Source organism: Schistocerca piceifrons, chromosome 1 (assembly GCF_021461385.2).
Source record: "Schistocerca piceifrons isolate TAMUIC-IGC-003096 chromosome 1, iqSchPice1.1, whole genome shotgun sequence".
Lineage (NCBI taxonomy): Eukaryota > Metazoa > Arthropoda > Insecta > Orthoptera > Acrididae > Schistocerca > Schistocerca piceifrons.
Window position 1 is genome coordinate 64308218 of NC_060138.1, and position 1153433 is coordinate 65461650.

Genomic DNA, 1153433 nt, shown 5'->3' on the forward strand with positions numbered 1-1153433 from the left:
GAACAGAATACAGAAAGCAGGCTTAGATAGGACTTTTTGGGAATAATGATGAACAAAGGGAGATCTCCATGCAAAATACTGCAGTAAAACAAACCCTGTCCTTTCCCTTTTGTGTTATCCCACTATATGTTTGTGTACCCTTGTGTATTTGTTTTCTTCCTGTCTCTGTGTACTGTTTCATAGAACTTTTTTCTCTTCTAATACTAAGTTACATTCACTATGATGAGGAATACTGTTATCCTCAAATACAATTGGCATTAATAATGTGTTATTTACTTTGTAAAGATGTTTAGACATTATTTATTCTGTTTTGTGTTAATGCTCATGTGTGAAGTTGATGTTTCGAAAGTTATTCTGATCCTTTATGTATTTACTTATGTCATAATTCCTGTAACACGGATGTATATGTTAGTTCGATTCTTTAGTAAAGCCTGTACCACGAATGTTATCTGTATTGTTATGTTCTTTAATGATGTATTTTGTACCTTTGTAACTGTATTCTTATGTTATAAAATTGTAATTGACACCAGTTCATCAAATTAAGTAACTTGTAAGTTACATTTCACTGCACACGTTTCTGTTGGTCATAGTATATGGACAATATGTGAGAAGTAGGGACTGTTAGTGTTTGCACGTGTGTTAATAATTCAGCAAGGGACTGGATAACAGCATTGCTGGTTCTAAGGACAATTTCAAAAACTTTGTGAGTGCACAAGTGGTGGTTTATGGACTTGCTATATTATCCGCAAGACTCTTCAATGGTGATTGTGCACCTGCACAGTCACAACAGATGGCTGCTGGCTATCTCTACAAGGACTACAGTGGGTCTGCATCTTTGATGACCCACCAGTACCATTATCTCTACAAGGACTACAGTGGGTCTACATCTTTGATGATCCATGAATATCATTATTTCTACAAGGACTGCAGTGGGTCTGCACCTCTGGTGGCCCACCAATACCGTAATCTCTACCAGGACTACAGTGGGTCTGCTCTGTGATGACCTACCTACCAATACTCTTCAAAATTTCGACTGACTCTGCTGTGGGTTTGCTCTGTTGTGGCCCATTACCTGTATGCATGTCAAGAGTCAGCACTGTCTTTCCGTTGGAAGGACAACACTACTTCTTCAAGACTGCATGGAAAGCCGCCAGCAGTGGTGGATGTGGGGAGAGAGATGGCGAAGTTTTGAAATTTGTCATGAACTGCTATATTTATATATGATGATATCAAGGTAAATACATTGTTTGTTCTCTATTAATATCTTTCATTTGGTAACTATCCCTATCAGTACTTAGTGCCTTCCATAGTTTGAATCTTTTATTTAGCTGGCAGTAGTGGCGCTCGCTGTATTGCAGTAGCTTGAGCAGCGAAGATTTTTGTGAGGTAAGTGTTTTGTGAAAGGTATAGTTTAATGTTAGTCAGGGCCATTCTTTTGTACGGAATTTTGAAAGTCAGATTGCGTTGCGCTAACAAAATATTGTGTGTCAGGTTAAGCACAGTCATGTATAATTGTTCAAAGGGGACGTTTCAGATTCAATGCCCAAGCGTATCAAGGCCGTTATTACAGCCAGAGGCAGTTGTTCTGGGTACTGATTTCTCAGGACCTATGCACCCAAATTGCTTGAAAATGTAATGACATGTCAGTTCTAGTATAATATATTTGTCCAATGAATACCCATATATCATACGCATTTCTTCTTGGTGAAGCAATTTTAATGGCCAGTAGTGTACACTGCAGAGCTTTGTGAGTGAAAGTCTGTAAACGCCTCAATCAAAGCGCTAGAGGTGACACAAAGACTGAATGTTATATGAAAATTTTGCCTACAACGACCTGTGAGCTCGTGTGTCACATGATGAGTATGTGAACTGTCATACACGGTGACCCATTTAAATCTTTCAGTGCAAATACCTCTGCTACAACAATAGATTATGAAAAACGAATTTCAAGGGTATCAATATAAGGCAGCGGCTCATGATCGTAAATTCTAAAATGTAAGCAAATATTCATTTTAACACAGACTCATTTTTTTTTAAATGGACACATATTACTTCTCACGGAGCCAATAACATGAAAAATCACCAAAAGAGTGGCGTTGGCTGCATCGCAATACGTCAATTACATCCAGACAAATTGCAAAGCATAGTTGTTGCTTGAAACAAAGCGTATGCACTGCCATTGCACATCCCGAGATGCAAAAATGGACCGCATGTCGCTCGTAATCTCAATGCGATTGACGTACGTAATCTTACTTTCACAGTTATCACGAGGGCCGATATTAATAGGTTTCCTGCCACGAGCACTGATATGTACATGACGGTTTTCTCTTTCGTGGTTTGTTTATCTGTGTACACACTACGGATCAGTACCAGTCAGTGTACACCGACCCGTTACACAACCTAGTACAGGACCTCTCCTCTGCAGTTGTGTAGGGAACGGACTAGATTCGGCACTGTGTGCGGGAACAGCTCACTACGAAGCAGGTTGATCTGTGTAGAGTTACATACAGGTAAATGGCACTGGCGTACTATACACTGTAAATGGTACCATTGTTGTAAAAGTGATATTAATTTACCTTTCCATCCGTTCTAGGCACTCCACGTGGTTTTCACAAATGAAGAAACGATTGACACGTTATAACTTTAAGGAGAATCTCACCAAAATGGCACATGAGTGGCACTGCTGTATGCCCAGCATTGCCCTAATAGACACTATCTGATCTGCCCTAACTTCACGAATATTGTTAGAAGGCTTAACGTGAAAGAACGCATGTCTCCACGAGCGCGGATCCAGAGAAAAAGAGAAATACATTAAGCAGTAGAACTAGCTGTTCTGGCGGGCGCTTCAATAAACCCTCATGCCAATTCTGGTGAAATGGAGAGACTTGTGGGCATCCCTCGATCAAGCGTGCTGCACACTCGTCACAGGCATGACTACCACCTGTACCATATGTCGCTACATCAAGGCCGTCATGGCAATGACTTTCAAATTCGCCTGAAATACTATCATTGGATTCTGCGACATGGCTATGACTTTATGAGTAAGGTACTGTTTAAAGACAAAGCCACTCTTACAAACCATGGGAACGCCAGCTTACACGATATGCACTACTCGTCGCCAGAAAACCCACATTGCCTTAGTCAGGTAGAACAACGACGTCAGTGAAGTGTCAGTGTATGGTGTGGAATTGTAGAGAAACATAATCATTGGCCCATATTCCATTGACGGCATTCTTAATGGGCTACGGTACGGGCTGTTCTTCAGATGTACCTTTCCTGGACTGGTGGAAGACGTACCTCTTCATTTGCGTGAAATAATGTCGATCAGCATGATGGATGCCCTGAGCATAATGCCATGATGGCAAGAAATGCACCAATCGAGAAATTCCCAAATCGATGGACAGGATTGGCCAGTCTTGTTCAGAGATTTCCAGCGTGGTCGCCGGATCTCGTCCCCATCTTTTTCTGGGGACACGTAAAAAATTTGGTGTATCAACATGTTCTAACAACAATTATCGCTGCATGTACTGCACTAACGCCAGAAACACTTACAGCAGTGAGTGTATCAGTGTAGGAGGGTGCCATGGAAATGGCGATCTCCTATGACAGGTGTGACCGCATACTGGCGTAGATTTTGTGTGTTTCTGAGAAAACATATGTGTGTTTTGTAGGGATTGTTGTACGTTATTGAGATACCCTGCTATACCCGCAGGACAGGACAGGCAGTTTAAGTTGTGGAAAGGGGCCAAAATAAGTGGCTGTCAGTTACACTCGAACATACAACCTTTTATTTGATCAAACATTACAAGAGCCAAGAAATTAAAAAAAAAAAGAAAACATGGCTTTAGTTTTGGAACTTAATTAGCGGTTGAATGCACCGTACAATCTCATGCCGTGAGGGCAAGAGAACTTTAATTTAAAAACGGCTGAAAGCCAATAACTTAAAGCTCAGCCAAAATCAAAAATTTTAAAGGCAAAGCCTTATCTTAAAACAATTCCTTAATTAGGCTGAAGGCCCCAAGAATCTGACACTTCAAAAGCAAAACAACTTAAATTCAAAATCGGCTGAAGGCCCAACACCTAAGACTCAATAACATTAATTTTAAAAATGCCAAAGGCTTGAGAGGCACCCACATGCCTTGCTCATACTGTGGCATCAAGCAGTCAGGCCTGCAAGATGAGTGGTCTGCCAAGCAAGTGGATTCATTCTTATTTATCGAGTAATATGAACTCTCGTACTCACAATAAAGTTACAAATTATCCTCCTGTATGAATAATACGCAACGGAAACGCACATCTGACTATCAGTAATTTACAGAACTCTGACTGTTCACTACGCACCGGCAATTCCACATTTTCTTTTTCTTTTTTTTTTTTTTTATTTAACGGCTTTTATCAACACGTGGCCATTGCACTGAATATGAGTGGTGCACGCATTATAAATTATGGATATCATGACAACATAGAATTCGAAGGAAAAGGCCACCAATCTTTTTCTTTTCACTATCTTATTTATTCCGATAAATTCTATAACCTAAACACACAAATTCTATAACCTACAACAATAACACATGAGAAATTCCGCCCAGTGGGCATGGATTTACATTGGTGATTCTCTATCCTCACCAAACTGGATGTAGGGATTTATTTTGTGGGAGTGCACATGTGATCAATTAAATAAATAAATTGTCATTCTTTCCCACACTGGTGTCCGACTTCGCTGTATTAATTGAAATTGAGTTATTATTAGAAAAAATATGTTGTTCAGACAAGAATAATGAAGTATGTTGTACCTATTTTCAATGTCGGGCGGTACTGTACCCTTTCAGGCTTTACATAAAACAGTTCTTAAATTAGGCTGAAGGCCCCAAACCATCTGACGCCTTAAGGGCAAAACAACCTTATCTAAAAATCGGCTATAAGCCATACAAGTACAAACAAGAAAAGGGCGCTCAGAAGTTCCGAGGGTCGGTGAGACAGGCAGTCGGCTCAACCACTGTCGATTCGACGACAACCTAACTGACAGTCAATGGACCCACCGACAAGATAACCTCCACCCATCCAGCACACAACAGGCAGTCCAATGGAACAACGTAGAAGGTATTGGCGCCCACAACCAATTATACATTGAGCTGTCAAACTACACACTGTGCTGGACAGTGACAACACGATGAGGAAAATACACTGTCTGAATTTACGTCAACGGCCAGGGCAGGTAACCGGAATGTTAACGGCCACAAGGCAGAAGGTTCCGGTGGTGCACTTCAATTCAAATAACCAAGTACAGTTAAACTCCACTGGAGGATGGCTAAAATTTGCCAACTTGAAAACACACGTTGTTGCTCGCGGGAATATCCCAACAGCTGCCAACGAACTCAAAACGACACAATGTGAACAGTCATGAGTTGCTGGTAGATTAAGTCAAAACTCAACTTTCATGTCCAGGATCGGTGAGCCACGAACCTCGTAGCAATGGAAACACCACCACACACCCAAACACCGCATAGAGACCACCAGCGGGCCCAGCCAAACCACGCACTGTAGAGATTTCCTTGCTGCTCCACGCCAAACGACCAACTTCCCAAGCCTGGAAATGGTGAAAGGACCTAATATGCGTCGGACGATGAGACGACCAACCAGCGGCTGTCGGCGCCTCACCAGCGCTCCGTCGCCGACTCCACTGCTGCTGCGTCCCGGCTGCACTGCTGGTCCAATTGACTGCCAGACACACGACGACCCGAAAATACTCCAGAGATGGTACGACAGTGCAGCTATCGATACGCGCTACTGCTGCCGCTCAGCCGGCCGAAGTGGCCGTGCAGTTCTAGGCGCTGCAGTCTTGAACCGCGAGACCGCTACGGTCGCAGGTTCGAATACTGCCTGGGGCATGGATGTGTGTGATGTCCTTAGGTTAGTTAGGTTTAACTAGTTCTAAGTTCTAGGGGACTAATGACCTCAGCAGTTGAGTCCCATTGTGCTCAGAGCCATTTGAACCATTTTTTTGCTGCCGCTCACAGGCAAGTGAGGCAGGAAGTTAGTGGCGCAAGTAAATGGAATAAGAAAAGCAGGTGGCAGTACCGTAATAGAAGATGACAAACAATAAATGGGATGAACACGAGCCGTGCACAGCTCAGTTATGTAACAGTTTCACCACGTGCCGAAGTTCAGTTGTAATGTCATTAAAAATGTTGAGTGACATGTCTTTTATCTGTCATATTCCCTTATGTAATTGATGTACAGTTACGTACAGCTAACTTCACCCCTCTGTTAGATTCTTGCTCAGCTATTAATTACTTTTACCCTGGCCAGCGATGCTCTGTGTTTCGCTAATGTTATGTCCATTCTAATACTGCAGTAAAATCAATAAAGTACGAAAGAGTAAATCCTTTCTATATTTTTCATTATGGGTGACTGGACATCTGTATTGTTTCCAGTTCACTTAACAGTGTAAATAATAACGAGAACAGCGTTTGTTGCGCCGTAGTACGTCAATTACATTGTGATTACGGATGACACGGGGTTCACGTTTGCGTCTCAGGATGTGCAATAGCGGCGCGTGTCGGTTATTTCAAGTGTCAACTTCGCTTTGCAATTTCTCTGAATGTAAAGGATGTATTGTTGCGACGCAACCAACGTAATTCTTTTTGTGATTTTTCATGTTACTTATGTAAGAAATAATACGAGGTGTCCGTTTAAGAAAACATAAGTTTGTGTTGAAACTAATATTTCTACCCTGCCTTACATTCATACCCGTGAAAGTCATTTTTCAACCTCTATTGCTGTTCCAGAGGTATTTGCATTGAAACGTTTAAGTGCACCATCCTGTGTAGGCATTAAACACACACTGACAAGCTACTTGGCAAATATTAGGGAGTTAACTTTACACTGATCGGTCGCGAACACACAGCAACATTCAAGGTTGTCAACGTCTGGAAAATTCAGAGCCCATATTGGAGCCCACGTCGGAGGTCCATAGAAAGAGCATAGGCTGTAGTTTAGACGACTGCAAACACTATCAGACTGCTGGTCTGGTCTGGTTTATTATTATTATCTAGCAGCTATCTGCATTCCCACTGCTTGGCGCATGTTGGCAATCAGCAGCCATTTTATTATTTGGAATTTATAGATTAATATAAATATTTTAAGAAGATAAAAATACGTGATGATGTTTATGGCAAGCTGATGGTGATATGATGTACATTCTCAGAATTATGGGGGTGATATGCTGGAGACTATTAGTGGGATGTGAGAATAACTGGCGAGAATGGTACATGGAAAAGGATATGTGACGGGAAAATGTTACTTGGGGTGTGGGTATCAGGAGATACCTTCCGGGCTAGGAAATGATGGTATGGAGCCTTCATCAGGGATGGAATGGAAGAATGCAGTGAACAGACACGACATCAACATGCGATCGTTTCATCAAACGATTAAGATACCAGTACTCTTTCTTATTACCAGCAACGATGAAATCTTAGGTGCTGTCAGATGTTGGATGCAAAAGTTATCTATTCATCTGGCACCTTCATTTCTGTACGTTATATTTTTCTGTTAGTAGATCTTTTCAGTGCCTTACGCCTTATCACCCATTCTCAAGTTCCTTTAATCGATATAAGCGAGGCGACTTCGCATCGTCAGTTTGTTTTTCGACCAATGGGCAGCCTTCGGGGGTTGGAAACCACGAGGCTGCCCTTGTTTGAAACGGCATTTGTTGCTTACGCGTAACATAGTGACGCATTGCATGGCCGCCATCTTCGCGGTCTATGAATGTTCTGGCTTATCAGAAACCACATACTGAGTTGCAGTCACAAAACATTAGTCATAAGTAGCTTTTCTGCGCACGTTATCAGATCGCAGGTGCAGATAAAGTAGATCGACAAGTGCTGTTTGGACGTTGCAAAATATGTACGGTGCGGAGTCACCTCGCACATTACTGTGTTCTTGTGTGGAATTGACACCCTCAAATTATGTATTGATTCTGGTGGCTCAATTATTCTTTTTTCCCGGCGGTGTCAGGGATTTTCACCTGCCTCGAGATGACTGGGTGTTTGTGTTGTCCTCATCATTTCATCATCATTCATGTTAAGTGGCGAGATTGGACTGAGAAAAGGTTCGAAATTCGCTCGGGCGCTGATAACCGCGCAGTTGAGCGAACATCGTCATCATCATCATCAATTACTCTTTGTATAAAGTCAAACTGTGGGAACATCCTCAAGTCACATATGGTCGATACAGGGTGTTAAAAAAAAGTGTCGAATACTTTAAGAGGTGGTAGAACTCATCGAAACAAGCAAAATACGTCCAATAAACATGGATCGTGAAACACATTTTTTTTTTTTTGGAATAAACACATGTTTATAGGAAGAGCCGCACGACGCTTGGTTGTAGACAGTAGCACAGTGTCTGCATTGACGCTCCGTCAAATCTGTCGCCAGTGTTATGGTGTCTTACTCACAGCACTCTACCTATTATTACACTATTGGCCATTAAAATTGTTACACCACGAAGATGACGTGTTACAGACGCGAAATTTAACAGACAGGAAGAAGATGCTGTGATATGCAAGTGATTAGCTTATCAGAGCATTCACACGAAGCTGGCGCCGATAGCGACACCTACAACGTGCTGACATAAGGAAAGTTCCCAACCGATTTCTTATACACAAACAGCAGTTGACCTGCGTTGCCTGGTGAAACGTTGTTGTGATGGCTCGTGTAAGGAGGAGAAATACGTACCATCACGTTTCCGACTATGATAAAGGTCGGATTGTAACCTATCGCGATTGCGGTTTATCGTATCGCGACATTGCTGCTCGCGTTGGTCGAGATCCAATGACTGTTAGCAGAATATCGAATCGGTGGGTTCAGGAGGGTAATACGGAACGCCGTGCTGGATCCCAACGGCCTCGTATCACTAGCAATCGAGATGACAGGCATCTTATCCGAATGGCTGTAACGGATCGTGCAGCCACGTCTCGATCCCTGAGTCAACAGACGGGGACGTTTGCAAGACAACAACCATCAGCACGAACAGTTCGACGACGTTTCCAGCAGCATGGACATCAGCTCGGAGACCATGGTTTCGGTTACCCTTGACGCTGCATCACAGACAGGAGCGCCTGCGATAGTGTACTCAACGACGAACCTGGGTGCACTAATGGCAAAACGTCATTTCTTCGGATGAATCGCCGGCAGGTGTGGCCAAGTCGTTCTAGGCGCTTCAGTTTGGAACCGCGCTACCGCTACGGTGGCAGGTTCGAATTCTGCCTCGCTCATGGATGTGTGTGATGTCCTTAGGTTAGTTAGGTTTAAGTAGTTCTAAGTTCTGGGGGACTGATGACCTCAGAAGTTAAATCCCATAGTGCTCAGAGCCATTTGAACCAATCTGTAATCCCATGTCAGTTCTATCATAATATATTTGTCCAATGAATACCCGTTTATAATCTGCATTTTTTCTTGGTGTGGCAATTTTAATGGCCAGAAGTGTAGGTAGTCTGCAGTCAGTTGTGTGGTTCGAGTCGTGTTGTGGGCTACGTTAGTTTTCGTCGTGATTGCGTGCCATACTGTACAGTACTGTCAAACATGGATACGTATCGTGATGTTTTACCTTCTTCTATCGCGGATTCACTTATGTGTTACGTTGCGCTGCTTGTATGTGCAAACGGTGTAGTATGTTAAAATTTTTTCCTTTCCACCAGTTGTTAGCAATAGAATCTTGCTATTCGACAAGTTAAATGGTGGATATGATACTCTGCTATGGTTTAGCAAATGGACGTAGCCTGCGAACCCGTGCCCTCTACACTAAAATATCCACAGAGTAGAGTGCCCTCTGATAAGCTGTACGGCATACTTCTCCAGCGTCTGAGGAAAAAAAGACAACCTTGCAGCTCGGAAGAATTAACAGTGGATGCCCCACACAGTCCGGACGCCTGTCATGGAGGAGCTTGTGCTACACTCTGTGGAAGAAACCCTTCAGACCAATATGCGATTATTAACAGCAGCAGAAGGTCTGTTCCACTCTCTTATCTGGGGAGTACTTCATGAACAACTGCAGTACTCGTGTCATCTGCTGCGCGTTCAGGCCCTAAGGCCACAGGATCGTCATGGCAGACGGTGATTCTGGCAATGGTTGTTGCAGAAGTGTGCCGCTAATTCACTGTTCACATGCAAGGTTTTATCTAGCGATGAGGCAGGGTTCACAAGAGATGGTGTTGTGAATTTCCGTAACCAGCATGTATGGGCAGATGTAAATTCAGGAAAGATGTCACTAACTCCGATTCTCAATCAACGTATGGGCAGGCGTATTTGGCGATAATTAATGGAGCCACAAGTGCTACCACAAGGCTTAATTGGGACGCATTATCTGGACTTCCTCACTGATGTATTGTCTACCTTGCTGGAGGGTGCGCCATTGCAGCAACGAATACAAGTGTGGTTCATGCATGATGGCGCACCAGCACGCTTTCGTCACAGTGTGCGCGAACATCTGATGCAGACATTTCAGTGCCGCTGTGTTGGTCGGGAGGGGAGGGGGGGGGGGACGCTTTTGGTTTTTGGGGACACTTGAAGTAATTGGTATACGTCACGCAACGTAACCCAAGATGTAAAGGAGAGGACAGGGACTTAAATATCTCTCTGCCCCCGTGGTGCTCTGCTCCCAGTATGCTCGCATCGACCGCTGTCAATTAATTATCTGTAACACAACACACATCAACGGCAGACAATATTCTGGGACATAAACTACACAATCTTATCTAGATAACAGGTGATCAATACAACTATTTCCCTAAATCACTCCAGGCAAATGCCGGGATGGTTCCTTTCAAAGGGCACGGCCGATTTCCTTCCCCGTTCTTCCCTAATCCGATGAGACCGATGACCTCGCTGTCTGGTCTCCTTCCCCGAAACAACCAACCAATACAACTGAATTGAAACAAATTAGCCTCCGTGAGTTACTTGGCCAGTGTCAGCCCTTAAACTTCGATTAATAAGTTCGCTAAAAATCATGCCCTAAAGTTAAGATGACGAGAATTATCTCGGCGTGTCTTGAAACGCCAGTGGCCGGCCGAAGTGGCCGTGCGGTTAAAGGCGCTGCAGTCTGGAACCGCAAGACCGCTACGGTCGCAGGTTCGAATCCTGCCTCGGGCGTGGATGTTTGTGATGTCCTTAGGTTAGTTATGTTTAACTAGTTCTAAGTTCTGGGGGACTAATGACCTCAGCAGTTGAGTCCCATAGTGCTCAGAGCCATTTTGAAACGCCAGTGCCGGACTTACTCACTACTCGTTGCACTTCTAGCTGTGTCTTTAACCACACTTCAAGTCGGTTGGCTGGGCGTAGGCACACTTCCTCGACTGCCGTCAGGATAGTCACGACACCGAGGTAGGTGATCAACAACTAAAACAATTCCAAAGGATTTTTAGTACATTGGCATATTCAATTAAGCTGCACGCAACCCACCGAGGCAACTCGGCGACTCCAATTCAATCGGCCGGCGAAGCTTACAACAGACTCGAAGGAGCTTATCCTTCCGACCTCTAGGAAAGCCAAATCACCATGGGCGGTGGATCTGCCCTCGCGACTCAACACGCCGTAGCCGCTGGCCCCGGTCCTTCGTTGTCCGACTCGTCCTCTTGTCGTCCTGTCTACGTACACAGTCCCACATGACTCTCGTTCACCGCCGATCCCGACGCACCTCCCCAGCAGAGCGCACGCGCTGCCGTTAAATCCGCGCCGCCAAAGGTGAGCAGAAGACAAATAAGCATCGAAGTCGTCTCAAAGATCAAAATGACGATCGGTGGAAACTGGCGCCAGAAAAAGCATCAGCTCACACAGCTTTAGTATCACTAGTTAAGGGAGTGGTTCATTTATTTTTTAACATGCAGACGCAGCAGAGCAGAACTGGACGACGTCCACCGCCAGCTGCAGCCGTTTCCCCCCTCATGGGACAGACGCCAGGGGTGGACGCCACGATGCAGGCAGGTGCCTCCATATCTTCCGCAGAGATGCAGGAGGGTATGCAGGAGGCCGTAAGAAGATTAGACGCCTGCTCCTGCTGCCCCTCTACAGAGGGGACAGCGGCCACGGAGGAGGCCGTTCCCGACGCCGTCTCCCTCTTCCACTGGGGAGAAGCGTAATGGCACCAAAGATCTCTTCATCCGTCTGGGTCGGCACCTATCCTCATTTCCACAATACCCAACATTTCACCCCTCCTGACAAACCCACACCCCATCTCCCTTACAAACCCATTTTCTTCACTCAGCACCTACTAGCAATGCTGAGAATGCCCACGTCGAATGAAGGTCTCAAGACGATCGAATCCCTTTTTCACCCCCGAAGACTGGTATAGCATGATCAAGTCATAGAATATCAACCAGGACAAGCACAGGAAGCGTGGAATAACATCTCGCTAGGCCCCCCTTCCCCAGCACAACTGCGCTAACTCACTAGTTGCAGACTAAGAATTCAGGACCACATCGCCTCAGGACAATTCGTCTGAGATTGGTTTCTTATTTCTCATCCCTCCACGAACAGCATTCTTCTGCTTACGCTGCACAACCGCCATTTCAGCGTCAGCGTCAGACAGTGAGTGACCACTGTGGAGAACACAGAGATGCCACATTTCGTATGAGACAGCCTCATCAGCACCTGACTGAGTTTGCAAGGGGCCTTATTGGGGGTCTCCATTTGGACAGCTCGTTGAAGTGTGCAGTGTTCAGGTTCGTAGGGAATTCGGGTGACAGTGGCCCAATACAGCGCAGGCATACTCGTCATCAAGCTTCTGGCTGGTCGACCAGGTCTGACTACCGCAAGGGAAGATCACTGTTTTGTGCGCCAAGCACATAGTCATTCCTCTAAATCTGCATCTGCGATCCAAGAATATGTAATGGGCTGCCTGCAACACCCTGTGTCTTCCTCACAACTGGTTAGAGACTAGCAACAGTCGGGCTAGAGAATTTCCGTCCTATCGTTAACACTACAACACAAACGGCTTGGTTTGGAGTGGTGGCGTGACCGGGAAGCATGAACTGCTGATGTACGGCACACTGTGTTCAGGAAGAATCGCAGTTCCGCACTGAACCAGATGATCACCATCGACAAGTATGGCAGCGATGGCGATCTGGCGAGAGGTCCCACCATGCCAGTTTTTTGGAAGAGGGACAACGGTGTTACTCCTGGCATCATGGTGTGGGGAGCTCAAAAAAAGGTTCAAATGTGTGTGAAATCTTATGGGACTTAACAGCTAAGGTCATCAGTCCCTAAGCTTACACACTACTTAACCTGAATTATCCTAAGGACAAACACACACACCCATGCCCCGAGGGAGGACTCGAATCTTCGCCGGGACCATCCGCACAGTCCATGACTGCAGCGCCTCAGACCGCGCGGCGAATCCCTGCTAATTCCGCGCGGCTGTGTGGGGAGCAGTCTGATATGATTTCAGGTTACGGGTGGCAGTGACTGAGAGAGCTCTGACGGCACAATGCTACGTTATTAACATGTTGCGTCCTCATGTACAGGGTGACCCAAAGTCCGTTAATATTTGAAAATACACTAATTCACGGATTACTGTAGGCAGAGAGGTTAAACTTTACACACACCCCTAAAATGACACGGGACTTTACTGAAAGCAAAAACGAGTGCAAAAACCGGCCGACAGATGGCGCTGGACGGCAACACGTCAGTTACGCTGCACGGAAACATCCACAACTGCAGAATTTGGGCTACCGAAAATCCTAGACCTGTCGTGGAAATCCCATTGCATGACGAGAAAGTCACCGTGTGGTGTCCGATTACCATATCAGTCGTGATCAGACCCTTCTTCTTCGAGGAAGTGTTGAGTGCTGTTTTTTAAACTGTCAGTGCAACCGATGCGATACACGCCGATATGTTGCAGAATCACATCATCGCTAGCCTGGCTGATAAACACCTGCTGGAAGCTACAACTTTTATGCGGGATGTCACTTCAACCCAATATTGATACACAAAGATCTCTTGTGCACTTCGTTAGGTGAACATCCGGTGCTGAGCTGGCCATGTTTGGTCTGCCAAGTCTCCAGACCTCAATTCGTGTGATTATTGGTTGTGCTGTTACCTGAAATCACAAGTACACCGCGATCGTCCGATCTCATTAGCAATGTTAAAAGACAATAGCCGACAGCAATTTTTCATCATACTTACTGATATTACTGATATGCTGTACAGTGCTAAGCCCAACATTATCTCTCCGACACGTTGAGAATTTTTTAAAATTTAACAATGAAATTCGCCGTGCAATTTAAAAGTTATTTTATTTTTCTTTCGCTACCAGTTTCGGCAATTCATTATGCCATCTTCTGGCCTCATATGCACCATTCAAAAACAATCGATGTTGGCATACTAGTGCGATATGTTTCTTGACGTCGTGAACTCTCAAGTCTTCGAAAGAAGCACTTGAGAATTCACGACCTTCAGAAACATATGGCCCCAGTATGGCAATATCGATGCTTTTTTAGAAGTGCGTATTCGACCTGCTGATGGCTTAATGAATTGCGGAAACTGGTTGCGAAAATAAAATAACTTAACAATTGCACGGCTGTTTGGTGAATTTCATTGTTCAATATGTGGCTACCCGTTGTCCCATCACCACAATGGATCAGCATGGACTGAATGTTCAGCATTTGTTATAAAGATTACCATCTTTTACAAAAATCAATTCTTATTCTAATTACTGATTTTGTATCATGTGAAGCGCCATTGTTGCTCATTTTTCGTCTTTTTCTTCAGTAAAACCCCATATCATTTCAAGTATGTGTGTCAACTTGAACCTCCCTATCTACGTTATTCTCTGAAATGCGAGTACCGAATAATAAAATACACTACTGGCCATTAAAATTGCTACACCACGCTACAGACGCGAAATTTAACCGACAGGAAGAAGATGCTGTGATATGCAAATGATTAGCTTTTCAGAGCATTCACACAAGGTTGGCGCCGGTGGCGACACCTACAACGTGCTGACATGAGGAATGTTTCCAACCGATTTCTCATACACAAACAGCAGTTGACCGGCGTTGCCTGGTGAAACGTTGTTGTGATGCCTCGTGAAAGGAAGAGAAATGCGTACCATCACGTTTCCGACTTCCATTTAAAGGTCGGATTGCAGCCTATCGCGATTGCGGTTTGTTGTATCACGACATTGCTGCCCGCATTGGTCGAGATCCAATGACTGTTAGCAGAATATGAAATCGGTGGGTTCAGGAGGGTAATACGGACCGCCACGCTGGATCCCAATGGCCTCGTATCACTAGCAGTCGAGATGATCGTGCAGCCAAGTCTCGATCCCTTAGTCAACAGATGGGGACGTTTGCAAGACAACAACCAACTGCATGAACAGTTCGACGACGTTTCCAGCAGCATGGACTATCAGCTCGGAGACCATGGTTGCGGTTACCCTTGACGCTGCATCACAGACAGGAGCGCCTGCGATGGTGTACTCAAGGACGAACCTGGATGCACGAATGGCAAAACGTCATTTTTTAGGATGAATCCAGGTTCTGTTTACAGCATCATGATGGTCGTATCCGTGTTTGGCGACATCGCGGTGAACGCACATTGGAAGCATGTATTCGTCATCGCCATACTGGCGTATCACCCGACGTGATGGTATGGGGTGTCATTGGTTACACGTCTCGGTCACCTCTTGTTCGCATTGACGGCACTTTGAACAGTGGACGTTACATTTCAAATGTGTTACGACCTGTAGCTCTACCCTTCATTCGATCCCTGGGAAACCCTACATTTCAGCAGGATAATGCAGGACCGCATGTTACAGGTCCTGTACAGGCCTTTCTGGATAAAGAAAACGTTCAACTGCTGCCCTGGCCAGCATATTCTCCAGATATCTCACCAGTTGAAAACGTCTGGTCAATGGTGACCGAGCAACTGGCTCGTCACAATACGCCAGTCACTACCCTTGATGAACTGTGGTATCGTGTTGAAGCTGCATCGGCAGCTGTACCTGTACTCACCACCCAAGTTCTGTTTGACTCAATGCCCAGGTGTATCAAGGCCGTTATTACGGCCAGAGGTGGTTGTTCTGGGTACTGATTTCTCAGGATCTATGCACCCACATTGCGTGAAAATGGAATCACATGTCAGTTCTAGTATAATATATTTGTAGAATGGATACTCGTTTATCATCTGCATTTCTTTTTGGTGTAGCAATTTTAATGGCCAGTAGGACTGATGACTTCAGAAGTTAAGTCCCATAGTGCTCAGAGCCATATTTAATGGGCAGTAGTGTATAACGGACCTCTCCTCTCACGTGATAGTATCTTGGAGCTATTTTTCAACCGGATAATGCTCGTCCACACATAGCACGTGTCTCTATGAACTGGTCGCTCGATGTTGAGGTACTTCCGTGGCCAGCAAGATCCCGAGATCTGTCACTCATGGGACATGAGTGACGCCAGTTCGAATGTCAACTTCATCCCAGGCCCAGTATCCATCATATCAAGGACCAGTTACAACAGTTGTAGCGGATGCAACGGCTCCATGACATCTTTCCCAACCGAAACAATGCATGCATTCGAACCAGAGGAGGTGCAGCGTCGTACTGATAAGTGGGCTCACACTGCCAAGTTCGCTGCAAATCCGTCTCATTTTGTGATCGCTTAAATTACATCACATAACCTCTCAACCAGTCAAGTATCATTTCGTGTCCTCCTATCGAGGTACTTCACTCTTTTTGCCAGGCAGAAATGACAGACAACATTGTCTCAGAATTTATAAAATCAGTGGTGGCAAATATAAACCAAATGACAATTCAAGCTGGTGTGTTGAATCAGTGATACTGGTGACATACCACGAGACTTCCGGAAAAATGTCTTACACAGAATCACGAATATTTCAAAAAGCGCCAGCTGCTGTGGCCGAGCGGTTCTAGGCGCTTCAGTCCGGAACTGCGCGACTGCTACAGTCGCAGGTTCGAATCCTGCTTCGGGCATGGATGTGTGTGATGTCGTTAGGTTGGTTAGGTTTAAGTAGTTATAAGTCTGGGGGACTGATAACCTCAGATGTTAAGTCCCATAGTGGTTAGAGCCATTTGAACCATTTCAAAAACGCGAATAAGCGTAAGAACTATTGTACTGTTCTTATCTTAACAGCTCATGGATCCATATCGCTGACCAGAGCATATATGCGGTGGAATGTAAGAAAGATGATCGAATATCAGTTCGATGACGATCAGTTTGGCTTCAGTAAAGTAAGGTCACAAGAGAGGCAGATCTGACATTGCGCTTGATAGTAAACTCACGTTCAGAAAAAAACTGAACACCTTGAACGACTAGAGATGGGGCACTAATATTCACAGGTAATGTACATTACTATGTTCTGCAGAAATTATTAGCATTTAAGTCAAAAAAATGGTTCAAATGGCTCTGAGCACTATGGGACTCAACTGCTGAGGTCATTAGTCCCCTAGAACTTAGAACTAGTTAAACCTAACTAACCTAAGGACATCACAAACATCCATGCCCGAGGCAGGATTCGAACCTGCGACCGTAGCGGTCTCGCGGTTCCAGACTGCAGCGCCTTTAACCGCACGGCCACTTCGGCCGGCAGCGTTTGAGTCACCTTGGTTCAGCATGTGTCCTGTTGCCTAGTAGGCACCGGGTCCGCCTTGGGCCCTGATAACTTGTCCCATCCGTGATGGCATCGATGTGTGTAAGGCGCGAATGGTGTGTTGTGGTGTAGCCATACATGCTGCATTCTTCTTGTTGCAGAGTTTGTCTGTGTTGGTTGGCATTGGGTCACAATGCTGCAACCAGCGATTCACTGTATCCGACACATTTTCTATTGGCGGCAAGTCTGGTGATCTGGCGGGCTGTGGCAAAAGGCTGCGACACGAAAAAGGCACGTGTTCGTGAAGCAACATGTGGTCGTGCATTGTCTTGCTGAAAAGTGGCATCTGGGGTGTTGTGCAGAAAGTATGGCTACGAGTCGCAGGGTGTCATTCACAGGGTCATGCTGGTCACAGTGCCCTTGACACGCATCAGCTGTGATTTGTGGTTGTACCCGGCACCACGCGCCATAACGCCTTGAGTTGGCAGTCACTGTGATTCTGCTCCCCCTGTCTGCGGCGAGCCAAAATACTGCCGTCATTTTCAAACAACCTGGATTCGTTCTAGAACACTATCTGATGCCGTCGTTCCATACGTCATTGCCGTCTAGTGTGTTTCTGGACATTCGACAAAGGTAGGCGGAGAAGTGGACGACGCGCAGGTAACCCATGCCGTAACAAACGGTGACGGACTGTCACCCCCGATGTGTTCCACTGTTGCTCCAGAACTGAGGATGACACAGTGGCGGGGTGGTGGGGGGGGGGGGGGAGAGGTCGGGGTGCGACCTGACCCATCTCGTCGCGTTCTACGGCCTTCCGTGAACCATTCTGCACACACCCGTTGCCCCGCCGACAGACTTCGACCCACAAGAGAAGCAATGTTCCGGATGGACGAATCACATTCTCTCATGCCAACAATGCGCCCTCTTTCAAAGTCGCTGATTTGACGGTACAGTTGGCGCATACGTGTGCGACGAATCCTGCATATCTACTCAAGTCACACCGATCCATTACCTTCGGTTTATAGCGACAACGAGAGCCGCAGGCACATTTTACCGGCAGGTGGTGTTCCGCTGTGATATCGATGTAGACCTTGAACTCGTGGGCCGACGTGATTCAAATGCTAATCATTTCTGCAGAACATACTAATTTACGTGACCTGTGAACATGAACGTAATATCTCTAGTCGTCCAAGGTGTTCTGTTTTTTTCTGAACATGAGCGTCGAAGCAAGAGTTAAGAAAACTCAAGACGGCGACATAAGAATTGTCAACGCAGGAAAAAGTTCGATAACGTAAAATGGTAGGTGACTGAAATTCTTAGAAAAATAAATATAAGCTGTGGATAAAGAGGGGTAATACCAGAAGTGTACATGAATAAGAACGAAAGATGAAGAATGGAGTGCTCGTATTAGAAAGTATGTGAGGTTTTCCTCCTCCTCTACTATTCGTACTATGTATCGAAGAAACAATGAGGAAAAATAAAAGAAAGGTCCAGGAGTGGGATTAAAATTTGGGTGAAAGAAAGTCAATAACAAGATTCGCTGGTGACACTGCGGTAGTTGCCTTTGAGATCTTCAGTCCGAAGACGGTTTGATGCAGCTCTCCACCCAGTCTATCCTTTGCAAGTCTCTTCATTTCTGCTTGAGTACTGCAACCTACATCCACTTGAACCTGCCTGTTTTGGTAAGCCTTGGTCTCCCTCTACAACTTTTATGCTCCACACTTCTTTTCATTACTAAACTGATGACCCCTTGATGCTTCAAGGTGTGACCTGTCAACGGATCCCTTCTTTCGGTCAAGTGGTGGCACAATTTTCTTTTTCACCCAGTTCGATTCCGTATCACTTGATTAGTTATTCGAGCTGTCCATTTAATCTTCAACATTCTTTTGTGGAACTGAATTTTGAAAGTTTCTGTTCTCTTCCCGTGTGAACTGTTTATCTCCATGTTTCACTTCCGTATAATGCGACAGTTTATATAAATACCTTCAGAAATCACTTCAAAAAAATGGTTCAAATGGCTCTGAGCACTATGGGACTTAACATCTATGATCATCAGTCCCCTAGAACTTAGAATTACTTAAATCTAACTAACCTAAGGACATCACACAACACCCAGCCATCGCGAGGCAGAGAAAATCCCTGACCCCGCCGGGAATCGAACCCGGGAACCCGGGCGTGGGAAGCGAGAACGCTACCACACGACCACGAGCTGCGGACAAATGACTTCCAAACACTTAAATTTATACTCGATGTTAGCAGATTTACCCATATCAAATATTCTTATCTTGCTATTGCCATTCTGCATCTTTTATCCACCCTACTGCTGTCATAATCAGTTAATTTGCTTCCCAAAAAAGCAAAACTCGTCTACTACTTTCAGTGTCTCGGCTCCTAATCTAATTCCCTCACCATCGCTTAATTTAACTCGACAACATTCCATTACATTTGCTTTTATTCATGTTCATTTTATAATCTCTTTTCAAGAGATTATTCACTCTGTCTCACTGTTCTCCTAAGTTTTGCACCGTCTCTGACAGAACTGAAATGTCATCGGCAAAAGTTTTTATTTCTTTCACACGAATTTCTCCTTTGTTTCCTTTACTCCTTAGACTCTTATTACCGCAATCTGGTTCCTGTAAAATCTGTAGATAAATTTCCGTTCACTGTTATTCCCAGTCAACGCGAGGAAGAATTACAGGACATCTTGTGTGAAATGAACGCACGAATGGGCATTCAATAGGGATTGAGGGCAAATTAAAGATGAGCCTAACGTCGAAATTGAGGCCACTAAGTAGACGAAATGGAGGAATTCTGCTACGTTGGAGGCTAAATCACACAAATGAAGGGAAGCAAGGAGGACACACAAAGCGGACTGACAAAGATATAGAGGGCACTCCTAGATAAAAGAAGACTACTGTTATCAAACATAGGCCTTAATTTGAGGAAGAAATTTCTGAGGATATACGCTTGGATTACAGCACGGTATGAATACAATTCATTGACGGTGGGGAAACCGGAAAAGGAGAGAAACAAAGAGTGTAAGATGCGCTGTAACAAAAAGCTGCTGAAAATTCCTAGCCCCGATTGACGACGCGAATCTTTTTCGTCTTTTCCCTCGGCGTTTTGGGTAGCTCCCGGATACCTAAACTTCTGAATTCTTTTATTTTTCTTAATTCCATTACCAAATCATCTCCATGTAACCACCACCAAATATTTTATTTTTTGGATTTTTATTTCCAGAACCTCTCTTGTATATTCTATACGTTTTCCCACCATACAACTTCTTCAGTGAGGACAACCAATTATTTGTATATCTCTCATCAATTTGATTATCGATGGAACAACAGTTTCTAGGGCAGAATTTCTGATTTTTTATCTATCTATTTATTTATTTGCACACTTTATGACATACTCTTTAGTCTGGAATTAATGAAAGAGAGGAACAAATTGAATAAAAGTTAAATACAGAATCAGAAATGCGGTGGAATTCTAAATTTTTTTACAAGCAGCAGGTTTGCGGCAAAATCAGTCACATTGAAACCTCCGAGGAGAGAGTCAGGAACAGTCACATAACCTGTTAACGACAACACTCTTCATCAGGAGTTGTGCAATAAATCGTCCTCTGATTTTAACTCTCTGTCTCTGTCTCTCTCTCTCGTTGTGCTACAGGTCAGTTCAGTGTTTTATATGTCTGCTTCGATTATAATTTTCGTTCTATCCTTCATTACATAAGAACGTCGGTCTTGGCAATATCTGAATTTCATTATGCATTATGCCGGCCTGCTGATTCCTTTAAATCAGCATATTAAGCCCTGCCACTTCTTGTTTCTCATAGAAGCTATACAGGCGATGATAAACTGCATTTTGTAGTTCTTAGGCCTATACAGATCAAACGATCGCCCTTATGGTCTTCAGTAACAAGCCAGCGTTGTCAGGGACTTCTGCACGTGAGAGCAACTTCTTAGACGTTAGCTGTTGTCGAGGAAAGGCTGGCGGTGTTGACCAATGCCCCCATCACGTTAGGAGAGGCTTGAACCACTCGTGCCGCACAAACAAAACACTTTCATATGAGTATGAGAGCATTGTGGCCGCCCTGAAGAGACTATGTGGAGATAATTGTCTACAGATAACGACCTCGAAGAAGCGTAATCCAAGCCGAGTAACAGAGACATCAAAAGAAAGAAAAAAATATATGCTCGTGGGACTCATATAACGGGTATTTTATTTTAGTGGCCTGTGGGCCACTTCAAACTTGCAGGGTTGCCTTTCGACAAATTTCTAAGTAACCGAAAACACAACACAAATTTCAGTGATTTTTGCGATATAACTTAAATAAGTACAGTGGAAACTCTTAACATTAAGTCCACGACGAATTATAGTTTAATAAACTAAAGAGTTTAGATCGCATTATTATGTAACTGCCGGGAGCGGTGTCGACCGAAATAGGGCATCTTCAGATTTAAAACTCGTGCTACCACCGACGTACAACACCTAGCGCTAAATAATTAGGATGTAAGACGTTGTTATCGAATGTTTTGGACATAGTGCGTTGAAGAAATTCTCCTCTAGGCCTTGGAAGTAAATTCCGTGTATGTAGTAATCAAATTTTGGCCTCATTTGAACTTAGTCGCTTATGCTGAAAGTGAAACGTCCCCTTACAAAAATTAAGAATGACAGTGTTGGTAGTCCCCTTACGTCATTTGATTTTCAAACAGCTGAGCAAAACTGAACGTACTCAGACATTACTCTCTTTACTTATTCTGATCAACAGTAAACTGACACACAATATTTTTAGCGCAAAGCAATCTGACTTTCAATAATCCCTACAAAAGAATGGCCCTGACTAACAATAACCTATACCTTTCATGAATCACTTACCTCACAAAAATTTTCGTTACTCGAACTACTGCAATACAGCGAGCGCCACTACTGCCAGTTAAATAAAAGATTCTAACTACTGAACGCACTCACTACTGATAGGCATAGTTAGCAAACGGAAGATTTTGATGGAGAACAAACAATGTATTTACCTTAATATTGTTCAAAAGTCATAATATATAATCAGTTCATGACATTCGGTCTTACAAATTTCGTTTTTCTGGCGGGCACACGGCCACATCGTCCACTCTCAAAACTCTGCCATCTCTCTCCCCACATCCATCACTGCTGGCGGCTCACCTCCAACTGCGCAACGCTACGCGCTGTTCACATCCAACTACCCAATGCTACAATAGCAAATATTCCAACAATGCAAATCAGCCACAGACTGCACACAGCACAGTCAGTGGTTTTCACACAGAGCGACCAATTGTGACCCAGTGATATGGCGCATTTTCATCCGTAAAAATCCCGTCGTTTTTTGGGAACATGAAGTCCATTAATGGCTCCCAATGGCCTCCAAGTAGCCGAACATAACCATTTACAGCAAGTGATTGATTCAATTGGACCAGAGTACCCATCCCACTCCATCTAAACACAGCCCAAACCATTATGGAATCACCACCAGTTTGCACAGTGCTTTGTTGACAACTTGGGACATTGCTTCACACTCGAACCCTACCGTGATCTGTTACCAACTGAAATCGGGACTCGTTTGACCATGTCACGGTTTTCCAGTCGTCTACAGTCCAACTGATACGATCGCGAACCCAGGCGAGGCGCTGCAGGCACTGCCGTGCTGTGAGCAAAGGCACTCTGCTGCCACAGCCGATTAACGCCAAACTTCGCCGCACTGTCCTAACGGACATGTTCGTTGTAAGTCCCACATTGATTTCTGCGTTTATTTCGCAGAGTTGCTTGTCTGTTGGCACTGACAACTCTACACAAACGCTGCTGCTCTCTGTCGTTAAGAGAAGGCTGTCGGCCGCTGCGCTGTCCGCGATGAAAGGTAATGCTTGAAATACGATCTTCTCGGCACACTCTTGACACTGCAGATCTCGCAATATTGAATTTCCAAACGATTTCCGAAGTGAAATCTCCCATACTTCTAGCTCAAACTACCATTTTGGGTTCAGTGTCTGCTGATTCACTTCGGAAACCTTTTCTCACGGATCACCTGAGAACAAATGCCAGACCGGCCGATGCACTGCCCTTTTACACCTTCCGTACGCGGTACTACCGGCATCTGTATACGTGCATATCGCTGCCTCATGACTTTTTTTCACTTTGGTTATATCATCGTGATACGTACAATTTGCTGTAATCCTATCCGTAATGAATTCAGGTGACATGTGACCCGTACTATGCATAATTATTTTGCCACGTTAGGTGTTCCATTCCTGTAAGTGCCCACCAACTTTTTCAGCAGCATCCTTATTTTCGTCGATCCACTGGTTTTCATTGTAAGGTGGCTATAATTTCGCATCTTACAAGCACCCAGCCACACAGTTTGCCGTGATCTACAAACACAACTAAACTCCATTCACCGAAACAAGAGACGTACTGTAAACACGGCAAGGCGCGTGACCACAGCGCTGACGTCGAGGGGTGTACAAGGCAGGGGCGCCAGAAATTAAAAAAATGAAAGTCGTGTTTTTTATAATTTAGGACCTGAACATGATAAAGTGATCCGAGAACTATGTCCCGACACCTTTTTTTTTTCGTTACATTAAAATTTATTGTCACTGAAAAAGAGAAATATTTAAGCTTCCAGGAAAAGTTGTTTTTTCGCGTTACTCTATATTTATCACGACATATCTCCTAAACTGCGTCTCGCACAGCAAAATAATTTTATAATTGCCTTCAGTACTATATGTTGATGACGTCTGCAAATTTTCTGCCCAATAGAGTCGGTAATAGTGAAGTAATAAATTAAAATCTCACGTCTGATGCAGAACTTTTACCAAATCATCATCCGAAATGTAGTAAGCTACAGACTCTTCCCCTTTAAATTTTTTTGTGGGGGTGTAAGCGAGAAAAGTTTCAGAAAGGTTTGAATTTAATTTTGTAGTTTGTTCGAATGCGATGGGTGCAACCGTTTGTCCATTACGTGCATTGCGCGGTTCGCAGGCGCGGCGCTCAGTCAGTGTGGCTGTCTCAGTTGCAGGTGTGAGCTCGTTAGTGGGTGTTGTACGGCTGCGATTTCATCTGTAAAGACGCTTGAAAGACTAGTTGTTGATTATTAGAGTAAGTATATGTGTTTGTAGTCACGCTGAGCATTCCCTGTTTATGTGCGCATCCAATAGCATCGCATGGTTTCTTATTTTATACATTCACTTATTTCATTGGCACCACATACGGCTGTTCTCATTATGTCATCCACGGATTCAGCGAGCGAGGTCGACGTGTCAGTTCTGAGTCCACCAAAGAAGCGAGCAAAAAAGAAATCATTAAGTTCTTCTGAGAAGCACATGGTGCTTACTGTGTATAAAACGGAACTTTTGCATCCAGAGCAGTCGATGAGTGACATTGTTTCGAAAACAGCTGCAGCTACAGGTGTTGGACGTTCTTCAGTGTATCGTGTGATAAGTGAGTACAAGGCCACACACTCTTTGAAGTCTCCCAAGAAAGAAAAATTACGGCAGAAACTTTCTGAAAGCGTTGATGACTTCGATAGAAATGCGATGCGAAGGAAAGTACACGAATTTTTTTTTTTTTTTTTCGTAACGGACAATTGAAAAAGAGCTTAGTCGTGAACGAAGATGCAGATCCGGGCCATTTTCGGAGAACTACATTTCATGAGCTATTGAGAGAAATGAATTTCAAATATGTCCGGCGTGGGCACGATAGCATACTAATAGACAGGGATGACATCATTGTATGGAGGCGGAGTTATCTTCGAACCATTAAACGGTTGAGAGATGAAGGCAGACCCATTTACTATTTGGACGAGACGTGGGTGAACGCAGGACATACCCGAAGTTACGTCTGGGTAGATGACACTATAAATTCTTCAAAACAAGCGTTTCTGTCCGGATTATCCACAGCAAGGGCCCATCAGGTAAAGGGAAACGTCTGACTATCGCACACATTGGCAGCAAAGCAGGGATCGTTGAAGGATGTTTGTGGACTTCGAATCCAAGAAAAGTGGAGATTATCATGAGGAGATGTGCGCCGAAACCTTCGAGAAGTGGTTTCAAGATGTTCTTCCTCGGCTTCAGGTAAATGCAGTGTTCTTGATAACGCGCCGTACCATTCTCGGAGAAAAGAAGAAGTTCCCAATGCAAATTCCAATAAGCACGAAATATCAGAGTGGCTAAAATCTAAAAACATCGATTTCGAAGATGGTATGTTGTAGAAAGAACTTTTAGATATAGTTAAAAATCACAGAACAGCGCACAACGAATACGCAATAGATGAAATGGCGAAGAGTGCAGGGAAAACTGTTCTCAGAATTCCTCCGTACCACTGTGAATTAAACGCCATCGAGTTAGTGTGGGCCAGAATCAAAGGCTGTGTTGCAGTGAAAAACAAAACATACAAAATGCCGGAAGTTAAAGTACTGCTAGAAGAAGCAGTAAGAACAGTGACTGCAGAGGATTGGAACAAGTGCGTCCTCCATGTCGTAGAAAAAGTACAAACTCAAATGTGGAAATTAGACTGCATTATAGAGGACAGAAAGGAGCGGTGTGTTATAAACCTCAATGAAAACAGTTCCAAGTTCGACAGAGTGAACCTTTTTTCGTCCTTTATCATTATTATTACTGGTATTGTTATTAAAATTAACAATTAATTGTGTTTGCGTGGAGCGTTTTGTTAGCAACAGGAGGAAAGAAAATAAATCTTCTTCGACAGAATGAACTCAGTTTAACATTATTTTAACATTATTGTTAAATTTATTTCGTACATTGTTGCCCAGGTTTCTCACGGTCCGCTGTGACAGCTCGGCAGCCAGCCGAACGCCGCCAGCTGCAAAGCGTGCGCCAAGGATTTTCCACGCCCCTACATATCACGTGAACACCGAATGCTTTCTCTGGGAACGAGCGTAGTCGCTCCCGCGACACTGTTAATGTTTCGTCCCAGCTCTCGGTGAATAGACTATAGGTATCATGTGATAGGTTGTACGTCGTATATATGGATATATAAAGGAGACTGACATTGTCACGTACGCCTTGTAAATAATTGTTAATGCTCTTTGCATGAAAGGTGACGGAGTGTCTTTATTATAAAAATGGCGTAATGAATGATTGCCTATAGTAGTAGAGGTTGGAACGCCAGTGGAAATGAAACGGCAGGCGGTACTCAAGCTCTCGGTGGAAGGCCCACATAGGTGTGTTAGTCCTGCTTAAACACAGGAAGTAGCAAGGCGGACGTTGGGACACCTGAGCGCTGGGGCACAATAGAGTCGCGACTGGCCGCTATTGTAGTAGGGACGGAAGGGTAACTGGATAATACTTCCGAACTTTGCAAATCTTGTACACAAGTGAGAGGAACGAAGAAGCGGCACCTCCCAAAACCAAGCAGGCTGGGGTATTTCCAAGGATTTTTACAGGAGCGTACCATTGTACGAGTATAGTTTTTCTTCGAAAAGCCGGCCGAAGTGGCCGTGCGGTTCTAGGCGCTGCAGTCTGGAACCGCGAGACCGCTATGGTCACAGGTTCGAATCCTGCCTCGGGCATGGGGACTAATGACCTCAGAAGTTGAGTCCCATAGTGCTCAGAGCCATTTGAACCATTTTGATCTTCGCAAACTTTCCGCGCTGGACGACAAAAGACCACAATATAGTTGGTTGGCGTTCGGAAGAATCTGTAGAGAGGGAGAATATTTCGTGGTTTCGGGAATATGATTCGCTTTCGGAATTACGAGGGTGGGGAGATGAACCTTGCTGGGAGGCCAGCAGTGGAGAGACGAGGTCTTCCATTGTCAGCTTTGTTGGTACAGACGGACTTGCTGCCTTTGCTCTCAGGAGAGTTTATAGTTAGAACAGTTAGGCACTGTACTGTTAAGAACGTATACGATTCTGGACTTCACTTCCGGGTTGGAAGTCGTCGTTCGCAACGTTCAGTAATCGAGGACACTCCTTCTGCCCATACGTTGAGACGTTATCTGAACTCCGTCCTGGTGGTTGGAAGTTCACGTTTCTCTTCTGTAGAACACAGAGAGGAGAAGACAATATCAGAGTATATTAGTCAGAGGCCCACCTTCTCCCGTCCTAGTGTTTGAAAGATTTTATTTTGTGACTGGAGTTCTTCCATCGACGCAGGCGTGCACGATAACTAGGACGCTGACGCACCAGACGCAGTACATACGGTGATATCGCAAATTGCTTCGGCTCAGAGGTATAAAAGCTAAACAGCTGTGATCACGTAGTTTATTTCCACTGAGCTTCCACACCACCGTGATCATCTTTGAAAGTAGTGTCTTCTAGTGTTTGGTACGTAGATGATGTCAGTCATTTTGCATTATTGATGTTAGACCGAGCAGTCGTAATAAGGGGCAGTGCTAGGCAACTGATCAGTAATTTTACTTAGGAAATGTAAACTTTGTAATATAAAGGTTTTTTTAATCTACAACAAATATATAAGCAGGAACAACGTTTATCATTTAATAGGGTTAGTTGCCTTCATCATTCATTTATGTTGAGATTGTAATTTATAGAACTAAGAGATCCTAAGATTTGCTTCAGGGGGTAGTCAGACAGGGCCAAATCTTCATTTTAGCCTTTATTATTTTCCGTTGCGAACATTCATTTTACATCCGCCTGGAGTAGCATCTTAGATCATAACTATGTTGTTTTATTCATTCCATGTAGGCTTTCACGGCCGGCGTCTTTATCAGTAAACTCTTCCGGGCTAAGTTGCCGTGGTCGATCTGTAGAACTTCTTCTCCCTGACGTTTCGTTCTCAACTACGGAGAACATCTTCCGAGGTGAGTCGACGACTGGCTGCTGGGGCCGCCGCTTATATAGAGATCGTAGGGGGCGCCACCACACGTCACATGGCGTCAGGGGTATATAAAATTCCCTGTAGTTGCAGCAGGGTTTACATAGGAACTACCAAAAGAAGCATCAATACACGGTTGACGGAGCACAAAAGAAACTGTCGCTTGGGACATATCGACAAATCGGCAGTAGCGGAACATGTTTTTAAGGATGGAGATCACGACATAAAATTTGGTGAAACAAGCGTGCTAGCGAGGACGTCGCACTATTATACACGTATGTATAGAGAGGCAATTGAAATCCACAAACATCAATACAATTTTAATCGTAAAGAAGAAGGATTAAAATTGGATAAGATATGGCGGTCGACGTTGCATCAATCACGTGACAATCGATTGCCTGCAATCGAGAGAACAGACGATAGCCGGAGATAGCTGCACATCGACGCCATGTGACGTGTGGTGGCTCCCCCTACGATCTCTATATAAGCGGCGGCCCCAGCAGCCTGTCGTCGACTCACCTCGGAAGATGTTCTCCGTAGTTGAGAACGAAACGTCAGGGAGAAGAAGTTCTACAGATCGACCACGGCAACTTAGCCCGGAAGAGTTTACTGATATGTTGTTTTAGCTATCCTATTCTCTACAAGTGCTGCGAACAGTAAGCTGCTCCTGAATTTAATTATTTGATCAGAAATACACTGAACTCCCTGCTTTTCTCGTATGTCGTCATTCGTTTGGTGGTCTAACGCCTTTATCATTGGAACCTAATTTCGGTCACCTATATTTATTTCACGTGTGTAGACGTTACAGTCTAATTGTAACTAGCATACGGTAGTAGTGGAACCGTAGCTTAAGGTTGTAATGTCTAAACCTGGAAAGTTTGATGTAGGTGTTCTGTGAGTCGTTATGTATGTTAGGCAGTTATGATTAGTTAATTTTATTCATAGTAACTAGTCCTGTCGACCTTCAGTCACAAATGTAGGCACCCACTGGCCCCATTAAGTAAATATAATTTTCATCTACATCTTCATCTACATTTATACTCCGCAACCCACCCAACGGTGTGTGGCGGAGGGCACTTTACGTGCCATTGTCATTACCTCCCTTTTTTGTTCCAGTCGCGTATGGTTCGCGGGAAGAACGACTGTCTGAAAGCCTCCGTGCGCGCTCGAATCTCTCTAATTTTACATTCGTGATCTTCACCGGAGGTATAAGTAGGGGGAAGCAATATATTCAATACCTCATCCAGAAACGCACCCTCTCGAAACCGGGCGAGCAAGCTACACCGCGATGCAGAGCGCCTCTCTTGCAGAGTCTTTGACAATGAAATAGAAGCGGCTAAAAAAAAAAAAAAAAAAAAAAAAAAAAAACCTTATTTGTCCTGCCATAACTTGTGCAGACTTGCAGCAAAAGTAATTTGCGTTGCACAAACACAGATTTAAACATTGTGTTGGATTTCCTTCACTTGAAATGCTGGTGTGTATTACAAAAATGTAAACATTTCAACACTGTTTTCGTAAAAAACGCGGCTATAGTTAAACATACAGCCGCAAGTGTTACAGAATCATTGGAATTAGGATATATTGTCCTCGTAGTGAGTACTGTGACAGACATGTTGATTTGGATGACCGTGGTTTTTCCAAATTGTTTCAGCTGACTGTTGGGATGGGTATTATGTCGCGCAAAATACCGGCATTTCAATATGATCTTCAATATGATCGTGTGACCAAAAGCCATGGACTCTTAAATAAATTGAAGCGTGTTGCTTTGGTTAGTGAATAACTTAATAATTAATAGATGCATAAAATTTGCATAACGATTTTCTGTGTTTTCTCGAGACGTGAGGCAGAAGCGGATATCAGATAACGTTATTTCTTTAGCAAGAGAGTGTTTATGGATCATTGTAAGAGTGACGAGACATCTTTAAAATTTATCTTTAATAACAATATATTTAACAACAGTATAACAGTATTGGTAAAATCTATCTTTAATAACAGCTTTTGCTGTATTACATTGTTAACACACCTGATGATTACGTACAGAACAGAAAAAGTTCAAATCAGTTGAATTTGTTACGAACTCTTAAAAATCTACGAATATTTTGTAAGTTTTCATGTTTTATGATGTGGAAAAACTCTCGCAAATGTCAGCGACCATTACGTACCTTCTTTCATAAAGAGGTCCACAAGAACGCAAGGATATATCTGCTGGGAGACAGATCAGTAAAGTTCCCTCAGAATTCGTTTCTGAAAGTAATCTTGTGTTTGTAGACACATCCATTTAGCGCACCAATAGAAAATACAGGGTGTCCACATGAAACATCCCTGATTGTCAAATGCAATTAAAAACTATGATACATAGATACATGCGATTTGCAGCGTAATGTAAAGCAACCTAAAAAGTTTTGACTAGATTTTTTCTGTGCTCTGTTTCAGGTGCTAAATAAATACCAGAAATGTCGAAACTTCAAGAGAGAACTCAATGCGCAGTGTGGTATACGGAAACGAAATCGCCCATTGGTACCCAAAGAAAGTTCCGATGTCAATTTCACACAAAGCCACCAGCCGTTACGACTATTAAAGCGTGGAATGACAAGTTCCTAGTCACTGAGAGTGTGAATAGATAAGTCAGATCAAGATAGAAAATGCACATCTGATGAAATGTGAGGAGAGTTCAGAGAGACCTTCCAAAGAAGTTCATAAAAACACAGCACCACTAGAGCTGAACATCCCTCGTTCAGCAGTTCACAAGGTGCTCCATTAAACCCTTTATCTGCACACTTATTGTGATGCCACAAGAGAAAATAGTCACTGGAAGCCGCATCGACAAATGAGCGACACCAGCTTAGTAACGTCCCGAAACGTTTCGATATCCCGCAGCAATGAATCTTTAGCCCAGGGGTCCAAAAGGTAGAGTAATTCGGATTTTCAGGTATGTTATATGCATTAACCTCCTCGTGAAAAATCCAAGTTTTAAACCTTCTTCCCCTTGTGCGTTATTTGTCATCTTGAAAACCCCACTAAGAAATGGCACATTTTCCAGTTTTTCCTGAGTAACTCGCTTTCAGTGCATTTTAGGCAAATACATGCCGTTATCTGTTTTAAAGAACGTTAAATTTCTGCAATTTTTATAGACAACATCTTGGAAAATTCGGAGCAGCCACTGAGGTACGGGGGTGTGAAAATCTGCAAAAATGTCAAGAAATCAAAAAAATTAGGTATGTCAATGGTTTGACTTAATAACTTCTTTTTAGTGCAGTTTTGTGTACAGTGCATAGCAACCGTTGTTGCAGAGGATTTAATTTCCTTCCAGATTCATACAAAGTGCTTAATTGCTCCCTGTACATGCTGAGAAATGTTCCATTAATAATTTTAGCGAAAGTAGACTCAAAACTGACAATACCATCCTCATTCAAAAACAGTATTCCTCAATGTAATATTCTCTTTAAGACGTTAGGTATGTAATATAGCCAAGTACTTCATGAAATTCATGTAAATTCTACAGAAGCCATTTGCAAAAGGACAAAGTCCGCATTTTACTCTTACTACACGCCTGTAGCATGTGACATAGAAACGAGGAAGAGCAAAACTGATGTAGTATGTGGTGACTACTTGCTACACAAAGTTCACTGGAATCGGAGCGAATGTTTTTCTGCTATTTTTAAAAGATTTGCGACTTACGTACAGCGACATCATAGTCCAAATGCTCCTGTAGTCTTCGACGGGTAACCACAGAAGAGACGGAAGAATGAAATGCACCGAAAGAGTTTGTCGTTCCAGGTTACAATCAAGTACAGAAATTCTCTTTGATAGTATTATGTTTCTGCAAATGCTAGAGGTTAAACTGTTACTGAATGATAAAAACAAATCTCGCTTCATCTCGTTGCTTCGGGAGGAATTTCACCGAGCACAAATGCTCACCAAACAGGCAACAGAAGATGAGTTGATTGTGAAAACTGCAATTTCGTTGTATTTCGAAAACGAGATGTGTTAATTGTCAAAACACGATTCTATTGTTCTTGCAGAAGACATTAATGTCTTTTTTTTTTTTTTTGTGGCGGCTATAATGTCAGACAATGTGTTCTTTTGCAAATATGGAAGAATTACCAAAAAAAAAAAATGCGCTGTTTTCCTAAATGTCTTTCGGATATAAAGATATAGTGGTTTCTATTTTCAAAGATGCAGTTGCAGAAAAAGAGACTATCGTGGAAACAAGTGAAAATTTCATTGTGGCACTTTATGGAAGTGTCTCGAACACTTCTATAGATGAGTTGCGGTATCTTCGCTTTCCTAAAGCTACTACAAAAAAATTTGAGTTGGCTCACCTGCTTCCAACGAGAGATGCAATTCAGTATCGTGCATTTTGAGTTTTTTCTGCAAGTTCAAACGTGGGTGGCTGTAAGAAGGATATTGCTGGTCTAACTCCACTGCCAACGAATAAAGAACCAGCTCCACAGACATTGCTGCACAGGATTTCATGCCAATACAAAAACACTTGTATGTGTTCATTGTGGATTCGAATCCTGGGTTAGTTCACGAGAGATTGCATTGAACATGAAAGCAGAGTTAGATGATCCACTGCCTATTGGTTCAAGTGACGAATTGTACATATCTATCACACCTGAGGCAAAACAACAGAAACTGATGAATTTTTAAATTATAATTCGCATATATAGCATTAAAATAAAATTCAATACATGTTCTTAAACTGTATTTTGCTGAAATATAAATATATGTAAAAGAGTTGGAAATTTGCGTTTTTCTTTTTCAGGAAAACTTATGCGCCAGAAATTAAATGAATCTCGTGAAGTACATGTAATACTGCGTACATAATGGCTTAAAGATGACGTTACATTCTGGAACACTCTCTTTTACTGGGGGTGATATTTTCGGTCTCGAGTCTAATTTCACTAAAATTGTTGATGCAACATTTCTGGGCGTGTGTAGGTTGTAATTACAACTGTTTTGTATGAATCTTGAAAGAAATTAAATCCTCTACAAAACTGACTATTAGTCAGTGTGAACAAAACTGCACTAAAAAAGTTATTAAGACGATGCCGCTGACATATCTAATATTTTGCCGTTTCTTGACATTGTTTCAGACTTTCACTGCCTCGTATCTAAGTAGTTCCGAATTTTCCATGTTTTACATGGAACTTGCAGGTAACGTAACGCTGTTCAAAACCGATAACGGCATAGTTTTCCCTAAGATACACTGGAAGCGAGTTACTGAGGAGAAACTGAAAAAGTGCCATTTGTTAGTGGTTTTTTTCAAGATGGTGGATAACGCACAAGAAGGAGAAGATACATAATTGAGATTTTTCAACATACTTGAAAATCAAAATTATTCCACCTTTTTCAATCCAAAATGCTTCTCTACTTGAGTACTTCTACTTACGGTCGATCACAGTACTGCTCAGCAAAGTCCGCGATCATCGATTTAGACGACAGCATGATCTTCTAGTACGCGAGCTGTGCGATTGGTGTACGAGGGGCGTTTGAAAAGTCCGTGCAAAGTCCGAGAGATGGTACCACCGGCGTGTAGCGAGGTCATATTTATTGGTAGCATTTCTGGAAAGAGCGCTCACCACGTTTCAGTCATATTGGTCTATTTCTTTGTGTTTGGCATTCGTGTGAATCAAGGAAGTCGAGTGATTGTCAAAAAATGTACGAAAAAGAGTTTCGTGTGGTGATTAAACATTATTTTATGAAAGGCAAAACGCCAGAGGAGACTAAAGAGAAGCTTGAGAAAAATTACGGCGAATCTGCACCTTCGATTACAACAGTTTATAAGTGGTATCAAAATCTTCGGAGTGGCCATATGGGCACAAGTGATGCTGAACGTTCTGGACGCCCCGTGGAGGTTACGACTCCAGAAATCATTGATAAAATCCATGATATGGTGATGGATGACAGAAGAGTTAAGGTGCGTGAGATTGCTAGTGCTGTGGGCATCTCGAATGAACGGGTACATAATATTTTGCATAAACATTTGGACATGAGAAAGCTATCCGCAAGATGGGTTCCGCGATTGCTCACCCTTGACCCAAAAAAGGAAACGTGTGAAGTGTTGCAAGGATGGTTTGCAGCTGTTCAGGAAGAATCCGATGGACTCTAAGCGTCGTTTCGTCACTGTAGATGAAACATGGATACATTACTATACTCCTGAGAGCAAACAAAAATCTAAGCAATGGGTTACCAAGAGAGAATATGCACCAAAAAAGGCGAAGACCATTCCCCCAGCCGAAAGGTTATGGCGACTGTCTTTTGGGATTCACAAGGGATAATGCTCATCGACTATCTGGAAAAGGGTAAAACTATTACAGCTGAATATTATTCATCGTTACTGGACCGTTTGAAATCCGAGCTGCAAGAAAAACGCCGGCGATTGGACGCCAAAACAGTCCTTTTCCATCACGACAATGCACCAGCAGTTATGGTCGCAAAATAAATGGAATAGGATTTCAACTCGTTTCACATCCCATTTTCTCCAGACTTGGCTCCATCGGCCTACTATTTGTTCCCCAATTTGAAGAATTGGCTGGCGGGACAAAGATTTTATTCAAACAAGTAGATGATTGCAGCAAACCAATAGCTATTTTGCAGATTTGGACAATTCCTATTATTCGGAAGGGATCAACAAATTAGAACAGCGTTGGATGAAGTGTATAAGTCTAAAAGGAGACTACGTCGAAAAATAAAAAAAAAGGTTTCCCCAAACAAGTAAGTAGTTTTTATTTTTGCACAGACTTTTCAAACGCCCCTCGTATAAGGCAGAATACTACGTGAAATTCATCGTCAAACGTACTCTGAGTGAGAGACTTGCAATTTGTCTGCATCATGTGATACGTTAGTGTTCAGAGACAGCTGTAAACTCTCATAAGATTCCTCTGGAAATGTATCGTAATACTTAAGTATCTCCTCTTACCTGTGTTATAATAAAAAGAACTAATATTATATGCGTTAGAATATCCACTCGGTCTCCTTCCAGAGCAAACAAAGGTGTTCGACAAAATATTGCCACGATCAGCCTCGTAAAACGCAAGCAGTTCCACACAGATGGTCGTTTGTTGCTCTTTGTGGTCTTCTGCTTGGCGGCGAGGAAGCAAGTGGGCACACACTTTTGAGTACCACAACTGATTGGCGAGTGTATCAGCACTAGAGACATCCAGTTGTGCAGCGATGTGCTTGATTGTGATCCGTAGATCGCCTTGAATGAGAGTGTCTGCACGTTCCAACGTTGTAGGAGATACAGCTGTGTGCGACGGGCTGGCGTGTGGGAGATCGAACAACTTTGCGCGACCTTGTTGTGAGTTGCGATGATCACAGACGCCTCGCCCATGACTCACCGTGCTTTTTATTCACCGCCACATCTCCGTGGACATTGTGCAAGCGTCTATGAATATCTGCAATGCTCCAGTTTCCCTCGAAAAGAAACTCAGTGGCAGCTCTCTGCGAGGAATGCACCTCGGTTATAGACGCCATTTTGAAAGCAATGTATAGTGAGGCCACCTATCGGAACTTCATGAAACTATAGGGACTGAAGTGGGAACATTTCACGATGTCACGCAACAAGTTCTGCATTTTTCTCACCTGAGACTGTCCGAGAAAAAATGTGTTGCATTACTTATTGAACGCCTCTTCTGTAGACTTGCCTCGCCGGCTTGCAAAAGGTTCATGTGTGCTCTTGCAAGTCCCTTAGCCGCCTGGGGTTTGTCTTGTCTCTGATTTTGTTTTTCTGTGTTTTATATCAAGTGTTTAGTTATGTCTGAGCCACCACAGACATAGCAGATTGAATGTCAGGTGCTCAGTGTTCAACCATAGCTGCAACACTGTTTAGGATAGGGAAAGTTACTTTTGTGCGATATTCCGAGAGAAAGTCACAGCCAGGTGCGGGCCAGATTGCCATAAGTTACGCTGACCAGCGGTTGCGAAGTGGAATGGAGGGCGCAGATTCGGATGCCGGATTGCAGTCGCTTGCGGTTGCCACGATCTTAGCTACGCCAGCGAGGAAGGAAGAAGCGGGCCGCTCGGCGGCTCCCAGCAAAGGAGCACTGAGTCAACGGGGAAGAAGACCACGGCGCCAGCTGCAGGCACAGCCCTGACGACGCAGTCGTACAAGGCCGACACACACAGTGCATTGCACTGGGTCGCTGGGCGGTGGCCTCAGCCTTGAGGGCTGACTGGCTCTGAGCACTATGGGACTTAACTGCTGTGGTCATCAGTCCCCTAGGACTTAGAACTACTTAGACCTCACTAACCTAAGGACATCACACACATCCATGCCCGAGGCAGGATTCGAACCTGCGACCGTAGCGGTCACGCGGTTCCAGACTGAAGCGCCTTTAACCGCACGGCCACACCGGCCGGCTCAGCATTGAGGGTCCCTGTGTCGTGGACCAAGGTGAACGGGGTGCTGCCGTTGAAACAAATAAATCATTTGGAAAGTACTCACTGAGTTTTAATACGGCACCTCCTGGAACCCATCCACTACATTTGGTGTCTTCCCGCTACATTTGGTCATCTTGATACATTCGGTGGCAGATGTCATTATTACACCAACAAATGACCACCCTCCTCCCCCATCAAGCTACATGGCCACCAGTGATATCATCTACCTTTTGCCCATTCAGTAGTATGGACGAGGAATGGTCAGAATATTGGTCGTCGCAGTTGGAGGTCCACTTCGCCGCAATTACAGGTATGCCGCCCAAAGCTTTTTGTTCCGTTCAATGGTGGGGGCTGGTGTGTTCCGTATATGTTTAAAGCTTTCTCCCGACTCTCGTCCCGAGACTATCTGTTACGTCGAAGTTGTTTAGGTTCCGAGCAAACATTATGACAGTCAGTTGCTTGTTGCAGCAGCAAGGTTTAAAGTTTGGTTCAAATAGCTCTAAGCACTATGGGACTTAACATCTGAGTCATCAGTTCCCTAGACTTAGAACTACTTAAATCTAACTAACCGAAGGACACCACACACGTCCACGCTGGAGGCAGGATTCGGACCTGCGACTGTAGCAGCAGCGCGGTTCTGGACTGGAGCGCCTAGAACCGCTCGGCCACAGAGGCCGGAATTTAAAGTTTATCTACTCCACAAACTCTCAGTGGGTTGTCGACATCGGAAGGCTAACAAGACTTTGTAGGTTTAAGTGTTCTTGTGGAATCAGTTATAGCGATATTATGCCACGTGATGCACTCAAGCACAAAGAGTCACATTTGCGCAGACCCCCATTCGCGGTGCTATCCTCAAACTGCTGGATCATGATTCGGAAACACTTCTGTCTATTGTGGAATCTCAAACTATTGTGGGCACAACTGGAGTTGTTTTTGAGGTTCCGTGTATTTCTGTTGTTCAAAGTGCGCATGACACTCACAAGGGGAGACCACGACATTGGCATCACAGATTTGCTTCAAACATTCTCCTTTTAGTAGGACATTAAAATAACATAAAGTGCAGTTAGTGAGATGCACTACTCTGGCAATTCCGAGAAAATCTCAAGAGAAGTTTTATGCGTCTATTATGTAACTGATGTATCTGTGCATAAGTGCTGGACGATAGAGTTCATCATGGTGGTGGTGGTGGTCAGTCACCGGCACAGTAGCTCAGTGTGTTCGGTGAGAGGGTTAGCTCTGCTCTGTAATAATAATAATAAAAATAATAATAATACGGACTGAATGGGTCAACGATGAACCTGTATGGTTCTCATGGAACATCTGTCCCGCACAAATGCAACGGACAAAAATGAGATCAACAAAAAAAATAAAGTGGTTGGGTTCGAGTTACATAAGACGAACGTGTATGAGGCACTGTTCGACTTTTGCACAAATTTAATTGTTAATCTATATTTTTTCCCACCATTGGTCATATTATTTAATTTATGACATTTGACAGGTAATATAATTAAAAAACACGTTTATTTGCATGAAGTTATAGTGAATTACATGTTATTTGACTACTTCCTATTTTTAATTAAATTTAATTATTGGGACAAGCTTATTTATAACTATCGACATGCAAACGAAAAAAAGCAAAGAGCTTTTCAGAAAATGTATGCCTGTCGTGATTTACGAAATCTCTTATACATGCAATCTGGTAAAGTACCTGTAACTACTTTGCACTTTCACGCTTCGAGCTGCAGACACAGGAGCAGGTCTCATTTGGCAGTTAACGTGCGTAGCGGTGAGACGTTGATAATGTAGCAAGAACGAACAGTGTAGGTGCATATTTTTTGTCTCACAGAATTTACACTTGTACTACAAAAATGAAGATTTGAGCGGGAGTCGAACCGTAGCCTCATACGAATTAGTCTTACATAGCTCGAACGCTAACAACTGTTTTTTCATTTCTTTATTTTGGCTTTGGGTTACCATACATCTAACAACGGTTATAAAGTGCCAAAGTATCGCAAAAAAGTAGAATAGAAAAAAGTGATGAAGTTGGCATATAAACACCCTCTTAAAGTAAAACAAAAGAGCAATTACGAAAACACCAGACTGTCGGTGGCAGTAATGACAGTGACACTGGGGCAGAGTTACAAACAGCACTATACAGCAACATTATGAAAAACGTGCAGTTGCACTTATAGTACAAAACATGAAAGGGCCAACACCGTACATCATACAATAAGTACAACCCTAGCTGAATAATAAAATTGCAAATAACATCATATAACAATGTGAGAAGTGTAGCATACAGACAGACGAACTTAAAACAAAAACCCAAAACGACAATCAAATTACAACCAACGGTTATGTACAATAATCCCAGTAGAACAGTTACATAAAATGCACAAGAGAGTGAGCCGTGCGTGGCTCGTGTTCCCGCCATCATGTATTTTACGCCCTGTTTTTAACGTACTTCCACCTCACTACGTTAATTTAAATTACTACTGTCACTGAGTTGCTGCGTTGCCTGACTGTGGCCGGCGCTAGCAGCGGGTATCGATATATCCCCTGTCGAAGTATCTTTGCTCGACTGCTATTACTTCCCGCTCGTTGTCTGTTGTAAGTTAGTTGGTGGAAGTTCGTCGCGAATTGGGGTCGCGAGTTCGGGCTGCCAGTTAGTTGGAACGCGTCTGGAGCGCAGTCCGGACCTGCCAGTCGGGAGTTGCAACGCGGCGCTAGTGCAGTCGGGTTGGAGCAGCAGCGAGGTCTGCGTCGACATGGCTCGCCCGACCATTGCCGCCACGCATCACTTGAGCCGGGCCACTGTCTTGGTGGATCGTCAGTCAGTCGTCCTACCGGACGACGCGTTTTGGCTCGCTGATCGTTCGTGAGTCGGCTGTATGTGTGTGTGTGTGTGTGTGTGTGTGTGTGTGTGTGTGTGCGCATTTGTCTTCGTGTGTGCTTAGTTACTGTTGGGTATCGAGCAGGTCTTCGTGCAAGTGTTTGTCAGGTTGTGTGTGTAGTCGGCGTTATTTCCTTTCACAAGTTATTTTAAATGTTGTCGGCGTACTGCCTCTGAGAGGTCGGTTGTCTCACCGGACGACGTGTAACTGGTTCTCAGAGCGCTGCTGGGCCCCTTCAATTACCATCTTGTGAAACTTGGGTCGGTCCTTTCCTGGTGCACGGATGTCGTTTAGGCCAGTGGGCGTGTTTCCTCTACATGGTTGGGTCCGAGCCAGTATTTCCGCCCTTGTGTGTCTGGAAGTGAGTGGGAGACGCACCAGCAGTGCAGTCGCGACGGAGCAGCAGTCGCGGACGGACCAGCAGGCAGTCGGTCGGTTGCTGCGGACCAGGGAAGATGTGTCCGCGCGGTGCAGTCGCTGGTTCCGTTGCCGGTCTCTGCGCAGTGTCGGAACGTGTGTGGAGCTGTCCAATCGCTACGAGCTTCGTGGTTCACCGACCCAGGACGTCAGAGTTGAGTAGTAGTTTCAACTACCCAAGCCACGTCCATTCATGTTGTGTGCTTCGTAACTTTTGTGTGTTTGAGTTCTCATGTACCGATTGGTGGCAAGCAAGTCGTTGTGTCGGTCGGTCCATGGCTGTCTCCTGGTTGAGTCCCGACAGATCAAGTGTAGTTTGGCTTACCACTTACCTCACCTAAGTGAACGAGGGCAGACCGACCTCCCTGGAGGCTTCTGAGTGCCACCGGTGTTTAATTATCTCTTTTTAGCAGCTGAAAATTTAAGACTTATGGTTTTTTTTCTTAACAATTTTGCAAAATTAATTCTTAAATTTATCTTGCAAACTCAAACATTGCGGCCTTCTGCCTTTAAAAGATAATGGTAATAAATTTTAAAATTTTGAAATCTGATTTTGGCCTTCAGCCATTTATATTCCACCTTGCATATGTTGGTTCTATCTACTTTGCTGTGATGTTTTTTAATTACTTTATTGCTATCTTAATTGGATTTTTATCTTGTTGATGTGTTAAGATTTCTAGCTTGGAGGCCTTCAGCCGTGAAAGAGTTGCATTCGGTAAAGGTCCGGCTATGTGCCGCTTTGGTTGTAAAGGTTATTACATTACAATAAATGACAATTAGAAGGAGAAACTGACCTCAACCTTTGGCCCTTTCCACAATCCTATTACCCAATTGCCCAGCGGGATTAGCGGGCGTATCAGAGAGCAATAACGAAAATTCAATGTATAGACGGAGGCCTGCAAGCAATTTAAAACACAAAATTACACATCCGATTACGAACCAGGCTGATGCCATGTGAAAATGTAGATGTCGGCTACGCATGAATGAAATTTGGATGTCGATAGCTTTCATATAGTGTATGAGCAAGTTGTATTTATGTTTACGGTGGAGTAAAACAGAGACACTGGTGGGGAGGGTGTAACCTCTCGCAACCAATTTCTTACACAAATCTGATTTTGCAGTGATTTACTTGGAACATGCCAATACGATGTGATTCAGATCCGCTACAGCCGCTGTATCCTTATCGTAGTGTCCAGACGTGATAATCTTGAACCAATATAGGTGCGCGGGGTAACACCTGTGTTACAGCCTCATAAGCTGCACCGAGGTGAACCTTGGTCGAGAACAGATGTTGAGTTGTATGGCCGCCAGGTGGCCGCCCTTAGAGTGTTGCGAGACATGCCATTCACAGTTCCAAGCGTGATGAGCAGCTTTCCATATCTTCGCTGTGAGATCCGTTTGAAGGTTTGGCGTTCGGAGTAACCGGCCCTCTGTAATACTCCTGTTGTCAAGGCGGTCAGTAGTTTCATTATCAAGAATGCCATGATGTCCTTTAATCCAAAGTAGTTGATGGGTGATGCCCGCAGTCCGCGAGTCTCCTATGGCCGCCAACACGCCCAGAACATACCCATTGGTCTGTTTATCAAACGCGGGATGTTGCAATTTCTGCAGCGCACTTTGACAGTCCGTATCAGGATGAACTTGAACGTCCGGGTACCATAATCAGTAGCTTCCCTGATGGCCAGTAGCTCTGCCGTGTAGGTAGAAGATTCAGGTTGAAGCGCGGACATTTGGTAGGCCCCACTAGAAGGGCAAAAGTAGGCGTAACCCACACCCGCCTCAGATTTAGAACGTTCTTATGGATGCGAGCGCATTGCGGTCATTGTATGCTGCGAAAATTCTGCAGGTCGCGAGTGATGTTGGTCTCCGTTCGGAAATGGGACGACAGGAATGCCACTGGGGCTGGAGTGAAGAATAAGCTGAACGATAACGAAAGCAGGGGAGTTTTTTGTCCTATAAAACTAGTGGAAAGAAATGGCGTCATTTCAAGTAGCTGCGAACTAGTAAAGGAGTTCTGCTCACTCGTCGTCCATGAGGTGCCTGTTTTAAGTCTCCAGAATCGAGCCCCCCCCCCCCCCCCCCTCCAAGAGAGGCACAATCAGATATCGAAGATCGACTGAGGAGAAAAATATCAGACAACATCTCCCGTCTTATAAACAACGGCATGACGGATGCTTACACTTACAGGGTGTTGTTGAGCTGTTGATTTCATGACTCCGAGGACAAGACGAATCACTCTATAATGGATGACATCGAGCTCGCGAAAAGTTGATTGCGTCGCAGTGCCGTAGACAATGCTACCATAATCTAAGACAGAGTCACGAGCATAATCGGTTCCGCTCCCTGCCATACTCAGTCAAGCATTCGCGAGATATTTACAGTGTTATCCACCTTAGCGACGACGTACACAGCATGCTGCGTCAGGTTGAGTTGCCTGTCCAAGTAGACGCCAAGGAACTCAGCACATACCCGAACAGGAAATGTGTACGGGCCAAGATAAAGTTCGAACGAGAAGTAATTACGCCGTTTCCTTATGAATATCACAACAACTAAGATATTTTGTTAATTTGCAACATTTAGAATACTTTATAATTATGTGTAATAACACCAGATTGCCAATTAATCTTTCCAGCATCGCTAAAACAGTCTTAACAGTCAGGATGTATAGCCTTTGATAAGTCGATTTCTTTTACCGAAAGATTTTACACCGCTGATCGGATCTTTGTGCCAAACACCTTGGCATAAAGTACCAAATATGTGAATCGTTTTCAGTATCCGTAAAGTCTGTGGTGTCACCGCCAGACACCACACTTGCTAGGTGGTAGCCTTTAAATCGGCCGCGGTCCGTTAGTATACGTCGGACCCGCGTGTCGCCACTGTCAGTGATTGCAGACCGAGCGCCACCACACGGCAGAGCTAGAGAGACTTCCTAGCACTCGCCCCAGTTGTACAGCAGACTTTGCTAGCGATGCTACACTGACAAATACGCTCTCATTTGCCGAGACGATAGTTAGCATAGCCTTCAGCTACGTCATTTGCTACGACCTAGCAAGGCGCCGTATTCATTTGATATTTATATTAATGCCTGTACAGTCAAGAGAGATGTTATACAATTATGGATTAAAGTTAAGTATTACAGCAACTGCGTCCGTTTTTCTAAGTTCTCATTTCCTTGTAATGTTCCAGACCTCACGCCAATCTGCGTGAGCTTGAAAGCGTGCATTTCGGCCTCCTCTAGCAACACAGTGTTGGCTCTTCTGCCAACACTTCAAAGTCTCACTGACCATAGTCGTGCAAACAATTATGAAGGACCAGTCATAATAACTGTTTTCACAGTTACCATTTTAGGCATTATAAATCCAGATGCCGATTTCATATTTGGTTGCCAAAATACCGTATTTATTTTTTGATTAATCTGATTTCCCCGACAAAAACGATAATTAAAAATAGTTTCATACGAGGTTCGTGCATCCCTTAATATGCCTGAGAATGGTCACATGATATCTGAAGTCAGCGGAAACGCCTCCACTGCACAAAAAACGTATGACAGCATTACGACACATTTGCAACTGATGACTTCTGCACAGTTTGAGAACTGCCAGTGCATTCAACAGTCGTGGATAAAACGTAACCAGTCATTGGTTGTTGTTTCATCAAGGAATACATGTCTTATGGAAAACGCATATAAATGGCAGAGGAGCCATAACAGTAATTAAACTTCATCATTTACAGACAGTCCCCATAAGACAACTGCATTCAAGTTCTAACTTTTCCCTAACATAAAGCTGTTTGCAGAGACTAATAGTGATGCATACACAAATACATCACAAACATACGTGCTAGACGCTATATTAAACAGATATTCTGGGAATAAATACGCAACTGACCTACCTAATAAAAAGTGATGTTATTTGCTGTCGGGCTGCATTAACAAGAAGTACAATTCGTCTGTGTGTCGATATAGTGCTCCACAGCAGTCTATCCTGTGTAGGCCTCTTTATGTCTGTGCAACTACTGCACCCTACATGCATTCCAAGCTGCTTACCATTGGCAAGCCTTGGTCTCACACTTCCATTTAGCCTCCTTTACCAAACTGACGATTCTTTGATGCCTCATAATATGTCCTGTCAACTAAGCCCTCGTGTGGTCAAGTTGTGCCATAATTTCCTCTTCCTCCTCTATTTAATCCAGTACTTCTTCTTTAGTTATACGATCCTCGTATCTAATCTTCAGCATTCTTATTTATCACCACGTTTTGAAAGCGTCCATTGTCTTATTGACATAACTGTTCATCGTCCACGTTTCACTTACATACAAAGTTGCACTCCACACAAATACCTTTGTAAAATAGTACCCAACCATTAAAATTTATATTCGATATGAACAAATTTTCTTTTTCAGAAACGCTTTTCTTGCTCTTGACAGTCTTCATTTTATATCCTCTCTACTTCTGCCTTCTCAGTTATTGCTTCCTTTTCAAGTCATTGAAGTCTTAGAAATGCAATTTGGTTTCTGTACAAGTTGTAGATAATCTTGTGTGCCTGTGTTTTATAGATGATACCTCCAGAGCTTCAAAGAATGTTTTTCAATTAAGATTGTTAAAAGTTTTCTCTAAACATGCAAATGCTATAAACACAGTTTTGCCGTTCTTCAGTCTGTTTACTTAGCTAAGTGGTACGATCAGTATTGCCTTGCGTGTTCAGACAATTCACAGGAATCTAAGCCTGCTGGAGTGGCCGAGCGGTTCTAGGCGCTACAGTCTGGAACCGCGCGACCGTTACGGTCGCAGGTTCGAATCCTGCCTCGGGCATGGATGTGTGTGCTGTCCTCAGGTTAGTTAGGTTTAAGTAGTTCTAAGTTCTAGGGGACTGATGACCACAGCAGTTAAGGCCCATAGTGCTCAGAGCCATTTTGAACCAGGTATCTAAAATTGTGCTCATGTTAGTTTGTATAACACCTACCCCTCTCCTCTCTACGTATTCCTTCCATTTTCTAGCCTTCTCTTATTTGCTTAGTTCTGGCTTGCCAAATGAGTCCTTGACAGTTGCTTCTCCTTTGAGCAAAGTTTTCTTTCTTTTTTCTCATTTTCATTCTCCTGTGGTTTCCAAGTGCAAAATCGCGTTGCGATTTTGGACTCATTGTCAACGTCATTTTTAGACATTTTTATTCCCCATGACCTGCTTTATTTGCTGCATTTTTATATTTTCCCCTGTTGTCATTTAAATTCATTACATAACGTTTTATCCAACGATTTCTACTTTATCTTTTTCCCATTCACATCCTCTGCTGCATTCACTATTTCTTCACTTAAAGATATCCATTTGTATTGTAGTGGATTCCTTCCTCTGTTTCAGTCAGTCGTTGCGTTACGGTACTTCTAAGATTATCGAAAAACTGTGGGTCTTGATTTATTCAAGTTCTCCTTAATTTGCTGCCGTTTACTGTATCTTTAGTTGTAAACTGCAGCTCGTGACCAATAAATTATTGTCGGTATTGAGTCTGCGCTGAGAGTTGTCTTAAAGCTTAAAATCTGGTTTCGAAAACTCTGTTCCAAAAATGTGTTATTCCTTCGTGATTCTTAAGCAAGGTGTCGGCGGTGATTACATTACGCTCTATGCTCCCCCCTTCATCCCTTCCCCCAAGCCTTTGTGTTCTTACTGTTGTCTCTTCCTGTACCTGCTACCGTATCACATTTTAAATTTTTGTCTCGCTTAACTATTTGAATAATCTCTTTTGTCGTACATTGTTTCAATGTGTTATGAGATAGTGAACAATCATGAACGGTAGTCATGAAATCTGTTTATGGTGAAATGAGAAAACATTAATAATGAAATATGTGAAAGAGTACATTGTACAGAAAATGAAAAATTGGTATGTCTTCACCCAACTTCGTCTTTCCTTCATGTAGGTGCACGATATAGTTAATCAAACGCACCGGACGTTTCGGTGGTTCCCACCCCGTACCTCAGTGGCGGTCCGTCATTGGCTACCGCTAGCGTCTGCCGCTTCCAGATGGGAACGCCAATTCCGCGAGCCGCCGCTTCACCGCGGAAAACGCTTGCCGCTGCCGTAGCCGCGCTGTAGCGGTGTCGGCTGTAGTGGGAACCGGCCAGACACGACAGTGTGCTTGCTGCTTTCTTGCGTACGAGCTCTCAGCAGCCAACAAACAACGCCCAGGGCGTGCAATTAATTTACAAGCAGTGCTCGGAGCCATGTAGATGAGAGTTTTGCTCGTGAGAGCTCACGTGCTTAGACGAGTAGTGTGGGCCTCTAATATAGTTCTTAATGTTCACCACTCTCGATGCGTTAAGTTACCCCTGTGATCTACGCAAGCGGAAGATGAACAGTCTACAGTTAACACGTCGAAATGTTGCCGCCTACAGTACAGGTTATGTATCGGCGTCATGTTGGACTGTCGCTTCTCACTGCTCGCATCTCTCTGTCCTCGCCCGACTTATCCCTGCACTGCCTTTCCAAATGTAGGAAGACACGAATTTCTCAGACTTTTTTGTTTGAATTGGTGTTATTGTTACGTAGTGAAACCTGATGGTCAGCATTCGTGCAATCTTTCCCACCCGTTTCTGTGAAGAACATTAGTTTGTTTATTGATTCGCAATGTATTTGAATTATCGAGGCAAATTAGGGCTCGTACCGATGTTGTTGAATGGCCCTTCCTATTCACCCACAGCCTCCTGCTGAACATTTATTAATCAGTTGAGTTCGTAATTCAGACCTGTAAGCATGATCATGTACTACGCTTCAGAAGCTACACTCATACTCTGTCTTTCTTTTGTTTAACAGTACGGCCACACATTATTCCTAACAATTGTCATTCCTCTGCTTATTATTAGTAATTTGATAATTACTTCTTTAACTAATATGTACAGGGTGATACAAAAAGAATACCACAACTTTAAAAATGTGTATTTAATGAAAGAAACATAATATAACCTTCTGTTATACATCATTACAAAGAGTATTTAAAAAGGTTTTTTTTCACTCAAAAACAAGTTCAGAGATGTTCAATACGGCCCCCTCCAGACACTCGAGCAATATCAACCCGATACTCCAACTCGTTCCACACTCTCTGTAGCATATCAGGCGTAACAGTTTGGATAGCTGCTGTTATTTCTCGTTTCAAATCATCAATGGTGGCTGGGAGAGGTGGCCGAAACACCATATCCTTAACATACCCCCATAAGAAAAAATCGCAGGGGGTAAGATCAGGGCTTCTTGGAGGCCAGTGATGAAGTGCTCTGTCACGGGCTGCCTGGCGGCCGATCCATCGCCTCGGGTAGTTGACGTTCAGGTTTCATAACTAACCCTTTTCGTAGGACTCTCCCTACACTTGATTGTGGAATTTGCAGCTCTCTGCTAGCTCTGCGAGTCGATTTTCCTGGGCTGCGAACAAATGCTTGCTGGATGCGTGCTACATTTTCATCACTCGTTCTCGGCCGTCCAGAACTTTTCCCTTTGCACAAACACCCATTCTCTGTAAACTGTTTATACCAACGTTTAATACACCACCTATGAGGAGGTTTAACACCATACTTCGTTCGAAATGCACGCTGAACAACTGTCGTCGATTCACTTCTGCCGTACTCAATAACACAAAAAGCTTTCTGTTGAGCGGTCGCCATCTTAGCATCAACTGACGCTGACGCCTAGGCAACAGCGCCTCAAGCGAACAAACGTACAAGTAAATGACACTTTATAGCTCCCTTAATTCGCCAACAGATAGTGCTTAGCTCTGCCTTTTGTCGTTGCAGAGTTTTAAATTCCTAAAGTTGTGGTATTCTTTTTGAATCACCCTGTATTTTAATTCTATTTATTTCGCTGTCAATAACTTTATGTGTAGCCAAGTTCCATTATTTTGAGACAAGGCACTCTGACATTAACGAGTTAAACATTAAAAAAAAGCGTGTTGTTGGCGGAAGAAAATAGGTAGTCTGACCTTTCTGCCTCAACAAATAAAAGCTCCAGTCAAACTTACAATTAAGCTTTCTGCTAGTAGCACGAAACAGGTAGACAACACTGGAAAAAAACCAAATCCATGTAACGTCAACACAAAGGCTCAAACCACTCATTTATGAGCACGTTACGCCATCAGACCTACTAAACTTTACCATGAAAAGGAAAGTTACGCTGGAAATTGTTACAATATTTCCTTAACGAAATTTTAAGCATTACTATTCCATTTAGTATGCGTCAGAATTGTTCATAATATGACACCAATTTCTATGTTCTTCATTCTACGTTTTAGCTGTCTCTTTTTTTTACTGCGAACGTTGGAGTATTTTGTTCCCTTGTGAGGTGCCGGGGCTAGCAGTGTATTTAACACTAAATTCTTCTAGAATCTACATATGTAAATGATGCTCTAAGCCCCCCCTATACTAACTCCGACTTTTGCTGTTGCACATGGATTAAAAAAATACGCGAACTGACTGTAATCAACCCTGCAAGTGGAGTAGAAAAGAGTTTGGCACCTGCAATAATTTAATTTGATAAATAAGTTAAATAAAGGAAGGTTTCATTAACGTAGTGAGAAATGATAGGGTTGCTCTACCGATTAACAAAATGAAAGTTCTGTCCAAAATAATAATATGATTTATTAAGACTAAACACCAAATAACAAACAAAAACACATGAAACATTTACAATACATCAAATTGGCTCAAATTGGATACTCAAACAAACGCCGTGAAGGTGAAGTTGTCCCTAAACTAGATTGTGAGGATTATGACGAAGTGGTATGTGGAGCCAATTCCTTGCACTCAAATCTTAAGAGAGACATACAGCTAACCCAACATTAATTGCTGCTACATTAGTGAGAACTCAGACGATGTACACCCAAGACAGAACAAAGTTAGAGAAAGACAAACAGGCGCGCTCTGCTTAGCTTTGATTATCACCTAGGAAAATCCCTATCTGCCGATGCTGCAGACATACATTATCAAACTGTCTTCTTAACTGCAAGAACACGATCTGGCGTACCGGAGGCGATGGCTGGTTGCTTCGACGTCCCGTCGTGGTGATGATAATGTCGCGAGTATAGCCCGAAACTAATTATCCTGGTCTGGTTGTTCCAAACTAAAGACTTCCTAGCAATACAAATGCGCCTCTGAGGGAGACGAAGAAGGCTCGCCCCACAATCACTGATGGTACAGTGATTGATTTTATCAAGCAAAGTCACACTGTAACTCTGATACAGTCAACTTTAGCCAAAACTACTCAAGACAGACAACACAGGCCACTTGTACGCAGAACGCTCAATTGTCAACTGTACTCGGAAAGTTACGTTGAAGTCGAAACTTCAGCAACTTCGTCAAACAGTTACAATTAAATAAAAGTATATTAGACAGCCAACGGAAGGCCGGCTGTCCAGAGCGGCGAGGGCTCAGTCTTGTAACATACTCCGACCGAAAGGCGAGAGCCGACTACTCACAAGAGCACCCGTACAAACCGAACACAGAACATTCCCGCCCCCACGACAGTGGCCGTGGTTAACCGTTCCAATCAGCAACTCGAAAACCGGCGGAAAATTCCACTCTATTGCCGGAGCACTACCATTCCACCAATGGAGATTCTTGGCGCCAATTTCTGCACCGATTTTGCTACGTCACGGAGCTATGCCCTGAGCAAGCCAATCGCAGTTACTATACGGCAGAAAACGCGGGAATTTGCGCGCCAAGGCTGCTTGGGAACACAAGTCATTCCCACGCCTCGCTGGTAGCCCGCCAGAAAGGGTTTCCGCTAAGTTTCTGCGAAGTAACGGAACCTGTAGCCCAGCCACTACTTCAGGCCCCTCCGGGCGTGTCTTTTGACAATGTCGGCGTCTGGAAAGCATTCACTCGACTCCCTCACACCCGTCGGCTTACCCTTTCAATATCAGCAGACCCCGCCTGTCATCGGACCACCTGGGTGACGAGAGACACTGCGTGGGAAGTCCGCATGTGAAGGAATAGCAATTTTTCACCGCATGCAATTAGAGAGGAAAATCGTAAGATAGAAATATGAGAGGGGGCTCATGCCACCTCTCACCCTATACAGGGCAATCAGAAACAAATGGCTCAAATGGCTCTGAGCACTATGGGACTTAACTTCTGAGGTCTTCAGTCCCCTAGAACTTAGAACTAATTAAACATAACTAACATAAGGACATCACACAGATCCATGCCCGAGGCAGGATTCGAACCTGCGACCGTAGCGGTCGCGCGGTTCCAGACTATAGTGCCTAGAACCGCTCGGCCACCCCGATCGGCGATCAGAAACAAGTTGGAAAGCTTGTAAGAGTGTTGCAGGGTAGGGTGCGCTGAGAAATCGATTTATTGTACTGATTCCGAGTTATGTAGCATTTAAGTTAGCCAATCAGGTCTTTGAGCTAACAAATGCAACCATTCCATGCACTACACCCCTGTGGTAATTCACATACCTCTGTCCGTGAGTTACCACTCGTTCAAATGCTCATTACCGGTTAAAATGTGCCTTTTTCGGAAGTGAAAAATTTAAGGGAGATGAGCAAAAGCTACGTTTTTTCGGTTGTTGGAAACAAAACGAAGAACACATTTTTCCAAACTCTCACTGGCAGACTGCTTGAATTCCCGAGCGCGACGACCTAATATAACTTCAGCGCTTAACAACCCACAACGGCGTAACGTATGGTATTTTTTCTTAACTGTTACGAGAGTGGTTTAGTAAGTCTGGTAGATTTCCATGAAGGAATGGAACGTCTTTGTTGCGCCTTCCTCGTTGGAAACCTTGATTATTTGAAGGATTGCATAAAGAATTTCAACAATGTACAGCGTACAGTTCATAGTTGACAGCCGTGTGAATTAGTGTGTCGACTGCGGTTGGAAATGGAGAAAACCGAGCTTCGTGCTCTAATTAAACATTTTTTATTTGAAGCGTTAGACTGCCGCACAAATAAAAACAGAATTAAGTCCACGCGGACTCTGCACCATCATTGAAGACCATTTACTTCTGGGTCAATAAATTTGAACGTGGGCGGACAAGAACCGAAGACGAAGGGCGCTTCAGTCGTAGAATTTAAGTCGCCACAAAGGCAACCACTGAAGAAGTCCGTGATGTCATAATGCAAGACCACCGATTAAAAATTAGTTGTTGTTGTTGTTGTCATTACCGGTTAAAATGTTATGTTTCCTGAGACTGGTTTGATGCAGCTCTCCATGCTACTCTATCCTGTGCCAGGTGCTTCATCTCCCAGTACATACTGCAGCCTACATCCTTCTGTACATCATTAGTGTATTCATCTCTTGGTCACCCTCTACTTAGTTAGACTGCTGAAAATTGATGAAACCGAACGACGAACACGTTTTCTCAGTCTCTAGCACGCTGCTTGAGTTAGCTCGCGCTATGAATAAGCTATATGCGAGGTGAACGCCTCAATTGCTCACAATCGACCAAAAGCGCATCCGGAACGTTCAACACAATGTCTGGCGATGTCTAATCACAATCCGCAAGACTTTTTGGGCCGATTTGTGACTGTTGATGAAACCTGGCACTATCATTACATGCAAGAGTGAAAACGGCAGTCAAATCAATGGTCAAAGGCTGTTGAAAGTGCACCGAAGAAAGCAAAGACAGTTTTGTCAGCTGGTAAGGTGATGGCCAATGTATTTTTATGATTACCGAGGAATAATGCACATACATTACTTTAAAAAGGCAGAAACATAATTGGACCCTATTATGTTTCATTGTTGGATCGTTTGATACTTGCGTTGGCTGAAAGAAGGCCAATGTTGACACTTCAAGTGCTATTTGACCAGGATAATGCACCATCCCACACATCAGTGGTAACAATGGCGAAAGTGCGTGAAATGGGCTTTGAGTTGGTTCCTCAATCACCCTATTCGTCAGACTTACGCCGAACTGACTTCTTCCTGTTCGCTACCTTGAAACTTTGGCTTGCTAAAAAGATATTTTCATCAAGTGAGGAGGGTTGGGTTGTTTAATTCAAATGGCTCTGAGCACTATGGGACTTAACATCTGTGGTCATTAGTCCCCTAGAACTTAGAACTACTTAAACCTAACTAACCTAAGGACGTCACACAAGACCCAGTCATCACGAGGCAGAGAAAATCCCTGACCCCGCCGGGAATCGAGCCCGGGAAGGGTTGTTTGGGGGAAGAGACCAAACTGCGGGGTCATCGGTCTCATCGGATTAGGGAAGGAAGTCGGCCGTGCCCTTTCAGAGGAACCAACCCAGCATTTGCCGGGAGCGATTTAGGGAAATCACGGAAAACCTAAATCAGGATGGCTGGACGCGGGATTGAACCGTCGTCCTCCCGAATGCGAGTCCAGTGTGCTACCACTGCGCCACCTCGCTCGGTTCAAGTGAGGAAGTGAACAGTTTGACAGAACCTATCTTTCCGATAGGACGATAAAGCTGGAGGATAGCTAGACCCTCAAAGGAGACTATGTCGAGAAGTAAGGTTAGTTGTTAACGAAAGAAATATTTTGTTCTTGATTTTTTACCAGACTTATAAAACCACCCTCGTAGTTCTCAGCTCAACCTCCGCTGCAACACCCTTACAAGCTTTTAAGATTGTTTCTGACCACCCTGTATACACAATACAATGTTGCATTGAAGCAACGAATTTCTAACTAGATTTCTATATTTGTCTTCAGTCAACAAATGATCTCTTAGAAACAAAACTGTTTTTCCCCATCATTGTTTTTTTTGTGATATTGTCTTAAAAAGACAGTTGCATTTTATAAGTGTCGACTCGTCAAATTAGATTTATGATCAGCTAAGACCAACGTTACGTACAGAACTCTGCTTCATTGCTAAGTGGTACTTAGCGTTATCGGACGGAAATTTTCTATCTAGACGATGTAATTCACACAGAACTGTTCGTATGTCATAACCAAGAGGTGTCATTGCAACACCCAACACAGCGCGCACGCAAAACATAAAGAAAATGTAATTAGGTAGACAAAAATTGAATTATGTAAAACACCTCATATCGTGCTAGAGCTCTAACAAACAGATGGTGATACTTGGCGCCCACAGCATTGCTCTAAAGACATTTTATATTGCGTTTGGTTCATTATCGAAGTGTGAACGAGATTGTGGAGTATGTACTATATCTGCCCTTTTCTTCGTCCATCGTTACAAGAAATTATTTTGGTAATATTTAATAATTACAGCAAAATGAGAATTTACTTAAAGATTTAACAAAACATAGGTTGTATATAGTTTATATCTCTACATATGTCCTCAGTTGTCTTCTTCTTCTTTAGGAGAAGGAGGGAACGAACACGACATTCACTTCTCGACAGCCATTAACATCGATTACACAAAAAACTACATTGCAGGTGCTATGTAACACTGACAGGATTCATATGATTATGAGAGAACGCATATAAAATATTTTATTACATTATTGTGCGGTGTCTGTTCTTTCGGAAATGACAGGCACCACGTGCAATACACAGCTTTTACACACACATCAAGAAACGTTTTGCATCAACCCAGTTCCCAGAACTTTTAAGGACAGACGTTGACTGTGGATGTTGTATCACAGACGCAGTCCCTTTGACACTAAACCCGCCCAAAGATGTAAACAACCACGCATGAGCAGCGCCTACTAGACGGAGGGGATCCGACGGCCTATCAGTTCCAGTCATTCCACCAGGAAGGAGGTACACGGCTCGTGTTGTCTGTAGTTCAGCCATGCACAGACGGTCAATACCGCGGTTCGATCGCGTCCGCATTGTTACTTTGTCCAGGATGGAATCTCAGCAAGGGAAGTGTCCAGGCGTCTCTGAGTGAACCAAAGCGCTGTTGTTCGTACGTGGAGGAGATACAGAGTGACAGAAACTCCCGATGACATGGCTCTCTCAGGCCGTCCAAGGGCTACTACTGCAGTGGTTGACCGCTACCTACGGATTATGGCTCGGAGGAACCCTGACAGCAACGCCACCATGTTGAGTAATGCTTTTCGTGCAGCCACAGGACGTCGTGTTACGACTCAAACTGTGTGCAATAGACTGCATGATTCGCAACTTTAGTCCCGACGTCCTTGGCGAGATCCATCTTTGCAACCACGACATCGTACAGCGCGGTAGAGATGGGCCTAACAACATGCCGAATGGACCGCTCTTCACCGATTAGTATCGCATATGCCTTCAACCAATCGTCGGAGACGTGTTCGGAGGCAACCCGGTCAGGCTGAACGCCTTAGACACACTGACCAGCGAGTGGAGAAAGATGAACGTTCCATGCTGTATTTGGGTGGCGTTATGTGGGGCCGACGTACGCCGCTGGCGGCTGTACCATCCTCCGACCTATAGTGCAACAATATCGGCAGCGTACTGGCGAGGCATTCGTCTTCAAGGACGACAATTCGCCCACCATCGTGTACATCCTATGAAAGATTTCCTTCAGGATAACGACATCGCTCGACCAGAGTGGCCAGAATGTTCTCCAGACATGAACCCTATCGAACGCCTGGGATAGATTGAAAAGGGCTGTTTATGGACGACGCTACCCACCAACTACTCTGAGGGATCTACGCCGAATCGCTCTTGAGGAGTGGGACAATTTGCACCAACAGTGCCTTGATGAACTTGTGGACAGTATGCCACGACGAATATAGGCATGCATCAATGCAAGAGAAGGTGCTACTGGGTATTAGAGGTACCTTTGTAATCTGGACCACCACCTCTGAAGGTCTCGCTGTATGGTGGTGTGACACGCAATGTGTGGTTTTCATGAGCAATAAAAAGGGCGGAAATGATGTTTATGTTGATCTCTATTCCAATTTTCTGTACAGGTTCCGGAACTCTCGGAACCGAGGTGATGCAAAACTTCGTTTGATGTGTGTACATTATATGTAAACTGAAGGTGGAGAGGGGAAGAAAGTAAAGGAAAGGGAGGGAACCACTGCTGTCAGCTACGTCGGGATATTACAAGGAATCAGCGGTGACGAATGAAAATATATACCTGCTTACTTAGCAAGTGCATTAGCCACTGTGCCATTCGGCACACTGCGTTACCCCCACTGCGCTGACTGTCTCGGTACACCTCACGACCCGATTCTCATATAATTTGATTGGCCTATATAATTTTACTAGTATTTTTAAAAAAATAATGTAACATTATATTTATGGCTTTTGCTGGTGGCAAGGCTTCTGAAATGGTAAAATGCTGCATAGAAAATTTTTTACTTGTGGATAATGAAATTATATTTATTCCGCCAACCAGCATCAGATTTCCAACAGACCGACGAGAACGTTGACCGACGGCATTGTTTAGGAGGCCAGTCACCGATCCCAAAATTACGCAGTTTGCGTAATTACATTGCCCGGATACTGATAGAAACAACCGGTAAAAAAGATCTCAGGGGCGCTGAAATAAAAGTTTGATAATGTAATAGCCGATTGAACACTAGTAGCCTTCGGCTGTGACCACCAAACAATTCATCGACAACTCTCCTTCGCTGCAGCATGAAAAAGTTCTAAAATGCAGCATAATACTTTGATATGTGGAATTAATTAAATAGGAAAGTAGATTGTTAATTTAAACACGGCAATTGTAATTAAATTAGCGTAACTAATCAAAAGTTATAGAAACGAGAGCGAGTCTTACATTTTGTGAAACAACCGTCGAAAACAAACGAGAGAAAGAGCTCATAGCTCCTGGTCTTATACATTCCAAAACAAATTACGGTGACTGCCTTCAACCTGCTTTAGAGTTTCGATACATAAACATTTCTCTCGAAGATTATTTAGCGGAACAGCAAAAAAATAAATTCCATACATTAAACCGTGACCTTTCTTTCAAACTTTACAGATTTATTTACACAGAGAAAATTTATTCTTAATGTATTTTAGCCGTAATTAAACGATTGGGGCATATTCTATTTATTATTCAGAACAACAACATTTCAGCCGGTTGGAGTGGGCGTGCGGTTCTAGGCGCTACAGTCTGGAACCGAGCGATCGCTACGGTCGCAGGTTCGAACCACGCCTCGGGCATGGATGTGTGTCATGTCCTTAGGTTAGTTAGGTTTAATTGGTTCTAAGTTCTAGGCGACTGATGACCTCAGAAGTTAAGTCGCATACTGCTCAGAGCCAATTGAACCAATTTGAACAACATTTCACCTAGCTAGGCAATGTATCCACCTTCTTCAGAGTGAGTGCAAAAATACGTCCTACCTCATGTGGGAATATCTGAGAGTGAACATGGAGGAAATGGACAGACTCTGCCGATAGGTGCTGCTTGATGGGATAGTCCACACAGGTACGCTAATGCTGTGTCCCAGACGCCGCAGTGGGTAACGCACCTGGCTCCCAAGCAGGAAGTCCTGGTTCGAATCCTAGTCTGCTCACTTTTTCATTCGTCGCCAATGATTTCGTGTAATGTCCCTTGTAACTGACAACAGTGATCTCTTCCCTTTTCTTTCGTTTCTTTCTTCCTCTCTCCTCCTTCAGTTTGCGTATAATATAAGCATATGAAGTAACTGACACAAAGATAATACAAGATAGCCATGAAAAATAATATCTGGTGTAACGCAAAATTATTTAACTCATTTTCAAGTTCGTTTGCGCAGATGATCTCATCAGATTCTGTCTTGGCACTGAAATTCTACAATGCTCACTCTCACTTAGTATTAAAGAAAAAACGTATAAAGAAGGATAAAGTAACAAATAACGTACTGAGAAAGAGGGCTAAGGAACATTATAAACTGGCGGCAATACAAGGAATGTGAACTTCGAATTGTTGGTAAGTATTGTAGGTTCAGTTAGTGATTAGGTAACTTCAATTATTTGAAATTTCTACAAAGTCATATTTTTATTTCTTACATGGAATTGTTGATCGAGAACAAATCCGTATAAGGGTAAAATCCAGATGGCTATAAGAAAGAATCCAACCACATCCACTGCTGGATCTAAAGCGACAGCCCATAATTTTTTTTCGGGCTTCGCAGTAATAAATTCTGGATTTAACTCTAGCGATACAAACTTCCGCTTTGCAAGTTATTAGCAATTGTACAAAAAAATGTGCAGAATTTATTTAATTATAGTAACAGTTGTTGCTAGAAAGAATTTACGTAATAGCAGATCACATGGCATTGATCTTCCATTGTTGAACATAGTGCTCCGAGATAATTTCGTGCAGCATGATCGGCCATTCTTGAAAGTGACTAATAACAGGAGTTTTACAAAGCGCTTTTTTAATCATCAGTCTTCTGACGGGTTTAATGTGGCCCGTCGCGCATTCCTCTTCATCTTTGAGGAGCACTTGCAACCTACGTTTTCAATTTGGTGGACGTGTTCCAATCTCTGTCTTCCCCTACAGTTTTTACCCTCCACAGTTCCCTGTATACTATGGAAGTTATTCCATGATGTCTTAACGGAGGTCATTAATGGGGCGAAGTTCGTTTCAGCACAGTCTGCACTGTTGCTAATTTTATTCAAGATGGTAGCTGTGCTGGAGGAGGAGTCCACCAATCTCTCCCAGGGTGTCGACGTGGCAAAGTTGCATGACGTCGCCACCTCCTTGAAAATTATCACAGTATTCGTTTTAAAAGCGTAAGAATACACCATTTTTGAGGTCTGTCAGCACACTATTCGTTGTACGAACCATAAGAATCACACCTTGTTAATACAGGATGGTAACATGTCATACAGTAAATGCGTGACGGTGTTTATTCAGTCACTTTAATAAATAAATGAGCTGACATTACAGCCACTGAGCTGGTACGATGGCACCTCTTTGTGCATTCAGTGTGTTACTTCACAAGGAGCAAGTGAGCTGTGTAAAATTCCTCCACTGTCTACTCCTCCACCATCTATACAGCATGAGTCCCGTACTTACACATATATAAGAGCATGCACACAGACACACAGTACAGTGGAGCATCTGAAATATCTACCTTCGAACAGTTTATCTGAAGAAGTAGAATAAAAGAGAGTGATGACAGGTTTTAACCAGATGCAGTGGCGGAAGCTAGCGAGTGCAAGAACTGTTCTCCACGTGGTGGGGCAGATCAGTTCACAGTGAGACAACTAGTATAAAGATCCACGTGTATTTCTTTTACACAGGACGTATTATGTAATTGCTTTTTTGTACATGAGGCTGATTTTAATTTGCCAAGAACCACACTCAGACAATGGCAGCTCATCCAGAACCTTTGAAAGCACACTTGTTGCCATTCAGTTCTTCATCCATGATGGGTAGTCAGGTATTTCACTATTGTTCCAAGGACGCGAGGGGCAGTCTTTCTGAGAAATGCGTTTAACTGCTTGCAGGAAGTGCCCTGTTCTTCAGTCTTTTGTCCATCCGTGACTGATTTCTGCAGTGGTGAAAACAGTATATTGCTGCCATCAGATGTGTCGGCTTGTGTACTATCAGTAACAAGCTAGAACAGGCCTGGAAAACTGGTATCCCTATCTATGGGTGGACGAGGGGAAGGGAGAAGGGGAGGTAGGAAGGAAGGTAAGACTGGTTCTAAGCTGGTTAGTCTGTATCTGCACATCAAGGGGAACACACGTACAGCTGCCGCCACTCTATCCCCGTGAGATCTTTTGGGTCGGTTTCTGCAGTAGTTGTACTATTATAATGATTGTTCTCAATTCCCAGTGCAAGTGTTACATTATAATCCATTGTTTATGAGTCGTTTTTTTCACAATAATTTCGATGTGTAATTAGAACAGTGAAACATTTTTCATCAATTGTGGAGGCGTGCATTGGCCTTCCTACACTTCAAACAAATTTCCGAGCATCTGTTTCACTTGTAGATCGGTAAGTGGCAACTCTTCCTGCACTTCAGTGATAGTTTGCTGTCCTGTCCCTTCTTACCATGCAAGTGTCTGTGTGTGTGTGTGTGTGTGTGTGTGTGTGTGTGTGTGTGTACTAGTTCCTCAGCAGCTACACTACTGGCCATTAAAATTGCTACACCACGAAGATGACGTTCAACAGACGCGAAATTTAACCGACAGAGCATTCACACAAGTTTGGTGCCGGTGGCGACACCTACAACGTGCTGACATGAGGAAAGTTTCCAACCGATTTCTCATACACAAATAGCAGTTGACCGGCGTTGCCTGGTGAAACGTTGTTGTAATGCCTCGTGTAAGGAGGAGAAATGCGTACCATCACGTTTCCGACTTTGATAAAGGTCGGTTGCAGCCTATCGCAATTGCGGTTTATTGTATCGCGACAGTGCTGGTCGCGTTGGCCGAGATCCAATGACTGTTAGCAGAATATGGAATCGGTGGGTTCAGGAGGGTAATACGGAACGCCGTGCTGGATCCCAACGGACTCGTATCAGTAGCAGTCGAGATGACAGGCATCTTATCCGCATGGCTGTAGCGGATCGTGCAGCCACGTCTCGATCCCTGAGTCAACAGATGGGGACGTTTGCAAGACAACAATCATCTGCACGAACAGTTCGACGACGTTTGCAGTAGCATGGACTATCAGCTCGTAGACCATGGCTGCGGTTACCCTTGACGCTGCATCACAGACAGGAGAGCTGGCGATGGTGTACTCAACGACAAACCTGGGTGCACGAATGGCAAAACGTAATTTTTTCGGATGAATCCAGGTTCTGTTCACAGCATCATGATGGTCGCATCCGTGTTTGGCGACATCGCGGTGAACGCACACTGGAAGCGTGTATTCGTCATCGCCATACTGGCATATCACCCCGCGTGATGGTATGGGGTGCCATTGGTTACACGTCTCGGTCACCTCTTGTTCACATTGACGGCACTTTGAACAGACGTTACATTTCAGATGTGTTACGACCCGTGGCTCTACCCTTCATTCGATCCCAGCGAAACCCTACATTTCAGCAGGATAATCCACGACCGCATGTCGCAGGTCCTGTACGGGCCATTCCGGATACAGAAAATGTTCGACTGCTGCCCTGGCCAGCACATTCTCCAGATCCCTCAGCATTTGAAAACGTCTGATCTATGGTGGTCGAGCAACTGGCTCGTCACAATTCGCCAGTCACTACTCTTGATGAACTGTGGTATCGTGTTGAAGCTGCATGGGCAGCTGTGCCTGTATACACCATCCAAGCTCTATTTGACAATGCCCAGGCGTATCAAGGCTGTTATTACGGCCAGAGGTGGTTGTTCTGGGTAGTGATTTCTCAGGATCTATGCACCCAAACTGCGTGAAAATGAAATCACATGTCAGTTCTAGTATAACTTATTTGTCTAATGAATACCCGTTTATCATCTGCATTTCTTCTTGATGTAGCAATTTTAATGGCCAGTAGTATATTTCACTCATAGATCCGTAGGAGGCTACTCTTCCTACACTTCAGTGATAGTTTACTGTCCTATACCCTCTTACCATGTATCCAAGTTCCTCAGCAGTTATACACGTGTAGATTGGTAGGAGTCAATTCTTCTTGCAGATGCTGTAGGACTATTCCCCAGCAATTTTGGGTGGTAGTATGGACTAGAGCACACATTAAGATGAACATACACAAATGTGATCAGAAGGGGAGAAAAACTCGTTTCATGCGTCCTCTATTGAGCCCCATAGACCAAGGCTAGCACCTCTGGTTCACTCAGTTTATGGCACTGGAATAGGGAACAGTTGTCTCCTGCAGTGTTGATTGACTGGCCACTTCAAAGAACACAGACAACTCCACCACAGTCAGTAGTCTCTGAGTTGCGAAATGCATCCTCAGTCCATCCCACTACATCACCATTATTTGCTGAAAAGTGTTCCAGCTACACTCATCCATTATCACCTCCTCCATTCCTTGTGCAGAAGACCATGGATGCAGTTCTTTGCTGTACGATTACAGGCAACACACTCATAAAACTCCTCTCCGTCCACTACCAACAACTCATCTGTAACGGTCTTCTATTAGGGAATAGGGAAACAATAGGAAAGACTGGACCCCTTTTGTCATCACTCGTTTTATTTAACAATCATATCAACAAATTCCTTTAAAACAACAATATCTAAATCCTTATTACTTTAGGTAATAAGAATAGTATGTAACAAGAATTTAGTGAATCTATCTCACATACAAGAAAATTTTAAAACCACTGACAATTATGCGCCTGACGGCTTAAATTAAGACACACAATATTTCTGACTAGTCTTCCGATACTGTGAACTGATGTTCTCAAAAACATTTACCAAAATAACAGCCTGCCAAAGATGCATCCAATAAATAGCAGAATGAAGTTAATACAAAGGCATTTGTTTCACACTCAAGAGTCAATCAATATCACTAAGGCTTACTAAGGTTTCAAACTTCGGCCCCAAGGACCAGTAACACAATTAGTCAGGGCAAAGTCTTACTAAGAGTAGTACAACAACAACCTTTCACAATTGTATGTTGCTCTTGAGACAAGGTTTAATAAAAATAATAAATATAATAAATACCCAAGTAAATATAATTAGCGCCAGAATTAATTAGCGAGGAGTGACGCCCAGGTCGCTCGAAGGCAGAACGAAAACTTAACTTGGAGAAGCCAAGGCGGAAGGCGGCAGTTCGTACAAGACACACTTCTCGAGCTTCGACCCTGAGTCACCTCCCGCTACCCAGGATTTCATATCCCCGGTGCCCGTAGGTGGAAAGGTAGCGCTTACTCCAAAACTCCAGCCAGCCAGCTACATTTAAGAAGCGCACAGAACAGGTCCGCAGGGACAATGTAAACAACGACCAAAAGATATTAAATAACATGTTAAATTATTCACTAATAAAACGGCACACTGCTTTTGACCCACTACGAATGAACTACACAGGCGAGGTACGATCAAGAGCGCAAATCTTATCAATAACCTTAAGGAGAATTGCCTGCTATTAAGATATAAAAAAACAATTACTAGCAAGGCCAGTGGGCACTCCAATCTTAGTCACAATTAAATTACGTGAACTCTTATGCCCCATTGCTCAGTGAAGACATAACGAGCACAATACTGAAAATTTCATTATAAGCTTTACTGGGGCTCGCTGCGCTAAGGCCACCAAACACTCGAACGCAATATATTTGATAAACAGATTACGGCCTTGCAGCTGGTTACGTATGACACCAAATAATTTCCCACGAGCTTGGAAGAGGCACGCTGGTACATTATATTAATATTTAACACCTGTTTTAAACACCATGAAGTTTTCATAGACACACCTTTACTTCCATGGAAACACCCATGCGCTTACGGTTACCAGAAGTGAGGTAGTAGCCCTCAGCACCTTCACACACATGCCCTAAGTACAATCTCACTTAACTTTTCGCTGGACGTCCGATATGGCTTGCGTCAGGTACAGCAGGCGGCAATAAGCCAGCACGCAGCCCAGGGCAGCAGGCGACAGGAAAGGCTCTCCACCAAGTTGCCCCATACACGTGGTCGGTTCCCGCTCCACTGCAAGCGTGGTCCGGCCTCAGGTAACATCGAACGCCCACTGTCCCGTCCTTGGCGAGAGATTCCAGTTAACTCCTCCGGCAAGGATATCATCATCATCATCATCATCATCATCATCATGTTATCTGCTATATTAGCAGGTCCTTTGCCTCTCCATTTTCTGCGATCCATTGCTTCCTTCTTAAGGCTGCTGTATGTTGTACCGCCCATCATGTCATCCACTATTTGGAATCTCTTCCTCCCTCGCTTCCTTTTCCCTTCTACATAACCTTCTAAAACTGTTTTTATCAGTCCATCATTCTTTCTTAATATAGGCCCAATCCAATTTCTTTTTCTTCTCTTTATTACATCTAGTAACTGTCTTTTCTCTCCCACTCTTCTCAGTACCTCTTCACTTTTTACTCTGTCCAACCAACTTTCCATCCTCCGCCATGTCCAGATCTCAAAAACCTCCAGCTTTTCTCTGTCTTTCTTCCTCCTAGTCCATGTTTCAGCGCCATATAGAAGAACACTCCATACAAGACATTTTATGAGTCTCTTCCTGAGTTCTCTGTCCAGACCGCTGCAGAAAATTCTCCTTTTCTTATAAAACGCCTCTTTCGCCGTTGCTATCCTTGTATTCCCCCCCCCCCCCCCATGAACCATGGACCTTGCCTTTGGTGGGGAGGCTTGCGTGCCTCAGCGATACAGATGGCCGTACCGTAGGTGCAACCACAACGGAGGGGTATCTGTTGAGAGTCCAGACAAACATGTGGTTCCTGAAGAGGGGCAGCAGCCTTTTCAGTAGTTGCAGGGGCAACAGTCTGGATGATTGACTGATCTGACCTTGTAACATTAACCAAAACGGCCTTGCTGTGCTGGTACTGCGAACGGCTGAAAGCAAGGGGAAACTACAGCCGTAATTTTTCCCGAGGACATGCAGCTTTACTGTATGATTAAATGATGATGGCGTCCTCCTGGGTAAAATATTCCGGAGGTAAAATAGTACCCCATTGGGATCTCCGGGCGGGGACTACTCAAGAGGACGTCGTTATCAGGAGAAAGAAAACTGGCATTCTACGGATCGGAGCGTGGAATGTCAGATCCCTATATCGGGCAGGTAGGTTAGAAAATTTAAAAAGGGAAATGGATAGGTTAAAGTTAGATATAGTGGGAATTAGTGAAGTTCGGTGGCAGGAGGAACAAGACTTTTGGTCAGGTGATTACAGGGTTATAAATACAAAATCAAATAGGGGTAATGCAGGAGTAGGTTTAATAATGAATAAAAAAATAGGAGTGCGGGTTAGCTACTACAAACAGCATAATGAACGCATTATTGTGGCCAAGATAGACACAAAGCCCATGCCTACTACAGTAGTCCAAGTTGATATGCCAACTAGCTCTGCAGATGATGAAGAAATTGATGAAATGTATGACGAGATAAAAGAAATTATTCAGGTAGTGAAGGGAGACGAAAATTTAATAGTCATGGGTGACTGGAATTCGTCAGTAGGAAAAGGGAGAGAAGGAAACATAGTAGGTGAATATGGATTGGGGGGAAGAAATGAAAGAGGAAGCCGCCTTGTAGAATTTTGCACAGAGCATAACTTAATCATAGCTAACACTTGGTTCAAGAAACATGAAAGAAGGTTGTATACCTGGAAGAATCCTGGAGATACTAAAAGATATCAGATAGATTACATAACGGTAAGACAGAGATTTAGGAACCAGGTTTTAAATTTTAAGACATTTCCAGGGGCAGATGTGGATTCTGACCACAATCTATTGGTTACGAACTGCAGATTGAAACTGAAGAAACTGCAAAAAGGCGGGAATTTAAGGAGATGGGACCTGGATAAACTGAAAGAACCAGAGGTTGTACAGAGTTTCAGGGAGAGCATAAGGGAACAATTGACAGGAATGGGGGAAAGAAATACAGTAGAAGAAGAATGGGTAGCGCTGAGGGATGAAGTAGTGAAGGCAGCAGAGGATCAAGTAGGTAAAAAGACGAGGGCTAATAGAAATCCTTGGGTAACAGAAGAAATATTGAATTTAATTGATGAAAGGAGAAAATATAAAAATGCAGTAAATGAAGCAGGCAAAAAGGAATACAAACGTATCAAAAATGAGATCGACAGGAAGTGCAAAATGGCTAAGCAGGGATGGCTAGAGGACAAATGTAAGGATGTAGAGGCTTGTCTCACTAGGGGTAAGATAGATACTGCCTACAGGAAAATTAAAGAGACCTTTGGATAGAAGGGAACCACTTGTATGAATATCAAGAGCTCAGATGGCAACCCAGTTCTAAGCAAAGAAGGGAAGGCAGAAAGGCGGAAGGAGTATATAGAGGGTTTATACAAGGGCGATGTACGTGAAGACAATATTATGGAAATGGAAGAGGATGTAGATGAAGATGAAATGGGAGATAAGATACTGCGTGAAGAGTTTGACAGAGCACTGAAAGACCTGAGTCGAAACAATGAGCCCCGGGAGTAGACAACATTCCATTAGAACTACTGATGGCCTTGGGAGAGCCAGTCATGACAAAACTCTACTATCTGGTGAGCAAGATGTATGAGACAGGCGAAATACCCACAGACTTCAAGTAGAATATAATAATTCCAATCCCAAAGAAAGCCGTTGTTGACAGATGTGAAAATTACCGAACTATCAGTTTAATAAGTCACAGCTGCAAAATACTAACGCGAATTCTTTACAGACGAATGGAAAAACTGGTAGAAGCGGACCTATGGGAAGATCAGTTTGGATTCCGTAGAAATGTTGGAACACGTGAGGCAATACTAACCTTACGACTTATCTTAGAAGAAAGATTAAGAAAAGGCAAACCTACGTTTCTAGCATTTGTAGACTTAGAGAAAGCTTTTGACAACATTAACTGGAATACTCTCTTTCAAATTCTGAAGGTGGCAGGGGTAAAATACAGGGAGCGAAAGGCTATTTACAATTTGTACAGAAACCAGATGGCAGTTATAAGAGTCGAGGGGCATGAAAGGGAAGCAGTGGTTGGGAAAGGAGTGAGACAGGGTTGTAGCCTCTCCCCGATGTTATTCAATCTGTATATTGAGCAAGCAGTAAAGGAAACAAAAGAAAAATTTGGAGTAGGTATTAAAATCCATGGAGGAGAAATAAAAACTTTGAGGTTCGCCGATGACATTGTAATTCTGTCAGAGACAGCAAAGGACTTGGAAGAGCAGTTGAACGGAATGGACAGTGTCTTGAAAGGAGGATATAAGATGAACATCAACAAAAGCAAAACGAGGATAATGGAATGTAGTCAAATTAAATCGGGTGATGCTGAGGGGATTAGATTAGGAAATGAGACACTTAAAGTAGTAAAGGAGTTTTGCTATTTAGGGAGTAAAATAACTGATGATGGTCGAAGCAGAGAGGATATAAAATGTAGACTGGAAATGGCAAGGAAATCGTTTCTGAAGAAGAGAAATATGTTAACATCGAGTATAGATTTAAGTGTCAGGAAGTCGTTTCTGAAAGTATTTGTATGGAGTGTAGCCATGTATGGAAGTGAAACATGGACGATAAATAGTTTGGGCAAGAAGAGAATAGAAGCTTTCGAAATGTGGTGCTACAGAAGAATGCTGAAGATAAGGTGGGTAGATCACGTAACTAATGAGGAGGTATTGAATAGGATGGGGGAGAAGTTTGTGGCACAACTTGACTAGAAGAAGGGATCGGTTGGTAGGACATGTTTTGAGGCATCGAGGGATCTCAAATTTAGCATTGGAGGGCAGCGTGGAGGGTAAAAATCGTAGAGGTAGACCAAGAGATCAATACACTAAGCAGATTCAGAAGGATGTAGGTTGCAGTAGGTACTGGGAGATGAAGAAGCTTGCACAGGATAGAGTAGCATGGAGAGCAGCATCAAACCATTCTCAGGACTGAAGACCACAACAACAACATCCTTGTATTAATTTCTGTGGTACACTTCCAGTCGCTGTCTATCCTGCTTCCAAGATACTTAAAATTTTGCACCTGTTCTAGCATTTCTCCATTGAGCATAATGTTTATTTCTGTATTTCCTCCTAGTGCCAATACTTTTGTTTTATTTGTGTTAATTTTCATTCCATATTTTTTTCCGTTAGTTTCAATGGTGTCCACAAAATCCTGTAATTCTCTTTCCCCTGTGGGTAGAAGGACCCTGTCATCAGCAAACCTCACCCTACTCTACTTTCTCCAGTTTCTACTCCTTTGTCATCTAATGAGAATCGGTCAATCATATTTTCCAAGTAGATGTCGATAAGAGTAAGGGATAGACAGCATCCTTGTCTTACTCCTTTTCCTAGTCTAATCCAGTTTGTACTTTTTCCTCTCTCTTTAATTGAGGCTTTTGATTAAGATATAATGAGTTTACAAGTCTCCTGGTTCTCCAGTCCACACTCTCTTTCCCCTCATTACAGCTTGTCCCAAACCACATTGTCAAATGCCTTTCTAGATCGATGAAGCACATATAAAGGGTGTTACAAAAAGGTACGGCCAAACTTTCAGGAAACATTCTTCACACACAAAGAAAGAAAATATGTTATGTGGACATATGTCCGGAAACGCTTACTTTCCATGTTAGAGCTCATTCTATTACTTTTCTTCAAATCACATTAATCATGGAATGGAAACACACAGCAACAGAACGTACCAGCGTGACTTCAAACACTTTGTTACAGGAAATGTTCAAAATGTCCTCCGTTAGCGAGGATACATTGATCCACCCTCCGTCTCATGGAATCACTGATGCGCTGATGCAGCCCTGGAGAATGGCGTATTGTATCACAGCCGTCCACAATACGAACACGAAGAGTCTCTACATTTGGTACCGTGGTTATGTAGACAAGAGCTTTCAAATGTCCCCGTAAATGAAAGTCAAGAAGGTTGAGGTCAGGAGAGCGTGGAGGCCATGGAATTGGTCCGCCTCTACCAATCCATCGGTCACCGAATCTGTTGTTGAGAAGCGTACGAACACTTCGACTGAAATGTGCAGGAGCTCCATCGTGCATGAACCACATGTTGTGTCGTACTTGTAAAGACACATGTTCTAGCAGCACAGGTAAAGTATCCCGTATGAAATCATGGCGGTGAATCGAGGAAGTACAGTACATACTGACGAAACTAAAATGAGCTCTAACATGGAAATTAAGCGTTTCCGGACACATGTCCACATAACATCTTTTCTTTATTTGTGTGTGAGGAGCGTTTCCTGAAAGTTTGGCCGTACCTTTTTGTAACACCCTGTATAGGTCTCTTCCTTTTTTAATAAACCTTTCTCCCAAGATTCGTAGGAGCCCTATTGCATCTCTGGTGCCCGTATTCCGTCTAAAGCCAAACTGCTCCTCGCCCATATTCTCCTCCATTACTTTTTCAAGTCTTTTATTAATTATTCTTAACTTCACTTTGGCTGCATGTGAAATGAGGCTGATTGTCCTGTGCTGGCTGCATTCCTTGGTTCCTTGTTTTTTCGGTAATGGAATCATTACTGTTATCGGAAAGTCCTCAGGCCATTCACCACTGTCATATATTTTATTACATAACACCAATATTTCTCTTATTCCATCTTGGTTCAAGCATTTTAATATTTCCCCCAATATCGTATCTGTACTACCGCTTTGCCAATTTTCGTTGCAGCTATGGCAGATGTGGTGTCACCGCCAGACACCACACTTGCTAGGTGGTAGCCTTTAAATCGGCCGCGGTCCGTTAGTATACGTCGGACCCGCGTGTCGCCACTATCAGTGATTGCAGACCGAGCGCCGCCACACGGCAGGTCTAGAGAGACTTCCGAGCACTCGCCCCAGTTGTACAGCCGACTTTGCTAGCGATGGTTCACTGACAAAATACGCTCTCATTTGCCGAGACGATAGTTAGCATTGCCTTCAGCTACGTCATTTGCTACGACCTAGCAAGGCGTCATTACCAGTTACTATTGATGCTGTAAAACATGTACCGTCAAGAGCGATGTTCACCAATTTTGGATTAAAGTTAAGTATTCCAGCAGCTACGTACGTTTTTTGTTAGTCTCATTTCATTGTCCTGTTCCAGACCTCACGCCAGCCTGCGTGAGCTAAAACGCGTGCCTTTCGGCTTCCTCTCATAGTGGGTTGGCTCTCTTGCCAATCCACAACAGCAGACTTTACTTCTTCCATTATGATGGTTGGTCCTTTCTCATCATCAGTTACACTGTTGTGTGATTCAAGTTCCAGAGTTTCTGGTTTGCTATTTGTGTCATATAGCTCTTTTAGATATTCTTCCCATCTCTGGAGGACATCGTTACGATCTTTGTACACTACCTCTTCGTCTTTACTCAAAATTTCCATATTAGCACTTCCTGCTCTGTTTTGTTTCCATGTCATAGTCTTTACTCAGTTGTATAGTGAGTCGCATCTTCCCTTCCTGTCCAGTTCTTCATCACATTCCTCTTTTAGCCATTTTTTCCTAGCCTGCTCTGTTTCTCTCCGCAGTTCATTATTTAACTTTCGGTATATCTTTCTTGCATCTTCAGTGTTCTTGTTTTTCAATTTTCTTCTTTCCTCCATCTTGGAAATCATTTCTTGTGTTACCCATGGTTTTTTTGCCCTTTTCTCTTTTACATATCCTATATTTTGCTGTCCTGCTTTAATGATTCCTTCTTTCAGCATATTCCAGTACTCGTTGGCATTATCAGGTGGTTCTTTGTCTCGTAATGCGTTTAGAAACTCCCGAGACAGCATTTCTGTAATTTGTTCTTTGTTGGACCTTATCTTCTCTAGATCCCCCTTCTTCACCATGGTCGCCTTCTTCAGTTTTTTCATCATTATTTTTATTTCTGCTAAAAGTAAGTTGTGGTCGCTGTTAATATCTGCACCTGGTATTGTGTGCACCTTCTTGATTCATTTCCTGTATATTTCTTCTACCAGTATAAAATCGATTTGGTTTCTGTATTTATCCCATGGTGATTTCCAAGTGTAGAGCCTCCTCTTGTGATTCTTGAACCATGTGTTTGCCGCTATTAGCTGCCTTTCCCTGCAGAAGTCAATTAGCCATTCACCTCTATCAATTCTGTTTCCAAAACCGTGACTGCCTACTATGTTTCCCTATTTTCCTTTTCCCACAATGGCGTTCCAGTCTCCCATTACTATTTTGCAACATTTTTTTTATTTTCGTCCATTATTCTCTCTATTACATTGTACGTTTCCTCTACAATTCGGTCATCATGTTCTGAAGTTGGCATATACAGCTGGACAATCAGTAAATCTTTTTGTGCTTCTTTCAGCCTTACACCAATAAACCAGTCATTTGCATAGTCTACATATTCCACACATTTAGCCAATTACTTTGTCATAATCATTCCTACTCCATTCATTCCTTTTACTTCTCCTCCTGAGTAGTACAATACATATTCATCTGACTGCAACACCACGTCCATTTCATCTTACCTCAGCAACTCCTATGAGGTCCATGTGGCATCCTTTCAAGTTGTCCCCCCCCCCCCCGCACCGGAGTTCCGAATGGGGGACTATTTTACCTTCGGACACTGATTTAACATGATAGGAAGCCATTTTTGTGCATAAAATGGAGACTGCATTATGCAGGGAAGATAATCTGCGGTGGTATTCCGTTGCCTTCCGCAGTTCTGGAGGCCGCCCCTAACATGGGATACAGACGCCTTTCGCAGCTGCCCGCTCCAGGTCAGACACTGCATGTGAAGTATAGGTTGGAAAATGAAAGACCCCTAGCCCTCGAAACCAAATAGCGTCAGGGTCGGAAAAGAACAAGAGCTGGCCGAGGGTGGCCAGATAGGAAAGATAATAGTGAGGAGCCTGGCATAAGTAAGTGGAAGCAATGCCAGGACTCAGCTCGGGGCCCCGTGGTCGCCAGCCACGTAATCACTAGGTGCGAGTCCCTGAGGACCCGGCAAGGATAAGGCAACCAAAACTCAGTTCGTGACACAAGCAACGATAAGAGCGCGAAGGCGAGGTACTTGCAAATACGCTGGCGCGCCAGCAACGCCACGGCTCACCATCAATTGAACAAATTTCCTGCCAAATATAAAGTTCCACCCCAGCCTTTTTACCGCCAGTTTACAAGTGGGGATGGGGGGCAGCGGAAAATGAGGGCGGTTGGTGTTGGCCGTAGGACAGTTTTGAGCACCATCTGGTCGTGGCGTTGTGGATAGAGCAGTGCACCTTCGAACTTCAAGCCTAATGTACACATATGTGATCAGAAAACATGTGGGTGGAGGGCGATGGGAATTGGGGGCAGAGAGCGGCGCAGTGTAGAGGCAGCTGCAGGACAACCCAGCAGCAGAATAACGCCATCAAAAATAAACAAAGTAAAGAAATAAAGCCACTACCTTACGCCCATCCTCTCTAGAATCTCAGCAAAGACTGAGTCTTTTCCCGCCAATTTCCAAGTGGGGGAGAGCAGAGGAAGTGGCTGAGAGTAGAGTGGGAAGAGGGAGTAGGAAGAGGAAGTGGGGGAAGGAGGGAGGAGTGGGGCTGGTGACATCGTATGGTGATGTCGCATCCACCCTCCTGGGAAAGGAAGTGTGGGGTCCCCCTGGCAGAGCTGCCATCTTCAATATATTTGTCAACAATGCAGACTGCACTGAAACGAATTTCGCCCCACTAATAAGGTCCTACCATCCTGTCTCTTTTTCTTGTCAATGTTTTCCATACATTCCTTCTCTCTGCAGAGAATCACCTCATTCCTAACCTTACCACTCCACCTAATTTTCATCATTCTTCTGCAGCATCACATCTCACATACGAGTACTTCGATTCTCTTCTATTCCGGTTTTCTCACAGACCTTGTTTCACTACCACAGAATGCTGTCCTCCAAATGTACATTCTCAGGAATTTCTTCCTCAAATTAAGGCCTGTGTTTGATACTAGTAGACTTCTCTTGACCAGGAATATTCTTTTTGCTAGTGCTAGTCTGCTTTTGATGTCCTCCTTGTTCCATCTGCCATGAGTCATTTTGCTGCCTAGGTTGCGGAATTTCTTAACTCCGTCTACTTCGCGATCATCAATCCTTATGTTAAGTTTCTAGCTGTTCTTATTTCTACTACGTCCCATTACTTTCGTCTTTCTTCGATCCACTCTCAATCCATATTCTGTACTGATTAGACTGTTCATGCCAGTCAGCAGATCCTGTAATTATTCTTCACTCCCACTGAGGATAGCAATGTCACCAGCGAATTTCAATTCCAGTCTTGAACCTTTCTTTTATTTCCGTCATTGATTCTTCGATGCAGAGATTCAAGAGTAAGGGCGGAAGACCACATGTCTGTCTTAGACCCTTTTTAATCCAATCACTTCGTTCTTGGTATTCCTATCTTACTGTTCCCTCTAGAATCTTGTACTTATTGTACGAGTATATTGACCGTCTTTCCCTATAGCTGACCCCTATTTTACTCAGAATTGAGAACATATTGCGCCATTTGACATTGTCGAATTCTTTTTCCAGGTCAACAAATAGTATGGACGTGTCTTGGTTTTTCTTTAGTCTTCCTTCCATTTTCAGTCGCAACGTCAGAACTGCCTCAGTGGTACGTTTACCCTTCCTATAGCAAAACTGATCGTCATGAAACACATCCTCGGTTTCTTTTCTATTCTTCTTTATATTATTCTGGTCAGCAACTTGGATGCATGAGGTGTTAAGCTGATTGTGCGATAATTCTCGCACTCAACCAGTCTTCCGTCTTCGGAATTGTGCGGATGATGTTTTCCCGAAAGTTGGATGGTATAACGCCATACATTCTACACACGAACGTGAATAGTCGTTTAGTTGTCACTTTCCACAATGATTTTAGAAATTTTGTTTGATGTTATCTATCCCTTCTGCCTTATTTTATCGTAAGCCTTCCAAAGTTCTTTTAAATTCTGGTTCTAATACTGGATTCCCTATCTGTTCTATACTGACTCCTCTTCTTCTATCACATCATCGGTCACGTCTTCCCTCTCATAGAATTCTTTAGTGTACCATTTCCATATATCTGACCTCTCCTCTGCGTGAAATTCCCATTGCACCCTTAATTTTACCACTCTTGCTTTTAATTTCACCGAAGGTTGTTTTTACTTTGTTATAAGGCTGAATCAGTCCTTCCGACAGTCATTTGTTTTCCTATTACTTCACATTTTTCATACAGCCACTTCGCCTTAGCTTTCCTCTACTTCCTTATTATTTCGTTTCTAAGTGGTTTGTATTTCCGTATTCCTGAATTTCCTGCACACTTTCGTACTTTGTTTTTTTCGTCGATCACCTGAAGTATTTCGTCTGTTACCCATTGTTCCTTCGCAGTTATCTTTTTCTTGAACTTCTGTGATTTCCATTTTTTGATATGTCCACTCTTGTTCAACTTAACTGCTTACTGAGTTATTCCTTATCACAGTATCTACAGCCTCAGAGAACTTGCAAGCGTATCTTTCTGTTAAGTACATTTCTTTGTACATTGATTCTTACTGAGTAGTCTCGTAAGCTTCATCCTGCTCTGCAGCATTACTAAACTGTGACCTGAGTCTATATCTGCTCCTGGGTACGCCTTACAATCCACTAGCTGATTTCTAAATCTCTGCCTGATCATGATGTAATCTAACAAATCTTCCTATATCTCCCGGCCTTTTCTAGGTATACCTCCTCCTCTTCTGATTCACGATCAGTGTATTTCCTATTACTAAGTGATAGTTATTGCAGAACACAATTATTCTTTCTCCTCTCTCATTCCTAGTACCATGCCAATATTCTCCTGTAAGCCTTTCTTCTACTCATTCCCTACAACCACATGCCAGTTCCCTATGACTGTTAGATTTACATCTCCATTTACGTACTGTATTACCCGTTCAATATCCACATATACTTTCTCTGTCTCATAATCCTCAGCTTGCGACGTCGGCATGTATATCTGAACTATCTTTATATTGATGTTGGTTTGCTTCTGATGAGAAAAACGCTATCACTGAATTGGCTCAAAGCACTATGGGCCTTAACATCTGAAGTCATCAGTCCCCTAGAACTTAGAAGTTCTTAAACCTAACTAACCTAAGGACATCACACACATCTATGCCTGAGGCAGGATTGGAACCTGCGACCGTAGCGGTCGCGCGGTTCCAGACTGAACCGCCTAGAACCGCTCGGCCACACCGGCCGCTATCACTGAATTGTTAACAGCAACACACTCTGTCCTACCTTCCAATTCATAACCAATCATACTACCGTTATACCATTTTTGTTGCTGTTGATATTAGCCTATACTCATCTGACCACGCCGGCCGAAGTGGCCGTGCGGTTAAAGGCGCTGCAGTCTGGAACCGCAAGACCGCTACGGTCGCAGGTTCGAATCCTGCCTCGGGCATGGATGTTTGTGACGTCCTTAGGTTAGTTAGGTTTAACTAGTTCTAAGTTCTAGGGGACTAATGACCTCAGCAGTTGAGTCCCATAGTGCTCAGAGCCATTTGAACCATTTTCATCTGACCACGAATCTTGTTTTCTTTCCATTTCATTTCGCTGACCCTCATTATATTAGACTGAACATTAGCATTTACCTTTTCAGATTTTCTAGCTTCCATATCACGTTCAAACTCTTGAAGTTCTGTCCCCCAACTCGTAGAACATTACCCTTTCGTTGGTTATTCAGTCTTTGTCTCAAGTCATTTCCCCCTTGGCAGTCCCCTCCCAGAGATCCGAATGGTGGGCTGTTCCGGAATCTTTTGCCAAAGGAGAGATAATCACGACACTTTTTCAATTACACATTATTTGTCTTCAATGCATTGGTTTCCATTGCCTTCTGCATCATGATGCCGTTGTTCATACCTGTTTCTTCCGATTTTACGGAAAGTTTTCAGCCTTCAGCCTGAACCTATGTCCGCTCCTACGCTCTTTGACAACGCCTTTGGCCGAACGAGGGTGACTTCTTATGCCGGCAGTCTTTGGCCGCCGATGCTGATTATTTTTATTCAAAATTTAACAGTGATAGGGTTCGAACCTTGAACCGAATGCTTTGCTTACTAATCAAAGACACCCTCTCTTTTTTTCACTTACGCGTTATTATTAAAAAAATCGTATGTTGCAGAATGTTGCCTTTATTGTTATTATTCTGCAACCTATGACTATTTTTAAATAGTAACAGAAGGTTGCTGTACCACCACGCCGGATGAAGTGGAATAATTTTTGTTCGTTGCATTTGGTTGGGACGGACATTCAAGATCATCATTGATCCATTCACTTAGTTTTTTTTACTATGAGGGCAGTCGGCCATCTGACCGAACGCACTGAGTTACAGCTAGACTATGGGCTAACTACAAGTTAATATAAGGGGTAGTCAAATGAAACCCAAACACCTACCATAACGGGACCATAGAATGGTTCCTTTCAAAAGTATTCACCACATGCGTCACGACATTTATACCACTGGGAGACTAGACGATCAGATCCTGTTGCGTAGAACGCATTCGGCTGCTGACAGATGCACAACTACACCCACTCTTGCACTTCCTGGTCCCATTGAAACCGACGTCGACGAATGTTTTTCTTCAGGTCAGCAAAGATGTGAAAACTGCACGGTGAAAGATCTCGGCTGTATGGAGGATGCTGTTGTGTTTCCTAAGCATATCGCCGAAGTGTAGGCTTCATGCAATTGGCAGTGTGAGGGCGAGTGTCATCGTGCAACAGAATGCTTCTTCTGCTCGCCGGGTTCCTCGAGTGTGGATCCACAATCGATGAGTAGCACTGTTAAGACACTTTGCAGAAACTGCAACGCCTCATGCAGTCGAAACGCCCAGGAATGCTGTCGGACGAAATAATCCCGTTATACGATAACTCCCGCCCCGAAACTGCCAATCACGTGTCTTGTCTCCCAATGGGATTAACGTGTGTAGTAATTACTTTTGAATGGAACCATTACATGGTCACGCTGTAGGGGGTGTTCAGTTTTCATTTGACTGCTCCTCATACTTATTAGTGTTATGTAGTATTCTGCCTAGTGGCAGGTCTGTGTCTTCGTACAGAGAATTTCTGATTCCAATGTTCCCTGTCTTCAGCTTCTTCCTTCAGTCAGCTGTATCTCTTTCCGTCCTTCATGTCATACAAAAGTTGAATTCTTCTTCTTTCTCGTCTTACCGTTCTTTTAATTTTCCCTTCTATGACTTCGTGTATGACCCTTTCGTGTCTGTGTCCGATTCAGTTGGCCTTCCTCTGAAGAACTGTACTCAGAATGTCTCTTCTAGCATTCTCTTCTCAGTACGTCGATATTCGTCACCCGATCGGCCCTCTTTATCTTATTCATTCTCCTCCAGCACCACATTTCAAAACTTTCAAGGTATTTTTTTTTCTTTTTTCTCGTAGTCCACGTCTCTGCTCCGTACACTGCAGTGCTCCTGATGTTGGCTTTACCAGTTTCTTCCTTAATTTCAAGCTTAACTTGCTGGACAGCAGATTCCTCCTCTTACTGAATGCAGTTTTGGCCATTGCGATTCTCGCTCGAACTTCACTGGTGCATTGGGCATCCTTTGTCACCAAATTTCCCAAGCACTTGGCCTATTTCACATCCTCCAGTTCTCGATTGTTGATGGTTATCCTCAAAGGTTTCTCTCTTTTTGACATCCACATCACTTTTGATTTTTCGACGTTGATTTCCGTGCCGTATTTCCTTCCAGTTTCCACCAACTGATTCGTCATGTATTGCACTTCTCACTGATTTTTAGCAAGCACTACTAGGTCGTCTGCATACTTGATGGTATTGATACTTAGGATAACAGAAATCATTTCCCTTCTAAACTTCTTTTTAAACTTGAATATGTCGGAGAGAGTTAATACTATCTTACGCAGAAAAACCTAGTTTCAGTGCAAAGCTGCTGGTACGTCATCTCCTGAAGTCGAAATCATGTATGAAAGTGCTGCTGCAAAGATTCCGTGAGATAAAATTACCGACTTGCTATCCAAGTTGGAATGTATAGTAGGCCTTAGAATTGTAGTTGGTTAAAAAATTAAAACCAGAGTCAATTCCGGTGGAACAGAACGAAGAAACACTTAGGAAACGAACAAGCGCAAATATTTGTATATCAAACCTTAGCTGGTATCTTACATAGTCTGGTTCACATCACCAGTGAGTTAGAAAAATTCATTGAAGAAAAGCTTACCAGACAAGTTTCTCGTCTAAAAAAGAAATGTCCAGTGGGATGGCACAGAAATTATCATGAAGTCACGGAAGCAATACCGATAGATTCTCAATATAAATATAGAAAACTTTAACCGGTCAAATTTTGGAAATAGTTATTTGATCCATGAACCGGTTTCCGAACTTTTCAGGTTCATCTTCAGATGATGGACAGCAGATTACATAGCTATTTCAAAGCGTAATACTGGAGGCTGCCTCTGTGACAAGAAGATGGAACATTCTGTAATTCATCGCCATGAGTATTGTTTATATGCTGATTTGGATGCAAAACTGAATTTTGTACTTATGCGACAGGTCACATGAAACCCGCCAGAAGACATATGATTAAAAAAAATAGCTTTGTGAAAACTCCTATTATTAGTCACTTTCAAGAATGGCCGATCATGTTGCACGAAATTATCTCGGAGCACTATGTTCAACAATGGAAGATCAATGCCATGTGATCTCCTATTACGTAAATTCTTTCTAGCGACAACTGTTACTACAATTAAATAAATTATGCGCGTTTTTATTGTAAAATTGCTAATCACTTGCAAAGCAGAAGTTTGTATCACTAGAGCTCAATCCAGAATTTACTGCTGCGGAGACCGAAAAAAATTTATAGACTTGCGTTTTCGATCCAATAGTGGATGTGGTTGGATTCTTTCTTATATCCATCTGGATTTTACTCTTACATGGATTTGTTATCGATCAACAATCCCATGCAACAAATAAAAATATGACTTTATAGTAATTTCAAATACACTCCTGGAAATTGAAATAAGAACACCGTGAATTCATTGCCCCAGGAAGGGGAAACTTTATTGACACATTCCTGGGGTCAGATACATCACATGATCACACTGACAGAACCACAGGCACATAGACACAGGCAACAGAGCATGCACAATGTCGGCACTAGTACAGTGTATATCCACCTTTCGCAGCAATGCAGGCTGCTATTCTCCCATGGAGACGATCGTAAAGATGCTGGATGTAGTCCTGTGGAACGGCTTGCCATGCCATTTCCACCTGGCGCCTCAGTTGGACCAGCGTTCGTGCTGGACGTGCAGACCGCGTGAGACGACGTTTCATCCAGTCCCAAACATGCTCAATGGGGGACAGATCCGGAGATCTTGCTGGCCAGGGTAGTTGACTTACACCTTCTAGAGCACGTTGGGTGGCACGGGATACATGCGGACGTGCATTGTCCTGTTGGAACAGCAAGTTCCCTTGCCGGTCTAGGAATGGTAGAACGATGGGTTCGATGACGGTTTGGATGTACCGTGCACTATTCAGTGTCCCCTCGACGATCACCAGTGGTGTACGGCCAGTGTAGGAGATCGCTCCCCACACCATGATGCCGGGTGTTGGCCCTGTGTGCCTCGGTCGTATGCAGTCCTGATTGTGGCGCTCACCTGCACGGCGCCAAACACGCATACGACCATCATTGGCACCAAGGCAGAAGCGACTCTCATCGCTGAAGACGACACGTCTCCATTCGTCCCTCCATTCACGCCTGTCGCGACACCACTGGAGACGGGCTGCACGATGTTGGGGCGTGAGCGGAAGACGGTCTAACGGTGTGCGGGACCGTAGCCCAGCTTCATGGAGACGGTTGCGAATGGTCCTCGCCGATACCCCAGGAGCAACAGTGTCCCTAATTTGCTGGGAAGTGGCGGTGCGGTCCCCTACGGCACTGCGTAGGATCCTACGGTCTTGGCGCGCATCCGTGCGTCGCTGCGGTCCGGTCCCAGGTCGACGGGCACGTGCACCTTCCGCCGACCACTGGCGACAACATCGATGTACTGTGGAGACCTCACGCCCCACGTGTTGAGCAATTCGGCGGTACGTCCACCCGGCCTCCCGCATGCCCACTATACGCCCTCGCTCAAAGTCCGTCAACTGCACATACGGTCCACGTCCACGCTGTCGCGGCATGCTACCAGTGTTAAAGACTGCGATGGAGCTCCGTATGCCACGGCAAACTGGCTGACACTGACGGCGGCGGTGCACAAATGCTGCGCAGCTAGCGCCATTCGACGGCCAACACCGCGGTTCCTGGTGTGTCCGCTGTGCCGTGCGTGTCATCATTGCTTGTACAGCCCTCTCGCAGTGTCCGGAGCAAGTATGGTGGGTCTGACACACCGGTGTCAATGTGTTCTTTTTTCCATTTCCAGGAGTGTAATTAAATTTACCAATCACTAGCTGAACCTACAATACTTACCAACAATTCGAAGTGCACATCCCTTGTATTGCCGCTAGTTTGTAATGTTCCTTAGCCCTCTTTCTTAGTACAGTATGCACAGCTTTGTTCTTAATATCCATCTGTCTGCTTCCGTTACGGTGGACAGTTGGTAACAACACAGCCGCCCACACCCGTATAATAGGTATAAAATTTAATTTTGGATCCAAGTCGGTATATAAACAATACTCATGGCGATGCATTAAAGCATGTTCCATCTTTTTGTCACAGAGCAAACGCGCGATATTACGCTTCGAAATAACTATTAATTTCCTTTGTACAATCTGAAGAGGACCCTGAAGAGGTTTGGAAACCGGTCTATGGAATAAATAAGTATTTAAAAAAACGACTGGTTACAGTTTTCTGTATTTAAATTGAATAAACAATCATGGGTCCTAAAACATGCCTAATGGATAAGCTTAATCTGATAAATTCTCGGCTTGGGAAAGTTCAGAAAACGAAGAGATTTCTGAATGGTATCATGATCAACGCCAGAAAATATGGACAGAAGTGGGAACCATACTCGGAAATTATTTAAAGGACGCTGACGGTTGTGTTAAAGAAGTCGTGACAAGGCGAATAAACGCATTTCAGATCAATCACGACGACCATGTCGATGGCCTTCAAAAAGGAATGGAAACCATAAGAAACATGGGAAATAAAGAAATGAAAGCGGTACACCACGAAATTTCAGAGTTGGAAAATATTTTGGAACTGGTAGATATTGCCTGTTCCAACGTAAACAGTTACAATAATCAAAATAGCAATAGTCATCTAAGCGCCACTAACTACCAAAGTTATGTCGTGACACGTGAAGTTCACGTCCGCCCCGATAGCTGAGACGTCACGTGACGGATTGCCGTCCTACGGGCTCGGTTTCGATTCCCGGCTGGGTCGGAGATTTTCTCCTCTCAGAGACTGGGTGTTGTGTTGTCTTCATCATCATTTCATTCCCATCCGGCGCGCAGATCACTCAATGTGGCGTCGAATGTAGTAAGACCTGCACTAAGGAGGCCGGACCTGCCCTGCAAGGGGCCTCCCAGCCAATGACGCCAAACGCTCATTTCCATTTACCTGAAGTTCACAACACCAAGAGCGCGACATTATGTTTTCCAACGCATGTAATGGAAGGAAACGAATTCCAACAGTAGCAGTTTACTACTTTTGTACCTGGATGGCACAAGTAGTGGGGGAAAGCTGAAGCAAGGACAGCCTGTATTGGTGCCAAATTTATTCAAGCTGGCGGCTGTCCCCTCACCTGCTACCCTGAAGTGGCAATGTTGCATTGTTGACATCACCACCTCCACTCCTCCTCCCTCCCTCCCCTTTCTCACTTCTACTCTCCTCCATCATTTACATTCCCCACCCCTACTTGTGAAAGGCTTAGTCTGTGCTGAGCTGCTGAAGAGGAAGGATGTAAGGTAATGTCTTTATTTATTTACTTTACTTATTTCTGGGGGTGTTATCATGCTGTCTCCATACCCTGCCATGAGCCCCCCCTACCCAACTTTCTGCCGCCCCTGGCTCCTCCTTTTCCAATAGTGCCTGTGTGAGTGGTCACCTCGAAGTTTGAAGACTCAGTGACCTAGTTGACAATACTGTCACCAGAGGGCGCTAGAAATAAGTTTGTGCCCCTAGGGACCAATACGAACACAGAGTTCTCACTCCCCTACTTGGGGGAAAAGCAGCTCAGTCTGTGCTGAGATGCTGAAGAGGAAGTATCTAAGTGATGTGTTCAATCAAAGAGATACTGGACAGGGAGGACTTTAATAAATGTGCTACCAGTAAGCATTCAGCTGAGGCCTGTGTCCAAGGTTCTTGCCTTGGAATGTAAGGAATGTAGGGGAGAGATAATGGGTGAGCATCAGGGAAATACACTCCAACAAATAATGGTGCTGCGTTGGAATAGTTTGTCAACCCACAGAAACTTTTGCCTATGTTCGAGCTGTTCATGTTTTTTTTTTTTTTTTTTTTTTTTCAAATGGTCAATCAATCCACATTGCAGCAGACATCCTTGTTCTATTCCAGTGCCCAAGATGGAGTGACTGATCACCTTGGTGTAAGGTATATTTGTATGGTGTAGTTCACAAAATGGCCACTGGGAGTGTTTTGCTCCTCCCATTCCCCCCTGGGAGCCAATAGGAATGCAACATTCCCCTCCTTCCCCCTTGCTGAAGGGATATAGGGCAGACAAGGTAGCCCCACTGCTCTCAGTCATAGTCTGCCCTTCAATGGAAAAAAAAGAAGCACGAAGCACCAACAGCAAGCGAGGTCATTGTTGTAAGCACCCTGAAGAAGCTGAGAGGTAAGTACATACTACATGTCTTTTTTCAACCCTGAGTCTATGTTCAGCTCTGTGTGTGTCTATGGATGCTTATTGTCTCTTTTCCTTTGTTCAGCGACCTCTTGTGTGTCGGAACTTGCAGCAGTGGCATCCGCCTCTGGCGTGTCAGGTTCTACAGCAGTGGCATTGGCCCACACAGTGCCGGGACCCACAAAATTGGCAATGAGCTCCAGTGTGTCACAACCTGCAGCAGCGGTGGTGACCAGCAGTGACCTCAACCTCTTTTGGTGTGTGGAATCCAGCAGTACATCTGGTCACCATGTTGGAGGTGAACAATGAGTTAGTGATGTCAATACCACTCTACCATTTGTGTGATGAGGATACCCTGCATGTCCCACAGTGGCATCAGAACACCAGGGCCTCAAACAGCATGGTGCAGATTAGTACTGGGCTCCAACATATGTGCTATCCCAGAACACTCTGGTGATACTGCAAGGATAGAGTGTAGATGTTGTGGATATAAAGGTGCCAGCAGCTCCTTGTGCACTACTGCTTTCCACTTCAACATACAGTTTAACTGTCAGGGCCTCAAAGCGTCTAAACGCTGGTATAGAAGCAGCAGCAGCGGACAGGGGCTGGTGTGTTGTGATGTAGAATATGTGGTGAAGAGTGTTAAAGTGCAAGTTGGGATTGGGAGAACTGTGTCATGCTGTACCTTAGATCAATGCACAGATGACTATCAAGTATTATCCTTCTCGTTCTCCCCTGGACATCTGCTGCACTTGTGTGACGCTGTCCATCACAAAAATGGTCGATGACGCCATGCTCTGAGTGAAGTCATAAAACATGTCCATTTATCTACAGCATCCCACCATTGTGATGTTATTTGGACTAAGAATAGAGTCATCTCTTGTCCTGGAGAGGCTGGACCACTGGCTGCTGTGCATTCAAGCTCTGTACAATGACATTGTCAACTATGTTCATGTGCATAGTGTGCATATGGACCACTTAGAATAGTGCTTCAGTTCATGTCTCAGTGCAGTGCCAAAGTCGACCCCAGGAGACACACAAGGCATCAATGCAAAACATGTGGGTAGAATACTTGAGTTTTATGATGCACCCATCAGTCTGAGGAAAATATGTGCTGAATTTTGTGCATAAAAGAAACCGTTATTTGCTAACTACTGTACTAGTGTGAAGATAAAGAATAAACCAGTGAATTTTTTTGAGGATGATGTACTGCATTCTACATAGGATTGTTGAAGTGTGTAAATAAAGAATATTACCATAAATCTTTTGTTTTTCTTACTTCATAACCCTGTCATAGTTTAGCCATTATAACTCAGTCAGTAAGGTAATGATTGCGCTGTAGTGGCTACATACAATATTTGTTTTCTGTAAAAGCCCATTGCACATCAATACCTGAGGCAGTCAATATCATGTCAGGATGCGTGAAGCATCCTTGTCTCAAGGACTTTGTTGTAAACAACTGATGCAGTGATGATGCTGAAGAAACCCAGAAGAAGTAGAATGGAATACTTCTTTCTGATAATACATAAGCTGTAACTGTAGGATCAGCCAGCTGTGGCAAGACAAATATCCTCTTGACACTGTTAATACATGCAGACTGAGTCCGCTTTGAACACGTATGCATATTTTCAAAAACGCTGTTTCAACCCAAATATCAGCTACTGCCGAAGAAACTTCAAAGTGAAGATTGTGTAACATACATGACATTCAGTCAAAGCAGTCAAATCCCTCCACCTTAAAATGTAGAGTCAAACACCATGTTCATCTTTGACAATATGTCTGTGGAATACCAATATCAAACTCTATGATATTTCTGTTTTGATTGTCATCTGGGTGTTGACGTATTTTATTGAAGTCAAACATATTCCAGAATACTGAAACAGTTGATGTGCGATAATGCGAATCTCATTGTAGCTTTCAAACAAGATAATGTAAATGTAAAACACATGTACCACTATAAAACCTATTTATCAGGTGCATGTAGAAACTGAATGTCATTCATTTGCTGGAATCACACAAAGCACAAGTTCCTTGTTATTGATGCAAATCAAGAAGACTTAATGACAGTGGGTATAGATGGAACTTCCAGGAGTTTCTTTATATACAGCTACGAAAAAAGTGATAAGTACGTTAGTTTACATGACAACAAAGACAAGTTTGCATGTATGTCAGGCACTCAGCCTGAGAGGATAAATATGCAGAGACAGAAGATGCCCCTACATAGATGAAAAATTAACCTCTCAAACGTAAGGTTAAGGAACTAGAAGCCTGTAAATTTAAGAACCTAGAAATATATGCTCACACCCTTCTGAGAATGCTCAATGACTTAGATGCTTGGATTAAGGGACCAGAGATGTACACCCGGATCATTCTGAGGAAGAAAGTAGACGACCTAGCTGTAAAGGTTGACAGAATTGAAATAAATGTACACAACTTAAGTGTAAAGGATGATAGAACTGGACAGAGCATAATCAATTTACAGTCTGTGAAGGTGTCCACTTAGTGTATAGCAAGATGTCGACAAAGCATAAGGTCATCTAGAAATGGAAGTCCGTCTGGGAGAAATAGTGGCTGCTAAGTTGAGGACATTTGGATCGAGAGCAGACAGTCAGGGGAACCTTTAAACCAGTTACTGAATCTCTTGGGGAACTCTCGGTGTAACTAAACAATGATGACGAGATTGTTAGTTTCATTAACCGTCACAGCGATACTAGGATAGGTAAAACAGCCTATTCGGTGTCAGTAGTGTAGAACCATACACGCTGGGCGTACCGCTTATCAGTTTTAAAGAAAAAACAATAATGTTAGGTGTTAGACAATTTCAAAAAACACCTGGTCTGATGAACCACATTTTCCTAAAACCGGAAATAAGTGTAAATTATTCACCCAAAAACCTTGAGACGTGTGGTGAAATACAGCAATGGACCAGAGCACACAGTGCAAAATACAGAACCACTATAAAACCACTATTAGATGCTTGATATAGCAGTTGTAATGGTAGACACATTCAGCATAAAAGAGTGAGCAATCGACTACCACAGTATATATATTACAAACATTTCAATGAGCTAATAGAATGACTACAACTGCTCATGGCAACAGCTGCTGCCACGGTGTGTTTATGCAGGACACATTATCAAAGACTATGTGGAAATCCAGAGACTGTGGAGTTGTGAATTTAGATGTCGATGGAGGACCTGGCACCCTCTGGGTGGCATATGTTAAGAAAAATAAAAATAGCGTTTATTATTTCGACTCATTTGGAGATCTGCAATCACCAGAAGAGTTACAACAATACTCCACAGACAGAAGGCATGTGTTCCACAGTTTTCATCGCTACCAGGACTTTAATACTTATGTGGATATCTGTGCATCGTGTTCCTCCTAACGCTTGTGAAGAACGATATGTAAGGAGCTGCATTAAGCATCCATTCCAACAATTGAGGCTCACATTCACTGTCATATACTCTGACTTGAAAAGAACCATCGTCGGTATTACGTGAAAATTTCTTCGTACCGATTGATTTAAGCGATGGATAATAGAGTATTGTGTTGATTGGACTGGAGACATACAACAGCATTCCACATATCATGGAGGCTAACAGTCAGCTTCATCCTGAAATAAACGACAGAGAAGGAATTGTGGAATAGAACCTGGACATACAATATTGATGATTTAAACGAAGTTTTAAAATGAGGTGGAAAAGGGATTGTGCTATGTGCAAACATCAGGACACTTAAATCCTAAATAAAGACAAGTACAATGTATGACTAACCAGGAAGGCTGAATAGCATGACTACTGGGTTTCACAAAAGAACATGTTTTGAAGAAGGATCCGACCAGTCAATGGACATAGTTTCTGTCATGATCCATCTCGAGTATAACATTGCAAGAAACTATTATCACAACAACAGATTGATTCATACAATTTACACTTCTTCAAAACAGTTGGAATGGGCTGTAAGATCGTTAACCCATTTACCAACGCTATTTACCTTCCAGTCACAGTTCAGACATTGAGCTATCTGGAGCTGTGTATTGTGGAAGAGAATAACCAGCTTATCAACCTTTGTGGCGAGGAAATCATTGTACGACTACATCTAAGGCAGAACCACCAGTGACCACGAACATTCAGAAATCTGCCAGGGCTGGAAGTGGCAGCGACCATCGATTGGCCAGGATCTCCAGTAGACCCACCCCAACCTCTCAGCGAGAACGAAGACCCCATCTTGCTGGGAGACCAGAACCACCAGTGGCGACCTTCAACGGGCCAGAACTCGTGGGTGCACCAGCGGTTACGTATTACAGACCAGAGAGAAAATCAGTGATGGGTGATTTATATACAAACAACATGCACAACACACAGCACGGCACTTCACAACAGAGCTGTAATGTCATAACACGTGGTGAACTATGAGTTTCTTAAATCAATAGGTCTGGAACCTCAGAATTGAACCGTGGATTTAATTTCAAAGAATATTCTTAAAAATCTGTTTTATTTACTAGCGATTCATCAAGAACATTAACGCATTTAATCACACTACATAAGCATGGAACTAGTTGCCAGGTAGTAGCTGATGAAATCAAAATCAAATTGCTTTTAACAAACGGGAATTTTGTTCCTAAAAGCCTTTTTTTAAAAAAAAAAAAGAAACAGATTTAAAATCATAAGCAGAAAGCACTCTCTAAATATCAAGTTATAATTTATTCAGAGGCAGAAAGAAATTTTTGAGTGTATGAGCTTTCGGGCTAAGAACCTTGCTGCTCCCTTTTGACATGGCTGTAGTCACGACCGCTCACAAGAACCTCTGAAAGACTACACAGGTGCAAATCTGCAATACACCAGATTACCTTAAAGTAAAAGTTTTAACAATTCACACAAGCACACAAACTACGCACCCCGTAGGAGGAATGGACATGGTACAAACACTAAAATTAAAAGATTAACTTACCACCGAAGGTACAACTTAATTTTAACATCTAATAAAAGTTTTACGGTGGAAGGGTGGCAACTTTATATACTAAAATGATTATTTAAATAAAATCCCACAAAACGCAATCTTATATAAAATACTACAAGGTTGGCCAAACCAATTAAGATGCTCTGCAGTACACAGATACCGCCTCTCGAGGTGATAGGCAAGATCAAAACATATTTCAGGAATTAGGCCGTTACACTCCAAGCAATAAATTCGTTGACACATCAAATCCGACAAACATGACAGAGGCAGCTCTGAACGACAGACAGACACTAACTGCCTAACAAATGCGGATGAGAGATAGACGGGCAGACTGGGGACGAGAGACTGACCAAGAAAACAAGTAGAATTGAACAAGAGTAAATCACACAACATCTTACCAATCACTTAACTTCTAATAAACTGCGATTTCTCGAGAAGACCTGGCACAGCATCTCCAAATTGCTCTCCCGAATCGTCCGCTGCCAGCCACTTCAATGGACACAGGAAGGCGCGCCGATCTCCCATCTTTCCTGGTCCACACCAACCGGTCGACTGCCCGCTGCTCCATCCGTGACTGCTGCTATGTCGCGACTGCACTGCTGGTGCGTCTCCCACTCACTTCCAGACACATGATGGCGGAAATACTGGCTTGGACCCCAACATGCAGAGGAAACACGCCCACTGGCAAAATGACATCCCTACACCAGGAAAGGACTGAGCCAAACTCCACAAGATGGAAACTGAAGGGGCCCAGAAGCACACTGAGAACTAGTTACACCACGGCATCGCAGCTCGCACCAGCCAGACTGATGTGGGTTGACTCCTGTTGCTCTCATGTCGACCATGAAGCCACTCTCGTCGCTATACAGCGAAGCTGACTGGACTCTGGTGGCGACCTCACAAGAGCCGACCCTAAAGACCGACAAGTCATCTTTTGTCTCAGTGCGTGACCACGGCATCGCAGCTCGCACCAGCCAGACTGATGTGGGTTGACTCCTGTTGCTCTCATGTCGACCACGAAGCCACTCTCATCGCTATACAGCGAGGCCGACTGGACTCTGGTGGCGTCCTCACAAGAGCCGACCCTAAAGACTGACAAGTCATCTTTTGTCTCAGTGCGTGACCAACCAACTGAACGATCCAACCGCCAATCACCATTTGCCTGAGCAAACTCGAGCATGCTGGTGGCCTAATGCACAGACAAAGATATAGGAACTAAGCCCCGACCAGGTGACCACTCGCTGAGTTCTGCTACTGGCGGATCTGAACGACAGACATACTAGCACTCCGGACGACAGACCGACACTAAATTCCTCACAAAATCGGACGAGGGACTGACTAGCAAGCTGGGGACGAGGCACTGACCTGCTGGCGAGTTTTTTTTTTCCTTTATTGGTTTTCAATTACCCCCCGAAGGGTGTGGGCTGGCAGCAGCTTAGTATGCTGCTCTACAGCCTACAAACTTTTTTTTAAAAAATGGAAGAAGAAAAGAAACAAGAAAAACAGGCTAGAAAACGGTGTGAAATGGCGGCAAAAGGTGGAAAGTTAAAACAGAAAGCAAAGGGGTTGGCAATGTTAATAAAATATACAGGAATCAGGCAAGTAACATAGTAGACACACAATTAAAAAAATCATGGCGACAGTCTAGTTTCTGTTCGCAAGAGATAAAAAATCACACCTAGAGACAGTATGATGGCCGTTCACAACACTTCCCCAAAGACACACAACACGGAACACTCACTGTAAAACACTGCACGAAAATGGCGGCACAAAGATGACTCTCCCGAGCCAAGGGCAGATGGGGGGGGGGGGGGGGAAATAAGGAAGGAGGAGAGGAAAAAACCAAAAGGGGGGGCCGCCGGCGAGCTCATAGCGTCCCTTAAATGCACGTGAACAGGCAACCTTTCCCCTTACCCACCAGAGGGAGACACCAAAGCTGCGATTGCCACAGTGGCGCCACCGCCAGAAACGGAGGGCGACTGCTTCACACTACCCACTGCGGCACGCTCTTGAAAACATCATTTTTTACCATGGATCAAGAATGATGTCATTCGATATATCTAGCCCAGTGGAATATTATGAACGTGTTACACGGCAGTAACACTTCTGGCTTAAACCTAATCCTTCAACCATATTTAACAAGAACAAAGGAATAAGGACTGTTATCCAGCACCAGGATGCTTTAAGCTCCCTTGCAGGTGTTTGACATGTTTGGATGGAACATTTATGGAAAGGGATGGCACTGTTAAAGGGGGATCAAAGTTTACACATATGCTTTTGCATTCCTGTTTCATGAGATACGGTATGAACTTAATGGGGTCGAGAGTGACTGTGCACATAATGTGGGTGTAACATCGACTCTTGAAACATATATCTCTGCTTCTTCCTTAGATCTGAACAATTTAGAAAATGCAGCATGTTTTGTACACAGTCGAGAGAGTAGAGTTGTTGAAGAGCACAGGAGATTTACTGCCTGAACCCCTCTAAAACTGCTTGTGGTGTACTTTGAAGATATACATCGAATTTTTATGGACGCTAAAAGGGAACTTATCCGCTAAAAGGGAACTTATCCTCATACACCCCCCCCCCCCCCCCCCCATGAACCATGGACCTTGCCATTGGTGGGGAGGCTTGCTTGCCTCAGCGATACAGATAGCCGTACCGTAGGTGCAACCACAACGGAGGGGTATCTGTTGAGAGGCCAGACAAACGTGTGGTTCCTGAAGAGGGGCAGCAGCGTTTTCAGTAGTTGCAAGGGCAACAGTCTGGATGATTGACTGATCTGGCCTTGTAACAATAACCAAAACGGCCTTGCTGTGCTGGTACTGCGAACGGCTGAAAGCAAGGGGAAACTACAGCCGTAATTTTTCCCGAGGGCATGCAGCTTTACTGTATGATTACATGATGATGGCGTCCTCTTGGGTAAAATATTCCGGAGGTAAAATAGTCCCCCATTCGGATCTCCGGGCGGGGACTACTCAAGAGGATGTCGTTATCAGGAGAAAGAAAACTGGCGTTCTACGGATCGGAGCGTGGAATGTCAGATCCCTTAATCGGGCAGGTAGGTTAGAAAATTTAAAAAGGGAAATGGATAGGTTGAAGTTAGATATAGTGGGAATTAGTGGAGTTCGGTGGCAGGAGGAACAAGACTTCTGGTCAGGTGACTACAGGGTTATAAACACAAAATCAAATAGGGGGAATGCAGGAGTAGGTTTAATAATGAATAGGAAAATAGGAATGCGGGTAAGCTACTACAAACAGCATAGTGAACGCATTATTGTGGCCAAGATAGATACGAAGCCCACACATACTACAGTAGTACAAGTTTATATGCCAACTAGCTTTGCAGATGACGAAGAAATTGAAGAAATGTATGATGAAATAAAAGAAATTATTCAGATTGTGAAGGGAGACGAAAATTTAATAGTCATGGGTGACTGGAATTCGAGTGTAGGAAAAGGGAGAGAAGGAAACACAGTAGGTGAATATGGATTGGGGGACAGAAATGAAAGAGGAAGCCGCCTGGTAGAATTTTGCACAGAGCACAACATAATCATAACTAACACTTGGTTTAAGAATCATGAAAGAAGGTTTTATACATGGAAGAACCCTGGAGATACTAAAAGGTATCAGATAGATTATATAATGGTAAGACAGAGATTTAGGAACCAGGTTTTAAATTGTAAGACATTTCCAGGGGCAGATGTGGACTCTGACCACAATCTATTGGTTATGACCTGTAGATTAAAACTGAAGAAACTGCAAAAAGGTGGGAATTTAAGGAGATGGGACCTGGATAAACTAAAAGAACCAGAGGTTGTACAGAGATTCAGGGAGAGCATAAGGGAGCAATTGACAGGAATGGGGGAAATAAATACAGTAGAAGAAGAATGGGTAGCTTTGAGGGATGAAGTAGTGAAGGCAGCAGAGGATCAAGTAGGTAAAAAGACGAGGGCTAGTAGAAATCCTTGGGTAACAGAAGAAATATTGAATTTAATTGATGAAAGGAGAAAATATAAAAATGCAGTAAGTGAAACAGGCAAAAAGTAATACAAACGTCTCAAAAATGAGATCGACAGGAAGTGCAAAATGGCTAAGCATGGATGGCTAGAGGACAAATGTAAGGATGTAGAGGCCTATCTCACTAGGGGTAAGATAGATACCGCCTACAGGAAAATTAAAGAGACCTTTGGAGAAAAGAGAAACACTTGTATGAATATCAAGAGCTCTGATGGAAACCCAGTTCTAAGCAAAGAAGGGAAAGCAGAAAGGTGGAAGGAGTATATCGAGGGTCTATACAAGGGCGATGTACTTGAGGACAATATTATGGAAATGGAAGAGGATGTAGATGAAGATGAAATGGGAGATACGATACTGCGTGAAGAGTTTGACAGAGCACTGAAAGACCTGAGTCGAAACAAGGCCCCCGGAGTAGACAATATTCCATTGGAACTACTGACGGCCGTGGGAGAGCCAGTTCTGACAAAACTCTACCATCTGGTGAGCAAGATGTATGAAACAGGCGAAATACCCTCAGACTTCAAGAAGAATATAATAATTCCAATCCCAAAGAAAGCAGGTGATGACAGATGTGAAAATTACCGAACTATCAGCTTAATAAGTCACAGCTGCAAAATACTAACACGAATTCTTTACAGACGAATGGAAAAACTAGTAGAAGCCAACCTCGGGGAAGATCAGTTTGGATTCCGTAGAAACACTGGAACACGTGAGGCAATACTGACCTTACGACTTATCTTAGAAGAAAGATTAAGGAAAGGCAAACCTACGTTTCTAGCATTTGTAGACTTAGAGAAAGCTTTTGACAATGTTGACTGGAATACTCTCTTTCAAATTCTAAAGGTGGCAGGGGTAAAATACAGGGAGCGAAAGGCTATTTACAATTTGTACAGAAACCAGATGGCAGTTATAAGAGTCGAGGGACATGAAAGGGAAGCAGTGGTTGGGAAGGGAGTAAGACAGGGTTGTAGCCTCTCCCCGATGTTGTTCAATCTGTATATTGAGCAAGCAGTAAAGGAAACAAAAGAAAAATTCGGAGTAAGTATTAAAATTCATGGAGAAGAAATAAAAACTTTGAGGTTCGCCGATGACATTGTAATTCTGTCAGAGACAGCAAAGGACTTGGAAGAGCAGTTGAATGGAATGGACAGTGTCTTGAAAGGAGGATATAAGATGAACATCAACAAAAGCAAAACAAGGATAATGGAATGTAGTCTAATTAAGTCGGGTGATGCTGAGGGAATTAGATTAGGAAATGAGGCACTTAAAGTAGTAAAGGAGTTTTGCTATTTGGGGAGCAAAATAACTGATGATAGTCGAAGTAGAGAGGATATAAAATGTAGACTGGCAACGGCAAGGAAAGCGTTTCTGAAGAAGAGAAATTTGTTAACATCCAGTATTGATTTAAGTGTCAGGAAGTCATTTCTGAAAGTATTCGTATGGAGTGTAGCCATGTATGGAAGTGAAACATGGACGATAAATAGTTTGGACAAGAAGAGAATAGAAGCTTTCGAAATGTGGTGCTACAGAAGAATGCTGAAGATTAGATGGGTAGATCACGTAACTAATGAGGAAGTATTGAATAGGATTGGGGAGAAGAGAAGTTTGTGGCACAACTTGACCAGAAGAAGGGATCGGTTGGTAGGACATGTTCTGAGGCATCAAGGGATCACCAATTTAGTATTGGAGGGCAGCATGGAGGGTAAAAATCGTAGAGGGAGACCAAGAGATGAATACACTAAGCAGGTTCAGAAGGATGTAGGTTGCAGTAGGTACTGGGAGATGAAAAAGCTTGCACAGGATAGAGAAGCATGGAGAGCTGCATCAAACCAGTCTCAGGACTGAAGACCACAACAACAACAACATCCTCATACAGAGTGCAATGGATAACAACACTCATGTTCAAGGAACTAAAGAGGAGAACAAGATAATCGTCAATAAAATAACATGGAAAAGGCCTCACATCACTCTAACGGATGAGGTGTGTTTGACGCTTTTAAAATTTCTGAATGCCAGTGTATATATACCACTAATATTCTGTTTATGCGACCATTTTCAACGCCCAGAAAGCAGAGAACATGGGCTATTAAAACGGCTGTTCAATGGGAGACACCAACGTTCATCATATTTGCGCTTCATACCAAGAGAAGAGGGAACTTAGCAAATGATTCCATAACATTTGATGACTGCAAGCTAACTAATGCCAGAGTCTACCTGAACGCGCAATTCTATCCCTATGACAACATACAGCTACAGAGGGATGAAAATGTGTGCTGTTTAGCATTCTACATGAATGCGACATTTTGCGCTTCTTACTATCTTACTGCCCACGGGAATTCAAGGAACAGGCATCGTAATAGACTGCTTAAAACAGAACGATATAATGAAGTCTGGACCTATGCATGTACGATTTGTATTTGAATCTTCAGTAAATTTCCCAACCCACACTGCAGCTTATGATCTCGTCCTACTCGACCGTTTGATTAACTACTGCCCACTCACTGGTGTTGCACAGCCAGCAATATAAATGATCTAGTGCTGTGCCATACCAAGAGCCTTTCACAATGGCATTTCAAGAACTGAACATCATTGCAGACTTCCTGGGATTCTATGATGATGAGTGTAGACAATTCATATTTCAAGATGTTGCATTCATAGAATACACAGCACATGCCAGTATAATAAAGACATTCTCAGCAAACATTGCATCGCCAAAGCAGAGGAGTGCAAAGTGGTTAATATGTTTCTATCACAGGAATTCACTGGGATGATCCTGATATACCTTATAAAGATATAGTGACATCGTTTCAATTGTTCCACACCGATACCATCATCTGTCAGAGACAAGGAGAAAATCCTGTGAATGCATCGAATCTTCAAGTCTGCAGCTATTCAAGACCTGGAATTCTACAGGTGTCGTGCTCTCTGTCAGCCCAAGAACAAAACGTTGTGTGAAAACAGTGTTGTGTCTGCTTATGAAAATGCAAAACTAACTAAGATAGATGAAAAACAAATACATTTTTACATCACAAATTTTCTACTTATATTTCATAATTCAACTTCCTCCAGATACTATGTCTGTGGTTCTACTCACGCACGGAAAATATAGTTTTAGACATGATTGCTTTATGTCCATTGAATCAAACAAGATCACATGCCACCTATCCCCATAATGAAATATATGCTGCTTGATAGGCATATTCCCATGCAACCATAACATGCATTTTGTTATTCTTCATCTTAAACTTAACAGCAGCGTTCATGCTCAAAACTAATGTCATATGCGTCCTCTACATCTTTCATATACAGGATGGTCCATTGATAGTGACTGGGCCAAATATCTCACGAAATAAGCATCAAACGAAAAAACCACAAAGAACGAAACTCATCTAGCTTGAAGGAGAAAACCACACGCTGTAACAGCATGCGTTCTCAGAAATGGTAAGTTCACAAAGGTAAATGATCACATTGGAACAACCGAAATAAAATGTTCAAACGTACCTACGTTCTGTATTTTAATTCAAAAACCCCACCTGTTACCAACTGTTCATCTAAAATTGTGAGCCATATGTTTGTGACCACTACGGCGCCATCTATCACAAAGGCTAAACAAGTGGTCCAACTAAAGCATTCATATTTCTTTACGTTCTATATTAATATGTAATAAAAATGGGGGTTCCTATTTAAAAAAGCGCAGTTGATATTCGGTTGACCTATGGCAGCGCCATCTAGCGGGCCAACCATAGCGCCATCTGGTTTTCCCTTCAAGCTAGACAAGTTTCGTTCTTTGTAGTTTTTTCGTTTCGCGCTTATTTCATGAGATATTTGGCCCGATCACAATCAGTGGACCACCCTGTATAGTTTTGTCGTATGCTATGATCAGATAATTTACAAAGGATTTTCCTTCGAAGTTTTACGATGTCTAGGCCAATTTATGATTTTGTTTCAGTTATCTTTTTACAACAATTTCCGTAGCGTGTGTTGTTTGAGCGCCATTGGTTTTTCACAATTGGTGAGTGCTTTAGGATAATTGACAGTTCCATGTCTTCGCTTAGAACTTATGAAATTCTTCAGCAGGACAACACACAAATAAAAAATAAACGCTTTTCCCAACAGTACGTAGTAAATCTCTGTATTTTTGATCAATGTGTTTATTTCAAGAAATGTTGTGATTACTTGCATGCGTCATTAATTGTGCTGAGGTGGGAGGGGGGGGGGGGAGTGGGAGGAGGTTGGTGGAGTGTGGATACAGCAAGATAGCAACACCCTCAAAAGCAAATAAAGTAAATAAATAAGGGCACTACCTTACATGCTCCCTGTCCTGCAGTTCAGCACAAACTGTGCATTTTCCCCACCAATTCACAAGTGGAGGAGGGGAGAGGAATTGAGGGAGGGGCAGGGAAGTGGGGGAGTAGAGGGAGGAAGAAGAGTGGGGATGGTGACATCAACAATGCAACATTGCCACATCAGCCCCCAGTGTGAAGGGAGGAGGCCCACTCCATAGTACCTGTTTATCGTCATTTCGTGGTGTAAAAGCAAACAGATGGTTTGACATACAAAAAATAATGTTTTTGGCAGGTTTATGAAAGTTGATTCAGCATTGTGGGCAACAGAGGCGCCATAAAAAATCAAACAGATGAAGAATCTGAAAATTTTAGTCTAAAGGGCACCAAGAGAGATTACGGACAGAAATGTAATAGCGAACAATGCCTACATCAAAAAGTATCTACGTAAGACGAAATAGAACCAGGATATGTTGCCAACACACGCTTCTAAAATCTTGGCTCGTAAACCACCGGAATACACCAGGGAAAAATTAATTACCCTGATCGCGACATGGAGGAATTTTTGTCAGTGACCGATACTTTTGACCTCGTGTAATAAGATAGGTGAACTGGCGGAATACTTGCGCATTTCATGACAATGCGCACCAACGCAATAGTAAGCAAAAGTGTCAGAATTCACCTGAAAATTCACGGGACAGGCAAGCACCACCGCCGCATGATAACACACACACTGATTGAAATAGTTCTGTTTGCAAGTCAAAGAAATCTCAAAATAATGGTCGATACCACCCAGGTTAAAAAAATTCAGCTGCAGTCAAAATCGTGGGCAACGTGAGCCATCACGATCGAGTAGAAAACTAGTTTCGACCAGAGAAAATAGTCCCAATGGACTGGTCGAAATGGATGAAAGGGGCCTCAGATTTTGACAAGCATTTGGCGTAGACATTTTAGGTGAATTACAACATAATCGCGACGATTCTCCACAGTTAGAATGAAGTAAGAAGCGTAATTCATAACGAAGGTAGAAACCGTGGCTGTTATTGATTCTGGGGCAAAGATGACACTGTAGTGACACTGAAGTCGACGTCGCTGTTCAGAAAAGTTTCTGAATGTGAAAACGTTTTAACATTCGCAAGAATCTCTGTGCCGTTGATACGAAAATCGAAGCTGTCACGCCGCAGGTACGACTAAATGTAAGGTTTAAGGAACAGGTATTGGTTACACCTCCCTTTTTGTGAACAGCCTAATTACCGAGTACATATTGCGTATGCAGAAAAGACCCAATCAATTTTTCCGTCAGAAAATTTATTTACTTATAGGAGAATATACCGTAGAGGTAGATATGTTGTCTATAGCTGAAGGACACAGCAGATTCTGTACACAGGCACGAGTAAGAACGGTGGGGACAAAAACAAAATCCACTCGTGTGAACGCCTCTGGCACGAACAGTATTCATCATTTAATGATAGCCTAGGCAGTAAAGTGTCTGAATAGAATCATATTATTGATCAACGTAACACCGATTTGTGACAAGCTCTAACCGACTATACAGATGTTCTCAAAGGATTCCTGGAATAATAGTATTTGTGGATGTAAACTTGGGGTTGGATCAATTGAAACGTATAACTTGCCACTTTATTCCAGAGACTGGGCAAAACGACCAGCTATTTTTAAAGAAATAAACCAGGTGTTGCATTGGTGTATAATGGCGCCATCAAAACATCCTACATGCAGTGACAAAGCCAGGTGAAAAAATACGATTAGTGCTCGATGCCAGAGGGATCAACAAAATTTTGGTATTTGTAAGGCGCAGACCTCATAAAATAAAAGAGGATTTGCTTGGCAGGAAATTGAGAAACATGGCAAGTTATGGTGATATAATGAAGATTGCTGGAAACCTTTTTTTGATTGTGTGAAATTTTGCTGGTTGAATGGTACTGGGTAACTCGATGGAGTGTATCATTCGCAAATCCAGTTCTGTGTGTCGTAAGAACAGTACTGGTTTCTTAACGCGTTCACGTTACATATGGATTAAACGGGTTAACAGCTTTGTTCTGGGCGAAAAATGAAGCTACAGTCTGCCGTTGTACGTGGAAAATTGGTTTCGAGTAGAAAGTAATTTTAAAGAAAAGATGAAGGAGAAGCACTCGAGCGATCTACGAGAGAGGATGTCGAGTTCATTGAGCTGGGATATTTGGGGCTCATTGCAACATGTACTTATAAGATGAGTGTCACATTATCTAAGTGAAATCGACGGTTTTTCCCACTGCTGTTTGAGTAACACTGTATGACGTCATGATGTCAAGTTTCGCAGCTCAGTTGCATGAGACCTCTTTTCAGACGCTGTTACAAACTGACGAAGATTCGTTATTTGTAGTTCAACACGTTTTGTAATAAATTATAGAGTAAGCAATCATGCAGCGATGTCTGATACACTATTATCGGATTTTCTACAGAGTAACAGATATTACAAGACAAAACATTGTGGAATGTTTCTTGCATTCTACCTCAAGTATGTCGTAACAGCCAGAATGCGCACGTTTCTGGCGAGTGACAACTTGTGCGACGTACTGCACCATTGACTAACAACGAAATGCTTATCGTCCCAAGCAGTCACTTACCGGCACTGTTACAATTTTGAAACATTCTAAACCCCATGAACAACATACCGTGGCGAGGTGGCGTGACCCGCGCGCACAAACGATAAAGATATCTCTACTGTAGGTGCAACCACAATGGAGAGACATCTGTGGAAAGGCCACACTGATTTATGGTTTCTGTAGAGGGGCACAGCCTTTTCAGTAGTAGCAGTGGCTACTACTGATCTGGCCTTGTAACGTTAGCCGACATGGCCTTGCAGTACTATTACTGTGGGCGGTTGAAAGCTAGGAGAAATTAAGCTCGTTATTTTTCCTGAAGGCATGAAGCTCCACTCTATAATGACGTTCACTTAGATAAAACCTTCCAGAGATAAAATAGTCCCCCATTCGTATTTCCTCCGTCGTCAGCAGGGAAAACAAAACTTCAGGGTAGGTTGGTAGAGAATATAAAAAGGGCAATAGATAGGTTGATCGTGGATTCAATGCGAATTAGTGAAGTGCAGTAGCATGAAGAAGAGGTCATTTAGTCACCTGAACACAGGAGTATAAATACAAAATTAAATAGGGGTAATGCAGGATTAGGTATAATAATGAATAAGAAAATAGTGCTGTGGGTAAGCTTCTGTAAAAAGCACAGTGAATACACCGTCGTAGCCAAGACAGACAGGAAACCAAAACACGCCGCAATAGTATAAGTTTATATGCCAACTATCTCTGCAGATGATGAAGAGGCTAATAGAACGCATGACGGGAAAAAATAAAATATTTAGATAGTCAAGAGAGACGCAAATGTAACTGTGATGGGGGACTTGAATTCGACTGTAGGAAAAGCGAGTGCAAAGAATTAAAGGTGAATTCGTCCGCTACAAATCTGCGCAGAGCATAATCTGATCATCGCTAGTTCATGGTTTATAAGACATGTAATGTGAAATTGCACTACTGGCCATTAAAATTGCTACACCACGAAGATGACCTGCTACAGACGCGAAATTTAACCGACAGGAAGAAGATTCTGACATGAGGAAAGATTCCAACCGATTTGTCATACACAAACAGCAGTTGACCGGCGTTGCCTGGTGAAACGTTGTAATGATCCCTCGTGTAAGGAGGAGAAATGCGTACCATCACGTTTCCGACTTCGATAAAGGTCGGATTGTAGCATATCGCCATTGCGGTTTATCGTATCGCAACATTGCTGCTCGCGTTAGTCGAGATCCAATGACTGTTAGCAGAATATGGAATCGGTGGGTTCAGGAGGGTAATAACGGAACGCCGTGCTGGATCCCAACGGCCTCGTATCACTAGCAGTCGAGATGACAGGCATCTTGTCCGCATGGCTATAACGGATCGTGCTGCCACGTCTCGATCCCTGAGTCAACAGATGGGGACGTTTGCAAGACAACAACCATCTGCACGAACAGTTCGACGACGTTTGCAGGAGCATGGACTATCAGCTCGGAGAACATGGCTGCGGTTACCCTTGACGCTGCATCACAGACAGGAGCGCCTGCGATGGTGTACTCAACGACGAACCTGGGTGCACGAACGGCAAAACGTCATTTTTTCGGATGAATCCAGGTTCTGTTTACAGCATCATGATGGTCGCATCCGTGTTTGGCGACATCGCGGTGAACGCACTTTGGAAGCGTGTATTCATCATCGCCCGTCGTGAAGGTATGGGGTGCCATTGGTTACACGTCTCTGTCACCTCTTGTTCGCATTGACGGCACTTTGAACAGTGGACGTTACATTTCAGAAGTGTTACGACCCGTGGCTCTACCCTTCATTCGATCCCTGCGAAACCCTAAATTTCAGCAGGATAATGCACGACCGTATGTTGCAGTTCCTGTACGGGCCTTTCTGGAAACAGGAAATGTTAGACTGCTGCCCTGGCCAGCACATTCTCCAGATCTCTCACCAACTGAAAACGTCTGGTCAATGGTGGCCAAGCAACTAGCTCGTCACAATGCGCCAGTCACTACTCTTGATGAACTGTGGTATAGTGTTGAAGTTTCATGGGCAGCTGTACCAGTACACGCCATCCAAGTACTGTTTGACTCAACGCCCAGGCGTATCAAGGCCGTTATTACGGCCAGATGTGGTTGTTCTGGGTACTGATTTCTTAGGATCTATGCACACAAATTGCGTGAAAATGTAATCACATGTCAGTTCTAGTATAATGTATTTGTCCAATGAATACCCGTTTATCATCTGCATTTCTTCTTGGTGTAGCAATTTTAATGGCCAGTAGAGTATAAGGTAAAAAGACGTGGAGACGTAGGTTGCGACTAGATTACATAATGGTAAGACAGATTTCGGGACAATATTTTAATCTGCAAAACATTTCCACTCATATATGTGCACTCTGATCGTAATTTATTTATTTTGAACTGCTGTTTAAAACTGAAGAAATTCGAGAGAGGTACCAAACTGAGGAAACTGGATCAGCATAAATTGAAAGAAACAGAGGTTGTTGATAGTTTCAATGGGGACAATAAACAAGAATTGAATGAAACAGGGGTGTCGAGCAACAGAAGAAGAACGGGCAGTCTTGATGGAAGAAATAGTGGAGGCAGTAGAGAATCGAATAAGCAAAAAGACAAAGTGCACTATGTATCCTTAGGCAACAGACGAAGTATTCCCAGAATGAGATTTTCACTCTGCAGCGGAGTGTGCGCTGATCTGAAACTTCCTGACAGATTAAAACTGTGTGCCGGACCGAGACTCGAACTCGGGACCTTTGCCTTTCGCGGGCAAGTGCCCTTCCATCTGAGCTACCCAAGCACGACTCACGCCCCGTCCTCACAGCCTCACTTCTGCCAGTACCTCGTCTCCTACCTTCCAAACTTTACAGAAGCTCTCCTGCGAAGAGCACTTGCCGCGAAAGGCAAAGGTCCCGGTTCGAGTCTCTGTCCGGCACACAGTTTTAATTTGCCAGGAAGTTTCATATCAGCGCACACTCCGCTGCAGAGTGAAAATCTCATTCGATTACCCCAGAGTTATTGTGCTTCTTGGCACAGACAACCACGAAAAAACTGCTCCACCTAGTGTGCAAGATATATGACCCACTCAAAATGCCCTCAGACTTCGAGTCACTTTCTTGTGAATGGCGTCATTTTGTTAAGAACAAACCAAAGCTCTTCACGAGTGGTCCTTCCGGAACCCCCCGGTCAGATATCTTCCGTCTCCTGCACCGTGGACTCTGTGGTGTATCTTGTACCAAGATGCTATCCAGATGCTATGTCTACTGGCTCAGCACTGTCAGCAAGTAAAGGACATCATCTGGAATTTTCATAATGTGAAATACAGCAGTCCTCCTCTTCCAGGCCAGCACCCTCATAGCCCTGGGAGAGTATTCATCTCGACTGTGCTGTCCCCTTTCTGAACACTACCTGATTGATAATCATTGACGCTTATTTCAGATCTGCCTGCTCTGTTAATTGCCATTGCACCAGCTTGGAGGCCACCATTAAGATGCTCACCAGAATTTTCGCCATAGAAGGCTTTCCACACATGCTTGTGTCAGATAATGGGACTCAATTTCAGAGGCAGATTTTTAAATGTTTTCTGCTGGGAGAATGGCATTCAGTACAACATGTCGCCACCTTCCCACCCCCTTATTCAATGGGGAAGCTGAGACACTTGACCGCACTTTTGTGAAGAAATGTGTAGATGACCTCACCTACAGGCGATGTGTCAACCATATTTCTGAGTTTGTATAGGGCTACAACAACTGAAGAGCAAAATCCAGCGCAGTTACTCCGTGATCATCTGCTACTTACGCTCCTGCCATCTCCTGTTCCCGAATCCAGTTGCGCCACCTGCTCCACCATCTCCAAATTTCGTGCTGGGCACCTGAATGTAGGTGTGGGGTTTTGGGTGCCAGACAAATGGATCCCAGCAGTCGTCCAACAACAACAGAGTTGCCGAATGTTCACCTTGGATGCAGGTGACAGGATGGTGACCCGTCACTGTTAGGTCAATGTTGCCATACATCTTCAAACGAGATCATGGGATTGTAGTATAATGCTTTGGAATATTTTGTGTACTATACTTAGATGTTAGATGCTATTTTGATATTTGCCATACTACATCTCTCCACCCCCCCCCCCCCCCCCCTCGTCATCGAAGCTGTCCACTTCTCCATAACTTACAAATGTGTCCTACTGTACTGTTCTATCGTTGCAGTCTTGAGTTGTCACTTAACCAATTTTATACTTGATGCAACATTGCATTTCTTGCCACTTAGCTAATCGGTGTAAGTCCGTTATTGTTTGACTTTAACTAGTCAATTATTTTGACCAGTTTTTAGGTACCGTGACATTTTGACCCATGCAGATAGTTTCCGACTCATTAAGGTCATTAGACAGAATATGATGACACTGGATGATGAACTTAAGATCCAGATAGTCATCTCAGACGCTACTATACCCGGCCTTAATGCAACCTGAGAATGGTTTGACATGGTTATACGTGATACCCTTAGCCTTAGGAATGGTATACATTTCATTTTGAGATTTGTGTTCAGACATATAGGTGGCCTCCTAAATTTCTCTTTTTCATCCTTTAATTTTTATTCAATCGATTCCACTTGGTATAATTCTGCATATTTGTATAGGACTTATACGTAGGGAGATAGACATTTTTGGATATACAGAGATTGAGAAGCTTCTTTGTAACCATGACTATATGAGGCAGCTACTGGCGTTACATTAATCCACTCAGCACAATGTGGGGTTGTTCTACATAAGGGTCCTAATGAAGTGTCTATGATGACCAGATGTCTGATGATTTTATAGTACGATTGCATTAGTTTACTTCGCGAATGCACTTGGGTTTGAAGACAAACTCTTTTATGCTTTTTATCGTTAACATTGCGGCAGCTGTTTGTCGTACCACACATAATACGACCTAGACCACTCATAAGTAACTATGTATTCTGACATGGTTGTCACATTTTCTTGTATCTTAATTTATTTTATTGTTATTTATATTACTTAATTATTATTAAAAAATTCTTCCACTGTTCCACTGGACATACGAATGTATGCAGTACATCCGATATGTTGCATGGCCCGTTGCAACTGTGTTACGGTATTATGAATAATAGCGTATACATATGTTCATATATCATGCTTTATTCGAGTAAAACAGTGAAAACTATTAACAACAGCATAACATAGGCAGAAACATATGTGCCCTAATGTTACATATAGTTTTAATGATATACAATATATATCTTTGAGCCACTTACATAGTTAACGTGATTCCTGTCAATTGTTAACGTATGTTCTATATTTTTTATAATTTTTATAGTAGTACATTTGTTCTACTTATTATACAGGGGCCTGAAGATGGCATCAATGTAATGCCGAAACTGGTAGCACATAGAAGTTCATAAAATAAAATAAATTTCTACAATACGTACAGCTGTGGGTAAATTATTGCATCAAGAAGTTTGTGCCAGCCGTCGTCCCATGATCCATAATGGATCATCAAAGATAACCTGGCCTTTTTCCCCCCCTCCGCAGAGCCTCCTTTATCCTTCCCCTCCTTCTCCCAGAGTCCCTGCACCCCCTCCTTGGCTGTTTTCCTCACCTGTCCCTTCCCTCCCCTCCTTCAGCATGCCTCCCACATCATTTCCCTTTCACTGCCCTCCTCGTCGCCTCCTTTTCCACTATTCCCTTTTCCCTTGTCCCTCCCCCCCCCCCTGGCCGATCCTACCAGGTTTTTATTCGTTATCAGTGTGATGCGTTAGTGTTGTGTTTCGGTGACGTTATACAGTACCCTCTAGTGATGTGGTTTTAATTGTGTGCTCGACCTGTTTCTTTGTCCATGACTATTCCATGCTACACTGTCCATCATGTGGCTTTTTTCATCGTTCTATGGCTTTTACGCTCCGGCCGTAATTTGCCTGGTACCTTTAAATCTAGTGTGTGTTTTTTGTGTAATATACTTACTTTTTCTTTTAGATTTTCATCTCCAATTCACAGTCGCCGCTTTGTAAGCTTACTTTTCTTCTATTCTGCCTTTTTTGTTTCTATATTCCGCCATGTTTTCTTCTTTATATTGTTTCACATGTCTTCCTGTCTATTTATGTCTCTCGGCTTAAGAGCAGCACTTATGCTACTGGCAGCCCGCCAGAAATTACAATCAACGAAAAAAAAATTGTCACAGAATCCATCAGCACCTTAATCAGCACCACCTCTTCCCCCTTACCCAGTGTGGCTTCCGACCCTCCTTCTCTGCCGAAGACCAACTCCTTAACCTCGTTCACCTTCTCTCCCTCCAGCTTAACTCCCATCGCTCCACCATTTTTGTTACCCTCTACCTCCAAAATGCCTATGACCACGTCTGGCATCCTGGTCTCCTCTTTAAACACCAAACCTACGCCCTGCCTATCAATTTTATCCATCTGGTGTTCCTTCCTCTCACGCCATCCTTCCTATGTCACCCTCCACCAACTCCCATATCTTTTATCCCACTGCTGGCGTCCCCCAGGGCTCCGTCATCTCCTCTGTTCTCTATCTCCTGTACACTGCCGATATGCCCAAGCCATCCCCACCTGTCCACCTTCTCCAATATGCTGATGACACCACCTTCCTGGCTCTCTATCCTACCCTTCAACAGTCCTAATGCACCCTCCCACCCCACCTCAACCAGTTCACCACTTGGTGTAACAGTGGTTCCTTCGTCTCGCCCCTCCAAAACCCAGGCAATCATCATAGGCTGCACACCCACTCCTTCTGTCTCCACGATTTCTATCTCACCATTTATGATCGCCCCATCCAGCTCAATCCCACCCTGAGATAACTCACCCTCGACCATCACCTCACCTGAACCCTTCACCTCCTGGCTCCCCAGCAGAAAGCCCATTCCTGCCTCCACGTCCTGAAACTTCTATCTGGCCGGACATGGTGATTGCATCCTTCCACCATCCTCCACACCAACAAATCCCTCATCTGTCTTGTGCTCTGTTATGCCAGCCCCCCCCCCCCCCACCCCTACATTACAGGGCTTTCCAAATCCTCAAGCGCCATGCACTATGCCTTGCCTTCTGTATCTGCCTTCCTTCCCTAACACGATTCCTGTATGACCTCATCCACTTCCCCGACCTCCTCCTTTTCCTCCAACCTCTGAATCCTTTACACTGTCTGCAGGCTTGTTCCCCCCAACCCCTGGTGTCCTCCTTCCTCTCCACCCCCCACCTGTTGCTAAGCCTCTATCCCTGTATTCCTCCCTCTCTCCACCTCCACATCCTCAATCACCTTCATCAAGGCGACTTCCAGCACCTTCCCCTCCCAGATGTTTAACTTCGTTGTGATATCTAACCTTCCTTCGAACTGTAACCTGGCCTTGTTCCCTCCCCTCCCCAGGGCCCTCCTTTTCCTCTCCCCTCCTTCTCCCATAGCGGATTTTCCTCCTTCCCCCCTGAGTCCCTGCACCCCTTCCTCAGCTGTGTCCCTCCCACATCCTTCCCTCCCCAGCCCTCTCGACGCGCCACAACCCGTCTCCCCCCTCTCCATCCTTCCCTCCCTTCTTCCCTTCTCCCTCATCCACATGCCCATGGCAGATGCTGTGTCTGCTCATCGTCATCAGTGTGCTATGTCAGTGTTGTGTTCGGTGCTCTTATCCTGTGCATCCAGAGCTGTGATTTTAATTGTGTGCTTGACTTGTACATAGTGTTACTGTCAGTGATCGTTATGAGCTACGCCGTCCATCGCTACTTTTATGCTCCAGCCATACTTTGCCTTGCATTCTTTCAATTGTCCCAGTGTGAGGTTTTCTGTGCGCAATATTTCTTTTATCTCCATTTTACAGTCGCCCCCTTTATGTATGTTCTCATCCATTATGTTCTCCCTTTTTATATTTATGTGCGCCATATTTTCACCTTTGTAATTTTAAATGTCTTCCTTTGTGTAATTAATGTCTTTCAGCTGAAGAGCAGTGCATATGCTACTGCCAGCCCGCCCCAGATGGGGAACTGAAATACAGTAAAGGAAAAAAATTGTCACTGGATTTAGTTCACTTTCACATCAGAAATAACTACGGATGTAACACACGTCAAAAGTACAAACATAAAAAAATTTTCCTCTCTGTCAAACGACAGTCTTCTTTCAGTTTGATACATGAATTTTTATGCTATTCAACATCAATTGCCATAGCAAAATCAATTTGTAGACGGTTCACACGGGAATAATACCCATCAATTACGTATTCTCTCCATTAATGAACTTAATAATTTATTTAATTCCATCACAAATTTTTACAATTTCTACGACATTTAGATAGCTATAGTAGATCTCAGTACCTGTGCTGAAGGGGTGGGTTATGATTTTGCATCTACCTTGGCTGTGATGATTCATTCATTATGTTAGAAATACAGAAAGTCCTTTGTGTGGTGTCACCGCCAGACACCACACTTGCTAGGTGGTAGCCTTTAAATCGGCCGCGGTCCGTTAGTATACGTCGGACCCGCGTGTCGCCACTATCAGTGATTGCAGACCGAGCGCCGCCACACGGCAGGTCTAGAGAGACTTCCTAGCACTCGCCCCAGTTGTACAGCCGACTTTGCTAGCGATGGTTCACTGACAAATTACGCTCTCATTTGCGGAGACGATAGTTAGCATAGCCTTCAGCTACGTCATTTGCTACGACCTAGCAAGGCGCCTTTGTCAATTGCTATTTATCTTGTGATGCATGTACCGTCAGACCGATGTTCACCAGTTATGGATTAAAGTTAAGTATTCCAGCAGCTATGTACCTTTTTTGCTAGTCTCAATTCCTTGTCATTTTCCAGACCTCACGCCAGCCTGCGTGAGCTTAAACGCGTGCCTTTCGGCTTCCTCTCATAGTGGCTTGGCTGTCTTGCCAAGTCACAACACTTTGGACCCGCCTTTCTTTCACTTTATTTATTCAGTCGAGCAGAGAGCTTCAATTAGAGTACTTTCAATAGTTTAGGAAAGCTATATGGTCAATGAGAGTGTTAAAGAGGGTTGATGGTCATTGAAATCGTGAATCCAGTGACAGTTAGGTGCATGAAGTCATTGTAAGTGGTGGAGCCGGGCACTTGCTTTTGCGAAACAGCCACGCCTATGGCAAGGGAGGTGTCTTAGTGTCAGCTCGGAGAACACAGCGGGTCGCGAGAGCAGGTATCGGCTAGAGGAAGGGAGTCCCCGGCCGGTGCTTTCGCACAGTGGACGCCGCCACAGAGGGTGCAGTCTAAGCCAAAGGGGCTCCTCTGGTCACAGAAAGCCGCGAGCCCAGAGTGGGCCACAGCACTTTGTCCCAGAGGCAAAACTTTCGCTTTCGCCGAGTTGTGACGAACTGAGCCACTGACAATTGTTGTTTCCTGCAAACCTTTCTGTATGATCGGTATTAGCTAGGACTGTGAAAACATTACTTTGAAGTGGCCAAAATAGGGCAGCACTGCAGGACCCCCGAAGCTGTGTCACCGACAGAGCTGTTGTGTTTTCTCTAGGCCACATAGGCACAAAAGCCGCGCTGTTTCCCATGTGTGCAATTTAACTATGTGTTGATTGGGACGCCGACCGTAAAATCAGAAAATGTAACAGTGGACACCTGTTCAATGGAGGAACCGTTTTTTCCCATCTTATGGAAGGAGGGTGTATGGTACATGTGATGATATGTGATTGGCGCAAGAGAGCAATACCATTCTTGGTTGGTAGTTTTTAGCTTTTAGGTACGTATTCCACGTGGAGTGTTTTGCACACTTGCATGAAGCGTGAGGAAGCAAACTCGGTCTTGTGGTGTGACAGAGAGTAGTAGAATTTGTTCGGGTTCCATGGAGCAGAGAAGCTGATTCGATATTGTGCCATGGTGGAGGGATGGCTATTTAAGCCTGGGGCTTTGCAGTCTGGACTCGAAGGTGGATCTGAGTGAGAGGAAGACATGCATTTTCACCATTCAGTCCTGATACAGAAGTGTGCTGACCACTGCTGTCAAATATTTTGCAGCACTAGCACCAGAAACCTTTCGAGAGAATTTCAATCACTGCATCATGTGCTCACAGCAGCAACTGTGCGTTATGGCAGTTTGTTACTGTCTACAGTTCACAAATCTTGTCAATAGTATTAGTTACAGTAAGATCGCGTTATCTATGCATAAAAAATTAGAGCTGGGACCGATGACCTCAGCAATTTGGTCCCATAGTCCTTACCATGTTATGTTATAATCAGAGCCAGTTTGCCACCTTTATTTAGGTTTGTCAACTGTACATTAGTACACTTGTGTTATACTGAGCTATGTTCCAAGTCATTCACATCTTTTGGAAATAAATCTGTCATGATACTGAATTCTGTTTGTTGTTCAGGTAGACAAGATTTCTTGATCACCTTCAGTCTTGGAATAAAATACGTTATGTCATCTTCAGTTTCACTACACAAGGCCAAATATCTTCTCATTCGCATTTAATTTCCATCACACATAAATCTTACAGCAGTGTAACTAAAGGGTGATTCTGTGTCTTAAGAGTTAGATGCAGGAAGTTCCTCAGAGGTACCCAAACAGCAGCTCACCAAACAGGACATTTTGTATGATGACTTTCTTTCTTCTTTTTCCTGGCCTTATCATGTATCTCATCAGGGTCAGTATGTTATTCTGAATTTGGCAATGTTGGTGGTTGAGAGTGGCCACATACCCTTTCTGTAGCCATCCTTAACTGAGGTGAGATGTGTTTACCAGCCCAGTGTTCCCCTATTCAGGTTTGGTAAACCACCTAAAAATCACATCTAGGCTGGCAGGCACACCGGCCCTCATTGCTAATCCACCACGCACGTTCGATTTGGCGCCAGCGCCCCTCTCCAAATCCCAGAAGTGGCGTGCTAATAGGTGCATCTGTCTGCACAGATCTATTCACTATGTTAATCACAGTAATTATGTACTTTCTTTTCTTCCTGCTCGTTATTTGGGCAGTTTCTGCATTACTCCTACTTAATTTTTTTGTTGCTACGCCCGTTGTACCAACTTGACCAGTACTTCTTACTGCAGAGCACTTCAACAATTTCCACTGTGTATAACTTCAACCTATCTAGTCCTCTTTTCTAATGTTCTAACTACTTAAATGGTTAAGAGATCTAACATTCCATACTATGGTCTGTAAAGTGCTAAATTTGTAAAATTCTGACAACAGCAACTTCCTCAGTAAGTTCTACCCAGAGATCCTAATGACGTACTACGTAGCCTCCAGAATACTTTACTGACGAGTATGCCATTAAATGATAAAGAAGAGTTATATGTCCTCAGGAAATATAATGATTGTAGCTGGTAGTCTCTTGCTTTTGGCCATTCACAGACCCAACATTGCAAGGTCTTATTGGCTAACATTACAAGATTAGATCAGTTAAGCTTGAGGTTTACTATCTTTGGCCCGAAAAAAGCATGTTCTTTGAGAATTTTTTTCTCGGGATGTGTTATAGATATCAATGTCAAATTTGGTCAAAATGTTTACTGATATTTCCTCTACAAACTGGAATTTTTTCGACCGGAAATGTTTAAGAGCAAAGGCGGAAGCGCCGTCGGAACGAAACAAAATTTCGATGTACACCTCCACGCGCGGTATCTCACAGGTCAGCCGGCTCGTCTGAAATCAAAATTCTTTGGGAGTTGTACCTCGATTAAGTTATTTGGACCATAGAAAACAAAATGGCGGCCATTTGAAGAAAATAGGGTTTTTTCATCAATTTCGTCGGCCAAGTAAAAATATTTATAGTTGATGGATCGGAATGAAAGTGGTACAACTCCTAGACAATTTAGTTAGCTTTGTCGGAAACAAAGAATCATGCCAATCGGTTCAGTAGATTTAAAGTTACCATACCGCGCGATAAAAAAACGTCATTTCGAGAAAAATGCAACATTATGCAACGTACGTTCAATCTGCTATTTTGGGTCCATAAACTAGTCCTTCCTCTTTCTCATAGAGGGCGTTCTGCTCGATGTGGGCCATCCTGCACTGCTCCAGAGCCAGTCGTACGGCCGGTGACAAGCGGTTTTTGGCCGCTTGAATCCGGTGGTCGTCCGAATGCTGCGCCGAATAGAGTCCCAGGGTGACGTCCATCGTCGTCATGGTCTTCAGAATTGTTGAGTACCCTTCGTTGAAGCTGCTCACTGCCAGAAAAGTCGCAATCTCCACAGTCTTCGCACCAGAATACAAATGCTTGGGGGATAACTACCAAACACACGCGTTCAAACTTCCATTTGAATTTTGTGTGTTTCCTCCCAAGCACCGGTACAATAACTCATCGTCCGAAAGAAAAAAACTGGTGCGTGAAAACGGCCGATTTCAGGCAGGTGCATTTTTTTGTTCAACCGCGAATAACAAACATTTCCGTTCCGTATTCGGAAAACCCGTTTCAGAGGTGGATTCTGAACACTTTTATGGGTCCAAAAATGCAATTTTAGAAAAATCGATTTTTTGAACCAAAAGATAGTAAACCTCCCGTTAACTACGGAAGAGGCTTCTACCCCTCTTCAGAAAACATATGTTAGTCTGGTCTCTACACAGGTGCCTCTCCAATCTGGTTACATCTGTAGTAAGGCTATCTGTATACTGAGACATGCATGCCACCCCATCATGGCTACTCCACAAATGAGTGGGGGCAGAGAGTTGGAAATACATGGCCCAGTCACATTAATGTTAGATGTCAACGTGCCATATCCACTCACAGACGCTAGGTGGCAGCACTAGCAGTGGAAGATATGTAAAGGATGTCAGGGGATGCAGAAAACAATGCAGTTGTCGTAATGAGGAAATGGTGCAATTTATCTGACATCTGAAAAGGTCATGGTTATTGGCTTTCAGGCCAAGGGTGGAAGCATTTCCGAAAACGCTAAGTTTTTAATCTGTTTGCATGTCACCATGATTAACGCATGCCACACATAGCTTTAGGAAACCAGCACTGAGGCAACTGTGGTACACCAGAAGTCATAGATGACAGGAGATGTGTATGCCAAATAGATGTGCAACTATATTGTAACAAATAAGCCCTTGGTCACAAATATTAAGTCAAATTGACCTGGTTTCGACGCTACTATGAGCGTCGTCTTCAGAATTAGACTAACTGTACTGGTTGGTTGGTTTGGGGGATTAAAGGGACCAGACTGCCATGGTCATCGGTCCCTAACTGTACTAAAACATTAGGTATATAGTGCATTAATAAAATTAAAGTTTGTACTGACTCGAAAAGATGCAGTACTTACAAGTCACATATTAAAAAAGATCTCGTCCGGAAAGGCGACGTCATGAACACTTGTCAGATGGCGAGCCGCTAAGGGCTGCTCGTACTGTGGACAGGGGTTTCACTTAATATTTGTGACCGAGGACTTATTTGTTACAATATAATTCTGACACGGTCACTGAACCTTAGCAGCTATGTTCAAAGATATGCAACTGTTGAGCAATTGAAAACCCAGAGAACCAAGGGGCTACTAACAATGTCTCCTCAAGCATCATTCAGTGAACAGTGTTGCATATGGACCTCCACAGCTGGTGCCTGGTTCATGCACCAATGCTGAATGCTGTTCATGGACGATGAAGGCTGGAATTTACACGCCAATACCGCAACTGGACGTCCACTGAGTGGCAGGGACAGTTGGCCTTTTCAGATGAATCACGTTTTATGCTCCATCAGCCAGATGGTCATTGGCATGTACTGTGTGAGATGTCTGGAAGCAAACACCTTGCAACCAGAAAGGACTATTGTGGTCTGGGGAATGTCTCTGTGGCATTCGCTAGGTGACTTCGCCAAACTGGAAGGCACAATGGATCAACAAAAGTATGCATCTATCCTTGAGGACGAGTCCATCCCTAGGTGCAGTTTGTTTTTCCTCGGCATCATGACAACTACCAACAGGACAGACAATGTGTCACAGAGCTCACCGTGAACGTGTATGGTTTAAAGATTGGCAGAATGAGTTTACCACTCTCCACTGCCAACCGTATGTCCTGGACTTAAATCCAATCAAGAATCTGTGGTACCATATTGATCGAGCTGTTTTTACCATGGGCCCTCAACTCACAAACCTAGTGCAGTTGGCCATGGCGCTGGGATTTGCATGGCTCCACATTCATGTCGGTGCCTTCCAGAACACCATTGACCCTCCTCCTGTATGTCTCATGCTGTGAAAGGTGGTTATTCAGGCTTCTGAAAGATGGTCACATCTAGCTGTGGTCCATGCAATGTGGTGTAGCATTTAGTGTGGCTGTCTGGCATGCTGCAGGTCGCAAGTTCTAACCTCACTAATAGTAATAAATGATTACTTACTATTTATCATTTCTGGAGGTTTCTCAAACCCTCTTATATTTGTAGTTGCATGCTGCAGGTCGCAAGTTCTAATCTCGCTAATAGTAATAAATGATTACTTACTATTTATCATGTCTAGAGGTTTCTCAAACCCTCTTACACTTGTAGTCGCATATTCTGGAATATTTGATGTTTGTATAAACAGGAGCACTCTCTGTCCACGAGTTTGTACAGTTGTGGCTATACATTGGTGTTTGTAATAAATGTGTTCCGAGTGCTACGTGTCGTACTTCACTGATGACTCTGCTTTTGGATTTGGACTCGAATCCACTTAGAATATGACATTGTTAAGTGCAGATGCTGGGTACATCAAGACATGTATTTGGCAGATCTACATCACCACGGCTCCAATTAGGCATTGTAAAAGCTATTGCCTACATCGACATGAACTGAAATACAAGCAGCACGGCATGCACATGGTCTGCATATTCAGGAAACCAATGGATTCTCAAACAGCAACGAGATACCTGTGTAGGAGTACCCATCAGTGTTTCCAGAGATGTTGCTCAGGATCCGATGAAATGACTGATTGGATTCGGCCAAGTTGCCAAATACAATACCTAGATGTGATGCGTTTGGCAAATGTGTATTTCTACGTGGATGGCAAAGTTCAGCAACAGTTAGAAAGCAACAAAGAGAAGCTTCATAGTTGGTACAATTTCCAGGCTGAACTGAAGAAAACATTTGCTGCCAAGCAGCAGCAAGTGTACTTAGCGGAAGAAAAATTGAAAAACAGGGCCCAATATCATGAGGAAATGACAGACTTACATACAGAATGTTTTGGCCCTATGCCACACTGTGAACCCTAATATGACAGCAGCCGAGAAATTCTTAGAGTTGATGAAAGGAGAAGCCGAAGACACGTACCAAACTCATATTATAAAGGATGTTACAACAATGGGAGATATATCAATTGGTGCCAGTGCAATGAAGAAATGCACCAGAAAAGAATTGGGTGAAAGAAGTACCGCATGGTTATAATTAAAGTTCAGCTACTCGTAGAGGTCCAGTGTGAACTGTAATTATCAGATGGCAGCGAAACATGGTAGATATTCCAATGCATTAATGTGGAACCAATTTATGCCGGAAAAAATTAGTTCCGATTTTGGCCACAGGATGATAATCTGGCACTGTGAAAACAACAAAGATGTACATAAACTTTTCAATATGTAATCAATTAGGAATGGGATGTGGACAGAAAAGGTCAAACAAGTGAGAAAGGCGTAATTTTGATTTTTTTATAAACCGCTAATTACACAATTTGTTCACTATGAGCACTGGAGACATTGATACGATGCTGAATCCATAAAACGACTTGAGCAACAGTTTCTCACAGCAGTTCCGGTGGAATCCTGTATACTGGCCTTCAGATCAGGCAGGGAATGTGTGCCTGGAAATGCATTCTTCTATGTATCCCCAGAGCCAAAAGTCATATGGATTCAGATCTGGTGATTTTGTAGGCCATGCATCTGTAAAACCGGGCCATGCATCTGTAAAACGTGTGAAGATAACATGGTCATGGGAGGTTGCATTAAGTAGATCTGTCACTGGGTGAGAAACATGAGTGTTGTCCCATCGTGGCAGTGGTTTCCACACAGTTGTGCTCTTCCAAAGCATGAATAACATGTGCTATCGTCACAGTACCCCTGACAGGCCCTCTGGGTATATTCTCTCCAAAGAAGAAAGTACAGAGAATAAAGGTGGCGGTGTACACACACCACATGGCCACATACAACAAGTGGAATGTATCTTTGTGCACAACTCTTGATTTAACAGTATCCCAAATTCGGCTGTCCTTTGTATTCACCCTGTAGTACAAAATGTGCCTTGTCACTCCATGGAATATTCTTGGCCACATGTCATCTACTTCAATGCATGCGAGTAACTGAAGAATAAATTCGGAACATTGCTGCGGATCATGAGGTTTCAGTTGCTACACCATCTGAATCTTGTATGGGTACCAGACTAACATAGATCGCAAACTTCTCGTACTGTCGATCATGGACATATTTTGTGACAATGCACGAGCATTGGCACTACCTAGGGCACATTCTGCATGGTCAGTTACAGCAACAGCAGACTCATCAGCAACTTCCACTTCCACCCTCCTCTTCCAAGTACTACGCCAAGTTCACTTGTGGTTTTGAATTCCATTATCATCTTCTTTAAATCATTTAATGACATCAGGCGTCTGCTCATACCTTCAGTTGGCGATACTCTCTCAACGCAGCACTTTAACTGCTGGAATTAAGATAAAACGGTTTCACTAACAAAGCATTTCCTCTCTTCTCGACAGTCGTACTGTCCACTCACGTTATAGCTTGTCAAATGACAGTGGGAATGCCATACTGTAAACAGTGTACAGCGCCAGATTTATACCTGGTGGTCAGAATTGGAACTAATATTTTTCCTACACAAATTGGTTCTACATTAACACATCAGCATATCTATCATATTTCGCTTCCACGAGATAATTACAGCCCACATTGGACCTCTGTGAGTAGCTGCACTTTAATTATGACCAGCCTGTGTGATCAACTCCCGAATGTACTCCCTGTGGCAGTTGTGGAAAATCATCATGACGTCACCTATCTTATACACCAGGTAGTAGGAGAAGAGTTACAGCAAGGAATACCAGAGCAAGGCAGTAAGAGATAGCAGCTATGAATGTCGACCCCATACATCCGGAGGTATTACAGAATGTTGGAGAAGAAATGTATCGATCTTTAGTACCAATTTCCACCAGCAGTCGAATGTGCCCAGAAGAATGGATTCGGCCAATTCAGACTTAATGCCGCAGCTGTGTAACAGCCCAGCACCTGTCCAACGCAGGTACAACCAACTTCTTCACCTGCCGTTCTGGAAGAACAATGACGCAACTGCAAAATTCGGCAAATGGACTTTATTGCTTCAGTCATCTCAGAAATAGATAGCGTAAACAGTAAAACATCGTCAGAGATGCTGTTATACGTAGTGCTGTTAGAAGGTAGTTCTAGGCGCTTCAGTCTGGAACCGCACTGCTGCTATGGTCGCAGGTTCGAATCCTGCCTCGGGCACGGATGTGTGTGAAGTCCTTAGCTTAGTTAGGTTTAAGTAGTTCTAAGTGTAGGGGACTGATGACCTCAGATGTTAAGTCCCAAAGTGTTTAGAGCCTTTTGAACCATTTTTAGAAGGTAGTTGCTTCTTTGTGGTGATAACGAATGTTGTGACGTAGGCCCATTTCACACTGGGACACTGATGGCGGTCAGCGGCGACGGTCACGGACAGAGATAAATTCGTTTGAACGAGAGCGTTCACACCGGGACACTACACTGCTTCACCGAGCCACTGTGACCCAGCACTGACTCACCCTCGCCACATGTGACGGACAAGGTCACTGTGTTCACAGCAGTTACCGCCGGACATCGATTAGTTTGAATTGGAGTGTTCACACTGGAACACTGATCACAGACACATCGCTGCAGATTTGCCAACCGACAGGCAGTAATTTCTGAGCCAGTGACGCGAAATATTCATTGTACAATAAACTGTACAAACTTATCCATGAGTTTAGATTTGATTAACACGGAAGCTTTTGTAAGTGAAGTAGAAAGCCGTCCTGCTGTTTGGGAGATGGAAAGCAATGACTATAGCAAGATAGTGATGAAAACGAATGCGCGGTAAGAAATTATAACGAAGTATGTGCCTGATTTCAATGAGAAGAGCATGGATAAGAAAAACAAAATTGGGTCTTCTTTCAAATTTAATGCCTTATTTTTCGGACCATAAAAGGCTAGCGAAATTTAGTTGCTACTCCTGCAGGAGTCCATTTCACTAACTAATCAGTTGGCAATACCTGCTGTGTTCACCACAGTCACCGGTGACCATCACTGGTGACCGTCACCAGTGTCCCAGTGTGAAACGGGCCTTAGGTTGGGAAGAATATCGTCATAACTGTCTGTTGTATTTTTCAGTTTGATGAGTACCCAGAGAAACTGTAGTGTTGGCAGAAGAGCCAACACTGTTTTTCTAGAGGAGGCCGAAATGCACGCGTTTAATTACACGCTGACTGGCGTGGGGTCTGGAACAGGACAATATCTTGAGAATTGCAAATAAAGTAAGTAGTTGATATAATACTTAACTTTAATCCACAATTGTAGAACATCGCTCTTGATGATACATGCTTCACATCATAAATATCAATTGAATACGGCGCCTTGCTAGGTCGTAGCAAATGTAGCTGAAGGCTATGCTAACTATCGTCTCGGCAAATGAGAGCGTATTTGTCAGTGAACCATTGCTATGAACGTCGGCTCCACAACTGGGGCCAGTGCCAGGACGTCTCTCTAGACCTGCCGTGTGGTGGCGCTCGGTCTGGAATGACTGACAGTGGCGACACGCGGGTCCGACATGTACTAATGGAACGCGGCCGATTTAAAGGCTACCACCTAGCAAGTGTGGTGTCTGGCGGTGACACCACAGAAACAACGACGGAAGTGTTGAATATTGCGATCTGAGAATCATTTCAACTGAAATCCTAGGTGCGATAAGACGTAACAGGATGTATCAAAAAGAATCATGCAAGTTGGCAAGTCTACATTTCTGAAACTAATAAACACGGTTTTTCATGAACAGGAAAATCAGAAAGTTTTTTTATACATTTTCGTGCGTCTTCAATATGCCCCTCTGGAGATGCATGGCAAATGTCAATGCGGTATTCAAATTGTTCCCACACTGCAGCGAACATGACTTGCGTTACAGCTTCCACAGTTGCTGTTATGCGACGTCTCAGTTCATTCATTGTTGTTGGTAACGAGTGCACATAAACAGATTCTTTTATAAAAACCCCCACAAGAAATAATCACATACAGTCAGGTCCGGTGACCTTGAAGGCCAGTAATGTAAGACTGAATCATTTGGTCCAGTGAGACTGTTCCATCGTTTAGTAATCCTTTGATTTAAAAATTCCCACATTCCCAGATGCCAGTGTGGCGGTGCCCCATCCTGTTAGTAAAACTCTTTCCAACAGTATGTTGTTTACGCACATATCTCAAATAACATAATAGTTACGATTTTTTTAAATCGGTGGATTCTTTTTGATACACCCTGTATCTTGTGCCGCTGTTTTTCCGACGTTGGAGTTCTGCTTCATAATCGTTCTTAGCGGCACTGTTTTCTCGATGTTTAAATAACATTTGTGTCGTAGCAGTTCTTAGTTTCATTGCTGATGTGTGCAAAATGTCTTTGATAGATCTAAGTCAATTTCGTATCTGTGTTATAGGGGCAAAATGAGCGACCGAGCAAAGATTATACAGCTTGTTGTTTAAGTATTATGTAAAAATCAACACCTATTTCTTTCAGACACTGTTTATAATGCGTATGTTTTACAGAGTTTTCGTTGATATCAGGTAATGCAGTACACTTTCTAAACATATTAGAAGTATTTTCAATATTTTTGAACCATCTTAGGGTTATTAAAAAATTTATAAAGAAATTGATGCAATTTTTCTCCAAAATGCTTCCTCAAATTGAGATACCATTTAATCCAATGTTATACATTTGAAGTAGACCAAATTTTTACCAAGTATTCATGATATCATGGCTAAGGTACAAGCCCTATTTAATTCCACCTATTAGGTATATTACAAGGATAAAAAATATCACATCTTACATTTTAATTTTTATAATTTTTTCCTAGTAAAAATGTTATTTTTCTATAATTTAGCTGATATTGCAATAAAGCTTAGGTCTAATACATAAGTATGGACTATTGAAAGTTGCAGAAAAAGATTATAGCAATGCTTTATAAACTTTAGGAAATATTTGTACCTGAATTCTGAAAAATACAACTTGCAGGAGATAGCGAATGAAGATATGAGTCCAATTAAACTGTGCCTCAGAACATTCCTGACACATAGTCTCCATCCTGCAGCATTTCTTCATCTTCAAGCTTCCTCTTGGCGTTTCTTTTAGCACTTCTTGCTTCTCTGGTAACTTGAAGAGCGAATCTTTCAGGTTCATGCACCTGTTGTCTGTCACGCGCAAGAAACTGATCTTCCACATTAGAGCCACATTTTATGCCTAAATTTCACAGGACTTCCAACCTTACTATCACTCCACCATTGAAACATATTACTGCATCTAGTACACCAACTTTTAATGTATTTAGTACTACAAAAACGTTCTTGGGTAAGCTTTCCCATATGCAATAGTTGAAACTTTCATTTCTATTCTGAGTGACCCCATAAAGACATTTACTAAGCAAAACAGGGCCACTCAGGACTCTAAAAATTGGTTTTATTTCATTCATAACAGGCTCAGGAAGAGAATGCTTATGATGGTATATTTGTCCATTTCTTTTGCTTTTTGGTAGGGCAAAGTCCGTGAACAGGGTGGTCATCTGTGGACAACTTACGAAAGTAGGTGGCCCATACAGCTTTTCTCATTGCTGTAACATCATTCAGAGGTGAAGTTCGTCTAATGGCTAGTCCATAATAACTTTGAAGAAAGTCTATTTCAGTTTCTGTCACTCTGCCTCGGCCAGACAGAAAATTTCCATCAGTTAGCAACTTTCCTTTCATTTCTCTTCATAGCTTCCTCAATCTGGCACCCATTCTCTTTTGCACATGCCCAAAACACTTCAGTTTTGTTACCAAGGTATCACCATAAACAATGAACTCATTAATTTTATTGAAAGCTTGGCGGCATACAAAACTACAACTTTAAAATTTGGTATATATGGGTCATTTTTCATTTGAAACCCTATAATGTATATATCAGTGTAATCAGGAAAGACTATAGAATTTAATAAAGTTATAAAAAATTTCGATTTTTCCACCAGTTATAAGTTCCTTGTATCCTTAAGGGCTAATAGAGGATAACAAAATGACAAAGGATGTAAACTGTTCCACGATAAGTGAAATACGAAGACGGGTCAGAGGAACAGCCATCAGTCCCAAACTGTGAAATACTGGAAAAGAAATGAGTAAGGTGGAGCCACAGGCATCACAATCAAAACAAATGACGAGAGCTTTAAATGCGCATGCGGTTGAAAGGACAAGCGCAACAAAACCATTTTTCAAAAGAGTGACAGTAATATCTACTTTGCCGACCGGCAGTTCCGGAAGCATTTCATATTTGTCATCTGGTTCAGGTAACAACTATCAACCACCAAACAGCGATGAATTGTCGAATTCAAGTGAAAGATCACTCACCCATAAAGAAAAATGTCCCGTTAAAAACCTACAGAAAGAACGAGGAATGTTAACAACTGGCGCAGAGTAAAAGTTAAAACGTTGAAAAACAGTGGGAAATCTATTGAATCAAGAACAGGTAAAACTGTCAGGATTCGAAAAATGGGTGCTGCGTCTACTGATAAATGCATCCTCTCTTGTACAAAGAAACTACTAGAAGACTACAGACGTCGGCAGTTCATGAATTACTGGGCACTGGGATTACAAAGACAACGGGATTTTCTGAATTCGTGACTGAAACGCTTGTTCTCAAATATCGTCGCCTTACTGCCTGAGAATTTAGAGAGCCAAATAGCGCTTTCTACTTGATGAAAAAAGCTTTGGGAATAACCAAAAGGCATATACATACTGTTATCCAAGCAAAAGCGATTGGGAGTGAGATGGCACCTGTGGATAGAAGTGGGTATCATGGAAAACTGGTCCAGAAATCTTGGAGTCCTTAGTAACCACATAAATCCAGTTCCCAGTATTGAGAGTCACCATTTAAGGAGTGAGACAACAAGATAATTCATCCACGGTGATTTATCCATCGCAGAAATGCACAGAAATTACTCTTCAGGACGATCTTCCGTTAACCTGCCAGCTGCGAGTTATTACGCCTACACGCGAATATCCAATACAGAACTAAATACGGGATTTTTTGTGTCAAAGAAAGATCAGTGCAACCATTGTGAAGCTCACAAAAAAAGCTACAGATGAAGAGAAGACAAAGCTCCAAGATGCATTTCAAGAACATCTCGAAAAAAAAAAAAGAATTGAGTCGCATAGAGAAAAACATGGACAAGGAGTCGGCTCAAAAATAAAGTTAGCGGCTGACGATTTACAAGCTGTCATATCAGTGCCAACGGGACAAACATCTGCCTTTTTCTACCAGTCGAGGCTCAACTCTAACAATTTCGTACAAAGTGTACATACATACATTGTTTTTACAATTTGTTGTTACTGTTGGAGGACTGCTTTACGTGTTCTTGTTGTTTGTTGCTGGTGACCAAGATTGGAAATGGCAAAAGTTTCAGCTTTTTTTTTGCTTGCGGGAACTGGAAACAGAGGTGTGGTAGAAACAGCAGCTTGTGTCCTAAAATATCTTGAAGAAATATGTAAGAACCTTCCTGGAACAAATGTCGTGTTACTGCTACTATTATGGAGCGCAACAGAACAAATAAGTACCAAAACCCTAGATTGTAATTTGCAGAAAGTATGTGACACAATATTTCTGTTGTAAAAACCACATGGAAGAAAATTTTCATTTTATGTTACAGGTTTATGACTGCAATGTATTTGTATTCGGTACAAAGGCTGGATATTCGGCCCATTATGCACAAGTATTTCATTCGTGGTCACACCCAAAAGAGGGAGATGCAGTTCACAGCATCACTGAGAGACAATTAAAAGTGCTAAGAGGTGAGGGCCAATTTAAGTTCCTAATCAATACATATCAGTTATCCGAAATGCAAAAAAGAGATATCTTGTGCATCTCAGAGAAACGGATTTTTCGGGTTTCAAGGACATAAAAGCTTAGCATGACGAGATGGCTTACAGGGCCAAGGACGTTGACGCGAATGTCTTCAAAGGATCTGAAATTATTTCCACGTGTGCTTCAATATAAAAACAGCTACGAACAGTCCACAAGGAGACAAGTTCAATTTAAAGGTAGAAAGAGGCGTTTAACAGTTAATGTAGATGAAACTAATTTGGATTTGAAAGCTGCGTATACAACGATATAACACTAAGAAAACAAATTCGAGATATGAATTATTTGGTTAACAGCAACATCATTCCTAAATGTTGCAAGGCTCTAGGACTCTCTTTCCACACAAATGCAGTTTTTATAATGTTTGGAAGTTCTTTCTTTCGCTCAATATATTATTTTATGTAAGGTGCAAATAATAATGATAATAGAGGACAACGAAACTCTGAAGGACTGACACAAAATAATGATTTAGAGATACATTGAAGTTTTTCCCACACACCTCTTTTGGCCGTATTTGTCAAAAGCGTTGCAAGGGGATGAATGGGGTGCAATTTAGCAGAACATTTGTAGGGAACACTTGTGTCAAAATTAGGCCGACTCTCAGTTCCATAGATAATTTTACTGTTGTTTAATAAAGTTTCTAAACAATATCGTTTGGTTTTTTGTGTCTCCCGTAAACTTTTCATTCTGACATGTCATTGTTCCTTCGGAACGGCGAATTATCTAACACCCTGCAGAAGAACAGACATTTGGAGGAAGGAGGACAACACACTGAGGCGTTTCCACTGTGTACACCTGGGACACGTGTTATGCTACTATAGAGCTTCAGAGAAAGAACATGAGTTTTCAATTATTACAAAGCCGCCAGAAAGCAATCATCACAACAGCTCTATTCACGCCGGTCAGCTGCAGACGATTATACACTCCTGGAAATGGAAATAAGAACACATTGACACCGGTGCGTCAGACCCACCATACTTGCTCCGGACACTGCGAGAGGGCTGTACAAGCAATGATCACACGCACGGCACAGCGGACACACCAGGAACCGCGGTGTTGGCCGTCGAATGGCGCTAGCTGCGCAGCATTTGTGCACCGCCGCTGTCAGTGTCAGCCAGTTTGCCGTGGCATACGGAGCTCCATCGCAGTCTTTAACACTGGTAGCATGCCGCGACAGCGTGGACGTGAACCGTATGTGCAGTTGACGGACTTTGAGCGAGGGCGTATAGTGGGCATGCGGGAGGCCGGGTGGACGTACCGCCGAATTGCTCAACACGTGGGGCGTGAGGTCTCCACAGTACATCGATGTTGTCGCCAGTGGTCGGCGGAAGGTGCACGTGCCCGTCGACCTAGGACCGGACCGCAGCGACGCACGGATGCACGCCAAGACCGTAGGATCCTACGCAGTGCCGTAGGGGACCGCACCGCCACTTCCCAGCAAATTAGGGACACTGTTGCTCCTGGGGTATCGGCGAGGACCATTCGCAACCGTCTCCATGAAGCTGGGCTACGGTCCCGCACACCGTTGGGCCGTCTTCCGCTCACGCCCCAACATCGTGCAGCCCGCCTCCAGTGGTGTCGCGACAGGCGTGAATGGAGGGACGAATGGAGACGTGTCGTCTTCAGCGATGAGAGTCGCTTCTGCCTTGGTGCCAATGATGGTCGTATGCGTGTTTCGCGCCGTGCAGGTGAGCGCCACAATCAGGACTGCATACGACCGAGGCACACAGGGCCAACACCCGGCATCATGGTGTGGGGAGCGACCTCCTACACTGGCCGTACACCACTGGTGATCGTCGAGGTGACACTGAATAGTGCACGGTACATCTAAACCGTCATCGAACCCATCGTTCTACCATTCCTAGACCGGCAAGGGAACTTGCTGTTCCAACAGGACAATGCACGTCCGCATGTATCCCGTGCCACCCAACGTGCTCTAGAAGGTGTAAGTCAACTACCCTGGCCAGCAAGATCTCCGGATCCGTCCCCCATTGAGCATGTTTGGGACTGGATGAAGCGTCGTCTCACGCGGTCTGCACGTCCAGCACGAACGCTGGTCCAACTGAGGCGCCAGGTGGAAATGGCATGGCAAGCCGTTCCACAGGACTACATCCAGCATCTCTACGATCGTCTCCATGGGAGAATAGCAACCTGCATTGCTGCGAAAGGTGGATATACACTGTACTAGTGCCGACATTGTGCATGCTCTGTTGCCTGTGTCTATGTGCCTGTGGTTCTGTCAGTGTGATCATGTGATGTATCTGACACCAGGAATGTGTCAATAAAGTTTCCCCTTCCTGGGACAATGAATTCACGGTGTTCTTATTTCAATTTCCAGGAGTGTAGTCGACATACGGGACGAAGCCCATTACCGTACCTGGACGAGGTGGCTACCTAGCATGCTGTAGCCTTTCCCAGTCGTAATACAGAGATATCAGTTGCTCGTCTAGCCACTCTAGGAAAGCTAATCAAGGTACCATATATGAAAGTGAGACCTGTACCGATGCAAATCGTGCACCCACAGTAGTCACCAAGATGCTCTCACTGAATTATCACTGACAGCCAAACACTTTGGGTGCTAGTCGGTTCAGGTACTTCTTCTTCTGTAATGTTAGATGCTTATCATCGTCAGCTAAAGAAGACAATGTTCTGCAATACGAAAGCAGTTGTGCTGAAAGGTTCAAATGGAAAATACACACATCAAAAGAAGTTTTGCATCACCCCTATTCCCAGAACTCCTGAAGATACACGTTGACTGTGGATATTGCATCACAGACACACTCCCTTTGACTGTTCAGAGATGTCACTAAACCCGACCAAAATGTAAACAACCATGCATGAGTAGCGCCTATTGGCCGGAGGGGGTCCGACAGCCAATCGATTCCAGTCATTCCACCAGGAGGTACACAGCTCGTGTTGTATGTAGTTCAACCATGCCTAGACGGTCAATACCGCGGTTCGAACGCGTCCGCATTGTTACTTTGTGCTAGGAAGGGCTCTCAACAAGGGAAGTGTCCAGGTGTCTCCGAGTGAACCAAAACGATGTTGTTCGGACATCGAGGAGATACAGAGAGACAGGAACTGTCTATGACATGCCTCGCTCAGGCCGTCCAAGGGCTACTACTGCAGAAGATGTTCGCTGCCAACGGATTATGGCTCGAAGGAACCCTGAAAGCAACGTCACCATGTCGATTAAAGCTTTTCGTGCAGCCACATGACATCGTGTTATGAGTCAAACTGTGCGCAATAGGCTGCATGATACACAGCTTCACTCCCAACGTCCATGGTGAGGATCATCTTTGCAACCACGACACCATGCAGCACGGTACAGATGGACGCAACAACATGCACCATGGACCACTCAGGATTGGCATCACGTTCTCTTCTCCAATGAGTGTCACATATGCCTTCAACCAGACAATCGTCGGAGACGTGTTTGGAGGCCACCCGGTCAGGCTAAACGCCTTAGACACACCGTCCAGCGAGTGCAGCAAGATGCAGGTTCCCTGCTGTTTTGCGGTGGCATTATGTTGGGCCACCACACGCAGCTGGTGGTCATGGAAGGCGCCATAACGGCTGTACGATGCGTCAATGCAATCCTCCGACCGACATTGCTACCATATCGGCATCATACTGGTGAGGCATTCGTCTTCATGGACTACAATTCGCGCCTACATCGTGCACATCTTGTGAATTACTTCCTTCAGGATAACGACATCGCACATGACATGAGACAGGCGAAATACCCACAGACTTCAAGAAGAATATAATAATTCCAATCCCAAAGAAAGCAGGTGTTGACAGATGTGAAAATTACCGAACTATCAGTTTAATAAGTCACAGCTGCAAAATACTAACGCGAATTCTTTACAGACGAATGGAAAAACTGGTAGAAGCGGACCTCGGGGAAGATCAGTTTGGATTCCGTAGAAATGTTGGAACACGTGAGGCAATACTAACCCTACGACTTATCTTAGAAGAAAGATTAAGAAAAGGCAAACCTACGTTTCTAGTATCTGTAGACTTAGAGAAAGCTTTTGACAACGTTAACTGGAATACTCTCTTTCAAATTCTGAAGGTGGCAGGGAGCGAAAGGCTATTTACAATTTGTACAGAAACCAGATGGCTTATAAGAGTCGAGGGGCATGAAAGGGACGCAGTGGTTGGGAAAGGAGTGAGACAGGGTTGTAGCCTCTCCCCGATGTTATTCAATCTGTATATTGTGCAAGCAGTAAAGGAAACAAAAGAAAAATTCGGAGTAGGTATTAAAATTCATGGAGAAGAAGTAAAAACTTTGAGGTTCGCCGATGACATTGTAATTCTGTCAGAGACAGCAATGGACTTGGAAGAGCAGTTGAACGGAATGGACAGTGTCTTGAAGGGAGGATATAAGATGAACATCAACAAAAGCAAAACGAGGATAATGGAATGTAGTCAAATTAAATCGGGTGATGCTGAGGGGATTAGATTAGGAAATGAGACACTTAAAGTAGCAAAGGAGTTTTGCTATTTAGGGAGTAAAATAACTGATGATGGTCGAAGTAGAGAGAATATAAAATGTAGACTGGCAATGACAAGGAAAGAGTTTCTGAAGAAGAGAAATTTGTTAACATCGAGTATAGATTTAAGTGTCAGGAAGTCGTTTCTGAAAGTATTTGTATGGAGTGTAGCCATGTATGGAAGTGAATCATGGACGATAACCAGTTTGGACAAGAAGAGAATAGAAGCTTTCGAAATGTGGTACTACAGAAGAATGCTGAAGATAAGGTGGGTAGATCACGTAACTAATGAGGAGGTATTGAATAGGATTGGGGAGAAGAGAAGTTTGTGGCACAACTTGACTAGAAGAAGGGATCGGTTGGTAGGACATGTTTTGAGGCATCAAGGGATCACAAATTTAGCATTGGAGGGCAGGGTGGAGGGTAAAAATCGTAGAGGGAGACAAAGAGATCAATACACTAAGCAGATTCAGAAGGATGTAGGTTGCAGTAGGTACTGGGAGATGAAGAAGCTTGCACAGGATAGAGTAGCATGGAGAGCTGCATCAAACCAGTCTCAGGACTGAAGACCACAACAACAACAACAACGACATCGCTCACCTAGAGTATCCAGCACGTTCTCCAGACATGAACCCTATCGAACATGTCTGGGATAGATTAAAAAGGGCTGTTTATGAACGACTTGACCCACCAACCACTCTGAGGGATCTATGCCGAATCGCCGTTAAGGAGTCAGACAATCTGGACGGACAGTGCCTTGATGAACTTGTGGATAGTATGCCATGACGAATACAGGCATACATCAATGCAAGAGTACGTGCTACTGGATATTAGAGGTACCAGTGTGTACAGAAATCTGGACTACCACCTTTGAAGGTCTTGCCGTATGGTGGTACAACGTGCAATGTGTGGTTTTCATGAGCAATAGAAAGGGTGGAAATGATGTTTATGTTGATCTCTATTCCAATTTTTTGTACAGGTTCCGGAAGTCTCGGAACCGAGGTGATGCAATTTTTTTTTAAATGTGTGTATATCCAGCCAACAGGAACATGTATTACAAGAATAACTATCAATGACAGAATACAGCCCTTCGAATTTGTCAATTTCACAGACTGTAGTCACAATGTTATTTTCAGTTGGGATTTCTTGCAGGAATCACAAGCAGTCGTATAGAGTATGGAAGATCAGAGTTCCAAATAGACAAAGCTATCCAAAAAGCACACATAATGATTACTTTGCATCACTAATTGTGACGAGTAGCCACAGCGACAGCTGAATCAGTTCAGGAAAGCCAGCTTAGTACCATTGATGCAGAACTGAGTTCCACTGTAACTAGAGGCGACACAGGGAACTGCCAATAGGATCTGGCCTGACTGAGGGACAACCTTGGCCATTGTAAGCCATACTGTACGAATTTTCGGATGCTTTTCAGAGTGGAGAAAACATAGACCAAGTGACACAAGGCAAAACTCCGTATCAACAATGGGCATCATTCATTAATTAGTTAGCGCTTATATAGGATGTCGACAGATAATCTGGGGGAGGGGAGGGGGTGCAGAAGATGCTGCAAGATGACATCATTGAAGCTTCAGAGAGTCCCTGGTCTTCTCCTGCGGCCCATGAGAAGAAGAAAGAATGCACATGGTGTTTCTGCTGGTACTACCAGTGACTGAACAGAATCACGAATTAAGATTTCTACCAATACCGCATGCTGATGACACCCTAGACTGCTTTAAAGGAACCAAATATTTCTCAAATATGGATTTGGAGATGGGCTGTTGGAAAATCAAGGTTGACGAGGCTGATTGAGATAACACTGCCTTTATAACACCTTATGGCCTCTGTAACTTCAAAATTATGTTTTTTGGATTGTGTAACATTTCAGGCATCCTGGAATGTATGTTGGACAACCAGCCCAGATTTACAATATTTCCGAACGTGGGCAAAAAAAAAAAAAAAAAAAAAAAAAAACTAACTTGATAGTGCCGGTCCCTCCCCCCCCCCCTCCCCGCCCCCCCCCCCCCCATGAGTGTTTGAGATATGACATCAAAAACTTTTAAAAAATCTAATTTTCAAAAATATGTTCATTTTGTAGCGCATATCTTTCTGAAATGCTTGATATATAAAATATATATGTTTGAGGGATTGTAAGACACGTTGTTTGATCTTACGTGTGCCAAAGTACAGTGGCACACCTCTTCACGCAGCGTTCTTCTATTGCAAGTCACTGTATTCGCTCTGTGGAATTCAAATGTTTATATATTTTTAATAGGAGCCATCAAACCTACATTCGGGACAGTGGAAATTAAAATGTCCTAAGGTGCCTCTCCTGCTCCCAGTCGGCCGGTTTGAGATCCTACCCCCTTAAAAAGAACTCACAATTAATACTGGGTTGGATTATTTTTAACAGGGGGAATAAGAGCAATTCAGAAAATTTGTCACTCTTTATGGCCTATTAGTTAATAACTTTCTCATTTGTGTGACATAAAATTAAATATAGGAAACATAAAACCTGTAAAGACAAGAGACAGGCAAGACAGTACACATTATTTGAATCCTTATGTCCCACGGTCTTTTTCTCTATAATAATGCTACAGCTTTACGCGGCGTGCTTTCCTTTCTGCGAAAGAATCTATTACCTCATCAAAATTCGTCAAACATTTTGCTACACGAAAACGCTGTTAGTATGAATAGTATCCAAACTGGTGTGGTTTCTCGATCTGAATACGTCTATTTTGTCACTATCTGCTAGGCCTTTCTAATATTGCAGCAGTTACAACACATGCCAAATAAGTGAGACTTTTTTGGCACAAATGGTCATTTTTATCCATCTCATTTGCATAGAAAACACGACAGAATAAACTTCACGAAGTACCAATATCAAATGCCTATTGGGCCTACTACAATCAAAAAGTTTTATGTTAGGAAATAGTTCCATATTTCACTGTAATGCTCCAGTTTCTCATGCGTGAGACAGACAAGTAGAAGTAGTAGTGCGAAATTTTTATATAAATCTGGAATTGTCGTATTCTTCCATTTGATTTGTGTGGTCTCTGTTTCTTCTTGTTCCTCGTTCTAAAACACAATCTTGTCATCACTAATTCTGTAACTGCAAATGTCAAAATTGATTCTCCGGTTAACTTCACTAACTCTACCAGAATCACTGGTTTAATTTTCTCGCGTTTATTCTCCGGTTAGGCGTTATTACGTGATCTTACAATGCCTTTTCTATGCTATTCCGAGAACAGAACTTGCTTACCGGGGACTGGCCCTTAGCGGTGTAACGTTCTGCCAAAAATTTTCCGTCAAAATTTCATTTTCTTGGTTACGCTTTCTTACCTGTTAGTTGCTTATTTCCACTCTGGTAGTCTGAATCTATGGATTTCACTGATAATTATAATAACGCTTATCATTCGTACACTCAAGTAAAGAACATAAACAAACAGCGATTGACATTCATTCGTTCGGGTTTATTCCGTCCCCTTTTGTCTGCGGGAGAGTTTTTCAATTTGTAGATGCGATGGGTATTCCTCTGGCCCGCATTCATAAATGAACATTCAAAAACCGTTGAGAAATCGACTTACAATGTAGTCAAAAACGTTCAAAACCCAACAGGGATGCGTTTCAAAATCACGTGAATAACAGATACACCAACGTGAGCTGCATGCTAGGCGCTTTGTGAAACAGTTTTTTTTCTTCTAGAATATGAATAGTTTTTCAACATTGCGGCGTACAAAGACATGGCTGAGGTCGACAATGGAGGAGGATCGACTTAATAGTTTAGCTCTGTTGAACATTCACCTTGACATTGGTTGTCCTATTGACGATGTAATTAACCAATTTGCCAGGAAGAATAGGCGCATAGAAATCATCATTTAAGGAAGAGAACCACAATTGTAACTTTTTTATATCAGAAGATGGCATTGTCCTGTATATGTGTATAATCAGTTTAAATAAAACTTTCTTAAACTTTGCATGTCATTCATCTATGCATTTTTTATTACGGTACAAGTAAAGGTCCCCTCTTTGAGGTATTTCTGTGTCCGTCACTGCCCTCCCCCTCGCCAAAGATCCGGGCCTGCTGGTCAACCTGCCTTGGCACCTTAAATGGATGACATGTCTCTGCGAGTAGGACTTGTGCACTGAGGGTTCATTAATAACTTAATTATGTATATGGACAGTTCATCTATTTCGAAAATCGAGAATCTCGACCATTTTTCCCTGTTATCGACGTTGATACTGGCAAGACATTGGTCCTAGGGATTCCATGATAGTCGAGAATGTTTTAATTTCAGTAATATAAATCTTTCAAAGTCATGCAGGAGGCAGGCCATCATTACTATAATAATCAGTTGATCTCTATTCTGGCTGACTGGGTCGCTATGGTAAAAATCAGACATCAGGCAAGGAATGACTTTATTGCTCATGTCACACATTTAAGAACTTATCCATCATGAGATGTCCAAGAATGATTTCTGCACATAGATATGACGTCTCAAGTTGAATGTGGAACAAGAATGTTTGTTTCACACACAACTTGAATCACCACATCTACATACAATAATCGCTCATGGATATCTGATGATGGATAAATTCAAACTAGACTGCGAATGTTTGTCTCACACACGCGGATAGCCGATAATGGATAAATTCTGAAACACGTCATACGAGTGGTAAAGTCATTCCTTGGCCAATGTGACCCAATCAGCCTGAATGCAGAGCCACGGAATGTTATAATTTCAAGTTTGACATCAGATAACAAATTACAAAAGAAATACTTTTCTCGTGCAACATAATTACAAATTTACAGTTTTTCGGTTTTCCCTTTGGTTATACTGTGAAACCCTGCTTCTTGCCAGATTTCAAGATTCTAGCCCAATGGGAAGCTTCAATCGGATATGCCACCAAGGAATCAAAGGCCTTAGAATGTGACATAAATTTCAGCTTGATGTGCCGATTCATTCCTAAGAAAAAGGCGTCTTAACAGACGGATGAACGGACGGAGAGTTGGATAAGAAATGACAATTTTTTTTCATTAAAATTGCTACACCACGAAGATGATGTGCTACAGACGCGAAATTTAACCGACAGGAAGAAGATGTTGTGATATGCAAATGATTAGCTTTTCAGAGCATTCACACAAGGTTGGCGCTAGTGGCGACACCTACAACGTGCTTGACAAGTTTCCAACCCATTTCTCATACACAAACAGCAGTTGACCGGCGTTGTCTGGTGAAACGTTGTTGTGATGCCTCGTGTAAGGAGGAGAAATGAGTACCATCACGTTTCCGACTTTGATAAAGGTCGGATTGTAGCCTATCGCGATTGCGATTTATCGTATCGCGATATTGCTGCTCGCGTTGGTCGAAATCCAATGACTGTTAGCAGAATACGGAATCGGTGGGTTCAGGAGGGTAATACGGAACGCCGTGCTGGATCCCAACGGCCTCGAATCACTAGCAGTCGAGATGACAGGCATCTTACCCGCATGGCTGTAACGGATCGTGCAGCCACGTCGCGATCCCAGAGTCAACAGATGGAGACGTTTGCAAGACAACAACCATCTGCACAAACAGTTCGATGACGTTTGCATCAGCATGAACTATCAGCTCGGAGGCCATGGCTGTGGTTAGCCTTGCTGTTGCATCACAGACAGGAGTGCCTACGATGATGTACTCAAAGACGAACCTGGGTGCACGAATGGCAAAACGTCATTTTTTTGGATGAATCCAGGTTCTGTTTACAGCATCATGATGGTCGCACCCGTGTTTGGTGACATTGCGGTGAACGCACAGTGGAAGCGTGTATTTGTCATCGCCATACTGGCATATCACCTGGCGTGATGGTATGGGGTGCCACTGGTCACACGTTTTGGTAACCTCTTGTTCGCATTGACAGCACTTTGAACAGTGGACGTTACATGTCAGATGCGTTACGACCTGTGGCTCTACCCTTCATTCGATCCCTGCGAAACCCTACATTTCACCAGGATAATACAAGACCACGTGTTGCAGGTTCTGTACGGGCCTTTCTGGATACAGAAAATGTTAGACTGCTGCCCTGGCCAGCACATTCTCCAGATCTCTCACCAACTGAAAACGTCTGGTCAATGGTGGCCGAGCAACTGGGTCGTCACAATACACCAGTCACTTTTTTCTTGATGAAATGTGGTATCGTGCTGAAGCTGCATGGGCAGCTGTACCTGTACGCCATCCGAGCTCTGTTTGACTCAATGCCCAGGTGTATCAAGGCCATTATTGCGGCCAGAGGTGGTTGTTCTGGGTACTGATTCCTCAGGATCTATGCACCCAAATTTTGTGAAATGTAATCACATGTCAGTTCTAGTATAATATATTTGTCCATTGAATACCCATTTATCATCTGCATTTCTTCTTGGGGTAGCAATTTTAATGGCCAGTAGTGTAATTACAAATTGACAAATTTCAGATTTTTCGTTTGGTTGCACTGTGAAACTTTTCTTTTTCCAAATTTCATGATTCTAGGCCAATGAGAAGTACCCTATAGGTTTTGATGAGTGAGTATGCAAGTACTAAAATATGTGACCTAAATGGCCACATTGATTTGGAAGCCTGTAGCTAGATCACCATGAACCTATAGACCTCAGTATCTGACATAAATTTCAACTTGATACGTCTACCCATTCAAGAGGGAAAGGGTTTTTAACGCTTGGATAGACAGGCAGATGAACAAAAAAGTGATTATAAGGATTCCATTTTTACTGATTCCTAGAAAGTGCCTGTTCACCACCCAAGAAATAAAATTTTTGGGCATCTAGTGAATGGTGTTGGAATACGCATGATCCAGAGAAAATAAGAGCAGTTACAGATTTTTTGATTCCCTGGCACATTTGTAAAATGAAAAATTTTCTCAGAATGTGCTCGTGCTACCAGAGATTCATAAAGGACTTCCTTACCAAGCCATGTCCTTTGCAACATTTAGTGCAGGGAGACATTAAATTGTTCAGGAATAGGATGAGAAAAATATCTCTCCCTGTCCTTAAGGAGCTGCTAAGATTTTCTGCAGTTATAGCACTTTGTGATGAGAACGCTGAGACAGAACTTCACACTGATGCTAGGTTAGCGGATAGGTGCAATCATACTGTAAATTCAAGAAGATGCTGAAAAGCTGGTAACTTATGCTACCAGCATACTCTCCAAGTCAGAGATGAACTACTCTACATCTGAGAAGGAGTCTCTGGCAGTTATTTGGGCCACCAAGAAGTTCTGACCACATTAATTTTGCTAACTATTCACTGTTGTGATAGACCACCATTCTAGATGCACATTAACATCTACATATATACTTTTCAAACCACTGTGAAGTGCTTGGCAGAGTGTACATCTCATTGTACCAATAATTATGGTTTTCTCCCATTCCATTCACATACAGATTGTGGGAAAAATGATTGCTTTAATGCCACTGTGCATACTGTAATTAGCCTAATCTTTTCTTCTCAATCCCTGTGGGAGTGATACATAGGGGATTGTAATATATTCATAGATTCATCACTTAAGGTTGGTGCTAGAAACTTTCTAAGTAGATTTTCATGGGACAGGTTGCATCTATCTGTAAGCATTTGCTACTTCAGTTCCTTCTTTATGCCAGCTGACTAGCCAGAAGGATGTGTCAGGTCAGCTGGCAATATGGGCACTGAGACTTCAGTAGTACGACATCACAGTGGTATACAAAAGTGGATATAAACACAAGGATGCTGATTGCCTTTCAAGGAATCCTTTGGCAGACCACAGCACTTTGGATGAAATCTCAGTCTTGCTGCATTAAATGACATTGCTGGTGAACAGAGGGAAGATCCAGCACTTCAGAAAACCACAGAAACTTTGAAGAAGCAGGAACTGACCAAAAGAAGAATTCCAATTACTAAATGGAGCATTATGGATGCAGTTGCATGTCAACCCAGCTGATCTATCGCCAGCTGTTCTGAAATATTTCCATGAAGCTCTAACATCTGTTCACATGGGATTAATGACAGAGTCAGATACAGGTATCATTTGGCAGGTCCCTACAGATCCAATAGGCACTGTGGAAGCCACTGTAGGAAATGCCAGCAATGGAAGCATGTACCACAGTTACGAAACCCACTTGTGGCAGCACCATTTCACAGACCTAAAAATGACCTCTTGGAAAAGTTCCTGAAGTTGACAAATGGTGATCAATGGATAATAGTCTGTACTGATTACCTTAGTCGCTATGCTGTCACCGAAGCTGAGCTAACTGCCAAACCTCCATAAATTGCAAATTTCCATTTAGAGGATGTAATTTTTAAGCAAAGGGCACCCTGTGTGATGATCTCTGACAGTGGAAAAGTTTTCCAGTTGAGACTAATATCAGAGTAATTTTACATTGGGACATTGGCCACACAATAACAACTACTCCCTACAATCCGCAGTCAAATGGCCTCATTGAACACTTTAATAAGACACCGACATATATGCTCTTGATGTTCACTAATTTGGAACAGAGATACTGGGGTACATTCCTGCCCAACACAGCACAGCAAGACACTACAGGCTTAACACAGTCCTTTCTGCTCCAAGGCCATGAGAGTGAAACAACAGTGGATACACTGCTCCAGTTTCATCCAGATGATACTCAGGACGACCATGTAAATGAGAAAGGAAGACAGCTGATTTGCATGTGGAACCTGGACACCCAGGAGAAAGACTGAGAGCACTGTAATGCTGGGCAGTGGCCAGTGAGATACAGCTTGTGAGACTTGGCATAGATTTTTATGCCTGTGCAGAAAATTGTACTAGTGGAGAAGTTACTAAAGCACTGTTTTGGACTATATAGTATTCTTTCATTTTGTTGGGAATCACATACAAAATCGAGAGTTATGACCCTTCATCAAGAGGATAGAAGTGCTGAGATGTTGTCTCTGTCTTCTGAATGAAGCTCCACTACAGTCCTGAGGTACAGGTCAACGGTTAGAGCATCTCATTCAAGGAAACTGAAGACTTTATCAGTGGAAAGAAGCTTCAACTACCTTTGATACTCACCATAGTGAAGAGGAAGTAATAATTTGACAAGAATGTGAGGAACAGTCCACAATGCCTTACAGAGGACTAGTGAAAAGATCTGGATCCAGGATGCTGTAGTTGGCTCCAAAGAGAACTTCTGAAATTGTACCACAGTTTCTTCAGGACAGGGAGAAATGCTGTGGTGTGTGGTGTATGCACTGTGATGTTGCAGTTAGCTTTGCTGGCTGGCGTGCAGAAGATCACCAGTTCAGATCCAGCCATCAGCAGTAATTTTTTATTTATCACTTCTGGAAGGTTTCCAAAATTTCTAATGTTTGTATGTTCTGGAATATTCGATTTTTTTTATAAACAGCAGCACTCTTCTTCCAGGAGTTCAGGTCTCTTCTGGCTGTATCTTGGTGTTTGTAATAAGCATGCTTTCAATGCAAAGTCTTATACATTGTAGATGAGCCTGCTTTCAGTTTTGGACTTGAGTATGGTTATGACATGACAGTATGCTGTTGCATAACGCACACATTTTCAACAATGCATACATACAGTCTTCTTGGAACAGTAAGTACCATATTTTTTTTTATATCTACATACCTTATTGCATTTTTCCTGAATCCCTGCCCTAGCTCCCAAAGAATTTCCACAGACATGTCACCAAGTGTCAGTCACAATTTGATTCAAATACATTGCTTAACATAATTCAGTTCATTTATATGATTCTCACTGAGTACTGATGATTGTTAGACATGTAGGGGAAGCATGTATTTCAATGGGTGTTGAGTCACACAAAGATAACATCACTAGTGTTTGGGCAGCTGTGATCCTGGTTAGAGAATAAGTCATCAGTTAAGAGCCAAACAACTTCCTGACTTCAAAGTGTTTCCTTCAAAAAGTGTAAAGTCTGGAATTCCAAACTCTTGAATAAACCTATTATGAAAAATTAAATTAGTGTATTTAATGTACATTCACTCCTTGATCCTGTCGTGTAATATTCTTCTAACCACTGAAAATGGAAGGATGTTAATTAGGAAATATTGTGTGTTATGGATGTGCAGTATAGCAGGAAGAATCCACATTTGGGGGCATACAGAGTGCACAAATTAGTACACAGAGTTGACATCTCTGGCAGCAATAATGGGCATAAAATACAACTGAGCTTTGTTGCCAGATGTGAGTTCATCATCACATCCTGCTTCATCTCTAAGCCAACATTCATCAGTTATAGTGGTTGGTTAGCGTTGACATGGCAGTCACTTGATAACACATGACCATATGTTTTCAATGGTAGTGAGATCTGAAGAACATGAAGGCCAGGACAAGGTCCAAGCACCCATTGTATAAAGGAAGATCAGGACAGCACTAGTAACATGTGGTCTTGCATTATCTTGCTGGAGGACATCATCATGGGACCTTGAAAGCAGGGCACAGCAATCAGCATTGACATGTCAGAAATGTAATGGCTGCCATCCAAATGACCAGTTTTATAAACGAGAGATGTATGTGTCATGTACCTAGTGATAATCCATATGATCATGTTTGAAACTGGGGCCCCAAATCACTTACAAATTTAAATGTGGATTCTCCCTGCTATACTGCACATCCATAACACACAATATTTCTTAATTAACATCCTTCCTCATATTCCATTTTCTGTGGCTAGAAGAATATTACCTCACAGGATCAAGGAAAGAATGTATGTGAAATACACTAATTTAATTGTTAATAAGAGTTTGGGATTCCAGACTTTACACTTTTTGAAGGAAACGCTTTGGTGTTGGGAAGTTGTTTGGCTCTTAACTGATGATTTATTCTGTAACCAGGATCACAGCTGCCCAAACACTGGTGACGTTATCTTTGTGTGGCTCAACAACCATTGAAATACATGCTTCCTCTACATGTCTAGCAATCTTTGGTACTCAGTGAGAATCATATAAATGAACTGAATTATGTTAAGCAATGTATTTGAATCAAATTGTGGGTGACATGCCCTTGGAAATTCTTTGGAGCGAAGGAAGGGATTCATGAAAAATGGAATAAGGTATGTAGATATAAAAAAAGTGGTAATTACTGTTCCAAAAGAAGACTGTTCTAAAAAATGCGGATTGTGCAAGAGAGGTTGTGTAGGAAAACCATGTGAATATTTTCTGATGTGAATATCAACACTTGCCAAAAATTTGTTTTCACAATTTGGCAAAAGATAAACATGTAAAATTAGTTTCATGGCTTCTAATTGCAGATGAAAAGGACTTTCAGAATGTGCACTGCATCAACTTAATTGAAATAGCCATAAATGGCATAGAATTCCTCAAAAATGTCATTGCAATAAACAGAACATTAAATTTCAATAGCATTGAAATGGGCATACAGTCCTGTCCTAGGAAAACACATGCTTTCTGAGGTTGAAAAAGTACGGGAGTGTCATTACAAAATTAAGGTTATGCTGATTAGTGTTCTTTAACAACTAGGATGTTGCTCAAAATACAAAGAGCCAAACAGTAAATAAGGATGTGGATTAGGAGATGCATAAGAAAAAGATCTTATCTGTATGGTATGTAGATAGGCTCTTTCGCATGAACAATATACTAGCTTGGAAGGTTCAATACTTTTATGGAATTTTTTTGACAAAATATTACCCACTTTTGTAGTCCATATATTTCAATTAAGTGACATTTGGCTGTTTCTCAGATTGTACAGAATACTTAAAAGGAAGTGATATTTTGCTGTGCAAGTAATTACATTTATAAATATTTCCAGAGAAGTGTGAGGAAGGGACTACTTTGAACTGTGAAGTACATTTACATACAAGTTTTACGCACGCGTGCGCGCGCGCACACACACACACACACACACACACACACACACACACACACACACACGCACGCACAAGTGGTTATCAACGATGTGACACCTCAAATATAAAGTGAGGAATTACCTTTACTAATTCTTTTATTTACATTCCACCCAGGTCTTTCCAGTCATATTCATATGTGATTATTTGTTGTTGTTCTGGGCTTCAGTCCGGAGACTGGTTTAATGCAGCTCTCCATGGCAGCCTATCCTGCACAAGCATTCTCATCTAGGCATAACTACTGCAATCTACATCCATTTGGGCCTCGTTACCATATTCAAGCATTCGTCTCCCTCTACAATTTTTACCCCTCGAACTTCCTTCCATTACCAAACTGACAATTCCTTGATACCTCAGGATGTGTTATGTCAACTTATCCTCACTTTTAGTGAAGCTGTGCCACTAATTGATTTTTTCCCCACTTCAATTCACTGCCTCCTCATCTGTTATTTGATCTGCCCCTCTAGTCTTCAACATTATTATATAACAGCTCATTACAGAAGCTTCTGTCCTCTTCCTGTCTGAAATACTTATTGTCTGCTTTACACTTCCATGTAAAGCAGCACTGCAGGCAGAAATCTCCAGAAAAGACATCCTACCACTTAAACTGGTATTGTATGTTAACATATTCCTCATTTCCATAAATTCTTTTCTTGCTGTTGCCTGTTTGCATTTTATGTCTTCTCCAATTATTTTGCTTCCCAAATAATGAAGCTCATTTACTATGGTACCATACTTCCAGTGGCTCATTTCCTAATCTAATTCTCTCAGCATTACCTAATTTAATTTAACCACATTCCATTACCATTGTTTAATTTTTGTTGATGTTTGTCTTATAGTTTCTTTTCAAGTTACTGTCCATTTTGTTCAACTGCTCTTCCAAGTCTTTTGCCATCTCTGACAGAATTACAAAGTCACTGGCAAATCCTAATGTTTTTATTTCTTCTCCCTGACACCAATTCCCTTCCCAAATTTCTCCTTAGTATCTTTCACAGCTTGCTTAATCAATATATTGATATTTGGGGATAGGCTCACTGCATTCACAACTACAGCTTCACTTTTATGTCCTTCGATTCCTACAATTCCAGTCTAGCTTTTGTACTAGTTGTAAATAACTGTACAAGTTGTAAATAACCTGTCAAAATTTCAAAGAGTGTAGTGCAGTTAACACTGTCAAAAGCTTTCTCTAAATTTACAAATGCTAGAAATATAGGTTTTCTATTCTTCACAGTGTCTTCTAGGATTAGCTGTAGGGCCAATATTGCTTCATGTGTTCCTTCATTTCACCAGAACACAAACTCATCTTCCCAAGTATTGACTTCACTCACTTTCGCTTCTGCAATACATAATTTGTGTCAATATTTTGTAACAATGATTTTCTGAACTGATGTTTTGATAGTAATCATGCCTGTAAGCTCCTGCCCTCTTTGGAACTGGATTTAATACAATCTTCCTGTAGTCTGAGGCTATTTGACCTGTCACAGACTTCTTGCACATCTGGTGGAATAATTTTGTTATACCTGGCTCTCCCAAGGATGTCAATGATTGTATGTGACATGTTAGAACTATGTTACAGACATGGATTTCAGTTTGAATCCCAGTACTGCATGCAGTTTTAAGTTGTCTTGTATATAAATTAACTATGTGCTTGTGATCTTCAGTGGAAGTTAAAGAAGGGTCTATGCAAGTCATTTCTTTTTTACATGATATGGCTATTGGCATTACTGGCTGGTGTATTGTAAATAGACAGCAAGAAAAGGAGTATGTACTACTGTAATGTCTCATAAGAAGTGCGAGTGCATTCACTGAAACCTTGTAAGTTCAGTGCTCTATATCTCCATCTATTTGTGCCTGTACCGGACTGTGTGGAAGAAGCTTCAGTAGAAGCTGTTGAATATGAATTGGAAAAAAATAAAAAAGTTATTGGATTTTTGCTGGAATTAGTACAGCCATTACAACTGCTTATTGATGTTAGTGAGGATAGTTACATCTTATGTATAAAGCTATTTTATACATACAGGGTGTCCCATTTATCTTGACCACCCTAAATAACTGTTTGTCCAGATGCAAATTAAAAAATATTTCAAGCAAATCTTCTTTAGCCATCAGGGGGACATCAATCAGCATGATTGCCTTCATTGTAGCTTTGTTCTTGTTACAAAGATACGAACAGCAGTATGACTTTTTTTAAATGGCACCCTGTATTTTTCATTCAGTAATTCATTTCCTTTCCTGAAGACCTATTCAAAACTGTATCACAGTGTATCATTCACTGAAAAACAACATCATTAATTACATAACACAACAATGACTTTGGCCCAGGATCACAAACTCGGCCATATGCTGGAGTTGTCAGAAAACAGATGAAAACCAAGTAAAAACATAACACAAAATTGACTTTGACTGTCGAATACCATTGTCCAGGAGTAGAATGTTCAAAGGTGCTCAAAGTGGTGACCCCAGACACTGATACGCTGGTGCACTCGTTGAATGAAAGAATTATTTACTGCTTCCAGTGTTGCCTGCTGAAGAGAATTACAAGCAAGCAGGATACATTCCTGCATTTCCTCTGGAGTTATTGGAATATCTTTAATGCATTCCCAAAGAAAAAAGTCCAGAGGATTTAAATCAGGAAACCTAGCAGGCCCAGTAACTGTTCCTCCTTGACCAATCCATCTGGCAGGATACCTTTGGTTCAGAACACGCAAGGCATTATGTGCTGGACATCCATCGTGTTGATACCACATAAGCATTCTGGTTCTTAGCGGCACCTCATCCAGAAGAGGAGGAAGAATTTGTCTGAGGAAGCTGGGATACACTGTGCTGTTTAGACTGCGATTGATGAAATAAGGATCAATAATTGTAGTATCATGCATCCCACACCAGACATTAACTCTCCATTGATGCTGATGTTCCACTTGTCTAAGCCATCATGGGTTGTTGCTGGACCAATAATGCATGTTCCTTGTATTTACCCGTCCTTTGTCTGAGAAGGAACATTCATCGGTAAATTGAACATTGGAGAAGAAGTTCAGGTTGGCAAGGACTTGCTGTTGTGCCCACTTACAGAACTGTACACGATTCTGGAAACCATTCCCATGCAATTCTTGATGTAGGTGCACATGGTAAGAATGGAACCAGTGATGTGTAAGAATACGATGTACACTGGGTTTAGGAATGCCAATCTCATCTTCAAACTGTTGTGTGTTCACATGTGGACTCATAGCGATGGAAGCGAGAACAGTAACTTCGGCAGCTTCATCTGTGCGAGTGCTACGATGATTGCATTGTCATGGGTTGAAACTTAACATTTCCTGAAGCGTCACAACATGATGAGAAAACATACATCAGGATGGTGGGTTCTTGTCAAGATATCACTCTCTGTACAGTCTCACTGTCTGCGTAGCATTCCGCCTGCCTTCAACAACAACAATAAAAGAAACATTATGTTGATGCAGTTAGTAGGAAGGACAGCCTTTACTGCATGCCTACTCTACACAACAGTATTTAAAAGGACTAAACTACTGTACTAAATGTACCTGTACATAAGAAAACAGTATTGTAATTACTGTTCTGCTAAATTACATTCCCTATAGATGAGTAGCATTTCTACCTTCTCTTCGTTGGTGTACATTCTACTCACACAACTCTTCAACTGACAATGGTTGATGGAATGACGGGTGTGCATTCTAATTATGTTTACATTTGTCATCTGTCAATGTCAGCATGTGGATGTGTTCCATTACCCCGAGTACCTGCACTAAGCGCTGGGAGAGTCAACGTCAATGTTGTGTTATGTAATTAATAACAATATGTTTCAGTGAATAGTACACTGTGATACATTTTTGAATAGGTCCTTTGGAGAGGAAATTAATTACCAAATAAAAAATACAGGGTGCCATTTAAAAAAAGTCATACCACTGTTCATATCTTTGTAAAAAAACAAAGCTACGATGAAGGCAATCATCAAACAGTTATTTGGGATGATCAAGATAAATGGGACACCGTGTATGTAAATTTATAAATTTCTATATGTAAAATATCAAGATGTTTGCTTTTTGAAGGTAGTGTGCTATAAAACTGTTAATATTGTGGATTTTTGACCTAATGGTATTTTAATATTAGTTGAAAAGGGAATCCACAGTTTTACCAGGTACTCCTACAGCTTATTTTGGTGTGGAGCACATTTAGAACATCTCAATATGATGTGGCATAGATCTCCATTTGGTGTTTGCTGCTACAGGGGGATTAAAAAATGTGGCATGTGGAACTGAAAATGTAGCTTACATGATATGTGAGATATAAGGACCAGTGGGACCCCTATCAGAATCTATACACAATTTTCAGCTGCGTTAGCTCTCATGTTAAGATACCACAGATTCTTTTAACAAAAAACAGTGCTCAGTAATTGGAAAAAAGGACAGATCACATCCATCTGTAAGAAGGGTAACAGATATGATACACAAAACTACTACTCCATCTCCTTCACATCCATCTGTTATAGAATCATAGAACATAGTCTGAGATCAAACATAAGGTATCTCGAATAGAATGACCTCCTCTACGCCAACCAGTATCGAGTCCAAAAATACCAATAATATGATGCCCAACTTGCACTTTTCTCACATAACATCCTAAAAGCATGGATCAAGGAAATCAAATAGATCCAGAATCCCTTGACTTCCAAATACCGTTTGACTTGGCACCAAATCAACGTTTATTAAAACATTATGATTTCATTGGGTATGAAACAAAATTCTGTGACTGGATGAGGATTTCTTGAGAGGCAGCACTCAGCTTGATATTTTGGATGGAGAGTCCTCTACAGAAGTAGAATCAACTTTAGGCATGTCCCAGAAAGTATGCTGGAATCCTTGTTGTTCATGTTGTACGTTAATGATCTTGCTGGCAATATTAATAGCAACCTTGGACATTTGCAGATGGTACAGTCATTCGTAATGGAGTACTGTCTGAAAAAAGCTGCAGAAATATTCAGACAGATTATGACAAGATTTCAGAGTGATGTAAATATGAAAGTCGCTGAAGATGTGCAGGAATGTAAAATTATGCATTTCTCAAAATAAAAAAAGAGTAGTATCCTATTCCCAATTAGAATCAGTCAATCTAAGCACATACCTGGGAATAACAATTTGTAAGGATATGTCATTGGATGATGACACACACTAGGTCATAGTTCAGCCAAGTGACAAGAGTTTGATTCATTGGCAGCATACTGGGAAAATGCAGTCAGTCTACATATCAGACTGGTCACATATCATTTATGTGGCCTGTCTGAGATTATTGGTCAATACAGCTCAGGTTAGACCTGTTTCTAGTAAGCCATGTGTCCTAATATAATCAACTGAACAAATAATTTATGCAAATCACAGTATATTTTGGGTATGTTTACCATATTTATTACAGAAAATATAGACAAAATTACAAATGTGGCACTAATAAACTTAAAATCAGGGGTATAGTAATATATATGTATACACTTTTTTCACAGGATATGTATATTTAAATACTCAGGGCACTAAATTATATTAAAATATTCACATAAATTGATTCAGAAATATTGCAATTTTACATATGGCTTTAATAAGATGGAACTGCCTGGATAACATCACATATGTAACTGTGCCAAGATGATTCACATCGAAATGAAAAATATGTTATTGGTAGTCTGGTTACCAAGTTAACTTTACTGTGAGCACGGGTGTCTTTACAGTATAAACAATTTATTTGCAATGCAATAACAATTTTTGTATAATTACGTCCATTTACATATAACGTACATCAGAAATAAGACATGATTTTTATATATTGTTGTGTATTGTAGAGAAAAACTGTTAAATAGTGTAACTTTTTTAGCTTTTCAATGAAAAATAACTTTTCAATCAGTTCAGTGCAATTCCACTGCCAGGCAAATTGATATCATGTGCCTTATTCATACTGTGTGTCATTTATAAATCACATTATGAATTTGGTTAGAAATCAACAAAAATTGTTTAAGTTACATACTGATACGTGCAAAATTATTTGTAGAATCCAAATTTATGTTTTTCTTTGAGAAATAAGGCACACACTGCACGGAACCTGACAGTGATACTCAAATATTCTCCTATTTTCCAGTCTAAATAATTCAACAACTTTTACATATTTATATAAACTAGGCATTGTATCAATGTCAGCAACAACAGGGCTGTAACTATGATTTATAAAATTATTTAAAAATAAGTTCAGCAGCTCTAGTCTGTGTTAAAGCACAGTGGAACACAATACTAGTTATTGTTTGCATTCAAGACTGCATGCACTCACACTACTGGGCTGTTAGCACCAGACCTAGTTATCCTAAAGCTTCGCATGTGCATACTTGTCTCATACCATCTGGGCTGAAATTGTTCTTGTCATGCATGCAAAATACTAGTGCTCTAAGTCAGTCATCACAGCATTTTAGACGTATTCTGTTATGCTTTATTTTACAACTTCTTGTTGGAGGATCTTCCAGATGACTCAGTTGAAGAGTATAGGCCCAGTTTTATTCCAAGCTCTTTTGGCTGCCATGAACCTGCTCTTGTTGGAAATGGGCTGAACTTTGCTGATTTTGTAGGACTGTCAGCCTGGTGTACGGACTTAATTGGAGGGAAAGAAACACCTGTCTCCTTAAGTTTTGATGGAGAGAATACTGGAGAAGTGGCTTTTGGGGACTTACTTTTAGTAGATGAAAAAGAAATAGACAGATCTGTTGACGTTCGTCTTCTCAAGGGGTCTTTTTTCCTATGCCTTGGTGCACTGTCATATTGTGTGTGCTGTATTTCACCTGCTTCATTTACAGAAAGCATACTGAAAGATTTGTACAAAGGTGAAGTTTTGTATCTCATTTTACCATCTTCAGAAGAATCAAAAGATGAACTTCCCTTAGAGAAATGTAAAGACACTGGACGCTCAAGACTTGAAGTTTTCCTAACAGGCGATGTGTACCTGCGGAAAGGGGATGGAGGTGGTGAAACAAAATCTTTCTTAAGTTTGGATCGACTACCTTGTAGTGACCCTGATGACGATGATCGATTTAGCATCTCTGTAACAGTAGGAGACAATGGTCGACTTTCTTTCCCACTTCTGTGTGAAGTTTCATCTTCCCTGGTTTCTGACAGCGAATGTGTTAATACTGGCTGAAATTCTAACTCCGACTCTATGGAAGCAAGTTTTCTTTGGGTTGATTCAAGAGGTTGCTGATGTTTCTCAGTGATGCAGCTGGACATGCTTCTACTTTCTTGCTGTGACAAGAAACTGGAGTGCATGTCTGATACTTGAACAGGATGCTTCAGATCTAGAACTGAACTTTTAGGACTAAATGAGGCTGTTACAGGGGTTTCTTTCACAGCAAAACTTCGTGTATATGAAAACTGTTCAAAGTGTTTTCTCGGTAAAGCTTCAGATGTTGTCACCTGTGTAGGCTCTTCAACAGGGCAGTCTACTGCTGATATTGTCGGAACATATTTCCTCCCTATATTGCTGTAATGGGGATCTTGGGAATCACCCTCTGACAAAGGCCGAGGCAGCTTTTCATCACGAAATCCTGTTTTATCGAGAGATGAAGAATGAACAATTATAGGCCTAAAACTACGTTCTGAACTTGAATGATCATCTTTAAGCATGTGTGAAGCACACGATTTAATTAGTTTTTGGCTGTCAATGGAACTCTCATCACTTGTAGAGGAAATGTTCCACAGCCCCCAAAAACTGGAATGATCTTCACTCTCCACAGTGGATGACTTTACTTTGAAATCTGTTGAACTGTCACTTGCTTTTGAAGTTGTGTCAGGAAAACTCATAGACATGGTACTGTTCTCCTCACCAGTGTAGAATGGTTTATCTTCTTTTTGAGATGTGGGTACTTCATCAGAGGCAAGTATAGAAGAAGGGAAAGAAAATGAAAAACTTTTTTCTCTCCCTGTTTCCTTGTCAAATGTTGTTGCCTCAGTATTTTGTGGGAAAATCTTGGAATTTATGTCATCAAGAGCAGTTGGATTAACTGTGCTGTCAGAACTGTAAGAGGCACTAATCGGGACAGACGAGATGAAATGCATTGAGCTTTGTTTGGTTTGTTTATCATTGTGGAAACTAGTCATTACATCTACAGGTTGAGATTCAGTTTTAGACACTGCAGAAACAATTACAGGAATTGGAACTTTGTGCTCATCTGTTAACGTATGATGTTCCTGAAATGAGTCATTCACAATAGTTTTTGACAGTATACTTTCACTCAGCTTTTTACACTCGGCACTTAGAAAAAATGGTACATTTTCAGTACTTGTTGATGATGGCACTGATGGCGCCTTCACAGAATCTGAGTCATCTTCTGACACACCATTTGTACCATTTGAACCTTCTTCTGAAAACTTACTGGCACGTCTCATTTGACACTGCAGTATTCTCTGAAGAATTTCAGAGTTTTCTTGTATGATTTTTAATGCTCGTTCACTGTTACGACGCCCTGAGTGCATCTTGTGGTCTATCTCCAGAAGTTCAGACATTTGCAGGTAATCACTATCACCTTCAGTCCCTGGAGCTTTGCTTAATGCTTTGTCATGCAGCCCGTGAAGTCTCTGATTGAACTCCAGAATGACTGACATGTCTTCATAATCAACACTTCTTTCTTTTTCACTAGGTTCAAGAATATATTTAGAATCACTTGCTGAGGTATCTTTTGAAGAAATAATGTCTTTATCTATGGATTGCATAACAATAGAAGGAACTGTACTAGTTTCTGGAAAGATTTGTTCCATGTCTGTACTTAAATTTTCAGTCTTTTTTGATTCCAATATCACAGATGAAAAAATATTGTCGCCTGTGGCTGTCGTTACATACCGCTCGGACTCCTTAATACTATGCATCCTTGAAGATGAAATATCCAGTTCTTGGTTTTCAGATGCCTCGTGTGAAATCTGAATGATACTTGGAAGGATTTCAACATTAGAGGTATCTTGGAAGTTTTCCTTGATGTCTTGTGAAATTATTGTTTTATCACCTTCTGACTCAGGTACTTTTAATATGTCTGAATTTATTAAGTTCCTTTCTAAAAATGTAACAGTCTCTAAACTGTGAAAATACTTGTTGCTTCCATTTATGGTGACTGATTTTTCACTTTTAACACTATCTTGCACCGTTACCTTTACCATTAAGTCATCTCCATCAGCAGCAACTGGAAGTACACTCTGCAGGTGTCCAGCTTCTGTTGATACTGTCAGCTGACTCTCAGTTTTTGTGTGTATCACACCACCATTCTCCAACTCTTGCTGTTCTGCTTGGATTTTCAGTTCCTCCATTGGAAAGACACTTACAACCTCTTCTGGAATTTCTGGCACAACTTCTTCTTCCACAGGAGATATGAGGTTTTTCTGTGTGCTGATAGGGGATGGGGCTTTCTCACTCAGTGGTGACTGCATACTCTTGGGGCTCCTCGTTGATCCATCTTTTTTGCATGGAAGTGGCACAGAAAGAGAATGACCAGACACATAGGATGACGCTTCACTGAGACTGGTTGCTTCCTCTGAATCAAAGTCACTCAGCCTATCAGGTTCATCACATAGTTCTGTAGATGAACTGCTGTCGCTTTCTTTGTCATCTTCCAGATCTCTCGACACCTGAGGAATGTCAGCTTCTGCCTCAGTGTCACGGCTCTTTTCATCTGCAATAAATGTGAGCACATTAAAATCAATGCAATACCCACCAGTAGGAATTTAAAAGGCTTTTACAGGAAAAAGCAGCAACATATATAACTATGCATCAAGATATCAGTATTGTGATAGCCTAGACAAAAATTGTTAATTGATGTACTAGAGCTATGTGGAATTATTGATTTATTTCAGTTCCTACAGGATATATAGGAAAAACATTAACCTTTAGTTATGAAATATTTTTCGCCACATTTTTAAGTGTTGAAGTTTTGTAAGATATGCTTTTAATAAGTGTGGCTGAAGGCATATGTTTTTCCTTTATATTTTATGAGTGTAAACCAGTCATAGCCACTGTAGAAATGTCACCTACAGAAACAGCTACTTCCGTTCTTACAAAGTAGTTGTAAGTGAACTAAACTGTAAAGGCATATTATGGATATTTTTGGTAACCTGATATAGCTTTATGACAGTACAAACAATAACACATCAGTGCAAAAATTTTCATGTTTTGGCATTAAGAATACATATCTTCCTTGGGCAGATTATTTATTGGGTAAAAAGGAACAGATGATTGTGATAGAGAAAAAAATGTGCAATTTTACAAGGTGTAAAACTTTGCTTCCACCGTTTTTTCCCCAACATTTGAGGCTTTAATGAAACAAATTGGTTACACGTGTATCATTCAAAGTATTTTCCATCGCCGGATGCTACTTTCTCCCATCTTTTGGGCAGTGTATGAATTCCATCTCAAAAAAATTGTTCATCTTTTGAAGCGATCCACGAATCGATCCAATTTGTGGCTTCTACATGAGATCAGAAGTGTTGGTCAGCCAGGCCATGCGCCATTGATCTAAACAGATGATAGTCAGATGGAGCAATGCCTGTAGAATACGGTGGGTGGGGTAGGACTTCCCATTTTAATGTTTCCACGTACGTTTTGACCTCTTTTGCAATGTACGGTCGAGCACTGTCATGCTGCAAAATCACTTTATTGTGTCTCTCACTGTATTTCAGCTGTTTGTCTTTCAGTGCTCTGCTGAAACACATTAATTGCATTCAATAACAACTACCTGTGATTGTTTCACTTGGTTTCAACACCTCATAGTACACGATACCGAGCTGGTCCCACCAAACGCAGAGTGTGATCTTGGAGCCATGAATATTCGGTTTGGCTGTCAATGTGGAAGCATGGCCCGGATATCCCCATGATTTTTTGCATTTAGTGTTATCATAATGAACCCATTTTTTGTCCCTGATCACAATGCGACACAGAAATCCCTTCTGTTTTTGCAACTGTTCACAAACACACAAATGCCGTTCAATGTCTCTTGGTTTCAGTTCAAACAGGAGCCAAGTTCCTTCTTTCTGAACCATGCCCATAGCCTTCAGACTTTCTGAAATGGCTTGCTGTGTCACTCCCACTGATTGTGCCAATTCTTCTTGAGTTTGACGCAAGTCTTCACTCAGCAGTGTCTCCAATTCTGCATCTTTGAAAACATTCTCTCTTCCACCACTATGCCAATCTACGACATTAAAAGCACCATTCTTGAAGTGTTGAAACCACTCCCAACACGTTCTTTCACTAATAGTGTCCTTACCATATGTACTTGAGAGCATTCAATGAGACTCAGCTGCTGTTTTCTTCATATTGAAACAAAACAATAACACCCCCCGCAAATGACAAGAATTAGGCTCGTAAACTGACACTTTCAATCAAGAACAACTTTATGATGCAGACACAAATCAACTAATGTTTGAATGAGGTTATGTTAACCGAGGTCCAAGCTAACTGCCTGATATCTGCGGTCTGTTTCCTTTGACCGCTACTTACCGTTGTTGCCACCTATCGGCAAACAGCGGAAGCAAAGTTGTACACCTTGTAACACTAAATTTGTAGTGGGGAAACATTAAAATTTATCATAGTCTTGTTCTGGAAATTCACAGAATTTACCTCCAACACTATATGATGAGCAGAAATGGCACTGTGTGTGTGTGTGTGTGTGTGTGTGTGTGTATTACAGAAGCTGGCAAAGCTTTCATGTTTATTGGTTATCCTATTTCATATTCATTGTTTGTCTTTTTCATGTGTGGTACTTCTGTACAATATTTTTTAAGTTCCTCTCACAACTGATACTATTCATTGCCATTAAATGTGGGCAGAAAGGGAATATCTAACAAACATTTAAATATCTAAAAATAAAGATGCTGTAACTTACCAAACGAAAGCGTTGGTATGTTGATAGGAGACAATAAAAACACGCACAAACACACACACAAATTTCAAGCTTTCACTACACTCGCACACACACACACACACACACACACACACACACACACACACACACACACACACACACACACAGATATATATATCCATCCGCACATATACAGACACAAGCAGACATTGTAAGGGCAAAGAGTTTGGGCAGAGATGTCAGTCGAGGCGCAAGTACAGAGGCAAAGATGTTGTTGAGTGACAAGTGATGTACGAGGGGCGGCAACTTGAAATTAGCGGAGGTTGAGGCCAGGTGGATAACGGGAAGAGAGGATATACTGAAGGGCAAGTTCCCATCTCCGGAGTTCTGATAGGTTGGTATCAGTGGGAAGTATCCAGATAACCCGGACAGTGTAACACTGTGCCAAGATGTGCTGGCCGTGCACCAAGGCATGTTTAGCCACAGGGTGATCCTCATTACCAACAAACACTGTCTGCCTGTGTCCATTCATGTGAATGGACAGTTTGTTGCTGGTCATTCCCACATAGAACGCTTCAGAGTGTAGGCATGTCAGTTGGTAGATCACGTGGGTGCTTTCACATGTGGCTCTGCCTTTGATCGTGTACAACTTCCGGGTTACAGGACTGGAGCAGGTGATGGTGGGAGGGTGCATGGGACAGGTCTTACACCGGGGGTGGTTACAAGGGTAGGAGCCAGAGGGTAGGGAAGGTGGTTTGGGGATTTCATAGGGATGAACCAAGAGGTTACGGAGGTTAGGTGGACGGCGGAAAGACACTCTTGGTGGAGCGGAGAGGATTTAAGGAAGTCGTATCCCTGCTGGAGAGCCACATTCAGAGTCTGATCCAGTCCCGGAAAGTATCCTGTCACAAGTGGGGCACTTTTGGGGTTCTTCTGTGGGAGGTTCTGGGTTTGAGGGGGTGAGGAAGTGGCTCTAGCTATTTGTTTCTGTACCAGGTCGGGAGGGTAGTTGCGAGATGCAAAAGCTGTTTTCAGGTTATTGGTGTAATGGTTCAGGGATTTAGGACTGGAGCAGATTCGTTTGCCATGAAGACCTAAGCTGTAGGGAAGTGACTGTTTGATATGGAATGGTTAGCAGCTGCCAAAATGGAGGTACTGTTGCTTGTTGGTGGGTTTGATGTGGACGGATGTGTGAAGCTGGCCATTGGACAGATGGAGGTCAATGTCAAGGAAAGTGGCATGGGATCTGGAGTAGGACCAGGTGAATCTGACAGAACCAAAGGAGTTGAGGTTGGAGAGGAAATTCTGGAGTTCTTCGCTGTGAGTCCAGATCATGAAGATGTCATCAATAAATCTGTACCAAACTTTGGATTGGCAGGCTTGGGTAACCAAGAAGGCTTCCTCTAAGCAACCCATAAATAGGTTGGCGTACGAGGGGGCCATCCTGGTACCCATGGCTGTTCCCTTCAATTGTTAGTATGTCTGGCCTTCAAAAGTGAACAAGTTGTGGGTTAGGATGAAGCTGGCTAAGGTAATGAGGAAAGGGCTTTTAGGTAGGGTAGCAGGTGATCGTCGTGAAAGGAAGTGCTCCATTGCAGCGAGGCCCTGGACGTGCAGGATATTTGTGTATAAGGAAGTGGCATCAATGGTTACAAGGATGGTTTCCAGGGGTAACAGATTGGGTAAGGATTCCAGGCATTCGAGAAAGTGGTTGGTGTCTTTGATGAAGAATGGGAGACTGCATGTAATGGGTTGAAGGTGTTGATCTACGTAGGCAGAGATACGTTCTGTGGGGGCTTGGTAACCAGCTACAATGGGGCGGCCAGGATGATTGGGTTTGTGAATTTTAGGAAGTAGGTAGAAGGTAGGGGTGTGGGGTGTCAGTGGGGTCAGGAGGTTGATGGAGTCAGGTGAAAGGTTTTGTAGGGGGCCTAAGGTTCTGAGGATTCCTTTAAGCTCTGCCTGGACATCAGGAATGGGATTACCTTGGCAAAGTTTGTACGTAGTGTTGTCTGGAAGCTGACGCAATCCCTCTGCCACATACTCCCGACGATCAAGTACCACGGTCGTGGACCCCTTGTCAGCCGGAAGAATAACGATAGATCGGTCAGCCTTCAGATCACGGATAGCCTGGGCTTCAACTGTGGTGATGCTGGGAGTAGGATTAAGGTTTTTCAAGAAGGATTGAGAGGCAAGGCTGGAAGTGAGAAATTCCTGGAAGGTTTGGAGAGAATGATTTTGAGGAAGAGGAGGTGGGTCCCACTGTGATGGAGGACGGAACTGTTCCAGGCAGGGTTCAGTTTGGATAGTGTCTTGGGGAGCTGGATCATTAGGAGTAGGATTAGGATTATTTTTATTTGTGGCAAAGTGATATTTCCAGCAGAGAGTACGAGTGTAGGACAGTAAATCTTTGACGAGGGCTGTTTGGTTGAATCTGGGATTAGGGCTGAAGGTGAGGCCTTTGGATAGGACAGAGGTTTCAGATTGGGAGAGAGGTTTGGAGGAAAGGTTAACTACTGAATTGGGGTGTTGTGGTTCCAGATTGCATTGATTAGAATTTTGAGGTTTTGGGGGGAGTGGAGCTGGAAGTGGGAGATTGAGTAGATGGGAGCGACTGGGTCTGTGTGCAATGAGAGGAGGTTGAGGTTTGTTGGAAAGGGTGTGGAGGGTGAGTGAGTTGCCTTTCCAGAGGAGGGAAACCAGGAGACTGGATAGTTTTTTGAGGTGGAGGGTGGCATGCTGTCCTAATTTGCAGTTTGCCTGTAGGAGGATGCTCTGAACAGCTGGTGTGGATGTGGGAGAGGAAAGATTGAGGACTTTTACTAGGTATAGGAGTTGACGGGTGTGTTCATTGGCTTAGTTGAAGTGTAGGTGAAGGATTAGGTGGGTGAGGGCTATGGATTGTTCAGTTTGGAACTGGTATAGGGACTGATGGAAAGAAGGGTTACAGCCAGAGATGGGAACTTTAAGTGTGAGGCCTTTGGGGGTATGACAAATGTCAGACAAGCCTGAGTAAATAAAATATGGGAGCGTAATCTGGCTAGGGCGAAGGCATGTTTGCGGAGGGAATGTAAATAAAACTTAATGGGGTCATTGTGGGGATGTTGTGAGGATGACATGGTATTAGAAGGCTGAAAGTGTAACATGAGGCTGAAATGAAAATAAAAATAAAAATATATGGGGAGAGATAAAGGTGAACTAGAAAGCAACTGGAGATCTAGTGTGAAAAAAGTCGAAAAAGTGCTGGTTAAAGCTAAGCTATGTTGATCCTGTAGTGAACTTAGGTTGGTAAACAACGATGTGCACAAAGGTTAGGTGGTTGTGCTGCCTCCAAAACACGTTAAAGGGTGCAGAAATTCGGGAAAATTTCGAAAAAACTGCGTGAAGTTTTATTTTTTTGCACAAATTGATAGCTGGAGTGTAACTCTAAGCACTGTGGAGAAAGGTCTCACATATACCCACTGGAACATGATTTTGCTGGCTGCTGATTATCTTGAAAGATGCAGAATGGGTACATCTAGCACAGTTGTTTCCTTTCTGCAAAGTGAAGATGTCCTTTCTGCATCTTGTAGTTCAACTGCATAGCAGCCTCTCCATTCATAATGTCACAGTGCTGAGAAGAGTATGTGGACAATTCAGATGATATTCTAGCTTTCAAGAAATGATGGCCCAGTCACTATAAAATGTTGTGTCTATTAGATGAGAAAGCAGGAAGAGGTATTTCTAAGGAAAATAAAATTACTTTACAGTTTTCTAAGCTGAAGTGTATCAAATATAAATCAGATATAAAAGAGACGATTGTTGCTTTTACGTATAATGATGAACTAGCCAAGCACACATTTTCTCTTAAGTGCTACAATATGTCTCTGAGTCTACCTCATGAGGAAGCATTAATCACTTGTAGTGTTCCGAAAATGATAAAAAAAGTGAAGCAGCTGCAAAAACATGCACAACATATTCCTTCAGGATACAGAAAGTTTTATGAGACCCTTTTCAAATATCCACACCATATGCAGGAAACTAGGACAATGAATGAGAAGAAAAACTGCCGGTAACTACTCTAGTCATATGTTTCTCTGAAGATTATTATTAATTTTGTTCGATTCCTAATACAGTCATGTGAAATACTATTATAAAAGCTTTTTCTGACAGTTTATTGTTTATGTCATTAATTTTTTAAACTTTCTATAATTGTAAAACTCACACTTTGCAAAAAAGGCATATGTATAATACATACAATGCACAATAATGGGATGGTACATCACATGTCAGAGTAATGTTCCTGTCAGTATTGTGACAAAACATGACTGCAAATCTGCAGAAAAGTTTCATGTGCAAGCTTTGTGTTTCAAACTATCTACAAAGTACTTGTGTCTACTGAAAACTTTCAGTATTGTTAAAAATATCCTTTCTGCAACTTGTAGTTCATGTATAAACTAGACCTTGAACCAGAGCACATTTCAAAGTAAAGCACCTGGTGAGGAAGCCTGTTATCATTCATGTGGCAAACATATCCCAATCATCTCAGCTGATTTCTGACAACAGTGGCACCAATACTGTCAACATGCACTCTTTGTAGCAGCTGGATGCTGGTGAGGTTAATACTTTTGCATGATTTTCAAAAGAAACCTAAGTTTCTGCTCACTGTAAATATTTGAGCCCCAAGCTTGTGATGTCTCAGTTTTATAGTTGTTAATAATGTCTTACACACCATGTTTTATGGTGCACAGTCCATCTCTCCTACTAAAGATGTTAAATGGAAGTATTTTAAAGGCTGCATCAACTGCACAAATCCTTTTCTCCACATCTGGTTCATAGGTCCCATGCTTACAAATGATACAACCTAGGTATGAAAACTAACCTATGCACTCATATGCTATATTTCAGATGCATATGATGCAGTCAGGTAGGAAAATAAGTGTCAGTGCTGGAAAGCTTATCTCTGGTGTAGGTAGTTAATAGTGGACTCATATCATTACATTGCGTCAGTCATAGTCCATGGAAACCATAAAGAATTGTCTCTGGGATGTTGAAGGACATCAAAGATTCACCTTTAATTTAATTTATTTTAAATGTGTTACAATATAATGTTTATAATGAATTAACATTAGAGAATATTGTTGTGTTACAGTGATAATGCGAATTATAAAATAATCTAAAACATTAACATTCAAGGGTTACTTTGAAGATATTCTTCAATGGAACAGAAGGAGCTGCCCAACAGAAATGTCTTTAGTTCACTCTTGAATTTCACCACATCGTCTATATGAAATTTAATATACTGTGACAGGTTGTTGAAAACATCAGCTTATGCATTTCTGTAGTGGTTTACTGTCTCTTGCATCACTGCTGTTTTGGGGGGCTTGGAAAATATTCAGAGACATTATGTGAATACAACAGCATCCAGTCATGTCCATCACAAATAACTTAAACTAAGGCATATAAAGAATCTTAATTCAGTGCTGCCCACAGAGCAGGTTTTGAGACTGAACCAAATTATTTTCCAGGTTAAAGAAGGCTTAAGAGAGAGATTGATGCAAATGTCTGCATATTTCTTGGAGTTGTTCTACAGAGAATGTCATTTGCATTGCTGCATACCATACAATAGCCTCCAATACAATGGTCTCATGTTACCAACTGTAAATTAGCAGGGCGTCCATGGTATTTTGGGAAGCACATTATCTCCTCCTACTTCCTGACAAAATCACATTTTGTTTTAATTCTTATAATGAGCAAATTTTCTTCACCAGAAGATGGAAGGTAAAATACATCTGCCATAAACAGATTGTAATACAGTCACATGCAATTTTCATTCTTATGCTGAGCAATTTTCTTCACTAGAAGATGGAAGGCAAAATTTATCCATCCTAGACAGCTTATAATATTTTACTTGATTAAAATCTTTTTTCTGAATATGAAATTCAACTAAAGATCACAAATGTGTAGTATGGAGATTAGATTTGCAAAACACTGTGATGTAAGCAAATTTAGATGGGATTGTTAAAATAGTTGTCACATCAATACTGTCAAAATATTGTTATTTTATAACAAAAGTAATTAGAACTGAATATTTAACAAAGAAAGGACGATGCACATTGTTTATTGTGGCTGCAATTGCATGTCTTATTATTATTATTTCAGGCCTTGGCACAATAGTTTGGTTTAGTTTCTCACTTCATTGAAACTTGTTGACTGAAAATATGACACAAACAATGTATGTGAAGAAAACATGACTGGTATAATAATATTAAAACCTGAAGACTTTTCAACATCGTCTGGTACTGAAACTAAACAATTTATGTAATAATAAGATGCTCACTTCCAACATTGCATATGGTGAAAACAACTTTTTGCAACTGCAGCAAAATAAAAATAAAATAAAATGGAAAGCTTTTTTACTCAATATATTATGTAATTTGATGATAACGGTAAAAATTTTAGGGAGCAGCATTTCAAAATAAAGACTATGTTATCTGAAATGTTGCAGACATCATGTGAATTGGACACAAGCTCTACATCTACATCCATACTCTGCAAACCACTCTGAAATGTATGGCAGAGGGTACTCCTCATTATACTACACATCAGGGTTTCCCCTTGTTCCATTTAAGGACGAGGTGTGGGAGGAATGACCACTTAAATGACCCTCCATAATAAGTTTCATCTCATGTTTGTGTTTGCCAGAGGAACAATATATAATATATTGGTGTCTGTAATATATTACAAGAGTCATCACTTAATGTTGCTTCTTGAAACTTTGCAGGTTTTTGGCAGGATAGCTGACGTCTGTCTTTAAGTGTCTGAGAGTTCATCACTTCTGAGATGCTTCCCCATGAGTCAAGCAAACCTACGAACGCTCGTTCTGCCTTTTGTTGTATATATTCACTGTTGTCATGACTGTGGTTCTCAGTCTTATGACTTATTTGATGCACTCTCATGGTCCCGTTCAAGGCTTCTATAATAATTTATTATGTCACAGTTACTTGGATATATAAAAATATTCACAGAACTAGTTTCAGCAAGTAGTTTCCATCTTAAGATGTGCTCAACCTACTAAAAAGCTTCATACAGATATACGAGGGTTGAATTAAAAGTAATGTCTCCATCATCATTAATTGCGTTTGGATGGGAATATTTTAATAAATCAAACACAGAAATAATCCTCAGATATGATCTTTAATTACCAATATTCACTTTTCCACATAATCACCAGTCAATTAGATACATTTCTGACAATGATCAACAAGTTTTCTGAAGCCATCACAGAAGAAGTCAATGCTGTTTCTGCAACCAGTCTCACAGTTCTCTCAACATCTTCATCAGAAGAATAATGATGTCCCCACAGATCATCTTTCATTATCTGGAACAAATGGAAGTCAGACGGTGCTAAATGTGGACTGTATGGAGGATGCGATAAGGTGGTGAGATTCAGTCTCTGAAGTTCTGCTGCAGTGGCACATGTAGTGTGTGGTTTGGCATTCTAATGCTGCAGGAAAACATTTCCCTTTTCCTTTTGGACCCTTGTTAGCTGTCATTTCAGAGTTCGCAGCGATGTGATGTAATGCTCTGAATTTATTGTTGTTCCACGATCAAGGAAATAAACATGGATAACACCATCTGTGTCCCAGAACACTGTGGCCATCAATTTTCCAGCTGAGGGCTGCATCTTGAATTTCTTTTTCTGGGGCAGTCTTTGTTTCAATATTCCGTAGACTGACATTTCATCTCCGGGTTGTAATGGTGTACCCACGTTTTGTCTCCTGTCACAGTTGAATGGAGAAAGGCATCACCTTCACTCTCGTAATGTGAGAGGAGTTCCTGGCAAATTTCAAGTCTGTGTGCTTTCATTCCAGGAGTCAGCATACGGGGTACCCATCATGCACAGATCTTCCAATAGCCAAGCAAAGCAATAATGTGACCCACATGTTCTTGTGAAATACTGATTGTGCTTGCAATTTCTCTCTGAGTGATATGACGATCATCCTGAATCAAAAATGTCAACATTTAGCATTTGAAGCTCGGTGGTTGCTGTCACAAGACATCCAAGTCCTAGTCTGTCACACGGGTCAGATGTTCCCGCCTCAACATCTTTAAACTTACTCACCCAATGACACGCTTTACTCACATCAACACAATCACCATAAACTGCTTTCATTCTCTGACAAATCTCCTTTGGGGTGACACCTTTTGCTGTCAAGAATTCAAGGACTGCACCTTGCTTAAATCGATTGACCAACCGTCTGCGCAGAGTTCCATACTTTACACTGTAACAACACAACTGTTCAATGCTAAGGCTTCCCACCAACTGGAGCTGTAGAGAAGAGGCTATAAAGCAAGCCAGTACCTGCCACATACCAATGCTGCCAACTGTTGAAGATTTAAAAAGTTGGTGGCATTACTTTTCAGTCAACCCTCGTACAAACAAATGTAGTTAGGCACTTTTAATGTCATGATGTTGTTTAATATATTGCAATGAATGTACATAATATCATCACATAATAAAAAGACTGAAACTAGAATAACACCATGTACTTTTATATAGGGATATGGGAAGGAGGAGCTGCAGGAAAATAGGGGGAAGGGGTAAGAGGGGGAGGGGAAAGAACATAAGTGAAGTGGGCAGATGGCAGTGTACATAGCATTTGACTGTTTCCTGTGGCCAATCATGTAAAACTGGTAATTTATTATACAGACATTGACAGAGGTCACATGCTTTCACTTAACAATTCGTCAATTAGAAAAAAAATTCAAGGTCTTGACTCTTCACTCCATTACCAAACATGATTCCTTGGTGCCTCAGTCCTGTCAACTAATCCCTTCTTTCAGTCCAGTTAAATCATAAATTTTTTTCTCCAAAATTTGATTCAGTACCTCCTCATCAGTTATGCAATCTGCCTATCTAATCGTCAGCATTCAGCTGTAGTGCCAAATTTCAATAGCTTCTATTCTCACTTTGTCTGAATTTATCGTTCATATCTCACTTCTGTACAAGGCTACATTGCAGAACAATGCATAAATGTATAAAATTTGTATTTGATGTTAGCAAATTTTTCTTGTTCAGAAATGATTTTCTTCTATTGCCAGTCTATGTTGTACATCCACTCTACTGTTGCCATCTTCACTTATTTTGCTGCTCACATAACAGGACTCATTTACTACTTTTAGTGTCATTTCTGAATATAATTCCTTCAGCATTACATGATTTAATTCAACTACGTTCCATTAGCCTTATTATACTTTTGCTGATGTTCATCTTAACAACCTCTGTTCAAGATACTACCGTACATTCTATTGAACTGGTGTCCTAGGTCCTTTGCTTTATGTGACAGAATTACAATGTCATTGGCAGACTGGATTTTGAATTGTGGTTTATTTATCTCATAATGTACATAATCTAAATCATTTTATTCAGGTGCAGGACACACATCAAATAGTGGTAAAATTTCACCATAAATAAAGAACAGTTGATGTTAACAAACAGTATCATAGTAATAACATGATTTTGTGATATATATACAAAATAAAATCTAACACTTAATTACCTCTTGTTCACATTATCATTTCATCCTCTATGAATTCTTCTACTAAAAAGTAGCATTTCTCTCACAGGGTCTGCTGTATCCTCATTTTTAAAATTTCTGGCTTTATATTAAACATGCTTTTGCTCATTAACCTGTACATTGTCATTTCCTTGTACTGTGGAGTCCATACATATAATTTCAACTGCGGTGTGGGTAGTATAAAATTATTTTTATTTTTTGTGCAATATGCATGGTTAAATGATTCTTCTCAAATAATTTTTGTCTCCTGTGTCAGAAGATTATAATTTCATAAATGTATATGGAGGGAAAGTAAGGATTTGTAGTTTCCAAAATAACGGGCGACGAGACTCTGCTTGCTGTGCAGGACACAGGTACCAGACAATTTTCTTTTTTAGTTTCAGTATTCGAGATACACTACTTGAACTACCTCAAAAAATTATCCCATATCTAATGAAAGATTCAAAATAACTATGATAATCAATTTTGCACGTACTCAAGTCACTGGAATTTGCTGCAAAACTGCTGAGATTATTGGATAGTAAGTCAATATGTGTATTCCAGCTTAAGCTCTTGTCCACATTTAGTCCCACGAATTTGATCTTGTCAACTTCTTTCATAAGTTGATTGTCATGTTGTATTTTAAGTTGCACACATTTTGAATGTTTGGTTTTGAAATGTACCATATGCATTTTTGCAATGTCCAGTTTCAACCCATTTGACTGGAACCAGTTTTCTAGGGTATCCAGTGTGCTTACGATGGAGCTCGGAATTTTTTCTGCATCATCATCTTAAGTTAAAACAGAAGCATCACCTGCAAACAGAGCTGATGACTAATTCATATTTACGGGTAAGTCATTTACACAAAATAGGAACAGGATTGGCCCCAAAATGGAGCCTTAAGGTACACCTTGTGATATTGTACTCCATTTATAAAAATAATTCACTGTATCTGAGTCGATAGTTACCCTTTGTTTTATGTTGTGTAAGTATAATGTTAGCCAATTTAAAGCATTGTGCTTAATCCCATATCTGTCTAATTTGTAGATAAGCAAGTCATGGTTCATGGAGTCAAATGCTTTTGTGAGATCACAGAAGAAACGTGCAACTTTACTCCTCTGATACAATGATTTGCCTATCTTTTCAATAAAGTTATTCACTGCATCCAGAGTGTTTTTCCTGGTTAAAATTCAAATGGATTACTTATAATTATATCAATTTTTACAATAAAGTTTTTGATCTGGTTTGCAGCTACTTTCTCTAATACTTTTGGCACAACTGGAGAAACAGAAATAGGCCAATAGTTTTTTCCCATGTCTTCCATTGACCCTTTCTTGATCAGAGGTCTGACTTCGGAATACTTTGAAACATCGGGAAAGCATCCCTGTTCAATTGACTGGTTGAATATTTTAGTTAGGGGAGGTGCTATTATGCCATACACTGTTTTAATAACTTTAGTGGGTACCCCACTCCACCCAGCACAGTTTTTATTTTTTTAATGATAAAATAAGATTTTCCACATCCTTTACTATGAAGAATTCATTTAAACACTCTGATACCTGAGCTGGGTTTACAATAAAGCTATCATCTACTTTAATCATAGATAATTCATTATTACTAACCCTAACACCTAACTCTGATTTGATTTGCCAACAGACCACACTGCTTTTGTTTTACTTTTATGTTGTACAATGAACTTCTTGTTTGCCATTTGTTTGGGTGCTTTCACAATATTTAAAAAAAATATAGGTTTATAATGATCCACATACTCAGTAAACTGCCTGTTTTTATTATATTTCAGTTCATTGTGGAGTTTCCTCTTTCCGGTACTAGAAATTTTTATACCCTCGATTATCCATTTAGGTTTATTAGTTATCTTGTTGCATGTGTTGATAAGTAGAAAAGTTTCATTAAATACTTCAAAAAAGCTACATAAAAATTGTTAAAGTTACTATTACTCAAAATACAGCTGCTGTAAGACCATTCTACATCTCTTATCTTATTTCTAAATGTAACTGATTTTTTTTTCATTGAACTTCTTTTTCATATGAAATTTCATTCTTAATGCCTCGGGCATGGATGTGTGTGATGTCCTTAGGTTAGTTACGTTTAAGTAGTTCTAAGTTCTAGGGGACTGATGACCTCAGATGTTAAGTCCCATAGTGCTCAGAGCCATTTTTTTCATTCTTAATTTTTGGTAGGTAGTTCAATGAATAATGCAGAGTGGTTAGAGATTCTTAAATCCATGCAAAATTTATAAACATCTTGTTAGAACATTATCAATACAGGTAGGTGACTGTGCATTTATTCCAGTGGGTTGCATGAAGTTTTATTTTGAAGCCAAAGTTTTTTTATTAAGTCAGTGAATTTGGACATGTCATTGCTTTCAATTATGATATTAATATTGAAGACAGCAGCTATTACTATCTTTTTTCCTTTTTTCTTTACTGAGTTTTTCAAGCAAGTAACTAAATTTCACCAGGAAAGCTTCAATTGTAGCTTTCTCTGGGATTTTATAAATAGAAACTACTATGACATTTAGATCCCTTAACTCGATATAGCAGCTTTCAAATATACACTGTTCATTCAAATTATTAAAATCATTTCTTATTTCATATTTTATATCAGAATGAGTAAGTATGCAAGAGCCTACATGTGATTTCTCTCGCCTACAAAAGCTGTTGGCTAATTTGAAATTTTTAGTTTTATTAAGAACTTTAATATTATCAGATGCAAGACGATGTTCATTAAGGCAAATAACTTTCATATTTCCACATTCAGATAGATTAATTTGTATTTCATCCACTTTATGACTTTTGTCTGAAAGTCAGCACTTAGACCATTTATATTCTAGTGCATTATGTAGGGACATTTTTTTTCTATTTATAGTCTAAAGCATACTTTTTCTTGGGTACCATTTTGGTCTTGCTATGTTCGTTACCAAACTCTGTTTCTCATCCTCATCATTTCTTACAAGTTTACCCTATTTTGCAGAATTTTACATGTATCAGTGAACATTTCACTAAAAATTTTGGATACTAACCTCTTTAAATGCAGATGGTCTCTACCCAAACATTTATTGCCCAAGAATTTATTCAGATTTATGAACAGAACAACTGGATCATTATAGTTTTCATTTAAATCAAAACCTCAATGTTTTTATTTCTTCTCTGTGAAAATTAACTCCTTTTCCAAAGTTTGCCTTGGTTTCCTTTACTGCTTGCACAATATGTAGATTGCATAACATGGGGAGAAATGACAACATGTCTTACTCACTTCTCAAATACTACTTCCCTTTCAAGCCCTTTGACTCATGTAACTACTGTCTGTTTTCTATACAAGTTGTGAATCACCTTTCAATCCCTGTGTTTTATCCCCACTATATGTTCACAATTTCAAAGCACTGACTTCAGTCAGTGTTGCCTAAAGATTCTTCTAAATTCACAAATGTTATAACACAGGTTTGACCATCTTCAGTCTAATCTTTTAAAATGAGCTGTAGGGTTAGAATTGTCTTGTATCTTCTTGATTTCTCCAGAAGCCAAACTAATGCTCCCAAAGGTAGGGTTCCGCAGTTTGTCTATTCTTCAGTAAAAAATTCATGCCTGTATTTTGCAAGCATGACTTGTTAAAGTCATGGTTCTTTAATATTCACACTTATCAGCATCTCCTTCCTTTGTAAATGAAATTATTACATTCTTCTTTATGGCTAAGGATATTTTGCCTGTGTCATACATCATGTATACTAGGGGAAGAGTTTTGTCATGATTTTGTCTCCCAAGTGTCTCAATAATTCTGAGGGAGTGTCATCTAGTCCAGGTACCTTTGTTTCAGCTAAGACCTTTCAGTGTTCTGTCAAATTCTTCTCACAGTACGATTTTCTTGGTAGATTGTCTTAAGTTTTCCAGTAACCTATTAATCAGCTGAAGTCTGTCACCTGCTTTACCTACTGTTTATCCAATGTGATCTTTTCATTTCATATCATTAAAGCTTGCTACACCAAGTATTTGAATGAATTGATTGATTCCATCTGTGACCCCTGATATTGTTATCATAGGCTACTACATTTGTATGTTTTGTGAACTGCATAACTTATTTCAGACAGTACATCATTATAGATACTGTAACTGCATAAGCACTGATAGATCTGAGATTACTATTAGCCTTGTCTGCCAGGACATTAATATACAACATCAATGCCAATACACTTCTCTGGGGCATGCCTGAAGTTACTTCTAAATTCGTTGATGTCCCCCACCCATGATAACATGCTGTATTCTCTCTACAAAGAAGTCGTCAATCCAGTCACAACTACCAACTGAGTGACCTAAGCATGGTTAGGTTAGGTTAGTGTTTAACGTCCCGTCGACAACGAGGTCATTAGAGACGGAGCGCAAGCTCAGGTTAGGGAAGGATTGGGAAGGAAATCGGCCGTGCCCTTTCAAAGGAACCATCCCGGCATTTGCCTGAAACGATTTAGGGAAATCACGGAAAACCTAAATCAGGATGGCTGGAGATGGGATTGAACCGTCGTCCTCCCGAATGCGAGTCCAGTGTGCTACCACTGCGCCACCTCGCTCGGTCACCTAAGCATGACTCATGCCCAATCCTCACAGCTTTACTTCTCCCAGTATCTTGTCTCCTAACTTCCAAACTTTACAGAAGCTCTCCTGTGAGCACTTGCCCATGAAAGGCAAATGTCCCGAGTTTGAGTCTCGGTCCGGCACACAGTTTTAATCTGCCAGGAAGTTTCACACTGATACTGTCTCCAGGCACTAAGGCCTGACTTCAGTCATGTGCGTGCAAGTCTTTGTGTGATGTGGGACAGTTCTATTTCTGAGGAAGGCCTTTGTCCGAAAGCTTAAATATTTCTTTCTAGTATTCTTTTCTATTGTGCCTGTCTGCAGCTTAGTGTATCCTCTATGTGGTGAATAGCAATCTATCTTTTCCATATTGCAGTCACAAATTTGATACCACTAATATTTGTTAATAAGCTTTTATGTGATCTGAGCCAAATGATTTTTGGAAACCAAGAAATACTACATCTACCTGACTGCCTTGAACTATGGCTTTCAGAGTGTCATGTGAAGAAAGTAAAGTTACATTTTGCATAACTTCCAAATCAGTGTTAGCTGGCACAGAGAAGGTCATCCTGTTCAAGATACAGCATTATGTTTTACATCAGAATATGTTCTATCTTTTATGGATCACTTCTGCTCCCCTCCTTGTTGATAGGTGTGAGCTGTGGTTTCTTTCAATATCTGGCCAAAGTTTTTTGTTTGAGTAATCTGCCATATGTTAAGATTAACAGGTGGGCAAAGTCAGCCTAAAATCTGTGTAAAATCTGACATGTATTCCATTAGATCCTGGAGCTCTGTTCAGTTGTAGCAATTCAGATGTTTTTCAATGCCAATGACACTGCTATCTATATCACTCACATCTGCAGTGGTGCAAAAATTAAACTGGGGCAGTACTCATAGACTTTCCTACATAAATGAACATCTGAAAACTAAGTTCAGCATTTATGTTTTTACTTTGTTACCCTCAATTTCATTTCTTATGTCATCCATGAGCATCTTGACACTAGATTTCACGCCAGTGACAGCTTTTCTATATGACCAGAATTTCTCTGGGTTTTGTGAGAGATAGTTCAACAAGATACTGCTAGAGTAATGACTGAAGGCTTCACACATTCCACTTTTGAGAGCAAAACATATTTCATTTAGCATCTTTCTATCAATAGCCCTATGCTTTGCTTTACACCTACTGTGTAGTAATTCTTTACAGACACTATATACCCTGTAGAGTCCCTTCCAGCATCAATTACTCTACAAATTACATATCTGTCCACTTTGTCAACTAACTGTCTGAAAGTGAGCCACTATTCCTCTACATGTGCTTGTCGTGAACTAAATGTTTCTATTTATTCCTTATGACATGACACTACTGCCTCTTTCTCTCTGTCCATTTTTCTGAACATATAAAGCTTTCAACTAATTTTAGTTGTCCTTTGTAATATACTAATTTCATGAAAAATGGCATCTTTATAACTACCCATTGTCTTCAGCAGTGGCAGTCGAAGACTTCTAGCACAGGAAGTTGCCCTCATTCTGCCAAAGGACTTGTCAAAGGGGGCAGAGGAGTGGATAGAGGTTCAGGGCACTCTCTGGCCCTTAAGGCGGGAAGCTGCCCCAAAAAGGCGGAAGAACGAGCAATGATCAGTGGCATGAGGATGTAGAAGGCAATGAGAATCATTCCATTAAAGTCACATAATGTGTATCCACAGGACATGTGACCTGTAATTGGAAAAATGTCATCATGATCTCTCCATTGGCATAACGATTTTGGACTAGTGTCCCATTCATACCTCCAGAAAGGGGCTGCCTGGGGGAGGGTGACCATGAGAAAAAGACTGAACATCCAATTAAAGGATAACATTCAACAAATCAGGGTGTGGAGTGTCAGAAGTTTGAACACAGTAGGGAAGCTAGAAAATCTGAAAAGGAAAATTCTAAGGCTCAATTTAGGTAAAGTGTGAGTCAATGAAGTGAAGTGGAAAGAAGACAATGATTCCTGGTCAGATGAGTAAATATGACATGAGGAATATCAACAGCAACAGAAAATGGTATAACAGGAGTAGCATTTATTAGGAATAGGAAGATAAGCCGGCTGCGGTAGCCGAGCGGTTCTTGGCACTTCAGTCTGGAACTACGCAGCTGCTACGGTCAAAGGTTCGAATCCTGCCTCGGGCATGGATGTGTGTGATATCCTTAGGTAGTTCTAAGTCTAGGGGACTGATGACCTCAGATGTTAAATCCCATAGTGCTTAGAGTGATTTGAACCATTTGAATAGGAAGATAGGGCAGAGAGTGAGTTATCATGAACAGTTCAATAACAGGGTGGTTCTCATCAGAATCAACAACAAAATAGCACCAAAAACAATAGCTTGCAACACTGCAAGCATAAAATGAAGAGACAGACGAAGTATATGAGGTTGTTGAATGAGTAATTCAGTACATAAAGGGAGATGAAAATCTAACAGTCGTGGGAGATTGGAATGCGGTTGAAGGGGAAGGAGTAGAAGAAGCGTTACAGGAGAATATGGTAGTGGGAATGAAAGATAAGAAAGGCTAACTGAGTTCTACAATAAATATCAGTTAGTAATAGCAAATACTCTGTTCAAAAATCACAAGAGTAGGAGGTTTTCCTTGGAAAGGTCGGGAGATACAACATGATTCCAATTAGATTACATCATGGTCAGACAGAGATTCCAGAAATCGGATATTGGATTGTAAGGCATACCCAGCAGCAGGTGTAGACTCAGATAATAATTTAGTAATGATGAAGAGTAGGTTGGAGTTTAAGAACCTGGTCAGGAAGAATCAGTACACAAAGAAGTGGGATGGAAAAGCAGTAAGGAGTGAAGAGAAATGCTTGACATTCTCTTCAGCTACAGACACTGCAATAGTGAATAGCTCAGTAGGCAGTTTAGTTGAAAAGGATGGTTATTACTAAAAAGGGCTATCACAGAAGTTGTAAAGAAAACCAAAGGTACAAGGTGAAGAAACGATGAGTAACAGAAGAAAAATTTTAATTAATAGACAAAAGTAGGAAGTACAAACATGTTCAGTGAAATTCAGGAACACAGAAACACAAGTCACTTAGGAATGAAACAAATAGGAAGTGCAGGGAAGCTAAGATGAAATGGCTACATGGAAAATGTGAAGGCATTGGGAAAGGAATGATTGTCGGAAGGACTGACTCAGCATACAGAAAAGTCAAAACTACCTTCAATGAAATTAAAATCAAGGATGGTAACATTAAGAGTGCAGTGGGAACTCCAATGTTAAATGTAGAGGAGAGAGCAGATGTGTGGAAAGAGTGTACTGAAGGCCTCTATGAGAGGCTGGACTTGTCTGATGACATGAGAGAAGAAGAAAGAATCAAGAGGAAAGAGATCGAGGATGTATTAGAGTCAGAATTTAAAAGAGCTTTGGTCAATTTAAGATCAAATAAGGCAGAAGGGATACATAACATTCCATCAGAATTTTTAAAATCATTGGGGGAAGTGACAGCAAAATAACTATTCAAGTTGGTGTGTAGAATGTACAAGACTTTCAGAAAAGCATCAGACTTTCAGAAAAGCATCATCCATACAATTCCAAAGATAGCTAGAGCCAACAAATGGGAGAATTATCACACTATCAGCTTAACAGACATGATAAATATACATAATTAATATACAGAAGAATGGAAAAGAAAATTGAAGATCTGTTAGATGTTGATCAGTTTGGCTTTAGGAAATATAAAGGCACCAGAGATGCAAATCTGACATTGTGACTGGTAATGAAAGCAAGACTGAAGAACAATCAAGCATATTCATATGATTTGGCAACCAAGAAAGCATTTGACAGTGTCAAATGGTGCAAGATTTTGAAATTCTCAGAAAAACAGGGGTAAGCTATAGGAAAAGATGGGTAATACACACTATTTACAAGCTCCAGGAGGGAACAATAACAGTGGAAGACTAACAAAAAAGTGCTTGCATTCAAAAGGGTGTAAGACAAGGATGTAGTCTTTTACCCCTACTGTTGAACCTACACAATCAAGAAGCAATGGGGGCATTGAAAGGTTCAAGTGTGGGATTAAAATTCAAGGTGAAATGATATAAATTATAAGATTCCCTTATGACATTGCAATCCTTAGCAAAAGGGAAGAAGAATTACAGGATATGTTGCATCGAATGAACGACCTAATGAGCTCACAATATGAAATGAGGGTAAATCAATGAAAGACCACAGTAAGTATCAGAAATGAGAACAGCGAGAAATTTAACATCAGAAGTAGAGGAAGTTAAGGAATTCTGCCACTTAGGCAGCAAAATAACTCATGATAGATGGAGCAAGGAGGACATAAAAAGCTCTAGCACTGGCAAAAAGGGGCATTCCTGGCCATAAGAAGTATCACACTTAAGCATAAATTTGAGTACAAAATTCTGGGAATGTAGATGAGATTTCAATTTACCAGATATAGACTGGAACACTCAGATGTTTAGGACGGGTGGTAGGGACAGAGCATTGAGTGACATTATACTGAGTGCACTATCCGAAAATTACCTCGAGCAATTAAACAGAGAACTGACTCGTGGAGATAACATCTTGGACCTACTGATAACAAACAGATCCGAACTTTTCGACTCTGTAAGTGCAGAACAGGGAATCAGTGATCATAAAGCCGCTGCAGCATCCCTGAATATGGAAGTTAATAGGAAAATAAAAAAAGGGAGGAAGGTTTATCTGTTTAGCAAGAGTAATAGAAGGCAGATTTCGGACTACCTAACACATCAAAACGAAAATTTCTGTTCTGACACTGACAATGTTGAGTGTTTATGGAAAAAGTTCAAGGCAATTGTAAAATGCGTTTTAGACAGGTACGTGCTGAGTAAAACTGTGAGGGATGGGAAAAACCCACCGTGGTTCAACAACAAAGTTAGAAAACTACTGCAAAAGCAAAGAGAGCTTCACTCCAAGTTTAAACACAGCTAAAACCCCTCAGACAAACAGAAGCTAAATGATGTCAAAGTTAGTGTAAGGAGGGCTATGTGTGAAGCGTTCAGTGAATTCAAAAGTAAAATTCTATGTACCAACTTGACAGAAAATCCTAGGAAGTTCTGGTCTTACGTTAAATCAGTAAGTGCCTCGAAACAGCATATCCAGACACTCTGGGCTGATGATGGCATTGAAACAGAGGATGACACATGTAAAGCTGAAATACTAAACACCTTTTTCCAAAGCTGTTTCACAGAGGAAGACCGCACTGCAGTTCCTTCTCTAAATCCTCGCACAAACGAAAAAATTGCTGACATTGAAATAAGTATCCAAGGAATAGAAAAGCAACTGGAATCACTCAACAGAGGAAAGTCCACTGGACCTGGCCGGATACCAATTCGATTCTACACAGAGTACGCGAAAGAACTTGCCCCCTTTCTAACAGCCGTGTACCGCAAGTCTCTAGAGGAACAGAAGGTTCCAAATGATTGGAAAATAGCACAGATAGTCCCAGTCTTCAAGAAGGGTCGTCGAGCAGATGCGCAAAAGTATAGACCTATATCTCTGACGTCGATCTGTTATAGAATTTTAGAACATGTTTTTGCTCGTGTATCATGTCGTTTTTGGAAACCCAGAATCTACTCTGTAGGAATCAACATGGATTCCGGAAACAGCGATCATGTGAGACCCAACTCGTTTTATTTGTTCATGAGACCCAGAAAATATTAGATACAGGCTCCCAGGTAGATGCTATTTTCCTTGACTTCTGGAAGGCGTTCGATACAGTTCCGCACTGTCGCCTGATAAACAAAGTAAGAGCCTACGGAATATCAGACCAGCTGTGTGGCTGGATTTAAGAGTTTTTAGCAAACAGAACACAGCATGTTGTTATCAATGGAGAGACATCTACAGACATTAAGGTAACCTCTGGTGTGCCACAGGGGAGTGTTATGGGACCATTGCTTTTCACAATATATATAAATGACCTAGTAGATAGTGTCGGAAGTTCCATGCGGCTTTTCACGGTGATGCTGTAGTATACAGACAAGGTGCAGCATTAGAAAATTGTAGCGAAATGCAGGAAGATCTGCAGCAGATAGGCACTTGGTGCAGGGAGTGGCAACTGACCCTTAACATAGATAAATGTCATGTACTGCGAATACATAGAAAGAAGGATCCTTTATTGTATGACTATATGATAGCGGAACAAACACTGGTAGCAGTTACTTCTGTAAAATATCTGGGAGTATGCGTATGGAACGATTTGAAGTGGAATGATCACATAAAATTAATTGTTGGTAAGGCGGGTACCAGGTTGAGATTCATTGGGAGAGTCCTCAGAAAATGTAGTCCATCAACAAAGGAGGTGGCTTACAAAACACTCGTTTGACCTATACTTGAGTATTGCTCATCAGTGTGGGATCTGTACCAGATCGGGTTGACGGAGGAGATAGAGAAGATCCAAAGAAGAGCGGCGCGTTTCGTCACAGGGTTATTTGGTAACTGCGATAGCGTTATGGAGATGTTTAGCAAACTCAAGTGGCAGACTCTGCAAGAGAGGCGCTCTGCATCGTGGTGTAGCTTGCTCACCAGGTTTCGAGAGGGTGCATTTCTGGATGAGCTATCGAATATATTGCTTCCCCCTACTTATACCTCCCAAGGAGATCATGAATGTAAAATTAGAGAGATTCGAGTGCGCACGGAGGCTTTCAGACAGTCGTTCTTCCCGCGAACCATACGCAACTGGAACAGAAAAGGGAGGTAATGACAGTGGCACGTAAAGTGCCCTCCGCCACACACCATTGGGTGGCTTGCGGAGTATAAATGTAGATGTAGATGTAGATTTCACGTGCAGTGTTGTATGGTAGTGAAACAGACTGTGGGAAAACCAGAACAGATGAGAATCAAAGCATTTCAGATGTGGTTGCACAAAAAAATGTTGAAAATTAGGTAAGGAACAATTAGGTTCTATGCAGAATTGTTGAGGAAAAGAATTTATGGGAAACACTGCCATGAGAAATGGTCAGGATGATAAGACATCTGCTAAAACATCAGGGATAACTCCCATGGTACCAAAGGGAGCTGTAGAGGGAAAAACTGAAGAGGAAGACAAAAGTTTTAGGGAAGCAGGTCACAAGTGCTAGTTTGAAATGAAAAAGTTGGCACAGGAGAGGAGTTTGTGGTGCTGTGGTGGATCTCATCACCAATCAGAAGACTGATGACTCAAAAAGAAAGTTATATGTAATTTTATAATTTTATATGTAACTTATCAATCAGAATTAGCATCCAAACATTAGGCCTACACTTTCTAAGAAATTTAATACATTAATTGAGTTCTCTAGGAAGTTATTGTTGTTTCATTTAGACTAAACCTAAAATTTCAGGAATGCAGGAAAAGATAGATTGCTACTTACCATAAAGAAGACACGATAAGTTGCAGACAAGCACAATTAAAAGACACTTACACAAAGGGTTTGGCTATGGCCTTTATCAACAAAAGAGGAACAGAGAAACAAACACCATTCATACACACAAGCAAGCACATCTCATGTACACATGATCACCAACTCTTGCACCTCGGGCTATGCAGGTGCCCATGGCACCCTCCTATGCCAAAAGGATTATAGGCCATCTAGAGGAGACCTTCCCAGCCACCCAAAATGTCAAAACCCTAGTCTGGTTCAGGTTCATTGATGATATCTTCATGATCTGGACTCAGTGCCAAGATGCCCTATCTTGATTCCTTCACAACCTCAACACTTTCTCTCCCATCTGTTTCACCGGGTCCTGGTCAACCCAGCATGTACCTTCCTAGGCATTGACCTCCTCCTCTCTGATGGCTTCATCCACGCCTCTTCCCACATTAAACCTACCAACGGTACCTGCACTTCGACAGATGTCATCACTTTCACACAGAAGAATCCCTCCCATATAGCCTGGCCACCTGGGGATGGCCCATCTGCAATGACAGAAAATTACCTTCCTCAGCATGCTGATGGTCTCACCAAGGCCTTCACAGACAGCTAGTACCCCCAGACCTAGCCCATAAACAGCTCTCTCGGGCCATTTACAGTCACATTCCAAATCTTCCACCACCCCCAAGAACTGGACACAAAGGAGTGTCATTATCTAGTACCACCACGGACTGGAACAACTGTATCACATCCTTCACCAGGGCTTTGATTGCCTACCATCATGCCCCAAAATGAGGGACATCCTACCTGAGATATTTCCCACCCTTCCTAAAGTGGTGTTCCATTGATTACCCAACATCCACAACATACTAGTCTGTCCCTATGTCACTCCCAATCCCAATCCCTTGCCATAAGTATCATATTCCTATGGAAGATCTAGGTGTAAGACCTGCCCAATCTACCCAATCAGCACTTCTTATTCCAGTCCTATCACAGGTTTATACTACCCCATCAGGGGCATGGCCACCTGTGAAAGCAGCCTTGTCATTTACCTGCTCTGCTGCAATCGTTGCACAGCTTTTTATATTCATATGACTACCAACCAGCTGTCCACCAGGATGAACAGCCACCTCCAAATTGTGGCCAAGAGCAAAGTATACCACCCTGTTGCACAACATGCTGCTGAACATGACATGTTTGATTTCAATGGCTGCTTAACTACCTAAGCCAACTGGATCCTCCTCTCCACCACCAGCCTTTCTGAACTGTGCACATTGGAGTTATCTGTACAACACATTCTCTGCTTCCATAATTATCCTGGCCTCAACCTACGGTAACATGCTTTCTGCACACCCTCCACCCAGCTGTTTCTATCCCTTCTGTCCTATCATCTCCTCCCAATTCTCATCTCTCACCTTCTTAGCTTGCCACCCTTTGCCAACATACCTGCTGATCTTACTCTGCTCCTCTCCATTTTCACTCCTTTTTCCCCCTCCTCCCTGCCCCGCAACCTTCTGGTGCTGCACCTGTTGGCATTCTCGTTCTTGCACACTTTGCCAGGCAGCATTCCTCTTCCCCCCTCCCATGCACTACTATCCCTTCCCCCTGCAAACTTCTGCTTCCATCCCTCATTATAGGTGCATTCTACATCTACATCTAAACTCTGCAAACCACCGTGAGGTGCATGGCAGAGGGTACATCGCACTGTACCAGTTATTAGGGTTTCTTTCTGTTCCATTCATGTATGGAGTGCAGGAAGAATGATTGTTTGAACGCCTATGTCCACATAGTAATTATTCTAATCTTATCTTCATGATCCTATGTGAGCAATATGTAGGGGCGGTAGTCTATTCGTAGAGTAATCATTTAAAGCCGACTCTTGAAACTTTGTTAAGAGACTTTCTCAGGGTAGTTTATGTCTATCTTCAAGAGCCTTCCAGTTCAGTTCCTTCAGCATTTCTATGACACTCTCCCAGGGATTAAACAAACCTGTGACCATTCGGGCTGCCCTTCTCTGTATATTTTCAATATCCCCTGTTAGTCCTATCTGGTATGGGTCCCACACACTTGAGCAATATTCTAGAATCAATCGTATGAGTGATTTAAAGCAAACTCTTTTGGAGATTGATTGTATTTCCCCAGTATTCTACCAATAAATTGAAGTCTACCACCTGCTTTACCCATGACTGAACCTATGTGATCATTCTATTTCATATCCCTAAAAAGTGTTATGCCCAGGTATTTGTATGAGTTGGCTAATTCAAACAGTGACTCACTTATATTGTAGTCAAAGGAAGCTACTTTTTTTCTGAAGTATAAAATTTTACATTTCTGAACATTTAAAGCAAGTTGCCAATTTGAAATCTTATCAAGATCTGAATGAATATTTAAGCAGCTTCTTTCAGATCGTACTTCATTATAGGTAACTGAATTGTCTACAAAAAGCCTGATTTTACTAATAATACTGCCTTGAAGGCCATTAATATACAATATGAACAGCAAGGTTCAAATGGTTCAAATGGCTCTGAGCACTATGGGACTTAACAGCTATGGTCATCAGTCCCCTAGAACTTAGAACTACTTAAACCTAACTAACCTAAGGACAGCACACAACACCCAGCCATCACGAGGCAGAGAAAATCCCTGACCCCGCCGGGAATCGAACCCGGGAACCCGGGCGTGGGAAGCGAGAACGCTACCGCACGACCACGAGATGCGGGCGAACAGCAAGGGTCCCAGCACACTTCCATGTGGCACACCCGTAGTAACTTCTACACCTGACGATAAGTCTCCATCCAAGATAACATGTTGCATCCTCTCTACGTAAAAGTCCTCAGCCCAATCACAAATTTCACAATACTCCATATGATTGTACTTTTCACAATAAGCGTAGGTATGGTACTGAGTCAAATGCTTTTCAGAAATTAAGAAATACAGCATCTACCTGATAGCCTCGATCCAAACCATTCAGTATGTTACGTCAGAAAATTGTAAGTTAGGTTTCATGTGATCAGTGTTCTCAGAATACATGCTGGTTGGTATTGACATGGTAACTCTGTTCGAGATACCTCATATGTTTGAACTCAGAATATGTTCTAAGATTCTACAACAAATCAATGTCAAGGATATTGGATGCTAGTTTTGTGGCTCACTTCTGCTACCCATCTTGTAGATGGGTGTGATGCCTTTTTACAAGAACTGGGCACAGTTTTTTGTTCAAGGGATCTACAATAGATTATAGCTAGAAGAGGGGCTAACTCAGCCACAAATTCAGTACAGAATCTGATAGGGTGTCCATTGGGCCCTGGACATCCCACTGACACTAATACTTAATTCATTAATTTTTTTCAATGGTATGAGGATTAAGTTGGGCATTTTTCCTGGGTTTTCCTTTATAAAGGGAATTTGAAAATGGAGTTAAGCATTTCAGCTTTTACTTTGCTACCCTCAATTTCAGTACCTGTCTCATTCACTAGGGACTGGACCCTTTGGCCTTTACATATGACCAGAATTTCTTTGGGTTCTGTGAAAGACCACCTGACAATATTCTGCTGTGGTAGTCACTGAAGGCATCTCTTAACAGCCAAATGTGTTTCATTCTGCACCTATCTATCTATAGCCCTAAGCTTTGTTTTACACCTATTATGCAGTAGTTTCTCCAGAAGTTTCTTTACAGTGACTTTATACATTGGAGGTTCCCTCCCATTATGAACTGTTCTACTGGGTACATATCTTCCAGTGCATGGTCAACCATTTTTTAAAACTTGGATCAGAATTCCTCTACATGCTCCTGCCCTGTGCTGAAAGTGTCAGGTTCCTCATTCTGGACCAAACTGTCGGAATTGGTGGTCATGTGTGCATGAGCCATGCTTGCTTGTGTGCATGAATCATGTGCGTTTCTCTGTTTCTCTTTTGCTCTTGAGGGTTGTGGCAAAAAGCTTTGTGTAAGTAATTGTGTGTGTGTCTGCAACTTAATGTGTCTTCTTTATGTTAAGTAGCAATCTATCTTTTCTTACATTGTTGATATTAGTAAGTGGAGTTTCAGTTGTTTGATAAGGCTAAAATTTGTTTGCCATGACAGAGAAGTGTGTGACTTGCCCTAAGATTGTTAGTTCCCAGGTGTGGTGTGATGGTTGTTGAATTGTCTTTCATGTGGGTGACTGCAGTGGCATGCGAATTGGGGAAATAAACAACACTCAGTGCTTTGGTAGGACTTGCTGTAGAGATAAGAAGATAGTAGAACATGAAGAGAAAATTGCTGCCCTTCAGGCAGACTAGATAAGTAAAACAAGATCTGGAAAGATTAAGTGGGGAGAAGCGAAAAGGGTGGTGCAAAGTGACAACAGGTTATAGAAGAAATATGAAGAGGCCTTTCTCAGATAGTTTTGTTGTTAATCTGGAAAACAGGTTTGATCTGTTGTCACAGTTGGAAACTGATGAGCCACAAGTAGATGTAGGAGTAAACAGGACACAACAAACTTTCAAAATGTGTCTGATAAGTAAGAGGTCAGAAAAAGTTGTGAAGAAAGAGAAAGTTTTTTTTAGGCAGGTCACATGGTAGAGGTGTTGGTCAGCTGTTGCAAGATGAGCTAGGGTCAAGTTACCAGATCACAATTATTTTAAACCAAATGCAGGTCTAGGTCAGGTGATAGATGATATGGGTTCACTCTGCAAATGACTTCACAAAGGAAGACACTGTGGTAATAGTGGATGGTGCAGGCAACAGCGCAAACAGGGACCCTAATTACTGAACTGAGGGTTACCTGGTAAAGATAGTTTCAGCAATGAGACATACTGGAGTTGAGCTTGTGTCTGTTCTTAGGTGGCACAACCAGCCTCATTTAAACTCTTCTGTTAGAAGAATTAATTTAGAGTTGGGACAGCTGCTTGGATCAGGTATGGGATCTTGTATTGATGAGGTTCCTTTTGACTCTGTCATTAGGGGGGACTATACTAGGCATGATCTTCACCTCAACAGGAATGGAAACGGAAAACCAACCAGGCTAGCAGAAAATATCTGAAGGAGGGAGCAGTATCACACGTGGTAAAGGACCACTTGTTACAAGTGACAGAACAGCAATATTTTTTTAGGGTATGGAGGGCAGAAACAAAAGCTGTTCCAAGGCAGATTGAAAATGAAATTCACATTGATAAAAGAGGTGGCCAGAAAATCAATTATAGCATACACAATTCATGCACACAGTCCATAGATGAAACTGGAGATGTTCAGAAATTGATAGAAAAATTAGGTTCACCCATCTGTAATTTAGCCAGTGCACAAAATCAGTTGACCTTCTTGCATCAAAATATATGACTGAGGAGTAAGATTACTGAGTTGCTTATTTGTGTTGAAGGATTGCAGTTGAGCAAACCAGTTGATATAATCTGCTTCTCTGAATATCATGTGACCACTAGTAGAGATACGTTAAATGTTATAGGCTTTAAGTCAGTCTCTTACTTCTGCAGAGAAAATGTGTAGAAAAAAGGAGTTGCCATACTTGTCAAAAATATTGGTATCAATAATTATAATTATTTTGCTCAGAGCCACATTTAGAAGATTGTGCAACAGTAGTAGTATTTCATAATAAGTCCTTTATAACAGTAAGTGTATACAGAGCACCTTTAGAACACTTTAACTTCTTCATAAAAAATTTGGAAGCTCTATTGTCCCATCTCACAGTAAAAAACAAGGAAATAATGGTTGCTGGTGATTTAAATGTGGATTTATTGAAAAGCTATGTCAGTGAACAATTATTGCAACCAGTAACACTATCATTCAATTTAATTCCTCCTGTGAACTTTGCAACAATGATATGCAAATACTCTGAGACTGCTATTGATAATATCTTTATAGACAATCCAGGGGAAAAAGTCATATAAAAAAATCAATAGTAAATGGGCTACCTGATCATGAGATGCAGCATCTCATGTTAAATGCTGAAACTAGTCAGGGTACAAAAGCTATTAAATCTGAGTACTTGAGGATAATAAATCCATCAAAAATTGAGAATTTTGGGAGACAGCTCAAAGACATGAACTGGATAGACAATTACAATACTTCTGACTCAAATGGAGAATACAAAACATTCATTAATAAAGTCTAAACATAAACTGTGGATTACACAAGGAATAAAGGTATCATGTGGGACAAAAAGGAAACTATATCTATTATCAAGGAACAACTCTGATGTTAAAATTATAATGCATTACAAAGACTACAGCAAAATACTGAAGCAAATAATCCAGAAATCTAAGTGGTTTTATTAAGAGAGAAAGATAATTACATCAGGAAACACAATAAAAACTGTATGGGATATAGTGAAGATGGAGGCAGATGATACCAGAAAGGATAGCTCTAAAAATAAATCAGACATTTGTAACAAGTGCATGTACTGTTGCAAACCTCTTAGAGAAGTACTTTGATTCTGTTACAGGCTGCTTAGGATTATCAGATTCAGTAAACAGTGCAATGGAATATCTGAGACCATTCTCTACAAATAACTTCAATAAAATGGAAATGATGCTCGCTTTTCCAAGGAAGTGGCATACATCATAAAATCAAAGTGTTCTAGTGATTATGACAACATATCACCAAAGTTAATCAGAGTGATCATGTGAGTTGTGTTCTACCTTTAGTTGTTTGCGTAATCAGTCTCTTATTAGCAGAACATTTCCAGACTGGCTAAAATATGCTGAAGTTAAACCTCTTTACATGAAGGGGGATAAAGAGATACCATAAAATTGTGGACCAATTTCACTTTTGCCGGCTTTATCAAAAATATTTGAAAAGATTGTGTTCAAGCATCTTCTTAAGCACCTGACTGCAAAGAATATACTGACCAAGTACACACTTTTGGTTTACTAAGGGTTCTGATATAGAGAAGGCTATTTAAACAGAGTGAGAATATATTTAATTCATTAGATAACAAATTAGAGGCTACTGGCAGTTTCTGTGATCAATCAAAGGCCTATGACTGTTTAAATCACAGCATTCTCTTAAGTAAATTAGAGAATTATGGTATCACTGCAATCAGCCTTCATCTGATTGGGAATTAATTACATGTGGCATTCCTCAAGGTTCCATTTTGGGTCTGCTACTTTTCCTTGTGTACATTAATGACCTCTCATCTGTTACATTGCCAGATGTTAAAGTTGTTTTGCTTGTAGATGATAAAAATATTGCAATAAATAGCAAGTCAAGTACCAATTCAGAAATGGCTGCTAATAAAATTTTCACTGACATTAATAAATGGTTTAAAGCTAATTAACTGCCATTGAACTTTGAAAAAACCCAGTATATGCCGTTCAGAACCTGTAAGAGATTTCCTTCCAGCATATGTGCAAAATATGAAGACACACACCTACAAGAGGTTGACAGTGTTAAATTTCTGGAATTACAACTTGATAAAAAATTCAGTTGCAAAGGATATACTACAATATTGCTGAAGGATCTAAACAAGTCTCTATTTACAATGTGAATGATGTCAGATGTAGGAGATATAAATATAAAACTAAAATAACTTACTTTGGTCCAAAAAGGGGACCAATATTCATGAACTCATGTTTTCAAAAAATTGCCAGCAACTATTAAAAACTTGGTTTCAGATAAAGCACAGTTTAAACAAAGTTTGAGAGACATATTGGGAGGAAATTCTTCCTTCTCTAGAGATGAATATTTTAATAAGGACTGTTAGACCAGGTTAAATAAAAATGCCTCTTAGATTTCGATTCTGATAGCACTTGGTCACAAGATTAGGTACTTTGTGAGCAATAAATTTATTAAAAGTGTATAACTATCTTTAATTCTGAGAGTGCATTAATTCTGTAAATATTAGCAGTTCTAGTTTACTGTGACATATTCGCATATCTTGATAATCTCCCAACAAATGATCAGAGAAATGAGTATTATATTCAAATGTTCTATGTTTTTTATGTTATATTTTCTGACATGTTCTGCACTCAAGAAAATTATCCCATTTTTGGAGCTATGGAATGAAAACCAAATCTCCTCTAATCTACTCTAATAAAATACTATACATAGAACAGTCTTGAGAGTATAACAACACTTGTATTCATGAGGGGTGACTAGTTTCAACCTAATGTGGGTCATTTTTGGACCATACTCCCATCAAGAGCAGTTGACATCTGGGGGTGTTGTGACAGTGCCACGAGATTTAAAAGTGCCGCTACGTCAGTACGCGAACACGGCGATAGAGGCGCTCCACAGCTCGGCCGAGTGCGGGAGCGCCACCTGGCTATGAACGGCGCCGGCCGCATGTCACGGCACAGGAGTCAAATGACAGATACCGAGTTAGTAGCATGTGACCCGCTAGTGTTTCTACTTTTGTGTATCCACGCAATTTATTAGTGATTAAAGGTTATAACACTTTTTGGCGACGAGGTCGGATATTTTTTTCCTGCGTTGTGGACTTGTGTGTTCGTGTCGGGGCAGACATGGAACAGCTTATGCAAGCGCTCATTGAACAACAAACGCAGCTGACGGCTGCTATTCAGGCGTTGTCGACGTCACTTACTCATCGTCTGTCTTCCTCTTCTCCGCCTCCGTTCCCTCCTTACGACGAGGCCGCTGAAGACTGGGAGGATTATGAGAAGCGTTTGCGGCAACACTTCTTGGCTTTTGGCATTGTCGACGCTCCTATGTGTAAGTTGTTATTTCTATCTTGGATTTCCCCACGGATCTATCAGCTGCTATCTCAGTTAGCCCCTCTGCGGGAACCTGCCTCTCTGTCCTTCCAAGAAATGTGTGATTTATTGTCTAACTATTACCGAAAACACACCCACGTCATTGCCGCCTGCGTGGCGTTCTACCGGTGTCGTAAACAGCCCCATCAATCCTACCGGGCTTGGGCGGCGGAACTACACGGTCTGAGTCGGAAATGTCAGTTTGTCACGGACACTCATAATGAGTTTTATGCTGATTCAATGGTTAGGGACGCTATTCTACGGCTTGCTCCTGATAAAGAAGTTCGGCAACGTGCCTTACAATTGCCAAACCCATCGTTGTCGGAAGTTCTCAGCATCGCTCAATCTTTTGAAGTGTCTCACGCTGCTGGTGTGCAAATAGACGCGTGGTGTGATGTAGGCGCTGTACACACCACTTTCGACTCGGACAGTTTGCCTGTTTCACAGGGAAACGACGATGTGGCGGCGGTGCACTCGCGTCAACAACGTCGCGTTGGGCCGCCACGCTCGCAGCGAAAACGGCAACCACAGAAGCAGGTTCGTTCCGCACTTCCTTCCTGTCCACGTTGCTTCGTACAGCATGACAGGGCCGCGTGTCCAAAACGTTGGGCCACGTGTAATTCATGTAGGAAAAAAGGCCACATTGCTTCTGTGTGTCAGTCCCCTAAAGTTCCTGTTGACAAGGACGAGGCATCGGACATGGATGTTAACTGTGTGCTTTCTCAAACAAATAAGTTGTTTGTTACTGTTCGTGTTCTGGATAAAGACATTCGCATGCAAGTGGACACTGGCTCTGCAGTAACTCTCATTAATTCTCGCACGTATTTGGAGTTGGGCTCCCCTCCCTTGTCTCCAGTTACACGAAATCTATGAACTTATAATAAGCAGAAAATTCCTATCGTTGGCCAGTTTGATGCTTCCACTGCCTACAAGTCTGTTGTTAGGCCCCTCACGTTTTATCTGGTGGATCATGCGGGCACTGAAAACCTGTTCGGTTATGATGCTTTCCAGTTGTTCGGGTTCTCCACTGATGATGTGCACCTCATATCTGAGGATATTCCGTATCAGCAGCTGGATGGCTTGTGTTCTGAATTCTTGTCTGTGTTCTCTGCTGGCCTGGGTTGTGCCAAGGATTTTGAAGCCCACATTACTTTTAAACCTACAGCTCGCCCTAAGTTTTTCCGGGCTCGCCCTATTCCGATGGTGTTGCGTGCACCTGTCAAAGCTGAGATAGACAGGTTAACAGCTTCGGAGACTCTCCTTCCTGTTACATCCAGTGAATGGGCATCGCCCATCGTGGTGGTTTCTAAACCAAACGGGAGTCTGCAATTGTGTGGTGATTTTAAAGCCACTGTCAACGCTCAGAGCCTCATTGACACTTATCCTCTTCCCCGTCCTGAGGAGTTATTTACCAAGCTCGCTGGGGGCCAGTTCTTTTCCAAACTTGACTTGTCGGAGGCGTACCATCAGTTGCCGTTGGATGCTTCTTCCAAGGAATTTCTCGTCATCAACACTCCTCGTGGGTTGTATCAGTACCAGCGGTTACCCTTTGGCGTCGCTAGCGCGCCGGCCATTTTTCAGCGGTTTTTGGAACAGCTCACGGCTTCCGTTCCCGACTGCATCAACTACCTGGATGACATTGTTGTCATGGGGGCCTCCACTGAGGAGCACCTTCGCAATTTGCGTTCACTGTTTCGGGTTCTGCATTCAGCTGGGTTGAAGTGCAATCTGGCCAAGTCACAGTTCTTCCAACCCTCCATTGTGTATCTTGGTTTCCACTTGTCCCGTGAGGGTATACGTCCTCTACGACAGCACGTTGCGGCCATTACCGCTCTACCCTGGCCGTCTACGGTCAAAGAACTTCAGGCGTTTCTAGGCAAGGTTGCTTATTATCACAAATTCATTCCATCCGCAGCGGCGGTGGCTCATCCTCTGCATCAGCTGTTACGCAAAAACGTTCCTTTCTGTTGGTCCGACGAGTGTGAGCAGGCTTTTGTCCACCTGAAGGCTCATTTGCAGTCGGCGCCTTGTCTTGCCACATTCCGTCCGGGTCAGCACTTGGTTCTGGCGACTGACGCGTCGCAGTATGGCCTAGGGGCTGTTCTCGCCTATCGGTATGAGGATGGGTTGGAACGACCCATCGCCTACGCTTCCAAGACCCTCAACGATGCCCAACGGTGTTACTCTCAAATCGAAAAGGAGGCGCTCGCTATCATTTATGCTCTAAAAAAGTTCAGCGTTTTTTTGTATGGTTCTAAGTTTCACCTCATCACCGACCACAAGCCGCTGGTCTCTCTGTTCAGCCCCTCGGCGTCGCTTCCGGATAAGGCAGCTCACCGTCTGCAACGTTGGGCCTTATACTAGTCTCGTTTTCACTATTAGATTCACTATCACCCCACGGCTCAGCACGCCAACGCTGACGCGTTGTCGCGTTTGCTGATGGGCCCTGACCCGGTTTTCGATCGAGATGAACTACTCTGTTTCCACGTTGATGAGGAAGAACGTCGTGCGGTCGAGGGTTTTCCACTTACAGGTTCGCAGGTCGCGTCGGCTACTGCGCGGGACCCGGTCCTGCGTCAGGTGATCGGTTTTGTTCAACGGGGTTGGCCGGACAGGACCAAGGGCCGGGCATCGGATCCCCTTCGCAACTACCATGCCTTGCGCCTTCGTCTGTCTGTTCATGAGGGTGTTGTTCTTCTGGCCACGGATGGCACATCTCCACAGGTGGTGGTGCCAGCCTCTCTTCGCAAAGCTGTTCTCAAACTATTGCATGAAGGCCATTGGGGGATTTCTCGGACTAAGTCCCTGGCCCGCAGGCACGTTTATTGGCCTGGTATTGATTCGGACATCGCCCACATGGTCGCTGTGTGTGGTCAGTGTGCTCAACAACTGGCTGCACCCCGTACAATGCCCTCTCCGTGGCCTGATCCGGCGCAGCCGTGGGAACGAGTGCATGCTGACTTTGCCGGCCCCTTCCTCGGCACTTATTGGCTACTGTAGATTGACGCCTTCTCGAAGTTTCCGTTTGTTGTTCGATGTCCGTCGCCCACCACTGCGGTGACGACACTGGCTTTGTCCAAAATCTTTGCGTTAGAAGGTCTTCCATCCACGATTGTCACGGACAATGGCCCTCAGTTCTCTTCGCAGGGCTTCCGTGACTTTTGTACTGGACAAGGGATTCATCATGTTACAGCGCCGCCCTTCCATCCGCAATCGAATGGGGAGGTCGAGTGCCTTGTCCGCACTTTCAAAAGCCAGATGAAAAAATTCCTTAGTGATTTTTCCACGGATGACGTGCTGTTGCAATTTCTGAGTTCTTATCGCTTCACGCCTCTTGGTGATCGCAGCCCGGCTGAACTCTTGCATGGCCGCCAACCGCGCACTCTACTGCACCTGCTTCACCCTGTCAGGCCTTGTACTGTGTCCCCTAGTGCGGGAAAATACTCGGTGGGCGCCGACGTGTGGGCACGAGGGTATGGATCTCGCCCTAAATGGATTCCAGGGGTGGTCCAGGCTCTTCGTGGCCGCCGGCTTTGTGAAATACGTACGGACGACGGCATGGTTGTTCGCCATTACGACCAGATGCGCCCCCATGTGGTGGCCACGCCGGTGCCACCGCCCCTTCTTTCGCCTCCACCAGCCCGAGAAGCCAGTCCTGTCGCTGCTGCTGATTTTCCGTGCGTGTTGCTGCAGCCGACACTGCTACCGCTTCCGAGTACGCCGGAACCGGCCCCAGTTGCGACGCAGCCTTCTCCGGGACCCATCTCGCTGGAGCACACCCCCAGGTCCTCAACACCTATGGATGCTGCTCCGGAGTTTTCACCCATCATCTCGTCCAGGAGGCACGTTCCACGCGCATGCTTCCGTCCTGGACACTTTCGACCATACTCTTGTGTTTCTCCGCGGGATCTTCTCGGTGCCTCCCAAGAGGCCATGGATGTCTCCGCACTGTCCGTGTCTCCAAGGAAGTGAGTGTTTTTTTTTTTCACAGGGGAGAAAAGTGTTGTGACCGTGCCATGAGATTTAAAAGTGCCGCTACGTAAGTATGCGAACACGGCGATAGAGGCGCTCCGCAGCTCGGCCGAGCACGGGAGCGCCACCTGGCTATGAACGGCGCCGGCCGCATGTCATGGCACGGGAGTCGAATGACAGATACCGAGTTAGTAGCATGTAACCCGCTAGTGTTTCTACTTTTGTGTATCCACGCAATTTATTAGTGATTAAAGGTTATAACAGGGGATTCCTGCTCCATGTCATTCTCCACATGTCATCACTGGAGTATGGTTTGAAGATGATCCACATCATGTTGAAACCAGTCACACTTATGAATAAAAGTGTTTTTATGTCAACAACACTGTTATATGTAATATTTTATTACTGTTCACTGTGATTGCTGCTATGCCCAATATGTTTGCAAAGATTATCAAATGGTTCATTTATCTTCTTTTCTGTTTTCCCACAGTCCATGATTTACTGCCATACAATGTTGTGCTTCAAATATACATTCTCAGATATTTCTTCCTCAATGTAAGATCTATGTTTCATACAAGCAGACTTCTTTTGGTCAAGGATTCTAGGACTGTTGATATTTTTAAAAATATTGGGAATCTGATAAATCAACATTTTAAAAAATATCATTGTCAGATTTTTTTCATTGTCATTATCAGCCCCCCATGAACCTTGGAACTTGCCGTTGGTGGGGAGGCTTGCGTGCCTCAGCGATACATATAGCAGTACATTAGGGGCAACAAAAACAGAGGGGTATCTGTTGAGAGGCCAGACGAATGTGTGGTTCCTGAAGAGGAGCAGCAGCCTTTTCAGTAGTTGCAGGGGCAACAGTCTGGATGACTGACTGATCTGTTCTTGTAATATCAACCAAAACTGCCTTGCTGTGCTGGTAGTGTGAATGGCTGAAAGTAAGGGAAACTATAGTTGTAATTTTTCGCAAGGGCATGCAGCTTTACTATATGGTTAAATAATGACAGCGTCCTTTTGGGTAAAGTATTCCAGAGGTAAAACAGCCCCCATTTGGATATCTGGGTGGGAACGACTCAGGAGGACTTCATTAACAGGAGAAACAAAGCTGGCGTTCTATGGATTGGATGTGGAATGTCAGCTCTCTCAGTCGGGAAAATAGGTTAGAAAATTTAAAAAGGGAAATGGATAGGTTAAAGTTAGATATAGTGGGAATTAGTGAAGTTTGGCAGGAGGAGGAGCAAGACTTCTGCTCAGGCAAATGCAGGCTTATAAATACGAAATCAAATAATGGTAAAGCAAGAGTATGAATAAAAAAATAAGAATGCGGGTAAGCTACTATGGACAGCATAGTGAATACATTATTGTAGCCAAGATAGACATGAAACCCATGCCTACCATGGTAGTACAAGTTTATATGAGAAATAGCTCTGCAGATAATGAAGAGACTGAAGAAATGTCCGATGTGATTAAAGAAATTATTCAAATAGTTAAGGGGGATGAAAATTTAATAGTCATGGGAGACTGGAATTCGATTGCAGAAAAAGGAACAGAAGGAAATGCAGTAGCTGAATCTGGACTGTGGGTAAGGAATGAAAGAGGAAGCTGCCTGGTAGAATTTTGGACAGAGCATAACTTATCATAGCTAACACTTAGTTTAAGATTCATGAAAGAAGGTTGTATATGTGGAAGAGGCCTGGAGACACTGGAAAGTTTCAGATAGATTATATAATGATAAGGCAGAGATTTAGAAACCAGGTTTTAAATTGTAAGACATTTACAGGGGCAGATGTGAACTCTGACCACAATTTATTGGTTGTGATCTGTAGATTAAAAGTGAAGAAACTGCAAAAAGGTAGGAATTTAAGGAGAAGGGACCTGGATAAACGGAAAGAATTAGAGGTTGTAGAGAGTTTCACAGAGAGCATTAGGGAATGACTGACAAGAACAGGGGAAAGAAATACAGTAGAAGAAGAATGGGTAGCTTTGAGAGAAGAAATAGTGAAGGCAGCAGAGGATCAAGTAGGTAAAAAAATGAGGGCTAGTAGAAATCCTTGGGTAACAGAAAAGATATTGAATTTAATTGATGAAAGAAGAAAATACAAAAATGCAGTAAATGAAGCAGGTAAAAAGGAATACAAATGCCTGAAGTGCAAAATGGCAAAGCAGGGATGGATAGAGGACAAATGTAAATATGTAGAAGCATATATCACTAGGGGTAAGATAGATACTGCCTACAGGAAAAATAAAGAGACCTTTGGAGAAAAGATGTATGAATATTAAGAGCTCAGACAGAAAACCAGTCCTAAGGAAAGAAGGGAAAGCAGAAAGGTAGAAGGAGTATATAGAGGGTCTATACAAGGGTGATATACTTGAGAGCAATATTATGGAAATGGAAGAGATTGAAGATGAAGATGAAATGGGAAATATGATACTGCATGAAGAATTTGACAGAGCGCTGAAAGACCTACGTCAAAATAAGGTCCCAGGAGGAGATAACATTCCCTTGGAACTACTGATAACCTTGGAAGAGCCAGCCATGGTAAAACTCTTCCATCTGGTGAGCAAAATGTATGCGACAGCAAAATACCTTCAGACTTCAAGAAGAATATAATAATTTCAATCCCAAAGAAAGCAGATGTTGACATGAATAAAGATTACTGAACTGTCAGATAATATGGCATGGTTGCAAAATACTAACATGAATTCTTTACAAACAAAAGGAAAAACTGGTAGAAGCCAACCTCATGGAATATCAGCTTAGATTCCATAGAAATGTTGGAACATGCAAGGCAATACTGACCCCACGACTTATCTTAGAAGATGGGTTAAGGAAAGGCAAACCTACATTTCTAGCATTTGTAGACTTAGAAAAAGCTTTTGATGATGTTGACTGGAATACTCTCTTTCAAATTCTGAAAGTGGCAGGTGTAAAATACAGGGAGCAAAAGGCTATTAACAAATTTTACAAAAATCAGATTGCAGTTATAAAAGTTGAGGGGGACAAAAGGGAAGCAGTGGTTCAAAAGGGAGTAAGACAGGGTTGTAGCTTATCCCCGATATTATTTAATCTGTATATTGAGCAAACAGTAAAGGAAACAAAAGAAAAATTTGGAGTAGGAATTAAAATCCATGGAGAAGAAGTAATAACTTTGAGGTTTGCCGATGACATTGTAATTCTGTCAGAGACAGCAAAGGACCTGGAAGAGCAGCTGAACGGAATGGACAGTGTCTTGAAAAGAGGATGTAAGATGAACATCCACAAAAGCAAAACAAGGATAATGGAATGTAGTTGAATTAAATCAGGTGATGCTGAGGGAATTAGATTAGGAAATGAGGCACTTAAAATAGTGAATGAGTTTTGGTTTTTGGGGACAAAATAACTAATGATGGTCGAAGTAGAGAGGATACAAAATGTAGACTGGCTATGGCAAGGAAAGTGTTTCTGAAGAAGAGAAATTTGTTAACATCGAGTATAGATTTAAGTGCCAGGAAGTCTTTTCTGAAAATATTTGTGTGGAGTTTAGCCATGTATGGAAGTGAAACATGGATGATAAATAGTGTACACAAGAAGTGAGTAGGAGCTTTCAAAATTTGATGCTACAGAAGAATGCTGAAGATTAGATGGGTAGATCACTTAACTAATGAGGAGGCACTGAACAGAATTAGGGAGAAGAGGAATTTGTGGCACAACTTGACTAGAAGAAGGGATCAGTTGGTAGGACACGTTCTGAGGCATCAAGGGATCACCAATTTAGTACTGGGCATGAGTGTGTAGGGCAAAAATCGAAGAGGGAGACCACAAGATATATACACTAAGCAGTTTCAGAAGGATGTAGGTTGCAGTACTTATTTGGAGATGATGAAGCTTGCATAGGATAGAGTAGCATGGAGAGCTGTATCAAACCAGTCTCTTGACTGAAGGCCAACAATGACAACAACAACAACAACAACAACAACACTATTGGCTCTCGGTATATAGGGAAAAAGTATCGATATATTGATCGAAAAAAATATCAACGTGCCTGCCTATAAACATATTGGCTGCACATTGTAAATATTCTGCATGTCTTAGAGTTGTGTATGTACATTCACACTTGGTGATAACTACTTTGCTAACAGCGATAGCTGCATCTAAGTGGCACAATAAAAGATGTCCAATGGGTTTGTCGTTTCGTTTTATTACAAATTGGATTTGTCTGGAACACAATATGTCAACTTCCCTGTTTTTTCCATTTCTGCCAACGCCAGTGAACTAGCAGTTGTAGTGTCAAAACTGCATGATGAAGCTACACACTGAAGTTTCTGTTGGTAGTGTCAAATACCAATTACGACAGCATTTGCCCTCACACATCTCCATCCACTGTAAAGACCAGCCTTGTCATTTAGATTTTAGTTCATCACCTTCAGCAACTGTTTTTGAAGAATGCTGATGTGAAGAATTAGCACACTAGTTGCACTGAAATTGTTTTTTAACACAACTGGTGCGCTATTTCTTTACACTGGAAATCTTGTTATTCCTTTCACACCATCATCCCCAGTGCAATCGGACTTCTTCTTTTGTGCCACATGTAATTGCTTCACACAGTCAAAGAGAAAGACTGGATGTAATGGAAGTTCAAAAAGTATTAAGACTTCTTCACACAGTGAATGTAAAGTTATGTTCTACTACAATTGCAAATGAATAACTACAAATATTTACTAAAATCTGTGAAAAAATATAATATAAAATACAAATATTGGCACTCAATATTTGCTTTTTGATATTGATCTATTGGGGGAAAAATACTGTCAATATATATTGATATGTTTTGGAAAATATCAATGTATCGATATTTTATCAACAGCCCTCTTTGCCCATGCTAGACTGCTTTCTTTGTCCTCCATGCTTTGTCTGTTATGTGTTACTTTGTTTCAAAAGCAAGAGAATTTCTTAACTTCATCTGCTTTGTGGTCACCAGTTTTTATGTTAAGTTCATCGCTATTATTGTTTCTACTACTTTTTATAACTTTTGTCTTTCTTCAGCTGACTCACAGTTCATATTCTGCATTCATTGGACTGTTCAGTCCACCCAAAAGTTCATGTAACTCTTCATCACTTTCATTGAGGATAGCAGTCTCATCAGCATTGCCACACTGATACATAATGAAAGCATTGCCAATGCACAAACTGATGGTAAAGACAAGCATCACAAAGCAATTCAAACTGCTTACCCATAGAACTGGATGTAATATTAACAGCTTTTGGTTTCTTGTAGCTTGCAGCATCTTTCCAGTGCAGTGTTTCCCCTTCATCCTTTGCAAGTTGTGACTGAGGTGACAGGAGATCACTGGATGGTTTTGTTGGCTTCTCTGTAATATAAAGCAATGCCATTGAAAAAATCCATGACAAAAGTTCTCATAACATATGCTATTCTAAAATGTAGGGCTTGTTTTTGATGTTACAAAGCATAAAAGTGTAATTCTAAGACAAGTGAGTAGACATCAGCTATAATTTGGAAATGCATTTAGTCTGAAATCTGAAATTAGATGATGGAATTGCTGTGGATTAATTCTCATTCTAGTAGTATTCATAATGAAGAAGTTGACTTGCCTCTAAAGAAGCCACAAAAACTGCTTTTCCAATTTAAGGTAGGCTATAACTCTTCGAATTGTGTCTTTTGGTTACCATTTATACCTCCCAGAGCTGACAAGAGGACTGGAAAATGTAAAGGGCACCCTTCTCTAGCCTAATTTTTCCTCAACAGAAGTAGTCAATTAAACAACTAATTTTTGAATTTTGAACAGGTCTCAGCTGCTTTTCTAAAAAAATTCATATGAGGTTTTGTACGTGATGTGTTATATTTCAAGCTAAAATCTATAAAAAGAAATTACTTTATTCTCTTTGTTACAATCGATATATACTAGCTCTGAATGTACAGTTAAAATTATCCTTTTTTTAGAAACATTGGAAATTATAAAATATTTGGCTCATTTAAAATTTCTATTATTAATTATGCAATATGATACTGTTTATTATGTTTATTTCTGGATACATTTATAAAATAATAATATAAACTACTAGAAATTCATTTGTCAAGAAAGATTGTAAGATCTTTGGAATCCTGTTATTACCGCAGAGTGAAGTAGTAGTGGGAATGCCTCTGATTTGATCAGACATTTTTTTGGAAGAACAATGTAATTTTGGCTTTATTAATGTGAAAATTCAAAAGACAGCATGATATCATAAAATGTGTGGCAATAAATTACCATGAAAACAAAGGATTTGCACGTAGGCATTCTTTGAAGTTAATTATGTCAATTGGAACCACGAGAACCCAAAAGATGAAAATTTCAGCTTCGAGAATCAAACCCCTAGACATGAAGAACTGGAGCCAACTATCAGAAAAGAAGATAAGTAAAACGTTTATTGCAAATCTCACAGAGACTTCACCATTGACAATAGTAGTGAGATCAACAAATTATGGGAGGGGGAGATTACAAGTGGTGGCATCATCCAGGATCTGTTGCAGAAGGAAGGGTGATTTGTGTAATTTGTCGTTTATGTATGAATGGATTTCCGATCGCATGAAGAAAGAAGACTGAGGGCTGCCCAACAAAGTAAATCATATCAACAGTGATGATGTACTACCAATAATGAAGTACCAGATCGAATGAAGGAGGACTTTACAATGACAATCAGTGACATCAAAAAAGGAAGATAAGTGCAAACTATTTGTAAACAAAATGAATAGGGATGAGGGTAGGAATGAAGTAGAAGCAAAATCCAGGACATGTCTGATTTGAGTGAAATTGTAGTCAGTAAAGAAACAGTAAAAACTGATATTTTGCAATTAATTTTGGAATAACTAGAGGAAATGAAGACAGATAACAATAGCAAATTAGTGCAGTTAATGACCAGTTGACTGAAATAAGAACTGAAAACAATAGTGAAATAGACAAAGTACAAGATCAGATTGGTCAACTTAGTAACCAAGTTTCAGAGTTAAAAAATGAGTTGTCAGAGGGGTTAAAAAGTATCAATGAAAAATTTGATGTTTTAGAAAATAAATGTATTGTTTTGGAAAATGAGTTGATAGTTGAGCCTGCAAGACTATCAAGGAATATTGATGATGTCAGAGTTGAACACAAGGCCATAGTAGAAAAATGGAACAAAACATCGTCAGTTTAAACCAAAAAATTTTAAATGCTGCAAACAATATGCAAACTGTTTTAGATCAAAGAATTTCAGCAGTTCAGGAAACATATGTGAACCAAAGTCTATGTGCAAACAACGGTATTGCGTGGCCCAACACTCCTATCAAAAGTTTTCAATCAGTCTACTTACATCCAGTGGATTTTCTGCACCACTGAACAGATAGTTTTGTGTCAGGCATGAATGACAATCAAAAAATTAAATTTGTTGGAAGATGTCTTGAAGACAATGCTCTATCATGGGTAAATTTAAATTTAAGTTAGTGGGAAACATATCAAAGTTTTGAGAAAAGTTTTTAAAATAAATTTTGGTCAGAAGCTGAACACGGGAGAATTAAAAGTGAATTTTTGAATGGTCCTGATTATAGGAATAGGGACAGTACTTTGAAAGTGTTTTGTAAGAACTAACTTAAAAAATTAACACACCTTGACAAATTATTTGACAAAATGACCTTTTCTAATGCACTTAAAAGGAGATTACGAAAAAGATTGCAGTGGGATCAAGTAACCGGACCTGATGATGGTCTTGAATAATTTTTACAATATGTTGACAGGCTGGATAGGCAGTGAAATAAGTATGTACCATAATAATCATAGTGACAAAAATCACAATGGGAGTAATTACAGATACAGAGATAATGGTAACTTCTATCAGGATCAAAGTGTCAATAGAGAGAACATCAGCAGGATAGAAATAATGGGGATAACTACGGGCATTTTAATAGAAGAAAAATACTCAGGAATAAAGGTCCACAGTTTTGGGGTAAGTTACACTTGCAATTAGACAATAATAACAGTGTTAATGATATGGCACATGTACCTGGAATTGAACAGAAGGAATATCAGATTTCTCATTTGTGTTTTTATCAAAAGGTTTGGGATACTATTTTTAATTATGGTGAAGTAGGTGCTAATCACAAACCAGAATGTGAGAGTAGTGAGAATTTTGATGTAGAATGTACTAATGATTTCTTCTCTTAGTCGGATTTACTGATGTATGTAAATCCGGTGATGACTGTATTGGATCTGAACTAGATGGTATTTTTGATGTAGATGTGAATGAGAGCTATGAAATAACTGATATTGTTAAGTCTGAGACTGGTGGCTTATTGCAAATGAATGTAGGTGAGATAAGCAACTTTTATGGAGATGAGACTTGTATTGTTAATAATGATGTTGATGAAGTACCATTGGAGGATGATGACGAGTATCAGGTATTTGAGGAGTTTAAAAATAATGAAGTTTCAAAGTTATTTGTAACTGATGTTGACAATACAGGTAACATAAGTCATGTATGTGAAGTTGTAAGTGAGAGTAATGCAATACCAGTCCAGTCAAAACAGTTTTTCATTAATGGCATGCAGAGTAAGGGTCCAAACAGTAGGTGAGTTATCTGTGAGCCTAGAGAATAAAACTGAAAACTTTTTGAAGTTTGTTTGGGACCAGATTGATGATAACATATATAAATGTGCATTCTGAAATAAGTTAGCTGTGATTAGTCAGAATTTGTATCCCAAATGGTGAATGAAGTGAAAGAAGATCTAAGCAGGAAGTGTAATTTTGACAGCAATGTGTTTTTTGTTCCTTCTGTAACAAATGAAGTTAGTTGTGCTATGGAATCCATTCATTGTGCTCAATCCTTACCTGACAACATGAGTAACCAAAGTAATGTTATGATATCACTAAAGTTGATAAAACCCTGTAAGACAGCGTGGATGTAGCATTTGATGAAATTGAAAGTGATCTTTTGCATGAAGTGTCTGACAACAGAGATGATTCAGATTCTGGGTGTCCTTACATTAAAATTGAGATTGATCATTGGGAAGGTAACTGCTTGATTGATAGAGGTAGCCTGATTTGTAGTATATCTGAATAGCTTAGAGACAAGGTCAAATATAGTAAGAATCTTGTGGAAATGTACATTGTATGCGTAAAGACAGTCAAGATGGTATACTCAGTGATAAAACAAAGCAGTAGGCTTTTACCATAAATATTGACCCTTGGACAATGTGTCTAATAGTGTATTTTAAATACGACTATATGCCATCTTGGCACTGTATAACATTAAAACACTTGATAATGGCATTGTAAAGCTGAAAACACGATCGTGTAAAATGTAACACTGCAAATAAAAAACAGTCTAATGGTGGGTACTGACTGTAAAGTGATACATATATGTTATGATACTAAATAAGTAGATCCTTTCACAACTTTGAAATGGAACAGTGCCATTAAATATCTAGTAATAAATTTTCATATCTTGTACTGTACAGATTTGGAGTAGTATCTTAGTATATCTGTGTGTATCATCTTACTAGATCATTTTTTTTTCATTGCATTTAGGTCTGTTTATTAAAGTTTCATACACGAACATGTTTAATCCATTTGACGTAAAGCCTGTGTACTTGTTTTTTCAATATAAATAGGCAGAGCATATGCTGTGTGATGTGAGGGCGATACTGAACAGCATACTTAGTACTCAGGATTTGATGTGAGTGATAGACAGGAAGTAACATATCCATTGGAGTGTGTGATGAGAAATCTAGGGAGGAAACTGAAAGATGTGGGTGACTCCATTCCCACACTGCTGTATGGCTGTACCCTCCAGTCGAGTTACAAGAGACCATACGTGCTGGAAATGTACTCAAGCATTTGTCAGCTAGATCAGTGCTGTGACTGAGTTTTGTAAATTGGTATCCAAGAAATTACCTTATATGAAGAATTCATGGAACTATTTGTTTAGAAAAATCGTCACTGGCCTGGGCAGTGTTATTCCACATAAATGTATGTGTTTTCAAGTAGGGGATTAACCTCCTAACACATTAAGTAGTTTTAAATCAGTATATATCTTTTTTAATCAATTGCACATTCTAGGCATCTATGTAGTAGGTTAGTTTGAATGAACAATTACCAAATAGTGTGAAAGACGTTTATGAGTATAGACAGTGTAAAAAAATGTATACTTTTCTGATTTCACACACTGATTTTGGTTCTGAAGCTATTCGATTATGTCATCATTCAAAGCTATTTATGACTCTGATTAGCTGTATTTATCCTGAGTACTGCAATATTGTATCTCACCGGAACTTGAATTTTGGGCAAACTCACGCTTAACTCTGTTTTGGGTACCCCTGATCATCGCGACTGTGCGTGTGTACTCAAGGAGAGCATGCAACTATTGATTGAGGCTAGATGCTTCCTGTAATTACTCTTTATGCACGATTGAACTTATTGATATATGATTGTGAGCTTTATTCATTTTGTTGTGTCAAAACATTTTTGCTGGTGTGTACCCAGTGTGGTTTGGATTCGTGGGTCAGCCCCACATCATAAGCTTAGGCAATAATATTTTTTCATTATTTTGTCCTTTCATGAGTCAACATATCATGGCATACTTTGTACTATGTGGCTGACTGATTTTGTGTTACATTCCTACTGATGACTGGATATATCCTTTTTATAGATGTAAACTTGCAATTTGTAATCCTAGTAATTTACTTTGTCTCTGCACTTATTTCTATAGTTTAAGTGTTGTAATGTAATAGTTTTGACTTTGTATCATTTGTCTTGTGACAGAACGTTCCACAGAGCTGAAAATCTGAATGCTATGTCCTGATATGTGTATAAAATATGACTTCTATTTTAGGTACTCTTCTTATGTTTTCTGTAATATGTTATGTATCAGATACTTCTACACATCTGTATTTTATCTTTTGGCATCATTTTGTACACCGTTTGGCAAACCTTATAGTAGGTCACAAAATATTGTAAACACATTGTTTCCAAATTTTTTGAGGTGGATATTGTAAAGGGACACCCTCCTCTAGCATTACTTTTCTTCAACAGAAGTAGTCAATTACAGAACTAATTTTTGAATTTTCAACAGGTCTCAGCTACTAAAAAAATTTCATATGAGGTTTTGTACATGATGTGTTATATTTCAAGCTAAAATCTATAAAAAGAATTTACCTTATTTTCTTTAATACAATCAATATGTACTAGCTCTGAATTTACAGTTAAAATTATCTTTTTTAAAAAAAACATTTGAAATTATGCAATATTTGGCACATTTAGAAGCCAGACCAAGAATGAAGGAGGTTGTGAGATCACACAACACTGTAACATAAGATGAGTGCAGTGGATGTTTCTGCACAACATGTGGTTGCGTGTGACCCCGTATGTGACAGTTCTGTGCATTCATGGCACCATGTACAGTAAAATCTGTCTTGTCCATCCCATGAATATTCCCCAGCCATGTGTCATCCATTTCCATGTGTGCCAAAACACAAAGGGCAAAGGCACAGCATTGCAGGCTGTGTTGGGGGCTTCACCTGGTGCACATTCTGGATCTTGTAGGGATACCAGTGTAAAACGCACAGCAAAATCTTTTGAACTGTTGACTAGGGAAGAGAGAATTCCTGTGACACAGCTCGAGCAGTGGCTGTAGAATCTGAGGCATTTGCTGCAAGGTCGGCTTTACCTACAGCAACTTCATCAACTACTGCAATTAAAATAGTGTGTGTCACTCTCCTTGCCACACCACCAAATTCACCAGTTTCTTCAAATTTCTTGATCATATTCTTTAGCCCATTTATCAATATGAGGTCTTTCCACAGCTGTTTCTATTGGTGATGTTTCCACAATGATGCAATGCTATTGCTGCTAGGGCCATCAACAATCCCGTATTCCCCAGAAATCCCGTATTTTGAATCTTTTTTTGTCAGATCCTGTGCCCCGCATTATTTCGAATTTATCCCGTATTTTCGTATCCTTTGCTATAGCAGTTCAAACAATCTATTTTGCCTGACACGCTCATAGTTGGTACTAACTGTACGCAGTAAAGGTTGCTGCAGCTTGCACCAAAGCAGTACCAAAGCAAATAGTTATCTATATTGGCGGCATGATTTGCCGTACAAATGTGTGTGAAAGAAATGCTCATGTGGCCATGGCCGAGGGGACTCACACTGCGTGGGAGAGGGGCCCATGTGGCCAGCACTGGCAGAACCGCACATGTAATAAATGCTTGTCGGGCTGTACATGTATGCAAAACTATAACTTGACACATGGGCTCCTTAGCTTCTGATCGGTGGCTGTCTGTAGCTGTCGGGGGATTTCGTGTCGTAGCGATTTACAGATGTTTGTTGCCAACTATGCAGTGTACTATTAGTCGGTGTTGACTGCATTGTCATCAACTTTCCTACTTATATCTACTTCTAATTTTGCATTTATTTTGAAAACCGATACGTACTTTTCGAAAGCTTTTTTCCTTATTTGATCCATCAGTACTAATAGTGATATCAATTTCAATGCCACCAATGCACCAAGTATTTAACTGGTTACTTCAGTTGTGCACATAGCTGCTTTTGTGAAAGCTGAAAACACTTTAATAGAGGACGTGACATTGATGTGATTAGATTTGGAGTTTGTGATTTCTTGATTTAAGATGAGTTGTCACGAAGATAGGGTGAAATCACCCATAAGGAAGAGAACTAAAAATGTGTGTTTACCATTCATGTTGGGAAGAAACATATTCCTAGATTCATCCTGTGAACGCTAATTGTTTCAAAGCCTTCTCTGTATCTGCATACAGGAATTTAGTGTAGCACATAGAGGCAATGATAACTGTTCCCAACATGCAAAAACTACAGGTAAGCTACAAGCAATTTTGTAGTGGAATTGTATAACTTTGTTTGGTGCAATTTAAAATTACATAAGTATGAATTTAATGTAGTTAGAAATATCTTTAATATCATTAGGCCATACAAACAAGGAGAAAGACATGAAGGAGTCTTCAGAGATCCCCAGTTTCTTTTCTGCTAGTGGTAGCACCACCACAAGTGGATTACACAGAGCTGTTGCAGCAGAACTGACATTTGTGTATCACACAGTGAAACATAATCTCAGTTGTAATAGCTGGGACTGCAATGTTAAGTATTGTGGTTGCACTAAAGCTAAAGCAATAGTGAAAGAAGTTATAGCTCCAAAAAGTGTTTCAGATTTTGTTAAATTTTAAATGATCCCAGTAAGTCGAGTAAATTTTTCTCTATAGCAACTGATGCTTCAAACCATAGAAATAGGAAGACATTTCCAATTGTTTTGGGACATTGTGATCCCGAAATTGGAATTCAAAATAAACTTCTGGATTTTATAGAAGAGAGCAGTGAAACAGAAATGTCTATTCACAATTTGTTACAACATTCCCACAAACTCAATATAAACAACTGTAGTGCTTTCTGTGCTGATAATCCCAATGTTGATTTTGGAAAGCACAATTCAGTATTAAAACTGTTAAATGATGATAATAAACAAATATTCTAGGCAAACTGTTCAAATCATATTTTGCACAATGCTATGAAACGTGCCTGTGATACCCTAGATGTTGATCTCAAAAATTTAGTCCTAAAATATTATACGGTCACATCTCCCTTTCTGCAAAGCAAAGGGAAGTTCTAAAACCCTTTCTTGAATTTGTAGCTGTAGAATGGAATGAAATTCTCCAACATGTACCTTCTAGATAGATTTCTTTCACACAAGCAGTTGATAGAATCATTACAAATTGGGAACCCATTAAAAGTTATATGAAAAGTACTGATGATTGTCCCAAAGCTCTGACGACATTGAAAAAGAGTTAACTTTGGAGATTTATTTAACTTTTTTCCCATGTTGGTGCAGTCATTTTAGATTGTTCTAAGTTTTCAGAATGCTCTGATGTTACTATAACGGAAAATTTTGAGGAAGTCAAGACTTTGGTCAGTAAAATTGAACAATGAGTGACAAATATTTTGGTAGTGGCACACATAAAGTTTTAAATAAGTTAGCTTCTTCCATAACCAGGAAATGCATTGAAGATAATCTTATGGAATTTTGTGTGTCACTGAGAACATATTTGGTCAAGAATTTCAAATTTTTAGGTCAACTGCCAAGTCAATTGAGTCTTGGATACCTCCTCGTCTAAGTTCTGAGCTAAAATTTAAGCATCTTCAAGGAATAATGGAGTCAGTGCAGACAGATGATGTGGATGAAGATTGTTTGTATGAGGAATTTTGTACTGTAAAGAATATCTTGAAGCAAAGTGTATCTATGGAAGGCAATGCAAACAGCAGGTGGGTTAAAGATTTTTGTACCTAGAGAGCCAAAAATGTTCAGGTTTGCAATTTGCTGAAAGTGGTTGGGTTTGTATTAAGCATTTCTGTTTCAAACTCTGAGGCAAAAAGATTTTTTTTCCCTAATGAATCACAAATGGACAGAGGTGCACAATAAATGTACCACTGAGCTTATAAAAGCAGAAAAGAATTTTAATTGTAGAGAATTCTTTACATATGTAAAATTAAATAAATCTTTGCAAAAAGAAGCAAAGTCTGTAAATAAATATAAGCAACAATGTAAAATAAAACATGTATCCACATTTTAAATATATGTTTTTGTAGGAAACACTACTTGAATAGTTTATTTTGTAGGCTTCCTCCCCGATCTCTTAATTTCTCTATACAAAGTTGGCAACACTAATTGCTAGTGTTCTGATAAAACTAATTTCTTCTCAATAGCTATGGTGTTTTGTACAGTAAATTTCAATCTTCTTATCTCTTGACATCAAAAGTCACTTCCAACAAAAAAATCAACATGCATCACCATGCGACATACAGCGTATTGATATCGAAACAGGAAACATTTCACATTACGATTGCTTACAGTGCCATATTTTCACCTGGTGGCAGAAAGTGTAACTACTATTTTTTCAGCATACTCCATGAGTGCATCGATTATTGAACATACCTATAATGCTTCAGTGTTCTGTAAATTATATAGCCCACACAGCAGAACTTGTTTAGTTATAACCAACAGGTAATTGCAAAAATATGTGGGGGAACAGAGGAGGCTGGGTTGTGGGGGCATAGCAGGGTAGAAGTGGGGGAAGACATAGTGCTGTTTGTAGGAGCACACACGGACATGGTTTGGACAGGATGGGGTTGTTAGGTGCAGTCCGAAAGTTTTAGGGAGGAGGGAGCCAGGGGAGTGGCAAAGAAGAGAAGTAGAGAAGGGAAAAAAACTGATGGGTGCACTGGCAGAAAAGAAGGATGTGTAGTGCTGGAGTGAAAGTAGGGAAGGGTGTAAATAGGTGGATGACAGGGACTAGCAAAGGTTGAGGCCAGGGGGCTTGTGGGAGCATAGGATACACTGCAGGGAGAGTTCCCACCTGCACAGTTCAGAAAAGCAGGCATTGGTAGGAAGCATCCAGGTGGTGTAGGCTGTGAAGCAATCACCGAAGTGAAGCATGCTGTGTCAGACAGCATGTTCATCAACTGGATAGTCCAGCTGTCTCTTGGCCACAGTTTGTCAGTGGCCATTCATGTGATGGTAGCTTGTTGATTGTCAGCTCATGTAGTAGCACAGCAGTTGCAGCTTACTTTGTATATCACCTTACGGCTTTCACTTGTAGCCCTGCCTATGATCAGATTGAAGTAGATGGTGTTGGGAAGATGTACGGGACAGGTCTTGCATCTAGATCTATTGTGGGGATGTGAGCCATGAGATAAGAGGATGGGAGGAGGAGAGGAGTAGCTACGGCTAAGGATATTGTGTAGGTTTAGTTGGCAGCAGAATACCACTGCGAGGAGAGGGAGGAGGATAGTGGGTAGGATAGGGTAGGATAGCTCTCCCCCCCCCTCCCCCCCTCCACCACCCTTCCTCTTAAAACCTCCTGACCACACCTAGCTGACCTGTCCCCATAACATCCCTGCATGCTCCCACCTGCTATCCCTCCCCTCCCAACCCTGTCTCCTCCTTACCTCCCACCATCCAAGTCACATTGTTCCTCTCATAGATGCACAGTTGGAGTCTACATCCAGCCTCAACAGCCAGAGACAGTGATAATTTGTGTGTGTGTTGTGTTTATGTGAATGTGTACCTGTTTTATAATTAAGAAAAAGCCTTTTTGGTTGAAAGCTTAAATGCATAGCAGTCTTTTCATTGTCTGCAAGTCAAAGTCTTTTCTATACTGAGAGTAGCAATCTATCCATTTCATAATATTGTCATTAGTCCCTCTTGGATTTCCCATCATTTGATAAAAAGATTTGTGACAAAGCACATACCTTTTATCTGCCTAAATAGCAGATTTTTGCCAGAGGCCAAATGAGTAATAATAAATACAGAACTAGAGCGAAGCGTATGTACAGCAGAAGACAATTTTTATTCAGTAAGATTTCCTGTGAAACAAGATTCAAATAAATTGTGTTACCATTGGTGGAGTGCTGACATTGGACCAAACGGTAAGAATTTTGCTTACATACCTTTGACAGGTGGTTTGGTGCCAGGTCGTGTGGCTTTCAGGTTGACAGGAGGTGGAACAGCCCCCGGTGGTGGCCCAACCCGTCGGCCCTTCATGCTCATCAGTGCACTCTTTCCCAGCAGCAAATGATTCATTGCAACTGGAGTTGATGAGGTGGGACCCAGTGGTTGTCTTGTGCAGGCCGCTGTTAGTAAAGTAAGTTAGTACTAACAATCTTGACAAACTGTCCCAGTCATTACAATTACACAGATTCATGTTAAAATGTTTCCTATAGCACTTCACAGTACCACAAGGGGGTACAGGAAACGACAGAGTCCATGCCTCATCTTCACTTCTCAACAACTATATTTCTCAGTTGTTTGTGTACATAACACCGAGAATTTCAACTTTAACAGTTTCAGACAATGCTAAACTCAGTGATCTTAAGTGTGGTGCAATACATCTTATCACTGTGGACAAATTTTTGGTATACTGAATACACGGATACCACCCATCTGACCAACTGTCAGAAACCCGCATAACCACCTTTCACAGTGTGGACCAGTGTGAGACATGCAGGAAGACCATCGGTGAGGTTCTGAAAGATACCGATAGAGATGCAGAGCCGTGCTGACTCCAGTGCCATGGCCAGCAGTGCTAGGTTTCTCCGTTGAGGATCCATGGCATGAACAGCCTGTTTGAGGTGGAGCCACAGATTGTCAATTGGGTCTAAATCCATGGAGTTTGGTAGCCGGGGGATACGGTAAACTCATAATGGTGCTACTTGGATGACGCATGTACACTGTGAGCTGTATGACACATTGCATTTACCTGTTGGTAGGTGTCTTCATGCTGAGGAAAAACAAACTGTATGTAGAAGTGGATGTTGTCCCAATAGCAGATACATACTGGTTGGTTATAATTAAAGTGCAGCTACTCATGGAGGTACAGGGTGGGCTGTAATTATCATATGGCAGTGAAACTTGATAGATATGCTAATGGGTTAATAATGTGGAACTGACTGAAGCTGGAAAAGATTAGTTACAATTTTGGTCACCAGGTACAAATCTGGTGCTGTACGGCATCTAGCCCTGGTGCTCTTACCAGACAAACTGTGTAAGTGGCAGTTAAGAATAAAATCAACATTACACCTCTCTCACTTGTCTGACATTTTCTGCCCACCTCCCACTCTTAATCCATTACATGTGGGGACATTTCTATACATCTTTCTTGCATTTACAATGCCAGATTTCCACCTGGTGGACAGAATTGGATCTATTTTTTTTTCAGTATAAATTGGTTCTGAATTAATACATTAGAATATCTACCAAGTGATTTAAGTATCAGGAAGTCGTTTCTGAAAGTATTTATAAGGAGTGTAGCCATGTATGGAAGTGAAACATGGATGATAAATAGTTTGGACAAGAAGAGAATAGAAGCTTCTGAAATGTGGTGCTACAGAAGAATGCTGAAGATTAGATGGGTAGATCACATAACTAATGAGGAGGTATTGAATAGAACTGGAGAGAAGAGAAATTTGTGGCACAACTTGACTAGAAGAAGGGATCAGTTGGTAGGGCATATTCTGAGGCATCAAGGGATCACCAATTTAGTATTGGAGGGCAGTGTGGAGGGTACAGATCGCAGAGGGAGACCAAGAGATGAATACACTTAACAGATTCAGAAGGATGTAGGTGGCAGTAGGTGCTGGGAGATGATGAACCTTGCACAGGATAGAGTAGCATGGAGAGCTGCAGCAAACCAGTCTCTGGACTGAAGACCACGACAATCTACCAAGTTTCATTGCTATATGACAATTACAGCTCACACTTGTCCTCCATGAGTAGCTGCAATTTAACAAAGTGCCAAACCTGTAAGATTTACGGGGCTGGAGTCATGCAAAAATCACAAGGCCTGTAAATTTTACAGCTGCTACATTTAATTTAGTACAAAACAATGCAATGTTGCTTTAATGGGTTTGGTCAGTGTTACAGATTTTACACATGTTCAGTAACAAAATGAATCTGTTGATGGCATGGCATTATTGTTTACAGCATCATAATTCATGTTAGAACCTATTTCTCCAATCTCAGTGCTCCTTATTTCCATATTTCATTTGTAATCATGTATTGTCAAGGTGTATCAGACACAAAAATTGTGGACTTGATCAACAATAGCAACATCCTAGATAATGTACAGAGTGGTTCAGATGATTTTGAATACAGTGGTGTGTCTTAAGGTTTTTATTCACTGATTTCCAACAGTATATCACTGCTTGTAATTGTACAGTACACACATCTCTGTTGACTAGGTTTGTTCTGTAAGCAGACATGTAGTTTCATATAATGTGATATTCTTTTTAATAAACAAGGTCAATGACAGCTTGTCTTCAGATGCAACAAGAATGATGGTTGAAGGTGTTGAAGTTGAACCCAATGGCTGTGCCATATCTGAAAGATGGAGACTGGACACTGAATTTGATGCTTAACAACTGCCTTTGAACACAACACCCTAGGAGATATTAGTAAAAATTGATCACTCAAGTTCTGTAACGGATTGCATTGAAGTCTTCCTTACTGACAATGACATAAAGGAACTTACAATGCAGCCAAATATGTATGTGACACACATACAATACAGAAGAAAAGAAAGGGAAATAAACTGAAGCCTCATTCAGTTTTGAGTTCCTGGAATCCAATGACTACAGGCGAGACAATGCATTTCTTGTGTGTTTGATGAAAGCCAAAACTTGTGGCTAATTGGAGGACTAATGCTGTTCTTAGTTGTAACTTCTGTCCCCAAGTTACGAGCCATTTTTATTTTACTCAGATACTGTCGTTCTTGCATCTTGTTGATAATTCTAAACAGAAAATACCAGGAAAAGATGGATTTCATCCACTTTACAAAGTTTTACTATATTATAGTAATTGGAAGGAGTGTTACATACATGTATATTATCCCTCAGAAAAACTGACAATTGATGAAGGGATATGCCATTTCAAGTTCATGTGAGCCTCTGTGTTTACATGCAGATTAAGTGACGTAATTATGGATTGAAGATGTTTGCTGTTATAAATTTTGATGTTTATGCTGATAAGCATATTGTTGAATATTCTTTGACGGTAGTTATAATGCGATTGTTGTCTGACAGCTATTTGCAAAAGAACAGGCATAATGTGTATTTAGACCAATTTTACTCCAGTCCAGAGCTATTCCAACAGCTGACTGAGAAAGGCATTGGGGCTGTTGGAACAGTGAACAAGTTTAGGATAGGTATACCTGAAGATTTAGTAACTAATAAGCTAAAAATGGGTGATATGTCTTTTAGGTGTAAAGATAATGAATTGGCAGTGAAGTGGAAGAATAAAAGAGATATGTAAAAATTATCTACAAGGCATCAGGGCACAATGGGTACACACACTAAGAAGAATGTGAAAATTGTATTTCCATCTGCTGCTGATGGAGGCATCAAATGCATCTTGTTTGCACAATGCACTGCACAGTGAGAAACTCACAAAATAGAATTTATAACAACGCTTCAAGCTCAGGTTGTTGTGGCTAATACACTTGAAGCCATACAAAGGAAATGAAAGAATTGTAGGGTGGCTAACAGAGATACTTTTTGTAGCATATACCTCCCATTACTAAGAAATGTGTCTTGTGTTCAGTTCCTGAAGCAACAAACGAATTTGCAAGGCTTCTTGCAAATAGACATGCTACCAGTGTGAACAATGTCGTGTTGCAATATGTCTGGAATCTTGTTTTAAAATTTTCCACACCAAAAAACAATATGATTCTATGTGAAATTTATGTGCAATGATTGTAGATAGATAGTAAGACATAATGTAATAACATAAAATTAGTTAAAAATAAATCAAAATTTGAGTTTTCTTTTTTGTATGACTTTCCTATATTCTTAAACACACCTACCGTAAGTGATTTCTGTTATGGTAACTCAAAACTGTGCATTCCAATGAAGTTTTTTTCACATAGTATTAAATCAGAAAAGTGCAGCATTAAAATGGTACTAAATTTCCCACAATCCTATCAGCAGATCTGATGCAGAGATTTTTTAAATATTGGTAAAATTGCCTGGTTTCTATGGACAGGTAAATAAATAGGCCTGGTACTGAGAGTGTTAGTTGTAACCATCTGGTACTTGTGTTCCCTCCAACCTGGACCCTTCTGACGATTGTTGCAGGGTGTTTACTTATAGATGTTTCACTCTGTACATAATAACAGCTGCCTGTCTGATGGATGATAAAACATGATTCATCTAAAGAGGCCATCTGTCACCATTTAGTGGATGTCCAGTTGCACAACTGGTGTGTGAATTCCAGCACTCATCGCCAGAGAACAGTAGTCAGCACGGGTGCGTGAACCAAGTACCAGCTGTGGAGATCCAAATGCAGCAATGTTCACTGAGCAGTCATTGAGGAGACACTGTTGGTAGCCCCCTGGTTCATCTGGGTGGTCAGTTGCTCAACAGTTGCACATTTTTTCTCTCATACACATCTCCACAGCCATTTTTCACTTTTGTCACCTAGGGCCTATGTTGCACCACAGATGCCTTGGCACCTGTTTTGAACAGTGCCATTTTGCCATGTATGGTACACTTTAACCACTGATGGCACACCAACAGTTTACATACTTAGCCATTTCAGAAATGCTTCAATTCTTGCCCCAAAAGCTAATAATAATGCCTTTGTGGATGTCAGTAAATTGCTCCATTTCTGCCTTATGACAGCTGCATTGTTTTCTGCATACACCAAATACACTTCATATATCCTCCAATGTTAGTGCTACCACCTGCCGTCTGTGAGTGGTTACTGCATGTTTACACTGAACATAGGTAGTGAAAACATTGATGTGACTGGATTGTGCATAAAGAGTTGCACTATTAATGTTATGCAAACAACAGTAAATATTTAGCAGGTACCATGACATTGTTTGGCTGTGATAACAGGTTAGGTAGGGGAAATGTCATAATTGAAACAGGTATCTAGATGATGGTAACAACTGCAAAAGGCTGTCAGTCAAAAATTGTAAGCCCTAATTCTAAAGGCAGTCTTTCAAACAAATGTATAAGTTTAATGACACTCTGCAAGCAATAATAAAGTACGGAAATAATGTTACTTTACAAAATTTATAAAACAGAGTTACAGCAAATTAAAACATGTAACAAGAATTACTTACCATATACTCGATATCAAAATAACTGATGGTGTCAGAAATAAAGAGGGTACTAAATACAGACTGGCAATAGTGAGAGAAGCTTGTCTGAAAATTAGAAATTTGTAAACATTATACAAATTTGAAGGCTACAAAATTTTGTCTAATGTGCAGCATACTCTCTCAAAGTACTGGAGTGGTCCTGGACTCAAGGAAGGGAAAATTCTAATTCAACTCCCAATGAAAATGTTTTTAAATCCCTACCATTTGCCACCCACCATGAAAGGTGGAACACACACTAGTCATCTGCTTATCACTGTGAAAGTGTATCTGTGACCTTAAAGGTGTTGTTTTTTAACCTCCAGTATATGACTTCATAGACTTATTGATAGCAATTTATAGTGTCTACACAGTTGTTACATCTATGGCACAGTTGCATCCTATATACAATGAACAGAAATATGACAAGTTTAAAGGGTGTGGCAGACTAGGACTTTACCTAGATTCCAACTTTTTGCAGGCAGTACATTACCAATTGAGCTACGCAGATATGCTCTATGCAATGGCTGAAACCTTCAACTTGTATACTTCTTTTTTCCAAATTATGGAGTTATCATGGATAGAATACAGGGAGTGAAAGTTATGTACAACTTGTACAGAAACCAGACAGCAGTTGGAAGACCCAAAGGACATGAAAATAAAGCAGGAGGTGGGAAAGGAGTGAGACAGCAGTGTAGTCTGTCCTCAATGTGATTCAGCCTGTACGTTGAATAAACAGGGAAGGATATGAAGGTAAAATTTTGAAAATGAATTACAGTTCAGGTTTGTCAATGACAGCAAAGAACTGGGAAGATTACTTCAATGAAATGGATAGCGTCTTGAAAAAAAGGTTGTAAGATGTACAACAACAAATGTAAAACAAGCATAATACGGTTTTACAAAGTAAATCAGGTGATGCTGAGGGAATGACATCACAAAATGAGACACTAAAACTAGTATATCAGTTTGTGCTATTTGTACAGTGAAATAACTGATGGTGGCAGAAATAAAGAGGGTACTAAATACAGACTGGCAATAGTGAGAGAAGCTTGTCTGAAAATTAGAAATTTGTAAACATTATACAAATTTGAAGGCTACAAAATTTTGTCTTAAGTGCAGCATACTCTCTCAAAGTACTGAAGTGATCCTGGACTCAAGGAAGGGAAAATTCTAATTCAACTCCCCATGATAGTATGGAAGCAACATTTCTGCAAATGGCGAATGGCACATGGACAAGTATCTCATATGGTAAGGAGACCCCATCTATACATGTGCCAAAGGAATCTTTGAAGATGGATGAATGTGAGGAAATTAAAGATTTTAGTGGTAGCCCTCATCCCACCAGATGAATCTCAAGTGTGGTAGGTACTGAGATGAAGAGTTCTGGAATAATACAGCAATACTTCCATTGCTGGAAATCTAATGAGAGCATTGTTGTGTTTTAGTCAATAATAAGCAGGGATTTAAATCAGAGAATGTAAGAACAATGGACGAAGGGAGTTAACTGGAGAACATGATAAAGGAAATGAAAAAGTAAAACACTACTATTTTAAGACTAAATGAAGTATGGTGGGTAGGGGAGAAGAACTTTATTTGGACACTATATAATAATATTCAGAGGAGGAGAGGAAAACACAAATAACACTGGACTCATAAAGAAGAAAAATCTGGATACAAACATAAAAAATGCTATACTATTGAAGGAAAGAGTGCTAGCAATGAAGGTGCTGAGAATCTAAGTCTGCATGCAAATATCTGATACAGGACATGGGAGTAGATAAAAAATATGAACATGTAACAGAACTATGTGAAAAAAATGATGGATGACTAGAATATCATAGTAGGGATAAGTAAACAGAATAGTATAGATGGAGAATACAAACCGGGGAAGACATGAAAGTGATGAAAAACTAATAGCATTCTGTGATTGCTTTGAGTTCTGGATTAAAAACACTTTGTTTAAGACCCATTGGTGAAGGCTACATACATAGAAAACTTGTAATGACAGGAAAAGATAACAGATAGATTTTATTATAAGCCATGAGAGATTCCAAAACGGTATCAAATTGGCTGAAACCTTCCTTGGAAGAGATCCTGATACAGATCATACCTTGCTGGCAGCAGACGTATGTACAAAGGTGAAGCATATTAAAAGAAGACAGCTGATAAGAAAATAGGATGTGATTTAGTTGAACACTGAATGATCGAATGCCTACTCTCAAACCGCTGAAGCAAACCAGGAAGATTCTGCAGAAAGTATCACTGTACCAGACAGATGGAATATTACTGAAAATAAAATTATGAAAGTCTTAGATGAAGATATTGGAGAAGTAAAGGACCATATTAGATAAAATTGATAGACACTTTAAATGGAAGAATAGCCATTCTGTAGAAGAAAAAAGGACAGTATAGTGAATAATGAACTAAAAAAATTAACTAATCAGGAGGAAAAGTTAGTTGATATCCCAAGATGGAACAAATCAAGATCCAAGAAAAGTCAGTAATAAAAACGGAAAGATGAAAGCATGCAGAGAAGAGAAGAAACAAGTATGGAAGAAGTATAATGAAGAAGTATACAAAGCACAGGCAGGTCATACGTGAATTGCAATGTGACAAAATGGACTGTGGAGCAAAGATATAGAGATGTGAAATTAGAAGGCATTCAGAATCTCAGAAAGAGAATATCTATAGGCTGCGATAAAACGCCAGCTGAAACTCTAAAGGCCTTGAGAAACAGAGCAATATGTAGACTGACCAACCTTATCAACACGATACATGATAAGTGCGTATGGCCTGAAGATTTAGTTAAAACTATTACAGTTTCTTTTGCATAGAAATGAAGCATCAAAGAATCCAAACATTATAGGATAATTAATTCTGCATGACATTTAACAAATTGCATATGTAGCCTTTTGCTCAGAATGCTAGGAAGAATAAATTAGGAAAACATGTGAGAGGTTCTGTTTGGATGCGAAAAGGAAAAGGAGCACTAGATGTGCCACAGACTGGATGTTCGCCTAAAGGGATCGGCCCCCTCAGACACTGGAGCACCATGATGTTGCATATGCACATGGTGTTGCCTCCCCAGACTGTGTCGAACACAAGGGGACAGACAGTAGGGCAAGTGTCACCAGAGGTCCTCCGTGTCAGGTGTGTATTTCCTCCACCATGTCACATGTGCTGAACTGGATCAGCATGAATTTTTCTGCACCCTGGCTATATAGCACGGATCCAGCCAACACATCAGCAGTTCACTCCACTGAAGCTCTGTGCCAATTCATGCGCTGGCTCTTAGAGGCATCAGTCAGAGCCTAGTCGGGAGCCACTGCTGCGGGACCTATGACTTTCCAGTGATAAGATGTACCTGTTGGCCAACTATGCCGAACGCTAAACCTATGTCATTAGGGATTATCAGTGGCATAGTCCTCAGGGCCCACTACATTTCTTCACTGTGTGTTACTGGTATATGCCTGCTAGTGTCTGAGGTGTATTTTTTTGTGTGTGTTGCTGGCATTTGCCTACTAGTGTCTAAGGTGTATTATTTTTTATTGAGAAGAGTTTTTCCTTCATTATTAAATCTCTCTACTGTGGCCATAATAAACCCTTGTTTTTGTTTACCTGTGTTTTATTATTGCTTATAAAGCTTCTCTCTGTGTGAGATATAGCAAGATACTACTGAATGTTTGAGGATGATAGGACAATGAAACCCAAAAATTAACAGGGATGTATGTGCAGGCAATTATTGAACTATATGAAATAAAACTGTCGTAAGTTCTGAATGGTTTGCATTAGAACATTCGAACTGCACGGTTGGCTGAGAAGCATGATGGGAGTTAGTATGCACATGCACACATGCCTTGTTGTTGTTGGCATTTGCACATGAAAATGTCACGGTACAGCATGCCTGAGTGTATAGCGCTTGTGAAGGCCTACTATGCGAGCAGTAACAGCCCAACTGTGGCTCAAAGGAAGTTTGTGAGCAAGTTCAGGCTGAAAACAACTGGTCCAACTGTGCTAACAATCCAGAATTTGATTTGCAACTTTGAAAGAATGGGTGGTGTTCATGATGACAGTGTTGGCAATGGCAGTCATCCAAAAAGGGTGAAAACACTGAGAAGACACATACTATGTTCCAAACCAGTCCCAGAAAATTGATCAGACGAGCTGCACAACAGGTGGGAATCAACCAGAGACACCGTGGCAAATTGTTGTTGAAGCCCTGCATATCTTCCTGCACAAAATTCAAACTCATCAGCCACTAAGCCACAGGGGCATGGAACAGCAATTGTGTTTTGTCAACACTATTGTCCACAGAATCGATGAACAGGGCTCTGATGTGAATGTGGTTTGCTTAGTGATGAAGCCCACTTTAATATGAATGGGTTCATCAATAAGCAAAACTGGCACATTTGTGGGACTGAGAACCTACATTTTGCGATTGAGAAGTCTCTTGTCATAGTAATACTTGGCAAATTTACTGACACAGTTAGGAATATGGCAAAAGGTGCATTGGACATTGTGCAAGACTGGTACATTAAGCAGGATCTAAGGGTTAATCATAAGAAGACTGTTGTGATGCCATTCATGAAGAAACATATCCAACACTCAAGTTGGAATCCAAAGCTCTTTGATGAAACTACCTGTGAAGGGGATAGTGAAGTATCTAGGGGTAACCTTAAATGAGAAACGAACATGGACCCCTCACATTAAGAGCATCTGCTCCAAGGCAAAAGGTACTCTAGTGAGTACCAGAAGGGACTGTGGTAAAAACTGGGGCCTAAGCCCCAGAGGTATGCACTGGATATACACCACGCTGATTAGACCTAGGGTTTCCTACAGGGCCGTAGTGTGGTGGAAGAAGGTAGGACAGCGAGTTGCAGCAAAGGAGCTTGCTAAGGTGCAGAGACTGGCCTGCTCAGCCATAACAGGTGGAATTAGCAGCACATCAACCATTGGGTTGGAAGCAATGCTGAACATGCCTCCACTATAACTTTGTGTCAAGATGGAGGCAGCAGCTGGGCATATAGACTTAAGACTGGTAAAAACTGGATCTCATTGGGATATCCAGAATCACACACTCAAATAGTGAGTGAGGTAAATATAGGAATGGCTGGGGAAATGCCAGCTGACTATATAATAACTCCCAAATGCTTCAACAAGCCTTACAATATTACAATAGGAAGCAGGGAGCAGTGGGAAAAAAACAGTTAGACACTGTACAGGGGACATTGTCTGGTTCACTGATGGGTCAAAATCAGACCAAGGCACTGGGGCCCAGGTGTACAGGGTAAAGCCAAGATTGGAGGGCATCATCGGTATTCCAAACTGAAATTACTGCAATAAGGGTGTGTGTGGAGGAGAATATGCATAGGTGCTACAAGGACCAAGCATCTACATCTATTCAGACAGCCAGGCAGCCCTGAAATCATTGGCAGCTCCTGCAAACAAGATCTAAGATTGTTTTAGAATGTCATAGGGCTCTGGTGGAGCTAGCAGCAAGCAATAGGGTAAAGCTAGTGTGGGTTCCTGACCACGCAGGGAGCAGTGGCAATAAACAAGCTGACAGATTGCCCAGGATGGGGGAAAGACTCCATTCATTGGACTGGAACATGTCCTGACAAAGGCTATGATCAAACTAGAACTACAGAACTGGCTTAGTAAACGGCATGTAGAATACTGGACCAAGGTCTATAAACAAAAACATAGTACGGTAATGATGCCTAAGCTGTGATTTAAAAGAAGCTCTGCAATCCTGGGATTGAACAGGAAATAGATTAAACAATTCATGACTGGACTGATGACCGGCCTTGGGAATTTCAAGATACATCTACATACAATGGGTATAATGGAGAAGATCCTAAATATAGGATCTGTAATGCGAGTGAAGAAACTGAATCACATCAAATCTTTGAATGCATGGCATTGGAGAGCAAGAGATACAGAATTTTTGGGACTAGACCTAAAGAAAATGTGTCTAGCAAAAAAAAACTGGTAAAGGGACTCCTTGCACTATTCAAGGGCATTAGTTGGCTTTACTAGGTATACAGGGAGCGATAAACTCGGTTTCGGTGCAGGCAGTGGCGCGTTAGACCAAAGCTGTTTTAGCTTCCCTGCCAAAATCAATCACTCAATCATCCTCAATGATGACTGTGTGGTGTGCAGTGTCCAGTCACAGAATAATCAGGGTGATAGTCCTTGATGGCACGGTGACTACCACACAGTACATGAAGGTTTTGGAAAATCGATTTCATCACATTATTGAAAGTGCCCCTGATTTCGACAATATGTGTTTCACGCAAGCTGGAGCTCAACCCCATCGAAATAGGAGAGTGTTTTACGTTCTGGAGGCGCCCTTTGGGGACCGTATTCTGACTCTGGGGTGTTCAGAGACCAGTGGCATGAGCGTAGACTGGCCACAATATTCTCTGGATCTAACACATGCGACTCCTTCTTGTGGGGCTATATTTAAAGACATGGTGTACAGCAATAATCCCAAAAGCATTGCCAAGATGAAAACAGCCATTCAAGACGTCATCGACACTATCAATGTTCCAACACTTGAGTGGGTCATGCACAATTTCGCTATTCATCTGCGCCACATCATTGCCAATGATGACAGGCATATCAAACATGTCATAACCCAAATATGAATACCTGTAGTGACATTTGCATGTGGAACAAAGTGTATGCATGCTGTAGTTTGTAACTAATTTAGTTCAATAATTGTTCAATAATTGTCATCCTGTTTGTACATCTGTTATGCTGACTGGAAAAAGCATTTGACAGAGAGGTCAGAATAAACGAGACAAAACGCGATGGTAAGGATGGGCAATGAAGAAACAGATGACACAAGATTTGGAAGAAGTGCTAGACTTGAGTATCTATAAACGTTTTTCACTATTTACACTGAAAAACTAACAACAAAGCATTAGAAAAAGCAAGAGGTACAATACTAGGAGTATAATGGACAAAGAAAACAAAGCACTCATATCATCAAGCAGTGAGATCTGTATCAGTGGCAGAATTACATTTTATGAGGAAAAGGACAGCAAAAGCTGGAAAAGTGTATGGAATGTACAGAAATGTAAGAAAGACAAAAAGTGATGAGAAACATTAAATATGAAGGTTCCATCAAAATGGGAAGGAAATATGATGGAACAAGTAAAATCTCTTAGGTAGTGTACCTATAAAACTGGGTGACACAAAATGGAAGCTATGTGCTGGAAAATAAGAAAAGTAAAAATATGACTCAAATAGCTTTTGAAATGGTGAAAGATTTTTTGGGAGCAGAATGAATTCCGATAGAACTTGGAAAAAAGGTTCACCAAGCGCTTTGTCAATCAATGACAGTCAAAACGGAGGAAAATACATAGATATTTATGAGTGGACTGACAGAATGAAGAAGAACTTCTAAGAATCAGAGAGGAAAGAAAACTAGATAAAATAATTAAAATGTGGAAAACATCTTTGCTGGGACACATATTTTCTAGAAATTGCCTGCTCTGGAGAGACATTGGGAAATGATTGCAGGGAAGAGGGAGAGGTGGGAGCAGAAGGCTTGGAATGTTAAATAACATTAAAAATGGTTGAAGTTAGCAGCAGATTACAGAAGAGGCAGAGGACAGAGAGAAGTAGAGAGCGGCCAATAGGTACCTGCCACAAGGCAGATATATCAAAGAAAAGGAAGGAGAACAAACACAAACATACACACAAAATTCAAGCTTTTGCAACAAACTGTTGCCTCATCAGGAAAGAGGGAAGGAGAGGGGAAGACGAAAGGAAGTGGGTTTTAAGGGAGAGGGTAAGGAGTCATTCCAATCCCGGGAGCGGAAAGACTTACCTTAGGGGGAAAAAAGGACAGGTATACACTAGCACACACGCACATATCCATCCACACGTACAGACACAAGCAGACATATTTAAAGACCTATTTAAAGACCTCTTTAAATATGTCTGCTTGTGTCTGTACGTGTGGATGGATATGTGCGTGTGTGCTAGTGTATACCTGTCCTTTTTTCCCCCTAAGGTAAGTCTTTCCGCTCCCGGGATTGGAATGACTCCTTACCCTCTCCCTTAAAACCCACTTCCTTTCGTCTTCCCCTCTCCTTCCCTCTTTCCTGATGAGGCAACAGTTTGTTGCGAAAGCTTGAATTTTGTGTGTATGTTTGTGTTTGTTTGTGTATCTATCGACCTGCCAGCGCTTTTGTTCGGTAAGTCACCTCATCTTTGTTTTTATATATAATTTTTCCCACGTGGAATGTTTCCTTCCATTATATTAAAAGGAAGAAGAAGCATTATATGGAGGAGATTTGTGGTCTATATATGCTACATAAAAGAAAAAAGTGAAGTTTTTGAAATGTGTTGCTTCAGAAGAATGCTGAAGATACAATCTGTAGAAGCATTAACTAATGAGAAGGTAGTGACTTTGGGGAGAAAAGATCTTTTTGACATAATGTGGCTGAAAGAAGAAATAGGCTGATAGGGTGCATCCGAAGGCATCAAGAAATAGTTAATTTGACACTCCAGGACTATCTCTCTCTCTCTCTCTCTCTCTCTCTCTCTCTCTCCCTCTCTCTCTCTCTCTCTCTCTCTCTCTCTCTCTCTCTCTGTGTGTGTGTGTGTGTGTGTGTGTGTGTGTGTGTGTGTGTGTGTGTGTAGTGGAGGGGGTTGGAGATACAACAAGCAGGTTCAAACAGAAGTAGGTTGTAGCTATGTAGCTATGCTGAGAGGAACAGAATTACACAGGGTAGACTAGCGTGGACAGCTGCATCCAACTAGTTTTCAGGGTAGCAACCGAGCTGACTATTCAATTTTATGCACAATATTATGATGACTATCCTAAGTGCATCCTTCAGTGGCTCTGAGTAATGAAGTTATATGTGCGTGTGGCTGGACTTCAATCAAACTGGATGCAAAATGGAATCATCAGCTAGTAACCAACAAAGTACTATCAAAGTAAACATAAGACATCACCTACCTGTAAGTATTATGTGTGCCTGCCTCTGTCGTTCACGTAACTTGGCGTATTGCTGCTTCAGTGCTGAGATATCTAATGCAAGTCTTTCTCTGTCAGGCACTGTCCCTGAATAGTTCAGAGCTGATAAACTTGAAGATGTCTGTTCACGTTGGGTGCCATCTAGTTAACAATTTGACAGGAATTCATAAGACAAAAAATAATTGTGAGGCATAATTCAGCTCTTAACACTATTTTTTGTGGGTAACTTACACTTTTTTTACAAATTAATAAAAATAATGATGGCAAATAGTTAATAAAGTATTGTTCTGCTTAATAACGTAACTTCTACTGAATAACTGAATTTATCCAACAATTTAATCATTACATATAATGCACTATTTTTGGATAAGATATTTTGTGTGTCATAGAATCTCACAATCACTGTACTTCCAATTATTAATTACACGAAGCAGTAAAACAAATGTCTACTGAATTATTTTGATTCATATCTGTGACTGTTTTTATATTTTAAGAATAACTTTTTGTTAAATAAAATAGTCAGTATATATGTGGTGTGTGTACTTTTGGACATGCCTGAAAGAAGAGACACCATTTTAATTTTGCAGCCACTATGATTCGAGACACAAAGTATTAATGACATTTACTGCCAGTGCACATTGATGTAAATCAATAGGGAAAGTTGAACATTTGTGCTGGACTTGGACTGAAACCCAGGTCTCCTGCTTACTAAGCAGATGCGCTGACTACTGTGCCATCCGGACACAGTGGTCATTGCAACTGCACAGACTGTCCTAGAACACCTAACATCAGATCCAAATTCTGAACCTCTCTACATACTACGAACATCATGCCCCTTGCCCATTATCTTCACTACTTGCAGCATTTCGTCAATTCCCATAAGAGTTCAAGCCTGGTGTGCATCAGCACTGAAGAGATCTTTGCCTTCCTCACCTTCATTATATATACGTGTTGTCTATCCTTACAGGGCAAGGAGGCACTAAATTCACATTATGTGGATAGTTTCAGAATTTGGGTCTGATGGGAGGCGTGCTAGGGCAGTTCGTGCAGCTCTGATGACCACTGTGTCCAGATGGTGCAGTGGTCAGTGCATCGGCCTAGCAAGCAGGAGATTCACGTCTGAACCCAATCCGACACAAATTTTCAACCTTCCCCACTGATTTAAATGACTCTGCTCTTGCAGCTAATACCTGTTATTCCTTTGTTTCTTCAAACAAGTCATTGTTTATTATTGTGATTACAACAGAATGTAAATTTAAGCTACATACTTTATTCTGCTTACCAGAAATATAACAAAAGAGCTATTGAAACGAATTTTGTCAGACAGAAAAGCTTTGAGTCTTTATTATTGAAAATTATTGAAAAATATAATCGTATACAGGGTGATTATAATTAAAGTTAACCTTTCAAAATGCTGTAGAAATAACACCACTGGTCAGAAAGATGTCAAATTGCAATGAAATATTCTTGGAGAAGGGGTAAAATGTATGGTAGAAGAAAAAAAATGGTGTGGAAATTGATCAATAAATGGCACTGTATATGTCACAATACATAAATGAAAGCACCTGTCATGCGCACGACCCATTGAAATTGGTATAAACATGCCGTGGACACGGCTTTTCCTCCTTTCACATCTGCGATGTTCGCCATGACTGTCTCAATGCAGGATCGTGCTCTGCTTGTAAAGCTGTATTACAAGAATGATGGCAGTGCACATGTCACTCTGCAGACATTCCAGATGCTGAAAGGTTTGAAAAAAGGGACTGGTTCGATGACTGCCGTGGGTCTGGAGAAAATGATTTGGAAATTCAAAAAGACAGATTCTTTTGTTGTGCAACCTGGTAGAGGGAGGAAACGAACTGATTCAATGTCAGTGGAAACTGTGGCCACAGCAATGCAGGAGGATACAAGTGGTGGTGTGCAAACATGTAGTGCGTGGAGAACTGCCCGAACATTGAACATACCCATGGACACGGTGCATAAAATCCTACGAAACATCCTTCTTTACTACCCATTCAAAATTACCCATGTGCACAAGTTGCTTCCTGTTGACCTGCCAGCAAGAGAGACCTTTCCTTTAGAATTTCTTGCTCACATGGAAGTGGACAACGATTGTCTGTGGAAGATTATGTGGGCAGACAAAGCCCACTTCCATCTGACAGGATATGTCAATACAAAGAATTGTCGAATATAGGCAATGGAAAATCCACATGCAAATCAACCAGTATCACTTCATCCTGGAAAGGTCACTGTGTCATGCAGGTTTACTGCATCATTTATCATAGGGCCATTTTTTTCAAAGAGACCGGTGGTTCCGCGGTCCTGTTACCTGTACCATCACTACTAAACGCTATGAGTGTGTTTTGCACAACCATGTCACTACAGCTCTCTGACAGTGTGGATGGGGTCATTTTTACTCAAGATGGCACACCTCCGCACATTGCAAATCCAGTTAAGCAGCTGCTGAAGCACAATTTCAGAAATGCTAGAATTATCAGTCACCATTTCCCTACAGCCTGGCCATCCCGATCACCTGATCTTAATCCATATGACGTCTGGCTATGGAGCTATCTGAAAGATGAAGTGTTCAGTGTTCTGAATGCAAACAGCTGCATTGAAGGCACGCATTGCGCAACACATTCTGCACGTGACTCCGGAAGCACTTCTATCAGTTGTGGAACATGCGATTTCAACTTGTTACAGAAAATGGTGGACAGCGTAGTCAACATGTTTTGCACCAGTCACATGGAAATTAATAATATTATTTGATTATGATTGATCCTTTTTATGTGGTGTTTTGCCTCAGGACAATTAAAAACCAATTTTTCCCATCCAATGTGATATGACCCTTGCCATGATGGGTGAGCTTACATAACGAACAGTATCACACCTGTATACCCATGCATACTGAGTAGTACAGTTTGTTTAAAGTCAAACGTACACCTTAGGCATTATTGTATGATTCATTTGTCATTTGTAGTTGACCACTATTAAAATGCTTACAGTGCCATCTATTGCTACATTTTGTAACTATTTATTTTTCTTCTGCCATACGTTTTCCCCCTTCTCCGATAATATTCCATTGAAATTTGATGTCATTTGGACCAGTGGTGTTATTTCTATCGTGGTTTGAAAGTGTAACTTTAATTATAATCACCCTGTATATAAAGATGTGCTGCATGGCAGAACATTGTTTTAAATTCACAAAAAGTAAGACAGATGCATCTAAGTTGATATAAATTAGTATCACATTACTGCCAGGATAATATTAGAAAAAGGGGAGGGGCTATAAAGACAAAAGTGGGATTAAGTTCTAGACCTCTGTGAATATTGTATTGCGCAGCTCTTTGACTGCCGTACTTCAGTAATGATATGAATATTAGGAGACTTTGTTATTCAATGTAGAAGAAGCACTAGATTGATAGCTATTAGCTGGGTCGGGTTGTTTTTGGGGAAGGAGACCAGACAGCGAGGTCATTGGTCTCATTGGATTAGGGAAGGACGGGGATGGAAATCGGCCGTGCCCTTTCAAAGGAACCATCCCGGCATTTGGCTGGAGCGATTTAGGGAAATCACGGAAAACCTAAATCAGGATGGCCGGACGCGGGATTGAACCGTCGTCCTCCCGAATGTGAGTCCACTGTCGAACCACTGCGCCACCTCGCTCGGTGCAGCTATTAGCTGTTAGACATTATTCAATGTAGAAGCAGCACTAGATTGATAGCTTTTAGCTGTTAGACAAAGTCCTTCATTAGATGGAGAAACACACACACACACACACACACACACACACACACACACACACACACACACACACACACACACACACAGACACACACGCGCATGCATGGCCAACTCACACACAGATGATGACTCATCTGTGCAGGCACTGTTACCCCTCTGGGACGAGCAGTGATCTTAGCTAGTGTGTACAAATGGAGGTACAGGAGAGAAATGGAGCAGGGAGGGGAAGGGGTAGCAGGGTAGGGGTGGGGAGAGATGTAGTGCTGCCTGTTGAGCAAAGGGCAGCAGACTGCTGGGTGCAGCACTGAGAGAGCTGTGTGTGTGTGTGTGTGTGTGTGTGTGTGTGTGTGTGTGTGTGTGTGTGGGTGGGTAGGAGGGTGTTGTGGGGAACTGGTAGGGGAGGGGGTTAAAGGAAAAGAGGAAGGAAAGAAGCAGAGATAGGGAAAGGACTAAGCAGTTGACCCCGAAGGCATGTGTGAGTCTCGAAAAGGAGCAGGGAAGAGCGTAAAGGTAGGGACAGGAGGGGGACTCATTGTGAAAATGGCATGAGATCAAAACCAATATAAGAAATAAAAAACTAAGGGAGGTAATTGTACAAGTATGCAGGTCAGTGGGTAGATATGAGTGGAGAGAATGGGTAGCAGGTATAAAAAGAGTGAGCAAGGTCAGTATGGTATGTACATGAATGTGGGGTAGGAGAGGGGAGAGGTTTTGAAGGGACGAGGTGTGAGAAATACATGTGCCATGCAGGCATGACCACAACAACATGCAAAAATATTCATATCTGAGGGACTAGGAATAGTTATACAAGTGAGAACATGAGATGCAAGGCATTCCAGCACCTATGATCCATGTTCGCACATTGCTGTGTATTACACAAGTACATGGGTGGGATAATTGCCACATGGTGGCATGGAGTCAGTGCATCACAGGATGCATGGTAAGCAGGTGAGAAGGGAGTGCTTTCTGAGAGGAGAAAAGTAAAGAAAAATAAAATGATAGATGGCCTCTTCTCCCCTTGCTGCACCTAGCAGATGATGCTCTATTCCCACCACATCCGTGCACACGCCCACATTCAGCACTACCATATCCTCCCCCAACCCCTGCCTGCTACCCCTCCCTGTTCCCACGCTATGCTTCTTCTGTATTCCCACTACCCATCCCAGCCAATATCACTACTCAATGCAGTCAGGTTTCAGCACCCAGGGATAACAGAGCCATGTGTGTGTCATTTGTGCATGTGCAAGGACATGTCTGAAAGAACACACACCATATCCATATAAGTATACAGTTCTGGCAATACCGGCCATGTCCTTCCTCTTCTGTGTGGATGCACACATTATTACCTGAACTCTCACAGGACTTGGTAAGGATGTCTTCCACAAGTAATGAGTGTGTTGGTTAGGGACACTAAGAATGTAGTGTGTGGACATATAAGGTGAGCATGTGGGTCTCGTGGGAGGCGTCCAGGAGATAGTCCCTGCAGTCGCACTATGCTCTGTGCCCTTGGTGACTCAGATGGATAGAGTGTCTGCCATGTAAGTAGGAGATCCCAGGTTCGAGTCCCGGTCGGGGCACACATTTTCACGTGCCCCGTTGATACATATCAACGCCCGTCAGCAGCTGAAGGTATTAATATATAATTCTAATTTCATTCTAGATGGCTGCAGGTCTTCAATGGTGTCTGTTCTTTCAGACATGTCTGAAGGAACAGACACCATATCCATATAAGTATATAGTTCTGGCAATACTGGCCACGACCTTCCTCTTCTGTGCGAATGCACACATATTTACCTGAACTCTTACGGGACTTGGTAAGAATGTCTTCCATGAGTAATGAGTGTGTTGGGTAGGGACACTATGAATGTAGTGTGTGGGCATATAAGGTGAGAATGTGGGTCTTGCGGGAGGCATGCACGAGATAGTCCCTGCACTCGCACTATCATCTGTGCCCTCAGTGGCACAGATGCACAGAGCATCTGCCATGTAAGCAGGAGATCCTGGGTTCGAGTCCCAGTCGAGAGACACATTTTCACCTGTCCCTGTTGATATGTATCAACTCGTGTCAGCAGCTGAAGGTATTAATACATAATTCTAATTTCGTTCTAGACAGCTGTAGGTCATCAATGGTGTCTGTTCTTTTGGACATGTCTGAAAGAACAGACAACATATTCATATAAGTATATAGATCTTAACTTTGTCAGTATATGGACAGCTGATAGTGCTCTATGTGAAGTTACACAAATGCTCGGTGTTATTATTCAACACTGAGCAAACATCAATTGAGTAGTATACGAAAAGAAACAGCTGTTTTCTTTTCTTTTTTCAAAGCAACTGATTTTTCCCCCTAATATGCAAACATAAATAACCTAGAAGTATTACCATAATTATGAGTGCAAGTATATTAGAACTACTCATAATATGCTGTGAGTCTACTCTACTGGAGTAGCCCAAGTAGTGGTTGCTTTGTATCTGTTAATACATGAGTTGACTGGTTCCACATCCCCAATGGGTCTCCTTCACGGTGGCTTTTATGAAATATGATGTGTGAATGAATCAATTAATAACATTAACTATTTTTACTCTTTGGAGGCTTATAATGTGTAAGATGGAAACAGACCAATGCAACTATCTTGGGTGTTGGCTGTCAAATACACTCAAAAGGTAGTGCAAGTTTTTGTCAATACACAGTAGTACACAACACCAGCACAAGCAGAAGAAAGTAACTGGCCATTCGGCAGACATAAAATTACAATTTATTAACAGTTCTCAGACTGCTATCATTTCCTAGTGCACTTCTCACCTTTTCTCCTTGGTGACCTGAAAACGGTTGAAATACCATACGCAGCAGCTACTGCAATCTTCTCATCATCCTCATCTGTTTCATCATCATCATCACTATAAAATATCTTTAGACCTCTTTTAGCTGCAGTGGAAACACTCTGTGTCCAAGGTGTTATGTTGTACAGGTACTTGTCCCGCAATTCATTCAGCTCCGGGAATGGAAATGGTGCAAGATTCACTACAGTCTGTTGGAAGTAAGAAAGCTTATGAGACAATATCAGAACATTAATAAATGTTTTCACATTAAAATTAAAGATTGTGTGAAACATTACATTTAGAATTCTGCTGAATATTATCTTTTGTTTAGAAGTCAATAAACATGGCATGGTATTAATGTTTTATGTTAACAGAGCAGACACACAACTACCAAATTTTCTTTACATTTTTAATGGAGACCTCAAAGTTATTAACATAACTTTCCTATAAATGTGTTTTCAAACAAGTCTAGACTTTAATAAAAAGAGTTTTTATGGGTGATTAACTTCATGTAGACTTTTTCCAATTGAAATGACTTAATTTTTATCTAAATAAGCCTTGAGTGGTTCCTCCACTACTGATGTTGTGGTCATCAGTGCAAAGACTGGTCTGATACAACTCTCCATGGTAGTATATCTTGAAACTTTACCTCTCACATTTCCCTCAATTACCAAATTGACTATTTATTGATACTGCAGGATGTATTCTATCAAAATATCCCTTCTTTTAAGCAAGTTACATCAGAAATTTATATTCTCCTCAATTCACTTCAGTACCTCTTCATTAATTACAGTGTCTACCTATTTCATTTTTATCATTCTTCTGTATCATCAGATTTCACGAGATGTTTCCAGTTTGTGGAAAAAAATTCCAGATAAACTTTTGGCGATAGTACATTGCTGTTCCTTCTCTTTCACTATTTTAATTGGGTTTTGGAAAGGAAACCATCTGAAGATAGGCTTCAACTAAAGAATAAGAAAATAATTTACCAGGGATCAGTTTAGGGAGCAGTTCATTAAATATTACCACTAAAAGAGTGGTATATGGCCCGAAGACAAAGTTTGGTTATAGCAGAATCCCCTGAATTTTATGGATCATGTTAGCATTGTCTAAAAGACACCAGGGAATTTTTTGTACGTTCTTCCTTTTGACTGGAGGTCTAAGGGACCACAGCCGTTTACTATTGTAACAAAATGAAATGCGTGGCTACCAGTTTCAGCACTTCAATGCGTTATCTTCAGTGTGTAGTTGATGGTTGGAGTGCTGACATCAAAGTTTATAGATAGTCTGCATAACCAGTTATATTGGCCGCTGATGCAGTATATATAGGGATCGTGTCAATCCCTTCAGCATCAACTACAGCCTGAAGATGGCACGTTAGGGTGCCGAAAATTGTAGCCACAAAATAAATAAGATCATAAGGATGGCTGTAGGCCTGTGTGCGCAGCAGTGAAACTAAATGCTTACCCAGCAACTTGCATATTTGTTTTATGGGGTAGTCTATAGACTGTCATCAACACGTAAGAAGCCACAAGATCTTGTTTTGTTTTCTTATTTTCATTCTCTGTTGTTCATATTTTTAGTAGTATAGCTTTGCATCACCCGAAGTGCTACAATCACGTAGTGTGACCTCTTATTATAGCGTTCTCATTATAGTCTTCTGTTCTCTTCCAACAGTCTGGATTAGTACCTTCTTTCATGTTATTATATAACTGTACGTGGTGAATGGTGAATCGGAACTATGTTTACTGTGTTTATTATTGTGAGGAATCTGTAATGTCAATAATCTCTTTCCCCATTTTATATATGCGTATTAATAATGCCAAGATGCAATACAACAGTTTACCATAAAGTGTAATTGGAATCCATCTCATTAACAAGTTTGTAGCTTCCAAATTTATTTGCTCATGCTTCCTGGAGCAGTGATTTGATCATGCTTCCTGAAGCAGTGGAGTTTCGAAAGGAATAGGAGGACATAATAAGAAAATAATTAATGTACAGACACACAACAGTGTGATTCCCCACATATTGTGTTATTAGCAATAAAGTACAGGCACTGTTATTCCCACACAAAAAACAGCATACTTTTGTGTGAGTGAATGATGAGAAACAAATAAATATAAAAGAAAGAATAGTCACACACTAATTTAATTGTCAGGGCACAAATATTGCCAGTATCTAAAAGGGGGGTTGTCCCTACCTGAGGGGGGAGGAGAAGCATGGAGGTCACAAAGAAAACTTAACTAGCAACATGGTTCACAGACCATAAGTACAGCCTCACTTCATTATGCAGATTGATAATGGCACAGAGCATGTGGGCCACATTGCATGCAGATACATAATGTGTCAAATGTTATCCTCGAATTAACCACTGTACATCGTGGGTATGACAGCAGATGACCAACCCTTTTAACCAGCCAGTAACTCATATGAGCAGAAGAATGAACACCAGTAAAATGAGAATGAGCTCTGCTCTCTCAGACCTTGTATAGCCTGTAAGACGATAGTCCTCTGAGTTATGCATGAAATGACATGTGTGAGTTTGGTTCATGCCACTGAAAGGAAGACATGGCAAAACAGGCAAGTCCTTGACAGGGAGTCACAATGCATAGCAGATTGAGAAATTTGCTGGAACAAAATACTCCAGATAAACAAACTGGTCACTTGTCTGTCCAAACTGATGAACAGAACACACGCTGATGTAAGCACAGGTCAGGAGGTGGCCTATTGTGTCCAAAAATGACTGCAGCCATTGTCGAATGTGGACCATGTGCCCAGGCCTGGGGAGAGGTCCCATAAGGGTTGCGGAAGTACAACTCACACAATGACTGTACATGAACCAATATAGTAATGTAACAATGTGATATACTAACAGAGATGTCTCAGAGACACAAAGAGAATAAGACTAGGCAGTTAGTAATAGCATTATTTCTTCAGGAGTTACAGAACATACTTATAACCTTAGAAAATTAATAACTTCATAAATATACAGTACAGACGTGAACAATGGGTCATTTTAAAGGCAGTGTAGCAGAATGGATAGAGCAAGTCACAGAATTGCAGTAAATTTTGTGTTTCAGGGTATGTAATGAATTCCTTGCATTTCTTGTATTTGTTTAAAGAATAGTAGCATGGATAAAATTAACACAGAAAATCACAAAGCAGCATATGAAACTGCAGCAAGCAACAAATTAAAACCCAATCCAGTTTTATGCACCAATAAAAGTTGATGATCTTTCTTTTCACTTGATCTAATAATATTCTAGTATCACATAGAGAATAAGGTCACTTTCTTTGCAGATAGTTTGTTGTTGTTGTGGTCTTCAGTCCAGAGACTGGTTTGATGCAGCTCTCCATGCTACTCTGTCCTGTGCAAGGTTCTTCATCTCCCAGTACCTACATCCTTCTGAATCTGTTTAGTGTATTCATCTCTTGGTCTCCCTCTGCGATTTTTACCCTCCATGCTGCCCTCCAACACTAAATTGGTGATCCCTTGATGCCTCAGAATATGCCCTACCAACCGAAGCCTTCTTCTAGTCAAATAGTGCCACAAATTTCTCTTCTCTCCAATTCTATTCAATACCTCCTCATTAGTTATGTGATCTACCCATCTAATCTTCAGCATTCTTCTGTAGCACCACTTCTCAAAAGCTTCTATTCTCTTCTTGTCTAAACTATTTATCATCCATGTTTCACTTCCATACATGGCTACACTCCATACAAATACTTTCAGAAACGACTTCCTGACACTTAAATCTATACTCGATGTTAAAAAATTTCTCTTCTTCAGAAACGCTTTCCTTACCATTCATTGCCAGTATACATTTTATTTCCTCCCTACTTCGACCATCATCAGTTGTTTTGCTCCCCAAATAGCAAAACTCCTTTACTATTTTAAGTGTGTCACTTCCTAATCTAATTCCCACAGCATGACCCAATTTAATTGGACTACATTCCATTATCCTCGTTTTGCTTTTGTTGATGTTCATCTTGTATACTCCTTTCAAGACCATGTCCAATCCGGTCAGCTGCTCTTCCAGGTCCTTTGCTGTCTCTGACAGAATTACAATGACATCGGCAAACCTCAAAGTTTTTATTTCTTCTCCATGGATTTTAATTCCTACTCCAAATTTTTCTTTTGTTTCCTTCACTGCTTGCTCAATATACAGATTGAATAACATCGGGGGAGAGGCTACAACCCTGTCTCACTTCCTCCCCAACCACGCTTCCGTTTCATGCCGCTCGACTCTTATAATTGCCACCTGGTTTCTGTACAAATTGTAAATAGCCTTTCGCTCCCAGTTTTTTACCCCTGCCACCTTCAGAATTTGAAAGAGAGTATTCCAGTCAACATTGTCAAAAGCTTTCTCTAAGTCCACAAATATTAGAAACGTAGGTTTGCCTTTCCTTAATCTATTTTCTAAGTTAAGTCATAGGGTCAGTATTGCCTAACGTGTTCCAAGAATTCTACGGAACCCAAACTGATCTTCCCCGAGGTCGACTTCTACATTTTTCCATTCATCTGTAAGGAATTCGTGTTAGCATTTTGCAGCAGTGGCTTATTAAACTGACAGTTTGGTAATTTTCTCCTCTGTCAACACCTACTTTCTTTGGGATTGGAATTATTATATTCTTTTTGAAGTCTGAGGGCATTTCGCCTGTCTCATACATCTTGCTCGCCAGATGGTAGAGTTTTGTTAGGCCTGGCTCTCCCAAGGCTGTCAGTAGTTCTAATGGAATGTTGTCTACTCCTGGGGCCTTGTTTCGACTTAGGTCTGTCAGTGCTCTGTCAAACTCTTCACGCAGTATCATATCTCCCATTTCATCATCATCTACATTCTCTTCCATTTCTATAATATTCTCCTCAAGAACATCGCCCTTGTATAGACCCTCTATATACTCCTTCCACCTTTCTGCTTTCCCTTCTTTGCTTAGAACTGGGTTTGCATCTGAGCTCTTGATATTCATGCAAATGCTTCTCTTTTCCCCAAAGGTCTCTTTAATTTTCCTGTACGCAGCATCTATCTTACCCCTAGTGAGATAAGCCTCTACATCCTTACATTTGTCCTCTAGCCATCCCTGCTTAGCCATTTTGCACTTCCCGTCGATCTCATTTTTGAGGCGCTTGTATTCCTTTTTGCCTGCTACTCCTTTCATCAATTAAATTCAATATATCTTTTGTTACTCAAGGATTTCTATTACCCCTCGTCTTTTTACCTACTCGATCCTCTGCTACCTTCACTATTTCGTCTCTCAAGGCTACCCATTCTTCCTCTACTGTATTTCTTTCCCCCATTCTTGTCATCGTTCCCTAGTGCTCTCCCTGAAGCTCTCTACAACCTCTGGTTCTTTCAGTTTATCCAGGTCCCATCTCCTCAAATTCCCACCTTTTTGCAGTTTTGTCAGTTTTAATCTACAGTTCATAACCAATAGATTGTGGTCAACTTAGTTCCTAAATCTCTGTCTTACCATTATACAATCTATCTGAAACCTGTCAGTATCTTCAGGCTTCTTCCATGTATACAACCTTCTTTTATGATTCTTGAACCAAGTGTTAGCTATAATTAAGTTATGCTCTATGCAAAATTCTATCAGTCGGCTTCCTCTTTCATTTTTTCCCCCCAATCCATATTCACCTACTATGTTTCCTTCTCTCCCTTTTCCTACGATCAAGTTCCAGTCACCCATGACTATTAAATTTTTGTCTCCCTTCACTACCTGAATAATATCCTTTATCTCATCATAAATTTCATCAATCTCTTCGTCATCTGCGGAGCTAGTTGGCATATAAACTTCTACTACTGTGGTAGGTGTAGGCTTTGCATCGATCTTGGCCACAATAATGCGTTCACTATGCTGTTTGTAGTAGCTTACCTGCATTCCTATTTTCCTATTCATTATAAAACCTACTCCTGTATTACCCCTATTTGATTTTGTATTTATAACTCCGTATTCACCTGACCAGAAGTCTTGTTCCTCCTGCTACCGAACTTCACTAAGTCCCACTATATCTAACTTTAACCTATCATTTCTCTTTTTAAATTTTCTAACCTACCTGCCCAATTAAGGGATCTGACATTCCACACTCTGATCCGTAGAACGTCAGTTTTATTTCTCCTGATAACAACGTCCTCCTGAGTAGTCCCCACCCAGAGATCCGAATGGGGGACTATTTTACCTCCGGAATATTTTACCCAAGAGGACACCATCATGATTTAACCATACAGTAAAGCTGCATGCCCTCGGGAAAAATTACGGCTGTAGTTTCCCCTTGCTTTCAGCTGTTCGCAGTACCAGCACAGTAAGGCCATTTTGGTTAGTGTTACAAGGCCAGGTCAGAATCATCCAGACTGTTGCCTCTGCAACTACTGAAAAGGCTGCTGCCCCTCTTCAGGAACCACACGTTTGTCTGGCCTCTCAACAGATACCCCTCCGTTATGGTTGCACCTACGGTACGGCTATCTGTATTGACGAGGCACGCAAGCCTCCCCACCAGTGGCAAGGTCCATGGTCCATGGGGGTGGGGCATATAGTTTAGTAAGCAGAAATTCACACTAATCCTTTAAAGAATATTCAAATGCTGTTAATAATATCAAAATTCTGGATGTGTGACCAGGTGCATGGCAAGAACATCCCTCAATTGATATGTAACATGACCATGTGAAATATGACATATTCCAATGAGTGACAAAATCTGACTTTGATGGCTGTTAGTAATGGTATTTGCACCAGTGTCTGCAGTGTATAAGATCTGAGGAATGTGAGTACTAGCAAGATGTGAGAAGCTGAATTGCCAATAAGCAAGCAATAACAGCCACACAGTTCAGCCTTTAATGCATTTTCATATGGTTTAGGACTCTAAATGTTTTGAGGACATTTTGGACTTAGATTATTTTGTTTACAATCTGAACCCAGGTTTGAAACATTCAGTTTTGGCTTAGTTAATTTATGTTGACAGGCTAGACTTTGTTAATTTGCAGACAATATTGGATTCTGTTACTCATGGATAGTGTGAATAAGTAACAATCAGTTGCCATCAAGACCACATGAATGACAGGCAGCTGTATTTGCTTTGACATCATAGACAGTTGCGTTTGTTAAAAAATAAGTAGGCCTAAGCACTTATTGCCAATTTTCACTCGAAAAAATTTCCCAGCCACTTATATGTTGGCTGCTTAGCTGTTCTCAGTTCATCATATCTTCAGTTAAGTCTGAGGACAATATAAAGTTTCAAGAATTAAAGTTTAAAGATGTCAATGCAAGCACCTCCAGTCAAGGCTGTCTTGTGCCATTCGTAATGTGCCATTCATGTCCATTATAGTGAGAGGTACATACATATGCCCATCATAATCATAATTTGTGTGTGTGTGTGTGTGTGTGTGTGTGTGTGTGTGTGTGTGTGTGTAAGGGGGGGGGGGGGAGAGAGAGAGAGAGAGAGAGAGAGAGAGAGAGAGAGAGAGAGAGAGAGAGAGAGAGAGAGAGAGAGAGAGAGAAGAGAGAGAGAGAGAGGGAGGGAAGGGGGAAGGCTTTATTCTCTCAAATAAGCTCACAAGCCACTGTGGTCAGTCAGTCACCCTGTGGTGGCGCCCTGGTCATTTACCTCAATGTTTATTGACCCAGTCACCAGACTTCAGTTGCAGCATCCAGACATTTTCAAAATGTGTATGCACATGCCCACCTCTGTATTATGTCTGTCATGTGCAATTACTTATCATTGCTATAGCCAATGCTCACATCAATCTGATAATTTTTTAGGCATAGCCTGGATCTCCTGTACCTTATCTAATAAGGTTCTTCTCTTTTAATGAGATAGAACATTCTTAAAATTTGATATAATGTTGAAAGTGTCACAAATCAGTTATGTTATATTAATTATTATTGCACTATTAATGTCAGTATTAACTGTATTCAAATTCTGGATGTCACTTGGTGATGACGAAATTCTAATGGTGAACAACTAAAAACTGCCTGATGTCAGGAAACAGAAGCTATTGTTAACAGGCTTCAAGCTGTGACTCTGGATTGTAGCGGTGTTGACGCACTGGGCAAAGAGTGTGGTGCCTCTGGCAGTGCCTGAGATCCTTGTTGTTGCTGCCCCTTCTGATGTACATGACCAGAGGGTGAGTGATATACTATGGCAATTTCACAATAATTTGGGCAGAAGGTAACTGAGGATATTGTATTATATGGAACCGGGACCTAGAAATGATGGAGAGGCTTCATCCCCGCCATAGCCCTCAGTGGTACACAACCCCACAACAGGCTACATCAGTCCACGCACCCCACCACTGCCCCACACTGAAGCTAGGGTTATTGTGCGGTTCAGTCTCCAGTGGTCCGCCCCCCCCCCCCCCCCCTCCGCCCACAGGAACGTCTTACACCACTGGAGAAAACGTTTGCGCAGCAATCGCTGACATAGTGTAACTGAGGCGGAATAAGTGGAACCAGCCCTCATTCGCTGAGGCAGATGGAAAACTGGCTTAAAAACCATTCACAGACTGGCCGGCACACCAGACCATGATACTAATCCACCAGGTGGATTCGTGCTAGGGACCAGCATGCTTTCCCACCCAGAAAGCAGTCCGTTAGACTGCACGGTTAATCGGGCACGCTAACAGTGGTTATTGGTTGCATAATTGTCTCATAATGTCTCAGCAGTTGCCCGTCAATTGCTGAGATGAACCAGAACAGGATACTGCATGTGTTGAGGTTGTAACCGATCTTTCTGGAGGGTCCAGAAAGGCACAGAATTTCGGTAGCTGGTCACTGGGAGCTCAAACATCAGGTAGGTCATGGAGCAAACAGAAAGTAAGACCATAGTTACTCCGTACATTTGTCCCCAACATCAGTTGGGTTATGGAGCAAAACAGGAAAACAGCTGGTAGATCAGCAAGTAAGGCCATAGTTAGTTAATAAATGTGGAGGTGGCTCTTGTTGTGCCAACTGTATGCACTGGGTCCAGTCAGCTACAAATCTAAATCTCAGCTCATGTCAGCATGAATAATGTCTCCTACTTGGAGTAATTTGCTATCCTTAGTTCCTATACACTACTGAGTTGAAGTGACAAAGACAACTAGTGGTGTGGAAGTGCAGCTATTATCTGCATCATCATATCCAGAAAGCATCTGCAGTTCTGTTGTTTGGAGCTGGTGGAGAGTTAAATTGGAGAGATCAGACAGTTCAGCAACAATCTCAGATGTTGATTTCTTAGATTACTAGATGGATAATTGTAGTAAAGTTCTAAACAGGAGAGGTCATATCATGTCATTGCCCCAACATGACAAGGCAAGTTAGTGTATTGAGGAGCTCAGTTACAGCTTGTAGTTAACAGCTCTGAGGTGCTGCTGCTGCAAAAGACATATTTAAATATATGTCTCAGTAATGTATTACATGATTTAAATTATCAGGGCATGTTTAGAATATTTCCCATATGGATTTAAACAACGAGAGTTAATGCGCTTGGAACTGTTGATATCAAGTAATGTTATTGAAACAGGTACCAGCTAACCTTAAAGTTGTCCCTTGAAATCCCAGTTAGCTCCATGCAGTAGAGCACGGGGACATGGGTTCTGCAGAGTAGTGGTAGTGCAATGCCTGTGAAAGGCTAGCATTGGAGTTTGAGTCTCAGTCAAGCAGAGAATTTTAACTCAACATAAATGTTCATTGCAATGTACACATTGCTAAAGAATAGCAATGTGTCATCTTATTTGTTATTTAATAAAAGTATGTTTTTGCTTGCTTTTGATAGAACTGCTAATCTGAGGGAATCTCTCTTTACAGCAGTGTCATGACACTTCTGACTTATAAAAAGCTTACTCAAAAATCGGGGATTCAGTATATTATACCTGGGATTTGGAATACAGAAATATGTTAACAACATATATTTATAGAGCACAATGAAAATTCCTCCTTTAATGATTTCAGAGATAAAAACCCCTAGTTGCTGGTCTTTATAATAAAAAACTAAAATTATTTAAGTGAATAACAAGTAAAATTTTTGAAAATATTGGTTTATGAAGAGGCATATTACATTTACACATACCTTAACAAGATTGTTGGTATCCATCAGTCCAAATTCCAACATCTCTCGTGTGAGAACACCCATGATACTGTAGAACTCATCAGCACTGTTGACTGCCAATATGCGGCTGTGCAATAAAATTATATTTGATTATTAATTACTTGTATTTCTAGCCAGCTGTTGTACTAGAAATTTCATTGCAGTACATGAGATGTTGAACTTAGATGGTAATTAAAGACAGGAAAAATATAATTTGTTGACCATTACACTCACTGGAATGTTTAGTGATTGTGTTTTCTTTTTCTTCAAGCTTAGTCTCTTCTACCAGAATCCATGCAGTGCTTGTATTAAAGTGTAGTAATATTATGCTCCAGATGTGGTATGGCAGCAAGCAGTAGTTTGTATGTAGTAGCAGCTATCTTGCTAATTACCATTCCATTTTCATTAAAGTTCATACCAAACAAAATATAGGGGTTTGTCAACAGTAAACTTTTAAAAATAAAAATATAATATCGTGCACATGTTGCATGAAGCTTAATCACTTTTTGACATGATTTCTCCCATATTCAATATGAGTTTGCCCTCACTTACAACAGAGAACATTTCCTATGGAAGTCTGCATAATCACTTGTGCGTTATGTGACCTATTTCCTCATCAAAAAACAACTACTTCCTGTCTGGTGCATCACTGAGTGGCCCAAAGATACAGAAATTAATCAGCAAAAACCTTGATAGCAGTCTCTTGTATCATGATTATGCCTTTTTCATCACAAAACATGGTCAGCATAACCTTCTCTGCTGATGGCTGAGCTCACATCAGCTTTTGTTTGATTGATGAGGAATGATGCAATTGCTTTCTCTCTTTGCTTCTGCCACACAGTTGTGGTTACAGGTACTGCCATCAGTGGGAATTCTTTTGAGGAAGGCTTACCGAAAGGAAGGGGAGACAGGATAGTAGTACGAAAAGTACCCTTTTCCACACACTGTAATGTGGCTTGTGGGTCATAGTGGTATATGTAAATCATTAAGGATGTGTTTTTGGGGCCCAAAAGTCTAAGATATATTTTCTGCTCCTGGTCTGGGTATGAAGTATTATTATCTTGGAGAATTCTGCAGTGCATAACATATAATGTGTTACATTAACAGTAACTAAAAAATATTAGGTATTTTGGCTTTACTAAAATTTAAGAACATATAATTCTACTCAAGAAACATATCGTGACAGAAGCAGACCTGTTGCACAGATAAACATAATTTTTCTCAACATTTACTTTACTTTAGTTTTTAGGGTTTTCTGCTGCAGTGAATGATACTAAGATCACTGTGTTTTCACTTTCCTGAAGTCTGACATGTGTATCTCACAACTCAAAAGAAATTGGTGACACCCAAGGAGATATAACACCCCTTCCATTTCACGGATGGTTCAAAATAATAAAACTAGGTTTTTGGCATATGACAGTATGCATACAAGGGAAACTCCCCATCACACCCTCTCAGATTTAGTGGTAAGATGCCCCAGTGGGTGGCCCATCACAAACTGAACACAGACAAAGCATGAAAACTGGAAGAAGATGTACTGAACTGTGAAAAAAATGCAAAATAAAAACAGGGAATGGTTCAAGGACAAGAAGTGCTATAAGAGGAACCTGACATAGCATTGGCATATTGGGTACATGGCCTTGGTGTCGAACTGCCAAGTGGGCGAGCCATGTTCAAAACTGCTTCGTGCCATTTATTTCTTTATCTTTTCTACAACATTATGAACTGTCCATCAAGTCACTGAAATGTTTGTTCAAAACTGCTTTGTGCCATTTATTTATTTATTTATTTATTCACAACATTATCAACTGTCCATCCGGTCACTGAAATGTTTGTTCTCTTTCTTGGCAGTTGTCATACTATACACTGACTATAGAATACAAGTCATGCAGTAAGAATACATTACTGTCAGAAGTAAATGCGATTAATAGTGAGAGTGTGCAAGATACCACATAGATGGCTCACAGAAATCAAAATAAAAAATAAATTGATGTGAACTATGCTACAACAAAGGAATTCAAGAGTTAAGACTTCCAAAATGGAACACAACTTCAAGAACATTAAAAACGTATGTTTTGACAGAGCACAGAGAAACTGTGTGATTATGAAACTGTTGCTTCATCTGGTGCAACTAATGTGACAAACTATTACGTTTTCATCATTTCCTTGGGAATGATCACATTCACATTGATACAGACACCTATACCAGGCAAGGAGGCATGTCTCACTCACTTGCCAATCATACAAATTAGGTGTGTTAATAAGAGATTCCTATCATATGACACACGTACTGTCACTAATGCCATGTATGACACACCACACGTGTTTTCCAGTGGAGGATTCAGTTGATCTATTGCCTTGTCATCAAATGTTTGCAGTTCCCATTCAAAAGCCACTTCCTTTCCTCTGCTAACAGAGTAGTTGTGCAAAATCAACTGTCATTATAGGTTCCTACCTTACACCTTGCTGTTGCAAACAGATGTTGCACCACAAAACAAACACAAATTTCAATAAAGCGAACAGTGGAAAAACACGATTTGCCCACTTGGCAGCCTAACATCATAATCACTTGCCCATGACACTGTTGCTGTTCCAGGCTGCTCTTTATTGCACTTCTTGTTCCTGGACCATTCACTGTTTCTATTTTGCTTTTTCTTTCACAGTCCAGTACACCTTCTTCCTGTTTTCATGCTCATTCTGTGCTCAGTTTTTGACAGGCTGTCCACTGGGCCCTTTTACCACTAAGTCTGAGGGGGTGTGATGGCGAGTTTTCCTTGTTAGGGTCATGTCAGTTTACATTATGGTTAACACTGTTAATTCCAACATCAACCATAATAGTAAAGCAACTGACAGAGCACATGTAATGAAAATGCAATTGTTTCCACAAAAACTGTATACTTGGATAATGCGAACTCCAACTGGCACTTCTCTCACATGAAATCCTGAAAGCCATGGACCGAGGCAGTCAGGTAGATACCACTGCTTCACTGTGGTTTGCAGAGGGTAGATACCTGCCAACACTAAACATTTGTATCAGTACCACCTCAACACAATTAACAAAGGTAGGGTCATAATGAGAGGTAAAACTAAATGTATGAGGGGACTCAGGATTTCTTGGTAGGGATGATGATGTTTCGTTTGTGGGGTACTCAACTGCATGGTCATCAGTGCCTGTACAAACTCCCAATTTTTACACAGTTCAATTTTTTACAAAATCCAATCCACCCACTGTCTCAAATGGTGATGATGATGAAATGATGAGGATAATACAAACACCCAGTCATCGGGCAGAGAAAATCTCCAACCCGGCTGGGAATCGAACCCAGGACCCTGTGATCCAGAGGCAGCAGTGCTACCCACTAGACCACGAGCTGTGGACAGTTGGGATGATGCAGTGTGTTATGCTGGAGGGAGGGTCACCATGGCAGTAAAAGTAACTTCAATCCTGCTCCAGGGAAGTGTTTTGGGACTACTGCAGTTCATGATGCATATTAATGACATGGTATACAATGTTAATAGTACCGGTAACTTCAGACTTTTCACAGACGATGCAATCATTTACAATGAATTACTGTGTGAAAAAAGTTGCACAAATATTGTGTCCTTTCAAAGTGGAGTTATAATGGTCAACAGCCTTAGTTCCTATATTGACTGAGGTTATGAAGGAAAAGTTTTAAATGGAATGGTTTGCTTTCTTTAGCAGGGGGAGAAGCTTGTGCTTTGAGTTGGCACACACCTTGAGCCAGTATTACATCTCTGGTCATTACTCTCTGACGTCATTCTTTTTTGCACCAAAGATTGCCTACACTGATATGAGCATAATCAGAAGTTGTTACAGGAGCAAGGAACAACAGTTTCAATTTCCTACGAAAATCGTCATTTTGTCACCTAAAAGTAAGTTTTTCTCTCCTTAATTCAGTGTTAGTACAGCTACATATATAGCAATAAATGGAAACCGGAATGGTTACTATTTTTGATAAACATATATTGTAGTAACCATACTATGATATTCCTGCCAAGTTGTTAATGTACATTACATAAACCATTTATTAAAGTGGGTGGAAAATTGTATCTTGTGCCAGTCGACTGTACTGTACCTTGAGCATGGCCCAAGGAACAAAGCATTGTTAGGTAACAGAATGTATTGCAATAACTGCAGTATCAATTTTGACAGATGCCAAGGAGCAAGATGGGTAACACAAGATGACAATTGTCTCTGTAAGCTCTGTAAGATTTTCATGTTTCAAGAGCCACTCTACAGAGATATTTACAAAAGCCTAAATATGCATCTTACAGAAATTGTGCCATCCAAAGGTATTCAATTCTGCAGAAGAAAATGTGTTTGTTGATTACCTCATAACTGGCTCTAAAATGCACTATGAATTGTCCCGAATTGAGTTATGAAAACTGGCATTCCAGTTTGGTATATCACAGAATAAAAACATGCCTCCATTTTGGGACAAATATAGAGAAGCTGGTAAACAAAGGTACACTGACTTCATGAAAAACCATGAATGACTAAGCATAAGAAAGCCTGAAACAATGAGCCCAGCTCATTCATCAAGTTTTAATAAGCACACTGTTGCAGCATTCTTGGGAAATTTGCAATCAATAGTGAACAAACTAACAATAACATCAGAAAGAATATTTGATGTTGATGGGGGTGGTAACTTGAATGTGCATGGGCCAGGAAAAATATCAGCTGCTAAAGGATGCAAGCAGGTTGGATCTATGACATCAGCTGAGTGTGGCAGTAATGTTACAATGATTGCATGCATTAATGCATTAGGCAACAGTGTGTCACCCGTGTTCATATTTCCAAGAGTCAACTTTAAGGAACATATGTTGAAGGGTACACCACCTGGATCTATAGATTGTACACTTTTAAGTGGCTGGTCCAATGGCAGTACTTCTTGGAAATACTTGTGGATGGATATGTGTGTGTGTGTGTGTGTGTGTGTGTGTGTGTGTGTGTGTGTGTGTGTGTGTGTGTGTGTGTGTGTGTGTGTAAAAGCTAGAATTTTGTTACACTAGCAAAGGACAATGGTGTAATCTTCCTTACATTAACACCACATAGTAGCCACAAGCTGCACCCTCCACAACACTGCATGTGCAGAATGGCTGCAGTCACATCCTGGAAAGCCTATAACCATTTTAAATGTCGCTGAAATTGCAGGTCGTCGAGCTTATCCATCAGCATTCTGAAAATTCAATCTGGACCTCGAGCAACTGGGATATGACTTATAAATGGGAGCATATTCCACGATGATGAATTCCTCGTGCTACATGTGACGAATAGACAACAACATAGGCTGCATCTAGGAATGATGAACTGGCAGCAGGACAAACTGGTATTTCTACTCAGCCACTACAGTCATCCCCTATTGAGGTGCTATGACCATTACTGAAAGCTCTTCCACAAAGCAATGGGTGTACAGAAGGGAAAAGAAAGTGTGGCGCATCAAGAGTGTTGACTGACACATCTCAAAAGTAGGCAACAGAAACACAGCATACTGCATGAGAAGGAAAAAGAAGGGGTCATCAGCTAGCAAAAGGAACAACTGAAGTCAAATGCAGAAGGAAGGCTAATTAAGAAGAAAATTATAGATGACTCTACGTCAGACAGTGACTCCAGCTCAAGTGATTTGTGAGAGGACAGAGACAGTGACATAAGTTTGAAAGATTTCTTGTTGCAAAGGCAGTCAGACAAAAATGAAGCAGATGATATTTCATTTGATGTAGACACAGACTTACAGCAACCACTACATTCTGGACAACAAGAAAACATTTTGTGGGAAGGATTGTTTCGGTAAAATATGGAGACTTGACTGAAATTTCTACGAAAGGGAAGAATAAATGGAACATTTGTATGGTCTTTACTAAATGATTTTGGTGAAATTTTGCAAGAACATGTTGTCAGATTACTTCCAGAACCAGCATCGGGAAAGCACGGGGAACTGAGATTCCCTCTTCATCATCATGGTTACAACATAAATTAATCAGAAATGGATTAAACTTTCTAATAGACATTAACAATATGCAAATGGAGATTAGCAATGTGTTAAGAGCTACATAGGTTTCATACAGTAAAAGTAACTTTTGTTTTTTAACTGTTAATTAGCATTCATTTTGATGCCTAATTGTATGCAATAGTTGTACCGTAGAACTAATGACTGTTTATTTGGACATAGCGTTTAGCAGCCCTGTGTTTACGTTGAATAAATTTATAATAAATGGCTTGTTGTTTTATTTTCAACTGTGGCTTATGGCACATGATCACATTGTACCTCGAGTCTAATAAAACATGTTTTAAAAATGTCTCAATAAGGCAGCCGTTAAAAAAAAAAAAAATAAAAAAAAAAGGAAAAAAAAAAGATTGAGTGTTGTGATTCATTTGATAAGAAATAGGGCAAGTAATGCAATAAGACAATGTGCAACAAGCACATCGAAAACCTTATTACTGCGTCTGCTAAGACGATCCAAAAAATGCGGGCAGTGATACAACACTCGTTGATGTTTGCTTATCTGACAAATGTAGTAAATCTGAGACACAAGCGGGTGGTTCTCAGGGGAGTATCTGTCATTATACGCAGCAATATGACATGACGAAGCCAGTACAAAAATATCTATTTTTTCTTGACCTCGCATTATATGACATAGAGTGTTGTAAACAGAACTTTATGCCAACTATTAATGTATCACATACCGATAATTTCACATGTATGGTTGGTAAGGTAAACAGCTTCTTGCGGAAGCAACTGCATTTTAGTTATATGTGCTCTGTCAGTATTTTGGAATCTATGGCAGTTGACATGGTGCTCACTTGGTTCGAGAAACCTTATCACGTAAACGCTCAGAAGAACGCTCCATAGATGTTCCTATTATGCGAATATCGGAGTTATAAATACTTCATCAAAAGTCCCTGTATCGATAATGTGGGCGAAAATAATGCCCTTTCGTTCCTAGTTTCACGAGAATGAGAATGTGTTAGTATTTATGTAGTATGCGGATGCGACAGTTGAAACTACATTACCTCGTGCAATTTATAATGACTATATCGGAAGCAGCGCTTAATTTATGAAATTTTAGGTGTCCGAACGCACCTCTTCAGCCATGCAAACACCCGCCCCCTTGAGTTAAAACTTACAGTGAGAAGCCATTCTTTTACAAAATAATGTTCTGGAATGCAGGTTTTTAAAACATAATTTCTTATAATCAAAACACTAAAAACTGCACGATTTAACATAAACAATTTGTGCTACCCCTGAAGTCGTAACAGTCGCACTATGCTCACTGGTCACTATAGTTCAATTCTTTTATCTTGGTGGTTCGCGCATGCCCGCCCAGACGCGGGAGATTGCTGCGTTGCCAGTTGCACACGACGCACGCGCCAAGAGAAGCAGCGCCGTAGTATAGCATAGTTCACAAGCTTACGTTTAGGGGGGAGCGCGCAGTTCCAGAAGTCAAGCCACCACGGCCGCATTAACCCTTTCGCTGCTACAGAGACGTGCTCCCCGCATTCCGCGCAGTGCGTGATTTTGTCACTGCACTGCTCGCCTGTGCTGACACGTGGTGTTCCGACTGCTTTGACACTCTTATCATTAGATTCCACAAAAACTATTTGGCCCAAAAATTAGATTTTTACACATTTTCTTGACTGATACCTTCCCCCCATAAATGACTTAATTTTGTTTCGATGTTCAACTCAGTTATTATGCAGCATTAAATGTAGTAAACCATTGCACGAAATTTTGAAGAGTTTGCAGAGATAAAAGTCCATAGAGTATACTTTCCGTATGGTCGATTTTAGTTGCCACAATGTTGAGAATGAAATGTGGACAAGATACCTAAATTTCATATAAAATTTACTGTATAACAATATCTCATTTAATTTAAGTACCACATAGGTGTCGTGGAAATACGGAAGCGTCCGATCCCACCCGTCTGCTTTGACCCATGACGTCACAAATATGGCGGAAACAACAAACACACACACTTTCCACAAGATGCCTAATGACACTAACGGGACAAGCGCGGGAAATGGGGTGTTTTGGGTGGGGGGCAAACTAAATATAAACAAATTTAGACGCCTTGCGTAGCTACAACGTGTAAGTGAAGACAGCCATGCATGAATACCCACCCACCTCCCCAGGGGTTGTAACCTCTGCAACCCATAGAAGATAAAGATGCTTCAGTAGCTGATTAGTGTTTTTTGTCCTTTTTTAAAAAAATCTCACGGGATAGAACGAACAGATCAGAAAGATAAATATAATAAACTAAAACAGAAATTCGAGGAAACAGATAATTAAAATAAGTAATAAGTGTTTTTAAATTTAAAAAAAATCTTACGAGATAGAACGAACAGATCAGAAAAGTAAATAAAATAAGATAAAACAGAACTGGAGACAGCCACACTCAAACCAAACTCTGCGCCGTCATGACGTCACACACGACAACACCCTTACGTCACCGGTCAAAGCCGACGCGTGGGATCGGACGCTTCTGTCGACCCAGGTGTCGTATGTAATATTGAAAAATATCCAGTCTTTCGCGACTGTAACAAAAGTTTTATTTACACCGGACACGTTTGGTTTATTTCAAAGCACTTCAATCAATCAAAAGGAAGTAGACAAAATACATTAAACAAAACTGTGGACTTACAACAACATTAAGACTTGAATATACCGTCTATCAGTGAAGTACTCTGAGCTATGTCAAATATAATTTTTATGTGTGGCACACACAAATAGTGTTTATTTGCTAAAACACTGATCAGCCGACACAAACGTTGAATATTGTGTTACCGCAGCACAAAACTACGAAAGGTGACTTGGCAATGGAGGAGACAATACTGTACACTGAAGATGCTTCAAAAGAGAGAAATGCGTCTGGTCTAAATAAGTCACTTATTACAGTTGCAGAAGAGGAATATATTTCAATACCATTGGTAAAACTGCGACTGTGGAACAAAAACAATAAAGAGAACGTGAGTACCATTGTGTATGTGCCATACCTTTCATTGATCGAAGTGCTTTAGAATAAAGCCAAACGTGCCCGGTGTAAATAAAACTTTTATTACAGTCGCGAAAGCTTGAATATTTCTCAATATTACATACGATACCTATGTGATACTTAAATTAAATGAGATATTGTTATGCAGTAAATTTTATATGAAATTTAGGTATCTTGTCCACATTTCATTCTCAACATTGTGGCAACTAAAATCGACCATACGGAAAGTATACGCTATGGACTTTTACCTCTGCAAACTCTTCAAAATTTCGTGCAATGGTTTACTATATTTAATGCTGCACAATAACTGAGTTGAACATCGAAACAAAATTACGTCATTTATGGGGGGAAGGTATCAGTCAAGAAGATGTGTAAAAATCTAATTTTTGGGCCAAACAGTTTTTGTGAAATCGAATGATAAATGTGTCAAAGCAGTGGGAACACCATGTGTCAGCACAGGCGAGCAGTGCAGTGATGACAAAATCGCGCACAGCGCGGAATGCGGGGAGCACGTCTCTGTAGCAGCGAAAGGGTTAATGAAGAGACAAAGCACTAGAAATTTCAAAAAATTGCCTTCAAACGAATAAAATCCGTGAAATAAGACACTTCGATATTATTTTTAAATAAAAGAAAATACTAAGCACCACAAGAGGTTTGAACTTTTCACCTTTCACTTATTAACCCAACACCTTAATCGTTATGCTAACGCAGCTCTTCAAGATAGGTGAGTCCATGAGGACTCTAACAGGTCACGCAAAATACTGACAAACACTGTTGATATGACTATGAATTACTCACACTTCATCGAAGTACAATGGGAAATAAACAATTACCGCTGTTCTTTATTGCGAAAAAGCGGTTCGTGAGAGTGATACAAACACCTTTCCTTACTATCGCCTGAATTAGAAGTCTTATTGCATGTTTGGTTTAATTAATTAATAGAATATGAAGCAATTGGTATAAAGAATGCTTTTTCCAAACTTTCTATAAAAGAATGTCTGCTATCAAGACATTGCTTTTGTTCTATTACTTTATTTATGACTGAACATTTCTAAAACTGAAGACACTCGTCCGTGCTCTGCTCTGCAGTCGAGATCTGGCAACGTCGTTCTCTGCTCATTGGCTTACTGTGTTTTGTGATGTCAGATGCGCAGAACGAACCTAAACTCGGCCGCCAACATAAATGACGTGCACTTTAGTCCTGCTCATTATATATCGGCACAAGTCGGCAGTTTTCGTGACTATGACGTCATGTTTTCAGCTGCTACCAACCGCAACGTTGAAACACAAGACAAAACAGTTGCATCGTAGCTGCTTGGTGAAGCGGAGGGTTTTGGTGTACAGATGTATTCCCATCTTTTAGAAAAGCTAACCATGATTCTTCTGGAAACACGAATTTTCTGACTGAAATATTTCATTAACTAATATGTTATTCTAGTTACACAACGCCTCGCCCCACGCCGCACGTTATATGTACGTTGCGATTTAATGAACATGTACTATTCTAATAATTCTTCCAGTGAGTTCAAATTAAAAAAAAGTCCCTGGGAGTTGGAGGAAGGCCGTTTCGGCCGAAATTAAGACCTTTTGGAAGTCAGAAACATATGCCAATAATACTAAATTCGGTATGTAGCCTACCCACTGCCGTATGTATAGTGACAGAGACATTAGAGAGAGTGATGGCCAAGACGACATAAAATTTTTGCTAGGTAATTTCAGTGCACATATCGGCAGAGAACAAAGTCCCAGGTAACTGTGGGAAACATTCCCGCTCACAAATATACAGTCAAAAATGGCATGACACTCATCGAACTATTCCAGCAGAAGAAGCTGAAGATTATGATAACATCCCTCAGATTTTAAAACATTGGTAATGTCACATCTCAATAACACCATCTATCAGCGAAACCTGGAATATACGTAAATGCGTTAAGGCGGAAGCGATTTACGCTAGAAAAGATTAGTTCCAATTTTGGCCACCAGATGCAAATCTGGCGCTGTTCAGCAGACATATCCGGTCCTCGTATTGAACAAACTGTTTAAGCGGCATTAAATAATAAAGTGAACATCATGCCTTCCTCACTTGTTTGGCATTTTCTGTCCACGTCCTGTTCCTAATAAATTACGCATAGAAATATTTCTTCTGTGCATCTTTCTTGCATTCAAGCGCCAGATTTGCACCTGGTGGCCAAAATTGGAACTAATTTTTTTTCCAAAGTAAATCGGTTGCGCATTAATGCATTAGAATGTTTACCGAGTTTCGCTGCCATACGATAATTACAGTCCACACTGGACCTCTGTGAGTAGCTGCACTTTGATTATAACCACTCTGTACTTTGTGCGGGTTTGTAAGAACTTGAGAGTAAAAGGTGACGTACTTAGGTGATAATGTGTGTGTGTGTGTGTGTGAGTGTGTGTGTCTTACTCGGCGAGTCCGTCCCAGATGGCGAGCGCCGTCCGCAGGAGCACCTCGTTACCCTCGAGGAAGATGAGGTCCCAGACGCGCAGCACGGCCGGCTGCGGCAGGCAGTTGGAGAAGAGCGTCAGGAACCACTGCATCGTGAACACGTTCGTCAGCGGCGGCTCGTAGCTCGTACCTGCAACACCGGACACCTACCTAGTGACATGCGCGTCAGCAAGAGGGGCCGAGTCCCGCTTAAATGATATGCAGAATCTTAACCCTGCAACACTAAAGGGGGGGATAACGTCAAGTTGCTGCTAGAGTTGCGCTCTACCGACGCTGTGGTTCGGTAATTTTGGTGCACTATAGTCTGGGAGACGAGTCTTTGGTATTGTCAGCTCGGTAGCGTCTTCCCGTTGCCTAGCGACCGCAGGCAGGCAGCCAATGACGGCCTGACTTTGAGCGGGTAGCAAGGGCCACGTTGCCGCTCTGAAACCCGGTCGCGCGCTTATGAAACTTACCAGTGTCTCGCGTGCAGGCGGTGCGGTCGTTCGTCGTTTGTCTGAAGTTGAATTCGCAGTTTATTTCGTTTTTGTTGCTTTTAGTGTTTCTTTGTTTATGTTTCGTTGTAAACAATGTCTAGTGCGGCGGGTAGTACCAGCCCAACACAAGAAGTGAATTCGTGTGCTCTGTGAGGGATTACTTTGAGAAAGAAAAGGACAAAGGTGGGCCCTTAATTCCTGTTGTTCAGGTTGTGAAGAGAACTGCAGCAGCATTGAAAATAAGTAAGAACACTGTTGTAAAGATAGGGAAAGAATAGTATAGTGTAGATTGTGACGAGACTAGCACAACAAAGCTGCACACACCAGGAAAGAAGCGACCGAGAAATAAGCCGGTGACAGCTTTGGACGATTTTCAGAAAGACGCTATTCGTCGTAATATATACAGCTATTATAAGAGAAGGGAACATCCCACTCTATCTAAATTACAGGTGTCGCTTCAGAAAGACGATCTTTTTAAAGGGAGCAAATTTTCATTGCGTACAGTGTTGAAAGACATAGGCTTCAGCTATTCACTGTTTAACGGACGCAAAATATTAATGGAAAGGACAGATGTAGTTGCATGGCGGTGCAGATTTCTGCGCAGGATCGTGGGTGTGGAATTCGAAAGTATAGTGTGGTTAGATGAAACTTGGGTCAATGCCAGCCATTCTTTACGTAGAGGCTGGAATGATGGAACGCCCGAGGGGACAATGGCAGTGCCTGTTGGCAAAGGAGGGCGTATTATTGTCTTACATGCAGGAACATCGAAAGGTTTTGTGCCAAACTGCTTGAAAATGTTTCGGTCAAAAAAGACGGGAGATTACCATGAAGAAATGAACAGTGTAGTATTTCAAGAATGGTTCGAGACATCGCTTATGACGAATCTGACAAGTCCATCAGTGAGTGTTATGGACAATGCGCCTTATCATTCCGTTGTTCACGATAAGGCACCAACCTTGGCAACAAAAAAAGACGATATCATTCAGTGGTTGAAACGGCGAAAAGTAGATTTCAGAGAAGATTTAAGGAAGGCGGAACTGCTCGAAATTGTGGCACAAAAGAAACCCCAATTTCCAACATATGTAATTGACTAGATTGCTAAAAGGCGCCGGCCGCGGTGGTCTCGCGGTTCTAGGCGCGCAGTCCGGAACCGTGCGACTGCTACGGTCGCAGGTTCGAATCCTGCCTCGGGCATGGATGTGTGTGATGTCCTTAGGTTAGTTAGATTTAAGTAGTTCTAAGTTCTAGGGGACTTATGACCACAGCAGTTGAGTCCCATAGTGCTCAGAGCCATTTGAACCATTTTTTTTTGCTAAAAGGCACGGCATGAAATCGTTCGGCTTCCTCCATACCACTGTCACTTCAATGTAATTGAAGGAGTGTGGGCGCAGATAAAAAATTACATTGCTGCAAACAATAAAAAATTCACGATCTCTGAAGTGGAAACTCTCCTTCCAGCAGCTATCAATAAAGTGACAAGCGAGACGTGGGCTAAAATTGTAAACAGCACTGCAAGTGCCATCAGAGAGGCGGCCAAAACCGAAGGGGTTGTGGAAGAATGCATCGAAAATTTAATTATACATCTGGGAGAGAGCAGTGACAGTTCGAGTAGTGCTGAGGAAGACAATGTCAAATCAGTTTCTGACAGTGATGTGAGTGGTGTTTTTCCATTACAGTAACTACAACGTATTCAGGAATGTAAGGAGGGAGTTTGCCATCGATCTACAACCAGATCATCATATTGTGAGTACTGTCTTCAGATTATAACTCTTAATACACTGACCAATTATTCTGTAGCTTGTAGTAGAACAAATTAATAATGCTAATACTTAACAAAGGAAACCAAAACTGCTAATGTTCAACAACTTGCGAAAATAGTTTTCATTTCAGTTGTGAAGTTTAACAAATAACTTTAGTATGTTTTAGCATCTTAGATACTTGTACTAAATAGCTCTTACCAGTTTTCGAGTTAATATATTTCAAGCATCAACTTTAAATAAATTCACGCGTACCTATACGACTTGTATTTTGTCTCGCTTTTATTTCTGCTGCTAGAGAATGCGTGTAGCAGACAGGGCGCCGCGTGCTGTGAGCCACGTTCGGCAACAGCGCCGTCTGCCCGACGGAATAGTCAGTACCAATCACTCGTCTCACGGACTATACATACATAACGTAGTAAATGGCGGGACTGCCGATAGTATTGGTAGCATTGGTAGGGAAAGAATCGTAAATGAATGTGTGAGAGAGGAACTGGGAGCCGACGACTTCTCCTTATTTGTTTGTTTGTTCGGTTGGTTGCTCTGCACATAATTAGAATCACACATCTTTCATTGCTAGTTCACTGTGCATTTTACATCCTTACAGAGTATAAACTGCATTTTATAACTAATGAAAAAATTGGTTTATCGCGTAACTTCTGCTCTTCTATGTAGCGAAAGCAGTTTCTTTTGATGCAAGTGCAGTTTACACGCACAAACATAAAAAATATATGTACACTACTGGCCATTAAAATTACTACACCAACAAGAAATGCAGATGATAAACGAGTATTCATTGGACAAATATGTTATACTAGAACTGACATGTGATTACATTTTCACGCAATTTGGGTGCATAGATCCTGAGAAATCAGTACCCAGAACAACCACCTCTGTCCGTAATAAAGGACTTGATACGCCTGGGCATTGAGTCAAACAGAGCTATGATGGCGTGTACAGGTACAGCCGCCCATAGAGATTCAACACGATACCACAGTTCATCAAGAGTAGTGACTGGCGTATTGTGACGAGCCAGTTGCTCGGCCACCATTGACCAGACGTTTTCAATTGATGAGAGATCTGGAGAATGTGCTGGCCAGGGCAGCAGTCGAACATTTTCTGTATCCAGAAAGTCCTGTACAGGACCTGCAACATGCGGTCGTTCATTATCCCGATGAAATGTAGGATTTCGCAGGGATAGAATGAAGGGTAGAGCCACGGGTCGTAACACATCTGAAATGTAACGTCCACTGTTCAAATTGCCGTCAATGCGAACAAGAGGTGACCGAGACGTGTAACCAATGGCACCCTATACCATCACCCCGGGTGATACGCCAGTATGGCGATGACGAATACACGCTTCCAGTGTGTGTTCACCACTATGTCGCCAAACACGGACGCGACCATCATGATACTGTAAACAGAACCTGGATTCATCCGAAAAAATGACGTTTTGCCATTCGTGCACCCAGGTTCGGCGTTGAGTACACCATCGCAGGCGCTCCTGTCTGTGATGAAGCGTCAAGGGTAACCGCAGCTATGGTCTCCGAGCTGATAGTCCATACTGCTGCAAACGTCGTCGAACTGTTGGTGCAGATGGTTGTTGTCTTGCAAACGTCCCCATCTGTTGACTCAGGGATCGAGACGTGGCTGCACGATCCGTTACAGCCATGCGGATAAGATGCCTGTCATTTCGACTGCTAGTGATACGAGGCCGTTGGGATCCAGCACGGCGTTCCGTATTACCCTCCTGAACCCACCGATTCCATATTCTGCTAACAGTCACTGGATCTCGATCAGCCCGAGCAGCAATGTCGCGATACGATAAACCGCAATCGCGATAGGCTACAATCCGACCTTTATCAAAGTCGGAAACGTGATGGTACGCATTTTTCCTCCTTACACGAGGCATAACAACAACGTTTCACCAGGCAACGCCGGTCAACTGGTCATGTCAGCACGTTGTAGGTGTCACCACCGGCGCCAACCTTGTGTGAATGCTCTGTAAAGCTAATCATTTGCATAGCACAGCATCTTCTTCCTGTCGGTTAAATTTCGCGTCTGTAGCACGTCATCTGCGTGGTGTAGCAATTTTAATGGCCAGTAGTATAAGATTGTTGATCTTATTTTCTACTCAACAGAACGTTTTTCATCGCGATCAAAGCCAAGAGTTTCCTCTTATTATTGATCACATGTCATACAAGTTTCAATGAGTACTGATAAAAAAGTCACTTTTTCTTTTCGGGAAGTTGCTTTTTCTAACACTACTGGGTGAATCACCTAACGCATGCACCGCAAATATTACGGGAATGGATAGTGCGATTGATCTGCTGTTTCCACGGAACGGATTGGTTGTTAGGATCTCGTATTGTTAGCCAATAAACAGATTGTAATAGCATTTAACAAGTGTAATTCTTGTGCAAATTTTAAATGGAAAATGCCTATTGACATTAACAGAATAAAAGTAGGGTAAATTAGAATATCAGGGTTGTTTCTTGCAGGATCCTAGTGCGAGTCGTTCACGTGATATGTGTGTTCCCAAAACATTCCACACCGACAACTGTTATGTGCCATTCTGCCAACGTAGCTGCTAGCTGTGATGTTGTTATATTTGCTTACAAAAAATTCAAATGGTTCTGAGCAATATGGGACTTAACTGCTGTGGTCATCAGTCCCCTAGAACTTAGAACTACTTAAACCTAACTAACCTAAGGACATCACACACATCCATGCCCGAGGCAGGATTCGAATCTGCGACCGTAGCGGCCACGCGGTTCCAGACTGTAGCGCCTAGAACCGCACGGCCACTCCGGCCGGCTATTTGCTTACAGTGTGCTTGTGTGTTCCTTGAGTGCACTGTGACTTGCTTGTCAGTATGTGACAGTCCAGAAGTCGGTTGTGAGTGGACGAGGAGGCTTTAACAATGCAGAAAAAGCCGACATGTTCTTGGTGTGTGGAGAATGTAGAAAGAATGTAGTTCGTTTTGTACCGTGTATGGGGCAAGATATCCCAACAGATGTCAACCATCTCGGCAATTATTTATCAATCTCTTCAACCAGTTGCATGAAAGTGGTAGTGTAACACCTAGACAACGTAACAGAATGAAAGAAGTAATGACGGAAGAGGGGGAAGTTCATGTTGTTGCTGCTGTTGCAGTAGATCTCTATCTTAACTCCCGCGCAATCGTACAATAAAGTGGCATGAGTGAGTGAAGTGTCTCACTCATTCTCCGTCGACATAGGTTCCATCCCTATCACATTTCTCTCCATCAAGAGCTGCATGGAAATGATTATGAAATTAGTGTTAATTTTTGTACATGGACATTAAGACGAGATACTCCAAATGTATCATGTATTTTGTTCATTGAGGAAACCATATTTACCAATCATGGCCAGATAAACCATCGTTGGCTTCATCATGGGGAATGTCAGCGTCCATGGAGTGTGAACGTGTGGTGTGTAATAGTGAACCAGGAGCCCTTAGGCCCGTTTTCCATAGACGGAACACTGAATGCGCCTAAGTATCGCAGCCTCCAAACAGACCATCTTCCACGGAAGCTAGAAGACGTTCCTCTGCAGACTAGGAGGAACCACTGGTACCAACATAATGGCTGTTCAGGCTATAGTCCACGAAGTACAACATCATGTCTTCACGAATTGTTTCCAAATTGTTGGATTGGACGCAGAGGACCTGTATCCTGGTTGGCTTGTTCCACGAATCTGACGCCTGTAGACTTTTCTCTGCGGGGAATGCTGAAAGACGCTGCCTACAAGGACATATGAGCTACACTCGATGATATGCAACGACGAATTGCTGCAACCTGCTCGGACATATCCACTGAAATGCTAGCACGTGTGCAGCAATTGTTCCATACCAGACTGGAAGCGTGTATCGCCGCTGCCGGTAGCCCTTGTGAACGCGACCTGTGATGGTCAGTTGTCTCGTTGTTGGTCAGAATGCAAATGACTGATGTATGCACTTTATCATGTGTTACCACAGGTACTGTACAAGTGTCGGTGTGGCAATTGCTTAGAATATGATATGTTGTAAACAAGTCGCACTATAATGCTGTGTCCGAGCGAGGTGGCGCAGTGGTTAGCACACTGGACTCGCATTCGGAAGGACGACGGTTCAATCCCGTCTCCAGCCATCCTGATTTAAGTTTTCCGTGACTTCCGTAAATCGTTTCAGGCAAATGCCGGGATGGTTCCTTTGAAAGGGCACGGCCGATTTCCTTCCCCATCCTTCCCTAACCCGAGCTTGCGCTCCGTCTCTAATGACCTCGTTGTCGACGGGACGTTAAACACTAACCTCCTTCCTCCTTCCTATAATGCTGTGACCAATACCACTGACATTCCAATGTACCTTACTTTTATTTTTTTTTAATTTCAAGAGGCATTGTACCATTTAAAAGTGTACGTTTGCACAAACAATATACTTTCTAAATATTATTATCTGTTTATTGGCTAACAATACGAGCCACTGACTACCAATCCATTCCGTGAAAACCACACATAAGTAGCACTTTCCATTTCCGCAATATTTGTGGTGCGACTTTTAGGTGATTCACTATGTATATAATAAATATGTCTAGTTTTCTTTATTTTTACTACAACATCCCTCTGTTTCACACAACAAATAAACAATTTTCGAATAAAACTTGAATGGAACATAGACAATTTCAGTTTTGCAATAAATACTGTTTATTCTTAAGTACCAGACAGGAGGATAAGTATGCAGAACAAAAATGCTCCGTATTTTACCTAGCCAATTATATGTCCTGACTCAGTTTCTAGACGGTTCACCGCTTCCGATTTTTGGGGACCCTAGTAAGACACTGATTGCATACGTAAGGAACGTGATCGTCATGAGGTAACGCCCGATAGGTATGCAACACATCCAATGTACAGGTTATGCGTGTATAACCGTAACTGACCAAAGCCACTAGGAAAACTACAGTAGTATACGCTCGCTTATGGTAGCTAACGGTGTCCTATGATAGTTCTACAACTCTAATTGCTACTAAACCATGGTAAATTTAACTACCCTAATTTTATTCAAAGGAGGTCATAATTTATAGATTACACATTAGTTGTTGCAATTATTAGATGTCCAGTAGTATGTTACACACCAAACTGAATACAAAACGTTCTGTTTTATACCATACTGCAATCGTAAATTTTAAGAGGTTTAATAATCTAAAGTTGACAGGTGCTGTGCCTCGAGAACTAAATTTGATATGGAGTACACTAAACTTACCGTATTTTTATCAATTGAGCTGGTTAGAAGCAAAGGGCTTGACGAAACTAAATATTTGGAGGTAAGTGCACCACATCGTAATAGAAGAACCAGTCTATTTGATGGCAAGGGCATATAGCGGAGGTCAGTCTGGTCGTGGCCCCAGCTGGCCACCCAGGTCACCTGATCTGTCAGTGCGCGATTACTTTGTGTGGGGAGCCCTCAAGTTTAAGGTGTATCGCAGCAACCCTTATAATCTTCCAGAACATTTAGGAGAGACTGCAACAATTCCAGCAGTCTACCTTCGATCCACTTTCAGCAACTTTCTGATCAAGTCCCAAAAGTGTCAAGTCTCTTTAATCATATGCTATAATCAAGTTACCACTGTATTTCCTTTTCTCTACTGTGTTTCTTTGCACTCTTGAACTCTGTCCTCCCAGCCACTTTTATTTGCCATCCGTGTATGTGTATGCGCTAAGAGCCTGCTTGCCGTTTGCCTTATCCACCCATCCAAAATCCAAGTGGTACTGGTTGCTCATTCTAGGCTCAATAGCCCGAAATATAGCGAATCCGGCCGGCCGCGGTGGTCGTGCGGTTCTAGGCGCTCCAGTCCGGAGCCGCGCTGCTGCTACGGTCGCAGGTTCGAATCCTGCCTCGGGCATGGATGTGTGTGATGTCCTTAGGTTAGTTAGGTTTAATTAGTTCCAAGTTCTAGGGGACTGATGAGCACAGCAGTTGAGTCCCATAGTGCTCAGAGCCATTTGAACCATTTTATAGCGAATCCATAATATGGGACGAAGATTAACTTCCCTCGTTCAGCAAAGAGTCCAGGAAGCTATACATAATAGGCGAAAGTCTTAATTGGTCTGAGCACGTAACTTATGTGCAAGAAGGCATCAGCGTCTCTCCATACCTGCAGAAGACATTTGTACAGACACTTGTACTTGCAGTTATCGATTACAGTGAAGTTATCCTGCAAGGTCTTTTTCAGGAAAGCTCACGGCCCTTGGGACTGGTTATGAATGCCTGAGTTCGTTATATCTGTAATGTTCAACTCTTTCATGACATTTTAACATCGTAATTGTGGCGACGATGGTTACAATGCCACAACGTAGGTGCACGCTCTCGTAAGTTTGTGTTTGGAACTGTCCCTGTCTGTAGCTCATTATACGCTGCACGCGGACACGATAGGGAAACGATGTAGACACTACTTTGGTAACGTTCTGCCAAATGCTTGCATACCTTGTACCTTGACTGCAGAAAAGCACCGAAACGAAACTGGCCGTAAAAAAGATGCGGACACCTATGGCTGCCCTGTTATGAGAACATCAGAGCTGCAGAAACCATTCTGAGAAACAGTACTACACTGAGGTGAGAAATGCACATCTACAGATGGCGGTAGAATCGCGGTTTTTTTTTTTTTTTTTTTTTTTTTTTTTTCCAGTGTACTGCCTGGTTTGGTGCGGCCCGCCACGAATTCCTTTCCTGTGCTAACCTCTTCATCTCAGAGTAGCACTTGCAACCTACGTCCTCAATTATTTGCTTGACGTATTCCAATCTCTGTCTTCCTCTACAGTGTTTGCCCTCTACAGCTCCCTCTAGTACCATGGAAGTCATTCCCTCATGTCTTAGCAGATGTCCTATCATCCTGTCCCTTCTGCTTATCAGTGTTTTCCACATATTCCTTTCCTCTCCGATTCTGCGTAGAACCTCCTCATTCCTTACCTTACCAGTCCACCTAATTTTCAACATTCGTCTATAGCACCCCATCTCAAATGCTTCGATTCTCTTCTCTTCCGGTTTTCCCACAGTCCATGTTTCACTACCATACAATGTTGTACTCCAGACGTACATCCTCAGAAATTTCTTCCTCAAATTAAGGCCGGTATTTCATATTAGTAGACTTCTCTTGGCCAGAAATGCCTTTTTTGCCATAGCGAGTCTGCTTTTGATGTCCTCCTTGCTCCGTCCGTCATTGGTTATTTTACTGCCTAGGTAGCAGAATTCCTTAACTTCATTGATTTCGTGACCATCAATCCTGATGTTAAGTTTCTCGCTGTTCTCATTTCTACTACTTCTCATTACCTTCGTCTTTCTCCGATTTACTCTCAAACCATACTGTGTACTGATTAGACTGTTCATTCCGTTCAGCAGATCATTTAATTCTTCTTCACTTTCACTCAGGATAGCAATGTCATCAGCGAATCGTATCATTGATATCCTTTCGCCTTGTATTTTAATTCCACTCCTGAACCTTTCTTTTATTTCCATCATTGCTTCCTCGATGTACAGATTGAAGAGTAGGGGCGAAAGGCTACAGCCTTGTCTTACACCCTTCTTAATACGAGCACTTCGTTTTTGATTGTCCACTCTTATTATTCCCTCTTGGTTGTTGTACATATTGTACATGACCCGTCTCTCCCTATAGCTTACCCCTACTTTTTTCAGGATCTCGAACAGCTTGCACCATTTTATATTGTCGAACGCTTTTTCCAGGTCGACAAATCCTATGAAAGTGTCTTGATTTTTCTTTAGCCTTGCTTCCATTATTAGCCGTAACGTCAGAATTGCGTCTCTCGTCCCTTTACTTTTCCTAAAGCCAAACTGATCGTCACCTAGCGCATTCTCAATTTTCTTTTCCATTCTTCTGTATATTATTCTTGTAAGCAGCTTCGAAGAATGAGCTGTTAAGCTGATGGTGCGATAATTCTCGCACTTGTCAGCTCTTGCCGTCTTCGGAATTGTGTGGATGTATCGCGTACACAAGGTATAAATGGGCAGTGCATCGTCGGAGCTGGCATTTGTTCTCAAGTGACTCATGTGAAAAGGTTTCCGATGTGATTGTGGCCGTACGACAGGAATTAACAGACTTTGAACGCGGAATGGTAGCTGGAAGTAGACGCATTGGACATTACATTTCGGAAATCGTTAGGGAATTCAATGTTCCGAGATCCACAGCGTCAGGAGTGTATCCAGAATACAAAATTTCAGGCATTACCTCTCACCCAACAATGCAGTAGCCGACGGCTTTCACTTACCAACCGAGCGAGGTGGCGCAGTGGTTAGCACACTGGACTCGCATTCGGGAGGACGACGGTTCAATCCCGTCTCCGGCCATCCTGATTTAGGTTTTCCGTGATTTCCCTAAATCGTTTCAGGCAAATGCCGGGATGGTTCCTTTGAAAGGGCACGGCCGATTTCCTTCCCAATCCTTCCCTAACCCGAGCTTGCGCTCCGTCTCTAGTGACCTCGTTGTCGACGGGACGTTAAACACTAACCACCAACCAACCTTTCACTTACCGATAGAGAGTAGCAGAGTTTGCGTCGAGTTGTCAGTGCTAACAGACAAGCAACGGTCCGTGGAATAACCGTAGAAAGCAATTTGGACGTACGACGAACGTATCCGTTAGGACAGCGCGGTGAAATCTGGTGTAATGTGCTATGGGAACAGACGACCGGTCAGAGTAACTTTGCTAACAGCGCGACATCGCCCGCACCACTTCTCGTGGGCTCGTGACCATATCGACCGGACCCTAGTCGGCTGCAAAACCGTGGCCCGAGAAGATGAGTCCCGATTTCAGTTAGTAACAGCTGATGGCAGGGTTAGACTGTGGCGCAGACCCTACCAGGCGAATGAACCAAGTTGTCAACAAGGCACTGTGCGAGCTGGTGGTGGTTCCATAATGGTGTGGGCTGAGTTTATATGGAATGGGCTGTGTCCTCTGGTCCAACTGAATCGATAATTGACTGGAAATGTTCGGCTACTTGGAGGCCATTTGCAGCCTTTCATGAATTTCATGTTCCTAAACAACGATGGAATTTTTGTGGGTGACAACGCGACCATGTCACCAGGCCGCAGTTGTTCACGATTGATTTGAAGGATATTCTGGACAATTCGAGTGAATGATTTGGCCTTACAATCGCCCGCATCAACCCCATCGGACATTTGTGGAACGTAATCGAGAGGTCAGTTCATGCACAAACTCCAGCACTGGCAACGCTTTCGCCATTATGGATGGCTATAGAGGCGGCGCAGCTCAATATTTCTCCAGGGGACATTCAACGACTAGTTCAGTCCATGCCACTTCTACTTTCTGCACTACGCCGGGCAAAAGAGAGTACGACACGATATTAGGACGTATCCCATGACTTTTGTCACTTCAGTGACAAATGTCAGCTTACCACGCCACCAGAAACGATATATTCCTTCGAAGTTTCTGATTTGTACGGTGTGATCAATTTCACGGTCAGGAGAGTGGAGTAAAGGAAGATTATATTCTTATGATGGAGGTTAAATGGCAGGCTGTGAATTAATAAGATCTGAGTTTTTTCGTGGATTCCAGAACTTAAGAAAATGTTTAGACGAAGAACTAAAGCATGCGGAAAATATAACAGGGAAACATAATTCACTCTAATTTAGTTACGAAAACATATTTGGTTTAAAATCCGAAGTTTGCAAATTTTCTTCGCTGATTGCCGGTTTCGGCTCTTTACCCAGCCATGTTCAGATTAGTCTAAAATATTGTTCAGTAAGTGACAGTCATTACACGTCGTCCTAGTTAAATAAAATACTAAAGCTAATGTTTTATTTGATTATATAAACTGACAAAGATTTTCGCTTTAGGGTTTTATTTAACTAGAACGACTTAGCTCTACAAAAATACGACAATGCCACGCACAATTCCAAATACGAGTGCCACACACTGAACAGCATTTTAGATTCAGCTGAAGATGGCTCAGTAAGGAGCGATCTTGAAGTAGGTTTTCTATCCGTATACGTTTTAAATCAATTGATCACATATCTTCCACCATTGACAGTGTCAAAGAATAACATTAATTACGTAAGCTTCCAACAATATTATCTTTAGCATTGAACCCGTTATACAGTTAATAAAAGTTTGAACAGAACTGTAAAGAAAAATGGTCAAAGTTCCACAGACGTTTGTCTTTATTAACTGTTGACTAGTTTCGGATCTTTTCAGTCCATTTTCAAATCATCCACATACGTCATACAACAAAATCCATTGCGCGTGAACGCCGGTCACGTGGCGTGTGAGTGTGGCTGGGAGCAACATATTATTTACAATACGACCGTGTTGTCCTGCACGCTGCGAACTTATTTGACCTCAGTATTGTTACACTGGGGAGTGATGTCGCTTCGATTGACTTACCATAGCCGGCCGGAGTGGCCGCGCGGTTCTAGGCGCTACAGTCTGGAACCGAGTGACCGCTACGGTCGCAGGTTCGAATCCTGCTTCGGGCATGGATGTGTGTGATGTCATTAGGTTAGTTAGGTTTAATTAGTTCTAAGTTCTAGGCGACAGATGACCTCAGAAGTTAAGTCGCATAGTGCTCAGAGCCATTCATCAGTCCCTAAGCTTACACACCACTTAACCTAAATTATCCTAAGGACAAACACACGCACCCATGCCCGAGGGAGGATTCTAACCTCCGCCGGGACCAGCCGCACAGTCCGTGACTGCAGCGCCTCAGACCGCTCGGCTAATCCCGCGCGGCGTAGGAAACAAGAAGGCAGCTTAAGCGTCTGCTATTCCTGTCTCTGTGAATTATTGAATTATGTATAAGATGTACAGACATAATGTGTGATCGACATAGTATTAATAAGGTTCAGACTAAAATTTCACGTATCAAATCGCAAAAGCTGGATGATCTGTAAGAAGGAGCCAAAGAAGTCAACGGTGTCGAGCAAGAAAACAAAAATCCTTGTACAATCTTCCAAGGCATAACAAAATGAGAAATCAACAGACAGTATACGAAATACAGACCGAGGCAATGTGATGCGAGATCAGAGAGGCATTCTACAAGAAGTTCGTAAGTACTTTCAAAACCTCTACGGAGAGGATGTTACTGATGATAAAGAAGCTCATAATCTTTTGAGACATGTAACAATGATTGCTCGATGTGGAAGATATTCTGTCGCTATGCAGCCCATTCACGGGAGAAATTCTTGACTCAATAAGACAAGCAGCAAAAGAGGAGCCACCAGGCTCGGACGGAATACCCAGTGAGTTTTATACAAAATTTTGGGAGACGATAAAATAGCATATCACTGACACCATGAACTGTATTTAGATACACGAAGATATTCCGTGAGATTTTAAAGCAGTAGTGCTCATTCGAAAAGAGACGAACGAGAGACATTTATCTAAGATGTTATACGTAAGATGTTAAATACAGCATTGGAGATTAGATTGAAACAGGCGATGAAGAAAATATCAGGCTACCATCAGGCTCTGTTCCAGGCAAATCTACACTGATAAGCCGAAACATTATGACGACTGACGACCGCAACGTGGCACTGCGAGCACGTGATGCGCCAATGGAAAAGTATGCAAGCGGAACAGACACGGACGGGGATCACGCTAGCGAAGATATGGACTGCAAATGGGGAAACTGAAATAAGCGACTTTGATGAGATTCCATGAGAGTGAGAGAGAAATTCCCGCCAGGAACAAATTTAGAAGACTGTTGAACAACTACCAAGGTTTTAAAATGGCATCAACGTCCAAAAGACGGAGAGGACCATTGTGTGAAGAGCGTAAACAGGTACTTCTTGGTGGGCTCAGAAGATACTGGCAGGAAGTCAAAGCTGGAACAAGAACAAGCTCTTGACAATATAGTGAAGTTGGTTGTTATCACGCAGCCCATAGAGGCTTATCTCTACAATAATAATTAAAAAAGGCGACTTTGACAAAGGGAAAATTATTATTACGCAGAACTTGTGAAGCTGGTCGAATGTTCGTGTGCTACTGTCTTCAGCGTTTGCAAAACGACGTAGGAGTACAGTGAAACTAGCACTAGGCGCTAAATGGTCAGACGTCCACGACGTGGTGTTCGGAGGCTTGACTGATCTGTAAAGTAGGACAGGCATCTCTGCCGAAAGAGCACAATGCTGGCGCACTCATAAGCGTTTCGGAGCACACCATTCATCGTACATCCTCGTCAGACCACCCCTACTCGTTGACACGTTGGCGCAAAGACATCGTCAATTACGACTGCAGTGGGCACAGGACCATCGGGATTCGACCGTCGATCAATGGAAAGGTGCTGGCTCTTCCGGCGAATCCATTTTTGCTACACTAGGTCGATGGTCGTCTCCGCAAACGCCGTCAACGAGGTGAACAACGGCTCGCCACGGTCACAGGCTGGTGGGAGCAGTATTATGCAATGGGAGGTATTCTCCTGGGCTTACATCGGATCTGTTGTAGTAATCAAAGACACGCTGACAGCAGCGAACTACCCTCATCCCTTAATACTTGATGCCTTCCCCAGCAGCGATGTCGTGTTTCATCTGGATAACCGTCCGTGTCTCGGAGCCAGAACCGTGCTACAGTGGTTTGAGGAGCATTACAGTGAATTCACTTTGATGTCTCTGCGACCAAATACTCCTGACGTAAATCCTATGGAACCCATCCGGGGTCGCTATTGGGCGCCATCTCCGTGTGCACAAAGCAGAGGCCCGCATTTACGCGAATTACATGACCTGTGCGTAGACATCTAATGCCACATACCTCCACAAGCCTACCAACAAACTATCGGATCCCTGATACGTCGAATCAGTAATGTACCGAGTGATCAAAATGTCAGTATAAATTTGAAAACTTAATAAACCACGGAATAATGTAGATAGAGAGGTAAAAATTGACACACATGCTTGGAATGACATGGGGTTTTATTAGAACAAAGAAAAAAAAACAAAAAAACAAAGTTCACAAAATGTCCGACAGATGACGCAAAACGTCATTGACTGCGCATGATAATCGTGTATAAAAGGAGCTGTAATGAGAGAGAGAATCAGATGGCCAGCAGTCGCAGCATGTTGACGTTACCTGAAAAAGCTAGTGCTAGTTCAGCGTTACGATCCTATCGCCATAGGAAGGGGATTCGAACGGGTAAAGGTCCGTTGACAAATGCAGCTGTGGCGAGAATGATTTCGACGTTCGAAGCCACGGGTTGTTTAGACGATAGACCCCGTAGTGGCCGACCGAGCACAAGGCGTAATGCTGCTGAGACAGTTCAGGAAGAAATGGAGACTGTAGCTGGTTCGTCTATGCACGGGGAAGTCAGCGCTCGTGCAGTCGCATGTCGCACCGGCATTCCATACACTACCGTTTGGTTGGCACTGAGGCGTACCCTCCGATGCTATCCGTACAAAATCCATCTCCATCATGAACTGTTACCTGGTGATTTAGTGAAGCTGAGGGCATTTTGCGGTGTGGGCGTTTCAAAAGATGGCGGAAGATGACGATTGGTTGAGTAACGTGTTGTTGACCGACGAAGCTCATTTCACACTCCGAGGGTCTGTCAACGCCCACAATTGCAGGATTTGGGCTACCGAAAATCTTAGAACTGTCGTGGAAACTCCATTGCAGGACGAGAAAGTCACGGTATGGGTTGGATTTACCACATCTACCGTTATCGAGCCTTTTTTCATCGAGGAAATGCGTGATTTTGGTGTTGTAACTGCTACCGTGACGGGTTGAGAGGTACGCCGATATGTTACAGAATCGCATCATCCCCAGCCTGGCTGATAAACACCTGCTGGAACGTACAATGTTTATACAGGGTGGCGCCCCCCCCCCCCCCCCCCGATATTGTTAGACTCGTGATAGATCTCTTGCGCGCGTCGTTTGGTGATGATCGTGTGCTTAGCCACCACTTTCGTCATGCTTGGCCTCCCAGGTCCCCAGACCTCAGTCCGTGCGATTATTGGCTTTGGGGTTACGTGAAGTCACAAGTGTATCGTGGTCGACCGACATCTCTAGGGATGCTGAAAGACAACATCCGACGCCCGTGCCTCACCATAATTCCGGACATGCTTTACAGTGCTGTTCACAACATTATTCCTCGACTACAGCTATTGTTGGAATGTTGGTGGACATATTTAGCATTTCCTGTAAAGAACATCATCTTTGCTTTGTCTTACTTTGTTATGCTAATTATTGCTATTCTGACCAGATGAAGTTCCATATGTCGGGCATTTTTTGAACTTTTGTATTTTTTTTTGGTTCTAATAAAACCCCATGTCATTCCAAGCATGTGTGTCAATTTGTACCTCTCTAGCTACATTATTCCGTGATTTATTCAGTTTTCAAATTTATACCGACTTTTTGATCTTTCCGTTCCAAAGACGGAAAAAGCAGTTATGAAGCAGGTAATTATAATGTTTTGGCTCATAAGTGCATAGTAGCCAGGTTGTACTGATTACAAAAACTTGATAGGAGTGTCACATAATATGCTTGGCGGGAGCATGGCTCTCGTTGCTCATATATCTGGAAGTGAGCTTTCTTCGCTTTGCTCTCTTTATGTGCGCTTTAATTTTAAAATAAACAAATTAATTTGCCCCTGATGCTATTAGCGAACAAGACAAATATAACTAGGTTGAATCTGTGAGCAAGAGACGTAAAATAACTATCAGCCACGCAATAATAAATGTTCACTAAATAAAGTTTATTGTCTTCAACATTTTCTTTAATTCGAAGGCTGGTGAAACCAGCGTCTCTGTTAAGTGGTGACTTGAGAACCAACTATAGCTGCTAGTTAACTCACTATATAAAAATTAAATAAATTAAAACTGCTGAATAAATCGCAGACTGTGTCCTCAGCTAAACGTTAATTGAAAATAATAGGCTTACCAACTCACACCTAAACAGAGTCTGAATGAAATAATCTGTCTAACTCAGGCAAACTGAGTCAAAATTCAGTCTCAGGGTTCAGAATTAGAAACCCAAACCGACATCACACGAAAATCACAATTTCAGCGAAGCTGCTAGGAGAAAAACATTCGGAGACACTACTGTGTGCGCCAGCAGCAGATCTGACGTCACGTCCGCCCGTTTTCAAACTTTGACAGTTCCGCGTGTCACGCCAGCCAGCGGTCGGCCAAGCCGGACTGCCAAAGAGGCTGTAGGGCCGTCACGATACACTTGTCACTTCACGTAACCCCAAAGCCAATAATCGCACGGACTGAGGTCTGGGGACCTGGGAGGCCAAGCATGACGAAAGTGGTGGCTAAGCACTGGTGCGAAACTATTCAAGTCCTTCTAAAGAAGACTCGAAAAACTCCTATATTTCTACACGAACGCGGCTGGAATACCGCACAGAATTATACCACTGATCAGCATAGTTCCTGCCTTGACCAAGTCATACTGAACACTGTCCTGAAACAAGGTGACCGTCGCCTCAGTTCATCCGTCCACTGAAAATTCCACATAACGTCACTTAAAATGAGTTTCGCAGTCTCAGCAGCCTAGTTTATATCTTTTGATACTTACATAATATTATGGTTGTGAATACGCCATTAGATGCGCGCTAAAATTCTAGTCCAAATCGAGGCATTATATTTAATTCTATGCGCAATTGTCGCCCAATATTTAAGTTTAAATAGTTTCAAAACTCCGCTGCAGTGCCTGCAAAGAGTTCATACTCTTCGTACCGTTCAATGTTACAATAATTACTGATGTGGCGCTACTCTCTGACTGGGTTTTCAGTCCTCTTTCCAATGCACTTTTCATAATTAAAATATCTAAGATAGTTCACGACTTACGAGTGAAACTACAAAAATTTATAAACAAATAAAAAAAAACATAATAAAAAATATAAATCTGAAGAGCTAAAGGTTGAATATTGTGGGCAACGCCCTCCGCCAACACATATCGCCTTCCTGGATGTATACTTGACTTGGTTTCATAATTTATATTAATTTTCGTTTGAAATCCGATTAAACTGCGCCTCACAGCTTAATTAATCGTACTACAAATCGTGTGAATATATCAGTCCAAAGGCCTCGCCGGATGTTACAGTTTGAGTACTTGATTACCATTGTACATTAAATAATAAACAAGTTATTAAACATTTGCTGATTAGCAGTTACAAAAGCTTTTAGGTGCTGTGTTTTTTGACATGTTTGACTTACAATTAGTATCTGCCCATTGGCAGAATCGTGGTGCTTCCCTCTGTAATACGACGTACCTCCCCTCAGGTTATCATTCACGGTTTACGCTGATGAGTGCAAACATGAACAATATGTGAGACACTACTGTGTGCGCCAGCAGCAGATCTGACGTCACGTCCGCCCGTTTTCAAACTTTGATAGGTCCGCGTGTCACGCCAGCCAGCGGTCGGCCAGGCCGGACTGCCAAGAGGCTGTAAGGCCGCCATATCTCAGTACACGGAGCTTCATGAATTCACCGTGAACCCTCTTGCCTCGCCGCACTGCACTGAAGCAGAGGCACTCATGTTTAACTCATACGCAGGTACGAATGTAGTTGAGATATTCCATGTTTCAATGAATTGTTATTGTTGTTATTGCTATTAAGCTGTGTATTAGTTAGGCTATTTCTCTCTATGGTCGGTGAAATGCTAGTGTAAAGCCTCTGAATGACATCAACCTCTCTCGTCATCTTGGAGGGCTCTACTTTTGCTTCTGGGGAGAAGAGCCACACACAGGCGTACACCACATAGACCTGTAGGACAGAGAGACCCCATATAATGCCATTTTAAACTTGTTAACTTTATTAACAGGATTCTTTTTTTCTATTCTGGGAAGTTCTGTTGCAACTTTTTTCAGTTTTCTCCTTGCTGATGGCTTTCATTCTGATGAAAGTACGTATCCTTACGATACACATTACAACAAGGTTCTGACAAAAGATAACGCTTTTTAAGACCGCAAACGCAAAGTCGCAGCGTTTGCAATATCTTCAGATGACCAGTTAGCACACATTGCTTTCGTAACCGATTCTTGTTGACAGTCAGAAAAATAGCCTTCAATCACTTTTTGAACATGTTTTAATTTCAGTAACTCAGAGCTACATCGATAGAGACGATCCTGTAAATCTGTATTTATTTACATAAGTTCTTTTATTTCTGTTTCCTTAATTTCTAATTGTTGGCATAAGCACACATTGTCGCTCACAGCAGCGTTTGTTTTCACGTTTAACGTTTTGTCTAGTAGCAATTTCTTCATTAGTTGGTAATATATTTACGTGTAAAATATCTTCTCCTTCTTTACGGAGCTTCGTTTCTGCGCCCGAATGTTTCTTTCATTATTAGACTCATTACTACGCTATATATCAGCTCTGGGGGCGATAGATTTAGAGTTGGAATAGCAACAGTCTTCAGCTTGCGTTTCAAAGGAATATTCAACAGTTCACTTCAAATCCCTTTCATAATCCGAAACAGTAAAATGTATTGAGTACACACGAGCACTTTCAACTGAAAACGAATCTACAAGTTTACAAGAATTTATCCATTTTCATTTCGTCTCATTGTTTTTAGGAAATGTGTGAAACTTAATTCGTAACTTACATACTTGTCTGCTATGGTTCGAACAACAGGCGATCGCGCAGTAGACCATTATTTTTCACTTATAAACTTACTCTAAAAAAAAAACCCTCAATACAGTACACTGATTAATTATGGCGTAACTCTGTACTCAGTCGCAAGTCACTGCTACGGCGTAAAATCAGGCGCCAGTCGGGAACGAGAGAGCAGAGAAAGCTCTGAAGAAGACTTCAGCCAATTGCACGCTGACCGAGCTCTCTCCAGGACGAGAACGCGACGGCAGCTGCCTCTATGCGAGGAGAACACAAGCGCCGCTCCCGATTGGCCGCGGCCCAGTTGAGCAGAAACCTCAAGACTAGCGACCTGAATAGAAGTGTCAACTGTATTACTTCACTTAGGAATTGTTTATACTGAAGAGATTTCTACTCCACCTGCAACGGCAGGGGAAGTAGGTTTCTTTCTGCTGGGTGCCGGGGCACGTGGGTATTAGGGGAAACGAACTGGCGGATGTGGCTGCCAAAGATGCATGTTCCCTCCCTCACGTTGTTGAATGTGCCGTCCCCCTCCATGCTGTTACCTCCCTTTTGCGTTTTCGTGTTATGCGTCAATGGGAAGAGGAGTGGCTGGCAGTCGGTGAAAATAAGCTGCGTTTGGTCAAGGCCACCACGCGGCCATGGCGTACGTCCTACCAGTCATGCAGGCGGGATGAGGTTCTCCTCACTCGCCTCCGCATCGGGCACAGTCGCTTAACGCACTGTTTTTTTACTCCGGCGGGAGGACCCCCCAATCTGCAGTGCTTGTGGCGTCCAGATAACTGTCCGCCACATTTTACTTGACTGTCCTTTATGCTCTGACCAGAGGGCGGTGGTTTCCTTGCCACCGGATTTGCCCTCTATTTTGCAAGACGACGCAACGACTGTGGTTAAGGTCTTGCGGTTTTGTGTCCTGTCCAATTTGTTGCCTCGGATTTTAGGGAGAGGATTTTAATGTGCTGCTGGGTGACTGGCTCACCCAGGCTTTAGGTAATAGGTCCGCCAGTCACGATTACCTACTTGTTTCACTTCGATTGCTGTTCTCTTTTCCTTGTGTTTCCTTTCCTTTTTTAGTGCGTTTCTTCTCCTCTTGTTTTGCCTCTGTATGTGAGGATTTGTAGCTGCGCCAGGTCTGTGTCTTTTAGCTGTTCTCCTTGTTCGCTGTCCGTCTTCGTCCCTTCACTGCATGTGTTCCTGTTTCTATGCGTTTGGACGCTGATGACCACGCTGCTTAGCGCCCGAAAACCTCAAACCACACACAAACACATACTATTTTGCATGTCGCCCTTTGCTTGCAACACATCTATGTACTTCTCAGACTTAAGTATCGTCATTTATCTTATTGTAATAAAAACCCATTAATACGATTTGTTTGAATATTGTCTAGCGATCCGAGAAAGCAGGTTTCGCAGACTCCCCATAGTTGACGACTAGGCAGGATTCAACAGTCACGAACGAAAATTCACACTGCCGTAAATAACCATATTCCCGCTTGTAAACGTAATTACAACACAGTATGTTATGGCAATATTGCGGGCTACTGAGTGCTGGTTGGGTTCACTATGACGTCAGCAGCGCGGCTTCCTACTGTGCATACACCCCATCATGCCTCCCATGTATTCTACAGAGTGAGGCAAAAGTCTGAGTACATCCCTGTAAAGGTCGAGGTGTGTGAGGAATGATAATGGCATCTGGTATGGGCTGTCTGTAGGTGGGGGGCAACTTCCAGGAGCTATGGCGGCAGCGGCTGCCATCTTAAAATCCGCCATCTTGGATTTGGTTTACGTGCTTCAAATGGGAAGGGGTTCATGGATCGTCGTGTTGCAGGGGTAACGTCGACAACTAAGATGAAAGCAGCCATATTATCAGTTGACTTCTTGAAAGCGTTAGCCAGGATAAGTCACAAGTACCTATATAGCGCAATGACTGCAAAAGGAAGTAGCCAAGTTTTATTAAACGCCATTAAATGACTGTACAGTTTGTCAAGCTCGGAAATCGTGGTAAATTGTCAAATGACGGATTTCATAAATATAAATTGATCTGTAAAGCAAGGATAACCCTTATCGATGATGATGTTAACGATAGTGCTGCATCTCCTTTTGTTGGCAGTAGAACACCACGTTTCACCATTAAATGCGTTTAGTGCAGGATTCACATGTAAAGTTTATGCTGACGATGTCAGAATGGCAGCAAGGAACCAAGAAGATCTGACGAAAGTTATGAAGATACTCGAAAATTACAGTGGAGGTCAGGTGCTAGTAAAGTTAACCTCCACGAGACCAAGATTATTTTGTGTAGAGAGGGTATTCGATTAGCCACAGTCATGGAGTTCAAGAGACAGTACCTTAAAATACAACGTATAGACATGTAGACCAACCCGAAATAAGTGGCTGCAGGTAAGTGGAGAAAGATGCTGCGAGTTGTTAGAGGGAAACTGAAAGAAAATGTCGACAGAGATCTTTCATAACTCCAAAAAAAGAAGATTGTTGATAATCATATTTTGGCTGAAATTAAGTATATGGTAGAGACAGCGCCAATATCGAAATTAATCGCAAATTGGGTGAAGTCAAGAATAAACTGGCTTATTTGGTAGTCTAAGGTCAACTTTAGCATTACCGCAGAGTGGAGGAGGATCAGGACTGCGGGGTATTAAAAGGTGATGCAATGCGATAATTTTGTATAGATCGCTGAAGGAAGCAAAAGCGCTACCAAATGGTTTAACAGGTGGAATTTCGAAACAGATGCGACCAGAAAGCCTGAGCCCACCGGTGAATATATCACATATCACTCGCGTCTTGGACTGTGTAAGCTATGTTACAGAGAACACAGTTACATATTGGACAAGATAAGACATAAAACTTCCTTAAAAGCTGCGGAGGTGTATGAAGAGATGCTAATTCAATCCGAAGTGAATAGGATGGAAAGAAAATGTACGGACAGAAACTGGATAGCAGTATGAGCAAACGTATCCAACAAATACAGACTTTTGTAGTCAACCTGACGTTGGGTTGTCAGTGAAAAAATAGCAAGAAATGAAAAACTTAACTCACTTAAACTAAATCTAACTATCAACTTTCCTTACTGAGAAGAAAAAGACAACTTGGAGCACAGATTTCTCTGCATCAAATACTAGAAGATGCGCCTGTGGACAAAATTTAAGCTTGCTTCAATGAGTAGCACAGACCAAAGGCATACACTGAGGTGACAAAAGTCATAGAATGGCAATCTCCACACATGCAGATGGCGTTAGTATCGCATATACAAGGTACAAAAGGGCAGTGCATTGGCGGAACTGTCTTTCGTACCCAACTGGTTCATGTGAAAAGATTTCCGACGTGTTTATGGTTTATGGCCATACGATGGGAATTAACAGACGTCGACGGCGGATTGGCAGTTAGAGTTCCACACATGCGAGATTCTATTTCGGATATCCTTAGGGCATCCAATATTTCGAGATCCACAATATGAAGAGTGTGCCGAGATTACCAAATTTCAGAGATTACCTCTCACCACATTCAACGCAGTGGCCGACAGCCTTCACTTAACAATCGAGAGCAACGGCGTCTGCGTAGAGTTGTCAGTGCTAACAGACAAGCAACATTGCGTGAAATAACTGCAGAAGTCAATGTGGGCATACGATGAACGTATCCGTTGGGACAGTGGGGTGAAATATGGTGTTAATTGGCTATGGCAGCAGACGACCGACTTAAGCACTTTTGCTAACAGCACGACGTCCTCGCCAGCACCTCCTCTGGGTTCGTTGACATGTCGATTGGACCCTAGAGGACAGGAAAACCATGGCCCGGGCAGATGGAGCCCGATTTCAATTGATAAGAGCTGAAATATTGTTCATGTAACGCAGAGCGATGCTGGAAGCTGCTGCCATCAGGTACGGCGGGAACGCGAGATGTTCTGTTCTCAGCTGATTTTAAATGACCAATGACTGAACTACGGCGGACAACCCATTTTGTATCTCTGAATTTACACTCGTGTCCTAAGCTAACCTCAACTTCTTCAGGCGCAATGTATCCGAGAAAGCGGCGGTCAGCAACCTGCAGCAGAACTACACACATCAAAAAAAGTTTTGCATCACCCCAGTTCCCAGAAGTTCTGAAGATAGACGTTGACTATGGATATTGTATCACAGACACAGTCCCTTTGACTGTTTAGCTATGTCACTAAACCCAAACCCGCTCAAAGATGTAAACACCCATGCATGAGAAGCGCTTATTAGGCGGAGGGGGTCCGACAGCCGATCAGTTCCAGTCATTCCACCAGGTACGAGGTACACGGTTCGTGTTGTCTGTAGTTCAACGATGCCTAGACCGTCAATATCGCTCGTCGATCGTGTCCGCATTGTTACTTTGTGCCAGGAAGAGATCTCAACAAGGGAAGTGTCCAGGCGTCTCGGAGTGAACCAAAGCGATGTTGTTCGGACATGGAGGAGATACAGAGAGACAGGAACTGTCGATGACATGCCTCGCTCAGGCCGCCCAAGGGCTACTACTGCAGCGGATGACCGCTACCTGTGGATTATGGCTCGGAGGCACCATGACAGCAATGCGACCACGTTGAACAATGTTTTTCGTGCAGTCACAGGACATCGTGTTACGACTCAAACTGTGCGCAATAGGTTGCATGATGCGCAACTTCACTACCGACGTCCATGGCGAGGTCCATCTTTGCAACCACGACACCATGCAACGCGGTACAGATGGGCCTAACAACATGCCGAATGGACCGCTCAGGATTGGCATCATGTTCTCCACCGATGAGTGTTGCTTATGCCTTCAACCAATCGTCGGAGACGTGTTTGGATGCAACACAGTCAGGCTGGACGCCTTAGACACACTGTTCAGCGAGTGCAACAAGGTGGGGGTTCCCTGCTGTTTTGGGGTGGCATTATGTGGGGTCGACGTACGCCGCTGGTGGTCATGGAAGGCGCCGTACCGGCTGTACGATACGTGAATGCCATCGTCCGACCTATAGTGCAACCATATCGGCAGCATACTGGCGAGGCATTCGTCTTCATGGACTACAATTCTCTCTCCCATCGTGCACATCTTATGAATGACTTCCTTCAGGATAACGACATCGCTCGAGTGGCCAGCATGTTCTCCAGACATGAACCATATCGAACATGTCTGGGATAGGTGTTTATGGACGACGTGATCCACCAACCATTCTGAGGGATCTACGCCGTTGAGAAGTGGGACAATCTGGACCAACAGTGCCTTGATGAACTTGTGGATAGTATGCCACGACGAATACAGCCATGCATTAATGCAAGAGGACGTGTTACTGGGTATTAGAGTTACCGGTGAGTACAGCAATCTGGACCACCACCTCTGAAAGTCACTCCGTATGGTGGTACAACATTCAATGTGTGGTTTTCATGAGCAATAAAAAGGGCGGAAATGATGTTTATGTTGATCTCTGTTCCAATTTTCTGTACAGGTTCGGTAAATCTCGGAACCGAGGTGATGCAAAACTTTTTTTGATGTGTGTATTAATCACGCTTGCTTTGATCACGACGGGTGAAGATGACATGTGCGAGGAAACTCAAGAGACAAAATATTCAGTTTCTGCGCCAAAAGTGAACTATAACATCTCGCTTTTTCTACGCGAGCTGACGCATACTGACCGACGAGCACTCCTGGTTGGAACTCACATGTTACAGATGGCACAGGCAGACTGGAAACGAAAAATAATGATAGGAAGAAAGATAAGAGGAAATATAAAAGTGAATACGATGATGAAAATGATGCGACAAAAGATTAAAAAAATTATATTTAAAGCAATTAATTGATAGTAATAATAAGAGTTATTTTGATAAAGATTTAAAAATAAAAGAAACATTGTCATGTGAGAGGATTCGAACGCAGGACATTCAGTCCGTTGAACAGTCATCTTACCAATGTGCTATGGAAAACCTTCACTATGTTTGCTTATATTTATGTCTATTGCACCATTTGCAACGATCATTTACGGTCTTCACGAAGTTCGGATTCACGTCGTGTCATAAATGAAGTTTATGTACTGTAGGTCGGTCCCTATGATGATAGTAACTGAGTATGTAAAGCCAAATCGCTTGTTGTGCGGAAGTATCCAGTAGTCTTTGACTAGTGTCGTTCCCATCGTTTTGTGCGTATTGTTTCGGGTGTGTTTAAATGTGTAATGAAATGCGAAATAAAAGGATCGGACGTGAGAGTTGAGATCCAAACAAAACAAGAAAAAAGCCAGACAAGGAATCGGAAGTGAACTGACCGTTCGTTTGTTGTGGCTGTTTGGCAACGACGAACACTTCGGGCGTAAAGTTGAGCTCCTTGGTTGGAGGAACCCACATCCAACACATGAAGTGTCAACTGTCATGTAATTTTAATCACAGTATAGTTTTAAAGTTGATTTTATTGTGAGGTGTAACAGTTTGAAGTCAGCTTGTGGAAACTGCAAAATATGGAATAAAGTAAGACTGAAGTGAAAATACGTTCTCACTTTTGACGTAACTGAATTGATGTGTGGATAAACAGAACCTGGACACCTTTTTGCAGATTTAACGTTAAAGAATTATTAACCAACGAGGACTGTGCCAAGATAAAAAAGAAATTACCATTAACGAATAGAAATAATGCAAAACGTTTTTTACTGATTCTCTCACTCTCTGATTCATACTTTTATTAATGACATCTCTTGTGCGGCAGGGGCGTCCACTTTGATGAAAACCTAGTTGCCAGTGAAAAAGTCTAATAAAGGTGTCTTTGTAGGTTGGATGAGTGGGTTCTGGGGCAGCACACTCACAATGAAAGTAACTCAGAATAGTGAATAGTAAAATAACTTTGACAACGCTCTGTAGAGCAGCTGCACAATAGAGATTCAGCCTATCTGTGCTGCGTTGACTACAGTCCAATGAACGCAAACTAAATAATGTTCTCTGAACTTAAGTGGGAAGAAAACTGATCTTCTCTGTCTCTGTCCATAATTGTATTCACTGTTCTGTTTCTACTGAATACTAACCACTGTCCAGCTATCGGCCACTGTTTCTATCTCACTCGACGGGCTGAAGACGAAGTCACGACAAACTTTCTGCAGGAACTCCCTAGCAAGACATGGACTGACATAACTTGCGACAGACAGCTGCTACTCGCGCACGGTTACTTAAGCGCGAGCCTCTTTCGCTGATGGCGCTGCGGCTCCACAGGGTGTGATTCTCGCGGACAGCAGGACTGATTTAAGAGCAGTGATGTTCCTGCTGCGGACGGAGTCCACGATACTTCTGGTAACAACTGTCGCAAATTCTTCTCCTGTGTTCTCAGTACACCACATGATTTCCAATACACACACGGTAATTGCGCAACACTGGATTATTTAATATCGTTTCTGATGTGTTTTCAGAAGAGCCAACACCGTGTAGCTAGAGGGGGCCGAAATGCACGCGTTTAAGCTCACGCAAACTGGAGTGAGGTCTGGAACAGGACAATGTAATTAATATAGCCAATAAAGTACGTTGCTGCTGGAATACTTAACTTTAATCCATAATTCAAAAATGGTTCAAATGGCTCTGAGCACTATGGGACTTAACTGCTGAGGTCATTAGTCCCCTAGAACTTAGAACTAGTTAAACCTAACCAACCTAAGGACATCACAAACATCCATGCCCGAGGCAGGATTCGAACCTGCGACCGTAGCGGTCTTGCGGTTCCAGACTGCAGCGCCTTTAACCGCACGGCCACTTCGGCCGGCTAATCCATAATTGGTGTACATCGCTCTTGACGGTACATGTTTTACAATCTCAATATTAACTGGTAATGGCGCCTTGCTAGGTCGTAGCAAATGACGTAGCTGAAGGCTATGCTAACTATCGTCTCGGCAAATGAGAGCGTATTTGTCAGTGAACCATTCCTAGCAACGTCGGCTGTACAACTGGGGCGAGTGCTAGGAAGTCTCTCTAGACCTGCCGTGTGTTGGCGCTCGGTCTGCAATCACTGACAGTGGCGACACGCGGGTCCGACGTATACTAACGGACCGCGGCCGATTTAAAGGCTACCACCTAGCAAGTGTGGTGTCTGGCAGTGACACCACAGTTTCAGTTAGATTTTGGTACTTTTTATGGCTCAAGAAGAGAGTAGAGACGTCAGAGTTCTCAACAGCATAGCGGAAGAAACTACGCCGAATTGACGGCAGTGTTGCACGGAATCAGCGTGGTCTCTCCTAAGGTTGACTTCTTTGGATTTTTGTTCGGTATGTTTATTTAGTAACTCGGAGGACGAGCCTTTCCTTCCAATATTACTTGATTAAGCGGCTACAAGGATATCAGATAGATTCTAATTCGTTGTTGGATCATTGTGTGACTAACATCGTCAAGTACACTTAGTTTAATTCATATTGTTTGCGTATGTTGGGTGTTTGGGTAGAAGCATACTGTACTCAAAAAATGGTTTAAATGCCTCTAAGCACTAAGGGACTTAACATCTGAGGTCATCAGTCTCCTAGACTTAGAACTACTTAAACCTAACTAACCTAAGGACATCACACACATCCATGCCCGAGGCAGGATTCGAACCTGCGACCGAAGCAGCAGCGCGGTTCCGGACTGAAGCGCCTAGAACCGCTCGGCCACAGCGGCCGGCCCATACTGTACTAGCTCAGTGTAAGAAAGAACGGGAATGTGTGCTTATCCCAAACCATTTTCCTTCCGGGAAGCTGTTGGGAAGCTCTTGAGACGTAGCCATGGGAACGAGTAGCGGTCTGCCGCGACCATTTCTGTAGAGTTTGGCGGCGAAGCAGCTTAAGAGTCGCAAACCCTGGGACGCGGTGGCGTTCGGCGCCTGGCCGTCTCGGCCGTAGACAGTACAGCAGATTCCTCACGGCTTGAGACCCGCCACCACGGCGCCTCTAGCCATTAAAATGTTGAGCGCGTAGGCAAGGCGCGTTCCCGCGGACACTGTAACCGACTTGACTTGGATTGGCAGGTTCACATTTTGTCGATAAAATAGGGAGATATGCCAGAAGCTTTGACGCAAAAGAAGACGCGGAAGAAAGCGACTTCTAGAAATATGATTCACCAGCCACATTGAAAGAGGAGGGGAAACCGATACTTGCTATAGGAAACGCAGTAGAGAAACGTGGTTTATCTGCGTCTTCCGTTTTAGAGCTGGTTCACATCTGACGTGCTCTGCGCGGACAATGGGCGAACTTGCTGCCCTGTGCTCTTTTGCAGTAGATAGCTCAAATCAAATGGCTCTGAGCGCTATGGGACTTAACTTCTGAGGTCATCAGTCCCCTAGAACTTAGAACTACTTAAACCTAACTAACCTAAGGACAGTGCCCGCAGATGGCCACGGAGTCACAGGAGAGCCCGTAAAGCCTGGTGTCAAGAACACCGTACATGGTCATTGGAACAGAGGTCCCAGGTTTTGTTCACGGACGAGTCCAGGTACAGTCTGAACAGTGATTCTCGTTGGGTTTTCATCCGGCGTGAACCAGGAACCAGATACCAACCCCTCAATGTCCTTGAAAGGGACCTATGTGGAGGTCGTGGTTTGATGGTGTCGGGTGCGATTATGATTGGTGCAGGTACACCCCTGCATGTCTTTGACAGAGGAACTGTAACAGGTCAGGTGTATCGGGACGTCATTTTGTACCAGTATGTCCGCCTTTTCAGGGGTGCAGTGGGTCCCACCTTCCTCCTGGTCGATGATAACGCACGGCTCCACCGAGCTGCCATCGTGGAGGAGTACCTTGAAACAGAAGATATCAGTGGAAATGGAGTGGCCTGCCTGTTCTCCAGACCTAAACCCCATAGACCACGTCTGGAATGCTCTCGGTCGACGTATCGCTGCACGTCTTCAAACCCCTACGAAACTTCAGGAGCTTGGACGGGCACTGGTGCAAGAATGGGAGGCTCGAGCAGCTGCTCGACCACCTGATCCAGAGTATGCCAACCCGCTGTGCGGCCTGTGTACACGTGCATTGTGATCATATCCTATAATGCTATGCGCTGGAAACAGTGGCGTTTTGTAGTACATGTGTTTTGGGACGGTTTTCTCAACATCACCAATACCGTGGACTCACAGATCTGTGTCGCGTGGATTCGCTATGTGCCTATGCTATTAGCGCCAGTTTTGTGTAGTGCCACGTTGTGTGGCACCCATTCTGCAATTATACGTAATTTATAAGCATTAGTGTAAATCGCTTGTAAGCACATATGCCCAGTCCCTGCCATCACTAGCCGGAAGAGTGGACGTCACAACTGAGGATGGCAGGCGCGCGCCCATTGTGTTGCACCAGTGTGTGGAGAAGCGCGAATGTTTGCCGTGAGCGCATCGCAGCGGCTGACCTGAGGAGGCGTCGTTGGCGGCGACCTGCAGGCGGTCGAGGTGGCGGGAGAGGGCGGGCAGGCGGCGGCTCAGCAGGTCGCGGAAGACGGCCATGTCCACCGACAGGCCGCGCAGGTTGTTGGCGAAGTAGCTCTCCGGCAGCACGCCCTCCACTAGGAAGATCATCACCTGCGCACGCCAAAGGGCCGCCGATCACACTCTCTGCAGCTAACTACAGTACCTAGTCTAACGTACGCAGTCGCTACTCTCACTTGTTACCATCTGATGACAGATGAAGCGACACTAGCGCTCATAGCGGCGAGAAAGCAAGCTCTCTATTACAGTCATATGTGCCGTACGAATTATATTTAGTTTTTATGATTTTCTTACGTAATTTGCGCAGTACTTACAAGGGGAGGCCACGACCTTGGGATCACAGATGTGCTTCAAAATAGCAAAGTGCAAGTAGTAAGGTGCACTTCGGAGAAAATCACAAGAGAAGTTTTACGCGTCTATTATGTGACTTATATATCTGTGCGTAGGTGCTGAACATAAAAAAGAAAAAAATAAGGCTGAATGAAAGGATCTACGATGAACGTGAACTGGTGCCTTGTGACTTCCACCCCAACCAAATGCAACAAACAATTATGAGCAAAAAAAAAAAAAAATAATAATAATAATTAAAATGGTTAGCGTTCGAGCTTCCTAAAACGAACGAACATATGTGAGGAGACGGCGCGGCTCCCGCTCAAATGTGATTTTTAATCTATATTTTTTCATCACTGGTCATATTGTTTAATTTGAGAGCTAATGCAATTTGAAAAAAACCACATGCATATGCAAGAAGTTTTATTAGTCTCTTTCATGTTATTTGACTACTTACTATTTTCAATTAAATCTAATAATTAGAACAAGAATGTTTATAACTATTGATAACCAAACGAAGCAAATATAGCGTTTCACTTAAAATGTATACCTCTCGTGATTTGCGAAATCCCTTATACACGCTATCTGGTACCCGGAACTACTTTCCACCTCGACACTTCGAGCTGCCGACACAGGCGGGCCCCATTTGGCAGTTAACCTGCATCGGTGAGACGTTGCTTATGTAGTAAGAACGAACAGTGTACCCGCATTTTATTTGAATATCACTGATTTTACACTTTCACCACAACAACGAAGGTGACTCCGTGTTCTTCGACTAGTGCAGATAAAGATTGTCATGACGATTCGAACCGTTGCCTCGTCCACGATCTTCTTGCGAAGCGCGAACGCTAACCACACTTTTTTTTGTTGATCCCATTTTTGTTCGTTATTGGTCGTTGTATTTGTTCGGGGCGGACGTCCCACGACGCTTGTTCAAGTTCATCGTTGACCCATTAATTCAGGGTTTCTTTCTTTCTTTCTTTTTTTTTCTTTTTTTAAAAGAGAGAGGGCAGCTAACCCTCTGACCAAACACTCTTGAGGTACCGTGCCGACATCATTTTACCACACTGACTTTTTAAGGCCCGCACAAATACATGTTACACAATGGAAACGTAGCACTTTTGTTGCGATTTTCTCGGAATTGCCCAAGTAGTGCACCTTACTACTTGCACATTATGTCGTGTTAATGGACTGCTAAAGGTGTACAAAATTTGAAATAAATCTGTGATCCCAGCGTCGTGACCTCCCCTTGTTAGCATATTTTTGCGTCCCAAGCTGTAGTAAAATATCAAGAGACACGACCGAATGTTAAAAAAAAAAAAAAAAATGTAAACAGAGCAAAACTATTCGAGTTTATGCAGCAAGTGACAGCAATAAACGGAACCGCTTACTGCGCTACCCTGACTAATCTTCGAAGTGTAATACAGAATAAGCGACGTGGTCTTCTGACGTCTGGAATTTGGGTGCTGTCTGAAAATGCCAGGCCCTATTCTGCCATTCACACCCAACTAGCAGTTAAGCTTATGTTTCTCAACAGATTTTACAGTATAAGCAGACGCTAGAAAGTAATTTTTTCTGTGACATAGAAAGAGCAAGTTGGAAATATTGAAATACAGCACTGAACTTTAGGACTGAACAATACAAATTTTTCGAAGAACGTAATATTTATAAACACTATAATTCAATCAGGCAACATTTTAAAAGGACTAAATTTCCCACTAGCAACCATATCTTAACTTTTCCAACCACATGACCTTTCAGAAAAACTTGATCTAGTTGAAAAACAACTAAATTCGTTACACTGACCTTTCCTCTCTATGCACCTAGATTAGTATGCTCAAGCCTTGTATGTTGCATTCCATTCCTACAGGCAGATTTTTTTCCGCCGAGTACAAAATACTTAAGATTGATCGATGAGAGGATACGGAACAAAAAAGGTCTAATGAATTTATCTCCAGAAACGCATTTTTCCATCCTAGAAACCATTTATTGAGTCATATATTGTTACAGAGATTGCGGTCTAATACGTGCTGTTTTTGTTGAAAATGGTTTCCACGTGTCTCAACGCATGCCTCACACGTTCACATCGACCAGGCTGGATCCGAACAGTGTCAAAGGCAGCATGAATACGCTGCTCCAGTGTCTCCACATCTGGAATGGGCTCTGCACAAACGATACTTTTGACATGGGGCCCATAACCAGAAATCGCACGGGTTGAGATCCGGTGAACGAGCAGCCATGCAACTGGACCCCCTCGTCCGATCCATCGATCGGGGGAGACACGATTGAGATGCGTCCGGACATTAACGGCTAAGTAAGCTGGAACACCATCGTGTAGTAGCCACATAACCCTTCGAATCGTCAATGATACTTCTTTCAGCAGGGGAGGCAAAATTACCCGCAAGAAAAGCCGACAGATCCGGTTTGTTAGGCGACGTGGAAGGTCGCCAGTTATCCCGGTTGCACTGATGCCGATGATTCACTGTCACCATACCATGGGGGTTCTGCATGCTGTCCCACAGATGACTGTTATGAAAGCTGAAGATACCACTCAGCGTCAAGGTGGCCTCTGCTGCAAATAGGATGGATGACACAAATCCCGAAATCGTGCTTGCCTGGTGAAGAAACCAGTGGCAAAATTGCCTCCGATGTGGAAAGTCTGTCGCTACTAAGGCCTGCACACGCTGTAAGTGATAACGGTAGTAACAATTGTCATGGAGAATGTTCAACTATAGTGGAGGGCCAGTTGCCTGGTACTGACACAGCGGTCGTCTTCCACAGTGTTAATCACATTTTCCTCCAAGTCTGATGCCCGAACATTGTCGGCAGAGACAGGTCTCCTGATACAACCTTGCTGCCCACCACCTGTTGCCATCTGCCTTTCTGTAAGTAAACACCGTGTTGGCAAGCTCTCGATTCGAATGCGGAACCATTGTGTACAACGCTGAATCACATCCACTACAAGGTGAGTCAGCAAGTGCAGTGAATCGGACACAACATTACCTACTACTATGTCAGGAGAGGGCGCTAGGGCATGACTTATGAGGAACAGTACCACCTTATAGGACGGGGCTATGCATGCTGTAACTGTGGCCGCTTGGTACAGCGCGTATTAGACTTCAGTCTCTGTAACAAATTATGACTGAATAAATGGTCTCTAGCATGGAACCAATGCATTTCCGGACATAAGTTCATTAGACTTTTTTGTTTCGTATCCTTTCGTCGATCAATCCCTCGAGTTTGTAAGCGATGGAAAAAAATCACCCTTTATAATTCGAAGCAGTACAAAGAATATTTTTCACAACAACAATATACAAAAATAAAGTCTGTCGGTAAAAGATATGACGTTCGTTTGTTTACTTAATTTATGCAAATTCATTCACTGAAAAATGCGCAAAAGCTTGTATACAAAGCCTTAAGTTAGCTGCTCAGATTTTATCACTAACAGTTAACGAGCAGAAAGCACACTCGGAGTACCCCCCTTTTGCGCATACGCGTGCTATTCCGTCTAGTGCGCATGCGCGGATTCACGACAGTTTAAAACCGCGAACTATTGCCGCGCTGATAATGTTTTTCGTTCGCGGCGGACCGTCTTGTTACACCCCTTTTACATGGCGGCTACTGACGACGGCACCTCGGGCCTATAAACAAAAATAGCAGGCCTCCGCATCGTTACGGAGGAACGGAGAGGCAGTTATTAAGCGGCCCCTGAGAAGAACCGGTAGCAGCCATTAAATTGCTCGCCTCGGCAGTAACAAGGAAACCTAAACAAGTCCGATTTGCCGCGCGGAGTGGCCGCGCGGTTAGAGGCACCATGTCACTGACTGCACGGTCCCTCCCGTCGGCCGAGTGACCGCTACGGTCGCAGGTTCGAATCCTGCCTCGGGCATGGTTGTGTGTGATGTCCTTAGGTTAGTTAGGTTTAAGTAGTTCTAATAAGTTCTAGGGGACTGATGACCTCAGATGTTAAGTCCCATAGTGCTCAGAGGCAACCACCACAGATGTTAAGTTCCATAGTGCTCAGAGCCATTTGAACCATTTGAACCTCCCGTCGGAGGTTCCAGTCCTCCCTCGGGCATGGATGTGCGTGTTGTTCTTAACATAAGTTAGTTTAAGTAGTGTTTAAGTCTATGGACCGATGACCTAAGCAGTTTGATTCCTTAGAAATTTACACACAGTTGAACAAATCCGATTTCTGCAAGGAAGTCTCTCAGCGGAGCCGGTGTTCGGGAGACACGACGAGACGTCTCCTATTCCCGTAGGGTTAACGGTATGCTGGAAAACGTCCCATCACTCCCGGGTTTTGTATCGGAAGTACATTTGCGTCAACAAGTGTTTCGTGTGTCCTCAAAGAAAGCGACGATGAGCCACTTCTTTATACATAGTGGCCGACGGCATTCGGAAGTTTTTGAAACAGCTATTATGTTTGCGGCGTCTAGGTAGATACGGTGGGACAACTAGCCATTATTGGTATACCATTAGAGTCTTGCAAACAACCAAGGATAGAACAAGCGCTGACTGAGCATAAACTGATCTGCAGGTATACACGTACATAAATTAAGGCTAAGTCGTGAATCACTAGGCACGATTTTGCGAAAATATTTAAAATTCCATTCATATAAGACACGTGTTGTTCAACAGCTTAAGACATCAGCTTATGAGCAACGATAGGACGATAGGACTGAAATGCAAGGGAACTGCTCAAAGAAAATGAACGCAGCAGTCGTCACAAGACGCATTTTTATTTGGATGGGAAGGTCAATAAATAGAATTTCCGGTAATGAGTTAATTAGAGACCTCATAAAATTCGATTACATACCTTTTCATTCAGAGTAAGCAACATAGTGTTATGCGATTACGATTTTCGCCGCCATTGGCCTGTATTGGTTCAAGGTGAAAATGGTGCAATTGCCACCACTGAACGAAGTTCTTATGCTCAGCACTTTTGTACAACCACAGTTAAGAAGCTGACGTTTACTCAGCGGTCAAAATGTTTATTTTCAACAGGATGCTGCTGTACGATTGTCAATCGATGTAGCGCCTCGCATGTTTCCACGAATGGTCATTTCACATTTTGCAATTTTTTGTTGTGGCAGTGTTTTAAATAAAAGCCGCGCGGGATTAGCCGAGCGGTCTCAGGCGCTGCAGTCATGGACTGTGCGGCTGGTCCCGGCGGAGGTTCCAGTCCTCCCTCGGGCATGAGTGTGTGTGTTTGTCCTTAGGATAATTTAGGTTAAGTAGTGTGTAAGCTTAGGGACTGATGACCTTAGCAGTTAAGTCCCATAAGATTTCACACACATTTGAACATTTTTAAATAAAATGTTTCCAGTCACAAAGTCTACACATTAGCCGAAATGAAGGTTGCAATCAGACAGGGAGAGGAAACACTTATTGTGAAATACTGGAACGCGCATATGAGGACTTTCAACAGAGGTCTGAAAACTATGTTCAATAAAAGGGACATCGCCTGCATTAAGTTTTAATACACATTAAAAATGGGATATAACTACAAAATTTTTCATGTGCGTAATTGATTCTTCATTAAAAACCTAGTGTGAAGTGTTCATTTCGAAAAAGTTTGCGGATCATTACTCTTGATTTGACAGTATTTGATTGTTAGCTGTTAAAATAATGATAATTAATACTGCTGTTATTGTTCATTGTTTGTTCCATTATTTGGAATAACCGGCAGTGATGGATGCTTCCGCTCGTCACAAAGATTTCCGCAAGCTTCTTAATTGGGGTCACCCGCCACTGCTGTGTTCCCGCAGTGGGGCGAAAAGTTAATGTTTCAAAGCAACTCTCAGGTATTTTGGGATGAGTTGGTTGAGCAGTTGAATTAGCAGTATGGGGACAGTGGAAACGATGGAGAGCGATCCTGTCCATAACTAGCCGCTCCCAACTTACACAGAAAGGTCAAAAGGCGAAGCCTGGACTTCAATATCCCCAATGTACTCACAAAGAGTGAGAACTTGTATCATCGACAGCTGGGGAAGTACTGCAACTTGTGAGGAATACGTACGTCTGTTTGTTTTCTTTTTAATCAGATAAATCTCCGTCTATTCAGGATGAACGTAGCTGTACATAGTTCCAAAATACTCGTATTAAGAGGCCGAAAAATGCTTCATAAATAGGAGAATTATAAGTAGTTAGTTATCAGTCATAGAAAAATTCGTACAAAAATGCGCTTCTCAAAAGCAACGGGGCGCACATTATATTCGCAACAGAACATTGCCTAGATGACAAAACTGAGAGTAATGGGATGTATGAGAGAAAATTTTATGGGAATTCTTGGCGAATTAAAGCCGATTAGGCGTGATGGCGGGTGGTGTCTCATGGTTAGACAGCTGAGTTTAGTAGAGCACTAGTCCACGGGTGGCCCGAGAGAAAGCCAGTGGACACGACCCCTCGGCGGGCGGCAGCCTTTGTACAGGGAGGAGGTGGGGTGGCGTCCTAGTCCTGTACCGCAAAACTTAAAGCCGGGATTTCTCCACTACGTGAAAAAAACTGGCCCAGACTCAGTTTTTTTGCGCTGTGTTAACACAAAATACGGGCCTGGCGCCGTTACGGGCAGTCTTGACGAGGTGCGCACTTTTATAAGCCCCTCACACGCCCGCTCTTGGCGTGCGACTCTGAAGAAACATTCCGATGGTTCCGGTAGCGACGCAGAAGCCTCGAGAACGTTTCAACTTAAAATGCCTCCCAGATGTCACCCATTGGCTGAAATTATGTGTCATGGGGCTGATTCCCGTGCACACAGTGTCTGGGGGGAAGACAGGCGATTGGCGGAAATTTTGTTCCAAGAAGATGATTGGGCAGCCGCTGGTGCTGAGTAGGAGAAACTGAGGCTACGCTCGATCTCAGAAACAACGATTCTTGTTATGACCGCTTTAGCGAGCAGTCGAATTACTCTGTATTGTCCATTACGGAGAATGGAGATGGTAGTCTTATCTGTGCGGACTGCCGCGATCGCGCATCGTCACAGTTGCAGCTGCGTGGGTCGTCTACATAACAACACATCGAGCAAGGCAGCAGTCGACGACAACACCACGTACTGCTGCAATTATTGTTATAATAAATATACGCAGCACCGGCGTGCTGTGATCAGCCTTGTGTTTTCTGGTTAGCGCCTTGTGTTTTCTGGTTAGCGCCTTGCTCCATCTTGACAGAACGATAGACCTCATGACATTTGATTACCAGTTCGCACCATTCGTAATCGCCACTTCACACTTTTTTTTCTTTCGACAGACTTGTGATAAGATACACACAGAGTTTTGTGCTATACATCTGGATGGGAGAGTGACAGCCGACACAGAAGCTATTTCAAAGTTTACAGTGTATATTTTAACTGTTCCCTTCTTACTACTTGGGGAAAACTTTTAATAACAATGTAATTAATTAGCCCGCCCTGTTAGCTGAGCGGTCTAACTCACGGCTTTCCAGAACGGGAAGCAGCGCCTGGTCCCCGGTACGAATCCGCCCAGGAGACTTGTGTCGAGGTTCGGTGAGCCGACCAGTCTGTGGATGGTTTTTAGGCGGTTTTCCATCTGCCTCGACGAAGGCGGGCTGGTTCCCCTTATTCCGCCTCAGCTACACTATGTCGGCGATTGCTGCGCAAACAAGTTCTCCACGTACGCGTACACCACCATTGCTCTACCACGCAAACGTAGGGGTTACACTCGTCTGGTGTGAGACGTTCCCTGGGGGGGGGGGGGGGGGGGGTGTTCACCGGGGGCCAAACCGCACAATAACCCTGGGTTCGGTGTGGGGCGGCGGAGGGGTGAAGTGAAGTGGACTGCGATAGTCGTCGTGGGGTTGTGGACCACTGTGGGTTGCGGCGGGGTCGTTTCTAGGTCGCTGGTTAACATACAACATGTAATTAATTTGTCTCTGCTGAACTGAATAAATCTAATAATTACTCACAACACTATCTTTTCAGAATATCCGATCCTTGGTCCCTAACAGTCAGTTCTGAAGGACTATTAAAAAAAGATAAAGATTTACATAATCTTATATAAGGAAAGTGGTCACACTCAAGTTAGTTGCATAGCAAGGTGAACATATCAATGTCAGATAGCGTGTTGTGCACTTTAATATGCTCCTCTCTTGGGTTCATTCTTCGAATTTCCAGTCTCAATTGCAATCGTTTACATAGTAAATTGTAACTTTCTTTGTGACGACTCGGTGGCCAGTTCGCAATGTCTACTGTCATCCGTTCATTGGCGTATTGTACTCGGCCGGCAGTTGGCCGAGGCGAAGTAGGTGTTTTCATCCTCAGCAGTCCTCTTAACGGTAGTGGAACTCGCGCAAGTGACGAGTCTCTATGGCAGTGACACCAACTTGCATCTTTCCGACTGTAGTGCTTTTACCCTGGCTGTGTCTTGTTCGGACGACACAGCACGTCCTAAGCGCGGAAAAGCCCTCCATGGCTCCCTCCCTTGCTCTTCACCATTGACACTACATGTGGTGGCAAGTAACGTTCTCCATCCATTCGCCAAACCTAAACCTCCCCATCATTTTTCCACAAGGTATGGCATGAATTATTACTCCAAATCACTCGTTCCCAGTAATTCTGTGGTGTCACCGCCAGACACCACACTTGCTAGGTGGTAGCCTTTAAATCGGCCGCGGTCCGTTAGTATACGACGGACCCGCGTGTCGTCACTATCAGTGATTGCAGACCGAGCGCCGCCACACGGCAGGACTAGAGAGATTTCCTAGCATTCGCCCCAGTTGTACAGCCGACTTTGCTAGCGATGGTTCACTGACAAAATACGCTCTCATTTGCCGAGACGATAGTTAGCATAGCCTTCAGCTACGTCATTTGCTACGACCTAGCAAAGCGCCATTACCAGTTACTATTGATGCTGTAAAACATGTACCGTCAAGATCGATGTTCACCATTTACGGATTAAAGTTAAGTATTCCAACAGCTACGTCCTTTTTTGCTAAAGTCTAACTTCCTTGTCCTGTTCCAGACCTCACGCCAGCCTGCGTGAGCTAAAACGCGTGCCTTTCGGCTTCCTCTCATAGTGGGTTGGCTCTCTTGCCAATCCACAACAAATTCATTCTCCAAAGGCGGCGCCACTTGCCTCATCTCAACCGTCCACAACTGCCTGCAGACGTGTGTGGCTTATGACAAGCTGCTTGACCACGTTACCCCAATCTTTTTAACTCCCAACGCACAGTCATTGTACTAGCTAGATTGCTGGCAGCAGTTTAGCACTCACAAGTGATTGCTTCCGCTGATTTCATGCAATTTTTACATTCACCCTCCGTAATGTCACTGTCTGGAAGCACGAGGGATTGCTGAAAAGTAATGCTACCGAATTTTTAATGTGAAAATTCGTCAAGCTTTTTAACTAAAATAAACTGTATTGACCTTCTACATCTTTGTTCTTCATCTCTACATGTTTTTTTTCTCAAAATAGTCACACCGGTAACAAACACATTTCTCCTAACGAGAGATCGCTTTGTTTATACCTCCAGTGTAGAACATTTGACATTTTTGACGGAGCCACAGCCTCACTTCTGCTGGCACCGCTGCATCACTACCAAAGTAAAGTCGTCGAAAGTGTTCTTTTGTTTTGGAAACAGATGAAAATCGTTTGGAAGGTGCTACCACCATTGGACTGAAATAATTTTTATTTTGCTTGGCCTTGGGCCATTTTCAAGTACGAAAATACGTTTTTTATAATAGTAAAATAAAAATTATAGCTGCAGCATCATCCAAACAATTTACCACGACTGTGGCTGCAGCCAAAATACAGATTATGAGACGAAAATCGGATGGGGCCAAGGTAGGGCTGTATGGAGTATGAACGATGACAGTGAACTCAAGGCGTCGGACTTCTGCAGACGTCTCAGCGATCATGCGTGGTCCGGCATTGACATGCTGAACGAGACAGTGCTCCATGTGTGGAAAAACTCTTCGAATTCGAAATTCCATTACAACACACTGTTTCTCACTCAGCGACATACTGTAAGGTGGCATGGTCTCCTGGCCTTCATTTCTTACATATTCCGACCTCACCATCGTATTCTGCGTACCAAGACGTTTCATTCGAGCCCAAACTCGATAGGGTAGAGTCAATTTTACGTATTTCCATTTAATCGATATGCAGATCTAATAAATAAATCACAAGTGTGCACCCAGATTAAAAAGTCGAGGCTGGTGTACACAAACATTCAAGACACGACGACCACAGGAGTTTTTGCTCGGCGGAGGCAACCAGCCCGCTGGAAAGTCTGTAGGACTGCAGCAGCGCCGGCCGGCCGACCGTCCATGGACCAAAGCAGTTTTTGCCAGAGAAAAGGGATAATGGCCTGCGTGTTCACCTTAAAAGCAAAACCCGCTGTATTGTTTGGGAGAGCCCCAGCATTTTTTTGACGGATATAGTGTGCAGCTTCAGAGTCCTCACAAGTGGACAGTAAAAGCCTAACGCAGGTGCTATATATTTATGGATTGGTCGGCTTAGCCATTCTCCCATTTGTAAGAGTAACGCTGATTAGTGGAGTATTTCTGACGCAATGAGCCAGAGGAATGAGGGAAAGACAGCGGATGATGTACCCTTTCGCTTTTTGCGTGGAGGGAATTGGTTTCGGTGATGCTCTTGTAGCAGGAACACGTAGCAGGAGCGAGTGCACTCGTGCGTGTACGCAGAGAGCGAGGGACAAAGTCTCTACTCAGTACTGCACTGAGAGAGCAGTTCTGTTGCTAACGAATTGTAGTGATACTCTATATTGAGTCGCTCGTGATTAAGCATTTGTTTACTGTGTTGGCCGCGACACTTAATGTGCGGTGTGAACACAGACAGAGTATTAGTTAGCGGCTGTGAGCGAACATTGAGTGGCATCGCAGTGGACTGGTTATCTGACTGGTGTACCAGGCCAATAGTTAGACTAGGGACGGATAGGAGTCCTTGGCTGCATCAAGGCATAGTGAGAGTTCGATTGGCGAAGGTCAATCCAGATAGAAAGAGATAGTTTTGTTATTTTTCAGCTACAAACGACGCAGGCAGCAGTCGTCGCAGCTCATGGTATTGTGCACTACAGTATAGGTGGGCCCCATCTTTCCTCCATTACATTTCTCACGTGACAGCCTCGACCGTACTTAGAAAAATTCAATCGGATAATTATTCAAGTTGAGTAGGCACGGCTCTCAGCCATTCTGCTAAGTAAATAATATTCTTAAAGAAAAGGGATAAAAGAGCTTTCCCATACTTTGTCATTAACAGGTTTCCTATCCATAAGAGGTAACCTCCTATTCTGAAAAGAGCCTGTAAATTTGTGTAACAGTTTATAATTTTTTTTTATTATTTTGAGCTTTTCCTCATTACAGAGCCTTATCTCCAACATAATAATTTACTCGGAAATTACAATACAAAGAATAAACGTTCTTAAACTATATTTTGCAAATATTCCTCCAGGTGTTTAGATCTTGTGTGTCCTCTTAATCTGCGCCCGTTCTCCTCATTGTGTGCTGTACATTTTGGAGCCAGACGGTTATAGGTCGTCCTCTTCTTCTTCTTCCCTCCGGTTCCCACTCCAGTATCAATTTCAGTGTTCTGGTTTTCTCCATTCGTCGTACATGCCCGTACCACTGTAATTTCTTCCTATCCATTACGTCATATATTCTTTCTTTTATTTCCATTCTCCTTATTACTTCGGTGTTCCTTATCTTTTCTTTCCTGGAGATTCTTGCCAATCTTCTCCAGAAGTCCATCGCTAGAGCTTGTAATTTTTTAATGTGCTTGAGGTTAATTGTCCAGATCTCCGTTCCATACAGAACCACACACCCTAATATGGATTTTTAGTTCTGCTCATTACATTCCTGCTCCATAAGACTGAGTTAAGCATCCCAATGACTTTCCGTCTCCTACTAATTCTTTTATTGATTTCTGACTCCGATTTTCCCTCGATTTCTAAAGTGGATCCCAAATAACAGAAAGTGTTTATCTTTTTGATTTTCTTTCCTTTACTGTATAGCCAATCCGAATCATTAGTCAAGTATTCTGTTTTTTGGTAATTAATCTTCAAACCCCAACTTTTGTATGCTACTGCTAGTTGATGGCACTTGTAGTTAGTATCCTCCCCATCTTGTGCTACAACTACTTGATCACCAGCAAACAATAAATGATGCAGGTAAACTCCATCTCTTATTTCTAGTGCCATACTATTACATTTACGAGACCATGTTCTAAGGCTAATATCTATATAGGTTTTAAATAATGATGGTGACGTGGGACAGCCCTGTAAAAGGCCTTTGCTTGTTCTAAATTTCTCTGAAAGTTTATTACCAACTTTCACTTGGCAAATGTTATCTTTATACATCTGTTGTATTATTTTAATCAAGGAAGGGTTTATGTTTGCCATATGTAGTGCTCTCCGAAGTAATTTTCTTGAAACAGGATCATACGCGTTTTCTAGATCTATGAAAATTAATCCTATATTTTTTGATTTTTCCCTACGGTTCTCCATATGATCTACACATGATCTCCCAGCCGTGAATCCACATTGTTCTTCTTGGGTTCTAAATTTTTTTTCAGTTTGTTTTTAACTACTTTCACAAAAATTCTCATTAATGTGTTTGTAACACAAATTCCTCGATAGTCTGTGTTATATCCTAGCCAGTAATGCCACCCGAGCCCGCTGCCAAAAGGTTGGCAGCATCAAAGTCCGGACGCCGTCCGCATAAGCAGCGCCAGCGAGACAGAAAATCGCCGCAAGTCTGCGCGCGCCACCGCTGGCTTCTGGTTCTTAAGCGCTGGAGTCGCGAGCGCTAGGACAGTTCTGTATTCGCCGCTCAGTTGTATACTCGCCACCGAATTGTGTACTTGCTAGTCAGTTGTGTGTTCATCGCAGCAGAGTTGTTGTTTGTCGTTAGCCGACGCTGACCTAGCCGCTCCGACTCGAACTAGACAGATTTCTGTAGACACGGAGTTCACTACTGTGTTTCTGTATCTTCGTTAATAAAGATAAGTACCGACTTTTATTTAATCAGAGTGTTTGGGTTTCATCTTTCTGTTCACTGTTCCAGCGGACCGGTCGGCCCGCTATTAAAAGTGTGGCGGTGACTTCGTAAGCCGTTTCTACCGCGAATTGTTTGTCGCTACGAACGCCGCCACAAAACTGGCGACGAGGACTTCCGAACTCGTGTGCAGGGCTGGTTCAACTTGTTTCTGGTTACTCTAATTATAGCGATAAAATTTTGGGCGCTGGTTTAATTTGTGTTCACTATGTCTGCCGAATTACAACAGTTGATCTTGTTACAGAGTCAGCAAATACAAAGTTTGGTGGACGCAATCGCCAAACAAGCGGCTAATCCTCCAACACAAAAGGAACAAGCACAGGCAGCACCACCTTTCCGTGCTTTTGATGAATCAAGAGAAGAATGGCGAGAATATTTCGCGCAGTTGCAGGCGCACATGACAGTCTACAAAATCGCGGGTACTGAGCGGCAGCTTTATTTAATTTCCACTGCAGGCGTGGAAGTCTATCGACTACTTTGTAAGTTGTTCCCGGAATCCAAGCCAGAAGCTTTAGACTATGTCGTTGTTGTTAACAAGCTTGCTGAGTATTTCGAGTCGCGAGTTCATGTGGCAGCAGCCAGATTCAAGTTCTTCAGATTAAAGAAACTGCCACATCAATCTAATAAACAGTGGTTAACAGATTTACGGGGCCTCACCCGTCAGTGCCGATTTAATTGTGTGTGTGGAGCTTCCTACAGTGATGTCATGCTACGAGACGCTATTACTCAAAACATTGCAGATTCTCGTATTCGTGCTGCTATCTTAAAGTTGCCTGACCCGTCATTAGAGACTGTGATGAACATCATTGAAGCCCAAGATACTTTTGACTATGCTGAGTGTGAGTTAGATCAGCCATGTATTTCTCAAATTGCCTGTGCTAAGCAAGTTATGTCACGCCCGCGGCCCCACCGGCAGAGTCAGGCTGTAAACACTAGCCGACCGCGTCATGTTAAACACATTCGTCAGCCGCGTGTGCAAAATGATAGAGTTAAGTCTTGCCCTAAGTGTGTTCTTGCTCATCCTCGTGAACGTTGCCCGTTGAGAAACGCGGTTTGTCACTTTTGTCAAAGGAAAGGACACATCCAGACTGTTTGTTTGCGTAAACGCAAGAACAATTCTAGTGCTGCCCAGCCCATGGATATTCATGTTCTTCAAAGCCAGCCCGCCCAGAAGGTCGCGTTTAAAGACTCTTCCACGGTTCGTGTGGGTAATAAACTTGTTCGCAATAAGCCACCCACCCAGCCCTCTGCTATGCGACCCAAGCGTAATTCAAACGCTGTAAAAAGTAATGTACAGACTGCAAGTGAAGCGGGAGTTGTTGTTCCACCCGCCCAACCCACGAGTTGTCGTAAGCAGCGAACACGCGCTAAACGCGCTGATTTTGTGTCTTCCGCCTCCACTGCACCGATCCAGAGACAGTGTAATAAACTATTTGTGAAGCTACGCATCCAGGATAAGACCTTCAATTTTCAATTAGACACTGGTGCGTCTGTGACTCTCATAAATAGTGCTACGTATGCGGCTATCGGCCGCCCTAAACTTTCAGCGGCAAAACATTCTTTGGCTACTTATAGTGGAGAACAAATTCCTGTGTTAGGTGTATGTAGCGTGCCAGCCACATTCCGTGGCACTACAAAAACAGTTTCATTCACAGTGCTCCGCGCTACAGACAGTGTAAACATTTTCGGATTAGACTGTTTTGACTTGTTTGGCCTGTCTATCCAAGACAATGTGTTGCAAATTAATTCTGTTGTTCCTCAAGACAGCATAACCGATTTGTGTAAACAATACAGTGACATATTTAAAGACGAACTAGGTTGTGCTGCGAACTTTGCCGCTCATATTACGTTAAAAGATAATGCTCAGCCTCGATTTTGTCGTGCTCGTCCAGTGCCTCACGCCCTCCGGGCACCTGTAGAAGATGAACTTCGTCGTTGGCAAAACAACGGTGTTATTCAACCCGTTTCAGCGAGCCAGTGGGCTTCTCCCTTAGTTATTATAAAGAAACCGTCTGGCAAGTTACGTTTGTGTGCTGATTTTAAGTCGACAGTTAATCCTCAGACTGTCATTGATTCTTTTCCTTTGCCTAGACCGGACGAGCTGATGGATAAGTTAGGGGAAGCTCGTTTCTTTTCCAAAATTGATCTCCGTGAAGCATATTTGCAATTGCCCCTCGACGAGCAATCACAACAGTATTTTGTCATAAACACGTCGTTGGGGTTGTTCCGTTTTCTGCGTTTGCCTTTTGGTTGTGCGTCAGCTCCAGCTGTTTTTCAGCGTTTTTGTCACAACTTCTGGCTAATGTGCCATCGTGTTGCAACTATTTAGACGATATTGTTGTGTCCGGTCGGACGCCTGCGGAACATTTCCGTAATTTGGAGTGTTTGTTTAAAGTGTTGTCTCAGGCAGGCCTACGTTGCAACATCGATAAATGTTCATTTTTCCTTACGGAGATGGAGTATCTGGGACATGTTATTAATGCTCAAGGCATTCATCCCTCCCAGTCACATTTAGCAGCTATTCGTGATTTGCCCGCCCCTCGCAATCTGCATGAATTGCAAGCAGTTCTTGGTAAATTGACGTATTATATTAGGTTTATACCTAATGCATCACAGATTGCTGCACCGTTGCATCGTCTCCGCCGTAAGAATGTTCCGTTTGTGTGGTCAGCTGATTGCCAATCAGCCTTTCAGCAGCTTAAAGAGGCTTTATTGAATGATCGTTGTCTGGTCCATTACGACCCTAACAAGCCTCTGGTGTTAGCTTGTGATGCCTCTTCTTTCGGCCTCGGTGCTGTGTTGTCTCACCGAGTCGGTAACACCGAACGTCCTATTGCGTTCGCATCTAAATTGCTAAACAAAGCTCAGTGTAATTATAGCCAATTGGACAAGGAAGCGTTGGCTATTGTGTTCGGTGTCACAAAATTCCATCACTACCTCTATGGTAGACCATTCTATTTAGTAACAGATCACAACTCCCTGACGTCACTGTTTCATCCGTCTAAACCAGTTCCTCAGCGGACAGCTCAGAGACTACAACGTTGGGCTCTTTTGTTATCACAATACCAGTATGAGATACTGTATTGCCCTACAGCTCAGCATGCAAACGCTGACGCGCTTTCTAGATTGCCGATTGCTGCGGATGATGTCTTCGATTCCTCTGACGACTCTTGCCATCAGATTGACGCCGATGAGCATCAAACCCTCCGGGATTTTCCGATTGATTATCGTCAGGTGGCACGTGAGACAGCTACGGATCCTCATCTGAGTTTACTATTACGTTTTGTTCAACGTGGTTGGCCGTCCAAGGCAAAGGACATATCGGATCCTGTGGTTCGTCGCTATTATCCGCAACGTCATCTGTTGTCTGTTTCGCACGGAGTTTTGCTGTTACGCACCGAGAATGACCAGCTTCGTGTAGTGGTTCCCCAAGTGCTCCAATCCAAGGTCCTCGACTTGTTGCATCAAGGTCGTTGGGGAGTGGTCCGCACCAAGCAGCTTGCCCGCCGTCATTGTACATGGATCGGCATTGATAAGCAGATTACGCAGATGTCTACAGATTGTTCGACGTGTGCCGAACACCAAGCTGCTCCGCCTCAACGCTATTTTGAGTGGGCACGCCCTGCCGGTCCCTGGCAGCGAGTACATATTGATTTCGCTGGTCCATATTGGAATTCTCGTTGGCTCATCGTTATAGATGCATTTAGTAATTTTCCGTTTGTTGTGCCCATGCAGTCTCCAACGTCTGCGCAAACTATACAGGCGTTGACTTCAATTTTTTGTATTGTGGGTCTTCCAGAAGTTTTAGTGTCTGACAATGGTCCACAATTTACCTCTGCTGAATTTGAAAGTTTTTGTTCTGCCAATGGCATTCGCCATGTTCTTACTCCGCCGTTCCACCCTCAATCGAATGGTACAGCGGAACGTTTTGTACGCACATTCAAGGATCATATGGACCGCCTTCGTGCTACGCACTCTCGTCAGCAGGCCTTCATCACGTTCCTGTCGTCGTACCGGACCACGCCACGCGACGGCCCTTCGCCTGCGGAGCTTCTCCACGGCCGTCGTCATCGCACCCTACTACGGTTGTTGCACCCCCCGGATCGACCCGCCGCTTCTGAGCATCGCACGCGTTTTCAGCGCAACGACGCCGTTTTTTTCAGAGTTTATCACGGTCACCGTCGTTGGGAACGTGGTACCGTGACACGTGTCCAGGGTCGCGGTTTTTATACTGTTCAAGGTGCTACTGGGGTGCACAGGAGGCATCAGAACCAGTTGCGCCGCGCTGGCCGCCCGGATTCTGCCGCTCGTTCTTTGTCCACAGATTTGGTCCGCGGCGGGTTCCAGCCGCGCCTTCCGACTTCGCTGCCGCCCCCAGGGCAGCAGCAGCAGCCGTCGCCGCTACCACGCCGACAGCCCGTCCCGTTGATGCCTCCCGCGCAGCTTCATCCGGGAGCGCCCCAGGTGGTCGCTCCGGCGCCTGCGGTCCCTCTTCAGTCGCCACCGCCTTCGGAGCTGATGGACGTCGACCCCTCAGCCGGGCCGCCTGTCCTGCAGCCGCTTTCCTGGGGCACCCCCAAGGAGTCTGACACCGCAGCGCCTTGTCCGGCGCCCACTCAGCAGCCGTCGACGCAGCGTCAGGAGACGCTGCCTCTCTTCGTGGGTCCCGACGCCCCGTCGCGTCCAGTACCAGAAGCTGCGCCCGTGGTCACAGGCGTGCACCCTGACCTCAGTTTTCAGTCGGTGTTTCCCGAGGCCCCGCGCAGCCAATGCTGGGGTGCGGACCGGGGACTGCCACCGACAACAGTCTCCGCCCCGGTCTCTTCTGCTACGCCTGCGGCCAGACCCCTCCCCCGCCGTCGACGCTCGCCACGTCATTATTCAACGACGGTGCGGCGATTTGGGGGGGGGGGGGGAGGAGTGTTATATCCTAGCCAGTAATGCCACCCGAGCCCGCTGTCAAAAGGTTGGCAGCATCAAAGTCCGGACGCCGTCCGCATAAGCAGCGCCAGCGAGACAGGAAATCGCCGCAAGTCTGCGCACGCCACCGCTGGCTTCTGGTTCTTAAGCGCTGGAGTCGCGAGCGCTAGGACAGTTCTGTATTCGCCGCTCAGTTGTATACTCGCCACCGAATTGTGTACTTGCTAGTCAGTTGTGTGTTCATCGCAGCAGAGTTGTTGTTTGTCGTCAGCCGACGCTGACCTAGCCGCTCCGACTCGAACTAGACAGATTTCTGTAGACACGGAGTTCACTACTGTGTTTCTGTATCTTCGTTAATAAAGATAAGTACCGACTTATATTTAATCAGAGTGTTTGGGTTTCATCTTTCTGTTCACTGTTCCAGCGGACCGGTCGGCCCGCTATTAAAAGTGTGGCGGTGACTTCGTAAGCCGTTTCTACCGCGAATTGTTTGTCGCTACGAACGCCGCCACAAAAGTTTGAACAAATTTTGCGATCCCCTTTCTCAAATATGGTATTGATGTAACCTAGTTTCATCTCGTTTAAATCTCCATGTATCATTTTGTAGAAGAGCTGTGTTATCAGTTTCACAATTCTGTCACCACCATATTTCAGACACTCCAGATTGATATTGCCTGGTTCCGGTGATTTACCATTCTTTCCTGTTCTCAGCGCCTGAAGTACTTCACTTTCTAAAATCTGGATCGCATCATCTTAATGTCCTTTTTCTTCCACTGTTCCTTCTTCTATATATTCTTCTTTGTCCTCATTTAATAATTTTTGGAAATATTCATCTCATTCCTTTTGTGTTGCCAGTTGGAGATTGGTTTTGCTTTTTGTATTCTGTCGAAGCCCTTTTAATACTGACCATGCTTCTTTTGCTCTCCCAAATCCTAATTTGCTATTCACCTTGGTACATGTTCTTTCCCATGCTTAATTTTTTGCCATACTTATTTTTTTCATCACTTCATTCTTCTTTTCCTTGTATATTGATTTTGTTTCTTCTGATTTATCATTCAACCACTGATGGAACGCATTTCGCTTTTCTCTAACGAGGACCTGTATTTCTTCTGACCACCACTCTGCTCCACGGTTTTGGTTGCTATCTTTTTTACCCAACACCTCTGTTGCTATGGTTTTCACATTAGTTTTTATATAGTCATAATTTCCTATGTACTTCCTTCAAATGATTCAACCAGTTTCCTTTCCATCCTGGCCGCAAAGAGTAATCTGATACTTTCGTCTTCTAGGCTGTCAATATTAAAAGGTAAATTTTCATCTTTCTCAGTTTGACTCGTTTTATTTATGTTACTTGTATCATTCCTTGCATTCTTCTATGACCACAAAGATTTTACTAGATAGTGGTCTAATCCATACTGGGCTCCTCTATAAGATCTGACGTCTACTGCCTTGAAACTACTTGTTTGCCTAATGATAATACATTATAGAACGAAGTTCTTTAGTGTTCTGTTGTCAAGTATATTTATGGATGTCCTTATGTTTGAGGAATGTGTTGGTAATTTTTAGATCAAATTGTTCACAAATTGCAATCAATCGTTCCCCATTGTCATTATATTCGTCCTCTCCATGTTTTCCTACTATTCTACAGGATTATCTAATTCCTACCCTCCATTCATGTCTCCCATGATGATCAGTTCCTTTTTTCTTGGGATTTTTTCAATAGTATCCCTGAGGATGGCCCGGAATGTATCTTTCTCCTTATCTTTTGTCTCGTTCGTGGGTGCATATACGCCAATAATCACAACTTCCCTGGGAAATAATTTCATTTCAACAGTTATAATACGTTGATTGATGAAAGTCCAAATTGTGATTCTTTTTTACCATGATTTCTTTATCATAATGGAGACTCCTGCTTTTGATAATCCACTCCAGATATGTACATAATTATCCAGTTATTTTTCTCCTTGGCTTTTCTTCTTTGTTTCAGAAGGTACGACAACATCAATGTTGAACATGTCAGGTTATGTAGGTAGTAAATTTATTTTAGTGGAAATACGTTGCACATTCCAGCATCCAAACATCATTTTCTGTTTCTCATCGCCAGTTCGTCGTCCAAAGTTCCAATTTTTCCGAGGCATATTATTAGGTGTTTTTGCATTTTTATATTTTCATGTGAGCGAGGAGCTGGCCCACTGCACAACCCCCAACCCGGAGGACCAGGTAATTTTTACTCAAGGTTTTCTTCCTTTAGCCTTTGATTTATAAATAAAAGTTTCATTTGATTTTTCTTAAATTTTGCAATTAATAATATTTTCCGTTCGTTTCATGTTTTTCTTACACTAACTAGCAATACTCCAGTACCCAAGTATTCCACTAGTTACGTAAGAAAATAGAATATTTTTGTGTCTTTTCCTTACAACGGACGACTCCAGAAGATATTTATTGCTGAAAGTTTTCAGGCATTTCTTTTTGGTACTTTAGGAGCGTCTGTCCGACTTCTATATTAGTGTGGGGTGGAAATTGCTTCTTTCAGGAGCCAAAGGGTACTTGTCAGATCACACACTGACAATAGTTACTTTACCAATATGGTGCACGCTGCTATGCGGAGCCCTCTAGCTGCAGATGGCTGTCACACATATATTGAGATAAAGAATAAAAGTACAGAACGTTAACAACGTTTGTTTCGTTTGAAAAATAAACTTAAAAAAGTTCGGAGGTATTACTTTCCAACATGCTCTCCTGCATGAGGTTTGTTCGGGCTTGAGTTAGCTGTTTTTGTTCCCTCATATCTGCAGTTACTGGGGGCATGTTTGTTCCAGACGCGAGAAGAAGAAGGTGAAGAAGTACCCTGCACTTCACAATCGCGTCAACAGCCGATCTGGACAGCCTCAGAAGCACTGAAATATTCCTGATGGATCTACTGCAGAGGCAACTTCCAATGACTAATCCACGTTCGAGGTCATTCTGCTGTCCTTCCCGCGTCATTTAGTGGTCAGATCCGCATTGCATGGAAGTGTCTGGATACTTTCGTTCATATGGTGTATATAAATGTCAGTCACGTTGTCTACGGGAAAGTAAACTGCAAAGATATTGTGAAGGATTTCAATCTTCTGTGACCGTTCACTGTGAGCGTGAGGTAAGGACATTGAAGTTGAAATAGACGTCTGATAGCGGTATTTGTGAGTAGACGAAGTAATTGCTGATAAATGAGATAAAAGAAAGAGTCATTGTTGGCAGGCAGATTCCAAGGGGTAGGTTCAGCCGCCTAATGGAAAGGGTTTTCGTCCATCGCGCACAATGGTCCCTTTCCTCAAGATTTGAGAGTATACTTTCTTGGGTGTATCTCTTCAGTGTAGGTGACTTTAATTGATACCTGTATAGCGTGGAGCCGTGTTTGTGTTGCGTGAGGATAATGATGACGGAAGGGAGAGGGTGAAACCTGGTCTTCTGTCGAAGAGCACCAAAGGGTCCGCCGAGCTTTACGTCAGCACCCGACGGACGGATCAGCATCAGCAGTGTCACGTGACCTGACTTCGTGAGATAGGATACTGCGGAGAGGTTTGGAGTTTAATCCATGACCTTGGCAGAAACTGTGGCACTCAGGAACTTTACGCCTGGCGGGCCAAATAATTGAGATGAAAATTTCTTTCTTCCCAGGATTCGAGTCTGTTACTTCTTAGTCGAGTACAGAAGGGTGCTTTAGAGATCACGGCTTCGGAAACGTGTGATTCAACCTGTGTCAGTATACTGAAAAATGTAGCACACCAGTTGTATAGGTTGAATTAGAAATTACGGAAAGGTTGGAAATTTAGATTTGAAACTGAAGTAAGACAAAATTCTTTACTACCAATACTAGTCCCATGAAAGCTATAATTAGTTATTATGCTGGGTAAGCGAAGAATGAATAGGTGCAGATGAAACATACCTGAAGCACTTTCGTCAGCACTTTCGTTTTGCTAACGAAACTCTTCTGTTGTCTCAGATAAAGTTAAAAAGCTAATGGAACAATTTAATAGAGCAACTTTTAAAGTGGACATAAAACAAACTATAATAATCCGAAAATAACGTACAATAGGCATTTTGAAAATAAAACGTTATAACTTAACAGCGAAGACGCACAACCAATTCGTGAGTTTTTACGTGGGGGGCACATGAGGCCAACAACCTGATGGTCAGCATAAGAAAGAAATAGAAGAATAAAAAAAGTCTAGCTGTGCTTGTTACAAACTAAACATACTCTTCATAATAAAGATTCGAATACGCCTGAAACAAATTTTTCTGTCTGTGTGTATTCCAAGATTTTCTTTATCACAATGGGACATGCAATGGGATTGAGCTTGTCAGTATTATATTCATGTGAATAGGTGATAGGTGGACCAAGGAAGCATGTTGCTGGAATCAAAGGGATACGAAGAAACGATGAACGATCTAATGGAATGTTAGCGGTTGCCGTTAGAAAACATACAGAAGCGGCATGTATGTGCAAAGCTGAGGTCTGAAATGAAGTGAAAAGTCTAGAGGAAGCAGTTATCCAACTGTGAATGTGAAATGAGTGATGATGATAACAATGATGGTGCATGGTATCAAAAGCACAGACATACGAACGAGAAAAAGTTCCAGTTTCATGATGTCGTACCACAGCATAACAGTTCTTGCCCTTTGTTAATGTCTTAATGGACTTGGTTTTCCTTTGCCTCTGAATCATATTTAATTTAATAATGTGGAGGAGTGCAAAGAATTCTTATTAAGTGAAGTGTTGCGCCTGTGTCGTTCTGTGTGATCCGAGATTGAAGACTACAGGATCAAAATCGATGAAGGCCCGTCTTTCACCATAAGGACGTGAAGCAGCTATCCGCTCCACAGTGGTATAGCGCTGCTGTAGATATTAACAAGTACGAATAATGATCTCCTCTTCCTCTTTCTCTCAGCCTCCCCCCCCCCCCTCTCCCTGTCTCTCTCTTCTGCTCTCCTGTGCTCTGCTCTCGAGTACGTATTGTGCGGATGGATTCTCTCCTCACGCCTACCACTCCATACCCGGCGTTCTCGTCTTTTGTTTCCTTTGGCAGTGGTTCCACACCATCGATTGTGTGTCGGAAGACCGCTGTAACTTTTCAGTCGCTGTCAGACGCATCGCGCTTGGGATCCAGAGGTCCGAGGAACCAGCACGACATAAACGATGGATAGACAAAATTAAAAGAAAGAAAGTTAACTCGGCTCGCGGCAAATAATTTCAAGCGACATTTTTAAACCCAAGAACCGCCCTAAAATTATATAGCCATATGAAAGTGTAGAAGGCTGAAATGTGTACGGCAGTCTCACAAATTTTGTATTCCACGATGCCCGAAACATATAGAAACCGGAAATTCTGTAACCGACCACAGTTTCTTTCCACGAGACTAAATACAATAATAGGGGTGCTGTATTTTTGGGAGGAGTGGGTGACGGAAGTATGCCCACTTGTTTGCCTTCAACTGTCTCAAAACACCATGTCAACCGGCACAAGATCTTAAGTTTTCCATATTTCTACGTTTCCATAATGCCGTTGACACCTTTCCCCACAAGTAGATTCAAATCAGATTCAGTCCCAAGTAATTCTGGATGTGTGATTTCCTGTCAGAAAGGTCATAATTCATAGAAATTGGCGGGAAATCATCTAGTGCTACCGTAGTGATATCTGGCGTTTCGCAAGATGTTATTGCAGTACGTCTGCCGTTCTTAATCTATACAAACGATTTAGCAGACATTCTGAGTAGCCCTATTATCTCGTCCGCAGATGATTTGACATCTATTAAATTCATCACAAGGCGAAAATGAACTACAAAATTATTTAGATAAGATATCTAGCTGTTGGGAAAAGTGGAAATTGACCCTAAACAATAATAAATGGGAAAATGAACCAAAGACTGCGTTTTATTGGCAGAGCACTTAGAAGATGCAACAAATCTACTTAAGAGATTGCCCACACTGCGCCTGTTGTTCTCTCCTGGAGTATTCCTGCGCAGTATGGGATGAAGAGAATTTTAAAGAGTGGAAACGAGATATATAAATTCAAACAAATGAACACTGGATACTTCATATTCAACCACATACACTATGTGATCAAAAGTATCCGGACACCTGGCTGAAAATGATTTATACATGCTCGGCGCCCTCCATCGGTAATGCTCGAATTCAATATGATGCTGGTCCACCCTTTGCCTTGATGACAGCTTCCACTCTCGCAGGAATGCGTTCAATTAGGTGCTGGAAGGTTTCTTGGGGAATGGCAGCCCATTCTTCACGGAGTGCTGCACTGAAGAGAGGTATCGATGTCGATCGGTGAGGCCTGGCACGAAGTCGCCGTTCCAAAACATCTCAGAGGTGTTCTACAGGATTCAGGTCAGGACTCTGTGCAGACCAGTCAGTTACAGGGACGCTATTTTTGTGTAACCACTTCACCACAGATCGTGCATTACGAACAGGTGCTCGATCGTATTGCAAGATGCAATCGTAATCCCAGAACTGAACAGTGGGAAGCAAGAAGGTGCTTAAAACATCATTGTAGGCTTGTGCTGTGATAGTGCCACGCAGAACAACAAGGGGTGCAAGCTCCCTCCATGAAAAACACTACCACACCATAACACCACCGCCTCCGAATTTATTGTTGATATTACACACGGTGGCAGATCACGTTCATGGGGCATTCGCCATCACCCTGCCATCAGATCACCACATTGTGTACCGTGATTCGTCACTCAACACAACGTTTTTCCACATGTTCAATCGTCCAATGTTTAGGCTCCTTACACCAAGCGATGAGTCGTTTGGCATTTACCGGTGTGATTTGCGGCTTATGAGCAGCCGCTCGAACATGAAATCCAAGTTTTCTCACCTCCCGCCTATCTGTCGTAGTACTTGCAGTGGAACCTGTTACGGTTTGGAATTCCTGTGTGATGGTCTGGATAGATGTCTGCTTGTTACACTTTACGACCATCTTCAACTGTCGGCGGTCTCTGTCAGTCAACAGATGAAGTCAGCCTGTACGCTTTTGTGCTGTACGTGTTCCTTCACGTTACCACTTCACTACGACATCGTTAACAGCGGACCTATGGATTTTTAGGAGTGTGGAAATCTCGCGTACAGACGTACGACGCAAGTGACACCCAATCACCTGACCACGTTCGAAGTCCGTGAGTTCCGCGGAGCGCCACATTCTGCGCTCTCACGATGTCTAATGACTACTGAGGAAGCTAATATGGAGTACCTGGCAGTAGGCGGCAACACAATGCACCTAATATGAAAAACGTATGTTTTTGGGATGTCCGGATACTGTCGATGACATAGTGTATAAGGGTTCCTTCTCGTTCCTTTTCTTCGGGCAAGTACCACAGTCCAATAAAATTTTTGAAATGATAACATTTGCGATTTTAGACTGCAACTATTTTTTATTTTCCGCTATATTCGCGTAGGGAACGCGTGAAGGATGACTGGTGAAGTAATTAACCTAACCTTATTTGCTCTTAACGGAGACAATACGTAGAAGACTATGGTATATTCCTGCACTCCTCACTTAGTACTGAGCACTGTAGTGAATTGCTAGATTACTTCCAGCCGTGTCAAGAGTTTAAAATGCCAAAAGCTTTCGACCTAGCACTCCCTGGCCACTCTCAACTGAAATGATGCTAGTGCTCTGCTGGTACGCCCTTACATACTGTTGCTGCCAGCTATGACGTCACTGGTGCACGTGTTACCGCCGCAGGTACGTTCAGTCCGCGTTCGAAGCACTGCTTCACCCTCTCGGTCGCCGGATCCCACGTCACCGTGGGCTGTAGGACACCGTCACTATTGAGAGTGTTGTCAGTGATTTTTATTTCAATGGATCCTGTAATTGCACTGTCCCTGAAGCCGTTAGTGAAAGCCACGACAGAGGTGTCAATAAATTCGATCCGGTGACCGTTTTGTAGAGCATGCCCAGTTAAAGCAGAGATTCCGGGTAAAAAGGCGATGAAAACTCGCATGCTCCTTCCTACGTTAGTGCACACTATTTATCCGACGTGAGAGTGGCCACACTGGCATGGTATTTTGTAAACTCTGCGTGTACTAAGACCTGCCGTATCTTTAAGTGGTCTCAGTAGTTGTTGGATTTTCGATCGAAGCCTGAAGATGGATAAAAATACAAAATCCTTTTTGTGATCTTCATCGGTGGTCCTACTGCGTAGGTTACCTGCGTCTGATATCGTTTTTGCACGATGTACCAACGTTTGCATCACAATACGCTCTTGTGTTGGGCAAAAATGGCTGATGGCGTGCAATTACAGATCGCTGTGTGCAAGTTGTTTGTGTATACTGTGGCTAAAGCATCTATTTTGTTTTCATCGATCGAAGACATTGAGAAAGAGCACGCATCTACATTTTCTACTTCCACAGTGAACTGTATGTTACTAAGAATGTTGTTGGGATGTTTCAAGAATTCGGCAACGTTTCACAGGCGGGCAAATTACGTACGTATTGTTCCGTTACTGTTCCATAAAATTTCGGGTGTGCAGCCGCATAAATTTGACTTCTTCTCTGATATTTCGGCTGTATATTGTCCAGCCATCTTCAGGGTGAGGCAGGTGAGTGACGCTACAGCTCTTGCTCCGTTCTTTTAAACCCGCCGACCGCGGCTATAGATACACAAGGCGCCAGAGACGGTGATCGGCGGCAGAGAGGTATGACATATGCATGGAATTAGATCAATGGCTGCGCGGCCGATTCACACGGTGACATCGATGTATCACTGCGAGCTTCATTACAGGAAGTGCCGACTACTGAGACCTAGAAAGATGAAGTCGAGGCTAAAATGAGTGCCCAGTGTCAATACAGCGCTCTGCCACCGCTCGTGTATTAAGTTGTAAGAGCCGGGTGTACCTGCGGTGCTCTGTGGTTCTCTCCTGCACTCTACATGTCGTCTGTCCGATGTATGGACGGGCCACACTTGCAGGGGATATTGTAAACCCAAGGCATCCGAAGCACCAAATCATCTTTAACAGAATCCAGGAGTGCTGCTGTCTTTGGTGGAGGGCGAAAAATCACTTTCACTCTGCGTTTGCTAAGGGTCCGTTCTATTTTTGACGATAGTCTTCCCACGCATGGCTGAAAAGCCATGGATTTAAAACTTTCCATTTCTTCTTGTGCATTCCTTATGCCCACTGCTGGCTTCATTTGTAGTGCCTTATGTATCTGCTGTGGACGATACCTGTTGGCTTCAAAAACTTTTCCCTGATGTAGACGCTCGTCAGCAGTGACGTGTGCTCTGTAAACCATAGATCTGAGAACATTAATTGTCTACGAAGGATGGTGGCATCTGTTTGCACGTAAATATAAATCCGTATGCGTCGGTTTCCGATATACTGCATGTTCCAAAGTGTCATCATCTTTGCATCGTACCAAAATCCGAGAAGCCAAATTTGTGCGGCTGTACGCCAGTAATTTTATGGAACAATAATTGCACCGCGAAAATATGAAGATGTACGTACGTATTTTTGATGTACCGACAGGAGAAACTAGGCTTTAATGGGACTCTAAGGCAATATCCTCGAAATCATACTTTCGAGTACCGGTATTATAAAAGAGGAGCCATGTAAGTTACAAATCTCTTCCTAAACCACTGGACTGACTTCAATAAACTTGGTACACATGTCACGTTCGGTCTGGAAAAAGTCGATGTGGAGTAGGAACCACGTACCTCGCAAAGGGATGGGGTTGTGGGAGGGGGGGGGGGGGTAGAGGGGGTATGGGAAGGGGAGGGGGGTTAGGAGGTGAAGACGAAGCGCAGCTCACAATGCGCAAGTAGCCAGCCTGTTTCCAACTAGTATTTGAAAATGAGAGCACTTTGTGACATGTAACAAACTTCACGCACAATTTCGAACATTTAAAGATTTTTTTTCCTGCTGTCATCTACCACAAAATGATGCAATAAAATAAGTTTGTCGCTGTTTCGCTGTTTATGCAATAAACCTGTCGCATGGAGCATGACGTTTTAATTTATTACTTCATTCCTACTAACTGTATTCACAACACATTTTGCCGAAAATATTCACATATAGAAATGAATGTATTCCCAAAATTATATTATTGTAGAACACAGTGTTGAGGGGCTATGACATAGTTAACATTCAGCTACATGAAAACGAAACTGCAGAGTGAAATTCGATAGCGATACAGGTGAAATATGTGTACAAATATGTGTAAAATATATATGAAGCATATTAAATATATGTAAAACATACGTGACATGTGCGCATGCAGGCAAATCCACGAGTGAAAAACTTGTCCTACACCCTGCATCTACACTCCTGGAAATGGAAAAAAGAACACATTGACACCGGTGTGCCCACCATACTTGCTCCGGACACTGCGAGAGGGCTGTACAAGCAATGATCACACGCACGGCACAGCGGACACACCAGGAACCGCGGTGTTGGCCGTCGAATGGCGCTAGCTGCGCAGCATTTGTGCACCGCCGCCGTCAGTGTCAGCCAGTTTGCCGTGGCATACGGAGCTCCATCGCAGTCTTTAACACTGGTAACATGCCGCGACAGCGTGGACGTGAACCGTATGTGCAGTTGACGGACTTTGAGCGAGGGCGTATAGTGGGCATGCGGGAGGCCGGGTGGACGTACCGCCGAATTGCTCAACACGTGGGGCGTGCGTCTCCACAGTACATCGATGTTGTCGCCAGTGGTCGGCGGAAGGTGCACGTGCCCGTCGACCTGGGACCGGACCGCAGCGACGCACGGATGCACGCCAAGACCGTAGGATCCTACGCAGTGCCGTAGGGCACCGCACCGCCACTTCCCAGCAAATTAGGGACTCTGTTGCTCCTGGGGTATCGGCGAGGACCATTCGCAACCGTCTCCGTGAAGCTGGGCTACGGTCCCGCACACCGTTAGGCCGTCTTCCGCTCACGCCCCAACATCGTGCAGCCCGCCTCCAGTGGTGTCGCGACAGGCGTGAATGGAGGGACGAATGGAGGCGTGTCGTCTTCAGCGATGAGAGTCGCTTCTGCTTTGGTGCCAATGATGGTCGTATGCGTGTTTGGCGCCGTGCAGGTGAGCGCCACAATCAGGACTGCATACGACCGAGGCACACAGGGCCAACACCCGGCATCATGGTGTGGGGAGCGATCTCCTACACTGGCCGTACACCACTGGTGATCGTCGAGGGGACACTGAATAGTGCACGGGACATCCAAACCGTCATCGAACCCATCGTTCTACCATTCCTAGACCGGCAAGGGAACTTGCTGTTCCAACAGGACAATGCACGTCCGCATGTATCCCGTGCCACCCAACGTGCTCTAGAAGGTGTAAGTCAACTACCCTGGCCAGCACGATCTCCGGATCTGTCCCCCATTGAGCATGTTTGGGACTGGATGAAGCGTCGTCTCACGCGGTCTGCACGTCCAGCACGAACGCTGGTCCAACTGAGGCGCCAGGTGGAAATGGCATGGCAAGCCGTTCCACAGGACTACATCCAGCATCTCTACGATCGTCTCCATGGGAGAATAGCAGCCTGCATTGCTGCGAAAGGTGGATATACACTGTACTAGTGCCGACATTGTGCATGCTCTGTTGCCTGTGTCTATGTGCCTGTGGTTCTGTCAGTGTGATCATGTGATGTATCTGACCCCAGGAATGTGTCAATAAAGTTTCCCCTTCCTGGGACAATGAATTCACAGTGTTCTTATTTCAATTTCCAGGAGTGTATTTCAACCAAACTTTCTACATATATTACTTACTATTTTGGAAAGAAATACTGTGCGGCAAGAACCAGAAGCCTTCTGTTAGAGGGAGGGATGATAACTCACAGAGAAAAAGGGGGGGGGGAGGAGGTGGATAGACAGAGTGGGGGAAGAAGGAGATAAACACACATAAAGGTGATAAGGAGATGGACAGATGAGGGCAGGGCCGAAGCAGATGGACAGAGGAAGGCAGGACAGAGAAAGCAAAGAGGAGGAGACGTCAGAGACGAGGGGGAGGAATAGCTGGACAGCGAGAGAGAGGGAGAGGGAGAGGGGAGATGAACAGAGAGAGAGGAAGGAGGAAATGGACAGAGAAAGCAAACAGGAGGAGATGGACATATAGTGGAGTGTGGGAGATTGGACTAATAGACCGTTGGAATAAAGACATAGCGAGGCAATGCCGTGTACACAGCTAGTTTTCTGTGGTTTGCAACTGCTGGAACTAACGAGCTTCCCATCACAATGTCGTCAGTTTAATTGTAATACTGGCAGTCGTACAAAAAATAAGATGACTTAAAAGTGTGCCTAAATAGACCGACCACGGCATTTTCAGAGTACTGGGGTAGTGGGTTCAAAGGGTTTCCGACAGGCACATTCGTAAACAGCGTCACCAAATCAAAACATGTAACCCTCACGAAGTAGAGGACAGATAATTCGACTGATAAAATCGTCTGAATTCTTAAAATGATGCGCACAGTGAGCCATATGTGGAGCGAGGACGTTGGCCAAGTACTTCGCCAGCTCCCTATGGTCCGCAGCTCGTGGTCGTGCGGTAGCGTCCTCGCTTCCCGCGCCCGGGTTCCCGGGTTCGATTCCCGGCGGGGTCAGGGATTTTCTCTGCCTCGTGATGACTGGGTGTTGTGTGCTGTCCTTAGGTTAGTTAGGTTTAAGTAGTTCTAAGTTCTAGGGGACTGCTGACCATAGATGTTAAGTCCCATAGTGCTCAGAGCCATTTGAACCATTTCAAGTTCCCTATGTTGGTGAGCCAATGGTGTGTACAGTGAGGCGGAAGGACATCCACTCCTTGTGGATCTCAGACAGCATGTATGGTAGATGATCATGGAGCCTTAAGGAGAATATTCTTGACCACAGTTTCTTTCAGCTATGAGTGCTTAATAATCTGTGGGTTGTTTCGAGCTCCCGGTAGGTGTTTTCGCCCAGCAAAGAGCACATATGGATATCATAGTTCGCATAATCCGTAATTATGGTTGCATTCCACTGCTTTCATCATTGTGCAGTGGGTACAGACCATTGCGGTCAGTGTTAATCATGTTCGTCGCTAGTGGCTTAGCTTTCTGCGGATACCGTTCGTTTCACTGGTAATACATTTACACTGCCTGACAAAAAGAGTGGAGCGCCCAAAAGGGCAGGAGGAAACGAAATGCCACTTTAAGGTTCGAGATGGTATGTGATATTTCAATGATTACAAGATCGCATCAGATTTACAATGAACTTGACAGCATCGACCAATTTATCAACAAGACGTTGCATCGCCTTTGGCGCGAATGTATGTACCGATTCAGTCGAGAAGCATGCCTTAAAGGTGTTGTAACCACTCGTGAGGCAAGCTGGCCTGCGACTATTGGTAACTGGTCCTTGACATCCTGCATACTGCCGCTGGAACAGAACTGACGTCCGAGCTGACCCCACACTTGTTCTGTCGAGGACGTCTCTGGGAATCTTGTTAGCCACGTGAGAATCACATCACCAACACAGCTTATAGTTCTTTGCGTTTTTGGGGGATCTTTCGAAAAGATTTTGCCACCGTAGACACTGAAGGCTTTTGGGAGCCATAGGTGTTCCACTCGGCGTCTCTCTGTCTGCATTCTAAGCCTAAGCCTACAATTAGGAAAATTATAATATCGGAAGGATATGAAAATATTTTACAAAATTGTGTATTGTGCACAGTAGAGGAACTGTTGGAAAATGATGATTGTTTGAATCAGCCTGTCATAAAGTAGCATCAGTGAGGCGATGGTTTGCGAACATTAACATTCTAGAAATGGACAGGCTGCCCCCCAGTCTTTACCTGAACCCAATAGGACACTTTGAGATGTGTTAGGACGTGGACTTCACTACAAACCCAGCCTCTAACATCACTAGCTTCTCTGCCCTCAAAATGGTTCAAATGGCTCCAAGGACTATGGGACTTAACATTGTTTAGCTCGCGACAGAGCGTTATGGAGATGCTAAACAACCTCAACTGACAGACGTTACAAGAGAGTCGTTGTGCATCACGGAGAGAGCTACTATTGAAATTTCGGGTCATCGATTTCTAGGAGGAGTCAGACAACATGTTACTTCCTCCCACATACATCTCGCGTATTGACGACGAGTGGAAAATTCGAGAAATTAGAGCCAATACAGAGGCTTACCGACAATCATTCTTCCCTCGCAGTATTCACGAGTGGAACAGGGTTGGAAGGATCAGATAGTGGTACCGAAAGTACCCTCCGCCATACACCATTAGGTGGCTTGCGGCGTATCATGTAGATGTAGATGTAAATTATCTTCTTAAGCTGGTTTCTCCGGAACCACGTTTCCTATCTCAGATTGTTCAGTGGAGCATCTTCTATATCCGGTTAAATTTTAGCACACTCTTACGGAAACAGTCTGTATAGGGAATACTGAGAAGTAACTACAAAATTTAAGGGACCGTTTAGAGTACCTTGAGGAACAAAGTGAGCACTTCATATGGTGCATCACGTGGCCTTTCTCTGCTATTCTGAAAGTATTTTGGGACGTCGCCCTTTCTAAACTGTTCGCTATATTTCTGTTAAATTTTATAGTTTCGAATTCAATGGAGAGTGTATCGGATGTTTTTAATTCTACACATTATTCGTTTTTTTAGCAGATGACCAAGAAAAAATAAAAAAAGATGAGGTGGTGACGCACAATTAATTGGTGTAAATTATTCCTGGAGCGGGCGGTTATGTAAACATTCGAGCGCTGTTGCAGGAGGACGACCACGCATTCACGAACGAACGTTCCAGTCGTCGATTCGCCGCCTGCATGCGGAAGCTGTGGCCATTTGACGTGCGTGTCACGCCGCGAGGTTCCGCCGGACGGCCCTGGAATTGATAATTGCTCTGGAGCGGCGGCGCGCCCGCTGCATTTTTGTTCGGCGGCTGTCGCCCGCGCTGGGGGGCTATCAATGTTGCAGTCCTGCACATCATGTATATTCATGCAGTTATCTCCATATTGTTGTCACACACTAGTCTTCCAGAGCCAAATTACGAATATTCGTTTCTGCATTTCCAAAGTCCTCGTCCACCCCCCCCCCCTTCCTCCCGTTTAAATTACTAATTCATCGACACGCTGAATCAGATGTCAGCATAAGAATGTGTTTGGGGAAGCTTTCCACTTGCTACACATGGAACTCCAGGTTTTTCCGAAAACGCAGATTATTATAAAAATGGTTCAAATGGCTCTGAGCACTATGGGACTTATCATCTAAGGTCATCAGTCCCCTAGAACTTAGAACTACTTAAACCTAACTAACCTAAGGACATCACACATATCCATGCCCGAGGCAAGATTCGAACCTGTGACCGTAGCGGTCGCGCGGTTCCAGACTGTAGCGCCTAGAACCGCTCGGCCATCCCGGCCGGCAATGGAGAAGGAAAATTAAATAATAAGTATGCACCTCACCACTGATGGAGAAGGGAAAGATGCAACTACTGGGATGAATTCCGCAATCTGTGTTCACAAACCAGAGCAGTTTCTCCGTTGGCGTCAGCCATCATCCTTTTCCACCTACTACTACCACCACTGCCACCACCACTACTGTTGCATAACTGAGCCGTGCATGGTTCGCACTCGTGCCATCTCTTATTTTACATCCTGTTTTTACTTTTTTTTTCGCGTTGCCACCTCGTTAAGTTAGTTTCAATTTCTGTTGTCACTGAACGGCAGCAGTGGCGCCTATCCATATAGCCCTCATGTGTTATCTTCGCTGCACTGCTATTACTGCCCGGTTGTCGTCTGTCGTGGAGTCAGTTGGAAGCTGCCAGGAGGGCAGTTCGGACCTGCCAGTCGTGGAGTTGGAGCATGGCACTAGTTCAGTCGGGTTGGGGCAGCAGTGAGGCCTGGATGTCCATGGCTCGCCTGACCGTTGTCGACGCATCACTTGAGCCGGGGACGGTCTTCGTGGATCGTCGGTCGGTGGTCCTACTGGACGACGTGAATTTCCGGAAGTTCGCAACTTTACACTGAGGTGACAAAAGTCACGACGCTTCCTGCTACTGTGTCGGCCCTCCTTTTTCCTAGCGTGCTGCAGCAACTGGAAGTGGCGTGGTCTCAACAAGTCATTGGAAATCCCCTGCAGAAATATCGAGCCACGCTGCCTCAATAGCCGCCCGTAATCGCGAAAGGTTCAGGATGTCGTGCACGAACTGACCTCTCTCGTATGTGTCATAACAGTTCGACAGCATTCATGTCGGGCTAGTTGTGTGGCGGAATCATTTTCTCGAACGGTCCAGAATGTTCTTCAGATCAGTCGCCAACAAGTGTGGTCCAGTGACATGCTCCATTGTCATCTATAAAAATTCCATCATTGTTTGGGAACATGATGCCCATGAATGGCAAAAAATTGTCTCCAAGTATCCGAACATAATCATGTTCAGTCAAAGATCCATGTAAACATAGCGTCCACCATTACGGAGCCATCACAAGCTCCACAGTGCCTTGTTGACAATTTGGGTCCATGGCTTCGTAGGGTCTACACCACACTCGAACCCCACCATTAGCTCTTACCAACTCAGATTGGGAATTGTCAGCCAGGCTACGGTTTTCCAGTCGTCTAGGGTCCAACCAAAATGACCACGAGCCCAGTAGAGGCACTGCAGGCGATGTCGTGCTGTTAGCAAAGCCTCTCGCGTCGATCGTCTGCCGCCGTAGCCCATCAACGCCATATTTCGCAGCACTGTCCTAACGGATATGTCCCACATTGATTCCTGCGGTTATTTCACGCAGTGCTGCTTGTCTGTTAATGCTCACAACTCTGTGCAAGCGCCACTGCTCTCGGTTGTTAAGTGAAGGCCGTCGGCCACTGCATTGTTAGCCGGCGGTAGTGGCCGAGCGGTTCTAGGCGCTTCAGTCTGGAACCACGCGACCGCTACACTCGCAGGTTCGAATCCTGCCTCGGGCATGGATGTGTGTGATGTCCTTAGGTTAGTTAGGTTTAAGTAGTTCTAAGTTCTAGGGGATTGATGACCTCAGATGTTAAATCCCGTAGTGCTCAGAGCCATTTGAACCATTTGAATTGCACAATACATGAAATTTGGTACTCTCGGCACATTGACGAGAGATTAAATTGGATGAAACACATTGATGATCTGCTGAAACGTTTGAGTTCAGCTACTTATGCAGTAAGGGTCATTGCAAATTTTGGTGATAAACATCTTAGTAAATTAGCTTACTACGCCTATTTTCACTCATTGCTTTCATATGGTATCATATTTTGGGGTAATTCATCACTGAGGGATAAGGTATTTATTGCACAAAAGCGTGTAATCAGAATAATAGCTGGAGTCCACCCAAGATCATCCTCCAGACATTTATTTAAGGATCTTGCGATATTCACAGTAGCTTCTCAGTATATATACTCTCTTATGAAATTTGTTATTAACAACCAAACCCAATTCAAAAGTAATAGCAGTGTGCATAACTACAATACTAGGAGAAAGGATGATCTTCACTATTCAAGATTAAATCTAACTTTGGCACAGAAAGGGGTGAATTATACTGCCACTAAAGTCTTTGGTCACTTACCAAATAGTATCAAAAGTCTGGCAGATAACCAACAAGTATTTAAGAAGAAATTAAAAGAATTTCTGAATGACAACTCCTTCTACTCCATAGAGGAATTTTTAGATATAAATTGAGAAAAAAATTATAAAAAATTTTAAAAAACCACAAAAAAATAAAAAAAGTTTACAGAATGAGATTTTCAGTCTGTAGCGGAGTGTGCGCTGATATGAAACTTCCTGGCAGATTAAAACTGTGTGCCCGACCGAGACTCGAACTCTGGACCTTTGCCTTTCGCGGGCAAGTGCTCTTTTTTTTTAAAAAAAGTTGTTATATTAACTTAAGTATGTTGTTAAATTAACTTAATTATTTCATGTATTGGAAAATTTGACTCGTTCCACATCATTACGAAATATCGTATTCATGATCCATGGAACTAGTATTAATCTAGTCTAATCTAATCTAATCTTTTGAAAGTGTGGGCCCCAGAATATTGATATCCCTAACGCTCCGTCTAACTCCAAGTAGCATTCCGCGATCAAAATCTGTTAATTCCCGTCGTGCTGCCGCAACAACGTTGGAAAGCTTTCCACATGTAACGCCTGAGTATTACTGCCTCCTCCGCCAGTCACTGCCCTTTCATGCCTGGTGCACGCGATGCTGTCACTATATGGATATGTGCACATCGCTGTCCCATGATTTTATTTTCATCTGATTGTGCATTTATATGCATGAAGACGCACCTGTGGACACTCTTTGTCAGGTTCGTGTTTTGGCGTGGTCTATCTGGACATCACGGCATTTTTTAACTTATAGATTACCGTAGTAAGTGTGCAATACCCGAAAAACCGGAGACTGAAAACTAATACTACCAACTAAGTCGTTAATGCACAACATGAGCTGCAACAGCTCTGTACGAAATAGTATCATCGGACACACCTGATATTTCTGAAATACCTCTCCACCAAGACAATGTGCTGCTTACGACCTGTTTGGAAATTTTCGATCGACCTTGTGCACAAACCTGGTTAGGGATACAATAGCATCGTATATTGTTCAGAAGGCGTCGATGTGGTATCGAATTAAATCATTTCGAAAGTTCAGTATTAATAGATCCTGAACTTTTCACAAACTGCAGAACATGTGACTCCCAGTTTCTGCACGGATGTCCTGGATGAAGGCAGGCAAAATGGAGTATGATTCACTATCTGGCAGCGGACTGCAATCTCCATCCCTGGTCACCTCTTCTCTCCCCCCCCCCCCCCCCCACCCCTCCGCACTCTCTCTCTCTCTCTCTCTCTCTCTCTCTCACACACACACACACACACACACACACACACACACACACACACACACGTCTGTACTCCGTTTGATGTCAATGCCAGCAGCTAATGTCTTTCATTCGCGTCGCAAGTTGAATGTTGTTCTCAAGCGCGCTAAACTTTGCTCTTTCACCGGAAAGTCCATTCAGTTGGTTTCCTCTTACTGGCGGGTAGAGCAGGTATAGCCAAGACTTTCATTCGAAGCCTTCCCCTTTTTTTCAATCTATGGGTACCTCTTTCTTTAACACAAACTGAGTATTAACTCTCCATTTCTTTAGTCCTCATTTTTCCATTGTCTCATTATGTCGTTAAAGTTTTTATCTGCCTCAAAGGTATAACTTAGCAAAGACAGTAAATTAAATTTTGTACTTCTCATGCTGGATGCATTCTTAAACAAGACACACTTTGCAATTTTCGATTTTGTTTTTTAATTGGCTTCTGGCCTGTGATCCGTATAGTATCTGTTAGTATTTTAGGAAGTTTACGTAGTAAGGTTGCACTTATTTCAAAATTTTATTATAGGTTATAAAGCCAACGGTGTCGCCAAAGTGGCAACACACGTTGCTGTCAGATCACCAAAGTTAAGCGCTGTCGTGCTTGGTTAGCACTTGGATGGCTCACTGTTCGGGTCTGCCGAGTGTTATTGGTAACCGAGGTGCACTCAGCCCTTGTGAGGCCAATTGAATAGATATACTTGATTGAGAAGCAGCGACACCGGTCATGAAAACTGACAACGTCTGGGAAGTGGTGTGCTGACCACAGGCCCTACGTGTCCGCGTCTGTTAACGCCTAAGGGTTGGGGTTGGGTTGTTTGGGGGAAGCGAGGTCATCGGTCATCAGATTAGGGAAGGACGCGGAAGGAAGTCGGCCGTGACCTTTCAAAGGAACCATCCCGGCATTTGCCTGGAGCGATTTACGGAAATCACGGAAAACCTAAATCAGGAAGGTCGGACGCGGGATTGAACCGTCGTCCTCCCGAATGTGAGTACAGTGTGCTAACCACTGCTCCACCTCGCTCGGTGTAACGCCGTAGGGCTGAGGATGATACGGCGGCCGGTCGGTACATTGGGCCTTCAAGGTCTGTTAAATGGCTCTGAGCACTATGCGACTTAACTGCTGAGATCATCAGTCGCCTAGAACTTAGAACTAATTAAACCTAACTAGCCTAAGGACATCACAAACATCCATGCCCGAGGCAGGATTCGAACCTGCGACCGTAGCGGTCACGCGGTTCCAGACTGAAGCGCCTTTAACCGCACGGCCACACCGGCCGGCCAAGGTCTGTTCGGTCAGTGTTTATTTGTATTATTGTTTTTAAGATCAGTATGTCATTTTGATGAAGGATAATTCCCATATTTATGGGTAATTACTGAACATATGTGACTAATCTCTGTGTTAGTTCCGCTTACTACTGGCTTACAACCTACATGCGAAAAAAATATACGTCAAAACTCCTATTGTCACTTCGTCATGCTAATAGGGCAGATTATATCGTACATATGTTTGGTGGAGACGATTGGGGTGTGAACCAGACTAAATATCATGTCGATTGCAGTACTTCATGCACATGAGGAAGCCTTTAGGCTTGATGGCAGTTTATTATTTTTAAGTGTGCTCTTTCGAGTTACAGTCTTCGCCAAGTCATCGACTGTTTCATCATATTTAATGTTAACGTGTTCTTGAGACATAGTTATTTTACCTGCTTCCGAAAATTTATATTCTCTATGATGGGTTTTTGTAGCCGATTACCAGTAGATTATGTTTCTTGATAAGGGCTGGGGTCCACAGATCCTGGAGCAAGCCTCCGCAATCCATTTTAATTAAAAATTTTTGTTGTTGTGTGGTTCTGGATATACTGTAAATCTGCAAGTGCAGCTATGGCTTCTGCCCCTCCCTGAGAAGCGAACTCAGTTGTTTTTAACAAGAGCTAGGACACAGGAAGGCGCATAGCACCATGGCCTTACCTTTGGCTCTGGAAACATTTTTGAACCTGGGAAATTATCAGCAATGCGGTTTTTTCACTAACTACTGCACTCCGACGAATGCTGTTGATAAATAGGAAACGGAGGCGCTACTGCTGTTATTTCGTTTTATTTGTTGTATTTGTTGGTAATCCGAATTACAATGAGACGTAGGTAATAAATATCACTTCCTTTAGATATGTGAAGCTGATACATAATTATGGTTTTTGAGCGCTTTAGATTCTTCATCTTATCGCAAGAAACCATTTCGACTTTATATGTTATTGAGTGGTCAGTTTTGTAGAACGTCTTCTCAGGAGTAACATTAATTTCTATCGAATGGCACTGACCAGCTCTGCAGATTCGATCAGTGCGTCGTGTGCTTCAAATACACTCATCAGCAAACAATAAAGGATATTTCCATTGAGCTGAAAGCCAACTGTAATTACATGTTTGTGTGAATAAAAACATGACACTGATCCGTATAACAGAATCATAAATTAAATTACGCTGCCAATGCTGCTGTACAAATTATCAGTATGATGCGAGCCCTTTGTCAGCTGAATTATGGCTTCAGGGGATATTCGGAAAAATTTACGTCAGTGTGATCACTATCTTATTACTAATGATTCTGTGCAAGTGATTAGGCAACGATATAACGGGAACTATCTGCCCGAAAGAGAAATACCGTCTTATAATTCAGTTCTGGCTTGAGTGAATTACACCATGGCGTTATATACTGCACAACAATTGCTGCACAAACAGCTCTGTCCACGACCATGGCACAAGATGTAGACTGAAAGTACATTTAACAAGAAACAACAAACATAAAATTCGAAATAGCATTTTATACCACGAGATAAAATTGTTCACTAAATCACTCAGTGAGATTAAAGAGATTATCAAAACTAACTTGCTTACAAAGGCAGTTACAAATACAAAGTAGCTGTTAAGTAATACATTTTATGTGGTGAAGGATTGCTTAAAAGTAAAAATGTAACACAAATAAATAATGACGGCAGTAAAACATATATACCTCCACGTAAAACTTCCACACTGTGCTTTTTTCTTTTTATGTTCTTTTCTGGAAACTTTATTCCCAGAGGTATGCAGTGTGTAATATTAACACCTTATTCTCTTCCTGAGCTCAAGATCGCATTCATCATAGAGGGACGCTGACTCAATTTTTCGGGCAAGCAAATGGGAAGCTGCGGTACACGAAATAGAAACCAAGTATCGTCGCTATGGTCGGACTTTAGCTGACAGTATGAGTAGTGTTAGGTCTACGTTACGAAATAATACGTGTAATAGTGCATAGTGTGTGCAGCGACTGGGAGTGAGAAATCAATGAACAATATAGCACTAGTCGTTTACAATATTAAATAACGCCTTTGCACAACTACTGTGTACTAGTGACAAATCGAACGAGGTAGATTTTTCTCGTTTTCAGAGTACTGAGGGGCGATCTGTTTCAATTGTTAAAAACCATTCAAAAGCCAAGATCGCATAAAAAAATTATTTGAGACGACCAGTCTCAACAGTAATTGCTATCATCTTCAGCTCTTCAACGTCTTTTTGTTGTAAAACGTGTTCATTTTACGCTGCACCTCTCGCACAAGATGTGAGGGGAACAAAACTCAGTACATCATATACGTTTGTCAACGCAGTGCAAGTGGATTCGCACTGCGATGACAAACATTTATATTGTGCTGTTTTACAATGTGCTAGATTTTATCCACTTGACATTTTGTGCGTGAGATGCAGCGTAAAGTGAACATATTTTACAACAAACAGACGTTGAAGATCTGACGATGAGAGCAATGACTCTTTAGAATGGTCGTCTTAAATAAAGAAATTTTTATGTGATCTTGGTTTTTGAATGGTTTTTAACGAATGATGTAGCACTGTTATAACAAGAGTGGCCTTTTGTCAGGAAGGATGGGGGCTCCAATCTTCATCCAGCCATTCTGATTTATGTTATCCATGGTTTCCCTCCCCCCATGAACCATGGACCTTGCCGTTGGTGGGGAGGCTTGCGTGCCTCAGCGATACAGATAGCCGTACCGTAGGTGCAACCACAACGGAGGGGTATCTGTTGAGAGGCCAGACAAACGTGTGGTTCCTGAAGAGGGGCAGCAGCCTTTTCAGTAGTTGCAAGGGCAACAGTCTGGATGATTGACTGATCTGGCCTTGTAACAATAACCAAAACGGCCTTGCTGTGCTGGTACTGCGAACGGCTGAAAGCAAGGGGAAACTACAGCCGTAATTCTTTCCCGAGGGCATGCAGCTTTACTGTATGGCATGGAGAGCTGCATCAAACCAGTCTCAGGACTGAAGACCACAACAACAACAACATGGTTTCCCTAAATTACTTCAAACAAATGGCAGGACTGTTCGTATTTTAAGGCCGTGACCGACTACTTGCCTCATTGTTATGAAACTGTACCCGTCAGTATGTATTTACCAACGTGTACAAATTAGGTTACCTTTTGTTGATTTTAAATTGTAATATCACAACATGTCCAATATCGTAAAAGTGATCTATATATGAATAGAACTACTACTGCTAGTGCCACCACTATTACTAGAATGAGTTAGTCACAGTCGGAATCAGGATCCGGCAGTAACACTTTGCATGCATGTGAAATGGAATGATCACATAGGCTCCCAGTCTTGGGTAAAACAGGTGGCAAAGTTAAGGTTCATTGGTAGACTATTGGGCAAATGTAGTTAGTCTACAAAGGAGACTGCTTTCAAAACATTCTTGCTACACATCCTAGAATATTACTTAAACGTGTGAGAGCGATTTCAAATAGGATTAAGAGGGAATATTGAACGCATACGAGAAAAGGTATGGATTCACGGGAGAGCTAACCCGTGAAAACCTACTTACATAATTTAAGTGAAGAATAATAAAATTGTGAGTAAAAAAATCAGAAATAAGGAAATAAATACAGTAAAATGAAGTGTTTCCCGGCGCTACTGTTGGATGATGTCAAAACGGAAATACCGCCGATTTGTGATGTCTACTCGCTCAATATTTCGGCAGCATAACTTATCGTCATCAATAGATTCTGCCTGACAATACGTCAGGGAGCACCTGATGTTGGCGACAAGTTATGCTGTCGAAATATTGTGTCACGGAGACAGCCGGAATTCCCGGGAGAAACTGAATAGGATATAATTCGTGCCTGATATTCAATTGTCTCGACAGCAAAATAATCCATCTGTTGTGTACGTGACCAATAAAACAACTAAGTCCTTGCATCTTCATTTTCTCGCAACGAATAACAAGCCACAGCTTACAGATTTTCAGAAAAAGAATTGTCACTGACATTACAGTTCCTCTTCCCACCCTATATCTCAAAAAATGCATTCTACAGAGCCCCACTCCACTGGCTGCAACAGTAGCCTCAATGAGGAGAACATATCAGAGACGAAGACGAGGTACAGCACATAGAAGTGGAATTAATCGGAGGCAGCTGACAGGAGTTTCTAACATTCTGCGTGGTGTCTGTTGGTTCTATATCGTGTCTCCCTACCACTTTCGCGCAACAACGCTCTGAGCGTGTTTTTTAGGGAATTGACTAGTTTGAACCTGGGGCCTGATGCTGGTAAGGAGACGCCAGATCACACATGACATGTAGAGTTCAGAAGAGTTCAGTGAGACTAGCGATGATATAACCAAATACTTAATGATTTAAGCGTCAGCTCCACTGCACTCCCTGTAAAAGAATCTTAATACTAACTAAATTTAGTGGAAGGGGTTCAAGGCTTTCCTATTTTTAGTTAGCTGGTAAAATAACGTCGAAACAGCAGTTAAGTTTACCATTGGAAATTTTATTCTACTCACAAAACATTGCTTATAAATTGCACTATTGATAAAAGGAAATGTTTTAATACAGGATGGTAAAAACCAACTGCGTTGAACAAAAATGTGAACGAATATTCCCTGAATGGGTTTCCAAGTTCTACAATGGATCGAAGGATGACCTACGCCATATCACATCTATAATCTAGGTTTAAATTAAGTTTCACAAAAGAGAAAACTATCAAAATGGTCTACAGTGACCCTCAATTATCTTTAATTACTTATCTAACTTGTTGTATATTACAGTGGCTGATGTGGCTTCTCAATAACTATCTAACAGAAAAATCATCGCGTTTCAGATTTTTACTTCAAGTGGCAAATGTGAACACCATGAGCTTTAATTGACGATCGACACTAGTATTACGCAAAAAGGGGATGTAACAGATGAGACTTCTGCAGTTCTGAGTGAAGCTTTATGCGCTGTTATGCGGCGGCATCTCGTTCGTTCATTACCTTGTCGGTGTTCGTCAGGGGGCGGTGGACAGCACAGCTCCGCTCACCTCGCCGTCTCCGAAGCAACTCTCTCCTAACTTCTCCTTACTACAAATTACCGAAGTTGGTTTAAAAAATAAACTATCTGGCTGTGTTTTCATCTGACCAATCAGGGTCTCAATGTTAACCTTAAGCTCCGCCTACAAAAATTCTGTCTATCCAATGAGAAACATTTTACTTTTCGTGGTGGGGCAATGTTTTTAAAGTTTGCAACGCAACAGAGACGCGAAAAAGTCTCACGCTAAAACTTGCAGCTTGTGCGGCCCTTTTTGTGTTACCGTAAGATCTATACTGTTCTTCTGGAGGGCTCTAGCTTTTAACATGAGCTGGCGGGTGGTCATAACGGTTAGCTGGCAACGTGGGTGTCCATCCCTTATCGTAGGGCCTTCTAAGTTAACACGGTTCTGCTCTCGGCTTCTGTTCTCGTTTCTCCCTTCGGAACTGTGTCTGTCTCACGATGGGAAGGTATGACATGCATTTAGCCATTCATGTGTTAGTCTGTGGTATTCCATTTGCCCACTCGTTACTCGTATTACTTTGGTTAATTTAATGTCACGATTTATTCGGAGCTATGTGACAGACTACTCGATTTGCTTATCATGTCAGGGTTTTCATGGAAGGTGTTGGATTTGCTTGACACTTTACAAGTTACAAAAATGTTAAATGTAACACTAAAGAACAGGGCAATGACCTTCTCCGACAACAATATGATAAAGATATTTCACCTCTGACAAACACAATTTCTTGCATTTCACTTTGTGCCACATCGGTCTCGGTGCTAAACAATATTATGCTAAACAATATTATGAATGTGCAACCTTAGTTTCTTCCGGAGTATACGATGCTCAAGTAACTTACGGGGATGCAGCCGGGTGATGTCGTCGACAACCACCGATATTTCGACATGAGCGCACCTTGCCATTTTGATGACGGCCTTGAAAATGGCAGGTGTGCTCCTGTCGAAATATCGGCGAGTGTCGAAGACATCGCCCGGCTGCATTCCCGTGATTATGAACGTGGCTCACTTTATTTCAATATAAAGAGCAGTATAAGGAGAACAAATATACTCAGATGAGGAGAAGAAGACGTACATAGAAAGTGGAGGGAGATAGTGAACAGATAGAAGGGGAGCGAGAGGAGACAGGAGGATATGGAGAAAGAGGAGGGAGGAGGTGATGAACAGAGAGAGGGGGAAGAAGGAGGAGATAGAAAAAGAGTGGGAGGAGGACAGGGAACAGCTTGTATGTAATAAAAAATCGACCAGATTCAAGTAAAGAGAGCGGCAATTTTAAAATATTAGTTGTCAACCGTCAGAGCAGAAGCAAAGAAGCACCATAATTCAAATCTCTCCTAGAAACGAGTCGGCAATACATCATGATGAGGACTGAAAATTGGCTGAAAATTGAGTTACAGAGAAGGAGTATTCCTGACGGCACTTTGTTGCTGCTTTAGCGGTTTTTGTCGAAATGGTATATTTCTGCACTCGTTGCAAAAGAAATTAGGCATAAGTACGTAAAGCACGCAAAGTGATATCGAAGACTTTGTCTGCAGAAGATGAAACTAGTAGAGCTTGTGAACAGCAGCTTTTAGTCTTGGTAGGTGCTTTCTGCACACAGCTGAAAGCCGGCTTCTGGACGGTAGCTACTAGTACCACGGCGGCAGGAGGCCGCCCTGCGCTCCGGCTCAAGTCGCAGTCGTCCAGTGGCCTGTGACGTCATCACCGTCGCGGGCTGACACGGCTCATTGGATTCCGCAAGTGGGGGTGGCCTTTAAGGGGTGACCCTGGCGCCGGGCGCGCCATTTCTGAGCTGACCCGACCTTTCCTCGACCTCCGCACGGCGTGTGCAACAGGTGATGTTCCAGCTGTGCGCCGTCCTCTCCGCTTCCACTTCAGCAGCTGTGGCGCGGGTCGAGGCGAGCGCGGTGTACCGACAGGTTTGTGCACTCGCGTGTATCACGGCATGACCTCCCCGGGCTTTTATTAGACTAAGACATTCAGTACCTGAATGGGACTTGAATTCCGAGGCGGCCGAATTCAGTAGTCTGAGCGAGGGTCTGTTCCTAAAGACTGCAAAGTAACACAGGTCACACCAATATTCAAGGAAGGAAATAGGAGTAACCCATTCAATTACAGATCCATATCACTGGCCTCAATTTGCAGTAGGATTTTGCAGCATTTACTGTACTCGGACATTATGAATCACCTTGAAGAAACTGACTTACTGATACATAACCAACACGGATTCAGAAAACATCGTTCTTGTGCAACACAGATAGCTCTTTATTCCCATGAACTAATGAGTGCTGTCGACAAGGGATCTCAGATCGATTCCATACTCCTAGATTTCCAGAAGGCTTTTGATACCGTTCCTCACAAGCGACTGTTAATGAAATTGCGTGCACATGGAGTATTGTCTCAGTTGTGTGACTGGATTCGTGATTTCCTCTCAGAGAGGTCACATTTCGTAATGATAGATGGTAAATCATCGAGTAGAACAGAAGTTATATCTGGCGTTCCGCAAGGTACTGTCATAGGCCCTCTGCTGTTCCTGATTTACGTAAATGACCTAGGTGAAAATCTGAGCAGCCCCCTTAGATTGTTTGCAGATGATGCTGTAATTTACCGTCTAGTAAAATCATCAGAGAATTAATTCCAATTACAAAATGAGCTAGAGAGAATTTCTGTATGGTGCGAAAAGTGGCACTAAACAAAGAAAAGTGCGAAGTCATCCACATGGGTACTAAAAAAAAATCCGATAAATTTTGGGTATACGATAAGTCGCATAACTCTAAGGGCTGTCAATTCGACTAAATACCTAGGTATTACAATTACGAACACCTTAAATTGGAATGACCACATAGATAATATTATGGGGAAGGCGAAACAAAGACTGCGCTTTGTTGGCAGAACACTTAGAAGATGCGACAAACCCACTAAAGAGACAGTCTATATTACACTTTCCGTCCTCTGCTGGAATACTGCTGCGCGGTGTGGGATCCTTACCACGTAGGATTGACGGAGGACATCGAAAAAGCGCAAAGAAGGGCAGCTCGTTTCGTGTTATCGCGCAATAGGGCTGAGAGTGTCACTGATATGATGGGGTGGCAGTCACTGAAACAAAGGCGGTTTTCTTCGCGGCGAGATCTATTTGCGAAATTTCAATCACCACCTTTCTCTTCCGAGTGCTAAAATATTTTGTTGACACCCACCTACGTAGGGAGAAATGATCATCATAATAAAATAAGAGCAATCAGAGCTCGAACGGATTTAGGTGTTCCTTTTTCCCGAGCGCTATTCGAGAGTGAAATGGTAGAGAAGTAGTATGAAAATGGTTCGATGAACCCTCTGCCAGGCACTTAAGTGTGAATGGCAGAGTAATGATGTAGATGTAGATCACCTATTCTGAAAATTTGCCTCATACACTCCGACACAGACTCAAGGACGCGCTGTAAAGATTCTCCAGAGCAGTGGGAGGGCAAGATGAGGAGCTGAAATCGACCTAGCAGTCAGCAAGCAGGCAAGAATTAACGAGAGTGAGGCGGAATTACAATTAATACCGGTGTAACGGTAACCGCTATTTAAGGTCGGGATAAGCTGACCGGCGAATTGAAATGCGAAATTGATCATTTTAGCGGTACGAAAACAGATTGTGTGTTAAAGAGCCTGAAGGACAGCTACACTGTGAATACTTGGCATTTCTTGTGCGTGTGCTATCCTTGGGGACGAATGTTCCAAAGAGGGAAGCGACATGGCGCAGACTACGACGCGACGATTTATTCTAATGCACAGGCTTACTGGAACATTCAGTACCGTTTAGAATTTTTGTGAATTAGTTATTCGATAACATGGTAATTTTAATCTGCGAATTTATGTGTGTTCCCACCCTTTGACAGGTCAAGGGGAGCTACTGACGCAATCACTGAAGTAACTAGGTATCGAGTTACAGATCGATAGGCGTCATCGTTTATTAAAGAGTAACCGGCTGTCTCATTAAAAATGGACTTCTCGTCCTTCTTTTCGGTGACGGATTGCATGACTGAGAGACGTTTTGGCACTTACAGTGGTAAAAGTCAGCCAACAGAAGACTCCAGCCGTGGAGGACGTTTGATGTTTCTCTCCCAGCGGGAGGCCAACGAAACACAGCGCTTCATCCACGTCGAGGACGTCTCCTGTCTTTTTAAACGTCGGACCTCGGTGCCCCCAGACTCACTTCTGTGCGATCCTTAACAGGAACAATACACAACTCTGTGTTACTAGCTAGAGACGACCGCGGCACATGTCAAGACGACCAAATGACACGAGACACCGTCAAGATGCTGCCAGATGCACTGTAGCCAAACGTGTCTTAGCCAACAAGACGGAGAACAACAAGCTACATATAGGACTGCACATTTCTCTCCCTTGCGTCAATTTGCCACTCGCGTGTCCTCTCGGGATATCACATGGTTCCCAATGGAAAAAAAAAATCTATTTCTCATCGCAGTGTGTTCATTTTTGGCACATTAACTTTATTGTAATTTTAATGAGTTTTCTTACTACTATTGTTTGCAAGTTATAAGATAACGCGAGGTGTTTCACAATTCCTGTCACAGGCCTGTCGGAGTTGTGGAGGGTATTACCTGAGACTGTTAATATTTTTAAAAATGTCAGGAATCCAATACGTCGATATTTAAAAGAAAAGTTGTCGGCCCTCGATATATCGGATGTGGTATCGATATATCGACGGGGAAAATCTCGTCATACCTGCCTACAAAAATATCGGTTGCACATTGTAAATACAATGCAGGCTTTAGAGCTGTATATTTAAGTATTGATTTATTATTAAATATTCTGTACATCAAAAAGCTAGCAGCTTGCATATCCCTTTTAGAGTAGGAATTGAAAGGAAATGGATGCATGTTCACGCTTGGAGATAAACACTTTGCTACAAAGGCAACTACATCTAAGAGCCACAATAAAAGGTGTCTCCGGTGGGTCCGTCTTTCGGTTAAGTCACATATCCGAATCGTCCGGAACACTTTACGTCCATTTCCCTGGTTTTTTTTTTTTTTTTTTTTTTTTTTTTTTTTTTTTTTTTTTTTTTAGCGACCTAGAAGCTGCGCGGTGAAGTTAAGCGTTGCAGTTTCTGTTAGTAGCGCCGATCGCGGATTACGTCAGCATTTCCTCTCACACGTCTCCGCCCAGTGAAAAGACCAAGCTTGGATTTAGATTCTTGTTCATCATTTCAAGCGACTGTTTCTGAAGAATATCGATGCGAAAAATAGCACAATAGTTGCGTTAAAAACTGTTTTTTATGGCAACTGCGGTGATATTTCTTCAAGCAACTGGTGTGTTATTTCTTCTCATCGGAAATCTTGTTATTCCACCGTAATCGCCACCTTCCAGTGCAATCTGACTTCTTTGTGCGACTTGTACTTGCTTCACATACTCACAGACGAAGACTGAACGTGATGAAAGCTCAAAAAGTAGTAAGATTCCTTTACATAGTAAAAGTAAAATTATGTTCTACTATAATTTTAAAGGCACAATTTCAAATATTTACGGAGAATTGCGAAGAAAATATAAAATATCGACAGATCGAGAAATGAAATATCGCCATGATATATCGGCATATTCTGAGAAATACTTCGATATATCGATATTTTATCAGAAGCACTAGTACTGGCTATACGCAATTTTCATAAGGAACTCTTGTCCGGAAATGTACCGTTTGGTTATAAAACAGATTTGATGAGCGGATCACTTTCAAATCATCCGCTACTACTGAGGTCGAAGTAGAGTGTGATTGTGAGGTGATCTGGACACATTTAACAGGGCTAGGGGAAATAAAGTTAATTGTGGGGTGTTATTACCCGCCATCAGGTTCCACCGTGACAGTTCTAGAATCATTCAAAGGGAGTCTATATTCTGTATCGCAGAAGTACCCGGATCATGCTATATTGGTCGGAGGCGACTTCAACCTACCTAGTATAGACTGGGATATCTATGGATTCATTACAGGTGGTACAGACAAGCCGTCGTGTGAATTACTTTTGAACACATTATCCGAAAACTGTCTTGGGCAGTTAAATCGACAGCCAACGCATAATGGAAATATTTTAGATCTGGTAGCCACGAACAGACCAGACCTCATCGAGGGTGTCAGTGTTGAGACAGGGATTAGTGATCATGATGTCATTACGACTACGGTTACGAAAGTTAAAAAGTCAGTCAAGAAGGCTAGGAGAGTATTCTTACTAGAAAGAGCAGATAAGCAGTTGTTAGCATTCCACTTAGTAAATGGATCGACTTCATTTACTTCCGGTACGATGGACGTGGAAGAATTATGGGAAAATTTTAAACACATTGCAGATCACGCATTGGACAAGTATGTGCAGAAAAAGTTGGATACGGACGGAAAAGACCCACCGTGGTTTAACAGCGCAATTCGGAGAATGCTCAGGAAGCAAAGGCAGTTGCACTCGCGGTACAAGAAGGATCGGGAGAATGAAGACAGGCAAAAGTTAGTAGAGATTCGTGCTGCTGTAAAAAGAGCGATGCGCGAAGCATTCAACCACCACCACCGTCATATCTTAGCAAAAGATCTTGCTGAAAACCCAAGGAAATTCTGGTCTTACGTAAAATCGGTAAGCGGGACGAAGGCTTCCATCCAGTCACTCACTGATCAGTCTGGCCTGGCAACGGAAGAGAGCAAAACGAAAGCTAAAATTTTAAATTTAGCGTTTGAGAAATCTTTCACGCAGGAGGATCGTACAAACATACCGTCGTTTGAGTCTCGTACAGATTCACGTATGGAGGACATAGTGATAGACATCCCTGGGGTTGTGAAGCAGCTGAATGGGTTGAAAATAAATAAATCGCCAGGTCCTGATGGGATTCCAATTCGGTTTTACAGAGAGTACTCTACTGCATTGGCTCCTTACTTAGCTTGCATTTATCGCGAATCTCTTGCCCGACGTAAAGTCCCGAGCGACTGGAAAAGAGCGCAGGTGACGCCTGTATATAAGAAGGGTAGAAGGACGGATCCTCAAAGTTACAGACCAATATCTTAAACATCGGTTTGTTGCAGGATTCTCGAACATATGAATTTCCTTGAGACAGAGAAGTTGCTGTCCATGCATCAGCACGGCTTTAGAAAGCATCGCTCCTGCGAAACGCAGTTCGCCCTTTTTTCACATGATATCTTGCGAACCATAGATGAAGGGTATCAGACGGATGCCATATTCCTTGACTTCCGGAAAGCGTTTAACTCGGTGCCTCACTGCAGACTCCTAACTAAGGTACAAGCTTATGGGATTGGTTCCCAAGTATGTGAGTGGCTCGAAGACTTATTAAGTAATAGAACCCAGTACGTTGTCCTCGATTGTGAGTGTTCATCGAAGGTGAGGGTATCATATGGAGTGCCCCAGGGAAATGTGGTAGGTCCACTGTTGTTTGCCATCTACATAAATGATCTTTTGGATAGGGTGGACAGCAATGTGCGGTTGTTTGCTGATGATGCTGTGGTGTACGGGAAGGTGTCGTCGTTGAGTGACTGTAGCAGGATACAAGATGACTTGGACAGGATTTGTGATTGGTGTAAAGAATGGCAACTAACTCTAAATATAGATAAATGTAAATTAATGCAGATGAATAGGAAAAAGAATCCTGTAATGTTTGAATAATCCATTAGTAGTGTAGCGCTTGACACAGTCAGGTCGATTAAATATTTGGGCGTAACACTGCAGAGCGATATGAAGTGGGACAAGCATGTAATGGCAGTTGTGGGGAAGGCGGATAGTCGTCTTCGTTTCATTGGTAGAATTTTGGGAAGATGTGGTTCATCTGTGAAAAGGCCGGTTATAAAACACTAATACGACCTATTCTTGAGTACTGCTGGAGCGTTTGGGACCCCTATCAGGTCGGATTGAGGGAGGACATAGAAGCAATTCAGAGGCGGGCTGCTAGATTTGTTACTGGTAGGTTTGATCGTCACGCGGGTGTTACGGAAATGCTTCAGGAACTCGGGTGGGAGTCTCTAGAGGAAAGGAGGCGTTCTTTTCGTGAATCGTTACTGAGGAAATTTAGAGAACCAGCATTTGAGGCTGACTGCAGTACAATTTTACTGCCGCCAACTCACATTTCGCGGAAAGACCACAAGGATAAGATAAGAGAGATTAGGGCTCTTACAGAGGCATATAGGCAGCCATTTTTCCCTCGTTCTGTTTGGGAGTGGAACAGGGAGAGAAGATGCTAGTTATGGTACGAGGTGCCCTCCGCCACGCACCGTATGGTGGATTGCGGAGTATGTATGTAGATGTAGGTGTAGATATAGATCCGCTTCACGGTACGCATACAAAGTGAAAAGAGGGGACCGTCGCCACTGCCTGTTGTAATTATGACCTGACGTACCATTTTCGTCAGACTTCAACAGCGGCAATGAGTGCTAGGTTAGCAATTAGGAGAGTTGACTCCGGTGCACCATGGACATAAAGCAATCTATACTTTGGAGAGGACATCTTCCGTCACGTGGAAGAGAATCGTACGACAAGTACTAGAAGCACTGTGCACTCCATGGGGTCCTATTTTACACATGGGTGTGTGTGAAATCTTAAGGGACTTAACTGCTAAGGTCATCAGGCCCTAAGCTTACACACTACTTAACCTAAATTATCCTAAGGACAAACACACACACCGTGCCCGAGGGAGGACTCGAACCTCCGCCGGGACCAGCCGCACAGTCCGTGACTGCAGTGCCTAAGACCGCTCGGCTAATCCCGCGCGGCTGTACACATGGGTCAGAGCTTGTTGTCTCCGCTGTGTGTGTGAACTGTGGGGCGGGAGATTTGAAAGCGATTCGATCTTCAAAGTCATTTCACATCCAAACGCTAAGTTGCGGACATGGGTTCCTTATCAAAGTTTTACCTGCTAAGTCCCCTCAGCAACCTCTAGAAGGCTGTAATGGGAGTTGTCCTGACAAAAAAAAAGACACTATAACTTGGTACATGTACAATATCTGATCAAAAGTATCCGAACACCTCCGAAAACATTCGTTTTTCCTATTAGGTGCATTGTGTTGACACCTCCTGCCAGGTACTCGATATCAGCGATCTAAGTTGTCATTAGACATCGTGACAGAGTAGAATGGGGGCGCTCTGCGGAACTTCCAACGTAGTCAGATGATTGGGTGTAACTTCTGTTATACGTCTTTACGCAAGATTTACACACTCCTAAAGATCCCTACGTCCACTGTTTCCGATATGATAGTGAAGTGGAAACGTGAAGGAGCACGTAGAGCACGAAAGCATACTGGCCGACCTCGACTGTTGACTGGCAGAGAGGCCGGGCACTGTGGCCCAGAGGTTCTAGGCGCTTCAGTCCGGAACTGCGCTGCTCCTACGGTCGTAGGTTCGAATCCTGCCTTGGGCATGGATGTCTGTGATGTCTTTAGGTTAGTTAGGTTTACCTAGTTCAATGTCTAGGGGACTGATGACCTCAGACGTTAAGCCCCATAGTGCTTAGAGCCATCTGAACCATTTGAACTCACAGAGACCGCCGACAGTTGAAGACGGTCGTAATGTCTAATAGGCAGACATTCATCCAGACAATCACACAGGATCGGTAGCTCAGTTGGTAGAGCACTTGCCCGCGAAAGGCAAAGGTCCCGAGTTCGAGTCTCGGTCGGGCACACAGTTTTAATCTGCCAGGAAGTTTCAATCACACAGGAATTTCGAACTGCATCAGGATCCACTGCAAGTACTATGACACTTAGGTGGGAGGCGAGAAAACGTGGATTTCATGGTCGAGAGGCTGCTCATAAGCCACACATCACGACGGTAAATGCCAAACGACGTCTCGCTTGGTATAAGGAGCGTAAATATCGGACGATTGAACAGTGGAAAAACTTTGTATGGAGTGACGAATCGCGGTACACAATGTGGCGATCCGATGGCAGGGTGTGGGTGGGTATGGCGAATGCCCGGTGAACGTCATCTGCCAGCGTATGTAGTCTCAACAGTAAAATTCGGAGGCGGTGGTGTTATGGTGTGGTCGTGCTTTTCATGGAGGAAGCTTGCACTCCTTGATGTTTTGCGTGGCACTATCACAGCACAGGGGTACATTGATGTTTTAACCACCTTCTTGCTTCCCACTGTGCAAGACCAATTTCGGGACGGCGGTTGCATCTTTCAACATGATCAACATGATCAAGCACCTGTCCATAATGCACGGCCTGTGGCGGAGTGGTTACACGATAAAAACATCCCTGTAATGGACTGGCCTGCACAATGTCCTAACCGGAATCCTATAGAACACCTGTGGGATGTTTTGGAACGTCGACTTCGTACCTGGCCTCACCGACCGACATCAATAACTCTCCTCAGTGCAGAACTCCGTGACGAATTGGCTGCCATTCCCCAAGAAACCTTCCAGTACCTGACTGGACGTATGCCTGCGAGAGTGGAAGCTGTCATCAAGCCTAAGGGTGGACTAACACTATACTGATTTTGAGCATTACCGATGGAGGGCGCCACGAAGTTGTAAGTTATTTTCAGCCAGGTGTCCGGATACTATTGATCAAATAGTGTATACACTGCCGTTCGGTATGTAAAATTAATATAGCTGCACTTCTGGTGAACGGCCACCAAAGTGTTTATGTTCTTACCATGTCTGATGGTGTGTATGACGAGTCTCACTGTGAAGGACAAGGAGACGCCGGGTACTTGTGTAACACAGCATTATTTCTGCACCTGTCTGTGTTTGAAACAGACCCCATACTGGGACTTCATTTGGTCGACTTATCAAAGCGTGCCATTTCCAGATTTGTGGGGTATCCGGATATGACAGTCACCCGAACCTGGACAGCATTGTAACGTGAGGCTGGGCATATTCGTCGCCGAGGATCCGGTCGACCACATGTATCCACTACAAGGGAGTATTGCCATGTTGCGCAGCAAGCACATAGGAATCCTTTCACAGCTGGGCCTGCCATTAGAGAACAGGTAATAATCGTTCTGAAACATTGTGGGTCATCCCGTACCTTTCCTTATTCGGGGACTAACAGCAGGCGGACTAACGAATTACCACCCCACGCATAGGCTGCTGTTAACGTCACAACGCAAACAGCTGCATTTGGAGAGGTCCTTGGAACAGGAAGCATGGTTTGCTGATGAATGGCATCGCATTGTGATCAGCGACGAATCGCGGTTCTGCGTTACCCCTTATGACCGTCTACGAGCATGGCGGTGACCTAGGAAGAGGTCCCTTTCTTCATGTGTTCTGCAGAGGCACAACGGTGTTAGTGCTGGCGTCATGGAGTGGGGAGCCATTGACTTTGACTTCAGCTGGTAGCGGTTGAGGGATCTCCGACGTCACAACGGTACGACACAAATACCCTGCTTCCTGATGTATTAACTCTCAAGCGACAGAATCGTGATGTAATTTTTCAACAGGACAATGCTCGTTCACACGTGGCACATGTCTCTGTGAACTTTCTGCGTGATGTTGAGGCACTCCCGTGACTAATATGTATTGGACCAGCTCGGATGTCAAATCCTTAGCAGCGCCTCTATTCAGGATATCAAGGACCTGTTGCAACAGTCTCTGTTGATCCGTTGTGAACATGGGACAGCAGCTAGTCAAGTATTTAACATTGAAATTCAATAACAGCAGTGCAGTTGAGGCTTTTTTTCGTTTTTGAATATTTTATTTCTTTTACTACAAGTTTCGGCATTCCATTATGCCATCTTCAGGCCCCATATGCATCTCTCAAAAATGAACGATACTGACATACTGGGCCGTATGTTCCTGGATGTCGTGAATTCTAAACCGTATCGCAAGTGCTTGCTGTTGTGCCTTACAGTCACAAAGCGCGGTCGCCGCACGTAAGACGCGGTCACCGCCTTCTCGAGCAGCGTGTGCCAACGCTCCAGTGGCAGCAGCGCGGCGCACGTCAAAGGGCTCACAGTGGGGGCGCCACAAATGATGCAACAGTCATACCGCTGGAGTCGACGGAGCCAGTCAGAATGCAGCCCCACGTGATTAAGTCGCGTCGTCCCGGCCCGGAAGCGGAGTCGTCTGTTGGTCATCCTGGAGAACGAGGAGGTCTCCGCTCAGTCGCGATGCTGTTGCTGTGGTAGTGTTTACAGGAGATGAACTTTGGCTACGGACCTGCACACGAGTGATTATGCTGAGTTATGTTTCACCTTGTTTTCAGAATCAATCTTCTAAGTTGTATTTTATTCCGGCTTTGCATTTGGCAGTTTGTACCTGGGACACAACGCTTCCTCCAAAGTTCTGATTGCAATCAAGTCTTCGAAGGAAACACTTGGGATACGACAACCAGGAACATATGGCCCAATATGCCAATATCGTTTGTTTTTGAGAGATACGTATGGATCCTGAAGATGACATACGGAATGCCGAAACTGATAGAAAAAAAAAAATTCAACTACACGGCTGTTCGCGAATTTCATTGTTAACAGTTAAAGGTACAACAGCTGTGGACCAGCTTTCACCAGGAGAGGGCAGAACAGCTTTACGAAACCCTTCCTAACCGGATCAGAGGCACACTGATAAGAGAGCTCATACTATCAAATTATCTGTAAATTTGATTCGACACTGTAATCACTGAAATAACATCACGTACCCACTAAACCCATGAAGATTCATTTCGTGTCCTCCTGCCCTTTTTTGTCAGGCATTGTAGGAACATATCTACCTCAGGCGATAATTAGAAAAGGAAAAAAAAGTGTACCGTGCCAGCAATACGTAAGGCAGAGGCGGCAGACAGTGTGACGTCATGGTAAGCAGTGAGACAAAATAAAACTCCCGGTAATTGCGGCGCCACGCACAGGGGTCACTCCCAGCTTATTTAATGTTACGCAATACTGCCCGGCACAGGGTGTCGACAGCAGAACCGGTAAGCTATTATGGGCGACCAGGCCAGCAGCTGATATGAACTGCCGAGCGGGGTGGCTGCCTGGTTAGAGGCGCCGTGTCACGGATTGTGAGGCCGGAGGTTCGAGTCCTCCCTCGGGCATGGGTGTGTGTGTTGTTGCTAGCATAAGTTAGTTTAAGTGTGTGTAAGTCTAGGGACCGATAACCTCAGCAGTTTGGTCCCTTAGCAATTCACATACATTTGAACATTCTGGTATGAACTGGCCTTGTGAATGTGAAGTACTTTTTGTACGTGCACTTTAAGACCAACAGAGGGTATTTTCATCGTTTTATTATATATTAATAAATAAAAAATTAAAGGAAGAAATACGCTGCGCGGAAAGTGTACAACATCATTGTCTATCACGCAAGAGGTTGAAATAGATGAAGAACAGCATTATGAAGCATATAACGAGCTGGATGGAAGAAAGCGGAAACTTGCAAAGACAGATTGAAGAATGAATTAAATTAGCAAAGCGGTAATGCATGAAAAAAGACGTAGAAGTATTGAGATGTCGATGAAAACCGTGCATGAAACCAGGGAACAGAAGAAAGTCCAAGGATCGAATGAAAATTTCTCTGACGTTTTAGGACTTACTGATGACACGAAATTGCTTAGGTAGAAAAACATTTTAACTGGAGCTGTAATTCAGGGAAGTACCTAAAAAGAGGCTATTGCCTACTTTCATTTCTTCGCCGGAAACATCGACTTGTAACGAGTATAACACTGGTCACCAACGTGTGAAGAGTGTTCTTTGCTAAGTTGTGGGTGCTGAATTTGAAAATGAAATCAAGTTTTGGATGTTGGGCTGAGTTTTCTTGCTACAGTCTATCTACAGAAATCCTTGAAATCGCTGCATATTGGTTATTCTTCTGTGGTTTAGCTTGAATATTTTGCAGATTTATATGTTGAAAAATAATCGAAATTTGTTCAACAAATTTACACGCACGACTTTCAGTCCAGAAATCTACCTCCAGGAAATGATAATAGTTTGGCAGCACTGTGTATGAGACATACGTGAAAACGTAGAATTCCCTATTAGGTTAACTCAGCTTGCATAAAACAGAAGCAATTTTCCAGCCGTGCGTAAGAACCGTAGTGCTTCACAGGAAAGTAAGCTCTCTCCTCTTTTGCAGCTCAAACAGCAGACTTATGCGGATCTCCCAAAACTGCTCCGCACTGCTGCAGTCGGGGTATCTTTTTTCTCTTTTCCCTGAAACATGTGGTGCGAGTGGAGAGTTGTGTATCCTTAAGTCGGCTCGAAGTTCCCTCTGTGTCGCCGTAACGCTTTCTGCCTCCGCGTAAAGAAGCACAGTTCTTACGCGCCAGAGACACGGGTAATATTACAATGACGAAAATTCAAGCGTCCAGAATTACGAGGGTATTTAAAAAAAATTAGAAGTACACGCCCAGTATGGCAGAAAGCGGACTTTCCAGATATTTCAAACTCGCACCAGAGAAAGAGGAAGCCGTGACCTGCGTTAGCGAATGGTATCGCCGGCGTAAAGATTACGGCACTTGAAACGAGATAGTCGTACCTCTGACAGTGTTCAGAATAAAAACATGGCAAACGGTTAGAGCATTTCCACTGCTAGCGGTATGCAATCTAGGGACATTCACGGGAAGATATTGGAAAGATAAGGCGGTAGCTGCATTGGCGAAATCGTAACCTTGAAGACGCGTTCTGGAGATCGCCAAAGGAGTGTTCTCAGGCCCTTACAGTTCACTGTACTCGTATGCAGAGTTAGTCATAAATAAAGGAAAATATGTAATCTCTAGTGTCAAACATTAAGCTGCAAACACAAAATTATTTTTCCATGTTCCTATGCCAATAAGTACCGATTCAAATGCAAAAACTAAGAAATGTGACGGGGACTTTTGATTTCCTTTGCTTCTAAGGCGACTGCTCATACTGTGCGATCTCCGCAATGAGGCGATTTTTTTTCTCCTGCGTCTGCCCAGCACCGGCTGACGCTGATCAGATCTTTGGTGTATCACGTGTAGAGATTGTGCGGTACATACACAGGGTGTCCCTCCTAAGAGGCGTCAGGCGCATGTTCTCTGGCGTTTAGGGAGAAATTTCCAGTTTCGTTTTCGGAGTGTGTTACTGAATTCAGCCCAAAGAAACACCGCCTATCGTGCCTTTCATACGACGCCCAGCGTCTAGGGCAAGATTTGGTTTGGTTTCCGTTATAAGCAAAATGATTTTCTAAGCGGAATTTTGTGCACCCCTTCGACAGAGCGTTCGCAGATTAGTCTAGCGCGTTATTTGTTATATCGATACATATTAACAGCGACATTAGTATTATTATTATTCTCGTGTCAGAAACATACATATAACACAGTGTACACAATTGTTGTCAGGTCAACACAGTTTATATAACCCCTGGACCAAAATTTGGCCACTTCCGGTACATTTTCCGTTGCCTGGCGAAGGTTGTCTTTTGTGCAGGCGGCTAGACACGGGCGACACTCAAGCATATGTTGAACAGTCTGTTGTTCCCCGCAGTTACACTGGGCTTTGTCTTCTTCAGGGTATCCCCATTTTGCCAGGTTAACCCGTGATCTGCCCATTCCTGACCTCAACCTGTTCAAGGACTTCTATTGGCCAGTTCACATCACGACCAGGGGGTAAAGATTCTGAAAATATTTTCCAGCCAGGAGGGTGGGACGTCTCAGCCCTCCATAGTTGCAGCCTAGCTTCTTAATCAGTGGTTGTTAGTTTCTCCGATGTTCTGAGGAAACTTTTCCTTGACCTTAATCGTTTGGGTAGGGTTGTTGCCCGTGCATGGGATGCGTTTTTTTCCTATTCCAGTTTCGTTCTTTCCCTGTTTGCTGCTATTTCTCTCCGAATAGGAGGTGGTGCAATTCCTGAAAGGTGGTAGAGCCATTCGACTCGAGCTGACTTCAAGCAGCGTGGTATAACTTTACATATGTCGTTTAGGGCAGTATCCACCTGTTTGGTATTTGTTGGCTTACATCAAAGAGAACAAGCATCCTCTGCAGGGGAGTAGCATAATGCAAATGCAGAAATTCTGATGGTTTCGGCTTGACTGTCCCACTGTGATTCGGCCACTTTTCTGTGTAAATTGTTCCTGGTGGAGACTTTTGATTTGAAATTCATGCAGTGTTTTTTGAACGTTAGAGATCTGTATTTTGGAGTGTCACAGTGTTCCCGTTTAACACATGATCATTCCATCTTTAACTTGCGGGTGATTTACCAATTTCTCAGCTGGAAATCACACATTTGTGTCTATGGTTTAAGCTAGATTATTCTATAGTATTTTGACAGATCTTCAAGATCACTCTTCAGGGTGATTTTTATTAGATCGCAGTTTGTGCTTTGGGTTGACACAGCGAGATAATCTGCATACAAGAAACTCATGCAGTTGGCGACTGTGGATTAGTTGTTAGTAAATATATGAACACAACTCGAGCCAACACGCTTCCTTGGTAAAGGTCATTTTTCTGTAGCCTCCACCGGCTACCCTGTCCTCCAGAACAATAAAGCTTGAGGAATAACCAGTAGTACAGGAGCGAAAGCACCGGCCTGCCCCGCGCTGATTACTGCCACTTTGTAGCAGTGCTGCTCAGTCGCTGCTGGAGTACTGGTTAGTGTTCGTGTTTTGCTGTTCCCGTTTAATACATATCGATAAAAGAAATATCGTACAAGACTAATTCTAGGAACGCTCTGTCGAATGAGGACCTAAAATTCCGTTTTAAAAATCTTTCTTCGTACAGCCATATTTAAACTGGATGAAGGTGAGACACAGCTGGTATAAATTTTATTAAAAATGAAATTCCTCCAGCTGTACTTACTGCCCGCCATCTATGTAGAGCACGTGTTGATCGCACTGCGGACTTCTAGATTGAGCCACACACAAATGATTTCAGCAAAGTGTAGGGGCCTGAAGATGGCGTTGACGCAATGCCGAAACTAGTAGCGAAGTAAATAAAAAAATCTTAAATACAGCTGGAGGAATTTAATTTTTAATAAAAATTAAAAATCTTTTGCTTTGTAAATAGGAAACGCAGCAACGGTTTCTGTCCACACTTGGTCTCGCATGTAGGACTTGACGAGCGCTATTTGTCTGGGCTGACTCCAGCTACACGTTGCAAAATCTAAATGGCAAATATCTGCCGAGACAGTAGAGAAAATGCTTGTAGAAACTTTTTATAGTCAAGATCACGTTAATTAATATTCACTACTGAGAACCTGTTTCAACATCTGAAACTGTCATACTCTTATCTTCAAAAAAATTTGGTTATATATAATGTACCATTATCAGTTTATCATTGTGCCATGTCGTGGTAAATTCATAATGGAACACGATTTATAACCAAAAACTTTTTGGAGACGAGAAGATGACAGGTTTCACCTGTCGAAACCGTTCACCAATAATAGACACTAATTAATGCGATCTTGGCTGTAAGAACTTATGAAGCTAAATATAGATCACCCTTTCCATTTTCTCAATAAGAGCAATTTCAATCAAACACGACTCTTAGGAGGAACAAACAGCCGGTATATACAGGGTGTACAGAAACAGTTTGAAAAACTTGTGAAAGTGTTGCAGGTGAGGTTGTACTGAGAACTAACTGCTGAGAAAAAAATTCGATACGCTGCGCCTTTTCCGAGTTGTTTAGCACTGAGGTTAGCCAATTACGTTGTTGTGCGCGAAAATTCAAGGACTTGCACCCGCTAAAAGGCGGCAATACACAGACGCCTGTGGGTCTGTTAGTTACCACTTCTTAAAATCCTCAAAGTCAGTTAAAATGTGGCTTTTTCAGAAGTGATAAATTTGAGCTAGGAAAGCAAAGGCTACGTGGGGCCTGGCAGATGACACTGAACCTAAATAAGTGCAAAGTACTACGCACAAACTTGGAACGCGTCTACTACTCTTAGATTACACCATTGGCGCTAAACCACTGGAAACGCTAAGAAATGTGCAGTATCTAGCGTTAATCATCCGGAACGACATAAAGCGGAAAACATGCAAAATTGCACTGAATCGCCAAAGAATCCGTTTAGGTAGGCGTATTCAAATACACAGATACGTAAGCACGCAGAATACGGCGCTGCTGTCTCGCAACGCCTATAGAAGACTAGTGTCTGGTGTAGTTGTTACATAGGTTTTCCTGCTACAATGGCAGGCTATCAACATTTAAGTAGTTTGAAAGTGGTGTTACAGTCTGTGCACTATCAATGGGACACAGCTGTCTCCAAGATAGCGATGAAATGGAGATTTTCCCGCACGATCACTTCACGAGTGTACCACGAATATCAGGAATCCGATGAAACATCAGGTCTCTGACATCACTGCGACGGAAAAAGATCCCGCAAGAACGGGACCAACGACGACCGAAGAGAATTGTTCAGCGTGACAGGAGTACAATCCTTCCGCAAATTGCTGCAGATTTCAATGCTGGGCCACCAACAAGTGTCAGCGTGCGAACCGTTAAAACAAACGTCATCGATATGGGCTTTCGGAGCCGAAGGCCCACTCGTGTACCCTTTATGACTGCTCGACACAAAGCTTTACGCCTCAGCTGGGTCCGTCAACACCGACATTGGGCTGTTGATGAGTGGAAATATGTTGCCTTGTCGGACTAGTCTCGTTCCAAATTGTATCGAGCGGATAGACGTGTAGGGGTATGGAGACAGCCTCATGAATCCATGGATCCCGCATATCAGCAAGGAATTGTGAAGCTGGTGGAGGCTCTGTAATGGTGTGGGGCGTGTGCAGCTGGAGTGATATGCGACCCCTGATACGTCTAGATACGACTCTGACAGGTGCCATGTACGTAAGCATCCTGTCTGATCACTTGCATCCATTCACGTGCACTTTTCTTTTCGACCGACTTGGGCAATTCCAGCAAGCCAATGCGACACCCCACACGTCCAGACTTGCTGCAGAGTGGCTCCAGGAACACGCTTCTGAGTTTAAACACTTCCGCTGGCCACCAAACTCCAGAGACATGAACATTATTGAGCATATCTGGGATGTCTTGTAACGTGCTGTTCAGATGAGATCTTCACCCCCTCGTACTCTTACGAATTTATGGAGAGCCCTGCAGGATTCATGGTGTCTGTTCCCTCCAGCATTAGTTCAGACATTAGCTGAGTCCACGCCACGTCGCGTTCCGGCACTTCTGCGTGCTCGCAGGGACCCTTACACGGTATTAGGCAGGTGTACCAGTTTCTTTGGCTCCTCAGTGTGGTTGTGAGAAAAAGAGATTCGAGGCTGAGATTCACTCGAAGAACCCCAAGGAAATCTCATGCATTTGCCCAAGAAGTGGCTTACAAAACACTCGTTTAGCCGAATCTTGAGTACTGCTCGCCATCATAGCGTTCTTATCATGTAGGATTAATGGAGAAGACAGAATAGACGTGAAGAAGAGCAGAACGTTTCCTCACGGGCTCGTTCTTTACATTAATGCTCATGAGACTTCACTGACAGACGTTATTTGGGGGACGTTGAGTATAACATCTGCCGAGATGAGCATGATGCTTCTTCCCGTGCACAACTGGTGAATTAAACAGGTCGAGGGGGAAATATGGATGTTACCAGAAGTGTTCTAGGCCACAATCGTAAGGTCACTCACCGAGTATAGATGTAGACATACACGCGATGTAACTATGAAATAGACGAGTTAGTGGTAAGAATTGTTATGGATGTAATACATGCTTTTCAGAAATGTGGCTCATGTTCTCTCGGGCCAAGAAGGTATTTAAGTCTCTGTGGTCCACCTGTGAAGGCTTTTCTCTCTCTTACGGAATACGAATGAACAGACCCTGCAGAACTCTCAAGAGTGCACAGTAACAGTGAACAGTGTCTAGTACATGGCTTGTCCTAGACGCTAAAAAGAAGTCATCTGGAAGCGTCCTTCTCATTCAGCATAATATTGGACTCTACACTCTATCTGAAACTCCTACCATGATTCGGAAACTGAAGTCTCAAATTGGAAATTTGTGGTAAGCCTTATGGGACCAAACTGCTGAGGTCATCGGTCCCTAAGCTTACGCGCTATTTAATCTAACTTAAACTAACTTACGCGCGGCCTGATTTCTCAGATTTTTCAACATACGCCTCAACAGACATCTTCCGGCTCCGGGTTGCACCATTCTCGAAAGATGCTTTGTGAGACGGCGATGACGACACCACTGAGAGTTATGACTTTAAAAGTGGGTAATGTACCGAAAATAAGGACGATCACATCGAGAAGTGGTGTATTTCTTATGGATTAGATGAGAAACACATACAAGGTCTGTTCAAAAAATTCCGGAACATTCGTAATTTCGTGCCAATGGAGTGTTGGAGTGAAATTACGTTAGCATCCCTGCACAGGCCCGTGTTTGATGTGTAAATGTCGGAAGTTTCACCGTTGTGTAACTGTTAGTTGTTGTCCAGTGCTGTATTGAGTAGAACGTTGTGACGCACAGTTTGCGAATTTCGAGATGGGAGAGTTAGAGGAGCCATGCTGGTAGTTTTCATTGACTTTGAAGGATTAGTTCATCATGAATTCGTGCCACAGAGACAAACTGCAAATCTATGGTACTATCGGGTCGTGCTGCGGCGCCTGTGAGGAAATATGAGAAGGAAACGGCCTGAAATGTGACGAAACAGTTTGTGGCTCTTTCATCACGATAACGCACAGGCAAATTCATCCCTGTTGGTGCGTGACTGTTGCACAAAATATGAGATCACTGTGCTGCCCCACCCTCTGTACTCTGCAGATTTGGCCCCTGCGGACTTTTTTTATTTCCAAAGTTGAAAACCCTGTTGAAAGGACGAAGATTTGAAACGGTAGACGGGATAAAAGAAAATTCGCAGATGGCGCTTCGCGCGATCCAGCAAGAGCCGCGCCAAGACCGCTTTCGGAAGTGAAAACGGCGTTGGGAGCGGTTTATCACTTGTGGAGGAGAGTATTTCAAAAGAGACCATGCACAACAATTAAAAGGCAAGCGTTGAAATATTTTGTGGACAAAGTTCTGGAATTTTTTGAACAGACCTCGTATTTGAGAAAAATCAAGTTTGGTGCAAGGTGTGGTACCCTGGCAGTTCATATTTTGTGTAAGCCGAATGATGAGGAGGTAAGATACTGTTCATAAAACGAAGTACTCCAGCACGAATAATTAACACACAGTCAAGTGCGACACGTTTCAGGCTCACATTAATTTTCAAGCAACAACCGTGTCTGCAAAAAGCAATAAGTAGAGCTTAACATGACTAAATAAAAGAAAGACAAAAAGATACGGATGTCAGTACGCAGTGAGTCAAATATTCACCCGTTAACGAACCCCACCAAATGCAAAAATAGATTAGTACGACAACGATTCATAAATTAACCACCGACTGGCTGCTGGAAATAAAACATGTGCTTGTAACGTCCTGATGTTGCCTGGTTGAACAAGAAGAGTTTGAGGTTCACGTTGCGTCAGTCAGTTCCCTGTTGCATTTGTCAGTGTGTAAGCAGCAAGAGACTGAAATGGATGCTATAATTGCGTCTTGCCGCCTGTTGCAAGATACGTTCTGTCATTCACTACACGCCATGGGAATCGCTCCTGTACTGCACTCCAAATGTGGACCAACTTGCCATTAGACAGGTAGTGGTAATCAAAGTATATTATGACCGAATATTATACACTCTACAGTGTTAGGTCCTGAAATATTATTTAAGAAAATATTTTCTTACTGTATTATTTAAGACACTGTAAGCCATAATTTACACGTATTAAGATAATCATGTTTTTTTTTCATTTATTGCAATTTCATTTCCTTGTTGATTGTGTATGTGAAAATAGGAATAATGAAGTGGCACAGTTTTACTGTCAGCCGCTGTGTAGAGCACTAGCGACGCTTGTGTTGATCTTTGTCGGTGTTGGGTTCACAGTTCAAATGCAGCTGATGGTTCAAATGGCTCTGAGCACTATCGGACTTAACATCTGAGGTCATCAGTCCCCTAGAACTGAGAACTACTTAAACCTAACTAACCTAAGGACATCACACACATCCATGTCCGAGGCAGGATTCGAACCTGCGACCGTAGCGGTCGCGCAGTTCCAGACTGCAGCGCCTAGAACCGCTCGGCCACCCCGGCCGGCCAATGCAGCTGACATAGAATCGCTATTGTCAACACTGGTTGACGATTTAAAAAGGGGCAGGTTGTGTTTGTTGGAGAGAGTGGACACCGCCACGGGGCGACGGGCATTCGCGCCCTGGCTTCCGTGGCCTCACGGGAAATTGTCTGCTTCGCCCGCGTCCTCAATGACGTCACAGCCGGCAGGTGGACGGAGGGCAGCATGTACTGCCCGCTGACCTGTGCCGTATCACGCCCGGAGGTCCGCGCAACGGCCCAGAGACGTTTCGCTTTGTTGTCGGGCGGTGACGCCAGTCTCTGCATCGGAAAATGGACACGCTGCCGCGCCTACCCACCGCGCAGGAGAAAAACCTCAACAACTACGCACGTCGTTTATTTTTATCTTTATGTCTAAACATATTTCCATTTTACAAAAGGACGAGCTCCCATCAGCACATTCACAAATCCTCAAGTCCGCTGGATATGCACTATCTCATCCGTAGCATCAAGACTCGGACTATTGATGTTTTTAAAAGTAGCGGGAATTTGATAACTCAATATTTAAAAGAAAAGACAATGTCGGCTCTCGACCTATCTAAAAAGGTATCGATGTATCGAAGGAAGAAACAGCGACCTACTGCCCTATAACAATATCGGCTGCACATTGTAAATATAGTGCGCCGGCCGCTGTGGCCGAGCGTTCAAGCCGCTTCAGTCCGGAACCGCGCTGCTGCTACGGTCGCAGGTTCGAATCCGGCCTTGGGCATGGGTGTCTGTGATGTCCTTAGGTTAGATCGGTTTAAGTAGTTCTAAGTCTAGAGGACTGATGACCTCAGATGTTAAGTCCCATACTGCTTAGAGCCATTTGAAATATACTGCCGGTTTCAGAGCTGTATATTTAAGTAATGTTTTATTATTAAATATGCTGTATATTAACAAGCTAGCAGCCTGCCTACTGCCTTAGAGCGAGAACTGAAAGGAAAACGATGCACGTTCTAGTTTGGTGATAACTACCTTGCTAGCAATGGTAACTGCATGTAAACGGCACAACAAAAGGAGTCCGGTGGGTCCGTCGTTCGGTTTGTTCGCAACACTTGATGCCAACGTCAGTGAACTAGCAGCTGTAATGTCAAAATAGCGTGGCGAAGTTAAACGTTGCAGTTTGTGTTAGTAGCGCCGAGAGCCGATTACGTCAGCATTTCCTTTCATATGTCTCCGCGCCCACCGCAAAGATCATTTAGATTTTTTTTTTGTTATGTTCAGCAACTGACTTTGAAATATGTCGATGTGAAGAAATAGCACACCAGTTGCGTTAAATTTTTTTAATGCGACTAGGGTGGTATTTATCTTGTCATTCCATTCACACTGCCCCACATCTCTCCCCGCCCCGCTCCTACCCCGCCCCAGTGCTACTGGACTTCTTCTTTGTGGCACCTATACTTGTTTCACATAGTCAAAAAGAAAGACTGCACGTGATGAAAGCTTAAAAAGTAGTAACACACCTCCACAAAGTGAAAGTAAAATTATGTTCAAACGAACAATTTCTAAAATTTACTGAAAATTGAGAAAAAAATATAGTACAAAATAAAAATATCGGCGCTCGATATTGCCGATTCTATGATCAAAATGATCCGTAGACATGTTGGAACACGTGAAGCAATACTGACCGTACGACTTTTCTTAGAAGATAGATTAGAGAAAGTCAAACCTACGTTTCTAGCATTTGTAGATATAAAGAAAGCTTTTGACAATGTTGAATGGAATACTCTCTTTCAAATTCTGAATGTAGCAGGGGTCAAATACAGGGAGCGAAAGGCTACTTACAGTCTGTACAGAAACCAGATGGCATTTATAAGAGTCGCGAGGGGCATGGAAAGGAAGCAGTGGTTGGGAATGGAGTGAGATAGGGTTGTAGCCCATCCCCGATGTTATTCAATCTGTATATTGAGCAAGCAGTAAAGAAAACAAAAGAAAAATTTGGAGTAGGAATTAAAATCCACGGAGAAGAAATAAAAAATTTGAGGTTCGCCGATGACATTGTAATTCTGTCAGAGACGGCAAAGCCGGCCGAAGTGGCCTTGCGGTTAAAGGCGCTGCAGTCTGGAACCGCAAGACCGCTACGGTCGCAGGTTCGAATCCTGCCTCGGGCATGGATGTTTGTGATGTCCTTAGTTTAGTTAGGTTTAACTAGTTCTAAGCTCTAGGGGACTAATGACCTCAGCAGTTGAGTTCCACAGTGCTCAGAGCCATTTGAACCAGAGACAGCAAAGGACCTGGAGGAGTAGTTGAACGGAATGGACGAGGTCTTGAAGGGAAGACATAAGATAAACACCAAGAAAAGCAAAACGAGGATAATGGAATGTAGTCGAATTAAATCAAGTGATGCTGAGGGAATTAGATTAGGAAGTGAGACACTTAAAGTCGTAGATGAGTTTTACTATTTGGGGAGCAAAATAACTGATGATGGTTGAAGTAGGGAAGATATAAAATGTAGACTGGCAATGGCAAGAAAAGTGTTTCTGAAGAGAAATTTGTTAACATCGAGTACAGATTTAAGTGTCAGGAAGTCTTTTCTGAAAGTATTTATATGGAGCGTGGCCATGTATGGAAGTTAAACATGGACGATAAATAGTTTGGACAAGAAGAGAATAGAAGCTTTCGAAATGTGGTGCTACAGAAGAATGCTGAAGATTAGATGGGTAGATCACGTAACTAATGAGGAGATGCTGAATAGAATTGGGGAGAAGAGGAACTTGTGGCACGTCTTGTCTAGAAGAAGGGATCAGTTGGTGGGACATGTTCTGAGGCATCAATGGATCACCAATTTAGTATAGGAGGGCAGCGTGGAGGGTAAAACTCGTAGAGGGAGACAAAGAGACGAATACACTAAGCAGATTGAGAAGGATGTAGGGTGCAATAGTTACTTGATAGGAACCGTGCGACTGCTACGGTCGCAGGTTCGAATCCTGCCTCGGGCATGGATGTGTGTGATGTCCTTAGGTTAGTTAGGTTTAAGTAGTTCTAAGTTCTAGGGGACTGATGACCTCAGATGTTAATCCCATAGTGCTCAGAGCCATTTGAGTTACTCGGTAAAAAAGAAGCTTGCAAAGGATAGAGTAGCATGGAGAGCTGCATCAAACAAGTCTCGGGACTGAAGGCCACAATACCAACATGATCGAAATGTCGGTTGTAAAATACTGACGGTATATATTTTTTCTGAAAGAAGTCTACATATCGAAGCTTATCAACAGCACTAATCAGGACATCCAACGTAATGTGGAACTGACCACTAAATGTCACTAGAGGCGGAACCGCTGGTATAAGAAGGACTGGAGACGCAGTAGCAGCAGAACGGGTCAGTCACGAAAGCTCGATGAGTTAGAAAGTTGGCCAGACATTGGATGTAACGTATCAGTCAGGGACATTTCGATCTTTCTAACGCTGCCCAAGTCGATGTTGGTGATGTGGTTGCGAAGTGGAAACGCGAAGAAACGACAACTAAACGATGATGTGGCACATCTCATGTCCTGACCGAGAGGGACAGTCGAGCACAGCGGAGGGTGTTTGTAACACATCGTCTGATATCACCGAGAGAATCCACCTGTAAGATTCCAGAGTGCTACCACCAGTCCAGAGCTAGCACAGTGACTGTACGTACAGAGTTGAAAACAATGGCGTACAAAGGCCAAGCTACTCCTCACAAACCACACATTTCCGTAGTCAGTTGTAAGCGATACTTGAGGTGCCGCTACTGGACTGTGGATGACTGGAAACGGGTGATTTGAAGTGGAATGATGGCTCACGCTATATACCCTGTGACTGTTCGGTGGAAGAAAGCGGGCTTGACGAATGTCTGGACAACATTGCCTGCCAGCATGTGTAGTGCCGACAATTAAGTACGAAAAAGGTACTGTTGCTCTATTGTGCTGAAGAACACGTTATGGAGAAGCATACGAACGCACTTAAGATAGTATCTGTTACTTTCAAAATGTGTTGCTTTGACAGAAACTGATTCCAGTTCCTCGCTCCATAAATCAAACCCTATCGTGTATGTAACTCCAATATTTCGCTAAATTTTTATTTTGATAATTTTATTGCTAATTTTTTCAATATTTCTTAGAACTTTTCCTCATGTTGTGTTGTAAACATGATCCGCATACATACAGAGCCACCGTACTATGAGTGATTTCCATTTGTATTACGATGGAATACAATTAACAAAACTTCAGTTGACTTTTAATTCATGTCATGGTGTAGGGTTCGTCTGACTTTCGCACAATGTCACGACGAGCCACAGAATTCAAGGAAACCGCCTTAATTTAAGGAAACGAGAGCGTGGTCTGTGGGGTGGTAGGAAAACCACATGCCTTTGTCTGACAACAGTGCGTTCGTGTGAGTCATATCTGACAATGACGACACTGATCCACACATATTTCATTGCACAAAAGACAAAGAAAAATTTCGAGGTGACGTCTGCGGAACTGGTGAATTTGTGTATCTGCATTCTTACATCCACGTAGTTTCCAAATAAACGGTAGGTACATCGCAAGTGCTCGTTTTTCAAACTATATGCGCAGCCCTATAGCCAGTGTAAGCAGTTATACGTCCATTACGATAATTATCGAACTTTAATGACAGTTGTATGATACATTTGGGCATTAAGATAACTGCTTCACCCAAATGAGATCTGAAGCTGCCTGCATTTAGTTTCGCTTTGAATGCGCTCATTAAAACCAAATAGTACAGTTAACTTAATTTTCGTTGCTAAGCTATTGCCGCTGACGAACACAACTACGATTCCGAAGCGTGGTTAGCACAAACATGTGAAGCTGTTACAGCAGGGATCCCACGAAAATTGCCATCGTAATAATAATTTAGGCAGACCAGACGAAGGAAGTGTAGCTTGATTTGTGAGCTGATAACTGATCTAAACCGACAAGTTCCTAATTTTATTTTCTGACACAATTAGTTGTCAGTTATGTACATGATGGCATAACGATAATAGTTTGATTAAGAAATAAAAGAGTTAGTTCTTCATACGCCTGTATTGTAATACCAGCACTGCAAAGGGAGCTTTTATTTACATATATGGAAGAGATACATTTGTGGTATTTTCAACAAATTCTTCTCTGTGGCAATCAGTTGCCAACAGAGGGCAAAATAAGTCGTAGTGATGTAATATTTCACCCTCATTTTCCGAGATTGCCGACGCACTATTTCGCGAATGTCTACAGCAAGTTGGGAATGGCTGGGCGATATAGTGTGTTAAATTACAGGACTCTAGCGCGATAATGTACGCAAAGGGACGGTTGCTCATGATCAATCTTTCACCATATATGGCAACATTACCGGAAACGCCAACGGGTCCTTTTCATCTCATACACAGGTACATTTTCTTGGAAAGTGTAGGTGTGAAACTTTCACGTAAACTGTGTTCCGATCAAACAGTTACGCATGAATGGAACAGCGTACTTCATGCAGCCTTAAATATGTTGCAAGGGAAGGAAACATTACCAGCTTCCGCGCTTCAAATGGAAAGATGGTGCAAAATTAATACTGTTGCGTAAAGCTTACAAAATGGAGTACTTTATTGTCTGGTTCGTTTCGCCTATTTGATACTGTTATCAGAACAATCTCCTCGTCGGCAGAAGTGTCAGAGATCCAGTACACGAGTTCGCACACACCCTCTCAGGAAGTAGGAGGACATCAAGTTGTAGTTTCTTTTCTTGAAACTGTTCAGAAAACTACGCTATTCAGAGGGTCATATAATAGTTTTTGTATGGCGCCTGTGTTAACCAACACTATACCACAAACGCGAATATTTAATTAAAATAAAAAAAATTCGGAGGCATTACTTTTCAGCACGCCTCATATAAACAGGGGAGAGGAATAGGACGAAGATGAGATGGGAAGTACGACACTGCGAGAGGAATTTGACAGAGCATTGAAAGACCTAGCTCGAATCAAGGCATCTGTGATGTACGACATTCCTCAGAATAGTTGAGATCCTTTGGAGAACATACATTATGTGGTATACACGGTATGTTGAGACAGACTTAAAGAATAGTGTAATACTTTCAGTTCCAAAGAAGGCACATCCTGACGTAAGTGAATATTACCGAACTATTAGTTTAAAAGTCTTACTTCAAAGTACTTCCACGACCTTGGGGAAGATCGGTTTGGATCCAGAGAAATGGAGGAATACGAGTTAGCTAAGACGATAGACAGATGAAAGCATTTGTAATTTCAGAGAAGGCTTTTGACGATGTGGACTGGGCTACATTCTTTTACATTCTGAAAGTAGCAGGAATAAAACAGAGGGAATGAGAATTTATTTGTACATAAAACAGACTGCATTTATAAAAGTTGTAGGATATGAAGGGGAAATAGTAGATGAGAAAGGAATGAGATAAGCTTATGGCCTGTACACTGTTTTATTTACTCTGTGATTTAAGCAAGAGGTATAGGAAACCAAAGGGAAATTTGGAAAGGGTATTATAGAACAGCGAGAAGATTTCAAGGTTTTCTGATGACATTCTTATTCTGCGAGAGATGGCAATGGATTTGGAAGAGTGGTTGAAAGGAATGAAGTCTTCGAAAGAAGTCATAAAATGAATATCAATAATGGTAAAAAGAGAGTAATGGCATGTTGTCAACCTAAATCGAGTGGTGGTGAAAAATTTGATTAGCAAATGAGACACTAAAAATAGAAAATTATTTTAGTTATTTAGGCAGAAAAATAACTGACGATGGGCGAAGCTGGGACGGTATGAAATAAATAAGAATAAAAATTTAAGCGTTGCGAAGTCTTTTTTGCAGGTATTTGACTGCAGTATAGCCTCATACGGAAGTGAAATCTGGATGATAGACGATTGACACTAGAAGAGAATACATAGAAGCTTTTGGAAAGTGGCAGTAGAAAAGAACGCCGGAGATTAGACGGGTAGATCGGATGATTAATGAAGAGGAGTTGAGTCGAAATGGAGAGGAAGTAAATCTATGGAACAATTTGGATAAAAGCAAGATTGTATTGGTAGGATCAATCCTGAGGCATCAAGAAACTTGAAACTTCATAAGGGAGAGTAGCGTCGTAGGTGAAAATTGTAGACAGAGACCAAAGCTTGACTACAATAAGTAGGTTCAAAAAGATGTGGGCTGCACTAGTTATGCAGATGCGAAGAGGCTTGCACAGGATAGATCAGCGTGGAGAGCTGCATCAAACCAGTCTTAAAATTGAAAATCACAACAAAATAGTGAATGTTTGTTGTATATTCTGTTACATACGTACTTGTGGCGCACTGTGAGTTGCGGCGTTGTGGTTCTCAGTTGGGACTCAGGAATTGTAGAGCATACCAGAAAAGCCAAGGCACTAAACGTAAAGAGCACCGCGTGGAGCACACAAAGTATGAAAGTCTTTTTGGAGAAGGAAGGAATGAATATCGAACCTCAATAAACCTTGATTCGTTTTTTATCGTTAGAAGAAAACGATAAACGGAACAGCGATGCTCTTTTCACGAGGTAGTTTCTTATGTGACTTGATATTTTGCCTGAGAAGATGACAGAGAGATTTAACGCAGCATCCGTTCCAATACTCGAAATCTGGAGCAGGACAGAGCTGAATTCCAAGTTTCATTTGAACGAGAAAGCTGGTTTCAACTGAGACTGACGAACGTTTCCCTTATCACATTCCAGCGACACAGTCAGATGGCATTTCGATATTTCGTTGTTGACAGATATTTTGGACTTAGTAAGATCGTCGTATTTTTTAAATAGTGACCACCCCGTTGTTTGGAAATTGTTACGTTTCAGACAACTCTCAAAGGTGGGGAGATTGCGGCCATGGTACACGCAGGGTAGTTTCATTCATCGAGGCGACGGCTGCGCAGTGTTATCGACACGTTTACGACGTCCAGCTCAATTGGGCATCAGTGTGGAGGTTCCTCATAAGACGGTGCTCGAGAAGCTAATAATGTCTAGTGACACATTTTAGCAAATAGTCGGTAATTTTGTTGAAAAACAGTGAAGCCTCTTGCCATGAGTTGAAGATATTGTCGCCCCAACTTTCCACTGTAGCGCCGAAGCGAATGAACAGGCGCAGACCTGCACTTTCTCCCTTCAGGGTTTTCCCCGTAATTACCCAATGTGTGACATCGAGCAAATGAACCTCGAAGAAAAATGACTAGAATGTTTTTATTATGCAGTACATACCACCGCACTTGCTGAAACACAATCCTGTAAACAACAAGGAAAAATAAGTACAGAAACTCTTGGCTACTCATGAATTCAAGCTGCTTACCAGATTAACATACAGATTTGAAAAGAAAATTGAGGATATATTAAATGACGATTAGTTAGAGAGTAGGAGAGGTTCAGAGTTTAAGTTTGATAAACGCTACTGGCAAAGAATGGTAATTTACAATACGTGATGGAACCAGGTTGGGGGGGGGGGGGGGGGGGGACAATAAGAACGCAAGACAGAGAGAGTCTCTGATTACAATGGACTTGCAGCAGGAATGAACTCTTGACTCCTGTGTGTTTGTGGGTTAGGGGCGCTCAACGAAGAGGTTAGCAGTGCACTCTCACTCCTCTAATGTTCAATTTGTATACACAAAACGCAATGAATAGAAGTGAAAGAAAGTTTCAGGAATGGGGTTAAAAATTAAAAGTACTGAATATCTGTGATGAGTTTCGCTGATGACACTGCTATCCTCAGCGAAACCAAGGAAGAATTGCAGTACCTCTTGAATGGACTACACAACTGAGAGTTAAAAATATTAAAAAACGAAAATATCAAGGAAAGCAGGACTGAGAGTATCAGCCAGTTTCACATCAACACTGGGGACCACATAGTAGAAAAATGTGAAGGAATTCTCTTACCTTCCGAGCATAATAATGCATGACGTACGGAGCAAAGGAGACGTAAGCAAACTAGCACATAAAAGGAGAGCATTCCTCGCAAAAGGAAGTCAGCTGGTATCAAACACTGGCCATAATTCCAGAAATAAATTCCTAAGAATCCACATCTGGAGTACAGAATCGAAATTGCCTATGGGGAAACCGGAAAAGAAAAGAATCGAAGGTTTCATGGTGTTGTGTTGCAGAAATTGGCTGCAAGTTAAGTGGTATGATAAAACAGGAAACGAGGGATTGGTAAGGAAGCATATGTGGAAAACACTAACTAGATGAAACGACAGAGTGAGGGGACGTGTTATAGCAGAATTATTTCCATGGCTCTTTAGGGAATTATAAGGGGCAAAAACTCTAGGAGAAGACAGAGATGGAAATAAGAAAACGAAGATTTGAGAGTAAATGCTGTTCTAAGATTCGCATAGGAGAAAAAGTCGTGACGAGCCACATGAAACAAGTCTGATAACTGACGATTCAAAAAGAAGCAAAATCCAAAATGGGCTGGCAAAATTCTCTACATGTATATTCAGTTGGTGTTGAGCCGCGTTAAAGCTATTTTTTTCATTTCGTCAATTTTATTTCATATAGTCCACCTCTACCTTGCACTTTTGCCTCTAAACTCCTGAAGTTACGATTTTTTTGCTTTCTCATAAATTTATTCAGCTTTTACAATGATGTGTTTTGTACCTTGGGGGTGTATTACGCTACCCAACAGGATCCCACGGCTCTTCTCCTGCCTCCGAGTGCGTCGCCTCCGCCATCTTGTTGAGGAGGTATCAAGATATAGGGATGTATTTGAATGTTTGACACAGGAATTAAGCGCATTAGGCGAAAATACGCAGCGCAACGGAGTTGAAGGGCGACTTCTTCGAAATGCCCTACTTGTCTCCGATTGCGACGTACTGTAGAAGTTTGAAATTTGGCTCAAAGGTGCTACAACTTTCCTCTGTAATGGCGCAGAAGCTTCTAGCCTCATGAATCGCTCTCGGGCTAGACGGCACTTCATACAGGGATGTATTGACACATGCAAAAAAAAAAAAAAAAAAAAAAAAAAAAACACGGCTACAGCTCAGAGCTTTATGTGAGGTGAATAATGTTACAATGACACTAAATGTCACCAGAATTGTGGCCATCGCCATCGAGGGCATGTCGTACAATAGGAAAGTGGTCACGTCCCCTGATGCCCACTTTTGTTCCCTTCTTTTGACACCTCTGTGATGGAGGTCAGAACCCAAACATCTAGAGTTGAATGCACACATTTTTCTTGTGGGTAGTCATGGAAAAAAATTTCAGATACATCTTCGCTCAGAATAGGCACAAAAACGTATTATGAGGTGGCACAAAGGGAGTCAATGAAACCATGCCTTTCCTTCGGGCGTTGATTTCTACACATTTCTGTGTCGAGAGAGACAGTTCACAGTGCGATGAGCAACAGAACGAAGACTTTCACAAACTTTGCTGGCACCCTCACAGAAAATACTAACATTCTGTAAGGACATCGTGATCAGCAACTCCACTGAACGTGACCTGACCTCTTCAGAGTGCAGTGCGACCGCAGTTTTTGCTCTGGGTTATGGTATGTGCTCACTAGGGACCGTTAAAAATCTTTCGACGAAATTTGAATGCGATCTGAAGCGGCAAAAGATGCTTATGTTGTTTTGGCCCCACTGTGATGCGATTAAGGAGGGGTGTGACATTTACAAATGTGTGGATAAAACGACAAAGGGTAGTTCTAACATCCCGCCCCCTTTCCCTCCCAGTTGGACAACACTCTTGCTGTGTAGTCCTAAGGCATCGACTGCACACCGACCAGAGCAGCGCCGCGAAACGGCATCAAGAAGATGGTGAGCCGCACGCCAGTGGAAAGAGCGGGCAGCGTCACATCTCCAGGAAGATGGAGTTCAGCACCCTCTGTCAACTAGCTATTGGCTGACTCCCACAGTAGCCGACAACACTTGGTACCACCGAGTTGCCATTATTGAGTAATTTGAAAACCTATAAAAACTATGATGAGAGCTTTAGGCACTAGCAGGCACGCTACAGTGCTGCTCCTACACCTGCAAGTACCCATGTAGAATCGGAGGGCTTTCAAGGGGTTGCCTACTTGCAGGTGCCTAGCACTCTCGTCACAGTTTCTCTCCTTGTCTGGTACAGATACATTTCTAAAGCGCCCAACAAAAGCTAGTGGGTGACACCGAAGGTGTTGCCAAACTGTTGGGTGGTCTTGGAGGGATCCTATGCCGTTTTATTCACGCATGTGTCAGTGGTGCAGCCCTCAATGATCACGCTAGATGAGAGCGCAAAAGCCGGCCGGGGTGGCCGAGCGGTTCTAGGCGCTACAGCCTGGAACCGCGTGACCGCTCCGGTCGCAAGTTCGAATCCTGCCTCGGGCATGGATGTGTGTGATGTCCTTAGGTTAGTTAGGTTTAAGTAGTTCTAAGTTCTAGGGGACTGATGACCTCAGATTTTAAGTCCCATAGTGTTCAGAGCCTTTTGAAACATTTGAGAGCGCAAAGTGAGCGCAAAGTGAGGACCCATAAGCCCTCTCTGCTGCTTCGGGCCGAGTTCAGACTTCGTCGAATGATTTTGAACGGTCCCTCGTGTGCCCACCTTGTACACCAACGCAAAAAATGTTGTCACACTGCACTCTAAAGTGGTCGTATTACGTTTGGTGGGGTTGCCAGGCTACCATAGGCTTAGAGAAGTGTTGAATCGTCTGGTGGGTGTGAGCAGTGTGAAAAGTAGTCACGAACGTTGTCTTGTTGCTCATGGCGTTCATTTACGCCCGTGAAATGTGTGGGAACCTAAGACCCATGGAAAGGGGTGGTTTAATTGACGACCTCTGTGCCACCCCTACGCCCTTTTAGTGTTGATTCCGTGCTGCAGTGTGTCTGAAATGTTTTCCTCGGTCACACACAAGAAAAATGCTTGATTTCAAATCTGCGCTTCGTGGTCCTAATCAACATCAAAAAGATGTCAAAATCTAGGTATAAGGGGGTGTGACGACCTTCCCATCTCGGGACACGTCCTCGGTCTGCATTGGGCAGAACTGCAGTGAAATTTAGTGCCAATGTGACATCATTCGCATGTGACGACATATTTCTGTTTGAAGCATCTCCGAGCCGAGTGTGACGTCGGAGCGCGCCAAGTTTATGTACCGTTGCAGAGAAAGGTTGCAGGCGCCTTTGAGCTAAATTTCACACTTCTACGCGAACGTCGGTGTTTCGAGAAACTGAGCCTTTAATTGTGCAGTGTTCCATCTGTCTCCCCAACAGCTTTTATGTCTAAGACGCTAAAACGCGTAGCGAGAAACAAGAAACATAACAGAATAATATTTTCTCTGCTGCAGAGTAGAAGTTCGAGGGGACTTCAGAAAGTAAGCTACACACTATCATGCTTGGCAAAGAAACTTTTATTAAACGCTCCACTACAATTCAAGACGGTAGAGATACAAGACACTATTTTTCAACTTAGTCATCGAGGCACTGCAAACAATGGTCAGAACGTACTCTCAGTCGTTCGGTCACTCGACAATAGAAATCCGCTCCTTGGTCACAGAGCCATTCGAGAACTACTGCGTGATCGTTCTTTTCGGTGGAAAATCTCTTTCCCCCAGATGTTTCTACAGCTTGCGGACAAGATGGAAAACGCTTGGCGCAGCATCTGGACTGCACGGCGCAGCAGCATTACCCACGTCTGTGCAGCCTTGGTCAAACTGTTGGCACCTATTCACTGTACCTGAACACGACACTGCATTTGGTCCAAATACCGGCAGAATTTCATGGCGAATATGTTTGAAATTGAGATGTTTTGCCCACAAGAATTGTATTGTCCCAAGTACTTTAACTCTGGAGTACGATTTCAGTTGGCGGGTCATTTCATTCGCACACTGAGAGGCGCCTGCTACCCGTGCCGCAGTAGAATTTTGTTTGCAGATCACCCGGAAAATATACTCTCTTCTGACAATGCATCAATCTTGTTGAGCTATTGTCTTAGTGGGTGCTACATATACTTTCATAAGTCCATATGTACCAATGATAATCTCGATATTATTCTATTATGTTATTCATGGCTGTAATTTTCAGCAACTGTATTGTTATTTTCTCAGAATAAAATTTCAGTCATCAGTTACAAATAAATATTACCATGCTTTACCGAGTGGATTAGGAAAACGGTATGGGCCAGGATTTTGCATTAAGTGATTTTTGGAAATCACGAAAACATAACAGAACCGACGGAAGATTCTGTTAATAACATAAATCTGTGTGGTTGAACTGGAATTCCAGCATGCGTCGTCACAAATGCGAGCTATGGACCTTTCCACTGCCTTGTGTAGAGGGTCTATGTGAGAAAAACCATCTATATAAGGAAAACAAACTTGAAGGCAATGTTATAGAAAGAGGAGAGAAAGTAGGAGAAGATGAGATAGGAGATATGACTCTGCATTAAGAACTTGAGAAAGAAGTGAAAGATCTATGTAGAAGGAAGACCCCAGGAATAGACTACATCCGCTCAGAGTTATTGATATCATGAGAAGAGTCAGCAATGACAGGTGTGAATATTAGAGAAGCATCAGCAAATTGTTGCAGTGCTGACATGAGTTATTTACAGAAAATAGGAAAAATAGGTAGAAGCCGACCTAGGGAAAGACGAGTTTGGATTTCGCAAAAATGTAGGGAGACTCGAGGCAATACTGGCACCAAGACTTATCCTAGAAGGTATGATAAAGAAATGCAAACCTACGTTTATAGCATTTATGGGTTTGCAGAAAACTTTTGGCAATGTTGACTGGAATACACTCTTTCAAATTTCGGAGGTAGCAGGGATAAAATACAGGCAGCGAAAGCTTATTTACAAGTTATATCCAACCACATCGCAATTATAAGAGTCGAAGGATATGAAATGGAAGCAAGGCTGTAGCTCTTCCCCGATATAGAATGAGAAAGCAGCAAAGGACACCAATGAGAAATTATGAAAAGGAATGCAGTTCTGTCAGAGTCGCAAAGGAATTGGAAGAACAGTTGAATGCAATGAATAGTGCCTTGAAAAGAGGTTTGTAAGACAGTCAGCAAAAGTAAAGCAAGTAATCGAAATAGCCAGGGAATCCTGAGGTAATTAGATTAGAAAATGAGAAACTAAGTGCAGTAGGTGAGTTTTGCTATTTGAGCAGCAAAGTAACTGTGATTCTTCAACTTCTCCCGGCGTATTTCTCGCTCGAACAGTCCACGGGTGTACTGCCGGTACATAGGGTCCAAAGGGCACTATGGACACTACGGACCGGCAGCACACCCGTGGACTGTTCGAGCAGCAACCCAAGTAGCCGAAGTAGGGAGGATATGAAATGACAACAGAAAGACAAATATTTTTGAAGAAGATGAATTTGTTACATCTAATATCAATTTAAGTGATAGGGAGTCTTTCCTCCAGGTATTTGTCTGGAGGGTAGCCTTGTACAGGAGTGAGACGTAGACGATAAAACGTTCAGACAAGAAGAGAACAGAACCTACTGCAGCATGGCGCTGTATAATAAAGCGTAAATTATGTGGGTAGATCGGATAAAAATGAGGAGGAACTGAATCGAACTGAAGAAAAAAAGAGATTCATGGCACAACCTGACGAGAAGAAGAGATCAAATAATAGTAAACATACTGAAAGTCTCGTCGTACCATGTGTTCAAAAATGGAGTAATATCCCCGTAACGCAGAGGAGACTGCGGGAAACTTTTCTCGTTGGCTCAAATTCTGGTGGCCAGAAAATGCCTTTCGCCAATTATTTTCCTGTTCCTGGCAGAGTTACAGAAACGGGAATTTCTACCATGGCCTGGATCCGAAGCGGCTACATGAATGTCAGCTTACAAAACAGAGATTTCATGATATGGCTCAAAACGGCGAAAGCGTTATTCAGAGTTTGGTTTGTACACCTAACGATATAGTTGGACAATGAGTTGGTGGAATATGAAGCAGTTTCCAGAAAAACGAGATCTTGTGTTGAAAAAATACAGAACCTCAAGACAGCAAGAAATGTGACAGATGATGGGTAGCTTCTTTCGTAGACTTCCAAAACGCGTGCGATGCGTGGATAGAACCACTCTCTTTGGAATACTAACACAACTAGGTCTCAACGAAATGCTCAATGGGTTGGTGGAGGCGCCCTTGTACAACACCAAATCCGAAGCAAATTTTTATAAGACAGCTCTCAAAGAGTTCCGTATAAATATGGGGGTCAGGGAACGAGACACTATTTCATACAAAATGTTCAACTATCTCCTGGAACAAATCGTCAGGGAATGCACCAGATCTCTAACAGCGGACATCGGAGTAAGGATGGGTATCACAGTAGACAACTTAGGGATCCCAAGCTTGGCTCTTGCTGATGAATTGACCTTACAAAAAGTGCATGTGTGTGTGAATTCCTAAGGGACCGAACTACTGAGGTCATCGATCCCTAGACTTACATACTACTTAAAGTAACTTATGCTAAGGACAACACACACACCCATGCCCGAGGGAGGACTCGAACCTCCTGCGGGAGGATCCGCGTAATCCGTGACATGGCGCCTCAAACCGAACGGCCACTCCGTACAGCGACTTGACCTTACTGGCAAATGACATGCAAGTGGCCTCTGTGCAACTACAAGCACTGCTGTTAATAGGAGAGACAACAGATCTGTTGATCAACATTGGAAAGAACGAATTCATTACCGATTTTGAAGACGCCCCTAGATCGAGTGACAGATGGCAACAACACATCAAAGATACAAACACCGTGGTTGACAGGTGCCCCAAATGAGTTAAGAAAGATTAACAATACATTTTCCAGTGTAACTCACATTATTGTTTCTCATAATATTCACCGTTGATATTGATATTCTTTTGCATGCGTCCTAGTTGTGTACCATTATTTGCATTCTGATGCTACTGCGAAAGCATAGCTTTGGAAGTATTTAACACCTTCTTGAGGTGGTAAAATCGCTGTTCACGAAAAATGAGGAAGAAGAAGTATTCGTTAAACGACAAATAAGATGAACACCAGCGGAGAACCGTTAGTTCTGTTCATTTCTCATCTATCTGACGTACCCTGTGACAGCTAGCATTGCAGTAATTGGTAATTGTTGTGTGCCGTTTAGTACTGAATGCTCTTCGATCCTCTAAAGGAGTGGTCGTCAAAATGCGGGCCGCGGTACTCAGCCATATTTTATACTGAAATGCATCTAGCAACTAACAGCCGAATCCAAAAACGTCAACTAACGGAAAGAGTCATATGTTGTGAATACTCTTAAAAGTGTAGTTTTCACGCTAAAAAATTAATAGACTGCAGTATTTTATGATGCGTTTGATTTTAATTGACGCTGGAGAATCCGTCCTTGAACTCAGTAAAGTTGGCCGTTTACCTGAGAAACAAGGGGATAACTAGCGCGGCCTCTGAGGACTTACAGGATGTGAGAGGTGAAATGTTTTATTGTTTGTCTTCCAATGCTGACAACTCGCAGCTGATATGGCATGAATTACGCCACATAAGTGACGTAGACTCGTGAATGCGCACGTAATAGTCTGTCACATTCAAATGCAGTACACATTTTTAGCAACGGATATGAAATTAAATTAAGGCTCTTATAATACAAGAGGAAGAGTAGAACAGAAATGGTATTCGAAACATTCTATAAATACTAATGATCATGTCTCATATTGCATAATGCACTGAAATATAAGTACAGTTACTGTTATTAATCAACTGTTCATCATCTGACACAAACACCACAACAACAACTCGTCAGCGAGTTACAGTGTCACCACTTCGAGGCCGCTGAAGGTGGCAGCAATCTGAAACGGAGAACAGTCGTCTCGAAATGTACCGAATGGTGCTGTCTTTTAACGATCAGTAGCTGAGGGCGTCGGCCAACTTCTCGCAATCGTCCTGTAAAATGTATACTGTTGGCTCCTGACATAATACTTTATGTAGGTTACCAATTCCAGAATGAGATTATCACTCTGCAGCGGAGTGTGCGCTGATATGAAACTTCCTGTCAGATTAAAACTGTGTACCGGACCGAGACTCGAACTCGGGACCTTTGCATTTCGCGGGAAAGTGTTCTAGCATCTGAACTACCCAAGCACGACTCACGCCCCGTCGTCACAGCTTTACTTCTGCCAGTATCTCGTCTCCTACCTTCCAAATTTTACAGAAGCTCTCCTGCGAACCTTGCAGAACTAGCACTCCTGAAAGAAAGGAGATACCGGCAGAAGTAAAGGTGTGAGGAAGGGGCGTGAGTCATGCTTGGGTAGCTCAGATGGTAGAGCACTTGCCCGCGAAAGGCAAAGGTCTCTAGTTCGAGTCTCGGTCTGGCACACAGTTTTAATCAACCGGTATGTTTCATATAAGGGCACACTCTGCTGCAGAGTGAAAATCTCATTCTGGAAACATTACCCAGGCTGTGGCTAAGCCATGTCTCCGCAATATCCTTTCTTTGAGGAGTGCTGGTTCGGCAAGTTTCGCAGGAGAGCTTGTGTAAAGTTTCGAAGGTAGGAGACGAGATACTGGCAGAAGTAAAACTGTAAGGACGGTGCCTGACTCTTGCTTGGGTAGCTCAGATGGTAGAGCACTTTCCCGCGAAAGACAAAAATCCTGAGTTCGAGTCTCGGTCTGGCACAGTTTTTATATGCCAGGAAGTTTCATGTTGCCGATTAATAACAAGATCAGTACATATGGGGGCCGAGATGCCGTCCCCCTGATATTAGTATTGGCTCCTGAGCAAAAAAGTTTGATGACCGCTGCCCTAAAGCAATGGACGTAAGCAAAGAAAAAAGCGATCATGTGCTTGGAAGTGTTTCCTGAACGAACAACATCGGTTGGGCTCATTTCACGTTAGAATAGCTAATACATCCAAGTTACGCGTTCTGTCACGAAACTGGATAAGTATTTTGAATTTCCTCAGTCGAATGTTTCAAGCCTTTCCTTACATCAAATGACACGGGGCAGGGTTAGAGGTTCGAATAAAATATGTGCATTGCAATTTCTGCATCTTAACGACAGCTACAAATTTTAAAACAACGATGTCACATTTCAATAGCACCCTGTAGTGGCTGTTTGCAACCGCCTCTAACGTGACGACTTCGGATTTCTTTCCTCATTCAGGCAAACCTTTAATTCTGATGCCCTTTTCGATCAACATGACAAGTACAGTCAGAACAAATGCCCATGAGTCTTGCAGAAACTGGACTTCTGTTCCTCCTGTAATGCTCCGCTGGACAGCGCTCGACTCTTTTTGAAGCAATAAAAATGAAACTGGAACGCGTTAGGGCTTCCAGACTCCTGGTCGCGCCTGACGTGCCCAACTCGGAAAGTAGCAACTTCCTTCCTCCCTCCCTCCCTCCCTCCCTTCCTCCCTTCCGGCCAGACCACCACGTCAAGGGGGACAAGGACTTCGCAAGCGAGGCCGCGGAGCTCTCCATTTGCATAACCTAATTTCGGCAGAATTCTCTGATACTCAACGTCGATCCAGACGTAAATTCGTGCCGATGGGCTAAAGAACTGCAGCGCTTTGGATAACTCCCGAGAAAAACACAAAATTTGTACCGCACTTGACTAATAGTGAGATCAACCCAAGAGCAGCGTTTCACACTAGCGCAACTGCACGGCCATCGCGTCGGACGTGGGTCCCCAGTATCGGCCTCGAACTTTTTAAACTTCAGATCGCATTACATGGTACAAAATACGTGGAGGTCTCTAAGGGTACATACAATGACTGGCCAATATAACAAGTTCTGACCAGCTGGATGTAATGTCATTACATTATTTCGTATATTTTTATAAAGACTGGACGCTCTCCACTTTCGTCGCTCCTGATCCCGTTTCTTAATGTGACGATTACTTCATTCATTTTGAAAGTCATCCAGCATTCCAAATCTTGTTCTTCCGCTCCCTTTCTTTTTTTGTAATGTCCGCTTCGGCGATTCTTCGTGGCGGACTCTTTCTACGAACATGCACTGAAGAGCCGAAAAATGACAACGACTTGTTTGAGTGCTGGCCCACCTTTGAGACGCGATAAGGCAGACGTTCTGCTTCGTACGGGTTTGACAAGTCCTGTACCAGATGGAATTCACTAATTTATGGGAAATACGTGACGTCTGCGTACGCACACGGTGGCACATACCTCCGGTAACATACCTAGGACTTGCAAAATCCATGCCAGGCAGACTCGCTGACGTACTGCGTTGCAAAGATGGACCATCATGCTACTAAACCGATTATCATAATGTTTTGGCCCATCAGTATATTTTGGTAGTACAGAGTTTTGTTCAAAGACAGAGTTCCGTGTATCTTTTGCAACTGGTGGGGACATTATTGCATAGCGTAGGTAACGGTGGTTCTAAAGCTGATATTCTTCCAGTTATCTAAGGGAAGCACGTGGACTTATCAGGGTGGAGAAGTTGATGGCGGAACAAAGGAGAGCTCCGAGCGCCTCAAGCCACCGCTGTCAAATGCAGACGCAACCGTTTGGTTATTTGATCATATCTCAATGACTGCCTCAGACTTTGATTGTCACTGATATTTCCATCTATGATTTGCGAACTCGATTATCAGAGGTTCTTCTATGAGATATTTGAGAATAGCTCCGTGGTATAAGAGACTCCTGGCCTGGCCCTAATAGACATCTGTCATTTCTGATAGATATTTCAATAGTATACTGCATGTCTGTTCGAACTAACGAAAATATTTACTATTATTTCATGTGAGGTTGCATGTTGAAATCCTTTATGACCCACTGGCAGCTTTAGTGATGAGTAATTAAAGGTTACTTAAAAGATCAGGAGAACAGAATGGACAGTATTGAAAACAAATAGTAAGACGGATATGAACAAAAGGAGAAGAAGGTTAATGGAATGTAGTTCAGTTACATCATGCTCAGGGAAGTGGATTAGGAAAAGAGATCCTAAGAGGTGAATTTTGTTATTAGAGCAGAAAAATAACTATCGCTGGGTGAAGAGAGAACAGAAAATGGGGGCTGGCTATAGCAAGAAAAGCGATTCTGAAAAAGGCAAATCTGTTATCATCGAATATAAATGTAAATGTTAGGAAGTCTTTTCTGGAGATATTTGTCTGGATCATATCCTTATAAGGAAGTGAAACCTGTATGATAAAGAGTGCGGGGAAGAAGAGGATATTTTGAAATGTGATACTAAAGAAGAATTATGAAGATGAAATGGGTAGATCGAGTAAGTGATGAGGAGTTACTAAATGGAACTGGTAAAAAAAGAAAGTTGTGGCACCCCTTAATTAAATGAATCGACGGGCTGACAAAACATCCTAAAGGCATCAAGGAATTATCAGTTAGATGATGGATGGATGTATGGGGGGGGGGGAGGGGGGGGATAAAAGTTTTAGAACGAGACCAAGGCTTGACTTCAGTAAGCAGGTTCGAATGGATGTTTTGCAAAGATGAAGAGACTTGCGCAGAATAGATTAGCGTCAAGAGCTGCATCAGATCAGTCATTCCTACTGAAGAACACAAAGGACTGTGGACAATGCTATTCTCCACAAGTTGTCATGGTTTAATTGTGACGAATTTTGTTAGTGAATATACATACTGTCACGGAGTGGTTGAAATTCTTAACTCCTTGAAGAGGTCATTATGAGATGATTGTCAGCATTTCGCGGTCTTGCGGTCATGTGCCTAGTGTTGCTGACTTTCGATCACAGGACCTTGGGTTCGATTACTGGCCAGTCAGGGATTTTCTCTGCTCGGGACTGGGTGTGTGTGTTATCATCATCATCGACACGAAAGCCGCCGAAGTGTCATCAATTAGAAAGATCTGCACTATGTGGCCGAGCACCGCAGATGGAGTCTCCCGGCCAATAATGCCATATGCAAATTTTATAAAACGATTGTGGGTGAACACATATTACACAGGGTGGAGGAATAAACATGATAGTAGGGTCAGAGCAGGGTAAGGGACTTTGAACAACTTTCTCAATAACCACAGGCCGGAAACGCACCGTTGTGTAACCCAGGTGACAGAACAGTAGCCAAACAGTGACAGGCATGCAGAAGTGTGTGCATTTCAACTAACTTGCCCCACCCACTACCTGTCATTCTAAATTTCCTGAAGCGTGTTGTTTACAGATGAACACTAAAAGTGATGTAAACTTTAAATTCCTATTATTGGCTGGTTACTTTAGAATTTGCTATGATATTTAGTGACTATTCAGTCAGCTAAGCTAGAAGTAACGGAATGCTATTAATCTGTTAAGATAATAAACCATAGTACAGAAACAGCACTGATTAAAGACTGTCCACATGTGGCATTGTAAGCATTCCATCCTCTCCAACCACTAGAGGGCGCGCAACATAACTTGTTCGGTACATGAGCAATAGACATGGCGGTAGTGGTGGGGGTTATGGGCAGGAGCTGTAGGGGAAATACTGAGCGCTGGAGGGGATGTGCCGTTCTAAACTGAAGCCTGTCACAACATTTTTTGTACCTGTAGTGAAGCCCCACCAAGCCCACATTTTCATGGCGACCATTGAAAAAGATCTGTCACCTCTGCTTTGGTTAGTATGCAAAAGTACTTCCGCCGAAAATGGAACAAAAGCAGCGATTTACATCCTCCTGACATGTTGAGAGTTTGTGCCTTTCGGAGAAGCGCCAGGAGTGGCGAATTTTGAGTAAAATCGACACATTTCCCTTGCCGCCATGCTACAATTAGCTTCTTTTTCCAAAATGCAGCATAGTTAACCGATATTATGTCACTGACATGTGCAGACGCAATTGCGAGAGAATTCTGAAACAGTGGTTTATTGAGGTTGTTGAGAAAAATAACGTAAATAGCTAATGAAAAAGCACAACTTCAGTACATAAATGTGTAATGTCTTATGTTGTTTTAAAACCCATAACAACAGCAATCAATGGCCCTTAAAATTTACATTCTCTCATATTTTATCCAAAAAGTCTATAGTTAGTGAAATAACAGGGTAGATAATGAAGTTTTGCGTAATAAACAGTGCTATCATTTTCCAAAATCTCATTTCAACATCTCGAAGGGTTTATGAAATACAAGGAATTGTGTGGACATCACACACCGTCTTTATTGCTGGCATGCGTGATCGCAAATGAGTGTACTACATCAGATCAGTTATCTTCAGATTGGTGACCTCCTACCAAGTCTAAAGAAAAATTCAATTTGCTAGCTAAATTTCGTATGCTGCAACATGTTATGTAATATGCATCAGACACAAAATCATAGCGACCCCTTTTTTCATTGCAAACTATTTCTAATTTAGCGTATTGTTTTACTTACATACAAATATCACAATAACTGTGGCCAGCAACGAAATGATAGGCACATCATCACAAAGCTGACAAGTAAAGCTGTAACTATCGCAATAATGAATTTTTTTTTACCAAATAGTTTCTGTAAAATCGTTTGAGGAGGGTTGCAGGGTATGCGCTACGATTTTGGCATCGCCGACCGGTCGAAAGGGGGCAGACACTGTCGTCCTGCCCTTCTGAAGAGATGAATGAATGAACTCGCCCAGCGCGACTGACGAAAAGTGGTCGCAGTGCTGGCTTGAGATTCAATGCTCGCCTCGTGTGCCAGCCAGGTGCTAGAGATGGGAAGAACCGAATGAAAATAACTGATTCCGTCGGTAGCTGGAAAACATTGATTCAGTTATTTGCAGTTTTACGTATCGGGTGGACTATTATCATTCTTTCTTTCAAGAGAAATCTGTCTGTAGGAGCAACAGAATAAAGTCTATCGACACAGTGGACTTAAGATTTGGATAGTGACTGAATTGTTCACTCTTTCTTTTCAAGAGAAATCACAGAATTTTTTCTTTCGGTTGAACAACGTACTTGTTCTTTCTAATGAAACCACCCGTTAATGTATTAGTTGACTGTGCTACCCATTCGTTCTTCTCAGTCAAACTGTTCTGTAGTAATTTGTTTGGTCGTATTACAGCAGTAATGTACAATAGTGGTGTGCATAATCCAAGGGGGAACTCACACTCACAGTTGTATACGAAGACTTCTCAGGGGATAGGCTGAAGTTAAAGTAAGCATTATATATGTTAATTACGTATTCAATTGTCCAATTCTTCATTTCGTAATTTGAAACTTATTAATATGTTGCTGTGGATTACGTTAGTTGAGACACAATTATACTGTAACTAATTAAGCTGATATATCGTTAGGGGTGAAAAGTCGAGTGTTCATATAAGGTGTACGTTATGAAGAAATCAACACTGCCAAATTTTAGCACAATTTACATTCCGTTTCATTAAAAAGGCGAGATAATATAGGTGAATTAAAAACCATTTGACTGTAGCTCTTAAACACTTATTCAGTCATTCATAGTTTGGGAGGTAAATGTTGTGTACCGAAAATTACATCACCTGCTATGCCCTTACAAATCATATACAATCCACACAAACTTGTTTTCAGTTCACAGCCTGTGAAAAGTAGCGGTATATTATTTCACAGATGTAAGTGAGTACTATTCACAGTCATACACTGGTACGTCAACTTCACAGTTGAACGCGTGTCTCTATCTATCACTGTAATATGTAAAGAGTCTTTAAGGAAATTCGGACCCTTATAGAACGGTGGGAGTGAGAACTGGACACGCCTGACTTCCGGCGCTTTCAGTCCTGAGCGTAAACAATCGATCATTTTCGTGTTGTTAAATTATTATTATTACCGACTGTACTCTGTTACTGCGTGTCGTAGCTGTTACTGTCGTTACGGTATTTACATTTCATTTTGTTGCAATAAGTAGCTATTAGTTCAGTTTATCATCCATGTTCATAAACAGTGGGCGGCCGATGTGGCCGAGCGGTTCTAGGTGCTTCAGTCTGGAACCGCTACTGTCGCAGGTTCGAATCCTGCCTCGGGCATGGATGTGTGTGCTGTCCTTAGGTTAGTTAGGTTTAAGTAGTTCTAAGTTCCAGGGGACTGATGACCTCAGATGTTAAGTCCCACAGTGCTCAGAGCCATTTGATCCATTTTTTTCATGAACAGTGCGTTTACTAAGCAGTGAACTTCAAATCTGGATCAAACTGCCGAAACACTCAGTAGTCTAGAAATCGGAGAAATCGTTTGATTGCATGAAAAGGATTATCCTCAAGATAATTTCTATAAATGGAATACACTGCATCTGCAAGGAAGATTCATATTCTTACCTAATTTTAATTAGAGAGACTCAAAGAAAATTAACGAATGATGACTAATACTTTTTGCGAAGAAATACTTCCGATAAGTGACTGTTTACGCCCAAAAATCAAGTGATTATCACCAAACAATCAAAAAAATCTTATACGCTTACTCTTCACATCACCTCAGCATTTACCGAAAGGAAATTATCGGCGTTCGGTGCCAGAAAAGTGAAGAGAGAGAGAGAGAGAGAGAGAGAGAGAGAGAGAGAGTGCTTCAAAACATTGAAACTAAAAAAGTAATTTTACATTTATTTTAAGATAAATTTAGAATAAAACTTTTAAAAGCAACCAAAAACTGATATTTATGCCAAGAGTACCAAAAATACTTATTTAAGTAAATAAATACATAAATTATGGAAATAGCTCATATCTAGAAATGTACACTACTGGCCATTAAAATTGCTACACCACGAAGATGGCGTGCTACAGACGCGAAACTTAACCGACAGGAAGAAGATGCTGTGATATGCAAATAATTAGCTTTTCAGAGCATTCTCATAAGGTTGGCACCGGTGGCGACACCAACAACGTGCTGATATGAGGAAAATTTCCAACCGATTTCTCATACACAAACAGCAGTTGACCAACTTGTCTGGTGAAACGTTGTTGTGATGCCTCGTGTAAGGAGGAGAAATGCGTACCATCACGTTTTCGACTTTGATAAAGGTCGGATTGTAGCCTATTGCAATTGCAGTTTATCGTATCGCGACATTGCTGCTCGCGCTGGTCGGATCGGTGGGTTCACGAGGGTAATACGGAACGCCGTGCTGGATCCCAACGGCCTCGTATCACTAGCAGTCGAGATGACAGGCATCTTATCTGCATGGCTGTAACAGACCGTGCAGCCACGTCTCGATCCCTGAGTCAACAGATGGGGACGTTTGCAAGACAACAATCATCTGCACGAACAGTTCAACGACGTTTGCAGCAGCATGGACTATCAGCTCGGAGACCATGGCTGCGGTTACCCTTGACGCTGCGTTACAGACAGGAGCGCCTGCGATGGTGTACTCAACGACGAACCTGGGTGCACGAATGGCAAAACGTCATTTTTTCGGATGAATCCAAGTTCTGTTTACAGCATCATGATGGTTGCATCCGTGTTTGCCGACATCGCGGTGAACGCACGTTGGAAGCGTGTATTCGTCATCGCCATACTGGCGTATCACTCGGCGTGATGGTATGGGGTGTCATTGGTTACACGTCTCGGTCACCTATTGTTCGCACTGACGACACTTTGAACAGTGGATGTTACATTTCAGCTCTGTTACGACCCGTGGCTCTACCCTTCATTCGATCCCTGCGAAACCCTACATTTCAGTAGGATAATGCACGACCGCATGTTGCAGGTCCTGTACGGCCACTTCTGGATACAGAAAATGTTCGACTGCTGCCCTGGCCAGCACATTCTCCAGACCTCTCACCAATTGAAAACGTCTGGTCAATGGTGGCCGAGCAACTGTCTCGTCACAATACGCCCGTCACTATCTTGATGAACTGTGGTATCGCGTTGAAGCTGAATGGGCAGCCTTACCTGTATACGCCATCCATACTCTGATTGACTCAATGCACAGGCGGATCAAGGCCTTTCTTAGGGCCAGAGGTGGTTGTTCTGGGTACTGATTTCTCAGGATGTATGCACCCAAATTGCGTGAAAATTTAATCATATGTCAGTGCTAGTATAATATATTTGTCCAATGAATACCCGTTTATCATCGGCATTTCTTCTTGGTGTAGCAATTTTAATGGCCAGTAGTGTACTTTTTATTCTCCTCTGCTTGAGATAAGGTACGTCATTTGTCTGTATAAAAGTTAGTAACCCTAATTGTATTTCATGTATAATCGAAGAGACTGGACTAATAAATAAAACTCAGCGTGGAGAGCGTGACATAAGATACGCCATTTGTCCCTCCAAAATTTAGTAATCCTAGTTATGCTTCATGTATAATCGAAGAGACTGGACTAATACGTAAAACTCAAACGTGGAGACCGTGGTGGAACCATTCGTGTAACTGATATAAACGTCAGAGTCTTGGTTCCGTCAGATCTCACGTATCAAGTGGAACCAGAGGGTGAGTGAAAAACATTCACATAGCTGACGTGTCCGTAGAGACTAGTGTTGTTGAGTTGTTTCATTAGACTGAAAAATAAAACAACTGAACTAGAATACAATCGAGTGTTCGGTCGTCTGCTGAACGCAGTCGGTTGCCTCACCACTACCAACTGCGGTGCAGTGAGCTATGGGTTCAGATCTCCAGCCGCCTCCCCGCCGTCGATAACCGGCTCGCCTTTCCGCCAGCGTGACGTCACTGGGATTTAAGACCGAGCCTTCTTTATTGCGGGCCCGCGCCGTTGGGTACCGCACCCAGCACCCCTGCTGACTGCGCTCGCCCTGCGGGGGCGTGCACTCCAGTCCGTGCTGGCAAATGGCGTCGCGGCCAGCGAGCGATCAAGCCGCAGAATGACTGCAGCCTGGGGCTGTGTGATAAAGGCTTCCTAGGAGGGAAGTCGGAGGCTGGTGGAACTCACTGCGGGAGGAAACTCGGTCAAGGGGGAACAGAGAAGTTGGTTTCTGATCTACCGACCGAAAGATTTTCCTCCGTGGAAGATGAATACTGAAAAAGGTTCAGTTGATCAAGTGTGGAGTCTCTTTCAAATATGAGTCTTTGGGCATGCACTTGATTGCAGAACGAAACCAGAGCAAGATCGGCTTCTCATACTCGATAGCTCATTGGACAAAATATCAGTTACCCACTTAAAGGCGGTAGTGATCGCTTTGTATCGCTGAAGATGGCGAAGATCGTGTATGGGCTGCCAGGTGATTCTACAGCACAGTAAGGCGCGTCAAGCTGTAGACTTAACAGAATGGCAGGAAGGAGTTATCGTCTTTGGACGTGTACCTGCCCACGCCGCGAATGAATCTGGCGAGCTTATTATTGTGCAGGACCGGTTTAAGAACCTAGCGGCACAAGTGCCTGGTTTAGAGGGGCGCCAGAGACGTCCCAACTGCAGAATATGTAAACAAGGTGGAAGTTGAAACTTCCTGGCAGATTTAAACTGTGTGCCAGACCGAGACTCGAACTCGGGAGTCGTGCTTGGGTAGCTCAGACGGTAGAGCACTTACCTGCGAAAGGCAAAGCTCCCGAGTTCGAGTCTCGGTCTGGAACACAGTTTTAATCTGCCAGGAAGTTTCATATCAGCGCACACTCCGCTGCAAAGTCGAAATCTCATTCAAGGTGAAAGTTTACGATAATATTAGCAAGAAAGTTTCAGTAAACACGGGTCCGCAAACAAGCAGTTGGTCGACGTGACCCGAATAGGAAACGCTATCCTAGTCAGTACAAATACACACGGAAGCGTCAAAGAAAGTGGTATAGGCATGCGTATTCAAATACAGAGATATGTACGTATACAGGCCAAATACGGCGCCGCGGTCGGCAACGCCTATATAAGACAACAAGTGTCTGGCGCAGTTGTTAGATCGTTTACTGCTACTACAATGGCAGGTTATAAAGATTTAAGTGAGTTTCAAGGTGGTGTTACAGTCGGCTCACGAGCGACGCGACACAGCACCCCCGAGACAGCGATGAAGTTGGGATTTTCGCGTAGGACAATTTCACGAGTGTACCGTAAATATCAAATCTCCGACGTCGCTGCGGCCAGAAGAAGATCCTGCAAGAACGGGACCAACGGCGACTGAAGACAATCATTCAACGAGACAGAAGTGCGATACATCCGCAAATTGCTGCAGATTTCAAAACTGGACCATCAACAAGTGTCAGCGCGCGAACCATTCAACGAAACATCATCGATATGGATGATCGGAGCCGAAAGCTCACTCGTGTACCTTTGATGGCTTCACTACAGCCGGCCGGGTGGACGAGCGGTTCTAGGCGCTACAGTCTGGAACCGCGCGACCGCTACGGTCGCAGGCTCGAATCCTGCCTCGGGCATGGATGTGTGTGATGTCCTTAGGTTAGTTAGGTTTAAGTAGTTTTAAGTTCTAGGGGACTGATGACCTCAGAAGTTGAGTACCATATTGCTCAGAGCCATTTTTGAACTTCACTACACAAAGCTTTACGTCTCGCCAGGTGGTCGAGCAGCTGCTTGGGTATAGCCTTCCGTATTTGACCCGTGCCTGTCGGAGCTCCTGAAGTGTCGTAGGGGCTTGCAGACGTGCAGCGATATTTGGACCGAGAGCATCCCAGACGTGCTCGATGGGGTTTAGGTCTGGAGAACACGGTGCGTTATCATCCATCAGGAGGAAGGTGGGACCCACTGCACCCCTGAAAAGGCGGACATACTGGTGCAAAATGACGTCCCGATACATCTGTCCTGTTACGGTTTCTCTGTCAAACACATGCAGGGGTGTACGTGTACCAATCATAATCCCACCCCACACCATCAAACCACCACCTCCTTACAGGTACCTGTCAAGGACGTTAAGGCGTTGGTATCTGCTTCCTGGCTTACGTCAGATGAAAATCCGGCGAGAATCACTGTTCAGACTATACCTGGCCTCGTCCGTGAACACAACTTGGGACCACTGTTCCAATGACCATATACTGTGTTCTTGACACCAGGCTTACGGGCTCACCTGTGATCAAAGGTCAGTGGAATACACCTTGCAGGTCTCCGGGCGAATAAGCCGTGTCTGTTCAGTCGTCTGGAGACAACTTTTCCAGTGGCTGCGGTAAGGTCCCGAGCAAGGATACCTGCAGTACTGCGTGGCCGTCTGCGGGCACTGATGGTGAGATATCGGTCTTCTTGTGGTGTTGTACACTGTGGACGTCCCGTACTGTAGTACCTGGACAAGTTTCCTGTGTGCTGGAATCGTTCCATAATCTTCACATCACACTTTGTGACACACGGAGGGCCGTGCTACGACCTGCTGTGTTTGGCCAGTGTCCAATCGCCCTAATATTCTGCCCCTCATAACGTCATCAATATGTGTTCTTTGAGCCATTTTAAACATACAGTCACCATCAGCACGTCTGAAAACGTCTGCACACTTACTCGCTGCACCGAACTCTGACATGCACCAACACACCTCTGCGTATGTGGACTGCTGCCAGCGCCACCGTTCGACGACCGCAGGTCAAATGCACCGCATGGTCATACCCCGAGGTGATTTATACCCGAAAACCGCCCACCAGAGCGTTGTTTCACCATGTATCAGCATTATCCTTAATTTATGAGCATGAGTGTAGATAATTACTTGCAGTTATTCGAGTTTCTGACTGACATCATTTACTCTCATCTGGTCACACTGGAGGTCGCGCTATAACTTCGTTCATGAAAGATAAACACATTTTCACATTACGAAGTTTTTTCTTCATACTTTTCATGTTCTTTGCACTAACTGCTGTGGAGCATCATTATTCTTCTGTCACTAACTGCAGCTATTTTATAGAAAACTGTGGTTGAGAGTCTTAATTACTTTGTGTTCACTTTATGTCTGTTCCTATTTGGTTTGTTTATGTACATGTTGCCAACCTAACGGAGTACACACTGAAAACTAACGTCTGTTCATTTCTGTTCTCTTTAACTGTCTCTCTCTCTGTATGTGTGTTTCTTTTGAGTGTGTGTGTGTGTGTGTGTGTGTGTGTGTGTGTGTGTGTGTGTGTGTGTGTGTGTGAGAGAGAGAGAGAGAGAGAGAGAGAGTGAGAGAGAGAGAGAGAGACCACAAAAACGTACTTGTTAATTAGCGAATGTTTGATGAATTTCATATGTAAATGAACGTAAGTATTACGTGTGAAGGGAAAAGACGAGAAAATCATGACTGGAATCTTCGATTACCACTCTCCAGCACTACCGATGCTTTTTTTCCCCATCTTTAGGTATTTTTCACTTAATGGAAATGCTCTTAGGACACGCACCATTGTTAAAAAATTGCCCTCAGTTGGTAATTGAACCTCATCCACCCATATTGTAAGCATTCTACCACAGACTCACGTGGCCCATCAACAAAACAGTCCACAAATTACTGAATTAAAGACCATCCTAAATTTCAGAGTCGATTTTGTGGTGCATCGAATTGCTTATGCTTTGGCTGACTGATATTTGAGTTCTGGACATCACGAACAATAATTATTAAAAAATTACAGAAAACAGATTGCCGTGCCGTCTTCTTGTGAATTTAGCCTATAACGGACCATCGTCATTGCTAACGCGCCTCCAAAATAAATTCTGCCGAGAAGGGACACGCTTAATTTGACCTCTAGCTAGGCCCACGATTCTTCTTTCAGAGAGAGTCGAACTGATTACGGCCGATGTTAGTTAACTGAGTGTTAACGAGAACATTACGTGATGGCAGACAATGAAATATGGAAGAACTCCCCTAAAATGTGTGCGAATTAATTAAGAAACATTTCAAAAAACACTTCGGCACAATTTAAAAATTTACCGCGGCATGCCGATGCACCTACCTTTGACTGTACGTAGCTGGCGTCTGTCGCAAGCGATCATGGAAGTTAAGATGTCGAAGTAGCAACTGTTTTGCTGTTACTAAGGACGTAACGAGGAAACTATAGTCTTTCGATTTCGGAGATAAAACTAAGTTAAGTCCGATGGGGATCAAAAGACGTGGAGGTAAACATTGTTAATCACAATGATTCAAAATTGTGTGCTAGAAGTACATTTACTGCTTGCAATTATATAAACTTGTCGTATCGTACGCTAAACGTAATTTTTGTAGGAAAAATATGCGACACATTCCGAAAGAAATGCCACTAGCAGGTGACAGTCGTGATTATAAATGAACTCGTGCTGTTAGATTCCTGTCTAAACACAGTTCGAAAATAACGACGTATTCTGGGAACAAGCGCCGAAAGTAGGAAATAGTCATGATTGTGAATGTCACCGCGGAAGGATCGCCCACGCTTTTGCTGCGTTTACACACAACAGAACTTCCGGCAGGCAGAAAACCAATTTTCGGAAACCATTTTCCCCTGTCATGTTTATCTGTTATGTCTGAACTGATTACGCTAGCACTATCAAATATCGGTTTCCTGAGCGTCGGCTGTTTTACACGAATGGTGTCCGTAAATCGTCTGCGCCATGAACCGAGGTTATCAGTACAAGAGTAATATTTTTAACATAGAGAGTGCACAGTTTCTTTGTAGACGTTATTGGAGTCATATGGAGGAGGAGGAGTAGGAGAATGAACGTGAAATTACACAAGAATCCTTCAGAAATAGTTTCAACGCAGATTAATGCCATAGAAAACGTTACATTAAACCACTGAAATTACGTGTGTTGTAGAAAAAATGCGAAATGGTTAACGGTGAAAAAATTTTTCTACTTCTACTTTCGGATGTTTGAAATGTCTTGAAAAGTTCCGAACGAGTAAAGTTACTTTTGCATTCCTCCACACAGAATTAGGGAATGATTTGTCACAAGCCTTTGTTTGTGTACGAAAGCCACTGTCACTAAAAAAGAGTGTGGGTACAGCAGATGACGAATTAGCCAGCTACGCAAAATACAGGGTAGTTGACAATGAGATCGATTTTTCTAACGCAGCCAGTGTGTAGTAATTTCTTTACCGCTTTTCAATTAATAAAGAACAAAAAATGTGCTTCTCAGAAACTGCATAAGGAAAATGAATAACTTCCTGCCTAGTCGAATACTCCTTTTTTTCCATATATACCAGATTGTGAATAATTAATGAAACGATAATAAATGGTTATTAGCAACCGCAGACATTTGCCTTAATGTTTCTCATTTCAACAGTTGCTATATATCAGGTATTTATTAATATCTGCAGTAAGTTATGTGAAGCATTTCGAGGATTTTATTAAACTGCCTACAAGAGCTAATCTCAACAAAATATCATTAATGAAATGTGAATTGCACACAGTAACAAAATTTTTGCGACATCCAGTTCTTTCAAAATTCGTGGCACAGAAAACAAAAAATTGGCTGTGACGCATGCGCAAATATTCATTTGCAGTGTGTCCAGTTCATCAAATCAAAAATATAAACATATCTTGCCGCGCGGGATTAGCCGAGCGGTCTTAGGCGCTGCAGTCATGGACTGTGTTGCTGGTCCCGGCGGAGATACGAGTCCTCCCTCGGGCATGGATGTGTGTGTTTGTCCTTAGGATAATTTAGGTTAAGTAGTGTGTAAGCTTAGGGACTGATGACCTTAGCAGTTACGTCCCATAAGATTTCACACACATTTTTGAAGCATTTGTTTAACGACAAAATAGTCTATTTCCCATTTTTCTGTTGCCACTTGAGCATCGTCAGTACGTTGTTAACCGTGGTCTTGAGCGGATGCAGACTTCAGTCCATCGTGGAGTACCGTCGATAAGTTCGTCAAACTCAAGCTGCAAATTGTCCAACTCTTCAATGGCGAGTCAGCCTAAGTGGCACAGAGTACGCGATCGTTGTCCGAAAACAGCTACTTTCAGTTCCACACATGTTTGGCTGCATTCATGTCAGGGGAACAGGCAGGCCCCATTGTGGTGATCGTAGCTTTCTGAAGGAACGTGATTACGAGAACAGCACAATGAGCACATGATTTACCATCCACCGAGATGCGATTTCCTTCTAAATGTTGGCGATATGGCCCAACTGTTGGTTGCAGAATCTCATCCCCGTACCGTAGGGTAGTGAGACTGGCCTCAACAACCAAGAGAGATGCACGGTGGACCCATGTAACCTCAGAACATCACTCCAATATGTTCAAATGTGTGTGAATTCCTAAGGGATCAAACTGCTGAGGTCATCGGTCCCTAGACTTACACTATCCTGTACTAACTTATGTTAAGAACAGCACACACACCCATGCTCGAGGAAGGACTCGACCCAATGATGAAGGATGCAGGACGTTAGCTACGAAGTCGACCAGCAGCGTGGTACGAGGCAGGCATACAGACCCACCCCGTAAGGTGGTGTAAGGCAGTTGCACTCGACGGAGATTACGTTGAAGAATGAATTTTGTAGCCAAACGAGTGTGTTGGAATCCTGAATAAAACCGACCTGCTTTCAGAAGAAAAAAAGATGTTGCTTTGCTGATTCAACGTCCCTCGCATATTCTTCTATCAGGAACGTAAAATTCCCTTTCAATCACTCCATCGCTGACACTATTCATATCGACAGCAGGAAAAGTAGACTAGATAGCAGACGAAAGCTTCCTTTTCTGCTAACGCCGAAGCAGAGAGCGAGCCGACAACTACCAAACCCATTTGCTCATTCGGGCATACCGTTTACACTAAAGAGAATTCTCGTTCCCTGATTCTTGTTTGCCTGTTTTCGCTCCTGTCTAAAACATGCTTACGAGAATTGAGTAACAGCGCAGTCAGGCCACTTAACGACGACTGGATAATGATGGCAACATGAGAGTGCCATACAGAGTGCCGGAGTGCAGTGAGCGGCGGGCCTGCCTACCTTGACGGAGTCAGCCTCGGAGCGGTCCATGACCTGCAGTATGAGCGCGGCCAGCATGTTGAAGCCCTGGCAGTAGCCGACCGCCTTGTTCCAGCGCGCGTAGGCCAGCAGCACCCGCTTCAGCAGCGCCTGGTTCTGTTCCGCCTCTGCGCCGCAGAACAGCGAACAGCCGGTGCGGTGCAGATCCTAAAACAACCATACAAACACCTAACTGTGATGTCCCAAAAATAAATAAAAAATAATTTTTTCATAATGCGGGGCTACAGTCATTATATATTTCTTTAAAGTCAGTACCCCCATTATACTGTTGTTTATTTACAGTGTCACGTTTACACTTACACAATCATGATTTCGGCCTAAGATCGCATACTGTCGTATTAAAATACACTATTAGACACATTGTCTAAGAGTCGATATTTCTGGCAGAGCCTACTGCTTTGTTTAATTACTGACTAGAGCATCTTCATAGTAAAGCTGGCGTACTCAGTAATGAAACAAAGCAGTAGGCTCTGCCAGAAATGTCGACTCTTAGACAATGTGTCTAATAGTGTATTTTAATACGACAGTAGGCGATCTTAGGCCGAAATCATGATTGTGTAAGCGTAAACGTGACACTGTAAATAAACAACAGTATAATGGGGGTACTGAGTTTAAAGAAATAAATAACAAATGACAGTGAATTTAAATAAAAGAATGACATAAATAAAAGAATAACGTTATAGTCAGTTCAGTTCGCATCATCGGTAGGGAACAACGAGGGCTGCAGTTCGAGTAATCCGTACATGTACGAGGGCCGTTCCATAAATAATGCCTCCAATTTTTATTCATGGAAACTACAGGAGATACATAAATCACAACAGGACAGCTAAATAGAGCAATATTTAAGATACATGCTGTCATTTTTCCACAGTCACCACCATCCGTTAGGCACTTTTGCCAACGATGGACCAGAGTCTGCACATCACGCTTGTAAAAATCGGAACCAATCGAGACTGACCACTTCCTTACACCTTTGACAACAGTATCTCTGTCTTGAAAATGTTCGCCACGTAGTCTATCTTTCAGAGGCCTTAAGAGATGGAAGTCTGAAGGCGCTAAATCTGGACCGTACGGTGGATGTCGTAAGTTAGTCAAGCTGAATTTTGCCAAGGGATGAGTTGTCGCAAAACTAGAGTGGAGCCCGGCGTTATCATGTTGCAGGTGAAAGTTGGTCTTCTTCTCTGGCCTCATCCTATAAATTCGGGCTTTCTGGTTAGTCAGTGTCGTCTTGTAGCGTGTTGGACTGACAGTTTCTCCAGGCTCCAGGACATCCAAAAAAACCACATCCTCGGTATCCCAGGAGACTGTGCACATCATTTTGCATGCAGACGGTTGTGTCTTGATTTCTTATTTGACGGAGAATTTGCTTGGCACCATTCCATGGACTGTCTTTTGGACTCCGGTTTCTGGTGGCAACAGCACGTCTCATGTCCGGTGACGATGCTATTCAGAACATTGTCACCTTCAGCTTCATATTGGCGAGCAGGTCCCGACAAATTTCCATTCAATGAGTTTTTTGTTGCTCTGTAAGCATCCGCAGAACCCATCTCGCATAGACTTTGCGATAACCAAGATGTTCAAGCATTGTTTCCAATTCACTACAGCCGACGTTCAGATTTACGCAAAATTCTCTGGCCGTTATCCGCCGCTCAGCGCGGATGAGATGATCAAGACGCTCTTTATTGCGAGGGATGACATCTGTGCAGGATCGACCCGGCCGTGTCACCACCTTGAAAATGCCGAAATCATCGCCTCACGTTGCTGACGACTATTGTTCGTCTCCACACACCTTTAGCAAGCGTCGGTGGATTTGAATGGGTGCAGTTTCTTCAGCTGCGAGGAATTCAATCACACGTCACTGTTTTATACGCGCGTCCATGTGAGACTCCATTTTAGAACACTCCTGGCGCCAACTACCGCAGAACAACGGAACTACCTGCAAATGAAACAGGAAGGTTCAAGCATTAGTACTACACCAACGACGTTTGGCGCGGACGTCGAAAGTCGCCACAAAAGAATAGGAGGCATTACTTTCCGAACGACCCTCGTATAATACCAGAAGTCAAAAAGTCTAACACAAGTCCAAAAGCAATCAACAGATCAAAAGATGTAGTCATACATACATACACTGATGATGCAAAACATTATGACTACCTTTTTAAAAGCGTGTTGGTGTGCTTTATAAGTAATATAGCAGCGATTCTATGTGGCTTTTGGTCGACAAATATTTCGTAGCTTTCCGAACGTACGTGATATGTGATACCAGATGTCAAAGCACAGGCCACGAAATTCCGTAAATTGGCGACCGGTGGTTCGTGGGCGTGGAGATGGCACATGGTGGTATCCGAGGCGAATCTGATAGCCAGAACATGAACGCGCTATTACTTTCATGCTCCTCAAACCACTGTAGAAAGTTTCTGACCTTCTGACGGACACTTATCCTGCTGGTACACTCCTTCGCCGTTGTGGAATATGTAAAGCGTGGAGAGATGCACGTGGTTCGTAACTGCGTTCACGTAGTCCACAGCAGCCGTGGTGCCTTCACGTACGGCCGTAGGTCCCGTGGGAGGCCCCATAGCAAATACTGCCACCAGACTCAGACTGCACGTTGTGGTTTATGTCTCGTCTGGCCGACAGCGTTTCCGGACACGACCATCGACCTGATGTGGCAAACGACTTGATTCATCCGACCACGCGACACGTTCCCGTCAATCCACCGTTACATCTTGACGATGCCGTGCCCACTACAATCGTAACTGACGACGTTGTCGGGTCAACGTTGGAACTTGTAGCAGTCTTCTGCTGTAGAGCTGCATTTTCAGCAACGTGTACTGAACAGTGGGTTCCTGCACCAGTATCATACTCTGTATTCAGATCTGCTGAACATCCACATCTCTTCTGTTTTATGAAGCGGGAAATCCATCTGGCTTCTACGTTCTGTGGTGAGGCGTGGACGTGTAACACCCTCTCGCCTGCTCGTAAGCTCACCGTCCTTCAACCATTTTACACAGATGGTGAAGACAACAGCACGAGCAGATCCTAGTTTCGCAGCTTGGGAGGTGCTAGTTCCCAGATGATAGACCGTAACAGTATGTACTTTGTCAATGTTTCTTATATCAATGGATTCCCCATTTGCAGGTCATATCGTCGCTAGAATGATTCTTCGCTTGTACACTTTCCTTACCTAGTCACGTGCCCGAAAAGCCAACGGACGGCATTCAATCAACGGCGTGCAGTTGTCAGAATGTTTTCGCTCATCAGTATATACAGGATGTTTCCGTAAGAACGTGCATAAATGTAACAGGACATAGAGAATGCTCCACTGAACAATTTAATGTAGGGAACCTGGAGTCGGAGAAGCCAGATTAAGGAGATGTGGAAGTCTTGTCTACTGTTTTCCAGTTTATTTACAACTAACATGTGTACAAGTTTACACGGAATGTGCTTTTTTTACGCCTTTATTTCCTGCAAGGAAAGGAGGAGGACGAGCCCGATTACAAGGAAGTCATGATGCAGGTTTTGTTTTCTTTACATATCCATGAGGTGACACTCTTGTATCGTGTTTACATTGTCCCGTGATAGAACGTGCTATGAATCAACGACAGACCCAATTATTACTCAGTGCTACTCAGAGACGTACAGTAGAACACAATACGATGGAGCAGTACCGGTACAGTTTCGCATAACTCACTGCCATGCACCTTCTGTATGGGAAGTGCGTTACAATGCTCTCGCTTCTGAAAGGCTGCACAGGGAACGATTTCCTAACTGGCATCAGATGTCGCGACGAGTGTTTATTTCTCTCTATCGACAGATGTGAAGACTAGTTCACCGGAAAGAATTGGTTGCCATAATTGTATCTGTCTGCTACGTGATTCGAAACACACCATGGATATTTGTTAGAGTGCGTCAGAATCTTGTTCGTCGACGTCATGCTTGCACTGCGGTCGATGGCCGTCAGTTTCAGCATATTTCGTAAGATTACAAATGATAAGTTCATTGCCTCAGTGATAACATTTGCAGTTAACTGTATCTAATGTAAATAAAAAAATACACAGTAATGTGATTTTATTCCTATTATTTGCTTAAGGTGGCTTCTCCGACCATAGGTTGCCTGCTTCAAATTGTTCATTGGGGCATTCTCTATGTCCTATTACATTTTTGCATGATCTTATGGAAACACTCTGTATATGACGCGGAACGCTATACAGTAATTTTAACTAATGCTTTAGATCATAAAAGGTGCCATAACATATGCCAGAAATGAGTTTCTAGCAAAGTATGCAAAATCCGAGATGACAATTTGTAAACGGTGACGTTGAGTGATAACAAAAGGAACCGATGAAAGAACTGAGTTCGACAAACGTCATCCTGACGCCACCTGTATGAACCTAACGAAATCAAAGCAGATTTGTTATAGAAATCTTTCTACGATATGCAACGGCGTAATGAAACAATTTCGTAGAAAATGACAAGGAGCAGAATGTGGAGTTCCATTGTCGCTGTACTACCAAATCTCTGCCACCGTGAAGGAAATCAAAACGTATTCTCAAAGAAGCACTAAAAGCACATAACCATGACAATTATAAACTAACCTCCGCCCAGGAAATCGCTGAGTATTCCAAATAAAACCGTACGACATACACCATTTGACAACGTCTCTCTTTTATTATTATTTCATTCTCTCAATGGGGCTGAGCTGGTAGAGGCAATGTCCTAGCGCGTCAGCAGTGCAGATTTACGATTATACATTCAAAACTGGTAAAAACAGATGCTGACATTAAAAACTGATGGTTTTGGTGCATTGATGACGACGTCGATAATGACTGATGTGCCGTTGTTGTGCTGTTGACGAAGAATATGTTGGTGCTATTGATTGTCCTGTGATAGGCTCTGAAGGACTGATGATCAGCTCCAGATAAAGCAGGAGTATGGGAACAGCTGTGAGCAGGAACTTGAAACTAATATTAATAAGGAGATGGGCGAGGGTCTACTTTGGAGAAGGAAGTATTTATCACTCTAGATGTGAAGGATGCGTTAAAAGATAAGCTTGTCATGGTTGGAGATGACTGGCTAGAGTTGTCTGGGATGCGGTACGCAGGAGCAAACAGGGACTTTTTGACAGTAATAGCTAGCTCTGGGAACGGTTTAGGAAAAATTTAGTAGTGGTATTGAGATGCAAGATGGAATTGGCAGCCAGCTGGATTTGTTGGAGTACGTGCGCACGGACAAAGGTATGGATAATTTGTAGGAATGTGATGACAAAGTGGTTGTCGTGTGGGTGGGAGATGTATGGAGTTGTCAGGGGGAAGCGGCATGTCAGATGTGCAGACAGCGACAGTAGATCAAGGTTTGGTGGTGGGGCATTTAGCCTTAGGAATAGGTTGGATGGGACAGATCACAGATACTGAAATACGATTGTGTTTGTAGCTTGGAATATTGTTTGAAATGGTGGTGCGAGTTGAAGATAATGTTTCCAGTGATTTGCTTTTTTATTTGAAAAATTTTCCATGAAATCCCGTCCAGTTCACACATTTTCCAAAAGAGCTACCCCATCTGCAACGGCTCGGAACTTGTTCGTGAAGTGTGTGGGAGGGGCCCTCCCAGACCCCTTGGTTTTCGTTGCCAACTTTCCATACGGACAGCCACCGAAATACTCAAGTTGTGGCGTCATAATGTAGTGCATATGCACAATTTTCGAACTACAGCGGAGCAACAAACACGAGAAAAACTCACAAGTGCAAGAAAACTGTCGTGCACAGAGCACAATAGGTAACAGGGAATACTGGAAGAAGAGTTGAAGCATCTGACCACTCTGGAAGAAACTGTTACACAATGTGATCTGTTTTCAGGTTTATTTGACTATGCTGTTTATGGTACCATACGATGGGAAGAGTATTAACCTAGAGGACTGTGTACCCAGGAACACACGCTGTTTTTCGGGCGCTACTTCAGTCTAGTGAAAAATTTTAGAATCACGTCGAAGAATGCTCACCAGACAGCTATAAGCAGATTCCGCAATTTTCTACAGTTTCTATTTTTGTCAGACGTAAAGTTGTGTTTTGTACAGCATTTGTAAATATTTAGGGTCTACATTAAAGTGCTGTGCAATATATTAGAGCTGTTTGAAATATATTTCTAATTCTTCGGAAACAGAATTTTTTGGTGAGTAAAATTCTATATATTTTTAGAACTTTTTGTATAACATATGAGAAGTTGAGCATCGTTCGTGCACCATCTTGCACCTTGAAACAGAAGAAGGTGTTTTACCACATGTGATACTTGCAAAAGCACTGAGTTTCTTTAATGTCCTAATAGTTCTACCTCTTTTGAAAATTCGAATTTGAGTTAGTTACTTGCACATCCTATTTAAAAATGTATTTACCTTGTAAATGGTTTTTGATAATACCTATGCTTAATCTGATTTCACTTATTGGGGATTGATTGGTCTCTAGTTGAGTAGAAACCTAACACATATACAACTAAATACAGTACTAACAAGATTATCTCGAATACGACGCTTTTAAATTCCATTAGAATATTTGTTTCTAGATACACGACCATGCTGTTTCTTGGAACGTGTTTTCAAGTTTGAAGAACCCTTAAGTTGTTGGAGTAATATTTTGGAATTTCGTAAAAGACTGCAAAAGAGAATACAATCGTTTAAAATGTATTATAAAAATATAATAAGTACCTATTACGCGACTGGCTAGTGGCGGATGTGTGAAAAGTGTATTAAGGTCCAACGCACAACGTTTATACAGGGTGACAATCATTAAACAATATGAAAAGAACGTAAATTAGTTACGAACTACGGCGTGCACACACTTTATTCATGTAAACGTCATTAAAGATATTTTGGTTTCGGTTATGAAATGTTCGTTATGGCTGCCATCATTGGCGATGACGTGGCGCAGACTAATAGCGGAATAATGCGTGACCTGTCGATGACGTCCTGAATGGCTGTTTTCAGCTCAGCAATAGTTTTGGGTTTATTGTTGTACACCTTGTTTTTAATATATCCCCACAAAAATGACTGACTTGTTGAGATCCGGAGAATATGGCGGCCAATCGAGGCCCACGCCAGTGGCTTCTGGGTACCCCAGAGCCAGAATGCGATCCCCTAAATGCTACTCCAGGACATCGTACCCTGTTTCTTCGGTGGGGTCGAGCTCCGACTTGCATGAACCACATCGTGTCGAAATCAGGGTCATTTTGGATAACTGGGATGAAATCATCTTCCACAACCCTCACATACTGGTCGGTACGCAACGTGCCATCAAGGAATATCCCACCGATTATTCCGTGACTGCACAGTGCACACCACACAGTTGTGTTCTCAGTCCCACATATGCCCCAATTTTGCTTATTGATGAACTCATCCCAATGAAAGTGGGTCTAGTCACTAAAACAAATCGTACAGCGCATTCTAATTCTCGTCATGGCCCACGGCTAACCGTGCAGTTTGAACGTCCTAACTCTAACCGTTCAGATGTTATGACGATTTTATTTCAACAATTGTCACCCTGTATGTACATTCGCACATCATTTCCTATATGAGAACTGAAGGTAGGAAGCTGTTTGGTGTGCTGTTAATAGTGACAGGAGTTTCTTCTTTAATTTGACGTGCAGTTGAACAATTTCCTTGGAACTGAAGGGCGGGATTGTTTGCGGAAACAGTTAGTGTAGACGCCCACTACTGAAACTGAAGACTGCGTTTTCGTGTCGTAGGATGAAAGTTGCAGAGGCACTTACGGAAATCTCTTTATCAATTTTTAAACTTTCGGGACAGCTTCATTATCGTGATTTGGGGAGTTTTATGCTAGGTCAACCACTTCAGCTTACTGAGTAACTCGTAGTAATTGAATTAAAGAATTGTGTTCGTGGTACCAATTATTTTCTATCGCCTGCATTCGTCTTTCAATAAATCAGAAGTGCATCATGTGTTTTATTTGTTGACGTATAGAGTCAAGAAAGCATCAGCATCACACATATTGAATATTCACAGCGTATGAAAAGAAAACATATGATTTGACCGAGTCGAGCAAACGGCTTTTTTGCTCTATATTCCCTTAGTTAGGGAAAGGTAGTTAGTTAGGAAAGGGTAGTTAACCTTTAGCGAAAGTTCCTTGTCACCACCAACTAAATACGTGCTTTTCCGTCTACAGTACATCTACATCTACATCTACATCTGCACGGATACTCTGCAAATCACACTTAAGTACCTGGCAGGGGGTTCATCGAACCACCTTCACAATAATTCTCTGTTATTTCACTCTCGAACATCACACGGGAAAAACGGACACCTACATCTTTCCCTGCGAGCACTGATTTCCCTTATTTTATTGTGATGATCGTCTCTCCCTATGTAGGTCGGCGTCAATAAAATATTTTCGCATTCTGAGGTGAAAGTTGGTGATTGAATTTTCGTGAGAAGATCCCACCGCAATGAGAAATGCCTTTGTTTCAATGATGTCCACTCTGTATCATATCCATAACTTTCTCTCCCCTATCTCGCGATACTAAGAAACGTACTGCCCCCTCTTTGAACTTTCTTGATGTAGTCCCTTAATTGTCTGTTATGGATCCGAGACCGCGCAGCAATACTCCAAAAGAGGACGGACAAGCGTAGTGTAGGCAGTCTCTTTAGTAGATCTGTTGCATTTTCTAAGTGTTCTGCCAATACGTCTTTGGTTCGCCTGCCCCCAAACATTTTATATGTGTTCTTTCCAGTTTAAGATGTTCGCAAATACGTATTTACACTACTGGCCATTAAAATTGCTACACATCTACATCTACATCTACATTTATACTCCGCAAGCCACCCAACGGTGTGTGGTGGAGGGCACTTTGCTTGCCACTGTCATTACCTCCCTTTTCTGTTCCAGTCGCCTATGTTTCGCGGGAAGAACGACTATCTGAAAGCCTCCGAGCGCGCTCGAATCTCTCTAATTTTACATTCGTTATCTCCTCGGGAGGTATAAGTAGGGGGAAGCGATATATTCGATACCTCATCCAGAAACGCACCCTCTCGAAACCTGGCGAGCAAGCTACACCGCGATACAGAGCGCCTCTCTTGCAGAGTCTGCCACTTGAGTTTGCTAAACATTTCCATAACGCTATCACGGTTACCAAATAACCCTGTGACGAAACGCGCCGCTCTTCTTTGGATCTTCTCTATCTCCACCGTCAACCCGATCTGGTACGGATCCCACACTCATGAGCAATACTCAAGTATAAGTCGAATGAGTGTTTTGTAAGCCACCTCCTTTGTTGATGGACTACATTTTCTGTGGACTCTCCCAATGAATCTCAACCTGGTACCCGCCTTACCAACAATTAATTTTATGTGATCATTCCACTTCAAATCGTTCCGTACGCATACTCCCAGATATTTTACAGAAGTAACTGCCACCAGTGTGTGTTCCGCTATCATATAATCATACAATAAAGGATCCTTCTTTCTATGTATTCGCAATACATTACATTCGTCTATGTTAAGGGTCAGTTGCCACTCCCTGCACCAAGTGCCTATCCGCTGTAGATCTTCCTGCGTTTCGCTACAATTTTCTAATGCTGCAACTTCTCTGTATACTACAGCATCATCCGCGAAAAGCCGCATGGAACTTCCGACAATATCTACTAGGTGAAAAGCAATGGTCCCATAACACTCCCCTGTGGCACGCCAGAGGTTACCTTAACGTCTGTAGACGTCTCTCCATTGATAACAACATGCTGTGTTCTGTTTGCTAAAAACTCTTCAATCCAGCCACACAGCTAGTCTGATATTCCGTAGGCTCTTACTTTGTTTATCAGGCGACAGAGCGGAACTGTATCGAACGCCTTCCGGAAGTCAAGGCAAATAGCATCTACCTGGGAGCCTGTATCTAATATTTTCTGGGTCTCATGAACAAATAAAGCGAGTTGGGTCTCACACGATCGCTTTTTCCGGAATCCATGTTGATTCCTACAGAGTAGATTCTGGGTTTCCAAAAACGACATGATACGCGAGCAAAAACCATGTTCCAAAATTGTACAACAGATCGACGTCAGAGATATAGGTCTCTAGTTTTGCGCATCTGTTCGCGACCCTTCTTGAAGACTGGGACTACCTGTGCTCTTTTCCAATCATTTGAAACCTTCCGTTCCTCTAGAGACTTGCGGTACACGGCTGTTAGAAGGGGGGGGGGGGAGGGCAAGTTCTTTCGCGTACTCTGTGAAGAATCGAATTGGTATCCCGTCAGGTCCAGTGGACTTTCCTCTGTTGAGTGATTCCAGTTGCTTTTCTATTCCTTGGACACTTATTTCGATGTCAGCCATTTTTTCGTTTGTGCGAGGATTTAGAGAAGGAACTGCAGTGCGGTCTTCCCCTGTGAAACAGCTTTGGAAAAAGGTGTTTAGTATTTCAGCTTCACGCGTGTCATCATCTGTTTCAATGCCATCATCATCCCGGAGAGTCTGGATATGCTGTTTCGAGCCACTTACTGATTTAACGTAAGACCAGAACTTCCTAGGATTTTCTGTCAAGTCGGTACTTTCGAATTCACTGAACGCTTCACGCATAGCGCTCCTCACGCTAACTTTGACATCGTTTAGCTTCTGTTTGTCTGAGAGGTTTTGGCTGCGTTTAAACTTGGAGTGAAGCTCTCTTTGCTTTCGCAGTAGTTTCCTAACTTTGTTGTTCAACCACGGTGGGTTTTTCCCGTCCCTCGCAGTTTTACTCGGCACGTACCTGTCTAAAACGCATTTTACGATTGCCTTGAACTTTTTCCATAATCACTCAACATTGTCAGTGTCAGAACAGAAATTTTCGTTTTGATCTGTTAGGTAGTCTGAAATCTGCCTTCTATTACTCTTGCTAAACAGATAAACCTTCCTCCCTTTTTTTATATTCCTATTAACTTCCATATTCAGGGATGCTGCAACGGCCTTATGATCACTGATTCCCTATTCTGCACTTACAGAGTCGAAAAGTTCGGGTCTGTTTGTTATCAGTAGGTCCAAGATGTTATCTCCACGAGTCGGTTCTCTGTTTAATTGCTCGAGGTAATTTTCGGATGGTTCACTCAATATAATGTCACTCGATGCTCTGTCCCTACCACCCGTCCTAAACATCTGAGTGTCCCAGCCTATACCTGGTAAATTGACATCTCCACCTAAGACTATAACATGCTGAGAAAATTTATGTGAAATGTATTCCAAATATTCTCTCAGTTGTTCTGCCACTAATGCTGCTGAGTCGGGAGGTCGGTAAAAGGAGCCAACTATTAACCTAGCTCGGTTGTTGAGTGTAACCTCCACCCATAATAATTCACAGGAACTATCCACTTCTACTTCACTACAGGATAAACTACTACTAACAGCGACAAACACGCCACCACCGGTTGCATGCAATCTATCCTTTCTAAACACCGTCTGTGCCTTTGTAAAAATTTCGGCAGAATTTATCTCTGGCTTCAGCCGGCTTTCTGTATCTATAACGATTTCAGCTTCGGTACTTACTATCAGCACTTGAAGTTCCGGTACTTTACCAATGCAGCTTCGACAGTTTACAATTACAATACCGATTTCTGCTTGGTCCCCGCATGTCCTGACTTTGCCCCGCACCCTTTGAGGCTGTTGCCCTTTCTGTACTTGCCCGAGGCCATCTAACCCAAAAATAGCCCAGTCCACGCCACACAACACCTGCTACCCGTGTAGCCGCTTGCTGCGTGTAGTGGACTCCTGACCTATCCAGCGGAACCCAAAACCCCACCACCCTATGGCGCAAGTCGAGGAATCTGCAGCCCACACGGTGGCAGAACCGTCTCAGCCTCTGATTCAGACCCTCCACTCGGCTCTGTACCGAAGGTCCGCAGTCAGTCCCGTCGACAATGCTGCAGATGGTGAGCTCTGCTTTCATCCCGCTAGCGAGACTGGCAGTCTTCACCAAATCAGATAGCCACCGGAAGCCAGAGAGGATTTCCTCCGATCCATAGCGACACACATCATTGGTGCCGACATGAGCGACCACCTGGAGATGGGTGCACCCTGTACCCTTCATGGCATCCGGAAGGATCCTTTCCACATCTGGAATAACTCCCCCCGGTATGCACACGGAGTGCACATTGGTTTTCTTCCCCTCTCTTGCTGCCATATCCCTAAGGGGCCCCATTACGCGCCTGACGTTGAAGCTCCCAACTACCAGTAAGCCCACCCTCTGCGACCGCCCGGATCTTGCAGACTGAGGGGCAACCTCTGGAACAGGACAAGCAGCCATGTCCGGCCGAAGATATCAGCCTGAGACAGAGCCTGAAACCGGTTCGTCAGACAAACTGGAGAGGCCTTCCGTTCAGCCCTCAGGAATGTCTTTCGCCCCCTGCCACACCTCGAGACGACCTCCCACTCTACCACAGGTGAGGGATCAGCCTCAATGCGGGCAGTATCCCGGGCAGCCACAGTCGTAGTCCGATCGGGGGATGCGTGGGACGAGCTAGCCGTCCCAGACAGACCCCCATCTGGACCCCCACAGTGATGCCTATTGGCAACGGCCTCAAGCTGTGTGACCGAAGCCAACACTGCCTGAAGCTGGGAGCGAAGGGATGCCAACTCAGCCTGCATCCGAACACAGCAGTTGCAGTCCCTCTCCATGCTAAAAACTGTTGTGCAAAGAACGTCTGAACTAATCTACAGAGAGCACAAACAATTCGACACAAAATTTAAACGGTTATTAAAATACAAGTTTGCCTAGTAGATGCAGTAATGCTGCTTCTTGCGCACTGCTGACACACTGCTTGGCGGCGGAAGGAGACTACGCGATTTTACACTACTCAGGTACTAAAACGCGATGCTACACTCTCAAATACTATAATACGCCCGAAATTTATGAATTGAACAATGCTAGTACCAAAAATACGCAAAGAAATTAAGAATTAAACTATGTAACAAATAAGTGAACTAAGACTGTACGACTAGCTGCTGGCAGCTGCTTATCCAACGGCGGCAGGGAGCACACCACGAAAGATGACGTGCTACAGACGCGAAATTTAACTGACAGGAAGAAGATGCTGTGATATGCAAATGATTAGCTTTTCAAAGCATTCACACAAGGTTGGCGCTGGTGGCGACACCTACAACGTGCTGACATAAGGAAAGTTTCCAACCGATTTCTTATACACAAACAGCAGTTGACCGGAGTTGCCTGGTGAAACGTTGTTGTGATGCCTCGTGTAAAGAGGAGAAACGCGTACCATCACGTTTCCGACTTTGACAAAGGTCGAATTGTAGCCTATCGCGATTGCGGTTTAACGTATCACGACATTGGTGCTCGCATTGGTCGAGATCCAATGACTGTTAGCAGAATATGGAATTGGTGGGCTCAGGAGGGTAATACGGAACGCCGTGCTGGATCCCAACTGCCTCGCATCACTAACAGTCGAGATGACAGGCATCTTATCCGCATGGCTGTAACGGATCGTGCAGCCACGCTCGATCCCTGAGTCAACAGATGGGGACGTTTGCATGACAACAACCATCTGCACGAACAGTTCGACGACGTTTGCAGCGAATCCAGGTTCTGCTTACAGCATCATGATGGTCGCACCGGTGTTTGGCGACATCGCGGTGAACGCACATTGGACGTCTGTATTTGTCATCGCCATACTGGCGTAACACCCGGCGTGATGGTATCGGGTGCCATTGGTTACACGTCTCGGTCACCTCTTGTTCGCATTGACGGCACTTTGAACACTGGACGTTACATTTCAGAACTGTTACGACCCGTGGCTCTACCCTTCATTCGATCCCTGCGAAACCCTTCATTTTAGCAGGATAATGCACAACCGCATGTTGCAGGTCCTGCACGGGCCTTTCTGGATACAGAAAATGTTCGCCTGCTGCCCTGGCCAGCACATTCTCCAGATCTCTCACCAATTGAAAACGTCTGGTCAATGGTGGCTGAGCAAATGGCTCGTCAGAATACGCCAGTCATTACTTTTGATGAACTGCGGTATTGTTTTGAAGCTGCATGGGCAGCTGTACCTGTACACGCCATCCAAGCTCTGTTTGAATCAATGCCCAGGCGTATCAAGGCCGTTATTACGGCCAGAAGTGGTTGTTCCGGGTACTGATTTCTCAGGATCTATGCACCCAAATTGCGTGAAAATATAATCACATGTCAGTTCTAGTATAATATATTTGTCCAATGAATACCCGTTTATCATCGGCATTTCTTCTTGGTGTAGCAATTTTAATGACCAGTAGTGTAGTTGAATTTACGGCCTTTAGGTTTGATTGGTTTATAGTGTAACCGTAATTTAACGGATTGCTTTTAACACTCATATGAATGACTTCACTTTTGATAATTTATGGCTAACTGACAATTTTCGCACCATTTAAATATCTTTTTTAAATGTTTTTGCAATTCGTTTCGATCCTTTGATGAGTTTACTAGACGATAAAGGACAGCATCATGTGCAAACAAACAAAGACGGCTGCTCAGATAATCTAAATCGTTTATATAGATACGAACACCAGAGGAATCCCAGAAATCACTTCTGTTTCATTCGATGACTTCCACCAATTACTAGGAACTGTGGCCTCTGTGACAGGAAATCACGAATCTAGTCACATAACTGAGACGATATTCCATAATCACGCAATTTGATTACAAGCCGCTTGTGATGCACTGTGTCAGAAGCTTTCTGGAAGTCTAGAAATACGGAATCAATTTGAAATCGACATTTCGTGTGAGTAAAGAGCTAGTTGTGTTTCACAAGAACGATGTTTTCTAAACCCATGTTGACTACGTGTCAATAGACCGTTCTCTTCCAGGTAATGCATAATGTTCGAACACAATATATGTTCCAAAATCCTGCTGCGTATCGGCATTAATGATATGGGTCTATAATTTAATGGATTACTCCAATTATCTTTCTCGATTGTAGGAGTGACCTGAGCAACTTCCCAATCTTTGGGTACGGATCTTTCGTAGAGCGAGCGGTGGTATGTGATTGTTAAATATGGAGCTATTGCATTAGCGCACTCTGAAAGAAATCTAATTGGTATACAGTCTGGACCGAAAGAGTTGTTTGTATAGAGTGATTAAGTTGCTTCACTACTCAGTGAATATCTATTTCTAAGTTACTCATGTTGGCAGCTGAGCTTGATTCGAATTCTGTAGCATTTACTTCGTCTTCTTTGGTGAAGGAATTTCGGAAGGCTGTAGTAACTCTGCTTTAGCGGTACTGTCATGGATAGTATTTCTATTGCAGTAACTTCATTCAGAAATAGAGTGCTGAATATTACCAACAAATCAGTGTTATGTAGGATTAAATATAGTGATACAAATACTTTTTAAAAAATTTCATTATGTCCTCTGTGTTGGACCTTGCCACGGTGGAGTGTGTTATGTATGAGGCGGAACTATGGGCCTCATGACAAAAAGGGTGACCCGGCTGAGTCACGCAATTGACTCTCAGTCTGATCACGAGGTGTGCCCATTAATTGCAGCGTGATTAGAAATTTAATAGACAGGAATACAATTAAATAAGCCTACTTAGCTTTAATTCAGTATCAGCGGTGAATGTCGATCTTGACTTTGTGGAATAATATATACAAGTGTAGTTATAAACTGAACTGCGAATACTTCTTTACAGTTCTGATTGCTTCACACATGTAGATCAATTGTCAAAGCATAAACTGTATGTGGCGCCTGGCTAGGTCGTAGCTACTGACTTACCTGAAGGCTATGCTAACTAGCGTCTCTGCAAATGAGCTGTAACAAGTGAACCATTCCTATTAAAGTCGGCTGTAGAACTGGCCAGTGCGCTAGCTTGTCTCGTAAGACCAGTCGAGTGGCGGCGCTCGGTCTGCCAGCGTCGATAATGGCGACTCGCGGGTCCGATGTGTGCTGACGGACCGCGACTGATTTGAAGCCTACAACCAAGCAAGCGTGGTGCCTTGCGGTGACACCACAGAGTGGCTTGCGTTTCTCGGTACAAATAACTGTGTCGTAGATGCAACCACATCGAATGGATATCTGTCAAGAAGTCAGAAGGGGAGAAGCATACTTTTCAATATCGTCATGGGACTGCATTGGCCTTGCAATATTAGCCAACGTAACTAAGATGTGCTAGTATTGCGAGCGCCTGAAACGAGGGCATGCAGCTCTACTGTATGGTTTAATGATGATAAAAACCGTCCTCTATTCACGTCCTCCGGGTGGGGCTACTTAGGTGGATGTTGTCCAACAGGAAAAACAAAACTGGTGCTCTAGAAGTCCGAGAGTAGGATGTTGGATCCCTTAACAAGGTAGGTAGATTAGATATTTTACAAAGAGAAATCGATAGGTTGAACTTAAATATAGTGGGTATTAGTGAAGTGTGGTAACAGGAAATATATAAGGGTGGGGTAAACTGTTATGACTAACACAGTAAAAGCATTATGGTACCAAATATAGATGAACCGTGCGTGGCTCGTGTTCTCACCATCATGTTTTTTACACCCTGTTTTAACGTACTTCCACCTCACTACGTTAATTTAAATTACTGCTGTCACTGAGTTGCTGCTTTGCCTGACCGTGACAGGCGCTAGAGCGCGTATCGATATATCTCCTCTCGCAGTATCTTTGCTCGACTGCTATTACTTCCTAGTCGTTGTCTGTCGTAAGGGAGTTCGGATAGCGAGTTCGGTCTGCCATTCAGTTGGAACGCGTTACTGGAGCGCAGTCCGGACCTGCCAGTCGGGGAGTTGCAATGCGGCACTAGTACAGTCGGGTTGGAGCAGCAGCGAGGTCTGCGTCGACATGGCTCGCCCGACCATTGCCGCCACGCATCACTTGAGCCGGGCCACTGTCTTGGTGGATCGTCAGTCAGTCGTCCTACCGGACGACGCGTTTTGGGTCGCCGATCGTTCATGAGTCAGCTCTGTGTGTGTGTGTGTGTGTGTGTGTGTGTTTGTGTGTGTGTGTGTGTGTGTGTGTGTGTGTGTGTGTGTGCATCGCCTGCCGATTTGTCTTCGTGCGTGCTTAGTTACTGTTGTGTATCGTTCAGGTCTTCGTGCAAGTGTTTGTCAGGTTGTGTGTGTAGTTGGCGTGATTTCCTTTAACAAGTTATTTTAAATGTTGTCGGCATACTGGCTCTGAGAGGTCGGTCGTCTCAGCGGGAGACGTGTAACTAGTTCCCCGAGCGCTTCTGGGACCCTTCAATTACCATCTTGTGGAACTTGGGTCGGTCCTTTCCTGGTGCGGCAATGTCGTTTAGCCAGTGGACGTGTTTCCTCTGCATGGTTGGGCCCGAGCCTATATTTCCGTCGTCGTGTGTCTGGAAGTGAGTCGGAGACGCATCACCAGTGGAGTCGCGACGAAGCAGCAGTCGCGGACGGATCAGCAGGCATTCGGTCGGTTGCTGCGGACCAAGGAGGATATCTCCGTGCGTTGCAGTCGCTTGGGTCCGCTGCCGGGCCCTGTGCAATGTCGCAGCGTGTATGGAGCTGTCCGATCGCTACGAGCTTCGCGGTTCAGCGACCCAGGACGTCAAAGTTGAGTGTAGTTTTGAGAGCTAATACATAGTTCATTGTAGATGATCACGTTCGTAACCTTTTGTGTTTGAGTTCTCATGTACTGATTGGTGGCAAGCATGCCGTTGCGTCGGCCGGTCCGTGGCTGTCCACTGGTTGGGTTCCGACGGATAAAGTGTAGTTGGGCTCACCACCTGTCTCGCCTAAGTGAACGAGGGCAGACTGACTTCCCTGGAGGCTTCTGAGCGCCACCTGTGTTTATCTGTTGTCAGCTACGTTAAATTCAAGGCTTGTGGTTATTTTTTTATTTTCTTAAAAATTTTGCAAAATTTATTTGTAAATTTATCTTTCAAGCTTAAACATTGCGGCCTTCTTCATTGAAAAGTTTATGGTAAGGTATTCTAAAATTTTGATATTTAATTGTGGCCCTCAGCGATTTGTATTTCACTTTGCTGTTTTTTTTTAAGTTATTTTATTGCTATCTTAATTGAATTTTTATCTTGTTTGGAGGCCTTCAGCCGTGAGAGAGTGGGATTCGGTAAAGGTCCTGCTATGTGCCGCTATAGTTGTAAATGTTATTAAATTACAATAAATGGCAATTAGAAGGAGAAACTGACCTCAACCTATTTGGCCCTTTCCAAAATCCTACCTGTTCTGCCCAGCGGATTTAGCGGGCGTCTCAATAGATATGAAACAAACACCCTCTAGTAGACTAGAATATATCATTTCCCGGCCGCACCGGGAAATAGTACTTTGGAGTGGAATGATTGTAGAGAGGGTAAGTGGCCAATCAAAACAGCCTTCATGCCGCTCCTAAATCTGAGTTGCCGAAAGACTTGAGTGTTATACGATTTCGTTGAGCGCTTCGTGTGCTCCGAAGCCGGTGGAAGCCCTGTAACAGCTGCTTTAGAGTGTTTATCTCAAGCCGAGAGCCGGCGAACCTTCGGCACAAACGAAATTACTTTCCAAATCTGGACAGGGCATTGCCGTGCGCGGGCGTAGAATTGTGTTTAGTCATTTTCTAGTTTTTTAAGGAGATCCCCTAGAATGTCCATGCAAGTGTTCGACGAGAAAAGACACTTTAAGATAGGTTTTTCACCCCAGTAGCTAGCCGCAAAGTGGAGCTTTAGAGAAGGAAGTGCACTTGGCGAGGTCGACGCCGTTATGTTAATTTATTTCCTTCGAAATTTGAGTGTGGTGTTTTCGTTCCCACATTGAAGTTGAGATGTATTCGTCTTTTGTTGGTACTGATATTACTGGCAGAAATTGCAAGGAGTCAGCTGAAGGCGGTGTATGAACCATTAGCGATGTGTCTAGAAGTCGAATTTTGGAATATTCTGAAAGTAGTTGGAGTGCTACGAGGTTTTAATTAATTACATCGGAGTAGTGTGATCTTAACCCTGTTTCGCTGGCCAAAGTGAGGCTAGCGACCCTTATTGATACTAATTTTTACAAGTGTAGCACTGCAGAGACTTGATCCGGGACTTTCACCCAACATATCCGAACATAACGTAGCATAATTTGCGTCGCGCGCCCTACGTCGCGATCAACGTGGGTATTACTTCGAGCGACACCACGAAAGCTTCGGAGCGTGGGCTACACGATCGTTTCAGGATGATGATTGAAAGAGCGTATGATTGGATAAAAAGGTATTGAGGTGGTTTAAAGAGGCAAAAATTTTATTTGTACTGTGGCCTGGGATACGACAATAAGAGGAAAAGGAAAAATAGTAGGATTTGGCTTAGGGGAAAGGCATGAAAGATGACGCCTGGTCGAATTTTTTACATAGCTAAAAGTTAGTTTTAAAATCATTAAACAAGGTTTTATACGTGGAATAGAGCTGGAGGAAGCGGAAGGTTTCAGAAACCACAGGCTAACAAATGGCACCTGCACAACACAATGTATGCTCGTTTGCATGCTTTTATTAAACATCCTAGCTGTTCTAGCTGCTACATCGGTTGTTAATGTACGAGCATTTCAGATTTGCAATGGCTTATCTTGCGCTTTCATTAACCTGTGATCTTACATTTTTAATCATTGCAATATAGTACTAGGCAAATGTATTCCAGGATTTCATTACTGTACATGTATGTTGATACTATTAGTGTCTGGTTCAGGTAACTATTGTCACTGTTTTTCTTTATTTGATGTAATATCAATGAACTCTGATCCCATCTGTAGTCAGAATCTATCTCATTTTTAATGTTCAGCCTGTTTGCTGTTTTTCTTAATTGGTGTTGTAAGTCCTGTCCACCTCCTCCAGTGTCCCAATTAATCAATGACCCCCTTGCAAATTTCCATGGTGGAGATAGCGGGAAATTAATTTAAATCCCAGTGGAATATTAATTTTATCCGGCCTGTAAACAAGAGCAAGCGCTCAAGCGCTTTATAAATTGCTGTCTGGGGCTGGTGACAAACAGTGGTCGGGTGGTCTACGTTCACGAACTATGCAACACTTCTTCAAGTACGCTATCTTTCTCGCCTGACACACGGATGTAAAACATGGAATAGTCAAAATCATAAACATGGCTGCGAAGCAGCAACTCTGTAAATCTGAAACGATTGAAAAAAATCAGCCAACCAGTTGCAAAACAAAAGTTTACTATCCCTTGACCTAGGTTTCGATGTTTGTAAACATATCTTCTTCAGAAGGAGTGGTCCTTGTTACATCACGTGATAGTACAAAGGTCGTTCAAAAAGTTTTGCACAGTCGTCTCTATTTTTTTATTTTTTGCAGGAGGAGAATTAAATATTTTGTGAACATACTTGGAGCATTTAGCTATAAGTTGGTACATAAAAGTATTTTCATTTATTTACAGGTGAACCATAATGGACCGTGAAGTAGATGTCAGGTAGCGACAACGGTCGGTGGTGGAGCTCCTCTTCAAAATCGGCCGTGACTCTGCCACATCGATTCAAAGGAAGTTGCTCTGTGTTTATGGAGAGGACGCAGTGGATCGCAGCAGTAGCCAGTGGTGGTTGCAAAGGTTTAAAGAAGGTGATTTCTCTCTACTGGACAATCCATGATGCGGTAGACAATCGACGGCAGTGATGTGAATAAGGAGAGCATTGATCAAATCATCCAAAATGACAGATGTGTGATGACACGACAGCTTGCTGAAATGACTCGTTTCTCATTGGGTAGTGTGATGTCACTGGTACAGTCACACATCTGTCATTTTGGATGATTTGATCAATGCTCTCCTTATTCACATCACTCACTGCATTCGTTGCGAGATAACGGCGGATGTTGAGATTAATGGCTGACTGTTGACTACGAATCTGGTCTCTTCCATATAGTGCAACTTCTCATACAAAATCTGGAGCCAAGATTTTGTCGCTGTTTCATAGAGTTTCAGTACATACAACACTGCATCTGGTTTGTTCTTGGAATGGATTGTAACGTTACCTAAAATACTAGAAAAGGATGGCGAATTCTGTTTTGGAGTCATCTGTCAATATTTACCCCTTTCTTTTGAAACTAAATTAACGAGCGATGGCGATAATACATCATCTGCCCAATCCCTTTTTTGATTTAGAATGGTTGTGTTGTGTACGCAAGAGGTACGCAACAAATACGAGAGGCCACCAGCACACAGCCACAACCACTCGCCTGGCGCCACTCAGTTCCGAACACCAGTTTCCAGGTGACGCTCACAAGCCTGGACTACTATCTGCTTCTGCACTACAGTCATCGGTACATCGTACTGGTCCACTGATACTGTGCACGCAGACAAAGAGAGGGCTGTCAACCAGAGACTACTTAGCTTCCACCTAGCAGTGGCGGGTATGGAAATCCTTTTGGCGACAGGTAGAAAGATGACACGCTACGGACACTCATATGGTTCGGATCCTGCGGTCAGACAGTACAGTTCAGTATCTGCAGCTACTCAGTACAGCTCTACGAGTTCCGTACACTCTGTCTTAGCAGTCACTGTTCATGGAGTGAAACGACAGTAAAGCGAGTATCTGCATAATTACTAGCATCATTAGTGACAATACCATAGACTGCCAGGAGACATCCAAGTTATTTAGATTTCGTTCTATTAGGCTCCATTTCAGACTGGGACACTGGTGACGGTCACTGACAGAGATACATTCGTTTGAGCTGGAGCATTCACACCGGGACACTACACTGTCTCACCTATCCACTGTGACCAACACTGACTCACCCTCGCCACATGTGACGGACAAGGCCACTGTGTTCACAGCAGTCACAGCCGGACATGTATTAGTTTGAGTTGGAGTGTTCGCACTGGGACACAGATCACAGACACAGCGCTGCAGATTTGCCAACAGACGGCAGTCATTTTTGAGAGAGTGACGCGAAAAATTCATTCTTCATTATACTGTACACATTGTAGCCACGAGTTTAGGTTTGGTTAAGACGGAAGACTTTATAAGTAGAAAGTCGTCCTGCTATCTGAGATGACAAATGCGATGCCTATAGCAACAAAGTGGTGAAAACGAATGCGTGGCACGAAATTATAACGAAGTTAGTGCCTGATTTCAATGAGAAGAGCATGGATGAAAAAAAGAAAATTGGTAAGTTGTATGCTCTTTTTTCAAATTTAATACCTTATTTTTCGGACCATAAAAGAGTAGCTAAATTTAGTTGCTACGCCTGTGAAGGCTAGGAGGGTAGTAACCTTCAAGCACATTTCCATCCCTCAGCCCTTTTCTTTCGAATTTACCAGTATTAAGTGTACCTTTGCGTACTCTTAATGCGACAAGAAGGGACAAAACGGATGAGCGTGGAAACCATGAATTTACCCTTACAGGGCGAATGAAGAAGAAATAAAAAAAAAATACTTATATTTCAAAATTTTTGTACCAAAATTAAGTGTGCATCTTATCGTCGTCCGAAAAATACAGCTAAAATATTATTGTCCATTCCTGTGATTTCTTCTTTCACTTCTCTCAGCAGTTCATCAACTGAAGTTTTCGACATTCGATAATATTGAAAAAACTTCTTCTCGTCTTGTCTCAGATCGACATAAAGAATATAAAACAATATTTTCTCGAGGAGATCTAGTAGCAGTGAATGTGAGTGTAATGAACGTTTTGCCTTCATTCTCCTCCTCCTCCTCCTCTTGCTTAGAAGTACTAAGAAAAGTTACTTCTCGCTCGAGTCGATTTCACTAAGTAATCAGTTGGCAATACCTGCGGTGTCGGACACCGGTCATCCAGGAGTGTTCACCACAATTACCGGTGATCGTCACTGGCGACCGTCAACAGTATCCCAGCGTGAAACGGGCCTAGGCGTAAGAGATAAAGTGCCATGCATCAAACTGTCACAAAAGTTACGTACCATATTGAATCATATATGTTAATAAATTTTATTGGTTATTTCTTATTGTGTTGCCACATTTCTGTTCTAGTGCTGCCCAGTCAAGCAAGCATTTAGTTAGTGATGCTAGCTACCAGTATTTCACTGAACTACATCAGTAAACAAGTTTTCTGTTACTCTGGATGTTTAGGCTAAATTTATAGTAACATTCAGTTACAACATCTCAACAGGCTCAGAAAGTTGTCCGATAAATTTAATTTTCGATGTCGTATTGGTCAGAGTTCCAATCACCAGTTCTCTTCCTTTTATCCTTTTTTTTTTCTTACCTTCGAGTCTTCTTGTCTCTCTACTGTGTCACGTGTTGTTATGAAACAAATATGATTAATGTGTGATTACTTTTCAGCATTTGAAGGATGGTTTTTAGGTTTAGGATGTCTTCCGGACATGATTTTACTTTACGAAATCCTACTCGACATTCTCTAATTAAATGATTAGCATGTTTTTAAAGCCTGTAACTATGGCTTTAGAATGAATTTCATAGCTAACAAAGCAAGGAAATTCCCCTGTAATTGTTTATTTCTAATTTATCCCCTTTGTTACGAAGTGCTGCACCCTGAAATAGCTTGGCGCAGAAACTGTAAATTTTTGAAGTTTAATTCTCGCCACGGCCAGGGAACAGAGCCGATCTCAGGCGATGTGCTAATCAAGTAATCGACTGGACGGTATTGCTGACATTTCGTCTAAACATTCGGGCCAGACGAGATTGCTACATCGGTCACGGCCAAGGGGCATAGTACCGCGAACGCCGTAACAGGCAGAGAGGACTAGTACTTTGTAACTCTGAGCACTTACATGCTGCTGATAAATTCGCACACTACAAATTTAACGGGACCTAGTAACCCGTGCTCGGCGCAGAATGACCTGGGAAAAGTGGACAGGGCAAGTCATGTGGCAAAAACACTTGTCCCCATCCCCCAGGAGCACTACGTCAGAAGTGTAGTTATAAGGATGTAAATAATCGAGCTCGGGGACTCAAGGGACTGAGTCGTACCGCCGTTATGCCTGTGACTTGAATTGCAGAGTGATGTGTTGCTCACATCGGGACAGAGGAAACAGTGATCAAAGTTTACAAAATTTTATTGACCAAGGAAAGAAAACGTCTGCTTCGACGATAACAACACAATCACAATTATAGTGTCTCACAGATATGAAGACTTGACGGTATGGTGATTTCAGAATCTGACAAAGTGATATAATTAGCATCTTCATAGACAAATACATTTGTATGGAAAATATTCTGAGGAAGATGTCCTGAATGATACCAGCACAGGAACCGAAAAGTCTTTCAAGGTACAGTTTGATTGCACCATGGGAAACAACAATGAGTGCTGAATACAACGGCGTCAGTCCCAAGACGATGGGAAGAGTAGCTCGCGCCCAGAGGCTTGGAGAGGCTCTCAAAGCCAGAACTGTCCTGTGCAGTTTTTTTTCCTTTATTGTGATTTCTTTCCCCTAACCCATATGGGCAGGGGAGGGCTATCAGCGGCACAATCCACCGCTCTCCAGCCGAGTGATATGACAACTAAGACCAGATAAAATGTTACATATATAAGGTGATAAGAAAGGGCAACATAAAACAGAGTAAGGTGAGATAATGGTGGTAAAAATACACTGACATGGAGACATTCATGGCGGGGAGGGGGGGGGGACACAATTAAAAAAGTCGTCATAAATTTAAAAAAAATCACAGTTGGCGATTCTTAAAACACAAAGAAGACACTGAAGGCACATGCACAGGTTAATAGTCGGCCACAGTATTAAAAACACTCTAGAACAACACACTTAAAACCCACTTGGAGGACACACAATGAAGAATAAAACTGCCAGGTGGGACCTGCCGAGGGAGAGGCAAGGAGAGGATGGAAAAGGACGGGGGAGCAAGGGGCAGCAGGGGAGGCGTCGGGATGAAGAGAGTAGGGGCATCAGCAGGTACATGAAGAGGCAGGAGAATGGTGGGGCAGGAGATGAAGAGGGGAGACAAGGCAGGAGGGAGTGCAGAGACACTGAAAGGGAGCACAAGAGAGGGAGGGGGAGTAGGAAGGAGAATCCGCTCAGAAGAAGGGAGGGGAAGACCTGAGGCAGGAAGATGGGGTAGGAAGGGTAGATGTCAGGGCGAAGCTCATCATTCGGGAGGGTAAGTGGTGGAAGTTGTGTTGGGAAAGGAGGCGGAGGGTGTGGAGATGGAGAGAGGGTGAGACACAACGGTAAAAGGGCGGCAACGGATTGGGGGAGGAGAGGAAGGGAGACACCAGGGGGTGAGGGGGAATCAATGTGGCGGACAATATATAGTGTGCAGATGTGTTCAAGGAAAAGGAGAAGGTGGGGAAAGGGGATGAGGTCGCAGAGGATGTGCATGGGGGATGGAAGATGGATGTGGAGGGCGAGGTGGAGCGCATGGCGTTCGAGGATTTGGAGGGCCTTATAGAACCGAGGAGGGGTGGCAATCCAAGTTACGCTGGCATAACAGAGGATGGGACAGATCAAGGATTTGTAGGTGTGAAGGATGGTGGAAGGATGCAGACCCCACATCCGGCCAAACAGTTTCAGGACGTGGAGTCTGCTGTGAGCTTTGTTTTGGATGGTAAGGAGATGAGGAGTCCAGGTGAGGAGGCGGTCCAGGGTGAGGCCAAGGTATTTGAGAGTAGGAGTGAGGTGGATAGGACTGCCATAAATGGTGAGGTAGAAATCATGGAGACAGAGGGAGCAAGTGGTGCAGCCTATGATGATCGCCTGGGTCTTGGAGGGATTGATACGGAGGAACCACTGGTTGCACCAAGCGGCGAATTGGTCAACATGGGTTTGGAGGGTATTCCAAAAGGGCTAGGAAGGCGGTGTCATCTTGTGAAGCTCTGTTGCCGACCTATATAGCGGCTGGCGGCGTACTTCCTTCCTTCATTCATCATCGAAGTTCGAATGTGGAGGTTCAACGAAGTGAATAAAACTCAAAGGAATGGAACAGGAAGCACACACGACAAGGGCAACGTGAGGACATCGAACATCATTGCAGCATCCCATAATGCAAAGCCACAGGGATAATATTATGATATAATGCAAGAGAAATATCACCTTCGTATGTATAACGTGACGTTTATGTGAACATAGCTCTGTATCTCGAAGAAGAGAGATGGTTGTAGTAGATAACAGGGTAAAGACGAATAAAGAAATATCGATGAAATAACATTACTTTCAACGTGGCAATTTGCCAACGTATAAAATCAACAAGACGTCTGTTTTTACTGTTAAAAAGACGTACATCCAGTAGTGGCCAGTTTTTGGTTGTCTTTTATGGCAGTATCTTTAACGTAGTAATTGCGTAGGTTTACGGATCAATGACTACGATGAGAGGTAAAGCAGACATGTTTCCGTATTTTAAAATAAAAAAAAATTATTTGGTTTTAGGCATTCGAACTGGAGTACTTGTTAGCACGCCATTCGGGAGTATGTTGCATGTTAACCGGGTACCTAGAGTAATGGTGGTGTACGCGTACGTGGAGACTTGTTTGCGCTGCAATCGCCGACATAGTGTAGCTGAGGCGCGGAATAAGGGGAACCAGCCCGCATTCGCCGAGCCAGATGGAAAACCGCCTAAAACCATACACAGACTGGCCGGCTCTCCGGACCTCGACCCAAGTTGGCCGGGCGGATTCGTGCCGGGAACCAGGCGCTCCTTCCTGCTCCGGAAAGCCGCGCGTTAGACCGCTCGGCTACCACTCAGGGGTACTTGCACGTCGGAAACCAGCAGTCACATTTTAGAGAACTGTCGAAGTGAGTGTATCGAGCAAATCATGACAAAAACAATGACCAAGTGCTAGTGGACCCGTGCTCCCAGGGTTCCATGGAAACTTAATTATGTACATACGCTGATCAGCCAGAACATAGTGACCAAAGATCTACTATCGATATAAAGCCGTCCGGGAGATAGCTGCGTCACTTGGCAAGGAACGACTGCTAGTCAGACAACCACACGGTGCATGTGGTATCAGTGAGAGTGATTTCTGTGTGTAGAATGGGGAGGGCGAGCTATCTGTCTCACGACCAAGAGTAAACTGTGATGGCCCGGAGTCTCGGCACGAGCACTTCGGAAACTGCACGACTTGTTGGGCGTGCCAAGAGTGTTCTGGTGTAGAGTCAAGCGTCCGTACACCAGTCCGAAACGAGAGAGCAGAGAGGGCTGTGAAGAAGACGTCAGCCAATCGCACGCTGACCGACCGGTCTCCAGGACGACAACGCGACAGCAGTGACCTCTGTCAAAGAGGACGTAAGCGCCGCGCCGATTGGCCGCAGCCCACTTCTGCAGCAGCACCAAGAACAGGCACTTCAGGACCAGCGACTTAGGCATTGTAGATACTGAAGAGATTTCTTATTTGCATGTCTCCCTTTGCTTGCGACACTTCTGTATTATTGTCAAAGTTAACTATTGTCATTGAGTCATTTCGTAATAAAACTCTTTAATGGGTCAAATGGCTCTGAGCACTATGGGACTTAACATCTATGGTCATCAGTCCCCTAGAACTTAGAACTACTTAAACCTAACTAACCTAAGGACACCACGCAACACCCAGTCATCACGAAGCAGAGAAAATCCCTGACGCCGCCGGGAATCGAACCCGGGAACCCGGGCGTGTGAAGAGAGAACGCTACCGCACGACCACGAGCTGCGGACAAAACTCTTTAATAAGATTTGCTTTGTCGTCTAGCGATCCGAGAAGCAGGTTTCCTAGACACCCCATTTTCGACAGCTGGGCAGGATCCAACAAGGAGTGTTGGGGTGAGTGTCTTCAAAACTTAGCGAAGCCAAGCTGAAACCACATCCAGACATTGTGGAGTTTGACGGCCACCGACATTACAAACGTCGGACGTCGTAGGCTGGGTAGACTGTTATAACAGGACAGGCGGCGAATTGTGGCGCAACTAACATCCGACTGTAACGCTGGGCAGAGTACAAGTGTGTCTGAGCACACAGTGCACGGAACACTCCTGATGATGGGCCTCAGCAGACGACGCGCCAGTATTAACACCACGACATCGGCAGCTACGACTGAAATGGGCACGTGACCACAGGCACTGGACGTTGCCACAGTGGCAGAGCGTTGCATGGTCTGATGAATTCCGATACCTTCTTCATTATGCCGATGGGAGGGTGCAAATCCGTCATCTTTCAGGGGAACAGCTCCTTGACAGTGAGGGACGGAGACAAGCTGGCGGCGTCTCCATTATGTTCTGGGAAACATTCAAGTGGGTATCCAAGAGTCCAGTGCAGCTTGTGCAAGATACCATGACCGCCAAGAATTATCGTAAATTAGTTGCAGACCACGTGCACCCTTTAATGTCGATCATGTTTACCGACGGCAGTGGCAGGATAGTGCACCTTGTCGTAATGCCAGGAGTGTGATGGAGTTGTTCGAGGAACACAACGGCGAGCTCCAGTTGATGTGCTGGGCTCCCAAACTCGCCAGGTCTGCACCTGATCGAACACATCTGGGATGTTACTGAACGTGGCGTCAGAGCTCATCGCTCCCCTCCCTGGAGTTTACAGGAATTAGGTGAAACGTTTGTGCAGATGTGGTGCCAGGTCCCTGCAGCGACCTACCAATGCCTCACTGCTTATATGCCACCACGAGTCGCCGCTGTGATGCGTGCGAAAAGTGGACAAACCGGCTGTTAGGTAGGCAGTCATAAATGTTTTGCCTGATACTTCACCCATCCCGGGCATCGTGTACCTCGACAACTTTTTCCTGTTATCGGTATCGATACTGGCAAGATATCAGTCGCAGAAATTCCAAGACATAATTTTAAGTTTAAAGTCTTTGTGTAACTTCGCATTTGCTACTGTAATTTTTCATTTGTTTTATTAAGTTCGCCGGTCGGTGTGGCCGAGCAGTTCTAGGCGCTTCCGTCTGTAGCCGCACGACCGCTACGGTCGCAGGTTCGAATCCTGCCTCGGGCATGGATGTGTGTGATGTCCTTAGGTTAGTTAGGTTTAAGTAGTTCTAAGTTCTAGGGGACTGATGACCATAGATGTTAAGTCCCATTGTGCTCAGAGCCATTTGAACCACTTTTTTTAAATTAAGTTCGGAGTTACATTAATAATTCTACGCTAGTCAGTTGCTACAGGCGTGGTTACGTCGTCAGCTCTCGTTTCATTTCCGGTTACTGGTAGTTATTGACGGATGTCTCCAGAGAAGAAAACGGCACACCAAGCCCTGTAGCTACTTTTTTTTCCTTTATTGAATTTCGATTCTCCCTGAGGGAGGCAGGCTGGCAGCAGCTTAGTACGCTGCTTTTCAGCCTACAGAATTTTTAAAACATATGAAGATAAGAAACAATAAAAGCAGGCGATAAAACGGTGACTTAAATTGTTAAACGGAGGAAAATTATGGAAAGTTAAAACATAAAACATGGGGTGGGCGAGGCTAATAAAATACACAGGAAGCAGACAGGTAAAATAGTAGACAGACAATTACAAAAACACAGCGACAGTCTGGTTTCTGTTCGCAAGAGATATAACAAACACACCCAGTGACAGTATGATGTCCGTTCGCAACACTTCGGAAAAGACGCACTACACTTAACAATCACTGGAAACACTGCACTAAAAAGTCGGCACGATGATTACACACCACAGCCAAGGGCAGATGGGGGGGGGGGACACCTGGACAGATGAGGGGACAAAAGGGGGGAGGAGAGGAAAAACGAAAGTGGGGGGGGGGGAACCGACGGAGGGAGAGGATTCATAAGGGGGCGGGGAGGGCAGACGCGAGAGGGAATGGGGAAAGGCAGAGAGAAATGCAAAAGGACTCGGGGGAGAGTAGGGAGGCAGAGAGAGGGGGCTGTAGCTGCTTCTGTTACACATACGTCGAATTGTTCTTTGGAAGGCTTCAACGGATATATTATGGGATATCAGAATTCTTAGCTAGCAATGGAAGTGCAGTGCTGTGTCAGTTACCAGCATTATTTTATTTTCAAACATTACATGTATTGTACGTGTGGTAGGCATATACTGCAGGGAAAATTTGTATGTATTGTGGAATGAGCAGTTCGTAAAAGACCTGCGATGCTAACGGCGTTGTGACGCGGTAGTCGGGCGGCCTTACGCCTATCACCGCTAGATGGCAGAGGCATCGTTTTCACAGTGGCAGAGCACTTCACTCATACAATTAACGCGTAAAATTTGTAAATTACATGCACAAACCTACCTCGTGAATCACTCTCCCTATTACTGAAAACCAAATCAAAATCCCTGCAGTCGTTCATGATATTTTTGACGGATTCCAAATGCATTGTACATTTACAATTTCAAACAATTTTTTTATATGATGTAATTACAAAGTAACAATTCTCCGATTTTTCCTGGACTTGTTCTGTGAAAGCTTGCTTCTTGCCAAATTTCGTAATTTGGTGAGTGAGTTAGCGACTGTCAAAAGGTGATCGCATCTTTTGATAGCACTAATTAGAAACTTAAATTTCTTACACCTCCAAAGGATTGTGGACTTCAGTTTGGGACATAAATTTCAATTCGATACCTCTTCGGGCCAGAATCCTGAAAGATTGGCTAAAATTTCAAAACTTCTCCAGTATTGCCAACAACGGGTATAATGGTGTATCTGCTCATTGTGATAACAATTTTACGTCTTAATCGAAAAACTTGAACGGAAGATTCAATGTGACGAAAAAGAATTTGGAAAAAATTAATGAAGTGGACAAAAAATGTTTTCGGTGAACATTCACAATCTTAATGGTAAAGTTTATTAAAATGCCTCTGTTTCTGTCTTTGTTACAGGAAACATAATATTAGTAACCAGAACTGAGAGTTTTGCGAGTTTACTTAATCATTTCCTTTCGTGCATCTTGTTCTATATCTTCATTTCCTACATCATCTTCTCACTCGCCGACATTTGGATCTCCTTCATCATCCTCAGCATCTGATCCTCGTAATCCTCTGCAGCAGGTCCCAAGAGGGCAACAGCTTCGGACGACAAAGTTTTCACTTTCCTCGCAGATAATTTCCATATAAAAGAATACAGAGGTCGGTTGTTGCGAGGACTCTCCAGAACACATTCCCCATGTTTTCAAGCGAGAAGACTTTCGGGCAAAGCTTGGGCGATATTGCCTTATTAACTTGTTTGTTGACTTCTGCGCATCATCAGACAGTCGACGGTTTTTTAAATTGTAGTTATTATATTTTTATTCTGCAATAGCTCATTAGCAGTGTTACAGAAATAACGATTGTATGATTACCTGTGCATATGGGCTTTATTCGTTTTCAGTAAAATTTTCAATTCTATTTTCTCAGTGTAAATAACGGCATTTTGCAACTGTCGCATAAGAAATGGCTCAAAGCCGGAGCTGCCGCTGGTAGCTGGATCCTGAGGCTGATTCAAGGAGATAATAATACATACTTATGGACTGAATGTAGCTAAAAGCAGAATGTCGTGCAATCTGAAACTTATCCCTTTTATCGCGCTGATTTTCAATTTCTTTGCTTGCATTCCGATAAGAAGTTAATCAATAAAACCAACTGATAGTTAATGATTTAATAATGAAATAAGTGTTTGTAATTCAGTACATACTTCCTAAAAGAGCCTCCATTTAAAATATTTCGGTATGATTTCACTAAAGGAAAATATTTCATCACAACAACGCAATATTTTTCCAGCGCGACTAACTCGGCGCGCGGCTCACAAATGAATGACGCGTTGGATGTGAAATGCAACCTTTGGAAGAAGGTTCATTACTCTGGCTAACCTACTAAGCTAAAGTTCCTAAGTCCGAACCTTTTGTTTTTTAAATTTAGGAGGACTTTTTTAGGATTGTGGCCACTGTGAGTTCCTGAGAACAAGGGGCCTTAACAGTCGGACAGACAGAGAGACAGACGGACAGAAAGACAACAGTGTGATCCCATAAGGGTTTCGTTTTTACCGACTGAGGTACGGAACCCTAAAAGAGCAGTAGCAAACTTGTGTAATCGGTTTTGCAAGCAGGTAGTTTATACACCAAAGAGCCAAAGGAACTCGTACACCCGCCTAACATCGTGTACAGCCACCGCGATCACACAGAAGTGCCGCAACACGACGTGCTAATGTCTGAAATAGTGCTGAAGGGAACTGACACCATGAATCCCGCAGGGATGTCGATAAATCCATAAGAGTACGAGGGGTTGGAGATCTCTTCTGAACAGCACGTTGCAAAGCATACCAGATAATGTTCATGTCTGGGGAGTTTGGTGGCCAGTGGAAGTTTTCAGCAATTCTGTACTTGTGGGGTGTCGCATTGTCCTGCTGGAATTGCCCATGTCCGTCGGAATGCACAATGGACATGAATGGGTGCAGGTGATCAGACAGGATGATTACGTACGAATCACCTGTGAAAATCGTATCTAGACGTATGAGGGGTCCCATATCACTCCAACTGTACACGCCCCACACCATTACAGAGCCTCCACCAGCTTGAACAGTCCCCTGCTGACATGCAGCGTCTATAGATTCAAAAGTTTGTCGCCATACCCGTACACCTCCATCCGCTCGATATAATTTGAAAAGAGATACGTCCCAGGAGGCAACATGTTTCCAGTCATCAACAGTCCAATGCCGATGTTGACGGGCCCGGACGAAGCGTAAGGCTTTGTGTCGTGCAGTCATCAAGGGTACACGAGTGGGCCTTCGGCTCCGAAAGCGGAAGAGTTGCACTTCCGTCACGTTAAACGATTATCCTCAGTCGTCGCTGGTTCTGTTCTTTCAGGGACTTTTTCCGGCCGCAGCGATGTCGGAGATTCGATGTTTTACCGGATTCCTGATATTCACGGTACACTCATGGAATAGTCGCACGGGAAAATCCCCACTTCATCGCTACCTCGGAGATGCTGTGTCCTATCGTTCCTGCGCCGACTGTAACACCACTTTCAAACTCACTTACATCTCGATAACCTGCCATTGTAGCAGCAGTAACGATCGAACAACTGCGCCAGACACTTGTCTTATATGGGCGTTGTCGACCGCATAGCCGTATTTTGGCTGTTTACATGTCTCTGTATTTGAATATGCATGCCTATACAAGTTTCTTTGGCGCTTAAGTGTACTACGGGCTTAGCGAGAGGTACTGGAGCGACTTGGACATTCAACGTGGAGCCGTTTTTGTTTCAAAGTTGCGCCGTGTGTCAGTCAAGATTCGCGGACGCTGCGGATCGGTCCTCCGGGCCTCCGGAGTTGTGGCCCGTCAAGAGGAATGTGACGTCAGCGATGACCTACAACACAAAGGAAGCGTGGGCGCGGAAGCGAGCTGTCACAGCAGCGGCCGCAACTCTGCAGACAACGACAGTGGAGGGTGGAGGGTGCTGCGAAAATACACCGGCTGGCTGGCTGCCGCGTTCTGCGCTCTCCTACTCCCCCCCTCGTCCCTGTCCGACGCTTTGACGTCGCTTTGCACGGCTCTCGCGCGCGCTGCGCCAGCGGGATTCTTTCCGATGTTTTGTGGGAAACTTGCGAAGAATGCGCTTTGCTCGACAGCTACAGAGACTTGCATGCAGAACATCCACGGCTTTGCCAGATAGCACGTGTCACTGTCGGCGAACTGAGCGAAAATGCAGTGTAAAAAGAGTGAGCAAGAGTTTGTTTACAGTGTCGTATTTGCTACACGGGTTGTTTAGGGAGGTCTCTGATCCTGGAGTTGTATGATAGTTGATTGCTGTTAAAATGTAGCTTCGTGTAGAACAGTGCCGCTGCAGAAATGAACTTTCGAGGGAAGCCGTACTAAAATAAATACGAAAGTTGTTGTAATGCGTTTGTAGCAAAAGATCAAGTTCTATCTGCTTCGGCGTTTGTTCATTCAAATATCGCGACATAAAATGTGTCCGTTGGTTCCAAATGTACTGGTTTGAACACTATTGTATCTAAGGTGTGTTTTCACGACCTTTTGAATCAGTACGGCGAACACAAACGATGAGGAATCGAGGAGGGGCCGCCCAAAGCATGACCAGTATGAGTAAATAAATCTAAGTCCTGTTTTCACTGCAAAGTGGGAAATTTTCTGATGTACACAAGCAATTTTTGAAGTTTGAGTGTGCCAAATTATAAGATCAGCTTTATGTTTTTTTAAAGAACAGGATATTTCCATCTATGGCACTGGAAGGACCTTTGGAAAGGATTTCAGTGACATAACACATGTGGAACTTGATCGAGTACTAGCGAGGTAACAACACTGTAAACCACTTTGCAACCCTTTGGAGGAAACATGCCACAGACGTCTGCCCTACTGTACAAAAATTAAGCAAACAAGTAATTCAGTTACGATTCGTGTGTGTATTATTATGACTTACCGGCATGCAATAATGCATGCCATGCAGGGCTTGCAGTTAAAGACTTGGAGACGGAGGTGTTATCAGAATATATACTCAAATAGGACAGCATGCTGAATAGTAACGCTCCGACTTTTTTAATGTAAGTAAAATAAATAAAACAAACTTTTTTTTTAAATTTTTATTCTTCATGTCTGCTATTTATTTCTCAACACAGACATACTCTGGACTAACACATTTCTCCCAATGAGAGACCAGTTTGTTGATACAGTCACTGTAGATTGTTTGTCTATGTTGAAGGATGCACAACCTCACCTCTGTTCCACCGCTGCATCAGTATGAAAGTGAAGTCCTCGAAGGTGTTCTTTAAGTCTTGTAAACAGATTAAAATCGCATGGAACTAGCTGTTAATGTACGGATGATTATCGATGACAGTGAATCCAGGGCGTCTGATCGTTGCAAATGCCGCAGCGCACGTGCATGGTCTGGCATTGTCATGCTGAAGCACAGGGTGCTCCATCGAAGGACAAACTCTTTGAATTCGAAACTCGATTTATCACGCACCGCCATAGTTACGTTATACACCGGCATGCTACACTCTAAAGAGTTCGGAGCCCTCTAGCGCCAGACAGCTGGAACCTGCGTCGGCGAAGCGGGAAATTCGACGGAGTAACATGGATGACGTGGAATGCCTCAACCAATAATGAGAACCGAACAAAAAATTCGCAAGCAGTACTTTTCATCACGTCCTCGTATATTTCTGAATCATAAATTATAAAATTTTAATTATCAGGATGTATCTCCTACACTGTCTTAAATAATGATAGGCAGAGATTTTAGAACAGTTGAATTCGAGTGACGCTCCACTGATACTACATGCACCGTCCGTGTCTCTTACTAGCAGTCATTCCTGGTCAGATAACATTGCTATGGCCTGGAGGAGCTTATATCGATAGTGGGTGGCTGGTCATAGTGTTCTGGCTGATCGTATTCATGCTGAGAAATTCGTTATTTGCAAACGCAGAGTGCACTTTGTTGTTCCTCGTTTCCTCCAAACGACTGGATCGATTTCAACCAAACTTGATACACATACTATCAGGCAAGAATCGACGTCTCTGTGAGAACCACCTACATACCACAGTTAAGGAGATATGACGACATAAGCAATGGGAGGCGTGAAAATTTGCCACATGAAGCATGATCTATAAATTTATTACTACCGTGCTACTAAGTGTACTCACAATGAATTTCGTAGAGAGTATCCACAGACGCCGCTAAATGTACCTACAAAATAGCACCACACATAGTTCAGCAGTTACGGCGATAAACAGTGAGATGCATGAAAAACTGACAAATTGTGCGTGAAGTTTAAATTTGTTGATTCTTTGCTACTAACTCTATTTGCAGCATATTTTGCAGACAGTGTCACATATGGTGCTTAATGTACATACACAAATGTGTCATTGTTCGAAACGTAGCTCAAGAGATATTATGTCATAAACACTGAGATAAGTGAAGAATACCACATCATACATGAAGTTTTACTACATTTATTCTTTGTTGCTACGACACTCCCAAAGTAGAGTCAACTTCAGGTAGTTTATGACACTCGGCAGTGCTTTTGACGGCTTTATACTGTGGAGCACAAACGGATGTAGGGGAAATGAATAGCTGTGTGTAGAGCTATGAAGAGGCGTTGCCACAGAAATGTTTACAAAATCGTACTGCATATGCAAAGCAGCTGTGTCCAATGTACAAAAACTGTATGGTACCGTCTCACACCATGTCCACTTCAAAATTTTGAAGGTATTTCATGAGTAAATGGAAATGAAATTTTTTTTCTATATTACAATATACAGTTCATTTTTTGTTTTCATTTCTAACAGAAATTGGCAAAATGAGTGCCTCGGCAAAGCTAGGTTTCTCAGCTAGTCATATAAATATATTAAGCAGCTTGTATGCGTGTGTGTGTGTGTGTGTGTGTGTGTGTGTGTGTATCTGGGATCTCTCAATAGATTTCAACCAAATTTGGCACAGAAACAGCAGATCTCACAAGTATCAGCTGTGTGGGATTTATAACTCCCTTGCTTCAATATAAGTGGGGATATGGGCAAAGATGTGTTCTTCTCAGCCCCTGCCAAATATGCTACCCTGTATGACAAGCATGTTGTGTGGGAACAATATCAGCCTGCTGAATCAACCCTCATTGTACGATAGCCTAGATATCAGGTGCAAAGAATGGTTTTCTGGGCCCTGATGTGTAGCCTGCCCTGCATGATAAGCATGTTGTGTTGGAGTAGTACCAGTCTGCCCTATCGACCTGCTTTGCATGGCGGCCGGTACGCCAGGGGCAAATAAATGATTTTGAAGCCCCTGATATGTAGCCTGCCTGCATAACAGTATGCTGTGGGAGTAGTATCGGCCTGTGTTGCTGAACTGTGTTTCAGGGGCTACATCTGCCGCTGAGGATGTCTGAGGATAGAAGACGATATGGACAAAATGAGGGGGAGAAGGAAATGGACAGAGAGAGAGAAGAGGATGGACAGATGCATGAGGCAGGTGGAAGGTTAGAGGGATAGTGAGCAGCTGGAAAAGGAAGAGGGGGAGGCGGAGATGAAAATGGGTAGAAGGATATGGTCAGAGGGAGGTAGATATGGTCATAGAGAGTGGGTGAAGGAAATTTCCAAAGAAGGTGACAGGAGGAGAAGGTGGGGAGGCAGAGAGAGACAGATAGAGGGCAGATGAGGACAGACCAAAGGTTGAAGTAGTGGACACAGGGAGGGTAAGGAGGAGTTGTGTTCAATATATGTGTCAAATGAATATGTGGGCAAAACCAAGGGGAGAATAATATTCTACAAATTAAAATTTTTATTGCACATTTTAACACTGACAATGTTTACAATTTTATATTCTACACGAGTGGGTGGTGAATGTTACTGAAAATGGGAAATAGTGATTGTAACTTAAAGTGAAATTTTATTGTATGCATGTTTACTTTTCCTTGTTTTAACGAAGTTCGTTTCAGGCTATTTTGGTGAGTTAGTTAATAGCTCGCTGTTGGGCTATCTGAAGCAACGGAAACACACACACACAGCAATTTAACTAAGGTAACCGTATGAGTGAAAACCAATAGCAACTTCAGGAGTGTACACATGACCTGGAACAAAGCCACGTGGGATTAGCCGAGCGGTCTAAGGCGCTGCAGTCATGGACTGTGTGGCTGGTCCCGGCGGAGGTTCGAGTCCTCCCTCGGGCATGGGTGTTTGTGTTTGTCCTTAGGATAATTTAGGTTAAGTAGTGTGTAAGCTTAGGGACTGATGACCTTATCACTTAAGTCCCATAAGATTTCACACACATTTGAACACACCTGGAACAAAGTGCTCTGGGAGGCAACTGCTGAGTGGTAACATTGGACATGAGGCCACTATTGTGGAGTGCTTGCATTTGGGCGTGTCACAGGGTGCCCTGTGAAGAGAGTGGGCCATTTCGTAGGTTTACTGCCGGGTGGGAGAGCAGTGCAGTTTTACTGGCGGTTCCAGGTAACCGGGGGCGGACTGCGAGCAGCTCGCGTCAGAGTCGTTGCCGAGAGACGAACGTGAAGGACGGCGGCTATCGCCAGCTCGCGGGCAACAACGGCTTTGCTGGAAGGCCTCAGTAGCTATGGCAGACCCTTTCCGAACTGCCTGTGCGTGAAGAAACGGAAGACATCTATAGGTAACAAAGGGATACGATATAACGCCTCACATGCTTTCCCCCTTTCATTGTGAGTAAGAATTATATTCGTAAGGCAATAAGACGTGAAGTACCGGGAATAATTCAACGATTAATCTCAGCTTGATATTATGTTAGGCACAGACAAGCTAGAGGATACATTGGGGGCTACATTCTTATGTTTCTCCTTTCTATAGAGGAAGACGAAAATTGTTAATAAGCGGTTTTGAGTTGTCTGCCTTGATTAACAGTCTGTAGAGAATGAGTGTATTTTGAGAGCTGGAAGAAGTGGGGCACTAGCAGGCCGTGCCTCCAAGCACGAACCAATAATCCACAAGCAGATGCACCTTACCTCATAGGGACACCTGCTGCTGACGCCACATCAGTTGCTATCGGGAGTTCGTCTGGATGTCAACCACTGCCTGCTGTCCACGTAACACCGATCTATGTCTGCTACAGGTTTTATTTTTTTTGAGTGTGTTAATCTGCTCCAAGACGTCACTGCCTGGTATTTTTCTTATGAACACTGACTGTGAACTGCATTCTTTCTCTTTTGTTAACGAAGCAGCTTGCTAACGTATTGCACATGAACTCTGCTCTGTGTCGATTTCTTCTAAACAGTATTTGTATGTGTGCAGAGAATTGTTCTCTATCAAAACTTCAGATCGGTAGCTTCAGTTCACGTCTTAACTGACGTAGTAAATAATAGGATTACCGGTAGTACTGGTAGCATTGCTAGGGGAAGATAACCTGGGAGCTGGCGACTTCACTATGATTTTTTGTTTGTTTGGTTGTTTGTTTTGTACATAATTAGAACCATACATCATTCAGTGTTAGTCCATTGTGTATTTTATGTCCTTACAGAATATAAATTGGATTTTATAAGTAATAAAAATTAGTTGACTGCCTAACTTCTGCGCTTTTATGTAATCAAATACATTACTTTTGACGCAGCTACAGTTTACATGCACAAACATAATATATATATATATATATATATATATATATATATATATATATGTGTATATATATATTGTCGTTATTTTTTACTCAACAGTTCTCGGTCATGATCAAAGTTAAGAGTCTTCTGGCGTTACTGATAAAAGCGAAAGTTGTTTATGAAAAACAGAAAGATGTTTTATACAAGTTAGACGAAATACTGAAGAGATGATCTATTTACTTTTGTTTTCAATTTTTCTATTTTAGCTTTTTGTTGAGGAAATTCGGTTTTCTAGCGCTATATGAAAAATCTGTATTGTTTTCTTTATTTTTACTAACTGTCTCTCGTTACAAATCAACAGTTCTCGAATAAAATCTCAACTAAACAATGACAAGTTCATTTCTGCTATAAATGCTGTTTATTTTTAAGAAAAAGGATTATGCTGTCGATTAACCGTTTCTTAACGAGTGTGACACTGGAGTTCCACCGCATACATACAGTTAGTTCCCAGTTCTTGTAAGAACAGGAATACCTCCCCTGTATGTGCCGATGACATTCGCCATTGGATTTACGAAATACTTGAAGCCCGCAGATGCATTACGTGACTCCTAAAGCGCTGGTTTTCTCTTCGTTGCGACTGTTTCCGGCATTTTAATTTGAGTTTTGTTAAAGATAAGGTCCGTTTCTTACTTTCATCACGTTATTTACTACATGGATATCGTTTAACACGTACGTTAACTGACAAATTACTTTGAAGCGAACGTAGATAAATTCACGTTTTGACTATTACTTGTGTTACAACTAAGTCTCTACATTTCTGTGTGTAACGCCGGAAATGCATATTCTCCTATTTCCATCTATTGTACTATAATTTGTTTTCCTTATTTTTGTTACCTGAATATATGACATTTCTGTGTCTTTACATATTGTAATTGTTTTACTATTTGTATATATATATTTATGCATTTATGTCGATGTATAATTGGTTTGTTTCGTAAATATTATTTGTATTTTTACACTGGGTCTTGCCTAGGGAAAACTGCTATCGAACTATTACATCGATAGGTCGTGTGAAGACTCAAAGTGTGTAGGATCTTTGGTAGTGTTAACTCTGCCGCGTGGAGCGCGGGCAGAGCTGTTGGGGTCTGGCTGGAGTAGCGAGTGGAGCAGGTGTGTTGTGTGACGCTCCCTCGAGTTGCCGCGCTTTCGGGGTTTGGCAGCATGTAATTGCGCTCGACTCGCGATGATAGTTTCTGACATGGTGTCGCGGACGGGAAGCATTAGCTGGCGCACATCAAGAGCCCGTTTCGCCTGGTGACCGTGTCGAGAAGAAGGCGCGCCAACATCCAGCTTCTGCAACAGCGACGGCCGACAATGAGTGACTGTCGCCACCTCCTCGATCGACGGCTTCAAACCTTCAATCAACCAACAAGGAAGACTAAAAGCACGTAAAGTTTCAGTACTGTATGGCAGACCTCAGCTTTTCAAATTGTTCCATTTGCCTCGCAAAATTACAGCAACTTAGCATGAACCTTTGTTGCTCATTGTCCCAATTGCATTGCCAAGCAGGGTCCCTTCCTTTTCCGAAATGAACCCGAGTGTCATTGAAATTCAAACGCCAGCATAATTCCATTTCACTGCTTTAATTTCAAAGTTCAACTTTAGTATTCATAGCTGGCTACAATAATTAGATTACACAAGCACAGATTAAGAGTGCGAGTTTTGTTACCGTATTTTAGCTTACCTGTGACTGCAGCTCAGCTTGGTACGTATTAAATTTTACTATTGTTAATTGTTCAGAATCGTTTAATTCAAGTTCAAAGTTAAATCTCTTCTTTCTAAATTGCGTAGATTCAAGTAGCTTTAGAAATGATTGTTGAGGTAGTCCAAGACTAACTGTATTTCGATGTGCTTCAGAAAGAAAGCTCACTATTAACTTCAGTCACTAAATTAACTTTCGATTTTCCGGTTTCATTAATTCTTTTGCTAGATTAAGTGTAGCGAAATTTATTACTTCTGACAAACTTTCAGTTTTCACACTACACGTGTCAACCTTCAGTTGCCACGCTTCTAGTGCTAATTATATGTGTAATAACCTTTCTTTTTCAGTTATTATAGTAATTGTCCATAGGACTGGCGACCGTAATTTCCCCCAAATCTCAAATATCTAATTACCGCTAGTTGATTGTTAACGTAACGGCCGCACATTTACTTTCTTTATTAACTTTATCCCTATTTCAAAATTAATTTCCACCAGTTTCACTTGCATTTTTCCTTTCATTTAGATGTAACCCTTTCCTCCCTCTTTACCGACAGGTTAACTTCGGTGACGATTGCTTTTCCAAAATTCCCATTAGGTACACGCGGTTTCATTTTTCACTGTCATTAAGGTCGATAAGTGATGGGGAGGTTACATGTGTCGTATGTGTTCCTATGAATTCTCTTTTCTCCTGATGAGCATGTGGTACTTATGTCACTAAAATACGGTAACAGCGTTTTTTTTTTTACATTTCAAAACTAGCTTCATTAAGTGACACTGTGATAAAGGCGGTCAAGGTAACATAGAGTCAGGCCGCTTTGATATTGCAAGGCAGCTTTCAGATGGACGACAGATAAGAAGAAGAGAACGGGAAGTATTGAGGCAAAAAAACAATCGATAGCTATACGATTTACTGACAACGTGTGCCTATTAGCGCCAGGAAACCAATTTACTGACAACGTGCGCCTGTTAGTGTCAGGAAAAACCATCTTCTAGTGAAGGGCAGGAGCAGCATTTTTAGATAATAGAACACTCGAAAGCAAGGGGCTAGAACTAATAACACATGTAATGTGCCATTACACGCCATGCTTTGAAAGAGAGTTTATTTGCTCCAAAACAACCACGACCTCCGCAAACTTGGGCTGTGTCATTTTCGAAAATTAAATAAAAATATCCGCAGTCGGTAATACTATGTATGTTTTCCGTTATTTCATGTGACGGAAACACACGAAGTGCACAACGTTGCGATGCATACTTCGACACTTCCGTTTTCTGTCATATTACAAGTGGAATGGAAATATTTTTACGAGTGAGAGCATAGAGTTAAATTACACCCGTTAATTTGTACATATTCCGCAGAGAGTCACAATTAAATGTTTCATGACCATAAAACCGCTCCATTAAAATAGACCACATTTAACGAGGTGTCTAATGTAGATCTGAATCCATTGTATTAGTGTACCCACAACGCTTTATTTTGGTTTCTATAGTGATGCTGCAAAACATTATGGAATAAACATAAAATACATACGCATCTATAAATTATATCATAATAAGGGGCGATCAAAACGTTGCTGCAGCATATATGCAACTCCAATGGGTCTGTCGAAAACCAGAGTTGTAGTAAGCATTACTCATTATGGACAACATAATGATGATACCATTAAGGCAGACGGGCGCATAACCATTCATGCACTAGCGACGTACCTCGGCATTAGCTTCAATAGTGCAGTCCTGTACTCCCACTATGTTGATATTCCTACTCTGTGGGAAGAGCCAATGGGTTTAGACTCCATGACATTCCGGGGCTGAAGCAACCTATTCAGGTATCTCCCTTGCGTGCGTTATCGACGATTTCGTATCCCAGTAAGTTTTCCGAAGCTTTCTTTGCTCAATGTAAACTCCGCACACATACCAGGGTCGCCTTGTAAGTTTCCAGAAACGCCCATCGAGGGCGTTATTGAAATGTAACATTACTATTGCTTTAAAGTTCTTCATTTGATTTCTTTAAAATATTGACGACTGTAAAATGGCCAAGTAGCTTCTCTATAGCGAGCCTTTAAAGAAACAGTGTTCTTAAAAAGTTGAAATTTCACGTGAAGTTTTCCGTTGAACAATATTTTACGATTTTCGTAAAGAACTAATTGGGAAGAAATGCCTCGAATCGCTTCTTTCAACTTTTGGTAATGAATCTGCCTCAGAAAATACTGTTTATAATTGGTCTGCAGATTTCGTCGTTCTCTTGCTTCCGACAACGACGATTTTTCGAGAAGGCCGATCGAAGAGTATCAGCGCGTGACTTACAAGGTAGCCATACTTGTGCATTTCATAGATTGCATTGTTGTTGTTGTGGTCTTCAGTCCTGAGACTGGTTTGATGCAGCTCTCCATGCTACTCTATCCTGTGCAAGCTCCTTTATCTCCCAGTACCTACTGCAACCTACATCCTTCTGAATCTGCTTAGTGTATTCATCTCTTTGTCTCCCTCTACGATTTTTACCCTCCACGCTGCCCTCCAATGCTAAATTTGTGATCCCTTGATGCCTCAAAACATGTCCTACCAACCGATCCCTTCTTCTAGTCAAGTTGTGCCACAAACTTCTCTTCTCCCCAATTCTATTCAATACCTCCTCATTAATTACGTGATCTACCCACCTTATCTTCAGCATTCTTCTGTAGCACCACATTTCGAAGCTTCTATTCTCTTCTTGTCCAAACTAGCTTTCGTCCATGTTTCACTTCCATACATGGCTACACTCCATACAAATACTTTCAGAAACGACTTCCTGACGCTTAAATCTATACTCGATGTTAACAAATTTCTCTTCTTCAGAAACGCTTTCCTTGCCATTGCCAGTCTACATTTTATATCCTCTCTACTTCGACCATCATCAGTTATTTTGCTCCCTAAATAGCAAAACTCCTTTACTACTTTAAGTGTCTCATTTCCTAATCTAATTCCCTCAGCATCACCTGATTTAGTTTGACTACATTCCATTATCCTCGTTTTGCTTTTGTTGATGTTCATCTTATATCCTCCTTTCAAGACACTGTCCATTCCGTTCAACTGCTCTTCCAAGTCCTTTGCTGTCTCTGACAGAATCACAATGTCATCGGCGAACCTCAAAGTTTTTACTTCTTCTCCATGAATTTTAATACCTACTCCGAATTTTTCTTTTGTTTCCTTTACTGCTTGCTCAATATACAGATTGAAGAACATCGGGGAGAGGCTACAACCCTGTCTCACTCCTTTCCCAACCACTGCTTCCCTTTCATGCCCCTCGACTCTTATAACTGCCATCTGGTTTCTGTACAAATTGTAAATAGCCTTTCGTTCCCTGTATTTTACCCCTGCCACCTTCAGAATTTGAAAGAGAGTATTCCAGTTAACATTGTCAAAAGCTTTCTCTAAGTCTACAAATGCTAGAAACGTAGGTTTGCCTTTTCTTAATCTTTCTTCTAAGATAAGTCTTAAGGTTAGTATTGCCTCACGTGTTCCAACATTTCTACGGAATCCAAACTGATCTTCCCCGAGAGATTGCATTATATTCGAATTTTCATGAACGTTTATCTGCGAAGAAGACTGCGCACAATTTGACCGAATGCCAAAAACCGACTCGTATGAAGTGATGCGAGGAAATACGACTAAGCTGGATTACACAACTAGCGCGCTACCTCTGTCGTATCTCCGGCACTGCCGCAGCAACCGACTAGGCTTGCCGCAGTTTACGCAGCAGTCAGTGCTGTCATCTGACCAGTGAGTAGAGCTGGTCGGGGGACGACGTGTTACCGAATAGTGCACACCGGTCGGGTATTTTCTGTGATATTATAAGACGCGATTAAAACACGTGTAAGATTGAGGACATGATCACATTTTTTAAACGAGGGATAGAAAACATTTTTCTGTACCGAGATCACGGCTATTCATATCTTTTAAATTACTTAGTTTATAAATAAATGTTCTGCTACCAGCCCGATTTTCTTTTGTTCACATTTTTCACGACGCTTTTCCCATTTTCAAGTGTCTTTTCTTTTTGTACTATTCCATTTTTACGTAATGTTTTCATGTGTGAAGCTCTGCTTTTTCTGTTGACTCTACTGCAATACACAAAAAAACCCGTAATTTATAGTTAGTTTATCGATTTTTATCTGTAGTTGTTGGCAAAATTTGGAAGAATTTGTATTTGCAGTTTCTTTATGGTCTATTTGTGACAAATCTCACACATGTTAAACATCACACACAACTTTTAGTGTACGGCATACATCGAGAATAACTTACATAATCAAACAGTTACAAAGATGTAGTTGAGAGAAGTGATGTTACAATCATCCACAAAGTATGATACGCTGTTGTACAGGAGTTATTTATCTTAGCTATATGGATTATAATTTGCTTATTCTGTTTTACAATGGTGTTTATTGCTATGTGTAACTATTTAAGTATATTGTGGAAACATTTGAAGAAATTCGCCGATTCACTTTCAAGTTTTTCGTTTCGCGTTTTGTCTTCATATTTTCTGTAATGGGAATATATCTCCAGCTCTTCTAACAAATCCATTTAAGCCCTGTATTTAGTCGGGGGAGTACTTCGATATTTTGCTCTACTTTTCCAAATTGGTGTCCTGTATTATGTATGTGTGTAGCTATTGCCGAGATTGTGTGTCTGTTTGGTGTGCATGCTTCAATGTGCTCTGTGTACCTGGTGTTGATGAAATTCTGGCTGTTTCTCCTGGGTAGAACATGGAGCATTCCTGCTGTGTTACTTTGCATATTCGAGAGTCTGTGTTCGGATCATGATTACACTTCATATTGTGTATTAGTTTTTGTTGTAGTTTTTTGATTTAGAAGACCCAACTTTTACTTTGTGATTTTTGAAAATATTTGCTATCTTGTGTGACATATGCCAATGTATGGGAAGCTAGATATGAATTTGTTTTTGTCTTTTTCTTATGAGGTGCACTTTGTGTTTGGGTCTTTCTTCACTTTGTCTAGAACTGCGTCAACCATGGAAGCAGTATAATTATTAGAAACTACACTGTGTTTATGTAAGTTATTTTCGATGTATACTGTGCATTGAAAGTTGTGTGGCGTTTAAAATGAGCGAGACTCTGCTCAAACGAACCATAACAAAACTACGAGTACAAATTCTTTCAAAATGGCTCTGAGCACTATGGGACTTAACAGCTATGGTCATCAGTCCCCTAGAACTTAGAACTACGTAAACCTAACTAACCTAAGGACAGCACACAACACCCAGCCAAAATTCTTTCAAATTTCGACACTAACTACATACAAAAATCGATGAACCAACCAGAAACTGCGACTTTTTCTTATATATTGCAGTAAAGTCAACAGTACAAAGCAGAATCTCACACACCGAAAACAATACGTAAAAATGGAATAGCACAAAGAGAATACACATTTGAACACAGGAATCGTTACCCAAAATGCGTCGTATAAAATGCGAATAAAAGAAAATCATGACTGGTATTTATAAACAAAGCGACTATTTTCACAATCACACGCTTAAAAAAACCGTTTATAATGGACAAATTCAGACTTTTAAATTACGTTTCATTGTTTTGAATATATCTTCTCAAAATGACCATTTTTCTTTTTATCGATTAAAATATGCATTTCGTGGGACTTATTTCTTTTGTCGCATGCCATTTTAGCAATTTTTTCCTGGTTTCCATGCCAAAGCTAACGACATTTCTGGTAATTTAAATCCAGTCGCAATCAAAATACCTTTCCAAACACTTTTGGCAGATTCAGCACAACCAAATCCGGCTATGTTCCATTAAACACCAGCTCAGTTTTCACTGAATTTACCCATTACGACATGGACCTTCCATTCCCATGAATTAAAAATGTAACAAAAGTACTTTTCAAATACTTCTCCGTTGCCCTACATTTTTAATCCCTCTGAAGTATATATGGACACGAACATTTCTGAACATTTTCGTATACGAATGTATCAAGAAACGCTCGACTGAAACAGAAGGCAGTCAGCTCTAACGAACCCACTGCAGATTTCCGCCGGCAGGAGTGGCCGTGCGGTTCTAGGCGCTACAGTCTGGAACCGAGCGACCGCTACGGTCGCAGGTTCGAATCCTGCCTCGGGCATGGATGTGTGTGATGTCCTTAGGTTAGGTAGGTTTAATTAGTTCTAAGTTCTAGGCGACTGATGACCTCAGAAGTTAAGTCGCATAGTGCTCAGAGCCATTTGAACCATTTCTTGCAGATTTCCGTGCTTCGTGGCCAGCCAGAGGACGTCGCATTCTCCTGTTTGAAACTTCCGCTGCCCTACTGACTGTCACTGCTCACAATCAGAGGTGGCGATCACGTGACGCAGGGTTGGGCCTTTGTCTGACTGCTGAAGGCTCCTGCACAGTTGGCAGCCGGCGCGCTGACGTAGTCAAATGAGGCCTACCCCCTACCCCCTACCCCCCACCCCCAACCTTCTACCCCCTACCCTTACCATCCCAGCCAATCCAGGCGAAGCCAGGCCAAGCTGAGCCGAAATTGGATTAGCCTACGGCCTCTGCTTGCCGTAATGAAGCGCCGATGTGCAGCACCGAGTAACTAACTCCTGCAGAGCTACGCAGAGCCTGGCATGTGGCGAGAGCAGATCCAGTGTTACGCACACCTGTCCAGGGGTGGCTATTAGCGACTGTTTCATTGCTCACCATGGACAACTGTCAGCGGATAACAACATAAGCGAATACCCTGCCAAACTGCTGCTGCGAGTCACTCTCCACCGTTCTTCTTCGTCTTCTTCTCCTTCTCCTCCTCCAGTTGTCGTATAGCGGTCTTGGGATAGGTACGATATTACAGTGCCTGTGTTGATTGCCGATATCGGGCAAGTGAATTTCAAGTACAATGACTGACCTGTGCAGGAACACACGTAATGGGTGTCCGAGAACAGGTCGTAGACGCATGGTTGACGACATATGGGTTTGGCCGTGGCCTTGAGTCGTGCACAGATAGCCAAATGGTAAGGTGACCGCTCGCGATAAGCCGGAAATCCGCGTTCGAGTCGTGGTGCGGCACAAATTTTCATTGTTATCATTCCCTTCTACAGTTGATGATTGTCGTTACTCGCAATTGCGAATACATTTAATGCACTTAAAACAGGTGATGACTCGACGCTCTCCATTTTCCTCCTCTCCAGTCTCCTGTTAAATTCGTCCATTTCTGACGTCGGCCAGCATTCCAGACCATCCTTCTCCTATCTCTCTATCTTCCCCGCAATTATTTCCTGCAATGCCTCGTAGTTGCAGGCAATTTCTTCTTGTGAATGACCCAGCCAAGACGTTTTCGTCGTTATCATTTCCAACATATTCCATATTTTGTTCTTAAAACTACTTCTTCGTTGCTCAATCTCTCAGTAAATTTCAGTTCTTTCACCTGTGGCAACTTTTTTTTAATGTGAGAAACAAGATTCACGTTCACGTTAAAATGTAGATCCTACTCTGACTGGTTCAGTCAGTTTAAAAATCTGAGGAATGCAACGACAGAGCGTCGCCAGTAATACCGCGCCTAGTGAATCACAGTCGTGTTCAAACCGATCTTCGGATTGACTGCAGATTTACCTTGCTTATAGTTATTTAGTTTCTCATTTCTTCCCCGTGGCTGCTACTATAGTATTTACTACGTACGGTGAGTAAGAACACATAAATGTTGTTTCTATGTTCCTATCTCAATAAATGGCAATGAGGGTGAATTTCATAAACTCGATAACTGTGAACGCAACTTTTGAGAGCTCTTACGCGCATACATAAGCGAAACGGAAAGAGCAGTAATACTCCTCAACTTTCTAACATTGAGAACTGCATTTATCGTCGAGCCATCGGCCGCTCAAACTTCACGCGATAGGAGCCTTCGCACTCTGCCTATGTCGGGAAAGAGACTTCTATAAGCGATTACTCGTACACTGTAATGAGTTGACTTTTTCTCGTATCTTTCCACCGCTGCCTGATACAAATCAGCACTTTGATGTTTCGTGTGATGCATCTGTGCGAGAGTAACATCTCCAGATTTCGAGAGTCCGCAGTGCCTCGTTAAATGGCTAACATTACTTCTTTATTTTCTAAACAATAAGTCCTTGAGGGAAACAAATAATAACGGTGTTTAACTTGTTGTGAAATGAGCATATGGTCCTTTCACTATTATGCCTCATTTGTGACCCACGCCGCATATGGCACTGTGAAAGTAGCACACATACACTGAAGCCCCAAAGAAACTGGTATAGGCATGCGTATTCAAACAGAGATATGTAAACAAGCAGAATATAGCGCTGCGGACGCATATATAAGACAACAAGTGTCTGGCGCAGTTGTTAGATCGGTTACTGCTGCTACAATGACAGGTTATCAAGATTTATGTGAGTCTGAATGTGGTGTTATAGTCGTCGCACGAGCGATAGGTCACAGCATCTCCGAGGTAGCGATGAAGTGGGGATTTTCTGGGTATTTTTCAGTACGAATATCTGGAATTCGGTGAAACATCAAATCTCCGACATCGCTGCGGCTGGAAAAAGATCCTGCAAGATCAGGACCAACGATGACCGAATATCATTCAACGTGACAGAAGTGCATCCCTTCTGCAAATTGCTGCAGATTTCAATGATGGGCCATTAACAAGTGTCAGCGTGCGAACCATTCAAAGAAACATCCCCGGTATGGGCTTTCGGAGACGAAGGCCTGCTCATGTAACTTCGATGACTGCACAACACAAAGTTTTACGCCTCGTCTGGGCCCGTCAACGACACAGGACTGATGACGGCTGGAAACGTGTTGCCTGGTCGGACGAGTGTCATTTCAAATTGTATCGAGCGGATGGACGTGTACGGGTATGGAGACAACCTCATGAATCCATGTACCCTGCATGTCAGCAGGGACTGTTCAAGCTGATGGAGGCTCTGTACTGGGGCGTGTGCAGTGTGAGTGATATGGGACCCCTGATACGTCTACATACGACTCTGACAGGTGACACGTGCGTAAGCATCCTGTCTAATCACCTGCATCCATTCATGTCCATTGCGCATTCCGAAGGACTTGGGCAATTCCAGCAAGACAAAGCGACACCTCACACGTCCAGAATTGCTACAGAGTGGCTCCAGGAACACTCTTCTCAGTTTACACACTTCCACTGGCCACCAGACTCCCCAGACAAGAACTTTATTGAGCATATCTGGGATGCCTTGCAATGTGCTGTTGAGAAGATATCTCCACCTCCTCGTACTCTTACGGATTTATGGAGAGCCCCGCAGGATTCATGGTATCAGCCCCCCCCCCCCCTCCCCAGCACTACAGCACTACTTCAGACGTTAGTCGAGTCCATGCCATGTCGTGTTGCGGTACTTCTTCATGCTCGCGGGGGCCTTACACGATATTAGGCAGGTGTACCAGTTTCTTTGGCTCTTCAGTGTATATTTTCTTTACTTCCCACGTTCCATCTTGTTCTTTTTAGTACGCCCCTCCCCCCCCCCCCCCCCACTCCCAACATAGATTACATAGTAGAGTAATTGACCTTGCCAGTATTAGGTTTTGATTCGCATTGCCCCCTGCATTGTTCGTGCACACTTAACGACGGCTCCGATGCGCTCTAGACCTTATTTTTCGCAAGCCGTTCTCTTCGTTAACTGCACCGTCATCCACCCCAGGTACTACGCGTTTGTTCCACCATTCTCTGCATAGCCGCCGATTCGATAACTTCTTTTACCCGCCGAGCGATATGCTGCAGCAGTGAGACGCTGGACTCGTGGTTCCCACAACAGGCCATCGAGATAACGATTTTCTGGGATTTTCCTAAATAACTTAAGGTAACTGCCGAGATGGTTTCCTATTTTTAGACGTTCCTGTGTGCTATGTGATTAATTATTCTTCGGAAATAAGACGATTAATATCTTGTTCTGCCAAACACAAGGAACTTGATGAAATGTCGCTCGGAAACGAAGATATTGCTCGGCTGATTTCGTGAGTGTAATTTATCAGTGCACTTCGTCCGGGGAGCCTGCATTCTCATTTACGCAATATGTTTCTAAATTCTCATTGCGCTCATTCATGGTGCGCAGTGCGGATGACCGTCTGGACGTAGCACTAAATAGCAGTGGGGGTACCATAAGATACGTATCTATGAAATGGACGTAGTCTACTGACCATTTTGTCAACATCAAACCGGGCTACTCACGTGAGTTTTGGACGACACTAGCTGTCTAAAATTGCGGTAATAGCGAAACTTGAATATTACACTATTCGTTATGTTTTATATACGTTTCTGTGCACTTGAATTTGGTAACAAGTAAGGTTCAGTATTATCGTCGCTACGTATATGGGAAAGCAAGACCAGTTTACTTTTCACAGATATGTAAACCAAATGTATAATTGTAAATATCGCATTGATATGAAGGGCTCTGTATGTTGAAAAATGTCAAGGCACGGTATTATAAAGCCTTGTATTGTAGAGAGAATGCCGGCCGCGGTGGCCGAGCGGTTCTAGGCGCTCAGTCCGGAACCGCACGACTGCTACGGTCGCAGGTTCGAATCCTGTCTCGGGCATGGATGTGTGTGATGTCCTTAGGTTAGTTAGGTTTAAGTAGTTCTAAGTTCTAGGGAACTGATGACCACAGATGTTAAGTCCCATAGTGGTCAGAGCCATTTGAACAATTTTTTTTTTTTTTGTAGAGATAATTCCTGCGATTTTATGGCCATGTGTGTACGAGGCTAGGCTAGGTAAATTTGGAAACGTGTTTGAGTAAATTGTTAGTCACTGCTTACATATTGTGCTATGTTCATATGGAGCTAAAATTTATACTTGACAGTTTGATTAATTTCCTCCAGTTTATGCAGGTCCTCAAACCCTTGTGTTACCTACCTATACAATATCATTGGAACATAATTACTTAGAAGAGATTAGACAATATGATCAGTGCAATATAAAAAAATTAAAAAAAACATTGTTGGCTGTCACTTCCTTTATTTCGAGCATCGATTTTTTTGGTGCGTGGTTTATGTTTTTACTTTTTTGATGAGATGGCGAAAAAACATGACACATATTTTACTTGTATGCAAAAAGAAGAATAAATAAAGAAAACTGAAAATAATACTGCAAATCGGTTACCATGTTTACTGACCGTCCGATCATTGACGTGTCTAGAACGAGATTTTCACCCTGCAGCGGAGTGTGCGCTGATATGAAACTTCCTGGCAGATTAAAACTGTGTGCCGGACCGAGACTCGAACTCGGGACCTTTGCCTTTCGCGGGTAAGTGCTCTACCATCTGAGCTACCCAAGCACGACTCAGGCCCCGTCCTCAGAGCCTTACTTCTGCCAGTATCTCGTCTCCTACCTTCCAAACTTTACAGAACCTCTCCTGGTAGAGCACTTGCCTGCGAAAGGCAAAGGTCCCGAGTTCGAGTCTCGGTCCAGCACACAGTTTTAATCTGCCAGGAAGTTTCAGTGACGTGTCTGTTTGCTGTATTCAAATTTGTGTCTGTGTCGTGGTGTAAAGTTGGTTTGCAAAAGTAACGTGTAAGAAAGGGACCTCCAGACGTACGTACGTCCTATCTGTTCTGCATAAGTACCACATGTTATAGCTCTTGCGTTCCGTATTGGAAGTTTTGACTCTTGAATTACTTTGTTGTAACATAGTTCACAGCTGTTTATTTCTTGTTTTCATTTCTGTGAGACTCTGTGGGTCATCTCGCCTCCTCTCACTATTCAACACAGTTACTTACGACGATAATATACTCTTACTACGTAACTCATCTTCTATAACCAATGTATAGAACGACAGTTACCAAGACTACAGAAGGAGCACAGACACGTCGATGACCGGACAGAATGTTTGTAATTTATCGAAAAAGTTGGGCCACCAGGGAGATTTGAACGCAGATCACCGGCCTCGTAGTCCGACATCGTGACCACACAACCACGACGTCGTGGTTCTTGCAGTTCACTCCATGTTGCATATCTTGAGCATGGGCCGGTCACTGTTTCGATTTTGCTTCTTTATTCACAGTTCAGCACATCTTCCACCACTAAATCTGAGGGCGCTACGATGAGAAGTTGCGCCGAGTCTCAGTCCGGCACACAGTTTTAATCTGCCAGGAAGTTTCATATCAGTGCACACTCCGCTGCAGAGGGAAATCTCATTCTGGAAACAGTATTGTTGGTTGTTCTCATGGAAGTTCTCGCTTCTCGGATGTGCATTCGTTTTTGTTTGATTACAGTGGCCTCTTGCTGCGTGAATTCAAGCAATGGCTTTTACTTTGTACAGAAAAACAGCCGTTGCGTGAAAGAAATATTCGGAAACAAAACAATATTTACCACAAAACTGACTCTGCGAGCAGGTGCTGAAGACCGTGCTATGCTGGCCAGAATCTTTGGCGTCTTTGCTTTCCGGTCGTATGCGCAGCCACATAGCCGAAACACTCGCGTTCGGAGAACGAGGAACCTTGATCAGAAGTTCATTCCTCCGCAAGGGGAGGCACGGTAATTCATGTAAGCTTTCGATACTGGGTCACTAACTTGCGGCATCAGTAACCAGTGACACTGACAAACAGCAGATTCACCCGAGACATCCGACGACTTTGCTCCTGCTCTCAGGTTTATCAAACTCCGAAACTGTTCAAACATTGAACCCTTTCCGCCGGTCGAACGTCGCGTGTCGAATGACTGACTTCTAGTCAAAGGTGAACACTCTCATATGCCATATCCTTATCCAGCTAGAAGCTCTGCTCCTGCAAAGTGCTGCTTCCTACCAAGAGTTAAGTCAGCTTTATTTTTAATTGAATGATATCGGGAGGGCACCTGAAACCAACGGAAAGTCAGGCAAACAGCCTTGTTGTCTTTGAACACAACTGCATTACGAATCTCCCCTACAGCACACTCAATACAAATCAGTTCCGTCAGTTCCCTGTTACTGGTAAAAACAAATAGCTAACCCATATCGTGTGGACTGGTCTGTCTTTGAAACAGTGATGATTACCTGCTGTTGCTTTGCTGACAGTCCTAATACACTGTATATTGGTTCTATTTCAAATAAATATGAAACTATGGTGCATATAAAATCGAAATCAATATCTGCTCATTTGATAACTTGTCCCTTCACTATAGGAAATAATGTGTCACAACACTTCAGCTTGGCTTCAGTGCTCACGAAGTATAGTTTCATACAGTTTATAATCTATTCTGAAATCGTGTGAGCTAAAGAAGAGGGGTTATGTATCTATCATGGCAATAACATGGCAATAACGATTTAAAGAGATGGTTTTTTGCCAAAAGTGACAAAGTGCTATTTACAATGTTCTGAGAAATCTTCATCTGAAGTGAAGATCTAATGACAAAATATGGGGAGAAGTACGCGAAACGTAGTATTGCTTCTGGATCTTCTAAAATATTCTGTTTGCCTACCACACAGCTGATGCTATGGATGATTAGTAACTGATGCCCATAATCGTGTACAGACTAATTAAAATGGTTCAAATGGCTCTAAGCACTATGGGACTTAACATCTGAGGTCATCAGTCCCCTAGACTTAGAACTACTTAAATCTAACTAACCTAAGGACATCACACACATCCATGCCCGAGGATGCGACCGTAGCAGCAGCGCGGTTCCGGACTGAAGCGCCTAGAACTGCTCGGCCACAGCGTCCGGCACAGACTAATTACGGTACTACAGGTTCCATATAAGGGTTGGTCATTTCTGCGCGTCACACTTATTGTGGAAGTGCAGGGGGTACAATGTAATACTGTGTCACACCAGATAATGTACTTAAAAATAAGAAGATAAAAACCTTTATTTATTAGTCAGAGGGAACGGTATTTCCTTTATTTTATCAATCTGTTTTGTGTCAATCGTTCGTTACTAATTTATTCATATAAGGTCGAAAGCCTTTCTATCGATGTTGTCGTCCTGAGCACAGTATGAATAGCATAGTGTGGAGGGCTCAACAGCTGTACGACCATTTTGTCTCTTTGCTTCAGAGTTTTTCTGTGCGGTCCATTTTGTCTTTGCCTATCAAGAATCGGCATACCTGTTGTTCGCTTTCGTTTGAAAAAAAAAAAAAAAATGTTCAAATGTGTGTGAAATCTCATGGGACTTAACTGCTAAGGTTATCAGTCCCTAAGCTTACACACTATTTAACCTAAATTATCCTAAGGACAATTACATACACCCATGCCCGACGGAGGACTCGAACCTCCACCGGGACCAGCCGCACAGTCGATGACTGCAGCGCCTAAGACCGCTCGGCGAATCCCGCGCGGCGTTTTCGTTTGTACGCCAGCTTTCTTGTTTCATCTAAGATGAACAACGTGTCTCAGGCTGTCTTCCCTCACACAGAGTAGTGGGTCGCCCTCGCATCAAGCGCGTATCCGAAGGGGAACAACACATTTTAGGTGAAGCATTCATATTTTTGCAATTATCTGTTTACAGTTTCACAGCTATCTTTCGGAGAATAACGTACCATGAAAACTAAGGCTTTCGAAAATGATAAGGAATTCTGGACATCACGAGCTACGATTAACATAAAAGAATACTTTAGAGTTGCTTTCCTAAGGGCTGGCCCACACGGATGGCCTTGCTTTCTGAACACTAACATTACAGCCAGGTAACGGTGCACTTTCACAGGTTGACCTACCTACTGTCAACAGCAAATCCGACACGATTCGAGAGTCCGCAAGTAGAACCGGAAAACAATTGGAAATTGTCTGTGGAAGACAGAAATGTGGGCATAAACGACTGAGAGAAACCGCGTAGCATAGCCCTAGGTTAGAGACCTGTGTGCACAATTGCAGTGGTTAGTAAAACACTGAACGCAGTTTCGCGCAAGTTGTGCTAAAGCAACTACCGAGTTCTCATATAAACAAACTGTTGTTATATTAAACATCCATTCAAGTCTTGTAGTGCCATACTTCCTCCTTTGTGGTGGCAAAGTTCTGAAACAGTATGGCTGTTTGTCAGCTATTGCACACACATAGAAGGATCTTGGTTGTCGGTTCAACGGCGTATTTCAAAACACCCCACCTCTCTCTCTTTCTCCTGAAACAACGCAACAGGCCCCAAGCGGACGGCACTTGCCAGTCTGCCTTACAGAGGGCGCGTCTTTATTCGACGTACACTTGTTTATTATTCGCGCCGCCTGATACCCAGCGACGGGTTCAGCGGCCTAATCTACATGCTTAACGAGGGAAGCAACAATCCCGGAGCCCGAATTTGGAAGTCAGATGGCGCGCTGGAAGCCGGGGCTTACCCGGGGCCTGGCATTTGCATCCCGGCAATTGGCACGCCGCTAGCAACCTGGACCGTGGTGAGGAGGGAGGGAGGGAGGAGAGGACGCTGAAGATGGGCAGACTGGGGGGGGTGGGCGCGCGCGGCTTTTCTTTGTTTTCGCCGACAGCCAGTCGGGCCGTCGTGCCGAGACGCCAACTTAAAAAGCCAACACGGCCGAGCGGGTGGACGAAACCACTGATGCCAGTTCTATGTCTTACATACTGTACTGTCAAAACTGTCTCCCAGGATAAAACCCCTTTCCCTGGCGTATTTCATACTTCTCTTATTTATGACGTGAAACGATTTCCTTTTTATCCACTTGCACTCACAGTACCAATTATTTGTTGTCTAACGAATGAAATTACAACTTTATCTCTCAAGTCATTATTTATCTATTTCCACGACGCTTTCCGAACGTTTAAACCAGAATCATCAGGTGAATTTATGTGGGTTAATAAGGCATGTATGTATCGTGCTATGAGCTGCGGCACTGTCTCCAGTGGTCGCAGACACCTTTCCCTGTTCTGTTATATCACATACACCATCACTCTCTGTAAACACGTGAGTGTTTACAAAGTGTAATGCGATGTTCATGAGGACAATATTATGGAAATGGAAGAGGATGTAGATGAAGATGAAATGGGAGATATTATACTGCGTGAAGAGTTTGACAGAGCACTGAAAGACCTAAGTCAAAACAAGGCCCCGGGAGTAGACAACATTCCATTAGAACTACTGATAATCTTGGAGGAGCCAGCCCTGACAAAACTCTACCATCTGGTGACCAATATGTATGAGACAGGCGAAATGCCCTCAGACTTCAAGAAGAATATAATAATTCCAAACCCAAAGAAAGCAGGAGTTGACAGATGTGAAAATTACTGAACTATCAGTTTAATAAGTCACGGGTGCAAAATACTAACGCGAATTCATTACAGACGAATGGAAAAAACTGGTAGAAGCCGACCTAGGGGAAGATCAGTTTGGATTAACTAGAAATGTTGGAACACGTGAGGCAATACAGACCCTACGACTTATCTTAGAAAATAGATTAAGGAAAGGCAAACCTACGTTTCTAGCTTTTGTAGACTTAGAGAAAGCTTTCGACAATGTCGACTGGAATACTCTGTTCCAAATTCTGAAGGTGGCAGGGCTAAAATACAGGGAGCGAAAGGCTATTAACAATTTGTACAGAAACCAGATGGCAGTTGTAAGAGTTGAGGGGCTTGAAAGGGAAGCATTGGTTGGGAAGGGAGTGAGACAGGGTTGTAGCCTACCCACGATGTGATTCAATCTGTATATTGAGCAAGCAGTAAAGGAAACAAAAGAAAAATCTGGAGTAGGAATTAAAATCCATGGAGAAGAAATAAAAACTTTGAGGTTCGACGATGACATTGTAATTCTGTCGGAGACAGCAAAGGACCTGGAAGAGCAGCTGTACGGAATAGACATTGTTTTGAAAGAAGGATATAAGATGAACATCAACAAAAGCAAATCGAGGATAATGGAATGTAGTCGAATTAAGCCGGGTGATGCTGAGGGAATTAGATTAGGAAATGAGACACTGAAAGTAGTAAAGGAGATTTGCTATTTGGGGAGCAAAATAACTGATGATGGTCGAAGTAGAGAGGATATAAAATGTAGACTGGCAGTGGCAAGGATAGCGTTTCTGAAGAAGAGAAATTTGTTAACATCGAGTATAGATTGAAGTGTCAGGAAGTCGTTTCTGAAAGTATTTGTATGGAGTGTAGCCATCTATGGAAGCGAAACGTGGACGATAAATAGTTTAGACAAAAAGAGAAGAAGCTTTCGAAATGAGGTGCTACAGAAGAATGCTGAAGGTTAGATGGGTAAATCACATAACTAATGAGGAGGTATTGAATAGAATTGGGGAGAAGAGAAATTTGTGGCACGACTAGAAGGAGGAATCGTTTGGTAGGACATATTCAGAGGCATCAAGGGATCACCAATCTAGTATTGGAGGGCAGCGCTGAGGGTAAAAATTGTAGAGGCGGACAAAGAGATGAATACATTGAACAGATTCAGAAGGATGTAGGTTGCAGTAGGCACTGGAAGATGAAGAACCTTGCACAGGATAGAGTAGCATGGAGAGCTGCACCAAACCAGTCTCTGAACTGAAAACCACAACAACAACAACAACAACAACAACAACAATAGTGTACCTGATGTACACGACAGGGATACTGGAAAGCCGTCGGTGACCTCTGAAGACAGTGCCACAGGTCGTAATCCAATACATACATGTCAAGTTAATCCACATAAATTCACCTGACAGAGGTTTTAATTTTAAGGAAGTGTCGTGGACATAAATAAACAGTGACGGATGACAATAAACTTGCTGTTTCATCCGATATCAATAACACTGACGGTAAAGCCTAACCAAAGATATTCACATGTGAAGTCATTTGTTGGATACATTCCAATCTCTGTTACGTATAGCTTTTATCCTTTACAGCTCCATGAGGTACCATGGAAGTTATTCCTTGACGTCTAAACAAATATCCTATCGTACTGCCCCTTCCTCTTGCCAAAGGTTTCTAGATATACATCTCTTCCCGTACTCTATGGAGAACCTCATTTCTTATATCACAAATGCAGCGAATTTTCAACACCCTTCTATATTACTTCTCAAATGCTTTGATCCTATTTTTTTCAGGTTCTTCCCACAGCCTATATTGTACTACCATACAATGCTGCATTCCAAACGTACATTCTCCGAAATTTCTATCACAGATTATGGCTAACGTTCCATAGTTTTAGATTTCTTCGGCTTGGTGTGCACTATTTGTCTGTACTGGTATGCTTTCTATGTCCTTCTTGCTTCATTCTTCATATGTCAATTTGCTTCCAAGGTAGTAGAATTCCGTCACTTTGTGCTGGTACGTCATATAACGATTTATCACCCAACAGCCTAACTGCCTTTACCACATATCGAAAGATATGTTTTAATTTGTTTTGCGTTTGCTGATCATTTTTATAATTGTGCTAATTTAATATTGAAAAAGCTACGGAGCGTTTGGACTGTTTCTATGTTGCATGATTGGTGCAAAATTCGAGCGGAAGCCAACGGCGTTTCTTCGCGCTTCTTTAGGATTTAGTTTCGTCTCTTGATGAAATCTTCACAGAGTCGACGGCGGTGAATCGCAAGAATAAGTCGCAGGGTGCACTCCATTACTACGCCCATTATTTTAACAATGTAAAAAGGTGATACCCTGAATGTACTGTACAATTTTCGGTATCAGTTTGTATATTTTCAAGCTTAGGCACGCTTGCTTGCTGTTATTGTACTTAAAGGTTTAGATAACAGACATGTTGTTCAATGCTTGAAATAACCCAGCTTGAAGTTGTCATGTGCAGAAAAGTGTTCACAGTGTTGGGTGTCTTAAAGCATACAACATTCTGAACCTTTATTTCTGGTTCAAAATATATGTTATATATTTTATTATATTCAGAATATATATTTAAATGAAAACTGATTATTCTGAATAGAAATGCAATTGAAATACTGAATTTTACGGATAATAAAAATCTAATAAGATCTCTGTACTTCAACCAAGTAAATTTACGATAGATTAATTGATATTTTAAGAATAGAGGAACGCTATAGTCGACCTTATAATAATATTATTATTTACTTTATTATTATTATTATTGAAAATGCTCAGAATGAAAATAAAATCTATAAATTACAATTGAAACGTATTTGACAATATTAAATGATCCGCATACAGAGAATAACACTAGCAGTGTTCTATGACGTCTGATTCCTATGACTATGGTAAATCAGCTGCGCTAACATTTCGCAGAATCCTAATTTGAATTTTGGTCAAATGCAAATAAAAGACGTTGCGCCCACATTTCTTCGAATTATTGGCCGGTTGACTGGTCCATTTGGGGAAGGGGTTCTAGCAGTGAGGTCATAGGCCCCATCGGATTAGGGAAAGATGGGAAACGTAGTCGGCCGTGCCCTAACACAGAAACCATCGCACTTGCATTGCGAAATCACGGAGAACTCGAATCAGGATGGCCGGACGCGGGTTTGAAGCGACGTCCTCCATAATGCGACTCCAGTGTGCTAACCACTGCGCCACCTAGCTCGGTGTCGAATTATTGATCGCACGGAATCTGCAATTGAAACTGTGTGACTGGTGTTAATTTGTGTGATAACAGCATAAACAGCCTATATGAAAACCATAAGTAAATAGACCTTTTCGAATTCACAATTAACTGAATATAAAGATTCATCATGATTATAAAATTATGCGTATTTATGTGTTACAGTAAAGGCAACGGATAATACAGCACCTCAAACACCGCAAATATGAGTCGTAAATGCAGGATACACAAAATAATGCACTTGAAAATCGGAATTATTTCCCGGAAATGCGCCGTCCGAGAAATAAATAAAAGAAAACCATGGTTGGCAGCAGAAAAAGTTTTCCCTAAACCAGCCCTCTGTTTTTGCAGTGGCAGGCTTTCACCAAAAATTTCTAATGGATGAAATAAAGCAATACTCAGTATCGTACAATTTATTTAAAAGAGGGCTCCGAGGTTGGGACAGAGTTCGCGGTCTCCTCGATAAGGGCGCGCCGTTTAGCCACGAGTGGTCACTTTTGTTTTCACGGGACAAACACAACCGAGTGAAGCGGGTCACTCTGTTTACCAGCAGTCGAGCGGTGTGTAGTTTGGGTGGTGCCTCATCGCTTATTCTGTCCGATCGCTTCTGCCTAGTATGCGTCTGAACTCTTGTCTTCGGCGGTTTGGAAGTTTCACTAACGATGAGATAGAAGAAGACGTGAAGAAGATTAAATGAGCGGGACGCTTTCGGAAAGGATGATGAGGAAAAGAGAGACAGATGGAGTGGGGGAGGGGAGAGGAGAGAGATAAACGCGTTACAAGGACACAATGGCGGCGCCGATATCGGCCTCGGGGCGGTGTATGGCGGCCTATCGGGGCGGAGGGCCTCTCGTGTGGGTAAACAGATAAATCACGCCGCCAAAAGGAGTTCGCCGTCTTAATCCGCGCACCGCAGCCGTCGCCGCCTGCCGTATCTGGTCGGCCCATCTAGAGGGCAGTGGGTGGCGTGGCGTGGGTGGTGGGTAGGGTGGAGGAGGGGGGGGGAGGAACGCCGTCGCCACTGGTCGCCATTCGAGGCCAGCAGCAAGTGGAGGTCAAAGTCAGGAGCAGGCAGGCGGCTTCCAGAGCGACATGCGAGGCAACTGAGTGTTTAACACTTCTTTAAGGCCCAAAGAAGAGAAATTTGTTGACATTGAGTATAGATTTAAGTGTCAGGAAGTCGTTTCTAAAAGCATTTGTATGGAGTGTAGCCATGTATGGAAGTGAAACGTGGACGATAAATAGTTTAGACAAGAAGAGAATAGAAGCTTTCGAAATGTGGTGCTACAGAAGAATGCTGAAGATTAGATGGATAGATCGCATAACTAATGAGGAGTAGGATTGGGGAGAAAAATTTGTGGCACAACTTGACTAGAAGAAGGGATCGGTTGGTGGGACATGTTCTGAGGCATCAAGGGATCACCAGTTCAGTATTGGAGGGCAGCGCGGAGGGTAAAATTCGTAGAGGGAGACCAAGAGATGAATACGCTAAGCAAATTCAGAAGGATGTAGGTTGCAGTAGGTACTGGGAGATGAAAAAGCTTGCACATGATAGAGCAGCATGGAGAGCTGAATCAAACCAGTCTCTGGACTGAAGACCAGAACAACAACAAGGCCAAAATAACAGGTGTTATATTTTGTTAGGTAATTATTGATGTATACAGATATTCTGCATAACGATTTTCCGTACGTTCCCCAGAGAAGAGGCGATGGAAATTTGATGCTAAGCAAGCACCGATTCCGGCGTTTTGCAGGAGCCAGTGTCCTCGTAGGCGGCCTGCGATCACTGTAAGACATTCCGGCTCGTTGCCCGGACAGAATTAGGAATGCCAGTAAGTTACAGATTTTGGCCAAGCAACAGGAGATAAAAGAACTCGTAGGAAGCTCCTGTGCATGGGCAGACGAAAAAGTCCAGGTCTTAGCGGGCCAGACCACGTGATGAAATGTTGATGTACTCAGTCTAAAAAGCTTAGAGATTGGATTAAGGAAAAAGAAATCGAGAAATATGGTGCCTTTCATGCTTCAGATGATCCTTACAGACCGTGCAAAAAAATTAGAGGCTCAGTTTATCGAAAACCTGTAATCGTCTCTCATTGCGATGCATAAGTTTGAAATTTGGTTCAAAGGTGCCTACGAACTTCCCATGTAATGGTGTAAAAGCGTGGCGTCCTGCGACCGTCACCCTTTGGCTCGGCTTGAAACAGCAAGGTGTCTACACAAGCGAAAAAAAAGGACCACAGCTCAGAAGTTCATGCGAGCTATAAGATGGGTCACATTGTAACCAAATTTCACAACACTTCTGGCCATCGACGCCGTGGACATGTAACACGATGTGTAGGTCGTCAGAGCCCCTCTTACCTACATTTCTCCCCTTTGTCTGAGGTCATAAACGCAACATCCACAGTTGAAATCATTCGGTGTTGTTATGGGACACGGCGAAAAGCATTCTAGACAGAACGCTGCTCGGAATCGACATGAAGACCTCAGGGAGTGACATAAAAGGTGCCAATGAAATCACCCCTTCCTTTGGAGCATTGTTTCGTACACATTTCGTCACCCCCTGAGGCCTTTTTTGAAACGATTCTGATCGGTAATGTGTCTGGAATGTTTTTCTCGGCCACTCATAAGAAAAATACGTCAGTAAACGCTAGACCTCTCGGTTATGACGTCGGTCGCAGAGACGTCAAAAGAAGGGCTGAAATGTGGGTAAGAGGGGCCGTGACGTCCACGGTGGTATTGAGCAGAACTGTGGTGAAATTTGGTGCTAATGTGACATCATTAATCTACCTTACACTTCTCGAACGTCTGAGCTGTGTCCTTTCTTCGTATGTGAAGATACTTTTTTGTTTGAAGCGCCGTCGAGCCCGGGGGTGACATCACAGGCGGCACGTCTTTGCACCGTTGCAGAAGGATATTGTATGCATATTTCTGCCATATTTCACACTTAGGCGTCGAATAGGAGGCAGTTACGGGATTTCGAATAAAGCGATCCTATAATTCTGTTGCGCAGCGTACTTAACCCCCGTTTGAGCACAATATACAGAACTTAAATGCAACTATGTAAATATTTGTGGAAGGCCTTCTTTGGGACACTGACACTTCGTGTGAACTTCGTCGTCTTGTGGTAGTCTCGCAGTGACAACACCATGTCCCATCACCCGTGATTTTGTTTCCAGAAAAAAAATGTCAGCGTTTTGTATTTCAATCCACTCTCCGGCAGGCGTCTAAGCGTTGTAGTCTTTGGTCAGGAGAAAAGGTGCGCGGGACAAGCTTTGCAAATACTTTTCTCCTTGACAAAACATTCTAGAGAATGACTTGAACACTTAATTTAGAGATGTTGCTCCATTGCGATTTGTGACGGAGCAACATTGACACACGTCCACTACTTAACACTGCCTGTTCGCAAGAGACAGGTCGAATGCACACTTGCCCGCAGCTCGTGGTCGTGTGGTAGCGTTCTCGCTTCCCGCGCCCGGCTTCCCGGGCTCGATTCCCGGCGGGGTCAGGGATTTTCTCTGCCTCGTGATGGCTGGGTGTTGTGTGATGTCCTTAGGTTAGTTAGGTTTACGTAGTTCTAAGTTCTAGGGGACTGATGACCATAGATGTTAAGTCCCATAGTGCTCAGAGCCATTTGAACCATTTGAATGCACACTTGCTGTTTAGAATTGATAGTTCAAGGTATAGCTGTAGTTAGTGCGTTGACGTCACTTATATGCCAGGAATAAAATCAAAGGTTCTGGACGGACGGTGCCTGTGGGATGACTTTTAATGGACAAAGCGCCAACGCCAGACCGCATAGTGCAGAAGCCGCTTTCTGTTGGAGGTGATGACTTCTGCTGCGTGGCTAAGCGGGCGCATTTCGAGGTAGCAGCGTGGTTTCCGTGTCTCGCTATTTCGATTTCCGAACTAATCCTGGCAGCTGCAGTTATGTTTAGCGGTACTTGTTGACGGACAACATTCGCATAGCACATCAAAATACTTTTCTCCGGTCATCGTATGAACCAGCCATAGACGCATTGTACGATCATATTGTCTTCTCTGTAATTCCGTTGCTGTTTTTTCATATATATTAACAAAACACAGTGTTCATGTATCGCTCCGTTGCTATTACGAAAGGGGTTTTCATCCTATTGGGCGCTCTGTCGTGATTCTGGATACGTACTTCCGTAAACACGTCTACCGATTTGCAATTAACACCTGGTACAATTTAGATGTTCGAGCACTTACTAAACTTTCTATTGCTCATTTTGAATGATAAAATACGAAGTAAGATGGGAAGAAACATAATCTGCCGATACATCGGTACAAATAGAAGTTTCTGTTCTGGCTAGAAATATTGCAGGTTTCCACATTTCTGACTCTTAGCCAATCAATTACGCCAATATAACTGAAATTAAAGCCATGGCGGTAATGGTAATTAAATAGATGAAGATTCAATGAAGTTGAAATGATATCATCGAAATAACGATCAGAAATACTGAACTTCGATGTAAGGAATATGTTATAGGAGGATATATCGGACATTGAGAATCTAGACCGGATCTGGAGGCATGCTCGTGCAGCCACACAGTTTTGTAGCGAGAACAACAAATTTGACAGGCAATTCTCAAGCATCAAAGTCTTGGGGAAAACGATTTCACTTTGCAACATCTCTGTCTTTTTAACACGTCACGAAAGGCAGGCGACTGCTTACAAAACAGGTGAGGGACCCATATTGCTCCAGTCTGTGGGACCCATTTGAAATAGTGCTGAAAAAGGATACTTAACTCATACCGCACTAAGAAGGGTAGCACGAATGGTTACAGGTTTGTTTAACTGTGGTCTGTGCGTCACTGAGACGCCGGAAACAATGAAGTCGCAGACGACTGAAAACAGAGTCAACTGCTCAGAGGACGTTGAACTTAACAATGCTTCAAGAATCTATAATCAAAGTATCCACGGGTATGCTGCCGGTCTATAGTGTCCAACGGGCACAATATTTCGGCGATCAAACATGTCGCCGTCATCAGGTGAACTGACGGACTGAGCTCCTGTGAACGTGCCGGCACGGAGATCCGTACGCTATGGCTGCTCAGAGGGAACTGGGTTCGGTCGCGGCGGCGGCCGATTTAAATACCCTCCGCCCGCGGCGCGCTCCCTCCGCCGTCCGCGCCCAGCGCCACGGTCGTGCGGTGGAACAGATTGCGACGGCGTCTGAGATGACGTCGGTGTGATGGCTCTGTCCGCCGTGGTCGTCACAACTATACGTCTGCTCGATTTACTCTTGATTAACCCGATCGCTGGTTCCCAAGCCTTGCTAAGATTATAGCCACAGTCACGGTTTATGAGGTCGTCATTGGTGCGAATTTCGATGGCCTCTCTAACAACGCTGTCCCAGTATCTCGACGTCTGTACCAGAATCCTCGTGCGGTCATACTCCATGGCGTGATTTTCCGACAAACAATGTTCAGCGACCGCCGACTTGCTCGGATACATCAGTCGAGTGTGCCTCTGGTGTTCACGGCATCGATCCTCGACGGTACGCATCGTCTGACCAATATACGACTTGCCACATTGACACGGAATCTGGTACACGCCGGCCTTCCTCAAACCGAGGTCATCTTTGGCGCTCCCCACCAGTGCACGAGTTTTATTTGGAGGACAAAACACAGTTCCGACCCGGTGTTTCTTCAGAATGCGGGCGATTTTTCCCGAGAGTGCGCCTGTGTATGGAATAAATGCAGTGCCTACCTCCTCCCTCGTGACTTCATCCATCTCAACAGGTTGTGCTGCAGTGGTTGGGCGGAGAGCACGTTGAATCTGCCACTCTGAGTACCCATTTTTTCGAAATACAGTTCTCAGATGTTCCAATTCCTGGGGTAGACTCTCTGCGTCAGAGATAGTGCGCGCCCTATGTACTAGAGTTTTAAGTACCCCATTCCTCTGTGAAGGGTGGTGGCAGCTGTCTGCATGCAAATACAGATCAGTGTGCGTAGCCTTCCGATACACCCCATGACCTAGGGTGCCGTCAGCCCTTCTCTTGACCAAGACGTCAAGGAAAGGTAATTTACCCTCCGTTTCAGTCTCCATAGTGAATTTGATGTTGGGGTGTATGGAGTTTAGATGTGTAAGGAAGTCAAGGAGTTTATCCATACCATGTGGCCAGATGACGAACGTGTCGTCAACGTAACGGAAAAAGCAAGTAGGTTTCCATACGGATGACGACAGGGCTTCCTCCTCGAAGTTCTCCATGTACAAATTCGCTACCACCGGTGAGAGTGGGCTACCCATGGCGACTCCCTCCGTTTGTTCGTAGTATTCGCCATTAAAAAGAAAATACGTGGAGGTCAAGACATGCCTAAAAAGTTCAGTGGTCTTCTCGTCAAACTTCTGACTAATCAATTCTAGTGACTCTCGCAGGGGTACCCTCGTAAACAAGGAAACGACGTCAAAACTCACCATGATATCTGACTCATCCAACCTGAAGCTATCAAGGCGTTTAACAAAATCCACGGAATTACGGATGTGATGAGGGCATTTACCCACATAAGGACTTAATATTCCCGTCAGGTATTTTGCCAACAAATATGTAGGTGCCCTGATGTTGCTGACAATGGGGCGTAATGGTACCCCCTCTTTGTGAACCTTCGGGAGTCCATATAGTCTAGGCGGTACCGGACCTTGGGGTAACAATTTCTTAGCGTCACCCTCCGGTAAATCTGCGTCCTTGAGAAGCGCCCTCGTCTTGTTCTCCACCTTCTTTGTAGGGTCAACGCTGATCTTCCGGTAGGAATCGTCATTTAGCAGGCTCTGCATCTTATCAGTGTAGTCCTTATGGGAGACAACAACTGTAGCATTGCCTTTGTCAGCCGGTAAGACAACAATTTCAGAGCGCTCCCTCAGATCACGAATGGCCGCCCTCTCTTTACTGCTGATATTTGACTTCATCGGCTTGGATTTCGTCAACGCACGACAAGTTTCACGACGTATTTCCTCGGCTGATTCTGGCGGAAGTCGAGCTGCAACCTGTTCAACAGCACTAACAATTTCTGCGACCGGAGTGAACTTGGGGGTGGGAGCGAAGTTGAGACCTTTCTGCAAAACCGAGACCGCATCATCACTCAACACCATGCCACTCAAATTGATGACAGTCTTGCACGGAACCTGCAGGGATGGTTTGTCAAGGAGACGTGAGAACTTAGCTGTTTGACGTCCCGTAGCCTTCTTATGGGCGGAATCAGCTGACACCCAGGTAACACCATCAATCCAATCCTTGTTCCTGGGATTGGATTGATGGTGTTACCTGGGTGTCAGCTGATTCCGCCCATAAGAAGGCTACGGGACGTCAAACAGCTAAGTTCTCACGTCTCCTTGACAAACCATCCCTGCAGGTTCCGTGCAAGACTGTCATCAATTTGAGTGGCATGGTGTTGAGTGATGATGCGGTCTCGGTTTTGCAGAAAGGTCTCAACTTCGCTCCCACCCCCAAGTTCACTCCGGTCGCAGAAATTGTTAGTGCTGTTGAACAGGTTGCAGCTCGACTTCCGCCAGAATCAGCCGAGGAAATACGTCGTGAAACTTGTCGTGCGTTGACGAAATCCAAGCCGATGAAGTCAAATATCAGCAGTAAAGAGAGGGCGGCCATTCGTGATCTGAGGGAGCGCTCTGAAATTGTTGTCTTACCGGCTGACAAAGGCAATGCTACAGTTGTTGTCTCCCATAAGGACTACACTGATAAGATGCAGAGCCTGCTAAATGACGATTCCTACCGGAAGATCAGCGTTGACCCTACAAAGAAGGTGGAGAACAAGACGAGGGCGCTTCTCAAGGACGCAGATTTACCGGAGGGTGACGCTAAGAAATTGTTACCCCAAGGTCCGGTACCGCCTAGACTATATGGACTCCCGAAGGTTCACAAAGAGGGGGTACCATTACGCCCCATTGTCAGCAACATCAGGGCACCTACATATTTGTTGGCAAAATACCTGACGGGAATATTAAGTCCTTATGTGGGTAAATGCCCTCATCACATCCGTAATTCCGTGGATTTTGTTAAACGCCTTGATAGCTTCAGGTTGGATGAGTCAGATATCATGGTGAGTTTTGACGTCGTTTCCTTGTTTACGAGGGTACCCCTGCGAGAGTCACTAGAATTGATTAGTCAGAAGTTTGACGAGAAGACCACTGAACTTTTTAGGCATGTCTTGACCTCCACGTATTTTCTTTTTAATGGCGAATACTACGAACAAACGGAGGGAGTCGCCATGGGTAGCCCACTCTCACCGGTGGTAGCGAATTTGTACATGGAGAACTTCGAGGAGGAAGCCCTGTCGTCATCCGTATGGAAACCTACTTGCTTTTTCCGTTACGTTGACGACACGTTCGTCATCTGGCCACATGGTATGGATAAACTCCTTGACTTCCTTACACATCTAAACTCCATACACCCCAACATCAAATTCACTATGGAGACTGAAACGGAGGGTAAATTACCTTTCCTTGACGTCTTGGTCAAGAGAAGGGCTGACGGCACCCTAGGTCATGGGGTGTATCGGAAGGCTACGCACACTGATCTGTATTTGCATGCAGACAGCTGCCACCACCCTTCACAGAGGAATGGGGTACTTAAAACTCTAGTACATAGGGCGCGCACTATCTCTGACGCAGAGAGTCTACCCCAGGAATTGGAACATCTGAGAACTGTATTTCGAAAAAATGGGTACTCAGAGTGGCAGATTCAACGTGCTCTCCGCCCAACCACTGCAGCACAACCTGTTGAGATGGATGAAGTCACGAGGGAGGAGGTAGGCACTGCATTTATTCCATACACAGGCGCACTCTCGGGAAAAATCGCCCGCATTCTGAAGAAACACCGGGTCGGAACTGTGTTTTGTCCTCCAAATAAAACTCGTGCACTGGTGGGGAGCGCCAAAGATGACCTCGGTTTGAGGAAGGCCGGCGTGTACCAGATTCCGTGTCAATGTGGCAAGTCGTATATTGGTCAGACGATGCGTACCGTCGAGGATCGATGCCGTGAACACCAGAGGCACACTCGACTGATGTATCCGAGCAAGTCGGCGGTCGCTGAACATTGTTTGTCGGAAAATCACGCCATGGAGTATGACCGCACGAGGATTCTGGTACAGACGTCGAGATACTGGGACAGCGTTGTTAGAGAGGCCATCGAAATTCGCACCAATGACGACCTCATAAACCGTGACTGTGGCTATAATCTTAGCAAGGCTTGGGAACCAGCGATCGGGTTAATCAAGAGTAAATCGAGCAGACGTATAGTTGTGACGACCACGGCGGACAGAGCCATCACACCGACGTCATCTCAGACGCCGTCGCAATCTGTTCCACCGCACGACCGTGGCGCTGGGCGCGGACGGCGGAGGGAGCGCGCCGCGGGCGGAGGGTATTTAAATCGGCCGCCGCCGCGACCGAACCCAGTTCCCTCTGAGCAGCCATAGCGTACGGATCTCCGTGCCGGCACGTTCACAGGAGCTCAGTCCGTCAGTTCACCTGATGATGGCGACATGTTTGATCGCCGAAATATTGTGCCCGTTGGACACTATAGACCGGCAGCATACCCGTGGATATTTTGATTATAAAATACGCCGGGAGAAACTCAAGAATCACCTTCAAGAATCTGTTTGAGGCTAAGAACCTAGGAATTACTTCAGCCCCAGCGTGTCGCTTCCGTACGGACACTGATTAGACTGAACGCAGGACGCTCACTAACATGTAACCCGTCACTCCCTGCGATCGTGGCTCACGGGAAAGAAAGGCCCCGACACATACGTCACAGAACGTGACGCGGCGGGTATTAAGAGTTTACCAAGAACAGGCGTTACCTGCAGGGGAGCGACTGGTAAAACCAAGTTTTCTAAAACAGCCACAGTCGTAATTTGTATGGTTTATTGACCTTTTTCGCTCTTCAGATGAACAAGAGCATTATCAGAATATACTCTGTAAAAGATACAAATTGAGACAATATGGAGAACTTCCATTAACATTATGTAAAGGACATGTCCTCCTTCCAGTATGGTGACTTACGTTCAGAGTTGGCTGACAGTATTAAAGATTGCCTTTAAAGTTGGCTGGCAGCTCTAAAGATTATTCCGGCTGTACTATAGTACTTAAACTTACGTTTAAAGTAGAGTAGTAAATGATCAAATTGACACTGACAGCATCAAAAATGAAAAAGATTCTACAATAGTACTTGTATCGTCCGTGATATAGTCTATCCAAAGATAATTTACAACTACAGAAAACGAAAGTTACATTAATTGCCTCTTTTATGCCCGTGCGTGTAGGTATCTCAGATCTGTATATACATACTTATTTTTAAAAAAATACGAGTACATCTGTAAAAATTTAAATATGTTTCAAAATGAAGTAAAAACTTGAAATAAAAATTGCTAGATACAGTAGCTTCAGTGATAAAATCTAATAAGGATAACACGGCAGTGTTATTACAGTATGAAAAAGATTACACTGATCCCAGTAAAAACTTTTAAATAAAAATTTCTAGATATAGGAGTTTACAGAACATTACAGTATTTCGAACAGAATAGTATAAACGAAATTAGTAAGGATCCACTCAATAAGTTCCAAACCAAACTAAAAAGACAAACTGATACCTCTCAATTTTTATTTGACCCTTTTAGAGAAACGTAAATTAAAGTTAATGAATCCAAGGCTTCCTACTAAAAGAGGACAGATTAAAACACACAAACCTGACAAATCAATTCGAGTTATTAATAATAACAAATATGCTCCCAATAGTGAATTCAATTACGTACTCGATAAAAAACTTAATAGCATGTTCAATTTTGACAAAACATTCAGCATAAAAATAGCATCCAGTTTGCTAACAATGTACTAAATATGAATATCCCAGAACATGCGATTTTGCCTCTTGGGGTGTTACTAACACGTTTACGAAAATACCAGCTGACGAAACATTAGAAATAATTAAACGTAATTTACTACAGCATTGAACTTTGGCAGTAGGTGAAATTGCAGAGCTGTTATGCTTTTCGCAGTTTACCGTTAAATTCAGGTACTTTACCTTTAATGGAAAAATTTACCACAAGGGGGACGGTCTAGCGACTGATAATAGTTTGTCCAGCATCTTATCAGAAATTATTCTTCAAGACTTGGAAACTAGATTTTTTGATAAATTCCCCAGTATCAAGCAGACAATACTGTATTATCACCGGTATGTTGAAACAATATAGTTCTGTTTAGAGGAACCAATCGAGATTCGAATGAAAGAACAGACGAACTCAACCAAATGCACCTAAAAATTAAATTCACCGTTGAACATGAAACAGATAATAACATCAATTTTCTCGTCAATTAGCAGATCGAATGGGAGACGTATTCTTAAAGTTTACGAGAAACCAACATATTCAGGTATAATTATTGGGAATATATCAGATAATCCAATCTAGCATAAAAAAAATATTTCTATTCAGCTTTAAACAGAATCTTACAGTTGCCGCTCACAGATGAAGACAGAGCTTCAGAATTACAGGCAATAAGAAAGATGGCATTAAGGAACAACAACCAAGAACGCGATATTATGAAATTGTACCATACTATACAGAACAACATTAAGCGAAACAAAGACATTAGAATAGGCAAACCAGAAGAAAAGAAAAGGTATATTACACTCCCATACAAAGGCCATATAACAGACCGTACTGCGAGATATTTCCCGAGAAAGAAAGTGAAAGTGGCATTTCGAACTAGCAACACCCTTAAATATGCGCTAATACACAAGGAGACAATTCATAAGAGCAAATACAGTAACTCAGGAGTATATAAAATGAAGCGCTAAAATTATCAGAGGTCGTACATTGGCCAAACTGGAAGGGCGTTTAAAGCAGGTTATAAGGAACATTGAAATTGAAATTCAAATCATACAGCTTTGGGTGAAGATTTGAGAACAACTAAAAATACATTAGGTGAGATACAAAATAGTGTGAAAATTATCAACACCGCTGATAAAGGTCCACTGTTAAATATTTTGGAAGAATTGGAAACTATCGTACAAAAGAAGAAAAACTCACAAAATTTATTGAACATTCAAAACGACTTTAATCTACAAGTTTTCTTCTAGTTATTCGATGAAGTGCTTTTGATAAGCAACCAAAATATACCTAACGTATCATACTAATTGAAATATTTGTAAAAACGGTAGTTTTGAATCCATTTTTGTATATGCATCTTGAAATAAGTGTTTTTTCTATATTCTGAAAGATATTTTTATTTTTACAGATGTACTCGTGTTTTTTATAGATAAGGACATAAGTACAGATCTGAGATGTCTATACACACGGGCATAAAAGAGGCGATTAACTTAACTTTCGTTTCCTGTAGTTGTAAATTATCTCTGGATAGACTATACCATTGACGTTGAAGTGCCGTTGCAGAGTCATTTTCATCTTTGGCGCTGTCAATGTCAGTGTCATCGTTTACCACTGTACTTTAAACTTAAGTTTAAGTGCTATACTACAGCCAGATTAATCTTTAGTGCTGCCAGCCAACTGTGAAAGTAAGTCATCATAATGGACGTATAATATGTTGTTTACGTAATGTCAATGGAAGTTTTCCTTATTGTCTCAATTTATATCTTTTACAGTGTATATTCTGATGATGCTCTCGCTCACTTGAAGAGCGAACCGGTCAGTAAAAAATACAAACTACGACTGGTGGCTGTTTTAGAAAACTTAGGTCTTAAGAGTGCCAGCAGCCGTCTCTGTCGGGGAGCGAGTAGCTGTTCTAGGCGAGTTTAATAATTCTTAACTGCGTGCTTAAATGCATGCAAGCCCTCGATAGCACACGACACAGTTAAGACCTTTAGTCGGTACATTTTTCATCGACATATCGATTTCACGTGGCCTTGCAAGGAGGCCAGTGTTCACTAAATATGGCGAACAAGCCGACCACTGGGACATCGCAAGTCCGTTGTGGGGCTTCTCGTGAGCCCTGTTCCGTGATCCATTCAAAAAGAAAAGAGCTGGAGGCTGTAAAATGAAATCAGCCGAAGGGTCCGTAGTGCTATTGGTTGCTGAAGGAGGTATCGCTGCACTCAGTCGTCCTGGAAACTGGGAAGTGGAGGCGTGAAAACAAGAGAAAATGGGTGTAGCGTGTTTCCTTACAGCGGAAAGAATCAGAAATTCGTCAAAAATTGGCACAAGTGTACGGAGAGCACTGCGTGAACGTATGGTTCGTATGGTTATGGAAACACGTCCAGTCCTACTAGGTAGTGTAACTGTCATACAAAAACAAACGAGCTGGAGGCTGTGAAATGAAAACCGCTGGAAGGGATCGTAATGTCATTGCCTATCGAGGAAGCTGCGGTGCCCGTAAGAGCGCTGAGGTCCCAAACTGGCCTCTTGAGGAATACGGGCGAACACGCAAGTGACGGCTAAGTGAGCACGTATACGTGTCGGCAATCCACTCTACTGTCGCGCCGAGAGCAGAGAACTGGAGTCTTCAAAAGAAGAAAAAGAGGTCTGGTGCGTTTCCTGACAGTGGAAGGAGTGGGGAACGGAAATTCATCAAAGAATGGCACCAGTGTACGAAGACCACTACTTGTCCGTTGCAAGGTCAAGGTGTGCCACAACCGCTTCAAGGAAGGATGGATGTAGTTGGGAGAGAAGGCACGATTTGGAAGGCCACACTGCATTACTGATACCATTTTCCAGCAGGTGGTCGCCCTCATTATCAAAGACCGGCGAGTTACGCTGGCAACCATTGCCCCATAGGTCAGATTGAGCGTCGGAATCGCAATGGGCATGCAGTGCTCACGGTTCACTTGTGCCAATTTTTGATGAATTTCCTACTCTTTCCGCTGTTTGCTCTTGTTTTCACGCTTCCACTTCTTAGTTTTCAGGTCGACTTTACTTTACCGAGTCCATGCTACGTCGTGTTGTTGCAGTTCTACGTGTTCGCAGTGGCTGTACACGATATTAGGCATATGTACCAGTTTCTTTTGCTCTTCACTGTATATGAAGGTACAGTAGGTAGTGGGAAAGTCAGCTAGAATTTATAAGGGCGTACCAACAGCCCATAAGCAGTCTTTCCACTTGACAATGGCCAACGAGTACTTAGTCGCAAGTTCGTCGCATGTTGATCAAAAAAATGGCTCTGAGCACTATGGGACTCAACTGCTGAGGTCATTAGTCCCCTAGAGCTTAGAACTAACCTAAGGACATCACAAAAATCCATGCCCGAGGCAGGATTCGAACCTGCGACCGTAGCGGTCTTGCGGTTCCAGACTGCAGCGCCTTTAACCGCACGGCCACTTCGGCCGGCCGCATGTTGATCATCTCTTGCGACTGCTTCACTGTTGAAGTAACAACGACTTACAAAATTGTCTGTTTATGTTATTATTTATGAATTAAGTTGCTTAATATGTGCGAGAAATGGATATACATTTTAAACTTTTAAACTCCTTCCCCCTTTCACTCAGTTCACCTCCTCTACCCTCCCGTCTACTTCCATTTCTTCGCCCCCCCCCCTCCCCATGCCCCCCTCCTCCGCTGTCCTGCTATCATTCTCTATGACCTTGAGCCTTGTTTACTGTAATTGTAAATGACAAGCTGAACTCGCTTAAAATGGATGAGTAAATTGGTTGGGATCAATTCTTATATGGGGTAAGGGACACGACTCTCCAGCTGCGGGTTCGTGAGGAGAGTAGTTTCAATGACAGAATTTCGAATACTTTTAATCTGTCAACAAGTAGCATTAGAGTTTCAGACGATTCATATTTCGTAGCAAAATCAAATCATAAACTGATAAGCCATAAATGCAACCATGCTTTTTTCTGTAAAACCGACGGCGAAGAAGACAACAGAACAGCTCTTGTTTTGTATATGTATAGTCATTTCTATGCGGCTCTCAATGGAGACAGATGTGGTGGGGATGGAACTTACGTCGATGGAGAACGCGTATGACACTTGCCTGACTCATGTAACTTCTTCGTGCGATTGCACAGGTGCTGACGTGCGGATCAACTGCAACAGCAGCGACAATATTAATTTCCTCCTCTTCTGTCTCTGTTTCCTAGTATTACGTTGTCTAGGTGTTACACTACCACTTCCATGGAACTGGTTGAAGGGGTTGATAATTAATCGCCGTGGTGGTTGACGTCTATTGGGATATCTTGCCGCATACACCTTACAAGAACGAACTACACTCTCTCCATACTCCATGAGCATGTTTGCTTCTTCTGCAAAATAAATCCCGTCTTCCACTCACGACCTGCAGCATGGACTGTCACTCACACTGACTGGCAAGTCTCAGTACACTCAAGGAACACGCAAGCAAGTGTAACAACATCGTACCTAGAAACTACGCAGGTCGAGAGGCACAAACAACCATCGCGGCGGAAACTTTTCAAAATACGATATCTTCTAAACGACTCGAACAGAATCCTGCAACAAACACCATTGACATTCTAACTTACCCTTCTTTTAGCTTATGGGTATCAATAGTCATTTTTCTATTATAAAAAAGTGTATGTTTATACAAAAAATACGCTTTCCAGGTATTATTAAAATCTGCTTATTGGCTAACAATACGAGCCCCGACTACCAATACATTCTGGTAAGACCGTACATCAACAGAACTTTTCATTTCCGCAATATTTGCTGTCCAATTTATAGGTTCACCCTGTAATATAAAATGAGGTGACAAATTTCATGGGACAGTGCTATACACATATAAAGATGGCGGTAGTATGGCGTACACCAAGTATAAAGGGGCAATGCATTGGCAGGGCTGTCATTTTTACTCAGGTTATTCATGTGAGTTGATTTTGACCTCACGACGGGAATTAACACACCTTGAACGCGGAATGGTGGTTGAAGATAGACTGTCCATTTCGGAAATGGTTAGGGACTTCAAGATCCCGAGACTCAGAGTCTCAAAAGTGTGACGAGAATACAAAATTTCATGCATCATCTTTGATCTCGCAAAACGCAGTGGCCGAAGGCCTTCAGTTAACAACCGAGAGCAGCGGCAATTGCGTAGAGTTCTCACTTCTAACATAACAGCAACACTGCGTAAAATAGACGCAGAAATCAGTGTGGGACGCACGACGAACGAATAAGCTAGGACGGTGCGGTGTAATCTGGCGTTAATGGGCTATGGCAGCAGACGACGCACTTGCCTTTGCTAACAGCACGACATCGCCTGAAGTGCCTCTTCTGGACTCGTGACCACATCGGTTGGACCGTAGATGGCCTGACCAGATGAGTCGCGATTTCAATTGGTAAGAACTGACAGTAACATTCGAGTGTGGCGGATACCCCTTAAAACTATGGACCCAAGTTGCCAAAAAGGCACTCTGCAAGCTGGCGGTGGCTCCATAGTGGTGTAGGCTGTGTCTGAATCGCTATCTCACTGGAAATGGTTATTTTCGGCTACCTGGAGACCATTTTCAGTCGTTCATGGACTTCATGATCCCAAACAACGATAGAATATTTGAGGATGACAGTGTGCCATGTCACCGGTTTCTGGAAAATTCGAGTGGATGCAGGTCTTGGAGTCACTCAAGTCCATTTGGAAAGTTTTTACTGTGTTTACCGAAGGCGATGTTGGCCTGACGTATTCGACGAAGCCCTTTGGCTACACTGTCTAAAGTATCGTTCTAAGAAATACCAAATTAAGATGAACCTGTAGATGCCTAAATAAGGCGAAACGCCTAGTTGAAAAATAAAAAACTAAAATTGCAACCAAGACTGTTTTCAGTCAATACTGGTAAGCACTGGTTTGCCGTATGCCACAGATGGATTGGAAGAATTTCTATAAAATACTTTGTTGACACAGACCTACATAGGGAGGATCGATCACCACGATAAAATAAGGGAAATCAGAGCTCGTACGGAAAGATGTAAGTGTTCATTCTTTCCGCGCGCTATACGAGGTTGGAATAATAGAGAATTGTGAAGGTGATTCGATGAACCCTCTGACAGGCACTTAAATGTGATTTGCAGAGTATCCATGTAGATGTAGATGTAGATGAATGTTAACATCCATTGTGACGCGGATGTGGTACAGCTCTATATTGACTTCTGGGACGATTTGTTATCGTTGCACGCACACCGTCCATTTTCGGACACATGTTCATCGGACCTTCTTTCCCCCACTTCCAGTCAGGAATCCGTCCCAGCAGTTTGTCGGTTTTATTAATGTACTCTGTTTGGATATATAAATTTTATTTTATTTTATTTACACGCCAAGTTCCGCAGGACCAAACTGAGGACCAAAACTCCAAGGTCATGGAACGTGTCAGTACATGAAATAACAACATAAAAGTAATAACACATAAAAGTAAATGTTTATGAGCCCGAAAAAAGTCAGTCCATAAGTTAAAGTAAACGCAATCAGCAATGCAACAAGAATCAGCTTAATTTTTCAAGGAACTCCTCGACAGAGTAGAAAGAGTGACCCACTCCTCAGTTTCAATTCGATTGGATTACTGCTAAGATTTTTGAATTCGAGTAGCGGCTTATTGAAAATGGATGCAGCAGTATACTGCACACCCCTCTGCACAAGAGTTAAGGAAGTCCGGTCCAAACACAGGTTTGATTTCTGCCGATTATTAACACAGTGAGAGCTGCTTATTCTTGGGAATAAGCTAATATTGTTAACAAGAAATGACAGTAGGGTATATATATATATATATATATATATATATATATATATATATATATATATAGAGAGAGAGAGAGAGAGAGAGAGAGAGAGACCAATGTAAAAATACCCAGACTTGTGAACAGGGGTCGACAAAGGTTCGTGAACTTACACCACTTATTGCCTGAACCGCCCGTTTTGGACTCAAAAAATCATTTTAGAATGGATAGAGTTACCCTAAAATATAATACCTTACGGCATAAGCGAATGAAAATAAGTAAAGTAGACTAATTTTCGTGTTGAACTTACTTCAGATACTGTTCGAATAGTAAAAATGGCAGCATTAAGTCTTGGAACAAGATCCCGAACGTGGGCTTTCCACGACAGTTTATTATCTATCTGAACACCTAGAAACTTGAACTGTTCAATTTCACTAATCATATGCCCGTTCTGTGAAATTAAAACGTCAGGTTTTGTTGAATTGTGTGTTAGAAATTGTAAAAAATTAGTCATAATGTGATTTAGAGTTAGTTTATTTTCTGCAAGCCATGAACTTAGGTCACAAACTGCACTATTTGAAACCGAGTCAGTGTTGCACACAACATCCTTTACTGCCAAGCTAGTGTCATCAACAAACAGAAATATTTTAGTTACCTGTAATACTAGAGCGCATATCATTTATATATATAAGAAACAGGAGTGGCCCCAACTCTGATCCCTGGGGCACCACCCACCCGACTGTACCCCACTCAGACCCCACATCACGGCCATTCTCAACATTGTGAACAATGACCTTTTGCTGTGTGTTGCTAAAGTAAGAGGTGAACTAATTGTGAGCTACTCCCTGTATTTCGCAAAGGTCCAACTTCTGGAGCATTATTTTGTTATCAATACAATCAAACGCCTTAGTTAAATCAAAAATAAGCCAGGCGCCCGAAATCTTTTGTTTAAACCATCCAGTACCTCACAGAGTAAAGAGAATATAGCACTTTCAGCTGTTAAACGACTTATAAAGCCAAACTGTGCATTTGATAGCAAATCGTTTGATATGAAATGATCAATTATCCTTACAATCACAGCCTTTTCAATAACTTTTGCGAACACTGATGGCATAGAAATAGGTCCAAAATTATCTACATTATCCCCTTCCCCCTTTTTTATAGAGCGGTTTTACGACTGAGTACTTTAATCGTTCAGGGAATTGACCATTCCTAAAGGAAAAATTACAGATATGGCTAAATACAGGGCTAACATGTGCGCAGTACTTTAATATTCTGCTAGGCACTCCATCATTACCATGAGAGTCCTTAATCTTCAGTGATTTAATTATTTATTTGCCAAGAAAGTCATATGATTCCCTGTAGAAACCAAAATGATTGTTAAATACTGTACATATATCTGATTAATCAGTAACAGAAATATTTCTACTGCGCCGTTGTGTTGCTGATCAGCAATATCATAAGTAACTGTTTCGGTTGCATAAAGGAGCAGAACCTACACGACAACTAATTTTTATTGGGATATTGCAGTGCCTGTGTTACTCTGATTACGATGTTTCCTTTGGAGATGCATGCATATCCAAAGGAACTTTGCATCGTAATTAGAATAATACAGGCACTGCAATATCGTATTTATCTGCCGATACCAGGGAAGCGACTTCCGAGTACAACGTCTGACCTATGCGGGAATACACGTAATGGATGTACGAGTACAGGTCGTAGACGGATGGTTGACGAGATATGGAAGTTCGAGTATGGCCGTGAGTCGTGCACAGACAGCCAAATGGTAAGGCGACCGCTCGCAATAAGCGGGATATCCGGGTTCGAATCCCGGTCCGGCACACATTTTGACTGTCATTCCATTCTACAGCTGTGGGTGTCCTTATTCGCAATTGCGAATTCATTTAATGTAGTTTTTATTACTCGTAAAATGCAGTTTATATTCCGTAAGGATAAAATAAAGTACACAGTGGACTAATATTTAATGATGGACAGTTCTATTTATGTGAAAAAGAAGAAAGAAAGAAAAGAAGCAGAGAATTCGTCGGCCTACAGATTCTCTCTTACACAATTTTGAATCCCTACCATTTGATTTCGTACAAGTACCACCGGTTCTCCTATCATTTACTCTGTCATTTACGTACTTTACCCAAGCTACCAAACCGTAGTTTTGGTGAGCGCGGCTCTAATGGAGAGAAGAAAATCGTTCGTGTAAAAGGAGTTTTTACTCGTCGCGACTGGAGCAGCATAGCCTATTAATGACAGCAGGGTGCGTCACGGTGCTGCCCTGAGCAGCGATCAGCGGGACCTAGATGGGGGTGGGGGTGGGGGAGGGGTGGGAGCTGCACCCTGGTGGGCAAGGTCAGCCACCAGCCACCAGCCGCGGGCGGCAGCCGCAGGCGGGGCTCCTCTTTAAGCGGCCTGCATTCAATACTGCAGCGCGGCCAGCGCCTCGCCTCGCCTGGAAGACTGCCAGCACTGTGGCACAGCCCTGGACAATTCCAGCACTACCACTGGAAGCCGCCTCTCGTCCACCACTGCGCTGCTGGCTGGGCCGCCACTGTCTGGACTCTCAACATCAATTCCAAGGTGGTGAGGAGACATTTAAAAATGCAACTGGACGCACAAGTGAAAGTGTAGCGTCAACAGTGGTGTGCACGTAAGAATGTGGTTGGTTAGACGATGTGCAGAATCAAATAACAGTGTACTACGAGACGCTGCTTCCACATCAAAACTCTGCAATACACCTCACGGTGTGTGACGGAGGGTACTTCTACACTCATGCTCATAAATTAAGGATAATGCTGATAAATGGTGAAACAACGCTCTGGTGCCCGGTTTGCGGGTTTAAATCACCTCAGGGTATGATCATGCGGTGCATTTGACCTGCGGTCGTCGCACGGTGGCGCCGTCATCAGTACACATATGCAGAGGTGTGTTGGTGCATGTCAGAGTACGGTGCAGCGAGTAGGTGTGCAGACGTTTTCAGGCGTGCTAATGGTGACTGTGTGTTGAAAATGGCTCGAAGAACACATATTGATGAAGTTATGAGGGGTAGAATACTAGGGTGACTGGAGGATGGTCAAACACAACAGATCATAGCAAGGGCACTCTGTGTGCCACGAAGTGTGATCTCAAGATTATGGCAACGATTCCAGCAGACAGGAAACGTGTCCAGACGCTACAGTACGGGACGTCCACAGTGTACAACACCACAAGAAGACCGATATCTCACCATCCGTGCCCACAGATGGTCACGGAGTACTGCAGGTAGCCTTGGTCGGAACCTTACTGCAACCACTGGAACAATTGTCTCCAGACACACAGTCTACAGACGACTGAACAGACGTGGTTTATTCGCCCAGAGACCTGCAAGGTGCATCCGCTGATCCGTGGTCGCAGGAGAGCCTTTGAAGCCTGGTGTCAAGAACACAGTACATGGTCGTTGGAACAGTGGTCCCAGGTTATGTTCATGGACGAGTCCAGATATAGTCTGAACAGTGATTCTCGTCGGATTTTCATCTGGCGTGAACCAGGAACGAGATACAAACCCCTTAATGTCCTTGAAAGGCACCTGAATGGAGGTCGTGGTTTGATGGTGTGAGGTGGGATTATGACTGGTGCACGTACACCCCTGCATGCCTTTGACAGAGGAACTGTAACAGGTCAGGTGTATCGGGACTTCATTTTGCCCCAGTATGTCCGGCTTTTCAGGGGTGCAGTGGGTCCCACCTTCCTCCTGATGGATGATAACGCACGGCTGCACCGAGCTGCCATCTTGGAGGAGTACCTTGAAACAGAAGATATCAGTGGAAATGGAGTGGCCTGCCTGTTCTCCAGACCTAAACCCCGTCGAGCACGTCTGGGATGTTCTCTGTCGACGTATCGCTACACGTCTTCAAACTCCTACCACACTTCAGGAGCTTCGACAGGCACTGGTGCAAGAATGGGAGGCTATACCCCAGCAGCTGCTCGACCACCTGATCCAGAGTATGCCTACCCGTTGTGCGGCCTATGTACGTGTGCACGGTGATCATATCCAATACTGATGTCGGGATACACTCGTAGGAAACAGTGGCGTTTTGTAGCACATGTGTTTCGCGATAGTTTTCTCAACTTATCACCAATACCGTGGACTTACAGAACTGTGTCGTGTGTGATCCCAATGTGCCTATGCTATTAGTGCCAGTTTTGTGTAGTGCCACGTTGTGTGGCACCACATTCTGCAATTATCCTTAATTTATGAGCATGAGTGTAGTATCTGATCCCCACTGAGAGTTAATATGTATTAGCTCTAATGTCTCGAATTTTCTCGTCATGGCAATTTCGCGAGATGCGTGTGGGAGGAAGTAACAAGTTGTCCTCTTCTTCCCGGAAAGTAGTTTCTCGAAATTTCAGTAGCAAACATCTGCGTATTGCTAAAAAAACCTCTCTTGCAGCGTCTGCCACTGTAGTTCGTTGAGAATCTCTGTTAATTCTCTCGCGCCGACAAAACGATCCCGTGACGAAATGCGCCGCTCTTCATTCGATCTTCTCTATCCCTTCTATCAGTTCTTGTTGGTGAGTACCCAGATAGATCAACGGCACTCAAGAATCAGTAGAACAAGCTGCTTGTAAGCCACCTATTTAGTGGATGAATTACATTCCTTAAGATTCTTCCTGTGAATCTCAGTCTCGCAACTGCTTTTCCTAGTATTTCTACGTGGTCATTCCACTTAAGCTCGCTCCGATTAGATGCTCCTAGATATTTTACGGTGGTTACTGATTCTAGCAATTTGCCATGAACAGTGTACTTGTACAGTAGTTGATTTCTCTTCCTATGAACGCGCAGCCTGTTACATTTATTTACGTTCAGGGTCAATTGGCAGTCCCTGCCCCAATCATAAGTGCTCTGTAGGTCCTTCTTCAGAACGTTACTGTCTTCTGGCATTGCTGCCTTCTTATAAAGAACCCCATCATCTACTAACGGACTTACAGAGCTCCGGAAGCGCTCCAGGAAACATCGTCTTTCTGCCGCGTCCGAGTGTAGTGTGCGCTTTGTGGTGCGGATACAACATTTACCGTAGATTTTCATTTTACTTTAGGTATCGTGAAGGAACTCAGCCGCTGTACTGATCATTATACGACAATTATTACATTAACAATCGACAATGACAGCTGCCGAGCGTATTAGTCTTTCTAGTGAGACTCGGAAGCAGAACAGTTGCCCAGTGTGGCGCATATTCCACCGTTGCCAGTTACCAGGGCAAGCAATGGCTGAAGAGCGTAATGTGGGGGAGAAGGGGGAGGGAGAGAGAGAGAGAGAGCGCACACCGGCGACGCCACAAAGTACTCTCCATGTCTCTCTGTGCAAAATCCTTCATGCAGACGCCTTCTTAATTGCACACCAACCTAATGGAAATTGTACTACACTGGGACTCTAACCAGGATTTCCTGCTTTCATAAGCAGCTGCCTCAACAATTAGGGTTTTCGAACACGCCTCCAGCCTCAAAAAATGGTTCAAATGGCTCTGAGCACTATGGGACTTAACTGCTGAGGTCATCAGTCCCCTAGAACTTAGAACTACTTAAACCTAACTAACCTAAGGACATCACACACATCCATGCCCGAGGCAGGATTCGAACCTGCGACCGTAGTGGCAGCGCGGTTCCAGACTGTAGCGCCTAGAAGCGCTCGGCCACTTCGGCCGGCTCCCTCCAGCCTCAATTCCACTGTCGCTGGTGTTTTCTCCTATGACTGCTGAACACTGTTATCAGACTTTCTCCCAGCAGGAATGTGAGAGTAACGCTATTGTCTTGTGACAGCCAGAGCGAGAGCACCAGCAGCAGCGAGTACTGTTTGTATAAAGCGTTTATTTTGCATTTTGTTTACGACCATCCACTAAGGAAGGGATTCTATTTGTGTTTATCTGCTCTGCATAGTAACTAACAGTTCTTGATAAAACTTTACGTAGTTTTCGTGTTAGATTTCTTAGTGTTTTCTTGATCGTTTAGAACAGAAAACGCCCTAAAACCGTCTTTTGTTTGTTTCGCGGCCGTTAGCCACTAGTCACTTGAATCAGCAGTTGTCTTGTGACAGCCAGAGCGAGAGCACCAGCAACAGCGAGTACTGTTTGTATAAAGCGTTTTTGTACTTATTTGCTGCGCTTAGCTTTTAAATAGTTTTTCTGGGAAAACCTAGCGTAGTTTTCGCGTCTCGTATTTCAGTGAGTGTTTCTTGATTATCAGAGTAGCTCATCAGAAGATTATCTTGGGAATTTGTCACCGTATAGAGTAGGGTAAACATAGTCATGTGTAGGGACTGTGGTTGTTGTGAGCGGACGCAAGGAGAATTGGCCACTCTTCGGGGGCAGGTGGAGGCTTTGTCTGTTAGGCTCATCGAGCTCGAGGCGCAGGCGTCGGCTCGTAGAGGCGTTGGGGCAACTGTGGTGAGACCTATGCCTACTTCGGTGGCCTTGGAATCACATGGAACCCCTGATGTCGCTGCGTCTTCCGGCAGTGAGCATCTTACCGGTCAGCCATCACTCCAGGGTGAATGGCGGACAGTGGTGGGCTCGCGCGTGCCTGGCCGAAAGGCAAAGGTGGGATCTGGCCGCGTGGCAGCTGCCTTACCCCTTTCCAACAAGTACGGGGTGCTTCCTAGTGGTGATGACATCGTTTCCGAGCCACCACAGGATGCCTCGCCTGTTGGGCCAGTGGCCGATTCTCCGGCAAGGTCCCGACAGTCACAGAGGGCGGGCCTATTAGTTATAGGGAGCTCCAACGTTAGGCGGGTTATGGAGCCCCTCAGGAAAATAGCGGGTAGGTCGGGGAAGAATGCCAGTGTGCACTCGGTGTGCTTGCCGGGGGGTCTCGTCCGTAATGTGGAGGAGGCCCTTCCGGCAGCTATTGAACGCACTGGGTGTGACCGGCTGCAGATAGTAGCACATGTCGGAACGAATGACGCCTGCCGCTTGGGTTCTGAGGCCATCCTTGGTTCCTTCCGGCGGCTGGCTGATTTGGTGAAGACAACCAGCATCGCACGCGGAGTGCAAGCTGAGCTTAATATCTGCAGCATAGTGCCCAGAGTCGATCGCGGTCCTCTGGTTTGGAGCCGTGTGGAGGGTCTAAACCAGAGGCTCAGACGACTCTGCGACTATAATGGTTGCAAATTCATCGACCTCCGTTATTGGGTGGAGAACTGTAGGGCCCCCCTAGACAGGTCAGGCGTGCACTACACACCGGAAGCAGCTACTAGGGTAGCAGAGTACGTGTGGCGTGCACACGGGTTTTTTTTAGGTTAGAGGGACCCCCCCTTGGGCGAAACGATAAAATACCTGACGGCTTACCAGAGAGGACATTATCATCGTTGATAAAGAACGTCCGTCCTCAGAGACCAAAAACAGGAAAAGTTAACGTAATATTGGTAAACTGCAGGAGTATCCAGGGCAAGGTTCCTGAATTAGTATCTCTTATTGAAGGAAATAGTGCGCATATAGTATTAGGAACGGAAAGTTGGTTAAAACCGGAAGTGAACAGTAACGAAATCCTAGACACAGAATGGAATATATACCGCAAGGATAGGATAAACGCCAATGGTGGAGGAGTATTTATAGCAGTAAAGAATTCAATAATATCCAGTGAAGTTATTAGCGAATGCGAATGTGAAATAATCTGGGTTAAGTTAAGTATCAAAGGTGGGTCAGATATGATAGTCGGATGCTTCGATAGACCACCTGCATCAGCAACCGTAGTAGTTGAGCGCCTCAGAGAGAACCTGCAGAACGTCGTGAAGAAGTTTCGTGATCATACTATTGTAATAGGGGGAGACTTCAATCTACCAGGTATAGAATGGGATAGTCACACAATCAGAAATGGAGCCAGGGACAGAGACTCTTGTGACATTATCCTGACTGCCTTGTCCGAGAATTACTTCGAGCAGATAGTTAGAGAACCAACTCGTGAAGCTAACGTTTTAGACCTCATAGCAACAAATAGACCGGAACTTTTCGACTCCGTGAATGTAGAAGAGGGTATCAGTGATCATAAGTCAGTGGTTGCATCAATGACTACAAGTGTAATAAGAAATGCCAAGAAAGGAAGGAAAATATATTTGCTTAACAAGAGTGATAGGGCACAAATCGCAGAATATCTGAGTGACCACCATCAAACGTTCATTTCTGAGGAAGAGGATGTGGAACAAAAATGGAAAAAATTCAGAAACATCGTCCAGTACGCCTTAGATAAGTTCGTACCGACTAAGGTCCAAAGCGAGGGGAAAGATCCACCGTGGTATAACAATCATGTACGAAAGGTACTACGGAAACAAAGAAAGCTTCATCATAGGTTTAAGAGTAGTCGAATCATAGCTGATAAGGAAAAGCTGAACGAAGCGAAAAAGAGCGTAAAGAGAGCAATGAGAGAAGCATTCAACGAATTCGAACATAAAACATTGGCAGACAATCTAAACAAGAACCCTAAAAAGTTTTGGTCATATGTAAAATCGGTAAGCGGATCTAAATCCCCTATTCAGTCACTCGTTGACCACGATGGCACCGAAACAGAGGACGACCGAAGAAAGGCAGAAATACTGAATTCAGTGTTCCGAAACTGTTTCACTGCGGAAAATCGTAACACGGTCCCTGACTTCAGCCGTCGCACGGACGCCAAAATGGAAAATATTGAAATAAACGATATCGGAATTGAAAAACAACTGCTATCACTTAGTAGCGGAAAAGCATCCGGACCAGACGAGATACCCTTAAGATTCTACAGTGATTATGCTAAAGAACTTGCCCCCTTTCTATCAGCAATTTATCGTAGATCGCTGGAAGAACGTAAAGTACCTAGCGACTGGAAGAAAGCGCAGGTCGTTCCCATTTTCAAGAAGGGTCATAAATCAGATGCGAATAATTATAGGCCTATTTCGCTTACGTCAATCTGTTGTAGAATAATGGAACATGTTTTGTGTTCTCGTATTATGACGTTCTTAGATAATACAAATCTCCTTCATCATAACCAACATGGATTCCGCAAACAGAGATCATGTGAAACTCAGCTCGCCCTATTTGCCCAAGAAATTCACAGTGCCGTAGACACTGGCGAGCAGATTGATGCCGTATTCCTGAACTTCAGGAAGGCATTTGATACGGTTCCGCACTTACGTTTAGTGAAAAAAATACGAGCTTACGGAATATCGGACCAGGTTTGTTATTGGATTCAGGATTTCCTAGAAGAAAGAACACAACATGTCATTCTTAATGGTTCAAAATCTGCAGATGTAGAGGTAATTTCGGGAGTACCGCAGGGAAGCATCATAGGACCTTTATTGTTTACAATATACATAAATGACTTAGTTGACAACATCGGTAGCTCCGTGAGGCTATTTGCAGATGACACGGTTGTCTACAAGAAAGTAGCAACATCAGAAGACTCGTACGTACTCCAGGAGGACCTGCAGAGGATTAATGCATGGTGCGACAGCTAGCAGCTTTCCCTAAACGTAGATAAGTGTAACGTGATGCGCATACATAGGGGCAGAAATACATTCCAGTACGATTATGCCATAGGTGGTAAATCATTGGAAGCGGTAACGACCGTAAAATACTTAGGAGTTACTATCCGGAGCGATCTGAAGTGGAATGATCACATAAAACAAATAGTGGGAAAAGCAGGCGCCAGGTTGAGATTCATAGGAAGAATTCTAAGAAAATGTGACTCATCGACGAAAGAAGTAGCTTACAAAACGCTTGTTCGTCCGATTCTTGAGTATTGCTCATCAGTATGGGACCCTTACCAGGTTGGATTAATAGAAGAGGTAGACATGATCCAGCGAAAAGCAGCGCGATTCGTCATGGGGACATTTAGTCAGCGCGAGAGCGTTACGGAGATGCTGAACAAGCTCCAGTGGCGGACACTTCAAGAAAGGCGTTACGCAATACGGAGAGGTTTATTATCGAAATTACGAGAGAGCACATTCCGTGAAGAGATGGGCAACATATTACTACCGCCCACATATATCTCGCGTAATGATCACAACGAAAAGATCCGAGAAATTAGAGCAAATACGGAGACTTACAAGCAGTCGTTCTTCCCACGCACAATTCGTGAATGGAACAGGGAGGGGGGGATCAGATAGTGGTACAATAAGTACCCTCCGCCACACACCGTAAGGTGGCTCGCGGAGTATAGATGTAGATGTAGATGTAGAAGTTTTGGAGGACTGTGGTCTGTGAGCTCTTCCCACCTCCCTTCGTAATTTTAAATGGTCTGAGCGTGATCCAAATAGTTGGCTATTGGGCTTTAGCGACTGACACACAATCACATAAAAATTAAATTCCAGAACGAAATTTTCACTCTACAGTGAAGTATGCACTGATATAAAACTTCCTGGCGGATTCAAACTGTGTGCTGAATCCAGACTCGAACTCTGGACTGTTGGCTTTCGCGGGCAATTTCGAATCTCGGTCTGCCACAGAGTTTTTATGTCCCACGAAGTTTCATAAACTAAATTGTACCCCAACTTTATTTAACGTGACTTTTCATTTTCCGCAAAATTAATCAGTCATAAACATGGCAAGGTTCTTCTAAAGTAAAAGATCATTTCCTGAACAGCAGAAAAGAAGCATTACTCTATCGTACTCATTCATCTAGCTGAAACTAACAAATTTCAAAATTTATTCACTACAAAAAAAAACCACTGACGATTCAAAATCCCTATTACAACGAAACATTTCTCTCAGTGCGCTATTAAAACAAGCACGTAAGGGCAGTTGTAAGGAAGGTGAATGGTCGACTTCGGCGTAATGGGGGAATTTTAGGAAAGTGTAGATCTATAAAGGAGACCACATACGTGTATAAAACACTGGTGCGACACATTCTTGGGTACTGCTCGAATTGTGTGGATCCAAACCAGGTCGAATTAAAGGAAGACATCGAAGCAAATCAGAGGCGGGCTGCTAGATTTGTTACCTGTATATTCCATTAACAAACTAGTCTTACGGAGACCCTTAGTGAATCAAATGAGAATCCCTGGAGGAAAGACGACAGTCTTTCCGCGAAACACTATTGAGAAAATTTAGAGAACTGGCATTTGCAGCTGGCTGCATAACAGTTTTACTGCCGCCAACGTACGTCTCGTTTAAGGACCGCGAAGACAAGCTAAGAGAAATTAGTTTTCGTACGGAGGCATATACATAGTCGTTTTCCCCTTGCTCTATTTGCTAGGGGAACAGGAAAGGAAATGAACAGTGGCTCTGAGCACTATGGGACTTAACATCTATGGTCATCAGTCCCCTAGAACTTAGAACTACTTAAACCTAACTAACCTAAGGACATCACACAACACCCAGTCATCACGAGGCATAGAAAATCCCTGACCCCGCCGGGAATCGAACCCGGGAACCCGGGCGCGGGAAGCGCGAACGCTACCGCACGACCACGAGCTGCGGACAAATGAACAGTAGTGGTACAAGGTAACCTCCGCCATGCATACTATGGTGGCTTCAGGAGTATGTGTGTAGATGTTGATGTAGGCAATTCTAATGATGAAGGTATGATTTTCGAAAAGCGTCAAATAAGAACTTTTGCGTTATGTTTCGCTGAGCCTATACTTGTTGACATATGCGCTATACATTATACCCACCGGTCTGTTGGCTTTGCAGGAGGAGAAGCCATCTGTTAGCTGTATTGCGACTTGCTAATCCTAGTCAGTCCATGTATGACAACGGAAATACTGAAACACATTTAATTGAATAAAAATGTGTGCTATCAGCAAAACAATTTGGTCTCAAACCTCTACACGAAAGTTTTGGGCTATATCACTATTCAAAGAGTTTATGGGACGCGATGATGTCTGCGAGAACATATCCCAGCCAGGATGGCCTCGGCCCATAACTGAAGAGAATTCAATACGAAAGATAGCGGAGGACAGAAACGTTTTTCACCTCATAATACATGGCCGTTAGTCGGAATACTGTTTTGACGCAGCTTCAACACTAGGCTACTCTTTACTAGTCTCTTCATCTCTTACTGTACCGAAGCCTTTGTCTTCTTCCAGAATTTTTCCCCTACACTTCCTCTACTCTGAAATTATTTATTCCTTGATGGCTCAAGATAAGGTAGCTGAGACTCTACAGTCCAACTGTCGAACGCCAGATATTTCCCCTGATTCCTCCCTGACATCTCAAATTAGCTATTCTTTAATGAATGAGGATGAGGGAGATAATATTCCTAAGTTTCTTTAATTTACGTCTATGGTTACAATCTTTTTTGTTTAACAGATTACCGGTTTCGGTCTTAGGGAGGATTTAGGCAAACAGATTTCTGGTAGCGACTGTACTTCAGTAGCCAGTTGCAATAATGACTGTGTGGACGATGTGACCTGTTCTACACCTTATTTTAGATCTATGTGACGATGCTGTGCTGATTATATTTATATGTTTTGACGATGCCATTGTGGCCCCATCACTTTAGGACATGGTGTAAAAACGGTACGTTTTGCCGTATTTTATCTGTACATTTCCCTGTTTATATGATAGTATATTGTGATACGTATTGCTGTATTGTGTTGAAAGACACACTGCTCACTACGTGTAAATACTTGTATATTGTAGATCTGAGGATGGTCATTACGGACTGAAACCGGTCATCGTCTAAAGAATTGATATTGTAATCAAAGACTGGAATAAAAAGCAATAGATCGCTTTATATTCTGCTTTATTTGCAGAACGTAAGCGATGGTAAATAGAACTATGAAATTGTCAATTTATTTCGCAAGACATTAGCTTCATAAGCTACCGAATGTACAAGAAAGCACTTAGGGGAAACTTGGTTGTTGTTAATGTTTTACTTGACGTCTGAACCTCAAAAATGCCTTCACCTTTCAGTTACGTTGGCGTAAGTCACCTGCTTTTCTCTGTTCGACATGCGTCACGTAGATGCCCCAGAAGCAACAATCGTTCGACATTGACCGGTTGCGTGATCTTATTAAGCCTGCGTTCTGCATCGTAACGTGAACGAAACTAAGATGAAAAGGGGAGGGATATATACCCCGTCTACGACTAGGTCGTTAGAGATGAAAACTGAGATGTAGAAGCAAACCGGTCGTGTCTTTTCAAAGGAACCACCCTGGCATCTGTTTAATTATGTACCTGCGGACGGGCATTTGAATCGACGTCCTCCAATATTCGAGCTCAGTTTGCTAACTATTGCGCCACATAGCAAAATTTTCAACGCTACGTGGAACGTACTATACAGAGGGGTCCAAAAAAAGGTATCCACTGAAGTCCATAACTGGCAAATTAATTAACGGAGTTGTCTCATCTTTGGTAGTGTAATAGTTTGTAGTTCCGGCAATCGCCACACAAGCGTTGTATTGCGTTGCTCTGTTTTGTCAGAGGACAGTCGCCAGATAGTGTTTTGTTCTTAGTTGCACCTAGTTACTCGAATAAACATGGGTGGCGCAAGGCTTACATTCGATGAAAGGAAGTCAGTTTTGAAGTGGTATTTTAAGTACGGAAACATTGAGATTCAACGGCTATGACGAAATGAGTATCAAACAGAGCCACCGACATGTTTAATTATTCGTCGCATTCGAGACAAATTTGAAGCCGAAGGCTGTGTTTAAGATGTACACAAACAACGATGTGGACGACCTGTAACAGTAACAAGTCCAGCTAACTACCGTCGTTTGTTACAACATCTCACTCTTTCACCACAGAAGTTTGAGAGTGAGAGAGTGTGCCCGTGAAACTGGAGTGAGTCGCTCAAGTGTTCAGCGAATTTTGAAGATAGCAAAGTGGAAGTGCTACATCTCACGATTGCTAAACGCAATGAACGAGGACGACCCAGATCGTAGAATGGAGTACTGCGAGTGGTTTACAAACCATGGTGCGCAACGATGAAGAGTTTGCAGAGATGATTGTGTGGTCTGATGAGGCACAGTTCAAACTCAGTGGTACAGTAAATCTGATGTGTAGGCAAATGTGCCAACACCTTGTAGATAGAGGCGGCCTAAATGCACGCTATCTAACGCAGACTGGCGTGAATTCTGGAACAGGATAAGTAGTGAATTCTAATAAGAAAAGTATGCAGCTCCTCGAATACTTAACTTTATTCCATGTTGTGGTACATCGCTGTTGATAATACAAATAAGACTCTCTTCAGATACGGTTAATGGCGCCTTACTAAGTCGTAGCCATGGACTTAGCTGAAGGCTATTCTAACAGTCTCTCGGCAAATGAGAGAAAGGCTTCGTCAGTGTAGTCGCTAGCAAAGTCGTCGTACAACTGGGGCGAGTGCTATCCCGTATCTCGAGACCTGCCTTGTGGTGGCGCTCGGTCTGCGATCACACAGCGGCGACACGCGGGTCCGACATGTACTAAATGGACCGCGGCCGATTTAATCTACCACCTAGCAAGTGTGGTGTCTGGCGGTGACACCACAAAATCACCACAATTGCATCTACTGTGCCGCCGAAAATCCGAACGTCCATGTAGACAAAGCCGTGAAGTTGCCAGGAGTAAATGTGTGGTGTGGGTTGTCTTACTGGGGCTTGATTGGGACATTCTTCTTTGACGGCACAGTTACCAGTGAGGTGTACCTTCAGAAGCTTCAGACTTCCATTTTACCTGTCATCCGAGACTTGTATGGAGACGGAAGAGTTTACTTTCAACAAGATGGCTCCCCAGCCCACTACCACAATCGTGTTAGGGCGTATCTCGACGAAAATCTACCAGGAAGATGGATAGGCCGTGGAGGTGCTGTGGAGTATCCACCACGTTCCCCAGACCTAACTCCTCTGGACTTTTACCTCTGGGGAACACTAAAGGACGTCGTTTATCGACAAAAACCACGCACATTGGATGAACTTCGAGAATCCATCGTAAATTCATGTGAAAATATCCAACTGAACACGTTGCAGATCGAGCTGCGGTTCGGCGGCATCGTTTGTGTGTGGATGTTAATTGCGACCATTTCGAACACCTACAGTGATATCTTTAAGTTAGACTTAAGCTACTCTTTCACTAAAAATGAGACAACTTCTTGAATTAGTTTGCATGTTATGGACTTTTAAACAGTGGATACATTTTTTTGTACCCCTCTGTATACCATACGAAAACAGGTAGGAAGATTTTTCTCCTTGCGATACGGAGTACAGGACAAATTCAACGACTGACATGCGATTCGGGTTCAATGCTGTTCTAACTACTTCTTTGTACTGGAAGTAATATGAAGTCTGAGCGTCACTACGTTTAATGCATCGCCGTGTAGCAAGCTGTGTAGCTCTATCGCTTCTGGTAGCAAACTTTATTGCTTTGCAGGGCGGGCAGCTTCTATCAAGTTTATGATCTGGGATCAGGTGAGCGATAAAGCGCGGCGTATCATGCTGAGTTTGCAGCACAGCTATTGTGGCGTCGAAGTTTGCGTTGCTGGTAGAACGCACGTTTCAGATTTTACTGAATGTTATACCGCACACTGCCAAACATTCATGCGGGAAATGCGTCGGTAGCCGTATATCCGTCTCTCCAATCCATAGCGTAGTGAGCGTGACGCGACATCACATTTGCGTGTGGCTACATGAGTGCTCTGTTTCCAGATCTGGGCAATATTATTCAAATACTCATTTTTAGCTGTTTATTCGCCTGATACTGAATATTTGTTATTGGCTGGCGTGAGGATTCTGCAGCAAACAACGATAATTACATTCTGTCCCACATAGTACTGGTGTTAGGTACGTCAAAGTCGATTTGCGGTACGGTTTTGAAACTTATATTACGTTCGAAAATTATGAGACACCTCGAGGAGAACGGTCTGTTGACACATAACCAGCGTGAAACACAAATTGCATAATATGCGCTCTAATTAATGCTCCCTCCACACCACCACCGAGCGAGGTGGTGCAGTGGTTAGCACACTGGAGGACGATAGCTCAAATCCGCGTCCGCCCAAGCTGATTCAGATTTCTCGTGATTTCCCTAAATCGCTTCAGGCAAATGCCGGGATTGTCCTTTTGAAAGGGCCTATTTTCTTCCGCATTCTTCCATAGTCCGATGGGACGATGACCTGGCTGTTTGGTCCCTCCTCCCCCAAATCAACCAAGCTACCTACCAGTCCACAGCATCCCCGTCCAGAGGGCTCAAACGCGCTTCCTGCATCGTATCAGGGCCACCGGCGGACTTCTTGAATTCGCGAGCTTCTCACAGCTCCACGACATTGATTTCACATGCCGACATTTCGGCCAGTCAGCCTAGACAGCAGAAAGTTGTCTCTGCAATTGACCATTTCCAGTTTAGACTCATTTTAATACTGCAAAGTGCTGCTGCCGGTTCGACAATTTCGGTAGTTCGTTCCCAAAGAGGATAAGGATACGCCAGTCATTTTGTGGGAAACTCATTGGAATACACCGCTGGTCGGGCAGGCCAACACACGTTACCTGGATTTAAGCAAAGACCGCCCACTTCGCTTCAGGCTTGAGAACAGTTCCCATTCACCGGGGGCCGAAAACCCGACGCTGCCGGTCACAATAGCGTCAGCGGTCGCGCCCCGGAATCGATCCATTTTTTCTTTCTCTTGTACTTAAAATACCACGTTTTAATCACTGAATTAAACATCGACAAAGATACATAGTTAACTCTTGTAAGACTTTGCCTACACAAAATGCACTTTCTGTTTTGTTATCCTTTGATCAAACTGAATCGTTAGATTTTCATTTTGGCATTTTTATAGCAACTTTTGTTTTTGTATGTTTTTAGCCCTTGCACCCCCTTTCACCCTGGTCCAATTAATACATTATAAACACAATTTGTGCGCCAACAGAACCGTTAACTTTTGAGGGATAGCTTAAAATTACACAGCATAGCTCAAATTATATTAGACGTAACATGATTTTTTATTCTGATATATGGCTTGTTTGACGCCGTGGAACTGACGTCACAAGGGGAGCCTCAGCTGCCACAGATTCTTTTCCTGTGCCAAACTTTTCATCTCAGGGTAGCACTTGCAACCTACACCCTCAAATATTTGCTGGATATATTCTAAACTCTTAGTTTTTACACACTATTGCTCCCTCTAATGCCACGGAAGTTATTCCCTGCTGTATTAACAGATGTCCTATCATCCCGCCTCTTCTTCTTGTTAGTGTTTTCCAAATAGCCCTTTCCTCCAAGGTTCTGTGAAGAACATCCACACTCATTATCAGTCCACTTAATTTCCAACCTTTCTCATGTAGTACTACATCTCAAATACTTCGCTTCTCTTCTCTTCCGGTTTTCCCATGTCTCTCTACCATCATGTCTCTCCACTCCAAACGCATATTCTCAGAAATTTCTTCCTCAAACTAAGACCTGTGTTTCTACTAACAGACTTCTCTTGGCCAGGGACGGTCATTTTGCCAGTGCTAGTCTGTCTTTTACGTCCTCCTTGCTCCGTCCGTTAAGGGGTTACTTTGCTGCCTAGATAGCAGATGCCTTAACTTCGTCCACTTCGTTATTTGCAATTCTGATATTACGTTTCTGGCTGTTATCATTTCTGCTACTTCTCATCCCTTCTGTCTTTGTTCTATTTAATATCAGTCCATATTCTGTATTCATTAGATTGTTCATTCCATTCAACATATGCTGTAATTCTTCTTCACTTTCGCTGAAGGTAGCAATCTCATCAGCGAATTTGTCATTTATACCGTTTCAACTCGAATTTTAATCGCACTGCGAACCTTTCTTTCATTTCCGTCATATCTTCTTTGGTTTATAGACTGAGCAGTAACGGCGAAACACTACATCCCTGTCTTACACCCTTTTTAACTCGAGAAGCAGGAGAACCTATTTTAATTTTTATTCATCCATGGATCACTTCTTCAAGGATGTTTGGCTTGTAGTGCTATTACAGTTTAGGCACAAGAAACGTAAGTCATGTATGAAACCTTTACAGACTTACAACTCCAGTCTGGGAAATGTTGAAACGGGTCTCTAGTGTTTCAGTTATTATGTTTCTCTCTTTTATATTTAGAGTCTCACGGAAAGGTTTTCATGGCGTCTGGTTGAGCTGCTTTCTTTATTTGATTACAATTTCTACCATCCCCTGCGTAGTTTTGAAAAGCGTGGGTGAGTGGTTGAATTATTTTGCACGTGTTGGTGGTAATCACAGAGAAGCTGTACCGACCCTCTTTGATCTCCACCACAGGTATATCTTGCTGACAGGTCAGTTTCCCACACTTTTCGGTAGTTGGTTGGCTAAATTCAGCAAACGGAAGAGTCCCCCACAATATCGCTAGCCCTCTCCGGTAAGCCGCCATTGAGTGATTTCTGAGTCACTTTGGGCCCTGCTGGTGAACTTTAAGTACACTTGTCCCTTGGAATATAGTTTGCCACAATCTGCCGGCCGGAGTGGCCGAGCGGTTCCAGGCGCTACAGTCGAAAACTACGACCTCTAGCGAAAACATCCCAGTACAAAATTTGACTATCTTAAATTTCCTGCAAAAAGGTCCTGTTTATTTTCCTCCATAGAACTAATAGTTTGCCAGTAGCTAGTGAGAGAGCGTGAAAACCTCGCGTGTGAATGCTGAAGGCCATAATAACATTGCAAGTTGCATAAAACAACATCGGTAGGGGAGGTACACCCCATTCAAAAACATTGAAGAATCAGATTACAGTGAACTGTTACGCGTGTGGTAAATGTCTAATCTTTAGCTATTTTCGGAGCATAATTCATTTTTTTGATATGACCATCCCTTTGACCGAGTGGGTAACCACATGCAACCACGTCAGAGCTCTTAACGGGAGACAACTGCATTCAGTAGAACTAATAATTGTCAGTGAAACGAACTCTGATCTTCTTGGCGAAATTTTAATGGGTAGGAATTTATTAAATATAACATAATCTTTTTGGGGGACTGAAATTAAGTACCACAGTGTGATGTCCTTCCCCCGCCTCCCCTCCCCTACCCCTTGGGATTTATACGTAGCTTACTTGCAGTGGTGTAGGTGGGTAGCAGTTGCCTTAAATTTTCCTTTGTGTGTGATTAATCGAATTATCATACAGAGTTATTCAGTTCCTGGAGACTCCCAGAATCTGTTCACTAACCCCACTGTGAGGTGTTCCTGCTGATACGCATATTGAATCTCATACGCAGATGGAATAATACTATTCACTATCCCTCTGTATGTTAAAGGATCGGTTCCAATTAATGTTTAACAATTGTAGTGTTCAGTGAAGTCGCCAATATACGTTTATGCTGATAAATAGCTATTCTATTTATGCACAACCTTCTGTACAATCTCCTCCGATAGGCATACCACCTCTCTTAACGTTCTCATTAAAATAACACTGAAAGGCAGAATATTTAAATTTCGAAACTGTTTCCTTCCCTCACCTCCACTCGTCTCTTGAGATACTAACCTGGGCAAAGCAAATCCCTGTCAGAAGAGATTACATGTTCTTAACCATGACTCACCTCTTTTAATATGATTGGTAGTCAACCATTACCTTATGCTAGGAACCATCTCAGCATTTGCCAGAAGTAAATTTACGGTAACCACGGAAGTCCTAAGTCAGAAGGGCCAAACAGAATGAGACCCTTCACTCCTTTCGATTACGGTGCCAGTGTTTTGAATACTCATTCAGTCTGTACCCAGAATACAATTCGTGGATAGAAGTTACACGGAAACGTAAAAGAATAGGGCTAGAGTGTTTATTCATTTCTGTACGCCAGTCACTGTACACACTATTAGCTGACATCAGGACTACAATGATTGTGTCTGGTTTTCGATATGTTTCCCTAAAAGCAGTTATTTTCGATCTACAAAAAAGACATCTTGATCTCAGAAACAGTGTAAGATGTTACTGTTATGCACTGAAGAGCTTGAAGATTTACTAGGAAAAAAAATCTAACTGTGAAACTGTAGAATTGCTTTGTTATTATTTCTTTGTGTTACACTTCACCAAGCCCCTACTCTGTGTTATTTAACTTACCCTTCATTGTATAAAATGTATTTCTTAACAGCTACCTTCTATCTGCCTTCTCAAAGAGATTTATTTCAGTATTCTGTTTTATCTACGTAAGCAGTTTATTGCGCAATTTTATTACTTAGGAGAAAATACTGTTTAAGATTTTATGTTTATTCATTCTGATAAATATAAATTCTGTTTACACCAAGGTCATGAACAATCTGTTTTTGTGATAATTATGAATGTATTTGACGCGTATTTAAAACATTGTTTTGAACAGATCGATATTATGAGCCCAATTAATGTTTTTACGACAATTTTATTAGGTCGCTTTCTTGTCTATCTCACAGTTAGGTACAAAGTTTGTCGTTAACGCTAAAGTGAATTCTCAATGAGCTAGAGACTTGAAATTTTAAACGTATCTCAAAACTGTATGACAGTGCAATATTAACTTGCTTCCTTGTGTGGTTAGTAGCGGAGGCTACTTGTGTACCGCTGCCATTTCTCCCTTTTCCTGTCGTGAATCTTTTACAGTGAGAACGACTGCCGGTAACCCGCCATTTGAGCTCGATTCTCTTTAGTTTTTGCCTTTGTGGCCTTTCGCTAGTTATAAGTAGGAGAAAGCAAGATATTGGTGAGTCAGGTGAGGAGAAACGGAAGTGAACACGGAATTTACCACATGTCTCTGTTGCAACCTCATAAAAATCGATTGAAAAATATCACACACACGACAAAAGCAAAGTATAATTATTTAAGTAAAAATGAATTTTTAATATACCACATTTTTAAATAGGACTAAAAAGTGTAAAATAATTTCTCGTAGCCCCATACAGGTTCCTAATATCACACAAATAACATTCAAAATGTGTGATTGAGAATTTTTAATCACTGTGGAAATGCTTGTCAGAGTTAAAACGGAAAACGTGGGGCATTCGTAACTGACACATGAACAGTTCACCTCTCTATTATCCATTGCATGCACCCCGTGGTTTTCCTTTTAAATGTTACAAGTATTTTCATAGGTACTAAAACTTCACAGTCACAGATTTTTAGGACTATCTATATTGGGCTAGGAGAAATCATTTTATACTTCTTAGACCGATTTAACACCAAAAATTCACTTTTATTTGTTATTACACTTATGATCGTCTTCCGCAGCTTGAAAGTTGTGTTCACATTTTGTGCATTTGTTTCCCAATTAAGAATTTGATAAATAACAAATGAGAGTACGTACTAATTATTAACTATGAAGCATTAGTTGTTACACGATGATGACAGGACTTAGAGTCGTCATATGCTGATTACGTTCTGTTTGCAAGTACCTTAGCGTGTTCATACCAATTCAACTGAGAATCAGCTTTAATTCCCATGAATTTCGTGTATGGTACGAAGTCTATTGACGCATCATCTACATTTAATCGGGCAGTATTATTTTTCCTCTTATAACTGAAACTCATGGTACTGGGCGTCTTTATATTTAGTATAACTTTACTGCACATTTCAATAGCGTTTTCTGCAAGAGGTTGTATTGCTTTTTTTCTAGTAGCTATAATGTTGCTGTCATCAATGAAGATAATTTTTTTGTACGACTAACGCTAATGGGAAATTTATTGATGTTTATGTGGAACAGCATTGGTCCTACTGTGCTGAGGACAATCTCGAAGGGATCGTAATGCGCTTTAAAACTCAGTTAGTGTCCAACAGAGGGCACTTTAGAGCAGTAATTTCTTACTGTCAAAGCCACTGGGCCGTTAACGAAACGCGGAGGCAGCGAAAAGGGGCCGTTTGCCATGTGTCTCCTCCGGTACTGCTCCCGGAAAGCTGCTGATTCTGTCTCGGTAAATCAGACTCTGCTGTCCAACGGCTTCTGGAAACGCCCACAGTGGGTTTTTAAGTGGGCCAACATTTGCTGTGTTAGCTGGGACGCACGTCCCACAGTTGTGGGTCCCGTTAATCTCCTCCCTAGCTATGAATGACGCAAATGGAAAATTTTCTTTCTTATGCAGCTGTAACATAGATGACAATGAAGGCCATTAAGATTTCGCCAGTATTGCACTCAGAAAATATACGATGATGACATTATGTTTTCAGACTAACAGTTGTGTCATATTTTAAAATTTTTGTTACTCTTTTTAGTCTCAGAGGAGGTATTTCAGAGCCAGCGCTATTACAGTAATAACTTGTAACACAATGCAATGCAATAAATAGTTCACAATATCATTCTGATTTCACAACACATTAGGCATGTGAGGCAGCAAAGACAACCTATGGAAAATGTATCCAGATCGTGCTAAGCAATACAGGGCAATGTGGAGAATTTTCCGACGTACTCGAGCAATACGGTATTGCATTGCCTGTGCTATTCTGATTACGATGCAAAGTTCCTTTGGACATGCATGCGTGTCAAAAGGAACTTTGCATCGTAATCAGAATAACACAGACTCTGCAATCTCGTATGTATTTGCCGATACCGGGCAAGCGACTTTCGAGTATAACGTCTGACCGGTACGGGAGTACACAGAATGAATGTACGAGTACAGGTCGTAGACGCATGGTTGACGACGTATGGAAGTTTAGGTCAGGCCGTTAGTCGTGTACGGATAGCCAAATGGTAAGGGGACCGCTCGCGATAAGCGGAAAATCCGGGTTCGAATCCCGGTCTGGCACAGTTTTCATTGTAGCCAACCCATTCTACAGCTGATGGTTGTCCTTATTCGCAATTGCGAATTCATTTAACGTACTCGGACAATTGTTAGCATTTATAGCTGCCGAACCATGGCACCGAATTTATTTTTAAATAAAACAACAGACGTTTTTCGGTGTCAAAAATGGTTCAAGTGGCTCTGAGCACTATGGGACTTAACATCTGAGGTCATCAGTCCCCTAGAACTTAGGACTACTTAAACCTAACTAACCTAAGGACATCACACACATTCGTGCCAAAGGCAGGATTCGAACCTGCGACCGTAGGAATCGCGCGGTTCCGAACTGAAGCGCCTAGAACCGCTCGGCCACCGCGGCCGGCTTTCTTCGATGTCACTGGGGAGAGACTTCGAAGAGGACTTGAACAACGTAACGTGTGTGGAAGTTGAGAGCATAGTATTAATATTTTGACTAAAGTTCAGTCTTGATCACACCAGTTATGTTTTAATGATATAGGTAACCGGTTTCGGTTCTTTTTACAAAACCATCATCAGACCCATGGCTCAGATGATCAGTTGACTGAGTAGCAGCGAGGAGAGCTCCATCTACCATCCTAAGGGAGCCATGGGTCTGATGATGGTTTTGTAAAAAGAACCGAAACCGGTTACCTATATCATTAAAACGTAAATGGTGTGATCAAGACTGAACTTAAGTCAAAATATAATAATTAATTGATCACTGTTTTCCAAAAATGTTTACCAAAATTGTGCATAGTAATAAGGCAACAGCGCCACTAACCCCTGTCTGACTCTCTGTCCCAGATATAAGCCTACACGTAACTCAGGCACGGTTGATGTGTTCGTTGTTATAACCGCCACTCCACGTACTCAAAATATTGATCTTGAGTGTTAATACAGGCTATAAAGTGATTCCAGACAGCCTGTACTGAAGGCTGAACTCCAGCAGGACTGACCGCAACACAGGCTCGCGTCAAAGGACATTTCATGTCTCCGGAAGTCGTTGGTGTTTCGCTGTTGAACTCCTGTTTTAATTTTATACACTGATTTCTTAAGTGGAGTAGGCGTGCCGGCCATGTATTTGACCAACGACCGATCCAACGATCTCCAATTGTTCGGTTAATAATATACGCAGTTATCTTTACTGGATGTGTGGGACATTACCCACATTGCCTAATATCCATTTGGATGTCTTCCAATAACTGCGGCAGCATACCTGTTAGGAACTGTACACACCGGTGATTATTTACAGTTCAAGTAATAAACTAAGGAATAATAGTGTAATTTTTGACACAACGCATCGGCAGGCCGAGGTCGTCGTTTCTTCTCTCAACCAGCGCGTATCTGCTAGTGATGAATAGTGCATAGTTAGAACATATATTTGCCCATGGTTTGTAAACAATCCTTCCTCCGTAAACGAAAACTTCAAATAAACGCTGCAGCACTTTACAGTTTCCGTAGACACCGGTCAGATTACGTCAATGACTTTTGACAGTCGTTGCCACGCGTGCAGGGAAATGTGGAAAGGATGAAACATAGGAGATACTGTTGGGACCTCTTCTGTTGGAGCTGGGACAGTGGTTTGCTGCGTTCTCGTCTTGTTTGATCAAGTTCCACATATGTTATGTCGTTGAAGTTCTCTTCGACGGCTTATATTGCTATAAAGCAAAATTACATAGTGCCGTTAAAAAAGTAAATGCTATAATCTTGCAGCTATAGGCGTTAAATGGTTCAAATGGCTCTGAGCACTATGGGACTTAACATCTGTGGTCATCAGTCCCATAGAACTTAGAACTACTTAAACCTAACTAACCTAAGAACATCACACAGATCCATGCCCGAGGCAGGATTCGAACCTGCGACCGTAGCAGTCGCGCGGTTCCGGACTGAGCGCCTAGATATAGGCGTTAAAAATTATTTGCTGACGTTACAAAATTTGTCACATTGTCCGCTCTGTCAGTGAAAAATACACCTACGTTTGTTTACGAGCTATCCTTCAAGGGTTTCTGACACTGTGTACCCTTCACTGGTATCTCATGTTAAAGACTGATTTCTAAGTTGACCAAAAATATACAACTTTCATTCTGTTAATAGCAACGTAGCTGCTGAAGTCGGCAGGGTACGGTTTACTTTCAGCAAATCTTACAGCAAAGTATTTGTGGAATAATGTTGGTAGTTTACTACCAAAATGAAATTGTTAGTGTCGTCTTCTTCATAAGATTCACGCTGGGGATGGGGTAAGAACGATGCAGTGCAGACGTTTCTTGAAGCAGCCGTGATTCAACCCTATAGTCGAGACGGGGTAAGAGAATCCGTGACAGCTCGCTGCGCCGTTGCCGGCTTTCGGCAGTGAAGCGCTATCGGGTGCATGCGAGAACAGTAGCTATCCACGGGGTTGTGGCAACGCGCCATAGAGACATTTACAAAATCGCTGTACATTATTGGTAGCGTGAGGCTGTCGCGCCCTGTCTATCGTAACTATCAGAGATCAATTTACATCGACTCAATTATAGTAATTTGCTTCCGGGTCGCTCCGATGCATCAGATTTCATTGTTTTCGTCGAACATACGTCGTCTGAAGCGCAGGCTCAGTTCGTGCCAACGTAAGTTAATCGGTAGCGAGTGAGATACAGTAGAACGTGTGATAAGCCTACAAACGTTTCAGCTCCCATTAAACACAGACTTCATCAGTGTGACTGCGACAATAGCCGAAGGTCGGTAGTTTTACCACGTATAACGGTGTCACACACAAAGGAGGATTCTGCTGAAATATCCTTGCACTGATTTGTACTGTTTGTGCTTAAGCTAGCGGAATGTCTCATAATAATTCAAACGTAAAGCCGCTTCACTGAGAACAGCTGCTAATTTTCCATTAACATTGAATAGCTCGTTTTTATCTTCTGTTGGTAGATAAATATGTACTTGATTACTTTGGTATTTATCAAAGAAAATAATTACCCGTTTACACAATTGTCAAGAAGCTATACAATAAGCATTGCTACTTGTTGTGTAGCTAACAGGCAATACAGATAATTTGTATAAGGAGTAGCTAATGGAGGAGGAGATTAGTGTTTAACGTCCCATCGACAACGAGGTCATTAGAGACGGAGCACAAGCTCGGGTTAGGGAAGGATGGAGAAGGAAATCGGCCGTGCCCTTTCAAAGGAACCATCCCGGCATTTGCCTGAAGTGATATAGGGAAATCACGGAAAACCTAAATCAGGATGGCCGGACGCGGGATTGAACCGTCGTCCTTCCGAATGCGAGTCCAAGTAGCTAATGAAAAAAAAAATTAACTTTTCTTTTAAACTGGTAGGGACTCCAAATTCTTAATTTTTGAAATGTGGGAGCTCGAATTCCTTTACATACTATTTCACTCTGAACCATAGACAACGAGGCAAAGTCTACAAGAACAAAATTTTTCTATCACTTTTGGGATTAAATGTATGCAGCACAGCTGAAACTGATATTTAATATCAGCAACAAAAATCATTAAATAATAAATGAATAGCAATGTAAATTTAAGAATAAAGATCTTTAAAGAGGCCCCTAAAAGATAAGCTACTTCACACAAAGTTCTTACTCCATATTAAAGGAACTAAAGACAAGAGGGGATGATAACATTCGAAATAATTCAACACTTTTGATTTTAGGTCACTTCAATGACAGATGCTTCTAAGAGCAAAACATGCTAACCGTCTCAATTTGTTTATCTACCTGTTGGCGGCACGTTAACTTGTTATTCAGCTGTATTGTAAGTAATTTTAGTCACAATTATAGTTACCTATTTATTTCCGGCAGATATGCAATTTAATATGGGCGATTAGAGGTTTCAGCCATAATTGTCCACATTATATATTTTCGGGCCAGTGAAAGTCAACTCCGTCAACGTGTATGGCTGCCTCAACATGAATCCTTTAATCCCGACACCCGTCGTAAGACGCACCAACTAGACTGTTACCCCACTAGTAGACTAAACGAAATTTTTAAACTATTCAGTGTCATCAATTTAAAGCTATAAAATGATCTCTACCCAATTAAGGATTCAGTTCCTTTCGTCTTTACATAGCTATGGAAATACTGTTCTGCCTTGATTTGTATAAATTCTTATTTAACGTTCATACGTATCTCGGCAAAGTTTTACAGTCGACAGTAGGTTCATTTTACTTTTTGTTGAATAAAATACAAAAAATTCTTTATTTCTTGATAATGAAATAATAAAATTGTAGACACTATATATCGTGCTATCACGACTACGCAGAAGCGAAACTTTTTTACAAAACAATAACTCATTTTAATTTTGAGAAAATGAACGAACCAAAAGATCATTCGAGAGGGCGGGTGTATTTCTGGACCCAACATTCATCAGAAAATAATAGTGTGATGTTACGTTTTGCAGGTTATGCAGAGTACCAAGAAACAGATCAAGTTTTTCCTGGTCTGTCATGATAACTGTCTGTCACTACACATTTTGTATCCCGCCTGTAAGGTGGTGCGTGGTTCTGTTCCTGTGAACTGCTTCTGTAATACAGGCCGCGAGTGAAGGAAGCGAGTAGAAGCAGGAGAGGTGAAGCGCTTCGATACTGCATGTCACTTTAACACTTTTAATAGAGTCAAAAACAGAAGTAAATATCAAATGCATACATAACATTGGCGGGTTCGATTCCCGGCGGGTTCAGGGATTTTCTCTGCCTCGTGATGACTGGGTGTTGTGTGATGTCCTTAGGTTAGTTAGGTTTAAGTAGTGCTAAGTTCTAGGGGACTGATGACCATAGATGTAAAGTCTCATAGTGCTCAGAGCCATTTGAACCATAACATTGGCTAGGATGAGCACGTAGGTGTGAAGCCGTGGTCCATGTCTAATCCTCTGAAGTTAGGATGACGGTTCCGTATAATCTCAAAACTAACAAATACTCGCTGTTGTCCAAACTTTAACTGAACGTAACTAATACAAAGTCTCAATAGCAGGCTAACCCCACTCGGTAGTAGAAGCGATCTTTCCAGACCGTCTGCCCTTGATGAAAAATGGGCAGAAATCAAGACGGCACTCCCTGAGCTCCACGGCGTCGGCCAGTCGGACAGAGGGCGCTGTGGTCGGCGTCTTCTCTCGTAGTGCCAACTTACGAGAGCGTGCACCTACGTTGTGGTATCGTAACTATCGACACCACAATACACAATGGTCCCAGAGGAATGGTTAGTACTCAGGGGTATGAGAGGAACACTCATCTGAAGCGACAACATTCAGATGAACATACGCCCTGTTCCGACTGGTTTTCTTGATAGAACGCATTTAGTATACATTTGGTTTTGAGGCAGAGCAGCGCATGTATGTATCTTGCCCACCCTACCGCTTTGACGTTTTATTCCTTCCCAACCCACTTCGTTGTTTTCAGTTTCAACCTCTTTTTTCGGGATGTCTTTCCGCCACTGAACGCGCAGTTGTCCATAGTGTGTTGTTTGTGAAGTAGTTCGTGGGATTGAGAGTGTGTCGGAGGGAACCTCCTTTTACCTGTGGTTTTTTTTTTTTTTTTCAACTGATACTTTCTGAAACTCATGCTGTAATGTTTAGTAGCTGTTGTACAGGTGTACATATGTAAACCTGGCGCTGTATTAAATAATACGGAAAATAAATAACAACGTACATTGAAAGTCTTCTGTCTCGGAAACCATTAGGAATGGAGCATATATCCGTACTAAGTTATTTGATTCAAATGACCGTTCCTTTCATATTCCTGAATACTGACCATTCCCCCTGCGACACCCTGGGTAGTAGTTTATCAAATAAGAACTACTCTTACGGTATATTATGATGATAGGCTTACGTTTTAGCTATATTATTGTTTAAAGGCCCGTTGTCTGCTCGGTTTTTTTAATAGACCACATCGTGAGGGAAGCGCAATATGATACGGTTACAGTCCTGTGTAAGCTGCGTCCACGTATACACTAACCTGTGTTGTTCTTAATCTACTCTATGTCGCGATCCTTCGGATCGTTCATTTACAGGGTGATTATAAATAAAGTTAAACTTTCAAATCGCTGCAGAAATAACACCACTGGTCAGAAGGACGTGAAATTGCAACTGAATGTTATCGAGAAATGGGGAAAACGTATAACAGAAGAAAAAAACAGTGTCAGAATTGATCAGCCGGCCGGAGTGGCCGTGCGGTTCTAGGCGCTACAGTCTGGAACCGCGAGACCGCTACGGTCGCAGGTTCGAATCCTGCCTCGGACATGGATGTGTGTGTTGTCCTTAGGTTAGTTAGGTTTAAGTAGTTCTAAGTTCTAGACTGATGACCTCAGATCTTAAGTCCCATAGTGCTCAGAGCCATTTGAACCATTTTTGAAAACACCTGCCATGCGCACGACCCATTGAAGTTGGTATAAACACGCCAGGTACAAGGGTTTTCCACTTTTCGCGTCTGCGACGTTCGCCATCACTTTCTTAATGCAGGATCGTGCTCTGCTTGTAAACATGTATTACAAGAACGATGACTGTGCACACGTCGCCCTGTAAAAGTTCCGGACACTGAATGGTTTTAAAAAATGCGTTGGTCCGATGACTGCCGTGGGTCTGGAGAAAATGATTCGGAAAGTCGGGTTCTTTTGGTGTGCAACCTGGTAGTGGTGGTGTGCAAACGTGTAGTGCGCGGAGAATTGCCCAAACATTGGACATACCCGTGAACACGGAGCGTAAAATCCTACGAACCATCTTTCTTTGCTATCCATTCAAAATTACCCATGTGCACGCGTTGCTTCCTGTTGACCTGCCAGCAATAGAGACCTTTGCTTTAGAATTTCTTGCTTTCATGGAAGTGGACAATAACTGGCCGTGGGAGATTTTGTGGACAGACGAAGCTCACTTCCATCTGACAGGATATGTCAATATACAGAATTGTCGAACATGGGCAACGGAAAATCCACACGCAAATCAACCAGTACCACTTCATCCTGAAAAGGTTATTGTGCAGTGCGGGTTTATGGAATCATTTATCATTGGGCCATATTTTTTTCGAAGAAACAGGTGCTTCCGGTCCTTTTACCTGTACCGCCACTGATAAGTGCTATGAGTGTCTTTTGCGCAACCACGTCGTTTCAGCTCTCCAACAGCTTGGATGTGTGGATGGGATAATTTTTATGCGAGATGGCGCACTTCCGCACGTAAATCCAGTTAAGCAGTCGCTGAAGGGCCATTTCCGAAATGCTAGAATTATCAGCCACCATTTTCCTACAGCCTGGCCGTCTCGATCACCTTATCTTAATGCGTGTGGCTTCTGCCCGTGGCGCTGTCTGAAAGATGTAGTGTTCACTTTTCTGATTGCAAACTTAGCTGCATTGAAGGCACGTATTGAACGTTACCCCGGAAACTCTTTGATCAATTGTGGAACATGCTGTTTTTCGATCTCAGCTTGTTGCAGAAAACGGTGGACAGCATACTGAACATATTCTGCACCAGTCACATGGAAATTAATAATCCGATTTGTTTTTGACTGATGATTTTTATGCGGTTTGTGGCCTCAGGACAATCGAAAACAGATATGATTAATGCTTTTTATGCGGTTTTTGGCCTCAGGACAATTGAAAACCGATTTTTCCCACCTGATGAGATATGACCTCGCCGTAGTGGACGGGCTAACGTAACCAACAGTATCACACCTGTACACTCATACACAGTGAGCAGTACAGTTTGTTGAACGTCAAACGTACACCGTTGGCATAGTTGTATGATTCATTTGTCACTTGTAATCGACCAGTATTAAATTATGATGCTTATAGCGTCGTCTATTACTACTTTTTCTTTAACTATAATCATCCTGTAATTAAAATTTACATATATAGCGCAGAAAAAATAGTGATTCAAGTACCCATCATATGTGATGCGGGAAAACAATTTTTTAATTGTTGAACAAAGCTGGGTGCTCCTTTTCAGCGCGAAGATATACTGACACGTCCTCACGTTTATTACATAAAATAATTTTTATCTTTCATGTGAAAAACTGTATGCAATAATTTATGAAGTATCTGCCGAAGAAATACGTTCTTCTAACGTAGACAGTACCTGTCCGAAATCCAGACTGGATATAAAATAAGGATGGGAAGGATATCTAGGTAAAGTAGCTCTTATAAAGTAGATCTTAGAGACATTTAAGTGTCTTCTCTATCTACGATAACGATCGAAGCAGAAGAAAGAGATGTAAATGTCTCAAGGATAAATATAATTATAAGATCTGTAAGATCACCTATGGTACAGGACTTTCCCATTACGTCCAATGCCGGGGTGCTATTCCAATACCGGAGAGCCCTGGCAGTAGTGATAATGTAAGGGAAAATAAGCAGAGGATATAAATTGACGTTTGTGTTGGGAAGGGCACTCAACTTGGGTGTCGTGCAGCAATGTTGACTGCAGTGCTGTTGTGGTATAATGGTCAGTATTTCTGCCTAGCAAGCAAAAAGACCCGGATTCGAGTCCTGGCTGCAGCACAAATTTTAATTAATTTCGTCTGCTTCGATCGTCATCGTAGGTTAAAATATTACCGTGGCTTGTGCTTCACCTTGACAACATATTGCCTGATGTGTAACGCTTTGCTTTCCCGCATTTTATAACTTTGAAGCAGTGGGTGGATAAGGACGATTTCGATACAAATGATCGCGTTTAGACCCAAGACCTATAATTAATGATGATCTTGAAGTCTGAGAATGATATGTTGTTTGACCGAAACTGGCAGTGTTTCGGCAGAGAAGTGACTTGCAGCTATTGTGTCAAATCGTTATGGGTGAAAAATGAATGTAAGATAACACTTTATCTGATGTTGTCATTTAGAACCTCTGGTCCGTAAAAGACAGGGGCAATTTTGCCTGGGGTCGGTCGTGGTGGTTACGAGCGACGAGACGGTGAAATCTTTGTGCAGCCTCAGTGGGCACACTAAACAGTAAGTACCGACACGCCGTAAAGGCGTAATAGCCGCGGACGCTATCTTTTTTTTACGACTGATAAAAGGAATAAGGCAGAAACAAAGGCTCGAGTAGCATTTTACGGGGGTCGTTGGGCGGTCTTGAATGATTACCTGAGATTACGCCATAATCTCAATATTCATCTGCAACGGCGTTTCCAAGAGCGACGTCACGAGCCAGTCCCACTCAGTTCGCAGGGACACTTACGATGCTTGAGACGGGTGAGTGGCAACATTAACAGCACAGCATTAAAACGTCCGTGTTACTTGCAGATTGCACAAGAAACGAAGCGAAAGTTACTTGTGTCTACATTAATGTGTGTGAAAAGAACAGCAGCAGTAACATATGTGAGTGAAATACCAATGGTACAACAGATTATGTACATGAGAACGAAGTATTTCGTGACGGCACCCTTGTATAAAACATTCAAAGATTCTTGCCGCGTCAGTTCAGGGTAAAACCTCGAGCTGTCTACGATCACCTTCACCGTTTTCATCAGGAAGTTACTCCTGATGAAGGCGACGGAGTTTATCGTCAAAAGCTCGTGGTTTCACTCTGTACTGACCCTGCAAGAAGTCCGAGAAAGTTTTATACAGATAACATACGTGACAATAAAGAAATGATGAATCAATCACCGATTCTCTCCTGAAACAAAGAAACGCGCTCTGCTGAATTTTAACCACTAATAATCATGCACGCTTTCTCACTACGCCGTTCACCGGAATTACAAGCACTTCAAAATGCCTTTCCTTTAGTCACTCAGTTTCTTGCATCATCCATCGCCTCACCAAATGTGAAACGTAAAACACAGTAAAGGAAAAAATGGTGATTTTTCCTGCAGAAAATTTTATACGTTTGTCCACCTAAAACGCACGCAGCACTACAAGGCCCAATAAATATGCCACACATTATTCCACACGGATATGAAAAACACGGGAGAAAGGGCTAATGAAAGTTTGCGATGCAATATGTTCTACAGCGCAGAATGAAGATAAACACATAACAACGTTATTTATTGTATGTATATTCCTTGCCATTAAAACTGTAGTATCACTACGGCGGTATGCAACAAATCGCATATTGGCATCAAGAATATTACAGGCTTCGATATATCACTGAACTGACAAAAGTGAAAATTTACAAATGTGTATGAATTCCTAAGGGACCAAACTGCTGAGGTCATCTGTTCCAAGACTTACTACTTAAACTAACTTATGCTAAGGGCAACACACACACACCCATGCCCGAGGGAGGAATCGAATCTCCGGTGGGAGGGGCCGCGCAGCACCTCAAACCGGGCGGACACTCTGCGTGGCTGACAGATGTCATGGGACACCTCCTCATGTCGTGTCAGACCTTCTTTTGTCCGGCATAGTGCACCAACTCGACGTGGCATGGACTCAACAAGTAGCTGGAAGTCTGATGTAGAAATGCTGCCTCACTAGCCGCTATAATTGTGAAAGTGTTGTCGGTGCAGGATTTTGTGCACGAACTGACTTCTTGATTACGCCCCATAAATATTCAATGGGATTCACTTCGGGTGATCTAGGTGGCGGAATCATTCGCTCGAATTGTCCAGGATGTTCTTCAAACCATTCACTAACAACTGTTGCCCGCTGACATCGATGTTTGTGAACATGAAGTCCATGAATGGCTGCTGGTGGTTTCCAACTAGCCGAACATAACCATTTCCAATCAATGATCGGTTTAGTTGGAGCAGAGGACCTATTCTGTTCCACGTAAACACAGCCCACAACATTATGGAGGCACCACCAGCTGCGGGCCGCTGTTACCGACCGGTTCTAGGCGCTTCAGTCCGGAACCGCGCAGCTGCTACGGTTGCAGGTTCGAATCCTGCCTCGGGAATGGATGTTTGTGATGTACTTAGGGTAGTCATATTTAAGTAGTTCTAAGTCTAGGGGACTGATGACCTCACATGTTAAGTCCCATAGTGCTTAGAGCCATTTTAATCATCTTTTGAACCACCAGCTTGCACAAAGCCTTGTTGACAACTTGGCTCCACGGCTTGGTGGGGTCTGTGCCACAGTCGAACGCTACCATCAACTCTTACGAATTGAAATCAAGAGACATCTGACCAGATCATCTGTTAGGAAAGGCACTCGTGCCGGGCGTCTGTCGCCATAGCCCATTAACGCCACATTTCGCCGCAGTGTTGAAACGGATACGTTCGTCGTACGTCCCACATTGATTTATGCAGTTACTTCACGCAATGTTGTTTGTCTGTCAGCACAGGCAGCTCTATGCAAACGCCGCTGCTGTCGGTTCAAATGGTTCAAGTGGCTCTGAGCACTATGCGACTTAACTTCTGAGGTCATCAGTCGCCTAGAACTTAGAACTAAGTAAACCTAACTAACCTAAGGACAACACACACATCCATGTCCGAGGCAGGATTCGAACCTGCGACCGTAGCGGTCGCTCGACTCTAGACTGTAGTGCCTGGAACCGCACGGCCACTCCGGCCGGCGAAGGTCGTCGCCCACTGCGTCTTCCGTGGTGAGAGGTAATGCTTGAAATTTGATATTCTCGGCACATTCTTCACACTGTGGTTCTTGGTATATTGAATTCCCTAACGGTTTTGGAATTAGAGTGTTCCGGGCGTCCAGCTCGAACTACCGTTTCGCTTTCCCTAATTACGCCGTGCGCCCATAATCACGTTGGAAACCTTTTAATATGAAGCACTCGAGTACAAAGGACAGATGCGCCAATGCACTGTACTTTCATACCTTGTGTACGCGATACTACTGTCATCTATATATATATATATATATATATATATATATATATATATATATATATATATATATATATATGTGTGTGTGTGTGTGTGTGCATATAGCTATCCATTTTGTCACCTCAGTCTATAAGTACATTACTAGTATTTCAGCTGCTTCTGTAAAGATAGATAGGTTAACCCATCTATATACCGTGTGTGAGGAAATATTACGAAACGGGTCTCTCATTTAGTAATCATATCTGATTGTTGTTCGTTTGTGAGAAGATCAAGTCATGATGGCTCTTGTAAGAAGAAGAAAAGTCCAAACGTCCACCAGTAGGTGGCGTAATTGTGTGGGAACGTGCCATATCTAAACCACGCCTGAGAGGACAGGAGTGTTGTTCGCTGTGCCGTGGGCGATTGTATCCACACTCTGGGCCGGTATAACAGTCCATTTAAACTCTCCGAAAATATTTGTGTTTATAAATTTGTTTTCGTGTCTCATGTCGCCGTAAAAACATAAATTTTTCCTTTAAAACACGAATGTGCTGTTAAAATGGGTGCTCCCATTTGAAAAAAATTTCGGTGTCCTCTGTTTCACCAATAGAGCGCAGTCTAATATGAAAGGGACAGTTCCATCTTGTAGGCTCCTGTCTATCAGCGAATTTACTCTACAAGGTTCATTTGTAGGTTCCATAGTTCTCCATATTTTTAATGCGTTTTCATTAGATTGCTTTTTCGGCTGTCTGTATGTTTGGTAGAAATCCTGTAATTGATCAGATCAGCTAGAGGCTTAAAAAATAGGTCAGAATTGGATGACAGTGCAATATTAATTCGTTGTCTTGTCTGGTATGTGCCGGAGGGTACCTGTGTACCACTGCTGTTTCCCCGTTTTCCTGTTCCATTTGCGAATATTTCAGCGAACTACACTGCTCTTTAAATGGTTTTTGTTTTATAAATTATTTGCAGTGAGCCCATTTCGGAATATTACCATCATCAGGTTCTCTGTAAATACGTGCGTAAGTAATGGTCTTAATATAATGGGCTATAACTATAACCAGAAAAGTTGTAACACATCATTAGGTTTTTTTACCTTACATGTAATATCGTTGCTGCCATTTCTTGCCTTTTTTAGAATTATTAGTTTTTCCTTAAATGTGCACTGGAGATGTGTATCTGATTTTAGTTGGTTTTTATGCATGCTATTTTTCTCTTATCATCTTTGATGACAGTGGATCAGCAATATTACATGCTTAGATAGTTACCATTATAAGTAAGTGATTTGTGGAAATTTAATTGTTTTTTATTATTTTTATAGGTTTGTTTCTAATTATGTTTTCGTCTGTAAATTGTTTTAGTTTTATTTGAGATTTTTATTTTATATTTTAATTTTTTCGTTATAATTTTGTCATTGTCTATGATTGATGTTGGTGTTATGTCTCTGTTTTATACTTTTCATGTTGTTACCGCTGTTACTACGGATATATGTCATTTGAAGTCTCTGATATATTACTTTACCCGTGTTCTTGATTTGTAATGAGAATAAAGTTTTCTATGTACTTTCTGTGTTTTAGACCGGTTTGCTTTCAATAAATTTCTAGGATTGTTGCATACCTGTTAATATATATCTATTTCCTCAACGATGTTAATGAATACTCCCTTCTGCACACACAAGAGTAAATAGATCTAGAGAGCAGTAATAGAAAACAAAAGTGGATTAATTTCGTATATTTTCCTTGTTACTCGCTTTCCTAGTTTTGCCTTCCAGCTTGCCATCATCCATTAACTTTCGTATTTAGTATGTATTTACATTCACATCTAAGGAGAAACTAATAATTTTAAGAAATACAGGGCATGGCAGCAACGATATTACATGTAAGGTTAAAACAGCTAACAATGTATTATAACTTTTCTGATCGTTGTTACAGATCGTTATGTTAAGACCATCGCTTACTTATGTATTTACAGAACAGTTGTTGCTGGCAATATGTCGAAATATGCTCATCGTGAAATATTTATAAGAAATATCCATTTAAGGCGCAGTGTTCCTGGCTGAAATTCGTAATAATTATGCCATTAGAAGACATTTTGTTCTGCTGGACCTAAAGAACAAAAGTCTGTAATAGTCACTTAAAGTCCTATGCTTTGATATCTGTCAATTCTGAATTTCACTTAAGAGTTATCGCTTGGAGAGGGTGACTTACAGAATTGTCGTCCACAGAGTACAGAATAGCAAAAGCTCCTAAATCTCTTTCCAAGTGCGAAAATCAGAGAATCTTCTTTCAAATTCAGTACGCGATTTTCTTAAAAGATCTGTGTGCCTTCCAAAATCTGTCGCAATGCCAACGTTTGTTTACGCTGACAGTTTCGGAGAGTAAAAGACGTTTCCAGCGTCCAGATGCCTTTCCCTTTCCTATATTGACAGTATTGACAGCGTCATCTTGAATGCCTTGATTTTGTCACAGAACTGGATGATGAGAATATCCTTCCCTTTAAATGACACACACAAGTCGCGCAGACACCCAGTAACAGCAACCAAACAGGTTAAATCACAAATCCCCCTATCATCCGACAGTTCAGGAACACTTTCTCTCTTCATTTCCTTGAATAACGATATTTCTTGGCGCAGTTCCGTGAAGTGCTCCAGAACTTTAGCACCAGTGTCCAAGCGAACATCACAGCGATAAGGCATAACTCCATATTTTCGATCGACATCGTTCAGAAACGCTTTGAACAAACGATGATTGAATCCATTTGCTTCAATAGAATTACTGAATTTCACAAACAAGCTCATTACATGATTCAGTTTTACGCTTTTGCATCACAAATGTTGTTGATGAATCAGGCAATGTTGTTGATGAAGCAGGCAATATATAGGGATGGCCAAGAGGTCATTATTCTTCATTTTGCTCCTCTCTGTAACCATTGTACTCGCCTCAGGGAACATTTGACACCGACACAAGCAGTGCAAATGTTTATTTTGGATAATTGAGCTCGGGAATTGAGAATGATACTGGGATGGGAAATATGCAACACAGATCACAAAGATCAGGTTCATAAGCAAATGTATTACGGGATAAATTTGTGTGTTATTATACATCACACATAGGATCATTAGAACATCGCAAGTGATGAGTACACTGCAAAAGGGAATAGCAATTTTTATAACGTGACGAACTGGAAACTCTGAACGGAACTATAAATTTTTTTTATGCAATCTGTCAATAAAAAATTGTCTCTCGTTCCGAGGGTTCTGTGCAAACTTATTTACATATATAGCAGTTCATCGAACCCGGGTATCGAGAATCTCGACGACTTTAAGGAATATTCCGTCAATTCTTGGAGGAAGATAAGACATATTAAAAATTGGAATACGTAGTATTAATGCTCCACAACAATATTTGTAGTTCGTTACGAACCGGATTTCGGATTCTTAGGCCGTTGATAGATAACGTAAACCTAACAGATAGTCCATAAAATTTCAGAGAGAGTTCATAGCTGTAAAAAGATTGTTGTACAAAGATATGTGATATTTTATGAGTATATTGATATCAAAACACAAGCATGATGTAATACTCAGAGAAAATCTGTACAAATAAATATTATATTACAGTACATTCAAATATTAAAAATACATGAATGCCTAAGACAAATATTTGTACAAGTGAATAAATGGACAAATTGGTGAATGTGACGAACAGGTCGAGAAACGGGAGGGTCACGGGAAAAAGAAGTCTATGGAATGTGGAAGTGGATCAGTTATAACGATCTTATTATTTAATGTTGACGGCTATAGAAACTGGGTGTTGTTACTTTAGTAAGGATGAATAATGGAACAGTGTCTGTTCGTTAGGGACAAGGTTATGATTTTTTGATATAATTATTAACAATTTTCCGATTTTGTTCCTTTACTTGTAATGTGAAACTTTGGGTCTTGCCACATTTCATGATTCTAGGTCAACGGGAAGTACGCCATTCGTTTTGCGGAGTGAGTTTGCAAGTATCAAAATATGCGACATAAATGGCCAAATCTTTGGATTTAGCCGACTTAGAAGCTTACATTTACTATACCGCTAAGGAACTACAGACATTAATATGTGAAACAAATTTTAACTTGATATGTCAACTCGTTCTTTAGAAAATGGGATCGTAAGAGACGGAGGGGCAGACAGGCAGTTATCGCAAATAACAAAATAATTTTTTGTGTGAGATAATAACAAATTAACAATTTTCGGATTTCATCCTTACTTGCATTGCGAAACCTTTCTTCTTGCCAAATTTCATGATTCTAGGTGAAAGTAAAGTACGCTAGAGTTTTCAAGAGAGAGAGTTTGTGAGTATTAAATTATAATATATAAATGGCCGTATCGTTTGATTTGTCTGGTTTAGAAGCTTACATTTATTACAATACGAAGACACCTTAGACCTTGGTGTGTGATGTAAACTTCAAATTAATACGTCAACACATCCCCGAGAAAAAGAGGTCTTAATAGACGGCAGGACAGATAGATAGTTGGATAATAAATGAGAAATTTTTTTGTGTGATATAATTATATTTCAGAAGTTTTCGTATTTTTTCCTGTATCAGTATCGTGAAGCCTTATTACTTGCCAAATTTCATGATTCCGGGTCAACTGGAAGTGTCATATATGTATTGATGAGTGGATTTTCGAATATCAAAAGATGAGACATTAATGGCCATATCTTACGATTTCGTTAATTTTGATGCTTCGGTTCAGAGACTGCAGACCTTAACATGGAGCATAAATTTCAACTTGATGTGTCTACCTGCTCCTCAGAAAAATGGTTTTTAACAGTCACACAAGCAGACAGACAGACAGCAAAGTGACCCCATAACGATTCCGTCTTTACTAACTGGGTATGGATCCCTAAAAACATCCTATTTTTTGTGGATCATTGTTACGGACAGTAGCAGTCTACTACAAAGGTGCACTGAATTTGCTGATTTATTGTTAATGTCCCATAACTCAAAAGAACTATGATAATCTTCAATAAAAAAATCTGTTTTGTAGTTTGTCCTCCCCATGTCTCAATCAACAAGCCGCTCGGATCCACTGACTGCTGGACAGCTCGTGAAATGTCGTCAACACGTCGTTTCTTGTCGATAGGCGGTGCATGTGACTGGCAACAATTTGCCTAGTGCACCATGATACAATGCTGCAGGCAGCGTGTTGCCATGTGTCGCCATGCTCGAACTGCTCCTTGTAGCACGCAAATAGCCGCATGCCAATGCTTCCCAACTGTTGTCTCCTTGCTATTGTGCCTCAAGAGACTATTCGTGCACATTAGTATTCACGTAATACACGACTTCTGATTCAGATTTTCCTCCCATAAAGTTTAGTGTGTCGCAGACAGATGGAATGTACGCCCTGTCGAATAGAGCTGTAGTGGCCACTCCGTATGCAGGGTGCACAATCCAACCGGTTAGTGAACGAACTGACTCGACGGCCTGGCTTGCTGTAGTCGCCCACTGCGGGCGACACTCGTCTCACCAGCCTCCCCGCTGCGTTAGGCAAGCTAGCTTGTGACCGCACGGGCCAGCATGCCTGACAGCTCTTAGGGTACGTTTACGCTGCGTCCTCGATTCCTCGCAGCTGGCACCTCGCTGCTGGTCCCTGGCACATGCCACATTGTTGCTATCTGGTAGCTTTGTTGCATTTACGCTGCAGCCTCGCTGCTCGCAGCCGGCCAGGAGTTTTTACCTTGTAGCTGTTCACATATCAAGGGGCATTCCTAGAGCGACCTTGAAGCAGCCAATCATGGCTCGTTTCAGGACATGTGGAGAAGGTTGCAGCACGAGAAACAAAGAAGCTTGATATCTTCGCCATTATAGCAAGCAGCGGGGCACGCAGCGATGATGGAGGTTAAATGAACCAATAAGAGGCAGTGGGTTTGATTCATCGTTGCCGCGCGAACAGCAAAGTGGCAATATAAACACCATAAAATGGTCGCACACTAGGACGTGGGGGTGAATAGAAAACCCTCTCACACGGACCTGCATCTGTCAGTGATGAGGTACGATTATCCAGATCAGCAATTTCGATGTCTGACGACGCAAATGCATAGGGGGACACCTAGGCAATGTAGGTGACGAGGAAAACTTACCGATGGAGCGGGAAGATCTGAAAAAGACAACTTATTTCAGTGGATGCTGTACCTGATCAAAAATATCTGGACACCCCCCATTTAATGTAGAATTCACCACCAGATATCACGAGATGCGGACATGTAGTATAAAAGTAGAGAAGCAGAATGAGTCTGTCAGGAGAGCTCAATAACTTTGACCGTGGACTAGTCATTGGATGTCACTTGTGCAACATTGGACGTCATCTGCGTAAGATATTTGTCAGGCACATTTCAACCCTTCTAAACCTAACCTAGTCTACTGTTGGTCATGCGACTGTAAAGTTGGAATGCGAAGGAACAGCCACAGAAAAACAAAGACCAGGCGGACCTCACATGCTGAGGAACAGGAACTGCAGAGAATTCCAGAAAGTAGTTGTAAAAAATACCATGAAATTAGCGGAAGTAATCACTCCTGAGTCTTGTATTTCTGCTGGCAGTCCATCTAACACTATGATTGTGTGCAGAATGGGATTCGGTCTGTGCAAGAATCGACCAAATTTTAAACAAAAATGAAATCAAGCCCATCTTTGAAATCAAGCGCCTCTTCTGATCACCGGTGAAAGTAAGAAATCGTTTGGGCAGCATGAGAGAAAAAAACCACCAACTCTGTGCATCTGTGGTCTTATACCACGGACTGACTAAGTGCTGAGTCTTTGTGCGTTCCTGTCTGAGCTCAGCTTAACGGAGGAACATTTATTCGATTTCGAGAAGATGGATATCATCTGTCCAGCGAGTGGTTTCTTGGACAATATCATTAAGGAGGCAATCGAAATACGTGTGGACCCAAAAATCATTAATCTTGTTAGTGCTAAGAGGCCACTTGTTCCGAAAGTAATGAGGAGCTAGTGACAACATACTGATTAATGGAGCTCCGGCGGACAGCGAGCGTTGTAGTTGTGGAGAAGTAAGAAGGTGGGCGTGTGATACGTCTTGTGCAGAGAGAGACGGATAATACTTTGTGGGGGCGCCAACGTGCTCTTCCCAGCCTTCTCCCCTCCCTCTCTGCCTTCTATCTTTCTTTCTGTTTGTCACGCACCACACCATTCAGCTGTACACTGCCGTAGTGAATGACAACACTGGGGTAATGTCCACATGGGAACTATTTCTGGGTCTGACTCCACCTCGATAATTTCACTGCCACTTCCTAGTTTAATACTTTTTGTGTTTGCTTTTGGCACCCATAAATATCACTCCAATGGCTAAGTAACATTGCCAGCCTGCCGTTGTGGCCGTGCGGTTCTAGGCGCTACGGTCTGGAACCGAGCGACCGCTACGGTAGCAGGTTCGAATCCTGCCTCGGGCATGGATGTGTGTGATGTCCTTAGGTTAGTTAGGTTTAGTTAGTTCTAAGTTCTAGGCGACTGATGACCTCAGAAGTTAAGTCCCATAGTGCTCAGAGGCATTTGAACCATTTTTTGAATATCGCCAAACCTAAACTAATAAGAAAGTCAATATTGACTGTTCCACACATTCCCCAAAGTACAGACTACAGTCAGACGCGACCAGAATGGCTCTGTTAAGTGGTGGGTACACTGCCCGTTGTTAATGTGCGTTGCTGGCCCGCCACCCGCCTTCTTATCTGTACATCACTATAGCTGGTGCCCGGGAGAACACATGAACGTGTGGGGAAGCGCCAAAATTGTAGAGAAGTGGCCTTGCAAGGATTCTGTATCCGTCGCCGCTGATGAGTATGTAAGGAGACGGATCGTGAGTCGCTTGGCGCACGAAAATGCTGAAGGCAAAATAGTAAGTGTAGATTTGGGCGGCAGGCCCCAGTGGAGGGAGCGCAACCCCAAAACTACGATATCGGCGGCCTAATGTCCATTAACCTACGTTGCGGAGATACAAATTTCTGTTCCAAAGTCCTAAAACTTACGGCTAGGTGCTCATAGCAGTATTTTGTCGCGTGGGGGAAATGCTGTACGTTATTTTGTTTCTCCGTTATTTTGTAACTCATTGCTATTCATTCCATCGCACTCATCTGCAGCTAGTATGTCGCAGTGGTGAAATAAACACGACATTTTGCTCGCGGCGCGGAGTGGTAATTACGAAAGTTTGAGGAAGGGTAACTTTCTGCAATAAATCGCTGAAAAAGTACAGTGACAGAAACCTCGGGAAAAAACTGGCTACAATGTGTAGCTCAAATGTATACAATGAGAGAGGAACAAAAACAATTAGGGAATGTTTTATAAATATTGCATAAATTACTTGTTAATGAATGAAATAGCGTGTACTCGTTATAAAACGTTTTCATTCACAAAATCAACAATTTAAAATCCTTCTGATAACTGAAATTAGCAAATGTACGGTCGTATTACCACAGCAGAAAACCCCAAATGGGAAAGAACTTTCAAAACTGTCTTACGTGCCATGTCAGCTGTTGATCAATCCTGTTATAGAAGGGTTGCAACTTGGGAAAATGCACTCATAAATTTCATCTTCAGAATGTTAATTATACTTTTCTCTTGCATTAAACAAGTCATTATCTTTAGTGCCATTGATGGAACAGCGAGGCAGAATAAGCAGCACGACCAACAATGAGGAAGCTAAATGGACAGAAACATAAACGGCTAATACAGAATCTGAAACAGCTACAAATCCTAGATAACATACGGGTCCCTACCACAAGCACGGAACTTAACGCCCCCGTAAACGATTTAACGTGTTTGACAAAATTGCTCTTATCTAGTCATGAGTTTGCCAAGGAAGCCTGTACACGTTCAAACAATGTTTGTCAGTTTAACCCCACTTTGAAGCAGAGACAATTAGTGTTCGTGTGTATTTTCAGCGTAGTGAGTACGGCCACAAATGCAGACAAAGCAGTCCTGGCATTGACTTTGGCACTGTGTTTAAAGAAGAAGAAGAAGGCTTTAGTCTAAGGAATGGCTTAAAATGAGAGATTTACCCATGAAAATGTGCAAAAGGAAATATTGCTCTGCGATCTCACTGATTACAATAGCTTTCTTCGAATGGACAGTGAAACTTTTTAAAACGTATGAAGATCTTCTAAAAGAGCTAAGTAGTCTGTTAAGTTTGTTCCTATCTAGCCACGGATGTGTCAAACAAGCCCGTACACGTACTAAGAAACCTCGTAAATTTGACCTTACTTTTGCAGTATAGACTTTTCGTTTATGCTGTATTTTGGAATTAGTGAGAACGGCAACAAATAACGATAGACGATTTCTAACATTGCCTCTAACACTGTGTTGAAAGAAGAAAAGAACACGCTGGTCCAGGGTATGGTTTACAATGAGAAATATGCAGGTGGAAACCTGTTGACGGAAATGTTTCACTCACGTCAGAACCTGATGATTACATCAATTTTCTGCAGATGGACAGTGAAACGTTTAACAACTTGTTTAGCGTTACTTCACCCTCACATTGAAAAAGTACGTAAAAACTTATTCTCTTCTACACAGGTCATTAATATACCGCATCGTGGGAACAGTTAACCCACATCGTCCGTGGAAGAACCGAAGAACTTGTATGTCACTGTATTCGTAAAATATTGATTTTGTTCATAACCTCTTCATGCGTAATATATGGCTGGGAAAGATGTGATACCTCTATCATTTTGATAATTGTCAGTGCTGTTTTCTTGTTATACTTGATCATAGTTTTCATAGTAACGGAAACTCACAATACTGTGAGATAAATTGTAATAAAATAATTTTTCTCTAAACATATGCGGCGAAACGTCAACACAAACTAAGTCCGCCGCCTTGTCTAACTTTCTGTCAATCAAAATTTCTCTCAAACACGATCTATGCTTGACAAACACGTCAAACTGCTCCGTACACAATAAAATATTTGACAAGCAGGTTAAGTTTGGCAAACTCTTTGATCGTTTACGGGGGCCTTTAGGAAGAAATTGATACAGACAAAAATTTAATTCAGCCGTTAGTACCACTGGTAAGAAAATTAACTGATGCCCAGAACCATTCCACTAAAGGCCGAATCTTACATGTAATGAAGAATGATGAGGAGTTTACGGAGGGCGGCGGAAAATAGCAATGGGAGAGCTCGCAGATCGTTGTGGTTTTCACTTGCTGCAGGGAATGCAGTGTACAGCTAAACGTAGCGCTGCACGCCTTTCGCAGGAAAGGAGAACGTTGGTCATAGGGCATAACGGAACATCACTTAAACCGTTCTCTAGGTTACGTAACTGGAAGTGCCTACGGACCAGCAGGAAAGAACGTTGGTCATAGGGCATAACGGAACATCACTTAAACCATTCTCTAGGTTACGTGCCTTCGGAAGGACGACGGTTCAATCCCGTCTCCGGCCATCCTGATTTAGGTTTTCCGTGATTTCCCTAAATCGCTTCAGGCAAATGCGGGGATGTTTCCTTTGAAAGGGCACGGCCGATTTCCTTCCCCATCCTTCCCTCACCCGAGCTTGCGCTCCGCCTCGTTGTCGATGGGACGTTAAACACTAATCTCCTCCTCCTCCTCTCTAGGTTACGTAACTGGAAGTGCCTACGGACCAGCAGGTGGCGACAATGTGTGAGCTACGGCGGGCGGCGGGCAGAGTTTGAGCCGCGCCTCCGCCTGCAGTGGCGGCAACCTGTTGAGCGCTGCAGCGTGCGCCGCAGTGTGGCCTACCTTGACGATCTGGACGCCCAGCTCCTCGTCGTCCGGGTTGCTCCACTCGTTGAAGCAGAGGCGGTGGGCGCGCGCCCAGTCCACGCCGCGGGCCGCCAGGTGCCGCTCGGCCAGCGTTAGCCACAGCTGAAACACACGGCAGACCGTCAGCGCTCCGCAGCGGTATTTGTGTGTCCAACCTCGTATGCCTTAACTGGTTAAAGACAGACAGTCAGATGGAATTACCAAGGGTGCTCGGAACTGATGCAAAGTCGAAGAAGGCAATAAGAGATCGCATATTACAACTGTGGCAAAATGAGTGGGACACTTCAGGTGCAGGCAGGACAACATACGGTTTGCTCCCTAACATCAGGGAGGGATTAAAAATGAGATTCCTTAATCCATCCAATGGACTGATACATTATCCGGGGGCCATGGCCCTTTTGCCACGTATCTGTACAAAATCAGAACACAGATGAATGATAGATGCGCCTACGGCAGTGTGGGCGCACCAGAACATACACTGTGGGACTGCCCGCTCTATGACAATGCAGCCGGTAACGGACGTCGGGTATTAAGGATATTTGATACTAAAGCAGCACTAAGCAGTGAGTCGACCTGGCACATCTTGGACGATACTGCAGCCGCAGTATCCAGGAAGGGTAAGTGAGGTCGGCGACTATAGAATGAAATAGTTTCCAAAGTATCTACATTGCGTTGGTGCAAATGATCATGGAAATGTGGTGGGTGGACTTGCTTACTATAGTGGAAACACTGCTGACGTGCTGCCCGATGCCCAAGGAATCCAGCAGACGATGGCTATTGACCGGAATGGTATGAGGGTGGAGCCAGTAGCGGAGACAACGATCTGCAAGTTAAATGTACCAAAACAAATGTACAAACAGAGAACAAATTCTGTAGTGTTGGTAGTAGGTTAGTAGCTGAGTAAAGATTTAATGTAGTTTTATAGTAGGAGAAGTAGTCGTAGTTTTTTATATGAATGCCTGTTTTTAATTATGTATAAGAAATAATTACAGCATAATTTATCACCATCCAGGGAAACGTGATTTGTATGTCCTATTTTAACTTTCTAGACAACAGGCTGTAATTTTGAAGAATAAACAAATAAATAACGCGTTTTGGCCTTCACTCACTTCGGACCAGGGTTTTACGGGTACAGTAGTTCTTAGATCAGACATATTTGTTGTTTACGTCTACCTTCCAGTTACAGACGACAGTCTAAAACAGTAGGCAATTGGACGATACTGCAGCCGCATCATCCAGGAAGGCCAAGGAAGACTTCACGAGGCATTCAACCATAAGTCATCATGCTGGCACCCAGGCTAGACAACATCCTCTGCAGATGGAGAGAAGGTAACTGAGGTCGGCGATTACTGAATGAAATAGTTTTCCAAGAATCTACATTGCGATGGTGCAAATGATCATGGAAATGTGGACAAAAGATGTGACAGTAACTGTATGATGACCATATTCAAGACGCGAGTACAAACGATGTTCTAACACATCTAGCCACCGTATGTAAGTATGATATAGTCAAAAAATAAGCCAAACGAAGAAAGCTACATCGTTTCATATAAAAAAAAATGTAGGCCATACCACATGCAACTTACTGGAACAAATATGTTAATTCTGTACCGCATCTCTAAACAGACCTTGATGCAACGTCGCTCGGCCAGTAACAGGAATAAAAACATATGCGGTATATTAATGTACAAAGGTAAAGTATTAATGTACAAAGGTAAAGTTGCCAAACAGCCTTATTTTTTCAGTAGTTATTTTATTTACATAACCAGTTTGAGTATGTTATTAACGCCATCTTTAGGCCCCTATGCACTCCATGCATGCAGAATCAGATAGATCGATACATACGCCATCAACACTTAGATCCAGTGATTTTTTTGTGGAACTAGACAAGCTGTTGTCAAGTTCCACAAAAAATTCAGAGAATCCAGAGACTGATGGCTCCAATTAACCATGTATCGGTCTATCTGTTTCTCTATACAAGGAGTGCATAGAGGCTGAGACGTCAGAACTGGTTGTATAAATAAAATAACTTCTGTTCTATACAGCTGTTTGGCGACTTTTCTTTGGTAAAGATCTGTCAAGTTGCTGTCCCGTGTCCACAATGGATCAGCAGTGACTGAATGTTAATTTCAAGAAGGATCGTCGGATAGTTATACATAACTGTTGGCCGTTATCGTTGACGTCAGTCTGTTGTAGAATTATGGCGCTTGTTTTATATTCAAGAATTATGACGTTTTTGGTGAACGAAAATCTCCTCTATAAAAATCAATAAGCATTACTCAAACAGAGATCTTGCGTCACTCAGCTCGCTCTGTTCCTCATGAGATCCATAGAGTTGTAAACAATGGCGGTCTGATTGCTGCCGTATTTCTTGACTTCAGGAAGGCACTGCCGTTTAGTCAAAAAGTAAGAGCCTGCCGGGTATCAGACCAGATTTGCAACCGGTTTAAAGATTTCCTTGCAGATAGAGCGCAACACGTCACTCTTAGCGGAAACAAACGTGAAAGTTATATTCGGAGTACCCCAAGGACCGTTACGGTTTACAGTGTATAAAAATGATTTAGTAAAAAGCATCAGAAGCTCTTTAAGGCTGTTCGTAGATGCCGTAGTTGTCCATAACAAAGAAGCAACGCCAGAAGAAAGTATAAATCTGCAAAATGGTTGATGAATGGTGGAGCCTCTGGAGCTGACAATGAACGTGAGTAAATCTAACATATTGTGCATACATAGGAGAAGAAATCCACTATTGTAAAACTGCATGTTGATGACAAACTGCTGGAAACAACAACCACCGTAAAATACCTAGGAGTAACTATCCAGTGCGACTTCAAGGGTAATGACCACATAAAACAAATCGCAGGGAAAACAAATACCAGACGAGATTCACAGGAAGAATCTTGAGGAAAGTAGCTCGTCCACGAAACAAGTGGCTTACAGGACACTTTTTTGAGAGATTCTTGAGTATTTTTCATCAGTCTGGGACCCTTACCGGCTAGGATTGGTAGAAAAAATACAGAAGATCAAATGAAGAGCGGCGCGTTTCGTTACTGGATTGTTTGATTGTCGCTGGAGCATTACAGAGTCGGCCAAAATATTATTTCCTTCCACATACATCTCGCGAAACGAACGCGACGAAAAAATTCGCTAAATTAGAACTAAGACGGAAGCTTACCGACACTCATTCTTCTTACGCGCCATTTGCGAGTGGAACAGGAAAGAGGGATCAATTAGTGGTAGGTACCCAGGAATACCTTCCGCCACACAGCGTCAGGTGGCTTGCGGAGTATTGATGCAGATGCAACTCGGCACGCTATTTAGCCATATACAAGCCTCCATCTCCTCATAACTACTTTAGCCAACATCCATTTGAATCATCTTGTCGTAGACAAGTCTTGGTCTCCCTCTACAGCTTTACAATTCCTCCTCCACCTCCTCTGTCTGTCTGTCTGTCTGTCTGTCTCTCTCTCTCTCTCTCTCTCTCTCTCCCTCTCTCTCTCTCACACACACGCACACACACACAATCTTCCGTCCATACCAAACAGACGGAACCTTGAACATTTAGGATTTGTCCGATAAACAAATATCTCGTAATGGTCAAGCTGTCCCACACTTCTTTGTGCTCCCCATTTCGATTCACTACCTCTTCATTAGTTATCCGAAATACCCATATAATATCCAGCACTCTGCTGTAGCACGGCATATCAAAAACTTCTATTCTATTCTTGTCTGACTGTTTCACACGATCGATACTTGGGGATACCATCGTGATTATTAAATTCACTGAGGTGACAGAAGTAACGGGATAGCAATATGCAAATGTAAAAATGGCGGTAGTGTCGCATACACAAAATATAAATGGCAGTGCAGCATGCGAGGGGAGTGCATTTTTGGAAGTGCTATTTGTACTCAGGTGATTTACGTGATAAAGTTTCCGACGTGTTTCAGGCCACACGACGGGAATTAAAAGACTCTGAACGCGGAATGGTAGTTGAAGCTAGACGCATGGGACATTCTATCTGGAAAATTGTTTGGTAATTCAATATTCCAAGACCCACGGTGTCACGAATGTGCAGAGAATCCTAAACGATTAAACTACTCAGTTGTAAAGCCGCTCTATAAAATTGAGAAAGGGATAACGTAGACAATTTTAAACCTATTTCTATGCCATCAGTGTTTGCTACAGTTATTGAGAAGGCTGTGTATGTAAGGATTATTGATCATTTTATATCACATGATTTGCTATCAAATGTACAGTTCCGCTTTAGAAGTCGTTTAACAACTGAAAATGCTATATTCTCTTTTCTATGTGAGGTACTGGATGGGTTAAACAAAAGGTTTCGAACGCTAGGCATATTTTTTTTTAAATTTAACTAAGGTGTTTGATTGCGTTGATCACAAAATATTGCTCCAGAAGTTGGACTATTACAGAATATGGGGAGTAGCTCACAATTGGCTCACCTCTTACTTCAGCAACAAACAGCAAAAGGTCATTATTCACAATGTTGAGAATGACGCTGATGTGAGGTCTGAGTGGGGTACGGTCAAGTGGGGGGGGGGGGGCACTTCTGTTCCTTATTTATATAAATGATATACTGTAGCTATGGGTAACTCTACAATATTTCTGATGACACTAGTTTAGTAGTAAGGGATGTGCAACATTGGCTCGGTATCAAATAGTGCAGTTCATGTCCTAAGTTCATGGCTTGTAGAAAATAAACTAACGCTAAATCACAGTAAGATTCAATTTTTACAGTTTCTAACACACAATTCAACAAAACCTGACGTTTTAATTTCACAGAATGGGCCTATGATTAGTGAAACTGAACAGTTCAAATTTCCAGGTGTTCAGATAGATAGTAAAATGTTGTGGAAAGCCCATGTTCATGATCTTGTTCAAAGACTTAATGCTGCCATTTTTACTATTCGAACGGTATCTGAAGCAAGTGATCGTTCGACACGAAAATTAGTTTACTTTCCTTATTTTCATTTTCTTAGCGGGAGAGCGGTGTGCTGACCACACGCCCCTCCTATCCGCATCCTCAACTGAGGATGACGCGGCGGTCGGATGGTCCCGATGGGCCACTTGTGGCCTGAGGACGGAGTGCTATTTTCATTTTCTTATGTCGTATACTATTACATTTTGGTATAACTCTTCCCATTCTAAAAGGATATTTTTGGCTCAGAAATGGGCGGTTCGGGCAATAAGTGGTGCAAGTTCATGAACCTCTTGTCGACCCCTGTTGACAAGTCTGGGTATTTTGACATTGGCCTCTCAATATATATATTCCTTACTGTCATTTCTTGTTAACAGTATTCCAAGACTAAGGAGCTCTCACTCAGTTAATACTCGGCAGAAATCAAACCTGCATTTGGATCGGATTTCCTTAACTCTTGTGCAGAAAGGTGTGCAGTATACTGCTGCATCCATTTTCAATAAGCTACCACTCGAATTCAAAAATCTTAACAGTAATCCATGCGCTTTCAAATCGAAACTGAAGAGTTTCCTCATGGGTCACACCTTCTATTCTGTCGAGGAGTTTTTAGAAAAATTAAGCTGATACTTGTTGTATTGTTGACTGCGTTTACTTACATTTGTGGAATGACTTTTTTCATAAACATATTATTTTTATCTGTTATTACTATTACGTTGTAATTTCATGTACTGACACGATCCATGACCCTGGAGATATGCTCCTCAATTTGGTCCTACGTAACTTGACGTGCAAATAAAATAAATAAATAAAATAAGTACCATTTTTCAGACATTACCTCTCTCCATGGACAATGCAGTACTCGACAGTCTTCATTTAACGACCGAGAGGAGCGGCTTTTGTCTAGATTTTTCAGTGCTAACAGACAAAAAACACTGCACGAAACAACCGCAGAAATCAATGTGGCTTGTAGTACAAACGTATCCTTTAGGACAGTGCGGAGAAACGTGGCTTTATTGAGCTGGAAGAGGACCTATGCGAGTGCATTTTCTAACAGCACGATATAGTCTGCTACAGGTTCCTAGTCTTGTGATCATATCGGTTGGACTTGACTGGAAAACTGTGGCCTGGTCAGATGAGCCGCGATTTCAGTTGGTAAGAGCTGATGATAGGGTTAGACTGTGGCGCAGACCCCATGAAGCCATGGTCCCAAGTTCTCAACAAGGCACTGAGCAGCTGGTTACGGCTCCATGATGGAGTGGGCTGTGTTTAAATGGAATGGACTGGATTCTTTGGTCAAACTGAACCAATCATTGATTGGAAATGGTTATGTTCGGTAACTTTGAGACATTTGCAGCCATTGATGGATTTCATGTTCCCAGACAACGATGCACCATGTGACTGGGCCACTGTTGTTCGCGACTGGTTTGAAGAGCATTCTGGACAGTTTGAGCGAATGGTTTGGCCAGCCAGATCGTCCGACGTGAATCTCATCGAACATTTATGGGACATAAACGAGAGGTCAAAAAATGGTTCAATTGGCTCTGAGCACTATTGGACTTAACATCTGTGGTCATCAGTCCTCTAGAACTCATAACTACTTAAACATAACTAACCTAAGGACATCACACACATCCGTGGCCCAGGCAGGATTCGAACCTGCGACAGTAGCAGCAGCGCGGTTCCGGACTGAAGCGCCTAGAACCGCTTGGCCACAGCGGCCGACTAAAAGGAGGTCCAACTCGATATGACATTTATCACCTCAATATTGGTGTCGCTCTGTCTCCAAAAATCCCATGATTGAAATTTCGAATGTGTTTTCTGCTATCAGTCTTTCTGGTGGTTAGATACAATCCTGCAGCTCTTCCTATCTTGCGCTAATGTTTCCATCGCTGCGTAACTACTGCTACACGTAATGTTTTGTATCTCAAAGTTTCACTCCGTTTTATTGGTAAATGGATTAATGGTATTGTCATTATATTGGTTAGCATTTAATTTTTCTGATAGGGAACCTGGGTGAAACCTAGTTCCCATGTAATTCACGTTTCCGTTCTTCCATAATGTTGCTAATGAACGAGGAGACTAGCGGGTTGACGCAACTGACTCACATTTGGCAAGGGATGGTAATAAGTTGTTTTGTGAATCGTAATATTGCACCCAATTACTAGACCATGCTGCCAGCAACGCGACAGTTTATTCCTTACGCTCAGTAAGCTTTTGGCCTATAATAAGGCGAGCACTCAAGGACTGCCAGTCTGTCTGCACGACCCACAGCTTGTCACATGAAGCACTGTTCTGTAAGCTGCAGCATGTACAATATTTAGGAACCCTTGTTTGGTACTGTTCGTGACGTGTTGTGAAGACATTGTGAATTGCTCTTCTGGGAAGAGTGTCTCGTGTAATGGTGTGGTTCTTCCCTGATTTCACGGGAGCTCCTTACCTTGCTGACACAAGTGTAAAAATTGTTGGGAAGTAATTCATACGTACTGTCAGGGGTGAACGGTTTCAAAAATGTTCAAATGTGTGTGAAATCTTATGGGACTTAACTGCTAAGGTCATCAGTCCCTAACCTTAAACACTACTTAACCTAAATTATCCTAAGGACGAACACACACACCCATGCCCGTGGGAGGACTCGAACCTCCGTCGGGACCAGCCGCACAGTCCCTGAGTGAACTGTTTGTGATTACACACGCACGGAAGTTACACAAATAAGGAATCCACACAAATTGTAAAAATGTATGTGTGTATTGTATGTATATGTATGTACGTATCTTCAGCATCTCCTTCTAAGACAATGGACCAATTTGAACCACACTTGGTACCCACGCCACTTAATGTCTGGAAAGAATCACTGTGGGGGTAAGAATCATGCTCCTCTCCAAGGGGTGGAAGTGAAAAGCAATGTAGCCCATGATGCGAGAATACCATAGTTTAGTCATCCAGTATCTGAGAACGAGAGCGTTAGAGACTTGCAAAAAACTTTACACATATTTTGAAACTTTTTGTCGCTGACGACTCCCACAAAATGATCAGAAGAAAAACGTTCATCGGTTACTATACTTTCGCTGTTGATGCAGTAAAATTGCGACGTCAAACATAACGTTTTAATTTACACTTCTCTGCTACCAACTGCATCCGTGACACATTTTGCAAGCAGTATCCACATATACCACTGAATGTACCGGAAAATTATATCATTGCACGACACCTACTTTAGGAGATATTACGTCATAAACACTGAGCTGTATGAAACACTACCGCATCTTGCAAGACGTTAAAATTTATTACTTTGTGGCAACTAATTCAATTCTCAACACTTTTCGAAGACAGCAAACACATCTGCCGCTAATGAACCTGCAAAAGTATATTATTGTACGACACTTAAAATACTGAGATGCGTGAAAAACTGCCACATCATCCTAGACGTTTGAATGTATTACTTCTTTACTACTAACTCTATTCACAACATACTTGTCAGACAGTAACCATGTAAAACTGAATATACCTGCAAAATTATATTGTAAAGCACATAGTTAAGGAGATACGACATCATAAACAATGAATTGCTTGAAAATGAAATAACAGGGCGAAATTCGCTAGACATAGACATGAAATACGTGTACAGATATTTGTGAAATAGCCAAATATATGGGAAATATATTTGACATTTGGCTATGGGGGCAAAGACACGGGTAAAAAGCTCATCATAAATGCCTGAAAAGATTTCAAAGAAATTTGGTACATATATTAGTTACAATCTGGAAAGAAATACTATACAGGTAAGAACCCCAGTCTGCTCTTCGGATGAGCATGATAATGTGGAGAGAGAGAAGGGGGGAAGTAGATGGACAGACAGCGAGAGGGAAGGAAGAGATAGGCATTTACTGGAGGAGGAGGATACGAAGGGAGAAATAGGCTGAGAGATGGGGAGAGTAGGAGATGGACACAGAAAGGAAAGAGGAGATGATGGGCAAAGAGGGCAGAGGAGGAGACGAAGAGGAAGAGGGGTGAGGTAGATGGACAGAGAGAGTGGGATGGACAGAGAGGAGATCGAGGGGGATGAGAAGGTGGACAAAGGAGGAAGTAGCAGATGACCAGAGATGGGAGGAGATTAAGAGAAATTGGGTGGCGGGAGGGGGGTAGGAGGAGATGGACAGAGAGATGGGCAGGAGAGGATTGATTGAGAGGGAGGTGGGCAAAGAGAAGGATTGGAGGTGATGGACACAGATGAGGTTAAGGAAGGGTTGGGGGTGAGAGGAGATGTTCTAATAGAAGAATAGAATGAATATGTACACGGGCATCACCAGGTACTCAGCTAGTAAGTCTATAAATGACGGCATTCTTGGTAGAAAATTAGAAATTTTTTTTAAAAAATCAAGCTTTCGACGATAGCCCACACCGTCTTTCTCACAATTACTGTCGATGTCTGCTACACTAGTGACGCCAGATGTCAGGAAGCCAAATCGTTCAGTTTCTCTATAGTCTTTCAACATCACCGCTCCCTTCTGTGCACCACTGAGATTATAGTCTCAGTTTTACGCATTGTTGCGCATTCTGAGGACTACAGCTTCCTTAATGATATTCCCAGTATGTTGATGCAGGAGGCCATACTTTAGTTTCATCGACTATGATCCTATATTCGCGAGTAAGTGATGATCGACACGGCCATGTGGCTATCGCGCACAACAGGGCTTTGTCCTTCATCGATGTTGGAATCGTTCGCCACCTTGGGTGGTAGGAATTTTAATTTAGATTGATCAATGAACTAAAGGAATTATATCCCAGGCTATGTTTTTAAATCGATATTTATATAATTTTATGTGGGCACAGGGCTGTATTGTAATAGACACTGGTGGGCCTAAGCATGATAATTCCGTCGGCTACCCTGTTTTATGTCCAGCGTGTGATCTTCTAACCTAGTACATTCAAACTGTATCCACCCGAAATTTATGCGATCTTGATGGCATTGGAGCAGTTGCGAAGTAACTAACCCTGCTGCAAAAGTTCTCATCCCCACGGACACCCTAAGTGCCGTACGGGCCACACTGCTCATGTGATCAGAACAAAAGTACATTCCGATGATCCACGACGCCGTTTTCCACTTACAGTGGGAAGATACAACGGCGTTATCCTGCTGGTTATCAGGTCATATGGAAATTCATGGTAATGAAACAGCAGGTGAAACAGTTAAGGATGCCTGTTAGCAAAATAGAATTTACAAATATGCTGCCCATGTACAGGCAGTTACGTCGCTGTCGAGGCAAATGATCACACGTCTGTGGGAGGAGGAAATGGTTCGGGCAGAGGGACAAAAACCTGCGATCTGTGAAACCATAGGATAGAGCACTGTACTTTAATGCATGGATTCCTCCTTCGGCCGGAGAAACCACCACCGTGACATGCTTCTGGTTTACAGATAACAGTAGATCATATTTAAACTGAATGCGTTTTATATCAAGATATGCAGTCTGCAGCCAGCTTACCAGCCGAAGTGCCCTTTATTTTAGGAAACGGTGACTCAGTGTGGCTCGTGTCTTAATACTCAGTGTGATGTTTGGCTTTCTAAGCAGCTTCTTAGGTAGAAGATTTTAATTCGTTTCCATCTTTTATTTTCACATTGTTCAGCCCTACAAAGTTCACTATTACTTAGAAGCAGATACCTTCGGTGTAGCAAAGCAACTTAAATCTCTTAATAAAGCCACGTCCTCCTGTCCAGACTGTACACCAATCGGATATCTTTTAGAGTATGCTGATATAACACCTCCGTACTTAATCACATACAATCGCTCGCTAGGCGAAAGGTCCGTATCTTAACATTGGAAAATTGCACTGAGCACACCAATACTCAAGGAAGGAAGTAGGAATAATCCGACGAATTACAGACCTCTATCACTGACGTCAGCTTGCAGTAGGGTTTTGAAACACATACTGTATTCAAATACAGGGTGTTACAAAAAGGTACGACCAAACTTTCAGGAAACATTCCTCACACACAAAGAAAGAAAATATGTTATGTGGGCATGTGTCCGGAAACGCTTACTTTGCATGTTAGAGCTCATTTTATTACTGCCGGCCGCGGTGGTCTCGCGGTTCTAGGCGCTCAGTCCAGAACCACGCGACTGCTACGGTCGCAGGTTCGAATCCTGCCTCGGGCATGGATGTGTGTGATGTCCTTAGGTTAGTTAGGTTTAAGTAGTTCTAAGTTCTAGGGGACTGATGACCACAGATGTTAAGTCCCATAGTGCTCAGAGCCATTTGAACCATTTTATTACTTCTCTTCAAATCACATTAATCATGGAATGGAAACACACAGCAACAAGGCGTACCACCGTGACTTCAAACACTTCGTTACACAAAATGTTCAAAATGTCCTCCGTTAGCGAGGATACATGCATCCACCCTCCGTCGCATGGAATCCCTGATGCGCTGATGCAGCCCTGGAGAATGGCGTATTGTATCACAGCCGTCCACAATACGAGCACGGAGAGTCTCTACATTTGGTACCGGGGTTGCGTAGACAAGAGCTTTCAAATGCCCCCATAAATGAAAGTCAAGAGGGTTGAGGTCAGGAGAGCGTGGAGGCCATGGAATTGGTCCGCCTCTACCAACCCATCGGTCACCGAATCTGTTGTTGAGAAGCGTACGAACACTTCGACTGAAATGTGCAGGAGCTCCATCGTGCATGAACCACATGTTGTGTCGTACTTGTAAAGGCACATGTTCTAGCAGCACAGGTAGAGTATCCCGTATGAAATCATGATAACGTGCTCCATTGAGCGTAGGTGGAAGAACATGGGGCCCAATCATCACCAACAATGCCTGCCCAAACGTTCACAGAAAATCTGTGTTGATGACGTCATTGCACAATTGCGTGCGGATTCTCGTCAGCCCACACATGATGATTGTGAAAATTTACAATTTGATCACGTTGGAATGAAGCCTCATCCGTAAAGAGAACATTTGCACTGAAATGAGGATTGACACATTGTTGGATGAACCATTCGCAGAAGTGTACCCGTGGAGGCCAATCAGCTGCTGATAGTGCCTGCACACGCTGTACATGGTACGGAAACAACTGGTTCTCCCGTAGCACTCTCCATACAGTGACGTGGTCAACGTTATCTTGTACAGCAGCAACTTCTCTGACGCTGACATTAGGGTTATCGTCAACTGCACGAAGAATTGCCTCGTCCATTGCAGGTGTCCTCGTCGTTCTAGGTCTTCCCCAGTTGCGAGTCATAGGCTGGAATGTTCCGTGCTCCCTAAGACGCCGAACAATTGCTTCGAACGTCTTCCTGTCGGGACACCTTCGTTCTGGAAATCTGTCTCAATACAAACGTACCGCGCCACGGCTATTGCCCCGTACTAATCCATACATCAAATGGACATCTGCCAACTCCGCATTTGTAAACATTGCACTGACTGCAAAACCACGTTCGTGATGAACACTAACCTGTTGATGCTACGTACTGATGTGCTTGATGCTAGTACTGTAGAGCAATGAGTCGCATGTCAACACAAGCACCGAAGTCAACATTACCTTCCTTCAATTGGGCCAACTGGCGGTGAATCGAGGAAGTACAGTATATACTGACGAAACTAAAGTGATCTAACATGGAAATTAAGCGTTTCCGGACACATGTCCACATAACATCTTTTCTTTATTTGTGTGTGAGGAATGTTTCCTGAAAATTTGGCCGTACTTTTTTGTAACACCCTGTGTAACGAATTACCTCGAGGGAAACGATCTCGTAACACGCGGTCAGCAAGGATTCAGAAAATATCGTTCTTGTGATACACAATTAGCTCTTTATACTCATGAAGTAATGAGTGCTCTTGACAGGAGATCCCAAATAGATTCCATATTTCTGTTTTCCAAAAAGATTTTGATACCGTTCCTCGCAAGAGGCCAATAATCAAGTTGTGTGCCACTACACTGTCGATTCAGTTCAACGAGTGGATTTGTGATTTCCTGTCAGAAAGATAGCAGTTCGTAGTAATCGATGGAAAGTCATCGAGTAAAACAGAAATGATTCCTGGCGTTCCCCAAGGAAATTTTATAGACCCTCTGCTCCTTTGTAATCTATATAAATGATTTAGGAGACAATCTCAGCAGCCATCTTAGATAGCTTATAGATGATGCTCCCATTTACTGTCTAGTAGATCATCTAGTAGATCATCTACCAATTGTAAAATGATTTAGACAAGACGTGCTGTGAAAAGTGGCCATTGATTGTAAATAAGGAAAAGTGTGAAATCATCCAGATGAGCACCAAAAGGAATCCGTTAAATTTCGGTTACATGATAAATCATACAAATCTATAGGCTGCCAATTCAACATAGAATTACAGTTACGAACAACTTAAACTGAAACGATCACATAGATACTGCTGTGGGGAACGCAAACCAGAGAGTGCGTTTTATTGGCAGAACTTTTAAAAGAGGCAACAGGTCTACTAACACGGGAATTTAGTTTTCCTGGGAACATCCCCCAGGCTGTGGCTAAGCCATGTCTCCGCAATACCCTTTCTTCCAGGAGTGCTAGTTCTGCAAGGTTCGCAGGAGAGGAGAGCTTCTGTGAAGTTTGGAATGTAGGAGACGAGGTACTGGCAGAACTGAAGCTGTTAGGACGGGTCGTAAGAATGTCTGAGATGACAGCATAGCACTGTAGCTATCTTCCCTTGGGGATGATCTGTATCTGTTTTATTTATTCATTTATTGCATTTTTATATCTTTTCATTATAGAAAAGTCCGTCAGGACATCGTATTCTCCACAACACAGCAGCTGAATGCAGCATGAATACCTCTTATCCTGCCACACTTGTGTATTTATTTAATGACTATTTTACTATTTTGCGAATAACTTTATTTAAATGTTGATTAAGTTACTAATAAGAAACGGTTCTGAAGTCTAAAAGTGGCCAACAGCATGTATTAGTTGACATTCCTATTGAAAACAGTACCGAAAAAAGGCGCCTCTGTTAGGCAGACCCAAGTCATTGTTCAAGTAGCAGTTAACAACATTTTACTGTCGTTTAACGTGAGGGCACGTGTGCAACAGTGCTGGCTTATTTATGTATGAATGAAGTATTATCTATACTTATTGTCAATGGCCTGACTATGATAGAATATTTATAACATTCATTTTGTAAATTTTTTTATAATTTATTAGTGTAGTGTGGAAAGTGGTCAAGTTGAGTCCTATCACATCCCTATATGGTGGGAATGGCCTTCAGCCGACTAGATTTAGGCACAGGCGGCACACTAATGGAATCAAGAGAAGACAGAAATTTTTGAGTGGAGAGCTCAAGGGAACGCTGAGAGATTTTAAAGTTGAGATTTAGAAGAGGTCAGACCTACCTGAGGCAATGTGTCATATTCAGTTATATAAATGACAGATTCTGGGCGGTAACGGGCTCTAGAATAATGTAGCTTACGACAGATTTCACTTTTGCGAAGTCTGAATGTGCTCCATTTCAGAACTTTTTCTCTGTCTGCATTATGGAATTAAAACTAGAGACAGCATGAGTTTCTTCTCTTTATCTCTCGTGTGTTGGTACGCAAATCGTCATGCTGGACTCTGAATTACTCGTATTTTGAGCTGGTAAACATTTCGTTTATTATCGTCATGAAACGGATTTGATCACAGGCGCGCCTTGGGGATTCTGCTACCATTCTTTTAACGTATTTAGCACGACTTTAATGCATTTTAATAATCTTTCTGGCTGTTGTACAACTAATAATTGTAGGATCACTTTTCACTCATTTAAATTCACCTACATGATTCGACATTATTCAACATAGGTCTCTCGTGTCTTCTACCTCAATTTCAGATTTGGGAATAAAACCGTCTTATTGATTATCCATTTATCTTCTGTTTAATATTTCTAATTATTTTATTAATTCGCAATTCTAGCCAACGCTTAGAGTGCAGAGTGCATGTAAGTGATATTATTTGCAGCGAGTTTAAGTGCAGGGCATAAGAAGAAACGTGTACAGCTCGACCCTATGACTTTGTCGAGGCATCCTTTTTGAACAGAGCCATGCATAGCCCAATTACCTAGGTATATCAATACGGAGGTAAAGTCATAACTGTACTGCATGCTGGGATATGGAAATCATTAGCGTTGCAGTGTAACTCTACAAATTAAGTAGGAAAAATGCAATCTACATTCTGTATATAAGGAAAGAGTTACACAGCGTGTTTCTCACTAACAAATTGCATCTCAATGGTGGTTGGCTGTAATAAGATCGCGTTGTGTCTCACATAGACTGTATTTCAGGTTGGGGCAGGTGGAAAAATCTGCCTTGGTGGAGCACGCACTGTGTGAGACCGGCCACATAGAGAAATTCGCCGACACGGAAGTTCTTTCTGTAAAGAGGAGCTTGTTCAGGGAACCTATAGAAATACACGAACATGACAACAGCTTCAACAGGAAATCAGAAAGCCTGAAGATGCACCGATCCTGGAGTCCTGTGCTACAGTGAACGACTGTTGCAGGTGCCAAGGGGAGAACCGCAGCGGTGATGACCATGGAGAAGTCCTTGAACTCTGGCACACCAGATATTCGATTCCAGTCCACCACCAGCCACGCAGGGCGAAGGTTTGACGACGCCAGTCACACGTGCTGCTGAAACGTCAGAAAAATCACCGAAGGAACGTCGGTCGAAAAACCTGAGACAGAAGCCAATAGGCAATTTGGCAAGTGGCCGTAAGAATGTTGTAGTACTGTTTCTGTCTGAGAGGCGCATTATCGCGTAGACAGTTGTCCTTAGCATTAGTGTCACGTCAATGCACCAGACAGTGCACGATGTACTGCACTTAAAAAGAGTGAAGTGTGTCTCCTGTGCTTTTTAACGACCATCAAACGGTAGCAGCACATCTTAGACTGGAACATTAAGAAATGAAACGACAGTGAAGATAAGTCTCTCAGTCACAACAGGTTTGCCGTTACGGTCTAGGAATGAAAGAGACAAGGAGCCAATGTAAACAAACGTATTTCGTTCCACAAAAGGCAGCAACGACACAGTCTTTTTCCGGGAAGGATGTGCCGTCTGTTGTTTTATGGTAGCAGAAGAGTTATCCAGACCCACTAAGCCAGAAAGGAACAGACGATTACTGCGCAGTATTACCAAAAGTCGCCTGACCTATCTGTGACCTGAAATAAATCAGAAGAGATGGGCAATGGCTGCCGGAGGAGTGCGCCCGCTCTCGGCGCCACTTTGTCTGCCCCTACGCCAGCAAATCGTGCCACCTCCGCCTTATTCGCCCGATCTGGCAAGCAGCGATAACAGCGAAGCGTTCTTCTTTCGAAAACCAAGAGAACCATAAGGCGTGCATTTCGGAAGTTGTGGTGGGAGATTGAGGACTTGGCATACAATAGTTACACATCGCTAGAAAAGATTATATACTTGCAAGGTGAGGGACTATGTAGAGGAAGGGTAATAATTGGGTAAAAGTTGAAATTTTTCTCTCTCTCTTTTCTACTCGAAGGTACAAAATTAACTAACTTAATTCATACAGCTGTTAAATAATCTATCAATCGTAAAACATTATGACCTACAATACAGATGAAGATAGGGGCAAATTGAAAAGTCTCGATAAGATTTCCAATCAATGTTTTGAAGTGATTCCTGAAACATTAGTCTCAGATCATAGGCATTTGAATCCTCTAGCCCACATTCTTTTAACATCTGCTGCTGGGGTCATTTATTTCTTCTTTCTTTTTGACTAGTGAAAGTAATAAGAACTATATACGAAAATGTGTCTGATAACGGAATTAATAAGGATAGACATCAAGAACATTGGAATGAATGAGGAAGACGTGTGTAATCCTTAAAAGTACAGGTAACTGATCGACAACCTGAAGAGCTTCCACGACGAGTGGAATCAAAACAGTGGCTGGACAGAGGCGAAAAAGCAGGTGCACAGAGAAATAACGAAACGCTTTTGGGCTGCAAAAAGTCTTCCAGGAATAACAGTTTCTAAAACTGAAATTTTCGGCTTGCGGAATGCTTCAAGTTATCTCTTTCACCGTTCTTCTCACGCTTTAACGTTGTTGTCGAAAATTTTATTTTCTTAGTTTTAAACCTACACTTATGTTCTCATGACCACTTCCATATCACTTTTACTGTCTCCATGTGTGTAAAGAAACCATATCTCAGGCGTAATACAATGCAACGATAGGGATAGTGCAACCACTACACACGGTTTGCATTAGCCTTCTTTGCGGACGCAGCAGCTCTTACGGTATTCATGAACTGAGATCTCAGACCTCACAGCTTGCAGAAGCTGTGTTGAGAGTGTGACGTCCTCTGATTTGTGTCAGCTACTGTTAGTAAAGCGCCGAGAGCGTGGAGACCGTGGGATGGCGACAGGTGCCACGAAGTACTCAGTTTCTAGCTTAATAAGAAAAATGGATAAGCATTTCGTCCCGCGTGCAAGGTGAGCAATGAGACCTCTAAAAGACAATGTCTAACAGAGATAGAATTGAGCTGATATTCTCTCTTTTCCACTTCTGCTATAGAATATACTACGTCCGAAGTCGGAAAAAGATTTCGGAAGAAAACGGACCGATTCACGTTCATTCTGATTACACGCACGTTCAAAATCTCAGTCAAAGTTTGCGAAAAACGCTGCAACAAACGCACTGTTAACTTCTTCCATATCGCGTTGTCTTGTTTAGGCAAGTGACTTCTGTGATGATCTCAGCTGTAGATTCGTCAATCTGCGCCACTGAATGGACAATCGTGAGGGCACCCTGAATACTCAACTGTGTTGTATACAGCACAAACAGGGTTGAGTGCACTTTTCATTTTGCTAGGAAAATTAAGAGATACACGGACAGGGACGATGGCAGAAAACGCGCTGTCGGAGAAACCGGCTATTAAAATCGGTCAAGTTTAAAATTTAGAAATGAGAATTTCCATTATCAGTTGTTAACTCACAAAGATACTACAGTACCTAGTAATCACGTTAATAACTCTCCTTGCTCTCTCAACAGATGAAACATGCATAAATTCAGTTTAAATTTAATGGTTTATCAAGTAAGTACATCGGTCAATTAGGAATAAATTTCGCCTCTGACTTAAGGTTTTTTCTTCTTATCACCATCATCGATTCCAGGGCTACCAGTCCCATCCCGTCGGCATGGGCTGGCTTGCTCTAAATCGTTCATGATAATAAAATGAAACTGAAGATCATTTTTGTAGTCAGAGGCAAATTTATTCTTGATCTCAGCTTATTATACGATTCGGTTCCTGTGTCCCATGAACGGAAGGTGTTTAAATATAAGTAGATCCTCATCTCCATCTTCATGCATTAGGAACTTCGACCTGTTGTAAACGTTAACCGTCATCTTTACATATTCGCTTTGGTCTGATTACTCTGCAGACCGAGTTGAGAAACGTTCATCGCTCATTCATCCTACAAAGGATATCAAATTTTGATAACATTCTTCGTTATTTTATCTATAAATGTTTTGTGTCTGCCATATTCTTAATCTTTCTATCGGTCTCATCTCGTCAGCTCCCACCCGGCACCGACACCCCAGAATGGTAGAAAAAAATCAGGTTTTGCAAACTTCGACTCTATTTTTCTCCTTTCTACTGAGGACCCACGCTTCAGCCCATTCAAACCCTCTAGTTTCGTCGTACTGTTGTAGTACCTAATCAATAAAGATCCACTGTCCAGTCACATTAATGTGAGCACGTGTCAGAAGCCTGTCTTTGCAGCAATGACCGCTGCGAGACGTCCAGGAAGAGATTCAGTGAGGTTCTGGAAGGCATCGAGAGGGATCTGGAGCCATACCATTTCCAGCGTCGTGGCCTATTGCGCTAGATTTCTCGGTTGAGGTTCCACTGCGCAATCAGTCCGATCTAGGTGGTCGCACAGATTCTCGTTTGGGTTGAAATCCGTGGAGTCTAGTGGCAAGGGAAGTACTGTAAATGTTGTGGCTGTCTTGCCAAGTCACAATGAGAGGAAGCCGAAAGGCACGCGTTAAGCTCACGCAGATTGGCGTGAGGTCTGGAACAGTTAAAGGAATTAATAGTAGCAAATAAAGTACGTAGTGGATGTAATACTTAACTTTAATCCACAATTGTAGAACATCTCTCTTGACGGTACATGTTATAACCACAATATAAAATAATATCAAATGCTATGGCGCCTTGCTAGGTCGTAGCAAATGACGTAGCTGAAGGCTATGCTAACTATCGTCTCGGCAAATGAGAGCGTAGTTGTCAGTGATCCATCTCTGGCAAAGTAGGCTGTACAACTGGGGCGAGTGCTAGTAAGTCTCTCTAGACCTGCCGTGTGGTGGCGCTCGGTCCGCAATCACTGACAGTGGCGACACGCGGGTCCGGCGTATACTAATGGACCGCGGCCGATTTAAAGGCTACCACCTAGCAAGTGTGGTGTCTGGCTGTGACACCACAGTAAACATATCCCGGTGCTCTTCGAACCACACACGCAAACTGCAAGGTGTCTGACACATTTCAGTGTCCAGCTGCTGGATGCCATCGTGCCGAGGGAAAACAAACTGCATGTAGGGCTGGACATGGTGCCTAAGAACCAATGTTTTAGCCCATTATGATGTCAGATAAATTGCTCCATTTCCGCATTATAACGACTGCACTGTTTTCCGCCTCTCCCTACGTGTTTTGTGTATCCTCCATCGGTAGTGTTGGAACCTGCCGTCTGTGTTTGGTTATTGGACTTCGATGTCGAACATAGACGGTGGTCGCATTAAGTGGTTCAAATCTAAAGAAAAAGTTTCAGTTTTCATCATATTCCGATAGATTAAGGTTTTATTTAAGTACACTGAAAATGATTTTGCCGAAAAAATTTTTTTTTCGGATGCTTAAAGAGCATTTTCCTATCACGCGTGTTTATGTGCCACGCCCACTTTTCTGTCACCCACTTGTCCGCATATACTTTAGATCTTTATATCCCCTACATTGCACGTTAGGGACTTTTTTTACGCCCGAGTGTGTTGGCTATCCTTGGAATGCAGCGGTCGGTACTCTTTTGTTTCTGCTGTTAGTTAACAACGTGCTTTCAAACACGCGGTTAGTTTTGTTCAAGTGTGATTGCGAGTAGTTGTTATACTTACGTTTGCAGTGCTTGTTTACGTGTATTGTGTTTATTGAAGATGACGAAACGTAAAGACATTTCAAGGACGACAATTTAGAGGAAATGAGTTTAGAAAACTTTCTGTGTAAGAGATTATGTCGCCTGGCAACGATGTTTCTATTTGAATTTTTGAACAAGTGCATCATCAAAGAAGCTCTCACCATTTCAAGAGAGTTACAACGAATTTACTGTAATTGACAAGGAGTGCAGCAACATTATTATAAATCTGAGAATATTATCAGATGTAATTTCTAAAGTTGTACAATGTAGACAGTGTGGTGAATCACAGAGTGTGAAAATTTGTTAGTGTTCCAGTGGGAGAAAAGGCCTAGCAATTGCAATGCGTTTAATTTGCTCTAAATGCTCAGCTGTGATTTCATTCATGAGTTCCTCAAAATAAGATGCAAGTCGCCCTTATGAAATCAATACTAGATTAGTTTATGCATTACGATCCGTTGGCAAGGGCATGGCTGCAGGGAGAACATTTTGTTCAGTGATGAACTTACATCAACCACAAAATAAATTTGAAAACTGACTGCAATATTAGAGAAAGCTGTATGTGAGCTCAGTGAGGAAAGCATCAAACTGGCTGCTAGGGAACCAGTGGAAGAAAAGGATGGATGTTCGGATACTGCAGTTGCACTTGAATGTGGCAGAAAAGGGGACATTCTTCTCTGAATGGAGTAGTGAGTGCCACGACTGTACACGCCGGTAAAGTGTTAGATGTGGAGATAATGTCTAAATATTGCAAATGTTGTCAAGTCAATGAACATAAAGAACACAACTGTGTGGCTAATTTTAGAGGAACAAGTGGTGGTATGGAAGTTCATGGAGTACAACAAATATTTCATCACTCCGTAGAAACAAGAGGCATACGGTACACCAAATATTTGGGCGATGGTAACAGTAAGGCAAACAACAATGTGGTGAACTCTGAGCCATATCGAGATGCCATTATTAGCAAAATAGAATGTGTAGGGCATGGTCAAAAACGTTTGGGAGTTCATGATGCTGTTATTACATTAAATTGTGGTAATATTGGAAAGCGTTGGGTACTGAAAAAGCTGGGAATTAATCCTGGTGAAAATATGATCACTGGGTTGCAACATTGCGATAAAATGAGGAGAGCCGATGCAGACAGATCTGCATCTAATATGGCCAAGAAAGCAATCAAACACCCAGGAAGGTGAAAAAGGAGCTGGACGACCTACTAGAGCCCAATGAAGGGCCATCATATGGAGCATAACAGTTTTGATTAACTGTCAGTAACAAATTAAAAAAGTTTTTTCTTTAAAGTCGATTTCCCGCAAACTAAAATTTTCAGTACATATGCTCCATTATATCAGAAACAATCATAGATAAATGGATGAAATTTTCAGAGACTCTGCATAACATAAAAAGCCACCTCTGGTATTACATTCATTAATATTCCCCCATTAGGAAGTTCACAAAAAACATTTACTGTAGAAAAAAATTGATATTTTTTGTTAATAAATTTAAAAAAGTATTTTAAAAACTATGAAATGGACAAAGTAGATTATAATGCAGTTGACTCTATTAGCATCATGTAATATACAATAAAAATATTAAGGTCCTTCATCAAACAGTTTTTTTCAGAAATGGGTCAAATACTTGCCTAAATCAACGTGGGTTAGATAGGCAGGTTGTGGTCCCCTTAATTGCGACTGAACTATATATATATAAATTGAAGCGTTGGTGGGTGAAGTTTAGATGTCTCCAGAGCCACCCGTTGCCAATCACTGGCTTGCGTATTTGGTATCCGACAGTGAGTCGGATTCACCACCCAGCCAGCTGTCGATATCGAGGAATGGTCGGAGATATTTGGGGCTTCATACCACGGCCACAACTTATTACTGCGGAGCGTGCCGCTACCTCGGCCATTTGACATGAGCGCGTCCGCTCCAGCGATGCTGCCCGTAAATGCAGCGGCTCCGTACTTCTGTGGCAGGTCCCGCTATTACCTGAAGCTCTCGACATGCGTCATAGACAGAGGGATTGAACTACCTGGTGGTCACATTTTTCGATTCCGATCGATCCCTGAATTACGCACGCCGTCAACGACTTTCACTACACTCTATAGTTTGCTTCCAGCTAGTCATTCCCATCGTGAACTCGTCTATCATCGACCCCAGGAACCGTAGGTTCGTTTCAATGGTCTCTGCCTGAGCAAAAGTGCGAGTGGTCGTAAACTGCGTTCTGCGCAAGGTATTATAGGAAACTAAGCGCTGTTGTGGCTGTGGAGACATGAGTGTTTGAAGTGGTCACCATCGAATCGTGGGGCTCTCTTTACACGACCTCAGGTGTCGCTTAACGCTGACTACAGAAAGATTGGTTTAGCTGGTTGTGGGTAGGGGATCAAACAGCGTAGTCGTCGGTCCACCAGATTAAGGAAGGACGGGGAAAAAAGTCGGCCATGCCCATTCAAAGTAACCATCCCGTCATCTGCCTGAAGCGATGTAGGGAAATCACAGAAAACCTAAATCAGATGGCCGAAAGCGGGTTTGAACCGTCGTCTTCCCGAAGGCGAGTCCAGTGTGCTAAGTACTGCGCCGCCTCGCTCGGTTCTACAGAAAGATGGCGATCATGAGGAAATGTTCGACTATTACACTCCATTCTCTTTAACTCCCTTTTCACAGCCATTTTCCCAGCTGGCCTGCTGGAAGCACTTTGGAACTCACCGGTGATTACTTACAGCCCGCATCTCGTGGTCGTGCGGTAGCGTTCTCGCTTCCCACGCCCGGGTTCCCGGGTTCGATTCCCGGCGGGGTCAGGGATTTTCTCTGCCTCGTGATGGCTGGGCGTTGTGTGATGTCCTTAGGTTAGTTAGGTTTAAGTAGTTCTAAGTTCTAGGGGACTGATGACCTAAGATGTTAAGTCCCATAGTGCTCAGAGCCATTTTTTTTTGATTACTTACACTGATTTCGTGTTGTTGTTTACAAAGATTCTCCGCAATGCTCAACGCTCTATCCGTCAGTGCATGAGATCACGCTGGTATTGGTTTAACTGCGGTTGGGTCATTTCGTTTTCATTCCACAATCACATCATCAACAGCTGAATTGGGTTGAAATGTCGTTGATAGATTTCTTACTCAGGTGACATCGAATCGCTTGTGTTCGAAGACACTGAGCTCTGCTGGGTGACTCATCCTGCTGTTACTGCTCGTCTGCTGACGTCACAATGCTCCCCCACCACCTTTCGTACTAGCGGGTCCACCTCTCGTGACATCTAGTGGCCGATTCCGGGTTACATAAGGGTTTCAACATACTTCTGATCGTATAGTGTACATGTAGCGTGTTCGCGTGTTGGGCTACAATACAAATTATGCATCTTTCCACTCGAAAACAAGACCCCAAATGTGTTTTATAACAATGTATCTTGAGTAATATAGATGCTGTACAAATGACATGATTAAATACGTATTGTTTCCATTTTTCAGAAAACAAACTGAAAAACGAGACCAAAGAAAGTAGCCCATTTTTAGGTAGTACAACTGTAAATAGTACAGAATGTTGCAGTGTACTGTATCTGTATATTACAATTTTGTGTAACAGACTGTCTGATACGTCGCAGTTTTTGGCGTAAGTTGTAACATCACTTGAGAACTCAATATTCTGTCAGTTGATCTACTTCAGTTCTTGTATTGTTATTGTAATTTTACCCAACTACTATGGGAGAGTGGGAGCGTGGTATAAGAAACACAGTACAGGGGAATGTCGTGTAGGGCCGCACAGTGAGTTCCGAGGCGAGCACACTCTGCACCACAAGTATCGGCTGCCTGCAGTGGCTCTGCGGAGATGGACGACCCAGGGGCTGGAGAGGAGGACAGGAGAGCGAAGGAAAGGCACGTCGCCATAGCGAGCGAGTCAGTCGAGTGTCCGGACAAATAATCGGGGAGCCCTCTCTGGCGGTGCCTACGCAAGCACGCCCGCCCTCGCCCGAGAAACGGTCGCCGTGGACGACCAGAGATGGCCACAACTTCCAGCGATTTCACTGGACCCGTGACGGCTACAGCGGTCGCTACAGCGTCGCCTACTGCAAAATTCAGAGCGCCGACAAAAATACAAATGTAGACCCTAAAGACGTTAATTAAAATGTTCCACTCAGCAGCTTCCCTAAAACAACACAAAAATCAACATCTACACAATTTTTCTGCATTCGCCCCCACGTCCCTCCTAACCGCTTCAGTGCTTCGCAGAGGATGCAAGATAGTGAAAGTAACTGTAGGAAAAGCAAGCGTTACATTGAGATTCATTGGAAAAATACCAAGGAAATAGAGTTCATCCGCGTAAGAAGCGGTCTACAAAACAATTGTACAAAAGATACTCCCCGTCCATTTGGGACTTTTACCGGTAAGGTCAACAGATGAGTTTAAAAAGATCACCTGCGTGTGAGAAAAAGAAACCTGAGTTCTGCTTTCTGCTATTTTATGGCCATGATAATTTCCCCCGGGCAAGTGGGAGGCAACAAAATATTTTGGCGTTGACAGGACAAGGCTATTAATGGAAATTTCGTAAATAAACACCGAAGTAATAAAAATACCATTGTTTTAATGACTATATCCCAGAACATTTAACACACTGATAAGCGAAAATATTATGACCACTACCCACCGCGCCGGTGACATTGCGGTAACGTGACGCGGTAACAAAAGCATATAAGCGGAGCAGACACGGACAGGGGATCACCCTAGCGAGGATATGGGCTGCAGATGCGGAAATGTATTGAGATAACCGACTTTGACAAAGGGCAAATTAATATTACGCAGAGCCTGTGGACGAATATCCCGAAAACCGCGAGGCTGATCGAATGTTCACGTGTTACTTTCGTGAGCATCTACGGAAAGAGGTAGAAGATCACTGAGGCTACCGATAGGCTCTAAATGGTTGGGCGTCCACGACTCTTCGTAGAACTTAGGGTTTGGAGGCTTGACTGCTCTGTAAAAGTAGCATAGCTGGCGATCTGTGGCATCTCTGCAGAAAGAGCACAATGCTGGTGCATGTACAATTTTCCAGAGTAAACCGTTCATCGTACATCGTTGAACAAGGCGTTCCGCAGCAGGCCACCCCTACATGTTCACATGTTGACTCAACGACATCGTGAACTATGATTACAGTGGATACGCGACCATCGGGATTCGACCGTCGATCAATGGGAACGTTTCGGCTCTTCGGGTGAATCAGATTTTCAGTTCACTAGGTCTATGTTCCTCTCCACAAACGCCCACATGGAGGTGAACGGTGGCTCGAAACGTGCAGCGCGCCTCGGACGCTGGCTGATGGGAGCAGTATTATGCTATGGAAGACATCCTCCTGCACTTGCATGGTACTTGGGGCAGTAATAAAGACACGCTTTCACCAGTATAACTGTCCCTGTCTCGGAGCCAGAACCATGCTACTGTGGTTCGAGGAGCGTCAATAGTGAACTCATGTTGATGTCTCGGCGACCAAATTCGCCTCCCGTAAATCCTATGGAACCCATGTGTATCGCTATCGGGTGCCGTCAACTCCTACGCAAATCAGCGGCCCGTTATTTACTCGAATTACATGACCGGTGCTTAGACATCTAATGCCACATACCTCAACAAACCCACCAACGAACTGACATATCCCTCATACGCAGAATCAGTGATGTATTTTCGTTCCAAAGATATACAAACAAGCTATTAAGCAGATGGTCATAATCTTTTGGCTCATCAGTGTCTAACATGATATTGTATTCCGTTATAACTGAAAAAAAACACAAATTTTTAATATTTTGGATGTCTTTCGTCAATCCTACCTGGTAAGTATCCCATATCGCAAAGTTCAGCCTCGGTGCTTAGATAGTCGTTTTTCTGCAACTTCTGAGTGTTCTACCAGCAAAGTGGTTGCTCAATTTAAGTTTATCTTAACAGTAATCCACAGCTACATTTGTCTCGTTTATCATGTAACAGATATCCATGCGGAGTTGTTTTAGTACTCATATATTGATCCTCTGCTAATTTCATTCCACGATAAAACAACAGCTCATCCGCAAATGATCCAAGAGAGTTACTCAGATAATTTCTTCCTTAATCATTTAATAGACCAAGTACAACAAAAGCCTATCACAGGTCCTTCAGGGACGCCAACTAGAACTTCAGTTTAAATAGATCAGGTGCCGTCAGCTATTACATACTGCGATCTTCGTAACAAGAAATCGCGAATCTAGTCGGATAATTGAGACGTTATTTCACAGGCACCCAATTTGATTAGAAGCTCCTGGTCTATTTACCCCATGTCAGAATACTTCTGTATCTCTAATGCCTGTTCGAAGATTCTACCGAGATAACATGTAATTCTCGATTTGCCTCCGGTAGTTATTGACGAATTTACAATAAATGTATGCAGTATTTCTATTACTCAAGATTTACTTTTCGTGATACGCTACTAAGTAGTCAGAATGAATATCAGTGAGGAGCGACTACATACACTCTAATGCAAGTATCGAATCTGCAGTGTCTTCGAAAAACAATCGAAAGCTGGTAAGAATTTGCGCCATAAAAAACACACATATAGTTCTAGAATGTGCATAATATAACACGTTTTCCATTTTTTCCCAATGTGTCTGGGTATACGCATGGCCTCATCATCGTATGTAATGTCTGTTTATCTTTATTATTCTGTATTTCAAGCTCTTTTGGTTGTTAATAAATTATATTATGAGATGCACTGCAGGATTTACCTGCCTATCTTTGTATGCGTGTCTTTTAAAATTGTATTTTATAATTCGGTAATTTTTGAAAAGAACTCCCACTGTAATTAATTTATATTAATCACAGTATTGGGGAGCATCTGCGTCCTTTTTTTTCGCTGTCGCTTACACTGCATCCCGTATTTACTGTGAGAGGTTCATCCCCCTTTCAAGTTTATTATTAAATCCACAGACTGAACATCCAGTTTATCAATGCTGTCAGCATTAGATGGATGTACAGCGATCCAGTTTTCGAGATTCTGTCTTTGTGACCGACGGCATGTGTTTCAGAGTGTTCAGTAACGTACTGGATTTCCCCTTTGCGCACAAATACTCCGTCTGATTTACCAAACAGTGAGCGTAGCTAATGTTACCGGTTGAATACACCGAGATCAGAAGTTCAATAAGTGTTCTCTCAAATTCTCTTAATGCAAGTCACCTTGGAGGTCGGAAATATCTCGTACCTATAACGGTATTTCTTTCGTTTGAATTCTGAAACGATGATTCGTCCCTCAAAGAACATACTTCCTGCTTCACAACGATCCCGAGTGATTCCTCTTACATTACATTCGTCCGATCGTAAGACACTTATTTACTTTCATTTCCCCTCATTGGAAAAACCAAAGCCCCGTCGCCTTTAACCTACAGGGAGGAACAAACTTTTCATATTTATCGTAGCAGCTTGTGCAAGATTCGAAAACACATGAAAGCAACTAAACTTACCATTTTTTAATGATGGAACGACAGGCTGAATTGAGTGTGCATACTACGTGTTTATAAGCAGTCGAATAATGAAAAAAATCAGTAACACATCATAACAATCTAAAGCCTACAACGTGTAATTTTCCTTTATTTATGAGATCTGTCTTTGGCAGCAAATAAAAGATTGTTTAATGTTATCCGTAGTCGCTCCGAGGCACTAACAAAGGCTGTTTTACGTACGGCGCAGTCGCTGTGGCCGACATCATGCGAGTGAAAATACCGGAGAAGCAGGCACCATAGCGTATGCTCTGGCCGTTCCTCGGACTCTGGCAGGTGGGGTATAGGATTTAGTCAAATTAGATCATTTATGAGCACCCTTCGAGATCACGATGAACACATTCTGCTAAAAATCACTACAGGTTGTGATGTCAGTAGCATCTGCGATGCACAAACTCAAACTGAAATCATATAGATACTGGTAGTACATGGAGTGATCAGTTCGGAAAACTATTGATTAGAGTTTGCTGCTGGCCATTGGATTATATGAATGAGGGAGAGGTAGATCGTGCAATACCCTATTCGTGATGAATTATGGCTGCGTTTATTGGGGTGCGTGAGTTTGCAGATCAACCTACACAGGAGTTCTCAAGATTTCCAACAGTTACGTCAAGAACCAATTTTGGACGTCAGAACAGGCTTGTGGTGTGCAATCGGAGCAGCACTAATTATTTGAACTATCTTTTTCCACCAGGCCATAACATGCTAGAAGTATGTGAACAATATATGACAATATTTTTACATAACTAACGAAAAAACCTACTTTATCTGCATACAGGATAATGCAGGAGCATTACGGTATGAAGAGGTATATTTGATGACAGGGCCCAACGTGTGTACAAGATGCGGTGAACAACCTGCTACCGTGTAACATGGCCTAAGGACTGTGGACGTACAACTAGCCTACAGTGCCTGGGGACGACTATGATGCTTTCAAACCAGAACTCCAGATGGCACTGAATCTCATATGAACCAGTTTGTGTGTACCTCAGAAACGGCCGTTGCTCACAGTGAGACACGGGAATTGGACAGTAACTAAGTAGCGGACTGGAGGCGGTTCTATGATATTTAGGGTGTGCTTCTCGTACTACCGTGAAAATAAAGCAAAGTGTTTATTTCAACATTCTTGGTGGTGAAGTGTGATGACGATATGAGTGTGAAGTGGACTAATTATAACATTATACTGATCCAGCAATGTGCGCTCACTGGGCGTCGCCGGCCTCCTACTGGTTAGTGTTCGGATGGTTACAGTAACGAGGAACACTTTGGCACGCAGCATATACTTCTCCAGCTAAAACACTACAACAAACTCTTTTTGGCGCGAGTAAATATTGGCCGTCTGGCCAGGCTGATGTGGTGTCACAGCAACGAGGCATCAAGTCATGAACCGCCGTGAGGTCGCCGCCACTCTGCCAGCCTGCCAATGGGGCCTGATGTGACGAGGGTCGAACTAAGGCCCTCCTAGCGCCGAGTCACCGGGGCGCTCACTGGTGCCAGTTGCCGTTAGCCAACTGCCGGTCTGAGGTTCAATCCCTGGACGTCTGCACCCGTCGCTTGCTACAGCCCAGCAGGGTTCATCACCCACTCACTGAAGCTTATCAGCTTGTCGCGTCAGCCCTGACGTTGTTCGTCGCCCGCTGCTGGGACTGTTGACTAGGCAAGGTCACCCCATGCATGGGCTGCGCTGAGTATTGCAATAGCTAGAGCCCCATCACAACGCTTCACTGCCGTGCTTTCCAGCACCATCTGATGCGCGCCTGAGTTGTACTACAAACTACTGATTGTAATAAAGCGATTATCTAGCTTCCGAGCAGCTGTTGACTCACACCGATCCACTATACTCCACCAGGACCTATCCACAGCCTCTACACGTCAATATCTGCATGATGAGCATGCTGTGGACACTCTTCCAAGATAGCAACAGTTCACAAGGTTGTATGCATACACCACTGGAATGGCGAGCACTCATGCACTCTGTCACACCTCGACTCATCCAGTAAATCACCAGATGTTTGTTTCATAACATATGTTTGGAACGATGTAGAACAGTGAATGAAACGCGATAGTCAACAAACCTGAAATTTTTCGGCTCTGTGGGATCCAATACTCAGTGAGTGGCTTTAGCTGTATATAGCAAACTTGAGGAACTCTTTTCATCGCAAAATCGAGGCCGTTGTCAAAGCCAGAGACACGATACTAGTATCATGTCTCCTGGGCTGACTGACTAATGGCTCGGTGTGCTTCGTGGAGCCCGATACTTCTGGAGTTCCCGAATGTCGTGTCGTCTTTCTGTTTACTTGTTGTAGGCATTGTTGAGTAGTACTGTTTCTATCAAGGATGACTCGAAAGTAAAGCATCGCATAACGCTTTTATCGTTAGGAAGACATCGAAGGCGATGTAGGTCCTGTGGTGTCACCGCCAGACACCACACTTGCTAGGTGGTAGCCTTTAAATCGGCCGCGGTCCATTAGTATACGTCGGACCCGCGTGTCGCCACTGTCAGTGATAGCAGACCGAGCGCCACCACACGGCAGGTCTAGAGAGACGTACTAGCTTTCGCCCCAGTTGTACAGCCGACGTTCATAGCAAAGGTTCACTGACAACTACGCTCTCATTTGCCGAGACGATAGTTAGCATAGCCTTCAGCTACGTCATTTGCTACGACCTAGCAAGGCGCCGTATTCAACTGATATTTATTATGTGAAGCATGTATCATCAAGAGAGATGTTCTACAATTGTGGATTAAAGTTAAGTATTACATCATCTACATACTTTATTTGCAATTCTCAAGATATTGTGCTGTTCCAGACCTCACGCCAGTCAGCGTGTAATTAAACGCGTGCATTTCGGTCTCCTCTAGAAACACAGTGTTGGCTCTTCTGCCAACACCACAGGTCCTCCACTACCTGGGAATGAAAACTGTAACAACCGTCTAGAAAATTAACGTAACGTTGATGAAACATCACTGTCTGAGCTTGAGGATAACCTTCGACATCATAAACATTAACAAAGGCACAGAAAGACAAATATTGCATGGTGTATTGAACATAATGGGGATTACCTGCTGAAATGATCGCTAGAAGCATCACTGTCAAACAGAAACAACCTATGTGGAACATTTGCGCTGACGTTATGGAAAAATACACAGAACAAGCTGCCTTGTTCATAAACAACACCAAGGGCGATAAAATATGTTATTCTTGTATGATCAAAGTTTGAAATGGTGCCCTCAAAAAGCTTCGGATCGCCATGAATGAAAAGTCAAAATTAGAGGAAATGCTGATCATGGTTCCCTGGGTGTGAAACCATTACTCTGATACACAGTGCTAATCAAACTGAAGGAATGATTAAGGAAGAAAGGATCGGTTTTTCAGATAAAAGATAACGGACTCTGCACTGGGCCAAGAGGCCAGCTGACAGTGGCGGCCTTATCTGCGGAATGGCTTTTAGCGGATAAATGCGTGTTTTTTTCCCCAACATCCTCCGTATTCCACACACTGATTTCATGCTATGTCCGTGTCTTCTCAAAAGCGAAAGTGCACTGAGGGGAATACATTTTCAGTCTCCGCAATAGATAAAAGCTGCAACGGCAGAATTATCGAACATGGTGACAATTGATGAATTACAGTACTGCTCTGAGCACCGGATGGTACATAGGCCATAGGAGTGCGCATGTAAACATGCGCACGGCGCGCTGAGGCGCTCAGTCTTGGCTTGGCAGTCGTTGAGAATGGAGCTCCCGTTGGATGTTACCGCCAAGTGCGAACTGTGCGCAGTTATTCGGTTTTTGAACGCAAAGGGCACTGCGCCGATTGAAATCCATCGCCAATTGCCGGAAGTGTATGGTGAGTCGTGCATGAATGTCAAAAATGTTCATAAGTGGTGTATGGAGTTTGCAGCTGGTCGGACCGAAATTCACGACGAACAAATGAGCGGAAGACCGCGAATTTGTGAGGAGACAGTGTTGAAGGTTGAGCAAAGCATGAGTGAAGACCGGCGGATCACCCTGGATGATCTCTGCTCGTTGGTTCCTGAGGTTCCCCGAAGCACCGCTCACTCAATTTTAACGGAAACATTGGACTACCGGAAGGTGTGCGCAAGATGGGTGCCACGGATGCTGACTGAGGACCACTTGTGGCAACGAGTTGATGCTTCCTGCACATTTCTTCACCGTCTTGCAGCCGAACAGGACAACTTTCTGGACTCAATTGTCACGGGTGGCGAAACCTGTGCACACCGCTTTACACCTGAGACCAAGCAACAATCACGCCAGTGGCGGCATCCTTCTTCCCCGAAGCCGCGGAAATTCAGACAAACACAGTCTGTCGGTGAAGTCATGACAACCGTTTTTTGGTATTGGAAAGGGGTATTGTTGGTGACTTTATGCCGTCTGGGAGCACAATTAACGCTGACAGGTACTGTGAGATTCTGAAAAAACTCAAACGGGCAATTCAGAACCGGAGAAGAGGAATGTCGGGCAAGGACGTACACATTCTCCATGACAACGCTCACCCACACATCGATCGGCAAACCGTTGCTCTCCTGCAACAGTTTCAGTGGAACATAATCACCCATCCACCCTATAGTCCTGACCTGGCTCCCAGTGACTATCGCCTGTTCCGTAGTTTAAAAGAACATTTGGCCGGAAAGCGATTCAGCTCCGACGACGAGGTGAAAGAAGGGGTTCATAACTTCCTGAACAGCATGGCGACGAACTGGTATGACATGAGCATACAAACACGCCACAGCGTCTACAAAAATGCATCGACAGAAACGGTGATTATGTCGAAAAATACCTAAACGTTCAAGCTGTAAACTGATGTAAACCATTGTAGAAATAAACAGGTCTATGTACTTATAAAAAAATAGGAGACCTTACTTTCGGGAATACCCTCGCACGAGGCATTTTTTTCGCGCATGTCATTTTTCATGACGTCATATCTCCTAAACAATGGTAGGTAGACGATTCTTACTCCTGTAGCGATTGCTGTCTCACAAGAAGGATATGTGAACCAAGTTTGGTCAAAATTTGTCCACTGGGTGAGGAGGAGATGTGGAACACGCACACACACACACACACACACACACACACACACACACACACACACACACACACACACACACACATTCATTTTTATAGAATGTTTGCATAGCCTTTTGGATGTTTTATTTCTAGACCATGCCCTCGTAGACATATTATGGATTCAGGTATATCTTCTGAAGAAGGCTCAATTACTTGGGCTGAAACCTAGGAAATGGTTCGTTTCATTACCGCAATCTAGGCTGATAGTTTCTTATATATTAAATTAGCGCGATTGCTGACTGGGCTGCAGTGTTGAAAGTACTAATATCCTGGTTGACTATCGGCGCGTCCGCAGCTCGTGGTCGTGCGGTAGCGTTCTCGCTTCCTACGCCCAGATTCCCGGGTTCGATTCCCGGGGGGGAGGTCAGGGATTTTCTCTGCCTCGTGATGACTGGGTGTTGTGTGATGTCCTTAGGTTAGTTAGGTTTAAGTAGTTCTAAGTTCTAGGGGACTGATGACCATAGATGTTAAGTCCCATAGTGCTCAGAGCCATTTTGAACCATTTGACTATCGTCGGCGAGTATGGCGGCGACCTGGAAGGACGTCCCGTTCGCGCAATATTTTGAAGAGGCACGGCGGCTTTATTTCTGACGACGGGTACTACATGTCACGATTGGCAGTGCTCAAGGGAAGTCTGAGAGCAGCACTACATTACATCACGGACAACCTGAACCCTCATGTCTTACCTCTCATGCGACAGTACAGTGGTGCCATTTTTGAACAGGACAATGCTCGTCCACACATGGCATGAACTGTTTGCGTGGTGCTGAGGTACCCCCACGGCCAAGAAGGTCCCCAGACTTGTCCGCGGTTGAACCTTGTGGAACCAGCTCGGACGACAATTCCGTCCAGTGGCAGTACCCAGGATATCAGGGACCAGTTGCAACAGTTGTGGGCCCGCTTGCCTGAGGGGCCTCAAGAAGATGATACAACGGGCTTATGAACGCCCTTGCCAACGGAATCAGTGCACGGATCTAGCGGTCTCATAATGTGCTAATTATTTGTGTATTTTACTCGATTTTGTAATCACTGAAATAATGTCACATTTACTCTCCAATAGCGAAATTTCATTTCATTTCTTCCTCCACCTCTATGTGCTACAGGTTTGTTTTTACTAGGCAGTGTATTCTTCGATTTTCTAAAGCAATGGCCACAACATTTCCAGTGTAACGAAAGAAAGAAACAATCGTTTCTCGAAGTGCTTGACATTGTCAACATTTCTATTCGTCTGGGCACAGCTAAACAGTCGATTTCTACCAGTTTCTGATAATAATATATTTAACTTCCGTCTTGCGTTATAATTAGGATTTCGTATTCCGTCGCTCGAATTTTTAGAGCATTAGTTACTCCAAACGACAAAAGCCTGTTTTTGAGGTTCGGTCAAACTGAGCGGAGCTCATTGGTAGCAGATCTTTTTCTGTTTGATGGTCACACAAAGTCGACTGTAATGCAGTCTTCGATTTTCTCTACAGGCAAGTCGCGTGCCGGTACTCGTCAACCATGATAAGCACAGAATGGAACTTTGTTTTGGAACAGTAACCGTTTTAGTCGATGTACACAAAAATATCGCTGACTTAAGGGGAGCCAAAACCTGAAGTCCAATTGTAAACAGTCTGTTCTGAAAGTAAGTGACTATGGAAAGTTGGACGTAGCAATTGGAGACATTGTCGATGAGCTAATCTTTTACGAAAATTGTGGAAAACGACCTAACGAAAACCCTCACTCGATATTTCCATTTTTCCCACGAAAGTGTTTTATTTGAATGGTCACTAAAAACGAACTAGTCGGCCAATTTATGAGGTGCCAATATTTTAACAATAGGAAATGAGAAATTATAAAACAATAGCCGGATCTCTCATCAGCCTACAACATTTGGAACATTATGGGCAAGATCCCTTAACCGGCTTGGGATTTTAACGATGTAAGTCGCTAGTTGGACAGAATTTGGCACGACGTCCATCAGGACAACATCCAACAACTCTGCCAAACAATGCCAAGCCGAGTAACTCCTTCGATAAGGGCCAGAGGAGGACCAACGCATTATTGACTTGCTCCATTTCTGAAGCTCTTTCTCTTGAATAAGGCATCTAATTTTTCTGAAATTGTAATTATTTGTTATTTGGTTGTTTGTACATGTACATCACATCTACCGATTTCCGTAACATTGGAATAATTTTTTCGTAGTGTGTCGGTTGTATTTTGTGTTAGAGTGTATTTTCATGTGACGATTCCACTGATGCAACGTCAGGTGTTACTGTCAATGGTAGTACAGTCACGTTGACACTGCATCAGTACGTAAAAGTGAAGGTAAAGTCTATGGCAGAAGCTGGTGACTGGGCCCTTGGCCTGATGCATGTTGAGTGCAAATTTTTTTCACCGCGGCAATAGCAGGGGAGGGTGGAGCGCCCATCGCACTAGCTGTCTCTTCCTCCGCAAAAGATCTCTCGTACTCATTTGATAGCTGGCTGAGTGGACGTAGAGCCGTCCTGGGGGAACTGGAACGAGACAAAACCCTGCCGTATCTGGGATTGAACTCGAGACTTCCAGGGCTGGAGTCTAGTGCACTACCACCTAGACAACCACTGCCACTTAATCAGTACACAGGGTGATTCAGCTGCCCCATACCAATAGGTTTTATGCATCCGCAACACCTTTGAAAACTACGCTGGAGATTTTCATGTTATTCTTCTTCGTTGATCGATTATGGATCGTGGGACGACGGCTGGCATGAACTTCTTGATGTAATAATTTACCAACAGCCGTATGTATTGTAGAAATTTATTTTATTTTATGAACTTCTATGTGCTACCAGTTTCGGCATTACATTGATGCCGTCTTCAGGCCCCACTCGTCATAGTCTTAAAATCGCTATACACGGAAGGAGCCATATAACTGGATCCGTGAATCAAATCGTCCTGCAACAGTTCTTGGTGGCCAGGCGACACAGTCTGATAACTATTTGATACACGGATCCAGTTATATGGCTCCTTCCCTGTATAGCGATTTTAAGACTATGAGGAGTGGGGCCTGAAGATGGCATCAATGTAATGCCGAAACTGGTAGCACATAGAAGTTCATAAAATAAAATAAATTTCTACAGTACATACGGCTGTTGGTAAATTATTGCATCAAGAAGATTTTCATGTTCTGTCGCTCGCGTTGTGCAAGCTATTACTCCTACAGAAAAAAATGAACAGGACCTTTCTGTAGGAAATTAAATGTAGCTAGTTTTTTACTTTGAAACATTATCGTTAGAGGCCACAGTTTTCGAGTTATTCAAAAGAAACGCATTTGTGAGACACTTTTGCATGTTTCTCTTGAATAATTCGAAAACTATGGCCTCCAGCGAAATACCCCAGCACAAAATTTAACAACATAAAAGTAGCTAAATTCCTGTTCCTTTTTATTGTAGGACTAATGATTTGCTTCTAGTGAGCGACTGTATAAGAAAACCTGTGCAGGGAATTTGAAAGTGCTGCGGGCTGCATAGCTCCCATGATTAGGGGTAGCTGACTCAGCTGTGTTGGAAAGGGAACCTACTCAAACTTTATCTTCCCAAACACAGCTGCACTCACAAACAAAAAAGTATTGCTGATGGTAACATCAGTAATGGCTTTCAGCAACGAAAGTAACGAATACATTGTAATGGTACGCGTCTTGATAGTAGCGAATATCTTCTGGTACAAAATTGAGTCGTTACCCTTAAACAGCTTGTACAGACTGACATGGGAGATTTGGTTGGCCGCAGGGCCCCGGCCTGCGCGTGTGAGCTCTGTGCAGGGAATGGGGCTGACACAGCCCGCCTGCTCCGCTCTGTCCCGGCTTTAAACTGTCTTAATCGCTCTAATCGCTGCCGACTCGCGCTCGGTCTCTCCTGCTGACGGACGGTCCCTCCCTTTGTAATTACGAGGCCCGCAGCTCTAATCGCAGACCCTCCCGTCCCTCCGTCTCTCTCTCTTTCTCTCTCTCTGTAATCACGCGGCAGACAGTTCTGGAGTGGCAGTCCTCAGAAGACTCATATTTTCCTTGCCACGGAGTGGTGGAAAGGCCGCCCTCGAGCTGCGATTACCCTGGCCGAGCATCCGCAGCGAGCCACTCGTCAAACCACTTTTCCCGAGAGCTCCTTCACAGCCGAGTGCGCCCATTGCTCCACGCCTCCAGGAGTTTGAATCTGTAAAAATCTCTATTCTTTTAGTTGAGTTCCCGTCTTTGGGGTCAGGTCAAGGCCACATGGAGCCAGATGCAGCAAGTAACTGTGGTGTTAAGTACTATAAGTATATTACATACGAGACGCATACTGAAAGTCGTGAGCAACCCATCGTTAAAATTGCAGTTCCATAAATGTAACGAAAACGGCTGTAGGATCGCAATCTACAGACACTACACCACATTTTATCGTGCGTCATTAGCGTCTAACACATGACCACAGGCAGTATTTACACGATGGTCGACATCAATATTTCATTTCAACAGCGCGCTGTCATTGAATGCATTGTTCAAACGGGAAAATGTGCTGCTAAAATTCACCACAGACCTCAATGTGCGTATGGAGTGTCTGCACGGACGGAAGTAGTGTTATGTGCTGGGTCAAATATTTCAAAGGTCGAAACAATAGTATTCACAATAAGCCTTGTAACAGGTGCCTTCGAACAGCCTTCGGAGAACTCATTAAGGAAAGATCCTGTTTGGTTTTCTTGAACCCGAGGAAACCATAAACGCTGTTCGCTGTATCCAGGAGCTTACGAAGCTCCGTCGTTCATTCCGCCATAAACGCCCTGGGAAGAGGATCATGCTGCAACAGGGTAACGCACGTCCTCAACCTGCCCGTGCCACTGTGGAGAAGATCAGGACATTTGAATGGCAAACTCCCCCGCATCCTCCCTACAGTCGAGAAGTAGCATCCTCCGACTACCGTGTTTTCAGTTTTTTTAAGGAACAGATCCGAGGACAAAGCTACGAGACGTAGGAGGATGATTGGCAAGCAGTGCTTCACTTTCTTCGAGAAGCTGGCACGGAGTTCTATCTTAAGGATGTTTTCAAACTTGCAGATCGATGGGAAAAAAGGATGCAAAGAAATGGAACTATGTTGAAAAGTGACAGAAAGGATGTAGGTTACCCCATGATGTAGTTGGTTTGTCTAAAAAATAAAGATTAAAAACTTAAAAAATTGTTGCTCTTTACATTCAATATGACCCTCGAGTATGCAATCAATTGAGCCTACAGTACATGGTGGACGGTATATCGTACGAGTATATCGATTTTCTGCCCCATTCCAATCGCAAATGGAGCGAGGGAGAAAACTACTGTTAGTATTCCAATGTGCAAGATCTTACGCACGAAAATCGAGAAGGAACAATAAGAATGGAGAGCCAACAGCGATGTACACAGATTAGAAGAATGTAAGACAGGGCCGCAGCCTTTCGACCCTGCTTTTCTAAGTGTACATCGAAAAAAAAAAACAATGACGGGAATAAAATTTCAGAAGTGGGATTAAAATTCAAGGTGAAAGGATACCAACGAAACGATTCAATGATAATGTTGCTGTCTTCAGTGAAAGGGAAGAAGAATCGCAGGATTTGTTGAATGGAACGAGCAGCCTAATGAACACACATTATGGGTGAGAGAACTAAAAAAAAAAAAAAAAAAAAAAAAAAAAAAAAAAAAAAAAAAAAAAAAAAAAAAAAAAAAAAAGAGGTCATCAGGAGTATCAAGAAGCGAGATCAGCGACAAACTTAACATCGTCGTCTTGGACCCCAAAGTAAAGGAAGTAAAGGAATTCTGCTACCTTGGAAGCAAAATAACACGTGCCGGATGAAGCAAGGACGACATAAAGACTACCACAGGCAAAGACGGCATTCTTAGCCAAAAGAATACGAATGTAAAAAATCGGCTTTAATGTCAGGAAGAAATTTCTGACAGTAAATGTCTGGAAAACAATACTGAATGAAAGTGAATCATAGACAGTGATAAAACAGGGAAAGGAGGAAATCGAAGCGTGTGAGATGTGGTGCTACAGAAGAATACTGAAAATTAGCTAGACTGATAAGGTAAGAAATGGGGAGATGGTCCGCATAATAGGCGAGGAGAGGAACATGTGGAGAACACAGAAGAAGGGACAGGATGAAAGGAAATATATTAAGACAACAGGGAATAACTTCCGTGGTACAAGAGTGTGCTGCAGAACAAAGAAAAAAAACTGTAGGGGAAGAAGGTGACTGAACTATACCCAAGAAATAATCGAGGGCGTTGGTAGAAGGGCTGCTGGGAGACGAAGAGGTTTGTAGAGTACACGAAGTCTTGGCGGACCGCATTAAACCAGGAAATGTTCAGCTTTTTGACAAATAATACCTTATTCATATCGTTGTGAATCGTATGTAAGGTGGTATTGTTTCCTCAGTGACATGTGTTTCTGCACGCTGTAGGGCTGTTAACCATCAACCATGACCTCGGTGGGTCGTAGAACAGACATATGCCTGCGTTCTAATATAATTTGCATTCTGTTTCAGCCGTTGGAGTATGAGTACTTCTTTTGTGAGACTTTGAACTGAACTCTTACGCCCTGTGGTAATGAGTCTAACTAAAGGAAGGGAGCAGACAGACGGCCGACACCGGGAGGAGCGAAACTGGATAACAAATTCAGCGGTGGAAGTTTTGCAGGGCAGAGAAAGAGAGAGAGAGAGAGGGCACTTGCCGTGGGTCCCCAGTGGGACGTTGGAGGCAGAGCCACGAGCCGCGAGCCTTGAAAGTTAGCCCAGCAGAAATGGACGGCCACTTATCAAATTTTTTCTTGTTTTCCAAGTAGTTATCTGCGTCCGACCTCCTACGAGGTGGAGGACAGTATTTCTGGCTGGGCTGTCTGCGCTATCCGAGACAGCCGGCCTCACAAGGGAATGCGAGGAAAAGCGAGGGATAAATTTGTAGACTTGTCACGTAGCAAAGGATTCTTTGTCGCAAACAGCTCTTTCTCCTTATTTCCGATTATAGTGGAACCTTTTTCAAGCCGATTAGATGGGACCTAGGTCATCTGTATTATCCAGAATTCGAATAAATATGAAATCGGAAAACAACATTACAATATCAGGGGTTACATGCCATAAACAAACACGTTATATTTATTTTCGTGGAAACACGAATTATATATAATTTCACATAAATTTTGAGTACCTATTGTAAAAGAAAGCGCGGTCAGATCTATGTTCTGAGGTAACCAGTAATCTTCTATAGACCAGATTCTTTTGTCGTTAATGTACAGCATGTCACGCAGGCATTTCACCAGCATTAGCTCGACAAAAGTTGTTTCCGTCTCCCATTCCAAATAAACCAACATTTTGTTCAGCTTTGTTCTTGTCTCTGTTACCTTAATGTCCCCAGATTGAGCGCCAACTATACAAACCACCGTGAAGCACATGAAAGAGGGTACTTTCAGTGGTACCACGTACTGGGATACCTCTTTCTGTGGAGCATAGAACGTGGAAAGGATGCTTACATTGCCCTATGCTCGCTGCATTTCGTCCAATTTTTTTCCGATTCTTAGGGCAACGATGCATAGGTGGCTGAGTGTACTCCTATATTTCTCACTTAACACTTATTCTGTAACTTTGCGGTATAGTTGGCACCTGTCTACAAGCGTCTGGCAGTTAAAGATTTTCAGCATTTCCGTGATAATGCACTGAGGATCAAACAAACTAGCCACCATTTGTACTGCCCTTATAACTGTTAAATATTATAACAGTGCACATTTGTTACAGCCTCACTTCACACCAATAATTCGATGTGGGAAGGCATGTAAGTTCCAAAAAAATCGTAAGGACCATGCCAATGGCATGGTGAAGCCAATAAATCGTCCAAGGCTAGCACAACTCTAAATGTGAAGATCTCAGCAGAGAAGTCAGCAAACCCAAGCCACAGCACAACAGTCTGGTCGAGAGTAAACTTTACGCATTTCATTGCTGTCATAATCTTAGCGCCTTTATTTGCTGTATTTGTATCGGAGTGATTTGGTCAATTGATTTAGTGGATAGAACGTCAAAAAAAATGATCACTCCAAACTAGTGAGTACATAGTGTCTCACTGTGGGTACGTTTCTCAAGAAATTATTATTATGTTTTGTTGCTTATCCCAAAGTGTGGAGAACTCGACGGATGTACAGTTTGTTTTGCAAACAAACGTCAGAAAATCAAGGTTATTTTTTATTTCGCCCAGTACACCATATACAAACAAAAGCAAGACGGATGTGATGTGAATATTCGGAATCTCAACCTCCAAGAGGACACAATTAACTAAGATTTACCAAAGATTTAAGTATGAGGTCCTTCACTTAAAATTTTTTTAAGCTCTCTGTCAGTCATGTTACGCGATAAGAAAGAAGAAGAGAGGAACAGCAACTATCACAAATCTCTAAGAATGAACGACCAGTTTAATCTCTACAAGTTGAAATACACATTGTAGCATCTAGTTTTAATCAAAAGTCACAGTTTCTTTCCTGCAGTGTGATAAAATCATTGTTCAGCTTCTCTGAAATATTGATTTAAACACCTACATGATGTACTGTGCTTTGCAGATAGCTCATCCCACACCAATTTGTCAAACCTTTGTATCAGTGGGTTATCAGAAATTATTTCAAGGGGATTTCATTTCACTGCGACTGTTAAGATACCAGCGCGACTTCTGACCTAACTGCGACCAAAAAGAAAGTAAGTGTGGCATCAGACAAGTTGAGGCGTATAAGAAGAAAGAGCTACATCTATCATTTCATTGCGTATGAATGGAGTAAAAAAGTTTCTTAACTGTTATATAGCAAATGTTGAAAAGTTGAACCTTCTAGTGAAGAATATGTGTTTTATTTACGTTTTTCGGGTTACATAAACCCGAAATTGAGTGATAAATTTATTGATCGGCTCTCATTTTGAGGTAAAGGTATTTATTGCATATGTCACATAGATGAAAAAGATAAAAGCTTTAAACGTCTTAAGAGCGACTGTTTTTCAGGCCGTCACAAGTAATGGGTTGTAGGCTCATGCCTTTTCAGCATACATCAATAATCACTTAACATGGCACCTCTCCATTTCGTTTTGCAAGTACTGCACCAACAGTAAAATATATTTCTTAATCTCTAACGATGTTCAACATTATCATCACCACAATCCAGACTTCACTGCTAAAAATGCATTTCTAGTGACATGTTACACTGTAGTTCATAAGAGCGGTTCAGACCATCTAAAAGTTCTTTCACTTCTTCTTTTATCTGCTCGAAACATTCTTTAATGATTGGAGCGCTGTTTTCTTCTTGTCCTATCACAGTAATTGAAACTGAGTGCCTTTAAAAAGTTCTGAGACTTGTAAATCGAAAAGCGGACCTTCTTTCACTTTTTAGAAACTATGCCTGGGGAACTACCGACGTAACTAACTAGATGCAGAGCCGTTTGCATTTAAAGTCATTAAACAGACCTTCATAAGCTCCATACTTATACGTAGAGTTGGAAAGTAAGTTCTGCTTGGCTCCATCAAGGGGGCGCGGCCAACAAATTAATTCCAAGCATTAACGACTGTTTCTCTGACACACCTTTCTGTGAGTAGTGATTGTATCCAGCATGGCTATCCCACTCGCACAAGAATCAGCAATACATGGTGTAGCATCACACAATGATATCTCGCATATACGATGAGGATGTTTCTCATGTTTGCATGTTTCTTGAAATGCGAACATTTTATGTTAGGGTGTACCGTGACTGTTACTTATATCGACTGAAACTACTGTTATCAGTCATAATTTATTTTATTTACACTAGGCGTTTCAGAGGTTTGAACTTCCATCATCAGATACCCTCATGTATTTCGCACTAATTCACATAAATCCACCTCACAATGGGGATTTAATCCTCTGAAATGAGTGTTTGGAATAAAAAAATGTGATTAGTGGCACTAATCTTATAGTTTCAGTGGATATGCTTGTGTTGAATACAATTATCATTAAAGAACAGCGTGAATTGTTAACATGCCGTCCCTTCATAATAATAGTTCTTAACAACTGACGACCATTGTCTGACTACAGAGCTATTGATAATGCCATGAACATGTGCAGACCACCAACCAGATGACGTGACGCTGCTACATTGTGAGAACTACTACATGCTCAGACGCCGGTGCCTACTTGCTATACGTGGGACCCAATCTTTAGTGAGAGTAAGCGTAATGGAGAGTAATGGCCGCAGTTCATAAACTGGCGCTGATGTGCAAATTTTAACGTCAGTTTCGTATTTAGTGATACCAATTTTACAAGGGTTAGCTAATATTACTTCTACAACAATATGTGTGTCGAACAACGGTAGTTTAGAGTAGCTAATACAAGTTTATCTGTTACAGCCTTGGGCGAGTAGGGGGTGCCAGTAAACTTTAAAGTGGAACACGACAGAAGCCGGAAGAAGCAGAAGGGAGGCGCGGAGAGAGTTAGACGGGAAAGGCGCCTCTGACAAAGGCGAATTCAGACACAGGACTGCTGCTCGAGGCGTTCTCCAGTGGATAATTGTCCACTCGCTTAAGCACCAAAGGAAGCTTCACATCCAGCCCCGTAACTGCGAGATAATTCCCCTCATTTCAAGTTACACAACGTTCCCCTTACATCGCTACTATAACACGTCCGAAAAGGAGTTAACACTTGCGTTCGTTCCTTTTGCCGTAAGAGTATTTCTCACCACAATACGAGAGCGCTGTTTCGCATAATTCACCATGCCCATGCATGCGATGGTCCTGCCACATGCCAAGTAAAGAGAAACTGTGGTGTCCAGTGAGTTCTTGAGGGAGCTGTTCAGCTGCCTCCATCTCTATCAACATCCTTTGCAAACCATTGTGAAGTGCACGGCAGAGAGTACACTGAGGTGGATCGGGGTCTTATGGTTTGGAGTCGAGTGGAGAATCTAAATAGGAGGCTACGTCGACTCTATGAGGAAATTGGTTGTAGATTCCTCGACCTATGCTGTGGGGTGGAAGGCTGTAGGACGCCTCTCGACGCCTCTCGATAGATCAGGGGTGCACTACTCACAGGAAGTACGTGGGGCGTTCCCAAGTTTTTTTTTTTTTACATTAGGTTCCTATCCACAGGAAAAAAACACCGTTGGCCTGAAAAATTACCAGTTCATGACACTGATGCGGGTGTGCAACTGTAAAAATTGTTAGTTCGCCTAAACAGGAAACAAAAGGATTTAAATATGCTAAATCTCATGTTAGTAAATTGTCGAAGTGCCTGTAGGAACATCCCCGAGTTACTCTCCGAAAGAAACAGTAGTAATTTCAATATTGTATTAGGTACCGAATGCTGGTTGAAACCAGACATAAATAGCAGTGAAATTTTGAACTCGGATTGGACAATGTTTAGGAAGGATAGAACTGATGCTATGGGAGGTGGCGTGTTCATTGCAGTTAAAAGCTGTTTAAACGCTGTTGAGATCGATACTGGGTCGGACTGCGAAATAGTCTGGCTAAAGCTATCAGACAAGGAGTGACAATTCTATTAGGATGTTTTTATAGACTACTAGCATCCGCAACAAACATCGCAGAACGTTTCAGGGAAAGTCTTGAGTCCATAGGAAATAAATATCCAAATTATCCATTAGTTAACACAGGGGGCAGAAGCAAATACTCGCGTGATGTTATTCTAGGAGCGCTCTCAACATACAACCTGGAGGAATTGGTTAGAAAATCAACTTGAGATGGGAACATATTAGATATCTTGACGAGTAACAGACCTTTTGAGGAAGTTAATCTAGAAGAAGGTATTAGCGACCATAATGTCTTTGTGGCTTCTATGTCAGTGGAAGTTGCAAGAAACCAAAGAAACAGCGTAAAGTTTTCTTGTTTGGGAAAGCAAATAAAAGGGTCATTAATGAATATCTTCATAGTCAGCTCCAAGCATTCACAGCGGGACACAAAGATATTGACCATCTTTTGTCGGAATTTAAACGTATTTTCCACCATGTGCTAGAGAAATATGTGCCTAGCAAAAATGTAGGGAAGGGAAAGGATCCACCTTGGTTTCAACAAACATATTAGGAAGTAGCTAAGAAAGCAGAGAATTATGCACAGTCGTTTTAAAAGTAGTCACTGCCCCGCTGAGAAACAGAAATTATGCGAAGTGGAGGCAGTTGTCAAAAGGTCAATGAGAGATTCTTTTAACGAATTTGAAAGCAATATTTTATCTGCAGAATGTTGTCGTACGTAAAATCTATGAACGCTACAAATAATTCAATACCATCTCTTGTTGACCGTACGGATTATGTAACGGATGATGATAAACAAATGGCAGAAATTCTAAACCTAGCTTTCAAAAACTCGTTTACACTAGAGGACTGCAGCACCATTCCCGCTTTCGATTATCGAACAAACGCAAGGATGACTGACATAGTGTTCAGTGTATCTGTGACTGTAAAACAGTTAAGATCTTTAGACGTCAGGAAGGCATATCGCTCAGACGGCATCCCCGTAAGATTTAATATTGACTATGCTACAAATTTAATAGTCATAGGTGACTGGAATTCGATATTAGGAAAAGGATGAGAAGGAAACGTAGTAGGTGAATATGGATTGGGGGTAAGAAATGAAAGAGGAAGCCGCCTGGTAGAATTTTGCACACAGCATAACTTAATAATAGCTAACACTTGGTTCAAGAATCATGAAAGAAGGTTGTATACATGGAAGAAGCCTGGAGATACTAGAAGGTACCACATAGATTCATGAAAGAAGGTTGTGTACATGGAAGAAGCCTGGAGATACTAGAAGGTACCACATAGATTATATAATGGTAAGACAGAGATTTAGGAACCAGGTTTTAAATTGTAAGACATTTCCAGGGGCAGATGTGGACTCTGACCACAATCTATTGGTTAATAACTGTAGATTAAAACTGAAGAAACTACAAAAAGGTGGGAATTTAAGGAGATGGGACCTGAATAAAGTGGCTAAACCAGAGGTTGTACAGAGTTTCAGGGAGAGCATAAGGGAACAATTGACAGGAATGGGGGAAAGAAGTATAGTAGAAGAAGAATGGGTAGTATTGAGGGATGAAGTAATGAAGGCAGCAGGGGATCAAATAGGTGAAAAGACGAGGGCTAGTAGAAATCCTTGGGTAACAGAAGAAATATTGAATTTAATTGATGAAAGGAGAAAATATAAAAATGCAATAAAAGTAGCAGGCAAAAAGGAATACAAACGTCTCAAAAGTGAGATCGATAGGAAGTACAAAATGGCTAAGCAGGGATGGCTAGAGGACATATGTAAGTATGTAGAGGCTTATCTCACTTGGTGTAAGATAGATACCGCCTACAGGAAAATTAAAGACAGCTTTGGAGAAAAGAGAACCACTTGTATGAATAGCAAGAGCTCAGATGGAAAACCAGTTCTAAGCAAAGAAGGGAAAGCAGAAAGGTGGAAGGAGTATATAGAGGGTCTATACAAGGGCGATGTACTTGAGGACATTACGGAAATCTAAGAGGATGTAGATGAAGATGAAATGGGAGATACGATACTGCGTGAAGTGTTTTAGAATTTGTACATAAGCCAGATGGCAGTTATAAGAGTCGAGGGGCATGAAAGGGAAGCAGTGATTGGCAAGGGAGTGAGACAGGGTTGTAGCCTCTGCCCGATATTAGTCAGTCTGTATATTGAGCAAACAGTAAAGGAGACAAAAGAAAAATTCGGAGTAGGTATTAAAATCCGAGGAGAAGAAATAAAAACTTTGAGGTTCGCCGATGACATTGTAATTCTGTCAGAAACAGCAATGGACTTGGAAGAGCAGTTGAATGGAATGGACAGTGTCTTGAAAGGAGGATATAAGATGAACATCAACAAAAGCAAAACGAGGATAATGGAATGTAGTCGAATTAAGTAGGGCGATGCTGAGGGAATCAGATTAGGAAATGAGACTCTTAAAGTAGTAAATGAGCTTTGCTATTTGGGGAGCAAAATAACTGATGATGGTCGAAGTACAGAGGATATAAAATGTAGACTGGCAATGGCAAGGAAAGCGTTTCTGAAGAAGAGAAATTTGATAACGTCGAATATGTCAGGAAATCGTTTCTGAAAGTATTTGTATAGAGTGTAGCCATGTATGGAAGAGAAACATGGATGATAAATAGTTTGGACAAGAAGAGAAAAGAAGCTTTCGAAATGTGGTGCTACAGAAGAATGCTGAAGATTAGATGGGTGGATCACATAACTAATGAGGAGGTATTGAATAGAATAGGGGAGAAGAGGAGTTTGTGGCACAACTTGACTAGAAGAAGGGATCGGTTGGTAGTACATGTTCTGATACATCAAAGGATCACCAATTTAGTATTGGAGGGCAGCGTGGAGGGTAAAAATCGTAGAGGGAGACCAAGAGATGAATACACCAAGCAGATTCAGAAGGATGTAGGTTGCAGTAGGTACTCAGAGATGAAGAAGCTTGCACAGGATAGAGTAGCATGGGGAGCTGCATCAAACCAGTCTCAGGACTGAAGAGCACAACAACAACAATAACAACAATGCTACAAATATAGCACCATTCTTATCCATCATCTACCAGAGATCATTGGAACAGCGGAAAGTTCCAGGGGACTGGAAGAAGGCTCAGCTCATAGCAATCTATAAGAAGGGTAGAAAATCGGGTGCACATAATTACCGGCCGATTTCACTGGCATAGATTTGTTGTAGAATCATGGAACATATTTTGTGTTCAGAGAGAATGACCTTTCTCGACTCTGAGAAGCTCATCTGCAGAAACCAGCATGGTTTTAGGAAACAGCGGTTCTGCGAGACACAGCTGGCCCTCTTTTTGCATGATATACAACAGGTTCTACATACCGGCTCCCAGGTTGATGCCGTATTCCTCAACTTTCGAAAGGCGTTCGAAACAGTCCGCACTTCCGCTTGCTCCAAAAAGTGCGCCCTTACGGTCTATCCGATGACATATGCGGTTGGATGGAAAGTTTTCTAACAGACAAAAAGCAGTATGTCGTCCTGAATGGGGAGACTTTAACAGAAACAAGAGTAACATCAGGTGTGCCCCAGGGTAGCGCAATAGGTCCGCTGCTTTTTATGATTTACATAAACGATCTGGTTGATGGTATCGACAGCGGCATTTGACTGTTTGCCGATGAGGCTATAGTCTACGGAAATAAGAATGATACGAAAGTTGTGAACAAATCAAATGAGGATTTGCAGAAAATAAATGCGTGGTGTAATGACTGGCAGTTCTGTCTCAATATTAGTAAGTGTAACCTACTACGTATAATAAGGCGAAAATCCCCATTAATGTACGGGTACAAAATAAATAGCCAGTCCTTGGTAGGGGAAACATCTGTCAAGTATCTGGGTGTGACTATTCGAAATGATCTCAAATGGAACGAACAGATTACACAAGTAATGGGTAAGGCGAACTCTAGATTGCGGTTTATTGGTAGAATCCTGAAGCAATGCAGTCCTTGAACAAAGAAAATTGCTTACAATACTTAATTCGTCCACTCTCAGAGTATTGTTCGTCTGTATGGGACCCTTACCAGTTGGGTATGATTCAGGAGATTGAGAAGCTCGAAAGAAGAGCTGCAAGATTCGTGACCGGTACATTTAGCCATGCAAGAGCGTTACAAATCTCATAGTGGGACACACTTGCAGATGGACGACGCGCTAAATGGATCGGGCTGCTCACTACATTACAAAATCCAATCTTCGCCGAGGATGTAGAGGATACACTACTGGCCATTAAAATTGCTGCACCAAGAAAAAAATGCAGATGGTAAACGGGTGTTCATTGGACAAATATATTATACTAGAACTGACATGTGATTACATTTTCACGCAATTTGGGTGCATAGATCCTGAGAAATCAGTACCCAGAACAACCACTTCAAAGGAAACTGCTTAAAAAGCAGTTGCTCTGCCACATCTAGAATATTGTTCAAGTATGTGGGACCCATACCAAACAGGAGCAAAAGGGAATTTTGAAATAAATAAAAAAAAGGAAAGCATAATGGTCAGAAGATTGCTGTTATTATAGAAGAGACTCTCCGAAAGCCCTGCAACACCTGAATTATCAGATGCTTCAAAATTTACGTCAGTCATCCCGCGAAAGTCTATGGTTCAAGGAACAGCATTCAAAATCGTACGACTACAATACAGCTCCCTATATATCGTACCTCAGCAAACGTGAGAATAATTACAGAACGCACACAGACATTTAATCAGTCATCTTTCCTGAGTTCTGTTCACGATTGTAAGGGGAAGAAACCTTAATATGTGCTACAGAGGAAATTACACTTAGGTGATAAGTCATGGGATGCCTCCTAATTTTGGGTCTGACCTCTTTTACTCGGCTTAGTACAGAAACTCGATGTTGTATGGATTCAACAAGCCCTTGGAAATCGTATGCAGAAATATTGAGCCGAGCTGCCTCTATAGCTGTCCATAGCTGCAAAAGCGCTGCCGATAAAGGATTTTGTGTGCGGACGATCTGGCTGGCAAATCGCGCTCGTACTGTTCAGAATGTACTTCAAACCAACTGCGAACAGTAGCGGCCTGGTGACATGGCTCATTGTCAGCCATAAAAATTCCATCGTTGTTTAGGAACATGAAGTCCATCAAGGGCTGCAAGTAACCGAACATAACCAGGATCCAGTCTATTTCCTGTAAACACAGCCCATACCATTATGGAGCCACCACTAGCTTGAACAGTGCCTTCGTGACAAGTTGTCGCCGTGGCTTCGTGAGATCCGTGTCACACTCGAAACATACCATCAGCTCTTACTAACTGAAATCGGGATCATCTGACCGGACCACGGTTTTCCAATCGTCTAGGGTCCAATCGATACGGTGACGAGGCCAGGAAAGGCGCTGCAGGTGATGTCCTGCTGTTAACGAAGATACCCGCGCCGGTCGTCTGCTGCCATAGCTCATTAACGCCACAATTCGCTGCATTGACACGGATACGTTTGCCGTACGTACCAGATTGATTTCTGCGGTTATTTCACGCAGAGTTGCTTGTCTGTTAGCACTGACAACTCTGCACAGACGCCGCTGCTCTCGGTCGTTAAGTGAAGGCCGTCGGCCACTGCGTTGTTCGTGGTGGGAAGTAATTCTTGAAATATGGTATTCTTCGTACACTCTTGACACTCTTGATCTCGGAATATTGAATTTCCCAATGATTTCCAGAACGGTATGTCCCATTTGTCTGGTTCCAACCACCATCCGCGTTCAGAGCCTGTTAATTCCCATCGTTCGGCAATAATCATGCGAAACGCTTCACATCAGTCACCCGAATACAAATGGCAGCTTCGGCAACGCACCACCCTTTTACACCTTGTGTATGCGATACTAACGCCACCAGTATCTGTACATATAGCTATGCCTCTACATCTACATATATACTTCGATAGCCACCAAGCGGTGTGGGGCGGAGGGCATTATTCACGCCAAAGTCATATTCCCTCCCCTCCCCTCCACCTCTCGGATCGCGCGAGGGGAAAACGACTGTTGAACGCCTCGGTACGAGCTCTAATTTCCCTTATCTTTGTATGGTCATCATTGCGTGATTTGAAAGTTGGTGATAATAATGTACACTACTGGCCATTAAAATTGCTACACCACGAAGATGACGTGCTACGGACGCGAAATTTAACCGACAGGAAGACGATGCTGTGATATGCAACTGATTAGCTTTTCACAACATTCACACAAGGTTCGCGCCGGTGGCGACACCTACAACGTGCTGACATGAGGAAACTTTCCAACCGATTTCTCATACACAAACAGCAGTTGTCCGGCGTTGCCTGGTGAAACGTTGATGTGATGCTTAGTGAAAGGAGGAGAAATGCGTACCATCACATTTCCGATTTTGATAAAGGTCGGATTGTAGCCTATAGCGATTGCGGTTTATCGTATCGCGACATTGCTGCTCGCGTTGGTCGAGATCCAATGACTGTTAGCAGAATATGGAATCTGTGCGTTCTGGAGGGTAATACGGAACGCCGTGCTGGATTCCAACGGCCTTGTATCACTAGCAGTCGAGATGACAGGCATCTTATCCGCACGGCTGCAACGGATCGTGCAGCCACATCTCGATCCCTGAGTCAACAGATGGGGACGTTTATAAGACAACAACCATCTGCACGAACAGTTCGATGACGTTTGCAGCAGCATGGACTATCAGTTCGGAGACCATGGCTGCGGTTACCCTTGACACTGCATCACAGACAGGAGCGCCTGAGGTGGTGTAAACGACGAACCTGGGAGCACGAATGGCAAAACGTCATTTTTTAGGATGAATCCAGGTTCAAGTCCTACATAGGTACTTGCTGTGACAAGTAAAGAAATCTTCTTTCAGCCACGATGGCAACTTTCACGACACGTGTTACGTATTAAATGCATTTGCCTTTGCAGATGCCTATCACGATAGTGTGTAGCGTGTGTTTTTAAGGCGTGAAGGCATGAGGAGAGCCCACTGACAGCACAAAACCTACTCACTACTCCGCAAAGTAGTTTGCAGCCATCTAATGCCACTCCTTTTCTTTCTATCAATTTCCGATTCAAGATTTATCCTCAATGGCTTATGTGTCGACGTGATGTCAATGCATATCTTCATTCTTCTTTGCCGAGAGCATGCTCCTTTGCTTTATGGTTTAATGATGATAGCATTCCCTTGGGTAAAATATTCCGGTCGTAATATACTCCCTCATTTGGACTGGACTGTTCAAGACGATATAGTCAAAACATAACTAGTTTTCTACCAGTCGCAGCGTAGTAATTAGGCAGGTAGGTTAGAGAATGTAGAAAGAGAAATGAATGGGTTGATGTTCGATACAGCGCAAATTAGTGAAGTGCGTTGGTGGGAATAACAGGACTTCTGGGCTGATCAGTACAGTCTTGTCAACACAAAATTAAATAATGATAATGTAGGAGTAGGGCTAATGTAAACACACAAAACTGGAAACATTTGTTTGTTATGAATCTCAACTCTCCAAAAGTTCTTCAGCGATTCGTTTGAAATTTTGACACAACGTTGCATTTGAATACGCTGGTCTTGTACATACCTACTGGAGCGCCATATGGTATATGTATAAAGGCGATACGTTGTTGGCAAAAACTTCAAATGCATTGTTCAAAATCTTAAACCCCTGAAATTTCTTCACCAATAACTTTGAAATTTTGAGACAACATTGCATTCGAATACGTTCGTGTTTTATATACCTACAGGAGTGCTATATGGTATTTGAATAAACATGTAATATATCAGTTGGATGCATTGTCATTAGAAATCTCATGTTCATGTGTTCAAAATCTTAAATCTCCAAGAGTTATTCAGTGATTCCTTTGAAATTTTGACACTAAGTTGCATTCGAATATGCGTATATTTTTATGTACTAATTACTATAGCATCATATGGTATATAAATACATACAGTGTGGGGCAAATTAAAGTGGCCCAGATAAGTGTTAACATTTTGAAATCATTTGAGGCAGCATTAACGACAGAGGAAAAGAGCTACAGTTACAAGATGGGGCAACTGCCCATACAGCTGGCAGGACCTTGGAGCACATTTGCACGACCTTGATACTTGACAGAGATGTTAGCAGAGGTCAGTCTGGTTGCAGTCCCAGCTGGCAACCAAGGTCACCTGATTTGTTAGTGTGTGATTACTTTGTGTGAGGAGCGCTCAAGTCTAAAGTGCAATGCAGTAACCATCATAGCCTTCAAGAACTGCAGCAATTGCAACAGATCAGGTTAGATCCCCATTTAGCTACTTGCTGAGCAGGACCCAAAAGTGCCAACAGATGAATGGGGCTCACTTTCAGCATCTGCTATAGTCCGGTTAGTACTGTATTTCTTTCCCTATGCTTTCTTTTCACCTTGCAACTTTGTTCACGAGGCCACTTTTACTGATGCACACTGTATTATATGTATCACATTTTTATTTATTATGCATGAAATATATGTATTTATATACTGTACTGCCCTACAGTAGTTATACAAAGATACACATGTATTCGAACGCAATGTTGTGTCGAAATTTAAAACTAATTGGAGAAGAGCTTTAGGAGATTTAAGATTTTGAACAAATGGACATTTACAGCTATATAGACAAAAATCTAAACGTTCATTTGTTCATTTCTTCACAATGTCTTTGAAATTTTTACATGCTGTCGCATTAGAATTGCAGCATGTTTCTACATATCTGCTGGAGCGGCGTATATAATCATTAAAAATATGCAGATATTCAGGGAAAGTTTTCACCAACAATTTCGAGAACTTCCTGACCAACTGACTTAAAATTCTTATCTTATTAATGAACATTCGGATAGATGGACATAAACCACGCATATATATATATATATATATATATATATATATATATATATATATATGTGTGTGTGTGTGTGTGTGTGTGTGTGTGTGTGTATGTGTGTGTAGATACAGGAGGATACAGAAAGGGGAGAGGAGAAGTTGGACAAGGAGAGAGGGAGATGGGCAGAGGAAGAGAGTAGAATGAGATTTGGACGTTTGTCCTATTCCCATATATATTTAGCGTTTACCCATTTAACCAGACTCAGTCACAGCAATGTGTAACTTGGCACAGATACTAATGAATAAGAATATAAGAATGTGGTTAAGCTACTACCAACAATGTAGTGAATGCATTATTGTAGTGAAGATAGACACGAAGCCAACACCCAATAACTCTGCAGTTGATAAAGAGACTGAAAGAATGTAAGATGAGGTACAGGCAAGTATTCAGATAATTAAGAGAGACAGAAATGTGATGACTGACAGGTTTTCGATGTGGAACGGAAGAGAAGGGAAGATTGTAACAATCATGACAGGAGCTTGTGTACATGAAAGGGATTTCTAAATAGGAAGTCACATCTGTACCATGTTTGGTTCAAATTAGTCAGTGTTCAATAGCTGCAACATACGCCCAAAAAGCTGCTAGACAGCTTTAATTCCTGGCGTATAAGCAATGTCAATGCAGCTTGAACTAACGACGACAGATGTGCATTAGACCAGTCAGTTGTGAGCAGGCAGTGTTAAGTAATGGACGTTGCTTATGTGCCAGGAATTAAAGCAGTCTAGCAACTTTGGGCGTATGGGTCAGCTATTCAACACCGAGTAATTTGAACCAAACTTGGTACAGATATGACTTCCTATTTAGAAAAAAGAGACCTCTCCAGCAACCTTTGAGATGAGGTGTGTGTGGATAGGGTGACGAATAAAAATAACAAAAAAAAACTGGTGCTAGGTGACATTTGACCTCTAAGGGTGGGGACTGCAGTAAGATTGGGCGATTTATGTTAAACACAGCTTTAAAATTAATGAGGCAAAGTCAACCAGAGTTGGTCCACATACGATTTCTATCTGGGGAAGAGACATTGAGGTTCTAGGACACCCTTAACACTCTTACAGATGAAGTTGGAAAGTAGGGGAGAGATCAGAGTGATATTTTGGTGTAACTGGAAGACACAGAAAAAAGTCAAGCAGTTTTAAACATGTTTGTTACGTATTGTGCTGACCCGAGGTTAGCCGAGAGTGCTAATGCGCTGCTTCTTGGGATCGAATCCACCTGGCGGATTAACGATGAGGGCCGGTGTGCCTGGATGTGGTTTTCAGGCGGTTTCCACATCCCCCTAGGTGAATACTGGCCTGGTGCCCACGTCCCGCCTCAGTTACACGACTCGCAGACATTTGAACACGTTCACACTGTTCCATGGATTACATTATACGCAGGCAGCTGGGGTACACTACTTCCATCCCGGGGGGTACGTGGTGGCGGCAGGAAGATCATCCAGCCATCCCTTAACATTAACGTTGCCAAATCCGTTCCTAACAATGCCGACCCTGTGCAACCACGGAATACAGGCACAAGCTAAAGAATGCTATCTATTGTCTTGACACGTTAGACTTAGGGCTGACAGCACCATGCACAAGTCTAAGTAAGTTTGGTTGCCACGAGCTGCGCACCTATGGAACGGATGCTGCGGGAAATCTGAGTCCTGGAACTCCGTGGCCAGCCCAGGAAGTGACACCAGCGTTCTGGCCAGGCCTCCAGGCAGCATTTATAGTAACAGTAGATGTCACCGATGTACTGCACCTCTTCCTGCATCCGCAGTGTCACATGCCAAAAATAAGCCTCTTGGATCCTACTGCAAGGTAGCTAATTAGGGCGGCGCTAGAGCTTAGCAAGGAAGTTGCATCGCAGCGAGCAACAGACAAGAATATTTCAGCCACACCTCGCTATGGACTGTGGCCCACCAACCCTCCACCTGCACACTCTCCATGTCCTTTCCCAAAGAAACTTCAACGATCTTCCTCTGCCGGACCACAAACTCTGCCCCAACACCATCCTACTAATTCTGAATCCAATATGCCCTATCCACCTTGCAAGGGTTTTCTCCTCCTCCTCTCCCCACATCCACCTCCCCCTTTCCCCTCTCGCTGTCGTCCCCCAACCGCCATTTCCTTTCCAGTCTATACAGATCCCAACACCAGTTACCCCTGTTTCTTTGTCCCCCACAGCCAACCACATCTCATCACCACCTCTTACCAGTTCTCATCACCACCACTCTTCTGTCTCCCTCCATACCCAACCTTCTTTTCATCTACAATGTGCCATGCCAGATCAGGTCCTTTTCCTGTGTTATTGAAAGAGCATAGTGCTCCGTCTTTAATGGACAGTGTATCTTCAGACATATTCAATATTTTTTTAGTGTTCTTCAAGTGTTTCTCAAGTGTTTTTAACTGTGCTGTCTGCACATATTTATTACTGTATTAGAACACTTCATGATAACAGCATTATATTATCTATGTTTCTCTCATTCTCGCTATCTTTTAAAATAATTTTAAATTCGTTATACATATGTCTTCTTTTTTTTAAGCTTTTAAGTTACTACAGGCAAATTCTACTGGCAGAAGAGCGAGTTACTTGTACAGTTGCCAGCCCATCCCCCATCCACTTGAGGCGAGGGGGAAATGAAATAAAAAACAAAGAAAAAAATATGGGTTGAACCTGATGGTCGGAACTCCTCTTAATAGGTACGACTGTAAGATAGTTTGAAAGTCTTTGCTGTCATGGCTCAACCAAGGGTGTGGACGTATTTTCAAACCAAAGAATTAAGCAACTAGTTTATGTTGAACTTAACATTCATTCAGAAGTCATGATTTTGCTGAACTTTAAAGAGTGTTGTGTTCTCACTTTTCACCTGAGTATTTTCACGTGTTGAGTAACTTTATTAATTTTTTGATTCAGGAACATTAATTTCGTTTGCGAGTAGAGAGCTATTGTTTATTTTTTCATTTGTGGAAAACTAGTACAGATACGATGTGAGGGACTCATGTCAAACAGAAGTAACAGAGAATGTGGAAATGAGGTTTGCTTGGCTCATGGGTGGATATCATGGAAACCGTGAATGATCGAAAATTGCAAACGCTAGTTGATAGTCATAAAGTATTGCTCGTTACTCTGCTTTTAAAGTTTCTGTGACGAACTTCGGAATATATGTATAGCTCCCTTAGGGCTCAGAAAGACACAACATACACTTGAAGAGGTATTTGAGGTGTTGGTACTCTGGCCTCTACAATGAGGTGACAAAAGTCACGGGATATCTCGGTCCTTCTTTACCCGGCCTAGTGTAGCAACTCGAGTTGAATGAACTCCGCAAGTCGTTGTTGGAAGTCCCCTGCGACTATACTGAGCATGGTACATCTATAGCCATCCATAATTATAGTTTTGCCGGTGCAGGATTTTGGCGCAAGAACTGATCTCTCGATTATGTCACATGAATGTTCGATGGGATTCATGTCGAGCGATCTGGATGACCAAATCATTTTCTCGAAGTGTCCAGAATGTTCTTCAAACAAACGAGAAATATTATGGCACAATGACATGGTGATTGTCATCCAAAAACGTTCCATCCGTGAATCGCTGTAAATGATCCCCAGGTAGCCGAACATAGTCATTTACAGTCAATGATCGGTTCAATTGGGCCAGGCGACCCAGTCTATTCCATGGTAAACGCAGCCCAAATGATTAGGGATCACCACTAACTTGCACAGCGCCTTGTTGACAACTTGGGCCCACGGCTTCGTCAGGTGCGCGTCACACACGAACCCTACAATCAGCCCTTACCAACTAAAACCGGAACTCATCTGAGCCGTGTATCGACTCGTGCTACACCTTGTGTTTAGATTGCCTTGGTTTTTCTTTTCTTCCCATGACATGTTTGTTTGATATGTCGCCTGTCATTAAGTGGCTGCTTGGTTGTCTTTTCCTTCTGCTATCGATATCTGCGTTTTTGCTTCCGGGAAACTGCTATGGAGGAAGTGACATCTTTGACCGGTTGTAACCTCGTGTGGTGGCGCGGAAGGAGGGGCGTTGCGCGTAGAGAGTGTGGTGGATACGGGAGGGCAGTGTGGCTCTCCAGCGCGAAGCAGGCGTGGTCGGTTGTACCGAGTCGGCACGTGATGTATGTCGGTTGTGTGTACCGAGCGGGTCGAGTTGACGGAAGAGCTCCCCCCGTGTTGGTTGTATACAGAATCGCCCCACGAGTAGTTGCTGTTCATTTCGCCTTGGTGGGACGTTAACAAGCTTCTTTACATCTCCCGTTTCAACACTGGAGTTTAAAAGAAGACACCTAACATGAAGGAGCGGTCACTACCCGTCAACGTTGCAGAGAAGACGTGAACTCCGGTGACAGAGCGTGTTGTCGCGTGACTGTGGCGTATTGGGTACGCCGGCGACGCGTGCGCGGTCGGATGTGTGGATCCTTTCCATCGGAGGTCGTGTACTGCCTGTTCGAGCATAATTGCAAGTTAAGTTCGTGGAAGGTTTAATCATTAAGTAATAATTTTGTGTAACCAGCGTCTCTTCTGCCTAGTGGCCTCCGGCGACCGGGTTTCCTGTCCCTGGCACCGGTGTTAGTGAAGACAGTGATCTTTCCTCCTCCTCTCGTCACTCTCCGATGAGAGGTGTAGTTTTGGCAGTTTACTTGTTTCGCTATTCTGTCATGGGTTATGAGTAAATTCATGCTTTTTGTTGGTTGATCATGGGGTCGCTCATTCAGGACTGTGTGGTGTGATGTTTCCTTGCACGAGGTTAGCTCTAATTCTGTCAGCAAGTTAAGCCATCTTATAACAAGTTTTCGCTGGCTAAAAGTTGGTGCAGTGACCAGCCTGAGAGTGGCGATTGTGTTTAAGGGCGTATTTAAATTGCTCGGTATTCTGTCTAGCCTCAGCATCCCTGAGTGGGTGATTAGTGACCGCCTTACACGGGTCCGTCATATCTGTTATGTTCTAATGATATTCCAGGACACCTTTGTTTAAAATTTTTTTAAATTCCTTCAAGTTTGTAAATTTCTTTTATTGCCATTAATCGTGTGTTTGCTGAGACCTGTTTAATTTTTTTAATGGCGATGTTGGTAGCTTCACTACATCACTGTACTTTATTAAAAAAATTCTATATTTACTTTAGTAGCCTGTTTACTAACGTTCTTAAAATTTTTTAAATTGTTGTTTTGCTATAAATTACTGTGATTGGCGTTAGCTGCGTGTTTTATGTTTTAAAAGGTAGTTTATTGCCGTACTGCAAGCTTTGTTTTTTTTTTTTAACTGTTGTATTGCTATAAATTACTTGATTGCCGTTAGTGGCGTGTTTTGAAAGGTTGTTTATTGCCGTACAGCTAGCTTCTGTGATTTTTTAAAAATTTTTTTTTAAATTGTTGTATTGCTGTAAATTACTTGATTGCCATTAGCGGCGTGTTTAAAAGGCTGTTATTGCCATACTGCTAGTTTCTGTAAGATACGAATAAAACATTTGTGAAAATCTCAACTCGACAGTAAACTACTAGAAATTTGGCCCCGTTTCCCAACTTGTGGTGTGCCGTGTAGTAACCGAAACCACTGTGTGTGTCATCATCTGATCAGGCCACGATTTTGTAGTCTAGCGTCCAACGGATATGGTCATGAGTACAGAGAGGCACTGCTGCGATGTCGTGCTGTGGCGCTCCGTCGGTTGCCTGCTGCCATTAAGCCAAATTTCGCGGCAGTGTCCTAACGGATACGTTCGTAGTAGTCCCACATTGCTTTCTGCGGTTATTTCACGCATTGTTTCTTGTCTGTTAGCACTGACAAGTACAAGCAATCGCCGATGCTCTCGGTCATTAAGAGAATGCTCTTGACCAGTGTATTGTCCGTGGTGAGAGGTAATGCCTGAAATTTGGGATTCTCGGCTCATTCTTGACTCTGTGGATCTCGGAATATTGAATTTCCTAACAATTTCCGAAATGGACTGTTTCATGCGTCTAGCTACAACTACCGTTCCGTATTGAAAGTCTATTAATTCCCGTCTTGCGGTCATACTCACACCGGAGGTCTTTTCACGTGAATCACCTGAGTACAAATGACAGCTCCGCCAATGCACAGCCCTTTTATACCTTGTGTACACAATACTGCCGTCATCTATAAAAGGGCATATAGCTGTCCCATGTCTTTTGTCATCTCAGCGTGTACGCGAATGTAACGGGAAGGGAGCCTTGTGTCTGGTACAGTGGGAAATACGATCTGTCACGCACGTCACAGGGGTCTGCAATGGATGTAGACGTAGATGTAAAGGCAGGGCGTGGTAGGAGGTGTTGCTGAGCCAGCTATTACAGCATGTTCGCGTCACAGATCCCGGCGCCTGGCGTGCGCGGCGGGTAGCGTCTGGGCGCCTTCTGTATTATTCAGCAGGTTGCGCCGCGGGCTGCCCGGATAAACACCACGAGGCGTCTGCCGACACGCAGGCGAATAGACAGGGGGCGCTGCGCCGGTTCAAGGGCCTAACCCTAATGACGCGGTAGTCGCCAGGCCGTCTACTGCTGCGAGGTCTTCCTCCTCCTCCTCTCTGTGGCCAGGTCATCAAAAATTATGAGGCTGTTTTGATTTCTTTTTAAGACTTGCTTCCATTATGATGCACAACGCCAGAATTGCCTCTCTGGTGTGTTAATTTCTCTAAAACCAATCTTTTAGTCATCTTAATAGATGCTTAATTTCCTTGTTCGTATTTGTCTATTGTATTCTTGTCAGCAACTTGAAGGTGTGAGATGATAAGCTAAGGGTGCGACAATTCTTACACTTACCTGTTCTTGCTATCTTCGGGACTGCCGGCCACTGTGGCCGAGCGGTTCTAGTCGCTACAGTCTGGAACAGCGTGACCGCTACGGTCCCAGTATCATTCTCTAGATTGTCGCACAGATGACAAAATGGTAGATATCGAAATAGACGACAGAGGGATAGAGAAACAAAATCGCTCAAAAGAAGAAAGGCCGCTGGACCTGATGGGATACCAGTTCGATTTTACACAGAGTACGCGAAGGAACTTGCCCCCCTTCTTGCAGCGGTGTACCGTAGGTCTCTAGAAGAGCGTAGCGTTCCAAAGGATTGGAAAAGGCCATAGGTCATCCCCGCTTTCAAGAAGGGACGTCGAACAGATGTGCACAACTATAGACCTACATCTCTAACGTCGATCAATTGTAGAATTTTGGAACACGTATTATGTTCGATTATAATGACTTTTCTGGAGACTAGAAATCTACTCTGTAGGAATCAACATGGGTTTCGAAAAAGACGATCGTGTGAAACCCAGCTTGCGCTATTCGTCCACGAGACTCAGAGGGCCATAGACACGGGATACCAGGTAGATGCCGTGTTTCTTGACTTCCGCAAGGCGTTCGACACAGTTCCCCACAGTCGTTTAATGAACAATGTAAGAGCATATGGACTATCAGACCAATTGTGTGATTGGATTGAAGACTTCCTAGATAACAGAACGCAGCATGTCATTCTCAGTGGAGAGAAGTCTTCCGAAGTAGGAGTGATTTCAGGTGTACCGCAGGGGAGTGTCGTAGGACCGTTGCTATTCACAATTTACATAAATGACCTTGTGGATAACATCGGAAGTTCACTGAGGCTTTCTGCAGATGATGCTGTGGTATATCGAGAGGTTGTAACAATGGAAAATTGTACAGAAATGCAGGAGGATCTGCAACGAATTGACGCACGGTGCAGGGAATGGCAATTGAATCTCAATGTAGACAAGTGTAATGTGCTGCGAATACATAGAAAGAAAGATCCTTTATCATTTAGCTACAATATAGCAGGTCAGCAACTGGAAGCAGTTGATTCCGTGAATTATCTGGGAGTAGGTATTAGAAGTGATTTAAAATGGAATGATCATATAAACTTGATCGTCGGTAAAGTGGATGCCAGACTGAGATTCATTGGAAGTAGGTTACAGTACACTTGTTCACCCTCTGCTTGAATATTGCTCACCAGTATGGGATCCGTACCAGATAGGGTTGATAGAAGAGATAGAGAAGACCTAACGGAGAGCAGCGCGCTTCGTTACAGGATCATTTAGTAATCGCGAAAGCGTTACGGAGATGATAGATAAACTCCATTGGAAGACTCTGCAGGAGAGACGCTCAGTAGCTCGGTTCGGGCTTTTGTTGAAGTTTCGAGTACATACCTTCACCGAGGAGTCAAGCAGTATATTGCTCCCTCCTACATATGTCTCGCGAAGAGACCATGAGGATAAAATCAGAGAGATTAGAGCCCACACAGAGACATACCGACAATCTTTCTTTCCACGAACAATACGAGACTGGAATAGAAGGGAGAAATGGCTCTGAGAACTATGGGACTTAACATCTGTGGTCATCAGTCCCCTAGAACTTAGAACGACTTAAACCTAACTAACCTAAGGACATCACACACATCCATGCCCGAGGCAGGAGTCGAACCTGCGACCGTAGCAGGCGCGCGGCTCCGGACTGAGCGCCTAGAACCGCTAGACCACCGCGGCCGGCAATAGAAGGGAGAACCGATAGAGGTACTCGAAGTACCTTCCGCCACAAACCGTCATGTGGCTTGTGGAGTATGGATGTAGGTGTAGAATCTTGCCTCGGGCATGGATGTGTGTGGTGTCCTTAGGTTAGTTAGGTTTAAGTAGTTCTAAGTTCTATGGGACTGATGCCCTCAGACACTAAGTCCCATAGTGCTCAGAGCCATTTGAACCGCTTTTATCTCCGGGACTGTGTGGATGATATTTTTCCTCTCCACTTTCATAGCGTCGACACTAACTTATAGGCGCTTAGTTACCACTTGCCCCAGTGGTTTTCGAAATATCGTTGTTATTTGTTTGCAAGTGTGCCAAAGCTGCCTCTAATACTGGCTTCCATATGCGTTTCATACCCGCTCCCATTTCTGCTATTGTCTAGCCCTGATAATGGGCTCAGTACTGCGAGGAAGGCAGACGAAAAATTTATTCACGAATCCATATCCAACTGAATGACACCGATGATTACGATCCGTAGACCTTCCAGTTTGCGGGGCTGTTGATTACCACGTTTCACCCACGGTTCCAAATAGAGCCAGACATTTTCCACGAGTGGAAGGTAGGGCGATTTACCGGGGGAGTCCAGGTGTGACTGAGTGACTGAGTGTTCCTCAAACCAGAAACCTATGTTCGCGGTGTATGAACACCGTTCTTGTCATTCTGGAACATGGGAATGTCCACAGTGTGCCCTCAGTGGAAATGGAGAAGACTGATGACACAAACAAGCTGGTTTATGTTCACACTAACCTCCACACACTGCGGATTAATTGCTTCACTGGATCATTGCCGCATTCGACGCGTTTCATTATTTGATATGAAGCAAAATTGCGATTCGCAGAACCAGTCAGCGACTGTTGTTTGCCCCATTGAAGACATGGAACATTATGAACTGCTGCGAGCAATGCCCTTTTACGAGGTAGTCGTCTCCAGATGTACTTGTATGTAGCTTCTTTTGCAATGTACACTCTGAATGTGATAACCTGCATTTACTGACAGCAGCAGCAGTAATAGTCGTCTATGGTCCCTGTTTGTTAGCGCGTTTCACGAACACTGTTCTTGCGCTGTGCTACACTGCTACGATTGATAGGTCATTCTTTGTAGACACGTCGAATGATCAGCGTTGCTATGTCAACAAATCGCACAACTTCATTCGCGGTCCGGTCATAGCCATGTGCAAACACGATGTCTCTTTTCTGTTTCTGTCACGTGACCCACCTTACTGCGCTGATCCCGTACAACCGACTAGCACACAGACCAACGTCTATGGCATGATTTACGCTAACTATGGTCGGGTCACGTGACCAATTCTACACCATGTACTGACTATAGAGCTCCAAAGCGGCCAGTCTGCTCTTCCAAGAGGGCGACTAATATTTGCTCCGGTGAACTTATTTAATACCAATTCATGTTCTGTGGGAACGGAAATTTGTCCCCATACAGAACACAAATTCTCTTATACAAGACGATGCAAGAAGATCTAAGGACTTTTAATTTACAATACTTATTTTATTATACATATAAAATTTTTATTGATACAACATATTGGGGTATACAGATTGTACATTAATAAAACCGACAAACTGCAGGGAAGGATTCCTTACTGGAAATAGAGGAAAAAAGGTCCCACGAACAGATGTCCGGAAATGCATCGTTGCCACGGTAGATGGTGCTGACGAATGAAAGTTCCTCTGACCTCGTGACGTGTATTCCTTGTGTGTTCCAGGCTGTGTGACTGAAGCAGTGTACTGTAAGCAGTAGAATTCTGTAGGCAGCAGCAGTCGTGTCGGGAACAAGCCGAGATGGTGGCTCTGTACGGCCAAGCAGGTGGAAACGATGAGAGGCAGCATAGTTATAGCAAAAGAAGTACCCTCACAGACAACAGGCACATTAGACAAAATTTCAAGTCCTTCTTGGGCGTTTGTGTGAGAATGGGTCCTTTCAGACGGACGAACGTGCAGGAAGGCGGTGGCCTGTGCATACACCAGATTTGGAGGACCGTGTTCTGTAGAATATTGAGACGAACTCTAATACAAGCTCCAGGCAAGTGGTGCGCAACATGATGTAAGCCAAAGTACGGCTACGTGTATCCTGCACGACAACCGCTACTATCCCTGTCACCTGCACCGAGAGCAAGGATTATCAGAATGGATGTCCTTCTACGGGAAGGATTTTGTCGATGGTTTTTGCACCAGACAATCGCAATTATGATATTTCTGTCATCAGTCCTCTTTACCGATGAAGCAACCTTAACCAGAACCGGTTTAATCAAGCTGCAAAATCATCGTCTAGGGGCTACAGGCAATCCTCAGAAAGTGGTTGAGGCATCTCATCAGCACCGATTCAGCATCAATGTGTGGGCAGGGATTCCTAACAACCATATACTTGGACCAGTTATTATTCCACAACGCCTCGATGGAGGAACGTACCTGGACTTCCTGCGGAATACTCTTCATGCACTGCTTGAGAACGTGCCTTTGCCAATACTATAGGTTATGTACTTTCTGCATGATGGAGAACCATCCCACTTCCGCATTGCAGCTCGCCGACACCACAAAACATCTCTGGGCATTAGACAAGACACAGAGACCCTGTAGCATGGCCTGCTAGATCACCGGACTTAAACCGCTGGATTTTTACCTCTGGGAGATCTGAAAAGCGTTGTGTATCTTGAATCAGTTCCTGAGTGGAGATCTTTAATCAGCATGTTCATAACGCCTTTGACGCCATTCGAAGAGAGACCAGAATGTGCGAAAGAGTGCGGCAGTCCATGAAGCGACGAGTGAATGAATGCATTGCATCGTATGTAGGCCACTTTGAATGCCTATTTGACGTGGATGCCATGCAACTCTGTACCGTGTTCTGGAACGATTTGGAGTCGTTGCGCGCTCACCGTCGATTTTCGGAGACATTTTCATTGGATGCTTCTTTCCTCCAATTCCACTCCGGAGTCCGTCCATGCAGTTTGTCAAATTTACTAATGTTCACCCTGTATATTCATGTTAAGACTTATACAAATTGCCGGCCGGAGTGGCCGAGCGGTTCTAGGCGCTACAGTCTGGAACGGGCAACCGCTACGGTCGCATGTTCTAATTCTGCCTCGGGCATGGATGTGTGTGATGTCCTTAGTTAGGTTTAAGTAGTTCTAAGTTCTAGGGGACTGATGACCTCAGAAGTTAAGTCCCATAGTGCTCAGAGCCATTTGAACCTTATACAAATTTCTATCAAACAAAGCTTAGGATTTGAAAATGATGTCATTTAAGTGTTGTCAGTTTTTGTAGTGTCCTGCGGTCGGCAGGAAAGAACCAACGATCAAGTCTGAACTCACTTTATTTAACTAATATTCCTTCTTGGCGTGCACTAATTCCAAACTCAAGAATAACGGGAAACATAATAATTCTTGTGATGGCAAGACAATGAAAAGAAACAATAACAACCAAATACGACGCTACATGAATACCAAGTGACGTCACACCCAACAAGATACAAATTTCTACAGAAGGCTACGGCGAGTGTCTACTGGGCTAGAGCCGGCGTAGGTACTGGCCGGAGCTGTCCTAGCTGTAGGTACCCATTGCCACTCTGACTCTGCAGACGTCCTTGTAACACTAATTCTGTGGAGTGGGACACTTAGTCACATTAGTTCCAATTGGTGAATCTCTGTCACATGGGGCTTTTCACGAAGTAGTGTTCATGCAAAAAGTCAGTTGATATTTACATTCAGTGGCGATGTTTTGATATGAGCTCTTGAAGGGAGGTCGGCAGCCCACCTTGCTTGTCTGTTGTGCGGGCCCTCTAACTGATAAGGGGCCGCTACGACAGTTTTGGCTATACATTGTTCAAGTCACCCGCCTCAGCTGCCAGAAACACGCCCGAATCTTTTATTTGAATAACGGAGATCGTCAAATGTACGTTATTTGTTTACATACATCCCAGAGTTAAGACACCACCATACACAAGTCACTCTCATGTGAACATATGGAAACATGAGTGGTCAACGAACGTCACCATTACTAGAATTTAGGCGCCATCTTCTTTGTTTGTATGCTAGGGAAGCTTCACTCAGTGAGACTGTTTGTCCACCATATCCCTCAAGGAAGTATGGCTCAATTACACACTTTTCATGACTCAACATTAAGCCATTGCCTCTTGTCCGTAAAGGGGATATTTAAACGTTTATACCAGACCAACAGTGAAATTTGTGGTTCCAAATAGAACCAGCTACATACACACGAACTTCGTCGCTCATCACGAAAACCAAGTCTTTCGCCATACTCTGAATATGTTACCCGTTCTGTTGCTAAACCACGGTCGTTTTGTAAAGGCGGGAATGTAGATTATTGTAATGAAGGATTCGCCTTATGCTGCGTTAGTGGACGCGTGTTGGCGAGCTGGTCGGCATGGACTAGCGTCAACAGCGTGTCTTATCTGCTCATGTTTTCTCCCGTTCTGACCGACTTTGGACGCCCCCCTGACTTCTGTTTCAGAGCTGGAAGTGTTCTCTGAAGTTTTTAACTTCTGACAAGATTGTGTTGTGGGGTGGAACATCTGTCCTTCGATCCACGCTCAAGTACTGGCGAAACTGATGATAAATTAAAACGAAAGAATCGCTCCTTTTAAAAAATGTTTCCCCGACGAGTGCAAGGCGATTAAAGGTCCACTGCTCCAGGGCTCCTGAAATGGCATCACACAGACAGCAATGTGTCGCTTTGCTGCAATAAAAATTATGTATAATATGCGAGTTGTTATTAACTGAAGATCATCAGGCCTTTTTGATAAATCCTTTATTTAAATACGATAACAGCCACAACGAATATGTCATGTCCATTTGCTTTCTCCAAAAGTCAGTACTATTGAGCGAGGTGGCGCAGTGGTTAGACACTGGACTCGCATTCGGAAGGACGACGGTTCAATCCCGCGTCCGGCCATCCTGATTTAGGTTTTCCGTGATTTCCCTAAATCACTCCAGGCAAATGCCGGGCTGGTTCCTCTGAAAGGGCACGGCCGACTTCCTTCACGATCCTTCCCTAATCCGATGAGACCGATGACCACGCTGTCTGGTCTCCTTCCCCAAACCAACCAACCAACCAAAGTCAGTACTTCCACAGACCATTTCGAGTGTCCGAAGTTCATTTCAATCTCTTTCATTCTGCTCCCACTGTCACGGCGTCAGCGCTTGATAATTTGCGCATCATTTATCAATTTTTAGTATTCCGTGCCTCAGAAGGTAGAAACCGAAACTTTATAGGATCACTCTGTTGTCTGCCTGTCCTTTTTCTGTGGAACGGTTGGATGTATCATGTTCAAATATGTGCCAAGTAGAAAGGTCTATAGTCCCTTGCAGTGTATAAAATGTACCTTCTAAGTCAGTGCAGTGAAAACATACGGCCATTTATGTCACATGTTTTGACACCGACAAACTCACTCATTAGAACCTATAGATGAACTATCTATATGCATGATATAATTTGCATGGAACCCTCAGAACGCCAGACCTACTCTCACGTGAATGGTTTTACTTGTTACACTGCGAGGTCCACGGCTTTCTCTCCTGTTCAGCTACTCTCTGACAGTATTTCTTCTCTCGCAGATTGGCCACGGACCGGCGGTACTCGCTATCGAAGAGAGCTCTAGATGCAATGACATGATTACATTAACTGTTGCCGTCAGTTGTTTGTTAATAAGTAGACAGTCGATGGTAAAGGCGATTTTGGTAAATTGATTTGCATGGAGGAAGTCCGTTTTTCATACGAGGATCCAGTAATTATATGTGAATGTAGATCTTACCAGCGTATACTGTTAATGAAATTTTGTCGGGCTTCCATCCGAGTGGATGGGTCGACATTCTACGACGTTTCGACGAGTGTCATTCTCAACATTTTCTAGTGAATTTGATCAGAATGACACTCATCGAAGCCGGCCGAAGTGGCCGTGCGGTTAAAGGCGCTGCAGTCTGGAACCGCAAGACCGCTACGGTCGCAGGTTCGAATCCTGCCTCGGGCATGGATGTTTGTGATGTCCTTAGGTTAGTTAGGTTTAACTAGTTCTAAGTTCTAGGGGACTAATGACCTCAGCAGTTGAGTCCCATAGTGCTCAGAGCCATTTGAACCATTTGAACACTCATCGAAACGGCGCAAAATTTAGACGCAGCCACTCGGATGGAGCCAGGGGAGATTTCGTTTCCAGTAACCACTTTCCCTACATGCTGTAGTGGTCCTGTCGTTCTGGTTCCAGTGCTTCTTCATATCCGGCCTGTTTTTCCTCACATCCGGATTGAGATTTGTTGGAAGTATTTTCATTTAATGCGCTCAGAACTCCAGCAAATCTTCTTGGTATTCCACCTTATACCTCTCTATCGAACGTGTTTGTGGGGAATATATTTACATGATCTCACTCTTACTCAGCTTTTAGATTTCATAATCATATTTTTAGCGCCTTTTGTTTCCTCTTGCAGTCCTTCTCGGATGCCCTGCAGCGCAGACCTTCACCATTTTCGATACAGCATGTCTTTCTAACTTTCCTTATAGTTTTAGATCCTTTTCTTTCTCACATTCACTCACATCTATATTCCATCTTTCCATATGGTCTAATGTTCTTTCCATTTTCCTTTCATTGCTTTTACATCAGGGAGGCTCACTGTTATTCTCTTCCCATTGCCCGATCGTTAATTTTTGTGCTCCGAGGCTTGTTGCATGTTTGACAGCAGTATTCCATTGACTGCTGGCTTGCTTAGCCAATCAGAGCTGCAATAGAGACACGTTGGTCTTCACATTTCAGGATCCCCGTAGGGAGCCACAAAGTCCTTAATGTGTTTCACCTCTAAAGGCAGTCTCTTGCTTCATGACGCCTGCACCCCTTCCGCGAACTTGGAGGAAATGTATTTCTCGAAGGCTACAACTGGTTGGTGCAGGCTGTGTATGACGTGTGTCATAGAGAGGTTCATCCTAATAAAACTGTTTCTGTGGTGTCACCGCCAGACACCACACTTGCTAGGTGGTAGCCTTTAAATCGGCCGCGGTCCGTTAGTATTCGTCGCACCCGCGTGTCGCCACTGTCAGTGATTGCAGACCGAGCGCCGCCACACGGCAGGTCTAGAGAGACTTTCTAGCACTCGCCCCAGTTGTACAGCCGACTTTGCTAGCGATGGTTCACTGACAAATTACGCTCTCAGTGGCCGAGACGATAGTTAGCATAGCCTTCAGCTACGTGATTTGCTACGACCTAGCAAGGCGCCATTGTCAATTGCTATTTATCTTGTGATGCATGTACCGTCAGACCGATGTTCACCAATTATGGATTAAAGTTAAGTATTCCACAGCTACGTCCTGTTTTTGCTAGTTCATTTCCGTGTCCTGTTCAAGACCTCACGCCAGCCTGCGTGAGCTTAAACGCGTGCCTTTCGGCTTCACCTCGTAGTGGCTTGGCTGTCTTGCGAAGTCACAACAGTTTCTGTGATGAAAAACTGTCGAAATGAAATTATTGTAGTCTACTTACGCATTATACTGCGTGCAATGACAGTAGCTCTATTCGTTGGTTGTTGCGAGGAGCGTTCAATAGGTATTGCAACAGCTTTTTTCTTTTCTGAAAGCAGGTTGGTTTTATTCAGGATTAAAATACACGATATTATTCCTCACTCTTTTCACTAAAAAACCTTATTTTTCACGGCCTTACAACGCCTCGCTAGTGGTGCCTGTATGCCCGCACGGTACCACTCCACGGACCAACGTCGGAGCCGTCTTGCCGCATCAGTAACGTCCCCATGAACCTCTTACTGCTTCCCGTGGAGTGCATCCTTCATTGGGCCAAACGGAAGTCGGAAGGTGCGAGATCCGACCCGTGGGGTGGATGAGGAAGAACAATCCAGTGAAGTTTTGTGAGTCCCTCTCGGCTGCGCAGACTTGAGTGAAGCCTAACGTTGTCACGGACAAGGAGAAGTTCGTTTGCATTTTTTGTGCCTACGAACACGCTGAAGTTGCTTCTTTGATTTCGTGAGGGTAGCACCCTAGACGTCAGAGTCGATGGTTTCACCATGAGGGTCTCCATGAAACAGAAAAAATCTTCAGTCACAGAACACCGTCGCCATAACTTTACTGGCTGAGTGTGCGGTTTTGACCTTTTTCTTCAGAAGACAGATGGTGTGCCATTTTGTTCCCGGTTCAAACTCATGAAGCGATGATTCATCACCTGTCAGGATGTTCGCGAAAAAATTGTCACGGTTGGCCTCGTAACGAACAAGCGATTCGGCACACATGGCCCTCATTCCTCCTTATGATCTTTTGTTAGGAGGCGAGGGACTCTGTGGGCACACACACTTTGGAGTACACCAACTGGTGGACGAGTGTGTCAGCACCACCAGCAGAGACGTCCAGTTGTGTCACGAGGTGCTTCGTTGTGATCCGCGATCACCACGAATGAGTGTGTCCGCACGTTCCAACATAGCAGGAATCACAATTGTGTACGGCTGGCAGGCACACGGAAGATCGGACTGATTTGCGCGAGTTTCTTACGATGATGACAGATGCCCCGCCCGACGGCTCACAGTGATTTTGTTGATTTGAAGGGAACGTCTAGCTCTGGTACGTGTAGAAACTTTATCAAACTGTAGCAGCTGAAGCGGAAATATTCCACGATGTCCCAAGACAAATTTTTCACTTTTTAACCAAAATTGGCAGATACGACAGGATAGGGTATACAATGTAAATGGCATATTACTATATACATAACTAGGTCTAGATTGGGATTTAGCATTTTAATATATATATATATAACTAGGTCTAAATTGGGACTTAGCATCTATTCCACAATGCCAGGTCTTATACGCGATGACATCTCGGTCTGCGAATGACTCCAATCCAGGTAGAGAGGCGTTCTCACATCGGACGATAGCGAGGGTAAACCATCCGCACTAACCGAGATGTCATCCCTTATAAGACCTGGCATTGTGGAATAGATGCTAAGTCTCAACCTAGACGTAGTTATGCATATAGTAATATGCCATTTACATTGTATACCCGCTCCTGTCGTAAAGTTAGTAATGATGAAAAAATACATATATGGATGAAAGGACTTGGTGTACTTTCTGAAAATGTAACGTTAACTGGTGATGTGACCTTGTACTACAATTATTAATAAAGTCTGATCTGCAACAATTTGAAAAAAAAAATCGAAAACATAGTGCCGCATTGGCCGCTGAGCGCCTGCGAGGCTGCATGATGCAACCCGCTTGGGCCGACTCGCCAGCGGGTAAGCGCGCTGAAAGTAAGGCTACAGCGCTCGTACGGGATAACGCTTGCTTGCTGGTGCGTGCAGAATCTAAGTCCTTTATCAGCCGCGTTACATCATTCCGCTGTGAGCTCCATCTGCAACAGCATTGAAGCACTATGCCTCGTCGACGTGCGTATCGTCAACGTCGTCATCGCATGCCAGTCTATAAACACAATAATCTTATTGAACGGACCTCGCAATAGTCACCCTGTAGTGGTACTGATAAGGGCAATGATAAGCTGTGTAGAAGACGTGGGTCAACATGAGGCTGGCTGGCGACCTTTACTTGGCATGAGAGTATGTGTGTAGCAGTGCACAGTAGTAATCCGGATCCGCCAACATAAGTTTCTTCGGAGCAATACGCCGAGTGACTGGCCTCGCGCTGACTCTGGACGCGACCGCGAGAGGGACTGTCAGACGCTACGGAAACTCAGAGACGACAGACTAAAAATGACGTTACACCCTGCTACGAATCAATGCATTTACTGCTCTCTAAGCGTAAAGACGAGGTGTTTGCGCCTTTCGCGTTTTAAGGTGTTCAACTCTCAGTGCGACTTCATTTATTCTGCTACAGTGTTCGCACATATTTTCGCTGTAGCGCGGCCCAGAGGCAGGCCCTGGGCTCTCTGTACCCTTCTGTACCGCCGTCTGTGCACAGCGAGGCGGGCTGAATGCGCGGCCCACCACAAAGGCGCTGCGTCCCATTGGCTGGCCGCGCGGCGCTGGCCGGCTCGGGGCGCTATTTTCGGAAGCGGCAGGCAGGGCCACCACAGCAGCGACGCCGCGATCACAGGCACAGCAGCCTGGACTGGACTGCCTAACTCACATCTACCGGGTGGTTATATTGTAACTAAAGTGCAACTGCTCACGGAGGCCCAGTATGGGCTGTAACTATCGTATGGCAACTACACTTGGTAGATGTGCTGATGCGTTAATGCAGAACCGACTTGCACTGGGTAAAAGTCAGTATCAATCTTGGCCACCAGATGCAAATAGGGCGCTGTACACTATCGCATTGACGTCTCCTGTGCTCGTATTGAACGAATAGTGTAAGCGGCAGTTAGTGATAAAGTCAACACTATGCTTTTTACTTCAGTGATTTTACTTTGATATGGAGCCACAGCTATACAAAACTCGATGAAAGAAATAGCCGCCATTTGACTGAACAACACGTTTTATTCCACAATCTAGATTTCGGCGTTAGTCCACTTTCAAGTGTTACAACTGCAACAGACAAAGCACAATAAAAGTGCAAGTATCAGAAAAATAGCTGGGCGAACAGTTAAATTAATGTATCTGCTGCATGATTTGTTCTCTTGTAAAAAATACACGGAAGAGCCAAGGAAATTGGTACACCTGCCTAATATAGTGTAGGGCCCCCGCTACTACGCAGAAGTGACGCAATACGACGTGGCATGGAGTCGACTAAAGTCTGAAGTAGTGCTGGAGGGAACTGCAGGGCGGTCCATTGATCTGTAAGAGTACGAGGTGGTGGAGATCTCCTCCAAACAGTACGTTGCGAGGATCCCAGATACAATCAATAAGGTTCATGCCTGGGAAGTTTGGTGGCCAGCGGAAGTGTTTAAACTCGGAAGAGTGCTCCTGGAGCCACTATGTAGTTATTATGGATGCGTGGGGTGTCGCATTGTCCTGCTGCAATTGTCCAAGTCCGTCAGAATGCACAATGGTCATGAATGAGTGCAGGTGATCAGAAGTGCAGATGATCAGATAGGATGATTACGTACGTGTCACCTGTCAGAGTCGTATCTAGACGTGTCAGGTATTACATATCACTCCAACTCTACACGCCCTACACTATTAAAGAGATTCCACCAGCCTGAACAGTCCCCTGCTGACGTGCATGGTCCATAGATACGTGAGGCTGTCTCCATACCCGTACACAGCCATCCGCTCGATACAATCTGAAACGTAACTCGTCCGATCAGGCTCCATGTTTCCAGTCATCAACGGCCAAGCGTGGCGTAAAGCTTTGTGTCGTACCGTCATCAAGGGTACACCAGTGGGCCTTCGGCTCCGAAAGTCCATATCGATGATGTTTTGTTAAATGGTTCGCACGCAGACACTTGCTGATGGCCCAGCATTGAAATCTGCAGCAACATGCGGAACAGATGCACTGCGATTCTCTTCAGTCATCGTTGGTCCCGTTATTGCAGGATCTTTCTCCGACCGCAGCGATGTCGGAGATTTGATGTTTTACCAGATTCCTGATATTCACGGTACACTCGTGAAATGGTCGTACGGGAAAATGCTCGTTTCATTGCTACCTCGGAAATGCTGTGTCCCATCGCTCGTTCGACGACGATAGCACCACGTTCAAACTCACTTAGATCTTGTTAGCATGCCATTTTAGCAGCAGTAATCGAACCGACAACTTCGCCAGACACTTATGTAATATAGGCGTTGCCGACCGCAGCGCCGTATTGTGCCTGTTTACATATCTCTGTATTTCAGTAAGCATGCCTTCACCAGTTTCTTAGGCGCTTTAATGTATGTATCTTAGGTTATATAAACCAATTGTTTCAAAAGTAAATGCTAGAATATTTGTGTAAAGGTTGATTTACTGGAATTTAGCATGGCTTATTCACTTGAAAAGATTGTGGAATAAAACAGACGACCAAATCACAGTTAAGGCTTCGGTACACTGTATGTAAGCAGCCACTGTTATAAACGTAAGTGAAACGATCGCCAAAGATGTTCATACAGAAGTCCCAATCTGCACCATTTGATCATTGGTATGTCATGGGAACAGGCAGTGGGATTATATATTATACAAGCTGGTTACGTTATCTTCGAAGTGGGCGGAAGATGCCAGCGTTTCCATCATAACGGAGGTCCAAAACTAAAAATTAAGTGGCATTCGCCATATTGCTTTGTCAGATATAAAGTAAAACGCGGCCGACAGCCCACGCGTCACTTGCTAAAACGGCCGATAAATTAGACGGCAAACAGAAGCGGGAACGGAAGCGGTTAAAAAAAATGGACATTCCGTCAGGAAGTGGCAGACAGTTTAAACTTAGGCGCAATGTGTACAAAGTGGTGGCGTAGCGCCGCTTATCAAATGACGATGACTAAAAAGGCAGTGCCCAATACGCAGCCTAGTTAAAAATGACCTCCTCCCGGCGGGATGGCCGAGAGAATATCGTCCAAGCCAGTGGGAGAGGCTTAATAAGCCGAAGCTTATTCCCGTGAAGGGAGGGCCATTGGCGATTCCAAAGGGACACCACCTCCTGACAGACGGCAATGCAGAGATCATAGGAGATAATATAGGAACTAGTGGGCTGAGAAACGAGGACTGCAGCCTTGGCAGCAGCGTCAGCAGCCTCGTTTGCTGGCAGACCGACATGACCAGGATCCCACAGAAACATCACACTGGCTCCTCCAAGTGTGAGCAAGTGATAGTTTTCCTGGTACCTATGCACTAAGGGATGGGCAGTGTGTAGCGCACATAGACCTTGAAGGACGCTGAATGAGGAGAGGATACAATTGAAAAGTCTGTGCCGCCGGATGTACTCCGTGGTGGATGGTGTTGAGACGGCGTAAGAGGGATGAACGTGCAGACGCATAAGTAAAGCCCCCATAGTCGAGTTTCTAACGGACAAGGGACCGGTACAAACTGAGGAGGGTGGTTCAATCGGCACCACAGGTAGTACCATTAGGAACACATAGGACATTGATGAACCGCGTACAGCGAGCTGCCAGGTAACACAGGGAGGACCTGTCGAGCATGAGCCCCAGGAATTTCGTAGTTTCAACGAACGGAAGGGCAGCAGGCCCAAGATGTAGAGATGGTGGGAGAAACCATTTGCGCCGTGAGAAATTCCTACACACGGTTTTGTCAGCGGAAAAATGAAAGCCATTGTCGATGCTCCAGGAGTAAAGACGATCAAGACATCACTGAAGACGCCGCTCAGTAAGACAGGTTCTTGTAGAATTAGAATAGATCGCAAAATCAACAACAAAAAGGGAGCGAGAGGAGCCCGGCGGGAGGCAGGCCATCATAGGGTTAATGGCGGTAGCAAAGAGGACGACGCTCAGGACGGAACCCTAATGCACGCCATTTTCCTGGATAGTGGTGTCTTACAAGGCAGAACCCACATGCACCTTGGAAACTCGGTCTTACAAAAATTCCTGAAGGACAAAGGACATGCGACCACGGAAGCCCCACGTGTAAAGGGTACGGAGGATACCAGTTCTCCAGCAGGTGTCGTAAGCCTTCTCCAAATCCTTCCGCAGAAAACCATTCATGACATGAGTGGACAAAGTAACGAGATAGTCAACTCAACTGCAGAACGCCGCGCTCGAAATCCACACTCTGCAGTCGTCAGTAAATTGCGACACTCGAACCAACATACCAGCTGGGCATGAATCATACGCTCCAACACCTTGCAAATGCAGCCGGTGAGAGAGACGGGGCGGTAACTAGAAGGAAGGTTTTGTTCTTACCGGGCGTAGGTATAGGTGCGACGGTGGCTTCACGGCAAAGTAGGAGGAAGGTGCCCTCTGCCCTGATGTGGTTGTACATGTTAAGCCGAGAGTGCTAGCCCGCAAGAGAAAGGTGTTGCAACATTTGAATGTGGACAGCATCTGGCCCTGGAGCGGAGGATCAGGATGAACTGAGATCATGATCTAGTTCCCTCGTAGTAAAGGCGGCATTGCAGTACACGCGATTCTGAGAAGAGAAGGTTATTGCCAGAGCCGCCTCCGCTCGTTTCCGGTGGAGGAAGGCAGGGTAGTAGTGGGAAGAGCTCGAAACGTCCGAAAAACGATGGCCCAAGGTGTTGGATTCAAATGGCTCTGAGTACTATGGGACAATCACCCCTCCCCGAGCCTGGCCTGTACGAGAGGGTACGTGTGAACCCTACCTGTCGACCCGGGGCTGCTTCAAATGGTTCAAATGGCTCTGAGCACTGTGGGACTTAACTTCTGAGGTCATCAGACCCCTAGAACTTAGAAATACTTAAACGTAACTAACCTAAGAACATCACTCACACCCATGCCCAAGGTAGGATTCGAACCTGCGACTGTAGCGGTCGCGCGGTTCCAGACTGTAGTGCCTAGAACCGCTGGGTCACTCCAGCCGGCGACATGGGGCTGGAAATTACGCGTTACCCAGTTACCTGTTACATGTCAGACGCGTGGGCCGGCCTTCAGGAGGGCACAGGGAGAAAGAAGAAAAAGAGGGACCTCAAACGCCGAAGCAGAGGAACGAGATGAGAAGGGAAACAAAGAAAGGGAAAGGGAGCAAAAACCGGTGGTGAGACTGTTCTTACATCATCGACAGACAATGCAGAACATTCCCAATAACGCCTCAGACATTTTCCCCAAAGGAGGGAAAAATAATAGCCAGATGATAGACATGCAGCACGGAAGAGAAAAGATGCTGCAAAGGCTGGGGCCCCGTGGCAGATAAGCACGAACCCATCAAGGAGAGGTGAACCCTCTGGGGGGGTGAGGGAATGGTGCACATTAGGATGAACTAGAATGAATCAGAGTTATTAAATAGATAAGGCTTGTAGGGGTATTGATGTGGGAGAAAAGATGAGGTAGTCAGATGAAGTAGATGAAGTAAAAGTTGAGGGGGGGGGGGGAGAGGGGGGGGAAGGGAAACAGCAAATGTGCACAATATTTACAATGTTACCCATATATACACCCATACTGCAATTTACACATGTGATTAAAAGTAACAGTAAGCCTCTTACTGTAAGCCTCTTACTTTAGTAAGTGTACTAAATATTAAAACATATAGATCTACAGGAATTCTCTTCATTATAGATATACAAATGTAGTGCATTAGACTACCTGTTCCATTCTTTTATATTAAATTAAATTATGAAGAACAAACTTCATTTCTTAGGTAAAGTTTCGTGGAGAAGTAATGTTCTGTAATTACGGCTTTCTCACTTGTTTCATCTTTTCTGCGTACATCCCTTTCCTAATCCATTACATATGGAAATATTTCTATACGACTCTCCTGCATTCTCGTCATCAGAGGTGCACCTTGTGGTCAAAGTTGGAACTAATTTTCTCCGTCGTACGTTGTACCTGCAGGGTCTGGGGCGCCTTGTCACGGTCGTGCGGCTCGCTACGTCGGAGGTTCCAGTCCTCCCTCGGGCATGGGTTGTCTGTTGTGTGGTGTCACCGCCAGACACCACACTTGCTAGGTGGTAACTTTTAAATCGGCCGCGGTCCGGTAGTATAAGTCGGACCCGCGTATCGCCACTGTCAGTGATCGCAGACCGAGCGCCACCACACGGCAGGTCTAGAGAGACGTACTAGCACTAGCCCCAGTTGTACAGCCGAATTTGCAAGGAAAGGTTCACTGACAAATACGCTCTCATTTGCCGAGACGATAGTTAGCATAGCCTTCAGCTACATTTGCTACGACCTAGCAAGGCGCCATAGCTTTGATAATTAATATTGTGAAGCATGTATCATCAAGAGCGATGTTCTACAAATGTGGATTAAAGTTAAGTATTACAGCAACTGCGTCCATTTTCTAAGTTCTCATTTCCTTTTAACTGTTCCAGGCCTCACGCCAATCTGCATGAGCTTAACGCGTGCCTTTCGGCTTCCTCTCGTTGTGACTTGGCTGTCGTGCTAAGTCACAACATGTTGTCCATAGCGTAAGTTAGTTTTAAGTTAGATTAAGTAGTGTGTAGGCTTAGGGACCGATGACCTCAGGAGTTTGGTTCCATACGACCTTTCCACTAATTTCAAAATAATTTTCTCCAGTGTAAATAGTTTTCGCATTAACGCATTAGAATATCCACCGAGTTTCGCTGCCATACGATAATTACCGCCCACACTGGACCTCTGTGGGTACCCACACTTCAATTATAACTACCTGGTGCACACACACTGTTATTAAATGTATCGGACACCCCTATGTAATTAGGAACAGCCCAACATATGTCATGAGAGGCGATACCGTCAGTCTAAAAGGACACGGGGGGTACCACGTTATCATCAGAGCAGCCGTAACAGTAGAATGGAACTGTCAGAAGAACTCATTAACTTCGAACATGAACTAGTCATCTCACCTGAACAACAAATCCATCAGGGAGATTTCAGCTACTCTAAAGCTGCCTAAGTCGACTGTTGGTGACGCCATTGGGAAGTGGGAAAGCGAAGGAACAAACTCAGTAAAATCAAGTCCAGGTTCAAAATAGTTCAAATGGCTCTGACCACTATGGGACTTAACATCTGAGGTCATCAGTCCCCTTTAACTTAGAACTACTTAAACCTATCTAACCTAACGACAACACACACATCCATGCCCGAGGCAGGATTCGAACCTGCGACTGCGACCGAAGGTTCCAGACTGAAGCGCCTAGAACCGCTCGGCCACAAAGACCAGCCGTTACAGTCTCCTAAAACCGTGCCGCCTGTTCTGCTAACCGCTGTTTAACGGTCATTCAGACTGTATCGTTGTCGTGTCGTGTTGTTAGCTATGTGAGTTTTGGTTCAGCTGCAGCAACAAGTAGTAAACACACAGTAAATTGTCACTTATTTTGAAATTGCAGCAACAAGTAGTAAACACACTGTAAATTGTCACTTGTTTTGAACTTTTGGGTCCACTTTCTACGACTCCGATTGTGACAAATGGTCTCCAGACTTCACACGCCATCATGAACAGCCATCTTTAACTGCTCTAACCTATTTTGTTACATTTCAATCGCTCATCCCATCTTTTCGATAAACTTCACTAACATGCCGACGGATTTCGTGCGCTTCCACGAGTTTGGCAGACATAAAAGGCATAAGTTCTCGTATTTGGCAGTCAGTAGATATTTCGGCCTTTCAATTAATTCAGGAATATTAAATAAGGAAAACGTGGATTAACTCTCCCATTATGTCTTCCGTAGTTGCCTATTGTTGCAGGAACAGAGTTCCGTGCGTGGATCGCCGACCGCAGCGCTGCAGCGGCCATATTTAAAAACTGATGCTTGTTGGAAGAACACGTGTCGTACTCGTATGCGGTAAAAAGTTTTCCCCACGCTAATAAGAAACCTGATGCTTTATATTCCTTCGTAGTAGTTTAGGCAATGCCTATCATAAACGAAGGCGAAGTGGGACACGAGGCGTAAAAGCTCTTCACAACAGTATTTGTGTAGTTGTCTACGACTGCCAGCAAGCTATAAGAATCCCAACGACCCCTGCGAACGGCATAAAAGGACTCCAAGGGGACGACGAATACACTGAGCCCAGAGCAATAAAAGGCAGGGGTATCTTTTGCTTGCAGGTCGAAACACCACAGTTCTATTAGACATTTATTGGCACGTTCAGAGGCACTGAATGATAGTACTGTGCAGAACTCAAGGGAAATTCCACAAAACAAATATCACGCGAAATGCAGTGATGGTGATGAAACCGTCGCCGGAACGTATGGGCGCTGTTGAAGGTAAGAAAATTAGAACACCTTACTCCTAATGTGCTCATTTAAATATATACAGATATCTGAAACAAAAAGTGATGAAACTGTGACTTTTAAAAGGGCTCATGCATAATTATAGGATAAAGACGAAGTAGCTGTAGGAGTTTTGGCCGATGTAGATTAACCAGAAGTTGCTGTGAGTATCAATAAAAAGTGTAAACACTTGGAGAAGAGGACAAGAAATTATATTAATGTGGCTAAATTTTGCGTAAATTATGGTAAACCACGGCCAAATGGGACTCGGTTTTCACATAGAGTCAATATGTCAAAATGTGATACTTGGGTAAACAACTATAATGCAATAAATAAAGTGCCATAAAACATTTATAAACTGAAATAGGATCAAACAAAGTGTAACAGTAAAAATAAAAAAGAAATCTAAAGTACTGTTAATAATTGACGGGGAATTTTATGTAAAAAGTTGCAGGTCGTATGACCGTAACTGGGAAAAAACAGGTAAACTATTTTGTTTTTTATTGATTAAAGAAACAAAAGTATTTCTTTATTAGTTTGTTTCCGTTTCTGCATAGGGTGTTCAAGGTTTCTGACAGTTTTCGTCAGTTATGCCAGTCTTGTTGAAACTTCTGATCTGCGGAGAATCACGATGACCAACAATAGGGAGCATGTCATCTGCCAACACGTCCCTATTTCTCAAGCTTAAGGCAGCTGAGAGCAGAGATAAGGAGGTTATTTGGCCTCTTGAGTAACAAAATGGGTCACGTCCATATTCCGAGTTTGCAGAAAAATGCGCGCATGAACTTTTCATTGTTTGTTAGTAAAAATGTGAAAGTGTACATGTAAATATAAGTTCATTATTTTTTTAGAACATCATAAAACTAAGAATTACAGTTACGCTGGAATTAGCCGTCCTGTGGTTACCCTGACAAAAAAAATGTTCTGCTTCTTATTGTAAAGCAGCTGGTATTTTGAGGAAAACACTTCATCAGGGCCGCGTTATATTTTAACTGCAAGACGTTTTCAAGCAAATATCTCAAATTAACGGCACACCCTGAAAAGTAACACCTTCGGATTTTTTATGTGGAAACTGTTAACGTTTTTTAAATAAAAGTTATTAAACGTGTACATCTTTATTCCTCATGTCTACATAGTTATTTCTCAACGTAGTCACCCCGGCGCGAACGCATTTCTCGCAACACAGGACCAGTTTGTTGACGCTTTCACTGTTGACGGAGCCACAACCTTATCTCTGGTTGCCCTGCTTCATCATTACCATAGCGAAGTCCTCGTAGTTCTTCTTTGAGTTTTAAAAGAGATGAGAATCGGTTGGAACCAAGCCGGGACTGCGTGCAGAATGTTCGATGGCAATGAATAGAAGGCGACCGATTGTTGTAGATGCCACAGAGGTCATGTTTCGTCTGGTATTGTCATGCTAAATGAGAGGATGCTGCGGATGCTGCATGTGTGGACGAACTCTTCGAATTCGAAATTCGATTACGGCACGCTATTTCGCACGCACCGTCATAGTTACCTTACACGCAGCCATGTTGCACGCTAAACTTCGGAGCTGTCTAGTGGCGGAAGGCTGCAAATACACAACTTGCCATTAAAATTGCTACACAAAGAAGAAATGCAGATGATAAACGGGTATTCATTGAACAAATATATTATACTAGAACTGACATGTTATTACATTTTCATGCAATTTGGGTGCATAGATCCTGAGAAATCAGTACCCAGAACAACCACTTCTGGCCGTAATAACGGCCTGGATACGCCTGGGCATTGAGTCACACAGAGCTTGGATGGCATGAACAGGTACAGCTGCCCATGCAGCTTCAACACGATACCACAGTTCACCTAGAGTAGTGACTGACGTATTGTGACGAGCCAGTTGCTCGGCCACCACTGATCCAGAAAGGCCCGTACATGACCTGAAACATGCGGTCGTACATTATCTTGCTGAAATGTAGGGTTTCGCAGGGATCGAATGAACGGCAGAGCCACGGGTCGTAACAAATCTGGTGTAACGTCCACTGTCCAAAGTGCCGTCAATGCGAACAAGAGGTGACCGAGACGTGTAACCAATGGCACCCCATACCTTCATGACGGGTGATAACTCCAGTATGGCGATGAAGAATACGCACTTCCAATGTGCGTTCACCGCGATGTCGCCAAACAGGGATGCGACCATCATGATGCTGTAAACAGAACCTGGATTCATCCGAAAAAATGACGTTTTGCCATTCGTGCACCCAGGTTCGTCGTCGAGTACACCATCGCAGGCGCTCCTGTCTGTGATGCAGCGTCAAGTGTAACCTCAGACATGGTCTCCGAGCTGATAGTTCATGCTGCTGCAAACGTCGTCGAACTGTGCAGATTGTTGTTGTCTTCCAGACGTCCCCATCTGTTGACTCAGGGATCGAGACGTGGCTGCACGATCCGTTACAGCCATGCGGATTAGATGCCTGTCATTTCGACTGCTAGTGATACCAGGCCGTTGGGCCTGAACCCACCGATTACCCTCCTGAACCCATGGATTCCATATTCTGCTAACAGTCATTGGATCTCGACCAACGCGAGCAGCAACGTCGCGATACGATAAACCGCAATCGCGATAGGCTAAAATCCGACCTTTACCAAAGTCGGAAACGTGATGGTACGCATTTCTCCTCCTTACACGAGGCATCACAACAACGTTTCACCATGCAACGCCGGTCAACTGCTGTTTTTGTATGAGAAATCGATTGGAAACTTTCCTCATGTCAGCACGTTGCAGGTTTCGCCACCGGCGCCAACCTTGTGTGAATGCTCTGAAAAGCTAATCATTTGCATATCACAGCATCTTCTTCCTGTCGGTTAAATTTCGCGTCTGTAGCACGTCATCTTCGCGGTGTAGCAATTTTAATGGCCAGTAGTGTATACAGACATGAATAAAAATGGTGTAGCACGTTACTAACGTTTATTTTATCTAAAACATGAGAAATAAGTATACAGAGGTTAACATTGTTTATTTTATTGAAAAAGCTCTAAGAGGTTTCACACAAAAAATGCAGTGGCGTTACTATCCAAAGCGTCCTCATGTTCACGAAACGACAGTACTTCCTGTTTCATCTATATTGGAGTTGCTGGTTTACTCATTGTCAACTTGTTCATAAATGAAATGAAATGATCGTACGTTCATAAATGAGATGAAATGATCGTGCGTCACTGGTGGCCAGAAGTCCCCAACTGGGAAAGATCGACCACCGAGTTCAAAGTCTTTTAAGCTGACGCGACACTGGGCGACTTGTGTGTCGGTGATGATGATGGTAACACAACAACCAGTTCCCGACCGGAGGAAGTCTTCAACCCCTCTGCCGGCCGGTATGGCCGTGCGGTTCTAAGCGCGTCAGTTTGGAACCGCGTGACCGCTACGGTCGCAGGTTCGAATCGTGCCTCGGGCATGGATGTGTGTGATGTCCTTAGGTTAGTTAGGTTTAAGTAGTTCTAGGTTCTAGGGGACTGATGACCTCAGTAGTTAAGTCCCATAGTGCTCAGAGCCATTTGAACCATCAACCCCTCTGGGAATCGAATCCTGGCGCGCTGCACGGCAGTCAGACGTGCTGAACGCTCAACTAAAGGGGGCGGAAATGTTCTTGATAAAGTCCATACTAAGAAAGTGTTTCTTGAGACATCCATATGTGGCATACAGCAAACCAGTGCTTAACAGTATTGGTTAAAAACAGTCTCGGTTGCAATTTTAGTTTTTTTTATTTTCAACGACGCGTTTCGCTTACTTAGGTATCTTCAGGTTATCTACATAGAAAACAGAGGACACATACATCTGTTTAAGAATCACGATCGCGCTGTACAGACTTTGATAACCTATAAGCATGTATAAACAGATCAACTATTGAAAGAGCAAAAACCCTAATTTGGTATTTCTTAGAAGAATCCTTTAGTCAGTGTAGCCAAAGGGCATCGCCGAATGTATCAGGCCAACATCGCCTTCGTTAAACTCAGTAAAAACGAGAAATATAAAATAGTAAAATCATTACCTTTTCTAGATGGACGCGAGAGGCACCAAGATCTGCATAATGCGTTCCCGTTCACAGCAGCGAGTAACAGAGTAAGATGGGGGTTCTGGTAGTAAGCATAATGCACCACAGCGTCGTGTGCTAGTTTTACTTCTAGTTTTTACTGTGTTTAATGAAGGCGATGTTGTCCTGATATATTCGACGATGCCCTTTGGCATTCTTCTAAGAAATACCAAATTAAGGTTTTTGCTCTTTCAATAGTTGATCTGTTTATACATGCTTATAGGTTATCCAAGTCTGCACAACGCGATCGCGATTCTTAAATAGATGTATGTGTTCTCTGTTTTCTATGTAGATAACCTGAAGATGCCTAAATAAGCCGAAACGCGTCGTTGAAAAATAAAAAAACTAAAATTACAACCAAGACAGTTTTTAACCAATACCAACACGTTAGTGTATTCTCTCTGATGTGACGACCTTTTTTCTCTTCTTTAAATACAAGAGACAGCCTCTGGCCTGTTTGTGAGCAATCTTCATTGTCATCCGTGGAGAATCTGAATTTCATTGCCACTGGATAAGTATGTTCTGTTCGACGTTTTTGAATTTTCAGCTATTTTACTTGGTGTAACAGCAAGTAAATGAATTTCAGTACGAATCGGTACCCTGAAATGGCCTTCTTATACCACTGCAGATAAACGTCTGCTTAAAAAAACTGGAATATGCAAATATGTATCGATATCATTGTCTCTAAAACCACTGTAATCGTAGGACTACAAAGTAAAGCCCGCGACATTCAGCTCTCAAAGGACATGACTCAAGACTTGGCCGAACAAAGGAAAATCACTCAATATGAAAGCGTGATGTCTGTTCTTTCGGGCCGGCCGGAGTGGCCGAGCGGTTCTAGGCGCTTCAGTCTGGAACCGCGCGACCGCTACGCTCGCAGGTTCGAATCCTGCCTCGGGCATGGATGTGTGTGATGTTCTTAGTTAGGTTTAAGTAGTTCTAAGTTATAGGGGACTGATGACCTCAGATGTTAAGTCCCATAGTGCTCAGAGCCATTTTTTGTTTTCTCGGACATGTCAGAAAGAACAGGTACCAGGCAGGATCCGTAGCTGTGAAACAGTACATGTGATTTGCAGGGGTCATAGCTGTCAGCTGCAGAGGGATGTTACGCAGAATCAGCAGCGACGAGTGAAAAATGTGTACTGGGCCAAGATTCGAACCCGGAATCTCCTGCTTACTAGGCAGGAGCGTTAACCACTGCACCATCCGGGACACAGCGTTATCGCATCTGCGCGAACTATCTCGGTACTCCTGACGGCCGATCCAAACTTCCAACGCGCACTACCTATCCACAGTCCCTGTCCATTTCCACCATATTCGCTGCTCTGAGATTCCCACATGCGGAAGGACGTACTTGTGCGTCGGCACTGAAGAAGGTCGATCCGTTTCCAAACTATGGATCACTTAAATGAAGGATGCACAAGTACGCCTGACTTCCTGCGGAAATCTCAGAGTAACGAGCATGGAGGAAATGGACAGCGGCTGCAGATAGGTGGCGCTCGGTGGGAATGAGGACCGGCCGGGTGGCAGTGTGGTAACACTGTGTCCTGACCGGGCGAGGTGGCGCAGTGGTTACCACACTGGACTCGCTTTGGCGAGGACGAGGGTTCAAACCCGCGTCCGGCCATCTTGATTTACGTTTCCAGTGATTTCTCTAGAGCACTTCATGCCAATGCCGGGATGGTTCCTTTCAAAGGGCCGACTTCCCTCCCCATCCTTCCCTAATCTGATGGCACCAATGACCTCCCCCAGATCAACCAACCAACCAACCGTGTCCCGAATGGCGCAATGGTTAATGCTCCTGCCTAGTAAGCACGGGATCCTAATGGTTCTAATGGCTCTTAGCACTATGGGAGGCCATCAATCCCCTATAACTTAGAACTATTTAAACCTATCTAACCTAAGGACATCACACACATCCATGCCCGAGACAGGATTCGAACCTGCGACAGTAGCGGTCGCGCGGCTCCAGACTGTAGCGCCTAGAACCGCTCGGCCACTCCGGATCCTGATCCGGTACACATTTCACTCATCGCCGATGATTCCGCGCAATGTCCAGTTGCAGGTAGCAACAGTGATCCCCTTCAATTTACATGCGGAAAAGCGCTTCCTAGAAGTAAATCTGTCAGTGGTTAGTGGTCGCTGCAGGACATGTTCCGTTTTATCCCTAACAGGTGTGTGTTTCGGCTACAAGATACCTAACGTAAAATCGGAAATGGTCCATTTTTTTCCGATATAAGTGACGCATATATCCACGCCTGCACATGCTCAGAAGCTATGCGGCCTTACGGTGGAGTAGGCACTCCCCCCCAGAACGTGACGGCGGATGGGTGTGGGTCGGGCTGGCCCACGCCCAATTCTGAGGCGTGTGACATCAAGGCAGGTAGGTGTATAATTGAGTACCCTGCCGACGGAGGGCAGGTGCGGGGTGCGCGCTGCGGCGGCCCTCTCTGATCCCGCCACGTGGTGCCTGTTGCCGCCGGACGTAAACTGCTTTGCCGGGCAGCTGCTCCGGCCCCTAACGCAATAAGGCTGGCCGTTGGCTGGTACACTGGGGACACTGTTACGGTAGGGCAAGGACGCTACAGATGCATGGAGGCCGGCAGGGGTTACTAACATTGGTAGTCAATTAGCTCCAAGCAACCGTAATATTGTTCGATAAATCACAAGCCCTATTGTGTGGGTAGCATTTTCCCATGTTGTGGTGTTTTGGTTGGAACATAAGGCATGTCAGTTCACTTGGCCACAGCGCCTTCAGTTGTCATTGGCCTCCATAAAATATGGTAGCGTTGCTCTTCCTTGTCGCGGCTGGTCCCGGCGGAGGATCGAGTCCTCCCTCGGGCATGGGTGTGTGTGTTTGTCCTTAGGATAATGTAGGTTAAGTAGTGTGTAAGCTTAGGGACTGATGACCCTAGCAGTTAAGTCCCATTAGATTTCACACACATTTGAATATTTTTTTCTTCCTTGCCACTGATCTTTGGAAGCACTTGACGCAGAAGATCCACTGCCGCTGACATGAGAGGTACATGGCGATAGCCAACGCGAGCGAGCGCGAGGACACTAGATACGAAGTCAGTAAAGTCTGTTAATCGGTGCGAGAATTACTCATGGAAATATTAATTGCATTACGGAGCTGCTTCAAGAGTTGAGTGGCAAGTATAAGGTTGTGGTTAGGAAATGTTTATACCGTGAGCTCTTGTGATCTGAAGTGTGTTAAATGCCAAGAATAGTTTTATTGATCGTTGGTGTTGATTCCGTGATCATAAACTGTGACCAAGATTATAATTAATAAGCGTTAAATGCTGATTTACGAAGTACTCAGTCATGTGGAACGTAGTGGATTATTTCGTGTGTGTAATTTTCACAACGGCACCTGAGCCTTACAGACAAGGCGAGGTGCAGAACCTCGTGATGTGAATCTGATACTGCACACATCCACTTACAGCTGCAGCTCTCACATGTACCCACAGGCTGCTACGCTCAGCCGCCGAGGCATGGCTTTTAAGGCGTGTGTTCGCTAGCAAGTAACTTCCGCAAGTGGTTGCTGAGGAGTTTACATTAGAAGAAAAAGTTGCCCGAGTTTAATTCTGCAAGTTGCTTCGGCACGTTAATTTCAGGAACTTGCTGCAAGTAGTTGCAGATGTGTTTTCACTAGAATTGCATCGAAAGATAGGCAAGCGGAAGTTTATAATGCCTTGGTTAAAAAAAAAACCCAGCAGCTGCAACCTTTGCTGCTTTATTATTATTGAATAAAAATAGTTACAAAAAACGAAATTAACAAGAAAATAAATGTTTAGGTGAAGAAATGGATAAAGAGGTGTACCTATTTAAATGATGCAAAAATGATGCTGAATGAAATAAAATCAGAGGAGTTCGCACCGATTAAAAACTTTCTTAGATTTCGTATGATGGTTCCTAACATCTCTTCTCTGTTCTACAGTCATATGTACGAAAACGGGGTACAAAAATGGGTAAATTCGTTTCGTACATCCTTAGCTGCGATGGTCAATAATACGTATATGTTTAGGGACTCCAATTGTACATTTGTCTTCGCGCCATTCTCAGTTTCGAGATTGACACTTACGTACCTGTACTGAACACTCAAAACTTCTGCAAGTTTGAGAAAAACTTCCAGCAACTGGCAATCCGGAAAGTAAGCTGCTTGCAGCAAGATGCATTTCTTTCCATCAACTGGCCGGAGCTGCTTCTGCAACTTGACAAAACTTGTGGTAATCGACATTCTGAGGGTGTTCCCACGTGAAAGAACTTGCAGAAGTAGCTTCTGCAAGCGACTTGCGAAAGCTTACTTGCTGGTGGGCAAACGCCTTTAGAGTGGAGGAGTTACAGGTGCGGCGCAGACCCTGCGTGACAACGATTACACAGGTGGCTGTCGTTAATCCCTTAATGCGAACGTCGCGGATTCGCATCATACTGAAGCCACGCTAATAAATGGAACGTTAATTGTTTTTGAGTGCTAGTGATAACAGGTGTGGCCTCTCAGATATGCTTCTGTCTCCTGAGTGTTTTGGACACTTCTAAAGCGATTTGTTAGCGCCTTTGTTCACGACACGCACAGGGCAAGTTATCGTCATTGTTTGAACCACTACAGCTACATACATAGGTAAGTCCCGGTCTGAAAATTATTTGCCTGTGCGGTAGTACCAGTGACGTGACATAAATCACACTTTGGTGTAAAAAACTAGTTGTAATTCGTAGTGAATTCCAAAATAATGTTTGTGTAAAATGCATATCATTATGCGTCTGTGTAGCTTTGTGATTGCATCCAAGATATAAAATCGAGTGAAGTCAAAGCAGATACACTGACAGAAAGCAATCACAACATAATCAAATTTCTCACCAGTGGCATAAGAGTGGCGCTGGGAGCGCTGCTGTGAGAACACAAGTCAGATTTTTAAAAAAAATTTTTAATACATGTTGTAAGGGCCGAGAACGTTAGTTACCTTTGACATTAGATATGGTGAATTGAAGTTAATAAAGAATCCCTTTAAGGGAATAAAGACGCCTTCGTGAAAGCTCGCCGAGTTTGAGTGAGGTCATGCAATATGGCTACGAGAAGCCTGATGTTTCTTCTGCATTACTGTAGAAAGACTTGGTAGGAATGTAGCCACCCTATATGACTGCTGGCAGCTGTTGTCACGAGCGTGTACGGTCAGAAGAAAACTGGGCCCCGGGCTGCCACATGGCACAACCGACAACGTGTTCGGCGTTCGGCTCTGGCGCATCGTACTACATCTACAGCAGCAAATGTGAGTCGCAGTTGGTACTGCAGTGACGCAACGAACTGTTACAAATCCGTTACTTCAAGGACAGCTCCACGCTAGACGCACTGTAGTGTACATTCCACTGACCCCAAACCACCGCCGTTTGTGACTTCAGTGCTATGAAGCGAGAGCTGACTGGAATGCAGGGTGGGGCTCTGTCGTGCTTTCTACTGAAAGCTGGTTCTGCCTCGGTGCCAGTGACAGCCGTATGTTAGTTAGGAGGAATCCAGTTGAGCATACGGTTCAAGAAAACTGGGCCCGGGCTGCCACATGGCACAACCGACAACGTGTTCGGCGTTCGGCTCTGGCGCATCGTACTACATCTACAGCAGCAAATGTGAGTCGCAGTTGGGACTACAGTGACGCAACGAACTGTTACAAATCCGTTACTTCAAGGACAGCTCCACGATAGACGCACTGTAGTGTACATTCCACTGACCCCAAACCACCGCCGTTTGTGACTTCAGTGCTATGAAGCGAGAGCTGACTGGAATGCAGGGTGGGGCTCTGTCGTGCTTTCTACTGAAAGCTGGTTCTGCTTCAGTGCCAGTGACAGCCGTATGTTAGTTAGGAGGAATCCAGTTGAGGGACTGCAATCAGCTGGCTGCGTGCCAGACAAAATGGACCTACACCTGGAGCTATGGTCTGGTGTGCGATTTCGTATGACAGCAGCAGCACTCTCGTTATTATCCCACGCACCCTGTACGTCAGTTTAGTGATTCAGCCTACTGTGCTCCATTCGTGAACAGCATTCCAGTGGTGTTTTCCGACAGGATAACGCTCACCCTCATACCACTGTTGTAACCCAACTTGTTCTACAGTGTAATGACTTGTTGCCTTGTCCTGATCGATCGCCAGATCTGTGTCCAGTCGAACACAAATCGGACATCATTGGACGACAACTCCAGCGTCACCCACAGAAAGCATAACCCGTCCCTGTATCGACCGGCCAAGTGCAACAGACATGGAACTCCACCCCACAACTTGACATCCGGCAGCTGCACAGCACAATGCATGCACGTTTGCATGGTTGCATTCAACGTTGTGGCGGTTACATAGGCTAGTAACGTGCCAGCGTTTCACGTTTGCAATGGCTTATCTCGCTCTTTGATTAACCTGTGATCTTGCAGTGTAAATCACTTAAATTTGTTATCCAGAAAAATGTATTCACGAAATTTCATTACTCTACATTAACTACCTTTAGGTGTTGCGATTGTTTTTGTGGTGGCTTAAACTGGGGCCAGCACACTAGGTGGCAAAGAGGTTGCGAGAAGATCGACAGAGGCCAAAAACAGAATCGGAGGAAACGCGCCGCCAACGCCCTCTCAGCCGCCTGTATTTAGATACAGGCCGCGGACCGGAGGGCCAGTTAGTTCGAATCTGACGCAGTCTGTCGCACCGAATAAGTTCCAGTGTTATCAGTCACAACCCAGCAGAGAATCGCAGTAGCAGTTAGCTCTGCCACTAACTCAGAGACAGGCAGCACATAGCAACCATAATTATGAACATAGAGGACTTTTTATTTCACCAGCAATGAGGCAAACGTGGAATATACAGAGGAGCTTGTAGCACAACGAATATCTAAAGTTAAGTAAAATTTCCATTCTTATGAATAGAAAGCCCAGTTAATCTCTGCGTGCAGTTTGTGTTGTAGAACGGGATACCGGCCATCAAACAACATCCTCTCCTTGGTCCTGTGGTACAGCGCTACAGAAACAACGAGTTGACGTAAAGGTTTTTCCGTAAGTGTATTTCTGTTGATTTGTAGCACCGAACGAAATACTTCAGTGACCGATTGTGTTCCTTATATATATATATATTCAATAATTCATATGAACAATCGATCTCAACGCTGTTTTGACAGATTACAATTCGCTCTTATTGCGATGCGGAAATTCTAATGGGCCTGCGATGGATTCAAAATTCTCAGTAGTAAGCAAAGTGATCTACTATGACTCAAATCCATAGTAGCAGAGATATAACGTAAGCAGGTCTAGGACCTCAGCCAGTGCAGATGCAGAACTGCTATGAAAGAGGCGTCGGGATCCAACAAAGCCGGTTCCATATATGTCTACCCGAACTGATGTAGTAAGTCATTGATCTCAGGTCACACACAAGGCAAAGATGTAAAAGACGATATTTTGAAGGACAGACAGTATTCAAGTGTAGGAAGTGTCATGTTTATCTGTATCGAAACAAGAGAGTAATGTTTCCTACAGTTTCACAAATAATGCTATATTGTATCGTATATACTGATTTATAATATATGTTGCCATGTAATTTCCGTTTTATCCGGGTGAATCGTATAAAATATCATTAGAATGTTAACTAAAATATTTTACTAAATGAAGTGTTCTAATTGTTCAGTTTCTCAAACGTATGTTCTCGCAAATACGTTTCATACTCAACGATATCCGGCAGGTCCAACATACCTGAAATTTGACCTTATGTACTATCACATTACTGGTTACAAAATACGATTTTTGTTTTTTTTCTTTCAAGTAGGAAATTATTCCGGTATTGAGAGGTTAAAGATGTCATGTAAACAGCGCCCAGAGAATGTTGAGGAGAGGTCCACTAATCCCCGTGGCCAAACGCTGCAGCTTTCCCAGAAGGAAGCACAGCCAGCGGCTCTCTCGTGGTGTTTATAAGAACTACCGACGAAGAGGTTAAGAGATACTCAAACGAGAACTGTAATGCAAAAATTACAATAACTGAAAGTGATCATAATTCATTTTATTTTATGTTGTACGAAATTACCTAATTTTAACTTATGACCAGATCTTCAGAAAGTACAATGACAAACATAAAAAGCAAATTAAAACACGGAATTTAAAAGCTGTATCTCTTCTACATGACGGAGCATACTTTTTTAAAATACGACAAAATATGGTCAATGTCCGTTAATCGGCGATATACGTAAGTTGAGTTTTCATACTAACTGAACGGCCAGCACTGTACACGTGACATAAGCTGTACGCAGATCCTGCTCTCAATCCTAGCGCTGCGTGCACGTACTCTCTTTGCGAGTATGTGACTTCAAAACAATGAGAACAAAATTCTTACGAGTATAGACTTTCCTGCCGTACACTACTGATGACATCTTCTCGGTCTTCCAGCCGGGTAGCTCGGTTGAAATTCCGCGACACGTCGATGAGTGTAATTCTTACCATCTTCTGGCGAAGTGTCGAGATTGCGCGTTTCCATGCCGAATGTAGCTGGTAACCATTGTCCCCGCTGAAGAGATTCTCATGAAGTCTTATCTCAACTGATTCTTTGATCATGCTCTACCAAAAGCCGGTAGCTCGGCACAACATTTGTTTTTGTCAAATTCGAACGCACGTCCCTCGTTAAGGCTGTATTCTGCTACTGCTGACTTATCTTTATGCCCCCGACGTTCCTATCTAACGCGTTCCATGCAGCGTTGCGATATGTACCGCTGTGTTTGTCCGATGTATTGGCGGTCACACTCGCAGGGATGCCACTCTATATATACCGGATATTTACACTTTACCGTGGAAATCCTGTCTTGTTTTTCGTGGTGGTCGAAAGAAGGCCTTGCTGGTTTTTTTCCGTCCGAGGATGCTCACAGTTTTAGCTGAGGGCCCCCAAACAGGGGATACAGGGGAGATTCTCTTCTTTTTTCTCTGCCTCTGTCCGCAGCTCGTGGTCGTGCGGTAGCGTCCTCGCTTCCCACGCCCGGGTTCGATTCCCGGCGGGTCAGGGATTTTCTCTGCCTCGTGATGACTGGGTGTTGTGTGATGTCCTTAGGTTAGTTAGGTTTAAGTAGTTCTTAGTTCTAGGGGACTGATGACCATAGATGTTAATTCCCATAGTGCTCAGAGCCATTTTCCCTGCCTCTTCTTCACAAAGTGCTGCATAATTCGTCTTCTTCAGTGCACGTCTGATTTTCCCTTCCCTGTACACATTTCGGCGAAACACATCTCTAAGTAGTTGCAACTCAGATAGGAGACTGTCTTTGTCAAAAGCGGAACATGCTCTTTTGTACTAGAGACGTTAGGACTGTGTACCGCTGGGAGGTATGACGAAAACTCGTTGCATGATGGTCCAAATCTGTGTGTCACCTTTCTGTGTACTACATGTTCTTGGGTACCGCCGCCTGGTTTTCTTCTTATTAGTATGACCAGAATGGAAGACATCCGTACTGTTCTAGCTTCTTTGTGAATTTTATTTTGCGATGGCCGCCGTTCAGGTGGCCCCGGAACTCATTCAGGACCTATCTGCCACGTTCCCAATGAAGGTATCATTTGTGTAATGGAAGAAATGTCTGGGTTTGAGCCACGTAGTTTTTAGCGCCATGTCTTCAAAGTACTCCATATAGAGATTGACAATCCCAGGGGCAAGTGGTGAGCTCCTGGCTACTCTAAAAACTTGTTCACAAGACTTCCCGCCACATTTAAAGTAGGTTGTGGTGAGTACATCATCGAACAGCTTCGCAATTTGAGGCTGCTGAAGGACGCTTTATTCGTCTCTTTTGACACTTCAAGACGACTTTCTACTCTTAGCAGATCATTCTGAGGCCCAAACAATGAAGCTCAATTCAACGGCAATACCATCTCATAGTTAACACCATCGTAAGCGAGCAATACGATTGTTCTGTTGAACCTACTGTCCGTTCTTCATCAGGGGTCAGTAGACTTATGCGTGACCACGACTGGCCTGAGTAGACGGCCATTTCAACCTCTGGTCAACAGCTGTGGTTTCAGCATGATTTTCTACAAATATAGTCAAATCATAATCTCTGACATTTATTATTTCTGTAAGACAATTTTAATTAGTGTTATTGAACTTTACATTGCCTTGCTTACAAACTTAATGAATTCAAAGAAACTAAAAGAAACTCCGTCATATGGTGACACATGAAAAGACGTCTTATGAGAATCAGCTTGTCATATTTGTCTTTAAGACCCAAACAGCCGCCGCTTGACTTCCGGAAAGATTTCGATACTGTTCGGCACTATCGTAGAGTCTTGTACGGCCATTACCGTTTACAGTATATGTAAGTAATCTAGTGGTCAACATCTGAAGACAGTAGCAAGACTCGCGGAGGATTGGAGGTAAGTGCCGGGCCCGAGGGTAGCTGACCTTGAACCTCAAATAGGTGTAACGTATCGCGCACAAACTGGCGAAGAGACTCATTACACCATGCGACAGTGAAAATGTAAATTGCATGAAGCTAGCTATTTCCTATCAATTCTAGACTGAAGTGCCAAAGAAACTGGTACATCAGCCTAATATCGCGTAGCTCCCCCGCGAGCACGCAGAATTGTCGCAACACGACGTGGCATGGACTCGACTAACGTCTGAAGTAGTGCTGGAAGGAACTGACACCATGAATCCTGCAGTGCTGTCCATAAATCCGTAAGAGCACGAGGGAGTGGATATCTCTTCTGAACAGCACGTAGCAAGGCAGATATGCCAAATAATATTCATGTCTTGGGAGTTTGGTGGCCTGTGGAGGAGTTTAAACTCAGAAGTGTATTCCCCGAGATACTTTGTAGCAATTCTGGACGTGTGGGGTGTCGCATTGTCCTGCTGGAATTGCCCAAGTCGGTCGGAATGCACAATGGAATGGATTCAGGTGATCAGACAGGATGGTTATGTGCGTGTCAACTGCCAGTATCGTGTCTATACGTATCGGGGGTCTCATATCACTCCAACTGCACACGCCCCACAACATTACAGAGCTTCTACCAGCTTAAACAGTCCTCTGATGACATGCAGGGTCTAAAGATCTATACCCGTACACGTCCATCCCTCGATACAGTTTGAAACGAGACTCGTCCGACCTGGCAACATGTTTGCAATCATCAAAACTCCAATGTCGGTGTTTACAGGACCAGGCGAGGCGCAAAGCTTTGTGTTGTGCAATCATTAAGGATAAACGAATGGGCCTTCGGCTCCGAAAGCCCATATCGATGATGTTTCGTTGAATGGTTCGCAGGCTGGCATTAGATGATGGCCCATCATCGAAATCTGCAGCAATTTCCGGAAAGGTTGCACTTCTGTCAATTTAAACGATTTTCTTCAGTCTTCGTAGGTTCCGTTCTTGTAGGATCTTTTTCCGGCCCCAGCGATGTCCGAGATTTGATGTTTTACTGGATTTCTGATATTCAAGGTACAATCCTTAAATGGTCGCTAAGGAAAACCCCCACTTCATCGCTACCTCGGACATGCTGTGCCCCATCGCTAGTGCGCCGACTATAACACCACGTTCAAACCCACTTAAATCTCGATAACATGCCATTGTAGCAGCAGTTACCGATCTAAGAACTGCACAAGACACTTTTTGTCTAATGTAGGCGTTGCCGACCGCAGCGCCGTATTCTGTCTGTTTGCATATCTCTGTATTTGAATACCAATGCCTATTCCAGTTTCTTTGGTGCTTCAGTGTATTATACTGGTGAATATCACAGAGAAAACTGAAAGTTAGCTCTGGTTTTTGTTTTCAAAGGTTTTGATCTATGATAGAAAATTGCAGAAATTTATTGCCAACGTAATAAAACAATATAATAAAAATATAATAAGAACAAAAGAAATAATAATGATATACAACATTCAGGTCATAATAATTCATTACGTTACTTAGCTGGATGTATAAGCAATTGAGCGAAAAAGCCCATCATTGAGTGAATCAAAAGTAAAAGAGGGTATCTTCCCTGGGCCACAGATTCGGGTGTTTTTGAAAGACAAGCAATTTGATGAATGTTGCATGGCGATAAGAAAACTACGTGGGAAAGTTTTAAATATGTTTGCTTCAGTTTTTTAGAGAATAAGAGAACACATAATTATAAGGCGCCTGTAGCTCAATTGTCGTCATATTGGCTTTAAAATGTCTCTGAAATCCACCTCCTTCATACCCATTTCGACATCTACGCTGAAAATTGCGGAGCAGTTTTGACGAACATGGAGAAAGATTTCATCGGGATGTTGCAGTCATGGAGAAGAGATATGTACGAAAATGGCCTCTTGCTATTTTGGTAAAATTTCTTTTCTCCTCAGTTTTATTCAGTACCTCTCATTAGTTACGTGATCTACCCATCTAACCTCCAGCACTCCTCTGTAGCAACACATTTCTAAAAACTTCTCTTAACTTTTTATCTAAACTGTTAATCACCCTTACTTCATTTCCATGCATGGCTACACTCCAAATAGCATGAGAAAAGATTTCCTAACACGTAAATCTATATTCGATTTTAACAAATTTCTCTTCTTCATAAATGATTTCCTGTTCATTTCCAGTCTACATTTTGTACCCTCCACACCTCAGCTATCATAATTTATGTTGCTGCCCAAATATCAAAGCTCATCTACTACTTTATGGTTCAAATGGCTCTGAGCACTATGCGACTTAACTTCTGAGGTCATCAGTTGCCTAGAACTTAGAACTAATTAAACCTAACTAACCTAAGGACATCACACACATCCATGCCCGATGCAGGATTCGAACCTGCGCCGTAGCGGTCGCGCGGTTCCAGACTTTAGTGCCTAGAACCGCTCGGCCATAATAGCCGGCTACTACTTTATGTGTCTCGTTTCCTAATCTGATTCTCTTAGCACCACGTGATTAAATTCGACTACATTTCATTATCATTGTTATGTTTTTGTTGATGTTAAACTTATATCCTCCTTTCGAGACACTGTCCATATCGTTTAACTGCTCTTTCAAGTCATTTTCTATCTCTGACAGAATTACACCGTCATTGGCAAATCTCAAAGTTTTATTTCTTCTCCCCAAAGTTTATCTCCTATTCCAAATTTTTCTTTGGTTTTCTTTACTGTTTGTTCAGTGTACATAATGAACAACATCAGGGATAGGCTGCAGCACTGTCAGTCTCTTTTCAACCACTGCCTCCCTTTCAAGCCCCTCGACTCTTATAACTGCCGTGTGGTTTTTGCAGAAGGTGTAAATAGCCTTTTGCTCCCTGTATTTTACCACTCCTACCTCCAGAATGTCAAGGAGAGTATTCCACTCAACATTGTCAAAAGCTATCTCTAAGTCCACAAATGCTATAAATGCAGATTTCCAAATTAGTGCACACATAAAAAAAAGCTTTGCATCGCCTCGGTTCCGAGAGTTCCGGAACGTGTACAGAAAATATCCCGAAGGAAGTCGTTCACAAGATGTGCACGATGGCGACGCGAATTGTCGTCCATGAAGATGAATTCCTCGCCAATATGCTGCCGATTTGGTTGCACTGTCGGTCGGAGGATGGCATTCGCGTACCGTACAGCCGTTACGGCGTCTTCCATATTCACCAGCAGCGTACATCGGTCCCAGATAAAGCCACCCCAAAACAGTAGGGAACCTCCACCTTGCTGCACTCGCTGGACAGTGTGTCTAAGGCGTTCAACCTGATTGGGTTGCCTCCAAACACGTCTCCGACTACTGTCTGGTTGAAGGTATATGCAACACGCATCGTTGAAGAGAACATGATGCCAATACTGAGTGGTCCATTCGGCATGTTGTTGGGCCCATCTGTACAGCGCTGCATGCTGTCGTGTTTCCAAAGATGGACCTCACCATGGATGTCGGGAGTGAAGTTGAGCACCATGCAGCCTTTTGTGCACGGTTTGAATAGTAACACGACGTCCTGTGGCTCCACGAAAAGCATTAGTCAGCATGATGGCATTGCTGTCTTCTTTCGAGCCATAATCCGTAGGTTGCGGCCATCCACTGCAGTAGTAGCCCTTGGGCGGGCTGAGCGAGGCATGTCATCGACAGTTGCTCTGTACCTCCTCCACGTCTGAACAACATCGCTTTCGTTCACTCCGAGATGCCTGGATACTTCCCTTCTTGAGAGCCCTTCCTGGTACAAAGAGACAATACGGACGCGATCGAACCGTGGCACTGACGGTCTAGGCATAGTTGAGCTACAGACAACACGAGCTGTGTAACTCCTTTCTGGTGGAATGACTGGAACTGATCGGCTGTCGGACCCCCTCCGTCTAATAGGCGCTAGTCATGGATGGTTCTTTACATCTTTGGGTTGGTTTAGTGACACCTCTGAACAGTCAAGGGGACTGTGTCTGTGATACAATATCCACAGTCAACGTCTATCTTCAGGAGTTCTGGGATCAAGGTGACGCAAAACTTTTTTTTAATATCTGTATTTTGAAATCCTGATTTTTTAAATTGATAGTTCGGTAATTTACACACCTGTCAGCACCTGTTTTCTTTGGAATTGGAATTACTACATTCTCCTTAAAATATGATGGTATTTCTCCTGTCTCATACATCTTGCACGCTAGATGGAAGAGATTTTATCATGGCTGACTCTCCCAAGGCTATCAGTTGGAAGGAATATCTTCTATCCCTGGGCCATTGTTTCTACTTAAATCTTTCAGTGCTCTGTCAAATTCTTTTTGCAGTATCGTTTCTACCAATTCGTCTTCATCTACGTCCACTTCTCTTTCTATAATATTGCTTTCAAGTTCATCTCCTGTTTACAGACATTCCATATATTCCTTCCATTTTTCATATTTCCCTTCTTTGCTTAGGACTAGTTTTCGATCGGAGCTCTTGATTTCACAGCTTCTTCTCTTTTCCAAAAGGCCTATTTAATTTTGTTGTAGGTGGTATCTATCTTTCCCCTTCTGAAATATGCTTTTAAATCCTTACTCTTGTCCTTAAGCGATTTCTGCTTAGCAATTTTGCACTTCCTGTCACTCATTTTTTAAACGTTTATATTCCCTTTCGCCTCCTTCATGTGCTGCATTTTTAAATTTTCTCTTTTCATCAATTAAATTCATTATCACTTGTGATATCTAAGGATTTCTCCTAGTCCTTGACTTTTTACCTATTTTCCCCTGCTGTCTTCACTGTTTCATTTCTTAAAGCTATCCGGTCGTGTTCTACTGCATTTTTCCCCTATTCTAGTCAACCGTTGCCTAATTCTCACTCTGAAACTCTCCACAACCTCAGCTTCTTTCAACTTATCCGTACTAATTTCCTACCTTTCTCCAATTTCTTCAGTTTTAATTTATAATTCATAACCAATAAATTGTGCTCAGGGTCCACATCTGTCCCTGGAAATGTCTTACAATTTAAAATCTGGTTCTGAAGTCTCAGTCTTACCATAACATAATCAGTCATCCTCTTGTGTCTCAGGGTCTCTTCGACATATATAACCATCTTTCGTGATTTTTAAACCACGTGTGAGCAATGATTAACGTATGCTCTCCAAAAATTATACCAGGTGACTTCCTCTTTCATTCCTTTCTCCCAGTCGATATTCAACTACTATTTTTACTTGTCTTTCTTTTCCTAATATCGAATTCCATTACCCTATCACAATTAAATTTTCGTCTCCTTTAAGTAATCTGAATAATTTATTATATGTCCTCATAAATTTCTTCAACCTCTTCATCATCTCAAGAGCTAGTTGCCGAGTAAACTTGTAGTACTATGGCAGGTGTGGGCTTCGTGTCCATCCTAGCGGCCCCTTATCAGTTAGAGGGCCCGCACAACAGACAAGCACGGTGGGCTGCCGACCTCCCTACAATAGCTCAGATCAAAACATCGCCAGTGGATGTAATCATCAACAGACTTTCCGCATAACATGGCACTATGTCGTGAAAAGCCATGTGACAGAGAACCTCCAACTGGAACTAATGTGACTACGTGTAGCACTCCACTGAATCGGCTTTATAAGCATGCCAGCAGAGCCACACTGGCAGTGTGTACCTACCACTAGGACAGCTCTGGCCAATACCTGGGCCGACTCTAGCCCAATAGGCACTCGCTATAGCCTTCAGTAGGAATCTGTATCATTGTATTTGTGTGGAGTAGTATTTTGGTTATTATTTTCTTTTCATTGTATTATACTCTTATCTGGTTTTTGCCACCGCAAGAATTGTTGTGTTCTTGTTGTTCTTGCGTTTGGAAATTAGCGCATGCCAAGAAGGCGTTTGTGTTACAAAAAAGGGTGTTCAAACTGATCGTTAGTTCTTTCCTGCCGACCACAGGACACTATAGTTATTGGCGACGAGGGTGGGACTTCCATTTTCGAACGAAATGGTCTCCTCAGAGGGAACTTCTGCAGTCCTTGGTGGAAACTCTACAGCAAGTTCAGGCAGTGCTCACAAGTTCAGAACATCGCCCTCACTCCCTAGCGTTGCACGAGATAGCTCATAGAGTTGATTCCATCGTGGGTAAATTGAACTTTCGCATGTAGCTCCACCGACGTTTCCGGCTTTTGATAGGTCTATCGAACCATGGTCAAATTATGTCGACCGGTTGGAACAACATTTACTGGCACATTGGATCCACGACGAAAATGGAAGTGGGGCTTTTTTTTTTTAACAGCAGTCGGTCCACAAGTGTATCGTCTAATTCAGCAATTGAAACTTGACTAGTCTCCTCGCGATCTCTCGATTATCCACATTAAGGGCTGCCTTTTTGGGTACTTTGATGCACAAATAAACGCCACCTCCGCGCGCCAGACTTTCTTTTCTTGTCGAAAGTCCCCTGGTCAGACATACAGGGAATGGATCACTACGCTCCAGCGTCTCTCCCGCGATTTCAAGTTCCGGTGCGCCAATGTTGCCTGCAAGCAGTCTTACGTTGATTCGCGATGTGGTGGTGTTTCACGTACCAGCCGAGCGTCTTCGGGCTGATACTTTGAAGCTACAGGACCCGTCCCTCGACATCTGTCTAATGATAATTCGTGCGTTGGAACAGTCTCACCGGCTACAACACAGCATCGATCCGGCTCTTTTCGCGGCTCGCCAGTAGCCTTGCGCCGAGCGGGACTCTCGTCGGTCTGTTGGTACATCCCACGACAGAAAGTCTTTCGCACGTTTTCCGTCTTTTCTGGATTGTTTCCGGACTCACCAACAGTCGGAGAGCCCCCACCGGCGAGCAAGGTGCACGGCTTGCAGCCGAACGGGCCATATCGCCGTTGTGTGTCAGGCTTCGTAGAAATATCGCGTAGAGATCACTCTTCGTGCGGTCGCACAGGCTCGTCACGAATCATCAGCACAGGACCTGGAAGCCTCGTATTCCATTAACGGACAAGTATTGTTCATCATTCCCCAGTCGGCAGCCCGTTTTCTCCTTATCTTGGATGTCGCGCATATTCCTGTGGTCTTCCAAATTGACACGGCATGTTCTGTTTTTATTGTGAATGGTGTCACATACCTACGGTTGGCCTCGCCAGCTTTATCACCGCATCTTCGCACTTTGCGTAGCTTCAGTAATCACCCTTCATCAATCGACGGCGTTTTTTCAACACAACTCTGCTACAACGGTCATTCCTTCACCACTCAGTTTTTGGTGGTCGGCTCTCCCGGCGCTACTAACCTTCTGGATGTGGACATTTTTGGTCGTCTGCGTTTGTCAGTGCAGGACGAGGTACAGGCGGTTTCGATCCCCTCCTCTGATACCCTCCTCACCCAGTTGCTCAGCAAATACGAAACGTTGTTCTCATCCTCCGGACCAGCGGTGAAAGGTTTCACTGCACATGTTCAGCTTCTTCTCTCTGCTGTCCCTCGTTCTTTTAAGACACGCCCGGTCCCCTTTGCTCTCCGAGACAGACTCCAGGTGGAACTTTGCAGCTTACAAGATGAAGGCATCCTTTCTCCGTAGCTCACATTCGGTGAACGACCCTATCGTGCTAGTTGAGAAGCCGAACGATGCTTTACGCATCTGTGGTGATTTTAGGATCACGGTAAATTCTCAGTCCGTCATCGATGCATATCCTGTACCATCGATTGATGACATACTTACACGTCTTGTGGGCTTAACCGTTTTCACCAAAATTGATTTGCGCGATGCTTATGTGCAGCTGCCATTGGACAAGGAATCGCAGCAGATCCTAGTCATCAATACCCCGTGTGGCCTTTTCTGGAACAACCGCCTCCCGTTTGGCTTTGCCAGCGCCCCCGCCATTTTCCAACATTATTTGGAATTCCTCACAAGTCAGGTGCCTGGTGCGGAAAATTATCTGGACGCTGTCATCGTCGGTGGCTCGTCCACGGTAAACTTGGCAGACAAACTGGATAGGCACTTCAGGTTTGCTGGCCGCGGTGGCCGTGCGGTTCTAGGCGCTGCAGTCCGGAACCGTGGGACTGCTACGGTCGCAGGTTCGAATCTTGCCTCGGGTATGGATGTGTGTGATGTCCTTATGTTAGTTAGGTTTAAGTAGTTCTAAGTTCTAGGGAACTGATGGCCTAAGATGTTAAGTCCCATAGTGCTCAGAGCCATTTGAACCATTTTTGAACATCAGGTTTTTTGCGATGCTAACCTGCATTGTCGAAAAGAAAAGTTTGACATTTTTGCGTGCAATGTTAGTTACCTCGGGTTCACGATTCATGGCCACGGCCTCAATGCCTCCAAGGAGCATGTCGAGGTGATTGAAAACCTGCCTCCTCCCACCAACATGAAGCAAGTGCAATCCATCCTCGGTCAAATTAACTATTATCACGGTTTTATACCCCACGCCGCCGAGATTTCGGCACCCCTGACCAGGTTTTCGCGCAAGGGTGTGCGTTGGGTTTGGAACGTGGTGTGTGAGCAGGCTTTCACACGTCTAAAGTCCGCTCTATCCCACCCCCTTGTCTGACCGCTTACGACCTTTCCCTGCCCCTCATCATCCCCACTGATGCATCGGACTATGGTCTGGGTGCGGTCCTCTCGCAAGTGGTCAAAGTTGTTGAGAGGCCGGTGGCTTTCACATCCAAAAAATTGACCAACGCTCAAACCAAATATAGTGAAATTGAAATGGAAGCTATGGCACTGGTTTTCACCCTTACGAAACTCTACATTTTCGTGTTTGGTCGTCATTTCACTCTGCAGACCGACCACAAACCTTTGGTTTCTTTGTTTCACCCTGGTGCCGTAGTGTCCACACAGATAGCGCGCCACCTCCAGCGTTGGACGCTCTTCCTGGCAACATTCGACTTTGATATTGTGTATCGCATCTCTGAATGGCACACAAACGCCGATTTCCTTTCCCGGCTGCCTCCTGGGGGTGGACGGTGTGTTTGATGCCTACCCCTTGGTTTGTGTCCATGTTGAATCGAATGTCGATGCAGCTCTGGAGGTCCTTCTATTGGATGCTGATGCGGTCTGGCGAGCCACTGCTCAAGATCCGACACTGCATGTTCTCTGCTGCCAAACCTCTGCGGGCTGGCCAGCCAGCCATCATAGTTTCTACAATGCGGAAGTTCAGCATGTCTGGGATCATCGGCACAGTCTTTTTTTCTGCAGTGGCATAGGGATTCGGATGTTCCCCGGGTGGTCATACCACATGTATTATACTGCTGTGTCCTCGACCTCCTCCACGCTGGCCATTGGGGAATTGTCCTCACCAAACAACTGGCCGCTGACACGGATTGGGTAAAGACATTGCCTCCCTCATGTTGGCCTGCACCACATGCCAAACACGTAAGGCAGCATCCCCGCGCCAATATTTTTCGTGGCCAGATGCGGTTGCCCCATGGGAACGTCTCCACCTGGATTTCGCAGGGCTATTACATGGCTCCCAGTGGCTCAGCCTGATCGACTCTGAGTCTGACACCATTGTATATCCCGCATGTTGAACGATACTTCTGCTGAGTCTATCAAAATTCTCCAACTCCTCTTTGCTATCGAGCGACTCCCAAAATGATGTCTACGGATAATGGTTCCCAGTTTACTTAGACTGAATTTAAACAATTCTGTGCTGTCAATGCTACCACCCCATTTCACCGTGCATCAAATGGTCTGGCGGAATCTTTTGAGCTTACATTCAAGACCCAGCTCGATAAGTTGCTGAGCCATCACTCACTGAGGCAACATGCCTCACCGCCACCCATGCCGGTAAACGTCAAGCTGAGATACTTCACAGTCGACCATTCCGCTCTCCCTTAACTGTTCCCGAGACTTCCCCCCCTACTGCCCGAACTGCGGTGCACTCTTTCTACGTCGGGCAGAAGGTCTGGGCGTGGATCTTCTCTCATCCTCAGGTGCACTGGGCGCCTGTCATCATCACCAAGCTCTGGACCTGGGCGATGGCGACTCTCCAGTGGGCCAATGGTCCTGTCGCCTGCCAGCACCTCAACCAGCTCTGCCCCCGTTTGATGGACCATGATGCCCGGGGAAGCTGCCAGTGCTTGTCGCCGGCCACCCTGTGACGGAACCTCTGCTCCCACCTCCGCCTCAACAGCTGCCTCCGCCGCCTGCTGCCTCTACTGCATCGCCACCTCCAGCTACCTCCAGTCCATGCCAGCCACAAACCCATCGATGTCGACCAGGACGCTTATACACCTATGGACGTGTGTTGTGCTGTGTATTCTTTTTCCAAGGCGAGAAATGTCGGAGCGGCCCCTTATTAGCGACCCACTCAACAGACAAACAAGATGGGCTACCGACTGCCCTTCAAGAGCTCAGATCAAAACATCGCCAGTGGTTGTAAACATCAACAGACTTTCCCTTTTAACACGGCACTACTTCATGAAATGCCATGTGAGAGAGATCCTCCAACTGGAACTAATGTGACTACGTGTAGCACTCCGCTGAATCGGCAGAGTCGGACCTTCAGTGTGTACCTACCACTAGGACAGCTCTGGCCAATACCTAGGCCGGCTCTAGCCTAATAGACACTGCCTGTAGCCTTCAGTAGGAAGTTGTGTCTTTGTGTAGAGTAGTATTTTGGTTATTATTTTCTTTTCATTGTCTTGTACTCTTATCTGGTTTTTGGCATCACAAGGATTGTTGCCTTCTTGTTGCTCTTGCATTTTGAAATTAGCGTACGCCAAGAATGCGTTTGAGTTATAAGAAAGTGTGTTCAAGCGTGATCGTTAGTTGTTCCCTGCCAACTGCAGGACACTACGGTGTCTATCTTGGCTACCATAATGCGTTCACTATGCTGTTCATAGTAGCTTACCCGTATTCCTACTTTCTTATTTATCATTAAACCGAGTCGTGCATTACCCCTACCTGACTTTATATTTAAAACTCTGTATTCGTCTGACCGGAAGTGCTATTCCTCCTGACAACGAACTTCGCTAATTCCCACTATATCAAGCTTCAACCTATCCATTTCCCTTTCTAAATTTGCTAACCTGCCTATTCAGTTACAGGATCTAACGTTTCACGCTCCGGTTCCTAAAATGCCAGTTTTTGTGCTCCTGATGATGACACTTTCCTGAGTAGTCTCTGCCCGGAGATCTGAATGGGGAAGTATTTTACCTCCAGAATATTTTACCCAAGAGGACGCTGTCACCATTTAACCATGTACTAGTGCTGCATGTCATCGGAGAAAACTGAGTCGTAGTTTCCCCTTTCTTTCAGCCATTTGCTGTACCAACACGGCAAGGCTGTAATGATTGATGTTAGAAGGCCAGATCAGTCAATAGTCTAGACTGTTACGCCTGAAACTACTAGAAATGCTGTTGGCCCTCTTCAGGAACTGCACATCTGTCTGGCCTCTCTACCGATATTCACCAGTTGTTGTTGCGCCTACGGTATGGCTATCTGTATCACTGAAGAACGCATCCACGCTACAGATGGCAAGGTCCATGGTGCATGGGGGGCGCAGTGCTTAAAATAGAGAGCAGTTCTTTATAAGTCGATGAAAAGCACCCTTATGACCGGGTTAGCACGTCAGTGCTGGATGGCTAGCTACAGCTATAACTTACTGACCTATAGTGTGACAGGCAGTTGCGTGATACATTTGGCAATGAATTAAGTCTTGTAGACTCGTATTAAAATTTTCCAATACATATATATCCACGACTCAACAGGTTCGTAATTACAATAATGTCGATGCCTGTAACTACATACTTGGGCGAACAACTTTTTTTCTCAGTGAAGAGAACGAAATCCATTCACCGAAGATCACTCACATACTTTCAACCTAAAAGTTTATGTTCGAACAGTCATTGTTCTGAAAGCGGTATCGGACATTGATGCCTTAGTGAAAAGCAAACTAAGCTGAATTCATTGACGTCGAATGCTTTTATGTTTGAGATATGAATAAAATAGTCACGAACTACTAGCTGATGTTAATTTAAACTTTGTCCGAAAACGACATTCATCGTAAGGCAGCATCAATTGTAACGAATATGATGTTTCCTGAATGAGATTTTCACTCTGCAGCGGAGTATGCGCTGATATGAAACTTCCTGACGGATTAAACCTGTGTGCCGTACTGAGACTCGAACTCGGGACCTTGCCTTACGCGGGCAACTGCTCTACCAACTGAGCTACCCAAGCACGACTCAAGAACGTCCTCATAGCTTCAATTCTGCCAGTAACTCGTCTCCTACCTTCCAAACTTCGCAGAAGCTCTCGTGCTCACGCAGAAGAGCTTCTGTGAAGTTTGGAAGGTAGGAGACGAGTTACTGGCAGAATTGAAGCTATGAGGACGGGTTGGGAGTCGTGCTTGGGTGGCTCAGTTGGTAGAGCACTTGCCGGCGTAAGGCAAGGTCCCGAGTTCGAGTCTCGGTGCGGCACACAGGTTTAATCTGTCAGGAAGTTTCAAGATGTTTCCTACTTAGTCGCTCGAAGTTCCTCGTCTTATCAAATAATTTCATTGCATTGTCAGCTCCACCAATGCAAGAGCCTTAGGAAATCTGTTCGTCAATGAAGACATTCCTTAGCCTCAGCGAAGCGATACATCTCTGTACAACAAACATCATCGCTCATAGAATACGTTCTTTGACAACAGTTTGTCGTGCCGATCCCTCTTTCCCTTCCCTCCCCGTCCAGCATCATTGTTCACCGTGATCCAGCCGTTTGCTCACTGCTGACGTGAGTGCGAGCCAGCTCGCCTGCAATAGGCACAGTAGATGTTAAAAAGAGAAACACTTTTCGTCACGGGATCGTTTGATAAGCCTGAGAATATAACGGGGATGTTAGCAAAGTCCAGTGGCAGCCGGTATACGAGAGGCGTTGTGCCTCACGAAGAATTTTAGTGATAAAATTCCGACAGCGCGCGTCGAAGCAGAGCGTAACGATGCATTACTTCCTGGCAGACACATCTCGCAAAATTGCAATTAGACATCATACTTAGATTTACCAACAGTCACTCTTGCCACTTACAATTTGCGACTGAAACAGCAAAGAGCAGATACGACAATTGTACCAAAATTACATCCCATCACACATAGCAAGGTGGCTTGCGTTGAATATATGTCGATGTATGGGTCTGGAACTAGTATGCAGTGGCATACCTCCGTGTGAACGTAGGTGTGACACAAAAGCCCGGCTGATCTCGTTTGCGACGTGCAGGTGCGCTGCCGCTGACACAGACGCGCGCGGTGCTGTATTAGAGGCACGCGCGCCCCGGACTCCCTTTGGCCTGCCGAGAGCAGTGAGAGGTGGCCCACTATTGGTCGGTGCGCTGCGCTGCTCGCGTGCGTCCGTCGCTTTGCCCGGCACGTGTTATTACCGCGATAGCGGCACTTAGCAGCCGGTGGCGGATTCACGCTTCAATCGGCCCCGACAGAAGGAAATTTTAGCGTGTCCCTCCGCCAGCATTCAATCTGCATCATCAGATGTGTGTGGACTTTGTGCTGCAAATTCACTGGCTGCAGAATAAAAAAATATCGTAACAAAAACGAGAAATACCTTTTTCTGCTTCAATTTTCCCGTTTTAAAAATCAGTAGCCAGTTCCCTTTCCATGTGTTACTTCGTTTATAATACACTGCATTTCACACTGCATTACTTTTTACCCAATTGCTAAACTCTAATTTCACCCATTTTCCGATCTGCGCTCAGGTTTCATGTAGCTGCTCAGACATAAAACGGTTCAAATGACTCTGAGCCCTATGAGACTTAACATCTGAGGTCCTCAGTCCACTAGAACTCAGAACTACTTAAACCTAACTAACCTAAGGTACTAACACACATCCATGCCCGAGGCAGGATTCGAACCTACAGCGCCAACTCGAGGCGCCCGGTTCCACATAAAATTGCATAATTCCCTTCGAGCCCTAGAACTCCCGATATACCTGGGGAAACTCTTGCACTTTCCAGTCTGCAAGCTGTTAATCCTCCGCAGTTTCTCCTATTCATGAAGCCTATCAGACCTGATAGTTTTATAGGGGATTTGGCCTTAGCCTTCAAAGTAATTTTCCTTTACGAGTGTTACTGCAATTGCGAGTATACTCATTTTCGAGCAAAAACCTACAAACGCAAATAAGCACACTGACATATGCTACATTTGTAATCCAACTGTCAGTCAGTAAAACACGAACATCAGAACATAAATAAAAGGGCTATTCGGATAGTGAGGGACGATCGGTGGCGAAATGGAAAGCACTGTGAAATCCAACGAGGCTTTTCACAGACTTTTGGGCAGTGTCTTTAGTATGCCCGTCGACCGCATCAAGACGCTCTTTTCAGTTGTGAGCGCACTATGAGGGATTAAAGATCCCTAGAACAACAATGTCTCCCTCCAAGTAGGAGAGTCCGCTGAGAAGCTTCACCTTGATGAATGCAGCCCACATAACACAACTGCCACGCGCTTCCTTCCTCATGGCAATTCCTAGTCGCACTCTGCAGGGGCAGTGAAGACGCTCCTGTAGGCTTTTCGATGGGAAGTGTTCGATCACCCACAACACAGCCTTAATTGGCTCGTCCTGAATATCATCTCTGTTCACATGAAACGCTGGATACGAAGACTACGCTTGGGCGCAGGCTGTGCGCTATAGACCAGCATAGAGAATTATCAGAAAGCACAGGCGGCTGCCTTCTATGACGATGGCGTTGGAAATTTGATATAACGCTCCGAAAAATTCTAAGTCGGAGCGGCGACTATGTAGAGAAGTACCTGGAAGGTGTAGCTAAATGAGCAAAGAAAACACTTTTGATTTTCACTATGGTTTCCATTTCGCGACCTATCGTTCCTTACTTTCCGAATAACCCTCGTAAGTTACTGTCATTGTTTTGGCATGTCTCTATACAGGGTGCCCCATTTATCGTGAGCACCCAAAATAACTTTTCTCTGATACGTTAAATGAAAAGTTGTTCCAACCAAGACCTAACTAACAAAATCCTTCCTAGCTGAAAATTGTAATATGAAATAACAACAAAAATCTCTCCTATTGCTTTCTGCAAGCATTTCCTGCGAAAGAAACGAATTTGTAGCTAATTTATTTTACAAACCTCACATACATTACCAAAATTTTTGAGATCATTCGGAGCACATACCAAACTCAACTTCACTCCTTTACAGTTAGCGCTCAAGTACCTAACATGGCGCTCTTCAAGACCGAATCTCCTTCCGGTCTTTGTGGAGAGCTGGATTGCCCAAGGTCAGTCAACCATGGCATACTGCATCTGCAAGTCCCTTCGCATCTTTGACTTCTACACCGGAGGGGGTGTTCACAAGTTGGTAACGAATTGAGATTACAGGCCGACCGGTGTGGCCGAGCGTTTCTAAGCGCTTCAGTCTGGAACCGCGCGACCGCTACGGTCGCAGGTTCGAAACCTGCCTCGGGCGCGGATATGTGTGATGTCCTTAGGTTAGTTAGGTTTAAGTAGTTCTAAGTTCTAGGTGCTGATGACCTCAGATGTTGACCTATAGTGCTCAGAGCCATTTGAACCACTTTTGATATTACAGTAGCAGAATTCATGACTTTCGTCTCCAAATGTATCAGTCGAACACTGACGGAAACAGACACACAGATTACCACAATTAATTCAAACATCGGAAAATTATCAAACGCACACAACAAATCTAGGAAAGTGTTGTGGATTGGCAAGAGCCAACCCACGGAGTTTGGAGGAAGCCGAAAGGCACGCGTTTAAGCTCACGCAGGCTGGCGTGAGGTCTGGAACAGGACAAGGTGATTAGAACATAGAACTTTAATCCATTAATGTTGAACGTAGCTCTTGTCTGTGCATTCCTTACAATATCAATAGAACTGATAATGGCGCCTTGCTAGGTCGTAGCAAATGACGTAGGTGAAGGCTATGCTAAATATCGTCTCGGCAAATGAGAACGTATTTCGTCAGTGAACCATCGCTAGCAAAGTCGGTTGTACAACTGGGGCGAGTGCTAGGAAGTCTCTCTAGACCTGCCGTGTGGCGGCGCTCGGTCTGCAATCACTGATAGTGGCGACACGCGGGTCCGACGTATACTAACGGACCGCGGCCGATTTAAAGGCTACCACCTAGCAAGTGTGGTGTCTGGCGGTGACACCACAGAAAGAGTACGAGGACGCAAGAGGACTGGGACAGGATGTGGAAATAAATAGCTACAGATCATCCATTTTCCCTCCCACAGGCTTTGAGTATATCACAGGAAAATAATTTCTCCTGAGTAACTCCTATGCCATAAACGCCTGAGAAAAGTAGCATGAGTGAGACTAAAAATACGTTCGTTAACTTTAAATTTCGGCCAATGTGTTGTTTAGAAATTTGTAAATTGCCAGCATGTTGCCTTTCATTTAAACTAATATTTCCTGTAAACTGACTTGTACCACATCATTTGGATAATATCTGTTTCAACAGCAAGTGTGGCTGTCCTTCGGTAGAGTTGATGTCTCCCTGATTGTTGTACAGGCGATCCAATACTGGACCCCAGTAGCACAGAGTGTTTCACGTACGGCGCAAGCAAGCGCTGCCCCGAGTGTCGCAGGAGGAACCACCACCGCGTTTGCCTGGTGGTGTCACTGCTTGTGGACCCGGTGCTCTGTTGGAACACTGCCGTATCGGTTCCACTCGAGTAAATTAGACAAGTTAGGATCGGCCTTTGAAAGTTCTCACAAAACTATAACTCATACTTAGACCATAGCGAGTGACGACAGTGCTTCGACTGGTGTGATAAGATACTACTGGAGGATAACATATTTCCGATCATCAAAAACACCTTTTAATATTGCCGTAAAATTATTGTCGGTGTATCCTCTAACTTTGCCCTGTATGCAATAACTTAGGTCTTTTCGTTAGTGGTTGGTTTTCTAAGAAAAGGTTGCAGCATATTGTTCAAATCAGAACTTACGATTCGGTGTAAAAAGATTGTTGTAATAATTTTTGTTGCATTAATTGCACACTACATTCGTATTTTCAGTTCATTCAGAGGCTCTTGGTGGAAATTATGGAGGTTCCCAGATTTCTAATTTCAACTGTTGCGAGAGTCCACGTATCCCGAAAAATGCTGCCACGGATTATCAGAAAAGAAGAGTATTTGAGCGTCGCCTCTCCAGGACTCAGATGCTGTAGTTAACAGTTGCGCTACAGCCGACGGACAGAGGTACCTCAATTGATCGGTCGATGCACCACCGTTGCTGTTTGTTGTTTCCATTTGACTTTGTGTATACATCTGTAAGTAGACGTTACTGGCATATCAGTAACGGTACAACATTTTTCTCGGACAACTCTAATAGAATTTTTTTGTTACCTGTTGCAGTCACTATAGCTTTGGCGCTATATTATAAACAGATGACTCTTGGTAATTTGAATGTAGATGTTGTTGTTGTTGTGGTCTTCAGTCCTGAGACTGGTTTGATGCAGCTCTCCATGCTACTCTATCCTGTGCAAGCTTCTTCATCTCCCAGTACCTACTGCAACCTACATCCTTCTGAATCTGCTTAGTGTATTCATCTCTTGGTCTCCCTCTACGATTTTTACCCTCCACGGTGCCCTCCAATGCTAAATTTGTGATCCCTTGATGCCTCAAAACATGTCCTACCAACCGATCCCTTCTTCTAGTCAAGTTGTGCCACAAACTTCTCTTCTCCCCAATCCTACTCAATACCTCCTCATTAGTTACGTGATCTACCCACCTTATGTTCAGCATTCTTCTGTAGCACCACGAAATAAATCGATAAAGAAGAAAAACGTTGTATGTACACTAATGTTTCGAAAATCAGAACACATTGAACGACTAGAGACAGGATGTTGATATTCACAGGACATGTACATTAATATGTTCTGCAGACGTGATTAGTATTTCAATCACCTGGTGTCAGCATGCGTCCTGTTGACAAGGAGACACAACGTCCACCATGGGCCCTGATAACTTTTTCCATCGACGTGTATAAGGGCGAATGGCGTCCTGTGGTGCAGCCATCTATGCTGCATTCACCTGATTCCAAAGTTAATCTGTGTTGGTTGGCACTGGATCAGAGCCCTGCACCTGTCGTGTCACCATTCCCACAGATTTACTATTGGCGACAAGTCTGCTGATCTGGTGAAGCAGAGAAAAACGCTGACATCCTGTGACATCAAGAAGGGGCGTGTTCATGAGACAACATCTCGTCTTGCATTGTCTTGCTAAAAAACGGCGTCTGGGGTGTTGCGCAGAAAGGGTATGGCATGGGTCGCGCGATGTCATTTATGTAGATCACATTGGTCACCGTGCCCTAGATACGCAACAACCCAATAGCACCCCACAACACAAAGCCTCGAGTTGACGCTGTGACGCCCCTTCACCTGTCTGCTGCGATCCAAAATGCAGCCATCATTTTTAAACAAAGAGAACCTGGATTCGTCCGAAAACTCTGATGCCGTTCCTGTCCCAAGTGATGTCGTTCATACACCATTGCCCTCATGTTTCTGCACATTCGTCAAAGGTAACTGCAGAAGTTAACGACGCGTACGTAACCCATAGCGTAAGAAACGGCGAGGTACAGACATCCCTAACAGTGTAGGACGTGTTACATTGTTCCACTGTTGCGCCAGAAGGGAGAGGAGGCAGATCTGTCCTCCAATGCCATTCGGATGAGGTGTCGATCTTCTCGGGGTGTAGTCTGGCGGTGCGACCTGACACACCCCTACGGCCCTCCGTGAACTATTTTGCACACACTCGTTGCACTGCCCAAACACTTAGTCTCACAGGAGCAGCAGTTTTCCGCGTGGATGCATCACAATTTCTCATACCAATAATGCACCGTCTTTCAAACTAACTGATGGTTTAAATGGCTCTGAGCCCTATGGGACTCAACATCTGAGATCATCAGTCCCCTAGAACTTAGAACTACTTAAACCTAACTAACCTAAGGACATCACACACATCCATGCCCGAGGCAGGATTCGAACCTGCGACCGTAGCAGTCGCGCTGTTCCAGACTGAAGCGCCTACAACCGCTCGGCCACACCGGCCGGCCAAACTAACTGATTGGTTGTACGTCTCGTGCTTACGTCTGAGAGGCATCCTGCACGTCAGCTCAAGTCACGCTGACCCATTACCTTCGATTTATAGAGTGAACGAGAGCGCAGGCCCCAGTTTTTGAATGCGCAGCAAAATCGACGTTGACATTGCACCCACTGGCCAACATGGTTCAAATGCTAAACATTTCTGCAGAACATACTAATGTACATGTATTGTGAATATGAATGACGTATCTCTAGTCGCTCAAGGTGTTTTGTTTTTTTCTCAACTTGAGTGTATACTTCTGCATACGGTAAAGCGAAGCGATTGTCATGACAGACATCCCACAAGCAAACTGAAATTCGAAGTCAACGGGAATGTAACAGTCAGTTATTCGTATTTTTCGTCAGTATTATTTTAATATTTGTTTCGGCATTGAACTCTTCGTTCGCTCCATTATATACTCAAGAATGACTAAAGTACTGAGGCCATAACGTAGTTTTAAGGATGAATTCAAATAAATACTATTGACTGACTCTCGCGGAAAAGAAGCAAGTTATTTTGGCCGTGGCATGTGGAATGGAGAAAAGGAAGTAGCGGAAACATTCTGCATGCCACTATCCGCATGGGTGACAATGCTGAAATAGAAATATCGAATTACTGAAAGCGTATCATACAGAGAGAGGGAGCGAAGCCAGACAGAAGAATGCTGCCACTTTCTGCCAACACAGCTTTGAAATTACAACTTCTTGACCTGAGAATACATCAGGATTTCAAAACTTTGTACCGCAAATAAGTTTTGACTATGGTATTGGATGACATTCCTCGACGTAACAGTTTTGTCAACGATATCCATAGCTGATGAAGCGTGGAAGAATGTTACCCCGACGACGATTTCTCGTAATTGTTTCAACAAATGCACACTCATAAAGGATCGACGGAATCAGCTGCAACAAAAGGCGAATGAAGAAATGGACTCGTCGTTCCACGATACTTGGGGAATTCTGATTTTGAAGAAATTGTGACATTTCGTGATTTCGTACTTTTAACTATTATACAGAAGTCTGCAGCCCCCTCATATAGTGCTCTGGGTGGAAATAACGAAGATGGCGAAACACATGAGGAAGAAGAAATAGAGTCGATTCCATCTATGATTCCAAAAGAGGAAAAGCCGTCACTGGAAACGTTGTGCACGTATATCCTTAGACTAGGTGTAGACGATGACGTAATTTCGGCTTTGGTCATAACAGAATATGCGCTTCACCAAGTACGCTGGAATCAATGAATCAGAGAAAGATTGCTATTTAGTTTGCAAAGTAAAACAGAAGTATTCTTATGTATTTTCGGAAATTCGAACGTGCCTTTCGTTTGAAATGTTAAAATACATAAAAATTAATAAAAATGGGAAAATACAAACTTTCTTTTGAATTTAAATGGTTGCTTTCTTAAGAACTACGAATTTTATTGAAATCACAGCAAAAATTTTTTAACTTTGTTTTTAGAGGGAATATCCTTACTTCCTTTTTCAGTCTGACATTTGTTGAACCGAACTATCACTTACTCGAACTTTTTCTGAAGTTCATTGAACTTCGAATAATCGACAGTCGACTGAAAAAGAACAGCAAAAAATCTGTTTTTGCTGATGTTATCATATTAAACACTTTCGCTAAACAGCTAAATTCTCAATATGCACAGTGTAGCCATAAGTAAAATATTCCCGATACTGCAGTTATTTATGAAAATGCTACAAGTGTAATGCTGTTTGCATCAGGGTAAGCGTGGTGTAAACATCTCAGAATAAGGGAACTTAAGTGGTAGCTCTCGTAAAAAGCGCATTATTCCACCCTCCGTCCTCAAAGGACCTGTTGCGATGACATGCCTTTCAATTTATAAAAAGAATGCGCGAGAACAAGACTTCAGCATGGACGATATCCTAAAGAGACTGTGCATGCTGTCTCACAAAATGCGCGGATGGCGGCTAGCAAGCAAAATCAGTGACCACGCGAACAAATGCTAGAGTGATTCGCGACAAAATACAAAGTCAATCATACTTCATCCATTATGAATATATATTGGAGAAAAGTGTATGCCACCACCACTTTGTCGTCAATAGACGAAGCAGAGCACGAGGGAAACCAAACGATTCTCTGACAACCGAAAACTATCATACAAGTGATTCGTAGGTATTTTAAACGTTTAAAAAATCATAACTATTATGTCATATGAGATATGAGCATGAACAATGTACTGTTGGAACGAGCAAACTCACGAGTTTTACATGGTACATAAAAAAGAATTACCCGATTTAAAAAAAATCATAGCTATTATGTTATTTGAGGTAAAATGTATGGTCCATTTTATTTTGCCGAGAACACTGTCACAGGAAGCACATATATCGATATGCTTCAGAACTTCCTTTTCCCACAGTTGATGACTGATTCGAACGACTAAATTTACCAACAGGATGGGGCACCGCCACTCTGGCATCTGGAAGTGCGGGAATTTTTAGATCAAGGGATTACTGAACGATGGATTGGTCGCACTGAACCAAATGATTGAGCCTTACATTACTGGCCTCCAAGGTCACCGGACCTGACTGTTTGTGATTATTTCTTGTGAGGGTTTATAAAAGAGTATTTATATGCCTCCGTTACCAGCAACAGTTAATGAACTGAGACATTCAGTAACAGCGGCTGTGGAAGCTGTAACTCAAGACATGCTCGCTGCAGTGTGGGTGGTATTTGAATACCGCATTGACATACGTCGTGCATCTCAAGGCGGACATATTGAACACCTATGAAAAGTGATGAAAAAAACTTTTTCAGTTTCCAGTTTACAAAAAAAAAAAAAAAAAATTCATTGCTTATTTTTTTTGTTTTCAGAAATATAGACGTGAGAAAAAGGATGATTCTTTTTGATACGCCCTAATAGATACCTGGTAAACATTTTAAAATGTTTTTATATTAATCTCCTCGGCTTTAGTCTCTTACTGTGAATACTCATAACAGAAAGCTGATAACGTTACAGAAAAACATCATGTACACAAAGCCCTTCACTAAACAGGGAAGTGATTGAAGACAAAAATTTCGTACCTGAAAATTCAATGATCATATACAGGGTGTTACAGAAAGGTACGGCCAAACTTTCAGGAAACATTCCTCACACACAAATAATGAAAAGATGTTATGTGGACATGTGTGCGGAAACGCTTAATTTCCATGTTAGAGCTGATTTTAGTTTCGCCAGTATGTACTGTACTTCCTCGATTCACCGCCAGTTGGCCCAATTGAAGCACTTCGGTGCTTGTGTTGACATGCGACTCATTGCTCTACAGTACTAGCATCAAGCACATCAGTACGTAGCACCAACAGGTTAGTGTTCATAACGAACGCAGTTTTGCAGTCAATACAATGTTTACAAATGCGGAGTTGGCAGATGCCCATTTGATGTATGGATTAGCACGGGGCAATAGCCGTGGCGCGGTACGTTTGTATCGAGACAGATTTCCAGAACGAAGGTGTTCCGACAGGAAGACGTTCGAAGCAATTGATCGGCGTCTTAGGGAGCACGCAACATTCCAGCCTATGACTCGCGACTGGGGGAGACCTAGAACGACGAGGACACCTGAAATGGACGAGGCAATTCTTCGTGCAGTTGACGATAACCCTAATGTCAGCGTCAGAGAAGTTGCTGCTGTACAAGGTAACGTTGACCACGCCACTGTATGGAGAGTCCTACGGAAGAACGAGTTGTTTCTGTACCATGTACAGCGTGTGCAGGCACTATCAGCAGCTGATTGGCCTCCACGGGTACACTTCTGCGAATGGTTCATCCAACAATGTGTCAATCCTCATTTCAGTGCAAATGTTCTCTTTACGGATGAGTCTTCATTCCAACGTGATCAAATAGTAAATTTTCACAATCAACATATGTGGGCTGCCGAGAATCCGCACGCAATTGTGCAATCACGTCATCAACACAGATTTTCTGTGAACATTTGGGTAGGCATTGTTGGTGATGTCTTGATTGGGCCCCATGTTCTTCACCTACGCTCAATGGAACACGTTATCATGATTTCATACGGGATACTCTACCTGTTCTTCTAGAACATGTGCCTTTACAAGTACGACACAACATGTGGTTCATTCACGATGGAGCTCCTGCTTCTCAACAACAGATTCGGTGACCGATGGATTGGTAGAGACGGACCAATTCCATGGCCTCCACGCTCTCCTGACCTCAACCCTCTTGCCTTTCATTTATGGGGGCCTTTGAAAGCTCTTGTCTACGCAACCCCGATACCAAATGTATAGACTCTTCATGCTCGTATTGTGGACGGCTGTGATACAACACGCCATTCTCCAGGGCTGCATCAGGGATTCCATGCGACGGAGGGTGGATGTATGTATCCTCGCTAACGGAGGACCTTTTGAACATTTCCTGTAATAAAGTGTTTGAAGTCACGCTGGTACGTTCTGTTGCTGTGTGTTTCAATCCATGATTAATGTGATTTGAAGAGAAGTAATAAAATGAGCTCTAACATGGAAAGTAAGCGTTTCTGGACACATGTCCACATGACATATTTTCTTTCTTTGTGTGTGACGAATGTTTCCTGAAAGTTTGGCCGTACCTTTTTGTAACACCCTGTATGTCACCGAAACAATAGCGAATTGAAATACAGAATAGTGATTTAGTGCGGTTAATAATTGCTTTCTTTTAGAGGCCCCGTAACTCAGATGATACAAATGCTGAACGATTCAATGAAAACTTTAGTATCATCTCAAATAGGTACACATTCATAGAATTATTGTTGGCGGCAACTTCGATCTAGTGTCTATATGTTGGCGAAAACATATGTTCGAATCCTGTGGTTGGCATAAAATATCTTCCGAAATTGTACGAAATTCTTTCTCGTTTATGCAGTTACTTCATGAGCCCACTCGAAGTGTAAATGCCATGCTGCATTTACCTTCTTGAGTGCCAAATATAGAACTAGAATTTGAAAAGTACTTTTTTTATATTTCGTTCACTGTTAAAACAGAATTTCAGCATGATTCGTCTCGAATAAGGAAAACACGACCAGTTCCTCGTCTTCCCTGGGGATGGCGGTGAACGCACAAGTCCCTACGGATGTAAGCCGCGCCCGCACGCAGGTGATGGCATAACCAGTTTTGGCAGCGTTTTGGACGGGTTATTGAGTTTGGGCGCACGTTGCAAAACACGGCTAAGTAGGTTAACTAGGCGCGCCCTAATGGAACGCAGCTACAGCCTCCCGGTAGGCGGGCAACCCGCGAAGCACCGCGCGTGCGCCGCACGTCATCGCTCGGCCCTGCTGATGAATGGACCTCGTCGCCTTTCGGTCAGTAGCCTGCCGTGGTCAGGCGATTTGGATGCTCTGCGGAAACCACTGTGCCACCCGAGTTACAGAAACTACACAGACGTGGGAAAAATAGGGAACAAATCTGAATACTGATATAATGCATTACTGTAGGAGGGTGACACAGGGCTCTGTTCTAGGTCCACTGTTTCCTCCACGTTTACAAATCAGTCATCTGCCATTAACATGTCCCACTGTTCAAAAATATCTCTGTTTAGAGGTAGCACACATATCGTGATGAAAAACATGGAATGATACAGCAGATAGAATAGTGCATCATTTTACCTCGTGGATCACTGAACAAGAACTGTTGCTAAACTACAACAAAAAATAATACTGCACTCAGATTCTGACCCAGAAATTTTTCAATAAAAATTGTTCTCAGAGGACGATGAAGTAATCACTGAACAGGACTTTTTTTTAAAATTCTAACGAGTGCATATGAAACGATTTCTTGAAAGTATCTCATTCAGGATGTTGTGTTGAAACTTAATTTTTCTGCTTTCACTATAACAGTAACATCCAAAACCGCTGACACGAAATGCAAACTTTTGTTACTTCATTAAAATTTACTTCGTGAGTTAAAATCAAACCCGTTAAACAAACTTTTTTTTACAAATTCCTTAACTGGAAAAACGGAGCATGACATTAGTCTGTTTGTCTCAAGTGTAGATAAACTTCAAATGCGAATATAAGAGCATAGAAGGGCAAGTTTGAGAGTAATTCTCAAAATAACTTGTACATAATAACACTAAAACAATGTATATTGAATATATTCTCAGTGAAAAGTTCATCCAATTAATGAGTTGTTTATTTACGGCAGTTGAAGAAGACGACTAGATGAACCGCAAAAAAATTTTTTTTTAAAGTAATGACCCTTCTGACTGGTTCGACGTAGCACGCTGAGAATTCCTCTAAAGCGCCCAGTTCTTCAGCTCAGAGGAGCGGTAACACTGAATGTCCTCAATTATTTCTTGAATGCATTCCATTCGGTGTCGTTCACTACAGCTTTTACCATTTACAGCTCCATTTAGTATCATGTAAGCTATTCCCTGGCCTCGATGCAGCCCGCTGCGAATTCCTCTAAAGTGCCAAGTTCCTTAGCTCAGAGGAACAGTAACACTAAACGTCCTAAATTATTTCTTGAAAGTATTCCAATCACTGCCCCTTCTTCTTGCTAGTGTTTCCCAAATGTTTCACTCTTCGCTAATTCTGCGGAGAACCTCTTCCGTCCTAATATTCAAAATCTCTAATCACATCTGAAATGCTGAGATTCTCTTCTATTTCGGTTTTCGCACAGTCCATGAATCCCTGCCATAGACCGATGTGCTCCAACACATACATACTCATAAATTTATTTCCCAAATTTAGGCCGATGTTTGATACTTGTAGACCTCCCTTTGCCAACAATGTCCTCTTTGACTTTGCTAGTCTGTTTTTTTATTTCCTCATTTCTTCGTCCGGCATACATTATTTTGCTTCCAAGGTCGCAGAATTCGTTTACTTCGACAAATTCCCTATCGCTTGATGATAAGTTTGTAACTAATCAACCCGTGTGAATGTGTTCAAGTTACGTAACAGATTAATGCTTCAGCCGAGTAAACTGCTCGTGGCAGCCTTAACAGCACAGGTCCGGGTATATTTCACTAGAAGATTGAACGTAGGGACGCCAAACTCACTCAGGCCATATACCGGGTGTCCCTCGCAAGAGTCGTAACGTCTTTCATACGGCGCCCAGCGTCGGTTTGTTTTCTGATTCAAATAAAATTATTTGTAAATTGGAATTTTTTACGTGCCCAATCGATACAGCACTAACAGATTAGTCTAGAGCGATATTCGTTTTACCGATACGTGTTAAGAGGCACAGTAATACATGAAGCAGAGACTAAGCAACGCGCTTCTGCACGGCGGCATCAGTCAGCGCGGGGCAGCGTGGTGCAATCACTGCTGGAGTACTCGATATTCGTCGTGATTTACTGGTACCTACTAACACATATCGGTAAAATGAATATCGTACTACACTAATTTCGGACCGCTCTGTCAAATTGACATGTAAAATTCCACCTTAAAAATCGGTTTGTCTGTAATGGGAAACAAACCGAAGCTGAAAGCCCTGTGAAAGACGTGATGATCAGAATTTATTTGGGCCGACTCCAGCTATACGTTGCAAAAACAAAATTGCAAATATCTGTCAAAACAACAGAGAAAATGTGCCTAACGACTCCTAGGAGAGTCACCACGTATATGCACTGAAGAGCCAAAGAAATTGGTACATCTGCCTAATAAAGGGTAGGGCCCGCGCGAGCACGCAGAAGTGCCGTAATACGACGTGGCATGGACTCGACTAATGTTTGAACTACTGATCGCGGGAACTGACTCCATGAATCCTGCAGGGCTGCCCATAAATCCGTCAGAGCACATGGGGGTGGTGATATCTTCTGAACAGCACGTTGCAAGGCATCCCAGATATGCTCAATGATGTTCATGTCTGTGGAGTTTGGTGGCCAGCGGAGGTGTTTAAACTCGGGGGTGTATTCCCCGAGACACTTTGTAGCAATTCTGGACGTGTGGGGTGTCGCATTGTCCTACTGGAATTGCCCACGTCCGTCGGAATGCACAATGGACATGAATGGATGCAGGTGATCAGACAGGATGCTTGCGTACGTGTCACCTGTCAGAGTCGTATCTAGACGTATCAGGGGTCCCACATCACTCCAACTTCACACGCCCCACACAATTACAGGCCCTCCACCAGCTTGAACAGTCCCCTGCAGACATGCAGCGTCCATGGATTAAAGAGGTTTTTCCTGTACCCGTACACATGTGTCCGCTCGATACAATTTGAAACGAGACTCGTCCGACCAGGCAACTTGTTTCCTGCCATCAACAGTCCAATTTCGGTGTTGACGCGCCCAGGCAGTCATCAAGGGTACACGAGTGGGCTTCCGACTCCGAAAGCCCATATCGATGATGTTTCGTTGAATGGTTCCCTCGCTGACGCTTGTTGATGGCCCAGTACTGAAATCTGCAGCAGTTTGCGGAATAGTTGTACTTCTGTCACGTTGAACGATTCTCTTCAGTCGTCATAAGTCCCGTTCTTGCAGGATCTTTTTCCGGCAGCAGCGATGTCGGAGATTTTATGTTTTACCGGATTCCTAATATTCACGGTACACTCGTGAAACGGCCGTACGGGAAAATCCCCGCTTTATCGCTACATTGGAGATGCTGTGCGCCGGCTATACCATCACGTTCAAACTCACTTAAATCTTGATAACCTGCCATTATAGCAGTAGTAACCGATCTAACAACTGGGCCAGATATCTGTTGTCTCACAAAGGCGTTGCCCATCGCAGCGGCGCATTGTGCCTGTTTACATATATCTGTATTTGAAAACGCATGCGTATACCAGTTACTTTGGCGCTTCAGTGAATATATATATATGAATCCACAGTTCAAGAAAACAAATATAATTTATTGAAGGTGTTTGTGTTCTATCGTTACAACTACAAAAATGCGTGATTTTTTCACCAGAGGCATTTCGCTTTATTGAGGTAAAGCGTCATCAGTGGTCTGTAATTAAGTTATTTACATTTTTATTTCCTTTTAGATGGAAAAACAGTTGGTTAAGACAGGTTGATTTGTACTTACGATGATTTATTACTTACATGTGGAAATGCCGTCTGCTAGCACATAGTTGTTTTTCTGTGTTAGACAATGATAATTTTGGTCTTCTATTTAGACGTTCAGCAGCACTATACATATCTTACGTTTTTCACAACATGCTTTTATGCTCTCCACTGTATTCTGTTTGTTTTTGTAATTCACGTACGTGTTGTTGTTTGTGTTTTGTAGTGTTGCCAACATAACTTTTACCTATAACGTTATTTTTTAATTAGATTATTGTATATGTATAATTCTATTTAATTATGTTTCTGTATACCCTAAGACTTCAAAAAGAATATAATAATTCCAATCCCAAAGAAAGCAGGTGTTGATAGATGTGAAAATTACCGAACTATCACTTTAGTAAGTCACGGCTCCAAAATACTAACACGAATTCTTTACAAACGAATGGAAATCCGGGTAGAAGCCGACCTTGGGGGACATCAGTTTGGATTCCGTAGAAATGGTGGATCGCGTGAAGCAATACTGAGCCTACGACTTATCTTAGAAAACAGATTAAGGCAAGGTAAGCCTACGTTTCTAGCATTTGTAGACTTAGAGAAAGCTTTTGACAATGTTGGCTGGAATACTCTCAAATTCTGATGGTCGGAGGGGTAAAATACAGGGAACGAAAGGCTATTGACAATTTGTACAGAAACCAGATGGCAGTCACAAGAGTCGAGGGGCATGAAAGGGAAGCAGTGGTTGAAAAGGGAGTGAGACCGGGTTATAGCCTACTCCCAATGTTATTCAATCTGTATATTGAGCAAGCAGTGTAGGAAACAAAAGAAAAATTCGGATTAGGAATTAAAATACATGGAAAAGAAATAAAACCTTTGAGGTTCGCCGATGACACTGTAATTCTTTCAGAGACAGCAAAGGACCTGGAAGAAAATCTGAACGGAATGGACAGTGTCTTGAAAGAATGATATAAGATGAACATCAACAAAAGAAACACGGGGATAATGAAATGTAATTGTGTGGTGTCACCGCCAGACACCACACTTGCTAGGTGGTAGCTTTTAAATCGGCCGCGGTCCGGTAGTATACGTCGGACCCGCGTGTCGCCACTGTCAGTGATCGCAGACCGACCGCCACCACACGGCAGGTCTAGAGAGACTTACTAGCACTCGTCGCAGTTGTACAGCCGACGTTGCTAGCCAAGGTTCACTGACAATCACGCTCTCATTTGCCGAGACGATAGTTAGCATAGTCTTCAGCTAAGTCATTTGCTACGACCTACCAAGGCGCCATCACCAAGTATATTGAAATGGAGATTATATCTGTACAAGAGCGATGTTATACAATTATGGATTAAAGTTAAGTATTCCAGAAGCTACGTACTTTTCTTAATAGCATTCATTACGTATCCTGTTTCAGACCTCATGCCAGCCTGCGTGAGTTTAAGCGCGTGCCTTTCGGCTTCCTCTCATTGTGTCTAGGCTGTCTTGTCTAGACACAACAAATTGAATTAAATCAGGTGATGCTGCGGGAATTAAATTAGGAAATGAGGCGCTTAAAGTAGTAAATGAGTGTTGCTATTTGGGGAGCAAGATAACTGATGATGGTCGAAGTAGAGAGGATATGAAATGTAGACTGGCGGTGGCAAGGAAAGCGTTTCTGAAGAAGAGAAATTTGTTAACATCGAGTATAGATTTAAGTGTGAGGAAGTCGTTTCTGAAAGTATTTGTATGGAGTGTAGCCATGTATGGAAGTGAAACGTGGATGATAAATAGTTTGGACAAGAAGAGAATAGAAGCTTTCGAAATGTGGTGCTACAGAAGCATGCTGAAGATTAGGTGGGTAGAACACATAACTAATGAGGACGCACTGAATAGAATTGGAGAGAAGAGAAATTTGTGGCACAACTTGACTAGAAGAAGGGATCGGTTAGTAGGGCATATTCTGAGGCATCAAGCGATCACCAATTTAGTATTGGAGGGCAGCGCGGAGGGTAAAAATCGTAGACCAAGAGATGAATACACTAAACAGATTCAGAAGGATGTAGGTTACGGTAGGTACTGGGAGATGAAGAAGCTTGCACAGGATAGAGTAGCATGGAGTGCTGCATCAAACCAGTCTCTGGACTGAAGACCAGAACAACAACATACTGTGTATTTATGTACTGTGTGAGAGAAGAGAAGGAATGGCGATGGAGGCATTTTTTTAAGGGGAAGAGGAAACCATAACGAGTGAACATAAGCGCATACAATAATCTAGTTAAAAAAATGTTATACGTCAAAGACAAATTAGTGGAAAGTTTGTGTTGGCAATACTGCAAAACACAAACAACAATGCGTACTTGAAGTACAAAAACAAACAGAATACAAATGGTTGGCTCTGAGCACTATGGGACTTAACATCTGTGGTCATCAGTCCCCTAGAACTTAGAACTACTTAAACCTAACTAACCTAACGACATCACACACATCCATGCCCGAGGTAGGATTCGAACCTGCGACCGTAGCAGTCCCCCGGTTTCGGACGGAGCGCCTAGAAACTCTAGACCACCGCGGCCGACAAACAGAATACAGTGGTGTGCTTAAAAGTGTGTTGCGAAAAACATAAGAAATGCATAGTGCTGCAGAACATGCAAGAACTAGACCAAAATAATCATAATATAACACAGGAAAACGACGATGTGCTAGCAGACGTAATTTCCCGATGTAAGCGAAAGACCACCGTAACTACAAATCAACCTATTCTTAACGAACTGTTTTTCGATCTAAAAGCAAATCAAAACGTAAATAACTTAATTACAGACCACTGATGATGCTTTACCTCAATAAAGCAAAACGCGTCTGGTGAAAAAAAATAAAAAAAAAAAATCACTCATTTTTGTAGTTGCAACGACAGCACAACAATACCTTCAAGAATTATAAAGCAACTACGGACACTATGGCCACACAAATGAAGAAACATAATTTAATTTCAGGGGTGAATAGCCTTGTGATGTAGTTATTTCCTAGTGCACATAGAGGCGCATTCTACTCCGAAATCGCTCACTTAAATTTCATAAACTGTTATTACCTCATTCTAAGGAACCTTAAGCCAATCAGTGAGAACACAACAAGTACATTACAGAAATAGCATTTGTTCCACCACTGTGCAATATGTCACATTCTCATCTACTTCCCTAACTTACTTCAATTCACACAAAAAGAACAGCGCTTATAAAGTCAAGTAAAATTCTGAAATACGGTATAATGTAAAAAAACTAACAGGTTATTATCGCATCTCGAAACTGTAAAACTGAATAAAAATGATTTTCAAATTCAGAAATGTTATTAGTTCATTGATTTAGTTGCACTGGCATTTGAGTTAATGATGTCTGGTTTCGAACGTATTAGTTCGTTTTATACCATTAGCTGAGTCGTTCTCATGTGATTCATGAAAAATTTGTTAGTATAACACTTATACATTTCGAGCTGTTCCGAACCGCTCATATTTGAGCATTACGTGTCTTTGACGCTACCGACCACTACTCACACTATCTGTTAGCGAAATGTGGTGGGGAGTACTTGACTAGCAGTATGCTATGGCGATAATTGCAAGAATGCAAAGTGAATGGAGATGGTTCCTAGTCACATTTCAGTAACGGATGTCCGTGCGTTTAGTAGTTAGTGGCATCAAGGACACAGAATGCTCATATGTGAATGGTCAGAACAGTTCGAAATACATAAATGTTAAAACATGAAGTTTTTCGTATAATCGCATGGAAACGACGCACGTAATGGTCTGTAAATAGACAAATTCTGTACCCTCTGATCCAGTCACCGTTATCTCAGGTGTGAACGTAACTAGGACAGAGAGATAACGAAATACACTACTGGTCTTTAAAATTGCTACACCAAAAAGAAATGCAGATGATAAACGGGTATTCATTGGACAAATATACTATACTAGAACTGACATGTGATTACATTATCACGCAATTTGGGAGCATAGATCCTGAGAAATCAGTACCCAGGACAATCAACTCTGGCCGTAATAACGGCCTTGATACGCCTGGGCATTGAGCCAAACAGAGCTTGGATGGCGTGTACAGGTACAGCTGCCCATGCAGCTTCAACACGGTACCACAGCTCATCAAGAGTAGTGACTGGTGTATTACGACGAGCCAGTTGCACGGCCACCATTCACCAGACGTTTTCAATTGGTGAGAGATCTGGAGAATGTGCTGGCCACGGCAGCAGTCCAACATTTCCTGTATCCAGAAAGGCCAGTACAGGATCTGCAACATACAGTCGTTCATTATCCTGCTGAAATTTTGGGTTTCTCAGGGATCGAATAAAGGGTAGAGCCACGGATCGTAACACATCTGAAATGTATGGTCCACTGTTCAAAGTGCCGTCAATGCGAACAAGATGTGACCAAGTTCACCCTATACCATCACGCCGGATGATACGCCAGTATGGCGATGACGAATACACGCTTCCAATGTGCGTTCACCGCGATGGTACCAAACCCGGATGCGACCATCATGATGCTGTAAAAAGAACCTGGATTCATCCGAAAAAATGACGTTTTGCCATTCGTGCACCCAGGTTCGTCGGTGAGTACACCATCGCAGGCGCTCCTGTCTGTGATGCAGCTTCAAGGGTAACCGCAGGCCACGGTCTCCGAGCTGATAGTCCATGCTGCTGCAAACGTCGTCGAACTGTTCGTGCAGATGGTTGTTGTCCTGCAAACGTCCCCATCTGTTGACTCAGGGATCGAGACGTGGCTGCACGATCCGTTACAGCCAGACGGATAAGATGCGTGTCATCTCGACTGCTAGTGATACGAGGCCGTTGGGATCCAGCACGGCGTTCCGTATTACCCTCCTGAACCCATAGATTCCATATTCTGCTAACAGTCATTGGATCTCGACCAACGCGAGCAGCAATGTCGTGATACGATAAACCACAATCGCGATAGGCTACAATCGGACCTTTATCAAAGTCGGAAACGTGATGGTACGCATTTCTCCTCCTTACACGAGGCACAAGAACGTTTCACCAGGCAACGCCGGTCAACTGCTGTTTGTATATGAGTAATCGGTTGGATACTTTCCTCATGTCAGCACGTTGTAGGTGTCACCACCGGCGCCAACCTTGTGTGAATGCTCTGAAAAGCTAGTCATTTACATATCACAGCATCTTCTTCCTGTCGGTTAAATTTCGCGTCTGTAGCACGTCATCTTCGTGGTATAGCAATTTTAATGGCCAGTAGTGTAGAAAGATTACCGTAACTACAGTTGCTGGTCCTTCCGCCAACGTTATGTTGGAGTTATAGAATCACGGAGATTTGTCTTTTGTACCATACATCAGAGTCATTTATCTGAACAAAAAACCCTGAATTTGAATGCAACGGAAGTTTAACGAATATAGAGACTACGGGAGCACTAGATGATGAAGAAACAGTACCATGCAACAGAGTACTGCGGACAGGAAATTCACAAAAGTGAACAGAGAGGTATTAACTTAACTCCGTCCGAACAGGCCATGAAGGTCCAACAGTACCGACCAGCCACTGGTGTCATCCTCAGCAGACAGGGGTCACTGGATGCGGTCAGCACACCGCTCTCCCTGCCGTGTGGCAGTTTACGAGACGGGAGCTGCTACTTCTCAGTCAAGTAGCTCAACAGAGAGGTATTACATTGGAAAAAGGTACAAGTTGGCCTCGAACATTGTATGTCGACACTTACAACTTGCTGACTCATGGTGTATATTCCAAATTAGAAGTTGTTTTGTTGTCGTTTTTGCTTCCCTTATTCGTCATCGAAGTGCAAGTGTGGAGTGTGAGTGAGGCGATTACAACACGGCAGAACGGAACAGCTTCGGGGGGAAGATATGAATAATGTGAACTATCTGGATTTCGATACTGAATTAGTGCAGCTCGCACGCTCTCAAAACGATGTAGCAGGTGCACATGTTGGCGCTGTTAGATGGGTCTATTGGTCCAGTCCTCTGTGTTTTAGTAGTTTCACTGAAACTTCAGACCCGAACATCGACGAAGAATAGGAGAAGAATGCACGATTGTATAGTGGCTTCTACTTTTGGAAATCTGCCTCTGCAGCTACTTCATGTGCTAACATATATTGTTTCAAGCAAATGTTCAGCTTTTAGCCAAGTTACACCTGATTTATGACTCATGTAATTGTGCCGGACATAGCCTGTTATACAGTACCCTTTCTTCATCGAGCTGTGCTTACGTAGTCTAGATTCTTTAACCTGCAAACGTCGACTGTACTCAAATGCAGAGTTTTTCAGATAAATCAGCTTGATGGTGTAACTTCGGTTACACGATAAATCAGTCTAATCTGAAAGCCGTAAATGCAACTAAATATCCAGATGTTACAATTACTAACAACTTAAATTGGAAGGAACACACAGAAAATGTTGTGGGGAAGGCTAACCAAAGACTGCGTTTTATTGGCAGGACACTTAGAAAATGTAACAGACCTACTAAGGAGACTGCCTACACAACGCTTGTCCGGCCTTTTTTAGAATACTGCTGCGCGGTGTGTGATCCTTACCAGATAGGACTGACGGAGTACATCGAAAAAGTTCGAAGAAAGACAGCACGTTTTGTATTATCGCGAAATATGGGAGAGAGTGTCACAGAAATGGTACAGGATTTGGGATGGAAATCATGAAAAGAAAGGCGTTTTTCGTTCCGACGGAATCTTCTCACGAAATTCCAATCATCAACTTTCTCCTCCGAATGCGAAAATATTTTGTTGACACCGATCTACATAGGGCGGAAAGATCACCACGATAAAATAAGGGAAATCAGAGCTCGTACGGAAAGATATAGGTGTTCATTCTTTCCGCTCGCTATACAGATTGGAATAATAGAGAATTGTGAAGGTGGTTCGATGAACGCTCTGACAGGCACTTAAATGTGATTTGCAGAGTATCCGTGTAGATGTAGATGGCAGAAGAGATACACTTCCGCATCTGATAATAAATTTTATTCGTTTTCAGCCTTTCGAATGGAAATGCTTCTCTTGTAAGATGAATTTAAGATTAACTTGCGGCAAAACAGACTGCAATGCTCACTAAAAGACTCTTCTGATTCAGTGCAATGAGGGCATGAGCAGAGGAGCATAATATAAGAGATAATAAGCCGCGTGGGATGTTACAGTGATCCACCAGAATGAAAGCAGCGACTGAGGAGGTAAAATCATTACAAGGGTATTCGAAATAGAAGCAAGCTAGAGACATTGAGTTCTGCACGTAGGTGTAAATCATGAACCTCAACGTCGAATTTACATAAATAGCTTATTTTAGGCGTTGCTCTATGATGTATTACATTAGCAAGCTTAGTGTATTGTAAATTAAGTGATAGAGCTAACTGAAGAAGTTCAGACATGACACTGTAGCATGATGTTCATACCCGGTCAAGTCATAATAATGTGACCAGACGGGAAATGGCAACTCTAGAACTGTACGGTACGCAGGGTGGTCGAAAACTGTGTGAATGTCTTGTAAGTGTGTTGGGGCTGAGAAATAATTCTTACGAAAAAATTCCATACATTGCAGCATTTACAAGTTAATTAGCATTGACATAAGCCAATCAGACTGCTGCGCGCTCAGATTCACGCCGCCCGCCAGATACAATTACTGTCAGTTGTTCTCACAGCGTAAACGACAATGCACGAAACTGCTCAGCCTTTGGCTCCGATTCGATCCTTCCTACTGTGCAATGCCCATTTTTTGTATCGCTCTTTATTCGGTTTTAGGAAACCAAACGAAGAACACGTTTGGCGACATGTATCTGTGGGCCGCTTGAATTTGCGCGCTTAAGGGGAGGTTTACTATCTTTTGGTTAAAAAAATCTAATTTTTTAAAATTGCATTTTTGGATCCATAAAAGTGTTTAGAATCCAACCGTGAACCAAATTTTCGGAATACGGAACGGAAATGTTTGTTATTCGCGGTTGAACAAAAAATGCACCTGCCTGAAATCGGCCTGTTTCACGCACCAGTTTTGTTCTTTCGGAGGACGAGTTATTGTACCGATGCTTGGGACGAAACACACAAAATTCAAATGAAAGTTTGAACGCGTGTGTTTGGGAGTTAACCCCGAAGCATTTGCATTCTGGTGCGAAGACTGTGGAGATTTCGACTTTCCTGGCAGTGAGGAACTTCAGCAATTCTGAAGAGCATGACAACGATGGACTTCACCCTGGGACTCTGTTCGACGCAGTTCGCCAAGCATTCGTACGACCACCGGATTCAAGCGGCCGAAAACCGCCTGTCACCGGCCGTACGAGCGGCTCTGGAGCAGCGCAGGATAGCCCAGATCGAGCAGAACGCTCCCTATGAGGAAGAGGAAGGACTAGTTTATGGGCCCGGAATAGCAGATTGAAAGTACGTTCCATTATATTGCATTTATATGTAGTCAAAACTTAAAAAGCGTTTTTCTCGAAATGACGTTTTATTTATTTATTTTAATTTTTTTTATCGCGCGGTATGGTAACTTCAAATCTACCGAACCGATTGGCATGATTCTTTGTTTCGACACAGCTGAATAAATTGTCTAGGAGTTGTACCACTTTTATTTCGACCCATCAACTATAAATATTTTTACCTGGCCGACGAAATAGAAAGATCGATGAAAAAAAACCCTATTTATTTTCAAATGGCCGCCATTTTGTTTCCTAATGGTCCCAATAACTTACGCGAGGTACAAATCCTTAATAATCTTATATAATTCGCTAACGTCAACTCAATTTTGATTTCAGACGAGCCGACTGGCCTGTAACACACCGCGCGTGGAGGTATACATCGAAATTTTGTTTCGTTCCGACGGCACTTCCGCCTTTGCTCTTCGAGATTTCCGGTCGAAAAAATTCCAGTTGGTAGAGGAAATATCAATAAACATTTTGATGAAATTTCACATTGATATCTATAACACATCCTGTGAGCAAAATTCTCAAAGAACATCCTTTTTTCGTGCCAAAGATAGTAAACCTCCCCTCAAAGCCTGATTGGCCAACTTCAATGCTAAATAACTTGGAAACTGGAAACGACGCAACGTATCGAATTTTCTCTCAGAAGTTGTTTGATCACTGGCTTTGGGGCCAAGGGTGTAGGTATTTCCGAAACGGCCAAGTCTGAACTATTCGCATGCAGCCGTTGTTTAAGTATACCGTGAATGGCAAAATGGCGCTATACAAAATCTGCACCGACGGAATTTTGGTGTCCCATTAGCCATAGATAAGAGGGGTGAACTAAGGCTGCGGGGATGCGTGCAGGGGAACAGACTTGGAACTGTTAAGCAACTGACCGCCCACATGAACCAAAGTGTTACCTACAGCGTGTGTTCAACGACTGTTCAGCCAGCGTTATTGCGTATGCCTTCGAAGCAGGCGCCTGTTTCATGTATCGTCGGAGACGAAGACTGGAATCTGCACACCAGTTCGCAACTGGACGTCCACAGAGTGTCGACAGGTGGTGTTTTTAGATGAATCATAATTTATGTTCCACCGGACAGAAGGTTGTTGGCGTGCTCTGCGTGGAGCATCTGAAAGCGAACATCCTACAACATGGAGGGGGCGTTATGGTTTGGGGAATGGTTTCGTGGCATTCACTGGGTGATCTCGCCATTCTGGAAGGTAAAATGGATCAACACAAGTATGCATGTATCATTGGGGGCCATGTCCATCCCTAAATGAAGTTTGTCTTTCCTCGGCACCATGGTATCTACCAGCAGGACAATGCAACATCACACTGCTCGCAGTATACGTGCGTGGTTAGAAGAGCACCGGGACGAGTGTACCGCACTCCCCAGGCCAACAAAGCAGCCTCGGATTTAAACCCAGCTGAGAATCTGTGTGGCTACCTCCATCGGGAAGTTCGCGCCACAAATCCTCAAGTGAGAGTCCTAGCGCAGATGGCCACAGCACTGGAGTTGGCTGGACCCACGTCCCTGTCGATACCTTCCAGAAATTCATTGACTCTCTTACTGCACGTCTTGAAGTAGCCTGCACTGCAAAAGGGGGTTATTCAGGCTTCTGGCAGGTGGTCACATTTATGTAACTGGACCAGCGTATTTGTAAATTATGAAGCAGTGTCAAGTAGCACAATCAGTTATTAAGTAAGTACCTTGATCTTAAGAAATAATTTTGTTAATTTTTTTTTCACACTCTCTGGCAACAGTCAAAGAGATATCTAAAAATCGTTTGGTTTTTGTTTTGGCCGAGAGTGAAACACCCTGCTCAGCGTCACTGAGCAGGTGATACTCTCCTTTGGAAAAAAAAAATCTGTGACAAATGACAAATGTGTCACGTTTTCGTTAGAACCAGGTCCTTTTGCTTTTGTTCGGAGTACTGGATGCTGCCTAACCCCACTGCAACACCGTCTACTCTGATTGTCGGTTGACGCGTGTTCGCAGCAATGATGACACTACAAAGCAGAAGTGATGTTCGAATCTGTCGATTAACTGTGAAGTTATCTAAGGTTTTGATGCAGTTTAGCAGCAAGTGTGTCCCAGAAATAAAACAGTTCCAGTCCCCAAGTTCCGACCAAGGTTTTTGGGAGGTTTCCCTTGGTCATCAGGCTAAGGCTGGAAGTTGAAATACCCTCCCAAATATTTCGAATAGGGATCTCCTTTGGCCCAGTCCCAGCCTGCAGGGATGTTTGGTTGAAAAAAGTTCTACAATAGCCTGTCTTGTTCTCTTGAGCAAGGAATGAAAGATGTAAAAACTAAATAAAATGAAAAATAAGGAGGGTCTATGGCTGTGAAATTAAGCGACCGCTATGTCGCACGTCTGCGCACCTCGGACGCCAATTTTGAGTGGCCAGACAGAATTTGAATGACGGTTTGTAACACCACAGCTCTAATGCTGAACTGATTTATTTTACCTTTTGTTTTGTTTAGTGTTATATCGTTGCGTTTCTGTAAATGTTGTTGGATTAAATTGATACCATGAGAATGTTTATTCTTTTCTGTGTAAAAACTTTGATGTCATGGTTTGATTCTATGCACTGTAGTGTATCTATCATTTGAATTCTTTGCCTCATTTGAAGGGAACAAACCTTAGTGTATATAATTGTAATTTTGTTTAAATAATTTTTTGTAGAAATGTCAGTATGTGCAAATGTTCTGTCTTATTTAATATGTTTGGTTGCTGTTATGTAAGCTGCTGACCTTCACTTAGGGTACTTAGTTATATTGTATGTAAAAGATGGTGTGTTTCCCCTCGGGAACGGAACTTTTTAGCGCGTGCAAAATGTGGTTGGAATGGATAAAAAGGTGGAATCAAGAGTCAGTCGGGGACGAGCTACCAAACTGTCAACTGCTCATGTAAAAGTTGTGTATTGGGCTGGTGACGAGAGAGGCTTTCCGTGCCGCTTTCCAATGCCTCGGATGGATGGATAAAGAGCTGGAACTATTCTGGAACTGATATCTATAATCGCCACCAAGAAATGACAGAGCCCAGCATTTCCGCCTACAAATCCACCCACCGACATGTATTCGCCACCACGTTGCGCAATTACTGAAAAGGAACATAGGAATAGTAGAAATGTACAGTGAAGCATCAGCTCATGTGGATGATTTATTTGTTTCCAATAATAAGGTAAACCAAAAAATTATTTATGAAAACTTACCTTGATTTATCCTCTATCACATTACATCTTGAGATTCCTCCCATGCTAAAGTGATTACCGAGTGTCCTTCTTTATACTGCAATTGCTTTAATAAAAATGATTTCATTTATACGAACTGCCTCCGTCTTTGTGTTATAGTGTGTTTCCGTCAACTTTAATTTTTCATTACTTTCTTATTTTGTTGTATGCTGGCCGCTATCAGATACAAATACCACTTTCAGTAAGAGATATCAATAAACGGATTCCACTTTACGATGGGAAAATATCAGATGAACGGAAACGGCACTCGTGTTACTTGGCTACTGGACACGCAGATGGTAAAAAATTGTGCTGCCGACTAGAAACTGCCAGGAGTGCCATGATAGAAGAACTTCATCGCTCCATTTTATGCACGAGTTGTGAGAATACACTAGTATATTATACAAAATTTTAACGATTTAATTCCCCGTCATGTGGAGATGTCCTATTACATTTATCCAAAGGTTCGAACACAACGATAGTGTCCCGTTTATTTGAATTTTTCAACGTTTATTGGAGATGCCGATAGAGGAACTTTTATTTCGTGTTACGTTGTTTGAGCGCACCGATAGATTCGTTGCGAAGTAATTACTCTGTTGTGTGGAAACAGATACAAATAATACGAGAATTGGTAGGAACATTAAGATTCACGATCACTGAAATAATCATTACATTAAAGTATTATTTTGTGCCCTTACCGGTAGTCTGAAGATGATATTCCAGCTGGAATGTCTGGACAGTCACTACCTACGTCTCCACTGTCGATACTGTGTGAGACGACAACCTCCATTATCAGTCACTACTGGTCATACATTTTAACTTATCGCTCACATACTTTAACTTCTCTGGCTACATGCTGCTCTCACTGTACCCAGTTTACACAAACTGTAACAGATCACAGAGAGAGAGTGAGAGAGAGAGTACGGGGCTCGCCATACTGAGCTCATGGCTTTCTCCATTCGTCCTACACGTGAATGAATAGAAATTTTAGGAACAGCCATTTGTGGCTACGAAATATACGTGTAGTCAGTCTTCATCTTCAATGGAAAGAACTTCAGGCGCACCATTCGCACCGGGTAACAAAGCTTACAGTCTTAATACTGTATTATGAAATCCATGCCACCAAAGAGCAGGAAAAAAGTAACAAATTCAAAATAGGCGATTTCTAGGGAACATTGAACAATGAAACCGATATAATTCCTACTGAGGACCTAAAAGCTGAAGTAGAAATGGGGAAGATACCAAATTGCTGAGGAGGAGTATACGATGTACACACACACACACACACACACACACACACACATACACACACACACACACACACACACACACAGAGAGAGAGAGAGAGAGAGAGAGAGAGAGAGAGAGAGAGAGAAAGGGAAAAATTTATCTCCTTTTGTAAGCACTTCAGTACAAAAACTCTTACGGAACTGTTTCAGAGCTCTCAAAATAAAAATGAGATCCCTCCTAACTCACTGCTAAGTGAAGCAATATCAACCAACGAATGAAAAGCGATCACGAATGTATAGGTGAGAAAAATTTAAGCATCGATATACGTCACTATTTATCGGACGTCGAAACAAAATTTCAATCGAACAGACGACGACATGGACCGTGAAACTGACGACAGGAAACGGTTGCAAGCTTTTGAAATGTGACACAGCGGAGAATGGAAGAAAAAGTAAATTAAATAGACAGAGCGCCAAACAAAGAGGTGGTGACGAGTGAAGAAATTACTGGATGTAACTGATCGTAGAAAAATAAACTGCATTGGGTGCTGTGTAAGAAAGTATGAATTTTAAAAACTATTGTGTAAGGATATGAAGAAGAAAAGAGAAGCAAAGAAGGTGAATCACAGCCTACAATATCTGATTAATGGATGTAAATACATCAATCTGAGGAAGGAAGCTACCCAAAAACGTGAAAGACCTGCTCAAAAGTTTTGTCTCAAGTACAGATAGTGTTGAGGATCAGTGGACAAAGTTCAAAACCATCGTACAATATGCGTTAGATGAGTATGTGCCAAGCAAGATCGTAAGAGATGGAAAAGAGCCACCGTGGTACAACAACCGAGTTAGAAAACTGCTGCTGAAGCAAAGGGAACTTCAGAGAAAACATAAACATAGCCAAAGCCTTGCAGACATACAAAAATTACGCGAAGCGAAATGTAGTGTGAGGAGGGCTATGCGAGAGGCGTTCAATGAATTCGAAATTAAAGTTCTATGTACTGACTTGGCAGAAAATCCTAAGAAATTTTGGTCTTATGTCAAAGCGGTAGGTGGATCAAAACAAAATTTCCAGACACTCTGTGACCAAAATGGTACTGAAACAGAGGATAACAGACTAAAGGCCGAAATACTAAATGTCTTTTTCCAAAGGTGTTTCACAGAGGAAGACTGCACTGTAGTTCCTTCTCTATATTGCCGTACAGATGACAAAATGATAGATATCGAAATAGACGACAGAGGGATAGAGAAACAATTAAAATCGCTCAAAAGAGGAAAGGCCGCTGGACCTGATGGGATACCAGTTCGATTTTACACAGAGTACGCGAAGGAACTTGCCCCCCTTCTTGCAGCGGTGTACCGTAGGTCTCTAGAAGAGCATAGCGTTCCAATGGATTCGAAAAGGGCACAGGTCATCCCCGTTTTCAAGAAGGGACTTCGAACAGATGTGCAGAACTATAGACCTATATCTCTAACGTCGATCAGTTGTAGATTTGGAACACGTATTATGTTCGAGTATAATGACTTTTCTGAAGACTAGAAATCTACTCTGTAGGAATCAGCATGGGTTTCGAAAAAGACGGTCGTGTGAAACTCAGCTCGCGCTATTCGTCCACGAGACTCAGAGGGCTATAGACACGGGTTCCCTGGTAGATGCCGTGTTTCTTGACTTCCGCAAGGCGTTCGATACAGTTCCCCACAGTCGTTTAATGAACAAAGTAAGAGCGTATGGACTATCAGACCAATTGTGTGATTGGATTGAAGAGTTCCTAGATAACAGAACGCAGCATGTTATTCTCAATGGAGAGAAGTCTTCCGAAGTAAGAGTGATTTCAGGTGTGCCGCAGGGGAGTGTCATAGGACCGTTGCTATTCACAATATACATAAATGACCTTGTGGATGACATCGGAAGTTCACTGAGGCTTTTTGCAGATGATGCTGTGGTGTATCGAGAGGTTGTAACAATGGAAAATTGTACTGAAATGCAGGAGGATCTGCAGTGAATTGACCCATGGTGCAGGGAATGGCATTTGAATCTCAATGTAGACAAGTGTAATGTGCTGCGAGTACATAGAAAGATAGATCCCTTATCATTTAGCTACAAAATATCAGGTCAGCAACTGGAAGCAGTTAATTTCATAAATTATCTGGGAGTACGCATTGGGAGTGATTTAGAATGGAATGATCATATAAAGTTGATCGTCGGTAAAACAGATGCCAGACTGAGATTAATTGGAAGAGCCCTAAGGAAATGCAATCCGAAAACAAAGGAAGTAGGTTACAGTACGCTTGTTCGCCCACTGCTTGAATACTGCTCAGCAGTGTGGGATCCGTACCAGATAGGGTTGATAGAAGGGATAGAGAAGATCCAACGGAGAGCAGCGCGCTTTGTTACAGGATCATTTAGTAATCGCGAAAGCGCTACGGAGATGATAGATAAACTCCAGTGGAAGACTCTGCAGGAGAGACGCTCAGTAGCTCGGTACGGGCTTTTGTTGAAGTTTCGAGAACATACCTTCACCGAAGAGTCAAGCAGTATATTGCTCCCTCCTACGTATATCTCGCGAAGAGACCATGAGGATAAAATCAGAGAGATTAGAGCCCACACAGAAGCATACCGACAATCCTTCTTCCCACTAACAGTAGGAGACTGGAATAGAAGGGAGAACCGATAGAGATACTCAGGGTACCCTCCGTCACACACCGTCAGGTGGCTTGCGGAGTATGGATGTAGATGTAGATGTAGAAAGGTGACGCCATATAGTCAAGCAGCCAAATGTCTGTTCTTTGTTCAAATGTGTGTGAAATCTTATTGGACTTAACTGCTAAGGTCGTCAGTACCTAAGCTTACACACTACTTAACCTAAATTATCCTAAGTACAAACACACACAGTCATGCCCGAGGGAGGACTCTAACCTCCGCCGGGACCAGCCGCACAGTCCATGACTGCAGCGCGCGAGACCGCTCGGCTAATCCCGCGCGGCGTCTGTTCTTTAAAAGTTCCTAACCAAGAAGGTATTAAGTGGGCATCGCATTTTAGCGACCTGAGCCAAGGGGCAGGTTCATAGTCACTGGCGCTACAGTAATTTCCTGCAAATCTTCCAACATTGTCTTCGCGTGATAGTAACTTCAGCTTCAGCAGCACTTTACGAGCAGTTATTTCTCTCACTTAATTCATCTTTCCCCTGCAGACGGAATATAACTACCTTATTTCTAGTGTTTTTCGGCCACTAAATGTCTCACTGAGTCTCTATAAAAGGTAATATTTGGATTTTGAGATTGTGTATAGGATCACCTAGTACCCTACAATTGTTTACGAGGGTGCAGAAGGTGGTGAGGTTATAGTTCACACTCTCAGCCTTGAGAGTTCCTCTTCCTCCTCCTCCTCCTCCTCCTCCCATCTATAAATGGATTGTTTTCTTGTGTAACTTTTAGAGTCATCAGGAGGGTATTTTTGCCCATTGCATTCTATGTATTCCCATCCGGGTCTTGCTCGATTTCCGAAAACGTGTTTCCCTTCAGCGACGTTCAGTGACGTTCATCTATGCATAACACAAGTGATAACTAACGCTCAGATTTCTTAGAGCTACAGGTACTGAGTATCAGCGACACAGTTCTCTAATGAGTTTGGAAGCGCGCAGAGAACGAGACGCAAACTGGCCAATACATCACACTAACAATCGTTAAAGTGGCGTGTAAAACTGGTACGCCCTACTTACCACACCGGCCACCGTTCGCTCCACGCAACGTGTCCACTGGCAGTTGCCTTTACCGACCCGTGGATAACCTCGGAAAGCCGGCCTCTGGTACCCGGACGGACAGAGGTCCTGTCGATGGTTAATTAGCAGACAAGCAAAGAGTAATTCCCGGTGACAGGAAACAAAAATTATGCACGCCCGCACACGTCGCTGCAGCGGCAACCTGTCACACTAATTGGCTCTGTAGTTTATCTCCATAAAAGTAGAAAAAAGAACAGCGATGTCTCTCGCTGTCGTCTTCGATCATCACATTATCCAAAGCTTCCTGATGTCCCAATAGCTGACAAGACGGTGTTTTTCAAGTAGAAGAAACAGTGTCTTTTCTGTAAAGTTTCATAAAGTTTAAGTACCTTTCATATGAAAATGTGAGAATTATTCACTTATAACGAGTTGATTTTAAACCCGTCATAGCGCTTTACAATTAAACTATTTGGCACTAAGTGAAGTTAACAAAAGGACTTAAATAAAATGAAGTAAAGTCATACTTTCCTTTCTATTTGTGGGAACATGGTGCAGCTGATCGCTAGTTCTACAAAAGTCAATGGACTAGAATAAAACCCTAGGCTGTAGGTTTACAAATATATAATTACTGTGTAAAATTAGAATTTGTCTTTTCCATTCATAAATATGAAACTGTTTCAGAAGAATCAGTTAAATGCAAATGTAGTATGTTTTTAATACTGATATCATATATTACATTTTCGAGCTCTCCTATTTTGTTATTTTACAGAGAGTTCTAAGGTTTTGTTAAATGTAGTAAATACTTCGATGTTCTTACACTCTTATAAGATGGAAAAAAAATCATTCTCTGTAGCGGAAGGGGGATCCTGGTGGTCTAGTGGTAAAGCGCGAGTGCACCTGAAAATGTGACCATTCGGTATTAGTCTCCATCAAGCGCATCCCCGTAAAATGTCAATTGCGTCCAACAGATTTATTTAAATAAATTATCTCGGCTGCAGGAGGCCGTATAAAATTTTATCAACTGATGAAAAAATGTCAGCAATTTCTTTCTTTAAACGTTATTTTTATAAATTAAAAATTGAGACAGGTGGTGAAATCCGAAGTAATTTTTTGAACCTTACAATTAATGAAATCGTAAAAATTACGCACAACTCTTTGCGAAGAAAATAATTCTAAAACCCTTTCTCAGAGGCTCGAACCATTCACCGAAAGCGATTTTTTAAAGAAATATATGCTTCAAGAAATAAAGTTTTTTGACTTTTTAAACGAGTACCCTTTTGGATTTACTGCAGGTTATACTTCCAGTAAATAGTATGGGAACGTGTATATAAACGAGCTATAGAGAATTCGAGTTTTAACGAATTTTTCGCTATAGCTCTAAACGTAAGAAATCCATCGACACCTATGGAAACCATCAGGTTGGTCTTTCTAAGCGCTGCAACTTCTCACTTAACATTTTTACTTCCTTCAGAAAAACCTTTTTTCCGCAACTTATCGGATATTTTGGTCGCTGTCGCCATCTTGGACCGTGTTTCACTTAAAAAAAAAAAAAAAAAAAAAAAAAACTTTGGATTTAAAATTTCGTACGCGCTCGTGTTCTTGTTTTCAGATAATATTTTTTGCCATCGCTTGTCAATAACGCTTCGAGTATAGTTGTGATAAGACCGGCATCAGTTTGCGCAGTGCATCGTCATGATCAACGCTAACTTACAAAGTCCATAATTTTGGGAATGTAATTTAAAATTTTAGAGTTCTTCAGTTCAGAGAATCCTTTATCATGGCGTTGTAAATACACCTTAAGAAGCTTTGATTTGCAACTTAATTATTAATAATTTTCTTGTAGTTAGATACCATATGAAAGGCAGAATTGTAACCATCCGAACGCCTACTGAAATTTGTCGTAATATTCGCGGTTATTTAGAATGTCAGATCCTGAACGCCCACCTTAACAAGATATACGATACTACTTCAGTTGGTTACACATTACAGTTCACTGTACACGCGAGCCCCTTAAAGAAGGTGTTCCGTGTGTCGTACCCGTACTCGTCTCTACACTGAGCTACGAATTCTTTCAATACCCTTGGATCATCTCCTAAATCCTAAGAATAATGTGCAGTTTGCTACTCCTATTGGTCAACCGTATCAACGATATTGCTGCACACATTACGTTAGAGATGACTGCAGACAGAAAAATCCATAAGTTTGAGGTCAGGTGTTCCTGGAGGAAAGAGTAGTGCTCTGCTCGATATTTTCACCTGGGACAATATCAGTGCATTAGGCTTCGTCTTAAACGAGTATTGAAACGCAGCGCATTAGATGACGCCTTACATGATGAGCGAAACGCGGCGCGTTAGACGTCGTCGTACGTGAACTCTGAATTGTGGCGTATTAGATGTCCTCTTACATGAACAGCCTCACATTAGACGTCGTCTTAGATGAGCAGCGAAGCGTGGCGGTTCGTCATTACACAACCACATTCTCCAACTCAGGGCTGCGGCTCGAATTTGAGACCATGTACATGGCGATTTAATCGAAAAGTATACACTTCAAATACATTTTTAATAACTAGGCCAGTACCATGAACTGAAGTCAGTGGCTTCTAATAACCACTCGTTGGTGATTATCTCTCAAACGACTGGTTTGCAGCCGGCCGCTGTGGCCGAGCGTTTCTAGGCCTTTAAGCTGTGAGAGCGGATTGTGAGTCGTGCTTGGGTATCTCACTCAATAGTCCACTTGTCTGCGAATTTGCAAAGCTGCAAATTTCGACCCCCTCAGCAGCTTTAATCTGCCAGGACTTTTATAATACATTGAAGCGTCAAAGAGACTGGTATAGGCATGTGTATTCAAATACAGAGATACATAAACAGGCAGAATACGGCGCTGTTGTCGGCAACTCCTATATAAGACAACAAGTATCTGGCGCAGTTCTTAGATCGATTATTGCTGCTAAAATGGCAGATTATCAAGATTTGAGTGAGTCTGAACGTGAGGTAATAGTCGCCGCACGAGTGATGGGACACAACATTTCCGAGGTAGCGATGAAGTGGGGATTTTCCCGTACGATCATTTCACAAGTGTACCGTGAGTATCAGGAATCCGGTAAAACATCAAACCTCCGCCATCGCTGCGGCCGGAAAAATATTCTGTAAGTACGGAACATACGACCAGTAAAGAGAAAAGATCAACGTGACAGAAGTACAAACCTTCCGCAAATTACTGCAGATTTCGATCCTGGGCCATCAACAAGTGTCAGCGAGCGAACCATTCAACGAAACATCATCGATATGGGCTTTCGGAGTCGAAAGCCCGCTCGTGTACCCTTGATGACTACACGACACAAAATTTCACGCCTCGCCTGCGCCCGTCAACACTGACATTGAACTGTTGATGACTGTAAATATGTTGCCTGGTCGGACGAGTCTCGTTTCAAATTGTATTGAGTGGATGGACGTGTACAGGTATGGAAGAATCCTATGAACCTGTGGACCCTGCATGTCAGCAGGGGACTGTTCAAGCTGGCGGAGACTGTAATGGTGTGGAGTATGTGCAGCAGCTGGAGTGATATGGGACTCCTGATATGCCTAGATACGACTCTGACAGGTGACACGTACGTAAGCATTCTGTCTGATCACCTGCATCCATTCATGTCCATTTTGCATCCCGATGCACTTGGGCAATTCCAACAGTACAATGCGACACTTCACAGGTCCAGAATCGCTACGGGGTGGCTCCAGGAACACTGTTCTGAGTTTAAACATTTCCGCTGGCCACCAAACTCCCCAGACATGGCCGTTATTGAGAAAATCTGGAATTCCTTGGAACGTGCTGTTCATAAGAGAGCTCCACTCCCTCGTAGTCTTGCAGATATATGGACAGCGCATGGTGTCAGTTCCCCCCAGCACTACTTCAGACATTAATCAAGTACACGCCACGTCGTGTTACGGCACTTCTGCGTGCTCGGGCGAGGGGAGGGGGGGGGGGGGGCTACACGATATTAGGAAAGTGTGCCGGGCTCTTTGACTTTTGCGTGTATATTTCACATTCTAGTACAAGTTTTTTTTTCAGTTAAGTCGTTTCTACCACACTCATCACCTTCAAGATGGTTGCGTAAGACAACGATATTATGCGCCCAATTAGTTCATCATCATCATCATCGTCATGATCATCATCATAACCACAGTCTGTATTATTGTATGATGGATCTTTACATCAGACCACATTGCAATCCCAGTAAGTCTCTCACAGTCTATTATTGGTGAATGAGTAACGTGACAAGTGATTCTGGTCGTTGCGTCTACGTCGCCAAGTGACTCTACCGTCTGTATCAGCCTAGCAAACGGTCATAGCGGCGCAGTTTGCTCACGTCGATCCAGCTACCAGGCACGTTGGAGTCGGCGGCCGTAGCTAGACGGCCTCGGTTCTACTGGCTGCCTCAGCCGTCACTCACCGTCAGCCCGCCAGCAGTTGGCTGAAGTCTGGGGTTCGCGCCCGTCCGTGCCGCCCCCACAATGCCGTTTCTCAGGGCTGCGGCCGACGGCTGACGCGCCAGCCAACTCGACAGTCGGCCGCAGACAGCACAAGCGCGCTGCGGCCCTGACCGTATACTGCACCGTAGCTTCGCTTCACGTGAGTCTCAGGCCGACGCCTCACAACTGCCGCGTAACACGGATGCAGTGCCGTCTCCGGCAAACGTACAGGATGACTATCATTGAACTATACGAAAGAAAACCGTAATAACTTCTGAATGGTTTGCTTTAGGACATTTAAACTACGTTTGGCCGGACTAAGCCCACTTTCATTTGGATGAGTTCGTCAACAAGCAAAATTAGCGCATTTGAGGGACTGAGAATCGGCATTTGGCGATAGAGAAATCTCTTCACCCTCAACGGGTGACTGTGTGGTGTGCCATGTTCAAAAAATGGTTAAAATGGCTCTGAGCACTATGGGACTTAACATATGAGGTCATTAGTCCCCTAGAACTTAGAACTACTTTAACCTAACTAACCTAAGGACATCACACACATCCATGCCCGAGGCAGGATTCGAACCTGCGACCGTAGCGGTCGCGCGGTTCCAGATTGAAGCGCCTAGAACCGCTCGGCCACTCCGGCCGGCGGTGTGCCATGTTCAGTCACGAAATAATCGTGCGATGTTCCTCGTTGGCACGGTGACTACCGAATGGTACGTGAAGGTTCTGGAAGATGATTTCATCCCCATAATCCAAAGTGACCCTGATTTCAGAAACATGTGGTTTATGCAAGATGGAGTTCGACCACACAGAAGCAGGAGAGTGTTTCATGTTCTGGAGGAGCACTTTGGGGACCGCATTCTGACTCTGGGGTACCCAGAGGCCCCTAGCATGGGCCTCGACTGACCGTCATGTTCTCCGGATCTGCATACATGCGACTCCTTTTTGTTGCGCTATATTAAAGACAAGGTGTACAGCAGTAGCCCGAAAACCACTGCTGAGCTGAAAACAGCCACTGAGAAGGTCATCGACAGCATCGATATTCCGACACTTCGGCGGGTCATACAGAATTTCGCTATTCGTCTGCGCCACATGATTGACACTGATGGCAGGCATATCGAACATGTCATAACCTAAATCCGAATATCTGTAGTGACGTTAACATGTCGAATAAAGTGTGTGCACACCGTAGTTTGTAACTAATTTACGTTTTTCTCATGTATTTCAATAATCTTCACCCTGTGTGTGAGATCCTGTGTTAAGAGTGAGTATTGCTCAGACCTTGGTTTCTTGCTGATTCCAGACTTCTACTTCCGGCAGGCCGAGAGAGGAGCTACTGCGTCCTGATGACCAGAGGAACGATTGCATGTATTTAAGTTTCCGGGATACGTTTCACAGAGCCCTTACACTGCAGACAGTTAACGAAGCACCGAGCACGCGGATTAGGTTGACAAACATGTGAGTGGCTCGAAGACTTCTTGAGTAATCGAACGCAGTATGTTTCCCTCGACAGCTACTGTCCATCAGAGGCAAGGATATCGTCGGGAATGCCCCAGGGAAATGTAATTGGACTGCTGTTCTTCTCTATATACACAAATGATTTGGTGGACAGGGTGAGCAGCAATCTGCGGTTCATCTCGGAACTGTGGGGAGGCCAGTCCATTCAGGAATGTTACTGTCCACAAACCGCTGCTTCATAACAACATGTACCGTCATGCTGGTACACTCATCGTCTCCGAAATATTCCTCTGCTATACAGAGTACACAATGTTCTAAAATGCATTCGTATCCTTTCATATTTAATGTTTTATTATGAACAATGAATACAAGCTGATCACGAACTGCACCTATACCGTAACAACACTTCCCCCGTACGTCACTGTCGACACTGCACATGGTGGCAGTTCCGTCTAACCCAAACCCTCCGATCGGATTGCCAGGGAATGTAGCGTGATTCATCACTCAAAATCACTATTTTCCAATCGCCAACGGTCCAGTGGCGTCGTCCTCTACAACAACTCAATCGTCGGTTAACGCTGAGCACAGAAATGTGTGTCTCATCAGGAGCTATTCGACCACTGTACCTCCATTCTTTTCAACTCCCTAAGCACTGCCATTGTGCTAGCTGCCGTTGATTTACATGTAATTTTTTACTACCACCCTCCGCACTGCTCGATGCTCTCCGTCCGTCAGTACATGAGATCTGCCAGATCTTGGTTTAGCTATGGTTGTTTCTTCTCGTTTGCACTTTGCAGTCAAGTTATCGACTTCGGCAGCTTCAGAAGAATTGAAATGTTGTTCACGGATTTCTTACCCAGGTGACGTCCAATGACTGGCTCATGTTCGGAGTAACTGAGCTCTCCTGATCAATCCAACTGCTTCTTCATTGACAACGCAATATTTCCCGCCTCCTATGATACTGGCCGGTCCATCTCGCCTGTCAGCTGGTGGTTAATTCCGCGTTTCGTGGGGATACGTTTGGCCAGATAATGTGCATAAAGAGCTAGTGGGTAACGCTGGAAGCTCTATGACGTTTCTTCAGGAGGACGCTGTCGTCTGTTGGCAGCTTGGAATGTCAGAAGCAGGAGGCTGTAGCGCATGCAGAATGACCTGTAGGGGCTCGATGATTGCTGCAGGGACTGGAGCTGACGGTGAAAGTAAATAAACGTAACATTTACTGTTAACTTACGCTGTTTGAGAAAAGTGACTGAGAACCACTAGCATTCGTAAAGTACCAAGAAGTTACATCCATAGCGTCGTAAAGTGGTGGGATTACGTGAAACAAAGTTGTAGGGAAAGCAGATGCCGTAGTAAGATTCAGTTGAAGAATCTTAAGCAAACATAATTCACCTACAAAAGAAACGGCTTGCAAAACACTTGTCCATCACTCTGGGACAGTTACCAAGTAGTATTAAGTGAAGAGACAGAAAACATCCAACGAAGAGCGGAGCCTTTCGCCAAGATATCGTTCAGTGAGCGCGAGAGCGTCACGGAGATTGTTAACAAACTCCACTGGCAGTGGCTACAAGAATGGTGTTGTGTATCACGAAAAAAAGTTACTTCTGAAAATCCGGGAGTGTACCTTTGAAGAAAGGAACATATTACTTTCTTCCACACAGTCTCGCGAAATGGCCGCAACAAGAAAAATCAAATTAGAGCTGACAGGAAAATTTATCGACAGTGGTTCCCCCCACGCACCTTTTAGTGATGGAACACTGGTGGGTGAAATGATGGTAGCTCCTACCAGACCCGACAAGACACCTAAAGCGTTCTGAGACAAATTCTGATTAGTAGACGTTTGTAACCGCCTACAACTCATCTTGGCTGAGCAGGCCAGCGGTGAACACATGCGCAGGGCTCTGTACACCGTACAGTGTGTGAAATAATGTAACAGTCGTTGGTGAGACTCCACAAACCAGCACACGCTACTTGGCCGAATATTAGACACTGTCAGCCACTCCCTTTCCTGCTTCACTTTGATAATGTGAAACCACCATCTCTTCTACTGGAAGCTCTTTGAATCAAAACAAGGAATAAAGTCAAATGAACGGGGGCTCTCTGAAATGCGCAGCTTAAGACCTATGATCTCTTGTTCAAAAGAAGACGTGTGTTTCAGAGTAGGGAAGAGAACAAGTGCTCAAATCTCTTAAGGTACCCTTTATGGAGACCACGTTTAATGGGCTTTTTATCTTGTTTTTGTCCATACTACCTCCTCCCAAAATATGGGAAACAAGGAGCTTGCAGTAGAAGCGGTGTGTTTCACAATATCGAAGATCAATAAAAGCTCATAGCTCGTAAGGTATGCAGTTTAGAGCACATGTTTGCTGGACATTTTGTTTCTTGTTTTGATGGTTACTACCACCTCTGAAAATATTCGACACTCTCTTTAATACCCTGTACATGCCTCCGTACGACATCTCATTTGTGTTTTCTTGTCGTCGCTGTCCTTACGGGGAATGTAAGTTAGCAGCAGCTAGCCCCAAAAGTCGGTTGTATAACTTCCCCGAACGGTGTTTCGGAAAAATAATGTTGTTTTCCCTCCAAGGACTCCTATTTGAGTTTGCGAAGCATCCCGTTTACGTTCGTGTGTTGATCTAACGCACCAGTAACAAACCTAGTAGCATCCGTCTGAAATGATTCGATGTTTTTCCTTAATCAGACCTGGTTGTGTGGGGGGCGGGGATACCAGTACTGAATAATGCATTTCACTAGTGTTCTATACGCGGTCTCCTTCATAGATTACATGCCTATTCCTAAAATTCTGCCAATAAACTGTAGCCGAGCATTCGCCTTTCGTACTGCCATCCTTACATGCTCGTTCTATTTTATATCGCTTCATAACGTTACGCCTAGGTATTTAACAGCCGTGACTGCGTCAAGTGAATGGGACACCACTAATACCCTATTCGAAAATTATGGATTTTTCGCTTCTCATATGCAGTAAATTAATTTTTTCTACATTTGGAGCACGCTGTCATTCAGCACGCCAGATAGAATTTCCGTCTGAGTCATCCTGTACCCTCCTACACTCAGCCGACGACGCCGCCTTCCGATACACCACGGCATCATCAGCACACAACCGCAGATTGCTGCCCACTCTGTCCACCAAATCATTTATGTATATAGACTACAACGGCGGTCCATCACACTTCCCTGGCGCACTCGTGACGACACCCTTGTCTCTGATGAACACTCGCCGTCAAGGACAACATACTGGGTTCTATTATTTAAGAAGTCTTCGAGCCACTCACATATCTGTGAACCCATTCTATGCGCTTGTACTTTCTTTAATAGCTTGAAAAGGGGGAACCGTGCCAAATGCTTTTCGGAAATCTGTCTGTTGCTTTTCATCCACAGTTCGCAGAATATCATGTGAGAAAATGGCAAGCTGAGTTTAGCACGAACGATGCTTTCGAAAACCATGCTGATTCGAGGACATAGGCTTCTCATTCCCAAGAAAGTATATTATATTCGAACTGGTGTTGAGGCACGCTGCCCCGGCTAATGGCGTCGGCGGCTGCGCTCACACCTCGGCGGCTGCCGAGTGCGCCGGCTTCATTACGGCGCTCGCGTAATTCACCGCCAGCCGGCAGATCGACAGCGCGCATGCGCGGAGCTGTGCGACCACGCGACCGTCTCTCAAGGTAAAGCCTGGACGGCAACTGCGAGACCTAAGAGAGAAACGAGAAAGCACTGTGGTGGCAGTCTCGCGCACACTTCCCTTCACAGGTAACGCACGGACTGGACACTGTCCATTATCGTAGCGCTCAGTACAAGCTTGACTATTGACCATTAAGTTCTGAGACTACAGCTTCACTGAACTAGATGCAAGAATTTGTGGAAATGGATGTCGCCAGATGTTGACTATCGATCACGGGGTCCTGAGTTCCATTCAAGTTGTGGCACTCATCGTCCCTGATGCGAAACCTTCCCCACGATGAGGATACTAGCCATGACAGCTCACGCAGTCATCCCGAAAAGACAATCGTAAAGAGTGCAGATCGTTGTGGGAAGAACACAAAACAGCGCCCAGTTACGGTGAAACGTTTCGGAACTGCCTGGATACGCACTGAAATCCGCCTGCGGGGATGTCTGAAGCAACACGTGAGGTGGCAGCCGGGCGACCCTACCCCTTACCACCAACCCCACTCCTCCCCCTCCTCCCGTCTCACCACACCACAAAATTCTAGAGCTTGACGTGTTTCAAAGCGCCGTGTTTCGAAGTGCCTCAAAGTGAAAAATTGTTCTTTCCTTTTTTAATTTCTCATTCTCAAAGTGTCTCTTGTTTTCTCCAATGTATATTTATTTCTGTAATTTTTCATCTGCAAACAAAACCTGAGCCAAAACAATGATTACCTCGCCAACATTACAGCGTGTCACTGCACTCAGTTAGTGCTTACGTGTATAAATTTGGTCTCTTTTTGACTCTTACTTTCTCCATCTCTCTCTCTCTCTCTCTCTCTCTCTCTCTCTCTCTCTCTCTCTCCCTCACTGCACTCTATCTCCCCATCTCTATTAATTTAAAATTTTTGTCCTTCTTCCAGTTCATTGTGTATCTTCTTCATTTTTTAATTTATACATGAAAAGTGTTTTTGCTTTCTACTATGGATGTAATGAGTATACAGGGTGGTCCATTGATCATGACTGGGCCAAATATCTCACCAAATAAGCGTCAAACGAAAAAAACTACAAAGAACGAAACTTATCTAGCTTGAAGGAGGAAACCAGATGGCCATATGGTTGGCCCGCTAGATGGCGCTGCCAAAGGTCAAACGGATATCAACTGCGTTTTTTTAAATAGGAACCCCCATTTTTTATTACATATTCGTGTAGTACGTAAATAAATATGAATGTTTTAGTTGGGCCACTTTTTTCGCTTTGTGATAGATGTCGCTGTAGTAGTCAGAAACATATGGCTCACAATTTTAGACGAACAGTCGGTAACAGGTAGGGTTTTTAAATTAAAATACAGAATGTAGTACGTCTGAACATTTGATTTCGGTTGTTCCAATGTGATACATATACCTTTGCGAACCATCATTTCTGAGAACGCATGCTGTTACAGCGTGATTACCTATAAATACCACATTAATGCAATAAATGCTCAAAATGATGTCCGTCAACCTCAATGCATTTGGCAATACGTGTAACGACATTCATCTCAACAGGGAGTAATTCGGCTTCCGTAATGTGCGCACATGGATTGACAATGCGCTGACGCATGTTGTCAGGCGTTGTCGGTGGATCACTATAGCAAATATCCTTCAACGTTCCCCACAGAAAGAAATCCGGGGACGTCAGATCCGGTGAACGTACGGGTCATGGTATGATGCTTCGACGACCAATCCACCTGTCAAGCTATTCAATACCGCTTCAACCGCACGCGAGCTATGTGCCGGACGTCCATCATGTTGGAAGTACATCGCCATTCTGTCATGCAGTGAAACATCTTGTAGTAACATCTGTAGAACATTACGTAGGAAACCATCATACATTGCACCGTTTAGATTGCCATCGATAAAATGGGGGCCAATTATCCTTCCTCCCATAATGCCGCACCATACATTAACCCGCCAAGGTCGCTAATGTTCCACTTGTCGCAGCCATCGTGGATTTTCCGTCCCACAATAGTGCATATTATGCCGGTTTACGTTACCGCTGTTGGTGAATGACGCTTCGTCGCTAAATACCATAGAACGCGTGCAAAAAAAAAAAAAAAAAAAAAAAAAAAAAATCTGTCATCGTCCCGTATTTTCTCTTTTGCCCAGTGGCAAAACTGTACACGACGTTGAAAGTCGTTGCCATGCAATTCCTGGTGCACAGAAATATGGTAAGGTGCAATCGATGTTGACGTTTTTGAGATTCCCAATTGTCGCACAATTGTCTGCAACTGATGTGCGGATTAGCCGCGACAGCAGCTAAAACACATACATGGGCGTCATCATTTGTTGCAGGTCGTGGTTGACGTTTCACATGTGGCTGAACACTTGCTGTTTCTTTAAATAACGGAACTGTCAGCGAACGGTCCGGACACTTGGATGATGTCGTCCAGGATACCGAGCAGCATACATAGCCATACATCAACACGATATCGACCTTTTCCGCAGTTGGTAAACGGCTCATTTTAACACGGGTAATGTATCACGAAGCAAATACCGTCCGCACTGGCGGAATGTTACGTGATACCACGTAGTTATACGTTTGTGACTATTACAGCGCCATCTATCACAAAGCGAAAAAAGTGGTCCAACTAAAACATTCATATTTCTTTACGTATTACGCGAATATGTAATAAAATTGGGGTTCCTATTTTAAAAAAAACGCAGTTGATATCCCTTTGACCTATGGCAGCGCCATCTAGCGGGTCAACAATAGCGCCATCTGTTTTTCCTCTTGAAGCTAGACGAGTTTCGTTCTTTGTAGTTTTTTCGTTTGATGCTTATTTCGTGAGATATTTGGCTCGGTCACTGTCAAGGACCACCCTATATAGGTAAATCAGTATACCAATTGAATTTCTCGAACTGATACTACCATATTGTGTCAAACTGAAAATATGTTGCCTCCATGTTTTATCACATCTCATGATAATAATTCCCATAACATTAATCTGTCCATACCCTAACCAAAAAAATTGCATTATCATTTACAAATTTATGCTTTTTACGAAAAACATATGCCACAAAATTTGACTCTACTGAACTTAATAATGACCGACAAGAAATACGTACAGAAAGTGACCTCCCCCACACTTTTTTAAAAAAAGAGAAAAAATCTTAAGAAGTTTATTTAATGTACTAAACATAACTTTTAGCAAACTCAGTGCGAGCGATACGTAAGAAAAGAGAAAATGACGCTGGTAACAAAAACTCTGACCATAACACTAAAACAACTTTGCTTTCTGAAATCCCAAGTACTTAAATGTTTGTATCAATGTAAGCATTAGTCTGTAAATAAAACTACATATATGCTAAAAATGGTTCGATTCCTGGCCGGGTTCATGTTTTTCTCCGCTCAGGGCTAGTGGTGTGTTGTTAAGTTATTATCAGCGCAAAAGTCACCAAAGTGGCGCCAAAAGAAAACGACTTGCTCCATGTGGCCAATCATGTCAGATGGGGCCTCCCGGCCCATGATGCACAGTGCAAATTTCATTTTATATGCGTTGTAGTGGTAACGAAGAAAATCTATAGTCAAACTATATGGAAATTACTTCACCACAGCAACAAATATTTACATATACATTGGCGTAAAAAAAGCGCACTTATTAATCCAAAAGAACATGGCACATAATTGAGCCTTCTGCAACGAACTTCCTGATGATGATGATGATTATTAGTGTTTTAGGGCGCACAACAGCGAGGTTATCAGCGCCCGTTCCCAAAAGTTCAATTCAGAGCCGAATCGTGAGAGAATTGGTATTGTTCAAATTGCAAGAATGGACACAGCACATCAAAACAGGGAGATAAAACTAAAAATAAAATAGCAGTACAAACAGGGAAAAATAAGTAACGGTGGCTAAGTGACCACTTACAAATAATGGGTGACCAAACCACTGGACAGCACATTAAGACTTCAATCCCAATATTTTGGGAAGAAGGCCAGACATCACACAAAAACGTACGAACTTCCTCTGGGGATCGCTCGGTCAGGGCGTCACAGTTCACACACTCCTGGTCAGGGTGTGCCGGCTGCCGTACCTGTTGTCATTGGCACGTGGCTCAGCGCATCATACCGCTCGTGGGTTTTATCCCGACTGCATACATGGCCGGTGTTTCAAGACATGTCAGCTGCTGACAGTAGAATCCGAGTTGAATGTGGCGTATTGTGTCAAAAATTGTCAGTATGATGTCCAACAACTTCTGTAGCATCTTGAGCATGAGCTTAGAAAAACTCGTGGCCTACCTCTCTCCTGTGTACCGGAGTCTGTAATCAGCTCGTATTTGCAATTTAACCACGTTGAAATGAAACATAAGGAAAAAGATTTTCATGAGTTCACAACCTCTGGAATCTGCCAGATCAGCTGTTCGTATTGTTCAGAAATGTATGTTGGGCAAAAATGGTAGCAATGCTCTGAGCACTATGGGACTTAACATCGGAGATCATCAGTCCTCCAGAACTTAGAACTACTTAAACCTAATTAACCTAAGGACAGCCGAGGCAGGATTCGAACCTGCGACCGTAGCGGTCGCGCGGTATCAGACTGAAGCGCCTAGAACCACTCGGCCACACAGGCTGGCCTGTTGGGCAAACGGGTAGAATATGGTTAATAGCACTCTAACAACTTACTGAAGGCACGGCAGCTATTAAATATATCTTCAGAAATCCCACATAACATCCAAACGTCAGGTTGATACAATAACTGAGAAATGCATATCGTGCTCGAAAAGGAAAAATTAATGAATGCTCTTCAGCATGTGGAAACTTAAAATATTTCTAAAAAGGAAGCCGAGAACTTGCTTAATGGATAGTATGGGTCTAGCAGGAACGCCTTTTACTCCACGTTAAATCACCTGCTTTTAGACTACTGTCCTGCTGTTACATATTTTGACATGCCGATGACTGTTGTTTACAAATCAGTGTCTGTTGTTTGCATTTTCTCCTTTTTTTCTGTTACTACATCTACTATACTGCACGATTGCCGTATATACTGAATGCTTTCAACATTAATGTACGTTGATCTGCCACGACCTCACTATGTTACATGCTGTCGTTGCCCAGCAACGCCCTCCAGCCTAAGGCAATGGCTGTCGCGTAGCAACGGACGCCAGCGTCATCTACGAGGACTTCGCTAGCTTCTATGCAGTATCAGAAGATTCCGGTGGGGATAACGCCATTTAGGAACGCTAAGCCGGCCTCCCATCGAAGATGTGGGTGGCTCTGCTGTGTCCGTTGCATATACAGGTGACTTCTTCTCTAACCGGACCATTTTCGAAATTACGTCGCTTTATTGCTCACCATTGTCTGCAGCATAGCGTACATGTGCCGGCGCTGTTAATTATTTAGTAATCTTTGAAACAGTTTTTTACATCTCGACAGTTCTTTAGTAAAGTATAGCAACCTTATATATTATTTTACGTGAACTTAATTTTGGTAATTACCAAGAATGATTGCCTATCGAAGTCGCGGGGTCCAAACGATACATATCGAACGTGCGATCGTACATCGATCATGCGACTCTGGTGGCGGGCGTTGTGATCAATTATTTGTGATCGTCATTTTGCTCTGTTATCCGTCGTTCCCTTAGTTGCTGTAAAGTACATACCTCCGCGAATTATTTGTGAGTTGCTAGGGAATCCCAGACGATTTATGTCGTTAGTGAGTGGGATGCCTCGTGTTCTTGACATTTCTTCGGCGGATACACTCACATGGAAAAATCCAGTTCCATGTTTCTCCACCGTAGAAAATTGTTCGACGTTTTGTCGCAAATTTGGAGTACTACCGAACGAGGAAAGAAAGGACTGTGCAGACTGTGGTGGTGCGAAGTGTGTAAGACTTCGTAAGCACAGTTTCGATGATGAAATACCATTTACAATTTCATTGCGGACAGTGCGGAAAACGAACGAGTATTAGGAAAAATACATGGTTCGATTCTTCCGAATTATCCATCCAGACCACCTTAATGGACTTTCACATGATGACAACACCGACGACGAGTAAGGTAACTCGTCTCCTTTGCAATTACAAGTATTTTTGTAACGCTCTTTTGTCGTTGCTGTAGCGACCACCGTAAACGTACTCATAATGCCCGCCACCAGAGTCGCATGATCGATGTACGATCGCACGTTCGATATGTATCGTTTGGGCCCCGCGAATTCGATAGGCAATCGTTCTTGGTAATTACGTTGATTTTAATAACGCATTCAAAGCATCATACACTGAGGTAACAAAAGTCATGGGATACCTCGTAATATAGTGTCGGGTCCCCTTTTGCCCGGCGTAGTTCAGGGAGTCGACGTGACATACCCTCAACCAGTCGTTGGAAATCCCAGGCAGAAATATTAAGCCATGTTCTCTCTGTAGTCATCCATAATGCCAAAAATCCTCCCCGTGCAGGATTTTATGCACGAACCGACCTGCCGATTACATCCCATAAATGTTCGACGGATTCATGTTGGGTGATCTGACTGGCCAAGCCATTCCCTCGAACAACTGTGCCCCAGTGACATGGGGCATTGTCATCCATGAAAATTCCACCGTTGTTTGGGAACATGAAGTCCAGGAGTGGTTTCAAATATGCTCCGAGTAGCCGAACATAACCATTTATAGTCAATGATCATTTCCATTCCGCCAGAGGACTCAATCAATTTTATGTAAACACAGATCGCAGCATTAAGTAACGACCGCCCGCTTGCACAGTGACTTGTTGACAACTTACGTCCTTGCCTTCGTGGGGTCTGCCCCACACTCGAAAACTGCGGTCATCTCTTACCAACTGGAATCGGGACTGATCTGACCAGGCCACCGTTTTTTGTCACGAGCCCAGGAGAGGCGCTACAGGCGATGTCGTGCTGTTAGGAAAGGTAATCGCGTCGGTTGTCTGCTACCATAGCCCATTAACGCTATATTTCGCCACACTGTACCAATAGATACTACGTCCGTCGTACATCGACACTGATTTCTTCTCTTATTTCACATAGTGCTGATTGTGTGTTTCTGAAATGGAGTGTCTCTTGCGTCTAGCTCCAACCACTATTCCGCGTCTAAAGTCTGTTAATTCACGTTGTGTAACCATAGTTACGTCGGAAATATTACTCATGAATCACCTAGATACAAACCACAACTCCGCCAATGCACTGCCCTTTTATAGCTTGTGTACGCGATACTACCGCCATATCGCTGTCCCACGACTTTTGTCACCTCAGTGTAGAAAAGCGAGTAAAATGGCCGTAGATTACCCTGCCTACCATATGCTAGGGTTGAACCGTGACGACACGTCAAGGTTGGTTCTCTGCGTTTCCTCCTTGTCTGTAGCGCGTTCCTTTAGAAATTCCCGCTTCGCGCTCTGCTGTTTCCTTACCCTGGCCAGAGGGCGCTGTGGCGTTGCTGCGGCCGGCTGCCTGCCGTGTTTGCGAGAGAGCGTCGGTCTGGAGGAGGAACTTTAACCCTTTCAAACCCTCTGGCTACAATTGTATACATTAACTTACACTGTGCCTTAGCTGCAACAGAAATATTTTCTTCCCAATGGAAAACTCCGGTACCCGTTTGTGAATGATCAACATTTTCATCAAGCCCGAGTGCTGCCAACTGTGGGGCGTCACTATCAAAATATTAGCTAGTCATTGTAGTAGTGGGCAGCAGCTCGTGACCACTAGGGAACACGGGTGTGGCTGTTTCGCTATATTCCACTGTATAATTGAATATTGTTATTCTCATTTCGTATGGTAATTATTGGATGAACATTTGACTATTAATTAAACCGGAGAAAGTTTCGTAATTACGAGGGCAGTTCAATAAGTAATACAACACATTTTTTTTCTGAAACAGGGGTTGTTTTATTCAGCATTGAAATACACCAGGTTATTCCCCAATCTTTTAGCTACACAACACTATTTTTCAACGTAATCTCCATTCAATGCTACGGCCTTACGCCACCTTGAAATGAGGGCCTGTATGCCTGCACGGTACCATTCCACTGGTCGATGTCGGCCAACGTCGTACTGCATCAATAACTTCTTCATCATCCGCGTAGTGCCTCCCACGGATTGCGTCCTTCATTGGGCCAAACATATGGAAATCCGACGGTGCGAGATCGGGGCTGTAGGGTGCATGAGGAAGAACAGTCCACTGAAGTTTTGTGAGCTCCTCTCGGGTGCGAAGACTTGTGTGAGGTCTTGCGTTGTCATGAAGAAGGAGAAGTTCGTTCAGATTTTTGTGCCTACGAACACGCTGAAGTCGTTTCTTCAATTTCTGAAGAGTAGCACAATACACTTCAGAGTTGATCGTTTGACCATGGGGAAGGACATCGAACAGAATAACCCCTTCAGCGTCCCAGAAGACTGTAACCATGACTTTACCGGCTGAGGGTATGGCTTTAAACTTTTTCTTAGTAGGGGAGTGGGTGTGGCGCCACTCCATTGATTGCCGTTTTGTTTCAGGTTCGAAGTGATGAACCCATGTTTCATCGCCTGTAACAATCTTTGACAAGAAATTGTCACCCTCAGCCACATGACGAGCAAGCAATTCCGCACAGATGGTTCTCCTTTTGCTCTTTATGGTGTTCGGTTAGACAACGAGGGACCCAGCGGGAACAAACCTTTGAATATCCCAACTGGTGAACAATTGTGACAGCACTACCAACAGAGATGTCAAGTTGAGCACTGAGTTGTTTGATGGTGATCCGTCGATCATCTCGAAAGAGTGTGTTCGCACGCTCCGCCATTGCAGGAGTCACAGCTGTGCACGGCCGGCCCGCACGCGGGAGATCAGACAGTCTTGCTTGACCTTGCGGCGATGATGACACACGCTTTGCCCAACGACTCACCGTGCTTTTGTCCACTGCCAGATCACCGTTGACATTCTGCAAGCGCCTATGAATATCTGAGATGCCCTGGTTTTCCGCCAAAAGAAACTCGATCACTGCCCGTTGTTTGCAACGCACATCCGTTACAGAGGCCATTTTAAGAGCTCCGTACAGCGCTGCCACCTGTCGGAAGTCAATGAAGCTATACGAGTCGAAGCGGAAATGTTTGAAAATATTCCACAAGAAATTTCCGGTTTTTTCAACCAAAATTGGCCGAGAAAAAAATGTGTTGCATTGCTTATTGAACTGCCCTCGTAGTTATTGTAGTCCATAAAATGAAACCTAGTGTACAAAGTATGTTTTGAATATGGGTACATGTTTTTGTATAAATCTTGCATCTAAAATCATTTAAAAAGTAACCTAGGACGATTACCACATGCAGAAAAATTTTCCTTCCTCCAGGCAAAATTCAGCTCTGAAAGGGTTTTATTGCGGACGTCTAGTAGTGTACAGGAGGCCACGCCGTTTTGTTGGTGTTCGGCGTGACTCGTCTCAGGTGTGATGCGTCATTAAGGCCGTGATGGCAGCCAATGTTACTATCTTGGTCGCAGATGGATCAAAGAGGATGAGGCCTGATTGTCCATTGAAACTACCGTCCTACGGATGTCGTCGGACTTAAAGTAAGACGTTTCGACCGTCATTTTGCGTTATTTACAATAAACTGGGAATTCCGACATCTACAGTAACTCGTCAAGGATAATTTGTTTCGTCGGTGTGTAAATGACTGAACAAGGAGCAGTTTATTCGATGTTCACCTTATGCTGGTGTTCTGCGTGTGCTGTTTGCTCGTGTAAACTTGACTATCACCTTTGTCTGTTGATTTTGAGAGCATCGTCAAATACTGGATCCAAGTAGAGACTTTCAATTAATTTACTGGATTCTTTCTTTTCCTCGTCACGACGCGCGTTAAATGGCAAAGTAGAATTGTAGACCTTAACTTGCTACCTCATTGCGTGGCTTCAATAACAGAGCCTAACCTGTTAACTAATTAAGGCTTGTGGTAAACAAAGTTATTTAGGTATGTTGTTTTAAATTATTATCTTAAATGTGTCAATGATTTATGTTGCGCTAGTTGATTCTGGGGTATGAACGGATGTGTTGGCGCGTCTGCCATGTAAGGGAATCCTGCTAGTTTTTATTACCTTCTGACCAGGGTCCTTACTCGACGCTTGTCTTTAAATACTCCGCTAACCTACTCAGCGTATGTTGTGGCTATTTTAAATTAATCACTGCTCAATAGTCCAACACAGTTAGTCGGCCATCATAAGCCGTGTATGTGTTATTTATTCCTTTATTCTAGTCAATCAATGGGCATGCTCGTCTTAAATTGTTACTCTAGTTAGCCATTAAGTTGCCATTTTTGGGGTGTTTAGATGGAATGCTGCTCATTTAAGTATAGATTTGTCAATTTCCAATTTATTCTTTTTCCACCAGTTTTAATTGTGCTTATGTGCATGTGCGTGTATATATATGGATGGAACCAAATTTTTTTTTTTACTGTTGAGCTGTACTTAATGTCGTAGTGTAAAGAAAGGAGCCTATTGGAGGTTAACTGTCGCCGTAAGGTGTTGTGGACGGTGCACTTTCCTTGATATTCATCTTGATGTTCTAGTCAATGTGTAAACTTGCTAATTATTTACTCTTCACATTGAGTGTGCCTGCCTTGATGTTATAAGTCACTGTTTCATAACCAGTTCTTTAACACGCTTACGCGCATATTTATTTCTATGGGAGTACTTAAAGTGTGTTCCCCTGTTAAAGTACAGAAAACTGAATCACGTGTTTATTATTGTTCTAGTGCTACTATCTGTCAAGTGTAACACGCGACATTTTCTTCGTCTGTTATTAAGTGTTAACACATAAATGCAAATTTGGAGTGAAGCGATGCGCTACTTCAATTGTTCCCGTGATTTACTACCTCCGCATTGGTTAATCTAAACTCATAATATTTGACTGTTTAAATACTGGAGGGTGGTGCGTGTGTCCCAAGTACAGTATCTTCCAGGATAGACCAAATTCAAAACAAGAATGAGATCAAGCGCATCTTCTTTCCATGAGTAGCTCTATAAGGGCTGCCAAAGGCTAACCACACAGAGTCGACTAACAAACGCGTTGAAGGGATTGTTATTTCTAGTATGCACTAACGGAGCCATCTGACCAGTTGTAGAAATCCAAGGTTGACAGCTAGTTGTTTACACTCAAACAACTCTGAGTAAACAGCAAACAACTCTGAGTAAACAGTTACACTGCAAGTAAATAGAGATAAAGCTCAATATATTGTACTGTGTTTGATGTGATGAAGCCCTATGTGCCGGATAGCAAATTTATTCTGTTAAATGACACGTGGATAGGACAAACAAATCCACCACTGTACGATGAGATTTTTGAAGATGAATGTTTGACATCGTGCTATATTGGAGTGACTTGCCCTTCAAAATGCATGCCACTAGCGCAACGCTACGATTTCTACATTTATCGTCAGCTAAAGAATTTGACCAAAAAGCTTCAAAACTGCCCTCATCCCGCCGAGGCACAGAGAAAAAGAAATCATACCCCGATAAAACTGCATAAAAATGCATTCCACTGTACATCACAGGCTATCCTCGCTAATTATGCGTTACACGGTGTTCACTGCCAATCTGTGTGATGAGAGAGAACCTTTTATTAATGTATAAAAACATTAAAATAACCTTGTAGCTTTAAAAATGTGGCTATATCACGTGCAAGACTCCGAGAAAATCACTGCTGCTGTATAAAGGTGGCATTCACTCAGTTTCGGTATTTTACCAACCAATACTTTGTAGATCTTCCTCGTCTGTAAAATCCATTACATGATATTAGGTCTAATGAGATGAAGATAACTGCCTTAGCGTCAAACCTCCCTCTGGAGTTGACTATGAATTCTCATCCGTGTATCTGTGTGCAACATAGCAATTAACGTACCAACACAGGGACTGCAGCTACTTGATATCTTCGATTGCATCCAAATTGATGGTATATCCAGCGCTTGTCCAGAAATGGACATAACATAGCTTGTTTTTACGATGAATATTAGCCTAGCACATGTAAATCATTAACTGTAAAATAATACAAATATCCAATTTCGAAGCTCTCGTGTAAGCCTTGCAGTTCCTTCCTCGAAATTCATTTACAGTCACTAATTTTCCTTTGCCTTTCCTTTTCGTGCCTTTTATGAAAATATTAATATTTACAATAATTACGTATCATTTCGGTTTGTCTGCGCGTAGGTAACGTAAAAATGGAAAATAAAAATTATATGTTAGGCATATTAACTTGAACTTTTTGTGACCATTCTGTACTCATTCCGAAGCGGCAAATGCTGCCAGGAACAGCGCTAACATGACTGGCTCATGCTTTCCCGACCCGCGCCAAAAATTCTATCTTTTCTAAACGTTTGGCCGTCTGGAGCTTCCTCTTCTGTCACTTTCATTTCCGTCCAAGTACTGGATATATCATAAATTTGGGCGGAATCAGTGGTGACGAGTAGGTACAGTCCTCTTGACATAGTTGCACACAGGTGCTACAAAAGATGTTTCATCAAAGTAAAAGTAAACGCAATACAGTAAAACACTGTGTGACAGCCCAACGGTAGTTACATTAAGAATATTCATGCCGCATATGATGTATTGGACATGTGTGTATTTTATGATGGAGCATGTTACTAAGTACAAGGTGGGTATGATACGAGAGAATGAACATGCAACATAATCTTGCTGTTAACCCAGTATCTCTAACATATGAAGAGACCGTATTAGTTGTAAAAGAATTATACTCGTAAATAAGTAATGAAAACCATGTCCCCATAAACAAAAGTGAATTATGTCAAATAACATATAGCTCAATGTCATTCGAATGATTTTAACGTAGCATTCAAATGATCTAAAGACCCTATAGCAAAGTCATTATCGATTACTTCAGGTCTATTGTGTCGCAGCCACAGTGTGGGACCTGAAAGCGGTTGTCTTCTCACCCCTACTTTGTGGAAGCCGGTGGGGAGGACTGACAAAGTGTTTGAGCGGTTTTTCTTAAGGGAGTGCCTATTCATCAAAGCGTCGTTGGCGTCATGACGGATGATGGATCGCCCAAGGGATAAGACTGAAGAAAAGGACTCTCTGCAGTAGCCGTCTTGCTTCGATGGTTGCTTCCGCCTGCTTTACAAGCTCCAAATAGCATGCACATTTCAAATACGGAAGTCATTATTAATTTCTTGGGAACGCAAATGTCTTTTCGAGAATGTAATCACCAACATCTGCTACGGATAAGAAAGCTGAATCTTTTCTCGCTACCCTGGTAGAGCTGGACTATTTTTTCTCAATCACTTTATGTGCTTATTTATAACTTACATCCTTTAGATTTAAACTAAAAACGTATCTTCAGAACTCTCCAGTATGTTTATTTATGCCTTCCGTTTACACAACAAGTTCCTGAATCTTTCTGCCTAACTGTAGGTGTCGCGATTTACGGAATAACCTGCTTATTTTGTTTAAGTGACCTAATAGTTTCACCTGAGAAAGACATGCAGTTAACATAGGCTGATCACATGTTACATACAGAACTGGCCATTAAAATTGCTACACTAAGAAGAAATGCAGATGATAAACGGGTATTGATTGGACAAATATATTATACTAGAACTGACATGTGATTACATTTTCACGCAATTTGGATGCATAGATCCTGAGAAATCAGTACCCAGAACAACCACCTCTGGCCGTAATAACGGCCTTGATACACCTGGCCATTGAGTCAAATAGAGCATGAATGGCGTGTACCGGTACAGCTGCCCATGCAGCTTCAAAACGATACCACAGTTCTTCAAGAGTAGTGACTGGCGTATTGTGACGAGCCAGTTGCTCGGCCACCATTGACCAGACGTTTTCAATTGGTGAGAGATCTGGAGAATGTGCTGGACAGGGCAGCAGTCGAACATTTTCTGTATCCATAAAGGCCCGTACAGGACCTGCAACATGCGGTTGTGCATTATCCTGCTGAAATGTAGGGTTTCGCAGGGATCGAATAATGGGTAGAGCCACGTGTCGTAACACATCTGAAATGTAACGTCCACTGTTCAAAGTGCCGTCAATGCGAACAAGTGGTGGCCCAGACGTGTAACCAATGGCACTCCATACCATCACGCCGGGTGATAGGCCAGTATGGCGATGACGAATACACGCTTCCAATGTGCGTTCACCGCGATGTCGCCAAACACGGATGCCACCATCATGATGCTGTAAACGGAAGAATGACGTTTTGCCATTCGTGTACACCATCGCAGGCGCTCCTGTCTGTGATGCAGCGTCAAGGGTAACTGCAGCCGTGGTCTCCGAGCTGATAGTCCATGCTACTGCAAACGTCGTCGAACTGTTCGTGCAGATGTTTGTTGTCTTGCAAACGTCCCCATCTGTCGACTCAGGGATCGAGACGTGGCTGCTCGATCCGTTACAGCCATACGGATAAGATGCCTGTCATCTCGACTGCTAGTGATACGAGGGCGTTGGGATGAAGCACGGCGTTCCCTATTACCCTCCTGAACCCACCGATTCCATATTCCGCTAACAGTCATTGGAGCTCGACCAACGCGAGCCGCAATGTCGCGATACGATAAACCACAATCGCGATAGGCTACAATCCGACCTTTATCAATGTTAGAAACGTGATGGTACGCATTTCTCCCCCTTACATGAGGCATCACAATAACGTTTCACCAAGCAACGCCGCTCAACTGCTGTTTGTGTATGAGAAATCGGTTGGAAACTTTCCTCATGTCAGCACGTTGCAGATGTGGCCACCGGCGCCAACCTTGTGTGAATGCTATGAAAAGCTAATCATTTGCATATCACAGCATCTTCTTCCTGTCGGTTAAATTTCGCATCTGTAGCACGTCATCTTCGTGGTGTAGCAATTTTAATGGCAAGTAGTGTATAATCAGGGAAACGGGAAACAGCGTTAACGCAATGAGATCTATCGCTAGAACCAGATGTGGTGCAGATCGTTCTGTCCTCTTGATGATGTGAAAGGGCCACGTCTGCTACGTCATAGATTATGGATGCTTCTTATATCATAAAGAACGTGCTCTTTAGAAACTGGACACTGTGCGATTTCAGTGTCAGTGGATAGATATGTCGTGGCCCAATGCGATCGACTCCGACGACACCAGCCGGCCGGAGTGGCCGTGCGGTTCTAAGCGCGTCAGTTTGGAACCGCGTGACCGCTACGGTCGCAGGTTCGAATCCTGCCTCGGGCATGGATGTGTGTGATGTCCTTAGGTTAGTTAGGTTTAAGTAGTTCTAAGTTCTAGGGGACTGATGACCTCAGTAGTTAAGTCCCATAGTGCTCAGAGCCATTTGAACCATTTGAACCGACGACACCCTGTGATTAGAAACTGTTGAACCTGCGATGTGTTTTCGACGTCAGTACTAGGCGACTAAATCCGTGTGTCACAAGAGTCAGCAGCCTAACAGCAGATTAATCACCCTCATGCTTGTAACATCTACGACGAAAATGCGGAATCTTTACCCTTTCCTAGTTACTGCATCAGAATCAACGCTGATCGAATGTTGGATTCACTTTGGCAGCCACTTAGTTCCATTTTCGAATTTCGTTCATTATTATAGTTTATCAAAAATGGCTTCGGCGTTACATTAATCTTTATTGGCAGCACTTCCTTCGTGTGCATACAGGTGGTTCTCTATATAAAACAACTTCATTAGTAGCACTTGCATTTCTTGTCCCAGAGCGAAAATATTCGATGCAGTTCATTTGCACCCATACTGTTCCACTTTTATTCGTCAATTTGCAGTAGGCTCAAATGGCTCTGAGCACTATGTGACTTAACATCTGTGGTCATCAGTCCCCTAGAACTTAGAACTACTTAAACCTAACTAACCTAATGACATCACAAACATCCATGCCCGAGGCAGGATTCGAACCTGCGACCGTAGCAGTCGCGCGGTTCCGGACTGCGCGCCTAGAACCGCTAGACCACCGCGGCCGACAATTTGCAGTAGGCTTTTGGAACATATACTGTATTCGAACATTATGAAGTACCTCGAAGAAAACGGTTCATTGACACATAGTCAGCACGGTTTCAGAAAATATCGTTCTTGTGAAACACAACTAGCTCTTTATACTTATAAAGAAATAAGTGGTATCGACAGGGGATGTCAAATTGATTCCATATTTTTAGATTTCTATAAGGCTTTCGACAACGTTCCTCACAAGCGCCTTCCAACCAAACTGCGTGCCTACGGAGTATCGCCTCAGTTGTGCGACTGGATTCGTGATTTCCTGTCAGAAAGGTCACAGTTCGTAGTAATAGACGGAAAGTCATCGAGTAAAACATAAGTGATATCCGGCGTTCCCCAAGGAAGTGTTAGATGCCCTCTACTGTTTCTGATCTATATTAACGACACAGGAGCCGTCTTAGATTGTTTGCAGATTATGCTGTCATTTACCGTCTTGTAAGGTCATAAGATGATCAAAACGACTTGAAAAATGATTTAGATAAGATAGTGGCAATTGACCCTGAATAAGGAAAAGTGTGAAGTTATTCACATGAGTATTAAAAAAAAATCAGCTAATTTTCGATTACGCGATAAGTCTCACAAATCTCAAGGCTGTAAATTCAACTAAATACTAATGGATTACAATTACAAATAACCTGAATTGGAACGATGACATAGATAATATTGTGGGTAGAGCAAACCTAAGACTGCGATTAATTGCCATAACACTTAGAAGCTGCATCAGGTCTACTAAAGAGACTGCTTACACCACGCTTGTCCACCCTATTCTGGAGTATTGTTGTGCGGTATGGGATCCGCATCAGGTGGGACTGACGGATGACATCGGAAAAGTTCAAAGAGGGGCAACTCGTTTTGTATTATCGCGAAATAGGGGACATAGTGTCACAGACATGATACGTGAGTTGGAGTGGCAACCATTAAAACAAAGGCGTTTTTCGTTGCGACGGGACCTTCTCATGGAATTTCAATCACCAGTTTTCTTCTCCGACTGCGAAAACATTCTGTTGGCACCCACCTACATACGGAGAAATGATCATCGCAATAAAATAAGAGGAATCTGGGCTAGCACAGAAAAATTTAAGTGCTCGTTTTTCCCGCTTGCCGTCCGAGAGTGGAACGGTAGAGAGACAGCATGAAGGTGGTTCACTGAACCCTATGCCATGCACTTCATTGTGAATAGCAGAGTAATAACGTAGAGTTAGATGTAGATGTTATTGGGGAAGTGATAGCGATCCGCGAGGCTATAAAATTTGGTCGTCGTTCGGTGCTCCGGAACTTGAAATCCACTGAGAGCGTGAAGCAGGACACTGCACTGAACATCCAAATTCTAGCCAGTACTCAGAAGAAGCAATGTAGAATAAAATTTAAAAAAATTGGTTTGCGAAAACGAAAGAAGGTAAATTAGTGCTTTAACGTCCCGTCGACAAAGGGATCTTTATAGACGAAGCACAAGCTAGGATTAAGGAAGGATGAGCAGGGGAAATATTCCTGCTCCAGTTCGTATGGCTTCATGAAGTCCCGATAGGTGGCGGCGCAATACGTAGCCTTTCAAATGGCTTCTGTAACAGTCGTGCGTTCCAAGCAGAGAGCTGTTTTTCAGTTTCTTTTGATGGAAAATCAGAGCATCGCAGCGATTCATAGACGCTGCAGAGTGTCTGCGGAGACATGGCTGTATACAAAAGCACGGTGAACTGTTGGGTGAGGCGTCTGCCATCATCGCTTCAAGGTCGCGCATACCTATCCGATCTCCCACGTGCTGACTACGTGCACACAGCTATGACGAGGTGATCGACGGATCGCCATGACAACCCCAGCCCCCATACAAGTCTGTGCACCCGAGAGGAGCTCACAAAATTACATTGGACCGTTCTTCCTCATCCACCCTTCAGCCCTTCAGCCCTTCGGCCCGCCCAGTAAGGTCACGAAGACCGTCGCGCCGAATGGAGATTATGCTGAAAAACAGGGTTTGGAAACCAAAAGAGTTGGGAATAATAGGATGTATTGGAATGCTGAAAGAAACCAACCTGCTTTCAGAAAAAAGTGTTGCATTGCTTATTGAACAGCCTAGCAATAACGTGCGTCTACGAAATTTACTTTACGATCAGTGGTTATAGTAACAATTTAATCTGCAGACGTAGGCTCCCCAGTCTCCGTTGAGTTTCTTTTTATATTCAACTTTCCTACGGCCGATGTCATATCAAGATTAATTAGCTGTACGTATTTTGCCTATCTAGCTATCGTAAAATAAACTTAAATCGTTGTTAAAACTCCTATATTGTAATTTCTGCGCATAGATGCTTATTTTTTTGAACATAAGCATATACATGTAGCAATATGCTTCAACAAACCCGAGCTAGCTATGTCTATTTTTCTTCATTTATTCGTTGATTGTTTCTTTACCCACTTTTCACCTCTGTTGTTGTTAACCATGTAATAACTTTGAGAACACTATCTATTTCTTCAACTCTTTTACGACAGCCTTTGCCGTCTCTGCCAAAATTACAGTGTCATCGGCAAACCTCAGTTTTAATTTATCCCATTAAACTTTAAGTTACACTTTCATTGCCTCCCGTGGAATTTCAACTCCCGCAATATAAGAGTCCAGTGCGTTCGCACTGTTGCCACAATACGATGGATGTCAGTTTCTTCATAGCCAGATGGTTACAGTTATCCAGAAACTGAAACAGATTGTTTCCTCGCGCCATTCGAACCACTCTTTGTTGGCTTTGAATCTTGCGTCAGTACCAGTGCTGAAAGCAGCAAACAGCTGTTTACATCACATAGAGTTAAAAAAAGAGCACTGGCTTAAGAAAGATGGCATAACATTCGTCACAGCTACAGTACTAGAGTTACGAAACACAAATATGTCGTCACAGAACCTGCACCGACCTTATTCCTATCTCAGTTACTTCGTCCGGAGCTAAGCGGTACTAGCGAGGCACAATACTCGGCCATTCTGTCCTGAGTTCTGCATCCACCTGTGTATGGCTACTCTGCAAATAACACTTAAGTGCCTGACAGAGGATTCATAGAACCACCTTCACAATGATTCTCTATTATTCCACTCTTGAACAGCGCGCGGGAAAAAGGGACACCTATATCTTTAATGAAATTATAATGAAATCCAGACCATTAGCTGCTTAGAGGTGTTGATAAATATCAACGGGGACAGTTGAAAATGTGTGCCTCGACCAGGACTTGAACCCGGGATCTCCTGCTTAGATGGCACGCACTCTAACACTTTATCCGACTGAGCCCCCCCCCCCCCCCCCCTTTTTTATATCGTTGTTTTTGGTCGTTACGGACGTCACATGACATCCGTTAAAGTTCGTTTGTTGATCCTTCCACTCAGATTGTTTATTACAGACGCAAACGAACACACACTACATTTGTAGTTCCCCTGCCCACTATACTCATTACTCGCGGCAGTCGATCTACCGATTCCCGTAAGAGTTTGAGCAACGCGAGTGCGTCCGCACTGAAGAACATCTTTGGTCGGTTAGCCTTATCTATATGAAGATGGCATCTGTTCTTTCTTCTACAGTGTCAACAAAATATTTTAGCATTTGGAGGAGAAAGTTGGTGGCTGAAATTTTGTGAGGAGATACCGTCGCAACGAGAAACGCCTATGTTTTAATGATGTTTATCCCAAATCTTGTATGAGATCCGTAACACTCTAGCCACTATTTTTGGAAAATACGATACGTGCTATCATTCCTTGATTTTTCTCGACGTACTTCGTTAATCCTATCTGTTGAGGCTCCCATAGCGGGCAGAATTACTCCAAAAGATGACGTATATGAGTAGTGTAGGCAGTCTCTTTAGTAGATCTGTTGCGGCTTCTAAGCGTTCTGCCAACGATACACAGTTTTACAGTTTTTTGGCTCGCCTTCACCACAATATTTTGTGTGTGTCCTTTGCAATTTCAGTTGTTTGTAATCGTAATTCCTTGGTAGTCAGAGGAATTTACTGCCTTGAGATTTGATTGATTTATCCTGTTTACGAAGTTTCAAGGACTCCTTTTAACACTCGTGTGGATGACCAAACACTTTCCATAATATAGGTTCAATTGCCAATTTTCGTACCACATGACTTTTCTAGACGATAAACGACAGTATAATTTGCAGACAACCTAAGACGGCTGCTCAGGTTGTATCCTACATCGTTTACATAGATAAGAAACAGCAAAGGGTCTCTAACACTACCCCGGAGAACGCAAGTAATTACTTCTGTTTTACTCGATGACTTTCCGTCAGTTATTACGAGCAGTAACGTCTCTGACAGATAATTACGAATCCAGTCGCGTTACCGAGACGATAGTCCAGAAGCAAGCAACTTGATTACAAGCTGCTTTTCAGGTACGGTGTCAAAAGCCTTCTGGAAATCTAGAAATACGGAATAAATTTGAAATCCCTTGTCGATAGCACTCGGCACTTTTTGTGAGTAAAGAGGTAGTTGAGTTTCATAGGAACGAAGTTTTTTACATCCGCGTTGACTATGTGTCAACAAACCGTTCTCTTCGAGGTCACTCATAATGTTCCACAATCCCGCTGCTTGTCAACGTTAGATTAGATTATATTAGATTAATACTAGTTCCATGGATCATGAATACGATATTTCGTAATGATGTGGAACGAGTCGAATTTTCCAATACATGACATAATTAGGTTAATTTAACAACATACTTAAGTTAATATAACAACTTTATTTTTTGTGTTTCTTTTTTTCCTTAATTTATATCTAAAAATTTCTCTATGGAGTAGAAGGAGTTGTCATTCAGAAATTCTTTTAATTTCTTCTTAAATACTTGTTGGTTATCTGTCAGACTTTTGATACTATTTGGTAAGTGACCAAAGACTTTAGTGCCAGTATAATTCACCCCTTTCTGTGCCAAAGTTAGATTTAATCTTGAATAGTGAAGATCATCCTTGCTCCTAGTATTGTAGTTATGCACACCGTTATTACTTTTGAATTGGGTTTGGTTGTTAATAACAAATTTCATATGAGAGTATATATACTGAGAAGCTACTGTGAATATCCCTAGATCCTTAAATAAATGTCTGCAGGATGATCTTGGGTGGACTCCAGCTATTATTCTGATTACACGCTTTTGTGCAATAAATACTTTATTCCTCAGTGATGAATTCCCCCAAAATATGATGCCATATGAAAGCAATGAGTGAAAATAGGCGTAGTAAGCTAATTTACTAAGATGTTTATCACCAAAATTTGCAATGACCCTTATTGCATAAGTAGCTGAACTCAAACGTTTCAGCAGATCATCAATGTGTTTCTTCCAATTTAATCTCTCATCAATGGACACACCTAAAAATTTGGAATATTCTACCTTAGCTATATGCTTCTGATTAAGGTCTATATTTATTAATGGCGTCATACCATTCCCTGTACGGAACTGTATGTACTGTGTCTTATCAAAATTCAGTGAGAGTCCGTTTACAAGGAACCACTTAGTAATTTTCTGAAAGACAGTATTAACAATTTCATCAGTTAATTCTTGTTTGTCAGGGGTGATTACTATACTTGTATCATCAGCAAAGAGAACTAACTTTGCCTCTTCATGAATATAGAATGGCAAGTCATTAATATATAATAAGAAAAACAAAGGACCCAAGACTGACCCTTGTGGAACCTCATTCTTGATAGTTCCCCAGTTTGAGGAATGTGCTGATCTTTGCATGTTACGAGAACTACTTATTTCAACTTTCTGCACTCTTCCAGTTAGGTACGAATTAAACCATTTGTGCACTGTCCCACTCATGCCACAATACTTGAGCTTGTCTAGCAGAATTTCATGATTTACACAATCAAAAGCCTTTGAGAGATCACAAAAAATCCCAATGGGTGGTGTTCGGTTATTCAGATCATTCAAAATTTGACTGGTGAAAGCATATATGGCATTTTCTGTTGAAAAACCTTTCTGGAAACCAAACTGACATTTTGTTAGTACTTCATTTTTACAGATATGTGAAGCTACTCTTGAATACATTACTTTCTCAAAAATTTTGGATAAAGCTGTTAGAAGGGAGATTGGACGGTAATTGTTGACATCAGATCTATCCCCCTTTTTATGCAAAGGTATAACAATAGCATATGTCAGTCTATCAGGGAAAATGCCCTGTTCCAGAGAGCTATTATACAGGTGGCTGAGAATCTTACTTATCTTTCTGGGCCAGCGGCTGCTGTCTTAGTGATTAGTACCAACGATTACTATTACCACTTTCATTACTTCCACACACGACCTTAGTTGCTTTCTTAAGGAAGAGAAGTTGCCGAATCCATTATCTAGTCCTTGAAATTCTGAAGTCATTTAGGTGGTCCTCGATAATTACTAGAAACTATTCAAGGGCAAACAGGAACAAAAAATGAGTAACTGGAGGGGAAAAATCAAATTTCAGCCCTCAAGTGTCGTTATATTATTTGTGATTTCCTAAAGGTGAGGCGCTCTTTCGACTGTCCATCAGATGAAGGGCAACGATTTTGCTTTCGAGAAGTAATTCACAAAAGATTACATACACTGCTTGAAGATAGTGTACAAGGCACGTAGTGCAGAACTCGAGAGCAAGGATAACGTGCATCAGATCACTGAAGTGTGTCAAAAACTCATGAATATATTCGGGGCAATTTCTGCACAGAATATTTAGAGTTTTAATCTGCACGCTTAAAAAATGCAGCAACTTGTGGAAAACTGTCTGTGTGCGTCTTGTTACGGAACGTATTCATACACGCATGCAATTATTGCTACAACATAACACAACAGACAAACGATATCCCTCTGATTATTACATATAATAATTTAGTTTGCTGTTGCTGCAATATATTTCGTAGATACTTGTATTACTGAACTACCAGACCTGTAGCGGTATCCTGGTCCATATTCCTTATGTATTTCGGTGTTGTTACCAGAGATTAGGTTGTCACTTACCTGCAACAAAAGAAACATGAAAATTACAAACTAAGCACTGTAGAAAACACACACACACACACACACACACACACACACAATGTATGAGAACTGGCAGCACAGCTTTTTATATCAAACAAACCACCAAATTTGATAGAAGTTTAAGGAACTTACTAAGTTTATAAAGTAACTACAGCACAAATGTTAGTGGCGAGTCCTGCTACTGTTCGCTGAGTTGGCTAATGCAGACTAATCAGTGGCGTATGTTATGGGGTATCAAAGCTGTCGTCGAAGCCCGCCCCTAAAGGAAACTAGAAATTAATAAGTAATGGTTATAGTAACTGCAGTGCCAGCCAGTTTCCCTCATGACGAATTTGCGCGAAGGATTGAATATGCCTCATTCTGTATCACTGAACAGATGGTAGAATAGCGCTTCGGATCGCTACTGCAGCAGCCTTCGCTTCGATACGGAGGAGGGGTGAGGCGGAGGAATTTTGCGTATCAATTTCAGTTACAACTACTTCTTTAATATTTACTTGTTTTCAACTTGTATTTTGGCCGAATGGATCCGTTCTTTTTTAGTGTCAATACGTTGTCAACTAACGACTGTAACTGAACTTGACCTGCAACATTTTGCTACACAGAGTTGATCCTAGTTTACAATGAAATAATACGAAATTAACGTTTATACGACGCAGATTTCCGAGTTATTTCCAAGTTCTAATCTAAGATGATCTGCTTCATACAACCAGCCTGATATCAGAGGCGTTCTTAATGGCGGGATCTGAGCAGTTCGACGCATGACTTTTCTCCTGCAAAACATAACTTCTGTGTTTTTTATGAGTCAGTACTCGGAAAGTGCTCATTTGTACAAATATGGGTCTGTAATGTTGCGTCGAAGTGCTGCTCAGTGTTCTGACACAGTACGCACGGCCTGCCCAGTGTAACAGCTATCCACAAGGAATATTATAAAGGCCAGGAACGTTGAGACAGGTAGCTCTACCAGCATTTCTCCATCGTAAACATCAAAATAATCTCCGGTAGCACACGGAAATTTCCTGGGCTTAGCATTACGTCGTTACAACGTAACTCTGATGACTGTTCAATATAAAAACGTAGGAGTGCACCTGTTATGAGAATCAGCTCCCGAATATGAGGAGGAAATGGTTGTCGAAAACAAGAGATGCCTCTTAAATATAAGATGACTGGAAAACCGAGAAAGTTTTACACAAGAATACCGCAGCGAGAAACTGCGTTTGGAGCAGAAGACACTCACTATGGTAATTATATTGATAGCTTAAGTATCTACGCAATATCTTGATGAAGTAGCTCAGTTACTTTATGGTGATGCCTGATCGTCAAGACCTGGCATCAAGAGACCGATTGATTTTAAATTTCATATTTGCTCTTGACTAGCATCATCTGCACCTCAGCACGATATTTTGTAACCGAAAAACGAAATTTACCAGCTATGCAGTGCCCACATGTTATCTAGTCATTAAAAAGTATTCGAGACACTTAAACAAACTAATAAATACCAGTAAGTGACTCTCAACTGACGTTGGCGGAAAAAACGGTTCTGGTCATTTTATGAACCTGTGGGGCTACATGTTGTGTGAGCATGTACACAGTCAGCGTCGTTCTTCAGTAACGAATTTTGTGCGAAATATTTAGGCTGACAGACATTTTTACTGACGGGTAAAAATGTCACGGAGAAACTGCTCCAATTTATACAGGTGATTTGGGGAGTTTGATGACGATCTGTTCGTACAGTGTACGCGCTCTACGGGAAGGTGAGCTACACAAGGATCGAATCCGGCGGATTTAATGATCGTGCGCTGATACTCCGGCCAACGCGACGATGGATTTTAACCGGTTTCCCTCGTTCGTTTAATGAACTGCAAGGCTGTTTCCAAAATTCCGCATTAGAGAATACGACACACAAACAGTTAAAATACGGTACCGCACCGAACGAAATTCACAGCCTTCACAGACAGATGGCGCACAGGACTTCTCCTTCCCTTAGATTACTTTGAAGACTGTGGCATCCAGCCTCAAAATTAAAGAATAAAACAGAATCAGCGGAAAGAGGCTCCTATTGGAGAACAAAAAAGTCTAATATGCTGCAATTTAAAAGACTGACTGAAAAGTGGGGTACCTTCCTCAGCACCATTAAATACTTTCGCAAAACATTTTGACTTGCAAATGTATTCGCGCTCCTTTTAAGGTGCACCTCATGGCTCACTCACACTATCTTTCCTTACTGTACCTCCCTCACACACCCTAGCCCATTGCCGTACGTCGCTCATTCCCATCCACTCACACTTACCCATTCTCTCTCTCATTCAGCTGAACTCATTGTCATTATTTCTTTGTGTCTCTCTGTCACTGTCCCCCGTCTCACAGCCACAGTCGCCTTCGTTCTGTCCTGCTACTGCTGTCTCTGATCACTGCCACTGTCTCCCTCTTGCAGGTACAGTAAAACGTGCTCAAAATGGAATCGCCTGGGACTAAAATAATTTTCCATATTGGACAAGTTTCCGGATTACACAAAACTCACTGGGCTACATAAAATTTGTCAGGCATCATACACAAAAGTACAGTAAAATTTTTAACCATGCATATACTGTCTTTACGTACCTTCACTCGAGCACAGTAGACGTTCATTTACTCTATATTGGACAACAGAACACTGGACTGTTACAATAACTGATAAATAACACGGCATTTCTATATTTTTACTCGAATTTTAAATTCGTTTACTATTGTATGTACATACATATTATTCCCATGTTCATTTGCTTAACATTTCACTTTTTTCGCCACATATCAAGCAGGGAAACTTGTTTTAATTTCCTGTTCAAAACTGTTCTTCCTAGGCATTTTTTTTTTGCACCATACAATAGTTCCAACAAGTTGGGAGAATTTGTGTGTGCTGCAAACTGCATAACATCGTTTATGCATACAATGGCGTCTTCAGGCGTATTAATTTTTCTAGGGACATCATTTCTCTCCTCTTCTTCTTCCTTTGTATCTTCTTCACCTTCTTCAGCGTTTCGGATTTCTATTAAATCTGTTGTTGAAGTGAGAGTGGAGTGAGTTGACAGGAAGTCATCACTTAGAATGTAATAATCTGCACTACATGAAATGTTTTGCATTTTCATTAATTCAGCGATTGCTGCTGCGTTTTCTTGAACTTCGATGGCCATAGAAGAGTCTTGTTCTTGACCCCCAAACCCCACTTTGCTGAAGCACTTGGTGACAGTTTTCGGTTACATTTCCTTTACTGCCAATCCAATCCAATTTACTGCATCCAGGTCAGAAATTGACCGTGCAGGAGCAAACGCACTTTCGGCTTCTTCAACACTAACAATAATGCATCAATAATCGCCTATAATGACACTTGAATGTGGAAATAACCCCCTGGTCCATGGATTGTATGAGGCTGGTTGAACCTGGTGGGAACCAAGCCAATTTCACTTTTGATAACGTTACTTTCGAGTGGCGGGTTGCATTGTCTAGGAAAAGAAGAACTAGGCGATTTCCTTTTTTTCGTTTTGGCATTGAAAGAGCCCAGCCATTCTTCCATAAGACCACTAACCATCCACCCATTTTTATTGCTTCGCCGTGTGATTTGAAGCTTAGTGATGTCTAGTCGGGTTTGCCGCCTTTCTAATCACCAGTGGCTTCTCCATTTCATCTAACATGTTTCCACACAGCAGTACAATGAGTCTTTCGTTGGACATTTTTCCGCCGGTGTACTTTTCACCTCGAACTGCTAGCGATTTTGAAGATACAGTAGCTCGAGATAAAGCAGTCCCGTTTCATCGTCACTGAACCCGTCTTTCAGGTCATAATTCACAGTTCAGATTTAAGTTGGACAGTGTTGTCTTCCACTCTGTTGCTACACTTTCCTGCACATCCTTATCTTCCCCACACACTTCATTCCACACAATGATGTGCCTAGCTTTGAAAATGTCCAGCCATCCTGTGGATGACTTAAACTCAGTATTTCCAAGCACTTGAGCGACTTTGAGTCTCACTCTGCAACATAAGTAAATTTTTTTCACGCTCACTGAGGAACCACTCCCACACTATTTCGTTACTTTCTTCATTTCCGGCCTTCTTCGCATTTCTTTTCATCTGCCCTTTCCATTTCATCTATTCGCCCCGAATCTTATCCTTGTTACTTAATGTCTCATAAGTTTGTGTTTTACCGCATTTGAAATGCAACGTAATTTCGCGCACAGAGAGTTTGTCTTTCTCACTCGAATCGGTTACATTAATCTTTTCATTCAGTGTTAACGACACGTAACCGTTTTTTCTACATCATGTTACTGCATCTCTTTAAGTGCTACTAGTCAACTGAAACTGTCAGAAAATAATGTTGCCGGGTAAACCCATTGTTTAACGGAACAATACCCCACTCTTTCACTGCACACATTGCAGCAAAGTGTTGGTAAATGCGCAACAATGTTCCTGTATGCGCCGGCGTGCGTCAATAATGAGGAAAACGAGAAAGCCGACAAACAGAGCGCTGATAACGAACCGCTTCCTTTGATGTACTGTATCGACACTGAGCGTAACTTATTCGTTGTTGCACAGAGCGGCGCGGTTTTCGGTCCACACCAAGAGCGCCGCGCTGAGATGGATTTCTTTTTCTTCGTTTTGCGCCGCTTAACAGAGGTGTTAACAGTAACGTCCTTACAGAGTCGCCAATAACTAATGAACTATAATACAGTAGTACTGTATAGGCTCTTATCCGCATTATAAACTGAATTGTTGAGTATGTTCTAAGATTTGATTTCCGTATCCTCGTTAGGCACGTTCCGCTTTATACAAAAAATCAGCATGTAAAAGTGCACTGAATGCGTCGGGACTGAAATACTTGTACAGTTTGGGCAGATTTCCGAATTATACACGTGCAGATTTGAGCAAGTTTTACTGTATTATCTTATTCATTACTCCCCACTGCTGGTGTCTCTTCTTACTTGCAATATCTCTCTCTTACTCCTTGTCATTGTCATGGTCTCTGTCTGTCATTATCACTGGCTCTCGTCCACTTCCACTTTCTACATCTCTTTATTCCTCTTCCACTTGTACTGTCTCCTTCACTCTTTCCTTAGCACTGTTCTGTCACTATCAACTATGTTCCACTCTCACCGTGTCCTTTCCTTCTCTCACACTGTCATTGTCTCCTTAGCTCTTTCTATACCACAACCACCTCTACTATCTTCAAATATTTATTACTTTTCCGTCTCTTTCGTGCTGTCCCTGTCCTTTTCTCTATCAGCATAAAATGTTTGTGGGGAACTATTTAAACGTGCTGAGAAAGGAGAATGAGACAGCTGGTACCCGACTTATCACTCAGAGTTTTTTAAACAGAAGCATATTTGCCTTATTTGTGCTCCGATAGGAGAATTTTTCCCTAGTTCCCATCTTCCACCTGCCACTGTAGGGCACATCACTCACATGAAAACAGCTTTATCGATCAGTAAAATTTTTATAGTTCACCTACGTGGAATTGAAATGACGCAAAGAGTATACCTCAGACTGGATGAAAAACTTTGCTTGTGGTTGAGTTCTACAACAGAGGTCCCAGAGTTCTTCTTTAGACCCCTTTTAATGATAACGGAGCCACTTTACAGCATATTTTCCCGTGCTACGTCACTTTATATACTACTTTTTCGCCTTCCACCGTAGTTTACGTGTACAAGTAGGGTAATTTTGAACTTCTGTATCTCGAACACGTACAAAGATATTACGAAAATTTTCGAGGTTGTTCGAGACGAGAATTTTAACAATAGATAGCAAAAACTTCAGCCATTTTCTGTGCATAGTCATCTTCAAATTCGAGGCTTGGTTTTTGTCGAGAAAATCCCAAACCTTTTTTTTTGGGGGGGGGGGGCGGGAGGGGGGGGGGAGGAGGGCTCTGAGAAAGCGCTGATGAATTAATGGTACCTCACTAGGCCGCTTAAGGCCCTTGGTAGACTACATCAAGTACAAAAAGAACTTAGCGATTCCCTCAACTTGCCTAAGCTGGAGGAAATGTGTCACATTCATACTTTGACCCTGTGCTGTTGCAGCGTCACACAGACGATTTCTCTGTTGAGTGTAGAAATGACCCCAGCGTAAAAGCTATCCAAAACACATGACCCCACCTTTCTATAGTCAATAGAACCCGAGGTATGAGTTGCGGAAAAATCCCGTCTTTGTGCACAGCGTTTTGGGACCGTTTTGGGACATATTATGTTTCCATGCAGGTTCGAATCCTGCCTCGGGCATGGACGTGTGTGTTGTCCTTAGGTTAGTTAGGTTTAAGTAGTTCTAAGTATAGGGGACTGATGACCTCAGATGTTAAGTCCCATAGTGCTTAGAGCTATTTGAACCACTGAACCAATGAACCACATCCATACATTGGTGCGATCCTGATGCACATTCTCAGAAGTTTCTCCCTGAATTTACGACCTACTACTGGCTAGGAAAGCTCTCTTCGCGTTTTTATTTTGCCTCTCTTTGCTTCATCCGTCACTTGAACTTCTTGAATTCCTTCAATACGTGGTGCCCAGTTCTGATGTTTTTCGCTAATTTCTTTTATAATACTGCTGATAATTTTCGTCTCTCTTTGGTTTAATCTCATTGTATATTTTGTGCTCAGTAGATTATTCACTTTGCTCAACAGTTACTCTAATCGTTCTTCTCTTTCACAGAGAACAGCAACATCATCGGCGAACCTTACCAATGATATCTTTCCATCCAAAGTGTTAAGCCTACTTCTGAGCATAATAAAAATTGTTTGCCACGGATTTAATGTCATACGACCTGTACAAGAACGAGACAGTAGTTATCCGTGGACGGACAAAACAAGAAGAGGTGCAAATACGGAGAGGTCTCCGACAAGATGGCGCACTATCCCCTGTTACCTTTAACCTGTACATTGAAGAGGCGCTGAAAAAAGTATGGAAAAATTCACAGACAGGTGTAGTAATTCATGGCCATCGAATAGATATGATAAGATATGCCGTTGATATAGCTGTCTTAGCTGAAAGTGAAGAAGATCTTGTAGTCCCACTGAATAGAATGGATAAAGTTATGGGGGAAGAATATAATATGATTATTAATAAAGCAAAAACAAAAGTAAAGGCATGCGAAAAAAAAGATCAAGTGGAAGTCCAAGTTTATGTAGGCAGTGAACTGAACAAGTTGATAAATTTACTTATCTGGTCAGTAATATTACCTGGGATGGAAGGAGCAAGGCAGAAGTGAGAAGTAGAATTGCTCAAGCAAAGGCTGCTTTTAACAAGAAGAAAAACATCTTAACATCTAAGAGCATCAGTCTTAAAATCAGGAAAAGATTTTTTAAATCATATGAGTGGAGTGTGGAATGCTATGGGTGTAAAACATGGACTTTCGGGACAGAGGAAGACCAGAAGCTAAATTCTTTTGAAATGTGGTGCTATAGGCGCATGCTCAAAATAAAATGTATCAGCAAGGTCACAAACGAAGTGGTTCTGGAAAGAACAGGTTAGAAGAGAAGCTTCTGGAGTTTCATTGTAAAAAGAAAAGAGCAATTTACAGGCCATCTATTAAGACATAAAGGACTCCTGAACACAATCATAGAGGGATATGTCAAGGGGAAAAGACCAAGAGGAAGACGACGGCTGAGGTACATGATTCAAGTCGTGAAAATTGTGGGATGTAACACCTATAAAGAAATGAAGAGAAAAGCTGAAAGACGCCCAGAATGGAGACAAGCTGCTATTGTAGCCGTTGCAAACCAATCCTTGGATTGACTACTACAGAAGAAGACCTGTTTGCTGAGGTCATTCTCGACCTACTCGGAAAAGAAAACCCTGCTCTCAGCACACTGTTCCTTACAATGCACTTATACAACAACATTGACTCCCTGCACTTTCGGAATAATTACCTAAAATATTTAAAGCTCTCAGTTATCTGTGGGATTCTTGTACAACAGAATATGCTTCCACTCTTTCCCAGATGATGTAAGTATCCGTACAGTGCAGAATGGCCAGAGACGGTTGGACATGCAGCTGTAGTTCTGTAGATCTGGAGGTATTCTGCCCTCGCCACTCCATCCTATTATTTGCGTAACGGCGAGCGAAAGCTGCTGGCGAATGGAAGTCGGTTTAGCGAGGCGTGCCGCCTGCCCCCACCCCCCAACCACACAACGGGCGCAGAACCGCCTCGGAGGGTGCGGATTCCAATTTCCGGCGTTTGTGGAGTCTGGCGCCTTCTCTCCAGCTGGAGGCTGCCACGTAGATAGGATTCAGGGACTCCTTCTGGAGGAGAACACGGCAGGAGAGAGGTGCTCACAAAACGTGTCACAGGGATTGCGGCGCGGCGAAAGCGGCTACGTGGGGATACTGACAAGAACCGTGATACGCTCTCACCTTACAGAGCATTTCCTGTCTGAGAAGCATTTTTCAGAATGGCGAAGACGAGAGGCGAACCTGTTGACAGCTGCTGCCTTTGTACCTGCGCAAAGTGCAGAAACATGTAAAACATATATTCATAAAAAGGGTATACAGGGTGGAAAATAAACTAGCCACGAATACATTTTCCGAAGAAGGTCGCAGTGGTTAGCACACTGGACTCTCTCATTCGAGAGGAAGACGGTTCAAATACACGTCCGGCCACCCAGATTTAGGTTTTCTGAGATTTCCCTAAATCGCTCCTCTGAAAGGGCATGGCCTGTTTCCTCCCCATTGCTTGAAACAGTCCAACCTTGCACTCCGTCTCTAAGGATCTCGATTTCGACTGAATGTTAAACCCTAATCTTCTTTCCTTCTTAGGACCATACTTCAAGCACCCAACTCATATCATCTGCTCCAAGGGCAGATGAAGTAATATGGGTTGCCCACCTTAATGTACATGAAATATTTTCTGCGCCAACTTCAGTCTGCTCACGTTGTGCGAGGGATATTCAGAAAGTAAGGTTCGATAGGGAGTGAAATGGAAACGACAATGAAAATCGGATGAAAGTTTGCACAGATGTTTTGGGCAGCGTTACTAAAAGCCTGTATATCACACCACGTCTTTTCAGTTACGAGCAAACAGTGAAGATGCCTAGAACGGTAGTGAACCCCCCCCCCCCCCCAATCAATTATGGGTGCCTGCTGAGATATTTCGCCTGATTTGTTGCTGTCTCTCTGTACCTGTCATGCATTTCCTTCTACATGACAATTCTCGGCCGCATACTACAGGGGCAACGAGGATGGCGCTGCAGCGTTTTCCATGGCAAGTGTTTGATCAGCCACCATACAGCACGGACTCGGCTCCCTCTGATCTTGATCTTTTCTAATATGAACCTCTGGCTATGAAGACAACATTTTGGCTCAAACAACGAAGTGCAGACCAGCGTAGAGAAGTGGTGGAACGCATAGACGGCTGCCTTCCATGACGAGAGTGCTAGAAAGCTGGTACAACGGTACGAGAAATGTCTAAATCGGAGCGGCGACTATGTACAGAATTAGCTGGAAGGTGTAGCAAACTGTGGCAAATAAAAAGTTTCTGATTTTCAATGTGGTTTCCATTTCGCGACCTATCTGATCTTAATTTCCGAATAGTCCTCATATAAGGGGCGACCAATAAGTTGCCGTTCGAAAGCTACACTAACGTCTTGCTTACACGTCGGTGCTTATACTGCATATCCACATCGGAGTCGCCCCAGGTTACATAAACGCTGCAGGAACACACTCTAACGGGAAGTCAGGATCGCTACTTGTAACCCCCCCCCCCTTCTCTCTCTCTCTCTCCCTCTCTCTCTCTCTCTCTCTCTCTCTCTCTCTCTCTCTGTGTGTGTGTGTGTCTGGAGAATTTGAAACAAACGTTGTCTACACATTATGTATTATCATGAGACAGCTACGGCAGTTCAAATCTCCCTACAGTTGTCCAACTTTCCCTAAATCATTGAATCCGAATGCCGAAACAATTCATTTCCTTCCACAATTCCAGCTTGAATTCCGTCATTAATGACCTTGTTATCAACGATACCTTAAGCTCCAATCTTCTCTTATGATTCCCCTACCACTTTTGGGGTTTGAAGTGGTTGCATAAAAAAATTATTGAAACGAACTACTTTAGTGTCGAATCTACAGTTTTTTAATGTCGTTGGGCTAACAGTTCCTTTGGCATTTGCCACTAGAGATGCAGTTGATGATAGGATCGGATGTCATATAAGACATTAGTCTGGAATAAGACTATCAAGTTCTGCCAAACTTCGTACACGTACAACTATTTATCTGGACGTTGGGTGGGAGGACGGGGAGGGGGGGAGGGGGGGGAGAGGAGGGAGAGAGGGGATGTGGGGAGCGAGGCGACCGCTCTAGCACGCCTATTTGTGCAGATGGAGATGGGGATGGGGATGACAATGTGGACTTAGAGCAATATCATCCTATCTAAGGCATTATATGACTAACTATACGGAAAAAACTATACTTTATTTTGAGTAGGCGCAGGTGTGGAAGAGGTAAGATGCAAAACGAAAACAAACAATATGAGATCTAGAACACAGGTTTGAGGTCGCTTGGAGAATTGGAGACAATTATACTACCGTTTAATATGCGGTTTAGACTGATCAGTGACTGAGCAAAGCCAAATAATCACACTGTACTTAATAAATGTCTTCTGTAACAAAAGCGATTGAAACTGGGGAGAATTCTATGATGCTTTTAGGATACTTTCAGAAGGGAATAATGGGAATACAAAGCATACAAGTCATACTGAGTTTATACTAAAACAACTGTTGTAGATACAGGCACTTTTTCTCAGAAAGGGACCAGATTATTAATTTATTTATTTTCAAACACACAATCACAATATGTGCTCTAAATTTATCTTCTGAAGTAACTAATCAGTCCGTAAATAATAATGTATTTGGGAGAGGAAAAAAACTCAGATTGTGTGCGTGATCACCTGCAAATGCACTGGGCATGTGTGAAATATCTAGGAATATACCACGTTACGGTATACTGATTTGTTCATGAAATTTTCTATCAGAATTGTAGTATTTATACCACACATTGATCGGAAACTTTTTTATTTGTAACGCTGGGGATCTTGGCAGAAATTTTATAATTTTTTATACAAGACTATTAACACATATAAAGAAGAAACACATCGACCAACTTATGAAATAGAAAGGAGTTAAGTCTGTCTCTCCTCTCTCCCCTCAAATGTTCCTTCTCTATAGTGCAATAGAAATGAATAGTAAGTTACGGCAAACTGACAACATATAATTATACAAAAGCAATAAAATTGCTGTCGCAAACGTAAAATTCACAATTTACACTTTGCGGCGATTACCATAACTAGCTGTGGCTCGGTGGATAAGTTCCAGACTACAAGTCAGAAGGTCTAAGCTCAGATTCCCCGTCGGTACTTGCAATTTTTCCTACCCCTTATGCCTTTTTCCCCCTCTGTCAGTGATTGTCAGTGTGAGAAATGCCGAGCTGCACCGTGGTTTGGAGTCTATCTGAAACTGTAGGTAAGTCCACAGTTGGCTGGCTAAGTCTGTTCTAGGCGCGGAGGATGCAATCGAGACAATTCCTCCAATGGAAACACACCTAGTTCAGCACTTTGGTGTCCAAGTGAACGGATTGTTTGATGACAGCTTTACGTACTTGCCGCGAATAAGTTGTATCGAACCTATAATAACATCTGCTTCTATAAATGTACATCTATATTCCAGACGCCACGTAATGGTGTGAGGTGAACCTTTTCCTGCTTTACTTGTTGCATTCACAGATGATGCGTGTTATGAATGATTCTCGGAAATTGTACACATTCTCGTAACTAATTATAACTCTCTGTCGCATAGGTGAAGTAACAGCAGTTGAGGATGTAGAGAAACATTCCCTCTCTTGCTGTCCGAGTTACATAAACTGCGAGCACTGTGATCATTCGTGTTACCATTAAGGCACGTGGACACGCACAGTAAACTTGGGACAGTTACTGCGCAGCCACCGTGCTTATGTGTTCAGCCCCTGCAGTACCACTCGCCACTTACTGCGGGTTAGTTTCTACCTGTGGAAGCGACGCTTATTTGCGCAGGAAGTACGCCACGGGGGCTCACGCGGTAAGCCGTGTAAATGCAGGAAATATCCCCGCCCCTTCTCTCATCACCTCAGCCATTGCGGTCAGGCGAAATATCGGAGAAGAAACTGCGGCTGAAAGAAATACTACAAATGTGCTGAAGCCTAACCAAAACGATGGTAATAACATGTTATCTCAATGAGGTGTAGTTTTAAAGTTACATAAAACGATCGATTTATGGAAGACGTAAAAGCCATATGGAATAGTCAAAAGAAGCAATCGCTTATAAAAGAAATGTTCTGTATTCAGGATGTGCCTATACCAAATAAACAGTGTGCTAAAACTGTGTACTTGGGAAATATTTGTGGAAGTGAAACGTGGCTCGTAGAGAACTACAAAAATCAAAACTAAGACTATCTGAAATGCCTAAAAACGTTAGAAATAGAAAAGACGTGTACAATATGAACCGAAGAGTTTGTAGGTACTACGTGGTGAGGAATGAATTGAAGGGGTAGAAGGAATGGAAGAATGGGAGAATGGGAGAAACGCTGACCTTCAGTCTAGTAAGGATAAATACGATCACCTTAACTGTTGGGTATTCAAATGCACAAAACGTCCGTGGTGTGAGTAGATTTGGTAACTGGGATACCACTCCCTACGTCGATCCGTCAGGCAGTACTCTAAATGACAGAGTCGCCCTTCAGCAACGCCGCTACAAAACTACGCCCAATGGAAATCTGAGTATAAGTAATTAAATTTTAGTCCTTATGGTGGAACTGAAGTGGACATAATGTAATAGATTATCCAGTACTTCAACTATCTCCGACGTAAGTTACTTTAACACTTAAGGGGCTGGTCTTCTACGTAGCTACCGTTTTCTGCGGATTGGCTAAAATATGTAGTTTTTGGAAGTTCAAATATGTAGCTGAAATTTCAAAACATTTTTAGGGTTATTGGAATTTTTACTTTAATTGTACATATTTTGGCATAGTTAGCGTTAAATCTGAACTCATAGATGACATTTCGATTGAATACCAATCATCGCAGAATAAAGTGAAAAGGAATTATGGCATTCAGACACATTAGCCGGTAAGAAAACAAGTGATCTTTCTGTTTAAATTTATTTTAAGCCGATTTAAATCTGAAGAAACACACGAAACACAAGAACAAAGCAAACTTTAGCGTTCATTGTGGAGTACAGTGCGACACATATCGACAGATGGGGAGTCACAAAGTCCAGCATTACAATCACTGGAAACATTCTCGGATTGATTTCCTGATTTACCTCTAGGAAAATCTTTCATAATAAAATGATCTGCGAAAATAGTAATATAAATCTCTAATGTGAATCGTCATCAAATATTTTGTTCTCTTCATCTGGTCTTTCCTCCTCTTCACTTCACATTTTGAACATAAGAGCAATGAAAAAGCACACAAAACGCGTGAAACAGAGAGAATTTGAACGTCAGGTAACGCCCCGGAAACAAGAGACGATAACAAAGGTTTCGAAAACGACGATTTTTTCCAGTGATACCGCTGTTACCATCTAGCAGAAACTACGAAAGCTGCAGGCGTAACAGATACTAGAAGGAGCCCTAATTATACGTTTGCAACCGCGGAAAATAATCATAACTGGTGTGGCGTAATATTACGTTCGCCGCACATTCCGATTTCCTACAACAGCGGTAACATTACGTCACCCGCACGCTAAGTATTAAAAAGTGTTTAGCCTCTGATTTGTACTAAAATCAAACATATTGGGTGTGATTACTTAAATCTGCTGTCAGAAAGACACAAAAGTGAAATATGACGAGCCAGCATAAAAACACATAGTAGGAAGGAATATGAAAACTGCTGCAATCCACTTGGCAGAGTCGGGAATGGGTGGAATCCTGCACCACGGTCCTACTTGGAATGTGGATAACGCAATCTGACAATAATTGACTGGATTCACAGAGATTGTCAACGGCAAACTATGCGCCATATGTATGTCGAGCTACGTCGGCTGCCGTTTGCAGGGGCGCACGCCGTACTCGCTGAGCGGTTCACCGTCAGTATTCCTGCCGAGCCGGAGCAGCGCAGTGCTCACCATGTACCGTCGAGCGTCAGCAGTGTGGTGAGCGGCGCGCCACGGCGGTGACTCGACCGCCGCGGACGTACCACACTCTCGGCTGCTCGATGCCGAACCCGGAGGACACGAAATCGTGACGCTCGCGAACCAAGGCTCTGAGTCAAAACATTCACTCACACTTGCCTCGAGGCCACAAGCCGAAAATCGACCTGACTTGTTTTTCACCTAACCCCGATTGTGTGGTGCGCTTTGCGACCGTCACATAACACAATTCCAACAGCATGGTTATGACTCCTCTTCGGTAGTCTAATCGCAACCTTCGTCCTCTCCTGACAACATTCAGAGCGCGAATCCTCAGTGCACTTTTAAGTGCCATCCAAAACTATATATGCTCGACGTGGAGATGCTCCAAAAAGCGCAATCGACCAATGGAAGGCCGTGAACGGTCCTTTCCGCCAATAGCGTGTTTTTTTTTCCCCGATAGTGCCTCTCTCTAACAGAAGGGCAGATCCTTTTCGACTAATGCTGTATCTCTGTATGTCCACCTTTTCATAGATGGTTGCGGGACTCGGTTGTTTAGTACATAATGTCAGATCAAAGACCTTTAAGTCGTCTCATTTCCAAAGTGTTATTTTATTGGGCCACCAGTTTCGGCGATACATTACGCCATTTTCAGGCTCCCTGACCGACGTGTAGGAAGATTCTAACCTCGGCTCCGATCGAAATAAGGGCCAGCATTCAAAAACTGGTATCTGTGGATTTCTGCTTGTCGCCAGATGATCTTTGAAGTGATCACTGTATCAAGCAGAAATCTACAGATTCTTTGAATGCTCGCCCCTATTTTGATCAGAGCCGATGTTGAAATCTTCCTAAACGTCGGTCACGGGGCCTGAATATGGCGTAATGTATCGTCGAAACTGGTAGCCCAATAAAATGACAGTTTGGAAATTAGACGTCTGAAAGGTGTTTGATTTGGCATTCAATCCCTTATCCATTGCGCCATCAAACACGTGCCCTACGGTGCGCGCCTCAACGTCAACCAGCACGCCAGTCAAGACAGCGCTTCTCAATTCGCGCGGAAACATCAGCATGCGAGCCATTGCGTCCGGCAAAAAAGTGCAGGAATTTTTAGAGTGTGTGGGCGGAACAATGTTGTACCCGGCGTGGTGACGCGGTACGCACATGTCGTCCTCCGTTATGTACCAGTAATACTGCCAGGCAGTTACACAGGAAGCCGCAGTTCTACGTCGAATCTTTGATGAGAATCCCAGTGAAATCTAGGATATTTTTCGTGTACGTCAAGATTAAGTTAACGGTAAAAAAAACAAAAAGTTATTTTTTTTTACATCCGAAGCTTTGGTTTTTCAAGCCAACACCGGATACAGCCATCAAACCATCTGGATAGTATTTGTTTACCTGACCTAATTCTTAGCCATTTGCTTTATGTGCATATAATATCTGGTCGTTATGAAGGTGCTGTTTACTTAAACCAGTCGCGCTGAAAACTTTTCAGGAGCTACTATTTTAGGTGGATGAAGGCTACGTAGATCTTAAGGAAAATGTGTAGATATGTCGCGCATATTTGTACAGGATTGTCGGGGTTTCAGAAGATGACTGTGTAAGAACTGGAAGTCATACAAAAAATGACACGCATAAATGGACAGTGTGTAATATTTCTTGCTTTGCAGCCATCGTATTCAGCTACAAGAAGCTCTTCTTAGATCAGCTGAGAAGGCAGCAGTGGGAAGATGACGAAATGTGGCGTGAGGTACCGGTGACAGATGGTTTGTTCGGTACCGGTATCATGAGAAAGACCTCAAATTGTGGTCTCCCTCCACGATTGGGTGCTGAGTTCGGAAATTGCTCGCCAAAATGATAAACTTGTGCTATTTATTAAATATTTTAAAAAATAAACACACAATTTACTTGCATTTTATATTAAAGCATCACTCAATAGCAGGCTGTCATTCCATTAATTAAAAAGTGTTAAGAACCAGTAGAATAATAAACACAACTACTAAACGAGAAAACAGATGAAACAGTTTGGAGATCTTCGAGTACCAGGCAAAGTGATTCGGCTGTAAGATGAGAGCTGGTTCTTACGTCTCGGAGGACAGACATGTTCTCTGTCACGGTCGGTATCAGTTAAGATAACAGATTCACGATCTACGTGCCGTTTTCTGCGCAGGGGTCAACAACTACAGAAGACTGCACGTTGGTAAACATTAATTACATCTTATGCATTCCACTCAGGGCGGTGGAAGCAAATAGGCACCTCCACTATACTGCAATCCTAGAACGAATGAGACATTGCCTGTGGTAACACAGGGCAGGTATGAAGGAGGAAAATTTTCGAGGGGCTTTATCATTCGCACGTATATATCTCACCTTCCCTCCCCCTCTTTTTCAACTCGCCTTATGTGGACAGTTCCTATGGAAATTGACTAGGCATGTCGTGTACGTGCAGAATTATTCATAAGTCTCTTCGGGGTTTCAGAAGACGACTGTGTGCAAAGTGCAAGCTATACGGAAAACGAACACGCATCAGTGAAAAGAACATCTCTCCAAATTTCGATTCTTAATGATCTCCGTTGTCGAGCTGGACTGGCACTTGGATGGTTGACCATGCGCTCTGCCGAGCGCTGTTGGAAAGCGGGGTGCACTCAGCCCTTGTGAGGCAAACTGAAGAGCTACTGGATTCAGAAGTAGTGCCTCCGGTCTCGCAAACTGACCTACGGCCGGGAGAGAGGTGTACTGACCACATGTAGTCCGCATCCAGTGACGCCTGTGGGATGAGGATGTAATGGCAGCCGGTCGGTACCGTTGGGCCTTCATGGCCTGTTCGGTCGGAATTTTGTTTTTTAATAAACACCGTTGCGCACCACTAGAGGTCAGGCATCTCAAAACGAGTAGAAAATCGTACTTCAGTATTGTCTCATCGAATTACACTGATGTGACAAAAATCATGGGGAACCTCCTAATATCGTATCAGACTAGGTTCTGCACAGCGTACTGCAGCAACTCGGCGTGGTGTGGACTCAACAAGTCGTTGGAAGCCTCCTGCAGAGGTACTGAGTCGTGCTGTCTTTATGGTCGTCCATAATTGCGAAAGTGCTGCCTAAGCACGATTTTGTGCAAAAACTTACCTCTCGTTTATGTCCCATAAATTTCCGATGGGATTCACGTTGGGCGATCTTGATGACCAAATCATTATCTCGGACTGTCCTGAATGTTCTTCAGACCAATCGCGAACAACTGTGGCCTGGTGGCACTCCAAATTGTCATCCATAAAAATTCCATCGTTGCTTGGGAACATGAAGTCCATGAACGACTTCAAATGTTCTTCTAGTAGCTGAGCAGAACCATTTCTAGTCAATTATCGGTTCCGTGTAAACACAACTAACAGCATTGTGGAGCGACCAACAGCCTGCGCATTGCCTTCTTGACAAAATGGTTCAAATGGCTCTGAGCACTATGGGACTCAACTGCTGAGGTCATTAGTCCCCTAGAACTTTGAACTAGTTAAACCTAATTAACCTAAGGACATCACACACATCTATGCCCGAGGCAGGATTCGAATCTGCGACCGCAGCAGCAGCGTGGTTCCGGATTGAAGCGCCTGGAACCGCTCGGCCACAGCGACTGGCGTCTTCCGCGTTAGCCAGAAGTTAGGTATTATAAGCCTAATTAAATATCATTCTGATAACTGCATTAGACATTGGAGTGTTGGATAATAGATTATTTTGAGTTATTGGGACAGAAAATAGTTGGGACTTATCATACTAATATCTTTGCCGATCGTTGTCAAGGCGATACTGCTAATAAACGAGACGTGAAATATAGTGTCCGTGAAAAGACAAAATTCGTGCTGAACGGGCACTGAAAGAACTCGACTTTATAATTAATATCGTGAGCTGAGAATTAATAAGCTTAGAGATTGTACAGGCAGAGACATATTTATGATTTATCAGATATTAAAGGTAAAAGACAGTTTCATGGGAAATCACATCGTTCGTGATAGGAACGCGAAGGAATGTGATACGGACTGACTGTTATTATACCGAAACGATACACACTAGGATCAACTCCTCCTTCATCGATTCCCCAGTGTCATTTCTCATTAGTTTAAGAAGTGAATTGTGTCAATAAAACAGAGTATATACGAGACTTTCTCCGTGTTTTCTAAATCCCAAAAATCAGCTAGTACACAGACATATCTGTGAATATTCAAGGGTTATTGAGAAAAGCTGATTAACCTGTTAAAAACAGAGAATAGGATTTTACGAAGGCATATTGACTACGAAGGTAACTAAATCAAATTCTTTGGGAAACAAAAATTAGAAAAAAATAGACTGGAACCCGATTGCTATGTTATTCCCGAGTAATAAATAAAATCACTGCCTCTGGATCCGTTGTGGTTGAAAGTGTATGAAATATCTCTGGAAATTGAAAAAGAGATCAATTTTCAACTGCTAGTTCACACAATTAGATTCACAACGTGATTCAGAGATGTTTTGTGCCCCACCCATACGGCAGGGAATGGATCTTAACTAGCCGGGGCAATATACACACAAAGTTTTGAGATCAGCTCCGCTGCCGGGGAGGAACGGCGAAGCGATATCTGTGCAGTCGCGACGACGGTGGGTGTGCGGCCATGGTGGTGGCAGGTAATGCCCGAAATATGGTGGTCTCGGCACAGTCTTAACACTGTGGATATCAGAATATTGAATTCCCCAACGATTTCGGAAATGGATTGCCCAACGCGTCCAGCTCCAGCTGCCATTCCGCGTTCAACGTCTGCTAATTCTCGTCGTGTGGCCATCATCAGGTCGGACACTTTTGCACGTTAACCATCCGAAAACAAATGACAGATCTGCCAATGCTCAGCTCTTTTACACCTTGTGAATGCGGTACTACTGCCATATTTATGTCTGCACATCAACACCCCATGGCTTTTGTCAACGCAGCGTAGTACGCGTTTGCAGATACGCAACCCAACAATAGATTTTTAAAGCGTGCTGCTGCTGTTGCTCATTCACGCATGTGGCACGCAGCTTCTGGCGTTTGCCACATCCCAAATGGTTCCCATAGTGAGCACCCGTAAGGTGTGCTGTGAACTTGGGGCGGTGCTCTTGTAAGGTGTCAGGCAAATCCAACACCTTCCATGAAAACCCTGACATGATAAGTAAATCCAGTAGTATGTCACATAGCTCCGAATAAATCGTGACATTAAATTAACCAAAGTAATACGAGTAACGAGTGAGCAAATGGAATACCACAGACTAACACAAGAATGCCTAAATGCGCGTCATACCTTCCCACCGTGAGGCAGACGCAGTTCCGAGGGGAGAAACGAGAACAGAAGCCGAGAGCAGAACCGTGTTAAGCTGGAAGGCCCTACGATAAGGGACGGACGGACACCCACATCGCCAGCTAACCGCTAGGACCACACCACTCGCAAGTTTTAGCGTGAGACGTTTTCGCGTCTCTGTTACGTCAAGACCACCCCCCAGCCAATGTTAAAAGCTAGAGCCCTCCAGAAGAACAGTATAGATCTTACGATAACACCAAAAGGCCCACACAAGCTGCAAGTTTTAGCGTGAGATTTTTTCGCGTCTCTGTTACGTTGCAAACTTTAAAAACATTGCCCCACCACGAAAAGTATAACGTTTCTCATTGGATAGACAGAATTTTTGTAGGCGGAGCTTAAGGTTAACATTGAGACCCTGATTGGTCAGATGAAAACACAGCCAGATAGTTTTTTAAACCAACTTCGGTAAATTGTAGTAGGGAGACGTTAGGTGGGAGTTGCTTCCGAGACGGAGAGGTGAGCGGAGCTGTGCTGCCCGCCGCTCCCTGAGGAACACCGACAAGGTAATGAACGCACGCGATGCCGCATAACAGCGCATAAAGCTTCACTCAGAACTGCAGAAGTCTCATCTGTTACACCCCGTTTTTGCGTTATACTAGTGTCGATCGTCAATTAAAGCTCATGGTGTTCACATTTGCCACTTGAAGTAAAAATCTGAAACGCGATGATTTTTCTGTTATATAGTTATTGCGAAGCCACATCAGCCACTGTAATTTACGACAAGTTAGATAAGTAATTAAAGATAATTGAGGGTCGCTGTAGACCATTTTGATAGTTTTCTCTTTTGTGAAACTTAATTTAAACCTAGATTATAGATGTGATATGGCATAGGTCATCCTTCGATCCATTGTAGAACTTGGAAACCCATTCAGGGAATATTCGTTCACATTTTTATTGAACGCAGTTGGCTTTTACCATCCTGTATTAAAACATTTCCTTTTATCAATAGTGCAATTTATAAACAATGTTTTGTGAGTAGAATAAAATTTCCAATGGTAAACTTAACTGCTTTTTCGACGTTAGTTTACCAGCTAAATAAAAATAGGAAAGCCTTGAACCCCTTCCACTAAATTTAGTTAGTATTAAGATCCTTTTACAGGGAGTGCAGTGGAGCTGACGCTGAAATCATTAACTATTTGGTTATATCATCTCTAGTCTCACTGAACTCTTCTGAATTCTACATGTCATGTGTGGTCTGGCGTCTCCTTACCAGCAACAGGTCCCAGGTTCAAACTAGTCAATTCCCTAAAAAACACGCTCAGAGCGTCGTTGCGCGAAAGTGGTCGGGAGACACGACTCAGAACAACAAACACCACGCAGAATGTTAGACTCTATCCACTGATGTGCCCATATTTTCTGTATGTTTGTCTCCTGAAACCCTGGATGTGTTTATCAATAATCGTCACTAATCGAATAGATCGAAAGTAAGACTCACAAATGGCAGTTCGGCTTGTTTTTGCTTTGTAATACCCAAAACAGGGTTTGTAAACCGACTAGTTTACTGAGTTACCCTGTTCCATTAATGATTACTTCAGCTCATAATTTCCGGTTTCTTTTTCCTTTGTGACGTGGTCAGTTCAGGACTTCTTCAAATTTAAACTCCTCCTCGAGTTCACCATTCATCCAACGTACCATCCACGTATTCGAACATGAGAGGAAACAGCAAATAAGGTTTATAAAAGTTCAAATGTGTGTGAAATCTTATGGGACTTAACTGCTAAGGTCATCAGTCCCGCACAGTCCAGGACTGCAGCGCCCTAGACCGTATAAGGTTTATAGGTTCAGTGTGAGTGCAATATTGTTATACAGATACTATGAAAATTAAATTGATGAATGAAATACTGCAAATAAAACAGCCGAGTAAACTATGTGAGTTAGCTTTTTCTCAGTCTAAACCAACTCGTAGCCGGTCGTGTAAAATTCAATACTGTGTTGCTCGCCGCCCGGAAGCCAACTAGAGAGCAGTATCTGAACTGTGCTCAGGGTCCATTCATCGTGCTCAGTGACGGCCAAAACTGAAAGGTAATACCGAAATAAGAGTCGCACTGCTAATACATTTATCTTACCGTTAATTTTGATAAATCTATGCTATTGTTTTACTGAACCTCCTTTTCCTTCATTTTAACAACCACTCTCTTCCAGTCCTCTGATATCCAGTGTTGATACAGATGAAGAAAGCTTTTTCTCTCTTGAACGTGCGTTTCTGCTAGGTGGCCCTTCTTTGCAGGTCTTTTAGTCGTAAAGTTGAGATCAAAAGCCCCTGTTAACACTGTTTTATGGGATGTCGAGACACAAAATTCTAGTTTAATCTTAAATATCAATCTGTTTTGGACTCATTTTTCCATCTTGCTTTGCCACCATTTACATGTAATACGAATTATTATATACATTTAGTGATATTGTAACACCAAACCTTACGATTTCATACTTTTGGCTCGGTTCCAAGCCAAACTGTCTTATAAATTACAATCGAGTGAAAAAATTATGAATTTCTGTTTCAGCACCCTACGTTTTCGTGTGCGGCACTGTCCAGTAACACGAAAAGAAAATTTAAAAATAAAAAAAAACATTGTAAAGTTTCCTTCTTTGCCAGCAAAGTGATTTACTGCATTTAAGTCGATAATTCACGACCAATGTGCAACGCGGACACCTAATTTTTTCTTTTGCTTTTTAATAAAGATGGAAGACCTCACTTCTACGACAATGGAAAACTGTGCCCTCCCACGATGTAATGCTATTTTTATCTGATTAATTTTATCTTTCCGACCAGTATCAGATGTATGTTGTTATTAACTTTTGAAACAATTTCTGCAAGAGAACGAGATAAAATAATTCCAGATGTGCATTTCTGCATGGCATGACAAACATTATAAGGAAGATGTATGTTTGACTTAAAACTCACTATTATGCTCTTTCTTTTATATTTTCTTTAAAACAGAATTACTAAGGATAATTAGATATGCTGTTCGTAATATCACACCAGAGACAGTGTGTCAAAAACATTAACATATTAACAGTCAACAATGATACTTTTTTCATACTTGTTCATTTTCTATTACTTTACAGCTCGAAGTCCATTGAAAACAGTATTCTTCGCCTCTCACTATATTCTTTTCATGTTATCATCTTTATTTCGCTGATTTACAATGAGCTAAATTGCTACCATCTGTCGAACTCTAATGACACACTGTTCTCGCTGCTTCAACCAAATGTTATATTTTCGCCAACGTGAGGCGCCATAAGCGTGTTCCTTTTCGTATTGCTTGACCTGCGCGAATCACGCACTGTTCATGAAAAACATATTCCATCGTGTTAAAACCTAGTCTTGATGGAGTTCTTACTGATGACAAAAGTTCATGAAATTTGAATTTGCTGTAGTTTGAACATTTGTATGGAGAGCCACAGCTTCTTAGGACAAAGAAATGAAAGAAAGTAAAGTATACAGAATGAATTTGAGCGAACTATACTGTCCCCTTATAACTACGTTTTTCTGAACAGCTAATGAGCGTACTTCGAACTTAAATATAATGCCAAAATACGACTGAACGTTAATGAATACACAAATTAACTAAACGTGTCTTCTGAGCCAAGTCGGCCGCCAAATTCTGTCCTGTACGTAACAAAGAGAGAAATTCTCGCAATTACTGGGTTTTATCAGATTTGTAGCGAAGCTTTTGGTTTAGGGTGTGGCCAGGATTCATCTAAGAATTAGTAACTTAGTGGAGTTCCTTTGTCCCTTTGTCTTTTCTCTCCTACGCCTTTTTATAATTACTTACGCCAGCAGAAATTAAGACCCTTGAAGTTCAGCACTGCGGTGTGCTTGTTAGTTGCGTAATCGATAGGTTTTCTTTTGAAGCGTTTATGAAAGAACTAAGACGTCGCCAAAGCATATTAATTCAAACAATATCAGTGGCACGCTGTTGTGACCTGTATAAGAAACATGTGTCTGTCTATCCTCTCATCATACTAGGTCAAATCGAGGCCTCGTGACCCATTTTCTCCCAAGCATAAGAAAAATACTGGCATAATGATGTTGTTGTGCATCAACTCAGCGGATATAATAGAAAAATGTCACCTGGCCTGTGCAAATAGTAACTTCAGGGGTCTGAAAATGCTGTGCAATGAATGAAACGTACACAAGTATAATGAAGTACATAGAAATGCAGTGTGGCCTAAAATAACATCTTCAGCAAGAGCTTTGACTGTGTTTTAGCTTATCTTAAATACATTAATTAATTATTGACCTTTTATGATTTAGCACTTTGACGTCAACTGCTTTAGATTAGCATGTTCATGTACTTTTGATGTGGTCTCTGTTCACGGTAGTAAATGTTTAAGTGATTACTGAACACATAATGCACGGAACATATCCAAGAAAAAGAACAGTATTTCATTTAATATGACGAAGAATGAAATGAAATATACATTAGTTAATTATAATAACGGGTATTATATACCACTTACATACTTAGAAGTTTCACTCCACTCCACCAGATGGCTCTAGTTTTTTTTTTCCTCCACATTTGTGTTAGATGTCATTTTCTACAGAGAACTGTGTGCATTTTATGAAGAATTGTGTAAAAAATTAGTTGACTACGTACCCTGACAGTTTTTGTATTTATCACCATAAACAGCAATAACTTTGTGTTTCCATAGTTTTCATAGTTAATTACACACGTTTTTGGCTTTACACGTCATGGGGAAGGAGAAAAAAACCTTAAAGATAACGACGGATGACTTTGGGACTCAAAGCTGAAGGACTCTCGACTAGGGAAGCTGCTAGGAAATTATCAACTGACCACGGAGCTTCGGGAAATCTTTTCATGAAACAAGGTGAAATAAGAAAGCCAAGTTTGAGATACAGTTTTGGTCGGCAGGAAGTCTGCATTTCAGACTATGCAGGTCAATGAAAATGGTGGCAAAGCAAGATAGAAAATTGAGTCCAAAACGTATTGATTTTTAAGACTGAACTAGACATCTGTGTCTCGACTTCCCATCAAACAGTGTTACGAGGCCCTTTTGATCTCAGCCTTACGAATAAAAGACGTGGAAAGAAGGGACACCTAACAAAAACGCATGTTCAAGAGAGAAAAAGTTTTCTCTATCTGTATCAAAACTGGATATCAGTGGACTGGAAGAGAGTGATTTTTTCGGATGAAAAGAAATTTACTGTTTAAGGCACTGCCAGAAGTCTGGAACTGTGAATGGAGCCAGGGGAAGAAATGAAGAATGATTGTGTGTAGAAAAGAAGAAATTAAGTGAAAATGTAATGCTGTGCGGAGCAATGTGTTCTAAAGGAGTTTGGAAGGATAAAGGTTTGCTTAGTTTCAATTACAGGGTTAAAATACGTTCATATCCGCAAAAATCAGATATTAAATTCTGTAAGTGATCATTTCAATGGAGAAACCTTTATGCCATTCCTTTTTCAAGCTGAGACAGCTAGCAGTCACCGTGTCAATACTGTTCAGGAGTATGGCGTAGAAGTTGGGCAATGAACGGTTATGGTGGCACCCAAATTCTCCGGACATGAATCCTATTACGAATTTGTGGACAATTATGTAAAAAAAGGTAAATATTATTGTATCAGTAGAGTAGAGTAAACTGCGAAATATGGTCACGTCTGGTACCATGAAACTGAACATGGTAAATGTGAAAAACTTGTAGAGATGAAGTTCAAGCTCTTAAAAAAACTGTGAGACGGACATATAAAATATTAATTTTGATGTAATATGTCCTGAACAACATAATTTCACTTTAAACAAAAAAATCGCGTACACCAGTGAATTGTAGTCTCATTATTGTTGTTGTTGTTTTGACAGATATTAAGTATAATTTATAGGTGCGGATATTATTTTGGACCATACTGCATGAAGCAAATGTTTCAGCCCCCTAGAAATTCTGAAGATAAGAGAGCTTGGACAGAGGTGTGTTGCATCCTAGTACGTGGTGTACTTTCAGAGCGAGCTTTCACTAGTTGTCTTTGTGACGTTACTGTATCCAGAATAAGTATTACTGTTCTGTGTGTATAAGAGAACCAGTTATGGCTTGTGCATATGTGTACACTGGTGGAAATGTACGGTTAACATTTACAACGAAGGCTATGATTTGAGAATGGACAACGGAGTACGAGACAAGTCGTCATAAATAAAATATCAGAAAGCGACTATGATAGGAACTAAAACAATAAAATTTAACAGTACACTCTGTCTTTTTCGTTTACATTCGCGAACAAACTCACAACTATATTTCGGGATTTCCACCAGCATGTCTTTTAAAATGGTGTAGTTTGTCTGTGTGTTTATCATTTACAGTGTTGCCACCTTCCGAAAAGAGTTTCTGTTGTCTTTTGTTTGTGGCACGTGGTGGAGGACATGGCAGTACCGAGTATTCCGTAACGACAAAGTTCACGCACTGAACGTCTGGCTAAAAACAGAGTACAAAACAGGGCAAAGTTGTCGCAAGCGTATTAGTGAATACCGGAAGAGAGAAGACCGTACAAGAAGTAACATCCGAACACTGTATCAAATGGTGCTGTCCAAAGGTTTCAAACAATAACAGGCTAACGCCTGAACGTCACCTGCTCTACCCTCTGCTTGCACCGTCTGCGGAGACGCAAGGAACTGTTCTTACTTGCTGATCTCAGTATCTCAGATTTCGTATCGATACTGCTGCTTTGCGGGGAGACTGAATCCCTCTCAGTTTATTCCGCACGTGAGCCCGGGGTAGGGGCGAGTGAGGTACTGGCATTCTAGCCAAAAATTCCCGCTCTGCGATCGGCCGGTTCCGGGACAATCTTTGTGGATGTTTGTAAAGGTCGATTGTACGCCTGAGACATGTTGCGTGGACCTGCCAGTGGGGCAGTGCGTTTCGAATGGTGTTTCAGGAGGTGTGGGTGGGGTGGGGTGGGGGGGGGAGGTAAATTCCACCTCCAGGGAGACATTAGTGCTTTCCACTTTAAATTTTGAAAATAAAATAGTGATATAAAGGGGCCACCGAAAAACTACTGGTACAGATGTGTGGACGCGGTAAAATGTGTGGCAGGTGAACCACTAGAGCAAATGGATTAAATCCATAAGGATATAACACAGCACGTAAGAACATTCAATTCAGGAACACAAAAACAAATGTACGTTAAAAAGAGACAACAGCCACAAATTTGATATTTGCGGATACCGAACAGCAACAGATACAATTATACATGAACCATCAAATCTTCCAGAAAAAAGCAAATCAGCAGCTTTCGAACACACTTTATGTAATCTCAACAGAATCACACGTAACAGACAAAAATGTGAAAAAGAATGGATGTAACACCCGCATAGTGCGATAGCTCAAGAACAGAATCAAGATTTCACTAAGGAAAAAGAAACCAAACAGAGTGTAATATGGCCACAAAATTCTACAAGTAACACACATCCCACAGTACGCAGAAATAGAGAGAACAAAAACGCTGACGACGCGACTAACAAAAACAGACCGTGCACAAAAAGACACTACAAAAATACTAAAGGACAACGCTTACACATAAAGTACATAGCAAGAAACACACTCCAGTCACACCTACAGATCACTAAAAAAATCAGAGCAATACTAAGGAAAAGGCATACCAGGTAGTGTCAAATGGTTCAAATGGCTCTGAGCACTATGGGACTTAACATCTGTGGTCATCAGTCCCCTAGAACTTAGAACTACTTAAACCTAACTAACCTAAGGACATCACACACATCCATGCCCGAGGCAGGATTCGAACCTGCGACCGTAGCAGTCGCGCGGTCTCGCATGTCTCTGCTACACGATAGATAATAATGTGTCATAAGTTGAAAAAATGAATTTCGTAACTTCCTTAACATATTTCTTGCTGGAAGTTTCTACGAGGTCCAACAGTATACGAAAGCCATTACAGATGGCTTCTTTCGTTGCACAGACAAAATAATTTCAGACCTCAAAGAGTGTTTTGTTTTCTCACTTGATAGACTCTACTTTTTTCCAACAAAATTTATTATTTTCACGCACCTGTGAACTATGTTTCTCTTCAGACTGAAAAAAAAAACTTATTTTAAAGCGTAATTTTAAATATTTATTAAGGAGGACCTAACGATTTCTTTAGGGAAAGTAGTCAGTCGTATTGTATATAAAAGCAGGGACGCCTCGCTTTTTCTGAATACTTTATGTGTTAAACTTTTCTCATGCGCATAAATTTCCAACAGTGCAACTACGCATGCACATTTGTGCATACGTAATTTTCGGGATATTGAGGCCGTGCGTAAAGTGCATTGGATATGCCTTCGGTGGGGCTATGCACTTTTTAGAAAACGACAGGCAGCTGGGGCTCATATTTGTTTGATTGTGTAGTGTCTTGAGGCTATGCTGTAAGGCGATTTATGTGCAATAATGTCTGTTGTCTCCAAAGGAAGCACGTTTAAGTTTATAAATGATTACAAAGAAACAAGGCGTGTGGAATGCCGCTTCTGAAGATTGTTTGAATAAAAATTCGAGATGTGTTGCCCTGGGCGCCACGTATTAGATAAAAAGTCTCAGATCATATTTCTGTAAAGAATAAGATACCATACGTTTCTAAACAGAAAATTGAGAAGAATAAGCTAAAAATTCATGAAAAGTTTATGCAAAAACTGTGAACGAATATTTATGCTGCAGCGATTTAAAAGCACAACTGAGGAACTTGGAATTTGAAGAAAATAAACTACTAGAAATAGAAATGAAGCCCACTGATGATACGAAAAATACGAATCTGAATAACAGCTGCCGTTCTAGTGGATTGCGTCGTCTATGAAATTCCCAAGTTTGTCGAGTCCGAGAATGTTAATCTTCATATCATAATTCATGATTAAATACAAATGACGCAGTGAAAGTAAATTAAACTTCACACACAGACGTAGGGCCTCCCATAAGAGTTTCTCAGTTTCAGGAATAATCACTTATATTTTTATTTATTTATTTGTGTTCCGTTGATCCAGCATGCAAGAGAATTGCATGGATATGGAACGAGTCACAATCATACACGAGAGCAATAAATATACATGCTAATAGATACAAATTGTATATTGTATAGGAACAAAATATGCTAATAATTACAAGTTTAGGCATTTCCTACATTGAAGAAAGGTATAAAACAATCAAATAATAAATTAAAATTATTCCAAGTTATAAATCTGATAGAACTGAAATGCTTTCTTTTCAAATGAGGAATAAATAATTCAAACGCGTATATAGTAAGTAGCTAACAAAATTCTATTGCCAACCTTATAGCTGCAGTTTCGCAAGCTGAAAATCTAAAATCTCGCTGTGGCCTGCTCCTGAATTTTGCAGACAAAACGTTGTCAACACTTTATGTTTCTCGTGCCTGTATTGTTTATGTACTTCTTTATCTAAGGTCGCTTTCGCGTTTTCTTTCTCTGTCGACTTTTCATCACAATAAACGCAACACAAGCTCCCAATCTAAGAAGGGGATTCACAGCAGACTGCTTGCGCAGTGAGGCAACGTGTGGACACGAGAACGCCCGTGCGTACACGCGTCCTTTCCACAAATCTGTGTGCGTGTCCTTTTATTCCAGTGCGTCTGCGACTGCCCACGACGGGAAATGTTCAAATGTGTGTGAAATCTTTTGGGACTTAACTGCTAAGGTCATCAGTCCCTAAGACTCGAACCTCCGCCGGGACCAGCCGCACAGTCCATGACTGCAGTGCCTTACACCGCTCGGCTAGGAAAGGCATCGAGTGGACATACCTTATCGTCTACTTGCAACTCTGGTATACTACCTTGCCATATCTACTTTTCTGATGAGATAATGTGCCGTCACTAGTCCCGAGTAACAAATCTATACTATTCTTTTAATTTGACCAGACGGGCGTTTCAAACGTTGTAGCGTATCAGTTCCTGGCGGCGCCCCCGGCTAGTGCTGATCTGTATTGTGAAGGCCTGCGTCGGTTTTCCGGTCTCTGGGGGACGGCCTCTTTTCTCCATTCTGGAGACTATGGGTCCGCTTTACCTTAATCCGGCTGAATGGTGACGAAGTGAACTGACCCTACTTTTCTCAAAGGCGAGCGATTTTTCTCAGGAGGGCCACCGTTACCTAATGCCTCATGGAGAACCTTCCCAAAGGGTTGGCAGCAAACAACAGCTTGCAATAAGTACTATGTTTGTCAGCAGAAGATGGCGAGTTGGGGCGCCTACGTGTTCCTCTGTAGGTTGACTGGCCGGAAGGTCGACATGCTCAAATAATTTTTGGAGCGTTTGTGTAGCTCGTGAAATCGGTGTTTAGCCGACAGTAGTCACGATGGTAGGACCGGAGTAGTGGACGCTAAGGGGCGCAGCTTGTGGCGTTCCTTCTTTGTCGCACCATGAGAGTTAATGAAGTTAAATGTTTCTCAAAAGCGAGGCGATAATTTAATAATTTACAAATTTTACAACACGGAACAATAGGACAGCCTCGACATCGAGGTAATTTAAACTGAGCATGGATAATTTTGCTAAGATGCAGATAATGTGGCGCGCCGCAGAAAAGTTGCCTGGTTTTATATCACAGTTTGCCTTATATAATTCCACCCTCGGGTTCGTCGCCTACGTATAGATCTGCTTGACATTAGGCCATTAAGTACGTCGCAAACATCATTGTTCAGTAGTAGAAACCGATCAAATCCTCCTAATCCTGATCGAAAAATATTGCATACAGCCGAGAAACGATCGGATAAAATATCTCAGTAGTAAGTGACGAAATGACATGAGTTCCGTCCAATCGTTCGTGTACGAACAACCCGCCGCCAACATCACCTGCTTTTTGCTGAAACATATGCAAATTACAACGTAAACTGCTTAAATGGTAAGAAAGTAAGATACAAGTTAATAGTTTCGATTAATGACGGCATCCACACATATATATATCCATAGATATTACAAAATGGATATGCGCCAAAAACTGAAGCATTGTGCATGACGTTTCAATTTATTACTAATTTTCTTTTAACTCTGTTTTCAATACATTGTACTGACAATATCCACATAGGCTGTTGAATGTGCGTATGAAATTAAATCACTGTATGACACAGAGGGCAGGAGATATAACGTCTTAGACAATGAGATGCGTGAAAATCTGCCTCGTCATATTTGATTTTTAAATTTGCTACTCCTTCGCTACGTCTATTCGCATCATATTTCGCAGACAGTATCCACATATGGCGCTCAATGTACCTACACACGTAGTTCGAGATATATGACGTCATAAACACGGAGATGCGTGAAAAATTGCCGCACCATGGGTGAAAATACATTTATTCTTTACTACTCAGGCACTCGTACTGTCGAGTGAAATGAAGGAAATCCCTGACGCCTGGCAGCGCGCTTTTCACAGCTTTCATCTGCGAAGCGCAAACGGATGTAGACGAAAACAATAGCCGTCTATAGAGCTATGAAGAGGCGTTGCTATAGTGACGTTTACAAAAAGCCGCTGTAGACACAAGAAGCAGCTGCGCCCAGCGTACGGGATTATCTTTCTTAATCTGGATACTGCACATAAACATTTGTACTAATAGGCACATATCTTTATAGGATAGTTTCAAAGGTGTTTTCATGAAAACGTGGAAATGAAACTTTTTCGACACTTCGCTGCAAACGCAGTTTATTTCTTGTTTTCCTTTGTAATACAAAATTGGCAAAATGAATACCCGCGGGAATTTCGGGTTTCTCAGCTAAGATACACACAAATAATATTTACGCAGCAAACAGTAACCGGTGACACACCTTAGGACTGCACAGAAATTCCGAAGAAGAGGTTATTCTACAGGAAGAAGATAAAAGAGCTACCCTCTTTTATTTACTCTCACTGACTTTGCATTCACCATCTTTAAAAGCTCTTCAAGTTTTTCTATAATAAATGCAGCCTTTGAACATTTCGCACAAAATTTATTACAAAGTGGTTTTTTACAAATGAGTCATCCTTTTCCTATCAATCATTGAATTATGAATTATGAGAGTAAAAATTACGGCAAAAAGAAATAATACGAAATATTTTAAGCTGAAAAAGTGTGATTAGAGTGGAGAGTGAATGACCGTCAGTGATAAACACAGATGTTCTCCAGTTTTTGTGAGACAGGGAGCTGCTCAATGAGCGAGCATTTGATAGATGGTCGGGGGTTTCATACTAGACTGTGGAGACATCAGCTAGCTGAGGATAGTGTTTCACAACGTCGAGTTCAACTTGGCGTGGCCTTACAAGAGACAATGAGCTCGATTTGTATCATAGGAAACTTGTGGTGTTTTGCGTGAGTCTTTCTTCCTTTTAACTTTAAAAAATATCATGCTTTGTATTTGGAGAGGATGTTATAAACCGATTGGAGATGCTGTATTCGTTATGTTGCGGCCCTGGTTTTCTAGTACAGTGGACAGATCTGAGCGTCTTTTGAAAGTAACTCGGTTGCTGCTAGGCACTGCTTTTTCGAGTCATGATGCTCCCCGCCACGAATTACTCTCCTGTGCCAACCTCGTCATCTCAGAGTAGCATTTGCAACCTATGTCCTCAGTTATTTGCTGGATGTATTCCAACTATTCCAATCTCTGTCTTCCTCCACAGTTTTTGCTCTCTACAGCTTCCTCTAGTACATGGAAGTAATTCCACAACATCTTAACAGCTATCCTATATCCTGCCCCTTCTCCAAGTGAGCGATTTCCGTATATTACTTCCTTCACCGATTTTGCGTAGAACCTCCTCATTCCTTACCTTATCAATTCACCTAATTTTCAGTATTCGTGTGTATCACCACATTTCAAATTCTCCGATTGTCTTCTGCTCCGGTTTTCTCCCTACCACAGAATGCTAAGCCCCAAAAGTACATACTCAGAAATTTCTTCCTCAAATTGAGGCCTTTGTTTGGTACTGGTACACTTCTGTTGACCGAGAATGCCCTTTTTGCCATTTCTTGTACGATTTCGGTGCCCACCTTGCTCCGTCCGTCATTGGTTATTTTTCTGCCTAGGTATAAAATTCCTTAACTTCGTCTACTTCGTGACCTTCAGCCCTGATGTTATGTTTCTCGTTGCTCTCATTTCTGCTACTTCTCATTAATTTCATCTTTCTTCCATTTACTCTCAGTCCATATTCTGTACTCACTAGACTGTTCATTCCATTCTGTAGATCCTGTACTTCTTCTTTAGTTTCACTGAGGATAGCAACATTATCAGCGAATCTTATCACTGATTCTCTTTCGCCTTGAGTTTTAATTCATCTCTTGAATCTTTCTTTTACTTCCCTCATTGCTTATTCGATAATAGATTGGAAAGAAGGGGCGAAAAACTACATTCCTGTGTTAGAACCTTTTTAATCTGAGGACTTCGCTCTTGTTCGTCCACTCTTATTATTCCCTATTGGCTTTTGTACATATTTTATACCACCCGTCTCACCCTATAGCTTACTCCTATTGTTCTCAGAATTTAGAACATCTTGTACTATTTGGCTCTGTCCACGCTTTTTCCAGGTCGACAATTTCTGTGTACGTGTCTTTATTTTTGTTTAGTCTGGCTTCCATTATCAACCGGAACGTCGGAATTGCTTCTCTGTCGCCTTTACCTCCCCTAAAGCCAAACTGATCGTCGTCTAACACATCCTGAATTTTCTTTTCCATTCTTTTGTATATAATTCTTGTCGGCAAATTGGATGCATGAGCTGTTAAGCATACACACTAGTTATTCCTTATCTCAGCTGAATGGTCATCCCACTTTCGGTTTTAAATTAAATATATTTAAAGTGTAGTGTCCAATGTCAGTTTTGCGGATGCGTATTGTCCACATTAACGATGTCGTGTTGTCGACCATTCTTCTGAAGTAACGTACTTCATCACATAAATTTCAAATTCGAGATCCGTGTCGTAATTTCATTTGAATGAGAGATGACATTATTTCGGAGATGATTACCATCATTTAAAATATATTTACCGGGAAGACACAAATACGAGGCGGTCCATAAAAGCATGAGATAGGTGTGTATACAGTGTCCTAAGAGTGGTCAGCCGCATTTTCTCTGGCGTTTCACCTCATCACGTCTTTCATGCAGTGGCCTGGGTCGACGCAAAGCGTGGCTTTGTTTCTCCTTAACAACCAAAATGATTTTTAAAAAGGAATTTTACGCGGCCATTCGACATAGCTGTCCCAGATGAGTCTAGTACGATGTTTATTTTATCGATATGTTTTAAAAGGGACAGTAAGACTCGAAGAATAAACATCAATCCAGCAGCAAATCAGTAGTACTGCATGTTTGGCGGTAGCAGTCACCGCGGGCCAGGGCGTTATTCTCGTTGCTGGAGTCCCCGTTAAAACATATCGATAAAACAAATATCTCACTAGAGTCATCTGGGATGGCTCCACCATAAAATTCCGCTTTAAAATAATTTTGTTCGTAACGGGAAAGAAACCCACTGTTTGCGTTAGCACTGGGAGTCGAATGAAAGATGGGATGAGAAGTATTTACTCGTCTGACTTCAGTTACACAATGCAAAAATAAAATTGAAAAATCTGCTGAAACGCCAGGGAAAATGCGGCTGACGACTCTTGGCAGAGACGCCATGTATATTTTACACGAAGTTTCATAACAGCAAAAACTTTCACTGTGTAACTTGAGTTTACTCTCTGACATGAACTAGCGATAACGTTAAGATTTTTGCCCACTGGAGAATCATTTCGGTCGTTGGCTTTTGCCAAAAGAAGTGTAACAGATACATTGTTTGTAATGAATGACATAAAGTACTGGAGATAATGCCTGTATTAAATTAATAAGAAAGACGCAGAATCTTTTAGGACCGGGCGAGGTGGCGCAGTGGTCAGCACACTGGATACGCATTCGGGAGGACGACGGTTCAAACCCGTGTTCGGCCATCCAGATTTAGATTTTTCCGTGATTTCCCTAAATCGCGTCAGGCAAATGCCGGGATGATTGCTCTGAAAGGGCACCACTGAGTTCCTTCCCGATCCTTCCCTACTCCGATTGGACCGATGACCTCCATGTTTGGTCCCCTCCCCCAAATCAACCAACCAAGCTTTTAGAAAAAAAAGGAGAAAAAAATCTGTAAGAAGGTATATGCGAACCTGGTGCCTTTCGCTTGACAGCTCACGACACTATCAATTTCCCTACAGCTTCAACGCGGCAGCGTGGCCTCCCTATATGGAATACACTGTATAATGAATGTATCTACAAATGCCATTACTTGATATTTAAGTGTCACAAATTATATCAAAACTACGCGTTTTGATAGATCATCATTATGCTGTGGGGTTCAAATTTTGTACTTTCATAGCACAAAAAACATGAAATACGAGAAGACTTCTTCTTCTTAATTTTCCTGTAAAAATCATGACGCTTTCTCGAGAGATCCTCAATTTTCTGATGCCTTGAAACTACTTGTATTCATACCAGGTACTGTGTCATACAGAAAACCCACCAAATACGTAATTTATCTGAATATGATATGGCGGCTCCTAAATTCTGCTTGTGTCCTAGAAACGATGTCGCATCTCATTGGGGATGTTCTTTTCCACGAGGCGAAAATTTGGCATGCAGATTCCTCATATCGCGTTCCGCAGTGTGGTGGCACATGGAATTCCAAGCGATGACGTTAGCAACTGCTCGTCCACGTGCGTTTTCATGTCCCGTGTGAGGACGGACTGAACACGGGACGGGGCAGCTAACGTCGACGTGCACGTAGACGGGATATCCAACGTCACGAGACACACCGCTGCCTGCACACGGCACTAGCTGATTAACGTCTTGGAATGACATGCGGTTTTATTAGAACCAAAAAAGAAAACAAAGTTCACAAAATGTCCGACAAGTGGCGCGTGAAAGATCTCTTGTGCGCGTCGTTTGGTGATGATCGTGTCCTCAGCCGCCACTTCCGTCATGCTTGGCCTCCCACGTCTCCAGACCTCAGTCCGTGCGATTATTGGCTTTGGGTTTACCTGAAGTCGCAAGTGTATCGTGATCGACCGACACATCTAGGGATGATGAAAGACAACATTCGACGCCAGTGCCTCACCATAACTCCGGACATGCTTTACAGTGTAGCTCACAACATTATTCCTCGACTACAGCTATTGTTGAGGAATGATCGAGGACATATTGAGCATTTCCTGTAAAGAACATCATCTTTGCTTTGTCTTATTTTGTTATGCTAATTATTGCTATTCTGATCAGATGAAGCGCCATCTGACGGACATTTTTTGAACTATTGTATTTTTTTTTTGTTCTAATAAAACCCCGTGTCATTCCAAGCATGTGTGTCAATTTGTACCTCTCTATCTACATTATTCCGTGATGTATTCAGTTTTCAAATTTATACTGACTTTTTGATCACCCGGTACTTACTTTACATCAAATATTACAGAATTTATTTCTACTAACCTCATAGGTAAGTCCCACAACTTTTTAGAAAGCGCGTAGCTGCAAAAAAATTGTGTGGAGCAGGATTCGAACCCTTTACCGAACCACTCTCAGTTCAAAAACGTAGGGTCTCAACCAACTACACTATAGTGAAACTCCGTTTAAACGATGTCGTAGTTCATTTTAGAGTGTGGGAAATGTTTTAATCGCCAAAATGTTACTGACATTTAATTACAACAACTCCTAACAATAACGACACGGTTTCATGAATCTTCAACGAGTCGTTGTGTTGAAACGGCTTACTCTCATAATACAAACATTATTTAGCCACCAGTATAACTTTTCCCGTTGTCTTATTACAAATGACAGTACCAATAACGATTCACTGTGCTAGGGCTTAGAAACAGCACATATTCGCGGGTTGTAACGTGTAACATAAAAACCCCTAAATACGAGATTCTCCTGAACAAAACACATTAAAGTGTCTAGCTTTCGGTTTGTGACGTAGGGAACAGTCTTGCTTCATATCGGTTCTGCTTTACTTGGCACGCTGCCGAAATATCAAGCAACTTAATCTGTGTTTCACGTGACGAAATGATCCCTCAACGTAAAATAGCAGCGAACGACGACACGCAACTCGCCACAGCAACGCCCCCTGTGCCGACGGCTTAAGAGAGCGTGGACACGCAGCGGCCGCGAGTGCGCTTCGTCCGTTACTACGAAAACTCCGGGACGACAGAGGTTCAAATGGCTCTGAGCACTATGGGACTTAACTGCCAGGTCATCAGTCTCCTAGAAGTTAGAACTACTTAAACCTAACTAACCTATGGACATCACACACATCCATGCCCGAGGCAGGATTCGAACCTGCGACTATAGCTGTCGCACGGTTCCAGACTGTAGCTCCTAGAACCGCTCGGCCACTCCGGCCGGCGACGACAGAGGGAAGGAATGTTGCAACTTCCCACTAGCTAAGATTGTGGATATCTTTTAAAATATCGTACATACGATGTACCGATATTTAAAATATAACAATATCGGTCGTCGATGTATGGAAAAAATTATTGACGTAAAAAATATCGACTTACTGCACAAAAAAATTATCGGCTGCACAATATACACTCCTGGAAATTGAAATAAGAACACCGTGAATTCATTGTCCCAGGAAGGGGAAACTTTATTGACACACTCCTGGGGTCAGATACATCACATGATCACACAGACAGAACCACAGGCACATAGACACAGGCAACAGAGCATGCACAATGTCGGCACTAGTACACTGTATATCCACCTTTCGCAGCAATGCAGGCTGCCATTCTCCCATGGAGACGATCGTAGAGATGCTGGATGAAGTCCTGTGGAACGGCTTGCCATGCCATTTCCACCTGGCGCCTCAGTTGGACCAGCGTTCGTGCTTGACGCGCAGACCGCGTGAGACGACGCTTCATCCAGTCCCAAACATGCTCAATGGGGGACAGATCCGGAGATCTTGCTGGCCAGGGTAGTTGACTTACACCTTCTAGAGCACGTTGGGTGGCACGGGATACATGCGGACGTGCATTGTCCTGTTGGAACAGCAAGTTCCCTTGCCGGTCTAGGAATGGTAGAACGATGGGTTCGATGACGGTTTGGATGTACCGTGCACTATTCAGTGTCCCCTCGACGATCACCAGTGGTGTGCGGCCAGTGTAGGAGATCGCTCCCCACACCATGATGCCGGGTGTTGGCCCTGTGTGCCTCGGTCGTATGCAGTCCTGATTGTGGCGCTCACCTGCACGGCGCCAAACACGCATACGACCATCATTGGCACCAAGGCAGAAGCGACTCTCATCGCTGAAGACGACACGTCTCCATTCGTCCCTCCATTCATGCCTGTCGCGACACCACTGGAGGCGGGCTGCACGATGTTGGGGCGTGAGCGGAAGACGGCCTAACGTTGTGCGAGACCGTAGCCCAGCTTCATGGAGACGGTTGCGAATGGTCCTCGCCGATACCCCAGGAGCAACAGTGTCCCTAATTTGCTGGGAAGTGGCGGTGCGCTCCCCTACGGCACTGCGTAGGATCCTACGGTCTTGGCGTGCATCCGTGCGTCGCTGCGGTCCGGTCCCAGGTCGACGGGCACGTGCACCTTCCGCCGCCCACTGGCGACAACATCGATGTACTGTGGAGACCTCACGTCCCACGTGTTGAGCAATTCGGCGGTACGTCCACCCGGCCTCCCGCATGCCCACTATACGCCCTCGCTCAAAGTCCGTCAACTGCGCATACGGTTCACGTCCACGCTGTCGCGGCATGCTACCAGTGTTAAAGACTGCGATGGAGCTCCGTATGCCACGGCAAACTGGCTGACACTGACGGCGGCGGTGCACAAATGCTGCGCAGCTAGCTCCATTCGACGGCCAACACCGCGGTTCCTGGTGTGTCCGCTGTGCCGTGCGTGTGATCATTGCTTGTGCAGCCCTCTCGCAGTGTCCGGAGCAAGTATGGTGGGTCTGACACACCGGTGTCAATGTGTTCTTTTTTCCATTTCCAGGAGTGTATATATATTCTACTACCAGTTTTAGAGCTGTATATTTAAGTATTGATTTAGATATTCTGTACATCAACAACTTAGCAGCCTGCTTAGCCCCTTTTAGAGCTAGAACTGACAGAAAAATAATGTACGTTCACGCTTGGCGATAACCACTTTAACCACTTGTTAACAATGGTAACTACAGGTAAGTGGCACAATAAAAGTTGTCCGATGAGTCCGTCGTTCGGTTTCGTCACGTATCGGATTTGTCTGGAACACTTAAAGTCGACTTCGCCGTTTTATCGCTTCTGCAAACGCCAACGACCTAGCAGGTGTAGTGTCAAAATTGCATGATGAAGCTAAACTTCGCAGTTTCTGTTGTTAGCACCGAGCACCGCTCACGTCAGCATTTCTCCTCACACACTTCCTCCCACCTCAAAGACCAATCAAGTCATTCAGATTTCTGTTCGTGAGTTTCAGCAGCTGATTTGAAGAATGCCGATGTGAAGAAATAGCTCTCTAGTTGCGTTGAAAATGTTGTTTAACGCAACTGGTGTGCTACTTCTCCACATCGGAAATCTTGTTATTCCATTCAGACAGCCACCTCCCTCCCCCTCTCCCCAGTGCAAACGGACTTCTTCTTTTGTGCCACCTACACTTGCTTCACACACTGGACGTGTTGAAAGCTCAAAAAGTAGTAAGACTCCTTCACACAATGAAAGTAAAATTATGTCGTAATACAAAAGAACAACTTCAATTATTTATCGAAAATTGCGAAAAAAATATAATATAAAATAAAAATATCGGCACTCGACACTGCCATTTCGATATCGATATACGAAAAATGGTTCAAATGACTCTAAACACTATGGGACTTAACATCTGAGGTCATCAGTCCCCTATACATATAACTACTTAAACCTAACTAACATTAGGACATCACACACATCCATGCCCGAAGCAGGATTCGAACCTGCGACCGTAGCAGCAGGGCGGTTCCGGACTGAAGCGCCTAGAATCGCTCGGCGACAGCGGTCGATATCGATATATCGGTGAAATCCATATCGATGATGTACATCGAAGTCATTTGGAGAAAATAACGATACATCGATATTTTATCAACAGCCCTATAACTAGCACACGTGACGAATGCGTATGGCTCCTTGTTCGAGAGCGCACAGTAGGTTAGCCGCTGTAAGTGCTGTCTCCATTCCTAAAAGTTTCTGGTCCCAGTTAACAGGCACACAGGACAGCGTGTGTAGTGACTGGCTTAGCGATGTGGCTGCCGTCCCTTATCTCAAAACGCGAGAGCGGCGGTTGTTAGGGTCCCACGGACGCAGCTGGTGTGCGGTCCCGGAGGTATGTGCATGTACATGTGCATGTATATGCGGCCGCGGTATCGACAGCGCGGGAGAGCAGCCGTCAGTAGCTGCGGTAGGCCCAGCCATTCACGCACCGTTCCCCGTGACTGCACGCGAAACAGCGAGGGTGAATTAACGCACTGGGCACGGATGAGCGCTGCCACTCGCGTGCAGGCTGGCGGCGAAATGTCACTGCCTGATCCCACACGTCACACAAGGGCACAGCACGGAAAGTCGAAACTAGGATCAGCGGATGGAGAAGAGAACCTCTGTGCTACCGAATACAAGACTATTCTCTATAATAAAACAAAAACCGGTATCTCGTTCATTTTGTCTCTTCTGTAGAATACAGTTTTTTGTAGCAATCGTACAAATACATTAGTTCATAATTTTGAAAAAGTTCGTGTTACACTGTTCATTTATTTGTTCAACACCAATCATTCGACATGCTATACGCACGTTATCAGTTAACATCCGCAACTTCCCATTTGCTTGCCCAGTAAAGTGAGTCAGCATTCGTTCGTAACGAGTGAGATGAGCTCAGATATAGAATCCAATGTACAGCTTTTATGCAGCTTTTTACGTAAAAGACAAAAAAAATAAACATTATTGAGCGAAACAATTTAAAATGACTAAGGGTGTCATTAATATACTCCTGGAAATTGAAATAAGAACACCGTGAATTCATTGTCCCAGGAAGGGGAAACTTTATTGACACATTCCTGGGGTCAGATACATCACATGATCACACTGACAGAACCACAGGCACATAGACACAGGCAACAGAGCATGCACAATGTCGGCACTAGTACAGTGTATATCCACCTTTCGCAGCAATGCAGGCTGCTATTCTCCCACGTAGACGATCGTAGAGATGCTGGATGTAGTTCTGTGGAACGGCTTGCCATGCCATTTCCACCTGGCGCCTCAGTTGGACCAGCGTTCGTGCTGGACGTGCAGAGCGCGTGAGACGACGCTTCATCCAGTCCCAAACATGCTCAATGGGGGACAGATCCGGAGATCTTGCTGGCCAGGGTAGTTGACTTACACCTTCTAGAGCACGTTGGGTGGCACGGGATACATGCGGACGTGCATTGTCCTGCTGGAACAGCAAGTTCCCTTGCCGGTCTAGGAATGGTAGAACGATGGGTTCGATGACGGTTTGGATGTACCGTGCACTATTCAGTGTCCCCTCGACGATCACCAGTGGTGTACGGCCAGTGTAGGAGATCGCTCCCCACACCATGATGCCGGGTGTTTGCCCTGTGTGCCTCGGTCGTATGCAGTCCTGATTGTGGCGCTCACCTGCACGGCGCCAAACACGCATACGACCATCATTGGCACCAAGGCAGAAGCGACTCTCATCGCTGAAGACGACACGTCTCCATTCGTCCCTCCATTCACGCCTGTCGCGACACCACTGGAGGCGGGCTGCACGATGTTGGGGCGTGAGCGGAAGACGGCCTAACGGTGTGCGGGACCGTAGCCCAGCTTCATGGAGACGGTTGCGAATGGTCCTCGCCGATACCCCAGGAGCAACAGTGTCCCTAATTTGGTGGGAAGTGGCGGTGCGGTCCCCTACGGCACTGCGTAGTATCCTACGGTCTTGGCGTGCATCCGTGCGTCGCTGCGGTCCGGTCCCAGGTCGACGGGCACGTGCACCTTCCGCCGACCACTGGCGACAACATCGATGTACTGTGGAGACCTCACGCCCCACGTGTTGAGCAATTCGGCGGTACGTCCACCCGGCCTCCCGCATGCCCACTATACGCCCTCGCTCAAAGTCCGTCAACTGCACATACGGTTCACGTCCACGCTGTCGCGGCATGCTACCAGTGTTGAAGACTGCGATGGAGCTCCGTATGCCACGGCAAACTGGCTGACACTGACGGCGGCGGTGCACAAATGCTGCGCAGCTAGCGCCATTCGACGGCCAACACCGCGGTTCCTGGTGTGTCCGCTGTGCAGTGCGTGTGATCATTGCTTGTACAGCCCTCTCGAAGTGTCCGGAGCAAGTATGGTGGGTCTGACACACCGGTGTCAAAGTGTTCTTTTTTCCATTTCCATGAGTGTATTTACTTGCGTCGTATAACTTAGAACCAAATCCCTACCCTCTAACATCTAGTTAATCGTTCCTGTAGCACTGCTTAACAGCTGCTTTTTAACTTCCTCTAAATAAGTTCATTTTATTCCTCTCTTTAATTGTTGTAAGCAGTTTATTGTTCACTTTCGTGCCCTGATAGAAAATGCTGTTTTGAGTTTCAAGTTTACTGCTTCTTGGTTAATTTTAGTAAAAAGGCACACGGGGTACCCTCGTGGTCTCATGTACCTTGCCGTGGTTCGCGCGGCTCCCTCCCGAAGCAGGTTTGAGTCCTCTCTCGGGCATGGGTGCGCGTGTTTTGTCCTAAGTGTAAGTTACTTTAAGTTAGATTAAGTAGTGTGTAAGCATAGGGACCGGTGTCCTCAGTAGTTTGGTCCCATAGGAACTTACCACCACCTTAGTTCAGTCTAGATATCGTTCGACCGTCAAGGACAGAACTGTTTCTACAGTAATTATCATCTTTTTGCTACGTAACTGACAAGGCATTATAACTACACTACGCGAGTAACTTTATCAATGTTATAAGCAGATATTTACAATGAGTCAGATTACTGATTTTGTTCATTATTCTTGTAATCTTTTCCTCATATTTAGTGCCCTTATTCCCCAGAAAAGAATTCGATTCCTAAGAACTGATTATAGGTTTGAACAGCATGTAACTAAAAGCCACTGACAATTACTCACTGGTGACAGAACTCTTATGACAATTTGTACGTTCCTTATGCGTTGATCCCACCAGAAGTGACTACCCATCTTGTGCACACGATGCAAATATTCAGCAAGACAACGCCTCACATGACAGCTTTAGCGCTGTTTCAGAATGGAGAGTGGTTCGAGAAACAGTCGACGGACGTAAGAGAGCCGATGTATCCTTCCAGCTAGTCGCCTGACCTCGTTCCTAGTTAGCACACCAGGAACAGCATCGAGCGATGTGCTCGTGCCTGACACTCAGCCACGACCTGGTGAGTGAGTGGTGATCGGATCCCGGTAACTTCCTCAATGCATTTGGTGTCGGGACGACGAGTAGTCAACATTGTTTGGGCGGAAACGAGGACATCGTGCTACTAGGTACGTGATTCTTCTTCAACTGAGGCGTCGACATGGGGAAAATGTACACCGCCTGATCAAAAATACGCGGACAGCTCTGTGTGCTGCGGAACTGATCACTAGATGGCACGAGAGGCGGACCCACCAGCATAAAAGGCGGGGAAAGAGTCGGCCAGGAAAATTCGGTGACTTCGAACTGGATGCCAACTGAGTAACAAATCCATCAGGAACATCTCAACCTTATAAAGTATGCCCAAGTCAACTGTTGGTGACACGATTCTGAAATGGAAACGCGAACGAACAACCACAGCGAGACCAAGACCCGACAGACCTCATGTTCTGATAGACAGTAGCTGTTGAGCACTCTCGATAGTCGCTGTAAATAAATCGAACGATATCAGCGGGAAGAATCATTCGTGAGCTACAAAGTGCTACCAGCAGTCCGGCCAGCACAGTGGTTGTGCGAAGGGAGTTGAAAGGAGTGGGGGTACGGTGGTGAAGCACCCCTTCATAAGCCACACATCTCTGCAGACAGCGCTAAGCGACACTTGAGGTGATGTAAAGAGCGACCCCTGTTTGTTATACCGGAGCCAAAGTAGCCGCTGAGGGCCGGAAACCCATATAACACCACAGAGAACGAGGGTGTCTATGCTCAAAGTCATACCCAAATGAACCATGGTAAACACGGGCTATTTACACACAAGATAATGGAAACAGACATTCCGAGCACTACTTCCTGCAGGGGGAGCTCGAGCCACGGCCTGCAGGAAGTAGCACTACGCCGAAATCTGATTGGCTGGACACAGCTATATAAGGGGCCAGAACCAGGCCCGAAGTTTAGTTCACGCCGGAGGCCGACCCCGTGTACTGCAACCGTCGAAGATTACGTCTTCGTCTCGGAATTGGACTGTTACTAGTGTGTGTGTTACCACGAAGCTGTGTGGAAAATATGAAGTGAACTTAAGAGACTCTTTTCGTTATTGTTACCTTTCGTTTGTATGTTCAGTCATCAACCTTGTCAACTTACATCAATAAAAGTTCTGTTTGTGAAAAATTGCGAATTGGCAGTCACAACAAAGCCTTGGGCACTGGCTCACCGGAGACGAGTGATGAATCGCGCTATGTCCTTGGCTACAACACGATAGACGGGTATGGGTTTGGCGTATGGTTGGAGAACGTTATCTTCCATCACATTTAGTGCCAACGGTGAAGTACAGAAGAGGTAGTGTTATGGTATTTTGAGTGTTCTTTGCGGTCAGGGTGTGGTCGCCTTATTGCTCTTAAGAAAACGATAAATATGAAACGATGTGAACACACTTTACAGAACTCTGCATTGCTTGTGAAAGATGAACGGTTCGGAGATAATGATCATTTGTATCAGCATGACAAGGCACAGCGTCATAAAGCAGCATCTGTGAGGCAATGGTTTGTGGGTAATAAAATTCCTGAAATGGACTGGGCAGCGCAGAGTCCGAATCTGAACTCAGTGGAACACCTTTTGGATGAGTTAGGGCGTCAACTTTGTTCCAGAACCCAGCGTCCAACATCACTGTGCTTTCCACTCTTTAGGAAGAGCAGGCTGCCATTGCTGCACAGATATTGGCACACCTGACTGAAAGTGTACCGAGCAGAGTTCAAACCCGAAAACCAACATTTTCGTAAAGTTCTCCCAATAATAGCGAAGGGAGGGCACTATTAAATGGCGGGATATTTTTGATCAGATGCTTTGCATGTCCCAAAATCCAGATTTCACGACAGTAGCGAAAAACGTTTGCGATTATGCAAAAAAAGGAGTTTTACTTGAATAAACCACTTACAAAAAAGAAACCACTTCTGAAAGAAACTCAAGTACCCTAATACTCATAAAACTTTGCATAGTACTGTAAGTATGCAGGCACAGATATTAGTTTGACAACTACCTGCTATAAAACATATCAGAAAGTGACAACTTCGGAGCAGTTATCAATTTCTTCCTGCTCGTACAAGATGTCCAGATGTTCCTTGAAGGCATTCGACATTTACAGTAGTGGTTACCTTTGCCATGCTTTTCTTTGCTTTTCGTTGATGTAGTTCTTTTCTGTCTATGTAACTCACTTTCTGTGCTCCCACACTTACTTTCTCTTTTGGCGCCATAGATCCCAAGCCATGCCAAGTATCTGAACAGGGGCTATGAAATTAATGCTTCTCGAAATGTTTCCACAGCGAAACTCTGTCTAGAAACTTGGCAGAAAATCCAAAGAGATTCCGGTAGTATATAATGCTAGCGGCAAGACGCAGTCAATGTCTTCTCTGCCAAAGAGATTCCGGTAGTATATAATGCTAGGGCCAAGACGCAGTCAATGTCTTCTCTGCGCGATAGTACTGGAAATACTATCGACGACATTGCTGCCAAAGCCGAGTTACTGCACGCAGCCTTCCGGAATTCCTTCACCAAGGAAGACGCAGTAAGTATTCCAGAAAAGAAATCAAGAATGGCTGCCATCATGAGAAAGTTAGAAGCAGATATCCTCGGAGTAGTGAAGCAACTTAAATCGCTTAATAAAAGCAAAATCTTCTGGTCCAGACTGTATAACAAGTAGGTTCCTCCCAGAGTATGCTGATGGAATAGCTCCGTACTTAACTACCATAAACTACCACTCGCTCAACAAAAGATCCGTACCGAAAGGCTGAAAAGTTGCACAGGTCACACCAATATCCAAGAAAGGTAACAGCAGTAATCCACTAAATTGCAGGCCCATATCATTAACGTCGATATGCGGCAGGATTTTTGAACATATATTGTGTTCGAACATTATGAATTACCTCGAAGAGCACGGTCTGTTGACATACAGTCAACTGGGATTTAGAAAACATCGTTCTTGTGGAATACGACTAGCTCTCTACACACACGAATTGTTGAGTGCTATCGACAAGGGATTCACATTGATTCCGTATTCCTAGATCTACAGAGGGCTTTCGAGACTGTACCACACAAGCGACTTGCAGTGAAATTGCGTGCTTAGGGAACATCGTCTCAGTTATGTGACTGGATTCGTGATTTCCTGTCAGAGAGGTCACAGTTCGCAGTAATTCGCGGAAAGTCAAAAGTGATTTCTGGCGTTACTCTGTTGTCCCTTATCTATATACACGATTTAGGAGACAATCTGAGCAGGCGTCTCAGGTTGTTTGCAGATGATGCTGTCGTTTATCGTCTAGTAAATTCATCGGAAGATCAAAACGAATTGCAAAATGATTTAGAAAAGATATCTACAAGGTGCAAAAATTGGCAATTGACCTTAAATAACGAGAAGTGCGAGGTCATCCACGTGAGTGCTAAAGGGAATCCGTTAAACTTCGGTTACACGATAAATCAGTCAAACCTAAAGACCGTAAATACAGCTAAATCAAAGAATGCGTTTTATTGGCAGGACACTTAGAAGATGTAACAAATCTGCTAACGAGACCGGTTACACTACGCTTGTCAGACCTCTAGTGGAATATTGTTGCGCGGTGTGGGATCCTTACCAGATAGGATTAACGGAGTACATCGAGACAGTTCAAAGAAGGACAGCACGTGTTATACTAAAGAGAAACAGGGGAGAGAGTGTCACTGACATGATCCAGGATTTTGGGTTGACATCATTAAAACAAAAACGTTTCTCGTTGCGGCGGTATCTTCTCACGAACTTTCAATCACTAACTTTCTCCGACGAGTGTGAAAATATTTTGTTGACACCGACATACACAGGGAGAAAAGATCATCGTAATAAAATAAGGGAATCAGAGCTCGCACAGAAAGTTAAATGTGTTCGTTTCCTCCACGCGCTGTTCGAGATTGGAATAATAGAGGAGTGAAAGTGGTTCGATGAACCCTCTTCCAGGCACTAAAGTGTTATTTGCAGAGTGTCCATATAGCTGTAGATGTATAGAGCAAGTATATCACTGGAAAATATCCAACAAATAACGGAGGACCCCAGGTGTAAGTGCTACTCTCAGATGAATATATTGGTACAGGAGAGCAATTTGCGACGGTCCGCATCAAACCAGTCAGAAGATTGAGGAAAAAAATTAAAAAAAATTACTAGAGAGATGTGAATGGACTATTGCGTGGGTTGGGGAGGAGGGAATGGCGCAAGTCATTCAAACTCGAAGATGGCAAGGGGGCGCTGAGTTGAAATACCTTGAGGACGCTGACCTAGAAGACTGGGAATCGGTATCGTCAGCACGCGGTAGACTCCTTCCTCCTGGTACAAGCAAAAAAATGTTCTTGATCATCCAAGTTTCTTTCCAAACCTAACTCGACACTTGCAGGTGGCCTGACTAAAGTTAACAAAACAAGTGACGCATTCCTATGGAGCATAACGACAAATAGGTAGTTGTTACTCCAAATGACAAGAAGAAGTATGCACTTAACTTCTTTGAAAGGAATCATTTTATTGACATCCCGTTCACTTAATCAGATGACTAAATCACTTCGACAGCAACACCTAAAAGTACGCTGATGGGAGTGTGACGACAGTGGAATGTGTGAATGCTATTCTTGGCCAGATACTTAAAACTCAAGGCCTCCTCGCAAAGGAAGCTCCCCATCGTACCTCTCCCCTCCCCCCCCCCCCCCCCACTAGATTTAATGGTAGGACTGCTCAGCAGATAGCCCGTCAAAAACTGAACACAGATCGAGCGTGAAAACAGGGAAATCGTACACTGAACTATGAGAAAAAAGCAAAATAGAAATAGTGTACGGTCGACGTTAACAAGTACAACACCGAGCGCAGTGGTAAAGTAACCACTGTGTTGGACTGCTAAGCGGATGATGTGGGTTAAAACTCTCTCGTTCCACTTATTTTTATTTTATTTTTTGCATGAAATTATGAACTATCCATCTGGTCATTGAAATGTTTGTTCTCTTCCTGCAGTCTTGGCAGTTATCACACAGTACAATGGTTATAGAACACGAGTTATATGGCAAGAATAAATTACCGTCGCAATTAAAGGAGATGAATAGTGAGAGCAGGCGAGGTACCACATAGACACCTCTCAGGAATGGAAACAACAAATAAATCGGTGTAAACTATGTTACAACAAGGGAATTCAATAGTCAAAACATCGTTAACGGATCGCAACTTCAAAAATGTTAAAAACATATATTTTGTCAGAGCACAGGGAAAACTGTGTGATTGTGAAATTGGTGCGTTCATTAGTTGCAGCTTATGAACAAACTATTATGTTGTCATCATTTCCTTGGGAGTGATCGCATTCACATGAACACCTAAATCGGACAAGGAGGCAATTTCACTCACTCACAAGGCGTGCAAATTAGGTGCGTCGGTGAGAGGTTCCTATCATATGACCCACTAATGCTGTCACTAATGCCGTGTCTGATGTGCCAAATGTGTTTTACTGTGGAGGGTTCGACTGACTTGTCGCCTTGTCAACCAACGTTTGCCGTTTCCATTCGAAAGCCACTTCCTTTCGGCTGCTGATAGAGTAGTTGTGCAGAATCTGCTTTCATTATGTCTCTTGCTTACAACTCGCTGTTGCAGACGGACACTACACCACGACATCGACACAAATTTGAATGGAGTGAACACCGAAGAAAAGAGAAAAAATTGGGGACGATGAAGCTTCGAACATTGGTCGCCCGCTTTGTAGTCCAGTACCGTGACCATGCAACCACAACGCCTTGGTTCCTGCATACTCATCTATGTTGCACTTCTTGTGATTGGGCTGATCACTGTTTCTATTTTGCTTCTTTTTCACATTTAAGTACACCTTCTTCCTGTTTTCATGCTCAATCTGTATTCAGTTTTTGACAGGCTGTCAACTGGTCCCTCTTACCACTAAATGTGGGGTGGGTGTGATGGGGGCTTTCCCTTGTCAGTGCTATGTCCTTCACATTTTCCATAGTGTTACATTTGGAGAGCGCCACAAACTAATCTATTCCCTGTGGTGACTTACGGTCGTTCACCATATCAGGGTCATGGTCCCTTACTATTTTTTCCACAAGGAAACTGCTATGATGACGACGAACGAGTCGTCGCCAATGTTGACGGGTGGCCAGTGCTAAATAGGAACATATAAATCGCAGCAGGTTTATCAGTAGCGTCGATAAGGTGCTGGCTGCATGGTCTGGATCTCCAACGACTAAAATAATTAGAAGTCATTGGTAAAAAGTAATATACAGGGTGTCCCAGCTATCTTGTCCACTCAAAATATCTCTGGAACAACAACAGCTATTGGGAAACGACTTTCACCGGTATCAATGTAGGGCTGGGGCCCATGAATGTACATATTTGGAAACATTCTAAAACGAAAGCATATGTGTTTTTTAACACAAACTTATGTTTTTTTAAATGGACCTCCTGTATTTTTTCTTCTGCAATCCATAGCATGACAAAGCACATACACAATGGCGTTGATTGCATCGCAATATTCCCATTACATCCCGAGATATTAAGACGCAAAGTTGACGCTTGAAACACCCGACATGCGCTGCTAGCGCACGTCCTGAGGCTCAGGCGTGAACCCCATGCTGGCCGTACTCGCGATGTGATTGACATGCGAAATCACACTTCCATACTTATCAAGAGGTCAGAAGCGAATAATACGGTCTGCTGCCATCCTGCTGCGATTACGGGCAGCATGGGGTTCACGCCTGAGCCTCAGGACGTGCGCTAGCAGCGCATGTCGGGTGTTTCAAGCGTCAACTTCGCGTCTTAATATCTCGGGATGTAATGGGAATATTGCGATGCAATCAACGCCATTGCATATATGCTTTGTCATGCTATGGGTTGCAGAAGAAAAAATATAGGAGGTCCATTTAAAAACACATAAGTTTGTGTTAAAAACACATATGCTTTCGTTTTAGAATGTTTCCAAATATGTACATTCATGGGCTCCAGCCCTACAATTGATACCGGTGAAAGTCGTTTTCCAATAGCTGTTATTGTTCCAGAGATATTTTGGGTGGACAAGATAGCTGGGACACCCTGTATATCGTGCTGAACTGGTTGTACAGGATTCTCCTTGGCTGCATACATATAATTATAAATAGATAACTATTGAGGCCTCACTTAGGCCATACGTCACTAAGCGCCTTGTTAAGAGGTTGCTTCCCATCGGCTGAATGCTATGCTACTTTACTGCTTGACGTCCCGAGTAAGGATGGACGAGAGCTCGCTAGAAACTTGATAGCAGCCGCGGAGCGGCCCTAGTGGCGCTGGTCGCGACTCGCGGGTCCAACGATACTAGTACGGACCGCGGTCGATAACTGCAACCCCTAACAAGTGTGGTATAGAACGTAGATACCACAGAAACTAGATACAGATTTTTTTGTGACGTACGTGCATTCGACTGTCAACGTTTCAATTGTCCACGAGAATATGTAGCTACCAGTAGATTCCGTTTTACATCCAGGTACGATCTGCTGTGGGGGTGCATCGCCTTCTGGCGGCTTTCGAGATGGGGTGTGAAGTAGCCTATCGACAGGGCTTTCCGACTTGCCACCAGGAACCGCGAGCAAAAAGAATACGTATGAGCATCCCACGTGGCAGGGGTTCCGAGGCGGTGAGTGTAGCGGTTTCTGAGGCCAACAGGAAAAATCCATTTGGCCACTGGGCCTACCGCCGTCGTTGGACCCAAAGGCCTCTTTGCGCTCGCCGCTGCCGTACCACATGCAAAGAGCGCGTCGGGATCTCGCCGCGCCTCTGTGCTGTGTGCGGAAGCAAATCGTTTTCGGCGCGAGATCAAAGCCGCTGGCTGGTGCCCGCGCGACGGCATCTGGCGGCGGTCACGCCGCGAGCTGTTTGCACGTCACGCCACCCAAGAAATGGCCGCTCTTGCGCGTAGAGTTGGGATTCGCAGCTGTCGTGTTATGTTACGTTCAACACAGAGCTTGGCAGACATGTTTACCAGTCTATTAACTCATCGTCACGAGACCAACGAAAGTAGCGTAGCGGCTAGTTTATACTAGAGTGAGTAAGGATTCTATCATGCGTGTCAGAGCAACATCAACTGGACACGACGGCAGCACAGTTCAAATGATGAAGCTTATTGAACCGTGAATTTATTTTCAAAAAATATTCGTAAGAATTTATTCTACTTACTAGCGATTCATCAAGAACGTTAACACATTTAATCTCACTATGTGAGCGTGGAAGTAGTTGCCAGGGAGTAACTGATGAAATCAAAATGAAATAGCTTTTAACAAATGGGAATTTTATTCCTAAAAGCTTTTTCTTTTTTAAGAAACAGATTTAAAATTATAAGCAGAAAGCACCCTCCAAATATCAAGTTACAATTATTCAGAGGCAGAAAGAAACAAATTTTTGAGTGTATGAGCTTTCGGGCTGAGAACCTTGCCGCTCCCTTTTGACACGGCCGTAGTCACGACCGCTCACAACAACCACTGAAAGAATACACAGGTGTAAATCTGCAACACATCAGATTACCTTAAAGTAAAAGTTTTAACAATTCACACAAGCACACAAACTATGCACCCGGTAGGAGGGATGGAAATGGTACAAAACACTAAAATTAAAAGATTAACTTGCCACCGAAGGTGGAACTTGATTTTAACTTTTAAGAAAAGTCTTACGGTGGAAGGGTGGCAACGTTATATACTAAAATGACCATTTAAATAAAACCCTATAAAATGGAATCTTATATAAAGTTCTACAAGGTTGGCCAAACAAACTAAGATGCTCTACAGTACACAGATACCGCCTCTCAAGATGATAGGCAAGATCAAAACAGGTTTTAGGCCGTTACACTCCACCCAATAAATTCGATAACACAGCAAATCCGACAAAAACGACAGAGGCAGCTCCGAACGACGGACAAACACTAACTGCCTAACATATGCGGACGAGGGACAGATGAGAAAGCTGGGGACGAGAGACCGACCAAGAAAACAAGAGAATTAACGAGAGTAAATCACAGAACATATCACCAATCACTTAACTTCTAATGAACTGCGATTTCTGGTGAAGACCTGGCGCAGCACCCCCAAATCGCTCTCCCGAACCGTCCGCTGCCAGCCGCTTCAACGGACGCTGGAAGGCGCGCCGATCTCCCGTCTTTCCTGGTGCGCACCAACGGACCGACTGCCCGCTGCTCCGTCTGCGAATGCTGCTCCGTCGCGACTGCACTGCTGGTGCGTCTCCCACTCACTTCCAGACACACGACGGCGGAAATAACTGGCTCGGACCCAACCATGCAGAGGAAACACACCCACTGGCAAAACGACGTCTCTGCACCAGGAAAGGACCGAACCAAGCACCACAAGATGGTAACTGAAGGGGCCCAGAAGCGCTCGGAGAACCAGTTACACCACGGCGTCGCAGCTGGCACCGGCGCAACCTGATGTCGTGGGTTGACTCCTGTTGCCCTCGTGTCGACCGCGAAGTAACTATCTCTCGCTATACTGCGCAGCCCACTGGGCTCACGTGGCGACCTCACATGCACCGACGCTCAAGACGGACAAGGCATCTTGTGTCTCAGTACGCGACCGACCAACCGATCGAACCAACCAGCCTTAAAGGTTGATCCGAACGACAGACAAACTGGCACTCCAGACGACAGACGGCCACTAACTGCCGCACAAATGCGGACGAGAGACAGACCAGCAGCTGGAGTGACTGACCCCGACTCACTCCGACTGACCAAGTAATCGACTGGCGAGCTCATAGCGCCCCTTAAATGCACGTGAACAGTCAACCATTCCCCTTTACCACCAGAGGGAGACACCAAAGCTGCGATTGCCACAGCGACGCCATCGCCAGAAACGGAGGGCGATTGCTTCACACTACGCGCTGCGGCGCGCTCTTCAAAACAACAATTTTTACCACGGCTCTCTTGTTATTATTGATCCACTATTACTCCCTGACCGCAAGCATTTTCGTTGTAGGCTGGGAGCAGGGACTTGACAACCCACAGCAGTCTCTTCATGCCGCCCATTTGCGTTCTTTCTAAAAATACAAAATCAGCCAACCTGAGACTAGCTTTGAGAGTGTCAGTAGTGACCTGTGAGAATTATTAAAATATGCTTACAGTATAGAATCAAAGCTCAATCTGTCCAAGACCCGAACGGTCCTTGTTGGTCATTCTAGGCTCATTATCCCTAAATACATGGGATAGAATGGGATAAATAAAAAGTTATCTACTCCACAAAAGAGTCTATGAATAACTGTAGACGAAAACCTAAACAAGACTGACTACACAGCTACATGGTCTGCAAAAATAGAAAAAGTCCTCCCTGTATGGCCTGAAACAGAAAAACGCTTGTACCTCCAGTTATTGAGTACAGCGATGTTATCCTGTAAGGTCTTTCCCAAATAAACTACTCTGTTTGGAGCTGACGATGAACAGCTACGTACGATGTATCTGTGACGTTCGGCTTTTCGATCGTATTTTGTCTTCATGTGGCCAGCTATCGTACGTAAGTGCAGACATGAGCAGATATTTTCACACAATCTCTCTCCTTTACTGTATTATCAACGTATACCGTCCTTGATAAGTCTCTTGGATCTTAACATTCTTGTCTATATAAGTCAGCAGAAACAGTCGTTTGCTTCAGAGCAAAATCCTGTCTGTCCCCATCCGCCTTCTTTAAGCCCTTTTCAGTGGCAGAATCGGAGAATGATGTGCCTCACTATGTCAGACAATTAAATAATATTCCCGGATAATGACATATGTTCTGATAGGGCAACAATGCCTGCATTTGCTCTGTACGCACTCTGTGCCCTTCTTTCTCATCATAACTTTCTCATTTCCTAAACCCCTAGCCGAGGCAGTCTGTGCGATTCTCTCTCCTAAAGAAATTCCTATGTCATACAAACTCATATTTGTACACCCATAAATACATTTTGAACCCACTCACATTATTGTTACCATTACTGTTAGCAGATGTTGTAGTAGTAGTTGTACTAGTAGTATGACTGATGTTAATACTATTAGTGAATAATATGACATTACATAAATTCAAATCATGTTTCAGATCATTTGATTCTATTGCTATCATTTCGTTACTACGCCTTCTTTTAAGCTTATCAATACTGCAAATTGCCGTGATCGAAGAAGTATTGTGTGTGTAAATTCACAGTCCAATGCCAGAACCTAATTCCGATCAGGTTGAATAAATAAATAAACTAAATAAAAATCAGTCAGTTTTAAGCAACTTTCTGCGGTGCAGGAAGTTAAATTTTGGATCCATGGGTTCTACCACTGGCTTTACACGTACTATTCCAACATTTTCCACAGATTGATCTGCACAGGTCAGTTTTGTTCTTATTCTTATTCTTTTTCCATTGACATATATGTTAGTGTACTTGAAGAGCTCCTCATATCTCAACAAACCTACAGTAAGCCTCAGGAAACTGCTACTCACGCTCACCTTCTACCAACAACAGTAGAGCAAAGAACTTCTTGGTGCCTCCTCAGCCTAGAGCTCGCGGCTTCGAGAAACTGCAGGGAAATTTTTCCAAAATGATGTCACTTCCTGTTGATATGATAGATATAGTAGGATAATGGTATAACAGAATTAATTTTAAAAAATCGCAAAAAAGTCACAATTTCTGTTCCCCCTTACATTTAGTATTACACGACTAAATTGTCTAAGACAAGTCGTTCCTCATTTTTTCTTGTAAAATCATGTTATCGCCCGATTTTGGCTGACGCGTAAGTATCTCAAAATACATTGTGTGTGACCTTATTTCTCACAACATATACTATAATCAATGCCTATACCGTTCAAGTACAACAAGCAACTTATACCATCAACCGAATGGGTTATTGTACCCCAGACAGTGAAAATTATGTCTATTTTGACACACATATACCAACGATGTGCTTTCACCATGGGGATACTTCGCGATGAAGGAGGCAATTCTCCATTGGTTAATGAAATTCAAATACTGACTCGCAGTAATTTTAAAGGTGTCACCTCTATTCATAGTTTACGCGAACTGGTCATCGTACTTGCTCAGATTTTACTTTTTTTACAGACATTCTCAGATTTATGACAGCCACTTTTCATATCACATTCGGAACTTTCCACGATAAAGTGCTGAAGCAATTTGCAGAATGACAGTATATGTTTGGGAATTAAATTATACTTTACATTCCGACAGTTTTGAAGAGTGTTACATGCTTCCGAAACCTGTCGTAACGAGAATATTATGTTACGGTCAAAAGTATCATTTCAGTGTAGAAGAATGGTCTTAACGTCCTGGCTGTCTCCTACGTATGAACACGAATACCAAGCGAATTAGCATCAATTGTATAATATGCGCCACTTCAGCATCTGTTGAAACTACGTCACACAACTTTCTTCCAAGCACCGTATATTGATAATTTTTACTTATGGACCGTCTGACAGCAACTGAATAAAACACAATTTTAGTGCCATACGCGTTTCGCCTTTATTTTCTGCAAGGCATCATCAGTGGCAGGTTGCGTGGACAATTTCTTACATATTACGCTCCTGTTGCGTTTTTGGTGTTGTTCTTCTTCTTACGAACGCCAATTTGCGGTTTTCCCACATTCCACAGCACTATGCACTGAACGCTTGTTTTAAAGCAATGTTTTGGTTTCTGTTGCCGACTGTCAGTCGGCAACAGAATTAGCATCAATTGTCCACGCAACCTGCCACTGATGATGCCTTGCAGAAAATAATGGCGAAACGCGTATGGCACTAAAATTGTGTTTTATTCAGTTGCTGTCAGACGGTCCATAAGTAAAAATTATCAATATACCGTAATATTACACGCAACTGAGGAAGACAGGACTATAAAAGTTTAAGAAGTTCTTACAAGCAGTAACGAAAATTATACTCAAGGAATACGTATCATGTCGCAGAAATTTTTCTCACATCCAAGGAAAAAACCATTGAAACAGCCTACTAATATAATTATGTTCTCGCGTTGGTAATTGACGTCATTCTTATATTTTTCTTTATGCTCTCAACTTCACCCTGATATTAACGGATTGTATAATCGACTGCTGAGCCGTGTGTATGATATTTACTTATACATCATTAACAAATGTTCAGGACACTTATTGTAGTGCATCACATTTCTTGTATTTAGAAACAGTTCCTCTTTGTTGCATCATCACGAAATCTACTAAATGACCAAACTGTTATTCATCGGATGGTTACCAATAGCGTCTCATTTATTATAGTTTTGCTTACAACACATGAACTTAAGTGTCTCAAATAGGCGACACCTACACTGAGTCGTGGGAATGAAAGATTTCATTGTGATGCAGTCTTGCCGACCTATGTGCTTCTTTCATGAATGTAAAACTAACTGCGAGCGCTATCTATTTTTAATAGATGGTTTTACAAGGAAGGTCCTCTGTTGATCATAACCTAAACTTTCTCGTAATAAACTTTCATTTCTGTATAACACAAGACATTTTTGATTACTATATAAAGTTGCTTCATATCATTCGTATCTTTCCATGTCAGTCTTCCTATTATTATCTACTTCATCGGCTTTCATCGTCTTATTGACGTTTTCGTATTTGGTTTCTTTTTTAGAAATTATTCCCAACATTATTAACATGTGTTGCAATTCAGAACTAACTTTTATTCGCAGTGATATAACAGGTTTTGTGAAGGATGACTTTTATGAACTATCATCTTATGGAACTCTGAGCAACGTACCGAGGACAGTCGGCCATGGCGAACACTGTGGATCTTTAGTAAAGTAGATGGCTGTATTCAGTTCAGTGGCGCTGTGTAGAAAAATCGCAGCCGGCCTGCGATGGGAACTGCCTACAAGACATATGTGTGTCCCATCTTAGAATGCTGCTGAAGTATTTGTGAAACATACCAAACGGGAATAACAAGGGTTATAGAACGTATTCAAAGAAAGGCAGCGCGAATGGTGACAGACCAGTTCGACTCACGGGATAAAGTCACGGAACTGAATTACCAGGCGCTTGAACAAGAAGCTAGTCGCCTAGCGAAGACCTACATAGAAAGTTTCAAGGACCAACATTTAAAGAAGATTCTAGAAATCTCCACCAACATTCTACGCACCAGTCTCTGTTGATTCATTGTGGACAAGGGACGGCAACTGGTCAAATATTTAATAATGAAATTCTACAAACAGCCGTGCAATTGAGATGTTATTTTATTTTATTATCGCTACCAGTTTAGGCAATTCATTATGTCCTCGGCCGTCCCCGTATGCACCTCTCAAAAATAATCGATATTGGCGTACTGATGCCGTATGTTTCTGGATATCGTGAATTCTTAGTTCAAGTGCTGCGAAAGAAGAGACGGTGAAGGTAAGATGTACAAAGTACGGCGTGCATAAAGGGATTGCAGCGGTCGTCATCTTCCGCATCACGTACGCGGAAAGACCACGTAGAGCGTAAAAAAATCATAACACGACGTGCAGTGCTGAATATCGTCTGCCATACACTTCACAGCGATTCGCATAGTCTTTATTTGTAGACAGGTGTTAAAGCATATCAAAATTCCGTCTTTTAGGCGTATCACACATTTTTGCGGATCTGTTGTTTGTCACCACAACGACTCAACACAAGTTTTTATATCTCCTCAGAGCAAACGTAAATGTTAATCGGATGATCACAATCGGATGATCATAATAATTCATCTAGTCTCAGAAAAAAGTAAGTGTTGATTCCAAACTGCACTACATACTTATGAGGAAAAAACCTAAAATTATGACAAACATTAACTTCTTAAGACAATGAATGCAATATGAATGTAATATCCTGTGAGCTGCTTGTTTAGAAAGTTATGATATTCAAAAGCAGCAGCAGGATTGCTTTTTCAAATTCTTGATGGACAATTACAGTGATTTCGCTTCAATTAGTGTACCCTGAGCCATTAAAATATAATTTGGATTACCAGTTGATATTGACGTACGTTCGTTCAGAATTGTAATAGTGAATCAGTCATGATTTACACCGAAACAGAATCACTATAATATTGTTTCGAATGCATGCACATTAACGATTAAAACGAGCTATGTCCCGTTTCAAGTACGTAGCAAATAAAATTGTCCATCCAGTGCAGGCTTTGTTAATTGTCACATTATCAGCATAAAATAATCACTCCTGACACTCGCATGCAGTAAAGGAATCAAGTACTTAAAGCAGACTGTGTAGTAATTTTTTACGTATTTGATGTGCAAGTTCAATACAACATTGCTAAATTGAATTACAGGGGTGAAATATTATAGTCCCAAATCATTTCATAGTAACACAACATACTTTTTAAGAGGCAAGGGTAAGCATTATTCAGAATTTAGGAGCTATGTTTCACTGTAAGATATTTGAAACAATTTATCTGCTTATGTTGAATGATAAATCTCCCCTCTCCCTCCTTCCCTCCCGCCCCACCCGCCAAAGAACTATGGACCGTGCCGAGATCGGATGGCGTGCGTGTCTCAGAAATATTCAGAAAGTATTACCGTAGGAGCAACCACAACGAGGGGTATATGTGGAGACGCCAGACCAACCCATGGTTGGTGATGAGGAGCAGCTGTCTTTTCAGTTGGAATTAAATAGTAGATGATTGACTGATCTGGCCTTGTAACATTACCCTACGTGGTCTTACTGTGCTCATATTGTGAATGACTGAAAGCAAGGGGAAACTACTGTCGAGACCACACAGTTCTGCTTCTGCTGTATTATAGAGGGATATTCTTGGCCCAAGTGTTCCAGTCAGCGATTACACAGTAGGATGTCATCAGAAGATACTTAAATGGCATTCTGCGGGTCTGAGCGTACAATATGAGATCCTTCAGGCAGGTTAGAGAGTTTTAGGAAGGGATATGGATAGGATGAAGTTATATATAGTGCGAATTAATGAAGTGGCAGGAACAACAGGACTTCTGGTCAGGTCAGTACAGGGCTGTAAACACACAGTCATATAGGGGTAGTGGAGGAGTGGGCGTAATAATAAGAAAATAGGTATTAGGGTAAGTTAGTTTGAACAGCATAATTAATGCAGTATCGTAGAGAGACAGGAAAGATTTTATAATGAGGTGAGGCAGAGGAAAATTTAATTGTGATAAGTGGCTGCAATTCGATTGAAGTAGAAGGAGCGGAAGGAAAAATAGTAGGAAAACATGGCCTTGGGGAAAGGAATGGAAGAGAAAGCCACCTGGCAGAATTTAAAACGGAGTGTAATTTAATATCACTAACAATTGGTTTAAGAATCATGAAAGATGGTGTTATGTACAAATGACCGGTGGCATAAGAATATTTGAGATGGATTATAAGATGGTAAAACAGTGAAATTTTTAGGCGGTGTGACTTGGATAAACAGAAGGAACCACAGATTCTTGAGACTTTCACAGGGAGCATTATATAAAGTTGAAATTAAACAGTGGAAAGGAATTCAGTAGGAGAAGAATGGATAGCTTCGAGAGAGAGAATAGAGTATCACATAGGTTAAAATACAAGGCCTAGCAAAACTCGATGGGTGACACAAGACATATTGTATCGACGAAAGAAGAAAATATTAATATGCAGCAAATGAAGCAGGCCACAAGGAACGTGTAAGAAATGAAATTGACGTGAAATTCAAAGTGGCTAAGCAGGAATAGCTACAGGTCAAATGCAAGGCTGTAAGAACATGATGACTACGGGAAAGATAGGTAACGCTTTCAAGAAAATTAAAGAGGCAAAAGAGAAACAGATGTTTGAATATTATGAGCTCAGATAGCAAACCAGCGCTAAGCAAAGACGGGAAAGCTGAAAGGTGAAACGAATATATAGAAAGAAAAGAAAAAGTTGGCGAACATGAGACAGGAAGGATCTGATACAGCACTTTCTTGTGACGAGTGCAATAAGTTTTATATAGGACTCACAGGTGTGAATTCAGGAATCAGATTTAATGAAGACACACGAGATTGCGAAAGCAAGCAATCCACATTTTTCTTTCATTAAAAAGCCAAGAAAATAATATAAGAAATATTGAAAATGCCTTAAGAATTCTACACGGTATACCTAGAGGACATGAAATGAACATTTTGGAGGAAAGCATATTTACACTCACACAGAAAAATACCCCGAACAAACAGATTTTAAACATAAAATAGTACCTTGGAAATATTATTGACATTATAAAAGGAAAAGTGTAAATTATCGCGATAAACGCAAAACAACAGAAACTTATCTTTTATTTAAAATGATAATACTATCTCCGAAAAATTAAAGGTAATCACTGACCTTCCGCGAAATAGAAATTCAATTGTAAACATATAGCATCGCTAGAGCCCAAGCTGTCAAAAACGACTTTACAAGACCACGCCAATAAAAAGTTAATAAATCAATAACTTGATCTTATCACAACAAAAGAACAAGTCACATTTACTCTCCAAAATGCCATATGGATCATGTCATACCACTAAGGCGTAAGCATAAGGTGCCATATATCCAGTGTGAGTCAGTAACTATTGTTTGTGGGACAAATACTGCGTGGGACAACGCGAGCCATAATATGCCGTTGGTTTTTTGTTGCTAGGTGGGGTCGCGCCAGAGGTATGAAGGTCAACTTTGTTTTTTGTAAATGAGATTCTGTAGTTTGGTACTTATTTTCTGATAGCGGCTATCGAGACGAATCCAGTGATGTGTAACAGTAAGGTCTTTGTAGGTCAACAAGGGACAAAAAAGGTGGCATGATGTCCATTTACACAAGGTGTTCGAAGTGATGACCATTGGTACCAGTGCAGTACTGCAATCTTCTTATCAAGGATTGAGTGGTATTCCTTATCACTTCAGCACTTATCGAAGCACATGCTCTGACAATTCCCTTTCGTATATCGTGCAAATAGTAAATATTCGCCGAATACGGCGTGTCCATCTAATGTGCCATTGACATGTAAACACCATTCGACCGTTTCTCAATATAACACTAATAGGATCGGCAACACTTGTGTCGTCAAATCAAGCGAATGAGAATGATGTATTCCTTCGAAGAACAAGTCGATATGCTTGTCATTGACGGAGAATGGCAACGAAATTCAGTGAGAGCTAGAGCCTTATACGCTGAAAGATATGCTCAACGTTCCCACCGTACGCGTCTTATATTTAAATATGTGTATGATAAATTGAGAACAACTGGATCTTTAACGCATCGCAAACATGTCCGGCAAAGGAATGTTACTAACGAGGAAACGGGAATTGGTACTCTTGCCACTGTGGTTCGATATCCTTGAGTTAGTTCACATCAGATCGCAAAGGAATCAGGCATGAGGCTTTTGTATCCCGCGTGGTAGGCGGCACGTGGGTCTGCTCCCGTAAACTGAAGGGTAGGCCGAATGAAGGAAGCGAGTAGGAGCAGGTGAGGTGAAAATCTCGTTACTAAAGTGTGAATTTGAATCACCTTTACTATAGGAAGAATTACGATGACATTAGGCTTACATAACTTTGGCTGAGATGAGCACGTAGGTGCGAAGCCGTGCATGTATCAACGCTAACTGCTACTAGTAGTTGGACAAACTATCACTGAAGTAACAAAGTCTGTAATAGCCCCCTATGAAGTAGAAACAATGTTGCTAGGTCGTCTCCTCGGAATCAAATGGGCTGAATCTACAGCAGCGCTCGTAGAGCTGCGCAGTACCGGCTTGAGGGCGCTGTCGTCGGTGTCGGTGTAGTGATGACCTACGAACTTGCACCTACGCCGTGGAATGGAAGCTATCGATATCACAGAGGTAGAGTAGTGTTGTTCTTGTTTTGCATCGCCATAAATATCATCCTTACCATATCAGTCTTCACCAGGAATTAACTGGTACGGATTCTGTGTTGCACAGAATTCTGCTGATGGGCTCAACTTCAGATTCAGAGGGAACACACTGAGGGAGGACAAGTTACTCTCTCACCTATTTTTGACGTGCAGAAAATTATTAAAGATTTTATTACAACCTGACGCATTTCTGAGTGAGACTCTAGAAAGTTAAAGGCCTGAGCAGATGTTGATGCAGCCTGGTAGGGCGCTAAAACCATGAGGTATTTTTATGATTCTTATCTCGTAGAAATGGCTTGTTAGGAGTTGAAAGCAATTGTGGGCGAGCCCATGCCTTGGTAAATCTTGCCGGACAGGCCCACAGCTGTACAGGGCAGGCAGGGCAGCCCTTCATCAAGACAGTCTCCAGCAGAACAATACCTCGATACCTGACGCAGCACCAGCAGAAGCCTGGGCTGGGGTGGCGATCTAAAGGAACGCATCTACACAGTGAAGTGGTAAACTGCGAATTATGTGCAGAGCCATGCGTAATGAACATTCACATGTATTCGTGTTCGCCGATAGTGTCAAATAGGCCAGTGAACCACTTCCCTCAGCCAACTCAGTTGTACAAGAAAACTCCGGCGTATGAGATACATTTAGAGACAGAAACTTTATTACGTCTCATAGCTAGGACTAACAAGCTCCAAGGCACAGGGGATTTAGATAAAGATCTTTGAGACTATAGCTGTTAGCTTCTTGCCGTGGGAAGAGACACAACTTTGGAAAAAATCATCTCTCATCCCTCTGCAAAAACTTAAGAAAGCCAGTAATTGGCGATTTATTTTCTTTTAGAGACGCAGGTTTCTTAACTCTTGCCCTGATTAGACATGAGTTTGTGCTGTCATATGGGAGGAGAGATTTAGCGCCTCTAAAGCCTTGTGTATGGCTCAAGACAGGGTGAAGGCGGCGTCGTTCATGCACTTTGCGGAAAAACGGATTTTTTTTTCTGGAGAGAGGTGCGAGGCACTCGGGTGCAGGACTTTGGTCTGGTAAGCACTTCTGGTCGAAGTTCTGGCATGTGTTGTTGGTGCTTGGGACCTGTCCTGAGACTGACGTCACTTGCGAGTAGTTTAGACTGTGGAGTCTGTGGTGAAGTTCTTACTGTACTGACAGTGTGACTTCAAACGTCTCGGACTACTCGTTTGCCGAGGGCACAATTATTCGTTCTTGGTTTACCTGTCTTAACGTTTGGTATCCTTGTGTGCTCTATCGTATAAGTGAGCCAATTTGGTCCTTGGTACGAGCAACGAACGGGTATATCACACACTAAAATCATCTGTGATTTCAGGGCTCTGGTAGAGAGTAAATTGCAATCCGTCGGCCTGATCGCTAGACCGTCAGATTTTTGCATTTCTTTCGTGGCCGCGATCGATTCACAGGTGCCGCCTCCACGTCTCACCTCCACCGCACACATCTCGCCAGCTGTAGGTTACATCGCCGCACGAAGTAAACAGGGTAACGTACTGCTGCTCCGGCATTGTCAGGGCTTACAGATCTCAATAGCCACTTGCTATCAGCTGCACCTATGTAGAGTAACTTCAGTAGATTTGATCAATCAAAGTCTGCTCAGCGTCAGATCAATTCAGCTTCCTTAATCCACATTTTTAGGTCCAGAGTACTTGACCCACTGATCACCTAGAGAAAACTGTCTTTGCCAACCAGGATCCACCCAGTAAAGAATTAAATCACCTGTTAGTTGTTTAGGATGTTCAATCTGTAACTTGTTTAGCAGAATTTATGTCTGCTTTGTAAAAGTAAGTGTTGTTAGTACACTAAATTTTGCCAACATTCTCAATCACTTAGATAGTTCCACCAGAGTTACCTCTCAACCTATTTATTAATTTGGTTTTATTTACTGACGAGGCTACATTCACGAATCACGGAAATGTTAATTTGCATAAAATTCATTATTGGGCAACTGAAAATCCATGTTGGCTGCATCAAGATGTACACAAAAAACCGTGGTCGGTGAATGTATGGTGTGGAATTCTGGAGGGCAGAATTATAGGCCCCTGTTTGTAGGAAGCACACCACATTCCTGCAAGAAACATTAGGTCTGTTACTGAAAGAAATAACCATTAGGAACAAGGAACAGAATGTGGTATTAGCACGATGGGTGTCCGGCACATTTCTCGCTGATGGCTAGAAAGGAGTTGCAGAGACAATTCCCAAATCGTTGGACTAGAAACGGAGATGTGTCGCGGCCGGCTCGTTCGCCAGACTTGACGCCTCTGGATTTTTTCTTGTGGGGATTCGCAAAAGACATTGTTTATAAAGACGCTCCACCTACACCTGAAGATATGCGAGAGAGAATTGTCAGAGCATGTGCTTCGATAAGTGCCGAAGTGATAAGGAGTACCACCCAATCCATGATAAGAAGATTGAAGCACTTCATTGATACCAATGGTCATCACTTCGAACACCTTCTGTAAATCGACGTTCATGCCACCTTTGTGACCTTCGTTGACCTTGAAAGACCTTACCGTTACACATCATTGGATTCATCTCGATAGCCGCTATGAGAAAATAAGTACCAAACTATAGCATCGCATTTAGAAAAAAAAGTTGACCTTTATATCTCTGTATATCTCTGAAGCGACCCCGACTAGCAACAAAAAACCAACGTCATATTATGGCCCCCGTTGTTCCATGCAACTTTTGTTCCACAAACTCCTATCATACTTTCGGAGTTATTCTTGGTGGCAATAGTTACTGAATCATACTGTAGACATAAACAAAATAAACGTAAGGAACAGTGTAATATCTATTATACCGCCTTCACAGGTAGACTTGATATTGACAAAATGCCGAAACGAGTTTGTCGTCTAAACAGACAGTGGAGAAAAAAATTTACACTTAAAATATGTCGTATCTTGTAGAATTTTTTCATTTATTAGATCCCTCAGGATTACCGCCACATAAACTTATACTAAAGACTCAACGAATTTATAATTAATACTCAGCTGACTGACACTGAGAATACTGCTGTAACACCACGGTAAACTATTGTAACACTATCTGATCCAAGCATTCCTTTTCAGTTGACAAGAAGCGAGTAGCCTACTACAAACTGCATTTGCGATCACTGTAACCAACTCGCAGGGGCAAACACTTCAAACAGTATTACTGTTGCCACGGTCCGTGCGGCTGCCCCGTTGGAGGTTCGAGTCCTTCCTCGGGCATGGTTGTGTGTGTGTGTTGTCCATAGCGTAAGTTATTTTAAGTTAGATTAAGTAGTATGTAGGCTTAGGGACCGATGACCTAAGTAGTTTGGTCCCATAAGACCTTCCACAAATTTCCAAATTTCCAGTAGTACCGTATCAAATCCCGTGTTTAAAAGTGACATCCATTAAAGAAAATTAAAAACAAAAAATACAGAAAGATTACATTCTTATGTCAAATATTGTTAAATGGAGTTATTGTGATGCTTTGCAAAAAATTTTGAGCTAAATTATATGCATGGAAACTTACACACAAGGATACATCATAAATTCATGATAATTATTTAACATCTTTTGGTACATTTTTAAAGATGTTTTCGCTTCATTCCCACAACTACCCTTATCCCAACGAATATACTTATTCCAAATGCTGTCATTATTTAAAACTATAAAAGTGTGAAAGTTTCGCACGTGGACCCTGGAATCTGATTATTTCAGTGACAGTTGCGATTTAGTATACGCATTACCAACCATCTTCAGATTCTTTGAGCTTGGTTGCAGTCTAACTTCTTCGTCGCGTATGGCTTCTACGACATTAAAGTAACTAACAATTTTAAAAAAAAGGGACTTCATTTCAAGACACGCATTCACAGCGGCCAAATTGACGCGATACACTGTAACCGCACTGGAGAGCTCTGAAGAGGTATTCCCTACATTAAATCGCAACTGCGACTGACGTTACCAGCTGAAACAATTTCAGTTGCCATACAGACCGAGCTTTAGTCACTTTAAGTACCACCATATGAGTTTATGTCCAAATTGAACTTGTAACAGTAACTAGAAGTTCTTGAACTTCGCTGAAAATTTTGAATTCGACAGTGCCCTGAAACGGGAATATGTTTTACAATTCTTTGTTAACAGCCTCCGTGATTCTACTTTTATCTTCTTCGGCTAAAACCGATTACTTTGCCTTTTTTAAAAATATTACCGTAAAATATTCTCTTGTGGTTTCAGTTCAAATGCGGTCATTTTCTTCCGACTACCTCCGCCATTTCTAATTTTTGAACAGAAATTTGTGACTCCTGCAATAAAAATATATTTCAGCACTCCAACTGCTTCGCCCCGCCGCCCGCTACCGCGTTCTTAAGTCAAAGATGTATTTACAAAGCGACACCGCGCCCATACTCGCATGTTAACGCGCGCAGCTAGCAGAGTCTACACAATAGGGCTGTGGACTCTCTGCGAGATAAACTGCACGTCTCCTATTTACGAATGAAATTCAAGTGCAACAAATTCGGAAGTGCGTTAAATAACAGAAGGTGTAGTTCTTACTCTATCATTACGACAAAACGGGATTGCATTACTTAAGGGCCGTAGGACGTCGAACGGGCCGACTTGGAGCAGGAGAGTCACCACAGGACATTTTAATTTCTACTGTCTATGATTTTACAAATACATTCATAAAACTTTGTCACCATGACCAGGAAGGATTGAGGACTCACAGTCGTCGCAGTGGAAGTTCAAAACCGTAGCAAAATACCTTTTTTTACTTGTGAAATTTCATCATTTTTTCACTTATTACCGGCTGCATTTGTTGCTATAGGTACACTTTTCTTCCTAAGTAAGAGAGATCCTTCGATGAATTTTTCATAGCATACAAACAGTAGTTACAGGTGTATGAAACTGTAGAATTTTGCAAATCTTTAAAAAAACTGTGGAAAAAATTGAGATAATTAACTATAAAACTTGAGTTTTTTCTAAACATGAAGTTTAAAATGTAACAGTTCATACATTTTTTCATAAATTAAATAACTTCTAGAGTTTCATACACCTGTAGCTATTGTTTGTATGCTGTGCAAAAGTCGTCGAAGAATCTCTCTTTCTTCGGAAGAAAAGTGTACCTATAGCAACAAATACAGCCAGTAGTAAGTGAAAAAATGATGAAATTTCACATGTAAAAAAAAGTGTTTTGTTACGTTTTAGTAATTTATTTGTAAAAGTATAGACAGTGGAAATTAAAATGTCCTGTGGTGCCTCTCCTGCTCCAAGTTGGCCCGTTTGAAGTCCCACCCCCCTTAAGAGGAGCGTTCAGCAAGTAATGCAACGTATTTTTTTCTCTGAGTCAATTTCAGTTTTAAAAAATTCAGAGTTTGTTGTGGGATATCGTGGTATATTCAGCCCCTATAGTTTCATGAAGTTTCGAAAGGTTGCTTCGATTCGCGTGGCCGTCAGAATGGCGTCTGTCACGAAGATTCGTTCCAAGCAGAGAGCTGCCATTGAGTTTCTTGTGCGGAAAACCAGAGCATCGCAGATATTCATAGGCACTTGCTGAATATCTACGGATACCTGGCAGTGAACAAAAGCACGGTGAATCGTTGGACGAGTCACCTGTCACCATCGAAACAATGTCTCCCACGAGCGCTCCGGCCGCACACAGCCGTGACTCTTGCAATGTTTGAACGTGCGGACACGCTCATTCGAGGTGATTGACGGATCACAATCAAACACCTCGCTGCTCAACTGGACGTCTCTGTTGGCAGTGCTCAAACACTCGTCTACCTGTTGGTGTACGAAAGGTGTGTGCCCGCTGGATTCCTCGCCGCGTAACAGAAGACAATAAAGAACAACGAAGGACGATCTGTGCGGAACTGCTTGAGCGTTACGAGGCTGATGGTAACAATATTTTTGTTGAACATTTTCGCAGGCGATGAAACGTGGATTCATTACTTCGAAGTGGAAATAAAGCGGCAATCCATGACATTCCTCCGAAGAAGAAGTTCATAGCCACTATCTCTGCCGGTGAAGTCATGGCATCGGTCTTCTGGAACACTGAAGGGGTTACTCTCTTTGATGCGCTGCCTTATGTGCAACGATAAACTCTGAAGTGTATTGTGATATCCTCAGGAAATTAAAGAAACAACTTTAGCATGTCCATCGCCACAAAAATGCAGATGAACTTTGGCTTTCCAATGACAACGCAGGGCCTCACACAATTGGCACTCGTGAGAAACTCACGAAACTTGTTTGGACTTTTGTTCATCGGCCACCCTGCAGCCCGATATCGCACTTACGACGCCCATCTGTTTGGCCCAATGAAGGATGCTTTCCGCCGGAAGCAGTACATGGGTAATGGGGAGGCTGTTTGTGCAGCAACACCGTTGTCTCCGATATCGATCATGCGGGAATATAGGCCCTCCCAGGTAGAGGGCGTAATGCCGTCGGACTGAAGGGACATTATGTTGCGAAAAACGATTTTGTAGACAAAAGAGTGGGGAAAGATAAGGTGTATTGGAATCCTGAATAAAGCCAATCTGCTTTCAGAGAAAATGTGTTGAATTACTTATGGAACACTCCTCGTAACTGCATGGGAAGTACATTGTTTATAATGGAACATTTCATTCGTCATTTGTATTCTATGAGCATATTCCGAACATAAGCGAGTAAAATCCTGAATAACGGGAATCCAACCTCTCTGTTTTTACAACTACAGCTATGTGCAGTCTTGTTCGAGTGGGTTTGAGCTCTATCACACACTGCAGTTACTGTTGCACCATCAGAACTGAAAACGATGTGATCGATGAGACATAATGTTTTTCAAAACGTAACCGATCTGTTACACTATTAAAGCGGATTAACTACACCCTAGATTAAAGAAGAATTGACTGAGTTCCCAACCGGATAGCTCAGTAGAAAATAGCATTGCCACAAAAGGGAAGGTTCCTAGTTTGGAGCTCCGCACTGCGCACAATTTTAATCTGGCAGGAAGTATTACACTAGCGCACTAGTGCATCTAGCATCTACATCTACACAGATACTCCGCAAGCCACCGTACGGTGCGTGGCGGAGGGTACCCTGTACCACTACTTGTTATGTTATTCCCCCCCCCCCCCCCTGTTCCTCTCGTAGATAGAACGAGGGAAAAACGACAGTCTGTACGCCTCCATATAAGTGCTAATATCTCATATCTTATCTTCGTGGTTCTTATGCGCGATGTATGTTGGCGGCAGTAGAATCGTTCGGCAGTCAGTTTCAAATGCCGGTTCTCTAAATTTTGTAGGCGTTATCCTGGGGATCTGTGTACCATATACCCAACTGGGGACCTATCGACAAAGGATTACCTTGGGTACTACGTCAGTGTTTCTTTAATGTGAACAATGACACTGAAGGAAATATTTTAACATTGTCAAGACTATTTTATGGCAGTCGTGACGCTAGTGGTACAAATGAACTATTTATTGATTTGCGGTTTGCTCTTAAATCAAACAGGCAGAAGACTGTGGACCCGTTTCTTGAAGGGTACGATTTTTATGTTCAAAAATGGTTCAAATGTCTCTAAGCAATATGGGACTTAACATCTGAGGTCATCGGTCCCTTGGATTCAGAACTACTTAAACCTAACTAACCTAAGGACCTCACACACATCCATGCCCGAGGCAGGATTCGAACCTGCGACCGTAGCAGCAGCGTGGTTCCGGACTGAAGCGTCTAGAACCGCTGGGCCACAGCGGACGGCGATTTTTATGTTCATTTACAGAATAACGAGACGTGTCGTCATTGTTGAGGAAATGAAAGATTCATCTGTGAAGTGGTGTGGAATTTAAAAAAAAGAATAAAAAACATTTTTTGTGATACTTTTTGATTAGGTATCAATTTCAGCAGAAAACAGTTTTTTAGAGAACGACCCACTCTACCGTCTCTACTAAAAGCTTTATGGTAAATCAGTTACGTTTAGGTCACTTTCAACCATTTTCTAAACCACAAATAAGTACGAGTTTTACTAAAAATAACACACTGTAGCGTCAACGTGTCGCTATAGAAAACTGTTCTAATGTGGAGCTGACGCGTGTGTAGCGCTACGTGTGTGTGACTACATCATGTGACGGTCGGCAGTTAAAGTTTCGTTTAACAATCTACATAGTTGATTAATGTGAAGCGTGAACTAAATCAAAATAAAGAAAAAACAAAGCGTTTCTTGTCACAAATGGCACAATCCTCTGAAACGGACACGGCTAACTTCCTTGAATTCATTCCCTAAACTTGTGCAATTCATTCCCTCATAACTTCGTTTTTGATTAGCGTTAAACGCTGATCCTCCATCGCACGTGCCTCAATCTCCCCGTTGCATTAGCGACACCTGATATCATTGTTACCTTGGTGACAAGGAAAGTGAAGCAAATAATGCGAAATGACAGGTTATTTGGCACGCGGTATCTTTGTATCTGTACACACTTGGATTTTGTACCACACACTGTATTAGCACTTTAGGCCACCACTACTACAGTCAAAGTCTTGTTAATATATCATATCGTTGTTGTATCTCCACTGGACAACATAGCGACGGGGAGGATACAACAAGAATAAAACAAAAAAGATGGGATGATTCTAAATCAGATTCCGATTCATCGTGAGCACTGGCCATCAACTGCGACAGTGAAAAGGCATAGTATGCATCAAGAGAAAGCTGCAATCCGCCATTGACTTACTTTTGCACTTACTTACAACAGTCGGACGCACAACTCCATATCACTATAGCTACAGTAGCACATATTTTGGAAATCGCCTTGAGGCTCAGCGCCTGTACATCGTGCCTATTGAGATCGGAGATCTGCGAACAAGCGTGCATTATTAGAGACGCGCAGGACAGGTGACGTCAGATGCCGTTGTGTGTGTAGTTTCTATGCGATCCGGTAAAGGTCGCTCGCTGACGGACACTGTTTGCCTGCAGTCAGAATACTATAAATTTTATTTCCGGTTCTGTTTGTTAATTTTCTTCTTGTTTATTAATTACCAATATAATTATGCTTAGTTATTCCAATGAATGAAGTTATGAATGTGAAATACTGTTTGCGGTAAAGGTTTCATTCTACGCAGTGAAGTAATTGGCCACTTGAGGAACGTTCGAGAATGACGTGTGTGAGTCTTTCGTATCAGGGCATTTGTTATAAACTATTTCCTCAGTTTATGGCGCTGCGAAAATGAGATTATGATTCCGGAAAAGTACTTTTGTTAACAGGGAATTAATTTTATATTTGTGGGTCTTCCAAATTTATTTATGGTAATTTACTGTTGAGATTCAGTGACAAATTTTGATTGGTTCTGTATATATGCGTGAGATTGAGGGAGTTTGGTACTGCTTTCCGACTGGATCTGATGTTTCTCCATCAATCAAAAATTAGCAAATTCGCGCGTATTTTGGGAACTAGAAATTCGTTTGTGTAGAGAGATGTGTGGATTGGGGCTTGGATCTTAAATTGATCAGACCTACGGATATGTGCTCCGTTCAAAATTATTAATATTGCAATATTTCGGTACCAAGATGTTTAAGAAGTGCCTTAAATAGTGAAAGGAAGTTCGAATTAACACGCAGGGTGAAATTCAGAACTTTTGGTGACATTTAAAATAACTGAATTCGGCGCGGTGTCTTGCTTATTCGGAAACGTGAACATTTAATTATTTGAGATTGGTTATAGCAACATTTACGCGAGCAATTATAAAAGAAACAATCCGTTTCTAAGCTTTCCAAGAAGGATAATTCATAGTAACCATAAACTGGCTGCGGTTATGAATGATGTGTGCGTGTGGACTTTTCAGACTTTGTACGGTTTACAGTGGGGCTTGGTAGGACTGGTGTTTGCAAGCTTAGTGTAACAGAGTGAAATATTACACACAAATATTCTCATTCAACTGGTCCTTCTACCGACAAAATAGTTTCAGTGCGACTTGTGGTTACGAAGTGTACAGCTGTTTTTCTGTAGCTGTTACCGGCTGAGAACTGCATTTTACCGACTTGGAGCAGCGTGCGTTTGAGAAGTTCATCACGAGGTGTGTGGAACTTTGCAAAGCGCTGCGCCGCCGCATCTCGGCTGCGTTGCTGTGTTGCAAAAACTGGAGAGCTCACACTAGGTGCCTGGCAGCAAACAGCGGCGCATAACGTGCGGCGATCACCTCCAAAGTTTGCAGAGGTCGTTAGCGGCGGTATAATGTTCACTGACAGCAAACGAGATACGAGTATCTGAAAACGACAGAATATCACACAGTCGGTAAAGTTTGTACCACTTCGCCTTCAGTGTTCTGTTAGCGCAGAAATAAAAAGAAATCTCTCGACTTCTCATGAGGTTCATATTACGGTGAGAACAGTCTTGTCTTTCGTTGGCAGAGACCCTTACCGTTAGATGCAGAATCAGAACAGACCCTTACTCTTTGATGCTTTCCGACAAAATACTTTTCTCTCTTTACTGAGATCTTACACCACGTGGTGAGATTCTGGACTGTCTGCGGTAACACACCTGATCTGCAGGTAGAGAATTAAAAAAATTAAAAGTAGTTTAAAAACAGTAAAACTACTTAAATTACTTAAGTTTTTAAAGTTAAAATATCGGTGACAGTTTTTGATAATACACAAAAGCCTATTTTTTTACGATGAGATTGATGTTCGAGATGATTACAGAGCACAATTTTGATACAGTCAGAGAGTCGGACTGATCAAGAAAGGATTTGAGATGTCGGGTTATGTTGACTGCATCAGTCCACTACGACACAGATATTCACAGCTTTTGAGTGATACAGTCACGTAGCTGTGGTTTACGCCGATTCGGCGGACAATCTCCCGTAATGATAACAGTCCTTGTGACAAGGAGCGCAACGAATACGCTTGAAATGACAGACTGAAGCATTTTCCAGATCTTGTTTCGAGGTACAGCGGATTCTTCTAAACTTGTCTAACAATGAAGGTTGAACATTACCTCCATTACGCAGCTATTTCGTATGGTTCAAAGACCAGCAAGAAACAAGTTTTCGATAAAAAAAGATACTTACTCATGTCGTAAGTCTAGCACAAAACTTTTTTTTGAACAGTTTATGTGCTTTTTTATGTTACGCCTTATCAAGACATAAGTCTGAAAGTTAAGGCGTGAAATATCCTTTTATGGCAAAATATGGGTAGCAGCATATAGTAACATACACTATGTGATCAAAAGTATCCGGACACCTCGCTGAAAATGACTTACAAGTTCGTGGCGCCCTCCATCGGTAATGTTCGAATGCAATGTTGTGTTGGCCCTCCCTTAGCCTTGATGACCGCTTCCACTCTCGCAGACATACGTTAAATAAGATGCTGGAAGCTTTCTTGGGGAATGGCAGCCCATTCTTCACGGAGTGCTGTACTGAGGAGAAGTATCGATGTCGGTCGGTGAGGCCTGGCACGAAGTCGGCGTTACAAAACATCCCAAAGGTGTTCTATAGGATTCAGGTCAGGACTCTGTGCAGGCCAGTCCATTACAGGGATGTTATTCTCGTGCAACCACTCCGCCACAGGCCATGCATTATGTGTAGTGTTGGCAGAAGAGCCAACACTGTGTTTCTAGAGGAGGCCGAAATGCACGCGTTAAATTGCACGCTGACTGGCGTGAGGTCTGGAACAGGACAATATCTTATATATAAAGTACGTAGATGATGTAATACTTAACTTTAATCCTCAATTGTAGAACATCTCTCGTTACGGTACATGCTTCATAATATTAATTATCAATTGAATACGGCGCCTTGCTAGGTCGTAGAAAATGTAGCTGAAGGCTATGCTAACTATCGTCTCGGCAAATGAGAGCGTAATTGTCAGTGAACCTTTGCTATGAACGTCGGCTGTACAGCTCGGGCGAGTGCTAGTACGTCTCTCTAGAACTGCCGTGTGGTGGCGCTCGGTCTGCTATCACTGACAGTGGCGACACGCGGGTCCGACGTATACTAAAGGACCGCGGCCGATTTAAAGGCTACCACCTAGCAAGTGTGGTGTCGGTGTCTGGCGGTGACACCACATTATGAACAGGTGCTCGATCGTGTTGAAAGATGCAGTCGCCATCCCCGAATTGTTCTTCAACAGTGGGAAGCAAGAAGGTGCTTAAAACATCAATGTAGGCCTGTGCTGTGATAGTGCCACGCAAAACAACAAGGGGTGCATGCCCCCTGCATGACAAACACGACCACACCATAACACCACCAACTCTGAATTTTACTGTAGACACTACATACGCTGGCAGATGACGTTCACCGGGCATTCGCCATACCTACACCCTGCCATCCGATCGCCACATCGTGTGCGGTGATTTGTCACTCCACACAACGTTTTTCCACTATTCAATCGTCCAGTGTTTACACTGCTTACGCCAGGCGAGGCGTCGTTTGGCATTTACCGGCGTGATGTGTGCCTTATCAGCAGCCGCTCGACCATAAAATCCAAGTTTTCTCACCTCCCGCTTAAATGTCATACTACTTGCAATGGATGCTGATGCAGTTTGGAATTCCTGTGTGACGGTCTGGATAGATGCCTGCCTATTACATATTACGACCCTCTTCAACTATCGGCGGGCTCTGTCAGTCACCAGACGAGGTCAACCTGTACGCTTTTGTGCTGTACGTGTCCCTTCACGTTTCCACTTCACTGACACATCGGAAGCAGTGGACCTAGGGATGTTTAGGGGTGTGCAAATCTCGCGAACATACGTATGACACAAGTGACACTCAAATCACCTCACCAAGTTCGAAATCTGTGAGTTCAGCGGAGCGCCCCATTCTGCTCTCTGACGATGTCTAACGACTACTGAGGTCGCTAATATGGGGTACCTGGCAGTAGGTGGCAGCACAATGCACCTAATATGAAAAACGTATGTTTTTGGGGGTGTCCGGATACTTTTGATCACATAGTGTATAATTTATTAAAATTAAATTTAATAAAATTGTTGATGAGGATTTTCAATATTTGTGCATGCAAATCGAAGACAGTTTCCTTTTCCTTAAAATACACTTACTACACAGATTACTGTACTGAAGTCAGAGAAAGCGAACATTTAAGAAACTTACACTTCTGTTACTTACTAGTGACGTAATCTGACCAAGTGACAATGGAATTCTTGCACTTATCGACGAAATGTCGGGGCATACCGACGAACATGGATTTCGTGCATGTCATCGCTTGTAAGATCAATGAATGCTCCTTTTACAGTAGCAGTGATTCCTGCTGATTTTTTCCTTTGTTTCATGCGCCTAAGCCGTCGGCCATGAAGTTAAAAAGTTTGTTGAAACTCAAACTGTTTTCTGACACTGTTAGAACATAGTTTTATATGTATCAGAAGTCTCTTCGTAAAGATAGAAGCGGATGCGAAATGAATTCATCACTTTTACGCAGAGTTGCAAGTCTCTTAACGGCTTAAAATATTGTACTGGACAAGTTTGTATGCCTTATGATTGCAAGGTTTAATACTGAGGCTTTTCAAACTGACTGCCGTATGACTTGTGCTACTGATGTGAATAAGTTACTTATCTTCCGTTACCTTCCTACGATACACAGAAATCCTGGAAAAAGTGAGAACCTCAGAGTTTGTTATCCATTAGGGATCCTACAGTTCTATTGTGAGAAGGAGAAAGAAATTTCGTCGATACATATTATTACATTTCGACGGGAAAATCTAAAATATTCTTTATTTTCTGCCTGATTGCGACATTTCGTATCTGAACAGCTGTAGGGGCACAAGCATACAAGAGAATAGATTTTTCAAAATTTGCCACTTCTGACATTACTGTAACGAGAATGTAAATTACTGTCTATGAAAAAATAGTGGTAGTTTTCCTCGAATATAATTACAGTCTAGGAGGAACAGGTCGCTCGATGCGTTTCCACGTTTGGGGTTCAACTGCATGAACGAAAGATACCATGGGTTGTCATTAATGATGTAACATGTCACTTGCAGAGAAGAATTTAAAAAAAGAAAGAATGGAGGAACATTAGGGTATCAGAGATGTATTGAGTGATACGTGAGCACTGTAGTCTCTTGGAGATGTTTTACCGTATTCCTGATATTCACGGTACACTCGCGAAACGGTCGTACGGGAAAAATCCCCACTTCAACTCCACTTCGGAAATGCTGTGTCCCATCGCTCGTAGGCCAACTGCAACACCACATTCAAAGTCACTGAAATCTTGATAACCTGTCATTGTAGCAACAGTAACCAATTTAACTACTGCGCCAGACACTTGTCTTGTACAGGGTCGTATTCTGCCTGCACACATATCTCCGCATTTGAATACGCACGCCTATGCTAGTTTCCTTGGCGCTTCATTGTATTTGCATAAGACTCGTTCTGGTCTTATAAAATTTTAACCACATTCGATCATATTAATATTTTTGAATGCGCTGATATCCCCAACGTGAGAGGCTGTAAACCACAAATCACTCACACTCCAAACGCCTCCCCACTGCAATGATGACCGTTGCCACCGCGTCCGCCACTGCAACACGGCGGATGCCTGCGACTAGCGTCTGGGCCAGCCACGCTGGACCCATCAGCACCGAGCGAGGTGGCGTAGTGGTTAGACACTGGACTCGCATTCGGGAGGACGACGGTTCAATCCCGCGTCCGGCCATACTGATTTAAGTTTTCCGTGATTTTCCTATATCGCTCTAGGCAAATGCCGGGATGGTTCCTTTCAAAGGGCACGGCCGCCTTCCTTCCCCATCCTTCCCTAATCCGATGAGACCGATGACATCACTGTCTGGTCTCCTTCCCCAAACAACCCAACCCAACCCCCAATCCATCAGCACATGAACAACCTCTGTTGGCGCGCTATAGCGATCCCGGCGCCCAACTAGATGTCTCGTCCGTGGCTGCCCACGGCTCTAAGGCTACGTGGCCGGTTCCGTTCCGGTTGTCAGACTCCCTTCTCCACTACTGCTCCCTCAGTCTGACAGCAACGGTTAACTACTGGACCAGCCACACCGACGAAAACGAGCTCACACACGGACTCTGGTACTGAATGAAAGTCTGGTCTGCAGCTGCCCACGGTGGAAAGGCGCTGCCTCAAGCTGATGGCGTTGCTACAGTTCCGTTCGTCAGACCACCAGACACCCTGCTTCTCGCCTCGCCGTGGCGCTGCGATCGACAAAGTCATATAAAGCGCGCCTCCTGTGTGTGTCCATTTGTGTGTGTGAAATCTTATGGGACTTAACTGCTAAGGTCATCAGTCCCTAAGCTTCCGCACTACTTAACCTAAACTATCCTAAGTACAAACACACACACCCATGCCCGAGGGAGGACTCGAACCTCCGTTTGGATCAGCCGCACAGTCTGTGACTGCAGCGCGCGCCTCCTGGTGCGACTGGAAAACACGACCAGTGCTGGTAGAACAGTTGGGCATGGCAGAATTCAGCTGTGTCACCAACTTCTAATGCACGGCACACGTAAAATTACTAGAACAAGTGTCCGAAAAATAGTAGCAAAAGCGAGGTTAGAGAGTCAGGCTTATGGATTGACAGAGTAAGCTGCACATTCTATCTATTTTGCTGACTTTTCGTCAAATGATGTTTATTAATCGCTCAAACAAAGTTGACACTCGGCGCGGTGGCTGATGGAAGCTACTGTGAATGGGAAATGCCTTTACGATCGCTCCCATCAGCCACCGCGCTTTGTTTGCGTGTTTAGTGCACTGTTATGAGGGGCGATCGAAAAGTTTGAGGGGGTTGTTGCAATGTATACGCAACTTAGCGCGACTCCGGTGTGGGTATGTAAGGGATCTGTGTGGCATTCGTATGTTTCCGACGTGGGTGCAGTAAGTGTGGAAACGTGAGCTATGACGACGTTATTACCAAATGCGCCTAAACAGGACCAAGGTATTGTGCTTTTCTTCGCTGCTGAAAGACAAACGTCGGTAGGCATCCATCGCAGTATGAAGAGCGTGTATGGGGCAACATGTCTGTCGAAAACAGCGGCAAGGGGTGCTGCTCCTTCATGACAACGCACGTCTCCAGTCACAAATTCCGTAACGCAGACGTGACGTCAACCCAAGTGGGAGAGACTTGAACACTCGTCCTATATTCCTGATCTTTCCCCATACTATTGTCATGCCTTCAGACCCTTAAAAAATGCCTTGTAGGGTCGACTATTGCTATCGGACGAGAATGTGCAGCAGATACTTACGGACTTTTTCATACAGTAGAACAAGATGTTTTCCCAAAAGAGGAAACGTCAACACAGCGCTACGATGAGATGATTGTCTTACTGGACGATATGGCGTTCGAATGGAGCTTTTCGATTGCCCCCTTATATTTACAGTTAATAGCGAAATAAAAATTTATGTATGCCACTGAGGGAATTATTTGCGCTTATATGGTAGATTAAACACCTTATTTTTAGCTCAGTAAGTGTTCCGGGACTTCATTAGAATACCTGTTTAATCGCGGTAGTATGACGGGCCCTTCCCATTCGCGAAAAGTTTATTGCCCCGCTGGCAGAGTTTTGCTCCGCGGCGTTTCCCTGCCGGTAATTACGCCTCGCCGTGACGTGGGTGCCACCTGTTAGATTCTGGGCCGCACCCCTTTGTTCATTCCGCGCCGCGTTTGTCTGCAGGCGCGCCATCGCTCAGCTGCGGCGCTGCACCTATTGTTTCGATTTGTAGGGAAACATGCCTCTCTCCACTCGCGCTGCCTGCTGCGAGGGCCGTACGGTACCGTGACACGTGCAGACATCTAGTGCTACAGCGATATTCAGCTGCAAAGTGAACACCACAGTAGGAGGAACGAAGGCCAAACTTTCGCAATGGTCGCGTGGAAACGCAGCTGCCTCAGTTGATTTCGCTCGTATTTGTTTTGCATTTCGAACTAAAATCCGTCTCTTACTGCTTATGCCAAAAGCAAGTTGAGAGCTATACGGATCAAATATGGATGACCTGGAGATAAGAAACCAAAGATCACAAACACGTAGCTGAAGCACGACACAGTTGTGTTCATGAAACAAATGAAAAACCATGTAGAACTTTAGCGGACAAAATTCTGCGCTGTGTAAGGAGCTCGCCTGTCTGTGCCTCTGGCCATATCTCGCCGGCCGCTACCGTACCGAATATACGATGATGGACAAAAAATTCCCGAAGATTAATAAATAATTATTGAGGGAACACATTTCTTTAGATGACATATTTAAGTGATTTACATTTCAAGATCAAAGGTTAATGTAAGCGCGAGAAATGTCACTGTGAAATACTGGTACATTAAGAAGAGGCGTAACCGTCAGAATGCTGAATGCGAGCATTCAAACGTGCGTGGATTGTGTTGTACAGATGCCAGTTTGGGGGATGGAGTTCCATGCCTGTTGCTCTAGATTGATCAATACAGGGACAGTTAATGGTGGTTGTGGATAATGCTTGAGTTCCCGTCCGATGATGTCCCCTACGTGCTCGATTGGAGACAGGTTTGCTGATCCGACAGGGCAAGGCAGTATGTAGACACTCTGTAGAGCATGGTGGATTACAACATCGGTATGTGGGCGAGAATCATTATGTTGTAGAACACCCCCTGGAATACTGTCTATGAAGGGCATCCCAACAGGTTAAGCCTCCAGACTGACGTACTAAATTGCAATCAGAGTGCGTGGGATAACCACGAGAGTGTTCCTGCTTTCATACGAAATCACACCTCAGACGATAACTGTGGGTGAAGGTCCAGTGTGTCTAGCACCCGGACAGTTAGGCTGCAAGCCCTCAAATAACCGAAAACACAGCCATCACTGTCACCGAGACGGAACCAGCCTTCATCAGAAAAAACAATACACCTCCATCCCACCTTCCAATGAACTCTCGCTTGACACTGCTGAAATCACAAATGGTGGCGGTTTGGGGTCAGTTGATTGCACGCTACAGGGTATCTGCTTCAGTGCTATACTTGAAGTAACCGATATGTAACAGTTAATTGTGTCACTGTGGTGCTAACTACAGGGCGAATTGCTCCAGACGTAGTCGATGCGCCACTGCCATACGCTAAATGCGACGGTCTTCGTTCTCTGTAGTGCCATGTGGCGGTCCGGAGTCCGGTATGTTTGTGATCCTACCTTCCAATGACCTTCACTGCCAGCAATCATGCACAGTGGCTACATTCCTGCCAAGTCTTTCTGCATTACTGCGTAAGGAACATCTAGCTTCTCGTACCCTGTTACACGACGTTGTTCAAACTCTGGGAGCTGTTGATATGGGTTATTCCCCGTCTTAAAAGCATTCTTGACTAACAACAACTCACTACGTCCAGTCTCAACGGTGACTTATGGTCATGACCGTTGAGCATATCTAAATCAAACTTGATTGCGCTGCTAGTGCCATTACTATGCTACTGGAGCGAAATTTGAATAGACGTCTTCTTTCAGATGGACAAACACGTCTATCAACTTTGGTTTATCTTGCACAACTTGATTTTTATCATGGAATTTTTTTTCCTTCTGTGTACGTGAAGAAGAAAATGCGCTTTGCTGACAGTACCAGCCGGATGGAATAACTAAAGACTTCTTGTGATCCTTGTCATGCCGTTGCATGGCCTCTTCTGACCAGTTACATGGTGGAATCTGAGCTGTACGAATTAGTAAAGAAGCAATAAAGAACTACTGTATCTTCACACGGACTCGCCTCTGCTGCTGGCCACATCCCACACCTTCGGCAGAGAGCCCAGCCCACGAATAGCGAAATATTTTCCATATTGCAGAACACTACATCTTTCGCGGGACAACACGAATCATCAATGGAGAGAAAATAAGAACTGACCAAAGAACGTGTACTAAAGGACGGTGGGGTCACGTGAATATTTAAGTCTCTCGTGCTGTTAGATTGAGCAGATGGGTGGGCGGCTGGAGGCGGGGGGGGGGGGGGGGGAGCAGGGAGTGGACACATCACCTGACAGACTTGCTCTACAAGATGGCTGGATCTACAGAGAGACTTTTACGGATAAACGCCATCCATACTGCAAGTGAATAACCATCTTTGACTGAATCCCTTCTTCTGAATTTTCCTCAATCGGATGAAATCTGATGACTGCTGCATCACTGACATTTATTTTATTCAGTGCACTAACATGGTTTGGACCAGTGATTTCTTTCACAGGCACTGTCAGTAGTGATCTTTGTGTGAAATTTGTAACATTAGCACTTAAGAAATTATGCATTGATTTAGCCGATATTACTACATTGAGGAATAAAAATGTTTACGTATTGTGTAATCTTATAAGGATAACCGCGTAAAATAGGGCTTTTCCGGTCAAGCAAAAACAGCACTGCTCTGCGTAACAACCAATGTGGTCAACAGTGTACCAGTGGCCAGCAGACCTGTATCTGAGACCCAGTGAGAATTTTTCAATACTTAAATTCAAACTTTATAATAATAATAATAATGTGGATTGCATACTAAAGCGAAATAACCAAATGAGATCCACAAATGCTGCGTATTTTACGAGAGGTTAGTTTCGAAGGGTATCAGTGTGGTGCCTAAAAGAGAAAGAGTTTTCTCTTCAAATCACTTCGCGATGTATGTATACTCAAGCTCACATTACTGGCACCAGCAGCGTCATACACCACGAGAGAACCTCTTTCGTAACAACCTGATGCAAGGAAAGTATGTTGACATTCTGTTTTGACAAGAAGAGCTTAGCAGAAACATTCGTTTGAGTAACGAGTCGGTATAGCACACGCCAGCGAAAGGCGAAAGTGTCGGTTTCGAGTCTCGGTCAGGCAGACAGTTTTAACCTGCCAGGAAGTTTCATTCCAACCCACACTCCTCTGCGGAGTGGAAAATGCATTCTGGAAACGATACCCCAGGCTATGGCTACTTCAATTGTCCACAATATCATTTCTTCGAGAAGTGCTAGTCCCGCAAATTACGCAGGAGAACTTCTGTGACGTATGAAAGGTAGGAAATGAAATACTGGCGAAAATACAGTTGCAAGTACGTATCCTGAGTTGTGCTGGGGTAGCTCAGTCGGTAGATAGGTGACAGTTAAAAATAGCTCAGCGTGTTCAGTTAGAGGGTTTGTTGGTCTCTGTAGGAAAAAAAAGAAAAGAAAAAAAGCACAGAGTGGCCAGATCAAAGACGAACTTGAACGTGTGTCTTAGGATCTCCGCCCCGAACAAATGCAACGAACAAAAATGAGACCACACAAAAAAGTCGGTAGAGTACTTGCCCGCGAAGGGCAAAGGTCTTGGGTTCGAGTCACGGTCCGACACACAGTTTCAGTCGGGCAGGAAGTTTGTTGTTCAGTTGGTCGGTCACATAGCGGTGGGACACTTGCCAGCCGTTCTGTTTGGTGCTCAGTTTCGTGGTGACGTGGGTGTCTTCTGCTGCCTGACGTCTGGCAAATGGTGAGGTGGGCTAGATTGCTGTGGAGAACTGCATCAAACTAGTCTTCGGAGTGAAGACTGCAACTACAACAACAGCTAACTACGTCGTATTTTCGACTACTTTTGTCGTCGTTTCTATCGTCCGTTCTGAGGCTCCTTTGGATGAGACATATGCTCCTGGCATTAATTTTAACGTTGATTCATGAAGCCCTACCCGGACGACAGGTGTAATAAATAAATCACAAATCTGCAAACAACGACTGTATTTGCAACCAAAGGTAACTATTTTCTGTGGTAAACACCGTTGCAGTCAAGTAAGTATTGAGCTGCCAACAGAACATACACAGGAGGCATTTACTATAAATGAGGTGGCACCAACTTTTCTTGGTAACACTGTTATTTCTAACTTACTTGGTCAAATATAGCTGGTACAAACACGTAAAGAACTAATATAAATATAGATAGTTTATTGTTGCTCAGTAGATAGATTAAATTTGTATTATTTAGTTGACGCATATCTTCAATCGTTGAACATCCCTCGATTATCCTAATTGATTGGACCTTTGGAGCACGATGTGTGAATATAAGGAATGAATGAAAGGAATGAATGAATGTACTAAAAATGAAAGGGTTTTTATTTCATTTCATTAATGCGACGGTGCCTCGAATCAGCACATTTTCGTAGTTTGGAAGTCATAATGCAGAAACGACCCTTTACCTGCGACGCATACGGCTTTGTAGTACCGTAATGGTTCACGTTTCCTACCACGCTGGCGAAAACCGGGTCAACACATTTGTCACGTGAACGTCAACGTCCGGCTCGCCGCCCACGCTGGCTTCCGCGTCCCGTGTGATGCGTCATCAGTGGCGTGCCGTGTCGCGTAGTGATTCACTCCGTCTGCGCTGACAAGAGATAGCGGCGGCACGCGATCCCAGCTCTGTCCACCGTCTCAGGGCGTGACCCGGGTGGCCGTCCAGCCGCGGAAACAATGCACGTGTCTCTCACGCACTCGTCGGGGCCACGTTATACCACAAAACGTTCTGAGCTGCATCTCTGACTTCCCCTTTCTGCTACTTGGCATGTTATGCACAGAAGGGACTGGGAAACAAAGTTATCGTAGCTCTAGATATCTGCATCGTGATGCTCTCTTTGCGAAAACTGTGTGGAACGACGTACTCGTGTTGCTGCCCTATGCGGGTATGAGAACACGAAATGGAAATCTGTGTGCCGTACCTCACGAAACGTAAAAACGCAGCATTACTCCACTATAATATTATAGCAGTCACTACTAGTCAGTCATGTCGAATAACAGACAGGGCAAATTTTTTCTATTGTGTACAAACCCTAGGAATTTTAGGGTGATGGGGTGACAGGACAGCAAGGGCTCCTGATTTATGGCTACTCACTGTGTTCAGCGATGAATCGTGGTTCTGCACTGGCCTGGGTCACTATCGCCGGCGAATATACGGCGGTGTGACCTGGAGAGAGTTTCCAGTCTTCCATTGTTTTAGGGAGGGACAGTGGTGGTACTTGAGCCGTGGCGCTCAACGCGAGGCGACGCTTTCCTTCGGCGAGAAGATCTTTGCTAGAATTTCGAGACGTCGAGTAGAGAAACTAGCCGTGACAGGTCGCGGCTGCGGCGCGAACGAAGAGACGCTTGCGAGCGGCGGTCGCGAGAGGAAGTTCTGGAGGAGCGCTGTGGGCCCGGTTGGAGTGTGTAAACAGGCTCGTAGTCAACCAGTTGCTGTTGCTGCCTTGGTCAGGTGCGATTGTCTTTCATTGAGGTGGTCCGTGGAACTGTGGAGTGGTGCCCCCCCTCTCCTTTGATACCACTGTGTACGCTGCCTGATGGGACCACTCTGGCGACTGAAAACGGTAAGCCTTGCTGCGCTTCGGAAAAATCTGAAAGTAACGAATGTTCATAAAGTGGTGAGTTGGATCACAAGCTGGTTGTGAGAGTTTCTCACGAATCGAGCTTAATGCTTGGAACTGTGAACGCTGATTAAAGGTGTTACAATTGTAGTGGGCTCAAGCATACGTTTGTTTCCATGTGATTTTGTGGCATAGCTTGGTCAGCTGAACTACATGGGCTAGTCTGTTAAGATTCACAACTGTAAATTCTCCTTTACCGTGACGCGCTTGCTGTAATTACGTAGATTGAACCTTATTAGCGCCGAATGGCAGTAACTTGGTACATTCAGGTTTCATTCTTGTCAGATAATGCAGTTTAACTTTGTGTCGATGCTCATATACTAAGCGCCCCTTTGGCAATATAAGCTTTCGGTGTGGCCAACTATTACCCCGTCATCAACGTAGTCTGTTTCAGTGCACTACTGCTCTGTTTCGGAAACTATTCGCCTTTCACTCCATGTTATTGGGCAAGAAATTCAAGTGGTTTTTGCCGGTCCAAATGGTCTGGGTCGATCGGTTGATGGAGGAAGGAAATTGCACAGTGCAGTAACCGTATTTCTAACATTGCTGTAACAAAGGACAACAGGCCGGTGTCTTGGCCTTGGATTATTATGGACTAGATTATGTACATAACAATTGTGTTAAAGTTATGTTTAAAGCTTTGTTAAAGCGCCTCGCTTAATTTGCTTGCCACTTGGCAATTGAACTGTGTTAAGCGCATTCCTAGCAGTATTTTCTTAGATTCAGTGCGAGTGCATGAAATTCATTTAATTACTTTTTAATCTCTGTAAATTATTACTAGCCAGTTGATTCCGTTAATAATTGCTAAATGCGTAAAGCAAATATCTTGTGTATTGTGTATTAAACCGGGGATCTAGAAACGACGGAGAGGCTTCATCCCGCCGTAGCCCTCAGTGGTTCACAACCCCACAACAGGCTACAGCAGGCCACCCACCTCACCGCCGCCCTACACCCAACGCAGGGTTATTGTGCGGTTCGGCGCATTAGACCGCGCGGCTAGCCGGGCTGGCAAGAAAATATCTAAGATATTCCATTTTCTGTCTATTTGTTAAAGCTAATTTTTATCTTTTTAAGACATCATTATTTTAAATATATGTGAGATTGTTCAAGCTGAACGAGATCTGAATTTTTTCTCTTAAGATTGCATTACCTCAAATAAATATCATAAATACATTCTATATCAAATTAAACTTACCAATTGTTAAATAACTTTTCTATTAAAAACTTTTTAACTGTGAATGGTATTACTGTTGTTACCCTTGGGTTCCCCTTCAACACAACAGCCGTTGTGCTGGCCTTTACCTTCCCCTGGTATAATGGCGTCGGATGCCATTTCAGGCCACGAGCGGTGGTGACAGAGAACTCTTACAAAACAACCGTACGGCACGAACATCCTGCGTCCTCATACATTACCTCTCATGTGACAGTATCGTGGTGCCTTTTTTCAACAGAACAATTTTCGTCCACGCAGGGCATGTGTGTCTATGAACTGCCTGCGCGACGTTGAGGTACTCTCGTGACCAGCAAGATAAAGAGATCTGTACGTGGAAGAACATGTGTAGGAAGAACCTGGACGTTAACTCCATCCCAGCGCCAATAACCAGGCTATCAGGGTCAAGTAATTTTATCTTGAAACTCTTCCACTGGTCCGTGTTTGCGCGAAACAACAATATGGGATTGTGGGTCGGCCTTGATGCAAAACACTTTTGTTATTATTCCCAAACTAGTTTCAGCGACAAATATAGCCATCGTCAGTGGGTTCTTTTGGTTCTAAAACATGGAGAAATAGCATACCTATTACACATTGTAACTCCTTATTATAAGTGTGCTGTTTGGTCCCAAATACTGTTTTCTGTGAGTAACCTGGTAATACCTTATTTTCTATACGTCACAGCATGGTTTTACGATTGTTGGCACTGTTCCCGGCATATTTTCAGTGTTTTCTTTGCTGCCGTTTTTCTCGGTATATATCATGTCATCTACAACTGTATGAGAGGCTGTTAGTAAACAAATACAAAAACGTGAACTTATGTATGTCGTTGTTGTATAGTTGGGATTGCGATAGTGTTATGGATACAGTTATGGTATGTACTAGGTTCTTACATATTCTGTCATGTGCTCACGTTCGGTGGGCGGCTTGCAGCTACTTTTAGACAAAGAATAACATGGCTTTAGCACCTTGTTCGTATTCCGAAACATAATGCCATCTTACTGTTCGCACGTGTCGAAAAAATGTATTGCGAATTGCAAGAAGGTTATGAAAACTGCAGCTGGAGTTATCACACACAGATAGTGTACTAAGTTGTTCTAGAAGCGCTTACTTTGTATTTTCGTTGCTCTATAATCTCGATATTATTGTGTACTTTCCGCGCTACAGATTATTCTAGCACTACCAGGAATTAATATCTTACGTATGAGCGTTCTTTCGCGAAAGAGATGGACAATGGCAAACGTCTACACTTCGCGTACACAAGAACATAAACAAATGTGACGAAGGTTTGCTTAACTGAAGTGGGTTTAGAGGTAATACAATCATCATATGTGAAAGGAGGTAAATACTGTTTTAATTTGTTTCAGAAACAGATGGCTGGTTACCCTGCGTTAACGATGTACTAATGAGCTCACTCTTAAGTCAGATAGCAAAAGAAAACATCTGTCCTAAATGTACAAACAAACGCAGTTAACTTACGTGTTTTCTAAAGTACTTTGGTCTAAAACGTTTCACAAGTTCATTGTAATATTAATAGAACACAAAATGTAATTGTATGTATACTATTTTTAGGTTATTATACAGGTCTAAAAGAAAGATCATCGTCTTCGACTGCAGCTTGTAGCTATTTGACTAGGGCATGGACATAAAATATATGTATCACCAATTTCTGCTGGAATACTTCCAAGTAGCTCCTTTTAACTGTATTCCAGTCCGTTATTTAAAGCGAACTATAATTAGGACAGCAATCGGTATTGATCCTTGTGCGGTCACGCGATATCGACATTCCTAAGCATCCCGGAAACTCTCCACAACGTTTGGTGGGAGGTTTTTGTCGTCCAGTGGGTCTCTGGGTAAGCATGCAGTGTGCACGAGTCCGCTCTCGACTGGATACGCACAACTCTTATTCCGGAAAGTGTGGTCTACTGGTACGTAGCAGGCTGGAGCTCTGTCGTGGTAAGCATGGCGAAGCCGAGTGTCTCCTACCGCGAGATTTCCTTCTAGGAAAAATACTGGGCGACACGTGTGGGACACAGGTATACGCTTATACCGCAACACGTCCACGACATCACCTTTCTGAACGCTGTTGTTGGTCGGTTGGGATTTGAAACTGGAAAGGAACCCTCATTTGAATTAGACTCGACGGAAACACTCCCTTTGGTCGAACCTGACTACATATTGTGGTGATTTGGATCATCTAAATGTAAGATCGTCTTGCACTACACAATTTACTTGTACAAGTCGTGTTTTTACTATTTTCGTGAGGACACTTTTTGGAGAAGGAAAGTAAATGATTTGAGGTTGAATTACTCTTGACAAACGAATTTCAGTAGTTCATAAAATTTGTTGTAGAGAACGACAACCAACTTTGACTGAAGGAGGTATCACTGAACACGTAATACGATATAGTCCTTTACTGATAATAATCACGGGAGTGGAGACAAACTGAAAAGGAGAAAGTAGCTTACGGGTCTTCTGACGGGGTTTGGATAATAGTCCTGTATTATTCTAGTTAATTCACACACTATGCAAATCATTAAATTTATTCACGATAAGAAATACTTCGGTAGTCTGAGGAGTTCATAAGCTCCGAAACAGAGGTTTTCTATCGATCAGTGGCAGTCAAGTTGCACATGCAACTATGCTTCAAGGGACAAATACACTCCCGTATTACGTGGCGTAAATCGCGTAACAGAAATATCTAAACTCGAGTGACTGGTGATGGCAATAAAACTGGATGGGCAATCGCACATTTATCATTATACTTCGCACGTGGTTCACCAGGAAACACTATAGATTATTCAAAGACATCTAAAAATGAATCAGAATTGAGATGCTACTTTCGCCAGAACTAACGTGATAGATGGTAATCAAGAAAGTGTGGTACGTAATTATTCAAACGGGAGACCACTGCTGAGACCACATGGTCACCTTCATCGTGATCGAAAGCAAGAGCTCGTCCACATATTTCTCTCGTAAATTAACTAAATGAATTCACTGAAATGAAAAAGAAAACAGTAGTCAATGTTCTAGAAAGGAAATGAAATAAATTTATCCTGCTCAAATAACGTTTCACTTCATTAACCGAAATATGAACACCTTAAAGTATGTTCCGAAGGAACAACATATCTTACCATTTTAGCGTATGGAGCACGTCTCATCGTTTTAAGATGGCCAGTCTAGGCGATAGGCCCCGGAGAGCGTTTTTTTTTTTTTTGTTTTTTTTGGGTCGGGACTGGACGGGTCAAAACGACGATAGAGAAAAAGGGGTACCCCCCTCCCTCCCCCCCCTCCGCTGCCCTAATTCGTCGAGAGAGAAGTCGCCTGACTGATCGGGAGAAGCTAGCAGTGTCAGAAAATGGGGAACGCTCTGAGTCGTGGATAAAGAAGCTAGGTGGCGACTCTGAAGAATGCAAGAATGCTATCAGAAAGGTATTAATAGAATAAAAATCCGTTTCAGGAGCCAGTAATTTCTATTTATTACACGACCGGTTTCGAAGCCTAAAGCTTCATCTTTAGATTCCACCAAATAACTACGGGAACGTAAATGTGTGGCAGTCGGGCCAATCAGTCCTGAGGAGTCACACACACGCCACAAAGCTCATGAGAGCGTAGGACCAGCAATCGGAACGCCCGCCCGAACGTCTGACATGTACAAGCGGATTTTTTTGATTCTCTTAATATGTTCCTCAGTAGATGTCTTCTAACAGAATCGATACTACAGTGCAGACTACACAAGGAAATCTCTCTTTACCTCAACAGTCGACTCAGACGCACAGGATTGCAGAAATTTTCTAACCAGGGATTATCTGTGGAACTGTAAAGGAGGGGAAAATGAAACTGCCCGATACATGAATATGTACTCGCTGGGCATTCCCTTCGCAAGGCATGACATATCTGTACTCTTTATACATGGTGTTTACGTAAGAGCGTGCAAATAATTTACAGGACATAGAGGATGTTCCACTGAACAATTTGGGGTAGTGAACCTGGGGCTGGAGAAGCAAGCTTAAGGAGATAACAGTAATAACAACACATTACTGTGTAATTGTTTATTTAAATTAATTACAATCAGCTCCAAATACCATCACTGACACAATTAACGTACCATTTCTACTGTACCTTACAAAATGTGGTGAAACTGACGGCCATGAACCTCAATGTATGCATGACATCGGCGAACAAGGTCTGAAGCACCCAATCAAGTATCCCTGTTGAGTTTCGAATCACTTCGCAGGCTGCTAAAGTTCTGGCAACTAATTCCATGTCTATCCATTGGGGTCTCATACACGAGTGACTTTAGATATTCCTATAGGAAGTAAACAAGGGGATTCAGGTCAGGTGACCTCGCAGGCCACGGGATAGGACCTCCTCTACAATCCAGCAACCTGGAAATACAACACTGAGATGGGTGCGGACATCCACACTGAAGTGAGGCGATGCACCGTCATGTTGTGTCTACATCATCTCACGAACAGCCAAGGGGACAATGTGAATACGCTACAACAGAGCCACCTTATGGACAAGTAAAGTAAACAAAACACGCATCATGGCTTTCTGGTAATCGGGCTCGTCCTCCTTGTTTCCTTGGAGGAAATAAAGAATGCAAATGTAAATAAACAGAACAGTACGGGAAAACGTGTATGCGTGTTAGTTGTAAATAAGCTGGAAAACAATCATTCTAGATAAAGCGGTAGGCAAGTTTACTTCCATATCTCCTAAAACTGGCTTCTCCGACCCCAGGTTCCTTTTGTCAAATTGTTCAGTGGAGCATTCTCTATGCCCTGTAACATTTTTGTACCCTCTTCCAGAAATATTTTGTATACGAATATCTGTTACTATCAACCAGACATTAATGAAAGTCGGTTTCCACAGTGCCCTTTCACACAGGAAGGCAAACCGTTATTCGTCGTTGGGGTGAACTACTTCGTGTTGTCACTTAGTCCGTATTGTGTCGCCTTTTCCTACGACCACTAACCACATCGGACTGGTACTCGGGAGATGGCAGTTCACATCCTGATAGGGATATCCACATTTAGATATTCTGTGGTTTCCCTGAATCGCTAAAGGTAAATACCGGAAAAATGCAATGACCTATTTTTGTTCCCATACTTCTCCCGCCTTTCTTCCTTCCTTCCTCCGGACGACTCTTGACAGTACCTGTGTATGTCTTCTTCTTCTTCTTCTTTCGCCTTCTCTGGTTTCTTCCACGGAGTCGGCGTTGTTATATGTGCTGAAACAGCGTTAACGTCCGGATGCCCTTCCTGAGGCAACCACTGCAACCCTCTCTCCCTCCCCTTCAGGGGACACACAATCCGTGTTGCCCATCTGTCTAAGTCTACAGTAAATCTCAAAGTGCCAGAACGTTTTCGAAATGTTTGCGTAGCTTGTATCTGAGGCAGATCGTGGATACTAGCTCGCTATTCACGTAGCTGGAAGTGGGAAACCACTTAAAAACCACACTCAGGCTCGCTGGCACATCAGATCTCGTCGTTAATATGTAAGGTGAATTCGACCCGGGACAGGCTCGTCTCCCCGAATCCCAGAAGTGGTGCCTTAACGCATTTGAATATCCTGGCGCTTGCAAGTACCTGTCCTGTCAGCGTGATGTGTGGATAATAAGCAGCTACTGGCATGGGGAACCAAACCTGCAGCGACCCTTCACAGGGAGTGGACTAACTTAGCGCGCTGGGAGAGGTTCAACCTATTTCATTTTTATCGGTGTCACGAGAGCGTCGGTGTCAAATTTCTTATATTTATTGTATCTAAAATACCTCCAGTCAACGCTAGAAGGGAGGGAGGGATATATGAGACATTATCCATCGGTTAAAGGGCTTGTAGTTAATTTGTTAACCACTGCAGTTAGTTGCGGAGAAACGGTGCCCGTAGAGAGTTATGCGTACACTGTTACTTTGTCCAGTCTCTTATGTAGCGAGTGCGGACCTACGGCTGTCTCGCAGATACTCGAGACTACGTAATAAGCTGCCCAAAATAACGACGGCTCTCTGCTAGCGCCACCCTATTATGTATCATAAAGTAGTACGAAATGTTTTCATTGTTTCCAAGTCCGCAGCTCGTGGTCGTGCGGTAGCGTTCTCGCTTCCCGCGCCCGGGTTCCCGGGTTCCATGCCCGGCGGGGTCAGGGATTTTCTCTGCCTCGTGATGACTGAGTGTTGTGTGATGTCCTTAGGTTAGTTAGTTTTAAGTAGTTCTAAGTTCTAGGGGACTGATGACCATAGATGTTAAGTCCCATAGTGCTCAGAGCCATTTGAGTTTTGTTTCCAAGCAGATTAAAACTAACCCAGAACTTAGCATCTCGCGGACAGTGGTCTTTATTCTATAAGTACTCCTACCCCAGATATCCAAAAAAAACTTCCGTGAAGTTTACGAAGTAAGACTGCTAGCAGAAATAAAGTTGTGAGGGCGAGTCGCGAGTGATGCTTGTACAGCTTAGTTTGATAGGAGAACTTCCTTTGACAGGCAAAGGTCCCGACTTCGAATACCTGTCCGGTATATAGTTGCAATCTGCCAGAAATCTTCAAAACAGCGTAGAGTTGGCCGCAGAGATGAAATTCCTCCTGGAAACAATTCCTCCGTGGATGGACGATATGTAAAAGTGTTAACTCAGCGTGCATGTCAATTATCTAACATTCATCGTTCTTCTGTGCCGCCTGTTGTCTGTTAGTCCTGTAAAATCCAAAACCGTACTTTTCATTCACATGAATTCATTGTCAACAACATATATGTTGATAGATTTATGCCACCACCAACTGACACAGCAGTCGAACGCATTGTGTTCAAGCTGCTGGCTGATTTTATCAATGGAATTCGTCGATGGGGTTCGGTGATAAAAATAGGTGCCACTATGACAGCTGCAATGTCTCTATCCTCAGGATGGGTTGCAACTGCAACTGCAGTAGCTGTATCGCTTACAAATGGAACTTATTTTCTGGATGCTATTTGTACTGCAAGGTACAAATAGCCTAACATTTACTCACTTTCTGTTTGCTTCTGATTTCTTTGGGCACATTACAGCTGCTATGTCGCTCTTAATATATGGGGTAGGGGAAGGGACTAAGGTGGAACTCGACTAAACAGCGAAGAAATTTGCTTCGAATATGCACCCTGCGTGGTTAAAAAAAAAAAAAGAAAAAATACAATGTAGGCTTTCGCGGCTGGTGTTTTCAGGAGTTAAGACGTCCGGGGAGAGAGGCCGTGCTTGATACGTAAAACTATTCTCTGACGTTTCATCTCCGACTGCGTCAGATATCTTCGGTGCTAAAACGGCGACTTCATAAAGGCTCTAGGTGGTGCAGAGATGTGTATTGGGCACCACACACCACAAATTCCTCACATGTTGCCGTAAGCGTGATTACCAGTGGCAGGAATCATCGTTCTGAGTCAGAATTCGTTGATAGGAAGCCTGCTAGTGCAAAGTCGGCATCCATTAACGTTAAAACGCTAAAAACGCTAGTGTAACTGAATTTGATTTCGTGATCTGTCCGGAAAGCATGTTCCGCTACTGCTGATATGTCAGTGCGCTTTCTGAGATGAGTGCTGCGCAATAAAACTCAGGAGACCAGCGTTTCAGAAAAGAAAATGCATTATAACACGCGCTTGTATGCTTATAGAGAGGTCATTAGAATTTATACGCAGTCTGTGTCACGTTAATGTGACCACCACATGTGTTCAACGCCAACGTGCAACAACCACTCAGAGACGGCTGGTAGCAGCACTAGCGCTGAAGGGTGTATAAAGCGTGTTGGGGGACGCGAAAAACAGCGCGCTCGTTTTCGTAATTGGGAAACGGGGCGATTTTTCTGACGCCCGAAAGGGCATCGTTGTTGAGTTTGGGGCCAAGGATGGAAGCATTTACGAAGTGCCTAAGTTTGTAAACTGTTTGTGTACGTACTGCTTTGGTTAAAGTACATCGTGCACGACAAAATGGCACTATGCAAAACTGGCGTCAAGTCAACAGTGGTGCACCGCGGGCTATAGATGAAAGGGGCGAACGAGAACTGCCGAGATGTGTACGGGCGAATGGAAGTTCAACTTCGAGCGACTGGCCGGAACAGATTAACCAAGAGCGGCTACCAACAGCGTCTTCACAACGACCGTTCACCAAACCTTGCTCCGAATGGGCCTCCGCAGGATACGCGTGGCTCATGCACCTATGCTGACTGCTCTTAATCGGTGACGAAGAATGGAATCTGCACGCCAGTACCACAACTGCACGGCCAATGAGTGGCGAGAGGTGACTGGTTCTCACGAATCATGTCTCATGCTCAATCGTACAGATGGCCGTTGACGTGTACAGCCTTGAAACGTCCGAAAGCAAACACTTTGCAACTGTTACGGCCTGGAGAATGTTTTAATGGTATTCACTGGGTGACCACGTCATTCTGGAAAGTACAGTGGATCGACCCAAGCATGCATCTATCCTCGGCACGATGGCATTTACCAGCAAGACAAGGCAATGTATCACACAGCCCGCAGCATATGTGCATGGTTCAAAGAGCACTAGGATGAGTTTTCTGTAATCTCATCGCGAACAGTCTGCCCGAATTTAAATCCAACCGGGAATCTGTGGGACCACCTCGATCAGACTGTTTGCGTTACGGATAGTCAACCGAGAAGCCTAACGCAGCTGGCCACGGAAATGGAGGCGGCTTGGCTTCACATCCCTGTCCATACCTTCCATGATGACTGGGTGTTGTGTGATGTCCTTAGGTTAGTTAGGTTTAAGTAGTTCTAAGTTCTAGGGGACTGATGACCATCGATGTTAAGTCCCATAGTGCTCAGAGCCATTTGAACCATTTGAACCATACCTTCCAGAACCTCACTGACTCACATTCTGCACATTTCGCAGGGGTCCGCGCTGCTGAATACGGTTATTCAGCTTTTTGCCGGTGTCGTTAAAAGTGGTTCTGTTGAACGGAGTAAACTCTTTATTGATCTTAATCTTGGATGTTGGTACTCACATCCAAACAAGAGGTGTCTTTGATCTGTCTCCTGTTTCCTCTTCTTTTTTTCTGCTGCTGTTCTTCTTCTGATATGTGGAGGTGCTATGCCCATGAGATGATATATTTTATCAATAGGAGTTGCCCGCAAGCAGCCAATGGCAATGCCAACAGAATGATGATAGATTACTTTTAATGGCAAACGATGGCTCCAGCCAGAGATAATCACGCATACGTCATCACGTGCAGAGTCATTGTCCCCTCTTTTTTTTTGGGTCATCAGTTTTTTCTGACTGGTACGACATGGTCCAGAACGCATCGGTCTCTTGTATCAACAACCTCTTCATCGCCGTGTAGCGCTTACTCTCGCCGTCCTCCGCTATATTGCATCTCGGTCTTTCACCGCAGCTTCTATCCACTACAGATCCGTCATGTAACATGGAATTCAATATAAAATTTCAAGGATTTCGTGGCCTCTTGTTATTCGACCGACGTTTGTCTTTTTCTAGCATTTTGCCAGCACGAGTGGCTGGTATTGTCAAAGCTTCACTGTCCATTGCTGGTGCTGCACAGCAGTCGAGCTCGCGGCGCAAATTACACACACATCAAAAAAAGTCTCGCATCACCTCGGTTCCGAGAGTTCCGGAACCGTACAGAAAATTGGAATAGAGATCAACATAAACATCATTTTCGCCCATTTCGTTGCTCGTGAAACCACACATTGCATGTCGTACCACCATACAGCGACACCTTCAAAGGTAGTGGTACAGACTGGTGTACTCACCGGTATCTCTAATACTAAGGAGCACGTCCTCTTCCACTGATGCGTGCCGTATCCGTCGCGGCATACTATACACAAGTTTATCAGGGAGCTCTCGGTCTAGATTGTCCCATTCCTCAGCGGCGATTCGGCGTAGATCCCTAACAGTGGTTGGTGGGTCACCTCGTCCATAAACAGCCCTTTTCAATCTATCCCAGGCATGTCCGATAAGGTTCATGTCTGGAGAACATACTGGCCACTCTAGTCGAGCGATGTCATTAATCTGAAGGACGTCATTCACAAGATGTGCACTATGGAGGAGCGAATTGTCGTCCAAGAAGACGAATGCCTCGCCAATAGGCTGCCGATGTCGTTGCACTATTGGTCAGAGGATGGCATTCCATGGCCACCACCGGCGTACGTCAGCCCCACATAATGCCACCCCATAACAGCAGGGAACCTCCACCTTGCCGCATTCGCTAGATAGTGTGTCAAGGGGTTCAGCCTGACTGGATTGCCTCCAAACACGTCTCCGACGATTGTCTGGTTGAAGTCATATAGCCGGCCGCGGTGGTCTCGCGGTTCTAGGCGCGCAGTCCGGAACCGCGCGACTGCTACGGTCGCAGGTTCGAATCCTGCCTCGGGCATGGATGTGTGTGATGTCCTTAGGTTAGTTAGGTTTAAGTAGTTCTAAGTTCTAGGGGACTGATGACCACAGCTGTTAAGTCCCATAGTGCTCAGAGCCATTTGAACCATTTGATCCGCATCGTGCAGCATATTGCGCACAGTCTGAGTCGTAACACGACGTCCTGTCGGTGTACGAAAAGCATTAAACATGGTGGCGTTGCTTTCACCGTTCCTCCGATCCATAATCCGTTGGTACCGGTCATCCAATGCAGTAGTAGCCCTTGGGAGGCCTGAGCGAGGCATGTCGTCGACAGTTCCTGTCTCTCTGTATCTCCTCCATGTTCGAACAACATCGCTTTGCTTCACTCTGAGACGCCTGGACACTTCCCTTTTTGATAGCCCTCCCTGGCACAAAGTAACAATGCGGACGCGATCGAACCGCGGTATTGAGCGTCTAAACATGGTTGGACTACAGACAACACGAGCTATGTACTTCCTTCCTGGTGGAATGACTGGAACTGATCGGCCGTCGGAACCCCTCCGTCTTATGGGCGCTGTTCATGCATGGTTGTTTACACCTCTTAGCGGGTTTAGTGACATCTCTGTACAGTCAAAGGGACTGTGTCTGTGATAAAATATCCACAGTCAACGTCTATCTTCAGGAGTTCTGATGACCGGGTTGATGTGTGTATGTACCTGACGCGCCAACTTCCAAGGGCTTTTCCGTGGTGATTTCCGGTGCGGTTCTCCTCTTGCTACCTGCAACGATAGTAGGTTGCAGCACGGGAATCCAGCTTCCTTTCACCTTGATTCTTTCTTGTTGAATCTGTTCTCATGTTTGTGTATTTCTATAGCTTCAGAGAAGACACAGACGTTCGTGAGCTGGAAGATCACCAATGGTGTCTCTTCTTTCGGACACCTTACTCACGTTTCAGTTTACATTTCCCATGTCTGAATGACAAATACCATCCCGCAACGTGTGATGTCGAGAGCACGTCCGACGGGTAATTGTACATTACTCTTGTTGTCTGGTACATTGTGACTTACTGTATTACTGATTTTGAATAGCGTGATTCACATAAATATTTATCGAGGTTTGACTTGGCCCTTCCAAGGCTGTACCTCGTCCTTGAAAATTTAACTGCAGATAGTAAATTTGTGAAATAACATAAAATTCACTACAGCTTCATAAAAATGCACGTGGTTTTCTTCATTATATTACCTCTCACATGTCATATAAATTAAATAATGTGACTAATGATGAAAAATTATCGATTAAAACGTAAGTTGTAGAGGGATTCGAACCGGCTCCACCACGAATGCCAACCGCTTTGTCATTTTGTTCATTATTGTTCGTTTTATTTAGTCGTTCCATTGGAACTACTGACGGCCTTGGGAGAGCCAGTCCTGTCAAAACTCTACCATCCGGTGAGCAAGATGTATGAAACAGGCGAAATACCCTCAGACTTCAAGAAGAATATAACAATTCCAATCCCAAAGAAAGCAGGTGTTGACAGATGTGAAAATTACCGAACAATCAGTTTAATAAGTCACAGCTGCAAAATACTAACACGAATTATTTACAGACGAATGGAAAAACTAGTAGAAGCCAAGTTTGGATTCCGTAGAAACACTGGAACACGTGAGGCAATACTGACCTTACGACTTATCTTAGAAGAAAGATTAAGGAAAGGCAAACCTACGTTTCTAGCATTTGTAGACTTAGAGAAAGCTTTTGACAATGTTGACTGGAATACTCTCTTTCAAATTCTAAAGGTGGCAGGGGTAAAATACAGGGAGCGAAAGGCTATTTACAATTTGTACAGAAACCAGATGGCAGTTATAAGAGTCGAGGGACATGAAAGGGAAGCAGTGGTTGGGAAGGGAGTAAGACAGGGTTGTAGCCTCTCCCCGATGTTGTTCAATCTGTATATTGAGCAAGCAGTAAAGGAAACAAAAGAAAAATTCGGAGTAGGTATTAAAATTCATGGAGAAGAAATAAAAACTTTGAGGTTCGCCGATGACATTGTAATTCTGTCAGAGACAGCAAAGGACTTGGAAGAGCAGTTGAATGGAATGGACAGTGTCTTGAAAGGAGGATATAAGATGAACATCAACAAAAGCAAAACAAGGATAATGGAATGTAGTCTAATTAAGTCGGGTGATGCTGAGGGAATTAGATTAGGAAATGAGACTCTTAAAGTAGTAAAGGAGTTTTGCTATTTGGGGAGCAAAATAACTGATGATGGTCGAAGTAGAGAGGATATAAAATGTAGGCTGCCAATGGCAAGGAAAGCGTTTCTGAAGATGAGAAATTTGTTAACATCCAGTATTGATTTAAGTGTCAGGAAGTCATTTCTGAAAGTATTCGTATGGAGTGTAGCCATGTATGGAAGTGAAACATGGACGATAAATAGTTTGGACAAGAAGAGAATAGAAGTGGTGCTACAGAAGAATGCTGAAGATTAGATGGGTAGATCACATAACTAATGTGGAAGTATTGAATAGGATTGGGGAGAAGAGAAGTTTGTGGCACAACTTGACCAGAAGAAGGGATCGGTTGGTAGGACATGTTCTGAGGCATCAAGGGATCACCAATTTAGTATTGGAGGGCAGCGTGGAGGGTAAAAATCGTAGAGGGAGACCAAGAGATGAATACACTAAGCAGATTCAGAAGGATGTAGGTTGCAGTAGGTACTGGGAGATGAAAAAGCTTGCACAGGATAGAGTAGCAAGGAGAGCTGCATCAAACCAGTCTCAGGACTGAAGACCACAACAACAACAACAACAACAATTATTTAGTCGTAGCGTTGAAGTTCGTTGTTGATCCCTTCACTCAGTTTTTTTTTAATTACAGAGAGCAGCCAGCTCTCTGACCGAACACGCTGACTACCGTGCCGGCAGGACCGCAGTGACTTCTTACGTCCACTACTTTCTCAAACATACCTCAGTTACGTAACAGGTGCGTAAAACGTCTCTTGCGATTTTCTCTACGTATACTAAATACCACCCTGCATTCATTCAGCTGTAAGTGTCTGATTAGCAAGCTAGAGCGAGATGCAGTCCACAACCGGGTGTCGCCAGCCGGCACTGCTGAGACGTCTGCGCGCTGCAGAGTTGCCCACGGGGACGCGTGACACGTGTCGTGCGTGGCAGCAGCGGCGGCCCTGTGAGGACGAGGCGGGCGCAAGGCGCACACTGCTCTACCACAGTAAATGTCACGCGCCTGCGACAGCAGCTGCTGCTGCTGCTGCTGTCTGCTGTGTAGCGAGCACAGCCGCTGTCTGCATGCTGCGGCTCTCCGCTTACCGCCTCTTGGCACAGGGAATCCTTGACACGCTTTACACTATATGCAGATGCATGTAATGCATGTTAAAGTTTCCTGGCGATAGATCGTGTTCCATTGCTACAGCGTGTTTCCGCAAGAGCACGCAAACATTCAACAGGACGCACAGGATACTTCGCTGCATAATGTAAGTTACGGAGCCTAGGGTCGGAGAAGAAAGCTTAAGGGTATAATAGGAATAAAATCACGTCAGTGTACTTTTTTAATTTCGTTAGTTAACTGCAAATAACGTCACTGACACAATGAACGTACTATTTATATTCTGTCTCACAAAATGTGTTGAAACTAAGGGCCATCAACCTCAATGCAAGCATGACATCGGCGGACAAGATTCTTAAGCACTCTCACAAATATCCCTGGGGTTTTTCGAATCGCATCACAGGCGGCTACAGTTTTGACAACTAATTCCATCTTTGTATCCACTAAGGTCTCATACACAAGTGACTTTAGATAGCACCATTCAAAATAATCTAGGGGATTAAGGTCAGGTGACCTCGCAGGCCTTGGAGTGTGTGCTATAAAGGGGTCAAACCAGGGAGGAGGGCCGGCCGCTGGTGGCCGAGCGGTTCTGGCGCTTCAGTCTGGAACCGCGCGACCGCTACGGTCGCAGGTTCGAATCCTGCCTCGGGCATGGATGTGTGTGTTGTCCTTAGGTTAGTTAGGTTTAAGTAGTTCTAAGTTCTAGGGGACTTATGACCTCAGCAGTTGAGTCCCATAGTGCTCAGAGCCATTTGAACCATTTTGAACCAGGGAGGAGGATGAATCACAGCACTGACATGGTTGCGGACATCCACACTGAAGTGAGGCGGTGGACCTTCATGTTGTGTCTACATCCTCTTACTAACAGCCAAGGGCACAATGTAAATACAACAGAGCCACCTTATGGACAAATAATGTAAACAAAACACGCATCATGGCTTCCTGGAAATCGTGCTCGTCCTCCTTGTTTCCTTGGAGGGAATAAAGAATCTGCATGTAAATAAACAGCACAGTACGTGTAAACTTGTACGCGTGTTAGTTGTAAATAAACTGGAAAACAATCATGCTAGACAAAGCGGTAGACAAGCTAACTTGCTTTCTGGCTTCTCCGACCCCACGTTCCTTTTCTCAAATTGTTCACTGTAGCATTCTCTATTTCCTGTTACATTTTTGCACGCTCTTCCGGAAACATCCTTTTGAGGTAACAGCTTATCCGCCCATGCTTTGCTGTGGCTCATTCTGGTTGAAATAAAATTCTTCGCAAATTAGTGTCTTCCTATGAAGATTACACTACATGTAAACTGTGCAATAACTATGCGAATGCAGGCTATCTCAGCGCAGTGCAGTGATAACTTCTTCTCGGAAATCAGGCCGAATAATATACTTGTTGAATCCTCCCTGGTCGTCGACTATGGGGTGTCTAGGAAACGTGCTTTTTCCGTTCACTAGACAACAATTCAAGCAAATCGTATTAATGGCTTCCATTACGGAAAGTAAATAATAATACTTACCTTTGAGAATTACATGGATGTGTTGCAAGCAAAGGGCGACATGCAAAAGAAACCATCTTCTTCAGTATATACAATTCCTAATACAGTTAAGTAATACAGCTGACGCTTCTATTCAGGTCGCAGATGGAATTCCTGGCCAAAAGAAGCCTACTGGTATCAGACACAGGAAGTAATTCGAGGAAGAAGTTCTGAGAATCTACGTATGGAACATAGCTTTATATGGTAGTGAACATGGAGAGTGAGAAAATCGAAACAATAGTGTGTCGAAACGTTTGAGATGTGGTGCTACAGACGGATGTTGAAATTGACGACGATTAATAAGAAATCAGGAAGTTCTCTACAGAACAGTCGAGGAGAGGGACATATGGAGAACATTGGCAAGAAGAAGGGACAGGACGATAGCAAATGTGTTAAGACATCTGGGATTAATTTCCGTGCTGCTAGAGGAATCTGTAGTGGGTAAAAACTGGAGGGGAAGACGGAGACCGGAACATACAAAACAAATAATCGAGGTTGATGGGTGTAGATGCTACTCTGAGACGAGCAGATTGGTCAGGATTGGAAGATTAATGACCGGAAAAAACGAAGCCCCGTGAGACAGCGTCCAGTACCTGACAATGTGATATGTAGTTAGGAATGCAACCTCTCGCACGTTGAACCGGGTAGCAGGGCCCTTGCTCAGATCGTACATTAATTTAGCGCGCGGTCAAACGGGACGGGTACTTCAGTATGTTGCATTTTTAACAATGTCCGAAGACTACTGAAGTCCATTTTATTATACTTGATTGGTCCTAAGATACCACTGATAAGTATTAGAACAGAATCAGGCCATGTATTCCACACTGAGTTATACAGCTTGCATTTAGTTGGTAGCCCACAACGAATCGTCGACAAACTTCCTGTTATATTTTTCTGGTCTATAACGCGGAGAAACGGATCTCATTATAGATGCGCTGCTTGTTTAGCGAGTCGCGCCAGTGACCGCTGTAACACGCGGTCCATTGTATAGGGTTTTCCGGACACCTCGACTTCGGAAGGTAGATTAAGAGTTTAACGTCTCATCGACAGTGCGGTCATTAGAGACGGAACACAAGCACGGAATACAAAAGGATGAAGAAAAAAGCCCGCCATGAATTCCTCTGCCGGCCGTGGTGCCCGAGCGGTTCTAGGCACTACAGTCTGGAACCGCGCGTCCGCTACGGTCGCAGGTTCGAATCCTGCCTCGGCATGGATGTGTGTGATGTCCTTAGGTTAGTTAGGTTTAAGTGGTTCTAAGTTCTACGGGACTGATGACCTAAGGAGTTTAGTCCCATAGTGCTCAGAGCCATTTGAATTCCTCTCCTAACTTCATCTCCGAGTAGCACTTGCAACGTAAAGCCTCAATTATTTGTTTTATGTATTCCAAGCTCTGCCGTCCTCTACAGTTTTTACTCTCTACAGCTTCCTCTAGCACCATGGAGGTTGTCACGTTCCACGCTAGGGTGCGCGATGTTTTTACTCTGTGACTCGCAGTCTTGTTCAGGTGCTGTCTGCTACTGATTCCAGTGTGGAGCGATTCCGGTATTTATACCTATGTATGTTGTACTAGGCGCTCCCTCAGCGGTCCGCGCCGCGTCCGGTGCTCTGTCCACGGTGTGCGCCGAGCAATAGCAGCGACTGTAGTGCTTTTCTTCTAGCTGCGACAGTTCCGAAAGCTGTAGGCGTACCTTGTGCTTATTATCCGTTGTGTGTCTTGCTGTTTGACGTTCTGGATGCGGTCAAAGTCGCACTAGACATTTTATCTTCAGATTGCCATCATTTAAGCCCTCGTGTGATCTAGTACGTTCTGTTACCGTGGCGTGCCATGCCAGCCGTTCTGTCCGAGGTGCGTGCCCGCTAAGAGCGGTTGCAGTGTTATTTTCAGGCCTCTGGTGTTCAAATTTCCGCTCGAGACTCGGACTCGGTAGAACATCATCAAGTATTGGGTCCTGTTGTCCGAGGTACCACTTCACGTGCGTCCTTTGTTACATGCACTGGGCAGTTTTCCCTTACTCATTCTTCATACTTTTGTACCCTGTGGTCTTGATGTTGCCGCCGTTGCGTCTTCAGAATATCGAGTGCTGAGGGGTTCCAGGCAGAGCTCAGCTGGAAACCTGTGTCACCGTTAATGAGATTCTCCGCGACAATCTCAGTAGATTCTTTGACGACGCTGGCCCAGTACCTCGATGTTTGTGTGAGAATCGCAGCATCACTGTAGTTCATAGAATGACTGAGTTCTAAGCAATTCCTGGCGATCGCTGACTTGATTGCCTGTCTCAGTCTGGTGTGCCTCTGTTATTCTTTGCACCTGATGTCAACGGCCCTAGTCGTCTGGCCGATGTATGTCATAACACAGTCACATGGTACGTGGTAAAAGCTCGGATTCTGTAGACCAGGTCATTCTTCACACTCCCTAGCAGAGCCTTAATCTTGGTGGGTGGATGGAGAACTCTCCTGATGTTATGGTTGAGAAGAATTCTGCTGATTTTGGCAAATATCGGCCCGACATACAGCAAATATGCAACATTCTTCGTTTTTCTTGTATCGCTTTAGGGACCTCTAGCAGGGAAACAGGGTGCAGCGCGTTTTGAACGTCTCGAGAAGAGAATAAATTCTTGTAGCACAAAGATCGTAGGTGTTCTATCTCAGTCGCCAAATTATCAGCACCTGACAGAGTTCGTGCCTAGTGAACCAGAGTTCTGAGTACATCATTTTTCTGTGCCGGATGGTGGCAACTGCTGCCTTGTAGGTGCAAGTTGGTGTGAGTGGGTTTGCAGTACACAGTGTGACTGAAGGTACCATCTGACTTCCTCTTGACAAGTACATCTAGGAATGGGAGTAGTCCATCCTTCCAGATTTGCATGGTGGATTTAAGGTTAGGGTGGCGCGAGTTTTGGTGGTACAAGAAAACAGCGAACTTATCGCTGCCGCGGAGCCATACAACAAAGGTGTCATCCACGTACATAACAAAGCATTACGGTTCTACACCTACATCTATCTATCTATATATATATATATATATATATATATATATATATATATATATATATATATATTCCGCTAGCCACCAAGCGGTGTGTGGCTGAGGGCACAATTCGCGCCAAAGTCATATTTCCCCCCTCTGTTCCACTCGCGGATCGCGCGAGGGAAAACGACTGTCTGAACGCCTCAGTACGAGCTCTAATTTCCCTTACCTTTGAATGGTGATCATTGTGCGATTTGAAAGTTGGTGGTAATAATATATGCTCTACATCCTCGGTGAAGATCGGATTTCGGAATTTAGGGAGCAGCCCCTTCTGTTAAGCGCACCGTCGGTCTGAGTGTCCCACTTCAAACTTTCTATGAGATTTGTAACGCTCTCACGATGGCTAAATGTACCAGTCACGAATATTGCCGCTCTTCTTTGGACCTTCTCAATCTCTTGAATCAGACCCAACTGGTAAGTGTCCCATACAGACGAACAATACTCTAAGACTGGACGAACTAAGTTTTGTAAGCTATTTCCTTTGTTGAACGTCTGCGTCGCTTCAGGATTCTACCAATAAACCACAATCTGGCGTTCGCCTTGCCCGTTACTTGTGTAATATGATCATTCCATCTGAGATCATTTTGAATAGTCACACCCAGATACTTGACGAATGTTACCGCTTCCAAAGACTTATCATTTATTTGTACTCATACATTAATGGGGATTTTCGCCTTGTTATACGCAGTAGGTTACACTTACCGATATTGAGAGATAATTGCCAGTCACTACACCACGCATTTATTTTCTGCAAATCCTCATGGATTTGTTCACAACTTTCGTGTGATACCACTTTTCTGTAGACTACAGCATCATCAGCAAACAGTCTAAGGCCGCCGTCAATACCATCAACCAGATCGTTTATGTAATTCGTAAAAAGCAGAGGACCTATTACGCTGCCCTGGGGCACACCAGAAGTTACTCTTGTTTCTGTTGAAGTTACCCCGTTCAGGACGACATACTGCTCCCTGTCTGTTAGAAAACTTTCTATCCAACCGCAAATGTCATTGGATAGACCATAAGCGCGCACTTTTTGTAGCAAGCGACAGTGCGGAACTGAGTCGAACGCCTTTCGAAAGTCGAGAAATATGGCATCATGATCTGGGAGCGATGTACGTGCCTGCTCTTCAAATATCTTCATAACGAGATGAGCCACAACCGAAGACAGAGGGCTGTCCATTGCCACACTTTCCGTTTGCTCGTAGAATTGACCTCCACATGGGAAGTGCGTCGAGGTCAATATGTGCCTGAATAAGTCCAGGAGATCACCGTCGAACTTTTCCCCAGTCATCTCAATTGAACCAATAAGAGGTACATGGGTGAGCAGGGAGATGAGGTCAAACTGAGCGTGAATCTGAGCTACAATCTCGTTGACTGGAGTAGAATTGTCTTCAATGATGAGTCCCACTCCGAACAGAGCCCAGATGATTAGCGAAGACGCGTCTGGAGAGGCCCTGGATAGCAGTGGGATCCCAAGCTGGCTGTAGCTCGTCATACGGCCTGACAACCATGAGTGATGGTTCGGGTGCCATTTCTTTTCATGGCAAGACTACTTTGGTTGTCATCAGTGGCATCCTTAGCTCACGGCTGTATGTAGACCATATTGTACAGCCCGTTTTTCTGTCCTTCATGGCAAGTCATCTTAGGCTTACGTTTCAGGAAGTTTGTCATCTTAGGCTTACGTTTCAGGAAGTTTCAACTGCTTGTCTTCATGATTGCTAAATCCAACTTGTCTAGCAAGTTAGCCGGATTTTTCCCAGTACGGTGGGGTCAGGGATTTTCTCTGCCTCGTGATGTCTGGGTGTTGTGTGATGTCCTTAGGTTAGTTAGGTTTAAGTAGTTCTAAGTTCTAGGGGACTGATTACCATAGATGTTAAGTCCCATAGTGCTCAGAGCCATTTGAACCATTTTTCCCCAGTTGAGAATGTTGGAGCATTACGGACAGCATATTCAACCAGCTCAAGATTTTGAAAATCTAACGAGCCAGTTGAACAAAATTTACCACGATAATCCTTAGGAGGACATCCAACAACTCTATCAGTCAATGCCAAGCCCAATAACTGCTTGCATAAGGGCCAGAGGTGGACCAACGCATTTTTTAACTGGCTCAATTTGTGAAGCTGTTTCTCTTGAATAAATCATCCATTTTTTCCGAAACTGTAATCATTTTCTTGTCTGTAAATGTACATTGCATCTATCGATTTCCGTCCGATTCGTATAATTCCTTCGTGGTGTGTCATTTTTTTTTTTTTGTCTTATATACGGATTCACTGCCATTAAGACCGTTTGTCACAAATTGGGTTGGACGTGAGGCGCCTTCGGATAGCCGAATCTGTTAAGAGACCGTTCGCGCAAAGCGGGAAATCCTGGGTTCGATTCCTTGTGTGGTCGCCACTGAATTAATTTCAGTGCCCAACTGTCGCCGATGTCAAAATTTATTTATTGTCATCACCTATATGTGCGGCTGCGGGATCAAGAATGGTGTTTGCTCTTCCGGATATGTCCAGAGTGAGACGTTACACATTGTCTGGCCCGTCTGCTCCGGCCGACCTCTGACTCGCTGGCCGCCTTCTGCGACAGTACCGTGTATAACCAATAGACAGCGCTTTATTCGGAAACTGTAAGCTGCTTGCTGTTAACCAGATCCGATAACGAGCTCGAATAGTTATCGTCTTTGTGTCCGAAATTTACAGCTCAGCTGACAACAATAGTAAATTTTCTAAACGAGAAATTGGAATAGACATGGCAGAATTCATTAGAAAACAATTTTGTGGTATCATTATAGTTGTCCATTAACAAACAATTCTCGCCCACGACTAGGTTTTAATAGACAGTGCAAAAACTTTCCGTGAACGGACATCACCTAAACTGTAAGAGAACTGGCGATACCAAGTGAACGACACACCAATTTGTTCGTTAGCTGAGACTAAGAGCACCGATTCGGCAAATATCACAAAAAACACGCCAAAAAATGTTCCTGGAGGGCAATGAAATAACGGAGTACGGAAGTGGGGAAAGTCATGTACGTCTCAGTGTCCAAAAATCTAATGCGAGATTTCGTAACTTTGTTCTACATTACTGCGGTACACACAGCACAGGAAGTGCAACTGCCTACAGCTATTTATATTTCCTGAGAAACTGCCTCACCAGACTTTTCAAGTTACCCTATTGTTGAGAACGTTCTGTGAGAGTTTGTTTAGGGACATCTCGAGTTAATTGATGGATTTCTTTTGTGTGACAGCTGAAGGTTCCTTCCGTCAGACGCGATGAGCGGAATTCTACTCTTCCTCTTTGGCGTTCACTTCCTCAGGGATTTACAGATATCAAGAGAGCGAGAACTTCGTCGCAACTCAATTACCTGCAGCAGAACGAGTCGGCACTCAATTTTGGTGAAATACAGTGGGCGTGCTGCCGTATTTAATACGTTTAAGGCTGGAATTCCCTAAAGATCATAAAGCACGAGATAATTAAGTTCTCGCAAAATCTGATCAGATGGTACTGAATATAGCTGAGTGAAGGATTGTCAATACTCATTTCTCTATAAGTGTTACACGTATTACAAATAACGAGAGACCAACAATTTTACATAGATTCTGCTTAAATGCAGAAACTCTTTCAACCACGAAAAAACGTAGCCGGTTATCAGAACATCTGAACAAACATAATTAATGCGGTCTTGAATATTATGCCGTCAAGTTTACACTTGCAGTTCGTCGAGGAATGGGTAAACGTACTATTCGTCATGGAATGCAGTATGCAATACCCACTCAGAGAGAAAATATGCGCCGTGTTGTGTGCGTTAAAAATATTGAAATATAGAAGTATTAACTGCGAGTAACAAGTTACAACGCTCGAATTACAAGCTAGAAGTAGGTTCCAGCAATCTATGAATGATTTCGTAGGCCCCATGTGGGTAGCGCAGTACGTTGAAACGGGCGAAATAGTTTGCATTAGCATAGCATTGTTTTTAAAATGTTAATGTAGTTAGGAAATCATTTCGAATTTTATTTTAGTTAAGTGGACTAGTACGTGAATAAGTACCAAAATAGAAGATTGTTTAATTTTTATCTTAAAAAATATTACGTAGTTTTCTAAGCAAGAAGAAGTTTACTTCGAGGAAATTGTACTGAAGAAAGCCCCAAAATTATAGGAATTTAAAGTGCACGATATCTACATGTCATGCAGACAGCTATGTTAAAAACAGAATTTTGTTCCCACATCTTTGTTTTTTATGGTTTTTTAGTCGCTAACGTTGGCTAACCTATGAAAGCGTCATGTTTGTTTAGCTTTTGCTTACACAAGCAGTTTAATCATTGCTATGGCGTTGTACGAGGGTTGGAACTTTAACTGTGGCAACTATTTATTTACAGCTCGTTCAAAATGGATACGTGTTTCAAAGTATTACTGACCTTCAAAGTAGTCACCAGCATTGTGTATAACCCGTTGTCAGCGATGTGTAAGTCGTAGGATAGTCTTAGCAGTGCCAGTTGTGTTGACAGTTCGAGAAGCACGGGCTACTGCCCGACGAATTTGTAGCAGTTCTGAAGCGAATGACCTGAAGTGTTTCACTCAGTTCAGAAATCGAGTTGAACTCACGAGGGCTTAAGTCAGGGGAATGCAGTAGGTGGTATAGCACTTAGCAGCCCCATCAGTTCGTACTAAGTTTGGTGCAAACCAGGGGGGGGGGGGGGCTATGAAGTACTTTTATTTATCTGGAAGACGAAACGCTACTTCAAGTAGCCATAATAACGTTCCAGTTCCAACCCTGTTGAAAACTTGCGTAATACCGACTTTTAAATCATTTTTTGAAAGAAAAACACCTCACGACGTTATATTTTTTTCCTTCGCCAGAGAGCCGTGGCGCCCCCTCTTCGCCCTTCTCTCCCTCCCTTGCCGTTGGATGTGGGCGCCCTTGGTAGCAGCAGCTAACTTGGTCACGCGAGTAGCTACAGTCACACGCTGATTAAAGTAGTATGCTTCGAGCATAGAAGGTGAGGACAGAAAATGTCTTCGTGAGCAGGAGCGATGGCTTCCAGTTATCGTTATTACATTAGTTGATGGTGAGAAAGAGAAGGGACTTATCGTACCGGTTGAGAAGGTGAAGGGACATGCAGGCTAAATATTAAAGCTGAGCAACAGCATGGTCTGCAAATTACAGAAGCAGAGACAGGAAGCTGAGCAGAGTGGAATTCAAGTTTCTACGCCAAAGAAGGAGAAGCAAGGTGCTCACAATAAGTATATCATTGATGATATGGATGAATTTATTATCAGGCAGCAATTTCTACGCTATTGCGAACAGTAGAAAAATATACTGACTTCGCGAAAACTACAAAGATTTTGTCGCACAGAACTGAACTTCAAGGCTGGCAAAGAAAGTCTCAGAAGACTTTTTCTATCAGTGGAATTTAATTTAAAAATCTGCTAAAGGAAACGGCGCCGACGATGGGGCATAGTTTCAAATAGGGCATTACGTTTTTACGGAAGAATGAAGCGTCAGAATCAATGTGGCTAGTGGTTAACTTACGTGAAACATGGAATCGCACACATTACACCGTAAATAAATGTTGGCAAAGTGGCAAGTGTGTGAGGAATACTGTCGAATGAAATTAGCGGTCAGTGTTTAATTGTTGTGCACGCAGGTAGTGACATGGTTTCCATGAAGGATTCACTTCTCACATACGACTCAAAAACCAAAACCTCATTTTATCTTTCTTTGACGAAATAAGACACACAAATGCTGAAATATTTTCGAAGCTAACAGAAGAAAATTAGTTGGTGACAACCGTACTACCCTTCATGACAATGTAACGCGTAAACTGTTACATCTAATTTCTCTTAACTGGCAACCGCTATCGTCTCATTCGTTAACCGATGGCAAAATATCCGGTAACTCACAATAGAATGGATGGAACCGGCTTTTAAAACCATCTATAACTGGATGGGCAAATAAAAACGTTAATACGGTGATTAAAATGATGTGGCAAAGGATTAGAAATAACCACAATTAATTGAATGCATATAATGAATACAGTCATTTTGAAAAAGAATTTAAAAAAAAATTTCATGGTAACTGCGCGGATTCGAACTTACAACCTCTGGCTCACCAGAAATATATCGTTGCCCCTACGTCACACCAGTAATTTTAATATTGAGAGCACTTGTAGTGAACCTGGTCCCGCGTCCGCTATTTGGCGTTCCAGCTTTCACGGTGTTCGGTAGGCGGTAGGTGTTTTACATTTTAACGTAAAGCATGTAGTGTGTGATTATTATTATATCCCTTAACTTTCTGTAACAACACTTTATAAATTAAAATTAGTTCCTTACGTTATAAATCACCATTACTGTGGAACCAGTGGGCGGTTAGAAAATTTCACTACAAACAGTGATACAAAAGCGGGCGGTACACAAGAAGTGAGTACTAGTAACGTCTTTACTCATCCGTATTATTTATAGCCATTGTAAGTGCCTAAAACGTTTGGTAACAATAGCACTCAACCAGTGACCACCACACAATTGTTTTCCATAAAGCGCAGGATCCGGCAGAAGTAATAGAACATTCTCGTATGGGTAAGACATCTACATATCTCTTCTTGAACAACCACCTCTCTCCATTAAATACAAAAAATTACGAACCGGCTGATAATCACACTTCACAGAGTTATTTTAATCGGAACAGCACATTTACATAATCCATTCAAAAAATGGTTCAAATGGCTCTGAGCACCATGGGGCTCAACATCTTAGGTCATAAGTCACTTAGAACTACTTAAACCTAACTAACCTAAGGACATCACACACACCCATGCCCGAGGCAGGATTCGAACCTGCGACCGTAGCAGTCCCGCGGTTCCGGACTGCAGCGCCAGAACCGCACGGCCACCGCGGCCGGCATAATCCATTCGTGTTAGACAAGTGGCTCTCGAAAAACCGATATTTTCTCAGGTTAGCAAAATAGATTGAGGCCTAACATGTTAACACGACACTTATCTTCGCTTTCGGATTTCGAAATAAGATTTTTGTCTTCCGCAAATTGTGTCGCTTGTAAACGTGGTGATAGATAGGGAGCGTGCGTATATATTTTCTGCTCGGGCACATTCTAAGTTTTCTGGCGTCTTCTTCGACAGCAAACTCATGTGGACGCCACATGATGTGTACCTCATTGAAAAAGTGAATAACACCAGCGTATGCTTGCCCGAGTATGGCGGGGAGCGGAATTGATTATGGTCTTGACTCTGTATCAGATTTTTATCCGTTCTGTCTTAGATTATGGCGGTATTGTCTCTAGTACTGTAACGCAATCAACTCTGCGCAAATTCGACGTCATCCATTATAGATTCATTCGTCTTGTCCTCGAAGCCATGAAATTAACGCCCACCATCGCCCTGATAATGGGAGCATCCGTCATGCCATTGACTATAAGACGGCAGATGTCTGATATTTTTCTCCTCAGCCGATCTTCGATATCTGATTGTGCCTTTCTTGAGGCAGTGTGTTTGTTTTGGAGACTCTCACAGGCACCTGATGGACAACGAATGACCAGAACTCCTTTAATAGTTCGCGCGCCTTCTTTCGTTCTTCTAGAGGATCCTGCCAAATGTTTGCGCTTCCACCTGAATTTTCTATATACACAGCGGAGCTACTGACCATCAGGGAGGCTATTCATTATGGTATCGGTACATTAAAGTTTGTCCCGATATTTATGGACTCGCAAAGTGTGCTGCACACACACTGCAGCATCCCTCGTTTGGTATAGAGACGAACAGGTACGTTCTTGACGTCTTGGCGGCGGTAGGGGACACGTAGACTTTGTGCATTGCCGGTGAACTGCTTTGGATTAAAAGACATCTTGACATTCTGAATAATGAAACTGTTGAGCGCCTTGCCAAGAGGAGTATCACGCCCAACGCCGATCCCTCATACGGATCTCACACCGACGAGACAGAAGGCCGCTAATCACACTTGGGACTGTGAGTTTCATGCCTCTGAGCAATCTAACAGCGGTCACCTGTCGGCCATGCAGCCGAACATCTCTTCTCGACCATGGTTTGCCTCGGTGCAGCTTCGTAGAGGTCATGTGATTTCTGTCATTCGCATGACGCTGGGACACGTGTGTTACCCCGAGTACCTACTGTATATCGATTGAAGATTATCACTGCGGTAAGGACACATCTATATCTACGTGATTCACAATAATGTGCCTGGCAGACGGTTCAATGAACCACCTTCATGCTGTCTCTCTACCGTTCCACTCTCGAACGGCACGCGGGAAAAACGAGAAATTTTTCTGTACTAGTCCTGATTTCTCTCATTTTATCGTGATGATCATTTCTCACTTTGTAGGTGGGTGCCAAAAGAATGTTTTTGCAATCGGAGGAGAAAACTGGTGATTGAAATTTCATGAGAAGATCCCGTCGCGACGAAAAACACCTTTGTTTTAATGATTGCCATTCCAATTCACGTATCATGTCTGTGACACTATGTCCCCTATTTCGCCATAATACAAAACGAGTTGCTCTTCTTTGAACTTTTCCGATGTCATCCGTCAGTCCCACCTGATGCGGATCCCACACCGCACAGCAGTACTCCAGAATACGGTGGACAAGCGTAGTGTAAGCAGTCTCTTTAGTAGACCTGCTGCACCTTCTAAGTGTTTTCGCAATGAATCGCAGTCTTAGGTTTGCTCTACACAATATTATCTATGTCATCGTTCCAATTCAGGTTATTTGTAATTGTAATCCCTAAGTATTTAGTTGAATTTTCAGCCTTGAGATTTGTGAGACTTATCGCGTAATCGAAAATTAGCTGATTTTTTTTTAGTACTCATGTGAATAACTTCACACTTTTCCTTATTCAGGGTCAATTGCCACTTTTCGCACCATACAGATATCTTATCTAAATCATTTTTCAAGTCGTTTTGATCATCTTATGATCTTACAAGACGGTAAATGACAGCATAATCTGCAAACAATCTAAGACGGCTGTGACCTTTCTGACAGGAAATCACGAACCCAGTTGCACAACTGAGGCGATACTCCATAGACACGCAGTTTGGTTGGAAGACACTTGTGAGGAACGGTGTCGAAAGCCTTCTGTAAACCTAAAAATATGGAATCAATTTGACATCCCCTGCCGATAGCACTTATTACTTCATGCGTATAAAGAGCTAGTTGTGTTTCACAAGAACGATATTTTCTGAATACGTGGTGACTATGTGTCAATAAAACATTTTCTTCGATGTACTTCATACACAACGGCAATAACGGATCTTAACCACATCAAATTGGCATGTTCCAAGTATACAACTGCACAATCAGACTTGAATAAGAAATTGGCTCCGAGAGGTTACCGCCTCCCCACCAGCGTTCCTGTTTTACTCTACCGTTTTTATGAATGTGAGGGTAAAATGGTCACAGACTATCTCAAAGCCACCGGCATCCAAATTTTCTTTGAGCTGCCGCGGTCTTCGTTTGCACATGACATCAGCCCGGTTCGTAAACGGGTGGGTAATTTTGTATTTTAATATGCGTACAGACCTCTACTTGTACATTCATTTCCATTGTTGCTCTGATGAGCATTTTTTGTCATTGTTATACTGGTACTATTGTACATACGGTTGTTTGCTTTGTTTCTCATGTTGAGTTTTTGTTTTACGTATGTCTGTATACTACACTTCTCGCTTTGTTATATGATGATATTTGTTCCTCAGCTATTGTTGTACTTATTCTATGATATTCGGTGTTTGCCCTTTCATGTTTCGTCTTTTACTGTAAGAGCGCATGTATGTTTGTCGTTACGTTGGCGTATAGTGCTGTTTGAAATTCTGCTCCATTGTCGTTGTCAACACTGCCACCGGCTGTCTGATGTTTGTCCGATTGGGCTTTTATTTTACTTTAAAAGTGTGTTTGTATGCTAACTTCGTAATTTTGTGCTATTCTGAGTTTTTGCGATTATGGTTGCTTTGGCACATTACAACCGTTGTTGGCTGTATGGTCCTCGTAACCCATAACCGAAACAAAGAAATGGAAAGAATAGATAGGGGACGTGCGACGCAGGCCCACTTGTAAGAATGCTGGAGTGTACGTCAGCATTACTTTCCCTTACCTAATTTTTTATTGATCCTAAAATTAGTGTTTCTGACGCAAATGTGGATTAAATATGAACTACAGTCTTGCAGCGATCAACTGTTGTATTTGTAGAGAATGATAGTTTCTTATTATAAAATTTTTGTGAACTGAAATGCTTATCGCATCTTTCGAGTTCTTGCTCTGATGGTTTCTTTTCTTTACCTCTTTTTGCTCCTAGAAACTTAAATTGGCCCGTTCTTCTGATACTTCTGTTACTTGTGTAAAATTCGGATAGCGCAGTCCTGTTGTTTGCCATTACCTATGTTTCTACTTTTTTGAAAGGAAATTTGTAGTCCTGTTTTACCTGCTGTTAGTTTAAACTTTTCTGCCTGTTTTTGCTAAGCACTTGGTTTTGAGAGTAACACTTTTTCCAGCCATTCTGTCTTCCAAATTTTATATTAGATGCTGCCAATTCCCTCCTCCTGTCTACTATCACTTTTACAAGCATGCGGTTAAGCAAGAGTGGATCAGAAAGTCTCCCACGAATTTCAATTTACATTTTGCATTTGTTAGTACTTCTTTCAAGAGGTACTGTGTTTTCCGAATTATTTCAGAGTTCTAAATTACGTTTACCAGTCTATAGAGTCAGAAAGCTTTTAAGAATCTACTATATGTCACCAGTATTCATTAGCTCTTTTCGTCTTTTTATAAATATTTGCTTCAGATTACTGATTTGTTATGCTCGGAACCTACCGTCCAATCTCTGATATTTTGCTAATTTCACATCTATAGTTCAATTTTTCTGAAAGTGCTGGAGATAAGATCTTGTATCCTACATGAAGTAAAGATTTTATTGACATCTGTTATGTCACTTTTCTTGAGTAGTGGGCGGTCTGGTGCTATCTTCTAATCATTTGGCACCGTTCTTTCTTACCAGATTTCTTTCATTAGTTTAAATAGTGCCAGTTTTTTTCCTACATCACCATATAGCATAATTTCTGTAGTTACATAATCTTCTACTAATGTTTTAAAATTCTCCACGGAATTCATAATCGTTCTTAAATCTTCTTTATTTGAAAGTCTGTTTCTTGGATTCCTTAGACTTTTTAAATACCAGTCTTCCTTTCAGAGACTCACAATTTAGTAATTTATCACAATACTTGTTTAAAATTTTGGTGTTGTCTCTGCTGTTGATACCAGATTACCTTCTTCATTTCTGAAACACTGACCTTACGGCTGAAATTTCTTCTTATTTCATTGAAGAAAATTTCTTGTACTGTTTTTCTTGAAGTTCTGATCGCTTTTATTTCTTCCCAGCTTCCTGAATCCAGATTTCTCAGTGTCTTGATAAATTCCATACTATCTTCTTCACACTTTAACGTGTCAAATGATTCCATCTTTTTGAATCTGGTGTTTCTTTTTTACTTTCTTTGCTGAGATTTAATAAACAGTTCTTTCATTCATCTGCGTTTTGTATTTTTACATTAATTAGGTTTTTGGAATTCCACATTTTTTATCACATTATCTGCCTGGAATTCTCGAATCATGTTGTTGGTCAATCTCCCTGTTTCCCCTGTTTTAGGTAATTTCTTTGAATTTTGTTGACGTTATTTCCATAGGATAATTTTCACATTAATTTTTCCCATTTGTATTCATCCAGTGTCTGCAGAATGGCTGCCGCAATTGTTTTGAATATCCTTTCTTTACCAATCTGTGCATTAAAATGCCCGTAATAGTTTTTTTACGTTTTGTCTCGTGGTTAATCTATACATCCTTGCAATTATTCCCCCAAGTGCTCTAGTTTTCTGAGTTGTTTCTGTTATTGCCATTTATTGATGCATGTACACTAATTAATATGTACCCCTTATTTACTCCTTGAATCTATTATTATTATTATTGTTATGTGTTGCAGGTGTACTACGTTTATAGAAATTTTTCTTATAAACGGTATCTGTTCTAAGGCAGGGTCTGTGTCGCTAATGTTGCCAGATAAAATAAATACATGAAAAAGTAAAAATAAAAATAATGTGCAAATGCGTAGAATGCTGATATAACCCCCGCGAGACACTTTACTCAGTCAATGCCCGGAAGTGTATTAATTGATAACGAATTAGTGAAACACCTGTTTGAGATCAACTTGCTACAAACCAGCTAGAAACACAAACTTTGTAGAGAGATGCGTGACGTGGACACATAATCTGTTGCGTACTGCATTGTGAATATTTTCAATACTCGTACATGACATGTTAGGAAGTTTATTTTCTTGTACAAATATATTAGTAATAATGTTTTGTCTATGAGGAGATGGAAATATTTTCAAACATCTCTAGCCAGTACGTTAAGCACTTCTACCCATTAATGCGCCCACAGTGCACTTCAGGGTATTCTCTGCTAAGCTCTGAGACTCGCTTTTGAAAACAACAAAACTGTTTCATGCGTGTCCATTTTCGGAAGTAAAAACTGCGTAATTGGCGCGCCAGATGTAGCAGACAACTGCCACTTCAGCTGCCGATCACGCTGGGAAACACGTCCCGTGTTACGGTTTCTGAGCGAGCACCAGCCACGCTGGAAACAACGCACACGATGTATGAATGCAGAGTCTCGCGGCGATAACATTGAATAAAATGTTTTCGCGTTTCAAACCGCGTCAATTGCTTAAAACTACACGAGCTTTCGGCCAAGCACTCCTTGGCCATTGTCAAGTGGTATGACTGTGATACCACTTGACAGTGATCAAGGAGTGCTTGGCCGAAAGCTCGTGTAGTGTTAAGCAATTGACGTGGTTGGAAACGCGAGAACATTTTATTCAACGTGCACGATGCTCTCACGTCCTTAACAGCACCGTATCGCTAGCAATAACGTCACGCTTCCGCTTCTACCGGCTGCCAGCTCTCCCTGTTGCGATGGCTGGTGGGCGGAGGAAGTGGGTGGAGGAGCGGCGTGTGCAGAGGTCCGCTACCGGCGGCTCTTGCGTCGGTTCCAAACGGAAGCCGGACAAAGTGCGTGGCGGTGGCGGCGCTAACGCAATAATACCCGCCCGGCGGGGCTTCCCGTTCTGTGGACGGCAGGCGGTGTCGCACACACCAGGAACCACGACCAGAACAACGTCCAGTTACTTTAGGCACCTCATGCCGCGCTATTCCGGGCCCTTCGGCTGCGTACTATGCTGAGCTTGCCAGTGTAGCACTTGTATGTTCCACTACTCACAATGGCGATATGCAAGGTTGGAGGAGAATATTAATACATAAACAATGGATATCCGTAGAATACGCTAAGCGTATTATGTAGTTGCAAATGAGACTTCCAAATACTCGAGAAGTACATCTGTTGTATTATCTCCAGATTAAACAAGCAACACACCCCAAAACAAAAATCGCACAAAGTTGACATCGTCCTTGTCACACAGATCTGCATAGCAGTAATGAAAATGTCCCTCCAAAAATTATAAATCTTACAAAATTAAAGCTGCTTAAAGTTTACGGCAAATGGAAACACCTGTCATGCTCACGACCCATTGAAGATGCTATAAACACGACAGGTACACGGGTTTTCCACTTTCCGCGTCTGCGACGTTCGCCATGACTGTATTAATGCAGGATCGCGCTCTGCTTGTAGGGATGTATTGCAAGAATGATGTCTGTGCCCATGTCACTCTGCAAAGTTTCGCACACTGAATGGTTTGAAAAAAGGCGTTAGCCCGATGACTGCCGTGGGTCTGGAGGAGATGATTCGGAAATTCTAAAAGACGGGTTCTTTCGGTGTGCAACCTGGTGGGCGCAGGAAACGAATTGATTCGACGTCAGTGGAAGCAGTGGGCACAGCAATGCAGGAGGAGACGAGTGGTGGTGTGCAAACATGTAGTGCACGGAGAACTGTCCGAACATACCCGTGAACGCGGTGCGTAAAGTCCTATGAAACATCCTTATTTTCTATCCATTCAAAGTTACCCATGTGTAGGAGTTGCTTCACGTTGACCTGCTAGCAATAGATACCTTTTCTTTAGAATTTCTTGCTCGCATGGAAGTGGACAATGATTCGCCGTGGAAGATTTTGTGGACAGACGTAGCCCACTTCCATCTGACTGGACGTGTCAATACACAGAATTGTCGAATATGGGCTACGGAAAATCCACACGCATATCAACCAGTACCACTTCATCCTGATAAGGTCACAGTGTGGCGCGGGTTTACGGCATCATTTATCATAGGGCCATATTTTTTTCGAAGAGACCGTAAGCGCTATGAGTGTTGTCTTTTGCGCAACCACGTCATTCCAGCTCTCAAACAGCGTGGATAAGTGGATGGGGTCATTTTTATGCAAGATGACGCACTTCTGCACGTTGCAAATCCAGTTAAACAGCTTCTGAATCGCCATTTCAGATTTGTTAGAACTATCAGCTGCCATTTCACCTGCTCTTAATCCGTCTGACTTCTGGCTCCTGGGCTAGCTGAAAGATGTTGTGTCAGAGTCCCGAATGAAAACTTAGCTGCATTGAAGGCACGCAATGCGCAACACGTTCTGACCATGACCCCGGAAACACTTCGATCAGTTGTGGCACATGCTGTTTCTCGATTTCAACATGTTGCAGGAAACGGTGGACAGGAAACTGAACATGTTTTGCGCCAGTTACGTGGAAATTAATAATACGATTTGATTTTGATTCATGTTTTTATACAGTTTTTGGCCCTAGAACAATTAAAAACCGATTTTTCCAATCCGAGGAGATATGACCTTGCCGTGGTGGACAGGCTTACGTAATCAACAGTATCATATCTGTACACACATGCACACTGAGTAGTACAGTTTGTTTAACGTCAAAGTACACCTTAGGCATTGTTGCATGATTCATTTGTTATTTGTAGTTCACTACTATTAAATTATGATGCTTACAGGGCCATCTATTGCTACATATTGTATCTATTTATTTTTCTTCTGCCATACGTTTTCTCCCATCCCCGATAGTATTCCGTTGCAATTCGACATCATTCTGACCAGTGGTGTTATTTCTACAGCGGTTTGAAAGTCTAACTTTAATTACAATCACCCTGTACATCTAATGCACGGTTGTTCGATATAACAAAATTTGCAAAGCATACAATGAAAAAAAATTCAAACGTTATGAATGACTCCAAACAACAACATGAATAAAACGAAACTCTTCCTGGCAGATTAAAACTGTTTGCCGAATCGAGACTCGAACTAGGGATCTTCGCGAGCACGTGCTCTACCAAGCGAGCAACCCAAGCACGACTGACGACCCGACTTCACACCTCCAATTCGACCACTATCTCATTTGCTACCTTCCGAACTTCACAGAAGCTCTCCTGAAAAACTTGCAGAACTAGCACTACTTCTCATGGAAAAGGCAAGGAGACAAAATCTTATCGTCGCTCTATGTCACCACATTACAGTACCAGATTGTTAGGAAAAACTGATTGCGACGTTCCCTTACCAACGTCAAATAATGCTGAAAGTAGAGGGACAGAGGTCGAAACTGAAATGACCTTTGCAGGAGTACCCTAAGGATCGATCTTATCCCTTGCAATTTTTAAATTCTGTATAACCGACATTCCAACTAAAGACAGTATGGTGCTTGACCAGTTTACACATGATACGGCGCTTCTTACCAGTGGCGTTAGCCATACAGCGCACGTTCGAAGACTTCAAACCCAGTTCTCGGCAATGCAAGTAACGTGTAGGAAGAACATAGTGCAGCTATATCCCCAGAAGTGCATCGCTATCTATTTTGCCTCCGAGGGACCCACGACAGGCACTGACATTTTCTATAGTTGTTTTACTGTTAATTAATAAATCCTGTGCTCGTTGGTACACAGGAACCAAATAAGTGTGTACAAAAATACGAATATAATTTGAAAGTTCTCTCGTGTACAGCCCGAAAACAAGGCTGAATAAAATACAGGGTGTTTCAATATGGATATACGGGTTTTATGGCTTTGTAGCACATATTACATTCATCTTACAGTTATAAATAATAAACCAAATGAAAGAGAAACGCAAACAGATTTTCTTACAATTATTCAGCACCTATCACGCATTGAGTCGATAGGCGAGTTCTTCCGAAACCTTGATCAATGTGTCAGGAGTAACTGTCGCGATAACACTCTCTCTATAGTCAGATAGATCAGCTGGTATCGGAGGCACATACACATGATCGCGTCCGATTGTGTGTGAACGTGGAATTCATGCGTAAAATGCTATGTAAACCGGTCCCTACCGCCCAATACACAGGTCGGATGCAACCTCGTTTAACCAGTCGCTTACTGAGTTATGCCAGTGAGCCGGCGCACCATCTTGCTCCCAAATAAAGATGCGTTGTTCAGCTTCTTCACATTGAGGCACGGACCATAGCTGTAACACATCAAGATAAGAAATATCAGTTACTGTTGATTCACCGAAAGTGAAAGGCCCATAAACGATCCGCGGGGATATTTCTTGGGGCTAAGTGTGGAAGACTCGCACTCGTTCACCACGTTTTTCAGTCACTCTTTGTCATTCCATACATTTCCCATTGCGCACAGGTATACAAGCAAAACTGTTAGAGTTACTCTTTCATTTGGTGTACTATTTACAAGTGTAAGTTGAACGTAATAATTGCTACATCGCCATAAACCGGTATCTTCATTTTGAAACACCCCTATACTACCACAGATATTCTCGTTAAATGACAAGGTGACGTCGTTGTTGCCTGTACTGCCAGAAATTAAGATAACCATAAGATATTACGAAGAAAAATTAAAATTCAGAATAAACAAAAAAGAGCTTTAATGTGTGCCGAAGACATTACAAATATGGCAAAGACGGCAAATCTATTAGATCAGTGGGACGAAGCGGACGGTGTCTTTAAAAAAATGTTATAAGATTAACATCGATAAAAGTAAAAGAAAGATAGTGGAATATAATCCAATAAAACCAAGCGATAGTGAGGAAAGTCAGTGGAATCAGTGGTAGACGAGATTTGGTATTTGACAGAAAAGTAATTGACTATGGAAGAAGTAAAGAGGATTTAAAATACAGACGGGCAACAGCAGGAAAATTTTTTCTGAAAAAAAAAAAATGCATATATTAACACCGAATGTAGATTTTGGGATTAAGATGTCTTTTCTGAAAGCATTTGCCTGGAATGTGCACCCATACGGAATGAAACATGATTATATGCAATACGCAGAAACAGGATAGAGCATTCTGAAACACAATGTATTACAATAATATCGAAAATTTCATCAGCAGATCCGATAAGTAATGAAGAGTTACTGTATTAACTTGGGAGGGGGGGTTGGAAGAGATAAGAGATTCTTGGCTAAATTTGACTAAAAAATGGGCCAAATTAATCGGACAAACCCTGAGGCATCAAGAAGTAGTTGCCTTTGTGATGGAGGGAAATGTCAGGGGTGATAGACTAATTAGAGAAGGAGACAATTGCCTTTGCAACGCTAAACAGATTAAAGGAAATGTATACTACTATAGTTATTAGTTGATAAAGACTGTTGCGTTCGATAGGATAACATGGAGAGCTTCGAAACGAACATAAGAGCAGCAACAACACCGTATTATTACTTGTTCTCGTGTACTGTCATCTGAAGAAAACTGACTTGTGCCGGTATAATACTTATACATGAGAGAAATTTTCACTTACTCATACAGACAACCGCGGTATTCCTTTCATCTTCGTTAGAAAATCACACACTCCTGAAAAGCGTACAAGTTTGAACTCCTGGCCCAAAGGGAAAAGCTTTTCCACATCTGCAAGAATCCTGGCATAGAATGGTATTTCTATCATTCATTACGTGGCGCTATGGTCACCTTTAACTGCTTTCACTTCACGGTTCTAATGAGAGTCGAGTGAGGACAGATATCGGTTAACGTTTTGAAACGTTTTGTGATAGGGTCAGATCAAAATAAAGTGTTAACAACTTAGTCAATCTGACTTTGTCTAATAAATAATTTCCCTAATGTTTCTGTGATTCACTCTCCTCAGTTCATATCCTGGCCACTTCCTGGGAGGGGATAGAGGGAGGAGCAATGGAGGCAGAAAGGGGGATGGAGGAGAGAGTAGACGACCCTGAAATGCGCGTGAACCCTCGTAGGTAATAGCAGGAAAATTTTTTTCTGAAGAAAATGCATATATTAACATCGAATTTAGATTTTGCGATTAAGATGTCTTTTCTCAAAGTATTTGCCTGGAATGTGCTCTCATACGGAATGAAACATGACGATATGCAATACGTAGAAACACGATAGAACATTCTGAATCTCGTAGGTATTCTTGCGAGTTTGTATCAACATCACAGGAACAGTTTACGTACTCTGTCTCATCGAAATCATTTCCTGTGTATTGCTACAATGTCAAGATTTGTTGAGATAATAGTGTAATGTGGACTCCAGATCCTAATTTCTAGCTGAAGACTTGTATGTTGTTCTTTGTTTGAATATGTAAAACCGCATTTTTGTCAGAAATTCTGCGTGGAGATAAGGTTCAGATTGCCCATTATTGATCTTGATACAGTATGCCGAATAGTAGTCCGCACTGCGTACGCCGTGGTGCATCGCTAACCAAAGAAGCGTTTGTGAACGGTCCTACAACCTCTGATTTAGAATGTCTATGCCGATAGCTACCAAAAAGTCCTTGCCCAGTGTAACGTACAAACTATTTATCCAAAAATAGCGGGCTTTGTAAAGTACACACAAAACTCAAGATCATTAACTCAATTAGGTGTAGGCCGATTGTGGTTTATATTGCTAGTTTTGTTAATAAAATGCGGTTCGTTATGAAGTATAATTTATTTTTATGAAGGCGGTAATTTGCACCCTTAGTGCACAGTGGGAGGGCGTAGAAGGAGGGGATTCTCTGAGGCGCTCCACGTCTAAGGAAGTCGATTGAAATGGGACGAGATAAGAATCACCTACTTTGCATTGCTAAGGCGACCGTGACCAAAACTATACTAAAGGCTATCACTGGGGCGATAAGAAGTAGAATATTCATCAGCACAACGCTGCCATCCACTTGCTGGGAACTGCAGAGGGTGGCTCCAGACACGTAACGACCGCGTCATCATATGAAAAACTGCAAAGTGAACATCCCCTGGTAATTCGGCAGACATCTGGCAGTCAAGATATTCTAGTCTGATACTATCTATACAAGAAGCACGAAATAAAAGCACATTGAACGTGGCTAAATATATACACCGACGGGAAAAATCGCAACACTAGAAAATAAATATTGCAGAGTAGCGAAATTTGGGGAATACATTCGTCTAGATAATATATGTAAGCAATTAACTCTGCAAGATCGCACGGAGTTCCATGCCTGTTCCACTTGGCTGATCAGTGCAGGGACGCTTATTGCTGTTTGTGGATGAAGCTGGATTTGTCGACCGATGATTTCCCATACGTGCTCGATTGGAGACAGATCTGATGAACGAGCAGTCCAAGGCAACATGTCAACACTGTGTAGAGCATCTTGGGTTACAGCAGCGGTATATGGACGAGCGTTATCCTGCTGGAAAACATTCCCTCGAATGCGGTTCATGAATAGCAGCACAAGAGGTCGAATCACCAGGTTGACGTACAAGTTTGCAGTCATGGTGTGTGGGATGACAACGAGGGTGCTCCTGCTGTCAAACGAAATCGCAATGCTGGCCATAACTCCAGGTGTAGGACCAGTGTGTTTAGCAAGCAGACAGGTTGGTTGGCCGCGCGGAGTGGTCACGTGGTTAAGGGCGCTATGTCACTGATTGCGAGGGCCCTCCCGGAGGAGATTCAGGTCCAGCCTCTGGCATGTGTGTGTGTGTGTGTGTGTGTGTGTGTGTGTGTGTGTGTGAGTGTGTGTGTTTGTGTGTGTGAACTTCTTAGCATAAGTTAGTTTAAGTAGTGCGTAAGTCTAGGGACCGATGACCTCAGCAGTTTAGACCCTTAGGAATTCACACACATTTTCACACAGGTTGGTTTCAGGCTCTCAGCTGGCATTCTTCTAACCAACGTTGGCACCGAGCAGAACCACTTTCCATCAGAAAACACGAGAGACCTCTACCGTGCGCGTGCAATAAGCTCTCTCTTGGAACCAGAAGTAGCAGATGGCGGTTATCATGTATCAGTGGAATACACGCTCTGGCGCGTAGCTGTCCTTGAAATAACCGTTTTGTGACAGTTCATTGTGTCATTGTGCTGACAACTGCTTCTCAGATGGCTGCTATAGATGCAGTACGATGCGCCACAGCCATACAGAAAATACGATGGTCTTCCGTCTCGGCAGTGCCACACTGTCATGACCACCGCGGCCGGCTCGTCCAATCTCAAACGTACCTGATGCTCACGACAGTTACAGCGTGTATTTAAAGCAAACCCGGTTTGCATCCTCATAGCGGCGCCTCTAGCACTTTTGCAATGCGACTGGCGCGAAATTTGAATATACATCATTTTACAGGTGTAGAAACACTTTCGTTAGTGTCCCACAATTCCTTCTTGGTGTTGAGAATTTTTTCGGTCAGTATAGTAACAACAATATGGTACGGAAACAATGAATTGTGTAAGGAGACGTTCTATGTGTGTTTGTCGCAAGATTACCAATCGACGCTTAATGTTTCATATGAACAATCACTTGCTATCATTTTGTTAAAAAGAAAACAGAATGTTGAAACGATACGTTTCTAGCGACCCAGAAACAACTGAGTTTAAACAGTAATGTGACGAATGACACCAGCAGCTATACTGGCAAATCATTTCCATATTTTGGGTTCCATACTCGCTAAAGCGTTCACTGAAGGTTAAAATCGTAGTTCTACCATGACTGTAGACTTCTGTCAAAATTAAAAAATTAAAAGTTTATTGACATCCATACGGATCTGCCTGGGCTTTTAAATATTGATTTAAAAGGAGCGTCTAAAAGCAAGTTTCACTTGCTATTGAGCAAGTTTTCGTTTGGTATACGCGAACTGTCAGATCAGAAGTATCCGGACACACTATGTAATGCAGAATTGCAAACTAGACGTCGACACAGGTGAATCCGGCAGTATAGAAGGTGGGGGAGTACTGCGATATTAGTAGAGAAGAAGTGACAGCTGAAGGGGTAGTCAGGAGAGCTCACTGACGTAGAATGTGGACCAGTCGCTGGGTGTCACCTGTTTAACAAATCCGTCAGGGACATGTCAACCCTTCTAAAACTGTCCAAGTCGACTGTTGGTGACGTGGTTGTGGGGTGGAAAGGCGAAGGAACAACCACAGCTAAATCAAGACCAGGCACGCACCTCGCTTACTGACGGACAGCTACTGTCCATCATTGTGAGGGATGATTCTAAAAAATCACGTTAAATCAGTAGGATGAATCACTTGTAGGATCAAAAGTGCTAATAATTGGCAACCAATGCTGTACAATCGCAATAAAGTCATAAGATGTTCAATTAACTCTTTTATTAGAACATGTTACGCGTTTTGGGATTACACCCATCTTTAGACATTACAAACTTCAAGACTGCTTGTGTCGCAGTTATATGTTATTTGACACTTTCTTTGAGATATCAACGCTGTACGCCTGGTTGGTTAGGAAGGAGTTGAAGTTTGTAATGTCTGAAGATGGGTGTAATCCGGAAACGCGTAACATGTTCTAATAAAAGAGTGAAGTGAACATCTTATGACTTTATTGCGATTGTATAGCATTGGTTGCCAATTATTAACATAAAATTGATTGCAGGCCTCAAACGGGATTTTATGCCCTGTATATCATCGAAGGTGCTACGAGAAGTCCAGATAGTGTAGTGCCTGCGCGCAGGGAGTTAAAAAGAGTGGGGTACACTCATTGAACACATACTTCTGTAGTCAATGCCAAGCGAATTTTGGGCGATGCAAAGAGCGACGGCTCTGAATAGTGCGTGCCTGGAAGTGAATGATCTGTAGGGACGAATTACGCTGTACCGTGTTGGAACCCGATGGAAGGGGTTTAGTCTTGGCCAGTGCGCGGAGAAGGTTAGCTGCCATCACGTGTAGAGCCAACAGCGAAGTACTGGGAGGTGGTGCTACGGTAAGGGGGAATAGGAATTTGGAGTGAATTTTAACTTACGCATCGGAAGTAAAAATTTACCTTGATGTCAGTTGTAAGTTGCCACTTCATGTGGTTGCCGGTACGGGTCTTACTGCCGCAGGTAGCTCGCTCGCTTGATTGCTTTGCTCACTCACAGCAGAAAACGTCCGAGTCGAGAGGACGATTTTCGTTTCAACAGGTACAATTCAGTTATACGTGCTTTACGTAACAGTACGCCACTATACTCTGAGAGTAAGAGACGCACAGATTCTGAATTGCAACAAAGGCCCCCAGGATAGCTTCATCTCACGACATGTAACTTTTTTTTATGGGTGTTCGTAAAAGACCCCGTTTATGTACCTGCCCTTCCATCAGATCATTGTGATGTGCGACGCCACCTAGCAGAGGCAGCAACTTTAGCACCTCTAGACACACTCGCAAAAGTATGAGACGAGTTAGACTGTAATTCCAATGTTTGATATGCATCCGATGGAGGGCACTTTCGTTATTTGTTAAAGATAAAGGAAAACTTTCATCCTAATACTAGTTGTAAAAACTACCCCAAGGTTGTATGCGCAGCATTTAAAACACACAAAGTGATTCACCTGCCCATACCTATGGCTTTTGTGCAACCCGCCACATTTCAAATACCATGCACAAGATCTTCATATTCTCTCGCTCGCTACGCGCAAATAATTATTCCTACGAAAAAAATGAACGGGACCATTTTGTGGCGTATTTAGTGTAGTTAATTTTTATAGCGGGATACGTTTTCGCTGAGGTCGTAGTTTTCGAATTTTTCAAGAAAATCGTACGAAAGTGCTTTCAACCACGTTTTATTTTTTGAATAACTTGAACCCCTGACCTTCAACTTACGTCAGTACAAAACTTAACTGCATTAAATTTCCTACGAAAAAGTGCTGATCATTTTTTCTGTACGGCTAATAGCTGCATGTAGCGAGCGAGTGAATACAAAGATCTTACAAGTGAATCTATTGCGGGTTGCATAAAACCCACAAATAGGGGCAGCTGAATCACGCTGTGTACACTAGTGTAACTGGAGTGTTCTTTTGGAAATAAAAACTTTGTAGTCCAAAGCACGAGCGAAAATATACATCACGTTTCTGTCTTCATTTATGGAGACGATATATTCATGTGTAATGAATTTGTTTGGAACACCCAGTATAGATAGTATCCGCTGTTACCAGAATACCTCTTTAGAGTATCGATTCCGCGCGCCACAAGTTATAAATCTGATAGTAGACTTTCGACTATGGTAGCAATGAAAAGAAAAGCGAGGAACCAAAAGAACTTGGATCCTACCGTGCGTGAACTGACCGACACCAAACCATATATAAAGAGCTACTGTTGGAAGCTGTTTATTAAAAACTTTAGAAAAACAGACGCGATATATATTTCGAACATTACCTAAGTACTAATTAGCATGTGTCACGTTCAAAGATGTATTCCATGTTTTTAACTGAATGACTGTCGAGTGACTAGGGCCTCCCGTCGGATAGACCGTTCGCCGGGTGCAAGTCTTTCGATTTGACGCCACTGCGGCGACTTGCGCGTCGATAGAGATGAAATCATGGTGATGATTAGGACAACACAACACCCGGTCCCTGAGCGGAGAAAATCTCCGACCCACCCGGGAATCGAACCCAGGCCCTTAGAATTGACAATTCTGTCGCGCTGACCACTCAGCTACCGGGGGCGAACATGTTTTTAACTCAACATTTTGTTGTGCAGCAACTTGGCTGGGGGTCTTGGTAGGCACCCTATCTCGTTCATGGGACATCAGCGTCCACACGTAAGATACATTTTGCATGCACGACACGTAGTCTTGCAGAACATTAGTGTTCAGCCCATGCTGCTTCACAACTCCATCACACACACACACACACACACACACACACACACACACACACACACACACAGAGAGAGAGAGAGAGAGAGAGAGAGAGAGAGAGAGAGAGAGTTCGCCTGATTTCATTACGTGCAACAGTTCCCCGGCCATGTCGTAATTAATTTTGTTGCGCCGAACGTCCGCAGGGCCAGGACGAAACGCTGCAATACTGGCAGCAGATCAAAGGCTTTGCTGCGACCGCGGGAACGACATACCTGCTCCTCTTTGAGGGACATTACAGCTGTTGCAACATCCGAACAAAATGAGCACTCCATTCCAGCCTTGCTATAGTTACATAGTTCATGCAATCGTACACCTTAGTACCTGCTCTGTAATGTTATAAAGGTGATAGGAACGTTTAACTTCGGCAAAAGAAAAATGATTTCGGTTTTCACACCTTGGACTCTTTTTCTAAAACAAATTTTTCTGCGTAATCTCTATAAAGCTTACACACTCGGTCCAACGATATCTTAATTTTCTATTTCTTGAGAAAAGAAATTTACTTTCCTCTTCATATAATACTCATTTGCAACATAGACAAGTTCTTTATACGACAAAAATCTCTTTCCTTCGCGAAATTTTTTGAGGGTAGCAAACAGAAGGTCTGACTCATACCCTTCTCTACTACAGTGTCCGACGGGCGAGCAGTTAAGTTTGTGACGTGCAGAGGCTTTCAATGATCGTTAATTGTGGTATTATTTAGCTCTTTGCGTAAACGGTCTAATATTGTTCCATAAGAACTGACAATTACATTTTCATCTGAACAATCAACAATGAAGAAGGTCATCGTCGTCTTTGTGTGCAACAAAACATTCTAACAACTCCACGAAGAGATTCTCAAATTCCCTTTATTAACTACACTTTTGTCTCCGATGTACAATGATACAGGCATATTTCGCTAGTCGGCTGAGGATGCACGAACGCCTTTGGATTATGCTCCAACTTCTCCAAAGAGCATTTTAAAATAGTCTCTGTCGAGTGTCTTTAGTCAACAAAAGTGGCACATGCCGATAGAGTAATCTTTCTTCTCTTAACAACTGCAATAAGTACGTTAACTTATGAAGCTCACGAAGCGAAGTGCGGCAGTCTTCGATACCTTGAATTTTACGGAAAATTGTTAAGAAAAAATGCCGTGAAATTCATTTATCCACCAACGAACAGTCTTGAGTGTTGGGGTAGGGCCCTCTTCACTTCACTCATTTCGTCTATATTAGAAGCGAAGTTTGAACCATTTTTATGACAAGGTATTAAAATTTTCAGAAAATTATGTCTTCTTTTCCAGTAAAGAACTACTTATATGAATTTATTTTTGTTTGTCTTGAAAAATGTGAGATGTTAAGGTGATCTGTATCGTATCTACTCACAAATCCGGGTTGTGGCTGATTCATAGACTCAAATAATCTGCCACTGCTTGTGTTGTCTTGCCTCTTCTCTGGCAATCTACTGCCTGTCTGCATATTCTCAATTTCCTGACCCCTATTCGCATCATATCGTAACACTGGTGAACAAAAGTGTTGTCCGTTTATCTCTATCTCGTCGTTCGCGGTACTGTATCTGTGCTACTTTTATATTGTGTCATCGGGTTTACTGGTTGGGTAGGCTGTCTTTCCATTGTGTCGGCTGACTGTATGTGTCCCGTTTTTCTAGACACTGTGCCTGGTTCTGTGGCGTGTCATGTGTCACTTTAATCGGGGCCTTCTGTTTCGATTTCTGCGCGAGTGTTACTTCTGGTCTTTGTTCTGCTTGAACTTTCTTAGACGGCGCCTGTTCATGCACTGAATTAATGCTTGACGTATCAGTTGTTTCGCTACATGTGTAATCGGTTTCGATCTTTTCTTCGATAGGTTGTAGCAACTCCGTTCGAAGCTTTTCAAACTGATCTTTGTTAAAGTTCTATTTTATTGATCCGCTGATCATATTTTTTCAGCGCAACTTTTGCGATCTTGCTTTAAATTGCTTGTTCTTCCGACATTTGTATTGCTGTTCGAGAGGCCTTTTTCGTAAAACTTTCCACTTTTTTGTCAATGTTTACGATGTCCAATTGGACCTTGTCCACGTCAGTCCGTAATCGCTGATGACCTTAGTACCTGAATTTTTCCCCTAGATTCTTTCGCGCATTTATTTATCTGAATGATCTATCAATTCTTGCGATCCCTTCTTCCATTTGGATTTTAACCTGTTGAATCTGTGTCTTAATCTCTTGTCTCAATTCCTGATTATCCTGTTTCAATTACTGATACTGTTTCGTCATCTGTGCATTCTGTTTCGTTATCTGTGTATTAGTATATTGATTTTTTTCGCTATTTGTGTCGTTATACTATCGTTCATTATTTGTAACATCTCCATGATCACCTCCTGTCCTGTAACAATACCATGTCCTGAACTGTGTGTTCTCGATCTATTGTTTCCTACTCGGTCTCTTACGTCGTTTACTAGACTGTGCTGTGACGTTTCTATGTTCGATAACTGCAACAATCCGTGCTGTCTTCCGTTCTCCTTGTGTTGCTCTTTATGTTGAGGACTAGTTGCGTTTGTCATTGAACCATTTTGTGGCGCAAACAACTCCGCACACTGCCCTCTCTTTTGTGTATGTCTTATGCTTGCAGGTACAGTTGCGTCTGTTACGGTACCATTTCGCGGCACTCGTAATTCCACAGAATTCTGTGCCTGTTGCTGAGGCATATTTAGAGTGTGTAGAAGAGGTTCGACGTATTCTAAATGATTCTCCTATTCCTCACTGTCTACTTTTCTTTGAACGATAACTAACTGCCGGTTCATTGACTGTATTGACGCGTATTCTGCCGGCCGAAGTGGCCGTGCGGTTAAAGGCGCTGCAGTCTGGAACCGCAAGACCGCTACGGTCGCAGGTTCGAATCCTGCCTCGGGCATGGATGTTTGTGATGTCCTTAGGTTAGTTAGGTTTAACTAGTTCTAAGTCCTAGGGGACTAATGACCTCAGCAGTTGACTCCCATAGTGCTCAGAGCCATTTGAACCATTTGATGCGTATTCTGTCTCTGAATATGTGGCAAACAAACGAGTTTCCTGTGCTCGTTTCGCTGCTAATTTTTGCCATTACCTGCGTGGGCTGTCTATTTCTGGCTGACAATGTGCCCTACACGGAATTTCGTATACTGAAAATTCGGTATTCTCGTCCCTTCGATTCTCATCTGATCTGTCTCAATTTAATCCAAATCTACCTGAGCCTGCTGATTCTGCAGCTCACCGACTGTCCTATTCTCTGGTTCACCGTCTGCCCTATTCTCAACGAGCTCGTTTACTTGCTGTTTATCTGGTTGATTCTCCCCCATCTTGTCTACTTGCTGTCTCTCACGTAACCTTTTGGCTTGTGCTCTCGTTAACATGGAAGTTCTTTAAACACACCACAACCCTATCTACAAAACTGTACGACCACTTACCAGTTGGTTGAGCCAACAACAACAACGTCGTGAATTCTCGGCTACTTTTCTGTCTGCTACAGTCACCAATCTCCACCTATGCGCTTGCAAAGGGAGTAAAAATGTTTCTTCTTTATTATTATTATTATTATTATTATTATGTAAATAATTGTAATCGTTCACCAGGAGTGAACTGACAAAGTCTGCATGAAAGTCCTCCCCTCTCAGAGATAGCTCTAAACAAAAATCACGCGCTGTCCGATGTCGTGTAACTGCCATCTGGTGACAAAATTGCTCCTCTACAAAGATGGGTGCTGCCAACCGACCGTAGTCAACGGATTACTGAGACCAACGGTGTCATTTAAAATGGTTGTAATACAACTAAATAAAAATTCCCTGCATATTTTAAGACTCGACGGAGTGAAAATATTTCTCAAGATTGAATATTATTACACGCTTTTACGCTATATTTTCTCACACTGAATTATGAAATTTGTTGTCTTTTGTGGCTAACAGGCCCAAAAATAATGGTTCAAATGGCTGTGAGCACTATGGGACTTAACATCTAAGGTCATCAGTCCCCTAGAACTTAGAGCTACGTAAAGCTAACTAATCTAAGGACAACACACACATCCATGCCCGAAGCAGGATTCGAAACTGCGACCGTAGTGGTCGTGCGGTTCCAGACTGAAGCGCCTAGAACCGCTCGGCCACACCGGCCGGCCTAACAGGCCCACTCCAAGCCAAAATTTGAGTAACCACAGCTTTCGGATGTCATTGAAATTACGAAATGAACGGCCGTGTTGTCTGTAAAAAGACTATAGGACCTTTTTAACGTAATTTGGAAATGATGCAGATTCCGTTTTTCAGATAAATTTGACTCACTACTGGTCGGTGTAGCCGGTTAAAAATTTCTCCCATGATACCTTCAGTTATTACAATGCCGAGGGCCACTTTTACTAAATATCTGGAAATGGAATTTGTCTCATGATATTTAAATAATGCACATGTCTCAAAGTAAATATTTTCTTTGATGCTGAATACACATAGATGAATCAACAACAATCAATTAGAACAGCAACCTCAATAGGAGCCAGAAGAGGAGAAGTCAATGATTTTACACTGTTTTGTCACATTTATATCTTCACAAAAGAAACAATTTAAGCGCGTTATGACGTATTCTCGGTCATGTGGCCAGTTCACTTATAGTTCCTTGCTCTTGTACTTTATTACCTTATTAGCACTTTGTCTGTTTGTTAATCGCAAGAAAGGAAACATGAATAATAGTATAAAAATAACTTAATTTTAGAAAACGAGCATCACAATACGGACTCTTAAGAGCTCATGTAGTGACTAGTAGAGATTTGTTACTTGAGAACACCATAATCAATAGAATGCTTAAATAATAATAAATTATACTCATATTTATTCACTTCTTCGGAAGTGACTGTGCTTTGTGTCTGTACTGTGCTTTGTGTCTGTTTCACGGTATGAATGGGGCCAGTAAAAGTATTACACCTATGAACCGTCAGTTTGATTAACAAAGTCTACTCACATTGCGGATAAATTTTCCGAAATCGTCCTTCTCTCATATTGAACGATCCAAGTATTGTCGTTTCGGCAGTAAAGCGAATTTCCATTAATTTTTTTCTGTGGCTCTACGCTTTGCTCTGTATGTTTTTATGTAGGAAAAGAGGGGAGCCAAGGATGATTGGGGTTTAATTTCCCGTCATCGACCAGGTAATTAGAGACGGAGCACAACCTCGAATGGGGGACTGAAAGCGGCGGTTCCCGGGGTCAGTGACCTGTGCCCGGTATTTTGGGAAATAACAGAAAACAAAATATCTATACCGAACATCATTTATGATTACGGTGAAAAAACTTCCAGCGTTCACTAAAAGACTTATACTGATATTATCTTAGCGCTTGCTGTTTCGTTCATGTACACTATTTGGTCTGCAGAGATTTTCCTCTGCTTTTCTTCAATCGTATTCTTATGTTCTTCACAAATTGCAAGATCTTCTAAATTTTCACGCTAGTTACGACCATAAAGGTATGGTGTCTTCTGAATTCTGGTAGCTATAGTAAGACTTTTTTGTTGATCATGCCTTTGCGTTCTTGTGCAGATATTTCCATGGAAACTCTCATCCGATAGCACATATTTCTTTATACCTAGCCGAGAAGTGAAACTAATTTTCATACATTTGGCATCAAAAATAACTTTATATTTTCCTAAAAATTTTCAACCCTTATTCCACTCCCCTAGGGGCTGAATTTCCAAAAACACTGAAACACGTAATTTTTTGTATTTCTAAGAAGTTAAATACCAATTTTCATAGATGTAGCTTTAAAAATGCTTCAGTAGTTCTTTAATTTACCGAGAGATTTAATACCAGTGCTCGTAGGTTTTGCTTCAAAACTGTCTTAACAGCGACATATTTACAAAAACCTTTCATCTACTATTTCATCCCCTTAGGAGTGGGATATCAAAAAATCCCTTCTTAAACGACGATTACAGTCTGAGGTCAATACCTTCTGCAAATTTCAAGTTTCTGTAGGTAGTTGTTTGGGCTGGGCATTGATGAGCCAGTGAGTGAGTCTGTCAGACGGAATATAAAACTTCCTGACAGAGTAAAACTCTGTGCCCGACCGAGACTCGAACTCGCTGAACCAACGCCCTCAATTCGCTGCAAGTACTCAGTCGCGATCAGATTAGTGTCCTATGTAATTCTGAGCGCATTACGTCTGGGCTAAGTGATTCGAATGTACGCAAATTGTTAATGCTAGAATGGTGGGTTCTTTCGTAACCAAGGTAGCGGAACTGTTTGGTGACGACCGTACCGAGGATTTATAAGGCACACAGGGAAAGCGGGAACACATCATCCGATAAGCCAGAACGCGGACGAAAGTGTGTGTTGTGTGCTGTTGACGAAAGGTCACTGAACAGGATTGTGACGAAAAATAACACGGCGACAGCTGCAAAAGCCACTGCAGAACTGAATGCCGCGCTCACGAAGCCTGCCAGCACCAAAACGACACGAAAGTACCTCCATAACCACGGAACTGCAGGGCGAGCTGGAATTTCGAACAGTTCATCAATGATGCAAACGCCTGTAACAGGAACACGTGTTGCCGAAGCCATAAAACCTGGGCCGTGGAGCAATGGAAGAAAGTTATTTGGTCGGATAAGTGTTCACACTGGTTTCAAATTCTGGTAGAGTGTAAGTCCCAAGAGTGAAACATGACGGGGGTCGGTGATGATTTGGGCAGTCAAGACGTGGTATCCCGTGGGCCTCGTGGTTACTCTGTAAGATAGCATTACTGCCAAGGATTATGTGGTAGTTTTGGCTGATCAAGTCCATCCCATATGTGGGGTGGCGGGTGGAAAATAAAATAATTATATTTTCTATTGTATGGTGCTGTTCTCAACACAGGCTCTCTACCTACTATGTTGGCAGCCAGAAAGTGATTAGCAAAGATGTGATGCCTGTAATTAGAGTTCAGTGTGCCCACTCTGATGGAGAATATAAGTTATTGATTATTTAAGTTCATTACTCTGAGGATTTAGGATGATGTCTGGGATTCATAGAAAATGCCGTTTACTATAACAATTTTCACTATATTCTGAAAACGATAAAGCGTAAATTTCCAGACAAATCATTACCCATATCAGCTATTGTACTATCAGAGCTGTTCAGAGTCTATTGCGCGGATTCTACTATCCCTAGATAATGAAACTGTTCAATAACCGTTATCGATGTAAATGTTCAAAGTGAATTCTCGCCAAATTTGATGTTAATACTCATCAAACGCCACGCTAGTAATGGTGGAAAATCTGTCCTGCGGCGACACGTGAAAATACGACATACGCAAACTGAGACTAAATCACTGGAGTCGTTCCATAATTAACACTTTACCCCAATGCGAACTCACTGTTAAGTGCATATCGAGTTACGTAATACGGCATCCAAGGCTGTTCCTGGCAACTGCACCAACGCGACGCGGCTTCCGACACGGAGTGCGCACTCATATGAATCTAGAAGAGAACTGGGGCTTTACTCTAGCTCACACCCTCTTATGTCTATAGCCACGGTGCTGACCGCCGACGGCGCAGGCGACAACATTTACCTTACTAACTAGCCGCTGGGCTAGCAAAACACCACTTCAGTTTACTAAATAATTAATTGCTTCATTCACTGAAGGCTAATGAAGCTCTCGATTTAATTGTGCAATCAGAACACAGGTAAGTATCTATAATAAAATTCTAATGTGGCTAGATTAAATACTTTTGGAGAGAGAATTATTTTAGTTGTACTGCACGCAACAGATGAGCTCTGAACTTGCCCTTTGGAAGGTCGCTACAGTTATACTTTAAGCTACCTCTTTGAAACTTCTCACACCTTTGTTATTATAGCGTATCTCCATTCTCTTTAAATCTAAACGTCCTAGCTGTATCTAATCACTCACTTAATCTATCTTGCTTCCGAACTTTTAGGACACAAAAACAGAAAATAATGAAATTCAACCAAAATATTACTTTGTGAGATCCAGCATGCTGTTTCCATTAAATTACAATGAAAAAGGAATCCGAATATAAATTTTGAAGTTTCTAGGTCCTTCCTGTTGCGCCGACGATTTTTACATAAAATGTCCAAATTTCGAAAACTGTTTAAGTTATCAAACTGAAACTTAACACATTATTATTTTAGCATCATTCCTGACATGCTGTTAACTTTTCAGATTATTTACTTTATTTTTAAGGTATTGCGCAACATTCGTGACGTCATAGCTAGTTAGAGCGGACCAGGCTGGCACACAATGGAAAGCATACGATTCTACTCGTATATGGCGTAAGTAGGCTGCTTCCCCAATGTTGACGGCACGTCCTGTGTTCACACAGGTCGCATCACCCAGGATTTGGTTTTTTGCGAGCACGAAGGTGAATTGTCGGAACTCCACTGGCCGTAACAGTCACCAGATCTCAATATTGTTGAGGCTTGGTGGTCTGCTTTGGAAAGAAGGGTGCATGATGGCTATCCACCTCAATTATTTTGAAGGAAGCTGTTTTCCTACAGCATATTAGACAATGGTAATAAGTTGTGTTTTTGGTGTTTCCATAATTTGGTCCACCTTATACAATACTTTAGCATGAGGCATTAAGTTTTAATGTACTACATCTGTACTAACATCTCTATTCGTATCAAATTTATAGGCAGTATTCACAAACGATACCACTGAACACACTAGAAAAATTATGTCATGTACCACACATAGTTCAAGAGATAATATTTCATCCACAAAGGTGTGTGAAAAAATGGCTGTAGATTGAAATGGATCGCAGATCGCCCAGAGCATATTCATCGAGTATTTCGTAATATTCCTAATGACAGCATTTAACGAGTTCCAACGAAATTTAAAAATAATTTCAAACCTTTTCCAAACTTCTCCTCGATCACGTGCTTAACGCGAAATATTTAACACATTAACTCATTTGTAAAGTTACCAGAAGTTCTAGAATATTTTATTCTTGGGAATTCAGAGAGCTTACTGGTAGTGTAGCATTCAACGAACAGATAAACGAATAAATGTAAACAAAAGACATATTCATGCTGGAAAGTAATGGGTACAGGAGTCTGCTTCTGATGGGGAACAACAGAAAACTTGTATCAACTGTGATAACGTACCCTGTTTCATATGTGATGACAAACGATGTGTAAGTAGGCTGTTTAGGTTTTTTTATTGGTAACGCCACCTCTGTATGAAAATCACTGGCTCTGCTGTGGGCAGTCTGTGTCTGCTTTGCATTGTTGTAATACTCGCCATTGTAGTGTTAGGCAGCTGGCTGTGAACAGCGCGTAGCGTTGCGCAGTTGGAGGTGAGCCGCCAGCAGTGATGGATGTGGGGAGAGAGATGGCGGAGTTTTGAAATTTGTCATGAACTGCTATATTTATATATGATGACATCAAGGTAAATACATTGTTTGTTCTCTATTAATATCTTTGATTTGCTAACTATCCCTATCAGTAGTTAGTGCCTTCCATAGTTTGAATCTTTTATTTAGCTGGCAGTAGTGGCGCTCGCTGTATTGCAGTAGCTTGAACAGCGAAGATTTTTGTGAGGTAAGTGATTTGTGAAAGGTATAGTTTAATGTTAATCAGGGCCATTCTTTTGTAGGGAATTTTAAAAGTCAGATTGCGTTGCGCTAACAAAATATTGTGTGTCAGTTTAAGCACAGTTATGTATAAGTGTTCAAAGGGGACGTTACATATGTCGACCCTTAGCCTAGGATACCTCACTGGAATCTTCTGATTTTTTTTCTTGTAGTTTGTGTGATTAGTGTAGCTATTGTTTATTGCTAGCGCGTAATTGTAGAGAAAATCTCCTTTGTAGTTGCAGTCTTTCATTGTTGTACAGTAAAACAGTTGTGGCATGCATGTAGATTTGCACCAAGTATTTCGCAGATGCAATAACTAGATATTATTTTCAGTGCTATGTTAATGTGTTCTCTTAGTTTTGATCTTCAAATTGTGTTTTTCTGTGTTATCGCGTGAAATATTGTGACAATAATGGCGTGTGAAAAACGTAACACTAGGCTCCAAAGTAAAATGAGAAATAATAGTGACGACGAGCGTAGCTTGCCAGCACCACTGTGTAATGAATTAACAGACGTTCAAAGTAGTAATTTGGTAACTGTGCATAGGGAAATGGAGCGGGCGTCAAATAATGGTATAGACAGTGAAACAGGTAGTGAACAGGGTAGCATTATCGATCGATCGCTCGGCAACAGCTCGCCTCAGGAATCCGAAATGACAGGACTCAATTTTGCAAATACTGTGCATTCAGGGTTTGCGTCCTCACCGTTTTTTCAAATGAGTCAAGACACATTTTCCGCTTGTCAAAATGTGAATGTTTCCGGTGCAAATTCACTGCCGAAAAGCACTGAGGAACATGTTTCAGACACCAGTGCATTGTTATTACAATTAATGCTACAAATGGGACAAAAGCTTGAAAAGTTAGACACAATGGAACAACACCAGAGACAAACACAGCAACAGTTAGACACAGTGGAACAAAATCTCAAAAAGTTAGACACAGTGGAACAAAATCTTAAAAAGTTAGACTCATTGGAACAAACTCTTGAACAAACACGTGAAGACTTAACTACTGAGTTACATAACATTGAATCGAAATGTCAAAAAGTCTGTAATGACGTAAAAACACAAATTTGTGAGCATTTTCAACCTATTTTTTCGCGGCATGAAAATGCATTACAGAATCACGAAGCAGCCATAAAAGAACTGCAAACCACTGTTCATGAAAATCATGAGACCTTGTGGGCTAAAATTGACTCAGTTGCATCTACCGATTCGGTTACGCAACTTGCAAAAACTCAGGAAAACTTAAAGGACACAGTAGATTCGATTTCAACACAAATGGACACTCTGAAACTTGGTTCAGAAAAACACACTGAGGAAATGTGTTCACTATCGGAGAAAGTAGCCGAACTTTCGGATCAGGTCACTAACTTATCTACAAAGGTAGATGATGATCTGAATGACACAAGACCTGTAGCCTTCACTGACACAGAAGAGTATGAACAAATTAGAAAATTCAAACAGAATCAAAATCAAATCAATACACAGTACAAAAGAGAAATCCGGGAAGTACAAGATCAGCTGACACAGGTAATACAAGAATTACGTATTTCAGAGGATACTCGCGCCCCAATACGGGAAGAGGGACACAGAAATACGGAACAGCCACAAAATAATAACACAGGGCATTTCGGAAGTTATGAAAGAAATTGGCAATGTGCACCGAATTTTGAGATGGAACGGCCGACACGACCTAACAATGACCGATATGCGACTCGCCGACATGATGATTTTGACTATAAGCTATTCATTACTACATGTAAATTCAAAACATTTAAGAATTCTGGCAACGACATTCATCCACAAGCATGGCTCCATCAATTCTCGCATTGTTTTCCTCCCAACTGGTCGTTAGAACACAGATTAGAATTTATGTGTGGCTACTTGGAGAATGAACCAGCTGTAAGAATGCGATCGGTAATTCACGATTGCCACAGTGAAGGAGAGTTTTACCATGCCTTCCTCTCAGCATATTGGTCTCAAGCCACACAAGACCGGGTAAAACATAGCATCATAATGATGAAACGTTTCGAACAATCTGAATTTTCCAGTCTTATGAAATATTTTGAAGACATGTTGCATAAGAATCAGTATCTTTCAAACCCATACAGCCCCTCAGAACTCATCCGCATTTGCTTAATCAAACTGCCTGAACATTTACGACATATTATTTTGGCAGGACGTTGCAAAGACGACATTGAAGCATTTCAGGGACTCTTACAAGAATTAGAAATTGACACTGACAATCGCGGAATGCGGAAACAGGAACACAACAATTACAGGTCACATCCGTCACAATTCCTCGATAATAACTGGACGCGACAAGGCTATTCTCACAACACACATCGTGACCAAAACAGACACCACCCGTATGACAACCGTTGGCAGAGTAGTAATAATTACAGGGAAAGATCACCTCTCCGCGGTAATGACTATCACAGAGACAATCAGAGAAACAGACAATATGGGAACCAAAACAATTATTATTACGGGAGACAGAATAACTTGAGACGCAACGGTCCAGCGCGCAGTTACGATTCAGGGAGAAATTCTCCACCACTTAACCGACAAGAAAGAAACTACAGGAACTACCGACATGACGACAGACGATGTGATCGTAACGACAGACCTGAATTGCATCAGAACTGGCGGGATTCAAACAGAGCAGGGCCCTCTCGTCACGGTGAATTTGTAGAAGTTAGGTCTCCAAACCCCAATAACGACGCGCGCCAACAAAGAGACAATAGGCAATGACTCACACCGCTGGCAGCCACAAAACATACTTATGAAACTGACGACGCAGCTGCCGTAGCTAGTAATTACGTAAAAATGGAAGACATTAGGGACATCTTACTCCAGGAACACGGCATAAAACATAACAACATTGCATATCCTGTGATTCACATTACAGTAAATGATGTAAAATTTACGGCAGTACTTGACTCTGGCAGTCCCATCTCAGTAATTAGTGAAACAGCCTTTAGCAAATGCAACAAATCGAACGATTGCCCCACACTTCCGTTACGTAAGATTAAATTACAAGGTGCAATCTTTGGAAAAAGTGTAGATGTACACCAACAAACCAACTTAGAATTCTTTTGTCAAAGCCACAGCTTCTCTACGAACTTTCTTATTGTTCCATTATTGTCGACGGAACTTATATTGGGAGTAGACTTTTTGAATGAATTCAAAGCAATCTTAAACTTTCACGATGCTGAAATAAGTTTAGAGAAGGAAGGTAAGTCAATAGCTTTGAAATTTGAAGATTGGCTCTCAAACCATGACGAAGAAATCAATCGGCTTTACCTTCTGTTGGACAACAATTCGGAATTTTCTACGGAACTAGACACTAACAATCACTCTGCAAGAACTGACAGGGATGATATCGACGGTATATTTGAAATTAATGAGTTAATTCAGAATAAAATTCAAAAAATTGAGAATTGTAATGACACTGATAGGCAGGACCTTTTTGAGATTTTACAAGAACATTCCACAGTTTTTACTCATAAAACAGGAACAATCAGGGAGTTCAATACCAATTTCGTGTTCGTGAGCATACTAAATTTTGTGTTAGACCATATGTAATTCCAGCACATTATAGGGACCGTGTTAGAACAGAAATACAATCTATGCTTGACGAGGGCATTGTTGAGCCTGCAGTAAGCTCATACAACAATCCATTACATGTTGTTGAGAAGAAAAATGGATCGATCAGGCTTGTCTTAGATTCGAGACAAATCAATACGATCATTATTCCTGAAACAGACAGGCCGCAAACGTTGGAAGAACTTCTTCAAAATTTTAATGGTGTAAAAGTGTTGTCTTCCATTGATCTCAGATCCAGCTTTTATCAGATCGAACTTCATCCAGAATGTAGAAAATACACAGCTTTCCTTTGTTTCGGCGTTTGTTATCAGTTTCGGAAACTTCCCTTTGGTTTGAACATTTCTTCAGCAGCATTCATTCGCGGGCTAAATTCCATATTACCTGAGTTCTTAAAACGTCACATCACCTTATATGTGGACGATATTCTAATAGCAGAAGCTTCATGGGAACTACATAATTGCATCCTCAACAGTTTGTTACGTATTTTTGCAGAATCTGGAATTACAGTTAACTTGGAAAAGTCTGAATTCGGTAGGACAAAAGTGAAGATTTTGGGACATATTATTTCTTCTGAAGGCATTCAGCCGGATCCTGAAAAGTTAGAAGCAATCAGAGCCATTCCAGTTCCATCTACAAAAAGACAAGTCTGCAGTTTTCTAGGTCTCGTAAATTTTTACCGTCGTTTTCTGAATATGCAAATTCTTGTTACACCAAAACTTTGTTCTCTCACTGGAAAAAAATACTATTTGGAACTGGGACGAACAAGCACAGTTGGAATTCAATTCTTTGAAAGAATCGCTACTTAACGCGCCAATACTAGCTCATCCAGATCTGCCACAAGATTTCTGCATTAGCACGGATTCTTCTAAAGTCGGTCTTGGTGCCCATTTATTTCAAGAAGCCATAGAAAATGACACTACCGTTCAGAAAACCATTGCTTTTGCTAGCCGAGTGCTAACAAAATCTGAAAAAAATTATTCCGTTACTGAATTAGAAGCTTTAGCTATCGTTTGGGCATTTAACAAATTCAGTTTCTTTCTTTCTGGTAAGCACGTAAAAGTATACAGTGATCATCGTGCATTGCAATTTCTTATGTCTTCAAAATTAAATCATGACAGGTTAAAACGTTGGGCATTGTTTCTGCAAGAATTCCGCTTCACAATAGTCTACATTCCCGGCAAGGAGAACATTGTTGCGGACGCACTGTCACGCGCACCGGCTGGGCTTGAGAAAAGTACCACAGAAGGCAACCTCGAGAAAAATTTCAGTATTCTTTACATTCAGAAAGTCGCCTTTGAAAACTTCATCACCACACCTTTAAAGGACATTGCTCATGAACAAGATAAAGATCCGATTTGGAAAGACATCAAGAGCAAATGGCATGAAAAGACACACACACAGATTCGGCATTATTATCTGGTTAGAAACAACATACTGTTCAAACGCTGCACTGTTGATGACAAGCTATGGGTACTTTGCATTCCTGACGATTTTGTTAATAAGCTCATTTGGTACATTCATTTCAGCTACGCACATTTTGGTCCACGAAAATGTTATCATATTCTTCGAACGACTTGTTATTTTAACAATATGGAAAAAAGAATTCGAAGAGTCTTGTCTATTTGTAAACCTTGTCAAAAGGCGAAACCATCTACTGTCTCACATCATGCTCCGTTGTTTCCTATTATTCCTTCTAAATTACAAGAATTTGCTGCTGTTGATCTCTTGGGACCGCTTGCCAGAACATCTAATGGATTTTCGTACGTTCTAGTCGCTGTTGAACTTACTTCAAAATTTGTTTCTTTCACACCGTTACGTAAAGCCACTGGACGGTCTGTATCCAACGCCTTTGTTAAAAATTTCTTACGTGAAGTTGGCCACGTTGCTAAAGTCATTTCAGATAACGGACCGCAATTTAGATCTGCTGTTTGGTCACGCACGCTTCGGAATCATAAAATCAAACCTGTTTTTATTTCATTGTACTCACCACATTGCAACCCGTCTGAACGGATTATGAAAGAAATCAATAAGCTTTGCAGGCTTTATTGTCACAGAAAGCATCAGCATTGGGACAGATATTTACACTTATTTCAAAACGTGCTGAATGAAATGCCTCATGATTCAACTGCTTTACCACCTACTCTTGTACTGAAGAATGAAGAACCACCGAACAGAATAAGAGAGCTTGTACCTTTCCCGAATACACGTAAACTTCGACACAAAGACATAATTGATTTGGCTCTTAAAAATATAAAATCTGCAGCAGACAAAAGGAGAAAACTACACGGTAAAGCAAATGCAAAGAAATTGTATATTGGCCAGAAAGTTCTCATTAAAGCTCATTCATTGTCACATAAGAAGAAACACTTGAGTCACAAATTCTTTCTGGTTTACAATGGACCTTATAGAATCCGACGTATACCACATGATAATTGCGTTGAAGTTGAAACTCTGCGTACTAGGAAGAGTAAAGGTTTACACCACATTTCACATGTAAAACCGTTTATTGAAAGATAATCTGCTTTTTAACTTTGTCTTTGCCATATAACTTTTCACTTTACATTGCTAGTATGCTTTGTCAGACTTAGAATCTGTTAACATGCAACAATGTTTGAAGTTAAATATCCAGTCAAGAACTAAGAGAACTTATTGAAACAGAAATGACGAATGCATTGTTATAGTGAACAGACGTCACAGTGTTATTGTGTGTGTACATTCTTGCTTGTTAGTTGCACGATTATGGAACGACTATAAGGCTTACATACTTAGAACATTTACCAGTACTGCTAATGAGATTTTAATGCAACATTTTGGTTTACTTGAAAATATATTCTGGATTTAAAGTACTTTCAGTGAGATACCAGATGGCACAGTGGTCAGTTTATTTGACAGCTACACGACTATATCACGACGCTACTAATGAGTGACAATTTACAATGTTGCTTTTGCAGTGTTTCTGTTTTATATCTGCACAGTTTTCTGTTTTATTCTGGAAAGTAAAACAGGTTTTAGTAGTAACTTTTGTGGTATAGCTACAATGAGACTACCTTTTCCGTAGCCCAACAATACGTTATAGCACAGTACTTTCCTCATCACGGCAATAAGCGTAATAACTAAGACATTTATACGCAAAGCATTTCACTTTTGTGTATTATGAGGTAAGTACATTGACTTCTGCATAACTTAGCTTTCGGAGGACGATAACTACGACACTTCCACACAGATTATGTTGCAACAAGACGCACATTTAGCGCTACAGTACACGTATTTGAGTGATTAATTTTGTACTTAAAACATTTATTTTTAAAGATATTTGAAGTACAATAATACAAAGGTTTTCCGTAATACATTTCATTCCATTGCTGTAATCTGTAACACCTGAGGGTATAATTACATTAATCCTCAGGGGGGTACACACCTACTTTGTGTACCATGTGTTTGGCAAGCACAAGGAACCCTAGCTAATATGGTATTTGGTTATACAACTTTATACATCAGTACCATATTTCTCTAACACACAAATTACACAGCTATCTGATCATTTAACTGAGAGATAAACATTTTTTTACTACATCAGTGACACATGTTTACGCAATACACAGTTGGGTAACTTCACACTTATGACACTGTATTTTGTCTGTACTTTGTAAACTGTTCATATTTTTTCGGAATCATTGTGATACTATGAGAGCTTTGAATGATGTATTTGGTATGAGACCATGATTTTTAAAGTACGTTTGAGGTAGATGACACTATTGAAATGAGCAGAGAATTTTTTTTAGGTTCTGAAATTATTACAGAAAGCTACGACGTTTTTGAGATTTGACTGAGGTGTTATGATGTTATTATTACGACGACGATGTGTACTATGCTGTTGAGATATGTTTATGATAAATAAGATGATGCTACCGTATATGAGGAATAAGAAGTATGTTGGAAACCAAGAATCGTACTTTAAGAGTTATGAAATGTGCGTAAATGCGTGACTGTATCACAATGCTGACGAATATTTTATTTGGACACTTATATTTATAGGATTTTCTTTCTACAGATTTGCAACGCTAATTCTTGACCTGTGAAATATTTTTATATGAGACTGCCACTGTAGCGGAAACTGTTGTCGTAAATATTTCCGTAAGAAAATTAAGTGACCACCTGCACGTAATGCGTCGTGGGCACCCAGCTGTGTCAGACGCCTGGAGAAAAAACCATTAGTGCATGCCTTTCAGAGCACAGGAAAAAAAAAAGGGAAGGCCATTATCCTGGCCATTGTCATTCCTTTAGAGAAAGCATCGCAAATCCGACACGCTGATTACTTGGAAACATATCGTACTTTCTGATATTTACTGAAATGCCTAATGAAATGACAAGAAATAGTTTGTCTACACACCTGACTATGACTACTGTCTTTCGAGATGAGAGATTTTTTTACTACTTCTGAAATGCCACATGACTATTGAACGATGTTCTTATGCTTTGCTTTGTACATAGTTGCTTATTTCATTTGATATCTAGTTTCTAGCTGCACTGCAGCATTGGTTAAAGTAAAATTTTATAGATGTACTAATATAAATATTTTCTGTCTACAGATCGAGTAAATAATAATTTTTTTTAAAAAAATGAGGGAGCACAAAATGACATTTACCTTCACAGGAACTGCATTCATAATTTTCTTTTCAAGTAATTGGTAACTTTTTAGTAGAATAACTTCTTGCGGTGCACCACTTTAATTACTTAGACATTAAGATGTGATTATACATTTCCCTTATCTGCATTGTTATCTTTAGTGTACTATTTTTTCTGCTTGAGCTATGTCATGTTTAGATATAAGCTGCTGTTTGCCAGGCATAGTGCTACTGAACTTTAATTTGTGTTACTCTGCTAAGCCAGATTTATTTTTTTGTTGCTGCACATTGGCTCATATTAGTTGTAATGTTGCATTGCTTGGTAATTTAGATTTACTGTAGCTTGCTTTGCAATTTTCCAATTTTTTGGTCATTGCTGTTTGTGTTACTTATTTTGTGCTGCTGCATTGCTTCGTCCCTTAGTTTAGCATCTGAGCTCAGTAGATTTAAGTTAGCTTAAGAGGGGGTAGCCTCTAAGAGAATGAGTTGCGATGAATTGGAAGAAATGCATTGAGAAAACAGGTTTAGGTAGGATTTTCTTGGAAATAAATGTTGAGGTAAGAAATGTGTGAACATATAAATACAGAAAGCATGCTTAGATAGAATTTTTTTGGTGGAAACAAAGGATGAAATAAGAGGAAAGATATATGAAGTTTTGGGGTTGGACTGCAGTACCAAATGTTACACTGAAAACGAACCCTGTCCTTTCCTATTGGTGTTATCTCACTATGTGTTTGTGTACCCTTGTGTATTTGTTTTCTTCCTGTCTCTGTGTAGTTTCATAGAATTTTTTTTTCTTTTAATATTAAGCTACATTCACTATGATGAGGAATACTGTTATCCTCGAATATAATTGGCATTAATGATATGTTATTTACTTTGTAAAGATGTTTAGACATTATTTATTCTGTTTTGTGTTAATGCTCATGTGTGAAGTTGGTGTTTCGAAAGTTATTCTGATCTTTTATGTATGTACTCATGTCATAATTCCTGGAACACTGACGTATATGTTATTTCGATTCTTTTGTAAAGCCTGTACTACAAATGTTATCTGTATTATTATGTTCTTTAATGATGTATTTTGTACCTTTGTTATTGTATTTTTATGTTACCAAATTGTAATTGTTACCAGTTCTTCAAATTAAGTAACATTTCACTGCACACGTTTCTGTTGGTCATAGTACATGGACAATATGTGAGAAGTAGGGACTGATAGTGTTTGCACGTGTGTTAATAATTCAGCAAGGGACTGGATAACAGCATTGCTGGTTCTAAGGACAATTCCAAACACTTTGTGAGTGCACAAGTGGTGGTTTATGGACTTGCTATATTCTCTGCAAGACTCTTCGATGGTGATTGTGCACCTGCACAGTCGCAACAGATGGCTGCTGGCAATTTCTACAAGGACTACAGTGGGTCTACACCTTTGCTGACTCACCAGTACCATTATTTCTACAAGGCCTGCAGTGGGTCTGCACATCTGGTGGCCCACCAATACCGTAATCTCTACCAGGACTACAGTGGGTCTGTTCTGTGATGACCTACCTACCAATATTCTTCAAAACGTCGAATGACTCTGCTGTGGGTTTGCTATGTTGTGGCCCATTACCTGTCTGCATGTCAAGAGTCAGCACTGTCTTTCCGTTGGAAGGACAACACTACTTCTTCAAGACTGCATGGAAATCCACTACTTCTATGTGCATTTTCTTTAACTGCTCAGACTTTGAGAAAAACTCTGCGTTTTTACTGTGATGAACAATGTGGACTGTCTTTATGGACTGTGAGAAATTTTTAGCTTTTGACCAACATTGTATCAATAAGTGTGTGCATTTGATTTCTTTGTTATTGTAATTATGAAAATTTTTTTTCAAATCTGTATTGGCCACTGCCCAATCCAGTTTGTAAAAATTTTTGTGGGGAGCATGGGGGCTATGTAAGTAGGCTGTTTAGGTTTTTTTATTGGTAACGCCACCTCTGTATGAAAATCACTGGCTCTGCTGTGGGCAGTCTGTGTCTGCTTTGCATTGTTGTAATACTCGCCATTGTAGTGTTAGGCAGCTGGCTGTGAACAGCGCGTAGCGTTGCGCAGTTGGAGGTGAGCCGCCAGCAGTGGTGGATGTGGGGAGAGAGATGGCGGAGTTTTGAAATTTGTCATGAACTGCTATATTTATATATGATGATATCAAGGTAAATACATTGTTTGTTCTCTATTAATATCTTTGATTTGCTAACTATCCCTATCAGTAGTTAGTGCCTTCCATAGTTTGAATCTTTTATTTAGCTGGCAGTAGTGGCGCTCGCTGTATTGCAGTAGCTTGAACAGCGAAGATTTTTGTGAGGTAAGTGATTTGTGAAAGGTATAGTTTAATGTTAATCAGGGCCATTCTTTTGTAGGGAATTTTAAAAGTCAGATTGCGTTGCGCTAACAAAATATTGTGTGTCAGTTTAAGCACAGTTATGTATAAGTGTTCAAAGGGGACGTTACAGATGTACTAGTGTATCGTACACAATATCAGTGTACATATATGTCATATGCAACTTGACTGTGTTTGTACCTGTAAATGGCTTGAAAAACACTTGGTTGTCGGTTAAGCGACTCAACAGCGAGGTCATCAGTTCCTGGATCAAGAGATAGTTCATCCGAAGTTAGTCACGTCCTCCAGAAATTTGATCGAATTATGAAAGTATGCAACAGTGCTGACATCGTCGCACTGAAAACAATGTTGATGTCAGAACTTATAAATAATTTAAAGAGAAGGTAAAGCACTGCGATTCGGGCCAGTTCGTAGAGTAGACGAAGGGTCTGCTAGGGATGAGCTGTGGGAAAGGGAAAGTGTGGGAGGAAGGGAGGGAGAGAGAGAGAGATAGAGAGAGAAAGAGTGTGTGTAGGCTGTAGACACAGCCAGTCTGCACGTGTTGACGCTCTGCTTGCCTCGCCTGCTGCTGTTTTTACGAAACAGTCCGTCCGGCCTGCTCGCACAGTTATCTACCCGTCCGCCATCTGCTCGTGTAAGTTCTCTGGTAATGGAGGCCTGCACACAATTCGACACTGATCCAAATAACTTGGCACTCAGCCACACGCACATCACACACACCACAACATTTTAATTTCCGATCAAGTCTTTTTGGAAGTTTCCTTTGATTTGAAAGCAAACCGTGAAACTAGAAATCCACTCCCATTTAATCCCAACTACGAACGTCGCCGCAAAATACAGTGACATAGGCACACATGTCATGCAAGTCGTCGACTTGACTTTGTATACATCTAAACACACACACTATAGCCTACTTCAGGCCTTTAAGGTGTATCTTTTAACTGGACATATTGTTCCAGAGCTGTCATCTCTTGGTTTTGTAAACGAACTTCGGGGAATGTTTCCCGGTTCTAAGAGAAATGTCGGAACTCGAAGTTCGCATGAACATTAAAACACGTTAAACGATACACAAACGCACACTATGCGTTTATATTTTCCTCTGATGTACATATTCCCAGAACCAAATTAAAAATAGCTCCAATCCTCTGGTCCTGACAAAGGTTTTCCAGACATGTAGTGCAAGCACTCAATCTGTATACACTAAGCAGACAGAACATTCTGACCACCTGCCTAACAGCCGGCATCTCCATCTTTAGCCCTGATAACATCGACAATGTGTCATGGCGCGGAAGCAATGACGCATTGGTAGGCCGCTGGAAGGAACTGGCACCAAATCTGCACACACAAGTCACCTAATGCCCGTAAACTCCTGGGAGCGGGCGAATAGCTCTCGTGCCACGTTCAATCACATCCCAGATGTGTTCGATCGGGTTTAGATATGGCGAGTTGGAAGACCGGCACACCAACTGGAAGTCGCCACTGCGCTCCTTGAAACATCGCCTCACACTCCTGGCCTTGTGACAGGGCGCATTATCTTGCTGAAAAATGTCACTGCCGTCGGGGAACATGATCGTCATGGAAGGGTGTATGTGCTCCGCAACCAATATACGATACTCCTAGGCTGCCATGGTGCTTTGCACGAGCTCCACTGAACCCATGGATACCCACGTGAATGTTCCCCATGTAGCATAATGGAGCCGCCGCCATCTTTCCTCCGTCCCAAAGTACAGGTGTCAAGGAGCTGTTCCCCTGGAAGACGACGGATTCGCGCCCTCCCATCGGCATGATGAAGAAGGTATAGGGATTAATCATACCAGGCAACGCTCTGCCACTGCAATAACGTCCATTGTCGATTGTCGCGTGCGATTTCAGTCGTAGTTGCCGATGTCGTGGTGTTAACATTGGCACATGCTATGGAGGCCCACCGTTAGGAGTGTTCGGTGCGCTGTGTGCCCAGATACACTTGTACTCTGCCCAGCATTAAAGTCAGATGTTAGTTCAGCCACAGTTCGCCGCCTGTCCTGTTTTACCAGTTTGCCCAGTCTACAACGTCCGACATTAGTAACGAGGGGTGGTTCCCAACCCTACGACCTCTGGACGCGGTTTCATCTTCATTTCACCACGTACTGACGACACTCGCTATGGCACACCTGGAATGTCGTGTAGTTTCAGAAATGTGCATATTTGCCTCATTCTACATACGGCCAGCAAGCTTACTGACACTGCATGCAAAGTGAGTGTATCTGACTAGCAGTCTTTTCTCGCCAGGTGGTGCTGCTACCGCCTGACCGGGTTTATACTAATATTACACTACTGGCCATTAAAATTGCTACACCAAGAAGAAATACAGATGATAAACGGGTATTCATTGGACAAATATATTATACTAGATCTGACATGTGATTACATTTTCACGCAATTTGGGTGCATAGATCCTGAGAAATTAGTACCCAGAACAACCACCTCTGGCCGTAATAACGGCTTTGATACGCCTGGGAATTGAGTCAAACAGAGCATGCATGGCGTGTACAGGTACAGCTGCCCACGCAGCTTCAACACGATATTGCAATTCATCAAGAGAAGTGACTGGCGTATTGTGACGAGCCAGTTGCTCGGCCACCATTGACCAGACGTTTTCAATTGGTGAGAGATCCGGAGAATGTGCTGGCCAGGGCAGCAGTTGAACATTTTCTGTATCCAGAAAGGCCCATACAGGACCTGCAACATGCGGTCGTGCATTATCCTGCTAAAATTCAGGGTTTCACAGGGATCGAATGAAGGGTAGAGCCACGGGTGGTAACAAATCTGAAATGTAACGTCCAGTTTTCAAAGTGCCGTCAATGCGAACAAGAGCTTGTAAGTAGGCTGTTTATGTTTTCTTATTGGCAACGTTACGTAGCGCTCTGTATGAAAATCACTGGCTGTGCTGTGTGCAGTCTGTGGCTAGTTTGCATTGTTGTCTGCCATTGTAGTGTTGGGCAGCTGGATGTTAACAGCGCATAGCGTTCGGCAGTTGGAGGTGAGCCGCCAGCAGTGGTGGATGTGGAGAGAGAAATGGCGGAGTTTTGATATTTGTATGAATGGATGTTATGAACTCCTATATACAGGGTTATTACAAATGATTGAAGCGATTTCACAGCTTTACAATAACTTTATTATTTGAGATATTTTCACAATGCTTTGCACACACATACAAAACCTCAAAAAGTTTTTTTAGGCATTCACAAATGTTCGATACGTGCCCCCTTAGTGATTCGGCAGACATCAAGCCGATAATCAAGTTCCTCCCACACTCGGCGCAGCAAGTCCCCATCAATGAGTTCGAAAGCATCGTTGATGCGAGCTCGCAGTTCTGGCACGTTTCTTGGTAGAGGAGGTTTAAACACTGAATCTTTCACATAACCCCACAGAAAGAAATCACATGGGGTTAAGTCGGGAGAGCGTGGAGGCCATGACATGAATTGCTGATCATGATCTCCACCACGACCGATCCATCGGTTTTCCAATCTCCTGTTTAAGAAATGCCGAACATCATGATGGAAGTGTGGTGGAGCACCATCCTGTTGAAAGATGAAGTCGGCGCTGTCGGTCTCCAGTTGTGGCATGAGCCAATTTCCGCGGGCTACGCGTGAAACTTGCCCGCACGCGTTCAACCGTTTCTTCGCTCACTGCAGGCCGACCCGTTGATTTCCCCTTACAGAGGCATCCAGAAGCTTTAAACTGCGCATACCATCGCCGAATGGAGTTAGCAGTTGGTGGGTCTTTGTTGAACTTCGTCCTGAAGTGTCGTTGCACTGTTATGACTGTCTGATGTGAGTGCACTTCAAGCACGACATACGCTTTCTCGGCTCCTGTGGCCATTTTGTCTCACTGCGCTCTCGAGCGCTCTGGCGGCAGAAACCCGAAGTGCGGCTTCAGCCGAACAAAACTTTATGAGTTTTTCTACGTATCTGTAGTATGTCGTGACCATATGTCAATGAATGGAGCTACAGTGAATTTATGAAATCGCTTCAATCATTTGTAATAGCCCTGTATATTATGACTTTTGATGACTATTAAGGTAAATACATTGTTTGTTCTCTATCAAAATCTTTCATTTGCTAACTATGCCTATCAGTAGTTAGTGCCTTCCGTAGTTTGAATCTTTTACTTAGCTGGCAGTTGTGGCACTCGCTGTATTGCAGTAGTTAGAGTAACGAAAATTTTTGTGAGGTAAGTGATTTGTGAAAGGTATAGGTTAATGTTAGTCAGGGCCATTCTTTTGTAGGGATTATTGAAAGTCAGATTGCGTTGCGCTAAAAAATATTGTGTGTCAGTTTAAGCACAGTCATGTACAAATTGTTCAAAGGGGACGTTTCAAGCTGACCGAGATATGTAACCAGTGGCACCCCATACCATCACGCCGGGTGATACGCCAGTATCGCGATGACGAATACACGCTTCCAATGTGCGTGCACCACGATGTCTCCAAACATGGATGCGACCATCATGATGCTGTAAACAGAACCTGGATTCATCCAAAAAAATGACGTTTTGCCATTCGTGCACCCAGGCTCGTCGTTGAGTACACCATAGCAGGCGCTCCTGTCTGTGATGCAGCGTCAAGGGTAACCGCAGCCATGGTCTCCGAGCTGATAGTCGATGCTGCTGCAAACGTCGTCGAACTGTTCGTGCAGATGGTTGTCTTGCAAACGTCCCCATCTGTTGACTCAGGGATCGAGACGTGGCTGCACGATCCGTTACAGCCATGCTGATAAGGTGCCTGTCATCTCGACTGCTACGAGGCCGTTGGGATCCAGCACGGCGTTCCTTATTACCCTCCTGAACCCACCGATTCCATATTCTGCTAACAGTCATTGGATCTCGACAAACGCGAGCAGCAATGTCGTGATACGATAAACGGCCATCGCGATAGGCTACAATCCGACCTTTATCAAAGTTGGAAACGTGATGGTATGCATTTCTCCTCCTTACACGAGGCATCACAACAACGCTTCACCAGGCAACACCGGTCACCTGCTGTTTGTGTATGAGAAATCGGTTGGAAACTTTCCTCATGTCAGCACGTTGTAGGTGTCGCCGCCGGCGCTAACCTTGTGTGAATGCTCTGAAAAGATAATCATTTGCATATCACAGCATCTTCTTCCTGTCGGTTAAATTTCGCGACTGTAGCACGTCATCTTCGTGGTGTAGCAATTTTAATGGCCGGTAGTGTAGTTCGGTGGTCATAATGTTCTCTCTGATCAGTGTATAGTCCATTACTAAATTTTCGCCTGTTAAAGGTAGTTCTGATGTAACGTAGCTGACTCCTCCGGTTACAACGTGAAATTGCTTGAAACTATCGGTTCTCTTATCATAGTGATCTGTTTGTTAATATTTACTTATCAGCTTTTTTCGTGTAATTCAAGTTTTTGCATTTTGTTTCTGCTTCAGAAGTTATCCACAGAATTAATAATATTTATTGGAAGACACAACCACTTGTTAGCTGCATCGACGCCTGATATGGGAACACTACGGAACATGCTTTCTGCAGCAACTTAGGAAGAACAATTGACGTGTTAACTGAAAATATCTCAATACAGCTAGTTCTCCTTTCAATTAAAACACAACATTTTAATTACTATTACCTAAGTAAAATATCAATACAAAAGCCACACTAACATAAGTGATACTTTGCCTCCACAAAATCCGAATGCAGATTTATAAGCTATAAATGGAACGCAATCTCCTGAAGTCAATAATAAAAAGAAAAAGTCGTAAATGTTTTGTTTAGTATTTAACTATTTCAAACACATCAGACGTATGAACTCATCGACCTACAACTTGGACAGTGTGATTACAAATATGTTAGTACTTAGCTGGGAGTTGTGGATCTGGGAGACTACTAAATAGAAGGCTCGACTTAATATTACAATATCTAAATACAAGTTCGTATTAATTCATAGTAAACCTTTTCGGGACCCTTTGTCTTCCCTGTTGTCCACGACGGTTTACCCAGAACTGTCTATCCCTACCACGATTCTCTGGAGGTATCTTCTACTATTGGTTATGAGATCTGGCGACGGCAGTTACTTCGATATGGTCGGAAGAAATTTGAGATATTGCCTGTGTGCCTCATGAAATGCGGTGTTGCGCGACTGTGGTGATCATAAAACGACCCACCAATGACGATGTCCAAAAAAAAGCGTGACGTCTAATAGCAAGGCATACGGACTTTCAACTGAATAACATAAAGAAAGGCGAGGTTTTTGCGAATTTAAAAAGTAACTGAAGATAGTGAGCGCCTTAATCGGGTCGGATAGTGTTCGCAGAGATTCACCTTCATCGCCACATGCCGTGTTCAAGCAACCTACCTTAGCGACAATTGCAGTTGATGGTTGGAGAGACGGTCTCACAGTTACAGGTAGTCCGCTTAGACCAGTTATTTGGTCGTTGACGCCCGTATATATGGATCGCGATAATCCCTTTAGCAGCAACTAAGACCTGAAGATGGTGCGTCGAAGCGCCGAAACTGGTAGCTACACAATAAATGACATCTTAAGAACAGCTGCAGGGGTTTCATTTTCTTACAATAATGAATGGCCGTAGTCCCCTAGACCTCCAGCCACAAGGACAAGGGGACAAGGGGAGAAGTTCTGTAATATCACTGAGATTGTAATCGACCATGCAGAATTTTTTATACTCGTATTTCCAATACCACCTGTTTCTTTTCGGTACTCGTGCACCATTAAAAATTTGTGAAGCTATAACGATATAAAAAAGGCAAATGGCCACTGGTAGGATATTATCACTAAACTCACTGAAATACGAGTATGTGTCTCTCAAAGACAAGTTATTTACCAAGGGAATAAGACACTGCGTTTCATTAGACGTGACTAAGTTACGTCTGATGAACATATTCGCAATGGAGTTGTTGCAGTGTATTAGGAATGGTGTCAGTTTCATATTACAACTCTTTTATTTAAACCAGTGGCATCAGAAAAGAACATACACTATTTAGAAACACGCAAGAGATGTTATTCGGCTAAGTGTAAATGTAATTGTGTGTCTCCTCCCTGCTTCTCCACAGTTTCGCGTAGTTAAAATGTTTTGATTAAGCTGAGAACACAAGCGAAGTTTGCTGCTGGTATTATTTATATATATTTTTAAAATGAAACTGCTGTTCTAATTTTCTCCTGAAAATACATAAAATATAATGTGATCCTGCCTACATGCGTGAGTGAGGCCTGCTTTTAGCAAGGAAGCCAGGCCGCCATAAAACCCTTCCCATAAATCTTTCACAAGGCAGTCATAAAATCAGTGTCTGCCATCATTCCTGTAACGGCAATGGCTGCAGACCATGTTCACTTTATGGCAAGTCATATGACTCCAGGGATCTGATGGTAGCTACATGGGGTGTACAGGTGAAGTTCAACGTGTCCTGGAGGTACAAAAGAACGAGCGATTAACTGAGCTAAATAAGGAATACAACCAGCAGGAACACCTTCCATCATTGCGATAATAACAATCCTCGTATGAGCAAAGGGTTAAAGTCAGATGAAAGCTAATGTCCCAGAAAGTACGGAAGAGGCAGACCGAACGGTTAAAAGAGGTTTAACGGACAATAGCTTATGTTATTATCTGTTTGATATCTCTCGCAGCTGAACTACAGAACACCCCCCCCCCCCCCAATTCATTGACGGTGGTCGTTCACCAGCAGACATATACGTCACCAACATGGCACGTTTATCAGTGCCTTTTAGTTTATGGCCATCTCACCTTAAGACGCCTAACCGTGGACACACACTATTTGCTGGAGGTAGCCAGAGCCTTCACTAAGCGAATATTTGTTAAGTTCAGCGTAAACATATTCCGGAGACGACGTATAATATTTAACGTACAACAGACCTACTATCCAAGCCATACACTAAGATGGGAAACTATTCAATTTCCTTGCTTTATTGAAAATAAAAGTTATAAAAATATCTGTATGTTTTAATGTATTTTATCTCAGCTTATCTATCGTGAAATCCGCTTCCAATTCAGTACGACAGAGTTTTTCCTGATTTACCTTAACTAGTCTGCCGACCAGCAACAATTGAAAATAGCTGATAGGGTAGGAGAAAAATAACATAATTTTCCATCCTACTCACAAAAATAGCCATTGTAGTACAAAACCTAGAAAACTCGATTATTGATCTAAAAACGTGTTGCACTTTAGAATAGCGTAGATGACTGCTTTTGGAAAGATTTGCTGATACCATGGCTTCCTTCATCTCTCGATCACGTTTAACATTTACTGAGCACAGGGTACCCCAAGAGCAATTCAGGGATATGACAGGAAGACTCATTCCAAGCAAAAATCTGGTAAATATGAGAAGTAAAGTGTGTATGTTAAGAGCTATGAGCACTTCTTCATCATCGATACTGTGAAACAAATCTCTTCTACTGCAAGCTCTTTGCTTTCCATATTTTCAGAGGTGGTAGTATGAATCGAAATAAGAATAAAAATAAGCAGTGAACATGGGGTCTAAAGTTCATGCCTGACAAGGAACGGGAGATCTAATAGTTAAAAGGGTTGGACTCAAAGTTGATATGGAGTGTTATAGTACCGAGACGTCTTGAGATGCCTGCGTTCACCTTTGCTAACTAACGATGCTCGCCGGCGCACCGTGCAACCTATTGTCTGATAGATACAAGGTAAAGTGAAGATTGCGATCTGCCACACAGCACTTTGTTGCCTCCAATCCATCATGTCACTCCGACTGCAGAGCGTCTGAGAAATTCTCACCTTACACCTCACTCAGCTGCCCAAGAACATTTGTAATGTACCATACAACTACATTCGGGACCCCAAATCAGGTAATTAACATCCAACTGATCTTCTACCAATCCAAGTGACCCGGGTTTATTATGCATGATTTGTTAATTTCCTTGCTACTTTGAAATTGATAATACAGTCGTTTGTTTTATTGCATGTAGTTCCATATAAAGTGATTTTCGTTCACGGGACCTGTTCCGAACTCTATAAATATGAACATGGTTGGCTCATGTGCATCGGTCGTGGGCCAAGCAGTTATTAACACGATTGATAAGGCAGTAAGGAGACCAATTAATTCGGCGCTGATCGCGGATACCACGCTACTAATCATTACATTATGCTAGTGTAAAGCAAAAACGAAATGAAACTATAGAAACAACAGTCCTGAAAATTTGAAGCTTCATTCACAGCCCGCTCTTATCCAGTCTCTCGTGCACCACCATCACCATCAATAATGAGGACCATCTGTGGACGATATCTCTTTCGTTTATGTAATCATCGAAAATATCTGCTTTTGTGATTTAGAAACTTTTTAAAAAATCATTGATAATGTAACTTACGAACCTGAAGAAATTTAGCACGTTTTCATTTTTTTATATCTGTTTAAGGCACGAGCTGACGTAACTGATACACGGAACTTAAGCTGGAGAAATGCTTATTAACAGAATCAATCAAATATCACAATATAAATTAAATATTTCTTCAGGAAATTTACTGGAGCAAGAAGAGCTATCCTTGAGCACTTTAGTAAACAACACAGTCTTGCAAAACGTCAAAAATCGGAATACAAATAATCAAGTCCTTGCTGAACGACTTAACTGATGGAGCAAAACCTAAAGCTCTGACAAGCCACTGTGGGGCACACTTGTTGTGAACGTTAAGTGAGTTCCAAGCACGAGTAATAAAAAAGTTAGTCTTCGTACCTACAATCACAGCAACGATGCAAAGTCCAAACTCGCCGAGCTGGTAGAGTCCCGTTCCCAGGGGCGTGACGTCTTTGTTGACGAGCGGCGATGAACGGCAGACTGGACAGCATTAGTGGCGGCGGCAGCGGCGGCCGCTCTGGTAAAGTTCATTGGTTCTGGACTGGGGATGTCACTGCCTTCTGCTTTTGTTTCATTGTGGTAGGTTGTGGTACAGCCTCACCGGTGGATGACAGTCTTACCGACTTGGTGTAAGTGTAAAGTTTTCCATCTTACAATGACATCATTGGATTGCATATTGAGGGTGTGGCAGTGAGAGTTGAAATCCCATGCCACCCTCCAACAATGGAAGTTCAAGGTTGCTGGCAAGAGGAAACACAACTGCACATGTAGTGATACTGGTGGTTGTAGTATGGGCATCACACATTGGGTGGCCACGTCAAGATTGACGAATTGCTAGTGACTGTAACAGGGATATCGTCAGAGATGGTCCGAATCTGATTCCTAGAGGATGGTAATAGGAACAGGGTGGCAGTGGCAGTGTCGGGGAGTCGCGGTTCCAATGTTGATGTGTGGAGTACTATATCTTTGTGACTGGCTACTTGCGGGGTTGCAGGGACAGAATAAACTCTTGATCAGCGCACGCTGATGCTAGCTGCCGCGACGACTGAGATTCTGGCACGGCCGCGCAGCGTCCGTCTGCTGCTGCACTCGCTGACTTCTTGGTCCTGCCGTGGTCCGTGGTTCCAGTGGATCTGCGGGCGTTTGAACTGTGCGGGCAGCAGACATTTGGCCCCCGGTGCTCCGTGGTACGTGCAACCACAGCAGGCGCATAGACAGTTCACAAATAAGTCCGCCAGAAAAATGTATACACACTTAAAGGAACAAAAAGTATTACTTATGTGTTTATTTTACATTTAATAATTGATCACACATGCTATAAAACCTTCAGTTTAGTACATGATTACTTTAAAAGTTCAAAATGTTCACCATTGGCAGCAACACACACAACAGACCGACGAGCAGTCGCCACAACTATGTCAGTCAATGTTACAGTGGATAGTGCTGCACTTGTCGCTGTGATCTCCTGGCGAAGTTCCTCCAGCGTGCGTGGCTTACGTCGATAGACGATATCTTTCACATTTCCCCACTGTAGCGGCACCACCGTTTAGGACAGGGCTAGTTAGTTTTGTGCAATATTCTGAGCACAAGTTACACCCAGCTGCGGGCCAGATTGCAGTGAGTTACGCATACCAACAGTTGCGAAGTAGAATAGAGGCCATAAGGCCATAAAATTGCTGAAAGAATAAACGTATCAGTTTTACATGTCGCAGATCACAGGCAGAAGGGGCCCCACTGGCCAACCTAGCATGTTATGAGTACGTGACGCGGAGCGGCGCTTACGGCAAAACAGAGGCGCACAGACGCATATAAATAGGTGCGGGTTTCTAACGAGATTAATTAGAGTGTGGCAGCTCTCCTGGACGGCGAGGCGTATCACACCACTAGCTACACACAGCAGCAGATTGGGCGCCAGCATTCCAGTCCACGGTGGGTCGCTGGTTCGACCCTCTGAGGGCGATACGGGTTCTGTAGCCAGCCAGCGCAGGCCACTCCATGGCTCGCTACCGCAGGCAGTCGTCCTGGCTTCCAACACACGCCAGAGGCTTCCCAAGGCGAGGGCCACAGATTCGGACGACAGATCGCCGGCGCTTGTTGTCACCGCAATCTCAGCCACCTGTCGAGAAGCACGCAGCTGACGCCTGCAGCTCACACCGAGCGGTGCTGAGTCGGTAGGGATGCAGACCACTGAGTTGACTGCTGGCACCCTGTCAATGCTGCAACTTTGCTGGCATACAAGGTCGACACACAGCTGTGTGTTCTATGGGAAGCTGAGGCAGTCATTCTGCCCCAAGCCGTTTCGCAGCCAGCAAAGTGGTGTCCTCAGCATTGCGGGACCCGGTGACACAGATCGAGAGAAACGGGGCCACTGTAACTTTAAACAATAAATCACTTTAAAAGCTTGGACAAATCTTAATACGGTGCCATCTACCTCTTCCCACTACATTTGGTCATCATGATATATTCGGTGGCAGAAGTCGCCACTACACCACAAACAAAAGTTCATTGGTGTTAAATCTAGTGACCGTGGATCCAATCCAGTGCCCCAGAAAATTGTCATCGAGGAAAGCTCATATGGCTAGTTGGTAGTGTGGTGGCGCCCTGTCTTGTTGGAAGAAGACCTCTCCATAAAGTGCCCATATATCTTTCAAAATTGATGTGCGTAACATTTCCAGGTACACTTCTCCATTGACAATAGCACCAAAGAAAAAGTGTCCTACTAAGCCCCTAGATTATAGTCCATACAAAACATAAACTCCTGGCAGGCTGACCGCTTTATCCACATAAACATGCGGGTTTTCCGGTGCCCAATACACACTGTTACACCGATTCACGGTTCCATTAAGTTGAAGTTGTGCCTCGTCATTCAACACTACCTTCGTCACAAATTGTTCATCACCAATTACCATTTGCTGATACCATTCGCAAAATTGCATTCGACGATCAGGATCGTCATTTTTTAATCGCGTGCAGTAATCGTAGAATGTAAACTTTCCACTTTGCAGCTTTCAGAACTCTCCCTACACTTGTACTGCTGACCCCCACTTCACGTGCACATCGCGTAGCAGACTTCTGTGGAGAGTTAACAAACGTTTCCAACACGACAGCCGACGAAGCAGCACTTGTAGCTGTACGCTGTCTTCCTGATCTTCCTTTGTGAATATAACAAATCGTTCCATGCAATTCAAACTTGTCAATGATGCGTTTAATTGTTTGGCGGGTTGGCGGTTCGGTTTCAAACTCTCGCCTCCACTGACATTGCACTTCAATGGCATTATAAAACTTGAAGAAACAGTTCACAATACATTTTCGTTGCTCGAATGTCAAGCATGCTCCAGCCATCTTGTTTTCTCAACACCGAGATGAAAGTACTAACGTCTGTTGAGCCAGAGACCATGCTACAACACAATATTGATATCTCGATAGAGCCTGACAAAAAGTGTTTACATTTTTCTGGCGGACACTGTATATTATAAAAATGGATGTATGTACTCATATGAACCAATTTCAACCAAACTTGGCAAGCATATACCTCACAGTCATGCAACAATGGCTGCGCGGGTAAGACCTACCTGCCTATCAAAGGGGTGAGGTTGGGTGTGAAAAAGAAACGTAGCCCGCGACGCGTGAATTCCCAAGTATATTCACCCAATACTTGCGAATTAGGGCACTTAGCGACATGCAACAAACGTTACATATAATTTCAGACCTTTACAAAATGTTTTCCTCACTGAGAATTCCTACGAAATAATGAGAAGAAATAAGTTTACTGCTCTCTACTTTTCCGATGTTCATGCAGTAAAAGTAAATCAGACATGTCGTCATAAATTGTTTCTTTACAATTAAGTGTATTCGAACACATTTTGCACGATGTTGTAGCGAATGTAACTGCAAAATTAATCACGGAACGACAAATAGTTTAGGAGGTATGACGTCATAAACAACGAGATGTGTGAAAACACTGCCACGTTATGAATGACGTTTAAATATATTACTTCTTTGTTACTAACTGAGCCGTGGTAAAAACTGCTGTTTTGAAGAGCGCGCCGCAGCGCGTAGTGTGAAACAGTCGCCCTCCGTTTCTGGCGGTGGCGCCGCTGTAGCAATCGCAGCTTTGGTGTCTCCCTCTGGTGGGAAAGGGGAAAGGTTGCCTGTTCACGTGTATTTAAGGGGCGCTATGGCTCGCCAGGAGTTTTTTTTAGTCAGTTGGTCAGTCTGGAGTCAGTCTGGGTCAGTCTCTCGTCCCCAGCTTGCTAGTCTGTCGCTCGTACGAATTTATGAGGCAGTTAGTGTCTGTCTGTCGTACGGAGTGTTAGTATGTCTTTCGTTCGGATCAATCTTTAAAGCCGGATAAATGAGAGTCTTTCCACTCCGCCAGTAAGAGAACTCAGCGAGTGGTCACCCGGTCGGGGCTTAGTTCCTGCATCTGAGTCTGCGCGTTAGGCCGCCAGTCTGCTCGAGTTTGCTCAGACAATGGTCATTGGCGGTTGGATCGATTGGTTAGTCGGTCGAGCACTGAGACAGAAGATGACTTGTCCGCCTTGAGCGTCGGCGCATTTGGGGTCGCCACGTGAGTCCAGTGGGCCGCGCCGTATAGCGAGGGTAGTGGCTTCGAAGCCGACACGAGAGCAACAGGAGTCAACCCACGATCAGTCTGGCCGGTGCGAGCTGCGACACCATGGTGTAACTGGTTCTCCGAGCGCTTCTGGGCCCCTTCAGTTACCATCTTGTGGAGCTGGGCTCGGTCATTTCCTGGTGCAGGGATGTCGTTTTGCCAGTGGGCGAGTTTCCTCTGCGTGGTTGGGTCTCAGCCAGTTATTTCCGCCGTCGTCTGTCTGGAAGTGAGTGGGAGACAGAGCAGCAGTCTCGGACGGAGCAGCGGGCAGTCGGTCGGTTGGTGCGGACCAGGAAAGACGGGAGATCGGCGCGCTTTTCTGCGTCCGTTGAAGCGGCTGGCAGCGGACGGTTCGGGAGAACGATTTGGGGGGTGCTGCGCTAGGTCTTCTCGAGAAATCGCAGTTATTAGAAGTTAAGTGATTTATGATGTGTTGTTTGATTCTTCTTGTTAAATTTGTTTTTTCTTGGTCAGTCTCTCGTCACCAGCTTGCTCGTCTGTCTCTCGTCCGCATTTGTTAGGCAGTTAGTGTCTGTCTGTCGTTCGGAGCTGCCTCTGTCATGTTTGTCGGATTCGGTGTGTTAAAGAATTTATTCCTGAAATATGTTTTTATCTTACCTATCATCTTGAGAGGCGGTATATGTGTACTGTAGAGCATGTTAACTCGTTTGGCCAACCTTGTATAATTTTATATAAGATTGCATTTCAGGGGCTTTTATTTAAATGGTCATTTTAGTATGTAAAGTTGCCACCCTTCCTCCGTGAGACTTTTCTTAGAAGTTGCAGCTTCGGTGGCAAGTTATACTTTAAATTTTAGTGTTTTGTACCATTTCGATCCCTCCTACAGGGTGCATAGTTTGTGTGCTTGTGTGAATTGTTAAAACTTTTACTTTAAAGTAATCTGGTGTGCTTCAGATTTGCACCAATGTAGTCTCTCAGAGGTTGTTGTGAGCAGTCGTGACTACGGCCGTGTTAAAAGGGGGCGGCAAGGTTCTCAGCCCGAAAGCTCATACCCTCAAAAATTTTTCTTTCTGCCTCTGAATAAATTGTAACTTGATATTTAGAGGGTGGTTTCTGCTTATAATTTTAAATCTGTTACTTTTTTTTAAAAAAAATGAAAAAACCAATGCTTTTGGGAATAAAATTCCCATTTGTTAAAGGCAATTTGATTATGATTTCATCAGTTAATCCCTGGCAACTACTTCCACGCTCACATAGTGTGATTAAATGTGTTAATGTTCTTGATGAATCGCTAGTAAATAAAATAATTTTTTAAGCATATTCTTTGAAATTAAATCCACGGTTCACTAACTATTCGTAATAAATTATGCAAACAGTATCCAAAATGTCGCTGTATGTACCTAAAATATTATGTCATTGTACGACACCTTGTTGAGGACAAAGTCCATGAGAAAGACCGGCCAATGAGCACATGTCACGGCACGTGACGTGACACTGCAGGTGCCAGCAGCCGCCTCCGGCGAGGAGCGAGTATTTCAGACGAGTTTGATAACTCTTCACTGCGCGCTGAAAGCTCTCGATAGCACGCGACGAAATTAAGAACTTCAGTGGGCACCTTATTAGTTACATATTGACTTCGCGTGGGCCCTGCACAGAGCTGAGCGTTCGTAAAGTGAGGCGGACAAGCCTTCTAGTGTGAAGTCACAAGCTCGTTGCAGCGCCCATATTTGTCGTGGGCCCCTGCTCAGGAAATATAAAGCGACAAATAGCGATATGCGTAAAAAACTGCAGCATTTTGCATAACGTTTAAATTTATTACTTCGTTGCTACTAACTCCGTTCACAACACATCTACCAGACAATATCCACATATACCGCTGAATGTACTGTACCTACAAAATTACAACATTGTACGACACGTCGTTCAGAAGTTATGACGTCATAAGCTTTAACCACAAGACCAGATGCTTCATGTTATGGGCTTAGGTGCTCGGCTGTAAATAAATACCTGGACAACGCCGGGTTTCTCTGCAAATGGAAGGAGAAAGCTAACGTACGCAAGCCTCAATACGAGGTGCAACAATGAAGAAGTGCTCTTAACAGCCAAATCACTTGCTGAGAGAATACAGTGATTTTTGTAACGAAGTGTTCGCTTCCATCGGTGATAGCCACTTATACGTTCAAGAGCATGGCAGAACAAAATGAGGGCAAAGCGTTTACCTGTAGTCCAAATCCATCAGAAACTGAACCAGTTCCCTCACGGACGATACGGCCGCTAATAAGCTGCACACACAGAAATGGACAGCTTTGAGCGCCACGTGCGTCAGAGCAGCAGCCGCGGCGCACACACGAGCCGGGCCCCGCCCCATTTTTTCCCTTTTTCTCCCTCCCTGCGTCCCGGGCTTTGAGCCGCGGCGGCGCGGAAGCAGCAGTCCCTCGTTGAAAAAGAACTCATTTCCTGTAGGGAACGCCGCCGAGTGGAAAAACAGCTGTTATCACACCTGCAGACGAACGTTCCCCGCCTCACTCCGCCAGCTGTGTACAGAGTGTAATACGGCCAGCAGCTTTTATCGAGCGAGCTAACTGATGAACACAGGTCCCTCAGGCTGAATACGTATAACTTTTTAAAAAAAATGCTGAACAAGAAAGAATTCGAAGTTTAGGTTCACATACGGGATGGATACCTTTATGCTGTATATTGAAATAAACTCATTAGGTGGAATGTACGCACTGCCATTCAGTCCGTCCCTAATGACCTCGTAGTCGACGGGACGTTAAACCCTAATCTTCCTTTTTTTTCCTTTGATCGGTCGGTTCGCTATTTTACTGAGGTACTTTTATCGTGCAGCGGCTACTCACTGCTCGTGAGGCAGTGGGCAGTTAAAAGCATCCAATGGCCATGTTTGATCCACCTCCACCGAAATTATTTCGCATTCGAAATCTATACTAGAAATTATCGTATTTTTTCAGCAATAAATCCGCCTGCACCATTAGATTTCCACTTGTCTTTGAGATGTACATGGTAATCGGAATTTAGAATTTCATTGCTATTCGCATCTGGTTTCAGACAGGGTTCTGCCTGTAGTGCTATGTCAGCTTTATTGCCGTATATAATCGAGACTAGTCCCAGGGCCTTTCCACAGATGCCCGTGGTGTTAACGGGGGACGCATGTGGAGTTGCAATACTTTGAAAAAACCTCATAAAGTCCAAGGGTTGTGTAACTAAATTTGGCACGGTTGTTTATGAAATATGGATAGAAACATATGTTTTCATGCTTACTGAAGTTATACGTTTTTAATTATAAAGAGCTGAATCATTTTCAAGCAGATGAGTACAAATGTTCCTTTTGTGAAAAATCTGTTGGAACGAATTTAATGTATATTTGAACAAAGTTTGACATGCAGTTATTAAAAATGTGTGTGGAACAGAATAACGATATCTTCTTTTGCTACATTTTTACAGTTCGTCAAATTTCTGTCAAAAATATATATACGAAATCTTAGAGCTTTTATCTTACATAAGTACTCTGGTATTGTAGTAAAGGTAAATATCTTACGTTGAATGTTTCACTGTAGTACTGACTAATTGTATTCCAGATTTGAGTACTATAACGTCAGCGGTTTGTGAGGAAAAGGTACATAAAGTTGCCAAAATCTAAGTTACGGGAAACGAGAATCAAAGATTTGACAGTGTTTGTGTTAAGCCTTACTTTATCTGGGTGAACTAGTTCAAATCGTACGCATTCCCTTCTTAATCCCTTTCGCAATCTTTTCTTTACTTGTCCTGTTAGGTTAATTTGATTTTCAGACTGAGTAACAATAATGTCAGCTACATAAATTCTCCTGTTATCGATTTCCTTCAGTATCGACTGTGCGAAAGCTCCTGAATCAAATCGTAGCCGCCTTAGAGTCCGTAGTCTGCCAGTATTCTGTAACTTCAACAAATGTTGTCTCGGGACATGGGCTTTCTATCAGAGTTGTAATTTTCAATAGGATTTTGAGTTTTTCTGTAACACACTTTTGTAGAAATGCGGGATAAACACCGAAAGGTTCCCCAACACTGTGACTGCCTGACACTGGAGGGGAACACCGCAGTAACATATAATATGAGGAAATACAGAACAACGAAGGGTTAACTGTTATTTGTATCACACTTGGGAGTGGAACTGGAATGTATTATTCAGGAACTGGAATTTCAATACCGTGTCTTAAACGATGATCCAATAGAAAAACTTTTAACAATTTTGGTAGCTTTGGCGTACGTCCCTCCTCAACTAATACTATATTAACATTTTCTTTGTCAGATCTACCGTGACAAATACTACTTTCTTTTACAAACAGGGATAGTATACTTACCTAGCTGTATTCAGATAGATTCTTATGGGGCGTATGGAGAGATTTCTCTGTCTTAAAAATTCCACATGTGCAGCATATATACTCCGCTACAGTAGCAGCTGCTCCCTGCGTGGGGCGCGCACCTGACCTGTTAATGTGGGTCCAACTATTCTCTACCCGATAGTGGAGGTCGAGAAATCTGCACCAGATCGTCAGAGTCGCCTGAGCCTCCAGTTTAAGGCTACCACTCAGGTCCACACAACAGGACCGTTATCGGTTCTGGGAACTATGCTGCAAGCCGCTTCTACTCCGTGAGGCTAGCTGCCTTCACCATAGCAGCCAGACACCTGTAGAATCGAGGGTGGCCTCTGAAGTCAGGTGGCAGGTGTGATTCTTGCTTACACGAGTCACGGTTTATGGCTGGGTACATCCAGTGCGCGCAGTCTCTGCCAGCAGAGCCTCCTCAACATCTATGAAGAGACATGCAGCAGGCAAACAGAGTGGCCACTGGTCTCCTTCTCCAGCCTGCCAACTATTTGCCTAGGGGGCTCCGTTAATCGCTTAACGTTGAAGGTCCCAATTATAAGCAGTCCCACCCTCTGTTCTTGGCCGGACCTTTCATGAAGATAGTGCCCAGTACCAGCAGGCGAGGTGCCCTGAGCTGGCTCAGATGTACTTTCAGCAGCAGGCCACACTTCAAACCTGCTTTTAAGGCGTACAGGGTCAACTGTGCGGTCAGTACCCACTTTCGTTTTGCTCCCAGAGATTGGCAACCCCACCTATGTTTGCCAATCACCGTCAAATGTCGACTGCCCTGGACAATTGGATCGGAAGGTGTTACAAGCTCTAGAGGTGCCAAAGTATTCGTGTCAGATACCCCCCCCCAAGAGACACCGCAACCGAAGTCAGCAGCCTGAGGCCAATCGACCGTGGCCCACACAGCTTGCACTTGTTAATTGGCAGTGGTCAGTTTCCCGAGCATGCACACACAACTTGCGCAGCCCTATGTACTTTAATCGACTTTTGTATATACCACAAAAATCCCCAGCTTCAAATTTTCAGAGGGTGTTGATCTTATACTGTAGTCGTTGTTTAAGAACGGTTTTCCGAAATTCCACACCTAATAGGATGAAAGAGGCTCGGGAAGGTTTTTTGAAAATGTGCCACTATTTAGGCAATTTCCATGCAAGACCTACGGAATTTGGTATTTGGTTTCTCGGTATGACACAAAGAAATCCATGTTTCAGCATTTTTAGAAATTTAACCCTTGTTAGTGACAATTAGGTGGTGACAGTTTTTTGAAAATACATTATTTTCAAAGAATAACACGTATTTTTAAAGCAACATCTATGAAAACTGGTATCTGACTTCTCGATTACAAATAAAAAAAATGTTTCAATGTTTTTGGAAATTCAACCTCTAGGGGGCCAAATAGCGGTGAAAAGTTTTATGAAAATTTTTCACTATGAAAGCATTTTTGAAGCAAAATCTTTAAGAACTGGTGTCTGGCTTCTTGGTTAGAAATGAAAAAATGCATGGTTCACTGCATTTTCAAATTCTACCCCGCACGGAGTGAAATAGGAGCAGACTGATTTACTGTATCATCATGGGCCAGCCCAAACTGCTAAGAACAAAAAAATGGTTCAAATGGCTCTGAGCACTATGGGACTCAACTGCTGTGGTCATCAGTCCCCTAGAACTTAGAACTACTTAAACCTAACTAACCTAAGGACATCACATACACCCATGCCCGAGGCAGGATTCGAACCTGCGACCGTAGCAACAGCGCGGCTCCGGACTGGAGCGCCTAGAACCGCACGGCCACCACGGCCGGCTGCTAAGAACAGAAACTTAAAATCGGAGAGGACGTTTGTCTTATACTGTAGGCACCGGTTAAGAAGGGACTGTTCGAAATTCCACTTCTAATGGGGTGAAATACGAGATGAAAGGCTCTGAAAATGTCTCAATATTAAGGCAATTTTGAAGCTAAACATACGAAAATTGGTATTTGCTTTCTCTGTGAGAAATAAAAAAGTAACTGTTTCAGCATTTCTGGAAATTCAGGCCGTAAGGAGAGAAAATAGTGAGCGAAAATGTTTAAAAGTAAAAGTAACGGCAGGATTCGGATACGATTGTGGATGGAGCCGTAAACAGTTACTATTGGTTGCCTTTTACAGTTACACACAATTTATTTTAACCCAGTAATTCCAGACTCAACAATAAATTTAAAAAATACCACATGTTATTGATGAAGGAATAAACAACCGTGTAAATATAGCGTTTTCAGTGAGTTACAATTTAGCAAATTACAATTAAATACAGATACAGCAGATCGTGTTTTAAAAGCAAGCAAATGTGTTCTGGGCAGAAGGCCTTACACGCCAGGAAAGGCAATAAATTAAGAATTGTTTAAAACTCGCTGCAACTTAAAAATTACACGTATTGAAATATTAAAGGCAAGTCGCCGCAAACACAGTAGAAGGTGTCAGACGCCAGGAATGGTAGTAAATTAGGTTTTAAGGCTTACTGCTACAATACAAATACCAAATTCCGAATTTTAAGGCAAATGACCACAATCACGGCAGAAGGCCTTACAAGCCAGGAACGGCAACAATATAAAAAATTTAGAAACCTGCTGTAAAACTGCAAATACAATAGGAACGGTTAATTAAAAAAACAAGCAACTATTCACCAAACGGGTGAAATAAAATGATGTTAAACTTTGTGACACAACCCTTAACGTCCACTGAACACTACACTGCTATATTCCAGAAGGCGACCAGAACTGTTAACTAGACATATATAACCTTTAATGTAGGCATTGCAGGGTACTGTAATAAATAATACAACAATTAAACACAAGGACCAGTACGTAAGTTCCTTAAATGGTACTGAGGCAGATTATAACCGCAGAAGGCGTGGACTGAAGGAGCGTTACACTGAACTACTTTCCGTCAGACCTCCTTTTAGAACACACGTGTCATACAAGAACCAAGGTGCCACAGACGGTGCTACAGGAATCGACCTCTGAGAAGGTCCGGCAAGAAACTCTTTCGCGAGTGATGAGATAGGCAGCCAAGAGTTGCATTCATGTCACAAGATGGTAACTCAGACTAGTGGCTGTCTAACGAATGACTAATGCGAATCTTGCTGAAGCTACCAGACGTCCGATAAACCAAATGCAACGATGGAACAATACGCCAAAGCCCGAACCAGCGGTCTGCACTACGTCCCCAGAATACTGCGCTTAGAGCGCCCGGAACGAGAAAGGAATCACTACCACCAGAGTAGAAGAATCACCAACCGGCCCCCAGGTCAGGCAACTGCGCGTTAGAGGCCACCAGGCAAGAAAAATTACCGCTGGTTGAACTTAACACATTGTAACAAGCTGAACGCAGTAAATAGTAATAAGAACTGTAGGAAAGCTAATCAGATCCGCCTTCCCCAAGCAGTCCACTCGCTGCTCTTCGCCTCAGCGACACTACAGGCAGCAACACGAACCCAAGTCACTGGAGAATCCCGAGATATCACAATGGTGGAAGTTTCTCAACTTGGATTGAAATGCGCTCATCTTAAAGCTTGCTGGATCCGGTTTACGGCGAGGTCGTGCACCCTCGTGACCTCAGCCCTTTCATCCGGCAGTCAATGCGTGCCGTCAGCGGTCCCGGCGTGTTCTTGCACTGCGCGACCCGGAAAAACAACGACGTCGCCCCAAAGATAGGGCAACAGTTACTACATACCGATAACCACCGATGCTGCCACTAGCGGACAACAACGCTTGCCAAACCTAGTGGCGCCAGTCAACACGAGAAGAAGACAAACAACCGCAACCATGCCAACTAAACGATACCGTCTGGCCTCCAACAGAGGGCACAAACACACAAACAGCACCAACGCGAGCCTCACGGCTCAGTTTGGACGTAAGAAGTATGAACGTGTAGTAATTGCGTCCATCACTGAGCGAAGAATATGTTTGTGACCAGCGGCGCAAAAGTAACACATACTGATACCTCAGAAGGTGCAGTGGAGGGGCAACGGAATACTTAAGAGTGGTTGCACATACACAAAATGGTAGCTTAAGACAACTGTGGTCTGTTTGATGCTGCTTTCATAGCTGGTCTGCGTAAATTTCAATGACTCAGTCCGATGTGTCTAGCAGACTTCACTGAGCTTCACATGAATATCTTTACGATGACCTAACCCGGCGATGAGCAGAATGAGGTCCACTTCCCGACCGTACAACGAAGGTGGGACTCTCACCTTTCACGAGGCGCGACTCAGCGCACAACTGCTGGCCCGACTTCACTTTTCTATGCCTCAACTGCATCCAGGGAACGATACGGCATAATTAACATATTATATCTCCCACCATTTTGTCATTACAACTTGCACTCAGGCCAAAGACTGAACTTATTAGACTTCTAATTACATAAAATTCTAATGTGCAGTTACACTGAGCTGTCCCGAACTGTTTATAATTCTGTTAAGCATTTATTTGATAAAGACAACGGCCTTGCAGCAGTGGATACATCGCTTCCCCTGAGATCGCCGAAGTTAGGCGCTGTCGGGCGTGGTCGGCACTTGGATGGGTGACCATCCAGGCCGCCATGCGCTGTTGCCATTTTTCGGGGTGCACTCAGTCTCGTGATGCCAATTGAGGAGCTACTCGACCGAATAGTAGCGGCTTCGGTCAAGAATACCATCATAATGACCGGGAGAGCGGTGTGCTGACCCCACACCCCTCCCATCCGCATCCTCTATGAGGATGACACGGCGGTCGGGTGGTCCCGGTAGGCCACTCGTGGCCTGAAGGTGGAGTGATTTATTTGATAAACCTTAACTTTAATTTACAAATTTCTCACTTGTTCAGAGAGCATAGAGAGTCACTAACATGATCACTAAGTACTGGGTGATCAAAAAGTCAGTATAAATTTGAAAACTGAATACATCACGGAATAATGTAGATAGAGAGGTACAAATTGACACACATGCTTGGAATGACATGAGGTGTTATGAGAAACAAAGAAATACAAAAGTTCAAAAAATGTCCGACCGATGGCGCTTCATCTGATCCGAATAGCAATAATTAACACAACAAAGTAAGAAGAAGCAAATATGATGTTCTTTACAGGAAACGCTCAATATGTCCACCATCATTCCTCAACAATAGCTGTAGTCGAGGAACAATGTTGAGAACAGCACTGTAAAGCATTTACAGAGTTATGGTGAGGCATTGGCGTCGGATGTTGTCCTTCATCATCCCTAGAGATGTCGGTCGATCACGATACACTTGCGACTTCAGGTAACGCCAAAGCCAATAATCGCACGGATTGAGTGAGGTCTGGGGACCTGGGAGGCCAAGTACGACGAAAGTGGCGGCTGAGCACACGATCATCACCAAACGACGCGCGCAAGAGAGCCTTCACGCGTCTAGCAAAATGGGGCGGTTCTAATAAAACACAATGTCATTCCAAGCATGTGTGTCAATTTTTACCTCTCTATCTACATTATTCCGTGGTTTATTAAGTTTTTAAATTTATACTGACTTTCTGATCACTCGGTACTACATATCGGGATATCGAATGTCAGAGGGATAGCCATTACAGTTGATGAAAAATCATTTTAATCAAAACGGCTGCTGGGCGCTACATTCGAATAGGCCTTCTAGTCTGGTTTTCGTGGGAGCATACATACTGAGGACTTAAAGCGGCCCCTATGCTATGAATAATATCGTGCAATAATGTTGTACAATATATTGACGATTGGTTCCAGACAAGGAAATGATATTGCGCCAACTTCATGTCAAATCTATAAGGTGCAACCATGACGAATATGGACACCAGCTATCGTTTGGCCGTTGGACAGGCTTTGTGCTCGCGTAAGGAAAAGTAAAAGGGAGGAAGATGACACATTAACGCTTACTCATTTAATGTAAATTTGCTAATGGTCACACCTATAACTAAGCAAAAGGAACACTCATTTGCGAGACCCTATTCCTGAAAGTCGTCGCCTGTGATATAGATTATTTGGCTGCGTGCAACCCACTTTAATGCCTGAAATATAATTGCAGTCAGTAAGCCTAATAGTGATACAAACATGTGCAATTATGACAGACTGATTTAAGCATTACAGTCAGGAAATGATAGGGGTATACATATATTTATTGTACAATTCGTGTTTATATTTCAATCAGAATGGATTTCCGGTAACTGCAGAACACTCATCCCTTCAATGTACCGCACTGCTGGCTCCAGTAGTTCGCCAGCTGCAACTCCGCTTTTTGTTGTGCTGGTAATTCTGCCCAGCTCCTTCCTATATAATTCATCCGCATGAAATTAACTTTTTTACTAACTACAGCTTATCTGCTTCCGGATATATTTCCATATATTCCGACAGCAGCTGATGGCATTGCTCCTTTTTCTGACGGTTACTATTTCTCCCGAATGGAGCCAGAAACAGCCAAACATTCCGTTGACAAAAAATACGGTAATCAGCTACTGCTCCGCGTTTCTTTCCCCTCTGCCAAGTAAACACTCGTTTGCTCTCTCAAGATATACCTTTCTCCCCAAGGGAATAGATGTTAGTTCGCATTCCAATGTGTTCATTTTCGGCAAGCTAACTTTATTGTCAGTTCAATGGATGTACCTGAGAGCACCGTCTAGGTACTTCACACGTCTTACGTTATACATGCTATTCCAAGAACCATACCTGTCATTAGGGACCTAATATAGAAATTTCCCAGTTTTCCTTTAACGTCGCTCGCTCTACTGTCCTTAACTAATAACTTATGTATCTGGAATAATGACACCTGACAGTACGAGATGTATTCTGATGCCTTATCTGTTAGAGATCGACAGTCTTCGTTATCACTCCGCTGCAGACCGGCTTTCCTTAGGGTTATATCGTCAGATTAACTGTGACAGGTGCAGAGTATCCGTAAATGTTAAAACTGTTGCTTAAAATTCGGCTACAGAATAGCTACTAGTCAAGGGCTGCTTTACAAGCAACCACGCTGAATCTGTGATGCACAAAATGTGATCAAATGTATCCAGATACCCCTAAGTAACGTGAAAGTGACCACTAGATCTCACTAAAAGCGGACCTACCAGTATGAACGAGAGTAGGGCGTATTGCGCTGTCACTAGGGATGCAATAACACCAGAATAACTCTGTCAAAAAAATCAGCGACTTCACGTGGACTAGTTACTGGATGCCACTTGAGTAACAAGTCCATCAGAGACATTTCAACCCTTGAGAAACTACCCAGGTCCACTACTGGTGATGTGACTGTGAAGTGGAAACGCGAACAACCATAGCTAAACCAAGAGCAGGCGGACCTCAAATACTGAAGAACAGCGACCGCTTAACTTTATAGAGGGTAGCTGTGAAAATTGCAGAATACCAGTGGGTAATCACTCGTGAATTGGAAAGTGCTACCAGCACTTCAGCAAGGAAAATGACTGTGCAGAGCGTGTTAAAAAGAATGGGGATCAACGGTCGAACAGCTCCCCACAGACCGCACATTTCTTGTGAGGGTCCGTGGCCCAGCAGCAAGAACGTAGTACTTCGTCGGTACGAACCCTCGATTTCTGTAGTCGATGCTAAGCGACGGTTGAGGTGATATAAACAGCGACGCGATTGAATAGTGTAGGACTGGAAACGAGTGATTGATTAGTGGTGATTAATCTGACTAAAAAACTAAGGCTTAATTCCAAGCGAACAGACTTCGGAAGGCCCACCGGTAACGACCGATCGCCGTGTCATCCTCAACCGAGGAGCGTCACTGGATGCGGATATACACACATCAAAAAAGTTTTGCATTACCTCGGTTTCGAGAGTTCCGGAACTTGTACAGAAAACTGGAATAGAGATCAACATAAACATCATTTCAACCCTTTTTATTGCTCATGAAAACCACACATTGCATGTTGTACCACCATACAGTGAGACCTTCAGAGGTGGTGGTCCAGGTTGCTGTACACACCGGAACCTCTAATACCCAGTAGCACGTAATCTTGCATTGATGCACGCCTGTATTCGTCATGGCGTGCTATCCACAAGTTCATCAAGGCACTGTTGGTCGAGATTGTCCCACTTCTCAACGGCGATTCGACGTAGATCCCTTAGGTATATGCGATAGGGTCACATACTGGCCGCTCTAGTCGAGCGATGTCGTTATCCTGAAGGAAGTCATTCACCAGATGTGCACGATTGGGTCGCGAATTGTCGTCCATGAAGACGAATGGCACGCCAATATGCTGCCGATATGGTTGCACTATCTTTCAGAGGATGGCATTCACGTATCATACAGCCGTTACGGCGCCTTCCATGACCACCAGCGGCGTACGTCGGCCCCATGTAATGCCACCTGAAAACAGCAGGGAACCTTTACCTTGCTGCACTCGCTGAATAGTGTGTCTAAGGCGTTCAGCCTGACCGGGTTGCCTCCAAACACGTCTCCGACGACTGTCTGGTTGAAGACATATGCGATACTCATCGGAGAAGAGAACGTGATGCCAATCCTGACCCGCCCTTTTTACTGCTCATGAAAACCACACATTGCATATTGTACCACCATACAGTGAGATGTTCACAGGTGGTGGTCCAGATTGCTGTACACACCGGCACCTCTTAATACCCAGTTGCACGTACTCTTGCATTGATGCATGCCTGTATTCGTCGTAACATACTATCCACAAGTTCATCAAGGCACTGTTGATCCAGGTTGTCCCACTCGTCAACGGCGGTTCGGCGTAGGTCCGTCAGAATCGTTTGTGGGTCACGTCGTCCATAAACAGCCCTTTTCAACCTAACCCAGGCATTTTCGATAGGGTTCATGCCTGGAGAACATCCTGGCTACTCTAGTCGAGCGATGTCGTTATCCTGAAGGAAGTCATTCACAAGACGTTCACTATCGGCGCGTCAACTGTCGTCCATGAAGACGAATGCATAGCCAATATTGTGCCGATATTGTTGCACTATCAGTCGGAGTATGGCATTCACGTATCGTACAGCCGTTACGGCGCCTTACATGACCACCAGCGGCGTACGTCGGCCTCACATAATGCCACCTCAAAACAGCAGAGAACCTCCACTGTGCTGCACTCGCTGGACAGTGTGTCTAAGCCGTTCAGCCTGATCGGATTGCCTCCAAACAGGTCTCCGAGGATTTTCTGGTTGAAGGCATATGCGACACTCATCGGTGAAAAGAATATGGTGCCAATCCGGAGTGGTCCATTCAGCATGTTGTCGGGCCCATCTGTACCGCGCTGCATGGTGTCGTGGTTGCAAAGATGGACCTCGCCACGGACGTCGGGAGTGAAGATTCGCATCATGCAGCCCATTGCGCACAGTTTTAGTCTTAACACGACATCCTAGGGCTGCACGAAAAGCACTATTCAACATAGTGGCGTTGCTGTCAGGGTTCCTGTGAGCCATACCCCGTGGGCAGCTGTCATCCACTGCAGTTGTAGCCCGTGGGCGGCCTGAGCGAGATGTCATCATCTCCTCCATGTCCAAACAACATCGCTTTGGTTCACTTCGAGACGCCTGGATACTTCCCTTGTTGAAAGCCTTCTTATCACAAAGCAGCAATGCGGACGCGATCGAACCGCGGTATTGACTGTCTACGTATGCCTGAACTACAGACAACACGAGCCGTGTACCTCCTTCCTGGTCGAATGACTGGAAGTGATCGGCTGTTGGGCCCCCTCCGTCTAATAGGCGCTGGTCATGCATGGTTGTTTACATCTTTGGGCAGGTTCGGTGACATCTCTGAATAGTCAAAGGGAGTGTGTCTGTGATACAATATCCACAGTCAACGTCTATCTTCAGGAGTTCTGGGAACCGAATTGATGCAAAACTTTTTTTGATGTGTGTAGATTGGCATGTAGTCAGCACACCGCTTTCTTGGCCGTTGTGACTGGAGCCGCTACTTCTCAATCACATAAACTGGCCTCCCAAGGGCGGAGTGCACCTCGCTTGCCAACAGCGCTCGGCGGACTCGCACTCGCCCATGAAAGTGCTAGCCAGGTCCGACAGCGCTTAACTTCGGTTACTGACGGGAACCGGTATTGCCATTGCGGCAAGGCATATAGCGATATATACTATGTGGCAATCCAGTGGACGGTTTTTAAGTTTGGCGAATGCCTGGAATATGTCACATGCCATCACTTGTAGTGTCAGCAGCGAAATCCGAAGGAGATGACGTTACGATATGAGGGAGTTTTACTTGGTTCATGTGTGATCACCTTATTGCGGCAATGAAAACGCTAAATACGGAAGTATAGGAACACATTCTACAGCATTGTGTACCATGTACAATAGAGCAACTGTCTGCAGACAGTCATTGTTTGTGTTAGGATGCCAATGCATTGTGTCATAAAACTGCATCACTAAGGCAATGGTTTTAGGCCAATAACATTCCTGTTACGGACTGGCCTGCTCCATGTCACGTGCTGAACTTCTGGGATGAGTTAGAACGTCGACTTCACTCTAGATCTCAACGTCCAACATCGCTACCTTCTCTGGAGTTGTTGATAGTATCCACAGTAGAATTCAAGCCGCTATAAAGGCGAAGGGTGGACGGACTCTATATTAACGTCCACTAATAGGTGTCCGGATGCTTTGATCAGATGGTGTGCGAGACAACTGTATATTTTTCTTGTTCTATTGAAAATTCAAATTAATAATCCTTTTGATTGTTTTAATCTACATAGCTCCTGTTAGCTGATATTATTTCTTGTAATCTGTTTCCATCTCACAAAATTGCGTCCAAGTAGTCTTTAAATGGCTGATTGGGAGGGAGGGTGGCTACATGACCTGCTTCCCAGCAAGGGTTCCCTAAGGCAGGAAAATACACTGTTGTATTTTCTGCATTGGAAGCAAACATTCAAAAAATTCCTAAATTTTGTCTACAAAATTTTTCTACGCTTACCTTTTACTTATTGTGCATGGTCTCCTTCGAAATACTCTACTCCACAATTGATATAACGCTCTGAACGCCGTTTCCACTTCCGGAAGCGGTTTTGGTACGCCTCATTCTGGATCGTGCAAAGCGCCGTCTGCGAATTTTCTTTCATCCCGCCTATCGTTGCAAACCTTCGCCCTTTCAATGGGTTTTCAACTATGTACTCTTCAGACCTGACCCCTGCGGACTTTTTATTTCCAGAGGATGAGGCAGCACAGTGATTTAGCTTTTTGTGCAGAAGTCACGCACCAACAGGGATTAATATGCGGATGCGTTATCGTGAGGGAAGATCGTGAATTGTCTCCCCACATTTCAGGCCGTATACTTCTCGCATTTTTTCAGGTGTCGCAACACGTCCCGATAGTACCATGGATTCACAGTTTGTCCCTGTGGCACCAATTTGTGATGATCTAATTCTTCAAAGTCTTTTAAAACTATCAGTATGGCTTTGACATTTGACCTGACCTGACGAGGTCTTTTTGGTTTTGGAGAACCTTTCCGTGAAGACTCATCCTGGGTATCAACATCATAACCGACGATCCATATCTCACCACCACGTATGATTTTCTTAAGAAACATCTCGTTCTCATTTGCGCGATCCAATAGCTCTTCACAGATTGCGTGGCGAAGGTCTTTCTGATCTTGACACACGAAACGTGGGACGAACTTGGCGGCAACACGATGAATTCCAAGATGCTGTGTCAGTCTTTCATGACGTGATCCAACTCAAGTGTTACATTCTTCTGCAGTCTCTCGGACAATCAGTCTTCAATTGGCACGCACAATTTCGTTGACGTTCCTGACACGTGCGCCATCGGTAGACGTCGAAGGGCGTTCAGAAACGAAGGTCACCTTCAACTTCCGTCTGGCCATTTTTAAACCGTGTGAACTTTTCGTAACACCGAGTACGGCTTAAGCACTCATCGCTGTAGGCTTCCTGTCTGTGCAAAAGGTTTTCTTGAGTCTAGAGCTAAATTTAATGGAGACGTGTTGCTCCTCTGCCATCTCGAAATTCGCAAACTCTGCGACACAACGCTTTACTCAATACAACACTGCCGGCCGCGGTGGTCTAGCGGTTCTAGGCGCTCAGTCCGGAAACGCGCGAGTGCTACGGTCGCAGGTTCGAATCGTGCCTCGGGTATGGATGTGTGTGATGTCCTTAGGTTAGTTAGGCTTAAGTAGTTCTAAGTTCTAGGGGACTGATGACCACAGATGTTAAGTCCCATAGTGCTCAGAGCCATTTTGAGCCAATACAACACTGAACGAAAACTAGCTGACATACAACAATGAAACTTCCAGCGGTTACACATTAAACACAGGCTTGTTTGTGCCGGGATGCGAAACCGCATTTTGCTCCAGCACATCATCGGTGCAAAATTACGAATGTTCCGGAATTTTTTGAACAGACTTCGTAAGCACTTCCCCACAGCCGGTAGCTTTTTGCAGTTCTCGGAGAACGCCAAAGTTTCGCAACCGCCGCGGGTCGACCACCACGGCTCCAGCGTCCATCGGGCTGCCACGTAAAACCGCGTCGTGGTGTCCCCACGGGGCGACAACCGAGTGCAGCGGGCGGCAGTCGATACCGCGGCTGATTTAGCGTTATCGGCCGGCAGCGAGGCGCGAGTCATAACGCCCCGGCAGAGGAGGCCCTCTGCTCTTTAGGCCGGCCCATTGGGCAAACGGTCCACGCGGCGCCACGATCGCCACGGGCTGTGCACAACAGCTCGTGCGTTATCAGAAAGCGCTTAGCGTCAGCGCACGTGTGGGGGCTGCCGCAAACGGCGCCATATGCTTGTCGCAACAACGGGAAAAATTGCACAGAAAAGTAGGATATTGTCAAAAGCTACAGTGCAGCAGCGTCTGATCTCAAACTAACTACCTGCACCGGTCGATATATTCGTGGACATGAAAGGCAACAGAGTAGAGTAGGGTTAAGTAAACGTTATGTCTCCTACACGTATGAAGTCTCTTCATCGAGTTCTGATAGATACTGCTCGAGAGTCCCCTGTAATTCAAAGTTGCGATCTTCGTAACTGCCCTAAATCACAAAGGGCGAACGTTAGGAATATTTTATTTCTGTTGTCCGTCCATTACTGTAAATGAAATATACACAGATAAGCATGAACACTAAGTACACGTGCTTCATAGCGTGTTGGACTACCTTCGGAACGCAAAACACGAATAATTCTGTGTCACATGCATTCAACAAGTCTTTGGCAGCTTTCCGAAGGTATGTGACGTTCAATTAGTAATGCAAAACATATTTTTTTATTGGGCAATTTTGGTTGAAAAAATGTGGAATTTGTTGTGGGACGTCTTTGTATATTCCCTCTTCAGCCCCTATAGTTTCATTAAGTTCCTATAGGTGGCGGCGCTATAAGTAGTCTTTAACGGAGGTGCGTCCCACGCAGAGAGCTATCACTCAGTTTCTTTTGGCGGAAAACCAGAGATTGCACATATTCCTAGGCACTTGCACAGTGCCTTCGGAGTCGTGGAAGTGAACAAAAGCACGGTGAGTCAGTGGGTGAGGCGTGTCTGTTACCATCGTAACAAGGCCGCGCATATCTGTCCGATCTCCAGCGCAGCGGCCGGCTGCACAGAGCGTGTGACTCCCGGAATGTTGCGACGTGCAGATGCAGACTCTCTCATTCGAGGTGATCGACGGGTCGCAGTGAAACACTTCACTGCTCAACTGAACGTCTCTGCTGGTAGTGCTGACACACTTGTCCGTTAGTTGGGGTTCTCAGTGGTGTGTACCCGCTGGTTCCTCATCCACCGTACAGCCCGAATCTGGTACCTTCCAACTTTCATGTGTTTGGCTCAATACAGCATACACTCCATGGTAAACAGTTAGTGGATCATGGGAAAGACACTGATGCAGCAAGACGTTAGCTCTGACGCGTACCGGTTCTTTGGTATGGCCGCCTTTCCGGCCGGGCGTCCTTATTGCCGCGTAGCTAGGCAAACGCCCCTACGCAGGGTCAAGGCACGCCACTGGGACACTGTCTACACCGGCTGTATGAATTCTGCTGAATAAATAATTTTATTTAAAAAAGCGGATAAAGTGTCACTAGAAGCCTTCCTAAGAGACAATCTCCATTCCTTCGGAACTGACTATGCAAATGTAGACGAGATGTGGCACAAATTCAAAGATATAGTAGCAACAGCAATTGAGAGATTCATACCTCATAAATTGGTAAGAGATTGAACTGATCCCCCGTGGTACACAAAACAGGTCCGAACGCTGTTGCAGAGGCAACGGAGAAAGCATGCGAAGTTCAGAAGAACGCGAAATCCCGAAGATTGGCTAAAATTTGCAGACGCGCGAAATTTGGCACGGACTTTAATGCGAGATGCCTTTAATAGGTTCCACAACGAAACATTATCTCGAAATTTGGTAGAAAATCCGAAGAAATTCTGGTCGTATGAAAAGGACACAAGCGGCAAGACGCAGTCAATACCTTCGCTGCGCAGTGCCAATGGTACTGTTACCGACGACTGTGCCGCTAAAGCGGAGTTATTGAACGCAGTTTTCCGAAATTCCTTCACCAGGGAAGACGAATGGAATATTCCAGAATTTGAAACACGAACAGCTGCCACCATGAAGTAGATACCTTAGGGGTTGCGAAGCAACTCAAATCGCTTGATACGGGCAAGTCTTCAGGTCCAGATTGTATACCGATTAGGTTCCTTTCAGATTACGCTGATACAATAGCTCCCTACTTAGCAATCATATACAACCGCTCGCTCACCGATAAATCTGTACCTACAGATTGGAAAATTGCGCAGGTCGCACCAGTGTTTAAGAAGGGTAGTAGGAGTAATCCATCGAACTACAGACCTATATCATTGACGTCGGTTTGCAGTAGGGTTTTGGAGCATATACTGTATTCAAACATTATGAATCACCTCGAAGGGAACGATCTATTGATACGTAATCAGCATGGTTTCAGAAAACATCGTTCTTGTGCAATGCAGCTAGCTCTTTATTCGCACGAAGTAATGGCCGCTATCGACAGGGGATGTCAAGTTGATTCCGTATTTCTAGATTTCCGGAAAGCTTTTGACACCGTTCCTCACGAGCGACTTCTAATCAAGCTGCAGGCCTATGGGGTATTGTCTCAGTTGTGCGACTGGATTCGTGATTTCCTGTCTGGAAGGTCGCAGTTCATAGTAATAGACGGCAAATCATCGAGTAAAACTGAAGTGATATCAGGTGTTGCCCAGGGAAGCGTCCTGGGACCTCTGCTGTTCCTGATCTATATAAATGACCTGGGTGACAATCTGAGCAGTTCTCTTAGGTTGTTCGCAGATGATGCTGTAATTTACCCTCTGGTAAGGTCATCCGAAGACCAGTATCAGTTGCAAAGCGATGTAGAAAAGATTGCTGTATGGTGTGGCAGGTGGCAGTTGATGCTAAATAACGAAAAGTGTGAGGTGATCCACATGAGTTCCAAAAGAAATCCGTTGGAATTCGATTACTCGATAAATAGTACAACTCTCAAGGCTGTCAATTCAACTAAGTACCTGGGTGTAAAAATTACGAACAACTTCAGTTGGAAAGACTACATAGATAATATTGTGGGGAAGGCGAGCCAAAGGTTGCGTTTCATTGGCAGGACACTTAGAAGATGCAACAAGTCCACTAAAGAGACAGCTTACACTACACTCGTTCGTCCTCTGTTAGAATATTGCTGCGCGGTGTGGGATCCTTACCAAGTGGGATTGACGGAGGACATCGAAAGGGTGCAAAAAAGGGCAGCTCGTTTTGTATTATCACGTAATAGGGGAGAGAGTGTGGCAGATATGATACGCGAGTTGGGATGGAAGTCATTAAAGCAAAGACGTTTTTCGTCGCGGCGAGATCTATTTACGAAATTTCAGTCACCAACTTTCTCTTCCGAATGCGAAAATATTTTGTTGAGTCCAACCTACATAGGTAGGAATGATCATCAAAATAAAATAAGAGAAATCAGAGCTCGAACAGAAAGGTTTAGCTGAACGTCAGCTGAGAAAGTTGTTCTTCATACTTGCTAACCAGCCGACAAATCTGCAACCTCATCTTGACATGTAATGGGGCCATTTACGCTGGACCATCCTGACTCGTAATACAGTATCGTCAGAAGCTATAAGGGAAACACAGTGAAGTACTCTCTTTAACCACGCTGGTGAAACAACAGAAATCACACTATATAGGCTGTTGGATGTTCAGGTTGTGGTACAAGTCCGTGGAGTCAGTCGTAGCGCTCAAACATGGAGGAGTCACAGTCTCGAAAATTGTTCGGAAAACAGAATTCTTGAAAGCGTACGAGTGAAGGTCAAAAGTAGCAGAAAGCATTCTGCTGGACACTGACCTATTATTTAGTACAGGCACTGTCTGTCCCGGATTCGATAACGTGTCTAGTCACCTGTACGCGGAGAGAGTCTAGCCGTGATATTCTTTGTTTCAAGAGCGAAGTTTCAAAAAATTTCCGTAGGAAATGTGGTGATGCAAATGACTGTAGTGCCTGGCACCAGAGAGCAGAGTAACAAGTTGTTATTATCCTTCACTTACGCATCGCAAAAGGATGAAGATTGAAAGGAGGAAGGATGATTAGGGTTTAGCGTCTAGACAATGACGAGGTCAATAGAGGCAGAGCTGAAGCTCGGATCGGGATAAGGACGAGGAAGAAAATAGACCGTGCACTTTTCTATAGAACCACCCCGGATATGGATTGAACTACTTTGGTAAATCGCGGAAAATTTAAATCTGGTTGGCCCAACGGGGATTTGAACCACTGTCCGTCCAAATGCGAGTCCAACGTCTTACCTGTGCGCCGCATCGCTCGGTAACAAGTACTGTACAACTAAAGAAGTAAGAGGACATACAGCAGAACATATTACGTCATTTTTGGCAACTCTAGCGGTACTGTTAATACTGAAGTACTTGGGAATCCACCGAAAACATAAATCCGCATGACCGAATAGGGATTACAGATTCTTTCAGTCAAATACAAATCCAATTTATTAGAAACAATTTAACCTCGTTCGGTTATAGCTAGCGCAATAAATTTCCACAAAAAGTTGTTTTATAATCTAAAAACTACTGGTTTGCTACTAATTTCTGATCCCAGTCCTACAGACCCGACACAACACCATCAGCTAGCCTCAGAAACATGATGATCAGAACAGGTTTCCACATTCTGCAGCTTAATTTCCCAATGGCATCCCTGAAAAACTAATTCAGCGTTCCTGCAGAATGTCTGAGGTACTGGCCTCAGGAACTGTGTTGGTATTATTTATCACAGAATTCTGGTGTAAAGTTTTCCAAGAAGACTGTGGTGTCACCGCCAGACACCACACTTGCTAGGTGATAGCTTTAAATCGGCCGCGGTCCATTAGTACATGTCGGACCCGCGTGTCGCCACTGTCAGTGATAGCAGACCGAGCGCCGCCACACGGCAGGTCTAGAGAGACGTACTGGCACTCGCCCCAGTTGTACGGACGACTTAGCTAGCGATGCAACACTGACGAAGCCTCGCTTATTTGCAGAGAAGGTAGTTAGAATAGCCTTCAGCTAAGTCAATGGCTATGATCTAGCAAGCCGCCATTAACAGTTGCTATTATTTACACCGTACCGTCAAGAACGATGTATACAAATGATGGATTAAAGTTAAGTATTCCAGCAGCTATGTACTTTTCTTTGTAGCATTCATTACGTATCCTGTTTCAGACCTCACGCCAGCCTGCGTGAGTTTAAGTGCGTGCCTTTCGGTTACCCGTCACTGTGGACTGGCTGTCTTGTCAGTCAACAACATTTTTGGCGACGAGGCTTAAAGGAGGATTTCGCGTTCGTATTGCTCCAATTTATTTGTGTCATGGCTTCGCCACAATCTCCAGATGTACTGTCCGAATTTTATCGCTTGCAGAATCAGCAAACGCAGGCGTTATTGGATGCCCTTGGACAGCTCGTTCAGGGTCAACGTGCAATGCAAAACGATGCGGCAGCCGCCGCTCCACCGCTACTGCAGCCAAGACATGCTGTTGCACCACCGTTTCGGCCGTTCGATGCGGCGATGGAAAGCTGGACGGAGTGGTCACGCCAATTTGGATTCCATCTCGCTGCCTACAGAATTCAAGGTAACGAGCGGCAGCCTTTTCTTTTGGCCTGTGTCGGTGTGTCCACCTACCGTGTGATAGTGAAATTGTTTCCCCGACGCGACGTAGCAACTCTGTCCTACGACGAAATTTTGTCTGCTTTAGATGCCTATTTCAAGGAATCAGTCAATGTAGTTGCAACACGGTATACGTTCTTTCGTACAAAACGTACGGCCGGTCAAACTAATCGGGAGTGGGTTGCAACTTTGCAAGGCCTTACGAGGGATTGTGCTTTTGAGTGTGAATGTCGACTCCCTTATTCAGATACTATGGTACGTGATGCAATTGCACAGAACGTTTCTGATGTTCGGATACGGGAGCAAATTTTGAAACTAGTCAATCCCTCCATTCAACAAGTGATAGACATCTTGGATAGGCAAGGCGCACTTGACTTTGCTCAGGAATCATTTGCAACTTCGCCAGCTGTGTGTCACATTAACCGGCCCGCCGGACGAGCTGCACGGAACTGTAAACAGCCCTCGCGCACGTCCGCGCAGCCACGTGTCCCGCGCCAGCATGCAAATGCAGTAATAAAGTCATGCCCGCGGGGTGCTACTAGACATTCGCGTGAGAATTGCCCGTCTCGCCAAGCTATTTGCTTTTTCTGTAATAAAAAAGGACATGTTCAAAGTGTTTGCCAGAAAGAGCTCAGATCGGACACTAAAAACCATTCCAGGCCCTTTGCTTCGCGCCAGAATCGAACGAAAAAAACTCAGGCTCGTGAACCTTCGCCCATGGAAATTCATGTCGTTAATTCCACTCCGCCCAGTGCCGCTTTCTCTAACAGTGACTGTGCTCGTCCCACAAAAAGTGTGCGTCGACGTCTACGGAAATCACGTCAAGTCGCGAGTGATTCTGTACCAGTGCCTGTTCACGTTGCACGAGACAGTCGCTCTTGTCGTCAGCAGGACAATAAACTTTTTGTAGACTTGGACATTACTGGCAACGTGATCCCATTCCAGCTCGATACTGGAGCTGCAGTTTCATTGATCAATAAAGACACGTACAAACAACTGGGCTACCCTCCGTTGCGTGCCGCAAATGTTAAGCTCACTAGTTATTCAGGACAGCATCTCCCTGTGTTACGACAGTGCAGCCTTCTTGCAACATACAAGGGACAAACCAAACTTGTGTCATTTTACGTCCTTCGTTCTTCTTCTGCAGTGAACTTGTTTGGTTTAGATTTATTTCAGTTGTTTAACTTGTCTATAGTCAATCAGGTCCTATCAGTGAACCAGACTGTGCCTTCAGCCAGTGTTTCTCGTGTATGTGAAGAATTTGCAGACATTTTTGCACCGGGCTTTGGTTGCGCTAAGAACTATGAAGCACATTTGGAACTGAAAGTAAACGCGCAACCGAAATTTTTCAGAGCGCGCTATGTTCCCCACGCATTGCGTGATGAGGTCGCAAGAACATTACACGATTTATAATCACAAGGTGTGATTGAATGTGCGCAATGCCTCTTCCCTTTCAGCTCCACTTCATCGCTTACGCCGTAAAGGTGTTCCGTTTGTCTGGACGACGGAATGCGAACGCGCCTTTCGCCAGATGAAATCGGCGTTGCTTTCTAATACTTGCCTTACGCCAATCGATCCCCAGAAACCCCTTTTGTTTCATGGTAGATGCCTCGGATTTCGGGATCGGAGCTGTGCTTGCGCACAAAGATGGTTTGCATGATCGCCCTATTGCCTTTGCGTCCAAATTGCTCTCGTCAGCGCAAAGAACTTATTCACAGATCGAGAAGGAAGGTTTGGCTCTCGTGTTTGGTGTTACAAAGTTTCACGATTTCTTGCACGGTCGTCCTCATCGAACCTTGATGTCTTTGCTGCATCCGCCACATCAGGTTCCTGTGCAGCGGCAGCCACCTGCTTTTGCTCCAGGCGACGTTGTCTATTATCGCAACTATCGCGGTTCACAGCGTTGGCTCGCAGGGCGCCTTCTCCGCTGCCTCGGCCGCGCTATGTATTTGGTTTTGGGGGCCTCTGGTGAGGTGCGTCGGCATCTCAATCAGCTGCGCCTCTGTCGTCGCCCGGGTTCTGCCGCTCCCCGTCTGCTTTCAGCGACGGTGCCGTCCGGTCAGCGCCCTGGGGACCCATCTACTGGCTCGCCTCATCCCCAGGTGTTACCGATGCTGCCTTCCATTTTGCCACATGGCGACGCGCCGCCGCCGCCGCCTGTTCTCCCACCGGCGCCGCCCGCAGTGGACGCGTCGCTGCAGCCGCCAAGCGCCTCCCTGGGTCACGCGCCGCCGATCGCTTCCCGCGACCAGCAGTCCTCCGCCATGGAACTCTTGCCCGCTCCGGACCACATGGCGTCTTCGCGCGTCGGGTACCCCGACGCGATGGAGGTCGACCCTTCGGCCCCTCCTGTCTCTCTACGGGCGCATACACCGCATGTTGGCGTGCACCCTGGACTAGGTTTTCAGGCGTTTCCTAGCTCTCCTCGGACCGAATGGCAGGGTGCGGGTGGCACAGCCTCGCCTGTTGTTAGGCTTCCCACCTCATCGCATACGTCAACATGAGGTCCTCCCCACGGCGGGCGGAAGCCTTGTAACAAAACCGTTCGCCGATTTGCGGGGGAGGAATGTGGTGTCACCGCCAGACACCACACTTGCTAGGTGGTAGCTTTAAATCGGCCACGGTCCATTAGTACATGTCGGACCCGCGTGTCGCCACTGTCAGTGATAGCAGACCGAGCGCCGCCACACGGCAGGTCTAGAGAGACGTACTGGCACTCGCCCCAGTTGTACGGACGACTTAGCTAGCGATGCAACACTGACGAAGCCTCGCTTATTTGCAGAGAGGATAGTTAGAATAGTCTTCAGCTAAGTCAATGGCTACGACCTAGCAAGGCGCCATTAACAGTTGCTATTATTTACACCGTACCGTCAAGAACGATGTATACAAATGATGGATTAAAGTTAAGTATTCCAGCAGCTACGTACTTTTCTTTATAGCATTCATTACGTATCCTGTTTCAGACCTCACGCCAGCCTGCGTGAGTTTAAGTGCGTGCCTTTCGGTTACCCGTCACTATGGACTGGCTGTCTTGTCAGTCCACAGCAAAGACAATAACCGAATAGAAATGGAGGACTCTTGATGTTACTAACCCAAAGGGCCTCCAATATTTGCGTTGGGCAGGTTTAATGACAAACAATATAGTTCTCAAAGCAGGTGTCACTGTATCAATTGAGATTTCTTTGTTTCTAGTCGAAGATGAAAGGGCTTTAGGTGTGTGTGTGTGAGTTTTTAACTACTGTGTAAACTTAACGCAACATATTTTCAAAGGTTACTCATAGCATTCCCTGCAATTATATTAAGCTGATGAAACTAACAAAAGAAAATAACAGTTGGCTAGCGTCTATCTGGGACATGTGCAGCAGAGGTGTCTATGAAAGTTACAATACAGATCTGTACATCGATGTGAGCTCCCCTTCTCGTAATAGATGGAAGGAGAATTCTTTCTATTGGCCCTTGGCTTTCCACGATGCTGCCATGAGCCATTTAAAGAAATAGGTGAAATACGTTTGCTGATTTTGTGCACTCTGAGTCCTTGAAACAAAACGCCACTCGTCTCCGACCTCTCCGTGGTCTATCAGTACCCTTCTGCACGATGGGAAAAAGAATTTCCTGAATCCCTTCTAGCGATTACATAAAACAATATTAGAGGACCATGTAAGAGCAAACCTCCATCGGCTGGGATTAAATTGCATAAGGGAATTTAAAACCAACGCTGACTCTACAGCAGAGGGAATGATCTTTCTGAATTACATTTGTCTGATGTAGACAGAACATTCCCGTCGCCGCAGAAAAAGGCACGCCATGTGGCTGAGACGTCGACGGACTGTGTCCGTCGGAGTGCTTATCGACCACATGACGAGAAGATTCGTGAAATCAATACGTTTGATCGTCATCACCTCGTGAATTCCAGACGCACGATACGCTTTATCTACGAGATCGCGGGGACTGTCCGATTTTCATCCGTCGCGTTGTCAACGGTGCGCTAGAGTTGCTTGAATTCCGGGAAAACTGCCACCGCAAGTATTATCTGTTGCGAGCAACAAAGTGTTGACGTAAGGGGCCGTCGTTGAGTACTGCTTACCCATTACAAAAGCACAGAGACGGGAGTGTGGTGCAAGTCATTTCCCAAATCAGTGCTGGTCAACAGCGACGGCCAGCAGCCATAACATCTTGAGCCACCTACTCAGTACGGAATTTATAGCACCACACAGTTCGCTGTGCCCACTGCCCGTCGAACAATACAGATGTAACGCAGGCGAGGGATCGTAACTATTGCCTGCACCAAGCAATGAAAAAGCTCGCCATTGGTGATGATCTAATACACGCCTTGAAACTTCATCATGTTACGTGCAGCAACATCACTTACAACATACGATTATACAGCCAACAAGTTGCAAATTACTGTTTGGTACATTGACCTAGGTACCGACACTTACTAAGGGTCTCTTCGTGCAAATGAAATTCTGATACCGTAAAATTACATTGCGGAAAATCAGTGGTGCGATTGTAGAGCAGCTATCATCAAGTAAAATAAATAAATAAAACGTTCCAGCCTTTGCCAAGCGTGCCTTGCTAGGAACATCAGACCACGTGGCAAAGGCTGGAATGCTTTATTTTATTGCTGGTCGTGGTGGCCGAGCGGTTCTAGGCGCTACAGTCTGGAACCGCAAGACCGCTACGGTCGCAGGTTCGAATCCTGCCTCGGGCATGGATGTGTGTGATGTCCTTAGGTTAGTTAGTTTTAAGCAGTTCTAAGTTCTAGGGGACTGATGACCTCAGAAGTTAAGTCCCATGGTGCTCAGAGGCATCTGAAGCATTTTTATTTTATTTTTGACTTGAGCATAGCTGCTCTAAAACCATACCTTTGCTATTTCGCAGTGCAGTTTTATGGTTTATCAAAATCTCGTTTTGATGAGCACATCCCTTACGAGGTGTCGAAACTTCGGTCAATATGCCAAAGAGACATTAGCAATCGGTTGGCTGTATAATCCTACTTTGAAACTAGAATATTGTTGCTAAATAACCGCCATTGTAAAAATGGCTGTTGCGTAGCAACCATATTGTAGTTTCAACGTAGGATTATACATCAACCGAGCATGACTTACTTAACCTTCACAGTGGCGCCAATTATCTTCACACTAATTACGAATAACGCAAAAACATCGCTCACATTTTTAAAATTGTCTTTTTCTCTTCCTCCGTTCTGTGGACAATCGTATGGCTTACTAGCGGTACTGCTGAACATCCACTTCACATGACTCAGATATTAAAATCCTCGAGGTAAGAAAAAAGTGGCTACCTGAAGATGGCCATTTCCGTCAGACATCGGTAGTGCCCAGAAACTTGTGTCTCAATGATGATGATATCTGCACTATAATTATAGAGTTGCTGCCTACCACACATAAAAATAAATTAGTATTTCGTATCTCCGTTCTGTATCTCCTTAACCTCTCTCGACTTGCGAGAAGCAGATATAAATTGGCTGCAAGTGGAATACTACTGATATTTCTCCAGACAGCATCAAAATCTATGCACTATAATGCAGGTGAATCCTAAGTTTAGTTCTGTTAGTAACTTCTTCCAATAATCTGTTACTCAGTCTACACAAATTACTCTGACAAGGAAAATTCCCAATTGCACCCCTTTCAAACTTGATGATAAAATGGCCCGTTCAAAAACTGAACACATATCAAGCATGAAAACAAGAAAAAAGTATACTGAAGTGCCAAAGAAGAAGCAAAATGGAAACAGTTAACGGTCCAAGCTCAAGATGTGCAACATCGAACGACTTCCAGCCGGCCACTGTGGCCGAGCGGTTCTAGGCACTTAAGTCCGGATCCGCGCTGCTGCTACGGTCGCAGGTTCGAATCTTGCCACGGGCATGGATGGGTGTGATGTCCTTAGGTTAGTTAGGTTTAAGTAGTTCTAAGTCTAGGGGACGGATGACCTCAGATGTTAAGTCCCATAGTTCTTGGAGCCATGTGAACCATTTGAATTTGAACGACTCCCAAACACCACACCACCGTGGTTGTGCGGTCAAGGTGTAGAGTGCAAAGCGGGACGTAAGAGTTAAAACCTCCCTCATGGCCCACTTTTTTCACGAATTTATGAACTGTCCGTCCAGCTATTGACGTATCTCTTCTCCTTGTGTAGTCTTGGCAATTGTCATACTATACATCGGTAACGGTATACGAGTCATGTGGCAAAAATATATTACAATCGCAAGTATATGTGATGAATATTGAGAGCAAACGAGACGCCCCACAGATCTCTCACAGAAATGAAAACAAGAAATAAAAATAAGATGGTGTGAACTATGTAACAACGAAAGAATTTAAGAGTCAAAACTTCCAAAACGGATCGGAAGAGGCGTAACATGTGGTAGTTGTGTAGCACGTATGACTGTTACGACCTTTCACTGTTTCTATTTTGCTTCTTTTGTCACAGTTCAGTACACTTTCTTCCTGTTTTCACGATTGATCTGTATTCAGTTGTTGACAGGGTATTATCCAGTGGGGCCCCTTACCATTAAATCTGAGGGGGCTGCGATGGGGAGCTTCCCTTGTGAGTGCTGCTAGGTAGCTACAGCGACTGCGTTTCTGCCGCTTCCTCTTTTTCGTCTTTTGACAACAAATGCTACCGCAGCGACAGCCGAGATATAACAGCTGAAATAAACTGTCAATTGACTGCGAAACGACCAGGGGCAGAAACTCTAACGCTTCCGCTAGACGATAGAGATCATAAGATCACGGACGAGACGTATTACGACACGAGCTGATGAAAACCGCGTCCTCTTGCAGACAGCCAACACCAGTAGACGCAATGCTGTAGGCAGCAACCAGCGAGCGCAGAAGTGCGTGACGTCAGAGCGCGGCGCGTACTCACCCTGCGGCGGAAGTCTGGCGGGATGCCGCCGGGCAGGCGCGCGACCATGCGCATGGCGTCGCGCCATTGGCTGAAGCCGCTGTCGCCGGGCGCCGGCGCCACGCTGAACCGCATCCTCGAGTCCTCGCCTGCAGACAGAAGCGCCCGTCAGAACTGACGGCTACACTCGTCACAGCACGCAGAGCAACATTCCTAACTTCTGTTTGCTGCAGATTCCTCGAACATATTCTCAGCTCGAATATAATAAACTTTCTTGAGACTAAGAAGCTTATGTCCACGAGTCAGCATGGTTTTAGAATCCATTACTCGTGCGAAACTCAGCTTGCTCTTTTCTCACATGGTATACTGAGAACTATGGATGAACAGGCAGATTCCACATTTCGAGATCTCGGGAACACAAGTGGCACAGTGCTCCATGGCAGGCAGTTAACGAAAGTACGAGCATATGGAATAAGTTCAGATATGTGAGTGGTTCGAAGACTTCTTATATAAAGAACCAAGTATGTTGCCTTCGACCACAGACATCAGAATAGCATTAAGAGTGCCCCAAGGATGTGTGATACGACCGCTGTTCTCCTCCATATACACCAATAATTTGCGGAGAGGGTGGGCATCAATCTGCGATTGTTTGCTGATGATGGCGTGGTGTACGGTAAGATGTCGAAGTTGAGTGACTCCAGGAAGATACAAAACAACTTCTACAAAATTTCTAGTTTGTGTGATGAATGGCAGCTAGCCCTAAATGTGGATAAACGTAAGTTAATGCGGATGAATGGGAAGAACCTGTAATGTTCGGATACAGTATTACTGGTGACACAGTCAAGCCGGCCGGTGTGGCCGAGCGGTTCTAGGCGCGTCAGTCTCGACCCGCGCGACCGCTACGGTCGCAGGTTCGAATCCTGCCTTGGGCATGGGTGTGTGTGATGTCCTTAGGTTAGTTAGGTTTAAGTAGTTCTAAGTTCTATGGGACTTATGACCTCAGATGTTAAGTCCCATAGTGCTCAGAGCCATTTGAACTATTTTGACAGAGTCAAATCTTGTAGTTCTAGGCGCTCAGTCAGGAACCGCACGACTGCTACGGTCGCAGGTTCGAATCCTGCCTCGGGCATGGATGTGTGTGATGTCCTTAGGTTAGTTAGGTTTAAGTAGTTCTAAGTTCTATGGGACTTATGACCACAGATGTTGAGTCCCATAGTGCTCAGAACCATTTTGAACCAAATCTTGTAAATATTTGGGCGTAATGTTGCAAGTCGACATGAGGTGGAACAAGCATGTGAAAACTGTGGTACGGAAGGCAAATGGTATACTTCGGTTTATTGGGAGAGTTGAAGAAAGAATGGTTCACCTGTGATGGAAACCGCATATAGGAAGCTGTTTCGACCGATTCTTAAGTACTAGTAGAGTGTTTGGGATCCGTTCCAGGTCGGATTGAAGGAAGACATCGAAGCAATTGACAAGCGGGCTGGTAGATTTGTTATCAGTAGCTTGGAACAACACGTAAGTGTTACGGAGATGCTTCGGGAACGCAAATGGGAATCCCTCGAGGGAAGGCGACGTTCTTTCCGAGAAACACTATTGAGAAAATTTAGAGAACCAACACTTGAGGCTGACTGCCGAACGATTCTACTGCTGCCAACATACATGGCGTTTAAGGACCGCTGATATAAGATAGGAGAAATCAAGGCTCATAGAGTCATTTTTCCCTCACTGTATTTGCAAGTGGAACAGGAGCGGAAATGACATGTAGTGGTATAGGGTACCCTCCGCCGCGCACCGTACTATGGCTTGCTGAGTATCGATGTAGATGCAGATGTAGTGCTGCTTTCACTTTCGTCGCAACCTCTTCCTCCGCCCAATCACCAGCAAGTATTTTCACAGCTGAATTTTACCGTAAATCGGAAAAACTATATTATACACAAAATGGAAACTAATTTCATGTTTTATTTTATTTAACGTAAGCACCTTACAAATAAAAATGATATCATCAAACTCTGTGTTTGGCATAAATTACAGTTCCAGAAAAAAAAATCGTAAAAAATTTTATGTTGTTTCTGCACCAGATAGATAACACCTGTAAATAACACAACGTAATCAGTTATAAACTTGAATATTTTCCTATATTCATTTCGGAAGTTTTGCTTCAGCGTCACGTGGTATTTCCAGTGTTTAGGTCAGGTGTATTGATCCTGGGAAAACCAACAGTGTCGAAATATTTAGAACTATTTAAATGTAACGCATTGACTTCGAAATGCAGTCACATTGCGTCTGTAGGAAGATTCAATTGCAAACGAAGCCCAACTCATTAATCACTTAGCAACAAATATTGTTACAAATTTGAAACGATCATCAGAATGTTAAAACGTACTCAATAAATCACAGAGGTGAAAAACTAGACAAGAACAGTTTAAGAAACAAAAGGGCACCTCATGACATAGCATAGCGTTTATCGGTATCATCTCACATTGGACAGCAAAAACTCTGGAGAAACATTATATGTAAACATCTGCTTCTCCAGTAAAAATACGCACTACCATAAACAGTCAATAAACGTCACAAATTTAAGAAAAGCACAGAAAGTGATGACGATATGTTTCTGTGGGAGCACGACAGCAAGGTCTTCAGCGCCCAGTATATAAGATGCCATTTGACAGGCAGGCAGAGCCTTTGACATTGGAATTTGTAAACGTATGGCGCTCCTTTGACTAAGGATTTACACTGAATCTGTTGTGCAACTCGTCTGACAGAAACGGGGAAAAATCAAAACTGAACAAAGTACTGGCCAGTTTGCAAACACTGCCAAATGGCGTAAATCTAAATATACTGAAGGCAACAGAAATCTAAAGAAACCAATAGCTACAACCACATGTCATTCTGAATGAAAATATTGATGATGAACAAACAAAAGCAGTGCCCTTTTCCCAAACCATCACATTTACAATTCATTATACTTCGTTTGATTTATTACACATCCTATTCCTCCACATATTATTTTTGAAACCAAAAGAAATTACACTCAAATTTTGTTCACGTAATAAAACTCTGGATTCAAATGAAGTAACACATGCATACTCGTGCAGAGTGTTAGGGGCGTAAGTGATCATTGGTACCTTTGTATGTACCCACCTAATTGTGTTAGTTGTTTTTTATCTGCATCTGACAGTCTTCCTGCACACAGGTCAAATAACTTACTACCTGATTTTTTCTGCATCATGGTAGCTGCACCACTAAATGGATTACGCTCGTCAGTATAAATTAAGCGTTTTGCATTCACACACCCACACTTCAACATCTGCTGCTGCCAAGTGGAAAACAAGCATTAATGGCTTTCTCTTGCCACATGTACTTGGAGGGATTAACCAATCTAAAAACATATTACTCCTAATAGTTATAATTATTAGTCTGTAATTGAAATAAGTGCCGATGTGATGTTGTTCAGTCACCAATAAAAAATTTCTACACCCCTAATACTATGTATGAAGTATATGGATGATTACGCACATGTCTCATTTATATATAAAGTACGTAGAACTGTGTAAAAATCCACTGATGTATAACTTTACAATCATCTTTGCACACTATAAGACAAAAAATCCCTACATCTATTTAATCCAGGAGATGCTGAATACCTGTACCATCCCTCGAAATGTTTCGAGACAGGGAATATACAAAGCTCAACCGCAAAACTCTAGATGAACGTACACAAAGAAAATGTACATAACCTCAGGAGTGCCACATCAGTTCAAAGATCTTCTTGTTACTAATCCAGCAAAAGCATTCTGCAATCACAGTGATAAACTTAAAGAATTTTAGATATTTTGAAATTGTCGGCTTTCCCAGAAGTGATGCACCTGAGATAAACACCGGTATTAGCACCTAACGAAGAAACACATGTCAAATAAAATCTTCAAGTTTCGTGACTGATTACGTTGTATTTTATATTATTGTTTTAAAGAGGTAGCCACTGTAGCACCCCAAAAATATATTTGTGTCAGAAAATAACACCTGGATATAAGAAAAACATATATACCTAAGAAGGATGATATTACGTCATCAACGTGTAAATAAACTCAAAATGTCATTTATTCCTTATTTTCCTAATGAAAAGCAAACAAGAAAATATTACTGTGCACGCAAACCAAGCTGACATTCGGCGCGGTGGCCGATGGGAGCGGTCGTAAAGGCATTACCCATCAGCCACTGCACAATGTGGTGTTTCGTAATAACACTTGGAAGAAGATTTTATTACGAATAACTAACTAAACATTACAAAGCTTAATATGTACAGAGTGTTGTCTCAGAATCATATTCACAATGAGGTAATACGTTCCAACTAGAAAATTGTTTGTTAAATTCATTTGGAACCCTGAAAATTACGAAGGAAAGCACATGATCATATTCAAGTTAAATTTTCAGGTGAGGAATTCGCTGTTTTTTCACTGATATATTTATAGCATCGATACTCTGTGGATTGAATTCAGACCATTTTCATGTAACATAACGATTTAATTCTCCTCCTCCTCCTTTGGCACTAGAGCACTTGATGGGCCTTGGCCTCCTGAAGAACCTTCTTCCTCCATACTTCTCTCTCTCTCGTTTCTTCTTCCATCCTCGTATCTCCACCTAGGTAAGGTCAGGCAACACGATGTCAGCCATTCAGGTGTCGGTCGGCCCTTCTTTCCGGAGGAATACGATCTGCCATAGACTGTTCGTTTGGGCATCCTGTTATCTGTCATCGTGTACATACGGTCTAACCAGCATATTCCTTGAGATTTAATAAATTAAGCCATATCGTTCCCTTGTATAAGATCTTCTTTTTCATGACTGCATCTTTTTCTCCAACCCCCTGCCTCTCTCACGAGCTCATAAATTTTCTGCAGGTTTTGCTTTCAAATTCTCTTAGGTTGTTTATATCTGCTTCTATCGTTGTCCACATTTCTGAACAATATGTAACAACCGATCGCAACTTCGTTGACCTTGTAATTGGAGTGTACTTAAGTACTTGTAAGTGTACATAAAGTCTTCTATTTCCTACTTGTATCCTTTCTCTAATACGTTGCCTCATATTATTATCGCTAGTTAAGGGGACACTTAAATAATAGAAGCAGCTGACAGCTTTAAAACATTTATTAGAGGCCGCCAGATTATGTGTTGTTATTCTTGCCTTAAGCATTTTTTGTCTTTTTTAGTTTACTGTAAGTCCAATTTTTGTTACTTTTTCTTCCGTTAATTCGAACATCGATACATAGTGGACTGAATTAAGATTAGTTGCATGTACCATAACGATTTTTAATTACAAAGCTTGTAAAATATGTTGACTTTCGAAAGTCAACGAAGAATGCAACACTACAGAGAGCAGAAAAGGTAACAGAATTAACAGGATATCCATACAAAAATAATTACGGTATTCATTTTTGAATACATTATCACAAAATCTTAAAAATATCGTTGCTTGTAATTAAACTTTTGTTGCATAAAATGGTATGGCGTCATCTCTAGATCATTTCGTTGTCTAGGTGGCTGATTTTTCAGACAGTGCTGAAAAAAATCTATGCATATTATAAAGGAAATTTCTCCGCAACGTTTTTGTCGATACATGCGGAGGAAAATCTCAGGAAGTACTTTACCAATGAAGCTTGTGTGTATACTTTATAATCATAGTAATCATGATGGTGCAAACCACAGTAAAAGACAGTTGATGGGAAACATACACTGCACGTAAAGCATGGTACGTATATTCGTATTAGTTGATAGTTCCACGATAAACGGAGAAACGGCAGCTCTGTGTCCAATTTCTGATTCTTGCTAAAGGCAACTTTGTTAGGATATGAGCATGTAAACAGAGGTAAGTTACGAAAACATGGCAGCCAACAGTAGTAATGCGTGCGTTGTTCGTGCCAGGAAAAAACTTTTCATGGACGATTTGTACGAATCGAAGGTTGATGTCGATAACTAAGATTCTCATGAAGATCCTGAGCATATTCCTGAACGCAAATGTGCTTCAAAAATTCTTGCTAACCAGGTAAATGAGGACGTTTATTTAAGCTGTAGGTAAGTATGCAATGTTAAGTTGCGTTCCTTACTACAGTTAACGTGACAGTCTGACGGTAGACATGTTAACATGCCATAGTTTAATATTTGAGGTTTTTATGTTTTGTTATTACAACAATGGTTAAAACAAATATTAGTATAAAAAACTGAAGCAATTCGGACATTTGAAATTCGGCTTTTTGAGAGGTTTCAGTAATGATGCGTAAATTTGTCCCGCAAGTAAATACCAGTAAGACAATGTTAAGTACCAACTGAGGAATTTTTAAGTCGAAATTTGTGGACAGAATTTTAATTTTAAGAATTTGTCGTTACTGTTAATATATTTGAGAACAATGACATTTTTACGAAAATCACATTGCATCTACCCGACATATATCATATACGAGATTTTGTTGAAACTTTACTGCGCAATTTCTCGAAAGTACTAGACTCTTCTTCACTATTGTTTGCAGCCGAGTTCTACAAATGTATTATTATTTTATTCTACATTTCATTAGCTTTTGGAGTGACATCTCGTGACAATGATGGGAGCTATGAACTGATCAGCTACAGAGGAGGCGGTGTCTGGCGGCAAAAGTAGTAAGGTATACAGCCACTGCAACTCCAGGGAACAGTGTAGCTTCACTAGCATAGATATATATCATAAAATAAAGTCCCCTTTCTGCGATTTCCTGTCTGTACGTAAATGCTAATCTCGGGAATTTTTCTATGATTTTTCACTGATAGATAGAATGAATCACGAGGAAGATGTGCGCAAATAATCTATTACCTCTACGTCAGACATGTCGGCCAGGTGTAGATAGTACCGTCCGAGGTCTGAGCAGATCGCTAGTAAATTTGAAATATACTTGAATTCCGATGCTTTATTATTTAGGTCTGAACCACTGAATTGCTCGCAAATATAGAATACAATGAAAGCTCCGTGATGCGATGAGGTAGTCAGTATGTTAGTGGAGGGCTATGAAAACCTCTGCTAGAATGGTTACCGAAATCTTATACGAGTAATTAAATTTTCGTCGCGACATTTAAGTCTCAAATTTATCTGCGACAATAGTGGAAGCTGAGGATATGAATTAAAATTTGTACCATTGGTACAACTTAAACCTGCGTCTCCTTGATTATTAGGCAGGAATGCTTGCCATTGCACCACCACAAGAAGGTCAGGTAGAGTCCTGTTGGGGTGTAATTTCTTACATTTCTGCCTAATGTGCAAGGAGACCTGTGTTCAAGTTCTGGCCGTGGCAGAAATTTTAGTTCATTTCTTCAGCTTCCATCATCCTAGAAAAAGATGACACTGTATGACCTGAGGAAAATTTAATTATAAGATCTGTAGATTACATACACCTATGGTACAGCATTTCCCCATTATTTCCGACGCTGGGGTGCAATTCCAATACCAGAGAGCCTCGGCGATAGTAATTATCTAATAGGAGGAAAATACGCTGAAGAAGTGAGTTGAAGTTTGTGATTGGGAGGGCATTCGGCTTGGTTAGTACGTATAGCAACGTTGAAACTGCTTTGTGATGTTGTAATGGCTATCATTTGTGCCTAGTAAGCAAGTAGACCATATTTCAAGTCCCGGAGGCAGCAAAACTTTAATTCATTTGTTCAGTTTCTATCATTATCGTAGGTTATCGAAATGCTGGGTCAAGTGGTGAGTAGCTTTTCCCAGCAGTATAGCATTATTTACTCATTGAATCTTAATTCACAGCACAAAATAAGTTAATATTCGGGCAAAAGTAGCCTTGAATGCTTTAGGTAAACTATACAAGCTTTTCAAGGCAAATGTGTCTGACGATAAAAAGTTTACACTTAATGTCAACAGGTTTTGAGTTACTGTAGCGAGACATGATTTTTAATACGGAAACTACTGAAAATCTGGCAATTTCTCAGCATAGACTGGAGAGGTGCATGTTACGAATTACTATAAGAGGCAAAAAGCAAATTAACAGGGGAACAGAATAAAGTGGAAGACATAATCACGACAGGGATGAACATGTAATGGAGACGGGTAGGACATGGGCCAGTCGAATAGATGGTAAGAGAATCAAGGTAGTACTTTACTGGATTAAAGAAGGTAAGAACAGATCGAGAGAATGACCCAATGGGAAGTGGGGAGATGGAATAAGAAAGCAAGCAGGAGCAACGTGGATAGCTGAAGACCGCGATAGTCTGCAACAGGCCTCTACTCGGCAGTGGATGTCGAATGGCTGTCGCTGCTGCTGCTGTTCACGACGATGATAATAGTGGTGCTGATGGTCGTGATGATGATGATGATGATGATGATGATGATGATGTTGGTGTGTTCACAGGGCGCGATAGAGCACAGTCAGGTGGAGTGACTGTGCAACAAGTGTTAAGTGGCGAGGCGACACCATAGTTCTAGTTGATCATTTAAAGGGTGCCACTCTTGCCGCTCTATCTTGCACCGCCTGTCACTTGGGCGGAATTAAGGCTTTTCTCAGTATCCTTCCTCCTGCCTTGTGTTTAAGGAATTGCACGGCCCGACGACAGCTGTCCGAAGTGGAGTGTCAACTGGAGAGCCAGCGATTCCAGCTCCAGGACCGCTGTCCGGCCAGGTAATACGACTAGCTGCCGCTGGCTCAAAATACATCGCTGCGTGCATTAACCTAGTACGTCTTGGAAATGTATACTAACCTGATTAGGACTTAGATACAAAGTGATTACTAGTCACATTTGTGCCTAATCTCGGCGCTCGTCTAAAGAGAGGTAAGGACTGTACATAACCTCCTGGAAATTGAAATAAGAACACCGTGAATTCATTGTCCCAGGAAGGGGAAACTTTATTGACACATTCCTGGGGTCAGATACATCGCATGATCACACTGAAAGAACCACAGGCACATAGACACAGGCAACAGAGCATGCACAATGTCGGCACTAGTACAGTGTATATCCACCTTTCGCAGCAATGCAGGCTGCTATTCTCCCATGGAAACGATCGTAGAGATGCTGGATGTAGTCCTGTGGAACGGCTTGCCATGCCATTTCCACCTGGCGCCTCAGTTGGACCAGCGTTCGTGCTGGACGTGCAGACCGCGTGAGACGACGCTTCATCCAGTCCCAAACATGCTCAATGGGGGACAGATCCGGAGACCTTGCTGGCCAGGGTAGTTGACTTACACCTTCTAGAGCACGTTGGGTGGCACGGGATACATGCGGACGTGCATTGTCCTGTTGGAACAGCAAGTTCCCTTGCCGGTCTAGGAATGGTAGAACGATGGGTTCGATGACGGTTTGGATGTACCGTGCACTATTCAGTGTCCCCTCGACGATCATCAGTGGTGTGCGGCCAGTCTAGGACATCGCTCCCCACACCATGATGCCGGGTGTTGGCCCTGTGTGCCTCGGTCGTATGCAGTCCTGATTGTGGCGCTCACCTGCACGGCACCAAACACGCATACGACCATCATTGGCACCAAGGCAGAAGCGACTCTCATCGCTGAAGACGACACGTCTCCATTCGTCCCTCCATTCACGCCTGTCGCGACACCACTGGAGGCGGGCTGCACGATGTTGGGGCGTGAGCGGAAGACGGCCTAACGGTGTGCGGGACCGTAGCCCAGCTTCATGGAGACGGTTGCGAATGGTCCTCGCCGATACCCCAGGAGCAACAGTGTCCCTAATTTGCTGGGAAGTGGCGGTGCGGTCCCCTACGGCACTGCGTAGGATCCTACGGTCTTGGCGGGCATCCGTGCGTCGCTGCGGTCCGGTCCCAGGTCGACGGGCACGTGCACCTTCCGCCGACCACTGGCGACGACATCGATGTACTGTAGAGACCTCACGCCCCACGTGTTGAGCAATTCGGCGGTACGTCCACCCGGCCTCCCGCATGCCCACTATACGCCCTCGCTCAAAGTCCGTCAACTGCACATACGGTTCACGTCCACGCTGTCGCGGCATGCTACCAGTGTTAAAGACTGCGATGGAGCTCCGTATGCCACGGCAAACTGGCTGACACTGACGGCGGCGGTGCACAAATGCTGCGCAGCTAGCGCCATTCGACGGCCAACACCGCGGTTCCTGGTGTGTCCGCTGTGCCGTGCGTGTGATCATTGCTTGTACAGCCCTCTCGCAGTGCCCGGAGCAAGTATGGTGGGTCTGACACACCGGTGTCAATGTGTTCTTTTTTCCATTTCCAGGAGTGTATTTTATTCAATAAAAACGTTCCGAACTTTTATTCAGAACCGCCACTTGGTAGTTGTGCTAGCCATCTTATCAGAACCGATGGATTACTTTACGCGTGCTCAATAGAAATAGGATGATATTGCCACTGGTGAATCCTGTTTTTTAATATGTCTACTCCTCTGCGCTACCAATGATGCAAAAATGCGAAAAATTCCTGAGACATGTAACTCTTTGTTTGTACTTTTTATACGAACGCCCTAATTAAAGACGATAATCGTTCCGGAATTCGTGTCGAGTGTGCGGGAACACAGCTGACTTGCAAATGAGGTTATAAACGTAAGGAAGGTAGAGATTACGGATAAGGTTACGGCTATGCAGCTTTGCGTGCGCACTTTCGGCTGCAACTGCGCTAAATGCTTCTTGAGGGCTTGATTATGTCGGATCGCGCGCAAGCGGAATTTAAATAGGTTCAATCCGGAAGATATTTTCAGCTTTCGCAATTTTACATATGGACGTAGTGAAGCCAGAATATGCGCCTTGGCTGCATTTCTCTGCCTACCAGTACTTGCTTGAGCTCTGCTCCGAATTTTAACGTGGCGTAGAAAAGCAGTATAGGATTAATGACTCCGCACTGTCGTATCAACTTCCTTTGTTATTTCGAACTAGCGACACCGTTAACTAGACAGTTTTCTTTTCAACTCTAAAACAAACAAGAAACAGATTCTGGCATACTGTAGAAACGTTAGTTTCAAATGTTGTTGTTATTAGTTTCATAGTTTTGTCCAACACAGTGACTTTTATTTTCTCAATGCCTTTCACTACATTAATAACCAGACGTGTTTCTTAATACAAGTGATCTGCAACATGAGCGCCTGTTGTTAATGTAATCTACAACTGGGTGACAGTTAAGGTATCATAGTGCGAGATGATTGATTAACTGAGATTCTACGCACAGATACGAAGTTTTCCAAGTCATCAAATCAGTTTTAGTATAAATATATCATTTAAGGTCAATAATAACTTTAATCATAACAGATGCTAATGCTGCAGATCACACTCTGTTACAGGAAAGCACAACAGTTTATCTGGGTGGTGACAAGAGAGATATAGAAAAAGTAAAACGTACTGTTTGAACATAAGAATGAAACTAATCACAACAACATTTAAAACTAAAGTTCACAGCAATATAACGACGTCCAGTTCATGTGTTTTAGAATAATAAAGCAAATCATAATGGCGAGCTGCCGGTGAAACTCGCTTGTGACAGTAAATACTGTTTTTGTAAGGGAGACCACCAAATCCCATACTATTTCCGTCGTTCGAACAATATATGACGTCCTGCCCGGTTGTACGGACGTAAGCACCACGATAATTAAGAGAGATTTTGTGTTTGTACAGTTAATCATTTGATGTGCCGTAGAAACTACACATAAAACCATAGGAAATTCGTATAGAACTTTATTTGGAAATAAAACTTATATATATCATTTCTGATGATTCTGCCACATGCAGACGCACTGCGTAGCCGCCGTATTTTCTTTTCATGTCTTGAGAACGTAGTCGTTTACTGAACCCGAAACGAATAGTATGGTCGTATGAGAAATGGTCCAAATGCATCGTGTGGCGCGATACCTAAGAAACTGGGCTCATACGTGATAAGATTGGAATTAAAACTCCGTTATATCGAGTTATGCTTCTGAAATTTTAAGCTATTTCATGCAGATCACCGAGTGTTCCGTACTTCTCTCTGTCGAGCTGACTATAAACACTACACTCCGTTCTACATTATTTTTTTAACATGCAAACCAACGAGACTTTGACGGCTCAAATTCGTGACTTTGCAGTTCATGTCAAAGAAAATGTGTAATTTGCGAGTAGTGCGGAATTCCAGTATGACTTACAGCCTAACTGATTAAAAAATGAAAAATTTTAGAAAATAATGAAAATCTGTGCTAAAGATTTTAAAATCCGAGATACCTATCAAAACAGTAGAACCAAAACCATTTTCAGAAAGTTATCTATACATGATGCTCATACCAGTTATCTACGGAACACTGTCCAGCCACATGAAAAAAACCTGAGCAACCACCTTTTGTTGCGCGGACCGCTGTAAACGTGAGAGAGTCAGCGGTATTCTGGATCGTACCAACAGGAATGTGGAGCCATGCCGACTCCACTCTCGTGGCTACATGCGCTACGTTTTACGACTGTTGATCCCTGACAGCAACAAGCCAGTCGAGGTTGTCCCTTAGAGTCCCGATTAGGTATAAATTCGGGTAATTTGGTAGCCGGGGCAGCACGATAAACTCATCCGCCCTGGTTAGACCCTGGACTCGCATTCGGGAGGACGACGGTTCAATCCCGGGTCCGGCCATCCTGATTTAGGTTTTCCGTGATTTCCCTAAATCACTCCAGGCAAATGCCGGGATGGTTCCTCTGAAAGGGCACGGCCGACTTCCTTCCCCATTCTTCCCTAATCCGATGAGACCGATGACCACGCTGTCTGGTCTCCTTCCCCAAAACAACCAACCAACCATCATCCGCCCGCATCTCGTGGTCGTGCGGTAGCGTTCTCGCTTCCCACGCCCGGGTTCCCGGGTTCGATTCCCGGCGGGGTCAGGGATTTTCTCTACCTCGTGATGGCTGAGTGTTGTGTGCTGTCCTTAGGTTAGTTAGGTTTAAATAGTTCTAAGTTCTAGGGGACTGATGACCATAGATGTTAAGTCCCCTAGTGCTCAGAGCCATTTGAACCATTTGATAAACTCATCCTGGCGCTCTTGGAACCACACACGCACACTGCGAGCTGCATTGTCTCGCAGGCAGATGCCATCGTGCCGAGGAAAATCGAATTGCATGTACGAGTGACGTGGTCCCCGGCGATATATGCTTACTTGTGTTGATACACTGTGGTTTGTAGAACGACGAGATCACCCAGGGAATGTTACGTAAATATTCCCCACACCATAAAGCTCTCTCCTCCGGCCTGGACTCTTCCGACGCTTGTTGCAAGATTTTCGCTTTGAAACGTTTCACTCCGTACACGCCAACAACAATCTGTCATCCGGAAGGGCCACCTGCGCGACTCAGTGGACATAACTTGCGGTACTGGCGGCTATGAACAGCAATCGACGTGTGTGCATGCACCAGGCGCCTGCAGCGGAGGCCCACAGGCAGCAACGTTCGCGGAACTGTCGTTGAGCAGACAGTGTTGCCAGCTCATTGGTTCATCTGGGCGAACAGCAGGTGCACTTCTATTTCACCGTACACGTCCCCACAGCCGTCGTTCATCCCCGTCATCCACGGCCTGTGGTGCACCACGGTTGCCTCGACGCCGGTTTTGGGTAGCGCCATTTTGTCATCCACGGTATACTGTAACCACGGCAGCACACTGACAATTTACTAACTTAGCTGTTTCCGAGATGCTTCCCCTCTTGGCCCGAAAGCCAGTGATCACGCTCTTTTGGACCTCAGGTGAATCGCTCCGTTTCCACATTGCGACAACGACTGCACTGTTTCCGCGCCACCCTGAACCGCTTTGTATACCCTCCACCGTTTGCGGTGCCCCTGCCGTCTCTGAGTGGTAGTCGCACGTTAACGTGGGACATTGGCGATGGCCACATTAACGTTACTCGTGTAATACGTAAAGGGAAAACATTGTTAGCTGCTATCTCGAAAAGCTCTTGATCGATTTAGTTCAAATTTTTACACCATACTGTACGAGGTGCATTCAAGTTCTAAGGCCTCCGATTTTTTTTCTCCAGACTGGAAAGAGATAGAAACACGCGCATTGTTTTAAAATGAGGCCACATTCATTGTCAATACGTCCCAGAGATGGCAGCACCGTACGGCAGATGGAATTTTACCGCCAGCGGCGAGAATGAGAACTGTTTTAAATACTTAAAATGGCGACGTTTTCCTTACTTGAACAGTGTGCAATCATTCGTTTTCTGAATTTGCATGGTGTGAAACCAATAGAAATTCATCGACAGTTGAAGGAGACATGTGGTGATGGAGTTATGGATGTGTCGAAAGTGCGTTCGTGGGTGCAACAGTTTAATGAAGGCAGAACACCGTGTGACAACAAACCGAAATAACCTCGGGCTCGCACAAGCCGGTCTGACGACATGATCGAGAAAGTGAGAGAATTGTTTTGGGTGATCGCCGAATGACTGTTGAGCAGATCGCCTCCAGAGTTGGCATTTCTGTGGGTTCTGTACACACAATCCTGCATGACGACCTGAAAATGCGAAAAGTGTCATCCAGGTGGGTGCCACAAATGCTGACGGACAACCACACGGCTGCCCGTGTGGCATGTTGCCAAGCAATGTTGACGCGCAACGGCAGCATGAATGGGACTTTCTTTTCGTCGGTTGTGACAATGGATGAGACGTGGATGCCATTTTTCAATCCAGAAACAAAGCGCCAGTCAGCTCAATGGAAGCACACAGATTCACCGCCACCAAAAAAATTTCGGGTAACCGCCAGTGCTGAAAAAATGATGGTGTCCATGTTCTGGGACAGCGAGGGCGTAATCCTTACCCATTGCGTTCCAAAGGGCACTACGGTAACAGGTGCATCCTACGAAAATGTTTTGAAGAGCAAATTCCTTCCTGCACTGCAACAAAAACGTTCGGGAAGGGCTGTGCGTGTGCTGTTTCACCAAGACAACGCACCCGCACATCGAGCTAACGTTACGCAACAGTTTCTTCGTGATAACAACTTTGAAGTGATTCCTCATGCTCCCTACTCACCTGACCTGGCTCCTAGTGACTTTTGGCTTTTTCCAACAATGAAAGACACTCTCCGTGGCCGCACATTCACCAGCCGTGCTGCTATTGCCTCAGGGATTTTCCAGTGGTCAAAACAGACTCCTAAAGAAGCCTTCGCCGCTGCCATGGAATCATGGCGTCAGCGTTGTGAAAAATGTGTACGTCTGCAGGGCGATTACGTCGAGAAGTAACGCCAGTTTCATCGATTTCAGGTGAGTAGTTAATTAGAAAAAAAATCGGAGGCCTTAGAACTTGAATGCACCTCGTAATAAACATCCCGATGGACAAATAATATACAAAAACAACAATGAGTGAATTACTTGTTCGAACGGGCTGCGAGAAAGAAAATATGCGATATCGTTTTCTTCCTTGCAGTCGGTTCTAACTACGATTTCAGAGCACTAGAAAAATTGTTTCTTCAATATATATTGTTTCCCACAATATATAATTTTAATCAGAAAAAGCATACGCAACAACGTGCTTTTGTTTTTCCCTCAAAGTCGGTTTTAATTGAAAAGATGTATATTAGGGATATTGTAATTATGGGTTACTGGCTTATGATTGCAATATTACTATGGAATCTGAACCGTTCAAAACTTTTGCATGATTTTAATCTGCGAATGAGTAGTATCAAAAAGTAATGTCATTGGAGCTACTGTCCTCACAGAACCCACAGCTGGAGAGGTCTGTCTCAAATCCCGTATACGAATGATACCAACCGATTTGCCCATTCAACTTCAGTTAATTAAAGTGTCTTTTCCAGTAACAACAAAGATGTCTGAAGGTCAGATACTGAAATACGCTGGAACCGATTTACGGTCAGTGTGTTTCTCGCAAGGTCATTTGTAAGTTGCAGTTTCACGAACTGGTATATCGGAAAAACAATTCATACTTTTCCCACATTGTATCCAAAAAACGAAAAATGCATTATGCTCTAAAGTTTTGTTCCTCTATTGTGCACAAAAAAAAAATCACAAAATGCCCGAAAACAAACATTGCTTTTTCATTCGTATTCTATATGTTTTATTACAACCACAAGCTCCAGACCTTCAGGGTGGTAGAAGTCACAGCAGGGAGCCGAAATTTGCGACCTGGCACAATTCCCAAGGGTTCCCCAGATGCCCAGATGAAGTACCAACAATTATCATACATATTTCGCAGACATGACAGAGGTGAATTGTAAACATTCAGGAATAGTTGACTACCAATAGCAAAAGGGCTGAGGTGTTTGTGAGCAAAATTAACGCCGGTCTATAAAAAGTTATAAAATAAATGAGTGTACTGCAATTCGTGCCTTGATCAGAGCAGAAACTATAGACTACTCACTAGATACTATAGGACAGCTGTACACGTCGTCCATCGTTCTTATTGTGGTGTCACCGCCAGAGACCACACTTGCTAGGTGGTAGCCTTTAAATCGGCCGCGGTCCGTTAGTATACGTCGACCCGCGTGTCGCCACTATCAGTGATTGCAGACCGAGCACCGCCACACGGCAGGTCTAGTCTAGAGAGACTCCCTAGCACTCGTCCTAGTTGTACAGCCGACTTTGCTAGCGATGGGTCACTGTCTACATACGCTCTCATTTGCAGAGACGACAGTATAGCATAGCCTTAAGCTACGTCATTTGCTACGACCTAGCAAGGCGCCGTATTCAGTTACTATGAATGTATTCTGAACAGATAATATTGTGAATCATGTACCGTCAAGAGCGACGTTCATCATTAATGGATTAAAGTTAAGTATGAAACTAATTATGTCTGCTTTCTGAATTCTAATTCCTTGTCGTGTTCCAGACCTCACGTCAGTATATTTCTTCCCTCCTCACGTCAGCCTGTGTAAGCTAAAATTCGTGAATTTCGGCCTCCACTAGTAACACGGTGTTGGCTCTTCTGCCAACACAAAACTTATCACTTACACACAGAGCTTTTGTGTATCGTAATGTGTTTATTAGATACCTTGCCTTGTTCAAAAATTGTCTGTGTAATTTCTTTATAATTAGTTACTTAAAATTATGGAATCTATTGTCCGCATCATAGATCGAGCAGCGTGACTTTATACATAAGTGAAAGTATTTCGATAGTTCTCTTTGGCATTGGTTTAGCATACAAATTCCAAAATTTGTCTGTAGTTACGAGTGTCAGTCTGCACTCTTTGACTAGGTCTGTGTGGACTGCGGTGATGTTTTTAGTGCGGTCATCTCTCATTATAACGTCTGCGACGTTCTGGCGGATACTAAAACGGAAACACTTTGATGGGGGTGATAAGTAATACAGTATATGTACAAACTAACTCCAAATAACCCTCATTTGTATTTCGATGTATCCAGAGTTGTCTGATTGCAGTACTTGGGATAAATACCTTGTGGATAAGATAGTAATGAAATACCTCAGCGCAGTGGTTGAAAGTGTTAAATGAAACTGCAGCATCGATGTCAGATGCAAACATTACGCTGTGAGTCAAATGGAAGAGTTCTGTTGCCTGCAGCTTACTGGTTCAAAAAATGGTTCAAATGGCTCTGAGCACTATGGGACTCAACTGCTGAGGTCATTAGTCCCCTAGAACTTAGAACTAGTTAAACCTAACTAACCTAAGGATATCACAAACATCCATGCCCGAGGCAGGATTCGAACCTGCGACCGTAGCGGTCTTGCGGTTCCAGACTGCAGCGCCTTTAACCGCACGGCCACTTCGGCCGGCCGCAGCTTACTGGTCCCTCCTATGATTTGTTTTCGAGGACACTTCCTCTGCTGAGACATTTATCATGTCCGTCTGACTAAGGAGGTATAAGTAGTTCCAAAAGAGTTGTGGCAAAAGTGATAGCTTCATTTGTTCAACGTAGGAGCATTAAAAAGGTCCACAGGAAAGATCAGTGGCCGATGACACATGCAAAATGTCGCGTAATTCACTAGCGACAGATTTACTTGGATAACCCGTTTTCGTGAAAGATTGTAGATTGTGAGAATGTGTTACTACTTTATTGATACATCGTACTTCGTTTTACCACTCCGTAGCAGTGTCTTCTCCACGATACACGGTGAGTGACAGTACAGCTTTGTCTTAATGCTGGTTAATAAATGCACACTGGTAGAAGTTTTAGTTGGAGAAAAAATATTACAAAATGTATGTGCGTGTTTGTTTCTTTGGTACATGAGCAACGCAGTGGGAGCCGACGGCAATCTTTGCCGCTGCACGAGGAATTGCAACAATGTATAGAATAACAGAAAATATTGTACGTGACGAAATTTGTTCAGCTAGGATTTAGACTCCACTGCTTTTGCATACTTGTTGATTAACTTAAAATTTCATTAAGCAGCAGAATCATGTATGTTGTTCTATACAATAATTATTGAAATCTGGTTTCGCAGGACAGTGCGGATCAGGTTGTGGAAAAGGGGCCCAAATCAGTTGCTGTTAGTCGCACAAACACAAAAACTTTAATCACACATACCCTTAAAAGAATTCAGAAACAATATGATGAAGGCCAGAACACAAGCTATTAAAATTGCCTTAGGGAATACACACGGCTGAAGGCCTTAGTTACAAAATAGAAGAACTGAGGGCTTAAAGCCAGGATAACAAGAATTTCAGTAAGAATATTTTAAAAGGTTTTAACCAAATGACTTTTCAAATTTTAATTTAAGATGACTGAAGGCCTTACCTTAAAATATTTCACAAAAGTTCCCCTAAAGACCATATACTGAACATACAACAATTCAAGGCTTAAGGCCTAGATAACAAAATTAAGACAGAGAGGAAAATTTTCACAATTTCAAATGATTTTTCAAATTTTAATTTAAGACGGCTGAAGGCCTGGTCTTAAAATATTTCACGTAGAAGTTCGGCTGAAGGCCACATACTGAACATTAAAACAAACCAAATTAATACACGGCAGAAGGCCTCGCACAGTATTAGAATAAAAGAAAATCACAATCCAAAACAACCGAACAGTGGTGCTCAGGAGTGTTCCAAGGGTCGGCCTGGGGGGAGACTAACATAAGTTTACGTGAGGCAGTCAAGCGTAATACTAAATAATCGAATGGCAACACGACCTAGGGACGGCTGAAGAACCAACCAACCAACAACCTGATCAATTCCCCTCCACCCGAACAACGGCACGACAACCGAAAATACCAGCGAGGCCGAAGATAGCAGCAGCACCACGTCTTGACAATTGGTGTCTAAATACAGTCAAGGCACAATAACCATTCAAAAATGTGGTGTCACCGCCAGACACCACACTTGCTAGGTGGTAGCTTTAAATCGGCCGCGGTCCATTAGTACATGTCGGACCCGCGTGTCGCCACTGTCAGTGATCGCAGACCGAGCGCCACCACAAGGCAGGTCTCGAGATACGGACTAGCACTCGCCCCAGTTGTACGGACCACTTCGCTAGCGACTACACGGACGAAGCATCGCTCATTAGCCGAGCAGCTAGTTAGCATAGCCTTCAGCTAAGTCAATGGCTACGACCTAGCAAGGCGCCACTAGCATTACATTGCATTTATCTAGAGAGAGTCTCACTTGTATCATCAAGAACGCTGTATACAAATGATGGATTAAAGTTAAGTATTCCAGCAGCTACGTACTTTTCTTTATAGCATTCATTACGTATCCTGTTTCAGACCTAACGCCCGCCTGCGTGAGTTAGCGCGTGCATCTTGGCCGCCTCTTTCAGTTAGTGTGCGTAGTGTTGGTAAGTCTGCCGACACTACAAAAAATATGAACAACACCAAAGGCTGACTAACTATACGCCGTGCTGAGTCTGTCCCAACCGACCGACTGACAACTCCAGTACGTAGACAGAATTAACTGCTCAGATCCACGAAAACACTTCCTAATATCAATCATTGTGGAACAACAAGGAAGAATCACAAGTCGACACACACAGAGAACCCATAAGCGGTCGGCGACCTAATACAAGTCGCCCGATGAGACGACCGACCGAACGACCAACCAACAGTCGTTCCCGCTCCAGTTACCTTCCATCGGACAGTGAATGTGTGTCGCCAGCGGCCGGCGAATACTGGCTGCCCGGACCTCACTGGCGCTCCGTCCCGACTGAACTCTCGACACACGACGCTCCAGAGATAGTACGACAGTGTACTTACCGATAAGCGCAGCTGCTGCCACTCACGGGCAAGCAAACCAGCAACTTAGTGACGCCAGTAAAACGAATTAAAAAAAAAAAAGAAAAACGAGGCGACAGAACCGTAAAGACCAGATGGCAAGCAATAAACGGCATGAACACGGGCCGCGCAACTCTCAATTATGTTTGGTATGATGAAGAGATCTGTTTGATATTACCCTAACGAAGACATTTTTGAAAATTATCTGGTGAGAAGATATTTCAACGAATTGATAATAATGATTTATAACTAAAAGGCCACTACGGAGCTAAAGTGATACTCTTCGCTTATCTTTGGTTATTAAACATTACGATTACTTGGATGAAATATATTTTGACGTTTATGACAGGAGCAAGGTATTGTCCATCTGGGAGAAGTATAGTAATTAACTGCCCCAAAAGTGATCATGGTGAACAGAACTTTAAAATACCAATTAATGACAGTAGACTGAAACTAAGTATTTCGCTTGTCAGACATCGCTGAAGCTTTGACACCGTAGTCATAGGTTGTCTCTGGTTGACATAGCAAGGCAATCAACTGTGCCACTAACATGCGACATTCTACTTGAAGATTTTGTTTATTACCGCGAAAGGAAAGAGAAGTTGTGCCCACAGTTTAATCAGAAGGAAGCGATAACTTACCTGCGCCGGGACAATTAAATTCGTCAGGAATTAGTGAAGTGCGATTCTAAGCGTGATAACAACTTCGATAGTAAAACAGTGTTACCGATATGACATTCGGTAGCGCATAGCCTTTACGCTAATATCCCACAACAGAAGGTCGTACCACTGCACTACTTTCTGTTCACCGGGAATATCGAACTTGTCCGGCCGGAGTGGCCGAGCGGTTCTAGGCGCTACAGTCGCAGGTCGCAGGTCGGAGGTTCGAATCCTGCCTCGGGCATGGATGTGTGTGATGTCCTTAGGTTAGTTGTGTTTAAGTAGTTCTAAGTTATAGGGGACTGATGACCTCAGAAGTTAAGTCCCATAGTGCTCAGAGCCATTTTTTTAAAACTTGGTGACTCAATTAGGTAGGGTACAACAGGTAGAGACAGTCATACTTCTAGTGAATTCCATGGGTAAATGGGCCGGCGATTGTCCTGAACTGCTCGAGAAACTTTGTCATGAGGCCTGCAAATTGGTTAGTTCCACGCTACATACGTTATGAGTTGGGTGGTGTCAGTCGAATAAAAGATCGTACAGTATATGCACTGAGGTGACAGAAGTCGTAGGTTACTTCCTAATATCGTGTCGGACCTCTTTTTGTCCGACGTAGTGCAGCAACTCGACGTGGCGTGGTCTCAACAAGTCGTTGGAAGTGCCTGAGCCGGTGGGTTTCTAGCGCCAGGCGATATCGATTCCTACTTCCATCTTTGATCGTTGTCCCTGTGCCTTGTTCTCTTTGCGTCTTTGAGGCAGGCAATTTATGGTGGCGCGCGTGTGCAAGTCGAGGAGAGTGGGTCCACGTATGAGCCGAGTGAGTCTGTGACGTGACGTACTTTCGAGGTTGTCGCTGTGGGGAGTTGGCGACACCATGTCACGTGGCACGGCCGTATGCCGTGAGGACCAGCTGAGTTGGAGCAACGAAGAAGCATGGGCCGCTGCCGGAAAGTATTAGAGTTGTATTGACTCGGCTGGCCAGAGGCGACCAGGATTTGCTAATACCTCGAGAGCTATGTGGATGGATGGCCTGTGAATTTCACATGAAGAAGAAAAAATTAATAGCCAAGCTTTCTAGGTGGGTTCCTCCTTCGATATACAGTGAATATTATTGTGTACTTAAGGACTGTTGGTTCAAATGGCTCTGAGCACTATGGGACTTAACATCTATGGTCATCAGTCCCCTAGAACTTAGAACTACTTAAACCTAACTAACCTGATGCCATACAGAAGATACCGTCGTCGTGCAAGACAGACAATATATAAAACAATTGAAGACGTTGAAATGACAACATCCGCCGCCGACAAGAAAAAGGATACTATCAAATCTGTCGCTGCACACTCTCTACTAGATGGACCCGCTGTCTTCTGTGGATGTAGACTGAACTTTAGTATTGATCTGAATGATACATTTTCGCATGGTAATGGCTGGTTAACAGTTGCTATATTGTACGAGGTGGTACAGGCGTACCTAATGTATCAGGACTGGAAAGCTTCGTCGATCGTGACGTCATAGCCTATCGAACATATCACGTGACTGAATTTGCAAATAAAGACTTTGGAAAATCATGTTATATGTCACCCTCACCCTTCTCCTTGTATACACGTAATAGACGTAAGATATCTGTTAATGAAACTGTATTTATTTGGATTAAAGGTAAAGGTACTTGTGAACATCACGAGGCAGAGAAAATCCCCGACCCCGCCGGAAATCGAACCCGGGCGCGGGAAGCGAGAACGCCACCGTACGACCACGAGCTGCGTACCTGTTGACTGTTGCAGTTGCTCGTGCTAGTGGCCAGCAAAACATTCACAGCAGTGGTGGCGAGGCGATTTACGTTCTGGAACGGCCATCAAATTATGTTACTAAAGTGGCTAGACATAGCACCTTGCATTTGTAAGTTTGGATTTGGTGCTTAGTGGCACGCTGAAGGTAGCTGGTTCACTTGAACGTCATTTCTCAATTTAGTTATAGATTTAGAATTTTCTGGTTTTACGAATTAGTGGTAGTTGTTGTTTCTTAATAATTTTATGTGTGTATGAAAGGCAAGTGGCCATGATAAATATAGGACACATTGTGTTTTTAGGTTGATTGTCACGTTAGGTACTGCACGTTTGATTTATGTGGTGTCAGCCATACAGCAAAGACATTATCTTGTAAGGTGGACTTTGTCATTGGGTGTGAAATGACACATCTTTTCACGTAGTATCTAGATATTTTCTTTGGATCAAACGAAACTAAGCTCCTTAATTCTGTTCATTGGTTAACTCGTGTTAGTGACCAGCAAAACATTCACAGAAGTGGTGGCGAGGCGATTTATGCTCTGGAACGGCCATGAAATTATGTTACTGAAGCGGCTATAAATAGCGCATTGCATTTGTAAATTTGGATTTGGTCCTTAGTAACACCCTGAAGGTAGCTGGTTCACTTGAACCTCATTTCTTAATTTACTGCAGAAATATATTAAGGTAGTGCCTTTCTATAAATATATTTGTGTAACTTGTATATACTACAGTGTGTCTGCAGCTCGCCCCGCGAGCTTGCAGTGTGACGGAAATCTTAGGATTTGATCTCAGGGCCGTCCGGACCCCGTTAACGCGCGATTTCACTATTACATTCAGCGAGAGGCTTGTTTTAGGCAGAAGTTGAGTACGACTTCACAAACACACGATCCAAAGGGTGAACTTATAATGTATTAACGCTTGCTCGGGTCCGTCACATGTTCGTCAAATTGACGTTTTGCCTTAAGCTTGAATAAAGTCTAGAATCTTCCGGACGCTGAGTGTAGTAGAATGCTAAGTGTAAACAGAACAACTAATAGTACCCTTCAGGTCAGATAGCATAAAATTAATTTTACCTTTTCAGTAAGTGTAAAACAGAGCGAGAAAGGTGATAGCCGACATTGTAAAGATTTAGTTATCTATTATGTTGTGGTTGTTACCGGCACGTAAAGGAGCCGTTGTCATAAATGTGACGGTTAATATTGTAAGTAATAATTGTGGATATGGCCTTCCCTTGATATGGAAATGTTGTTAATTGATTATTGCTGCTGATGAATTCATGTGTATGTGTAATCAATAAAGCCGGCCGCGGTGGTCTAGCGGTTCTAGGCGCTCAGTCCGGAACCGCGCGACTGCTAAGGTCGCAGGTTCGAATCCTGCCTCGGGCATGGATGTGTGTGATGTCCTTAGGTTGGTTATGTTTAAGTAGTTCTTAAGTTCTAGGGGACTGATGACCACAGATGTTAAGTCCCATAGTGCTCAGAGCCATTTTGTAATCAATAAAGAAGTGTTGCAACTACAAACTGGTTGTGTTACTGGTATGCAAGGTTAGAGTGTGCATTCGCCACACCAGTCCCCTGCACAAATATTGAGGCACACTGCCTCTCTAGCTGTCCATAATTACGAAAGTGTTGCCAGTGTAGGATTTTGTGTACGAAATGGGCCATAAATATTAGATGGGATTCCTGTCGGACGATCTCGGTGGCCACATCATTCGCTGCGAACAGTTGTAGACCAGTGACAGGGCCCATTGTCATTTATAAAAATTCTGTCGTTCTTTGGCACCATGAAGTCCATCAATGGCTGAAAATGGTCTCCAAGCAGCCGAACATAACCATTTCCAGCCAATTATCGATTGAGTTGGACCAGAGGCCACTCCGTTCCATGTAAACACAGGCCATATCATTACGGAGCCTCCACCAACTTGCACAGTCCGTTCTTGACAACCTCGGTCCATGGCACTGTGGGGTCTGCGTCACGCTCGAACCCTACCGTCTGCTCTTACCAACTAAAATCGGGACTCATCTGACCAGGCCACGATTCTGCGGTTGTCGAGGGTCCACCCGATATGGTCACAAGCCCAGGAGAGGCGCTGCAGGCAATTTGCAGTCAGTAAAGGCATTTGTGTCGATGGTCTGCTGCCATAGCCCATAAAGCCATATTTAGCCGCACTGTCGTAACGCGTACGTTCGTCATACATCCGGCGACACAGGCTTAAATTGCTTCTTTTTTTTTCTCTCAGCGCCCTTGAAATTTTCTATGTGTTCCTCATCGTCCATCGTTTAGTGCAACTGGTCCAGGAAAGCTGTCACTGGCTCACTCTAGATGGGGCCACTGTGATGTTTATGTGGGTTCCTGGTCACGCCGGTCTGACAAGAAACGAGGTTGCTGACGCTGCTGCCAAGGCTGCAGTCCTCGTACCTCTGTCCGGTTGTTCTTACATTCCCTCCGATGATCTCTGTGTTTCTGTTTATCAGCAGGTGGCGTCATTTTGGCATCACTACTGGTTCTCCTTTCACGGGATCGAGCTCCGGGTTTAATCCCCTCCTAGCGGCTTGGACGACCTCCTCTCGGCCTTCTCGTCGCGGGGAGATTATTTTAGCTAGGTTGCGCATCAGGAACTGTCTTTTTAGCCATCGCCATTCGTTAAGTGGTGCTCTCACACCACTTTGTGCACATTGCCCCCAACTTTTAACTGTCCGCCATTTCCTAACGGAATGATCTTTTTTCACAAGCTGCGACATTGTCGCGAAAAAACAGTGACCCGTATACGTAATAAGTTTAATTTACGTCTATGGTCACAATAGACGTAAATTAAAGGAAACTTATTATGGAATGACCTTTATTTAACCGCTTACGTTCCTGTTCGTGTTTGCCGGCAGAGTTATCGGCCGTTTTAGCGAACGACGCACAGGCTGTTGACGGCGTTTTACTTTTTATCCGTCGTAGCAATATGACGAAGGCCATTTAATTTTTAGTTCTGGACCTGCGTTTCTCTATGGCGCATTTTATAGACCTTTCTCCATGCCCCTGTTTTTAGCTATCTTCTCCTCCGTCGATTGGAATTGACGTGTAGTCGCTTTTAACTCTTCTCTCCGTCTTCGTGTTTAACCGTTTTCACATGGGCGCGTATGATCCTAGTTGTTTTTGCGCCCTAAAAAAACGACAAAACAAACCAGTCCTTCTATATACGTGCATATCGCTGTCCCATGATTTTTGTCACCTCACTATATGGCGACATGTTGGCGAGTTACAAGATTTGTAGTTGACAACATATTTTCATTCGGGAATTAGTCTGCAAAGATTGTTTTTAAGATTCTATTTGTGTCATTTATGTGATTTGCTAGAGGGAAGTGCCGATCATTTTTTTCACTAATGTATTTATAAATTTCACTGGAATGGATTGTTAACAACAAAATTTACCAGTGAGTAAACGTACTGTGAGCCTGTAGCTAAAATTCCTTAAACGGATGGCTGCGAAATGTTAACCACACATCGTATTCCGTTTACTGTCTTTAGTGGAAGTCTTTTTGTCTAAGCGAGGAATCAGCCCAGTATATTATAATTATTTATGTACTTGTGAAATTAGTGCAGAGGTGCATGCAGTGATCGCTAGTACAGATTATCAGACGTTTCTAGACACTAATGTGATTTTAATATGTAGTCTGCAGTATATGCGTCCCAACTCGACGTAATAATAACACAGAAACCAATGACGCCATCAGCTTCCGCACAACAGTATTTCTGCCGTGCCGTGCGCCGCACGTTCATTACACGGCTCAAGTCCGACATCATGATAAGTAAACATCTCTGGATTCTGTCTTCCACAATTTTCAACGGACTTGATATACGTGACTAATTAATTCAGCTACTTGGATTACGCTCAATGAATAGCTTCCTAACTTTCCTTCGACGAAAAGGCCCTAAATAAAATTTGTCGCTAAGAGTTATTTGAAAAGCCACCAGAGACGGCTCTGTGTAATGGATTACTGAGAGAGACCTTACTGGAGAGACACAAGGGATATTAGCAGAGGCTTCCATTGTCCCGCGGCGGTGGATTTTCGCCAAGGACTCTCCGTCACAGTCCTTCCTCTCTAAGCCCCCAAATGTGCCGTAAATTACATCCTCTCGACTAGATAAATGACCGCAATATACGATTGTCAGTGCATTATCAGCTGCACACACTTCACTAAAGGCGTTTCTTCACGAAAGAGAAAGTAAACCACCGAGTAAAGTCATATTCAAGACCAATAGATAGCTGCTGATGAAACAAACCTTTATTCGTTGTCAATTTAGATCAGTTCATCAACATCATGTAGCATAAAATTATTTACATCAGTCCGAATGGTGTCACTCTCACCATTGCAAAAAAATAAATAAGTAAAAATAAAATTTATTGTAATCCGAGGTGGCAAGAAAGATGTTTTCCGAGGACTAGTTTCATATTACTCTCTATGCTAGTTTATCCTATGCGGCAACTTCATATCTGCTTAACTTCTACAACCTACAGTATTTGATACTGGTTACCTTGCTCAGGCCTTGCTCTCCGTCTACAAATTTTAACCGTCCTCCACGCATCTGCATTATCATCAGTATATAAGGGATATTAGCAGAGGATCCATTGCTCAGGACATCTGGTATCACATATTATTTGGTTTTAGTGAAGTTGTACTACCAGTATCTTTCTCGCTGATTCAATTAAGTATGCAGCGTGATCCAACCGCCGCTACTGATGAGTTTTACGTAACCTACAGTGCCTTAAAAAACCACGTGTGATTTTCTTGTTCTCTCGCTCGCCACGTGCAAACATTTAGTCCTACAGAAAAATAGAGCAGGATCTTTTTGTAGGAAATTTGATGTTGTTAAATTTTGTACTGGAATACGGTTTCGCTGGAGGCCATGGTTTTCGAGTTATTAAAGAAAAACGTTTTCTTGGATAATTCGAAAACTACTGCCTCTAGTGAAAACGTAGCCTAGTAAAAAACTTAACTAAATTAAATTTCCTACAAAAAGATGCTGTTCACTCTTCCTGTAGGACGAATAGTCTGCATACAGCGAGTGAGAGAACAACAAAATCTTGCGCGTGGTATTTGAAGACGTTGTGGGTGAAACCACAGGTAGCTGCACCTTAATCACCCTTATATTCGTTATATCCCTGTCACGTCTGTTTTTTCTTTTCTTTGTAAAAAGTTTCTTTGTGATTGCTGGGCTACGTCTTGTATCATCTGTAATTCTGCCCTCTTCATTTATTTTGGTATGAAAATAGCGAGAGTGATATACCACTATTAACGTCTCATTTCGTAATCTGATTTCCTCGGCACCTCCTGATTTAATTCAGTATCGTATTGCCCTTGTTTTACTGTTGTTAATAATCATCACGTAACAACTCCTTTCAATTGCTGTTGAAAGTTCTTCGCCATCTCAGAGTGAATTACATTGTAGTAGGTAAACTTCAAAATCTTTCTCTTTTCTGCCCGAACATAAATTTCGGATCCATATTTCTCCTTGGTTTCCTTCAGTACGTACGCAGTGAACATACTGAAAAATATAGACTCTACAACCCTGTCTCGCTCCTTTACCAATACTGTCTGTCTCTATTCTTCTTCGACTCTTATAACTGCAGTCTTAATCTTGTAAAACTTGCAGATACCCTTTCTCACCCTGCCCTTTAATCACAGATAACAAAATGCTATCCTATATCTTCTTCACGGTCTAATACATTACAGGCTACAGATTTACTGAGATGAGACTTAATCTGTGAAACTGGAGACAGACTTTTGACGTTCACATCACTGTTTCATGCAAGAAAGTGGTTCGAGATATTCTTTACGACGTTCTTCTCACCGCTTTTGAGGAGCTCGGGACTTAGTGGAGCACACGTCACAGCGCGGCAACGAGATCCGCCAGACCGTCGCCTCAGAAGCACGGTAGCTGCTCGGCAGCAGCCGCGCCTCTAATTAACGTTGACCGTCGGCTGCGTAACGCAATAGGCAGCACGCTGCGCTAATGAAGTCATAGATCTTGCGACCGTCTTGTACAGCCGGGATACGTACAGCGCTGCGCTGTGACGGGTGGAACGGTCTACCGTGCAGTTGTTACAGTTCTTAAGGAGTCCTTTGTCATTTATGATAGAGACGTTTATCTTCAATCTCTCTTGAATAGAGACGCGACAGCAGTAAGTACATAGCCGCAGGACTCTCCCGCAACTTTTGGAGGGATACATGTATCTGCAGGCATGTGTGTCGGTGGAGAATTCTGTCGTACTCGCCGCCGTTTTCGTAAATCCAAGACAGACTGCAACCACCCGACCTGTTCTATATCGACCGCTTCAGAACAAAACTCCGTTCTACACTCTAATAGAAAATCTATGTGATAAGAGTTGTGACGCAATAGTACAAACAATTTCCTTGAAATTATCGTTCTATTTCCACGACGATCTTTTCGCTTCCATTGAATTCATCAACTTTGCTCGTGTAGTTAAAATTTTGGTTTTTGGTTTTTATTTCACGAATCGTCCTCATCTCCAGTAACATGGAAGTCAGAAGCATCTCTTACTGCAGTGACGGAATAGGTTTTGTGCGGGCTACCTTCGTTAAACTAATACTACAGTGCTTTACATGCGTTCACTGCTAATCCTAATTTTGACACTTTTTTTAATAAAAGGCTTGCGAAACAACTGATGTATTTCAATCAAAGTACAAGATCAAAATACACTTATTCTGATAAATAGTTTCATTTAAAAGACGATTTTTAATTATAATTGATACATTAACACATCGGTAAAGATACATCGATAACTGCTGTACTACTTTGTATAGACAAAATTCAATTTGTTTCGTAATGGCCTGATCGAACGGGATCTTTTGATATACATCAGGATAACATTCTCAAATCTAACTCTCCCGCGACGACATCTTCATATAAAACATTGTCGCTTCACTTATTGGGTCAGATCTTGGTAAAACCCGAAGGTTTCGACGAAGTACTCCATTATCTTCGTCAGAAATAGCTGACTAAACGGAGAATGTATTCTACTATGATAACATCCTATTTCATTTTGGCATTTTTCTACTGATTTTACTTTTTGTAATGTTTATACTTCTTCCATCCAAACAGATCTGGCAATTGCAAAAGACTGGAAATGTCCTTTGGATACACTGAATTATCTCTATACTTGGGTATCAGTATAGCTTAAAACACATGAAACTTAAAATATTTGTCATGTTGAACACCACAGCTGACACTAATATTTTAATGAATAATGGAAATCACCACCATTATATTATTACACATTTCTGGTGTCAATATCAGTTTCGTTTTTAGAAATCTTCAGGTTGACGATTAGTGCGAAGTAATGATGTGAATCTTCTGGTTGTCATGTGTAATCTTGAAGACTAAATCCAGAATCAGTGACCACAAACACTGTTTCTGCCGATACAATCATCGTCTCCGAACTGTTTCTCTACTATGAGAGATTATAGGGCACTCTCACCTTTGATACTGCATTCCATAGGGAAGGTGATCTTTATTACTTGGTTTCTACATTTGATACGATCTGAATTCTTTCATACGACGAAGTGGTTGGCAGTAATTAACGCTCTTGCTTGTGTGCTCTAGAGAAGACATAGTGGTAGGCTTTACCTGTGTTTGAAGGAAGAGGGTGTCGAGTTAATTGACCAGTAAATGCGTACGGTGGCTGAGAGCCAAAGGGAGCTTTTTTTCTGCAGAACAGATGAGCATACCTCGGTGGAAACGTCTGCTGACAGTAAAGTCCTCCCGTCTCACTGTGCAGACACAGGGGGTGTCGCCGGTCGGTCGGCGGCGGCCGCCGCGTCCAGGTAGGCTGACTAGGGCCAAGGAGTCACTGCATCTTTGACCAGCGCAATGTATGATCCGATGGCCGGCAATAAAGCAGAGTATGGACCCTTGTTAGGTAGAAAGCGGGTGAGACGGCTGAGAGTTTTTGCGAATTCCGTGGGACAGGCAGTGGCGCCCAGGCGTCCACACTCAACTACAAAACGTATTTGTGAAGGCATGAGGCTATTAGCGACTTTAGGGCTGTTCTTTAGGAAGTTAGAAATGGACGAAACATGGGAGAAAACGATCTTTTTATCAATGGCTGTGGTTCCATGCTTTTAGCAAAGACACGGCATAAATGCGTGGGCAAGAGGGCGCGAAGCTGAATCTTTTTCTCATTTTCTCACAATTAATTTTTGAAGTCGCTTGTTGTTCAAATCTGTGTATGCAGACCAGGGGGGCGGTCTCCCAGTTTCGAATGCCGCACTCCAGCTCGTGATTGGCTTGTGCTAAAGTGGGTGTAGTCTAAGCATGCAAATGTGCTACGATACCAAGCTGCTGCGGAAAGCAGTAGAGAATACAGAAGGACTCTCTTGTACTGGCACTTCGCATGTAAAGAATGGCAGGTCTTTACCTAGATGGTGATACTTGTATCCTTCGCTAGTGTCCCACTTAGAGGCTGCGCCAGTCACCATCTGAACTGTCAGAGGTACTGCTTCTTGTGTCGTGCACACGATTTGTGTGTGGGTGTACTTACTTGTTTTGAGTCGGCCTTCTAAAGGTTTGACATATTCCGCCATGCACAGTCGTGTCACAGAGTCAAATTGTTTTGGCAGACCAGCAAACGGGTCCACCTGCACACTGGAATCCACTGAGGTTTCAGAGACTCTTAGGGAACTATCTGCGTTCCGAATCAGCTGAACGTGAGACCGCGTACTTGCATATTTCCGGGCGCGCGCCGTTAATAATACGAGTGGATTGCCGCTGTCCGCGACAGCACTCGGCGAGTGCGTTGTGCTGTTCCGCCCTCATCTGCAGGAGAGTGAAGTATTCGGTGCTACGGCGTAGGGCTCGAATATGTGCTTCTCAGCACCCTGTTCTTTGGAACCATATTTTTTCTTTATGCAATAGTTGAGTATAGCAGCATAGTTTTTGGTCCATACCACAGATTCGCATATATGAAGTCAGATAAAACGATTAGTTCTCGTTAGTGTGGGTGTATTCATCCCCATCTGATCACTTTGTTAACTGTAGACCGCATATTATTGAAAGCGATTGTCAGATAAAATGTTTGTGTGACATTTCTTTACCCATCATTTGTCATTTGATATCAAGAAAGAATAAATCAATTGTTTGTTAGACGATAACTCCTCCCAGTGTTCTGATTTACATTACCTTTGCCACTTAACTAATGTCATTGATTTTGCAAATATCAAGATTCAATTACAACAAAATTGAATATACTCATTAACATGTTTTGATATTTTGATTAATTTGCAAGAATATTATTTTTATTCAAGGTATTACTTTCCAACGGCAGCCGGTCAGTCAGATGCTTTTCTTTTACACACCAAGCAACAGCTTGCAACTGTTGACTAAAACAACCACCATCTTAGAGTTGGCAACCACTGGCAGAATTTTGCAGTTGGTAAACCCTGGAATGAGCGAAACACAAGGTAGTGTAAGAATAGGAGGAGTGACGTCCAATACATTGAGTATTAAAAATGGAGGGTGTCAAGGGGATGCATTGGGATGCCTTCTCTTTAATGCCGCCCTGGAGAAGGTGATGAGAAACGCAAACCTTCTGAATAGGGGAACGATCTTCTATAAATCTGTGCAGATACTGTCCTACGCAGACGACATAGATATAATAGCAAGAACCCAAAAAGCAATGGAAGAGACATTTACAGCTCTTGAACAGGCCAGCAGGAACATGGTGTTAATTATTAATGAACAAAAAACAAAATAAATGGCAGCTGGAAAAGCACATAGAGAAAATATGCCAAACGCAATAACAATGGGCAATTATACATTTGAGAGAGTTGAAGACTTCAAGTACCTGGGATCGACAGTTACACATCTAAATGATACATCCTATGAAATTATGCAGAGATTAATACTAGCCAACAGAGCCTATTTTGCCCTAACAAGACTTTTTTCCTCAAGGTTCCTGACTCGTACCAGGAAATTAACTATGTATAAATCACTTATACTACCAGTGCTTACATATGCCTCTGAAACCTGGACATTAACAACTAAAGATATTGAAACACTGGATGCATTTGGAAGAAAGGTACTTAGACAAATTATCGGCCCAATCCGTGAAAGAGGAAGATGGAGGAGGAGATACAACCATGAGTTGTCTATCATATACAAAGACCAACCCATCAGAAGGATAGTGCAATCATCCAGACTGAGATGGGCGGGACATGTGGCTCGCATGAATGATACAGAAGTACCAAAAAGAATATTACAAGGAAAGCCAGGAGGGCAGAGAGGACGTGGTCGACCAAGAGCCAGATGGGAAGATGGAGTAATCGAAGATCTTAGGAAGATGGGCTGTACAAACTAGAGAGTATTGGCAAAGGACCCAGAGAAATGGAAGGAAATTGTAGAAGAGGCAAAGGCTCATCATGGGCTGTAGAGCCAAGAAAGAAGAAGAAGAAACCCTGGAATCTTGCAACTGTATGGCGTACACAATGTTGCAAAATATGTTCATATCTTTCCGCATTCAGCATTTTCTGAGGAGCAGTAGGGGGAGGACACTCTGACTCATAAAAATACCTCCATACCGTAACACCACCTCCTCTATGTTTCATGTTGACACTACACGTGATGGCAGGTAACGTTCTCGAGGCATCCACCAAACCGAAACCTGTCCACTAGATTGTCAGTGGTCACAGCGATTCATCACTCAAAATCATTTCCTGTCTCACACTGTCCAGTGTAGTTGCTCGTTACGCCATCTCAATCGTCGCTCAGCGGTGACTACAGACACGTGCGGCTCGTGACGTGTTGGTCGACCACTGTACCCCATTCTTTTTAAGTCCCTACGCACAGTCATTGTGTTAGATGGACTGCTGGAAGCAATTTGTAACTCACGGAATGATTCTTTCCGCTGATCTCTTGCGATTTTTTACAACCACCTTGTCCGTGAGAACATGAGATCTGTCGAGTTTTGGTTTACCTGCGGTTGTTCGATCGCGTTTCTAGCTCACAATAGCCTCACCAACACATGAGATGGGCAACTTTTGAAGCGTTGAAATGGCCCTGAAGGATTTTGCTTATTTTTTAATCAAATGCTCAAACATGAAAACTGGACTGTGGATTTGTAGCCCTGGACAACAAACGACGAGAAGAAAGTATATCTACGGGAGTTTCTGATATGGGATTCTACGTTATTAGTGGGACCTCGTATTATTGCAGTTTTAAGTTAGATCTCTGTGTGAATCTTTTTTAAGCATGTGAATTTTCAGTAACTGGTTCTATGTTATTGATTAATAACAAAAACAATATATTACACTGCTTCTTTAAAAACCTTGTTGCGAGCTTAACAGTTATCTTCGAAAGCACGATAATCAGCTACAGACGATATACTACATGATTTATTAGCTTTATAGTATGTAGTTTATAACCATCCCATGTTTCTCTTTACGGGTCTTTAATATATTGATTATTCCTTGCTATTATCTTGAAGCTGTGAGAAAGGAGGAAAGGTGTTCCAAGGTGCGGAAGCGGAGACGAAGCTGAAGGCAGACGAAAGTGGGGGAGAGATATTGTTACATAAATTAAACCGTAAAGGGAGAGCCTTGCTAAAATGCAGACACCCCAGACGCGGTCCCAGGGCGTTAGTTACTCTTCAAGGAATTAACATGTAACTTCATATGTCGTCTAGACGCTGTAGTAGGTTGTCACCGCAGAACTTTGTAACCAACAGGCACTTACTAGTGTAAAAAGCCAGCTTGATACCAGCCCTGAGAACAGCAACGTCAGTATACTCACAAGGGTTAGAAAGAGAGCGAAAACGCAAAAAACTGTGGACCTAGCAGTCCCTACTCCGGGGAGCCCGACGCTTGGGGCTAAATGACGTATAACAATAATGTTGCAAGCCTTATTTGGCAGAGCAGTTACGTTTAGCTTTCAGCTGAACAATGTTGATACCAAATACGGAATTAGTAAACTACATTAATATCCCCGCCTTAGGAGCAGTAGAGGGGACCTAACTAAACCGTGATTGGCAGGCACCTGCAAGAGACCGACGGGGTTGGCTGGGTAGCTTCAAGTGGGAAAAACAGTGGCCCCTAGATTCCGCATTATGGCAGACTCCAGCCTTGGTCCAGCTCCGCGTAAGTCTGCTCTCTCTCTCACTTGGAGTGCCTCAGTGAACAGTGTCACATTCATTATGTTTTGTTTTGCAACTAAGTTGTTGCCTTAAGATGCTGCTAGTTGGTTGGTTGGTTTAGGGGATTCAAGGGACCAGACTGCGACGGTCATCGGTCCCTTTTTCCAAATACTAAAAATACCCACAGAGAATAAAAAACGTTCAACAGAATAGTAGACAGACGACACAGAACAAGAGAAACGTAGACAAGGACCAGACAAAACGAAATAAAATCACACAGAGTGTGACGGTGGTTGGCCGACCATAGGAACAAAAAAGGAGAAGCCAACCACCGAGAGACACATTAAACATTCAGTTTAAAATCGTAGGCCAAAGGCCCGAATCAACACAAAAAACATAAACACTAAAATTAAATGATAAAAAACCCCTGCCCGAATAAAACGTAAAACTAAGCATGCCATGGCAGAGTCATCAGTTAAAAGGGCAGGGAGCGTAACAGGCAGCGCAAATGTCTGCCTGACCACAGCTAAAAGGGGACAGGCCAACAAAATGTGGGCCACTGTCAAAGCCGCCCCGCAACGACATAGAGGAGGGCCCTGCCGACGCAGTAAATAACTGTGTGTCAGCCGGGTGTGGCCAACGCGGAGTCGACAAAGGACGACTGAATCTCTGCGAGTGGCTCCCACGGATGACCGCCACACACCCGTCGTCGCCTTGATAGGACGGAGTTTGTTTGGCGTGGGCAGATTGCGCCATTCAGTGTCTCAAAGTGAGACAACTTCGCGGCGTAAGACTGCTCGAAAATCAGTCTCTGGTCGCCTCTTTCGCCAGGCGGTCAACATTTTTATTGCCGGGTATCCCAACATGGCCGGGGGTCCACACAAAGATCACAGATCGGCCGCAACGGGCAAGAGTATGCAGGGACACCTGGATAGCCATCACCAGACGAGAACGAGGGAAACACTGGTCGAGAGCTCGTAAACCGCTCAGGGAATCGCTACAGATAACGAAGGACTCACCTGAGCAGGAGCGGATATACTCTAGGGTACGAAAGATGGCGACCAGCTCAGCAGTGTAAACGATGCAGCCAGCTGGCAATGAATGTTGTTCGTAATGGTCCCCTAGAGTTAGCGCGTAACCGACACGACCAGCAACCATCGAACCGTTAGTGGAAACAACGCCAGAGCCCTGATACGTGGCTAGGATGGAATAAAAGCGGCGGCCGAAGGCCTCCGGAGGGACTGAGTCCTTCGGGCCCTGTGCCAATTCGAGCCGAAGGCAAGGGCGAGGCACACACCACGGGGGTGTACGCAGAGGGGCCCGGGAAGGAGGTGGAACAGGGAAAACTCCAAGCCCGGAGAGAAGCTCTTTGACGCCGACGGCGATCGGACAACCCGACCGGGGCCGACGTACTGGGAGATGGACGACTGACTGCGGGAACAGGAGACGATAATTTGGATGCCCGGGCAAGCTAAAAACATGGGCAGCATAAGCAGCCAGTAATTGTTGGCGTCGTAACCGCAGTGGAGGGACACCTGCCTCCATAAGTATGCTGTCCACAGGGCTGGTCCGGAAAGCGCCAGTGGCAAGGCGTATCCCGCTGTGGAAGATTGGGTCCAGCACCCACAACGCAGATGGGGATGCTGAGCCATAAGCCAGGCTCCCATAATCCAGACGGGACTGGATTAACGCCTGGTAGAGCCGTAACAGGGTAGATCGGTCGGCGCCCCAGCGGGTGTGGCTCAAGCGTCGCAGAGCATTTAGATGCCGCCAACACATCTGTTCAAGCTGCCGAATATGAGGCAGCCAAGTCAACCGGGCATCAAAAACCACCCCAAAAAACCTATGTGACTCCACCACAGCAAGAAGTTCGCCATCAAGGTGAAGATGAACAGTGCGTCGCCGGCAGAAATGCATAACGCAGGTCTTGGCTGCCGAAAACTGAAAGCCATGCGCTACAGCCCAAGACTGTGCCTTGAGGATAGCGCCCTGTAGCTGAAGTTCAACAGCTGCAATGCCATTTGAGCTATAGTAAAGGCAGAAGTCGTAAGCATACAAGGACGCTGAGACAGACGTTCCCACCGCCGCAGGGAGCCCGTTAATTACTATTAAAAACAGGCAAACACTTAAAACTGATCCCTGTGGCACCCCATTCTCCTGAACTCGGGAGGAACTATGGGAGGCTGCGACTTGCAGGCGGAAGGTTCGATGCGACAGAAAATTTCGAATGAAAATCGGCAGTGGACCCCGAAGACCCCATCCATGAAGTAAGTGTAGAAAGGATGTGATGACACCATGTTTATCGTACGCCTTCCGCATGTCGAAAAAGACAGCAACCAGGTGCTGACGGCGGGCAAAGGCAGTACGGATGGCCGACTCTAGGCTGACCAGATTGTTGGCGGCGGAGCGGCCTTTACGGAACCCACCCTGAGATGGAGCCAGAAGGCCCCGAGACTCCAGTACCCAGTTCAAGCGCCGGCTCACCATCCGTTCAAGCAACTTGCAAAGAACGTTTGTGAGGCTAATGGGACGGTAGCTGTCCACCTCCAAAGGGTTCTTGCCAGGTTTCAGAATGTGGAAAACAATACTTTCCCGCCATTGCGACGGAAACTCACCCTCGACCCAGAGACGGTTGTAAAGGTCGAGGAGCCGTCGCTGCCAGTCCACTGAAAGGCGTTTCAGCATCTGACAGTGGATGCGATGTGGCCCAGGAGCGGTATCAGGGCAAGCGGCTAGGGCACTGCGAAATTCCCACTCACTGAATGGAACATTGTACGATTCTGGATGGTGGGTGCGAAACGAAAGGCTCCGACGTTCCATCCGCTCTTTAATGGGGCGGAAAGCCAGGGGGTAATTCGCAGAAGCGGAACTCAGAGCAAAATGCTCTGCCAAGCGGTTTGCAATTACATCGGAGTCAGTACAAACTGCTCCATTCAGTGAGAGCGCTGGGACGCTGACAGGGGTTCGATAGCCATAGAGGCGTCGAATCTTGGGCCAGACCAGCGATGGAGAGACATGGAGGGCAATGGTGGACACATACCGCTCCCAGCACTCCTGCTTGCGTTGGTGGATAAGGCGGCGGGTCCGCGCACGCAGCCGTTTGAAGGCGATGAGGTGTTCTATGGAGGGATGTCGCTTGTGACGGTGGAGCGCCCGCCGGTGATCTTTAATCGGTTCAGCGATCTCAGGCGACCACCAAGGCACAGTCCTCCGCCAGGGAGACCCAGAAGAACGGGGAATGGCAGATTCTGTGGCAGTAACGATGCTGGTGGTGACTGAGTGAACCACCGCATCAATGTCGTCATTAGAGAGAGGCTCAATAGTGGCAATGGAGGAGAACAAGTCTAATTCATAGCCCATCTGCTGCGGCGCCCAGAAGAGTGACACCGTGGCAGTGACAGAAAGATCGGAAAGTGGTGACTACTACACAGGTCGTCATGCACACTCCATTGGACAGACGGTAAGAGGCTAGGGCTGCAGATCGAAAAGTCAATGGCGGAGTATGTGCCATGCGCCACACTGAAGTGTGCGAAGGCACCATCATTTAAAATCGAAAGATCGAGCTGCGCCAATAAATGCTCAAACGGTGGCGTCTCGACCCACAGAGGGTTATGGGCGTTAAAGTCACCCAGTAACAAGAAAGGTGGCGGCAATTGGGCTATCAGCGCAGCCAGGACATGCTGCGCGACATCACCATCCGGTGGAAGGTAAAGGCTGCAGACGGTAACGGCCTGTGGCGTCCACAGCCTTTAAAGCTGTTTGTAGAGGGACAGACTCGCTGTGAAGAGAGTTAAGGACATAGATGCAGACGCCACCAGACACCCTTTCATAAGCTGCCCAGTTCTTATAATAACCCCGATAGCCACGGATGGCGGTGGTTCGCATTGTGGGAAACCAAGTTTCCTGAAGAGCAATGCAGAAGAAAGGGTGAAGGCTGATAAGTTGTCGGAGCTCAGCTAGATGCTGGAAGAAACCGCTGCAGTTCCACTGGAGTATGAAATTGTCCATGGCTGAGAAAGGTGTGAAGGGACTGGGAAGGCAATTTACGCCGCTTGTTCACTCGCTGCCACCGATTCAGAAACCGCACAAGTGACATCCATGGCGTCTGAGGGACCGGCGAGATCCAGTCTTCAGCCAGAATCTCGACCTCGTCCTCAGAAACTGAGCTTGTAGGAAGCGGTGGGACGGGTGGCACCGCAATGTCGGGATTCTTGGGTACCTTTTCCTTTTTCAGCTTATTTGGCTGTGCCTTCGGTGGTTCAGGCTGGGAGGGCTTCACTGGGTCAGTCTCAGGGACGGACGACGACCGTGAGGCCCTACGACCAGGGACCGGTGGTTGTTTGAGCCACTTGCGGGTTTCTGGTTTTGTACCGGTCGGAACCCCTTTCTGGTGAGAGGAGCCAAAGAAGTCTTGCGCTTCTCTGGCTGGGAAGAGGGGGGGGCGTTGCTCCTGAAGTAGATGGAGTAGGAGCAACAGGGAGTGAAGTGCCCCTCACTATCAAGGGGGCAGGTGTGGTTCTCTGGCTCTGAGAGCTAACGGTGTGTGGTGCAGCTATGGGAACTGTAACACGAGCGACAGTGGCAGCATAAGTGGACGTCATGCGTACTGGATGCAGTCGTTCAAACCTACTCTTAGCCTCAGTGTAGGTCAGCCTATCCAGGGTCTTGTATTCCATTATTTTCCCCTCCTTCTGGAGAATCTTACAGTCCGGCGAGCAAGGGGGATGGTGCTCCCCACAGTTGACACAGATGGGAGGCGGGGCACATAGAGTATCAGGGTGGGATGGTCGACCGCAACCGCGACAGATGAGGGTGGAAGCACAGCGAGAAGACATATGGCCGAACACTTGAAGCACCGCATCAGGGGAGGGATATAGGGTTTGACATCACAACGGTAACCAATCACCTTGACCTTCTCAGGTAACGTCACCCTCGAAGGCCAAGATGAAGGCACCGGTGGCAACTTGATGATCCCTCGGACCCCAGTGGACGTGCCTGACGAAATGGACACCTCGTCGCTCTAATTTGGCGCGCAGCCCGTCATCGGACTGTAAAAGGAGATCCCTGTGGAAAATAATGCCCTGGACCATACTTAAACTTTTATGGGGCGTGACAGTAACGGAAACATCTCCCAGCTTATTACAAGTGAGCAAGGCCCGTGACTGGGCGGAGGATGCCGTTTATATCAATACTGAACCGGACCGCATTTTGGACAAGCCCTCCACCTCCCCAAACTGGTCCTCTAAATGCTCCACAAAGAACTGAGGCTTCACGGATAGAAAGGATTCCCCATCAGCTCTGGTACAGACGATATACCTCGGCGAATACGATTCACTGTCATTCATTGCCTTTCGTTCCTCCCATGGTGTGGCTAGGGAGGGGAACGATTTGGGATCATAAACGTTACCCTTAAAATGAGCCCTCGAACGCTTAGAGATTGCTGGTGGCTGACCACCAGCAAGAGATGATGTACCACGCTTCATTGCGTGTCATCCACCCTGATGCCACCTACTCCAACCAAGAAGGGCCCTCCCCATGGGCGCCACCCAGCCACAGCAAGGGCCACCTGGCAGGATGGCCAGTGCCGGGAGTCCCGATACCCCAGGAGGATAGGCATCTACTCCTTGGCATACATGGGTAGTAAACGGCGCAGGCATCAGCAGAGCGATCCCTGTGTTGTCAGGGTGCTACAACCAACAGGGTACATGGCAGCCCCACCAAAACGGACTGGCTACCGTGCTGGATTTTAGGTGACATATAGTCCATGGTCGCCGTTAGTGCAGATAGTGGCACTGCATATTGCATGGCGGAAACTGCACGCAGGAACGTATCCATGCCCAATAGATGGAGAGCAGGCAGGACTGCAATGCAACAACGAATAAGCTGGCGAAAGATCTCAACGCAAGATGGACACAATGCACCAAGTAAGGCGCTTTTCCCCAATCGGCTCGCTCTTCGGAAAAATTTTGAGAGATGGAGGTCAAACCCGACACGGGACCATCACATAAGGCCGAAATGTTTGAGACTCCTTTTAGTCGCCTCTTACGACAGGCAGGAATACCACGGGTCTATTCTTACCCCCGAAACCGCAGCGGGAATGTTGCTAGTGTTTGCTACTGTGGTTAGCAACCACTCCTGGGACCTCAGCACTGGCTTCTGTTGTAACAATGTTATTCATGCTTTTTCTAACCCTAGAACTAGCCTCCAGTGTATTAGTTAGTCCTGTCTGGAATTAACAACTATTTCAAAACCTTGTTTGTCCAAGAGTCTCCACAACGAGTTCCTTACCAAGTCTCACCACCTGCGTTTCTAGTAAATGCCTGTACCAGTGTTGGCTCAGATAGAAAAAAACAATCAAATACCTTCACTGTGAATTGTCCTCCTGCCTTCTGCTCTGTACCGCTCGGGATCGCAGACTGACCATCAACCTCTTTTTCCCTCTCCCACCTATGTCAGGACACGACAGCTTCAACAAGTACCACTTACGAAGCAACTTGTAACTCAATAAAGGCAATTTTTCGGTCCAGTTAGTATATCAATGATGTTTCGAAGTATGCTCATGAAACAGGTATTCGTGCATCAGTTATGTGCTGCATGCACCCCACGTTTTTCGTTTTAAAGCCTACAAGCATTATAACAGCTATTAAAAAAATATTCAGGGCTATCTATGTGGAGCTAGGAATCTGTATGAGGCTACGAAAAATAATTTTATAACCCGTTTTAAAAACTAATTATATTAAAAAGATTTCTATTCAAATAATTAATTTCTGCCTTTTAGTCTAGTTTGCGTCAAATTTTTCAATCTATTTAAAACATTTCGATGATATTACAACACGGGATGTGGGAAATTTCAGGATTACTTCAGTTTCTCTTCACCTGAGCCAACAAACACATTACTTCCTCCTAAGATTACCTCATGAAAAGACCTCGAAGATAAACATTAGAGGGACTCGAGTTCACACGGGGACTTGTGAACAACCGCTCTGCCATGAAACGTGCACAAGTGTAATAGTAAAAAGAGGAAATACCAGTGGCACATAAAGTACCCTTCGCCACACACGTGCGCAATATTGCAGTGTCATCGAGTTCTGAGCTACGTTGAAAGTTTCAAGTCTAGAACTCATCGTGAGATGACAGTGGTAAACAAAATACTCTCCGCCACACACCAGACAAGAAAGCGAGTTAAAATTGCTTTACCACCCAGTTCTGCGCTGTCTTGAAAGTTTCAAGTATATAGCTCATCGGGAAGTTAGTTTCAAATCAGATGCAGGAATTGTACCAAACAGACAGAAAAACGATCTACCAAAAACGTGTTTAACACTTTCAACACTGCCCTCTTTACACCCGGCACTATGCTGTGAACTGGCATATTTAATGGATGTTTGAAATTAGATTGCAAAGAACAGAAAAATGATAGGAATATGGTTCTTGCAGCATTTAAAAGTAAAAAGTAAGAGCTTTACATGAATTCGAGTTTATTTTAGAATATAAAATACAAATGGGTGTTATAATTAAAAAGAAAACACAAAAATGTAGGGGTAAAAAGGTTTTACACGATCTCTCTCTTGAGTAATGCCAATATTACTGTATCTAAATTTAAAACAAAATATCTCTGGACTGTCTAACTGCAGGTACCTGTAAACTAGAGTATTTTAATAGTTCAGGTGTAGTTGGCCTTTGTGTGAAAATTCTGGAAACACTGGGACGCAAAGGCCAACGCCGCAGTCCTTGCACCAACATCTACATTCCTTCCTGATGCGCTTACCCGTTCCTTTCTTCCCCCTGTTTGAACATACTTTGCAATACCTAGTAGTATTCACCTTGTTTGCAGTGGATGGGGCCTTCTCTGGAAAGTGCCTTGCAAATGTCCTCTCCATTTGTGAGGATGGAGCAGCTTGTAGCTGAAAAATATTTCCGCCCTTCTCAGCCACTTTGTGAATAAAGTCTACTAGGGATACATTCTTCGTAGTCTTCTCTTCATATAAAATAAAACTGTTGACAGTTCACACGGTAAACAAATGAAAAAAACAGCTTTTTCCACTACTTCAAAGTTTTTCGGTTAAACAGATAATATCTGGAGAACTGATCTGCTCTGTCAACCCCAACTTTATTCTTATTGTAATCAATAATAACGTCTGGCTTTACAATTTCTGCCATTTCACCTTTGGCCCTCACTTGAATACTAGTGCTGGTAGACTAATGCCTTGTGGAAAGACAAAAAAACATCTCGTTTTGACTTCCACTTCACTGCCAAGAGATGGTGTTTCCTTTGAAAAACTATCTTCTTTTTCTTAGTTTTAATGTTTTGAATATTCGTCGCAAACCTTTCCTTTTTTTCATGACAGTTACCACACCAAGAACTTCATTTTCCCACAACATGTCCAAAAGAGATGGACTAGTGTAGTGCCTGTCTATATAAATGCAATGTCCTTTGCCAAAGTACTGTGAACAAAATCTTTTTACAAGGCCCTGGATACTATCGTCAACACTGCCTGCAGAACCTGTATGTACATCACAGTTTAGCATATAACCAGTTGATGAATCGCAGAGAGCCTTCCATTTTATTCCATATTTATGGAGTTTGTTTTTCGTGTATACTCTGAAGCTTGTTCTACCACGAAAGGCACACATTGCCTCATCTATTGTCAGATTCATGCCTGGACGAAAACTAATTTTGATTTTATTCACAAAGAAATCAAACAAAGGCCTCACTTTGTGAAATGGGTCGTGCTTTTCTCCGCTTCCGCTAATGAACGTAGCATTGTAATTCAAGTGTAACATCGACAATGTAGCGCAAAATCGGTCGCGACTCAACAATTTACTCGCAAATCCTGTCTGCGAAAACGGGTCTGTTGACCAATAATCACTGATTTTCGGCAATCTGACGACGCACATACGCAAAATAATACTGAGAGACCAGTAAATCTCTTGCAATTTTACTGCAGACCACTTATGCCAAACAGAGTTTATTTTCAGGCTACTTTTGCATTGCCGTAATAACGTTGCCAACGTACCGATTCGTTTCACTTTTGATGAGCCGAATAGGGTCGTCACCAAAGAAATAACTAAAATATTGAAGCTCCTCAGTGGCATCTGAAAAATGAAATGCTACGCAGACTACTTCCTGGAAATCCGGAAGTACTGGCTGATCGTCTAGTTCCGACCAATCTTGCTCTTTGTGATCAGTGAGGCTCACACGACCAGGTGCCACAGATGGTGACTAATGGTCTGCACCACAGTCTGCATAGAAAAAAATAATGCTTTGATTGGTACTAAGAGGCACTAAATTCAAGTGAAGTAATGAACACTACTCACAATACAAAATGCGGTAATGAACTCTTCACTTTACAAACAACTGAGACATATACATACCTGAATCATCACTTGTACATTCGCCTGAAGAGTACAAATCCTCTTTGTCAGAATCTTCAATTTCAGATCCTGCATCTCCATAAAGAATGTCTAAGATCTCTGCCTCCGTCAACTCGCTGCGCGATATTTTCACGATCGTAAACGTCTGTGAGTGAACTGCAGGTAACTTCGTCTTTGCAGTGCTCACAACCGCTCCCAGGATGAGATAGCCGATAAGTGCTTGACTCTTGCGGAAGAAGAATGAAATACCTCCACATTAGTTGACGAAACTGCTTCGGAGACCCGCTAAACGCGCTTACGGAACCAAATAAAGGCTCGCCCGTACGGTACACGGGCGCCGTCGCCAACGTCAGGGCGTCCGCTCCCGTATGGCGTACGGGCACCGTGCTGTAAGTGTTAAAACAGCCAACGACGGGGAGCTGAAACATGGTTCCTTTTCGTACGTAGAGGGAAAACTCTGCAGTAGTTACATGTCACAGTTAACAAATTAAATTAAAACAAAGAAAGATATAATTACTTTTCTAGGCAGCTTGTGCTCAGTTTACTAAAGCGCTTTTCTCAGTTAATGGAATTTAATTTGCACGAGTAGAGCTGTCAATGACAGCCTGCGGCGTGTGTGTGTATATGTAACTAAATATTGCGATATCCATTAGGACGATCGCTCTCTATAACGGTGCTCTAAGAGTAACATAGCAAAAACAAATTTTATTTCACTGAGTGTTCAGTTCTGAATAAAACTCTATGCAGCCATTTTTCAGAGGTTTTTATTGTATGGAACTGGGGACCTAGAAATGACGGAGAGGCTTCGTCCCCGCCGTAGCCCTCAGTGGTTCACAACTCCACAACAGGCCACAGCAGTCCACTTACCCCACCACTGCCCCACACTGAACTCAGGGTTATTGTGCGGTTCGGCTCCCAGTAGAGCCCCCCCCCCCCCCCCCCCCCCCTCCCTCCGGGAACGTCTCATTCCAGACGACTGTAACCCCAATGGTAGAGTAAAGATTGTGTACGCGTACGTGGAGGCAGTGTTTACGCAGCAATCGCCGACATAGAGATGGTCGAAGTAGGGAGGATATAAAATGCAGACTGGCAACGGTAAGAGTAGTTTGTTAACGACGAGTATAGGTTTAAGTGTCAGGAAGCCTTTTCTGAAAGTATTTGTATGTAGTATAGCCATGTATGGAAGTCAAACGTGGACAAGAAGAGAATGGAAGCTTTTGAAATGTGGTGCTACAGAGGAATGCTGAAGATTAGATGGGTAGATCACGTAACTAATGAGGGTGTACTGAATAGAATTGGGGAGAAGAGAAATGTGTGGTACAACCTGACCAAAAGAAGGAATCGGTTGTTAGGACACATTCTGAGATATCAAGGGATCATCAACTTAATGCTGGAAGGAAGGGTGTGGGGTAATAATCGTAGAGGGAGACCAACAGATGAGTACAGCAAGCAGATTCAAAGGGACGTAGGTTACAGTAGTTACTCGGAGATGAAGAGGCTTGCACAGGATAGAGTGACATGGAGAGGTGCATCAAACCAGCCTTCGGTATGTAGACCACAATAACAACAACATGAAACCTCTTAGGTCATGAGATCATCATGCCACTTTGCAACCTAAGAATTGGTTCCAGTTTCCTGCTTTTAACTTTTTAACTTATTTTATGTATGAGACATAGCTACTTACCACAATAACAAGATATGAACAGATGTGCACAAACAGCGATGGTGGAAGCAAGATATCAAGTTCGCTTTAGTTTCAGCACGAACATTCTGCGTGACAGCCACGTAGGTCCAAACCTTTTACCAAACAAATTGACAGGTGTTGTTTATAATCAATGTCTGTACGACAAATTATCTGCTCTACTGGAGAGCTTTACCCTTGCAGAAAGAGAATGGATGTCGTTTACGCACGATGGAGCACCGCACACCACAAATCGGCAATCACGGACCCAGAAGATCATGCGCCGACCATACAATATTCCTTCACATATGGCGATCTTGTGCATTTTGGATCCAATTCTCATGGACATCCAGCTGCATAAGGTCCTCCTGAAGTTCACCCTCCCATCGCTTCCTTGGTCTCCCAATCGGACGAGTTCCATCAGGTTTCCTGTAAGCACAGGTTTGGCGCGACATGTTCCTGGCACTCTGGCAATGTGCCGTGCATGATGTTCGGTGTTTCATGAGATATTCCTAAGCCTGATAAGACAGTACTTAGCATAGCCGTCTAATGAGCGACGGATTGGTTGTGGAGGTACAGCAGCATAACCTCCTGTTTCACCTGATCTTAACTCTTAGATTTCTGGCTATAGAAATAATAAATACATTGGTGTATAGTTTACACGAGAGTGTGAACGATGCATGTGAGCAAATACGAGATGAGCCAGGTTTGTTAATTCCTTGAAGGGGAGGACTGAAGGAAGTTTAGGAATGTTGTAGCCACATTGAGCTTCTACTGCAATGCAAATAACTAAGGGGTATCATTGGACAGAATGGCCCGTATTTCAAAAAGTATTTATTTCCGGACGAACGTTCATGAGACTATAGCCTCATAGCTCTGAATGCCTCATAGCTCCAGAATGAGAGTTTCACTCTGCAGCGGAGTGTGCGCTGATATGAAACTTCCTGGCAGATTAAAACTGTGTGCCGGACCGAGACTCGAACTCGGAAACTTTGCCTTTCGCGGGCAAGTGCTCCGATACTGAGCTACCCAAGAACGCAGTCTGATGTACGCTAGTGCACTGTAGCGCTACTAGCGGTCTGCAGTTTTAGTTTCGGGCACCTTAGGATGTGGACGACACCACCAGGCAGACCGCCAGTGCGTTAGCCTGCGTCGAGGCCGGCGGGAAGCGAGGTAAATGGCAATGTGCGCGGGGGCGGGGCGGGGTGGGGGGCCGCTGACCGCAAGACTGGTCCCAGAGCAACCCCCCAACCCTCCCCACGGCCTCCGCGACATTTAATTAACTCTACACAATGGCTTTTTGTGGAAGCCTGACCCATATCGATTCTCGTAATCTTTCAATATTGGACCGGCGAATTTATATCGATGCGAAATGTTTTGGGCGCGTTTCGCTAGGCAGCCGCCGGCTTTTGTCTCGCCCTCCATTTGTGACCGCGCCTTTGCCGCTAACGAAGACTTCAAAATGGAGCTCTGGTCGCCTGTGTGAGCTGAAATTGCGCGTATCTGGAACACTGCGGAAATTAATGTGAAGCCGTTCCGTGGGTCGTCGCAGTATATTGTGGCTGCTTTCACCCTTATTCCCTCCTTTCTCTCTCTCTCTCTCTCTCTGCGAACGTGTTTTGGTGGATATTTCCGCAAAACCCTAAATAACCACGCGTTGTTCCCTTGCGGCCAGCCACGTAATTCGTGATTGCACTATCGTTCAGACGTGCCTCTCCATTCCCGTAGATTGTGCCGATATGCTTCTAGAATGCCGAACACGGCGCCGACAACAGAGCACGCATTTAGCGTAGGCTAATACAATAATGAAATACGCAAACAACTAGCGCCAAAAATATGAAAATTCGTGCAACAGAGTAAGTAAAATATCTATACGAAAACGAAATGGAATAAAAGCTCTGCCATTCTGGCGTCAGACGGGCCTCAACCGGGACTGACTGGCACCCGTGTCGTTCTCCGGCAGTGGTGCCATTTACAGTCAGCACATCACTGTAGGGCCATTGTCGGATTTGCACGCCTTGGGGTAGCAACTTCTCATTCAATTAGCTCCGCAATTGAGCCCGAGTGGACCCAGGTCCACTCCAGTCCTCCCACTCATGAAAAATCCCTGGCAGTATCAGGAATTGAACATCGGCGCTCCGTACAGTAGTCATCCTTACTAACCGATTTGCTTCGAGGGCAGGCAAAACTGAATGTACTAATTTTTTTTTATAATGCTATCATTATGAGCTTTTTTAAGGTTATCGGGGTAAGAAAAGTAAAACTGCCTGAAAAAAGTTTCACAGATCTTAATATAGGCAAACCAACTTGCACCATTTGGCCTGGGTGTGGATTATCTACGTTCGGTTGTCTATCGTAAGGTATTTGAAATATTTTGCGCACCAGTTTTATTTTCTCTTGCTACAACTATGAACAGATCAGTCAAATCACACCTTCTAAAACCAATATTTCTTATCTTTGACAATTTACTCGATGTTACAATGTTGTATATATACGACGATCATTCAATAATTAAAGAGACAAACTGGTCTTCAGAAGAAAGCGTTTATTTTTACAAAACAATACTTTTTCTACTTCTCAACATAATACCCTTGAACATTTATGCATTTGTTCCAGCGGGCTACAAGTTTTTTATTCCGGCTGCAAAGAACGCTTTATCTTGATGTTAGAACCAATTTCCCACGTAATAACTCATCCAGTGCACGAAACAAATGGAAATCTCTAGGTACTAAATCAGGACTGTAAGGGGGATGAGGCAGTACCTCCCAGCCCATTTTGTCGATGGTTTCGCGGGCTAGTTGAGCAATATGAGAACGTGCGTTGTCTCGATGTAGAATCACACCTACCCTCTGAGATCCACGACGTTTCTCTTTCATGTCTGGCTTCACCTTGTTTAAAACCAAATCCGAGTAGTACTGGCTGTTCATTGCACGGTGCTCTTCGAGATAATAACTAAAAACAGGAAGTTCAGCATCCAAAAACACCTTCAGCATGACTTTTCCTGCTGATGCTTGGGTTTTGAATTTTTTCTTGAGAGGTGTGTTCGTGTCTTTCCACTCCATGCTTTGTCTTTTTGATTCTGGCTCATAATAGTGAACCCAAGTTTCATCACAAGTTAAAATGTTGTTGAAGAAGTGCTTATCTTCTCTCTCATGACTTTCCTTTAGCTCTGTACAGACTCTGAATCTTGTTTCCTTGTGTAGCCGCGTCAACTCCTTTGGGACACATCTTGCACATGTTTTGCGGTACTTCAGCTTGTTACAGATAATGTTATGAAGTGTACAGTACTAACTTCAACCATTTCCACAGTTACACGCCGGTCGGCACGAATAATGTCATCAATTCGACTTTCAAGTGTGCGAGTTGAAACTGCAACTGGTATGTCAGAACGGTGATCGTCAGTCATTGAGTCGCGACCCACTTCTAAAAGTTTGCACGCTTCATACAACCTTCACCTTAAACTTTGGAAATTCTACAGTATATATTCACTGGTTTCTCGCCTTAAGCAAGTAAAAAACGAATAACAGAATGTTGTTCAATTAATGTGGATATTTTAAGAGGACTCGCCATCTTGAAAAGTATATTTGATGTTATAATCAATACAATGTTGATAGATCAACTGATCATAGCTCATCCCAGTGATGCCAATTTAAAGCCATAAAAGTACTAAACTTGCCCTACTAACAGCTTTTTCCCCAGACCATTTTGTCCTTTTAATTATTGAAAGACCCTAGTACTTTATAAATGACTAAAATCTCATAAAGCACGATTCCGAAACAACTGGTCTTACGTTACTGGTTATTTAGTTTTGGACTGAAAGTGTCACACTATGTATATGCTCCAAGCCACATAAACGATGCAGGGTTTGTCAACGCACTGTATGCAGACTTTTATTTTTCATGATTGATCTGAACGTGGATGCTTAGTCAAATGAAATTAAACATCACATTTTGTTGATTTGTAATGTACGCGATCTAGACAATAATCAAAAACTTTCCATAGTTCATCACTTTCTCCTCCTCTGACAATGTAAGATGTAACAAAATATTTTGTAGTTAACAGTGGTCGAAAATCTTGAAATTTTCAAGAGATTATTTCGTAGAGCTTTAGGAAATTCATTTCCTCTTGTAAGTTTTAGAGTGCAAGGGGCGCTCCCTTCTGGCAGTCTCCAGTATAGAGCAGATAGTGTGGGCACCTGAGCAGAGCAGAACCGATCAGCGGATATGTGTGTGCTAAGAAGGGGTAGAAGCATTAGTACGTGAAATTATAAATGCTATCTCCAATTTGTTGAAAAACAGCGAACTGACGTCACACTGAATTCAGTAATATTCTTTGCGTGGTACGCGGAGCAGCATTTTCTCTCAGAATGCTTTTCTGTTTGTAATCAGTCTGAGCTGTAATCTTTTTTCTCTGTCACTTATCGCTTCTTCCGCTACTGTCAAGCATGTATTACGTGAAAAATTACAAGCTTCACTGTCGTATAGGTTCCACATTAAAATGGGTAGGTCGTTCTACGAGGGTTATTCGGAAAGTAAGGAACGATTGGTCGCGAAATGGAAAATACAGTGAAAATCTGATGAAGCTTTGCACAGATGCGTTGGACACAGTGTCTAGTATGCCCATCGATCGCATCATGTCTCTCTTTTCAGTTCTGATCTCACAGTGAGAACGTAAAGATGACTAGAAATTAGCGTCTCCCGCCAAGTATGAGGGCCTGTCGAAAGGTTTTGCCTGAAGCTATGCAATCCACATAACATAACTGTCATGCAGTTCGTTCTACACAACAATTCTCAGCCGCACTCTGCAGGAACAATGAAGATGCTCCAGCGTTTTCGATGAGAAGTGTTTGATCACCCACAATAGAGCCAGTAATTGGCTACCCCTGAGGTTCATCTGTTCATATGAACCTCTGGCTATGAAGACAATATTTTGACACAGACAACGAGCTGCAGCCCAGAGTAGAAAATTGTCGAAAGGCACTGCCACTGTCTTCTATAACGAGGGCATTGAAAAGTTGGTACAACGGTACGACAGATGTCTAAGTTTGAGGGGCGACTGTGTAGGGAAGTAGGTGGAAGGTGTAGCTAACCATTGCAAATAAAACATTTTGGGTTTTCTAGATCTTATAATGAAATGTTTCCCTGAGGGAAGAAATGAATTTTGTGCTGCAGCTGGGATTCGAACCGGGATTTTCTTGCTAGCTAGGAGGAAATGCTAACCATTACACCACCACAGCATGATGGTCATCATTTGAAACGTCCCCTTTGAACAATTTATACAGGACTGAGCTTAAACTGACACACAATATTTTGTTAGCGCAACGCAATCTGACTTTCAAAATTCCCTACAAAAGAATGGCCCTGACTAACATTAAACTATACCTTTCACAAATCACTTACCTCACAAAAATCTTCGCTGCTCAAGCTACTGCAATACAGCGAGCGCCACTACTGCCAGCTAAATAAAAGATTCAAACTATGGAAGGCACTAACTACTGATAGGGATAGTTAGCAAATGAAAGATATTAATAGAGAACGAACAATGTATTTACCTTGATATCATCATATATAAATATAGCAGTTCATGACAAATTTCAAAACTCCGCCATCTCTCTCCCCACATCCACCACTGCTGGCGGCTCACCTCCAACTGCGCAACGCTACGCGCTGTTCACATCCAGCTGCCCCTGTACAATGGCAGACAACAATGCAAACTGGCCACAGACTGCACACAGCACAGCCAGTGATTTCATTTTCATACAGAGAGCGCTATGTGGCGGCGGCGTTACCAATATAAGAACCTAAACAGCCTACTTACATAAAGAAAACATAAACACCCTACTTACACATTGCTGCACCAACTAAAGTTTAGTGCCCTCCCCGACACAAACTTAATATCTTCTGCTTATTTTCCCTTACATTGTAACTACTGCCAGAGTTCTCCGACATTGGAATAGCACCCCCGCGTTGGAGGTAATGAGAAAGTCCTGTACCGTAGGTGGTCTTATAGATCTTATAATTAAATGTTTCCCTGAGACATTTTAGTCTCTTCATTGTCTACGATAATGATCGAAGCAGAAGAAACGAATAAATATTGGTGCTGCGGCCGGGAAGGCACTCAACGTAGGTAGTTCGTGCAGCAATGTTGACCATCGTGCTGTGGTGGTGTAATGGTTAGCATTTCTACCCAGCAAGCAAGGAGACCCGCCATCGAGTTCCGGCTTCAGCACAGATTTTAATTCATTTTCTCTGCTTGGATCATTATCGTTTTGGTTTTCACTGTGGTTTCCATTTCGCGACCTGTCGTTCCTTACTTTCCGAATAGCCCTCGTATATTTGGCAGAACGTGAAGGGATACCACAGCCAAGTCTACCGTGCCTGGGTAAAGCACTATAATATTCAAAGATATCTCGAGGATGAAGGTGTCTATTTTTCACATCAAGACGAACACAGATGTGTATAATCGTTTCTAGACTTTTTTATCTTTTCCTGTGGCAAAATGATATTTTTAATACATTACAAGTGAAACCTTTGAACATAACTGGCCAGAAAAAGTAAATTTTTTTCTTGATACGTGGGAAAATGTTTATATTCTCGATTTCTATAATTGTCATAACAAACATACAATGCTCCTATTGTGTATTTTAGGCAATCCTGGCATATGATAATTTTAAAACGATATTCCAGCCAGGTAGCTTCATAAAATGTTTCAGGAAGCTGATTTGTTTCCATCTTCAGGCGTTCCTGACGACTCTTTTGCTGGGCGCCGTCTTACACAGTCCCTCCCTCGTGATTCGCCTCGGGGCCCCGCCGCTTCCGGACGAGACTCCACTGGCAAGGTGAAGGGGGAAGTGCGCGCGTTTGGGACATATGCCGCAATCCTCAGCCTCTACTCTGTCTCCGCTCCAGTTGTGATGATTCTGATGAGAGGGAGATAATGTCTGTGTGTCATAATCTCTGATCTTCACCTGGCGACTCCAGTGTGGATCTTGCCTCTAACTGTCATTGTACTTTGAACACACTTAGAGATCGGTTCCAAGTATTGCTTACCGCATATTTCGGCATATAAAACTCAAAATCTTTTCTTATACGATAAATATAAAACATAGCCTGAAATTTGTACAAATGAGAACCATTACAATATAAATCACTCACCAATGCATTTAAAACGCTGCAAAATGTTCAGTCAACATCTAAGGCAGGGGTCTCCAAACTTTTTAGTCCGCGGGCCGCATTCACTCCTCCACGAAGTCATAAGGGCCAAGATCCACCTAAGTGGGATTAAAGCACCCTAGCACTCCATGATCACCGTAATGTAAGGCTAAAGAAAAGATGAAATCGCAAAAATCTAAGGTTGTGGGAATAGCTAGCACTGAAACGAACTACGATTTTTATTTAATTACATAATTTTGATTGAAATTCTGGCTTATTTTATTTTGGCGAATTTCACCGACAAAAAAGTATGTCACTACACATTCTTCACGAAAGCGTCCTGCAAAGTTAACGAAATCTCAAAATCACTGTTAGCAACACTATTACTGCAAGACGTAACAGAGGTGGAGTATGTCAACGCATTGTTATTTCAAGCGGCGCAAAAATAAGTTTAATTACGTAGTCTTGTAGCGAGTAGCTGAGCCAATGTCGCGGTGTATTGGTCGCAATAGGCCTCGAAACTCAATTGTTGGCAGTATAGGTACCACCTCAAATATTTGGCGGGCCGGATACCGGGGATGTCCGGCCAGCTAACGCGGGCCGGTTTGGCGGCCCTCGCGGGCCGGTTTCGGCCCGCGGGCCGTAGTTCGGAGACCCCTGATCTAAGGAAAGCACTTCGTCAAGTACATCCGCACTTTCGTTGTTGAGAAGATCGTCATATGGGTCCCATTCTGCACCTTGTGAATCGATTTCCGCTTCGTCGTTAGTGTCCCATAACAAATCGTCCTCAGTGCTGTCCTTAGAATCCATATAATTGGAAATCTCACACTTCTTGGAGCATTTGATCACTGTTTCCACTTTCACTTTTTCCCATGATCTGATCACAAAATCACACAAAACATCAAATGATGCAGCCTACAGAGCTCCACCTTTCGTATACGACTTTTCGTCACTCATCATCCAATTGTTCCATTGTCCAGACGTGTGGTATTTGAATGATTTATTCAGAGAGACGTCTAATGGTTGTAGCATCGAAATAAAACAACTGGGTATAACAGCAATCTTAGTATTACTGCGTGCTGTGTGATTTTTGGTATTCTCAGTTGTGTGATTCCAGGACACATCGCCTACCAACAAATGCGGTTGATTTCGTAGAGAAAACTAGTCGCTTCTGCGACACATTTTCCATCCGCAGTTTTACAGCATTCTCGTCCATCCATCCCTTTTCGTGAAAATGTACAAAAATTCCTGGTGGAAATTATATTTCAGAAATGGTTTTCCACTTGAAAATGACCACCGGTTTTACCTTCGTCGCATCTGTCATGCATCTTAATAGTACTGTAAAACTTGTCTTTTCATGGTCTGTACTTCTAACTAGAACAGTTTTTCCGCCTTTTGTTTCTACAGTTCTGTTGTTTATCATATAGAATTTCATCAGTTATTTCCATTATGAGATAATGGAAAGTTGTATTTGTGCCTCAAACGAATAACAAACTTATGAAAATTCATAACTTTATGGTCAAGATCTTTCGGCAATTTCTGCGTAATTTTTGTTTCCTGCTGTATTGCCAGGTTTTATCTGTTCATGAAACGATTGCACCAACCTATTGTTGCTTTCAAATTCCCTACAGTGCTGTGGAATGACTCGTGCCCGCTTTAATACATAAGCCCTAATCATATTTCTTGTAACAGCATAACAGTTCTGCCTCTTGCATCCATTATGCAACGCTAGTTTAAAGATCTGGTCACAAAGCTATTCCTCTCCTCATACAACACATTTTAGTCGGAATTTTTTTAATAGCATCCTCATTCTTTCGCCAGTCTCTTACCATCTCCTCTGTTATATCGAAAGTCCTTGCTACAGCATAATTGTTCGATTTCATGACCTTTAACTTGAATTTTACTTCGTATTTCCTTCTTTTTGTTGGTCCCATCATTAGTCTCCCACTTCACAAATTCTACGCTGACTGCGCACACAGCACAGAACGGCTTGGCGAGGGCACAAGTCTGAGGAAAATAACGGCGTATCGCCATGACCAGGAGCATGCACAAAACAAAGTGGTGTTAAAAAATACCTTCCAGATGATGACTTCTTTACTTGTAGCTTAAACAGGGATGTTAACCGCTGATGGTGCGGAAAAAGAGAGAGAGAGAGAGTGGGAGAGAGAGAGAGAGAGAGAGAGGGCGGGGGGAGGGGGGGCAGGAAGAAAAAGCGTCAGTAGCCAACACTGGCTAACATATTTCTACTAAAGTAACCTAAATTCGATGTCCTTCCGCATATTAATGGGAAACTCTGCGTAAACCACAGCCGATGGGACTGTGGAAACGGTGCAATGGTAGGAATAAGCTATAACAAAAGAAGTAAAATTTTCCAATGATAATGCAAAACAATAAACACTGACAGGAAAAAAAACGCAACACCAAAATATATTTAATGTAGAGTAATGAAATATCGGAAATACATTTGTCTAGTTAACATATTTGACTAACGTTGCAAGATCACAAGTGAAGGTAAGCGCGAGAGGAGCCATTACAAATGTGATATGCATGTGTATTAATAACCAGTGTAACAGCCAGAATATGGAACGCACACATGCAAAGTGGATGCATTGTGTTGTACTGGTGTCGGATATCAGTTGGTGCGATGGAGTTCCACACCTATTGCACCTGGTCGGTCAATACAGGGACGATCAATGCTGGTTGTGAATTACAAAAGAAAAAGACTCGGTGCTATAAGATTACAGAAGTAGCGCTGAATACCTGCAACGCGTCACGTCGTTTAAATATTTAGGGGAATTACTAAGAAGCGATGTGAAACGAGACCATAACGTGCAGTTGAACTAAATCAGACGGACAGAAATCTTACTCTTTTTGGAAGAGTTCTAGGTGTGTCTACATTTACATCGGTACTCCGCAATCCACCTTACGGCGCGTGGCGGAGGGTGCCCTGTACCACTACTAACCATATCCTTTCCTGTTCCACTCGCAAAGAGAACGAGGGGAAAACGACTGTGTGTAAACCACCATAGAAGTCCTAATTTCTCGTACACTCCTGGAAATGGCAAAAAGAACACATTGACACCGGTGTGTCAGACCCACCATACTTGCTCCGGACACTGCGAGAGGGCTTTACAAGCAATGATCACACGCACGGCACAGCGGACACACCAGGAACCGCGGTGTTGGCCGTCGAATGGCGCTAGCTGCGCAGCATTTGTGCACCGCCGCCGTCAGTGTCAGCCAGTTTGCCGTGGCATACGGAGCTCCATCGCAGTCTTTAACACTGGTAGCATGCCGCGACAGCGTGGACGTGAACCGTATGTGCAGTTGACGGACTTTGAGCGAGGGCGTATAGTGGGCATGCGGGAGGCCGGGTGGACGTACCGCCGAATTGCTCAACACGTGGGGCGTGAGGTCTCCACAGTACATCGATGTTGTCGCCAGTGGTCGGCGGAAGGTGCACGTGCCCGTCGACCTGGGACCGGACCGCAGCGACGCACGGATGCACGCCAAGACCGTAGGATCCTACGCAGTGCCGTAGGGGACCGCACCGCCACTTCCCAGCAAATTATGGACTCAGTTGCTCCTGGGGTATCGGCGAGGACCATTCGCAACCGTCTCCATCAAGCTGGGCTACGGTCCCGCACACCGCTATGCCGTCTTCCGCTCACGCCCCAACATCGTGCAGCCCGCCTCCAGTGGTGTCGCGACAGGCGTGAATGGAGGGACGAATGGAGACGTTTCGTCTTCAGCGATGAGAGTCGCTTCTGCCTTGGTGCCAATGATGGTCGTATGCGTGTTTGGCGCCGTGCAGGTGAGCGCCACAATCAGGACTGCATACGACTGAGGCACATGGTGTGGGGAGCGATCTCCTACACTGACCGTACACCACTGGTGATCGTCGAGGGGACACTGAATAGTGCACGGTACATCCAAACCGTCATCGAACCCATCGTTCTACCATTCCTAGACCGGCAAGGGAACTTGCTGTTCCAACAGGACAATGCACGTCCGCATGTATCCCGTGCCACCCAACGTACTCTAGAAGGTGTAAGTCAACTACCCTGGCCAGCAAGATCTCCGGATCTGTCCCCCATTGAGCATGTTTGGGACTGGATGAAGCGTCGTCTCACGCGGTCTGCACGTCCAGCACGAACGCTGGTCCAACTGAGGCGCCAGGTGGAAATGGCATGGCAAGCCGTTCCACAGGACTACATCCAGCATCTCTACGATCGTCTCCATGGGAGAATAGCAGCCTGCATTGCTGCGAAAGGTGGATATACACTGTACTAGTGCCGACATTGTGCATGCTCTGTTGCCTGTGTCTATGTGCCTGTGGTTCTGTCAGTGTGATCATGTGATGTATCTGACCCCAGGAATGTGTCAATAAAGTTTCCCCTTCCTGGGACAATGAATTCACGGTGTTCTTATTTCAATTTCCAGGAGTGTATTTTATCTTCGTGGTCCTTGCGCGCAATGTATGTTAGGGCAACAGGTTCGTTCTGCAGTCGGTTTCAAATTCCGGTTCTCTAAAATTTCTGAATACTGTTCCTCGAAAGGAACATCATTTTCACTTCAGGGATTCCCACTTGAGTCCCCGAAGCATCTCCGAAACACGTGTTGTTCGAATCCACTAGCAACAAAATAGCTGCCCGTCTCTGAATAGCATCAATGTCTTCCTTGAGTCCGACCTGGTACGGAACCCAAACTCGAGCAGTGCTCAAGAATAGGTCGCACCAGCGTCCTAGTGTTGTCTATTTTACAGAGAAACCACACTTTCCTACGATTTTCCCAGTAAACCAAAGTTGACTATTCTCTTTCCCTGCCACAATCCTCACACGCTCGTTCCATTTCATATCGCTTTGCGACGATAAGTTCAATATTTAAACGACGTGACTGTGTCAAGCGGAAACTAGCAGTACTGTATACGAACATTACGGGTTTTTCTTTCCCACTCACCCGCATTAACTTACATTTTTCTACATTGAGACCTAGCTGCCATTCATCACAGCAACTAGAAATTTTGTGTAAGACGTTTTATATCCTCCCACAGTCACTCAACTTCGACACCTTCCCGTGTACCACAGCATCATAAGTCAACGACCGCAGATTGTTCCCCACCATATCAGCCGAATCATTTACGTATGGCGCGGGATTAGCCGAACGGTCTAGGCGCTGCAGTCATGGACTGAGTGGCTGATCCCGGCGGAGGTTCGAGTCCTCCCTGGGGCATGGGTGTGTGTATTTGTCCTTAGAATAATTTAGGTTAAGTAGTGTGTAAGCTTAGGGGCTGATGACCTTAGCACTTAAGTCCCAGAAGATTTCATACACATTTGAACTTTTACGTGTATGAAGAATAATAGCGGCCATATTACACTTCTTGAGGCGCTCCTGGCAATACCCCTGTCTATGATGAACACTCGCCGTCGAGAACAACATACTGGGTTCTGTAACTTAAGAATCTTCGAGCCACTCACATATCTGTGAACATATTCTATATGCTCATACCTTCTTTAACAGTCTGCTATGGGACACCGTATCAAACGCTTTCAGGAAATCTAGAAATATAGCATCTGTCGTGCATCTATCAAGGAAGTAGTACCAAAGGCTTTAGTGCGACCAATTTTAAAGTATTGCTGCAGCATTTGGAGTCTTTATCAAGCAGGCGCGGCAGCAAACTTCTCACAGATACAGATAAGTGAAGGTCGGTATAGCAAATATGAAACTGGAACAGTAATTGTAACTCGGGGAACTTACATGGCGATTGTTTGGAAGACGTAGGACGTTATTCTCGGGAAACACAGTTGCTTCTTTTTCCTCACTTGGTATGACAGTGGAACAGGACAGTGATACTCTAATACTGCTACAATTTACACCCATTTTACAACGACTTGCGGAGTTTATATGTAGATATATTGCCATAGAAGGCAGTGTTGTGGCGGTTCTGAAAAATTAAATCACTTTGCTGCGAATCGATAGTGGAACCCTTCAGTTACTGCATTTAGATCTGAAATACACTCAGGGACACTGTAAATAGCGTACCCAGGTAGTAGAAAGGTACAAACTTTGCAAACAAGTACACTAAGATACGATATGCAAGTGATTCACTTTTAGTGCCTATGCGCATGTCCACAGACCCTGCACTGGCGCTGCAGCAGGACAGGAGGCCCCATGTAAACGGCGAGTTCTGGACTCGAGGTGGACGTTAGTAGGCGCAGAATGCCGGATATACGTGTTAAACGCCATTTATAACAGTTAAGTCAGTTTGAGAAGGGCCTAATCGTTGGCATAAAAACCGCAAGCGTGTAGACACGACGTGTGGCTCATCAAGTTGATCGTTGGGAGTGTTCCGATAGACGATGTTGGAAGCAGTGGACACGAGATGGCAGCCACGTGCGACGTATTGGGTCTGGAGCGACCAGGAAAACGATGGCGCGAGAGTATCGAAGGATATTGGGGCAAGCGATCAGGGATCGTGCAGTGACTCGCTCCACGCTACAAGGATATGTACGAGGGCCAGCTTCTGTACGGACCATTTACGTAGGCCTTGCGGATGGAAACTGGCAATCCAGGTCCCCTTGTGTACTGCCGTTAACACCGAGACATCGGCGACTCCGTGCACAGTGGTGCCAAGCCAGATCAATGTGGACTGCTACAGACTGGCAAAATGTGGTGTTTAGAGATGACTCTCGATTCGTTTTGGGGATGGATGATAACCGCATACGGTTGTGGTAGCAGCCTGGTGAGCGGTACGGTTCCATCCAATTTGTAGCGCGCCATATCGTCCACACAGCCGGCGGTGTCGTCTGGCGGGCTACAGCCTACAGTAGCCGGTCCTCCTCTAATCGTGGTACGTGGAACCTTAATCGCCGAGCGTTATGTTGACATTCTTTGTGGTGTCACCGCCAGACACCACACTTGCTAGGTGGTAGCCTTTAAATCGGCCGCGGTTCATTAGTATATGTCGGACCCGCGTGTCGCCACTGTCAGTGATTGCAGACCGAGCGCCGCCACACGGCAGGTCTAGAGAGACTTACTAGCACTCGCCCCAGTTGTACAGCCGGCTTTGCTAGCGATGCTGCACTGACAAATACGCTCTCATTTGCCGAGACGATAGTTAGCATAGCCTTCAGCTACGTCATTTGCTACGACCTAGCAAGGCGCCATTACCAGTTCATATTGCGCATATTAATGTACCTTCAAGAGCGGTGTACACCAATTCTGGATTAAAGTTAAGTATTACAGCAACTGCGTCCGTTTTTCTAAGTTCTCATTTCCTTGTAATGTTACAGACCTCGCGCCAGCCTCCGTGAGCTTAAAAGCGTGCATTTCGGCCTCCTCTAGCAACACGGTGTTGGCGCTTCTGCCAACACTACATTCTTCAACTCCAGTTGGGGCCTTTCCCACAAAGTGTATCAGAGGCGCTTTTCCAATAAGATAATGCTCTTCCGCACACATCTCGAGCTGCTGAAGACTTCCTGCGTGATGTTCCGACTCTTCCATTGCCATCTTGCTCCTTGGAATTGCCATCTACAGAGCATGTGTGGGGCCAGCTGAAGCGCCAGCTGCCAGCATGTTACTCTTTACATGATCTAAAGGTGGCTGTTCAGATTTGTGGGCCAGTCTGCCTCAAAACACCATCAGACATCTAATCAACTCGATGCCGGGCTGTGCTACGGCACGTATTGCAGCAAATGATGGCGCTACGCGTTACTGATGTTGCAATGTGTTGTCTACTTCCACTCACTATATTATTTTACATGTATTGCTTTTGGCATCAAGTGAATCTCTCATGTGTATCACTATGTCTAATCAACTTCATTTCAATCCACTGCTCCCCTCTTGGTTTGGTGCAGTATTTTCATTGCTACTGAGTATGTGTACGCTTTTTTTACAGGCACCACTAACAATGGTTCCACAAAAAGGATTATGTGTTGGACTCAGACTTTGGAAGAGAAGATTTCAACAGACTCCCTGTTATATGCAACACAAATTCTATCCGGATTCGGCACTTTTGGAGACAAATAGAAATCGGAGGCGGAACGGATTATTCGCTCTTGTTTATAATCAGTTGCACTTCAGCTGGGAACTGTAAACTGTGTCACAGGAGATGTGTTCGTGCGGAGTGCGTTGGTTTAATAGCGGGGACTAAACGGGCGCCAACGAATAAAGGTTTACGGCTGCAGTCGCGCCAGCCCACGACTAGGGATGTTGGAATGGAGCCTAAGACCGTAACCGCGTCACCGCGAGTAACGGCAGATGAAATCGCTGTGCTCAATTCTGGAATGCCGGCACTGTGCAGCGAGTAGAAATTTGTTTTACGCAAGACATTCTTCTCAGGGAGGATGGTCGCTTACGGATTACTGGGAGACTGTAGCGCACTTATACGAGGAGCCCACTCACATACGCTGTTACGACCCATCCTCCAGTGCCGCTAGACAACTTACGATCAGCACCAGGGCGGATTAATGGAAGATAGTAAAGTAATTCTGGAGTTTTCAGAGAGATTCGCTACAGATAGAACTGATCGTTAGAAGTGTATTACGGAAATGGTCGTTGAAGACGGTCTTTTTTTGCGAAATTCTGTTGAAGTTTAGGGAACCAGGATTATGACCGACTGCATAACAATTCTACTACCCACAAAATTCATCTCGCGTAAGGACGTTAAGGGCAAAACTATGGATACCAAGGTTCCTCCATAAGCAAAAGTTACTGGAGTAAAAGTCAATCTGATGGAGAACTATTATGGAACACGATTTATGCTTGCCCATTATGACCTTCTCGGACAACGATAATCCTGTCCACGAGAATCAACTAGATAGTGAAATAAAGCTCGCTCTATTCGTCCAAGAGAGCGCCGTAGACAACGGTGAACAGGTTGCTGTGACAGTTCTTGACCCCCCATAAAGCATTCGATACAGTTCCCTAGTATCGGTTAGTGGAGCAAAATACAAGCGTAGGAGTATCTGAACCGATTTGTGACTACATTCAGCACTCACTTGCAGACACGCGTAGAGCTCAAAGCGTTGCTGTCAGCATGGCAAAATCGACAAATGTAAAAGCAATTTCGGGAATACTCCAAATGACTATTGTACGCTCTTTACCGTTTACAGTATGTGTGAATGGTCTAATGGATAACGTTGATAATAAGGCGTTTCAATGATCGTGAAAAAAACCTAAACGTTATGATCAGTATGGTCTTTGATACTAAAGTAAAGTAGTGTGAGTACACTTGTCCACATGTAGCCCTCATCAAGTGTGCATACCACACCAGTTCCGCTGATCAAGTTACTGAAACTCCACATACCAACATGCACTTCGATGACAGGCAAGGGAAGAACACACAACACACAATATTCTGTTTTGGACACTCCTAAAGACATACGTTTTTCATATTAGGTGCATTGTGCACCCATCTACCGCCAGGTACTCATACCAGCGACCTCAGCAGTCATTAGACATCGTGAGAGAGCACGATGGGGCCTCCGCGAAACTCACGGACTTCGAGCGTCGTCACAAGACTGGGTGGACTTGTGTCATACGTCTGTACGCAAGATTTCCACACTCCTAAACATTCCTAGGTCCACTGTTTCCAATGTGATAGTGAAGTGGAAACGTGAAGGGACACGTACAGCACAAAAGCGTACAGGCTGACCTCGTATACTGACCGACTGACCGCCGACGGTTGAAAAAGCGTCGTAATGTGTAATAGGTAGACATCTATCCAGACCATCACACAGGAATTCCAAACTGCATCAGCATCCACTGTAGGTACTATGACAGTTAGGCTGGATGTGAGAAAAGTTGGATTTCAAGACCGAGCGCCTGCTCGTAAGCCACACATGCCAAACGACGCCTCGCTTGGTGTAAGGAGCGTGAACATTGGACTATTAAACAGTGGAAAAAAGATGTGTGGAGTGACGAATCAAGGTACACAATGCGGCGATCCGATGGCAGGGTGTCTGTACGGCGAATGCCTAGTGAACGTCATCTGCCAGCGTGTGTAGTGCCAACAGTAAAATTCGGAGGCGGTGGTATTATGGTGTGGTCATGTTTTTCATGGAGGGGCCTTGCAGACCTTGTTTCGTGCGGCAATATCACAGCACAGGCCTACATTGATGTTTTAAGCAGCTTCTAACTTCCCACTGTTGAAGAGCAGTTCGGAGCTGGCGATTGCATCTTTCAACACGATCGAGCAGCTATTCATAACGCACGGCCTGTGGCGGAGTGGTTACTTGGCAATCTGTAATGGACTGGCCAGCACAGAGTCCTTACCGGAATGCTGTAGAACACCTTTGGGATGTTTTGGAACGCCGACTTCGTGGCAGGCCTCACCGGCCGACATCGATACCTCTGCTCAGTGCAGCACTCCGTGAAGAATGGGCTGCCATTCCCCAAGAAACCTTCCAGCACCGGACTGAAGGTATTCCTGCGAGAGTGGAAGCTGTCATCAAGGCTAAGGGTGGGCCAACACCATATTGAACTGCAGCATTACCGATGGAGGGCGCCACGAACTTTTAAGTCATTTTCAGCCAGGGTTCCGGATACTGTTGATCACACAGTTTATGAACATACAGGTCCCATTGATTCGATGACGAATAAGGAAGGAACGCGTAAGAACATGGCAACTGTTATCGTAAGGAAAATGACCTGTAAGGACTGAGTATGAATATACACTGATTCAAGCAAATGTTTTGGTTTTTTTCCAATTACTATTTCACTTAAGTTACTTACCATCCTGCTAGTAATTAGTACAATGGTTTGACAAAAAAATGGAAACACAAGCAGATGCTAGCCAGGATTGGAAGTTGCAACGTTGTATTTCACTGCGAACGGCACCTGTGCAATCCCGTCAACACGTTGTGTCAGTCGCTGTCTGAACAGCTTTCTGAGTGCATTATGTTGGAAGTAAGTGAATCTGAATCCGGGAAAAGTGGTGGTGCTCGTATGGTGGGTGCTTCCGAGGCCAGCATAGCTGGAGTGTTTCGAGAGGCAACGTGACGAAGATTTGTACTGCATACAGGCAACGCGGAGAAGCGTCATCTGCTAAGTCACATCACAACGTTATCATGACGGACTGTGACTAAAAATGAGAGAACGATATCTGCAAAAGGTACTGCAGTACTGAATGTCACACTTGCGAACTCTGTCAGCATCAAAACAACAGAGGGAACTCCATGAGCAAGTAATTACAAGGCTAGCTGGGTTTCCAAAACCCCTCGTTAGTGATGAAAATGCCGGTCACGGGAGAACGTAGTGCCAGAGTCATAAGACCTGGACAGTGGAGCAATGGAAGAAAGTCATTTGGTCGGATGAGTCCCGTTTCACACTGTTTCCAACTTCTGGCCGAGTTTACATCTGGCATACGGCCGCCTCAAGCCCACAATGCAGACTGCTTGCTGCCACAAGTGAAACATGGCTGGGTTTCGGTGATAGATGGGACACCCATATTCAATGGCCCCGCGGTTACTCTGCAAGATGGCACTGCTGTCAAGGATTATGCGGTCGTTTTGGCTAATCAGGTCGATCCCATGGTACACTGTTTGTTTCCTGGTGGTGATACTGCGTTCCAAGAAGACAGAGTCCCCTGTTCATAATGGAGTTCACATCGTCTCGGACTGCTTTGTGAGAACATGGATGAATTGCCGCATCTCCCCTGGCCACCACGATATCTGCATATTATTGAGTCTTTGTGATCTACTTTGGAGAGAAGGGTGCGTGGTCGCTACCTACCTCTACCACGTCACCTGATTCAAATGGTTCAAATGGCTCTGAGCACTATACATCTGAGGTCATCAGTCCCCTAGACTTAGAACTACTTAAACCTAACTAACCTAAGGACATCACACACATCCATGCCCGAGGCAGCATTCGAACCTGCGACAGTAGCGGTCGCGCGGCTCCAGACTGAAGCGCCTAGAACCGCTCGGCCACACCGGCCGGGACATCACCTGAACTTGCCACTATTTTGCAGGAAGAATGGTGTAAGTTTCCCTTGAAAACCATAAAGATCGGAGATGACTGGAAGCTGTTTTGAATGGCAACGGGTTTCCTTCATTGTATCAGGAACGGCAATGTGATGTGCTTTTGGTGTTTCCATGTTATTGTCCACCTACTGTACCTCACATTCGGCGTTTTTTCTTAGGCAACTCGTGCTTCTGAAGTCTTCAGATGTATCAACCTTCAAACGTTGACTGTAAACAAACGGAGAGTTTTACAGATACATAAGATTGGTGGCTATTTTGAATGCATTCAGTGTTAGCCACTTAAGTTTGATTAACTTCCTTCTTAAGTCATTGACACAAGTAAGACAACTTATTTCGTTCATCGATTAAAATTTGTATGCACTTTTTTGAAAGTAAAGGTATAACTCTTAAGTCAATAACAGGGTGTAGGCATTATTAACAATACAAAGTTTTCTTGGATATTGAGCCTAGCATAAACATCAAGGCTTTTAATGTAGATGTCGATACTCTTGTTGAAGATAATAGTCGCAGTTCCAATTTCTGTAATATGGCGTTACACGCAAAGTGCTGTCAATGCAGATGTCAGTATTCGTACCAACTCAGATCTTCCACGTTACGCCTCCGCCGTTTCCTTGCTCGACATCACATTGAAACAGTCAAATTTCTTCAACTACACATTTTCCCAGAGGTCATTTCGCTGATTTTCGAAATATCGTCATATTCGTATTTAGAGTACTGGAAAAAGTCATATAATATTACTTCTGAATACAAGTTTAGCAGTTATGGCAGGCCGCGAGTTGACAAATATTTTTGTGACATCTTGTATTAGTACCAGACTTCCTAAATGGTTCAAACGGCTCTGAGCACTATGGGACTTACTTCTGTGGTCATCAGTCCCCTAGAACATAGAACTACTTAAACCTAACTACCCTAAGGACATCACACATATCCATGTCCGAGGCAGGATTCGAACCTGTGACCGTAGCAGTCGCGCGGTTCCAGATTGTAGCGCCTAGAACCACTCGGCCATTCCGGCCGGCCAGACTTCCCACTCTCACCAAATTCTTCATTACAAACGAGAGGTACTTAACAGTAAATTTATATGGAAATGTTTGCTTATTACAGATTTATATATTTTATTCTTTAATCTCGAACCATAATCAATGTTTCACTGTACAGGTAGATTCGTGGTAGATTAAGGTTGTGTACTGGATCGGGGATCGAACCTGCAAAATTACTGTTCGCGCCAATGCTCTCACATAGCATTGCTCGCAAAAGGCGATGTTCTTGATTCGGAAGTCGGTACTGCATACAGTTTTAATCAGACATGAAGATTTGAACTGTATATTTGACCATTTGTGCTTTATACGGCCCGTGCAGTAAGACATAATAAGGCATCATGCCCATATTTACAACTACAAATTAGGCTGAGATAGGATAAAAAGTGTATTCCTTAGTGAGTGAATTGACAATGGAGTAAGATTATTGCACCCTATGAAATATTAGCAGGAGGACGGAAGCGATGAAAATAAAAGCTACCAACTAATTTAAGTCACAATTTGCTGTGAACATCTGCCTACTGAACACTAGATGCCACATATGTCTGTTGTTTAATCAGGTTTAGATCCCTTATATATGTGTGTGTAAAAATTGCTGAAAAGATCATTTTCGTAAGGTGTTCTGGCTATTGGTAATTTCCTGACACCCGTTCCATCTCCATCTGATCCTGTTCCAGACTAACTGTTCCGTACTCTCATATCTTCCTTTTTTTTTCATCCATCATTTTCATCCTTCTCCTTCCTATTTTCTTCTGTCGTTCCACTGAAGCTGCTGTTACAATTCCTTTTCCTCGGCCGGTCGGAGTGGACGAGCGGTTCTGGCACTGCGGTTTGGAACCGCGCGACCGCTACGGTCGCAGGTTCGAATCCTTCCTCGGGTATGGATGTGTGTGATGTCCTTAGGTTAGTTAGGTTTAAGTAGTTCTTAGTTATAGGGGACTGGTGACCTCAGATGTTAAGTCCCGTAGTGCTCAGAGCCATTTGAACCATTTTGATTTTCCTCGCAGTATGTGTCCCATCCAGTCTGCTTTCCTTTTCATAACCTGGTTTAACAGAGTTCTTTGTCCCTTTACCCTTTCCATTATTTCACTGCTCATCAGTCAGTCTACTCATTTTATTTTCTATACTTACTTCCAAACCCACATCTCGAAAGCTTCAATTTTGTCTCTTTCTCCCGGCGGTGTCAGGGATTTTCTCTGCCTCGTGATGACTGGGTGTTGTGTGATGTCCTTAGGTTAGTTAGGTTTAAGTAGTTCTAAGTTCTAGGGGACTGATGACCATAGATGTTAAGTCCCATAGTGCTCAGAGCCGTTTGAACTATTTTTGTCTCTTCCTTTCTTCTTCCACGCCCAGCATTCATAGGTGAACAGAAAAGCACTCCACACTATCCATTTAAGCAACATATTTCTTAACTCCAATCCCAATTTGCTGCATAATAAGCGCATATTGTTCTGGGAAGCTTGCGTTACCATTTCCTGAAACTGTAACGGAAATTAAAACGAAAATGGATAGCAGTTTCTCCCTCAAATAACGAGCTGTCCAGCAGATAACGATATTAAAATTGGTAGTAGTTAATCGCAGAAAATAATTTTATTGTCGAGAGCAAGAAAAATCAGAAAACAGACGCTTCTTGATAGAGGTCTTTTCAATGAGGAAGCCGTAATCTTATTACAATTGTGGAAAATGCGTAGTGGAATGAAGACTACATCAAAGTGACAAAAGTGCCGCAGAATTGTGTTGTCTCCTAACGGCAAAGGAGATAGTTTATCGGTCGGCGAGATGGGTGTCACCGCAGTACATGGACAAATGGGTGAACAAACGTCACGGAAAGAGCTGCTGGCGTCTGGGAGTGGAAAGTTGCCGATCTTGTTACTCGCGAGCAGGAAGGGTGAGGGGGTGGGGGTGGGGGTGGGGGCTGCGACGGCAGAGAAAACAGCAGAGCACCAAGAGCCAGCCGTCACGATGCGGGTTTTAATTGCTCCGGGAGAAATTATTCCGCGGCCCACAGTGGCGGAGAAGCGAACAGTCGCAAATGACTCCGCTTTCCGCGTCTCGCCCCAGAGAATTCCGGGCCGTTAACTTCGGCAGATAAGTCGGCGCTCCGCCATCTGAGCAGCAGAGGCCCTACAGACGGCTTCCTGTCGCAGTCTTAAAACTCTCACTGGCGGGAGTAATTTCTTAGGGGCGCTAAACTCGATACGAAATGGGGTTGTCGAATGACATGCATTAAATACAGTGACTGTCACCAGAGACTTGCTCGTACGCCCTCGTAACTTTTACGCTGTGTTGTAGCCAAAAGTGTTACTCAGCATAAACTGAAGTATTACGTAATTTGAATACCAGATGAAAGCCGAATACGAAAGTTACAGCTTATACCAAAGGTCATACAGAACTTTCATCAGAAATAAGTTTTGAGTAACTGCTTATAGTCTTCTTCTCTGTTTATTTACACGGGACTGCCACAGCAGCATCAAACAGAGGCAAAAACAAGTCGTTCTGGAACTTCTGCAAAATTGTTGTTGCCTGTTAATAGTAGCCATAAACGTTGTCCCGATATCACATTTGTACTAGATATCAGTTATTACTTTACTTAATCATCATCATCATCATCATCTTCTTCTTCTTCTTCTTCTTCTTGCAGACTACCCACAGCAGGCGCTGCTTCTCCGCCCCCAGTTGCCATCTTCTTCTGTCTTGACTTCTCAACATTCCTTGCTTACATTGCCTCCTCCACATCATTTTGCCAGTTGCGTCGTGGGCGACCCCTTTTCTTCCTCTGGGTTGGTATCCACCATAGTACCCTATTTTGCATCCTATCTTCATCCATTCTATTCACATGGGTGCAGCTGCTTTTGTTGGAAGTCGTCACGAATATGCCTATCCATTTTCATCCTATATCAGCTTACGTCATTTTTTATCATATACATCCTAGTACGGCTTCAGTTTCGTCTTAAGTACTCCATCTCAGCGACAAGCAGTTTATTCTGGTCTCTCTCTCTCTCTCTCTCTCTTTTTTCTGCTGACATCCCATGCTTCTGCTCCGTGCAAAACTATACTCTGGATTGTAGTCCAACATATTCTTCGTTGTTCTTTTTAACTCTTTGTGAAACAGAACAGAGTTCATTATTGACCTTGTTATAGCTCGTCCTTCATTAATCCTACTAGTTCTTTCATCGTTGCTTGTGTCCTGTTTGTTAAATAATATTTCAAGGTATTTTGCTTTTTTCACACCTACAAATATTTCTCTATTTGTCTCCAAATTATACACTTTTCCGTTTCAACAGACAAGTACTCATACCTCTTCATGTTCCACTTCAGGCCAGCCTTACAGAATTCCTCTTTAAGCTCTTATAGCTAAGATCATCTTCATCTTCTACTATTATAGTCTTGTAATCTGCAAAATGCAGGCTACCTATGTTGCTGTCATCTATGATGCATTTTCTATGCCAAGTGTACAGGATTCCTCGTACAGCTTAAAGAGGAACGGTGACAGCTCACAATCCTGTCGCAGATCCCTATTCACTTCGAAGTTCTCTGTTCAGCTATATCCACTACTTACTCTCGCTGTGTTATTTTCATGTAATTTCATAACAGGCATTAGCGGTCTCTGATCTAACTGTCTCTTTCAAGTTTTCCCATAGTTTGTTGGAAGAAGATCGATTATTACTTTACTATATCTAAATGACTCACTCACATCATAATCTTAGTACGGTCATGGATGGAGAGAACTGTCGGTGACAATGACAGTGTTTTGCATGCATGAAGAATAGTTCAAGATAACGCGATCGCTTAGCTGTGTGCTCTCGGTACGTAGAAAATCTGGTTTCGAGCCCCGGTCTGGCATAAACTTAGAATTCACTATGTCGACTGCTCAGTATATCTGAATGGTCTGCATTGATATCGTTTCATGTCTTCCCAACGGTTAATGATTTCATGCCAGTCGATCCACCCACTTAATTTAATTACGTTTAACGAACTTGATCTATTACAATAACTTACCTGCAACCGATACCGACTTTCCGACGTTGATCTTGGATCATTACACGTACTTAACAATCCATGTATGTTGACCTAAAGCTATTCAATGCAGCGCAGCATGAAATGTCAAAAGATAACTATAGGAAAAGAAACTGGAATATTTTAAATGTGATACTGCGGAAGAGCTAAATTCACAGGTATAAAACAGAACGGGCGACGAAAGACTGCATTGAAAAAGAAGAAGGTTTCGTAAGACAGACAAGAATAGTTAAGTAGCCATGCGGGGAGCAGTGATGGAAAAGAATAGTAAAGATAATAACAATTATAATTCGTAGAGTAGGTCGTGGATGATGATTCTTAGCCGCGCGGGATTAGCCGAGCGGTGTTAGGCGCTGCAGTCATGGACTGTGCGGCTGGTCCCGGCGGAGGCTCGAGTCCTCCCTCTGGCGTGTGTGTGAGTGTGTTTATCTTAGGATAGTTTAGGTTAATTAGTGTGTAAGCTTAGGGACTGATGATCTTAGCAGTTAAGTTCCATAAGATTTCACACACATTTGAACATCTGATGTTTCTTATAGCAGATAACAGGAGTTTTCCATCACTTCCATTGCGGCATTAGACTCTTTGAAAGAGAAATCATAAAAAAGCCGTAAGTATTAAACGAAATTAAATGCTGTTGGATGACCTGATAAGTTGAGTTATCCATTCTGATTTTATTCTCGATCACCAGTACTATTGCCGCTTCAATAAGCTGCCGTTCAAAAATAACGTATGACTGAATCTTGGCTTTTACAAACACGAAAGACTGTACATCATTCTATGCAGAAACTGACACTCGTAGCTGAAATCGACCGCTCGTGTCCTCTGTGCGACTGGATTCGTTCCAAGTCACAGGCAACCACTACGTCGCAAGAATTCATTGTCGGGTTGACTGATCTGAACGCGTTTGATAAGCATATTCCTCCACAAGTAAATCTGCAACGGAACGAAATCATTAAATCATTGATTTCTCGAAAATAATTGGGTATCACTTATTACACGTATGTATGAAATTTCCTTTTTTGACTGTTTTAACGATTCCACACGGATCCTACGACATGTCGTTTGAGCATAGTGACATGAAGACTTTCACGGGAGTAACTTTTAAGTGCAAGCAATTTCCTCCAGATGTTTTCCAAATTTTCTCCGTGCTGCCGACTAAATTTTCTGTATTTTTTCTTCTTTTGTACATTTATTTGCTCTTATATACTTCCTGAGATTTTCGTGTATATACTGGGTGTTTCACGTAAGGTGTTTTTCTCTGTAACTGACAAAATAATAAGCGAAAGAAATATTTATTTAGATAGGTAGACATATAAATAGTGTGCCACTTTGGTATAATAATCTAGGGAAGCATGCGTCGTCACCTCCCGTTGATAGGGGGGCGGGGGGGGGGCGGAGGAGTGGGGACAGAGACTAGGGTGACGCTCGAAAATGGAACCGACATGCAGGATTCATTTTTTTTTTTTCAATAAATTACAAAACTGACTTCAGACGTTTATTGTACACGCTTAAAATTGCGTTAATGATATTTTTTAAAGTAAAAACTTGCACCTAGAGGACGCGACACGACACTGATGAAAGGCCTTCGCGGAGTGCGAGATTAGTTGGTGGGAGATATGAAAGTCACAGTTTCCAACCTAGAACAAAGTTTCAAAAACTGCTTTGAATCTCATGACACTGTCTAACATAGAACATAGGGATATTTAAAAAAAAAATCACGAAATGGCGGTGCTCTGAAATAAAATTAAAATTTTTCGTTGAAAAAGTCGTTATAAAAACGCTCACCAGAAATCGAAATTACAATATATCGCAAAAATCCTACGTACTACTGTAGAAAAAATATCGGCTTTCAAGTTACGAAAAGGTATAATATATTTCATGAGTTATAGCTCCCATAAACTTGAAACATGTTTTGAAAAAAAAAAATAAATAAATAAAACAAGCGTTTGGAATTTGAAATTGTGTTTTTTAATGTTTAAATTCAAGAAACCTTTAACTGGAAAGGTCAGAGCCGTACATGATATAAAAACGTGCTATTTAAAAGACTGTAACTCGTTTCTCTAAGTCTCAAGGAAAATAACTGAATAAATTATGTTCATGACTCCGCAAAAAGACTGACGTTTTACACGCTTACCTACGTAAATAAGTCTGCTTTTATTTAATATTTTGAAAATTATAGAGAAAAATACTTTATCTGATGTACTTTGTATACGTATGATTATTTTGGGGCTTTGTCTGCACGTTCAAAGAAAAAAGATTTTTATTTACTCCTATTTTTAATCTGAAATTAATTTATTATTTTGTTGAAGGTTGTAGGGAACATCAAAGTTCAATATCTCATCGACAGCGCGGTCATTAGAGTTAGGATTAAAAAGGATGGTGAAGGAAATCGGACGTAACCTTTTCGAAGAAACCATCCTAGTGTGTGCCTATGACGATTTAGAGAAATCACGTAAACCTAAACCTGGATGGCCGGACGGGGATCTGAACCATCACTCAGCCAAATGTTGATTGGATTATTTTAGTTGTTGGTGAATCAAATAATACTTAATACATTCTGAAGTTCTTTTAGTTGCAGTATAAAGTTGAAATGGCAGTTTTTCCTTGACTGAGGGGGATCTCACAGCTCAACTGAACTTTCACGATTCATTAGGTTTTAGCTCTTTTGCTGTCGTTATAACCACTTTCATCATCATCTTCTTATCTCGTGAAAACGTTTCTTGCACTTTCCAAGGTTCCCGAGATTTAGTTTCAAGATAGAAGCCATGCATTTCACGCATAAGGTTTCAGGATTTTTCTGCTTGACTGGAATACAGCCTGTCCTACCGTATCGTCGTCCTTTGATAGTGAATTGAAATGCCAGCTCCGTCAGATCTTTGACTATTAAAGGGAAGCCTTTTGAATGTAACGGGAAAAGATGACGGACTGACCTGTCCTCTATATCTGCGGTTAGATTTGTGGCTGTCATCAATCCAGAAGGCAACGTGTTTCATGGCTGTAGCAAGTGAAATTTTAACCACTTTAAAATATTTTATTGCTGCTGCCGTATATTCTGTATCCAATCGTCCAAGAATACTCTTATTCTATCCGTCATTATTAGGTAAAAAATAAACCACACGTGCATCCGAAAATACCGGGAACAGGGATCTTTAGGCATGAGAAATTACTTCCGAAATATTAAGGTTCCGCAAATTCAAATGGTTCAAATGGCTCTGAGCACTATGGAACTTCACAGCTGAGGTCATCAGTCCCCTGGAACTTAGAATTACTCAAACCTAACTAACCTAAGGACATCATACACATCCATGCCCGAGGCAGGATTCGAACCTGCGAACGTAGCGGTCGCGCGGTTCCAGACTGAAGCGCCTAGAACCGCTCGGCCACTTTGGCCTGCAAGGTTCCGCACACAAAGATGCGCTCAACTCACGTTTTCGTTAAATGAAACAACGAGTTTACTGTTACCAGTCACCGTTTTTTTTCCACGAAGCGTTTCGAAGGTTTAAACCTCCATCATCGGGTGGATTTACATTAGTTAGTATTACATTTGTGTGTGTGTTGTGTTACGATTTTTGGAGGAGAACTAACCTAACCTAAAAATGTTCGCATTTAAAGTTAATCTGCCCAGTCAGGCAATCAAGGCTATTTTCCAGTACAAAAACAATGCAGAATAGGTCACAATGACGACGCAACACATACACTTCAATTGGAATTGTCTCAAGAATAACGTTATCCCAAATTATGTCAAGATTGACATCAAAACAAACACGACAATTGCGAAGAAAACACTGGAGATCGCACGAAAACTCTGGGTGAAAAATGAACTGAAAGAACTTTATATTAAATAACAAATGTTCAACACACAGCTTTATAATGCAGAATTACAGTTGGGAAAGTTGCTTCATAGATTAGAACATGATTCCATAACCAAAAAAGTCAAAGAGTACACCTAGTTCATCGTACAGAAAACGAAAGCTACACAGAAGAAAAAACTGGCCAATCTTTAAAGCAACAATTACCTCCCAAACTGAACCAAAACAGCCAAAGGAAGCATACATTCTACACGCCTTTCCTCAACAACACGAACATAATATTCACTGCAGAAGAAGAGGCACTACTCTGCAAAGGCTTAAAACACAATGTTCAAGCTCCGCTGGACCAAAATAACCAAGAGAAGCTCATCACTTGTGTCACACAGATCTCGACCATCGCCTTAAAGAAGCAAACTGACAGAATATCAGCCTGCCACAAAATTAACGAAATCATTGAAAAGGAAATTGCAAAACCATTCCCAGCATACAAGAAAAGAGAAGAAGTCCTTACACGTACCATTAAGACTAAATTAAACATGAATAATGCAATAACTGTAAAAGCTGACAAGGGCAACACAACTGTTGTAATGGACAGAACAACATACATAGAAAAAACTTTAGACTTCTTCCAAACCAGCAACATAACTGAAATACATAAAGATCCAACAGCCAAAATACAATAGGAGATTAAACACATTTCAAACAACATTAACTTTCTACTCACCATCCAAGAAGCAAGAAAAATTCTAACAACGAGCCCACAAGCACCTTGCCTTAGGTCACAACCTAAGATACACAAAAATGAGACCACCATCAGGCCCATGGTGAACTGTAGGGACAGCCCAACATTCAAGCTCAATTAAATACTCTTCAGAATTCTCAAACAAGCATACAAAAAAATGGCTCTGAGCACTATGGGACTTAACATCTTAGGTCATCAGTCCCCTAGAACTTACAACTACTTAAACCTAACTAACCTAAGGACATCACACAACACCCAGCCATCACGAGGCAGAGAAAATCCCTGACCCCGCCGGGAATCGAACCCGGGAACCCGGGCGTGGGAAGCGAGAACGCTACCGCACGACCACGAGATGCGGGCAAACAAGCATACACATTCAATAATGAGAGAACACTTAAAAAACAACAGAATTCACACAATATGTCAAAAACATACAAGTACCTGATGGAGCCACACTTGCCTTTATTTGACATACAAAACCTTTATTCTTCTGTGCCAATAGATCCCTCACTACAAATAGTCAACGGCAACCTACATAAACACAAAAAAAACCTTCAACTCACATTAAATGGACCTGCTTGAATTCACACTTTCACACAACTATTTTAAATTTAACAATAAAATCTACAAACAAACAGATGGTCTGGCAATGGGCTCATATCTTTCCGGATTGCTAGCAGAAATATTTATAAGTAACCTAGAAGACAAAATCCTGAATTGCAATCACCACCTCCTCAAAAATATGACCTACTACTACAGATATGTAGATGATACCATCATTTTAATCAAAGGCACTAAAGATGACATCAGTGAGTTGAATCAGTTTTTCAACAACTCCCATGAAAACAAAAATTCACAGTTGAACACCAAAAAGATGAAATTTATCGGAGGCCTACCACAACACATACCACAATCCACAACTCCTCTAGCCACCCTGCAGCACACAAAATGGCAACATTCTGGTACTTGATTAATAGAGCTATCCAACTACCACTCTCAGAAGATAAATGTGATCAAGAAATTGAAATAATAAAACAAACAGCTATTGAAAATGGCTATAACAGCTCCATAGTAGACACCCTAAAACATTCAATAATGGAAAGCAATCACAACACAAAAACAAAAAGAAAATAACATCTTCCATACAATCCCCTTTCTGGGTAACATTTCATACCAGATTGCCAATGTCTTCAAACGGAAAGGCATAAGCATATCCTTTACAACAGACAACAAGATTGGACAAAAGTTACCCCACAACATCGGCACACGAAACCCACTTCATCACACAAGTGTGTACAAAATTGAATGTTTGGACTGTGACTACTTCTACATAGGCCACACAGGCAGATCATTTGCGATTAGGTTCAAGGAACACATGACAGCATTAAAAAAACAAAAAGTACCACACATCAACAATAGCTACCCACCTGCATGAAACAAAACACCATGTTAACAACACAAGTTTTAGCATCCTACACATCCGACCAAAAGGCAGAAAACTAGACATCCTTGAAACACACCAAATATACAAACACCAAATGAAACAACCAGAATCCATCTTAAATGACATAAATGAAAATATTTACAATAGTATCATCTCTGTTTTCAGCAACTGCCTACACTCTTAAAAATACACACACACACACACACACACACACACACACACACACACACACATGACATCCTAATATTTACCATAAATATTGGCAGCCGCCAAGAGTACAAGACTGACCTCATTCACAGATAATTCATCACACCAACAACTTGTACCCCTTGTCAGCTTAAAACTGTATGTACATCAACTACTGCCACGAATGTATATCTATATGCATATTTTATAGCATTAACCAATGTATTACCCCAACCTTTACGCAGCTAATATATGCAACATGTAATCTTAGGACTCCTTGCCATGTAAATGTTTGCTCTCATATAATCACTCTCTCTCTCTCTCTCTCTCTCTCTCTGTCTCTGTCTCTCTCTCTCTTTATCTATGTATGATTTTACTGCTGTAGCCAATATGATCATTGTAATTCAAGTCTGTAACATTTCACCTAATTTTTATTAACTAGTATGAAGTTTAAGCCATTTTAACATTTCACCTGATTGTATAAACGAGTACGAATATTTAGCTGTTTTAACTTTTCCAAATTGGATTTATTTACCACCTGAAGTACACACACATATATTCGACACCTCAAAACATACACCTCCAAATGCTTTAAACAATTATTCTGTAATAATGTTGTTGCGCTGTATATTCTTTGCACTTTGCGATTATGTCTTCTCTTCTGCTATACGAACCTTGCACCCAGCTGATTCCAGACGCCATATTTGTTTAAAAATGTGGCAGTATACATGTGATGTGTTACGACAGCAAAAGGAACCTGTGACCACTGGAGGTACTATAGTTTACTTATTAAAGTTTACCATTAGATATCAGTTTAATTGAAACTTCCAGGCAGATTAAAACTGTGTGCCCGACCGAGACTCGAACTCGGGACCTTTGCCTTTCGCGGGCAAGTGCTCTACCAACTGAGCTACCGAAGCACGACTCACGCCCGGTACTCACAGCTTTACTTCTGCCAGTTTACTTTTTTGTCAAAAGTAATCCTAAACCATATTCTAAAATAGTATCTTGTTTCTCCACTAGGTAGTGCCACAAGTTCCTCCAAAAATCGTAACACAACACACACACAAATGTTATACTAACTAATGTGAATCAACCCGATGATGGAGGTTTAAACGTTCGAAACGCGTCGTGGAAAAAAATAAAACGGTGACTGGTAACAGTAAACTTGTTGTTTCGTTTAATGTCAGTAACAGTCGCGGTAAAGCCTAACTTAAAAATGTTCACGTTTTCGTACTGATATGTATACCAGTTCAGATTACACACTAAAGCAGTACGTCTTCGGAATTCCCCAAACTAAAAGAATTAAACTACCGTATGGTGAAGTACGCCAGGCGGTTCGAATTCTTAACAGACCCAAGATCCCCATAACCGAGCCCAATTGTCAAGATAGGTTCGAAAACACATCGATATAATTTTAACGGGTTTCTGCGATTATTTCACTTATTGTTGCTTGTCTCTTAGCACTGAGGGCTCTACGAAGACGCCGCTATTATCGGTCGTTAAATGAAGGCTGTCGGCCAGTGCGTTGTCCGTGGTTAGACGTAATGCCGGAAATTTGGTATTCCCCGCATACTCTTGACACTGTAGATTTCGGAATATTGAATTCCCTAACGACTTCCGAAATGGAATGTCCCATGCGTTTAGGTCCAGCTGGCACTCCGCTTTCAGCGTTGTTGATTCCCTACGTATGCCATAACACCTCGGAAACCTTTCACATGAATTACCTGAATACAAATGACAGCTCCACCAATGTGCACGCGACATATCGCTATCTGCATGTGTGCATATCGCTGTCCCATGACTTTTGTCACCTTATTGTACGTATTTACCGACGATGTGGCCCTTTTGTACAAATCTAAGGAACATCTGATGCGGATGAGAGAGAGCGTGGAGACGGTAGCGAGCAAGAGCGGTCCCCTTGCGAATGAATCAAGGACCGAGTATCTGGTGATGAGCAGGAGTCGTGTGTATTCAAGAGACACAATCCGTCCATTGATAGTTGGAACTTGATCATACAAAAGGGTTCTTAATTTTATCTCAGGGTAATTTTTATAGAGGACGCTTCATGTGAGAGAAGAGACAAGGGTTAGGGTGAGGACACAAGCCGCAACCCAGTCGTATTTAAGTCTCAGAGAGATTTTCAAAGTGCGCAATCTCTCAAAAAATCTCTCTACAAAACATTAATCCATCCCGTTGTACAGATTGGAATGTCCGGAAGAAAGGCTCATATGATCTTCTCGTTTGTGAAATTAAAGTCTTGAGAAATATCTACGGTCCGATAAAAGACGAGATCTTGGTTGAATGGAAGATTCGGTATAAGTGTGAGGTAGATGCCATCTACAGCAGATAAAATATTGTAATAATGAGAACCAAACAGCGTGTTTGGATGGATAAAAATCGATTGCCTTTGAAATCCATGGATTCTCCTCCCAGCTCAAGGAGGTCGCTCTGTAGACCAAAGGGAAACGGTAGAGACGAATCCAGGAGGACTTCCCGCAGATCGATGTAGAGAGTGATTGGCGGCAGGAAGTGCAAAATGGAATGCAGTGGAGAAGGCGCGTTGCAGCTGCGCGCCGTCCTCGGGGACTGAGCGCGTAAATTAAGTAAGCATATACGCTTCTACAAAGTTGTGGCATCCAAAGTGGTTACATTTCGTCTCCGATGTTTTAGTGATCCATGCTGGTCGGCATGGTCGAGGCCGTTCTGTACGAGATACTTCATTACGCTTGATCTTCGAATATATTATAGGAGTCTACAACAGATTCCAATGAGACTAGGCGATAGTTTTGTGAATTACCTCTTCTACCCTTCTTGTAGATGGGTATAACCTGATGTTCAGTTCGTCTTTGGCATAGAGAAGATAAATGGACTCATTTTACTTCGTTGAACCTATAAAAAGAAGGCTGTTGACCAGTGTCAGATGTTATAGTCCCTGAAATAAAATGTTTACTGCTCGTATTTAGGAAACTAATGCACATTTTCTTCAGGAAGTTGTTGAAATTTCACTGCTTGGGAACGTACTATTTCATCGGCTGAAGTCATCGAGTGCAGACACTAGCTTAGCATTCGGAGGCTGCGAAGAAGCGAACAGAGAATAGATTCCAGCACTGTTTTAGAGCAGTGGTTAGCGCATCTGCACCGACGAGAAACCTTCTTTGAAATAAGTACGAGTATATCCTATATTACACATTAGCCGTCTGTTCACACTCATATGAAGATAGGATTCAAGACATTCTTGCAGATAGAACTCAACACGTCGCTGTTAACGGAACTAAATAGACTGATGTAAAGGTAATATCCAGAGTACCAGAGGGAAGTGTGATAGGACCGTTGCTGTTTACAATACGTATAAATGATCTATTAGAAAGCCTCGGATGCTAAGCCTATTCGCATATGATCCAGTTGTCTATACCAAAGTAGCAACGCCAGAAGATAGTAAGAATTTGCAGAACGACCTGCAGAGAACTGATCAATGGTGCAGGCTATGGCAGTTGACCCTGAACATAAATAAATGTAACATATGACGCATACATAGGGAGAGAAATCCACTACTGTACAGGTACACCTTTGATGACAAACAGCTGGAGACAGTGTCTGCCGTAAAATATCCAGGTCTAACCATCCAGAGTGACCTTAAGTGGAATGACCACATAAAACAGATAGTGGGGAAAGCAGATACCAGATTTATCGGAAGAATCTTACGGAAATCCACGAAAGAAGTGGCTTCCAAGACGCTTCTTCGCGAGATACTTGAGTATTGTTCATCTGTCTGAGATACAGGAGATAGAGAAGATCCAGCGGAGATCGGCGCGTTTCGTCACGGGGTCGTTTAGCTGGGGAGAGAGCGTTACGGAGATGCTAAATAAACTCCGCTGGCAGACGTTACAAGAGACGCGTTATGCATCACGGAGAGATCTACTATTGAAATTTCGGGACAACACTTTTCAGGACGAGTCGGACAACATATTACTTCCCCCCACATACATCTCGCATATTGACCACGAGGAGAAATTCGAAAAATTAGAACCAATACAGAGGCTTACCGACATTCATTTTCCCACGTACTTTTCGCGACTGGAACAGGGTTGGAGGTACCAGGTAGTGGTACCGAAAGTACCCTCCGCCATACACCATTAGGTAGCTTGCGAAGGATGATGTAGATGTAGAAGAACTTCTGCTCCTGTACCACCAACGATGAAAAACATGGGAAGTTTACAATACTTGGCTATAATAGCGACGAGTGATAATAACCAAACCAGTTACAACAGTAAAGAATAAGCGCAGATATTTCTTGAGATTTTGCGGAGAACTTGCAGTGAAGATATACACGTAATATTTTTTCGTTTATAAAAACAATAACTTAGCAATTCAGCGTAAATTGTACGCTGTTATGAGATTCGGTTACAGCTTTGAGTGACGTCAGTATAGCCCCTCGTTCTGTTGGTGGTTTTAGCACAAGCTCTCCGGGTTATGTGCTCTAAATCAAGATAAGCAAGGGCTCGATTTATCCCGAGAGCAGCTATTCTGCAAACTTAGAGATGTGGCAACCGCAAGAGGATTGCACCTACGGTTAACGAGCTGCTACAAGCACGCGGTAGTAAAATACCAGTTTGCGACAGCTATTACAGAAGAATTCCCACCGGGAGCAATATTTGTCCCATATACCGAGATGATGATACACAAACATCGCTGAAGCTGTTGCATATGTCAGGTAGCAAAATTATGTGTAGCTATTCAGACAACCTAATGTGCAGTATCTGTAAAAAACAGGCCCTAAAAAACCGGTAATTGTTTCTACATCTGGTAAAATCAAGGAAGAAAAATATTTTGTTCGTTGGTAGAAGGAAGGATGAATGTGAAATCCAGATAACTGTATTCGTTAACGAAACACAGAAAACAGTAAATACAGCTGGCCAGATACATGTCGCGTTGATTGTCTTCTGGAGCGCCTTCGATATCGTTTCGCGGTAATGTAAGAAACAAAATGCAAGCGTGCTGACATTAGATCAACATTGTGGCTGGATTGAGGGGTTCCTTTCAGTTAGAATAACGCGCGTCATTTTAACGAAAGAAATTTTCAGACGTAGAACTAGCTTCGGCTGCTTCTATTCTAAGTGGTACTGAACTGTTACTAAAGATTTTGCTTCCGCACGGATCCACAACCTCTAAGCGTTTCATAAAAGAAAAATTATCTGTTGTAGGCTATACTGAGCTTTATTAAAGTCGTGCTATTAGCTAATTAAGGCCGTAAGCCATTATCAAGCGCATTTGCTATGTCATGTATTACATATCGTGGTCATCGCATTTTTTGTTACATACTTCTGGTTTTATGTAAGCCACGTGAAATATCAAATGTGCTTGATAAAGGCTCGTGGCCGAAAGTAGCTAATAGCAAGATTTTAATAAAGCACAATACAGTATACGATGGACAATGTTTTCTGTTATTAGGAACATTGCAGTTGACAGTATAAAGGGTGATTCAGCTCTCCTACCGATCGATTTTATGCAAGCCACAACGCCTTCGAATACCTAACGCAAGATTTTCATATTATCTCGCTTGTTACCTGCAAACTATTAGACCTACACAAAGAAATGAACAGAACCTTTTTCCACGAGATTTAATGTTTACTGATCAGCCAGAACTTTATAACCATCTACGCAATAACCAATATGTCGACCTCTGGCATGGCTAACAGTGGTGACGCATTGTGACATGGAAGCAATGAGGCCTTAGTAAGTTGCTGGAGAGAGGTCGCACCACATAGGCACACACAAGTCAACTAATTCCTGTCAATTCCGGGGAGGGGGCGATGAGCTCTGTTGCCACATTCAATGATATCCCAGATGTGTTCGATCGGGTTCAGATCTGACGAGTTGGGGTGGGGAGTGGGGGCAGCACATCAATAGGAACTCGCCATTGTCTTCCTCGAACAGTTCCATCACACTCCTGGCCTTGTGACATAGCGCATTATCTTGTTGAAAACAGTTACTGCCGTAGGGAAACATGATAAACATGAAGGGATGCACATGGTCTGCAACCAGTGTACGATACTCCTTGGCTGTCATGGTGCACTGAACGAGCTTCACTGAACCCACAGATGCACACACGAATGTGCCCCGAGTATACTTGATCCACGGCTAGTCTGTCTCTACCCTACAGTACAGATGTTAAGGAGCTGTTCCCTTGGAAAACGAGTTTCGCACCCACCCACTGGAATGATGGAGAACGTATCGGGTCACGTGCCCATTTCAGTCGTTGTTGCTAACGTCGTGCTGTTAACATTGGAACATACATTTGTCGTCGGCTCCGGAGGCCCATCGATAGTGTTCGGTGCACTGTGTCTTCAAACATCGCTCTCTGTCCTGTTTTACCAGTCTGCCCACACTAGGGTGTCCGACATCTGTAATGAGTGGTGGCCGCCCAACCAGAAGACGACTGGACGTGGTTCCACTTTGGTTTCGTCACGTGTTGAAGACACTCAACACAGCACACCCAACAAGCCGTGCAGTTTCCGAAATCCTCGTGCCAAGCTTCCAGGCCATCACATTGTGCCCTCAGGCAAACTCCGGTAGATAGCGTGCCTTACCCGTTTTCAACATTGACAGCAAGGTCACTACATGATTGGTGCCTGTGTCTGGCTAGCAGTCATTCCTCGTCAGGTGAGGCTGATATCGCCTGGACGGGTCTATGTCGATAGTAGGTCGGCGGTTATAATGTTCTGCTTGATCTGTGGAGCTCCGCTAGAGGCCATAGTTTTCGAATTCAAGAAAAAGTGCAGATATGACCTTAAGACTCGCTTTCCTTGAGTAACTCGAAGCAATTGGGTTCCAGCTAAAACGTATCCCCGTACAAAATTCAAATACTTCAAATTTCCTGTATGGATTTCCTGTTCATTTTTTCTGTAGGACTAATAGTTTTTCCGTAACCACCAAGAGAAAATGAAAATCTCGCGCGTGATTTTTCAGGGCATTTCCGGTTGGATAAAACCAAATATTTCAGAAATCACAGATACATCCAACTTACAGGAACTACGCATCAAAAATTCGAGCAGAGTTTGACGGAATCTTCTTCAAAAATTCCTACCGCAGATGTTACACACACTTGATTGGATGTAATCTATGAAAAGTTTCAGACGAGGGAGAAGTTACACATTAGACACCTGACCCTCCCTGCCGGTAGTGTCACACATAGATTTGTTTGTTCAAATCAAAAGGTAATTTGTTTGTGGATGAGGAAGAAATTGAATTCAATTACCAGAACGAGCCATAACGCCATAGACTTGAATGCCATTTTGCAACCTGACTTGGTACATATTCCAGGAGCCCAACGCCGGTCGTACGCTTGGTACGTGGCTCATTTCATTCACTACTCGATAGCTTCACGCATTTCGGGCATAGTGGTCTTTCAGTCTTACCTGCAAGAAAAACATTGGGTCACGCGACAAAGATACTGCAGAAAATAAGTTGCGCGATTGCAAAAGTTTTTAATCATCTCCTTTGGTTTGCATTGGGGAGTAATTCAAGCTACTGTTCAGCAAGGACTGACGAGGACCTTGGACTCCTAATGGTGTTTATTGTAGCAGAGGAAATATCACAGTCCGAAAGAAGGAATATTTATTTTCTATTTTAAACTTGGAGGATTGTAATTTCAAGAATTAAGAATAAAGAAGAGAAAGAAAAGAAGAAAACAGGAATTAAAACATCGCCTTTTAATTGAAACTAGTTATCTGAATCGAGATGCTTTGATTCCTGTTTCGACCGACATATTTCAAATTGCCTCAGGAGACTTCTTATAAATACGTGATTTTAAAGTAGTTGAGCAGAGATCTCGCACAGGGCTTCGTTGGTTTAGTTCATGTTTACTATTCGCCACTTAACCTAATATGCCACATAGTTCTTTCAATAAATTTTTGAAATGGTAGGTAAAATTTCAGAAAAGAAAAGAACAAGTAAAAACTTGAATCTCTCAACGAGAGCTGATACAGTCAACACGGAGGACAGTGAGTGGTACGAAAAGAGACGGATGGTTTCAGACAATTGCATTTTGTAGCGGAAAGCGGACGTTGCATTAAATAAGAATCAACTTGTATTACGTGCACATTTAGGTTAGTATCAACAAAGATTCTTCCGTCCGAAGTAATAGATTAGATGGAGGATATCGAGTGCTCGGAATCGATTGGATAGATGAAAGGAGCGGAAAATTCAAAGGAATTATCACGGAGCAACGACACTGTAATTCCTGTGGATAATAACAGTGGGCATCTTATTCTACCTACACTAAGGTCGTCGTTCTTGTTGAATTTAAATATCATACGGTATCCTACCCGCAGCCTCTAATTCTGAGTCAGTTTTTATCATATTCGCTCAAAACTAGTTTTAATGCAGATTACGAATGTTCTTAATTGTTGGATAGGTTTTTTATTTGTTTGTTTAGGGTACTACATGTTTTGGTAGTTGAAAATTTTTTTAAATGAAAACTGTAAACATCTACATCTACATTTATACTCCGCAAGCCAGCCAACGGTGTGTGGCGGAGGGCACTTTACGTGCCACTGTCATTACCTTCCTTTCCTGTTCCAGTCGCGTGTGGTTCGCGGGAAGAACGACTGCCGGAAAGCCTCCGTGCGCGCTCGAATCTCTCTAATTTTACATTCGTGATCTCCTCGGGATGTGTAAGTAGGGGGAAGCAATATATTCGATACCTCATCCAGAAACGCACCCTTTCGAAACCTGGACAGCAAGCTACACCCCGATGCAGAGCGCCTCTCTTGCAGAGTCTGCCACTTGAGTTTATTAAACATCTCCGTAACGCTATCACGCTAACCAAATAACCATGTGACGAAACGCGCCGCTCTTCTTTGGATCTTCTTTATCTCCTCTGTCAACCCGACCTGGTACGGATTCCACACTGATGAGCAATACTCAAGTATAGGTCGAACGAGTGTTTTGTAAGCCACCTCCTTTGTTGATGGACTACATTTTCTAAGGAGTCTCCCAATGAATCTCAACCTGGCACCCGCCTTACCAACAATTAATTTTATATGATCATTCCACTTCAATTCGTTCCGCACGCATACTCCCAGATATTTTACAGAAGTAACTGCTGCCACTGTTTGTTCCGCTATGATATAATCATATTGATGTGTTGGCAGAAGAGCCAACACCGTGTAGCTAGAGGAGGCCGAAATGCACGCGTTTAAGCTCACGCAAACTGGCGTGAGGTCTGGAACAGGACAATGTAATTAATATAGCCAATAAGGTACGTTGCTGCTGGAATACTTAACTTTAATCCATAATTGGTGTACATCGCTCTTGACGGTACATGTTTTACAATCTCAATATAAACTGGTAATGGCGCCTTGCTAGGTCGTAGCAAATGACGTAGCTGAAGGCTATGCTAACTATCGTCTCGGCAAATGAGAGCGTATTTGTCAGTGTAGCTTCGCTAGCAAAGTCGGCTGTACAACTGGGGCGAGTGCTACGACGTCTCTCTAGACCTGCCGTGTGGCGGCGCTCGGTCTGCAATCACTGACAGTGGCGACACGCGGGTCCGACGTATACTAATGGACCGCGGCCGATTTAAAGGCTACCACCTAGCAAGTGTGGTGTCTGGCGGTGACACCACACATATAGTAAAGGATCCTTCTTTCTATGTATTCGCAATACATTGCATTTGTCTATGTTAAGGGTCAGTTGCTACTCCCTGCATCAAGTGCCTATCCGCTGCAGATCTTCCTGCATTTCGCTGCAATTTTCTAATGCTGCAACTTCTCTGTATACTTAAGCATCATCCGCGAAAAGCTGCATGGAACTTCCGACCATCACGATGGTGAGAGAGGAATTTAAAAAGACACTCCTTCGAGAACACTGTCTTATAAGGGCTGTTTCACGCAGGAGGAAAGTGCTGCCTGCGGCGTGTACTGGAACTATTATCCCTGTAAGCAGGCTGCGACCACCACATGCCGCTGCAGCTTGTTGCCCGGATGCAGCTCACCTCAACAAGTACGGCCAGTAATTCCCACTGTACTAATTGCACACCACAGTCCTGTTGTAATACCAGGTGCTCTTGATGTAAATTACGAAGTTTCCCAGAACTCTAGCGGCGACTGTTCTGTAATTCTGCGTAGCCCAGCTCTTCAATAGACCAGAAGAGCTTTTCAAGATTTACGTCTCACCATGCATGGACGTACATAGCCAGTTGCAAAATTGACATTGAGCTGTAGTATATAGAATTGGTGAATCGATCCACTACCGTTACCTTGTAAGGATTCAATTTGAGTTGGTGAATAGCTCTGTGAAGACACACTAGTCTGAAGTGGTAAACGGTGGACCGTATTTCTCGGTCTTTTTCCCGAGGCCGCTCTCAACTCATCTAGCTTTTTTCAGTTGAAACTGATACGCCACCAGCCTCTGTCAGGGTGTGATGACGTAATCACTGTCCGACTACGAGGGTATAGATTCCTGCGTAATAAAGAGAAGGCAGCGCTTGTGTCTTACACGAAATACGCTACGGTCGTATCACATGGTCTCGTCGTAGCAAGAAAAGAGGTGTCAATATCACAGATTTTTCTTTAAAAACAATTTAAATAAAGCATATTCTCAAATGGTTGCTCAGAGGTATATTTTGAATTTTAAATTCCTTTCTTGCACAATGGAGACAACTACGTGAACCATTATTTGTGTGTTCACTGCTAATGCCAAACCATCGGTGATCGACAGGAGGAGAAAGTGGTGACCTGCCCCCTCCTGACGAATATACCTTCATGCTGCACCAACAGGATAGCGTTGGTGAGGAAGTCATAGAGTGTATGGTCCAGGAAGTCTCGAGTAAACTGTTAAATATTCTGTAGACTCTTAATAACAGTCAGTTTGGTTTTTGGAGAGATAAAGGCACCAGTGAAGCAGTACCAAAGTTACCCTTGATAAATGGACCAGGTCTTCACAATTATGAAGGCAAATTCACAGGATTTGTCGATCAAGGAATAGTGTTAGTGAATGTAACTTGTTTGAAACCCTCAGTACGGTTAGTAAAAAGTATATGCAAGAACCAAGAGGGAATAATAACAAAGGTAGACCGAGAGAAAAGTGATCAGATTAAAAGAGTAACAGAAGTTCTTGATTTCCTCTTTCTCCTCTACTGCTGAAATGTTCTGCTGTTCTACATCGAAGGAGTAATGATGGAAATAAAACGAAGATTCGCTGACGGTATTGCTGTTCTCGGCGAAAGCGAGAAAGAATTACAAGACGCTCTGAGTGGAATGAACAGTATACTAAGCACAAAATATGGACTGAAAGCAAACTACAGGAAGACGAACTATCGGTGAGTGGGAGAAGCGACATTACCGGGAAACAGAATATGAAAAGTGTGATGCCCTTATTAGATGAAGCGGATGAATACCGCTACCTAGGAGACAAAATAACACATTCTTCGCCGTAATAAGTCTCCTAATACTGAATATAGTCTTTCATCTGAGAAAGAAATTCGAAGTCTCTGATATGTGGTGCTACGGAAGGATAATGAAAAATCAAATTCGCTGTTAATATGAGAAATTGGGGGTTTTTCCGCGGAATCGATGAGGGAAGAAATATGGAGGTAACATTGACAATGAGAAGGGACAGGTTGATAGGATATGCGTTAAAGAAATCAGGAAACAAGTTCTGTAGTGCCAGAGGGAGCGATAGAGGGCAAAAACCATAGGAGAGGACGGAGATATATGGAATATAGCCAGTAAATAATTGAGGGCGTTTGGTGCAAATGCTACTCTGAGAGGAAGAGGCTGGTACAGGGGAGGAGTTCGTGGCGAGTTGCGTCGGACAATCTTTCATAAAAATGCGTATGACAAGGTACCATTATTGCCGATAATTGTTTCGATATTTTGGATGAGGCCGTTTCCATGATAGAGACTTTGTTTCTGACAGACTATGCCATTTACAATGACAATGATGGCCTGATCCAAGCACTGGGTATTTTTGAAGAATCATCAGATTTTGACATAAAAGGATCTGCGATCTGTATTAAAAAAATTAATGTTACTGTACAAAGACAACGTAACGTTAAGTAAGGTAAGGTAAGGTAGAATTCCCGATCACCGTATCCTGTGCAATGGTGTCAGGATATATGTTATCGAGCTACTGTACGAATAGCAGTGTGAATTTCACAGTTCTGTGCCAGGTTTCATGATTACTTATCTCGACAAAATTTTGCCGTCTGTTCTAGGGAAACCATTATCTTACACTGCACTGTACAAGAGTCAATAACATTTTACGTGCAACGGAACTACATAACCGACAGGAGAATATTCAGATTCTTCTTTACCAGCAACTCATCCTCCTTCACAGACAATTCTTCCTAGATTCATTGAAGAATCCAACTTTCATACATAAAACAGCTTCTAACATTTTAGCCGGTTTCACGTATTTCATTATTTATAACGCCATATCTCCTGAACTAAGTATCGTACAACGATATAATTTTGAAGGTACATTCTGTCGTACATGTGGATATTCTTTATTTTCTAGAGCAGAGTCCGAGAAAAGGTTTCAAATTATGTGTAAGGTTTGTTCAACGTTACTAAATACTCTCATTCCCAAACACCCGCTGAACATAATCTGGGTAGCTTTCGTGCGGTGAGTGACGCTGGCTTTCATACCTGTCTCTTGTTTTAAATCAATAAGTTAAAAATAATATCTCTTAGTGATTTTATTATGAGAGTAGTTTTATATTCAGTCAATAATTATCTGAAATACCGAAAATCAAGTATTTGTTGCCTCTGGATGCTTTGAAACAGGTACCAGCAACTGGGCTGGGTGACAAGGTTTAGACGTTTTGCAACATGGATTAGTCAGTCGAATATGTGGCTAGTTGAAGTAGGCGCCGTGCTTTGCGGGAAGCCATCCACGCCTTCCTGGTGTTCCAAGGAGCCGTACAGAAGTGCGTGCAGAAGAAATTCTGTTTGTTCGCGGACCCAGGTAAATCAGTGAAGGGGCTGGCAGAACGTCGGCGCTGGGTTTACAGCCATCTCCACGGCGCTGTGTTGTGAGGCAAAGCCCGCTGCTCGCTCCTCCCCCCACGAGTCGTTGGCTCCAGCCGCGCTTTGTGCGCTTAGTCGAACAGCCAATCAGTAGCGTGCATCTGTTGGCGATAGTTCTAGGTAAACAGCCCTATGAATAATATCACCACTGCATGTAAGCTCCATTATACTCTCAAGGTTTTACTTTTCAAGGCATAAACAGCGCGCATGTACTTGCATAGTGTACGTAACATTTGCTCCTGGAGAGAAACAGTGGTCGTAATAAGTGAGACGTGTCCCGTAGTTTCAACTAAGGTGGGAAAACCTGATTTCATGGACGACGCTTAGACGGTTCAGTCGTTCTCTTGTGTAGCTCCCCATGTTTGGATAAAAGCAAATGGTAGAACTTTACTACACAGGGTGGTCAGAAACAGTTTCAAAACCTTGTAAGGGTATTGCAGAGTACGTTGTGCTAAGAAATAATTGTTAGGAAAGCAGCTGGGGGCGGAGCGCTGTTTCAAGGTTATTTAGCATTGAAGTTAGGCCATCACGTCGTTTCACTCGAAAATTGAAGAAGCCTGCCTGGGGCAGTGTTGTCAAATGTGTTCTTCATTTGTTTAGCTGAAACTGAACAAAGAAAAACAGGGGAAGTCGCTGGATGGTAGCGCCCTGGTGCGCCCCTCGACGAAGAAAAATTTCGGAATTCGGCGTGATACCCTAATGTCTTAAAAATAAAGGTACTTCATAGAGTGGTGGTGTTGTGTAGCGGTTAAGGAACACTCATCATGCGTAGAACGTTGTAGTTTCAAATCTCCTCAAGTGATCTAGCACCTTTTTAATTCGTTATCGATATGACTTGGTAGCGTTCTCGCTTTCCACGCCCGGGTTCCCGGGTTCGATTCCCGGCGGGGTCAGGGATTTTCTCTGCCTCGTGATGGCTGGGTGTTGTGTGCTGTCCTTAGGTTAGTTAGGTTTAATTAGTTCTAAGTTCTAGGGGACTGATGACCATAGATGTTAAGTCCCATAGTGCTCAGAGCCATTTTTTTTTTTATATGACTTGGTCATTATTTGTATGCAGTTAACTGCCTTACGTGTAATTTTGTGTCTTTCAATACTTTGTAAGGTCATGTTAATCATGGCAGTAACGTTTCATTCGTCTTCATTTTTTCGTCCTATCATTGTTTTACCTAATGGAATCTTTGTGCCAGTGATTTGGATTATTCTTGTTCGTTTATCATAATATCGAAACATTTGAAATTGGCGTTCTATAGGTTGAAAACAAAAATACGAAATAATGTACCTATACTGATTGCATGCTAGCGTAAAAAGGTATTTTTCGTTACAAGTCGTGGATGTTGTGGATGATAATAGTGATACAAATATTTAAAACGCAATGACGTAGGTAAAAATGTAAACGAAAGAATGCATTATAAATAAAACGGAAATTCAACCACTATGAGTAATAGATACAGTGAACACTGTAACATGGACGAATGAGAGTAAATGAGAAAGTTCATACGATGAGTACTATGACATGACAAAGGAACACAAATAAAAAATTACGTTCAAGCAACGTAACTGAATAAACATGACGTTCAAAGTAAGTCGGATAAAGATTGGAAAAAAAAAAAATGTTAAAGCATCCTACGAGATTCTAACTACATCCTTTTGCAAGTGAACAACATCGCTTTACCACTACGCTACGAGACCGATCTAGGCAATACTCTTCTGTTTAAGGTAACAGCGTATCAGGCGAAATTCTCATGATTTTAAAACGGAGGCCTCATTCCTGTGTACTACTTCTTGGTAGTCAACAACCAGAAACGTGATAAAAACAGGGAAAAACAAAGATAATGATAAAGCAGTAAGTACGACGTTCAAATTGTTTATGTAACAACAAAACGATGAAGAACTAAAAGTAAAAATAATTATTCACAATAGCTGCCTCAAACGTCCTCCATCAACCTGAATGAACGCATTGCAACACTGCGTCGTGGAGTAAGCAAGTTTTCCGAAATCAAAAGTTTTCCTCATTTCATCAAATGCTAAAATTATGGTTGCGAGAAGCTCTTCGATGGTGTCTCCTAGAGTCGCGTACACACTTTTCTTCACATGGCCCCACAGGTAAAAATCTTCAAGGAGTAAGATCTGCTAAACGAATTTGCCAGGGAACTGGACCGTCTCGGCCAATCCACCTCTACGGATTCGACGCATCTAAGCGCTCCCGTGCCACAACAGCGTAGTGCGGCAGTGCGCCGCCGTGTTGGTACCACATTACCCGACGCACCACCACACCAAGGTAGTCTAAATACAACGGTACAACATGGAAAGCTACACTCCTGGAAATGGAAAAAAGAACACATTGACACCGGTGTGTCAGACCCACCATACTTGCTCCGGACACTGCGAGAGGGCTGTACAAGCAATGATCACACGCACGGCACAGCGGACACACCAGGAACCGCGGCGTTGGCCGTCGAATGGCGCTAGCTGCGCAGCATTTGTGCACCGCCGCCGTCAGTGTCAGCCAGTTTGCCGTGGCATACGGAGCTCCATCGCAATCTTTAACACTGGTAGCATGCCGCGACAGCGTGGACGTGAACCGCATGTGCAGTTGACGGACTTTGAGCGAGGGCGTATAGTGGGCATGCAGGAGGCCGGGTGGACGTACCGCCGAATTGCTCAACACGTGGGGCCTGAGGTCTCCACAGTACATCGATGTTGTCGCCAGTGGTCGGCGGAAGGTGCACGTGCCCGTCGACCTGGGACCGGACCGCAGCGACGCACGGATGCACGCCAAGACCGTAGGATCCTACGCAGTGCCGTAGGGGACCGTACCGCCACTTCCCAGCAAATTAGGGACACTGTTGCTCCTGGGGTATCGGCGAGGACCATTCGCAACCGTCTCCATGAAGCTGGGCTACGGTCCCGCACACCGTTAGGCCGTCTTCCGCTCACGCCCCAACATCGTGCAGCCCGTCTCCAGTGAATGGAGGGACGAATGGAGACGTGTCGCCTTCAGTGATGAGAGTCGCTTCTGCCTTGGTGCCAATGATGGTCGTATGCGTGTTTGGCGCCGTGCAGGTGAGCGCCACAATCAGGACTGCATACGACCGAGGCACACAGGGCCAACACCCGGCATCATGGTGTGGGGAGCGATCTCCTACACTGGCCGTACACCACTGGTGATCGTCGAGGGGACACTGAATAGTGCACGGTACATCCAAACCGTCATCGAACCCATCGTTCTACCATTCCTAGACCGGCAAAGGAACTTGCTGTTCCAACAGGACAATGCACGTCCGCATGTATCCCGTGCCACCCAACGTGCTCTAGAAGGTGTACGTCAACTACCCTGGCCAGCAAGATCTCCGGATCTGTCCCCCATTGAGCATGTTTGGGACTGGATGAAGCGTCGTCTCACGCGGTCTGCACGTCCAGCACGAACGCTGGTCCAACTGAGGCGCCAGGTGGAAATGGCATGGCAAGCCGTTCCACAGGACTACATCCAGCATCTCTACGATCGTCTCCATGGGAGAATAGCAGCCTGCATTGCTGCGAAAGGTGGATATACACTGTACTAGTGCCGACATTGTGCATGCTCTGTTGCCTGTGTCTATGTGCCTGTGGTTCTTTCAGTGTGATCATGTGATGTATCTGACCCCAGGAATGTGTCAATAAAGTTTCCCCTTCCTGGGACAATGAATTCACGATGTTCTTATTTCAATTTCCAGGAGAGTAGATACGTTTAAACGTGGAGGTACTAGGACGGGACCCAGAAACAGTCGCCTACGATACCCGCCCAAATGTTTACGCCAAACTTTTGGTGATATGACTTCACATACGCGTCACGCGTGGCTGTATCGAGAGCTGAATGCCCCTTCTATGGTTAAACGCGTCTCGTCTGTCCACGACAGTCTCATTTCGAAATTTGGAATTGCGATGCATTGACTTAAGTATCACAGGAAATACTGATTACCAGAATGATAGCCCTCTTCCACAAATTTTTCACTTTTTGTAGGTGTTACGGAAATAGATTACGAATGCTGTAGGAACAAACAAACGGCTATATTTTACCACGTTTAGCTTTCAGGCATAATTAGGAACATCGGGAAAAATTACTTACTCGTGAAGAAATTCGAGTGCGTCTCGAGTTGGTACTAGGATTTTTCAAGAACTAAATCAAGAACGTTTTCCTCACATTGAACGGTCTGCACGTAGCATTGTCGTAAAGTGTCAACTTTGTTCACAACAAAACTTCTGCTCTCGCTTAGTTGTCTATCAACGGCCGAGACATATTTGCATATGAAATAACGCGATTCGAAAATTCAGTGTTGTAAACTTTCCAGGGCTCCAGTGCATTTTGACCTTAAGCGCCGAATGTTAAATCGGCGCATTTGTCGAAGAAACTCCGACGCGGCGCGGTCGTTCCACCACGCTGACCGCCGTCGAAGTGGGCGTCACGCTTGCCTCCGTTGTTTCTCCCATCACACCTCTTTACGTGTACATTCGCACATAAACGAACATTTCGACAACGATCGATTACATCAATACGACTCCGAAGATGATCGAATGATTAGCATATAAAAGTCTGCTACGCAAGCTGATACCACTTGATGGCGTAGATGGTAGCGCACGAAGCTGCTGAGCCGCTGGTTCGACTTTGATCCCCGCTGTCGGTAGTTTAATTTTCCTATTGCTCTCCTGCTCGGTTTGAGGAAAACAAACGAGGAATACGTTTGGCAACACCGGCTGTAGCAGGCTGCTTGCATTTGTGCACGCGACGATCTCATTGGCTAACTACAACGCTGAATAACTCGGAATCGGCGCAACGTATCGAGTTTTCTCTGAAAAATTAATTCTGCAACACAGATCAGACTTTTCGCACTGTTTATCACCATCTTGTATATCCTTTTACGATCAGGTAACATTATTTAAGAAATTTGTGTTCACATTAGCGTACGTATGATACCATTAGATTGGTTCAAATGGCTCTGACAAGGGAACCTCCCCATCGCACCCCCCCCCCCCCCCCCAAGATTTAGTTAAAATTGGCACAGTGGATAGGCCTTGAAAAACTGAACACAGATCAATCGAGAAAACAGGAAGAAGTTGTGTGAAACTATGAAAAAAATAAGCAAAATATACAAAGTGAGTAGTCCATGTGCGACATAGGCAACATCAAGGAAAGTTTGAGCTCAGGAGCCCCGTGGTCCCGTGGTCAGTGTGAGCAACTGCGAAATGAGAGGTCCTTAGTTCAAATCCTCCCTCGAGTGAAAAATTTAATTTCTTTATTTTCGCAAAGTTATGATCTGTCCATTCGTTCATTGACGTCTCTGTTCACTGTAATACGTTTAGTGTCTGTGTTTCGCGGTGCGGTGCGATTAGTAGACGAAAGGACGTGCTCTCCAATGGGAACCAAAAACATTTGATCGCAAGATCATAGGTCACCCGATACCTCCACAGGAAAACACATCTGATATATTCATACGACACTGATGACAGATAATAATTGTCTGAAAATAAAAATTTTTCACTCAAGGGAAGACTTGAACTCAGGACCTCTCGTTCCACAGCTGCTCACGCTAACCACGGGACCACAACGTTCCTCAGCTTCCACTTTCCTTGGAATGTTGCCTATCTTGCACATGGACTACTCACTTCGTATATTTTGCTTATTTTTTTCATAGTTCCACACAACTTCTTCATGTTTTCTCGATAGATCTGTGTTCAGTTTTTCAAGGCCTATCCACTGTGCCAATTTTAACTAAATCTGAGGGGGGTGCGATGGGGAGGTTCCCTTGTGAGCACTATGGGACTTAACTTCTGAGGTCATCAGTGCCTAGAACTTAGAACTACTTAAACCTAACCTAACCTAAGGACGTCATACACATCCATGCCCGAGGCAGGATTCGAACCCGCGACCGTAGCGGTCGCGCGGTTCCACACTGAAGCGCCTAGAACCGCTCGGTCACCCGGGCCGGCCATACCATTACAGATAATTATTATTTGCTTACAAGACAAGTATCCCAAATCAAACGAGTATTACAAGATAAAAGTGATTTTAAAATTAAGGAATGTCTCCTGACGCCCACAAAGATTATTTATTTGTAGCCGCGCGGGGTTAGCCGGGCGGTCTAGAGCGCTGTTGTCATGGACTGTACGGCTGGTCCCGGCGGAGGTTCGAGTCCTCCCTCGGGGAATGGGTGTGTGTGTTTGTCCCTAGGATAATTTAGGTTAAGTAGTATGTAAGCTCAGGGACTGGTGACCTTAGCAGTTAAGTCCCATAAGATTTCACACACATTTGAACATTTTTTTTTAGAAAGGACGTGTAGTTTGGCTCAAGGAAACCGATTGGAGTAATTGCCAAATTGCTCGACATTTGAACTGGAGCGATGTCGCTATTCGACGATGCTGGCAGGGATGTGTGAATCATGGCCGGTGGCAGCGCCAACAAGAAAGCGGGCCACCTACAGAGACGGCAGAATGTGAGGACCGAGCAATCGTCAGAGAGGCATTCACAGCCCCGATTAATCACTATCATCCATCCAACGTGCGAGTGGTGCTTCAGTGGCCACAAGGACCAGTAACAAGCGGCTCGCAGAAAAGTGGCTGAGCTCACGGCGCCCCTTGGGCCGACTGTCATTGACTCTGTACACCAGCAAGCCAGCTTCACTGGTGTCGGGCACATTCGGCCTGGAACCTCACTGACTGGAGTAGAATTGACTTCAGTGATGAGTCCCGCTTCGAACTGAGCTCCGGTTACCAGAGAAGACGTGTCTGGGGAAGTCCGAGACAGTGGTAGGATACCAACAGGAGTGTCGCCAGCCATACATCCCGGTGACGAGAAGTGATGGACAGCAGTGTCATTTCATTTCCTAGCAGGACCCCTTTGGTTGTCACCCGGAACTCCCTTACAGTAGAGCGGTACGTCGACGATATTAAACGCCCTCTTTCGTTGCCCCTTATCTAAAGCCATCCTGGGATTACATTTCACCAAGATAATGCCCGGCCGCACGCGGATGAGTTTCTACTGCATGGCTTCTTGCTTGTCAAACCCTACTTTGTCCAGCAAGGCCGTTGAATCTCTCTCCATTTGAGAACGATTGTAGCATTTTGAGGAGCGCCCTCCGACCAGTTAGGGGCCTTGAGGATCTAAGGCGCCAGCTGGACAGATTTCGGGACGATGTCCCTCATGAGGACATCCAACAACACTATCGATCAATGGCATGCGCAGTAACTGCTTGCATAGGGACCAGGGATGGACCAACGCGTCATTGACGTCCTGAATTTGTGAACGTCTTTGCCTTGAATAAATCATACAATTTTTCTGAAATTGTAATCATTTGTTTGACTATTCGATTGCGTTACAAGTGCCGACATCTGCCTCCTTCGTGGTGAAATTTTTTCATGTCCTAGAGTGTGCATGCATCGTTTCAAGTTTACGTTCAGCGTTATGCCACGTAATGCCACACTGATGACTCTTGTGAATCTGTACACTGTTTCACTATGCTGCTTCTTCATCAACATGTGCTACTGTAATCAATTGTACAAAATAAACATTTTTACAAGTAAATTTTCTTGATGTGTCGTAGAAGAGACACATTTTCCTATCTTTAAATAATTACTACTCAGTTTCAACCCATAGAACTGGGGTACTTTCGTCGTTTCACTTCCTGACTGAATGATATCAACCTTTTACTGTCACAGTTAAAATAAAACCACTCACACTAAAAATTTTGCGTATTCCCTGACCGCGTTTCCGTTGCCGACCCCTTTCTTTCTTTCTTTCTTTTTTTTTTTTTTTTTTTTGTCATCAGTCTACTGACTGGTTTGATGCGGTCCGCCACGAATTCCTTTCCTGTGCTAACCTCTTCATCTCAGAGTAGCACTTGCAACCTACAACCTACGTCCTCAATTATTTGCTTGACGTGTTCCAATCTCTGTCTTCCTCTACAGTTCTTGCCCTCTACAGCTCCCTCTAGTACCATGGAAGTCATTCCCTCATGTTTTAGCAGATGTCCTATCATCCTGTCCTTTCTCCTTATCAGTGTTTTCCACATATTCCTTTCCTCTCCGATTCTGTGTAGAATCTCCTCATTCCTTACCTTATCAGTCCACCTAATTTTCAACATTCGTCTATAGCACCACATCTCAAATGCTTCGATTCTCGTCTGTTCCGGTTTTCCCACAGGCCATGTTTCACTACCATACAATGCTGTACGCCAGACGTACATTCTCAGAAATTTCTTCCTCAAATTAAGGCCGGTATTTGATATTAGTAGACTTCTCTTGGCCAGAAATGCCTTTCTTGCCATAGCGAGTCTGCTTTTGATGTCCTCCTTGCTCCGTCCGTCACTGGTTATTTTACTGCCTAGGTAGCAGAATTCCTTAACTTCATTGACTTCGTGACCATCAATCCTGATGTTAAGTTTCTCATTTCTACTACTTCTCATTACCTTCGTCTTTCTCCGATTTACTCTCAAACCATACTGTGTACTCATTAGACTGTTCATTCCGTTCAGCAGATCATTTAATTCTTCTTCACTTTCACTCAGGATAGCAATGTCATCAGCGAATCGTATCATTGATATCCTTTCACCTTGTATTTTAATTCCACTCCTGAACCTTTCTTTTATTTCCATCATTGCTTCCTCGATGTACAGATTGAAGAGTAGGGGCGAAAGGCTGCAGCCTTGTCTTACACCCTTCTTAATACGAGCACTTCGTTCTTGATCGTCCTCTCTTATTATTCCCTCTTGGTTGTTGTACATTTCGTATATGATCCGTCTTTCCCTATAGCTTACCCCTACTTTTTTCAGAATCTCGAACAGCTTGCACCATTTTATATTGTCGAACGCTTTTTCCAGGTCGACAAATCCTATGAAGGTGTCTTGATTTTCCTTTAGCCTTCTTCCATTATTAGCCGTAACGTCAGAATTGCCTCTCTCGTCCCTTTACTTTTCCTAAAGCCAAACTGATCGTCACCTAGCGCATTCTCAATTTTCTTTTGCATTCTTCTGTATATTATTCTTGTAAGCAGCTTCGATGCATGAGCTGTTAAGCTGATTGTGCGATAATTCTCGCACTTGTCAGCTGTTGCCGTCTTCAGAATTGTGCTTTTCCGAAAGTCAGATGGTATATCGCGAGACTCATATATTCTACACACCAACGTCAATAGTCGTTTTGTTGCCACTTCCCCCAATGATTTCAGAAATGCTGATGGAATGTTATCTATCCCTTCTGCCATATTTGACCGTAAGTCCTCCAAAGCTCTTTTAAATTCCGATTCTAATACTGGATCCCCTATCTCTTCTAAATCGACTCCTGTTTCTTCTTCTATCACATCAGACAAATCTTCACCCTCATAGAGGCTTTCAATGTATTCTTTCCATCTATCTGCTCTCTCCTCTGCATTTAACAGTGGAATTCCCGTTGCACTCTCAAAGTCACCACCGTTGCTTTTAATGTCACCAAAGGTTGTTTTGACTTTCCTGTATGCTGAGTCTGTCCTTCCGACAATCATATCTTTTTCGATGTCTTCACATTTTTCCTGCAGCCATTTCGTCTTAGTTTCCCTGCACTTCCTATTTATTTCATTCCTCGGCGACTTGTATTTCTGTATTCCTGATTTTCCCGGAACATGTTTGTACTTCCTCCTTTCATCAATCAACTGAAGTATTTCTTCTGTTACCCATGGTTTCTTCGCGACTACCTTCTTTGTACCTATGTTTTCCTTCCCAACTTCTGTGATGGCCTTTTTTAGAGATGTCCATTCCTCTTCAACTGTACTGCCTACTGCACTATTCCTTATTGCTGTATCTACAGCGTTAGAGAACTTCAAACGTATCTCGTCATTCCTTAGTACTTCCGTATCCCACTTCCTTGCGTATTGATTCTTCCTGACTAATGTCTAGAACTTCAGCCTACTCTTCATCACTACTATATTGTGATCTGAGTCTATATCTGCTCCTGGGTACGCCTTACAATCCAGTATCTGATTTCGGAATCTCTGTCTGACCATGATGTAATCTAATTGAAATCTTCCCGTATCTCCCGGCCTTTTCCAAGTATACCTCCTCCTCTTGTGATTATTGAACAGGGTATTCGCTATTACTAACTGAAACGTGTTACAGAACTCAATTAGTCTTTCTCCTCTTTCATTCCTTGTCCCAAGCCCATATTCTCCTGTAACCTTTTCTTCTACTCCTTCCCCTACAACTGCATTCCAGTCACCCATGACTATTAGATTTTCGTCCCCCTTTACATACTGCATTACCCTTTCAATATCCTCATACATTTTCTCTATCTGTTCATCTTCAGCTTGCGACGTCGGCATGTATACCTGAACTATCGTTGTCGGTGTTGGTCTGCTGTCGATTCTGATTAGAACAACCCGGTCACTGAACTGTTCACAGTAACACACCCTCTGCCCTACCATCCTATTCATAACGAATCCTACACCTGATATACCATTTTCTGCTGCTGTTGATATTACCCGATACTCATCTGACCAGAAAGCCTTGTCTTCCTTCCACTTCACTTCACTGACCCCTACTATATCTAGATTGAGCCTTTGCATTTCCCTTTTCAGATTTTCTAGTTTCCCTACCACGTTCAAGCTTCTGACATTCCACGCCCCGACTCGTAGAACGTTATCCTTTCGTTGATTATTCAATCTTTTTCTCATGGTAACCTCCCCCTTGGCAGTCCCCTCCCGGAGATCCGAATGGGGGACTATGCCGGAATCTTTTGTCAATGGAGAGATCATCATGACACTTTTTCAATTACAGGCCACATGTCCTGTGGATATACGTTACGTGTGTTTAATGCAGTGGTTTCCATTGCCTTCTGCATCCTCATGTCGTTGATCATTGCTGATTCTTCCGCCTTTAGGGGCAATTTCCCACCCCTAGGACAAGAGAGTGCCCTGAACCTCTATCCGCTCCTCCGCCCTCTTTGACAAGGCCGTTGGCAGAATGAGGCTGACTTCTTATGCCGGAAGTCTTCGGCCGCCAATGCTGATTATTTATCAAAATTTAGGCAGTGGCGGGATCGAACCCGGGACGGAAGACGTTTTGATTATGAATCAAAGACGCTACCCCTAGACTACGGGTACTGTAAATGTGATTCATTTTCGCGTCTGCATTACGTCGGTGGCCGCCTCGCAATTGTAAGCAGTTCGACTGCTTTATAATCACCGAGCAGCGACCTTATGAGTGCTCTGTCCAGGTGGCAGGTATCGGTAAGGAGAACGTTGGAAGCGACCTTCCCGATGTTGGGGGTCACGTGCGTGAGGTGGCGACAGGAGTTCAGAATTGTCTCGCTATCAGTCCTGTGACGTCATCTTCGAACTCGCCGTCTCTGTTTGCCCCTAGACTTGATTCGCTGAAGCGCACTCGTCACCGGAGTCTGTTGTCGGATGCAAGTGGACTCGAACCGCTCAGAAAGGAGAGCGACTGCGCGATTTCGCAAGCATAACCGCGGACTCGCGGTACTCCTGCTACATACGCCACCGTTTTGAAAGAAATTTCCATCATTAAACTATATACTATAATTCATTTATTTCACGCAATCATGATTTCGGCTTTACAGCTATTCTCAAGTACAAGCAGAAATGGAACAAAATCCAACCAACGTAAATGACAAAAGCCAGTTATATACCAATACAACGACTGATCGGTTGGCAGTTGATATTATTCTGTTTATACATACAGTACATTTATAGAGATAAAACATTTTCGAAGACTACTGTAAGTTTATTTTAATTTTTAATATCTATTCAGAGAATTTTTCACAACTGCGTTGATATATATGCACTTTCGAGGCGTTACCGAGGTTGTAATGACAGTAGCAGAAAACATGACATGAGAATGAAGTGCAATCTCTAAACGGTGATTAATTATTAAAATAAATTAAAGAAATGAATTTTAACTACATAACTCGCTTTAGCTCATAATGTGGTGTTGGCCCACCCTTAGCCTTGATGACAATTGCTAATCTCGCAGGCATATGTTCAATCACGTGCGGGAAGGTTTCTTGGTGAATGGCAGCCCATTCTCCACGGAGTGCGGCAGTGAGGAAAGGTATCGATGTCGGTCGATGAGGCCTGGCACGAAGTCGATCTTCCAAAATATCCCAAAGGTGTTCTATACGATTCAGGTCAGGACTCTGTGCAGACAAGTCCATTACAGGAATGTTACTGTCGTGTAACCACTCTGCCACAGGACGTGCATTATGAGCAGGTGCTCGATCGTGTTGAAAGGTGCAGTCACCATCCCCGAATTGCTCTTCAACAGTGGGAAGCAAGAAGGTGCTTAAAATATCAATGAAGGCCTGTGCTGTGATAGTGCCACGCAAAACAACAAGGGGTGCAAGCCCCCTCCATGAAAAGCACGACCACATCATGACACCACCGCCTCCGAATTTTACAGTTGGCACTACACTCGCTGGCAGATGACGTTCGCCGCGCGGTTTGAAGCGTCATGGCACGGATTGCGCGGCCTCTCCTGCCGGGGGTTCGAGTCCTCCCTCGGGCAAAAATGGTTCAAATGGCTCTGAGCACTATGCGACTTAACTTCTGAGGTCATCAGTCGCCTAGAACCTAGAACTACTTAAACCTAACTAACCTAAGGACATCACACACATCCATGCCCGAGGCAGGATTCGAACCTGCGACCGTAGCGGTCGCTCGGTTCCAGACTGTAGCGCCTAGAAACGCACGGCCACTCTGGCCGGCCCCCTCGGGCATTGGTGTGTATGCTGTTCTTAGCATAAGTTAGTTTAAGTTAGTTTACGTAGCGTGTAAGTCTAGGGACCGATGACCTCAGCAGTTTGGTCCCTTAGGAATTCACAGACATTTGAACATTTGGATGACGTCCACCGGACATTCGCCATACCCACACCCTGCCATCGGGTCGCCACATTGTGTACTGTGATTCGTCACTACACACAACGTTTTCCCACTGTTCAATCTTCCAATGTTTACGGCCGTACACCAAGCGTGGCGTCTTTTGGCATTTATCGGCGTGATGTGTGGCTTATGAGCAGCTGCTCGACTATGAAATCCAAGTTTTCTCAGCTTCCGCCTAACCGTCATAGTACTTGCAGTGGATCCTGATGCAGTTTGTAATTCCTGTGTGATGGTCTGGATAGATGTCTGCCTATTACACGTCACAACCCTGTTCAACTGTCGGCGGCCTCTGTCAGTCAACAAATGAAGTCGGCCTGTACGCTTTTGTCCTGTACGTGTCCCTTCACGTTTCCACTTCACTATCACATCGGGAACTGTAGACCTAGGGATGTTTAGGAGTGTGGAAATCTCGCGTACAGACGTATGACGCGAGTGACACCCAATCGCCTGACCACGTTCGAAGTCCGTGAGTTCCACGGAGCGCTCTATTCTGCTCTCTCACGATGTCTAATGACTGCTGAGGCCACTGACATGGAATACCTGGCAGTAGGTGGCAGCATAATGCAGCTACTGTGAGAAACGTATGTTTTTGGGGGTGTCCTGATGCCTTTGACCACATAGTATGTGTAGCGTTGTAAGAATGGAACTATCAAACTAATCGCACATCTTAATGTTTTATTTTTAACATATTGACATCATTTACCATCTTACTAAAACAGTGACAGTTATAAGACAGTCCACCAACGACTTAATATGGACTTTTTAACATCAATCTAGACGTGAGTACAATACAGCTACTGTAATGTAAATGACATTCGCATTCATACATGTTCTCATCAAAACTGTAATCGCAGGAACTTGAAAATGGCGATAAAGCCGAAACAGTCGGTCGTGAATAAAGATTACTTGTTATAAGCAGCTCTTTCGTGCGTATACTCTAACAATCACGTCGTTATCAGAATACAAAAATTGCGCGTCTTTTATTTTTGTGGCATGGATGTTGCTCAGTGGCCAGTTTTCATTTGACGCAGCACATTTGTTTTCTGATGGTGGAAGTGGAATAAACAAGAATACAATCACTTTGTTTGCACTGCACGAAGGTTGTATGTTTTTCGTCTGAAGCTTGAATTATATCGTGAAACTTATTCCAGATATCACTCCTCCTCTGATAGGACACATTTGCATTTGTGAACTTGGCAGCAATTACTTTTCGTCTTACGCACTCGACAGTGTCATGAAACATATCTTCGTTAAAGGCATCAGATTCCAACAATCGGTTACTTCGCCTTTCTCTTTGCTGCCTTAGAGCACGAAGGTCGTGTACTCGTCTTCCGTACTAAGAGTAAGTCAAGACTAGTCTAACACGCCTTCAACTTTCAGAGAGAGAAAGCCATTCAACGAGTATGAAGCGACCACAGCGGCGCAGTTCTCAGCGTCGTCACTTTCGCTGAACTACAGCGGGAACGAAGGAAGCCCGTTAGCACTACAGGGCGGTGCATTGACTGCGACCGGGCCAAATATCTCACGAAATAAATATCAAACGAAAAAACTATAAAGAACGAAACTTGTCTAGCTTGAAGGGGGAAACCACATGGCGCTATGGTTGGCCCGCTACATGGCGCTGTCATAGGTCAAACGGATATCAACTGCGGTTTTTTAAATAGGAACCCCCATTTTTATTACATATTCGTGCAGTAGGTAAAGAAATATGAATGTTTTAGTTGGACCACATTTTTCGCTTTGTGATAGATGGCGCTGTAATAGTCACAAAGATATGGCTCACAATTTTAGATGAACAGTTGGTAACAGGTAGGTTATTTTAAATTAAAATACAGAACGTAGGTACATTTCAACATTTTATTTCCGTTGTTCCAATGTGATACATGTACCCTTGCGAACTTACCATTACTGAGAACACATGCTGTGACAGCGTGATTAGCTGTAAATACCACATAAATGCAATAAATGCTCAAAATGATGTCAGTCAACCTCAATGCATTTGCCAATCCGTGTAACGACATTGCTCTCAACAGCGGGTAGTTCGTCTTCCATAATGTTCGCACATGCATTGACAATGCTCTGACGCATGTTGTCAGGCGTTGTCGGTGGATCAGAATAGCAAATATCCTTCAACTTTCCCAACAGAAAGAAATCCGGGGACGTCAGACCCTGTGATTCGACGACCAATCCACCTGTCATGAAATATGGTATTCAATACCGCTCCAACCGCACGCGAGCTATGTGCCGGACATCCATCATGTTGGAAGTACATCGCCATTATGTCATGCAGTGAAACATCTTGTAGTAACAATGGTAGAAGATTACGTAGGAAATCAGCATATGTTGCACCATTTAGATTGCCATCGATAAAATGGGGGCCAATTATCCTTCCTCCCATAATGCCGCACCATACACTAACCGGCGAAGGTCGCTGGTGTTCCACTTGTCGCAGCCACCGTGAATTTTCTGTTGCCCAATAGTGCACATTATGCCAGTTTACGTTACCGCTGTTGGTGAATGACGCTTCGTCGCTAAATAGAACGCGAGCAAAAAATCTGTCGTCGTCCCGTAATTTCTCTTGTTCCCAGTGGCAGAACTGTACACGACGTTCAAAGTCCTCGCAATTCAATTACTGGTGCATAGAAATATGGTACGGGTGCAATCGATGTTGATGTAGCATACTCAACACCGACGTTTTTGAGCTTCACGATTCTCGCGCGGTTTGTCTGCTACTGATGTGCGGATTAGCCACGACAGCAGCTAAAACATCTACTTGGGCGTCATCATTTGTTGCAGGTCGTGGTTGACGTTTCACATGTGGCAGAACTCTTCCTGTTTCCTTAAGTGACGTAACTATCCAGCGAAGAGGCCGGACACTTGGATGATGTCGTCCATGGAACCGCGAGACCGCTACGGTCGCAGGTTCGAATCCTGCCTCGGGCATGGATGTTTGTGATGTCCTTAGGTTAGTTAGGTTTAACTAGTTCTAATTTCTAGGGGACTAATGACCTCAGCAGTTGAGTCCCATAGTGCTCAGAGCCATTTGAACCATTTTTGATGTCGTCCAGGATACCGAGCAGTATACATAGCACACGGGCGTTGGGCATTTTGATCACAATATCCGTACAACAACACGATATCGACCTTTTCCGCAGTTGGTAATTGGTCCATTTTAACACGGGTAACGTATCACGAAGGAAATACCGTCCGGCACTGGCGGAATGTTACGTGATACCACGTACTTATTCGTTTGTGACTATTACAGCGCCATCTATCACAAAGCGAAAAAAGTGGTCCAACTAAAACATTCATATTTGTTTACGTACTATACGAATATGTAATAAAAATTGGGTGTTCCTATTTTAAAAAACGCAGTTGATATCCCTTTAACCTATGGCAGCGCCATCTAGAGGGCCAACCATAGCGCCATGTTGTTTCCCCCTTCAAGCTAGACGAGTTTCGTTCTTTGTAGTTTTTTTGTTTGATGCATCTTTCGTGAGACATTTGGCTCGGTCAGTATCAATGGACCACCCTGTATATCGTATCAGCGGCGCCTGGATTTGTGAAGTATGCAACGCGCAATACTGCACTCGTACGCGCTGTTTCTGTTCTCTAGTGCCGACGCCGTAAGCAGGCTCGGTGACGCGAGTCGTCCGTGTCAAAGATCAAACGTCAGGCGACCATCGCCCCTCCCTAACGCAAGAGGGCCTCCGGAATTAATTCCGCCTGGTTTAGCGGGAGCGACGAGCGCTGAGCCGCCGCCCACCTCGCCTCGCCGCAATTTCGTTCGTCCGCCGCTTCCGCCCCCGCTGCGTCGCCTGCAATTTAGTTCGCGCTAAACCCCGATTTTTTTCGGCTCGTCTCCACTCTCACGCTGATTCATTTTTACGCCTATTTTAGACGAGACGCTCCAGAATATGAGCAAATCCCTGGTACAAATGTTGACTTCGTCTGCAAGGCATTATTCTATGGTGGATGAAAGTAACTTTTGCGCCGCTGTCCTAACGTAATGCGTACACCTCTCCCTCCCAGTTTTATTTATTTCATATCTATTCACTTCAGAAGAAAATCCGTAGGGGAAAAGACACGCAGAAAGAGTGCAGCAGCGTAACTGGTGAAAATTCGTGCCCGACGGCGATTCGATGGCGGATTTACTGCTTTTCTAGACCAGAGTAAATAACAGGTTGTTTCCTCAACCATCAGTCTATCTTAGCATCAACAGCCCTCTCTCCCAAAACTTTGCACACGTTTTAAAAAGAGCCAACATTGAAAACTGGAAGTGCTGTGTCCAATAACAAAAGCGAATTGTTTGCAGATCCACGAGAAATGGCTCTTGGTAGACTTGCTGCTAGTCTCTCGGCTTTCTTCAGACTGATACATCTGTCTGTATGGTGGTGCAAGATGTGACTTCTGTTTGTGAAGATCACTTTTTTCAAGTCTTTTGTGATGCAGACTGGGTGGGCCTATACTCTATAAACATGTTTGTGTTATTAGATTGCCGGCCGGTGTGGCCAAGTGGTTCTAGACCTCTACGGTCGCAGGTTCGAATCCTGCCTCGGGCATGGATGTTTGTGATGTCCTTAGGTTAGGTAGATTTAAGTAGTTCGAAGTTCTAGGGGACTGATGACCTTAGATGTTAAGTCCCATAGTGCTCAGAGTTGTTTCAACCATTTTTTGTTCTTAGAATGATACAAGAAGAACTACAGACTTTTCTTTTTTAAATGAAAATTCGTAAAATGTTGCTACTGAAAACCCACTTGCTGTCTTTTTAAAAACTGAGCTGTTGAGATAAATGTCGTATATACGTCAATCTCAAGGAGATCAGAAATTTTCAAAATCAAAATTATAAAGTTTGTAACTTGAGCGAAGGAAATAAGCAAATAATCCTGATAAACATAGGCCCGGAAACCAATGGTCACAACGAAGCGACACATTGCGGCTGATTAAATAAACACCTCGGAACAGAATACCGGATGCTCCAAACAAGAGATAGGCATTTGAGGACAAACACATTATAGCAAGTTTTCCACATGCCCACCAGCCATGTGAATGTCGGTACATATTTTTTTTTTTTTTTTAAGTATAGGCATGTTTCAAATGGATTGACGGCCATCCCGGAGTTCACCGATGTTATTTGCATCTTCGTACGTACTCCACAAGCCAACGCACGCTCCACGGTGCAGGTTTCATTGTGCCACTACTAGTCTTTCTCTTTCCTGTTCCACTTACAAATGAAGCAAATCAAAAACGTATGTCTGATTACGTCCGTACGGGGCTTAATTTCTCTTATCTTATCTTCGTGTCGTTACATGCTGCAGCAGTAGATTTGTTCTGGAGTCAGCTGCAAATGTCAGTTCTTCAATTTTTTGTCAGTAATGTGTCACGAAAAGAAGGTCGTCTTCCCTCAAGAGACTAGAATTTGAATTTACGAAGCATCTCCGTAACACTGACGTGTTCATCCGACCTACCGCTAATGAATCTAGGAGCACGTCTCTGAATCTATCTTTGATCCGATATGGTCGGAATCTCCAATATACTGGCAGTACTCAAGGACGAGTGGTACCAAGTGTTCTGTAAGTAATCTCCTTTACAGATGAGCTACACTGTCCTAACATTCTCCCAAGAAACTGAAGTCGACCTTTTGCCTTCCGCACTACAATCGTTCCATTTCATATCGCTTTGCAACATTAGGCTTAGATATTTAGTCAGATTGTCTGTGTCAAGCAGCACACAACTACTTCCATATTCGAAAATTACAGGATTTTTTTTCTGCTTAACTGCATTAACTTGCATTTTTCTATATTTAGAGCAAGGTGCCAATCATCACAGCAAGTGATAATTTTGTCTAAATGATTCCGTGTCCTCCTACATTCACTCAACGACGATACTACCCGTAGGCTACAGCGTCATCACCAAACAACCGCAGACTGCTGCTCACTCTACTTATGATCATTTACATATATGAAGAACAACTGGAATGGAACACTCCAAAGCTTTTAAATATCTCCACACAAAATCAAATGGATTCGTCAGCGACGTGGGAGATCATGATACTGGCGAACCAAGAGCAAAACAATTATTGTCGAGGATTAGTGCTACGTATTCCAGAACAGTCACATGCATTCTCCACATGGGCATCTTTCGTTATGAGGAACATCATCAAAATAGTCGATTAACATGTGGAGCTACATACGAGCAGTAAGTCGGCCTGGTAGGAAATGTGGCTCTATCAACAGACCACCAAAGACGCTGCCCAAACGTTAATGGAAAGTCTCCACCGATGCGCAGGCTCAATGGTAGCATGTGCGTTTTCGTAAGCCCAAACGTGAAGGATGTTCATAACACCGTGTCGGGTAAGGCATGCTTCGACAGTAAGTGGCCCTAGCACAAGGAAAAGTGGATGACTTCCACAATGCGTAAAGATGCATCGCAAGAAGGAAACCCGGGCTAGAAAGTCGGGCCAGTACTTGCACACTTCGTTCATGATATATGCGCAGCTGACACTCATATCTGCCATGAGGTAGTGGGAGAAACACGTTCTGCCGCAGCAGTCCTGGTACATGCGACCGACACCGAGTCCACTTGTAATAAAGGCTGTTGCATTCGTGATGTCGACGTTATTTTTGATCTAACTGCGTGTTGCATGCCAAGTTTAAATGAACCGCTCTCGCGTAGGTACTCATCGGACCTACTGAACACACTGCTTTCTGACTGTCTTCTCTGAGGATACAATCTTTCTGCTTACCATGCACTGCTATTAGCTCTTCCATACGTGTAGTGGATATCAGCCATTTCTTCATTTGAGAATATATGTGGAGCCATGGAATCGCTGCAAATGCTACAACCGCACACTGCGTCCGCTGTTGACTGTCGGATCCGGATGTGAAACACACGTGTTTATGATGCAGCCTCGCTGCTTGCGTATCGCCTACTTGGGCAGAAACTTCAACTGTGATTGGTTGCTTCAACGACGCTTCTCACTTGACACCGATGAAATTAACGTACTCAGCTAATCGACAATGATGTGCCATAAGCGAATCTGCAGCATTAAAGTACCCTTCGACATTAACAGTACTGAAACTTTTGAATGACTGCACTTGTGTATACGTCGTAACTGGGAAACCGATGATTTCCTAACTTACCTTTACTACTCTTATTTGTTTCATAGTCCTCTACACGCCCATTTCATGTGAATCTATAGCAGCCAAACTGCGTGCACACACAAATGTAAGCACTGGCGTTGATAAATATAATTTGTGAAAGCTAGCGTATGAAATGATGAGTTCCAGCAATCGAAGCCTCTTGTAATTTTAATATACTGGTACTATTCCTGAGCGGTTCAAGCGCTGCCGCGAAGACGAGCACTGATAGCGGCAAGACTTGTCTTAATGATTTCATAATCGGAATAGGATCCCACATCTCGGCCGTCCACCACCACTGCGTAGGTGGCCCAAGACTCGTGGTATAGTGGCTGGCGCTGCTGCCTCTGGATCTGGATCTGGATCTCGGGGACTGGGAGTTTGCATTGCCCTAATCATTTCATCATCATTCGTGAGAGAGGCGAGATTGGACTGTATAAATATTGGGACTTTATATGGAAGCTGATAACGGCGCAGTTGAGCACCGACAAATCAAACATCATCATCAACTATGTAAGTGCTACCCCCTAATAGCTGCATGATGAGCTCAATAAAAAAGGGTGGAAACGCCATGCGGCATATCATCTATGTTAGGAAGTCACGATTAATACGGTCAAAGGTTTGATCGAAATCGAAATCGACAGAGACCAGAGCCACTCTAAGCAGACAGGCGGTGGCCCGCCGATTGTTGCTATGTATTCCAAGACACGTTTGATCCGGGGAAATATCGTGTGACAATGCTGTCTCGGTCCGTGTCGTCGCCATTCGAACAAAGATTTTATACTCACACTGAGCATGGTCATCGGTCAGTATTGATCCTATTTCGGGATTAGGAGAAGGAATCGTCACGTGCGTGTCAGGCTGCATGAGCTCATTATACATCAGGGTGTCTGTATAAGCCCGATAAAATTCCAGAGGTAAGCCGTCCGGTTGTGGTGATTTGTTTGCTGCCGCTTTTTTGAGTGCCTCCAGTATGTCATCTTCCGCGGCCACTTCCAGGACTATTTCCTCATCCATCTGGTTCAGTCTCGTCTGTAGTTTTCGCAAGATCTCCCCTCTCAGCATTGGATCCGTCTAGGCACCAGTGAACAACCGACGAAATCTCTGCAAAAATGCTGAAGCTATGTTCCTTTGTGACGTCAGATGCCAACCATCTGCGATATGCAGTATGCCGATTAACTTTCGGCGGAAGCGTCGTTTTCCGCGTACCACATGATGCATTGATGGAGGTTCCCAGCAATAGTGTGATAGCATCTGGCCGTTATTGGCGGGCCCTCTGTCCATGTAGCGTGAACCTGATAATGCGCAGTTTAACACGGTTGACGTCAGCCTGACGATGAGGAGACGGGGCTTGCAATGGCAGCTAGAGAAACACCGTGCAATAAGACTCCGTAGGGCCGCTGCATTTTGTCTCTGTCGTATGTAATAAGGGCGCAACGTAAAGTAGGCTTCGCATATCTCAGCCCCGTTGTTATCGTTGCTTATGCTGTTCGCTCATGACAATCTCGATCTGACGATAGTGAAAGATTTAATGTCCCAAGTCTTCGACTGCGCCACATACTCTGTCGTGATAAGTATGCCAGATGATCAATAAAAGCCATGGACCATATTTTAGTAGCTTGCTATAGTCTAATACGGCTCGCCGAGTGTCCATAAATAATGTCAAACGCTCCCTTTTCCTGTGGATCCATTCCCATGTTTCACACAGGTTAACGTCCCAGTATATCACTTGTAAGTTCTTGCAGATGTTAGATTTGGGAGTTTGCTCCTTCGGAGCCTGGATGCAGTTGAAATCACCGTCTAGTAGAAAGTGTTCTTACCTGCCGGCAAAAAGAGGAGCAATATCTTCGGAATAAGATGGGTACAACCATTGCGTCCCCCCCCCCCCGTCCCCCCCACAAAAAAAAAACGGTTCAAATGGCTCTGAGCACTAATGGTACTTAACTTCTGAGGTCATCAGTCCCCTAGAACTTAGAACTACTTAAACCTAACTAGCCTAAGGACATCACACACATCCATGCCCGAGGCAGGATTCGAACCTGCGACCGTAGCGGTCGCGGGGTTCCAGACTGTACCGCCTAGAACCGCTCAGCCGCCTCGGCCGGCCGTCCGCAACATTTTGTATGTTAGCCCCTTGGTGTTGTCTTCTTGGTCGCCCCAATCGAGGGTGTCAGGAGCCCCAACCCCTCGCTGATCCTTACTGTCGGGTGGTGTTCGCGACACCTCCGTCGCATCCTGTCAGAAGGTTGAAGAATGTATAGGATCCGTACGGAAAGAGTCATCAGAAAAGCATGACATCCTCTCACCATCTGAAAGCGCATAGTCGGCGGCATCAAGGTGTTGCAGCTGTCGTGACGAATGCTCCAAGCCATTACAATCATCACTGATCTCAGATGGCAGGGAATGGATTTAGTCTTCATTGAGTCTGACGTCACACGTGGAAGACCTGTATAATGTAGTCTGAAAGGTGAAGTGTGTGTTGTTGACCCTTCTTCTGGCGTTGTTACACAACATCTACTGAATTTAGGCAAAAGTTAGTTTCAGCTTTTCAAGCAATATCATTAAACACTCTACAAAAGGAATTACGACGGAAACGTGAAACAGTGAAGAAGCACCGATAACAAGACAGCTTCCACTATCCGCACTGTTAGGAGTTCGAACTCGCAACTTTTCTAACAGTATTATTTATTTTAAACTTTACTCTGGGACTACCGTTACAGGAGAAGAACATTTGACATTAAGAACTCAAACTCTGCAAAAAGGATGCAACGAGAAACGAAAGCACCCGAGATGTAAGAAAGTTACCTACTATACTCTTAACAACACAACGTGAAGCACTATAATTTGGTAGCCAAAGGCCTAACGGAAATACCCATGGAACACTGTACTTGTATAATAGTAAAAACGACTGGGGTCCCAACAAATGTAGCCTTTTTCTTTAGCGACATTTTCAAGTGGTATTGCAAAAGACCCCAAGGCCGAAATTTCAGTTGTGAAATAAATAATTATTAATATGACGTACTAAAAAGATCTACATGACTGTGAATCCCAATAATGAGAAGTTACTCAAATGTGACCTTCGTGCCGGCCGTGGTGGCCGTGCGGTTCTAGGCGCTCAGTCCGGAACCGCGTGACTGCTACGGTCGCAGGTTCGAATCCTGCCTCGGGCATGGATGTGTGTGATGTCTTTAGGTTAGTTAGGTTTAAGTAGTTCTAAGTTCTAGGGGACTTATGACCACAGCTGTTGAGTCCCATAGTGCTCAGAGCCATTTGAACCATTTTTTGTGACCTTCGTGCTTAAAGCTGACAGCGAAAAAGAAGAATTCGTTAGATAACGTAGAACGATCTCGACAAACTTTCACAAGTTCATTAAATAACTGCAGGCGAGTGCGGTCCGTGGTGTGTTGGTTGGATGGCTGAAACAGTAGTTCGCTGTGAGCGTAATCTGTAGTCTCACATTCATCATTTTACAACAGATTACAATATGTGTGCAGTATAACTAGTGTACACTGCTTCTGATCCTCCTCAACGCACAATAGTCTTGCAGGAAGTCATTAAGGCCGTATTCAGTAGTTACCACCAACACCTGTTGCATGAAACTCGTCTTAACACAATCGCATCAAATACTGAGTTGTAGTCGCATTAAGCTGCTGTGTCACTTACAGCGTATAACCTGCTCGGCTCACAAATGGGCACTTCACTACATGAACGCTTGGGGTTCAATTTCTAGAGAACAGATGGTTCTTAAATGTATTCTAAAACGAAGCACCACATTTGTGTAACGTGTTGCGTGATCATAATAAACAATCAACGAGGCTAAGAGAGTAGTTCGTGGTGACAATGAAGAAGTTCGACGGAATCTTATTGGAAGTGTTTTCAACATCTGTAATGAGATAAGCGATTTGTCTTTCAGTGACTCAGATTCTCGAGAACCGTAAGCGGTAATTAAATGCTAATATCGTTAAGGAAGTAGTGAGGACAGTAATAATAATGATGCGTGTGCACCGGCCCGTTCAAAACGTGTTCGTACGAGTACTATGACGCAAACTAAGTAAAGCGTATGGGACTGGGAAAAACTGTAATAACCCCGTTATCTTTCCGTTAAACCTTTACCGTGAGGCTTTTGATGATTTGTTGAATATATAAATGAAGTGGCAATCAAAAGTTTCCACGATGAAATGAAATAAATTCTGACATTGGCTACAATTGAGCATTGAAATTAATTAAATGGAGACAAGTGAAAGTTTTTCCGGCTCGGAACTCGAACCCGGATTTCCTACTTTATGCGGAAAGTCGTCTTAAGCGCTTTTTCTCATTTTGTTCGTTGCATTTGATTGAGGCGAACATGAAATACGTTGAAGTTGAGCGTAGATAATTTCACTCAGTCTAATTACACAGAACACTGAGCCCTGTGGTCGAACACGCTGAGCTATGGATTAGCCACGTACGCTTCATATCCAACCCAGATACCCAAGTTGCCGCACACTACGTACCTAGCATCCCTTGTCTACCGTATACTTACTCAACACATCGTGCTGGATTTCTGCAAGAGTATAGGAGAGCACGTGCATCGCAGTGAAATGATCGTAATGGCCGTCAAGCAGTATGTATTTACATATGTTCGAAAGAACAGATACCACAGATGTATGTACAGAAAGTTTTCCTTTGATGCCTTGCTGTACTGTATATGCAACTCATTGCGAATCCGAAGCGCGTGTATCAGCACCGACATGTAGGCGGGGGCTTAATGTGAGCCGGCCGCGGTGGTCTAGCGGTTCTAGGCGCTCAGTCCGGAGCCGCGCGACTGTGCTACGGTCACAGGTTCGAATCCTGCCTCGGGCATGGATGTGTGTGATGTCCTTAGGTTAGTTAGGTTTAAGTAGTTCTAAGTTCTAGGGGACTGATGACCACAGATGTTAAGTCCCATAGTGCTCAGAGCCATTTGAACCATTTGAACCAGCTTAATGTGACCTTCGAACGAAAACTTTTTGATCGATCCTTAGAAATCACAGACAGCATCTTATCTACCTGTTTTGTTTAGAATAAATAGGTCCATTTTCTGCACTGATTTCTAACACGATCGATGCTTACACGACAGAACAGTTGAACACTAGAGACAGAAACAATTAAAAGATGACAATAAGTGGTTTGAAACTAAACAAGATGATACTGGGGCATACTTTGTTCTTATGTCACAAGTGTAAAAGCCTTGACACCAATTATAATGGAACAAAACCGTATATTTATAGACGCTTGTTGTTCGTGACACAATGAGTAGAGAGTATGGGAAGATTCACTTTTATTTTACCTTTTTTTATTTTCTGCATAGTGAAAAAGCAGAACACACCGACTTCAGGACCTACATTGCACAGCTACCACAGTACTCTGTTCGTAAACACACATCAGCGAGCTCCAGCCCTATGAGATGAAACTTCAGGCAAAAATGTGGGCTGATTTCCCGATGCACATATCCCCGACTAAGTGTAAGAAGACGTCACAAAAACGTATTTCGCGTGCTACTGAAAAGGAAATAGATGTGGAAGTACATGGCAGTGTAAGGAGTGTGCTTAAACCATATTATTTGACAGCCCAAGTCAATTAGGTTCCCTGAACGAAATGAACTGCAGCCAAGGAGGGTTGGAAGAAGATATAAACTTCTACAAGAGTGACTAAGTGAAGTATACTACAACAGGTACAACGAGCTTGAGTAATTTTTCAACTGTTATATCATCAATTGAGGGATTAACAGTCTCTTGCTTTGTGAGGTTTATTATCAGACGGCTACGGTCCAGGACGCGACGGATCTTAGCTGCACTGTATTATCAGTATTTCCCGATATCGCCTTCTCTGTTCCGCGAAGGGCACCAGGGCGCAGTGGGGGAATGGCGCATCAGAAACGCCTTGCTGGAGGCACTTCCACAAGGCGACAACAGCTGCGACCCGCACCCGCTGCTCGCCCTCCCCACTCCCTCGGGGCCTCCTCCGCCTCTCCGCCACCCCAGCCGAGGAAGCCATTCCGCCTCTGAAAGCCAAGATTCGATTACAGAGTGGCCGCGACTCTGGCCAAACGCGCCGCTCTTTATCCCGTCGCGCGCTACAGCTGGTGTGCCCCGGCCTGTGTGTTGCCTCTCTCTGAAACATCTTCCTCTAGCGCGCATTCGCACCGGATGTGGAGCCGCAGTATTTACACAATATTGAAATTAGTGCTGACAGATGTACAGGATACTATCGAGACCAGAAAATTATGCTTACACTGTGGCTGCATTCTGTCGTAATTTTTCTACGTTTTCCCCTCTTGTTTAGATGCATCAACCAGATTTTGACCACCGACCTACTACCGTTGCAAATCCTGTCACCTGGCGAGGAACGACTACTAGCCAGACACAAGCATCGTGCATGTAGTATCAGTGAGGGAGCTGTCCGTGAGTAGAACGGGGAAGGCGGACGATCTGTCTGGGTCTGTCCGAGGGCAAATTGTGATGCTTCGGAGGGCCGGCACGAACATTTCGGTATCTGCACGACTTGCTGGTTGTTCGAGGAGTGAGTGCCTTCAACACGCGGTGAAACCAAGGTGAAACCGCATCCAGACGTCGTGGGGTTGGACGACCACCTTTCGTGCTTCGTAGGCTGGGTAGACGGGTGAAACAGGACGGGCGGCGAACTGTGATGGAACTAACAACAGACTTTAATACTCGGCAGAGTACAAGTGTGTCCCAACACAGAATACGCCGAACATTCCTACCGATGGGCCTCAGCAGCGACGACCCATTGGCATTTTCCAATGTTAATACCACGACATCGATAACCACGACTGAAATGACACGTGACCATCGCCACTGGACGTTGGCGCAGAGGCAGAGCGTTGCTTGGTCTGACGATTCCCGATACCTTTTCATCATGCCGATGGGGGGGCGCGAATCAAAAATGGTTCAAATGGCTCTGAGCACTATGGGACTTAACACCTGTGGTCATCAGTCCCCTAGAACTTAGAACTACTTAAACCTAACTAACCTAAGGACATCACACACATCCATGCCCTAGGCAGGATTCGAACCTGCGACCGTAGCGGTCGCGCGCTTCCAGACTGAAGCGTCTACAACCGCTCGGCCACACCGGCCGGCAGGGCGCGAATCCGCCGTCTACCAGGGGAACAGCTCCTTGGCACCTGTGCTGTGGGTATGTGGAGCATTCACGTGTGCATCCAGTGCAGCTCGTGCAAGGTACTGTGACGGCCAAGAAGTATCGTACACTAGTGTCAGACCACGCACCCTCCTTCATGACGGTCATGCTTCCCGACGGCAGTGGCATTTTTCAACGAGATAACGCGCCATGTTACAAGGCTAGGAGTCTGGTGGAGTCGTTCGAGGAACACAGTGGCGAGTTGCAACTGATGTGCTGGCCCTCCAGCTCGCCAGACCTGAACCAGATGGAACGCATCTGGGGTGTGATTGGACGCGGCATAGGAGCTCAGCGCCCCCCTCCTCGAATCAGGTGACTTGTGTGTGCAGATACGGTGCCAACCCCCTCCAGCGATTTACCAAGGCTTCATTGCTTCAATGCCACGACGCGTCCCCGCTGTTATCAGTGCCAAAGGCGGACATACCGGCTATTAGGTAGGTGGTCGTAATGTTCTGGCTGATCTTTACACGTTGTTGGAGAATCAGGAACCAGTTTCAGTTCCTCGTACTCTGTTGTTTTATTTTCATTTTCCTGCAACATTCTTTCGTTCTTTCACTTGCTTATTTTTGCTCTCCACAGTCCGTTCTCTAACCCGTTTTCCGTTCATTTCCCCTTTCGAATCCACCCAACTGTTAACTTTTATAATAAAACTGCCCCTGTCTGTTTCTACTAGCACATTTTGCTTGTCCTCTTTAATGTAGTTCGTAGCAGACATCTTTTGCCAAAGGTACCAGAGAGACTCTTTATTTAATCCTTTGTCATCCATTATGGACAAATAACCAAGAACGTTTCTTATTGTTTCTCTGTCACTATGTACATTTTGATACATTTCTGCACTATTTCTTATATTTCAGGACTCTGTCATTCTTAGTGGACCCAATGTTTTCTTTATAACTCTTCTCACCGATAGCCGGATGGGGGGGGGGGGCGAGTGGTTCTAGGCGCTACAGTCTGGAACTGCGCGACCGCTACGGTCGCAGGTTCGAATCCTGCCTAGGGCATGGATGTGTGTGATGTCCTTAGGTTAGTTAGGTTTAAGTAGTTCTAAGTTCTAGGGGACTGATGACCGTAGAAGTTAAGTCCCATAGTGCTCAGACCCATTTGAACCATTTGAATTTCTCTCCGATATTTCTATTTCCGCTGGACAGACTCGTGCCACGCTAGACCCTGATGTCTTTCGATGTTAGCTTCGCTTTCTTTTGTAATCAAAATTCATTGTTTGTTTTGGAGAGGTTTTGTTCGCGCACATCTGTCCAGTACGCATTTCCCTTTCTGACCTGTTGTTCGTCTCAGTTTATGGCATTTGTCACTATCTTCTTCTGGAACTGATCTACTGAAAGTGTTTTTCAAATTTATTTCTAGCCTTTGCTGTTCTTCGCCGGTGTTCGTAAACTTAGACATTCCGGTTTTAGAAAATGGTTCAAATGGCTCTGAGCACTATGAGACTTAACATCTCAGGTCATCAGTCCCCTACAACTTAGAACTACTTAAACCTAACTAACCTAAGGACATCACACACATCCATGCCCGAGGCAGGATTCGAACCGGCGACCGTAGCGGTCGCGCGGTTCCAGGCTGAAGCGCCTAGAACCGCTCGGCCACCAGCGGCCGGCGCAGTTTTAGATTATGCTGAAAATCTCAAGTAGTGTTTCAGTTAGCCTATTTCCGTTGATTCGATTGTAGTGATTATAACATTGCGCTCATCTTTTATGGATGGTTCTTGTTTTTATACTTTATTGTAATCTTTTATTTTTTCATGTATACCACTCTTGTAGTTGCTAAATTTACTTAAATTACAAATTAAATTATTGTCTTTGCAGGCATCGTCAAGAGTGCGACAGAAATTGGGCATCTTTAACTGCTGCCGTGGAACAGGTAAACTATTTAAAGTGTCTATGCCACTCAGTATCATTATTGCAAGAAAATGGATATGGTTTCAGTTACTCTAAGAGATTTTGAGAAGAAATAGTAGGTAAGCTGCACGAGTGATCTTCCATTAAGCACTGGTCTCAACCGCCAAGAGTTCTGACCATTAGCTGTGGATCATACAGCGGCATCGCACAACATTGGCAAATGTCACCCCTCCCTCCCTCCCTCCCTTTCTCCTCCTCCCCCCACTCCTCTGACGGTGCAGTGGAAGTAAGTCAACTTCTGCTAAATTTAGAATGCAAAAACCCACTTCCAAGTGGAAAACTGTTTGCTCCACATCGCTGATATTGGAAATGGAAATGAGCGTTTGGTGTCATTGGTCGGGAGGTCCCTTGCGGGGCAGGTCCGGCGCCTTGATGCAGGTTTTATTACATTCGACCACACTTTGGGCAACCTGTGCGGCGGATGGGGATGAAATGATGAAGACAACACCCAGTCTCGAAGCGGAGAAAATCTCCGATCCAGCCGGGAATCGAACCCGGGCCCGTAGGACAGCAATCCGTCATGCTGACTGTTGCCGGATCAGTTGTGCTGACTTTAGAATTCAATAATCCACATGTCCCAAGTATAAAATGGTTGTTAATTAAAAAATCCTAGTTTAAAAAGTGGAAAATGCAAAAATCTCAAATCCCAGTTTAGAAAACTATAATTATAATGTGTATCTCACGAGGGCAGGCATGTGGGTACGTGTAATGAACCTCTCTCTCAATAACACGGAGCCACCACTTCAGTGACACTACCAACAAAATTAAACTCAATGGATTTTAACGCAAGTGCCAATAAAGTGTGGGCCTGTCTAGTGAAACTGAAGGCGACACATTGTAGTTCTTACTGCAATACTACTATTACTATCTCCCACATAATTAAGTAAAATAACGCGATCTTATGAACGTGAATGATTGATAGAAATAAATAAATAAATTCGTTTAACTCTTGTTGATTTATTCATAAAATCAAGAGTTAAACGAGTATGGCTCAAGAGAATACATTAATCATACTCTGTCTCGTACTCGCAAAGTAAAATCAATTGACGAAGTTGAACCAAGGGTGATGACTAAACTTGAATTGTGACTTTAAATGGAAAACATGATCTGACTGTGTTAATACAAATGAGAGTAAGTGTGAGCTGAACCTAGAAACAAACCACTACATTGCGCGGGAATCGGATAACAATTGCTGCTGCTGTGGGCATGCAGTAGAGTAAGTGAGTTCACTCTAAACATTCCGTCACTGATGCTGTGAGATGCTCACCATACAAGTGTAGAAAATGCGAGATGCAATGCCCAGTGGGCCCCTGCGTTGAGTCGGACGGTGAATGTTCATCACCTCCTCCCTTTCGGACACACCTTTGCGTCCAGACTCCAAGACCAAAAACCAAATCTCCTCTGGAGGACGCACCGCACCTCGCCTGCACTGCTCCGCGGTTTGCCTCTGAATTCTGCCCGTGCTCTTCCGCAGACTGCACTCGAAACTGCTGCTGTTGCCACACTGCGGGAAAGCTCCGTTTGGAGTTTTCGCCAACAAAACTAAACCCTCCAGTTGAAAACTTATAAAACACTCCTGCGACCATTTTGCATCAATTCGCATACTGTACAGCCTCCCACGACAGGCCGGCAAAGATCCTTTGCTCCAGTCCCAGCACATCAACAGGCGTCTGCTGTGACAATTTCTGTCGCCACCGACCACGGTCCAATCAACACTGCGATATTTTGCGCTGATGGGAAACCATGTGGTTTGGAGCGGCTGCTTGACCTGCGAAAATTGCCACAGCATTCTCGGCCACTCATTATCCGGCTGCTAGCAGTGCTTCTGTGAAATGTTTCCGACTGTCAAGTTGGTACCGATCTTAGAGGAAGCAGGAAACAATGTGAGCCCCCTTTCGAAACGGTGGACTGCGTCTCGCCTGGTCTGGCAACTCTGCGGAGAACTTTTCTTTCCTCTACAGGGACAATACACTGAGGATCCTGATCCTGGTTCTTCACTCTTCACTCGTTATGACCACTCACCCTCTGCGGCTCGGGACGCGTCCTGTCCGGCGGCTTCTGCGGTGCAAAAGCGCCAGCCTAACTGCCCTTTTCAGAACTGGCACCAGTACGCCTCACCTGCCGTAGAGCTGCTGCCCAAACGAAGAGAAGCGCTCGTCTCCTCCACCTCACGTAACTGCATGCATCTAGCTACGATCGAATTCTGCGTTACCACCACCGTATCATTGACTATAGAGCATGTGATTATCGATACGATTGAGTAAATTATCTGGAAGAAAGACAGGTTGAAATAACCCGCCGTCTTTCAAGATTTCGGATCTAACCCATGCGGCCTGACTGTAAAATCGTACGATACCAGTTTGAATGTCGGGAGATTCAAATAGCCCACTGGATTTTTCCAATTATTCTAAGCTTAAAATGACAACAGTTCACTTGTCCTAAGTTTAAAATGACAACTCTGACGTACTATTTTCATACAATTTCTCCCATTCTACGGTCAAAATGGTTCGCCGGCCGGAGTGGCCGAGCGGTTAAACGGCGCTACAGTCTGGAACCGCACGACCGCTACGGTCGCAGGTTCGAATCCTGCCTCGGGTATGGATGTGTGTGCTGTACTTAGGTTAGTTAGGTTTAAGTAGTTCTAAGTTCTAGGGGACTAATGACCACAGCAGTTGAGTCCCATAGTGCTCAGAGCCATTTGAACCATTTGAACCAAAATGGTTCAAATGGCTCTGAGCACTATGGGACTTAACAGCTGAGGTCATCAGTGCCCTAGATCTTAGAACTACTTAAACCTAACTAACCTAAAGACATCTCACACATCCATGCCCGAGGGTCCGCAGCTCGTGGTCGTGCGATAGCGTTCTCGCTTCCCACGCCCGGGTTCCCGGGTTCGATTCCCGTCGGGGTCAGGGATTTTCTCTGCCTCGTGATGACTGGGTGTTGTGTGATGTCCTTAGGTTAGTTAGGTTTAAGTAGTTCTAAGTTCTAGGGGACTGATGACCATAGATGTTAAGTCCCATAGTGCTCAGAGCCATTTGAAACCAAACCATGCCCGAGGCAGGATTCGAACCTGCGGCCGTAGCGGTCACGCGGTTCCAGACTGAAGCACCTAGAACTGCTCGGCCACACTGGCTGGCCATCCTACGGTCTCCCATGGGTGTTGTAAAATAGGGTATTAACGTTTTTTAATTAAACAATTGTATCAACATATAACTTGTTTAAACACCTGTGAACTAATGTGGGACTCCGACCATGAGGATCTGCCAGATCCGCTTACAACTGCCAACCGCGGTACTTGCCTGACTGCTAAACGCCACTGCCACGCCAGCAGGCTGTGTAACGAACCAGCTTCCATGATCTTACATGACTTTTTGAACATCATGAACGCCACCAACACTGCCAACACTAATTTAAAAAGCGTGCTGAAGCAAGGTGACACTGGAAATGTTGCAGCTGTAACAGCTCAATGCAGGTAACTTCTTTTATTACGCAGTCACCATGGTAGAGGTTTGGGTGTATCACTATGGCGCCGAGACAAACGAGCAAACCATCGCTGAAAAAGAAAAAGACCTAAACATCATAGGCAATATGATGCCGAATACCTTTCAGGATCGGTATGGTGTGTTACTAACAGATTTGCTCGTAACGGGCAAACTGTTCCAACAGCGTACTACCATAATCTCCTGATGAGGGTATGGGAAGCTAACTTAGACGTTGCGTCACAGGGTGATATCCAAGAGGATGTTTCTGCTCCACGATGCCACTGCTCCTTCTGCACATGGCAGAGTCTCACACGTGGCGTATCTGGGCTATCAAATATTGGTACACCTTTCTCCCTGTACTCCCCTAAAATGGCATTCAATGACTTTCTTTTTTCTCGGGTGAAAAACTCGCTGAGCAGCGGACATTTCCGCGTCATGAAGATAGATGGTAACATCGTCACCGACACGATGTGGAGCGCAACATTCTTAAGAGAGAACAGTTGTATGAGAGAAGTAAGGCATGATTGCGGAGCAATGAGAAGTGAAGAGAATTCATACAAGGCAGTGCAGGATAGATGCAGCTACAGGTACATCGTGGAATGTCATACGTGGATTCATGCCAAAATCAAAATTAAGATCACGTAAGCAGATAGAAAAAACTGGAGCGAAGTAATAAAGATATTTTGGAGGCGTACTGAACAAATCACCTGTGACCCTACAAGGTCGTGAGGAACCAAATAACTGAAATATTTGGTAACTTCCTAGCAAGCGTTATCCAGCAAACAAAATTGAACCGGTGGAAGACGTGTGTGAACGTGCGATACAGCATTGTGTACTTAGACAGTGCTGTTGTGTGCACGCAGACGGCGATACAGTTGTCAGTGCTGGGCTGTTTACCGCATGGCACGCTGGGGATTGCGCCGCCGGCTGCCCTGAAGGCGTGGGGTGCCAGTGGATAGGGGAGGGAGTTGGGGGGGAGAGGTCGATTACCGGCGGCCGCAGCGCTAAGCGGAATCCGCTCCCCCATTAGGCGGGCAGCCCGCACACCACCTGCGCCCCGCCGCGCATCGTTACGGCGCCAGCTGATGCCGTCTCCCTGGCGAGGACGCGCCCCCACTGGTACGCAAAAAGTGGCGCTGCACTCTTCCTGCGGCGTAAATATGCATCGGAGATCCACAGGCATATTTCATGTTGGTTGCTGCTGTTGTGGTCTCTGTGGTGTCACCGCCAGACACCACACTTGCTAGGTGGTAGCCTTTAAATCGGCCGCGGTCCGTTAGTAAGCGTGTCGCCACTATCAGTGATTGCAGACCGAGCGCCACCACACGGCAGGTCTAGTCTAGAGAGACTCCCTAGCACTCGGCCCAGCTGTACAGCCGACTTTGCTAGCGATGGTTCACTGTCTCCATACGCTCTCATTTGCAGAGACGACAGTTTAGCATAGCCTTCAGCTACGTCATTTGCTACGACCTAGAAAGGCGCCATATTCAGTTACTATAAGAAATATCTTCAAGAATGTATTCTGAACAGGTAATATTGTGAATCATGTACCGTCAAGTGCGACGTTCATCATTAATGGATTAAAGTTAAGTATCAAACTAAGTACGTCCGCTTTCTGAATTCTCATTCCTTGTCATGTTCCATACCTCACGTCAGTATGGTTCTTCCCTCCTCACGCAAGCCTGCGTGAGTTAAAACGCGTGGATTTCGGCCTCCACTCGTAACACGGTGTTGGCTCTTCTGCTAACACAAAAGTCTTTTATTCCAAGCAGGTTTATTGCTAGTCTGTCCTGACCAAGCCTCTCACCTCTGAATAACTTCTGGAAGGTACATCCATGTGAAGCTGCATACTCTAGCCAAACTTGCGAGTTCCACTGCCATATTTACGTATTTTAGCCGCTCGCATTCACCCTCCCCCACCCTCCACCCCCCGGCCATCTCCCCCCCTCTATTACCAAATTAAGTTTCGGTTTAGACCTCAAGATTTGTTGTGTCAAACTATCCCTTTTGTGTTTTAAACCAAATTTGCCATTAATGCCTCTCGTCCTTACCCCTTCATGATTACCCGTTTACCATTTCATTTTCTGTGTTGTTCTGTAACACCTATTTCGGGAAGCTTCTGTTCTCTTCACACCTCTACTGTTTATCGTTCTGCTTCCATAAGAGATTACACTCAAAATAACTTCATAAACACCACTTTAAATTTAGAGTCATATTTGGTGTTAATGTATTACTTTTTTAGAAACGCAGTCTTCATTTTACACAAAGGTGACGAAAGTCATGGGACAGCGCTATGCATATACAGAGACCGGCAGTATCGCATACTAAGGTCTCAGAGGGCAGTGAATTCGCAGAGCTGCATTTGTACTCTGGTGATTCACGTGACAATGTGTTCACCTGGTTATCACTACACGACGGGAATTAACAGATTTTAACGCGCAATGGCAGTTGGAGCTAGACACATGTGACCTTCCATTTCAGATATCATTAGGGAAATCAATATTCCGAGATCCACATTGTCAAGAGCGTGCTGAGAATACTAAATTTCAGGCATTTTCTCTCACCACTGTCAACGAAGTGGCCGATGGCATCCACTTAACGACCAAGAGAAGTAGCGTTTGGCCATATGTATCAGTGCTAACAGACAACCAACGAGGCGTGAAATAATCGCAGAAACCGATGTGGGACGTACGACGAACTAATCCATTAGGACAGCGCGGAGTTAATGGGCTATGGCAGCAGAAGACCGACGCGAATGCTTCTGCTACCAACGCGAAATCACCCCTCCCGAACTCGTGACCATATCGGTTGGACCACAGACGACTGAAAAATGTGGCCTGGTCAGATGAGCCCCGACTTCAGTTGTAAGAACTGGGTCCAGGGTTCGAGAGCGGGGCAGACACCACGAAGCCATGGACCCAAGTTGTCAGCAAGACACTGTGCAAGCTGGTGGTGGCGAGAAGCGTTTAAATGGAATTTACTAGGTCCTCTGGTTCAGTTGGCGTCTTCCTAAATAGTAGAACGCATCTAGCACTTTTAGTGTCGTGTTTCCACATTTAATTTCCTAAACTTCGTCTACTTGCATTATCCCTGTTTTTATTTTTTTTTCCTTTTGTATCCACCATCTCATCCAACTGATCTCCAAAGGTGTTTTACGCATAACTGGAAGCCATTATTTCTTCTGCTTGATCGTTAATTCTCATCAAAACGTTTCTCTGCTTTCCTTTAGTACTTCCTCAATGTACGTATTGAATAACATGCAGGATAGACTGAAATCCTGTTTCATTCCCTTCTCAGTTACTCCCAGTCACCTCTTTCCACACGGAACTGCAGTCTGCTTTCTATAAAAGTTATGAATAAGCTTTCGCTCTTTATATTTTAACCCCTGTAATTTCAGAATTTCAAAGACTGTCAACATTAGCAAAAGCTCTTTCTAAGAATAGGAATGTTATAAATTTAAGTTTTCCTTTCTTCACACCATCCTCTAAAATAAGTCGTGTATTCAATATTGCCCGACGAGTTGTGTGTAAATGCTATTTGAATCCAACGGGAAATGTAATATCTGTGAAGTGGGTTTGTTTGTAACGTGCTCAGTAAGTGGCAGAGATTTTTCGATGAAAGTTATCCATTTATTCCGGCATTTTTTGATATCTTTACAATAATGGGAGGATAGAAACATGTAATTCTCCATCAGAACATTACGAGCATGTAGGAACATTCAGCAAGATCTTAAACGTACAAAGTTAAGAAGACTAAAAATACTGAACTATGTCGCAGTTGTAGGCTCCCTCCCAGGTACTTCATTACATTTTATCAAATTTAAGCAGTAGACGATTCACTGGTTTCATCTAACAGTGTCCCGTCTGTCCTAAACAATCACAGAACAAAATCTTGTACTACTTGAGACTATAACCTAGATTTCACAATTTTCAGTTTGTTTTCTAAACATCAGATGAATACTTCTCACAGGCTGAAGCCGTACGCATTTTATTGGAAAATCTGAGTTTTTTCTTTTACATAAATTATTTCATTTCTAGAAAAATCAATTTAGCATTTCATTGTGATTCTTTAGGCTAAAGACTGGCCCTCTGAATGATTTGCTCGCTATCGAGAAGTTCGGTTGTAGGTGATTGAACTATGTTCAACAACCAAGTTCATTGCCTTCAGATATGCGAGCGTCATGAAAATCCTACAAATTTGTGTCTGTACCACATCTGGCGGTTCTTGAAACTTTCTGATACAATTTTCGTCAGGAGAAAATTTAAAGTTCAGCAAACTGCAAGTACCTATTTATGACACTTGCAGTTCTCATTACACGCATGATGACCGTACCTTACAAACACATCGTTGACTCTCAGCTTCCAATACCACTCTGCACATAATTACAAAACACGCTCTGTGACTTCGAAAAACGACAATGCCCAACACGCGTATTAGCCACGCGGCGAAATAAAAGGAAACGGTTCATTGCTTCCCGAGTGTGTGAACGTATATGGTACGCTTACAAAAGACACCATTAAGATGGGCTTCATCTGTAAGGGTGAGAGTATGTGACACCTCTACACACGCAGTTGTTTAGTTTGTGGCTTTAGGGATGATAACAGAACGCAGTGTTAATTTTCTGTTTATGTGTTGTTGTTGTTGTTGTTGTTGTTGTGGTCTTCAGTCCTGAGACTGGTATGATGCAGCTCTCCATGCTAATCTATCCTGTGCAAGGTCCTTCATCTCCCAGTACCTACTGCAACGTACATCCTTCTGAATCTGTTTAGTGTATTCATCTTTTGGTCTCCCTCTACGATTTTTACCCTCCACGCTGCCCTCCAATGCTAAATTTGTGATCCCTTGACGTCCTACCAGCCGATCCCTTCTTCTTGTCAAGTTGTGCCACAAACTTCTCTTCTCCCCAATCCTATTCAATACCTCCTCATTAGTTCTGTTTATGTACATGTTCTATATGGTCATAGATGTGTGCCACTGTGCAGGGCGCCTACCCAGTATGGATTTCCGGAAGTAATTCATTAATACTTTTCTGACAACCTAAATTTTTTTCACCTTTAAAGCTGTGACCCGCTACCAGCCTGAGTATCCACAGTGCCTACGAACTGGTAGAGCTAAGCCTTTAGAAGACTACACTGCTTTGGGTGTTCTGCTTAATAAACTAACTACATGCACCACTATGGCTAGCAAACAGAAAGCGAGATGGTTGCCATCTGCGTCTTGAGGTGACAGGCTACTCGCTCTCTTAGTTGTTACGTTTCAGATTGAGAGGAGGACTTCCTGCCATCCACCTCTGTCTCTCTTGTCTTTCAACCTTTGCTCATCTCGATCGACCACCGGCTGATTCAAACGTGATACACCTATTCCTTATACATCTATCAACCAGACTGGCAGGCGGACTCACAACCTGACTTGGACAAGCCATTCTGTTCCCCAAGTATCTATATTACTCATTAATTTAATTTATTTCACTTTTTTTACTTTAAACAAACACACCTTCGACGCCTATCCTCTACCACCCCGATAGCGCTCCACTTCTGCACCTATACAGTACACTTACTAAGGGCATTGTCACGTTTGTTGTTACAGAGAAGTTTTGTATGATTAAATGTGTGCAGCATGCATTCATAAGGTATTGGTAAGTATGTGCTATGGAAATACTTACACGAGGCAGCACTTGTAGCTATACACATGTTCTGTATGAGTTAGCGTTTGCGTCACTTGCACAAAGCATAGTTAATTGTTCGTGTATAGCCATGTTCTGTATCAGTGGGCTTGTGCAATATGCCTGTGCATGACGCTGTTATGTTTGCGGCTGTAGGGATGCATATGTAAGGCGTTGTTATTCGTGTGACTATGGGGACTAGGCGCTTCAGTTCGGAATCGCGCTGGCTATGGTCGCAGGTTCGAATCCTGCCTCGGGCATGGATGTGTGTGATGCCCTTAGGTTAGTTAGGTTTAAGGAGTTCTAAGTCTAGGGAACTGATGACCTCAGATATTAAGTCCCGTAATGCTTTGCGGCATTTGAACCATTTGACTATGGGGATGTTGTGTATACGTTACCATATGTAGTCCGCTTACATATGTTCTGTACAAGTGAGCTTGTAGCCTGTACCTACTCTGTGCATGTTCTGTATGAGTTGGCATGTTCTGTATGAATGAACGTATGTGGCACAGTTACACAACGCATTGTTACATTTGTGGGACATGCACGTCCAGCATGAGAGAGGATGTGCATTACGCTAGATGAGGTTGTATGAAGTTTGTGGCTGTGTTCATGTTCTTTCGGGTCAGCAGTGCAGGACACTTACAAAGGCTGCGTTAGTTTTTTATCCATAACCACGTTTACTCTACATGCGGACTTACAGTATGGTCATACAACACATTGTTAGGTTTATAGCCTTCGTCACTTATCTTTCTGTTCTATATACATCAGCATACGTAATACGCTTACACAGGCCATTATTAAGAAATTGCCTGTGGTCACGTTCAGAACCAATTTTTTTAAAAAATCTAGTACTATACTTTGAAATTAATGACTATTCCATTGATGTTTCGGTGAGTCGAGTAGTAAAGACCAGCTGTAACTCAGTCATAGATTTTTTTTATCTCGAGCGCCACGAACTACCTCTGTTTACTGTTTTGCGTGGACACGCAGAGACGTTCAAGCGTGACTGGCTTCACGCTGGTAACTCTCTACGGCTGCAGTCTGTCAATAGCAAAGATATTTTGTTTGAGCTTTAAGCATACTTTCTCCGATAAAAATGTGTTTATTGCTCCTTTAAATTATCATTTTTTGACAAAACATAGGCTTGTATATTAACTGGCAATCTGGACTCCACTGTGGTTTCTCAAATCTGTCATGTCACACAGAGAGTTTCGGGAGACGGTAACGACGTAATTAAAGCAAATAGTTAAGGTGACTAGGAACACTGTGAGAAATTAATCTCTAGAAGTCCAGCTTGAGAAGTACTGGCCGCATTTATTTCTGGAATAATCTGCTTAACTTTGTTATGAATTTATTGTCAGGAACATTAAGCTCGTTGTAAGGGAAAGTTATAACTTGTCCCTCGAGCTGAATAACAACTCGCGAGAGACGCCGTTTGTGGGAAATGAAGGCACTTACCATCGTCCGTTGCACAGCTAGAAGAACAATATAGAAAGGGACCAATGTCAATTCACCGAGCGTTTTATAAAATGGTAAGCGCATTTTAATGACGCATTTAACTCGAAGGACAAGCCACCCAGCACATTAGTATTTAGTTCCAGAATTAGAGCAAAATTATATGCGACGACGCTAACTATCTATGATACTCTTGGAGTCTCTGTAAGTTGCGAGGGTGCGATAATCATTTCTTAGCAGAGATTTCCTTTATTTCCCCCCAATCAGTTTTGTGACTGGATTGACGCGGCCTGCCACTAATTCCTCTCCTCAGCCAACCTCATTGCAGAGTAGCACTTGCACCCAACGCTGGATATACACTATTCGATCAAAAGTATCCGGACACCTGGCTGAAAATTACTTACAAGTTCGTGGCGCCCTTCATCGGTAATGTTGGAATTCAATATAGTTTTTGCTCTCCCTTAGCCTTGACGAGAGCTTCCACTCTTGCAAGAATACGTTCAATCAGCTGCTGGAAGGTTTCTTGGGGAATGGCAGCACATTCTTCACGGAATGCTGAACTGAAGAGAGGTATCGATGACGGTCGGTGAGGCCTGGCACGAATTCGGCGTTCCAAAACATCCCAAAGGTGTTCATGTCAGGACTCTGTGCAGGCCAGTCCATTACAGGGTTGTTATTGTCGTGTAACCACTCCACCACAGGCCGTGCGTTATGAACAGGTGCTCGATCGGCAATCGCCATCCCCGAATTGCTCTTCAACAGTGGGAAGCAAGAAGATTATTAAAACATCAGTATAGCCCTGTGCTGTGATAGCGCCACTCAAAACAACAAGGGGTGGAAGCCCCCTCCATGACAAACATGACCACACCATAACACCACCGCCTCCGAATTTTACTGTTGGCACTACACACGCTGGCAGATGGCGTTCATCGGGCATTCGCCATACCCACACTCTGCCATCGGATCGCCACATTGTGTGCCGTGATTCATCAGTCCACACAACGTTTTTCCACTGTTCAGTCGTCCAATGTTTACGCTCCTTACACCAGGCGATGCGTCGTTTGGCATTTACAGGCGTGATGTGTGGCTTACGAGCAGCCACTCGACCATGAAATCAAAGTTTTCTCACCTCTCGTCTGTCAGTCATGGTACTTGCAGTGGATTCCGACGCAGTTTGCAATTCTTGTGCGATGGTCTGAATAGATGTCTTCCTATTACACATTACGACCCTTTCAACTGTCGGCGGTCTCTGTCAGTCAACAGATCATCTGTACACTTTTGTGCTGTACGTGTTCCTTCACGTTTCCACTTCACTGTCACATCGGAAACAGTAGACCTAGGGATGTTTAGGACTGTGGAAATCTCGCGTACAGACGTATGTCACAAGTGACACCCAATCACCAGACCACGTTCGAAGTCCGTGAGTTCCGCTGAGCGCCCCATTCTGATCCCTCTCGATGCCTAATGACTACTGAGGTCGCTGATATGAAGTTCCCGGCAATAGATGGCAGCACAATACACACGTGTGCTTTTGGAGGTGTCTGGATACTTTTGATCACATAGTGTATTCCAGTCTTTCTCTTCCCTGTAAAGCTCCCTCTAGTGACACGGATGGTATTGCCTGACGTCTTTCACATCTGCTAGCTCCCCATACCTCCTCCTGGATGGTGTTTACCGCATATTTCTCTCCTCGCTAATTCTGCGGAGAACTACTTCTTATCAGACCACTTAATTCCACCAAATTTCCACCATAATTCTACAGCACCACATTCCAGACTCTTCGATCCTCCTCTCATTTTTCCACAGTCAATGATTCATGTCCATACAATGCTCCGAAATTCTAGGCCTGCCTTTGATAGCAGTAGGCGCTTTTGGCCAGGAATGCTTTCTTTGCTTGCTCTGTCTGCTTATTATGTCCCTCTTGTTTCGTCCGTTATGTATTATTTTGTTTCGCAGGCTGCAGAATTGCACTTCCTCTACTCCTCAAGCCAGAACTTTTAACTTAATTTCTCCTACTCCTCTCTACTTTCTTCTTCGCTCGATCCATAGCCGCGTGTGGTAGCCGAGCGGTCTTAGGCACCTTGCCACGGTCCACGCGGCTCCCCCTGTCGGAGGTTCGAGTCCTCCCTCGGGCATGGGTGCATGTGTTGTCCTAAGCGTTAGTTTAAGTTAGATTGAATAGTGTGTAAGCTTAAGGACCGATAGCCTCAGCAGTTTGGTCCCATAAGACCTTACCACTTCGATCCATACTTGTTTGTCATTAAACTGTTCACTCCATTCTACAAGCCCTGTAATTCTTCCTTCTTTCTAATGGGGGTAGCAACGTGATCAGAAAATCTTGTCATCGATATTTTTTCACTCCTAATTTAATTACGATTTTGAACTTTTCTTTTATTGTTGTCATTAATTTTCCATGTACAGATTGAACATAGGGAAGAAAGACTGCATCCCTGTCTCATAGTAATTTTAATCTGCATATTTAGTTTTTAGTCTACCATTATAATATTCCTCCTTGGTTCTTATACGTGTTACATACACTAAAGATCAAAAGAAACTGATACACCTGCTTAATATCGTGTAGGGGCCTCAGTAACACGCGAAGTGCCGCAACACAACGTGGAATGGACCTGAATAATACCTGAAGTAGTGCTGGAGGGAATTGGCACCATGCCGCGCGGGATTAGCCGAGCGGTCTAAGGCGCTGCTGTCAGGGACTGTGCGGCTGGTCCTGGCGGAGGTTCGAGTCCTCCCTCGTGCATGGGTGTGTGTGTTTGTCCTTAGGATAATTTAAGTTAAGTAATGTGCAAGCTTAGGGACTGACCAATCAAGTCCCATAACATTTCACACACATCTGAATTGACACCATGAATCCTGCAGGGCTGTCCTTAAATCCGTTAGAGCACGAAGGGGTAGATATCTTTTCTGAACAGCTCGTTGCAAGGCATCCTAGATATGCTCATGTCTGTGGAATTTGGTGGTCAAGGAAAGTGCTTAAACTCAGAAGAAAGTTCCCGGAGCCAGTCTGTAGCGATTATGGACGTGTGGGGTGTCACATTATCGTGTTGGAATTGCTCAAGTCCTTTGGAATGCACAATAGACATGAATGGGTGCAGACGACCAGACAGGATGCTTCCGTATATGTCACCTGTCAAGTCGTATCTAGACGTATCAGGGGTCCCATTTCAATTGCACACGCCTCACACCACTACATAGCCTACACGAGTTCGCAGTCCCCTGCTGACATGCAGGGTCCATGGATTCATGAGGTTATCGCCTTACCCGTACACGTCCATCCGCTCGATACAATCTGAAGTGAGACTCGTCCGATCAGGCAACATGTTTCCAGTCGTCAACAGTCCAGTGACGGTGCAGACGGGGTCTTGCGCCGACAGTTTTTTGTCGTGCAGTCATCAAGTTTACACGGACTAGCCTTTGGCTTTGAATGGTTGGCACGCTGACACATTTTGATGGACCAGCATTGAAATCTGCAGCAATTTGCGAAAGGGCTGGACTTCTGTCACTTTGAACGATTCTCTTCAGTTATAGTCCCACTCCCGCAGGATCTTTTTCCGGCCGCAGCGATGTCGGAGATTTGATGTTTTACCGGATTCCTGATATTCACGGTACACTCGTGAAATGGTCGTACGGGAAAATCCCAATTCGTTGCTACCTCGGAGATGCTGTCTCCTATCACTTGTGCACCGACTATAACACCGCGTTCAGAGTAACTTAAATCTTGATAACCCGCCACGGTAGCAGCAGTAACCGATCTGACAACTGCGCCAGACACTTGTCTTATATAGGCGTTGCCGACCGCAACGGCGTATTCTGCCTGTTTACATATCTCTGTATTTGAATAAGCATGTACCACTTTCTCTGGCACTTCAGTGTAACAGCTGTCTCCCACTACAGCATACAGTTTAAATGAAGGTCCAGTGTCTACTGAAACGCTCAGAATTCGTATTTCCGTTTATCATATATTTTGAAAGAAACGATTGATGGGATTTCATGCATAAAAAAGAGAAACCTAGAAGTGACCTAGTTCGAAACTATGAAAGGTAAATTAATGTTTCGATTTTCGTTTCGAGATTATAGAGTACTTAATTCTTCCTATAGTGCTTAGAATATGGTTTATACATTGATAAACAAGTGTTGGTTGATGGCTAAGTCGGTAGAGGATACAGTATCAGACGGAAACGATTCCAGAGATGTAAAGGTTTTTGCTGTAAGTGGCGAACGGAGGTCAAACTCATACCACACCCACTCCCTCCTACGACGCTTAAAGAAAAAATAAATAAATACATAAAAAATTAAAAAAGGTAAAAACTGGATGAATTTGGAATTGCAAAATCAGGCGTCTGGAGTTCAATTTTTAATCAATTGTAGATGGTCTTTGCAACTTTAACATTTCATTGCCAGCGGTGGATGAAACCTTGTGTGAAACATTTCCATTTGCATAGCTCTCCACGGTTAATTGTAGGTCCCTTCGCTGTATCTGGCAGTATTACGATTAAAAGAGAGAGGCAGATAGCGATATACCAGCTCCAATAGCATCGTACCCTGTAAAGCGCTGAAGTTTTAGTCAAATCATTAGGTTTAGGACAACTTTGTGTGCTTTCCATTGAATAACAGATATTGCAGTTGAAAAGTTACTGCTGTCAGAAGCTCTCGTATCAATTGCCATATATTGAAATCGACAGCCTGGTTACGCGACAGCTCAGCTATACAGGACTCGCGTGCATAGAAGCAGTAGCGACACGTATTACGTCCCCAACCGTATTCTAATTAAAGAACCCTCATTAGCCAAAGAGCTTATTACCTTTCATTCATGGAGTTGCGTAATATATCTGACATTTTAGAAGACTTGATTAGTTGTCCTTCACACTAAAATTAGAAAACAATTTTATTTTAATCCAGTGAAATTCGTCAGGCTCGAACCAGGCCGGTGGCCCCATTCTCACTGATTCATTTAGCTTCAGTACTACAGATGAAATACAGTCAAGAATATGAAAAAGAGCCAGATTAGTGTGCGCAGAACTCGTACGCTCAGGGTTCTCTACACACTTACTTATGTGTGTACAAAGTTCTTCACCCCGGCAATCGAGAATGTCGACGATTTTTCCTGTTACCGATATCGATACAGGCAATATATGCGTCTACGTATTCCTGAGAGAAAGGGGTCTTAACACAAGGACAGACATACAGTCGGTAAAAAATCACGAAACTTTTTTTTTTGTGTGATATAATTACAAATCAATAATTTTCGGTTTTTTTCCATTACTTGTATTGTGAAAACTTGGTTCTTAACAAATTTCATCTTTTTAGGTCGACGGTCAGTACCTTAAAGGTTTTGATGAGTGAGCGTGAGAGTATCAAAATATGTAACACAACTAGCCGTATCTTTCGATTCCATTGACTTAGACGCTTCAATTTTTTATACTGATAAGGGACCATAATCCTTAATGTGCGAAATTTAACGTGATACGTCAATCTGTCCCTGGGAAAAGGGGTTTTTAAGAGTTGGACAGGCGGCTGGGGAGAGAGAGAGAGACAACAAAGTGATTCTATAAGGATTCTATTTTTACCGATTGAGGTACGGGAGCCTACAGTACAAAACAATGTATAAATACAGGTAATGCATTACAAACAGTGTCACATTCGTATGTCCAGTCTCCTTATCCAGTCGAGACTTGACGCTGTGGCCACTGAAATGTCGTTTCGGTCACTCAGGTAACCTCTCAGTTGACGCTCCACAGTCACAATTCGGGGTGGGCTGCACACACTTAAGTAACCGTACGATGCATGGTGGAGGCTGCCCTGTACCACTATTAATTTCCTGTCCCATTCCATTCGCAATATTTGCACCTGTCAATAGGCCTTGATATGAGCCCTAGTTTCTCGTATCCTCGTGGTCATTACGCGAAATGTATGTAGCCGCCAGTAGGACCATTCTGCAGTCAGCTTCAAATGTCGGTTCTCCAATTTTCTCAACGGTGTTACCCGAAAAGAGCGTCGCCTTCTCTCCAGGGGTTCCCATTTGAGTTGTCGAAACCTCTCAATACTTTCGTGTTGTTCGAAGGTACCGATAACAAATCTAGCAGCTCACCTCTGAATTGCTTCGATGTCTTCCTTTAATCCGACCTGGTGGGGATCTCAAATACTCGAGCCGTACTCAATAACAGGTTGCACTAGCGACCTGTAAACGGTCTTCTTTGAACATGAACAACACATTCCCAAAATTCTCCCAATAAACCGAAGTCGACCCATCGCCTTCCCTACCACAATCCTCAAATGTTCGTTCCATTTCATATGGCTTTGCAACGTTATGCCTAGATATTTAAACAATGCGACTGTGTCAAGCAAGACCCTACTTAATCTGTAGCCGAACATCACCTGCGCGGGGTAGCCGTGCGTGCGCGCGCACGCGCTTGTGTGTGTGCGTGTGCGTATGTGCGTGTATTGTCCTTAGCATAAGTTAGTTTAAGTTAGATTAAAAGTAGTGTGTAAGCCTAGGGACCCATGACCTCAGTAGTTTGATCCCATAGTAACTTATCACCACCAACACCACCACCACCAGCGCCGCCGCCGCCGCCACAACCACCACCACCCGAACATTACAGATTTCTTTTTCCTACTCACCTGCATTAACTTACATTTTTCTACATTTACAGCTAGCTGTCATTCAAGACACCAACTAGAAATGTCATCTAACTCATTTTGTATCTTCCTACGGTCACCCACCTTCCATATCTTCCTGTACACCACAGAATCATCATCAAACAACCGCAGAGCGATGTCCACCGTGTCAGCTAGATCTTTTATTCGTGAATCAACTTGGAGCTCAATGAGTCAGGGAAACTCCCGACAGCCGTCAAAAACACAGGGGCGTTTAGTAGTGTTTAATATTCTGGTCGGGATTAGTCGCCTCCAGTGATCACGTCAGATACTCTTCACATGCTTGAAAACAATACGAAAGGACGTTCTCACGTGCAGACTTGGAATCCTGATTAAGTAATTTCTGGTTTTCTAGGAGACTGTTGTGGCTTAGTGTACATAAAAGTCCTCGGTATCATAGGACTCATTAGCAGAGCGTAGACCTGTTAGTTAGGTGGAGGTGGTTAAAATAAGAAACGGATTTTCAAGGTATGGTATTTTAGTGTCACTCGCAGATAAGACTGGTCTTTCTAGAGATGATTGATCGAATTCGCCAGGAATGAACTCTATTATGTGTATTGGCTGTGGTCAAATCTCGTAATATTACTGAATGAAATTAAAGCGCTGCCGGCCGGAGTGGCCGTGGGGTTCTAGGCGCTACAGTCTGGAACCGAGCGACCGCTACGGTCGCAGGTTCGAATCCTGCCTCGGGCATGGATGTGTGTGATGTCCTTAGGTTAGTTAGGTTTAATTAGTTCTTTCTAGGCGACTGATGACCTGAGAAGTTAAGTCGCATAGTGCTCAGAGCCATTTGAACCAAATTAAAGCGCTGTAGAGAACTGGTAGTTGGTTTTCGAACGCAAACAAGTTTAAACTTGTCTCGTAGGTCAAAGCGAGACTGGCGACCCTTACTCAGAAGTGATTATGTAATAGTAATGGTCCAGAAATAGAGAAAAATGAACTACGTCGGCCAGTACACGTTCCACACTTCAACTACGAAGGGATGTGTGTGTGTGTAGTTTATCTCGCGCTCCTACAGCGCTTAGATTTCGGCGCGTGGGTCTGTAAGCCGCCTCGGAACCTCAGACGGCGAGACGAAGTGACGTCTGAAATCTACTTAGCTACAGAAATGGAAATAAGATAAGGGGTTTTTTAAGTACACGCACTGTCAGAATATTATGATTCAGACGAACTAGTGAGTAATATACTCTTTGTGGAACATCCAAAACAGTTGCTAAATTTATTTTAATGGTGAATAAATCTGCTCCAGTTGTATTTGACAAATCCGTTGCTTGGATAAAATCGTACTGACAACCCAGGTTTCAGGATGTAAATCCCATCCTCAGACGCTTAAATGCGTACGAGAAAGCCGTACCAGTCATGTAAAAAATCCAGGAATCGTTTCAACTATCGTGCCAGATCCCGTGCGAGTGTGGCATAAAAAGGTTCTCTGAGAGAACCAGTTCCACATCGGGTATACAGGGCCACATAAGTGTCCAGCCCGCCCCGTATTGTGGAAGCCCAGCAACACCGGTGAACAGACAACCCGCACGAGATCTGGTGCATGTTCAAATGTGTGTGAAATCTTTTGAGACTTAACTGCTAAGGTCATAAGTCCCTAAGCTTACACACTACTTAACCTAAATTATCCTAAGAACAAACACACACACCCATGCCCGAGGGAGGACTCGAACCTCCGCCGGGACCAGATCTGGTGCATTCCACGTGATACATTTGCAGAATTTTTTACGAATTCCTCGTGCACAAATAAGAGGGTTAAGATGGGATTTACATCCTGAAACCCGGGTCGTTTGTAGGATTTTACCCAAATAAAGGATTTGTCAAGTACAACTGGAGCGGATTTATTCACCATGAAATAAGAAAAAAGCTAGAAAGTAGCGCTGCAAGTAGCAGGTGTGACGACATCGGCTGGCGTGCAGCATACATTATAGCAGTCGCTGCAAGCAGCAGCAGCAGCAGCTCCGTGCTGCCGGACACAGGGGAGCGATACCTCGCCCACTTGCTTGGCGGGGCCGGCCGCCGTTCCCCCCACCACTGCGCTGCCTCCCACAGCCCCCACTCCCGGCGGGGTGTCGGCCTGGCAACACGAGCCGTGTCCAGTATCGGTCATCTCCGGTGACTACAAGCCGGCGATGCATCATGTCATGCCCACCCAACTTGTCTCTTTCGGAGAGGTCCGAAAGCAACTCTCTACCACCCGAGATGGTACAGTGGTTGCCTCTTAGAAGCACCACGGTATGAAAATCGTACCACGTTTTCAATATTTTCTCGAGGAGCAGCGAGGTGGTATACGTAAATTGCTAACATTTTAAGACACGGTTATTTTTTTCTCCGCTAACATTACGGTACATGCTCGAAGTAGGACAAGAATCGCGTCTAACAGGCCTGTCATACCAGGCTCCCTTTCACTTGATGACGTTTTCGATCTGTTATTAGCTGTGATACAATATCGGCTAATCTCGTGGTCACGAACGGAACTTCGAAGATATACGAGGCAGACTATTCCATTCAAACTGAGCATTCCTCACCAAAATCAGTCAACTAATACCAAACTTACGTCTTTATTAGAAAAAGAAATTTCTAGACTGAATCGGCATGGCAGTAGCTGTAGATTACCCAAATAAGACTGCACTTTTGTTGAACCTATGATGAGGAACGTTGGCCTTTGGCTCAGGCCTCTGAAGCGTCCCAATACAACACTGGCCCTCTTCCCCATCTCATAATTCTTGATGATTCGGTGCAGCCTAAAGAGTGTTTGCCTCAAATACGAGGGTCGTCCACAAAGTAAGTTCCGTTTCTATTTCTATCCGCAGCAGCGCTACGATCGCAGTTCCGAGTATGCCCTCTGGGAAAAGATATGTACGCCGTTTTCAGATCGCTGCTGCTGACGTGTGCTTTTGTAGTGTTTCTTTATAAAGTTATAAAGCCAGCCGTAATTGAAAATGCCGCCGCATGTGAAGTCGGACCTGTAATTCGTTTTCTAAATACAAAGAAAGTGAAACCATCGGAAAATCAGCGAGGTTTACGGACAAATTGCTATGAGTGATTCAATGGTTAGAAGATGGCTCAGACTGTTCAACGAAGGACGTGATCAAGTGCACGATGAAGAACGAAGTGGACGCCAGTCTGTGGTTATTGATGAGCTGGTTCACACAATTGAAGAGAAGATTAAGCACAACCGTAAGTTTACACTTAGTGCCCTCGCTATGGAAGTTCCGCAAATCTCACGATCACTAATTCATGAAATTGTTACTGAAATACATTGCTCACGTTGGGTACCCAAAATTCTAACTTAAAAACACAAAAAACAACGGATGGGCAGTGCCATTCAGTTTTTGACAAGCTATAATGAAGAAGGCGATGGTTTTCCTTCTCGGATAGTCACTGGGGATGAAACTTGGGTATCGTACGACACCCCTGAAACAAAATGGCAATAAGTGGAATGGAGGCACTCTTCATCTCAAACGAAAGTTAAGCCTAAGTAATCTTGACACCTCGAAAAGTCATGTGCTCCATTTTTTGGGACAGAAAAGGCATTTTTCTGATCGATTTCTTACCGCGAGGCCAATCAATCAATGCACATGGTTACTGCGAGATCATTAAGAAATTACGCCGCGCGGCGGCATTTTCAATTACGATTGACATTATAAAGAAACACTACAAAGCACACGTCAGCAGCAGCGATCTGAAAATGGCGTACATGTCGTCTGGTTGAGTGAGAGTAACTGCCGCGCACGCTCGGAACTGCGACTGTAGCGCTTCCGCGGATAGAAATAGAAAAGGAAAATACTTTGTGGACGACCCTCGTATTTTGTCGGCAGCACAGAGGAATTATTCCAAATTGACAAGTACGTACTTACGATCATACATGTCTACAAAAACTTCCATGTGTCCTGTACGACACTAAGTCCCAACTCCTTACAGTCCAGTCTCCCAGACAGAACAGCACAGAGTTAACAGCGCATGGCCTTGTTTCCATGTAATTGTTCTTACGACACTACCAACCAACCGGCCAGGACGCAAGCCGTACGCTTCTTCATGATTCCTGGAGGTTCCAGACGTCGACTTTGACACGCAGCAGGCAATACATTTTGCACTGGACCACAATCTTCAGGATGCCATGGTCAAATTTTCGTTGACAGCCCGGGAAGGCGCTGCAGCTACGAGCGAGGATCTGCATGTGCACAGAGTGACCCAGTAGAGCTGGCTGGATAGCACTGCGCAGTGTCAGACCCAGTACTTTAGACATACACTCCTGGAAATGGAAAAAAGAACACATTGACACCGCTGTGTCAGACCCACCATACTTGCTCCGGACACTGCGAGAGGGCTGTACAAGCAATGATCACACGCACGGCACAGCGGACACACCAGGAACCGCGGTGTTGGCCGTCGAATGGCGCTAGCTGCGCAGCATTTGTGCACCGCCGCCGTCAGTGTCAGCCAGTTTGCCGTGGCATACGGAGCTCCATCGCAGTCTTTAACACTGGTAGCATGCCGCGACAGCGTGGACGTCAACCGTATGTGCAGTTGACGGACTTTGAGCGAGGGCGTATAGTGGGCATGCGGGAGGCCGGGTGGACGTACCGCCGAATTGCTCAACACGTGGGGCGTGAGGTCTCCACAGTACATCGATGTTGTCGCCAGTGGTCGGCGGAAGGTGCACGTGCCCGTCGACCTGGGACCGGACCGCAGCGACGCACGGATGCACGCCAAGACCGTAGGATCCTACGCAGTGCCGTAGGGGACCGCACCGCCACTTCCCAGCAAATTAGGGACACTGTTGCTCCTGGGGTATCGGCGAGGACCATTCGCAACCGTCTCCATGAAGCTGGGCTACGGTCCCGCACACCGTTAGGCCGTCTTCCGCTCACGCCCCAACATCGTGCAGCCCGCCTCCAGTGGTGTCGCGACAGGCGTGAATGGAGGGACGAATGGAGACGTGTCGTCTTCAGCGATGAGAGTCGCTTCTGCCTTGGTGCCAATGATGGTCGTATGCGTGTTTGGCGCCGTGCAGGTGAGCGCCACAATCAGGACTGCATACGACCGAGGCACACAGGGCCAACACCCGGCGTCATGGTGTGGGGAGCGATCTCCTACACTGGCCGTACACCACTGGTGATCGTCGAGGGGACACTGAATAGTGCACGGTACATCCAAACCGTCATCGAACCCATCGTTCTACCATTCCTAGACCGGCAAGGGAACTTGCTGTTCCAACAGGACAATGCACGTCCGCATGTATCCCGTCCCACCCAACGTGCTCTAGAAGGTGTAAGTCAACTACCCTGGCCAGCAAGATCTCCTGATCTGTCCCCCATTGAGCATGTTTGGGACTGGATGAAGCGTCGTCTCACGCGGTCTGCACGTCCAGCACGAACGCTGGTCCAACTGAGGCGCCAGGTGGAAATGGCATGGCAAGCCGTTCCACAGGACTACATCCAGCATCTCTACGATCGTCTCCATGGGAGAATAGCAGCCTGCATTGCTGCGAAAGGTGGATATACACTGTACTAGTGCCGACATTGTGCATGCTCTGTTGCCTGTGTCTATGTGCCTGTGGTTCTGTCAGTGTGATCATGTGATGTATCTGACCCCAGGAATGTGTCAATAAAGTTTCCACTTCCTGGGACAATGAATTCACTGTGTTCTTATTTCAATTTCCAGGAGTGTATTTCAAACTGGCCCAGTGACATGTCCATGCCATCGATGATGTGGTCCGCCCACTTCCACGGAGCTCTGCTACAAAGATTTTCTCCGTGACCTGTGCCAGAGCACAAGTGGGATTCAGCGCACATGGATTTCGGCGGTCCCTTTCTAGGAGCCGTGTGATTATTAGTGATGGAAGACTTGTCTTATTTCCCCTGCGATCTTAGGTTGTCCCCCATGAGCCGCACGCTACCATCTGGGCCTTAGCTGCCATTTCCGCTACCGAACGTCGTCCCTGGTCTCAGACAATGGTTACCTGTTTGTGTCAGAGGAATTTGGAGAATTCTGCCACCGAAAGGGTATTCAGCACTGCCCTGTTTCATCCGGCATTCAACGCAGAGGTCGAATTTTTCCTCAAGAAATTCAAATGGCAACTGAAGAAATGATGCCCATCCTAAATTTTTGGCGTCTTATTGAGCAGCTCGAATCAGCGACTGCAGTCCGGCTGAGGTGCTGCGGGACAGCAGCTCCAGACAGCTAACCAACTATGTCGACGTCAAACCGAGAGACAGGCGCCACAACTCTGTCATACAGGATACATTCGCGCCGATTCATGCACCAAGTCACTCGCACCAATGTCAGTGTGGCTCTCGCGTTATTATTTGTGCTCTCGCCCTGAGAAGCCAGCCGCCCACCTGTTTGCCAGGGTGGGATCTGACGTAGGTGGAGCACCACCATCTACACTATGTGATCAAACGTATCCGGACAACACCCAAAAAATGCGTTTTTCATATTAGGTGCATTTTGCTGCGACATACTGCCAGGTACTTCATATCGGCGACCTCAGTAGTCGTTAGACACTGTGAGAGAGCAGAATGGGGCGCTGCCCGGAACTCACGGACTTCGAACGTGGTCAGGTGACTGGGCGTCACTTGAGTCATACTTCTTTACGCGAGATTTCCAGCTACTAAACATCCATAGGTCTACTGTTTCCCGTGTTATAGTGAATTGGAAACGTGTAGGGACACGTACAGCACAAAAGAGTACAGGCCGACATAATCGGACTGACAGTTGAAGAGGATCGTAATGTGTAATAGGCAAACATCTATCCGGACCATCACACAGGATATCCAAACTGCATCAGGGTCCACTGCAAGTACTGTGACAGTTAGGCGGGGAGTAAGAAAACTTGGATTTCATGGTCGAGCGGCTGGTCATAAGCCACACATCACACCGGTAAATGCCAAACGACACATCACTTGGTGTAAGGAGCGTAAACATTGGACGATTGAACAGTGGGAAAACGTTGTCTTGAGTGACGAACCACAGCACACAATGTGGCGATCCGATGGCAGGTATGGTGTGGGTATAGCGAATGCGCGGTGAACGTTATCTGCCAGGGTGTGTAGTGCCAACAGTAAAACTCGAAGGTGGTGGTGTTATGTGTGGTCACGTTTTTTATGGACGGGGCTTGCACCCCTCGTTGTTTTGCGTGGCTCTATCACAGCGTGACCGCTACGGTCGCAGGTTCGAATTCTGCCTCGGGCATGGATGTGTGTCATGTCCTTAGGTTAGTTAGGTTTAAGTAGTTCTAAGTTCTAGGGCACTGATGACCACAGATGTTAAGTCCCATAGTGCTCAGAGCCATTTGAACCATTTATCACAGTACATGCCTACATTGATGTTTTAAGCGCCTTCTTGCTTCCCACTGCTGAAGAGCAATTCGGGGATGGTGATTCGACCTTTCAACACGATCGAGCACTTGTTGATAACGCATGGCCTGTGGCTGAGTGATTACACGACAGTAACATTCCTGTAATGGACTGGTCTGCACAGAGGACTGATCTGAATCCTATAGAACTCCTTCTGAATGTTTTGGAACGCCGACATCGATACCTCTCCTCAGTGTAGCACTACGTGAAGAATGGGCTGCAATTTTCCGAGAAACCTTCCAGCGCCGAGTGAACGTATGCCTACGAGAGTGGAAGCTGTCATCAAGGCTAAGGGTGAGTCAACACCATGTTGAATTCCAGCATTACCGATAGAGGGCGCCACGAACTTTTAAGTCATTTTCACCCAAGTGCCCGCATACTTTTGATCACGTAGCGTATCATCGCAGCAGCCAGCGAAGTTTGCACCCCAGTTTTCACCAGTACTCGACTACGAGCCACATGTGGAGTATCACCCCTTTGCCACACCTCGTGTCACCCACGATGCCTCAGCAGAGGAGGTAGCCCACGTGAAACATCTGAGATGCCCGTCACCCCTTACCCCTCGACTCGCCACATGCCTGGGTGTTTTCGGATCTACCCGCCAAACTAAGCTGCGTTGTTCGGCCATCGAGAGTCAGAGTGATCTGCCACTCCACTGCGAGCATACATCGGACGGTGCCTCAACAATCGTACCTTTTCCGGTTCATCCACGCCGAGTCCGGAGTGAGCGGATGCTACCACTAGTCTGTTCGTTTTTTTTTCTTCAATGTATTGCGTTTCAGGCCGTTCTCATTTAGTAACCTCAATAGTGATGTTAATCATGGCGATACAAAAGTAAGGACAACTCAAATCCCAGACCCCGAGTAGAGAATCTCTCCGACTCGACTGGGAATCGAACACGGATCACTTCCCTTCGTGATCTGCTGGATTGATCGAGCAGCTACCGAGGTGGTTGTTTCCGCGGTCCCTACTTGCTTACATTTTGTATTGTTAATTTTGCTTGCTGTCACGCTAACACGAAACTGTCCACTTTTTTAAAAAAATTCTAACCTGATTAACATATCTTACATTGCACAATACGACGCTTAGAATGCCAGTTTTTTTTTAATTTCATCCCGGAGGATGGCATCAGTAATTCATACACTAGAGGTGCAAGCCCTCAACGGCTGTAGTTTCCCCTAAAAAGCCGTTCACAGTAGCAAACACACATTGGCTAACGTTGCAAGACCAGATCAGTTAATCAGGCAAACTGTTACATCTGCAGCTACTGGAAAGGCTGCTGCCCCTTCTCAGGAACCACAAGTTTGTCTCACCTCTCCAGAGAGATCACTTCGTTGTGATTTCACCTACGGTACGGCGATCTGTATTGTTGAAGCACGAAAGCTATTCCACATCGGAAGTCTGTGGTTGATGCTGTAAGGTGGCTTAATTATTCATGTAACACCACCATACACATTTTACTCACGCCTCTATGCTCTCATAGTACTTCCAAGGTCTATTAACATAGTGAACGGGTAAGTGAGACGCTCGTTTCATAATTCAAACTACTACTCGCAAAATGCATGTGTAACTCCACACACCTACGATCCAGCTAGGAACTGAATTATCTGTTCACTTCTGTTTGTGAGAAGCTGTATTTTTCTTTTTATTCGGTAAATCGGCATAACAGAGGCGGTGGAGGGGAGCAAGTATCCGAGTTTTGTTGCAGCCATTATTGTATAGCAAAGGGATACAGGGTACTTATAAATGGTGGAAAAATCGAAATTTTTTATGACTTTATTATATTCTATAGTCTTTCCCAATTACATTGATATATAAATTATAGGGTTTCAAATGAAAAAGGAGCTATATATATCGAATTTAAAAAGTTACAATCACGTATGCTGCTGGGCCCCCATTATTTCTGTTACAAAAACCAGTATTATTTCGAATAGAACTGTGAACTTTCTGTTTCCAGCGATTATACGTATGATACATTGTGTATGTTGGTAACAGTGCAGGTTTCTAGTGTATGTAAATGATTATCTTTGCTAGTGTGATGTTTAAAGCTTTCCCGGCGTACTGATTGTTCCATAAAAACACGGGAGAACTGCCGGATATCAGTAACGTTCTGCCACGATATTTCGGCGCAGAGTCTTCTGGCCATCTTCAGGTGAATGCCACTGTAGTAGTACTGGCGAGTACGCGCTGAGCTCCGCTATTTAAAGCCCTATTTAAAGCCTTCTGAGGTGACATTGCGCATGCGCTGCTCAGCGTGCGCGTTCATAACGGCTCCGTGCGCTGCGCCTCGCGCCCTCCACTGCGAAAGCCTGGCGTATCGGTGTCAGGTCGATTTCCATCTTTATGCAGGTAACTACGTCGACTACGAAGTTTCTCTATAACAGGATTCCAAGCAGAGTTTAGCTGATAACCGCTATCTCGATTGATGAGAGTCTCGTTGTCAGACAATCTTATTTCCACAGATTCATTGATAATCGAGCTCCAAAAGTTTGATGTATCGGCCAAAATTTTTGTGTCGTCGTAATTCATGGAATGGTCTGTGGAAATACAATGTTCGGCGATTGCGGACTTGGTGGGCTGGAGAAGGCGAGTATGCCGTTGGTGTTCCACAATGCGTTCCTTCACAGTTCGTGTCGTTTGCCCTATATACACTCCTGGAAATTGAAATAAGAACACCGTGAATTCATTGTCCCAGGAAGGGGAAACTTTATTGACACATTCCTGGGGTCAGATACATCACATGATCACACTGACAGAACCACAGGCACATAGACACAGGCAACAGAGCATGCACAATGTCGGCACTAGTACAGTGTATATCCACCTTTCGCAGCAATGCAGGCTGCTATTCTCCCATGGAGACGATCGTAGAGATGCTGGATGTAGTCCTGTGGAACGGCTTGCCATGCCATTTCCACCTGGCGCCTCAGTTGGACCAGCGTTCGTGCTGGACGTGCAGACAGCGTGAGACGACGCTTCATCCAGTCCCAAACATGCTCAATGGGGGACAGATCCGGAGATCTTGCTGGCCAGGGTAGTTGACTTACACCTTCTAGAGCACGTTGGGTGGCACGGGATACATGCGGACGTGCATTGTCCTGTTGGAACAGCAAGTTCCCTTGCCGGTCTAGGAATGGTAGAACGATGGGTTCGATGACGGTTTGGATGTACCGTGCACTATTCAGTGTCCCCTCGACGATCACTAGTGGTGTACGGCCAGTGTAGGAGATCGCTCCCCACACCATGATGCCGGGTGTTGGCCCTGTGTGCCTCGGTCGTATGCAGTCCTGATTGTGGCGCCCACCTGCACGGCGCCAAACACGCATACGACCATCATTGGCACCAAGGCAGAAGCGACTCTCATCGCTGAAGACGACACGTCTCAATTCGTCCCTCCATTCACGCCTGTCGCGACACCACTGGAGGCGGGCTGCACGATGTTGGGGCGTGAGCGGAAGACGGCCTAACGGTGTGCGGGACCGTAGCCCAGCTTCATGGAGACGGTTGCGAATGGTCCTCGCCGATACCCCAGGAGCAACAGTGTCCCTAATTGGCTGGGAAGTGGCGGTGCGGTCCCCTACGGCACTGCGTAGGATCCTACGGTCTTGGCGTGCATCCGTGCGTCGCTGCGGTCCGGTCCCAGGTCGACGGGCACGTGCACCTTCCGCTGACCACTGGCGACAACATCGATGTACTGTGGAGACCTCACGCCCCACGTCTTGAGCAATTCGGCGGTACGTCCACCCGGCCTCCCGCATGCCCACTATACGCCCTCGCTCAAAGTCCGTCAGCTGCACATACGGATCACGTCCACGCTGTCGCGGCATGCTACCAGTGTTAAAGACTGCGATGGAGCTCCGTATGCCACGGTAAACTGGCTGACACTGACGGCGGCGGTGCACAAATGCTGCGCAGCTAGCGCCATTCGACGGCTAACACCGCGGTTCCTGGTGTGTCCGCTGTGCCGTGCGTGTGATCATTGCTTGTACAGCCCTCTCGCAGTGTCTGGAGCAAGTATGGTGGGTCTGACACACCGGTGTCAATGTGTTCTTTTTTCCATGTCCAGGAGTGTATGATTTGCCGCATTCACACGGAATTTTGTAAACACCTGGTTTACGCAGGCCCAGGTCGTCTTTAACGGATCCCACCAGTGATGAAATTTTGGAAGGAGGACGAAAGATGACTCTCACTTGATACTTTCTCAATATTCTGCCTATCTGTGAAGAAATATTCCCAATAAATGGTAGATAAACAGTCGACCTGAAAGCCTCTTCCTCTTCCTTGTTCCGTCGTTTGTAGGTCTTCATCACTCTGTTCACTTGCCTAGGTGAAAAGCCATTCTTCAGAAATACTTTTTGCCGGTGTTTCAGTTCCGCTTGAAGACTGTCGGCGTTAGAGATGGTATGGGCACGGTGGATCAAGGTTTTGAGAACGCCCATTGTTTGTGCTGGATGGTGGCAACTAGTAGCTTGTAGATACAGGTCTGTATGAGTGGGCTTTCTGTACACCGAGTGACCAAGTGTGCCATCATTCTTCCGTCGCACCGAGACGTCTAAAAATGGCAGACAACCATCTTTCTCTATCTCCATGGTAAACTTTATGTTTTCATGTATGAAGTTCATGTGACGTAAAAATTCTTGGAGACGGTCCAGACCATGAGGCCACACTATAAAAGTGTCGTCAACGTACCGCCGAAATACTGTCGGTTTAAAAGTGGCAGAGTCGAGTGCTCTCTCCTCAAAATCCTCCATAAAAAGGTTGGCCACCAGGGGAGACAGAGGACTCCCCATGGCGACACCATCAGATTGTTCGTAAAATTCGTTGTTAAATATAAAATATGTAGAGGAGAGAGTGTGCTCAAGCAACGCTGTAATGTCTGCACCAAACATATTGCCAATTGCGGAACTGGAACACCTGCAAAAAGTATTTTTGAAGAATGGCTTTTCACCTAGGCAAGTGAACAGAGTGATGAAGACCTACTAACGACGGAACAAGGAAGAGGAAGAGGCTTTCAGGTCGACTGTTTATCTACCATTTATTGGGAATATTTCTTCACAGATAGGCAGAATATTGAGAAAGTATCAAGTGAGAGTCATCTTTCGTCCTCCTTCCAAAATTTCATCACTGGTGGGATCCGTTAAAGACGACCTGGGCCTACGTAAACCAGGTGTTTACAAAATTCCGCGTGAATGCGGCAAATCATATATAGGGCAAACGACACGAACTGTGAAGGAACGCATTGTGGAACACCAACGGCATACTCGCCTTCTCCAACCCACCAAGTCCACAATCGCCGAACATTGTATTTCCACAGACCATTCCATGAATTACGACGGCACAAAAATTTTGGTCGATACATCAAACTTTTGGAGCTCGATTATCAATGAATCTGTGGAAATAAGATTGTCTGACAACGAGACTCTCATCAATCGAGATAGCGGTTATCAGCTAAACTCTGCTTGGAATCCTGTTATAGAGAAACTTCGTAGTCGACGTAGTTACCTGCATAAAGATGGAAATCGACCTGACACCGATACGCCAGGCTTTCGCAGTGGAGGGCGCGAGGCGCAGCGCACGGAGCCGTTATGAACGCGCACGCTGAGCAGCGCATGCGCAATGTCACCTCAGAAGGCTTTAAATAGGGCTTTAAATAGCGGAGCTCAGCGCGTACTCGCCAGTACTACTACAGTGGCATTCACCTGAAGATGGCCAGAAGACTCTGCGCCGAAATATCGTGGCAGGAAGTTACTGATATCCGGCAGTTCTCCCGTGTTTTTATGGAACAATCTTTGCTAGTATTTACTTCTGTTCACGTGTTACTGAATGTTTGTTGCGCAAGTGCTACATATATTTGTGGAAGTACATATCCTTTAGTGTGCAATAAATACGAACTATGCCACACTTCAAGAAATGCTATAAAAGAAAATTCCGTGGTAACCAGTTTACAAACAAAGCAAGCCACACTGTTGAAAGTAACCTATGTATCAGTTCTTCAGGGAAGAAGCCCCCACATGGCAAATTTTTGTATTAAAAATGACGTTTTTTGTAATGGATTTGTTGTTTTTGATGTGGGCATCTTATCTTCTTTGATAAAGGAAGTGGCAAAATTTAAGCAATTCGACGGTGTAGGCCATCTGGAAATAGCTGAACAACAAAAAAAGCAGGATGGGTTTAGCGTCAAAATGATTTGTTCTGTGTTGATCCTGCAATAAGTCTACGTCGAAAATTACTGCGAACATTTGCATAATTCATATTATGTGAATTTGAAGTTACTGTATGCAGTGCGTGCTGTAGGAAAAGGAAAAAAAGGCTGCTTAAATGTTTTGTTGTAGCAACGTCGAAGACATCGTTACTTGAATGGTGTTGTAAGTGCTACTTCTCTGTAGAATGGAAAAGTAGTTTATGTTGAATGCTTATCTAAGTATTGCCACACCTGCCATGGTAACACTGAAGGACATATTGAACATCAGTGTTCTAAGAATTACGATGGTTACAGTGGAGGTATGGAGTGTGGTGGAGCTCTAAAAATATTCTAGAGGTTATAACGTTAGATATACGAAGTACCTAGGCGATGGGGACTGTAAAGCTTTCAATAAAATTAATAAGTTCAATGCTTATGGTGATACCTTGGTAACAAAACTGGAGTGTTGTGGACATGTGCAAAAAGAGGATGGGTGTTAGATTGAGGAAGCTACTAAGAGAAATGAAAGGAAAGTTGTTATCTGATGGAAAACCTGTCTGGCCAAGGCAGACTGACAGAAACTGAAATAGACCTTCTTCAGAGTTATTATGGACTGGCCATTAGACGAACTGAACTTCTGAATGATGTTACAGCAATGAGAAAAGCTGTATGGGCCACCTATTTTCGTAAGTTGTCCACAGATGACCACCCTGTTCACGGACTTTAGCCTAAAGTAGCAGAATCTTGGTGTGGTTACCAAAAAGCAAAAGAAAGTTGTCAAATATACAGTCATAAGCATTCTCTTCCTGAGCCTGTTATGAATCAAATAAAATCAATTTTTAGAGACCCAAGTTACCCTCTTTTGCTTAGTAAATGTCTTCATGGGGGCACTCAGAATACAAATAAAAGTTTCAACCACTGCATATGGGAAAGATTACCCAAGAATGTTTTTGCAGTACTAAATACATTAAAAGTTGGTGTACTAGATGCAGTGATATGTTTCAGTGATGGAGTGATAGGAAGTTTGGAAGTCCTGAGAAATTTAGGCATAAAATGTGGCTCTAATGTGGAAGATGAATTGCTTGCATGTGACAGACAACAGGTTCATGAAGCTGAAAGATTCGGTCTTCAAGTTACCAAAGAAGCAAGAAGTACAAAAAGGAATGCCAAGAGGAAGCTTGCAGATGAAGAAATGTTGCAGGATGAAGACTATGCTTCAGGAATGTTCTAAGGCCCAGTTTAATTGGACTTATATCCTGATTTGCAATTTCCTGCAAGTTGTATTTTTCACCATTAAGGCACATATATTTCCTAACGTTTATACAGCATTGCTCTAATTTTTTATCTGTAAGTTGCAATAGTCCATACCTATGTAGCAGACCTAAGCTTTATTGCAGAATCAACTAAATTACAGAAGAAATAACATTTGTATTAGGAAAAAAATTATAAAAATGTAAGATTCGATATTTTTTATCCTTGTAATATACATAATAGGTGGAATTAAATAGATCTAGTACCTCATCCATCATGTCATCCGGTAAAAATTTGGTCTGCTTGAAATGTATAACATTGGATTAAATTGGAGGAAACATTTTGAAAAAAAATTGCATCAATTTCTTTGTAACTTTTTTTAGTAACCTTAAGCAGGTTCAAAAATATTCAAAATGCTACTAATTTGTTTAGAACATGTGCTGCATGACCTGATATCAACAAAAATCTGTAAAATATATACATTATAAACAGTGCCTGACAGAAATAGGTGTATTTACATAATATTGAGCCGGAAAAGTACTCTGTGTCCTTAAAGTGGGCTTCAGGGCAGAAGCTGCGTCCTCCCTTGGTGTTTCATCTCGCTCGGGGCTGGCCTCGTTAACGTGACGAGGGTTAGCGCATTTGGAGACTAAGAAGCGGTCTGTGCGAAGATGCTATGGCTACGTGAGGGAATGTCTCCTTCACTTGTAAAAAAGTGGCGGTTGAAGTCTTCTTTGGGAACTGAAAGACACAGCATCACAAGACACAGTGTGACAACTTTGCTTTGGAACGTGGTTAGGAGGACTGTTAGCTTCTGTCCTTGTCCCTGTCTAAGAAATAATACAAAAAGTCCCCCTCTTGCAGACGCTCTGTAGAAATCCTGAAATTTCATTGGGGCCGTGGTCACAATCATAGCAAAACCTGGTTGGAGATTGGACGGCGCTCGGAATCATTACCGTCATTGCTGGTTGACTAGGAGGTTTTCCAAAACTAGAGAAAAGTTAGAATTTTTATGAAGATACACTCTGCCCTCTGTCTCCAATAATTACGGTCTTGTCGGAGCCTCTCGGGCCACGCATGCGAAGATGGGTGCCGAAAACTTAACAGCCACACACGACCAGCGCGCACGCAATCTCGAATACTGGAAATCATTGGTGAGATTCAGGCAGCAACGCTTTTCCGTAATTCAGGGGGCGCTATATTTGTTGGCTTTGCGGAGTTGGTCGTTTTGGTAACTGGTGACTGCAGTTAGTTTTTTGATTTGCAGGTGGCACGTTGCGTCATTGAACGATATTTGCTCTTCCGAGTTCACATTTCATTAGAACTTTTTAACATGTTTTTCGCTAGGCCATTGTCAATATTCGTTACATGATCCCAAAATTGGTACCAATACCGGAGTTAAATGTAATTGCTTCTTTAACTTTGCATGATTGTTGTCTTGTTGAAGATTTTCCTACTTGAATGTGCATTAAGAGAAATAAATGTCATCTTTTATAAACATGCGATTTCATTTAGTTGTTAGATGGCTCCCTTAACTAACATGTGGTGTCGTGTGGCGACTGCCCCGTGTTTTTCAGATATGGCTAGAACTTTTAAATGTAGGTCTACCCCTCCTAAATTCAGATTCAATAAGACCTTTTCCCTCGGCGACTTGTTTATTACTTTATATTCTTATGATTTCATGGGCAATATCACTCCCTTTTCTGATCACGGAGATTTTAATTCTGCGTCTCAGGGGTATGTATGATTACCCCATCTCACAAAGAGGAGAATACAATGAAAAAGTTGAACACCATTGTAACTTCTTAATCAGTCGGATATTGTGGGCTCTGAGCACTATGGGACTCAACTGCTGAGGTCATTAGTCCCCTAGAACTTAGAACTAGTTAAACCTAACTAACCTAAGGACATCACAAACATCCATGCCCGAGGCAGGATTCGAACCTGCGACCGTAGCGGTCTTGCGGTTCCAGACTGCAGCGCCTTTAACCGCACGGCCACTTCGGCCGGCTCGGATATTGTCTATCGGACGTAACAACATAAACAGATTCAGGACACTATAATAAAAGAAAAACGAGTATGTGTCCCAAATTCAGCCGCGCTTAATTCTCCTCCGTTATTTTTACGGGGAGAAATGGGTGTGCATTATGGACTTAATATTTTTAACAAACACAGAGAAATTTGATTAACCACAGCGGCATTCATAATTGCGACGAGAGAAATTTCTAAATGGATAGCTGCTCGCTCCAAGAAAACACAGTGGATTCTGACGAGTAGGAAGAGGAAACTACTAAATAAAAGTACAAGATGAATGATAAGCTTAGTTTTCACAACGAACGGTGCACCCTCGCACTTAACAGACAATTCCTCTACTTTCCTGTTCCCGAGCCATTTCGCGACGAGCCCATTAATATAATTATTAAGGAAGAAACACTGCGGGCAGGCACTTCGCAGAATTAATTAGCCGTTTGCCTAATGTAGTCCCTGGAGGCAAGAACAAACAGGCGCGTAGCGTAGCGCGGCGAATCTGCGACCTGCGCTGGTTCTTGTGTCCCGCATCTACGTTGTTTGCGCTGGAGTACGCCGCGTCTCGTGGGCAGGTGTTCTCGGGTCTGCGTTCAACACGTCGAGGGTTCTACCTGAAGCGGAGTTAGGGAGCGAAACCGGCAGCAAGCAATCACTTTTTTGCATGGGAAGACTTGTTTACCTCTAGGAAGTTGCACGTTGGAGTTCACCCCCTATGATCGTCTTACTATTATATTTCATGTTTCAAGAACTGTGCACAACATATCCCGTGCCAGCTACAGACCCTAAAAGTGATGCTATTTGTAAAAAATAAACACGAGGTCAAGTTAAAGAAATATCAGAATCTACAATAAGAAAAACGTGTCCACAACAAAAATAATACAGTATACAACTGTGATAATACTGGAATGCGTATAGCTATATGAATATTTGACAGTGAGCAACAACCTGAAGAGAAAAAAAAATTACCTGAAGGGTGAACTACTAGCTAAATAATGAGACCGCTTCAAACTACAGGAAGTCAAAGTGAATAATGAGATCAGGTGATATCAGAAGTAACAGCAAAGGGATGGTTAAACTTATCTGCACACCTGTACGAAACAAATATTGCTGTATTTCTGAGAGAGGAAGTTAAAAACAACGAGGAACACAGAAATAAGGAAAGTAATAGAAAGAAAAAATATTAAAGAGTTGTAAATAACAAATATACTGTTTTAAGAATAAAATAAAAATTTAGATTGATTTTAACCCATAAAACGTAAGTAACCAGAAACAACTAGGTCAAAAGGAGGAAAAAATTACGTAAATAGAAGGTAAAGAGGTACTGAAGAAGAGAAACTACAAAAAAATTGACTGATGTCTCGAGATCCCATTTTTTCATTATGGGGATAAAAAACAACGCTGTTTATGCGATTTCGTCTTCAGTAATTATTCTCTCTGTGTCCATAAATGATTCGCTCATTTTAAACCAGCAACAGGGGTTCCTTTTGTTCTAGTGTAGAGCAAGAGTAAACGTATGGGGTAACATGTCTGTCGGAAACCACCGTTGCGGGTGCTGCTGTTGCATGATAACGCACGTCTCCACATCGCAAATGTCGTAACGCACAAGTTATGACAACGCAAGTGGAAGCACTGTACCACACGCCCTATAGTCCTGATCCCTGTCCATGAGACTGCTACAACTTGTCTTCCTTGTAACAGGCTTTAAAGCGTCGACGATTCCTGTTGGATGAGGATGTGCATGAGGGACAGCAGGACACAGTTTTTAGCAAACGGGTATTTTCAGCGTAGTGTGTCGGTGATCAAGGAAATTTTGACTGATTGGCATACCGATTCTGAACTGTGCGACCTTTGAACGGACGCTTTTTGATCGCTCTTCATATTATGACAAGCTCTTTCGTTCTTTTTCTTTTACTGCACATGGATCGGAAAAAATTACGTTACCACATCTACACATTGATTTGGCCCTAATAAAACATTTTGTCCTCATCTATCAGAAGCGGAACTCAAAGAGGGCATTCGAAAATAATGTTCAATTCTACTTTAAATCCACAACTCCTATGAGTGAAAAGTGAGTCTTACGTATGATTTAATGAAGTGGATAAAAAATTATTAGGCAAAGACAGAGAGCAACTCTGTAATTATGTCGCAGGAAACATGTCGAATAACTTCAAAAATTTACGCTTTTGGAAGAACCTCATACTCTCTTTTTGGACAGTGGATTTGATTTTTTTTCCTCTAAATTTGTGTGAATGCAATTCTCAAGACAAGAATTGGTGTAATCACTATATCTAGGCTGCTGGAATACGAAAGTGATGTGAGACCACTGTTGGTCAAAAAAAAAAAAAAAATTAAAAAAAAATGGCTCTGAGCACTATGGGACTTTACTGCTGTGGTCATCAGTCCCATAAAACTTAGAACTACTTAAACCTAACTAACCTAAGGACATCACACACATCCATGCCCGAGGCAGGATTCGAACCTGCGACGTAGCGGTCGCGCGGTTCCAGACTGTAGCGCCTAGAACCACTCGGCCAATCCGGCCGGCTACTGTTGGTCACTTCATCTGATAGGTACAGCAGGCAAGACATCAAAGAAAAAAAATATCGCATTCTTTAAAGAGAAGAGAGAAAGAAAGAATATATAATCCAATAGACACACAACTGACAGTTATCGACAAGTTAATGCCGTAACCACGTTTGACAAATGGTACCAATCTGATAATGCATTATTTCCATGCCCAAGAATAACTTATTTTCTATACTTTCAGGCCGGCCGCTGTGGCCGAACGGTTCTAGGCGTTTCAGTCCGGAACCGCGCTGCTGCTACGGTTGCAGGTTCGAATCCTGCTTCGGGCATGGATGTGTGTGATGTCCTTAGGTTAGTTAGGTTTAATTAGTTCTAAGTCTTAGGGGACTGATGACATGTTAAGTCCCATTGCGCTTAGATCTATTTGATTTGAAGTACTTTCAGACGTGTCGCGTCTGTGCGCCAACGCTGCACCTCCAAAATAGCTCGGTGTAGCTCGGTGGGTGGCCTACCACGACCCCTGCAGCGGGAGAGCGGCTGGAGGAGAGCTTTCAGCAAAAGTTCAATGCCAGCATCAGATGGCCCCTTCGCCGCGGTGGTCGACAGCGTCATCCTCATACAGTGCGACAACAGCTGAACGCGCGTTGACATCTCTCAGATGCTCCACGATCGAGTCATCACTCTTCTACATGAGGGGCACTGGAGAGTGACGCGCCCCTAGTGCCTCGCCCACCAACGTATCTATTGGTGGGTCATGGACCCTGTCACCACGTCCACGGTCGCTGCCTGCTCTACATGCCAAAGCAAACAGACCGCCCCGGCTCGTCGTTACTTTCCGTGGCCAGATACCTCCAACTCGTGGTCTCTAGTCCATCCCAACTTTCCCGGCACCATCATCGGCGCCTTATGGCTCGTGGATGTCGATTGCTTTTGTTACCCGTGTGTTCTCCACATCATCTGCACGCACCATCAAAGTGCTGATTCTTCCCTAAAAGGCCTTCCGAAAACTCTGGCAACTGATACTGTTCCTCTGTTCACATCTTTCGAATTTATAGTCTTTTGCATAACCAGTGGCATGACTTCAGTCCACACTGTGCCACATCATCCAGCCTCTAACTATGTAGCGGAATGATCTGTCCGCACTTTCAAGGTACAGATGTCCAAACCTTGTCGTCACCACCTTCCTGATGACACCCTGACCCTTTTCGTAGCCTCATAGAGGGCCACGCCACAAGACGGCTCCTCCCTGGTCAAACGCTCCGCGGACAGTCTTAGCTTTCCTCTCTTTCTATTCTGCACCATGAAGAACAGACACCGCTCACTCGACATGGCAATGTGAGAACGTATGGACGTGGTCAACCCCGCTGCCGTCTCGCCGTCGTTACAACAATCCTGGCACTCACTATGCTACGGATACAGCTGTAGGATGTGTGTTACTGAAGAAGTCATGTCAAGCAAGTGCGTCCATGTCGCGATCTCCTCGTGCCGTCAGGCATGTTAACTTCTGTTTCGGACACCCTGAGGCCGGCCGTGACATGGACGAACCCACTCCTCGATTGCGCCTCCAACAGAGGATGATGCCATTCCAGCCGGACCAGCTGCCGACGCCTCCAGCACCGCCATCGCCGATCCCGCCGAGATAGCTTGGCTGGTGGCCTAAAACTTGGCCCCTGCAGCAGGACAGTGGCTACAGTAGAGCAATCGGCAAAGTTAAACGGCCGACACCAGATGGCCCCCTTGGCGTGGAGGTCACTGGCCAAGGAAGCACGCCCACCCCCGACTTCATTGGTGGAGAATGCAGCACTACATCATACTTCCGCAAACACATGGTGCCGCCAATAGTAATTCCGTACGCACCCGCCGCCAGCGTACTCAGGGCTGCGCTGCCGGCTGCACAAGCAGCTTTGTCGCAGTCGACGCTCGCCGACCAGGCAGCCGATGACTGCCAGACGCTCCGCCACTCGCTCCTAAAAAATGCTTCAAATGGCTGTGAGCACTATGGGACTTAACATCTGAGGTCATCAGTTCCCTAGAACTTAGAACTACTTAAACCTAACTAACCTAAGGACATCACACACACCCATGCCCGAGGCAGGATTCGAACCTGCGACCGTAGCGGTCGCGCGGTTCCAGACTGAAGCGCCTAGAACCGCTCGGCCACACCGGCCGGCCCACTCGCTCCTCATCAGCCCACTCCGCCCGCCCTCTATTCTACTGGAAGTGCGGTATCTCACCAGTCAGTGGACTTGTCTCACGCTGTCTTAGCGAACTGTAAGTTTACAAAGGCATTTTAAATGTGGCCTTTAGTTTTTTGGCAGTGTGGTTCGGACTTCTTGTACACCGAGGGAGGCAATAATTTGCTGAACAGACTTAATTTTTCACTGGACGTCTTTACCAAGAGACTGCACACCGGACAGGGATTCCTATTCAAGACAGTGATCAAAGAATTAATAAATTCCAACAATTGGAAGACACTATTTTGTTTCGTTTACAAATTTCCATATGAGGAACTTTTACCAACTCCATTTTCAATTTGCATGTTTTTGGCGCAGGTATAAACGTTTACTTACTGATTTGTGCCTCAAACATTCAAAACTGAAACTTATGAATAAAAAGTTTCGGATTTACTTGTGTTCTTGTTGGAGTGTCCTCTTCATGAGACACTTCAGTTTCTGTACATAAAAATAGCCATACCTACAGCTGAAGAATGGTGTGAGTACATGACCCCTTTGGAGTATGCCTAACGTAACTGGAACTTTACATATGGAGATCGCATCAGAGCAGGCCTGGAGGCCATCCACTGGTAGTTAATCACTGTCTCTAAGTCTCTGGTAAAGGTCGAATCATTGGACTGAAGTCATCTTATCGACATATCGCACAGACAGCTAGTTGCAGTGTAATGACTTTAGGACAAGTGGAGACGAGGTTAACTTAACAGTAGGCACGAATCGTTCCAGGATGACTACACTACAAGATCTTAGGATTGTTAGACTTGTCTGATGAATAGATGGATGACAACAGTTGAAATCCGGACGGAGGTTACAGACACAGAACAACAGTTGGGAGCAAATTACTAGAAGCCGGATTGTGATCCCCGTTTTCCGTGTGTCGTTTACCGCTGACGTTGTAGCACAGACACGCGTTGAAGAGCCAGATCAATTGAGAGATTAAGGGGCTTTCTGTGGTGTATAGTGATGAGACTCGCTTCTCTTTAAGGGGCGTCGGATCGACAGTAATGTGTGCGAGTCGACTTGGTGAAAGGTAACTAGAAGCAATGTTTCTTGAGACGCACTCTTCTCCCACACCTGCAACTGTGGCGTAGGGAACTAGCTTTGGTCATGACAACAGGACTGAAAGGCTGTTCAATCCTTGTCAGCACGTGGCACGTATGGTAAACTCTGTTGTCCTACACTTTATAACTAGGATAATCCAAGACCGCACATTGTATTTCACACCAAAAACGCGATAGTTAGTCTACTGATTTTTTGACGGCCTGTTGGGTCGCTTAATTGTTTACTCATCGAGCATGTCTCGGGTGTGTTGAGAAGACGTATACTTCTATACCAGCCTTTAGCCTAGGATCTTCATAAACTGACACAGCATGTTTTTCAGGCGTGAGAAGAAATTTATCAAAATGATATTCAGAGTCTGTACCCTTCCATGTCAAACGAATACTAGAGTGTATTCGTGCCCGTGGCAGTCACACCTAAAATTGGTGTTGATAATGGACATCACTTCACAATCCAGTGAAAGTTTAAGCGTTTAATACCATTTATGTGATGAACATTTCCACAAAATCAGGCAAAAATCGGACTGCTACTTCACGTATTGCACTTTTAAATTTCGTTACTTTATTTATACTTCAATAAAAGTCTTGGTTTACACTTAAAAATGAAACTACTTTTCTTTGCTATTACGAGTTTTGTTAATTTTCTGTTTAATGAGAAAGTCACATATGCTATAAACCTGTGCCTGACAAAAAAAAAAACTGACATAGGATATGCATTCAGTGCCCAGACACACTCAGGTTCACCTATTATCTAACATTTCTCTGGTCGGCGCACGGAAGACTACTTCTGAACATTACACCAACAACATCGTAGTAGTTGCCTTACAATTCTCCTCCGCTACTCTTGTGGCGAAGCGTAGTAAGCACCAACATTATGGTGCTGCAATCACCCACTGTGCGGAAAGCGACCGTAACAGCGAATGTTAAGCAAGGAGTAGCCACTTCGCCTCAGTGAATGCCCATTTGATTGCCAAATAAGTGTTATGAATCTCCTGACTATTGAATGAGCGGAGAAGTTAAAATGGCTCTGAGCACTATGGGACGTAACATCTGGTGTCATCAGTCCCCTAGAACTTAGAACTACTTAAACCTAACTAACCTAAGGACATCACACATCCATGCTAGGCAGACTGAAGCGCCTAGAACCGCTCGGCCGGCAGGAGATAAGTAAATATAACAGTTCGTGACTTGGAGACTCTCCTGAAATGTTGCAAAAATGATTCAGAGAATTTAGACAGTAGTATCAGAGCGCTCCGCACTGTTCTTTACATACTGTTTCCCTTTCTCTCTCTCCGAATACAAAATTTTTCTCTTAAGATCCACGCTGCTTATTTCAAAACTGATGGTAGTTAGGAATACAGTTTTATTCAGTTAGTAATTAATAGTTTTATTTGGATAAAGAGAGAGAGACAGAGAGGAGAGAGAGAGAGAGAGAGAGAGAGAGTGAGAGACAGACAGACAGAGAGAGAGATGGATGAAAAAGCGCTGTGTAACTACACTTAAAATGCTCTCTAGAACTTATTGAGAAGAAATATTAATTTTTTGTTACATTTATGACATACAAGTACCTTTGTTTATTGAGTGTCATCTCCTATGTGTTTTTAACATTCTTTGTGACAGGCTTTGTTATTGCGCAGGCACAGTTTCCACTTGACATTTAACCACCTTTGGAAAAAATTAAATGTTATCTTCTAACTCTGTAAGTGACCTTTGAATTACAGCCTAATGTCAGTACAAAGGCAAATGTCACGAGCGAAAATTACAATTCGAGATTAAAAAAAAAAAAACTGTACTGCGCGGTACAATCCCAGAAACAACAAATATAGTATTCAATTAATGGCTGTCTGCCGAGACTAAAAGAGAAAATTTTAGTTTCGCCAGCAGCGACATATTCGCGTATATGAACAGTGATCCAATACTGTCAAATATTTCTTATTCCAATCTTTGATCACAATATCAATTCTTTTGACGATGACCGGTTTCAGTCAGTAATGACTATCCTCCGATCTTTTCTACACCGTGTCCTAAAGTGATTAGGCCGTAATGGCATCGTCAAAACATGTAAATATACTCAGCACAGCATCGTCACATAGATCTAAAATGACTGTGGACGACGTGGCCTATATTCTACACCTAATTTTAGATCTTTGTGACGATGCTGTGCTTAGTATATTTTTATGTTTTGACAAATGCCATTACGGCCTAATCACTGTGGACATGGTGTAGAAAAGATCTGAGGATGATCATTACAGAGAAACCTTTCATCGTCAAAATCATTGATATTGTGATCAAAGACTGGAATAAAAAACATTAGAAAATTTTAGGAATAACACATTCTCAATTTAAGCACTATGAGTTCGCGGTTAATGTTTTAACAATAGAGTGCTAGAACAAATAAGGACGACTTACATGTACCAGAAGTAGAGATCAATGGAACCACTACGGATAGTATGTGAATTTCGTAGCGGTCCAGGTGTTTAACAACTTGAGGAGCCGCAATAAAATCCGGGGTTCTGTATGCGCGCTAGACGCCAGTACTCTATACACCTGCATACACACCCCGCAAGCCACCATACGTTCTGCACTGCATCACAAGTATCACTTCTCTAAGTTTTCTCAACAGTGTTTCGTGAAAAGAACTTCGTCTTTCCTCCAGGGATTTGTGTTTGACTTTACAGGGCATTTCCGTAATACTCTGTTGATTGAACCTACTGGTAAGAGATTTAGCAGCACGCCTCTGAATTACTGCTTTGACTTCCTTTAATACGGGCTGGTGGGATCCCAAACACTCGAGAAGTACTCAAGAATGGGTCGCACTAGTGTTCTGTACTCCGATAACCCCGCTACCAATCTTACTCGCTCGTTCCATTACATGTTGCTTTCCAGTGTTATGCCTAGATATTTAATCGACATGACTGTGTTAAACAGCACACCACTGACACTGTATTCGAACAATAGAGAGTTGTTTTTCCTATTCACCTGAATCTGCATGTGCTCTCAGGTCATTATAAACAGGAAACCTGCCTGATAACCTTGAAGTCCTGACCAAAACCCAGGTAACATCTTTCATTTCTTACCGACAAGCGTCGTTAACACCAGACGTTTGCACAATGACAATTCAGGTGGTTAAGGCTAATTTTAGAAAATAAGGACAGGTGGCGGATAACACTGCTTTTCAAACAGGAGTTCTACTTAGACTGAAATAAACAGATGGAATCTTCAATTCTAAACTCAAATCAGGATCACTGATTGACAGACGTAATCGCACTGAAACATGTAGCAAAGACAGTTTAAGTAGGTAGAAGGAACACGGAATAAAACCGGCAGTCGTTGCTTGAGTAACTGAAAAATATATACCACAAGAAAATTAAGACACTAGATGATGAGACGAGCGAGCCGCGTTATCTGAGAGAAGGCAGTGGTGACCTCGTGGATCGATGGCGATCATACTTTCGAGATGTCATCATTGTTCTAGCGGAAAAGAGTTCTCGTGATTATTGAGAAATATGATGGCTCGTGGAAAATCAATAGCTTTGCTTAAGGTTCGGAGCTGTCAGCACTCAGTTAAACGTGCACACACAATCGCCTAAACTGCAGGCCATATTGTGCTGACTACAACAATTGCAGATGTATGTGAAGACAGGATTTTATCTCACAAAGACATGGTTTTACCGGAAATGACAATCTAGGAGATAATATGTAACTTTACTAGTACCACTATGTATCGAACGGTTAATATCAGCAGAAATCATTTGTGTTCTTACAATCCTTCCGTTGCGCTCGGAACACACATGAAATTAATATTCACACCTGTGCTCTCGTTAATCAATAAAGATTTGTCATTATCTTTAGATGCCTTGCATACTTCCACAATACTACCCTGTGGCACTATCTTCTTGCCCATGCATCTGATGTCAAATAAGTATTTGCTCTATTGATGTGTGCGGACACAATATTATCTGGCGTTGATACTGAACTAGTTGCATTAGCTTCTTCCGTGACGTAGCCATTCTTAATATTATGTATCGTTGTACATAATCCCCAACAGTGTTAGTGGTTAATATGAAGAGTAATATGAAATGTGAATTTAATACGAACCGTGTTCACAAACACAACAGCAAAAGTAAAAATTTCCACATACACTATGCATTTTATATACTATAAAAGTTTCCGGCAGACTTCAAGAAACTGAAATCACCAGATAGTCAGAAACAAAGCAAAGCAAACCATCATTAGTCCGTTCTACTATTTATCAAAATATTTGTAATCAGGGATGTAAATTCTGCAGAACTCTATGTTAGTATTAATCAGTAACAAACAGTGAATAGACGTGTCTCTTAAGTCACATAAATACATTGTGTGAAGTCTTAGATAAAAGCAGCAACGGTGTGGAATAAGAGGAGCCACACTGGATTGTTCCAAAGCAGCAGTTTTTGCCCTGATACGAGGGTAATCCCAAAAGTAAGGCCTCCTATTTTTTTATAAGTACATAGACCTGTTTATTTCTACAATGGTTTACATCAACTTACAGATTGAACATTTAGCTATTTTGAGACATAATCACCATTTATGCCCATGCATTTTTGTAGACGCTGTGGCAGTTTTTGTATGAACATGTCATACCAGCTCGCCGCCATGCTGTTCAGAAAGTTATGAGTCTCTTCCTTCATCTCGTCGTCGAAGCTGAATCGCTGGGACCACAATTAACGCTGACAGGTACTGTGAGGTTTTGAAAAAACTCAAACGGACAATTCAGAACCGGAGAAGAGGAATGTTGAGCAAGGGCGTGCACATTCTCCATTTCTGAAAAGCATGGCGGCGAGCTGGTATGACATGGCACACAAAAACTGCCGCAGCGTCTACAAAAATGCATCGACAGAAATGGTGATTATGTCGAAGAATAGCTAAATGTTCAAACTGTAAGTTGATGTTAACCATTGTAGAAATAAACAGGTCTATGTACTTATAAAAAAATAGGAGACCTTACTTTTGGGAATACCCTTGTATATACATACATATACAAAGAAATAAAATTAATTCTCATGATTCTGAGTGTGACTAGATTAGCACTGATGCTGTGCTTCCGGCTGTTTTGCCGAATTGTTACAGTAAATTTCCAGGAGGTGGTGCCACACATGATTTCTGCCTTACGCTACTGGTAAAATCTAAATTTAAACTACTAGTTTTGGTCGACTGATTTTCATCACATTCTTAAAAGCGTTTACAGCCTCACATTCGACTCTGTGTGATATGAAGCCGTTGACAGCGTTAACGTCGACTGTTCATGTACCATGAAAGAGAACAGTGAGTGCACTGCCTAGCACAGTCTATGTACTGACTATGTAATTTATATTAAGACGTACCAACAGCGACAAATTCATGGTTTATTGTCTGGCGTCAGTGTATGATGCATAAAAGCTTTCAAGAACCTGATGATGGTCAGTCGACAGAAACTGGTTCTTTATTTAAAGATTTTATCAGCATGTCAAGGCGGTATTCGCGACATTTTTCAGATTTTGTTGTTTCACTTTTATGCATAAAATGGAAGCAACAAGTCGGCAGAACACCTAGAAGCACACCATTAATCATCCACACCGAGAAAATCAGATTATCATTAGTCATGATTTCTTGTTACTGTACTTCACAGTCGCAGCCCGCAATGGTTACTTCTGCCTGTTAACATGCAGCGTATGCCAAGAGAGATGGTCAATATTCATGGATGTGGCAGGAATGATCATTAGAAGCAAAAAGACCCGAATAAACATACGCTCTAAATTGCGTATTTTAAGAGCTATGATGACCTGTTCTTCTTCGGTACTGTGAAACACGTCCCTTCTGCTGAACAAGTGTTCATAGCTCTTTAGGTATGCATTTTAGAGCCTATCTTCAGCAGACATTGTTGCTTCATTGTTAATTTACACTGGCCGTTCCTCCTGGGACTCCCTGTATAATCTGACTTGTTCCACATCGGTGAAGATTCTCCTTTGTAATGGGATTCACGGGAAGATATGTACGAATGAATGAACGCAGCGTTTGTTATATCGGACACTCGTGTAGAGGGAAACTAAGATATCAGACTGAGATCGCGTCCATGCATCCATCCAAGACACCGGCAGTCGTCTAAGTATGGTACAGATACAAAAGCAAAGCCCTTGAAGGCACGGCTCCCAGATTCTATTTCACTTTCGTACGTCCTATGAGAACAAGGAAAATTTATTTATCAGCTATTGCACTACATTTTCGTCATAAAAACATATTGCATGTCTGTTGGCCAATTCGTCGGTGGCGCTTTAAACCCAGACCTTCTTTACCAAAAATGGTGTGCACTTGACTTCAGTGCACAACAATGGACTGTCTACACGGAAAGCATGGAACTAGAACTTTAGTCGCGGCTTTATCAACTATTATTGTATGGTACGCCCTATACAGATTACTGAACAATGACCGTATTGTCAGTTCTATACGTTTGCAGAGACTGAGCGGAATTCACTCCCCCATTAAATCGGCAATCCGCACAGCACCCGAACCGAGCCGCACCTGATCAGAACGGCGGGTGCCAACGAATCTGCGCTGTGATGAAAAGAGCAATAAGACATTTCATTTCACTATGGCAACAAACCAATCACACACAATTTTGTGGCAAAGATGTAGTAACAAATCTACAATTCACAATTAAGTGCCTGGCGGAGAGTTCATCGAACCCTTCTCACACTACTTCTCTACCATTCCACTCTCGAATGACGCGTGGGAAAAAGGAACACCTATATCCTTCTCTTCGAGCTCTGATTTCTCTTATTTTTATTATGATGATTATTTCTCCCTACGTTAGTGGGTGTCAACAAAATATTTACTCATTCGGAAGAGAAAGTTGGTGACTGAAATTCCGTAAATAGGTCTCGCCGCAAAGAAAACCGCCTTTGTTTCAGTGACTGCCACCCCAACTCGCGTATCATGTCAGTAACACTCTCACTCCTATTGCGCGATAACACGAAGCGAGCAGCCCTTCTTTGCACTTTTTCGATGTCCTCCGTCAATCCTACCTGGTAAGGATTCCACACCGGGCAGCAATATTCCAGCAGAGGACGGACAAGTGTAATGTAGGCTGTCTCTTTAGTGGGTTTGTCGCATCTTCTAAGTGTTCTGCCAACAAAGCGCAGTCTTTGTTTCGCCTTCGCCCCAGTATCATCTATGTGGTCTTTCCCATTTGCGTTGCTCGTAATTGTAATTCCTAGGTATTTAGTCGAATTGGCAGCCCTTAACAGCCCGAAACAGTAACACAAATACTCATTTAGACACGGTATCGATGCTTTACCGTGAACATGAACAAAGGAAAGTTGCTTATCACGTATGATTTTAAGACTACTCACCCGCTAATGTGTTCCTAATGCTCTTAGACGAAACAGGTTCAGTTTTTACTCCATGGCCAGCGGTACATAGTACGTGATCTCTTCACAAGAGTACCTTAATTGATATCTTGTGTGAGGTTATAGTATCAGAGTTTAGACTGGTCGATTTTAAATTTAACTCTTTACTAAGATGGTAAAGAAAAGTGCCATTTGTTTCGAATCTTTCACTATCGTCGTGTGAATTAAACACTCAGTTTTAGATGTATCAGATGAATGTATGGGAAATGTATGTGCACAATACGCTTATGAGTACTTTACATTACTGGTAATTGATTTTATATTAATATCTATTTGCCTAAAGATAGAGATTTCTGTCATTGACATCTCCTTTAATTCCTGCCTTTTTGCAGTTTCTTCAGATTTAATCTGCAGTTCATAACCAATAAATTGTAATTAGAGTCCACATCTGCCCCTGGAAATGTCTTACAGTTAAAAACTTGGTTCCGAAATCTATGTGTTACGATTACATAATGACTTTGAAACCTTCCAGTGTCTCCAGGTCTCTTCCACATATACAACCTTCTTTCAAGACTCTTAAATCAAGTGTTAACTATGTTTAACTTATGCCCTGTGCAAAATTCTGCCAGGCGGCTGCCCCTTTCATTCCTTACCCCCAGTCCATTTTCACATACTACTTTTCCCTCTCTTCCTTTTCCTACTATCTAATATCATTCCCCCATGACTATTAAATTTTCGTCTCCCTCGGCTGTCTGAAGGAAGGATATGAACAGATTCTATAAGATTGTGTACCGTGTACAATAGACGAACAATTCAACGTGGCATTTCATACTCTCGTAAGGGGGCGTCTGTGAGGTAATAACGTACGTGAGATTGACTGGCTTGGCCCGAGGCCTGACAAGAACCCAATGGTAGAGCTTTGGGATGATTCAGAACATCAACTCTCTCCGGACTTCAGCGTCCAACGTCGCTACCTCCTCTGGTTTCAGCTCTCGAGGAAGAATGAGCTGCCACTCATCGACAGACATTGGGACTCCTCACTGAAATCGTCCTCATGAGAGTTCGAGCCGCCATAGGGGAGGACGGTGGACACACGCCATATTAATGTCTGGATACTTTTGATCAGATAGTGTACGTTACTGACTGTAGGTGACGGAGCGGCCGCCAGCACCGGCCTGGTTGCCTGGGTATTACACACAGGGCGGTCCTGAGAGAAAGTGACCCCCGTGACCACGGTGTTTTAGCGCGCGCCGCGTCCCGCCTGGGGCACCTTTCAGAAGGCGGGTCACGGAGCGACCCACACACAGCACAGACGCTGCCGCGCGCCCTCAGCCTTCCAATCCTGCAGTGACTTATAATAGGCCAGACGCCCTGCAGGCACGTCTTCTGCAGAGGAGCTCAGATCCGAGGTGGCACTTGCCGTTCACCACTGCCGCGTCCGATATTACTTCTGGAGCGGTGTTTAACCTTCCTCTCACTTGCGTATCATAGAGTTTTATCCTATCGTCTTCTACATTTGTTGGCACTCACGTTATATTACACGTTTTTTAATTATTTAATGCAGTATCATTGTCTCTCTTAAAGAGCGCCTCCGATGTGAGACATTAGTGGGATACCAGTCGATTAATGTAATTGATTTTATACACGATGAACAATGAAAACAAAATACCCGTCACGTTAGCCGAGAGCGCTAATGTGCTGCTTCGTGGTCTCGGGTAGGCGCGCCGGCCCCGGTTCGAATCCGCCCGGCCGATTAACGACGACGGTCGGTGTGCCGGCCAACCTGGATGTGGTTTTTAGGCGGTTTTCCACATCCCCCTAGGTGAATACCGGGCTGGTCCCCACATCCTGCCACAGTTACATGGCTCGCAGACATCTCGACACTTTCGCATTATTCCATGGATTACACTCGTCGCAGACAGCTGGGGTACACTAATTCCGTCCTGGGGGGTGCGGGGTGGCGGCAGGAAGGGCATCCGGCCACCCCTTAATCTAACATTGCCAAATCCGATTAACCATGCTGACCCTGTGTACCTGCGGGACAAAGACACAAGCGAAAGAAAGAAAGAAAGAACAATGGAGACAAAATCTTGTACTAGTATTTCATCTAAGCTTGGTGCTTCTGGCGCTATGGTTTCCTCCCTTACCTGTTTCATTAGCGTGGGTGAACCGACTATCGGTAAATCTCACGTATGTGACAGGACGTAGTGAACGGTATTTCAAAAAGATTCATACCATTTCACGAGACTATGTCTTCTAAATAAATTATAGCAAAAATTTGAGATACATTTTGACTCAGGGCAATAACTAGAAAGGTCTCATTTCGAAAAGAACCATCAAATTTGACAAGGCTATATTTTAAATGTTGCACACAGTACATTGGGATACGTCTTATAAATACGTTTAGGATCAAATGCTTAACTTCAGGCACCTTTCACAGATGTACAATGTCCCCTACATCGGAAGCACGACAACCTCCTCACGATAGTCAAACTCGTCCCACACATCTGCGAGCCTCTGTCGAGTTACTGCATACACTGCTTTTGCTATGTGACGTCGCACTTTACCCAAATTTGCTGGAAGGGGCGGAAGGGAGGAGGGGGTACAGATACACGAGGTGCTTGGCATACTGTGACACAAAGTGACCTTGAATGCCTGTGGTGCAATGTGTGACTCGTGCCTCCCTTGCGTTCCAGGACAACGGTTACGACATAGAGCTGCAGCTGGATTGGATATGTTTCAACGGAGAACGCTTACCACCAGTTGTTGCTGTGCTGTCGTCACCTCGACTCGACGCAAGGCGCGCAGTAAACAGGCGAGTGAGCGAGCGAGCTAACGGCACCAGGGGGACCACATGAACAGAAAACGAAAAATCTGCCTATGGAAATTGATAAATTAACCGTGATACAAGATTAAACTTATTTATTTATGAATAAAATAAGTTTAAAAAGAACTGATTCGTTCTACATTCAACTTTAGAGAACTCGAAAAGAGTTATTGGAACTTCAAACAAATTAAAGTGAAATTTAAGTGAAATAAAATGTAAATCATTACAATTAGCCCTCAACAACCAACATTTTATAATTTCTTGGAACACAATGAGTGTTTTCTGGAATTGTAAGACTACCGCAAGTTACTGTAGACCATCGTAAGTAATCGAAGACTGCGGTACTTTTCCTATGTTAGGCGTGTTGCATACCTGTCGCCATTACCTCATTTCAGACACTTTCTTTGCGTATGCGATAGGTGTCGTAGTAGATTCCCTTAGAAATCGGAACAATGAAACGTCTAGAATCTGAGTAAGGATATATAAAGAGGCGGGTAACCTACGGGACATTTTTGTTCCATATAATTATCCTCCTGTCTATTATTTAAAAATAAAAAGTATTTGTAGCAAAACTGAAACTGCCAATGTTAATCCAGGTTTTATTCGAAAATTGTTGATTTGTAACATGAAACAGAGGAGTTTTGTACTATAAAGTAATACAATTGCCGCGCGGAGTGGCCGCGCGGAGTGGCCGAGCGGTTTGAGGCGCCATGTCACGGGATTGCGTGGCCTCTGCCGCCGCAGGTTCGAGTCCTCCCTCGAGCTTGTTCGCGCGCGCGCGCGCGCGCTTGCGTGTGTGTGTGTGTGTGTGTGTGTGTGCGCGCGCGCGCGCGCGCGCGTGTGTGTGTGTGTGTGTGTGTGTGTGTGTGTGTGTGTGTGTTTCTTAGCATAAGTTACCTTAAGTAGTGTCTAGGGACCAATGACCTCAGCAGTTTTGTCCCTTAGGGATTCACACACATTTGAACATTTTAATAAAGATTTTTTCGCTTCAATACTTCCTCAAATGAAACATGTTTTTATCTTCTGGTAAACCTTGCGGGATGTAAGGTCGTGGTCCATGAAACTCTTCAGCTCCTAACGTTTCGTCCAGTGCTTCGCTGGACATCTTCGGAGGGGTGTTTCTCCTCCGGTGAGTCTTGCCGACTGAGGAGGAGGAGAAACACCCCTCTGAAGATGTCCAGCGAAGCACTGGACGAAATGTTAGGAGCTGAAGAGTTTCATGGACCACGACCTTACATCCCGCAAGGTTTACCAGAAGATATTTCATCCGGTCGTGAAAGCCTTCAAACATGTTTTTGTTATTCATAAACAATTTCACAGTCATCAATAATAAGACGAAACTATTATCTTTGATCATGATGAAGAACGTTCTATTTAGTGCAGAATAACGACAATAATTGCATTTTTTTAAAATTTTCGTACATGTTATCTATACTTGCATCAAAAGTAATGGTTTTAAATATATAAAATCGCAGAAGTTATGCGATCAACTAATTTTCATAACTTATAAAATGCAATCTATTTTATTTAAGGATATAAAATACACGATGAACTACCTATGAACGATGCGCTCCTCTAATTATGGGCAAAACCAACAAACAAACAAAAAGAAAGAGGAGTCGCCGGATCCCAGTTGCTCTCACAGATTCGTTTATGTTCCTCTTCCTGACAGTGCTACGAATTCTAGAAATAAACCTACCTCTCATTACGTCGTTTATGTACTGTAGCAAAACTACCGAACGGTAATTTTGCTAGAGCGCAAATCTACGAAACTCAGAATAATTTATTTGAACAGAAGTAGTCTCCCTGTAAATATTTCTACCTCCTACAACGGTAATGAAATAAAGTTGTACATAATTTTCTTTTAACCAGACAGTCGTAATGAATTTATTGTAGAAGAGGTTGGCTAGGTTTTCTTTGCTTCATATCTATCAAGCCCGGTGTGATCATAGTCGTCGCGTCTTCTGATAAATGATTACCGTGTACACATTATGTGAACATAATAGAAGACAATAACTTAATTCTATCCACTGCTATCAATGGTGCTTCCGTGCCTATTACTTTTGTAGAATAAAAAAAATCCGTTTTCCGCCATAAATCGTGATTTTTATTTCAGTGCATTATGCATTTAGAGCCCTGAGTCTCATCTTCAAATGCTTGATTGGTATACATCATTTTTTCGAGTTTAGGTTAATACTGGTGCTGTTGAGATACCGTAGCCGGCCGTTGTGACCGAGCGGCTATAGGCGCTTCAGTCTGGATCCGCGCGACCGCTAGGGTCTCAGGTTCGAATCAAAAATCAAAAATGTACAAATGTGTGTGAAATCTTATGGGACTTAACTGCTATGGCCATCAGTCCCTAAGCTTACACACCACTTAACCTAAATTACCCTAAGGATAAACACACACACACCCATGCCCGAGGGAGGACTCAAACCTCCGCCGGGCCGAGATTCGAATCCTGCCCCGAGCATGGATCTGTGTGATGTCCTTAGGTTAGTTAGGTTTAAGAAGTTCTAAGTTCTAGGGGACTGATGGCCTCAGAAGTTAAGTCCCATAGTGCTCAGCGGCATTTGAACCATTTGAGATTGCGTAGGTATTAGCGGGCCACGAAAGTAATGTAGTTTTCTTATATCACATTCAAACAGACAAATTTGTAACAAGTTTTTGTTATCTACCTGTGATGTAGTCACTTTCATTGGCAAAAACCTTTGCCATCTAGTTCGCATATTTTCAGCGCCGGATCGACAAAAACCAATTGTTTTTGGGAAAAGTATCGAGAGATGGCATTTTGGACATCATCCAAATTTTCAAAATTTTTGCCGCTTAGAAAATCTTGTAGCGGTCTGAATAAATGGAAATCCAATGGCGCAAAATCAGGCGAGCATGGTGCCTGAGGCCATGCCTCCCACCGACAATTTTATCAATTTTTTTCCACTGTTCGCCATGCACAGTGCGGTCTTGCATTATCGGATTGCACAGTAACACATTTTCTCTTGACAATAGCTGGACACGTTTCTATTAATGATTGCTTTATGCGATGAAATGTCCGCTGTTCATGGCCTCGCGGTATCATTCTCGCTTCCCGAGCACGGGGTCCCGGGTTCGATTCCCGGACGGGCCAGGGATTTTCACTTGCCCTGAGATGACTGGATGTTGTTGTGTCGTCTTATTCATCCTCATTATAGTCGGCGGAAGGCAACGGCAGACAACCTCAATTCGGACCTTGCCTAGTACGGCGGTGCGGGTCTCCCGCATCGTTCCCCTACACTCTGTCAAGAAGCATGGCACTTCATTTCCATTCTACTTCCATCGGATGAAATAATTCATAGTAAAGGCCTGCATTCACAGTTTGTCCAGGTTTCTGCACTTTAAAATGAACGAACCTACACTACACCATACTCACAACAGCACCTTTTTGGGGCGTAAATCTGGCTTACCTGTAGTTCAGGGCGGTTCATTCGGAGTTACCGCGGACTTCCACGTTTTGAATTATTAAACAGTACCCTTTTGTCATTTCCAGCGATGAAGCGACCAAAATACGCTTCCGTATTGTACCCCAAAAGCAATAAGTTGCATGCGACGGACCGGTTAGCTTTGTTTGTTTCCACCAATCTGCTACACATGTTTCTGGACTGCCGACCAGGGCGCGTTAAGAGTGTTCAACTATACCTCGATTGTCTGACACGGGTTTGCTTCCCCATCTGCCTTTAACAAGTCATATTACTGTCCTTACCAAAGTCATATTTAGCAGGTAAGTTAGACATAAACAGCACCAAAAAAAAGTACAGTGCAGAGTCTTTGGCACGACTCTGAAGTTCACAGTGAGCTGATAAATAACAAACGAATACCGGTTGTGCAAGAATGACATTTTCCGTTCCACCTAGTGGTGGTTACATGGTTATGAAGTACATGTATACCCTTTTCTTCTTGCAGCACATTTGTAAACACAGTTCATAGCAAGTTAAAGAACATCAAAATGTAAAGGTGCTACCTTTCTACTTTCCCACATGTACAGATGTTATTTCAAAGATATACAATGATATTACACTATTAATTATAAGTAGATGTAATTTGTAAAATGACGAAAAGTATATCTATGTAAATATTTCTACTCATACCGTATTTCCAAATCTTGTAACCACTTGCATAATTGCTGCTCAAAATGTACCACTTCTTAAAATACTGATGTAATCTTAAAAGGAGGAGATTTAGAAAAAGGTCCACGTGGGGGATAGTTATCCAGACAAAACAGAGAGCACTGCGTTCCAGGATTTCGAGAGTGTGATATAAGTTGAGTGGAGGAGATATTTAGGTGTCACTGCTATAGGCGGATAGTTGAGATGCATAATTCACATGTTCGATCATTTTGTAGTTGTAGGTTATTGTGTTTTGTTGTTTGTTTGTATGTTTGTTTTATTTGGCCTCCAGCGGTTGTACACTATTTAGCCATCGACAACACACGTTTACATACATGTTTATGGAATTTAAGCACAAACTGTAAAGTTTTTTCACAGCTAATGTTTAACAAATGGAATGATAAACAAGCTAGTGGTGTCCCGCATGTATATAAAAGGCAATGTTCTGAGCGACTGACTGACTCACCATCGCCGAGCCCAAAACGTTAAGGATAGAAACTTGAAATCTGTAAAAGGTGTAGATCTTATGCTGTGGACATCGTTTAAGAAGGGATTGTCTGAAATTTCACTACTAAGGGGATGAAATAGGGGATGGAAGACTTTTTTAAAAGTATGTCACTATTAAGGGAATTTTGAAGCTAGAGCTGCGAAAACCGTTATTTGGATTCTCTGTCAGAAAATAAAAATTACTTGTTATAGAATATTTGGAAATTCAGCTGCTAAGGGCGTAATACAGCGGTTTAAAGTTTTTTAAATAAAAAATTACTGACGAACTACTAAAATATTTTTAAGGCTATATCTATTAAAACTGCCGTTTTACTTCTCGATTGTTGTTGCTGTGGTCTTCAGTCCAGAGACTGGTTTGATGCAGCTCTCTATGCTACTCTATCTTCTCGGTTAGAGATAAAAAAAATACTTGTTTCAGTCTTTCTGGGAATTCCACCCCTAAGGCAATGCAGTTGGGGATGAAAATTTTTAGAAAATATTTCGTTATATTAAAAAATTCTTCAGCTAAATTTATGAAAGTAGGTATTTCACTTCTCGGTTAGATATAATGTAATATTTCTTAGGGCATGAAAGATACTGTGGAAGTATCTCCACAAGAATGCAAAACGCACGATTAACAAAAACTTTTAACTCCAGCTACCAGAATCGCCTTTTAATCAGAAGTACATCACGAAAGACAATGCGTATATGGCTTATCAGCGTAAAAACCTTAGAAGGTGTTGCAATTTGTGAACAATATAAAAATTCGATTAAATAAAAACGAAACAAAAATCCGTATAGCCATACAGTATACGGAAGCAAAGCAGCGGGCGCTAAGTTAGTTTGTGTTATAAATTCAGATTACTTCTTAGATTTAATAATAAGTGATACAGGTGAATGAAAATTTGAGACCTACAGATTTTCCCTATAATACTTTTAAGGAAATTGACAGTCACTTGACACAGCAGAAAGTCTTTAGGAACCATAAGCAAAGACGCTAATTGAGAGAGGAGGTGACGCATGATCATCAAATTCCTCGGAAATTCCGATCGTTCATCGAAAAATTTGGAAAACGACAACATGATGTCGTTTAAATCAGCTTCTGACTCGTAATCACACTCACATGTAGGGCAATCTTACATGTTGATTCTGTGCAGATGTACAGGAAACGAGGCATTGTTATTGGGGAGTCGAACGATCGCGGAAATCTTAGACTGGTCCAAATGCATCCTCGTAAACCACGGCCTTGTAGGAATTAGAGGCTGTAGCGGCCGGTCGCAGGTTCGAATCCTGCCTCGGACATTAGATTAGATTAGATTAGTACTTGTTCCATAGATCATGAATACGACACTTCGTAATGATGTGGTACGTGTCAGGTTAACAAAAGGTGTCTATACAAGATGTTACATTAGACAAAATATTACATGACCCTCAATTTTTTTTAATTTTTTTTTTTTTTTTTTTTTTTTTTTTTTGATGTTGGGAAATTACCTACTTACTATATCCAAAACTTCATCTAATGAGTAGAAGGAGTTGCCATTAAGAAATTCTTTTAATTTCGTTTTAAATGCTATATGGCTACATCTCAGACTTTTGATGCTATTAGGTAAGTGACCAAAGACTTTTGTGGCAGCATAATTTACCCCCTTCTGAACCAAAGTTAGATTTAACCTTGAGTAGCGAAGATCATCCTTTCTCCTAGTGTTGTAGCCATGTACATTGCTATTACTTTTGAATTCGTTCGGATTGTTAATAACAAATTTCATAAGCGAATATCTGCAGGATGATCTTGGATGAGCTCCTGCAATTACTCTGATTACACGCTTTTGTGCAATGAACACTCTTTTACTCAATGATGAGTTACCCCAGAATATGACGCCATACGAAAGCAGAGAATGAAAATAGGCGTGGTAAGCTAATTTACTCAGATATATATCGCCAAAATTTGCAATGACCCTAATATCATAAGTAGCTGAACTCAAACGTTTCAGCACATCCTCAGTGTGTGTTTTCCAGTTCAACCCCAGGTGTGATAGCTATACATGTATCATCGGCAAAAAGTACCAGCTTTGCGTCGTCGTGAATATAGAATGGCAAGCCATTAATATATATTAAGAACAGCAGAGGACGCAAGACCGAACCTTGCGGCACCCCATTCTTGATTGTTCCCCAGTTTGAGAAATCACCAGTTTTTTGCATATTATGTGAACTGTTTATTTCAACTTTCTGCACTCTTCCAGTTAGGTATGATTTAAACTATTTCAGCACTGTCCCATTCATACCACAGTACTTGAGCTTATCTAGAAGTATTCCATGATTTACTCAATCAAAAACCTTTGATAGATCATAAAAAATCCCAACGGGTGACTTCCGGTTACTCAGCGCTATTTCATTTTTCATTAGTGAAAGTATATATAGCATTTTCCGTTGAAAAACCCTTCTGGAAACCAAACTGACATTTTGTTAAAATTTTATTTTTAAAAGGGTGTGAAGCTACTCTACAATACATTACTTTTTCAAGAATTTTGGATAAGGCAGTCAGAAGAGAGATTGGGCGGTAGGTGTTGACATCAGACGTATCTCCTTTTTTATGCAGTGGTATAACAATGGCATACTTCAGTCTATCTGGGAAAATACCCTGCTTCAGAGAGCTATTACATGTGTGGCTAAGAATCCCACTTATTTCTTGGGAACAAGCTTTTATTATCCTGCTGGAAATGCCATCAATCCCATGCGAGCTTTTATTCTTGAGAGAGTTTATTATCTTCCTAATTTCAGATGGAGAGGTGGGTGGAATTTCAATTGTATCAAATGGTGTGGGTAAGGTCTCTTCCATTAACTGCCTTGCTTCTTCTAACGAACATTTAGATCCTATTTTCTCTACAACATTTAAAAAATGATTATTCAAAATGTTTTCGACTTCCGGCTTGTTGTTTATCAAGTTTCCATTCACTTTGATAGTGATGCCGTCATCCTGTACTCTTGGTTGTCCTGTCTCTCTTGTAATAATTTTCCACATTGTTTTGATTTTGTTATCCGAGGTATTAATCTCAGACATGATGCACATGCTTCTGGACTTTTTAATAGCCTTTCTTAATGTGGCACAGTAGTTTTTATAATATTTGGCTGTTCCTGGGTCATTACTCTTTCTTGTTGTTAGATACAGTTCCCTTTTGTGGTCACAAGATATTTTTATTCCTTTAGTAAGCCAAGGTTTTTTGCATAGTTTCTTATAATTAGATTTAACTACTTTCTTGGGGAAACAGTTTTCAAATTCTCTTACAAGTGTACCATGAAATAAGTTATATTTTAAATTAGCATTGGGTTCCTTGTACACCTCATCCCACTCTAACTGCTGAAGATTTTTTCTGAAATTTCAATTGTTGAGTCATTAATTGAACGCACAACTTTGGAGGATAGTTTTGAATTACTGAATGGAGCTATGTCATATACTGTATCTAGCTGAGCATCATGATCAGAAAGCCCATTCTGAACAGGACAAGAATTTATGTTTTTAAACCTATCTTAATCTATAAAAGTGTTATCTATCAATGTGCTGCTGTCCTGTACTACTTGAGTAGGAAAATTAATGACAGGTGTCAAACTGAAAGAACCGAGCAAGACTTCCAGGTCATTCTTCCTATTACACTCTTTCAATGAATCAACATTGAAGTCCCCACAAATAATAATTTGCTTTTCCCTATCTGACAGATAGCACAACAAGGCATCCAAGTTTTCCAGGAACAAATGAAAGTATCCTGAAGGGGACCTATATACTGTTACAATTATAAAAGAGCCCTCCTTCAGTTTAAGTTGACAGGCACATGCTTCTATATGATGCTCTAGAGAAAACTTTTTTTGCATGGATGTGTGTGATGTCCTTAGGTTAGTTAGGATTAAGTAGTTCTATGTTCTAGGGGACTGATGACCTCAGAAGTTAAGTCCCATAGTGCTCAGAGCCATTTGCTGTAGCGGCGCATAATATCCACCTTTGTATGTTGGTACACATTCCACATCTCCTAGCATTGCTGTTTTCCGTGGCACTTGACTTCACGTAAGTAGTCTGTGTACGGCAATTTGGAATCGAGAGCAGTTCCTGTATATGCAGCTTGCTCCACTGACACATCAACTTCATGCTCTCTTGTTGTTGGTTAGATGGTAGATGGGGCTCTTACGTCAGATACAGGAAAAGTGCTAGGAAGAGTGCTAGTGTGCGTATAGCAAACATCACAAAAAAAAACACGAAATGAACAGCCTGGCTGGCTATAGATATGACTCCACTGTTGCAGCAACAAGAGATGGGGCTCTTACGTCAGATACAGGAAAAGTGCTAGGAAGACTGCTAGTGTGCGTATAGCACACATCACAAAAAAAAAAAAAAAAAAACACGAAATGAACAGCCTGGCTGGCTAGAGATATGACTCCACTGTTGCAGCAACAATCAATAACTGCACTGCATAAATCATGACAAATGCAACGAACAATACGTTTCAGGAATCAGATGTTTCTATCAGTAAAAACTGCATCTTAAATCGCGCCTTATCTCATTCACGTCTTTTGTCTTCGGAAAGCGGAAAATTTAGTGGGCGACAGCCGCTTGACAACTGACACTTTGTTACGGTCCAGTGCGAAATTCGTTTGACGTAGAGCGCCGCAGCACGAACGACGACCTCTAGGCTTTCGAAACTATCCAGTCCGCAGAAGGTGGAATTCCAGTACAATGTGAAGTATAACGAAACATATTTCCAAAAATATTCATTTAGCGAGTTCCACTGTATCACCTTCTTTAAAAGGCAGATTGTGATTGTCTGCCGGCCGGTGTGGCCGTGCGGTTCTAGGCGCTTCAGTTTGGAACCACGTGACCACTACGGTCGCAGGTTCTAATCCTGCCTCGGGCATGGATGTGTGTGATGTCCTTATGTTAGTTAGGTTTAAGTAGTTCTAAGTTCTAGGGGACTGATGACCACAGATGTTAAGTCCCATAGTGCTCAGAGCCATTTGAACCAATGTGATTGTCTTGTTCAGAAACTTAGACAATAGACAACAGCATCGGACTGACAGTTTTGGGTAATTCCCAGTATACTCAAGGGCATACGTCTAGTGGCATAGACTGATGGGCAACTTTCAACAATAAAGGTAATCAATGTAGGCATTCCACGGGTAACAGTTCTGGCATCACAAAAATTGTTTAGCATTTTTGTAAACGATATGCTCCGAAATGTTTTTTGTCACTGATAACGCTGTGCTTACAATTAAGACCTTCGTCATTAATCACCACGTCGTCTGAGGCACGTTAAACTCTTCCCCCACCCCCCTTTTCTTTTAGGAGGAGTAGACAGAGCTTAACCTGTAATCTTTATGGCGTAATGTAAACCTAGAGCAACAAATGTCATAAAAAGGCTCATTGAACCGGGAAATTTACTGGCCCGTTTAGGGGCATACTAACAGTTCATCACGACATTAAAATCTTTCAAAATTCACCATATTAATAAGGCTACCTATTAACTGCAATAACGAAGATGCAGGTATGTCCAGGATCAAGTACTCTCGTTCTTAAGCAAAGAGCTCAGTGTTTAAGCCAGTGTGAAACAGTACATTGGCAAACCAGTCCGTCGTTGGTAATGGTTATTTTCTGTTTTTATGGATGACACGAGCAGGGAAACAAGAGAGCGAGAAAGAAAGACAGGGAAACCATGTGATTGAACATAGCCTATTCCTCCTAAAAAAAAAGGGGGGGGGAGAGTATAACGTTCCTTTGACGACGTGGTGATTAATGACGAAGGTCATGTTCGGTTTGGGTGAAAGTAATTGAAATGAGCGGTTTCCCCTTCAAAGAAACGAAACCGACCTTTGCCTTTAGTGACTTAGAGAAAGCACGGGAAACCTCATTTCAGTATGTACTCCCCCTGAATAAGACCAAAGGGAGAGCAGAACGTCCATTTTCGATGGTCGGGTAAACGTCAGCTGGAGAGCTCACTCCCTCACTTCATCAGACAGCGTGGAGGGCGTAACGGACTAACCTAGCACATAGTCTCAGCAGAACGTTCTCTTCCCCTTGCTGGCAAAATTTCTGTCACTAAAAGAATTCGAAACGTCTGCATCCCGGTCGAGCGCCATCGATCTCGCGTTTAGCAAAAATCTGTTCTTCCGCTATGTAATACCTTCACCTAGATACGTTATGTTAAAGTTATGTTAATTTAATAAATAAATTAAATGCAAAACTGTCGATTAAACAAATGAGGACGGCTATTCTGCACTACAGAGTAAATCATTTTCGACTTATCGGGTACGAGTGCAATGCAATTTCTCTGACTGTGTAGTCACAAACAGGAAAGCAGTATTACAAAGGGAGAAGACGACTTCTTCATAAGTGGTTTTTAACCCGAGTACTACCAGCGGAAAATTTTCATATCGTAAAAAAAGCGACTATGTTCCTGATTATTTAAAAACCTGTGACTGAAAAGTAAGGTGCCAGCTGTCTCTTTCTACCTTCCACAACACCTTTAAAAATTTTCCCAGGAGTTTTGACATACTAACATATTCGAGCTGTTGTTAGCAGCCGGCCGGTGTGGCCGTGCGGTTCTAAGCGCTTCAGTTTGGAACCGCCTGACCGCTACGGTCGCAGGTTCGAATCCTGCTTCAGGCATGGATGTGTGTGATGTCCTTAGGTTGGTTAGGTTTAAGTAGTTCTAAGTTCTAGGGGACTGATGACCTCAGAAGTGAAGTCCCGTAGTGCTCAGAGCCATTTTTGTTGTTGTTAACATGCCATTCACCTGAATCTCCAAAAACGCTCGCACCCACAAGTCCCTCACTGTAAGTCGCTCATATTCATCCATCTCCACTTGCCCTTTCCCAATCACTCATTCAGCCCATCTCATTGTCATTATCTCTTTGTGCCTCTCTCTATCATTGTCTCCTGTGTCACAGCTGCAATCCCCTGTCCTACTGTTACAGTCTCCTCTCATTGTCACTGTCTCCCCTCGCTCTCTGTTACTGCTAATATCTCATTCCTTCCCTCCAACTGCTACTGTCTCTTCTGACTGTCACTTTCATTCCTGTTGTCATTGTTATATACTCTGTGTCTCATTATCACCGGCTCTCATCACCCACTTCGGGTTTCTCCTTCCCCCTTTCCCTTTATTTATGTGTTAAAAGAATTTTGCACATGCTTCAATACCACAACATGGGGTCCACACATGGTAACGGAGACACTTTACAGCATATTTCTCCGTGGCAAGCCACATTATAAACTACGTTTTCCTCTAACAACAGATTCTGCGTGCGTTTTTACTTGTAGTAGGTAAATCTGAACATCTATATGTAGGAAATGGATAAAGATAAGAAGAAAATTTTCGAGATTGTTCGAGACCGTGATCTTAAGAATACACAGGAAAAATTGCAGCCATTTTCTGTGCAGCCACGGCTGGGTTTTGGTCCCCAAAAAACAAATATTTTCTCGATACAAATTTTTCAGAAGTGGGATATGGTTTTTCTAGATAAATGCGTAGTTAATATATATAGTTAAAACGTGAGCAATTAATTGCGGTTATTTATTTTTTAGACTCCGTCTCATACCAGAGTTTACATGTGAAGCACGATAACTTTAAACCTTTGTATCTCAGAAACGGATGGAATCTTAGGAACGCATCTTAGGAACAATCTTCAGCCATTTGCTGTGCGCAGCTGTCCTTGTGTTTTGGTCTGCGTCTGACGACGAAAGTATAGAAAAAGAAGACCTTTTTGTGGAGTTTCCGGAGGAAGCAGCCATGAACTAATAGCGCCTCATTAAGTGCCCTCAAACCTACAATAGACCACATCAAATGCGAAAAGAACCAATCGATTTTCTCCATTTGCCAAAGCAGGAGGAAGTGGTAATGCTCATACTTTGATCCTGTACTGTACGATAGTGACACTAAACCATCCTTCTTATGACCATACCAAAGGACCCTGGGCCAAGGGATATTCAAAACACTGCACCCTACTTTTTTATCACCAATAGAATACGACGTATGAGCAACAAAAATTCCATTTTTATGCTTGGCGTTTCAGTTTCGCATGTTGACGTATGCATACCGATTTCACAGTTGCAACGTTACAAGGAATTATAATTAATAGTAATGAAAGAGACCGCCTCCCCACTGAGTGGTTATCGCGTCTGACTGGGCAAGCAGAGGACTATGGTTCATTTAGCGGTACTACCAGGGACATTTTTATGGAGGGAGGACTGGAAAGCGATGGACTAATGCTAACTGAGGAGTAATGCGAGAGGAGTATCGGGTCTAAGGTCTAGGAAGCTAATAACAGGCAGGAGGGCAGCGTACTGGCTCAAAAACCTCCTCAAAGCATTAAAAAAAAAAAAAAAGTTCAAATGTGTGTGAAATCTTTTGGTACTTAACTGCTAAGGTCATCAGTCCCTAAGCTTACACACTACTTAACCTAAATTATCCTAAGGACAAACATACACCCATGCCCGAGGGAGGACTCGAACCTCCGCCGGGATCAGCCGCACAGTCCATGGCTGCAGCGCCTGCCTAAGACCGCTCGGCTAATCCCGCGCGGCTCAAAGCATTCGATTGATCCTATATGCAAAGCATGACACAGAGGTCGATTGCCGTCGAAAGACCGTACTGCCGCAACACGGATCTTATATGTGTCTATGTATGTACATAACAATGAAGTGGAAACGTATACTTCTGAACGAGAAAAGACTGACGTATGAAAATAGCAAATTTACGATCCAAAAGATAGTACAAAAAGTGAGAAGAACTGAAAGTCCCCATACTGTGATAGAATTTTCTTTTTTTTTTATTTTGCTTCCCTGTAACTGCAAATACTGCTGTATTTTATCTTCTTTTCTTTCCTACTTTAGTTCTAAGGTGTGTTAGATGTTGTATTTATTTTTCAAAGGGTGCTACGTAAACATAGGCCAGGAGTGTGATGGAGTGGTTCGATCAACAAAGCTGCGAGTCCCATTTGATGTGCCCGCATCTCGTGGTCGTGCGGTAGCGTTCTCGCTTCCCACGCCCGGGTTCCCGGGTTCGATTCCCGGCGGGGTCAGGGATTTTCTCTGCCTCGTGATGGCTGGGTGTTGTGTGATGTCCTTAGGTTAGTTAGGTTTAAGTAGTTCTACGTTCTAGGGGACTTATGACCTTAGATGTTAAGTCCCATAGTGCTCAGAGCCATTTGAACCATTTTTGAACCCATTTGATGTGCTGGCCCCCTAGCTCGCCATATTTGAACCCGATCGAACGTATCTGCGATGTGCTTGATCGTCATGCCAGGCTCATCGCATATAGCTTCGGTAGATACTGACAATCGGTAACTTCGCCCCGTCAGAGCTACATTACAAGAGCATGACAGTTCACTCAAACGCCGTACTTAATAACGACTAGCCTCACACCACTGCACTGTTTCAGTAAAAGAGAACGTGTAGACAAGTAGCAAGGGATTGCAGTGCAACTGCTCTCAGTTTCGTCATAGTGCCGGCCGGAGTGGCCGAGCGGTTCTAAGCGCTTCAGTCTCGAACCGCGCGACCGCAACGGTCGCAGGTTCGAATCGTGCCACGGACATGGATATGTGTGATGTCTTTAGGTTAGTTAGGTTTAAGTAGTTCAAAGTTCTAGGGGACTGATGACCTCAGCTGGTAAGTCCCATAGTGCTCAGAGCCATTTGAACCGTTTCGTCATAGTCACGGAACTGTATTGGTAAGACGGATGTCAGTGTAATGGGGCTATTAATTTTTTAACCCCTGATCGGCAGCAAACTTAAAACCACAGTGAAAGTCAAGTGATGCTTTGCGCACTTGCGTTGTGCGGTGTCTCTAGCGTTCCTGTGTCCTTTCGCTCACTCTTCAGATTTGAGCACACAGTCTACCGGCAGGTATGAAGTCCTGCTCAGGGGTTTCACCTGATTTCATGCAGTCCGCATAACGTCACTGTCTTGGTATATTTCCTTTTACATGACAATTCTCGACGGCATACCGCAGGTGCAGCGAAGACGCCCCTGCCGGGTTTGCGATGGGAAGTGTTTGATCACCCACCATACAGCCCCGATACATCTTCCTCTGATTTTCATATCGATACTCACATAAACAGCTAGCTATGAGGACTGCATTTTGGCGCAAACAACGAGCTGCAGACCGGCACAGGGAATCGGAGGTAATCACAGGCGTTTGTCTACAATGAGAAAGGATGCTATTGGAACGTTGATACGACGCAGCAAAAATGTGGACGTCGGTTCGGCGTCTGTGTCAGGTAGTAGCTGTAAGGTGTAGATAAATGTTGCATATGAAACATTTCTGATTTTCACTGTGGCATTTTGCAAACGATCGGAGCTTGATAAAAAAGACAAAAAAATAGCCTCTCATTGATTTCTAAGGTATGCAATTCTCATCATTAGGCTCGTACTACTCGTGATGAGGGTGCAGACAGGCAGGGTCCGGTCAGTGTAAAGCCAAATCACACCAGACGCTGGCCGCGTGCGGAAGCGATGTTATTGGCGCATTAATAGTCGGGAATTAATTACCGTACTTCGGCCGGGGCGAAATAATTTGGTGGAGGCGATTCGTCCGCCAGCGCGGGGGTGTCCTCGTTAACACCCACGCCAGACGCAGAAGCACCAACAGGGGTCAGTAATTACGCGGTCCTTTATGGGGGGAGGGTGGGCGATTCTGGAAGGGGTGGGCGGGGGAAGGCGGCAGGGTGGGAGAGCACACGGTCCAGAAGACAGACGGCGCCGCCCGACTCGAAAACACGGCGGCGGTTTTCCAGGTCAGGTCGCCGACCACCGGGCGCCGGACACACGGCCTCCCCCACCGAAGTTGCTGCTGCTCCCAGCGAAAAAGAAAAAAGGTTCGGGTGACAGAGAAGCCGCAGCGGGAAAATCCCGGCGCCCGGCGTTCCACCGCCGTCCTAAGTACACAACTTTCTGGAAGGCTCTCTCTCTACTCCCATCAGCAGTCTTCCCAACAGCAAACACTAGCATAAAGATTGTCCTTCCTCTTGCCTTACTCAACTTTTCCACTATGGTCTCCATTGTGCAAGGCAGTGTGAGTTATCTTGCAGCGCCACGAAATTTAAAGACACAGAAACAGTCCCGTGAAGTAAAGTTCGTTGTAACAGATCCAAGAGATAACATCACATATGAACTCGACGTTCAGAGTTGGGCGATTTTTACTGATATCAGATCTCTGGCGTAGCCGGGTGTTGTCGCTTGGTCACGTTCAAAAAAATTCTACAGCAGAGAGTTACAGGTCTATCTCTGAACCACTCTTAACCACGCAATAGACAAAGCGAAATGAACGTCATAGTAGCAGAAGTTTGTTCGCGAATTTCGGAATCTCAGAAAATGTTTACTGGACGGTCTGTAGCGCTGGAAACACGCCAAACTACGAAAGAGAAAATCGATGGCCACCTTCATTGCGGCACTCCAGGCAGGACAGCCATCCACTGTCAAAGAACGTTCATTTTCGGATTACAACTATACCAGACGTCGGACCTAGAGCGTCATAGCGGTGTATGTTATTCCAGAATCATATCTCCACACCTCTTAGATTCAACCCCGAAAACAAACGGGAACTACACACTGGGCATATGAAATTTACTTACGTTGTTTTCACCATGAAACTTCTCAAGCTCGACTTTAATTCCTACGACAAATTTTGCGCCGCTTTCTGAACGAGAAAGTAATTTTAAGCATTTCTGAAATCTAAGATAATCACAACATGAAACTTAATCCATACCTCTAAGGAAATGAAAAGAAAACGACGCGACGAACAGGATTAAGTTCGACCGAACAAGTAAAACATAAATGCAGGTGAGACGAGGTACTGGCAGAAGTACAGTTTTGAGGACGGTGCGTGAGTCGTGCTTAGGTAGCTCAGATGGTAGAGCACTTGCCCGCTAAAGGCAAAGGTCCCGAGCTCGAGTCTCGGTCGGGCACACAGTTTTAATCTGCCAGGAAGTTTAATAAACGCAGGTGACTACTAATAGTTACATCGAGTAGACATTCGTTCATCTGTCCTACTATACTATAGTATGTTACAGTAGATCAAGTAAAATCTGAACGACGAACGGGAGCTGGTACCCAGGCAAATTGTGCTAATGGATTACTTCCTCTCGCAAAAAGATTTTAATTGGGCTGGAGTTAATGCTTAGCTAATGGCACCATCTGCATGTGCACCGTTTGAAAAATAGTGTTTCAAATGGCTCTGAGCACTATGGGACTTAACATCTGAGATCAACAGACCCCTAGAACTTAGAACTACTTAAACCTAACTAACCTAAGGACATCACACACATCCATGCCCGAGGTAGGATTCGAACCTGCGACCGTAGCGGTCGCACGGTTCCAGACTGAAGCGCCTTGAACCGCTCGGCCACTCCGGCCGTCTGCACCGTTTGAATTTGACTTGCAAGAGCATCAAAAAGAACACGTTGTCTTGGAAGTTTTTGAAGCGCGTCATTTCTATAATTTAAACTTCTACAATTCGGTTCAAACCTTGCACGAAGTTAGATAAATGTATGAAATCTAAAGGAGTTTTGTCGGGATACAATAGTTTAAACTCGGGCTAAATGTAGCATTCGTTCCTACGTGAATTAAATGTGTGGAAACAGTTAAAACGAACCAAATAAATAAAAAACCCATTCTTGCAATAAAATTGAAAGCTCACTTTCAAAAATCTGGCTTCATTCGGATTTTTGTGCAGAAAATATGTTTTTGTAAGTTTTTACGCGCTACCATGTTTCGAACTTCTGCGAGTCCATTCAAATTTTGATGTTTTGTAAAAACATTCCCTGTTGCCGCGATATAAGAAACACAGTTCGAAAGACAATGAAAATATTTATACCGGATCAATCGTATCCGATTCAACAAAAATCGACGTCGGTTGCCAAGTTATGGCGGTCCGATGTCAATATTACGCTATAGTAAAAGCTGGGATCAGAATGAAAAATGCTCCTGTCATATCACAAAAAAGACGAATATGTCCTGGTCAGAGTTAGGGACGCCCGCATCTCGTGGTCGTGCGGTAGCGTTCTCGCTTCCCACGCCCGGGTTCCCGGGTTCGATTCCCGGCGGGGTCAGGGATTTTCTCTGCCTCGTGATGGCTGGGTGTTGTGTGCTGTCCTTAGGTTAGTTAGGTTTAAGTAGTTCTAAGTTCTAGGGGACTGATGACCATAGATGTTAAGTCCCATAGTGCTCAGAGCCATTTGAACCATTTTTAGAGTTAGGGATGTAAAAGAAGGGAACTACCTTTCTGCAATATCTGGCAGCTTCAAAGACATTTAAATCAAAACATATTCGACTTTTTTTTACGAGTTAGCTAAACCTACTTCCCCAGTGGAGTGAGCTCTCTTAGCTGTTAGGCGCTGGCGCACCTGCATCGTGTAATTTATAGACTGAAGTCCTTGATCCCATGTCCAAAATCCAGAAGATTCGCCAGCCATAGTAAACAATATATAATATCATATGGCTGACGAGCATATATGTAATAGCTAACAAAAGTTTCCTGGGGGTATAAAATTTCTGGGGGTGGGTTTGTTCCTGGGGGGACGCTAAAAATGGTATTGATTTCTGTGTTGGAGGTTTGATTTTTTCCCCGAGGGAAGCATTTCTCCCCCAAAGCCACACGCTATTACAGGTGTAAGAGCAAATAGACAATAATTTATGTGCTTCTAGAGAGTGGTATGCATCTACAATACTAAGTATCCGAGAGTGTGAGAGCATCTGCAATAGGAAGTATCCCGGAGGGGGATGCAGGCATTCTAAACTTCAATAAGATGTTGTGTCCTATGGCGCCCATGACTAATGTCATGATAGATGACATGATGGCACATGTCATGTTATACGAATGGAATCATGTATCATGTTACTGTACTTGACGCAATGCATTATATTACGCGACCTGGGTACGAATGTGAACAAGTAAAAATGCGCGAATTATGTCAAGAAGTTTTAAATGAAATGTCTTTGAAGCTACCAGGTAATTCGAAAAGGAAGTTCTCTCCTTTTACATCCCAAAGCCTCCTCAGGACATATTCGCCTTTTATGTGCTATGATAAGAGCTTTTTTCGTTCTGATTAGAAATATAAATTTGTAAATGAGCGTTCAATATACGACTCTTTAGGTTTATCGTGAATAAATTAAAGGCATTATCGCGAACACTAATAGGAAATTTAGCTCTCGCACTGTTTGCAGCGACATACCACAGTAACACTAATTTACTCCTCAAACTGGCAATAATTATACATTCTGAGAAGCAAATGACAGGCGGGATTTTGGTTAAGGCTGTGCACTACTCAATCATTTTATCAGTATGCCGCATTCACGTCTATAATGACGTTAGCCGTTTATCCCACATCTCGTAGGCAGAAATATCGATAGACCCCGCGTTCCACTTTGTAAATGAGCTGCAAAACTGAAATTTTGTGGTACAAGAATCAGTCACCGCTGCTGCCGCTGTACCGCGGATGTAAATGTTAGAAACGTTAAACAGTCCTCAGCAAAGCTTCCGGAGTTTAGTGGCTCGTAAAACGTACCTCTATATTTCTTTATCCCTTTCGTTGTGGTTTTTACGTCTCTGACGTTAAGCTCAGTCAGCGCCAACGACTCGTTCATTACGAGTAACATTTACTCTGCCACGGTGGTCTATGGTCCGACAGTATCTAATTATAATGCAACTCAGAGCCACAGGAGATCTTGCAACATCCCCGATTAATTTATGTAAACGTTCGTTCATTCATCGAACAAGCCGAATATGATAGCACGAGGCAAGACCATTCAATATAGCTCTGGACAACAAACCGATTGTTGGTAGTACATAATTCATTTTTCCCTATTTTGAACATGACGTGCACATTTCTACTTCAATACTTTGCCGAGAGTAGGGTAACGCGTGAGGAGAGAAAATATGTCAGTGATTTTTTCATTTATTGCGACAGCGTCGATCTCATTTTCTACTTGGATTGATGTTAATTATTTCTTATGTTCCCTGTTACGTTTACGTTACTCTTGCAGCGTAATAGATCTCCACATACTAATGAATTTTTCCTACCGTTTTATTCACCCGAGATACATTACTTGCAACTGCGACCTTATTCTAATCACGAAATTTGTAAATACCTGTCACATGTTAGCGTTCCAAAGGATAAAAATTCTACGTTACTCCTGCAATGCATCTCACTTTTTTTTTATTCTGGAGAGGGAATTTCCTGAAATCTGTCACATTAGATCGGTTTCTGACGTCCATCCATATATTGGTTCCAAACAGATATAGTAAACAAAACAGGACACGACAAAGTATTACACTATCGGAGCTTTCACATGATGAAGTGGAACACGAGCAGCAAAAGCAGTGAGATGATCTGACATGAAACTCTAGACAGCCGGCCGGTGTGGCCGTGCGGTTCTAAACGCGTCAGTTTGGAACCGCGTGACCGCTACGGTCGCAGGTTCGAATCCTGCCTCGGGCATGGATGTGTGTGATGTCCTTAAGTTAGTTAGGTTTAAGTAGTTCTAAGTTCTAGGGGACTGATGACCTCAGTAGTTAAGTCCCATAGTGCTCAGAGCCACTTGAACCATTTGAAACTCTAGAGGATACTTATCAAACTCGCACATAGCGCACAGCCCACTACACCAGTGTCATCCGGCGGCTTCATACTGACACAGTTGTGCACACTATCCACACATCAAGCGAAGGCAAAATCCCGAAAAAATCTTTTTCTCACTTTATACGTAGCCCACAATGAGCGTCCCAATAAATTCCATGTAACAGAATGGAAGTGGACTTTACATTTATTTTTGTATGTCCATCCTTGTGGCTGGAGGTCTAGGGGACTACGGCCGTTTATTATTGTAAGAAAATGAAACACCTACAGCCATCCTTGTGATGTCATTTATTGTATAGATACCAGTTTCGTCGTTTCAATGCACCACCTTCAGGCCTTAGCTGATGGTGAAGAAGTTACCATGATCCATATGTACGATTCATCAGTGGCCACCATAACTTAAAAATAGTTCAAATGTCTCTGAGCACTATGGGACTTAATTTCTGAGGTCATCAGTCCCCTAGAACTTAGAACTACTTAAACCTAACTAACCTAAAGACATCACACACATCCATGCCCGAGACAGGATTCGAACCTGCGACCGCAGCCGTCGCGCGGCTCCACACTGTAGCGCCAAAACCGCTCGGCCACATCGGCCGGCTGAAATATGTCAAATACATATCTCATTCTTTCATTAAACTTTTATATGATTGTTTCGTCATATAACATGCCGTCATTAACATGAGTGCTTATTGCACAATGTACTCACGAAGTTAATTTTTACGTTATGGAACTGTGAATTTATGACAGTAATGAGACGTTCAATTGCCTCTTAAGTGAACGTAAGACATGTGACGTAAATGGTCTGAACTTATTTTGTAACTTAGAAGTATAAAAACTAACAGTGAACAATGGTGTGCGAAAAAGTGTGGTTTGAAAAACGTAAGAAGTGCATAATGTTGCAGAACAACTAAAAGTTAGACTACAACTACGTGTCTAAAGAAGAAAAACATAAAGGATGTGCTAAAAGACGGCATTTCCCGATGTAAGCGAGAAATCAAGCGAAAATCATCACCACTGATGATGCTTTACCTCAATAAAGCGAAATGTTTCTCGTGAAAAAAAATCCGCATTTTGTGGTTGCAGCGACAGAACGAAAATACCTCCAAGAATTGTAAAGCAACTACGGACAACATGGCCGCACAAATGAAGAATTTAGAGATGTCCGTAAATTAAGAAGCATATTGTTTATTAAGTATTAATCTGTACGTCCGGCTTCATAACAGGCAACTATAACTTATGAAAATGTCGGCCAAACATCCGAAAACGAAGCCAACAAGAAATACCTGTACGACAAGGGCCCAGGAAAATCCGAACAGTTCTGTAACGTGCGGAAACTTAGAGGCCAGCAAACAGCACTTTTTCTTCGCCAAGCGACAAAATATTATATTGAATTTTTAGGAGGAATAACTTTTCATTTACACCGATGTCGAAGTCAATCTAGGATGACATCAGAACTTGATTCCTTAGTGTGTATCCGTTCTGAGGAACCAGACGAACAAAGCGATTGTCATAATGTATTGTATGTCTGAACTGGTCCCAGACATGCTCTTAATCTACATACAGGTCACAAACGTACAAAAGGTAAATAACAATTTTCCATCAGCTCGCTCTTCATCACTGCGAATTTCCGGAGGGAATCGTTACTTTGACAATAAGACCAACTGTTCTGCGCGCTAATATCCTGATGGTCTCTAGCTTCTCACCACACTATTGTAGCTTCCTATAGAATGGATTCGTTCCGCGACGTTTTTGTTTCTTTTGAAGGCTAAAGTTGGACACCATCGCAATAGAAATTCTGAATAATGAAACGCAAACTATGCGGAAAACATTGTCTACTTACTTTTATCACTGCGTTTCATTGTTTCCCCCCAGATGCAAACACGATGCTAATATGACATTCTTCGCATCTTTTCGATGGAAAGCGGTCACTAAAGTGAAACATGCAGTGACAGGCACACGTAGAAAGTGTCAAATTTTAGGAAATATTTGTTTTTGTTGTTCCTGATTGTTTATTTTATATTTGACGGTGAAACAGTCCCGAAATACGTCAAAAGGGAGGCCGCTAGTAATTTATCTGTTCAACAAAGAAAGGACTGTGTGGTACAGGATATACACTACTGGCCATTAAAATTGCTACACCACGAAGATAACTTGCTATAGACGCGAAATTTAACCGATAGGAAGAAGATGCTGTGATATGCAAATGGTTAGCTTTTCAGAGCATTCACACAAGGTTGGCGCCGGTGGCGACACGTACAACGTGCTGACATGAGGAAAGTTTCCAACCGATTTCTCATACACAAACAGCAGTTGATCGGCGTTGCCTGGTGAAACGTTGTTGTGATGCCTCGTGTAAGGAGGAGAAATGTGTACCATCACGTTTCCGACTTTGATAAAGATCGGATTGTAGCCTATCGCGACTGCGGTTTATCGTATCCCGACATTGCTGATCGCGTTGGTCGAGATCCAATGAATGTTAGCAGAATATGGAATCAGTGGGTTCAGAAGGGTAATACGGAACGCCTTGCTGGATCCCAATGGCCTCGTATCACTAGCAGTCAAGATGACAGGCATCTTATCCGCATGGCTGTAACGGATCGTGCAGCCACGTCGCGATCCCTGCGTCAACGTATGGGGACGTTTGCAATACAACAACCATCTGCACGAACAGTTCGACGACGTTTGTAGCAGCATGGACTATCAGCTCGGAGACCACGCCTGCGGTTACCCTTGACGCTGCATCACAGACAGGAGCGCCTGCGATGGTGTACTCAAAGACGAACCTGGGTGCACGAATGGCAAAACGCCATTTCTTCGGAGGAATTCAGGTTCTGTTTACAGCATCATGACGGTCGCATCCGTGTTTGGCGACATCGCGGTGAACGCACATTGGAAGCGTGTATTCGTCATCGCCATACTGGCGTATCACACGGCGTGATGGTATGGGGTGCTATTGGTTACACGTCTCGGTGATCTCTTGTTCACATTGACGGCACTTTGAACAGTGGACGTTACATTTCAGATGTGTTATGACCCGTCGCTCTAGCCTTCATTCGATCCCTGCGAAACCCTACATTTCAGCAGGATAATGCACGACCGCATGTTGCAGGTCCTGCACGGGCCTTTCTGGATACAGAGAATGTACGACTGCTGCCCTGGCCAGCACATTCTCCAGATCTCTCACCAATTGAAAACGTCTGGTCAATGGTGACCGAGCAACTGGCTAGTCAGAATACGCCAGTCACTACTCTTGATGAACTGTGGTATCGTGTTGAACCTATGTCCCGACACCTACGCGCTGCTATGAGTGTCAGCGTTTTAATCACACACGCCAGTCTTGTTCCAGTGCGGCTAAATGTGTCACTTGTGGCAGGGATGCCCATGAGGGTGGCTGTCCACCTCCGTCTCCTCGTTGTGTGAACTGTCAGGGTGACCATGCAGCGTCCTCCCGCGACTGTCCCATCTACAAGGAAGAACGCTGTATACAGAAGATTCGGGTCAAAGAGAAAGTGTCCACCTCAGCTGCTCGCAAGCTATTTGCTAGTAGAAAGCGCACGCTGCTCCCAGCGGGGAAATACAGTACTGTCCTCGCCTCTCCTCGGACTACCAGGGAGGTGGCGATACAGACATGCGATCTGACCTTCAGCACTACGGTCGTCCGTTCGGCCAGTGCTAAGATCGCCCGGTCGACGTCTCCTCTTCCTCCCGTCACTCCTCAGACACAAGCTCCTTCATCAGCTTCTGCCAAGACGAAGACCCAGAAGTCAGATGCACGGGCCTTCAAGAAGGAACCGTCGCGTGCAGACTTCCTACGTACCTCGAACTCCCAGCCATCGACCAGTACTTCCACTAAACGACCTTCCAAGGAGGCTCATAGGAAGCACAGTTCTCCTTCTCTGCCACGGCGCATTTCTTCTCCTGCGCCACCCAGCGGTTGCCGCCCCAGGCCGTCATCCGTTTCGCCTGGCCGCACCGCTGGTAGCCGAACATCTGGCCGTTCGCCGGCGGAGGAAGCTTCCCCTCCCGGCCATCTTAACAAGATGGCCAATGAACCTATTGAACCAATGGACGATGACTGTCCGCCTACTGATAGCGGCGGCAGTGTTCGCTCGAAGCCAGGCCCTCAGCGGCCTTCGAGGTGACCCCTTCTTGCATCTTCTTTCTCTTTTGCTTCTCACGATGGCACTTATTCACTGGAATATTCGCAGCATTCGCTCCAACCGAGAGGACTTGAAGTTGCTGCTCCGCTTGCACCGTCCGCTCGTCGTAGCCCTCCAGGAAACGAAGCTACGCCCATGCGATCAAATTGCCTTGGCACACTACACCACTGTGCGGTTTGACGTACCCCCTGTGGCAGGTATCCGGTTCATGGAGGGGTTATGTTGCTGGTCCGGGATGATATTTACTACGATCCCATCACATTGCACACCGGCCTGCAGGTAGTTGCCGTCTGAATTACTCTCCCCACTTTTACATTTTCCATTTGTACCGTTTACACTCCATCGTCGTCTGCCGTTACCAGGGCAGACATGATGCAAATTATTGCTCAGTTACCTGCACCATTTTTGTTAACTGGAGACTTCAATGCCCACCATCCCCTTTGGGGCTCTCCAGCATCCTGCCCGAGGGGCTCCCTGTAAGCAGACCTTTTCAACCAGCTCAGTCTTGTCTGCCTCAATAATGGCACCCCTACTTTTCTTTCGGACACATCTCACACCTATTCCCATTTAGACCTCTCTATATGTACTACCCAACTTGCACGCCGGTTTGAGTGGTATGCACTTTCTGACACACATTCGAGTGACCACTTCCCTTGTGTTATCCATCTCCTGCATCATACCCCCTCTCCGTGCTCAACTAGTTGGAACATCTCCAAAGCAGACTGGGGGCTCTTCTCTTCCAGGGCGACTTTTCAGGATCAAACCTTCACAAGCTGCGATAGTCAGATCGCACACCTCACGGAAGTCATTCTCACTGCTGCTGAATATTCCATCCCTCACACTACTTCTTCTCCACGTCGCGTACCGGTCCCCTGGTGGACCGCAGCATGAAGAGATGCTTTACGTGCTCGTCGACGTGCTTTGCGCACTTTTAAACGCCAGCCTACAGTGGCGAATTGTATCAATTATAAACGATTACGTGCTCAGTGTCGTCGTATTATTAAAGAAAGCAAGAAAGCCAGCTGGGCTGCTTTCACAAGCACCTTCAACAGTTTTACTGAACTTTAATCTAAATATAACAATTAATTGATCACTGTATTCCAAAAATGTTTACCAAAATTGTGCAAAGTTTGTCTAGTCAGGCAATTGGAAATTACAAAGAAGTTTTACTCCTTCTTCTGTTGTCTGGGGTGGCCTGCGCCGGCTATCTGGCACTAAGGTCCACTCACCAGTTTCTGGCTTGACGGTCGCGAATGACGTCCTTGTGGCCCCTGATGATGTCTCCAATGCCTTCGGCCTCTTTTTCGCAGAGGTTTCGAGCTCCGCTCATTACCACCCTGCCTTCCTCCCCCGAAAACAAGCAGAGGAGGCTAGGCCACCTAACTTCCGCTCCTCGAATCGTGAAACTTATAATGCTCCATTCACCATGCGGGAACTCGAAAATGCACTTGCCCGGCCACGGTCCTCCGCTCCAGGGCCTGATTCTATTCGCATTCAGATGCAGAACCTTTCTCCTGCGGGTAAAGGTTTCCTTCTTCGTACTTATAATGGCATCTGGATTGAGGGACATGTTCCCGCATGCTGGCGCGAGTCTATTGTTGTACCGATTCCCAAGCCGGGGAAGGACAAGCACTTGCCTTCCAGTTATCGACCCATCTCGCTTACCAGCTGTGTCTGTAAGGTGATGGAGCGAATGGTTAACTCTCGTTTGGTTTGGCTGCTCGAATATCGACGCCTACTAACCAATGTACAATGTGGATTTCGTAGGAGCCACTCTGCTGTTGACCATCTGGTTACCTTGTCGACCTTCATTATGAATAACTTCTTGCGGAAGCGCCCGACCGCGGCTGTGTTCTTTGATTTGGAGAAGGCTTACGACACCTGTTGGAGGGCGGACATTCTCCGCACATTGCATACATGGGGCCTTCGCGGTCGCCTCCCTCTTTTTATTCGTTCCTTTTTAATTGATCGACAGTTCAGGGTACTTGTGGGTTCTGTCCTGTCAGACACCTTTCGCCAGGAGAGTGGGGTGCCACAGGGCTCAGTTTTGAGCGTCGCTCTCTTCGCCATAGCGATCAATCCAATAATGGATTGCCTCCCAGCTGATGTATCAGGCTCCCTTTTCGTGGACGATTTTACCCTCTATTGCAACGCGCAGCGTACATGTTTCCTGGAGCGCTGTCTTCAGCGATCTCTTGACCTTCTTTACTCCTGGACTGTCGCCAAAGGCATCCGTTTTTCTGCCGAGACGACGGTCTGTATTAACTTCTGACGCTACAAAGAGTTTCTCCCACCGTCCTTACGACTCGGTCCCGTTGCTCTCCCATTCGTGGAGACAACAAAATTTTTAGGTCTTACATTTGACAGGAAACTTAGCTGGTCACATTTGGCTGCCAGTTGTACCCGCTCTCTAAATGTCCTCCGTGTTCTCAGTGGTATGTCGTGGGGAGCGGATCGAACCGTCCTACTTCACCTATATCGGTCGATCTTCCGCTCCAAGCTGGATTCTGGGAGCTTCGTATACTCCTCTGCACGGCCGTCCATCTTACGCCGCTTCAACTCCATACAACATCGGGGTTTACGTCTTGCGATCGGAGCGTTTTATACTAGTCCCGTCGAGAGTCTTCATGCTGAAGCCGGTGAATTGCCACTCACCTACCGGCGCGATATACTGCTTTGTCGGTATGCCTGTCGGCTACTGTCAATGCCCGACCACCCGTCTTATCGTTCCTTTTTTGACGACTCTCTCGACCGTCAATACGGGTTGTATGTCTCTGCCATGCTACCCACTGGGGCTCGCTTTCGTCGCCTCCTTCAACACCTTGGTTTTTCACTCCCTGCAACCTTTAGAGTGGGCGAGAGCCACACGCCACCTTGGCTCCAGGCTCAGGGTCGCGTTCACCTTGACCTCAGCTCGCTCCCAAAGGAGGTTACCCCCGGTTCGGTATACCACTCCCGTTTTGTCGAACTTCGTTCGAAGTTCATTAATATGACCTTCATTTACACAGATGGCTCTAAGACCAATGACGGCGTCGGGTGTTCTTTTATTGTCGGGGCACAAAGTTTCAAATACCCGCTCCATGGCCATTGTTCGGTCTTCACAGCTGAGCTCTTTGCCCTCTACCAGGCTGTTCTTTACATCTGCCGCCACCGACATTCTGCTTATGTCATCTGCTCCGATTCCCTGAGCGCCATCCAGAGCCTCAGTGATCCGTATCCGGTTCACTCTTTCGTGCACCGGATCCAACGCTCTCTTCAGCAGCTGGTGGACGACGGTTCTCCGGTTAGCTTTATGTGGGTTCCTGGCCATGTCGGTGTCCCTGGGAACGAAGCTGCAGATGCCGCGGCCAACGCTGGGTCCTCCAGCCTCGGACAGCTTCTTGTTGTGTCCCTTCATCAGATTGTAGCAGGGTCATTTGTCGGTGCATTTTATCGCTGTGGCATGCCGATTGGTCTGCACTTACGGACAACAAACTTCGGGCCTTGAAACCTCTTCCCGCAGCTTGGACGTCCTCCTCACGCCCTTCTCGGCGGGAGGAGGTCGTTTTGGCCCGGTTACGAATTGGACACTGCCGGTTCACCCATCGCCATCTGCTGACGGCTGTGCCGGCGCCGTTCTGCCCATGTGGGCAACTGCTGACGGTCCGCCACATTTTAACGTCCTGTCCGGATTTTAACACACTGCGTCTTGATCTTGGCCTGCCATGTACTCTAGATGCCATTTTAGCGGATGACCCACGAGCAGCTGCTCGCGTTCTTCGTTTTATCAACTTGACAAACCTCTCTAAGGACATTTGATTATGCTGTTTTTTTTTTAATCCTATGCCTGTAAGTCTGTCTTTTATCGTGTTTTCCCTCTTAGTTGCTGTTTTAAACTTGTGCCTGGAGGTGCATTCCTAACGTAGTCTGGGCGCTAATGACCAGTGTAGTTGTGCGCCCTAACACAAAAAAAAAAAACAAAAAATAATAATAATCAAGGCCGTTATTACGGCCAGAGGTGGTTGTTCTGGGTACTGGCTTCTCAGGATCAATGAACCCAAATTGCGTGAAAATGGAATCACATGTCAGTTCTAGTATAAGATATTTGTCCAATGAATACCCGTTTATCATGTGCATTTCTTCTTGGTGTAGCAATTTTAATGGCCAGTAGTGTATAAACTTATAATCATGTTGTGGAAAATTATAACCACGAAGGAGAAGCGATGCCAAGACCTAACTAAATAATTTTCTACAAGAGTCACTAAATATTCATAGTGCTCATCGCTGGATGCAAGCGCAGTAGAAGCACTGTTAAAAAAAAAAGGGAAATAATATGGACATTTATTTGAGGCCTCACAGATTGTGTGTTGGGTGTAGCGTGCGATGTTACGAGCAAATTTTGATAGCTGCGTTGCAAAACTAAACTAACGCTAAGGCCACGCGGGGTAGCCGCGCGTGCAGAGGCATCTTGTCCCAGTCCGGGAGGCTCCCACCGTCGGAGGTTCGAGTCCTCCCTCGGGCATGGGTGTGTGTGTTATCCACAGCGTAAGTCAGGTTAAGCTAGATTAATTAATTTGTACGTCTAGGACCGATGGCCTCAGCAGTTTGGTCCCATAGTCCTTACCACAAATTTTCAATTTATCAACTCACGCACTATTAATCGAAAACATTTTCCACACAAAGAATGAGCAATCAATTTACCTAGTACATTTATAGCTACATCAATTCTTTTCGTATCACTGAGACCAATGAAACACGGGTACTTTCCCGATTTTATTTGAGAACGCGCCGCATTACTTTGTTTATGCTCGCCTTGGTATGTTACCTATAGAAGTAGCACTGTGTGTCTGTGTACTAGCTCCGTCGCATCTGGTCTTGCTTGCTTGATGCTACGTTTGGATGCCTCTCGCTGCATGGAATTTCTACGGATTCACTTCAATTAGAGTTCTTGAAATATAGTAAATAAATTTCGCGGAGGCTGGAGGTTTTTTTTTGTTTTTTTGTTTTTTATTTTTTTTAAGGGTATACGGAACGCCCTATGCTTACAATGTTAAATTGAGCTAAAAGTTAGGAACATTTTCTCATTTGTTATTTGGACGATACTCTTGATTTTTTCACAGACCGCAGGGATATGTTCTGCTTTTATGCTGAATCATTAATTTTGAAAAAATAATGTATAGTTTTTCAGATATTTTATTTTTTGTAAATGTTAAAAAAAGTTATACATTTTAACAAGTATTTTAAAATTTACATCCATTAATACAAAGTAATTCCACATATCTTTTAATTCAGATATATTAGAAGGTCTAAGGAACAACTACAGAAAATTTCATCTTTCTACTATAAATAGGTCCTGAGAAAATGTACCTTATACACAAAAAGACTACAGTTACGGGAAATTAGCTTCAAAGTTTTTACTTCAGTACAAGCCTGCTCCATAGCTTGTATCATCAGAATCGTCCAACAGCTTCCTCTTGATGGCTCTGCTATGCTGTCTAGCCATCTTTGAATACACTTTTATGGCATTATCTGAAGACCTGAGCCGTTCCATGTCCAAAAAAAGCATAGCTGCAGCAGTTCGTAGTCCTACACAGACCCCCAACTTCTGCAGAACTTTGCCCTGATTGAATGATGAAACAGCATCATAAACGCCAAAGTGAAGTATGTTTGTACCCACAAACACAGTTTTAGGTAGTCTATTCCATACCACATGGTTCACACACTCATTTGGATTTTGGGTCCGGCCATGAAGACATTTCTTTTGTAGACTAATATCTGCGACGTCTCGGAATATTGGTTTTATTTCATCCATTATGGCAGGTGGCAGGTGATGAGGGTGATTGTATTGTTTCTTAGTTACCTTGCCTCTGTTGTACTTGCACCAACTATCGTCTCCTTTTGGACATAACCCATGTTGGGGATTTTCATTGTTTGAAGCTGTATGAAAAAACAGAGCCCAGACTGCTCTTCTCATTAATTCTGCATCTGCTGTATTCTGTCTTATTGCTAGACCATAGCACTTCTGAATATGATCTAGTGTAGCATCTGTCAGTCTATTTTTCCCATCTAAAGTTTTTCTATCGCTCAATTTCTTGCCTTTCATGCTAGCCTTGAGCCGTCGAAGTCTTGATCCCATCCTTTTCTGAACATGGCCAACACACTCCAGTTTGGAAATTTTCACCTCGTTACCATAGGGTCGCAGTTCCTCAATTTCTTTGAAAGCTTTTGAGTCACCATCTCCAAGATAATTTATGTATCTAACGTTGTACCATTTTACTGAGCGTTGATAAATACTTCTTACACCAGCAACTTCCATACCACCACTTGACCAAATAGTAATTTGCCATGCACTCCTCTTCATGTTTATTTTACATTTTCTCCTTGCATCTGCAGTGCTTGAAAAGTATTGCCACATCAACTACCTTACCAGTGTCCACACTTGTAGCTGTTACTACACCATTCAGAGATGTGTGGCCTCTCTTCTGCCAGCTTCCATCAAAAGCTATGGACAAGTCTCTGCTATTATTATTTTCAACAACTGCTTCCTCAACAGCATCTTCCATGTTTTCCTGTGCCACATCTTCTACAGCAGAGCCTATTACAATTATGTGTTTGTTAAATTTAGAAGGTGGAGGAGGGAGGTTCGTCACACCACACAACATGGCACCTGCAGCCCTGCCCTTTCCTATACACCGTAATCCATAAACCAGTCTAATGTTTATGTCGTATAGTTTACCTGTATCTGCAGTAACATGTGAAGAATTGAAGAAAGTAACACTGTGTTTGCAATAACTGCACATCAACTCTAATCCACAAGCAAGTCCTACATGTAAGTTTGTTTTCAATGAAACACCACATTTTCCACATTTTTTGCAGCACACATTGTTCTCTAAAACGTCTAATAATAAAGAGACGTTAATTACCTCATATTTTGTAGTCCCAGCATTTAGTTTCCTGTATTCTTCTTCAATTCCAGCTAGTTTTCTTCTTGAAGCACTTTCCGGTGTAGTGGCAGCAGCATCACTCAATGTATCACTACCAGTGTTGAGGTTAGTCGCTACTGGGACATCAGATACTGATGAAGATGAATCAGACGAATTTTTAGTACACTTTACTTTCTTGCGCCAATGTACACGCTTTCTAAATACCTTCAGACTAGGTCTTGGTATGTTGAAGGAAAGAAAACTCAATGACTCCTCCACATACGAATTTCACAACAATGACATGGATGTACTCACAAAGGAAACAATACAAATGGTGCAGAATCTATTGTCAACTGTCTAGCAGTATAGCCAACAGAAACGCTAACTCTCTTGTGCTCAATTATATCTCTGGCAAGGCTGTCTACATCAGGTATAATTCGCATCTCATATACAAGATGCGGAACATCGTGTGTCGAAATTATTTTAAAAAATTATTTAAAATAGTTCTATTCACGTCATCCAAATATTTTATACATGGTATTAAACGGGAGAGTCTAAATTTTTCGAAAATGCATTTACCCAAAAATCGATTTTTTCATCGAAAAACTCATTCCGTATACCCTTAACAGCACGGCTCACGCGTGACACTGCACAGTAGGTCACATAGCTCTGAACACTATGGGAATACTTAACATCTGAGGTCATCAGTCCCCTAGAACATAGAACAACTTAAACCTAACTAACCTAAGGAAATCACACACATCCAAACCCGAGGAAGGATTCGAACCTACGACCGTAGCGGTCGCACGGTTCCAGACTGAAGCGCCTAGAACCGCTCGGTCACTTCACAGTAGTGTTCTTTTGTGTACATACCTGATACATTCGACTAACTCAGGTTGATACTAAGCCGCACTTGTGCGATAGTGCAGTTCAGGTCGTCGACGCATTTGGACAGGAGCCTACGTCGTCTAAGAACTGCCGTCTCTTGAATCCCACCATTAACCTGAAACGAATTATACGGTGTTCTCGCGATATTACGTCATCGTAACATCTCGAACCACTCCGGCCAGGTAATGCGGCGTGTCTTCGAGAAATACATGGTTTCAGTTGTGACTTTATGTCCTCGTAGCGTTCCTAGGAAAATGCATTGCTTGACTTTTTCTTCAGACCACGTAAAGAAAGATCCCAGTCACTACGCCAGATTTGTATCGTGTCAAGGTACGACTCAAAAATGATTTGGTTTTCTATAGATAATATTTTGTCACGTATAATGTTACAGGGACAGTAATTGTCTTATTGCCTTTTCCTTTACTTTAAGTAACCTCTGTACCTGTATGTACGGTGGCGATAGCTTCTATTGCTTAAATTCCTCAGCCTATTCGTAAATCTTGACAGATATCTATTACAAACATACCTTTTACCGAACGACTGACTAATTCAATCGAATGTATTTGAAAATCATGCAACGCAGAATGTCCGTGGATACCTTCATTATATGCTTTCCCTAAAGTACGATGTACGTGAAGAGTGTCCCAGTTTGACATTACTTACGGGATATGAGTGCAATAGCAACTGGCCACAACTGCGCAAATGTAACACTGAGTAGCTAGGACCAGGCGACTTGTCTAGCGCAGCATTTGTATATCATGTACACACATACCATCTTAGTGAATGTGTCTGTCTATAATTAAAAACCGTATCAAAATCCCTACAATAGTTCTTGAGACTAGTCTCCACATACGTACAGAAATGCAAAGGTGAACTTTAATTGGTATGAATTCTGGTGAAAGAAGTTTCGCAGCCCCATGAAGTTACCGCGGTTGTTTACTTTATTGCTTCACCTACGAGACACCGCCTTTTCGTTAGCTGACCACCCCGTAGCTCGCATCACTGCCACGAGATGTCACTCCAAACGGAAATTGAATATACAGATAACAGTACATGTATTATACACTTAACATTACTTGGTGGTTATGAATTATATATACAAACGTTTCTCGTCAATCACTCTATTTATTAGTGAAAACTACCAATCCCTGCAGTAGTTCCTGAAATTAGCCGTAACGAATATACAGAAAACGAGATCTGGGAGTTTAATTTAGTAATATGTGTACAAAACGCAGCGGGAGACTGTACTATTTATAAATCAACAAGAACCATTTTTTCCATTACTGTCAAACCCAAAATACGTTGTGCGACTATTGATATAATCGGCGCGTAAATTCCTTCGGTCAGGAAACCTTGTAAGCATGTAAAGATTTCCCACATAATGGGGAATTTCTCTCGAAGGCAGACATTTAATTACACGCATAATTAACTTTATCCTCAATCAGAAGAGGTCTCCAGCGTTGTAATAAGCAACGTGATCTACATCTGTGGGACTATACTCTTGTGGTCTGCCGGCCGCTGTGGCCGAGCGGTTCTAGGCACTTCAGTCCGCAACCGCGCTGCTGCTACGGCCGCAGGCTCGAATCCTGCCTCGGGCATGGATGTGTGTGATGTCCTTAGGTTGGTTAGGTTTAAGTAGTTCTAAGTCTAGGGGACTGATGACCTCAGATGTTAAGTCCCATAGTGCTCAGAGCCATTTGAACCATTTAACGCCTATAACGTGCCGTACCGTGGAAAAACAACTTGTATGTAGAAGTGGACATGGTCGCCAAGCATAGATTCACATTTGTGTTGATTCATTCTGTCTTCACACCACCCAGGGAATGACACCAAAACATTCCGCAGTCCATAATGCTCACTCCTCCGGACTGGACCCTTCCCACGATAGTTTCAGGGTGTTTGCTTTCAGTCCGATGCAGCACAAAACCTAATTCATCTGTTAGGGTCACCTGTCGCTACTCAGTGGATGTCCAGTTGTGCATCTGGCGTGGAAATCCCAGCCTTCGTCGCCAATGAACAGCAAACAGCATGGACGCATGAACCAGGCGCCAGCCGCGGAGGCCCATACACAGCAACGTTCGCTGAACAGACGTTAGGAGACACTGTTGGTTGTTCATTGTTTCTTCTGTGTCGTCTATTACTCAACGATTGCAATCTTATTAGACCGTACACATCTCCACAGTTATCGTTCATCACTGTCATATATGCTACACTCCATGGCGCGCCACAACTGCCTCGGCGCGTCTTTTGGAAGACTCTATTTTTGCCATTCATGGTGTACTTTAACCACGGTGGCACACGAGCAGTTTACAAACTTAGCAGTTTAGAAAATACTTCCACCTTTGGCTCGAAAACTAATGATCATGCCGTTATGGACTTCATATAAATCGCTATGATGTTTTCCGCATCCCACGGACATGCTTCTATATACTCCACTGATAGTACTTCCATCTGCCAATTGTGAATGGTTATTGCACGTTGACGTCGAATATAAGCGTTGGTAACAATAATGAGACTCGACCATTTAATAACAGCAAAGTCTTCAGAGCTCATTCGACACTTACAACAAAGGGTGTTCTATAAGAGATCACATCCGGAATAGTGACTGGATTTTGTAGTGCTATAGTAAGGAGCCCCCCCCCCCCCCCCCCCATGAACCATTGACCTTGCCGTTGCTGGGGAGGCTTGTGTGCCTCAGTAATACACATAGCCGTACCGTAGATGCAACCACAAAGGAGGGGTATCTGTTGAGAGGCCAGACAAACGTGTGGCTCCTGAAGAGGGGCAGCAGCCTTTTCAGTAGTTGCAGGGGCAACAGTCTGGATGACTGAGTGATCTGGCCTTGTAACACTAGCCAAAATGGCCTTGCTGTTCTGGTACTGCGAACGGCTGAACGCAGGGGGAAACTATAGCCGTAATATTTTCCCGAGGTCATGCAGCTTTACTGTGTGATTAAATAATGATGGCGTCCTCTTGGGTAAAATATTCCGGAGGTAAAATAGTCCCCCATTCGGATCTCCGGGCGGGGACTACTCAGGAGGACTTTCTTATCAGAAGGTATGACATTGCGTGAAGAGTTTGACAGAGCACTGAAAGACCTGAGTCTAAAAAAGGCACCCGGAGTAGACGACATTCCATTAGAACTACTGACAGCCTTGGGAGAGCCAGTCCTGACAAAACTCTACCATCTGGTGAGCAAGATGTATGAGACAGGCGAAATACCCTCAGGCTTCAAGAAGAATATAATAATCCCAATCCCAAAGAAAGTTGGTGTTGACAGATGTGAAAATTACCGAACTATCAATTTAATAAGTCACAGCTGCAAAATACAAACGCGAATTCTTTACAGACGAATGGAAAAACTGATAGAAGCCGACCTCGGGGAAGATCAGTTTGGATTCCGTAGAAATGTTGGAACACGTGAGGCAATACTGACCCTACGACTTATCTTAGAGGAAAGATTAAGGAAAGGCAAACCTAGGTTTCTAGGATTTGTAGACTTAGAGAAAGCTTTTGACAATGATGATTGGAATACTCTCTTCCAAATTCTGAAGGTGGCAGGGATAAAATACGGAGAGCGAAAGGCTATTTACAATTTGTACAGAAAGCAGATGGCAGTTATAAGGGTCGAGGGGTATGAAAGGGAAGCAGTGGTTGGAAAGGGCGTGAGACAGGATTCTAGCCTATCCCCGATGTTATTCAATCTGTATATTGAGCAAGCAGTAAAGGAAACAAAAGAAAAGTTCGGAGTAGGTATTAAAATCCATGGAGAAGAAATAAAAAGTTTGAGGTTCGGCGATGACATTGTAATTCTGTCAGAGACAGTAAAAGACTTGGAAGAGCAGTTGAACGGAATGGACAGTGTCTTGAAAGGAGGGTATAAGATGAACATCAACAAAAGCAAAACGAGGATAATGGAATGAAGTCGAATTAAGTCAGGTGATGCTGAGGGAATTAGATTAGGAAATGAGACACTTAACGTAGTAAAGGAGTTTTGCTATTTGGGGAGCAAAATAACTGATGATGGTCGAAGTAGAGAGGATATAAAATGTAGACTGGCAATGGCAAGGAAAGCGTTTCTGATGAAGAAAAATTTTTTAACATCGAGTATAGATTTAAATGTCAGGAAGTCGTTTCTGAAAGTATTTGTATGGAGTGTAGCCATGTATGGAAGTGAAACGTGGACGATAAATAGCTTAGACAAGAAGAGAATAGAAGCTTTCGAAATGTGGTGCTACAGAAGAATGCTGAAGATTAGATGGGTAGATCACATAACTAATGAGGAGGTATTGAATAGAATTGGGGATAAGAGGAGCTTGTGGCACAACTTGATTAGAAGAAGGGATCGGTTGGTAGCACATGTTCTGAGACATCGAGGGATCACCAATTTAGTACTGGAGGGCAGCGTGGAGGGTAAAAATCGTAGAGGGAGACCAGGAGATGAATACACTAAGCAGATTCAGAAGGATGTGGGCTGCAGTAGGAACTGGGAGATGAAGAAGCTTGCACAGGATAGAGTAGCATGGAGAGCAGCATCAAACCAGTCTCAGGACTGAAGACCACAACAACAACAACAACATATTAACGAGGATGTGTCAGTAGCGTTTCTGAGTGTAATTCAAAGCACACGCTTTCAGAGCATTACGGCCTCAATAAACAGGCACGAACTGAAGTTATTATCTAGAGCAAAAATATGAAAAGAACATTCTTCATATGGCCCCTTTTATAAAAGGTGATATAAGAGAGGATACGGCTGTCCAAAAATCTGTAACACATACCATGTCTAAAATAGTATGCACATCTAGAAAGGATGGACGATAGTCGATAGCCTAAGAAAGCCTGGCAGTGGACCTCAGCGGAACGAAGAAAGCGTGGACGACCGATATGCAACTGACGTCCAGACGTCCGGGACGCGATCGATGCCATAGGACCTCTAGAAGGAGACTGGCGTCATCGGAAGAAGTGGAATATGGGGAGCGAGAAGCGGTCCCAGACGTAGAATTCTCACAAGATTATTATGATGACAGTGATTATGATATAAGGTCAGTATTAGCAAGAAACTTAGAGAGTGACTAAACTATAGGCTGTAATTCAGAAAGAGGAATTGTAGCATCCAAAATCAGCTAATAATGATTTTGGATACTGGTTATTAACAAAAAGGAATTTGGAAAATCTAAACACAGGCTTTCACACTGAATCGTAGTGCATGATGGTGTGGAAGTTCATGATAAATTAAAGCTGTGTGCCAGGCTGGTACTAGAAGCTAAACCCTTGAATTTAGTGAGTGACGCTATTATCAACCAAATAAAGAAAAGTAGTGTGGCCCCAAGGACAGGGAGCGGGTTCAGCCGCCTAACCTTCGCTCTCCGTGCACAGTGTCACGTTTCAATCTTGGAATGTTACAGTAGTGTTGTATGTATATACGTTGAGCGCAGATTAAGTGATTGTTGTTGGTGTGTATAAATTAGTGTCATGTACATTTTTGTTGCATGATGGTCAGAGAAGGAAGTGCGTAAAACTCGCTGACACCAGGGAAAGAGTTGGAATTTAATCCATGACATCGGCGAAAAGTGTGGAGATCAAGAACTTTACGTCACCACCGCTCCTCCCGTGGCCTGCTAAATATTGGCGATGAAAGTTTAGTCCACCACCATAACTCGAGTCGGCTACCTCCGAGTAGAGTTCCATAAAACAAACGTGCGTCAGCGAGCTCATAAGAGGTGGGTGTCTCTCATACTGAGCCGGCCGGAGTGGCCGTGCGGTTCTGGGCGCTACAGTCTGGAACCGAGCGACCGCTACGGTCGCAGGTTCGAATCCTGCTTCGGGCATGGATGTGTGTGACGTCCTTAGGTTAGTTAGGTTTAATTAGTTCTAAGTTCTAGGCGCCTGATGACCTCAGAAGTTGAGTCGCATAATGCTCAGAGCCATTTGAACCATTTTTCTCTCATACTGAGCTATAGATACAAGAAGACCACGACACGCGTCAGAGCTTCCATCTGCCAACCTAAGGAATTTCTGGGAAGACTTTATGCAAAACCTATTTTCGACTGGCAGAATGACATTCTCATAGCATTCCTAAATCATTGTCTCTTCAAACAGGTACTAACAACAGACAATCAGAGGTTCCGAAGAGGGTCATCAATCCTGCTTTGATAGAGAAGAATAACATATCTCCTTCACACTATTGCATTCAGTTCGATTAAAAATCAGAAGGAGATGTCTTAGGCATAGACAAAGCAGTACCATCAAAGTACGCAAGTGGAATCGCTTGCTAACAACACGTTTTCATCCAGCCCAGTTCACCGTTCACTCGCTGGAGGACGGTAGTGAGTCCAGCGCTCGCTGGCTAACCTTTTAACCAACTCAGCAGTCCGGAGCTTGGCTGACGGCGTCGGAACGAACGTTGACCTCCCTACCGCGAGAAGGGGAAAGAAGAAGCCAAAACACTGAGAGTGATAATTATTAACAAAAACTAATAACTATTAAAGATACAGTACTGAGCGAAACTCTGTTTACTTGTCATGCCATAAAAGTATATTGACATCAATATATCACTTACAACGAAAACCTCTTATGTTGGTACCAGGGAACGATTATCTCCGAATGTTTATGGGAGTATGTAGGAACTGTAGCTCGAAGTACGAATAAGGTTAAGTGAGCTAGGCGGTGATAAAGGAAGACACGAAATCTTTTTAGAGGTCTGCGACCAAGATGCACTTAATACAAAACTGTGTGGACCGCACTTTATTTCTTTATGCTGATAACGCGTTTTAACAGACTTATCATCATATTAAAAGCATTAGTGATGAAATATCACGCTGTACCATGTCAAATAGTACATAATCCTACCAAATATACGTTTTATACTTGGTACGATAACCTGCTATTTGACATGGTATAGTGTACTGACTCTTCACTAAAGTTCTTAATGTAATCATGACAGTTCTATTATACTTGGTATGATTATGTTGTATTCCATGTGATACATTGTATAGATTCTTCACTTCTGTTTATCATCTGATGATGGCAGTTATGTGCTGTTTGACGCGATGCAATGTAATGACTCTTCACTTACATTTTTCATCTGAATAACAGACATAGTCCTGACAAATTATCAGAGCAGTATTGTTTATTACGTGTCGTACTAATAAGTGTTCCAACCTGTAACAAGTCAAGCAGCAGCATCAGGCCTCATTGTACTCAAATGCAACTTGCCGCTGTGCCCCTACATCATTCGATGAAGGCTGTATGTTATTGTGAGTGAAGATTTAAATATGGCTGAGGTTGAAAAGGTGAACGCAGAGATTTGAATTCGAGTTAAGATGGGGCAGACAGTTTCAGTTTGTCAAAAATTATCATTTCAGTGAATTCTAAGATATTTGCTTCGAAAAGTCTGTACAGATTGCACATTCCACATTTACGCAACTGTTTTAAGCGACGCTACAGATAAAGTAAAAAAGGGCACAATCTAAACAACGTTTTATGGTATCGATAATCATCTATATAACGTACAGGAAAATTTATTATGACACCATTGTCTCTAAGGCGTTGTAAAATACGAAAAACTTTAGAATGCATTTTAAAAAGTACCGCTCTAAGATAGTCTCTCGGGAACAGCCTATTAACAACAGCCGCAAATGAGTTTCTGATGCTCACATTTCGTGGCAAGCGAAAAAAAGTATGAAAGGGTGAACACCCCAGCTCTGGAAGCCATTTACGAAGGTTCTGCGGGAGAACAATGCTTTGGCAAAACTTTCTAGGGAAAAGGCTCTGGCTAGCACTTGCTCTAAGCCACTTAACATAGACAATGTTCTTAAGTCCCAGATGGCAAAATTCTGAGCGAGAGCAGTAGCTCATTATCGTCTGGAAGGGAATCTTACAAGTGCTTGTATAAAGATTCTCCTTCATTTCTGAGCACTCCTTCACGGCGCCAATAAATTAATGCAAAGAAAGCATCTAGAAACGCTAAGCAACATTTTCATTCTAGTCTTAGAAAATTGTGGGTGCTAAGAGCTCTCAAGAAGATTGCTGAACGATTACTGTAATTATGGAACAGTCAGTACCAGATCCGCGAGGGACTGCGCCAGTATAGCGGGAGAAAAATCTCATTTGCTGCCAACACAGGAGCTATAGTGCCAAATTTGTTAGATTCATTTATTAATATTTAATAAAGGACAATTCATATTTTACTGTCCAATAGCAAGTTTTAACAACTTTTTTCCTGGTCTGATGTTTGTAACAATTTTCGTTAACGTTTGTATAATGATACTGAGACGAAGCGTTTCGTGCACCTTCGGCTCCGGCCAAAAGTGGCACCGAAGCGAAGTGATTCTAGTCTGGTCTGGATCGAGGAGTTGAACGTCATGGTTCGCGTGACGACCCCACGAACATGATCTCGTATACGAGCGGCATAATAGTATTTAAATAACGCGACTCTGTGTGCAAATCAGAGAAGAGTATAACAGTGAATATAATTTTTGTGACCGTGTTTCTTGCGTGACTTTAAAAGTTACGGGATTGTGACTGATTCTAACATGAACTGTGAAACGTGTGACTTTGTAATCGAATGTAAGCAAAACGTATTGTTAGCAGTTTATAGCCTTATGTGCCTCTTGAGTTGTAAATAAAACAGAAAAGCTGTTGCTCTTCCTAATTTCCAACTTATCAGATTATTTAGTGGACTCGAGAGCCTTAGCTACGCCACTAGTTATATTACCTTCTCTCTCCACGAGCACCTAAATCTCTACCTGACCTCTGCATGTTGCCTGGGTGATCGTCAAGAGTACAAGATATCAGAGAATTTCCGTGTTTAAAACTACGCAACAAGATTAGGTCCCTCGGATGTCTTGATTTTCCAGTAAAAATGGAGACAGTTACATCTCAGGGTGGTTGGGTGGTTGGTTTGGAGGAGGAGACCAACCAGCGAGGTCATCGGTCCCATCGGATTGCGGAAGGATGGGGAAGGGAGTCGACTGTTTCCTTGTGGAGGAGCCATCTCGGCATTTAGCTGAAGTGATTTAGGGAAATTACGGAAAGGCTAAATCAGGATGGCCGGAAGCAGGTTTGAACTGTCTGCCTTCCAGTGTACTAATCACTGCGCCGTCCGACCCCGGTAGCTGAGCGGTGCCGGCACGGTAGCTCAGCGTGTTCGGTCAGAGAGCCGGTTGGCCTCTGTAATAAAAAGAAATGAGTGGAAGGATCAAAAAACGAACTTGAACGGATGTCATGTGACGTCCGCAGCGATTAAACACAACGATCAACAACGAAAAAAAAAGTGGTAAGCGCAATAGAATGTCACTCCCATGGGCACTGGTTCGATTCCTGGCTGGGTCGGAGATTTTTCACCGCTCAGGGACTGGGTGTTGTGTTGTCCTAATCATCATCATTTCATCCCCATCGAAGTCCAAGCCACCGAAGTGGCATCAAATCGAAAGAATTGCACCCGGCGAACGGTCTACCCGACACCACTGCGCCACCTCGCTCGGTACTTAAATGTCATTCGCGGCGACATGGAGGAGAGTAAGCGAAGGCAGAATTATTGATCTGGAAATAGACTATCATCATCACACTGACTAGACGAGAAATCCATGACCCCTCCCCTCCCCCCAGTGAACGTTCATTGATATTTCTCAACCTCTACCACTACCCTCCATTTTGCTTTCTTACCATCGTACTAATGATTTCACAACGCGTTAAGTGCAGCTGATTTTAAGCAGTAGTGTCCGACAATCGCACATGGATTCACGACCTATTTACGTGTCTTTTATCTTTCGACTCTTTTACGCAGTACACAATGAAATAGGGGGCCAGCCTCACACAAATCCAACAAGATATTGGCTGTTAGCAGAAACTGAGAGAGGCAAATTACAATTGGGACACCTTTTTATGTTACGTAAAATGTTTATATTATTTATGACTGGAAATTAATAACACTGTAATCATGTTTCTTTCTTGAGTAATGAGACTACCTTCTGTATTTTTTTTACGTTAACCACCCTATGGTTTAAAGTATTAACGTAACAGAGCAGGGTGAAGAACTACCAATCAGAATGTTCTCTGAGCACGGGCCCAATGGTGGAAGTAATTGTTGGCCTATGTCAGGATAAGGCAGAAGGATTACAGAGGTGGAAGGTCCCCAGAGTGTGTATGGGCAAGACATGAGATGGCGAGAGCTGAAAGAGGGGAGTCGCCAGTTTGGCGCTGATGGCCGAAAGTAGCAGCTGTGACGTGACCATTCGCAGACGACTTACGAAGCTGCCTTAATGGACATTCTGTTTACGGGTTAATTCAGCAACACCTGGGCTGGAAGGATTAGGTAGGTATTAGTGTCAAAAGTAAAGATGGCCTGTTGTTTGCAGTTGTACAGAAAGACCAGTGTGCCGCCACTATATTGTAAAACTGCCTCTGTAGATTCAAAGACTTGTGGAAACACTCTGTTTCTTTTTTTTTAACCTATTATTAAGGCTACAGCTCTATTTCCTTTAGCTACGATGTTAACTAAGAATATATGTCTTTGATATAAGAAAGAAGTGGAACCTCATCATGCTCCTAAATAATGATTCTGTTCAGTTATGAAAATTCTCCGGGAAAATTTAGCAGGTAACGATCACAAAGTAGATACGGAGCTATCTGGTGTCAGCTCGCCGAAATCAGTGCTACGAAGACGACACGAGTTGCGAAAGCCCCGTAGCTATTAAAGAGAGTGTGACAAATGATGCTAAGTTACCTGCCCAGATCTCTCCCCCAAGGAACGACGTTAATTAAACTGTGTGCAACAAGTTTAGTAAAAGCTAATTTTCAGCCTGGCGTGGATCAATGCGCGGGGGATATCAACAGTTCCCTTAATTATGCACAGGGATGAGTATCTATGAAATTAATTCCAAAGTTCCGATAAATTCCTGAGTCTATTAGTACAAGTTTGTTTGGTCAAAAACATTGCCAAGTAATTCAGTAGAAGTTATTCGAGATGCAAGGACAATAATGAAAACGAAATTAGAAAAAAATTGACGTGGCTTATGGTTGGCAACGTTCAGGAAGTTCAGCTCTCTAACATATTAAATTTTCACTGACTCAGATCCATGACTGGACATAAGTAATTCCATTGATGCTCGGCACATAAATGACGTTGCTGTGCAACTTTGCCAGCGCTAGCGGCCACGTAGAGCCTAACAATTACTGACGGCTACTAAAATCACCGCGACCTATAGGGCCGGTGCTGCCCGTAAATCTGCGAATGCGCTGGTTGCAGGAGGTGTCGATGGCTCGCTAAGCGGGGCTGTGTGGGCGTCGCTGCTGCACCGCCCTCGCAACAGTTCTGACCCGGGAGTCTGCTCGCCAAGGCTCCGCTTGGGGCTTCGTGACCGGGTAGCGTCTCAACTCGGGGCGGAACCCGAAGTGTGTCCGCCGAGTGTAAGACACGAAGTGGCTCTGCTGGCAACAGAAGACTCAGTGTCCCACCTGCTAGTTGAGTCTGATGTCACCCTACTCAGAGTAAAATACGAAGTGATGTTAAAAGCGCAGAGCGCTTCATTTCTGCCGACGTTTCCCACGTCTTAAGTAGCATCTGTCAATCACAATATAACACTTCTGTTCCTCTGATGAAAAATTTAAGCAATGCCGCTACATTTTCACCACAGTAGGAGAAATGCGGCCCTACCAGTCAAGTCACCTCTTCCAGAAACTTGCGCCTAAAAATTTTATGTCACGATACTACAAAGAATCCAGACGGCTTACATTTGGCATCTTTGGGAAATTTTTTCTAGCATGGGAATATAAGAACAGAAACAAGAAAACGGAAAACTTTTGTGATAGATGCTCAACAGATGGCCGAAGCATGTGCCGTCATTCGGTGTCTTTTAGAGAGATTTCGAGATCGGTACCTCCCCTAGAAAATTTTCTCTTAACAAAGGCTGTAAATATTGGCCATGTCATTTGCCCAATACTCTTTCCACCAGGAAAACTTTTCGCAAACGTTCTTAGTAGAAAAATGTTGTACGGTGCCCTGGCTGACAAAGATTCTCCAGGAATGCAATAGACGATTGTGCACAGCTACCTGCAATATGCATCCTCCCCGCCCTGAGTCCAGCACCAGCGGCCAACGCAAACCAGCTGGGGCTGGAGCGGATCTTCTGCTGCGCTGCTCTTACCGTTTCGTAGCTGCCACAGCCCGCAGACAGCACCTTAACGCGTACCCAGTACATGCAATGGAATATTTCCAACTGGAGAGATGGAAGAAAAAGGAAGAAATCACTTACGCAATCACTGTTGCTGTATTAAAATTGAAAAGAATGTGCGTTTCCGCTGTCTTGCGGTCTTCGACTGGATTCATCTTGATATTCAGTTTATTTGGATATCAAAATGACTATAATTTCCATAATAACGTGTCACAGGAATGAAAAGAGGCGAAACCGTATGCCTTGACGGTTTTCAAAGTATGTGAATTTCCTAACAACACAGAACTACGGCCAGAATAGCTTTAAATGATAAACTGTAAATGTTGACCTCCTTATACACTCCTAGAAATGGAAAAAAGAACACATTGACACCGGTGTGTCAGACCCACCGTACTTGCTCCGGACACTGCGAGAGGGCTGTACAAACAATGATCACACGCACAGCACAGCGGACACACCAGGAACCGCGGTGTTGGCCGTCGAATGGCGCTAGCTGCGCAGCATTTGTGCACCGCCGCCGTCAGTGTCAGCCAGTTTGCCGTGGCATACGGAGCTCCATCGCAGTCTTTAACACTGGTAGCATGCCACGACAGCGTGGACGTGAACCGTATGTGCAGTTGACGGACTTTGAGCGAGGGCGTATAGTGGGCATGCGGGAGGCCGGGTGGACGTACCGCCGAATTGCTCAACACGTGGGGCGTGAGGTCTCCACAATACATCGATGTTGTCGCCAGTGGTCGGCGGAAGGTGCACGTGCCCGTCGACCTGGGACCGGACCGCAGCGACGCACGGATGCACGCCAAGACCGTAGGATCCTACGCAGTGCCGTAGGGGACCGCACCGCCACTTCCCAGCAAATTAGGGACACTGTTGCTCCTGGGGTATCGGCGAGGACCATTCGCAACCGTCTCCATGAAGCTGGGCTACGGTCGCGCACACCGTTAGGCCGTCTTCCGCTCACGCCCCAACATCGTGCAGCCCGCCTCCAGTGGTGTCGCGACAGGCGTGAATGAAGGGACGAATGGAGACGTGTCGTCTTCAGCGATGAGAGTCGCTTCTGCCTTGGTGCCAATGATGGTCGTATGCGTGTTTGGCGCCGTGCAGGTGAGCGCCACAATCAGGACTGCATACGACCGAGGCACACAGGGCCAACACCCGGCATCATGGTGTGGGAGCGATCTCCTACACTGGCGGTACACCACTGGTGATCGTCGAGGGGAGACTGAATAGTGCACGGTACATCCAAACCGTCATCGAACCCATGGTTCTACCATTCCTAGACCGGCAAGGGAACTTGCTGTTCCAACAGGACAATGCACGTCCGCATGTATCCCGTGCCACCCAACGTGCTCTAGAAGGTGTAAGTCAACTACCCTGGCCAGCAAGATCTCCTGATCTGTCCCCCATTGAGCATGTTTGGGACTGGATGAAGCGTCGTCTCACGCGGTCTGCACGTCCAGCACGAACGCTGGTCCAACTGAGGCGCCAGGTGAAAATGGCATGGCAAGCCGTTCCACAGGACTACATCCAGCATCTCTATGATCTTCTCCATGGGAGAATAGCAGCCTGCATTGCTGCGAAAGGTGGATATACACTGTACTAGTGCCGACATTGTGCATGCTCTGTTGCCTGTGTCTATGTGCCTGTGGTTCTGTCATTGTGATCATGTGATGTATCTGACCCCAGGAATGTGTCAATAAAGTTTCCCCTTCCTGGGACAATGAATTCACGGTGTTCTTATTTCAATTTCCAGGAGTGTATTTTTCACTGAAGTAACTCTGTGGCTCTGAGCACTATGGGACTTAACTTCTGAGGTCATCAGTCCCCTAGAACTTAGAACTACTTAAACCTAACCAACCTAAGGACATCACACACAACCATGCCCGAGGTAGGATTCGAACCTGCGACCGTAGCAGTCACGTGGTTCCGGACTGCAGTGCCTAGAGCCGCTCGTCCACCGCGACCGCCTTAAGTAACTCTGTCACTGTTGTTATTTGCCTCTGGAGTACAGATAATTAACGGCAGTTTTCTCACAGTAGTCACTTAGTATTGCAATCATTTTCATTAACACATTTTGAGTATACGTTATCCAGTTACATTTATGTGACCACCCGTCAAGAGCGTGAATAACCAACTTTCGCAGAGCGAGACATGGAGGAAGAGAGTGAACGAGGTTCTGGAAGGAGCCGACAGGGACGTGGAGCACGCCGACTCCAGTGCCGTGGTCAGCTGCGCCGGGTTCCTCAGTTTCGCTGTGATGCGAACAACTCGATCGAGGTTGTCACACGCATTCGCCGTTGGCCTTAAATCCAGTAAATTTGGTGGTCAGCGAAGTATGGTGAATTCATTGTAGTGCTCTTTGTACCACACACCTACAGTGCTGGTAAATATCATCGCCGAAGAAAAACTGCATCAACGGTGGATATGATCCTCAAGGGCAGATGCGTACCTAATGATCCATTGTGCCATCCAGAAAGGCGAAGTTATCCAGGGACTGTCACTAAAACACTCTCCAAACCATAACTCTCCCTCCTCCGGTCTGTACCCTTACGACGATTGTTGTTCCATACACGCCAAAGGCCATCTGCCCGATGGAGCGTGCAAATTCGAGCAGTTAGCATGAGGGCATGAACCAGGTGCCCAAAGCGGAGGCCTACACGCACCGAAGATCGCTGAACAGTCGAGGAGACGCTATAGTACATCTGGGCGGTCAGCTGCTAAACAGTTGCACGTCTATTCGCCCTTAAACATCTTCACAGCCGCCGCTCAGCCCTGTCATCTACGGACCCTGTGCGCCACAGTTACCTCGGAACCCGTTTCGAATAGTGTCGCGTCCCAAGCGTGGGTATTGCGAGGGATTGAGCGACACGGTTCGTGGATGGGATTTAGCCGGTTGACCTTAGTGAGAGGGAGACTTTTTGATCTGGCTAAGATGTAGAAATCCCTGGTGTGAAGGTACAAGGCTAGGAAGCGGGTAGAATTAAACTTTCAAGCTGTTGTTTAAAAGCACGACAAGTTTCAACTCGCCGTTCCTTTTGATTGTCAGTCAGAACCCGAGGAACAAACTAGGCGGCAACCCTTTTCATTCCCAACTCTTCTGTTACAATTTACTGAAGATGACTCAAAAATAACCCACTAAGCCGTCAGAGTTGGTCACTTGTCTGTCGACGGTCTGTGAGCATAAGCTCCATAATTTTTTCAATATCTTCGTCGATTCGGGTAGTTGATGGGCGTCCAGAACGAGATTTGTCATCAATCGACATGTCACCATTTTCAAATCGAGTAAAGCAGTCGTACACTTGAGTTTTCCCCATTGCGTCAACTTTGTGAGCTGTTTTAAACACTGAAACTGTTTCAGCATCATTTTTATCGAGCAGAAAACAAAATTTCACAGCTGTACGTTGTTCACTTAAACTTGCCATAGTAAAAAAAAAAAAAAAAAAAAAAAACAAGAACAATACAGCGCTAGCCAAACAATCACTGGAGATGAACAGAACAATCCAGGTCGACAACACAGGTGGCACTGCACTGCCAATGAGTTGCGCTGTACACGCCCAGCGGCAGGAATGCGTATAACACAAATTGCGCCCACGGCGATGTTGTTCGGTTTTTCTTTTTGGGTACCCTCTCGTAAACAGTAGTATTTATAAATGTTTATTTGTTAGAATTCCATGTTGTGTCTTTTTGCAATTTTCTTTTAATTTTATAATTAAACATTTATTAATTGAATCTTTATATTTAACTACCACGATGATGACGTGCTACCGACGCGAAATTTAATAGACAGGAAGAAGATGCTGTGATATGCAAAGGATTAGCTTTTCAGACCATTTACACAAGGTTGGCGCCGGTGGCGACACCTACAACGTGCTAACATGAGGAAAGTTTCCAACCGATTTCTCAACACAAACAGCAGTTGACCAGCGTTGCCTGGTGAAACGTTGTTGTGATGCCTCGTGTAAGGAGGATAAATGCGTACCATCACGTGTCCGACTTTGATAAAGGTCGGATTGTAGCCTATTGCGATTGCAGAATATGGAATCGGTGGGTTCAGGAGGGTAATACGGAACGCCGTGCTGGATCCCAACGGCCTCGTATCATTAGCATCTTATCCGCATGGCTGTAACGGATGGTCCAGCGACGTCTCGATCCCTGAGTCAACAGATGGGGACGTTTGCAAGACAACAACCATCTGCACGAACAGTTCGACGACGTTTGCAGCAGCAAGGACTATCAGCTCGGAGACCATGGCTGCGGTTACCCTTGACGCTGCCTCACACAGGAGAGCCAGGATACTGGCGTATCACACGGCGTGATGGTATGGGGTGCCATTGGTTACACGTCTCGGTCACCTATTGCTCGCATTGACGGCACTTTGAACAGTGGACGTTACATTTCAGATGTGTTACGTGGCTCTACCCTTCATTCGATGCCTACGAATCCCTACATTTCGGCAGGATAATGCACGACCGCATGTTGCAGGTCCTGTACGGGCCTTTCTGGATACAGAAAATGTTCGACTGCTGCCCTGGACAGTACATTCTCCAGATCTCTCAGCAACTGACCAATTGAAAACGTCTGGTCAATGATGGCCGAACAACTGGATCGTCACAATACGCCAGTCACTACTCTTGATGAACTGTGGTATCGTGTTGAAGCTGCATGGGCAACTGTACCTGTACATGCCATCTAAGCTCTGTTTGACTCAATGCCCACGCGTATCAAGGCCGTTATTACGGCCAGAGGTGGTTATTCTGGGTAATGATTTCTCTGGATCTATGCACCCAAATTGCGTGAAAATGTAATCATATGTCAGTTCTAGCATAATATGTCCAATGAATACCTGTTTATCATCTGTATTTCTTCTTGGTGTAGAAATTTTAATGGCCAGTGGTGTAGTGTTAGTCCCTATTCTCATCCTGAATACATTAGGCAAGGAATAGATATAAGGGAAGGATCAATTACATTTCTCTTTCATGCAAAGAATACCTCAGTGCTGGTGCGAAAAACAAAGCCAGTCAAACAGCGGTAAATCTACTACTAAACTTCATGGAAGACCTTTGCAGACTGTGTGCCTGTACGTTGTAAAAATGTAATGAAATGCTAGAGGATCATTTAATAAAGTTCTCATGTGTCTAATTATTTCCCTTTTCTTTCTCTCCACTGGGCAATTAAAGGATCATTTACGGAGTTAATTGCGATTTTCGGCTCCAGACCACAGCGTGTGAGGGTTGTTTGATTGTGTTATAAGGTATGTTATAAGGGCAGAGAGAGTTGCTTGTATTCGGGTCGCCAGCCAGCCAGCCTGCCAGCCAGCCTGCCGGACAGAACGAGAGCAAGTACAGGAGCTGGATCTGGAGTGTGGGGGGTGGGGGGAGGGGGGGGGAGGCTGGCTGGCAGAACTCGCCCGGAATGCTGGCGGCGAGGCTTCCCGCGCTGTCGATAGAGACACGGGTTGGGCACGGGCGGCGGCACGGCCGGCCCTCAGGGGTCCGATTCATCTGCGACAGCCGGAATGCGACGCGGCGCGCCGTCCCCGCCACCAGAGCCAGCTACTGGCCGCGTCTCTGTCCTGGCCGCATCACTGCTACGCGCCGCCCCAGTATACGAAATTACGTTCTTCTCGCGTCGTAACCACAGCCGCAAAAACTCCAGACCTGGAAGTACTTGCGGGCAAAATAAAACAGCACTTTTTTACTGTCACTTCTAACAATTGTAGTTTCGTTCATCACCCCTAAAACTGTCCTCGTCGTGAAGAACGCCAAATGAGTTTTCAACGTGTCGGGGGCTCGTGCAGAAATCAGTTTGTACGAGGTCTGTTCATAGAATTCCGGAACTTTGTCCACAAATTTTTCTACGCTCACCTTGTTGGGCGTGGCCTCCTCCACAATCGATACGTAGCTCCCAACGCCATTTCCACCTCTGGAAGCAGTCTAGGTACGCCTCTTGGCGGATCGCGTGAAGAGCAGTCTGCCAATTTTCTTTTATCTCGTCTCTCGTTGTAAATCTAGTCCTTTCAACGGGGTTTTCAGCTTTGGAAAGAAAAGTCCGCAGGGACCAGGTCTAGAGAGTTGGGAGGATAGGCACCACAGTGATTTTGTTTGTTTGCAACGGTCACGCACCAACAGGGCTGAACGTGCGGGTGCGTTATCGTGATGCAAGCGCCAAGAATTGTTTGGCCACTTTTCAGGCCGCTTCTGTTGTAACCACGACAGGAACGTTCGTAGAGTTGCCGTTAATGAAAACACGGTGGGACCGAACGGGAGCGGCCCGCGAACAAACAAGACAGACGAAAAGGGAATGGAAGGACAGGCACGACGACAGACAACCGAGCAAGACTCCAAGATCGACAACAAAGTATTAAGCAATGGGGTCACAAGAGATCCTCACGAAATCAAAAACAACACCCACTCGTAGACGGGTTATCTTTGGTGCCCTGTTATTACTTCCCGGTTGTCGTCAGTCGTTGGGTCAGTTGGAACGTGCCAGGAGTGCAGTTTGGACATGCCAGCCGCGGAGTTGGAATGCGGCACTAGTTCAGTCGGGTTGCATCAGCAGTGAGGTCCGCATGTCCATGGCTCGCCCGACCGTTGCTGCCACACATCACTTGAGCCGGGGACGGTCATCGTGGAACGTCGGTCGGTCGCCCTACCGGACGACGTGAAACGGCTCGCCGATCGCTTATGAGTTGGCTCTGTGTGAATCGACTCCCGATTTGTCTTCGTGATTGCACAGCCACTGCTTAGTGTCGTTGAAATCTTCGTGCAAGTATTTGTCAAACTGTGTCTGTAGTTGGTGTCAATTCCACTGACAACTTGTTTTAAATGTGGACGGCGTACTGGCAGTGAGTCGGTCGGTTTGTGAGCATCAGACAGAAATCTTCGCGTGGCGCAGTGGGCCGGGCCCACTGGCGGTCTCTACGCGCAGTCGGAGTGTGTGGGAGCTGTTTCAATTGCTAAGGGGTTCGTGGCTCACCGGCCCATGACATAAAAGTTGAGTCGTGATTGAATTACCCAAACCAGACTGTTCACATTGTGCCGTTGGTTTTAATGGTTGGCTGTTGGTGATATTCCCGTGAGCAACAGCGAGTGTTCGAGTTGGCGAAAGTTTGGCCACCATCCGGTGGAGTTTAACTGTATTTTGGTTATTTGAAGTCCAAGCGCAGCAGTGGAATTTTCTGCCTTGTGGCCGTTAGCGTTCCGGTTACCTGCACTGGTCGCTGACGTAAAATTCAGCAGTATCCTTTACTCACCGTGTTGTCGCTGTCCAACACGTATGTGTAGTTTTGGTAGCTTGTGCATACTCTGTTGTGGGCGGCTACGCCTTCTACGTTTTTCCTTTGGAGTTCCTTGTGCACTGGTCGGGTGGAAAGCAAGTCGTCTTGTCGGTGGGTCCGTTGACTGTCACTTGGTTGTGTGACCGGTGGATCAGATGTAGTTGGGCCGACTGCCTGTCTCCCGTAAGCGAACGTTAATATTTCAAGTGCAGACCGACTCCCGGAAACTTCTGAGCGCCGCTGGCTGTACTGCCTTTTCTTGTTGGTGTTTGTGTGTGTATTTTAATGGCTTATAGCCGATGGTTTGAATTTGTATATTTTTAGTTGGGTTTTAAATAACGGGCCATCAGCTGCTTTAAAACTGAAAGTTCCTTACTTGTCAAGTCTTGCACTGTTTGGCCTGCGGCCTCATTTAAAATATTTTTTGGATAAAGTTTTGGGCCTTCTGTCTTTTGAAAATTTATTGTAGTCGTGTTTTTCAATAATTTAAAATTAAATTCCTTTCTTGTTAAATCTTAGATTGTTTGGGCCTTCAGCCTGTGTAAAATATTGTTTAAAGATAAAGCTTTGGGCCTTCTGCCTGCTAAAAATTATTTTCGTTGTTTTAAGTAATCGGTCTTCAGCCGTTTTTAAATTAAAGTTCTTGTACTTCAAGTATCAGACTGTGTGGGGCCTTCAGCCTAGTTGAAGATAAAGCCTTCTGCCTTGTATTTTTTTTTTCTTAAATTAATTTTACCTGCTGTCTTAAATCATGGGCCTTCAGCCGTCTTTAAATTAAGCCAAGTTATAGAACTTACTTACGTGAGACCTTCTGCCTTCCAAATATTCTGAGTCTGAATTTTAAGTTAATGTCTTTCAACCGTTTTTTTTTAAATTTAAGTGGTTGTGCCCTTAAGGCATAAAATAGTGTAGCCTATTCAGGCGATAACTAAGTTCAAAAATTTTTGCTGTATTGCTTGGACAACTAAATAAAGTTATATATGTTTTACTGTAACTGACATCCCCATTTTGGCCCCTTTCCACAATTCCAAGTACCTGTTCTGTCCTGCGGACCTAAGCAGGGAATTTCAGACACGTCTTCACAATCTGTCACATGGCCAGACATGTTTAGGTGGCGACCACTACATTCACAAGGGACTTGGCGCCCACCACGATGTCATGGCGCTGGTGGCAGCCTACCGCCTCCGAGGCGCCGTTGAGTTTGTTCACGACTTTCATTGTACTGGCCACAGCTTCTAGCAAGCGTCGGTAGGGAGGATCCTACATTTAATCCATGGGGAGCAATCCCAAATTACGGTCAGTCGCAGGACTGAACACGTCACTCTTGGACTGTCGGTGCAACTGGGATACACTTAATGAGGACTCTCATTCGCGGCGACCTTCGAACCCAAGCTACACGGCCTTCGTCAACGAAGACGTGACTTTCCGATGTCGTGCCTTCGCTGACGACGTGGTGCTCTTGGTGCGATTGGGCGACAAAACAGAAGCAACGCTTCAGCGGTTGTGTAGCTACGGAGCGGTGTCAGGCAGCGTCGCCACCATGTGCAAGAAAGCTGAGATGGTTGTCGGAAGAGGCCTTCTCCGCCCGGCCGTGATCACCTTCAAGAAAATTCCCACAGTGAACGCATTGCGAGTGCAGTTTTCCAGTATAGTTCGACGAACTGTAATGGCCACATATCGCCAGACACTACAACGAACCCATGTGCTGCTCTGTGACAGCAAATTCCGCCGCATGGATATGATTCTGCAGACGCGTTACGTCAACACTTACAAAAAAATGGTTCAAATGGCTCTGAGCACTATGGGACTCAACTTCTGAGGTCATCAGTCCCCTAGAACTTAGAACTACTTAAACCTAACTAACCTAAGGACATCACACACATCCATGCCCAAGGCAGGATTCGAACCTGCGACCGTAGCGGTCTCGCGGTTCCAGGCTGTAGCGCCCAGAACCGCACGGCCACTCTGGCCGGCCAACACTTACCTAGCGTGCAAATTTAATTATTTTGCACACATCCTTCCCTTAACGGTCACGACAGCCATAGTTTCCAGGCGGTGTACAGACACTTCGTGAATGCAGGTCAGATATTCAAATTCCACTACACTAGTTTAAGGAGGCCACCGCAGGCGAGGTGTCTGGGGTTGACTCATGCCTACAACCGTGTGTGGGCGCTTTATTTGCGGACGACGCAGACTTGCGTGAACTGCGGCCAGCGCCAGTTTGATGGGGACTGCTTCAGATCGTCGCGCCCCGAGATCTTCGAGTGCTGGTGCCCGTGGGCCAAATAGCACCATCTCTTGCCCACATCGCAGGTTTCTGGGTCGAACTGAGCTGCATGACTGAGGATCGGCGACGAGAGCGCTGAGCACGAGAGTCTATTACCGCCTCTATCAAGCGCGACAGCAGCGCAACAATGTCGAACAGCATCACCCTGCAATCGCTTTTTGAATGATTTCTTGAAGCCTTTAGCTGCCATTCTCTTTATTTCCTCATACACACCGCTTGACTTGTGTTGCAACGGGTATCTGCTGCGATCTTCTGCAACGTATGCTGGCGCTCCTGTTGGCGACAGCCAGAGTCTGTCACGCCGAACGAAATCCTACGCAAAGATGCTATTTACTTCCCCACCCTATGAACTGGATGAAGGGTACAGCACTGTACTACGTTTTGCAAGACGTGCCGAAAGGCGCTCTCAACAGACACCACTAGCGAATTACATAGGCGCATTATTCGATGATCCTCTTGCCCAATGGGACGTTCCAATTACAAGAAGGCACACCTGAAGACGGCTCACGGACCATGATTAATTTAGAGAGAGTCCTTCCTCCATTAATTTGCGAGAAGACGACTCGGAGCTTCAGATGGCAGTAGTAGGATTCGGTGGATAGGGAAAAAATTAAATGAGTTCAAATAAAGATCTCTTGATGCTGTGAGACTCCTCTCCTTCCTTGGTTGCGGGAGGGCGGGAACGGAACATTGTGGCCAGGCCTCGGAAGGCAACCTCTGCCCTCTTTGCACCCCCCCCCCCTCGACCCTCCTCTCGGGCTTAGATAAAAGAAGAAAAAATAAAGGTTGCTACTGTCTCCGCTTACAGTCCCGATGCAGGTGACATGAATTTCTACACTTTCCTTTCTTTTCTGTCCTCCCTCCTCCACCTTTAATTAGCGTAATACAAAAGATTTACTTAAAAGTAGCTGTACCGTGAAGCAGTAGTTCTTAGTGGGTGGAATGCGTGCTGTGCCTCGCTGGACGAAATACGATGTCATGCAGTTGGAAGCTAATTTCAGAAACAGTGAAAAGCTAGGTAAGGTCACGTGTCCGTCTCACGTAGGTGGTACAGTTACCTTCGACATAACTCAGATTGCTTCACTGGGTTTCATTTGGACGGCAATCATACACAGCATAAGCCATTACTGACCTCTGAATTCACTTTAGAACCTGACGGTTTACCCAAATCAATGATGGCGAGTGCTGGGATGGTTCCTTTGAAGAGGACTCGATGGATTTCCTACGCTACTTTTCACCAGTCCGAATTTGTGTTCCGTCCCTTACGATCTAGTTGTCATCAGAACGTGAAGTCCCATTCGTCCTTCATCCGTGCTTTGTTTCTGTCGCAGAGAACATACGTATCATATCAAAGGAAGTCCACCTAGGCTGCCATTTACCCATGGGTTTTAGTAAGAGCGATTCGCCATTCTATGTGTGACAGGAAACATACAAGCATGTTTAAAACACAGAATTCATTAGCGAAGATAATATCACAATGAATTACACAATTTGGAAACTGCAGCTGGCAGTCCTCTTCACAGACTGGGAATATGCCCTACCGAGTAATTTAAAATCTCACAGGACAAATACACCAGCTCTATCAGCTAGAATCGAACAATAATGTTTCAAAATACCGAGAAAAGTCTCCTCAATCGCATCAAGGTCATTTATCTGTAAAATTAGGTATTTGTTTAAAATCTAGCTTTGGATGTTAACAAATGTAAAGACTAGAGCAGCACAACTCGTTTAGGGAACAATTCCGTGTAATAGGTAACTGCGACTAGGAGATAAGCAACAGTTTTAAATGAGGAGCTGCTTGCCAAACTATTAAATATCCGCTCGAAACAAGATACACTATGTGATCAAAAATATCCGGACACGCCCAAAAACATACGTTTCTCACATTAGGTGCACGGTACTGCCACCTACTGCCAGGTACTCCACATCAACGACCTCAGTAGTCAACAGACATCGTCGGAGAGCAGAATGGTGCGCTCCACGGAACTCACGGATTTCGAACATGGTCAGGTCAATGGGCGTCACTTGTGTCATACGGCTGTACGCGAGATTTTCATACTCCGAAACATTCCCAAGTCCACTGTTTCCAATGTGATAGTGAGGTGTAAACGTTAAGAGACACGTACAGCACAAAAGCGTACAGGCCGACCTAGTCCGTTGACTGAGAGAGACCGCCGACAGTCGAAGAGGTTCGTAATGTGTAATAGGCAGGCATCTACCCAGACCATCACACAGGAATTCCAGACTGCATTAGGATCCAGTGCAAGTACTATGACAGTTAGGTGGGAGGTGATAAAGCTTGGATTCATGGTCGAGCGGCTGCTCACAAGCCACACATCAAGCCGGTAAATGCCAAACGAAGCCTCGCTTGGTGTAAGGAGCTTAAACATTGGACGACTGAACAGTGGAAAAACGTTGTGTGGAGTGACGAATCACGGTACACAATGTGGCCATCCGATGGCAGGGTGTGGGTATGGAGAATGCCCGGTGAACGTATCTGCCAGTGTGTGTAGTTCCAACAGTAAAATTCGGAAACGGTGGTGTTATGGTGTTTTTCATGGAGGGGCTTGTACCCGTGGTTGTTTTGCGTGGCAATATGGCAGCACACGTCTACATTGATGTTTTAAGCATCTTCTTGCTTCCTACTGTTTAAGAGCAATTTGGGGATGGTGAGTGCATATTTCGACACGATCGAGCACCTGTTCATAATGCACGGCCTGTGGCGGAGTGGTTACATGACAATAACATCCCTGTAATGGACTGGCCTGCACAGAGTACTGACCTGAATCCTACAGCACACCTTTGGGAGGTTTTGGAACGCGGAATCCGTGCGAGACCTCACCGACCAACATCGATACCTCTCCTCAGTGCAGCACTCCGTGAAGAATGGGCTGCAATTCCCTGATACAATTCCCCGATAAATCTTCCAGCACCTGATTGAACTTATGTCTGAGAGAATGGAAGCTGTCATCAAGGCTAGGGGTGGGCCAGCACCATATTAAATCCCAGCATTACAGATGGAGGGCGCCACGAACTTGTAAGTCATTTTCAGCCAGGTGTCCCGATAGTTTTGATCACATAGTGTGTGTTAAGGCACGAAGTTCTTACAAGTCATATTTCCTAGAATAGCAGTCGCTTCGCTGTCGTATTTCTTCCATTGCTCATCGTCGACGTGTAAACATGCTGTTTCAGCGAAGTAATTAAAACGCAACGGAATGCAACGGTATTCACTCTTTAGAAGAGCCACGCGTGGTCATGCTACATTATTTTCGGTTTATCCGCGCTACATTACACCTATATCAAAATCCACAATGACCACATTATCAGACGATGCAACAGAAATGACTTAGCAACCAGGTCTTTGCCACGCATGCATTAGCGTAGCGCAGAAAGTTTGTTGTGGGTGACAGAGTTAAGACGGACGTTGAAATATAGAACATGTAACTTTACCCGTGGTTTTCTCCAGTTTGGAAGAATACAAAAAGTTATGCCATTAGCACAGTTTCTAGTGTCAAAAACAATAGTAATTTCCTGTCAGGTAGGATTGTTTCATTGACGGCTTGTGCTTCTGTAGTCTGAGGGTTAGTTAATTGTGGTGTCGTCAGGAGAACGAGATCTCTAATCAAAGTTGGAACCTCACGAAGGAAGTATGGACTGTCGCTGGCTGTTTCAACAAGGAATTTGGAGGCGTAGACGTAGACAGGCTCTCAAGGGGTTCCATACGCTACCGACGTTGGATGGTTACTTACGCCAGAGCGCAGTGCCACTCCGCCTACTTTATATTGATTCACAGCATCGAGCTGCACTAGAAGTCAGGAGTATGTATCAAAGGTTACAGTCAATAGAACATTGATGTAAGACTATCATTCTGTATAAAACAAAGTGTTACAGTTAAGTGACAGCGACAGTAACAAATACATGTCATCTAAGTGGGCAAGCACTGTTTCTCAAGTTATTGAACTACAGACACTGTATTTGTGTTGTAGTATTTGTTCGACCTCCTCCTGATGTACAACTAGACTTGCTACAACGCCACTACATTAACGTTCGCCTCCGTAGGTGAGTGGTCCAGGATGGAACCTGTAACGGCGACAAACAAGCGACGTTGCACTCAGGATGGTGATGGTAAGGATTTCGCTGTGCCTTCTGTGCCAACCTCCTCCGCCTCGATTGTGTCCCCAGCTCATCTCGATGCTACGATATCTTCCGTGCGTAGTTCGGTGAGCACCGAAGAAGTTACTCCAGCATCCCTCCTAATCACGAAGTGGCTCCTTCTGAGCTACCTGTGTGTGGAAAGTTAGCTGAGTCCCCCCCCCCCCCTTTCGTTTTTTGTCCTCCGTTACAGTCTGAGATGATGCAATGTCCTCCCTGCTCCTTCGTCTTCAACCGCCGACGGTTTTTTCTGCATTTGCCTACTGCAACAACTCCCGAGGAGAATAAAATTAGCGACCAAGTATCACATGTTGCATTGGTAGTTCCACAGAATGCTTCCACCTTATTGACCGGAACTGGATTACATGACCCTTGTTCTGACGGGCAGGAAGCTGTGCTTATGACCCCTCCCACACCTCCGACTGCATAGGCCGCAATCCCACGTGGCCAACAGAAACAGTGTATGCAACCTGACCGTGCGGTGGCACGTAAGAAATCTAAGAAAAAAGGTTGTTATGACGTGGGCTCTGGTCCCCCGATGTCTGATTCGTCTGTCGATTCCGCAATGGAGGTTGACTTTCAGCTGTCTACCTAATGAAACTCGGGGGTTCCGTACATCCACGACCAGCTGTGATCCATGACCCAAGCCTACACGTTCCTTTCCTTAAACGTTAATCATGTGGAATCAGAAGTGTAATTGGCTTCGCTGTGTCAGTTCGTTTATGATTCTCCTTACCTGGCGTTCGTATGACCTTTAATGTAGCCCCCGAATATTCTACAGGCACCGCCTTATTCTTTCACGAAGGCATTCCTATTGCTGCGGTGGAAATGTTGGATTGTGGCCGGGGCATATGTTGTCAGCTTTTTAATCTTACCTTGGTTCTTTTATATGCCCCGTTCTGGCACCGGTCGCGCAGTGGGTCGTTCGCGTTTTTATAAAGAGGATATTGTCTATCTGTTGCGTAAGTCTTCCGGGTATTCTGTTGGGTGGTGATTTTAACTGTGTAATGCGTCCTGCAGTTCAATCTCCCAGTTTTAATTTATCTCGTGAATTACATGAATTGGTCCGCTCCCTACGCCTAAAAGACGTCCGGATGTGTAAATACCTGACGTTAGTTAAATTTACCCACTTTACTGCGACTTCTAGTAGCAGGTTAGATAGGTTTCACTTATGAGACTGCCTGAGCGATAGTATTCCTAATGTTGAAGTCATCCCAGCTTCCTTTACGGATCACTGTGCTGTGGCGACAACTCTCAATCTTGAACGGTAACCAGTCAAATTGTTTCGCCCTCCGTGGATGTTAAACGTCGCTCACCTAGCTGACCCCTCTCTCGATGACGTGATGCGAGTAGTGTGGGAGCGTACTCTACGGTCCACTGGGAAATACTCTTCCACCCTTGACTGGTGGACGCAGCCAGCAAAACTGAGGCTCAGGCAAACTTTGATACTTTTCTGTACCCTCAGAGCGCGAGACTTTCGGAGAACTTATGAATATTACTATCCCATACTGCGTGAACTTTATGCTGCTTCGGATCACGCCCCTCTGCGAATTGCGGATATTAGGCGTGTAAAAGCACAATTGTTAACCTTGAAGAGAATACAAATGGAAGGTTTGAAAATCCAATCGAAGCCACGTTCATTAGTGACGGAAGAACTGACTTCCTTGTATCATTTGCTTCGGCATCAGACCCGTCGCCGACGCGCTTGTATTCATTATTTCACGACAAGTGATGGACGTACCGTAATGGCGCAAGCTGATATAGTGCGTATCTTACACCAGTACTATGTAGACACCTAAGAAATCGATGAGTCCAATGAAACCTTTTACGATCCACTTGTCGGGATCTTGTATACGATAATTACACCTAAACATAGTGCAACGCTCTCAGCTGTCTTTCAACCTCAGGAAGTTTACAAACTTATTGTGGGATCGCCTTCTCAAAAGCCCCGGGTCTAGATGGACTTCGCAAGGAATTTTAAGTGCGCTTTTGGCCGTTGTTCGGTGCTACCTTTACCTCCGTTTTGAACGAAGTGTTAAAGGATGGAGTAGTGCCGACCTCGTTCAATAGTGGGAAAAATTGTTTTAATCCCGAAACGCACTGGACCGGTTACCCCTGATAGCTCTGGCCCACTTACTTTGTTAAATTTTCATTATAAGATTGAGACGAGGGCAGTTAACAGTAGGATGTCAGTTCTGAGGGTGGCGATTGTTGCTAAACATCAAAGCTGCGTACCTGGTCGTACCATTCCTACCCCTATAGTCGAGTGTCGTGACGTGGTTTCGGTTGCTGCTGTAACGTCCGTTTCTTGTGCCCTTGCTTTTCTAGACTTCGGTAAGGCATTTCGTCGTGTTAATCACGACTTTCTGCTTCGGATTCTGGAGGTACTGTTGACACACATGGAGTGCTCTCAAATCTGTTTACGGGTATTTCGGCTTCGGTGGTTGTTAATAGCCAAGTGACGCCCCCCATAAATATCCGCTGTCAATGACTTTGTTTGTGTTGTCTCTGGAACCCCTACTTCGGATGCTATAATCCCAGCTGACAGCTTGGACGCTTTCCGGCGGGACTATGGCTGTTCGTGAATGCGCGGATCACGTGATGGTTCTAATTCGCAATCCTGCTGAGATACTGCGGCTGAAGGCTGTAATGGATGATTTTTGTCGGAGTTCAGGTGCAAAACTTAATAAAGGTACATGCAGGCTTCTTCCCTTGCGAGGTTTTGATGGCGCAATTGTGTATCGACATACGTCTCTCGGTATCATCACTGATTGTTGTCAACTCAAAATGATGACGCTCACCTGGAAGTCCGTTACGGACAAAATTCAGGGAGCGATACTAGAGCATGAAAGGCGTTCTCTTACTATGCTCCAGAAAGTCCGAATACTGGATACATATGTCCTATGCAAAGCTTATTACGTGGCCCAAGTTTATCCGCTTCCGTCGATGATGGCGAAGAAACTACAACAATTGTCTGGTAGTTTCTTAAGGAAGAGAGACATATTTCGCTTACGGTATGAGGTGATACGAAGCCTCGTTCCTTTGTGGGGTTGGACCTGACTGATATACGGATGAACACGCAGATGCTATATGTGCGGCGTACTCTTTTGACGATGTCTCAAGAAACTTACACATTCACGTCTCATTTAAAAAAAAGATTTGCGTCAGGCTGCGTGTCTACCCGACGGGAGGCGCTAGCCACACGACATTTCTTTTCATTAAACATTTAATGATCAATTGTACACGAATGCGCAGTATTACAGATAAATGACGTTACTGGTGGGTACAAAAAGACAACTCCGTAATTTAAAACAATTTTAGCCATATATGCTGTGGCATTTACCTAGTTAGTGATCTGTTGACAGTAAGGAGAATATTTGCGTGCGCCCATCGTTCCTAAAAGCGAATGATTTGTAGGAACCTGTAGTTTTCTCTTTTTTTAATTCTGCTATTTTTTGTAGATCCAGAGATATCTGAGAAGTCACTTTCGCTGCCAAGGGATTATGAAGTATACCGTTTTCAATACAGCTAAACTGTAACTACAAGAATAACAACGAAAACACACAGTGTCCAGTCACATGTAGTACACATCCTTGATAGTTGTTGTCCAGCTATATTTGAAATATGTACAGATCAGCTGCGAACCACGAACTGAGTCTCGTCAACTATGGATGAGATTCTAGCCGATGCCTGATTTTTCCCACGAACTCTGCAAATATTGGAATGTGCTCACAGAAATCAATTGACAGTGTTAGCTGCAAACGTTATTAATATTACGCAGCAGTGGTGTGTAATATGTGTTATTTTATGGGGTTTCCATGTATCTTATATAAACTTGATTATAATCAGTTTTATTTTATTTGCATTTTGACTTCTTGTGACCATAGGTTCCTAAATTCTGTGAGAGGAATTATTTGATTTTGTAGTTTGCTTCAAAACTTTGTGCATATTTCATTTCTATTCACTTAAGGCGTAGTATAATTCTATCAATTTTTAAACGCCTTTTGTTTATTGTATATTCATGACTGTGCTGCGATCTACCACTATGGGCAATTAATGTGGTGTTTATCTATGAAAGTCTTCTCCATATTGTTTAATATAGGCAGTAATATAAAAGCTGAATTTCGTACTACATGATATACGCAAGAATTTTACAGCTGTGAAAACAAAAACTTACGAATTGTTGCGTAAAAAATTTATGTTAATTGTCCCCTGCTTTAAATCCGCTCTAGTAAAAGTACAGAAAGAACCGTCGTGACCTGTGGTTACAGTGTAGTTATGAACACATAGCCGCATTCGTTTGCGGTTAAAGTAAAAGGACGAAGTTCATCACGCTGTGCGAACTGCAAACAAAGCCGTTTCGAAGTCCCGCGTTTAAAAGCAGGCCACTTAGAGCGCAATTATCTTAATGGCGGCACTTTGCTTTGTGCCAGAAAAACAATCAGTGTGCAAAATTTAAGGCTACATTAACAGGCACGAGGTGCAGCCAAATGTTTCGAACCCCGCATCAATGTAAAGCGTGCTGTCAAACCCTCATATTAATTACAACGTCGTTTTGCACGAACTTTATAACCATTATTTCCAAAGAAAGGTGGATGTTCAAACGGTACGTTTTATAAACTCCTTGAGAAACGTTTTTTACCACCCGCGCACACACCTGCGAATTTGTGCCGGCTTAGATTCAAAGGGAGCATGGAGCAGAAATATAAGCATTACGAAAAATAGCTTTACTATGACACAAAAACGATAGAGTAACGAAAAGAAAGCCAATCTGTCCGAAAGCGCAGATCTCTAAAATAAGTATCAACCGGTGGGCAGCATTCAGTGTAGTTCCGCCCCGTGGATTAGGTTGCTGTCCGAAAGGTACAAATACGCTTTTGATCGAGACTGTTTCACCCTTCTGTGATGGCCCCCCTGATTTCTTCTAGCGTGTGAGAAGGGTTTCTGTGACGACGCGCTCCAGTTTTCAGCTAGTCCTGAATATGCCAACTGACAACGCAGGCCAAAGACTACGTTGACTCCTGCTTCCTGAAGCAAAGTGTTTACGTGTCTGGCTCGACGGGCTCGCGTATCATTGCCTTGAAAGACGACAGGAAGGGGGAAACAGTAGCCCTATGGATAATGGATGCCCCTCAGTTTACCTTAGACGGCGACGCTGTGCGTACGTGACACGGTGCCGTGGGACTGCATGCCTGACACCCAGTCACCTCCACATTTCCAAGTGTTTATTTTCAACGTGTGATCAGTAGTCGTAGTATGTTTCCGATAGGGGGCGCAAGGTGACTTATTTAAAACTGTTTTGTAAATATCTGTAAAATTACAAATCGAATAAAAAAAGATTGTAATAACAAGAGCGACATTAAATAACACCAAGGTAGGCGGAGGGGATCAATTTTGAAATCTTAAATAGGAACACCCATTTTTACTGCGGCTTCGGATTTTCCGGGAATGAGTACCTAAATTCTGTGTTTAACATTTCTTTCGTTGTATGATAGATAGCGCTGTAATCGACAAACATCAAAATGGGTCAAAGCCGTTGAAAAATGATAATATCACAAGAAATAAACACGAGATTAAGATCCCCGTTGGTCAGAAACGTTATTCTGTATTCTTTAATGTGGAAACGGTTTTTTTATAGCAAAACACTTGATTCTTAGGAATATAATACGAGTACCATGAGGAGATATTTCAAACCAGCCTTCGAAGACCACCGCCAGAATAATGCTGTAAACGTAGGCTTCCGTGGTCGTTGTCACAGTCAATAAAATTCTTCTGGATTTGAGACCGCATTGTCAATTACAAAATTCCGACGTTTCGGCGACTATTGCAAGACGCCTTCCTCGGGGTGTATTGCTATTTCAGTTAGCAATACACCCTGAGGAAGGCGTCTTGCAATAGTCGCCGAAACGTCGGACTTTTATAATTGATAATGCGGCCTCAAAACCCACAAGAATTTTATTGGCAACAACTTTGACTACACCATTGATGTAATTTCTTTCGCTGAAACGGAAATCAGTCGGAACAATTCATTGTTTTTTTTCTATCAATGAATTACAAACTACTTTTAGCGTTACAGCCATAGTCGAGATCCAAACTTTTGTGGCGGTGTTCGTAGCGACAAACACTTGGCTGTAGAAATGGCTTACGAAGTCACCGCCACACTTTTAACAGCGGGCCGACCGGTCCGCTGGAACAGTGAACAGAAAGATGAAAGCCCAAACACTCAGATTAAATAAAAGTCGGTACTTATCTTTTATTAATGAAGATACAGTAACACAGTAGTGAACTCGGTGTCTACAGAAATCTGTCTAGTTCAAGTCGGAGCGGCTAGGTCAGCGTCGGCTGACGACAAACAACAACTCTGCTGCGATGAACACACAACTGACTAGCAAGTACACAATTCGGTGGCGAGTATACAACTGAGCGGCGAATACAGAACTGTCCTAGCGCTCGCGACTCCAGCGCTTAAGAAGCCAGAAGCCAGCGGTGGCGCGCGCAGACTTGCGGCGATTTGCTGTCTCGCTGGCGCTGCTTATGGCGTCCGGACTTTGATGCTGCCAACCTTTTGGCAGCGGGCTCGGTTGGCATTACTGCCCAGGATATAACACAAACAATGGAACTACTTCCTTGACACTGGAAGTTTACACCTACAGAGAGGGTCTGACCGCAGATTAAGACGTATGACCGCAGTCCGTGCTTCGAAAGATAAAAAAATGTATCGCAGAAAATAGTCACTACGTTATTTGTAATTTTTTGATGGTTTTAAACCCATTTCGAGTTTTGTTGAGTTTAGGGCAATCTATGACACCACGAACAAGACGTTAAATAGAAAAGTTTCTCACTAACTTCCAGGAGGATTCGAATCCGCAATAAAAACGTAGTTTCCTATTTAAGAATTCAAAGTTGAACCCCCTCCCGCCCCATCGGGTTGGGGCAAAGATTTGAGTTCGGTGTCCTTGGATGCACCGCCCTTATAACTTATCCGTTTAAAGAATTTTCGAAAGACAATAACAGAGTTCAACTCGTTGTTAGCATTATTAGGGCACTGATCTTGGGGCATGTATTAGATTAATTAAATTTTTTAAACACTTTAACCTTTATGTCAGCTCCTCCTGGCAATAAAATATAAATATTGCATTATGTAATGCAAAAATGTAAGATGTCAGTTTATGTTGTAGAAAGTTGTTCTTACATTAGCATTTTTCGCAGTGCGTAGAAGAATTTTCATTAAGGTGTGCGTAACATGGTATCTTTCCCAATTAAATTAAAATATTTTTGTACTGATGTACGATTTCCTGGTATGTTCCCTGGCATGTAACATATTTCTCTGCCATTTAACACTATTTTCGTGTCTCTTCACCAGAAAATAAGTTACGCTGTTGTTAGTCATTCACGTTAAACGCTAAACTAGTGAGGATGCGCAGTAGTTAAGACAATGGATTCACGTTCGGAACTAAAACGGCTCAATTCCGTCCTGCATTCCAGTTTTAGGTTTTCAATGGTTTGCCTACATTTCGCACGGCGAATCGACGGATGGTCCCTTTGAAAAGGGAACAGCCGATTTTCTCCCCCGTCTTTGTTCTACCCGACATTGTGCTACGCCTATGTTGATCTAGTCATCGGCTGGGCAGTAAGACTTACCCTTTCTTTGCTAAAATGTAAGGCCCATTCGTTGCAAAACGGTTGTGTGACTGCATAGCGGCATATCATATCCAAAAAGACTACGCGTACTTAAGTACAGAGATTGTGAAACAGACTATCGGGTTCATGACAGCTTTATTTCTATCGAGTTTGAGTTTGAGTTTGAGCTGAGACGAACGTTAAAGAAAACGCGAATATGTTCGTATGCCAAAATTTTTGGAAAAGATTTTGACGTTACTGAGAAAGATGGAATGTAGCAGCTGGCATCCTGATTTTCAGTCAGAGTCTTTTAAATAAACAGGAACATATGTGCAATGTTTTTGCTCCGGTAGGAGCATTTTTCCGCTGGTTCTGTTATCGTGGTACTTAGGCGAAATGTGCGTTTGTGACAGTAGAATAAAAAAATGGCTCTAAGCACTATGGGACATAACATCTAAGGTCATCAGTCCCCTAGACTTAGAACTACTTAAACCTAACTATCCTAAGGACATCAAACATATCCATGCCCGAGGCAGGATTCGAACCTGCGACCGTAGCAGCAGTGTGGTTCCCGACTGAAGCGCCTAGATCCGCTCGGCCACAGCGGCCGGCTGACAGTAGAATCTTTCTGAAGTCAACCAAAAATGCCGGTTCTGTGAATTTCCTCAATACTGTTTCTCGAAAAGAACGTCTTGTTCCCTCCAGGGCCTCCCATTTGAGTTCGCGAATTGTCCACATAACAATCGCGTGTTGATCGAAACCTCGGGAAACGCGTTTAACAGATCGCCTCTGAATTGATTCTTCCTTTAACTCTAGATGGTGGTGATCCCAAACATTCGAGTAGTAAGAATGAGTCACACCAGTGTTCTAAAGCATGTCTCCTTCGTAGATGAACTACGCATTCCTAGAATTGTCCCAAAAAATCGAAGTCGACCGTTCGCCTTCTCTACTACCGAAATGACGTACTCGTTCCATTTAACATCGCTTTGCAACGCTGCACCTAGATATTTTATCATCGTGACTGTGCCAAGAAGCACACAACTAATACTTAATTCGAGTATTATGGGATTATTCTTGCCGGCCGCGGTGGTCTAGCGGTTCTGGCGCTGCAGTCCAGAACCGCGGGACTGCTACGGTCACAGGTTCGAATCCTGCCTCGGGCATGGATGTGTGTCATGTCCTTAGGTTAGTTAGGTTTAAGTAGTTCTAAGTTCTAGGGGACTTATGACCTAAGATGTTGAGTCCCATAGTGCTCAGAGCCATTTGAACCATTTTTGATTATTCTTCTCCTCATCTGTATTAATTTACAGTTTTCTACATTCAGCAAAATAACATTCATCGCGAATTATCTTGAGACCCAAATACCAAAACCCATTAATTAATTTCACTATGTCATTTGTTAAATTTAGCACTGCCTGATTTAATTTGTCTATACAACACTATTATTGTTTACTTTTGTTGAAGTTATAAACTTATTTGCAAGACACCATTCATTCGTTTACCGACTTTTCATTGAATGGAGATAATTTGGAAACAGTACAGTCAGAACAAATTAAAATGGTACTGGTTCCGTATACAAAAAAAGTCTATAACACATAACAATAATTTCGTTCTCAAGTGCTCATTTCTGTGCCATTTGTGGTGCTAGTTGCAGAAGTGTAACATTCATAAAGTGGCTAATCTCCAGGTACCTCATTCACTCATGAAATACTATTCCAGAACTTAAGTAATTCGGTCAGTAATTCAATGTGACCTATGCAGATGACATGCTTCTTTTTTGTAAAACAACTACCCCCTTTCCTTATATACAGGGTGACAATTATTGAACTATATAAAACAAAATTGTCAAAACTTCTGAACGGTTTGCGTTAGGACGTTCAAGCAACGCAGTTGGACGCGCGGCGTGATGGGAACTAGTATGCGCATGCGCAAGTGCCTTGTCGTTGTCGGCCACTTTCATTAGGATGAGTTCGTCAACATGCAAAATTGGCGCATTTGTGGATTGAGAATCCGCATTCCGCGATCGAGATGTCTCTTCACCCTCAACGGGTGACTGTGCGGTGTACAGCGTCTAGTCACGGAATAATCTGTGCGATATTCCTTGATGACACGGTGACTACCGAACGGTACGTGAAGGTTTTGGAAGATGATTTCCTCCACATTATTCAAAGTGACCCTGACTTCGAAAAGATGTGGTTCACACAGGACGGAGCTCGCCTCATCGAAGCAGGAGAGTGTTTGATGTCCTGGAGGAGCACGTTTGGGACCGCATTCTGGCTCTGGGGTACCCGGAGGCCACTGGCATGGGCCTCGATTGGCCGCCGTATTCTCCGGATCTGAACATAAGCGACTCTTTTTTGTGAGGCTATATTAAAGACAAGGTGTACAGCAATAACCGAAAAACCATTGCTGAGCTGGAAACAGCCATTCAGGAGGTCATCGACAGTATCGATGTTCCAACACTTCAGCGGTCATAGAGTATTTCGTTATTCGTCAGCGCCAGATCGTCGCCAATGATGTCAGGCATATCGAACATGTCATAACCTAAACCGGAATATCTGCAGTGACGTTTACATGCTGCACGCTGTAGTTTGTAACTAATTTACGTTGTTGTTTTTCATATGGTTCACATTGTCTGATGTGAGTGAAGACGTTTCGAATGCTAAGATTTGTTTCGCTACCCGGCATTTCATCTACGAACATTCCGTCTCACAAAATGCTCTTCTTTCATTTTGTAAGTTTAGGCGGTTCTGAAATTCCTGGATGTACTGATTCTTTGTTACCAGAGTCAGGAGAACGTCCCCACTGCTTTCAATGTTCTGTGTTTCAAAGTGAAATGCCAGAACCTTCGCGGGGCCGCAAGTGGTAGCGTGATTCCCGAGTGAATGTAAAACACGGCAGCACTGCGGGAAGACACTCTGAGTCATCTGATTATGCAAACCTATGCGTGCTCCTGCAGACGGCGCGAATTCGTGTGGAAGGCCTTTCTCTGTTCATGATGTGCCTCCATTCTTTTACGCCACTCTTCAGAAAGTACTCATTTTTTTCTCTCCCCTGAGATGCCACATTTTTCCTGTATACAATAAAAGCCGTTACGACAAAACTGTTCTGAAGCACAGTTCATCCATTATGTTTTAGTGATAGAGGACAATGAGAGAAAGGGCTAAAGTCTGCGATTTTTAACTTAAAAGAAAATACTGTATTGAATATTTAGTCATACTTCCACTAAGCTTTTGCTCTTAAGCCCAGGTCCTCACTTAGAATGTTCCAAAATTCGATTTTTATTGCATTTTTTAAAGATATGTGTGTCTATAATGTTGGGAAGAAAAGATTTTCTGATCCATACGTTACAAAAATTTCTACAGCCGATTGTTCGAAGCAGTGTTCTGGCCGGCGTGGGACGCTCTCATCCGAAGACGTACGACTGAGGTCTTGCAGTGACGCAGGTTCGCAGAATTACTTACACTGCAGAACGCATGCTAACATATTCGCCGAAACAGCTGACGAACAACGTGTTCAGGCTGCCGAACGCAGCACATCCATCTCAGCCAGATCGGCTTTTCTCACCAAGAAGAACGAGGAAATTGATCTCGAGGAACAACTGGAGTTAGAGGAAAGTTCGATATACGATCCTTGAATTGCAGACTAAACTTAAATAACGAAAACACTTTTTTTGGTCAAAACTGGTCAGAACATAATTATTTGGTCCACCATATAGGTTAAGCCATTTTGAATTTTGAAAATCTAACTTCAGATTTGTATTCAGTGACGCCAAAGATACATAACAATGTATAGTTTTTATACAAATTGAAATTATAATATATATTAAAGTTTTCCCTAAACTTTAACCAAGTTTTTCTCGACAGTCGATTTTTGAAAACTGTGTGCAGCATAAAATAAACGGTTTAATCTGTTGCTTCCTACTTTTGACCCCGAAAAGTAAACACTTTTCCTGAGGGCTTATTCATGTAATACATGGAAGTTGTTAATATTAACAGTTCTTTATAAAGCCATAGAGTGAAACAAACCTCCAAAAATCGAACTCAGATTTCCAGTTAGTACGCTATTGTTAAATTTAAGGTTATTTCATTGTGGTTAGGTGTATACTCCCATAAATTTAATGTAGTATGATTTGTTTCAGGTAACTCCTGAGGGGCTACACTGCATACAGTATGCGTAGTTCAAACTCGCAGGCCTTTGATCTAACCATAAAAACGGGTGCAATTTTGTTTTTTTTCTTTTTTCATTGAAAATATAAAATAAAGTTCAAAGTATAATGAATCATAATCCCCAAACACATCCTTTCTATGTATTTTCACTGTCTCAAAAAAATTTCCAAACTTTGCTTATTTTTGCTCATTCGAATGAGAACCTAGCCTCAATCCGTGCACTGATGCCTTTCTTGTAAACTTTCCTGTTTCCTGTTCTGGTAACACTGACTTCAGCCTGTCTTTCGGAGCAAATAAAATTTACACCTACAATCCGCAAGCAGCCTTGAGAACTGTAGCGGGAGATAGTGTCTGGTGTCACTATAATTTCGCGCCTTTAACTGTGACCAGTGTCTACTACGTGCTTATTAGAGACGGAGAGCTAACCTGGAGTGGAGAAGCATTGAGAAGGACCCCAACAGAGTCTTTATCAACGGAAGCTTCCCTTCCAAGCAATTTCCTGAAGTCCATGGTATCCAACCTGAGCGCCGCTGCGCCATGGGGCGCCGTGGATTTGTCTCGCGGTTGGTGGCAAAGAAGATTGTTGGACGAAATTTCATTTCTTGTTCCAACCTGTGCTTAAACAGTCGCAACCTCTAAGCTGAACTATGGCGCGTTACACATAGCGCCAGCAGTGATTATTGTTTCCAACCAGTATTTATTATATTGTGACTTTGTTATAAAGTCGATAAACTATGGAAAAGTTTTTAACACTGTTAAGTGGAAGTGAAAAGCGAGATCTTGCTGAGGACAACAAGGAAAGTGGTATGAAGATAGGAAAGTCAGATATAGAAAATTACAGCTATTTACATTTTCGTTTCTCGTGTACTCTTGTGAACCATTAAGAACATCCAAAGAATGTTTTGTGTTTGAAAGTATTTTCTGTAGGATGTATGCTACCTAGCAAATCAAAGCGTCATTTAGAAAGTGTTCATATGAATGACATGGTGAAACCAAGAGAATATATTTCTGGAAAACTGAGTCAAATGAAACAAAAAAATTGTTTTCTACGCAGTGGAAACGTGAAATTTTTTTTAGCGTCCTGCAGTGTAGCTTACTGAGTAGAAAAACATAAGAAATCCCATGCGATTGTGTAAGAACTAATTCTACCGTGTGCTATCGACACGGTGTGCATTACGCTCGGGGAGTCCATGGTAAAACAGCTTTTGCCCGTTCCTTTGTGTGACACTACAATTAGTCACCCAATTCAAGATTTAGGAAAGGATGTTCATGAACGAATTACAGAAAAAAAATAGAACAGCTTGACGAGACCATTAATAACAATAAGGATGTTCATTTAATTGGCTATGTGCGATTTATTGACGAAACAAGTAAGGAAATGATGAAAGATGTTTTTTTTTTTTTTTTTTTTTTTTTTTTTGTAAGGAAATAAATATAGGTACGTCATGCAAAGATTTGTTTGCAATAGTGGACACCTTCATGACAGAAAATCAAATTAACTGGGCTCACAGTGTTGGTGCGTCGAGGCGTTACAGTGGCCACTAGCACGTATCCACGGGAAAGTTCCTGATATTATGTGAAGCCAACCCATAATCCACAGTGATGCATTTGCTTTATGGAATGTGATAGCTGATCTCAATCATGAACTACAAATTCTCATAAATATGGTGAATTTTATAAAAAAAATGGTTCAAATGGCTCTGAGCACTATGGGACTTAACATCTGTGGTCATCAGTACCCTAGAACTTAGAACTACTTAAACCTAACTAACCTAAGGACATCACACACATCCATGCCTGAGGCAGGATTCGAACCTGCGACCGTAGCAGTCGCGCGGTTCCGGACTGAAGCGCCTAGAACCGGAATTCTATTAAAACTCGTCCTCATAGATCTGGATTTTTTTAGACCACTGTATCACAACATGGGGGCTGAACATTAAATTACAGCAGCACTCAATGGTAATGTATTAACGCGCATTTTTGAACTTAACCGAGAAGTCTGTTCTTAGTTGGAAGAAGAAAATCGTATTAGTGCTGACTGCTTTCTAGAAACAGACTATGAAAACTCGAGTACTTAAGTGATATATTTGAGAACCTTAACTCAGTGATTAAATCTCTGCTAGAAAATGAAACACTCATTTCATTCAGCGAATTGATCTAGTTCCGGTCTTAATAAAAACTACTTCTTTGGAAGAGGAAAATAAACGACGGAGGAACTTATAAACGACAATTAGAAAGGTCTTCTAGCAGATTTTTTTATAATTGAAGAATATTTATCTGAACTTCACGTTCATTTTGAAAAATACTTTCTTAAATACTACTAAAAGTTTCAGGGGTTCAAAACCCCTTCAGTAACTGTTATCATTCCGAGTTCGATACTGCAGAAGAAGACGACTCGATACAACTTTCACCACATTCTTCCCTAAAAGCGAAATTTTTATCAATGACAATGTCAGCGTTCTGGTATTCAGTAAGGAAAGTGTTTCCAAGCTTTAGACACAAAGCGCTGGAGGTGTTAATTCCTTTTGCAACCTCCTATCTTTGTGAAAGTGCTTTTTTGTTAGTTCCTGTCGTTGAAACCAACTATGGATCAAGACTTTGTTTGGAGATGGAAATGTGGGTACTTCATTTGCTGTCAAGCTTCGAGAAGTCGTGTAACAAGAAACAGATTTAAGCGTCGCATCCATGTCAGTAGTATTTTATGTCCTGGCGTAAAAGTCAATCGCCGGCACGATGCTCAGGATCGGAAGAGCAGAGGGGGATGTGAAGTAGACGTCAGCCGATAGAACACTGACCGAGCCCTCTCTAGGATGGCACCTCCTGGCGGCGACCCGGTTGAACACTAGCCGTACTACGAGCTCGACAGCAGCGACTTAGGAACTGTATTGTTTCACTTGTATTCGGAGTTGTGCACACTGAAGAGATTTGCTTATCTTGTGTGTCGCCCATTGCTTGCAACTCTCCATTGTAGATTCTCAAAGTTAAGTATTGTCATTTATCTTACTGGAATAAAAAGTCATTAATACGATTTGCTTGAATTGTTGTCTAGCGATCCGAGAAAGAAGTTTTCCTAGGAATCCCATATTCGACGAGTAGGCAGGACACAATATTTTATTCGTAAATTTCTTTATTAATTATTTCAGTTTTTAAAAGATATCCTAAAGGGGAACCACGGAAACAACGTAGTTGGTCAGGGAAGCCAGGAACTCAAAAAGGTCGAAAACCAAGGCCTTAAGTAAATTAGGAAAAAAAACTGGGAAAATCAAAATCTTGGCGGACGAACGGAGGCTTCAAGCGCTTTCCTCCTCAATTCCGAAACGCACTTGCTCATTTTTTGCCTCTGTGAAAGGTCCTTCCAAGCGCATGCACTGTCGTGAAGCCGCTTTACGTGCTCTAGTTGTTCTGATTTCTCTGCCATGGCGATTTCTTGAGATACAGTATACACTAGTGGACATTTACAACAGATTAAAATGCCAAATACGCACGAAGCGTACTATATGTTTTGTTATGCAAATGATTGACATTTCATTACAGTGCAACCGCTCATTTAGAAATCGCATACGAATCTTGGCTGTTTGTAAAGAGGAACATCTACCAGCATTTGTCTGATTTCGACAGCAGAAGGACCGTGGCCTATCGTGCTCGGTTTGATCGGGATATCACGACAGCCACGTGAACACGGGGTGGATGGATTCTTGATGACCACACTCAACTCCATGCCTCAACAGTCCCACACGACTAACAGCCGAGACGACAGACATTTTGTTCGCTCGGTGAATGACCGTACAGCTACATCCGCTGAATCAGAAAATAGGATTGTTACCATCAAAACAGGTATCGACATGAAGGTGAGACTACGTCTAGAGCGCGTGGACAATCTTTGTGGTTTCCCTTGACACGCCACCTTGAGTCACGTCCAGGCAGCGCGACCGACGACCTAAGAGCGACACGACTCTCTTGAGATGAGTCCGTATTCTTTGTACAGCATCAAAACGGACGTATCCGTTGAGAAGGTTCGGAGGAGTGTAAACCTTATGAGATCACACTGGTCGTCGTCATACGGACCAAGGAAGAAATGGAGGAGGATCAGGGTTTAACGTTCCTTCGATATCGATGTCAATAGAGACGGAGCACGAACTCGGATCGTTTCAAGGATAGGGAAGGAAACCGGCCGTGCCCTTTTCGAAGGAACCATCCCGGAATTTGCCTGGAGCGATTTAGCGAATGACGAAAGCAAATTTGAACCGTCGTTCTCCTGGATGTAATTCCAGCATGCTAAACACTTCGCCACCTCTCTTGGTTGATACGATCCAAGCAGTTTCACCGATAGTATGAGAGTTCCACTGGGTACACAACACGGCCATCCCTGGTTCGCATAATCGGTAATTTGGGCAGTAGGCTTCACATTTATGATGTGTAAGGCCGGTGGTTGCACCCTGCATTCTACGACCACTTGACTTTGTTTCTACAAGGTCACGCCAGACCATCTGCTGCCTTGACCAGCCTCGATACGGAGGGTGTTCGACTGTTGTGAAGGTAGGATATTCGCCATATCTAACTTAAACTCTTCTAGATTGCTTTTAGTTATAATTATTCTCTACTACTACTTTCTATACATATTTTACTTGGAATATGATTATACAATGGCAAAATTCATAGGATAGCTCTTAATATCGTGTCTGACCTCGTGTTTCCAGACGTAGTGCACATCTTGAAGGTGTGGCATGCACTCAAGTCGCCGGAAGTCCTCTGCAGTAATACTGAACCATGCTTCCTCTATAGCGATCCAAGGTTCAAATGGCTCTGACCACTATGGGACTTAACATCGGAGGTCATCAGTCCTCTAGAACTTAGAACTACTTAAACCTAACTAAGCTATGGATATCACACACAATCATGTCCGAGGCAGGATTCGAACCTGCGGCCGTAGCAGTCGCGTGGTCCCGGACTGAAACGCCTAGAACCGCTCGGCCACAACGATAGTGATCCATAATTGTGAAATTGTTGCCGGTGCTGAATTTTTTGCACCATTATGGAGTCGCCACCAGCATGCACAGTGCCTTGTTGACAACTTAGGTCAAAGGCTTCGTGGAGTTTGCGTCACTCTCAAACTCTACAATCATCCCTTACCAATTTGAATCGGGATTATCAGACCAGGTCACGGTTTTACGGTTTCCCACGCTCCAACCGATATCGTCACGAGACCAAGAAAGGTGCTGCAGACGATGTCGTGCCGTTAGAAAAGAACCTCGCATCAGTCGTCTGCTGCCAAAGCCCATTAACGCCAAATTTCGCCTCACTGCCCTAATTGATACGTTCGTCGTACGTCCCATCTTGAGTTCTGCAGTTGTTTCACGCTGTGTTGCTTCTCTTTTATGACTGAAAACTCTAGAAAAACGCCGCTGCTCTCGGTCGTTAAGTGAAGAGCCATTTGTCACATCTTCGTCCATGGTGTGAGGTAATGACTGAAATCTGGTATTCTCGGCATACTCTTGATACTGTGGATCTTGATTTTCTTAACAATGTCCAGTGCGTCCAGCTGTAACTTTTATTCTGCGTTCAAAGTTTGTTAGTTCCCGTTTCGTGGTCAAAATCACGTAAGAATCTTCTCACAACAACCACCTGAGGAAAAATGATAGCACCGCCAACGGACTACCCTCTTATAAATTGTGTATACCATACTACCACCATCTATATACGTGCATACCGCTATTCCAGGAGTCTTGTCACATCAGTGTATTTTCTAACACCATCTCTATTACATCTTCTTCATGAGATTACTTATTTTTGACCTGTTATGAAATGTGTTACGTATCTTGGATGTTGAATTGTAAGCTTTCTGTATCTCATTGCAACGACACCATTGTGTTCCGCAGTTGTCGTAGTAGACCTGATGTACTCATACTGTTATTCACATAATTTTTAGTTCATCATTATATACTTGTACGAGGGTTGCCACGAAAGAAATGCGCCGTAGTTTTTTTTTCAACAATCCTTTATTGAACATAATGAGAATTAAACACACGAAATAATGGTGTTTTATCTACACATCCAGTTTTTCCACGTAATCTCCATCCCGTTCTATGGCCTTCCTCCAGGGAGAAACAAGAGCGTATATGCCGTGTCGGAACGAATCCTTGCCCTGCTAACGAAGCCAGTGCTTCACTGTGTGAATCACCACCTCATCATCCTCAAAATGTCTTCCACGAATGTCATCCTTTAATGGCCCGAGGGAGTTAAGTCAGGTGTGTCAGCAGTTGATAGTCTCCCCGACCGCTGCAAATCGTCGAGCTTCACTGAACCGCCGTCTGATGATATCACCCTCCGTGCCTAGCGACTGACAGTACTTCTGTTGAAAGCAGATGCTCCATAGACTTTGCACAAGCGTTTGTGAGTATTCCCCACTGTTTCTTTCTCTGAAGTGGGAAATCACCTGCAGACGACATTTTGAAACTGTCCTGCAGCTACGCTATCTGTCGGTAGTGACGCATTGGCGCGCTCAATCAGGAGGCCTCGAATAATACCCAATTTCTGGTGTTTCCGACAACAGCACAATCCGTGAACAGTCTCACGGAGCTTCCAACGTTATCCAACCGATTAACATATTTCTGACTTTAGCAATCGAATAACACTCATAAAGCGTTCTCCTGTAATTGAAAACAAAGTGTTGAGTTGTAACAGCAGGAAGTCCTCAGTGCAGGCACAAAGGTAGGAACGATGTTCCACGGCCTACTATTGTGTTCACTAGAAAACAGTGCAGAACTGCATCGAATGTGTTCCAGATGTGGAGGAACGCGGCAGCAATCGCAGCGCCGGTATTTACTGCCTTCTGGAGCTTATGGCCGAACAGAAAGAGCGAATGAGATTTTCACTCTGGAGCGGAGTGTACGCTGACATGAAACTTCCTGGCAGATTAAAACTGTGTCCCGGTCCGAGACTTGAAATTGGGACCTTTGCCTTTCGCGGGCAAGTGCTCTACCATCTGAGCTACCCAAGCACGACACGCCCCGTCCTCACAGTCTTAATTCCGCCAGTACCTCTTCTCCTACCTTCCAAACTTTACAGAAGCTCTCCTGCGAACCTTGCAGAACTAGCACTCCTCAAAGAAAGGATAATTGCGGGGACATGGCTTAGAGATTTTCACTCTGCAGCGCTGCAGAGTGAAAATCTCATTCTGGAAACATTCCCCAGGCTGTGGCTGAGTAGGAGACAAGGCACTGGCGGAATTAAAGCTGTGAGGACGGGGCGTGAGTCGTGCTTGGGTAGCTCAGATTGGAGAGCACTTGCACGCGAATGGCAAAGGTCCCTAGTTCGAGTCTCGGTCCGGCACATAGTTTTAATCTGCCAGGAAGTTTCAGAAAGAGCGAAGTTTGGTAAGTCTTTTTCTGCAGAATCGTACTGATTTCTACGGAGAACATTTTCGGTTTAAAAAAAAAGTCTAATCGCGAGCATAAATATCATTCCTGTATTCTACAAGAGATTGATGTCAATAATGTAGGTACGCAGGGTGATTCTTACCAAAGTTTAAAACTCGTCAAAGTGATTTAGATGACGCTGAGACATGTAATTTAATATGACACATGGAGCCGCAAATATCGCGAAACACCCCAGAAGCAGCTGACAAATGTAGAATGTGTGCCGTCACCAGAGACGCCGATAGCAAAAATTCTGGTTATAACAGCTAAAACAAATGTGCTTTCTGATATCCCAAAAAAGTGGCACTGTGCACTATAGGGCTTAACTTCTGAGGTCATCAATCGCCTAGAACTTAGAACTACTTAAACCTAACTAACCTAAGGACATCACACACACCCATGCTCGAGGCAGGATTCGAACATGCGACCGTAGCGATCGACCGGTTGCAGCCGGAAGCGCCTAGAACCGCTCAGTCACAAAGGCCAGCAGCATTTCCTACCCAATTTTCTTATGTGATTAGAGAAGATAACTTTTTCTGAGCTCGTGTTTATATAACTGAATTATTTTCAGTTATGTAAGTGACTATTTATTTGGACTTGTAAAGTGATCTTTTATGTAAAATACGTTCCTATAAACAATGGCTGAGAAGTGTCCAATTTGTAAATGTGATGTTGTCCGTGAACCTGTGTAGTGTTGGTGGAAAAGGGACTCGATCGGTAAATCTAGCACCTTGCGCTGTCTGTCGTTTACAGCATATTGCAAAGCCGTGTAACCAAGTTGTGGTGACATCATGGTGAGTTAATGAATGAACATAAAGTCCCTGCACTTCTCTCACGATTAACTGTGTTACTAGTAGACTGCATTCTTTCTTATTTTCTTGGGGGGCTAAAGATTTGGTGACACGCCTGCTTGCTATTCAGTTTGCAGGCCTACGAAGGAGGGAAGTGCATGGCCGCAATCCGACGACCTACCTTGCCTCGTGTTTCTACTCTCCACCCCGCCTCCACCACCACAACACAATTTACCCATTAATATGGTTATACTGCATTCAGATGAGGTACACACATTCCATATTTGTGGTTAACCCAATTCATTTCACAGTAAACATTAATTTCATATCAATAAATTCCTATCTTTAGTAATCTGTAATTTTTCCATTCCCTGCAAACCAGAAACAACTTGTTTTAGAGAAAAAATGCAGAGGACCTTATTGCAGGAAATGTTTCCCAGTACAAAATTTAGCTACATTACATTTTCGGTAAATGTGGCGGCGGTTTTCTAATTATTTAACAAAAACAAGAAAGTGATCTTTAAAAGCACTCTCTCCCCAACGCTCATACCCCACCGGTCAGTATTTATAATAAGCTGTTCACGACACTGTCGTACCACTGTACAAAAATTTGTGACTTCACGATTTTCCCCCCTAATTTTCATTCGTTGATTGGACTTTTACTACTACTACTACTACTACTGCTATTACTACTTTCCTTCACCAGTATTATTTCTACTTCTGTTAAATATAACCACAGAAAACTGCCTACTTAACAGTTCTTGCGTGCTCTGTGCGCACTGCTGAGGAAGTTGTGAAGGAATCTGAATTCTACGTCCGTTTCAATTTCGATAGTAGTTTTTATCTGTACACTGTGTTTCCCTGGTTGCATGGGGGCATTCCCTTGCTCCCACTGGGCGTTGCGAAATTCATTGTTGACGATCGCCAATTGGTGATCTGTGTCATCTCGATCCCTCGTGATCCCTCAGGTTCGCAGCGGCCATGCTGCTCCAGTAGTGCGGGCCGATCGCTTTGGTTTAGATAGAGATGTGCCACCCACGCCATTTTGGACACAGCGTCACAAAAGTTATGGAGGATCTGCCAGGCTGACTCACATCTGGTGGGGCTGTTGCTGCCCCGCAGTATCCAAGGTCTCTGTACGGAGGGCATTCCCCGACAGTCTTCTCCGGTGTGCCTTCTCTCTGTGAGCATATTCATTTGTTTCTTTCTTTCTGATATGATCAAGCACGTGGTGTACAGACCGTGGTCCATCATAAAGTGGATCAGCTCTCATGAGAGATTGTGGCATTGCAGTCCTCCGACCCTTCGTTTAATGATTGGGAAGATGCTGTAGGTCTTTCTTTTTCGGCAACAACCCAGCAATCCTGTTAGAGGAGGAACACACGACTTCTTACTTGTTTCTGATCTGTTGTCGGCGCTCCCATGACATGCGCAATTTGATGGAGTCATTCTTATTCATCCAGCATGCAGCTTATTTACTAGCGTATTTTTACGTTCATCTGATGTATTCCATCACCTGAAGTGCCTCGACAGACAGCGTGCCAAAAGCTCCTGAAAGTGTAGGCAGTACTCCTCACTGTACTCTGTTATTGCTTGTTCTAGTGGGACAAATAGCAGGTTGTGAACAAAGTATAATATGAACCGTAATAAGTTACACCTCGTGCTGAATTTTATGTTTGTGCTGGGCAATCTATCACAAAACACTGCACAATGCTGATACCGTCGACGACAGCCCGATTTACGTGATCTAATCGTATTATGTTAGACTAACACAAAGTGGGATGTTATTTCTAGGGGAGTAACAATAACCTCGGAATGCACGCTGTGTACATAAAGAACCCCGCCTCTTCTACAGCCACAGTCGGTTTCCACCAGACTCGCGAATGTGTTAATTGCCTAGGAGCATCCAATGCAATTATCTCTGTTGACCTTTATCGTTAGCGCTAACTTGAAATAATATTTGCTCAAGCTCTCATGTCCCGCTGCGTGGTACAATATCAAATTATCAAAGTTTAAAATTTAAACATTTAGCTGCCGGGAAATTGGAGAATTATCGATAACAGCTAGCAACAGCCGATGTTCAGATGACGTATCGAAGAGTATGACCGTTTTTCTGTCAATCTGTGCCTAATATTTGTAATTTTTCCTAGTGTGGCCAACTTCAACCTATGTTCAAATTCGCAGTTATACGTGTATGCACTGTAGACACAATCACACAGGGTGGATAAATTAAAAGTGGCCCTGCAAATATTTACAATGAGAGTGACGCAGGATTGATGCTAGTCGATGAACACCAGAGGAGATGTTGGAAATGGCCACAGTTGTGTTCGATACAGTGCTGTTTCCGGTTTATCAAACTATGAGACACGCTAGAAGCTCTACCTCAGGGATAACGTGCGGCTGATCCCGGCGGAGGTTCGAGTCCTCCCTCGGGCATGGGTGTGTTAGGTTAAGTAGTGTGTGAGTTTAGGGACTGATGACCTTATCAGTTAAGTCCCATAACATTTCATAAACTTTTTTTTTCTTTTTTTTTAGGGATAACGTTAATAGCGTTTTCTCTCTTCTGCTGTACCTGTTCCAGTGTACGAGGATTGTTCGAGTACAGCTGTTCCTTCAATTTGTCCCTCAGGTAAAAACCAAAGTGAGAGATATCAGGAGATCGAGGTGGCAAGGAGATTTCACAGCTTCTGCTGACTGCCCTTTCCTCATCGAACACCTCACCTACTGGTGACAAGATTGTCAAGGCGGTGTGTGCTGTCTCTCCACCTTGCCGAAAATACGCAAACACCCCTTGATCTTACGCGAGTTGTCACACGCATTGGTTAAACAGTTTATCCACATATCGGTTAGTATTAATATTTTGGTGAAAGAATCGTGTTACAATGAGGACGGACACTAAACACCAATCTTCAGAGTACTAACGAGGTTTTCCAGGCGCATAACGTCGCATGTTCTGTTAGTCCATATACAGTGACGAGTTGACTCAGGGCTCATTCGAAGAAACGAAAAACCGAGGAGCCGTAAGTCCTGATTCCACTTCACTGAGAAACCACCAGCAGAATGCAATATTCGAAAGTTAGTCTTGACGCTTTAACTCTTTCACTACCGTAAATTTGTAGGAATGCAGATGCTCACCCTTTTTGATAATGTTTCGACACAACGATCTCGTAGTTGCGACTTGCGCAGATAAACGGCACTTAGATTTCATCAGACTTTGTCCCAGGCTTCTCTTGACTCGAAAAATATTTAATGGTAACTATGATTTTTATTCTCTATAAAATCCGTTTCGCGCCATTCTGCCATTAAGTTGGATGTAAGTAGATAACTGGCGTATAGCTAAACATAAGCGGTGCCTCTGATATGAATCGAATGAACCCCGTTCGATATGCAGACTGCCTTTCTACGACGAAAATGAATCCAATACACTGTTCGCAATGGAACGAAAAGTGAAAGAGTGGCCCTTATAATTGAGTCGTGGGTGTGGCGGCTGTTCAGTTAATAGGGATAAGAGGAATCAAGGGGGTTCATCTCTAACTACTGAAGTGAACTAGCAGCAATTTAGACCACCGTTCGTTACTAAATATTCCAGAGCAGGAACACCACACGATAAACCAACGTAACAGTTAAGTCTCTCAAACACTAGAGGTGCGTAGAAACCGTAACAAGAAATCCGTATAACTGAAGAGCTGTCAGTACCTGAGAGGCTAAGTTCGCGTGCACGAGAATAAAATAGTCTAGTAATTAACTCGTGAGATAATTCAAGTAATTAAGTACACAGTTTCGCATTGGAAATGATGATAGCGTCGTTCAGGCAGGATTATGAACATAAATGCAGGAATTCAGATAAATGAATCTTGATTGGGCAATCGACAGCCAACCATGCCTTAACTGAAATCTTGCCTACACCTGTCTCCTCACTAATATTACGCCTGACTTTGCAGCCATAGCTTACCAACTTTATGAGGCACAAGGACGAGTCCCAACTTCAGCATCTGCAGACGTCGTCTGCGCTGCAAGCGCTACCAGAGTCCCGCACAGAGGTTGCATCTCTGGCTTCTGCCCCTGTCCAGCTGCAGAGAACTGCTACGGCTTGTTCTCGACCAACAGTGCCGTTTTGATTCGCATCCGAACTAAGAGAACTGTACTGCATCGTGTCCCATCCGAGAATCCGTTCACCTTCAGGCCCCGATCAAATGTAAAGTTAAAAAGATGCTCTAGTGAGCTCTCTATGGAATGACCGCCTAAAGTTACTCATCGCCCAATCACACATAGTACTAGGAATACCACCTGCTAGAGGCTACGTAACAAGCATTGCCTTTTCCTTTCCATACAGTCCCTCCTTCTTCGAGCTAATCACTAATCTCTTCAATTTACACAAATTTACTCCAATTTGGTACTAGCCTCCACCCGAGAAATGGCTAATGGGAGAGAACACCAGCTTCAAACCCTTCGAAATCTGATGCCAGGTCTGCTACTCTAGCTAATTTTTAGGGCCTTATCCAATCGAAGCGTGTGCCATTTTCTGCGCCAAAAGCTCAGACCTCCAAGTATCGGCGCCAGGGAGGCGGTGTAACTCAGGAGTGTCCCTAATGTGCCAGATGGCATTCCTTGTCCGCTGCAAGATCTTATCCTCAGTCCATGAGAACCCGCATTGCACTAACACAAGAAAGGGAAAAGAATCTCTGACTCTCAACTGTGTAACTGGTACTCTTAATAAAGACGAAAGCAGCAGCCTGGTTCCAGCCTGGCGTGTTTCCGTTTTATATGCGTTGTGGACTTTGCTGCCATCTTAATCTCTTGTGCTTATAGTTTCGTACACATTTTGCTGGAACTGTGGTTCGCATAACAATCAACAATGACCAGGCGCGGTTTTATTGTGAGCAGCATCTTCTGTTGTATTCAACTGCTTCTCTCATTCTCTAAAATACAATAACGCAAGGGAAGCACTCGGGACAGAGCATGTGGGAGATGCGTATGCACCGATATGTGACAACTACCGGCAGGTGTATCTAGATCATGGTTTCCAGCACGTTCTTTGAGGGGCAATTCTCTCGTTCATTAAAAGCGTCAAACCCGTGTCGATACTCTAAATATTTTTCAAGCCTTTTTATTTTTGCGAACTAGTAGTAGAAAGTAGAGTCACAACTTGTCCACGTAGGATAAGAGAAAGCATAGGCAAGTGCATGGTTCAGGTTAATAAAACACAAAGACTGATAGTAACACCACATGACATGCCAGAATAACTGCAAGATAATGTGCTATTGTGAACCTTCGCGTCTTTTTTATTACATGTGTCTTCCTTCACGAAGGATGATGATGACTTTGATGGAAGTGAAATGACATTTTGAGCATTAGTTTACATAGTAGCGTCGTATGTTTTAGCTGTAACCGAGCCCTCGGTCACTCTGCTCATTTTGGAAGTACGAGAGCTGTGTACATACCCCGCTGCACCGAGCCGTGTGACTTTTAACCCTCGTGTGACGGGAGCACCCAGCGAGCGCTTCTAAAGGTTACCAAGGAGACTCGAAATATGACCGCACCGTAGCATGTGAAAACAGTCAGCACGTTTGCGACACTCCTTCAGACTCTGGGCAACGAACTTTGGATACATCTACATCGACCATTATAACTGTGTGTAGGGGCGCAGCAAGTAATAAAGCATCAAATGAGGACCATGTGGACTGGGAGTCGTCACTGGAAACAAACGTCTTGGTCTCAAAAGAAAACCTAAAAATAAATCACACAGTAAATAATATCAGTAGGTGTCTGAGGCAACTGGTGATGTATAATCTATTCGAGACGAGTAGCAGAGCACAGCAACTGTTCTATCGGATGAGGTGTCTGGACGCTCCTCTTTCGGAAAGAAAGTATTACTTTATTACAACGAAGAACCTGCAAAAGTCTACCATTAAGCACATTCAAATTCCACCATTTGTAATTCCAGTACTGAAGTACGTACGAGGTGGTTTTACAGTATAGGGGTGTTTTTTGTTGTCAGTGTGTGGTCCCCTTACTGCATTCAAGAAAACGAAAAAAAAAATGTTTCAAATGGTTCTGAACACTATGGGGCTTGACTACTGAGGTCATCAGTCCCCTACAACTTACAACTTGTTAAACCTAACTAACCTAAGGACATCACATACATCCATGTCCGAGGCAGGATTCGAACCTGAGACCGTGGCGGTCGTGCGGTTCCAGACTGTAGCGCCTAGAACCGCTCGGCCACCGCGGCCGGCGAAAACGCTAACAGCCGCAGAACATCACCACATTTTACAACACTGCATGCTGCGTACAGTAGAGTAACAGTTCGGAGAGTATGGTTGTATCAGCACGCTGTCGTAAAGCAGCGTGTGGGAGGCAGCGGTCTATGGACGACAACATTCCTCAAATGACCTGGTCTGGCCAGATTCCCGACGTGGGGTCAGTGCACACTTTTAGGATGCGTTGGAACATGCACCTTCCTCCAGGCCCCAGCGTCCAGCATCGCTCCCTTCTCTGGTTTCGGCACTTGAGGAGGAATGGACTGAATCCCTCCACAGACATTCAGACAGCACATTGGAAGTGCCCCAGCGGTGCTCAAGCGGCAATGAAGGGGAAGTGTGGACGAGCCCTGTGCTAATGACCACTAAGAAGTATGATGATACATTTGATCATACAAAGTATTTCCACAAAATGCATCTTACGCCGAACTACCGATTGCAGTATCCATCACTGAAGCAATTAACATCCGTCCATCACATACTAAGACTAGAAAGAAAACAATAGGATGCCCATACAATGCTGACCTGTGCTTGCGTTCTCAATCCGTTACGTCATCAGACAGCTGAATGAGACTCTGAATCGTACCTAGCTGTCTGTTAAAATTGATTTGATGCTCATGAATTTCTACCGCCGTTCTGTACATCCTAGTATGATAACGAGTTAGACAAGTTGTGAGCTTTGGTGCTGAAAGAAGCAAACAGCACCAACTCAGCCGGCCGGTACGGCCGTGCGGTTCTAGGTGCTACAGTCTGGAACCGCGAGACCGCTACGGTCGCAGGTTCGAATCCTGCCTCGGGCATGGATGTGTGTGATGTCCTTACGTTAGTTAGATTTAAGTAGTTGTAAGTTCTAGGGGACTGATGACCACAGATGTTAAGTCCCATAGTGCTCAGAGCCATTTGAACCTTACGTTAGTTAGATTTAAGTAGTTGTAAGTTCTAGGGGACTGATGACCTCAGATGTTAAGTCCAATAGTGCTCAGAGCCGTTTGAACCATTTTTTTGCACCAACTCTTCCTCAGTGCAAGCTCCATAACACGTCAGCGCGACCTCGCGAACTGAGGTAATGATCTGATGATGCAAAGAACCGGTCGTTTTCTAGGTACGTACGAACAGTTCCTTGTGATGAGCTTGTTTATTCTTCTTCTTCTGCTGCTGCTACTATTCCAGGATTGGGCCTTTTGGGTTGTTCCAGCGTCAATATCTCTTCCTCGGCCTTCCAAATCCCTTCATCCAGTAGGATTGTATTCCATTGCTTGTCGAGGTATTGTCTGAGGCCACGTACGCAATAGACGCGTATTAATTTTTGAGTTACTTTTTCAGTTAATAGCTACTGTCCCATTTCTTGCTTATTTCTACACTTCTTACTCAGTTATCTCTTTTGCAGCCTTTCACTGATCCAAGGAACTTCACCTCTTTTGTTTCATGATGTCTTAGGTCTTTTGATGTTATTATCCAGTTTTCTGCTCCATACACTACAGCGGACTGTGCCACGACTTCATAAAATTTCATTTGGTTACTACTCTAACTTTTTTACTTCAATGTTCTTCTTATTATGCTACGTAAGTGTTGATAGGAGTAAATTTTCTTATTCATAGCCGTCTCTTCTTCAAAAGTTGTCTTGTCAATATAAATGCTGCTTGCTGTGTACCGTGTATTTGATGTTCATTTCTGCTTATAAATGTAGAAGAAGATTTATGTGCCTGTCTTACTACATTTTTTGGTTTCATTTCTGATTTAATTATGGTTTTCTTTATCTTCTTCAGGGTACTTATGCAACAACTCGCTATATGGCTTATTTTCCATTTCTATGGCTTTATCTCTTCGTTCCAAACCTTAAGCTCCCTTTTTTGGATTCGTTTTGAGTATATTATAGTCTTTTTAATGTTTGTCCATTTTTCAGTTAGATCATAGCTTGAAGGCATTTGTTGAAGTAGCTTATTTGTCCTGCACTGATAGAGGTTCCTCAGACTTTCTTCTTTATCCGATGCACCTTAAAAGCTTTTTCAATAAAATTCTTCAGGGTATCAGACCGCATCGTCATAATTTAAAATACGCCAACGTTTCGGCCTTACGTTAAGGCCCTGATCAAGGCTAGCTGCAACACTGGCCGAAACGTTGGCGTATTTTAAATTATGACGATGCGGTCTGATACCCTGAAGAATTTTATTGAAGAACACAACGGCCGCGGAAGCCTACGCTTACACTTAAAAGCTTTGTTTCTTTTTCTTTTTTTCTCTTGTGTTTCTTCCATCTACTCCACAGCTAGATCTTCGATTTAACGAGATACTGTTCCGTACTTACATTTCTCCCCCTATATATTTGCTTGTCTTTCACCCTTGAGGCTAGTTTCCTATTTACTATTATGTAATGAGTAAGAGATTTATGCCCTTGTGCAGATCATTTGTATTTATATACGCCTTTCGTCTGGAAATATGTATTGGTACTTTCATTTCATTGAAGACGACGAGCTCTCTCAGTTTTACTCTATTGTTATTAACAGTATTTCTCTATTATTGCCGATCAACTATGAATGCTTGTTTACCTATTCTTGCATTTAAGTCTCCTGCCATGATGACACGAATCACCAAGAAAGCAATTAATAAGCTTATTGCGATGGTAAGGAGTTCAGAGAGGAAGAAAGTAGAAGCTTTCGATATGTGGTGCTATGGAAGACCGCTGAATGATGGGTATGTCGAATAGCGTACGAGGAGCAACTCAATCGAACTGAGAAAAAAAGAAATTTATGGCATAAGTTTACTAAAGGAAGGAATTATTTGATAGGAAACATTCTGATTAATTTGATAGTGAAGATAAGAATGTGTGTGTTTGAGAAGAGGGAGGGGGGGGGCCTGGGGAGGGAGGGCAAAAATTGTAGACGGAGACTAAGTTAGCAGTTTCAAATGGATGTAGTATAACCTCGCCACTATATTTTTTTCCATATGTAATTTACCTTCCACTCTAGGTATTACCAAAACTATGTACTCACAAACTATTGTCCAACTTACCCTCATACGCTAGTCTTTGAATGAACAGGACCTAACTTGAACTGTACTGAACTGTGACTGATTTGAGTGCAGCCTGTTTTTATATTAAATGTGCAACTGAAGTAAAAAAGTTATCCGGCCCTAATCAAAATACCCAATTACCTCGCGTCTTGACGACACTGTTGCAGATTCCTCGAAAGCACAACGGCAAACAGCAAGCAAGTAGCGACTAAGCCAGATTTGTCTTTCTAAATAAAATTTCCTACTGTTGCATATCACATGTGGTGATGCGTAATGATAAACAGTGGGGTGGGCAGAGTAACTATTTCTGTGAAATGATGTTCCAAGACAACGATTTTAGAATGAAGTTTATATTCAATGACACAGAGTAAAACTTAGCGTGATCTTTACACATAACATTCGTCTGAAGAATACTACGCTTAACAAAGTGAAAAATTATTTAAAAAGGGTTCAATATTAAAAGAGAATTTCAATAAAAACTAAACAGCTTAATGAATTAATATTTTGAATCATGGCTCAGGGAAATGGGGCAGTCTTTCTCTCAGCTTTGAGCAAGTGAATGAAGTGAACTAGAGGATACTAACCATTTCTACAAATTTCTGTTAAAAAATCAAAATTTATATTCCTTTCACCTTTCAAAGTGTACATCATATTCATCCTTGCTGTTCTTTACAATCAATCTTTCTTCATGTAACAGATACAATCACAAGTCAACATAGCAGTAGAGAATACGCCCATCACCTACCACACTTCAACTAAAGATGTATCAGTCAGCGCAGAGGCGAAGATTGCCAAGACTAGACCAAAGGTTGTTCAAGAGGAGACGTTGATGAAAAACACACTGTTTCAAATATTTGCCAAATCCACAGTTTTAGAGATATGGCAATGAAATTTTGTACCACGTTTTAGATCAAATACATATAAAATCCTTTGATTATATATATATTCAAATTTTTAATTAAATTTGAAGGTTTATTTTCAAAAAATAATGTATGTTCCTCTTTCTCAGTAATTATTCAAGAGATTTCTACAAAAATTTCTCTGTTTCATCTCTTTATATGTTTTAAGCTTCTATCACGAGGTTTTTGGAATAGGTCAAATAGGAGAATTTTCATATTTCTTTAATTATAAATCCACAAGTACAATTTTCAATTCATGCAAAATTCCAAGCACTTTGCCCTACCTCAGCTTGCAATCAGAATTCCAAAATTTCCTCTTGAGGCAACGTTTATTAGGTTTACAGAAACATGTGTACAAAATTTCATAATTATTAGCATTCACAGAATCTGAGGAAAAGGTACATAAACATTGTTTTTTAAACTTTTCAGGAAACGCAATTTAAAGTTCAACGTAACTTTTTCCTTATGTCGCTTTTTCATAAAGCACTACATTTGTACTCTGGGTCGTCTTTCCCCTCAAGGCTTCTCTTCTGGTTTCTTGTCGTTTGTCTTCTTTCCTTTACCAGGTCTTCAACTGACTTTTCAGCTGCAGAGACGCGCTGTAAATCTATTATTCTCAGGATATCTTGAGTAAAATTTCCTATCTTGAAACCCATTCTTTCTAATACCTTCATCCTCCCGACGTTCCCATCATTAAATACAATAACTGCATCGTAAGTTGCAATTTTGACAACTGTAGCAAATGCAAATGTATTTTTAGGGTATCGTTTCTGTTTTGTACATAGTTCCGCGTAGTCAGCGCGTACACAACTTTCCAACTAGAGCGCGGCTCGCTAAGCACAACAGCGCAGGCGCAGCGCTCGTCCGTCTCCGCACTACGAGATGGCGCTGCCATAGAGACGGACCAAATTCTGCTTCCACCAATCCGCGTATTAATATGTAACACAGCCAATGAGATTTCTGCTAACGTAGAACCTTTTCTCCTTGCTGATCACACTCGCACAGTGACACATGAATGCGCGAGGTATTATAATGAGTGTACAGACCTCTGATTAGTCAGTCTGCATTTGTCTGCACCAGTCTGTACCTGTCTGCATCTGTCTGTACCAGTCTATAGTCAAGTTTCAGTCTGCGCCTAATAAGATTACCATATTCCTGTATATAGCCATGAAGATAAATGCATAGACACTTTTGTCAAGTATCAGAGATATATGTGAGAATAAGATTAACGTACCAATACCAAAGGAACTTCAGATTGTCAATTTTAAATAGCATCCAAAACCAAGCTAAGTAATTTTTATGCTTGTTATTATTTTAATAAATGTGTGTGAAAATTAATCAAGTTGTGTTTAAAGGTGGTCACTGTCAACCTGCTACTCTAAGAGTGCAAGTGGCATTTCTATCGTCTGACCTAATGGCAGAAGATAAACGCCCCACGATAAGACCACGAGACGTATTGCTGACACTCGACTACTTCGTTAGAGCGACAAGGCAAATAATCTGATGGTGTGTGTACTGAAGGTGTTACAGTACGCTCACCACAGTTTCCATGTGAGTGAATTTAGAGACTCATTTGGATTTTGGGTTTTGCCATGAACACACTTTTTGAGAAGTGCAGGATTGGCCAAGGATTATGTATAAAACCAAAGAGTATTTATCACGGCCTTCTAGATGTATCTCTCACACGTTTGAAAGTAATGCAGATAATCGTTCTTCACTAAGCTGGTATTGAAGTGCTGCTTCAAAACGTGGCTGTGGCAGGGAGGCAGCGTCACACTTTTAATTTTCAGGCACCTCGGATGCGATTTCAACATTGAAACTTTAACTTATTGTCCATGAGTTGAACTAAAAGATAAAAAAATCGAAAATTGACGTTTTTGGTCAATTTCATCAACGTCCCCTCTTAACAGTAACGTAAGTAAGTTGCGCTCTCTCTCTCTCTCACATACACACACACACACCAAAGTGACATGACCACCTTACAGCAGTTATTCGCAGATGGTCGCACAGGCAGGAGTAGGGTGTAGAGCTGCAGGCTAGGCAGGTGGTGGGCGGGGCGCGGCAGCCGCTGTCCTTACCCGCAGAGTGCGCGGTGGCGCTGGCCAGGCCCCGCAGCGACTGCAGGAAGCCGAAGCCGCTCATGTGCGCGGAGGTGGGCGGGGCGGCGCGGCCGCGTCCCCCTGCGTGCCGCTGCTCTGCCTCTGTCGCTGGCGCTGCTTCGCGTCGCGGTCGCCGTGCCGGACGACACCTGCGCCCATCAGCCACTCCTTCACACGCTCCGCCCTGCACTCGCGCGCTGCAGCGCACACACTAGCGGCGGCGGCGGCGGCACGTGGCTTCACTTCTGGTTTCACATCTGCACCCGTACACTGCAGCCCACCGTGCTGTGAGCGGGTAAGGGTATGCAGTGCACCACTCGTATCTACCCATCTTCCTGCTCCATTTTACGGTTGATATACCAGAAAAAACACTGTCCTTACCTCGAACTTTGCTTGCAGATTAAAACTGTGCGCCAGACCGAGGCTCCTACTCGGGACTTTTGCCATTCAAATGGTTCAAATGGCTCTGAGCACTATGGGACTCAACATCTATGGTCATCAGTCCCCTAGAACTTACAACTACTTTAACCTAACTAACCTAAGGACATCACACAACACCGAGCCATCACGAGGCAGAGAAAATCCCTGGCCCCGCGGGGAATCGAACCCGGGAACCCGAGCGTGGGAAGCGAGAACGCTACCGCACGATTTTGCCATTCGGGAGCAAGTGCTCCACCTACTGAGCCACCCAGACACGAATCACGACTCTCCACCAGTACCTCGAATCCTACCTTCCAAATTTCAAAGAAGCTTTCTGTGGTGTCACCGCCAGACACCACACTTGCTAAGTGGTAGCCTTTAAACCTACCGTGGTCCGTTAGTATACGTCGGACCCGCGTGTCGCCACTGTCAGTGATTGCAGACCGAGCGCCGCCACACGGCAGGTCTAGAGAGACTTCCTAGCAGTCGCCCCAGTTGTACAGCCGACTTTGCTAGTGATGGTTCACTAACAAATTACGCTCTCATTTGCCGAGACGATAGTTAGCATAGCCTTCAGCTACGTCATTTGCTACGACCTAGCAAGGCGCCATTATTAATTGCTATTTATCTAGTGATGCATGTACCGTCAGACCGATGTTCACCAATTATGGATTAAAGTTAAGTATTCCAACAGCTACGTACTTTATTTGCCAGACTCAAATCCTTTAACTGTTCCAGACCTCACGCCAGCCTGCGTGAGCTTAAACGCGTGCCTTTCGGCTTCACCTCCTAGTGGCTTGGCTGTCTTGCCAAGTCACAACACTTTCCTAATGGACATTACTGCCAGATATCGTGCTTATCAGCGAGCTGGAAAAGCTCAGTCGTTAATCAATAAAGGAATTTAGAATTAAGTCCGTCCAAGACCCTGGCGCGTGCATACCTGGCAGATTGCTCCTCATCCTGTGGTGTTTCGCCAACATTACGCTTCTTTTTATTTGATATCTGTCGGAACATTCAGCAACAATATAGGGAGATACAACTGTGCACTGAATTGCGCAGTATAGGGTTTCGGAGCGTGGTAATACGCCTGCCAGCGGTGACTGTATCATGCAGAAGTACCGTACAGACAACCGGGAATCACACACTGAGCGTGGCGTGAAGCAATACTGTGTCATTACAGTTGGAGTAACGAACAATGGCCGTCGAGTTTAAGCTCGCTCTGTCGATCTACGTCACGCATTTCCGACAGCCAATGAGCGTTCAGAAGTGTTCTGAACGCTGTGCTAGCCGAGCGGTCTAAGGCGCTGCAATCATGGACTGTGTGGCTGATCACTGCGGAGGTTCGAGTCCTCCCTCGGGCATGGGAGTGTGTGTTTGTCCTCAGGGTAATTTAGGTTAAGTAGTGTGTAAGCTTAGGGACTGGTGACCTTAACAGTTAAGTCCCATAAGATTTCGCACACATTTGAACTTTTTTGAACGCTGTACTGTGAATTCCGTAGCTAATGCGAGCATTCAGCATGATCGTTGCGAGTTGTTTAGGCAATTTCTATTGCATTCGTTACGAGATGTCATCGTTGATGGTGCTGGTACGTGATAAATTCTGCATCAGCAAGCGAGAGACGTAATTTGCAGGGTATACGCTTTCTTCATAGGGAAAGCACGCACACGTGCGTAGCCCAACTGTCGCTTCGAATCGCCAGCAATGCAATACCCGTCCACGCCTCGACATGCGCTAACCACCATCGTTCGTGGATCAAATTATAGTTAATATTTGTTGTTTGAACACTGCCGCGCTCCTCCAGCCATACCGTCAATATTAGTTGCACTGATAGAGGATTAACAATAATTTCATAAAATCATTAACTAATGTAAAAACGTAAATGAGAACAACATTTTTACTTAGTCCTTACTAGTGGAAGGCGATGGACCAATCAGAAGGACGCACTGGATAAGCAGTCGCCAAACTGTTGCTTTAACTGACCACCAGTTTTCTGCTGGGTACGAACGAGGAAACACGCTTCGGGACGGTCACGTACAATACGATACCGAGCACTATTCGTCGTAATTAACAGTGCCTCGGAAAACATTTGTGTGTAAAAACTGATGGGAAGTTTTTTATCGGATATAAACAAAGGCAACACGAGCTTTGGACGGTTTCGTGTAACAAGTTACCGGAAGTCATTTGTCGTGTTGAACAGTACCTTGGTGAAGGGTCGTTTGAAATTTTAAACATTTTTGATACTATGACTCATTAGATTGTGTCCTGTTGCGATGCTCTGAGCATAGTTAGCTTCCACGGAATCTCATTACGTTTATGAACATAATCGGGCTCTTACCTGCATTTCTTGACTACCTCTAGGCGTTGATAAATAAAAAACGAGTGGCATTGTACGTTTTGCTAACTTTATTTCATAGCACTGGATTTTCTCCCACACTGCGACTTTCTTTTAGCACAGTTTGTTATTTGCACGTCGAATCCTGCGCCTATATGGAGAAGAAGGCAAACGGGACGAGATCCACAAAACTACTTCAGAAAACGCGAGGTAAGCAAGCAAAGTCAGTGATGCTAGGAAAGTGAAAAGACATACCCTCCTCATAAACTGCAGTACTGATAGAACCTGGCATTTTTGCAAGGTGTGCGTTTTATGGAACCCACCGTCCAACGGACAGATAGGACGACGAACATTATAATAATATCCATAGTCACCTATCTTTTATTTATTTATTCACTTTCTTCCTTTTTTGAAACGTTCGCTAAAGATCAAGCTGTGAAGGCTGAAGCTCCTCCATGACTCGGCCAGACACCTGCTGACAGGATTGGTCCTCAGCCTTGGCACTCGTCAGGTATCCAAGTCCGACATTGTTGACTTCATGAACACGGAATGGTTGGTTCCCCACATCACATTGTACAGGGTGATTCAAAAAGAATACCACAACTTTAGGAATTTAAAACTCTGCAACGACCAAAGGCAGAGCTAAGCACTATCTGTCGGCGAATTAAGGGAGCTATAAAGTTTCATTTAGTTGTACATTTGTTCGCTTGAGGCGCTGTTGACTAGGCGTCAGCGTCAGTTGATGCTAAGATGGCGACCGCTCAACAGAAAGCTCTTTGTGTTATTGAGTACGGCAGAAGTGAATCGACGACAGTTGTTCAGCGTGCATTTCGAACGAAGTATGGTGTTAAACCTCCTGATAGGTGGTGTATTAAACGTTGGTATAAACAGTTTACAGAGGATGGGTGTTTGTGCAAAGGGAAAAGTTCTGGACGGACGAGAACGAGTGATGAAAATGTAGCACGCATCCAGCAAGCATTTGTTCGCAGCCCAGGAAAATCGACTCGCAGAGCTAGCAGAGAGCTGCAAATTCCACAATCAACTGTATGGAGAGTCCTACGAAAAAGGTTAGTTATGAAACCTTATCGTCTGAAATTGGTTCAAGCACTGTCTGCAGCTGATAAGATTAAAAGAATCGATTTCTGTGATTTTATCCTTGCTCAAATGGAAACAGATGAATCTTTCGTTTCAAAGATTGTGTTTAGTGATGAAGCAACTTTCCACACTAACGGGAAAGTCAACCGTCACAATGTCTGTATATGGGGCACTGAGAATCAGCGGTAAACAACTCAGTATGAACGTGACTCGCCTAAGGTGAACGTTTTCTGTGCCATTTCAGCCAATAAAGTTTTTGGTCCCTTTTTCTTCGAAGGTGCTACTGTAACTGGACTACAGTATCTGGAGATGTTAGAGAATTGGCTGTTCCCTCAGCTCGAACAAGAAGCACAACAATTCATATTTCAGCAGGATGGAGCGCCACCACATTGGTATTTATCTGTCCGTAACTACCTGAACGTCAACTACCCGAGGCGATGGATCGGCTGCCAGGCAGCCCGTGACAGAGCACTTCATCACTGGCCTCCAAGAAGCCCTGATCTTACCCCCTGCGATTTTTTCTTATGGGGGTATGTTAAGGATATGGTGTTTCGGCCACCTCTCCCAGCCACCATTGATGATTTGAAACGAGAAATAACAGCAGCTATCCAAACTGTTATGCCTGATATGCTACAGAGAATGTGGAACGAGTTGGAGTATCGGGTTGATATTGCTCGAGTGTCTGGAGGAGGCCATATTGAACATCTCTGAACTTGTTTTTGAGTGAAAAAAAAAAACCTTTTTAAATACTCTTTGTAATGATGTATAACAGAAGGTTATATTATGTTTCTTTCATTAAATAAACATTTTTAAAGTTGTGGTATTCTTTTTGAATCACCCTGTATTTTGTTATCCAGTATACGACCTATACGAACCAGATACCGTACAACCGTTGCGATCTATCATAATAGTGGGAAATTGTGAATAACATGGTGGATGCCACTTCTTATCAAATGTGCAGTGAATTCTTATGTTGTCGTCTAGGTAATTTTAGTAAAATATGCTTCGAGATCGCATCACACTCACACTGAAAGTGATAGTGAAAGATAGAAAGATTATAAACTGAGTGATGCGGCCGGCCGGTGTGGCCGTGCAGTTCTATGCGCTTCAGTTTGGAACCGCATGACCGCTACGGTCGCGGGTTCGAATCCTGCCTCGGGCATGGATGTGTGTGATGTCCTTAGGTTAGTTAGGTTTAAGCAGTTCTAAGTTCTAGGGGACTGATGACCACAGATGTTAAGTCCCATAGTGCTCAGAGCCATTTTTTGAGTGATGCGCCGGTAGACTCAGTGCATCATTGTAGCGTGTCATTTGTCAGCCACATCATAACGAGCACCTCATACGGTCAGACTGAGCGAGGTGGCCGAGCGATAAAAGATTGGATTCGTGTTCGGGGAAATGACGGTTCAAATACCCGTCTGGCCTTCACTGATTTCTGTGAGTCTATAAACTAGAATGCTGAGGTCGTTTCTTCCCTAGGGCAAGGCAGAGTACCTTCTTAATACCTGCCCAATCCATTGGTGCGTCATCTGTTAAGACTTAACGAGTCATATGTGAGTGTGCACTGGGCTGAAAAATTTTATATTCGATGAACTGATAATGTAAACATAACAGGGCAAGGTGGTATGACATACTTATCACAATCGAATCGACCAAAACATGAAAGTGAGAGTTACAAGAGTTATACCACAGCTCCTCTGTTATTCAGCTATATCTGTTTCTCTTTCAGTTAGCTGCAGCTTAATCAATATGGTTCCACAACTGTTGCGTAATGGCCAGAGCTTCAGAGCGGTCAATAAATAGCAGGATCGTGTTCCGTGGCTATTCTGAACCAAGCCACCGTGCTTTGATACGGCGACATCAATTACCAGCTCCAGGCCAATTAATTAGGTACTCAACTACATCCACTGGCCGCTATACAAATTTCCCCTTTCAGTAAACAGTAATTCCTCAAAGCGGCTAACTGACCAAAATGTCAAGCGACGAGCAATTGATCCGATAAAAAATCAAGTGTTTTGGGAAAAACCACTTGCGTATATGCGATTCTCCCAGTTTTATGTAGTTCATATTTACGGTACAGTTACAAGCACTGTGCATTAGTAAATACAGACTTTTAAGTGCGTATTGACGACGAACCATTTGCTCATTCTAGAAAATTTCACATTTCCATCAGTAGAAATGTCTACGTGTAGATACTGCATTGTTATTCATGAACTCTTTGCTATATGCTTCATAATTTAATATTTCTCTCACGCTACGCAAATTTTCACAGAAAAAGGAATGTTATAATCTGGTGTATCCGTAAACTTAATGAACAAACATCTCCTTGAATCTTCGGTAAACGTTGTAGTTATTTACCCTAATACAAATGTAACTCGGTTTACATATAGTTAAACTAAAACTTACATAGTCTCAGTTACAAGAGAGTTTTTCGTTTTTCCCCACATTTTTTTTAACTGCTTTGGCCATCAGCGTAACTTAAGCACCACTCGTTTTGCATGTAATCTTAGAAGCAAAGGTCGTCATTTTTCAACTAGACTAAAATACTAAACTCTGTCCCCACGGTCCTCGGAAGGCCCTACGGTACCGACCGGCCGCCGTGTCATCCACAGCTTACATGCGTCACTGGATGCGGATACGGAGGGGCATGTGGTCAGCACACCGCTCTCCCTGCCGATGTCAGTTTTCGTGACCGCAGCCGCTACTTCTCAGTCAATTAGCGCCTCAGTTGGCCTCAAGTGCTGAGCGCATCCCGCCTGCTAACAGCGATCGTCATACCCGTACGGTCACCCATCCAAGCGCCACCCAAACCCGACAGCGCTTAACTTGGATGATCTGCGGGGAATCAGTGTTACCACTGCGGCAAGTCTGTTGACCATTCTTCATCCCTTGTCCAATTATTCATGCAGTCACCCAATTTACCTTTCATAGTGTAAACAGTTACAAATTGCTAAACTGCTCTTTCTTTGTACACTCCAGAAATGTATTTGCAGAACAAAAGAGACCTCTATGGTCTGAATATCTTCGGGTAGTGTAAAACTGCGATCAAGCGTCACTTTTAGTACCGTACGACCGTTTCGCTGCTAGAGTTTCTTAAACATGTCTGTAACGATCTGAAAGTATAAAGTGCAGCAGCGCATGCGTAGATTCGAAGCTTCTATTTTAACCATACAAGAGAACATCATTTACTTAAGTGCGTAATTTGAGTTTGTTTGTTTAAGTTCAGAATTATCTGCATATCTCTGCACAAGTCGCTAATTTACTGCAAATCTTTCCTCGTTTCAGAAAAAGTTTGTTAGAATCTAAGACCCTCGGTAACGATACATTTTTCTGCAGACGTACTTAGAGGACTGGTGGGCTTCACACAAATAAATTTTTTCTTCATAACACAGTGAACAGAGAGCATTTGAAGACATTCCTTTAAGGGTAAATTTCATTGCGAGACGTATCATGTATATATTTGCATTTGAGAGTTGCCTGTTAAACGGCCACTTTGAATTTTTCAATAATTTTCCTTCAGTAATTGGCGAATATATCTTTGTTAATACTTCTTCGCAACGGGTATGCATATTTTCAATGTAGATTCTTTGGGCTGCCTATGTAAACCGTGGGGAACATTCTTTGGCAGTTCCGGCAAGTTTTTATGTCGTAATGTACGAGAGCTATTTGGGAACTAAGATCCGATCGGTCGCGAAATGGAAACCACTTTGAAAATCAAAAACGTTTTATTTGCAACAGTTAGCTGCACCCTGCAGCTACTTCTCTACATCTGTCGTAACGTTGTACCAATTTTCCAACACCCTCGTCATAGAAGGCAGCCGCCAGCGTTTTCGCCAATTCTCTACACTGGTTTACAAGTAGTTGTCTGTGCCAAAATATAGTCATCATAGCCAGAGGTTCGTGTGAGCAGAGATCAAACTCAGGGGGAGTCAATTAAGGGCTGTAATGTGGGTGAGCAAACACTTCTCACTGAAAACACTGCAGGTGCATCTTCATTGCCCCTGCAGAGTGGCAGCAGAGACGCCTGACAGTTATGTGGGCTGTATGACATCAGGCGAAATATCTCACTGGGCCCTCATAATTGGCAGGAGACATTACTGATCCAGGCATCTTTACGCCTTCACTGTGTGCTCAGATCTGGAAAAAGCGAAGTGACGGGATCGATGGGTGTATTGGAGACACTGTCCCACACATCTGTGCAAGTTTCATCGGATTTATGAATGGTGGGGTCCATGTGGTTCCCAAGTCGTGCAGCGGCCGTAAACAATAAAATTACCACAAATATGCAGCAACCAGTCGCAAAATCATGTTTTATTTATTCACTTATCGATTTGCAAAAGCGAATAAATAAAACATGATTTTTGGACTGTTTGCTGCATATTTGGTAATTTAATCAGAGTTTCACTGTTGTTTCCATTTCTAGCCCGATCGGAACCTTATTTCCCTAATAGAACTGAACTAAACTCACTCAGGACAGGCCTAGAAGGCCCAATGGTACCGACTGACCACCGTGTCATCCTCAGCCCTCAGGCGCCACTGGATGCGGATATGGAGGGGCATCGGGTCAGCCAGCACACCGCTCTCCCGGCTGCTGTCGGTATTCGTGACCGGAACTTACCGGATAGCCCTTGCATTTATCATCATGCGGTAACGTTCATCTGGACATTAATTAAAATATATAGGTTTTGCTGGATAGCGCTGTTCAGGGTTGAATGTCGTCAGGTTCACTGCTAATAGAATTACTCGATATTGGATGTTATGTCAGTAATTTAAAGAAACCCTGCAGTTTCGACAAGGTATATTTCATATAAAATATCAATGACTTGCCGACACGGCTAACAAGTTGCCAATTTACAAATATTATCGAAATATTATCTGCAGTTGAGAGTTCATACATGAGCTCTGAGGCTGTTCTATTTAAAGAGAGCGCCATATAGATCACCAAACGAGCGCCAAGGAGCGTTTTCAGTAAGAATACATTTCGCTGAATACCTGGTAAAAACAAAAATTAGTGGACTGAAATTTTAAAAAGGTGTCCCTCACAGAATGTCAGTTATACTGGACTGGAATTATCATTCTCTGAATGAAGTGGATCTCCAAGAGGGACGTTTTGTTCACCTCCTCCTCCTCCTTCTTGTTCTCTGCCTTGCCACGTGTGTCTACTGGGACTGGGACGGAAAACCTTCCCGTGATTCAATTTATGTAGAACTCAAGGATTGAATGTGGCTGTACTAGCTAATTATTTATAAATTAAAATGTAAACTCTGACTTGCTGTTGATTGTCTGTACAAACCTACCGTAGTCTGAAAGGCTGAGTCACCTGCATTAGAACAATTACTCTGGTATGTCACGTAATAAAACTGATGCAATATGACCTACAGGGTGTTTCCAAGCGATTCATCTAACTTCACAAGGCTATGTCTTACCCAACTGTGAGAGCAAGAATGTGAGGTAGATTTTAACTTACGCATCGAAACTAAAAATTTGATTTTGTGACGACTGTAAGTTGCCTTTTCAAGTGGTTGCCTGTGGGCGTGCCCTTGGAGCAGCTAGCAAGCTTTTCCATTATCCAACGCACCTCGAATAGAGATGGTTCGCGAGAACACATTGAACTTATTTTTAAAAAACCGGAGCACCGACCCGCTGGTACCTGAACGTAAGGGCACTTCTGAACAATGAGCTACCACAACGGTGGGTCGGCCGTAATTGGTGTACGGACCACACACTGCAGCACTGCTCCCGAAGGTCGATTCGTCTCAAGGTATGTGTCTCTTTCCTTTTTGGTGCTGGTTTGTGGAAGATCCCCATCTATGTAGCTTTCCTTGCAACAACTTTGGGCACAATGTTACGCTGATAGTAACAGCAGCGAATGCGGTAACCGCAGATATTCTCTCAAAATTCTAGGACAAGTATGGACGTTTGTCGTGCGTCTAGTGAATGGCACACTGATCATTTGTCAAAGGTAAATGAAAACTTTGATCCCAAGTGTAACAGCAAGAAGTATCCAAATGTTACCTGTGCACCATGTACAAGGTATTCTCGTATAAAATCGGATGGTTCTTTTTTTAAAAAAAAGCTTTGTAGTGGTGTGTATAAGTTGAATCACCCAAGTTTCTGTCTTTGTTCGTGTAGAAACTATAGTCGTGTGAAACTGACTGTATCTCTTGGAAACAACCTCTTTATCAATCGGCATGGTAAAACGAAACAGTCCCCCACAGATTCCATTATGTCACTACGAACAGTGTTATTTGATGTATACACAAAAGTTAGCACTTCACTTATATACTACACTATCTGACAGATACATACACAAATAAATTAAAAAACAAAGCAGAATTTTATGAGCAAAACAATAGTTTAGATGTTCTGATACAAATCCAGTGCCAACGGCCTTGCCGCGGTGGTAGCACCGGTTCCCGTCAGATCACCAAATTTAAGCGCTGTCGGGCTCGGATAGTACTTGGATGGGTGACCATCCAGTCTGCCGAGCACTGGTGGCAAGCGGGTTGAACTCAGCCCTTGTGAAGCACACTGAGGAGTTACTTGATTGAGAAGTAGCAGTTCCGAGATACGTGAATTCGTAAACATACATACCATCGGCGAATATAAATGATTAGAGCAGCAGTTCTCTGCGACAACGGCCACTATAGAGTGTTGTTCGTTTTTAGTGTTGTTATCAGACCTGTAGTGTATATAATGGGTGTGAACAACATCAGGTGTTAAGTGATCACTATTAGGACACAGAAATGCCCTGTATTCGTGTGAGATGGAGCTATCAGCACACACACAGAGTTTCAAAAGGGCCTCATGTGAGTCTCCAATTGACAGTCTGGTCGAATCATCTGTAAGTCATTGGAATGTGACAGCGGCCTGACGCTGGTCTGCATGGGAGGGGTAAGGGCAGGTGTACTGGCCGTCAAGATTTCATTCGACCGCACCTGTCCATCACAACGGCAGACCGTCGAGTTGCGCACCCAGAACATAGCAACCCTTTCACATCAGTACGTGCCATCCGACAGCAAGTGATGGACTCCCTGCAATATTCTGTGTCACTCTGCAAAACTTGTGGGAGACTAGCAGCTGCCAGACAATTAATCGTGGTTCTGCATTACACTGTATAACTATCGTCGGTAAGTATGGCGATGTATAGGGGAGAGGTCCCACACTTAATGTAAAGGAGAGGCACAGAAGTGTTCTGCTGGCGTCGTTGTGTGGGGATCCATCAGGGTTAATAGTGACTCACGAAACTCTGGCAGCGCAATGGTACGTCACGCACATCCAGCGTCCTCATGTGTTACCTCTCATGAAACAGTATTGTGCTGCCATTTTTCAACATGACAACATTCGTCCACATATTGCACGCGTGTCCATGAACTTTCAACGTGATGCTGAGGTATTCACCAGATGTCTCCCTCATAGTAGATTTATGGAACCAGCTGGAACGTCAATTCCGTCCCAGTGCCAGTACCCAGCACATCAAAACTAGTTACAGAAGTCGTGGACCAGCTTGCCTCAGGAGAGGATACAACGGTTGTACGACTCTTCTTATCCAAAACAGTGCATGCATCGGGGACAGAGGGGATGTGACATCATATTGAGAAGTGTGCTCGTATTGACAGTTTCTTAGTAAATCTGACTCCATTCGCTGCTATAACATCACACATCATGTCATTTCCTGAAGTTTCATTTCTTTTCCTCGTCCTCTTCAGGGCGTTTCGCCTTTTTAGCTTTTTCCACGTAAATTCAGTGTATGAGTCAGAGACATTAAATTCTGCAGGAGTCTGCCTCTTATCGAATTGTATAAGGTGCAGTCGATCCGTTAGCGACGAAAGAACAGCAGATGCTGGAACAGCAGAGCAAGCTTTAAGCGTACTGCTAGAAACTTCCATAAACGTCGAAACGTAATGAAGACGCTGGAACAGATGGCTGAAAATTCTTGGAGCCGTCGCGGCACGAAGTCGGTAAAACAGCGGTGCCGCCGGTGCCTACGTTGAGCCATTGCACCGCGTCGCTGGCTCAGGAGCTTACCCAACTCCGAAGCCAGTAACGGCGCATGCCTCCCGTTCGCAGGCAGCTGTAGTCGGCCTGCGACCCGCCGCTAGGCATCGGCCAATTAAGATTTCATTCGCAGTGGGCGGCCAGCACAGCTCGTAACCGAGTTAAGGGGGCTGTTTCGCGGCCGCATATACGAGTATATCCAGTCAGACCCCGTCCTCTGCTTTGTGTTTTAAAATTTCATTGAGGTAATGCCGGGCGCACATGAAACCTATTTCTTGCCATTGACTTCGACATAAAAAGCATGGTGTGAACACTAGCAGAGCAACTGTTAGTCACCTCGCGTTCAATACTAGGGTGAGTCAAATGAAAACCTTAAATATTTTTTTGTAAATATTATGCATTGTGCAGAAGTGGTACAAATCTGTATCCCTTTTCAACGTAATCTCCCCCACGCTCAAAACAAAACCCCCAGCGCTTACAAAGTGCATAATCCCTTTAGAAAAAAATTCTTTTGGTAGTCCGCGCAACCACTCGTGCACCGCGTGGCGTAGCTCCTCATCAGAACGGAACTTCTTTCCTCCCATTGCGTCTTTGAGTGGTCCAAACATATGGAAATCATTTGGGGCAAGGTCTGGTGAGTATGGTGGATGACGAAGACACTCAAAATGCAGGTATGTGATTGTTGCAAATGTTGTACGTGCACTGTGGGGCCTTGCAATGTCGTGTTGCTAAAGGACACCTGCTGATAGCAATCCACGTCGCTTTGATTTGATTGCAGGCCGCAGATGATTTTTTAGGAGATCTGTGTACCATGCACTGGTGACAGTGGTCCCTCTAGGCATGTAATTCTCCAAAATGACGACTTTTCCATCTGCTGACGGTTCTGTTCGAAACTATTTTGGTTTTGGCGATGAGGAATTGCGCCATTACTTGCTCGCTCTCTTCGTTTCCGGTTGGTGGAAGTGAAGTCAGGATTCGTCCCCAGTAGCGATTATTGCAAGGAAGCCATCACCTTCTCGTTCAAAGCGCCGAAGAAGTTCTTCACAACAATCAACACGTCGTTCTCTCATTTCCGGGTCACTTCCGTGGCACCCATCTTGCAGACACTTTGTGAAACTGGAGCACATCATGCCCAATGTGGTGTGCTCACCAAGACTAATCTGTAAACATGGTGCAATGGCATTCAGTGTCACTCGGCGGGTTTCCTTCACTATGGCTTCAACTGCTGCAATGTTCTGTGGAGTCACAAATCGTTGTGCCTGACCTGGACGAGGAGCATTTTCCATTGAAGTCACACCATTTGCGAAGTTCCTACTCCATTCGTAGACTTTCTGCTGTGACAAACATGCATCACCGTACTGAGCCTTCATTCGTCGATGAATTTCAGTAGGTTGCACACATTCAATACGCAAAAACCGAATAACAGAACTCTTTTCTTTCCTGGTGGAAGTCGCGAGCGGGGCGGCCATCTTTATGCTGATACTGCGACGGTATGTGTGCATCTGCAGTATGCTGCCACCTACAGGTCATTCTGCACGCTGTTTGTAGCACGCTTACTAACTTACAGGATAACGGCGCGAAATTTCGATTATGATAACCGGTTTAGCTCATAGTCCCCAATAAAGACTGTGATACTGTAGCGCTGGCGGCATCGACGAAGTAAACGATTTGTATGTCTCACACAAATAACTCGTATTTAGTGAAAGATATCACTGCATCGATACAGTCAATGTTGCGGCCCCAACGTGCAATGAAGGAAGATTATAGATCATTAGAGGTGGAGCAGCAGCTAGGATTACGGAACGAAACATCTGCGCCGTTTCTTCGGAAACGTCCCGGCACTAACCTTACCGATTTAGGAATATCAGAGGAAATCTAAATATGGAATGGGGATTTGAAGTACCGTCCTACCGAATACGATTACGTCTCACCTTTACGGCGAACGGCTCGCTAGCACCGCGGGTATTTCGGTCCTGGAGACCATTCCATAAAAGTCAGCTAACGCTCGCAAGTGCGGTGGTGCTCGGTTCAGAGGATATGGAATAAATTTTTATCAGTATCTGGTCGCCAACGAGAGGTGAGGCGTAGGCTTAAAGATCCTGAAACGGATACATTGCGCTAATGTGCTGGATTAAATTCCAAAACTCTTCTCATGGTCTCATGGAGTGACGAATGTGACTGAAGGGAAATTACGCTCGGAAGCCTTATTGCATATAACTAATTAAATAAATAAATAATCTATACAAACCCTGACCGCCGAATAACTCACCTTCGAAAAGGGGGGGGAGGGGGAGGGGAATGTTCGGCACCGGGTTTAGCGCTCTCTCCCTTCTCTCTTCATCATATATATATATATATATATATATATATATATATATATATATATATATATATATATATATACAGGGTTATTACAAATGACTGAAGCGATTTCACAGCTCGACAATAACTTTATTATTTGAGATATTTTCACAATGCTTTGCACACACATACAAGAACTCAAAAAGTTTTTTTAGGCATTCACAAATGTTCGATATGTGCCCCTTTAGTGATTCGGCAGACATCAAGCCGATAATCAAGCTCCTCCCAACTCATCAATGAGTTCGAAAGCATCGTTGGTGCGAGCTCGCAGTTCTGGCACGTTTCTTGGTAGAGGAGGTTTAAACACTGAATCTTTCACATAACCCCACAGAAAGAAATCGCATCGGGTTAAGTCGGGAGAGTGTGGAGGCCATGACATTAATTGCTGATCATGATCTCCACCACGACCGATCCATCGGTTTTCCAATCTTCTGTTTAAGAAATGCCGAACATCATGATGGAAGTGTGGTGGAGCACCATCCTGTTGAAAGATGAAGTCGGCGCTGTCGGTCTCCAGTTGTGGCATGAGCCTATTTTCCAGCATGTCCAGATACACGTGTCCTGTAACGTTGTTTTCGCAGAAGAAAAAGGGGCCGTAAACTTTAAACCGTGAGATTGCACAAAACACGTTAACTTTTGGTGAATTGCGAATTTGCTGCACGAATGCGTGAAGATTTTCTACCGCCCACATTCGCACATTGTTTCTGTTCACTTCACCATTAAGAAAAATTGTTGCTTCATCACTGAAAAAAGTTTCGCACTGAACGCATCCTCTTCCATGAGCTGTTGCAACCGCGCCGAAAATTCAAAGCGCTTGACTTTGTCATCGGGTGTCAGGGCTTGTAGCAACTGTAAACGGTAAGGCTTCTGCTTTAGCCTTTTCCGTAAGATTTTCCAAACCGTCGGCTGTGGTACGTTTAGCTCCCTGCTTGCTTTATTCGCCGACTTCCGCGGGCTACGCGTGAAACTTGCCCGCACGCGTTCAACCGTTTCTTCGCTCACTGCAGGCCGACACGTTGATTTCCCCTTACAGAGGCATCCAGAAGCTTTAAACTGTGCATACCATCGCCGAATGGAGTTAGCAGTTGGTGGATCTTTGTTGAACTTCGTCCTGAAGTGTTGTTGCACTGTTATGGCTGACTGATGTGAGTGCATTTCAAGCACGACATACGCTTTATCGGCTCCTGTCGCCATTTTGTCTCACTGCGCTCTCGAGCGCTCTGGCGGCAGAAACCTGAAGTGCGGCTTCAGCCGAACAAAACTTTATGAGTTTTTCTACGTATCTGTAGTGTGTCGTGACCATATGTCAATGAATGGAGCTAGAGTGAATTTATGAAATCGCTTCAATCATTTGTAATAGCCCTGTATATATATAGGGTGTTACAAAAAGGTACGGCCAAAATTTCAGGAAACATTCCTCACACACTTTCCATGCTAGAGCTCATTTTATTACTTCTCTTCGAATCACATTAATCATGGAATGGAAACACACAGCAACAGAACGTACTAGCGTGACTTCAAACACGTTGTTACAGGAAAGGTTCAAAATGTCCTCCGTTAGCGAGGGTACATGCATCCTCCCTCTGTCGCATGGAATCCCTGATGCGCTGATGCAGCCCTGGAGAATGGCGTATTGTATCACAGCCGTCCACAATACGAGCACGAAGAGTCTCTACATTTGGTACTGGGGTTGCGTAGACAAGAGCTTTCAAATGCCCCCATAAATGAAAGTCAAGAGGGTTGAGGTCAGGAGAGCGTGGAGGCCATGGAATTGGTCCGCCTCTACAAATCCATCGGTCACCGAATCTGTTGTTGAGAAGCGTACGAACACTTCGACTGAAATGTGCAGGAGCTCCATCGTGCATGAACCACATGTTGTGTCGTACTTGTAAAGGCACTTGTTCTAGCAGCACAGGTAGAGTATCCCGTATGAAATCATGATAACGTGCTCCATTGAGCGTAGGTGGAAGAACATGGGGCCCAATCAAGACATCACCAACAATGCCTGCCCAAACGTTCACAGAAAATCTGTGTTGATGTCGTGATTGCACAATTGCGTGCGGATTATCGTCAGCCCACACATGTTGATTGTGAAAATTTACAATTTGATCACGTTGGAATGAAGCCTCATCCGTAAAGAAAACATTTGCACTGAAATGGGGATTGACACATTGTTGGATGAACCATTCGCAGAAGTGTACCCGTGGAGGCCAATCAGCTGCTGATAGTGCCTGCACACGCTGTACATGGTACGGAAACAACTGGTTCTCCCGTAGCACTCTCCATACAGTGACGTGGTCAACGTTACCTTGTAGAGCAGCAACTTCTCTGAAGCTGACATTAGGGTTATCGTCAACTGCACGAAGAATTGCCTCGTCCATTGCAGGTGTCCTCGTCGTTCTAGGTCTTCCCCAGTCGCGAGTCATAGGCTGGAATGTTCCGTGCTCCCTAAGACGCCGATCAATTGCTTCGAACGTCTTCCTGTCGGGACACCTTCGTTCTGGAAATCTCTCTCAATACAAACGTACCGCGCCACGGCTATTGCCCCGTGCTAATCCATACATCAAATGGGCATCTGCCAACTCCGCATTTGTAAACATTGCACTGACTGCAAAACCACGTTCGTGATGAACACTAACCTGTTGATGCTTCGTACTGATGTGCTTGATGTCAACACATGATGTCGTATGTCAAGCACCGAAGTCAACATTACCTTCCTTCAATTGGGCCAACTGGCGGTGAATCGAGGAAGTACAGTACATACTGACGAAACTAAAATGAGCTCTAACATGGAAATTAAGCGTTTCCGGACACATGTCCACATAACATCTTTTCTTTATTTGTGTGTGTGTGAGGAATGTTTCCTGAATGTTTGGCCGTACCTTTTTGTAACACCATATATATATATATATATATATATATATATATATATAGAGAGAGAGAGAGAGAGAGAGAGAGAGAGAGAGAGATAGAGAGAGAGAGAGAGAGAGAGAGAGAGGCGAAAGTTGAACTAATCACTGTACCAGATATCTACTAATACCAGTACTGTTGGCCCCTGTTTTAACCACAACCTAGGTAGATTCTTCCTACAAGTCGGTCAGGGGCCTGAAGATTGCGTACTGAAACGCTGAAACTGGTTGCCAAATAAATAAGGCTGAAATTTGACTACTGAAAGGTGTTTAATTTGACATCCTCAGACGAAGTTTTGTTAGACTATACGAACAAAATGAAGCGAAGCGCAAGGGCATTTGGCCCTAACTAATTCCGCTGTACTGGGTTCTACCGAACGGCACAGCCGTGGAGACAAGAACTAGAGTGGTTGAGTAGTGTAATGGGGCAGATGTATGGTTTTTCGTGTATGTGAAGGCGCCTGTTGCAATTTATCAAAGCATATCTCACAATTTACATTTCTTCAAAAGTAACATTCTTTTTATAGCGTCTGATTTATCAAGTGGTCTCAGATTTAGTCAGGATGCAGTCTGTTTCATCTCCCAGGAGTCTGTTTCACTTCGATTGTAGCACCGTCATTATGTCTTTGGGCGTTACTGCAGAAACTAGCAGCTCAGCCACAGCAGCTGCAGAAACCACACGCAGCCGGTGAGCTCCGGTATTTCAGCATACCAGTTGCAGCAATAGGACTGCTTATAAATTGGGATATTAATCAGGGTAAGAATCGTAATCCTGTTGCATGCTGAGGGGAGAATGGGCTCTTGCAGGGTGGTCTAGGCAGGTACTACTCTGTTGGCTTGTGGATTTGTGACTCCGAATATGGTAGGAAGCAGTGCATCGACCCAACAAAGGAGCTGCGAATCCGTATAGATAAGTCAACTGCGCCTCCACTGCACCATCGTCTAGCATCAAGTCCCATTTCCCGACTTGATGCGTCTCCACTGGAGAGTCATTCCGTGCACACTATAGAAGCAGGCTGTCTCCTTCCTTGAGAGGCAGAAGATCGAGATTTGGGTGGCGCAGGCTCGCAGGGCGAAATTCACTCTCTACTGGTATTCCGGCAGTCTTTCACTTGTGGACAGCGGCACCGCGTTAACTGGGGCACGCGGCTCCTGTGCGTCAGAATCCCTGGACGCTGACGTAACGGCTGGCGTACTGTCTGCCAGCATGATACTTCGGTATGCCACGCAACATTCTCACCTACGCACAACCACTACGAGTGTAGTAGCACTCGTTCTAATAAAATATTTGACTGCCGTCGGCCTGCATCCACGACAGGACCCATTGCCACTAACCCAACTTAGTGCAGTAGTGCTCCTATACCACAGATCCATTTCCTTTGTTATCATCCCTCATGTCCTTTCGTAGCAAACGTAAATTTTTTAGCAGCGTTCGGTGTATCGAACATGGGTACACATGACACGCCGGCCGCTGTGGCCGAGCGGTTCTAGGCGCTTCAGTCCAGAACCACGCTGCTGCTACGGTCGCAGGTTCGAATCCTGCCTCGGGCATGGATGTGTGTGATGTCCTTACGTTAGTTAGGTTTAAGTAGTTCCAAGTCCAGGGGACAGATGACCTCAGATGTTAAGTCCCATAGTGCTTAGAGCCATTTGAACCATACACATGACACTGCCCCTCTGCTGTCAGATAACCTTTGTGCCACGTATCAGAGTGCTGAGTGGCAACGCTGCCTGTAGCGCATTCTAGTTTCCTTCCTGGATCTGGCAATGTCACGCTGAGTGGAGTCACGGAATGTGCCTAGTTGTTCAGCATCGCGCTGAATACTAATATGATGATGATGAGGTCCCATACTCCGAGTAGTGTAGGGGACGATGCGGGAGACCCGCACTGCTGTGCTAGGCAAGGTCCTAGTGGAGATGGTTTGCCATTGCCTTCATCCGACCGTAATGAGGATGAATGAAAACGACACAACAACACCCAGTCATCTCGAAGCAGGAAAAAACCCTGAATCCGCCGGTAATCGAACCCGGGACCCAGTGCGCGGGAAGCCAGAACGCTACCCAAGACCACGAGCTACGGACGAACACTAATATACCATGCTAGATTAGTTCTTTCCGATGAGCCTTTCCGTTTGTTGAAATGTATTCGATAGGAATTTTGGGCCTGGAAACTTGGAAACTGTCTAGTCCAGTGCAGAAGGGAGAGCAACAATTTATCTTCGTTGCCCTCCTCCTCGCCTGTAAATATGCTTGCAAGATATTTTATGTCACTTTTGAAAAGTATAAGATGTACTTTATTTTTCCATGTTGGTAGAACAAGATTGCAACAGTTAAGTTCAAAATGGCTCTAAGCACTATGGGACTTAACATCTGAGGTCATCAGTCCCTTAGAACTACTGAAATCTAACTAACGTAAGGACATCACACACATCCATGCCCGAAGCAGGATTCGAACCAGCGACCGTAGCAGCAGTGCGGTTCCGGAATGAAGCGCCTGGAACCGCTCAGCCACAGCGGCCGGCTCAAGAGTAAAGTTCTCAGGTTCTGTTTTTGTAATATAGTTTGTGTGCTACCTCCTTTCTAACGCTCCGGGATGCATAGTTCGAACATAATTTTTCAGCGACGCGAGGAAGCTCAGTCTACAATCGCAATTGGCGAGTGACCTGTGTCTACCTAGGTAGTAATTTACCTACAGTCAACGTTGGCAGTCTGCTGATGGTGAAATAACCAAAACCAGTTACCAGTGAACAGAACTGGTACTGTCGCCTCCAGACTTTCAAATGTCTCATATTTAAATAGTAGTCACCTAATTGCATGACAGTATCTCAAAGTTCACAAATTTTATTGACTTTAATTCGTGCCCGTGTGACCCATAACATCAGCCTGTATTACCAGCAATGCATGTATAATAAATTCGTAAAACAATAAAAAAATTAACGAGGCACCACAAAGGAACTATCCGAATGGGACGAAATCGGAAAACGCGATGAACATGTAAAGACAAACGAAAGATCACAATTTCAGAGAAACTAGATGATTTATTCAAGAGAAAGAGCTTCACAAACTGAGCAAGTCAATAAGGCGTTGGTCCAACTCCGGCTCTTATGTAAGTAGTTATTCGGATTGCCACTGATTGACAGGTTTGTTGGATAACATCCTGAGGGGTATCGCGCCAAATTCTGTTCAATTGGCGTGATAGATCGTCAAAATGACGAGCTGGTTTTAGGGACTTGCCCATAATGCTCCAAAAATTGTTAACTGGGGACCATGCCGGCAAGATAGCGTTTGGCGACTACGAAGCCAAGCAGTAGAATCTCTGGCCGTATGCGGGCGGCCATTATCTTGCTGAAATATAAGTCAAGGGTGGCTTGCTACAAATACACTCCTGGAAATTGAAATAAGAACACCGTGAATTCATTGTCCCAGGAAGGGGAAACTTTATTGACACATTCCTGGGGTCAGATACATCACATGATCACACTGACAGAACCACAGGCACATAGACACAGGCAACAGAGCATGCACAATGTCGGCACTAGTACAGTGTATATCCACCTTTCGCAGCAATGCAGGCTGCTATTCTCCCATGGAGACGATCGTACAGATGCTGGATGTAGTCCTGTGGAACGGCTTGCCATGCCATTTCCACCTGGCGCCTCAGTTGGACCAGCGTTCGTGCTGGACGTGCAGACCGCGTGAGACGACGCTTCGTCCAGTCCCAAACATGCTCAATGGGGGACAGATCCGGAGATCTTGCTGGCCAGGGTAGTTGACTTACACCTTCTAGAGCACGTTGGGTGGCACGGGATACATGCGGACGTGCATTGTCCTGTTGGAACAGCAAGTTCCCTTGCCGGTCTAGGAATGGTAGAACGATGGGTTCGATGACGGTTTGGATGTACCGTGCACTATTCAGTGTCCCCTCGACGATCACCAGTGGTGTACGGCCAGTGTAGGAGATCGCTCCCCACACCATAATGCCGGGTGTTGGCCCTGTGTGCCTCGGTCGTATGCAGTCCTGATTGTGGCGCTCACCTGCACGGCGCCAAACACGCATACGACCATCATTGGCACCAAGGCAGAAGCGACTCTCATCGCTGAAGACGACACGTCTCCATTCGTCCCTCCATTCACGCCTGTCGCGACACCACTGGAGGCGGGCTGCACGATGTTGGGGCGTGAGCGGAAGATGGCCTAACGGTGTGCGGGACCGTAGCCCAGCTTCATGGAGACGGTTGCGAATGGTCCTCGCCGATACCCCAGGAGCAACAGTGTCCCTAATTTGCTGGGAAGTGGCGGTGCGGTCCCCTACGGCACTGCGTAGGATCCTACGGTCTTGGCGTGCATCCGTGCGTCGCTGCGGTCCGGTCCCAGGTCGACGGGCACGTGCACCTTCCGCCGACCACTGGCGACAACATCGACGTACTGTGGAGACCTCACGCCCCACGTGTTGAGCAATTCGGCGGTACGTCCACCCGGCCTCCCGCATGCCCACTATACGCCCTCGCTCAAAGTCCGTCAACTGCACATACGGTTCACGTCCACGCTGTCGCGGCATGCTACCAGTGTTAAAGACTGCGATGGAGCTCCGTATGCCACGGCAAACTGGCTGACACTGACGGCGGCGGTGCACAAATGCTGCGCAGCTAGCGCCATTCGACGGCTAACACCGCGGTTCCTGGTTTTTCCGCTGTGCCGTGCGTGTGATCATTGCTTGTACAGCCCTCTCGCAGTGTCCCTAATTTGCTGGGAAGTGGCGGTGCGGTCCCCTACGGCACTGCGTAGGATCCTACGGTCTTGGCGTGCATCCGTGCGTCGCTGCGGTCCGGTCCCAGGTCGACGGGCACGTGCACCTTCCGCCGCCCACTGGCGACAACATCGACGTACTGTGGAGACCTCACGCCCCACGTGTTGAGCAATTCGGCGGTACGTCCACCCGGCCTCCCGCATGCCCACTATACGCCCTCGCTCAAAGTCCGTCAACTGCACATACGGTTCACGTCCACGCTGTCGCGGCATGCTACCAGTGTTAAAGACTGCGATGGAGCTCCGTATGCCACGGCAAACTGGCTGACACTGACGGCGGCGGTGCACAAATGCTGCGCAGCTAGCGCCATTCGACGGCTAACACCGCGGTTCCTGGTTTTTCCGCTGTGCCGTGCGTGTGATCATTGCTTGTACAGCCCTCTCGCAGTGTCCGGAGCAAGTATGGTGGGTCTGACACACCGGTGTCAATGTGTTCTTTTTTCCATTTCCAGGAGTGTAAAACGGGGTGTCGACGCACCGCTGTGCCATAAGGGTGTAAGGGAGCCGCAGATGACAATCAAGGGGGTCCTGCTAGAAAAGGAACGGCACCCCAGACCACCACTGCTGGCTGTCGGGGCGTGTGGTTTGTGACAGTCACGTTGCTGTGAGCGTAGTTCTGCGGACGTTTAGTACCGTCTACGCATTTCGCCAAAGTATTCCCTCTCCGGCATGGGAACAGCAATTGTAGCAAGAAGTAATGGCAACTGCGAACTACTGACGCATCAGTGTAAGGAGTGATAATAGTTACGACAGAATTTACGCGTTCAGCCCATAGGATATGTACAGCTGCATCTGCTTCCCAACCTTTCTGTACGGGATTCTAAATGAACAATAGTACCAAGCTGTTCTACCGCTTAATTAGGGGACAATAAATTGCAGGACGTGTGAAGATCCTCTATCATTGAACGCTGTGCATTATAGATGTTTCTTTACTTTTTCACTTGATTACGTACGTATCTATCTGCAATTCGATCGAGATAGATCAGACAGCCAGCGGAAGAACCAGTAATACTTATTTTTACAAGCAGACAATATACATAGAATTTGTTCGCAGCAGCTTATAAAGAACTCTCGCTAAATAAAACTCGTTTCCCATAACCTACAGTAGTAATGTGAACAGGGAGGTGCAACGTCCATTGTAAAATATTACTCTGAATTGTATATGACTCAAAGTGAGATAAATAGCGCTCCCTTCATGCCTTCATTGTAAATAATATTTCGAGACAGGGCCATACAATATTATAAAAAATACAGCGTCGCAAATGTTGCGGAAATGGAAGTGTTATTGATGTGCCGTTTTCACGGAACGGAGTGGTCGTCAGGGGGTTGCAATAACCAACCAACAGATTGTAATAATATGTTTTGTGCAAACATGCACTTTTTTGCATGGAGCAATACCTACTGACATTAAAAGACTGTAAGTAAGTTAAATTAGACTGTCATTGGTGTTTGTTGTGGGATTCTAGTGCGAGTCGTTTACGGCATGTCTATTTTGTACAGTACCTGGGGTAGCACATGCTAAAGAAAAACCCAAGTGTATACACAAATTACGTAGGTTCTGACCAGTAACGGTGCAACTGACCATCACAGGTTGTGTTCATGACTACCGGCAGCGCCAATACACGCTTCCAGCATGGTAGTGAACAATTGCTGCATACGTACTAGCATTTCCGAGGTGATACCCGAGCAACACGTCGCTGTATATCATCGGGTGTAGTTGGTACGTCCTTGTAGATAACGTCTTTCAGCTTTCCCCACAGAAAAAAGTCTGCAGCCGTCAAACCCATGGAACGAGACGGCCAAGGTACAGGTCCATTGAGTCCAATCGAACTATTTGCAACAACAAAAAAAAGTAATGTCGTGTGACTAGGGCCTCCCGCCGGGTAGACCGTTAGCCGGGTGCAAGTCTTTCGATTTGACGCCACTTCGGCGACTTGCGCGTCGATGTGGATGAAATGATAATGATTAGAACAACACAACACTCAGTCCCTGAATGGAGAAAATCTCCGACCCAGGGAATCGAACCCGGGCCCTTATGATTGACATTTTGTCGCGCTGACCACTCAGCTACCGGGGGCGGACACTATTTGCAACAATCAGTGAAGACATTCTATAGTACTTCGTGAACTATGGCTGGACAGCCATAACGTTGGTACCACAGGTTTCTTCTGTCTGCAGAGTAACGTCTTTTAGCATCTGTGGAAGGTGATCTGCTAGGAGGCTGCGATATTGTGCGCGTTCAGTGTTCCGTCATGGAACAGGATCCTGCGAGAAGATTCACTATCCCGCAACACATGTTTACACTCCGTGGATGCTGACATTCCACCTGGTGAAGCCAACAGGGACTGTCACCAGGTCAACAGTGCATGTTTCGGTGGTTTATCTGGCCATGACTGGAAAATGTAGTTTCATCACTAAACAAGATACATAATACATCTTGAGTATTCTGTGTTAGTACCCACGTACAGAAGTACATACAGCTCCTGATGGAGACAGATGTGACAGGGATGGAACCTATTTCAACGGAGAATTCCCAAGACACATGCCTGACTCCTGCCACGTTTTCGTGGGATTGCGCAGGCGCTAAGGTGCGGATCAATTGCAACAGCAACAAGAACATTTAATTTTCCCCTCTTCTGTCGTCACTGGTTTCCTTCTCTTAGGTTGTCTAGGTGTTACACTACTACTTTCACGTAACTGGTTGAAGAGGTTGACAAATAACTGCCGAAATGGTTGACGACACATACACTGTACAAGAACGAACTACATTCTTCCTACACTCTCCATACACCACGAGCATGCCGGCTTATCCTGCACTACCAACTTACATCGTCTACACACGACCTACTGCTTGGAGAGTCACACACTGACTAGCAAGTCGCATTCCACTCAAGGAACACACAAGCACACTGTAAACAAACATAACATCATACTTAGCAGCTGCGCAGGTTCAATGGCAGAAACCAGTATCGACACGGAAACTTTGCACAATAGGGTATTTCGTAAACGACTCGCTCTTCACTCCTGCAACAACCACCAGTAACATTCGAATTTGCTCTACTTTCAGTTTTTTGATGTCAATAGGCATTGCTCCATTTAAAAATATATGTTTGTACAAAAAATCCACTTTGCAACTATTATTACAATCTGTTTATTGGCTAACAATACGAGCCCCTGACTACCAATTCATTTTGTGAAAACCAAACATCAATAGCCCTTTCCAACTCCGCAATAGCTGCGTTGCAAGTTTTAGGCGATCCACTCCACCTTGCATATTAGTAGTGGAACTTTCTTACTGACTAAATTTTTGGGTGCGAATAGCTCAATAAACAGTTTCGCTGCCGTAATAATTGTGTTTTTCTATGTAAACCTTTAGTGATCACAATATTATCCATTATGTAATGAATATATAACAAAACTACGAGATAAAAGGAAAAAAACTAGTGTAGTATCATCGCATGTGTCCAACAATAGTGTGGGTAGGACTTACTGAAAGGAACTATAGTGCCAATGGGGTGACCCGAGGATAGGCCTGTGAAAGCGAAAGAGGAGTTACAAAATCTAAAATGGTATGTAGAGAATTATCAGAAGTGAGGCAGAAAAACAAGGACCAAATAGAATTAAACTCATGGCATGTACTTATCACACAGGAATAGAACGTATAAATTCTGGCCGTGACACAGGCCTGCGACCGGGCTTGGCCTGACTGCACGGCGGGTGCAGCCCTTCTACGCCACGGCACTAGGAGGGGTAGGGTGGCGGACCCTTCGCTCTGGCCGCCCTAGGAAGTATCCCCGGTACTCGTTTGGCAGCAGGGTGAGTGCACCTAGGGCCGTTCTGGAGGGACTATAAAAAGGAGAAGTCCCCACCACTGTCTGGAATTGAACCCGGAACCTCCACGTCCGGAGTCTGGTGCTCTACATGCTACTTCACCACGACCACAGCAGTATTGGAGCGATACAATTAAAAGCAACGCTACAGACTCTCAAGGGATTTAAGATGTTGTTGTTGTTGTTTTTTGGGGAAGGAGACCAGACAGCGTGGTCATCGGTCTCATCGGATTAGGGAAGGATGGCAAAGGAAGTCGGCCGTGCCCTTTCAGAGGAACCATCCCGGCATTTGCCTGGAGTGATTTAGGGAAATCACGGAAAACCTAAATCAGGATGGCCGGACGCGGGATTGAACCGTCGTCCTCCCGAATGCGAGTCCAGTGTCTAACCACTGCGCCACCTCGCTCGGTGGATTTAAGACGGATCTTCAAGTACGGCTATGGAAACTGGTAAATGCTAATAGATGCAGCAACATGATGAAAAGCTGAGTTTGTAATGCAACGCATAGCAAAAACATAAGAACGAATCTTCAGTAAGAAACTCTGAATATGATAACAGAGCTTTCAGTGGCCATACACTAGCACAATTTGTCGAGAACAACATGTTTGTTAATATGACAGTCTGTCGTAAGAAATCAAATGGAACATGAACTTAGGTGGGCAAAACTGAACTGCGTACAAGTGAAATAGTTTATATTTTACCAAAATAAAATTAAAAAACTTGTATAAAGTGGAAATGAAGTACAGGAAGATGATACGATAGATAACAATTGCGAGAAAAATTTAAGAGGACTAAGAGACCGAAGACAACAACGCGGCTAGAATAAATGAGACTCCTTCACAATTACTGAGATCCTTGAGAACACTAGCCACGGCAGAACTATTACAGCTGGTGTGCAAGACGTATCAGACAGGCGAAATACTATCATTTCAAGAAGAAGGTAATACTCGCGCTTCCAAAGAAGACAGGCGGTTACCGACCCGTCAATACAATGTAAGCACGAATTATTTACGGAAGAATAGAAGACGTGTAGAAGCTGACCACGGAGAAATGTAGCAACACGCGAGGTAATACTGGTCCTACAACTTACAAGAGAGACCGAAGAAAGATAACTTACGGAATTTGTGAATTGAGCTAAGACTTTTGACAATATTGACTGGGATGCACTCTTTGAAATTCCGAAGGTTGCAGGGACAATATACTAGGAGTGAAATGTTAACTGCAACTTGTGTAGGAACCAGACTGCAATCGTAAGGATTGAACATGAGAGAGGGATAAAAGTCGGGAAGGAAAAAGACAGGCTTGTAGCCTGTCGCCGATGATATACATTCCGTACACTCACCATACATTAAAGGAGACGAAAAAAAATTTGCAGTGGATTTAAAGTTCAGGGAGAAGAAATAAAACAATGGTAGGGGAACGTAACTGAATTAAATCAGGCGATACTGAGGGACTTAGATTAGGAAACAAGACACTAATGTTTTACCATCCAGTACTAATTTACGTGTTACGAAGTATTTTCTGAAAGAATTCTTTTCTCTACTGTGGGTTTATATGCAAACGAATCTTGGACGATAAGCACTAGAAAGGAAAAGATAACAGACGTTTTTGATACGTGATGCTACAATGTACCAAGTGAACATTACAAAATTATCCTTGGAGATTTTAATGCGAAAATAGGGAAAGATGCAGCCTTCATGGGGACCATCGGAAAGCACAGTTTACATGATGTGGGCAGTGATAACGGCACTAGGCTGGTTAGCTTTGCGACTGCTAAAGGCTTGTTTATAAGTAGTACTGATTTCGAGAGGAAGAGAATATATAAAGGAACCTGGGTGTCTCCAGATGGGAAAACAGTGAACCGAATTGACCACCTAATTGTAGAGAAGAGAATAAAGAAGTGGATACAAAATGTTAGAACGACAAGAGGTGCGGAATGTGGATCAAACCACTTCCTTGTCAGAGGAAGGATGAAAACAATATGGAGAGCCAGGAAGCATAAAAGAATGCAAAGAGTCACTCGATATGACCATGAGAGTCTGACTGAAGATAATATAAGAAGAACTTTCAAGATAGCACTAACAAACCGTTTTTAGGCTTCGAATGAAGAGGAAGGAGATACTGTGGTAGATCAGAACTGGAAGGCGATTGCAGAGACCATTAAAGAAACAGCCCAAGAAGTAATCCCAAAGCGAACTAGGGGAAAAAGAGTGTGGTTCAATGAGGAGTGTGAGGGAGCTATCAGGGAGAGACAACGGGCCAAACTACTGTGGATACAAAGCAATATGCAAGAAGAAGAAAAATCGAAGTTTGAAGAAACACGACGGCAGACCCAAGCCACATTGAGGAAAGCAAAGAGAAAATATGTTAAAAGTATGATGGAGGAAGCTGAACAAGACTTTCATGGAAATAGGTATAAAGAACTTTATAGAAAAGTGAAAAGTTTTAAAGGAGGGACATACCATCAACACAGATTCATAAAAGATGCCAATGGAAGAATGTTAACAGAAGATCAAAAAATTGGAAGAAGGTGGATGGAATACTTCAGAGAATTACTAAACTCTGATGAACCAACCGAACTACTTGAGTTTGATGAACCAGTAATAGTAGACTCAGAATATCCTCCACCCACCATTGAAGAGATAAGGAACCAGATTAAAAACCTTAAGAATGGTAAAAGTCCAGGTGAGGACCGTATTCCTGCTGAAATTCTCAAGGCTGGAGACGAAATCCTCTGTTTCAAAATCCACAAGCTAATCGAGCAAATTTGGGTAAAACATGAAATACCAGAGGAATGGAAGGTAGCTGTGATACGCCCCATATATAAAAAGAAAGACAAATCCGTATGTGACAACTACAGGGGCATAGCGCTACTCAACACCTGTTATAAGATCTTCTCCAACTGCCTATTAGAACGAATAAAACCTATAGCAACAGACATAATTGGAGAATACCAAGGAGGTTTCCAGGCAGGGCGATCAACCACGGACCAGACTTTTGTCCTAAAACAGGTCTGTGAAAAAATGTACGAATACGGACGAGAGATACATCTCCTGTTTGTAGACTTCAAGAAGGCTTACGACAGTATACATAGACCTAGCCTGATTAGAACTATGACAGAGTTTGGTATACCAAAGAAGTTGGTCAAACTGGTAGAGGTATGCCTAAATGACACAAAACTTAAGGTTAAGGTAGGCAATCAAATGACAGAAAGCTTCCAAGTTGTAACAGGATTACGCCAAGGAGATGGGCTATCACCTGTCCTCTTCAACCTGGCACTTGAGAAGGTAATGCGGGATTTCAACAAAGAAAACATCAAGGGCATTCAAATTGGTAATGAACACATTACATACCTGGCCTATGCAGACGACATTGCACTATTAGCATGCACACAAGAAGATCTGAAGAGAAGTATCCAGACCTTGGAGTTATTGGCAGCTAGGATCGGTCAACAAATTAGCTCTGAAAAGACAGAGTATATGACCATAGGAAGAAAGACCCAGAACTCTCAAGATTTAATTGTGAACAACACCAGGTATAAACATGTGAAAGAGTTCAAATAGCTTGGATCATTTTTTACAGAAGTAACATCAACTGAAGCAGAGATAAAAGCACGACTGCAGGCGGGAAACAGATACTATCACTCTCTAGACCCTATATTAAAATGTAGAAGTGTCTCGCAACAACTAAAGCTACGGTTGTATAAGACATTAATAATGCCAGTAGTACTTTATGGTTCTCAAACCTGGAGCACTCGAAAACAAGACCTTAAGCGACTGCTAACATTTGAAAGGAAAGTCCTCAGGAAAATATTTGGACCAGTCAGAGATCAGACTACTGGAGAATGGAGAAGACGCCATGACACTGAATTAGAAGAGCTGTACAAGGAGCCGAACATCTTGGGAGTGATGAGAAGCAAAAGACTGCAATGGGCTGGACATGTTGTTAGAATGGAGGCAACAAGATGGCCCAAAATCACAATGGACTGGATCCCGTCAGGCAGCAGACCAGTGGGAAGACCTAGAAAGAGATGGATCGATGGAGTGAGAGAAGACCTGTTGCAACTGGGAGTCACGAAAAACTGGAGACAGATAGCAGAAGACAGAGACGGATGGAGAGCTCTAACTGTGGTGGCGCGCGGTCCTCTGGGCCTGATCGCGTGATGATGATGATGATGATGATGCTACAGAAGAATTATGAAGATTTGATGAGTAGGTCGGATAAGTAAGGAAGAGTTATTGAACTGAATTGGGAAGAATACTAGTTATGGTGGGGGAGTATGTGTAGGGGAGTATTTGTGTGGGTGTTAGACTTCATTTTAGAGGGGGGGAGGGTGGTATAGAAGTATAGAAAGAAAGCAAGGCTTGACTGCTGTAAACGTGTTCAAATGGAAGTCGACTCTAGTAGCTTTGCATAGGTGAAGATTCGTAGACAGGGTAGACTAGCATGCGCAGATACGTCGAAGCAGCCTCGGGACTGAAGGGAGCAACCATAACAACAAAAATAATATTGCATGGGTTATAGTGATACTAAACGTATTTAGATTATCAAATGACTATAGATGTGTAAGATTCATGAGTAAACAGATATAAACGCATCCAGAAACAAACAGCTAATGAAAGGAAGAAGAGACATAGATAACCAAGACTTCTTAAAATAGACATGACGACCTGAATAAATTAGTTGTAAACTTTATGAATAGAAAAAAAAATATTTTGCCGACGATTACATAGACGAAAGTGGCAATTACTTGAAATAGACTTTTACACTGATGAGCCAAAACATTGCGACCATCTGCTCAATAGCTTGTTTGTTCGTCTTTGGAATGAAATACGTCACTGATTCTGCGTATTATAGATCCGACCTATTTTAGTAGGTTTGTGGAGGCATGTGCTTTCAAATGTCTACGCACAGTTCATGTAATTCACGTAAATAATGGTCCGCCGATTTACATACGCGGTGTTGGTGCCATATAGCGATCCATATGCTTCCCATAGGAGTTATATCACTCGAATGTGGTCGGCGAGACATCAATGAGAGTTCACTATAATGCTCCCAAACCACTGTACCACGGTTCTGGCTCCAAGATACGGAACATTTTACTGCTGAGAAATGACATTGCCGTCGTGGACGACCTCAAGTATGAAGGGATTCAGGTGGTGGGCAGCTGTCAGCGTGTCTTCGATTACTAACACAGGTCCCATGCAAGCGCAGGAGAATGTCTCCCATAGCATAATACTGCTCCAACTAACCTGCGCCAGTCTGTAAAGTTCGAGCTGCCGTTCACCTCGATGATGCCGTTTGTGGAGACGACCAGCAACCTAGTGTAGCAAAAATGTGATTCACCCGAAGAGCCGACACGTTCCCATTGATCGACGGTCGAATCCCGATGATAACAGTTCCCACCGCAATTGTAGTTGACACTGATGTTGGGTCAACAGGTGAACTTGTAGGGGTGGTCTGCTGCAGAGCTCCATGTTCAGTAGTGTACGAACCACTTGTGTGTGCATCAGCATTGTGCTCTTTCGGCAGAGATGCCGCAGATGACCATCTACACTTCTTAACATAGCAGCAAGCCCCCTAACGGCACGTTCTTCGAAAAGTTGTGGACGTCTAACCATTTAGCGCCTAATGGTAGTTCCACTGTCCTCCTACCTCTTTCCGTAGATGCTCGCGTTAGTAGCACGAAAACATTCGACCAGCTTCGCAGTTTTCGAGATACTCGTTCACAGACTTTGCATAGCGATAATCTGACGTTTGTCAAAGTCTTTTATCTCAATGGATTTTCCCATTTGCAGCTTTCAGCTTCGCTAGGGTGATTCTCTGTTCGAGCCTGCTGCGCTTAAAAACATACTTTTCTTACCGTGTCACATGCCCGCAAAACCACCAGGTGGCAGCCTACGATGCGGTAGGCAGTGGTCATAATGTTTTGGCTTATCCATGTAGGTAGATCACAAAATGTAGCAGGAACGAAGAAAGCAAAAGAAAAGAATCTCAAGTGAAACAAGAGTGCTACTGACGATATGGTGAGGGTTTCAAGCAAATAACGATAGAAACATGACAGATTTTTTAAAAATACTATCACTTATGAAATGTTATCAAGGTGATGTGAACACATGCAGCGATAATTTTTCAAAAGAAATAACTAGAAACAAAAAGTGTGTGAACAAAACAAACCAATGACTTGTGTGTAGACGTCACGTTTCATGATTTAAGGTGGGAGATGAGATTATAACTAACGGAGATATAATTGTACAAATATTCGACGCTCTTCTTAAATGTTTGTGCAGCTTAAGGGGGAAATTAGAAAAATAGGTAATTAACAGTGAAAATAATTAAATCCAGAAGCAATGCCAGATGAAAGCATTCAGGTACAACAAGGGATAGGGCACGGAGTTGGTGATGTTGCACTAGAAAAGATAAGAGCCGGAGGAAGAGTAATAGACCAGTGAGACAGTGGTCAGCGGAGTACAGACAGTATAAAGCAGCCCCGTGGCCAGACGTAGAGGACCGGGTGGCCCTGAGTGGTCGGCGTATCGTACTCTGCATTACGGCGTCATTTGCATGCGGCAGCGACCGGGTCACAACTACCCTGGTTGCTGCCACCTCCCCAGACTTGGGAGCCGCTGCTTGTCATGAAGTTACCCCTGCAGTGGCCTCACCAAGCTGAGTGCGTCCCGCTCCACTCCTGCCACCGATGAAATACCGCTGACAGCACCGCGAGCAGAATGCGTGCCCTCCGCACGGCAGACAGACGCTCAATTGGGGAGGCGGACTTAGAGTACAAAATGCTCTCTAAAGACATTACTAACTGCGTAGAAAAACAGCACTGAGATTAGTTCTAGCAGCTAAACAAACTTTAATTTAAATCGATATAGCGTAATTAATCTTTAGTTATTTATCAGGCTCTGTGATACCGTGACAGCCATAGCTGCTTCGCCATGGCACGAGTGAGCACATAGTTTACAGAATGCTTATTAGAATTTTGCAAACAAAACAGTTAATGAATTGTTCAAACATATTTAGGGCTTGCAGCTGGTCGTCGTTTAATACATCCAGTACTTCGACAGGGCACCTGCCATTCATCTTTAGGTGAGCCGTCGGAGACTAACGAAGACTTGCTGCGTTCCGCAGTTTATAGCGTGCTGCGAGTATTCCGCGCACGCGTCAAAATCTGGTTGACAGACGGACCACACTCCCCTCGGTGGTGGAACCGATAAACTCAGCTGACCTTTGCACTGCCGCCCGCCGCAGCCGCTGGCGCACTCTGTCTGCGTTTAGAACAAATCGTGGTGTTGATGCGGTTCCATGCACTATCACTGTCACGGTTCATCAGCTTTGCCGTCAGGCGTATTTTCTCTGCTTCTTTAATAATTGAGTCCGAAAAAGACGTTGCTGTGGTCAGAATCATAGTTTTATCACGTTCCATTGCGTGCCCAGAGGAGGAACAGTGTTCAGCAATAGCAGACTTGCTTTCCTGGAAAACGCGAGTCCAACGTTGACTTTCAACGCAGAGTTTTTTCACATTGCGTGTCGTCTGATCTTCGTAAGCCACACCACACTGACAAGATATTTTGTGAATTCCAGCCTTCCTCAATAACAAGCCCTCATTCACCAATCGCAAAAGGTCTGCATTCAGATGGTTGACGGAAAATCACATTCACCTAAAATCTGTGGAGAATTCTTGATATTTTAAACGAAATGTTGCGTACAGAAGGAAGAAGAGCTAAAGTTTTTGCCGGAGTGTTCTCTTCTTTCTAGATCCGAGCAGTGTGAATTCTGAGTGCTAGTGTCATAGTTTGCAACAGGTGATGACAACTTGAAGCTAGCAAATACAAATCGGTATGAATAAACTGAATACTCCAGAGAGCCATCAATATTTCTTCTAACCGAGACCTCTAAGAAAGGCAGACGATCTTTCTCTATTTCGATAGTAGATCAAATGTTGTTATGAATGGATCTGAGATGGTGGAGAAATTCTGTCAGTTTTTCTCCACACTATGAAAGTATTGTCAACACACCCCCAAAATACGGTTGGTTTAAGGGAAGGTGATTCAAGCGCTTTCTCTTCTAAATCCTCCATAAAAAGAGTGCTATGTATTACAGAACGGAGCAGATCTTCGTCAGTCTTCGGTGCCTGAAGATGACTAAAAGGTGCCGTTTTGAAAAATCGTGGGATGTATTAAACAACGATCGGCTGCAAGCCCCAAATATATCTCAACATTCATTTCACCAGGAAAACTTTAAAATCCACACTTAAAAAAATTAATAAAACACCAAAAAAAATATGAATGAGTAAAGGAATATGTACCACATATGAAACACATTACAGAAAAATTTGTCAGCTGCTGCGAGGAACTTCTGGGCAGAATAAAACGAATTCCGCACAAAAAAATTTCATCATAGATTTGAATACTTGGCGTTCATGACCATTTTTTTTGTGTCCTGCTGGAAACCTATTGAAAGAGAAATCTGCTGGATAGCACAGACATTTCTCTACACTGCTTAAGGAGGTGTATACGACTATCTATAGTTTTTCCGTCCAGTGTTCACTGTATGAATGTTGTGGTTTCTTCTGAATAAGTCAATAAAGTGAACATCAAATCCCATTATGGAATATATCTGTAGAGATGCCACAATAGCTTGAGAGGAATTACGCCGCACAGCAATGAGTGCGATTACCGTGTTTGAGAAACCTTTTAATTCAACCTCAACAAAACTTCTATCAACTTCGCGTAGAAAATATGGTACTGATTCAAGAAGACTTCCATAAATTATTCATCTGTATTGATCAGAACAGTAGGAAAGGGACAAGAGCGGTAACAAACAAAAAGGAAGTGGCTGGGAACTTCTCTCGAGAGTGAGGTACTTGACGTTTAAGAGGATAAGAAAATGGCTGATAGAAGCTATTAATTTGTGGCCGATATTGGTTCTGACAGTTGAAATGGCAACAGTGCGGCTGGTACAAGATAAGATTCAAATTTAAGCCGTGTCTCAGGTGGTTCGCGATGCGAATGGCCTCACAGGAGTAATCGGTTTCTGTTCTATATGACCTTTACGCTAGCGTTCGAACTGCTACCCGCAAGCGGGGCAAAAATGCCACGATTCAAATAAACGGTAAAAAAAGTGGTAGTGAAAGAGAAATTTAAAGCTTCTCTCGAATGTAACGGTTACCCTTTTGCGAGAGCGAAATATTCCCGACGATACACTATCACAGATTAAAAAGAGAAAGAAGGATAGCGAAAAAAAAAGTGTCCGACCGACCGAGGTATGTGTACGCAGCTGCCGGCGAACGCAAAGCGGGCAGTCCGCAGCCTATCGCTGCAGTATTCAGAGCCCCCCGCTGGGAGGCGGACACGGAGAAAGGCCCCCGATTGTGTGCCGAGGTGGGCCCGCGCTTGTCTGGCTGCGCCCGCGGGCAGGCGGGGCAGAGTTTGCATCGATTACACGGCGACGGCGACGGCGGCGGCGACGGCTGCCTGTCTTGTGCGAGGAGCACCCCGCGGCGACGCGCCGGCTGGTAATCTCGCCGGGCCCCCTCGTTACCGCCGCCGAGCCTAATCAACTTACTGCCTGGGAGGTGTCCCGCCGCCGAAGAATCCTGCAGCCGCGATATTGGCAATTTGCGAGCTATTTATACCACCGGCCGGCGCACTCTGAGCTTACGGCCTCATTACGTCGCCGGATTACTTTAACAAATTAGCGAAATACAAGTTGATTACCAGGGTCGCCCACAGTACTTTACATATCGTGTCACGGATTCGACACTAAAATCGTTCGCTGCCAGTGAGGGTGGCAGTGGTGTTAAAATTGTTCCAGAACTGTGCTTTAGATTTCACTCCCTCGTAACGTCACGCCTATCACTAAGGGCTAAAAGTCATATAGAATGTGTTATATACAGGGTATAAATTTTGAGTTGATAAACCAGAATAACTTGAAAAATGAGCTTCACACGGAGAAATGTGTAGAATCCAAAGTCTATTATTTTTGAGAGGGCATCTGCTGGTGCTAAAATCAGCACGCCACTCCATCCCCCTGGGGGGCGGGGCGGGAGGCAACTTCAAAATTTCAAATGGGAACCCACATTTTTTATTGAAGAATCAGATTCTACCTAAAGAAACTACGTACATTTTGTCTTAAGCATTTGTTTTAATTTTTGGTACTTGTCACTGTAATTCAAAAAAATCCATGTACTCATTTTGCGTGGAAAATGGTTACGGATAAATAAATAAATAAATACTTATTTACGTTGTAAGTTTTGATTCACTAAAACTAAAACTATCCCTCTCTCCCCATAGGATGTGGTTTAAGAGAGAGGAATTAGAGTTTTACAAATGTTGACACAAATATTATTTTTTTCCGCAGATTCCGATAAGTTTTGTTTGTTTCGTCGTCAAGAGGCTACACTAACTAACTAATCAAACATCATCCCTACTCATTAACTCACAGAGGAAACAAAGCAAAAGTCTAACTGACGAAAGACTAATCCACTCGCTAACTAAAGATGGCCGGCCGCGGTGGCCGAGCGGTTCTAGGCGCTTCAGTCCCGAACCACGCTACTGCTACGGTCGCAGGTTCGAATCCTGCCTCAGGCATGGATGTGTGTGATGTCCTTAGGTTACTTAGGTTTAAGTAGTTCTAAGTTCTAGGGGACTGATGACCTCAGGTTTTAACTCCCACAGTGCTAAGAGCCATTTGAACCATTTTTTTTAAACTAAAGATAAACGTATTCCCGTTAAATATTTGTTGGTCCTGAAAAGGAACGATTGGTTTCGTTTTATTGTTGATTATTTGCAAATAGGCCTACTCGCCAATAAATGAATTTTTTTGATAGTTAAAAGTTGTGTGGCCTCATGACCACTACACAAACAAAACTGATCCGAATCTGCAAAGAAAATTAATATTTGTGTCAACATTTGTAAAACTCTAATTCCTCTCTCTCAAACCCCACCCTATGGGGAGAAAGGGAGAGTTTTAGTTTTAGCGAATCAAAAGATACGATGTAAATAACTACTTTATATTTATCTGTAAGCATTTTCCACGCAAAAATGAGAATATGGATTTTCTTGAATTACAGCGCCAACTACCAAGAATCGAAACAAATGTTTAAGGCAAAACGTACGTAGTTTCTTATGTAGAATCTGATACTGCAATAAAAAATGGGGGTTCCCATTTGAAATTTTAAGTTGCCTCCCGCTCCACTCCCAGGGGGATTGGGTGGCGAGCTAATTTTAACATCAGCAGATGTCCCCCTCGAAAATAATCCACTTTGGATTCTACACATTTCTTTGTGTGAAGCTTATTTTTCGAGTTATTCTGGTTTGTCAACTTAAAGTTTACGTCCTGTATATATGTATAAGTACAGGCCAAAAGTAGGTAAAAAGCTCCAATAAATATCTATCGTTGCCGAGGTATCGCATTTATTCGATTTGGGAACCAACTATAAACGGCCCTGGGTACCGCGGTTTTTACGTTGGTATCGCAAGATTTGGAGTCGACTACCTGTTTGCTCACGCATGCCCAACTACATTCCTATCCCCCTCCGTGCACTGTGTCGTACAGGCCTCACAATCGTGAAGGCACTATGTACAGAGGTTACACCAATGAAGAGTACGCTGACATGCACTTCAGGTGTGGCAAAGCGAATGAAAGTGTCCTTAAGGGTGCACGATTGTATGAAGAAGCTTTACCTCTCCGCAGAGAGCCCGACAGGCGTACATTTAGCCGGTTGCATCAGCGCCTTAGAGAAAACGGGAGTTTCGCACACAATGTACGAGAAGGCCGATCCACAACCATAACACCCGATGTTGATGAAAGGGTGTTACGCATTGTCCACGAACGTCCGAGTACTTCAACAACGAGGATTGCTACCCAAGAGGGTGACCTAACAGTGTGTGACGAATTTTACGTCAGCTAGTACTGTATCCATATCATCTCCAGCGAGTGCAAGTCCTAGACAGTGCAGACTTCCCTCCTACAGAAAATTTATGCCAATGGATGCAACAACAGTGTACCCTGAATCACCTGCTTGTAAGCAATATTATGTTCACGGATGAGGCTGGATTTACGCGTGACGGTATTTTTAACTACTATAGCTGCCACATTTCGGCCGATGTCAATACTAATGCAACAGACGTTATCACGCCGTCGGCAGCGTTATTCGTTGAACGTCTGGGAAGGACTGCTCGGAAGCCGTATTATTGGACCACACTTCCTACCACAGAGACTAACGAGACAGCAGTACATGCAGTTTCTGCCTGATATCCCACTGAACCGACGCCTGAACATGTGGTTCATGCATGATGGTGCTCAAGCTCATTTTTATTTGCCAGCGCGATGACTTCTAACTTGAACGTATAGTCAACGTTGGATAAGTAGAGGTGGACCTGTGCCATGGCCTCCAAGTTCTCCGGATTTAAATCCCATGAATTTTTGTGTGTGGGGTCATGTCAAAAGCCTGGTCTACGCTACCGAGGTCAACTCTCTTGAGGAATTACGCTTGCAGATTGAAGCAGCCTTCTAGCATTTACTGAAATCTCCAGGACTGCCTGAGAGGATTCGCAGCTCATTCAGAGACGAGTTGTATGTCGCTTCAGACGGGTGGACAACATTTTGAACATCCCCTTTAACATTTGGAGACGCCAATGACGATGCGATACACAAAATGTATTATATTTCGACAACGGTTGATTTGTGGATCTATTTTAATGGAGCTTTTTAGCTAATTCTGGCCTGTACTGTATGGAACTGGGGACCTAGAAACGACGGAGAGGCTTCGTCCCTGCTGTAGCACTCAGTGGTATACAACCCCACAACAGGCTAAAGTCCACTCACACCGAACCCAGGGTTATTGTGCGGTGAACGCCCCCCCCTCCCCCCCCCCCCCCCAGGGGAACGTCACACACCAGACGAGTGTAACCCCAATGTTTGCGTGGTAATGACGGTGTACGCGTACGTGGAGAAACTGTTTGCGCACCAATCGAAGACATAGTGTAACAGAGGTGGAATCAGGGGAACCAGGGGGAACCAGCCCACATTCGCCGAGGCAGCTGGAAAACCGCCTTAAAAACTATCCACAGACTGGCCGGCACACCGGACCTCGACACTAAAGCCACCGGCACCGGGCGGATTCGGGCCGCGGACCGGCACGCCTTCCCGCCCGGAAAGCAGTGCGTTAGACCGTACGGCTTATATACAGGGTGGTCTGTTGATCGTGACCGGTCACTTTTTTCGCTTTGTGATAGATAGCGCTGTAATAGTCACAAACATATGGCTCAAAATCTCAGACGACCAGTTGGTAACAGGCAGGTTTTTTAAATTAAAATACAGAACGTAGGTGCGTTTGAATATTTTATTTCGGTTGTTCCAATGTGATACATGTACTTTTGTGAACTGATCATTTCTGAGAATGCATGCTGTTACAGCGTGATTACCTGTAAATACCACATTAATGCGATAAATGCTCAAAATGATGCCGATCAACCTCAATGCATTTGGCAAAACGTGTAACGACATTCCTCTCAACAGCGAGTAGTTCGCTTTCCATAATGTTCGCACATGCATACACAATGCGCTGACGCATGTTTTCAGGCGTTGTCGGTGGATCACGATAGCAAATATCCTTCAAATTTCCCCACAGAAAGAAATCCGAGGACCTCAGATCCGGTGAACTTGCGGGCCATGGTATGGTGCTTCGACGACCAATCCATCTGTCGTGAAATGTGCTATTCAATACCGCTTCAACCGCACGCGAGCTATGTGCCGGACATCCATCACGTTGGAAGTACATCGCCATTATGCCATGCAGTGAAACATCTTGTAGTAACATCGGTAGAACATTACGTAGGAAATCAGCATACATTGCACCATTTAGATTTCCATCGATAAAATGGGGGCCAATTATCCTTCCTCCCATAATGCCGCACCATACATTAACCCGCCAAGGTCGCTGATGTTCCACTGCTCGCAGCCATCGTGGATTTTCCGTTGCCCAATAGTGCATATTATTCCGCTTTACGTTACCGCTGTTTGTGAATGACGCTTCGTTGCTAAACAGAACGCGTGCAAAACATCTGTCGTCGTCCCGTAATTTCGCTTGTTCCCAGTGGCAGAACTGTACACGACGTTCAAAGTCGTCGCCATGCAATTCCTGGTGCATAGAAATATGGTACGGGTGCAATCGATGTTGATGTAGCATTCTCAACTGCGACGTTTTTGAGATTCCAAATTCTCGCCCAATTTGTCTGCTACTGATGGGCGGAATAGCCGCGACAGCAGCTACTTGTGAGTCATCATTTGTTGCAGGTCATGGTTGACGTTTCACATGTGGGTGAACACTTCCTGTTTCCTTACATAACGTAACTATCTGGCGAACGGTCCGGACACTTAGATGATGTCGTTCAGGCTACCGAGCAGCACACATAGCACACGCCCGTTGGGTATTTTGATCACAATAGCCGTACATCAACACGAT

At 43.4% G+C, this 1153433-nt stretch overlaps 1 protein-coding gene across 1 annotated transcript; it reads right to left on the bottom strand.

The window, feature by feature from the left end:
• Positions 1 to 141873: 141873 nt before the first annotated feature.
• On the bottom strand, positions 141874 to 854627 carry LOC124776685. Its single transcript, XM_047251827.1, has 11 exons — positions 854514 to 854627; positions 493082 to 493207; positions 370426 to 370611; positions 271403 to 271571; positions 241219 to 241390; positions 229764 to 229869; positions 219705 to 219930; positions 213140 to 213298; positions 198974 to 199156; positions 187707 to 187844; positions 141874 to 146129 (listed from the first exon to the last, which is right to left on the bottom strand). Exons 1-11 carry the CDS (start codon positions 854625 to 854627, stop codon positions 142918 to 142920), a joined length of 4791 nt encoding a protein of 1596 aa, XP_047107783.1. The 3' UTR covers positions 141874 to 142917.
• Positions 854628 to 1153433: the final 298806 nt, after the last annotated feature.

Excerpts from the sequence above, each read along its gene's own strand:
- LOC124776685 (XM_047251827.1), bottom strand. The coding sequence starts at position 854,627 with ATGCGGTTCAGCGTGGCGCCGGCGCCCGGCGACAGCGGCTTCAGCCAA. Across the intron at positions 271,572-370,425 it reads CCGAGGCTGACTCCGTCAAG|GTGATGATCTTCCTAGTGGA; the intron begins GTAGGCAGGCCC and ends TGGCGTGCGCAG. Across the intron at positions 146,130-187,706 it reads TATTACATCCAGTTCTATGG|ATGAAAAGAGCCGTGACACT; the intron begins GTAAGCAGTTTG and ends CATTTATTGCAG.